General features: G+C 43.6%; 2 protein-coding genes and 1 long non-coding RNA gene across 16 annotated transcripts; all 3 read left to right on the forward strand.

Moving 5' to 3' along the window:
* Positions 1-2,627: 2,627 nt before the first annotated feature.
* LOC140478748 (uncharacterized) lies at positions 2,628-84,056 on the forward strand. The gene is made up of 4 exons (XR_011960862.1): positions 2,628-2,741; positions 75,697-75,802; positions 82,194-82,225; positions 83,842-84,056. It is a non-coding gene; the product is annotated as an uncharacterized lncRNA (long non-coding RNA).
* Positions 84,057-175,319: 91,263 nt separating this feature from the next.
* On the forward strand, positions 175,320-921,872 carry mbnl1 (muscleblind-like splicing regulator 1). Of its 14 annotated transcripts, XM_072572067.1 has the most exons (13): positions 175,320-175,350; positions 564,232-564,369; positions 750,811-752,032; positions 837,366-837,536; positions 860,766-860,804; positions 864,552-864,746; positions 896,665-896,922; positions 897,864-897,917; positions 898,938-899,091; positions 904,560-904,595; positions 908,269-908,363; positions 911,019-911,094; positions 917,333-921,872. In XM_072572067.1, exons 3-12 carry the CDS (start codon positions 751,859-751,861, stop codon positions 911,073-911,075), a joined length of 1,233 nt encoding a protein of 410 aa, XP_072428168.1. In that variant the 5' UTR covers positions 175,320-175,350; positions 564,232-564,369; positions 750,811-751,858; the 3' UTR covers positions 911,076-911,094; positions 917,333-921,872. The 14 variants fall into 14 exon arrangements, with proteins under 14 accessions (XP_072428168.1, XP_072428177.1, XP_072428169.1 ...); XM_072572065.1 differs by lacking the exons at positions 175,320-175,350; positions 564,232-564,369 and adding an exon at positions 681,207-681,678; XM_072572066.1 differs by lacking the exons at positions 175,320-175,350; positions 564,232-564,369 and adding an exon at positions 682,223-682,358.
* Positions 921,873-978,909: 57,037 nt separating this feature from the next.
* Positions 978,910-990,011, forward strand: LOC140478749 (P2Y purinoceptor 1-like). The gene is made up of 2 exons (XM_072572080.1): positions 978,910-979,174; positions 987,863-990,011. The coding sequence occupies exon 2, from the start codon at positions 987,908-987,910 to the stop codon at positions 988,913-988,915; it is 1,008 nt and encodes a 335-aa protein (XP_072428181.1). The 5' UTR covers positions 978,910-979,174; positions 987,863-987,907; the 3' UTR covers positions 988,916-990,011.
* The last annotated feature ends 163,422 nt before the right edge of the window (positions 990,012-1,153,433 follow it).

Here is a 1,153,433-nt window from a genome sequence, read left to right on the forward strand (position 1 = left end):
GGGTGGGATGCTCTTCAGAGGCTCATTGTGGACTCAATGGACTGAATGGCCTGTCCACACTGTAGAGATTCTAAGATGAATCATCTATCTAGCCTTGAACGCATTTAATGTCCCAGCCTCTACAGCCCTCTGCATTAAAAAGTCCCACAGATTCACTACTGTCTCAGAGAAGACACTCCTTCTCATCTCTGTCTAAACTGGGCAACCCATTACTCTGAGACTTTGCCCTTTGGTCCTCAATTGTTCCATAAGGGAAGCTTGGGTTGGTTGCATTGTTGAACCTCTAATCTCTATGAGCATATATTCTCGAGTAGGCTCAGTCTTCCTGCTAGCCAATATCCTCATTCTGTTCAGTCCATAGTTAGTTTGGAACTTCATAACTTTTAGATTGATGGGAGAGATCTTTCAAAGAGAAGTACAAGTAGGGTGGCATTCCTTGTGTGCTGCGTTGTTTAATGTAGATATAGGGCCCATTACTACTGCCGAGGCTGAGATCAGCTAAGTCCTTCACAGCATTATACTGACTGGAGTATCTGTGTTACAAATCATGCAAATCATCTCAAGAGGGGAAGGATAAAAAACTAAACAACATTTATTTATGGTTTAGGCATTTAGCATTTAGGGGTGGTCTCTGTTTCAGGGACAAGCTGAGTCATCTAACAGAATATTAGCTCTGCAAGAATCATTAATATTTCACCATCACCATCAACATTTAATGAAACCAATAACCACCGCATATTTGTAAGTTATGGGTTTTGATGCAATCCATATTTTCAATCTTATATCGCTGTCATACAAGGTAAAATGTGCAATTATTATTTAAGTTCTGTCCTTGTGATTGACGACAGAGGACGCGTCATTTCACCAGCCATGCATATCATTTTGATGGGGTAACTGTTTCTCTGCAATTGGTAAAGTCTGTTCTGAATCAGAAGGTTGCAGGTTCAAATCCCACTCGAGAGGCTGGGAATTAAATGGTCTCTCATAAATTGCAGCAAAGCTACACTCCTGGCACAGGTCCCTTGTGATGCAGTGGTAATGTCTTTGTCTCTGAGCCAGCAGAACTGGGTTCAATTTGCACTTGCTCCAGAGGTCTGCCATAGCACCTCTGAATGGCTTAGTTAGAAAACACTGACACTACCAGAAATGCCATATTTCAGATGAGTTGAGTTTGCACATGAATGTAAAAATCTCATCGACTATTTTGAAGAGGAGCTCTTGAAAACAATTAAACTATTATCTTACCATCATCACACTGCTGTTTGTGAGAACTTGCCAAAATGGTTTGGAAACCTTACAAATGGCATTTATTTAATCAGATCTAAAGCTCTTCATTGAGTCCTGACACCTTGAAATGCAATTTCTGTGAGCACACTGTCTATTTTTATTCATTTAGCTCTTTGCTGGAGAAATGGTGATACTGAATGAGATGTTAGCTGTGACTGGGTGCCACAGTAGAAGGACTCATGTCAGAAAGGGGAAATCACAGGCTGAGGGAGAGGGTATACTCTGAGGTGAGCATGTGAGAAATGTCACATTCCATCCAAAACTCACAAGCTTTGGAGACATCCAACAGAATTGAAGGGATCTGGAAAAGAGCCAGAGAGGAGATAAGAAAGATTATGTTCCCTCAAGGAGCTGTTGTAATTTGGAATGTATTGCCTGGGAGGGGATTAGGAACAGATTCAATTGTATATTTTTCAGAGCCAAATCATAGATACAATAGAAGGGAAGAGCATTTTTAGCAATATAGGGAGAGAGTAGGTGATTATGCTAACTTGATAATTCAGAGAGCTAGCATGAGAATGATTGGTTGAATATCCTCCTGTGATTGATTCCATCCTCACCCCATACCATTACGCCAATATCTGGAGACTGACAAAATCGAATGCCTCTTTGCTGGAGGTCACCGGGATTGTTCCCACTTTTGATTTGATCCCTCAGTCTGGTCTGTTCTTTTTCACTTTTCAGTGGTGAGCTGGGCTGTTTACTCTGGGCCTGACAAATGTGCTGCAAAGGCTCAACATTTTACCACAGGCTGCGACTAGATGTGGTGTGTGCAGGTCAGTAATTCCTCACTGCTTTGCAGAAACAGAACCTTAAAGAGGACGACGCGCAGTTTTGCCAAATTGGAATGCAGCCTGACTTTTTATGCTGACCGTGAATCTGAGGGATATGATACTGCAGTAAATTCCGATTCTTGAGCTTATTGGAGCAGGGAGAAAGAGGGAGCGTGTGAAGGATTACAAATCCTGAAGCTGTGGTGGTGGTGTTTGCAGAGTGGGGGGGTCATCAGGGTTGGGACGAGAATGATGAAACGATAGTTTGGGGTTAAACCCACTGACTCAAGGGCAGGATAGAAGCGACGGGGCTAGACAGGACTGGGTAGGATACTGGCAGTGCTGACTGCGAGGGAGATCAGTGTGCATTATTGCATCTCCTTGCTGAAGAAGGAAGCTGTGTGCATTGGAACTGTCTGTTGCACAGCATCCAGTAACCTTGTAGCCAAGGATGAAATGTAGAAATCTGCCAATGAGGGACAGTGCCTGCCGATATCATACGCTCTCTCCCCTCCAATGAAAATCATTGCTTACCAGTATCTGCTGTGACCACTTCAGTGTCTGAGTGTGGAGTGCACTGGACTGGATTTTCGGGTGAAAAATATTAAAACTATAAGAGCTGCAGGTTGAAAAGAGAAATAATACATCTCACTCCAGGGCTTTGCTTCAGAATAACTAACGGTAAGAAAGCACACTTTACTCTTCCCTTTAATAGTTTCTGAAGGTTTATGTGCTGGGGAGGGGAGCTGGAAGTGGGAGGGGGTAGCGATTGTGTGTGTGCGCAAAGGCAGTAGTTCTGCACTCATTCGATTGCAACAGGTTGCGTACAGTTTAGTCAAAATATAAACGAGCCATTAAGTACCAAACTGTTGCAGTGACTTCAACCAGATTGAGGTGCTTTTCCTTGTTGCCATGGAAACCATTCCAGGAAGCTTTGAGTGTGCGTCTTCAGTGATTTTCTTTCCCTTGCTTCTGTTCTGAGGCTGGTGCTCTGTCATTGCTAACGTCAAGGAGTCTTCAGTGAGCTCAGTGCAGGATTCCCCATTACCAGCGAATGAAGACTGAAGGTGCTTTGGGGAGTGTCTGGTGATTTCCTCCCTCTCCAGTGCCATCAATAATGATGTTAAATTGCTGTACAGAGGCTGCACAGAAACCAAAGGAGGGATACATTGTGGTGCCCCGGTGGGAGTTGTCCTATTATGTCTGCGATCTGCTAGTACTCCTTATACCTCTACAGGAGGGTCCCTCACAAACTTTCTATTAAAGGCACTAAACCTAAGCACTGTATTCCATGTGGGGTCTAGAATAGCTTCAATGCTGAGCAATAAGATGCAAACCTCTGGTCATAGAGTCATAGAGATGTACAGCATGGAAACATCTATGCTGTCCACGCTGACCAGATATCCCAACCCAATCTAGTCCCACTTGTCAGCACCTGGCCCATATCCCTCCAAACCCCCTACCTATTCATATACCCATCCAAATGCCTCTTAAATGTTGCAATTGTACCAACCTCCACCACTTCCTCTGGCAGCTCATTCCATACCCGTACCACCCTCTGTGTGTGGTCCTCTCACAGAATACGCTTTGGTCCTGTGGGCAATCCTTTCTGGCATGGAAATAAGCCAAAACACTTTCAACCAACAAGTTTTATTAAATTGCAAGTCCCACTGTTTTGCTGTTCTGTGGTTGTTGCGTAAACTTTTCACTATGATGCTTCCTCGGGATGTGGTTATCTTGAGAAGATGATGAGTGGGAAGCAAGAGAGGAAATTGCAGTACCGTTGGCAATGATCTTCTCGTCTTCACTGTCAACGGGGGTGGTACCAGGGGACTGGAGAGTAGCGAATGTTGTGCCCCTGTTCAAAAAAGGGAATAGGGATAACCCCGGGAATTACAGGCCAGTTAGTCTTACTTCTGTGGTAGGCAAAGTAATGGAAAGGGTACTGAGGGATAGGATTTATGAGTATCTGGAAAGACACTGCTTGATTAGGGACAGCCAGCACGGATTTGTGAAGGGTAGGTCTTGCCTTACAAGTCTTATTGAATTCTTTGAGGACGTGACTAAGCATGTGGATGAGGGTAGAGCAGTGGATGTAGTGTGCATGGATTTTAGTAAGGCATTTGATAAGGTTCCCCATGGTAGGCTTAGTCAGGAGGCATGGGATAGAGGGAAATTTGGCCAATTGGATAGAAAACTGGCTAACCGGTCGAAGTCAGAGAGTGGTGGTAGATGGTAAATATTCAGCCTGGAGTCCAGTTACAAGTGGAGTTCCGCAGGGATCAGTTCTGGGTCCTCTGCTGTTTGTAATTTTTATTAATGACTTGGATGAGGGAGTCGAAGGGTAGGTCAGTAAATTCGCAGATGATACGAAGATAGGTGGAGTTGTGGACAGTGAGGAGGGCATTTGTCGTTTGCAAAGGGACTTAGATATGATGCAGAGCTGGGCTGAGGAGTGGCAGATGGAGTTCAACCCTGCCAAGTGTGAGGTTGTCCATTTTGGAAGAGCAAATAAGAATGCAGAATACAGGGTTAATGGTAGGGTTCTTAGTCAGGTGGAGGAACAGAGGGATCTTGGGGTCTATGTACATAGATCTTTGAAAGTTGCCACTCAGGTGGATAGAGTTTGTAAGAAGGCCTATGGTGTATTATCGTTCATTAGCAGAGGGATTGAATTCAAGAGTCGTGAAGTGATGTTGCAGCTGTACAGGACTTTGGTTAGGCCACATTTGGAGTACTGTGTGCAGTTCTGGTCGCCTCACTTTAGGAAAGATGTGGAAGCTTTGGAGAGGGTGCAGAGAAGATTTACCAGGATGTTGCCTGGAATGGAGAATAGGTTGTACGAGGATAGGTTGAGAGTTCTCGGCCTTTTCTCGTTGGAACGGCGAAGGATGAGGGGTGACTTGATAGAGGTTTATAAGATGATCAGAGGAATAGATAGAGTAGACAGTCAGAAACTTTTTCCCCGGGTACAACAGAGTGTTACAAGGGGACATAAATTTAAGGTGAAGGGTGGAAGGTATAGGGGAGATGTCAGGCGTGGGTTCTTTACCCAGAGAGTGGTGGGGGCATGGAATGCGCTGCCCGTGGGAGTGGTAGAGTCAGAATCATTGGCGACCTTGAAGCGGCATTTGGATAGGTACATGGATGGGTGCTTAATCTAGGATAGAAGTTCGGCACAACATCATGGGCCGAAGGGCCGGTTCTGTGCTGTATTGTTCTATGTTCTGTCTTCTATGATGGTGTGCCTTGTAAAATTGCTATATTCCAGGTATTCCAAGGAACGTATCTACACAGCACGGGATCAACAGTAGGCCATTCAGCCCTTCAAGATCTCGCTACCATTTGATAAGGTCATGGCTAATCACATTGTACTCTCAACTCCAATTTCTTCTCCAACCCAAACAATCCTTGACTCCATTCTCCATCAAAAATCTATCTAACTCAGACTTGAATAAATGGCATGACTATTTTCTGGAGAAGAGAATTCCACAACTTATCTGGGAGAGAAAAACAAATCTCTTCTTGGAAGGGAGACCTCTTATTCTCCCCATCATTCACTGTCCACTCTACTGATCCTGTTGTAAAGTATCAGAATGATACTTCAGAGGGCAGTTCAGAATAGCCAATCTGGAATCTAATACATAGCACAACAAAGGCAACTTAAAGGGACCAATGACTGGAGTTGTGCAAAGCAGATTTCCTTCCTTAAAAAACATTAACTAACTTGAATTAGTTGAGGAACATAGAACATTACAGGGCATTACAGGCCCTTCGGCCCTCGAAGTTGTGCCGACCTGTGAAATTAATCTGCTGCCAATCTAACCTACGCCATTCCATTATTATCCATATGTCCAATGGCCATTTAACATTGATGAGTCTACTACTGTTGCGGGCAGGCCATTCCACACCCTACTACACTCAGAGTAAATAAACTACCCCTGATACCTGTCCTATATCTATCACCCCTCAATTTAAAGCTATGTCCCCTCATGTTAGCCTTCACCATCCGAAGAAAAAGGCTGTACTGTCCACCCTATCTAACCCTCTGGTTATCTTATACATCTTGATTAAGCCACCTCTCTACCTTCCTCTCTCCAACAAAGGTGACCTCAGCCTTTACTCGTAGGTCCTTCCTTCCATACCAGTAAATCTCCTCTGAACCCTTTCCAAAGCTTCCACATCCTTCCTATAATGCAGTGACCAGAACTGTATGCAATAGTTTATGACCATCCGATCTCTTAAATGATGTGAGCTGTGTTTCATTCACTAGTACTTTCACCTTGAGTTAGAAATTTATGAATTTAAGTCCCTATTTGAAAATACTACATGACGTATTAAACATTGATGGAACATTGGCATAGATCTGGGAAGGAAAAAGTGAGGACTGCAGATGCTGGAGATCAGAGCTGAAAATGTGTTGCTGGAAAAGCGCAGCAGGTCAGGCAACATCCAAGGAGCAGGAGAATCGATGTTTCGGGCAGAAGCCTTCCTGAAGAAGGGCTTATGCCCGAAACGTTGATTCTCCTGTTCCTTGGATGCTGCCTGACCTGCTGCGCTTTTCCAGCAACACATTTTCACCATAGATCTGGGAAACCTGGCACGAAAAATCCTGTGCTGTGTTTTTGATCATGGTTCTGATTCTCCCCTAATTTCTCTTTCTTTGTCTTGGTGACAATCTCTGTCCAATTTCTGCTTTTGTGAAGTACCTTGAGAGACCTTACTAGCTTCATCTCACTGTAAAATAATTGCCACCCATGAATTATCAATCACTTCTAAAACGAATTCCAGCACTTAATATTTATCAATTGGCCTCTTGACTTTATGAAAAATTATAAATAATTGCCAGATTGGAGCTGTGCATTGAATGCAATAAACATACTTAGACAACATTACTTTGCCAGTTATTTTAACATATGGAATTGTTTTATATGTCAAATTTCACCTGGACGTATTTCATTTCCGGATTTTGAGAAGATTTGTCCCTCAGGTTGAGGTTCTGTATGTAGGTTTGCTCGCTGAGCTGGAAGGTTTTGTTTTCATTTTATTTCCATTATCACATGATGCAACTACAGTTCTGTCCTTTCAGGTGTGTTCAACTAATCAATCAATTCTGTCCATGGTTTCATACTTTCTCTGCTACTCAGGGAGCACAGTCTTAGAATAAGGATGGTTTCCGGATGTCAGGGAATCCAGAAGTAAGAGGTATCAAAACTAGGGGTGGACCTTTTAGGACAGAGAAGAGGAGCATTATGTTTGGGAACAGTGGATTCAGTGGCCTCTTCCTATGTTCCTCAGAGGGCTGTTTGGACCTCTCTGCCTCAGAAGGTGAGGCCATTGAATATTTTCTAAGGGTGGAGCTGGATAGATCCTCAGTTGGTAAGTAAATCGAAGGTTCGGGGGAGTAAATGGGATTCAAACCACACAAAGAGATCAGCCATGGTGGTGGAGCAGGCTCAAGGAGCTGAATGGCCTATTCCTGCTTTAATTTATATTAGATTAGATTAAATTCCCTACAGTGTGGCAATAGGCCCTTTGGCCCAACAAGTCCACACCGACCCTCCGAAGAGCAACCCACCCTGACTAATGCACCCAACACAACGGACAATTGGGCATAGCCAATTCACCTAACCTGCACATCTTTGGACTGTGGGAGGAAACCAAAGGAAACCCATGCCCGAGGTGGGAATTGAACCCGGGTCCCTGGTGCTGTGAGGCAGTCGTGCTAACCACCATATCTTTGCATTTGTTTATTTGTTTAAAGGGCTGATCACAGTTCAGGGGAGATCACGAGAAATTATTGCACTCAAGGGTTTGTGAATTTCTGGAATTCTCTATTTCAGAGTATTGTGGGTGCTCCAATCATTGAGTACATTTAAAACTGGGATGGACAGATTTTTGTTCTTGCAGGAATCAAGAGATATGAGCAACAGGTGGAGTTGAAATCCAAAAGCATCCATGTTTTTATTAAATATTTGAGCAGACTTGACAGACCATAGAAACTTCTCCTGCTCCCCTACAACGCAGACTGCATTTTTCAGACCATATGTGTGTATATCCCTTAAGGTTGGTTGCTCATTTTTGTGCAGGGAATCTACAACAACATATATTTATTTGGTGCCTTTAGTACAGCAATTCCAAGCCGCCTCTTCCAAGAAAGGTTATCAGTCAAGACTTAACATGGAACCAAATAAGGAAAGAGATGAGGGGAGTTGTTTATAGGAACAGTAGGATCAGTGGCCTCTTCCTTGGACTGATAGCCAAGACGCAAAAAAGTAAGTTTAAGGCATGTCATAAAGGAGAAAAGAGAGAGAGAGTGAGAAAGAGAGAGAAAGAGAGAGTGGAGGACACGCCCCTGGCTATATCAATGGTGCTGGGAAGCCTCGGGGATGCACGGTGACTCAGTGGTTAATACTGCTGCCTTACAGCACCAGGGACCTGGGTTTGATTGCAGCCTCAGGTGACTGTCTGTGTGGAGTTTGCACATTCTCCCCGTGTCTGCGTGAGTTTCCTCCACATGCTCCAGTTTCCTCCCACAGTCCAAAAAAATCAGGTGAATTGGCCATGCTAAATTGCCCGTAGCATTAGGTGCATTGATCAGAGGAAAATCGGTTACTCTTAGGAGGGTCAGTGTGGACTTGCTGGGCCAAATGGCTTGTTTCCATACCATAGGGAATCCAATCTAAATATCACTGACAATCTGTCCTGGTCCATCCACCTACATTGATCTTCGAGGCGAGAAAATAGATCCACGCCTCAATTTCCTCAGAAGGCAAAGGAAATTCAGCATGTTCACAAAGACTCTCAACTAATTTTTATAAATGCACCGTGGAAAGCGTCCTATCCAGGTCCACCACAGCTTTGGTATGACAACTGCTCTGCCCTAAACTGAAGAAATCATACAGAGTCATGAACACAGCCCAGTCTGTAATGAAAACCAGCCTTCTATCCATTGACTCTATCTACACTTCAGTTGCCTCGGGAATGCAGCAACAGAATCAAAGACCCCTCTCAACCTAGTTATGCTCTCTTCCACCCTCTTCCATTGGACTGAAGATACCAAAGTTTGAAAACAAGTACAAGATTCAAGCTATTATCAGACTTATGAACGGACCTCTCATATATTAGAGTTGATCTTTCTCTGCACCTTCTCTGTAGCTGTAACTATATTTTGCATTCTGTTCCATTACCCTGACATTCTTATGTGTGGTATGATTTGTCTGGATAGCATACTAAACAATACTTTTCACTGTGTCTTGGTACATGTGACAAGAATAAATCAAATGGAATTGAATCAAATCCAAGACAGACACACAGACAAACGCAGAGAGAGAGAGAGAGAGAGAGAGGGAGACAGAGCCAGAGAGATGGACCTCTGCAGCCTGAGATCTTGGTACCCGAGGGTGCAGTTGTTATTAAGAGATAAAAATCAGGGACACACAAGCAGACAGAGTTAGAGGAAGGCAGTGGTCTTGGAGAGGTCATGGTGTGGACAAGATTGCACAGTTCAGGACAGGCAGGGATTTGACTGTAAGGATGTTTAATATGAGACTCTAGCATTTCCAAGATCTTGATCCTTATCCATTGTCAGGTCCTTCAAGCTATAGCTGCAGACCTGAAACATTGACTCTCCTGCTCCTCGGATGCTGTCTGACCTGCTGTGCCTTTTCCAGCACCATCCTTACCAACTCTGATTCTCTAGCATCTGCAGTCCTCACTGTCATCTAGTGGCTGTCAAGGGATACAGAGTGCTCAACAAGCCCAGAGGCTGTCCATCAGTGCAGATGGGAGATGGTTATTTGGCTAGGCCTGTATTGACATGAGCTTTATTTTGTAAACATTTAAGGACAACAGGAGGCTGGAAGAACACAGCAAGCCAGACAGCATCAGGCAGTTGAGAAGTTGATGGTTCGTGTGTAACACTTTTTTTTGTCTCTAACGTTTTAAGGACTGGCCAATTTCTTGGATGGAGATGTGAAGTGATAGAGGTTTGCTTATAAATCTGATTCAATGTAGGCAGCAACAGTACAGTCACAGCATTGTGGATCATACACATGTTCTTCTGCATGTCTGTTAATCAAGTTAAAAGAAACATCGGTTATGGTTGCTTTGAAATATGACTTCCTCCAGCTGCCCAAACCTTTTGCTCTCTTTTAATATCAATGTTCCTGCATTAATACAGCACCTTTGCATGTTACGGAACCATTCCAAAGAAATGGGGTAAACCATTTTGGACTGAGATGAGGAAAATCTGTTCATTCAGAGAGGGTCAATCTGTCGAATCACTCCCACATATGAAAGCTGTGAAGGCTGTGTCACTGCGTATATTTAAGAAAGTGATTTACTTTTAGATACTGTATGGTTATAGACCCTTTGGTTCAACCAGTCCATTCTGACCATAATCCCAAACTAAACTAGGCCCACCTGCCTGCACTTAGCCCATACCCTCCAACCTTTCCTATTCATATACTTATTCAAATGTCTTTTAAATGTTGTAACTGTACCTGCATCCAGCACTTTCTCTGGCAGTTCATTCCACACACAATTCGCTCTAAGTAGGTTGCCCTTAAGTCTTTTCAAAATCTTTTTCTTCTCACCTTGAAAATATGCCCGCTAGTTTTGAACTCTTTCCCCCAAGGAAAAGACTCATGCCTTTCACCTTATCTATAGGGGTGGCACGGTGGCTCAGTGGTTAACACTGCTGCCTCAGAGCACCAGGGACCCAGTTCGATTCCAGCTTCAGGTGACTTCTGTGTGGTGTTTGCATATTCTTCCCGTGGCTGTGTAGGTTTCCTCCAGGTGCCCTGGTTTCCTCCCACAATCCAAAGATATGCAGGTTAACTGAATTGGCCATGCTAAATTGCCTGTAGTGTCAGCTGTATCATTCAGAGGGGAATGGGTCTGGGTGGGTTACTCTTTGGAGGGTCGGTGTAGACTTGTTGGGTTGAAGAGCCTGTTTCCTTGTGATGTTTGAATGATGAAGCAGGTTCAAGGGGCCAAATGGCCTACTCACACTCTTCGTTTCTATATCATCTTACCTTAAGGCTCTTTGGAAACTGTATACAATTAATTCCAATGTCCTTCTTTTCCTCTGGAGCCCTGTAGTGTTCTGCCCTTCACATATTCAGTTCCTCATTACCTTCCAGGCTTTGTATTCGAGATCAGAACAGCTCACTATCCATAAATAAATCATCACCCTCCCTAACAGGATTGTGGGTATATGTACAGCATGTGAACTGTGGCAATTCAAGAAGGCAACTCGCAATCACCTTCTCAAGAATCAATTAGAAAAGGGAAATAAATGTTGACCCAGTCAGCATCTCACGCATCCCAAGAATGAATAAAGTAAAATATTCCACCTCTTCCAAAACCCCCAGTTTCTTCATCTAACTAATGTAATTCTGTGTCCTCTGACTATATAGATGCTTGAATTTCCTTTTTTTAATGATCAAAATCTTTGACACTTTGAGAAGCTATACTAAAGTCCCCATGACTTGTTGTATTTTAGTGAGAATAATCCAAGCTCTCTTGTCTCCCCATTTAACTAAAGTGTCATTGAGGTTCATTCTATTAAAAATGACAAAGCAGCCAAAAGGTTGTGCAGTCTATTATTTCTAATGTTCTATGTCCCACATCTCTGGTATCACTCCTCCACTCTTACTGAATCTTCATCAAAAGCTTTTCCATATGATTTCCTCAAAGCAGGTGTACTGACTGTAACAAGGTCATCCAAGTGGACCTCATAGAATAGGAGTTCCCCGATTGGGGCTGTTAATCTGCTCCAATCAGGGAGCCCTGGCTGACAGATATAAACAGGAGTGTCAGACATATTGTTCACTCTTGAGAGGCTGTAAGGGAGCTGGACTTGGTGACGGTTTCCCGGCGTCTGTTGAGTTATTTCAGCTGGGTGGCTGTCGCTTTGCTGAAGGATCCACAAACAGCCATGAAATTCATGTTAATGAAAGAGTGTAGACCACACCATTAGAACTCCTTAGTCTTCTTTGCTTTCATACCTGTACTGTCAGATGGGTCAAAAACCTTGCCTGAAGGACAGTACCTTTGGCAATGCAGCTCTCCCTTATTACTGCACTGAAGTGTTGCTGGAAGTGCACATTGCCTTCAATAGGTTTCACCTTTAAGGACTCCAAGGCTGTGTGTCAATAATGTAACTGCCAGCTATCAATCTGCTATAGATCTGAAAACTGCATTCACAAGTCTGTTGGTTTGCAGTAATGTTTGCTTCATCGCTTATAATGCGTTTTAATATAAAAAAATCACAGAGGTATGGAATGTGGAGGCAAATTGGATTGCGATATCCTCATGGATAGATGCCAAGAGTGCACATCATTTTCAATTCCAGCTTTCTTAATTGAATTTAAATTCCACTACTATGGTGGGACTTAAATCTTCATTCTCAGATTATTACCCTGCACCTCTAGATTACAGACCAATGATATTACCACTACCTGGTCAATTCCCCCATAGTTTATGTGCTATCTTCTGGAAATATTCACTCTGAATCCATTCTATCAATTTTTAAAATAGTTTTGAAGAACTTTAGCACGTCACTCAGAGTCGTAGAGATACACAGCACGGAAGCAGGCCCTTCGGCCCAATTTGTCCATGCCACCCAGATATCCTAACCTAATCTAGTCCCATTTGCCAGCACTTGGCCCATATCCCTCTAAACCCTACCTATTCACATACCCATCTAGGTGCCTTTAGCAATGCAGCATGTCAATCCTTCCCTGCTATCAAATTTCTGGCACACGGGATGGACAATAAATGTTACCCAAATCGGAAATGCAGAAGAAACCTTGCATGAAAAGATGAGGATGTTGACCTTGCTACCAAGGAAGGGGGTTGAAAAAAATAATGTAGATGTATTTAAGGTGAAGCTCAACAAGCATAAGAGGGTGAAAGGTGCGGAGGGTTACATTGATAGATTTAGATGAGGGAAGAAAGGACTATTAACACCAGCTTGGATTGGATGGGTCAAGTGATCTATTTTGATGCCCATATTTATTTTTACTCATTTATTGGATATGAGTGTCGCTGGCTAGGTCAATATTTATTGCGCTTCCCGAATTGCACACTATGGGTCGCGAATCACATGTGGCCCAGACCAAGGTAAGGATGGCAATTTCATTAAAGGGCATTCATGAACCAGATGAGCTTTTCCAACAATTGGCAATGGCTTCATAGTCATCAATTATTGCATTGAATTCAGATTCCACTACCCACCATGGGCCATCTTGAACCTCTGTCCCCAGAATTTTACCTGGGTCTCTGAACTAACATTCGAGTGATAGCACCACTCGGCCATTGCTTGCTCTGGTATCCTGTTCAATCATGTGCGACATTATCTGAAAAGGACCCGGGAAATCTTTGTTTTCTGGGAATGGCAAACCTTGCATTTGCACGTATGACTAGGAATAACATTATACTGATAAATCTACCAGAATATTCACCCTTAGACAGCTGAAAGGGGCAGAGAATTTTAAAGAAAATTGAGCACATTCATTCTGCTGCCCACTGGGGGTAATTTTGACTTCATTAGAAATTAAAATGGAGAGAAATGTATAATGGCTGACTGATCCAATATCTCTCACTTTACGCTGTTATCAAAGTGAAAGTTAGGATTCCTGTTCGCTTTATTCCTGTTCCTTTCACTTCTCTTTTTGATTAATATCTTTTTTGAAAAGTATATTTTTTTTCTTTAAAAAAGGAGAGCAAATGTTTATACGGTGGTTTATATCAGCGTTATGCTGGTCTGAAGGTACTTTGCAGAGTTAATTAGCACATGGAGTGCAATGGCTGTTGAGATGTAGCCACATGCTTGAGTGGCTCAGTTGGTAGTGTTCCTGCCTCTAGGCTGGAAGATCTCACAATCAAATCCCACTCCAGAACTTGCTGACAATACAGACAATATTGCTGGATTCCATTGCACCTTTATATTGCCATGGCCTCCTGGGATATGGAAATAAAGCTGGAAAATCAGGTTAATATAGTCAAGTCTTAATTAACCAGCACTGAGGTGATGGGATGAATGGCCACCTTCTATGTTCTAAGTGTCAATGCCATGCCATATTGCTTTCCATTCAGCTTCTCCTCAATATCCATTTTAAAGTTTATTTAAATACTTTATGAAGGTCAATTCCAAACAGCATTCGATGTTCAAGAAAATGCTTTTAGATTCTGTCTCAGTGCTATAGAGACGTACAGCACGGAAACAGACCTTTCAATACAACTCATCCATGCCGACTAGATACCCCATCCCAATCTAGTCCCACCTGTCAGCACTTGGCCCATATCCCTCCAAACCCTTCCTCTTCGTATACCCATCCAAATGCCTCTTAAATGCTGCAATTGTATCAGCCTCCACCACTTCCTCTGGCAGCTCATTCCAAACACGTACCACCCTCTGCATGAAATGGTTGCCCCTTAGGTCTCTTTTATATCTTTCCCCTCTCACCCTAAACCTGTGCCATCTAAGTTCTGGACTCCCCCAACCCAGGGAAAAGATTTTGTTTATTTATCCTATCCATGCCCCTTATGATTTTATAAACCTCTCTAAGGTCACCCCTCAGCCTCCGATGGTGCAGGGAAAAAAGCCCCAGCCTGTTCAACCTCTCCCTATGACTCAGATCCTCCAACCCTGGCAACATCCTTATAAATCCTTTCTGAACCCTTTCGAGATCTCAGGAGTCTCTCTCTCACTGCTTCCGATAGGAAGGAGACCAGAATTGCACACAATATAGCAACAGTGGCCTAACCAATGTCCTGTACAGCCGCAACATGACTTCCCAACTCCTGTACTCAATACTCTGACCAATAAAGGAAAGCATACCAAATGCCTTCTTCACTATCCTATCTACCTGTGACTCCACTTTCAAGGAGCTATGAACTTGCACTCCAAGGTCTCTTTGTTCAGCAATACTCCCTAGGACCTTACCATTAAGTGTCTAAGTCCTGCTAAGATTTGCTTTCCCAAAATGCAACACCTCGCATTTATCTGAATTAAACTCCATCTGCCACTTCTCAGCCCATTGGCTCATCTGGTCCAGATCCTGTTGTAATCTGAGGTAACCCTCTTCGCTGTCCACTACACCTCTAATTTTAGTGTCATCTGCAAACTTACTAACTACCTCACATCCAAATCATTTATATAAATGATGAAAAGAAGTGGACTCAGCACTGATCCTTTTGGCACTGCACTGGTCACAGGCCTCCAGTCTGAAAAACAACCCTCCGCCAAAACCCTGAGGCAATTCTGTATCCAAATGGTTAGTTCTCCCTATATTCCATGAGATCTAACTTTGCTAACCAATCGCCCATGAGGAACCTTGTTGAATGCCTTACTGAAGTCCAGATAGATCACTTAAGAACATACTGTCATTTTTTTGCAGCCTACTTCCTGCCTTCACCTATCCCCACTTCACCATCCTGCCCCTGCCTCTCCTTTTAGCTGCAACTCCCCCCACACCCACTCCCAGTCCTGAAGAAGGGTGACACCCGTAACGTCAACATCTCCACCTCCTGATGCTGCCTGGCTTGCTGTGCTCTTCCAGCCTCCTGTCTGTCTATTTTGGATTCCGGCAATTTTGTTTTGTTTCTAAACAAGTTTATACCACTATGAAGTCTCTTCAAAGGATGCCTGCTTTGAAGAGGTTCTCTTCCTCTCTCACATCTGGCACAAAGCCATCTTTTTTTGCTCCGCATGGGCATCCAGAAAGTGGCCATGGATAATGTAGTGATTAGAATGAGGTCAGCCTGCTGGATGTCGTTGGGGCTGCTAATTGTTCCAATCAGGGAGCCCTGGCTGACATAAAGAGGATGGGTCTCACAGATAATGGCACGCTGGTGCCTGATGCTATATGAGGCTGTACTACAGTCAAGGACTGTTCATGCGTAAATAAAGGGTGACATGGTGACGGAATCCCAGCCTCTGTGGAGTTATTTCAGATACACCAGTCAAGAAAGACTCCCTCAGCTTGTTCAGTGTCTGCAATGTGCCAGGTAGGAGGCCTTCACGGCTGGTTCTCTTATCCTAAGCAAGTCAAATCCTCTTAGGAGCATCTATATTCCATTGCTTCCATTGAATTCTGCAGTTCAAGTGTCTCATTTTGAGGCCAGCACATTTGGAACCACTTGCACAGCTTGAAGCCGCAATGAGACAATGAAAAGATTTCTGTTAAACTACTTAGGAGCACCTTAAATGGATTCACATGCATGAACTGCTTTGATATGGCACCCAAGTTTAATTTGTAATGAAGTTGAAATTACTCCCAGTGTGCATAGCAGAATTAACGTGCTTAATTTTCTTTTAAATCCCCTATATATTTTAATGGTGTAAGGCTGAGAATTGGAGTAAATGTATGAATATTATTTTGCATTGGCAAACAGAGTGAACAATTTCCACTCAGCAAGAATAGGTAAACAAGAAAAAGAACAGGAAGACAAATTACTTGTTGAATAAAAAAGGGAGAGTCCCTAGATGAACTTAGCAGGTTGGAAGCTTTGAGATAGGGAGAGGCTGATTGGCTGGGGTTACTTTCCCTGGAGCTTCAGAGGCTGAGGGATGACCTTACAGAGGTTTATAAAATCATGAGCAGCATGGATACGGTGAATCTTTTTCCCAGGGTGGGGGAGTCCAAAACTAGAGGGCATAAGTTTAAGGAGAGAGGAATTTAAAAGGGACCCGAGAGGCAACTTTTTCACACAGAGGGTGGTGCATGTATGGAATGAGCTGCCAGAGGAAGTGGGATAGGCAGATATAATTACATAGGAAAGGTTTAGAGGGACGTGGGTCAAAAGCAGGCAAATTGGGACTAGTTCAGTTTAGGAGACGTGGTCGCCATGGACGAGTTGGGCTGAAGGGCCTGTTTCCAAGCTGTATGTCTCTATGAGTCTCGGCCTGGCAGTATCTATAGTGAGAGAAAGAGAGGTAATGTTTCAAATCTGATATGGCTCTTCTTCAAGTCAGTGTTAACTCTGTTTCTCTGTCCACAGACGCTGCCAGTCCTGCTGAGTCTCTCCAGCATATCCTCTTTTTTTAATTTCAGGCATCCAGCTCCTGCAGTATTTGGTGTTATTTGGTATGTCAGCTTAATTGTAAAAGGGTTTGAAGAGGGGAGCAAGGTCGTCTTACTGCAATTGTTCAGGGCTTTGGTGAGATCACACCTGCAATATTGTGTGCAGTTTTGGTCTCTTTACTTAAGAAAATATTTACTCGCCATAGAAACAGTACAATGAAGGTTCAGCAGACTGATCCCTGAGATAGTAGGTTTGTTACATGAGGAGAGGTTGGATGAACTGAGCCTATATTTGCTGGAGTTTAGAAAAATGAGAGGGGATGGTGTTTGATAGGACTGGGCAGCCTGGATACAGGAATGATTTTTCCCTTACCCAAGGAGTTGAATACCAAGGAGTCTTGATTTCAGTTCATGTCGTTGACCTTTCAGTCTGACCTGAGGAGAATTTCCTTCGCTCATGTGTGGTGAGTCTGTGGAATTCTGTACCGCATAGGGGGACTGAGGCCAAGTCGTTGAATATGGTTGAGAATGAAAGAGATTTCTAGAGACTAAAGGCATCAATAGGTGTGGAGAGAGTGTGGGTGCATGGAGGTGTGATAGGGCAACAGCTATGACCACGTTGAATGGTGGAATGGCCTGACGGGCTGAATAGCCAACCTCAGCTCATATTCTCTGTTTCTTTGTTTTAACAAAAGGAGGAACTGAGCCAGGACATTTAGAGAGTTGTAATATGCCCCCACGCAAGCAGAGTAGGTCTCAATTTAGGGGCTTCATTGTAGGAAGTCACAATCTATGTGCTTAAGCATTTTATTAACTGATGTTCAACAATCAGGCTAGTTAAACTCTATCCTGCAACGTTCACCACATCCCTCACACATATTGCAAAACTTACTGATGATGGATATCCTTTCCACTGTGTCAGAATTTGAACCTTTCAAGGCCTGGAGCTCTGGCAGGTATGAATGGAACAAACTGGTGGCCAATTATCATTCTTAGGTATCTCCTTTCCGCCACTTGGTGGCACATTGTGGTACTACAAGTTTGCAGCAATCCATGGATTTTTCTGAAGTCTTTGAGGTCTGAACATTTGTACTTGATGCACCTGAGCTAGATGACTACCATGCCTTATTTTCTTTTAAAATTCCTGAATAGAAAATGATTTGTGCAGTAGTGCAGATTTTGTTTTGGAAACAATGGACTAATACTTTGTCAAACAAATGTGTTTGACAGTCAATACATGATGGAATAGAATTAAGGGCCAGAATAGCCTTCTGCTGGTTATCTGTTACAAAAGCAGTCATCTTACGGGTTTGGTGGTGGAAGGTTTGCATGTCTTGGGCTGCAAGAGTGATGAGGGGCAGAGCAGAACGGGAAAAGAGCAATGACAAACAACACTAAGAAGCCTTGCCGAATCAGTTTGAGGGAGCTGTCAATCCCTTAATTAGATTAGATTACTTACAGTGTGGAAACAGGCCCTTCGGCCCAACAAGTCCACGTTGATCCGCCGAAGCGCAACCCACCCAGACCCATTCCCTTGCATTTACCCCTTCACCTAACACTAAGGGCAATTTAGCATGGCCAGTTCACCTAACCTGCACATCTTTGGATTGTGGGAGGAAACCGGAGCAAACCCACACAGTCAACTGAAGCAGGAATTGAACCCGGATCTCTGGCGCTGTGAGGCAGCAGTGCTAACCACTGAGCCACCATGCTGCCAACCCTCTCTGGTTGTTGCTGTAAATAGCACCGTAGAGAGGATAACCTAAGCCGGGACACCTCTCTTGTTTTCCCCCTGGTGGATGCTCCAATTCTCGCCTCAGTTCAATGTGCAATCAGGAGCAACCCAGGGCAAAGGAAGCAAGATCCAAAAACTGTGACGAGATTTACAGGAACAACTGGTAGAACAATTCTGTGGGGATAACAGGATTGCATTTTAAGCTTGGGCTTGTATTGCTTTGAGCGTAAAAGGTTAAGGGATGATCCAGTTGAAATCACAAAGTATTACAGGGCAGAAAGAGGCCATTCGGTCCATCGTGTCTGCACCAGCTCTTCAAACGATCAACGTTACCCAGAGCCAATCTCCTGCCTTTTCCCCATATCCCTGCATGCCATTAATGTCCAAGTAACATCCAATGCCCTCTTGAATGCCTCACTTGAACCTGCCCCACCACAGCTCCAGTTAGTGTATCCCACACTCCAACTACTTGCTGTCTGAAAGCATGTTTTCTTTCGCTTTATCCTTGCTTCATTTGCACATTACTTTAAATCAATGCTCTTTTGTTCTTTTTTTTCCCCTTTCTACAAGCAGGAACAACTTCCCCTGATCAGCTTTATACAGCCTGTCCATGATTTTGGAAACCTTGACCAAACCTCTTTTCGGGTCTTTTCCTCTCTGAGGGGAGCAGTCCCAACTTCTACAATCTAAAGAGGAAACTTCTTCAGCCGGAGAGTGATGAATCTGTGGAATTCACTACCACAGAAAGCTGTGGAGGCCAGGTCATTGAGTATATTTAAGATGGAGATGGATAAGTTCCTGATTGTCAAAGGGATCAAAGGTTATAAGGAAAAAAACGGGAAAATGGGCTTGAAAAAGTCATGACCGAATGGCAGAGTTTATGTGATGAGCTGAATGGCATAATTTCTGCCATAATGTCTTATGGTCTATCCTTGAAACTGGTTTCTCATTCTTGGAGTCACTCTTGTAAATGGCTTCTGCCCTCTCTCCATTGCATTCACATCCTTCCTATAGTGTGACACCCATAACTGTACTCCAGTTGAGCGCTAATAAATCTCATACAAATGTTGAGGTACCCATCTAATACACAACAGCTGTCCCACCAACTAGCACCACACCCCCATCTGTTAAAGAATTGGGGTTGCTATGGGAATCATATGCATATACATGCAGGTGGGAGCTGTGGATAGTGATGGGTAAAGCTGTAATTTTCTTATAGCTGACCAGGACTCTCTTCTGCTGTTGCTGTTTGTTGTGTGTTGGATGATTTACAGACCAATACTAAACCTACCTGACTGCACGATGATAATGGCCACCAGGTCCTGGAGTGAGACTTGAACCTGGAGATTTCAGTTCAAGGGCACGACCATGATCCACCTCCTTTGTTTAAGTACGACCGAAGCTCATCAGAGACGGTGTCAAGAAGCACCTCTTCACAAACGAAAATGAAAACCATTCTCCAAAAGGCTGTTGAAAGATGGGGGAGGGTTGGAATGCTCAAGTGAAGGCAATAAATCTGAGATGGGTAGATATTTGTTAGGTCAATGACCTAAACGTCACAGAAGCAAAGCAGATAAACTTGGCTGAGGTAAGATCAGCTTAAACCTCATCTGGATGAACGCTGCTCCAACAACAACTGGGAATGGGCAAAAAAGTACTGGCCACTCCAGAGTCACCCCCAGCCTGTGAGTGAAATAAAAAGTGCCACAATCTAATTAAATGCCAGAACAGTATCCATGGGCAGAATGGCTTCCTCACATGTCAAAATCTGTCAAGGAGTGTGTATTTGATTTATTTGATATTTTTTCTTCTTTCTCCTTTTTTTTTTGGTTATTTCAGGATTTAGCTTCTATCTTCTAACATGGAAAAAGTATTGGAATTTCTTGAATTGAAGAATTTGTCATTTGGCTGTGGGAATGTGTGAACACCTGTTACCTCATAAAATGCAGGAAAAGAATGTCTCTGATATTCTCAAAGCACCAATAGCTTGATTTTCTGCTTGGCTTGTGTTAGATACAGTTACTAATGGCTTTCCAGTGCAGTTTTATGATGTATATACATATAAGTGTCATCAAGAGGCTATTAGCTACATTGCATTAGAATGCATCAAAACTTCTTTAATTGGCACTGATATTTATTTACAAGGCAGCAGTTCATCACCTGATCTGTTAGCGACAAACTGAGAAGAGAATTGACATTAGATAAGATGGAACCAGAGACCTACCCTGTAGATAGCACAGATTGATGCGGAATCAAATAACTCACTGATAGAGGAGGTGATCGGTCACATTGCAAATACAAGTACACTTGGTAAGTCCAATATTCAACCTAATGTCTTAGAAAGTCCTTTCTCCCCCCTCTCTCCTCTACCTTATTCAGTTGCTCTTTCCCGCTCCACTCTAACAAGTTTCTCACTCCCTCATTTTATACATTCCTTTTCTCCCACTCCACTTTATTCTGAAATGGTTTCCTGGCTCCATTTTATCCAGCAATGAACTCTCCTGCCATTTGATCTTCTGTCTGTTTTTTTGTTCTACTTTATCCAAACATTTGATTAGATTAGATTCCCTCCAATGTGGAAACAGGCCCTTCAGCCCAACTGGTCCACACCAACGCTCCAACCCCCTCTGACTAATGTACCTAACACTATGGGCAATTTACCATGGCCAATTCACCTGGCCTGGTTTGTGGGAGGAAACCGGATCACCCAGAGGAAACCCACGCAGACACAAGGAGAATGTGCAAACTTCACACAGATAGTTGCCCGAGGCTGGAATCGAACTGGGACCCTGGTGCTGTGAGGCAGCAGTGCTAACCACTGAGCCACTGTGCCGCCCCACAGAGCCTCATCTGAAGTGTGATCTGCTAGTACATATGACCACTAGGTATTCATTCTACTTTCTTTGGAGGCTTATGTTTTATATCTCATTCCTACCACATCCCTAACAAATCCATAATATTCTGATCACCATGACTAAATTCAGGAGCATCCATCCATGACTTCCACTCCTCACTCAAAAGACCGGTAACACAAGTTGGAATATTGTGATTATGAGGGGGGTAAACGATTCACTTCAAGAGGACTGTGAAATGAATGGAGAGGTGGCAAATTAAATTTAATCCAGAGAACTGTGAAATTATGTAGTTTTCAAAGAAGGATGTTGAATCTTTTTAAAGCTACTGGGGTATGTGATGATGCTATCACTTTAAAAGGTTATTTTGTCCTGGTTTTGTGTTTGAGAGATGTGGTAAGGCAGAGGTGCTGAACTGGCTACTGAAGACATCTGAAGTACAATCAAAATATAATCCATACTTGCCTTTGCAGAATTAATAGTCATTGACACTTGCAGTAATTTGATAAAATTACACAATTGCTTAAAGCCAGATTTCCAACTCATTGACAATGGGTTGTGTTAACAACATATGAATAGGTACCAAGTGCCATGTTTCTACCTTCAGCTCCTGAGTAACATTGCAGATTTTGACAGTCTTTGGCATGCTTCCTTGAATTCCAGTACTCTGCCTCGAAGTGCACTATCAGTGAATTATTGTGCTGCATGTGGCTATACATATAATTTCAACTGCTTTGTGGATAAGTGGCATGATGAGAAGCCATTTTAATCAGATCCAATCAGCCCACTCATAGTGACCTAGCTGATCTGAGTCAGTGTGACAGAAGGAATAGTCTCTGTGCTTGCTGACCCATATTGGCTTCTGATCTGGCAACCCCTTAGTTATAAAATTCTGTCCTCTGTTTTCATAGAGTCACAGAGATGTACAGCGTGGAAACAGACCCTTCGGTCCAACTCGTCCATGTCAACCAGATATCCCAACCCAATCGAGTCCCACCTGCCAGCACTTGGCTCATCTCCCTTTAAACCCTTCCTATTCATATACCCATCCAGATGCCTTTTAAATGCTGTAATTGTACCACCCGCTGTGTGAAGACTTTGTTTCTTAAGTCCCTTTTATATCTTTCCCCTCTCACCCTAAACCTGTGCCCTATTGTTCTGGACTCCCCCACCCCAGGGAAAAGATCTTGTCTATTTACCCTATCCATGCCACTCATGATTCTATAAACCTCTATAAGGTCACCCCTCAGACTCTGACACTCCAGGGAAAACATCCCCAGCCTATTCAGTCTCTCCCCAGAGCTCAAATCTTCCAACCCTGGCAACATTCTTGTAAATCTTTTCTAAACCCTTTCAAGTTTCACAACATCATTCTGATAGGAAGGAGACCAGAATTGCACACAATATTCAACAGTGGCCTAACCAATGTCCTGTACAGCCGCAACATGACCTCCCAACTCCTCTACTCAGTGCTCTGACCGATAAAGGAAAGCATACCAAATGCCTTCTTCACTATCCTATCTACCTGTGACTCTACTTTCAAGGAAATATGAACCTGCACTCCAAGGTCTCTTTGTTCAACAACATTCCCCAGGAACTTACCATTGTATAAGTCCTGTTCTGATTTGTTTTTCCAACATGCAGCACCTCACATTTATGTAAACTAAACTCCATTTGCCACTCCTCAGTCCATTGGCCCATCTGATCAAGATTCCATTGTACTCTGAGGTAACCTCCTTCGCTATCCACTACACCTCTAATTTTGGTGTCATCTGCAAACTTCCTAACTACACATCCTAATGACCCTCCACAATCTCTCCTCCACCTGCAACCTTACTTAGCTGAACAAGGCTCAGAGATTCCTGCACTCTTCCAATCTTGATCATTTACATGCCTCTGATTTTCATTGATCTACTAATAGTGGACGTGTCTTCAGCTGCCTTGGCATCAACCTTTAGAATTCCCTTCCCACACTGCTCCACTCTCTATCTTTCTTCCTTGTAACCTACCATGTCCACCAAGCTTTTGGTCATCTGCCCTCACAATGGACAGAGGTTTGGTATTTATTAATTGTATAAATTAATGTTTATTTATACAGGTGGAACATTCTATGGATAAATATTTCATTTGAGTATGAAGATTCACTTATTAGCACCTCACTGTGTGGAGTTTGCACAATTTCCCTGTGTCTGCGTGGGTTTCCTCCGGGTGCTCTGGTTTCCTCCCTCAGTCCAAAAAGTATGCAGGTTAGGTGAATTGGCCATGCTAAATTGCCCGTAGTGTTAGGTGAAGGGGTAAATGTAGGGGAATGGGTCTGGGTGGGTTGCGCTTCAGTGGGTCAGTGTGGACTTGTTGGGCCGAAGGGCCTGTTTCCACACTGTAAGTAATCTAATCCAATCTTTAAAAAAAACGCCGGTGGTGGGTTGCAGAGTTAGATGACATACAGTCAGAATATTTCACTTTGTGAATATGAGTCGATAAAGTGTGGAGCAGGAGAAAGTGCAGCAGGTCAACCAGCATCAGAAGAGGAGGGAAGATCATGTTTCAGGTCACCGTCCTAATGAAAGGTTCTGACCTGAAAGGTTGACTCTCCTGCTCCTCCAATGCTGCCTGATCTGCTGTGCTTTTCCCAGCTCCACACTTTATCAACTCTAACTTTCCAGCATCTACAGCCCTCACTATCTCCAAGTCACTTTATGAATATGTCGAGAATGGACATATTCTTTCATCATTAGGCACCATTTTTTTCTATTACAGTAAGTTGAACAGGAATAGACCAGAAGTTCAAATTTACACTTTCTAGGTTTAGTCACAAAAGTGAAGCAATACAAATATATCGGCCCTAACTCTTTGTACTTTGATCTGCCTTGCAATGGCTTATTGCAATCAACAATCTAAGGAAGTGCTCGCTGTTTGCTGCTGTACAGTATTTCTATTTGAAAGCTGTGACCTGATAAAATTAGATTTTGCCTGACTGACTTCTTGCTTCTTTTCACTTAATTCTATCGGTATTTCCTCTTCTGGTCAGGGTGATTGAATGTGTCATTATCTCTTCAATTAATTTGCACTAATCTGTATTTCTTTACAAAAAGAAACAATTTTCTTTCCAGCCTAGTGATGTACAGTCATGAATCAACGTTAGTTCAGATTGTGTCTCCATGAAATCCCACTCCAGATCCCTTCATCATTACATATTTGAAGAAGAATCATAGCAGAGTCAGAACATTAACTCTTTTCTCTATCCACGGTTGCTGTCAGATCTGCTGAGTTTCTCCAACATTCTCTGTGTTTTGTTTCAGATTTCTGGCACCTGCAGTATTTTATCCTTATGTATCATTGTATCAAATTTATTTCAATTTATGCTAGACCCCCATTTCTCGAAGTTGAAAAGTGGACAGGTGCATGTATGTCACTTCCTAACTGAACCACTCACAGACTCTCACCCCTGAGTTTCACAGAAGGAGACCCAATTGGTCAGGGTAAAAAAGAAACCTCGTGTTCCAATTTCATTAGAAGGATTGCACCAATTATCAAGTCTTACTGTTCCACAATCTAGCAGTTAAATGGCCAAGATGATCAATTTGCCTGATCCTTTGCTTTTCAGGCCAGAAACAATTCCCACTAAGTTTGCAAGGATATAACCATTCATTGTAAACAAATCTATTCTGTAATGAGTAGCAGAAAAACATTACTAAATTGTTACATGCAACTTAAACTATACTGTAAAATTCCGTATACCCACCCAGCACCCATTCACAAAAAAACAGGTGGAAGGTAGATGGTTTGATTCCCATGTTATGTGTGGAAAATAGTAATGAAGTTAAATTATTTCTGCAGGTTAAAAGTATAGGCCATAAGGTGGAGAGTTACTTTTCATTTTCGGTGTTGTCAGCACTCCAACAGCTATTCCTCTCTTTCATAGGTGATAGGGTGGACCCAGTTCATTCCTTACATAAGATTGGTTTCTTTTTGACATTTTTTGTAGTTTGCTCATACAGAGGAGAGAGAGGTATTGCATTTACTGGCCCTCACTGCCTGTAATAGTCCGCAGCTGGATCAATCCAGTGGCTGTTTCGAAGCAGTTTTTCCTAAACACAGGTTCCTGGTGCCACCGTGACTCAATACTACAACAATCTTCCTGCTGTAAAAAAAATCTTGTGCACCTAAAAGTGCATCGCACAATCCTGCTTAATTTTTCAAATTGCAAACTGTCCTGAAGTTTTATCTAACTGTGGCTGACCTCTATTATATTTATAACCAAAAAGAGAAAGAAAAAGGTCCCTCAAACTCGCAATGCCTGCAATGAGGCTGTCCACCATACGTCAGTGCCTTCACTGTGTAATGACATGTGAGGTGGCAACATTTGGAGCAAATCCAGGAAAGGTGTCCTCTTATTGCTGGTCACTACAGTTCAAAACATAGAACTTTATGTTTATGAGCCCAATTACGACCATAAAGAGGAGAGGATCTCAATGCAATGGGGTGAGGCTGGTGGAGGTGGAGGAAGAAGGTTGGGAAGTTTATTATAAATTCATTTGCTCAATAATGTCTTTCAGGGAAAGAGACCTGCCACCTAGGAGAGGCAATAGTCTATTGGTACTATCACTGGACTGTTAATCCAGGCACCCAGGTAATATGCTGTGGACCTGGATTTGAATCCTGCTGGATGGTGGAATTTGAATTCAATTAACATCTGAGAAATCCTGATGAAGGGCTTATGTTTGAAATGTCGATACACCTGCTCCGTGGATACTGCCTGACCTGCTGTGTTTTTCCAGCTTCATACACTTTGAATCTGGAATGAAGAGTCTGATGGTGACCATGAAACCATTGTTGAACTTGGGAAAAATCCATCTGGTTCACTAATGTCCTTTCGGGAAGGAAACTGCTATCCTTACCTTGTCTTGCCTATAGACCTATAGCAATATAGTTGACTCTTAACTACCCTTGGACAATTAGGGATGGCTTGGCCAATGATGCCCACGTCCTGTGGATGAATAATTTTAAAAAATTCCTCACCTGTTCTGGCCTCCCTGTGGTTCCAGGCACACAGCAATGCAGTTGACTCTTAATTGCCCTCTGAAATTTAACCACAGCCCTTCACGTTCAATGGTGTTACCACCACTGAATCCTCCACTATTAACACCTGGGGAAGTTACTCAGAAACTCAGCTGGATTCAGCACTTACACACAGTGGCTACAAGAGCAGGTCAGAGGTTAGGAATACAGGTCATTCTACTATAAGGCACATTCGTTAACACAAATTTGCGGTAATGTGATTGACAACTTGGGGACACTGTTTCTAAAGTGCAAACTTTAAAAATGTGTGTTGGCTGTAAGCGCTGTTTCAAAAGCTTGGTTTTTCTATAATGCGGGGCCACCCAGGAACACAACCATCATTTTATAGAAAAACTATCTGTACAGCAATGAGTAACTCCCCAAAGCCTGTCCAGTATTTACAAGGCACAAGTCAAGAGTATGATGGAATACTCCCCACTTGTCTGGATTGGTGCAGCTCCAACAACACTCAAGAAGCTTGACACCATCCTGGACAAAGCAGCCCACTTGATTGGCCCCACATCCACCAGCTTCCAAGAACTTGGTGAACTTGACAACAGCATGATTAAGGGCATCTTTTCCACCTGCAGGTGTAAGATAGATCACCACAAGTATCAGCACAGTACTCAGAGTAGTACTGTACACAGTGCCTTTATTAATGAACAACTTCACATGATAATTTGTTTATAACATGATGAGAATTACTGCTTGGTACAACTCCAAACATTGAACAGTATCTTCATGATCAAATGCACAATAATCCATCATTCAAAGTACAATAATCTAATCCATAGTAAGCAGAATCTGAAAATCACATTGACCAGAATATTTGCCTCGGCAAAATTTGATTACTCCTTTCTTAAGATATGCCTAGATCTTATTATAGTCCGTAAATGACTCTGCATGGTATTATTGTGCAAATAATTCATATCAAATTACCTTGTTGCTTCACTAGATGCTCATTTATTTTAAACAAGCTGACAGATTGCTTTGCTAGTTGGCAAGTTAATTTATCATCGACATGTTAGGTGATTGTCCAATGATGTCACTTGGCCTGACAACCGAGCATTATAATTTAGAAATATTTGGCCCAAATTGTTTTTAGCTTTCAATTAAATTACTTTTGAAGCTCAGATTAATCTTGTAAGTTCAGAAAACATTGACCACCTTTATAACTTTGAACTTAAGAAGGCTTCCAAAGTGACTCAGAAATGTTTCAAAGTTTTGTTGTGCTCAACCCATCTTTGATTGTACTACAGCCAGGCCAGTGCTGAGATTGTCTCCTGGCATCTAAAAATCTCCCTGATTACCTCCTATTTCAACTCGCTGTTGAAAATCTGCTTCTTTCAGCGTTTCCAGCAAAACATCATCCAGATAACATGGTCTCCCCTTTCTGGGAGGCATCAAAGGAACTCATACAATGTCCTGATATTCCTTTCATGGCATCTGGACACCTCTAATTAGACCAGCATTATTAATCATCCTTAATTGCCCTTGAACTTCATTACTAGGCTATTACAGAAGGCAGCTAACAGTTAATCCATTGTTGTAGGTCCAGAGTCACTTGAAGGCAAGACCAGATAAGGATGGTGGATATCCTTCTCCAAAGTATTTTACGAAACTGAGTGCCTTGTGAGACCATGACAAAAGGTCTTTAAGAATTTGTGTTAAGACATTGGTATGGATCTGGACTGGAGTCACATAAAGTTCAGACAGCAAGTTCCGAACCTAAAGGATGCTAGTGAACCAGATGATCTCATGGTCAGGATTACTGAGGCAATATTCCAGGATTTTATCAATTGAGTTTGAATGCCACCAGGGTATTGGAGGATTCAATCTCATGACCACAGATCAATGGTGTGGACTACTGGCTTACTAAACTCGTGTCATCACTACAATACCACTGTCTTCTGATGTAATTAATAACTCAGAGAACTTTGGAATCCCATAATGCTTGCCTGAATTTGATTCAACTCCATCAAGAGTCCAAACTACCTCACATCTGCTGTAAGCGTGCAGTTTAATTGGCTTGTCAAATTTGACTTGGATTTTGATATATCACTCTGAAGTGATCTGGGCATAAATAATTTAACATGCCCCACTACGAATTATATAATATAATGTCCCAAGTGGTTTATACTCCTTGTTTTGTCAATAAATTGAATTCACATTGATTTCCCAAGTGTTGAAACGTTGATACGCAATCAAAATGTGATTCAGTTTTATGTTCTTCACCATGGTTTTATTATTCAATAAGTTGTACTAAATGATACAATTGTAAAGGGTCACTGGAACAAAGAGGGACAGGGTGGCATGTACATATACCTTTGAAGGTGGCAGGAGAGGCCTAGAAAAACCTAAAAATGATCCCTCTTCATCTAGCATATCTTTCTTGTTCATCTAGATTAGATTCCCTACAGTATGGAAACAGGCTATTTGGCCCAACAAGGCCACACCGACCCTCCAAAGAGTAACCCACCCAGACCCATTCCCCTACCCTATATTTACCCTAGACTAATGTACCTAACACTATGGGCAATTTAGCATGGTCAATTCACCTGATCTGTACATCTCTGGATTGTGGGAGGAAACCCACACAGACACGGGGAGAATGTGCAAACTCCACACAGACAGTCACCCAAGGCTGGAATCGAATGCGGGTCCCTAGTGCTGTGAGGCAGCCATGCTAAGCACTGAGCCACTGTGTCACCCAGTGAACAAACTCCTGTTACCGTCTGTCTATAATTGCTTGATCTTTATCGTGGCAGTAAATTGGAGCATGTGCGGCCAGGCGAAATGGACATCCTGTCTTGCTAATCTCCATATTGCCTGTCCCTAATTGCTCAGAGGGCAATTAAGAGTCAACCACATTGCTGTAGATCTGGAGTCACATGCAGGCCTGACAAATTAAGGATGGAAATAAAACACATCACCCTGTATTGGCCAGGAATCGAACCCAGTCTCCCGCATAGATGGTGAGAAGTCTACCACTGAACCACCAATGAATGCACCTACTTACATTACCTCCTATTATATTCACCTACATTATTCACCTCAATTGCTTTCCACATCCTAATCAACTCTAGGTTACCGAATCCCTATTAAGAATGCATGGTGGCTCAGTGGTTAGCAGCCTCCCAGGACCTGGGTTTGATTCCTACCTCGGGCAACTGCCTGTATGGAGTTTGCTCATTCTCCCCGTGTCTGCATGGGTTTCCTCTGGGTGCACCAGTTTCCTCCCACAATCCAAAGATGTGCAGATTAGGTGAATTGGCCATGCTAAATTCCCCATCATTTTATACGCATTAGTCAGGGGTAAATAGAGGGTAAGGGAATGGGTCTGGGTGCGTTACTCTTCAGAGGGTCAGCGTAAACCCATTAGGCCACAAATGGCCTGTTTCCATACTGTAGGGAATCTACTCTATTCAGTATATTGGTGACTATCTTGCACTTATGATCTCTATTTTGTCACAAACATCTCCTCGCCCCCTCCACCACCAAACCCCCAATGTTCAAAAACTAGCTCATGTGATAGTATTTTCTGTGCAGTCTACCCTGCCACTCCCTTCAAAATCATGATGCTGTCTCGTGGGTCAGCCCTCAGTTTTCTCTTTTCTGAGGAAAAGACAACACAAGCTGTTAACTTAGCAAATTTGGAAAGGTTTTTTTCAAAGATGTTATCTTCATCTCAGTCCTAAATGGACCACCTCATCTACTTAGACTCTGAGCACTGGTTCTGGACTGGACTCTCTGGTCATCAAGAACATCTTCGTTTTGAGTCAGATGAGAGGTATGACAGCTGATATCAATCCCTATGTTTAGGAATCCACTTAGGGTAGATTATATGCTGGCTAAAATGCAACTCATTCTATTCCCTGCAATGATTACATCCCACAAGTTGTTAAGAGCAAGGATTTAGGTGGATCAAGTACAATGAGTGGAACTTCTGGACTTCAACCTTTCTGGTCATTGTAACAAAAGAATGATTACAGTTACTTTGTCTTGATGTTACTGTCTGGCAATTTGAACAACTGTCAACAAAATATGTGGGATCTCCAGTCTCACCGCTTTTAACAGGCAAAGGCAAGAAATGGATGAAATATTTAATCATTTGATTGTCTTCTGCTGACCTTGACTGTCATTGAGCAAACTATTGAGCCTTTCAAGTTTATCTGCGATTTCTGTGCTGTCAGTATAAAACCTATGTTTTCTCTCAGGCCTGCAGTTTCCCATCACTAGTGTTGTCAAGGTGCACTGATGTTGGTCATGGGTACCGTTTTGAGTAGGGCTGAATCGAGAATATGAATAAATCTTGTGTTCCCTCTGGTGGGAGGATTGAGTACAAAAGGGCCCAGATGTAAGAGAAGAAATGACAACGTGAGGGAAATTGTTTTCACACGTCAAGTGGTCAGGATCTGAAATGCACTGCCAGTGAGTGTAGTGGAGGCAGGTTAAGTCAAAACATTGAGAAAGAAAATTGGGTGACCACGTGATGAGTGCAGGCAAGGGTGTGACAGTAGATGCATTGCTCCTTTAGAGAGTCAGTGCAGGTATGTTGGGCCAAATAGCCTCTCTCTTTGCTGTAAACATCCTGCAACACTGTCATTCTTCATGGTTTGAAGTTTCAAACCAACCTTCTTGAATATTGAGTCACAAAACAAACAAATCTTGTTGGTTCAAGAATAGAAATTGCTGGAGAAACTCAGCAGGTCTGGCAGCATCTGTGGAGAGAAAGCAGAGTTAATGTTTTGAGTGCAAGGGCCCTTCTTCAGCACCTTCTCTGTCTATGCTTCAGATTTCTAGCATCCACAGTTCTTTGCTTTAAATTTTTTCCTATAATCTTTCATTAGTCATGATCAAATTTGTTGCAAGTATGAGCAGCAGCCAGTGCGTTATATATTTCTCTTCATGAATAATTGCATCTATCATATTAATCTATCATACACATTGTTAGTCTGTTATTAGCATGCACGTCTGCTCCAAAGTAATTCTGGTATTCTCAAGAGAAAGGAGCTTCAGAGTAGACATTAGCATCTCGATCTCTTTGTATTGTTCTTGACTAAGATCAGTGCTGACACAAAGGGGTGTGGAGGAGATTTCTCTGCAGCTGGCAGTCAAGTGTATTCAAGGCAGTGCAGATCAAAAACACATAAAGGTCAGAAGTGTCATTTCATTGATTGTAGGCTATTCTGTGACAGAGACAACCTCAGGCAGTAGGTATATCTTGCTCATTTAAATGCAGCAATAAAATACTTCAAAATATTTTCTGATTAATATGAATGATATCTTAATATGAATGATACCTGATATTAACTTACAAATGATCAGTTGTGCCTTCAGCCGATTGCAGCATCCCGAAGCAGAGCTGATGTGGTGCTGCTTGATTAATTAATGAAGGCAGTCGATTCCGAGCACTGAAATTCTTCCTTGACTGTGGTGAAATCTGGCCTGTGTTAATTGTGCTCAGGTATTTTAATAATTTAACCATTGTCATATTCACTGTCTTCCCTCTTAAAGGGCCATTGTAAGTACTGGTCAAAGCTAATAATTACCATTTCCTTCCTTTCCTGGGAAGTGTTTTATGTGTCAGCTGGGCGGCCAATGGGCAGTGCCTCCCATATTTGAGTCAGAGGTTTGTAAGTTCAAGACTGACTCCTGACACTTAAATGAAATATTTGGACAGATACTTCAGTGTAATACTGAGGGGATGCTGCACTGGAGGGGGAACTGTGTTTCACTGAATCCCCACATTATGGAAACAAGCCATTCTGCCATTGAGACCACACTGACCCTCCCATCCAAACCCAACCCCATCTTATCCCTCCATGGCTAAAACATCTAGTCTGCACGTCCCTGGACATGATGAGGCAATTTCCCATGGCCAGTCCACCTCATGTGCACATCTTTGGACCATGGGAGGAAACCTACAGAGACACAGCGAGAACGTGCAAACTCCACACAAACAGTTGCCTGAGGCTGAAATCAAACCCAGCTCCCTGGTGCTGTGGGCCACTGTGCCGCTCCATTTCAGATGAGACAGTGAACCCTGGGCTTTATTGCCACCTCAGCTAACTTTGAAAGATCCCATGGATTTATTTTGAAGAAGGACAGGAGAACTTTGTCACCTTCTGGCCAATATTCGGCACCAACAATAATTGTGAAGGGCAATTAGAGTTGGATTCATGGTTATCATTAGACTCTTAATTTCAGGTTTTTAAATCAAATTCAAATTTTACCACCTTTCATAGCAGGATTCGAACTCAGGTTCCCAGAGCATTATCTGGATCTCTGGATTAACCAATTATACCATGAGGCCCTTGCCTCCCCCAAAGTAATCTTGTTGCCTTGTGAAACCTGGCCACTGTGTTTCCTCTCGTACAGCAGTGACCATTCTTTGAGAACCCTTCATTGGTTGTAAAGCACTTTGGGACATCTGGAGTGACAATAAAAACAAAAGGCTGGGGGTGCTGTAAATCTGACGTAAAACAACAATTGTTGGAAGTGCTGAGAGGTCTGGCATTGTTGGTGGAGCAGGGAATAGGGTCAGCATTTCTATTTGATCATCTGAACCAGATTGAAATGTCACACCATTGATGTTAGTGGGGAGGCAGGGGAAGACAGAAGTAGCTGAAAGGATAACACGATGGAAGGTAGGTGAGAATAAGTGACAGAAGATGTGAAAGTGCAAAGTAAAAGGAAATGGCAATGGGGTCTGTGAAGAGATGAAAGAAAGAACTCAAGGAGGTGCGAATGGTGAACAGTGGAACGAGTTCTAGCACCTGTTCTCTCATGAAACAGGAACAGTGATGACTGTTTTTAAATTGTTAAACTCAATGTTGAGTCTCAGACTGACAATGTGGCTGTGGAAACAGATGTCTTCCTTTTAATGATTATATTTTTTTTATCCCAACATCACTCATCTGCGCTAATCAAGACCATTAAAATCAAAGGCAGATAATGCAGGTGATACACAAAGAGTTCATCTCTATCTGAAAGAGGAAAGAAGGTCAGACATACCAGTGAAATGTTCGCTGACACCAGTGGTCCATTGATAAATTCAGACTGAAGGAGCAAATTACTGCGGATGCTGGAAATCACAGCAGGTCAGGCAGCATCCATGGAGAGAGAGGAAACTAATGTTTCAAGTCTAGAAAGTACTTGTAGGAATAGGCAGAGGAGATGCAATTAAGTAGTTTCTCCTGCTTGGGGAGTCTAGAACCAGGAGATACAATTTCAAACTAAGGGTGAAGGTACTTAGGACTGAGATAAAGATTTGCTTTTGCTCAAGGGGTAATAAGTGAAAAAGTTTAATGCAGATTTGCTTTACACAAAGGGTAGTAAATCTTTACAATTGTCTCCCCCAGAGGGATGTGGAAGCTCAAACATTGAACGTTTTTAAAATAGAGATTGACAGCTTTCTAAATACTAATGATGTAAAGTGATAGGGAATAGTGTGGGAAAAGAGCATTAAAGTGGATTAATTAGATTAGATTACTTTACAGTGTGGAAACAGGCCCTTCGGCCCAACAGGTCCACACCGCCCCGCTGAAGCGCAACCCACCCATACCCCTACATCTACCCCTTACCTAACACTACGGGCAATTTAGCATGGCCAATTCACCTGACCTGCAAATCTTTGGAGTGTGGGAGGAAACCGACGCAGACACGGGGAGAATGTGCAAACTCTACACAGAGAGTCACCTGAGGCGGGAATTGAACCCGGGTCTCTGGCGCTGTGAGGCAGCAGTGCTAACCACTGTGCCACCGTGATTAACGTGAACTATTTGAATTGCAGAGCAGGTGAAATAGACTGAATGAGGTAAAAACAATGACTGCAGATGCTGGAATCCAGATTCTGGATTAGTGGTGCTGGAAGGGCCACCAAGGATGCTGCCTGAACTGCTGTGCTCTTCCAGCACCACTAATCCAGAAATAGACTGAATGGCCTACTCAAAGGCTCCTATGTTCTTGGAAACTAGGAACGGTAAACAGGAACAACATTGGTCTACATCAGCCCCCATTTTGTGCGTATTAAGATGGAAATGGATAGATTCTTGTCAGGCAGGGGAATTGAAAGGTCATTCCTGATGAGGGGCTTCTGCCCGAAACATCGACTCTCCTGTTCCTCGGATGCAGCCTGACCTGCTGTGCTTTTCCACACCACACTCTCGACTCAAGGGTATGAATAGTCTACCTCTGTTCCTTTTTTGTCTGTTCATATGTTACATCGGTAAATGAACAGTTAGAACAAACTGTGGGAAACATTAATAAAAAGAAGTCAAGCGAAATACATTCAATGAAAATAAACAAGGAACCAGCTAGTCACTAATGCATATCATCAAACAAGAGATAAGATTAAAATGATAATAAAGATTATGGCATAAACCAAGCACATGGACAACAAAGGAGAAGATGTCAAAAGGGATGAAAAGAAGATGGCTGAAGTTGCCTGAATGGCTGCAGCTGCAATAACACTTAAGGAGCTTGATCCCATCCAGGACAAAGCAGTCTGCTTTGACCTGGACCACATAGTGTGGGAAAAGAGCTATGATCAGCACCACATCCAAAAGCATCCAATCCTTTCACCACTGATGGTCAGTAGCAGCAGTGTGTACCATCTACAAGAAGTACTGCAAGGCATCTTGGACAGCGCCTTCCAAACCCAACACCATCTAGTAGAAGAAGGGCAGCACCGCCACCTGCAAACTCCCCTCCAAACCACTCACCATCCTGATCTGGAAATATATCATTGTTCCTTCATTGTCGCTGGGTCAAAATCCTGGAACTCCCTCGCCAGTGTGGGTCTACCTACAGCACATGGGCTGCTGTGATTCAAAAAGGCCACCACTTCTTCACCACCACCCTTTCAAGGGCAATTAGGTACAGGCAATAAATGCTGGCCCAGCCAGTGATGTCCGCATCCCATAAATGATTTAAAAGATCGTTAATTTTGCACTAAACTCAATCAATGTAATGATCATATCATTAACAGTATAACAAATTTCAAGACAAACACTAGAAGTGGCTTGATATTCTGGTGGAACTTTGAAACATTGAAATCCTAAATTACTAGCTATTGCCTGAGCAGAACCTGTCCATAATTTGTAATTGTCAAGGAAATTGAAATTGGTTTGTGTCTTGTGATATCATGAAAAACTAATTACAAACTGCGGAATCAAACTTCACCCTGACTAGCTCCATCCAGAGGCAGACATACATATACGCTGCGTGTTCAGTATTAACCCTTTCAGGTTAACAGCCAATGTGTGACTCCAGAACCACTGCAATATGACTGATTCTTAACTATCCTCTGAAGTGGCTGTACCAGCCAATCAAAGGAATTGGGCAAGAAATGTTGCCTTCAATTACAACACCCACATCCCCAAGAAAGAATAGAACAGAAGTCAGTGAGCAAAGATGGAGCAAGCATATTCTATGAAAACATAAAGCCAGAAATTGTTTATAACAGTGATATTACTAAGTAGCTTTGTTAATGTTCTTTGTAATATATATAGCACCGTCCAATGCAAGGCTACTAAAGTTGGGTTCTTTACTTTAGCCTTCATGCCTTTGGTGGGAGCACCTCTGTCACATGGACGGCAGCCGTTTAGATCTGTTAAGGAATGATATTAGAAATCCAAACGATGCTAAATGAAGATGATTTTGGGATTGGGGAACAATTGTTACTTCTGATGGCAATTCTTGACAGTAGGAATAAAATTTGAGTGAGGCATGAAACAAGTTGCTAACCAACACTGCCCTTTCACCACACTGTCACCACCTTATCCATTCACATGACAAGTAGGAATATTTCTCACAGATGGTCACTGCAGAAAATTATGTAGTTGGGAAAATTTCTAAGGCCTGGATTTTTAAATTCCAGGTCAGGGCCACAAAGCCAGGAGGAGAATTCCCAGCTCCACAAATTTGACCAGGAATAAGTGCCCAGAAATTTGGATTTTCATTCCAGAGTTGGGAGGAAGGGCAGTGGTGTGAAATGCCAGCTGGGCCCAATGCCATAGAAATGGGTTCACAGATAACCAGGTGGGCTGCCAAGTATGGATTCAAGCTGTGGAAAGGCATGCTTTGGTATTCCAGGCATATGTCCTAGCTTTGAAAATAATGTTACAAACATTCCTCATTGTTCACTTGATCACACACTCCCTGTGTCCCATCCATTCCAAAACGTAGCACCTCATGCCATCTTCCCAACACTCCATAGCCTCTTATTTTCCCCATGCCAACCTACTCCTCACTATGCACCCTATTGTCCTTCAGAGGACATAATCCAACTTAGTTTCAACTCAGTGCCAGCCTGTTTCCCCCAATCACGACCATCCTTTTCTCTATACCAATACCAATTCACCCAATACCCACCTTGGAAAGACCTCTGGATCTATGTTGAGACTATGTAAAGTACTTTTTGTCTATTGATGAATTCAGTGTTGAAATATAGACAACCTTATTGATGAGAAAAAAACCCATTTAACATATTAAAATCCATTCTAAAATCCATTCTATTCACAGCATTACTTCAAAGAACTGATTAGCGCTTGGAGCGCTCAGTAATTATGCACATTCATGTCTACTTATGGCAATCTCAGAGGGCATTTGATTTCTCTGTAAAGTTGTCTAGTGTCCATATCCAGAAGGGTACTGTTGTATGCAATATTTCTGAAGGCAATAACATTTCTGTTACATTGGCTTCACCTTTCTACTGATTTTGCAAACAATATATGAACAGAAGCAAGGAGTTTTACAGTAGCTTTCGAAAAAAGCACTTGAATAGATACCAGCGTCCTAACACCTGGTAATTATTTTTGGTCAAATATGGTTGTCCTTCTGGTTTACATGTAATAAGTCTTCATGTTATTTCAGTACAGAGCCTCTTTTGCAGATAGCCTACAGTGGGATATAAGTAAATAGATTAGATTACCTACAGAATGGAAACAGGCCCTTCAGCCCAACAAGTCCATATCGACCCTGTGAAGAGTCAGACTCATTCCCCTCTCCTATATAAACCTCTGACTAATGCAGCTAACTCTATGGGCAATTTAGCACAGTCAATTCACTTGATCTGCACATCTTTGGACTGTGGGAGGAAACTGGAGCACCTGGAGGAAATCACGCAGACACAAGGCGAATGTACAAACTCCACACAGACAGTCACTCAAGGCAGGAATCAACCCCAGGTCCCTGATACTGTGAGGCAGCAGCGCTAACCACTGAACCACCATGCCACCCCAAGGCAAAACATAGACAAAAGATGACTGGTAGCAACAAGCTACCTCAAGCAGCCGTACCCAATACCATATACTGATAGAGGTGGTAAATACCATAAGTTCACCAGGGGAAATATTATGGCTACCTTATTCCGTTAATGAAGCCCAGTAAATGTATACCTTCAGCTGATAGGTCTAAAATGCAGCAGTTGTGTTTTATACTCCTATTCACAAAAATCAGATCTCACTAGAGGCAGCTGCATCTTAATATATGCTATTGCATCCATGAGCTGCTGATGTCCATGACCCACATAAATACCCCACCCCTGTCTCCCGAAATGAGGAGGACTGAGTTTTGGGGTGGGACTTCTCTAAATGAGTCTCCAGCACCATTTTTGCTTCTCTGTTTGTGCAGAGGTTCAGGCCTAAGTATGACATGTTATGGCCTGGCCTGCTATCATGTGAGGTAAAAACAATGACTGCAGATGCTGGAAACCAGATTCTGAATTAGTGGTGCTGGAAGAGCACAGCAGTTCAGGCAGCATCCAAGGAGCTTCGAAATCAATATTTCGGGCAAAAGCCCTTCATCAGGAATAGGGCTTTTGCCCGAAACGTTGATTTTGAAGCTCCTTGGATGCTGCCTGAACTGACCTGCCATCATGTGAGGTGAAGTCAAGGAGTGAATGAAATGTTGATGTCGCTTTTTAGTTCTTTTACTGCCTTCATTTTCTTCATAAACATTGTGTCCCATCTGTCAAGTTGGAGACTATTGAAGGGAAACATTCCAAAAAAAGACAAAGTGGCTTATATTCTCCTGTCTGGGATGATGTAGAGGTTCAGTGCACATTAATGGTCCTTATGTTAGCAACAATGATTAACCCTGCTGCCTGTCTTAGTTGGTAAACACTTCAAAAGCCAGTCCTGCTCAAAATCAGAAGTATTTATTTATGCAGATCTTCCATTTTCTGGATAGTGTTATGACTGTGATAGGAGGATACTGTGGTAATGAAACCCCACTACTTGATGAGTCCATTCATGATTGTAAGTGATACAATCCCCAAAATATCTGACTGCTTCCCTTTTAGTATTGCTATCCAGAATAAAATAACTCACAAAACAAAACTCAAGTGGCAAGACATCTGAGTTATAGTCCTGAATTCAGCCAATTTAATTTTAATCTTAAAAAAATACTCACAAAGAACAAGGGAGCCAACAAACAGGACATTTCGAAAGAGTAAAAGATAAGTACCCTGATTGGCCGATGGTCCAAAAAAAAAAGATAGAATTTGATAAATTCTCACAGTCCACTGTTTCTTGTTGATAATTTCAAACTGTAGACGATGGAAATCTTCCAGACTTTGGTTTGGTTTGAAAACAAGCTAGTTCCAAGTCACGTGGACAGAGTAAACATAGACATGTAGCCCCAGCAATAGATACAGAATGGGGGTGCGATCAAAGCTGTGAGTGGGACATTTTGGTAGTGCCACAGACTCCCTGGAAACTGGACAGGAATTTTTAAATTCCTGACTCCCTGGTACTTCTCATAAAAGTCTCTGACTATCAATGTTATAGTTTAAGTTTATTTACATTCATTGTTGTCCAGGAAATGTAAGATGAAAAAGTCCCTGATCTCACTTATTGGTAAATAATAGCTATAATGCTCTCGTTGATTGGTTGATCAAGCCCTCTGACCCCTTAAACCTCCCTTGGCTGCCTCCCAGATTCCTCCATTGACCCTGTCTGTTATCACCCCACAACCCAATTCATACGGAAATTGCTGACTCTAACCTGACCAGACTCTATCACCTCTATCTTCTGACCAATCAACTCTCTCCCTTACCCCCTCAAATCAACCTGACTATACCCTACTACTCAACTCATCTCCTGGGCCTTCTGAAACCCATGTTGATTCCTAGACTCACTGTCAAGCTGACCCAACTGACCAGACAATCCCTCTCCACCCAATCCTGCTCCAGCTTATCAGCCGTCTACCCAACCCACCTTGCACCTTCCCTACGTGTATCTCTGCCCACCTGCCACTATACGCAGTTGCCACCTTATCCACCTATTCCCATGACACGTTCCCAACAGCCACTATATCCGTTTACTCATTTAGCTCACCATTTTACCCACTTAGCTTGCCAACTTCCTCTGTATATACCTACATATTTAACAAAGTTAAAAAATCACACAACACCAGGTTATAGTCCAACAGGTTTATTTGGAAGTACAAGATTTTGGGGCACTGCTCCTTCATCAGGTAGCTAGTGAGGCAGGATCATAGGATACAGAATTTATCGTAAAAGATCCAAATGTCATACAACTGATCTGATATGTTGAACAAACCTAGATTGCTGTTTAAGTCTTTAATCACTTTAGTCACTTACAATGGGGATGCAGGTTTCAGTTGATTAATATGTAAATCCCAGAATTTCTTTCAAGTCACAGTCCCGAGATAACTTAAGGTTTTATCAGTATTTTAAAAAAGGTGAGGTCAGGTCAGACAGTGCATTAAAGGTGTGAGGTTAGGGTCTGTCTGTATCCCAATCTTAAAGGAGAATGCATCTGCAAATTCACCCCATCAACGTGTGTGTGCGTGTGTCTGTGTATGTGTGTGTGTTCATGTGTGAGGGAGAAAGTGTGTGAGTGTATGTGCATGCATTCTTGCGAGAGTGTGCACGAGTGTGACGGAGTACATGCCTGAGAGAGTGTGCACGTGGGTGGGTGTGTATGTGTATGAGAGAGGGACTGTGTGAGTGTATGTGTGTGTAAAAACACTCTCTCACTCACACTCACGCACACACCCTCTCACCTGCATGTATTCTGTCACACTCGCGCACGCACTCTATCGAGCACACACACGCACATACACAAACAATCTCTCTCTCTCTCTCTCTCCCTCACACACACGCATGCATACATATAAGTCTTTGGGGTGAATTTGCATTTGCAGATTTGTATTTGAGGATACATTCTAATTTGTTCAAGAAGCACACAGTCCATGTGACATTTTATAAATTCCTACTTTGGAAGTAGAACCAGTCTGACTCAAGACTGGGATACAGACACACCCTTTAATGCATTGTCTGTGCTGAGATGTCACCTATTTTCTATACTGATAAAACATTAAGATATCTCAGCACTGTAACTTGAAAGAAGTTCTTGGATTTACATATGAATCAATCAAAATCTGCATCCCTATTCTAAGTGATTAATAGTAATCTAGATTTGTTCAATATGTTACGTAATTTGTATGACCCACCCACTTTGATCTCTTACTTTAAATTCTCTGCACTGTGATCCTGTCTCACTAGCTACCTGATAAAGGAGCAGTGCTCTGAAAGCTTGTACTTCCAAATAAACCTGTTAGACTGTAAACTGGTGTTTGTGATTTTTAACTTTGTACACCCCAGTCCAACACCAGCTCCTCCACATCGTACATATTTAATCATTCAGATATTCACTGAATCACCCCCCCCCCCACCCCACCACCCCCATTGATTCACCATCCCAGGCTGCAAACCATTTACGTATTCTGAAAATTTCAGTGTGTGTTAGTGAATGAACACAAACCAAAATATGGCGACTAGAGCCAGAGAAAGGAAATGTAGATTTTCACCAATAATTCCATGCTGGAGGAGATGGTTCCACCTAAGAAACACCCCTATAAAAGATTTTGTGATTGGAAATACTGAGTTTGCTTGTGGAAGAAAAAATATTAGAGCAAAACATCAGTTTGACAATAAGGGCTGCTCCTCAAAAGTTGCTAACGTCTACAGCAGGTAGTTAAGAGTGTAATTAAGTGGTGTGGGACTGGAGCGTATATGGAGCAGACTAGGTAAAAACATTTAGCTAAAAGCCATTTGTATACCTGTTTGATTTTTTACGGAAATCCTGAACACTCATCTTTGATTTTAGTTCTGGGATAATTTCAAAGATTTTAAACACAAAGTAAAGTATAATCCCATTAATCCCAAAAAGTGACTTTATAAATTTAAAAGGAGCAAGACAGCTTTTGGATAGTACTCAAAGCACCTCTGATCCAGTATTCAAAGCATCACCTATGTAATACAGCAGAACATCTGCATGTTTTACCTTGGGAGATTTGACTCTCTTACAAATCCAAATGGAGCTGAAGATAGCTTCTTCCTAGATGTTTCAGACACTTGGGCTTCAATATACTCATCTTGAGCAATCAATTCAGGCTTTAATCCAAACACTTCTGATTTGGGACCAACATGAAGTTTTCACTCCAAAATAATCAATTTCACTAAATCTATCAAGCCTGCTCTGTACAGCTGCCCTATTCCAAGGTCTTCATAGGACTGACCCACTCAAACTCAAAAGGACATTTCTTTCTCTCCCTCAACTTAAACTTAAAATAAACAGGTTCCAGAACTCTCTAACAAACCTTTAGAACAATACGGCGCAGTACAGGCCCTTCAGCCCTCGATGTTGTGCCGATCTGTGGAACAATCTGAAACCCATCTAACCTACACTATTCCATTTTCATCTATATGTTTATCCAATGACCATTTAAATGCCTTTAAAGTTGGAGAGTCTGCTACTGTTGCAGGCAGGGCATTCCACACCCTTACTACTCTCTGAGTTAAGAAGCTACCTTTGATCAAAGGAAGGATTGCAGATTCTGGAGATTAGAGTCGAAGTGTGTGGTGCTGGAAAAGCACAGCAAATCACGCAGCATTCGAGGAGCAGGAGAATCAACATTTTCCTCAGATGCTGCCAGACCTGCTGTGCTTTCCCAGCACTACACTCTCGAACATACCTCTGACATTGGTCCTATATCTATTACCCCTCACTTTAAAACTATGTCCCCTCATCCTAGCCATCACCATCTGAGGAAGAAGGCTGTCACTGTCCACCTGATCAAATCCTCTGATCAAATCCTCTGATCATCTTGTATGCCTCTATGAAGTCACCTCTTAACCTTCTTCTCTCTAACGAAAACAGCCTCAAGTCCTTCAGCCTTGCCTTATAAGACCTTCCCTCCATATCAGGCAACACCCTAGTAAATCTCCTCTGCAGCTTTTCCAAAGCTTCCACATCCTTCCTATAATGTGGCGACCAGAACTGTATGCAATACTCGCAAGTGTGGTTGCACCAGAGTTTTGTACAGCTGTAACATAACCTCATTTCTCCGAAACGTAATCCCTTTACCAATAAAAGCTAACACACTAAATGCATTCTTAACAACTCTATCAACCTGGTTGGCAACTTTCAGGGATCTATGTACATAGATGTACAGGGATACCGAGATCTCTCTGCTCATCTACACTACCAAGAATCTTACCACTGGCCCAGTACTCTGCATTCCTGTTACTCCTTCCAAGGTGAATCACCTCACACTTTTCTGCATTAAATTTCATTTGCCACCTCTCAGGCCAGCTCTGCAGCTTATCTATGTCGCTTTGTAACCTGCAACATCCTTCTGCACTGTCCACACCTTCACTGACTTTAATCTCATCTGCAAATTTACTAACCCACCCTTCTACACCCTCATCCAGGTCATTTATGCAAATGTCAAACAGCAGTGGCCCCGAAATAGATCCTTGTGGTACACCACTAGTAACTGAACTCCAGGATGAACATTTCCTATCGACCACCATCCTCTGTCTTCTTTCAGCTAGCCAATTTCTCATCCAAACAGCTAAATCACCCTCAATCCCATGCCTCCGTATTTTCTGCAATAACCTACCATGGGGAACCTTATCAATTTTTGTACAATGTTGGATTGCATATCATCTGAAAAAAATAAAAGCCCATTCAGGTACAAATCCATTCACTCTACAACCAGGCTTCAAAAATCTGTTTTTTTAAAACAAATCACCATGCTTATAGAAAACTCACACATTAGTGACTAACTTCAAACACAGAAAAAAATCACTTGTCACTAGCTCAAAACCAGCAATCCAAGCTTACAACAGCTAACATTAAACATTACAGGAACGGTCATGCAACCTGAAATCTTAACTTAGATTTCTCACCACAGATGCAGCCAGACCTGTTGAGCTTTTCCAGCAATTTCTGTTTTTGCTAAAAATTACCAGATAGGTCTTGATAAAGTCACCATAGATTTAAGATTTTGTGCATGAAGTCTCGAAGGACAAACTTTCTTTTTCATGCAGTGAGTGGTGCTGACCTGGAACTCCCAGGGCATGGAGCTGGAGGAAGTGGAAGATATCAGTAAATGTCTAAAGGCAACTGGGATGCTCATTTGAAGGAATGACGTTTAGATTAGATTAGATTCCCTACAGTGTGGAAACAGGCCTTTCAGCCCAACAAGTCCAAATCCTTCCACTGCAATTGGTGGAATTTAAATTCAGTTTAAAAAAAAAACTGGCGTTACAAGTCTAATGATGAACATGAATCCATTATCAATTGTTGGAATGAAAACATTTCATTCATTGAGGTCCTTTATCCTACATGTGATTCTTACTTGGCCTCTTAGCAATGGGAATGCTGACCCTCCGAAGAGCAACCCGCCCAGACCCATTCCCCTACATTCACCCCTGACTAATGCACCTAACACTAAAGGCAATTTAGCATGGCCAATTCACCTAACTTGCACATCTTTGGACTGTGGGAGGAGACCGGAGCATCTGGAGAAAACCCACGCAGACACGGGGAGAATGTGCAAACTCCACATTGACAGTCGCCTGAGGTGGGACTTGAATTGTGAGGGGTCCCTGCCACTGTGAGGCAGCAGTGCTAACCACTGAGCCACTATGGTGATGGGGATCAAATGGGGTTTGTGGGACTGATTGGATGGCTCTGTAGAGAACCTTTTTTTTAATTCATTCACAGGATGAGGATGTCACTGGCTCGGCCCAGCATTCCCATTGCTAAGAGGCCAAGTAAGAATCACATGTAGGATAAAGGACCTCAATGAATGAAATGTTTTCATTCCAACAATTGATAATGGATTCATGTTCATCATTAGACTTGTAACGTCAGTTTTTTTTTTAAACTGAATTTAAATTCCACCAATTGCAGTGGAAGGATTTGAACTCAGGTCCCCAGAGCTCAATGACCCCAATGTTTATGGATGCACCATAAAAAGCATTCTATCTGGATGGCAACAGCTCCACCCAAAACTGCAAGAAAACACAGAAAGTTATGGACCCAGCCTAGTCCATTACACAAACCAGCCTTCCATCCATTGACTCCGTCTATACGTCCTGCTGCCTCGGGAAAGTAGCGGACAGAATCAAAGACCCCTCCCACCACCGGTATACTCTTTTGCACCCTGTTCTATCAGGCAGAAGATGCAAAAGTTTGAAAACATTTTCCAACAGATTCAAGTTCAACTCCTTACCTGCTGTTTTAAGACTTATGAATGGACCTCTCATATATTAGAATTGGTCTTTCTCTGCATTGTACGTTCTGTTTGATTACCATGATGTACTTATGGAAGGTATGCTTTGGATAGCATGCAAAATTGTACTTTTCTCTGTACTTTGGTTCATGTGACAACAGTAAATCATATCAAACCAAACCTGGGTGCCTGGATGAAACATCCAGCGATAGTACCACTAGCTATTGCTTCCTTGCAGGAAACTGTTGGGCTGAATGTGTATTGAAAGACTCTGTCAATATTCATGTGAAGCAGAGATGCCTGACTTCACTCATTGAATAGCCTGCCTCCAATTTTGAGGATATCCCCACTGTTAGAGTGGGGATATCCTCATCATTGGACAACATGCTTTTGCATCCGTATGAAAATTTCTAGTCATCTCACATGCAAAAGGCTCTCTTACTGTCCTCCTTCATTTAGATGTGTTGGATCTAAGTATGCCTCCCTCATTCTCAAGCAATTCAAGGTCACGGCAGCCTAGCTGAGGCCTGGACACTAGAACTGAATGGTGCTTTATACTGGGTAGCATTAAATGTCTACATAACCATTGTAAATTACTGAGTGTTGATAGTAATTGTCTTGTTCTGTCCTATAATTACTCACACAACAGTATCATTCAGTGTTGTGACAATAGCATTCCTGTGAACTGGGCTGAGAAGTTGTATTTTCCAAAGTAAATAGAAATTGGGTTGTTTCCATAACAACAGCCAGCTCACAACCACACAGCTTCTTGTAGATGAAAGCCCACTCCAAAAACTATTTATCTTTCCTCCAGCATTTATTCTGCCTCCACCTCAACATGCTAGTTCCATTCAAGGCCTATCATAATTAGCCCTCTGATTGTGTTTTTTGACACTATGGGAACAAGTGAGGACTGAGAATGCTGGAGAGTCAGAGTCAATAAGGTGTGGTGCTGGAAAGTGCAGCAGCAGCTCAGACAGCATCCGAGGAGCAAGGAAGTCAATGTTTCAGGTGGGACCCTTCCCAATCCTGAAGAGGAGTCCTGCCCGAAACGTCGACTCTGTTGCTCCTGGGATGTTGCCTGACTTGCTGTGCCTCTTTCAGCGCCATGCTTTATCTCCTCTGACACTATCTCATTCTCCTCCGAAGGTCACCAGCGTCACAGACGCCAGTTTTTTTGTCAATTCATTTCACTTCACATGATATCAAAGTGAAGATGGGACTTGTTCACTACAAAGACTGTGCAGTGGTCACTCTTACTGATACGGACTGGAGGTTAGCTAATGCAACCCCATGATTTAAAAAGGGAGGTGGAGAAAAAGCAGGGAATTATGGACCAGTCAGTCTGACATCATTAGTGGGGAAGATGTTAGAATCCATTATCATGGGTTTTAAAGCAGAGCACTTAGAAAAGAGTGGTAAGATCAGATAAAATTAGCACGGATTTAGACAAGGAAAAGCACGCTTGACAAATCTACTGGACTTCTTTGAGAATGTAATTAGTAGAGTTGATTAGGGGAAGCCAGTAGATGTGGTGCATTTTAGACTTTCAGAAGGCTTTCAACAAAGTCCAAAATGAACAAAGAGTAAAATGAAAGCACTTGGGATAACAGAGATGGATAGAAAATTGCTTAACAAATAGGAAACAAAGCATAGGAGTAAGTGTTCTTTGTTTGTATAGTCATGATTTGGAGGTGCCGGTGTTGGACTGGGGTGTACAAAGTTAAAAATCACCCAACAGGTTTATTTGGAAGTAGTAGCTTTCAGAGTGTCGCTCCTTCATCAGGTGGTTGTGGATTACACAATTGTAAGACGCAGAATTTATAGCAAAAGTTTACAGTGTGATGTAACTGAAATTATACATTGAAAAATACCTTGATTGTCTGTGGAGTCTTTCATCTGTTCGAATACCGTGATAGTTTCACTTCTTTCATGTGTAAATCACAAAACCTTTTTTAAAAAGTTGCATTCTCAGGTTAACTGTAACAATTGGTGTTAGCTGGACAATATGTTGACGGTGTTAGCCCCCTGTGTTCTCTGTCTGTTCCATGATGTTTAGATTGATTCTAATCTAAAAAGTGAGATAACAGAGTCTTACATAAATTCATGCAGTTTTTGAGCAAAGTACAATGTAACTCTGCAAGTACAAATTCACCCCACAAACGTATATGTATATGTGTGCATGTATATGTGTGTGTGTGTCTGATTTGGGGGGTTGTGACTGTGAGAGAGAGTGTGTATGTGTGTGTATGTGAGTGTAGAGTGTCTTAAATCTGTGAGGGGGTGCATATGTGAGTGTGGGAGTGTGTGTGTCTGTAGGAGTGTGTCTGTGTTTGAGGTGGGGGGTTGTGAGTGTCTGTGAGAGAGTGTGTATATGTGTGTGCATGAGTGTAGAGTGGTCTAAGTCTCAGAGGATGCATATGTGAGTGTGGGAGTGTATGTGTCTGTGAAGGTGTGTATGAGTGTCTGTATGCGTGTTTGTGTATATGTGTGTCGGTGTGCATATTTGTGTATAGGAGTGTGTGTGTGTGTGTGGTGATCACCTGTAATGTGACATGAACCCAAGGTCACAGTTGAGGCCCTCCCTATGGGTACCAACCTTAGCTATCAGCCTCTGCTCGGCCACTTTTTGCTGCTGCCTGTCCCGAAGTCCGCCTTGGAGAATGGTCACCCGAAGGTCCGAGGTCGAAATGTCCTGGACCACTGAGGTGTTCCCCAACTGGGAGGGAACCCTCCTGTCTGTTGATTGTTATGTGGTGCCCATTCATCCATTGCTGTAGCCTTTGCTCGGTTTCCCCAATGTACCATGCCTCCGGGCATCCTCGCCTGCAACATATAAGATAGGCAACGTTGGCTGAATCACATGAGTACCTGCCATGTTCACATGAAAGAAGTGAAACTATCATGGTATGACTCACAAATAATCAAGGTACTTTTCAATGTATAATTTCAGTTACATCACACTGTAAACTTTTGCTATAAATTCTGTACCTTACAATTGTGTCCTCCACAACCACCTGATGAAGGAGCGGTGCTCCGAAAGCTAGTGTGCTGCCAATTAAACTTGTTGGACTATAACCTGGTGTTGTGTGATTTTTAACCTCTTTTTGTTTAGCAGGTGGTGACTCGTGGGGAACCATGGGATCATCACTAGGACCCCAGCTATTCACAATATATGTTAATGATTTAGCTAGGGAACAAAATGTAATATCTCAAAATTTGCAGATTATACAAAGGGTGAGCTGTGAGGAGGATAGAGAGATGTGATTTGGACAGGCTGAGTGAGTGGGCAAATGCAATACAGATGCAGTATAATCTGGATATATGTCAGGTTGTCTGCTTTGGTCGCAAAAAAATTGGAAAGCAGGTTATATTTTAATGACTGTAAATTATACAAAACAACACAATGCAATACAGCACAGGAACTGGTCCTTCGGCCCACCAAGCCTGCACCGATTCCTGATCCTTATTTAGACACACTACGTACTGCCCATATGCAGTTTCTATCCCTCTGTTTGCCTCATGTGTTGATCAAGATATGCCTTAAGCATTGCTAACGTGACTGCTTCCACTACCTCGACTGGCAGTGTGTTCCAGGCACACACCACCCTCTGGGTGAAAATGTTTTCCTGCACTTCTCCCCTAAACTTTCCCCCTCTCACCCTGAACCTGTGCCCTTGTTCAGTTGCCCTTTCAACCCTGAGGAAAAGTTTCTGACTATCCACTCTACCTACTACACCTCTCATAAGTTTGAATCAGCGCCTGTCTTTTCAGTGAAAACAATCCGAGTTTATCCAATCTGTCCTCATTACGAAAACACTTCAGACAAGGCAACATCCTGGTAAACCTTCTCTGCACCCTCTCCAGAGTAATCATGTCCTTCTGGTAGTGTGGCGACCAGAACTGCATGCAATATTCCAAGTGTGCTGAACTAAAGTTTTATGCAGCTGTAACATAACTTGCCAACTTTTATATTTGATGCCTTAACTGACAAAGACACAGGTGCTGTATACCGTCTTGACAACCTTATCCACCTGTGTTGCTACTTCTAGGGACCTGTGAACCTGTATACTCAGACCCCTATGACCCACTGACCCCTGTGTCAGTGCTCCTAAGGGTTCTGTCATTTATTGTATAGTTTACACCTGAATTTGATTTTCCAAAATGCATTGCCTTGCATTTGTCCAGATTAAACTCCATCTGCTCTTTATCTGCCCAAATCTGCAGTCTATCTCTATCTCTAACAGTAGTCCAAGCTGTATCTTTTAACAATCCTCCTCATTGTCTGCAACTCCATTAATTTTGGTGTTGTTTGCAAACTTACTAATCAGACCACCTACATTTTTACAAACAACAAAGTTTTCAGCAATGATCCCTGCAGAACTAGCTACTGATCTCCATTCTAAAATACACCCTTTCACCACTATTCTGTCTTCTATGACCAAGCCAGTTTTTTTTAGATTAGATTCCCTATAGTGTGGAAACAGGCCCAACAAGTCCACACCGACCCTCCGAAGAGTAACCCACCCAGGCCCATTCCCTTCTGGCTAATGCACCTAACACTACAGGCAATTTAGCATGGCCGATTCACCTGATCTGCACATCTTTGGACTGTGGGAGTAAACTGGAGCACCTGGAGGAAACCCACGTAGACATGGGGAGAATGTGCAAACTCTACACAGACAGTCACCCGAGGCTGGAATCGAACCTGGGAACCCTGGTACTGTGAGGCAGCGGTGCTAACCACTGAGCCACCGTGCCATCCGTTTACTTCTACCACACCATTCCCTCCCTCTCCAACCCCCACCAACAGCGTCACTCAGAAATTTAGACAACTTCATGGCAAGTAAGAGAAAACCTTGGGTTTTGTTGTGAATTGCATGCAAGCTTCAACCCTAAATTTAAAACATTGACTGAAATACTGTAACATCCCAAAACAAATATCATCTATTACTCTTTTAGGTACCTGATCAATCATAAACATATGGTTTCTGTTTTAGGGACTGGGGATTGATTCCAGACTCTACAGTATTCTTCTCCAAAGAATCTTTAAAATCAGTTGGGCAGCTAGGGGCTAAATGAAAAGCTAATTTCACTGTTTGTAGCCATGGTATTTTTTAATAAGGAATAATCAGATAGTTCTTTACAAATCTTCTCTAAAGACGTCTGATGACATTATTTAAGACAAGTCACAGATTTTCTCCTTTAGATGTGCCCTTTACGATGAAGCAGCTATCAATTTCTACATTTTCATTTGACAAATTTTCCACGTCCACTTCATTTTTCTGATGCTGAAAGTGCAGCAATAGGCATCAATTGGTGTTTTTGGTTTTGGTCAATGAAGTGTTTGAGCGATGCAATTTCTGATTCGATAGAAAGTATCAGTGACCTTGATACTGGCACCATCAATCAATTGTTCTTTATCTGATTCAACACTATCAACAGTTATTGCCTCATGTGAACATAGCATTTGACCATCTTCTTTTTCACAGTGCGCTTCAAAACCAATCATTTCCTTTTGGGAGCCATCAGTACAGGGATTTGCTCTGGTTTTCTTTCTCACTTTGAGCATCCACGCAAATATCATGATCAGCTTGAAGTATCACTGATGGTGATTCTGATATGAATCATTATATTGCTTTATTTCCTTTCAAATTCCTTTCAAATCTCGACTCACCGAGAGTTTGTTCAAGCATGCCTTTCTCCATGCCAGTAAATGGATCTTTCAAAAGAATGTCTTTCTCTTTTACAGCACCTTCTTCAGTTATTGCTATCTGCAATCCTGTCTCAAATTGGTCCTCTTTCACTGGTATTCACCTGGGGCTCTAATACACTTTGATCATCATAGTAGTCATCGTCGTTATCGTGGGAGATGAGAATATGGGTCATGGAATTATCACCAAACTCCTCTGTGAAAGGTTGATTCTGTTGGCAGTTAAAAATCTCTTCATACAATTCAATATTCTGCACAGAGGCCTGCAGATGTTCATTTGCTTCAAATGGTCCTTATGTTTTAAGATCTGCATCTTCAATCTGGTTGCTTAAAGAATAATGATCCATATAAGACTGTGTTGAAAGCATTCCTTCATCTGGACTTGAAGAGACAGAATCTTCAAAATTGCCACCCACAACTGACTCAACCGTATCTTCAGTGGGAATTGAAGACAATGCAACAAGTTCATGAGTTTTTGAAGTATTTTGTCTAAGTCCTTCATTACCTATACCATCCACTGTTGGAGATGCCTGAATACTTGGAATGTTAATTAGGAATTCATTATTCTCTTCTGGTATATTTACAGGTGGATTAAGACATTTTACTTCCTCATTGTGTAAACTGTTAAAATTACCAAAGTTTCCTGAATTTGGTACTTCAGAACATGCTCCATTTGAAGTTATAGCCTGCATAAGTTTATCTTCTCGATTCAAACCGCCATTGCTAGACAGCAGAGAAGATAACTGACCAGTACATAATGAATCTCTATCATACACCTGGCAGTTTTTGCCATATTTTTCAACATGTGGATTGTATCCATCTAGCCAGCTTACCCCAGATCCCACAAGATTTTACCTTTTGTCCAAGTCTGCCATGAGGTATCTTATCAAATGCCTTACTAAAGTCCACGTAGACAACATCCACTGCCCTTCCCTCATCAATCATTCTTGTCACCTCCTCAAAAAACTCAAATCAAGTTGGTGAGACATGACCTTGTCCATTCAAACCCATGCTGCATATCACGAACAAGTCCATTCTCTTTCAAATGTGAATACACCTTGTCTCTGAGTATCTTTTCCAACAGTTTCCCTATGACTGACAGCAGACTCACCGACCTGCAATTACCTGGATTACCTTTGTTTTGTTCTTAAATAAAGGAAAGTATTGGCCATTCTTCAGTCCTCTGGAACATTGCCTGAGGCCGGAGAGGATGGAAAGTTATCTGTTAAGGCTCCAGCTACTTCCTCCCTTTCCTCCCACAGTACCCTGGGATAGATCCCATCTGGCCCTGGGGACTTGTCTACCTTAATGCATCTGAAGACACCCGATACTTTCTCCTTCATTATGTTGAACTGCCTGAGAGTATTCACACACCTGTCCCTAACCTCAACATCTCACATGTCCCTCTCTTTGGTGAATATGTTTTAAAGTGCTCATTAAGGAACTCACCCTCTCTGGCTCCACACACAACCTCCCTCTTTTGTCTTTGAGTGGAGAGGGCAACATTCAATGTGAACTGAGTGACTGCAAGCACCAGTCGCTGAAAGGAAGTGAGCAGATGTAGCAGGCTGTAAAGAAGGCAAACTGTATATTGGCCTTCGTAGTGAGAGGGTTCAAGGACAAGAACAATAGAATAGAATAAATAGAATAGAATACAATAGAAATTTATTGTCATATGCACTTCTTCCTGAAAAATACAGTGAGAGTTTTATAAGTCTCACTACCATAGTGCCAGTATGAATGACAGAAGATAAAGATAATAAAAGAAAGGTAAAATTAAGTCAGAGTTCATTACAGTTCAATTAACAGCTTCTGTGATTGGGGAAAACCGATTAAGGAATGATGGACTACCTGGAGGACGCAGTCAGAAGGACACTGCCACACCTGGATGAGACCATCTACCGGGCAGCTGGAATACCTGGAAGCCGATGCCGGAGAAAATGTCTGCATGGGGATGAGACCTTCATGGCGGGACAAGACCACCACACAGCAAGACCATTACACCGAGCTGTTGGAAGCCACCTTGTCACTGAGCTGGGAGAGATCTTCTGCTGAAGCCAATAAAAGAAGTTGACATGAATCATGATATTAACTATAATAACTGGAAACATTAACAAAAAAATCAGGGGAAGAGAGAAATAAAAGTGGACAGTGTAGATGAGGTCCACATGCTATGCTGTTACTCTGCCGCCATCTTGGCAAGTAGGATGCCTTGCTACAATTATACAGGGCACTGCTGAGGTTACACCTGGCATATTGTCTGCAGTTTTGGTTTCTTTATCTTAGAAGGATGTTCTGCTATAAATGGAGTGCAGCAAAGGTTTACCAAATTGATTCCTGGAATGGCAGGACTGATGAATGAGTAGAGATCGAGTCAATTAGGATTATGTTCACTGGAGTTTAGGAGAATGATAGAGGAATCTGATAAGAAACCTTTAAAATTCTCACAGGACGAGACAGGTTAGATGCAGGAAGGATGTTTCGGAATCGGGACGGAGTCCAGACCAGGGTTTCATAATTTGATGATAAAGGCGTAAACCTTTTGGGATTGACATGAGGAGACATTTCTTCACCATTTTGATCAGATGGGCCAATGGGCCAAGGAGTGGCAGGTTAGTTTAATTTAGATGAATGCGAGGTGCTGCATTTTGGGAAAGCAAATCAGAGCAGGACTTATACACTTAATGGCATGTTAATGGGGAGTGTTGCTGAACAAAGAGACCTTGGAGTGCAGGTTCATAGCTCCTTGAAAGTGGAGAGGTAGGTAAATAGGATAGTGAAGAAGGCATTTGGTATGCTTTCCTTTGGTCAGAGCATTGAGTATCGTTGTTGGGAGGTCATGTTGCAGCTGTACAAGACATTGGTTAGGCCAGTTTTGGAATGTTGTGTGCAATTTTGGTTTCTTTCCTATTGGAAGAGTGTTGTTAAACCTGCAAGGTTTCTGAGAAATTTATAAGGATGTTGCCAAGGTTGGAGGATTTGATTTACAAGGAGATGCCAGGGCTATTTTCCCTGGAGCATTGGAGGCGAGGGATGACCTTATAAAGATTTATAAAATCATGAGGGGCATGGATAGGAGAAATAGACAAGGTCTTTTCCCTGGAGTGGGGGAGTCCAGAACTAGAGGGCATAGGTTTAGTGTGAGAGGGGAAAGATATAAAAGGGACCTAAGTGTCAACTTTTTCACACAGAGAGTGGTGCATGTCTGGAATGAGCTACCAGAGGAAGTGGTAGAGGCTGGTACAAAAAATACAGCATTTAAAAGGCTTCTGGATGGGTATATGAATAGAAAGGGTTTAGAGGAATATGGGCCAAGTGCTGGCAAATGGGATTAGTTTAGGTTAGGATATCTGGTCAGCATGGATGAGTTGGAGTGAAGGATCTGTTTACATGCTGTAACTCTATGACTATAGGGAATGGTGAGTCTGCAGAATTCACTACCACAGAAGGTGGTTGTGGCCAGAACATTATGTTTTCAAAACGCAGGTAGATATAGCTGTTGTGACGAAAGGGGTCAGGGGATAGGAGAGATGGTCAGAATTGGGGCATTGAGCTCCTTAATCAACCTTGATGATTAAGAATGGTGGAGCAAGTTCAGGGAGTCGAATGGCCTACTCCTGCTCCTACCTTTGATATTGCTGTGTTGTCATGGATGGATGCAACAGCGGCAGACAGATTGGGGAGGATGATGTCAAGAATGCTTTTCTTTCTTGTTTGTTCCTCATCATTTACGGCAGGTTTGACCTGGTGCCACGAGACTTTGTAGAATTCAAAATCAATGTTCAGGAGTCCTTGGGCAGGTCCCACTTTACTGTGTACCACTGTGCCACCACCTCTACTGCTGGTGGGACAGGACATACCCAGGGATGGTAATGGTGTTCATGTTTATTGCATGCATGGTATGATTCCATGAATGTGATTATTTCAGGCTGTTGCTCAGCGAGACTTTGAGACAGTTTCCCTAATATTGACTCTAGCCTTAAGAAGCTGTCAAGGAAGACTGTGCAAGGTTGACAGAACTGAGTCTGTCATAATCATTTCTTGCATCTAACTCAATGCCAAATGGTCAGTCCTGTCTCATTCCATTTTTTGACAATATTTAGTAGTTTGTACAAGTGAATGACTTTCAGAGGTCATGTAAGAATCAACCACATTGCTATGGCTCCGTATTCCCTTATTAAGCATTCCTTTTAGAATAGGAAGGATAGAAGGGGAGGCAAGAGAGGAGGGGAAGTGGCGTTTTTGATAAGGGATAGCATTACAGCTGTGCTGAGGGAGGATATTCCCGAAAATACATCTAGGGAAGTTATTTGGGTGGAACTGAGGAATAAGAAAGGGATGATCACCTTTTTGGAATTGTATTATAAACCCCCTAATAGTCAGAGGGAAATTGAGAAACAAATTTGTAAGGAGATCTCAGCTATCTGTAAGAATAATAGGGTGGTTATGGTAGGGGATTTTAACTTTCCAAACATCGACTGGGACTGCCATAGTGTTAAAGGTTTAGATGGAGAGGAATTTCTTAAGTGCGTACAAGACAATTTTCCGATTCAGTATGTGGATGTACCTACTAGAGAAGGTGCAAAACTTGACCTACTCTTGGGAAATAAGGCAGGGCAGGTGACTGAGGTGTCAGTGGGGGAGCACTTTGGGGCCAGCGACCATAATTCTATTTGATTTAAAATAGTGATAGAAAAGGATAGACCAGATCTAAAAGTTGAAGTTCTAAATTGGAGAAAGGCCAATTTTGACCGTATTATGCAAAAACTTTTGAAAGCTGATTGGGGGCAGATGTTTGCAGGTAAAGGGACGGCGGAAAATGGGATGCCTTCAGAAATGAGATAATGAGAATATTCCTGTCAGGGTGAAAGGAAAGGCTGCTAGGTATAGGGAATGCTGGATGACTAAAGAAATTGAAAGTTTGGTTCAGAAAAAGAAGGAAGCATATTTAAGGTATAGACAGGATAGATCAATTGAATCCTCAGAAGCGTATAAAGGCAGTGGGAGTATACTTAAGAAGGAAATCAGGAGGGCAAAAAGGGGACATGAGATAGTGTTGGCAAATAGAGTCAAAGAGAATCCAAAGGGCTTTTACAAATACATTAAGGACAAAAGGGTAACTAGGGAGAGAATAAGGCCCCTCAAAGATCAGCAAGGCTGCCTTTGTGTGGAGTTGCAGGAGATGGGGCAGATACTACACGAGTATTTTGCATCAGTATTTACTGGGGAAAAGGACATGGAAGATACAGAATGTAGGGAAATAGATGGTGACATCTTCAAAAATGGCCATATTACAGAGGAGGAAGTGCTAGATGTCTTGAAACGCATGGAGTGGATAAATCCTCAGGACCTGATCAGGTGTACCCAAGAACTCTGAGGGAAGCTAGGGAAGTAATGGCTGGGCCTCTTCCTGAGATATTTGTATCATCGATCATCACAGGTGAGGTGCCGAAAGACTGGAGGTTGGCTAATGTGGTGCCAGTGTTTAAGAAGGGTGGTAAGGAGAAGGCAGGGAACTATAGACCAGTGAGCCTGACCTTGGTGGTGGGCAAGTTGTTGGAAGGAATCCTGAGGGACAGGATGTAATGTATTTGGAAAGGCAAGGACTGATTATGGATAGTCAACATGACTTTGTGCATGGGAAATCATGTCTCACAAACTTGATTGGGTTATTTGAAGAAATAACAAAGAGGATTGATAAGGGCAGAGTGGTAGATGTGATCTATATGGACTTCAGTAAGGCGTTTGACAAGGTTCCCCATGGGAGACTGGTTAGTAAAGTTAGATCTCATGGAATACAGGGAGAACTAGCCATTTGGATACAGAACTGGCTCAAAGGTAGAAGACAGAGGGTGGTGGTGGAGGGTTATTTTTCAGACTGGAGGCCTGTGACCAGTGGAGTGCCACAAGCATCGGTGCTGAGTCCACTACTTTTCATCATTTATATAAATGATTTGGATGTGAGCAAAAGAGGTATAGTTAGTAAGTTTGCTGATGACACCAAAATCAGAGATGTAGTGGACATCGAAGAGGGTTACCTCTGATTACAATGGGATCTTAATTAGATGGGCCAATGGGCTGAGGAGTGGCAGATGGAGTTTATTTTCAATAAATGTGAGGTGCTGCATTTTGGAAAAGCAAATCTTAGCAGGACTTATACACTTAATAGTAAGGTCCTAGGGAGTGTTGCTGAACAAAGAGACCTTGGAGTGCAGGTTCATAGCTCCTTGAAAGTGGAGTCGCAGGTAGATAGGATAGTGAGGAAGGCAGTCAGCATGCTTTCCTTTATTGGTCAGAGTATTGAGTACAGGAGTTGGGAGGTCATGTTGCAGCTGTACAGGAAATTGGTTAGGCCATTGTTGGAATATTGTGTGCAACTCTGGTCTCCTTCCTATCGGAAAGATGTTGTGAAACTTGAAAGGATTCAGAAAAGATTTGCAAGGATATTGCCAGGGTTGGAGGATGTGAGCTATAGGGAGAGGTTGAATAGGCTGGGGCTGTTTTTCCTGGAGCGTCAGAGGCTGAGGGGTGACCTTATAGAGATTTATAAAATCATGAGGGGCATGGATAGGGTAAATAGACAAAGTCTTTTCCCTGGGGTTGGGAAGTCCAGAACTAGATGGTATAGGTTTTGGGTGAGAGGGGAAAGATATAAAAGAGACCTAAGGGGCAACGTTTTCATACAGAAGGTGGTACGTGTATGGAATGAGCTGCTAGAGGAAGTGGTGTAGGCCAGTACAATTGCAACATTTAAAAGGCATTTGGATGGGTATATGAATAGGAAGGGTTTGGAGGGATATGGGCTGTGTGCTGTCAGGTGGGACTAGATTGAGTTGGGATATTTGGTCGGCATGGATGAGTTGGACCAAAGGGTCTGTTTCCGTGCTGTACATCTCTATGACGTGACAGTGAACCAGATGGACTCTTTTGACAACAGCTCTGAAGTCTTTATTGACTTTTAACTCCAAGTTTTATTCGATCCAAATTCCACCATCTGCCACAGTGGGATCTGAACACAGGTAATCAGAATATTAGATTAGATTCCTTTCAGTATGGAAACAGGCCCTTCAGCCAGACAAGTCCACACCAACCCTCCAAAGCGTAATCCACTCAAGACCCATTCCCCTACCCTATATTTACCCAGACTAATGCACCTAACACTATGAGCAATTTAGCATGGCCAATTTATTTGACCTGCACATCTTTGGACTGTGGGAGGAAACCAGAGCACCCGGAGGAAACCCACACAGACACAGGGAGAACATGCAAACTCCACACAGACAGTCACCTAAGGTTGGAGTCGAACCCATGTCCCCAGCACTGTAAGGCAGCAGTACTAACCACTGAGCCACTGTGCCACCCAAATATTAGCCAGGTCTCTGTGTTATTTGGGCATAACTAACAACACCACACTAACACGTGCCTCTTCATACTGCTCTCTAAAAGTAGCGCCACATCATTATTCCAATAAACTAGAAGAAAATGAGGTCTGCAGATGCTGAAGATCTTTGTATTCCAAGAAATCTCAGACTCACTCTTGAACAGAATTACAGGGAATAATCTAATTTCTCTGGAAGTCTCTTCCAGGTTTTTTTTTGGTGCTATTATGTTGACCCCAGTTATAGCTGAAACATCTGTCAGTATTCCATTAATCCAAAAGTTGATGATGTGACTAATATTGTGATAAAGAGACCATAACTGAGGTTATAATTCCACATGTCAGCCACCAACCTGTAAACTAATGCAAATATCCTCATGAATTTCCTGGAAAGGAACGCGGACAGTTGTTGCTATTTTGATTCAATACATTAAGGCCAAATAATCAGTTCCGCATATTCCCAGGATTGCTTGACAGTGGCACTTGGTGACAAAAGCAGGAAAAATGTGCAACATTCCAGGATGCTTTCACTTAGTTAAATGAGCGTGGTCAGAAGTCACATGACACAAGGTTATAGTCCAACAGGTTTATTTGAAACCACAAGCTTTCAGAGTGCTGCTCCTTTGTCAGATAACATGACTTTACCTGATGAAGGGGCAGCATTCTGAAAGCTTGTGATTTCAGATAAACCTGTTGGTCCATAACCTGGTGTGAGGTGACTTCTGACCCCAGTTAAACATCGGCACCGCTACATCATGGCTTTAGTCAGCATCAAACACATGTTTTAAAAATGCAATGACACTTTAATAATTGTGACAGAAGGCAGGAAAATGGCAAAATTGCATATTTGTATGTATTACATCTGATTAAAAAGAAATCAACTAATCTTTGGGTTTAGCACAATTGAAGTTTTCTCAATCTTAAAGTGTGATGCAGGAGATATCTTTTGCATTGGTTTTAGTGAGGGCTGTATATTTACCAAATGAACCCTTTTTGTTTGCTCCGTTCCATTGTTCCCAATGTCGTTGAAGTTAAGCATCGTTACTTTCATGTTTGTGGGTTGGCATCATCCCAACAATTGACCTTAAAGCTGACCCAATAAGTTCAATATGATGATGCCAAAGTTAGAGAAAAGTTCATTGCTGTTTAAAGTGATGGTTCTGAAAGAATTAATGGTGAAGCTGCATTAGCTCCACCCAGTGTGATGATATTACACAGGCTTTGGGTGGAGACAGTGAGTGGTGCATTATCCTTTGTAAGGAGCAGGTGTATTCTCCACAGCTCTCAAGAGTCCTTAATAATGATGCATGTCTGCTGATGTAAGTTATGCTTATTGCTATCATGCAATATACCATCTTGTTAACAAGACATTTGCTTATTTTGTTTAAACTCAGCAGTGGTGTATTCTCTTTAACTCATAATTAGACATATCTCGCATATGGTAGATGTACTTTCAGGGTTACATTGTACTTTGCTCAAAAACTGCATGCATTCATGTAAAACTCTGAGCTCAAAAACTGCATGAATTTATGCAAAACTCCGTTATCTCATTTTTTTAGATTAGAATCAATCTAAACATCATGGCATAGACAGAGAACACAGGGAATAATCTAATTTATTCAATATATTGTCTAGCTATCACCATTGTTAACAGCTAACCCAAGAATGCAACTTTTTTAAAAAAAAAGTTTTGTGATTTACACATGAAAGGAGTGAAACTATCACTGTAATCTAACAGAAGAAAAGCTTAACAGACAATCAATTTTTCAACGTATAATTTCAGTTACATCACACTGTAAATTTTTGCTATAAATTCTGTGTGTTACGATCGAGCCCTCCACTATCACCTGATGAAGGAGCGTCGTTCCGAAAGCTAGTGTGCTTCCAATTAAACCTGTTGGACTATAACCTGGTGTTGTGTGATTTTTAACTTGGTACAGATGTAGGTTGCTAATTTACTTTTAACAACCTTTCTTGTGTGCCACAGACTGGCAGAGGTGGCAGATGCCATAAAGTGCATGCAGGGGACAACAAGGGAACCCCATCGTCATCTGCTTTTCTGTTTGTGTGATAGGCAGACGGTTTAATTGAATCTGGCACTACCAGTATTTTATTTAAAATCTTAACAAGACTGTTGTGCTGTTTACTTCTCATTGCAGGCAAGCTGAACAGTGAAGTCTGGGAAATTTTGGTAGTCATGACCTGGTATTACCAAATGCTGGACTGGATAAAGAACAGGTTAATTAGTCTGTCATGGCACTGTGAGAAACAGAGGCCTTTGTTAATGGTGGTAGACCTGAATGGAGACTGGTCACCAGTTGGGCCCATTTTGTTAACGCCTAAATAGAGTTATAGAGTCATAAAGATGTACAGCACGGAAACAGACCCTTTGGCCCAACTCGGTCATGCCAACCAGACATCCTAACCTAATCAAGTCCCATTTGCCAGCACTTGGCCCATACCCCTCTAAACCCATCCTATTCACGTACCCATTCAGATGCCTTTTAAATGTTGTAATTGTACCAGCCCCTTAAATGAAATGATTGCAGATCATCAGGTAATCCGATGATAACTATGGATATAAGGAACTTGGAGTAAAACAGAACTTTGTAGCTCACACAGTTTGCATTGTGAAGATATAATTGCCCCAGGGAGCTTGTGGGTGAGTATTTATGTTTCTAGATGACAGCCCCAATTGTAACAACTATAAGTATAAACAACAAATCTAATTAGAAAACCTTTGCTGGATCAAAGACGTGTGCCAGTGGCATGTAATTATCTGGTGTTAGATCCAGTTTCTACATGCTACATTTTTCCTTGGCCTAATGGTTATTTCTTAACAATGATCCCTGCCAAATGTTCAATATGTTGTTCAAGGCCAAGACTCATGTCACAATGAGATCATTTTCTTTTCAAGAACAAATAATGCTGCTTTGTTGCTACGACACCTCAAACATGTTTTCAAGTTAAAAAAATCAATCACACTTTACAATGCCATGCGTGCTTGTTCCAGTAGTTTGTTTTTTCAAGTAATTACAACCAACTATTCCCATATTTATCTCCAGTCTAATCTCGGAATTCTCTTGACACTTGTCTTTTCAGTTTAATTCTTCTGTTTGTCTTGAACCATGTACCACATTTTGTGGAGATGATAGGTTAATCACTTTTTTTCCCCAAGCATTCACAACAACCTGAAAGCAGATCTAAATGTCAACATGCAATTCATAAATGAAAATTTGTTCAAATTTTGCTCTCTTCTCCTACCACCTTCAAATTGTGTCAAAAATGACAGTGACAAACAGCATGATTAGACGTTTCCTTATGGTATCAGCCTAGATTCAGGGAGCTCTTCTTTCTGAGTCAGAGGTTAAAGGTCAATTTCCACTCCAGAGCCCTTGAGCACAATGTCTTAGCCTGACTCCCCTGTGAAGTACTGAGAGAATGCAGCATTGTCAATAAAACTACATTTTGGGTGGAGGGAGTCGCCATTTGCTTTCTCTGATAGTTTCCTAAAATCCCACAGGAAATATTTGAAGAAGCGCAGGGGATTTCTCCAGACATCCTGGTCATGACATTTCCCTGACCGATGTCAATTGGAAATGACAATTGGACAATTGTCTCATGGGATCTTGCTGTGTGCAAATTAGCTGCTGTATTTTTCCCTGCATTACAGCTGCAAAAGATTATAAATTACAGCAATGCTTCATTGGTAAATGGCTTGAGATGTCATAGGATCATGAAATGTGCTAAACAAATGCAAACTCTTTATTCTCCAACAGGTTGTTCTTTGACTCCAGTGCCCACTGAGGAGTGAAACTTGTATGAAAGGTGATTATAGCAATCTCTGTTAATCCATCTTAGTTCCATATTAAACCTTATGCTACTCAGTAGGGGAGGTTATGACCTAGTTGAATTATCACTGGGCTATTAATCCAGAGATCCAGATTATGTTCTGGGGACCCAGGTTCAAATCCCACCACAGCAGAAGATGGCATCTGAATTCAATAAAAATGATTCTAGAATTAAGAGTCTAATCACGACCATGAATCCATTGCCGATTACCAGGAAAAAGGTGCTAGGTTGGGATGTGTAGGGAAAACCAACAACCTGAATGTTTGTTGTCTCCAAGCTGATTAGCTAACCAGTTAATTCTCAGTGTTAGTGTCTTATATGGGTGTTGTGGTTCTGTTCGCTGAGTTGGGAATTTGTGTTGTAAACGTTTCGTCCCCTGTCTAGGTGACATCGACAGTGCTTGGGAGCCTCCTGTGAAGCACTTCTGTGATGTTTCCTCCGACATTTATAGTGATTTGTCTCTGCCGCTTCCCACAGACAGCTCACAGACACGGAAGGAACAATACTGGCCAAGGGACTCAACTACAACCACAGGGACGCCAAGACAGCAGACTTCCTAGCAGCACTAGAATGCACACTCAGGAAAAATGGACCGACAGAAGAGACACAACAAACAGTGAGACAAAGTACCTCTGATAACAAGGAAAAGACAAACACATAACCTTAACACCAAGGAGAGAGAAGCACTAAAATCACTAAGAAACGATAAGAACATAATCATACTACCAGCAGACAAAGGCAGAATGACGGTCATCCTGGACAAAGCAGAGTACCTCCAAAAAGCACAACAACTACTTGCAGATACCAACACCTACCAAAAGAGGGAGTTTGACCCCACCCCACAGCTCACCAATAGGATAAACAACACACTGAGGAATCTACAAAAAGACGGACAGATAACCAGGTCTGACCTACAAAGAATGAAACCTGAAAGCAACAACGCCCCTAGATTCTATGGACTACCTAAAGTGCACAAACCAGACATCCCACTCAGACCCATGGTATCACTACCAGGGACACCATCACACAAACTGGCTAAAGAACTACAGCAGAAACTGAAACATCTGATCAGCGGATCCAGACAATCTATACAGTCATCACAGGAATTCTTAGACATCATCAGAAATATACACATAGACAAGGAAGAAACCATGGTCTCATTCGATGTAATGGCACTATTCACGGAAGCGGCAGAGACAGGTCACTATAAATGCCGGAGGAAACATCACAGAAGCGCTTCAGAGGAGGCTCCCAAGCACTGAGGATGTCACCTAGACAGGGGACGAAATGTTTGCAACACAAATTCCCAGCTCGGCGAACAGAACCACAACAACGAGCACCCGAGCTACAAATCTTCTCCCAAACTTTGTCTTATATGGGTAGTAATTGCCTACTTAAGACCCTCAATTGCCTCAGATCAGGCAGATTGGCCAAACCACATCTGCTATTGGTAAAAATGCGGTGGAGACAAGGGATAGCAGATTAGGAGGCGGGCAGGGTGCCTACAGGTTTGTAAGTGAACATGCCCTCCCCTGAACCAGCTTCTAATCTGCCAGTAGGTGAGCCACTCTCAGCCCAAGGAGATGCTAAGTATGGAGCTTCCATAGATTGGGATGTTGGCAGCTGATAAACAGACATCAGTGGTAGACCAAAGAAAGCATGCAGAGGACTTCAGAGTTCAAAGTAGCACAGAAGCCTCAAGGGTTTTGGATTTAAAGAATGATACTCAGAAAGAGACATAAGGAACTCAAGAAGCTAATACCATCTCAGACAAAGCTTCCCACTTAATCGGCACCACATCCGCAAGCATCCACTCCCTCCACCACTGACGCTCAGTTGAAGCAATGTGTACTATCTACAAGATACACTGCAGAAATCCACCAAAGATCCTTAGACAGCACCTACCAAACCAATGATCACTTCCATCCACAAGGACAAGGGCAGCAGATACATGGGAACATCACCACCACCTCCAATTTCCCCTCCAAGCCACTTGCCATCCTGACTTGGAAATATATCGCTGTTCCTTCAGCGTCGCTAGGACAAAATCCTGGAATTCCCTACCCAAGGGCATTGTGAGTTAACCTGCAGCAGGAGGACTGCAGTGGTTCAAGAGGCAGCTCACCACCACCTTCTCAAGGGCAACTAGGGAGGGGCAATAAAATCCTGGCCCAGCCAGAGACACTCACATCCCACCAGTGATTGAAAGAACGAGGTCATAAGAATAAATGCAAGGGTGTTTTTTTTAGATCTGAAATGATAATAGCCAATTCCTTTGGAATCAGACAGCCAATTCTGCTGTTTATCTATGGCAGACTTCCTAATACTTCTCTGGAGGTTCTGTGCAGGGTGAGTCAGCAGGTCAGTAAGGAGGCTTGTCTGTTGTGGCAGTATTTTGCCTATCAGCCCAACCACCACTGTACCACGTCAAGGCAGCTGTCTCCAGGAGCTGACCTGAGCTGTCTGAAAAGAGATCTCCAGGGATCATGCATGCTTGGAATAGTTGCAGCACACATCAATGCACTATAATTAATGACACTAGCGGGAGCAAGCTGAGAAACGTGTCGCTTTTTGCTCAGGGTTGGTTTAATGCGTTATGATGGAATTAGTAAAAGGCAAAATTGCAAAAAGGAATTTTTAATCTCATTGCAGGTTTCCAATGGGGGTGGACAATGATGGAGAAAGACCATGACCTTTGTGTTTCTCCTACATACTGTGATTTCACCTGAAATATTTGTGTTTAAATATTTAAACATGGCTGTCTGCTGCAGTTAAGACTCCTGTCTCTGACTTAGTTTTAGTTTATTCCACTTCACTGAAAACAAACCTAAACACACAACCCTGGCTGGTGTTAAACAGAAACAAAGGAAATAGGAGAAGGAGTAGGCCATTCGGCCCTTTGACCCTGCTTTGCTTTGAAGTGTGATCATGGCTGATCCTTTAACTCAATGCCATATTCCTGTGAGATTCTTTTGCAAGTAAGAGAGAGGGAGGGTGCTGTCAACATTCTCTCCCCCGTGTAACATGTGAAATGTAAATATATCAAGTAACCAGGCCAACCCTGTGATGGGAATCCCTGTGGGGGGCGGTTATGGGTGCAACTGCACCCAGGGAAGCCTCCTTGGAAGTTTTGCCTCCCATTCTGCTAGTACCATTTGCAACCTGCAGGGGACTGGGGGCCAAATGGAAGTTTCCAGAATGTCAACAAAGATTGGTTTTAAGTGAGCATGAAGACAGTCTGCTGTGTATGCTACAATGTCAACCATTATCAACTTGTGATTGGGGGTTACTTTACTTTCATCATCCTCATTCTTCGACTCGACCTATGGGTGTATTCAGTCTGCAGTGATAGAGGGAAACCACTGTTGGGTCTTAATGTGAAGAGGTTCCTGCCTGAAACAAGATATGGTTAATTGCAGGATGGCAAAGACTATAGGAAGACCTAGACAATGGATCTGTTCTCTTTGAGATTCTGTTCTCTTTTCCCCAACCAAGTCCTTAAGACATCATCTCCAGTGTTATTTCTTTCAGAACCATACCTTTCTACAACAAAGGCACCTGGCTTCCAGCCACTTGCTGGTGTTGGTTCTGTCTCCAGGAAAATGATTGACAGGCAGGAGGAGCTGGAGAACCATCATGGTGACTGTTCATGCTATTGTACTGGCCATCTCTGGTCGCACCTAACAACTGAGTTGCCAATGTTACCATTTGAACAAGAATTGGCAGGTTCCCACCTGGTGGCCTGACAAATATTTATCCCTCAACCAACACAATTAAACAGACTATCTTGCTGCCAATGGGACATTGCTGTCTGCAAACTGGTTGCTCTAATGTCCTACAATGTAGCAATAGCTGGATGGCACGGTAGCTCAATGGTTAGCACTGCTGCCTCACAGCGCCAGGGTTCCAGGTTCGATTCCAGCCTCAGAGGACTGTCTGTGTGGAGTTTGCACATTCTCCCCGTGTCAGCGTGGGTTTCCTTCGGGTGCTCTGGTTTCCTCTCACAGTCCAAATATGCGCAGGTCAGGTGGATTGGCCATGCTAAATTGCCCTTAGTGTTAGGTGCATTAGTCAGAGGGAAATGGGTCTGGGTGGGTTACTCTTCAGAGGGTTGGTGTGGACTTGTTGTGCCAAAGGGCCTGTTTCCACACTGTAGGGAATCTAATCTAACCAAAAAAAAAATTAGCCATTGGAAATGCAAGGTTGGTGAGTGGGTCTGGATGAGTTGCTCTATGGAGGGTCAGTGCAGACTCGATGGGCTGAATGGCTTGGTTCCACACTGTAGGGATTCTGTGAATAGCTACACAGTGCTTTCTCGGCTGTGTGAATATTTTCAACATCCTGAACAAGAAAGGTTCTGTAGAAATCCAAGTTATATCTTTCTAAATTATCAAAGTTGTGTAAGGGGCTGAACAAGGAGCTGGAATTTTGGTCTTTTCATCTCTGGATTTTGAAGGATTAAAATTTCTGTTTTTCCACTGGTCACAAAAGTCCCACACATCAGCGTTTGTAAAGTTTTAATTCAGTTCCTAGTGAGAGCACAGATTTGCTGTAACATTCCAAGAAGCAACTTGTTGCTCAACTATTTTTAGTATTTGCTGAAGTTTGGAAGAGTGAGCAGTGATCAGACTGAAGTGTTTAAACTATTAAAAATGTGTTTTTTGACTTGTTCATGGGATGTCGGCATCACTGACTGGGCCAATACTTTCCCATCTCTAATTTCCCCTGAGAGTGTGACAGCAAGTCACCATCTCGAACCAGAGCAGTCCACGGGATGCACTTACAGTACATTAGGCCAGGTACAGAGAAAGCTATTTTTTTAAAGTCAAGCAAAAGATGACGTCATTTAAAGATGAGCACCAGGCTATTCAGAAACTAAATCAAGAAATGTTTTCTCACATAATACACCACAAATTTATGGAACTTTCTCCCCCAAAGGCTTGTGGATGTTGAGGAAAATTGGCCGAACTGGGTAATGTTAACTTTGTTAAAGGTGTAGAGCAAAGACGGAGAAATGTTGCTAATCGAGATATCTGCTGTGATCTCAATGAATGGAGAAGGTGGTCTAAAGAGCCTCCTAGTATTCCACAAATTGTCCTATGGTTTAGACAACATGAACTTTGTTCAAAAGCATTTGTCAGAACAAATACAAGAATTCCAAATTTCAGGAGTTATGTCAAAGTGTTTCATAATGTAAAAGGTTCTGAGGAAGGGTCACTGGATCTGAAATGTTAACTCTGATTTCTGTCCAGAGATGTGGCAGACTTGCTGAGCTTTTTCAGCAACTTTAGTTTTTGTTTCTGATGTCCAGCATCCACAGTTCTTTTGGTTATTTATAACAGAAAAGGCTCAGTTGAAGTTGCTGAAATCAACATATGTACAAATGCAGTGATCCTTTCTCTGCACACAAAAGTAACATGGTCAAGCCTTGAGCTACTTTTGAATTACCTGAGGGTTTGGGAAGCTGATAGTTCCCTGTTCATGTCTCTATAGTCATGCCTTGGCCAATCAAATTCAACTTGGCAGGCAATCAGTATTCTTTCCTCCTGTAGTATAATTCGTTGTGATTGTTTGAAATTTGGCATTCTTGTGGGTGTCCTGATGAGTGCACAATGAAAACATCAGCAGCATGCCTCTCTTTCCAGCAGGATCACTAATGTGTCTCAGACTCATTCAAGATCCACATAACTGTAGCTAAATTGACTCCTATTCAGCATCCCTCTCGTTAATAAAATCGAAAGTTTGAATGCTCCACAGATGATTGTGTTCGGTGTTGCACATTTTCGAAAGCCAGTGGACTGGTAAAGGTCAAATGTATCAGAATATTAAACTCAAGATTTTCTTAAACATGTGTGAGAGTACCCTGGTACATTGACAGTGATTTACTATTCTTGTAATAACACGAGTGAAAAAAAAGAAAGAAGGTGCATTCGTGTAGGCGTTTATCCTCTTCAAAGGATGTTGTAATCCTCTTTATGTCAATGAATTGCCCTTGTGTTGCAGGCAATTTTATCACATGGGCCATCCAATTGTGTACAACAAACAACAAATTAACTACTTGGTCGGCTCATCTGTTTGTCTGAGATTTCAAGGAGGAACATCAAACAGACCACTAGGTGGAACACCCTGCCAATGTTCAAACTGTACTGCAGCATCTTTCACTTGTAGGTGAAAGGACAGACCTGGCCTCAGTTTGGAAATGCATTAAAAGGGCAGCATCTGCCACAGAATATCATAAAGAGTCAGAACATGCTTAGCGGTAGGATAATGGTCTGGGACCTGATTCCCAGTATGTCACAATTTAAATCAAAATGCAACCATCTGAATCCAACTGACACCCTGAGTTTCACTTTAAAAAGATACACTAATGCCTGATTTTAGATGTTAGAGGTGAAACTTCACTCCTTTGTTTTAACACGTGTCGGCTTGTCTCACCTGACGGTACTGTCACCCCCAGATCCAGAATTGGTTCAAGCCCTATTAAATTCTCAGCTCTGCATTCAAATCCCTCCCCCAGCATCATCTCTGTCTCCCTCAGCCTACAACCCTCTGTGATCGCTGTACTCCTCAAACAGCACATGGCCTGATATTTTTGTTGGGCCAAAATATCAGGCTCTGGGATTCCCACCTAAACCTTTGCTCCTTTATGACATTCATAAAACCTACCATGTTGACCAAGCATTTGGTCACCTGTCTTCACTTTTATTTTGATTTTCATTCATGGGATATGTGTGTCACCAGCTAGACCAGAATTTATTGCCCATCCCTAATTTCCCAGAGGGCAGTTAAGAGTCAACCATATGGCTGTGGGTCTGGAGTCATGTGTAGGCCAGGCCAGGTAAGGATAGCAGTTTCCTTCCCTAAGTGACATTAGTGAACCCGATGGGTTTTTCCAATAATTAACAATGGATTCAGGGTCATCATTCAATCCTTAATTGCAGGTTTCTCTCGAATTCAAATTCCACCATCTGCCATGGCAGGATTTCAACCAGGGTCTCCAGAACATTATCTGGGTCTCTGGATTTTGTGATAGATTTAAGACAGATGTCAGAGGCAAGTTCTTTACGCAGAGAGTGGTGAGGGCGTGGAATGCCCTACCTGCTAATGTAGTCAACTCAGCCACATTAGGGAGATTTAAACAATCCTTCTATAAGCACATGGATGATTTTGGGATAGTGTAGGGGGATGAGCTGAGAATAGTTCACAGGTCGGTGCAACATCGAGGGCCGAAGGGCCTGTTCTGCACTGTATTGTTCTATGTTCTATTAACAGTTCAACACTAACACCAATAGGCCATCACCTCCCTTTGCAATGCCTTCTTACATGACTCGGTGTCAAATTTTGTTTTGTAATACTCATGTGACATTTCTCAGGTTGTTTTACCAGTGCAGGTGCTGAATGAATGCGAGTTGTGGGGTTAGACAGGATTTCAGCACCTAGTCCCAGCTGACATTCCACATCAATATTAAGGGAGATGATGGTATTATTGCTGGCCTATTAATCCATAGACCCAGGCAATGTGCTGGGAACCTGGGTTTAATCCCTACCATGTATGGAATTTGAATTCAACAAAAATTTGGAATCAAAAGCCGAATGATGAAATCATCCCTGATTATTGGGAGAAATCCCATCTGGTTCACTTAATACCCTTTAGGGGAGGAAACTGCTGTCCTAATCTGGTCTGGCCTACATATAAGAGCAACATGATTGATTCTTAACTGTCCTTTGGGCAATTTAGGATGGGCAATAAATGTTAGCCGAGCCAGCCAATTCCCATGAGTGAAAGATTCCTTCTCCATCAACATCACCAAATCTTGATCAGTCGATATGGTTGGTAACATGCTCACTTCTGAGAAAGAAAAAGGTGTTGACTTGAGTCCTACCCTTGTAACTGAACATAAAAATCAAGGCTGTTACTCCAGGTTGGGCGGGAGGAAGGGTGGTATATAGATGTACTCTATTGACATTCAGAACCGTGTTAAACCCAGGACCTGTTTGCCTGTAAACGACCCTGTAGTTGTGATGGAAAGAACAGGCTGAGTTCCAGTGTGCTCATCAATATTTATTCTGAATCAACACCACAGAAGGAGCTTTGCTGGATTTCATTATTTTATTGTTTGTAGAGGGGCTTTCTGTTTGCAAACTGACTGCTGCATTACATTATAACAATGACTACTCTTCAATGGTACACTATTGGCTGTACGGTATTGAGGGATATCCTGTAAACATACAGGATGCTCTTTGAATGACAGTCTTTCTACATTTTTCTCAATTTCTTCACTTGTCGGTTATAGATCTGGTGCTCAGCAGTCTAGCTGCACACAGCAATAGATATTGGACATCAAATGTATTCTGCTACCTCAGAGCCAAATCATGTGCGTCAGGGAACGTTAATGAACCAGCATGAAATGGCAAATCGATTTTCAGAAAGAGTCCCTCTGTATGACATAGGCAAAAATCTCGCAGCTGCTGCAAATCTGAAATAAAAGCAGCTAAATTCTGGAAACAAACAACAGGTTTCAGAGCAAGATTTTGCATTTCAGGTCAATGTCCTCTCATGTCTCTGATCATGTTTTCTGGGTCCTTAAGGGGGAGGGGGAGCAGCCCCAGATCGTGGTCCACATTGGCACCAACGACATAGGTAGGAAGAGGGGTGAGGATGTTAGGCAGGCTTTCAGGGAGCTAGGTTGGAAGCTCAGAGTCTCTGGTTTGTTACCCGTGCCACGTGATAGAGAGTCGAGGAATAGGGAGAGAGAAGAGTTAAATGCGTGGCTACAGGGATGGTGCAGGAGGGAGGGATTCCGGTATCTGGACAACTGGGGTTCTTTCTGGGGAAGGTAGGATCTCTATAAACAGGATGGTCTACACCTGAACCTGAGGGGCACCAGTATCCTTGGGGGGAGGTTTGCTAGTGCTCTTTGGGAGGGTTTAAACTAACTCTGCAGGGGCATGGGAACCTGGAGTGTAGCTTTCGGGTACAGGACCTTGAGTGTAGGGAGGTTAGGAACATGGCATCGATCTCGAAGGAGGGTGCCTGTAAACAGGAAGGTGACTTGAAGTGTGTATACTTCAATGCCAGAAGTATAAGAAATAAGGTAGGTGAGCTTGCAGCATGGGTTGGTACCTGGGACTTCAATGTTGTGGCCATTACAGAGACGTGGGTAGAACAGGGACAGTATTGGCTGTTGCAGGTTCCAGGGTTTAAATGTTTTAGTAGGGTCAGAGGTGGGGGTAAAAGTGGGGGAGGTGTGGCATTGCTTGTCAAGGATAGTATTACAGCAGTAGAAAGGGTGATGGAGGAAGACTTGCCATCTGAGGTAGTTTGGGCGGAGGTTAGAAATAGGAAAGGTGAGGTCACCCTGTTAGCAGTTTTCTACAGGCCTCCTAATAGTCCGAGAGAAGTAGAGGAAAGTATTGCGAGGATGATTCAGGAGAAGAGTGAAAGTAGCAGGGTGGTTGTTATGGGGGACTTTAACTTCCCAGATATTGACTGGGAAAGCTATAGCTTGAGTTCGTTAGATGGGTCGCTGTTTGTCCAATGTGTGCAGGAGGGTTTCCTGACACAATATGTAGACAGGCCAACAAGAGGTGAGGCTATACTGGATTTGGTTCTAGGTAATGAACCAGGCCAGGTGTTAGACTTGGAGGTAGGTGAGCACTTCGGGGGCAGTGACCACAACTCGGTGACTTTTACTCTAGTGATGGAGAGGGATAAGTGTGCACTGCAGGGCAACAGTTATAGCTGGGGGCAGGGAAATTATGATGCGGTGAGACATGACTTAGGATGCGTGGATTGGAAAAATAGGCTTCAAGGGAAGAACACAAATGATATGTGGAGATTTTTCAAGGAACAGCTAATGGGTGTCCTTGATAAGTATGTACCAGTCAGGCAGGGAGTAAAGGGTCTTGTGAGGGATCCGTGGTTTAATAAGGATTTGGAATCCCTTGTGAAAGGGAAGAGGGCGGCCTATGTAAAGATGAGGCGTGAAGGTTCAGTTGGGGCGATTGAGAGTTATAAGGTAGCCAGGAAGGATCTAAAGAGAGAGCTAAGAGCAGCGAGAAGGGGACATGAAAAGTCCTTAGTTGGTAGGATTAGGGAAAACCCAAAGGCTTTCTATAGGTATGTCAGGAATAAAAGGATGACTAGGGTAGGTATCGGTCCAGTCAAGGATAGTAGTGGGAAGTTGTGCGTGGAGGTGGAGGAGATTGGTGAGACACTAAATCAATACTTTTCGTCAGTATTCACTCAGGAACAGGACACTGTTGCTAATGTGAATATTGAGTCACAAGTGATTAGAATGGATGGCCTTGAGGTACGTAGGGAAGAGGTCTGGGGAATACTGGAAAGGATGAAAATAGATAAGTCCCCTGGGCCTGATGGCATTTATCCTAGGATCGTCTGGGAAGCTAGTGAGGAGATAGCGGAGCCATTGGCCTTGATTTTTATGTCGTCGTTGTCTACGGGAATAGTGCCAGAAGACTGGAGGATAGCGAATGTGGTCCCCTTGTTCAAGAAGGGGAGCAGGGATAGCCCGAGTAACTATAGGCCAGTGAGTCTCACTTCTGTTGTGGGCAAAGTCTTAGAGAGAATTGTAAGGGATAGGATTTATGAACATCTGGATAGGAATAATTTGATCAAGGATAGTCAGCATGGTTTTGTGAAGGGCAGGTCGTGCCTCACAAACCTTATTGAGTTCTTTGAGAAGGTGACCAAGGAAGTGGACGAGGGTAAAGCAGTAGATGTGGTGTATATGGATTTTAGCAAGGCGTTTGATAAGGTAACCCATGGCAGGCTAATGCAAAAACTACAGAGGTATGGCATTGAGGGTGCATTGGAGGTTTGGATTAGGAATTGGCTGGCTGGAAGGAGACAGAGGGTAGTAGTTGATGGTATAGGTTCATCTTGGAGTGCAGTTACTAGCGGTGTTCCACAAGGATCTGTTTTGGGACCATTGCTGTTTGTCATTTTTATAAATGACCTGGAGGAGGGGCTTGAAGGCTGGGTGAGCAAGTTTGCGGATGACACGAAAGTAGGTGGAGTTGTGGACAGCGAAGAAGGATGTGGCAGGTTACAGCGGGATATAGATAAGTTGCAGAGCTGGGCAGGAAGGTGGCAAATGGAATTCAATGTAGCTAAGTGTGAAGTCATTCACTTTGGTAGGAGTAACAAGAAGATGGATTACTGGGCTAATGGTAGACTACTTGGTAGTGTGGATGAGCAGAGGGATCTTGGTGTCCATGTACACAGATCTTTGAAAGTTGCCACCCAGGTAAATAGTGCTGTGAAGAAGGCATATGGTGTACTGGGCTTTATTGGTAGAGGAATTGAGTTCCGGAGTCCTGAGGTCATGTTGCAGTTGTATAAGACTCTGGTGCGGCCTCATCTGGAGTATTGTGTGTAGTTTTGGTCGCCATACTATAGGAAGGATGTGGAGGCATTGGAACGAGTGCAGAGGAGGTTTACCAGGATGTTGCCTGGCATGGTAGGAAGATCATATGAGGAAAGGCTGAGGCACTTGGGTCTTTTCTCATTGGAGAAAAGAAGGTTTAGGGGAGATTTGATAGAGGTGTACAAGATGATTAGGGGTTTAGATAGGGTTGACAGTGAGAACCTTTTTCCGCTAATGAAGTCAGTTGTTACTAGGGGACACAGCTTTAAATTAAGGGGTGGTAGGTATAGGACAGATGTTAGGGGTAGATTTTTTACTCAGCGGGTTGTGAGTTCATGGAATGCCCTGCCAGTAGCAGTGGTGGACCCTCCCTCTTTATGGTAATTTAAGCGGGCATTGGACAAGCATATGGAGGTTATTGGGCTAGTGTAGGTTAGGTAGGCTTCGGTTGGCGCAACATCGAGGGCCGAAGGGCCTGTACTGCGCTGTATTTTTCTATGTTTTATGTTCTATTAGGACTCATCAGGTTTCTTTACAGTAACAGGCAGAATTTGTGATTAATGGGATGAAGTTGCCTCAAGCACCATATACATACACAACAATTTTTTTTTGTGAAACCATTAAACTATTCAGTCAGATAATGCATACGTTAATATTGATCCACTCATTATAAACCCTGCTGAGGGCAGCTTCAGCACCTCAGAGGGAGGGGGGGATGTGGGAGTTGTGATGTGGCTCCACCATAAACACAAGAGTTCCTGCTGCTTTCTTCATAATAAATATCATTGTGTTATTGAAATTGCATGAATTTTGACATTCCTTTTTATTACAAGTAAATGTCCTGATAGCCAGTGATCATAGAGTATTTGCTTTCTAACTGAATGCTCAAAAATCAAGGGAAGGGAGTTGGTGGGGGTGGAAGACAGTACATTATTGAACTCTGATTTACGTTGTCTCCACCCACCAGCATTTTAAGAACTGGGTTGGTTGCTTTGATCTGTTATTCAGCAGAAGCAGATACCTGTATAGCTAGCGTAGTAACAACAGGGAATTATTCATAGCTTGCATCTTAATATCAGATAATGGGAGCATGCAAATAGATATTAAAATCAACTGGTTGGGAAAATGGGGTTGAAATTGTGATACCCATTTGTAGTAAACCTGGACAAATTATAACACCTCCTTCGTGATTGTAGATACAGGAAAACTCTAGTGTGAGACAAGGAGATTTCCCCTGTGCGAGTCACCATCAGAAATTCACATTTATATATATAACATAAAAACGATAAGAGCCTTTGATGCCTCCAGTTTATCACGGATTTTCCATGCTTTGTGTCTTGCAATAATTTACATTTTCTACCCAAACAGGAAAGGGCAAAAAGCCAAGTGAAAGTCCAGGCAAGAATGAGAGAAAATCTGTGAAATTCCTCTCTGGCCTTACTAGGTGACCAAAATTAGTGCAGCAGATTACTCTGTGCAAGAGCAATGTGGGGGAATCGGACTGTTGGGATTGCAGCATAGAAACTGGCATGCACTCAATGGGCCGAATGGCATCCATCAATGCTGGAAGGACTCTGTGATTTTGACTTCCCTACGGTGTCCGCTTCCAGACCCAGCTCATGCTCGAAGGGATTCAGCAGCTGATGAGATACAGTACTCGGCTCCAGACCTTCATTATTCTCCAGGGAAAACAACTTACCTTCAGATTTCTAACTTTGTTCTGGCCTCACAGGACTTAAACTTGTGCCCTCTGAGCATCCCTATTCTTTTTAATTGGACCAAAATGTCAATGGTGCATTACTTCACTATCTGTCAAAACTGCAATCAGAACCCGCTGAAGTCGACACATTTCTGAATGGTCGAGTCTCCAGTCTTTCAGCCTATCATGTAAACCAAGCTCTTTTAAGCAGGGTGTAGGCCTAATGGCTTCAATATAATTTCAATACAGTGGAACACTTCATAGGAGCATTATCATTTTAAAATTTGGCAGCAAGCCACATGTCGAACTGGTTTTTAAAGAGGAGAGAGAGAGTCATCAAGAAGATTTTCTTTTATCTATTCACAGGATGTGCCTGACTAGGCCAACAGTCACTGCCTATCCCTAATGCCCAGAGGGCAGTTAAGAACCAACCACATTGTTTGGGTTTGGAGTCACATGCAGGCCAGATCAGGTAAGGATGGCACTTTCATAAGGCCTTAGGTAGTGTTGAAGAGCAGAGGGACGTAGGGGTGCAGGTACATAATTCTTTGAAGTTTGCTTCACAGGTAGACAGGGTGGTTAAAAAGGCATTTAGCATGTTTGCCTTCATTGCTCAAACTTTTGAGTATAGGAGTTGGGACATCGTGTTGAGCTTGTGCAGGACATTGGTGAAGCCTCTTAGAGTCATAGAATTATAGTAATGTACAGCACGGAAACAGACCCTTCGGTCCAACTAGATATCCCAACTCAATCTAGTCCAACCTGCCAGCATCCGGCCCATATTCCTCCAAACCCTTCCTATTCATATACCCATCCAGATCCAGCCTCCAGCACTGCCTCTTCTGGAATACTGTGTCCACTTCTGGACACCCAGTTATAGGAAAGATATTATTAGGCTGGAGAGAGTTTAGAAGAGATTTACCAGGATGTTGCTGGGCATGGAAGGTTTGAGTTATAAAGGGAGGCTGGATAGGCTGGGACATTTTTCACTGCAGCATAGGAGGTTGAGAGGTGACCTTATAGAGGTTTTTTAAAATCATGAGGGGTACAGATAGAGTTAATGGTAGTTGTTCTTTCCCGAGGATGGGGTTTTCACGACTAGGAGAAACATTTTCAAGATGACAGAAGAGAGATTTAAAAAAGACATGAGGGGCAATTTCCTTTTTTACACAGAGGGTGGTTTGTGTGTGGAATGAATTTCCTGAGGAAGTGGTGGATGTGGGCACAATTACAACATTTAAAAGACATTTGGATAAATACATGAATAAGAAAAGTTTGAAAGGACATGGGCCAGGAGCAGGCATGTGGGACTTGTTTCATTTAGGATTATGTTTGCCATGGACTGGTTGGACTGAAGGGTCTGTTTCCAAGCTGCATGACCCAATGACCCCATGACTAAAGGAGATTGGTGAATGAGATGGTCTTTTTCCCTGACTATTAACAGTGATTGAATGGTCATTATTAGACTCATACTTCCAGATTTTTAAAAAAATTGAATTCAAATTCCACCGTCTGTCATGGCAGGTTAATATACTGAGGTAATAAACCTACTCAGGATTTACTTGCACTGGTGAGGGCAAGGAATGGGTCTATGGGATCCCTCAGAGAATCTCTGAGTACATTTTGACGCAACCCTGAAGGAAACAGCAACAGTAGAGTGGGTGAAACTCTAAGGATGTTCCGCCTACTCCCACTCCCTGTAGCCATAGATTGGGTGCCTTCAGATGGCAGGATTGGAAACGTTTCAGCAATGCAGCTAACTTTGTGATGAGGCCAAGTAAATAGCAAGTGTATTATGGGGCCAGAGTATCATGTATTCTAATGTGTCTGAAGACTGTTTAATTTTCATCATGCTGGTTAATTTGATGTTTACTTACCAATTAAGAAGTCCTCTCATCAACTCCCGTGTGACAAACATAAATAACTTATCATACAGCATTTTGGAAGTAAAATAGCTTTTGAACTGATCAAGCAAAAGGATAGCAACTCCAAAACTGGAGTCTCTCATGATTCAGAGGAATCTAGAGCAGACATGGGCATTCACCCAATCGAGTCGACTCCATCATTCAATGTAAATATGGGTAATCAAATACTTAATACCTTTCTCCCTCATTACCCATACATCCTTTTACCTCATTGGTATTTAGAAATCTGTTAATCTCTACTTTAAATGTATAGTGCAGTGCTCTTATGCAGAGAATTCCAAAGATTCACAATGCTCTGAGATAAAGCAAAATCCACACCGTTATCCCAAAAGTCTTCCCCCTGACTTTGAAGTTGTCTAGACTTCCCACTAAGAAGCATCTCACTGCAGGTACCTCTTCCAGTTTTTGGCAAGTTTCCATAAGACTACCTCTTGTTTTTTTCAAAACCCTAGAAAATACGCAGCCATTTCACCCAATCTCTCAGGATTGAGTTAGTGAATGTTATTGTGCTCCATCTATGGCAATAATAGCCTTCTGAAGATAAAGTTGGCAAAACTTCACACACGTGACGATGCTATTCCTTTAACAAGGTTATGCTATGCTTGGCTTTTTTTAAAGAGATCGTAAAAGCAGCAATTCTGAAAAGTCTAGGTTTGAAGGGTTTCAGGAATTCTGGTCTCCTTCCTATCGGAAAGATGTTGTGAAACGTGAAAGGGTTCAGAAAAGATTTGCAAGGATGTTGCCAGGGTTGGAGGATTTGAGCTATAGGGAGAGGCTAAACAGCCTGGGGTTGTTTTCCCTGGAGCGTCGGAGGCTGAGGGGTGACCTTATAGAGATCTATAAAATCATGAAAGGGCATGGATAGGATAAATAGACAGAGTCTTTTCCCTGGGGTTGGGAGTCCAGAACTAGAGGGCATAGGTTTAGGGTGAGAGGGGAAAGATATAAAAGAGACCTAAGGGGCAACGTTTTCACGCAGAGGGTGGTACAAGAATGGAATGAGCTGCCAGAGGAAGTGGTGGAGGCTGGTATAATTACAACATTTAAGAGGCATTTGGATGGGTATATGAATAGGAAGGGTTTGGAGGGATATGGGCCGTGTGCTGGCAGGTGGGACTAGATTGGGTTGGGATATCTGGTCGGCATTGACGGGTCGGACCGAAGGGTATGTTTCCATGCTGTACATCTCTATGACTCTATGGCTAATTTGATTACAGCTTACAGATACTGCCTCAGGCAAAAGGCTTTCATGTTTAAAGAAAAACACTTGTACAATGAAAGGGTACTGCCAGTTCTCCCAGCTCAGCTTTTCTCTCGTTTGGTTTGGTTTTAGCAAATCAGTCAGTTTTAAGGCTGCTGGTCCAAGAAATAGCTCCATGGAAGAAAGTGTTCCATGCTGAATCTCTCTGTCATCTCTGTCTCCTGGAAGACCCTCTGTTTGACTTAACCTTCTTTGCCAAGGGGTGTTTATGGGGATTGTTCCAAGTATTTGGAACAGCATCATTAAGTTGGAATAATCTGTTGCTTTTTTGGATAGGTTGTTATTCTGTATTCTGTTCTCTTTTGTTTGTGTTTCATTTGGTAATCTTGTAAATAAATTCTGTTTCGTTGAAAACTAAGTGGCTTGAATAGCTGCATCACTCCTGGAATATCCACTCACACCTGCTTAAAACAACTGGCAAAATTAGAGTCTGGGCTACTTTCTGGAAGTGTTTTGAGGGGGTCTGGCCTGGTTCATAACACACATTACTGAAGTGCAGTGTAATATATGTATTCAGCTGAAGCAAAACTTTCCAGTTGTGAACTCTGATCCTCTTATAATAAAGGCTGGCATGACATCAGCCTTTCTGACTCTGCATTGCATCTATATGTCAGCCATTATTCATTTCGGATAGGGTACGCAGGTTTATAAGTTGACTGTATCTTTCAGCTGCTGTGAACATTGTTGCCTTCCAAAGCCAACCCAACTCAATCAAACCAGTGGTGTGAGAGATGTCAGAAATGTCCGCTTCACAATGGAGCCTGCAGTGTCATGGCTGCTGCATGTGGACATGTGGTAGATCATTTTCTGACTCCCTACAAAGTTGCTGGTGATCAGAGTAGGGTAAGGGCCAGCAATAGAGAATGTCAAGATTGGCCCTAGTTTGCCATTTTAAAAGCCGAGGAGAAAGTGAGGGCTGCAGATGCTGGAGGTCAGAGTCAAAAAGTGTGGTGCTGGAAAAACACAGCCAGTCAGGCAGGATCCGAGGAGCAGGAGAGTTGACATTTCGAGCATAAGTTGTTCATCAGGAAGATTTTGATTTCCTTAATGATTAGAAATCTCAGCCTACTACTATACATACCTAAAGGCCCAGCCTTGAAGACCACCATAGGAAACAATTGCTCAGATTCACTACCATCTGAGAGAAATAAGTGCCTCCTTGTGTCTTAAATGTGTATCTCTTTACTCTAAGATTATACCCTCCGATTCTTGACTTTCCCACAAGGAGAAATAACCACATCTGCACTGGCAAGCCCCTTAAAATGACATGAAGGAGGAGGCCATTCAGCCCATCACATTCACGTTGACTCGTTTGATGAGCATTCTAATCAATTTCTCAACTTTTACCCTATGGACCAGTCATCTCAATTCACCCAACTGAAGCCTGGCAGGAACCAACTGGAAGTGCCTGAGATGTTTGTGCTGGCTCCATTTAAAGTGTATCACTTGTTTTTTGTGACACTCTTAATGCAGTATGTGATTCACTGTTGACCGCTCTAACTTTGTGGTCCTCATAGCTTGCTCCACAAAATGAGACTTTACAAGAAAAAGCTCCTGTTTTAAACACCATGGAACTGATTGCACATTTGTAATCAGATACCAGTTATATAAGCAAGACAAAACATTGTTACTCAGACTGAGAGGGGCCTTAGAATATAGGGATTCACTCCGTAAGATCCTAAACTGCCCTGATTTATCCTAACCCAAGTCACTATGACAGCATCAGATTTGCAACATTAACATTTCCAAAACCATTATTTTATACAACATCTACATTCAAGCATTTCCCCGCCCCCCATAATTAACATTTATACATTATTGTATCTCCGTACATTGACCACTGCCCCAACTTACCTTAAGTCTTTGACTTTACAAATTCAGGAAGTCAAGAGATTTCAGAATTGGTCTTGGAAAATTGGCAGTTCTTTGGCTTGAAGACTGTTGGCCTTGATTCTGATCTTGACTCTACATGCTCTGTGAAGCCTCTCTTGGTAGACCTTTCACGGCAGTCTTTAACTGAAGAGACAATTCCTAATAAACCAGGAAGTCAGTCCATTCCCTTGTCTGGAAGACTGTTAACTTCCTAAATTTCTTCTGCAGAAGAACTCCATCCTGCAAAACCAAATATTTGCTCCATTTCTTCAGTGGGGTAGATCTTTATTCTTATGAACCCTTTTCACGATAGTTGAAACAGGAACTTTCTTTTTTACAGAAGGCTAGACTTCTGAGCCAGGCCATTTCTTCTTGACAGTATCCTGGATCTCTGTGCCAGATAGTTTATTTTAGGGTGTCTAATGAGCATATGGATATTGGTCACTACCATCTCAGTGTTGGTTTTCATGGAGTCCATTGCAGTCCAAACTATCTAAGCAAATCTTTACTCTCAATCTACTGATACATCTGCTTTAAGGTATGTAAGCCGTTCAACTTGTAGGTTACATTGAATGTTTTCACTTACCTTCTGTCATTTAGCCCAATGTATTCAAATCCTCAGTCATGTTACTTGAAGATTCCTGCTAACATAGCTCTATCACTGCCATTGATGATGGTTCCTTGGAAGATGAAGAATCAAAATTATCTTCCTGAAAGTTAGTTGTTAGATCACCTGAAAATAAACTCAAAACTGCCTTGTTAATTTGTTCACCAAGTTGTGTGCTTAAGCAGTTTCAGTTAAAGATTGATCAATCAGCTTAAGTTGATTGTATTGCTCATTCTTTTTCTTCTGATTTGTATCTCCTCAAAACATTTGCAGGTTTTGTTTTAAGATTAGATTATTTACAGTGTGGAAACAGGCCTTCTGCCAACACCGACCCTCCGAAGAGCAACCCACCCAGACCCATTCCCGTACATCTAACACTACGGGCAATTTAGCATGGCCAATTCACCTAACCTGCACATTTTTGGACTGTGGGAGGAAACTGGAGCAAACCCACACAGACAGGGGGAGAATGTGCAAACTCCACACAGACAGTCCCCTGAGGCGGGAATCGAACCCGAGTCTCTGGCACTGTGAGGCAGCAGTGCTTGCCACTGTGCCACCGTGCTGCCCACTTTCTGGTATGTGAATTCTCTTCAGTATGATGGAAATTTTTCCACTGCTGACATTCCTGTATAGTCACAGATTTCACAATCAGTTATGAGAATTTCAATCCCTCTTGAGATCTCTGGCCATCTAATCACTGACTGAAACCAGACTGTGTGCTAAGTGTCACCATTATAACGTACCCAGACCATCTTCCTGGAATTAGACTTATGCCGAAAACTAGTAAGTTGCCCATGATTGTGAAATACTATTGATGCTCAGTGCACATTTGTTTGGTAAACCTGCTGAATGTTTGGTCTTACCAAATGTTTAACACAATTGTGACAAATTATGACGTTCTAGCTCAGTCTTTCATTCTTGTTGAATTAACTATTTTTTGCTTGCTGGCTGTTGATTCTTCTCTGACATATTTGTTAAACTTAATAGATGGTCTTATTTTTGGATCCTGCCAAGAGTTTAGGAAGTCCATTTAAATCTTGGACCAGTTTCCCTTTGAACATTTGGTCCGTCACTGTTTGTACCTGAGCCGTTAGTTTACTGTCTGGCTTGTCTTTGAATAGACAGGACATAATTTGGTCTCCCTTGATATATTTCATGTGTATTGAAACTCATTGAACTCTTTCTGCTATTTCAGCAATGTCGAGGTCAAGATATACGTGCTTGAAGGTGAGGTTTTATTATTATGAATACACTCTCCTATATTTCACACCCTTTGTATTGTGGTGTTTCCTGTTTTATGCCTTTATTCTTGAGAACTGTTCCACCTGGACAATGTAGTTTCATCTCTGTAAGGCAATATCTTCAGTTTCTTCACCCACAGTGAATCCTGTGGTGAAGAGAGTGACAATTGCCTCTGTATTAAGTTTTAAATTAATGAGATGTCGACAGATGTAAATAGGTTCCATTGAACACAAGTCAGTTGGACCTCCAATATTTACTTAGAAACACATTGCCTACCTTTATCTAAGGCCAGTATTTCTACGACATTGACGTCTTTGTATAAGTGATCATTTGGCAGTTTTTTTTTTAGTTCCAGCACTCCCCAAGTAAATACAAAAACCTGGCACGGCGAGGACCTCATTTTTGGCTTGCCCCACCCGCGTTTTTTTAACAATTTAAGAGGCTGGGTGGAGAATGCACCCTTTATAGTTGCAGTTTCAATGACGACAACTTATCTTTGCATTTAAGATAACAAAAATTCCTAAGGTGCTTCTTAAGAATGTAATTAGACAAATTAAAATCTGGTCCATGCTTAAGAGATCAATATTGTGAGCATAGATGTCTCTAAGAGCTGTAGGGATGGAGGAGAGTGGCAAGGCCGCAAGAGAAATTATTCATAAGAAAGAGTGTGCAGTGTATAACAAACATTGTGCACAGCTGGGACAGGTGTCACTAGAGGTACCTGAAGCTGGCAGAACTGGTTAGGGCAATTTTTAGGGCCCACATATTTTGAAGTCCCTTATGTCTTTTTCTCTTTGTTACCACCTTATCCTAGCATAAAATGTGGTGTAGCATCAATTCACAGAATATTTTAAAACTGATGCAGAGTGCATTTCAGAACATTTGCAACCAGAAGATGCAGCTTCAGAAGCGACCATGTGCTTTCTAGTTTACTAATCTACTTACAGAATTATTGCATTTAATTTGGCACCGGCTGTGTAAGCAGCTTTGTAATAGTCTATTAACCGATTTGAAGATTTAAATGATTTAAAATGACAAAATAAATGCCTTAAGCACTCCAAAACCAGCTAGCGAACAGGTCTGCAAATGATCCAAAATATACTTTTCCAACAAATGCTCAAATCAGCAAATGAGTAAGTGTAACCAGCTATAGATAAGGTGGCCAATTGTTCAGTTTACTGTTGAATTTTCAGGTGGAATACCCTTTGTCTGGTATCCGATTTCAACTGGCCATATTGTTAAAAGTGCAAATTGTCCGACATGTAAGGGAGTATTTAGAGACAATTTAATTGCTGAAGGACTGTTGCATCAACCCTGAAAGATCTTCAGCCTATCAAGGCAGAGAGTGGGGGAGGAGTCTTGACTGTATTTGTGAGGAGGGTAGATATTGGCTTTCTGGCTGTGTGTCCTTTATAATACTGCATTATTCAGGCACACTGATGTTAACAGCAGACCGATGTTAACAGCACACTAGTCAAAACCTTCATTAAACCTGAAGAAAACCTACTTATCTTTTCTTTAGTAGTTGCTGTAAACTGTGCCTTTTAATTGATAAATTAGAGTCCTTTCATAAGTAAATCAGTAATCTGTGCCTCTTACAGCCCAGTGGAAGCATTTGGAAAAGGAAAGATGAAAATCAGCAAGAACCAACTCAACTGATCTTGTCATCAAAGATGACTGAACTGCTTTCACTATTTCCACTCCATCTTTTCCTGCTCCGTTCTGCATGTCTGTGTGAGATGTGTGTGTGAGATTGTATGTGTGAGATGTGTGTGTGTGTGAGGTGTGTGTGTTTGTGTGTATGTGTGTGAGAGATGTGAGTGTGTGTGAGATGTGTGTGTGAGTGAGATTGTAAGAGTGTGTGTGTGAGTGAGGGGCAGTTTATAAGGGGAGTTAAATTGTGGTGTTCTATGCCAACAATTTAGAACTACTAACTTGTAGCTAGAGTCTAATTATTAATAATGAATTGGAATTTTTGTTAAGTACAGAATCCTGGTTACTGCTTTCTGTCAATATAGGTGTAAAAATCAGGAAAATTGGTGAATTTGGTGTGCTTATTTTAAAATCTCTAACTTTGATAACTCAGGAAATAGCAAGACTTGATTTCCAGTGCATTAAAATCGCCTTTATTGTCATATAAAGTCAATGAGTGTAGTGAGTTTATACATCACTAGTTACAGCGCCGACTTAAATAAAATAAGTTCTAGGCACACCTTCTGTCATTACAAGATTTTAGACAGGAGAGAAATAAAATGGCCAGCATTACAGAAAATACATTAATACATTAGACTACACTGGCAGTCAGCTTCCAGTCTGTACTGGTGTGGTGACCTGCTGGCTTCCTGCAGCGTGCCGACAGCATGCCAGTAATATCCCACAACAGGCCAGGAGGCTGCTGCACCAGGCCAGAAGGTCACTGCACCAAACAGGGGATCACTGCACCTGACAGGGGTGTCATGGCACCAGACAGGGGTGTCACTGCACCAGACAGGCAGATCACTGCACCAGACTGGGAGATCACTACACCAGACAGGGATGTCACTACACCAGACAGGGGGTCACTGCACTAGACAAGGAGATCACTACACCAGACAGGGAGATCACTGCATTAAAAACAATGACTGCAGATGCTGGAAACCAGATTCCGGATTAGTGGTGCTGGAAGAGCACAGCAGTTCAGGCAGCATCCAAGTAGCTTCGAAATCGACGTTTCAGGCAAAAGCCCTTCATCAGGAATAAAGGCAGTGAGCCTGAAGCATGGAGAGATAAGCTAGAGGAGGGTGGGGGTGGGGAGAAAGTAGCATTGAGTACAATGGGTGAGTGGGGGAGGGGATGAAGGTGATAGGTCAAGGAGGAGAGGGTGGGGTGGATAGGTGGAAAAGAAGATAGGCAGGTAGGACAAGTGGGACAAGTTATTGGGACAGTTACTGAGCTGGAAGTTTGGAACTAGGGTGAGGTGGGGGAAGGGGAAATGAGGAAACTGTTGAAGTCTACATTGATGCCCTGGTGTTCCAGTTTCCTCATTTCCCCTTCCCCACCTCACCCTAGTTCTAAACTTCCAGCTCAGTAACTGTCCCCATAACTTGTCCGGACTTGTTCTATCTGCCTATCTTCTTTTCCACCTATCCACTCCACCCTCTCCTCCTTGACCTATCACCTTCATCCCCACCCCCACCCTCCTCTAGCTTATCTCTCCATGCTTCAGGCTCACTGCCTTTATTCCTGATGAAGGGCTTTTGCCCGAAACGTCGATTTCTAAGCTACTAGGATGCTGCCTGAACTGCTATGCTCTTCCAGCACCACTAATCCAGAGGGAGATCACTGCACCAGACAGGGAGATCACTGCACCAGACAGGGAGATCACTGCACCATACAGGGAGATCACTGCACCAGACAAGGAGGTCACTGCACCAAACAGGGAGGTCACTGCACCAGACAGGGAGATCACCGCTCCCGACAGGGAGATCACTGCACCATACAGGGAGATCACTGCACCAGACAGGGAGATCACTGCACCATACAGGGAGATCACTGCACCATACAGGGAGATCACTGCACCAGACAAGGAGGTCACTGCACCAAACAGGGAGGTCACTGCACCAGACAGGGAGATCACCGCTCCCGACAGGGAGATCACTGCACCAGACAGGGAGATCACTGCACCAGACAGGGAGATCACTGCACCAGACAGGGAGGTCACTGCACCAGACAGGGAGATCACTGCACCAGACAGGGGGGCCACTGCACCAGACAGGGAGGTCACTGCACCAGACAGGGGGGTCACTGCACCAGACAGGGAGGTCACTGCACCAGACCGGGAGGTCACTGGACCAGACAGGGAGGCTGCCGTACCAGACGGAGGGGGGATTGGTGGGGTTACTGTACCAGACAGGAAGGTCACTGTATCAGACAGGGAGGTCACTGCACCAGACAGGGGGGTCACTGCCACAGACAGGGGGTGTCACTGCACCAGACAAGGAGGTCATGCACCAGACAGGGAGGTCACTGCACCAGACAGGGGTGTCACTGCACCAGACAGGGAGGTCACTGCACCAGACAGGGAGGTCACTGCATCAGACAGGGAGGTCACTGCACCAGACAGGGGGGTCACTGCACCAGACAGGGGGGTCACTGCACCAGACAAGGAGGTCATGCACCAGACAGGGAGGTCAGTGCACCAGACAGGGAGGTCAGTGCACCAGAGAGGAAGGTCATTGCACCAGACAGGGAGGTCAGTGCACCAGAGAGGAAGGTCATTGCACCAGACAGGGAGGTCACTGCACCAGACAGGGAGGTCGCTGCACCAGACAGGGAAGTCACTGCACCAGACAGGGAGGTCACTGGACCAGACAGGGAGGTCACTGGACCAGACAGGGAGGTCACTGCACCAGACAGGGAGGTCACTGCACCAGACAGGGGGATCATTGCACCATACAGGGGTGTCACTGCACCAGACAGGGAGGTCACTGCAGCAGACAAGGAGGTCGCTGCACCAGACAGGGAGGTCACTGCACCAGAGGGGGAGGCTACTGCACCAGACAGAGAGGTCACTGCACCAGACAGAGAGGTCACTGCACCAGAGAGGAAGGTCACTGCACCAGACAGAGAGGTCACTGCACCAGACAGAGAGGTCACTGCACCAGAGAGGAAGGTCACTGCACCAGACAGAGAGATCACTGCACCAGAGAGGAAGGTCACTGCACCAGACAGGGAGATCACCGCTCCCGACAGGGAGGTCACTGCACCAGACAGGGAGATCACTACACTAGACAAGGAGGTCACTGCACCAGACAGGGGGGTCACTGCACCATACAGGGGTGTCACTGCACCAGACAGGGAGGTCACTGCACCAGACGGGGAGGTCACTGGACCAGACAGGGAGGCTGCCGTACAGGCGGAGGGGGGATTGGTGGGGTTACTGTACCAGACAGGAAGGTCACTGTATCAGACAGGGAGGTCACTGCACCAGACAGGGGTGTCACTGCACCAGACGGGGAGGTCACTGTATCAGACAGGGACGTCACTGCACCAGACAGGGGGGGTCACTGCACCAGACAGGGGTGTTGTTGCACCAGACAGGGGGGTCACTGCACCAGTCAGGGGTGTCGTTGCACCAGACAGGGAGGTCAGTGCACCAGAGAGGAAGGTCATTGCACCAGACAGGGAGGTCGCTGCACCAGACAGGGAAGTCACTGCACCAGACAGGGAGGTCACTGCACCAGACAGGGAGGTCACTGCACCAGACGGGGAGGTCACTGGACCAGACAGGGAGGTCACTGCACCAGACAGGGAAGTCACTGCACCAGACAGGGAGATCACTGCACCAGACAGGGAGGTCACTGCACCAGACAGGGAGGTCACTGCACCAGACAGGGGGATCACTGCACCAGACAGGGAGGTCACTGCACCATACAGGGAGGTCACTGCACCAGACAGGGGTGTCACTGCACCAGACAGGGAGGTCACTGCACCATACAGGGAGGTCACTGCACCAGACAGGGGTGTCACTGCACCAGACAAGGAGGTCGCTGCACCAGACAGGGAGATCACTGCACCAGACAGGGAGGTCACTGCACCAGACAGGGAGGTCACTGCACCAGACAGGGGGGTCACTGCACCAGACAAGGAGGTCGCTGCACCAGACAGGGAGATCACTGCACCAGACAGGGAGGTCACTGCACCAGACAGGGGGATCACTGCACCAGATAGGGAGGCTACTGCACCAGACAGAGAGGTCACTGCACCAGACAGAGAGGTCACTGCACCAGAGAGGAAGGTCACTGCACCAGACAGAGAGGTCACTGCACCAGACAGGAAGATCACCGCTCCCGACAGGGAGATCACTGCACCAGACAGGGAGGTCACTGCACCAGACAGGGAGGTCACTGCACCAGACAGGGAGGTCACTGCACCAGACAGGGGTGTCACTGCACCAGACAGGGGGATCACTGCACCAGACAGGGAGGTCACTGCACCAGACAGGGGGATCACTGCACCAGATAGGGAGGCTACTGCACCAGACAGAGAGGTCACTGCACCAGACAGAGAGGTCACTGCACCAGAGAGGAAGGTCACTGCACCAGACAGAGAGGTCACTGCACCAGATACAGAGGTCACTGCACCAGAGAGGAAGGTCACTGCACCAGACAGGAAGATCACCGCTCCCGACAGGGAGATCACTGCACCAGACAGGGAGGTCACTGCACCATACAAGGAGGTCACTGCACCAGACAGGGAGGTCACTGCACCAAACAAGGAGGTCACTGCACCAGACAAGGAGGTCACTGCACCAGACAAGGAGGTCACTGCACCAAACAAGGAGGTCACTGCACCAGACAAGGAGGTCACTGCACCAGACAAGGAGGTCACTGCACCAGACAAGGAGGTCATGCACCAGACAAGGAGGTCACTGCACCAGACAGGAAGATCACCGCTCCCGACAGAGAGATCACTGCACCAGACAGGGAGATCACTGCACCAGACACGGAGGTCACTGCACCAGACAGGGAGGTCACTGTATCAGACAGGAAGGTCACTGTATCAGACAGGGAGGTCACTGCACCAGACAGGGGGGTCACTGCACCAGAGAGGGGTGTCACTGCACCAGACAGGGGGGTCACTGCACCAGACAGGGGGTGTCCCTGCACCAGACAGGGAGTTCACTGCACCAGACAGGGGTGTCATTGCACCAGACAGGGAGGTCACTGCACCATACAGGGGTGTCATTGCACCAGACAGGAAGGTCAGTGCACCAGACTGGGAGGCCGCTGGACCAGACAGGGGTATCATTGCGCCAGACAGGGAGGTCAATGCACCAGAGAGGAAGGTCATTGCACCAGACAGGGGTGTCACTGCACCAGACAGGGAGGTCGCTGCACCAGACAGGGGTGTCACTACACCAGACAGGGAGGTCACTGCACCATACAGGGGTGTCATTGCACCAGACAGGAAGGTCAGTGCACCAGACTGGGAGGCCGCTGGACCAGACAGGGGTATCATTGCGCCAGACAGGGAGGTCAGTGCACCAGAGAGGAAGGTCATTGCACCAGACAGGGGTGTCACTGCACCAGACAGGGAGGTCGCTGCACCAGACAGGGACGTCACTGCACCAGACAGGGGGGTCACTGCACCAGACAGGGAGATCACTGCACCAGATAGGGAGGCTACTGCACCAGACAGAGAGGTCACTGCACCAGACAGAGAGGTCACTGCACCAGACAGAGAGGTCACTGCACCAGAGAGGATGGTCACTGCACCAGACAGGGAGGTCACTGCACCAGACAGAGAGATCACTGCACCAGACAGGGTGGTCATTGCACCAGACAGGGAGGTCATTGCACCAGAGAGGGAGATCACTGCACCAGACAGGGAGGCTACTGCACCAGACAGGGAGGTCATTGCACCAGACAGAGAGATCACTGTACCAGATAGGGGGTCACTGCACTAGACAGGGGTGTCACTGCACCAGACAGGGAGGTCACCGCACCAGACAGGGATGTCACTGCACCAGACAGGGAGGCCACTGGACCAGACAGGGGTGTCACTGCATCAGACAGGGAGGTCACTGCACCAGACAGGGGTGTCACTGCACCAGACAGGGAGGTCACTGCACCAGACAGGGATGTCACTGCACCAGACAGGGAGGTCACTGGACCAGACAGGGGTGTCACTGCATCAGACAGGGAGGTCACTGCACCAGACAGGGGTGTCACTGCACTACACAGGGAGATTACTACACCAGACAGGGAGATCACTGCGGGAAAAACAATGACTGCAGATGCTGGAAACCAGATTCCGGATTAGTGGTGCTGGAAGAGCACAGCAGTTCAGGCAGAGAACTATCGACTTTTCGGGCAAAAGCCCTTCATCAGGAATAAAGGCTGTGAGCCTGAAGCGTGGAGAGATAAGCTAGAGGAGGGTGGGGGTGGGGAGAGAGTAGCATAGAGTACAATGGGTGAGTGGGGGAGGGGATGAAAGTGATATGTCAAGGAGGAGAGGGTGGAGTGGATAGGTGGAAAAGGAGATAGGCAGGTAGGACAAGTCTGGACAAGTTATGGGGACAGTTACTGAGCTGTAGGTTTGGAACTAGGGTGAGGTGGGGGAAGGGGAAATGAGGAAACTGTTGAAGTCTACATTGATGCCCTGGGGTTGAAGGGGTGTTACTGCACCAGACAGGGGTGTTACTGCACCAGACAGGGAGGTCACTGCACCAGACGGGGAGGTCACTGGACCAGACAGGGAGGCTGCCGTACCAGATGGAGGGGCGATTGGTGGGGTCACTGTACCAGACAGGGAGGTCACTGCACCAGACAGGGGGATCACTGCACCAGACAGGGGGTGTCACTGCACCAGACAAGGAGGTTATGCACCAGACAGGGAGGTCAGTGCACCAGACAAGGAGGTTATTGCTCCAGACAGGGAGGTCACTGCACCAGACAGGGGTGTCACTGCACCAGACAGGGAGGTCACTGCACCAGACAGGGAGGTCACTGCACCATACAGGGGTGTCACTGCACCAGACAGGGAGGTCACTGCACAAGACAGGGGTGGGGGGGTGTCACTGCACCAGACAGGGAGGTCACTGCACCAGATAGAGAGGTACTGCACCAGACAGAGAGATAACTGCACCTGACAAGGAGGTCACTGCACCAGACAGGGAGGTCATTGCACCAGAGAGGGGGTCATTGCACCAGAGAGGGGGTCATTGCACCAGACAGGGAGGTCACTGCATCAGACAGGGGGTCATTGCACCAGACAGGGAGGTCATTGCACCAGAGAGGGGGTCACTGCACCAGACTGGGAGGACACTGCTCCAAGCCAGGAGGTGACTGTATCAGGCAGAGAGATTACTGCACCAGACCAGAAGGTCACAATGCCAATGCCGGCTGGCTGCTGAAGGAGGAGGTCGCTGCACTGGGCCGGGAGGCCAGTGCACCAGATACTGATGTCATGCATCAGATAGGGAGGTTGTTACACCAAGCCGGGAAGACACTATGCCAACGCCACATAGTTGCTGCAGTATGAGGCCACTGCATGAGGCTGAGGGGTCACCACACCAACACCGGGAGACACTTACAAGAGGTGGCCAGTGGCAGAGGCCAGGAGGTCACCACGCAACGCCATGATGCCCTTATGGGGGGAGGCCGCTGCACCAGGTAATGAGGTCACCACTCCAATGCCGGGCTGTTACCACACCAATGCTGGGAGTTTGCCAGGCCAACACTGGGCAGTTGCTGTGCCAGGCCAGGGGATCCCTCAGCTGAGGCAGGGGGTCATCGCCAGAAGTTGGCAGTTGTCACTTGCTTGAGGCTGGGGATTGTCGCTTCTCGCCAGAGGATGGGAGTCATCGAAGGCAAGAATGGAAGAGAACAATAAAAAAACTAGGAGGAAGAGAAAGAAGAAGAGCAGGCAGAGATGACAGGCTCCAGTTGGAATGTCCTACTCTGCTGTCGTCTTGCAGAGGTTACACCCGTGACTCATGACAAACAGCTGGTTAGTGCCCTTCTTAGTAACTACACAGGACCCTGTTTTATATTGGCAAATGGAATTTACACATACATTAGACTGTTTTCATAAAATAAAAGGGTCATAGTGGCACTAATACTTATTGCATTCCCATAAAAACACACTGACCAGTCAGAATCTACATTCCCGGTCTGAGAACTGTTTTTGATGTATCTCCATGTCGATAATGGCCCAACCAACCCACACCCTCTCCTCATTCTGTATAAAATGGTGTACGTCCTTTTTTTTAAAGACTGTTTCTTGCATCCTTGTTCTGATGAGAGGAAGATGAAAAGCACTGACTTCTTATCCCCATTTAGCAATTTGTAAAACCCACTTTAGCTCCTCCAAGTTCAGTATGAGCTGGAAACACATGATTTCCCCAAATTTAGTTCATTCCAAGATGCTGGCCTGAAATTGCAGTGTGACACTGAAGGTTTCTGTCCTGATAAAAATGATGGAAATGGGCCAACATTGTAAATTTTAACAATCCCCAAAGCTACCAGGCGCCTGAACATAATGTGCCTCTGTTTTGGTAAAGTGGAGCCTGACAAAGTTTTACAAATAAAAACCGAAAGAGCTGCAGATGCTGGAAATCAGAAACCGAAACAGAAATTGCTGGAAAAGCTTATCCAGTCTGGCAGCACCTGTGGAGTGAAATCTGAGTTAACATTATCATAGTTTTAATCACTAAAGTGGTAGTGTGAGCAAACTTGAGGGTCTAAAGGTAGATAAGTGCCCTGGTTTTGATGGAGTGCATTCCAGGGTGCTGAAAGAAATGGTGAAAGTTATAGTAGATAATTTAGTGGTAATTTACCAAACTTCTCTGGACTCCGGGCAGTTCCCAGTGGACTGGATGACTGAGAATGTCACACCACTGTTTTAAAAAGGGTGTAGGTAAAAGGGAGGTAACTATAGGCCAGTTAGCTTAATATCTGTCGTCGGGAAAATGCTGGAGGCTGTCATTAAAGAAGAAATAGTGAGACATCTGGATGGAAAGGGTTCCACCAGGCAGGCACAGCATGGATTCAGGAAGGGAAGGTCCTGTTTGACCAATTTACTAGAGTTTTTTGAGGATATGACAAACGCAGTGGATGGAGGGGAACAGATGGATGTTGTATACTTGGATTTCCAGAAGGAATTCCATAAAGTGCCACATAAAAGATTCATCCATAAGATAAGAATACATGGAGTTGTGGGGTGTGTATTAGCATGGATAGAGGACTGGTTAACCAACAGAAAGCAGAGAGTTGGGACAAATGGGTGTTTCTCTGGTTGGAGGTCAGTGGTGAGTGGGGTGCCGCAGGGGTCGGTGTTGGGCCCACAAACGTTCATGATATATAGAAACAATTTGGAGGAGGAGACCGAGTGTAATGTATCTAAGTTTGCTGATGACACTAAATTGAGTGGAAAGCCAAACTCTGCAGTGAATGTGGAGGGTCTGCAGAGAGATTTAGATAGGTTAATTGAGTCTGGCAGATGGAATACAATGTTGGTAAATGTGAGCTAATCCACTTTGAAAGTAAAAATAGTAAGTCAGAGTCTTATTTAGATGGTGAAAGTTTGCAGCGTGCTGTTGTGCAGAGGGACTTAGGAATGCTCGTTCATGAATCACTAAAAGTTGATATACAGATGCAACAGGTAATCGGGAAGGCAAACAGGTACTCTTAAAGGAGAGGCCACGTTTTCTTGGATGAGATCAAGAGGAGGTGGCATCAGATAACTTTTGAGATTGTTAACAGATTGTGATTGAAGGTTGTGCTGAAAAGATGAATTGGAACTGTAAAGCTGTCACCAAAAAAATTTGTCAAGCTTGCCAAGTAGCACGAAGCCAATCAAGAGCTGTCAAACTTTGATTTTATGAATAACAGAGCTTTTCTCAATACAGTGCAGACTGCAACAAAGAGTTTCAAATAAGAAAAAAAAAACCCAAAGAACTGTGGATACTGGAAGTAAAAAAGAAGTCAAGAATTGCTTGAGAAACAAGGGTCTGAAGAAGGGCTACTGGACCCGAAACATTGACGCTGTTTTCTCTCTACACATGCTGCCAGACCTGCTGAGTTTCTGAAGCAATTTCTGATTTTGTTTCAGATGATGGAACTTTATTCTTCTCTTGTTTGTGGGTGCTACTGGATACTAGGTACTTTGGCATGGGAGGTGAAGGGATCCATGGGTTTCTATAGATTGGCACCCAAGCTGGCTTAATGCATGAGGGGGCATGGGAAGAGCAGCATAGAGTGGTGTAAGGGGTATAAGGATAAGTAGAGGGCCATAGGGTTTGAGGTGCACTGGAAGAAGACCTTCAGACATAGGAGCCGAAATTAGGCCATTCAGCCCATTGAGTCTGCTCCGCCATTCAATTATGGCTGATACGTTTCTCAACCCCATTCTCCCGCTTTCTCCTTGTAATCCTTGATCCCCCGATACTCAAGAACCTATCTACCCCAGTCTTAAATATACTCAATCACCTGCTGGCCTCATATGGCAGTGAATTGCATAGATTCACCACTCTGTGGCTGAAGACATCTCCATTTTGAAAGGTCTTCCCTTTTCTCTGAGGTTGTGCCCTCAGGTCCTAGTCTCTCCTACCAATAGAAACATCTTTCCAACATCTACTGTGTCCAGGCCATTCAGTATCCTGTATGTTTCAATTAGATCCCCCCTCATCCTTCTAAACCCCACACTGTATAAACCTAGAGTCCTCAAATGTTCCTCATATGTTAAGCTTTTCATTCCTGGGACCATTCTCATGAGCCTTCTCTGAACACGCTCCAGAACAAGTATATCCTTCCTGATAGATGGGGCCCAAAATTGCACACAGTACACCAAACATGGTCTGGCCAGAGCCTCATAGAGCCTCTGAAGTACATCCCTGCTTTTATATTCAAGTCATCTCAAAATAAATGTCATCATTGCATTTGCTTTCCCAACTACTGACTCAACCTGCAAGTTTACCTGGAGAGAATCCTGGACGAGTACTCCCAAGTCTCTTTGCACTGAAACCTTCTGAATTGTTACCCCATTTTGAAAATAGTCCATGCCTCTATTCAGAGCTGAAAATGTGTTGCTGGAAAAGCGCAGCAGGTCAGGCAGCATCCAAGGAACAGGAGAATCGACGTTTCGGGCATCAGCCCTTCTTCAGGAATTGGCTGATGCCCGAAACGTCGATTCTCCTGTTCCTTGGATGCTGCCTGACCTGCTGCGCTTTTCCAGCAACACATTTTCAGCTCTGATCTCCAGCATCTGCAGTCCTCACTTTCTCCATGCCTCTATTCATCCTACCGAAGTGCATGACCTCACATTTTCCCATGTTGTGCTCCATCTGCCACTTCTTTTCCCACTCTCCTAACCTGACCAAATTCTTCTGCAGCCTCCCCACCTCCTCAATGCTATCTGTCCCTCTACCTATCTTTCTATTATCTGCAAACCTAGCCAGAATGCTCTCAGCTCCTTTGTCTAGGTCGTTAATGTATATAGTGAAAGGTTGTGGTCCCAACACTGAGTCTTGTGGAACACCTTTTGCCAGCTGCTGCCATCCTGAGAAGGACTCTTCTATCCCCACTGTCTGCTTTCTGTCAGACAGCCTGATTTTTATCCGTGCAAACACCTTGCCTCTAAAACTATGGGCCCTTATCTCACTTAGTATCATCCTGTGCAGCACCTTGTCAAAAGCCTTCTTCAAGTCCAGGTAGGTAACATCCATTGGCTGTCCTTGGTCTAACTTGCTCATTACTTCTTCAAAGAATGTTAGCAGATTTGTCAGGCATGATTCCCCTTTATGAAACCATGCTGACTTTGCCCTATTTTACCATACAGTTCCAAGTGTTCATAAATCTCAGCCTTCACAATGGATTCCAGGATCTTACGCATGACCGAGGTTAGGCTAGTCGGTCTGTAATTTTCCGTCTTTTGCCTTATTCTCCTTTTAAACAGGGGTGTCATGTTAGTGATTTTCCAGTCCTCTGGGACCCTCCCTGATTCTAGCGATTCCTGAAAGTTCACCACTAATGCCTCCACTATCTCTTCAGATATCTCTCTTAGAACCCTGAGATGTAGTCCATCTGGTCCAGGTATTTATCCACCTTCAGGCCATTCAGTGTTTCTGGCACCTTCTCCTTGGTGATGGCCACCATACTCAGATCTGCTCTCTTACTCTCTGAATTTTGGGGAATTTACTCATGTCTTCCATTGTGATGACTGACACAAAGTAAGTATTCAGTTCCTCAGCCATTTCCTTGTTCTCCACTGCTATCTCTCCAGCATCATTTTCCAGTGGTCCAATGTGCACTTTTACCCTTTATATATCTGAAGAACCCTTACAATCTTCCTTTATATAACTGGCTAGATAACTCTCATACTTAATCTTCTCCCTCCTTATGTCTTTTTTTGTTGCCCTCTGTTGGTCTTTGTAAGCTTCCCAATCCTCTGGTTTCCCATGGCCCTTCACCATATTATATGCTTTCTCTTTTGCTTTCATGTATCCCTGACTCCCACAGTCAGCCTTGGTTCCCTCACCCTCCCTGTACCGTGCTTCCTTATCTTCGGGATGATCCTCTGCTGTGTCTCCCAGAAACTCCTGCCATTGCTGTTCCATTGTCTTTCCTGCTAGGCCCCTCTCCCAGTCAATTCTACCCAGGTCCTCCCTCATGCCTCTGTTGCCTTTATTCAGCTGAAATACAGTTACCTCTGATTGTATCTTTTCCCTCTCAAATTGCAGAGTAAATTCAATCAGGTTATGATCACTGCTTCCTAAGGGTTCCTTCACCTTAAGCTCCTTTATCAAGTCTGCCTCACTGTACAACACTAAATCCAGTATTACCTGTTTCCTAGTGGGCTCCACCACAAACTGCTCCAAAAAGACATTCTACAAGTTCCTTTTCTTGTGAACCACTACCAGCCTGATTTTTCCAGTCCACCTGCATATTGAAATTCCCCATAATCACTATAACTTTGCCTTTCCTACACATCTTTTCTATTTCCTGGTGTAAGTTGCATCTCACTTCCTGACTACTGTTTGGAGTCAGATACATAACTCCAACTATAGATTTTTTACCTTTGTGGTTCCTCAGTTCTACCCACACAGATTCCACACCACCTGACCCTACTTTGTTTCTTACTATTGATTTAATTTCATTTCTTACAAATAAGGCAACCCCAACCCCTCTGCCCTCCCTGCCTATCTTTTTGATAGGATGTAAATCCTTCAATATTCAGCTCCCAATCCTGATCTCCTTGCAGCCACATCCCTGTGATGCCCACCACATTATTCCTGCCCATTTCAATCTGTGCCACAAGCTCATTTACCTTATTCCTTATAATAGGTAGAGGATTTAAGGTGGCATGTATTGATATGGTGGGATATGTATGCAGGCTGTGGAAGGTAAGGGCTGGAGGGATGCTTTATATTTTATTTTATTTTAATTTAATTCTTGGAGCCAGCGTTGCGGCTCACATAGGCTTTCCATGTAGCCCTCCTCAGAAACTGACAACCTTCTCCTGGGCTGCTGAGTCTGACTTCAAATCCAGCCTGCACTTTCCCAACTCCAAAAATGGGGAATAGGGAGGGGAGGTGGCCATTTCTAAAGGTCAGGTTCATATGGCGCCTCCATACACCCAACCCAAGATCAAAACCCACAGCCAATGGGTTCATTATTCTGTTTTACTTCTTAAGAAAGTGTAAGCACGGAGATTGGCAGGGATTCTGCTCTGACTCCTGAGGTCCATCAGTGGTCATCATTGCAACATTTTAGCTCGATGTCCCAACATGTTTTACGACTAATGAAGTACTTTGGAGTTGTTGTCAATGATGTGAATGTGCGCATTGAAATCCTGTGGTAATGACCAGATAATTTGCGTTAGTGATGTTGGTTTGAGAATAGATAAATTCCTGTTCTAATTTACATTAACATTCCAAATAGAATCCTTTATATTTGTCTGAAAGAGTGGGGGAAGGCAAGAGGTATCTCAATTTAAACTGTCTCCTGAGAAATAGCAACTGTGACAGGACAGCAATCACTCAGCAGTTCACTAGGTTGATTCTGGAATGGAGGGGATTGGTTTATGAGATTATATTCATTGGAATTTAGGAGAATGAGGGGGGAATCTTCCAGAAACATGTAAAATGATGAAGGGAGTAGATAAGATAGAAGTAGAAAGGATGTTTCCACTGGTGGGTGAGATTAGGACAAGAGGACATAGCCTCAAAGTTAGGGGAACCAATTTAGGACTGAAATGAGAAGGAACTTCTTCACCAGAAGGTTGTGAATCTCTGGAATTCCCTGCCCAGTGAAGTGGTTGTTGCTACCTCAGTAAATGTTTTTAAAGCTAAGGTAGATTTTATTTTGAACTGTAAAGAAATGAAGGGTTATGGTGAGAGAGTGGGTAAGTGGAGCTGAGGTCATGTAAAGATCAGCCATGATCTTATTGAATGGCAGAACAGACTCGAGGGGCCAAGTGGCCTACTCCTGCTCCTAGTTCTTATCTTCTTATGTACTGCAGTGACTGGCTGGATTTTGAACTCGAGTTTTTCAGGTGGATCTGGAACCCAGAAACATTTTGTTTCAAAAACTAGAGTTCTCCACCTGAGTACCTGGCTACAAGCATCTGCAGTTTTAAACAGCTTAGGTTGATTCATGTCTCGTCAAGTCTTTCAGAAGACGACAGAACCAATATTTTAAGCACTCGTGTCAGCACTGAGGCGCTGGAGATGCTTAATGTGCTTCAGGGTGAGACTAGTGATGACAAGGCTGATTGTTTTTGGCAATATGAACAACAAGTTTATATTGGCACAGAGGAACAGGAGTTACCATTTATCTCCTTAAGCCTGATCTGCCGTTCAATGAGCTTGCAAGTTGCTATGTGCCCTGTAGAACTCTCTCCCCAATTCATTCTTATTAAAACTGGATCTAATTTTAATTCTAGGCTCCCAGTCCTGGACTCCCCAACTGGCAGAAATAGTATTTTTCTCCAATTTCCCAATCTGGTCCTCTTAATGCCCTGAAAAACTAGCTCTTCTCCCATTACCATCGAAAATACCTTGCTCTTTCTGTTGATCATTCTGAAATACTAAGCTAATCTCAACTATTATTGTAAAAGTCTGCTTGTTTCATGAATGCCCTTTAGGGAGGGAAATCTGCTGCCCCTAGCCATTGTGACTTCACTTCAGATCCACTGCTCATTGCCCCCTGAAAAGGCCTAACAACCCACTCAGTTCACAGTCAATCAGTAATGGGTAACAATTAACACAACTTGCCAGTCATGTCTACATCCTGAATGTTCTTTTTAAGTGTCCAACAGTATATGAAATAAATCCATAGAGGTTGGTATCTGTCACCCTTTATGTCCACGTGGAGAGTGCTTGACACTGATCCAGCTCCCTCAGAGCCAGCTCTCAGAGTCAGTAGAACTTTTAACACTCCTGTTTCTATCTGTCAGCCAGAGCTCCCTGATTGGACCAGATTCACAGCCCCAAGCAGGGGACTCATATTCTCTGAGATCCACCTGATCGACCTCATTATAATTACAACAACAAAGTTAGAAAAATCATCAATACATTGTCTTCTGATCACTTGTTCCTTTACGAAAAAAACATTACAAGGAGGGGACGGGGTTTCTGGAGAGGGAAAGAGGGGTATGGAGTGAGTCCTCTATTTCATGCAAGAAAAGCCATTTTAACAATGCAGAAGTGGAGAAGATCTGCTAGGCTCTTCTTCATAATATTGCCACAGGAGTTGTTACATCCTTCTCAGACAGTAAGTAGGGTCTTGGTTTAACATCAGAGCCAAGGAGCCAAGAAACAACACCTCTGACCATTTAACTCTCGTGCAGTAGAGTACATAAGTAACAGCCGAGATGGTGAAATATTTATAATTCACAAACTCCTGATTTTAAGGAGAGAGTGCTAATTCTTCTTTAAGGCAATGGTTCTGAAAGGGTTGGGGATTGAATTAAGCTCCACCCAATTTGTTTCTATCACACAGATTTGGGTGAGGACAAGACAGAATATGGTAGCTCAGTGGTTAGCACTGCTGCCTCACAGCGCCAGGGAACTGGGTTCGATTCCAACCTTGGGCAGCTGTCTGTGTGGAGTTTGCACATGCTTCCTGTGTCTGCATGGGTTTCCTTCGGGTGCTCCAATTTCCTCTTACAATATGAAATGTGCAGGTTAGGTTAATTGGCCATGCTAAGTTTCCCATAGTGTTCGGGGATGTGTAGGGTAGGTGCATTAGGGGAACTGTTCTAGGGTAGGGGAATGGGTCTGGGTGGGATACTCTTCAGAGGGTCAGTTTGGACTTGTTGGGCCAAAATGGCCTCTTTCCACACTGTAGGGGTTCTATGAGAACATCTTAGTACCCAGTAGGTGCAGGACTACATCCACACATTTCTTCATCATCATGGTACCAATATTTAACAGACAGATCTAATTTGTACCTGATTGCTAACATGCAGTAAACTACTTGGTAAAACTAAAAAAAATTTCTTTCTAATAAGGGGGAAGATAAAATAAGAGCAGAAGTCAGCCAATCAGCATCTTGGGCTTGTTCAGTCATTCATTAATATCATGTGGATCTGACTACTTCACATTACTGCCTTTCCCTAATAATCTTTCAATCCCCCTTTGCTTATCTCTGTCTTAAAGGTATTCACAAGTTATATCTCGACTATGTTTTGATGAAGAGCATTCTTACGAAATACGACTTGCCCATGAAAAAACCTTTCTCCTCATCTCTGTCTTAAGACAATGCGTCCATTCCACATTCTAATCTAGTAAACATCCTCTGAACTGTTTCTAATGCATTTGCTTCCTTCCTTAAATAAGAACATAAGAACTAGGAGCAGGAGTAGGCCATCCAGCCCCTCGAGCCTGCTCTGCCATTCAATAAGATCATGGCTGATCTTTTCATGGCCTCAGCTCCACTTACCCATCCTCTCACCATAACCCTAATTCCCTTACTGTTCAAAAAAAATTATCTGTCTTAGCTTTAAAAGCATTTACTGAGGAAGCGTCAACCACTTCACTGGGCAGGGAATTCAATAGATTCACAAACATCTGGGGGAACAAGGTCTTTCTCAATTCAGTCTTAAATCTGCTCCCCCTAATTTTCAGGTTCCAGATGTAATCTCATCAATGCATTGTATAACTGAGGCAGAACTTCATTAATTTTGTATTCAATTTACCTCACAATAGATATGAACAATCTATTAGCTATCTTAATTGCTTGCTGTCCCGGCTCACTTGTCTTTTGTAACTCATGCACAAGGCCATTCTGATGTCAGGCTTCTGCAATATTGTTGAAAAATGTGTTGCTGGAAAAGCGCAGCAGGTCAGGCAGTATCCAAGGAGCAGGCGAATCGACGTTTTGGGCATAAGCCCTTCTGCAATATTATACTGTTCAGATAATGTGCTTCTCTTTCCCTCTTCCTGCTGAAATGAACAAATCCACATTTTCCTGCATTTTCCTGATGCCCACCCAAGCCTGTATGATAGAGACAAATTGGGAGGAATTTAATTCAGTCTCCAACCTTAATCCATTCAGAATCATTGCCTTAAACAACAAGTAGCACTGAATTTGCTGCAACTTTGCCCACTCAGTTAACTTATCTATATCCATTCGTAGCGCCCATATGCCCTTTTTACAACTAACTTTCCAACCTACCATTGTGCCATCAACAAATTTATCAACTATATCTTTTCAATAATATTGTGAAAAGTTGAGTCCTTGTGCTGAACCTTGTGGCACACCACTTGATTCACCTCATCCATCAGAAAATCACCAAATTATGCCTGTTTCTACATCCTGTTAGATAACCAATATTCTGGCCATGCCAATGTGTTAACCTCTACACCACAATCTCTTATTTTCTGCAATAACCCTTGAAGTAGCACCTTATTCAATTCTTTTTTGGAATTCTTAGTGTAGAATAGATATGTTGGTTTTGCCTTATCCAAGTGCATGTTACTTCTTCAAACAATTCCTACCATCGGTTAAACATGGTTTCCCTTTCACAAAACCTCATTGACTCAGCCTGATTACCTTTCCAGTTTTCTAAGTGCCCTCCTATAATGTCTTAAACAGTAGTTTCAAATATCTTCCTTGTGACTAATGCGAAGCTAGCTGGACTGTAGTTTCCTGCTTTCTGTCTTCCTCTCTTGAATAACGGAGTTACATTCACTAAACTCCAATCTGATGGAATCCTCTGTGAATCCAGGGAACTTTGGAAAATTAAAACCAACTCATAAATTGCTTCACTAACCAATACTTTTAAGACTCTATCATGAAGTCTATCAGGACCTGGCAATTTATCGGACCTTAATCCAACAATTTGCTCACTACTACTTCTCTGGAGATTGTAATTTTCTTGAGTTCCTCTGTTCTTCCATTTGCTGAAATTAGCTGTTTCTGGGATGTTACTTTTATCTTCTACACAAATTAATTTGACATCTCATTATTTTCTATTATTAATTATCCAAGTTAATGTTTTATGATACCAACCCTCACCTTGTTAATATTGTTCTTTTCTCAACATCTATTAAAACCTTGTTTTTATCTATCTAACTCTTATATATTCTCTTTTTTTAACTAACCTTTTAGTCATTTCTTGTTGCTCTTTTACACTCTTTGGACCTGTGCGTATTGACCTGTTCAGTCTTTGATACTCTCTTTAATTCTTTTAGAGAATCACTGATGGTGGGTCTTCATAACACTTAGTAGTGATAGATGCTCTATCACTATAAACCAATTAGGGCCATACACCCAACCAAAGGAAAAAAGATTGTTGACGGTCTCTTTCTACCCACAATCTTCTTCTTCTTTTTAGGCAGACCTTAGAGATGGAAGAACATCTTCTTGCACTTCAGTTCTGAAGCGACCAAATGACCCAATGTTGGCTTGGCATGCTCTGTCAAAGGTGGGCTAGGTGGCATTTGAATGAGGTGGGTGGGACGCTTGGGTTTGCACTGTTTGCACACAGCCGCCACCTGCACCTGTTGGAGATGCTCATGACAGTTGGCATGCTTCTTCTCTTTTGTGTGAGGTCTTGCCAAGAATTTCCCATGACCCAGTGGAAATATTTTCAAGGGGGCTTTGAGAGTGTCCTTGAAGCATTTTCTATGCCCTCATGGTAATTGCTTGCTGTGATGCTCAGAGGAGAGAGGGTGCTTTGCGAATCTTGTGTCAGACAGGCAGATGATGTGACACAACTAATACAGCTAATTGACAGCAACCAATGCTTCCATGTTGAGGAGTCAATGGTAGAGTAAGCCCTCCTGTTTCAGTATCCTGTCTGAAGCCTACATTAGGCTCGGCTGTATAAATTTCGCACTGCAAGGTACTTGCACTGATACATTGTACAATATATAATAAGAAGAAACACTTACAGACAGTAAAACTGAAATCAAGGCTTGCAATGATATATCAGAAATTAGTGAATCAGTAGAAAAGTACTTCAAGGAATAAGGTCCTAGGAAAATTATGCCAATTCTTGAAAAGAAATTCATTGATGGGCCAGCATTCATTTCCCATTCCGTCTTGGAATTGAGAAGGTGCAGCCCACCTGCTGGAGGTTGACTCACAATGCCATTAAGAGAGGGAATTCAAGGATTTTGATCCGGTGACAGTGAAGTAATGGCGATATATTTCCAAGGCAGGATTGTGAAAGTCTAGGAGGGGAACTTGCAGGTGAAGAACAAAGAACAAAGAACAAAGAAAATTTACAGCCCAGGAACAGGCCCTTTGGCCCTCCAAGCCTGAGCCGATCCAAATGTACTGTCTAAACCTGTCAGTCAATTCCTAAGCATTTGTATTCCTCTGCTCCCCACCTACTCAAGCGTCTGTCCAGATGCATCTTAAATGAAATCTACCATGCCTGCCTCTACCACCTCTGCTGGCAACACATTCCAAACGCCCACCACCCTCTGTGTGAAGTACTTGCCACATGTATTCCCCTTAAACTGTCCACCTCTCACCTTGAAAGCATGACCTCTCGTTATTGAATCCTTCACCCTGGGTAAAAGCTTGTCTCTATCCACCCTGTCTATACCCTTCATGATTTTGTAAACCTCAATCAGGTCCCCTCTCATACTTCTTTTTTTCTAGTGAAAATAAAACTAACTACTCAACCTCTCTTCATAGCTAGCAACTTCCATACCAGGCAACATTCTCGTAAACCTTCTCTGCACCCTCTCCAAAGTGTCCACATCCTTTTGGTAATATGGCGACCAGAACTGTACACAGTATTCTGAATGCGGCTGAACCAATGTTTTGCACAATTTTAACATGACTTGCCAGCTGTTATACTCAATACCACATCCAATGAAGGCAAGCATACTATATGCCTTCTTGACCACTCTATCCACCTGTGCAGTACCCTTCAGGGTACAATGGACCTGCACTCCCAGATCTCTCTGCCCATCAACTTTTCCCAAGGCTCTTCTTTTGATTGTATAATTCGCTCAAGGTATCCCATGAACCTGCTGCTGTTGTCCTTCTCGATCATAGTGGTTGTGGGTTTGGAAGGTGCAGTCTTAAAGAGCCTTGGTGAATTTCTGCAGTGCATCTTATGGATGGCACTGCTACTGAGCATCAGTGGTGGAGGAAGTGAGTGGCTGTGGCTGTGGTGCCAATCAAAACTATTTCCCATGAGAAATGAAAGGATAGTGATTCCTGAAATGAAACTAAGAGGGACGAGAGCTAATTGCACATAGCACAGGATTGAGCATGATGATAGGAGAGTCCCTTCTTATCAACTCAGTTTTTGAGCATGTTTAGTGTGAGCAAATCTTGAAAATACAGTGGTCTTTAACTCAGGTCCTGAAATGCAGTATGTCCAATCACATAGTTATATATACAGAGGAGCATCAATTATCCGAAGGACATGGTTGGGGAATATTTTGTTCGGATTATCGAATATTCGGATAACCGAATCCCAGATAATCGAGGTTCCTCTGTAGTTTGAAAAAAACAAGCTTTTGTTTACTTTAACCAAACTGAAACTTAGGGTCTATTTTTACTCACGTACAGCTGATAAATGAGCAGTTAACAGTGAATTATACATTTTCCACCTTTTTAACGTATCAATTCATAAATGTTTAATAAATGTCTAAGCGTGCACTTTAAATTCGCAAACCGTCTGCTTTAACTGTGGAGCTACTGTTTTAAAACTAGCTCAATGATTCCATTTCCAATTGCTGATTTAAACACACAGCTCCCAGGTGCTTGCTGTGGAAGGGAAGTTGATGGTAGTCTGGCTGAGGAACTCAATCTGAAAGCAAATCAAAACCCATGACTTGAAGTCTCCGGTCACCAAGCAACTGGCCAAAGTGAGAAACAGGCAATTGAAGATTTCAGAAATAACCATCAAAGCCTCTACTGTAGGCCAGGCTTGCCTTCACGGCTCAGACCTTGAGTATAGGAGTTGGGAAATCATATTGAGGTTGTACAGAACGCTGGTGAGGCCTCTTCTGGAGTATTGTGTGCAGTTCCATTTGCCCAGTCATAGAACAATATTATTAAACAGGAGAGGGGTCAGAAAAGATTGATCAGGATGTTGCTGGGAATGGAGGGTTTGAGATATATAAAAGTAGACTATAATGGCCGGGCCAGTTGTCACTGGGCATAGGAGGATTGAGGGGAGACCTTTATAAAATCATGAGGGGCATAGATAAGGTGAATGACAAAGGTCTTCTCCCTAGGGTGAGGAAGTTCAAACCTAGGGGATATTTTTAAGGTGAGAGGAGAAAGATGTAAAAAAGATATCAGAGGCAACTTTTTTACACAAAGAGTTGTTCGAGTGTGGAGTGACCTGTCAGAGAAGGTAGCGGATGCAGATACAGGTACAATGCTTAAAAGTTAAGTTGATGATAAATTCATGGATAACTTCATAACTAGGAAAGGTTTAAAGGGATATGGTCCAAATGCAGGCAGGTGGAACTGGTTTAGTTTGGAAACACAGTCAGTGTGAACGAGTTGGACTGAGAGTCTGTTTCTGTCCTGTATAATTCTATAAATGATCAGTATCAGGGTGGTCTTGGGACGCTCCACTGAATTTGTACTGTGTGATAAACTTAGACGCCTCATTACATAGACAGAAATGCAGCAATGTTGACTGGATGTCTGCTTTTTTAGGCTGGTCAAAGGAGTGTGTGATGCATGTGATACCCTTGCCTGTTAAACAATTAACTCTTCAAATCCACCCATCATGCTTACCCCACAAGTTTACTTCTTATTGGGAACTGCCTGTCTCATCCATCTGCCCCGTATTCAAACTACTTCGGACCGAATTAATCCTCCAGTCTTTCCGCTCAAAGCAAATCTGTTTCCTACGGATGTTTCATGTGCCTTCTTGCCAACCCTTTGGATATTCAAGTACTTCCATATCAGGGCTTAACTCTGCAGGCCTTTGGCCTAGGTTGCTGAGGACACATCTGGGAATTGGGGAGTGAGGGAGTTGTGGGATACGCAAGAGGTCACAGTGGGAAGACTCAGTAAGGTTGTCGGACTGAAGGAAGTTGTCGAGGTAGGGAGGGGTGATGTTATTGACTGATGTGGGAAGGGGCAGTGGGAGGAGGTATGGGCTGGTTGGATGGGTTGGAAGACCAATCAATATTAGTTTTTCTTTGCAGCCATGATTACGCTGTCTGACTCTACACCTCGATTGGAACTGAGCGGCATCTTCATATGATTAGTTTAAAATTGCAGATGTTTTTAAGTTCTCCAGCCCTTTCTCATTTCTTATCGTCTGATTTAATAACAGACACTGCAAAAATGCAGGTTTTATTGCTTTGAATGTCATAATTAAATCATTCACTGGTCTTTGTCATGTTATATATCTGATAATTTGATGTGGCTTATTAGTCCATACCATTGTGGTCACTCACATTGTTGTGTAATGAAAATTGCTGATTAGTTACAGGCTTGGTGGCAGCAACGTTACTTTAGCTATATGCATTAAATAAGAAATGCCATAGGCAAAACTAATAAGATACAGGTCAATGCAACCGACATGTATATATTTATTTGACCTCTTTTCTTTCATGGGATGTGGATGCTATTGATAAGGTCAACATTTACTGCTCTTCACTAATTGCTCTTGAACTAAGTAGTTTTACTTCAGAGGGCAGTTAAGAGTCAACACATTCATGTAGTTTTGGAGTCATATAGAATCATAGAACTTTGCACTACAGAAGGAGGCCATTTGATCCATCGTGTCTGTACTGGATCCCAAAACAATGACCCAGCTAGTCTCATTCTCCAGCCCTATCTCTGTAGCTCTCTAAATTCAATGCTTTCAAATATGTATCCAACTCTCCTTTGAAACCTCTGATGTAATCCACCTCCATCATTCTCCCAGGCAGCTCATTCCAAATGTTAACAACTCTCTGAGTAAAGAAGTTTCTCCTCATCTCACTTGCTCTCTTGCTGACAGTCTTGAAATTGTGACCACTCCCCGGCCCGCTTACTGACGTACTGACTTGTGGAAACATAATATAGTTCTTTACCATGTTAAAATTGATAATAATTTTGAACACCTCAATAAGGTATTCATCTTCTCTGTTCCAAGGAGAATACACCCAATTTCTCTATAGGACCATAAGACACAGGAGTGGAGGTAAGGCCATTCGGCCCACCAAGTCCACTCCGCTATTCAATCATGGCTGATGGGTATTTCAACAACACTTACCCGCACTCTCCACATATCCCTTAATTCCTTGCGACATTAAGAATTTATCAATATCTGCCTCAAAGACCCTCAATATTCTGGCCTCCACTGCGCTCCATGACAATGAACCCCTTCTATTTAAAACCCTCATTCCTGATATCATTCTAGTAAATCTCCTTTACACTCTGTCCAGTGTTTTAATATCCTTCCTGGAATAAGATGCCCACAACTAAACACAGTACTCCAAATGTGGCTTGACCAATGAGTTGTAAAGGTTTGGAATCACCTCCTTGCTTTTATACTCTGTTATTAAACAAGGTGGATTTCTCTTCCTCAGGGCCATCAGTGATCAAGATGGGTTTTAGACAATTGACAGTGTTGTTTATAGACATGATCACTATAACCAATCCGAGATATATAGATTGAATTTAAATTCCACCCAGCTGGTGCGATGGGATTTGAACTAATGCTCCCATGGCATTAACCAAGGTCTCCAGCTTTCCTGGTGCATTGGTATCACCACTTCTGCCTATCACCAGTCAGTAACCAAGGAAATAAAATAGTCACCGTGATCAAAAGAAAAAATCAGATTATCGGTGTGCCAACTGGTGTGGAAGAAGGTTCGTAAACATAAAGAGTCATAGAGTCATACAGCACAGAAACAGACCTTTCAGTCCAACTAGTCCACACCAACCATGTTCCCAAACTAAAACCAGGTGCACTGGCCTGCGCTTGGCCCATAGCCCTCCTTTCCTATTCATGTACCTATCCAAATGTAGTTTAAACATTGTAACTGTACCTGCATCCACACTTCCTCTGGAAGTTCATACCACACACAAACCACTCTCTGTGTAAAAAAGGTTGCTTCTCATGTACCTTTTAAATCTCTCGTCTCTCACTTAAAAAATATGCCTTCCAGTTTTGAACCCCTCCATCCTAGGGAAAAGACCATTGTCATTCATCTTATCTATGCCTTTCATGATTTCATAAACCTCTGTAAGGTCACCCCTCAACCTCCTATGCTCCAGTGATAAAACACCGAGCCTTTCCTGTCTAAAACCCTCCATTCCCAACAACACTCTGGCAAATCCTTTCTGAACCCTCTCCAGAACTGGTCACAGTACTCCAGATGAGGCCTCACCGACATCTTGTACCTTCTCAGCATGACATCCCAACTTCTATACCCAAATGTCTAAGCTACGAAGTTAAAAGTCACAGAACTCAAGGTTATAGTCCAACAGGTTTATTTGGAAGTACTAGCTTTCAGAGCACTGCTCTTTCATCAGATAACTAGTGGGGTAGGATCATAAGTCACAAAGGTTATAGCAAAAGATCAGTGTCATGCAATTAAAATGATATAAATGTTTGTTCAATATATCATTTTATTTGCAATACACTGTGATTTTTTTGCTGACTCACTAGTTATCTGATGAAGGAGCAGTGCTCTGAAAGATAGTACTTTCAAATAAACCTCTTGGACTATAACCTGGTGTTCTGTGACTTTTAACTTTGTCCACCCTAGTCCAACACATCTAAGCTATGAAGGCAAGCATGTTAAATGTCTTTTTAACCACCCCATCTACCTCTGATGCATATTTCAAACAATTATGTATCTGAACCCCAAGATCTCTCTTTGTTCTGCAGCATCATCCAGAGCCCTACTCTTAACTGTGTAAGTCATGCCCTTGTTTGTTTTACCATAATGCAATACCTCACACTTATCCAAATTAAACTCCATCTGTCACTCCTCATCCATTGACTCAATTAATCAAGATCCCTTTGTAATCTTAGATAACTTCCTTCACTCTTCACTATACCATCAGTTTTGGTGTCCACACAACATACAGATTGAAAAATTATTGGGTACTGCTTCAGTGTCAAATTGCTGCCTTTTCCTGTATTGTTCAGAAAAGCAATGAACAACATTTGGATTCCCCATTGTGAATCAAATCTAATATATTGGACAGCACTACTCCACAACAACCTGACCAAAGAGTATAATGGTAGCCACATCAGGAACTGAAAAGTCTATTCAAATACAGCAGTCAGAAATGGACAAGAGTGGTAGAAATATTAGGAATAATTTTGGCTTCGAGCAGTGTTGTGAAGTTGGTGATGGAGAATCTGCAGCTCAATTTACATACTTTCTGAATTCGATTTGCCTCTTTAATCGACAGACAGACAAAATTAAAGCATACTAATAGTCTGCACTGACTGAGATGTGTTGGCTGTTTTAGATAAATGCATTTGAAGTGTTCCGAATGAGTAAAGGGTTAACTCTTCAGCAACCACATGGGAAGTTATGCCAGTGATTATGCCTTGATCATATTATGATGTCAAGACATGGAACTGAGGAGCATCATCTGAGAACTTGTTCTCGATTAGAAAGTATATATGTAGTCTGGTGTGAATAAAACAAAAACTCTGTCCTAAGACAAAGCCACATCGTTTTGTTTTGTGGAGTCAGCCATCACAAACATCTTCTGAGGTTTCAACACAACAGAAACTACATGTGCCCCAAGGATTTAAGCCACTCTAATAGTTAGTGCAGACATCAATAGTGTGTGTGTGTCTCTGACATACCAAAACTCTCTGCTTTGGTTTTTGGAAACTTTTCAAAATGAAGCTGTAGCTTCCTAGGACTGCTGTTCGCAATACAAAGAGGCCAGCTCAGGCAAGGCATTAAGTGCATTCACCTCCAATCTTCTCATGTTCAACATTGAGTCTCTGAAGTCAAAGCCTATTCAATTCAGTGGCGCTATACATTCAACTGTGTAATTCCTGTGTGCAGTCAGTGCCTCGGTGCTACATATACCAGATGTCAGTAACTGATAGACAAATGGCTAAAGCTGTCAGAATTGTTTACTGCCACTTAATCCAAAGTGATTTTCTTAATCAGACTATTTTCATAACCTGAAGGCATCTTGGTGCCTCCAGAACATATTCTCTTTCATCTTCCTGAACAGAAACGTGTCCACAGAAGTTATGAAAGCCTCATTCTCCTCAAAGTGCCCTTAAGTGTTCTCGAGGAGGCAGTAAGCAGAATGATTTCCTTTACCCACACTGGGCTTCTAAGGCACCATTAACAATTCTGCTAAGGGCTTGGATATAATCCAGAAAATCAAATCTCTCCAGCTACTGCAATTTATACTTAGGCTGCTTACAAACTAGCAGTTCTTTTAGGCAGACTGAGGGTCTCATCAGACCTAAGCATCTATGTGCAGGAAAAGGTGAGTCTGCCCCAAATTTCAATCTTTTGATGTCTACATGCATTCTAAATTCCTTTCTCCATATATTGTCATGCATATTTCTGTCAGACTGCAGTGTACAAAGGTTAAATCCTGTGCTGATGATTGCTATCCATTTTGACTTCAAATGGAGCTGCTAGTGTGGACATTTACCTTGCTGCAGTATTTTAGATTAATAACCAGCCCAACAAAACTGTAATTATTGCAAATGAACTTTGATATACAGGAAGGCTTGATTTTAGTCTCTTTGTTGTAAACTTTGGATCTGTGTGAAAATTCTCACCTGCATCAAGAATAAATTGTAGCTTCCTTTCCCATTCCAGATCTCAGGCTACCTCAACCAGAAGGCTGTACTTCCAACAGTCCTTCCACGTTAAAGGACCCAGCCTAAATATTATGATAAGGTCTTAGGATCCAGTGCTTAAACCTGTAGCTTCCTGACTCGGAGACAAGGGCACTACCACCTGAGCTGCAACCGGCCTTAACTCTGTGCCACTGAAATGGTAGTTAACACACATGTAAACAAAATGGGTTGCAGAATTTCCAATGTTTGGTAGATGCAGTAGTTACAGACTGATCACAATCACGCTGACTGGCAGTATGTGCTTGAGTGTGTGAATGGTCTATTCCTCTTCTAAAACACCCTGCTGTTGAGTGACAGAATTAAAATTGTCTTGTGCCATTGAAGTAGCAAACCCATTTACATATAACCATTAAATTCCTTCCTTGTCATTATAATGAAATGGTGAAGCAGCTTAGTTGAAGATATGTTACAATCTTAATTAAAGCAGTGGACAAATTAATTTCAAGTGAATGCATTAATAATTGTTACTAATGTCATAGAGTACTGCTCCTAACAAATAGTGCAATTGCCACGAGCACATTTATTGTTGATTGTACATTTTATTGTTCTGAGTAAAGTCATCCATTAAAGTTCAACCTGTGAGGACAACCATATGCTCACAAAAGTAAATAAAATTGACGTAAAATTTGTATCTCATAAGTGAATTAATACCTCTGATAATATTCTTGTAATTTTGTCATTATTGAGATGATACCACACTTCCACTCTTGTAAGATGGAGATCCAATAGACCGTTTCAGTGTAGGGGTTGGAAGGATACGCCTTCCACTGATGTTTCTCAGTTTTCAAATAAAGTCATAGAATCATAGAGATGTACAGCACAGAACCAAACCCTTCAGTCCAACTTGTCCATGCCGATCAAATATCCTAAACTGATTCAGACCCATTTGCCAGCACTTGGCCCACATCCCTCTAAACCCTTCCTATTCATGTACCCATTCAGATGCTTTTTAAATGTTGTAATTGTACCAGCCTTCACCACTTCCTCTGGCAGCTCATTCCAAACATGCACCACCTCTGTGTGAAAAGGTTGCCTCTTAGGTCCCTTTTAACTCTTTCCCCTCTCATCTTAAAAATATGCCTTTTAGTTTTGAACTCACCCTACCCCAGGGAAAAGACCTTGGCTAGTCGCCATATCCATGCCCCTCATGATTTTACAAAATTCTATAAAAATCATCCTTCAGCCTCTGACCTGAGAGAAAATAGTTCCAGCCTATTTAGCCTCTCTGCATAGCTGAAACCCTCCTACCCCGGTAAAATATTTGTAGATCTTTTCTGAACCCTGACAAGTTTAACAACATCTTCCCTATGGCAGGGAGACCAGAATTGAAAGCATTGTTCTAAAAGTCTTCAACTTTAAATAGGGGGTGAAGCAATGCCATGCAAACACAGTATTTTACATTCACATACCACAAGTCACTTCAGAAATAAATACAATGGAAACAGATGTTAAGTCAGGAAGGACAATGGAACGATGGAACACAAGTAGGCCATTTGGCCCTTTGAACATATCACATTATCACATAAAATGGAAACAAAGCAAAGGCTGTTTGGACCAGCTTGTGAATGCTCATGGTCGCCTTCAATCTTACATCCTGCAATCCCTCCACTGTCTATCTAATTAACGTGGAAATACTATTCACCTTAATGAATCCATGTCATCACCTTAGGTTCCTTTTGCTTTGCAATTCAATTATGGCTGACCTATACCAAACATTCAAATTTGACTTTCCTTCCATATTCCTTGACACTCTTATTGAACAGCAATTTATCAATCACACCCTTGTCTTGAATGATGAAGAAAGACCTCCTCTTCCTCCATGTCCGGGTAATTCTTATGTCAGAGGTGAATGGAAATAGTTAGTTGAGTAAGATTGGAACATCAGAATGTACACATCTTGAGTTGTCCACAGCTATTTCCAATTCTTCTCAAAAATCTTCAGGTTTATAAAGGGGTAGCTCTTGTGGTGGAACGGTGATGTTCCTACCTCTGAACCTGGGTTTATGTCCCACCTGCTCCATTGACATATGACATCTCTGAGCGGATCAAAAAATCTTCAGGGTTATAAAGAGGGGAGTGTTTGTGGTGTTATGGTAGTGTTCTTACCTCTCAATCAGGAGGCCTGAGTTCAAATGCCACCTGCTTCAGTGTGTGTAAAGCCAGCTCCAAAAAAGTTGATTAAAAATACCTTTTAGGGATAGAAGCAAAAAGGTAAAATCAATAAACCAGGTGAGCACAATAATGCAGCAAGCATATACAGAACTGAAGGCATCAAACTAGAATAATGAATATTCACGTACCTCTTTAAGAGTATTGACAGTACTATTGCCAATCAGAAAGATCAGTGCATAGGAAGTCACACTGACAGGACACTGCTGTTCCACCAAAAAGCAAAACATTCTGCCTATCATGCAAATAGGTAACTTTGATGTGTGAGTTTTAGTATGGGGAAATGCTGGGTATGTGGGCTACACTTTTTAATGAATGACAACATGTATCAAACATACACATTCTTTGCCTGCCTACAATGGGAAGAGTATGAACTGTAGCCTGTGCGAGCAAAATTCAAAGATAATATCCAACTCCAGATATCATTTCAGAACTGGACAGGCCTTTGGTGTGGACCAGACCAGACTCCCTCAAACATATCAAGGAGATAACATAAACCCTAACTTTTATCTTATTTAAAGGCAAGGTGCTGTCTTCCAGATGTAATTTAATTAGTTACATGACTTGGCTTTAAGCAAAACACACTTTATTCAAAAGAAAGAAGAATTGAAATAACTCTATTGGAAAACCAACAGAATAATGTTATGAAGGCGTAATAGGTACTGTCCCTTTAAGAGAGTTGAAAAGCTAGCAAGGACTTAGCGAGGCACAGAGCATCCGGAACAAGGTAACAATGTAACATTTGGTCGAAACAGATGTATTGCCAGGATACAAAAACAAATTCATATTTGGCCAATCAGTTTAAATTATGCCCCAAGTTACCAAAATCCAATTGAATTTGAAAAAAAAAATGTTTTAGACAACACTGAACCAATGAAACGAGCTGATGTTTTGGAATATAAATATCAGACATTTTGAACAGTTACCCAGAGTGGCAAAGAGCAACTAGCACCAACAATGAGAGAGACAGCTTGCAGAAAGATCTGCTCTCTTAAAGCTACCCTTATCTATCAAAGACCTGGGAAGCCGAACCCCTAAGAAGAAAAGAAGACAGAGGAAAATCTGTAGAGGACACTCGGCAAAGCTGACTGGTTTTGAAACGTGATTATATTTGTAAATTGTAATCAGGATTTTTATCAGACCAGTATTATAGAGGGGAAGGTTAAAGAAAGGAATTGTAAATAGTTGGTCATTAATTATTCTCTGTGAAACTTAAAAAAGGTTGTTACCTTTTATTTAAATAGTGACTTTTGGGATAGTTCTTTGCCTTTCAAATTTTAACAGATTACAGCATGGGTGAATTGTTTCTGTGTTACTGGATTAAATTAGCAGAGAGGTTTACCACCATGTTGTAATAATAATAGGTTATTTAACTACTAAACAGCAACTGTTCCAATATAGTCACATCCCATAAACACACCTTTGACAAAGGGTGGGGGACAAGTTTCCATAGCAATACCGCAACACTCTTGCCAACTAATCAGTACCCTTTCACATGCAGTATAAATTGTTGCTGTCTTTGAAATTATGATGCGGAGATGCTGGTGTTGGACTGGGGTGGACAAAGTCAGAAGTTGCACAACGCCAGGTTATAGGTCAACAGTTTGATTTGAAATCCTAAGTTTTCGGAGAATAGTCTCTTCATCGGGTGAAGCGACTTCATCTGACAAAGGAGCAGTGCTCCAAAAGCTTGTGATTTCAAATAAACCTGTTGGACTGTAGCCTGGCATTGTGCGACTTCTGACTATTTGAAATTAGACATTCTTGTGTCTATCCTGTTGAGGGTCAAGACCAAAATCTTTGAGATTTTGTAATTATTTCTATGTTAAAGGTCCTATATGAGTGCAATTTGTTGTTACCTACCAATCACAGTACCTACCTGTTTTTAAAAAAGATTTCAACATCTTTGACCCTACTATGTAGGATGAAAGTTGATGCCAGTGTGTACATTAAACTGCTTTGTTGAGTAGTTCAAAAAATACAAAACATCCTACACCCAAATTTCCTCACTCTGGAACTTCTACAGTTAAAAATAAATGAGTAAAGTGGGATTTAACTCTGGATAAGCCATTCAGGCTTTGCAAATTTGGTAAATGTATCCACAGCTCCAACTAAGTTGATTTTTTTTTACAGGATTATGATACTGATATCTGTCCTGCGGGAGATATTATGGTCTGATATTGGTGGGTCCAGATGTTGTTTTTAGAGCTGGATTTCACCACTGAGACTCAAGATAATTGCCAGAATTCCTTTTGTATAGTGTACCTGAGGAGCAATTTGGGACACAGCCCAAAGTCAAGTGATCAGTACAGAGAGTTCTAGATTTTATTTTGGGTGTTGCAACAACACACCTCTGTGGGACTTCAACCTGGGCCTCTTGGTTCAGACAAATGAACACTACCCCTGCACCACAAGAGCCCTAAATACAGAGATTTTTCTTTATTTTTAATCTTTTATTTCTAATCAACCCATTCAAAGATGTTGCTGCACACCTCTGGGCCAGGTATGACTTGAATCTGACCCTTCTAGCTCCGAGGTAGGGACACTACCACTTCATCACAAAAGCCCTAAAGATAGAGTACTACTTTTCAAATAAACTTCTCCAGAGATGTTTTTATGCACTTCTGCGGTTGGTGGGCTTTGAACCATGTCCTCCTGGTCCAGGATAGGGACACTACCACAAGAGGGCTCTAAAGATAGAGTTCTACAATTTGAACCTTATTGGCTTCAATCAACTGGTCTTTTAAAGACGCCACAGCAATTAGTGATTATTCTCACTCAGAAACGCAGACATACTGAGAGCTTTTTATTTACCTCTTTGTTTTTGAATTGCTACCTTTTGCCTTCAGATTTCTGGCAAGAATTTTCACATCCCGAATATGCTGAATGTTACAGATAGCTAATGCACTACGTGCTATTTTCCATTTGTTTACAGGAAGTATTTTCGGCTGAAGCTTAACAGGGAGATTTGTTATGCCATTTCATATGACTTTGATTAATTTTGAAAGCAAAGCCGGCAGACTAGGCAAAAGGGATTTTACAACGTGGCTTAAGTGTTGTGTGCTTAAAGCGCGCAGTACTGAAGTGGGTTTTTCTGTGTGGTTCTGCATTTGACAATTATTTATTTCCCTTTGTTTATCTGGCAAGTGATTAAGCCACAATCCCATAATATCCTTTAAGTGTGCCTTCCTCTAAGTATTACATTTTTTGTATTGGTTCCCATGTGACTAATTTGACTGTAATTGGAACTTTCCACTTTTGATGTAGAAACATATATTAGTGATATATGTTATTAGTGATAAACATATAATAGCTACTAGGTGGCACGGTGGTTAGCACTGCTGCCTTGCAGAATCAGGGATCCGGGTTCAATTCCACCCTTGTGTGTCTACCTGTCTGGAGTTTGCACGTTCTCCCTGTGTCTGCGTGGGTTTTGTTTGGCTGCTCTGGCTTCCTCCCACAGTCCAAAGATGTGCAGGTTAGATGGAATTTAGCCATGTTAAGTTACCCACAGTGTCCAGGGATGTGCAGAAGCTAGGTGGATTAGGCATGGTAAAGGTAGGGGTGAGCTGGATAAGATGCTCTATCAGTGCAGATTTGACAGGCTGAATGGCCTCAGTCTGCACTGTCTATGGTTCTGTTAGCTTGATGGAGGACTGAATCAAAACAATATTTCATTGCAATGAAGAGAATAAACTTGTATGTGTCCCAGGAATGTCACTTGATGCTTCACATACCATGCAGTCAACGATTGGCAAAAAGCACTAAACCTCACAAATGGCAATAAACTGCATGACTTGTGGGTGATTTATTTCAGTGGCAGTGATGGTGGAGGAAGAAATGTTGACCAAAAACAGCCAAGTAATATGCGCAAAGTGTGAGAATTAGTCCCCAGAGGAACAAAACCATGCAGGGTGCTGTTAGATTCATGGAATGTTTATCATGATAAACAAATATGTTTTTGGGAGTGAGTCTCCTGAGCCCATTGGGTATTAAAACGCCTTTGCTTACACATTGCAAAGCAATATCACAAGCCAAATCTGGTGTGACGTCCTGCTGAGACATGGGAAGACATAGTTGGCTGCGGTGATTTTTTTGTTAAGACAAATCAGAGCATGTCATGTTAAGTGTCATGGTTTCCTGTTGAGTGACGCCAGCCACATGAAACCCACCATGTTACTATTAGCAGCTGCAGGCATCCTCCCTGAGGCTTCTAACTGCTCTGAAATACCTGCTGCCTGACAGTCAAGCCTGTTAATCAGGGCAGTCTCTGAGTGAGGACCCTGGCAGTGAAAATACACAGGTCGCAGTGGGATCGTACCTTACAGAATTCAAAATACAATCAATTGAAACAGTAAAGCAGCAATCACACACACACACACACAGTGGGCTTTCAGGCGATATCCAGGTTAGACCATAAGACCATAAGGAATAGGAATGGCAATTGGCCATTCACCCCCCTCAAGCCCGTTCTGCCATTCAGTAGAATTGTGAATGATCTGACATTCCTTACATGAACTTTCCTGTGGTTTCCTGTAATCCTTGATCCCCCGACTAATCAAGAATCTATCTACCTCAGCTTTAAGTCGACACAAGGACTCTGCCCCATCCCACACCAAACAAGTCGGACTTACTAGAACCAGTTTTCACTGTGCAAGTCTTTGCAAGCCACGGCTATCTGTGGTAAGGAGTTGCAAAGACTCACAACGGTTTGAGAGATAAAATTGGTTCCCCTGAATTCAGAGACTGTACCCTCTGGTCTTAGACTCTCTGATGAGGGGAAGCATCCTCTCAGCATTTACTCTTGTCAAACCTCTTAAGAATCTATATGTTTCAATGAAGCTCGACTCATTCTACTCAACTATGGTGAGTAGAATCCCAATCTGTTTCGTGTTTGTTCGGAAAACAATCCCTCCATACAGAGGGATCATCCTGGTGAACCATCTTTGAACTAACTCCAATGGAATAATATGTCTTGTTAAATAAGGGACCAAAGCTGCTCTTAGTGTTCCAATTGTGGTCTCACCAGCACCTTGTACAGTTGCAATAAGATTTCCCTACTCTTATACTCCAATCCCCTTGAAATAAAGGCCAACATTCCATGAGTCTTCCTGATAACCTGCTGCACCTGTGTGCTGGCTTTCTATGTTTTATGCACAAGTACCCCCATTTGTATTGCAGCTTTTTCCAGTTTTTCTCATTTAACTAACATTCTGCTCTTTCATTCTTCTTTCCAAGTGGAACAACATCGCTTTTTCGCACATTATACTCGACTTGCCAACTTTCTGACCACTTACTTAGCCTTTCAATAGCTCTCCACAAACTGTTTGTATCTCTCTCACAACCTGCCTCTCTTTGACTACAGTACGTCTGATTCTTTCTTTCAAGTCATTAATATATATTGTATACAGTAGTCCCATTACTGATCCTTGTGGAACACCGTTGGTCACAGGTTGCCAACCTGAAAAACATCCCCTTATCCCCATTCGCTATTTCCTGCCCTTAAGTCAATTCTCTCTTCATGTCAATAAACCACCTCTAACATCCTGAGAGCTTATCTTATGACCTAACCTTTTATGCAGTACCTCATCAAACCCCTTCTGGAAGACCAAATACAACACATCTATTGGTTCCCCTCTGTCCACTCTGGCTGAGGTTTCCTTGAAAAACTCTAATAAATTAATCAAACATAATTTCCCCTTTATGGGGCCATACTGATTCTGCTTGATTAGGTTATGAATTTTAAAATTTTCTGTTACTCCTTCCTTAATAATTGATTCCAATATTTTTCCAACAGTGAACGTTAGGCTAATCAGAATGTAGTTACCAGCTTTTTGCCTCTCTCCCTTTTTTTGAATAGGAATAACATTGACAGTTATCCAATCCTCTGGGTACTTCTTTAGAATACAAAGATTTTTAGAAAATTACAACCAATGCATCCATGATCTCTGTAGCCACCTCTTCTCGGATCCTAGGATGCAAGACCTCACTGTCAGGGGACTTATATGCCTTTAGCCCCATTAAAGAACAAAGAACAATACAGCACAGGAAAAGGTCCATCAGTCCTCCAAGCCTGCACTGACCCATGTTGACCTTCCATACAAAAACTGTCTTCACTTACAGGATCCATGTCTTCACTTACATGATCCATATCCCCCATTCTCTTCCTATTCATGAATTTATCCAGATGCTTCTTGAATGCTGCTATAATGCTCCCACCACCTCCACTGGCAGTATGTTTCAGGCCTTGCACATCTCTTTTAAAATCCACCCCCCCCCTCCGCACCTTAAACCTGTGCCCCCTAGTAATTGACCCCTCCACCCTGGGAGAAAGCCTCATACTTTCCACTCTATCCATGCTATTCACAATATTATAAACTTCTATCAGGTCGCCTCTTAACCTCCTATGTTCCAGTGAAAAGAAACCCAGTCTAACCCATCTTTCTTCCTAGCTAAAATTCCCCCATACCTGGTAACATCCTGGGAAACCTTTTCTGTACCTTCTGCAAAGCATCTCCATCCTTCTGGTAGTGTGGTGACAAGGACTGACATAATATTCCAAGTGTGGCCCAATGAAAGATCTATGAAGCTGAAGCATAATTTGTCTATTCTTATACTCAATGCCCTTCCAAGAAGGCAAGCATGCCATAGGCCTTTTTTACTATCTTATCTACATGCACTTCTACCTTCAGTAATCTATGGACCTGCAAACCCAGATCCCTCTGCATATCAATACTCCTATGGGTTCTGCCATTCACTGTATAATTTCCACCTATACTTGACCTTCCAAAATTTATTGCCTCACATTTGTCCCAATTAAACTACATCTGCAATCTTTCTGCCCAAGCCTTCAACTGATCCATATCCCTCCGTATCCTCTGACAGTCATCCTCACTATCCACAACTCCACCAATCATTATATCCTCTGCAATTTTGCTAATTAGGCCAGCCCGATCATTTATATTGACCATGAACCAGAGGTCTCAGCACTGATCCCAGTGGAACACCACTAGTCACAGCCCTCCATTCCTAAAAGCATACTTCCACCGCTAGCTTCTGTCTCCTATGTCTCAGCCAGTTCTCTGTCTATCTTGCCAGCTCACCCCAATACCATGTGACTTCACCTTTTGTACCAGTCTGCCATGAGGGGCCTTGTCAAAGGCTTTACTGAATCTATGGAGCCAACATCAACACTTTTCCCTCATCAATCACCTTTGTTACCTCCTCAAAAAACTCAATCAAGTTAGTAAGGTGCAACCATTCCCACACAAATCCATGTTGTCCATTGTTAATAAGTCAATTTGCTTCTAACTGTGTATAGATCTTATCCCAGAGAATTATTTACAGTAACTTCCCTACCACCAACCCGAGGCTCACAGGCCTGTAATTTCCTGGAATATTCCGATTATCCTTCTTAAACAATGGGACAACATTGGCTATTCTCCAGTCCTCTGGGACCTCACCTGTGGTCAAAGAGGATACAAAGATGTCTGCCAATGCTCCATCAATTTGTTCTCTTGCCTCCCTCAATATTCTAGGATAGATCCCATCAGGACTCGGGAACTTAGCTACCCTAATACTTTTTAAGATGCAAAACAACTCTTTCTTTTTAGTAGCAACTTGGCTTAGAAATTTGACACCCCCTTCCTTGAGACGATCCTCCACCAATCCCTTCTTTTTTTTAGATTAGATTACATTAGATTATTAGATTAGATTACATTACAGTGTGGAAACAGGCCCTTCGGCCCAACAAGTCCACACCGACCCGCCGAAGCGCAACCCACCCATACCCCTACATTTACCCCTTACCTAACACTATGGACAATTTAGCATGGCCAATTCACCTGACCTGCACATCTTTGGACTGTGGGAGGAAACCGGAGCACCCGGAGGAAACCCACGCAGACACGGGAAGAACGTGCAAACTCCACACAGTCAGTCGCCTGAGGCGAGAATTGAACCCAGGTCTCTGGCGCTGTGAGGCAACAGTGCTAACCACTGTGCCACCGTGCCGCCCACAACCAAAGTATTCTCTTTGGTGAATACTGACACAAAGTATGTGTTTAGGTCCTCACCTACCTCTTCTGGCTCCACAAATAGATTCCCTCCTTTGTCCTTGAGTGGGCCAACCCTTTCCCTGGCTAGCCTCTTGCTGGGCTTGGGATTCTCCTTAATCCTGTTTGCTAATGACTTTTCATGATCACTTTTTGCCCTTCTAATTCCTTGTTTATGTTCTTTCCCACTTTCCTTACATATTTAAAGGACTCCATCAGTTCCCATCCTCCAAGGCCTCACGTACACTTCCTTTTTCTTTTTGACCAAGGTGATAACATCCCTGGCCATCCAAGGTTAGTGGAACTTGCTGTACCTATTCTTCATTCTCACAGGAACATGCTGCTCCTGAACTCTTTATCAACTGCCGTTTGAAATCCTCCCACATGTCTAATATGGATTTACCCTTGAACAACTGCCTCCAATCACCATTCTCCAGTTCCTGCCTAATATTATTGTCGTTCACCATCCCCCAGTTTAACACCTTCACCTGAGGACTGCTGTTACCCAGATCCATGAGTATCTTAAAACTCACGGTACTATGGTCGCTACTCCCAAAATGATCCCCAATGAAACCTCCCTCACTTCGGTGGGCTCATTTCCAAAACCATGTCCAGTATAACCCCTTCCTTGGTTGGACTGTTTACATCCTATGTCAAGAAACCCTCCTAAATATTCTTTCTAAATTTTACCCCATTCTAGCCTCTAGCACATGGTGAGTCACAGTCAATATTGGGGAAGTTAACATCACCCACTGGAACAACCCAGCTACTTTTACATCTTTCCAAAGTCTGTCTATGTAGTCTCTCCTCTACCTCCCTCTGACTTTTGGGAGGTCTGTAGTATACCCTGCAGTATAGTTTGTCAACTACTACTTCTTTAGTGATGGTGATAATTCCTCCCCTGTAACATTTTATATGAATTTGATATTTAAAGCATCTTCCACTCTGAAGTCTGATGCAAACTATTTGTTTAAGTCCTCTGCCATATTGTGTTATCCAAAACTATCTCCCCAGATTCATTTCCCAAAAAGCCAATGTTCATGTTGACCTTTCTCTTCCTTTTTTATATATATTTTTAGAATCTCCCAATTAATGAGATTGAAAATTGCTCCACCTTTTATTCTGGTTCTGTATCCGGTCTCCCTGTGACAAGAATTCAAACTCATTGGGGAAATAATTCCAGTGCAATGCAGCTCCATCTGTGATGTTGCAAATGCAGCATTATCATTTCCTATGCTACAAACTTAGAGCAAGATATTTTTGTTGCTTTGGAAACCTTATAGCTTTTAAACATCTGGTTAATAGAAATTGAGTGAAAGTGGCGGAGGTAGACTGGTTTCTATCAGCAAGATGCCACAATTTAAGATATGGAATTCCTTTTTAGAACTATCACATGGGTTCATGAAAACATCATCAGGAAAGGAGACGGATTTAACAGTGGAAATATTGGCAGTCGATTTGGGTTCGGTAGCAAAATGGTCTCAACATGCTCTGGAGTCCTGTTCCCCAGTCATGACCTTAAACAGCACTACCACAGTTTACTGTCAGTTGCATCTGCTGAAGAATTTGAAAAAGTATCTGGGAGGGGACAAAATGGGAGCACTCCCATCTATGGGGTAAATGGACACCAACAGCACTAATTGATGATGATTATGAAGATGCCTTGTGAAATCAGGAATATTCAAAGAACTTCCCCTGATGAGGAAAATCAGACCAGGAACAAAAGGCACTCATGACCAATATATGATCAACCCATGACCACTTATGGGTTTCCCTTCACACCAAGAACCAAGAAGATTCATCCCCTTCTACATGGCAGTTAGAGGTGGATGGTGACACAGTGGTTAGCACTGCTGCCTCACAGCATCAGGAATCCATGTTTGATTCCACCCTTGGGCGACTGACTGTGTGGAGTTTGCACATTCTCCCCGTGTCTGCATGGGTTTCCTCTGGGTGCTCCGGTTTCCTCCCACGGTCTAAAGACGTGCAGGTTAGGTGAATTGGCCGTGTTAAATTGCCCATAACATTCAGGTGTATTTGTCAGGGCTAAATAAAGGATAATAGGGTAGGGGAATGCGTTTGGATGGGTTACTCGTGGGAGGGTCAGTGTGGACCTACTGGGCCAAAGGACCTGTTCCCACACTGTAGGGATTCTAAATTCTAAAGACAGTAAATATTGGTCTCATCAACGATGCCCACATCCCATAAACAAATTAGTCTTTTTAAAACTTGCTTTCCAAAGTATTGTGGGACCATCCATCTTTTCTACTTATTGTTTTTCTTTTTTCTGTGTGCAGCTAATTGTATTAAACTAAGTATTTTGCCAGACTGATCTGCAGTCCATAAATGTAAAAGGAAGATAACAGCAAACATTGTGCTCCCAATATTGAATGAAATGCAGTTATAAAGATAAAAGGTAATATTGTTGACGGGAAAGAAGTGTCAGCTTTGGATTAGTTAGCAGCAGAATCAGCTCTGAGTCAGAAAGTTGTATGTTCAGAATTAGAATTACATTTTATTGTCACGTGTATTCAGATACAAGGATATATGAGTACAGTGAAAAACATACAAAGTCGCCGCTTCCAGCAGCATCTTACGTTCAAAGATACCTCAGTACAGAATCTTAGGTATAAAATTAGAAAAATAAATAAATAAGGTAAAAGTTCAGCATTACAGTCTTTCCAAAGTGGTGTGTCCACGCTGGGCTTCTTTGAGGAGTCCGGAAGTCCATGCTGGGAGGGGCGCGGGGTCCATTGATTTTATGCTGGGCACCCACAAGGCTGGGAAAACCTCGCCTCAATTCTCCACTACTGAAGCTCTCTGAGGAAGAGAGGTAGGTAGAGACAAAAAAGAAAAGAGAGGAGAAAAAGGGAAAAAAGATGATCAGTAGAAAAAGCAGAACATAGGAAAAAGACTGAGCAGACGAGTTCTGGCTTAGGAGCCTACATTGCTACCATATTGAAAGTAGTCCCATTCCAGAGATTTGATAGCAGATTCCATGCTGATTCTCCCACTGCAGTGTGAAGGAGGTGCTGCAATGTCAGAAGTGCCATTTATCAGTTGAAACGTACACAACTTCAAACAAGATCATAGGGGATCCCCTTGACGTCCAGTTTGATATTTATCCCTCACTAAAGCCACTGATCTGGTCATTGACACATTGTTCTTTGTGGAAGCTTGCTGTGCACAGACTGATTCCATGTTTCCCCCATTGTCAAAGTGGCAACACTTCAATTGTCTTTCATTCAGGGTTGTGAAAGGTGATATATAAATTGAGTGTTTTTTTTTGCTCGTCCTCAGCTAGTCAGCAGCCATAGGTCAGAAGAGAAGGTTTGTTTTGACAAATTAGGATCTGTCCAGTTTGATGTTGCGGTGTCTTGTCCGCTCACACCCACATCCTGCCCTTGGTTAAAATGCTGCCTCGACCAAACTTGGAAAGGGGTCAAAGAGTTTCCTGAAGAAGGGCTTATGCCCGAAACGTCGATTCTCCTGTTCCTTTGATGCTGCCTGACCTGCTGCGCTTTTCCAGCAACACATTTTTAAAGCAAAGAGTTTCTCAGACAATGAATTACTCTGAAGGGTGGTGACGGCTTCATTTTTTGCCAGATACAGCATCCAATTTGTGAACAGCAAGCCCCACCGAACAATGAATGGAATAAATTAACATTAAATTAATTAAATTAAAAACGAATGCCCAGTCTGTCTTTTCTACTGGCAATCCTGTCTGTGAGAATAATCTTCAGCATTCAAGAACATCCTGCTGTTCTCAAAATGGGATCATTAATTCCCACTGGAAGACTCATGCACTCTGATTGTATCTAGTTAATGGTAATGACCCTGATGTAGTTGGTTAATTGCACCTGTGACATTCCTAATGGCTTGTTGATGACTTGGCATCAGCCTTTCACACACTGCTTCATTTAAATAATCTGCAAAAAGACCGTGAGTCATACCAAAATGCATTTGAAATTGCATAAGTTAAGCAAACTACTGATTGATCATATATTATGGAAAGAAGGTTTAATTTAATTAGACGTATAAAGAAAAGTTGAGATATAACAATAAACCTCTATAAAACCTTAGGAAACAAAAAACATCTCAGACTTTTGTCTCCATATTCTTTCAGTGCTTTTTCCAGAAGTATCATTCATTCAAAGCAAAAGTACATTATGTTACAGTTCAAATTTGATACATTATATAAAGTGAAATATGGTTCAGCTTCTTTCACTGCAGTACAGATCCTAACATGTATAAATTTATGATTTGGAGATGTTGGTGTTGGACTGGGGTGTACAAAGTTAAAAATCACACAACACCAGGTTATAGTCCAACAGGTTTAACTGGAAGCATTTGATAAAGGAGCAGTGCTCCAAAAGCTAGTGCTTTCAATTAAACCTATAACCTGGTGTTGTGTGATTTTTAACTATGTATAAAGTTAAAACTGTCACGATGCTGCCAAATCATTGGTTGCTGTCTCATTAGAGAGAGAGCATGACTGGGGTCGGTTTAACCTGAACCTCAGATTGAGGGGTTGGGGGGAGTGGTTCATATGGAGGCTCATCTCAGCCATTACAGCAGTTGAATCCACACTGTTAACATCACTCTGTATTTAATGAGCTCCTCTATTACATTCTCTCTGAAAGATTAGAGCGACTGAGCTTGTATACGCTTGAGTTTAGAAGGCTGAGAGGGGATCTGATTGAGACGTATAAGATTATTAAAGGATTGGACACTCTGGAGGCAGGAAGCGCGTTTCCACTGGTGGGTCAGTCCCGAACCAGAGGACACAGTTTAAAAATAAGGGGTAGGCCACTTAGAACAGAGTTGAGGAGAAACTTCTTCACCCAGAGAGTGGTGGGTGTATGGAATGCTCTGCCCCAGAAGGCTGTGGAGGCCAAGTCTCTGGATACTTTCAAGAAAGAGTTGGATAGAGCTCTTTAGAATTGTGGAATCAAGGGTTATGGGGATAAAGCAGGAACAGGATACTTATTGAGGATGATCAGCCATGATCATAATGAATGGTGGTGCTGGCTCGAAGGGCAGAATGGCCTACTCTTGCACCTATTGTCTATTGTCTATTGTCATAGATTTGCAGAGCAGTGTGATATCAGCAATGTGGGTTCAATTACCATCACCGCTTTGAGGTTACCATGAAGGACTCACCTTCTCAACCTTTTTCCCCTGCCTGAGATCGAGTGGCCGTCAGGGTAAATCACCACCAGTCACTTCTCTCTGTATTGAGAGAGCAGACCCTTTGGTCTGGTAAGACAATGGCAACACGACAACGATTTTACGAGAATGGGATAGTGTAGGTTAGATGGGCTTCAGATTGGTTCCACAGGTCGGCGCAACATTGAGGGCCAAAGGGCCTGTACTGCGCTGGAATGTTCTATGTTCTATGTCTGACAGCATCTGTGAAGAGAGAAACGGAGTTAATATTTCGAGTCTAGAATAACTCATCTGATCAAACTTATTGCTTTTCAGAAAGGAATGTGAAGGCCAAGAAGACAAGTGATGGAGATTTCTTAGAACTTTGCATTGATGTGACAGATTGGATATGTGAATATGAAAGGTTTAGAGGGACATGGGCCAAATGCTGGCAAATGGGACTAGATTACTTTAGCGTATCTGGGTCAGCATGGACAAGTTGGCCTTACACTGTTCATCGCTATGACTATGATAGACAAAGAGATGGAAATTAAAAGCATCAAATTCTGACATATCCATGTACGCTTGTCAGTTATGAATTTAACTGAATATCTGTCATGGTAACCAACCCTTAATCCTGACTTTAAGATTTTGTCACCTCTATTAAATCTCCCATTAACCTTCTCTGCTTCATGGAGCCCAGCCCGAGCTCTCTATGTAACTAAAGCCCTTCATCGCTGGTGCCATTCACCTCTAGCAGATTTAAATTTAGATTCATAAAATGAAACAATAAGAGGTTTTAACCTTTTACCTTACCCAGTGTGACGTACATTTAGCAACTCATAATTTTTTTAAAAATGCGTTCTAAGCAGATTGTGAATTAAACAGCCTGCAGGATTCGGGATTTGAATTAATGCACTCAGATGCTCATTTTATTGTGGCTCTGAGTTCTTAACTTAATAAAGCAAATCATCTTACTATATTTCCTTGAATTTCTATTACCAGTGCAAATTGTATCAGTGACAAAGTTCCATAATTCCAGTTGGTAACATTTTATTTTAAGGGTTATGAATAAGAACATATTAATAATAGTTAGATTGAAGAATTTTTTTATGTAAATGGATTAACAAAACATGTTCAACAATGTGTGGTAACTGGAGAGGATTAGGTCACTGCTGTTCCAGTCCTGTGGGTGCATTAATAGACAGGCAATATTGCACGCTACTTAAAAAGGGACAGAAGCTTATTACTTTCTCATTAAAGTTGTTATATGTCATCACGTTGTTCCATTATCCAGGGCCTGTGTTACAGATTGATGCAATCAGCAGGATCATCTTAAGGAAATGTCTAGGAGTATGTGATCAACCATAGCATCGTATAGAAAATACTTGGCAATACAGTCAGTTCTTCTGTAACACAATGGCTGCATTTTTGTGCAACCCCATGTTGTAGAGGAATCGAACTTCAGAAATATCACTTAAACTGTTGACGCTGTAATCGCATTCCAGCCAACACACGTTTTAACAGTTCATGCTGTAGAAACAGAGTCCCCAATTCCTCAATGGCATTGTAGCAAATTTGCATTAATGAAACACACGTTATAAACGCACGTTGTATGTTTTGGGGTGCATCTGATAATGGAGTTCACATGTTTTATCATCGAACCTTATGACACAGAAACTAGGTCATTTCACCCATCATGCCTATGTCAGCTCTTTGATAAAGTTACCCCGTTGTTCCTGTTCCTTCTACATTTCTCTCAAACTTCTGCATTTTCATCCCTTTTTAGAGTCTCAAACAATAGGACATAATATCAGCGCATGGAGCTACCCATTAAAATACCTTTTCCGTCGAGCAGAAGATATAAAAGTTTATAAACATGTATGAATAGATTCAAGAACAGCTTCCTCCCTGCCGTTATCAGACTTTTGAACAGACCTCTCAAATGTTAATTCTGACCTCTCTCTGCACCTTCGCTGAGGCTTGTAACACTGTATTCTTCACTTTGTTCTGCTGCCCTGATGCACTTTGTATGGTACGATCTGCCTGTAGAGGACACAAAACAACACTTTTCACTATTTTGGTACATGTGACAACATCAAATCAATCAATTTTACCTAAAATAGAGATAACAAAAAACCTTTATTTCTCTCAATATGGAGTGAATTTATAGAATTCTTTCCCACAGAAGGCTGTCAACTCTAGGTCCTTAAGTATATTCGAGTCTCAGACAGACAGATTGCTGTTAAGGGAACTTTACACCTCATCAGTGGAACCAAGAGTTACAAAGATAAGGCAAGAAAGTGAGTCGAAGATTATCAGGTCAGTCATAACTTCATTGAAAGACGGAGCAGTCTTGATTGGTCGAATGGCGTACTTCTGCTCCTATGGCTTATGCATTTAAACTCAGCAAATAAGGAGGCTATTGCTTAGCTTCAGAACGTTTTCTTTGTTACTTCATAAAAATGATGCTAACATTTGGAATTCGCTAAAATATAAAGATTCCACTTTGATTTTTGATGTCATTTTAAATTGCATTCATCATGCATGTAGCAAACTATAAGCAAGTGCTTGATAATGAAAATTCACACGTTAAAACATTGTGGAAAAATGAACACTTTAAGTTGATCATGATACTTTGTATCAATGTAAAAAGTTCCATGTTGCTTTGTTCCAGCCTTGTTTCTGAGAGGTAGATACTGGGCTTGCATTGTTGTTTCCATCAGCTTTTTTCTTCTCCTTATGAATACAGATTATTCTGCTGTAATTTAACAGTTGTGTTCCTCTGGAACCTCGTGCTATGGAAAATCGCGCAATGAAAAACCACCACTAAAAATCGTGCTGTTGAGGATCATGTATAGAAAATGTCTACATCCATTCAGTAGAAAGTTCGCGTTATCCGAACAGTGTCCATAATTGCATTATAGCCAATTCGTGCAGATGAAACACGCGCTATAGCAGAGCGACTTATATTTATCCATTTGTGCACATAATTGCATTTACGTTATCTATTTCGCACATTCAGATGACAGCATTAAAAAAGGTAACCCCACCCCACTACCTGCCTTTACCCACCACCAACCCAGGCTGTGAAACCTACCTTACAGGATGCCTGGCGTCAAAATGTATGGCATTGGAAAAGCCTAGCGGGTAAAGCAGCATCCGAGGAGGAAAGTCGATGTTTCAGGCATAAGCTCTTCATCAGGAATGTAGGGGGTGGGGGAACCGTGTTTGGCAAAGGGAGCTGAGAGATAAATGGGTGGTGTTTGGGGCTGGGGGAAGGTAACTAGGAATGTGGTAGGTAGATAAAGGTGGAGGAGTGATAGTGATAGGTCAGAGGGGAGGATGGAGCGGTTAGGTGGGAAAGAAGATGGACAGGCAGGACAGTTGAAGACGGCAGTGCCAAGTTGGAGAGTTGAATCTAGGAGAAGGTAGGGGGAGTGGAGATGAGGAAACTGGCAAAATCGACTTTGATTCTATGTGGTTGGAGGGTCCCGAGGCAGAAGACGAGGTATTCTTCCTCCAGTTGTCAGGTGGCTAGGATTTGGCGGTGGAGAGGGCCCAGGACTTGCATGTCCTTGGCGGAGTGGGAGGGGGAGTTGAAGTGGTTGTTAGGCTAAATCACAATGATGGAAGGGTGAGGTGTTTCAATAAACAACAATTGTTCTGTATTTGTAAAATCTTTCTTACTGTCCTGATTTAACACCAACACCTTGATAACTTGTTATGATGTCCCTACCTTATTTAGTTTGTGCAGTTTTGGATTACTTGTTACTTTGGTTCGATCTTTGTACGTGATTGTTATACCTATCATGATATTCCAGCTGTTTGGTTTGTCTCCAATACCACCTTAGTTTTAATGTTTTGTAATTATCTCTCTGCCTCAATTAATTGGATTATAGGTCATGCCCTTCACTTACTGTTCAGCTGTTGACACTTTATTCACATAAATACTTATACTTTTGATCAACTTGCAGAGACTTATTATTCCACCTATTGACACTCCACTCACACCATTTGTAAAATCTTTTGATTTCTCTGCCCATTGATCAGTCTGCCTATAAATTCTGTGCTTCACTTGATGAAGGGGCAATGCTCCGAAAGCTTATGATTTCAAATAAGCTAATTAGACTATAACCTGGTGTTGACCACTTAAAGGTCTCAGTCAGCTCTCTGGTGGGCGGGACATGGACGGGCCAATGATGAGGGGGTGGATATGCTGCACTACCTGCCACCCCTCCACCAGGGGACTGTAAAAGTCAGTGAGGTAAAAACAATGACTGCAGATGCTGGAAAGCAAATACTGGATTAGTGGTGCTGGAAGAGCACAGCAGTTCAGGCAGCATCCAACGAGCAGCGAAATCGACGTTTCGGGCAAAAGCCTTTCATCAGGAATAAAGGCAGTGAGCCTGAAGCATGGAGAGGTAAGCTAGAGGAGGGTGGGGGTGGGGAGAGAGTAGCATAGAGTACAATGGGTGAGTGGGGGAGGAGATGAAGGTCAAGGAGGAGAGGGTGGAGTGGATAGGTGGAAAAGGAGATAGGCAGGTCGGACAAGTCCGGACAAGTCAAGGAGACAGTGCTGAGCTGGAAGTTTGAAACTAGGATGAGGTGGGGGAAGGGGAAATGAGGAAGCTGTTGAAGTCCACATTGATGCCCTGGGGTTGAAGTGTTCCGAGGCGGAAGATGAGGCGTTCTTCCTCCAGGCGTCTGGTGGTGAGGGAGTGGCGGTGAAGGAGGCCCAGGACCTCCATGTCCTCGGCAGAGTGGGAGGGGGAGTTGAAATGTTGGGCCACGGGGCGGTTTGGTTGATTGGTGCGGGTGTCTCGGAGATGTTCCCTAAAGCGCTCTGCTAGGAGGCGCCCAGTCTCCCCAATGTAGAGGAGACCACATCGGGAGCAACGGATACAATAAATGATGGATCTGGAATGCTCCTTTAGGGCCTTGGATGGAGGTGAGGGGGGAGGTGTGGGCACAGGTTTTACAGTTCCTGCGGTGGCAGGGGAAAGTGCCAGAATGAGAGGGTGGGTCGTAGGGGGGTGTGGACCTGACCAGGTAGTCGCGGAGGGAACGGTCTTTGCGGAAGGCGGAAAGGGGTGGGGAGGGAAATATATCCCTGGTGGTGGGGTCTTTTTGGAGGTGGCGGAAATGTCGGTGGATGATTTGGTTTATGCGAAGGTTTGTAGGGTGGAAGGTGAGCACCAGGGGCGTTCTGTCCTCTATGCTACTCTCTCCCCACCCCCACCCTCCTCTAGCTTATCTCTCCACGCTTCAGGCTCACTGCCTTTATTCCTGATGAAGGGCTTTTGCCCGAAACGTCGATTTCGCTGCTCATTAGATGCTGCCTGAACTGCTGTGCTCTTCCAGCACCACTAATCCAGTCTAGACTGTAAAAGTCAGCCTGTTGACTCTCCTCTCCATAGATGCTGCCTGACCTCATGCCTGTTTTAGTTTTCATGTTGTCAGGTAGTTGAGTTGTTCTCATCAGTTGAGTTTTAATTAGAGGTCTTCAAAGTTGAGACTGGTTTTGATAGAGTAATTAAAGGGAACCTGTTCCAATGGCTGAAATGGTTGGTCACCAAGCCAACAGATTAAAGTCAACTGGATAACAAGCCAAAGACAAGGTAAGGAAAATTGATTCACATGGTCCAGTGTTATGAACATACTTACTGAAAAAAAACCAAAGAAGATTCAATAATAACTTCCAAACAAACTTTGAAGAAACACATAAAAAAGAGAAATATGCAGGACTAGGGGTATATGGCATTGGGACTAATTCTGAGATAAACTGGAAGTATACCTCACTGTTCAAAAACAAGTGTTTGCCAATTAAAACGGAAACAAGGGATTTTTTTCTCACAGCTAATTGTGAGTCTTTGTAACTCTCTTCCTCAAAAGGCATTGGAAACAGATTTCCATCTATTTTCAAGGCAGATAGGTCCTTGATAAGCAAGAGGGTGAAAGGTTTTTTCGGGTAGATGAGAATATGGAGTAATCAGATCAGCCACAACCTTATTGAAAAATGTAGCAGGTTAAAGGGGCTGAATGGCCTACTTGTGCATCAAATAGGCCTGTTTGTCTGTTTGCATTACTCTGTCAAAGAGGGCCAAATAGTCTCCTCTGGTGCTCTATCATTCTATAATCCATTGAAGCTGTAGTGATAGATATTTCCTGGGATTCCCAATCTGCCAGACAATCTCTTTGCGTTTTAGATGTCGGCAAAAGGTACCAATAAAATGATCTGAAGTATCTTTCTTCTGGATTTCCCCACAATCTAACTCCAGCAGTTTTTTCTCAGCTTATACCTTCTGAGGAACAGAATCAAGGAATGTCACAACACAAAGGCAGGCCATTCAGCTCATCATTATGGGCGGCATGGTGGCACAGTGGTTAGCACTGCTGCCTCACAGCGCCAGAGATCCGGGTTCAATTCCCGCCTCAGGCGACTAACTGTGTGGAGTTTGCATGTTCTCCCCGTGTCTGCGTGGGTTTCCTCCGGGTGCTCCGGTTTCCTCCCACAGTCCAAAGATGTGCAGGCCAGGTGAATTGGCCATGCTAAATTGCCCGTAGTGTTATGTAGGGGTATGGATGGGTTGCGCTTCGGTGGGGCAGTGTGGACTTGTTGGGCCGAAGGGCCTGTTTCCACACTGTAAGTAATCTAATGTCTGTGCCACTGCTCTGTAAGAGCAGCTCAGCTCGTGCCACTCTGTTACCTTCTCCCCATTACTCTGCAAATATCCCCTCTTCACACAGCTATTGATTCTCTTTAAGAGCCTTGACTGAACCTGGCTCCACCACACTCTCAGGCAGTACTTTCATCACCTCAGGCGACTGACTGTGTGGAGTTTGCACATTCTCCCCGTGTCTGCGTGGGTTTCCTCCGGGTGCTCCGGTTTCCTCCCACAGTCCAAAGATGTACAGGTCAGGTGAATTGGCCATGCTCAATTGCCCGTAGTGTTAGGTAAGGGGTAGATGTAGGGGTATGGGTGGGTTACGCTTCGGCGAGGCGGTGTGGACTTGTTGGGCCGAAGGGCCTGTTTCCACACTGTAAGTAATCTAATCTAATCTAAGTAATCTAATCTAATCTTAGTGGTGGATGAGCACTTGAAGTGTCATAACATTCAAGCCTATGGGCCTAATATGGAAAAGCAGGACAACTCAATGGGCCGAAGACCCTCCTCTGTACTGTATGATTCTATGATTCTAAGAACCATGCTTTGCGTAAAAGAAGTTTTCCCTCATCACATCTTCTGCTAATCATATTGACATCATGGGGTCCTCAATTCTTTCGTCAATCTGATTTTTTGTTTGGAGAATGGCCTCAATCTACTTCATGTGGAACAAATCCCCCATCTGTAGAACAATTTTCAAGAGCATTTTCGACACCCCCTCGAACGCCTGCACATCCTTCCTAAAGTGCAATCTCCAGATGTGGACTTTGCCCATCCATATATGGTAAAGTGCCATTCAGGAGAAAGCAAATTCCAGGAACAGACATATTTTCTATAGTCTGGGTGGGAGGAGCTGTCAGGATCATTTTAAGATCTGCAGCTCGGTCAATAACCAGATCTCCAGATCAACTGCTGGAAGATGTGAAAAGAAGTTAACTTTACAGTGCTGGATTTGCTGCAGTTCCTGCTATGCTGGGGAAAAGCAACAATACATTGGGAAGACTAGACATCATGAGCTGCAACACAGTTATTCATTTGAAGCATGCTGTTTTTCGAAGGTACAAAACATAACTGAAACATGAACAAAAACTGAACGGTCAACATTATCATTTGTGTAATTTCTTCAAATGTGTCTTTGGGACTCCTTCCTTCCTATCACCAGAATCTGTGAAAGGAAAGGAAATGTGTATTTTAATAATTTAGCATGTGGCTAATTTAAATTCCTTGCACCACATACTGGCAGTGTAAGCTTCAGATATCAGAAATACCTTTGTTAAGTGGCCAGTCGATAAGAATTATGTAAACCAGCACTGCATAACTCCATCATGTCACAACAAAGCTGTGAATTTGCAGAAAGCTGATTAAAAGGTGTATTTTTGGGTCTCAATGTTTCACTCATTCCTGTTGAAGTGTGTCAAGTTGTGGGTGCAACCCAGCGGGGATCTGTCTTGTTAATTTCAAAATCAGCAGAAGCATTATAAACCAAAGTAGGACACCCATGGATGGAAGGAGAAAGTGAGGACTGCAGATGCTGGACACCAGAGTCGGGAGTGTTTTGCTGGGAAAGCACAACAGGTCAGGCAGCATCGATGAGCAAGAGAATTGGCCTTACCGGCATAAACCTGAGCTTATCCCCGAAACATTGATTCTCCCACTCCTCGGATGCTGCCTGACCTGCTGTGCTTTCCCAGCAGCACCGGGTCAACCCATGGACAGCAGGTGATAGTAGGTGAGATGACAAAAAGGAGTACACTAAAGAAGAAATACTTGAAGGAGGAGAGCGGAGAGGAGAGGCAGAGATATAAGGAAGGAATTCTGGAGAGCTTAGGTCTTAGAAAGCACAGCTACTAGTGGTAGACCAATTGAAATCAGGTATACACAGAGACCAGAATAAAACAAGTGAGAACACTTGGAGAAAATAAAATTAATGAAGACATGGAATAGAACTGAACTTTCTTCTGATGTTATAGTTGTTCCGCGAACTAGTCACAGCTCATTGCTAAATCGTTAGAGACACTGTCAGAAATGGGGGAGTGACCTTATAAGTGTTTATAAAATCATGAGAGGCATGGCTAGGATGAACAGCCAAGGTCTTTTTATCCGACATTAGGGGAGTTCCAAACTAAAGGACTTTAAGGTGACAGGGGTAAGATTTAAAAAGGACCTGAGAGGTAACTGTTTCAAATATAGGGTTGTGCATGTATGGAACAAGCTGCCAGAGGAAGTAGGGGAGGCAGTTAAAATAACAACGTTTAAAACGATGGATATATGAATAGGAAGGCTTTAGAGTTGATATGGGCCAAGTGCTGGCAAATGGGACTAGGTCAGATTGGGATATCGGGTCGGCATGGACAAGTTAGACCATAAGGTCTGTTTCTGTGCTGTTTGACTCTATGGCTCTCTAACTGAAAAGAAAAAAATCAGGTGAAAATGTCTTTACACAGCGAGTGACTGGAATGTGGAACCAAGTATGACAAGGAGCGTGCTGCACTGTTAGATTATCTGTAAAGGATTAATTTTCATCCTAATATCTAACACACATTAGCTGTTGCACTGGAGTCATTTGCTGTGTAGCAATCACCAGCTACCCAGGGCAGGCAGGGCAATGCTGTAGAAAACACAGTCGATGAAATGCCAGCATTTTTATTGCAAATGTGATTCATTCTAACTTAAGGGAAACTGGTGACACAACATAACAGTTGAAGCAAACAGAGTATGCATGCATTTATTGGGAAGCTGGATAAATGCATTATGGAAACACAAATTGTTGACGGGGTTGGTTGCCTTGGCGATGTTGGTGGATGCAATGGGTGGTGGGATGAAGGACTGCTGCTCAGAGTGCAATGCGATGTGACGGGTGTTTCCACAACAAAGGAGGAAATTTCCAGATCCTCTCCGCTCTCCCCCACCCCTCCCAGACCCATGAGATGAGAAGGGAAAAGATGGAAGTTAGGACAATTTCAGGAAATTGGCAGAAACTGGGAAACCTCATGGAAAGTTGGGCTTGACCCAACAAAAACAAGCTACCTGGCCATGCCAGTCACGTGTAGCACAAAGAATAGACAGTTGGGCCGAATGGCCTATTCCTGTGCTGTGAGTTCTTTCCAGTTCGATATCATGCTAATGATCGTCACAAACAACAAGAGTGATAGCACAGTCACTTCAATAACCGTGGAATATTAACCATTCATTCCAAGCTAGGTTTTATGAGATAGGGCAGGATTTTGTGATGAGTGATGATTGTATGTAGACGGGCCAGTGTGGCAGGTTCCTGATCCCATTGATGACCGTTTTAACCAAGGCAGCTTCGGAGTGCTGAACAAGGCTATTTGCCCCCCGTCTAAGGCTGACAAACAGTTCAGCTCATTCAAGGCCTAACTTGTTAAATACAATGTAAGTTGGCCCTCCTGGTTCTTGAAGTGCAAGTTGACAAACTACCCGGACATGAGAACGCAATGGAAGACTTGGGGGTCTAGCAATCAGCTCTGACAGACCCGTGGTCTCTCCCTGTGTGGGCCAGACAGCAGAATGGTCTCCACCTCCCCCTGCCCACCATCATCTCCCAATAGGCATGGACTGGCTGCTTTCTCTATTCACTCACGTTTTGCAAGGTGTTCCTGAAAGGATATAGAACATAGAACATAGAAGAATACAGCGCAGTACAGGCCCTTTGGCCCTCGATGTTGAGCCGATCCAAGCCCACCTAACCTACACTAGCCCACTATCCTCCATATGCCTATCCAATGCCCATTTAAATGCCGATAAAGAGGGAGAGTCCAACACTGTTACTGGCAGGGCATTCCATGAACTCACGACTCGCTGAGTAAAGAATCTACCCCTAACATCTGTCCTATACCTACCACCCCTTAATTTAAAGCTATGCCCCCTCGTAATAGCTGACTCCATTCGTGGAAAAAGGCACTCATGGTCAACCCTATCTAAACCTCTAATCATCTTGTACACCTCTATCAAGTCACCCCTAAACCTTCTTTTCTCCAATGAAAACAGCCCCCCAATGAAAACTTATAAATAGCCATGCAGTTGTACTGAGTTGAAGGGTACAGTAAGAAGTGTGGCAGAGACTATTATACAGGTAAGATGTAGCTTACAGAATGGGCAATGGTGCTTGAGCAGTCAGTAATCTACTGTGCTTGATTTTATTTTGTTTCAATTTGAGATTGAAGGACAATCTCAGTTATGAACCATTCAACGCTGCCCCTATGAAGTTGAAATTAAGACCCCTCATTGCCCCACTCTAAAGGAGCCCACTTTTCGCCCTTGATTGGACAGGGAACCTGCATCCATGATAATGATAATGCCACTCCTAGTAAGATCCCAATGGATCACAGTTTCCACTCCACCACCACCAGGGACAGGTTTCATTTGATTTTGAGTCATGCAGATGTACAGCATGGTCCATCTCGTCCATGCCGACCAGATATCCTAAATTAATCTAGTCTCATTTGCCAGCATTTGGCCCATATCCCTCCAAACCCTTCCTATTCATATACCCATCCAGATGCCTTTTAAATTTTGTAATTGTACCAACCTCCACCACTTCCTCAGCCAGCTCATTCCATACACTCACCACCCTCTGTGTGAAAAAGTTACCCCTTAGGTCCCTTTTATATCTTTCCTCTCTCACCCTAAACCTATGCCCTCTAGCTTTGGACTCTCCCACCCCAGGGAAAATACTTTGTCTATATATCCTATCCATGCCCCTCATCATTTTATAAACCTCTATAACGTCACCAATTAGCCTCCAACGCTCCAGGAAAACAGCCCCAGTCTATTCAGTCTCTCCCTATAGCTCAAATATCCAACCCTGGCAATATTCTTGTAAATATTTTCCCAAACCTTTCAAGTTTCACAACATCCTTCTTATAGGAGGGAGACCAGAACTGCACGTAATATTCCAAAAGTGGCTGAACTAATGTCCTGTTCAGCCACAACATGACCTTCCAATGCCTATATTCAATGCACTGACCAATAAAGGGGGGTGGTGGCGTGGGGGTTGGAGGGCGAAGTGCAATTGTTTAGAAATGACTTATAAATAGCCATGCAGTTGTACTGAGTTGAAGGGTACAGTAAGAGTTGTGGCAGAGACTATTGTACAGGTAAGATGTAGCTTACAGAATAGGCAATGGTGCTTGAGCAGTCAGTAATCTACTGTGCTTGATTTTATTTTGTTTCAATTTGAAAACCAAGCTCCAATTCCCATGAAGACATGAATGATACAGTTAAAAACATATATAAAATTACCTCAAAAGAAAAAAAAATTACCATTCCCATATCATGGAAGTTGGACTATCAAAGTGAGAGAAAATTGATAAATTTTATTGGCTTTACAGAAAGTCATTTGAATTCAGTATTGGCCTGATCAGGGCACCATTATTTGACCCCATTACACAGGAATAATGTACCCTGGTATTGATTCCTGAAGAGCATTTTTCATTTAGTAATGGATGAGATTCCAACTATCTGTCACTTTGTCTCAATACTTTCAGCTTTCTAGAATGAGCTCAACAATTTCAGGAAGCTATAAACCATGGGTATTGTGACGGTGAGGGTACACAGGAGGGTTGAAGATGGGGAAGCAGGTATGAATATGTGATGCAGATAATGATTCATGGCAGAGCTATTTGGCTGTTAATAACAACTTGTACTTATACAAATCCTTTAAGGCAGTAAAGCATCCCAAGGTATTCAACTGGAGCATAATCAGATAAAACTTTCAACTGAATTGATGAAGAAGATGTTTTACCAGTGAGTCAAAAGCTTGGCAAAGGAGGCATCTTTCAAGTGGGGTCTGAAAGGCGGGGAGTGAGGTGGAGAGGCATGAATTTTGAGGGAGAGAACAATGGAGGTCGAAAGAGACAAGTTTGGAAGAGGTGGGGACATGATGACAGCCAGTCATGGGGAGAAGCAACGTCCTAGTGGTATTATTAGTGGACTGTTTATCCAAAGACCAGATAACATTCCAGGAACTGGGTTCAACCTCATCATGGCAGATGGTAGAATTTTTTAGATTAGATGACTTACAGTGTGGAAACAGGCCCTTCGGCCCAACAAGTCCACACCGACCCGCCAAAGCGCAACCCACCCAGACCCATTCCCCTACATTTACTCCTTCACCTGACACTACGGGCAATTTAGCGTGGCCAATTCACCTAACCTGCACATTTTTGGACTGTGGGAGGAAACCGGAGCACCTGGAGGAAACCCACGCAGACACGGGGAGAATATGCAAACTCCACACAGTCAGTCGCCTGAGGCGTGAATTGAAACCGGGTCTCTGGCGCTGTGAGGCAATAGTGCTAACCGCTGTGCTACCATTAAGCATCTAATGATGACCATTCATGTCCTTCAGGGAAGGAAACTGCCATCCTTACCTGGTCTGACCTACATGTGACTCCAGACCCACAGCAATGTGGTTGACTCTTAGTGCTGTCTGGTCAATTCAGGGTGGCTGATAATTGCTAGCTGAGCCAGTGATGCCCTCATCCTTTGAATGAGTAAGTAAAGAAAAATCAGGGAGCTGGAGGAAATATCCCACAAGAGAGTCTAGCTGTTAACCTCCAACGTTCTCATATGAGAAAGTGGTGAAAACATACTGTACCAAAAGGAGGAAAATAGCTTCAAAGTTTGCAAATTTGGGTGTGTATTCAACACAGATGAAAATTGCAACAATATCCAGGGAGATATTAATAAACGAATAGAACAGACTTGTAATTGACAAATTTCTAAGTTCATTTGTATACAATTATGTACATGGTACATTTTCAGTGAGAAATTAAAGATCACGTAATCCTTTATGGTTGAAACTAAAGGGGAGGTAAAAAGGGATCTGGGATACAATCACACAAGTTATTTAACGTTGCTATGCAGCTGAAGAAGGCTATAAAATGAGCCAAGCTGTAAACTTAATTTCCGTTGGCATAGGACTGGAAAACAGAGTGATAATGCTAAAGTAAAGCTGAATGGAAATTTAGTGGATGCAACCTGGAGTGCTGTGCACAATTCTTGACTCCGTATCAGTTAATAGATAGGGAACAACATTGGAGAAGGTACAAATTGGTTCTCAAGAGAGATAACAGATCTGAGAGATTCTAACCATAATGGAAGTAAGAACAGGTTGGGCTCCTAAATCCAGAAACAAAAAGACTGAAAGGTGACCTGCTGAAGACGATTGAGATAGTGATACGGAATGATTGAACGGAAGAGGAAAATTAATTCCACTTACTGAGGAGACTTACAATAAGGTCAACAAATATAAGATTGTCACTGATAATTCCAGGGAACACCAGAGAAGGTTCTTTCATCAGACAGCAATCAGAAGGTGGAATGCACAACCACATGGAGTTGTTGAGATGAATTTCCGAAGTGCCTTCAAAGATGATGCTGGTTAGATACATGAGAGAAAAAATAATTGAAGGATATATTGTTAGGGTTGGATGAAGGACGGGGGGAAGCTAGTCCATGCAGTGCATAAAGGATCGTAGATGTTGGATAAATTTTCTTGTTTCTGCAATGTAGACTTGATGTAATGACAGGGGAATTCAGCAAGGGAACTATCCTTTACATTCTGTCGAATGGCTGGATTAAACTGGTGCAAGCCAACTCAGGGTTATTTTGGCCTGAAAGAATGCACATTTGTCTTTAACATGGTGTAACTGCTACCCATCATTATCTCCCGAGAGACAGGATGTGGTCTACATTCTCCTGACTCTACAGACAGAACACAACACCAAACATGTGGAATTCACAATCACAGAAAGCAATTGAGGCCAAAACATTGCTGGGAAATCTCAGCAAGTCTGGCAGAATCTGTGAAGAGGGCACAGTTAGTGTTTCAAGTCTAGTGTTCTGATGAAGGGTCGCTGGACTCGAAATGTTAACTCTCTATTCTCCCCACAAATGCTGCCAGATCTGCCGAGTTTCTTCAGCTATTCCTGTTTTTGACTGATTTTCACCGTCCACGGTTCTTTATTTTAGAGGCCAAGTCATTGTATAATGCTCTAGGAAAGATGTTGTTAAACTTGAAAGCGTGCAGAAAAGATTTACATAAGAACATAAGAACTAGGAGCAGGAGTAGGCCATCTGGCCCTCCAAGCTTGCTCTGCCATTCGTAAGATCACACCTAATCTTTTCGTGGACTCAGTTCCACTTAGCCACCAGCTCACCATAACCGTTAATTCCTTTACTGTTCAAAAATCTAAGTATCCCTCCCATAAAATCATTCAACCGATGTAGATTTACAAGTATATTGCCAGACTTGGAGGGTTTGAGCAATCAAGAGAAGTTGAATAGGCTGGAGCTACTTCCCATGGAGCAGCGAAGGTTGAGGGGTGACCTTATAGACATTTATAAAATTATGACGGGCATGGATGGGGTGAATAGACAAGGTCTTTGCCCCAGAGTAGGGGAGTCCAAAATGGGGTGGGGGTGGTTGATGGGCAGAGGTTGAAGGTGAGCAGTGAAAGATTTAAAAGGGACCTGAGGGGCACACAGAGGGTGATACATTTATGGAATGAGTTGCCAGAGGAAATGGTGAAGGCTGGTACAATTACAGCATTTAAAAGGAATCTGGGTGGGTATATGAATAGGAAGGGTTTAGTGGAATATGGACCAAGTGCTGACAAATGGGACTAGATTAATACAGGATATCTAATCGACATGGATCAAAAGGTCTGTTTCCATGCAATATGATTCAATGATTCTGTGATTTGAAAGGAGTTGGATATTGCACTTAGAGCTGAAAGGATCAAAGCTAGTAGAGAAAAAGCAGGAATGAGCCTTTGAGTTGGCTGATCAGCCATAATGATGATGAATGGCAGAACACTCTTGAGGGGCTGAATAACCTACTTTCTTGGCTATTTTCTATGTTTCTAATCCCACAACGTGGACGTACCTACATAGCCTCCCATTGTTTGCATATACAGAACAATCTCGATTATCTGAACTTCAATTATCCGAATTTTGTATTATCTGAACTAGAGCTCAGGATCCTGTAAAATCGTTATCCATTATCCAAACAATTATCTGAACATAATATTCCCTGCCTGTCTCGTTCAGATAATTGAGGTTTATCTGAATTATCTTCAAATAAAGGACCCAGGTTGTTACTTTACCAACCCTTATTATATGCTACAACCTTTGTGATAAACTGGAATATGCATCAACTGAAAGAGCTCCCCTTGAGAAGACACTTTATAAAACCTGTCTTCTTACCAACTGCTTCCATTCTACTTTGAAGGCATCGATTCCTGGTTGGAGTGAGGTCTCCTGAAGCAGTCTATTTCGTGAGTACGAATAGTCATTACTGGAGTCATGGGTTTCATCAGGGTCCAGTAACAGAGGTCCAATCTCCTGGAGGGCCCACTGTGCTTGAATCAGGGGTGGGGATCCTAGGGCAAGAGTAACATAGGGGCCAGTAATTTCTGTCCCTATCCTGATACCCATGAACATATTTGAAGAAAAGTGGCAGGTTCTTCGCTGATCCTGACAAACATGTAGCCCTCAATGAACATCCCAAAAGTATTGACTGGCCTTTGCTTTCGATCTCAATTGTGGTTGTTTGTAAGCCCATCCTGGGTGCAGACTGGCCTGCTGTCTTTCTGCTGATGCAGTGCTTAATTATCCGTGCCAGCACCTCGTGATTTCCTGAGGATATTGACACAAATGAAAGTCCTTTCCTTAATGAGTTAAATCACAGCGGATGGTTTTTACAATACCCATTGCGTCTGCTTCACAAACGAGAGAGAGCAGCTTAAGGTGAAATAACTTACCCATTCCAAAAACTCTAATGCAAACTGCGCAGCCTGAGATAAATAATTCAGTGTTCAGACTTCGACTGAGAATAATTAGCAGTGCACTCGCCTTCCAGGACCAGAGATTTAATTGAGTCTGATGCCAGAGAAAAAAAGGAGCTTGAGTTGAAAACAAAAACCACAAGAAAACGTGAGGCGAATATTTTGATGTGCCCTTCCTTTCTTTGCAGCATTGTGAGGAAAGGAGAACACAGGAAGCCAACTTGATTAAAATAGGCCTCAGGTTTAACTCCTTTGTGCTACTAATTTTAACTGAGTAGGCTGCATGGATCCATTAGCTGCCTTGTTTCATCATCATCATTGGCGGTCTCTCGCAGACGAGGATGACTCACTTCCACTCTCAGGTTGAGTTCATAGGAGGTTGTCCAGACCAATGGGGCTACCACAGGCTCTGTTACACTGGGGTAGAATGGGAGAGGGGAGGGTGGGCTGTTGTTGTGGCAGCGTGCTTTGAGCTGCTTTCTCCCAGCTTCCGCTTTTTCCCAGCAGCACGTCTCACGGTGCTCGACACCTTCCCGGATGCTCCTCCTCCACCTTGGACAGCCTTTGGCCAGAGATTCCCAGGTGCCTGTGGGAATGCCTCATTTTGACAATGAAGGGAAGTTTAATTTAACCTCTGGCTGTTGGCACGCAAGGTTCCTGCTCTTCACGTTTTGCAAATCATTGGGCAGGCAATGGCCTAGTGGTATTATCGTTAGCCTATTAATCCATAGAGGCGAAAGTGAGGACTGCAGATGCTGGAGATCAGAGTCGAGAGTGTGGTGCTGGAAAAGCACAGCAGGTCAGGCAGCATCCAAGGTGCAGGAGAATTGGCATTTCAGGCAAAGGTCCTTCCTGATGAAGGGCTTTTGCCCGAAACATTGATTCTCCAGCCTCTTGGATGCTGCCTGACCTACTGTGCTTTTCCAGCACCACGCTCTTAACTATTAATCCACAGACTCAGGTAATGTCCTGGGTACCTGGGTTCGAATCCTGCCGTGGCAGATGGTGAAATTTGAATTCAATAAAAATATGGAATTCAAATTCCTAGTGGTGCCGATTGTCAGAAAAGCCTATTTGGTTCACTTCTGTCTTTTGGGGAAGGAAACTTTCATTTTTACCTGGTCTAAAGTAGACAAGCAGGAGGCTGGAAGAACACAGCAAGCCAGGCAGCATCAGGAGCTGGAGAAGTCAGCGTTTTGGGTATAGCCTGAGTCCTGGTTTGCTGTGTTCTTCCAGCCTCCTGCTTGTCTACTTTGGATTCCAGCATTGGCAGGTTTTTATTTGTCTCGAACTAAAGTTTTACCTGGTTTGGCCTACATGTGGCTCCAGATCCACAACAATATGGTTGACTACCCTCTGTGGATGAACAATGAATGCTGGCCTAGTCTTCATCCCTTGAATGATTTAAGCAAAAAAGCCACCTGCCTTCCGAAGGACATCTTCATACGCACAAAGTGATGGCAACAGCTTGTTAAGCCATGATATCTCTCCCCTCCCCCCCAGCATCCAACTGAGCCCTACACACCACCTGCCCAAGTGATGCCTGAACCAACCCGAACCATCTCCTGTGGTTTCAATCCACACTCCAATGTAAATTGTCCCAAGCAAGCGAGTGGAGCGTTGAGGACGCACAGGCTGTTGTACACAGAGAAAATCTCATTCAGTGCATACTCATTTGGCATGAACAGCAATCAACTGGAGTCAACAAATGTGCTCCAAGTTGCCAGTGGCTCATTGACTGCTGTTGCAAAGTGGTGTTGTGGATGGCTAGACTCCAGAAGTCATTTACATTTGGCTGTGAAATGTCGAGTTACGATCCAAGCACTCCCAGTGAAATTAAAGTTGAGCACCATTCTGCAGTTATAAAATTAAACAAACCTGTTAGGTATTTTTTTTCTTAGAAAGAGACAAGGAATAATCAAGGCTCTGTGGAGTTCAATTTAAATCTTCCAGTCGGACTCCCTGTGGTGTATTGTGTATCTGTTGACAGGAAGCTGAAATAATGCTTGAAGTATGTGCATGTGCTCTGGAGGTGCCTTTTATCATAGGATCAATAAAGAAAAATCCCCAAAAGTCTGGCTCTTTTTCTGTAAGGAAACTCAACCTCATCTCCCCATTTTCACAATACAGCCCTAAAATGTATTCAAAGATCTCAATATAATATACAGGAACACTCTGACAAAGAATAGATAATGAGTTAAAATAGGAGAATGTTGGCCCAAAGCCTAATGCAAGGGGCAGGTTTTAAGGAGTTTTTCAAAGGAAGGTAGACAAGTAGGAGGCTGGAAGAACACAGCAAGTCAGGCAGCATCGTGTGTGACCCTTCTTCGGGTCCTGGCGTGCTGTGTTCTTCCAGTCTCCTGCTTGTCTGCCTTGGATTCTAGCATCTGCAGTTTTTTTTTGTCTCTTTCAAAGGAAGGCGCAGCAATGGAGAGGCAGAGAGTTTTAGAATTCCAGAACTGCAACCTGGGGAATGGCTAACCAACAGAGACCAATGGCGGAACCAAAATAGGCTACATTGCACATGAGGCCAAATGTTGGAGAAACACAGATATCTTGGAGGGTTGTCCGACAGGAGGCTGTCAGAATTATTAGGAGATTTGAGGTTAGAAGCAATTTGAACACAAGGTTAAGAGTATTAAATCAGAGGCATTGATGGACAGATAGTCATTCAAATAGTAGAAAGTGAGGACTGCAGATGCTGGAGATCAGAGATGATCAGAGGTTCCTGATGAAGGGCTTATGCCTGAAACGCCAATTCTCCTGCTCCTCAGATGCTGCCTGATCTGCTGTGCTTTTCCAGCAACACACTCTCGACTCTGATAGTTATTCAAGGCCTGTAAATATGGAAGTGATGGGTGAATGGATCCGGTGCAAATTAAGATGTACACCATATTTAACTTTCTCACCAGATCAGAATATGTCTAAAGCTTCTTGGATTTGTTCCTTTTTCTGGAACTTCAGGTCATAACTTTATTGTAAACAGCAACAAAAACCAAAGTGGCTGGAAAAGCTCAGCAGGTCTGGCAGCATCTATGAAGAGAAATCAGTGTTTACATTTCTGTCTGGTGACCCTTCCTCAGAACTGATGGGAGCGAGGGAAATGTTGGTTAATATGCAGAAGCTAGGGTAAGGGGAGGGATTAAGGAGTAAACGATAGGTGGGGATAAAGTCCAAAGTGAGAGAAGAGCAGTTGGACAGACAAAAGAGTCAATAACGATCTGACTATGAGAGTGAATAGCTGTTAATGAAAATTGATAGTGGTTAGCAATAGGTAGTGTGTAATCACAGACTATGTGATAACAAGGCCTGGTGTATTGGTAAGAGGCTGGGACATGAGAGAGTTCAAGCCCTAATTTATTGAACTTGTCCAGAAGGCTGTGAGGTCCCTAAGTGGAAAATGAGGTGTTGTCCTTCCAGCTTCCATTGAGCTTCGTTGGAGCACTGCGGCAAGCCTGAGACAGAGATGTTGGTCACGGAAAAAGGTTGTGTGTTAAAATGGCAGGCAAAAGGAAGCTTAGGGTCTTTTTTGTGGGCACAACGTAAGTGTTCTGTGAAGCAGTCCCCCAGTCTACGCTTCGTTTCCCCAAATGTTCAGGAGACCGTGAATTCAGTGGACTAGATTGTGTGAAGTACAGGTAGATATGTAGATATGTTCACTTGGAAGATATGTTTGGACCCTGCGATACTGAGAAGGGAGGAGGCAAATGGGCAGATGTTACACCTTGTGTGGTTTCAGGAGAAGGAGAACTGGAGTTGGAGGAGGGGGTGGGGGCATTGGGAGTAAAGGAAGAGTGAACCAGGGTATCCTAGCGGGACCGGTCCCTCTGGAAGGTGGACAGGAGAGGGGAGGGAAATATGCTTTTGATGGTGGCATCCTACTGGAGATAGTGGAAATATCAGCTGATGATCCTCTGGATGTGGATGCTGGTGGGGTGATTGGTAAGGACACACGGGAACACTATCACTGCTGCGGGAGGGAAGAGGAGGTTGAGAGCTGAAGTGCGGGAGATGGGTTGAACCTGGTTGAAGGCCCTGTCTACAATGATGCTGGGGAATTCTCGGTTGAGGAAGAAGGTGGATATTTCGGAGACTCCCTTGTCGAAGTTGGCCTCGTCAGAACATATGCATTGGAGGAATTTGGAGAATAGAACGGAGTCTTTACAGGAAGCAGAGTGTGAAGATGTATAGTCTAGATAGATGTGGGAGTCAACGGGTTTATAGTGGATATGAGTGGCCGGCCTATCCCCAGAAATGGAAACAGAGATGTTGAGGAAGGGAAGGGAAGAGTCATCGTTCGACCAGGTGAAAGTGAAGGTGAGGTAGAAATCGGAAGCAAAATCAATGAACTTTTCCGGTTCCAGATGAGAGAGGGAAACATCGCCAATGATATTATTGATATACTGGAGAAAGAGTTGTGGGTGGGGGGTGAAATAGGAATGGAACAAGGACCTTCCATGTTCTCCACAAAGAGACAAAAGCATCACTGGGGCCCATGTGGATACCTGTGACCTCCCCTCTGACCTGAGGAAAATGAGAGGTGTTAAGAAGAAGTTGTTGAAAGTAAGGACGAGCATCATGATTCATTCCTCATAAAGGGCTTTTGCCCGAAATGTCAATTTTCCTGCTCTTCGGATGCTGCCTGCCCTGCTGTGCTTTTCCAGCACCAAACTCTTGACTCTAATCACTAGTATCTGCAGTCCTCACTTTTGCCTGTGGACAAGCTCAGCCAAGCAGGGGGGACAGTTCAGGCTTTTGTTCCAGGAAGAAGGGGAGAGCCCTGGGACCATCCTGGTGGAGGGTCAATGTGTAAAGGGATTGCACATCTGTGGGAAAGCAGAGGCAACTGGAGCCTGCAAACTGGAATTCCAAAACTATCGTAAAGTGTCAGAGGAATCATGGATGTACATGAGCAGGGACTGGACCAGGGAAGAAAAGACCACATTAAGGTAGGAAGAGATGAGTTCTGTTGGGCAGCAGAAGGCTGAAAAAATAGGTCTGCCTGGACAGTCCTGTGTGTGGATTTTCAGAAGGAGATAGAAGGGAGCTGTGCAGGGCTGGGGGACTATTAGCTGGAAGGCAGTTGCAGGGAGATCATCAGATGAAATGAGGTTCGTGACCATTCAATGGCCTGATGTGCCATGGTGGGCTCATGGTCCAGGGGAGGTCGGAGGAGGCTCAGCCTCTGCAATGGAGAGGTCAGTATGCCAGACTACAGCAGTACCACCCTTCTCAGCAGGCTTCATGATAAAGGCAGGGTTGGATCTAAGCTCACGGAGTTTAATCAGTTTGGAAAGAGTTAGATTGGATTGGTTGGAAGGGTGGGGGGGTTGTGCAGAGAAATCGAGGCAATCGATGTCACATCAACAGTGCTCAAATAACTGATCAAGTGGAGGTAAAAGGCCAGAGGGAGGGGTCCAAATGGAGAGTTGGAGCTGGGAGAAGGGCCTATGGGACGGGAGGAGGACTCTTTTTCAAAGAAATGGGCACAGAGGCGAAGACGACAGAAGAATAGCATAACTTTAGTCTGCTCTGGACGACATAGTTCTACTGGACTTCCCTACAGGTTCTGTAATTCAAATGCTATTCAATTGCAGACACAGTGCATTTAATATGAACTTTCTTCATATACCATTGTAGTAGTGTTATTATCGTAATTGGAGGTGAGCACATGGTTTCATTTTGTTATTCTTTCATGGGATGTAGGCTTTCCCAGAAGGAAAAACCCATACTGACCAGTGTGAATCCAGTATGAAACCAATTTGAAATTTCCTAGCCTATACTGGTTTCATACTGGACAGATCTGGATTCATGCTGGAGGCGACTACAAAACCATTCACTCTATTGACATCATCAGAAATTGAGTTTTCAGAGCTGACACCACGAACCTTCATGACTTTTCAACGCAGATTAAGATTACTCCCAGACTAAATTCTACACTATCTTTTCTTGTGATTACTTGCATTTTAAAAAAAAGTAGGCTTTTTTTTGTGTCATGTGTTTGAAAGTATGTAGATTGAAAGCAGAAACAGAGTACTGGGTTGGATGATCAGCCATGATCATGTTGAATGGCGGAACAGGCTCAATGGGTTGAATAGCCTATTCCTGTTTCTGTTTTGTATGTTTCCATATTTCAATGAATGCCATCTTTGTCTCCTGATCTTTGGATTCCTGTCTCTCACTACTTCACTCCAGTTCTCCAAATGCTCTCATTAAGTCCCATCACTTAACTCCATCTGCAAACATCATTGCCTTTGACACATCTCATCTCATGTGCCCACTTAGAACATCCATGACAATCAGGAAGAGGAAGGTGCTCAGTGCCACTCCTTGGTGTAATCTGACTTTGTTTTCAAAGCCCTCGGTGTCTCTCATAATGCCTGCTCTCAGTCTGGTGCTCCCTGAACATGTCTTGTCATAATTGTGCGCACACCTCAGAGACTCCACAAATTCTCGCACACCACATCTTACAGCAAAACCCAATTTGCTTAAATGTGTTGCAAATCTAAAAATTTCGATGAAATATGTTTCAGTGAAAGGGTGCCAATCATGACTCAGACAGTAGAACTCTGAATCAGAAACTTGTGAGTTCCAGTCCCAATCCTGAGACTGAGCAGAAAAGCAGGGCTGAAGGAGTGCTGCAGTGTCAAGGATTGCTGGCTTTCAGATGAATGTTCATCCAAAGACCTGTCTGTCACCTCAAGTAGATGATAAAGATTCCACAGTGCTAATAAAAGAAAACAAAATTATATTCTGGCCAATGGTTACTGCTCAACCAAAATCACAAGCACATTCTGGTTTTATTTCTGAACTCCATCATCTGCAATATTTTACTTGAAACTGTTCCTGGATCTTATATCATTCTTACCACCTTGTTAAGCACTTCTCGTCTTTTCTGCTGAGGGTTTACAATGTTGTTTGGCCAACTCCTAAAGGTCACCTCTTAACACCAGCCACCCTGCTCCCACTGCTTGGCTATCATGATGTTCCTTGTGGCACCCAATTTTCCAAATAAAATAGATAAAGAATACTTTTTTTGTTGTAATAAGTATAATAAGTACAGGTTTATGTAGCATCTTTAACACCGTGTAGCAGGCCAAGGCACTCCACAGGTGTGTTATCAAACAAAATTTGACATAAAACCACACAAGGAGATCCACTCCCCTCCGAAAGCACCTTCCAAAACTGTAACCACTACTACCTTAAAGAATAACAGCAGCAAGTGCATGGCAAGTTCCCTTCCAAACCAGACGTCATCCTGATTTGAGAGTGCAGTGCTGGAAAAGCACAGCAGGTCAGGCAGCATCCGAGGATCAGGAGAATCAATGTTTTGGGCGTAAGCCCATCATCAGCCCCCTCCCATTTATCCCTCAGCCCCAACCCAGAAGTCTGATACCTTATGAAGGGCTTATGCCCGAAACATCGATTGTCCTGCTCCTCGGATGCTGCCTGACCTGCTGCGCTTTTCCAGCACCACATTCTTGTCTCTGATCTCCAGCATCTGCAGTCCTCACTTTCTCCTAGTCATCCTGACTTGGAACAACGTCACTGGCCCTCAATGCCCCTGAATGGAAATGCTGCCACTACCATCCTAACCACACTGAGAATGCTCCTACATCCCAAGGACTGCAGTGGTCCAAGAAGGAAGCTCACCCTCAACTTTTCCAGGGATGGGAACTAAATGCTGGCTTTGAGAGCAACACCATGTCCCATGAAGGCATTTTAAAAAAAGGGACGGGAGATGATGATCGACTCCTTTTCTGATACCCTCATGCTTTTGTTTTCTTATGACTGAAAGCCAACAACGTGGGTTTTAATGAATATATTTTTAAGGAAAAAAGAGAAAGAGTGATGTGGTCTTTTGAGCTCTTTCCACCTTCAACAGTGGAGCATTTAAAATTGGGGAAATTAATGATCACTTGTGGACTTCCTTCTTCCTTTCTATGTTTCATCGCTGCATTTGTAATTGTAAGCAGGTTAAAATAGTGTTTATTCAAGTTTTTAAAATATTAACATGCAAGAAAGATCTTCAAACATTATTTTAACGTTTACAACTTTAAAGATGTATTCTTTTATGGCTTGGTTTCCAACATTGTTTGAAGGATCTGGGGAAAGGGGACGTGGGATGTGAAGGGGAGAAGTGAAGATTTCAGGGCAATGGAAAATGATGAACAAGCCTCTGCTAAGTGCTATCCATATATTTTCAAATCTCCAAGGAACAAGGAATTTTCTGAGGTCAACCCTCACTCATTCAGGGAGCAGAGTGGATCATGATCCATGGATTTCTGCCATTTCTGGTGGTTCCTGTTACCAATTTTAACAAAGGGGAGACTGGAACATGGAGGTTTGAAGGTTTAGGCTCATATTTGCTGCCACGTTTCCTGCATTATAACAAGAATTGAACTTCAGAAATTCCTTTACTTCATTGGTTTCAAAATGCCAAAGCATTTTGATTGATCCTGTGGTCATGTAAGGTGCTGGAGAAGTGAAGACTTAATAGGAAAGGGGGAAGGATTGAAATAATTGGATAACTCAGAGACAATGTGACGAATGGCCTCCATTTGTGCGGGGGTTTCTACAGAAACAAACTTTGTAGTGAATGAAGCCTTTGAAGGGCAGGCGTGCATGCTGAAATGGATAGAGATAGAGGAAGCTGATGTGCTGAAAATTTTGTCAAACATCAAGATTGACAAGTCTCCAGGCCTGGACCAGATTTGTCTTCGGCTGCTTTGGGAAAGGAGAACTGTAATTGCTTCGCCACTTGTGAAGATCTTTTCATCCTCGCTCTCCACCGGAGTCGTACCTGAGGACTGGAGAGAGGCAAATGTAATTCCTCTCTTCAAGAAAGGAAATAGAGAAATCTCCGGCAATTACAGATCAGTAAGTCTCACATCTGTTGTCTGCAAAGTGTTAGAAAGGATTCTGAGGGATAGGATTTATGACCATCTGGAAGAGCATGGCTTGATTAAATGCAGTCAACACAGCTTTGTGAGGGGCAGGTCATGCCTCACAAACCTTATCGAGTTCTTTGAGGATGTGACTAGAAACGTTGATGAGGGTTGAGCTGTGGATGTGGTATATATGGACTTCAGCAAGGCATTTGATAAGGTTCCCCATGGTAGGCTCATTCAGAAGGTCAGGAGGAATGGGATTCAGGGGAACATAGCTATCTGAATACAGAATTGGCTGGCCAACAGAAGACAGTGAGTGGTAGTAGAAGAAGAATATTCTGCCTGGAAGTTTGTGGTGAGTGGTGTTCCACAGGGCTCTGTCCTTGGGCCTCTACTGTTTGTAATTTTTATTAATGACTTGGATGAGGGGATTGAAGGATGGGTCAGCAAGTTTGCAGACGACACAAAGGTTGGAGGTGTTGTTGACAGTATACAGGGCTGTTGTAGGCTGCAGCGGGACATTGACAGGATGCAGAGATGGGCTGAGAGGTGGCAGATGGAGTTCAACCTGGATAAATGTGAGGTGATGCATTTTGGAAGGTCGAATTTGAAAGCTGAGTACAGGATTAAGGATAGGATTCTTGGCAGTGTGGAGGAATAGAGGGATCTTGGGGTGCAGGTACATAGATCCCTTAAAATGGCCACCCAAGTGGACAGGGTTGTTAAGAAAGCATATGGTGTTTTGGCTTTCATTAACAGGGGTATTGAGTTTAAGAGTCGTGAGATCTTGTTGCAGCTCTGTAAAACTTTAGTTAGACCGCACTTGGAATACTGTGTCCAGTTCTGGTCGCCCTATTATAAGAAAGATGTGGATGCTTTGGAGAGGGCTCAGAGGAGGTTTACCAGGATGCTGCCTGGACCGGAGGGCTTATCCTATGAGGAGAGGTTGACTGAGCTCGGACTTTTTTCATTGGAGAAAAGGAGGAGAAGAGAGGACCTAATTGAGGTATACAAGATAATGAGAGGCATAGATAGAATCGATAGCCAGAGACTATTTCCCAGGGCGGAAATGACTAACACGAGGGGTTTTAAGCTGGTTGGAGGAAAGTATAGAGGGGATGTAAGAGGTGGGTTCTTTACGCAGAGAGTTGTGAGAGCATGGAATGCATTGTCAGCAGCAGTTGTGGAGGCAGGGTCATTGGGGACATTTAAGAGACTCCTGGACATGCATGTGGTCACAGAAATTTGAGAGTGCATACATGAGGATCAGTGGTCAGCACAACATCGTGGACTGAAGGGCCTGTTCTGTGCTGTACTGTTCTATGTTCTATGTTCTATGTAATATAAGAAAAGGACAAAGTGAGTTTACTGCTTAAAGCATTAAATTTCCTGACTGACATGTTTTGGTCTGTAAAAGCTATTGTCATCAACACTGTTTGGTAATCTACATGGTTTGATCACCCAACTGTTTGATCACTTATACTGTTTGGCCACGTACACAGTATGGTCACCTGTGTTGTTTGATTACCTATACTGTTTGATCACTGACGTGATTTGAACACCGATACAATTTGATAAACTATACTGTTTGATGATCTACATTGACTGATTACCATTACAGTTTGATCACCATTATACATCTGATCAACTGCACTGTTTGATTGCTGACACTGATCACTTAAACTGGTCACCTATATTACTTGATTACCTGCACAGTTTGATCACCTACACAATTTGACCGGCTACAGGAGATGATCACCAACACTACTTGATCACTTATACTGTATGATTAGATTAGATTCCCTACAGTGTGGAAACAGGCCCTTCGGCCCAACCAGTCCACATCAACTCTCCGAAGAGTAACCCACCCAGACCTATTTCCCTCTGATTAATGCACCTAACACTATGGGCAATTTAGCACGGCCAATTCACCTGACCCACACATCTTTGGACTGTGGGAGGAAACCCGAGCACCTGGAGGAAACCCACACAGACACAGGGAGAAAGTGCAAACTCCACACAGACTGTCGCCCGAGGCTGGAATCTAACCTGGGCCCTTGATGCTGTGAGGCAGCAGTGCTAACCACTGAGCCACTATGCCGCCCCGAAAAGGTACATGTCAGAAGTGGGATCACCTGCCCAACTTTATACCTGCACTGTTTGACCACCGAAACTATTTTGTATTGTTTTATTCCCATACAGTTTGACCACCTCCACAATTTGATCTCCTGTACTGTTTGATCTTTAGTCTCTTTGACCAGCTACATAGCTTAATTGCCTAAGCTGTTTGATAATGAGAATGTGCACATTGATGACAATGTTTATTCACCGTAAACATCACCTATGACCTGCTATGGCGACCCTGAGAAGAAAGGGATAAAGAGCTTGTCCGAGAGAGCTGTGTTACAAAGATCAGTACAATGTGTGGTTGGGCAGAAGTAGAACTCACAAAAGAAGGACGCTTATCACTCCAGGTCAAGCAGAGATCACAACGCTGTACACTTAGAGTGAAAATAGTAGTCTGAGGGCCCAGTCTTTCATGCATCATGCCCTTCGTTGATTCACAAACCTCATGACATCCGAACCCATGAGAATACTCAATGAAGGCTTCTCTCAGGGAATTCACATCAATGCAGTCAGTTATGTGTTAACCAACATTGGTGATATTGTCAGCAGGTGTATAAAAAGGGAGAACACAGTTCAGGTGATTTTTTACACTAATATTGGATGGTTAGAAAAAGAATAGAACAGATCACTGCACCCTTTATTGTCCTAATTTTTAATAATCAGTCAGTTATCTGTAGGCTCCAGATTGATGGGACTCTGTTGTTGACAACACATTGGGACAAGAGAGGGGCCAACAGTCAGTGGCTGAACTCCTTCTAACTATCTAGTTCATGTCTCTCCATCCTCAATAACCTCAGTCAGCCTTAAACCTGAAACCATTAAGCAATAGAGGAAGTGAATTCTCAAACAATCAAGGCTATTCTTGTTTATGAAGGAGGAAAACTGAGTGATTGATGTATAAGTTTTCCTATTCACTTATCTGTGCTTAGGTGTAAAAGTCAGAAAGCTGAAGGTTTGAGGAGTCTGAATCATGCCTGCCTTCAAAAAAAAAATCTCTTTGGAAGGGAGACTGTGGACAGGAAAGTCAGTCAGCCAGCCAACTCATGGCAACAACTCCCTTATATGAAGAATTAGACGGGCACAAAGATGTAATTTATAACTTGGCATCATTAATGGTACAACCCAACACTTGATTACAATGGAGTTTAATTTAGGACAAGGCTCTTTACTTCAAGAGATCTGTTGTAACAGCTTTTCATTACAGTGAGGTTTTCAATTATATGAGCCAAAACATACTTGATCTCGACTTAGCAGAGTAAATACACAAACTGAATCTAAAAGACCAGAATGTACCAACAAACTCAGTTTGGGTAAAAATATGTGAAAGATCGTGCAAACACTGTGAACACAAGGCCGAATCGCTGGATGGATGCCTATGCGAGCAGACCAGAGTTTAGGATGGTGTTACTGTTGCCTGGTAACAGTGAGGTCTTTTGGAACTTGTGTCAAATGTTGTGTCAGGACACTGTTTACATAGTCCCTAGTTTGAGTCCAAGTTGGCACAGGATGCAATAGGAGCGTGTGTGAGGTTGGTTAGCTGGTAAGTGAAACTTTTAACCAGTTTTATGCCAGCCACAAGTCTCTGGCAAGACATACACTCAACCGAAAGAACTGGCTTAAGGTTTGCTAGATAGTAGACTGAGGTCCTGACTTAAAGTACAGATCAGGGACACAAGTTTGCATTTAGATTTCATTTACCGTAAAGTTTAATCCTGAAAGTGCAACAGGAGCACTCTTAGATTTTGCATCAAGTCTTTTCTCCATACATGATGTGCTGAAAGGTTTTAACTGAAGCAACAGCTTTCATCCAAATGTAGCAATATAGAAGAGAGGGAGCAGGAGTAGGCCATTCAGCCCCTCGAGGCCTGCTCTACCATTGAATATGATCACAGCTGATCATCAAGCTCAGTATCTGAATCCTGCTGTCTACCCATATCTCTTGACAACTTCGCACAATCACCTGAGGGTGCAATTGAACACAGGTCCCTTGCGCTGTGTGGCAGCAGTGTTCAACACTGAGCCACCATATCCCACCAATATCCCCCCAGTAATTAACATAATCGCTCGTCCATCTTTTCCGAGCTTCCTGTCCTTCCTAAACATCATGCATCCTTTAATATTCAAGCCCTAATCCTGTAGACATGTCTCCGTAATAGCGATTAACTCACGTACTTACTTACTCCTAAATGTTTTGAATGCAACACACATTCAGATACAAAGCCATTAGGTTTATTCTTTTGGCGTTTTTGCCGATACCCACTTAGATTTGTGCTTCCTGTTCCTTACAATCACAGTCTGCTTATCATTTCCAGCCTTATTATCTTTCTTGCTCATCTTGTGTCTTTGATTTCCCACATCTTCTAAAACTTCAATCAAATTTATAGATTCATCAAGCTGGACAGCACGGAAACAGATCCTTCAGTCCAACTCATCCATGTCGACCAGCTATCCTAAATTAATCTAGTCCCATCTGCCTGCATTTGGCCCATATCCCTGTAAACCCTTCCTATTCATATACCCATCCAGATACTTTTTAAATGCTGCAATTGTACCAGCCTCCACCACTTCCTCTGGCAGCGCATTCCATATGAGCATTACCCTCTGTGTGAAAAAGTTGCCCCTTAGGTCACTTGTATATCTTTCCCCTCTCACCCTAAACCTATGCCCCCTAGTTCTGGATTCCCCCACCCCAGGGAAAAGACCTTGTCTATTTACCCTATCCATGTCCCTCATGATTTTATAAACCTCTATAACATCCCAACTCAGCCTCCGATGCTCCAGTGAGTAAAGCCCCAGCCTATTCAGCCTCACTCCATAGGTCAAACCTTCTACTTCTGACAACATACTTGTAAGTATTTTCTGAACCCTTTCAAATTTAACAACATCATCCCTATAGCATGGAGACCAGAATTCATCCAAAATCTTTTTTTTGTTCCATTCGGTATGATACTAGTTTATGCAGTCAGAAGAGATTTACCAGGATGTTGCCAGGGATGGAGGGTTTGAGTCATAAAGTGAGGCTGAATAGGCTGGGAGTTCTTTCACTGAAGCATAGGAGGTTGAGATGTGACCAGATATAAGTTTATGAAATCATGAGAGGGATAGATAAAGTTAATGGAGTTGTCTTTTCCCTAGGATGGGGGATTTCAAGACTGGGGGCTCATTTTTAAGGCAAGCGATGAGAGATTTAAAAATAGAAATGGGGACAAATTTTCTACACAGAGGGTGGTTTGTGTGTAAAATGAACTTCCTGAGGAAGTGGTGGATGTGAGTACAGGTGCAGTGTTTAAAAGACATTTGGATAAGGACACAATAGAAAAGACTTAGAAGGATACGGGCCAGGAGCAGGCAGGTGGGACAAGTTTAGTTTGGGATTGTGTTCGGCATGGACTAGTTGGACTGAAGGGTCTGCTTCTATGCTGAATGACTGTACGACTTTAGAATTCTATTTTACTGCCTGCTGTAACCCTCAGAGCTGTGTATTTTCAGGTCTCACTGCCATCAGCCCGTGGTATTCTGGTTTTGGTAAATTGCTATTAGCAATCTTGGCATCTCTATGCTAAGTCTATTGTCTGTCTAATGGTCAGCAGTAAAACCTGAACCACTGGTGAGTCTAAGCAAGGTCAAAACTAACAAGGCAGTTTATTGAATAAGAGTAATAGGTACAGCTTACATTAACTTGCTAGCATAATTACAGAGATGGTACAGAATGCATTTGCTCCCTTTGGCACTTGAGCAGAATTTAATCATCTCCACCAAAAGTCTGTGTGGATATAATCAGAACGCATGAAGCTCAACACAACCTGAATATTAACACCTCTGAACAATTATTTATTATAACACTAGTATTCTGGTGGAGAGGTGTTGCAGATTCTAAAGTCCTCAGAACAGTTCAACTCAGCTTGTATGTAACTGTACAGGTGAGCCATGATATGACAGAGGGATAGGACAGGGTTTGAGAGGCCGAATGGCCAATCCTCTTCCTTTGCCCTCAACACTGATTACAATGCACCCCAACTCCAGATAGAGGAGATGTTGTTGAACATCGTGGTGAGAGGAATGAAGGAAATGCAGATAAATGGGAATAAATTGTGATGTTCTGATGGCGTTACAGTGAGGGAATCCTGCTACACAATCGATGGCCTTTGAGACATTCAAATCCACTTTACTGTTGCTTGTCAATTCTTAGGGAGACTGTTAGAAAGATTACCTCCTGAAAGCTTTGCAAAGAGAGAGGATTGAGATTTGAAAGGCTGTGCCTTCTGTTTGTCATTGTTGGACATTGTCCACAAACATCCCATTTCATCCTCAGGGTCCAATCTGTAGGAGGCTGCATCATGACAGCACAGCTCAAGCAGTAAAACAAAGCAGAGATTTTCTTTTAAAACTGAAATGAAAACTAAACAATTTATCTTTCATGTGTGTTTGCATCTGAAACAGTTTACTTCAGCTATTCTTGAAATGTGTTTCAAATATTGCAAACTAATTAATTCCATGCCCTGACAATCTCGGAGAGGGAGGTAGATTGTGCAGTACTATTACCAAGAAATGGACATGACCTCGCTGTTTTGCAACTTTCACGATTGGGATTTGTGTTCAAATGCACTCAAGATCAATTTTATAAATAATAATACAACAAACAACTTATATTTAGGTATTAGATCACATGGAATATGAAGAGGGGGAAACTATAGGGAGGACCAGCCATTTGGACACAGAACTGGTTCAAAGGTAGAGGACAGGGTGGTGGTGGAGGGTTGTTTTTCAGACCGGAGGCCTGTGACATGTGGAGTGCCACAAGGATCGGTGCTGTTCCACTGCTTTTCATCATTTATATAAATGATTTTGAAGTGAACATAAGAGGTACAGTTAGTAAGTTTGCAGATGACGCCAAAATTGGAGGTGTAGTGAACAATGCAATCTTGATCAGATGGGCCAATGGGCTGGATAGTGGCAGATGGAGTCTAATTTAGATTAATGTGAGGTGCTGCACTTTGGAAAGGCAAATCAGAGCAGGACTTATACACTTATTGGTAAGGTCCTGCTGAACAAAGAGACCTCGGAGTGCAGGTTCATAGTTCCTTGAAAGTGGAGTCGCAGGTAGATACGATAGTGAAGAAGGCGTTAGGTATGCTTTCCTTTATTAGTCAGAGCATTGAGTACAGGAATTGGGAGGTCATGTTGTGGCTGTGCAGGATATTGGTTAGGCCAGTTTTGGAATATTGTGTGCAAGTCTGGTCACCCTCCTATCGGAAGGATGCTGTGAAACTTGAAAGGATCCAAGATGGGCGGCACGGTGGCACAGTGGTTAGCACTGCTGCCTCGCAGCGCCGGAGACCCGGGTTCAATTCCCGCCTCAGGCGACTGACTGTGTGGAGTTTGCACGTTCTCCCCGTGTCTGCGTGGGTTTCCTCCGGGTGCTCCGGTTTCCTCCCACAGTCCAAAGATGTGCAGGTCAGGTGAATTGGCCATGCTAAATTGCCCGTAGTGTTAGATAAGGGGTAGATGTAGATGTAGGGGTATGGGTGGGTTACGCTTCGGCGGGGCGGTGTGGACTTGTTGGGCCGGAGGGCCTGTTTCCACATTGTAAGTAATCTAAAAAAAAAAAAAAAAAATTTACAAGGATGTTGCCAGGATTGCAGTGTTTGAGCTATAGGGTGAGGCTGAATAGGCTGGGGCTGTTTTCCCTGGAATGAGACGTGACTGTGTGGAAATTCATGAGGGGCATGGATAGGATAAATAGATAAGGTCTTTTCCCTGGGGTGGGGGAGTCACAATTAGAAGGCATAGGTTTAAGGTGAGAGGGGAAAAGTTTAAAAGGGACCTAAGGGAAATTTTTTTACGCGGAGGGTGGCACACATATGGAATGAGCTGCCAGTGGTGGTGGATGGTTCAATTCCAGCTTTTAAACTGCATCTGGATGGGTATATCAATCGGAAGTGTTTAGAGGGATGTGGGGCAAGTGCTGGCAAATGGGCCGAGATTTGTTTTGGATACCTGGTCGGCATGGACGAATTGGACCGAAGTGTCTGTTTCCGTGCTGTACATCTCTATGACTCTATTACCTTTCAAATAGGAAAACATCCCAAAGTGTTTTCCAGAAGGTTGGCCAAACAGAATCTGACACTGAACCTCATAGGGAGGTACTGAGACAGACAACCAAACATTTGAGCTGATTGTTGAGGAGAGTCTTAAAGAAGAAGAGGACAGTGGACAATTGGAGAGTTTTGAGAGCAAATTCAAGAACACTGGGCCTTTACAGATGAAGGTACCACCATCACTGATGGAAATATGTAAATTAGGAAACAAGAGTCAAAATAAAGCAGCATTGTTCAATATGACTCTAGTACTTGATAAAGTTGTAGCAATCATGTCACCATTCTTGCCTTGAGATAAAATCTATTCAACATTAATAAAACAAATCTGCAGTCTGATGAAAATAAATTTGTTACTCTGAACTTTCAGCAATAAAGATCAATACAAGTCAGTACCAAAGCCTGGAGAACAATTTCATGTAGCGATTGTAACAAGCCAGCTGAACCCCATAGAATATGAGTTCTCTAATTGTGTCTATCAGTTTGGTCCAGTCAGAGAGCTATAGCTGACATTAAGTCGAGAGTGAGGTGCTGGAAAAACACAACAGGTCAGTCAGCATCAGAGAAGCAGTAAAATCGATGTTTCGGGCAAAAGCCCTTAATCAGGATGAAGGCAGAATGATCAGCTAATCTATCCATATTGGCTTTTGTATTCTGACTCCTTGCTGAAACTCTTTCGGCTCCCACTTCTAAACACGTTTGATCGATCTTTGGCTTAATTTGAACACAAGATGTATTCTTATTTAAGTAACTTCTTTTTTATCCTCATTATCACTCAAAGTGATGCCAGATTGTGGTGACAAAACACTTTTCACTGTATCTTCAAGATATATGGACCAAAACATAAATCATTCATCATTCATTCATTCTCTTGTCCAATGTCTTGCACTCTCCTGCCTTTTACACAATTAGTACCCTTTTAACCACTCATTTTAACACATCCATTAAACTGAAGATTGGACATATTTTAAATCACTGCATTCCCCTATTGCCAAGATTGCATATTTTAACCCTTATTTGTTATCGTGAATTATTGTCCATCACTCTCACTCATAGAGTCACAGAGTCATAGAGATGTACAGCATGGAAACAGACCCTTCAGTCCAACCTGTCCATGCTGACCAGATATCCCAACCCAATCTAGTTTCACCTGCCAGTACCTGACCCATATCCCTACATACCCTTCCTATTCATATACCCATCCAAATGCTTCTTAAATGTTGCAATTGTACCAGCCTCCACCACTTTCTCTGGCAGCTCATTCCATACACGTACCACCCTCTGTGTGAAAATGTTGCCCCTTAGGTCTCTTTTATATCTTTCCCCTCTCACTCTAAGCCTATGCCCTCTAGTTCTGGACTCCCCCACCTCAGGGAAAAGACTTTGTCTATTTACCTTATCCATGACCCTCATAATTTTATAAATCTTTATAAGGTCACCCTTTAGCCTCTGACGCTCCAGGGAAAACAGCCCAGCCTGTTCAGCCTTTCCCTATAGGTCAAATTCTCCAACTCTGGCAACATCCTTGTAACTCCTCAAAACTGAGTTCTTTAATTAACGTGGAAAAGTGTGGTGTTGGAAAAGCACAGCAGATCAGGCAGCATCCGAGAAGCCAAGTTTCAGGCATTAGCCCTTCATCAAGAATGTGGAGGAGGAAGGGAGCTGAGAGATAGATAGGAGGGTGGGGTTGCAGTGGGGAGGGGTAAGGTAGCTGGGAAGTCGATAGGTGGATGCAGGTGGGAGGTGATGTTGATAGTTTGGTGAGGAGGGTGGAGCAGATAGGTGGGAAGGAAGATGGTTAGGTGGGACAGATCAAGAGGGTGGTGCCATGTTGGAGGGTTGGATCTGGGATGAGGTGGCAGGAGGGGAGATTCGGAAGCTAATCGATTCAATGTTGATGCTGCTGAGATCATTCTCTCTTTGATTCCCTCATTAGGTCCATGCCCCCATCAACCCACCTCCACATCCAACACCTTCTCTTGCCACTGCAGGGGGTGTAAAACCTTTGCCCACACCTCGCTCCTCACCTCCGTCCAAGGCCCCAGATGATTTTATCACATCTGGCAGAAATGTTCCTGCACATCCACCCATCTCATCTGTGTCCATTGCTCTCAATGTTGTCTCCTCTACTATGGGGAGACGGGATGCCAACTCGCGGAACATTCCAGGGAACATGTCTGGGACATATGCACCAAAAAACCCTACTGCCCTATGGCGAACCACTTTGACTCCTCCTCCCACTTCCTCAAGGACATCCTGGGTCTCCTCCACCATCAAATCCAAGCCACCCACCGACTAGTGGAAGAACACTTCATCTTCCGCCTTGGGACCCTTCAACCACACAGCATCAACTTCAACTTCACCAGTTTCCTAATCTCCCCTCACCCTGCCTCATTCCAGGTCCAACCTTCCAACATGGCACCACCCTCTTGACCTGTCCTACCTATCCATCTTCCTTCCCACCTATCTGCTCCACCCTCCCCATTGAACTATCACAATTGTCTCTCACCTGCATCCACCTTTCGCCTTCCCACCTACTTTCCCCCAGCCCCAGCTCCACCCTCCTATTTATCGCTCAGCCTTCTTCCTCCTCCACATTCCTGACGAAGGGCTTATGCCTGAAACATCGACCCTCCTGCTCCTTGGATGCTGCCTGACCTGCTGTGCTTTTCCAGTGCCACACTTTTTGATTCTGACTCTCCAGCATCTGCAGCCCTCACTTTCTCTTGAGTTAGCATGCCTGGTTCCACTTGATTCTCTCGAAAACCTTTGAGCACAATTGGACCGTTGTGCTTCAGAAGCCTACTTATATAGAGCTTTGCTGAATAGCTGCTGAGATGGAAATGTATCATCATTTAGAGGCCTCTGGAGAGGATAGGAACACAGAAGGTGACAAACAATGGGCAGTGTTTCTTGTTTAAAAGCAAATTACTGCGGATGCTGGAATCTGAAATCAAAAGAGAAAATCTGGAAAATCTCAGCACATCTGGCAGCATCTGTCAGGAGAGAAAAGAGCTGACGTTTCGAGTCTAGCTGACCCTTTGTCAAAGCTGGCTTTGACAAAGGGTCAGTTCGACTTGAAACGTCAGCTCTTTTCTCTCCTTACAGTTGCTGCCAGACCTGCTGAGATTTCCCAGATTTTCTCCTCTAGTGTTTCTTGTTTAATTGGGCAGGTGGCTAGAAATGCCCTGCAGAAACTTAAAATTCCCTGGGAGGGGGTTTTAAGGCAGAGTTGGTCTGTAATGGCTGGTCTTCCCTTCTGTCTGCTATTTTTACAGATGATTTGGAGATGCCAGTGTTGGACTGGGGTGGACAAAGTTTAAAATCACACAGCACCAGGTTATAGTCCAACAGGTTTATGTGGAAGTATTAGCTCTCGAAGGCTAACCTTCAAAGGCTAGTGCTTCCAAATAAAGCTGTTGGACTAACCTGGTGTTGTGTGATGTTGAATTTTATTTTAACAGAGTGGGAGTTTACAGGATGGCTTCGTCATTTCAGGGCAGTTTCCCACCTAGCCTCAATTTGGAGAGTGGCAAGAGGAGATGAGGGGAAGTTTGGGAGGTAGAGGGGTTGGTGTGTGGGGGATGGGATGAGGTGGGGGGGATGGAAGCTTGTTGGGACCCCTGCTCGGGTTTGGGCACAGAAGGGAATGTGGAGATGTATCTCCTCCACAGGACCCCTTTTCAAATCAAATGCCTTTCAGAGCATGACCCCATCCTCTCCCACCACTCATCTCTCCTCCATGGCTGTTCCCTGTCTCCCTGACCTGTGTCCTTCAGGCCTTGCTTCCAGTACACATCCCAGTGAGACTTCTCTCAGTCCCCAGCTCCCACTCCCCCACACACACACTGACCTGATCCTGACCTCCGGCACTTAGAATCTTTTGGTAGTCTCTGGTACTGGCCATTGTTGCTGCTGGCTTTGCTGATTCTGACGACGTTGCCAGTCAATTAAATTGACCAGCCTTCATCTGAAATAGGGGTCCTCATCTGAAGAAGGGACTGCAACTCCTGCTCCAGCCAATTATTGCTCCTTCAGGCTCTTCTGATTGGCCAGGATGGGTTCCCTGATGAATAATCGGGGAGGGAAACCAGGAAACATTGGCAACTGAAAAATCCTCCTCTTTCCAACTTCCCATAACAATTTAACTATAGTTGGATAAACATAATCAGAGTCCCACTAACATGAATACTCTGTCATAATGAGGTGGCTGATTCCTCCTTGCTCACCTTTGGCCAGATCACAAATATTGACCAGGGAAATGGCAGCCATTGATGTATCCACACTTGGACTCTTATTGCATGTGGGGCTGTAAGAATTAATAACATCAGTTGTGAATGCAGCTATGGCTTATTCACTGCTTGTGTGGTAATCCCATTGGATATCAGCAAGGAAAGTAAAGCAATGAATTGTGCACTGGTGTCTAGTGGTGAAAAATTGTCAATTTCCTTTAGGGTGGCATAGTGGCTCAGTGGTTAGCATTGCTGCCTCATAGTGCAGGGGACCTGGGTTCGATTCCATCCTCAGGTCACTGTCTGTGTGCAGTTTGCACATTCTTTCCAAGTCTGTGTGGGTTTTGTCTGGATACTCTAGTTTCCTCCCACAGTCACAATGATGTGCAGGTTAGGTGGATTGGCCATGTTAAATTGCCCATAGTGTCCAAGGATGTACAGGCTTGGTGCATTAGCTATGGGGGAATGCAGGTTACAGGGAGGGGGGATCTGAATGGGATGCTTTTTGGAGCGCAGCCACGGGGCATTGGGGTTGGTGGGTGCGGGTGTCCTAGAGATGTTCTCTAAAATGATCCGCAAGAAGCCGTCCTATCTCCCCGATGTAGAGGAGACCATACCGGCTGCAACAGAGGCAGTAGATGACATTGGTAGAGGTTCAAGTAAATTTCTGGCAGATGAGGAAAGATCCCTTGCGGCCTAGGACAGAGGTGAGGGGAATGGTGCGGGCGCAGGTTTTGCACTTCCTGTGGTGGAAGGGGAAGGTGCCAGGAGTTGGCTGTGCGCTGGTGGTGGGTGTGGACCTGACAAAGGAGTCATGGAGGGAATGGTCTCTCCGGAATGCTGATAGGGATGGGGAGGGAAATGTATCTTTGCTGGTGGGGTCTGTTTGGAGGTGGCGGAAGTGGCGGAGAATGATGCTTCAAAACTTCCGCCACCACCAAACGGACCCCACCACCAGAGATATATTTCCCTCCCATTTACGTCTCAGCCCCGACCCAGAAGCCTCATTCCTGATGAAGGGCTTATGGTCGAAATGTCGATTCTCCTGCTCCTCGGATGCTGCCTGACCTGCTGTGCTTTTCCAGCACCACACTCTCGACTCTGATCTCCAGCATCTGCAGTCCTCACTTTCTCTAAAGGACATTAGTGAAATGGGTTTTTCTCCTCTGACAATTGTCAATGGTTTCATGGTCATCATTAGACTCTTGTCTCCCTATTTTTGTTCTACAGTTACCCAGCATGAGACAGACCCTTCAGTCCAACTCATCCATGCTGACCAGGTGTCCTAAACTGAAATCGTCTCATTTGTCTTTGCTCGGCCCATATCGCTATAAATCTTTCCTATTGCAACCCTCTGGGTGAAGATGTTCCTTACTACTTTCCTCTGGCACCCACACACCCACCCTCTGTGTGAAAAAAATTGCTCCTCAGATCCCTTTTAAGTCTCGCCCGTCTCACCCATGCCCTCTAGTTTTGGACTCCCCTACCCTGGGAAAAACATATTGGCTATTCCACCATCTGCCATGTCTAGCTTCAAACCCAGCTCCATGGAACTTTACCGAGGTCTGTGGATTGATAGAACTGAATTGAATTGAATTGAATTTATTGTCACATGTACCGAGGCACAGTGAGTGAGATACACAGGCAGATCATATAGTTAAGTTGCATAGATAGTAAATAATAGGTAAAAACAAAAACACAGGTACAGGCGAATGTTAAGAGTTTGTGAGTCCACTCAGTATTCTAACAACAGTAGGGTAGAAACTGTTTCGAAACTGGCTGGTGCATGTGTTCAGGCTTCTGTACCTTCTCCCGGATGGTAGAGGTTGTAGAAAAACATTGCCAGGGTGGGATGGATCTGTAAGAATGCTGGCGGCCTTTCCTTGACAGCAGGCCTGATAGATGGATTCTATAGATGGGAGGTTGGCCTTTGTGATTGTCCAGGCCAAGTTCACCACTCTCTGTAACCGTCTCCGATCTTGAATGGTAAACTTGCCATACCAGGTAGTGATACATCCAGACAGAATGCTCTCGATGGCGCACCTATAAAAGTTGGCAAGGGTATTCACCGTCATGTCAAATTTCCTCAGATGTCTGAGGAAGAAGAGGCGTTGTTGGGCCTTTGTAACCAGTGCGTCCACATGAAGAGTCCAAGAAAGCTTGTTGTGGATGTCTATAAACACAATCCACACTGCAATCCTTTTTTAAATAAAGACTTTAAATGACAACATCGAGGAAGAATATTGACAAATCCAGAACCTGACACTGGAAGTGGTGTGAATCCAGTTCTCCACAGCCACATCTCAAAAATAGTAGTGCTCTCCTTGAAAGGGTCAGAGGTCACAGGCAAATTTAGCCTTTTAACTCTGAATTCACAGCAAGGAAATAAAACATGACACAGGGATCAGAAACTCATTTTCCATGGGAAAATCAAATGGAATTCATCCCAGACTTCAAAAGGTTCACAATAGGCGGTGGACTGGTAATATTAAACAGCTTTCCTTTTAACACATTTGGTCAGGCAAAGTTGGTAGCTCATTTCACTCAAATAGTTCTCCTTCATGAAGCAGTTTGCTTTAACACATCTGCTTTCGGGTTCAGTTCAAGCTGGCAGTTCTGGACTGTTGAAAAAGGGACCCAACTGCTCTATCAGGTGAGTGTAAAAGATTGCATGGCATAATGTTCAATACTAAAGGGAGTTCTACTCAGTACTCTGGTCAATAGTTATCTTGAATTTGCATCAGTAAAACTGATTATTATCTCCACAACGCCAACACTTGGAATGAATTTCATTGACTAAAGCACTAAATATGTCATAGGCCTGTGTAAAACAGAGACAAATTGTAAGTGATTATTATGAACTTATAGACCATAAGGACTAGAAGCAGGAGTAGGCCGTCAGACCTCTTGAGCCTGCTCCGTCATTCAGTAAGATCATGGCTGATCTTTTCATGGACTCGGATCCACTTACCCACCCTCTCATCGTAACTCTTAATTCCATAACTCTTCAAAACATTTACTGATGTCGCCTCAACTACTTCATTGGGCAGGGAATTTCATAGATTTACAACCCTCTGGGTGAAGATGTTCCTTCTCAATTCAGTCCTAAAACTCATCCCCCTAATTTTGAGGCAATGCTCTCTTATCCTAGTTTCACCCACCAGTGGAAGCATCCTCTCTACTCTTATCTAATCTATTTCCTTCATAATTTTATATGTTTCTACAAGATCCCCCCTCAATCTTCTAAATTCCAATGAATATAATCCCAGTCTACTCAGTATCTCCTCATAAGCCAACCCTCTCAAATCCGGTAACAACCAAGTGAACCTCCTCTGCACCCCTCTAGTGCCAGTACATCCTTTCTCAAGTAAGGAGACCAAACTACATGCAATACTCCAGCAGTGGCCTCACCAGTACCCTATGCAGCTGCAACATAACTTCCCTGCTTTTAAACTCAATCTCTTTAGCAATGCAGGACAAAATTCCATTTCCCTTCCTAATTACTTGCTGTACCTGCAGACCTACACTCTGCGATTTATACACAAGGACACCCAGGTCCCTCTGCACAGTAGCATGCTACAATTTCTTACTATTCAAGTAAGAGTCCTTTTTACTGTTACTCCTTGCACAATGGATGACCTCACATTTATTAGCATTGTATTCCATCTGCCAGACCTTTGCCTTCTCAAAGTATCTGTGTACCTCTGCAAAATTTCACGGTCCTCTGCACACTTTGCTCTGCCCCTCATCTTAGTGTCATCTGCAAACTTTGTCACATACATGTGGTCCCCAACTCCAAATCATGTGAATAATTGCGGTCCCAACACTAATCTCTGAGGTACACCCCAAGTTAATGATTACAAGCAAGAATAGCACTCATTTATCCCAACTCTTTGCTTCCTGTTAGTCAACCAATCCTCTATCCATGCTAATACTTTACCCCTAATGCCATGCATCCTTATCTTATGCAGCAGGCTTTTGTGCAGCACTTGTCAAAGACCTTTTGGAAATCTAGGTACATCACATCTACTCTACTTTTTGTCATTTACATAAATAATTTGGATAAGAGGTACAGTTAGTAAGTTTGCAGATGACACCAAACTTGGAGATGTAGTGGACAGCGAAGAAGGTTACCTCAGATTACAGCAGAATCTTGACCAGATGGGCCAATGGGCTGAGAAGTGGCAGATGGAGTTTAATTCAGATAAATGCGAGGTGCTGCATTTTGGGAAAGCAAATCTTAGCAGGACTTATACACTTAATGCTAAGGTGGTAGGGGGTGTTGCTGAACAAAGAGACCTTGGAGTGCAGGTTCATAGCTCCTTGCAAGTGGAGTCGCAGGTAGGTTGGATAGTGAAGAAGGCGTTTGGTATGCTTTCCTTTATTGGTCGGAGTATTGAGTACAGGAGTTGGGAGGTCATGTTGTGGATGTACAGGATATTGGTTAGGCCACTGTTGGAATTTTGCGTGCAATTCTGGTCTCCTTCCTATTGGAAAGATGTTGTGAAACTTGAAAGTGTTCAGAAAAGATTTACAAGGATGTTGCCAGGGTTGGAGGATTTGAGCTACAGGGTGAGGCTGAATAGGCTGGGGCTGTTTTCCTTGGAGCGTCGGAGGCTGAGCAGTGACCTTATAGAGGTTTACAAAATTATGAGGGGCATGGATAGGATAAATAGACAAAGTCTTTTCCCTGGGATCGGGGAGTCCAGAACTAGAGGGCATAGGTTTAGGGTGAGAGGGGAAAGATATAAAAGAGACCTAAGGGGCAACATTTTTACGAAAGGATGATACGTGTATGGAATGAGCTGCCAGAGGAAGTGGTGGAGCCTGGTACAATTGCAACATTTAAGAGGCATCTGGATGGGTATATGAATAGGAAGGGTTTGGAGAGAAATGGGCCAGGTGCTAGCAAGTGGGACTAGATTGGGTTGGGATACCTGGTCGGCATGGATGGATTGGACTGAAGGGTCTGTCTCCGTGCTGTACATCTCTATGACTCTATGACTCTACTTGGTCCCCGTTGTCCACCTTGCTGGTAATGACTTCATAGAATGCCAAATGATTAGTTAAGCATGACCTTCCCTTCATGAACTCATGTTGTGGTTGCCCAAAGGAACAATTTCTATTGAGATACCTTGCTGTTTCTTCCTTGATAATAGACTCAAGCATCTTCCCCACTACAGAAGTTAAGCTAACTGGTGGGGTGCCCTTATAGAAGTTTATAAAACCTGAGGGGCATGGAGAGGGTAAATAGACAAGGTCTTTTCCCTGGGGTGGGGAGTCCAGAACTAGAAGGTTTATGGTGAGAGGGAAAAAAAATATAAAAGAGACCTAAAGGGCAACTGTTTCACTCAAAGGGTGTATGTGTATGGAATGAGCTGCCAGAAGAAGTGGTGGAGGCTGGTACAATTGCAACATTTAAAAGGCATCTGGATGGGTATATGAATAGGAAGGGTTTGGAGGGATATGGGCCAGGTGCTGGCAGTTGGATCTAGATTGGGTTGGGATATCTGGTCGGTATGGACAGGTTGGACCGATATGTTTCCATTCTGTACATCTCCATGACTCTATAATTCCCCATCTTTTGTCTCCCTCCCTTTTTAAACAGTGGCATCACATTTACTGTTTTCTAATCTGCTGGAACTGCCCCAGAGTCCAGTGAAGTTCAGAATATTACTACAAGTGCACTAGCTATTTCTCCTAGCACCTCTTTTAGTACCCTGGGATGCGTTCCATCAGAGCCAGTATCTGATGTTTGCCCTTACCTCCACTAGCTTACCCAACGCTATCTCTTCCGTAATAATGATTGTTTCCAGGTCCTCACCTACCTTCGTCTCTTTGTCAATTACTGGCATGGTATTCGTGTCCTCCACTGTGAAGACCAAAACAAAATATCTATTCAATGCCTCAGCCAATTCCTCATATCCCGTAACTAAATGCCCCTTCTCATCCTTTAAAGGACCAACGTTTACTTTAGCCACTCTTTTTCATTTTATGTATTTGTAGAAATGTTTGCTATCTATCTTTATATCCTGTGCTCGTTTTTTTTCTAATGTGCTATCTTACTTTTCTTTATAGCTCTTTTTGTGGCTTTAAAGCTTTCCCAATCTTCTGGTTTCCCACTGTTCTTGGCCACTTTGTATGCCCTCTATTTCAATTTGATAGCCTCCCTTATTTCCTTAGACACTCATGGCAGATTGCCCCTTTTCTTACAGGCCCTGGAATATACTTTTGCTAAGCACTTTGAAAAATTGCTTTGTAAGTCCTCCTCTGCTCATCACAGAAAATGAGTTTCCTGATTGGAGTTGTTAAGTCCAATCAGGGAGCCCTGGCTGACAGGCATAAACAGGAGTGTCAGGAGTTCTGTTTGCCCTGAGAGCTGGCTCTGAGGGAGCTGGGTCAGTGTCACGTACTGTGTACATGTAAATACAGTGTGACTTGGTGGCAGGATGCCAGCCTCTTGTGGAGCTATTTCACAAATATTTTGCATTTTGTTTTCAGGTGCAGCAACACCTATTCAGCAGGTTGCTCCAGCCACAATTTTAAACATCATCTTTGGATCCAGTCCATATTAGTTTCATTTATATCTACATTAAAATCCATCGGCTCGTCCTTCACCATCTGCTTAGTTGATCCAGATCTTTTGATTATTACTCATCCCTCTTCTATTTGTTATTTGGCGTCAAAGCTTGGTGCCATCTGTAAATGTAATACTACTAGCTCATCACAGGGAGTGCCAGTACCAAGAGTCAGTTCCAGCTGAAGGAGGCTTCCAGTGAGAGACATTAATTGCAATCCTGTTGCTGAATATTACTTCAGGGCTTGCAGTTTTCTCACAGTCCGTTGCACATTGAAACCCAAAACTTACTTTAAGTCAAACTGTTCCTTGATTGCAGCTTGGCCAATATATATGACTCCTCTGGCTCTCTGTAGCATCCTTTAATGCTTGGGAAATTCTACTGGATGAGTCGAAAGCTTTAAAATAAAATCTTCAGTTGCTTCTGTGGGCGGTACGGTGGCACAGTGGTTAGCACTGCTGCCTCACAGTGCTGGAGACCCGGGTTCAATTCCCGCCTCTGGCGACTGACTGTGTGGAGTTTGCACGTTCTCCCTGTGTCTGCGTGGGTGTGCTCCGGTTTCCTCCCACAGTCCAAAGATGTGCAGGTCAGGTGAATTGGCCATGCTAAATTGCCCGTAGTGTTAGGTAAGGGGTAGATGTACATGTAGGGGTATGGGTGGGTTACGCTTCAGCGGGGCGGTGTGGACTTGTTGGGCTGAAGGGCCTGTTTCCACACTGTAAGTAATCTAATCTAATCTAAAAACTCTCCTATGATTTTAGGTCAAAGCAAAATGCTGCGGGTGTTGGAAATCTGAAGGCACTGTTACTTGGAGCTTCCTTGTTGAATAACAACTCAGATTTCTTTCATGGACTGTTAAATGATTTCATCAACAAAGACCATTGTCACCTGAGTAAACATTGTGGCAAATTAACATTTTTAGAAATTTATTTTGGTGTTCAAGACTGAAAGCACTTGATTCATACCCTCCACGACTATTATTGGCATGTTGAGTTGCTCACGGTTCTTTGAAGTGATTGGCTGGTGTGTTGTAACCTTCCCCTTTATTCCAGAGTATTTCAAAGCTCTTGCTCCCTTGACTGAGCAGGGACCACAGAATCCTTACAGTGTGGAAAGAGGCCATTTGGCCCATAAAGTTTGCACCAACCCTCCAAAGAACATCCCACCCCAACCCAATCCCAGTACTCCCCATGGCCAATTCACCTTTGGACTGAGGGAAGAAACCAGAGCACCCGTTGGAAACCCATGCAGACACGGGAGAACTTGTAAACTCCATACAAGCAGTCGGCCAAGGGAGGAATTGAACCTAGGTCTCTGGCACTGTGAGGCAGCAGTGCTAATCCCTGAGCCACCATAATGTCTGTGCAAGCAGTGCCAGGATCAGGGAGAAGCATCTGGAGAAGTTCCAGATGTAGATCAGTATCAGCTCATCTTGACTCTGAATGGGACGTTTGTAGAGATCAATGAGTGCAATGTTACAGCAACAACTCACATTTACATGACAGCTTTAACATAATGAAAGGGCCAGGCTATCACTTTGGTGTTTCGCTGAGGGAGTGCTTCACTGCTGCATACTGCATGGGACTACAAGGAATAGCAAAAGATCTTTTCAGGTACCTCGCTAATAATTATCTATCAATCAACTACATTAAAAGAGTTCACTTAATTATTATTAAATCACTGTTTGTGTGGACTCTTGCAGCACTTAATTCCACTGCCATGTTTCTGACATTGTGACTGCTCTGTATTAGCAAACTACTGTACAGAGAAAGGTATTGCTAAAGTAAGTTACATATTGTTGCAGCATATTGTCTCCTACTCATCAAAGTAACAGAATATAGAATTCAAGGTGACAACATCATTTATAATGTATGAGAGAGAATGCTGGATAGTGCGCAAGTTGACTAAAATTTAATAGAGATGTTCCCATGGACAATGCACCTGTTGATGATGATTGACTGTTAACTGGCAGGAATTATTTACCTTTTAAATCAGACTGGTTAATCTCATCATCTTGAGAAATGGGTGCCACCTGCTTTGTTGAGTTGAAACAGGCACAGCGCATATACTTGTTTGTTTTCTGTCTGCAAAGTTTCAAGTTTTGTAAGACTTTATGTCAGTAAGGACCCAGATATTCTGTTCCCATTAAGCTTGCTGCTGAAAGAGGACATGTCAAAGTCATTCAATGGGATGTTATGGACTAGGCCAGACCCCCTCAAAACACTTTAAAAAGGTACCCCAGACTCAAACTTTTCTTATTTTAAAGGCAGGTGTGATGTGGATATTCCAGGAGTGATGCTGCTGGTCAACCCACTCGGCCTTAAGCAAAACAGAATTTATTTACACACTACGGTTGAAGCACAAACGAAAGAAAATAGAATTTAAAATAACTTAACTATTTGAAAACCTAACTGACTCAAAATTGTAACTTAACGAAGGAGCTCTTGCATTACCCGGAACATCCCAAAAACACACCCCCTGGCAAATGGCAAATTCAAACTCAGGTTCTTACAGGCAGGAGAGATTTCAGAGAAAAGAGTCAGGCAAGAAACATCTGTTGAAGCCTGGAACCTTGTTTCACTGTAGTAGTTTCTGACTGCCTGCTGAAACAAACCAAACTAAAAAAAACCCTGAACTGGGAGAGCTGGCCACTCCTCTGCCATTATTTCAAGTCGCCACTTCCAGACAAATTGGCACCTCTGCCTTTACGATCCCTCTTGGCAAAAAAAAGGACAAAAAAATCTTGTTGAAGGAGCAGCATCGTCACAGGGATGATGGCTATCCTGATCAGATCATTTTGCACTGTATATTACACAAGTTCATGAATGGGTCTAAAATGATCAGTTTTGGTCCCAAAAGAGCCTCTGTCTACCTAAGGTAAGACACCTCAAAAGTTCATGCAACAGGTGAAGCTAACTGTTTCACTCTGCTGACAAGCAGTAGCAATATGAGTGTTGTTTACCACAAATAAAATGCTGCTGTCAAACCAAAATAATATTCTGCCTGTCACAAATGAATAAAGTGGTGTATGAATTTCAGTACTCGTGTGATGCCTGGAATGTCCAACATCCCAAACACTAGTAGATTATATCAAATGACATATTCGTTCTACAGTTCATAGCAAGCAAGGTATTGGCTACACTCAATCAGTCTGGGATTGCAAAGGTCACAACACATACATTGTATGTGATTGCAAGATTGTTGAATAATTTTGAGCATTCAAATAAAACTAATTTCAGCTTGTCAATTTTATTCTCAATGTGGCTTACTCGAATGTACACAGAGCTACATGAATTAGTATATAGCTTGTCCTATGCAGACAGAAAGAACATATGTATGCACTGAACCTGTTTCAACTCAACAAAGTAAGTGACAGCTATTCATTAGTTCATTTCCCAGGGCAATGCTCAGCTAATCAGAGTTAACTTGCTTGGTTTAAAGTTTAAACAAAGCTTACCACTTAACTGTCAGTCATCATTAAGTCTGAATCATGGAACAAATATAGCACAGAAGGAGCCCATTCATCCCATTGTGTCTGTACTGGTTCTGTACTGGCAACACCTCTACCAATCAGAGAACATTTGCCAACCAGTCAGCATTCTATTCTCATACAGCACAGGTATTAGTTTCTCCATAAGTTTGTACTCTTGCTAACTACTCTGGTTGGTGAATGACAAAAAAATCTTTGATAAAGTGTGCCTTTTTTTCAGCAATATTAAAGTTTTGCACAACCAAATGACTGCTCATGTTGAAAATAACAAAGCATAAGACTGTTGGGATAAAGGTTTTCTCTGACTTAAATGCTCAATCAAGTTCTAGTGAACAAATACCGACATGCACAGGATTTCCTCTAATAAAGAGCTAATTAGCGTCAATTTGGCAAGTACGCATAGAAGCTAAAGAATGTTTTGTATGGGAAATGGAAAAGTGTCACATTGGTATGGTAGGGTCAACTCTTATTGTTGGGGTTAGAGAATATTGATTGAACAGTGTGGAGAGTTTGTGAGCTAATTTGTGCTGCAGAGCAGCACATTATTCTAACACTGAGAACCTGAAATAGGGAAAGGTTCTGGCCCTTAACATAGAAACCTTCTTGTTTGTTGAGTGCAAAATGTGTGTGGTTTAATCTATTCCAGATTTTGCAAAGGTGGTCATGTTTTGATAAGATGTTGATGAGAGTAAGGATTTAGAACTAAGCTGCCTCTATATTGGTAGATTGACTACAAAAAGCTCTTTCACCCTTTGTTTTAACATTGTGGCACTGTTTACTTTAAATTCTTTTGTGCCATTATAAAACAGCAGTCAAGTTTCGTATGAATGAGATAACTGCCCATTATCTTACATTTTGTAGTGTAATTTTAAAGGCTGTAATGAGAGGGTAATTGTACAGAGAACCATCAAAGACCCTGGATTCTGGTAAATTAAATTTATTAATAATTTATCTGGTGCTGAATGTACCCAATTAACATTTTGTACATTGAACTCTTACAGACCGGTGAAGTTTGATGATTCTAAGAGCTTTAAATGGTTCATCCTAATATAACCTCACTTCTCTAAAATCTGGTAAGTCTTTCCATTTTTTTTATTGTTCAATGTACATCTCCAACGAACAATGAATAATTATGAAGTAAATCCCTTTCTGCACCACAAACAGGTTAATGCTTCTGTTAATAAAGAGAATATAGACATGCTTAGCTTTGACAGCACACCAGCCTGTTAATAAGCATTGACCCATGTGTTTCATGCCTCAATGCATTAATACAAAATGGTATATGTGACATTAGGTATACGTATGTTGTGGTAGTTTGGTAGCATGATTAATATTGCATAATGAACAGCAATTCTAAAACGTTTGTTGCTCTGTAACATATAGGGAAACACATTTATCAGAAAAGCAGTAATTACTTTGGAAAAAGAGCAATGCTGTGAATGTATGAGATAGAAAAAAACGAGTTTACTCTGAGAATTTGGCATGGCATAAACAGCATTTTTTAACCTCAGGCAGCATCCAGTTTATAAAGAGAAACAGAGTTAACATTTCAGGTCAGTGATGAAATATTTACTCTGTTTCTCTCTTGTGGTTGCTGTTTGACCTGATGAATAGTTCCAGAATGTTTGTTGATTTTAAGTTAAACTTCCCAGTGATCACAGTATTTGGCAGTTATTTTGTGATATCGTACCGACAGTTGATCAAATGATGTCTCTGGAGTGACTCATAGCGTGAAATATACACGAAAAACATGTCGTTCAATAAAATTCAGAGATGAGACATAGGCGGGGTTCAGTTGGTGGAACGGAAACCTCAGCTGGGTTGTTTTCCTGTAGTGGCCACAATTTCCACCAAAAAAATAAAAACGCAAAGTATAAACACATTTTGCAGCCTGCAATTACTTCTATATTTGGTGCATTTGTCTGAGGAACAGTGATTAAATTAGAATGAGAGGAGCATTGTGCCTTGGAGTGGATTGTTACACAACATTTTTGCTCGGAACCAAGTCAAGTCTTGGTGCCAGATGGCCCTAAGGGTCTCATATGGTGTACCTGTCACATCTTGGCTCAGTGGTAGTCCATTTAAGACAGAAGGTCCTGGATTCAAGTGTCACTCAAGGATTCAGGAATGTTTTATAACATGGTGCAATGTGGATGTGGTAGCTATATAGATATGGGATACTAAGGGATGTATGTTAGAAACCACCATAGCAATTCATAGAAGTCCCACAGTGCAGAAAGAGGTCTTCAGCCCATTGAATCTGCACCAATCCTCCAAAGAACATTCCCACCTAGACCCACCAACCTTATTCCCTGTAACTCCACATTTACCACAGCAAGCCCACCCACCTCCTTGTTCTAGCGTGGCCAATCCACCTAATCTGCACATTTTTGGATTGTGGGAGGAAACTGACAGTAATCCACACAGACACAGGGAGAAGGTGCATACTCCACACAGACAGTCACCCAAGGCTGGACTCAAACCTGGTCACTGGTGCTGCGAGGTCACAGTGCTAAACACTGAACCATCATGCAACCCATTCAACTGAATTCAAATTAAGGTAATTCAAAGTAAGATATTGCAATCAATATGATGAAAGCTATTAGATCATTGTTAAAATCTAACTGGTTCAACGACACTCTTGAGCAAGAACATCAACATCCTTACACAGTTTGGCCAATGTATGATAACAATGTCACACGAATGTGGTTAAATCTGAACTTACTTAGTTAGCCCCTCAGCTCTGTCAAATCTTGACTTGAAAGCAGGCAAGCAGCAAGAACCTTCTAATACATGTTTCAAATAATATTTCAGGGCAATGGAGAGAGGGAAATGTTTGAACTTGGACTTCAAAGAGAAAAAGAAATCAGGAAGCATGATCTGGATTTTTTAAAAAGCTTAGGTTACAGGCAGCAAGTTAATTTAGTAGTTCAAATGAGGAGGGAAGTTTCATTCAAAAGTTAAGACTTACCCCAAACCTTTCCTTTTCTTTCTAAGGTTTAAGGAAAGAGGGATATTGAGATACTTTCTCACATTTGAGAAAGATGCTTTAAATTTGAAATGGCCAAAAACTCATCGTCTATTATACTGCTCATATTCTGGCAGGTAACCTGACGGATGTTTACTCTAGTCTTTAGAGGAACAATTCTTAGATGATGAGATGTGAGATGGTTAAAACTCTGGTGCTTAATATTAATGGCATTGTTCCTGAAGCCAACCAACTGAGATTTAAGACAGTGAAAGCAAAATCCAGTTGATTTCACAAGGAAAATGAAGCATTATAGAATCAATGTGGGATCATAGTGGCTCAGTGGCTAGCACTGTTTCCTCACAGCACTAGGGATCCAGGTTCAATTCCACCCTTAGGTGACTGACTGTGTCGAATTTGTACATTCTCCCTGTGTCCGTTTCGGTTTCATCTGGGTGCTCCAGTTTTCTCCCACTGTCAAAAGATGTGCAGGTTAAGTGGATTGATCATACTAAATTGCCCATAGTATCCAAGGATGTGCAGACTAGGCATGGGAAATGTGAGGTTATACGGTAGTGGGGTTGGTCTAGATGGGATGCTTTTCAGAGGGCCATTGTGGACTCGCGGGGTTAAATGGCTTGCTTCCATGCTGAATGGATTCTAAGATCCAATGGTTTTGTTCACTGAAGGAAAACCCTCCAAAAATGTAATGGAAATAATGATTGTGGAAAAATTCAGACAAAGCACTCCAGCAACAATTAACTCTTACTTGGATGAGTGTCAGGTACATAAAGTCAAAAAGGCACAGCTCTCGCTGATGGGCATGATATTTCTAACTGATAGCTATTGTTCCTTACTGATGTAGCCGAGGGAAATCAAGTCTCGGTAATTCTGGAGTTGTCACAAAAGTTTAAATACGTTATTCAAGTATGCACAGTCCTCAGTTAAAATGTCTAATTGACTCAGATTAACAGGAAATATGGGCTTAGATTTCCATTCTGAACAATGCATTTGTAATTGTTATCTTGAGAGATAATGGTTCATCTCAGACTTCCCTGTACAGAGGTTTATAAAACCATGAGGGGGATGTAAAGGGTGAAGAGCAAGGCTCTTTTCCCCAGGCTGGAGAAGTCCAAAAGTAAAGGGCATAGGTTTAAGGCGAGCAGGTAAAGATTTAAAAGGGATCCGAGGGGTAACTTTTTCAGGCAGAGGGTGATTAGATTAGATTATTTACAGTGTGGAAACAGGCCTTTTGGCCCAACAAGTCCACACCGACTTGCCGAAGTGCAACCCACCCAGACCCATTCCCCTACCTTTATCCCTTCACCTAACACTATGGGCAATTTAGCATGGCCAATTCACCTAACCTGCATGTCTTTGGACTGTGGGAGGAAACCCACACAGACATGTAGAGAATGTGCAAACTCCACACAGTCAGTTGCCTGAGCTGGGAATTGAATCTGGCGTTGTGAGGCAGCAGTGCTGATCAGTGTGTGTGTGTGTGTGTGTGTGTGTGTGTGTGTGTGTGAGATAAGCTGCCAGAGGAAATAGTGCAGGCTAGTAGAATTATAATATGTAAAAGGCATCTGGATGGGTATATGAATAGGAAGGGTTTACATGGATATGGGCCAAATGCTGGCAAATGGGACCTGATTAATTTAGGATATCTGATCGGCACGGACAAGTTGAACCAAAGTGTCTCTTTCCATGCTGTACATCTCTATAATTTGACAAGAAAGATCTCAGGCAGAAACCTGCCTTATAGTCCGTAAGTTTTTATTTTAGAAATTCAGTTACTGTGATGGTCAGTCACTGAATGCATTTACAAGAGGCTGAAAATGTACTTTTAACAAAAGAGTAGGAGTTATTTGTTAGTGCAAAGCTGAAGTTATGTCAGTGAATAAGTATGGAAGGACAACTTCTGGAGTCAAATGGATTGTGGACCTAAGAAAGGAGGGTGATCGATAGAACAGGAGCAGTCATTGAGGAAGTTCATGATACAGTGGCTCTTGAAGTGGAATTTGAAGGCAGAAGTGAGGAATTGTAATTCCTTGTGAAGTTTAGCGAGTTTTAATGACACATGATGTCACTAAGATCTGTGGGGAAATGCTGAGAAATCCAAGAGATCTGTTTTGATCACATTTACTCTTGGACATGCGATGTGGACAGTTGGATTACAGTGTCTTACCCATGTTAACAGCATTTTATTCTGGGTGAGAAAAATGAGTTAAACATATGTTGTAAGGGGTAGTATGGCTCTAACTTATAAAGTCTTGTTGTTTGTTCATAACTGCTTGATTCTGTGGCTTTTTTCTCTTGGGAGTCCCCTGGATCACACCTTTACATCAAAGTGAAAGACGTTATTAGTCCCTAACCAGATTGTAACATATTATGGTGATTTTGTCTCAGATTATGACTAATTTTATGGTTTGGTCTGTGATTATAACAAAAAGACAGTAAATTCAGACTCAGTAGTTAACAAAGTATTCCAGAATATTCCTCTCTGGCCATCTTGAAGGATCAAAATCAGTCCACGAGATCACATTAACACAATGTTACTGTCATAATAGTCAAGAATTGTTTAGCTTCGTAATGGCAGCATACACAGACTTTACACTCCCCACACCTGCCACTGACATACGCGATAAAATTTTACTTATTCATTACAGAGGATGATACCTCCTGAATTGCAGAATAATTTACAAGTAAGAGGAGAGTAATTGCTCTTCTGTTCATACTATTCCTTATCCATGAGAATCATAGAATTCCTACAGTGTGGAAGTAGGCCATTTGGCCCATCAAATCCACACCAACCCTCCGAAGAGCATTCCACCCAGACCCTATCTCCATAACCCTGCATTTCCCATGCTAGTCCACCTAGCCTGCACACTCCTAGACAGAGTAGGGCAATTTAATGTGGCCAATTGACTTAACCTGTACATCTTTGGAGTGTGGGAGGAGCACCTGTAGGAGACCCACACAGACACAGGGAGGATGTGCAAACTCCACACAGACAGTCACCATAGTGGATTGGAACCCCGAACCCTAGCACTGTGAGGCAGCAGTGCTAGCCACTGAGCCATCACACCTTCCAGGTTAACTGAATGCTGAATGAAAAATCGAAAGTGGAAAACCATCTCATTTTAATATTAAGCAATGAGCTAAACTCGAATGAAGGAGAATTTGTTTATAAAAATGCACTGAAATACAAATGCTCAGGATTAGCAAATTAACAAATTTGTAAACATAGAAAAAAGAAGAGCAGACATTGATCAAATTTGCAGACATTTCTTCTGAAGAGGAAAAGTGTCACTGCACTTTCACTGCCCATGCCAACACCAAGCCGATCATTTGGGGTTCCCCAATAGTTTGTCTTGAACTACCCTGAGAGCAGTACCCAGAATTGAACTGAATTAGTTTAATTGTCACAAAAGAGCAAAGTGAAAGTTTAGAAGTCACCACATTACGACGCCATCTTTGTTACAAAGGTACCTCGGTACAGATTCTTCAGAACAAATTCTTCGGAAAGAAAAACAAAATAAAGAAATAAAAAAATCCAGCATTACAGATCATAGGGATAAATGAGAAAAATAAAGAAATAACGAGTTTCGAATAACAGTGTTTCCAACCCAGTCCACGTTGACACCTAGTGTCCAGTAACTGAAAGAGAGATCGCGACCGCCTCTCTACCAAACTCACCAATGTAGTAGTCATCCCACTTTAGATGCCATCTTTTCACTACTGGGCATACCTCACCCCACAACCAGGAGACCCCGCTCCAGGACTACCACAGCCGGGAGTTCCTGGCTCTGCTGCTCCTTCGATGACGCCAGAATTCCCCTCTCTGGCTATAACATTACAACCAGCAGACCCTGTTCTGGGCTGATTATAACTAGCGGTCCCTGCTCTGCCGCAATTACAACCAGGAGTCCCTGCTGTGGGCCCATTACAACCAGCAGTACCTGCTCTGGGCCTATTACAAACGGGAGTCCCTGCTCTCTGCCCATTACAACCAGGAGTCCCTGCTATGGTCCCATTACAACCAGCAGTCCTTGCTCTGCGCCCATTACAACCAGGAGTCCCTGCTGTGGGCCCATTACAACCAGCAGTCCTTGTTCTGCACCTATTACAACCAGGAGTCCCTGCTGTGGACCCATTACAACCAGCAGTCCTTGTTCTGCACCTATTACAACCAGGCATCCCTGCTGTGGGCCCATGACAACCAGGAGTCCTTGCTCTGTGCCCATTAAAACCTGGAGCCCCTGCTCTGCTCCCATTAGAGCCAGGAGTCCCTGCTGTGGGCCCTTACAACCAGGAGTCCCTGGCTCCACGACAACAAAGTGTAGGATTCTGGATAATCCAAGATGGAGGACAGGAAAACTTTCTGGCTGTAACAGGCTGCTCCCTTTTTTGAGGTATTTTAGGTGTTGGAGGTGATTTCCTCAAATTTCAGGAGCAGCAATTATTATTTTATATACTGTTGCATTGTTTTGGAACTTTGGAGAAAAAAAGTCAAAAAAACCAGCAATTTTAAAAGAGAAAGAAACAGACAAAGGCAGCACAAGATGAGGTCAGTGCAGGAGAGAGAGAGAGACACACACACAAAGAAACCCACACTGCTAACTGATACAGCAGCAAACCAGCGCAGTTACTGCCTTTGCTGTTTGAATTCATGTATTGCTGGACATCGGAGTGCATCTGGGAAAATTAACAGTGCAATTCACAACTGATCTTGGAGGAACCTGTTTGGGAGAGGTCACAGCACAGAAACAGATAAGTGCATTTTTTTTAAGTGTGGCCAATAGAAAGTCTGCAGTAGTGAGCAGAGGTGGTTCCTTCTTGATTATATGTTTTATTGAGATATATCTCTTGATCAAACTTAAAAATAGAAGGCAAACTGTTAAATTAGCCTGGAGCAGTGTTTTGTAGAGGAATAGACAGTGCTGTTTTCTGGGTCTGTAGATTGGAAGAAGCAAAAATGGCCTTTCATAGAATATGTCGGATATGAGAGTTTAACGAGAGTTTAGGTGTTACTGAGGATTGTATCTGCAATAAATGTCATTGGTTGTGAATCCTTTCAGATTGAATGGATTGGTTGAAGGAACAGTTAGAGGCAATGAGAAATTGACAAGAGCAATGGGATGTGATGGTTGGCAGTTCTTGGAAGGTCTCAGATACAGTCACATAGATGGGTTAACTCCAGGAAAGGTAAGAGAGGTAGGCAGCTAGTGCAGGAGTCTTCTGTGGTTATATCCATTTCAAACAAGTATACTGTTTTGGAAAATGTAGGGGGTGATGGATTCTATGGGGAATGTAGCACGAACAGCCAAGTTTCTGGTATTGAGACTGACTCTAATACAAAGAGGGGTATGTCGGCTTCCAAGAGATCAATTGTGTCATGGGACTCTCTAGTCCGAGGCACAAACAGATGTTTCTGTGGCCAGCAGCAAAAAGTCAGAATAGTGTGTTGCCTCCCTGGTGCCAGGATCAAGGATATCTCAGAGAAGATGCAGAAATGTTCTCAAGGGTAGGAATAGGAAGATAGAGCAGATGAATGCATGGCTGAGGAGGTGGTGTATGGGAGAGGGATTCATATTTTTGGATCATTGGGATCTCTTTTGGGGTAGAAGTGATCTGTACAAGAAGGATGTATTGCACAGGAATTGGAAGGAGACTAATATACTGGCAGGAAGATTTGCTAGTGCTGCTCTGGAGGATTTAAACTATTAAGGTGTTGGGGGTGGAGGGGGGGTGGGGGGAAGGGGGTGGTGGAGAGCGGGTGGGACCCAGGGAGATAGTGAGCAAAGAGATCAATGTGATACTGGTACTGTTGAGAACAGAAGGGCAGACAGGGGCAAAGCAGAGAACAAGGCAGGACTGATAAATTAAACTGCATTTATTTCAATGCAAGGGGCCTGACAGGGAAGGCAGATGAACTCAGGGCATGGTTAGGAACACAGGACTGGGATATCATAGCAATTACAGAAACATGGCTCAGGGATGGGCAGGACTGGCAGCTTAATGTTCCAGGATACAAATGCTACAGGAAGGATAGAAAGGGAGGCAAGAGAGGAGGGCGGGTGGCATTTTTGATAAGGGATAGCATTACACCTGTGCTGAGGGAGGATATTCCCAGAAATACATCCAGGGAAGTTATTTGGGTTGAACTGAGAAATAAGAAAGGGATGATCACCTTATTGGGATTGTACTATAGACCCCCTAATAGACAGAGGGAAATTGAGAAACAGATTTGTAAGGAGACCTCGATTATCTGTAAGAATATTAGGATGGTTATGATAGGAGATTTTAACTTTCCAAACATTGACTGGGACTGCCATAGTGTTAAGGGTTTAGATGGAGAGGAATTTGTTAATTATGTACGAGAAAATTTTCTGATTCAGTCTGTGGATGTACCGACTAGAGAAGGTGCAAAACTTGACTTACTCTTGGGAAATAAGGCAGGGCAGGTGACTGAAGTGTCAGTGGGGGAGCACTTTGGGGCCAGCGACCATAATTCTATTAGTTTTAAAATAGTGATGGAAAAGGATAGACCAGATCTAAAAGTTGAAGTTCTAAATTGGAGGGAGGCTAATTATGTTGGCATTAGGCAAGAACTTTCAAAAGTTGATTAGGTGCCGATGGTCACAGGTAAAGGGATTGCAGGAAAATGGGAAGCCTTCAGAAATGAGATAACAGACGTCCAGAGACAATATCTTCCTGTTAAGGTGAAAGGGAAGGCTGGTAGATATTGGGAATGCTGGATGACTAAAGAAATTGAGGGTTTGGTTAAGAAAAAGAAGGAAGCACATGTCAGGTATAGACAGGATAGATCGAGTGAATCCTTAGAAGGGTATAAAGGCTGTCGGAGTATACTTAAGAGAGAAATCAGGAGGGCAAAAAGGGGACATGAGATAGCTTTGGCAAATAGAGTTAAAGAGAATCCAAAGGGTTTTTACAAATACTTTAAGGACAAAAGGCTAACTAGGGAGAGAATAGGTCCCCTGAAAGATCAGCAAGGCAGCCTTTATGTGGGATCACAGGAGGTGGGGGAGATACTAAATGAGTATATTGCATCAGTGTTTGCTGTGGAACGGAACATAGAAGGTATAGAATGGAGGGAAATTGATGGTGATACCTTGAAAAATGTCCATATTACAGAGGAAGAAGTGCTGGATGTCTTGAAATGCAAAAAAGTGGATAAATCCCCAGGTCCTGATCAGGTGTACCCGAGAACTCTGTGGGAAGCTAGGGAAGTGATTTCTGGGCCCCTTGCTGAGATATTTGTATCATCAATAGTCACAGGTGAAGTGCCAGAAGACTGCAGGTTGGCTAACATGATGCCACTGTTTAAGAAGGGTGGTAAAGACAAGCCAGGGAACTATGGACCAGTGAGCCTGACTTTGGTGGTGGGCAAGTTGTTGGAGGGAATCCTGAGGGACAGGATGTACATGCATTTGGAAAGGCAAGGACTGATTAACGATAGTCAACATGGCTTTGTGTATGGGAAATCGTGCCTCACAAACTTGATTAAGTTTTTTGAAGAAGTAACAAAGAGGGCAGAGCGGTGGACATGATCTATGTGGACTTTAGTAAAGCGCTCAACAAGGTTCCCCATGGGAGGCGGGTTAGCAAGGTTAGATCTCATGAAATACAGGAAAACTCGCCATTTGGATACAGAACTGGCTTAAAGGTAGAAGACAGAGGGTGGTGGTGGAGGGTTTTTTTTTCTGACTGTAGGCCTGTGACCAGTGGAGTGCCACAAAAATTGATGCTGGATCCACTACTTTTCATCATTTATATAAATGTTTTGGATGTGAGTATAAGAGGTATAGTTAGTAAGTTTGCAGATGACACCAAAATTGGAGGTATAGTGGACAGTGATGAAAGTCACCTCAGATTACAACAGGGTCTTGATCAAATGAGCCAATGGGCTGAGAAGTGGCAGATGAAGTTTAATTTTGATAAATGTGAGGTGCTGCATTTTGGGAAAGCAAATCTTAGCAGGACCTATACACTTAAAGGTAAGTCCGAGGGAGTGTTGCTGAACAAAGAGACCTTGGAGTGCAGGTTCATAGCTCCTTGAAAGTGGAGTCACAGGTAGATAGGATAGTGAAGCAGGCATTCGGTATGCCTTCCTTTAATGGTCGGAGTATTGAGTACAGGAGTTGGGAGGTCATGTTGCAGGTGCACAGGACATTGGTTAGGCCACTGTTGGAATATTGTGTGCAATTCTGGTCTCCTTCCTGTCAGAAAGATGTTGTGAAACTTGAAAGGGTTCAGAAAATAATTTACAAAGATGCTGCCAGTGTTGGAGGATTTGAGCTACAGATGTTGAATAGGCTAAGGCTTTTTTCCCTGGAGTGTCGAAGGCTGAGGTATGACCTCATAGATGCTTATAAAATCATGAAGGGCTTGGATAGGGTAGACAAGGTCTTTTCCCTGGGATCGGGGACTCCAGAACTAGAGGGCATAGGTTTAGGGTGAGAGGGGACTGATATAAAAGAGACCTGAGGGGTACCTTTTCACACAGAGGGTGATGCTTGTGTGGAATGAGCTGCCAGAGGAAGTGGTGGAGGCTGGTATAATTACAGCATTTAAAAGGCATCTGGATGGGTATATGAATAGGAAGGGTATAGAGGGATATGGGCCAAGTGCTGGCAAATGAGACTAGATTAGGTTGGGTTACCTGGTCGGCGTGGACAAATTGGACCAAAGGGTCTGTTTCTGTGCTGTACATCACTATGACTCTTTGATTCTATGTTGAGTAAAATAATGCTGAAGATTAACGCCTGACAGGAAACAGCTAGAGCTTTATTTCAAGTATCAATTACAAGGTAGTCCCAGGAACAGGGACAGGATTGATGAGTTCTGGTACTGTATGTGACCTGCTCCATCTCCTGAGCCGAGCACAGCAGGTCCCTGAAAGCCCTGAGCTCCAGTTATTGGTTGCTAATGGACCCCTTTGTCATGGACCTGAGCTAGTCCTAGATTTATATTACACCTGCCATAGCCTGATGAATCATGGAACTTTACAGGGAAGAAGGAAGCCATTTGACCCATCATGTTGGTACTGGCTCCCGAAAGAGCAGCCCAGCTAATCCCACTCTCCATCCCCACCTCCATCGCCCTCTCGCTTCATCACTTACAAATATATGACCAGCTCTCTTTTGAAACCTCCAATAGAATCTGCCTCCACCATTCTCCCAGACTGCACTTTCCAAATTCTAACAAGTCTCTGTGTAAAGATGTTTCTCCTCTGAGATCTCAGAGTGCTGCAGAGCTACTGAAGTATCTTTGAAGTGTTAGAGGGAATGCTTTCACCAATTTGCACGCAGCATGCTTCCACAACCACCATGTACCCATAGATAGTGAACCTGTTCTTTGTGATGTCAATCAAATGATAAACATTGGCCAGGATACAGGATCACTCCCCTGTTCTGCATCAAAATAATGCCATGGGACCTTTGAGAGACCACATGGTTTCACATCATTGACTTTCACACTGTTAGAGGAAGTTGACCTCTATTTTGTGAACTAGTGTACTCTTAAACCTACAAACCCCTGACTCAAAGGTGGGAATGGTAGCTGTGAGGCACAGCTGAGAATTAAAATTGCATCAAAAGTGCAAGTATGACTTGACTCGTGGAACCCCAAAGAGGCAGATTGGCCACATTCTCTACTTTATATTGGTGGGGATATTCTGTATTGGTATCTTTTATACTGCAAAGCTCTCAGCATTTGAATTCACAAAGTATCTTGGGGAATACATTGCACATATTCATTCACAGGATGAGGACATTGCTGGCTAGGTCTGCATTTATTGATCATCCCAGAGGGCAGTTAAGAGGCAACTAAGTTATATGGATCTAGGTAAGGATGCCAGATTTCTTTTCCCTAAAGGGCGTTAGTGAGCCAGATAGGTTGTTCCAATAAACAGCAATGGTTTCATGGTTAGTGAGTTGAGTTCAAATTCCACCATCTGCTGTGGCAGGATTCAAACCCAGGTACCCAGAACATTACCCAGGAGGTAGGATTAATCTCCTCCCATACACAATAGCTCGTATTGAGACTTAGAGCAGTAATTGGAATTGATCCCAAGCCAAGTCTGAAGCCTTGATAACTCCAAGTTACCTTGGATGGATCTGTATATAATTACTGCCTTGAGTTTTTACACCAGTCTCATGCTTTATATTGCAAATGAGGAAATATTTGCTATTCTCTATTCAAACTGTCATATTCTCAACCTTGTTGTTTGGTTCTGCAGCTTGTGAATGATGTCAGTGGGACACTAATATTTATAAGCATGGTACTAGAACTGACAGTTCGTTTGCAACAACAGAAAACAGGAAACTGCAGTAAATATTGGAAACATTTTCATGTTTAAATGTTTTGCAAGCCAAAGGTATGGCTTATAAATTTTATGGTAGTTATTGCCCAATCAATTCCCATAAATCTCCAAGTGCAAGGGATTGTTTTTCCAAGGAAGTGTTGATGTTGAGGAGCACTGGCCACAATCAGCACATCAGGAAGTAACACGGTCTGTGGTTCCAGAAAATGGTGAGGTCACTCAGAGCTGAAGCGGTGGTGCATGAGTGTGCACACATATACTCTCTCTCACACACACACACACTCTCACACACACATACTCTCACACACACACATATACACACATACTCTCTCACACACATACTCTCACACACACACATATACTCACACACATACATACTCTCATACACATACTCACACACAGACATACTCTAACACACACATACTCTCACACACACACATACTCTCTCACACACACTCTCTCACACACACACATATTCTCACACACACATACACGCACCGACATACTCTAACACACACATACTCTAACACACACACACATACTCTCTCTCACACACATACTGTCACACACATACTCTCTCACACACACATACTCTCACACACACACACTCTCTCACACACACAGACACATGCACACACACGCACGCACAGATATACTCACACACACACACCCTCACACACGCACAGACATGCTCTCACCCACACACACATACACACACACACACACACACACACAGACGTACAGATATACTCACACACACACACAGACACACACACACACACATGGACATACTCACAAGCACAGACATACTCACACACACATGCACACACACACAGACATACTCACACATACACACGCACACAGACATACTCATACACACAGACACACTCTCACAGAAATACATAGACGTACACACACACTCTCACACACGCACAGACATACTCTCTCTCACACACACAGACACACAGACATACTCTCACACAGACACGCCCAGACATATTCTCTCTTACACATGCACACACACAGGCATACTCACACAGACATATTCACACACATACAGATGTCCACACATACACATATTCACACACACACACCTACACAGACATACACACACATTCACATACACACACACATACAGATACACATAGCAGACAGAAACACATACACACCCACACAAACACACACACACACACACACACACACACACACACACACACACGTACACCAGACAAAAACACTCACACAGACTAGGACAGACAGCCCCACATACACGTGCACTCACACACATACGGATACACAAATGTGTGCACACACATAACCAAATAATTCTAACAATGGAAATTGGTTTTCTTTCTTTCCTTAAACAGTATAGATACCAAAAATGTATGTTTAATTGGAAAGGTATCAAACTAGACCCATGAACATAAATTAACCACGAATGATTTTTATCAAGGAATTAAGCAGAAACCTCTTTATCTAGAAAGTGGTTAGGACATGGAAATCAGTGCAACAAGAATAGTTATGGTAATAAGCAGTTATATTTAAGTGGATAAACACATAAGAGAAAAGGCAATAGAATTATATAAAAAGATGTGATAGAAGCTTTGTGTAGAGTAGAACGCTTAGCATGAACCATTTGGGCTATCAATGTTATCCATTCTGTTTAATCTATTGAATTTTAACATAGAAATCTGAATTTCAGTGCAGGCTGCAAGGCTCTCTGTGTCTCCATGTAATTGTCAACAGTGGCCTAAATTCAGAAGTCCCACTCTGAAACCAGTTTCCTACCATGTTCAAGGTTCATAATGGGGCCAGGTTCCAAATTATACATTTTTGCTTCCCATAGAAAGCAGCTCATAGAAATCACTTGCTGCCTCTCCCAAGTGTGATATAGAGAGATCTGAATCTTGAGAACTCATTGGTGAGCCAGGATACCTGTCGGAAAAGGTAAACGACCCCTTTGATATGGTCCAGGATACATTTGTAAGATGTTGAAAGCCCTTTGAGAGAGGTCAGACGCCGTTTGGAAGAAGTCAGGTGACCTTTAGGATCGTTAAAAGTAGACATGAATGTGTACATAAAATGCATAAACTTTGAAACTGTTGAAGCTGTCAGCTATCATCATTAGTTTTGTGCTGACTGATTGATTTTATTACCTAACATGATCACAACGAAATCCCAATTTGGATGGCTTACCGGGTAGTTATAAAAAGACATGCGTGTCAGTATAAGCAATTGTGTCAATTTTTTGTTTTAAATGAAAAAGGTTAGTTACGGAAATGATTTGTCATCACTGTTGAAATAAATGCATCCTGACCTGCTCACTATTTTCATCTTTTCCGAATTTGATTTCAGATTTGCAGCATCTGCAGTTTGAATTATTTGTTTGATAGTACAGAGCTTAAACATTGCTTCATCAGAAGGGCTCACAAACCTGATGCATTTGGATCTACTAGAAACTACATACATAAAAATACCCAAGACCCTGTCTTATGTAGACAAAGGGAATTTGACACATGTACCTTTGCCAAAAAAAAAGGTTATGGAGATAGCTATTCCCTGCTGCCTTCCCAAAGCAACATTCTGACCAATCAGAATTTTGTTAGATAGTTTAAGATTGATAGTTAACTGTTCTTACCACATCTCCATGCCAACCAAACAGCATCCTTATTTCAAGCAGTAGAAAAAGCTCCTTCAAATCTGTTTCTTGTGTCTAAGTTCTGATGCGTGCAAGATGGAAAGCTCCATCTTCTGGTCTCCTTTTAGCCTTGTTTAACATTTGCAGCACATTGCTTTTGTCCGGTTTTGCCACTAATGGACATGCAGCAAGACCTCAGGAATAACTTTGTGATAATTGGTTGGACAGTTGACTTTAATGGGAACATTTGAAGGTTAAATGTTGATCAGGGGTCTTGAGTGAAGTCAAATTCAAAATGCGGTCTTATGATCTTTGACCTCCATCTCTGAGGGCAGTTAAGTATAGAAACATAGAAAACAGGTGCAGGAGTAGGCCATTCAGCCCTCTGAGGCTGCACCACCATTCAATATGATCATGGCTGATCATGCAATCTCAGTGTCCCACTCCTGCTTTCTCTCCTTATCCTTTGATCCCTTTAGCCACAACGGCCATGTCCAGATCCCTCTTGAAACTGGCTCCGACAGCTTCCTGTGGGAGAGAATTCCACAGGTTCACAACTCTCTGAGTGAAGGCATTCTTCCCCATCTCAGTCCTGAATGGCTCACCCTTATTCTTAGACTGTGACCTCTAGTTCTGGACTTTCCTAACACCGGGAAAAGTCTTCCCACATCTAGCCTGTCTGATCCAATCAGGATTTTATATGTTTCTATGAGATCCTCCCTCAATCTTCTAAATTCCAGCGTGTACAAGCCCAGTCCATTCAGTTGATAAAGCCACAGCTTAGCATCTCATTCATGAAGCAAACTTTGCATTGCCATAATCAATAGGTGCAGGACAGGTGATCCTGGCAAAAAAAAATGTGAACAGAAATCTTGTAGGGAGTATCTACAAGAAACAACTGCAACAGTTCAGCATTCCCTGAGTAGTGCACCTTAGATTTTGTGCTTAATTCTGGAGTGGAACTTGAAGCCACAGCTCTCTGACTCAGAGGTGACTCAGGAATGACATGATGTGAAGTGACAGCCTAGTCTAACTTTTGTGGTCGCTGGTTAACCCAGAGGCTGTGAATGTGTCACCCCCATGACAAGTTAGAATCAGTAATTCTAGTGATTTGTGAGCAAACATCAGAAAAACAAAAGACCAAAGCAGCTGCTTGATTCCCTATTCAGTCTTCCCGATGTGTAACTCAGTCCCGATTGCGCAAATGTTTCTGAGTGCTCTTTGACCTGAATGAGATGCTGAATTTTACAGTTCGTGGTTACTGCAACATGAAACCATCTTCAAGGAGTCAGATATTGTTCTTAGTGCTAAATGGATCAAAGGATATAGGGAGGAAGCAGGAACACAGCACTGAGTTCAGTGATCAACCATGATCATATTCAATGGTGGAGCAGGCTTGAAAGGCCAAATTGCCAATTCCTGTTTGCTGTGTTTCTTCGTTTCTAATTTTCTCTGGGCACTGAGGAACAAACAATTAATTTGGCCCAATTTCACCACAACATACAAAATATAAATGTAATACAGTCTTCTCAGGGTGGAAACTAAAGAAAAAACTTTATACATGGAGGTATATCATCTTACAAAATGGTGCAATATTTGAGTCAATTTATAAAGTAAGATTATAAAACCGTAAAATAAGGGAACAGAAGCAGACTGTTCAGCCCCTCAAAACTCTTCTACCATTCAATAGGATCATGGCTGATCTAACATTCCTCAAGTCTATTTTCCTGCCTTTCTTTGTAACCCTTGATTTCCTTCCTGATCAAGAATCTGTCCATCTCAGTCTTAAATATGCATAAGAAATAGGAGCAGAAGTAGGCCATCTGGCCCATCGAGCCTGCCCTGTCATACAATGTGATCGGGGCTGGACTCAACTCCACTTACCAGCCCACTGACCATAACCCTTACTGCTTTACTTTTCAAAAATTTGTATATCTTTGCCTTAAAAACATTTAACGAGGTAGTCTCAACTGCTTCACTGAACAGGGAATCCCACAGAGTCACAACCCTTTGGGTGAAGAAGTTCCTCCTCAACTCAGTCCTAAACCTGCTCCTCCTTAGTTTGAGACTATGCCCCCTCATACTAGTTTCACCTACCTGTGGAAACAATCTCCCAGCTTCTATCTTATCGAAGTCTTGAGAACTCTGCTCCAAAGCTCTCTGTGACAAGGAGTTCTAAAGATTCTAAACCCATTGAGAGAAGAAATTCATCTTCATGTCTGTCTTCAACTGTCATCCCCTTTCTTTAGAGACTGTGCCATCTGGTCCTAGACTCTCCCATGTGGGAAACATCCTCTCAGCATTTACCCTGTCAAGCCCCTTAAGATTCCGACATGTTTTAATGAGAACACCTCTCATTCTTCTAAACTCCAAGGGAGTAGTGTCCTACCCTATTTAGCCCTTTCTCCTAACCTCCATACCAGGGATTCATCTCCCAGTGAATCTTCCAGGTACTGCTTCCAGTGAAAAGTAATACCTGTCTTCATCAAACATCTACCAACTAAGGCCAGTATGTGCAAGAAGTCTCTCCCCAATGAGCTAGTGACTATTAATCTCTTAAACAGTGTCACGAATGTCACCCGGACGTTTGCGCTGCTGTGCGTGGGAGCTTGCTGTGCACAAGTTAGCTGTTGCATGATAAGTTCATAAGACATAGAAACAGAATTAGGCTATTCAGCCCATCGAGTCGGCTCTGCCATTCGATCATGGCTGATATGCTCCTCACCGCCATTTTCCTCCCTTCTTACCATATCCCTTCAACCAATTACCAGTTAAATATCTGACTATCTTCTCCTTAAATTTACTCACTGTCCCAACATCCACCGTACTTTGAGGTAGCAAATTCCACAGGTTCATAACCCTTTGGGAGAAGTAGTTACTCCTCAACTCTGTTCTATATTCACTACTCCTTAGCCTAAGACTATAACCTCTCATCCCAGAATGCCCCACAAGAGGAAGCATCCGCTCCACATCTATTTTATCCACACTTTTTATCATCTCGAATACCTCAATTTGATCTTCCCTCATTCTTCTAAATTCCAGAGAATATAGGCCTGAGCTATTCAATCGCTCTTCGTACGACAAACCCTGCATCTCTGGGATCAATCTTGTGAGCCTTCTTTGAACTGCCTCCAATGTCACTGGATCTTTCCTCAAATAAGGAGACCAAAACTGTGCACAATACTCCAGGTGCGGTCTCACCAATACCACTCTCCAGGTAGACAAAGTTAAAAATCACACAACTCCAGGTTATATTCCCAACAGGTTAAACCTAGAGAAAGTGAGGACTGCAGATGCTGGAGATCAGAGTTGAGTGCATGGTGCTGGAAAAGCACAGCATCTGAGCAGCAGGAGAATTGACATTTTTTCCATAAGCTCTTCAACAGGAATGAGGTTTGTGCGCCGGGGAGCTGAGAGACAAATGGAATGGGGGGTGGGGAAAGGGGGAAGGTAGCTAAGAATGCAATAGGTAAATGAAGGTGGGGGAGAAGCTGATAGGTCGGAGAGGAGGGTGGAGCGGACAGATAGGAAAGACAATGGTCAAGAGGGTGATGCCGAGTTGAAGGCTTGGGACTGGGATAAGGTGGGGGGAGGGAAAATGAGGAAACTGGTGAAATTCATGTTAAGCCCGTGTGATTTCAGGGTCCCAAGGCAGAAGATGAGTTGTTTTTCCTCCAGGCGTTGGGTGGTTAGGGTTTGGCAATGGAGGAGGCCCAGGACCTGAATGTCCTGAAGGAGTGGGAGGGGGAGTTGAAGTGTTCAGTCATGGGCGGTGGGGTTGGTGAGTGAGGGTGTCCCAGAGATGTTCTCTGTAACGATCCTGTCTTCCTGATGTGGAGGAGATCACATCAGGTGCAACAGATGCAGTAGATGACATTTTTGGAAGTACAGGTAAATTTCTGTTGGTTGGGGCCTTGGACAGAGTTGAAGGGAGAGATGTGAACTGTAACCTGGTGTTGTGTGATTTTTAACTTTGTCCACTCCAGTCCAACACTGACACTTCCACATCATTCTCCAGGTAACAACAGTGATTACATTATTTCTTTGGGTCTAAAGCACTTGAAGACTGAGAAGCGAAAGACTCAAGATCAATGCAAATCTCTTCCTTCAGCAACAGATGCAATGGCACTTGTTCTTCTCATGTTCTCTTTAACACTGGTTCAGTCTTTAACGTGTCTGTAGTATCGCTCGACTTCACAGTCTGTGACCCATGACGAAGATCAGCGTGTTGTGCAAAGAGCCTTCTTTAGGGAGGCCTTGAAATGTTTGTTCTTTTCACCGGTGGCCAGCTCTCTTTACAACACAACCTTGGACAGGCCGCTGTCATCTAGCCAGGCAACATAACCTGCATAATGCAGACGGCGTTGTGGGGAGATGGTCGCAGGGCTGGTGGTGCTGGCTGCTTTCAGGAGCTCGGTGTAGAGATAGGGGTCTTGCCAATAAATCTGGAGGAGGCGACTGAGGCAATGGTGCTGGAAGCTCTCAACGTGATGGCCGTACAGAACCATGACTCAGCGGCAAACAGAAAAATGGTGAGGACTATGGCTTTGCACACTTTGAGTTCAGTCTTTGGTCTGACAATGTGGTGTAAACACCCAGTTACAGAGATGATCAAGTGTGCTGTTTGCTTTTAAAAGCCTATTGTCCATTTCCTTCTCTACGATGGCACCAAATGAGATGACGGTTGCCATTTGTGTAAGTCACTGGATGGCGTTCAGTTTGATTTCCTCAATGACAGTGCTTAATGGTCTATCTTCCCCTTTAGGGTGCAGGTTGTTTCAGTATGACAGCTTTCTTTAAACACACTCTTAGTCTAACATATTGTGCTGTCACAGAGAAATTAGATTAGATTAGATTACTTACAGTGTGGAAACAGGCCCTTCAGCCCAACAAGTCCACACCAACCCGCCGAAGCACAACCCACCCAGACCCCTACATTTACCCCTTACCTAACACGATAGGCAATTTAGCATGGCCAATTCACCTGACCTGCACATTTTTGGACTGTGGGAGGAAACCGGAGCACCCGGAGGAAACCCATGCAGACACAGGGAGAATGTGCAAACTCCACACAGTAGTCGCCTGAGGCAGGAATTGAACCCAGGTCTGTGGCGCTGTGAGGCAGCAGTGCTAACCACTGTGCCACTGTGCTGTTACTGTATGCTGCAGATCTGACTGACTGGGCCCAGAGAGTGTAGTCCTCAACACAATAAACATTTCCCTGATGGGTTTCTCTTCTGTCATTAAAAAGACTGCCCATAATCATATGGAAGCAGCCTCCTGAAGGTCTTCTATTGGCTGGTGCAGCCCCGTACTGGCGAATTAAGTCAGGACCATCTACCTGTTTCACACAGTCAGAGATTCAGGTGGGACTTGAGAGATCTTTGTTGGGCTATACTTTGTATCGATTTTTGTGAAGCTCTTCAATGTAGAGTAATACCGGAATGAGTCTGGGTGGGATACTCTTCGGAGGGTTGGTGTGGACGTGCTGGGCTGAAGGGCCTGTTTCCAAACTGTTGGGATTCTAATTCTAATTCTAAACAAATTCCATTACCGGCAGCTTGTGTGACCATCGTCAGGAACTTGAGTGGGCATCAAGGTTTTCAAGACTTTCCTGAAGTCCATTCCTGCTCCCAGTGCCGAATGCCTTGATGGAGTCGATGAAAGTGATGCACAAGTCTTTCTTTTTGCTCATGACCATTTTCCTATACTTGTTTGAGTGCAAGTACCACGCCTCTGTACTGTATGAAACTACAAAGGCTCTCCATTAGGTTCCCTTCTGCAATGGCCAACCCAAGTCTATACTGATGTATTCTCGCCAGGATCTAGTCAGTAATAAAAAGGAGGGTGATCCCACTGTAACCAGAGAGGTCTGATTTTTATCCTTGGTCTTTGTACAAAGTGATGACATCAAAAAGATCCCGAAGGATCCTGCCTAGTGCTCTCCAGACCATGCAAAACTGCTAGGGCTCAGCATGCAGGGTAGGGCCACCCTGTTTCAAGCTACAAATCGAATGTCATTGGCTCAAGGGCCTTTGTTGCTCTTCACCGGTTTAATCGTGGTCATGGTTTCCCTGAGAGTTAGGCTCTGACCCAGTTCTGCTTTGACAGACTGTTGCTTTGATGCAGTTAATGACAGCAGGATGCACTGCAGAGTGTTTCAATGTGCTCAGACCAGTGATCCGGAGAAAAGATACAGCACAAATAAGGGACCATTCAGCCCAACATGTCGGCACCTGCTGAATAAGCTGTCTACTCATTCTATCCCACTTCCCAGCACCAGGTCAGTCACCTCACGGGTCTGATTCCTTGTCAGTGTGTCATGTCTTGATGTTGGTCGAAAACCTTTGCTCTCAACCCTCAGCAGTGTTGCAGAATTTTTATGGCACAGAGGGGGTCGTTCAGCCCATCATACCTACATTACCTTGTGACAAACTCCTTCCTTTTCCCCGGATGCCTGCACATTAATCTCCCCTCCGCACTCCTCTGGACTCCCTGTAGCTTCCCCCATCTCCAGCTTTCCAATATCAAACCCCAATTTCTAAATTTCAAACATAAATTTTCAAAAAGCATTTCCAAGTGTGTTGAGTCTTGAATAGCTGCCGGTTAGCAAGCCGCCCAGGCATATGAAAACCATTACAGATAAAGAGCACTGAGCATGCACCTACAATGATAGCAGGTCAGCAACTCTACCTGCCCCGATGTTCGTATTGCAAGAATGAATGGAAACAAAAAGGCTTGAAGCATTATTAGTCAAACAAACACTTGGGAGTGCAACAGAATTGGGACAGTTGGTTTCGGGCCACTCGATACCATACCAATAAGTCAATATTTTCTGTTTTGAATCCTCCCTTGTTCCTTCCTATCTTTGTTGTCTTGTCCAGACCTGCAACTACATGCAGAGTTGAGAGAATCCAAATTCTGCTGTCTAGTGATCGTAACGAGGTCAGCCAGTTGGATCTCATAGAATGTGAGGGGGCTGTTAACCTGGTTCAATCAGGGAGCCCTGGCTGACATAAAAAGATTGAGCGTCAGGGATACTGTCACTCTGGTGTCTGACTTTGTATGAGGCGGTAGTATAGTCAAGGTCCATTCATTTGTAAATAAAAAGTGACCGGATGAGGAAGTACCAGCCTCTGTGGAGTTATTTCATACTGCTTCAGTCCTGACTCACACCAGTTCTGGTCATCCATTGCCCCAGTACTTGCTGATGTACATTGGTTCCCAATTGAGTAGGAGTGGCCAGGTTTTCTAAGTATTTTCTCAGCCTTCCATTTCCTCAACCCATCCCCACCCCAGCCCCTTAGTCTTTGTAATCTCTTCTAGCTACACAATCCCACAAGGATCTGTGCTAATTCAATTGCACATGACTGATTTTAATCATTCCCTTTTTGGAGACTGAGCCTTCAGTTACCAGGTCTCTAACTCTCCTCTCCTGAATTCACTCTGGGAACTCTTGAGTCACCACTCAATGTCAAACATCGTTTGATATTGTGCCAATGAAGACTGTGTTTCACTGTTATATAAATACCACAGGAGAGTCATATTGGAAACATTAACACCGTTTTTCTCTCCACAGACACTGCCAGAACTACTGACTTTATCCAGCCTTTTCAGTTTTCATTCTATATTAATGCAACTTGCTGTTGTTGTTAAGTGAGGTTGAGGTTGGAGTGTGATAGTTTGCAGATAGTTGATGACAATCAGTACCTTTCCGCAATTTTCCCCACGAGCTCAGAAGGCTCAAATGCTTGCTACTTGGCAAATAAAACCTAGTGGCTAAAAGTTCAGACTTTGTAACAGGAAACCCCTAGCACCACAGCAGCACATGAGAAATGAAAATGTTTATAATCCCTCCAGTAGTCCCTGAGCACTTTCAGTCATTACTCATTTCCCCGCAGAGTGAAGTAAAAGCAAAGTCTCTGTGTTCAATTTCCTTCTTTTCTGTATTTACTCACGAAAGGTGTAAGGCAACAATTCAGGGAAGCAGATTATGTTCCCTGTTATTCCCAGCCACATGGTATAGCATTCGAAATCAGAATGCACAGAAATCCACTTTGAACATGCAACTTGACTACACCTCCAGATACACTCAGAGAGGGAGAGAGAGAGATACACAGACGGACAGACAGATACAAACACAGATAAAACGTACTGAGGCACAGACATACAAAGACACACGTGCACACATTTACAAACACAGATACACCTACGCAGACAAATATACAGACATACAGAGTTGTAGGCACTCACGTGCACAGATAAACATGCAGAGAGACAAACAGGCAGACATTCTTATGCACGCACACGCACACACTTATACATACAAACACACACAGAAACAGACACACACACACACACACACGCACACGCACACGCACACACTTATACATACAAACACACACAGAAACACACACACACACGCACACGCACACGCACACACTTATACATACAAACACACACAGAAATAGACACACACACACACACACACACACACACACTCTCTCTCTCTCTCGCTCCTAAAGATACCAGCAGTGGGTGAAATTCTGTAAGATCCAGTTAGCCCTTCTGCTTAATAGCAAATAGACAATAAGTGCAGGAGTAGGCCATTCTGCCCTTCGAGCCTGCACCACCATTCAATATGATCATGGCTGATCATCCTTAATCAGTATCCTGTTCCTGCCTTATCACCATAACCCTTCATTCCACTATCCTTGAGAGCCCTATCCAACTCTTTCTTAAATGAATCCAGAGACTGCCCTCTGGGGCAGAGCATTCCACACAGCCACCACTCTCTGGGTGAAGAAATTTCTCCTCATCTCTGTCCTAAATGGTCTACCCCGTATTTTTAAACTGTGTCCTCTGGTTCTGCACTCACCCATCAACGGAAACATGTTTCCTGCCTCCAGAGTGTCCAATCCTTTAATAATCTTATATGTCTCAATCATATCCCCTCTCAGTCTTCTAAACTCAAAGGTATACAAGCCCAGTCGCTCCAGTCTTTCAGTGTAAGGTAATCCCACCATTCCAGGAATTGACCTCATGAACCTACGCTGCACTCCCTCAATAGCCAGAATGTCTTTCCTCAAATTTGAAGACCAGAACTGCACACAGTACTCCAGATGTGGTCTCACCAGGGCCCTGTCCAGCTGCAGAAGAACCTCTTTGCTTTTATACTCAATCCCTCTTGTTATGAAGGCCAGCATGCTATTAGCCTTCTTCACTACCTGCTGTATCTGCATGCTTACCTTCATTGACTGATGTACAAGAACACCCAGATCTCTCTGTACTGCCTCTTTACCTCAATTGATTCCATTTAGGTAGTAATCTGCCTTCCTGTTCTTGCCACCAAAGTGGATAACCATACATTTATCCACATTAAACTGCATCTGCCATGCATCTGACCACTCACCTAACTTGTCCAGGTCACCCTGTAATCTCCTAACATCACATTTCACCCTGCCACCCAGCTTAGTATCATCAGCAAATTTGCTAATGTTATTGCTAATACCATCTTCTATATCATGAACATATATTGTAAAAAGCTGCGGTCCCAGTACTGATCCCTGCGGTACCCCACTGGTCACTGCCTGCCATTCTGAAATGGAGTCGTTTATCACTACTCTTTGTTTCCTATCAGCCAACCAAGTTAGTACTTTGCCCCATGCGCCCTAATTTTGCTCACTAACCTCCTATGTGGGACCTTATCAAAAGCTTTCTGAAAGTCCAGGTACACTACATCTACTGGATCTCCCTTGTCCATCTTCAGAGTTACATCCTCAAAAGATTCCAGAAGATTAGTCAAGCATGATTTTCCCTTCATAAATCCATGCTGACTCTCTGACCTATCCTGTTACTACTATCCAGACATGTTGTAATTTCATCCTTTATAATAGACTCCAGCATTTTTTCCACCACTGAGGTCAGACTAACTGGTCTATAATTTCCTGTTTTCTCTCTCCCACCTTTCTTAAAAAGTGGTACAACATTAGCCACCCTCCAATCCGCAGGAACTGATCCAGAATCTATCAAACTCTGGAAATAATCACCAGTGCATCCACGATTTCTTGAGCCACCTCCTTCAGTACCCTGGGATGTAGACCATCAGGCCCTGGGGACTTACCAACCTTCAAACCTAACAGTCTCTCCAACACCAATTCCTGGCAAATATAAATTCCCTTCAGTTCAGGTCCTTCATCCACTGTTACCTCAGGGAGATTGCTTGTGTCTTCCTCAGTGAACACAGATCTGAAGTACCAATTCAATTCTTCTGCCATTTCTTTGTTCCCCATAATATATTCCCCTGTTTCTGTCTTCAAGGGCCCAATTTTAGTCTTAACCATTTTTTTTCCTTTCACATACCTAAAAAAACTTTTACTATCCTCCTTTATATTATTGGCCAGTTTACCTTCGTACCTCATTTTTTCTCTGCATACTTCCTTCTTAGTAATCCTCTGTTGTTCTTTAAAAACTTCCCAGTCCTCCATTTTCCCACTTATTTTTGCTACGTTATACTTTTTCTCTTTTAACTTTATAGGTTTCTTAACTTCTCTCCTCAGCCACAGCCACCCCTGTCTCCTCCTAGGATCCTTCTTCCTTTTTGGAATGAACTGATCCTGCAACTTCTGCATTATACACAGAAATATCCACCATTATTCCTCCACTGTCATCCCTGCTAAGGTATTGCATCATTGAACTTTGGCCAGCTCCTCCCTCATAGCTCCATAGTTCCCTTTATTCAATTGAAAAATTGTCATTTCCGATTGTACCCTCTCCCTCTCAAATTGCAGATTGAAGCTTATTGTATTATGGTCACTACTTCCCAATGGCTCCTTCACTTCGAGGTCTCTGACCAATTCTGGTTCGTTGCACAATACGAGATCCAGAATTGCCTTCTCCCTGGTCGGCTCCAGCACCAGCTGTTCTAAGAATCCATCTCTGAGGCACTCCACAAAGTCTCTTTCTTGAGGTCCAATACTATCCTGATTCTCCCAGTCTACCTGCATGTTGAAATCCCCCATAACAACTGTAGTAACATCTTTGCGACAGGCCAATTTCAGCTCCTGATTTAACTTACACCCAACATCCAGACTACTGTTTGGGGGCCTGTAGATAACTCTCAAGAGGGTCTTTTTACCCTTAGTATTTCTCAGCTCTATCCACACTGACTCTATATCCCCTGATTGTAGGTCCCCCCGCGCAAGGGACTGATTATCATCCCTTACCAACAAGGCCACCCCACCCCCTCTGCCCGTCAGTCTGTCCTTACGATAGCACATGTAGCCTTGAATATTCATTTCCCAGGCCCGGTCCACTTATAGCCACATCTCAGTTATCCCCACAATATCGTATCTGCCAATTTCCAAAAAAGCCTCAAGCTCATCCATCTTATGTCTAATGCTTCGTGCGTTCATGTATAGTATTTTTAATTTGTTACTGCCCTCACCCTTCCCATCAACTCCTATTTCACTCAACTTTACAGCATGATCCCTTTTTGAGTTTTCTGCTTCATTGATACAGTTGTCTTTCTTGACTTCCCTTGTTCTAACTTTCCCTCCAATTTCCTTCTTAAACATCCAGTTTGTCCCCTCCCCCCCGCTACTTAGTTTAACTGTAGCTGTGTTGCAGTAGCAAACCTGCCTGCCAGAATGCTGGTCCCAACCTATTAAGGTGCAAACCGTCTCTCTTGTAGAATTTATGCTTACCACAAAACACACCCCAGTGATCCAAGAATTTAAATCCTTGCTTCCTGCACCAGTTCCCCAGCCACACGTTCAAGTCCATTATCTCCCTGTTTCTGGCCTCACCAGCCCGAGGAACTGGAAGCAAACCAGAGATAACCACATTGAACATCCTGCTTTTCAGCCTTCCTCCTCGTTCTCCGAAGTCCCGCTGTAGTATGTTCCTCCTCTTCTTCCCGACATTATTTGTGCCGACATGTACCACCACCTCTGGCTCTTGACCTTCGTCCTTGAGGATTTCCTGCACTCTGTCTGTGATGTCTTTAACCCTGACACCAGGAAGGCAACACACCATCCTTAAGTCCCGTCTGCTGCCACAAAAACCTCGGTCAGTTCCTCTCACTATGGAGTCCCCTATTACCACGGCTCTGTGCGATGTCCGACTCTTCTGCTCGGTCTCCACTCCAACTTTTGATTGACAGACCTGGAACACACCCACTCAAATAGCAATCACTTGCCTTTCCGACTGGCTTCGTGATCTGCCTTCACTTCCGCCCAGCTCCTGCCACTCTCTGATGCGAAAATCAGAGTCAAAAATTAGTCCTTATGATTGATTCTCAGTTACAAGCAGCAATCATTGCCTTGAAACATAATTCCTCTATTCTACACAACCATGGGAGGGCCAGTTATGATTAGGAACCCCACTATGGACAAGTATTGGAGATATTTATACCAGCCCTATTGTTCTAGTGTCCTTCTCAGGCTTGAGTCAAATTGCTAGGGTTCAGGTGAGGGAGTGTCCTTCTGCATCTAAACTACACCTTCCTGACCTTCTTCAATGAGTGCAAGTAGTCAGTGAAGATACTGGATCCCTAAACTGGAAGCTGTTACTGAGCACTAAATTCACAGAAAGGTAACAAAGGGTTAAGTTTCATTGAAGGTTCCTTTCTCTAAGGTGTCTCCATGTCTTTTCATTTTAGCAAGCAGCAAATATCCTGCTTCCCTCTGCTTGTCGTGGTCACGCTCAATTTGTTTCAATTTGGCTTTCTAACACAGTCCCCAAAGGCAACTGGCACTTGCTTTAATACCTGACAGTAAACACTGAGTGAAGAGTAATCTGGGTTTTCACTCTGGTTGAACACCGGAACTCTGCACTATATTAATATCGGATTAGGTTTTGCATTGACATGTTACTTCAGACAATGAGTAACATTAACCAGTTTTGTAGCAGACCCGTCCACAATGCACAGATCCCTGTTATTTGCAGCACAAGCAGCAAAGTGCAGATCATGTTCCCTGTTATTCCCAGTCACTTGGAATAGCATTCCAAATCAGGATGCACATAAATCCCCTTCGAGCCTGCTGGTTGGCCTATACCACCAGATATGCACACACACACACAGACACACACACACACACACACACACACACAGACACACACACACACACACACACACACACACACACATAGACACACACAGACACACAGACACATACAGACACACACATACACACATACACACACAGACACACAGACACATGGACACACACACAGGCACTCCTACACACACACACACACACACACACACACACACACACATAGACACACACATATAGGCACTCCTACACACACACACAGACACATAGACACACACACACACACGGACACATAGACACACAGACAGACACAGGCACTCCTACACACACGCACACACACCCAGACACTCCTACGTGCACACACACACACACAGACACATAGACACACACACGCGCAGATGGTAATGCTTTGTAACCCAATTTATTAAAGGACTGACGACACAAAATGAAGGATAGTGCTGGAAAAGATTGTGCCATTGTGGTAATCTTATTGGAATCCAAAGACCCAGCTGAATGAGAACATGGGTCTAAATCCCTTCATATCAGCTACTGGAATTTAAATTCAACTATTAAAACTTGGAATTGAAAGTTACTCATGGTAATGGCAATAATGAAGCCATTGCTTGTTGTAAAACACATCTTATTCACTCACATCCTTTAGAGAAGGAAATCTCCCATCCTTCCCTGCTCTGGCCTGTACGTGATTCTAGACTCAAAGTGATTGACTCTTAACTGACTTCCACAACAGCCAAATGTGCCAGTCAGTTCAGGAGCAAATAGGGATGGGTAACAAATGGCAAGCTTACTAGCGATGCCTGCATCCCATAATAGTTTAAAGAAAAATAAAGCTCCCTTCAGTGGCATTGACTGAAAGTGACAAGTTGACAAATCTCTCCCATTGTGAGTGGTGTACCTGTTTAAAAGCAATTAGTTGCAATCATACCAGCTTCTATTTACCCATCAGTTTGAAGCCCCTCTCAGCCCTGAGCACTTAATGTTGACATCTCATGAGGGAAAAAGCCTCATGAGATGTCAACATTTATACCCACCCAACAGGACATGTACAACATCAGTTTAACCTAAAAGACAGCAAAAGCAGGAATGCAGCATAGAACCATAGAATCTCGATAGTGTGGGAGCAGGCCATTTGGCTCATCAAGCCCACACTGACCCTCCGAAGAGCATCCGACCCAGACCCCCAGACCCAACCCCCCCCCCCCACCTATCCGTGTATTTCCCAAGGCCAACCCACATAGCTTGTGCACTGTGGTCAGTTTAGTATAACTAATTCTCCTAAAATGCACATGAACAATGGGTGGAAACCCACACAGGCACAGGGAGAGTGTGCAAACTCCACAATGTCACCCAAGGGTGGGAATTGAACCACTGAGCCACCATGCCACCCATGTTCTCAGTACTGACAGTAAAGCACCAAGCTTTCACTTTTGGCCCTGGAATGGGATGAAATCCACGATCTTCCGACTCAAAAGTGAGAGTGCCTCCCACTGAACGGTGAGTGACAAAATCGCAGAATCATCTTTGAAAGTCATCGTACTCTTAAAATAACCACCAAAAAGAAACAGAAAAAAAAAACGTAATTCAGTTTCCTGCAGAGAGTGTAAAAATAAAGACTGTGCTCACTCTGACAAATGAAGGGGACTAGGACAAATAAATTTGCATCTTTTAAAATGTGTTTCACTTTTATAGCTGACTAAACTACCCAAGAGGTTCAATCCTCGATTTAGTGATTTACAGAAGCAGGCAGCAACAAATTGAAATACGTCTAAAAATCACAGCAGCTTTCAACCAGTTTGTAAAATGATTCACGAAACAAGTCTTTCAGACTTCAGTTCAATAGCATTCCCTGCAGATCCTTTGAAATGAGGAATAGTAAACGCCTCTCAGGTTGTGAGTATAATGCTGACAACTCACTGTTGTTCACGACATTGCATATCCATTTGCTGAGTTATCCTTGTCTCCACATCTGTCACAGTCAGAGCAAGCTTAGTCCCACATGTAAAATGATAGTTAAGCAGCCTCTCATAGCTGCAATGATTGTCATCTTCAGTGTGCACTGCAGTAAATCGTCAATGTTCCTATGTTATTATCTTCCAAACCCATGACCTTCATCAGCTGGATGGACAAGGGCAACACAGGTTTGGAGCACTTACAAACTGTCTGGTAATGGCACGCACTATTCTCATTTGGAAACATTTCACTCTTTTGTCATCATCACTGAGTCCAACTCCTGTTGCTCCTGACCAGAGCAGCCACTTGGGCTGCAGAGGGTTCAAGAAGGTAGGACCCTGGACTTAATTGGAAGCTGAGGACATTACAAATGTTGTCTTTTTCCTAAAGTGGCAGAATCAAGTACTAGAGGACATATGGTCTTAGAGATGTACAATACATAAAACAGGCCCTTCAATCCAACTTATTCACACTGACCAGATTTTCTAAATTAATCCAGTCCCATTTGCAAGTAGTTGGCCCAAGTCCCGCTAAACATTCCCTATTCATATACACAATGTTGTAATTGTACCAGCCTGCACCACCTCCTCTGGCAGCTGGTTCCAGTCACGTACCATCTTCTGCGTGATAAAGTTGCCCCTTAGATATGTTCTCAAGCTTTCCCCTCTCACTTTAAACCAATGCCTTCAAGTTTTGGACTGCCCTACCTTGGGGACAAGACCTTGTCTATTCACCCTATCCGTGCCCTTCATGATTTTATTAACCTCTATAAGGTCACCCATCAGCCTCCAACACTCCAGGGAAAATAACCCCAGCCTATTCAGCCTCTCCCTATAGAACATAGAACATAGAACAATACAGCACAGAACAGGCCCTTCGGCCCACGATGTTGTGCCGAACTTCTATCCTAGATTAAGCACCCATCCATGTACCTATCCAAATGCCGCTTAAAGGTCGCCAATGATTCTGACTCTACCACTCCCACGGGCAGCGCATTCCATGCCCCCACCACTCTCTGGGTAAAGAACCCACCCCTGACATCTCCCCTATACCTTCCACCCTTCACCTTAAATTTATGTCCCCTTGTAACACTCTGTTGTACCCGGGGAAAAAGTTTCTGACTGTCTACTCTATCTATTCCTCTGATCATCTTATAAACCTCTATCAAGTCACCCCTCATCCTTCGCCGTTCCAACGAGAAAAGGCCGAGAACTCTCAACCTATCCTCGTACGACCTATTCTCCATTCCAGGCAACATCCTGGTAAATCTTCTTTGCACCCTCTCCAAAGCTTCCACATCTTTCCTAAAGTGAGGCGACCAGAACTGCACACAGTACTCCAACTGCGGCCTAACCAAAGTCCTGTACAGCTGCAACATCACCTCACGACTCTTGAATTCAATCCCTCTGCTAATGAATGATAATACACCATAGGCCTTCTTACAAACTCTATCCACCTGAGTGGCAACTTTCAAAGATCTATGTACATCGACCCCAAGATCCCTCTGTTCCTCCACCTGACTAAGAACCCTACCATTAACCCTGTATTCCGCATTCTTATTTGTTCTTCCAAAATGGACAACCTCACACTTGGCAGGGTTGAACTCCATCTGCCACTCCTCAGCCCAGCTCTGCATCATATCTAAGTCCCTTTGCAAACGACAAATGCCCTCCTCACTGTTCACAACTCCACCTATCTTCGTATCATCTGCAAATTTACTGACCCACCCTTCGACTCCCTCATCCAAGTCATTAATAAAAATTACAAACAGCAGAGGACCCAGAACTGATCCCTGCGGAACTCCACTTGTAACTGGGCTCCAGGCTGAATATTTACCATCTACCACCACTCTCTGACTTCGACCGGTTAGCCAGTTTTCTATCCAATTGGCCAAATTTCCCTCCATCCCATGCCTCCTGACTTTCCGCATAAGCCTACCATGGGGAGGCTATATCTCAAAGCCTCTGACCCTGGCAGCATGCTTGTAAATCTTTTCTGAACCCTTTCAAGTTTTACAACATCTTTCCTATAGATTTAAGTTGAGAGAGGAGAGATTTAAAAAGGACCTGAGGGGTAACTCTTTCACATAGAAGGTGGTGCGCATATGGAATGAGCTGCAAGAGGAAATGGTGGAGGCTGGTATAACTACGGCATTTAAAAGGAATCTGGATGGGTATATGAATAGGAAGGGTTTAGAGGGATAATGGGCCAAATTGCAAATGGACTAGGTCAGATTGGGATGTCTGGTTGATGTGGATGAGGTGGCCTAAAGAGTCAAAGAGTCTGTTTCTGTGCTGTATGACTCTAATTTGGGAGAAAAGCAAAGAGCTGGTGTGATGCCAGTTATGTAGGCCATATATTCCAGTAACTGACAGACCATATTGAACAACTCATCCTTTTCAGCCAATCCCTGGTACATCCCCATGGAAATGCTCTGACCAGTCAGAGTTGACCTGCTGTATTTCCATGTCAACCACAGATGAACAAATCAGCACCCACGTCACATGCTGTAAAATTTTTCTTATCCTTTCTGTTGTGGTTCTGTTCGCCGAGCTGGGAATTTGTGTTGCAGACGTTTCGTCCCCTGTCTAGGTGACATCCTCAGTGCTTGGGAACCTCCTGTGAAGTGCTTCTGTGATCTTTTCCCGGCATTTACAGTGATTTGCATCTGCCGCTTCCGGTTGTCAGTTCCAGCTGTCCGTTGCAGTGGTCGGTATATTGGGTCCAGGTCGATGTGCTTATTGATTGAATCTGTGGATGAGTGCCATGCCTTTAGGAATTCCCTGGCTGTTCTCTGTTTGGCTTGTCCTATAATAGTAATATTGTCCCAGTCGAATTCATGTTGTTTGTCATCTGTGTGTGTGGCTACTAAGGGTAGCTGGTCCTGTTGTTTCGTGGCTAGTTGGTGTTCATGGATGCGGATAGTTAGCTGTCTTCCTGTTTGTCCTATGTAGTGTTTTGTACAGTCCTTGCATGGGATTTTGTACACTACATTGGTTCTGCTCATGCTGGGTATCGGGTCCTTCGTTCTGGTGAGTTGTCTGAGAGTGGCTGTTGGTTTGTGTGCTGTTATGAGTCCTAGTGGTCGCAGTAGTCTGGCTGTCAGTTCAGAAATGCTCTTGATATATGGTAGTGTGGCTAGTCCTTTGGGATGTGGCATGTCCTCGTTCCATTGTCTTTCCCTTAGGCATCTGTTGATGAAATTGAGAGGGTATCCGTTTTTGGCAAATACATTGTATAGGTGTTCTTCTTCCTCTTTTAGCAGTTCTGGTGTACTGCAGTGTGTTGTGGCCCTTTTGAATAGTGTCTTGATGCAACTTCTTTTGTGTGTGTTGGGGTGGTTTGTAGCACCCGGGCTACAAATCTTCTCACAAGCTTATCCTTTCTGAAATCAGCCTTCATGTGTTTCATGTCCTGATGAATGCAATAAGAAAACATTTGGCTTCATGTGTCTTTTAAGCAGGCAATGTACAGACCACACTCAAGCAGCATGTGCTGAAAAACTCAGCACATGGCATTCAGTATTAGATGTGATTGGACAGTATTTAGTAAAGAATCTTGTCTGAGAATTAGAAATACACTGGAAACCAATGTAAAATTATCATCCAGGCTCACAGGATGATTTATGTGTTTCAGAAGCTACTTTGATTCACAAACAGGGCACTGTTTCTTGTAGTGACAACGAATGCACCCACATATCGCATCTTATTCAGTACGTATCACCAAGCCCTGCTATATCACCATGGAAATCAGTCTTGACTTGCTGCATTTCCATGCCAACCACAGTCCAACGACTTAGCACCCACTTTTTCACGTTGTACAAATTGTCTTTCCTTTCTAACATTGGTTTTCTAGTGCAGTAGTCCGAATGAATGCAAGGTGAAAGGGTTCAGCTTAAGGTCTCCTTTCAGCCATGTAAAAGTTAAAATGTTGTGAGAAACACTGGGATAGTTTCCTCTGGATTGGAGTTTCCTCCAATTCCCAATGCCATACTTTAGGAAGAAGGTGAATGTATTAGAGAAGAGTGCAGAACAGATTCACGACAATGGTTCCTCGGATGAAGAAGTTCAATTACATAGCAAGGTGGGAAAATCTCAGCTTGTTCTTCTAGGAGGGAAGAAAGACTAGGATCAGATTCTATAGAGATGTAGAAAAAGTACGAGGGGGCTGGAGACAGTGGATATGAACAAAATGTCAGGGAGTATCTGTGCCCATTGCTGGAGGAGTGGAAAACCAGAGAACATCATTGAAGGCAATTGCTAAAAGCAGCAAAGGCAAGAGGAGGAAAACTCTTTTTATGAGGCAAGTGATTAGATTCTGGAATGCATTACCTGAAAGTGTCTTTTTTTTTATTATTCATTCACAGGATGAGGGCATCACTGGGGCTGGGCCAGCACTTATTACCCATCCCAAATTGCCCAGAGGATAGTTAAGAGTCAATCACATAGTTGTGGGTTTGGAGTCAAACATAAGCCAGACCAGGTAAAGGATGGCAGTCTCCTTCCCTAAAGGATAGTAGTGAACAGGTTGGATCTTTCCACACAAAGGACAATGGATTCATGGTCATCATTAGACTCTTAATTATAGATTTTTCTGTAATTGAATTCAAATTCCATCATCTGCCATGGTGGGATTTGAGTCCAGGTCCCTTAAATGTTACCTGGATCTCTGCACTAATAGCCCAATGGATAACACCACAAGGCTATCACCTCCCAGATTCAATCTAGGCGTTCAAAAGAGAATTAGAAAATTAGCTGAAAAATTAGAAAAATACAATGCATGGCAATGAGGAAATGATGGGACAGTGGAAATAGGTGAGTAGAGATCATCTAGAGCTATGTTTTCCTAACTTTGATTTGGAGGTGGACAACCAGCTGATGAAGGAGCTAGTGCTTCCAAATAAACCTGTTGAATTATAACCTGGTGTTGTGTGATTTTTAACTTTTACACTCTCTCATTCTCACACACACTCACACGCAAACACTCACACTCTCTCACGCTCATGTATGCATATAAGTCTATGGAGTGAATTTGCACTTACAGAATCATGTTTGCAGATACATTCTATTTTGCCCAAAAAGCACAGAATCGGCAGGCAGTCGATGCAGGCAGTCAATCCATGTAGTTTTTTTTATAAATTCCACTTTAGAAATAGAATAAGCCTGACTAAAGATTGGGATACTGACAGACTCTAACCTTACACCTTTAATGCATTGTCTGAGCTGAGATGTCACCTTTTTTGATACAATCTTAAGTTATCTCAAAAATGTGACTCAAAAGAAGTTCTGGGATTTACATATTAATGAATCGAAACCCGCAGCCCATTCTAAAAGATGAAAGACTTAACAGCAATCTAGGTTTGTTCAATATATCATTTCAGTTGCATGACACTTTTGCTATAAATTCTGTGTCTTATGGTCCTGTTCCACAGTGCTTTGAAAGCTAGTGCTTCCAAATAAACCTGTTGGACTATAACCTGGTGTTGTGTGATTTTTAATTTTGTCTGCCCCAGTCCCCATCATTCCTGGGCAGGGGCATTGAAGGCTATGGATTCAAGAAAAGTTCTGAAGAACGGTCATACCAGCCTTGAAATGTTAGCTCTGTTTCTCTGTCTACAAATGCTGCCAGACCTGCTGAGTTTCTCCAGCAATTTCAGATTACCAGCACCTGAAGAATTTTGCCTTTATTCTTTGATTCAAGAGAGGTAGCTGGATTTAAGATACAGATTAACCGTGAACTGATTTGAAGATGCAGCATCTTCAAGGGGTCCATTGGTTTTCTCATGTTCCTCTGGTATTCTGCTCAGTAACAACACACTCTCAAATAATCGAGGATTGGATCTCTGCCAATCCCAAGTCTCTGCTGCTGATTCTGGCTGTTTTTTTTTGTCTGATGCGATATGGCTTCTTAGTAACACCCAACGTATAGGAGTGGGGGGAGTAACCCAATGCAGTCCCCTAGTCTTTTGAGGCAGTCTGGATAGAGAATATTAGACGTAAAGGCTGATGGTGCGTGTGATCAATACCTCCTTTCGCTGGATGAATTTAAACAAGAAATGAACATGATATTAATTATGGGAATGGCGCGCCTGATGTTATGTGGCATTCACCCATCTTCAGAAGATACCTGCCCCTATTTGGGCAAATGTACTCCACATCTGCCATCACTTGCAGTGGAGAGTCGTGGGGGGCAAGGATTCCTGTGATAGCGATGCTGTGAGATTGCTGCACTGCTACAGAAAGGTGGCAGTATCTCTTGGAGTTTATTCAGAGTGCCTCGGAATTTCTTGGCACAGCTGGTAAATATTGCATTTGCTGCAGCACCTTCCCGAACGGCTGGGTTTAATTAACGACAGGGTTTATGCAGATTTTGACACTTGCACGGAGAATTTTCTGTCAGCGCAGCTCTGTTGCAATCATTAACCCATTTCGCACAATAGCTGCAGTCAAATAAATGGGCTGATGCCTGACATGAAATAGCCCAGACAGCAATTTCACATATGTTCGAGTCAATGCTGTATAAATAACACACATAGGGAATTAAACCAAGCAACGGTTGTGGAAACAAAGGTTGTAGGTTCTTATATAAACCAGATGCTGCTGAAAATATCTCTCCTGAAGGACTCTTTAATGTGTCAGATAATTGAATTCATCCTCCATTATTTCATTCCTTTACTGAGCTGAAAGTTCTGGAAATCCGCCTGTCCCTCAATATTTCCTCAGAACTCCCAGGCTTGGTGTCACAAACCATTATTTCATGATTTCTCTGAATAAATCATTAAACCAGACAGTGGCATCATCCACATGTAGTCCACATGTTCATGCTGGCTTTCTGCAAGAGTCTCCAAGCCATCCCAATGTTTCATTCTTTCCCAGGAATGTTGTTCCTTTCGGATAGCCATCCAATTCTCTTTTGGAAGGTCAACTTTCAGCCAATGGTTAGGCCACTTCTGGAATACTGCATTCCATTCTGGGTCTCCCTGCAGTAGGAAAGATATTGTGAAACTTGAAAGGGTTCAGAAAAGATTTACAAGGACGTTGCTAAGAGTTGGAGAGTTTGAACTATAGGGAGAGGCTAAATAGGCTAGGGCTGTTTTTCCTGGAGCGTCAGAGGCTGAGGACCGACCTTATACAGGTTTAGAAAATCATGAGGGACATGGATAGGGTGAATAATCAAGGTCTTTTCCCCAAGGTAGGGAAGTCCAAAACTAGAGGGCATAGATAAGGTGAGAGGAGAAAGGTGTAAAAGGGACCTAAGGGACAATTTGTTCACAGAGAGGATGGTGCAGGTAAGGAGTGGCAGAGAAAGTGGTGGATGCATTTAAAAGGCTGGTGGATGAAAAGAAAGGTTTTAGAGGGATATGGGCCATGTAATGGCAAATGGGATTAGATTAATTTAAGATATCTGGTCAGCACTGATGAATTGGACCAAAGGGTCTGTATACCTCTATGACTCTATAATTCATTCCAAATGATCATAACATGTGGCAAATAATAAGATTAGATTACCTACAGTGTGGAAACAGGCCCTTTGGCCCAACAAGTCCACACTGCCCTGCCGAAGCGCAACCCACCCATACATTTACCCCTTACCTAACACTACGGGCAATTTAGCATGGCCAATTCACCTGACCTGCACATCTTTGGACTGTGGGAGGAAACCAGAGCACCTGGAGGAAACCCACACAGACACGGGGAGAACGTGCAAACTCCACACAGTCAGTCGCCTGAGGTGGGAATTGAACCCAGGTCTCTGGCGCTGTGAGGCAGCAGTGCTAACCACTGTGCCACTGTGCCGCCCTCAATAGATTGCTCCTTGTCTTATCTCTGGTCTGTTTGCCTCCTCTGGTTACTGCTACTTCTGACATTGGGAATTTCTACTCCACCTATATCCTTCATGATCTTGAATATCTTTATTAATTCTCCCTAACCTGCCTTGCTCTGAAGGCATCACTTCTAACTTCTCCAGCCTCTCCATAGAAATGAAGCTCCTCATTGCTGGTGAAATCCTTGTAATTTTCCCCATCACCGGGATATCCTTTGGAAAACCACACACTGCATCTGAAAGGCAAAGAGCATTGTGGAGGACCCTATGCACCCCTCACTCAAACTCTTCTCCCTCCTGCCATCTGGTAGAAGATACTGGAGCATTCAGTCTCTCATGGCCAGACTGTGTAACAGTTTTTTCCCCAAAACCATCAGACTCCTTAACACAGTATGATCGGACTCTTTCCCATCTGAAATTCTTTGCATGACTTCAAACTGCTTCTAGAAAAATGTCTATTATTTACCATTCTTCCATTACACTGTAACTTGCGTGTTTTGCATTTCTCATACACTTTATGCTGTGTATGCTTATGTAGTTTGCACTGTCCATGAAGCACCCTGGTCCTGGAAGAACACTGTCTGGTTTTTACTGTATCAGTTGTTTATTGTAGAAATGACAACTAAAAGGCTGCTCTACTGTCTACCGAGAATCAGACACAATACTCCATTTGAGACCTAAACACTCATTTATTACGGCTTATTATAACTTACTTGTTTTGGTACTCGAAACCTGTTTCCGTAGACAGGGATCCAGTGTAGTTTTTAACAGCCTTGTGTATAATAATGAAAAGGTGATGATGGACATGATATGACAGTGCTGTCAGTGCCGCATGCTAATGTAGTGAGGATTGGAAGTGAGCAGGAGCTTTTGAGAGAAGTGTCTGTCTACTAAGCTGGAGATACAAACAGTCCCCAGGTTGCAAACAGATTCTATTCTGGAGTCCAGATGCGGGTTGATGTGTATGCAAGTCGGAGCACAATGCAGGACAATATAAAGGAATTGCTTGTAAGTACAGGAAATGTTAATATGTCAGATCTTTTATATATACACCCCTTGTATGAGATTGCGTTCACACGTATGAGCATTGCTAAGTTGGATGTTTGTACATCGGAGACCTCCTGTGAAGTGTTCTCACAGAAGGTAACTTGGATTCAAGAAACCGTTTATAGGAGGCCAGAGGTAGACACAGTGTATGCAGCAAAGAAGCTTGTCCCACTGCTTTTAAACACCTCCGTACAGAAACCTCCGGACTCTTTCCTGTTTGCCAGGATCCGTGAACATCAGCAAAGCTCACATTATAAAGTAATACTGAGGTAAATTACACTGCTAGAGGTGTCACTTATCAAAAACAAAGAACAATACAGGCCTTTTCACCCTCAAAGCCTGCACTGACACATTTTGCCCTTCCATACTATAACTGTCTACACTTACAAGATCCGTGTCCCTTCTATTCCCTTCCTATTCATGAATTCATCCAGGCGCTTCTTGAATGTTGCTATTGTGTCTGCTTCCACCACCTCCTCTGGCAGCATGTTCCACACATTCACCACCCTTTGTTAAAAATCTGCCTTGCACATTGCTTTTAAAGTACCCCCCAACCCCTGCACCTCGAACTTGTGCCCCCTAAAATGAGATAGCAAACTGATTTCTCCGATAACCCCATCCAGTTGGGCTTCAATTATGTATGACTAAAACAAGTACGTGATGTGAGCTTCAGAGCTAATATTTTTGCTTTGATCATCATTTTAACTGAAACTCCTTTTCTAATTGCTGGATCTGCTGTGTGCATGTTAATTGAGACATGCTGGAAAAGCACAGCCAGTCAGGCAGCATCTGAGGAGCAGAAGTGTCGATGTTTCGAGCACGAGCTCTTCATCAGGAATTCTCCTGCTCCTCAGATGCTGCCTGATCTGCTGTGCTTTTCCAGTGCCACACTTTTCTACTCTGATCACCAGCATCCTCTGTCCTCACTTTCTCCCTGTGTGCATGTTAATGTCCAGTTCACTTGTCCAGCAACAAAGAGCTTTCTCCATGTCATGAAAAGGTTCTTAGCGAGTTTTGAGAACATTTGTAGCTCAGATTGAGGTTCTGGATGTAGGTTTGCTCGCTGAGCTGGAAGGTTCATTTCCAGATGTTTCGTCACCCTGCTAGGTAATAACATCTTCAGTGGGCCTCAGGCGAAGCAGTGTACATGATCCCCATCTACCACCCCCTGAGAAAAAGAACAGGAAATGACCACCACAGGAAATAACATCAGCACAGGAAATGACATCACCAACCCAAAGAAACACAAACATATAAATTGAAAGCAGGAATCATGTATACTGTTCGTTTGAATCAGGGACCAAGAGCCTTTGTCCTACCTGACACCTCAGGTTTTGCTAGACATCCCCCAAGGACAGTGTGGGAGATGCACACTGACATTAATACAGGGCAGAAGCTTCACTTGACAAGCCCTCAAAAATATCAAACTCCATGAAGGGAATTCTCATCTCATGAAAATGCATGTGTTAGTGGTATAATAATGTCTAAGATGATGTAGCAGTGACATCAACAGTCACATGCTGTCAAAGTTCTGGGATGGATGGAGAGGATGGAATAACTGTAGAGAATCGTAATAAACATTTTGGAAAACTGAAAAAGTAAAAGAGTTTATTGGAATTCCTGAGAGTCAGGCACCAATCACTCTTTGACATGATCCAGGAAGGGTCACCATTAATGCTATCAAGCAGAAAAGGAATAACATACTCATTGATTCTCAGTTTAGGTTCTGCTGGAGTCACATAGCTCCTGAGCTCATTACAGCCTTGGTCCAATCCTGTGCAAAGAGGCTGCATTGCCCTGACATGAGCTCACAGGGACCACCCTGGACATGATTTGATTGAGTGTGGAATTAAGGAACCCTAACAAGTCTGGAGTCAATAGAGACTCAAGTGGAAGAAGTCTCTGCTAGTTGGAAAGCAAATTGGTTGTGGTTCTTGGAGGTCAAGTATCTCAGCTCCAGGACATCACTGTAGGACTCCCTCAGGGTGGTGTCCCAGGCCCAACCATCTTCAGCTGCTTAATCAATGATCTTCCTTCCATCTTAAGGTCAGAGATGGCAAGATTTACCAAAATGTCCAGCACTGTTTGCGGCTCCTAAGATTCTGAAGCAGTCCAAGCCCAAATGCAGCAAGGGCAGAACAAGGACTGATCCAGGCTTGGAATAATAGGTGGCAAGTACCATTTGTGCCACACAAGTGCCAGGAATTGCCCATCTCTAATAGGTGAGAAATTAACCATCTCTCCTTGACGTTAAATGTCAATGCTGATATCACCCACTACCATCATCCTGCCATTTACCATTGACCAGAAACTGAACTGGATGAGCTACATAAATAGAATAGATGCAAGAGCAGGTCAAGAGCTTGAAATGCTATGGCAATAAATTCACCTCCTAGTTCCCCAAAGCCTGTCCATCATTTACAAGTTTTGTATCAGCAGTGTGATGGAATACTGCCCAGTTTTCTCGGTGAGTGCAGTTCCAAAAACACTCAAGAAGTTTGGCACCATTCAGGACAAAGTGGCTAACTTGATTGGTAGCCCATCCATATCTTTCAACATTCATTGCCATCATTATCAATGCACAGTGGCAGCAGTGTGTACCATCTAGAAGATGCACAGCAGTGACTCGTCATGGCCCCTCCAACAGCACCTTTCAACTCCCTGACCATCAAGGACAAGAGCAGCAAACACATGGGAACCCCACCAGCTTCAGTGCGCTTCCAAGTTACTCGCCATCCTGATGTGGAACTAGACCACTGTTCCTTCACTGTCTCTGGCTAAAAGTCCTGGAACAATTCTCTTGGCAACATTGTGGATGCTCTTGTGGTTCAAGAAGACAGTTCATCACCACCACCTACTCCAGGCAAAATAGCGATGAATAATGAATGTGGGCCCAGCCAATGCCTCACATCCGCAAACAAAAGAGAAAAGGGAAGAGATGTTCTTAATGGTATGGGTGGATATTGCAATGGGTGGGGCTAGGTTGATGGGATGTCCCAGGTCAGCAACTCCTCAATGTAAGTGGAGAAAGTTCCTCCTGCCTCATAAACTCTTCTTCTTGCCACAACACCAGCCTCATCAGATCATTGGAAATAGGGACACGTAGGCCATTTAGCCCATCGAGCCTGCTTTGCCATTCAATCGGTTCATGGCTGATCCAACATCCCTCATGTTCACTTTCCTGTGTTCCCTGTAACCCTTGATTTCCCTCCTGACCAAGAATCTATCTCTCTCAGCCTCAGATATACACAAGGACTCTGCCCACACAGCTTTCCTTGGCAGGGAGTTCCAAATATTCACAGCCCTCATACAGCCCTCATCCCCTGCGACTTTACCTATTTTTTTCCCAGCACTGATTCCTTCTCCCCAGGTGTTGTCACCTTCACTTTCAGTCACACAGCAACTCCACATTTTGACATGGTCTCATTATCTGGGCTGTGCTTTGAAGCCATAATTAGGTGAACGACAGTGTGAGCTTTAAGCCAGAGTCAGCCTGTGTTTTTCTTCTTGCGAAAGTTATTTTCACAGGAGGAAGCACAAAGTGAATCACCTGCTACATGATCTAACACTTTCCTTTCTTCAGTGAATGAAAGATATTCCAGTGGAACCAAATGCAAAGTCGAACAACCGAGGTAATTTGTTGCTTCTTTTCTGTTGGGTTCTGAAGGCTCTTTGTGAGATCAAAGAGTGAAGTGAATTGATTCCTGCCTTTCAATATTCCTAAGGCTGCAAACAGTATTCAGGCTACACTGGATAATGCTCTCTTTGGTTTGTATTTTAATCTTTTGATTTCATATTCATGAATTTTCAAATCCAACCCCCTCCCCACCCCACCCCCATTCGAGATCACGTTTCTTAGGGAAACTGCTCCTTTTCATTAAGACCAATCAGATTCTGAGTGTCTTGTCACTCAGATGGGGCTATAAATTGCATTTCTGTGTGGAGTGGTCAGAAAAGGATGGCCGGTTACTTTTACATTTTCTTCAATATCTTATGGTTTCTTATGGTCATATTGTCCTGTGTAACAGCATCATACTTTTGTTTATGCTTGATTCCTCCAGCAGATGATAAAAGTGATATGTTTAAAATAATTAAGGGCATTGTTAGAATCATTAGCAAGAAACTGTGTCCGACTGAGTCAAAAGCAAAGAGGGAATAACCTCCAGATTAAACTGAAGCCCCTTCAAAGGTGATGCCAGCAAGCATTTGGTCATACAAAGCGTCTTGGAAGTCTTAAAATCACTCATTAAAGAGCAATTGAGGCAGGGGTTCACTTGAAAATTTCAAAGCTTACTTTGATCAATTTGTATTACATTAAGGTTATTAAAAGGTTTTGTAGTCAAGATGAGTAATTAGGGCGGTGATCCGGGTTAGGTGAAAGTGAGGACTGCAGATGCTGGAGATCAGAGTTGAAAGCACAGCAGGTCAGGCAGTATCTGAGGAGCAGGAGAATTAACATTTCAGGCATAAGCCCTTCCTGATGAAGGGCTACTGCCTGAAACATTGATTCTCCTGCTCCTCACACACTGGCTGACCTGCTGTGCTTTTCCACTCTCAATGGTGATCCAGATTAACCATGGTTGAATTGAATCACTGAACACCCTCATGGAGAATGCTGAGCTGTACAACCGACTCCTTAAGTTCCCACAGATTACTATTAACCAGAGACTGAACTGAACAAGATATGTAAATTCTGTGAATGCAACAGTGGCTCAAAGCCTGGGAATTCTGCTGCAAGCAAATCGCCTCTTGACTCCCTGGAGAGTGTCCATCATCTCCAAGATGTGGAGGAACCGGTGTTGGACTGGGGTGGATAAAGTTTAAAATCTAACAACGCCAGGTTATAGTCCAACAGGTTTAATTGAAAGCATTGGCTTTCGGAGCACTGCTCCTTCATCAGATGGTTGCCACAGCACTACCTGACAAAGGAATAGCGCTCCAAAAGCTAGTGCTTTTAAATAAACGTGCTGGACTATCACCTGGTGTTGTGTGATTTTTAACGTCTGGAGTGTGATGGAATAGTCCCACTCTTTTGGATGAGTGCAGCTCCATTAACACTCAAGAAACTTCCAGAACAATGCAGTCCACTTGACTGGCACACTATTCACCAACTTAAACATTCAGTTCACAGTGTGAAGCATCTACAAGATGCATTGCAACTATCCACCAAGGCTCCTTTGACAGCACATTCCAAAGCTGTAACCTTGAAGGACAAGGGCAGCCGATGCATGGGAACATGACCACCTACAATCTCCCCTTCAAGCAACAGTGGGTAATGTGCCAAGGACCTGTCTCTGGGCAGATTGTCTTTCAATGAATAAATGAATGAATGAATGAAATGCCATGAGATTTTTATTAACATAGGGATTAGGATCAAGGACCAGAATTGGCTGGTTTGGTTGCTGAAAAGACAAGGAGACAACATAGTTATGACTCTTCAGAGATGGGCCAACCTCAGCTTCTTCCAATCAGTAAGTTTGGGAGGTTGCAGTGGGTCCCTTCTCTGAAACCCAGTCCCTGGGCGCTGAAATTCCACCCTGTGAGAAGTGCTGCCCTCTGGGCAGATTAAACGAGAAAACCATGGCTGCAGCAAGGAGGACAGCCAATGTGATGATGACTGAGGTATCAGGCTAGTGCTTCTTTTGGTGTAGGGATTGGAGATCACAGGGAGAGGGGCCAGCAGGAGGTTCTGAATCAACAGAGATGGCTCTCAGCCATTGAACTACCTTATTTCCTATACCTCGTACTCAGTCCCAGTGCGTGGGCTGCCTCGTATACATTCTACCTGAGATGTTTTTTAATTAATCTGTTCAGACATGTTATGACAACCCTCTGTAGCAGACGAGATTTGAATCTGGGCCTTCTTGTCTCAAGTTGGGACACAGATGGAGTTTAATTTAGATAAATGTGAAGTGCTACATTTTGGGAAAGCAAATCTTAGCTGGACTTATGCACTTAATTGTAAGGTCCTAGGGAGTGTTGCTGAACAAAGACACCTTGGAGTGCAGGTTCATAGCTCCTTGAAAGTGGAGTCGCAGGTAAATAGGATAGTGAAGAAGCCATTTGGTATGCTTTCATTTATTGGTCAGAGTTTGAGTACACGAGTTGGGGGGTTATGTTGCAACTGTATAGGAATTGGTTAGGCCACTGTTGGTCTCCTTCCTATTGGAAAGATGTTGTGAAAGTTGAAAAAGTTCAGAAAAGATTTCCAAAAGATGTGGGTGGCATGGTGGTTCAGTGGTTAGCACTGCAGCCTCACAGCACCAGGATCCCAGGTTCGATTCCAGCCTCGGGTGACTGTCTGTGTGGAGTTTGGACGTTCTCCCTGTGTCTGTGTGGGTTTCCTCTGTGTACAGCGGTTTCCTCCCACAGTCCAAAAATGTGCAAGTCAGGTGAATTGGCAATGCTAAATTGCCCATAGTGTTAGGTACATTAATCAGAGGGAAATGGGTCTGGGTGGGTTACTCTTTGGAGGGTTGGTGTGGATGGGTTGGGCCGAAGGGCCTGTTTCCATACTGTAGGAAATCTAATCTAAACAAGGATGTTGCCAGGGTTGGAGGATTTGAGCTGTAGGGAGAGGTTGAATAGGCTGGGGCTGTTTTCCCTGGAGCGTCGGAGGCTGAGGGGTGACCTTATAGAGGTTTATAAAATCATGAGGGGCATGGATAGGATACATAGACAAAGTCTTGTCCCTGAGGTGGGAGAGTCTAGAACTAGAGGGCATAGGTTTAGAGCGTGAGGGAAAATATATAAAAGAGACCTAAGGGGCAACTTTTCACACAGAGGATGGTACATGTATAGAATGAGCTGCCAGAGGATGTGGTGGAGGCTGTTACAATTACAACATTTAAGAGGCATTTGGATGGGTATATGAATAGGAAGGGTTTGGAGGGATATGGGCCGGGTGCTGGTAGGTGGGACTAGATTGGGTTGGGATATCTGGTCAGCATGGACGGGTTGGACCGAAGGGTCTGTTTCCATGCTGTACATCTCTATGACTGTATGTCTACCACTGCACAACAAATGTCTCTTTATTCCGACCTGAGCCTGAGATTTTTGTGGTCCAGGGAGGAATAGCCCCTAAAGTGGCCCTTAGATGATCAGTGATAGCCCACTTAAGGGCCTCAACTGGATTGGATTGAATTGAATCATTCATTGTCATGTGTAATACAGTCACCGTGTGCATAGGCACCATTCACATTAGCGTAGAATAAAATTTTTAAAGGCAGAGAAAGATAACTTAAAGATTAGGTTAGATTACTTTACATTGTGGATACAGGCCCTTCGGCCCAACAAGTCCACACGACCCGCCGAAGCACAACCCACCCATACCCCTACACCTAACACTACGGTCAATTCAGCATGGCCAATTCACCTAACCTGCACATCTTTGGATTGTGGGAGGAAACTGGAGCACCCGGAGGAAACCCACGCAGACACGGGGAGAATGTGTAAACTCCACACAGTCAGTCGCCTGTGGCAGGAATTGAACCCAAGTCTCTGGCGCTGTGAGGCAGCAGTGCTAACCACTGTGCCTCCGTGCCGCCCACAAAGTTAAAGAAGGTCCAACTTTTCTTACTCCATCATTACAGCCCCAATCCGAATTTTCCAGCCCACACTGTGGAACCGCCAGAATCCCAGTCCGGGTTTCCCAGAACACATCATGCCACCTATGAATCCCACTCTGGATTTCCCAGTCCACACCCTGGGCCCCCCAGAATCCCACTCCGGATTCCCCAGCCCACACCCTGGGGCCCCAGAATCCCACTCCGGATTTCCCAGCCCACACTCTGGGGGCCCCAGAATGCCACTCCAGGTTTCCCAGCCCACACCCTGGGGCCCCCAGAATCCCATTCCGGGTTTCCCAGCCCACACCCTGGGGCTCCCAGAATCCCATTCCGGGTTTCCCAGCCCACACCCTGGGGCCCCCAGAATCCCATTCCGGGTTTCCCAGCCCACACCCTGGGGCCCCCAGAATCCCATTCCGGGTTTCCCAGCCCACACCCTGGGACCCCCAGAATCTCACTCCGGGTTTCCCAGCCCACACCCTGGGCCCCCCAGAATCCCACTCCGGATTTCCCAGCCCACACCCTGGGGCTCCCAGAATCCCACTCTGGGTTTCCCAGCCCACACCCTGGGACCCCCAGAATCTCACTCCGGGCTTCCCAGCCCACACCCTGGGGCCCCCAGAATCCCACTCTGGATTTCCCAGCCCACACCCTGGGGCCCCCAGAATCCCACTCCGGGTTTTCCAGCCCACATCATGCTGCCACCAGTGGCCCATTCCATCTGGAAGCTTCACAGGGCAACCGGCTGACTCAGTAGCCACGCTGCCTCCGAAGATGCTGCCGCCACTCCAGAGCCCATTAAGGTTCTACAGAAGATCACCCTTTATCAGGTAAGTTTGTGAAAGAAGAAGGAAAAAGAAAACGTGAAAAGTGGACAATGAGAAGAAGCCTGGCCACAGGAGAATCGGCGCTGCCTTCTCTGTCGCCATCTTGTTATAATTTGGCAATAGGTTAGGGAAATCGAGTTTGGGCTTTCTGACCCAGAGTATAATTTGTGTAGTGGCTGGCAACATTCTGAATTGCCACCATCCATTTCCAATCCCATCTCTATGCCTTTGGATCTGAAGATACCATCCCTAGAGTCTTCGAGTAATCAAAGAAGCCATTCATCCCACATGACATTCTGACTAAATTACCATTCATGCACCGTCCCTGGATCAAAATCTTGGAACTCCTATCTTAATTGTTAGCGTTGATGGACATTTTGGTTGGCATGGACCACTTTGGGCCAAAGGGCTTGTCTCCTTGCCGTAGGACTCTATGACTCTATGAATGCGGCTGTTCCTGCAACAAAAAAACTGCAGTGGTTCCAGAAGGTAGCTCCCCACTACCATCTCAGGGCAATTAGATTGGGCAGGAAAGCCTGGCTCAGACAATGATGCCCACACCCTATGAATAGATAAAAGGATAAAATCCTGTGCAGGTTATTTGAAGGAATTCTCCAATTCATCCCCTGTCCGCATAGCCTGACAAATGCTTAGCCCTTCGAGCATTTTTTCCATTCCTTCTTTCGATGTTGCTGTTCAAACAATTTTCAACAGCTCCTCGGGTGGTGTACTCTAAGATCAAAACAGCTTGCTGTGTGAAAAAAAAAGGTCTCCCAATTTCCCCTCTGGCTCACTTGTTAAATGCTTTAAATGTGCTTTTTCTGTCAATAAGTCATTCTGCGTCACTTTACTTGTCAAAACTCTTCTTAATTTCAAATCCCCTGCCTTAGATTTCTCTGCTCTGGAGTAGCTCTCAGAATGTTCTGTATCTTTCTCTTGAACTGTTGCAAAGCACTGCATTAGCCAATTATGTAAAATGCTTTGGTGTGCAGTGTCAATGCATGCCATTGTTTTACAGATGAGCATACATACTAAGAGCACAAATTTGGCACCTTAAGCCTGCTCCACTATTCAATAAGATTGTGGCTGTTCCGAATATGGCCTCAAATCTACATTCCCATCCCCTGATAATCATCAACTCCCTTGTTAGTCAAGCATCCACCCATCTCCATCTGGAAGATATTTCAGAGAATCATCAAATCCCAACAGCATGGAAGCAGACCATTCAACCCATCGAGTCCACACCAACCACCTGAAGAGTATGCTACCCAAACCCCACCCTTGATTCCTGTAACCTTGCATTTCCCATGGCCAATCCACCTAACCTGCACATCTTCGGAGTGTGGGAGGAAGCCAACGCATCTGGAGGAAATCCAGGCTGACACAGGGAGAATGTGCAAACTTCACACTGACCATCACCCAATACTAGAATTGAACCTGGGTGTCTGGCGCTGTGAGGCAGGAGTGTTAACCACTGAGCCACCATGCCACCCCAAAGTCCAATGATATTTAAAGAACTCACCTTCACTGCACTCTGGGAGGACACCGGCGCACCCGGAGAAAACCCACGCAGACACAGGGAGAATGTGCCAACTCCACCCAGACAGTCACCTGAGGCTGGAATCGAACCAGGGTGCCCAGTGCTATGAGGCAGCAGTGCTAACCACTGAGCCACAGTGCTGCCCATGGAAGGTTCAAGAAGGTTTTTGAGGATTTTGATCCATGGTAAAGAAGGAACTGCAATAGAATTCCAGTTTGGAATGGTGTGTGATTCCAATGTTGCAAGTGGGATTGTTAAGTGTCCTTGTTTTGACTATAATCATTTACATGAATTGGCGATGAACAGGCTTCCCTACCAGGATCTTTGATATGTTAACTGACCAATTTGTAGTTTTATCTGTATTTGAAGACATAGCTCTTGGAATCTCTTCCCTAGATGTCTCCACATCTCTCCCTTCCTTAATGACCCTCCCTCATTTTGAGTCCACTGTTAATTAAGAATCAAACACAACTTCATACCAGAGTCATACCAGACTTGAAATGTTGATCTTGTTTCTCTGTCCAGAGGTAATTCCCGACCTGCTGCGTTTCTCCAGCATTCTCTGTGTTTGTTTCAGATTTCCAGCACCCATAGTAATTTGCCTTTAGAAGGTGTTTGATTGCTTGCATTAACTTGCCCCTTTTGAATTGGTGCCAAACATGTCCCTGATTATCTCCCTGTGAAGGATATTTTCCTGTTGAAGGCACTAATCAATGCATATTGCCGTTAATTGCTTCAGCATTGCTGCCAGTGGACTGAATCTGGTCAGAAGTTGAAAGACGATTTTTCAGAAGACCATTAATCTCACCACATCCTACTGTTGTGAGATTCCCCATATGTACAATAAGTAGAAGGAGTTATACACTGAAATCCAAAGATGGTTAAAAATCGACTCCCTAGATTCGCAAGTGCTTATTTCCTCTGAGATCTGGTTGCTGCAGAGAATGGATCTGTTTTGTTTTCTAAAGTAACTGGAGAATAGTTAACATTCCTTTTATGTGTTTGCTCAATATAAGGTTTGCTTAGCAGGCTTTTTAAATCTGAATTATTTAGCACTGAGAGAAGTTGTTTGCAATGTCTTGGAAGAGAATCATGTCTTGAGAAATGGGTTGGACCATTTCATTACCTGAGGCAACACTAAATTGCATCATTATAGCATAATAGCTCCTTTGTGCGTTTTGTATGAAATGAGTGGGTGAAACCATTATGGATTGCAGTGAAAACTGCACGATTATTCATAGACCCATTAGTGTTATGCTCATCATGGGACAGAAGGTATCCATTAGATACTTTCAGACCATGCCTTTCCTATCTCCCTTTCACTCAGAAAATCAAGTCACTGTGGAACTTTGGGAAGGAGGAGTGTTTCCCAGATTGGATATTTGAGGTGGTAGTAGGACACAGGCAGGAAGAGTTCAGGATAAATGGTTGGCCACCAAGAGATAGGACAAACAAGGACATATGCCTCTCTCAAACAGCAATTCAATGCTGGGAATTGTGGTGAATCTGTGGAACTCAATGCAACAGAAGGCTGTGGAGGCCATATCATTGAGTGTATTTAAGACAGATCTGGATAGGTTCTTGATTAGTAAGAGGATTAAGGTTTACAAGGAAATGCAGGAGAGTGGGCTTGAGAAACATATCAACTTTGAACACAGGGCAGACGAGAGTCAGTGGGCTGAATGGCCTAATTATGCTCCTATATCTTATGGATTAATGATCTCATGGAGTTGATGATAGTCTGCATGCACATGTGCATATTTGTAAGTGTGTATATTTGTATATGTGTATGTGGCTTGTGTATGTGTGTGTTTGCTTCTGTTTGTTGGTGTATGCGTGTGCATGCATAAGTGTGTGTCTGTGTGTATGTGTGTGTTTGTGTATGTGTGTGTGCATGCCTGTATGTATGTGTATGTGCATGAGTGTATGTGTGTGCCTGTATGTGTGTGTGTATGTATGTGTATGTGCATGTGGATGCAATAACAGTGTGTATGTGTGTGTGTGAGAGAGTGTGTTTTGAGCAAATGTAAGACTGCGTGTGTTTGTGCGTGTGTGTTTATTGTAGGTGTGCATGTAGCTGTGTATATTGTGTATGTGTGTATGCATGTGCAGATGTGTGTTTATGTTGCATGTGACTGTGTGTGTTGCAGCAGCTGCCAAATGACCCTGTCTGACTAGGAAACCCTAGCTTTTACTGCCTGCCAATAGAAATATTGAAAATAAGAGCCTGCTCTGCGGCTGATTGTCCAACTCAGAACCCTGCTCCTGCTTTCTCTCCCATACACTTTTACCCCTTTAGCCCTAAGGACTATATCTGTCTCCATGTTGAAAACATTTCATGTTTCGCCCTCAACTACTCTCTATAGCAGATCATGGCAATAGGTGTATTGAACATTATAGATCAATAACCAACCTGTTTGACTGCATTATGACACATCGGCAGTGATCAGCAAGACATGAGGTTGGGGTTAAACACACTCCCACTGTGCCCCATGACTTATTCCAGCAAACTGCAAAAATCCATTTGTTATCAGGGATTTCAGAGTGCAGGGGTTTCAGTAGACATTTTTGTAAGGATCACTATGAATCCTGCAAGATCTGTTGTTTCCTTGTTGTCAGCATTAAAGAATATCCCAGTGAGGAAACAGAATATTTTGCTGTTAGAAGGAGGTGAGCCAAAAGCTGTAAGATGTGGATGATCTGTTGTGGTTGTTTTGAGGTAAATATTGGGCCAAAAAACCTGCATGCATTTCTTCAAAACATTGCCATGGAACCACCTGTGAGAGCAAATAGGGCCTTATTTTGACATGACATCCAAAATGATGGCACATCTGACAGTGTAGAGCACCCTCAGCACTGTCCTGGCTGTGTGAGATTAGGTGTTGTACCGAAACCTATGGACTGGGCTTTAAACCCACAGCCTCTGACTCATGGGTGAGGTGGTATTCATCTTTATTTATTGGTGTGCGATGTTGAAAATAGAAATGGCAGGACTGGCCAATCGCTCAGCTGTTTCTCATAAACAGAAGCATCACAGACAGCATGTGAATGAGAACCATGTGGGCCTTAGCAGGAAAGACGGAATAAGACCCAAATTCTCATGACATACGTGCTACAGTTTTGGTAAGAGATAAGCTTTGAGCAGTAGTCTGTCTAATACCTGGTCCTGTGTGTGTGAACTACTGTGGTCTGTGTAGGGCAGCAACTTCCAAATTCGGTTAATGCATTCACATATGTGGAACTCTGATTGACTGCACATTTGAATCACCACATAGCTTACAGGGAACAGTGGTTCCAAACAACCAACAGACTCTTTATTTAATTCACTTGCTTTTTTAAAGCAACTGACTGGGATCCAATAATATTGTCATTCAGTGTAATCTTGCCTTTGACTTTCATGGGTGATACATTCATGTGCTCAATTCAAGCCTCTCTTTGTTTATTTTTTTATTCCTTCATGGGGTGTGGCATTTATTCCTGTACTTAATTGCCCAGAGGGAAGTCAGGACTCACATTGTTGTGAGTCTAGAGTAACCTGGAGCCAGAGCAGGTAAAGGACATGAGTGAGCCAGATAGATTTTGAAGAACAAAATTTCATGGTCATCATTAGACTCTTAGTTCCCAATTTTAAAACAAAATTACATTCAAACTCCACTATCTACTGTGCAAGAGTTGAATTCATGTCTGCAGATCAAGTCCAAAGATATGCAGGTTAGGTGGATTACCCATGTTGAATTGTCCGTAGTGCCTCAGGATGTGCAGTTTAGGTGGATTACCCATGGGACAGTTGGATTAGAGGCTAAGGTAGGGGTCTGGATGTGGGTGGGATGCTCTTTGGAAGGTTGGTGCAGACTCAACGGGCTAAATGGCCTTTTTCTGCACTGCAGGGATTCTGTCATTACATGGGCCTCTGGATCAGTGGTGACAATACCACTAGGCCATCGCCTTCCCACTTTCAATGACTTGTGGTAGTACTTGAATGCAGATTGATTGAGTGTTATGTTGTCAGGAGTGGATTTCTTCAGAAGGGATTGCACATTGAGCTGAATTTGGGGAAGGGTGTGGGCTTTAAGTTGGAATGGCATCGTGACTTTAGCTCTGCTGGAACATCTGTTCATGACGAAAAGTCATAACCCAAAGGGAAAACCAATAAAATAATAAAATATTTCAAAATGAACAAACTCATCATATAGATCTCAATTTTGAAGTGCACAGAACAAGTCTGACCAGTCAATGTTTTTCCACAAGTTTTGACTGGTTTTTACTTATTGCAAGGCTCAGTAATTAGTGGCTCAAGACTCAGAAGTGATTGAATAAATCAGTTTCAAAACAGTTTTGGGGGTTCATTTTGACATTACCCAACCCATGGGGACTGACAGATCAGTTGGTCATTATATATTGTTCCTGACTTTCTATTTCCTTTGAATATGTAAGCTGCTTTGACATACTATTATCTGTTGTATCAGGTAATAACTGAGAAGAACTTAATGTTGACATTGCATTAAACGCTATCCAATCAGACCATACAGTCTTTGGGAGGAAGCACTTGAGTTCTGTGTGAATACTAAAGACAGCAGATATGTGCCATCCAGCTCCTTTTTTTTAAATTCATTCATAGGATCTGGACGTCATTGGCTCGGTCAGCATTTTGTTGCCCATCCCTAGTTGCCCAGGGAGTGGTTAAGAGTCAACCACATGGAGACCAGACTAGATAAGGTTGGCAGTTTCCTTCCTTAAAGGACATAAGTGAACCAGATGGGTTTTTCCTGACAATTGAGAATGGATTCATGGTCACCATTAGAATCTTAATTCCAGATTTTTAATTTTAATTCAAATTCCACCATCTGCCGTGGCAGGAATCAAACCAGGGCCCCCAGAACGTTATTTGGGTTTCCAGGTTAACAGTCCAGTGATTATACCAGGAGGCCATTCCTTCCTAGGAGTACTTAATAATTCGACCTGACGAGAAATGTAAACTGTACCAATTACTATCATGTGATAAATTTCTTTGTATTTGAGACATGTTCCTTTTCTGTTCAGACTCACCAGTAGTCGACCCTCTACCACTGATAATTCGACAGGAAATTAATTCAGAAAGGAGTAGACAGGGTGACAATGTATTAACCAGAATACCAGATGTGAGTGGCAGTTGTATCTGAAAATATGTCATCATCTCAAGCTATATTGAAAGCTGCTGACTTTTCAGGCTAAATTTTTGATAGTCGCACACTTAAAACTTTCACTTTGAAACTGATGTCCTGTGTGATCTGGTGCCTCCCTATTTATGTCTTGTCCTCCAGTCCTTCAGCCCTCCAATGTCCACCTGGTCTAGCGTCCTGTGCGATGCCAGTTATTTTATCATCCAGTCAATGCTGGTTGTGGTTCAGTTACCTCATCCCAAAGTTCTGGAATTGCTTGTCTGAACCTCCAGGCTTATTGTCCTTCTTTAAGATACTCCAGATTGGAGAAGACAGTGGTACCACTACAATGTCACTGGGTTACTAATCAAAAGGAGATAGAGAGGATTGCAGATGCTGATAGGTCAGAGTCATTAAAATATGGAGCTGGAAAAAGCACAGCAGTTCACACCATATCAGAGGAGCAGGGACAGTCAACTTTTCAGGTCCGGACCTTTTAATCAGGCCTTAGGTGGGTGGGGGGGGGAAGTGGGAACAGGGCCTGAGAAATAAATAGAAGGAGGAGGGTGGGGCCGGGGGTAGGGCAGGTAGGTGGATGCAGATTGGAGGTGATTGCGATTCATCAGTGGGAGGGATGGAGAAGATCGGTAGGAAGGAAGATGGACAGGTAGGGTCAGGTCAAGGAAGCAGGGCAGAGATGGAGAGCTGGGCCTGGGATGAGGTGGGGCTGTGGGGAGATTTGGAAGCTGATGAATTCTATGTTAAGGCCATATCGTTGTAAGTTCCCGAGGGGGAAGATGAGGTGTTCTTCCTCCAGTGTGCATGTGGCCTTATTTTGATAGTGGAGGAAGCCCGGGATGGATATGTCATCAGGGGTGTTGGAGGGGGAGTTGAAATGGCTGCCAACTGGAATGTAGGGTTGATTGGAGCGGATAGGCGATAGATGTTCCCTGAACCACTCTCCGATTTGAAGGAGAGAACCAGACTAATGTTCTGGGGACAAGGGTTTAAATCTCCCATGGCAGATGGTGCAGTTTAAATTCCATGAATGTACCTGGAATAGTCTCGAGTTATAGTGGGCAGCACGGTGGCTCAGTGGTTAGCACTGTTGCATCACAGCACCAGGGTCCCAGGTTTGATTCCAGCCTCGGGCGACTGTCTGTGTGGAGTTTGCATATTCTCCCTGTGTCTTTGCGGGTTTCCTCCCACAGTCCAAAGATGTGCAGGTTAGGTGAATGGGCCATGCTAAATTGCCCATAGTGTTAGGTGCATTCGTCAGAGGGAAATGGGTCTGGGTGCATTACTCTTCAGAGGATTGGTGTGGACTTGTTGGGCCAAAGGGCCTGTTTCCACACTGTAGAGAATCTAATCTGAAACTGTAATTGAGTCTTGTAAAAAGCATCCAGCTCACTAATGCCTTTTAGGGCAGGAAAACTATTATCTTTATTGGTGATCCCTCTACGTTGCACAATCACTCAAGCACGCTGATTGACATTAATTTCGGGATGTCGTTACCTTGCCCAGATCTGAGAGGTCAACACAATAAAAAAAAATTTGGAGGGACTATTGGATCTTCGTTGTTTTGGCCTACATGTGAATCCAGACCCACGTCAATGTAGTTGACTCTGAACTACCCTCTGGCAATTAGGGTTGGGCAATAAACACTGGCCTGGCCAGAGATGCTGACATCCTGTGAATAAACTTGAAAAGTAAAATGGCCCTAACAAACCTCTCTGTTCAAGGGCAACTGGAAACGGGCAACACTGACGGCCACATACCATGCAAGAAAACAACCATACATTCGAGCGGGCTTCTGGCCAGCTGTGTGATTGTATTTGACATCACTCTTCTGAGTGTTTGCCAGGTTAAAGGTGCTACATAAATGCTAATTGCTGTCGCAACCGGACTGTTTTTCCTTTCAGTTTGAACGGCAATGCCAGTGTTATGCCCCAAGATGGCAAAGTGACCATTTCCTTTTGTGTCTTGTTCTGGTTAGGGGAGATGGAACAGAGAGGGTGGGGCAGGCAAGGGTTAATTTGGCTGCACAGCACAACAGCGCCCTTTGTACAGCGATGGTCACACCCTGTGAGGAATCATCTGCAGAAAAACCACAAGCGCATCTGGATTCAGAGGAACAGCAGCAACAGACTGTAACCAGCAGCAAATACTTCAACCCATCGGAGAATCTCGCTGTGAGTATTCCTCAAGGTAAAAGTGACTGATTCAGAACAAAGATCACTGCCATCAGATCTGTCCCAGCGATTTATCAAATATAATTGAATGCGTTTGCTTCACAAAGATGTATTTTCATCCAAAAAAACTTGGCTGACTGAAGCGCGATTAGGAAATCAGTCAGCAGCTTTGGAATCTTACATTTGACAAGATTCTTCCATTGGAAACAAAAGCAATCCAAACTCCAATGGTCTGTGACCCCCCCTCTCACCTGCACAATCTTCTCAGACGTGGCTGTACCCTGGTGTGGCCTTTCCTCCCTTGTAATCGAGCCTGGCACACTGATCCGACATAGTCGGTGTCCACATTGATTCCCACTCCCCCTTCATAAGCAGCACCTGGAAGATGCTGTCCTTTTGAGTTCACACGTTGCTGAAGAGGCAGATGAAATGAAAAAGAACTTGAACTTACAAGTTACTCTTCATAAACAGCCGAGTGGAGATTAGATGGAGTACAGAGCAAGGATTCACAAGCACAAATCAGATAGGCAGGTAGACCACATAGAACAGACCATCATTGTTTCTGCTCTTAGCTGAGAGAAGACTGTCAGTCAAGTCACAGGAGCAACTCTTTGACTTGCTTTGAATAGGCACATATGCTCTTTAACATCTACCTCTCCCAGACAGACTAACTTAAATTAAGAGTTTTGAAGTGGGTGTTTGAAGTTATTTTGACACCAAGATGAGAGATTTCCCAAATCTATAGCCAGGTATTAACTGCTTAGATGGAAGTTTTTCAGCATACCCAATACCTCCGGGGGAAGAAGTAAATCCTTTTCAACCTTCAATCTTGCCTGGACTTTCCTAATTCTGTGTTTTGCACCAGAGTTTGAGACAGATGGTCTAATTACATTTACATTCCACAGCCCCTTCATCAGTGTAAAAGCTCAAATCATATCCCATTTCAAGTTTAATTCTGTAACCTGTGCCCCTAACATACAGATTTGACACCTTTAATAAGCTTTGTTGTTCTTTTTTATTCCCTTACCAATACATCGATAGATTTACATGTTCAAAATCGCAATCATGTCCTTACTAATTAATTCTAGCAGGTTGAAATCTTAGAATCAATAATGGAGAGAACAAAACAAGGCCATTTGGGGCCATCAGGCCTGTGCAAGCTCCCACTTGCCCCTGCTCCTTTTCCCTCATATCCAAGTAAGATTTCCCTTAAATTATTCCAATCAATCCCCTTTTGAAAGTTATGACTTCCCTTTCAGTAAGTGAATTTCAGATTGTCACATCTTCCATGTCAACAAAATTCAATCCTTATTTCCTCTCTAGTTCTTTCACCAATCATCTGAAATGCATTTCCCATATTTATTGACACTTCTGCCCCAAGAAGGGGTTTCTCTGTTTGCGTTAGAAAAATCCTCCTGGATTTTGTGCACTTCCGTTAAATTATTACTAAATTTTCTCACGGAAGGACAATCACTCTCCCCAAGTACGTGAAGAAATTCAGAATGCACAACAGCAGTCTCCCTCTCAATGTATAAATGGTTTGGTTCCTCTTGCAGTCGAAGGATTTAATTAATAGTTTGCTGATCTGAAATGTTGATGTTGTTTCACTCCACACGGATGATGCCTGACCTGCTGAGTTTTTCCATCTCATTTTCTGTTTTGTTGTGTTGGATTTTCATCCTCGCACAAGTCAGCAGATTTCCAGACTTTGTGCACTCACCTTTGGGAATTTCATGATCTTCATTGTCACACCTTCTGAAGCCTCTCCTGCCACCTCCCACAGTCATGCCAAAGTTTAATAGTTCTGTGCCCATTCACAAACTACACTGTATATGAGATTAGATTAGATTCCCTACAGTATGGAAACAGGCCCTTCAGCCCAACAAGTCCACACTGACCCTCTGAAGAGTAACCTATCCACACTCATTTCCCTACCCTATATTTACCCCTGAAAATGCACCTAACATTATGGCCAATTCACCTGGCCTGCTCATCTTTGGATTGTGGAAGGAAACCGGAGCACCCGGAGGAAACCCACGCAGACACGGGGAGAACGTGCAAACTCCACACACACAGTGACCCGAGGCAGGAATCAAACCCAGTCCCTGGCGCTGTAAGGCAGCAGTGCTAACCACTGAGCCACCATGCTGCCCATATTTGTTTATGTAATATGTTTTTTTGATTAGGTTCCCTACAGTGTGGAAACAGACCCTTCGGCCCAACAAGCCCACACCAACCCTGTGAAGAGTAACCCACCCAGACCCATTTCCCGCTGACTAATGCACCTAACACTATGGGCAATTTAACATGGCAAATCCACCCTAACCTGCACATCTTTGGACGGTGAGAGGAAACTGGAGCACCTGGAGAAAACCCACGCAGACACAGGGAGAATGTGCAAACTCCACACAGACAGTCACCCAAGCCTGGAATCAAACCTGGGACTCTGGTGCTGTGAGGCAGCAGTGCTAACCACTGAGCCACCATGCCGCCCTAGAAGGGGGGCTCTTCATGGTAAGAAGAGCTGGTGCAGGAATTGAACCCACACTGTTGGCACCATTCCATATCACTAATCAACTGTCCAGCCAGCTGAGCTAACCAACCCTACATTAAGGCTATTTGGCCCAACAAGTCTACACTGACCCTCTGAAGAGTAACCCAATGAGACAGATTTCCCCGCTCTTACTCCTGACTAATGCACCTAACACTATGGGCAATTTAGCATGGCTAATTCACCTAACCTGCACATCTTTGGACAGTGGGAGGAAACCGGAGCACACAGAGGAAACCCACGCAGACAAACTCCATGCAGACAGTCGCCCAAGGCAGGAATCGAACTTGGGTCCCTGGCGCTGCAAGGTAGCAGTGTTAATAATGAGCCACTGTGCCGCCATGTTTAGCCACATGTTAACGAATTACATTAATGTTAATTTATAATTTTTCTACACCATATAATGATTATATGGTCACCACAAGAGCAGGTCAATGCAAACTCTTGTCTCTTCAAAGCTTGTCCACCATCTACAAGGCACAAGACAGAAGTGTGATAGAATCATCTCCGTTTTGCTGGTTGAGTACAGTTCCAACAACACTCGAGAATCTTGATACCGTCCAGACCAAAGCAACCCATGATTGGCAACCCATCCAACGTTATCAACATCCTCTTCCTCTATCATCAATTCACATTGTCGTTAGCATGTACCTGTCATCTACAAGATGTACTGCACCAACCCACCAATGCTCCTCCAACAGCACTTCCCAGATTTGTGAGCGCAAAGGGCTGCATGGGAAGTCAATCAAACAGTGGCTCAGTGGTTAGTGCTGCTGTCTGATAGTAGCAGAGACTTGGGTTCGACTCCACCCTCAGGCAGTTGTCTGAGTGGGACTTGCACATTCTACCTGTGTCTGTGTGGGTTTCCTATCCGTGCTCCTGTTTCCCCCCACAGTCCAAAGATGTGCAGGTTAGGTGGATTACCTGCCGTGTCCTGGGCTGTACAGGCTAGGTGGATTAGTCATGGGAAATGCAGGGATATATGGTTGGGGGGGGGGGGGGTGTTGGCATGTCCTTCAGAGGGATGGTGTGGACTCAATGGGCTGAATGGTCTGCTTTTGCACTGTCAGGATTCTGTTCTATTCTTCCAGGTTGATTTGTTCCAGATGATGTCGAGCTTTTGGAGTGTTATTGTACTCGCCCAGACAAGTGCTCCCATCAGCCTCTGGATTGGTGCTTACACTCTGCTGTAGGGGCTTCAAGAAGTCCCGAAGGGACTCTTGCACCACAAGATACCTATGAACTGACCCCTTCCTGAGCAAACGTGACACCAATATGATTAGTCCAGTTTAGTTGCGAGAGATGTACAAATCTTTTTGTTTGCATGCATATTCATTTCAGCAGTTGACAAGCTGTACATTTGTAGTGCAAGCTGAAGCTTACAATGTTGAAATGGGTTTGTGGATCCTTAGAACAATATCAGGAAAAATATCAGAACAACATTTGGAGAGTCCTAAATTCAGTGCTAACATACTCTGTAAAAACAGTGAGCGATAATTGATGAGTTATAAGATGTAATCTAAATCATTTCTCACATGCTTGATTTTGATAATGACTGTTATTTTCTGCAGATAAAAAAATTGTAATTGCAGTATTTCTGCCCAACCTCATAATTAGTCTTTGAGCCTCATGTTTGCAAATTGATTTGCAGGTGGATTTGTTTTGTGTAAGATCTGATTCCAAAGATGTCCTACAGGTGCAGTGGTTGTACCCCTACCTCTGCTCCAGGAGATTCAAGTTCAAATCTCACCTGCGCCAGAGGTGTGGTAATTACATCTCTGAAGAGGTTGTTTAGAAAATATCTAAGATCTGATTTCTGAGACTAGCTGAAAAAAATGTGAGTGAACAGGAATATAGCAACAGGAGGAAGCCATTCAGCTGCTTGACCCTGTTCCAGCATTCAATTAGATCGTGGTTGGTCTAAATCCTAACTTCCTGATGAAGGGCTTATGCCCGAAACGTCGATTCTCCTGCTCCTCGGTTGCTGCCTAACCAGCTGTGCTTTTCCAGTGCCACACTCTGGACTTTAAACTTCAGCATCTGCAGTCCTCACTTTCTCCTAAATCCTAACTCTACTCACTCACCTTGGTTTCAAATTCAGGAAGGGGCAATAAAACAGCAAATATGAAACTTACCGGTCCAACCCTTTGTGTCATCTTCATAATGGACATTCATTTTCAAGTATTACTGATTTTTTTCACTTTCTTCTGGGTTTTATACTTTTAGATCGAATCGTGTGGAGGTGACAAGGTTTCCATAGAATCCCCACAGTGTGGAAGCAGACTATTCGGCCCATTGAGTCCACAGTGACTCTCCAAAGAACAGCCAACTTGACCTATCCCATAACCCTGCATTTCCCATGGCTAATCCACCTTGCTGGCACATCCCCTGGACACTATGGGCAAATGAGCATGGACAATCCACTTAGCAAGCACACTCTTGGACTGTGTGGGAGGAAGCTGGAGCACCTGGAGGAAACCCCATGCACAGACACAGGGAGAATGTGCAAACTCCACACAGATAGTCGCTCAAGGCTGGAATCGAGCCTGGGTCCCTGGCATTGTGAGGCAGCAGTGCTAACCACTGAGCAACTGTGCTGCCCAACTGGAGTCCAGATGAAATCTCCTTGACATTACTTTTAGGGATGGCCTGCCATATGCTGTTCCTTTCACTCAGACATTTGACAGACCATGGGTACGCCATCCCCCTTGATCAAGGACCCTGGTGGTGGAGGACCCGCCATTGAAAGTTACCATCAATATTGTATCCAGCAGCGGCACTGGGAGCCAATGGCTACTGCAGGTACTGCATCCAGCCAAGGCCCAGGATCTTCACAGATCCGATAACAGGTTATTAATTGTTGTGGGTGGAGAAGAGAGGAGCTGTTAAGCAACAATGATGGAGTGAGAGTAAGATTGGCTTCTCACTGACTCCTTCCATGGCTCCTGATTCCAATCTCACAATCAGGCACTGAATCTTGTAACGAGGGAGATCTAAGACAATCTATGACAGTGAAGCTGTCAAGTGGATGTTAATTGATGAGTTGAGACCCTCAGTTGATATATAAAAATATTGGCCCCGCCCCTGCCACAAACTCAATCAGAGTAAAGGTGGTGAAGGAACCAATTCTGCACTGGTTTAGCAAAAAGCTGTGAAGTTCAGTTTGAGAGTACAGTAATGAATTAAACTAGCGCCCACTGTTTTCTTTCTCATGGAAGGTTCTATTCTTTTACCAGAGTGTGCATGAATCCCTTTATCTGCTGATTTATTCAGTTTTCAAAGGCTTAACTGAATGCACAGTTAGAGAATGCCTGATATCTGTGGAAGTGTTTCATTTCGTGAGAAGCACATGGAACTGAGTTGAATTTTTCCAATTGCTCATTCCTGAGCACGGAGATGTGATTGCCAGGAGCAGTTTGTGAAGTTGGGTGGTGTAGGCCTGAAAGGGAAAACTTTTAACCCTTGCCTCAGAGACCAAACAAGACTCAGATTTTTTTGTCTAAGTGTTTACTCAGGCATGCGTGGGAGGTGTACCCATCAAATATACCACACTGGTCTCCGATTTGCTGCAACGCAATGGTTTTGTACCATTTTCACACATAATTGTTTTCTAATAAAAGGACTAGACATTTAACATGCTGTTGAGACTGGGCTCGGTGTTTGCTGCATTATCTCTGTCTCACGTTGACTTGGGTGATCAGCAGCATAAAGCTAAACTGCTAGTTAAGAGGTGTCACATGACCCCATGTAATTCCATCGGTGCTGTCAAGATGTGGAGAGGCAGCTGTAAAACTCTTTTATTCCAGTTAACAATGACTTCTGCACTTTGCTTGGGCTCTCTTGTCAACCCAACACTTTGTTTGAGCTGGCACCTGCAAAGTAAATTGTTTTATCAGCAACAAGAGAGAGGGAGAGAGAGAGAGACCCTTTCAGCCCTTATCTAGCCTGAATGACGGCAGATTGACATGGTATAGATGACAACAAACCAGTCATATGAGACCTCATTGCTGGCACAGTGAGCTATATTTGGCTTGGGAAATCTGCTGGCCATTGTTTAGACACATTCACCTGTAATATAAAGTTACAGAATAATAGGGCTGTTATAGCGCAGACCGAATCCATTTGTCCTTTCAAGCCTGCACCAGTTCATTGATCGATTGCCAACCTCCTGCCTCTTGCCCATATTCCTGCATGCCAAATAGTCATCTTACGCCGCCTTGAATGCCTCACTTGAACACTTGAAACATTGACTTCTCCAACTCCTGATGCTGCCTGGCCTGCAGTGTTCTTCCAGCCTCCTGCCTATCCCTCCTGATACTGCCCGGCCTGCAGTGTTCTTCCAGCCTCCTGCCTATCCCTCCTGATACTGCCTGGCCTGCAGTGTTCTTCCAGCCTCCTGCCTATCCCTCCTGATGCTGCCTGGCCTGCTGTGTTCTTTCAGCCTCTTGACTGTCTAATTTGGATTCCAACATCTACAGATTTATTTTGGCTCCAGCGTATGTCCAGACAGAGCATTCCATATCCTCCAAGGCTCACTGTGTGTGAAAAGTGATTTTTCCAACATCATTCTTGCTTTGTTTGGATGTTATTTTAAATCCATACTGTCCTGCTCTGGTTCCTTTTACAAGCAGGAACGGCTTCAGCTGATCCACTTTGTCTAACCTGGTCAAGGTTTCGAAAAACGCCATCGAATTTTCTCTCAGCTTTACCAACAAGATGGCAGCAGAGTATGATGCTCCAGTCGGATGTATGATGCTCCCCCACCTATGTCCTTAAACTGCCCAACCCTATCTGGAGAAGGGAGGCAAGACAAGGAAGACAAGTTGTGGCTGGATCATTGGCAGGAACAGAGCGAGCAGGCTGGGTCAGGAGTTGGGAACAGAGCGAGGAGGCTGGGTCAGGAGTTGGGAACAGAGCAAGGGGGCTGGGTCACAGAGTGGGAAACAGAGCGAGGGGGCTGGGTCAGGAGTGGAGAACAGAGAGAGGGGGCTGGGTCCCAGAGTGGGGAGCAGAGAGAGGGGGCTGGGTCCCAGAGTGGGGAGCAGAGAGAGGGGGCTGGGTCAGGAGTGGGGAACAGAGAGAGGGGGCTGGGTCCCAGAGTGGGGAGCAGAGAGAGGGGGCTGGGTCAGGAATGGGAAACAGAGTGAGGGGGCTGGGTCAGGAGTGGGGAAACAGAGCGAGGGGGCTGGGTCAGGAATGGGGAACAGAGCAAGGGGGCTGGGTCACAGAGTGGGAAACAGAGCGAGGGGGCTGGGTCAGGAGTGGAGAACAGAGAGAGGGGGCTGGGTCCCAGAGTGGGGAGCAGAGAGAGGGGGCTGGGTCCCAGAGTGGGGAGCAGAGAGAGGGGGCTGGGTCAGGAGTGGGGAACAGAGAGAGGGGGCTGGGTCCCAGAGTGGGGAGCAGAGAGAGGGGGCTGGGTCAGGAATGGGAAACAGAGTGAGGGGGCTGGGTCAGGAGTGGGGAAACAGAGCGAGGGGGCTGGGTCAGGAATGGGGAACAGAGTGAGGGGACTGGGTCAGGAGTGGGCAGCAGAGAGAGGGGACTGGGTCAGGAGTGGGGAACAGAGTGAGGGGGCTGGGTCAGGAATGGGGAACAGAGTGAGGGGACTGGGTCAGGAGTGGGGAGCAGAGCGAGGGGGCTGGGTCAGGAGTGGGGAACAGAGCGAGGGGGTTGGGTCAGGAATGGGGAACAGAGCGAGGGGGTTGGGTCAGGAATGGGGAACAGAGCAAGGGGGTTGGGTCAGGAATGGGGAACAGAGTGAGGGTGCTGGGTCAGGAGTGGGGAACAGAGTGAGGGGGCTGGGGCCCAGAGTGGGGAGCAGAGAGAGGGGCCTGGGTCAGCAGTGGGGAACAGAGAGAGGGGTCTGTGTCAGGGGTGGGGAGCAGAGCGAGGGGGCTGGGTCAGGGGTGGGGAGCAGAGCGAGGGGGCTGGGTCCCAGAGTGGGGAGCTGAGCGAGGGGGCTGGGTCAGGAGTGGAGAGCAGAGAGAGGGGGCTGGGTCAGCAGTGGGGAGCAGAGAGAAGGGACTGGGTCCCAGAGTGGAGAGCAGAGAGAGAGAGGGGGCTGGGTCAGGAGTGGGGAGCAAAGAGAGGGGGCTGGGTCCCAGAATGGGGAGCAGAGGGAGGAGGCTGGGTCCCAGAATGGGGAGCAGAGAGAACGGGCTGGGTCAGGAGTGGGGAACAGAGTGAGGGGGATGGGTCCCAGAGTGGGGAGCAGAGAGAGGGGGCTGGGTTAGGAATGGTGAGCAGAGAGAGGGGCTGGGTCCCAGAATGGGGAGCAAAGAGAGAGGGCTGGGTCCCAAGGTGGGGAGCAGAGAGAGGGGGCTGGGTCCCAGAATGGGGAGCAGAGAGAGAGGGCTGGGTCCCAAGGTGGGGAGCAGAGAGAGGGTGCTGGGTCCCAGAGTGGGGAGCAGAGCAAGGGGGCTGGGTCAGGAGTGGGGAACAGAGCGAGGGGGCTGGGTCCCAGACTGGGGGGCAGAGACGGGGATCTGGGTCAGGGGTGGGGAGCAGAACGAGGGGGCTGGGTCCCAGAGTGGGGAGCAGAGCGAGGGGGCTGGGTCAGGAGTTTGGAGCAGAGACAGGGGGCTGGGTCAAGAGTGGGAAACAGCGAGGGGGCTGTGTCCCAGAGTGGGGAGCAGAGAGAGGGGGCTGGGTCCCAGAGTGGGGAGCAGAGCGAGGGGGCTGGGTCAGGAGTGGGGAGCAGAGAGAGGGGGCTGGGTCAGGAGTGGGGAGCAGAGCGAGGGGGCTGGGTCAGGAGTGGGGAGCAGAGAGAGGGGGCTGGGTCAGGAGTGGGGAGCAGAGCGAGGGGGCTGGGTCAGGAGTGGGGAACAGAGAGAGGTGGCTGGTTCAGGAGTGGGGTGCAGTGAGAGGGGGCTGGGTCCCAAAATGGGGAACAGAGTGAGGGGGCTGGGTCAGGAGTGGGGAGCAGAGAGAGGGGGCTGTATCCCAGAGTGGGGAACAGAGAGAGGGGGCTGGGTCAGGAGTGGGGAACAGAGTGAATGGGCTGGGTCCCAGAGTGGGGAGCAGAGAGAGGGGGCTGGGTCAGGAGTGGGGAACAGAGTGAGGGGGCTGGGTCAGGAGTGGGGAACAGAGTGAATGGGCTGGGTCCCAGAATGGGGAGCAGAGAGATGTGGTTGGGTCAGGAGTGGGGAGCAGAGCGAGGTGGCTGGGTCAGGAGTGGGGAACAGAGAGAGGGGGCTGGGTCAGGAGTGGGGAACAGAGTGAGGGGGCTGGGTCAGGAGTGGGGAACAGAGTGAATGGGCTGGGTCCCAGAATGGGGAGCAGAGAGATGTGGTTGGGTCAGGAGTGGGGAACAGAGAGAGGGGGCTGGGTCAGGAGTGGGGAACAGAGTGAGGGGGCTGGGTCAGGAGTGGGGAACAGAGTGAATGGGCTGGGTCCCAGAGTGGGGAGCAGAGAGAGGGGTCTGGGTCAGGAGTGGGGAACAGAGTGAATGGGCTGGGTTCCAGAGTGGGGAGCAGAGAGATGTGGTTGGGTCAGGAGTGGGGAGCAGAGCGAGGTGGCTGGTTCAGGAGTGGGGAACAGAGAGAGGGGGCTGGGTCAGGAGTGGGGAACAGAGTGAGGGGGCTGGGTCAGGAGTGGGGAACAGAGTGAATGGGCTGGGTCCCAGAGTGGGGAGCAGAGAGAGGGGGCTGGGTCAGGAGTGGGGAGCAGAGCGAGGGGGCTGGGTCAGGAGTGGGGAGCAGAGAGAGGGGGCTGAGTCAGGAGTGGGGAACAGAGAGAGGGTTTGGTCAGGAGTGGGGAGCGGAGGGAGGTGGCTTGGTCAGGAGTGGGGTGCAGAAAGAGGGGGCTGGGTCAGGAGTGGGAAGTGGAGAGAGGGGGCTTGGTCAGGAGTGGGGAGCGGAGGGAGGGGCTTGGTCAGGAGTGGGGTGCAGAAAGAGGGGGCTGGGTCAGGGGTGGGGAGTGGAGGGAGGGGGCTTGGTCAGGAGTGGGGTGCAGAGCGAGGGGGCTGTGTCTGGAATGGGGAACAGAGTGATGGGGCTGGGTCAGGAGTGGGGAGCTGAGCGAGGGGGCTTGGTCAGGAGTGGGGTGCAGAGAATCGGGGCTGGGTCAGGAGTGGGGAGCGGATAGAGGGGGCTGGGTCAGGAGTGGGGAGCAGAGAGAGGGGGCTGGGTCTCATAGCGGCTGCAGGGTGTGTCCTGGATGGAGGTCAGTGCGTGAAGGCACCGGGCCATCTTGTTCTGATGCCTGGTATGCATGGATTAATGTTGTAAAGTTTGTAATGTCACCTGCTGGCACCCTGTTCGGTACAGGGTATGTGGTACAGATACTTTTAGTGTTTCTATAGCATTGAAAAAGACAGAAATCAGTGTGGAACTGCAGAGCTTAAAATTCCAGAATAAGAATGAAAAATGTCTAAAGTATTTAAGTTAAAGTCCTTATAGTCAAGACTCTTTTCCTTTGTTGCCATTTATTCATATATTTAAATCTAGTTTTCCCTGCTTTGTTTGTGCTAGCCTGTGCCAGCTTGAAGTAATGCTCTGGGATCTCTTCATATATTCAGTCACTCACATCCATGCAGTGTATATTCCAGGGCGACGAAGGTGACTTTCCTGAGGTTTGTTAATCACTGTCATCTTGTAACTTGATTGATGGTAATATTTGGCTTAACAGAATAAGGTGGGTGAAACAGACACTTATTCTTCAATCTTCTTCTAGTCTGTCAGGGGGGGAATTTGTGTTGCAGTAGCATGTTGTTAGCTGTGTCTCAGTGGGGAGCAATTTTGACGCTGAGTCAAAATGTTGTTGGTTCCAATCGTCTTCCAGACATAGGTATAACTGCAGTATTCATAGATACATCATGTACACAAATCTCTTTTTATATGAGAGCTGAAAAAGGTGATATTCAGCTGAATCTTCCGAAATGTGGAAACCCCCCACTGTATTGACACTCAGAACGTACTTAATTTTGCCTTCCAATGCAGCTTCACATTTCTGACTGTGGCATCTGAATCTGACCTCTTCGGTCTGTGGAATGGTCTCCCTTCAGAGTCTTTCTGCTCAGAATAGTATTATTGGGTGAAAGACAAGTCAGAATGCTAGCTGGCTTATTCTGGCAAGTTTCCATTCATTCACTGACATCCTGAAAAGCTTTCCGCACCAAAATAGCTTCTCAGTGTATGAGCAGGTGAGTCTGTATGTGGGTAGGCAGGGGGATAGGATGGCGTGGTGATATTGTGGCCAGGTGGGTAGAGTGGCAATGGTCCAATTGGATTGGGTTGTGTTGGAGAATCCGTTGTTATTGGGTTTTCATCAGGAAAGGGGTTGCTTCAACATTTGGGGATAGTCAGGTGTTGAGAGGGTTGCAGGTGGCTTTGGGAGAGGTGGCCTGTTCAGGGGCATTAGAAGTTTGGGGAACAAGGGGCAAATCAAGGAAGAGCTATAAGTTGCATTGCTGCCCCGGAGTTAGAACTCTTCTGTATCCCAAGATCATTTCTAGGGCATATACATAGAAACATAGGAGCAAGGGTCAGCACTGTTTTCCCTGGACCGTTGAAGGCTGAGCGGTATCTTATTGAGGTGTATAAAATCATGAGGGGCATAGATAGGGTAAACTGACAAGATCTCTTCCCTGGGGTAGGGAGTCCAGAACTAGAGGGCATAGGTTTAGGGTGAGAGGTGAAAAATTTAGAAGGGACCTCAGGGGCAATATTTTCACACAGAGGATGGTGCATGTATGGAGTAGAGTAACTTTTAAAGTAGAGTAATTTTATTTGTCGTTTCTGTCATATACAGCTGGTACAATAAACATGAGATGGTGTTCCTTCCAGGACCAAGCTACTGCATGAACATATAGACTACTTGTGAGTACAGTCATACATAAGTCAGCATAAAGTGCAGAGAAAAGTGAAAAGTATGCAAGACAGCACAGCAATTCCTGACAAGATAAGACAATGAGCTGCCAGAGGAACTGGTGGAGGCTGGTACAATTACAACACTTAAAAGGCATCCGGATGGGTATATCAATAGGAAAGCTTTAGCGGGACATGGGCCAAGTGGTGGCAAATGAGACTAGATTAGGTTAGGATATCTGGTTGGCATGGCCAAATTAGATCAAAGGGTCTGTTTCTGTGCTGCACATCTCTATGACTCTATTATTTTATGACTCCATTCATAGAACATAGAACAGTATAGCTAACTTAGTGAGTTTTGAGAAGATTTGTAACTCAGGTTGAGGTTTTGGATGTAGGTTTGCTCGCTGAGCTTGAAGGTACATTTCCAGACGTTTCGTCACCATACTAGGTAACATCTTCAGTGGGCCTCAGGCGAAGCACTGCTGAAAATTCCTGCTTTCTATTATGTGTTTGGGTTTCTTTGGGTTGGTGATGTCATTTCCTGTGGTGAAGTTATTTCCTGTGGTGAAGTTAGACCTCATCTACCACCGCTTGAGAACAAGAACAGGAAGTGACTTCACCACAGGAAATTCTCTGTATAAAAAATTTGCCTTGCACATCTCCCTCAAGCTCACCTCTTTTACCTTAAACCTATGCCCTTGAATATTTCATATTTCTATCCTTCCTACTTTCATCAGCTCGTCCCTCAGTCTCCAAAGTTTGTCCAACTTTGCCTTATAGCTAATGCATTCCAATGCAGGCAACATCTTTTGCAGCCTCTCCAAAGCCTCCACATCCTTCCTACAGTCTGGCAACCAGAAATGTACACAATACATCAAATGTGGCCTAACTAAAGTTTTGTACAGCTGCAACATAACTTATGAACTTTTATTCTCAATGCCTAGACCGATAAAGGCAAGCATACCTTCTCTAACATCTGGTGTGTCAACAAGATTCCAACCCACCCTTCAGAATCGCTTCAATGACAATCAAGCACTTTGGAATGCTCTGAGCTTGTCAAAGGTGCTCTGTCATTGCCATAAATCATTGTTCTGAGTTCTCTATTTGTTTCCTTGTCTTGGTTTTTTTATCTCCTCTGTTGAAGATACAGTATGAATGATAGCTAGTGGCATGTTGGTTTCCAGTCTACATGTAGATGCCTAATGAGTATTTCAAAGAGAGCAGAACCCTTCACTTTTCTAACCATTTGTTATGATGTTTTCAAGTGCCCAGGAATTCAGCCAATCTTTGGTCAGTCAGCATGATTACATTCACAAACATAACTGTTAGTACTGGTGCTACTGAAGGTGGAGGAAGAAGATGGCTTGGTCAGTTAATGAAATGGAGAACAGATCAAGAACCCAGATGTCTGTCTGTCTCTCTGGCTGTTTTGGGTTAAAATAAATTAAAAATCATATAACACCAGGTTATAGTCCAACAGGTTTGTTTGGAAGCACTATAACCTGGTGTTGTATGATTTTTAATTTTGTACACCCCAGTCCAACACCGGCTCGTCCAAATCTTGGGGAAATAACAATGCCTCTACTTCTTCAGGAGGCTAAGTGCATGTCGATAAAGACTCTTACCAATTTTTATATTTTCACCATAGAAAGCATTCTATCTGGATGCATCACAGCTTGGTACAGCAACCGCTCTGCCCAGGACTGTTAAAAACTACAGAGAGTTGTGAACACAGCCCAGTTTATCACACAAGCCAACCATCCATCCATTGGCTCCATCTATACCTCACGCTGCCTCAGGAAGGCAGCCAACATCATCAAAGACCCCTCCCATCCCACTTATAATTTCTTCCAACCTCTTCCATCAGGCAGAAGATAGAAAAGCTTAAACACACATACCAACAGGTCCAACAACAGCTTCTTCCTCACCGTTATTAGACTTTTGAATGGACCCCTCATACTTTAAACTTAATGTTGATCTCACTCTTTGTGCACCTTCTCTGCAGCTGAAACATTGTATTCCTTACTGTGTTCTACAGAAGAACCTCAATTATCCTGCATTCAATTATCTGAATTTTGGATTATCCAGCAAGATTATCCAGCAACGAGCTCCTAATGCTTAACTAAACTGTGTTATTCGGCATTTGATTATCCGAACATTTGATTATCTGAACAAAACATTCCCTACCCATGTCGTTTGGATAACTGAGGTTCCTCAGTATTACCCCAGTGCATCTTCTACGGTATGATCTGCCTGTACTGCACGCAGAACAAAACATTTCATTGTACCCAGGTACCTATGACAATAATAAATCAAATCAAATCAATTAGGACACAGGGTGAATGTTGAATCTTAAATCTGACATATTATTGTATTGTGCATGTTACGTACTTAGCAGTCAATAAAAGTACAACATTTGAGCAATTTTCAAGGTTTTGAGTCATTCATACCCAAAGTAAACCAAACAGGGTGTACCCTTCGAGCTGTAGAAACAGCTTACAAACATATATCCAGACACATTTCCTAAACATCAAATTAGGTGGAAGATCAGTGCGGGTTGGTTTAATTTTATACTGTTGTTCGAGGGATGCCCCTGAGGTGCCTGTTTCTTAAATAGTAACCTGAGAGTTACTGCATCCACCTGAAAAAGCTGATGGACAACAAATTAACTTCCACCACAAGACAGTGTTACTGAACTGAGCTGGTGTTTGTAGTTGCTTCCCTCACAACACTGCTTGCCGTTTCTCTCCCATTAATTAAAATTAATTAAAATGTAACTTAATCTCTTAGAAAAACAATCACCAGCTGCAGGGATGCAAATTATTGTGGTGGCCTGTGCACAGCCAAGTACTCCATGCATTCAACTGTGCTCCGCCCCTCTCTACAATCGATCACAGAACAGTCACTCACCCGTCCAAATTCTAATTTACAATTCTAGGGCATCTGTCAGATGGTATTGTGATGTCCGCTGGGAGATAAGAAATCCTTCTGCTCAAAAGCAACAAATTAAATTTAGTTTTGAAAATAATATTTCCCTGTACCCATCCATTATCCTCCTTGTTTTGAACACGAGCAAACGGTAAAGTTCAAGGATAGGAAAAACAATTCACTCATTTGCACTTGTCCTTTCCATGAATAGCGGTGACAATTAAAGCCTAACCCCATCTGGTTGGAAACTGATGGGATTGGATGTAATGCTGGAGTGGTGATCCATTAAAGAATAACATTGTGGACTACTGATAGAGGTCAGACAGAGTTGGACGTTGAATCCTGCCTGTCGTGATCAATGGTTCAATTTTTTTGTGATATATGCATCTATTTACTATTGATTCTCATTGTGCTTGATTAGTTAAATCTGAGTATGGACTGAGAGAGAACTAGAAGCATACTGTGGACATTTTTAAGTCACAGTAATAAAATTCCTATTACATATAAACCAGCTTGTCATCACTGCATAGATTTGCGATATACCTTGAGTATTGTGTGCAGTTTTGGTCTCCAAGTCTGAGTAAGGACATTCTCATTATTGAGGGAGTCCAGGAGAGGTTTACCAGACTGATTCCCGGGATGGTAGGACTGACATATGAGGAAGGACTGGACTTGTACTCAAAGGAATTTAGAAGAATGAGGAGGATCTCATAGAAACATATAAAATCCTGATTGGATTGGACAGGCTCGATGCAAGAAGAATGTTGGGGAAACCCAGAACTAGGGGTCACAGTCTAAGAATAAAGGGTGAGCCATTCAGGACTGAGATGAGGAAGAATTTCTTCACTCAGAGAGTTGTGAACCTGTGGAATTCTCTCCCATAGGATGCTGTTGGGGCCAGTTCCTTAGATATATTCAAGAGGGAGACTGGATGTGGCCTTTGTAGCTAAAGGGATCAAGGGGTATGGAGAGAAAGCAGAAATGGAATACTGAGATTGCATGATCAGCCATGATCATATTGAATGGTGATGCAGGCTCGAAGGGACGAATTGCCTATTCCTGCACCTATTTTCTATGTTTCTATGGTCCTAGGGAGTGTTGCTGAACAAAGAGACCTTGGAGTGTAGGTTCATAGTTCCTTGAAAGTGGAGTTTCAGGTAGATAGGATAGTGAAGAAGGTGTTTGATATACTTTCCTTTATTGGTCAGTGCATTGAATATAGGCGTTGGGAGGTCATGTTGCGGCTGTACAGGACATTAGTTAGGCCACTTTAGAATACTGTGTGCATTTCTGCTCTCTCTGCTACAGGAAAGATGAACTTGAAAGGGTTCAGAAAAGGTTTACAAAAACGTTGCCAGGGTTGGTGGGGTGGAGCTATAGGGCAGCATGGTGGCTCAGTGGTTGGTTAGCACTGCTGCCTTACTCACCAAGGTGAGTTTGATTCCCACCTTGGGTGACTGTCTGTGTGGAGTTCGCACATTATCCCCGTGTCTGCGTGGGTTTCTTCCGGGTACTCTGGTTTCCTCCCACAATCCAAAAATGTGTGGGTCAGGTGAATTGGCCATGCTAAATTGTCCATAGTTCTAGGTGCATTAGTCAGGTTTAAATATGGGGAATGGGTATGGGTGGGTTACTCTTCAGAGGGTCGGTGTGGACTTGTTGGGCTGAAGGGCCTGTTTCCATCCTGTAGGAAATCATAGGAAGATGCTGAATAGGCTGGGGCTGTTTTCTGTGGATCATCAGAGGCTGAAGGGTGACCTTAAAGAGGTTTATAAAATCACAAGGGGCATGGATAAGGTAAATAGCCAAGGTCTTTTCCTTGGGGTAGGGGAGGCCAAAACTAGAAAGCACAGGTTTAGGGTGAGAAGGGAAAGATATAAAAGAGACCTAAGGGGCAACTTTTTCACGCAGATGGTGGTGTGTGTACGGACTGAGTTGCCAGAGGAAATGATGGAGGCTGGTACAATTACCACATTTAAAAAGCATCTAGCTAGGTACATGAATAGGAACCATTTGGAGAGATGTGGGCCAAATGTTGGCAAATGAGACTAGATTAATTTAGGAAATCTGGTCAGCATGGATGAGTTGGACCAAAGGGTCTGTTTCCATGTTGTACATCTCTCTATGACTCTATATATGACTCTATGTATGGAATGAACTGCCAGAGGAAGTGGTGGAGGATGGTACAATTGCAACATTTAAAAGGCATCTAGATGTGTACATGAATGGGAAGGGTTTAAAGGGACTGTGCGCCAAGTGTTGGCAAATGGGATGAGATTAATTTAGGATATCTGTTTGGCATGGAAGAGTTGGACCAAAGGGTCTGTCTCTGTGCTATACATCTCTATGACTCTATAACTCTCTGATTAGTTTCTAATGTGACACAATTAAATAAGATATTAGACTACACAGGAAATATCAAATATGAAGGCTGAATTAACACAGGTTTAAGGGGACTCCCAAATCTCAACAGAAAGGAATAACAAAATATGCTGTAAAGATATATGAAGAGGAGAACGAAGGAAACTTGATTCATTTATTAACACCAACATATGTAGTTGGACAAAAGGCAAAAGGTATGTTTCCCTGTTGGGCAATCTGGATATTAAAGTGGAAGTCTCTAAGTACAAGCTAGAAGTTGGTTAACTCAGTCTGCTCGATGGCTGGTGAGTGACGTTAACAGCATAGGTTCAACTCCTGCACTGGCTGAGGTTACCATGAAGGACTGTTCTTCCCAACTTCTCCCCTCACCTGAGGTGTAGTGACCCTCAAGTTAAATCAATGCCAGTTGTTTTTGTTGAATGAGAGAACAGGAACAAATTACTGCAGACATGTAATCTGTACTAAAAATAACAGATGCTAGAGATCAAAGCAGGTCAGACAGCATCCAGACAGGGAGAGCAAGCTAATATCGTTAGACTTGAATTGTTAGCTTGCTGTCTCCCCATGATGCTGTCTGACCCACTGTGATCTCCAACATTCGTTGTTTTCAGTAGTGAGAGAGCAGTCTTAGTCTGGTAGGACCATAACACCTTTGCCTTTTGTAAGTCTAACCTGGATATGAAACAACTTTCGGTTATCTGTGCTGAGGGGTGGTTTTGGGTGTGGTGGGGGGAGGGGTGTGGTGTCGGGGAGATGAAGATTGATGTTGAGGGTTAATTTTGGTGACCCCAATGCTCTAATTCTAGAATGTACATAATTTGCTCTGGACAGATTTCCAGCCCAGTACTCATCTTGATGAAAGATTTCTTTCAAAAATGTTGGTATGGGGGTGTGGGGAAGGGCAGCAGGTGCTGGAGTGAGTGGTGGTGGAGTGAGCATGGGGGTGTCATGACAGAACCAGGTGGTTCCAATGAGTGTATAAATACTGGAGATTTCAATATGCCAGCTAGTGCAGATGGGAATGGTGTTTCCAGTGTCAATGGTGAGGGCTGTTATGATTCTGAACCTCCTCCAAATGGTGTCCATTCCTGGAGGAGAGATGTCCTGCTTGTGATCCTGAGAGTCTTTTTATGCAGCTGATGTTGGGGATGTGAAGGATGGGTGCACTGATGTATGAGTGTGGTAGGGGTGGTGTATAAATATTGGATAGTGGGTGAAGAGGAGGTGATAGTGGCCAGCCACCCACACTTCTTTGCCCACAAGCCATGCTGTAATCCCCACACGTCCTTTCTAAACCTCCCCGGACCTGACTTCATTTTTGGAGTTTGATAAGCGATGATTAATGTAGTCTTCCAATGCAAAACCTACAAAGTGCATTAAGGCAGAGGATGCCAACCTCATTGAAGTGTTTAAATTGCCAAACTCTTTGCATAATAGTGTTGGTCCATCTCATGCCCTGGCTCTGTAAACTATGGGAATGGGTGGGCCGGTGTCAACAATTTCACAAAAACAGAACAACACCTCCACTTCCTCAGGAGGCTAAAGAAACTTGGCAAGTCCACAAAAACTCTTACCAATTTTTATAGATGTACCATAGAAAGCATTCTATCTGGATGCGTCACAGCTTGGTATGGTAAATGCTCTGCCCAGGACCATGAGAAACCAAAGAGAGATGTTAACACAGCCCAAACCATGAAGCAAGCCAAACTTCCATCCACTGACTCCATCTATACTTCTCGCTATCTCAGGAACGCAGCCAATGTCATCAGAGACCCCTCCCAAACCAGTATAATCTCTTCCAACCTCTTCCATTAGGTAGAACATACACAAACACATGTACCAACCAATTCAAGAACAGCTTCTTCCCCACTGTTATTAGATTTCTGAATGGACCTCTCAAATTTTAAATTTAATGTTGATCTCGCTCTCTGTACACCTTCTCCGCAGTCATAACACTGTATCCCTTGCTCTGTTCTATTACCCTAATGCACTTTCTATGATATGATCTGCCTGTGCTGCATACAAAACAAAACTTTTCACTGTACCTAGGTACATGTGACAATAATAAATTAATTTTTTAAAAATTGGAATGGCGGGAGCTAGATCATCAGTAGCACCATCACCTGATCCCAACCCAATTGATTCTCCTTGTGCATTAACAATTTCCATCATGTAATGCAAGGTAAAATGAGATTGAGATGTTGGACCAAAAACTGCTGGAAATTGCTGGAGAAACTCAGCAGGTCTGCCAGCATCTATGGGGAGAAAGCAGAGTCAACATTCCAAGTCCAATGACTCTTCATCGGAACAGTCACCAGTCTCAAATATTATCTTTGCTTCCATCCTACAGAAGGTGCTAGCCCTGCTGAGTTTCAACAGCAATTTTTGTTTTGTTTCAGCATCTGCAATTCTTTATTTTATTATATTGGGATGTTGGATTTGTTGCAAAACATTGAATATTTCCAAGTGAAATTGGTGTCAATCTTTTCGGTGATAGTTATATGTCAACATTAAATGTAGTGTTAACTTTCTAGAAATATATTAGACAGTTCTGAACCTGTTATTTTTGTTGATAATGTTCCAAATCCTGTATTTTGCACTAATTTAATGTCTAAATACTCTCCCTGCACAAAAGCATCTGCTATCGCTGATTTATAGTTCCATGTTCATCATGAAACCTCCAATACTTCACCTATGTGTGATTGTTGCCAACATTCTCCATCATGGACTGTGGGAGAATTTTTGGAATCCCACGTGATGTCCCAAGCTTTTCTACGAAGACATTAATTATCAGAAGGATTTCATTTTCCTCTCAGATGTTTGATTTCTTTCCAGGCGCTAATTAACTAATTAATACTGAAATTATCTTTGCGTAATTTTTTGCACCGTTTATATTAGCAACAGTGTGGTCAAGATAATTAAGTTTGACATTTCATTAACAAAGGAAGACAGATAACTGTTGACTAATTCATTGATTTTACCCTTACACTGCTGACAAGCTCAGAAGCTGTGACTTGAACCTGAAACACACAGAGGCAAAACAGCTGAAGGCCTGAGATCTGCTGGAGGACACTGCTGGCTCCCTCTCCAAGGGTACCAGGGTAAAATACACGCAAGTCATTGGGAACAATGACTCCTTCCATGAACTACTACCTGGACAACATTAGCTAGGCCCAGGAATGGAACCACAGGTTGAGGTTTACAAAATCATGAGAGGTGCAGACAGGGTGGATAGCAAGAAGCTTTTTTCCCAGAGTGGGAGACTCAATTACCAGGGGGTCATGAGTTCAAGGTGTGAGGAGAAAAGTTTAAGGCAGATACGTGTGGAAAGTTCTTTTACAGAAGGTGGTGGATGCCTGAATGCATTGCCAGGGGAGGTGGTAGAGGCAGGCACCATAGTGTCATTTCAGATGTATGAATGGGCAGGGAGCAGAGGATTACAGATCCTTAGAAAATAACAACAGGTTTAGATAGAAGATCTGGATCGGCACAGGCTTGGAGGGCCAAAGGGCCTGTTCCTGTGCTGTAACGTTCTTTGCTCTTTGTTCACAGGAAGCTCTTCCAATTTCAGTTTCCCTCTACAGGCTCTCTGAGTACTCAACTGGACAATGCTATCCATCTGTATATCAAGGACGCAATGAACATAACATTAATATTCAAAGTCACGTAGTCAGTAGTCACATGACTCCAGGTTGCAGACAACAGCTTTATTTGAAATCACAACCCATCTGAGTGCTGCCCCTTCATCAGGTTCACCTTATAGGTGACAAAGGACCAGTGCTCTGAAAGCTTTTGATTTCAAGTAAACCTGTTAGACTATAACCTGATGTTGTGTGACTTCTGACTTTGTCCACCTCAGACCAATACCGGCACCTCCACATCAGAAGTCACCTAATATAGCAAAAATTGTGTTGTTGACTGGTTATAGTGTTCAATCTCTATCAGTATCAACAAGCAGCCCATGAATGTATGTAACAATGCTTAGAAAACAAGCAGGCTTTAATTGATAAGTAACAAGTTAAATTTCCATCACACAAGTGCCAGGTAATGTTCCTTTCCAAGAATGGAGAATCTAACCATCACCTCTTGATATTCATTGACATTACAATCACTGAGTCCCTCATTTTCAATGTTCTGGGGATCACCATTGACCCGGAAATTGAACTGGGCCAACCATATAAGTAGGAGAAAGTGAGGACTGCAGATGCTGGAGATCAGAGCTGAAAATGTGTTGCTGGAAAAGCGCAGCAGGTCAGGCAGCATCCAAGGAACAGGAGAATCGACGTTTTGGGCACAAGCCCTTCTTCAGGAAGAAGGGCTTATGCCCGAAACGTTGATTCTCCTGTGCCTTGGATGCTGCCTGACCTGCTGCGCTTTTCCAGCAACACATTTTCAGCAACCATATAAGTACTGTGGTTATGAGAGACTGGGAAATCTGCAGTGAGTAACTCACCTCCTGTCTCCCCAGTGTACGTACATCACCTTCAAGAAATAAGTCACGAGTGTGGTTGAGTACTGTCAACTTGATAGGATAAGTTCAGCTCAAAACAATCAAGGAACTCAGCATCATTCAGGCCAGAACAGTCTGCTTGTTTCACAACCCAATTTTCTACCTTCAACACTTACCTCCTTCATCACCAATGCACAATGACAGCAGTGTTCACCATCTGCAAGATGCACTGTGACAACACAGCAAGGTTCCTTAGACAGCACTTTCTAAAGTCTTGATCTCAGCAAGGTAGAAAGGCAAAAGCAGCAAGGATGTAGGAACACCACTACATATTTGCTGGAGTTTAGAAAAACAATGAAGATAAGGACTTTCATTCCTTCAACTCTTTTTTTGAAATTCTATGCTCTAGGGGACTGAGAATACTCAGTTGATGAATGTATTTGAGACTGCTATCTATAGATTTTATGTCTTAAAGAATATGGAGATAGCATGGGAAGGTGATGCTGAAGTAAAAGATCAGCCATGATCTTACTGAATGGTGGGGCAGGTTTGAGAAATCGCTTGGTCCAAGCCTGCTCCTGTAATTACAGTTGTATGTTCTAATACACTGAGGGGTACAAGGTAACTTGCTTTATTCTTTCATGGGTTGTGAGTGGCCCTACAACTAGCATTGATTCCCCATCCCTAGTTGCCTTTGAGAAGGCGATGGTGAGCTGCCTTCTTGAACTGCTGCAGTCCATTTGGTGTAGTTACATCCGCAATGCCATTCGGCAGAGAAATCCAGGACTTTGACCCAGCGACAGTGAATGAACGGCAATATATTTCAAAGCCAGGAAGCTGAAAGGCTTGGTTAGGAACTTGCAGGTGGTAGTGTTCCGATACACCTAGTACTCTTGTCCTTCAAGATACTGGAGGATGGGATTTAGCAGTTACTATTGGAGAAGTATTGTTGGGTAGTGGAGATCACCCAAGTCTGAATACCTTAGCAGTAAATTAAGTTGGGAGCCTTGACTTTCAATATAATGGGAAGATAGGAATGATTGTTGGTTGTGGGTTCATAATGGCCTCCTTCTATGATATGTCATTCAGTAAAATGAACACATTGGGCAACATAATCCCAAGAGGGTTGTAGGAAGTGAGGTAACAGCAGAAAAGAAATTATGTAGAGCTTAAGGTAAACATGAAAGTTCTGAGGTGGCAGAAGTATTTCAAAACTTATATTCTGCCTGAGGAACAAAGAAACACATTTGAAAGCTGTTAAGGTGAAGCATGTTTCTGGCTCATAATAAAGGTAGTGCTTCAAAAACCACGTCGAACAGTATTGTTCCCACCTCTAGTTAGTTTGGATCAAATCGATTTGCATTCCAATGACAGCATGGTGGCAGAATGAAGGGGGTTTGGAAATAGATGTGGGCAGAAGTACACGTACAGACGTGGCACTTGATGGAATTTGAATGAGGCAGGTTTCAGAATGAATGTTTGGTAACCATAGCAATGGGTATGTGCAGCCAGCAGAAGGTGCTGGGGGACAGGTTCAGATTGAATGCTGCAGAAACAGGATTCTCTGTTGAATAATTCACCGTTTACGTAGACAGTTGCATTCAGAGTGTTCGCTGTTTCCACACAAAAAAACAAATTAATCTTCTTCAGGCCATTTCATGGAAGGTTAATTACGACATACAAAATGGAGACAACACAGACTGACAGCAGATTGCCTCAACACAGCCCTCACGTGCTGCGCTTTCTGATTGACAACGTTCTTGTTAGGTACTCATAGGCTAACTTCTCAAATTCTCAAGTGGTCAGCAATGCAGAGTCACAGCCGTGTTAGCACGAGCCCAGCCAAAATAGCCTTGAAATTCCAAATAAAGGGGAAATATCAATCAATGTGCAAGTGCAAAAGAAGAATGAGTCAGACATTGCCTTTCTTGCTGTATTTTATTGTGAATTTACAGTGTCTCTCAGAAAGGCCAGGCACACGAGTACAGAGGTCGTTTTGCACATAGCAGTTCTATCTGGAGATCAGATTGTTGCTGGCAAAGCCAACCTATATTGCACAGTCTAGTTGCCCTTTGAGAAGGTTATGGTGAGCTGCCTTCCTGAACCACTGCAACCCATAGGATGTGATTGTGAAGTCAGTGAAAATGTATTATTTTTGAGGGTCGTAGCTAAGAGTAAAATATTATCAAGGGAATCAGGCCACATGCTTGTGTTATGAATGAGACTTGTTTGCCTGAGGTGGTCAGAGCAAAGTTTACTAGAATTGTTTTAATAACTGCCCTTTAATCATATTCTTTGCCTCTCTCTGACGATAATATGGCTTCAGCATGCAGAGTGTTTATTGTGATGCATAATGCACCACGGCATTGTAGGACAGTCTGGATACACCTCCCTATCATTATTCATAGGTTCAGAGTAAAGTAACATAGTGCAGAAAGAGGTCATTTGGCCCATCAAGTCTGTTCTGGCTCTGTTCAATGAGTCATAGAGATGTAAAGCATGGAAACAGACCCTTCAGTCCAACTGATCCATGCCGATCAGATATCCCAACCTAATCTAGTCCATTTGCCAGCACTTGGCCCATATCCCTCTAAACCCTTCCTGTTCATATACCCATCCAGATGCCTTTTAAATGTTGTAATTGTACCAGCCTCCACCATTTTCTCTGGCAGCTTATTGCATACACGCACCATTATTTGTGTGAAAATGTTGCCCCTTAAGTCCCTTTTAAATCTTTCCCCTCTCACCTTAAACTTATGCCCTCTAGTTCTGGACTCACCCACCTCTGTTGTTGAGATAACCAGTTCTATTCCTCTGTATTTGTTGCCTTATCCCCAGTGTGTGTCTTCTTCAAGTATTTGACAAAATGATAGTGAAGGTGCAGCAATATAGTTTCAATTCAGGATGAGGTGCGTCTTGTCGCGGAACGTGCGTGTGATGGTGCTCTCCAACATCCTGGGCCCTTGTCCTTTGGGATGGTTAATAGGTAATGACTTCAATAGGTAACTAAAGTGCAAATGCAACAATTTCTTGAGACGGCTGGGGAGGTTAAGGGTAAGATGCCACTTTATAGGGCTATCAGCACAGCAGCAAACATTACTCAGTAACAGGTATGGTTACTCACAAATTCGAGTACTTATCCTTCAGATCCAAATGCTGGTGTTTGGCAGATAACTATTGGTAACTGCTATTAAACTCCCTCTTATTTTGAAATATTGATCAATATATAATCAAGTCTTGGAAATTGTACCCAAAACCTACTGGCTCAGATTCCAAGCAGTCAAGAATACACCAGCCATGGTGTCCATTACACACATTAATGATTTACTATTAAATATAGTACTTTGATCCAGTATGTCTTTTCAAAATGATAGATATCTGAAAAGGTATCCATTTCCCTCACTTTTTCATATTATTCTCACTCTTGAAACGGGATTGTTAAGGAGGTGCACTCATGAAGGACTGTTGGAATTTTGACTTTCACAGTTACAATTAAATGCAAAGTGCATGGAGACCAAATAGATGATAGGAATTGGTCATCATGCTACATCTTTTTCTGTTTATGATGGAAAGGCTACTTCATAGAGCTTTCAACTTGTGTTAACTGTCATGACAAACTGCAGAGCTTTCAAAACACTTGGAAACTAAAATTTGGGAAAACTAACTTGGTCTTTTCCATTCTGTCTCTCTTTTCTTCCCTCTCTTCATATTCTCCAACCTTTCCCTCTCTTTATTTCTCTTCCTTGAACTGAGTTGACCCTAAATCACCACATTCCGAAGTTTCTTTCTCAATTTTCAATCTCATGGGTGGTCCCCATTCACCAGGATGACAGCATGTCTTCCAATATTATAAAATTAGTTGATGATGTGCAGTTGTCTGAGCAAGTGCCAAATATAAGGAAGTTCACACACATCACAGATTATCCTTAATTATCATGCTGTCAAATTGGTCTACCAACATGAAGTCATTCTTTCTCCAATTAACACTAACAGGAGTAAAGTCACCTTGTTCAGCATCTGACAAAGTTGTACTGAAGCTCTTGTCTATGTTATCAGACTGAACCCAATTTCATGTACCTTTACTGTTTTATTTGCTCTTTGGTTGTCTAAGGAGCTACTACAGTGCATTTTGCAGCTGGTACATGCTGTTACCATCCTGGTTTATTTAGTGGAGAGTAAATGTTGAAGGTGGTGGATGTAGTGCCAATCGAATGGGCTGCTTTGTCCTGGATGGTTTCAAGCTTCTTCAGTGTTGAGGAGACATACACATCCAGGGAGTGGGGAGCATTGCACCACACGCCTGACTTGTGACTTACAGCTGATGAGCAAGCACATGCAGCAGCACAGTAGCTCAGTGGTTAGCACTGCTACCTCACAGCACCAGGAATCCAGGTTCAACCCTTCCCTCAGGCGACTTGTAATGTTTTCGTTTATGTGTCTGTGTGGTTTCCTTCACAGTGCAAAGATGTGCAGGTTGAGTGGATTGGCCATGGGAAATGCAGAATTTCGGTGAGAGTCCGTTGTTGATATGATGGGGTGAATAGCCTACTCCCACATTGTAGGGATTCTATGAGTCAGGAAGTGAGTTACCCACTATAAAATATCTAATCATAGAATCCCTATAGTGTGGAAACAGGCCCTTCAGCCCAACAAGTCCACAACGACCCTCAGAAGTGTAACCCACCCAGACCCATTCCCCTACCCAGTATTTACCCCTGATTCATGCACCTAAACTACACATCTCTGAACACTATGGGCAATTTAGCATGGCCACTTCACCTAACCTACACATCTTTGGACTGTGGGAGGAAACCTATGCAGACGTGGGGAGAATGTACAAACTTCACACAGACAGTCACCCAAGGCTGGAATTGAACCTGGTGCTGTGAGGCAGCAGTGCTAACCACTATGCCATCCCCTAACGTCTGACCTGGTCTTATATCTATATGGTTGCAACCTTGAGAAACTTTGCAGTGGTTTCCTGGGCTAATTGACCTTATTCAAAGTTATAACAATTATCATTCCCTTATATTTCAGCCTTCCATTCTCCCTGTGCTGCTTTGTTGGTACATCTCCACTCCCTGAGGTGAAAGCTCATCAACTTACACAGTTTATTCTGTTCCTCTTTCCAAGACACTGTCTGGTGCACATGCTGAGTGCTTTCAGCATTTTCTCTTATTTCACATTTACAGCATCTGCGTGTTCTATGATTCTATGTTTTAGCATTTTGAATTTTTTTTATGAAGGGTGCTACATAAATGCAGTTTGCTCTGGATCAATGAATGCTCAGGCTGCTGGAAGTGTTATGTACTTGAATGAAGTGGTTCTGTCAGAAATTCAAACACTTTTTCTAAATTGGAAAACATGGTCTATTTCCATATGACTTCATATAAAATAAAATCCTTTCAGCTTCTTGGAAAGGATTTCAGCTTTAATTAAATTTTTTCTAGACTTTATTGTTCACAAGTTGTTCTTAGATTTTAAAAAATATTTTAATCATTATACTTTTTAAAGAACATAATCTTATTTATCTTATATTTACCCATTCCCTCCATTAACTCCTCCATTTCTTTAATAACATTGAGTGTTTTCCACCTCTCTCCTTTCCATATTATTTTCTTTTGCCCTAATGAATGTAATTTGATCCAAATCAATTAAGCTGATGGCTCAGGGAGCACAAATATATTTACCTGCCGACAAACAGAAGATGTGTGTGTCATGGCAAGTAGCAACAAATGTGCAGTTGATGAAACAGTGCCTTTTAGTAGATATGAAGAATGAAAGGGAACAGAATCTTGCTATAGAACACAGAACATAACAGCACAGTACAAGCCCTTTGGCCTTCGATGTTGCGCTAACATGTCGAACCAATCTGAAGCCCATCTAACCTACACTATTCCATTCTCATCCATATGTCATTCCAATGGCCATTTCAATGCCCTTAAAGTTGGCGAGTCTACTACTGTTGCATGCAGTGTGATCCACGCCCCCTACTACTCTCTTGAATAAATAAATTGATTATTTGCTGTTAGCTCCATGCCAGGGTGTATCAGGGCCAGCATGGTGGTTCAGTGGTTAGCACTGCTGCATCACAGCGCCAGGGACCTGGGTTTGATTCCACCCCCGGGCGACTGTCTGTGTGGAGTTTGCACAATCTCCCTGTATCTGCGCGGGTTTCCTCTGGGTGTTCCGGTTTCCTCCCACAATCAAAAGATGTGTACTTTAGGTGAATTATCCGTGCTAAATTGCCCATAGTGTTCAGAGATGTGTAGGTTAGGTACATTAGTCAGGGGAAATGGAGTAACAGGGAATGTGGATGGAAGGTGGGTTACTCTTCGGAGGGTCAGTGTGGACTTGTTGGACCAAAGGGCCTGTTTCCACACTGTAGGGATTCTATGAGTTATTAATAAAGATCACCAGATGAGAAAATATAGAATGAAGGTATTTGACACCAAACTTGAACCAATTTGTAGGGAGAAAAGCTGCCCTCTGTTGTAGCGGCTGTGTAAAACATAATTGCCAGCATGGGATATGGTCTGAGTGTTCCCTGTAGACTAACAAGAGGCTTTCTTTGCTCAGTTGCCAAACGACTGACTTGTCAGGCAGAGTAGTACCAACAGTGTGGGTTCAATTCTTGCACTGGCTTTGGTTGCTGTGTCAGACTCTGAACCTGCCCCCTTCTTTGAGGCACAGTGACCGTCAGATTAAACCACCATCAGTCATCTCTCTCAGATGGGAGAACAGCTCCATGGTTTCCTAGGTCTGTGGTGACTTTAACTTTGTAGTGTGTGCCACGAAGACAGCGCTCTCATTGAGACAGATGTCTTGAAGTTTTATTAATCACACTGACAACTTACACTGATGTAGGACTTCAGACTTACATGTAGGCTGAGTTCTGTGTTTACTGACTATATAGATCAAACACACAGTATTGACAAGCAGGTCATTACTGTGATTACTGCTGCTGCTACAACAGTAATGGCTATTGGATGTGGGCAGGTACATTTATACTGGAACAAAACATGTTGTGATGTTATCTACCTTAAAGGTTCACTGTCTGGTCTGGAAACTATACACCAACTCATTATTCCCTGCCTTATCTGTGATCTTCAGGCTCTCAGCTTTAATTCTGTCAGTGACTCATTAGTTACTAGCTTTTTGTTAAATTCTTCCCTGCATCAGTTCATGCTTTGTTGGATTTTTTGTTTCTAATTTATGTGGGGGCTGCAGGCAAGAATCTGATGTAAACAAATTCAGAAGTGTTTTAGAGTTGTATAAAAATGAATTAAAACCCAAGCAGAGACAGCTAGTTGCCTTAGTAATCTGGAGAACTGACAAATCCAAAATACCAAGAAGGGCCAACGTCTGTCAAGGTCAAGATCAAGGTCTGTCAACTTCCTGTCGAACCCTACTCGAGAAACTCTCACCTTTGCATCTCACTTGTAATTGTGGCTCCTTCCTTACAGCTGATCAAATCAAATCTCAAAATGTAATCCTTTGGTGGAACATGTTCATAGAATCCCTACAGTATGGAAATAGGCCATTTGGCCCAACTGGTCCACACCAACCCTCCGAAGAGTAACCCACCCAGACCCATTCCTCTACTACTCTACATTTACCCCTAACTAGTGCACTAACCTACACATCCCTGAACACTATGGGTAATTTAGCATGGCCAATTCATGAAACCTGCATATCTTTGGATTGTGGGAGGAAACCGGAGCACCTGAAGGAAACCTGCGCAGACACAGGGAGAATGCGCAAACTCCACACAGACAGTTGCCCGAGGCTGGAATCGAATCCTTGTCCCTGGCGCTGTGAGACAGCAGTGCTAACCATTGCACTATATGAGGCTGTCTGCATAGTAACTCATTCTGGGGCAAAAATTAAAACCCTTGCTAGTCCAATTAGGAGAGTTCTTGTCTCTAACAATATGTACTTTATTCCATGCTAGTAACGAAGTACAAGTTACGCTGGTGTGATAGTCTTTGTTACACGGACTATGGGATGGATTGAGTGTAGTGAGTGCTCAATCCTTTCAGCCTCATATGTCCCTTACTCAATAGAGCCCTGACCAAGTTTGACCAGGATTCATGATGCGGAGGCTGATCACCAACGTGCAAATGTGGCACACTTTAAGTAATGCTCAATTTCTTTAAGAAATTTTACTGGGGCTGACTCATAAATTGGGAGCTTACAATGAGAAGTATTGAGGGAACCAACCTTTAAACCTCTGAATGTAATTCAAATTAGAGAGGTTGGAATCTCTTGTCATTGCTGACATTGAGTGAGCAATCATTCCATTACTTTCCAACTTTGAATTTTATCCTGTTTTAAAGAGGAAAGAAATCTGGGTCTCCTTACTGAAACATTTATTCACTCGGATATGGGAAGGTCATTCTGAATGCACTAGAGTTGAACCACTTTACTGGGTTATAATGACAAGCAAGCGAAGCTGTCTCATGAAATATTCATTCACTCTTCTCTACCAAACTAACCGACAGCGATCTCTTATTTCTCAGGATATACCTGCATACATGTCACAGGGGGGGTTCTGGGATCAACCAGTCAGCTGATTTGCCCATCACTTTCACTGTCCTCATACAATGGGTCACTTTATAGCACGCAGACTGTGTACATTCCTCATTCCTAAAAGACCTGGTGCAAGAAGAGCATGGAGCAACAGAAGCCAGACTAGGCGGGTTTCAGTTAAAGAGTGAAGTGGCAGAAATTCTAGGCACTGACAGATGTGAAATGTCTGTGTTGGTCCAAATCGTGATCTGCACACCACCAGCAAGCAGAGGAGATAGTAAGCATCATAGTCACAATTATATCTCAATCAAAAAGGGGAGTAGAACACCTATTATCAAAAAAACTCAATTCCCATAACATTTTTAATTCATTCAGAATAGTTCTGAAGAAGGGTCATTGGGCTCAAAAAGCTATCTCTGCTTTCTCTCTGCAGATGCTGCCAGACCTGCTGAGCTTTTCCAGCAACTTCTGTTTCTGGCTTTGATTTCTGGCATCTGCAGTTCTTTGTTTTTTTGTTGTTTTAGAGTTTCTGAGGTTTGGAGCCAACAAGCATTGGAAACAAAAAAATGAAGGTAAAGCCTTAGGATATTTAAATCGGTGGTTCTGTTCAACACGTCAGTTCACACCCCACCTATAAACAAAGGAAGATGGGCCATAATGTGATCAAATATGGCACTCAGTAATACATATATCTATAGCAAGTGGTGAGAGTGGGAGAATTTTCTGGTCATCCACAAGCGTGTGGCAGCTGCAGTACAACAGCCTTCTCAGGTCAAATATCTCCACATGTAGTTCTTGCCATGAACAAGCACTAACCACATTCAGAGTAAATACCACACAGGTATTCCCATCTCCATCTCCATCTCAGCTCTTCAGAAATGGGTGGGTTTGCTCTGGGGTTCAGGGTTGAGATTATTTGAAATATTTACATTCCACTTGATCCAAACTCATCTGTTTTGGCAAATTATATAGCTCCTCCTAATCTCTGTAAGCGTTCTTCACCTGAAGTACTGTGTACAGGTTTGGTCTCCTTACTGTAATGTCTCTGGAGGGGGTGCGGAGGTTCACTGGGTTGATCCTGGAGTTGAGAGGGTTGTCTTATGAGGAGAGATTGAGTAGACTGGGTCTGTACTCATTGGAATTTAAAAGAATGAGAGGGTGATCTTATAGAAACATGTAAATTATGAAGGCCCTTTTTGAGGAAAGGTCACTACACCCAAAACGTTGACTCTGACTTCCCGTCACAGATGCTGCCAGACCCGCTCAGCTTTTCCAGCAACTTCTGTTTTTGTTTCTAAATTATGAAAGAAATCGATAAAATAGAAGCACGGAGGTTATTTCTGCTGACAAGTGAAACGAGAACTCGGGGGCAAAGCTCAGCATAAAGAGGAGCAGATTCAGGACTGAGTTGACAAGGAGCCTTCTTTACCCAAAGGGTTATGAATCTGTGGAATTCCCTGCCCAGTGAAGCAGTTGAGGCTACCTCCTTGAATGTTTTAAGAGGAAGATAGGTAGACTTTTGGGCAGTAAAGGAATTAAGGGTTATGGTGAATGGGCGGGTAAGTGGAGCTTAGTCCATGAAAAGGTCAGCCATGATCTTATTGAATGGCTGGGTAGGCTTGAGGGGCCAAGTGACCTACTCCTGCTTCTAGTGCTTATGTTCTTGTGTTGTTATGTTCACAGACACTGTCTGACCTGCTGAGAGTTTCTCATTTACATTCGATCAACTCCTGGCTCACTTGCGCCTCCCTGTTACTGAAACCGATTGCTGAAAAATACTTTCCACAAGTCGCCAGCGGTTGTCAGTCTTTGTTTCCTGATTGTGTTGCCTGAAACTCTGCCTTTCTGCTATGAAGAACTTCCTAAGCATAATGTTTTTTACTGAGATTTTTCTCACTCTGTGTCAACCTTTTGCCTGTATACCTGTGAAGGACCTTGAGATGTTTCCCAATGAGCTGCCCCTATAATTGCCTGTGGTTGCTCCATTGTCTAACTCTTTGTGTTGGTCAATAATACATGCTTGAAATCTTAAACTATTAATTATTCTTCACACATGCCATATCTTAAACTCATTTTGTATACAATATGATTGTGTTTGTGTCCGACTCACTAACTATTGTGGCCTTCAATTCTGTAAACTGGTAAATGATGTGACTGTGCAAATATCTTTTTCCTCTCTGGTGCATATTGTTATTTACAATTCCAATTGGAGTCATTGTGACTTGCAAACTGTAAAGTTTCTAGACTGTGGTTTTCTCTAAAGTCTAGGAAGTTGCTTGCAACTACACAACCATGCTTCTGATCCTCAGGAGATTATGAAAGAGTAAGATTGTCAGCAGACTTGCAATTCAGAACTGTAAGCTAATTCTGACTGAGCAGGAAATGTGGTGGAGGCAAGTTCAATTAAAGCATTCCAGAGGCCACCAGATAATTACTTGGATGGAAATAGTGTGCAAGTGCTTCAGATAGACCTGAGAGACCCAAACACTTGGAGTATTGTGTACAGTTCTGGTCACCGCATTGTAAGAAGGATGTGGAAGCTTTGGAAAGGGTGCAGAGGAGATTTACTAGGATGTTGCCTGGTATGGAGGGAAGGTCTTACGAGGAAAGGCTGAGGGACTTGAGACTGTTTTCGTTGGAGAGAAGAAAATTGAGAGGTGACTCAGTAGAGACATATAGGATAATCAGAGGGTTAGATAGGGTGGACAGGGAGAGCCTTTTTCCAAATATGGTGACGGTGAGCACGAGGGGGCATAGCTTTAAATTGTGAGGTGATAGATATAGGACAGATGTCAGAGGTAATTTTTTTTCTCAGAGAGTAGTAAGGGTATGGAATGCTTTGCCTGCATCGGTAGTAGAATCGCCAACTTTAAGGGCATTTAAGTCGTCATTGGACAAACATATGGACGTACATGGAATAGTGTAGGTTAGATGGGCTTCAGATTGGTATGACAGGTCAGCGCAACATCGAGGGCCAAAGGGCCTGTACTGCACTGTAATGTTCTATGTTCTACATTCTATATCTTTAAACTGTTGACCAATCGCAGTCCACATAGTCAAGGTTGCTCCCCTGGTCCTCACCTTCCACCCCACTAACCTTCAGGTACAGCACCTTATCCTCTGCCATTTCTGACAACTACAATCAGACCCTTCCACCAAAGATATATTTCCCTCCCCACCCCATCTGCATTCTGCAGAGACCAGTCCCTCCGTGACTCCCTCGTTAGGTCCCCATCCCCCATCAACCCACCCTCCACACCAAGGACCTTCCCTTGTTGCCACAAGAAGTGTAAAACCTGTGCCTACACCTCCCTCCTCACCTCCATTCAAATCCCCAAAGGATCTTTTCACATCCGGCGGAGATCTACCATCTTATCTATTGTGTCCATTGCTCTCGATGTGGTCTCCTCTACATTGGGGGGACAAGACTCCAACTAGTGAAATGTTTCAGGGAACATCTCTGGGAGACACGACCAAACAACCCCACTGCCCTGTGGCTGACCACTTCAACCCCCCCCTCTCACTCCCCCAAGAACATGGGCCTCCTCCACCACCAAATCCAAGCTACCCAACAACTGGAGGAAGAACACCTCATTTTCTGCCTTAGGACCCTTTAACCACACAGCATCAACATCGACTTCACTAGTTTCCAAATTTCCCCTCCCCACAACCTCATCCCAGATCTAACCCTCCAACTCACCACAGCCCTCTTGACCTGTCATACCTGTCCATCTTCTTTCCCACTTATCTGCTCCACCCTCCCCACTGACTTATCATAATTACCCCCCCCCCCCACACCATCCACTATCACCTTCTCAGCCCCACCTCTACCCTCCTATTTATCTCACAACCCCCTTCCTCCTCCACATTCCTGATGAATGGCTTATGCCTGAAATGTCAACTCTCTTGCTCCTGGGATGCTGCCTGACCTGCTGTGCTTTTCCCAGCCCCATGTTTTTTGATGTCTTGACTCTCCTGCAGCTGCAGTTCTCACTTTCCCAGAGTTGCTGAAAATCTCACCTGGTGTAGGCCTATCCCCATCATGGGTAACAGCAATGAGCTGAGGTGCTTAAAAGGCAATCAATTAGCAACTTAAGGGCCTTAATCTCAGGTGAGCCACCTGATCTGCCTCTTGCACCCCGGTAAAATATCAGCTAGTTCAGGGCAAACAGCTGGCAGCAAGATGGCCATCCATTGGATTTTAAGAGCTTCCCGCTTTCTAACCTACCAATAGGTAAACAAATAATCCAGCCTATAGATTCCTCAACCTGTCCTGTGCACAGGTCAGAAGTCACACCACACCAGGTTACAGTCCAACAGCATCCAAGTAGCTTCGAAATCAACGTTTCGGGCAAAAGCCCTTCAGGGCTTTTGCCCGAAACGTCAATTTCGAAGCTACTTGGATGCTGCCTGAACTGTTGTGCTCTTCCAGCACCACTAATCCAGAATCTGGTTTCCAGCATCTGCAGTCATTGTTTTTACCTACAATCCAACAGGATTATTTGAAATCATAAGCTTTTGGAGTGTTGTTCCTTCATCCGGTAAAAGCTTGCGAATTAAAATAAACTTGTTGGACTTTAACCTGGTGTCATCTAGAGTGTGACCTTGTCCACTCCAGTCTAACACCGGCACCTCCACAACACGTCCTGTCCACCATTTTTCATTCCGTTAAACATTTCAGTTCAAAGAATGCACATTCAAAGCCACACAGCCGAAATTTACCAGCGAACTGCAGGTCACTAGAATGTTAAAGGCTTAGAAAAATAATGGATCCGAACAAATCTTCCACAATAGGAAGTGTATGGCATGTCTGGCTATCATTCATTAAAATAACACAAGACAAATTATTCATTTCATTTCTGTAATAAAACATCAAGGACTGAGAGAGAAAATGTGATGCTTTCTTCCAGCTTTGTGTTTGCATTGGTTCTAGTCCTACAGAAAAGCCAACAGTCGCTGACTTGCTTTGGACAGTCTTGCTCAATATAAAATAAATAGAGCCACACATCAGCCACCCAGAGGAAGAAAGAAGCAGTGTTTATAAACCATCCCTATGATTTCGCGATGCCTCGAATGTTTCGGAGCCAATGAAATATTTTTTGAACTGTAGCCACATTTGTAATGTTGGAAAAATGGCAGAGCATTTGTACACAACAAGCTCCCACTAATTCCAATGTAATAATGACCAGGCAATTGTTTTTGTGTGTGGTAGGCGAAAGTGAGCATTGCAGATGCTAGAGATTAGAGTCAAGTGTGTAGTGCTGGAAGCGCACAGCAAGTCAGGCAGCATCCGCTGAGCAGGAAAAATCAATGTCTTGGGCAAAAGCCCTTCATCAGGAATTTTTTTATGATTTCATTTGAAGTGCAAATATTGGCTTGCTTGTGAGGTATAGCTCCATAGTGTTTACTGAAGTTGTGGGAAATCCCTCAAGTATTGGAGACTTGCCGCCTGAGTTCCTTAACATATTAAAAAGAATATAACAGGATCGTTATAGGTAAGTTATTTATTACCAGTGGGGAGTTGAAAAATGAGGGATTAGAATGTGACAATTCAGGAGTGAAGTTAGGATGGTCTCTGTACCACTTTACAAAACAAAATTAGAAACTTGACATTCTAAAAATGTACAGATGTTTGGGCAATTGGAGCTTCCAAGATTGGCATTTCTGTTTTGTTAGCAAAGGGTAGTAAGGGATCTTCAACAAAGACGGAAAATGGATTAATCCTGATTAATCAGGATCGAAGTGAATGTTGCAGCAGGCCAGAGAGGCTGAATGGCCTCCTCCTATGAGAAGAACATGACTGCGCGATGTTTTCACTCTTTGCCAGGTGGTTTCCGTTACCGTGCTGAACGTTTGTTGATTGATTGATCGATTAATTGACTGATTTATTTATGGTCACGTGTACAGTGAAAAGCTTTGTTTACGAGCAGCCCAGACAAATCAGAGTAAGCGAGGTTGTACAGAGCAAAAGATTTAGACGGAGGCATCAGATAACATTGCATGGGATATACAAGAGAGATCAACATTAGCAAAAGCAACATTATTTGAGGCAAAAGGGTCCACTCATCAGTCTAATAATGGCTGGGAAGAAGCTGTCTCTGATCCTGTCGGTGCATGTGTTCAGGCTTCTACATCTCTGCCTGATGGAAGAGGTTGGAGGAGATCATTATTCGGGTGCGAAGGGTCTTTGATGATTGTTGGCAGCCTCTCTGTGACAGCGAGCGGTGTAAATGGAGTTCATGGACGTTGTCTTGGCTAGTAGACATGAAGAAAAATTTCAAAGAAAACTGTAGGCTGCTCTGCATTTTTCAGATTTAAGGGCTGTTTCTTTTAAAACTGGAAAACCTTCCTCTACTGATGAAAGTCTGATCACATAATTACAGACGAACCTCGATTAACCAAAGGACATGGGCGGGGAGTATTTCAAACAGTTAATCGAATTCCGGATAATAAAGTCGAGCCAAACATTGAGACATTACAATCTTGCCGGATAATCTGGTAGGATAATCGAATACCGGATAATCGAGGTTACTCTGCATACTTCCAGAAGCTGCTGAAACCCCTGCCCTATATAGACACTATAGCTGAGGCTAACACAAAGGACCTGAAAGTATCTGTTTTAGAACACAGAACATTACAGTGCAGTACAGGCCCTTCGGCCCTCGATGTTACGCTGACCTGTCACACCAATCTGAAGCCCATCTATCGTACACTATTCCATGTACGTCCATATGCATGTCCAATGACAACTTAAACGTACTTAAAATTGACAAATCTACTACCATTGCAGGCAAAGCATTCCATACCCTTACTACTCTGAGTAAAGAAACTACCTCTGACATCTGTCCTATATCTATCACCCCTCAATTTAAAGCTATGCCCCCTCATGCTCGCCGTCACCATATTTGGAAAAAGGCTCTCCCTGCCCACCCTATTTAACTCTCTGATTACCTTATATATCTCTATTAAGTCACTTCTCAACCTTCTCTCTAACGAAAACAGCCTCAAGGCCCTCAGCCTTTCCTCGTAAGACATTCCCTCCATACCAGGCAACATCCTAGTAAATCTCCTCTGCACCTTTTCCAAAGCTTCCACATCCTTCTTATAATGCGGTGACCAGAACTGTACATAATACTCCAAGTGCGGCCGCACCAGAGTTTTGTGCAGCTGTAGCATAACCGCATGGTTCCAGAACTCGATCCCTCTATTAATAAACGCTAAAACACTGTATGCCTTCTTAACAACCCTGTCAACCTGGGTGGTAACTTTCAAGGATTTGTGTACATGGACACTGAGATCTCTCTACCCATCTGCACTACCAAGAATTTTACCATTAGCCCAGTACTTTGCATTCTGGTTACTCCGACCAAAGTGAATCACCTCATACTTGTCCGCATTAAACTCCATTTGCCACCTCTCAGCCCAGCTCTGCAGCTTATCTATGTCTCTCTGTAACCTACAACAGCCTTCATCACTCTCCACAACTCCAACGACCGTAGTCTGCAAATTTACTAACCCACCCTTCTACACCTTCATCCAGGTCGTTTATAAAAATGGCGAACAGCAGTGGACCCAACACCGACCCTTGCGGTACACCACTAGTAACTGGACTCCAGGATGAGCATTTCCCATCAACCACCACCCTCTGTCTTCTTTCAGTAAGCCAATTACTGATCCAAACTGCTACATCTCCCACAATCACATTCCTCCGCATTTTGTACAATAGCCTACTGTGGGGAACCTTATCGAATGCCTTGCTGAAATCCAGACACACCACATCAACTGGTTTACTCTCATCTACCGGTTTGGTCACCTTCTCAAAAGAACTCAATAAGGTTTGAGGCATGACCTACCCTTCACAAAACCATGCTGACTATCCCTAATCAAATTATTCTTTTCTAGATGATTATAAATCCTATCTCTTATAACCTTTTCCAACACTTTACCAACAACTGAAGTGAGGCTCACTGATCTATAATTACCAGGGTTGTCTCTACTCCCCTTCTTGAACAGGGGAACCACATTTGCTATCCTCCAGTCCTCAGGCACTATTCCTGTAGACAATGATGATTTAAAGATCAATGTCAAAGACTCGGCAATCTCTTCCCTGGCTGCCCAGAAAATCCAAGGATAAATCCCATCCGGCCCAGGAGATTTAGCTATTTTCACACTCTGCAGGATTTCAAATACCTCTTCCTTGTGAACCTCAATCCCACCTAATCTGGTAGTTTGTATCTCAGTATTGTTCTCTACAATATCATCATTTTCTAGAGTGAATACTGTTGAAAAATATTCATTTAGTGCCTCCCCCATCTCCTCTGACTCCACACACAACTTCCCACTACTATCCTTGATTGGCCCTTATCTTACTCTCGTCATTCTTTTATTCCTTAAATACCTATAGAAAACCTCAGGGTTTACCCTGATCCTATCTGCCAACAACTTCTCATGTCTCCTCCTGTCTCTTCTGAGTTCTCTTTAGGTCTTTCCTGGCTACCTTGTAACCCTCAAGCGCCCTAACTGAGCCTTCACATCTCATCCTAACATAAGCCTTCTTCCTCTTGACCAGAGATTCCACTTCCTTCATAAACCATGGCTCCCATGCTCTACAGCATCCTCCCTGCCTGACAGGTACATACTTATCTAGGACACTCAGGAGCTTTTCCTTGAATAAGCTCCACATTTCTAATGTGCCCATCCCCTGCAGTTTCTTTTCCCATCCTATGCTTCCTAAATCTTGCCTAATCGCATCGTAATTGCCTTTCCCCCAACTGTAACTCTTGCCCAGTGGTATACACCTATCCCTTTCTATCACTAAAGTAAACCTAACAGAATTGTGATCGCTGTCACCAAAGTGCTCACTTACTTCCAAGTCTAACACCTGGCCGGACTCATTACCCAGTACCAAATCTAATGTGGCTTCGCCCCTTGTTGGCCTGTCGACATATTTTCATACATGTTTTCAGCTAACTCCAGACAAAGGAAAACATTTATTGCTCTAAATTGAGTTCTGACACTTTCACAGATTGTCATTTGGCAATGGAAAATCTAATGAGGGAGGTAAAACTACACGATTAGCTTAATGACCTTCCAACCAGTCCACCAAGATCAGCCATCTGCACCTGAAATGTCTATTCTTGAAACATGACTGAAATCTGAACTTGTTCAATTACTTAAAGAAACATTTACTAGATTTGATGTCATTTGCAGTTTGACCTCCAGCAGGACTGCAGACTGAGTTGGCAGGCAGACTTCAACCCTCTAAGTGCCTGACTGGAAGGAAGCCGACTGTCTCTGGGCCAGCAATCCAGAGCACTCACGTTGTAGAAAAAGGAGTCTCAATCCCACCACGGCAGTGGTGCAAGTTGAATTCATTTCTTGTTAATTAAAAGCTAGCCTAATGACAATCACATAACAAATATCAATTAACGTCAAAAAAGAAGTTGGGCTCACAAATATCCTTTAGGGAAGAAAATCTGCTGTTTTCACCTGGTCTGGCCAGTGTGTGATTCCAGATACATAACAATGCAATTGACTCCTATTGACCCTCTGAAATTACTGAGTAAACCATTCAGTTCCAGGGCAATGAATGGCCTCACCAGCAAAATCCAAATTCCATTTACAAATAGAAAAAAAGACTGTCTGCAAGAAGGGGAAAAAAAGCTACTGGGCCCAGCTAACTAAGGGGACTGTTTTTCATTTATTCATTCATGGGATGTGGACATCGCTAGCTGTGCCAGCACTTATTATCCATCCCTAGTTGTCCTCAAGAAGATGGGGGTGAGCTACCTTCTTGAACTGCTACAGTCCATGTGTTGTAGGTAGGCCACCCTCTGTGTAAAATAAATTACGTCTCAGGGTCCCTTTTATTCTTTCCCTTCTAACCTTAAACTCATTCCCTAAGCCTGGGAAAAAGACTGAGTGCATTCACCCTATCCATGCCTGTTATAATCTTAAACACTTCCATAAGATCGTCCAACAGACTGCTACGCTCGAAAGAAAAAAGTCCTCACTTGTCCAACCTGGCCCTATAACTCTTGGGAACATCCTTGCAAATTTCTTCTGCACTCTTTCCAGTTTAATAACATCTTTCCTGTAGCAAAGTGACCAAAGCTGAACACAATACTCCAAGTGTGACCTCACCAATGTCCTGTATAACTGCAGCGTAACTTCCCAATTTCTATACTCAGTGCCCTGACTGATAAAGGCCAGTGTGCCAAAAACCATCCTCACTGCCCTGTCTACCTGGGACTACACTTTCAGAGAATCATGCACATGAACCCCAGGGTCCCTCTATTCCACTTCACTCCTCAGGGCCTACCATTCGCCATGAAACTCCTACCTTGATTTGACTTTCCAACATGCAAGACCTCAAATATTAAACTCTATTTGCCATTTCTCGGCCCAATTCCCTAGTTGACCAAGTTTATTCAGCAATTTCTGATAACCTCACTATCCACGATACCTCCTACTTTAGTGTCCTCTGCAAACTTACTAATCATGCCTTCTCATTAGCTTCTCATCCAAATCATTGATATAGATAACAAACAGCAACGGACCCAGCACTGACCCCTGAGGCACCCCACTAGTCACAAGCCTCCAGTCCGACAAACATCCTTCCACTATTACCCTTTGCTTTCTACCATAAAGGCAAGTGTGTATCCAAGTTACCAGCTTTCCCTGGATTCCATGCAAGCTTATCTTCCAGAGCAGCTTGGAACCTTAACAAAAGGCCTTACTAAAATCCATCTATGACTACTGCCCTGCCTTTGTAAACTCTCCTGGTCACTTCATCAAAGAACTCTAACAAATTTGTGAGGCATGATCTCCCACGCACAAAGCCATGCTGAATATTCCTAAAGAAACCCTGTCTTTTCAAATGCATGCATGTCTTATTTCTCAGAATCTTCTCAAGTAACTTACTGACCACAAATGTTCAGCTTACTGGTCTATATTTCCCAGGTTTTTCTTTGCAGCCCTTCTTGAACAAGGGCACAACATTCACTACCCTCCAGTCTCCTGGGGCCTCACCCGTGGCTAATGATGATGCAAAAATATCAGCCAGAACCCTCACAATTTTTTCTGTAATCTCTTGCAGTCTTGTGGGATATATCTGGTCAGGACCAGAAGATTTATCCACCTTTGTATATTCTAATATATCCAATACCTCCTCTACTGTGATATGGACTGTTGTCAAGATATCACCACTAACTTCTCCAAGTTCCCAAGACTTCACGTTTTTCTCCTCAGTAAATAGAGAACCTCATCCAATTCCTGCGGTTCTACACATACATGTCCACTTTGGTCATTAAAAGGTTCTATTCTCTCTCCAGTTATTTGTTTCCCTTTAATATGCTTAAAGAACCTCTTTGGGTTCACCCTAATCTTCTCAGCGAAGTCTATCTTGTGCCCCCTCTTCACTCTCCTGATTTCCTTCTTCAGTAAACCCCTCTAATCCCCTGTATACCTCCAGGGATTCTCTTGATCCCAGCTGCCTGTACCTGAGCCATGCCTCCTCCTTTTTTTCTGGTCAAAGTCTTAATATTGTGGGCGGCACAGTGGTTAGCACTGCTGCCTCACAGCGCCAGAGACCCAGGTTCAATTCCCACCTCAGGCGACTGTGTAGAGTTTGCACATTCTCCCCGTTTCTGCATGGGTTTCCTCCGGGTGCTCCGGTTTCCTATCACAGTCCAAAAATGTGCAGGTTAGGTGAACTGGCAATGCTAAATTGCCCATAGTGTTAGGTGCAGGGGTAAACGTAGGGGAGTAGGTCTGGGTAGGTGCGCTTCGGTGGGTCATTGTGGACTTGTTGGACCAAAGGGCCTGTTTCCACACTGTAAGTAATCTAATCTAAAAAAAACTCTTGGTCCCCAGGGTTCCCTATTCCTGCCAACGTCACCTTTCACCCTCACAGGAACATATAGACCTTGAACTCTAACTATCTCATTTTTAAAGGCCTCCCACTTGCCAGAGATCCCTTTGCCTGCAAACAAACCACTCCAATCAACCCCTGCAAGCTTCTGTCTTATTCCATCAAAATTAGCCTTGTCCCAATTTAGAACTTGAACACGTGGACCAGTTTTATCCCTCCCCATATCTATTTTAAAATTAATAGAACTATAGTCACTGGTCCCAAAGTGCTCCTCCACTGTCATCTCCATCACCTGTCCTGCCCTACTTCCCAAAAGTAGACCTGAGTAGGACCTGCAATATACTGCCTGAGGAAACTTTCCCAAACACGCTTAACAAATTCCACCCCATCTAAGTCCTTAACCCTCTGGCCATCCCAGTCTATGATTAGGAAAATTAAAATCCTCTACTATGATAATTTTATTGCTCCTACAAGTCTCCCCAGTCTGCCTGTATATTTGTTCCATTGACTATTCGGGGGCCGATAGTAAAACTCCAATGATGTTATCATCTCCTACTTATTTCTTAGCTCCACCCACAAAACCTCATTGGATGATCCCTCAGTTATTTCAGCTCTGATTACTGCTGTGATACTCAACTTAATCAAAAATACAACAGCCCCTCCCATTGTCAAACAAAATACACCAATTAATGATGATTGATAGTTAACAACTAGATTTTATTTAATTGTTAAACCAGTTAAGTAATTGATTCAGATTCTGAAAGGTACTCAATCTACCTTTGATTACCCTGAAGGTAAGGTATCACGAATGTTTAAGCAACAGCTAAAGCTAACTGTTTTACACTGCTACTATAAAGCGGTAGCATGACTGGTGTGCACCACTAACAGGATGCTTCTGTCAAGCCAAAAGATGTTCTACCTATCACACAAATGAGAAATGTGGTATATGGATTTCAGCATTGATGTGATGACCGGTATGCAGGCTGTACATCCTAAAGACTGGTGGATCTTATCAAACAATGTATCCCTTTGTAATTTGCAACATGTAAGATGTGGAGTATATTCAACAAAATTGTGCTTATGATACATAGAACATATTGTAAAATACATTGGATGTGATTTTGCAATTGGGCAACGTTTGTTGGATAAGTGTGAAGGAATAATGCTACAAGAAATTTAGGATTATCTATCGGGTTTGCAGAGTGGTGCATTTGAAATGTATTAGAAACATCAGTCATTGAAGCACAGGTCCCCGTATAGATAATTCAATCAACAAAATTGATAACAGATATTCACTACTTCGTTTATTAGGTCAGTGTCCTGACTAATCAGTCAACCTTCCTGATTTAATATTTAAGCACATGCTGGCTGTTAACTGTCAATCATCTTTAATTGATGTTTCTTCATGGCAACATCCGTACCAATCAGATTTCAGTTGACAACCAATCAGAACTTTCTGTTAATGCTTTGTAAATGTTGGTTTACACCTTCAATTTGTATTTTTGTGAGATATCCGGATCTGTCCAGGCCAAAGCATTTCAACAAAATGTGGCTATTTTCAACAATATTATTGATTATAACATTCAAGAGATTGTAACTCTCAGCTTAATACCTCCAGATTTATCAAAATTTGTAAATTATAACATAACGGTTCACCTACCCTGGCTTCCTTAATTTCTTGAGTGCTGTATGTGAAAGAATCCAGAGTAGCAAAATGATTCTTCTGCATTCTGAATGTTTTGCGACTAAACCCTACCCTTGATTTCATTCTGAAGCATTTTGCTGTGGTTTGTTTTTGAAAACTTGGAGTGCGAAATACCCTTTGGCATAGCTCAGTCGGGGATGGGAAAGAAAATGGGAAAGGTGTAAATCAGACTATAAGAAATAGGAACAGGAGTAGGCCATTCAGCCCCTCTAACCAATAGAATCACGGCTGATCCAACAGGAGTGTTGTTTCTTCTACAATAAAGGGAGTGTCCCCAATTCACCTGTAATCATCAAAACAAGCCAATCATGAGGCATGCAAATACATCTCTGACTCTCTGACTAACTCTGGCAGTTCTTGGGTGTTTGAAGACACAGGTGGAAGATTGGTGTTAGGGAACAGGGTTGGGGTGAAAACAAATCAGTCGCCCACACGATTATTCCAGATAGAGCGAGTTGGAGTTTGTCAAATGGCACAATGATAAAGCATTCTATCGTGCTCATTGTACTCAGACCTTGATTTGATTTATCATTGTCACGTGTACTGAGATAGAGTGAAAGATTTTGAATTGCATGTTAATCAGACACATCATACCTTACCTAAGTACATCAGGGTAGTAGAACACAATGCAGAATATAGCATTAAAGCTACAGAGGAGGTGCAGAGGAAGATCAACTCCAATATATGAGAGGTCTGTTTAGAAGTCTGAAAACAGTGGAGAATAAGTTGTTCTTAAATCTGTGATCTGTGTTTTCAAACATTTGTACCTTCTGTCTGATGGAAGAGGGTGGAAGAGAGTATAAATGGGGTGGGAGGGGTCTTTGCTGCTTTTCTGAGGCAATGGGAAGTACAGATGGAGTCAATGGATGGAAGGCTGGTTTGTGTGATGGACTGGAGTGCATTTACAACTTTTTGTTATTTCTTACAGTTTTGTACAGAGCAGTTCCCATACCAAGCTGTGATGTGTTCAGTTAGGATGCTTTCTATCTTGCATCTATAAAAATTAGTGAGAGTCATTGTGGACATGCCAAATTTCCTCAGATTTCTGAGGAGGTAGAGGTGTTAGTGTGCTTTCTTAACTGTAACATCTATGTGGATGGACCAGAATAGATCATTAGTGATGTTTCCTCTGAGGAACATGAAGCTCTCGACCATCTCCACCTCAGCACCATGGACACAGACAGGGGCATGTCCTCCACTCTGCTTCCTGAAGTCAATGGCTAGCTGCTTCATTTTACTGACATTGATGTAGAATTATTGTCTTTAAACCATGCCTCTAAACTACCTATTTCCTTGCTGTACTCTGTCTTGCCGTTGTTTAAAATCGAACCCAAAACAGTGGAGAGTGTTCGGAACCAAACACTCCCATTTTACAAGCCTCATGATGCAGTCAATCACCTTCCCAGCAGGAATCAAGAGACAAAGGTATCCTTGCTCCCCTTGCGTGTTCTGCTCCACCTCTGTTGCATGTCACCTGGTCTTGCAAATCAGAGAGGAAGGAATGTTGTGATGGTGTGTGCTTGAGTGATGTTCCTGCTGTGACCGAATATCGGAAGACACGTGGAAGAAGTGAGAGATGGATGTGAAGCCGACAATAAGTGTTGGGGGTGTTACACAAAGGCACGGGAAATACGAGAAGGAGAAGACCAAACGGCTCATTGATTTTAGGTTTCAACTCCACTTTCCCATATCCCTTAACACACGTGCGACCAAGGGCTTGGAAGTCATTCATTGCTGGAGCATGCATACCCTCTGGGGTAGACAGTTTCAACAATTCACTACCACCTGAAGGAATACCTCCCCATCATGTGACCCATATCAGATAACCATTCCATTGTCTTCATTTGAGCATGAATAGTGGAGTGACAATGTGATATGGATCACTCCCCGCCAAGCACACTTATCTCAAAATGGTTTGCCTGTGAACAGACACCACCGCTGTCAGATACTGTTCATTTTATGAGGGTAAATAAAGTGAAAATAGTGGTCATTGTGTGCATTAAGTCAGCAAGCATGGAAAATTGGAGAAGTATTCTGAGAGAAGGATGTAACTTTTCCCATCCACTTTGTTGCTAATTGTATCCAAGGTATGGATGAAAAAATTATATGATTATAGAGCCTCTCTTTGCTGCTGAGATTGATACTTTTAACATGCCTGAGTCATTTGAGTATTGCGATGAGATTCCCTACAATATAGAAACAGGCCCTTCAGCTCAAGTCCACACCAACCCTCCAGAGAGTAACCCACCCAGACCCATTCCCCTTTACCTTATATTTACCCCTGACTAATGGACCTAACACTATGGACAATTTAGCATGGCCAATTCACCTTCTCTGCACATCTTTGGACTGTGGGAGGAAACCGGACCACCTAGAGGAAACGCACGCAGACACGGGGAGAATGCGCAGTCACCTGAGGCTGGAATCAAACTTAGGTCCCTGTGAGGCAGCTGCGCTGGCCACTGAGCCACCAGGTAAAAACAATGACGGCAGATGCTGGAAACCAGATTCTGGATTAGTGGTGCTAGAAGAGCACAGCAGTTCAAGCAGCATCCGAGGAGCAGCAAAATCAACGTTTCGGGCAAAAGCCCTTCATAACCATGCCACCTCCTTGTAATTCTTTATTCCAAGACCAGTGCACAGATTCATGCGCTAGCCTTCTTGTGCATTCATAACGCACGTTCCCCTGGTGTAGCAAGGTCATGATGTCCTGTGATAATATTTCTGGTGCTCGGAATTGTTTGCTTTGAAAATTACTTGCCATGTTATTCCAAGTTCAGCACTGGATGGCCAAAATGAGCGACTGTTTCTCAGGAACTTTTCTTTTCAACGTTGGGCCGTTTCAGGATCATGGCTTTTTTTGCAACTCTTGTAGCTGCTCAACTTTAGCAGTTGCCGATTCCAAATGTTCACACTGGCTCTGGCCAAAGTATAATAGTGCCAATTTAAAAATGTCTTCAAATTAAGTTTATTCGATTGCAGAACATTTGTTCTACAACAGTGGGAGAAAGGGAGGACTGCAGATGCTGCAGATCAGAGTCGAGGGTGTGGTGCTGGAAAAGCACAACAGGTCAGGCAGCATCCGAGGAGGAGGAAAATCAACGTTTCGGGCATAAGCCCTTCATCTTGATGCAGCACCACACCTTCAACTTCCTCAGCAATGGGTGTGGTTTGAATGTCCTGAACTGTGATGATACTGGAATCTCTGCATATTGCTAGTCATCCTGCTGTTGGACCATTGATATCTAACATGTAGGTGGTGCATTTGGTACTGCAGGGTGATTTAGTGCTAATGTGTGCATTGGTGATCCATTATATGCGAAGAAAAAGTCTCTCATAGACTGTATCACAGAGAGTTACTTGCTGAGGTACATGTTTTCAAATGCATGGTGGTAATGTGTTGTCATGAGCTTCTGTGTTCAAATTAGCTTTTTACTGTGTATCGAAGTGCCATTTCAAGACATACAATGTTAATCGTGATAAACATCTCAAAGCACCTTAAAGCACTGATATGGTGCTTCTGTTCTTTCATATTCCTGCTCTGCCTTTTGCTTCTATATTCCACGTTTTTCCATCCATTGTCTGTCCAAATTTGGTCTGTGCTTGGGTTGTTTTCATTGGAGAGGAGGACATTTGAGGGTCGATCTGATTTGAGGTGAACAATATTATGAGGGACATGGACAGTGTGGAGGTGGAGTAGCTTTTTTCCCTTAGTCACTAGAGGATATGGGTTCAAGGTTTGGAGGGATGTGAGAAAAAACGTTTTTACCAGAGGGTGTTGATAGTCTGGAATGTGTGGCTGGGATGTTGGTAGAGGAGAGTTGCCTCGCATCTTTAAAAAAGGTCTGGATGAGCGCTTGGCATATCATAACATTCAAGGCTATGGGTCAAGTGCTATAATTAGGTTGAAGGTCAGGTGTTCCTCATGTATCAATGCAGACTTGAGGAGCTAAAGGCCCTTCTGCACCAAATGATTCTATTATTTTATGACGTTTGCATGTGACTACAGCGGAGGCTGGACTGGGGACCTAAAGGGAAGCTTTGGAGGAGCCTCTGCTTCTGTAATTGTCCAGCAGTCAGCTGTTCAAGTGAAAGTGAGGACTGCCAGATGGATGACCAAATTGACCATGGCATCTTAGAGCCGGCATTAGGAGGGAGCAAGGAAACCTTTCGGAATGTAGTAGTGATAGGGAACAGTACAATTAGGGGAACAGACAGCTTTCTATGCAGCCGTGAAATGTATCCTGAAGGGTGTATTGTCTGTCCAGTGCCAGGGTTAAGGACATCTCCTCAGGGCTGAAGATGGAGGGAAGGGATCCCATTTGTTCTGGACTAGGCCAGACCACTCAAAACATTTTTAAGCAGGCAGCCCAGACAATAACTTTGCAATTTGTTTTGGTAAGTGTACAGCAAAAAATACCCAGAGTAAGTTAGCCAGGTTGACTACCAGGTTTTAAAGCAGACAAAAACTTATTCACAAAATTACACAATGAAACACAAACAACAGAATAAAGAACCCTGACAAAACTCAGTCTATCCAAACCAGACTTAATTGTGCTGTTCTGAATGTACACAACAGTCCCAATAAGCAAACCTCCTTAAACACTGTAAAAATAAAACAAAGGCTTAAGGTTGAAGTTGGAAGGGCAGAAGGAGAGGGAGTCTAGCTGCCTGTTTCCACACAGCCCACAGCTAAACCCCCTAACTAGATCTGGACTGAACTGCTCAGCTAGAGAGCTGGCCTCTTGAGTTATACAGGTTACTTCTAAAAACATAAAAGCTTTGGCCTAAAGTCTCCTCTGTTTACACATAAACAAAAAGGCCTTTCATCTCTTGGCCAAACCCAGCCGATTTGGAGCCTGGCCTGTTTATGACCCCTCTGGAAAAAAAACAAGGACTCAGTATCTTTGAGAAAAGGAACAGCTTTTAGAAACCAGGACCAGTTTTGTGACACATTGTTGTCATTTACATTGGACCAAGGACATTGATAGGATTGAAAACGACATTCTGCTGAAAGATTTTGAACAGTTAGGAGCTAAATCATAAAGGAAAACCTCCAAGGTAATAATCTCTGGACCATCTGAGTTGCAGAAAAATTGGAAAAGACAAATAAAATCAAGGAGGTAACTAAAAGATTTGTGTGAATGGATTGGGTTTCAGTTCATGGGACTCTACCACCGGAACTAGGGTAGAAATGTGTTGTTCTTTTAAGTCCGGCTTCACTTGAACTGTGCCGGGACCAACATTCTGACAAATTGAACAAGTCGGACTGTTGAGAGGCCTTTTAAATGGATTGGAAGGAGGATGGTTCAGGGCAAAGACTTACAAAGCAAAAGAATATGGTGACGTTGCAGGGCAGCTCTTCACACTAATCACAACCAGAGTGAACGGCAAAAGAGAGAACGTACCACAACATTGAAGAAAAAGTAAATAGGGTCCAAGGGAGGAAAAAATAGCACGGCAGCAAAATGAATGGCCCTTCGCTTGACTGCACGTGGGATTTGGAACAAACTGAATGAATTAAAAGTACAGTAAAGGACAATGGCAAGGATATTATAGCTGTTACAAAAACAGGCTCACAGAGATTTCAAAGCTGGGAACTAAATATTCCGAGGTATGTGACTATTTGTTTGAAAGGGCTGCTCAAAGGGAAAGAGGGGCCAGGGATGGATTGGTCGGTACAAGATGAAACATGTATGATGTCAAGAAATGATCTTGGATTGGAAGATGTTGATTGGAAGATCCATATTGGTGCAGGGAAGAAATAACAAGGTGAGAAATCATTTCTTTGTGTAATAATTTGGTTGCCTAATAGTAGAAATATTGAATAACAGAGAATAAATCATGTGCTGTTGGTTGCGAATCTTATCAGATCGAATGGATCGGTTGTTTCTAATGGTCTCTCCAATGAGGAATTTGCAATAGTATGTGATGGATGGCAGTCATAGGATGGGGGGAAAGTCTCCGATAGTCTCATAGATGGGTTAACTCCAGGAAAGGTAAGAGAAATAGATAGCTAGTGCAGGAGTCTTTTGTGGCTACAGCTATTTCAAACAGGTATGCTGTTTTGGAAAATGTAGGAGGTGATGGATCCTCAGGGGAACGTAGCACGAACAGCCAAGTTTCTGGTATTGAGACTGGCTCTAATGCAATGAGGGGTTCATCGGGTTCCAAGAGATCAATTGTGTTCTGGGATTCTCTTGTCCGAGGTACAGACAGCCGTTTCTGTGGCCAGCAGCGAAAACTCCGACTGGTGTGTTGCTTCCCTGGTGCCAGGATCAAGGATGTCTCAGAGGGTGTAGAATGTTCTCATGGGGGGAGAGAGGGCAGCAAAAGGTCATTGTCCACATTGGAATCAACAACATTGGAAGGGAAAGTGGAGATTACAGAGACTTTAAGCAAAAATTAATAAAGGAGGTCCTTGAGAGTAGTAATATCTGGATTACTCCCGGTGTGACAAGCTAGTGAGGGCAGGAATTGGAGGATAGAACAGATGAACGCATGGCTGAGGAGCTGGTGTAAGGGAGAAGGATTCACATTTTTGGATCATTGGAATCTCTTTTGGGGTAGAATTGATCTGTACACAAAGGACAAATTGCACCTAAATTGGAAGGGGACTAATATACTGGCAGGGAAATTTGCTAGAGCAGTTCAGGAGGATTTAAGCTAGTAAGGGGGGGAGTTGGACCCAGGAAGATAGTAAGGAAAGAGATCAATCTGAGATGGGTACACTTGAGAACAGAAGCAAGTCAAACAGTCAGGGCAGGCAGGGACAAGGTAGAACTAATAAATTAAACTGCATTTATTTCAATGCAAAGAACCTAACAGGGAAGGCAGATGAACTCAGGGCATGGTTAGGAACATGGGACTGAGATATCATAGCAATTACAGAAACATGGCTCAGGGATGGCAGGACTGGCAGCTTAATGTTCCAGGATACAAATGCTACAGGAAGGATAGAAAGAGAGGAGGGGGAGTAGTATTTTTGATAAGGGATAGTACTACAGCTGTGTTGAGGGAGGATATTCCTGGAAATACATCCAGGGAAGTTATTTGGGTGGAACTGAGAAATAAGAAAGGGATGATCACCTTATTGGGATTGTATTATAGACCCCCTAATAGTCAGAAGGAAATTGAGAAACAAACTTGTAAGGAGATCTCAGCTATCTGTAAGATTAATGGGGTAGTTATGGTAGGGGATTTTAACTTTCCAAACATAGATTGGGGCTGCCATCGCATTAAGGGTTTAGATGGAGAGGAATTTCTTAAATGTGTAGAAGACAATTTTCTGTTTCAGTGTGTGGATGTACCTACTAGAGAAGGTGCAAAACTTGACCTACTCTTGGGAAATAAGGCAGGGCAGGTGACTGAGGTGTCACTGGGGGAGCACTTTGGGGCCAGCGACCATAATTCTATTAGCTTTAAAATAGTTATGGAAAAGGATAGACCAGATCTAAAAATTGAAGTTCTAAATTGGAGAAAGGCCAATTTTGACGGTATTAGGCAAGGACTTTCAAAAGCTGATTGGAGGCAGATGTTTGCAGGTAAAAGGACGGCTGGAAAATGGGAAGCCTTCAGAAATGAGATAACAAGAATCCAGAGAAAGTATATTCCTGTCAGGGTGAAAGGAAAAGCTGGTAGGTATAGGGAATGCTGAATGACTAAAGAAATTGAGGGATTGCTTAAGAAAAAGAAGGAAGCATATGTCAGGTATAGACAGGATAGATCGAGTGAATCCTTAGAGTATAAAGGAAGTAGGAGTATACTTAAGAGGGAAATCAGGAGGGCAAAAAGGGGACATGAGATAGCTTTGGCAAATAGAATTAGGGAGAATCAAAAGGGTTTTTACAAATATATTAAGGACAAAAGGGTAACTAGGGAGAGAATAGGGCCCCTCAAAGATTAGCAAGGCAGCCTTTGTGTGGAGCCGCAGAAAATGGGGGAGATACTAAACAAGTGTTTTGCATCAGTAATTACTGTGGAAAAGGATATGGAAGATATAGAAAGTAGGAAAATAGATGGTGACACCTTGAAAAATGTCCATATTATAGAGTAGGAAGTGCTGGATGTCTTGAAACATGTAAAGGTGGATAGTTCCCCAAGCCCTGATCAGGTGTACCCGAGAACTCTGTGGGAAGCTAGAGAAGTGATTGCTGGGCCTCTTGCTGAGCTATTTATATCATCAATAGTCACAGGTGAGTGCTGGAAGACTGGAGGTTGGCAAACGTGGTGCCACTGTTTAAGAAGGTTGGTAAGGACAAACCAGGGAACTATAGACCAGTGAGCCTGGCATCGGTGGTTGGCAAGTTGTTGGAGGGAATCCTGAGGGACAGGATTTACATGTATTTGGAAAGGCAAGGACTGATTAGGGATAGTCAACATGGCGTTGTGTATGGGAAATCATATCTCAAAAACTTGATTGAGTTTTGTTTTGAAGAAATATCAAAGCGAATTGGTGAGGGCAGAATGGTAGATGTGATCTATATGGACTTCAGTAAGGCGTTCAACAAGATTACCCATGGGAGACTGATTAGGAAGGTTAGACTTCACGGAATACAGGGAGAACCAGCCATTTGGATACAGAACTGGCTCAAAGGTAGAAGACAGAGGATGGTGGTGGAGGGTTGCTTTTCAGACTGGAGGCCTGTGACCAATGGAGTGCCACAAAGATCGGTGCTGAGTCCTCTACTTTCTGTCATTTACATAAATGATTTGGATGCGAGCATAAGAGGTACAGTTAGTAAGTTTGCAGATGACACCAAAATTGGAAGTGTAGTGGACAGCGAAGAGGGTTACCTCCGACTACAACAGGACCTTGACCAGATGGGCCAATGGGCTGAGAAGTGGCAGATGGAGTTTAATTCCGATAAATGCGAGGTGCTTCGTTTTGGGAAAGCAAATGTTAGCAGGACGTATACATTTAATGGTAAGGTCCTAGGGAGTGTTGCTGAAGAAAAAGACCTTGGAATGCAGGTTCATAGCTCCTTGAAAGTGGAGTCGCAGGTAGGTAGGATAATGAAGAAGGCGTTTGGTAAGCTTTCCTTTATTGGTCAGAGTATTGAGTACATGAGTTGGGAGGTCATGTTGCGGCTGTACAGGACATTGGTTAGGCCACTGTTGGAATATTGCGTGCAATTCTCTCCTTCCTATCGGAAAGATGTTGTGAAACTTGAAACTTGAAAGGGTTCAGAAAAGATTTACAAGGCTGTTGCCAGGGTTGGAGGATTTGAGCTATAGGGAGAGGCTGAACAGGCTGGGGCTGTTTTCCCTGGAGTGTCAGAGACTGAGGGTGACGTTATAGAAGTTTACATAATTATGAGGGGCATGGATAGGATAAATAGACAGTCTTTTCCCTGGGGTCGGGGAGTCCAGAACTAGAGGGCATTGGCTTAGGGTGAGAGGGGAAAGCTATAAAAGAGACCGAAAGGGCAACTTTTTCACACAGAGGGTGGTACGTTTATGGAATGAACTGCCAGAGGAAGTGGTGGAGGCTGGCATAATTGCAACATTTAAGAGGCATTTGGATGGGTATATGAATAGGAAGGGTTTGGAGGGATATGGGCTGGGTGCTGGCAGGTGGGACGAGATTAGGTCGGGATATCTGGTCAACATGGACGGGTTGGACTGAAGGCTCTGTTTCCATGCTGTACATCTCTATGATTCTATAATGAGGCCATTTATAATGTAACATATATTGAACATGACGGTACCTTTTCCTCAGTTAAGGATAACTAAAACTGTTCGCAGTATTCTAGGTGTGATCTGACTTTATAGTTTTAGCAAAACCTCCCTACTTTTATTTTCCATTCCCTTTGAAACAACAGCCTATGTTCCATTTGCCTTCTGTATTACCGTTGAACTTGGATGCTAGCTTTTTGTGATTCATAGATGAGAACTCCAAAACCTCTCTCTTGTGAAGCTTTAATCTTCATGTAAATTGAAAAAATGGAAGTGACAGAGGTAACCATGAGAAAGAATTTGTAGAACGCAGTTGGGACACTTTCCAAGAACAATATGCTTTGACTCCAAAAAGGGGTAAGGCTATTTTGGATCTTTCCAGTCATCTGTCCATTGCCACTCATGTACTAAAGAAGGTTTAATAAGTAATTTCAGAGGAAAAGATCCTTTATGAAACACTAACTCTGGCATGGTAGAATTTACGAATATATATTCCTGACTTGTGTGAGAGAATTGAATGTACTGTCACCATGTTTGAAGATGACACAAAAATAGGTGGGAAGGAAAGTGGTGAGAATGAAACGAAGAGTCTACACTGGCTGTATGAAAGGGTAAAAAAGTGGCAAACATGGGAAATTATGAGGTTATGAACTCTGCAGGAAGAATCGAGCAAGTAAATATTACATAATATTACGTCCATGAATCACAAGAAGCTCGGATCCAAGTTCAGCAGGTAATAAAGGAAGCAAATGGAATGTCGGCCATTGTTTCACAGGGGATGGAATAGAAAAGTAGGGAAGATTTTCTAAAACTATGAAGGCAACAGTCAAGCCTTTGTACAGTTTCGATCTCCTCATTCAAGTCAAGATATACAGAGGAACCTCTATCATCTGCATGAGTTGGCGGGCCGTATTTCATTTGGATAACTGATTCAGATAATCGATTTGATCTGAAACAAGGGAAGCCTTACTGATCTAGATTAGAGATTAGATTAGATTACCCACAGTGTGGAAACAGGAAACAAGTCCACACCGACCCGCCGAAGCGCAACCCACCCATACCCCTACACCTAATACTACGGGCAATTTAGCGTGGCCAATTCACCTGATCTGCATATCTTTGGACTGTGGGAGGAAACCGGAGCACCCGGAGGAAACCCACGCAGACACTGGGAGAACGTGCAAACTCCACACAGAGAGTCGCCTGAGGTGGGAAATGAACCCGGGTCTCTGGCGCTGTGAGGCAGCAGTGCTAACCACTGTGCTACCGTGCCGCCCAAATGCTGTGCTCTACTGGAGAGTTTGTTTAAATCTATAGTTTTAATGAGTCTGCTATTTAAACAAACTAATCTTTGCATTCGGCAAATTGCAGGTTAAACTGAGCAGGACTAAACCCTTACCATCACATAAAAATATGAATCCCAGTATTAAACAAAGTCCCAAACAGATTCCACAATCACAAGAGCATTTGTCAGTTTCTGCTGAACTCAGTCTCACGATAGAAAGACAAAAACACCGTCTCCGCCATTTTTGTCATGAAAAAAATGAATGTGATGGGAATAAAACACTAACCCTTGCGTTTTTTTTTAAAAATCCAGTCGTTATTGCTTGAGGTGCTTGTGTTTCTTTGTTTTTGCCAGTGTTTTCACATCTTCAGTCCAGGTAATCCAAATTCACTTTACTCTTTGATGTAATGTCTGTATGGGATATTGAGACCTTGTTCAGATAATCCGAAATTCAGGTTATTGATATTCGCATAATCAAGGATCCTCTTTTCTGGCACTGGAGGCAGTCCAGACGTGGTTCATACGCTGACTCAGACTCGCACAGCGCGGAAACAGACCCTTTGGTCCAACTCATCCATGCAAATGAAGTTTCCCCAAACTAAACAGGTCTCACTTGCCTACTTTTGGCCCATATCCCTCTAAACCTTTCCTATTCATGTGTCTATCTAAAAGTTTTTTTTTCAATGTTGTAACTGCATCTGCATCTACCACTTCCTCTGGCGGTTCACTCCACATCCTGGCCACATTCTTTGTGCAAAGGTTTGCCCCTCAGGCTCCTTTTCTCCTCTCACCTTAAAAAATATGCCCATTTGAACTCTTCCAACCTCCCAATCTTTGCTGTTCAGCTTATTGATGACACTCCTGATTTTATAAGTCTCTCTAAGATCAGCATTCAACCTCCGATGCTCCAATGAAGAAAAGTCCCAGCTTATCTAACCTCTCCTTCTAATTCAAACCCTCCAGTCCCAGTCACAACCAGGTAAATCTTTTCTGAACCCTCTCCAATTTAATAATATCCTTCCTTTGGCAGGACAACCAGAAGTATAAGCGGCACTCAAAGTGGCTTCACCAATGTCCTGTAAAACCTCAACATGACATCCCAATTTTTCTACTTGATGGCCTGAGCAAATGCATTCTTAACCATCCTGTCTTCCTGTGATACAACTTTTCAAAGAATGATGTAACTGATTGCCTAGGTTTCTCTGTTCGACGATACTACCCAGGGCCCTACCATTAACTGTACTAGTCATGCCCTTGTTTGTTTGGTCAAAATGCAATGACTCTCATTTCTCCAAATTGAACTCCATCTGCCACTCCTCAGCCCATTGGCCCAATTGCCTCCTATATTCTCTTTCCAAATCATTTATATAAATGGCAAACAACAGTGGACCTGGCATCGATCCCAGTGGAACACTGCTGGTCACAGGCTTCCAGTCCGTAAAACAACCATTCACTACCATCCTGTGTCTCTTACTGTCAAGCCAATTTTGTATCCAATTGACACTTTCCCTGAATCCCATGTGATCCAACTTTACCAATCAGTCTACTGTATGAAACCTTGTCAAAGGCATTCCTAATGCCCATGTTGGCAACATCTACCACTCTGCTCTCATCTCTCTTTTTGGCTACATTCTCAAAAGACTCCACCAAGTTTTTGAGACACGATTTCCCAAAGCTATCCTGCATATCACTTATCAATCTTTGCCTCTATAAATGCATGTGGATCCTATCTGTCAGAATCCACTCCACCAACTTACCCACCGCTGATGTCAGTCTCAGCAATCTATATAGTTCTCAGGCTCTCCTTACAGCTTTTCTTCAATAAAGGTACAACGTTAGGCACCTTACAGTGCTCCAGCTCCTCACCTGTGGCTGTAGATGATACAAATTTGTCTGCTAGGGGGCCTGCAATTTTGACCCTAACTTCCCACATCATCCTAGGATACACTTGATCAGGTCCCAGAGGTTTATCCACATCCATGTTTTTAAGACCTCCAACACCTCCTCTTCTGTAATGTGGACCGTTTTCAAAACATCAATACTTATTTCCCCAAGTTCCTGAGCCTCCATGTCTTTCTCCACAGTAAAACTAACGTGAAATATCCATTTAGTATGTCTCCCGTCTCCTGTGGCTCCACGCATAGATTCTTAGGGGATGTGTTAGTATAGGTGCATAAGGGTTGTTTCCCTTCTGGGAGATCTAAGACCAAAGGGCATTATCTCAGAGTATGGGATCACCCACATTGCACAGAGATGAAAAGGAGTTTCTTCTCTGAGGGTAGTGGAACTGTGGAATTCGTTACCACAGAGGCATTTGGAGATTCAAGGATCATTAAGGAGATTCAAGGCTAAGATAGACAGATGTTTAATCAGTAAGGGAATCAAGAGTTATGGAGAAAGGACAGGAACATGAATTTGAGAATTATCAGATCTTTGAAAAGTGGAGCACCATTCAATGGACTAGAACATAGAACATAACCGCTCAGTACAGGCCCTTCGGCCCTCAATGTTGTGCCGACCTGTGAAACCGGTCTCGAGCCCATCTAACCTACACTATTCTATTATCATCCATATGTTTATCCAATGACCATTTAAATGCCATTCGTGTTGGCAAATCCATTACTGTTGCAGGCAGTGCGTTCCACGCCCTTACTACTTTCTGAGTAAAGAACCTACCTCTGACACCACTGTCCTATATCTATCACCCCTCAATTTAAAGCTTTGTCCCCTCGTGCTAGACATCATCATCTGAGGGAAAAAGACTCTCCCTGTCCACCCTGTCTAATCCTCTGATCATCTTGTATGCTTCTATTAAGTAGCATCTTAACCTTCTTCTCTCTAGTGAAAACAGCCTCCAGTCCCTCAGCCTTTCCTCATAAGACCTTCCCTCCATATCGGGCAACATCCTGGTAAATCTCCTCTGGACCCTTTCCAAAGCTTCCACGTCCTTCCTAAAATGCAGCGACCAGAACTATATGCAATACCCCAAGTGTGGCCACACCAGACTTTTGTCCGGCTGCAGTATGAGCCCATATTTTCTGCAATAGCCTATTCATGGGGAGCCTTACTGAAATCCATGTACACCATGGGCGGCACGGTGGGCGGCACGGTGGCACAGTGGTTAGCACTGCTGTCTCACAGCGCCTGAGACCCGGGTTCAATTCCCGCCTCAGGCGACTGACTGTGTGGAGTTTGCACGTTCTCCCCGTGTCTGCGTGGGTTTCCTCCGGGTGCTCCGGTTTCCTCCCACAGTCCAAAGATGTGCAGGTCAGGTGAATTGGCCATGCTAAATTGCCCGTAGTGTTAGGTTAGATGTAGATGTAGGGGTAGGGGTATGGGTGGGTTACGCTTCGGCGGGGCGGTGTGGACTTGTTGGGCCGAAGGGCCTGTTTCCACACTGTAAGTAATCTAATCTAATCTAATCTAATCAATTCAACTGTTTTACCCACATCCACCTGTTTGGTCACCTTTACAAAGAACTCAATAAGATTTGCGAGTAGGTTCTTGACTCAGTGGCTCCGAAACTCAATCCCTCTACCAATAAAAGCTAACTCACCGTAAGCCTTCTTTACAATCCTATCAACCTAGTTGGCAACTTTCAGTGAACTGTGCACATGGACACCAAGATTTCTCTGCTCATCCACACTACCAAGAATCTTACCATTAGCCCAGTACTCTGTATTCCTGTTACTCTTCCAAAGTGAATCACCTCACACTTTTCTGCATTAAACTCCATTTGCCACCTCTCAGCCCAGCTCTGCAGCTTATCTATGTCTCTTTGTAACCTGCAACATCCTTTAGCACTATCCACAATTCCACTGACTTTAGTGTCATCCACAAGTTTACCAACCCATCCTTCTACAGCCTCATCCAGGTCATTTAAATAAATGGCGAATAGCAGTGGCCCTAAAACAGACCCTTGCAGTACACTACAAGTAACTGAACTCCAGGATGAGCATTTCCCATCAACAACCACCCTCTGTCATCTTTCAGCTAGCCAACTTCTGATCCAAACTGTTAAATCACCCTCAATCCCATGTCTCTGTAATAGCCTACCATTGGGAACCTTATGAAACGCTTTACTGAAATCCATATACACCACATCAACTGCTTTACCCTCATCCACCTGTTTGGTCACCTTCTCAAAGAACTCAATAAAGTTTGTGAGGCATGACCTTCCCTTCACAAAACTGTGTTGACAATGCATAATCAACTTATTCCTTTAGAGATGATTATAAATCCTATCTCTTATAATCCTTTTTAAATCCTTGCGCACAACTGAAATAAGGCTCACTGGTCTATAATTACCAGGGTTGTCTCTACTCCCCTTCTTGAACAAAGGGACAACATTTACTATCCTCCCATCTTCTGGCACTATTCCTGGAGACAATGAAGACATAAAGATCAAAGCCAAAGCCTCTGCAATCTCCTCCCTGGTTTCCCAAAGAATCCTAGGCTAAATCCCATCTAGCCCAGGGGACTTATCTATTTTCACACTTTACAGAATTGCTAAAAACCTTCTCCTTATGAACCTCTATCCCGTCTAGTCTAATAGCCTGTATCTCTGTATTCTCCTCGACAACATTGTCTTTTTCCTGTGTCGGGGCCTATTTCTGTTTCTGTGTTTTGTGGTCTTATGTTCCTGGACATCTGCTGTCCATTTATCCTGCACACAATTTACTTTTACCAGAAAGCACTTCAACCTGAAACTGTTTAACACGTGTTTAAGTCTTTCATTCATCACTGGACTCTTGAGGTTTTTGTCTGTCTGACCTAACTTGTAATCTTTTAATCTTGACGTTTATCTCCAGATTATTTTTGGATGTGTCTGATTTTCTATGAAGACTACGGTGAAGCCCATCTTTGCTGATGGCACTGTGGATTTTCAGCATCTCTTCTTGGGACTATTTAATACTTGATCTATAAAATAAACATGCATATGTAGTTTGAACTTAGTCATTCACAGAAGGTATCATTGGCTACTCCTGTCCTTAATTAAGTGTTTGTCTTCCGCCTGACTTGTCACTTTGACCTGATGCAGTGACACTTCAATGGTGTGAACTCCCAGCAGGACTCTCGACTGACTGTATATTACTGCGTCTCCTCCTCTCCTGTGTTGGTCCTGACAGTGGGACAAGGCAAAGCCTGGGATAGTGATAGTGTTATCTGGGGTGATTTCGTGAGCATGCCTCTGTCAGGTGGTTGCTTGACTAGTCTGTGAGACAATTCTCCCACTCGTTCCTGGGTATTTGTAAGGAGGACGTTGTAGGGTTGGGTTTATTGCATGCCATTTCTAGTGTCTGGGTTGATGTCACATGGTCTCTCTGGTATCATTCCCTTTTTAGAGAGAATTGAGAAGTTTTGTATAACTCTCTGGACCCTTTCAGAGGGCAGTAGAGAGTCAATGACATTTTTATGATTCTAGAGTCACATGGAAGCGAGCAATTTGCGTTCCCTGAAGAAAACCGTTGCGTTTTACAGCAATCAGTTCATGGTCATCATTAGACTCTTCTTTGCAGATTTTTAATGAATTCAAATTTGTGTCTGACATGGTGAGTTTAGAGTCCAGGTCCCCAGATCATTACCTGGGATTACCAGCTCAAAGACTATATCACCATGGGATCATGGCAAATTGAACTGGAAGAGGCTTCACAATGGTCTCCCTGACTGGATGCACCTTAGGGTCTTAAAAGAAGTAGCTGCAGCAATACTGGATGCACTTTAATAATCTTTGAAAAATTCCAAAGGTCCCAGAGGCTTGGAAAGCTGCCAATGTAACAACTTTACCTGAAAAGGAACGGAGACGAAACAGGTAACTACAGTCTCGTTAGCGTCATGTCTGTTATTGAGAGAATGTTAGAGTCTGTTATAAAGTATGTAACAGCTAAGCATTTGGAAATGCATTAATCAGCATGGCTTCATGAAGGGGAAATCATGCCTGAGAAAATAGTTGGAATTCTTTGAGAAGTTAACAAGCAGGTTAGATAACGGGAAGCAATGATTGAATATATTTGGTTTTTCAGAAGGCATTTAATAAAGGACAATATGTTAGGTTGCTTAGTAAGATCAAAAGTAGAAGATTAGCATGGAATGCAGATTGGTTAACTAACAGAAAACGGGCCGTTAGGATAAGGGGTGACCTTTTCAGAATGGTGTAAGCTGTAACTAGTGGTAGGCCAAATGGATCGGTGCTGGAACTACAATTATTTATAATGTATGGATTTCTGACTTGGATGAGGGAAATGGATATACTGGCACCAAAAATCTAGGCAGAAAGAAGGAAGAGATTCTGCTGAGGGAGTATGAGCAGCTCGGGGGCTGAATTAAAAAGCAGAACCAAAACAGTAATCATCTTGAGATTACCACCTAAGACACAAACTCACCAAAATTAAAGAGTTAAACATTGGGCTCACAGATTGCTGTGAGCCCAATGTGTACAAATTGATGGGACTTTGGCAACTATACTGGGAAAGAGGGAGCTGACACAATGGGATCGGCTCCATGTGAATCATGTTGGGACAAGAGTTCTGGTGAATCGCATAACCGGATCATAGAACCCCTACAGTGTGGAAACAGGCCATTTAGCCCAACAAGTCCACACTGACCCTCTGAAGAGTCACCCACCCAGACCCATTCCCCTACCACTCTACATTTCCCCTAATGCACCCAGCCTAGGGCTGTGGACAGGGCTTTAAACTAAATAGTGGGGGAGGGGTTCAGTTACATGGAAAATTATGGAAAAAAATGTAAAAGAATGGGGGGGTGGGGTGGGGGGAGGGCTCAGCAGGCTTTATTACGGTTTCCAGAACAAGTAATGGAACAGAGAATATGGAAAGGCTCAGTTTTCTAACATTAAGTATAGCAGGCGACAACTATGAAAAGCAGACAGTCAACGCAGGACTGAGGGTTTAGTACTTGAGTATATGCAGTATATGAAACAATATGACTCGAAATATCAATTCTCCTCCTCCTCCTCCTCAGATACTGCCTGACCTGTTGTGTTTTTCCAGCACCACACTCTTCGACTCTGATCAATCCAGCAGCTGCAATCCTCACTTTCTCTTAGTTGATTGGAACCTCACTGTAAAGCCTGTTCCAAGGATGCCTACCTTGAAGTTCGACTCCTCCCTCTACAAGGATCTTACTCTCTCTCTCACTGCACCCCCCAGGTCCTCTCCTCTGCCCTGAAACTCTTCAGCCATGTCCTGAAGCAGACTCACTACCACAGCTACATCTCCTTCCTCAGCATCTGCCTACGGAACCAACTGATCCCGCCCGGATTCCAGATTACATTGTTCCCGTGTGGTTGCAGGGTAATGTGGATTTAATCTGTTTCCTCATTTTCCCTCTCTTCCCCGCCCGCCCCCCCCCATCCCGGCCACTTATCCCAGTCCCAAACCTCCAACTTGACACTGCCCCCCTGACCTGTTCCTTCCTTCCCTTCCCTTCCCTTCCCTTCCCTCCCTCCCTCCCTCCCCTTATCCCCTCCCTCCCCTTATCCCCTCCCTCCTTATCCACCTCCCCTCCCCTCCTCCCCTTCCTCCTTATCCCCATCCCTCCTCCCCTCCCCTCCTTATCCCCTCTCCTTCCCTCCCTCCTTATCCCCTCTCCTTCCCTCCCTCCTTATCCCCACCTATCCCCTCTCCTCCCCTCCCTCCTTATCCCCTCCCCTTCCTCCTTATCTCCTCCCATCCCTCCTTTCCTTCCTTATCCCCTCCCATCCCTCCTTTCCACCTTATCCCCTCCCATCCCTCCTTATCTCCTCCTTATCCCCCCATCCCCCAATCCCTCCTTATCCCCTCCCATCCCTCCTTATCCCCTCCCATCCCTCCCATCCCTCCTTATCCCCTCCCGCCTCCCATCCCTCCTTATCCCCTCCCGCCTCCCATCCCTCCTTATCCCCCCGCCTCCCATCCCTCCTTATCCCCTCCCATCCCTCCTTATCTCCTCCCATCCTCCATCCCTCCTTATCCTCATCATCCCTCCCATCCCTCCTTATCCTCATCATCCCTCCATCCCTCCTTATCCTCATCATCCTCCATCCCTCCTTATCCCCTCCCATCCCTCCTAATCACCTCCCATCCTCCCTTCGTCCTTACCCGCTCCCATCCTTCCTTATCCCCTCCCATCCTCCATCCTTCCTTCCTCCCTTCCTCCCTTCCTCCCTTCCTCCCTCCCTCCCTTCCTCCCTCCCTTCCTCCCTCCCTTCCTTCCTCCCTTCCTCCCTCCCTCCCTTCCTCCCTTCCTTCCTTCCTTTCTTCCTTCCTTCCTTCCTTCCTTATCCTCTCCTTCCTTCCTTCCTTCCTTATCCTCTCCATCCTCCCTTCCCTCCTCCCTTCCTTCCTTATCCCCTCCATCCTTCCTTATCCCCTCCCATCCTCCCTTCCTCCCTTATCCGCTCCCATCCTCCCTTCCACCTTATCCCCTCCCTTCCTCCCTTATCCCCTACCATCCTCCCTTCCTCCCTTATCCCTTCCCTTCCTCCTTATCCCCTCCCATCCTCCATCCCTCCTTCTCCCTTCCCATCCTCCCTTCCTCCTTCTCCCCTCCCATCCCTCCTTATCCCCTCCCATCCTCCATCCCTCCTTATCCCATCCCATCCTCCATCCTTCCTTCTCCCCTCCCATCCCTCCTTATCCCCTCCCATCCTCCATCCCTCCTTATCCCCTCCCATCCTCCATCCCTCCTTATCCCCTCCCATCCCTCCTTATCCCCTCCCATCTTCCCTTCCTCCCTCCCTTATCCCCTCCCATCCTCCCTCCCTCCCTTATCCCCTCCATCCTCCCATCCTTCCTTCCTCCCTTCCTTCCTCCTTAGCCCCTCCATCCTCCCTTCCTTCCTCATTTTCCTCCCTTCCTTCCTCCCTTCCTTCCTTCATTCCTCCTTATCCCCTCTTTCCTTCCTCATTATCCCTTCCTCCCTTCCTTCCTTTCTTCCTTCCTCTTATCCCCCTCCATCCTCCCTTCCACCTTTCCTCCCTTCCTCCCATCCTCCTTATCCCTCCCATCCTTCCTCCTTATCCCCTCTTTCCTTCCTTATTATCCTTCCCTTCCTTCCTGCCTTCCTTCCTCCTTATCCCTTCCTCCTTATCCCTTCCTCCCTTCCTCCTTATCCCTTCCTTCCTCCTTATCCCCTCCATCCTCCCTCCTCCCTTCCTCCTTATCCCTCCCTTCCTCCTTCCTCCTTTCCTCCCTATCCCCTCCATCCTCCCTCCCTCCCTCCTTCCTTCCTTCCTTCCTTCCTTCCTTCCTTCCTTCCTTCCTTCCTCCCTTCCTCCTTATCCCCTTCCATCCTCCCTTCCTCCTTTCCTCCCTTCCTCCCATCCTCCTTATCCCTCCCATCCTTCCTCCTTATCCCTCTTTCCTTCTCATTATCCTTCCCTTCCTTCCTCCCTTCCTCCCTTCCTCCCTATCCCCTCCACCCTCCTCCCTCCCTTCCTCCCTCCCTCCCTTCCTCCCTCCCTTCCTCCCTTCCTTCCTTCCTTCCTTCCTTCCTTCCTTCCTTCTTTCCTTATCCTCTCCTTCCTTCCTTCCTTCCTTATCATCTCCATCCTCCCTTCCTCCTCCCTTCCTTCCTTATCCCCTCCATCCTTCCTTATCCCCTCCCATCCTCCCTTCCTCCCTTATCCGCTCCATCCTCCCTTCCACCTTATCCCCTCCCTTCCTCCCTTATCCCTACCATCCTCCTTCCTCCCTTATCCCTTCCCTTCCTCCTTATCCCCTCCCATCCTCCATCCCTCCTTCTCCCTTCCCATCCTCCCTTCCTCCTTCTCCCCTCCATCCTCCTTATCCCCTCCCATCCTCCATCCCTCCTTATTCCTCCCATCCTCCATCCTTCCTTCTCCCTCCCATCCCTCCTTATCCCCTCCCATCCTCCATCCTTCCTTCTCCCCTCCCATCCCTCCTTATCCCCTCCCATCCTCCATCCCTCCTTATCCCCTCCCATCCCTCCTTATCCCCTCCCATCTTCCCTTCTCCCTCCCTTATCCCCTCCCATCCTCCCTCCCTCCCTTATCCCCTCCATCCTCCATCCTTCCTTATCCCTCCATCCTCCCATCCTTCCTTCCTCCTTAGCCCCTCCATCCTCCCTTCCTTCCTCATTTTCCCTCCCTTCCTCCCTCCCTTCCTTCCTTCCTCCCTTCCTTCCTTCATTCCTCCTTATCCCCTCTTTCCTTCCTCATTATCCCTTCCTCCCTTCCTTCCTTCCTTCCTTCCTCCTTATCCCCTCCATCCTCCCTTCACCTTTCCTCCCTTCCTCCCATCCTCCTTATCCCTCCATCCTTCCTCCTTATCCCCTCTTTCCTTCCTTATTATCCTTCCTTCCTTCCTGCCTTCCTTCCTCCTTATCCCTTCCTCCCTTCCTCCTTATCCCTTCCTTCCTCCTTATCCCCTCCATCCTCCTCCTCCCTTCCTCCTTATCCCTCCCTTCCTCCCTTCCTCCCTTCCTCCTTTCCTCCCTATCCCCTCCATCCTCCCTCCTCCCTTCCTTCCTTCCTTCCTTCCTCCCTTCCTCCTTATCCCCTTCCATCCTCCCTTCCTCCTTTCCTCCCTTCCTCCCTTCCTCCTTATCCCTCCCATCCTTCCTCCTTATCCCCTCTTTCCTTCCTCATTATCCTTCCCTTCCTTCCTCCCTTCCTCCCTTCCTCCTATCCCCTCCACCCTCCCTCCCTCCCTCCCTTCCTTCCTTCCTTCCTTCCTCCCTTCCTTCCTCCCTTCCTTCCTCCCTTCCTTCCTTCCTTCCTTCCTTCCTTCCTATCCCCCTGCATCCTCCTTTCCTCCCTTCCTTCCTTCCTTCCTTCCTTCCTTCCTTCCTTCCTTCCTTCCTTCCTTCCTTCCTTCCTTCCTCCCTCCCTCCCTCCCTCCCTCCTTATCCCTTCCTCTTATCCTCCCTTCCTCCTTCCTTCTTTCCTCCTTATCCCCTCCTTCCTCCCTTCCTTCCTCCTTCCTTCCTCCTTCCTCCTTATCCCTCCCATCCTCCTTATCCCCTCCATCCTTCCTTCCTTCCTCCTTATCCCCTCTATCCTTCCTTCCTTCCTTTCTTCCTTCCTTCCTTCCTTCCTTCTTCCTTCCTTCCTTCCTATCCCCCTGCATCCTCCCTTCCTCCTTTCCTTCCTTCCTTCCTTCCTTCCTTCCTTCCTTCCTTCCTTCCTTCCTTCCTTCCTTCCTTTCTTCCTTCCTCCCTCTCTCCCTCCCTCCTTCCTTCCTTCCTCCCTCCCTCCCTCCCTCCTTATCCCTCCCTCCTTATCCCTTCCTCCTTATCCCTCCTTTCCTCCCTTCCTTCCTTCCTCCTTATCCCTTCCTTCCTCCCTTCCTTCCTTCCTCCCTTCCTTCCTCCCTTCCTTCCTCCTTCCTCCTTATCCCTCCCATCCTCCTTATCCCCTCCATCCTTCCTTCCTTCCTCCTTATTCCCTCTATCCTTCCTTCCTATCCCCCTGCATCCTCCTTTCCTCCTTTCCTTCCTTCCTTCCTTCCTTCCTTCCTTCCTTCCTTCCTTCCTTCCTCCCTCCCTCCCTCCCTCCCTCCCTCCTTATCCCTTCCTCCTTATCCCTCCCTTCCTCCCTTCCTTCTTTCCTCCTTATCCCTCCTTCCTCCCTTCCTCCCTTCCTTCCTCCCTTCCTTCCTCCTTCCTCCTTATCCCTCCCATCCTCCTTATCCCCTCCATCCTTCCTTCCTTCCTCCTTATCCCCTCTATCCTTCCTTCCTTCCTTCCTTCCTTCCTTCCTTCCTTCCTTCCTATCCCCCTGCATCCTCCTTTCCTCCCTCCCTTCCTTCCTTCTTCCTTCCTTCCTTCCTTCCTTCCTTCCTATCCCCCTGCATCCTCCTTCCTCCTTTCCTCCCTTCCTTCCTTCCTTCCTTCCTTCCTTCCTTCCTTCCTTCTCCCTCTCTCCCTCCCTCCCTTCCTTCCTTCCTCCCTCCCTCCTTATCCCTCCCCCCTTATCCCTCCCTCCTTATCCCTTCCTCCTTATCCCTCCCTTCCTCCCTTCCTTCCTTCCTCCTTATCCCCTCCTTCCTCCCTTCCTTCCTTCCTCCCTTCCTTCCTCCCTTCCTTCCTCCTTCCTCCTTATCCCTCCCATCCTCCTTATCCCCTCCATCCTTCCTTCCTTCCTCCTTATCCCCTCTATCTATCCTTCCTTCCTTCCTTCCTTCCTTCCTTCCTTTCTCCTTATCCCCTCCCTTCCTCCCTCCCATCCTCCCCTCCATCCATCCTCCCTTCCTCCCTTCCTCCCTCCCACCCCCTCCCCCTCCTCCCTCCCCTCCTTCCTCCCTTCCTTCCTTCCTTCCTTCCTCCTTATCCCCTCCCTCCCTCCATCCTCCTCATCCCCTCCATCCTCCATTCCATCCTCCTCCTCCCCTCCTCCCTCCCCCTCCGTCCTCCCTCATCCCCTCCATTCTCTCTTCCTTCCTCCTCATCCCTTCCTTCTTCCTCCTCCCCTCCTTCCTCCCCTCCTCCCTCCCTCCCCTCCTCCCTCCCTCCCTTCCTCCCTTCCTCCCTTCTTCCCCCTCCCCTTCCTCCCTCCCCTTCCTCCCTCCCCTTCCTCCCTCCCCTTCCTCCCTCCCCTTCCTCCCTCCCCTTCCTCCCTCCCCTTCCTCCCTCCCCTTCCTCCCTCCCCTTCCTTCCTTCCTTCCTTCCTTCCTTCCTTCCTTCCTCCTTATCCCCTCCCTCCCTTCCTCCCTCATTCCCTCCTTCCTCCCCTCCTTCCTCCCCTCTTTCCTCCTCCTCATCCCCTCCTTCCTCCTCCTCCCCTCCATCCTCCCTTCCATCATCCTCCTCCCCTCCTCCCTCCCACTCCATCCTCCCTCATCCCCATCCATTCTCTCTCTTCCTTCCTCCTCATCCCTTCCTTCTTCCTCCTCCCCTCCTTCCTCCCCTCCTTCCTCCCCTCCTTCCTCCTCACCCCCTCCTTCCTCCCTTCCTCCCTTCCTTCCTTCCATTCCCCCCCCCTTCCATCACCCCCACTTCCATCCCCCCCCCCTCCATTCTGTTCCATTCCCCCCCCTGTTCCGTTTCCCCCCCGTTCCATTTCCCCCCCCGTTCCATTCGCCCTCTTCCATCACCCCCCTCCTTCCATCACCCCCCCTTCCATCACTCCTTCCTTCCTTCCTTCCTTCCTTCCTTCCTTCCTTCCTTTCTCCTCATCCTCCCTTCCTCCCTCCTTATCCCCTCCATCCTTCCTCCTTATCCCCTCCTTATCCCCTCCTTATCCCCTCCTTATCCCCTCCTTATCCCCTCCTTATCCCCTCCTTATCCCTTCCTTCCTACCTACTTATCCCCTCCATCCTCCACTCTGACCTATCACCTTCATACCCACCTTCCTCTACCTATTGCATTCCCAGGTATCTTCTCCCCAGCCCCAAGCCCCCCTCCCATTTATCTCTCAGCCCCATTGGCCCACAAACCTCCTTCCTGTTGAATGGCTTATGCCAAAAACGGCAACTCTCCTGCTCCTTGGATGCTGCCTGACCTGCTGTGCTTTTCCAGCACCACACACTTGACTCTGATCTCCAGCATCTGCAGTCCTCAACTTTCTTCTTTATGAACGTACGCATCTTATTGACAGAACAGGCGGATGGGACAGCGGGGGCAGGGTTGCCTTGTTAGTAAGAAGTGAATTTAAATTGAATGCAAGAAGCGATAGAGAGTTGGAAGGCTTGGATCCTGTGTGAGTAGAGTTGAGGAACTGCAAAGGAAAAAAAGACCCTGATGGGAGTTATGTACAGGTCTCCGAGGAGTAGTCAGAATGTGAGGAAAAAATAAATCAGGTGATAAAAAAGGCATTTAAGAAACACACTATTGCAATAATCAGGGAGAACTTCGATGTAAGGGTGGAGCTAGGAAAATCAGTGTGGGGGCAGATCTGATGAAAAGAAATTCATGGAATGCCTATCAGATGTTTTTTTTTGGAGCAGCATCTGGTTGAGCCCATTGGGGAGGAGGGAGTTCTGGACTGGGTGATGTGTAATGGAGCAGACGTGATTCGAGAGCTTAAGGTGAAGGAGCAGCTTCTGGTGAGTGACCATAATAAGATAGAATTCACCCCGCAGTTTGAGGGGGAGGAGCTGGAATCCGATGTAACAGGATTACAGTTAAGTAAAGGTAATTACAAAGATCGAGGGAGGAGCTGGCAAGAGCTGGTTGGAAGGGGAGCCGATCAGGGAAGATGGTGGAGCAATGGCAGAGATTTCTGGGGGTAATTTGGGAGATACAGCTGAAATTCGTCCAAAGGTAAAAGCAACGCACTAAGGGGAGGATGAGGTAACTGTGGCTGACAGGGGAATTCAGGTACAGTATAACAACAAAAGAAAATGCAACAAATGTGGCGAAGATTAATGTGAAGCCAGAGGATTGGCAAGCCTTTAAAAAGCAACTGAGAATAACTAAAAAAGTAATAAACTGGGGAGAGGATGAAATATGAGAGTAAGCTAGCTAGTCATATAAAAGAAGATTGCAAGACTTTTTTTTAGACATTTTAGAAGGGAAGACCGAGACAAGAGTGGACATTGGATCACTGCAATAAGAGGCTGGAGAAGTAGTAATGGGGAACAAAGAAATGACAGGAACTGTATAAATACTTTGCATCAGTCTTCACAATGGAAGACACCAGCAATATCCCAGAACTTCAAAACAGTCAGGAGCAGAGGTGAATGAAGTGGCCATCACAAAAGAGAAGATGCCAGGGTCACTGAAAGATTTGAAGCCGGATTAGTGGCTTGGACCAGTTCCTCTACACCCAGAGTTCTGAAGGAGATACCTCAGAAGATTGTGGAGGCATTGCTGGTGATCCTTCAGGAATCACTGAAGTCAGGATGCATCCCAGAGGACTGGAAGATGGCTTTTGTAACACCCTTGTTTAAGTAGGGGGGGTCAGGCAGAAGACAGGAAATTATAATTTGGTTAACCTGACCTCAGCTGTTGATAAGATATTAGAGTCCATTATTAAGGATGAGATTGCAGAGTATTTGGTAATGCATGGTAAAATAAGACTGAGTCAACACGGCTTCATCAAGGGGAGGACATGTCTGACAAATAAATTAGAGTTCTTTGTGGAGTTCATGTGTAAGTTAGACAAAGGAGAGCTAGTGAATGTGATCAATTTGGATTTCCAGAAAGCCTTTGACAAGGTGCCGCACAGGAGGTTGCTAAATATGATAAGACCCCATGGTGTTAGGCAGGTTACTGCCATGGGTAGAGGATTGGCTGAACGTAGATAGTGGGGTAAAGGGGTCTTCTTCAGGATGGCATCCGGTGACTAATGGAGTTCCACAGGGGTCGGTGTTGGGACCACAACTATTCACATTATGCATTAACAATCCGGATGAAGGAATTGAGGGCATTGTTGCGATATTTGTAGATGACAAAAAGAAAGATTGAGAGACATGTACTGTTGAGGAAGCTGGGAGGCTGCAGAAGAACTTGGGCAGGCTAGGACAGTGGGCAAAGAAGTGACAGATGGAATGTAATCTGAGAAAGTGTGAGATTATACACTCTTGGTAGGAAGAGTAGAAGTATAGACTATTCTCTAAATAGAGAAAGGATTTGGAAATCTGAAGCACAAAGGGATTTAGGCATTCTCGTTCATGGTTCTCTCAAGGTTAACATGTAGGTTCAGAAGTTAAGACGTTGACAGTTAAGAAGGCAAATGCAACGTTAACATTCATTTGAAGAGGGCTAGAGATGCACAGCTGATGCTATAAAGATTCTGGTCAGACCGCATTTAGAATATTGTGAGCAGTTTTGAACCCATACCTGAGGAAGAATATGCTGACGTTGGAGGGTTCCAGAGGAGGTTTACGAGAATGATCCCAGGGATGAAGGGCTTGGCATATCAGGAGCGGCTGAGGACTTTGGGTCTCTACTCGATGGAGTTCAGAAGGATGGACAGGGATTTCTCATTGAAACATAAAGGAAACTGAGGCCTGAATAGAGTGGACATGGAAAGAAGTTTCCAACAGTTTAAGAGACTACAATCCAAAGAAACAGCCTTTGAATGAAGGAATGACCCTTTTGAACTGAGATGAGGAGGAATTTCTTTGTAAGACAGAGCATGGTGAATCTGTGAAAAATTGTCACTGCCACAGAAGACTGTGGAGGCCTAGTCATTGAGTTTTTTTTTTGAAGTCACACATTGAGTCATAGAGATGTACAACACAGAAACAGATCCTTCGATCCAACTCGTCCATGCCGACCAGATATCCCAACCCAATCTCATCCCACCTGCCAGCACTCAGCACATATCCCTCTAAACCCTTCCTATTCATATACCCATCCAGATGCCTTTTTAAATGTTGCAATTGTACCATCCTCCACCACTTCCTCTGGCAGCTCATACCATACACGTACCACCCTCTGTGTGAAAACGTTGCCCCTTAGGTCTCTTTTATATCCTTCCCCCTCTCACCCTAAACCTATGCCCTCTAGTTCTGGGCTCTCCCACCCCAGAGAAAAGACTCTGCCTATTTATCCTATCCATGCCCATCATGATTTTATAAACATCTACACAGTTACCCCTCAACCTCTGACACTCCAAGGAAAATAGCCCCAGCCTATTCAACCTCTCCCTACAGCTCAAGTCCTCCAACCCTGGTAACATCCTTGTAAATTTTTTCTGAACCCTTTCAAGTTTCATAACATCTTTCCAATAGGAAGGACACCAGAATTGCACACAAAATTCCAACAGTGGCCTAACCAATGTCCTGTACTGCTACAACATGACCTCCCAACTCCTGTACTCAATACTCTGACCAATTTTTGCAAGGTTTGTGAAGGTTTGTAGCTCAGGTTGAGGTTTAGGGTATAGGTTTGCTCGCTGAGCTGTAGGTTTGATATCCAGACGTTTCATTACCTGGCTAGGTGACATCATCAGTGGCGACCTCCAAGTGAAGCAAAGCTGTTGTCTCCTGCTTTCTATTTATATGTTTGTCCTGGATGGGGTTCCTGGGGTTTGTGGCGATGTCATTTCCTGTACGTTTTCTGAGGGGTTGATAGATGGCATCTAGATCTATGTGTTTGTTTATGGCGTTGTGGTTGGAGTGCCAGGCCTCTAGGAATTCTCTGGCATGTCTTTGCTTAGCCTGCCCCAGGATAGATGTGTTGTCCCATTCGAAATGGTGGTTTTTCAACAGCATACCCATGGGATCTCCACTGCAAAGACTAGAACAAACAGCCCTACCAACCATCAAACCAAAAATCTGGGTTTGCTACGTAGATGACACCTTTGTCATCACAAAATGAAACAAGATAGAAGAGACATTTAAAATCATCGACAACACCCTCACAGGCATAAAGTTCACCAAGGTGGAAGAAACCGACAACAAACTCACATTCCTGGACATCACAGTCGAAAGAACGGACAATGGAGAACTACAAACCTGCGTATACAGAAAACTGACAAACACTGACCAAATACTTAACTACACCAGCAACCATCCCAACACACACAAACTAAGCTGTATTAGAACACTGTTCCAACGAGCTACATCACACTGCAGCACAGACGAACTTCGGAAAACAGAGGAGAACCACCTATACAACATATTCAAGAAGAACGGATACTCAAAAAATACAGTCCGCAGATTCCTCAAGAACAAACCATGACAAACACAGTCAGAAACCCTAACCACCTTACCATACATCAAAGAAGTTTCAGAAATGACAGCCAGACTACTAAGACCCCTCGGAATCCTAGTAGCACACAAACCCACCAACACTCTCAAACAAAAACTAACAAACTTAAAAGATCCAGTACAACCCAGGGACAAAACCAACGTCATCTACAAAATTCCATGCAAGGACTGCCACAAACACTACGTAGGACAAACAGGAAGAAAGTTAGCCACCAGGATACACGAACACCAGCTAGCCACACGACCCTCTCTCCCTCGTAGCCCTGCACACGGATGAAAAAAACCACCATTTCGACTGGGACAACACATCTATCCTGGGACAGGCTAAGCAAAGACATGCCAGAGAATTCCTAGAGGCCTGGCACTCCAACCACATTGCCATAAACAAACACAGATCTAGATACCATCTATCAACCCCTCAGAAAACGAACAGGAAATGACATCACCACAAACCCCAGGAACCCCATCCAGGACAAACCTATAAATAGAAAGCAGGAGACAACAGCTTTGCTTCACTTGGAGGTCACCACTGATGATGTTACTTAGCCAGGTAATGAAATGTCTGGATATCAAAACTACAGCTCAGTGAGCAAACCTACACCCTAAACTCTAACCAATACTCTGGCCTCACCAGAAATGCCCGTGAGTCAATATTTATGACCTAACTCTTCAGAGGGCAGGTAAGAGTCAACCACATTGATGTGGGTCTGGAGTCACATGCAGACCAGACCAGGTAAAGATGACAGTTTCCTCCCCTAAACGGCATTAGTGAACCAGATGAGTTTTTCTGTTAATCGGCAATCGTTTCATGATCACCATTAGACTTTTAATTCCAGATTTTTTTTATTGATTTCAATTTGATTTATTATTGTCACATGTACCTCAGTACAGTGAAAGGTTTTGTTTTGTGTGCAGTACAGGCAGATTATTCCATATAAAGTACATTAGAATAATAGAACAAAGTGAATAACACAACGATACAACTGTAGAGAAGATGCACAAAGAGCGAGATCAACATTACATTTAAATTTAAAGACTTCCATTCAGAAGTCTAATAACAGGGAAGAAATTGTTCTTAAATCGGTTGCTTTTATTAGATAACGGGCCCAAATCTGTTCCTGTGCGACCTGATGCTATACAAGAATCACTCAATACAAATAACACTTAAATTGTTGTTGATGCAATCGCACTATAGCCAACATCCATTTTAAAAGTTTGCATTTGCGAAACAACGTCCCCTATTCATCAATCTCTTTACAGTGAATTCGCATTGATGAAACTTGCTTTACAGCAGAATGACCTGTAGAGTGAACAGATAGGGCGGCATGGTGGCTCAGTGGTTAGCACTGCTGCCTCACAGCACTAGGGACCCGGGTTCAATTCCCACCTTGGGCAACTGTCTGTGTGGAGTTTGTACATTCTCCCCATGTCTGCGTGGGTTTCCTCCCACAGTCCAAATATGTGCGCACCAGGTGAATTGGCCATGCTAAATTGCCTGTAGTGTTAGGTGCATTAGTCAGAGGTAAATGGGTCTGGTTGGGTTACTCTTTGGAGGATTGGTGTGGGCTTGTTGGGGCTGAAGGGCCGTTTCCACACTAGGAAATCTAATCTAATCACATTTTGAATCCCTAACCTCAGCAAAGGTGTGTTGGCATTGGGGGCAGTGCAAGTAAGTTTCAAGAAGCTGATCTTGAAACTTACTTGAAACCTCTCCTTTATAAGAACTGTCTTATAAGGAGGAGTTGAGCTGGTTTGGCCTGAGCACATTAGAGTTTAAAAGAATGAGAGGTGACTTTATTGCAAGATTCTTAGGGAACTTGACAGGGAAGATGTGGAGAGATTGCTTCTCCTTCAAAAGATGCCTGGGACCAGAGGGTATAATCTAAGCATAAGGGAAGACAGAGATGAAAAGGAATGTGTTCTCTCTGAGGGTAGTGAATCTGTGAAATTCTTTACCACCGGGGGGGCTGTAGGTGATGGGTTGTTAAGTATATTCAAGGCCAAAATAGACAAACTAGAATCAGTAAGGGAATGAAGGGCGATGGGGAGAAGGCAGGAAAGTGGATTTGAGGATTAGCAGCTTAACTGATCTCGTTAAAATGGTGAAGCAAGTTTAATGGGCTGAATGGCCTACATCTGTTCCTACATCTATGGTCTTATGTGGGAAAGAAGTGGCAAAAGTCTAGGGAAGAGGAGGTCATTGAATTCCTGCAGCATCTGGTGAAGGATTTGTGATCCATCTGGTCATAAACCCGTCCATCCTGATCCTGCCTGCTGGGCAAGAGGCTACTTTTTACTCTGAGGTCTGACATTGTATCTACAATTGGACAACAATATCCCAAATTGCACTGTGTCGTGAGTCCCCTACACCCCACTCACCCACTGAACTGTGTAATTTATAATCCGAAATGGCAGGTCAAAGTGGGTTGCTAAATTTTTAATTCGCCTTCAAGGATGGGTCAGGTCTGAGTCAGGTTGGATTTCATAGTACTGGTAAGGAAGTCCACAGAGGGGAAGATGGATGGCCAGGATGAGAAAGATGTAAGGTTCAAGAATTTGGTATTCTTTTTATACAATGGAAAATGCAATCTTTTAAGTTCATCTTTTTCAGGGATCTAATTGTGAGATGCACTGCTGTAAGAACATGATCTTGCTCTATAAATGGGAATTAAACTCATGCGAAGCTGTTCTGCTTTGGTTTCCTTGTAACTTACATTTGTTAGTTTCATTATGACATTGACAAATCTACTCACATATATTCGTAAATGTGGGTGAAGATTTTAAATCTTATGAATGAGGGATTATGGCTTCATTGAGATAATACAGACAAATAGATGGCATGGCTATCTGAATAAACCCTGTGTGTATAGACCTGCCCTTTGTGAGTCCTTATTCAGAATGGTCTGTCTAGTATCTAGATGGATTCTATGTTCAGGCTATGAGTGGTCAAAAGTGCTTCAGGCAGATTCTATAGCAGTGAAGGAGGGTGAGCTTGCAGAAGAATGGGTGCCTGGTGACATTGGTGAAATATCTGGGAGGAAGATTGAACTCTTTTCAAACACTCATATGGAAGATACCAGGATAATGCCTTAGACTTCCCCTTTGCTCTGGTCAAATTTGGTCAGTCCAAATAATTCTTATCAAGACAACAATGTGAAAGGCATTGGCACCATTTGTGTTCATATCTCTCTCAGGTATGGGCATCCAAGAATAGCAGTTGGACTGGGGCAACATGAAACATTGGCTTAACTAGAGCCACAACAGTGAGGTCCCCCCATTGTGGCTAAGATCAGCTAGCCAGGAAAATCATGGTCACCTATGCCAATCAGTGTGACACTTTGTCAACGGAAATTGATGGGTCAACAGGACATTGGAAGCAGAGTGTCAAAAATTATTGATCTTTAGATGAGATAAAGACCTTGAGGCTACTGAGGAAAGCAAATTGTACCTGAAGAACACATAAGCAGGTGTGAAGAAGAGGTAAGGCATGGAGGTGGAACTTGAATAACTAATTGGTGGTAGAATTGCTGATGAATGAACTGTCATACTTAAAGCTGAGCTAAGGCCCAAAAAGAACATCAGGCTCTGAGTTTTCTTTTAATTCATTCAGAGGATGAGGATGTTGCTGTCTGGGCAGCATTTATTGCTCATCCCTAATTGACCAGAGGGCAGGTAAGAGTCAGCCACCTTGTTGTGGCTCTGGAGTCACATGTAGGCTTAGGGTGGCAATTTTCTTCCCTAAAGGACATTCATGAACAAAATGGGTTTTTCCCTAAAAATCAGCAAGGGATTTATGGTCATCGTTAGATTCTCAATTCCAGATGTTTATTGAATTCAAATTCTACCATCTGCCGTGACAAGGTTCAAACTCTGGTCCTAAGAACATGACCTAGAGGCTCTGGATTATCAATCCAGCAATAATACTACTCGGGCCATCTGTGTGATACTTTACTCATTCAATTAAGTTGTGAGTGCTGTGTTGGGCACTAACGATTTGGATTAACAACAGTTCACTTGCACCTGAATTCCCGAAGATATACAAACAAACAAGGCACAGACATGGTGAGCCAAAGGGTGTGTCAGACTCTATGACTGTGAGAATAGGCCTCTTGGGCCTTCAAGCCTGCTGAATTAGATCATGGTAGATCAGAATTTAACCTCAACTCCCACCTGTCCTCGATAATTGTTTCCCCCTTTGGTAATCAAGAACCACACATGAAATTTTAGCCATGCAGAAGGTGTCACATTTCAAAACTGCAGCTCATACTTCTTCAGGAGCTGCAGTAATGTCAGATCCTAAGACATATTGTTTTTGTCTGTTTTCTTTAACAGAGGCTGGTATCCCGTCATCAACTTGAAAGGGTTCAGAAAAGATTTACAAGAATGTTTCCAGGGTTGGGGGATTTCAGCTACAGGGAGAGGCTGAACGGGCTGGGGCTGTTTTCCCTGGAGCGTCGGAGGCGGAGGGGTGACCTTATAGAGGTTGACAAAATTGAGGGGTATGGATAGGGTAAATAGACAGTCTTTTCCCTGGGGTCAGGGAATCCAGAACTAGAGGGCATAGGTTTATGGTGAGAGGGGAAAGATATAAAAGAGACCTACGGGGCAACGTTTTCACAGAGGGTGGTACGTGTATGGAATGAGCTACCAGAGGAAGTGGTGGAGGCAGGTACAATTGCAACATTAAGAGGCATTTGGATGGGTATATGAGTAGGAAGGGTTTGGAGGGATATGGGCCGGGTGCTGGCAGGTGGAACTAGATTGGGTTGGGATATCTGGTCGGCATGGACGGGTTGGACCGAAGGGTCTGTTTCCATGCAGTACATCTCTATGACTCTATAAGTCACCCTATATATACCTGTGGCTGGCTGTGTCAACTAACCTGAACTGAGGAAACTCTGAATCCCCTGTTTATATATTTTATTATCCCCACAATATCACTGCACAGCAGTCAAGCTTATTTTCCCTCCTTTTTTTATTGCCTCTGGCAACAAGTGACAAATTAAGTTTCTAGATCAGACCCTAACCACTTTTTGCAGTTCCTAACATTTTTCCGTTATACTTCCATCAATGGAAATCAGATAAAACTCCAAAGAATAATCATTTTCAGACCATCAGCTGCTCTTAAGGGTGGCATGGTAGCTCAGTGGTTAGCACTGCTGCCTCACAATGCCAGCGTCCTGGGTTCAATTCTGTGTGTATGTGTGTCATTTGCACATTCTTACCGTGTTTGCGTGGATTTCCTCCAGGTGCTCTGGTTTCCTCCTTTGTTCCAAACATGTGCAGGTCAGGTGGACTGGCCATGCTAGATTGCCCATAGTGTTCAGGGATGTGAAGGTTAGGTGCATTAGTCAGGGGTAAATGTATAGTAATAGGGCAGGGAGGTGGGTTACTCTTTGGAGGTTTGGTGTGCACCTGTTGGGCTAAATGGCCTGTTTCCACACTGTAGGGATCCTGTGATTGGCCATGCTAAATTGCCCCATAGTGTCCCAGGATGTGCAGGTTAGTTGGATTACCTATGATAAATGCGGGGTTACAAAGATGGGGTAGGTCTGGATGGGATGCTCTTCAGAGGGTCAGTGTAGGCTTGATGGGCCAAATGGCCTACTTTCACACTGTCGGAACCCTGTGATTTGGAAGGAAACAAAACAGACAGCGAGCAGGCACACTGTTTCACGTGGGACACATTTGATGAATGCAGAGGTTCAGAGCTCCTGTTGACTAACCTCATTTCTGAGCCCAGATGGGATCATTTCCAGCTGGTGCTTGCCCAGTGGAAAACTGCACTTCACCAGCGGCACCTTCAATCCATTTGTGATTTATCATTTGCTTAACAAAACCGTCAGCTGCAATGCCAAGCAGTCTGGATTTTGCAGAGGTGTTCCAATAGAAGGCGAGAAGGCATCGTTTCTTTGTTTTGTCTGTGTGCCGTTCACTGACAGGAAAACCCCTCGGGTACCCTGGCGAAAGTTGATGATTGACAACCCAGTGTTTCTGAAGCAACTGGCTTTTTTTTTCAAAGTTGTTGATTTCCAAAACAGAAGAAAAGAAATTACAGGCATGGCAGCATTCAAATATTGATTCAACTGATCCAACCCCTCCTCCCCACCATCCAAAATCTTTAGTTTTCCTTTTGTTTCAAATAATAATCATGTGGGGAACATTGCTATGGATACCTGAGCTAACAATAGCCAGCTTTCCCTGACATATCTATCCACATGAGGCAAGAATAGCCATAGACTGCCAATATAAAGATATTCACAGCCCAAATCCAGCTCAAAATAAGAACTTTTTTTGCTTTCCTTGAAAGGAAAGAAATATATATCATGGAAAAAGACCCCTTTTTCTTTATGCAGAGAACTGCACCCCTCCCCGTTCCTTTTCCTTGTCTCTATAAACATGTCCTCGCCAAATATATATGTCCCATGCAACCATTCGAATGCAATACTGATTCTAATTCCACTAGATGGTGCATTCCAGATTGTGACAAATTGCTGTCTAAAATCCAATTTCCCCTCATCTACCATCTGGTTCTTTTGCTAGTTACTTTATATTTCTCTGTAGAACAACCTTCCAGTCATTGGAACCAACTTCCCTGTTTTGTCCCGATAAAACTGTCACGAGCAGGGTCACCTTTTTTAACTTTCTCTGCTTGAAGTTCATCCTCTGGGCACTCCACAAGAGGACAGTGTCCTTGTCTGAAACAAAGCAGTCAAACGTAAATTTATCTCCATCAGCGATTAATAAAAATTAAGAAATAATTTCTGGATGAGACTCACTTGTGGAAATTAATTTTGGCTTTTTATTTAGAAAGGGAAATGAATTATTCCTAGTACTGCCCAATGTGATTGTCTAATTTGTTAAGGTGTGACTAGCATCCTGATTTACTTCCAAAAGGTCCTTTTCCTGTTTGCACAATTCTAATGTTTGTCTGTCCCCTTTTCGAACAAGTATGGTTTTCGGGTATAACTAATCCCCACTTCATGATTACTGTTTGTCACTATTCGAATCAGCTGCCACTTTTAATAGTGCACAACTGCAAGTGCACCTCAAAAATAATTCATTGGTGCTGAGGGCAAGAAAGACAATATGAAGTTGCAACTCTGTCCTTGATGTGTCCTTCTTCCAAACCCAATGACTTGTTAGTGCAGCATTTGAATATCACTGAGAGGGAGACATGTTGCAAAGCTCATTCCTTCTTTCTGTCATCAGGATAAGCTCAAGAAGGACAAAATGCAGACCATCATAGCAATTTGTACTAAAGGAGCAAATAGCACTGATGGTTGGCAATTCTACAATGCTGGAGGCATCAATGGGAAACAACACCCAATCATATCCAGCATCATCATCTCTGCAAATGAAAGGGCTATGCTCAAGCCTTGTACCTATTTAATATGGCCTGGAGCTTGGGGAGCCTCTTGCTTTCTCCACAGCAACACCTAGATCAATCAATGCCAATCAATCAGGCCCCTTTTTCTCCTGTGATCTGAATTGTTATGATTGTTTGATATTTGACATTTTTGCATTTCTCCAGGTGAGTGCAAGATGATGCTGGCAATGTCTGCAATATCTGTCTGTATTCAACAGCATTACAGTACTAATCTCATGGTTTAATGCACAGTCACTTACACCAGTACATTTTGTTCCAGGATCTTGGAATCTCTTTCACCTGTAACGCATTAGTGAAGGAGGTGATGGGGTAATGGTAATGTCATTGCGTTAGTAATCCAAGGGCAATGGGGAGACAAATTGAAATCATCGCCACAGCAGATGGTGAAACTAAAGTTCACCAAAGCACATGTAGACTTCCAGGGGAAATTGACATCCATGCAACTATTGTTAGAAAAAGCATGTCTGTTTTCACTAGTGTCCTTAATCTGTCATCCTTAATGGAAAAAAAACAACATGCAAGAGGAACTCCACATGTGTGGACAGAAAGTTAATGTTTTCAATCTGATGTCACGGTCTCTTTCCTCAGATGCTGCCAAACATGCTGAGTTTTTCTAGCACTTTCTGTTTTGTTTATATTTTGGATTTACACCATTTGCAGTATTTGCTTTGAATAAAACCGCCGCCCTTATTTGATCTGGTTGTCATGTGACTTCAGCCCTCTGGGCATCTGGAGATTGACAGAAATCCTGGTTAAGCTTGTGACACTCCAATCCCATGAGATTTTGTCAAACTAAGCTCAGTGTCCAGTGAAAAATCCTCTGGCACTTTCACAGCAAACCCTTTGCAATTCCTACAGGTTAATATTATGTTATACGGATAATGGGAATTGGATCATTCTAGGAGTATGAACTTCAGTGTTCAGATATGACCGCTTGTGAATGTGACTTATCTGTGCATCAATTGCTTTCAGGTTTGGTATGTTTTGCATTGGGTTTGATGGTCTTTCACTGTTATGATATTTTTGTACACAGTTACTGTCAGAAATAAGAAGGCAATTGAACACCAAATCCAGAAATTGTTGGAAAATCTCAACAGGTCTGGCAGCATCTGTGGGAAGAAGTTGGAGTTAACTAATTCAAAATTTAGACAAGTGTATATTTTGCGTGGAAGAGCCAGTCACCTAAATGAATTTTTGGTCAAAACTCCAAATTAACTAACACCTGTAAGAGCCGGAGGCTTCGCGAATATCCTTATCCACAATGGTGGGAAAGCCCAGTACATTAGTGCAAAAGACAAGAGTATTGCAAGCATTTCAACCCTATTCAGTTCAAAGTACTGAATGGATGATCCACTCTGGGCAGTTGCTGAGATCCCTCGAGTCACAGATGTCAGTATTTGGCCAGTTGTATTCACTGTTTGTGATATAGAGTACTGACCGAAACAATTGGATACAGCAAAAGCTATGAGCCCTGATGCCACCCCAACAATAGTAATAAAATCTGATGGATTAGCTTTTCCAGTACAGTTCCAAAGTAGATAATGCAGAACATTGCCCAGGGCTGTCCCATCCATAAAAACAGGAAAAATATAATTTGGCCAATTACATCCCCATCGGTCCACGCTCAATCATCTTCACATTAATGGTAAAATGGTTAGTGTCGTTGACAGTGCTGTGAAGCTGCACCTACACAATAACAATCTGCTCCGTGATACTCTGAGTTCGATCAGGTCCACATGGCTCCTCACCTCATTAAAATATAGAAAGAAGAGTTGACCTCAAGAGGTGAGGTGACAATGATTTGCAGCGTTGACGTTGTGGGTTCTGAAGATGGGTCACTGGACCTGAAATGTTAATTCTGCTTTCTCTCCACAGATATTGCCAGACCTGCTGAGTTTTTCCAGCAATTTCTGATTTTGTTCTAGCATCTGCCTGTTCTTTGTTATTTTTGAGAATGGCTGTCCTTGACATGAGGGCAGCTTTTGATTGAGTATGGAACCAAGGAGCCCTGGCAAAAGGTAACTTAATGTGTATTGGGGGTAAGCTCGCCACTAGTACAAAGAGAAATGGTTGGAGCAGTTGGAAGGCAAGTTTCTTCATAACATCATTACAAGAGTTCCTCATCTCAGGAGTGTGATGTAGTACTCTCCAGCTGTGGGGTTGAGTGCAGCTCCAACAACACTTACAGTATCTCACTCTGTCCAAAATAAAACAGCTGATGTATTTTGCAAACCTTAAATGTTCACTCCCTCCAATCCTAATACACCATGGCAACAGTATGAACCTATATTACAACTGTGGAGGTGGCACGGTGGCTTAGTGGTTAGCACTGCTGCCTCACAGCTCCAGGTACACGTGTTCAATTCCAGCCTCTGGCGACTGTCTGTGTGGAGTTTACACATTCTCTCTGTGTCTGCATGGATTTCATCTGGGTGCTCTGGTTTCCTCCCCACAGTCCAAAGATGTGCAGGTTAGGTGAATTGGCCTTGCTAAGGTGTCCATATTGTTCAGGATATGTAGGTTAGGTGAGTTAGTTAGGGGTAAATGTAGAGCTGTAGGGTAGGGGAATGGGTCTGGGTGGGTTACTCTTTGGAGGATACTTGAGGATTTGTTGGGCCGAATGGCCTGTTTCCACTCTGTAGGGATTCTATGAAATCATGAAACCTCCTCTAGCAACATCACCACATCTGCCACCTCAAAGTACAAGGGTTGCAAGTACATGAGGATATGACGACCTGCAAGTTGCCTTAACCCACAACAACCTGACTGCAAATATATTGCTGTCCCTTCATTATCACTGGGTCAAACTCCTGGAATTCACTCACTGCTAGCATTATTGGTGTGAAGGTAAAGTCACCAGAGTCTTGCCATACTATAGGGCTGCTGTCCCATTAGAGAGACAGGATTGGTGGTGGTTTAATCTGAGGATCACTACACCTCCAGCAAGAGGAAGAGATTGAGAAGGAGAATCCTTCTTGATAATGTCATGTGGCACAGAAATTGAGCCCATGATGTTGGCATCATGTTAGACTGCAAGCCAGCTATCCATCAACTGAGCTAACCATCTGTTGCCCCAAAATGGTCTACTGTGGCTCAAGAAGATAGTGCATCACCACCAGAATGACCATTAGGGATGACCCAGCCAGCAGCACCCATATCCCAGTGAGCCTGACGTCAGTGATGGAAAGTTTTTTGGAAGGAATTTTGAGAGATCTACATACATTTGGAAAGGCAAGGAAATGTTTAGGGATAATTAGCATGGCTTTGAATGTGGGAAACTGTGTGTCTCACAAATATCATTGAGTTTTTTGAAGAGGTGACCAAGAAATAGATGAAGGCAGAGCGTTAGACATTACCTACATGGACATTAGCAAGGCCTTCAAGTTCCCACATGGTAGACTGATTAGTAAGGTTTGATCACATGGGATCCCGGGAGAGTGATCAATTCTTTACAAAATTGGCTTGATGGTAGGAGGTAGAAGGTGGTAGTAGAGAATTGTTGCTCAGACTGGAGGCTTGTGAACAGTGGTAAGCTGTAAGGATCGGTGCTGGGTCCACTGTTGTTCATCATTTATATAAACGGTTTGGATGAGAATATATGAGGCATGGTTACGGGATCTTGATCAACTGGGCCAGTGGGCAGAGGAATGGCAGATGGAGTTTAGTTTAGATAAACTTGTGGGTTGCATTTTGGTAAGTCAAACCAGAACAGAAATTACACAGTTAATGTTAGGGCCTTGGGGAGTGTTGTTGAACAGACAGACCAAGGGGTGCAGGTACATAGTTCCTTGAAAGTGATGTTACAGGTAGACAGGGTGCTGAAGAAGGCATTTGGTATGCTTGTCTTCATCAGTCAGAGCATTAAGTACAGGAGTTGGGATCTCATGTTAAGGCTGTACAAGACGATGGTAAGGCTGCATTTGGAGTACTGTGTACAATTCTGATCATCTTGCTCTAGGAAAGATGTTATTAACTTGGAAAGGGTGCAAAAAAGATTTACAGGGATGGTCCTGAGACTGGAAGGTTTGAGTTATAAAGGAGAGGCTGGGTAGGCTGGGACTGTTTTCTCTGGAATGTGGGAGGCTGAGGAGTCACCTTATAGAGGTCTCGAAAATCATGAGAGGCATGGATGAAGTGAATAGCCAAGGTTTTCTCCCCTAGTGCAAGTACAATTGCAACATTTAAGAGGCATTTGGATGGGTATATGAATAGGAAGGGTTTGGAGGGATATGGGCCGGGTGCTGGCAGATGGAACTAGATTGGGTTGGGATATCTGGCTGGCATGGACTGGTTGGACCAAAGGGTCTGTTTCCTTAATGTACATCTATATGACTCTATAGGTCCAATACTAGATGGCATAGGTTTAAGGTGAGAAGGGAAATATATAAAAGGAATCTGAGGGATAACATTTTCACACAGAGGGTGGTGCATGTGCAGAATGAGCTGCCAGAGGAAGGCTGCATAATTACATTTAAAAGACATTTGGGTAAGTACACGGATACGAAAGGTTCTGAGGAATATGGACCAAATGCAGGCAGATTGGACTTGTTCAGTTTGGAAACCTGGTCAGCACAGACAAGTTCGGCCAAAGGGTCTGTCTCCATGTTGTATGACTCTATGGCTTGGGCGACTTCTGTGTGGAGTTTGCACATTCTCCCTGTCTCTGCGTGGGTTTCCTGTGGGTGCTCCAGATTCCTCCCACAGTCCAAAGATACGCAAGTTAGGTGGATTGGCCATGCTGAATTGCCTCTAGTGTCCAGGGATGTACAAGCTCGGTAGATTAGCCATGGGAAATGTAGGAGTTACAGGGATAGCATAGGCTGTGGGTCTGGGTGGGATGCTGTTTGGAGGGTTAGTGTAGACTGAGTGGAATCTCCTGCTGTAGAGATTCTGTGATCCTATGACTCTAAAAAGTGGACATGTAGTTTCACTGTGATTTATGCCTGCAGCAAGGTCAGACTTTCTCTCTATTGTAGACTGGCATTAACCGTTGGCGCGTGTGCCTTGGCTCAGTGTGGCAATTCTTTTTTTTATTTCAGATTTCACCTGCAGCTCAGCAGGTTGTAAGTCTGAGTTGTCTTTCCAAATGCTTAAATGCAAAATGTGTCTTTTTTGTGTAATACTGAGGGAACAGTGCACATTTAGAAAGTGATTTGTGTGGAAGAGGCCTTAAATCAAGGCTCTGTCTGTCCTCTCCGGTGGACTGGGGGAGAATTTTGCAGATGAAGCGGGCATTTTGTCCAGTGTCATGGCAATGTTATCCCACAGCCAAAGTTTCTAGTGAGTGATAAGCTGCTCATTATCAAATTGCTGTGTTTGTAGGAGCTTTCTAGGCCATAAATGACAATTGTGTTTATTCCAAAATTCAACGTCCTCTTCAAGAGTACTTCATTGTCTGTAACACACTCTAGCCCGCCTGACATTACGAAAGGTGCTCCATGAAAGGAAACCTATTGGTTTCAACAGCGTATTAATGAGGATGAAGAAACAGACTAATGTTTCACGGGGAAGACTGTGTTATTATCAATGTGCTTGCCTGTGAGACCATTTGAAGCAGAATCTGTGGTTATTTTCAAAAGGGCATTGGATTATACTTGAAAGGGAAATATTTGCAGGGCCATGTGCCAAGAGCAGGGAGGAGGTGGATCTAAAGATATGTCACTTCCAAAGAGCCAGCTCAAGCTCGGGCTTAATGCCATTATGTGCTGCATTATTCAATAATTCCAGGCTGTGATGGACAGGGTTTTTATTCCCCGTGCCTGAAGATTGGTCTTTCCACAAACTGTTGGATTACATCTCAATTGGAAATAGAGTTAAAAGTGTGATGGCGCAATCTTGTGGTGTCTCACGATACCGTGGCTACAACTGACTGCAAATAAGAAGCATGATAGTAAGGAGCTTGTCCTATCGATAGCTCATCTGTCAGTGCATTATTGCAGGACATATGCTGCATGTTCTAGGCCAAATTAAACTGGAATTGTGTCCCAACATCCAGTGAAAATTGCAAGAAATATTGTTAATAGCACTCTTAAGACAATCTGGTAATTCTATTCCAAAAATATGGATTTATCATTGGTGAAATCTCAACATCTGCAATCTGCTTAGACTTTTGAAATTTTATAATTTGTTACATTGTTGTTATGGCTGCCATATATTTCATGCTGTTTAGCTTTCTCTGCAATTGTTTTACTCACCTGTTCACAACCCAAGCCTTGTCAGAGAAGTGGAATATTGTATTTCATTTTATTTAGTTTCAAACCATTCCACTATTGACAGGGTGTAACCCATGCTTTGAGAATTACTCTGGAAAAATGTTTTCCATAAAATAAATACTTTAATATTCGGGTTGCAAATATCTGAGGATCTTCTTAAAAGTTATTAAACTTCTACACTTATTACATTTATGTACTTTTGCATTAGATGAAACAACATTACGATATGGTGGCTTCAATATAAAATAATGTGCCAAGGTACTGCAAAGAGATGTAATCAGAAGAGAACTGAAACAAAGAAGGAAATATTAGAAAACAACAAATACTGGAGATCACAGCAGGTCAGGCAGCATCTATTGAGAGAGCAAGCTAACACATCAAGTCTAGATGACTCTTCATCCAAGCTGAAGTGAAATGTTAAGAAGGCAGCATTTATGCTGAAGTGGAGGGGTGGGGGTGATGGGGTGTAGAGTGCTGAGAGAGAAAGGCTGTTGATAGTGCAGATTAAGAGATCGGAATGTGAGAATGGCAGAACAATGGTGTGTCTCACTGCCCGACTTGAAAGGTAGACAAGCAGGAGGCTGGAAGAACACAGCAAGCCAAGCAGCATCAGGAGGCGGAGAAACCAATGTTTTGGGTATAACCCTTCTTCAGGACTGGGGGTGGGGGTAAGGGGAGCTAAAGATAAAGCGGAGGGGTGGGTTGTGGGTGGGGAGGGGGGGGGCGGAGTGGTAAGGCAGTGATAGATGAGCACAGGTAAAGGGTACCACCTGGTTGGTCAGTGGGAGAAATGAATCAGAGTGGGAGCTGGAAAGAGAGGTCAATTGGAGGAATGAAAGGGAGGGGGTGGGACTGGGAGGGGAGTCAGGGGATGGGAAGGGAGTCTATTTTAAATTGGAGAACTCAATGTAGATGGGTTTTGGATAAAAGTGGGTGTTAGAAAAAGGGTGAAAATAAAGAGAGACCGAGGAAATGAATAAGTGGTGGCATTTTCCTATTAGGCAGGAGTTTGAGTCAAAGGCCCTTCCTAAAAACTGGAGCACAGAATCTAGGCCATCACTCCAGTGCAGCACTGAAGAGGTGCCATCTTTCAGCTGCTGAGATTATACTGAGGACCTAGTTACATCTCTCAGGCAGATGTAAAATACCCAATGCCACTATTTTGAAGACGAGTGGAGAAGTTCTCTCTGATCGTCTGGCTGACATTTAGTCAATATTTATCCAAAAAAGTCAAACCGATTACCTGCCTTCTTTTCTCATTGCATTGTCAGACATTGCAAAATTGTCTGTCACATTGTAGTAGTGACTGCACATTTAAGATTAGAATCAATTGATTAGATTAGATTAGATTACTTACAGTGTGGAAACAGGCCCTTCGGCCCAACAAGTCCACACCGACCCGCCAAGGCGCAACCCACCCATACCCCTACATTTACTCCTTACCTAACACTACGGGCAATTTAGCGTGGCCAATTCACCTGACCTGCACATCTTTGGACTGTGGGAGGAAACCGGAGCACCCGGAGGAAACCCACGCAGACACAGGGAGAACACGCAAACTCAACACAGTCAGTCGCCTGAGGCGGGAATTGAACCCGGGTCTCTAGCGCTGTGAGGCAGCAGTGCTAACCACTGTGCCACCGTGCCGCCCAAAATTGGTTGTAAAATGGTTTCGGGTATTCTGGTGTCAAGAAAGAGGCCACCTAAATCCAAACTCTTATATTGTTTAAAGAAAATCAGACGTAAATAAATTAAACTGAATGCAATAGAGTACCTCCATCGATGCCTTGTTTATGTCTACATTTTCCTTAACTACTGTCCTTGGCAGGCCATCTCCAAAACTGGAAACAGGACATATAATAGAACCCTCCTTTTGAATCGCAGGAATTCATGACTAAGCAGTGTGACCTTTATTAGTGCTGGGAATGGGAATTCCCTAGAATTCCCAAATGATCAGATGAGATTGAGCCAAGGAACTTTTTGTGAAAGCCAATTGTGCTAATTGATTCAAATCAGGAAACAAAAAGACAATGTATGCATTGAGCTAGAAAAGACTCCAATTGATCAGCCAAAAACCAGAAAAAAAAAGCTGCTTGAAGATTTGGTTCAGCCCCAGTATTTTGCAAATATGTCACAAGTCAAGACAGAATTAAATATTTCGTTCGCACCATCTGCTGCTAAGTTCCAAACTTCCACCACAAACATAAATGTTACATAATCAGCTGGCAATGGATGTGAAAAACCGTTTCAAGTGACAGGCAAAAGTTGTGTTTAATTGAATCAAATCAAAATTATAACATAATCCCTTAACCTGCCCTATTTAACGTGGTGCATTAGTCACTGCTACTGCCCCGAACGTCTGAAGAGGAAGTAAAGTGTTTGGATGTTCCACTGGTGGCAGAAGGGATGGAAATAGTCTTGGCAAGAAAGGGAAAGTTTTCCGTTGCATTCTCAAATGATTCTTTCGTTCTATCACATATTCATAAGGATGCATTTCAGATTGATCCCTCATTATTTACAAAACTTTCCCTGATTCTTATGAAGCACCATAGGCTCATAGTTATTTTATAGAATCTTCCGAAGTTTTATTTTGGCTAAGATCCTTTATTAGCCTGTTGGATGGAATGTTTCCTCAATGCCCTGACTGACATCCCGAAAAATTTAAGAGTCAATGGATTATATAATGTAGAATGAGGCCATTCTTCCTACTATGTCTCGCCAAGTTCTCTGAAAAAAGTATCTTTTAGTCCAAGACCCTTCCTGTTTCTCCACAGCCCTACAAATATTTCCTTTTCAATTCGATGTACAATTCGCTCTTTTGAAAAGTTACAAATAAAGCTGTTTTCTCTTGCATTACTGGCTGTATCCTTTAGAACAATGAAAGATTTTCCTCAGTTTCTCCTATAAAAACCAATCTCCCTCCATTTGAGGAGAGCATAGAGAGGGGTTTATTTTTGTGATGTGTTGTGAGCCAATACTGCTATTGCTGACTGAGATACCATTCTAGTGTATCTCACCATTGTGAGTGTTTGTACATTTTACTGTCCCTGAGGTTGTTTTCTCTATCTTGAAGTGAGGTCCCTCAATTTCTTAAGTTTAGAAACACTCCTTTACTTACATTTGTACATTGTAGATATTTTCCAGTCAAGCCCTTCAGAGATGTTACGACACACCTGTGGGGCTGGTGAGGTTTGAACTTGGGCTTCCTGGCTCCTAGGTAGCAACACTGCCACTATATCACAAGAGCTCCAATCCCATTGTAAGTTGTCAGTTAAAGCTGTCTCCAGTATAGAATCTTAAATCTCACTCTTCAAATGTTCCTTCTGTGCTGGTGCCTTCTTTTCTACTGATGTCAGTGTCACGTGATCAATTACTTTATCAACTCTCATTGCAGAACGCCCAGTGAACTAGCTTCAAAAAGCTGCTGCAAGGGCCCTTTGCACATAGAGGCAGGAATCCAGCTCCTGGATTGGAGCATGCCGCATCTCAAGGCTACCACTTGTTTCCTCAGTGCCGAGATGCATGCTCGCAGCATTCCTGCCATGACATGCCTGGTAGCATGTTGGCATTTCACCCAGAGCCAAACGCTATCAGTCCTGCCTTACTGATATGCCCGTTTGTACTAAACAGTCAGGCTGCTTATCAATCGGGATAATTCCATGGTATGAAGCAGCTTGATGTATGGTGCACTGAGACGTCAGTCTAACGTCAACAGCATGTACCAGTGAGGCAAACAGCCCACACCTTCATTCAACCAGGTGACCATGTAGGAAACTGGGTGGGGGCTAATCCTCAGTCCAGTCAAGGGGATGTGTTGCTGTGGGTCAGGGAGTCCCAGTACCTGCAGCCACAGATACAGTCTACAGGGGCAGCACCAAGGCCAAACGTTCCCTGGAGTCGCTCACAGTGAGGGGATCAATCTGACTGCAGTTCGGAGAGTGGGCAGCTGTCAGTCCCATAGGGCCAGCAGCAACAGTCAGGAGAGCCATGTAGCGTCAGTCAGGGAGCTGCCCACCCAGAGGTCAGGGGTCTGGACCGTCATGTCAAGGGGCTGCTTGCCAAAACTGGTCAGGGGTCTTGGGGCAACTACAGCCTTCGGTATCCATCCTTCGCTTGTTAAGGTGGGTTTAAGGGAGGCCTGTGTAAGCAGTAAGGAATTCATTGCTCAAGGGGATAGAGGAGTGGGACAGCAGGATGACAGAATCACAGGATTGTTCTGGAGCTGAAGGAGGCCATTCAGCCCATTGTGCCTATACTTTGGGCAGCATGGTAGCTCAGTGGTTAGCACTACTGCCTCACAGTGCCAGGGACCTGGATTCAATTCTTGCCTTGGGCGATGTCTGTGTGGAGTTTGCACATTCTCCCTGTGTTTGTGTGATTTCCTCTGGGTGCTCTGGTTTCCTCCCACCGTCCAAAGATGCGCAGGTCATAATGAATTGGCCATGCTAAATTGCCCATAGTGTTAGGTGCATTAGTCAGGGGTGTATATAGGGTAAGGGAGTTACTCTTTGGAGGGTCGGTGTGGGCTTGTTCCATACTGTAGGGAATCTAGTCCATTACCAGTTCTATCCCCTAGGGCCAATCTCCTTCCTGTTTCTCATCTCTTTGCACACAATTTCTGTCTATATCACCATCCAATATCTTCTTGAATGCTTCAATTTGTGTAGGTGGGAAACCCAGGTATGTGGGCACATGCGAACAGTAGTGGAGGGCACAGAGGATATATGGAGGGGGGAGGTGTTGCTGGCACCAATCACACTGGGCGAATGATGAGGAGCAGCGTACGCATCATTCAAGTGTAATGTCAGGGTTTGGGGAACAGGGAAGACAGTTGGAAGCGATGTTTGCTCTAAAGTGAAATGCATCTCAGAACTGGCAACGCCCAGACTGTGTGGTGTCCATAAGACCATAAGACATAGGAGTGGAAGTAAGGCCATTCAGCCCATCGAGTCCGCTCCGCCATTTAATCATGGCTGATGGGCATTTCAACTCCACTTACCCGCATTCTCCCCGTAGCCCTTAATTCCTTGTGACATCAAGAATTTATCATTTTCTGCCTTGAAGACATTTAGCGTCCCAGCCTCCACTGCACTCCGCGGCAATGAATTCCACAGGCCCACCACTCTCTGGCTGAAGAAATGTCTCCGCATTTCTGTTCTGAATTGACCTCTTGTAATTCTAAGGCTGTGCCCACGAGTCCTTGTCTCCTCGCCTAACGGAAACAATTTCCTAGCATCCAACCTTTCCAAGCCATGTATTATCTTGTAAGTTTCTATTAGATCTCCCCTTAATCTTCTAAACTCCAATGAGTACAATCCCAGTATCCTCAGCCGTTCCTCGTATGTTAGACCTATCATTCCAGGGATCATCCCTGTGAATCTCCGCTGGACACGCTCCAGTGCCAGTATGGCCCTCCTGAGGTATGGGGCCCAAAACTGGACACAGTACTCCAAATGGGGCCTAACCAGAGCTTTATAAAGTCTCAATAGCAGTGTCAGTGACTGTTTGATGGTTGAAAGCAGAGCATCCATACCTGCTGGTCTTTAGGTTATCGAAGGGACACAGCCATGAAGCATGGGTTTGCAAACTCATTTGTAAATGTTTCCTCATTCATTTGCAATGCACGTAGAGTCAGCGTGGTCAGGCATCAAATGCTGGTCGAAGGTGGATTATTGCACCCGGCCATTGGTGCTGGCTGCATGAACGTTGTCATCTCAGTGAGGCATCAAGGTCTTAAACAGGCACCCCATCATCTGCAGTACCTCCATGTTGCTGTGGAATGAGGGAACTGTGCTCCATGATAAAACCATGTAATTATGATGACAGACACTGCTGCCTTACACCACCAGGGACCTGGGTACAATTCCATCCCCGGGTGACTGTCTGTCTGTATGGAGTTTACACACACCCATGTTTCTGTGGGTTTTCTCTGGGTGCTTCGGTTTCTTCTCACACTCCAAAGATGTGCAGTTCAGGTGATTTGGCCATGGGAAATTGCCCATAGTCTCCTGGGATGTGTAGGTTAGATGGATTACCCATGGGAAAAACAGGGATAAGGGAGGGGGGGGTGGTGAGTCTGGGTGGGATGCTCTTCGGAGAGTTGGTGTGGACTTGTTGGGCACGAATGGCCACACTGTAGGGATTCTGTGATTCTATGAATGCAATTCAAAGTGCAGTGGTTGATGTGGCTGTGGGATGGGAAGGGACTCCGAGCACAGCAGACACTCCATTTTGCTGGAGTGTGTCAGTCACTCCGCCAGTGCAGCCCATTCACTGAGTTGGTACACATTCTGCAACCAAGGCTTTGGTGGGGCAGACAATAGGAATACTGAAGGTATGGGTTGGCATTTTGGAACAGTCTGGATAGGCCTCTCTGGCCAAAATGTCAACATTTTGGTTTAGTCGTAGGGGCAAACTGCAGTCTGTACTCATTTCTTTCTGTTCTCTTTTTGCCGGCTGTCAATAGAAACTCCTGTTTGGAGTTGTCTGAGTGTTTCTCTGTATATGATATTCCCCTATCGACAGTGACATGATGTAGGGAGCTACTGGCTGTTGGTCAACAAGCAACAGGGACTCCCAACAGTGTCTTCAGATTAAATCATTAGACCAGAAGGTATAAGAAGAGAATTAGGCCATTCAGCCCGTCGGGTCTGCTCTGCCATTCTATTATGGCTGTTGTGTTTCTCAACCCCATTCTCCTGCCTTCTTACCTGGATCTCCTGACCAATCAAGAACTATCTATCGCTGTCTAAGATGTACTCAATGACTTGGCCCCTACATCCCTCTATTGCAATGAGTGTCATAGCGTCACCACCCTCCAGCTGAAGAAATTCCTCCTCACCTCACTTCGAAAGGGTCGTCCTTTCATTTTGAGGCTATGCCCTGGGTCCTAGTCTCTTCTACTTATGGAAACATCTTGTCCACATCCACTCTCTCCAAGCCTCTCCGCATTCTTAAATTTCAATGAAATTTCATTTGATTTATTGCTGTCACATGTACCAAAGTACAGTGAGAAGTTTTGCTTTGCCAGCAGTGCAGGCAGATCATAGCAAACAGGGACATACAGATCGCAGGGTGCTTAGACAGAGTGAGGCATACAAGGTCACAACTACACAAGAGGTGCACAAAGCAAGATCGCTAATTTTTTCAGTTAGAGAGGTCCATTCAGTAGCATAATAGCAGCAGGGAAGAAGCTGTTCTCGAACCTGTTGTTGAGTGTGTTCAAGCTTCTGTATCTTCTGCCTGACATCCCTCATCCTTTTAAATTGCACTGAGTACAGACCCAGAGTCCTCAACTGCTCCTCATATGACAAGCCCTTCACTCCCGGGATCATTCTTGTAAACCTCCTCTGGACTCCCCCCACTACGTTAGCTCATCCTGCCTTAAATACCGGGCCCAAAACAGCTCACAGTATTCCAAATGCAGTCTGACCAGAGCCTTATACAGCCTCAGCACTGCATCCTTGCTGTGGTGTATCTACAGACAGGTGAATTGTGAGGACTTGGTTGAGAGAATGGGGTTCTATGCATGAGGGTGTGTCAGCCATGCTGGCTATTTGCTGTGGGCAGTGTGGTTTTGTGGCTGCTGTGACAGTACCTTGCCAGTGAGGGGTGACACCAGACTGCCAACGTTTGTCCAGATGTACAGAGGCCTCCCAAAGATGGTGCAGACAGAGTGAACACCGGTCCTTTGGCAGCTATCTGCCGAGTGACAAGTTACTCTGGTAACATTGTGTGGGAAGAGGCGGGCAGAATTGGACCTGAGGAACACTATAGCGGTAGGGTAGGTTGTTAGTGAGGTATTACAGAATGAAATCTCACTTGACTTCATGGCATGAATCCTTTCGAAAAGTTTGACACAACTACAGCCAAAAAAATATAAGGTTCAGCTCATAGTCTTTTTAATTATTAAGATCAGTAAAAAAAATCATTATTACCATCATTGCTATTAACCCGCCAAGCTCCTTCTAAAAATCTAAATCTCCCCAGGTATGCTTTGTACCACTGATTCTCATTACTGAAGTATTTTGTTTACATTTCGATGGGCTGATGATGTCACTTCAGGCCTACAGCCAAACATGGCAATAGAATCCTTACTGACCATTTCTGTGGCCAGATTCCCGACTGTAGCTGTTCTAGCATTTAAATCCTTCTTGGATTGAGGAAAATCTCATCCCTCACAAAGATTATCATGTAATACCTGATTATCATGGGGTTGCACGGTGGCACAGTGGTTAACACAGCTCACTCACAGATCCAGGGACACCAGGTTCAATTCCAGCTTTGAGTGACTGTCTATGTGGAGTTTGTGCATTCTGCCTTTGTGTGGGTCTCCTCTGTTCAAAAAGTACAGGTTAGGTGGATTGACCTTGCTAAATTGCCTATAGTGTCTGGGTGGGTTAGCCATGGAAAATGGTTACGAGACTGGGGGAAATGTCTGGATGGGATGATCTTCAGAGGGTTGATGTGCACCCGCTGGGCAAATAGCCTGACTCCCCATTCTCCATGTGCTCTCTAATTCATTCAACTTTCACAGATCTGCACCCTCCCAACTTTCTGCAATCTTATTTGGATGCTTTCAACCTTCCACTGTGGATTCTCCCAAACGCTGAGATTGCTGATTAACTTTTGCCTGACCTATCACTGCATTTCTTTAGGAACTAAAGTGAGTGTTGACTGCTAATTCAATCTTTCATATCCACAGTACTTCCTTGCACAATGTACAATTGCCCTGACTTGATGGCACCACTCCATTCCCCTGTAAGTCTGAGTCTTTCCACAATGTTGGAACTGCTCCTTCCAGATCTTCCATTTCTGCTTCGAGAGTGGGCATTATCAAATGGGTTCGTGGTCTTCCTTGGCTTTTTATTCCTCCTCATCGGTCTCTTTGCGCTCTGTAGCCCTTTCATGAAATCTTTCCCTGCCTTTGGATTCTTTTCATTTTCCATCATATTTTTTCCTCAAAGTGTTCTGATTTGCTGACCTGCCTTTGCATGCACCCCTTTTCATAGAAATGTCGGAAATGGGAACAGGTTTGGGCCATTCCACCCTTCAGAGTAAGGAATATGATCATGGCTGATTATCCAACTCAGTACCCTGTTCTTCCCAAACCATTTGATCCCCTTAACCACAAAGCGATGTCTATCTCCTACTAAAAAAAAATTGAATGTTTTGGCCTTGACTGCTTTTTGTGACAGAGAATTCCACAGGGTCACCATTCTCTGGGTGAAGAAATGTCTACTGTTCTCAGTCCGAAGTGGCCTATCCTGTATTCTTAGGCTGTGACTCCTAGTTCTGGGCTCCCCGTTCATCGGGAACATCCTTCCTGCCTTTACCCTGCCTAGCTGTGTCTCTTTTTAACTTCAGATCCTGACTCAGGATATTTTTCCATACCGCAACAGTGTGCAGATTAGGAGTACTGTGATTACACATTGAAATACTGGCCTAGACCATCTCAGGATCGAAATGTCTGCACATGCACTGCTCTGAGGCTCCTTGCTTTCTATTACTAACAGGTGCTTCTACTTGTAGTGCTCCTTTCTTTATCTATTTCTGCCTGTAGTAGTAGATTATTACACACAGCTCTTCAGTGAAGTGTCAGAGACCTGTCTGTTCACATGCTTACTTTGGACTAGTGTCTTCTTTCTTACAGATGTTACATTTACCTAAATCTCATGATAGCAAATCAGGAAGGGATCAACTGGATTAGGAGAGATCTCCCTCTCAGAAAGTTATCAGATTAAGTATCTTGCCACCAAAAGCTTTACAACCAATGGGTGATCCATCCAGTGTTGCATTATTTCCTGGTGCAGGTTGACATTATCCTGTAGCTTTCTGACTCTGAGGAAATGGTGGAGAAATGAATACATAATCGACAAGTAATTAAGACTTTTCTGTGTAAAGGAAAGATCTTTCTGCTATTTTATTGAAAGCATAAATCTGACGCAAAATCTTTGCATATGAAGGATATTCATAAACATTTGAATTTGAATTTAGCTTTATTGTCATATGTACTCAGATGAGTATAGTGAAAAGTTTGTAAGTTGACAACTACAGCATCATCTTAGATACCTAAGTAAAGCTTCTTTAGTTACAAGCTTATTTACAATCTAACAATGTCACCAACACACAGCACCATCTTGGGTACAGAATGCCTAGATACAATCCATGATTACAGACTAGAGAAATGAAGAAAAAGAAGTGTTAATTTTTACATGCTCTGTCTTACACAGTGTGGTTTCATTTAATGAAAGAATAACATTTGTCTAATTATGACTCAATATTAAGGCCAATCCAGATGTGACAAAAACCATGATAAACATTTGAAACAGAGGGAGATATTGGGTAATAAGATGTTTCAACACATTAATACAATGGGCCAAATGGCCACCTTTATTGCTGTAATGGTGTCTGGTGTCTGGTGCTGTAATGGTATCAGCCTTTGGACAGAGACACATCTGTGAAGTCTGAAGTGGAAAATAACACCAATGTCATTAATCAAAAATAAGAAATTCCATAGGAATCTGACAGATGTCCAAGAATGGAGAATTTCAGCTATGTGGAAACAATTGAATAGGCTGGAATGTTTTCTTTGGAGACTGAAATTTAATTTGCATCCGTAAAATTATAATGGGTTTGGCTCAAATTGCTAGGAAGGATATATTTCCAATATCAGAAAGGCTGGGGGAGTGGGGGTGGGTTCAATTTAAAGTAATTGATAAGAGGATCAAAGGGGATATTGAGAAATTACTTTCCACCCTGAGAGTCATGGGGCTTTGCAATTTATGATCTAAAAGAGGCAGAAGCTCCTGTTCAAGTGGTTCTAACTCAAGAATCACTTGGATTAGCACCTGAAATATTGTTCCTCACAGGGCTGTGGGCAAAGAGCTGGAAAGTGAGAATAGATTGGACCATTCTTTTAACAATTGGCACAGGCACCATGGGCTTAATGGCATCCTTTTGTGCCATAGATTGCTAAGATCAAGAGCAAACCTGAAAGTTAGCACTTAAAGCAACGTGCTTAATTTTCCTGAGAGTGCCTCAATTTCTCAGTACAGTTATAATGCAAGCCTGTATCTGGCTGGCACAGAGACCACATTGTACAGCCGATAGGCACTGTTGAATACGCAGGCCACTGATGGGTATCTCAATTTTTGCCCCTTCACATTTGCCTGGAGATCTCACAGTTCTTGGGTGAAGCAGAAAGAATACTCCCAATAGTGGGGTGTCCAGAACCAGGGATCAGAGTCGAAGGAAACAGGGTAAAGCATTTTGGAAATGAGATGAGAAGAAATTTCTTCCCCCAGAGATTGGCGTGCCTGTGGAATTTGCTATCACAGAAAGCAGTCAAGGCCAGAACATTATATGGTTTCAAGAAGGAGTCGAGAGTGTGGTACTGGAAAAACACAGCAGGTCAGGCAGCATCTGAGGAGCAGGAGAATCAATTACTTCAGGCATAAACCCTTCATCATCTGCAGTCCTCATTTTCTCCTGGATTCATGAAATAGTTTGGTATAGCACTTGGGGCTAAATGGATCAAAGTATATGGGGAGAAAGCTGGAACACGCTATTGATTTGCATGAATAACCATGATCGTAATGAATGGCAGAACAGACTCAAAGGGCTGCCCCTGCTCCTACTTTGTTATGTTTCTAACAGTAGGGTGGATGAATAAATGGTCTTTACCTGTCTCAATTGTTCCATGTTCATAAAATTCACTTTCATAAGCTGCTGGACCTGTCAATAGGGAAATATAGTGCAGCAGCCCTGGAGAATTGGCAATGGAACTTGGCTATTTCCTGAAGAGACTGATGCTATATTTCACTTGAATGTTCTCACATTTTGCATCCTGTTCTTACAGCGTAACACCTTTCTGAAAAATAACAAGGAGCTTTCCTTTTGATTTTTAAGGGGAATTTCCTTAAGTCAAAACTGAATCTTTTTAAACATTTGTAAATATAACTCATTGAAGACTGAGCTCGAAGTTAGATATTCAAAAAAAATTTGAAATGGTAGATGTGGCGGAATTATTTGTCTGAATGGAAGCAGCAAAGATGAAAGGGGAAAATCTCAATTTGAGCCAGGACCCTAAAACATGGTTGGAAATTAGCAATCGGTTTTTCAAAGCAAAAGGCAACTGTAGTCTTTCCTCAAAATATCCTGCTATTACTGTCCGAAGATTATGTTACGGAAGTTTTATCAAAAAATGTGAAGTTAAAGAATTTCAACTAGGATCTAGTTCAATAGCAGACAATGCTCAAAGGATTAAATGGCCACTACAATTCCCATAATACCATATAATAATACCATAAGATATAGGAGCAGAATTAGGCCCTTCTGCCCACCGAGTTTGCTCTGCCATTTGATCATGGTTGATATGTTTCTCAGCTCCATTCTCCCACCTTCTCCCTATAACCCTTAATCCCCTGACTAATGAAGAACCTATGCACTCTGTCCTAAATACACTCAGCAACTTAGCCTACTTCAGTTTGCATCTTTTAATGAGAAGACCATAAGAAAAAGGAGCAGAATTCGGCCGTTTGGCCCATCAACCATGATGATTCAGTCAAATATTAATAGATTATTATTTGGAAAATCTTGATCTGCTCTGACTTCTGTTGTACCTCTGTAAAATGATTCAGTCAAGCTTTTCCCATGGAGTCACCAAGTTACACTTTCTATGTTCTTTGAAAAGGCCAATGATCAAATTTTCGCAGAGGTAAGGATTGCCTCAGCACTAAACATGAATTTCGTCCTCTCCACCACCTACCCACCCACCCCACCACCATCTCAGACCATGGTACCCCTGAACAATCTGACTCCCCTGCCCTCTCCAAATAGTTTGACTCCTGTCTCCTTCAATAACTTTTAAAATGGCTACAGGCAGTATCAAATCAACATGGGTTTGGCCAAGTTTCATGGATCCAATGTGAAGTAAACAATTGCAGTCTGAGCTGAAATTAATATTCTTTCCAGAGGGCATTGAAACCTACCAACATACAGTGCTGCAGGAAAAGGTCTTCTCTCCTGCATCATTAGCTGGTAGTCTCACCAGCAAGCCTGTGGCTGTGCCCACTGGGGGAGAAAGGGCCTCTGATTGGAGCGGATAGCTCCTTGCGAATTCTTCCAATGGTTCATCAGCAAAGCAGACTGCAGGCAGTAGGTTTGGCACCCCCTTAGTCTAGAACATGCACCATGAAAGAGTGGTGAACATGGTTTCAATAGGATCTTTCTAAAAGGAATGCACTTTGCAAAACTTTTTATTGTTTTCCTGGGGCTAGGCCAGCATTTGTTGCCCATTGCTAATTGGCCAGAGGGCATTTCAAGAGTCAACCATGCTGTTATGGCTCTTAAGTCACACGTAGGTCCAATTTTCTTTTACACTAGCTATTTTTTTGCACGATTGGTGCAAACCCATCTCACCCCCTTGATCTCTTCTTCAATTATTTTCTAGCAGACAGTTTCTCAGAAATTGATATCTCATTTTACCAATAACTCTCAGCCATTACAGAAATAATTCAATAATAAGCTGTAATTTGTCCGTGTGGTGTCCAAGGGGGTGCTTGGGATACATTCTATGAAAGAAACATCTGAGAACTTTTTAAAGTAACTTGTTTATTTGCTAACTTGTCTCTTTGATAAATAGGCAAGGTCTTTTCCCTGGGGTGAGGGAGTCCAAAACTAGAGGACATAAGTTTAAGGTGAGAGGGGAATGATATAAAAGAGACCTAAGGGGTAACATTTTCACGCAGAGGGTGGTGCATGCATGGAATGAGCTGCCAGAGGAGGTGGTGGAGGCTGGTACAATTACAGCATTTAAAAGGCATTTGGATGGATATATGAATAGGAAGGGTTTAGAGGGATGGTGGGCCAAATGTTGGCAAATAGGACTGGATTACTTTGGAATATCTGATTGGCATGGACGAGTTGGACCGAAGGGCCTTTTTCTATCCTGTACATCTCTATGATTCTATGACTGTATAACTATAAGCATTCTATCTAAGCATAAGCTGTAAGCTGCTGTTCCTTCTTCAGTATCTCGGCATCATGTCGTTACAAAGTGAACTTTGTCCAAAGAATATATTCTGTAACTTCCATTATCTGACTTAATCCCAGTGATTTTCATAAACTGAAATACTTCAAAAAGGACCAAAAACATTAACCTTTAAAATGGCTACAGGCAGTATCAGATCAACATGGGTTTGGCCAAGTTTCATGAATCCAATGTGAAGTAAACAATTGCAGTCTGAGCTGAAATTAATATTCTTCCCAGAGGGCATTGAAACCTACCAACATACAGTGCTGCAGGAAAAGGTCTCTTTTGATATACACCATTATGAAAATGTTCTCATGTTGGAGATAGAATTTTGCTTGCATTATCAAGTCTAAATCAAAACTTCATAGGGACAGAGAATATACATCTGGTGTTGTATCAGGAGGCTCTTTGAAAACAGAGAAACAATGAATTTTAGACTTTTCGGACTGAACTCAGGCTAGAGAAGGATCCACCTCTGCCTCTGTGAAATTTCTAGTTACAGCCCTGACTAGTAAAAAATACTATGTAATGAGCAGAGAAGAGAAATGTCTATTCACTTTGATATGGCAGTGAATGCTGTGGTTGCCAGTTCTCGGAGTGCCTGCATGTGAAGAGACCCTTTCTATAATTATGAAGGACTGGAGAGCCATGGAACCAGTCTCCAAGAGAATGCTGCTGGATGCTTCAGCTGGAAGTGTGATCCAGGACTCGAGGGAGCAAAGGGTGGGGTGTGGAGGCTGGGGCTTACAAAGAGGAGCTTTCCCTCTCCAGCAATGTCATTTTAGCAGCTGGTACTTTGCCAACCTTTCAGCCTGAAAACCATCTGTCTCCTGGCACCACGCTGCCCTGGATGGGGACCTTCCTGGAGCCAGGAGGACATCCCAAGAGGAGGGGTCCAGGACTACTGCTGTGCCTAATACCTCTCCGACTTGTTAAGTCCCCAATTGCCTCTTCCTCTAGGCCCCAGGCATGCACCAGTAGATGGCGCACTCTTCTTTTCCCAGGCAGTGTAGTGGTTGAAAGGTGCCCAGGGCATGCTGCCAGGGAGGGTAAGCTCTCTTTGTGAGACCCAGCCTTCAGTGCCCTGATTCCCAGGATCATCTTAATCCCCTTCCTCATCCGCAGTCAGGGGCAGAGATTAGGAGTTCCCAGGGGGGAGGCCCCTTCTGTTTTCCAAACATTGGTTGCTGGTGTTCCAGAAAGGAAGGGGGTGCATGCACAGCATCGGTGTGGGCAGTCTATGTTGCAATTAATCTCACTGAACATGAATGGACATCTACAATGCATGCACAAATGCAACCTGGCATGTTGGCATCAGCTGTTCAGGCACTTCTGCAGTCTGTCCCAGGTAGCTGATGTCGTTGCCCAGTCCAGCGGAAGGATATATTGGCCTTGGACAGTGCATAATGTCGGTTTACAGGAAGGATATCTGGACTTGAAGGGTTAAGTAATGAGGAGAGATTGCACAAATTAGGCCTGTTTTCTCTGGAATGTAAAAGATTAAGAGGTGATCTGAACAAAGTCTTTCTGATATTAACAGGAAAACACAGGGTAGGCAAAGATAAACTACAGCAAACATTTTATTATCCAGCGCCTATCCAGGAGTGTGCCAGCTGATCAAATATTCCTGATATTCAAGACATCCACATAATCAATGTAAAACACACACAAAGTAATAGAAAAGTAATGCGAGGGAGTATGTATGCCTTTGTTATGCTTTATTTACAACATAAATCTCTCAAATAATAATGTAACTTTTCCTTAAATAAGACTTAACAGCAGAGAGCTTTCTCACTCGCACTCTCAAGTGACTACTTGGACATCACAGCAGATAACAGTATTTGAGGAAAAATTGACTTGAAATTGAATCAACTGTTCATATTTCATGTGGCCATTCATTTGAAAACAGGCATATTTACATTGAAGTAAACACATTTGAAGAAAAGACATCATAATTTGACAGTATAGTAAACTTCACGGTATTTGAGGTACCATATGTACTCAAGTGCAAATCAATCTCCTTGGGGTGGCACAGTGGCTCAGTGGTTAGCTATACTGCCTCATAGCACCAAGGACCTGGGTTTGATTCCAACCTCAGGTGACTGTGTGGAGTTTGCACATTCTGTCCGTGTCTGTGTGGGTTTCCTCTGGATGCTCTGATTTTCTCCCACGATCCAAAAATATGTAAGTTTGGTGAATTGGCCATGGTGTTCAGGGATGTCTAGGTTAAGTGTAAATGGAAGGGAAAGGGGTTGGAAGCTCTTTGGAAGGTCAGTGTGGACTTGTTGGGCCAAATGGCCTGTTTCCACACTGTCAGGATTCTATGATTCTAAAAATCAGCTCCATATTTTTGGCAAAAAAATCTGGAATTTTCCATATATCCCAAATAAAAGTCGACCCCAGTTCTCACCGATAACAGATCATCATTTGTGAGTCAAGATATTATCCTGTACATGAATATTATGATGAGAAAATGAATTGTTTTAGTTAGTTCATTAGTTTGAAAAACTAAAACAACAGGAGATGAGAGAAAACGGAGACAAGAAATTTGAGACAAGAAATTTCCTCCTCATCTCTGTCTTAAATAGGAGGCTCCTAATTCTGAACTGGGGCCCTCTGGCTCCTAGACTCTCCCTGAAAGGGAAACAACCTTTTCTGCAGCTACCTTAATAAGTCCCCTGTGTACCTTGTATATTTGAATAAAGTTGCTTTGCCCTTTCTAAATTTCAATGAGTACAGGTACAGCATATTCAGCATTTCCACATTAGACAATCCCTCTAATCTGGGGACAGCCTAATGAATGATCCCTGAACTGTCTCCAAGGCCAGTATTTCTTTCCTTTGATAAGGGACCAAAAGGTATGGCCTGACTAGCATCTTGTATAGCTTTAGCAAAACTGCTCCACTTTTATGCTCCATTCCCTTTGAAATAAGTGCCAACGTTCCATTTGCCTTCTCTTTTTAAAAAATTTATTCATTCACAGAATGAGGGAGTCGCTGGCCAGGCAGTATTTATTGCACATCCCTAATTGCCCACAAAGCAGTTAAGAGTCATAGAGATGTATAGCACGGAAATAGACCCTTCAGTTCAACTCATCTGTGCCGACCAGATATCCTTAACTAACCTACTCCCATTTGCCAGCACTGGCCAAGCCACATTGCTGTGGGATTGGAGTCACATGTAGGCCAAACCAGGTAAGGATGGCCATTTCCTTCCCTAAAGGACATTAGAGAACCAGATGGGCTTTTCCAACAACTGGCAATAGATTCATAGATGTCATTACATTCTTAATTCCAAGCACATTTATTGAATTCAAATTCTTCAGTCTGCCGTGGCGGGATTCGGACCCAGAGCCCCAGAATGTTATCTGGGTCTCTGGATTAACAGTCCAGCCATAATATCACTAGGCCATTGCCTCACCTCCATTACCTGCTGAACTTGGAGACACAGGATAAATTTTAGATCCACATACTTTTAATTGTTATCTCCACTCCCACTCCCCCCAGTCACACAGGCTCATTTCATTAATTAAGTGCTTCAATGCTGAATTCTAATAGATAAAGAAGAAAACATTGGCATTTCTCTAGCACTCCTCACAGCTTTAGCGCATATTAATACAATCAATAAAATGCATTGAGTACAGGAGTTGGGAGGTCATGTTGTGGCTTTACAGGACATTGGTTTGGCCACTTTTGGAATATTGCACTGAATTCTGGTCTTCCTGCGATAGGAAGATTAGATGATTAGATTAGATTAGATTACTTACAGTGTGGAAACAGGCCCTTCAGCCCAGCAAGTCCACACCGACCCTCCGAAGAGCAACCGACCCAGACCCATTCCCCTACATTTACCCCTTCATCTAACACTACGGGCAATTTAGCATAGCCAATTCACCTAACCTGCACATCTTTAGACTGTGGGAGGAAACTGGAGCACCCGGAGGAAACCCATGCAGACACGGGGAGAATGTGCAAACTCAACACAGAGGTGGAATGGTGTTGTTAAATTTGAAAGGATGCAGAAAAGTGTTACAGGGATGTTGCTGGAGTTGGATAGTTTGAGTGAATGGGTGAGGCTGAACAGGTTGGGGCTATTTTTCCTGGAGCATCGGAGGCTGAGAAGTGACCTGATAGAGGTTCATAAAATCATGAGGGAAATGGATAGGATGAATAGTCAAGGTCTTTTTCCCAGGGTAAGCGAGTCCAAAACTAGAGGGCATAAGTTTAAAATGAAAAGGCAAAGGTTTAAAATAGACCTAAGGGGCAACATTTTCATGCACAGTGATGGAATGAGCTGCCAGAGGAAGTGGTGGAGACTGGTACAATTACAACATTTAAAAGGCATCTGGATGGTCATATGAATAGGAAGGGTTTTGAAGCATATGGGCCCGGTGCTGGTAAATGGGACTAGATTATGTTAGGATATCTGGTTGACATGGACAAAGTGGCCCAAAGGATCTGTTTCCGTGCTGTACATCTCTATGACTCTAAGTTTGTTCTGAAGTGTGGTGTCTATTTCAATACTGTCATTTGCATGGGGCATGTACACTGCATGGGCAGTGACCTGTGGATTAATACCACTTGTTGAGTCCCCTCTTAGTTTTTGAGCATTTCCATTTTTAAAATTACCGTAATTAAAACTAAAGCTTCCAAATAAAATTCAAGGTTAATTCATGTTGCACCTATTGCTGAAATTTACTCAATAATTACTTTCAAAAAATACAGATACTAAGGTTAAGAGCAGGTATGGATAAGATGAAAGATAAGGATGAAAATCACTTGAGTCCATTCTTGTTGCAGATCCATTGCTTGCTTAAGGATTTCTCTTTCAAAGTGAAATGCTATAGGTCTGAAGTCAGAATTCAGCAGCTGTAATAATTTCTGTATTTTAATAGTTGGAGGCTTCTTATAGTGGTAGACCGAGCACAGCAGGTACTGGGAGAGCGTTTTATTTATTTCACTTTTGTGACACTGTAGGTTGTGGTCCTTGAGAGCATGAAACTCTAAATCAGTCTTTAGCTGGTTTGACTGTCTTGAGGACTCTCCCTCTGACATTTCCCCGCCAGATATCTTCCTTGGTGTTATGATTTTGAAAATCATGCCTCACAGCTTTATCTGATCAGATCAATCACCTTGTTGAGATTTGTTATTTTCTTTATTAAGGTTATGACAGATTAGGGATAGAATTGATAGTCTGGTGACATACAAGTCTGGAGCATCTGTGCATGGACTACGTGATGGGAGGAGTAAAACCAAGCCAGACAATAAACTCTCTCCACAAAGATAAAAGCATGTGGCTTGGTTTCTATCCCACCAATTATCTTGCAGATGTTCCAAAGATTAAAAGTAAGTTGGCTATTTTGCCCAATATAATGGACCAATGTACTGCAAAATTAATTTTGTAGAATTCATTGTGGAAGTTTCTTCCCATCTCTTGCTTGTGTTCTGGACCAGACCAAACCCCACAAAATATGATAGGAAGGTAGCTTAGATCCTAACTTTATCTTATTTGAAAGGTAACTATGGGATGCTGTGTTCCAGATACAATTCAATTGATTAAACTACTCAAAATTAAACAAAACACAATTTATTCAAGCACTACAGTTAAAATACAGCAAAAGAAAGAGGAACTTGGAATAACTTAGCTCTATTGGAAAATATTACAGAGTAATAGAAACAGTAACTATAGAGGAACCTCGATTATGCAAACGAGACGGCCGGGCACTATTTCGTTCAGATAATTGATTATTCGGTGAATTGATTTAAATGCTTTTCCTCTGGAGCTCGGAGATTTTAAATAAAGTCTACTCCCCGTTCAGGAGACTGCAGCAGCACACAGTGCGCGAGCTCCCGCCCCTAACCCCGCCAAACACCGCCCCCGACCCCAACCCCATCCAACACCGCCTATCGCCACAACACCACCACTGCCCCCCCGCCCTGCCCAACACCAACACCGCCCACCACCCAACACCGCCCACCGGCCCAACACCGCCCCCTGCCCCAACACCGCCCCCTGCCCCAACACCGCCCACCGCCCCAACACCACCTCTGCCCTGCCCAACACCGCCCCCCGCCCCAACATTGCCCCCCGCCCCAACACCACCACTGCCTCAATGCCACCCACTGCCCCAATACCGCACCCCGCCCCAACACCACCCCTGCTCTGCCCAACACCGCCCCCCGCCCCAACACCACCCCCACCCACGCCCTGCCCAATGGCATCCACTGCCCCAACACCGCCCCGCGCCCCAACACCGCCACCTGCCCCAACACCGCCCAACGCCACCCCCGGCCCCAACACCACCCCCTTCCCCAACATCGCCCCCCGCACCAACACCACCTCCAACGCTGCCCACCGGCCCAACACCGCCCTCCGCCCCAACACCATCTCCGCTCACACACCAACCCCAACGCTGCCCCCGCCCTGCCCAACACCAACCCCCGCCCCCACCCTACCCAACACAACACCCACCCTTCCCAAACACCACCCCCTCCTCCCAACTCTGCCCAACATCGCCCCTAACCTGCCCAACACCACCCCCCATCCCCGCCCTACCCAATACTGCCCCCGCCCTGCTCAACACCACCCCCGCCCCCCGCCTTGCCCCCCCCCGCCCTGCCCAACATCGCCCCTCGCTCTGCCCAACACCACCCACTGCCCTGCCCAACACCGCCCCCGCCCTGCCCAACACCGCCCCTGCTCCTCGCCCCGCCCAACACCGCCCACCAGCCCAACACCGCCCACCGGCCCAACACTGCCGTCTGCCCCAACACTGCCCCCTGCCCCAACACCGCCCACCACCCCAACACCTCCCCTGCCCTGCCCCAACACCGCCCCCCGCTACCACCCCCGCCCTGCCCAACACTGCCCCCACTCTGCCCAACACCACCCCCCACATGACCAATACCGCCTCCGCCCTGCCCATCACTGCCCCCCGCCGCCGCCCTGTCCCAACACCAGCCCCACTCCCCCGCCCCAACATTGCCCCGCCCTGCCCAACACCACCCCCCACCCCTCGCCCTGCCCAACATCGGCACCGCCCCCCATCAAGCCCAACACTGCCCCTGCCCCCACCCAGCCCAACACCACCCCCACTCCTTGCCCCCTTGCCCTGTCCAACACCGCCCCCGCCCCTGCCTGCCCAACACTGCATCCACCCGGCTCCCCGTCCCCGCCCTGCCCAAAAGCAGCCCAGCCCACACACCCGCCCCAACACATCCCCCGTCCCAACACCAGCCCCGCCCCCGCCCTGCCAAACACCACACCCCGCCCTCCGCCCCCGTCCCAACTCCACCCCTGCCCCCCGCCCTGGCCAACACCGCCCCTGCCCTGCCAAACACCACCCTGACCCCAACACCACCCCCCGCCCTGCCAAACACCACCCCCAACCCCCGCCTTGCCAAACACCAGCCCCTGCCCCCACCCCCCGCCTCAACACCACACCCTGTCCCAACACCATCCCTGGCCCCTGCCCTGCCCTAACACAACCCCCGCCCTGCCAAACACCACCCCCTGTCCCAACACCATCCCTGGCCCCTGCCCTGCCCTAACACAACCCCCGCCCTGCCAAACACCACCCCCACCCCAACACCACCCTGTCCCCACCCTGCCCAAACGCCCCTGTCCCCCACGCCTGCCCCAGCACAAACCCTGCCGCCACCCTGCCAAACCCCACCCCTGCCCCAACACAACCCCCACCCCCGCCCTGCCAAACACCATACCCGCCCCAACACCACCCCCGACCCCAATACCGCCCCCTGCCCCTGTTGCCCCTGCCCACCATTGCCCCCCCAGCCCCAACACTGCCCCCCCCCCCACCCAACACCAGTGTTGAACCCTGTTCAACACTGGCCCTCCCCTCTGCTCCCCACCACCCCCCCACCCCATCCCCTCTCTGGGCCAGCTGGTCTGTACACCAATAACAAGACTGCAGCTACACACGCTCCAAATAGCACACTTGCACACACATGCGTGCACACCCACAGAGTCACAGCCACACACTCACATACGTTGTCTCGCACGCTGTCACACACGCTGTCACACACACACACATTTTACTGCACCTTTTTGGCAGGTTCCATGTGTGACCTCTACAGGACAGTGTTGGAGAGATTATCTGGGGACAGGGATTAGGGTACACCCCTGTGTAGAACTCCAGTGAAAGTGTGGGGAGAGAGAGAGAGAGGGTGGGAGGTCAGTCATTTGGAGACAGTGCCTGTTTAATCATTGTAAACAAAAGACACGATCACTGCTGGAAACACATCTTTAGAATGTTTCTATCAGGACCTCGAGATCTCCTTTGGATAATCCGATTTTCGGATAATTGGTATTCGGATAATCGAGGTTCCTCTGTGTGCCTAATTAACTGTTCCATACAGTAATAGCCCATAAACACACCCCCGTCAAAAGGCAAATTTTAGAACACAATAAAAACCAAAAGAACTGCAGATGCTGTAAATCAGAAACAAAAGTAGAAATTTCAGGAAAAGCTCAGGAGGTCTGGCAGCATCTGTGAAGAGGAAATAGAGTTAACATTTCAGGTCTGGTGACGCTTCCTCAGAACATAGAAATTAGAACACAGATTGTATCATGTGCAACTCCCGTAGCAGACAGAGAAACCCCAGCTTATAGCTGTAACTGAGAGAGGGAAATAGCAACTTCTACTTCTTTAAGACCTCAGCACCAGCTGCTGAAAGCTAACTAAAGATCCTACTTCTGTGAGAGCTTGACCACACCCATTCAGGCTGCTTCTATTGTTCCACCTTTTTTTAAAAAAAAACGAAGGCCTCACAAGCTATTTACTGGCTTTCCAACTAGACAGCTTGGTACATCTGTCTTAAAACCTCTCTTTAAAATATGAACAAGTTAATCCCTTAAAGCAACAGTATCGTCACCCTTGTTTTCTCAAAAGTTTTGAATCTCACAGCTTTAAAAATCTATCATATTGTCCAAAGGATAATGAAATTTCAAATGGCATTTTTTGTGATTGATGGTGAGATAATATACCAGTCTGTTGACTTTTGGCTGGCATTGAATTAGCAAAGATAAGCCATGTGGTTTCTGACACTCGTTTTATGTTGGTTTTTTTAAGTTTGTGAATGTTATCTAAAAAGTCAAATTAGCCTTGTTTCTCAAATAAAGACTATTATAATTACAGGGCTGTGTCGCTTTTTATTGAGTAGCAGTGGGAATCTAGGAACATGAAAACAAAAGAAGGCTATTCGACCCATCAAGCCTGCCCTACTGTTCATTCCAGTCATGACTAATCAAACACTTCAATGCCTTTTACCCATCCCATCCCTGGAACAGAGTATGCCATTGGTTAAAAAGAAATCTACCTGTGTCGTACACGTATCAAAGATGAGTTTGCTCGGAACTCCATGGTAGAGAATTCCAGAGTGTCACATCCCTCTGAGATGAGTGATATTTGTGGGTGGCATGGTGGCAAGCACTGTTGCCTCACAGCGCCTGAGACCCGGGTTCAATTCCCGCCTCAGGCGACTGACTGTGTGGAGTTTGCACGTTCTCCCCGAGTCTGCGTGGGTTTCCTCCGGGTGCTCCGGTTTCCTCCCACAGTCCAAAGATGTGGTCAGGTGAATTGGCCATGTTACATTGCCCGTAGTGTTAGGTAAGGGGTAAATGTAGGGGTATGGGTGGGTTGCGCTTTGGCAGGTTGGTGTGGACTTGTTGGGCCGAAGGGCCTGTTTCCACACTATAATGTAATGTAAATTATGTCCCCTGGTTCTAGATTTCCTAATCAGCAAAAACCTCTCACATGCATCTATCCTGTCTCTTCCTATCAGTACCTTTTAGAGTTTTAGAGATCAACACTCATTCTTTGAGGATTGAGAGAATACTGATCCAGTTTGCCTAACTTGTTCATGGGGCAGTCCTACCATCCTAGGAGCAAGTTTTTGTTGCACTCCCTCCATGACAATATTGTTCCTGAGATAAGGAGATATGTAATAAAATCAAAGTGTTAGAGAAACCCATCAAGTATTGGCGGCACCTATGCAGAGAGAAATAGAATTAATGTTTTGAATCCTACTTCAAATTGGAGAAATATTCTTTCTTGCTCATGAACAGTACCTTGGAACCTTTTATATTCACACAAGAGGGTTTAATCTTCCATTGAAAAGAGTGTACAGCGCTAAGGTATCAGTGGTGCAGATAAAGTGGCTGTCATGTCTCCTACATTACAATGGTGACTCCATTATGAGCATTTTTCATTGAATGTAAAGTGTTTTGTGGAATTACTGGGGTCATGAAAGGTACGCTAAATACATTTGCTCTCATGTCTTACAGTCTTATTTTTCTTTCAACGTTTTATATGATCTGGTTACAAGAATCTTTTTGAAGCTTCAATTCAGAAGAAGGATCAGTTAAGCTAATTCCCAACATTTTATTATCTCATCTTGGCTCATATATCAATATGGTGACAATGTTACTGTCAGAAGTTCAACATTTAAGGGAGAAGTGAAAAATGGTGTTCTGCCTTCTCACCCAATCATAGAGTCATAGAGATGTACAGCACGGAAACAGACCGTTCAGTCCAACCGTCCATGCCTACTAGATATCCGAACCAAATCTAGTCCCATTTGCCAGCACATGGCCCATATCCCTCTAAACCCTTCCTATTCATATACCATCCAGATGCTTTTTCAATGCTGTAATTGTACCAGCCTCCACCACTTCCTCTGGCAGCTCATTATATACCCGTACCACCCTCTGTGTGAAAAGGTTGCCCCTTAGGTCCCTTTTAAATTTTTCCCCTCTCACCTTAAACCTATGCCTTCTAGTTCTGATCTCTCCCACCCCAAGGAAAAGACCTTGTCTATTTACCCTATCCATGCCCCTCAGTCTCTGATGCTCCAGGGAAAACAACCCCAGCCTTTTCCACCTCTCCTATAGCTCAAACCCTTCAACCCTGGCAACATCCTTGTAAATCTTTTCTGAACCCTTGCAAGTTTTGCAACATCCTTCTGATAGGAGGGAGACCAGAATTGCACACAATATTCCAAAAATGGCCTAACCAATGTCCTGGACAGCCGCAACATGACCTCCCAACTCCTGTACATAGAATGCCGAAGTGATTGTATTTGTAGAAATTCTGGGCATTTTGCCAGTGACCTACTCAGCATTTACTTCTCAACAAACATGATTAAAATAGATTAACTGGTCATTTATCTCAAGTACTATTTATAGGATCTTGCTTGCCCATCCCCCCCTCCCCCACTAGCCTAGAAAGCAGCATCAACATCTTTCAGTTCTGAGGAAGGGTCACTTGACCTGAAACATTAACTCTGGTTTCTCTCCACAGATGCTGCCAGACCTGATGAGCTATTCTAGAAATTTCTGTTTTTGTTTTCAACTTCACTGATGTTTGATGTGGAACACTATGTATCATTCTCAAGAAGCGACTGAGTGCTACATGATTTAGATCTGTCCTGTCATTAGAATGTATGTGACGGGTGTCAAGACCCGCAGGGGAAAAATGAGTTCAGGTCAAAATTTGGAATTCGCATCTCTGGTACAAAATTCAGCCATGTTTGAAAGGGTTGCGAATTTTCTTTATTTATGGTTCCTCAGCTTGAGGCCATCTCAACCTTTGTTGCTGGTGATGATAGATTATGGCAATGAGCCTTTATTGCGCGTTCAGGAATGGCAAAAGAAACATTGCAAACATGCATTAAATCAGAGCATGTCTTGCTGTTTTATCTAGACTGATGGATGGGTGGATTTGGCAGCTATCCATGGGAAATAGTCATCGGCTGCCTGATTCAGAATGGAGGTGTTTTAACAAGCTCAGTCAGGAGATAGAAGGGAAAAATAAAAGAAATTGCAGTTATAACTGCACAAGCATCCAACTATAACCCAGCCCATATGAGAAAAGTATGCATATGGTTATTCTCTACAGCAAAAGCATTATCTCCATTATCATTCCCATTATTAACACAATGGTAAATTGTTCTGACAGGCACTCTGGAGCATTATCATCCATCCAGGATTGCCTCAGAACCTCCATTAATTAATCTCTGGAACAGCAAAACAAATAAATTCTGGGAGAAAAAGCATTGGCATTGGCATTTTTCTATCCCATTTTCCTTGGACACTACTGTCTGTTATTCATAAAAATATGACAGGTAAATAAGAGGCTGTTTGAGATACAATGAAGAACCATCACAGAAACATCAGAAAAAGGAACAGGAGTATGCCACTCAGCCCTTCGAACCTGCACTGTCATTCAATATGGTCTTGGCCGATCATCCAGCTCAGTCCCCAATGAAACCTTTCGCCCTCAGTACTATAGCTAACTCCTTCTTGAAAATGCTCAATGCTTTGGCCTGAACTACTTTCCAGGGCGGAGAATTCCAAAGGCTCACCACTGTCTGGATGAAAAATTTTTCCTCATCTCAGTCCTAAACAGCATTCCTTCAAATTTTCCGCCTGGCAGCACAGAATGCTAGATGCTGGTGTGGCAGCGATTTTATGGAACAGGATGTCAATATTGTGATCAGTGTGCCAACATATGTGGAACATCGGAGCGTCTAATTGGCCTGCCCCATATCCTTAGATTGTGATTCCTGTTTCTGGATTCCCTGATCTTTGAGAACATTCTTCTGCATTTCTGTTGGAATTTTATAGGTTTCAATGAAATCTTCCCTCAGTACTCTAAACCCCAGCGTATGTAATCTAAACAATCTAAACTCCTAAACAATCCAAATTCTCTTCATGTGTCAACTTCAACTGACAAAGGAGCAGTGCTTTAAAAGCTTGTGATTTCCAATAAACCTGTTGGACTGTAACCTGGTGTCATGTGACTTCTGAATTTGTCCACCCCAGTCCAACACTAGCACCTCCACATCTTCATATATCAGTCCTGGTGTCCATGGAATCACTCTGGTAAGCTTTTAGACTGGAAGATGAAGAATTTTTTTTCACTTTCCAATTGGATTTGGGCAAGTGAAGCCCTGAAAGGTGTTTAGTGCCCATTGGCAAGAATATAGTGCATATGGAGACAGGAGGTCATGTGACACAATCTCCAGGAATGCACCCAGTCTGAGTTAGCAAATCTCTGCTTTGAACAGGCTCAGCTTTTACCCTTAGTGAATGATCCCATATCTTTTCATAATTCCTTCCCAGCACCAGGCTACATTTATTTACCATTCTCAATTGCCTGAAGAAGCTGACAAAGATGACTCTCATCGACTATTCCAGTCCTTATGGGCAGCTGGGATATTCCAGAAAGAATGACTGTCTTGATTTTGCTGGTTTATGATTTGGAGGGATTTTTTTAGTCTTCCATAGGATGAAGGCACTGCAGCCAAGGCCAGCATTTTTTGACCATCCCTGTAGTGCAGCGGTTAGCACCGCCGCCTTATAGCTTCAGGGCCCTGGGTTCAATTCCACCCTCAGGCAACTGACTGTGTCGAGGTTGTGCATTGTCCCTCTGTCTGTGTGGGTTTCCTCCGGGTGCTCTGGTCTCCTCCCATAGTCCAAAGATGTGCACGTTCGGTGGATTGACCATGCTAAATTCTACATAATGTCCAGGGATGTGCAGGCCATGTAGATTAGTCATGGGAAGTATAGGGTTATGGGGATAGGGTAGGGGTTGCAGGCGTGGGTCTGGATGTGATGCTCTTCAGAGGGACAGTGTAGACTAGATGGGCCAAATAGCCTGCTTCCACATAGGGATTCTATGAAAGGGCTTTACATGGTTGATTTGGTAAGGTTGTTTCCCTTTGTTGGACAGTGCCAGCAGAGGAGCAGAATCCCAGAATAAGAGATCGTCCAAACCTGATGAAAAGTTCTGACCTGAAATGTCAACATCCCTGCTCCTCGGATGCTGCCTGACCTGCTATGCTGCTTCCAGCACCACACTTTATCCATCCAGACTCTCCAGCAAATGCAGTCCTCCCTGTCTCCAAGGAATTTCTTCTGTCAGACTGTAATGAATCTGTGGAAATCTTTACCACCTAGAGCTGTTGAGGCTGGATCATTCAATATATTAAATGCTGAGATAGACAGAGTTTTAGTCAGTAAGGGAATTGAGGGTTACAGGGAAAAGGCATGAAAGTGGAGTTGGATCAGATCAGCCATGATCTCATTGAATGGTGGAGCAGACTCAATGGGCTGAATGGCCTACTCTCTTCTTATGTCTTAGAGGAGAAAGTGAGGACTGCAGATGCTGGAGATCCTTGCTGGAAAAGCCTAGCAGGTAAGGCAGCATCCAAGGAGCAGGAGAATCGACGTTTCGGGCATAAGCCCTTCTTCAGGAATGAGGAAAGTGTGCCCAGCAAGCTAAGGTAAAAGGTAGGGAGGAGGGACTTGGGGGAGGGGCGTTGGAAATGTAATAGGTGGAAGGAGGTTAAGGTGAGGGTGATAGGCTGGAGTGGGGATGGGGGTGGAGAGGTCAGGAAGAAGATTGCAGGTTAGGAAGGTGGTGCTGAGTTCGAGGGTTGGGACTGAGACAAGGTGGGGAGAGGGGAAATTAGGAAACTGGAGAAATCTGAGTTCATCCCTTGTAGTTGGAGGGTTTCGAGGGTTGGGACTGAGACAAGGGCCGCCTACTTGCAGAACGTTTCAGAGAACACCTCTGGGATACCCGGACCAACCAACCCAACCACCCCGTGGCTCAACACTTCAACTGCCCCTCCCACTCCACCAAGGACATGCAGGTCCTTGGACTCCTCCATCGCCAGACCATAGCAACATGACGGTTGGCGGAGGAGCGCCTCATCTTCCACCTAGGAACCCTCCAACCACAAGGGATGAACTCAGATTTCTCCAGTTTCCTCATTTCCCCTCCTCCCACCTTGTCTCAGTCAAATCCCTCGAACTCAGCACCACCTTCCTAACCTGCAATCTTCTTCCTGACCTCTCTGCCCCCACCCCCACTCCGGCCTATCACCCTCACCTTAACCTCCTTCCACCTATCGCATTTCCAACGCCCCTCCCCCAAGTCCCTCCTCCCTACCTTTTATCTTAGCCTGCTTGGCACACCTTCCTCATTCCTGAAGAAGAGCTCATGCCCGAAACGTCGATTCTCCTGCACCTTGGATGCTGCCTGACCTTCTGCGCTTTTCCAGCAACACATTTTCAGCTCTTATGTCTTAGAGTCTTATGTGCCTGAGAACACAAGAGTAGTAGAAAGGAAAATAATTGGGCTGTTGACTAAAAACATGGTGTTCTGTGACACAGGGAGACAGAGGCAGAATGAAGTTTCCCCTTAAAAAGAGAGATTGAACTATTCAGAAGGTCAGTGAATGTGCAGGAAACCCCAGAAATAGGAAGCTTTGAAGTGTTAAGGAGGAAGACAGTAAACAAGACAGTTAAATGCATGGGTTTAAGGAATGTATGTTAAGGAGCAAGTGAGCTGTGTTAGCAGTTTGTTTAAGGATCGCATGAAGGGACGTTAACTCAACAAAAAGCATTGAGTAAATACAAAAATTCACTCAGAAGAAATTAATTCTATCCATGCTCATCGAACAAGGAGCTATAAAGTTGGGTGCCCCTTCACTGAGATTTGAGTATCTACACAATTGTTGTGGAGATAAATGGATTCAATCTTTATCTCTGATAATAAGACCACTTCACACAGTTTCATACAGTGTTAAAAACTTTGGTGTTCTTTTTTTCTCTTTTCTGTCCGGTAAACTTTGTTGTTCTTTTGTTAAAAATATATTGTCAGCCTCCTGTGAATATGTTCAGTGACTGACCATCGGTAAACAAATTGAAAAGATGAAACTGAAAGTCAATCAAACCAAATTTCACTCTAGAACCTGATGTGTCCAGTATTACCATCAGCCACAATCACAATGTTTCAATGAATAAAATGTAAGGTCACAATATGTCATTTTGTTTAAAAGAAAGACAAGAGATTGCCTTTAGATTTATGCACAAAGAATACTCATAACTTTGGTGATATCAAACAATGCAGAATACAAAGAAACTTGTAGTCATTGGAACAAGAGCGATGTGGATATCACTGACTATGAGATCAATGATTGGGGTTGTTAACCTGGGCAGGGTATCCTGGTTTCTTCCCACAGTGTAAAGGTGTGCAGGTTAGGTGGATTGGCCATGCTAAAATTAGCCATAGTGTTCAGGGATATGTAGGCTAGGTAGATTAGCCATGAGATATGCAGAGTTACAAGGGTAGGGTAGGGGGATGGGTCTGGGTGGGATGCTCTTTGGACGGTCGGTGTGGACTTGTTGGGCCGAATGCCTGTTTCCACACTGTAGGGAATCTAAGGAATTGCTTTCTTCAGGTTTCCTGGAGGGGTACAGACTTGATGGGCCAAAGAAACTCTTCTGTACTGTATGATTCAGTGAGGGGGATTTGATGAGGAGGAGGCATCATATGAGATTCCTCTCACCACAAATCTTTGGAAATAAAATTCTAAAGAGATCCTGCTACTTGGAAGTCTCATTATCTTTTTTTTTAGTTTTCAGATGTGGATGTCAGCTAACAGGACTGTATTTATTGTTCATCCTCAGTTGCCCTGACAACTGAGTGAATAACTCAGGTCTGTGAAGGAATAAAGAAATAGATGCATCTATATCGTACTTCTTATGACCACCAGATGCCTCAAAGGCCTTTACAGCCAATGAAGTACAGTTATTGACGTGTAGTCACTGTACAAAACACAGCAGTTAAAATGTGCTCATCTAACTCCCGCAACAGCAATGTGATAATGATCAGATCATATCTCTGATGCCAAGGATTAATATTAGCCAGGACATTAGCCAGCCTTGTCAAAATGCTGCCATACGACCTTTTGTGTCCACCTGGGCAGGCCTTAGTTTAATTCCCCCTCTGAAAGACAGCTCTTCTAAAGGTGCAGCTCCCCCTCAGTGCTGCACTGCTGAGCCAGCCTTGATCTTTGTTTTCAAACCTTGGAATGGAATTTGGGCATTATTCAATTTACATGACAATCCAGCAGCTTTAGTGATTATTTTAAGACAATAGATCACGAACAACACCTCAGAAAGGTAAGACTTTTACCATTGAGAATGCCATTGTTTTTAAGACCTAATGGAAATCGCACAGGATGCTGACTTCAAGCATTCATTCACCGTTGTTGGGCTAAACCCATGGCACCTACCTACTCTCACTCTGGGAGTGCTCACTGCCACATTCTCAAGGCAGCTAAGAATGGGAAATAGATGCTGGCCTTTCCCACAGCCCATGAGTAAATAAGTCAAAATTCTATTGGATTTATTCACTTATAGAATCCTTACCATATGGAACGAGGTCATTCTGCCCATTCAGCCCGCACTAACCCTCAAAAGTGCATGCTCACCCTATCTCCACATATACCATGGCTAATCCACCTAATCTGCACATCCCTGGACACCGTGGAGTAATTTAGCGTAGACAATCCACCTAACCTGCACATCTTTGGACTGTGGGAGGAAACCAGAGCACCTGGAGGAAACCCATGCAGGCAACATGCAAATTCCATACAGTCACCTGAGGGTGGAATCAAACCCAAATTCCTGGTCCCTTGAGCTAGCTGTCTTGCTTGGAACCAACAGGTTTGGCCAGTATGGGGAATGAACCCATGACCTTAGTGTTGTTATGCACAATACTTTAACCATCTGAGCTAACCAGCACTCAACTGAGATTTGTTTGCTATGTTGAGATATACCCCTAGTTGGATTTTCCTTTTCAATATCAAGACTGCCAGCTGAAGAGATGATGCGGAATAGAACCTGTCAATACCAACTACATGCAGCTATTTATACGTTGGCAGGATTTAGCTAAAGATGAGACTGCCACCTCCATCTGGGGAGGAGGTCCTGCTTTGGAGATCTTCTGGTGAATCCAATTACCTGGCAACTTGTCGAGGCAGTAATGTGAACCTTTAAGCTGTGGCCAAAGGTGGGAGTACATGCTGTCCCCAAAGAAAAGAAGGCTAATGAGGGGAGGTCTGGGTTTCAGCGAGGCCTACTTGGGAGGCCCAACAAGAGGAACAAGGGGATTGGCTGTTTAGTTGGAAAGACAAGGAGGTTAGAGGGGACAGGTTATTTGGGGACATGATATAATGTCGGGCTCTGGTTACCAACAACCAGCAGTTGATGGTTGGAGTTACTCACAGCTACCATTCTTCCTTTCTACACCAAGATTAAGGAGCTTTCTATTTATCAATGCTATAGGATAGCCCCCTGGAGAGTCTTAACAAGAAGAGGAATTTGTCTTACACAGTTTGATCTAGTTTATAACATGATTGGAATAGGTAAAATGAACATTGTTACTGTAAGATTATTCTGCACTCATCTCTGTCAACAGCACTAACAATTCTGCTTTGTGAGACAATACTTTATAACAGTGCTTGCTGAAGTTAGGAATTAAAACATTTCCAAATAATTTAGGTAATATTAATAGATTATTTTCTTTAATTTGGATTCTACCATGCATCTAGGGAGCTTAATGAAATCTAATGATTAATAATGCTGTCATTACTCAGACCATTGAGACAGGAGTTGGGACATCATAGCAAAGTTGTAGCAAGGTTGGTGAGGCCTCTTCTGGAATACTGTGTACAGTTCTAGTTACCCTGCTGTAGGAAGGATATTATCAAATTGGGGAATGCTCAGGAAAGATTTACCAGGATGTCACCAGGACTGGAGGGTCTAAGTTATAAGGAGAGGCTGAATAGGCTCAGACTTTTTTCATCAGAGCGTAAAAGGATTTATAAAATCACGAGAGGCGTGGATAAGGCAAAAAGCAAAGCTCTTTTTTTTCCCCTAGGATAGGTGAGTTCACAACTACAGGGCATATTTTTAAGGTGAGAGGAGAAAGATTTCAAGGCACCTGAGGTGCAACTTTTTCACACAGAGGGTGGTTCGTATATGGAATGAAATGTTAGAGGAAGTGGTAGATGCAGGTACAATTGCTACACTTAAAAGACATTTGGATAGGTCCATGAATAGGAAAGGTTTAGAGGCAAGTGCAGGCAAGTGGGCCTAGTTTTGTTTGGGAAACCTGCTTGGTTTGGACGAGTTGGACCGAAGGGTCTATTTCCATGCTGTATGACTCTCTGACTCCATGCTACTTGATTATTTGGTTGAGAAGGGCTTATTGGAGCCAATTATTCTTTTGGGAATAATTGTACACCTTCTAGAACCACAAGGATATTGAGGCTAAGACTTACAGGTCAAACCAAGGACGAGGAGTGCTGCCTGTGAACCGCATATGCATTTACAACTCTGGCACACTGTTTTATTATGTGGAGAAACCCTTTAATGGCGGTAATTGTTCTCCCTGGACCATGTAGCTCCATCTTTGTAGACTGTAACCTCAAGTTGGTCAGCTATGGAGTCTGTGCTGACACTGGTGACACCAGTTCCTGTATCAAGATAACAATCATCGAGATTTCCAATGACCTCTATAAAATTAAGATTGGTTGAATCACTATTTCTATTTCAAACAATAATTTCTCCTAGGAATTCCTCAGGTAATTTTCTTAATGAAAGCCGGATTTTGTTTTTTCCTGAAAGAATCGGACCTCCTTTAATAAGACTTTATAAATTATTTGCAGTACCTGTTATTTGAGTTACAAAACCCTCTGCATTAGCTTCTTTAACAAAGTAATATTTATCTTTTGTTTGGTGTTCTGTAACTGGATACGACTTCTGCTCATCTTCTAGAAGTGATTAAAACTCTTACAGATGTAACATTTTGTCACTGCTAGATATTGCCTATACCTGTGAAGTTTTGTTAGTCCATGATACTGTTACTGAGTAGTATCTGCTAACTTATTCTCTATGTTGGCTTTGTAAGTGTTACCTCTTTGGAGTGTCCACACCTGTGAAGTTAATGGGTTATGTTGTTTCCCTCAGGAAGAGTTGTTCCTCTGGCCTCAGGGTCTGTGAGTCTATCTAATCTCTGATCTTAGTGGGATTTGAATAGATTTCTTCGATATTAAATCTTCGTTGCTCTCTTGACCTGTCCTACCTGTCCATTTTCCATCACATCTATCTGCTCCATGCTCCTCATCAACCAATCACAGTTACCTCCCACCTGCATCCACCTATCGCCTTCCCAGCTACCTTACCCCAGCCCCAGCCCCACCCCCACCCCTCTACCTATCTCTCAGTCTCCTACCCCCTCAATATTCCTGATGAAGGTCTCATGGCCCTTAGATGCTGCCTGACCTGCTGTGCTTTTCCAGTACCACTCTTTTTGATTCTGACTCTCCAGCATCTGCAGTCTTCATTTTCTTCCTGTACAGTATCTGACAAAGACTCACGAATAAACTATTTTGTCACTTGTGAATTCTGATTTCAAAGTTCCATAGTCACAGTTTTCCACGGATTTCCAGAGGTCATTTATGAATTCACCTGGAAGCCTAAGTCTTGTGTTGAACCTTGCTCTTTCATAAGTTTCATCTGTTCTCAGATTGAAGTAATTATCAATGGCATGGAAAACATTTGTCAAAAGCATCTGTAACTTCTTTAATATTTTGGTGATTTATAATGTCACCCATGATGGGTTCCCGTTGAATATAATGTTGTATTATTTAATTTCAAACTTAATGTTTAGGTCTGAGGAAATTCTGCATCTTAAGAACTATCTTCTCCAAGTTGTTAATCCTGGAATCTGTTTTCCCATCTCTGGAATTAAATCATTTTGGAAATATGATTTAAATCTGTTTTAAATCTCTAGCATCTAAATGTTGATTATAATGTGCTGTCTACAAACCTCATATTCCTGCTTTAAATCATTATTGTCTAAAAGTCAGCTGTCTTAAAGTCTCTTCAAACATTTAAATTTGTCAGATTTTTAAATTCTATTCTACACTGATAGTCTATGAATATTCTTCCAATTCAGCTCCACATTCTGTAAACAAATAGAGCTCATGTTATTTCTTCCAATTTTCAAACTGTGCTAAATAACTATACCATATCCTTGGACTGATTACTGAGGGTTTTAATGTCATTTTTCATGGTTAAAGTGGTGGTTCCCACCTTCTGGAAAGGTTTCCCACAGCCAAGACGGAGATTTTCCTCCTTCTTCACAAGTAAAATGGATGCTTTCCCACCTTTCTAGGTTAATGCACAGAGAGCGTTCCCTTGCACAATTTTTAACATAAGGGATAGTTTGACTGCCACCTCAATAATTCTTTCCATTGAAACCCTGGTTTGAATCATGACTGCCCCAATCTTTAAAACCTCCTATCAAGGTTGAAGCTGGCTTCTTCTGTTGAACTCTTCCTTTAGGTCACTTATGTTTTTTCTCCTCTACCCCTTTAACTAAAGTCTGTGTTCTTTGCAACACTGGAGCCCCGATGTAAGTTTTGTTTTACTCTTAATCTGCCCTTTGTCTCTATTATATTCCCTCAGATGTGGGTGTCTCGGTAGGCCAGCATTTATTGCTATAAATTCCTAATTGCCCCAGAATGCAGTTAAAAGGCCACCACACTGCCGTGGGTCTGCAGTCACGTGTAGGCCAGACCAGGTAAGGCTGGCAGATTTCCCTTTGCTCAAGGATAATAGGCACCGAGATGTGACAGAGGTTTCAGTGTTGCAGTGGTGGTCTCTCAGCAGTGAAACCCATGTCCCCAGAACATTAGCCTAGAGTTCTGAAACAAGTCCCAGTGACACAGTTTGAGTTGTTCCATATGTCTGACTTGTGCAGGTAGTAGACACCTTTTTTGTCATCATCAAGAGATTAAGGGTTGTCCACATTTCCTTGTGGAAGATTGAAGCTGGGATTTACCTGCACTCACGTTAGTTTCCAAATTGTGGCTGTTGATGTTCGCAGAGTGCACCGTCGCTAGGTGGGTCTGTTGTCGTGTTTGTAACATGTGGTATGTGTTCTAATAGAGGCTGTGTGTTTTTAATTGGAGATTTTGTTCTGGAAATTCGATATCAACGGGATTATTTTGATAGATGTCAGGTACTGGTGCTCTTTGAGGAGGAAGCTTACCCTGCGGACGTCAGGAGGTTCAATATGGATGGGCACATGAAGCTACTCACTGTTTTGATCTTAAAACTGAGGCCAACATCTTGAAAGGAATGCAGATGATCTTCCCCAAGCCAATCAGATGCGGGAGCCGAAATTTAGAAGCCAACATTTTTCGTTTGGTGATTCACTTTCATAGAATCATAAAATCCCTACAGTGTGGGAGCAAGCCATTCGACCCATCAACTCCATGCCAACCCTCCAAACAGCATCCCACCCAAACCCACCCCATGCCTGTAACCCTGCATTTCCCATGGCTAACCCACCCAGCCTGCACATCACTTGGCAATTTAGCATGACCAATCCACCTAACCCACACACCTTTGGACTATGGGAGGAAATTAGACCACTCAGAGAAAGCACACACAGACACAGGAAGACCCTGCAAATTCCATACAGAGGGTCCCCTGAGACTGGAATCGAACCCAGATCCCTGGCAGGAGGAGGCTATGGTGCTAATCACTGAGCCACCATGCCACTCATGTTTGTATCATGACTCCCCACTCAAGTGACTTGGAGTGATACAAGTTGTTATTATTGACAACAGAACAGATGAAGGTTTATGCCAAGATTTCCCTGGATTTTGCAAGTCAATTGTTTACCAGAGAAAGACCCCTGAACCACAAGGAGAATCTCACCATTTCATTCTTAAGAGGAACCATGAGTGTGAGAATCCCTGTGTAATACAGGTGGCACAATGCAGTTATGATCTTTCTACCTCTCTTACTGGAGTTACAGATTTATGGCCAGAGACTGATTCTTTGAAACAGCTCATTATGGCTGGTTTTATCTTTGGATTCAGTTCATGGAAAGAATGAACCAGGAAATTTCATCACCTCAATGCCAAATCATGCTTGATAAAACGGCAGCTTCTTAAACAGCCACTGGTGTCAGGAATTGCATCCAACATATTAGATTTTCTCTAATTTGAAGATTTTAATTGCTGCAACAAGCTTGCAGATGACAAAGCGCCACATATGGCTTGGATTAATGCAGAAGCAAGTTAGAGTTTTGCAGTTTTAGTTTTCATTGTTTATGAAGAAATGCATTTTTCTGAAGTGAATCATCAAAATCAGAAGCAGCTCATTCAGCCCAATGTATCTATGTTTCTTTGAAAAAGCATTCCAATTACTTCCACTCCCTTTTTCCCTCCCAAAGGCCTGCATTTTTTTTTAACATTTCAACATTTATTCCATTTACAAAGTTATTGTTGAATCTGCTTCCACCGCCCTTTCAGATAGTGCATTCCAAATCTTAACTGCATAAAAATATTCTCATTTCCTCCCAACTTTTGGCCAATTATCATGAGCCACTGATCTTCAGTTATTAATTTTCACCGTTTCTCCTTATTTATTTGATCAAAAACTTATTAAAAGTTGAACACTTTTTGTGAATTTTCCCACAACCCTCACTGCTATGAGGAGAATGATGATAGTTTCCCTCTATGTAACTTTCTTTGCACTTACTTTGTCCTACGTAAGGTTCGATTGTACAGGTTAGAAGCCTGGTAAAGTAACAGCCGAATTTTCACTTTGGTTGAGACTAAAACATTCTCAAATTGCTTTCCCTCAAAACCTGTCTTTTTCCCATCAGGTATTGCTTGCTTTGAGTACCTCCACCCCTGTGATACCATAGAGGTATCATCACTTGTACATTCGGTTACAGAGTGTGGTGTTCCTGTCTTTCAATCAGGAGACCTGACAAACTCTGCGGTAACCCACAAACAGAACTGTCCTGGCAGTCCCATTGTTTAAGCCTACTCTGCCCCTTGGAACTCACCTATTCCCCCGTGACTTGATTTTCTTTCTCCTGTTGTCCAGTCCCTTCCCACTTGCATCGCTATTTCTTTGACACTTGTTTCAAAATTTCCAGTTCAGGTGGACTCCGGGCACTTCCTCTTCACCATGGACGTGTGATCCCTTTACGTGTCCATTCCCCCATCAGGATAGTCTCAGGGCTCTCCACTTCTCCATGGAGACAAACCCTAAACTGTCCCTATCCACCACCACCCTCCTTCACTTGGCCGAGCTCATCGTCACTCTGATCAACTTCTCTGTTTAGTCCTCTCGCTTTCTTCAGGTCAAAGGTGTGGCCATAGCTATCCTCATGGGCCCCAGTCACTTTGTGGACATGGAACATTCCTCATTCCTGTTCATTTCTGGCCCCAACCCACAACTCTTTCTCTGGTATATCAATAACATCATTGGTGCTACCGCTCCATGAAAATGTTTATCCATTTCACTTCCAATTTCTATCCCACTCTCACCTTCGTCTGGTCCGTCTCTGACTCCTCCCTTCCCTTCCTTCACATCCCTTGATTATACATTCCTACGTGTTGTTTCCTGTAAAGACTCCATCCCACTGTCCCAGTTTCTCCATCTCTCTCTCACATCTGTACCAATGATGCCACATTCTGCGGGGGTCCTCAGGAATGTTCACGGTTGTCCTCACCGCATTGTCTTTAATCCTAAATTCAGCATTCAAGTTCGACCTTCCAAAATGTGTCACTTTGCATTTATCCAGGTTGAACTCCATCTGCCATTTCTCAGCCCAGCTCTGCAGCCTGTCTATGTCGCACTGCAGCCTGCAATAATCCTCGATACTATCAATGGCACCTCTACCTTTGTGTCATCTGCAAATTTACTAACCCACCCCTCAACCTCTTCATCCAAGTCATTTATAAAAACGACAAAGAGCAGAGGCCCAAGAGCAGAGCGCTGTGGGACCCCACTCAACACTGATCTCCAGGCAGAATACTTGCCATCTACAACCATTCTGTCTTCTGTCAGCCAACCAATTCTGAATCCAGATCGCCAAATCTCCATGTAGCCCATACCTCCTGACTTTATGAATGAGCCTACCATAAGCAACCCTATCAAATGCCTTGCTGAAGTCCATGTACACCACATCCACTGTTCTACCATCGTCAACCTATCTTGTCACCTCCTCAAAGAACTTAATAAGATTTGTGAGACATGACCTGTCCCTCAAAAAGCAATACTGACTGCCTTTAATCACGCTATGCTTTTCCAAATAGCCATAAATCCTACCCTTCAAAATTCTTTCCAAAACCTTACTGACCACAGATGTAAGACTGACTGGTCAGTAATTGCCAGGGATTTCCCTATTCCCCTTCTTGAAAAGAGGAACAACGTTCGCCTCCCTCCAATCCTCCGGTATGACTCCTATGCAGAGTGAGGAGGCAAAGATCTTCACCAGTGGCTTAGTAACTTCCTTCTAGTTTCCCGGAGCAGCCTAGAATAAATCTGGTCTGGCCCTGGGGACTTATCAATCTTAATGTTTTCCAATATTTCCAGCACATCAACTTCATCAATCTTAATCTGTTCAATTCTGTATCCCAGCTTCTCAAAGTTCTCATTCATAACAAGTTCCCTTTCCTTAGTGAAAATCAAAGCAAAAAGCTCATTTAGGGCTTCCCCTGCCTGCTCAGATTCCACTCCCTAACTGGCCCGGCCTTTTCCCTGATCATTTTTTTATTCCTTACGTATGAGTAAAATGTCTTTGGGTTCTCCCTAATCCTTCTTGCCAAGCCTTTCTCGTGGCCCCTCCTGGCTCTCCTCAGTCCATTTCTGAGCTCCTTTCTAGCAAGCCTGTAATCCTCTAAAGCTGTGCTAGATCGTTGCTTCCTCCACCTTACGTAAGCTGCCTTCTTCCTTTTGACGAGAAGTTCCTCTGTTCTCGTCATCCAAAGTTCATTAATCTTTCCCCTTCTTACCTGTCTCAGAGGAACAAATTTGTGCATCACTCACAACAACTGCTCCTTAAATAGTCTCCACATGTCTGCCGTGCCCTTTCTGTGGAACAATTGGTTCCAGTCTGTACTTCACAACTCCTGTCTGATAGCGTCATAATTTCCTTTTCCCCAATTAAATATCTTCCCTTGGTAACTGCTCCTTTCCCTCTCCAAGGCTATGGTAAATGTGAGGCAGTTGTGATCACTGTCACCAAAGTGTTCTCCCACCGCGAGATCTGATACCTGTCCTGGCTCGTTGCAGAGCACCAAATGCAAAATGGCCTCTCCTCTTGTCGGCCTGTCTGCATACTGAGTAAGGAAACCCTCCTGAACACACCTAACAAAAACGGCTCCATCCAAACCGTCTGCACTTAGGAGGTTCCATTCAATATTGGGAAAGTTAAAGTCACCCATAACAACAACCCTGCTACATCTGCATTTTTCCAAAATCTGCCAGCCTATGAGTTCTTCAATCTCCCTACTGCTATTAAGGTGTTTGTAGAAAACCCCCAATGAGGTGGCTGCTCCTTTGCTGTTCCTAACTTCCACCCATACTAACTCAGTAGACAAACCTTCCTTGACAACCTTCGTTTCTGTAGCTGTGATGCACTCTCTGATTAGCAATGCTGCACCCTCTCCTCTTTTTCCATGCTCCCTGTTCTTTTTAAACATTCTAAAACCTGGAATATCAAGCCACCATCCCTGCCCCTATGAAACCCATGTCTCCGTTATGGCCACAACATCATACTCCCAAGTACTGATACATGCTTTAAGTTCACCACTCTTATTTCTAACACTCTTTGTGTTAAAGCAGACACACTTTAACTAATTCCTTTGATCCATCACATGAATAACCTTTCCAATAGATTCACTCCATCCTGTCAGTTCTGCATATCTAACCATCTTCCTGTCAGATAGGTAACTCTGGTTCCCACCCCCCACCAAATTAGTTTAAACCCTCCCGAACCACACAAGCAAATCTCCCACCCAGGCCATTTGTGCCCTTTCAGTTCAGGTGCAACCCATCCTTCATGTACAGGTCCCACCTTCCCCAGAGGGCTTCCCAATGGTCTAAATATCTGAAGCCCTCCCTCCTGCACCAGCCTTGCAGCAACGTGTTAAACTGCACTTGCTGACTGTTCCTTTGCTCACTATCTCGTGGCACCGGTAGCAAACCTGAGATCATTATTCCACTCGTCCTGCTCTTCAGCTTCCAACCTAGCTCTCTGTAGTCACTTTTCAGATCCTCAATCCCTTTCCTGGCTATATCATTGGTGCCAATATGTACCACGATTTCTGGCTGCTCATCCTCCCCCTTCAGAATCCTGTAAACCCAATCGGCGACATCTCAGACCCTGGCACCGGGGAGGCAGCATACCTTCCAGGAGTCCCGTTCCTGACCACAAAATCTCCCGTCAATCCGTCTAACTATTGAGTCCGCTACCACTTGCACTTTCCTATTCTCCCCCCTTCCCTTCTGAGCCATAGTGCCAGGCTCAGTGCCAGAGACCTGACGACTATGGTTTTCCCCTGGTAGGCCATCCCCACCAGCATTATCCAAAAGGGTATACTTATTGCTGAGGGGAACAGCCACAGGGATCCCTGCTCTGACCGTTGGTTCCCTTTCTTTCCCCTAACACTAACCCAGCTGTCCTCATCCTGTATCTGAGGAGTGACCACCTCCCTGTACATTCTCTCAATTTCTCCCTCAGCCTCCCACAGTTCATCCGCAGTTCATCCAGTTCCAGTTCCAGTTCCCTAACTTGGTTTTTGAGGAACTGGAGTTGGGTGCACTTCCAGTAGATGTGGTCGGAAGAGACATGTGTCATGTCTCTCACCTGCCACATTCTGCAGGAGGAACATGCAACTGCCCTATCAGCCATAACCTGCTAATCTGAAAGCCCACACAGGACTAAATAAGGAAGAGAAGAAAAGAAAAACAAAGAGAAAACCTGAAAACTTACTGAATTTACAGACTCTTAGCAAGGTTAGGGGAGGTAGGTGGGAGGGCCGCCCTATGGTGTAGAGTCTCAGGTTTAGATCTCACCCACTTAAAAACTTCCCAGCAGCCCTTGCTTCTCTCCGCCCTCTCCACTGCTTTGTTCAAAATGGAGGCCCAACTCTCAAAGTAAGTCCCTTTTTAAGTGGGAAAAACTGACTTACCCGGCAGCCCTCGCTTCTCTCTGCTCTGTTCAAAATGGAGGCCTGACTCTCGAGGTAAGTCCTTTTTTAAGTGGGAAAAACTGACCTACCCGGCAGCCCTCGCTTCTCTCTGTCCTCTCTCCTCGCTGCTCTGTTCGTCATGGCAACCAAAAAATGATAATGACACTTGCAAATCACTTGATGCCAGTCATTAATATTTCCCTTGCCTCTATATCATGAATTGTCTTCATAGTTACAGGATTAAAAATTTTCAATTACAAATAACCGAGGTACAGCAGATTGAGCAATTTGCAGTTATAATGAAGACTGTACCATTTCACTGTACCGTTGAACATTAATTAAGTGACATTAGCAATTTTTAAACTGATCGTTTTAAGATTCATATATTCACGAATTCATTATTGTTGACAAGATTGACAGATCAACATGAGCAGTGTTCCACTGTTGTTGAGATTTTAACCCATTTGGTGAGAGATTGAACAGCTGTTAGATGCAGAGGAAGCTGGGGGTCCTAGAGCATAAATCACATACAATTACTACATGGCAAGTCATTAGGAAAGCTATTAGAATTGATCGGAGAATTAAAGTCAAAAGTAATAAATTTATGCTTCATTTGTACTGATTATGAATGAGACCACATTGAGTGTATTCTGTATGGTATTGGTCACATTATTTAAAGAAACACCTCAATGCACTGGAAGCTGTTGAGAAAAGGTTGACTAGACTGACATCTGGAATGCTTAAAAATGTATTGCTGGAAAAACGCAGCAGGTCAGGCAGCATCAAAGGAACAGGGGAATCGACGTTTCGGGCATAAGCCCTTCTTCAGGAATGAACAAACACCGTCCTCATTCCTGAAGAAGGGCTTATGCCTGAAACGTCGATTCTCCTTCTCCTTGGATGCTGCCTGACCTGCTGCACTTTTCCAGAAACACACTTTTCAGCTCTGATCTCCAGCATCTGCAGTCCTCACTTTCTCCTCCCTGACATCTTAGAAGGAAACATTGGACAGGCTGGGTTTATATTTGCTGGAGTTTAAGCAAATATGGTGGCTCAGTGGCTAGCACTGCTGTCTCACAGTGCCAGGGGCCCAGGTTCCATTCCTGCCTTGGGCAACTGTCTGTGTGGAGTTTGCACGTTCTCCCCATGTCTGCGTGGGTTTCCTCCGGGTGCTCCGGTTTCCTCCCACAGTCTAAAGATGTGCAGGTTAAGTTAATTGGCCATGCTAAATTGTCTGCAGTGTTAGGTGGATTAGTTAGGGGTAAATACAGGGGGTGAAAATGTGTTGCTGGAAAAGCGCAGCAGGTCAGGCAGCATCCAAGGAACAGGAGAATCGAAGTTTCGGGCATAAGCCCTTCTTCAGGAATGAGGAAAGTGTGTCCAGCAGGCTAAGATAAAAGGTAGGGAGAAGGGACTTGGGGGAGGGGCGTTGGAAGTGCGATAGTGGAAGGAGTTCAAGGTGAAGGTGATAGGCCAGAGTGGGGTGGGGGCGGAGAGGTCAGGAAGAAGATTGCAGGTTAGGAAGGTGGTGCTGAGTTCGAGGGATTTGACTGAGACAAGGTGGGGGGAGGAGAAATGAGGAAACTGGAGAAATCTGAGTTCATCTCTTGTGGTTGGAGGGTTCCTAAGCGGAAGATGAGGTGCTCTTCCTCCAACCGTCGTGTTGCTATGGTCTGGTGATGGAGGAGTCCAAGGACCTGCATGTCCTTGGTGGAGTGGGAGGGGGAGTTGAAGTGTTGAGCCATGGGATGGTTGGGTTGGTTGGTCCGGGTGTCCCAAAAGTGTTCTCTGAAACGTTCCGCAAGTAGGCGGCCTGTCTCCCCAATATAGAGGAGGCCACATCGGGTGCAGCGGATGAAATAAATGATGTATGTGGAGGTGCAGGTGATTCTTCAAAGACCACAAATTCCCCCCAGACGTGGTCGACGATGCCCTCCACCGCATCTCCTCCACTTCCCGCTCCTCTGCCCTTGAGCCCCGCCCCTCCAACCGCCACCAGGACAGAACCCCACTGGTCCTCACCTACCACCCCACCGACCTCCATATACAGCGTATCATCCGCCGTAATTTCTGCCACCTCCAAACAGACCCCACCACCAGGGATATATTCCCCTCCCCTCCCCTACCAGCGTTCCGAAAAGACCACTCCCCCCGTGACTCCCTTGTCAGGTCCACACCCCCCCACCAACCCAACCTCCACTCCCGGCACCTTCCCTTGCAACCGCAAGAAATGAAAAACTTGCGCCCACACCTCCCCCTTACTTCCCTCCAAGACCCCAAGGGATCCTTCCATATCCGCCACAAATTCACCTGCACCTCCACACACATCATCTATTGCAACCGCTGCACCCGATGTGGCCTCCTCCATATTGACGTCAGGAGTCAGGCCGCCTACTTGTGGAACGTTTCAGAGAACACTTCTGGGACACCCGGACCAACCAACCCAACCACCCCGTGGCTCAACACTTCAACTCTCCGTCCCACTCCACCAAGGACATGCAGATCCTTGGACTCCTCCATCGCCAGACCATAGCAACACGACGGTTGGCGGAAGAACGCCTCATCTTCTGCCTAGGAACCCTCCAACCATAAGGGATGAACTCAGATTTCTCCAGTTTCCTCATTTCCCCTCCCTCCACCTTGTCTCAGTCAAATCCCTCAAACTCAGCACCGCCTTCCTAACCTGCAATCTTCTTCCTGACCTCTCCGCCCCCACCCCCACTCCGGCCTATCACCCTCACCTTGACCTCCTTCCACCTATCACATTTCCAACGCCCCTCCCCCAAGTCCCTCCTCCCTACCTTTTATCTTAGCCTGCTGGACACACTTTCCTCATTCCTGAAGAAGGGCTCATGCCCGAAACGTCGATTCTCCTGTTCCTTGGATGCTGCCTGACCTGCTGCCCTTTTCCAGCAACACATTTTCAATTCTGATCTCCAGCATCTGCAGTCCTCACTTTCTCCTCGTAAATATAGGGGGGGGGGGATGAGTTTCTCTTTGGAGGGTCGGTGTGGACTTGTTGGCCCGAAGGTCCTGTTTTCACATAGATAATTTAATCTAATCTAATAAGAAGTGACTTGATTGAAATGTATAAGATCTAGATGGGGTGCATGAAGAAAGGATAAAAACAGTCTAATTCCCCAACTATGTTTTGAATGACAAGACAAGAATCTTGCTAGTGAGTGATCTTGAATCGTTAAATAGTATGTCATTATTTCCTATTCGCAGCTCGTTGAAACATTCCTATTCTTTCACATGGTGAACAGAAACTGGAAAGTGACAATTCCTGACATGAAACTCAGAGTGGATACACTGGTGACTCCAGCTCACAATGTGCTCCTCCAGGCTCTCTCTTAGACAACATAACCCAACATCTAAGAGCACAGTCCATGGGCAATGAGTGCCTGCACTCCCTAACCAGAGAGATTGGTATTGAGCATGTACCAGCCTCACAGCATATCATCATGCTACATTGCCAACCCATTTACAAAACAGTCTCCATTTCAATGCTGCAATTTGGAGTGTGCTAGTTCCCTTCAATGCTACTGTTGGGATATGGATTCATCCAGGTGACGTCTCTGTGGTCCTTGCTTACTCACTTAGGGCTTACTCATTGAGCCTATTTGACATTGTTAAGGGTTCAGAAACGATTTACAAGGATGCTGTCAGGGTTGGAGAGAGTTTGAATAAGCTAGGACTATCTTCTCCTGGAGTGTTGGAGGCTGGGAGGTAACCATACAGATGCATTTAAAACTATGAGGGGCATGGAGACAGTGAATAGTCAAGGTCATTTTCTCAGGTTTAGGGAATCCAAAATTAGGGGGCAAAGGTTAAGGTGAGTGGGGAAAGGTTTAAAAGGCACCTAAAGGGGCAATGTTTTCATACACAGGATGGTGCATTTATGGAATGAGCTGCCAGAGGACATGCTTTGTGTCCACTGTGTGGATGAGGCCTTTGCAATCATGAAATGCGACAAATTAGAGAAACCACCAACACATAAACAACATCCCTACCAGTATAAAATTCTCTAAAGAGGAAGAGAACAACAACAGACTCTCCTCCCTAGATGTCGTGGTAGAGCGAAAAGCCAATGGAGAGCTGCAGACCAGCGTCTACAGGCAAGCCATTCATACTGACCAGATACTCAACTACAGGAGCAATCATCCCAACACCCACAAAGGGAACTGTATCAGGATATTATTTAAGTGAGCCACAATACGTTGCAGCACCCAGGAACTACGAGAAACCAAGGAAAAACACCTATTCAGGAACAATGGGTACCTGATAAGTGCAATCTGCCAACTCCTGCACAAAAGACTTAAACAGGAAGACACAACACGCCCAGAGATTCAATAGTCAATAGACAATAGGTGCAGGAGTAGGCCATTTGGTCCTTCGAGCTAGCACCGCCATTCATTATGATCATGTCTGATCATCCACAATCAGTATCCTATTCCTGCCTTATCCCGGTAACCCTTGATTCCACTATTTTTAAGAGCTCTATCCATCTCTTTCTTGAAAGTATCCAGAGACTTGGCCTCCACTGCCTTCTGGGACAGAGCATTCCATACACCCACACTCTCTGGGCAAAGAAGTTTCTCCTCAACTCTGTTCTAAGTGGCCTACCCCTTATTTGTAAACTGTGTCCTCTGGTTCTGGACTCACCCATCAGGGGAAAGATGCTTCCTGCCTCCAGAGTGTCCAATCCTTTAATAATCTTATTCGTTCAATCAGATCCCCTCTCAGCCTCCTAAACTCAAGTGTGTATAAGCCCAGTCGCTCCAATTTTTCAACAGATGATAGTCCCACCATTCTGGGAATTGGTCTCATGAACCTACGCTGCACTCCCTCAATAGCCAGAATGTCTTTTCTCAAATTTGGAGACCAAAACGGCACACAATACTCCAGGTTCAGTCTCACCAGTGCTCTGTACAGCTGCAGAAGGACGTCATTGCTGCTTTACTCAATTCCTCTTGTTATGAGGCCAGCATGCCATTAGCTTTCTTCATTGTGTGCTGTACCTGCATGCTTGCTTTCATTGACTGATGTAAAAGAACACCTAGATCTGTACTGCCCCTTTACCTAACTTGACTCCATTTAGGTAGTAATCTGTCTTCCTGTTCTTGCCACCAAAGTGGATAACCACACATTTATCCACATTAAACTGCATCTGCCATGCATCCATCCATTCACCTAGCCTGTCCAGGTCACCCTGTATTCTCCTAACATTCTCCTCACATTTCACCCTGCCACCCAGCTTTGTGTCATCAGCAAATTTGTGAATATTACTTTTAATATCTTCATCTATATCAATAATGTATATTGTAAACAGCTGCGGTCCCAGCACCGAACCTTGTGGTACCCACTGGTCACCGCCTGCCATTCTGAAAGGGACCCATTTATCACTACTCTTTGCTTCCTGTCAGTCAGCCAATTTTCAATCCAAGTCAGTACTTTGCCCACAATACCATGTGCCCTAATTTTGCTCACTAATCTCCTATGTGGGACTTTATCAAAGGCTTTCTGAAGGTCTAGGTACACTACATTAACTGGCTCTCCCTTGTCCATCTTCAAAGTTACATCCTCAAAAAAATTCCAGAAGATTAGTCAAGCACGATTTCCCCTTCGTAAATCCATGCTGACTCTGACCTATCCTGTTACTGCTATCCAAATGAGTCATAGTTTCATCTTTTATAATTGACTCCAGTATCTTTCCCATCACTGATGTCAGGCTAACCGGTCTATAATTCCCTGTTTTCTCTCTCCCTCCTTTCTTGAAAAGTGGGACAACATTAGCCACCCTCCAATCGTAGGGAACAGATCCTCAATCTATAGAACATTGGAAAATGATTATCAATGCATCCACGATTTCTAGAGCCACCTCCTTCAGTACCCTGGGATGCAGACCATCAGGTCCCAAGGACTCATCAGCCTTCAAACCTAACAGTCTCTCCAACACCATTTCCTGCCTAATAGAAATTCCCTTCAGTTCATCCATTACCCTAGATCCCTCAGCCACTATTAGATATGGGAGGTTGCTTCTGTCTTCCCCAGTGAAGACAGATCCAAAGTACCTATTCAACTCTTCTGCCATTTTCTTGTTCCCCAGAATAAATTCATCGGTTTCTGTCTTAGTCTTAGTTTTAGTCTTAATCATTTTTTTTTCTTTTCACATACCTAAAAAAAAGCTTTTACTATCCTCATTTATATTTTTGGCCAGTTTGCCTTTGTACCTCATTTTTTCTCCGCGTATTGCCTTTTCAGTTATCCTCTGTTGCACTTTAAAAGTTTCCCAGTCCTCCAGCTTCCTGCTCATCTTTGCTATGTTATACTTCTCTTTTATCTTTATACAGTCCTTAACTTCCCTCGTCAGCCACAGCCACCCCGCCTCCCCTTAGGATCTTTCTTCCTCTTTAGAGTGGACTGATCCTGCACCTTCTGCATTATATCCAGAAATACCTGCCATTGTTGTTCCACTGCCATCCCTGCCATGCTACTGAACCATTGAACTTTGGCCAGCTCCTCCCTTATAGCTCTGTCGTTCCCTTTATTCAACTGCAATACTGACACTTTCAATTCTCCCTTCTCCCTCTCAAATTGCAAATTAAAACTTATCATATTATAGTCACTACCTTCGAATGGCTCCTTTATTTCGAGGTCCCTTATCAAATCCAGTTCGTTGCACAACACCAGGTCCAGAATTGCCTTCTCCCTGGAAGGCTCCAGTATAAACTGTTCTAAGAATCCATCTCGGAGGCAGTCCACAAACTCCCTTTCTTGGGGTCCAGAACCATCCTGATTCTCCCAGTCAACCTGCATGTTGAAATCCCCCATAACAACTGTAATAACACCTTGCGACTGGCCATTTTCAACTCCTTATTCAACTTACACCCTATATCCAGACTACTGTTCGGGAGCTTGTAGATAACTCCCATTAGGGTCTTTCTACCCTTTGAATTTCTCAGCTCTGTCCATACTGACTCTACATCCCCTGATTCTATGACCCCCTCACAAGGGACTGAACATCATTCCTCACCAACAGGGCCACCCCACCCTTCTCTGCCCATTAGTCTGTCCTTTCGATAGCACGTATAGCCTTGAATATTCATTTCCCAGGCCCTGTTCACTTGAAGCCACGTCTTGGTTTCCCCACAACATCGTACCTGCCAATTTCCAACTGAGCCTCAAGCTCATCCACCTTCTTTCTTAAGCTTTATGTATTCATAGATTATATTTTCAATTTGTTACTCCCCTCACCCTTCCTATCAATCCCTATTTCACTTGACCATACTGTATGACCCCTTGAGTTTTCTGCTCCGTTGATTCTGTTGTCTTTCTTAACTTCTCTTATTCTCACTTTCCCTTTAACTTCCTTCTTGAATTTCCAGTTTGTCCTCTCCCGCCCACTTCTTAGTTTAACCACACCTGTGTTGCAGTGGCAAACCTGCCTGCCAGAATGCTGGTCCCCCGCCTATTAAGGTGCAACCCGTCCCTCTTGTATAATTTATCCTTAACACAAAACATACCCCAGTGATCCAAGAATTTGAATTTTTTGCAAGGTTTGTGAAGGTTTGTAGCTCAGGTTAAGGTTTAGGGTGTAGGTTTGCTCACTGAGCTGTAGGTTTGATATCCAGATGTTTCATTACCTGGCGAGGTAACATCATCAGTGGCGACCTCCAAGTGAAGCGAAGCTGTTGTCTCCTGCTTTCTATTTAAATGTTTATATCCAGGACAAACATATAAATAGAAAGCAGGAGACAACAGCTTCGCTTCACTTGGAGGTCGCCACTGATGATGTTACCTCGCCAGGTAATGAAACATCTGGATATCAAACCTACAGCTCAGCGAGCAAACCTACACCCTAAAAGAATTTAAATCCTTGCTTCTTGCACCAGTTCCCCAGCCACATATTCAAGTCCATTATCTCCCTGTTCCTGCCCTCTCGAGCCCAAGGAACTGGAAGCAAACTGGAGATAACCACCCTGGATGTCCTGTTTTTCAGCCTTCTTCCAAGTTCTCTGAAGTCCCGCTGTAGAATGTCTCTCCTCTTCTTCCTGATGTCATTTGTGCCAACATGCACCACCCCCTCTGTCTCTTCACCTTCACCCTTGAAGATTCCCTGCACTCTGTCAGTAATGTCCTGGATCCTGGCACCAAGAAGGCAACACACCATTTTCAACTCCCGAATGTTGCCACGGAACACTCCTACTTAATTAGCACTCACTAACCTTCCCGATAGCCTCTGTGCTCCGACCTCACTTCCACCCAGCTCCCGCCGCTCTCTGCTGCAAACAAATTCTCAGACTCTAGCCACTGTGCCGTACACCAGAGACGTCTTAGAGATGATCACCAGGCTACTCCAGCCCCTAGGCATCATGGTAGCCCAAAACCTACCAACACACTGAAACAGCTAATGATGAACCAAAAGTACCCTGTACCAACAAACACACAAAATACCCTGCAAGGACTGCAACAAATGTAACATTGGACAAACAGTCAGGACACTAGCCACCAGGATACATGAACACCAACTAGCCACCAGAAGACATGACCAACTCTCCCTGGTATCCACACACGCAGATGAAGAGGGACACTAGTTCAACAGGGACAATGTATCAATCCTGGGACAGGCTAAATAAAGATACCCACGGGAATTCCTAGAGGTCTGGCATTCAAATGAGAATGCTATCAACAGCCATATGGATTTGGACCCTATTTACTAACCTCTCAGAAACAGAACTAGAAATGATATCACCCATCACAATAAACTGAGACAGATAAATAGAAAGCAGGACAGAACAGAAGTGCTTCAGTGGAAGCTCACTGCTGATGTCACCTAGCATGGTCATAAAACATCTGAGAACAAACCCACCAGCTCAGTGAACAAATTAACAACCTGATTCACAACCTGAGTTTCAAATCATCTCCAAAACCTCAGAGGAAGTGGTGGAGGCTGATACAATTACAATTCACATGGCATCTGGGTGGGTATATAAATAGGAAAGGTTTCGAGAGATATGGAACAATGCTGGCAAATGGGACTAGATTAATTTAGGATGCTGGTCCGCATGGATGAGTCGGACCAAAGGGTCTCTTTCTGTGCTGTACAGCTCTATGACTCTCAAGAGTGTGGTGCTGGAAAAGCTCAGCAGGTCAGGCAGCATCTGAGGAGCAGGTAAATCGATGTTTCGGGCATAACCCCTTCATTAAGAAGCTGTACGACTCTACTTTGATGCTAAGAGCATTTTGTCTTTTCTTACCTTTTTACACTTTTTCCCCTCAGTCAAAAGTTAAAGGCTCCTAGTATATCTTGTCTTACCCTGCAGTGCAGGCACAAATTCAAAGCCATTTCAACCATTTGAAGGTATTCCAGAATGTGATGCTCCTACACTGAATGATGAGAGGATAATATATTAGACCGTCCGTGGGACTCATCAATATTTAGACTGGGTTGATGTAAGTAAAATTCACCCAAAAATGACAAATGGTGGTGGTTGCGATGAATCCATTGCCAAGAAAATGGTAGCAATAGCAAAGGTCACAAAATAGAACTGAAATTGTCTGTAGAAGAAAAGTATTTAAACAAAAAAAAATCAAAAACTTATTGACACATCTTTAAGTCCAGCTAGGAGCCAGAATATCCATAAAGCTGAACACTAGCTATAAAGGAGAAACCTTTCAACAGAAAACTCTTGCAGGCAAACAGCTGAAAACAATAGGAAATAAGGTATAGACTGAAAACAAAAAGTGCTGGAAATCACAGCGGGTCAGGCAGCATGAGGGTAAGCAAACATTTCAAGTCTCGATGACTCTTCATCTGAACCGTGAGTCATTTAGACTTGAAACGTTAGCTTGCTGTCTCTCCACAGATGCTGCTTGACCCACAGTAATTTCCAACATCTTTTGTTTTCAGTACAGATGCCAGTATCTGCAATAATTTGCTTCTGTGCTAGGAATTAAATAGAAGTCTTTTATATCCAGTAATAAGAAAAATTTTTAAAAAGCATTAAATCCGTTAGCAGCCATGATAGTAAATTCCGATCTAGCGCGCTCTAAAAGCAGCTGATTGTCAAGCATCTCTCAGAGTAAAGATTCCAAAATGCCAGTCTGGGAATCAAAGTTATGAATTCTGACAGGCATTTAGCAGTTTGAGACTTTTAATTGGATAATAAAGTTACAAAGCAAGCAATTTATGAAAATTCCTCAGAAACAGACTTGAAGGAAATCAATTGAAAAAACTTTTGGGGAAAATTTGTTTTTGGCAATTGAAGTTTCAGAACCCATCAGTAGAGTTTGTTCAATCTTTTATTATTTCAATGGTTTGGGCAAGTGGTGGCTCCAGTATCGGTGACTTGGTGGGTCCGGTCTGTCTTCCTTGTTATGTCGGTGATGCAGTGGTTTCAGTGTTGGATTTGACAGTGGCAGCGTGGTTGGTCTGGCCTGAAAGTCCTTCCTTTGGCAGCTTCAGGGGCAACTTCAGTGGTGGCATCTTGTAGCTACTTTAGAAAGCAAGGAACCATGGAGAGAACTGAACATGAACTTTGTCCTAACTTTGTCTCAATCATTTCTTTTTAGAATTTCTGCAACTAAAATGGCGCCAAATTGTGGCAACATATACACAGAGTAGTAAGGGTATGGAATGCTTTGCCCGCATCGGTAGTAGATTCACCAAGTTTAAGTGCATTTAAGTCGTCATTAGACAGGCAAATGGCTGTACATGGAATAGTGTAGGTGGGATGGGCTTCAGATTAGTATGACAGGGCGGTGCAACATCAAGGGCTGAAGGGCCTGTACTGCGCTGTAATGTTCTATGTTCTATCTCATTGTATTTTCATACATACAAGCAACAATAATTTGCTATTCTATTCAAATCAAGAAGTGCAAGTTTATTTAGTAACTGAGAAGTTCTATTGTTTTTAATTGATAAAGTATGGCATTGGAGACAAAGATAGTGAAAACAATTCCAATTATGTGGTGTTACATATGGCACTAAAATACATCAGAAGCAGAAAAAACTGTGCAACTAATGTCACAGTAGCCATCTTTGATACAGTCAAAGATCATTGAATCTTTATTGATTTTCTGCCATTGTGAGAAACATTCTACCACAGATCTTTTTAAAAACCTGTCAGTCATCTTGGAAAAGGAATATCTCCATTCATCTCTGTGAAGACCTCATTACAGTGAAGGAAAGCTGAATTTAGCAACTTTCAGAGCAACTTTAGAAGAGCAGAAAATGTAATAGCTTTCAGTTTTAGTAGGACAAGAACAAACTTTACAATAAAGATTCAACAACAAATTTGGGTTCAAATCTAATTGTGACAGCTGGGGGAATTCAAATTCAAAGATTTGGAATATAAATCCAGTCTCATGGAGACCATAAATACCGTCATCTGGTTCACCAGTCCTCCTTATTTGGAAGGAAAACTGTCATCCTTACCCACTCTAGTCCAAACGCACCCCCAGATAAATCACAATGTGGTTAACTCTCTAAAAGTTGATTTGATTTATTTATTGTCACGTGTATCTTGTCACAAAAATACAGTGAAAAGTGTTGAACAGTGTCACTACTCCCTGGCACCATCCTAAAACACAGAAAAGCAAACCAAAACCTTGAATATAAATGGCCAATAAGCCACTCAGTTCAAGGGTAATTAGGATAGGCAACAAATGCTAATTTTATGTATGACACCCATTAAAGAAAAAAACAGTCCAGTTGACATTCTTTACCAGAACAAACAGAAACAAATCCAGATACAAAAGGTTGTAGCTAAGATGTGGTGAGAAAAATATTGGACTTGCAAATGAAAGAAGTTCAATCGAATGCAGAGTTTCAGCAAATAGAAGCAAAACACTGCAGCTGCTGGAAATCTGAAACAAACGAGGCAAAAGCTAGAGAAACTCAGTAGGACTGGAAGCATCTGTGGAGAGAGGGAAACAGACTTAATGTTCCAAGGTCAGTGTGACTGCTCTTCAGGACTGAACAGTCTCAGCATCTGGACACCAGTTCTGCCCTATTTTGTAATTGATGTAATAAAGCATTTAGGATATCATTTATGACTGTAACATTTGCTAACTCAATAACAGAGCATAGAGCTAGATGGATATTGTGTAGAAATCAGCCATTGTACATTACTACTCAACTCGATTCTGTTGCTTCTGAAGTAAATTCTGCGCTGTTCCCTGTATGGTAGCACTTAGATCATAATAATGTTATTTTGTGTCTGGGTCATTTTTGCAAATTGTTATTTTAGCAGTTGTGGGACAAGTGACAATCACAAACATATAATTTAAACTCAGCATGCTCAACAACATTGTGTCTTTTGCAGCTCTTTATGTCTGCCACAGATTTACAGAATTGTCACAGAACAGACACTGAATGGTCAATCATCGTATCTGCATTGCTTCACAAAGGCAATCATTATTATTTAAAGTTATTCTCTTTCCTTATCGTTATAGCATTGTTTCTACTTAAATAATCATTTAATGCCCTCTCGGCTGAAACTGCCCCCACCACACTTGCAGGCAGTGCACTCCGCACTCTCGCCACTCACTGCTCAAAAATATTTTTCTTCCCCCTCACATTTGCTTTTTTTGCGAGCTAATTTGCATCTGTGCCCTTTCATCCTCTATCCTTTTGTGAGAGGGAAACATGTCTCCCGATTGACTCGATCCAACCACGTCATGATTTTGAAAATCTCTGTCAAATCTCTTCTCAGCCTTCCCCTCTCCAAGGAAAACAGACCCAACTGTGCTCATCACTGAAATCCCTCCTCTGTCAAACCATTCAAGTGGATAGGATAAATCAACAACGCCTTTTCCCTGGGGAGGTGGAGCCCAGAATTAGAGGGCACAGGTTTAGGGTGAGGAGGGGGGGTCAAGATGTAAGAGAGACCTAAGGGACAACTTTTTTCACACAGAGGGTCGTGCGTGTATGGAATGAGCTGCCAGAGGAAGTGGTGGAGGCTGGTACAATTGCAACATTTAAAAGGCATCTGAATGGGTATTTGAGCAGGAAGGGTTTGGAAGGATATGGGCTAGGTGCTGGCAGGTGGGGCTAAATTGGGTTGGGATATCTGGTCGGCATGGACGGGTTGGACCGAAGGGTCTATTTCTATGACTCTATGACTATGACTTCTGGTCAAGATGTGCAGATGCCGGTGTCGGACTGGGGTGGACAAAGTTAAAAATCACACAACACCAGGTTATAGTCCAACAGGTCTATTTGTAAGCACTAGCTTTTGGAGTACTGCTCCTTCATCAGGTAGCTATGGAGCAGCATCATAAGACACTGAATTTATAGCAAAAGATCACAGTGTCATGCAAATAATAGGATATATTGAACAATCCAAGATTGCTGTTAAGTCGTTCATCTTTTGATATAAATTCAGTATTTTATGATCCTGCTCCTCAGCTACCTGATGAAGGAGCAGCGTTCTGAAAGCTAATACTTCCAAATAAGCCTGTTGGACAATAACCTAATGCTGCGTGATTTTTAACTTCTGGTCAAAGCATTTTAGATTAGATTACCTACAGTGTGGAAACAGGTCCTTCGGCCCAACAGACCCTCCAAAGAGCAACCACCCAGACCCATTTACCCCTGACTAATGTACCTAACATATGGGCAATTTAGCATGGCCAATTCACCTAACCCACACATCTTTGGATTGTGGGAGGAAACCCATGCAGACACAGGGAGAATGTGCAAACTCCACACAGACAGTAACTCAAGCTGGGAATTGAACCCAGGTCCCTGGTGCTGGGAGGTAGCAGTGCTAACCACTGAGCCACCGTAGCATTTCTCCTGAGTAAGGCCAATTTAGCCTAGCCCAAAGGGTTCCAAGTTGATTTCTTGACAGGGTGATCTATTATCATTGATAACTGCTTCATTGCTTTTGTCACCCTGTTTTCCTTACATTGTCTTAATAATTCTTTTATCTGGAACTCAGACACAACAGAAGAGTCCCAGCAGGACAGCAAAAATGTTTTAGGAATGTCTTCAATGCACCTCTAAAGAGTTCAAGCTTTGTCTCTGACTCATGCAAGGCTCGAAGTTTGCGCTTGTGTGAAATGGCAAAAGTTCATCTGGGAGGACACAAACTCAATAAGAGATTTCATCTGGAATGTGAGAGATGTAAGCTGAAATGGCACATATGGGTGAACTTTAACCATGCTTTTAATTGGATGGTGAAACAGGTTTGTGGAACAAAAAAAAACATGCCTCCATTTCTATGTTTCTCTTTGTTTCTGTTCTATGTCCCTACACCTTATGATCCAATCCACTGAACTCTTTGAATAAATGCACAAATGAGGAAGAAGGAGACACAGCGAGATTTGATTACTGTCATTAGGTCAGACATAACAGCTCAAAAATGCATAAACCAGGTAGGAGAATGCTGGAATCTGTACTGAAAACAACAAAAAGATGAATGAAGAGTCATCTGGACTCGAAACATTAGCTTGCTCTCTCCCCATGGACGACGTCTGACCCACAGAGATCGCCAGCATTTGTTGTTTTCAATTAAATGCATAAAATAAGTCTGGATGATGATTGCCTGAGGAAGAGTTTTAGATTCACAAAGTGTTCAGAAGTGATAGATCTTTGATAAGAAGTTACTTGTGCATGACATCACTCTAATGTACTAATTAAAACATTGAGGTAAAAACAATGACTGCAGATGCTGGAAACCAGATTCTGGATTAGTGGTGCTGGAAGAGCACAACAGTTCAGGCAGCATCCAAGGAGCTTCGAAATCGACGTTTCGGGCAAAAGCCCTTCATCAGGAATATAGGGCTTTTGCCCGAAACGTCGATTTCGAAGCTCCTTGGATGCTGCCTGAACTGCTGTGCTCTTCCAGCACCACTAATCCAGTAATTAAAACATTGTATGGCAGTAAACTATTGACTGGTTTCATTATTTCACTAACTGTTGGATTGAAGGGCAGAATATTGCACCTTGTTCGCGATATGACTAACATGAATATATTTTCAAATAATTTCAAAATACTTAGCTTCATTTCTTTCCAGCTATCTTTATGCTTTGCTGCCCCTACAAAGTTTAAAAAAAAGAGACACTATCGAGAGATTAATAGATGGGACATTGTCATAGATTTTGGCCAATTCTAGGTATATCAAGTCTGTGTTGTATAATAGACCCTTCCCATGATTACCACTATTGCTGCCAAGGGAAGTTCTATGCAGTAAATCCAGCCCCAGTCAAACATTGATCAGTGCCTCTTTTAATAAACTCTATGAGATCAATAAATGATAGGTTGAGGAAGATGCTGATAGGCCGGAAATTGAGCTAAGAGCATGCTGCCTCACAGTATAGGGGAGAAGATTCAATGGGCTGAATGGCTTGCTTCCATTCCAGTGTCTCAGTAGAAATTATAATTGAATGACACAAGCCTACAAACACAACATGCAAGACTATGGACCAAGTGCTGGAAAATGGGAATGAGAATAGTTAGATGCAAGTACATGAATAGGAAAAGTTTGGAGGCATATAGGCCAGGAGTAGGCAGGTGGAACTAGTTTAGTTTGGGATTATGTTTGGCATGGAGTGGTCAGACCAAAAGTTTTGTTTCCGTACTCTAAGCTTAATGATCAGTGTTAACACAGGGCATGGATAAGATCAATAGACAAAGTCTTTTTCCCTGGGATAGGGGAGTCCAGAACTAGAGGGCACAGGTTTAGGGTGAGAGGGGAAAGATATAAAAGAGACCTAAGGGGCAACATTTTCATGGAGAGGGTGGTACGTGTATGGAATGAGCTGCCAGAGGAAGTGCTGGAGGCTGGTACAATTGCAACATTTAAGAGGCATTTGGATGGGTATATGAATGGGAAAGGTTTGGAGGGATATGGGCCAAGTGCAGGCAGGTGGGACTAGATTGGGTTGGGATATCTGGTTGGCATTGACGGGTTGGACCAAAAAGTTTGTTTCCGTGCTGTACATTTCTTTGACTGTATGACTCTATGACTCTATACCTCTAACTTAGTAAGCACAACATAAAATGGCCTGTAGGTCCTTATACTGAAATGCAGACCCTCATACATCCTGGCATTCCTCTTTAGAAGAAAATAAAGACCTGAATTTATTCAGCAACTCGCAAACACTCAGCATGTCCTGAAATACTTTGCAGTCAATGAAATACTTTTAATAGCATAAATATGTGGGAAATTCTGAAGCTAATTTATGCACAGCAAGACCCTGCAAACAACAATGCAACGATCTCCAGATCCTTGGCATCAACTAAAGTTGACCTGGACCCAAGTGGTAACTCCCCTGTCCGTTCTTCAAAGATTGTAGCATTAGACCTGCTACAAATACCTGAGAGGACGGGGAGAGCTTTGATTTAATGTCTCATTTCTGAAGGCAGCAACTCATTAGAATTGGTGCCCAAATTTCTTGGATGGAAATTCCACGATAACTCAGAGGTCCAAGAGTAGAATGTCAGGCTGGTTGGATCAAACCAATAACCTGACATAAGTGTGACTTCTTTCCCTGAATAACGTGCACCTACGAGTGTGCCTCTGTAGTGGCACAGAGATGCTCATCACACCGTCACTATGCCAGGAATTGTTAAGATCTTAAGTATTTCCTGGATAATAGACCACAATTTCCTAAATATCTTGATGTAAGATTGAAAATATGTGTCAAGCATCACATTCTGGAACCTTCTCAGGTTGGCAAGAAGACAGGAAGATTTCAAATCACAGCAAGAAATGCTAACAGGTCTTTTTAGAGTTGATTTTTCTAAAAGAAATGTGTAGGAGCATATTTTCACTTTTGCAGATATAAAGAAAATGTAACAGTTGAATTTAAATTCAAGGTTGGAGAGAATAGTTGTAAATTCACTTGACTGTTTTTAAATGGGTTTTAGGTCTGATACCAAATGTCAGCCCCGGCTTCATATGTTTAGCAATTGGAACATTCTATTTTTGGTATTGATGAGAGATCATATTTCAAATTTCTTACAGTCAACATCTTTCTAATATTCATGATGAAAGTGCTCAAGCGTCCTTAAAGAACTTTCTGATCGAGAGTGGTCAGAGTTCAGCCTTTTGCATTGAATTGTATAAATTTGGATTCAATGTCTGGACTGAGAAGGTGTGTGATAAACTTAATGTTTGTCTGAGTGGAGCCTGAATCCACAATCAGGAGCTGCCTAGATACTGGAATGACTCAGGGTGACTTTCCTTGGCTGTGAGAACCACACTGCTCTTGCGTTAGCTCCAGATTCATGCGGTTCAATACTAAAGGCAGAACATTCAAACGAATGTCAACAATGGCTGAAGTGACAGTCCCATCACTTGAGTCTGTGTATGTAATCTCAGCTGACAATTCGATGCAGTACTGAGGTAATGTTACATTGCTGGCATTGGGTACAATGCTGACTAGATTGTTAAACAGATATTATCATTTACGCAAACTTTGAAGAGATATTATAATTTATACGCTGTCTTAGATATTCTGATGTGCTCATTATCAAAGAATTATTTTCAAGGTGTTTTTACTGGGCAGATTTGGCCATCATTTTGTATATTGCACAATTCCAAATATATCGATGAGCTTGATGACCTGCTTTCAGTAGTGTTGCCAAAGGGATAGATATTGTGTTACTGGAAAAGCGCAGCAGGTCAGGCAGCATCCAAGGAACAGGAGAATCAACGTTTCAGGCATAAGCCCTTCTTCAGGAATGTGGAGGGTGTGCCAAGCAGGGTAAGATAAAAGGTAGGGAGGAGGGACTTGGGGGAGGGGCGTTGGGAACGCGATAGGTGGAAGGAGGTTAAGGTGAGGGTGATAGGCCAGAGAGGGTGTGGGGGCAGAGAGGTCGGGATGAAGATTGCAGGTCAAGAAGGCGGTGCTGAGTCCGAGGGTTGGGACTGAGATAAGGTGGGGGGAAGGGAAATGAGGAAGCTGGAGAAATAGCTTTGGAGAAATGGTCTTCAAAGGTAAAGTCTCTCAAGCAACATCACCCTCCTTTCCAAAAGAAACTTTTAACTGTTTGCAAGAAAAAATGAACCTCTGTTCTCTCTATAGCTGACTCATATTTTGAAATGTCATGGTGCTTATTTTATTTAGAGGTGCTGTTGATTTCTACTATTACTCGATATTGTCTGTAATTCCCTGTTTTTATCATTTTTTGTTTGTTTTCTTGGAAAGCTTGCACCTCTTCTACTTATTGCTTGAGGTTGTTTGGTTTCCTAAATGACCTGGTTATATTCTCGCACGAGATCATCAGTGCTGGCGTTTATTTTTGAAGTGATTGTCACCTGGGGGGTGATTTGCTGCTCCTGGTTGTCTCTGCTGTGCATCGACACCTGTTTTTGTTGGTCTGTCATCTCCCTCCACATTGCTCTGGGCTCAAGCCAATGTTTCTATAGCTCCTCCTGCTGAGCCCAATCTGTTCTATGTTTGAGTTATTCCAGTTTTCTTTCCGTGGTCTGCCAATATTTTCATTGGATTGGTGATATACAGCGAGAGTACATCTCATTCCCTTTCTTGCTCCTTCTGTTTTTTTGTTCAACTTTGAGACTTAAAGACTTTATCATCTCTGAGATGATATTCTCAACGCTGGATGTGGCCAGAGCTAGTTTTTCAGCCTTTTCCTCTTAATCCTTTTATTTTCCTCTCAGCAGGCAAGTTGAGACGTTAGCTTGACAAATCCAGAAGGGAGTGACATCATGCTGCTAGACCCACGATTGGTGGTGCAGCAGGGTTTACAATGTAGAATATCTATGAAGCTCAGGCAGGTTATTTGTAATTGTATTCCAGCACTATTTACCTGCTGCACCAGTATATGCTGAATGCTTTATATTCCTAGTTTTCATCATGGATTCCCATGACTGTGGCCACAGGCTTTGTTTAGACTTTATTAGCATTTTATCCAATGTCGATCTGAGCTGATGATGAATAGTCCCGAGTTTTCCAAGAGCTGGACATTTGAATTTGTTGAAACAATTTACTTTGGAGAGTTTGATGACATTGATGTTGTCCATTGGATTGACAATGTGAAATATGTGTTCACTATTCTTTATCATATTGCGTATGTCAGCAGATTCTGGTGCACTAGCAATTTCGTGTTGTGACTCTGGTGGGATACCAGATGGTTTTTTTTTGGATGAGGTTCCCTACAATATGAAAACAGGCCATTTGGCCCAACAAGTCCACACCGACCCTCTGAAGAGTAACCCACCCAGACCCATTTCCCTCTGACTAATGCACCTAGCACAATGGGCAATTTAGCATGGCCAATTCACCTGACCTGCTCATCCAGCTGTAGAGTCATAGAGATGTACAGCATAGAAACAAACCCTTCAATCCAACTTGTCCATGCTGACCAGATAGCCCAACCCAATCTAGTCCCACCTGCAAGCGCCCAGGCCATATCCCTCCAAACTCTTCCTAATCATAAACCCATCCAAATGCCTCTTAAATGTTGCAATTGTACCAGCCTCTACCACATCCTCTGGCAGCTCATTCCATACAAGTACCACCTTCTGTGTGAAAAGGTTGCCCCTTAGGTCTCTTTAATATCTTTCCCCTCTCACCCTAAACCTATGCCCTCTAGTTCTGGACTTCCCAACCCCACGGAAAAGACTTGGTTTATTTATCCTATCCATGCCCCTCATAATTTTGTAAGCCACTGTAAGGTCACCCCTCAGCCTCCGACGCTCCAGGGAAAATAGCCCCAGCCTGTTCAGCCTCTCCCTATAGATCAGATCCTCCAACCCTGGCAACATCCTTGTCAATCTTTTCTGAACCCTTTCAAGTTTCACAACATCTTTCCGATAGGAAGGAGACCAGAATTGCACACAATATTCCAACTGTGGCCTAACCGATGTCCTGTACAGCCGCAACATGACCTCCCAACCCCTGTACTCAATACTCTGACCAATAAAGGAAAGCATACCAAACGCCTTCTTCACTATCCTATCTACCTGCGACTCCACTTTCAAGGAGCTATGAACCTGCACTCCAAGGTCTCTTTGTTCAGCAACACTCCCTAGGACCTTACCATGAAGTGTATAAGTCTTGCTAAGATTTGCTTTCCCAAAATGCAGCACCTCATGTTTATCTAAATTAAACTCCATCTACCACTTCTCAGCCCATTGGCCCATCTGAACAAGATCCCGTTGTAATCTGAGGTAATCTTCTTCACTGTCCACTACTCCTCCAATTTTGGTTCCATCAGCAAATTTACTAACTATATCTCTTATGCTCACATACAAATTATTTATATAAATGATGAAAAGTAGTGGACCCAGCACCGATCCTTGTGGCACTCAACTGGTCACAGGCCTCCTGTCTGAAAAATAACCCTCCACCACCACCCTCTGTCTTCTACCTTTCAGCCAGTTCTGTATCCAAATGGCGAGTTCTCCCTGCATTCTATGAGATCAAACCTTGCTCACCAGTCTCCCATGGGGAACCTTGTCGAATGCCTTCCTGAAATCCATAGAGATCACATCTACCACTCTTTTCTCATCGATCCTCTTTGTTACTCTTCAAAAAGCTCAATCATCTTTGGATTGTGTGAGGAAACTGGAGAACCCAGAGGAAATCCATGCAGACACGGGGAGAATGCACAAACTCCACACAAACAGGTGCCCAAGGCTGGAATCAAACCCGGGTCCTTGGTGCTGTGAGGCAGCAGTGCTAACCACTGACCCACCGTGATCTATGTTGTAGCTTGAACATATTCCTTGTGTGCAGTCTGTTTGGTGGGCCTGAGTAGCAGAATCAACTTTTGTTCTCATGCATTGCCTCTGCCAGTCATCTTTTCTGCTGGCTTTCCTTGGTATATACCAAAGGCCAAACCTTCCATGCGCCTTGACACCTTTGGGTTTCCAGTGATTGTGTCATCAAGTTTCATTTAGGACCTGTAAGTTCTGTCGATATGTGAGGAACACTTCACAATTATGTTCATCCTTCAGGAACTGTTTGACACTGTATGGCTTTGCTTTGTCCAACAAATTGTTGGGCGGCACGGTGGCACAGTGGTTAGCACTGTGGCACAGCGCCTCACAGCGCCAGAGACCCGGGTTCATTTCCCGCCTCAGGCGACTCTCTGTGTGGAGGTTGCACATTCTCCCCGTGTCTGCGTGGGTTTCCTCGGGGTGCTCTGGTTTCCTCCCAAACTCCAAAGATGTGCAGGTCAGGTGAATTGGCCATGCTAAATTGCCCGTAGTTAGGTAAGGGGTAGATGTAGGGGTATGGGTGGGTTGCGCTTCGGCAGGGCGGTGTGGACTTGTTGGGCCGAAGGGCCTGTTTCCACACTGTAAGTAATCTAATCTAATCTAAAATTAGTTTGGTAGGCTTTCATGGGTGTGATCATTTCAACAATCCCATTTGCTAATCTGAAATTTAATATAATGACCCTTTTCTCTGGGTCTGCTGACCAGGTAGTCCATAGATTCTGAGACAGAACTGAAATCACCAGAGAAACTCAGCAGGTCTAACAGCATCCAAATCTAAATAAGGATTAGGAATCAGAGCAGGCTTGGTAGGCCGAAGGGCCTGTTCCTGTGCTGTATTGATTTGTATCTGTGGAAACAGAAACAGTGTTATTGTTTTGGGTTCATTAACCTTCTTCAGAAGTGGTAGTAGCTAGCAAATGGTGGTATATAAGTTGATGACAAGTGGTTGGAGGAGGGAGCTATTGAGAGGCTGAAGGTAAAGGAGTAAACAGTAGGTGGAGATGGAGCCTAGAGGGAGAGGAAACAGGCAAACAGAGAGATGGACAATGGAAGGTCAGGGAAAGCTGATAATGGGGGCCATAAATTGATGAAATTGGCTATTACGAAAGCAGTGAGTAAAAGATGTGGAAGAAGGTGCTCAGGCCCTAAAGGTATTGAACTTGATACTGAGCCCTGAAGGCCGCAGGGGTCCCAAGTGGAAAATGAGGTGCTGTTCATCCAACTTGCACTGAGCTTCACTGGAGCACTGCAGAGAGCCTGAGACAAAGATGTTGGCCAGAAAACAGGGCAGTGTGTTGAAATGGCAGGCAACTGGAAGCTCAGGGTCATTTTGTCAATGGTGTTCTGTGAAGCAGTAACCCAATCTACATTTTGTCTCCCCAGTGTAGAGGAGACTACATTGCGAGATGCGAATACACTGGGTTAGATTGAGTGAACTGCAGGTAAAGCACTGCTTCACCTGGAAGGAGTGTCTGGGGCCTTGGATAGAGGAAGGAGGAGGTAAATATATTCAGGCATTGTAACTTGTGCAGTTGCATAGGAAGGTGTCACGGAGGTATGAGAGGTGTTAGGATTGGAGGAGTGGACTAGGGTGTCCTGGAGGAAACAGTCCCTCTGGAATGCTGACAACAGAGGGGAGGGGAAAATGTGTCTGGTGTAAGGATCTGGATGGCGGTTGTAGAAGGTAAGGACCGGGGGAGCCCTATCTCTGATGTCGGAGGGAAGAGAAGGAGTGAGGGCTGAAGGTTGGAAGATGGGCCCTGTCACCCACATTTATGGGGATTGCTCAGTTAAGGAAGAAGATGGACATTTTGGACATTCTCTTGTAGAAGTTGGCCTCATCAGGACAGATGTGATGAAGGTGAAAAAACTGGGAGATTGGAATAGAGTCTTTACAGGAAACAGGCTGGGAGGATGCATGGTCAACGTAACTGTGGGTGTCGGTGGGTTTGGTGTGGCCAGCCTATCCCCAGAAATGGAAACAGAGATGTTGCGGAAAGGAAGGGAGAAGTCAGAGATGGGCCAGGTGAAGGTGAGGGCAGGGTAGAAACTGGAGGCAAAACTAATACATTTCCTTTCCTTGACATCACTGTTTCCATTTCTGGGGATAGGTTGGCCACCAATATCCACATCCTCACTCTAATTCCAACACTGATGATGCCGTCAATTTACTGGAGAGGTTGTGGGTGGGTGCCCAAGTAAGATTGAAACAAGTTATTCTCCTCGTACCTCCAATGAGACAGACAAAACTGGGGCCCATGCAGGTATTCAGCACCATCTCTTTGACCTGAAGAAAGTGAGAGGAGTTTAAAGAGAAGTCAACAAGGACGGAAATTTGGAAGAGTTCTGAGGGAGTGTCACTCGACCCGAAATGTTAACTCTGATTTCTCTCCACAGAAGCTGGCAGCCCTGCTGAGTTTTTCCAGCAATTTCTGATTTTGTTTCTGATTTATGGCATCCGCAGTTCTTTCAGTTTAAGTTGTTCAGAGTAAGGATGAGCTCGTCCAGGCGGAGGAGAGTGTTGTGGATGGAGGCCGTTCAGGCCTTTTTGTCCAGGGTGAAACAGAGACCCCTGAGACCATCCTGATGGGGGAATGAACATATAAAGGGATTGCACATTCATGGTAAAGAGGAAGCAGCTGGAGCCCAGAGCTGGAAATTCTGAAACTGAGATAAAGACGGGCGAATATAAGTGAGAAGGGATTGGGTAAGGGAGAAAAATCGAGTCACAATAGGAAGAGATAAGTTCCGTTGTGTAAGAACAGGCAGATACAGTGTGTCTGCCTAGGCTGTCCTGTTTATGGATTCACAATCCATTCAATCCAGAAGTTTAATCTGATTCTGAATTGGTTTTCCTTGGTGGTTGTTAATCTTAAAGTATTGATTCATTCCCAATGGCTAAACAAATCTTAACAGCTTATTTTTCACACTGGGCACATTCAAATAAAGAAACCACAGGTGAGAATACTATTTTAAAATTTAAATTTTGTTAGGAGGTCTGCTGTGTCCCAGTTTAAATGAGGGATTTTTTGAGGTCTCTGACAAAATGCCTTTGAACTTCCTTTGCTTGCTCTTGACCAATTTATTTTGCCTAATATTGCCTTTACAACTTTCTATTTGAAAAGCTGCTATATTTTAAATTTTTTAAATTATTTAAAGCCTTAAACTTCTGAATGTAATCGTCATATTATTACAACAAAACTCTTGAATCTTTTATAAACTATTTACAAAAATATTTATATATTTTCATAGTTGTCGAATAGAAGAATTTGAATATCTGATTAACTTGGGACAAAATGATGGAATCGCACATCTTTGTATTTCCAGAATAGTAGGCATTCTAATTTCTTTTTTAATTTCTCAATGTTTCGTAAGAGTCTTCCAGCTTTAAAACTGATTTCCTGGTATGACTGGTTTCTTTTAGCTTTTAGAAAAACTACTCTCCTGCTTTAATTTAACTTTGCATCTATTGCTTTTGGCATTTAATTTAAAATATTTCTTTCTCTCTTGGGCTGTCTGCCTACTGTTTCTGACAAATGTATCCCATCAAAATGATTTTCGCTACCTTGAAATAAAGCTTTCTTGCTGTGTTTCTTTGAAATTGTCTAATTTTCTTCACATTGTTGGCTGTTTCAAAAGTTTAAACCAGAATCTTCATTGTTGGCATCATGCCATATTAATGATAATGGGCTAATAGCCAATCACTCAACAGGCATTGATTATTCCATGGCTGAGCTTGTTTAAAACAGCAAAGTGCATATAATTTTGGGAAAGCAAATCTTAGCAGGACTTTTACACTTAATGGTAAGGTCCTAGGGAGTGTTGCTGAACAAAGAGACCTTGGAGTGCAGGTTCATAGGTCCTTGAAAGTGGAGTCGCGGGTAGATAGGATAGTGAAGAAGGCGTTTGGTATGCTTTCCTTTATTGGTCAGAGTATTGAGTGCAGGAGTTGGGAGGTCTTTTTGCGGCTGTACAAGGATATTGGTTAGGCCACTGTTGGAATATTGTGTGCAATTCTGGTCTCCTTCCTAACGGAAAGATGTTGTGAAACTTGAAAGGGTTCAGAAAAGATTGACAAGGATGCTGCCAGGGTTGGAGGATCTTTCTCAGGAAGTTTAGGGACACCAGCTGCTTTGTATAAACAGTGTTGTGACTCTGCCTGTCAGTCAGTCTGGCTGGTTTGTGTGGGTCACACATACAGAAACCAGTTCTGCTGGAATTTCTGTTATAGAATTATAGAGTCATCAAGTCATCTAGCACGGAATCTGAGCTACAGGGAGAGGCTGAACAGGCTGGGGCTGTTTTCCCTGGAGTGTCGGAGGCTGAGGGGTGAACTTATAGAGGTTTACAAAATTATGAGGGGCATGGATAGGATAAATAGACCAAGTCTTTTCCGTGGGGTCGGGGAGTCCAGAACTAGAGGGCATAGATTTAGGGTGAGAGCGGAAAGATATAAAAGAGACCTAAGGGGCAACCTTTTCACGCAGAGGGTGGTACGTGTATAGAATGAGCTGCCAGAGGATGTGGTGGAGGCTGGTACAATTGCAACATTTAAGAGGCATTTGGATGGGTATATGAATAGGAAGGGTTTGGAGGGATATGGGCTGGGCGCTTGCAGGTGGGACTAGATTGGGTTGGGATACCTGGTCGGCATGGACAGGTTGGACCGAAGGGTCTGTTTCTATGCTGTAAATCTTTATGATGCTATGACTCTATGAGGGGCATGGGTAGGATAAATAGTCAAGGTCTTTTCCCAGAGGTGGTGGAGTCCGGAGCTAGAGGGCATAGGTTAGGGTGAGAGGGGAAAGATATAAAAGAGACCTAAGGGGCAATGTTTTCACACAGAGGATGGTGCGTGTATGGAATGAGCTGCCAGAGGAAGTGGTGAAGGCTGGTACAATTGCAACATTTAAAAGGCATCTGGATGGGTATATGAATAGGAAGGGTTTGGAGGGATATGGGCTGGGTGCAGGCAGGTGGGATTAGATTGGGTTGGGATATGTGTCCAGCATGAACAAGTTGAACCGAAGGGTCTGTTTCCGTGCTGTATATCTTTATGATTCTATATAAGTTAGCTGCCTGTTGCCTATGATGGGGAATTTCAATAATTGGGGGCAATTTTTTTGATGCGAGAGGAGAGAAATCTTAAAAAGATCTGACCAGCAAATGTTTTACACAAGAGGGTGGTTCATGTGGAGAATGAACTTCCCGAGGAAATAATGGATGTGGGAACAGTTCCGATGTTTAAAAGGCATTTGGATAAGTACATGATTAGGAAATGTTTGGAGGGGTATTGACCAGGAACAGGCAGGTGGGACTAGTTTAGTTTGGGATTATATTCGGTCTGGACTGGTTGTACTAAAGGGTCTGTTTCCGTGCTAGATGACTTGATGACTCTATAATTCTATAACAGAAATTCCAGCAGAACGGGTTTCTGTATGTGTAACCCGCACAAACCAGCCAGACTGACTGACAGGCAGAGTCACAACACTGTTTATACAAAGCAGCTGGTGTCCCTAAAAGTAAAGTCTTTTGAAGGTAAGGCACACAGAAAATATGTAACAGCAGTGAATGCACTTACAAAATAAAGAGCCAGCTGTCAAGAACGTTGATATCGAGTCATAGAGATATACAGCAGACAAACAGGCCCTTCGATCCAACTTATCCATGCTGACCAGATATCCCATATAAGTCTAGTCCCACTTGCCAGATTTGGCCCATATCACTCTAAATCCTTCCTATACACAATAGACAATAGATAGACAATAGATAATAGGTGCAGGAGTAGGCCATTCTGCCCTTTGAGCCTGCACCACCATTCAATATGATCATGGCTGATCATCCTTAATCAGTATCCTGTTCCTGCCTTATCTCCATAACACGTATCCATCCATATGCCTTTTACATGTTATAAACATACCAGCCTCCACTACTTCCTCTGGCAGCTCATTCCACACACACACACCACCCTGAGTGAAAAGTTGCCCCTTGGTCCCTTTTATATCTTTCCCTTCTCACCTTAAACTTATGCTTACTCGTTCTGTACTCCCCCACTCTGGGGAAAATACCTTGTTTATTTATCCTATCCATGCCCCTCTTGATTTTATAAACCTCTGTCAGGTCACCCCTCAGCCTCCAACACTCCAGGGAAAATATCCCCAGTGTATTCAGCCTCTCCCTACTTCTCACCCCCTCCAACCCTGGCAATATCCTGGTAAATCTTTTTCTGAACCCTTTCAAGTTTCACAACATCCTTCCTATAGGAAAGAGACCAGAATTGCACTCAATATTCCAAAAGTGGCCTAACCAATGTCCTGTACAGTGGCAACGTGACCACTCAACGCCTGTACTCAACGGACTGACCAATAAAGGAAAGCATACCAAATGCCTTCTTGACTATCCTATCTACCTGCGATTCCACTTTCAAGGAACTACAAACCTACACTCAAATAATGAAAGATACCCTAAAGATAGAAGTTGTTTCATTATATCATCTCTGTAAACTAAAAGCAGTGTCCCTATTGCTCCATTGCTGCATGATGAGCACAATCACAAATTAACACTGAGGAAACCCATGTTCAACTCTTAAATGCTGTCACTGGGTGGTCTGACAGATTGGTGCTGTGTTGGTATTATTCACTCTCCTCCAATCTCAGGACCTTCATAGAAGACCATGAAACCATTGGATTCATCTAATCATGGCCAATATGTTTGTTAACCCCATTCTCTTGCCTTCTCCATGTAACCCTTGGCCTCCTTACTATTCAAGAACCTATCTATCTCTGTCTTCAATGCACTCAATGACTTGGCCTCCACAGCCTTCTGTAACATTGAGTTCCATAGATTCACTACTGGCTGCCTGAAGAAATTCTTTTCACCTCAATTTGAAAGGATCATCCCTTCACTCTGACGCTGTGCACTCAGGTCCTGGTCTCTCCTCCTGTTGGAAATACTTTTGCCATGTCCGCTCTATCCAGGCCTCTCAGTGTTCATACACAGATATATGTGGATCTGTGTTATTTTGTGGTGATTCTACCCAGCATGGTATATCTTCCAGTGGAATGATTCCAATTATAAATAGTTAAATGGAGCCTTTCAAGACCTTGGGATGTCCAAAGTGCTTCACAGCTGTTTAACTGGTTTTCGGAGTTTAGTCACTGTTGTTATGGAAATTTTCTTTTAAGAATTAGAATCCCTACAGTGCGTAAACAGGCCCTTCAGCCCAACAGGTCCACACCAACCCTCAGAAGAGTAACCAACCCAGACCCATTCCCCTACATTTACCCCCTGACTAATGCACCCTGGCCTACACATCCCTGAACACTATGGGCAATTTAGCCTGGCCACTTCACCCAACCAGCACAATTTTGGATCACGGGAGGAAACCGGAACACCCAGAAGAATCCCACATAGACACGGGGTGAATGTGCAAACTCCACACAGACTGAGGGTGGATTTAGACCTGGGTTTCTGATGCTGTGAGCCCCCACAAATAATTGTTGCTACCAAGTCCCATAACAAATGTATGGTGATAATGACCAGGCAATCAGTTTAGTGACATTTGTTGAAGGATAAATATTGGTCTATTCAAACTCCTCCTTGCTTCTTTAAATAATGCCTGAGGGTCTTTGATTTCTATCTAACAGAAAAGAAGAGATATTTGTGTCCCACACATGCCATACAACAACTATCTCCAACAGGAGAGAAACTAAACATTACTTGACATTCAACAGCACTACCATCACTGAAACCCCAACCATCAATATCCCAGTGTTTTCAAGAACTGTCACACCAGAGTAGAAATGTTAACTCTGTTTCTGTCTCAATAGATGCAGCCAAACCTGTTGAGTCTGTCCAGCATTCTCTGTGTTTCTCCAAGTGCTTCCCATCGACCGACAGGTGAATCATGTGGGTTGCCAGAGCAGGTCAGAGGCCGCAAATTCTGCTCTGGATTGACTCAACAGAGCCTGTCCACCATCTACGAGGCACAAGTCAGGTGTGTGATGGAACACTCCCCAATTGCCTGGATGAGTGCAGCACTCAAGAAGCTTGACACCATCCAGGGCAAAGCAATCCGCTTGATTGGTACCTCATCCACCACCCTCAGCATTCATTCCTTCTGCCACTGACACACAATTTGTGCCGCCTTCAAGATGCGCTTATGCATAGCAACTTGTCAAACTTGCTTTTGACGGCAACTCCAACATCCACTATCCGGAAGAATAAGTGCAGCAGATGGATGGGAGCACCATCAGGTCATGGAGCATCCTGACTTTGACCTTTCATCCCTGTTTCTTCATTGTCAATGAGTCAAAATCCTGAACTCCCTTCACTCATGTCCTTCAGAGAAGGAAGTCTGCCAGTGTTACCCACACTGAACTACAGACAACTCCTCAGACTCAGCAATGTTTCTAACCCTTAACTCCCGTCCGAAATTGCCTAGAAAGTCACTCAAGGGAAGTCAGGGAAGGGCAGCATTTTAGCCTAACCAGCGATGCCCACAGCCCATAAACATACATAGAACATAGAAGAATACAGCGCAATACAGGGCCTTTGACCCTCGATGTTGTACCGATCCAAGCCCACCTAACCTACACTAGCTCACTATCCTCCATATGGCTATCCAATGCCCGCTTAAATGCCCATAAAGAGGGAGAGTCCACCACTGCCATTCCATGAACTCATGACTTGCTAAGTAAAGGATCTACCCCCAATATCTGTCCTATACCTACCACCCCTTTATTTAAAGCTATGCCCCCTTGTAATAGCTGACTCCATACGTGGAAAAAGGTTCTCATGGTCAACCCTATTTAAACCCCTAATTATCTTGTACACCTCTATCAAGTCACCCCTAAACCTTCTTTTCTCCAATGAAAACAGCCCCAAGTGCCTCAGCCTTTCCTCATACGATCTTCCTACCATACCAGGCAATATCCTGGTAAACCTCCTCTGCACCCGTTCCAGTGACTCCACATCCTTCCTATAGTATGGCGACCAAAACTGCACACAATACTCCAAATGCGGCCGCACCAGAGTCTTAAACAACTGCAACATGACCTCAGGACTCCAGAACTCAATTCCTCTACCGATAAAAGCCAGTACGCCATATGCCTTCTTCACCGCACTATTTACCTGGGTGGCAACTTTCAGAGATCTGTGTACATGGACACCAAGATCCCTCTGCTCATCCACACTACCAAGTATCCGACCATTAGCCCAGTACCCCATCTTTTTGTTACTCTTACCAAAGTGAATCACCTCACACTTAGCTACATTGAACTCCATTTGCCACCTTTCTGCCCAGCTCTGCAGCTTATCTATATCCCGCTGTAACCTGACACATCCTTCCTCACTGTCAACAACTCCTCCGACTTTTGTATCATCCACGAACTTGCTCACCCAACCTTCTAACCCCTCCTCCAGGTCATTTATAAAAATGACAAACAGCAATGGTCCCAAAACAGATCCTTGCGGAACACCGCTAGTCACGGCACTCCAAGATGAACCTTTACCATCAACTGCTACCCTCTGTCTTCTTCCAGCCAGCCAATTCCTAATCCAAACCTCCAACTCACCCTCAATGCCATACCTCCGTATTTTTTGCAGTAGCCTACCATGGGGAACCTTACCAAATGCCTTACTAAAATCCATATATACCACATCTTCCGCTTTACCCTCATCCACCTCCTTAGTCACCTTCTCAAAGAATTCAATAAGGTTTGTGAGGCACAACCTGCCCTTCACAAAACCATGCTGGCTATCCTTGATCACATTATTCCTATCCAGATGTTCATAAATCCTATCCCTTACAATTCTCTCTAAGACTTTGCCCACAACAGAAGTGAGACTCACCGGCCTATGGTTACTAGGGTTATCCCTACTCCCCTTCTTGAACAAGGGATCCACATTTGCTAGCCTCCAGTCTTCTGGCACTATTCCTGTAGACAACGAGGACCTAAAAATCAAGACCAATGGCTCTGCAATCTCCTCCATTGCTTCCCATAGAATCCTAGGATAAACGCCATCAGGCCCAGGGGACTTATCTATTTTCACCCTTTCCAGAATTTCCAACACCTCTTCCCTACATACCTCAAAGCCGTCCATTCTACTTAATTGTGACTCAGTATTCACATCGGCAACAATGTCCTGTTCCTGAGTGAATACTGACGAAAAGTATTCATTCAGTGTCTCCCCAATCTCTTCAGCGAGAGCGGCAGATAAACGTTAGCAGCAGATGGGTGTGGGGCAGAGGGTATCATATGATGACATTTCTAAACATGTATCGTTGTAGTTTGCAACAATAGATTGGTCAATACAGAGAGGTTTGTGCCCTCTTGTGGGGCAGTGATAGTGTTGAAAAGTGTGGTGCTGGAAAAGCACGGCAGATTCGGATTCCTGACGAAGGGCTTATGCCCGAAACATCGACTCTCCTGCTCCTCAGATACTGCCTGACCTGCTGTGCTTTTCCAGTGCCACCCTTTTCGACTCTCACTCTTCGGCAGTTGCAGTCCTCACGTTCTCCTTGCAGTGGTAGTGTCCCTATCCCTGGATCAGGAGGCCCAGGGTCAAATCCATGTGCTCCAGAGATGTGTAATAACATCCTCAAACAGGTTGAATAGAAAATAGGTTTAGGAGAGGAAAAAAATAGGGAGACGGTGCTGTTGGTGAGTTGTAAAACTAAACAGCACAGTTAATTGGCTGAAGGAGGAGTTGGTTTGGTCAAGACTTAATTTTCTTTTTGTACTTTGTGCTGCTTGTTATGCAATCTGCAGTAAGATCATAGTTGTTACTCCAAAATGATAACAGAAGCAGCAGGAACAGCATATTCCACGTTCTTAATTCTTGAAATTCCATGAACATTCCACTCAGAAGAATGCACAGAAAACCATGTTATCAGATGTCAAATGACAGAAAACTTTCTTCAGATCATTAGCAGTGTTGTTCTGTATAAGGAAAGTAGAGAGGACATAATTTTACATCCAGTTTTGGTATGATTGTATTATTTCTTTGTTCAGTAGATGTGGGAAGGTCATGTGTAAGTGAAATGCTTGTGAGCACAATGTTAAGGGCATGTACGGAGCTGCCCATAGGGGAGGAAGTAGGTGAGCGGTAATGGTGCTGATGTACATGTCCAGAATCCTAGACCAATATTTGAGGGACATGAGTTTAGATCCCACTAGATGCTGAAATTTGATGTTAATAGTATCCAGATTAAAGAGATGGTATGAACTCATCGAGTCATAGAATCATACAGCATGGAAACAGCCCCATTTGTCCAACCAGTCCATGCTGAACATAATTCCAAACTAAACTAGTCCCACCTGCCCATATCCCCCTAAACCTTTCCTACTCATGTGCTTTTCAAAGTGTCTTTTAAACATTTTAACTTTGCCCCCATCCATCACTTCCTCAGGAAGTTCATTCCACACGTGAATCACTCTCTGTATAAAAAGATTGTTGCTCATGTATTTTTAAATCTCCTCCGCAGCTTTAAAAAATGTGCCCCCTTGTCATGAAATGCCACGTCCTAGGGAAAAGACACCTACCATTAATCCTGTCTCTACCTCTCATAATTTTATAAACCTCTATAAGTTCACCCCTCAAACTCCTACGCTCCAGTAAAAAAGGTCCCGGCCTATCCAGCCTTTCTTCATACCTGGCAACATCCTGGTAAATCTTTCCTGAACCTTCTCAAGCATAATAATATCCTTCCCATGACTGGGCAATCAGACACAGTACTCCAGAAGTTTAACCACTGTCAATTGTTGTAAAAGTCCATTTGGATCATCAATACCATCCTCATCTGGTTTGCCCTACATGTGACTTCAGACTAGGCGGCTCGGTGGTTAGCCCTGATGCTTCACAGCGCAGGGAACTGGGTTCGACTCCAGCCTCGGGTGACTGTCTGTGTGGAGTTTGCACATTCTCCCTATGTCAGCATGGGTTTCCTCCAGGTGCTCCAGTTTCCTCCCACAGTCCAAAGATGTGCAGGTCAGGTGGATTGGCAATACTAAATTACTCATAGTGCATAAGGATGTGCAGGTTATGTGCATAAGCCTTGGGAAATACAAGGTCATAGGATAGGGGGATTGCTATCCTGTCCTCTCAATACGGATACTCTTCGAAGGGTCGGTGTGGACTTGTTGGGCCAAATTGCCTGTTTCCATGACTCGCGCCAATGTGGCTTGCTGAACCTGATCAAAATGGAAGTGATTAATAAAATGCTGCCCTTGCCATTACAATCAGTGACAGTAAGAAGGCAGGAAATAGAAAAGATGGATTATTACCATAATCTTTCATCATACATGTATGGGTCATACGCTGCTCACGGTGGCCCAATGGTTAGCACGACTTCCTCACAGCACCAGGGACCCGGGTTCAAATCCAGCCTTGGGTAACTGTGTGGAGTTTGCACATGTATCGGTTTCCTCTGGATGCTCCATTTTCCTCCCACAATCAAAAGCTGTGCAGGTTAGGTGAACCTGCTAAATTATCCATAGTGTTTAGGGATGTGTGGGTTAGGTGTATTAGTCAGGGGTTACATGTAGAGTCGTAGGGTCAGGGAATGGGTCTGGGTGAATTACTGTTCAGAGGGTTGGTGAGGGCTTGTTGGACCAAATGGCCTGTTTCTACACTTAAGGGGTTCTATGGTTGATTGTTAATTTGAACATATGGTTATCCACCTATCTCACTCTCAAATCCTGGCTGCCATACGTCGATCTCGCACTGAGTGCTGCCTCAGTGGGATCAGAGCGGGGCTCCCAGCTTCCTGTCCAGCAGGAAGTCCAAGCCCAATCAGCTGCCGATTCTCCTGATGGTCTGGCAGCTCCATAGTCTTAGGAGGATCACCAGAATCGTGCAATGGCCACTGGTGGGACAGCAAGCGATCCCAGAAAAGATTGTCACGGATCCCATGTTACAAACAGAAATTGTTGGAAAAGCTCAGCAGGTCTGGCAGCATCTCTGGAGCTAAATCAGAGTTAGCATTTTGTTTCCTCATCGGTTCTGAGGAAGGGTCACCGGAACCAAACAGTTAACTCTGATTTTTCTGCTGAGCATTTTTGTTTCTGATTTCCAGTATCCACTGTTCTTTAAGATTTTACCAGATTTCAAATATGTCTGACGGCTTTCGTAGAGTCCTTGCAGTGTAGGAACAGGCCATTCGGCCCACCAAGTCCACACCGACCCTCCAAAGAGCATCCCACCCAGACCCATCCCCCTACCCTTTTCCCTGTAACGTGACATTTCCCAAAGCTAAAGCACCTAACCTACATGTCCCTGTGCACTATGGATAATTTAGCATGGCTAATCCACCTAACCTGCACATCTTTGGAGTGTGGGAGGAAACCGGAGCACACGGTGGAAACCAACTCAGGCACAGGGAGAATGTGCAAACTTCACACAGGCAATCACCTGAGGCTGGAATCGAACCCGGTCCCTGGCGCTGTGAGGCAGCAGTGCTAACTACTGAGCCTACAGTTTGTTCACAGTACAACAAAAGTAAACCCTCAAAATTACCACAACAGTTTCTAATCAGAATTTTTGAATAACCACTACCAGACACCACGTTTATAGCTTAAACAACACAATTAACAACTTATTCCTCATTCAATAGCTTTAGCTGAGCAAAGGTATATTAATTTATGCCAATGATCTTGAACCCAATCTCCTTTGATTCTGGCTCCCCGCTGTCACACACACAGACACAGTTAAGGGAGTTCAAAGTTAAAAATCACACAACACCAGGTTATAGTCCAACAGCTTTATTTGGAAGCACTAGCTTTCGGAGTGCTGCTTCTTCATTAGGGACAACCACCTGATGAAGGAGCAGCGCTTCGAAAGCTAGTGCTTCCAAATAAACCTATTGGACTATAACGTGGTGTTATGTGACTTTTATGTTTTCACACCCCAGTCCAACACCAGAGACTCCACATCATGACAGTTAAGGGATAAATTGGAAGAAAAATGAGAGATGTAACTGGCTAGTTCACTTAAGCAGTCTCAATGATATGTGCTACCATCGGCACTTGGGATTATATCTTGCTTGATTTCTGAATATAAAGATCAATGCAAATAGCTTCCAATAGGCACTGTGAAGCATTCACTTAATTCTTGTAACTGGTATTCTATTTTCCTAAGCTCCAATATGTTGATAATGGGAGGATAACCAGCGAGCAATTAAACCTCTATCCTGCGGCTTTTGCATCCACCATCATTCTGAGAAGAACTATGGCTTCAAACTTTGCTTTTTGCCAACATTCTCTTAGTTAGAATGGCTGGCAAGGGCTTCCCTGTGATGGAACTGTTAACATCCAATTGTCTGCCAACACATGAGCATAATGCATTTTCTGAGCCGAACCGTACTCTTTGAATAAGAATCAACCTGCAAATAACTTCCAGGCCAGGTCCTACAAACAAAAATCAGTTTCTCTGTCCTTTTCCTTAAAAAAAAATTGCTGCTCACAGTCCAAAGGTCACCTTCAAATCTTAACTCACAGTTTTGACCACAAATAATTGTCTAAACAAAAACAAGGTCTCTAACAACTGCGCTACATAAATGCTTATTGTTGCTGCAATTGCACATTGAATAGCATTTCAGTATCAGACATTGATACTCTTTGAAAATCAGCATGCTGACTGGATTAGATGAGAAGGGAATATGGTTGGCATTTCAAATTTTAATTTTGTTCAAGTCTTCCTGTTGGAACCAGTAACTGCCTACAACAGTGAATTGAACTGAAGAGTTCACTGTCAGGGGGAATCATACCAACAGACTTGCATTCCATCATTCCTTGTTGAAGACCCCTGAGAGAGACTGTGCTTGGGAGCACACTGGTTGATATAAAGTTACTGCCTGGCATATTCCAGTGAGTGGAGGAGGGAGGTTGGGAGAGGGAGGGATTATGATCTTGTGGGGATCCAAGGGGTGTTTGCCTCAGATGACCCTAGGGGACCATTCACCCCTCCCTGTGCCAGAGAGGTAGTGCTCTCTGGCAAATTAGAGGAAACCTTCAAGACCATCGATAATCCCCTTACTGGCATAAAATTCACTAAAGAGGAGGAAAACAACAACAAGCTGCCATTCCTAGATGCCACAGTAGAGCGAACAGCCAATGGGGAACTTCAAACCGGCTTCTACAGGAAAACAACACACACGGACCAAATATTGAACTACAGAAGCAATCATCCCAATGCCCACAAACAAAGATTAGATTAGATTACTTACAGTGTGGAAACAGGCCCTTCGGCCCAACAAGTCCACACCGCCCCGCCGAAGCGTACCCACCCATACCCCTACATCTACCCCTTACCTAACACTACGGGCAATTTAGCTTGGCCAATTCACCTAACCTGCACATCTTTGGACTGTGGGAGGAAACCGGAGCACCCGGAGGAAACCCACACAGACACGGGGAGAACGTGCAAACTCCACACAGTCAGTCGCCTGAGGCGGGAATTGAACCCGGGTCTCCGGCGCTGTGAGGCAGCAGTGCTAACCACTGTGCCACCGTGCCGGCAAGCTGCATCAGAAAATTATTTCAACGAGCCAACACACACTACAGCACAAAGGAACTACGCAGAGCAGAGGAAAGTCACCTATAGAGTGTATTCAAAAAGAACGGGTACCCAATGAACACAGTCCGCCGATTTCTCAGCGACAAACCCAAACAAGCAGACAAAACATATCCAGAAACCCTAGCCACTCTCCCCTATATCAAAGACATCCCGGAAATGACTGCTAGATTACTCAGACCCCTTGGCATCAATACTGCCCAAACACCCACCAACACACTAAAACAGCAGCTAATGAACTTGAAAGACCCGATACAGACAACAAGCAACACTAACGTCATTTACAAAATGCCATGCAAGGACTGTAGCAAACACAACATTGGACAAACAGGCAGAAAACTAGCCACCAGGATACATGAACACCAGCTAGCCACAAAAAGACATGACCTCTCTCTCTAGTATCCTCACATACGGATGAGGAAGGACACCACTTCGAATGGGACAACACATGCATCCTAGGACAAGCCAAGCAAAGACATGTACGAGGATTCCTAGAAGCATGGCATTCCAATTGGAACTCTATCAACAAACACATCGAGTTAGACCCCATCTACCACCCCCTGAGAAAAGGAACCAGACGTGACTTCACCACAAGAAATGACATCACCACAGGAAATGACATCACCAACACAAAGAAACCCAAACATATAAATAGAAAGCAGGAATTTTCAGCAGTGCTTCACCTGAGGCCCACTAAAGATGTTACCTAGTAGGGTGACGAAACATCTGGAAATGAACCTTCCAGCTCAGTGAGCAAACCTACATCTAAAACCTCAACCTGAGCTACAAATCTTCTCAAAACTCGCTAAGTGGTAGTACTGCCTATCTTGCCCGACAGCAGCTATGCAGGGAAAGCTGTAGGGCTCCCCACTTGCCTCCACCTTCTCTTGCCCCAGATCAATATGTAATGGAAGTAGAAAGAGATCCCTGTGACCATTTATGGGCCTCAACAGGCTTGAGGGTAGGCCAGCTGGAAAACACCAGCTCTGCCTAATGGACAGGAGGGTCAGGTATAACATAGAATATAGAGCATAGAACAGTACAGCACAGTACAGGCCCTTTGGCCCTCTATGTTATGCCAGCCTTTTATCCTACACTAAGATCAAACTAACCTACGTACTCTTCGTTGTACTGTCTTGCATATGCCTATCCAAGAGTCTCTTAAATGTCCCTAATGTATCTGACTCTACTACCACTGTTGGCAGTGCATGCCACGCACCCACCACTCTCTGTGTAAAAAAACTGCCTCTGATATCTCGCTTACTTTAAAATATTCTCCCTCATGATCATCATTTCCACTCTGGGAAAAACGTCTCTGGCTATCCACTCTATCTTTGCCTCTCCTCATCTTGTACACCTCTATCAAATCATGTCCCATCCTTCTTCGCTCCAATGAGAAAAGCCCTAGCTCCCTCAACCTTTCTCCATAATTCATGCCCTCCAGTCCAGGCAGCATCCTGGTAAATCTCTTCTGCACCCTCTCTAAAGCTTCCACATCCTTCCTATAATGAGGCAACCAGAACTGAACACAATATTCCAAGTGTGGTCTAACCAGGGCTCTGTAGAGCTGTAGCATAACCTCATGGCTCTTCAACTCAAGCCCCCTGCTCATGAAAGCCAACACACCATATGCCTTCTGAACAACCCTATCAACTTGGGTGGAAACTTGGAATCTATCTACATGGATCCCAAGATCCCTCTACTCCTCCATACTGCCAAGAATCCTGCCTTCAACCCTGTATTCTGCATTCAAATTCAATGTTCTAAAGTGAATCACTTCACATTTTTCCAGATTGAACTTCATCTACCACTTGTCAGCCCAGCTCTGCATCCTGTCAATGTCCCATTGCAACCTACTACAGCCCTCCACACTACCCACAACTCCACCAACCTAGTGTCATCGGCAAACTTACTAATTCAACCTTCCACTTCCTCAACCAAGTCGTTTATAAAAATCACAAAGACCAGAGATGCCAGAACTGATCCCTGCGGAACACCACTGGTCACCAAGCTCCAGACTGAATACTTTCCATCGACCGCCACCCTCCGGCTTCTTTGAGTTAGCCAATTCTTTGTCTAGATTGACAGGTTTCCCTGTATCCCATTCTTCCTTACTTTCTGAATTAGCCTACCGTGGGGAGCCTTAACAAAAGCCTTGCTAAAATCCATGTACAACACATCCACTGCTCTGCCTTTATCAATGTGTTTGTCACATCCTCAAATAATTCAACAAGGTTTGTGAGGCATGACCTGCCCCTCACAAAGCCATGCTGCCTATCTGTAATCAAACTATGGTTTTCCAGGTAATCATTAATCCTGTCTCTCAGAATCCTCTTCAATACTTTGCCCACAACAGACATAAGACTGACTGGTACGTAATTTCCAGGATTATCCCTATTCCCTTTTTTGAACAAGGAAATAACAATTGTCATCTGCCAATCATGTGGCATTATTCCAGTGGACAGTGAGGATGCAAAGATCATCATCAAAGGCGCAACAATCTCTTCCCTCGCTACCTGTAAAACGTAGGGTACATCTCATCTGGACCAGGGGATTTATCTATCCTTATGTTTTTTCAAAGTTTTCAGCACATCCTCCTTCCTAACTTCAACCTGTTCAAACACATAAATCTGTTTCATGTTGTCCTCAGAAATATCAAGGTCCTTCTCAGTAGTGAATGCTGAAGCAAAGTATTAATTAAGGACCTCCCCTACCCCCTCTGACTTCAGGCACAAGTTTCCTCCATTGTCCCTGATCGGCCCTACCCTCACTCTAGCCATCCTCTTGTTCTTCACATGAGTGAAGAATACCTTAGAGTTTTCCTTTAACCTATGTGCTAAAGCTTTTTCATCTCTTCTAGCTCTCCAAAGCCCATTCCTTCCTTCCTGGCTACCTCGTGACCCTCTAAAGTTCTGTCCGATCCTTGCCTCCTCAACCTTAAGTAAGCTTCCTTCTTCCTCTTGACTAGATGTTCCACATCCGTCGACACCCAAGGTTCCTTCACCTTACCATCCCTTCCTTGCTTCAGTGGGATAAACCTATCCAGCACAATCAGCAAGTGCTCCATAAATAAGCTCCACATTTCTGTCGTTCATTTCCCTGAGAACATCTGTTCCCAATTCAGGCGCCCCAGTTCCTACCTAATAGCATTGTAATTCCCCCTCCCCCGATTAAATACTTTCCCATACTGTCTGTTCCTATCCCTCTCCACGACTGTAGTAAAGGTCGGGGAGTTGTGACCACTATCCCCAAAATGCTCTCCCACTGAGAGATCTGAAACTTGGCATGGCTCATTGCCAAGCTCCAAATCCAATATAGTCGGTCTATCTACATATTGAGTGAGGAACCTTTCCTGGACACACCTGACAAAAACTGCTACATCCAAACTATTTGAACTAAGGAGGTTCCAATCAATATTAGGGAAGTTAAAGTCACCCATGACAATAACCCTGTTACTTCTGCACCTTTCCAAGATCTGCCTCCCAATCTGCTCCTCCATGTCTCTGTTGCTATTGGAGGATCGGTAGAAAACTCTCAATAAAGTGACTGCTCCTTTCCTGTTTCTGGCTTCCACCCATACTGGGTCTGTCGACAAACCCTCCTCACTGACCTCCCTTCCTGCAGCTGTGATATTATCCCTGAAAAGCAATTCCACTCCACCACCTTTTATACCACCTCCTATTCCTTTGAAACATCTAAACCCTGGAATATCCAACAACCATTCCTGTGACAACCAAGTCTCCATAATGGCCGCAACATCATAAGCAAGAAGACAGTGTGCAGGCTCCCATTTTATCTTTGGACGCTTTCCCCTCCACTTTTGGTTAGGTGAATTGGCCATGCTAAATTGCCCGTAGTGTTAGGTGAAGGGGTAAATGTAGGGGAATGGGTCTGGGTGGGTTGCGCTTTGGCGGGTCGGTGTGGACTTGTTGGGTTGAAGGGCCTGTTTCTACACTGTAAGTAATCTAATCTAATCTAAAAGTAATCTAACCTAATCAAACATGTTGCCAGTGGGTCTTAAAATCCAACCCTGTGTATTTCATAGGTTTTTATTCACAGTAACTTAAAATGTTTTCGTTCTATCATCTAATTTATTATTTTAAGTATAATGAATAATTAATCATTTATCATTTTAAAATGTTTCCAACTCGTCTACAGTGTGTTTACCTTCCTCTGAGTCCGCACCTAGGCTCAACCAATCTAGTTTCGTCAGCTCTAACACTTACATAATTAAGCACAGAGCAATTTTTCACAACAGTAATCATTGTTACCCGTTTGCTCTTTGCTGCAGTCCTACGCTTCTCTTTCTGGCAAAATCTTTAAGCCCAAATCCATGTGACAATGTCATCATGCCTTCAGCCAATCAGTCATCCATTTCAGTTTGCCATAACTCCATTTTATTTCCCTCTCACTCTTGCCATTGGTCAGCCAGCAGAGACAAACCATGGCACCTCGCCTTAGAATCACAAAATAGTCTTCAATGCAAAAGACTTCGCTCTCTCATTCACCCATCGACTCCAGGATGTTTGAATAGCATGCTCTGCTCAGTGCTCTTTTTGTTTCAGCTATTTGTTTCATCAAGATTACCCTTTGGTCATACAATGATCTCGTGAGAGCGAGTGGATCAGCAGAGAGATGGGGATAGAGAGACCTGTGCCAGCTGCTGCAAGAAGATTTGTGAATTGTATTTGACAACGGGCAGGCACATCCAGTGTTATTAATAGTCAGTCAAAATTAAAACTGGGTACAGCTCAGAGCAGCTCTGCTGCTGTCTGCAGTTCTGGGACTGTAACAAACACTACATTGGACAAACAGGCAGAAAACTAGCTCCCAGGATACATGAACACCAACTAGCCACAAAACAACATGACCCTCTCTCACTAGTATCCTTACATATAGATGAGGAAGGATACCACTTCGACTGGGACAACACATCCATTCTAGGACAAGCTAAACAGAGACACGCACTGGGAATTCCTAGAAGATTGGCATTCCAACCAGAACTCTATCAACAAACACATCGAATTAGAGCCCATCTACAACCCCTGAGAAAAAGAACAGGAAGTGACTTCACCACAAGAAATGACATCACCAACCAAAAGAAACCCAAACATATAAATAGAAAGCAGGAATCATGTACAGTGCTTCACCTGAGGCCCACTGAAGATGTTACCTAGCAGGGTGAAGAAACATCTGGAAACCTACATCCAGAACCTCAACCTGGGCTTCAAATCTACTCAAAACTCACTCTGGGATACAATACAATCTCCACATCGACAAGCCATGGAATGGAAGGCCAGTTTACATCTACTTTCTTATTTGTTTGCACGTGCATTGCCTTTCTCTTGAATGCCCTTTCCTGCCATTCTCTCTGAAATGGCCAACAAGCCACACAGTGCCAGGGCAATTAGTGCTGGCCTTACCAACAGTGCCCATGTTTCATCAGTAAATACAAAAAAAATGTATTTGCCTGCTTCCCCTACTGCTGTGATACAGAATTCTTATGATCCTGCTCCACAGCTACCTGATGAAGGAGCAGTGCTCTGAAAGCTAATACCTCCAAAGAAACCTGTTGGACTATAGCCTGGCATTGTGTGACTTTTAACTTTGACAGAGTGACCGTGCATTGAGATTCTTTTTGTGACTCTTTCTAAAGGAATGAACAATTTTTCATCCACTTCCCGTCCCACCCTCAATCCTCACTGTGTAACAATCCATTTTTAGTGGCCTCACCACATTTCAATCTTGTACTTGCATCAGTATTACAGTCCATACTGCAATTAGTGCCTGTGAAGTCAGCTGACACCAGTAAAACAAATATGTCTTCAACTATCTCATTGCTGCCTGTGTCATTGTATGGAATAATATATACTCCAGTACAAAAATAGACTTTAGGCCCAACAGGTTTATGCCTCACACAGTTCCTTTGATCTTCACATGTATATCTAGCTTCCGCCTTAAGTAGGTCTACACTTTTCACCACATATAGCAATGTGTTCCTCATTCCAACTACTCTGGGATTTTTTAAAATTCACCCATAGGATGTGGGTGACACTTCTTGCAGCAGTATTTACTGCCCGTCCCTAGTTGCCCTTGAGAAAGTGGTGGTGAGCTGTGTTCCTGAACTGCAGCATTTGATGTTGGTAGACCCACAATGGCCTTAGGGATGGAGTTCTAGGATTTTAACCAAATGACACTGAAGGAATGACAATATATTTCCAAGTCAAAATGGTGGGTGACTTGGAGGGGAACTTGGTGGTGTTCCCATTTATCTTTCTGTGACTCCATGCGACGTTTTCTTCGGCATCATGGTGGGTCCGGCCTGGGATTCTAATGGGGGGGAGGTCAGGTCCTTAAGCCCACAACCATGAAATGGACTAAGCAGATTTTGTCTTAGATTCTCCTTTTTAAATTTTTTTTTCTTTATTATAAAATTGTGGAAAGATTTATTCTGAAATTTTTATCTCTTTTTTTTCTTCAAATTTATTACTATGATTTTGTACTCCTGAACGTCTGCAATCCTGGACTTTTTATTTCTTTGCTTTTCTAATTCTTTCCCCCACAAACTTGTACTCAAGAGTCTGTCCCTAAGTACTCTTGTACCGAAGATGATGCCATAAACGGCAACTTGTAACCTTTTCACTGTGCTCTTGAGAGTACATGTGGCAATAATGCCAAGTCAATTCAATTTAATATCTGTTGTCCTTGTCCTTCTGGATGGTAGAGGAAGATCATGTTTAAGGAGCTTTGGTGATTTTCTGCACTGAATTCCTTAAATGGAACACACTACTGCTATCAAGTGTCAGTGATGGTGCCAATCAAGAGGGCTACTTTGTGCTGGATGCCGTCAAGCTGCTCAAGTGTTAGTGGAGCTGCAAGGTAAATGGGGACTATTCCATCACATTCCTGACTTGTGCCTTGTAGATTGAGTCATTGAGCTGAACAGAAATTCGATCCAATTTGTCCATGCCGACTAGATACCCTAAATTAATCAAGTCCCATTTGCCAGCACTTGGCCCATATCCCTCTGAACTCTTCCTATTCATAAACCCATCCAGATGCCTTTTACATGTTGAAATTGTATCAATCTCTGGCAGCTCATTCCATACACGCACCACCCTCTGTATGAAATTGTTGCCCCTTAGGTCCCTTTTAAATCTTTCCCCTCTCATCTTAAAGCAATGTCCTCTAAATTTGGCTTCCGCTATCCTGGAGAAAAGACCTTGACTATTCACCCTATCTTTGCCTTCATGATTTTATAAACTGCTATAGGTTAACCCTCAACATCTGACACTCCAGGGAAAACAGTCCTAGTCTCCTTATCGTTCAAACCCTCCAACCCTGGCAACATCCTTGTAAATCTTTTCTGAACCTTTTCAGTGGGGAGTCAGGGGGTGAGTTACTCACCGCTGTGTTTAACTTGACCGCTGTTTTTCTTACAACTCAACAGTGATCACGCTTTTCTCCAATGGCTGGAAATCACTTCTTATCTCCTACAGAAATGTAATTGATTATTTACTTTTGCAGTAGGAGAGGGAAGGAATTTCTCATGGAAGACCACTTTGATTCTTGAAATCTTTGTAAAGCACACATGAATGCACTCTCAATCCTGAACCTGAACATTTTCATTCCATCCAGTAATTGTGAAGGGAAATTAAACACTAAGGTATTGACAATTAGGTGTTTCATTAACACAGGGATGCAAGACAACGGCACACAAAAGCAGTTTCTGCTGGTTCAGACAAATAGGACTACAGCCTGAAAAGGCCCGGGATCAAGCCCGTGCTAACCTGTCAATCAAGTGAGTTGATGGGTCGTTCTTTTCCAAATGCTTTCCGAATTTTCTATCACTCAGTACACATACTGTTCAAGATCAACATTGAATAACTTATTTTTTGACAAACAAATTTACCTTGTGGTCCTTAAATTTAGACTTGCGGAAGCAAGTTGTCAATTTTAATGATTAACAGTCCTTTCTGTACACAACATTTTGCAGCATGGAGCTGAGGTGTTGCGTAACTCTTGTCAACTTCCAAAATCTTTCAAATTATGATTAGAACAGTGTTCCAGCTGCATATTTTGTCACTTCACAGGTAATTTGCGCGGAATCTCCATCTGATTTTCTGGTGTGTTCAGACAACCCATTGAATCCAATTGACCTCTGCTGGTGTTTCTGTTCTGAGCAAACCTCCTCCCATAGGAACAGGAGTAGGTCATTCAGCCCCTTGAGCCTGTTCTGCCGTTCAGTCAGATCATGGCTGAACTAGGATCATAGATTTCCCTGGTGCAGAAGCAATGCATTCAGCCCATTAAGTCAGCACCAATCATCCAAAGAACAGCCCAACTACACCGACAACACTCCCCCCCTCCCACCAACCCCCCACCACCCCCCCCCACCCCCCCAACTCTTTCCCTGTAACTCTGTATTTCCCATGGCTAGCACACCAAGCCTGCACATCTCTGGACAATTTAGCATGACCAATCCACCTAGCCTGCAACTGTGGGAGGAAACCCGAGCACCCGGAGAAAACTCATGCAGACATGGGCAAACTCCACACAGACATTCACCCACAGGTGGAATCAAACCCGAGTCCCTGGCGTTGTGAGGCAGCAGTGCCAACCACTGAGCCATTGTGCTGCCCCTACCTGTGTCCTAATTCCATGTACGTGCCTTTGGCCAACATCCCTTAATATTTTTGCTAAACAAAAAGTTGTCTCTGTCAGCTATCTCCCACCCTATTTCATCTAACTCAATCTGAACTGAATTCTGTTCCTCTCTCTCATGTGTTCATCTCACTGTCCATTAAAAATAAATAAGCAAAAAGCTGTAGATGCTAGAAATCTGAAACAAACACTGAAAATGCTGAACCATCTCAATAGACCTGGCAGCATCGTGGACAGAGGAACAGAGTTAGTGTTTCAAGTCCAGTATGACCCTTGAGTCAGATCAACAATGCTGCCAGACCTGCAGAGTTCATCCAGCATTTCCTGTATTTGTTTTCCATTTAAAAATATCTGGGAGAAAGAGAGGACTCCAGATGCTGAAGATCAGAGTCAAAAAGTGTGTTGCTGGAAAAGCACAGGAGGTCAGGCAGTATCCGAGGAGCAGGAGCGTGGACGTCTTCACTTCAACAGCACCATGTTGTGGCAACTTCCACATTTTTAACCATCCTGCAAGCACAGAATTTTCTTTTAAACTTTTATTACACTTGTGGGTGAATACCTTATATTTATAGCCCCTTGCTTAGAGAAGCCACAGATCGAAAAATCTTTATTACATTTAATTTATCAAACCCATTCATGATTTTCAAGACCTTTAAAGACATTAAAGATTTTGAATGTAATATGGAGACCAGAACACACAGAATCCTTAAACTGCTGCAAATGTTTAAGATAACTTTGCTATTTTCATTCGTATTCCACTAGAGATGAACCACAGTGTGTAATGTTAGGGATTGAGTATGGAGGGTTTGGGAAATACTTTAGCATTGATTGAGGCTTTCTGGAAGGACAGGGAATAGTCAGCAGAAATAAACAAGTCATTTTCAGCTTGACAATTTATAATTTATGTTGCTCTGCAAGGCTTCAAGCAAGGGCCTCAACAATTTGCAATTTCTATTCATGACTTAGATGAGTGGATCAAGATAATATATTTAGGTTTGCTGTCAGTACAAAACCAGGTGAGAATGAAAGCTGTGAGGGGAATACATCTTATAGAGTTGATGCCTGACTGCTGAGATCCAGTGAATGCTCCATGTAGCCCCTTTTAGGGAAAGTCCACCAAGTCTTGTTCCACTCAGGCAGGTCAGCGGCTTGCTGTCTCTGGGGTCAACAACCCCCAGGTGGAAGTGACCCACTAGCAGCCAGCAGCTGTGTAGTACAGTAATGCCAATGGTATGCAATGACTGCCACTGGTTCGACACCTACCTGAGACTGAGAGTCATTGCTGATTCCCTGGCCTGAGGTGACTTGGGTTGGTTATAAGCTGGGGACCTGGAGTAGGTGTTTGGCAGCAAGGACAGGGGTTATCTCTGAACATGTGCCTCCCTGAAATTCTCAATGATGGCCCCTTCAATTGAAGGAAACCATGAGTGTTGTCGGGTTAGGAATTGGAAACAAGGTTGGAGGAGATGGGTTCATGTGTGTAAAATATCAGGAGTAGTTTGATGACTTACTTTTTTTGTCATTCACCCATGGGCCAGACTTTATTGGCTGTCATTTAGTTGCCCTGAACAAGGCGGTGGTGAGCTTCCATCTTGTATCACATTAGGCTATGTGCTGTAAGTAGACCACAATGCTGTTAGGGATGGAGAGATAATTTAATGAAAGTTTTCAACACTGTAAAACCTTAGAGAGTGTAAATTATGTTCAACCAGTAGCAGTGATCACAGTCGAGAGGTCGTTGGCAGGTCACACTTTTTATTGAAAACATGAGATGACTTTTCAATTAACTTCTCTTGATCATTCTCACCTAATGACATGCCAGCTGCTAAAGGCGAAATGTCATTGGATTAAGGATCAGTGCTGGAAGAATGAGGGAGAAAATTTAAAGAATTTATTTTTTATTTATTATCTGAACGAAAGCCACAAATGGGTCAGTCAAGCAGTAAATCTTCCTCAAGAAATTGAACTAGAAGCAAACTAGAAAAGGACATTGGATCAGTAAGGACTGGGGTCAGAAAAGAGGGTGTGTCAAATTGGATAGTGGTTGAATGGTGAATGAATGGCCTCTTGCTGTATAATATGATATGGCCAGGAGAACATTGATAAGGAAGCAAAGGGGAGGGTCTCAAGTGAAGAGTTGTCAGTGATGGAGAAGCAGTCAGCCAAATGATCTTTTCGAGAGCATAACTGGCATCATTTCTCAGAACTGAATCCTTTCCCAAGAGGATGGATTATGATTTTTGCAGCAGACTTTTATTGCCAGACAAAATTGTTCTGACTTCCCTTCCAGAGACAGATTAATGGATCTTCTGGTAGATGTTATAAAGCAGTGGTAAATGCAATGATGTCAAGTCCAGGCTGTTTGAAGACATACAGAGTTATTACAGAGGATGCCACATGAAACTTTATGTCTTTGTAATTTCATTTAATGATTTTACTTATTGATCGAAAGTTTAAGTCAGAATCGGTGGGTTATACATCAAATAAATCTTACTTCACATAAATAAACAACATGACATTCAACATCTTACAGCTGTCTCCACTCCTTTACTGAAGATAGCAGCTTGTTCAAGTGTGGTTTTATGAGACCTAATGACAGTAATGATTTGGAGATGCCGGTGTTGGCAACTGACGAAGGAGTGGCACTCCGAAAGCTAATGTATTTCCAATAAAACCTGTTGGACTATAACCTGGTGTTGTGCGATTTTTAACTAATGACAGTAAGGTTTCTTAAGCAATAATCCCAAATTCCAGGATAATATTCTGGAGCTGTCGACTCAAATCTCACAATGGCAGATGGTGAAATTTGAATCGAATAAAATCCCAGCCTAATCATAGTTATCATAAAAACCCATCTTTAAAAAAATCATTCAATGAGATATGAGCTTCAGTGGCTGGGCCATCCCTACTTCCCTTTGAGGTAGGTGCTATCTTCTTGAACTGCTGCAGTCTAATTGCTGTTGGTACATCCACAGTGTTGTTAGGGAAGGAATTCCAGGATGTCAATCCTAAAACAGTGAAGGAACGCCAATATATATTTCCAGGTTAGGATGATCTGTGGCTTAGAGTGGAACTTGCAGGTCATGGTATTGCCATGTATCGGCTACCCTTGTCCTTCTAGATGGTAGTGATCACTGGTTTGGAATGTGCTATTTAAGGAGCCTTGGTGAATTTGGTTCATTAATGTTCTCTAGGGCAGAAAATCCTCCATCCTTGCCTAGCCTGGCCTACACGTGACTCGAGGCACTCAGTAAAATAGCTGACACTTAACTGCTGTTTGCGCGCTTACAGATGAGCAATAAATTCTGGCCTGGGAATTGGTTTAGCTCAGTTGGCTGGATTGTTGGTTTACGGAGCAGTATGATGCCAATGGCATGGGTCCAATTCCCATCACCGGTTTGAGGTTACCATGAAGGACTCTCCTTCTCAACCTCTTCCCTTGCCTGAGGTCTGGTGGCCCTCAAGTTAAATCACCACCAGCTGTTTCTCTCTCTACTGAGAGAGAAGCCCCTCTGGTTTGGTAAGACTATGGCAACACAGCAGCAACAAATTTTGGCCTAACCAGTGACAACCACGTCCTGTGAATGCCAATATTAAAATACAAAATGCTCCATAAGCACCACCATGGATGAATTTCTTTCCCCCAACATCTGCATTTCAGGGTACTAACCATACATCCCACATTATAAGCCTGACTGCCAACCTAATTTTGTGCCTGTACTCCATGGGGTAATTTTGACGTTGGGTGTTTTCAGCTAATTATGAAAACCAAACTGAGTGGCTGAATCGATATTCGTGTTGCTCCTGAGCCTGGGTGAAACTGACATTAACCTGGAATTACTGCTCATCACTGGAGTTGATCCAATAGCAATTTACTGTTGGGCAGAAACATGAAAATAAAAAGCAGCAAATACATTGTCAATGTGGCAAGACCCTTCATGGGAAGGTTATGGTTCAAAACATAATACCAGGATGTCACATCTCAGGCTGCAAGAATGCACATGGAATCAAACAGTTTCCTCAATTAACAATGCAAATTTCAGTCTAGCTCAGTTCTCTGCAGCTTCAGTCTTTTGTTCAGTCAATGTATTCAAAGCATAGTTTGGAATTCACCTGTTGTCATTCAACTCACCAAGCCACCAGCAGACTTAGGTGCATGTTATTATTGTTTGTTCATTTGTAGACAATCTAGGTTAAAAAAAATGACACATGTTCATCTCTTAAATACCTTATCTCACAGACTCACTTTCTAATATGATCAAGTTGCAACCATATGTTAACCAGATGTCACTTATTTCCCACAGTGTATGCATCAGGCATTATCTGTGTCAGCCTAAAGCTTCCATTTATCTTTGTGCAGTCTAGTCAGCATCCTTGTTTCTTTCATTCACTCCCTGGCCTAGCTTTTTGGCAGGTACTTACATTTATTTTTCTGCAAACACTTCTACCTGAATCTGTATTTAATTCTTTAAGTTTAAACCCTTTCAAGCCTTTTTTCTCATTTTTATCATAATCGCAACACAGATTCAGATTCCTTTATGGTAACCTCACATGCAACTGTGTACGTATTATCTCAGAAATGTTGGTTGTCATATCAGGATTATAAATCCTCGGAAACTGATGCTTTTTTTCCCCTCTGAATGGTCTACCCTCCATCAGTATAACTGGCTTGGACTTTGAGATTGCAAGATATTAGCTTTGCTTCATCTGTTGCTGTTCCCTTGTCATCTTCAAACCTTCTGACACATTAAGAATTTCTGTCTCCCAGGACTTCTTCTGGTAACTGCATGGTTATACTGTTTTTCCGTCTTTGGAGATAACAGTTTACAAATTGTTAGACTAACAAATCATACTTCAGAGCAGAAGTTACAACTACAACCAAAACTAAAGAGTACAAGCCTGTGCTGAAACACCAGTGAGTACTCCAACTCTCTCGTTAAAAAAAACACAAAAGCTGCTGATCCAATTTATAGAAAATAGGACTTCTTAACTCTCAAATGGTTCATCCATCTTACTTGGACTCTATCATTTTAGCTGCACCTTTTGCATCACCTGAGATTGACTACAGCCTTTTCTGTCATATAAAACTTTACAGCATCTTTTTTCTCAACACCACAATCTCAAACTCCCTGATCAAGATGGGTATCTCTTCACTGTATTTTTTTGTGGGTTCATAATCAATCTAAATGAGAACACAACTGACATCTCTCTAATCATAGTGAGTCACGTTGCTCTACACTTATGAAAACAACGCTAAGGTTATATTATGGCATGCATTTCATGCTGGAGCAGGCCTGTACCTCTAAGACAGTTACATAACATCTTGGCATGTTAGTAAAAGTATTCACCTCACTTTCAGTCATTCTGTTAATGACTAAATCAGTGTTGTCAGTTTTCCCTATGCTTGCGATGTACAGTAACTTAAGTATGCACAGAACCCAGATACTATGCTTAAGTCTGTGATAGCTTTGTGAATCATTAACACTGTAAATAAAATTCAAGATATGTGACTCACAGAGCCTGACTATCTAGGATACATGTTATGTGGACTAACACAGAGTAAACCAAATATGACATCAGCCTCCTTCCAAATTTTTCTTCAACTTCAACAATCCCCCTCTGTTTGACTAAAGAATTTATAGTTCTCCTTTCCAATTTCAAGGTGCCCATTTTACTCTCTGATGCTGAATACCTGTAATCTGAAGTCGTCGACAAAATGAATTGTGATTCATTATTTGAATGTGGCGTAACTGGCAGACAGTGCTGTGTGATTAAATCTGTCAGAGCAAACAGTGTTTTCTCTGCTATTGTAAACCTCTGTCCCACATATTAATGGCTGTAACTAGCCAGTCTTGACTAAAATGGCTCTCCTGATGGAAGTGGGTTAAAAAGGTTAACTACTACATTCTCCCAAGACCCAGACAGTAAATGTGCTCTCCTTATTGCTTCTGGTAGATTTTGTTTTCTGCTGACAGACTAACATCCATAGCATAGTTTGACAAATTGCACACATCTCCCACAGTCACTGGCCATCATACCTTGGTTTGTAAGCATTGTTTTGGATGAACCACTCACAAGTAACTTTCATGAGATAGCATCACAATCTGCACTGACGTTTTTGTAGCAGGACAGATCTATTGCCTTTGAGAACATATCAATCTTGTGTGCTGTACTTCCAGCTTTGAAAGGACAGGTGAGCCCCAGGGGGACAGAGGAAGTGCTTCAGGAATACCCTCAAGGCCTTAGTGCTGAAGTGTGGCATTCCCATAGACACCTGGGAATCACTGGCTCAAGACAAAAAATGGAAGCCAGGCGAAAGCAGTGAAAGGACAGCCTGCCCATGTCTTCCCATGACCACCATCTGCCCCAAGTGTAACAGAGACTGTGGTAGCTGCATCGGTCTGTACAGCCACCTACAGACTCACCCTGAGAGTGGAAGAGAGTGATCCTCATCTGTGAAAGGCCGCCAATGATGATGATGATGATGCACCTTGAACTGGATATTCTTCCAATTTCTACGTTGCATTCCTGATGAAAGGCTTTCGCCCGAAACGTTGATTCTCCTGCTCCTTGGATGCTGCCTGACCTGCTGTGCCTTTCCAGCACCACACTCTCGGCTCTAAGCTCCAGCATCGGCAGTACTCACTTTCGCCTATTCTCTGTCTGGTGTCAACCAGTTTTGGACGTTTGCCCAACATCTCTGTCGTTGTCAGTGCGCAAGGTGTGGTGTGAACTGTCAGCAGCTGCAGAAGTAAGTTTGCATCTTTCTCCAGTGAAGAAATACGTGTTTTATTCTCCCTCACTTCACTGACATTTTATGGCTCACATGCCTCTGTTACTATTTCTATCTTGTCTTTGATTCCGTGGCTCATGAGTTTATGCCCCACGACTTCTTGCTGTGATTCTTCTCTGCCCAACATGCCTTTACTCTTAATCCTGCTGATTATAATCAAGCCAATGCTTGCTTCACCCTTGTCATATTGTTGCTCTCTATTGGATCAATGAATAATTATGCGATCTGCGATACTGGCTACTTCTGCGATCTTTTCTATCACCTTATAGACTTGGTGCTGATAAATCTCTGGCACCGCATCAATAAAATCTCTTGAATCGGTAAAATCTATAAAGTGTGACCAAGCTTGTCACTTCCTTGAATCAGAACAATGCTCAAAGTGGAAAAAAAATCCACATTTTAAGTCAAGGAGGAAAACGCCTTTCTGCATGAACAATACTCAAAAGGCTTTTCCCACAGCAGGGATTCTTTCACAATATATTATTGAATCAATCTGTTCAGAGGTGTTACGACACATCTCTGGAGCAGGTGAGACTTAAAAACCTGGGCCTCCTGGCTCAAAGATAGGGACACTATACTGCAACATCCACAGTGGAGATGGGTAACTTTCTTTCACTGCATTCAAATGTCACCATTTGATTTTAGTGTTAATCATTCATCTGGCTCTGTCATAGGATCATAGAATCCCTACAGTGCAGAAAGAGGCCACTCGGCCCATCAAGTCTGCAAGAAAAAAAACCTTCATTTCAGACAGCATCCCACCCAAATCCACCCTCCACCCCCTGCAACCCCCATATCCCTGCATTTACCATAGCTAACCCACCCATTACAGGTCAATTTAGCATGGCCAATCCACTTAACCTGCACATCTTTGGATTGCAGCAGTAAACTGGAATACCCGATGGAAACTCACGTAGACACAGGGAGAATATGCAAACTCCACACAAACAATTGCCTGAGGGTGGAATCCAACCTCAGTCCCTGTTGCTGTGCGGCAGCAGTGCTAACCACTGAGCCACCATGCTGCCCACAGTCATTCTATTCTTTGATCTCTCTCTCAACCTTCCCTCTCACAGGAACTTTATAGTTAAGCCCACTTGTTGGTTGTTCCATTCTTTAAAGCATGACTCCAACCTCCTGTCAAGATTACGCATAGGATTTCTTGAGTTTACTTTCAATCCATTGTGTTGTGACCTCAAGGCTTGAGCAGTTCCTCTCCTTGGTAAAGATTCCCCAGCCAAATATTGCCTTTACATTTCAAACCCCATTTCTCACACCCGTGGTGAGATATCCTACAGTTGGAAGTACGGTTTTGGATGTGTAAGAATAGAAATCTTTGACAGATTTTTGAGAGGTGCACTTGATTTTCTTTGTCTTCAATTGCTCCGACATTGCTCTGTCGATGGCATGACTGCCACTGCTTGTACCTGCCTTAATGTCCACAACATCATCAGCAATCATTGGTGTTCTCCCATGGTTGCTCCCATTATAGGGAAATATGTCTCCAATGTCATGTCAGTATCCTTGCTTTCTGCAGCTTCACCACATTTTACAGTTGTGCTGCTTACATCTCCCTTTTCTCCTTTGCATCACTTTACAATGGTTTCTCTCTCTATTCAGCTCTGTTTCTGCTGCTCCTGGTAAGACAATCCTTTCCCCTGCAAGTTTCCCATGATGTCCAGCTGAGTGCTATCTGTTGCCATATCTGAAACATTCACCGTCAGACACGCTGTTGATGTTTACTCCTCTGAATAGGATCGTGTCAGTTGGTTAACTTCAGATATTACTGGCAGAGATGGGACCACATTGCATGCTGTGAAATTGTCCAGCTTCTACTTAAACATCATTGCTGCTTCTGAAGAGTCATAGAGTCATAGAGATGTACAGAATGGAAACAGACCCTTTGGTCCAACTAGTCCATGCCGACCAGATATCCCAACCCAATCTAGTCCCACCTGCCAGCACCCAGCCCATATCCCTCCAAACCCTTCCTATTCATATGCCCATCCAAATGCCTCTTAAATATTGCAATTGTACCAGCCTCCACCACTTCCTTTGGCAGCTCATTCCATACACGTACCACCCTCTGTGTGAAACAGTTACCCTTTAGGTTTTTTTTATATCTTTCTCCTCTCACCCTAAACCTATGCCCTCTAGTTCTGGACTCCCTGACCCCAGGGAAAAGACTTTGCTTATTTACCCTATCCATGCCCCTCATAATTATGTAAACCTCTTTACGGTCACCCCTTAGCCTCTGACGCTCCAGGGAAAACAGCCCCAGCCTGTTCAGCCTCTCCCCATAGCTCAAATCTCCAACCCTGGCAACATCCTTGTAAATCTTATCAGAATCATTTCACGTTTCACAACATCTTTCCGATAGGAAGGAGACCAGAATTGCACGCAATATTCCAACATTGGCCTAACCAATGTCCTGTACAGCCACAACATGACCTCCCAACTCCTGTACTCAGTACTCTGACCAATAAAGGAAAGCATACCAAAAGCCTTCTTCACTATCCTGTCTACCTGCGACTCCATTAAGACACCTCTTCTTTCAAAGAGCTTTAACCAGAAGTGGCTCGGTGGTTAGCACTGCTGCCTCGAAGCACCGGGGACCCGGGTTCGACTTCACCCTCGAGTGACTGTCTGTGTGGAGTTTGCACATTCTCCCCGTGTGTTTCCCCCGGACTCTTTGGTTTCCTCCCACAGACCAAAGGCGTGCTGGTTATATGGGTTGGCCTTGAGAAATTGCCCATAGTGTTCAGGGACGTGCAGGCTGGATGTGTTCGCCATGGGAAAGGCAGGATTACAAGGATGGTCTGGGTCTGGGTGGGATGCTCTTTGGCGGGCTGAATAGCCCCTTTCTATGATTCTAATGTGGCTGTTGTATCTGGGAAGGGTGATGGACTTCTGTATCTGGAAGGTTGTTTGCTCTGGAGTTCCCGTCATGCATGGATAGGGTAGGGGCATGGGTCTGGGTGCTCTTCGAAGTGTCAGTGTGGACGTGATGGACTGAATGGCCTGCTTCCTGTCGTCTTCAATGATTCTTTGAGTTATTCCGTTTTTCATGTTGGTCTCCTTCCCCCATGATCTGGTTATTGAGATCCATCACAATGGAATTGCAGCCATCCAACCCTTATCTCAAAAGGAGCAAATTTTTTCATTCTTTCTGTCTCACCTGACAGAAAATATACCCCCAGGATGCGGCACGCGGGATCACCACATAATTGTCCTTCAAAGTTTTCACTGCAAGTCTATAATCCACCTTTTCTCCCATGTCAGGCAGCATCTTCAGAGTCACCCTCTCTGAAAAAGCTATGTTGAACAGTGATATGGCCCATCACTGTGCTTTCCGTGCCTCTGTATGCCCAAACAAAAGCATGCCTTTGTATAACAAGTGTGCTTTCATATAGCAAGATGAAACGGGAGCAGAAGTAGATCATTTGGCTCCTTGAGCCAGCTACACCATTCAATAAGATCACATGGATCTGTTTGTGTTTTGAATTCCACATTCCCCGAATAATTATTGATTCCCTTAGCCATCAAAAACTCTATGTATGTCTTAAAAATATCCAATGACTCCACCTCTAGTGCCTTCTGAGATAGAGATTTCAAAAGTTATATAATCCTCTGAAAGAAAGGATTTCTCCTCTTCCTGATGACAAAAGCACAATGTCTCATTTTAAAACAAGTGCCCGCTTGTTCCACAGCCTCCAAGAGGAGAGAACATCCTTTCACCTTGTCCTGATCAGGATCATTCAGGATGCCATACACTTTAATCGTGTCACCCCTCACTCCATTGAACTCCAGTGGTAACAAGTGCAGTCTGTCTAACCTATCCTCTTAAAAGACAACCAGTTTATTCCAAGTGAATCACCTTTAACACATGTCCATCTTCCCTTAAATATTGAAACCAAAGTGGTATGCAGTATTCAAGATATGGTCTTGTTAATGCCCTATATGAGAGAAACATGAGTTCCTGATTTTTATGTTTCACTTTAATGGTTCAGACGTCATTCACTAGATGAAGTTACTCTATTCGCGGGAGTGTGACTTACACACTCTGGCAAATGCTACGACACAACGAATTATATCCATTTTTACCTATGTATTTTCCTTTTTTCTTCCTCGTCACAATATCACATCTCCGACTAAAAGAATGCCCTTGAAATCACAGATTTAACCTTCCAAAAAATATTGACTAAACTTTAATGTGGGCAGCTTCTTCTTGCTAATACTTTATATAATATCAACCGTCAGTGTCTTTATCAAGTACCATATAGTCAAGCCGTAACCCTAAGATGACCTTCAGAAAGTGAAGCAACCAAGATAATTAATCTGTTCAGAGATGTGATTACACATCTCTGGAACAGGTGGGACTTGAACTCAGACCTCCTGGCTCAGAGGTAAGGACACTCACAACTGCCCCACGAAAGCTGGAGACAAAAACAAACAGCATTGAATATTTTCCAAGGAGATGGTTTTAGTCCATAGGTCTAAAGGGCATAAGGAGAAAAGAAGGCCAGGCTACAGGTGAGTTCAGCTGATGTACCCATGCTGACAGGGCCTCTCTACACTGCAAGCCAACCATCCCACTGACTAAACTTACAATAAGTTGAAACATTGAGTGCATTTTACAGCCCTGTGAGTATCTGATGTACATGAGAAATTAGTGTCATCGAGACTTTGCTCAAGAAATATGATCACCCAAAATAAACCAAATCCTCATTGTCGAGAATGTGGTGCTGGAAAAGCACAGCAGATCAAGCAGCATTCGGGGAGCAGGAGAATCGACGTTTTGGGCCTAAACCCTTCATCAGGCATCTCATTGTACTTTAACGTTTAGTGTCACTGGTGTCTACCATAAATGGACGGTATGTCACTATTGGTCGAGAGTTTGCCAATTCTTTTGTTTCATGTCTAGCCACAGAGACAATGATGAATGGTAATTGTTATTATGTGAAATAACTATCATAAATTTGCATGTGCCATCCAGATGAGTTTCCAGAGACAGACTGAGGGAGACTAAAGCACCAGTTGAAAGAACAGATAGAGGTCATTCAGCCCATCAAATGCATGATGCGTTCTTGTAAGACAATCCAAATCCAATTGACATCCTGTCCGAATAGCCCACTCCTCTCTCTTGCTTCAAATGACTATCTAATTTTCCTTCAAACTGTGTCGTCTCTGACAGAGCAATTCCCCATGACAAAACATTCCATTTTCCAACTAAACTCTGTCAAAATAAATTTATTCTAATCTCTTATTTTACTTCTCCACTGATAATTTTAAATTACTGACTCCTTTTCACTAATTCCTCAACCAGGGAACTCAGCCGTCCCTATTCACTCAATTAAAAGCCTGCTAATTCTCGTCTGAGCCTATTTTGGAAAGTTTCCCAGTGTTTCAGGTCTGCCGTGGCTCAGTGGATCATGCTCTGACCTCTGAAACAGAAGGTTGAGGGATTAGATTTCACTCCAGAGAACTGAGCACATAAACCAACTTGGCACATCTTTCAGTGGAGATGTTAAATTCAGGCTCGCTCTGCTCCCTGAGATGGATGTACAAGTTCCCATGGCATTACTCAAAGAAGGATAGAGTAGCTCTTTCCAGTGGCCTGACCAGCACTTATTCTTCAACCAGTACCAGTTAAAATCAAAACTAGTCATTATCCAATTGCTGGTGCCCTGACCAATGTTTCTCCTTCAACCAATTGAATTGAATTAGAACACAGAACATAGAACAATACAGTGCAGAACAGGCCCTTCGGCCCTCGATGTTTCGCCAACCTGTGAACTATTCTCAGCTTGTCCCCCTGAGAATTGAATGATTTATTATCCCTTGTACCTTACAGTGAATAATACAGTAAATGATTTGGAGATGCTTCTGTTGGACTGGGTGTACAAACTTAAAAAGGTTATAGTCCATCAGGTTTATTTGGAAGCACTGATGAAGGAACAGTACTGTGAAAGCTAGTGCTTCTAAATAAACCTGTTGGACTATAACCTGTAGTTCTGTGATTTTTTTAACTTAATACAGTAAAGTACAATGAAAAGCTTCAACTGTTGCCATAATCTGGAGCCATTTTGAACCTTTTAAAACTAAAAAGCTAAAACTCAAAGAGAGGCTATCTTCATTCTGTCGGCTCACCAATACAGACTTTTCATAACAACATAAGGACTAGGAGCAGGAGTAGGCCGTCTGGCCCCTCATGCCTGCTCTGCTATTCAATAGGATCATGGTTGAAATTTTCGTGGACTCAGCTCCACTTCCCCACCCGCTCACCATAACCCTTAATTCTTTTACTGTTCAAAGAAAAATCATCTTTACCTTAAAAAAAATCAACGAGGTAGCCTCAACTGCTTCACTGGGCAGGGAATTCCACAGAATCACAACCCTTTGGGTGAAGAGGTTCCTCCTCAATTCAGTCCTGAATCTGCTCCCCTTTATTTTGAGGCTGTGTCGTCTAGTTCTAGTTTCACTCGCCATTGGAAACAACCTCCCTGCTTCTATTTTATCTCTTCCCTTCATAGTTTGATAGGTTTTGATAAGATTCCCCCCTCATTCTTCTACATTCCAATGTTGACAGGTAAAGGAATGACTGACAAATGGGCGGCCTTGAAAATTGTGACAACAAGAGTTCAGAGGGCATTGCGTCCCTGTTCAAGTGAAAGGCAAGCTGTAGGGCGGCATGGTTGCTGTAGGGTAGCACGGTAGTTCAGTGGTTCGCACTGCTGCCTCACAACACCATGGATCTGGGTTTGATTCCTGCCTCAGGTGACTGTTTGTGTGGAGTTTACATATTCTCCCCTCATCTGCGTGAGTTTCCTCTGGGTGCTCCGGTTTCCTCCCACAGTCCAAAGATGTGCAGGTTAGGTGGATTAGCCATGCTAAGTTGCCCATTGTGTTCAGGGATGTGTAGGCTAGGTGCATTAGTTAGGGGTAAATGTAGAGTAATAGGGTAGGAGAATGTGTCTGGGTGGGTTGATCTTCGAAGGGTCGGAGTGGACTTGTTGCCCAAATGACCTGTTACCACACTGTAGGAATTCTATGATGAAGATTAGGAACAATGGAAGAATCGAGATATTTAAGATCTAGTCAAGAGTAATAGAGAATCATATATTAGATCTAGACAGCTGGGATCAGCTGAATCTCTTGAAGAGTGTCAGGGCATTCTTAGGAAGGAAATGAGTAAGGCAAAATCAGGATATGAGAAAGCCTTGGCTGGTAAGGTTAAAGATAATCCAAATAGATTCTACAAACACATTAAGAGCAAGGGAACATCCAGAGAGAGAGTAGGGCCCCTTAAAGATCAATGAGGTCATCTTGTGTTGAACCTCAAGACAAGAAAGAGACATTAAATAACTATTTCATGCCAGTTTTACTGTTGAGAAAGAAATGGAGGCTCGAGAACTGAGGAGATAAATATTGATGTTTTGAAAACAACTCACATTACAGAAGAGAAAATGCTGAAGGTCTTAGAAAATGTAAAAGCAGATAAATCTTCAGGCTCTGATCAAGTGTATCCCAGGACATTTTGGGAAGTTAGCAAGGATATTGCGGGGCACCGAGTAGAAATGTTTGCATCATCCATAAACATGGGTGACATACTGGAGGACTGGAGGTGGCTAATGTTGTGCAATTGTTTAAGAAAAGCTATAAGGAGAAGTCCAGAAACTATAGAGCTGTGAGTCTGATATCGGTGGTGAGTAAACTGCTGGAGTTGATTCTGAAAGATAGGATTTACAAGCATTTGGAGAAACAAGGATTGATTAAGAATAGTCAGCATGGTCTTGTGTGAAGAAAATTGTGTTTCACAAACGTGATTGAGGTTTTTAATGAAGTTAACAAAAAGATTGATGAGGGCACAGTGGTAGACGTTATTTAGTTCGATTTTAATAAAGCCTTTGACAAGATACCACATGGTAGACTAATTAGTAAAGCTAGATCACATGGATTCAGGGTGAGCTTGCCAATTGAATACAAAATTGGCTTGTTGGTCGAAGATAGACCATGATGGTGGAGGGTTGTTTTTCGGACTGGAGGCCTGTGATCAGCGGTGTTCCACAGGAATCCATATTGCAGCCACTTTTGTTTGTCACTTATGTAAATGGTTTAAATGAGAATATAGGAAGCATGGTTAGTAAGTTTGCAGATTATACTAAAAATAGCAGTTAGAAGGCTATGTAAGATCACAAAGTGATCTCGAGTGATTGGGTCAAAGAAGTGACAGATTTGGATAAATGTGAGGTATTGCATTTTGTTAGAACAAACAAGGACATGGTTTAGGACGGCAGGGTCACCCAGTATTTAGCACTGCTGCCTCACAGCACCAGGGACCCAGGTTCGATTCCAGCCTCGGGCTACTGTCTATGTGGAGTTTGTAAATTCTCCCACAGAAGAATGCGTGGGTTTCTTCCGGGTGCTCTGGTTTCCTCCCACAGTCCAAAAATATGCAGGTTAGGTGACTTGACATTAGAGTGGTGCTGGAAAAGCACAGCAGGTCAGGCAGCATCCGAGGAGCAGGAATCCTGATTAGATTATTTACAGTGTGGAAACAGGCCCTTCAGCCCAACAAGTCCACACCGACCCTCCGAAGAGCAACCCACCCCAACCATTCCCCTACATTTACGCCTTCACCTGACACTCCGGGCAATTTGGCATGGCCAAGTCACCTAACCTGCACATTTTTGGACTGTGGGAGGAAACCAGAGCACCCGGAGGAAACCCACACAGACACAGGGAGAATGTGCAAACATCACACAGACAGTTACCTGAGGCGGGAATTGAACCCGGGTCTCTGGCGCTGTGAGGCAGCAGTGCTAACCACTGAGCCATCATGCCGCCCATGTTTGCATAAACGTCAATTCTCCTGCTCCTCAGATGCTGCCTGACCTGCTGTGCTTTTCCAGCACTAGTCTAATCTTGACTCTAATCTCCAGCATCTGCAGTCCGCACTTTCACTGAGGTTAGGTGAATTGGCCATGCTAAATTGCCGTAGTGTTCAGGGGTGGTGTTGGCTCAGGGCATTAGTCAGGGGAAATGTATACTAATAGGGTAGGGGAATAGGTTTCTCTTTGGAGAGTCAGTGTGGACCACTTGGGCCAAATGGCCTGCTTCCACACAGTAGGGATTTTATGAAAAAATAAGGGCTAAGACTTACACAAGTAATGGTAGGGCCTTGAAGAATATTGTAGAACAGAGAGACCCAGGGGTTCAGGAACCCAAATCTTTGAAATTTACATAACAGGCAGGTGTTAAGAAGGTGTTTAGCATTCTTGCCTCCATTGCTTAGTCCTCTGAGTATCAGAGTTGGGACACTGTAGGGAATCTAATCTGATCATGTTGAGGTTGTACAGGATATTGGTGTGGCCTCTTCTGGAGTGCTGTGTCCGTTTGGGTTTCCCCGTTAAAGGAATCATATTATTAAATTGGAAAGGGTTCAGAAAAGATTTACCAGGATGTTATATGGAATAGAGAGTTCGAATTATAAAAATAGCCTGGACAGACTGGGATGTTCTTCACTGAAGCATAAGCGATTAAGGGGTGACCTTATTGAGGTTTATAAAATCATGAGGGACATAGATAAGGTGAATGACAAGGGCCCTTTCCCCTGGATGGGGCTGGGGTAGTTCAAACTAGGATGCATATTTTTAAGGTGAGAGGAGAAAGGTTTAAAAAGGATCTGAGGGGCAACCATTTCCACCATTAATGTGTGGAATGAATTGCCAGAGAATGTGGTGGATGCAGGTAATTTAAAAAATTTGAAAGACATTTGGATAAGTATTGAATAGGAAAAGTTTGGTTGGATATGGACTAGGAGCAGGCAGGTGGGACTAATTCAGTTTGGGATTATATTCAGCATGGACTGGTGAGACCAAAGGGTCTGTTTCTGTGCTGCATTACTCTATGACTCTGTGACACATGTGCCTCCACCTTTCCTCCACTGCCTTGTCCCATCAATGCCAAGTCCACCAGAGTCAGAGTGACCACTCTTCAGACACTATTTCTTATGCCAATGCTGGGTCTGGTGCTGAACTCACACTTGCCCCGCAACCAGGAGACCACAGCTCCAAGCCTACCACAACCAGGAGACCCCGGCTCCAGACATACCGTGACCAGGAGGCGCCGACTCTAGGCCTATCAAGACTAAGAGACACTGGCTTCAGTCCTACCATGACTAGGAGACCACATCTCCAGGCCTACTGCGTCCTGGAGATCCAGGCTCTATGATAACTGTGACCTGGAGATCCCGGCTCTGGGCCTACCATGACCAAAAGACCCTGGCTCTGGGCATACAGCAACTAGGAGACCCTGGATCCAGGCCTACCACAACCCAAGAGCCCCATCTCTGGGCTTACTACAACCAGGAGACCCCAGTTCTGCTGCTGTCTTGTTGACACCAGGAGTCCCTACTGCAGGCCTACCACACTGCCACCGCTGCAGCCACCACTTCACCAATGCCAGAAGTCCATGGCTTCACTGCCACCACCTCACCATGGATCCTGGTCCAGCCACTTTCCTCCAAGATGTCTCCTTTGCTACAACATTCCTGTTGAAGGGCTTATGCCCAAACGTTGATTCTCCTGCTGCTCGGATGCTGTCTTACCTACTGTGCTTTTCCAGCACCACACTCTTGACTCTGATCTCCAGTGTCTGCAGTCTTCACCTTTTCTTTACAACTGCTGATGATCGAATCGTCTGGGTCATTTGTCCCAGTGCTGTTTTTGGGAGTAGGCTTTGTGTAAGTTGGCTGCAATGTTTCCTACATTGCCAAAGAGACTGATATAAGTGTTGTCAAATGCTTTGGAACATACTGTGATCATGTATGGCAGTGCATAGCAACTAACCTTTAATTTTATTTTGTGGGAGATTACTGTGTGCAAATTGGCTGCAGCATTTCCAACATAACAATAGTGACTGCACTTCAAATATCATTCATTCACTGTCATGTGCTTTGCAACATTCTGAGGTCATGAAATGTGCCAGAGAAATGCAATTTTTTTCTTACTTTGCATTGTCACCAAATATTAGCATGGAAACAGTTAGTTTGCAATCAAAGTGCTGTTATTTGAGGAAAAATATTGACCAGGCCAATAATGCCATGGGAACTTTTCTCTCTGTGTGATAATGTGGAGGCTTAGTTTATGGGGGCTGTTATGTGACAGTGCTTGTGCCCTTAGCTCTGAACTGGGAACCCCAGGGTCAAATCCTACCTGCTCCAGAGATGATGAATGATATATCCTAAACAAATATTGAAGCAAGTAACAAAGGGTCCAGTCATTCTGTGAAAATTAAGCTACGTTCACACAGGCAGTGAGAATCATGGCTTAATCAGTAGGACAATTGGAACAAGATTGTAAATTCATATCCAGGAACTGAGCACTTGGATACATATCGTGGCAATTTGTGGATGTAGGGGAGAGACAGTCAGTCCTTTGAAATCTTGTTGTGTGTGATTGCATGTATATGGAGTGCAGTCCTTGTTGCACAGGTAGTATTGAACATGAAACATACCAAGTATGCTATCTTCCAGGCTACCACAAGGTTTATGCATATATAAAGCTTCGATTGATAGGAAAGTTTACTGAATATTGAATTATTGAATAGTTTATTGAATAATCACTGTGGTTGTAAGTGTTGAATTACGATGACAAATCAAATAAAACCTGTAATCATAATTCATGACACTATTATTGATAATCAGTCCAAAACATTATCTAACTATGATAATTTCAATGTACAGATAATGACTAATTATTGCACAATTTTGATCTCCTTCATTTACAGGATAGAAAGTAATGGCGCATTACAGTCTGTATTTTGCATTGAAGTCTATAGATCCACATTATAGGTGGTTGGTTTTGACCAGCATGGATGCAATGGGCCAAAGGGCCTTTTTCTGTGCTATAGCTCTCAATAACTTTATGACTCAAAGTGTTGGCAGTTGAATTTGTCAACTTCTCAATAATTAACAAACCACTTCTAATTTTTATGAAGTCTTGTTGATCTCTGTGTTCTATGTTGCGTTTATTGAATGCTGTCTTTTCTCCAACATTTCATCAACATTTACTTTTGTGTGATTGTGGCGGGAGACTGTGGCAATGGAAGGTGGGATTTACGAGTTTAGCAGGAGGATTGCAGGGGAACGTTGTCGAATTGTGTCAACTAACTGAGATCTACCCTTTCGGGCCGTTGTCAAGGATCCCATGGTTTCTTTGAAGAAGAGGATTGATTGAAAAAGGAATAAGACTGGCAACTTAGCGTTTCAGGATTTAGATATTTCAGCCATGCAAGAGAGAGATGTAAAAGAGGTGGTGTTACTGATTACAGAGAATATCACAGCTGTACTGACACAATGGAGGGCTCATCCAGAGAGGCCATGTAGGTAGAGCTCAGGAAAAGGAAGGGTGCAATCACTTTGATGAATGAGATTGTACTACAGGCCTCCCAACAGCCAGAGGGTGATAGAGGAACAAATATGTGGACAGATTTTAGAAAAATGCTAAAACAACAAGGGTATTGTGATGGATGATTTTCACTTCCCTTGTATTGACTGGGACTTGCTTGTGCCAGGGGCTTGAATGGGAAGGAATTTGTTAGGTGTGCCCAGGGTACTTTTTCAAAACAATATGGAAATAGTCCAACTAGGGAAAGGGGCAGATAGACCTGGAATGAGCCTGGCTCACACAATCAAAGTTTCAGTGGGGGAGCATTTCAGGAGCGGTGACCATAATTCTGTAAATTTTAAGTTACTTGTGGATCAAGACAAGAGTAGGTTGAATGGGGGAAGGCTAACTAAACAGGAACTGGGGAATGTGGATTGGGGGTGTCAGTTTGAGGGTAAATCCCCATCTGTCAGGTGGGAATCTTTTAAAAGCCAGTTGATTAGAGTTCAAGACCAGCATGTTCCTGTGAAAATGAAGGATAAGGATAGCATGATTCAGGAACCTTGGATGGCAAGAGAAGTTGAAAGCTTAGTCAACAAGAAAAAGAAGGCAGACATATGGTTTAGGAAATTGAAGACAGACAGAGCCTTTGAAGAATAGGAAGATAGCAGGAAAGAACTCAGTCAAGAAATAAAGAGGGCTAAAAGGGGCCGTGAAATGTCTTTGTCAAACAGGACCGAGGAAAATCACATGGTGTTTATACCTATCTAAGGAGCAAGAGTGGAACAAAGAAAAGAGGAGGTCCATTCATGGAAAAAAAGAGGGAATTGATGCATTGAGCTGGAGGAAGTGGGTAAGGTCCTAAATGAATGCTTTGCATCAGCATTTGCAAGTGAGAAGTTGATATTCTAGAGCATGTTAATATAAAAATGGAAATGATAGGTGTTTTGTAAAGTGTTAAGATAGACAAGCCCCTTGGACCTGATGAAATCTGTCCCAGAATGCTGAGGAAGACTGGTGAAGAAACTGTTGAGGCCTTGCATGAAATCTTTGGGACCTCTTCTATCACAAGACAGGTCCCAAAGGACTGCAGTACAGTCAGCATTGATCCTTTGATTAAGAAGGATAACAGGGATACTCCGGGAAATTACAAGCTTTGTGTCAATGGTAGGGAAATTATTGGAGAAGATTCTTAGAGGTGGAATTTACTGACATTTGGAAAAATTTTGACTTTTCAGTGATAGGCAGCATGGCTTTTGCCAGGGAAGGTTGTGTCTCAGAAGCCTAATTAAGTTTTTTGAGAAAATGACAAAGATGATTGATGAGATGATTGATGAGCGCAGGGCAGTGGATGGTATTGATATGGACTTCAGCAGGGCCTTTGACAAGATCCCTCATTGTAGGTTGATGCAAATGCTAAAGTCCCATGGGATCTGTGGTGAGCTGGTAAGATGGATGCAGAATTGACTTAGTCACAGACAACAGAGTGATGGCGGAAGGGTGTTTTTCTGAGTGGAGATCCGTGACCAGTGGTGTTCCACAGGAATCAGCACTGGGACTCCTGTTGTTTGTAATGAACATAAATGATTTGGAAGAGAATGTAGCTGGCCTGATTAGTAAGTTTATGAATGACACAAAAATTGGGAGAGGTGTGGATAGTGAGGTGGATTGCCAAAGGATGCAGCAGGATATAGGTAGGCTGGAAACTTGGGCAGAGAAATGGCAAATGGAGTTTAATCCAGACAAATTCAAGATGATGCATTTTGGAAGATCTAATGCAGAAGGGAAGTATACAGGAAATGGCAGAACACTTAGTAGCATCAACATACGAGGGATTGAGGCATTTAGATCCACAGCTCCCTAAAAGTGGCAACACAGGTGAATACGGTGGTCAAGAAGGTGTCCACTTTTGCCCTCATCAGGCAAATTGAATATAAAAATTGGCAACCCATGTTACAATTGTATCAGACTTTAGTTAGGCCACATTTGGAATATTAAGTACATTTCTGGTTACGGCACTACCAAAAGGATGTAGAAGCTTTGGAGACGTTGCAGAAACAGTTTACCAGGGTGTTGCCTGGTTTGGAGGGTATGAGCTATGAGGAGAAGTTGGACAAACTTGGTTTATTTTCACCTGACCATCAAAAGCCATGTAAGAGGCTAACAAAATTGTGAGAGGCATGGATAGGATAGATACCCAGAGTCTTTTTCCCAGGGTAGAAATATCAATTACTTGGATTTAAGATAAAATGGGGTAAGTTTAAAGGAGATTTGAGAGGTAAGTTTTTTACACAGAGGGTGGTAAGTGCCTGGAATCCATTGCCAGAGGAGGTAGTGGAGGCAGATTCAATAGCCCAATTTAAGAGGCACCTTGGCAGATGCATCAATAGGCAGGGAATAGAGGCATATAGGCCTTGTAGGGGCAAAAGGTTTTTAGATTAGAAGGCCATCATGTTTTGACACAGGTTTGGTGTGCCAAAGAGCCTGTTCCTGTGCTGTACTGTTCTTTGTTCTAGGAGCAGAGGAGATCTCCTAATATCTGGTCAAAATTCCTGACTGGGGAAAAATACATTAAATGTAACCCTGGTGATCTATGAATATCAATTCAGGATTTTTTTCCAACAAATAATAAGCTTCCATCAGGAAAATGTTTCCATGAAGCTGTGTGATTGTCACAAAATCTCAGCTAGTTCACTAATCTGCCTTAAGTTGTCAGGAGTGTACACGAACATGATTGAGTATTAAATGCTGAGCTAAAAAGTCAGTTATATCAAGTGTAACCATTAATTTAGGAAGAAAGCTCTTCTCGGAACAACTAGAAACCAATATTAAGTAGACATCGACTACACATAAATAAATAACAGATAAGCAACAAGACCAAACAAATTAGCCAATTAGTTATCTTGTAAGCTTTGTCTGGAATTTGTATGGACAGTGGCTGTGGGGTTTCCTTATACAAAAGCATTGACTGTTTGGTCACAGTCTAAGGCTATGAGTTAGGCTGTTTTGAACTCAGATGTGGAGACGTTTTCTCATCTGGAGAATGGTGATCCTGTAGAATTCTTTGCCAATAAACATGGTAAGGCCAAAATATTGAGTGATTTCAAAAAGGAAATAGATACAGTTCTGAGGACTAAAGGATATGGGGAGGAAATGGGCACAGGGGACTGATTTAGATCATCAGCCATGATCCTATCACAGGGTGAGGCAGGCTCAAAGGGTTGAATTCCTGCTCCTGTTTTCTATGTTTTTATGATTACACTAATGTGAAGTATTTATAGGTGATCCCATGAAAGGTATCAAATAAATAGAAACACCTTCCTTTCTCTTCCACATTTCCTCTCTTTCTGTCAGTGATTAGGGTACAATCACTGAGGTGTCAACTACTGCCTGATACCTTGTATTGGTGCTAATTCCTCATACAAGCTGACAGACACTGACTGCACTTTTTTCTATATTCGCACATGAAATGTGGAAAATGCTGACTGAGTCATAAAGAGTTATATAGCATGGAAACAGGCCCTTCGGCCCATCCCTAATTACCTAGAGGATAGTTAAAAGTCAACTATGTTGACATGGATCTGAAGTCACATGCAGAGCAGACCAGGTAAAGATGACACATTTACTTCCCTAAAGGGCATCAATGAACCAGACTGTTTATAAAAATTGACAAGGGTTGTATGATTATTCCAGACTATTTTCACTAATGTAGGGCTTATGCCTAAAACTTCGATGCTCCTGCTCCTCGGCTGCTGCCTGACCAGCTGTGCTTTTCCAGCACAACACTCTTCGAATTTGTTTTCATTGAACTCAAATATTACCATCTGCCAATTCAAACCCAGATCCGTGGAATATTAACCCAGATTCGAGGTCACTAGTCCAACATTGTTGTCACCCTGCCACCATCTTCCCTACTGAGCCAGTGAAGGGTTCTCTCACCCGATACCTCAGCATCCATTTTCACTTGGGGGTGGTCACTCTGTAAAGATTGAGAATAGAAGTTAAGCTCTAATTCCTCCTTCACTGAGACATTTACCTGAAATGAATTTATATTGACAGTCCTCATGCAATACTGTAGGTGCACTGCGTTGTTGGAAATACGTTATTTTGGAAGCGATATGGCTGTATAAATTCCTATTTTGAAGAGCAGAGGAGTTGTCCTCAGTGTCCTGGCCAGTACTGATCCATCAATCAACATCATTCAAACCGGAATATCTTCTCATTTCCAAGTTACGATTAGTGGAACTTCCAGAGTAAATGTTGGCAGCCATGTTCTCTATGTTAGTCACTGCGCATCAAAAGGGACAGCATGGTGGCTCAGTGGTTAGCACTGCTGCCTCACAGTGCCAGGGGCCCAGGCTCGATTTCAGCCTCAGGCAACTGTATGTATGCTCTGGGCGGTCCGAAACCTGTTGATCTTCCAGCTGAAGGAGTTGACCCCGACCGAGTGTTGCAGACTGGCACATTCCAAGGTCCAAGACTACGTGTTGAGGGACGCGCTGAAGCTTGGGGCAGCTGCCGCCAAGGCGCGGTGGGGAAAGACCACCGTGTAAGATCGGCCTGCCTAAAGAAGAACCGGGGGCCCATGCGGACGTTTTTTTGGGCTCTGCTGATGCCTCAGCCAAATATATGTACAAGATTGAGAAATGCACAGGATTGTAAATGACAAGGATAAATTCGAATCTGTGTTTGTAAATGTGGACATATGTATGGCATGATCAAATGTACAGACCATCAAATCTTTTATGAATAAAGTATATTTTTGAAATAAAAAAAAATGTATGCAGTTTACAGGTTCTCCCCATGTCTGCGTTGGTTTCCTCCGGGTGTTCCAGTTTCATCTCACAGTCCGAAGATGTGCAGGTGAGGTGGATTGGCCATGCTAAATTGCCCATAGGTTCCATGGATAGGTGGGTTAGCCATGGGAAATGCAGGGCGATAGGGTAGGGGTACGTGTCTGGGTGGGATACTCTTCAGAGGGTCAGTGTGGACTCGATGGGCTGGTTGGCTTAATTCCACACTGTAGGGATTCTATGAAAAATAGTTTCATGGCTGTAAACTGTTTTGCAGACATGCTAATTGTACTGAATAAATCCAGCTTCTTTGTAAGTTTCAATGGCCTACATGAGATGGAATGCCAGCGGCTAATGATGTCCTTCACTGGCCTCAACTCACTCCTTGCCCTGCAGGTTTCTATTGGAACTATTGATCCACCAGAAAGTTTCTGTAACTGTGGTGTGCTAAATACAGATCTAACATTGATTCTAGGTCATGTTTGCTGACTCCTGAACAAATTTTATGAACAGTGCAGAATTACCCTGTTTGCCACTATGGACACTTTGTGATACCTATCACCAGTGTGGGGTTAAGATGAAGGGTTAATTCCCACCGTTCACTGTCACCAATACTTCTTTGCCTTTAATTTATCTAAGTCCTGTCAAACAATCAGTGGTGGAGGATACACCATGATGGAATTTTTATTGACGAGGCTGCCAAGATGATTAATTATGTGATAACAATTAATACGATGACGATACTAGTTAGACGTACTTACTTGGACTCTTGGAAGATGTAAAGAATACAACTGCTCCCGGTGGAGACGAGTGTGGGTTTGTAGGTTGCAGGCATTAAGTCTCAAAGTGAAGGGAGTAACATATTTGTATGGCTAGATAATCGACTAGCTAACAGGAAACAAGAGAGTAGATGTAAAGATCGATATATCTTTTCCTGGTTGGCAACATGTAATGGATGATGTGCTGCAGGGATTGGGACCTCAACAGTTTACAATTTGTATAAAGGACTTGGATGAAGGAATCAAAGGTACAGGTATCAAGTGTACTGATGACACAAAGAGAGATTCTAGGCAACAAATGTCTTTGACTCCTCTTCCCTGCTCATGGCATTGATTCCCATTCAGCTCATGACTGGTACATGAATTCTACATATATAGCAAATGATTAGGAAGGCAAATTAGATTACCTACAGTGTGAAACAGGCCCTTCGGCCCAACAAGTCCACACCAACCCGCCGAAGCGCACCCACCCATACCCCTACACCTAACACTACAGGCAATTTAGCATGGCCAATTTACCTAACCTGCACATCTTTGGACTGTGGGAGGAAACCGGAGCACCCGGAGGAAACCCACGCAGACACGGGGAGAATGTGCAAACTCCACACAGTCAGTCGCCTGAAGCGGGAAATGAACCCAGGTCTCTGGCGCTGTGAGGCAGCAGTGCTAACCACTGTGCCACCGTGCCGCCCATTAATGTTTACTGTAAGGGCAATGTAATATAAAAGTACATACTGCAGCTGTACAGGCCTTGGTGAGACCACATCTGGGTCTCATGACGTCCAATTTAAGCCTTCCCATGTGAGAAAACATATTATTGCTTTATTGCTGGAATTCCTCTTGCACTTTGTTCAGGTATTTCCAAAAGGCTTTTGATAAAGAGCCCAATTATAAGTTATTACTCAAGATACTGTTGCGGATAACATCCTAACATGGCAAAGGATTGTTTAGCTAACAGGAAGCAGAGAGTCACAGTTACTAAGTCACGTTGGCAAGCTCTAAATGGATGACTGGTCAAATGGGGTGATCTCAACTTTATATATGGTAACCTCTGTCTCTAGATCCTCCAAGAAGAGGAAGCACCATTTTCACACGCACTCTGTCGAAACCGCTCAGGATCTTTTATGTCTCAATTGAGTTGCCTTTTAGTCTTCCAAATTCCAGAAAATACAAGCTCATCCTGTGCAACCTTTCCTCATAAGACAATCTGCTTATTCTTAGCTTGGTTAAATCTCCTCTGAACTTTTTCCAATTCAGGGATCAGTACTGAGTCTTAAATATTTACAATTTATATCAATGGCATTGATGAGGGAAGTATATGCACAGTCTTTAAATTTACCAACGACGCCAAGATAGTTTAGAAAGTAAGCTGTCAGGAGGTGTTTAAGAGTTTGCAAAGGATATAGACTGGTTAAGTGAATGGGAATAATTTGGCAGATGAGTATAATTAGCAAATTGTGAACATGTCCACTTTAACAGGAAGATTTGACAAACAGTGCATTATTGAAGTGGATAAGGATTGCATAGCTCTTACTTTCAGAGGGATTTGAGTGTCCTACTCCATGAATCCAAAAAGGCTTGTTTGCAAAGACAGTAAGTGATTGGAAGGCCAAATGGAATGTTATTTATTGCAAAGAGAATGGAATATAAAAATAGCAAAGCTTTACTGCAGTTGTGCAGGTGAGACTAAATCTGGAGTACTGTGAACAGTTCTGGAATCTCATCTGAAAAAAATATACAACTATATTAGAAACAGACCAGAGAAGGTTCTTTCAACTCTGAGATGAAAGGCGTGTTAGGTAAGGATGAACACTTGTATCCATTACCCATTGCAGTTTGCAATGTTGAGACATGATATAATTGAAACAGATAAGTTCCTGACTTGTCAGGTTGCATACTGGAGGAATGTTTCCCATTGTGGAGGAACTAAAACAAGGGGACACCGAGGTTTTCCTTTCAAGATGAAGATGAGGATTTTTTTTTTTCTTATGTGGATTTCTCTTCCTTAGAAAACTGCAGGCTGTGTCATTAATTTATTCAAGTCAGATTTAGACAGAATTTTTATGGTCAAGGGAATCGAAGATTGTGGGTGGCAAACAGAGAGAGGAATTGAGACCAGAAACTGACCAGCTATGAACTTAACAAATGCTGGAGCAGACCTGAAGGGTCAGATAGCTTCCTGCTGCTCCTAGTTGCTATGCTCCCAACTACCTTTCTTCAGATACTAATTACACCATGAACTAATATTGTCCGAAAGTCTTCTGGCCACTCTGGCAAATAGTTTGAAATAAATGGAATGAAAGGAATTTTGGACAAAGGTACTTGTTGCAGACTTCATTCCCCAAAAGTTGGTATGCCATTTAGCTACAATTAAAATTAAATCCAATCCTATCCTAGACTGACACCTATATAATGTCACTTTTCAGAAAGTATCATTGAATGACATTGAATGGTGAAAAGGTCAAGTGAATTATTGAACAAGGGGTTCATTCTATTTATCCATTCCCAACTCAGTCCTCACCCAGGAGTGACATGCCCATGTAACTGGTGATGGATCTTCCTTCCTCAGTTTTTAAGCTTTGCAGTTCCTTTTCCTCAGTTGATTTGAACCAAAGCCCAATGGTTTTCCGTTGTCCTCTAAGTATCAGGGAACTTGCTGGATGAACATCTATGCTACTCTCTCCCCACCCCCACCCTCCTCTAGCTTATCTCTTCACGCTTCAGGCTCACTGCCTTTATTCCTGATGAAGGGCTTTTGCCCGAAACGTCGATTTTGCTGCTCGTTGGATGCTGCCTGAACTGCTGTGCTCTTCCAGCACCACTAATCCAGTATTTGGTTTTCAGCATCTGCAGTCATTGTTTTTACCTGGATGAACATCATCCCAGTGTTTAGAATATTATCACTGCACCAGTGGACCGCCCGTGCCTAATGGATGTCACCTCAGTATTTCAGAACCACATTCTAGTCTCTCCTCTCTTGGGCAATTTGAGATGAAACTTGAACCGTTTACTCTCTGCCTCAGAAGTTGGAATGTTACCGACAAACAGAATATTTTCTCTGAGTCAGAAGTCATTGTAGCCAAGTATATGAGTTACTGTCTCCCTGCCTTAGGTCAGATAGCTCAGTACAATCTGGGAATCGTAGCTGATACTTCTTTTCCAACGTGGTTTTGTGGCCTGTGATCGGATTATTTTGATTTTCTATCCATTCCTGTTTGATGAACCAATAGCTTCCCTCAGCAAAAGAAACGTATCCTGCAGGAATCACAGTCTTAAAAGAAAAATGAATTGTTTCATTTCAAATGGAAGATGGCTAAAAGTAATCACAGAGCAGGTATTATAGTTTATTAATCATCTCCTGAAGGAATTGATCAGTTGCATATACAGTCGTCCCCCAGTACCTGCGGGGTATGCGTTCCAAGATCTACTGTAGAAGCCTGAAACCCCAGATAGGTGTGAACCCATTCATTTCAATGGGAAATATACCTTCCGGCAGCCTCCTGGTCCCTGGTTCTGGAAGGTTCCCTTTAATATGTTCAAGCTGCGGTAAACCATGGGTAACTGAAACTGTGGAAAACGATTCCATGGATACGGGGATCACCCTGTACTCAGATGCAGGATACAGTGGATGAGAATGGACAGGCAATAAATACTGGCCCAATCTTCATTGCTCAATATAGGAGTTCGAAAGTCTCATTGAGTTTGTACTGGATAATGGTGTGGCCTGTTCTAGAAGACTATGTGCAGTTCTGATCATCCAATTATAGGAAGGACATTATTAAGCTATAGAGGGTTCAGAAAAAAATTACCAGGATGTTGCCAGGTATAGAAGGTTTGAGTTATAAAGAAAAGTTGGGTGGGCTGGGACTTCTTTCACAGGAGCACAGGAGATTCAGAGCCAACCTGATACAAAAGACATTTCGATAAGTACATGAATGGGAAAGGTTTAGAGGCATATGGGCCAGGAGGAGGCAGGTGGGACTAGTTTAGTTGGGGATTAGTTTGGCATGGACTGGTTGGACTGAAGGGTCGATGATGCCCTCATCTTATGAATGAATAAAAAGATTGAGTCTTATGAGGAAAGGCTGAGAGACTTGAGGCTATTTTCATTGGAGAGAAGATGTTTGAGAGGTGACTTCATTGAGACATATAAGATAATCAGAGAGTTCCATAGGTTGGACAGGGAGAGCCTTTTTTCCATGGGTAGCAATGGCCGGCATGAGAGGACATAGCTTTTAATTGAGGGGTGATAGATATAGGACAGATGTTAGAGGTAGTTTCTTTATTCAGAGAGTAGTAAGGGTGTGGAATGCCCTGCCTGCAACAGTAGTAGACTTGCCAACTTTAAGGGCATTTAAATGGTCATTGGATAAACATGTGGATGAAAATGGAATAGTGTAGGTTAAATGGGCTTCAGATTGGTTTCACAGATCAGCGCAACTTCAAGGGCCGAAGGGCCTTGTACTTTGCTGTAATGTTCTATGTTCTATGGGTCACTGCACTTCCATTTTACAAGCATGCAGAGGGGTGGTAAGGACGCAAACTGGCTAAGCTGGAGTGTGTGTACCTGTGGACTATGATTTTGATGAGGTCAAACAGACATCACTGAATTCCAACACATTATTTGACCCCTCTCTCTGTCCCCGTGATCCTTGTTTCTTCCTCTTCATCATACCTTTCCCCCTGACCCTGGGTTTTTGATACTGAGAGGGTGCTTTCTGTTGACAGGGTAAATGACAACATGGGGTCAGAGTTTCAGGATAAGGGATAAGTCATTTTGGGTTGAGTTGAGGGGTAATCACCTCATTATTGGGGTTGAAAATATCTGGACATTTGTTCCCACAGGGTCATTTTAAATAGCCCCATTTTTGGTATCTCAGGAAATTAAGGAAACTAGGAATGGCCAGATAGTGGAAATGAAGCCCAAGATATAGGTTTGACTGCCATATCATCAGAAAGATATGACTGCATTGGAGACAGTGCAGAAATGATATAAAGAATTCAGGAATGGGAAACTTCAGTTATGAGGATAAATCGAAGGTGTTGAGACTGTTTTACTTGGAGAAAAGTTGGGCGAGAGGAGATTTAATGAAGACTTTCAAAATCATGAGTGAGATGGATAGAGTAGATAGGGAGATGCTAGTCCCATTTGTAAAAGAAACAGCAATGAGAGGTTATAGATGCAAAAGTAATGTGCAAAAAAAGCAAGGGTGTTGTGAGAAAAACATTTTCACACAGTAATTGGTTATGGTATGGAAGGAACTGCCTGGAAATGCGGTAGAGGTAGGTTTAACTGAGCATTCAGGAGACTATTGGGTGGTTATTTGGATAGAAATGGTGTGCAGGGATATGCAGAAAAGGCAGGAGATTGTCAATAAGTCATGATGCTTATTTGAAGAGTTAGTACAGGCACAATGGGTCAAATGACCTTGTTTTGTGCCATGAGAATTCTGTAGATTTCATAGACTGTATGGTATCGAAACATAGAAAAAATACAGCGCAGTACAGGCCCTTTGGCCCTTGATGTTGCGCCGATCCAAGCCCACCTAACCTACACTAGCCCACTATCATCCATATACCTATCCAATGCCTGTTTAAATGCCCATAAAGAGGGAGAGTCCACCACTGCTACTGGCAGGGCATTCCATGAACTCATGACTCGCTGAGTAAAGAATCTACCCCTAACATCTGCCCTATACCTACCACCCCTTAATTTAAAGCTATGCTCCCTTGTAATAGCTGACTCCATACGTGGAAAAAGGTTCTCATGGTCAACCCTATCTAAACCCCTAATCATCTGGTACACCTCTATCGAGTCACCCCTAAACCTTCTTTTCTCCAATGAAAACATCCCCAAGTGCCTCAAATTTTCCTTATACGATCTTCCTACCATACCAGGCAACATCCTGGTAAACCTCCTCTGCCTCCGTTCCAGTGCCTCCACATCCTTCCTATAGTATGGCGACCAAAACTGCACACAATACTCCAAATGCGGCCGCACCAGAGTCTTATACAACTGCAACATGACCTCAGGACTCCGGAACTCATTTCCTCTACCAATAAAAGCCAGTACGCCATATGCCTTCTTCACCACACTATTTACCTGGGTGGCAACTTTCAGAGATCTGTGTACATGGACACCAAGATCCCTCTGCTCATCCACACTCCCAAGTATCTGACCATTAGCCCAGTACCCCATTTTTTTTGTTACTCATACCAAAGTGAATCACCTCACATTTACCCACATTGAACTCCATTTGCCACCTTTCCGCCTAGCTCTGCAGCTTATCTATATCCCGCTGTAACCTGGCACATCCTTCCTCATTGTCAACAACTCCACCGACTTTCGTATCATCCGCAAACTTGCTCACCCAACCTTCTAGCCCCTCCTCCAGGTCAGTTATAAAAATAACTGGTCCCAAAACAGATCCTTGTGGAACACCGCTAGTAACTGCACTCCAAGATAAACCTTTACCATCAACTACTACCCTCTGTCTTCTTCCAGCCAGCCAATTCCTAATCCAAACCTCCAACTCACCCTCAATGCCATATCTCCGTATTTTTTGCAGTAGCCTACCATGGGGGACCTTATCAAATGCCTTCCTAAAATCCATATACACCACATCTACCGCTTTACCCTCGTCCACCTCCTAAGTCACCTTCTCAAAGAATTCAATAAGGTTTGTGAGGCACAACCTGCTCTTCACAAAACCATGCTGACTATCCTTGATCATATTATTCCTATCCAGATGTTCATAAATCCTATCCCTTACAATTCTCTCTAAGATTTTGCCCATAACAGAAGTGAGACTCACCGGCCTATAGTTACTAGGGTTATCCCTACTCCCCTTCTTGAACAAGGGAACCACATTTGCTATCCTCCAGTCTTCTGGCACTATTCCTGTAGACAACGAGGACCTAAAAATCAAGGCCAATGGCTCTGCAATCTCCTCCCTTGCTTCCCAGAGATTCCTAGGATAAACGCCATGAGGCCCAGGGGACTTATCTATTTTCACCCTTTCCAGAATTTCCAACACCTCTTCCCTACATACCTCAAAGCCGTCCATTCTAATTAATTGTGTCTCAGTATTCACATCGGCAACAATGTCCTGTTCCTGAGTGAATACTGACGAAAAGTATTCATTCAGTGTCTCCCCAATCTCTTCAGCCTCCTCGCGCAACTTCCCACTACTATCCTTGACTGGACCTATTCCTACCCTAGTCATTCTTTTATTCCTGACATACCTATAGAAAGCCTTTGGGTTTTCCCTAATCATACCAACTAAGGACTTTTCATGTCCCCTCCTTGCTGCTCTTAGCGCTCTCTTCAGATCCTTCCTGGCTACCATATAACTCTCAAATCGCCCCAATTAAACCTTCACGCCTCATCTTTACATAGGCCACCCTCTTCCCTTTAACAAGGGATTCCAATTCCTTATTAAACCACGGCTCCCTCACACGACCCTTTCCTCCCTGCCTGACAGGTACATACTTATCAAGGACACTCAATAGTTGCTCCTTGAACAAGCTCCACATATCAATTGCGCCCTTGCCTTGAAGCCTACTTTTCCAAGCCACGCACCCTAAGTCGTGCCTCACCTTATCATAATTTCCCTGCCCCCAGCTATAACTCTTGCCCTGCAGTGCACACTTATCCCTCTCCATCACTGGAGTAAAAGTCACCGAACTGTGGTCACTGTCCCCAAAGTGCTCACCTACCTCCAATTCTAACACCTGGCCTGGTTCGTTACCCAGAACCAAATCCAGTATGGCCTGACCTCTTGTTGGCCTGTCTACATATTGTGTCAGGAAACCCTCCTGCACACATTGGACAAACACTGACCCATCTAACGAACTTGAGCTATAGCTTTCCCAGTCAATATCAGGAAAGTTAAAGTCCCCTTTAACAACCACCTTATTACTTTCACTCTTCTCCGGAATCACCCTCGCAATCCTTTCTTCTATGTCTCTAGGCCTATTCGGAGGCCTGTAGAAAACTCCTAACAGGGTGACTCCACCTTTCCTATTCCTAACCTCCTGCTCTTATATTCTTCATTTTTATGTTCTACTCTCCCTCAATGCTGAGTTGATCCTTGACCTTTCCCTGGACCCTCAATGCCAACTCTGATGACCCAAGTGCCCCAGACCAATCAAGAACTCAACATTTTTGCACGGAAAGCATCAAGCAAAAGTATGTGCGACTGAATTTAACTCCTGAGAGGCTGAGCTATTTAAAAACCATATTGTCCATTTGTCACTCAGGTGTGAAATCAGATTCACTGACCCGCTGACCTTTACATGTACTGTGAATTGTCACTCTCATTCAGGAAAGAGTCACTGTATTGTGGGGTCCAAGTCAAGTTCAAACACTTGCTCACATCATATAATCTAACATAATAAATTTGACAATTTTGTTTTGGAAGTGAGGGTTACTTTCTTGCTTTCAGAAGCTCATTTTTCAGTCTATTTAACTCCATCATTCGGTGATGCCGTCATATAGTAACTATATCTTCTGTATTTGTGTTACTGTGTAGGGTATTCGGACTCATGCCAAAGCAGAATTAGTAGAATTCAGCTGCATCTGTGACAATCATCATACTTGCATTAAACTTAAAGGAAAACATTAATTTTGTAAACCTCACACTATTTCAATTATGGCAAAACAATGGGCAGAAGTCTGCAATAAAGGTTTAAAAAAAGATGACACACATCTGTATTTCAAAATGTCATTACCACAAACACACTTTCTGTGTCCTGGTGAGGATCACAGTCAAGAGGTTGCATCTTTGTCTCTAACACAGTCATTGCGTCTCAAGTAATTCACAGCATGTGAAATGCTTTGAACTGTTATAACACATAAATGCAATGAAATGAAACTGTAGAATGTTAAATTATCCCATTGACACAATGTTCATTGCAATAGGATACACTGTTTCTTTAATGAAATATGTAAAATCACTTTCTTCCCTTTTCAGCATCCCCCCCCCCCCCCCCCCCACTGTATTCTGTGTAGCCTCGACATACTCTCATACTCTGCCCACTTCCCAAACCTCACCTGTGTCCCACCACAATGTTGCTGGCATTGCATCTCCCCCTGTTCTGGTTCTGGCTTCAGCCAATCTGATTCCTCCAGCCTGATCCCCTCTGTATTCACTCCCTACAGCCCAGCTCCCTGCTTCTTCTGACACCATCCCTTACATTCCTGGTCACTCCAGCCCTTTACCCTCCATCCTCAAACACTCTATCCTCACTCCCTCCATCCTCACTCCCTCCAGTCTCACCCCCTCCATCTTCACTGCCTCCAGCTTCATTCCTGCCAGCTCTTCCCAACCAGCCTTACTCCCTACAGCCTCACCCCTTCCAGCCTCATATCCTCCATCCTCACTCCCTCTACCCTCACTCCCTCCACCCTCACTCCCTACAGCCTCACTCCCTACAGCCTCACTCCCTTCACTCTCACTCCCTCCACCCTAGCTCCCTCCATCCTCACTCCTTTCACCCTCACTCCCTCCACCCTCACTCCCTCCATCCTCACTCCCTCCATCCTCACCCACTCCATCCTCACCCCCTCCAGCTTCACTCCCTCTATCCTCACTCCCTCCAGCCTCACTCCCTTCACCCTCACCCCCTCGATCTTCACCCCCTCGATCCTCACCCCCTCAATCTTTACCCCCATCCTCATTCCCTCCATCCTCATTCCCTCCAGCCTCACCCCCTCAATCCTCACCCCCTCAATCCTCACCCCTCCATCCTCACTCCCTCCATCTTCACTCCCACCATCCTCACTCCCTTCAACCTCACTCCCTCCACCCTCACTCCCGCCAGCCTCATCGTCTCCAGCTTCAGTCCCACCAGCCTCACTCCCTCCACCATCTGAGGTTGTGAATTGCTCAGGTTTATGACTCTTCGAGGGAAGTAATCTCTCCTCTGTTTTAAATCTGCCATCCGTCATCCCAAAGCTTCAAATTCTCATCCTAGATTGCCCCACAAGAGGAAACATCTTTTTCTATGTCCGCTTTGTCAATCCTCTTTAGCATCTTATATACCTCAATTAGATCTCCTTTCGTTCTTCTAAACTCCAGACAGTCTAGACCTAACCTGCTCAACCTCTCTTCACTGAGAAAAACTTCTCATCTCTGGAATCAATTTAGTGAACCTCCTTTGAACTGTCTCCAATGCAATTACATCTCTCCAGATCAAAATTGTACGTAATACTGCAGGCATGGCCTCACTAATGCCTTGAACAGTTGCAGCAACACTTCCCTGCTTTTATGCTCTATTTCTTTTTGTGATAAATGCCAAAATTCTATGTACCTTCCTTTATTACCTGCTCTACCTGCATTCCAGGTTTCTGCAATTCATGCAAGGCACTTAAATAAAGGTCCCATTTGTTGGGAAAATAAATCCTCTGGGATGTCCTGAGACACTCTCAAAATGCAAGTCTTTGCCAGAAAAGCAGGCATTGTCCAGAAACCATCAGCATTTCAACACACGTGTGTGTTGGGGGTGTGGGAGAATATGGATAATATTCTGTCACCACTAATCTCTCTAGCTCTAGGTGTTCTTTAAGATAATTCCTAGATCCCCTGAATAGCTAAACAATCTTGATTCATTGTGATTCATTTAAATGCTTCACTGCTGAGCCAGCTTTCCAGCAGACGACCATAAAAGGGAAAGAGTATTACTCCAACTGTTGGCACTGGTTCCATCAATCTGAAATGCTCCATTAATAGGCCCAGGTTTTGGCAGAACACTCCCAACCAAAGCCTGATTCCTCATCATTCTAGTGCCTCAGGAGTTATTTTCAGTTTATTACATTCCGCGCCGAAGTCTTCAGAGAATTTGTCAGTCCGCAGCCATCAATGCAGCGTGATGTTTGACCCATTATAGGAAGAACTTGGTTTTCTACATCACCCTTCATGGTGTCAGCACAGCCCAAAGAGCCTATTAACAAATGGGATGCTTTCTCAAATGTGGTCACTGCTGTAATGCAGGAAATACAGCACTGCACTTGTGCATAGGAAGCTTCCACATGAAGGAATGTGATAATTGGCCTGACCTGTTTCAGGTGTGGGTTGAGGGATAAATATGGCCACCAAACCAGAGGTAAGTCCTTGCTCTTCTTAGAGTCATAGGCGCACAGAGTGCAAATGCACAGAAAGAGGCCCTTCAATTCATCTTGTCCACACTAGTCATCAAGCACCTACCTACAGTGACAATATTATCCCTGTAAGGGGTATACTTTGTCCTTTTTTAATGAAGAAAGGTTGAGACAACAGGTGCCAAGTGATGTGCTCAAATCCAATATCGTAAACATTTTATAAAGTCATAGATTCAGAGATGTACAAAGATAGGCCCTTTGGTCCATGCCAACCAAATATCCAACATAAATCTAGTCCCAGTTGTCAGCATTTTTCATTGCATGAAAAAGTTGCCCTTTAGGTCCCTTTTAAATTTGAGGCCTTGGGGACTTTGTTAAAATTGGAACAATAGAAGCAGCCTGAATGAGTGGGTTGAAGCTCCCACAGGACTAGGGTTTTTAGTTTTAGTCATAAGTAGCAGTTTCTGGGGTCTTGAAGCTGGACGTGGAAGCTCTTATTCCTCTCTCTGTTACCGATAAAAGCTAAGGTTCTCTACCTGCTGCTGGAGTTTAATCTGAGACAGTCTATTTTACTGAATTTACTTTTGCCAAGGGTGTGTTTTTAGAATGCTATTGTGTTGGAACAGTTAATTAGTCATGGTTATAAATATAATTCCATTAAGCGTTTTGACAAAGTTATTGTTAAGCCAATCTTTTACTTCTATTTTGTTTGTATTTTAACTGTGGTGTAAAAAAAAGTGCATTTTGCTTAAAGTCAAGTAGTTTGACCAATCAAATTGCACTTAGAATGTAGCGCCTTTAAAATAATAAAAATGTAGGGTCCAGACTATCCTCTTAATATATTTTGAGGGGGTTTAGTCTGGTCTGTAACACAACTCTAATCCCATTCTTCAGCACTTGGCCCACACACTGCATGATAATGCCATGAGGTCTTTTGTGTCTGAACAAGAGGATATAATCTCAGAATAAGTGGTCGCAGCTTTCTCATAGAATCCCTAAAGTGTTGAAAAAGGCCCTTCGGCACACGTCCACACCAACTATCCGAAGGGTGACCCACCCAGACCCATCCCCCTACTCGATATTTACCCCTGACTAATGCACCTAACCTACACATCCCTGAATACTGTGGGCAATTTAGCATGGCCAATTCACCTAACCTGCACATCTTTGGACAGTGAGAGGAAACTAATGCACCTGGAGGCAACCCAAGCAGACACAGAGAGAATGTGTAAACTCCACACAAGCAGTCAGCTGAGCCTAGAATTGCACCCGGGTCCCTGGTGCTGTGAGGCAGCAGTGCTAACCACTGAGCCACTGTGCCACCTATTTAAGACAGAGGTGAGGAGGAATTTCTTCTCTCAGATGGTCGTGAATCGGTGGAATACTTTATCGCAAACAACTATTGAGACTGGGTCATTAAGTATATTCAAGGCAAACAGAAATCAATGGCTATGGGGAAAAGGCAGGAAACTGGGGATTATCAGATCAGCCGTGATGTCATTGAATGGGAGAGCAGACTCAATGGCTGAATGACCAATTTTTGCTCCTACTTCTCATGGTCTTATGGACTCTGTTCAGAGAACACAGCAGCAGTCCTTTAGTTTAGATGGGTCTACATTCCCATTGGTACATTTGCAAAATAACAGAATGTGGCATACATGACTTCCTACTCACTACTGTTATCCATAAGACCGTAAGACATAGGAGCAGAAATTAGCCTATCGAGTGTGCTCTGCCATTCCGTCGTGGCTGATGAGTGGCTCAACCCCATTCTCCCGCTTTCTCCCCATGACCCTTTATACCCTTGACAATAAAGAACTTATCTATCTCAGTCTTAATACACTCAATTCCCTGACCTCCACAGCTTTCTGTGGCAATGAATTCCATAGATTCACCACTATCTGGTTGAAGATGTTTCTCCTCATCTTCATTCTAAAAGCTCTCCCCTTTACTTGAAGGCTGTGCCCTCGGGTCCTAGTCTCTCCTACCAATGGAAACGTCTACAAAAGTGTCAGTTACTGGCAAACCCATCTGTCCCATAATGCCCTGCCTTTGCACAGTCTTTGGAATGCTGAAAGAACACATGAATTTCCTCTGTTAGCCAAGTTCTTTTTTTTTATTTTAATCGCCATTTCTATTTTTATAACTGGTGAACATAACCAAGCGATTACAGTATATTTTAAAGAAAATAACGTTTATTATTTTCCCCTCCGATTTTCCTCCTGAGACTTGTTCTGAGCGACGTGTGTCTTTTAGTCCTGGCGATTCCCATGCAGTTCAGCAAGTCGAAGGAGAGGTTCAGCCAGAGGTCAGAGATAAAAAGAACGAGTGTGCATTCCACAGCACCTTCCGTGAGCTCAGGATGTTGAAGAGCACTTTACAATCAGAGATGTACTTTTTTTTTTGGTGTGATCACTGTTTCATTCTGGGAAACAAAGCCATCAATTTGCAGACACCGTGCTCCCACCAAAGCATCAATACTGGAGTAATTACCTCATCTGTTCAGAGTGCTAAAGGTTGGCCGGGACATTAAGAAGAATCCTACACCCCCACCCCCGCCACTTCAAAAGAGTGGCCGTGGGATCTTGTATGTTCACGTGACAGGGCAGTTGGATCTCAGTTTAACATTGTCTCACAACACAGTAGCACACCCTTGGAAGTGTTGAGAGTGTGTTGCTGGAAAAACACAGAAGCATTCGAGAAGCATGAAAATCTGGCCAGAGCCCCTCATCAGGAGTTCCTCGGATGCTGCCTGACCTGCTGCGCTTTTCCACCAACACACTCTCAGCTCTGATCTCCAGCATCTGCAGACCTCACTGTCTCTGGGTTGATTTACGCCCTTAGAGGTTTCAGCTTTGGCTCTGTGCTCGGGTCTCTGGAGTGGCAGATTAATCTGCTTCACATGGAGGTGTAGAGTACCACCCACTGAGCTGTGGCTGACACCAAGAAGAAGGTAATTTCCACGGATTCCATAACTGGACTGCCATGAGGAGCATTCATTCAAATAGCAGACACAAAGATTCTTGCTGAAGCAGTTGTCAGTGGCACTTAGCATTGCTTTTGCCTAATTAGTTCAGATGGATTCTGCCTGGTTCCAAAGGAATGAGTGCGTGTGGTTGTTTTTTTCAGAACCTGAGAGTTCCTTTGTCCGTTGTAGAATCCAGATAAATACCTTAACAAAGTGTCTGCTTGAAGAAGGCAGATCTCTGGTCACCCTTTTGAAGCCTCCTAGCAACCTGATTGCAGCTAAATCAGGACCCAAGGGCTTCACATATCCTTAGAGCTTCAGTCTGTCAGAAGTTGGGAAGATCACTCCCAGCACCTAAATACAGAATTCCTCCAGTGACGTGTACTCCCTTCTTCTGTTTGGAGTTTTAAAAATTCTTTCAGGAGCTGTGGGCATTGCTGGATGGCCAGGCTTTATTAGGGGTAAGTGAGGACTGCAGATGCTGGAGATTAGAGTCGAGATTGTGGTGCTGGAAAAGCACAACAGGTCAGGCAGCATCTGAGGAGCAGGAGAATAGATGTTCCAGGCAAAAGCCCTTCATCAGGAATCCTGATAAAGGGCTTTTGCCCGAAATGTTGATTTTCTTGTTCCTCAGATGCTGCCTGACCTGTTGTGCTTTTCCAGCACCACACTCTTGACTGGCCGGCCTTTTTTGGCTATCCCAACTGAATGTATAACTAGGCAAAGACTGCTGTTACAAACCAAACTAACAGTCAACATCTCAGTAATGATCAACTAATCGGCTCGGTGGCTCAGTGGTTAGCACTGCTACCTCCCAGTGCCAGGGACCTGGGTTTGTTTCCATCCTCGGGCAACTGTCTGTGTGGAGACTGCATATTCTCCCCAAGTCTGTGTGAGTTTCCTCCCACAGTCCAAAGATGTGCAGGTTAGGTGAATTGGCCATGCTAAATTGCCAATTGCGTTCAGGGAACTGTAGGCTAGATGCATTAGTCAGGGGTAAATGGAGGGTAATGGGTCTGGGTGGGATACTCTTTGGAGGGTCAGTGTAGGCTTGTTGGGCTGAAGGGCCTGTTTCCACACTGCAGGCGTTCTATGATTCTAATGAGTATAGACCGAGGATTGAAAGCAAAGAATTCCTATAGTGTGGAATCATACCATTCGGCCCATATGAAACTGCACCAACCTGTCAAAAGGCATCCCACTCAGACCCAGTCCCCTCCTATTTCCCATGGCTAGTCCAACTAGACAGTGTGAACAATTTATGCATTGCTAATCCAGCTAGCCAACACACTTTTGGACTGTGGGAGGAAACCAGAGCATCCCTATGCAAACACTGGGACAACGTTCAAACTCTACACAGACAGTTGCCTGAGGCCAGAATCGACCCTGGATCCCAAGTACCAAAAAGCAGCAATGTTAACTACTAAGCCACCATACCTGTCCCTCAACCAAACCTTATAACATTGTGCTACGTTATCACACAGGCCAATGAAGGTTCCTGCTTTGTTGTCATGGAATCAGCAAAACAATTCTTAAATGCTTTGTTAGAGAAAGTTATGCAACATTGATTTGGGTTATGTTGAGCAGAGAAGATTCAGTGGGTTTGAGGGAGCAGGGAAAGCATCATCTGGTTGATATCTTTTCACTATGAAAGGATACATTAAGGTAGTTACAGAGAAACTGATGCTTCAAGTGGCAAAATTAGATTAGATTCCCTACAGTGTGGAAACAGGCCCTTCAGCCCAACAAGTCCACACCGAACCTCCAAAGAGTAACCATTCCCTTACATTCACCCCTGACTAATGCACCTAACACTACGGGCAATTTAACATGGCCAATTCACCTAACCGGCACATCTTTGGTACTGTGGAAGGAAACCGGAGCACCCAGAGGAAACCCACACAGACACAGGGAGAATGTGCAAACTCCACACAGACAGTTGCCCGAGGCGGGAATCAAGAAAAAGCCATAAACTCTCAGAATCACAGGCCATTCAGGAGCAAAGTCAAGCTGCATTTCTTCACACAATCAGGAATAGAAATATGAAATTCTCAAGTGGCTGTTTCCCTCGAATATTCAACAGTTATGGATGTTTGCCGGGGGGTGGCGATAGAAACTGTTAAAATTGCTATGAAGAGAAGAGAATTTCATTGGGTAAAGGTATCAAGGGAAATGGAGCAAAATGGAAGAAATAGAGTTGAATTGCACATCAAACTGCAGAAGGGTTGAGTGGCCTCATTCTGTTGCTATGTTACAATAGCATTTAGCAAGTAAACATATTTCCTTGGTCTTACTGTTGCAGTTCCAACCTACAGTTTACAAATATCATCTAACCTTTCAGCTCTCTTCAACAAAGTTTGTGAGAAGATTTGTAGCTCGGGTGCTCGTTGTAGTGGTTCTGTTCACTAAGCTGGGAATTTGTGTTGCAGACGTTTCGTCCCCTGTCTAGGTGACATCCTCAGTGCTTGGGAGCCTCCTGTGAAGCACTTCTGTGATGTTTCCTCCGGCATTTGTAGTGGTTTGAATCTGTAATGGCTACTAAGGATAGCTGGTCGTGTTGTTTCGTGGCTAAATCCCATGCAAGGACTGCACAAAACACTACATGGGACAAACAGGAAGACAGTTAACGATTCGCATCCATGAACACCAACTAGCCACGAAATGACACAGCCAGCTATCCTTAGTAGCCACACACGCAGACGACAAGCAACACAAATTCGACTGGGACAACACTACTATTATAGGACAAGCCAAACAGAGAACAGCCAGGGAATTCCTAGAGGCATGGCACGCATCCACAGATTCAACCAACAAGCACATCGACCTGAACCCAATATACCGACCACTGCAACGGACAGCTGGAACTGACAACCGGAAGTGGCAGATATCAAACCACTATAAATGCCGGAGGAAACATCACAGAAGCACTTCACAGGAGGTTCCCAAGCACTGAGGATGTCACCTAGACAGGGGACGAAACATCTGCAACACAAATTCCCAGCTCGGCGAACAGAACCACGACTCTTCATCAAAAGAATAATCCATTTTTTAAAAATGGGAGGAGAATACCTAAGAATAGAGAATTAACGATAGTCACATTATTTAAATCATTGTTGTGGATTTTTCCTTTCCCTTTTAAACCTCGTACAGATTGTAAAGATTATGTTTAGCCAAAGTTACTGCATTCAAGTAAATTACATTCCAAAGAGATGATCAGTAAGATAAAATGCAGTTTTCGAAAACAAAATCCTGGGGAATTAAGTATGTTAATTTTTTTGTGTTTTCTCTAAATAATGATTTTTATGCGATGGCTATAGTTTAAAAGCTTAAGATCAAAGGTTCATATCCTACAGGCAGAAGTGAGTACTGCAGATGCTGGAGATTAGAGTCAAGATTAGAGCGGTGCTGGAAAAGCACAGCAGGTCAGGCAGCATCTAAGGACCAGGAAAAATCGACGTTTCGGGCAAAAGGGCTGATGAAGGGCTTTTGCCCAAAACGTCGATTTTCCTGCTCCTCGGATGCTGCCTGCCCTGCTGTGCTTTTCTAGCACCGCTCTAACTCGGTTCATATCCTACACCTGAGAGTTGTTTGCGATTGACACTAATACTCCAGTGTGTTATTGAGAGGATGTTGTTCAGCAGCAAGCACCACCTTTTGGATGTAACACCAATCCAAATTCGCTATCTGCTCTCAAGATTCCCGTACCACTGTTTTGAAACAGAAGTGAGGAAGTCTCCTTGGTGTTCTGGGGCCATGTTGCTCCATCAATCAATACCATCAGATCAAAACCTAACATTATTTTCTTTCAATTTAACAACATTTCAAAATGGCTGCAAAATACTGTTTGATATTGTGAGGTTGTAAAAATGTGGTCTAGATCTGCAAACACTTTCTCATGACGGTTGGAAATGGAGAAAATGGACTTGACATTCAGAGAGACTGAAAGTAGTCTGAATTCATGATTTTGCAATGGTAACAGTGTTTGGAAGCTCCTGCAAATTCATTCCATTGCCAGTTTCAACAATATTGCAAACAGGGAGAGGGGTAAAGCAATGAAATTCAGACCTCCACTAGGGAGTAAAACAAATGGTAGCAGGTTGGATATCTGTCGGTCCACCGATCTTCAGATCTACACCACAAGGAAGTCACTTAGTTGTACATGAGCTTAGATATTGCTGAAAAGAGAGACGCGTTGTCAAAGATTTTCATCTTGCACTCATTCAAACAAATGCGAAAATGCCAAATTTCAGACCATCTGTACGCTACAAGATGAAAGGATAGTAGTTGGTTGGCAAGCTGACTGACTGGCCATGGTATTCCATGAAGAAACCAATAGGAATCAATAACTTCCCTAATCTCCATGGTAATTCAAAAAAAGACTCAGTGTGTGAACATGTTACTTTGCAGAGAATGATTCCACACGTGTGTTGCTTCTCACATAATAAATGAGCTACATTAGGAGTTTAACTGGTTACCTTAGGTAGGCTGATAGTGAAACTTACAGTGCACTTGCATTGGTTCAACATGTGCTGTCCCTATTGTGGAATCACATCTAAGAATAGATGTTTGGGGGTTTTTTAAGTGCATTGTGGAGTGGGCTGTTGAGTACATTCTGTACATTGAGTACAAGCAACGGAAGGAATATATTTCACAAACAGAAAGTTCAGTAGAAACTCAGCAGGTCTGGCAGTGTCTGTAGAGAGAAGGACAGAGTTAACGTTTCAAGTCCAGTGACCTTTCATCAGAAGGAACATGCTATTTGATTTGATTAGTCAATCGCTGGGACATCCAGGTTGCATTGCACTGTTACTGGTACTCCAATGCATTATCAGATGCAATAACAGCATCCATTTAAGATGGCTAGAATGTAAAAACAGGGCGGTACTGCTAAGACTACATTTGAAATGTTGTGAGCAGTTTTCAGTCTCATAATGTGACAGTACTGACACTTTTAAAAGGCTATTTTGTCCTTGGTTTTGTTTTGAAGAGCGTTTGCAAAGGAAGAGGTGCTGAAAAGTCTTGGGAGTAACAGCTACACAATGGATGGCAAGTGACCAGTTCTCCGAGTTTAGGTTTTTTCCAGTTTTTTTTAGCTGTAGCAGTCACCAGATGTTTGAGTCTAGAAGTGTTGCAAGCTTCAGTAAAGGATTCCTCTGACTTTTTCTGAAATCTCTGTCTGGATGTTGTTCCCTCCTCCCTGTAAGAATCTGTGATTGAATTTACCTTTGTGCTTATGGGATGTTACTGTATTGGGACAGTTAGAACATAGAACATAGAACATAGAACAATACAGCACAGAACAGGCCCTTCGGCCCACGATGTTGTGCCGAACTTCTAACCTAGATTAAGCACCCATCCATGTACCTATCCAAATGCCGCTTAAAGGTCGCCAATGATTCTGACTCTACCACTCCCACGGGCAGCGCATTCCATGCCCCCACCACTCTCTGGGTAAAGAACCCACCCCTGACATCTCCCCTATACCTTCCACCCTTCACCTTAAATTTATGTCCCCTTGTAACACTCTGTTGTACCCGGGGAAAAAGTTTCTGACTGTCTACTCTATCTATTCCTCTGATCATCTTATAAACCTCTATCAAGTCACCCCTCATCCTTCGCCGTTCCAACGAGAAAAGGCCGAGAACTCTCAACCTATCCTCGTACGACCTACTCTCCATTCCAGGCAACATCCTGGTAAATCTTCTCTGCACCCTCTCCAAAGCTTCCACATCTTTCCTAAAGTGAGGCGACCAGAACTGCACACAGTACTCCAAATGTGGCCTAACCAAAGTCCTGTACAGCTGTAACATCACCTCACGACTCTTGAATTCAATCCCTCTGCTAATGAACGATAATACTCCATAGGCCTTCTTACAAACTCTATCCACCTGAGTGGCAACCTTCAAAGATCTATGTACATAGACCCCAAGATCCCTCTGTTCCTCCACCTGACCAAGAACCCTACCATTAACCCTGTATTCCGCATTCTTATTTGTTCTTCCAAAATGGACAACCTCACACTTGGCAGGGTTGAACTCCATCTGCCACTCCTCAGCCCAGCTCTGCATCATATCTAAGTCCCTCTGCAGCCGACAACAGCCCTCCTCACTGTCCACAACTCCACCTATCTTTGTATCATCTGCAAATTTACTGACCCACCCTTCGACTCCCTCCTCTAAGTCATTAATAAAAATTACATACAGCAGAGGACCCAGAACTGATCCCTGCGGAACTCCACTTGTAACTGGACTCCATGCTGAATATTTACCATCTACCACCACTCTCTGACTTCGACCGGTTAGCCAGTTTTCTATCCAATTGGCCAAATTTCCCTCTATCCCATGCCTCCTGACTTTCCGCATAAGCCTACCATGGGGAACCTTATCAAATGCCTTACTAAAATCCATGTACACTACATCCACTGCTCTACCCTCATCCACATGCTTGGTCACCTCCTCGAAGAATTCAATAAGACTTGTAAGGCAAGACCTACCCTTCACAAATCCGTGCTGGCTGTCCCTAATCAAGCAGTGTCTTTCCAGATACTCGTAAATCCTATCCCTCAGTACCCTTTCCATTACTTTGCCTACCACAGAAGTAAGACTAACTGGCCTGTAATTCCCGACTAGTAATAGTTATTTAGTAATAGTTTTCTTATAGTTAAGTCATTGTAAATTCTGCTTTCTTTTGTTCCTGTTTTAACTGCAGTGTTTAAATAAATTCTGTTTTGCTTGAAGCCGAGTAGTTTGATCAGTTGCATCACACCTGGAACATCCACTTCACTTGGCCATGTTCTTTGCAGAAAGTGAGGACTGCAGATGCTGGAGATTAGAGTCAAGAGTGTGGTGCTGGGAAAGCACAGCAGGTCAGGCAGCATCTGAGGAGCAGGACAGTCGACGTTTTGGGCAAAAGCCCTTCCTCAGGAATGAGGCATGTGACTCGGCATCCCTGATGAAGGACTTTTGCCCAAAACATCGATTCTCCTGCTCCTCAGATGCTGCCTGACCTGCTGTGCTTTTCCAGCACCACACTCTCAACTCATGTTCTTTGCAGCCTGCAACACATTATCGAGGAGGATGAGCAACTCGCCAAGACCTTCCCTACTCTCCACTTCTTGCCTTTAAACAACCGCCAATCCTTAAACAGACCATTGTTCACAGCAATCTGTCCAGCCTTTAGGATAAGATCAACCACGACACCATACAACCCTGTCATGGCAACCACTGCAAGTCGTGTCGGAGTGTCGCCATGGATAGTATCATTACATGTGGGGACACCACCCAACATGTACACAGCAGGTACTCAACATTGTCTATCTCATGCTGCAGGCAAGGTACATTGGCCCTGAGGAATGGTATATTAGCGAGACTAGGCAGAGGCTACGACAACAGATGAATGGACACAGTGCAACAGTCACCACTCAGGGGTGTTCCCTCCCAGTCAGGGAACACTTCAGCAGTCTGGGACATTCGGCCATGGATCTTCAGGTGACCATCCTCCAAGGCGGACTTCGGGATATGCAACAACGCACAATGGCTGAACAGAGGCTGATAGCCAAGTTCGGTACCCATGGGGATGCCCTCAACTGGGATCTTGGGTTCATTTCACCTGGACCCATTACATTATACATTATATATATATATAAATACACACACACAAACATACACACTCTTATATATTCTCACACTGAAGCAGACCCTCTCTCATACACACGCTCTCTCTCAGACACACAAACGTACACCTTCCACACTCACACCCACGCGCACACCACCTCACAGACTTATACATTGTCACACTCATGCACACTCTACCAAGCATGCACACATGCAAACACATGCACATACTCACACTCTCTCTTTCTCTCTCCCTCACATGCATGCGCACACACATGTAAGTCTATGGGATGAATTTGCTATTGCAGAATTGTATTTGTAGATACATTCTATTTTTGTTCAAAAAGCCATCAATCTGAGACAGTCAATCCATATAACATTTTATAAATTCCTACTTTGGAAATCGAACCAATCTGACTCAAGATTGGGATGCAGACAGATTCTAACCGCACATTTTTCATGCATTGTCTGAGCTGAGATGTCACTTTTTTTTATATATAAAACTTTAAGTTATCTCAAGAATGTGACTTAAAAGAAGTTCTGGGATTTTAATATTTATCAACCGAAACCTGCAACCCATTCTAAAAGATGCAAGACTTAACAGTGATCTCAGTTTGTTCAATATATCATTTTAATTGCATGAAACTGTATTCTTTTGCTATGAATCTGTGCCTTCTGATCCTGCCCCACTAGTTTCCCGATGAAGGAGCAGTACTTTGAAATCTAGTTACAAGTGGAGTTCCGCAGCGATCAGTTCTGGGTCCTCTGCTGTTTGTAATTTTTATTAATGACTTGGAAGAGGGAGTCGAAGGGTGGGTCAGTAAATTTGCAGACGATACGAAGATTGGTGGAGTTGTGGATAGTGAGGAGGGCTGTTGTCGGCTGCAAAGGGACTTAGATATGATGCAGAGCTGGGCTGAGGAGTGGCAGATGGAGTTCAACCCTGTCAAGTGTGAGGTTGTCCATTTTGGAAGGACAAATAAGAATGCGGAATACAGGGTTAATGGTATGGTTCTTAGTAAGGTGGAGGAGCAGAGGGATCTTGGGGTCTATGTTCACAGATCTTTGAAAGTTGCCACTCAGGTGGATGGAGCTTGTAAGAAGGCCTATGGAATATTATCGTTCATTAGCAGAGGGATTGAATTCAAGAGTCGTGAGGTGATGTTGCAGCTGTACAGGACCTTGGTAAGGCCACATTTGGAGTACTGTGTGCAGTTCTGGTCGCCTCACTTTAGGAAAGATGTGGAAACTTTGGAGAGGGTGCAGAGGAGATTTACCAGGATGTTGCCTGGAATGGAGAATAGGCCGTACGAGGATAGGCTGAGAGTGCTAGGCCTTTTCTCATTGGAACGGCGAAGGATGAGGGGTGACTTGATAGAGGTTTATAAGATGATCAGAGGAATAGATAGAGTAGACAGTCAGAGACGTTTTCCCTGGGTACAACAGAGTGTTACAAGGGGACATAAATTTAAGGTGAAGGGTGGAAGGTATAGGGGGGATGTCAGGGGTAGGTTCTTTACCCAGAGAGTGGTGGGGGCATGGAATGCGCTGCCTGTGGGAGTGGCAGAGTCAGAATCATTGGTGACCTTTAAGTGGCAATTGGATAGGTGGGTGCTTAAGCTAGGACAAATGTTCGGCACAACATCGTGGGCCAACGGGCCTGTTCTGTGCTGTATTGTTCTATGTTCTATGTTCTAAAATAAACCTATTGGACTATAACCTGAATTTGTGGGATTTTTAACTTATATTACTGGCTGGCCTGGATCGGGTGGACATGAATAAGACATAGAAGATGTACCAGTAGGAGATACTAGTAGTTGATGGCACAGCCTCAGAGTGAAGTTACAATCCTTTAGAAATGAGATGAGGGGAAATTTCTTCAGCCAAAGGGTTGTGAATTTGTGGAATGCATTGCTACAGAAGGCTGTAGAGGCCAAGTCATTGAGTGAATTGAAGACAGAGGCAGATAGCTTCTTGATTGGTAAGGGGGTCAAAGGTTACAGGGAGAAGGCAGGAAAATAAGAAACATGGAGGAGAAAGTGAGGACTGCAGATGCTGGAGATCAGAGCTGAAAATGTGTTGCTGGAAAAGCGCAGCAGGTCAGGCAGCATCCAAGGAACAGGAGAATCGACGTTTCGGGCATGAGCCCTTCTTCAGGACTGATTCCTTGGATGCTGCCTGACCTGCTGCGCTTTTCCAGCAATTCATTTTCAGCAAAGTGAGAAACATGTCAGCCATGATCAATTGGCGGAGCAAACTCAATGGGCCTAATGGCCTGACCGTACTCCTATATCTTATGGCTTTATGGAAGGACTTCTATATTGCAGTATACACCACCTTTCAGATGGGTCACTAAACGATGGGCCACGCAGGTAAATGTAAAATGTCTCTTGGACAGTCTTTCGAAGAAGAGGAAGAGAGTTGAAGCCCTGCTGTCCAACCCAATATTTCTCTCTCAAAATAAAAATGACCTGGTCATTTACCTCACTGCTGTTTTCGGACATGACTGTGTGCAAATTTTGTGTTCCAGCTCATTGCAATCCTTCATTACAACAGCCCTCAGAACCTCAAATTGCTGTAAAATGCTTTGCTTGTGATGAGCTTATGGGGTTGGGTGGGGGGAGGGGGGGAGCTGCTGGAGTTAAAATGAAGCCCAGCTCTTTAGCCAAATAAAGTTCATCAGTGAAAAAAAACTGTTACATTCAAATTTGATTTTAAAAATCTGCTGATTAAGGAGCAATAAAATAATTCATCATCAGGCCCCAAGATTTAAAACCCCACTTTAAAATGTTCTGCTGTTTATCCTCTCAGGGAAATTAATGTTTTGCATGATCTCGCCCACATGTTTGAGTTCAGTTTCAGAGTCAACACTTCCAGTTTTCAGAAATGATTTATCAACGATTTGGGGGAGAAGGCAAGGTATTTCAGTGCTTTCTGAGAACGTTTAGCATCAAAGAGCAGGAGATAGACAGTATTCAAAAAAAGAGGAAGCAATAAAATAGATGCTTTAAGAATGCGTTGATGGATTCTATGCTGTAAATAATGAGTCGTGTAATGCAGGAAACGAGAAGCATGAGCATAAGAGAAGGGTCCAATTTGGAAATAGACCTTCACTAAAGTTTCCAGTCATTGCATGAATGTTGAAAATGTGTTGCTGGAAAAGCGCAGCAGGTCAGTCAGCATCCAAGGAGCAGGAGAATCGACATTTCAGGCATGAGCCCTTCTTCAGGAATGAGGAATTACATGAATGTTAACAAGCACTGGATTGTAAATTAGCAACAGTGAGGGTCAAAACTAAGGGTCAGACCTCAAATGTGAAGGGAAATCAGTGTTAACATTTCAGGTCCGGTGACCCTTCCTCAGAACTGAGGAACGTTAAATCTGATTTCACTTCACAGGTGCTGCCAGAACAGCTGAGCAACTTCTGTTTTTGTTTCTGGTTTACAGCATCAGCAGTTCTTTCGGTTTTTATTTCAGTCTCATACATTGTGCCAACTTGAATATAGCTGAAGAGTGGTCATGTGGGAACGTCAGTGTACTAGAAACCCAGGCTCAGCGACTGAGTTCAATTTTACCATATTATGACAACCACCTGATGAAGGAGCAGCACTCCAAAAGCTAGTGCTTCCAAATAAAGTTGATGGACCATAACCTGGTGTTGTGTGATTTTTAACCGTAGTAACTGGTGAAATTTGTACCCCATAGGTACATATGGAAAGTCAAGCTAACAACCATGGTGTCATTGTCAATTTTTGTTTTTTAAAAAAAGAACAATCTTTTAGATTAGATTACTTACAGTGTGGAAACAGGCCCTTCGGCCCAACAAGTCCACACCGACCCACCGAAGCGTATACCACCCAGACCCATACTCCTACATTTACCCCTTCACCCAGCACCACAGACAATTTAGCATGGTCAATTCACCTAACCTGCACATTTTTGGACTGTGGGAGGAAACCGGAGCACCCGGAGGAAACCCACGCAGACACGGGGAGAATGTGCAAACTCCACACAGAGAGTCGCCTGAGGCGGGAATTGAACCCAGGTCTCTGGCACTGTGAGGCAGCAGTGCTAACCACTGTGCCACCGTACCGCCCATCTTCATAAATGTAAGAGAAAATCTACCTTTTCTTATCTAGTCTGACCTACATGTGACTCCAGATGCCCTCTGAAATGGCCTGAGAAGCCTCTCAGTTCAAGGATAATTAAAGGTGATGAACCATTGCTGGCCCCAACAGTGATGCCCACCTCCCATGAACTAATCAATGAGAAGTGTATCTCCAGCAGGGCAAGATTTCCATGCACCGAATCTTTAACCAATGTATTTTCCTTAGGGTCACAATATGTTTAGTCTCTGGTAAAGTGGGGAGCAAAGCTGTTTTAAACTACAAGCACCTGGGCTTTTCTTCATGTTGGACCGAGAGAATCTTTTGGGCTCTTTGAAGTTTAAGTGCCTCTTTCATTGCAATGGCTATTGGCTGGAATCCAAGTAGCAGAACTTACATTGGCTGGCTTGACATATTAATAGTCACCTTTCACTCCTAGCTGAATGACAGATAACTGGAAATATTAGAAGCATTGTAGAAGCAAAGAACTTGAGTGATTTTTCACCACTGACTCAGTGATCCCACTGGAAAAATTAGCGGAGGGAGGTCCTAAGGTTATGAAACCTGTAGGTAGAAACACATTCATACATTACATCAGGTGAGTAATTGGACATTTGTAGCTGATAAGAAAGACTCAGCAAGGGAGGGTCATTTGAAAGAACCTGACAGATTTTTTTTGTTTGAAGAGATGGCAGAATTATTATCTAGGGGAATGCTTATTAATGTCCTTGACATGGATTCTAGAAAGTGTGTGACAAATTCCCTCAGAACAGACAGTGAGCTAGATGTGAAGGCATTAGAAATGTAAACAAGTTTTTGACCTGATTTGGACATTGCTCAAGTATCAAGAGATAGAGATAATATTCTAGTTAAGAGAACATGACTGGTAACATCCTGAATGGAGACCTCAATTATTCAACATATTTATTAACAACCATGATGGTAGGATCTAAAGTTATAAATTGAAATGTGTCATAAGACGCAAACAGTTGGGATTGTTAGCATGACATAGAAAATCGAAGTTGCACAGAGGTATTGATAGATGAGGTAAATGAGCAAATGTAGAGAACAGATTCTAATGGAGGTAAATGGAGCCACAGAGCTGTACAGCACAGAAACAGACCGTTCGGTCCAACTTGTCTGTGTTGACCAGATATCCTAAGCTAATCTAGTCCCATTTGGCAGCATTTGTCCCATACCCCTCTAAACCATTCCTGTACCCATCCAGATGACTTTTAAATGTTGTAATTGTACCAGCCTCCATCACTTCCTCTGGCAGCTCATTCCTTACACGCACCAGCCTCTGCATGAAAAAGTTACCCCTTAGGTCCTTTTTATATCTTTCCCCTCTCACCTTAAACCTATGCTTTCTAGTTTTGGACTCCCCCACCCTGGGGAAAAGACCTTGACTACTCATCCCATCCATGCCGCTAATGATTTTACAAACTTCTATAAGGTTACCCCTCAGCCTCCGAGGCTCCAGGGAAAATAGCGCCAGCCTGTAAATATGAAGACTTTCTCTTTTTAACCTGAAACAGGTGGAAGAGGGTACTTTCAAAAGGGTTGAAAGCTAGAAACTGTGGAAATCTAATGCAATTTGCCTTCGGGGTCACTGATCATGATATTTTAATAATTAAAACATTAATAAACAGTTGAACTTTGTATCCAGAGGGCCAAATTCTGGATACGATTTGGGGAGACGATTTGCGTTACATAACCCTGAATAAGCCGCAGCTCAAGGGCTGTGAGGACTCCTGGGCATTGCACCATACAAAGGTTATTTTGGACTTGGAGCAAGGGTCTTGCAGTATTGCAATATGATGCCTGGATTCCAAGGACTAAATTACATAGACACAAGCTAGGATTTTGTTGGCTTAGATCAGCAAAAGTAAGGTGTAATGTGGTCAAAATGTTCAAACTATTAACTGAACAGATCAGAGAGATAGAAGTAAATTGGGTCACATTTGATGGGGTTGACCACTTCAACTCCCCCTCCCAGTCCACCCAGTCCTCCACCATAAAACCCGAGCCACTTGATGACTGGAGGAAGAACATCTCATCTTCCGCCTTGGGACCCTCCAACCACACAGAATCAATGTCGATTTCACCATCTCCCCTGCCCCCATCTTATCCCAGATCCAACCCTCCAACTCAGCACTGCCGTCTTGAACTGTCCCACCTATCCATCTTTCTTCCCACCTATCCGCTCCACCCAACGCTGGGATATATCACCATCACCCGCCACCTTCATCTACCTAATGCCTTCCCAGCTACCTCCTCCCCAGCCCCACCCCCCCCCTTCCATTTATCTCTCAGCCCCCATAGCACCCGACACCCCATTCCTGATGAAGACTTTATGCTCAAAATGTCAACTCACCTCCTCCTTGAATGCTGCCTGGCCAGCTATGCTTTTCCAATGCCACACTTTTTGACCCTGATCTCCAGCATCTGCAGTCCTCACTTCCTCCTTTACCCTGAATCTGTCATGTCCGGCCAAACTGGGGTCAAGTCTGCTGGATTAGTCTCCTCACTGATAGCAGGTTTAGGTACTGGGTGCCTTTGAATGTGAAGTTTGTGCTTTTGGTCTACAAGCCAACATGGGTAGCTGCCCTGCATTGTCTCCAGCCACCACTGGTTGAATACCATTAAGCTCCACTTCCTAAACTCTGGAACTCCGTTGTTCAATAATTCCCATTTCTCTACTTCTGTTCCATTCAATATTTTTAATCAACCTGTGCAGATATGTTATGACTCACCGCTGGAGCAGGTGGGACTTGAACCCATGTCTCTGAACTCAAAGGTAGGGACACTACCACTATACCACAGAGCCCCTCTTCTGTTCAATTAAGATGCTCCTTAAAATCTACGTCACTTGAGTGAGCATCTCCCAGCTGGCTCAGAGTGAAATTGTGTTTGATGCTCTTGTGAAACACCTTAAGATGTTTTATTTTGTTAAGGTATTAGATAAATACAAGTTGTTGTTGTACATACCTGCTTGGAACAAGACTGGGTTCATTCACAGTGCCTTCCACAGCTAACTAGTCTGGTAAAATATATTGGGCTGTCACCTGATATTACCTCAAGTACAATATAACATTTTACTGCTTTAGTCCATTTTTTGAGGTGGCATGATGGCTCAGTGCGCGACACTGCTACCTCACAATAGTGGGGACCCAGGTTTGATCCCATCCTCAGGCACTTGCTGTGAGGAGTTTTCACATACTCCCCATTAGTTTCCTCCAGGTACTCTGGTTTCCTCCCACAGTCACAAAGATGTGCAGTTTAGGTGAATTGGTCATGCTAAATTGCCCATAGTTGCATGGTGGGGGGTTAGTGAGAGGAAATGTAGGGTTTGGGTGGGATGCTCTTCAGCAAATTGATGTAGATTCGATGGGCCAAAGGGCCTGCACCCATGCTGTAGGGATTCTGTTATAGATCTTATGTTAATGGAAGTTGTTGTATTTGAATAAAGTGTGATTTCAAGTGGTTGCAATGACATTGTAAACTGCACAAGCAAAGCTCCAGGAAACAAAATATAAATTACACTTGATTAGACTCAGCAATTTGCAATTGTTCAATGTGGGTAAATGTTTGTCATTGTCAAAATCTGGTGCGCTGGTTCCACAATAAAGGCTGACAGACTGGCATGTGTCTGCCGGGGGATTTGAAGTGAAATACTATAGTGCCAGGTGACTGTGCTGGAGAGGCATTGATTTATTTCACGATATGTAAGAGGAGGATAGCAGACCTGACAGTCACTGGCATTGCGTTAATTTGTAGCATGGTTGGCTCAGCTAAATCAATAACTGTCTGTTTTTAGTTTTGAGTCTTATTTTGATGAACTTGAACATCAAAGTTGCTAACTGAGAGCAGCAGAGAACATGCCCATTGGTATATAGGTTTCTCACTCTTTCACTGACAGCAGCCTATAGCAGCTCCCCTTGAGAAATCTTCGCAGAGCTCTGTCTTTGGGAAATGTGTTTCCTAGGTTAACCCACTGAAAAGTGCTCCACACGTTTGTGAACCACGAGATAAATCATGGTCAATCAGTAGGAGTTGCCATGGCAACCACGGGTACTTCTATCTTGAAGATGACAATGATAATGAAAGAAAAGCTTTAATTTATGCTTTTCATCACATCCCAAAATGCTTCACAAACAATGAAGTGTTTCTCAAGTATGCCTGTGTTGTAACAGGGCAGCTACTTTCATACACAGCAAGAACTCACAAGCAGTAGTGTGATATGTTACAGAAACCCTTCACATTCCTCCTGGAGAACTTAAGTTTGGAAGTCTTTCAGAAAAATTGATTTATTTCAAGTTCAGGAGGAATACCTGAAGGCGGTGATTGAAAGGTTGAAATAAGGTTTCTATGGAAACCGTATGATTGGAGATGAGAGCTTACTTTCCCATTGGCCTCCACCAGGGTTTTCAAACAGTGACTGGTTTGGAGAAAATGCCTTGGTGTCTGCAATTAGTTGAGGACAAAACTCCTGCAAGGAAGTACTGCCCAGCTCATCTCTCCCAATCTTGTAAAGAAGACCCTCTTGTTGATGAAGGATGAAATGCATTTGTTCCACTGATTGGTGGATCAATGTAATATTGTATTTCCTGAGAAGGCTGTGCCTGAAACATTCCAGAGACAAATGTGATCAATGACTTGACCACATGTCCCTGAACTCTGCTCCTTTACATCCTCAGAAGAATCCACACACTGAACAAAATGATTTTTCTACACCATATCTGACATCAAAAACTGTAAGTACAACAAATGTTCACGTTCCTACCTCAACACTCAGGATTCCCAACCTTCCAACTTGGCACCACTCTCTTGACTTGTCCTATCTGTTCATCTTGGATGGCATGGTGGCACAGTGGTTAGCACTGTAGCCTCACAGCGCCAGAGATCCCGGTTCAATTCCCGCCTCAGGCAACTGTTTGTGTGGAGTTTGCACATTCTCCCCATGTCTGCGTGGATTTCCTCCCACAGTCCAAAAATGTGCAGGTTAGGTGAATTGGCCATGCTAAATTGCCCATAGTTTTAGGTGTAGGGGAATGGGTCTGGGTGGGTTGCTTTTCAGTGGGTCGGTGTGGACATGTTGGGCTGAAGGGCCTGTTTCCACACTGTAAGTAATCTAATCTAATCTTCTTTTCCACCTATCCGCTCCACCCTGCTCTCCGACCTATCACCTTCATCCCCACCTCCATTTCCCTATCGCATTCTCAGTTACCTTCCCCCAACCCCACCCTCCTTCCATTTTTCTCTCAGCCTCCGTGGCCCACAAGCCTTATACCTGATTAAGAGTTTATGCTTGAAATGTCGATTCTCCTGCTCCTTAGGTGTTGCCTGACCTGCTGTGCTTTTCCAGCCCCACACTCTCTACTCTGATCTGCAGCATCTGCAGTTCTCACTTTCTCCCAGATGTCTCCAAATGTCAGAGCAACAGAAACCAAAAGAGAAAATGCTGGAAACTCTCAGCAGGTCTGGCAGCATCTGTAAGGCGAGAAAAGAGCTGACGTTTCGAGTCTAACTGACCCTTTGTCAAAGCAACAGACTCCAGGACATTCCACACTTTATGCTTTTTCCATTAAGAATAATTCCTTGGTTAAAGTCTCTTTTTTTCACAAAGACCAATGACTTTAGGGAAATCTTTTTTCACTTCTCTTTCCCTGAAATGTACAAGTGTGCTTGCATAAATGTTATGGGGATATTTAGAGAGATAGCCATTTATAGGTCGAAACACCATCACCTTTAGGTTCCCCTCCAAGTCACTCATCATCCCTGACCTGGAAACATATCATCGTTCCATCACTGTCGCTGGGTCAAAATCCTGGAATTCCCTCCATAAACGTATTGTGTGTCAACCTTCAACAAGTGGACTGTAGCAGTTCAAGATGGCAGCTCACCACCAACTTCTCAAGGGCAACTAGGGACAGGCAATAAATGCTGGCCCAGCCAGCGACGCCCTCATCCCACAAAACAAATAAATAAATAAAAGTCACGCTAGCCCTTCCAGAACATGGGGCTGCTCTTGTATTAGAGAGAGTGAAGACAGATGGTGGTTTAAGCCGAAGCCCATGAAACGTGATGCAAGGTGAAACATTGAGAATGAGAGTCCTCATGGTCATCTCAATGAGTGTGGAATTGAATCTGTTGGTATCGTTATGCATTGCAAACTGGTAAACTGAGATAACCAACCCCTTAATTCTAATTTATTGATAGTGTATGTTATTGCATCTTTATAAATAAATTTTATTTTGATAATAAACCTATAGTGTAATTATTATGAAACCTGCTTGGTAGATCTTGACATTTCAAACCTGATATAGACAAGGTTTTTAATTGGCCATCTTTGTAACTGGAAAAATGTATTTTATTTTAAATTGTGAGCTGTGGAGTAGTGGGACTAGAGCAATACTGCACTCCTCCAGCCTTGGTTAGAATACATAAAGAGCTAATTTATTTTCAATGCTTGTTTGATGATAATTGTTGGCTGGGACATAAAAAGCTCAATAGGAATAGTACCATTTCCACAGAAAATGTGCAGATTGGGCTCAGTATAACAGCAGATATGAAAGGTGACATTGCATTACTTTGCATTGCAAACCAACTAGCTGTCAGTTAGCTCAGTTGGCTGGACAGCTGGTGTATAGTGCACAGTAATGCCAGCGGTATAGGTTTAACTCCTGCACCAGATGAGCAAGAATTCTCCTTCTCAACCTCTCCCCTTGCCTGAGGTGTGGTGACCCTCACGTTAAACCAACAACAACCATTTCTCTCCCTCTAATGAGCAAGCAGCCCTGTGATCTCATAAGATGATGGCAATTTTATGCTTTTACTGTTAAATGTAATTACAAAGATTTCGTTCAAATCAAAGCTTTTGATTTGTTGTTGGAGTGAAAGAACTATCCCTTTGGCATTATGAATTCTTAGCATTGAATAGGAGAGATAGAAATGTCAACATTTAGGTAATGTTTGTACTAACTTTCAAACATTCCACAGTGAACAATTCTGGAATATTTCAAAGTGCAATCACCCTTGTTATGTTGAGAAAATGTGACAGCACTTTTGAGCATGGTAGGTTTGCATAAAAGGTAGTGAGGCAATCCTAGTTCGAATGAAGAGTCATTGAGACTCAAAACGTTAGCTTGCTGTATCTCCATGGATGCTATCTAACCCACTGTGATAGGACATAGAACAGTACAGCACTATTCAGGCCCTTCAGCCCTCTATTCTAATCTAAGATCACGTTAACCTACATACCCTATATTTTACGATCATCCATGTGCCTATCCAAGAGTCGCTTAAATGTCCCTAATGTATCTGATTTTAGATTAGAGTGGTGCTGGAAAAGCACAGCAGGTCAGGCAGCATCTGGGGAGCAGGAAAATCTTCTGCCTTGGAACACTTCAACCCCAGGGCATCAGTGTGGACTTCACCAGTTCCTTCATTTCCCCTACCCCCACCTTCCCCATTTCCAGCTCAGCACTGTCCTCATGACCCGTCCTACCTGCCAATCTCCCTGCCCACCTATCTGGTCCACCCTCCCCTCTGACCTATCGCCTCCATCCCTACCCCCATTCACCTACTGTACTCTTTGCTACTTTCTCCCCAGCCCCACCTCCCCCCCCCACAACTCCCCTAATCTCTCCACCCTGGAGGCTCCCTGCTTCCATTCCTGATGAAGGGCTTTTGCCCGAAACGTCGATTTTCCTGCTCCTCGGATGCTACCTGATCTGCTGTGCTTTTCCAGCACCACTCTAATCTAAAACCTGGTTTCCAGCATCTGCAGTCCTCACTTCTGCCTAATGTATCTGACTCCACCACCATTGCTGGCAGTGCATTCCATGCACCCACCATTCTCTGTGTAAAGAACCTGCCTCTGATATCCTGCATTTCTTGTTTTCAATCAGAGTCCCTGATCTGGAACATTTGGCCTTTATTGCAAGGGGTCTTGAGTACAAAAATATGGAGGTGTTGCCCAAAATTCCAGTGTTTTATTGAGACTGCATCTGGAGTCAGAAGTTCCTATTTCATATTTTCCATATTAATGAAAGCACATAAAGTGCAGTCTACTTCATAGAATTGTATAATCAGAGAATCCCTACAGTGTGGAAGCAGGCCATTCAGCCCATCGAGTCCACACCAACCCTCCCAAGAGCACCTCATCCAGACGCAATCCCTACCCCAATCCATATAACCCGCACATTTTTGGACTTATTTCGATCCCGCAAACATAAGTCTTTATCCTGCCTTTATCAGAAGAAATAAAGACAATATACAGTGAAGTCCTGATAGATTACTCACTCTGCCTTTGTCATTTTCACCACACTATCTTGACTTCAATAGAAAAGAATAATCTGATGAGTCAACAAATGGTTTTTTGTTCCCGCCGCAATGTCTTCTCTTGGAAAAACCTGTATTTTTCAATATTTTCAGCACTATATGTTTTCAATAAAAAAATACACTAATCCTATCAATCTGCACTTAAGGCACGTGAGTATAAGTGGCCTTCATTAATTAGTTTTTCAAAAGGGATTACATATCTGTGGCTATAGAAATTCTGTCCTTTGTTAACTTTGAAAGCACGTGCATTGGTGATGGCTGTTGTGGAAATTATGGCTAACTGTAGCAAGTGTGAGAGAACGTAACTTCTTTGAAACCAAGTACAGTACATTGAGGACACTTGAAGGAAGAACAAGCAAAGAAATTCAAGGTGAACTCAATGTCAAACATGATACACCAGGTATTTGAATAAGGGATGCTGAAATAAAGTTAAGGAAGAGTGGACAAAAAGATGCAATTTGCAAAACACCAGGATTGGAGAACATGCTTTTCACTTGGTATGCTGCTATACATAAAGCACAGCATTAATAAAAGAAGATTTTGTGGCAAAGGTGAAAGCTCTGCAAAGAAATTGGATATTGTCAAAGGTTTTCATTGTTGAAATCACTACATTAAGCCTGTCTACAAACAGCTAAGTGTTGAAGGCTCAACTGCATGCACTTCAAATCTGGGATGACTGCATTGAGCATATTGAAGAATTTATTCAAGAATGTAATCCCATTGGTAGCTTTAGTACAGACAACCTGCCCTCTGCTATAAATGCACACCAGATAGAACCTACCGTGCTAAGAACATAGAACATAGAACATAGAACAATACAGCACAGAACAGGCCCTTCGGCCCACGATGTTGTGCCGAACTTCTAACCTAGATTAAGCACCCATCCATGTACCTATCCAAATGCCGCTTAAAGGTCGCCAATGATTCTGACTCTACCACTCCCACGGGCAGCGCATTCCATGCCCCCACCACTCTCTGGGTAAAGAACCCACCCCTGACATCTCCCCTATACCTTCCACCCTTCACCTTAAATTTATGTCCCCTTGAAACACTCTGTTGTACCCGGGGAAAAAGTTTCTGACTGTCTACTCTATCTATTCCTCTGATCATCTTATAAACCTCTATCAAGTCACCCCTCATCCTTCGCCGTTCCAACGAGAAAAGGCCGAGAACTCTCAACCTATCCTCGTACGACCTACTCTCCATTCCAGGCAACATCCTGGTAAATCTTCTCTGCACCCTCTCCAAAGCTTCCACATCTTTCCTAAAGTGAGGCGACCAGAACTGCACACAGTACTCCAACTGTGGCCTAACCAAAGTCCTGTACAGCTGCAACATCACTTCACGACTCTTGAATTCAATCCCTCTGCTAATGAACGATAATACTCCATAGGCCTTCTTACAAACTCTATCCACCTGAGTGGCAACCTTCAAAGATCTATGTACATAGACCCCAAGATCCCTCTGTTCCTCCACCTGACTAAGAACCCTACCATTAACCCTGTATTCCACATTCTTATTTGTTCTTCCAAAATGGACAACCTCACACTTGGCAGGGTTGAACTCCATCTGCCACTCCTCAGCCCAGCTCTGCATCATATCTAAGTCCCTCTGCAGCCGACAACAGCCCTCCTCACTGTCCACAACTCCACCTATCTTCGTATCATCTGCAAATTTACTGACCCACCCTTCGACTCCCTCATCTAAGTCACTAATAAAAATTACAAACAGCAGAGGACCCAGAACTGAACCCTGCGGAACTCCACTTGTAACTGGGCTCCAGGCTGAATATTTACCATCTACCACCACTCTCTGCCTTCGACCGGTTAGCCAGTTTTCTATCCAATTGGCCAAATTTCCCTCTATCCCATGTCTCCTGACTTTCCGCATAAGCCTACCATGGGGAACCTTATCAAATGCCTTACTAAATCCATGTAGACTACATCCACTGCTCTACCCTCATCCACATGCTTGGTCACCTCCTCGAAGAATTCAATAAGACTTGTAAGGCAAGACCTACCCTTCACAAATCCGTGCTGGCTGTCCCTAATCAAGCAGTGTCTTTCCAGATACTCGTAAATCCTATCCCTCAGTACCCTTTCCATTACTTTGCCTACCACAGAAGTAAGACTAACTGGCCTGTAATTCCCGGGGTTATCCCTATTCCCTTTTTTGAACAGGGGCACAACATTCGCTACTCTCCAGTCCCCTGGTACCACCCCCGTTGCCAGTGAAGACGAGAAGATCATTGCCAACGGTACTGCAATTTCCTCTCTTGCTTCCCACATAATCCTAGGATATATCCCGTCAGGCCCGGGGGACTTGTCTATCCTCAAGTTGTTCAAAATGTCCAACACATCTTCCTTCCTAACAGGTATCTCTTCTAGCTTATCAGTCCGTTTCACACTCTCCTCTTCAACAATACGGTCCCTCTCGTTCGTAAATACTGAAGAGAAGTACTTGTTCAAGACCTCTCCTATCTCTTCTGACTCAATACACAGTCTCCCACTACTGTCCTTGATCGGACCTACCCTCGTTCTCGTCATTCTCAGGTTTCTCACATACACATAGAATGCCTTGGGGTTATCCTTGATCCTGTCCGCCAAGGATTTTTCATGCCCTCTCTTAGCTCTCCTAATCCCTTTCTTCAGGTCCCTTCTGGCTATCCTGTATCCCTCCACTGCTCTGTCTGAACCCTGTTTCCTCAACCTTATGTAAGCCTCCTTCTTCCTCTTTACTAGACATTCAACCTCCCTCGTCAACCAAGGCTCCCTCACACGACCATTTCTTTCCTGCCTGATAGGTACATACATATCAAGGACACGTCGTATCTGCTCCTTGAAAAAGTTCCACATTTCCACCACATCCTTCCCTGACAGCCTATGCTCCCAACGTATGCTCCTCAAATCCTGTCTTACAGCATCGTAATTTCCCTTCCCCCAATTGTAAAATCTTCCTTGTTGTGCGCACCTATCTCTCTCCATAACCAAGGTGAAAGTCACAGAATTGTGGTCACCATCACCAAAATGTTCACCCACTAACAAGCCCACCACTTGTCCCGGTTCATTACCGAGTACCAAATCCAATATGGCCTCCCCTCTGGTTGGGCACTCTACATACTGCGTTAGAAAAGCTTCCTGGACACACTGCACAAACACCGCCCCATCCAATCTACTTGATCTAAAGAACTTCCAATCAATATTTGGGAAGTTGAAGTCGCCCATGACTACGACCCTGTGGCTTCTGCACCTTTCCAAAATCTGTTTCCCAATCTGTTTCTCCACATCTCTGCTGCTATTGGGGGGCCTATAATAAACACCCAACAAGGTGACTGCACCTTTCCTATTTCTGACTTCAGCCCATACTACCTCCAGAGGCAGATCCCCCTCAAACTTCCTATCTGCAGCCGTTATACCATTTCTAATTAGCAATGCCACCCCCTCTCCTTTTTTACCACCCTCCCTAATCTTACTGAAACATCTGTAACCAGGAACCTCCAATAGCCATTCCTGTCCCTCATCTATCCATGTTTCTGTGATGGCCACAACATCGTGGTCCCAGGTACCGATCCACGCCTTAAGTTCACCCACCTTATTTCTGATACTCCTTGCGTTGAAGTATACGCACTTGAGCCCATCTCTGTGTCCGCAAGTAGTCCCTGTCAGTGCTACCTTCTCCACAGCCTCCCTACAGTCTTGGGCATCCTGACACACTGCTAGCTTACTTGCTGGACTACAAGTCCAGATCCCATCCCCCTGCCAAATTAGTTTAAACCCCCCTGAAGAGTGCTAGCAAACCTACCCCCCAGGATATTGGTGCAGTTAGTGATGGCAACCAACTGATCAGATGTCATTGCTTGGTACTGCAAAGGGGAGACAATGGTCTAGTGGTATTATCATTGGACTGTTAAACTAGCGACCAGGGCACCATGGCAGATGATTGGAATTTGAACTTGACAAGACTTGGGATTAAGAGTTTAATGATGGCCATGAATACATTGTGGATTGTTGGGGGAAAACACCATCTGGCTCACTGATGCCCTTTACAGAAGGAAACTGCTGGTCTACTTGTGGCTCCAGATCCACAGCAGTGTTGTTGACTGCCATCTAGGCAAAAATTGCTGGCCTAGCCAGTGATACCTTCACCCTGTGAATGAATTATAAAAAAAATGCCCTAGAACCAAAAAATCGTGGCTTGTTACTCATCAGCAAGTTCAAAAAGCTAAGACTCTTAAACCAAGTCCACCATTTTCTGGTCAGCCATGAAGAAAACCAACATGTCTGGGTGGTATCAATGATTTTTACTCCATGAGTCAGCAGCTAGCTTACTGAATGGAATTCCAGAAATGCGGTACCAGATCACTCCTGGGCAATTACTCAGCCTATCCTAATGACTAAAAGTCACGTGACTTTTACCTCCCATGCAATTCAGCTTTAATTACTGAGCCAATCGACTAATTAAAAGTTTGCAATGCTTTTACCAGAAGATGCTTGCATGTAAGAACATTGCCTGCTTGGAATCCTGTAGACCTGCTTCAAGCAATGACCAATCTGAAGAAAGCTAGGGATGTGATAAATCAGGAAACAACCCAGAATTGCAGCAGGTATGTAATTTGTTTGAAGTTGATGGTAACAGGAGTTGGGACATCATGTTGTGGCTGTACAAGCCATTGGTAAGGCCACATTTGGAGTATGATGTAAACTCAGGTCACTGTGCTCAGGAAGGATGTTATTAAACTGGAAAGGGTACAAAAGAAGATTTACCAGGATGTTACTGAGACTGGAGGATTTAAGTTATAAGGAGAGATATTCTTTGACCTTTTTCACTGGAGCGGAGGAGGATGAGGGCTTACCTTACAGAGGTTTATAAAATCATAAGGGACATAAATTAGATGCACAACCCAGGCCTTTTCTCCAGGGTAGGGGGATCCAAAACTAGAGGACATAGATTTAAGGTGGGAGGGGAAAGATTTAAAAAGGACCTGGGAGGCAACTTATTCACAAAAATTGTGGTGCATTTATGGAACGAGCTGCCAGAGGAAGTGGTGGAGGCGAGCACAAGTGCAGCATTTAAAAGACATTTTGACAGTTAAATAGATAGGAAAGGTTTAGAGGGCTCTGGGCCAAATGAAAGCAACTAGTTTGGCTTAGAAAACTTGGTCAGCATGACGAGTGGGGCCGAAGGGCCTGTTTCCATACTGTATGACTCTTTAAGACCTTCACTATAAACATCGCAGAAAATGAGCCCAATGCCACACTCTGCTCAAAATTAGAGTGAGCAGAAGAAGAATGGCTTCTCATGATTGATGGACCTTCTGTTGCACCATGGATGAGGGCGCAGTTACAATGGTGGCAGATTCTGAGGAGGAAGATGAGGAGCAAGCAAAAACATGCTACCAGTGTTGACACATTTAGTAAGTTAGACTCATTGCATTGCTATTTTTCAATAGACTACCAATACAAAGAAAAAAGCATGTGAGTTGCTGTGCTAGCTTTCCAGCCGCAAGTGGATGAGGTGGACAAGAAGGCATATAGCAAGCTTGCCTTCAACGGGGTGAGCATGGAGCATAAAAATTAGCAAGTCATGTTGCAGCTGTGTAGAACTTTAGTGAGGCCACATGTGGAATCTTGTGTAGAGTTCTGGTCACCACACTACCAGAAGGACATGGAGGCTTTGCAAAGGGCACAGAAACAGTTTTCCAGGATCTTGCCTGATTTGGAGAGTATTGCTATGAGGAGAGATCAGACAATCTTGATTTGTTTTCACATCTGAGGCTGAGGGGCAACAAAGATTTATAACATTTTAAGAGAGATGCGTAGAATGGATAGTTGGGGTCTTCTTTCCAAGGTAGAAATGTCAATTATTAGGGGACAAAAACAGAAGTTGCTGGAAAAGTTCAGGAGGAGCTGTGAAGAGAAATCAAAGTTAATGTTTCAGGTCCAGTGGACCCTTCCTCAGAACTGAGGAACTTCTGTTTTTGTTTCTGACTTACAGCATCCACAGCTCTTTTGGTTTGCACTTAGTAATTGTTAGGGGACAAAGGTTTAAAGTAAAAGGGGATAAGTTTAAAGGAGACATAAGAGGCAAGTTTTTTACACAGAAGGTGATAAGCACCTGGAATGTGCTGCCAGAGGAGATGGCAGAAGCAGATACAATAGCAATGTTTAAGAGGCATCTTTACAGAAACATGATTTGGCACAGAATAGAGAGATACAGACCATGTAGTGGCAAAAGGTTTTTAGTTTAGAAAGACATCATATGTCAGGGCTATCCTGATGGGCCAAAAGGCCTATACTGGACTGTTCTTTGTTCTTTATCTTGTACAGAAGAAAGAATTATCAGCAACTGTCATTGAAAGCTAGTTTTAAAACTAAATGATGATGACAAATAGTTGCCAGTGTTATGGACAACACTCTGTATTCTCTTCCTTGTAATTCACATCTAAAATATTACTTTATGCATGTTTGATAGGGAAGGGAGTGGGATTGTTCATTGTTCATTGTAAGCTGTTCTACAATAAACATTAGTTTTAGGTTTGTCATTCTTGATTTTCCTTTTTGGAAATATATTGATTAATGAAGAAAACTCAATAGTATAACTATTATTACTCTGCACATGATACTGTATATATTTAAGTGTTCCCTGAGCCCAGCTTTATATCTAAAATATATGTTTAATATATAGTATACACATATTTTACATACACTACCATCTTGGATTGGAAATGTCAATTGTCTGTTATGTCGATAGTGTTTAACTACGTCCCAAATGGGCCAGCAGCTGCAACTATACTGCAGGAGTTATGAGGGATGTTTAAAGATTGGTCTCCTGTGATAACAAACTGAATAAATTAGGTCTGTGTCTCACAAGAGCATTATCAAACAAAATGTTACACCAGGCCAGATGGAGACCAAAATCCAGACTGTGTTATGACATGTCAGTGAACCTTTCTGTTAATTAAACCAAACACCCAGAACAGTTCACCTTGCCTCATAATCTGATAAAGTACGAGTGACAGAGAACTCCCAAATTCCACTATTCGAAGAAAAAAAGTCAATTTATTCTTTAGCTCTAAAAGTGACCATTAAACAACAACTATTTACAACTCTAAGCGTCTTTTCTCTTAAAGGTTTGTTACCTACCACCAACTCTACCATAATATAGTGTTCCAATAATCACCCATGTTAAAATTACATCAACTTAATTTTCAAAATCAGACTGCAGATGTCATCTCCAGTGTCCTCCTTCTTCAGACTGAAGATCTCCCTGGGTCAACTTCTGCTTTTATTGCAAAGATGTTTCATACGAAAAGATAGTCTTGATAGAGAGTGTTTTAAATGGCAATTTCTCTCAAGAAAGCAGTTATTCTCTGGCTAACTCTCAAAATGCCTGCTTCTTTATACCCAAACATCGGATCATCTCATTGGTTTGATGTTGGCAAAACAGTATATTCAAAATCAATTGGGTTTTAGTATCTTGGGACATAGTCATAGAGTCATAGAGATATACAGCGTGGAAACAGACCCTTCGGTCCAACTCAACCATGCCGACCAGACATTCTAACCTAATCGAGTACCATTTGCTACACTTGGCCCATATATCTCTAAACCCTTCCTCTCATATACCCATCCAACTGCCTTTCAAATGCTGCATTTGTACCAGCCTCTACCACTTCATCTGGAATATATTTAAATTGATTGGTTACATTCAAACGGTTGTCAACATAACAACCAAAACTCAGGTGCTTGTTTCACAGCCAAGTGTTACATATTTTCAATTTTCCAGTATACTCTGAGACTGCTAGTCAGTCACATGACAGGTGCTTGTCGAGAGTGTGGTGCTGGAAAAGCACAGCCGGTCAGACAGCATCCAAGGAGCAGGAGAATCAACATTTCGGGCATAAGCCTTTCATCAGGAATCTTGATGACTGCCTGACCTACTGTGCTTTTCCAGCGCCACACTCATGACTCAGATCTCCAGCATCTGCAGTCCTCACTTTCTCTGCTTGACAGGTGCTTGTAAGCTCTCAGTGTGAAACTGCTTTCACTCTCTCTTAAAGGTACAATACATGCCTTCAACTTCATAACAGTTGATCTTTAAAACTTAATGGTAAGGTCCTAGGGAGTGTTGCTGAACAAACAGATCTTGAAAGTCGCATGTAGATCGGATAGTGAAGAAGGCATTTGGTATGCTTTCCTCTATTGGTCAGAGTATTGAGCACGGGAGTTGGGAGGTCATGTTGCAGCTGTACAGGACATTGGTTAGGCCACTGTCAGACTATTGCATGCAATTCTGGTGTCCTTCCTATCAGAAAGATGTTGTGAAACTTGAAAGGGTTCAGAAAAGATTTACAAGGATGTTGCCAGGATTTGAGGAGGATTTGAGCTATCGGGAGAGGCTAAACAGGCTGGGGTTGTTTTCCCAGGAGCATCACAGGTTGAGGGGTGACCTTATAGAGGTTTACAAAATTATGAGGGTCATGGATAGGATAAATAGGCAAAGTCTTTTCCCTGGGGTCAGGGAGTCCAGAACTAGAGGGCATAGGTTTAGGGTGAGAGGGAAAACATATAAAAGAAACCTAAGGGGCAACCTTTTCACACAGAGGGTGGTACATGTATGGAATGAGCTACCACTGGAAGTGATGGAGGCTGGTTCAATTACAATGTTTAAGAGGCATTTGGATGGGTATATGAATAGGAAGGGTTTGGAGGGATATGGGCCATGTGCTGGCAGGTGGGACGAGATTGGGTTGGGATATCTGATCGGCATGGACGGGTTGGACCGAAGGGTCAGTTTCCATGCTGTACATCTCTATGACTCTATAAAAAATCTAAGGATGAGATAGAGAGACAAAAGACAGGATTTCACCTGAAGTAGTTGAAGGCATAGTCATCTGAGGTGCAGTGATAAAAGACAGGAGTTGACAGATTTATTGACTTAAGGGTTGCGGTCACATGCCAGAACTTCAGCACAAACTTCAAAACCGTTGGAGCGCTGCACTTACAGTAATGACACCTTTCAAATGAGATGTTAAATCAAAGCCTGATCTACATTCTCAGGTGAACATAGAGATTCCTTAGCACTATTTTGAACAAAATCAGTGGTGTTATCCATGGTGTCCACACCAGTATTGAAATCTCAAACAACATCACAAAAGAAAATACATGAGTGAATTTCTATCTCATTGATCTTGTGGAACCCTGCTGTACCTGAATTATCTGTTGTGATTAATGTTTGAGGATGTAACTAGCAGAATAGATCAGGAAGACCCAGTGGATGTGACATACTTGGATTTTAGGAAAGCTTTTAGTAAAATCCCATTAAGAGGTTAGTGGGTAAATTCAAACCAAACCATGACATTGATGCTAATGTACTGGCATGTATTGAGAATTGGTTAGCAAACAGGAAATAGACAGTCAGAAAAAAATTGAGGTTTTTGGAACAGAAGGAAATGATAAGTATGGGACTACAAGGATTAGTGCACGGGCTCTAGGTATTCACAATATTTAGATAAGCGAATGAAATGTAAGATTTCCAGGTTTGCTGAAGACACAAAACTAGATGAGATTGTGTATGGTGAGAAGGATTCTAAAGAGATTTCAAGTTAATTTAGATAAGTTGACTGAGTGGGAAAATATATAGCAGATGCAATATAACATGGACAAGTGTGAAGTTGACCATGCCATATTGCACAAAAATGGAATGTCAGAATATTATTTAAAGAATGATAGATTGGAAAATATCAATCTAGAAAGAAATCTCCTGTACACCAGGCATTGTAGGCAAGCAAGGTGCAGCCAGCAGTTAGGAAGGCAAGTGGTATGTTGGCCATCATTGCAAGAGAGTTTGGGTACAGAAGCAAGGATGTTTTATTGCAGCTGTACAGATCCTTGATGTGTCCACAGCTAGAGTATTGTGTACAGTTTTGACCTCTGTACATCAGAAAATAATCACCTACCACAGAGAGAATGCAGCAAACTGACTCAGACTGACTCTTCAGAATGGCAGGTTTGTCATTTTGAGGATGGACTGAACTTGTATTTACTGGAAATTACAAGAATGAGAGAGCATCTGATTGAAATGTATCAGGTGTCATGGTCTCAGCATACAGAATAGGCCATTTTGGACAGGGATATAAAAAAATGCTTCACCCAGGCAGTGACAAACCTATAGAATTTTCTGTTGTAAAAGGTGGGGAGGCCAAGTCACTGAATGTATAGATTTCTACAGGATAAAGATATCCAGGAAGGAGTATGTGGACAGAGGTCTTGAGATAGGGAACCAGCCATGATAAGATTGAATGATGGAGCGAGTTTGATGGGCAAACTCCTTTCTCCTGCTCCTAAGTTTATGTTTAGAAATAATTCATTGGTTGTAAAAGAGTGTGATGAGGTAATGGAGAGTTCTATACAATTAGTTCTTTTTTTGCTTATAGTATTCAATTTTTGTATGATTTGTTTCACTTTGTTCTTTATTCCTGTATGTCAAAGTCAATTAGTGTATGTAATGGAGTTTCTCTCAGTTGGTTTTGAGAATTATAACAAAGTGTAGCATAAATGTGCAACTTTGGTTCGTTAATCTCTCTAATCCTGCACAGTGTTGTGGCAGAGAGAGAAACGATCAAGCAGGGATCATTGTCTCTGGTGGATGAATATGGCCGATTGCTTTTAAGATTTTGAAGACTTTCACTGCAACTGAGTGCTTCTTGGTTCGTGTTGAATGTTGCTCAACTCTGAGTGAGCTATTCCCCCGTGCTGTGCCCAGACACATCTGGATGCGTGGAGATCAAAGTTCATTAAAATGGGCAAGAAATGATGCTCGCTGTAGCAAGCAGATTAGGAATGTGTTGGAACGGTTAGATGAGGCCACAGTGGATTGTGGAAGCAGCAATGATTATTTGTGAAACGTACGTATCAGCCATTTGACCAACTGAGACCCTCATCCTCACCTCTACACCATGCCAAAATAGTCCAAGTTGCCAGGACAACATGATTTACATGCATGTTGCTCTCAGGATCAATGGCAGAGGCTCCAACTTCTGTCCATCACATGGCTGACTGACTACCATTGGTGTGCATTAGAAGGATTTAGAATTTAATGCTCAACCTGTTTGGCCACATTATGAGCCCACCTTCCTTTAGAGTCATAGAGACATACAGCATGGAAACAGACCCTTCAGCCCAACTCATCCATGCCGACCAGCTTTCCTAAACTGAACTAGTTCCATTTGCATGCATTTGGCCCATATCCTTCTGAATCTTCCCTACCTATGCACTAAATGTCTTTTCAATGAAATAATTGTGTCCGACTCTACCACTTCCTCTGGCAGCTCGTCCCATACACGAACCACCCTCTGTCTGTAAAGGTTTCTTGTTAATTCCCTTTTAAATCTTTACTGTCTCACGTTAAACACATGCCTTGTAGTTCTGGATGCCCCCACCCTGAGGGAAAGACATTATCTATGCCCCTCATGATCTTGAACTAAGAACTGGCTGACAGGCAGGGATGCTACAATTGCCCTCCAAAATATAATCAAAGTTAGCTGCCAATGTAATATAATTGGCTGGATTTCCGACCATGATGGCTTTGAAGATGGCTATGGAATCCAGTGTCAACGTCAATGTGCGCAGTCTCCACCAGCAATGTTTCTTCATGAGAAGAACAGGAAGATCAGTTGTTTGTTTTTGTGGTGTCAGCTGAAGGCAAAATGTTGGCCAAACTCCTTGGAGGACTTTTCCTTGAGTTAGGAGGAGAAAGTGAGGACTGCAGATGCTGGAGATCAGAGTTGAAAATGTGTTGCTGGAAAAGCGCAGCAGGTCAGGCAGCATCCAAGGAACAGGAGAATCGACGTTTCAGGCATCAGCCCTTCTTCAGGAATTCCTGAAGAAGAGCTGATGCCCGAAACATCGATTCTCCTGTTCCTTGGATGCTGCCTGACCTGCTGCGCTTTTCCAGCAACACATTTTCAACACTTTTCCTTGAGTTATGTCATCTTAGAATTCCTACGGTGTGGAAACAGGCCCTTCGGCCCAACAGGTCCACACCGAGCCTCCGAAGAGTATCCCACTCAAACCCATTCCCCTACCATTTCACTTCACATTTACCCCTGACTAATGCACCTAACCTGCATATCCCTGAACACTATGGGCAATTTAGCATTGCCAATTCACTAATCTGCACATCTTTGGATTGTGGGAGGAAACCCACACAGACACAGGGAGAATGCACAACTCTGCACAGACAGTCACCCAAGCTGGAATCAAACCCAGATCCCTGACACTGTGAGGCAGCAGTGCTAACCACTGAATCACTGTGTCACCCGTGGAAACACTGAATCTTACAGCATGAAAGATATATAATACTCAGAAAAGATACAGTGTTACCAGGAATTAAAGGACTTCAGAGGACATTGGCACAGTTAAGATAGTTCTCTTTGAGGCAGAGAAAGCTAGCAGGTAGCTTAGTGGAGATCTTCAAATAAGAGAAGAGGTTCTGATTGAGTCAGCAGAGGGAAACTGTTGCCTCCAAAGAGTGTGTCAAAAAACTAAACATTATTGATTTAAAATCATAGCAGGGAGGTGAAGTGCAAATGTTTTACTTAGAGAGTTATGAGAATCTAAAACTCTCTACTAGAAAAGGCGATGAAAAAGGCTTCCTTCAATTGTTAGGATAGGAAGTTGGCCAGTTATTTAACCACAGAGTGAATCACTATCTCTGTCGATACAGTTGCCAGGTGGCCTGACTGTAGATAACCATGTTGCAGAAGTCCTTATTCCAGATGTACTCACTGTTGATTTTCTTAATATTAATAATGCAAAAATTCTGTGAATGAATAAGAAAACCATAAATATGATCAAATAATCTATAGTACCGATAGAGTCCATTCAGCCTATTGAGTCTGCATCAACCCTCCCAAGAGTATCCTACCCCCACACACGTCATCTGACATTGCCAACCCACCTAGCCTGCACATCCCTGGATAATGTGGGCAACTTACCATGGCCAACCCACCTAGCCTGAACACCCCCGGATAATATGGGCAATTTACCATGGCTAACCCACCTAGCCTGCACATCTTTCGACTGTGGGACAAAATCAGAGCACTCGGCAAAATAACAAGCAGGAAGAGCGTGCAAGCAGACACTGGGATTAAACCTAGGTCCATTGCACTATGAGGCAGCAGTGCTGGCTACTGAGCTACAGTGCTGCCCAAATTCTACCTAGTAATAACCAGACATAAAAATAACCTGTCCCCCTCCTCTCAAACCAAATATTTCCTCATATACTCCATAGCAACTCATGTCTCCCCCAGGACAAATCAACCCCCACACCATCCACGTCAATGCATAATACTTTGAGTATACATATGATCCATACCATTACAATGGCATATGTGGAATTGCTTAAAAACTGCCATTCATTGCTTCTTAAATTAGAACTGGTGGTACTGTATAACAGCCTTATAAAAGGATCGACCAACTAGAGTTCAACAGCAGAAATATGAGCACTTGACATTCCTGTATTAATTAGCCATCAGCCAAAAGGATCTCAAGGAGAAAAAATGACAATCAAACAATACTTCACTGGCCAATAAATGCAAGCTTAGTTAGCAACATAAACATCTCTGAAATGATTAAAAAATATATAACATCAATGGCAAAAGCTTTAATCAATTTCATGTCACTCAATTTTGCAAACACAAACCAACAAGTGTTGAAAGAAAATTTCTTCAAAGAAAGAATAAATTATTGCAAGACAATGAAAAGTAACTCAAACAAATGTAACAGTCCACATTTAATTGTATGAACATATCTCTACTGAGCTAAGTTCATTAACCAACTTGGAGCTCAGCCAAGCATTAACAATGAGGCCATCTGATGACATGGATGTCCAGCTATCTGTTCAAACTGATTCTGTGGACACAGTTGCCAGATGGCCTGGTTATGGATATCCTTGTTGCAGATCTACTTATTCCAAATATCAACTTTTCAGGTATCCTCATTGTAGATGTCCTTGTTTACTTTTTCCTCGGATGGCGATGGCTAGCACGAGGGGACATAGCTTTAAATTGAGGGGTGATAGATATAGGTCAGATGTCAGAGGTAGTTTCTTTACTCAGAGAGTAGTAGGGGCATGGAACACACTGCCTGCAACAGTAGTAGACTTGCCAAATTTGAGGGCATTTAAATGGTCATTGGATAGGCATATGGACAAGAATGGAAGAGTAAAGGTTAAATGGGCTTCAGATTAGTTCCACTGGTCAGCGCAACATTGAGGGCTGAAGGGCCTGTACTGCACTGTAATGTTCTATATTCTATGTTGAGGCAGAAATCTTGTGAATGAATGCAAAAAGCACAAATTGGATGATATGCTTCAAAGCAAATAGGTTCCACTCAACAATTTGAGATTGTCTTTTATGACATGGAAAAACAGCTGCTTCTCAGGCTGCACAGTGATTTTGCTCTACTGGTGGTCGCATGGTATTATTGCTAGACTATTAATCCAGAAACTCAGCTAATGTTCTGAGGACCCGGGTTTGAACCCCATCATGGCAGATGATGGAATTTGAATTCAATAATAATCTGGAATTAAGAATCTACTGATGACTATGCAACCATGTGATTGTTGGGAAAACCCATCTGGTTCACTAATGTCCTTCAGGGAAGGAAATCGGCCATCCTCACCATCCTGGTCTGGCCTAGATGTGAATCCTGACCCACAGCAATGTGGTAGTCTCTCAACTGTTCTCTGAAATGGCCTCTCAAGCCATTCATTTCAAAGGCAACTAGGAATGGGTAATAAATGTTGGCCAGCCCATGTCCCTCGAGTGAATCAAAAATATGTCATCTTCTGGTGTGTCACCAATGATATGGATGCATGATACATATCATACTGGAGTTGCTTTATAAACAAAGATGCCTTAACTGAGTACACAAAATGGGAATCAATATTTTCTCCAAAAAGGAGTGCTTTGACAAAATCTTTCAGAAGGTTTTAGAAAACTTCCCTCATCAGGAACATAGCAACAAACTGTTAATGCAAAATTTACAACAAAGAAAAGTCGTGAGGAATTCTTATGCAATTCTTTTGCAAATGTCCAGTGACTATTTCAAATGCTCCTACAAAGACACAACAGGCCAATTTGGTCCATATTGCAGGGAATCTGTGTGATATAAATATCCTGCATATCAAGGATCAGCCATCAAATAACCTCACTTGTGACTAATATAGGCAGAGGCAATTGAGAATGGAACAGGCTAATTGAGAGAATTGCAGATCAAATCGAAACTGTTAATGACCTTTTCATCCAAATTGCCCATTGTTTCTGTTCCTAGTTGCCCTGCCTCAGGAGACAAGAATCTCTACTCAAGAGAGGTAACACTATACGCAGAGATCAAAAAGATCTCTCATAACCTGAAGTAAGGACTATCTTAGAAGCTGACTTAGTTTTGCTTCAGTCAGATCTCCAGCAAAAGCAGACTGCAAGATAAGACAAGGATGTTGAAACAGATAATTAGATCCCTCTTCCCCCTTAAACCGGAGCTGTCAACTGTGTACCAGGGTCTATCTTGAATGCAGCAAGGGTCACCAGAGCATTCTTTAGAAAAACAACATAATTGTTTAAATGAAATCTGAACACCAGCCAACATTATGGTTTGAACTGAGTACGTGGCACTGATCCCAGTCACCACAGGAGTGAGAAGCTGTCTCAACGTGTAGAAAGGATTTGATTTGTTTTCAAGCATAACATCTAATTTACACATCTTTCTTATTCATTCACAACGTGTGGGCATCGCTGACCAAGCCAGCGTTCCCTTTGAGCAGCTCATAGGCAATCACTTTTGTGAAATGCTCCAGTCCGTGTGCTGTTGGTAAAAAGACAATGCTGTTATGGAGTGAGTCCCAGGTTTCTGATGCACAAAACAGTGAAGGAACAGTGAGATATAGTTAGTAGGGTGTATATCATATATATATGGTCCAGTTAAATTTTTGGCCAATGGTGAAACCTGGTTAAAGGAGGACTGCTGCAGGAAATCCTGAGGATAGTTTCCCCCGCCCAAGTATCTTCAACTGCTTCATTAAGGACCTTCCTCTATCATAACATCAGAAAAAGGGATGTTCATTAATACCCTATAACACTCCCACCCTCAAATTTCATCCCCCATCAGCTTACTTCCATTCGACCTGGATTATCCACGACCCTGAGATGCTAACGTCCTTCCAGCACCAACCATCCCCTCAGCACAGTTACTGAAGGCTGGAACTGTTGGCCTCTGATTGTCTTGAACCTCTCATGAGGCAGAATGTCTTGGGTCTTGATTCTAACCATGCCATTTCAGAGGGTCATTAGGAACTAACCATACTGCAGTGATCTACAGTCACATGCAGATCAGACCCAGTAAGTTTGACAGATTTCCTTCCCTAAAGGTTAGATCTCATGGAATACAGGGAGAACTAGCCATTTGGATACAGACATGGCTCAAAGGTAGAAGACAGAGGATGGTGATGGAGGATTGTTTTTCGGATTGGAGGCCTGTGACCAGTGGAGTGCCACAAGGATTGGTGCTGGGTCCACTACTTTGTGTCATTTATATAAATGATTTGGACGTGCACTTAAGAGGTATAGTTAGCATCCGGAGAAAACCAACCCAGACATGAAAGGGTTCAGAAATGATTTATAAGGATGTTGCCAGGGTTGGAGGATTTGAGCTAGAGGGAGAGGCTGAACAAGCTGGGGCTGTTTTCCCTGGAGTGTTGGAGGCTGAGGGGTGACCTTATAGAGGTTTATAAAGTCATGAGGGGCATGGATAGTGTTAATAAACAATGTTTTTTCCCTGGTTGTGGGGAGTCCAGAATTAGAGGGCATAGGATTAGGCTGAGAGGGGAAAGATATAATGGAGACCTAAGAGGCAACATTTTCACGCAGTGGATGGTACATGTATGGAATGAGCTGCCAGAGGAAGTGGTGGAGGCTGGTACAATTACAACATTGAAAAGGCATTTGGATGGGTATATGAATAGGAAGGGTTTGGAGGGATATGGGCCGGGTGCTGGCAGGTGGGACTACATTGGATTGGGATATCTGGTCAGCATGGACAAGTTGAACCAAAGGGTCTATTTCAATGCTGTACATCTCTAAGACTCTATGACTCTGAGGGCATAATGAGGCAGATGGACTTTTCAGCAATCCCACAACCTCCATTACAATCGGTTGTTTTTCCTTTCAGATCTGTCCATGCTTAGATATTCCAGATTACTGTTGTAGTGTGCTTTGAATACATGGAATGAATTTTCCAGGTATGATGGTGAAGGTGTCTTTGCGGAGTTGCATTCCAAGAAAACAAAGGAACGGCAACTAGCTGCGTCTCCACCAGCAACAACTTTCCTGGGTTGGGAAATTACCGGAACAGATGACTTCTCTGAAGTCAACTGGAGAGCCATCAGACCTGGAGGCTCCATGCAGTTATGGAATTATGGTCAATGTGAATCCCAATAAAGTGCTTTCCCCACCTCAGTTGCTTGAATCCTGGATTTTCTCATACTCTGTAGGCCAGCAAGAATGTTACATCCGTGATGAGGCACCGTTGCAGTCTATCCCGCTCCACCCCACCCCACCCTGCTCTCTCAACCATGACCTCAGTGGTGCCCACCTCACCCAGCACTGCCTCAGGTCTAGGGTTGGCAGGCCTTTGATTGGGCTGGTATCACTGGGAGGGCAACCGCTCTCTTTAATAGGACAATGAGTCATATATTTAGAAAGTCTTCTGGAGAAGGATTGTCCAGTTGGTCCCATTCCCTGCTCAGGCAGGCTTGGTCTCAACATTGATATCCAGCTCAAATTCACCCATCCTCTGGAACACTCATAAGATAAGCAATCCACCCCTCCCCTGACATTGCTCCCCTGACATGGGTAGGCTAAATACACAAGGTCTAGTGGGATATAGGCCAAGTGCTGGCAAATGGGACTAGTCTAATTTACAATAATTGGTCAGCATGGACAAGTTGGACCAAAGGATCTGTTTCTATGCTGTACAACTCTGTCTCTATGCTCATTGAGGAACTGAACAAAAGATAACTGGTCTGGTTTCTCATTTTTATCACAAAGTTTAAACTTGCTGCATAACTTTCTTTCATTCATTCATTCACAGGATTTGGTTGCCACTGGTCATGCCAGCATTTGTTACCCATCCTTAATTGCCCAGAGAGCATTTAGAGGAGAAAGTGAGCACTGCAGATGCTGGAGATCAGAGCTGAAAATGTGTTGCTGGAAAAGCGCAGCAGGTCAGGCAGCATCCAAGGAACAGGAGAATCAATGTTTCGGGCATGAGCCCTTCTTCAGGAATGAGGATTCTCCTGCTCCTTGGATGCTGCCTGATCTGCTGCGCTTTTCCGAGAGCATTTAGAGTCAACCGTATTGCTGTGGATCTGGAGTTACATTTAGGAATCAGATGGGGTTTTCGTAACAATTGTTTTATGGTTATTATTTGATTCTTGCTTCTACATTTTTTTTTGAATTCGAATTCCACCATTTGCCCTGGAAAGATTCAAACCCAGGTGCCCACTGGGTCTCTGCATTAATACCACTACGCCCTCACCTCTGCTCACTATCAACAGCACATCTGTAAGTACCTCACACACAGACTATCAATAAGACATGGAAGAGAGAAGTAAAGTGAGCAGTTTCTCAACCAGTTTTGTTTGAGGGAAGAATGCTGCCAGGGAATTATTCTGTGCCTTGGTTTTAATAGCACAAAAATGTGTCTGCCTCATCCAGCAGAATAGGTTCTGGGTACTCCAACTGTGTAGCTTTTCCTCATTAATTCACTCAGAGCCCTTGAGTTTTGTGGTATACTTTGAACCCATAACCTTTTATCTCAGCGATCAGTGTGATACTCACTGAGGTGAAACTACAACAACACTTAGTCACTCCACTCCAGATATTTGTGATCTTTGGTGGAATGTGGACATTGCTGGCTGACCAGCATTAATTATCTATCTCTGATTGCCCTTGAGAAGATGATGGCAAGATGTTTTCTTGAACTGCTGTAGTTCTTGGGGTATAAGAACACTTAGTGTTACTTAGTGAGGGAGTTGCAGGATACTTTTCCTGGTTACAGTGCACAAATGATGATATGCTTCCACAGCACAATTGTGAGTGATAGTTTTAGCCTTTATACTCCAGTAGTGATCCCAATTCTACTGAATCCTTGGAGAGAGAACAGAGGTAACGTCTGAGGAAGGGTCACTAGACCTGAAACATTAACTCCGATTTCCCTCCAGAGATGCTGCCAAACCTGCTGAGCTTTTCCAGCAATTTCTGATTTATAACATCCGCAGTTCTTTCAGTTTTTATCTACTGTATCCTTGTCTAATCCACCATGACTGCAGTCATATTATAGCTATTTATTTAAGATAGAAAGCTCTGAGGGGCTAACAGATCTAAATTATAGTGCTAGCTCTGTGTTAATCCCTGGCCAATGGACTAGAGTTCTGTTACTTTGTGAAAAAATCAAGCTCACTGATATTTGAACCTTGGTTAAGTCTTGATGCCAACAGATATCTAGAAGGTCAGGAAAAAGCACACTGAAAAAATTAAGAATAAAATGCAGGAAGTTTTCAAGTGGTCCACAGGACTTTCCAAATCTTTGCTTTGCTCTGGTTGAAGCTGATGTGAAGCTGAAATGGTGTTAGATTAACTCCTGGAGGTCACTTGGGCAGCTTTGCACCTGAATCATACAACACAGCTTTCAGAATTGCTTAGCTCTGATCTAAACTGTGTAAGATCATGGTGTTTTCATTAAAGACAGAAAACTATTACAGGTTAACCGATCTAAATTATGGTGCTAGTTCGGTGTTAATCCCTGGCGAATGGACTAGAGTTCTATTACTTTGTGAAAAAAATCCAGCTCACTGATATATAAACCTTGGATATCAATGCTAATATCCAAGGCACTGGATATTCATGCTACACTTGTCCTCGGACGTGGTAGAAATCATGTGTTTGAGGTGAAGGAGGTAGCAAGGAGAGGTGATGGTCTTGTGGTATTATCATTAGACTATAAACCCACATTATGTTCTCAGGATCTGGATTCAAATGCTGCCATGGCAGATTTGACTCCGTTAAGAAATCCAGTATTAACATCAAATGATGACCATGGAATAATTATTGGGAAAAACCCCATCTGGCTGATTAATGTCCTTTTAGGAAGGGGACTGCTGACCTATATGTGACTCCAGTCTCTCTGGGCAATTAGAAATGGACAATAAACACTGTAAAATGATGTCTACATTTGTGATTGTGTAAAAAAAAAGATGTTGTTAAAAGAGCCTTGGTGAGTTGTAGCTGTGCGTTCTGTAATGGTACACATTATAGCCACTGTTTATTGGCAGTGGAGCAAGTACGTATCGCCCAACCTCCTGAATTGACTGAGTTGTGGAGTGGATGAGATAAATGATTAAGTAATCCGTTCTGTGGTGGAATTGGTTCAGGAAGGTATCAGGATGCAGTAAGAGTGGAATCCTTCACTTCCAACTGCACAGACAGCCAGCATTTCACATTTATTGCCTCATCTGAAAGGCAGCTGGAAGAAGGTTATCTCAGAGTGCAACTGGACCTTGATTAGATGGGCCGATGGACTGAGGAGTGGCAGGTGGAGCTCTGATGAAAGGTCATCTAGACTCAAAACAATAGCTTGCTGTCTCCCTATGGATGCTGCCTGATCCACCGTAATTTCCAGCATTTTTTTGTTTTCAGAGTGACAGATGGAGTTTAATTTGAACAAATGTGAGATGTTGCATTTTGGGAAGTCTTGTACACTTAATGGTAAAGCCCTGTGGAATATTGCTGAACAAAGAGACGTTTGGGTGAAGGTTAACAATTCCTTGAATGTAGAGTCACAGGTCGATAGGGTGGTGAAGAATGTGTTGCAATGCTTGCCTTTATTGCTCAGAGCAGTGAGTTTAGGAGTTGGAAAGTCATGGTGCAGCTGTACAGGAAATTAGTTCGGCCAGTTTTGGAAAATTGCGGTCAATTCTGGTCTCTCTCCTCAAGGAAAGATGTCATTAAACTTGAAAGGGTTCAGAAAAGATTTAGAGGGATGTTGCCAGGATTGTTAGGTTTGAGCTACAGAGAGAGGCTGAATAGACTGGGGCTATTTTCCCAGGAGCATTGGAGGCTGAGAAGTGATCTTATAGAGGTTTGTGGAAAATCCCATGATACTACTTAAAGAAGAACAGGGAATTTCTCCTGGTCTCTGAATCAATGTTTCAATACTTGGTCATTTCTTTCATTGTTATTAGTGGGTCCATACTGTGCACCAATTGATTGCTGCATTCCCACAGGTTATAACAGTAATGTCACCTCAAATGTAATTTACTGGCTAACATAATGTTTAATTGTTCAAAGTTTGATGGTGTGTCTGTTGACCACTGGTGTTCATTGGGTTTGATCAGTTCTGACTGGATTTGGATTCCAAGAAAAGTAAATGAATTTATGTAAATGGATTTGATTGAATCATCATTACAGAAACCTGGCCGCATGACAAGAACATGGATATTTGACATTCAGGAAAGATAGACGAGAAGGGAAAAGAAGCAGTGATGCATCGATTAAAAAAATCGAGAAGGAAGAATATCTGATCAGAAGAACAACGAGTGGAATATGTTTAGGTGTAGCCAAGAAACAGCAAGGCACAGCGAGCATTGGTTGGATTTATTTATAGACCACTAAATAGCAGGGGTTGTGTGGAGAATGGTGGTAAACAGGAATTGCGAGGAGTATGATTCATGAGAAATAAAATTATCACAGGTGATATCAGCCTGCAGATAGACTGGGCAATCCAACTGAGCACTAAAGCTGTGGAGGATGAGTTTCTGGAGTGTCATCGGGATGATCATGTTGTGTACTATGTTGATGTGCTGACTGGAGACAGTGCTATTTTACATATACTATCATGCAATTTTTTTAAAAAGGGCTAATTAATAATCCAGATGTAACAGAAGCTTTAGGGATGAGTGACCACAATGTCGTAAAATTTAACCTTTTGTTTGAAAGTGAGGAAGTTCAATCTGAACATTATTCCAGTCCCAAGTCCTGACCTGTCCATCACCTTTCCCATCTATCTGCTCCACCCTTCTCTCCGACCTATCACCTTCTCCCTCACCTTCATCTACCCATGGCATTCTTAACCTCATTCCTGATGAAGGGCTTATGCCTGAAATATCGATTCTCCTGCTCCTCGGATACTGACTGACCTGCTGTGCTTTTCCAGCACCACAACTCTCAACTAGTTCAATCTGAAGCAAGGGTGTTAAATTTGAATTGGGAAATTATGAACGGATGAGACTCAGGTTGACTGAGGGAAAATACAATAATAAGGAGTGATTGTGCATAAGCAACAGAAAGTCTTCAAATAAGTATTACCTGACTCACAGAAGCCATACATTCATTCGAGATGCAAAAACTGAAAAAAATGGCATTTAATGCGAGCTGACAAAGGAGGTTAATGATTCATAGGTTTACACAACGCAGAGTAGGCCTCTCACCCCATGCAACAACAGAAAGGATATTATAAGATGATTAGGAAACGCTTATAGTTTTGGCAGACATGGTAAATCTAAGGATTGGGATGTTGTTTAGAATATGACAAAGGAATACCATGAAAGTGATAAGGAAAGGGAGAATGGAATATGAATGCAATCCAGCAGAAGAACTTAAAAATAGGCAGCATAAGCTTCCGCAAGTATGTGCAAAGGAACGTTTGTTGAAGACAGATGTGCACCCATGGCAGGAGAGTGAGGAGAATTTATAATGGGGAATAGAGAAATGGCAGAGAACCTAAATGATAACTTTGCGCCTGTTTTCACCAAGGAAATACAAGAAATCTGCCAGAGTTAGCGACCCAAGTGACAAGAGAGAATGAACAGTTGAAGGAAAATAATGCATATAAGAAACTCAGCAGGTCTGGCAGCACTTGTGGAAAGAAAGCAGAGTTAACATTTTGAGTCTGTTTCTGAAGAAGAGTCACTAGACCCGAAACATTAATTCTGCCTTCTTCCCAGGGATGATGTCAGACCTGCTAGATTTCGACACCAATTTCTGCCTTTGTTTCATATCTCCGGAATCCACAGTTCTTTATTTTGTAGTGCAAGTATGAAGGTTTTATTGCAAAATCAATAGAGCTTAAAGTTGATAAGTTCCCAGGACCTGATTACCTACAGGTAGATATGGTGACATAGTGGTTAACACTGCTGCCTCACAGACCCACAAACCTGCCTTTGATTCCAGTCATTGGTGATTGACTGTGTGGAGTTTGCAGGTTCTCCCTGTGTCAGCATGGGTTTCCTCCCACAATCCAAAGATGTGTAAGTTGGGTGGATTGGCTATGCTAAAAGTTGCTCCACAGAGTCCAGGGATGTACAGGATAGGTGGGTTGGCCATGTTAAAGTCTCCATGTGAGGGGGTTAATCTGATAGGGATTGCTCTTTGGACAGTCAGTATAGACTTGATGGGACAAATGGCCTCTTTCTACACTGTAGGGATTTGATAATCCCAGAGTGTTGAAGAAGGTGATTTTAGGATTAGTTGAGGCTTTGGTAATCATCTTCCAAACTTCCATTGATTCTGGAATGAGTCCTGCAGATTGGAAACTATCAAATGCCTCCCCATTATTTTCAACAAGAGTGAGACAGAAAACAGGGAACTGCAATCTGACCACAGTGGTCAGGAAAATGCTTGAATCTATTAGAAAGGATGTGAAAAAGGATAAAAATGATCTGATTGGGTATAGTCAGTATGGATGTCTTGGAGTTTTAGTTTGAAAGCTACAAACGAAATTGATAAAGGGGAAGTGATCGACGTGGTATATTTAGATTTTCAGAAATTCTTTTGATAAGGTCTCTGACAGATTAATGCAAGACCAATAGACAGGAAACAGAGATTAGGAATAAATAGGTCATTCCCATGGTGAGTGGAGTACTGCAAGGATCAATTCTTGGGCCCTAGCTGTTCACAATATATACCAGTGATTTACAGTTGGGGACCAAGAGTAATATTTCTAATTCTGTCGATGATACAGTGCTAAGTGGGAATGTGTTTTGTGAGAAAGATACAGAGTTGCTTCAGGAGGATTTAGATACGCTTAGTGAATGGGCATCATTTTTGCAAAATGTATATAATGTGGAAAAATGTGAGGTTATCCATTTTGGTAAGATGTGCAAAATATTTCTTAAATGATAAGAAAACGCTAAGATTTTGGAAAGTGTGGATACACAAAGAGACGTAAGTATCCTTGTCAGTAAGTCACTGAAGGCTAAGATGACGGAAGGCGAGTCGAATGTTACACTTTATGGCAAGAGAATTTGAACACAGAAGGTTCATAGTTCTTTGAAAGTGGAGTCGCAAGTAGATAAGATAGTGAAGAAGGCATTGGTGCACTACCTTTATTGATCACTGCATTGAGTATAGGAGTTGGGATGTCATGTTGTGGCTGTACAGGAGATTGGTTGGGGTGCTATTGGAATACTGCATGCAATTCTGGTCTCCCTGCCACAGAAACTTGAAAGGGTTCAGGAATGGTTTACAAGGATGTTGCCAGGGTTGGAGTGTTTGAGCTACAGGGAGAGACTGAACAGACTCTAGAGCATCAGAGGCTGAGGGGTGACCTTATCAAGGTTTATAAATCACGAGGGGCATGGATAAGGTAAACAGACAAGATCTTTTCCCTGGGGAGGGGGAGTCCAAAACTAGAGGGCATAAGTTTAAGCTGAGTGCAGAAAGATTTAAAAGAGATCTAAAGGGCAACCTTTCCATGCATGTATGGAATGAGCTGCCAGAAGAAGGAGGCTGCTACAATTATAACATTTAAAAGGCATCTGGACGGGTATATAAGTAGAGGGATATGGGCCAAATGCTCGCAAATAGGACTAGATTTATTCAGGATATCTGATCAGCATGGACAAGTTGGACCAAAGGGTCTGTTTCTATGCTGTACATCTCCATGACTTTATGAGTAATGAAGACTTGCTTCAATTATACGGGCTTTGGTGTTGGAGCTGGAGTACTATTGCAGGTTTTGATCTCCTTACCTCAAGAAAAATATTATTTCCACAGAGGGAGTGCAAAGAGGATTGTTCAGACTTGGTCCCAGGATGTCAAGAGAGATTGAGCAAACTGGGCTTCTATTCTCTCAAGTTTCAAAAGATAAGAGGTGATCTAGCTGAAACCTACAAAATTGTTAAAGAGGTAGACAGGTTAGATGCAAATATTTCCTCCGTCGGGGAGTTTAAAACTGCCGCGCACAATTTAAAAAATAAAGGGGAATTCCATTTAGTGCCAAGACGAGTAGAGTTTTCTTTAGATTGTGGATCTTTGAAATTTTCTACCTCAGAGGGCTGTGGATATTCAATCTTGTGGTATGGTTATAGTAGAGATTGTTAAATTTCTGATTACCAGTGGTGTAAAGGGTTATGGAGGTAGCATGGGTAAAAGACAGTGTATTGTTCAATCAATTATGGTATTGGAGCAGACTCATTGGGTTCAATGGCCTTGTGGTGTTACTCTGTTCTTAAATTGTACGTGTTACTTAAAGTTTGAACTGATGAATGGGGTAGGCAGATACTGTGAGTCAATCCTGTTACACATGCAAAGACTAGTGTCATCTCCGAATAGTTCTGAAATATAAAATATACAACAGCTGAAAAGATATGTCTTTAAATTGTAAAAGGTATTGCAAAAATTATGTTTTTTCCTTGTTGTTATTTTCTTGTCTTTTCGGTTTCTTAACATTCTCCTTATGGGATGTGTAATTTGTAAACTATTAAACTGCACTTTTGGAATTCCTCTCTGTTTTATTATTTTGGCTGTTGGTCATGACTCAGTGATAGAATTCTTTGCCTCGTGCCAGATGGTTGTGATTCAATACGCTGTCTGATGACTTGAGCACACAATGTAGGTTCATGCTGCACTGCAGTATTGATCAAGTACTAACACCGTGGGCTGCACCATGGCTCGGTGGTTAATACTGCTGCCTCACAGCACCAGGGTCCCAGGTTTGATACCTGCCTCGGGCTACTGTCTGTGTGGAGTTTGCACATTCTCTCTGTGTCTGTGTGGGTTTTCTCCCGGTGCTCCGGTTTCCTCCCAGAATCCAAAGATGTGCAGGCCAGGTGAATTGGCCATGCTAAATTGCCCATAGTGTTAGGTGCATTAGTCAGGGGTAAATGTAGGGGAATGGGTCTGAGTGGGTTACCCTTTGGAGGGTCAGTGTGAACTTGTTGGGCAGACGGTGGTAAAAACAATGACTGAAGATGCTGGAAACCAGATTCTGGATTAATGGTGCTGGAAGAGCACAGCAGTTCAGGCAGAATCCGAGGAGCAGTAAAATCGACGTTTCGGGCAAAAGCCCCTCATCAGGAAATTGTTGGGCAGACGGGCCTGTTTCCATACTGCAGGGAAGCTAATCACTCTACTATCAGACGCTGGTGTTAGAATCAGGGTAGGGCCCTGTCTGACCTCACACGTGAAGAAAAAAAGATCCCATTGGCACTATTGAAAGAACAGCAAGGGGAGCTGTTTGCAACCCTGGGCCAATATTTATGCTTTAACCAACACAACCGAACTTATCCTTATCTCCTTTTTGTTGTGCCGTCTGTATGTTCGCTATTTGACAACTGTTTTCCCTACATTTAGATAATGACTACTCTCCTAAGTTACTTAATCAGCGATAAAGGGCTTTGAGATGCCTTGCAGTTGAGAAAGGTGCTATATAAATTTGGGGGGGAGGCAATGGCCTAGTGGTATTATTGCTGCACTGCTAATCCAGAGATCAAGGGAGCCTGGGGACCTGGATTCAAATTCGGCAGTGGTAGATGGTGTAATTTGAATTCAATAAGAATCTCGAATGAAGAGACTAATGAAGACCATAAATCCATTGTTGATTGTCAGAAAACACCCATCTGGTTCATGAATGTCCTTTAGGGAAGGAAACTGCCATCCCTTCCTGGTCTGGCCTACATGTGACTCCAGAGTTGAAAAGAGTGGTGCTGGAATGATGAAGTGCTTATTCCCAAAACGTTGACTATCCTGCTCCTTAGATGCTGCCTGACTTGCTGTGCTTTTCCAGTGCCACCCTTTTCGATTCTGACCTCCAGCATCTGCAGTCTTCACTTTCTCCCAATACATGACTCCAGACCCACAGCAATGTGGTTGACGCTTAACTTAGAGATCGGCAATAAATACTGGCCTAACTAGCAACAGCCTCATCCTGTCAATGAATTCAAATAAATACAAAAGTTAATTTATTTTCTTCAAGTGAAAAGAATAACAGGAAAGCTGTGATATTGACAGTGTCTTTGTTTTTCAGTACAGAACCAAACTGTGCTTGATGAGATTCGATTCCCAACAGTATGGAGACATGCCCTTTGGCCCAACAAGTCCACACCAACCTTCTGAAGAGCAACCCACCCAGACCCATCCCCCATTTTTACCCTTAACTAATGCACCTAACACCATGGGCAATTTAGCATGGCCAATTCACCTGACCTGCACATTTTTGGATTGTGGGAGGAAACCAGAGCAAACCCACGCAGACAAGGGGAGAATGTGCAAACTCCACACAGACAGTTGCCCGAGGCTGGAATCAAACCCGGGTCCCTGGCGCTGTGAGGCAGCAGTGCTCACCACTGAGTCACCGTGCTGCCCAAACATGTAGGCCAACGTTAACTACAAGCAAATTAACTACTTTAAAATCTCCTTATCTGCCATCAGTCTCTCAGAAACTTGCCATCAGTTGATGTTTCTGAGGGTTGCTCAGCTGGTCACACATAGGACACTCGAAAATAGCAGGCAGCTCTTCGCTGACTTATAGTGTATTCTGGGCAGCCTGTTCCTTTCAGTATTTCTTGCAAAGGAGCTAACGTGTGCATGCAGTTCATCAGCAAAGTTGAATTTCTTTTGAAAGTAAAGTTTTTCTAGAGCCAGGGAAAGATGTAGAGATAAATAGCACCTGCTCAGAATGTTGGACAGTATATTGAAGGTGAGTGGGTTGAAAGCTGCACTTAAGTCATCAGGTGTCAAGGAACATAAGGCACTTTGAGAAATATGAAAAGCCATTAGTCCCAGCAGAATGGCTCCTTCCCACCATTTTGTTCAAGATTCTTTCTCCAGGAAGACATCTAATCTCTGGTGAAATCTCTTTCCCTAGCAGCTCATTCTATGATTACAAAAGCATTTGGCTGGAATTGTTTGCTGTCATTTCCTATTTGCTAATTTAAGTGTGCATTTTGTTTTATATGCTGCTTATCATCTATTTTATAAGACGACCACAATGAATGGCTAGAAGTGTCTTTCATTCAATATAGGACTGCAGAAGGACCTTACATTTGCATAGTATCTTCCATGACCTCAGTCTAACTCAAAGCACTTGACAATCAACTTATGACATCTTTAGATAGCAGCCCAATTGTGCACAGCAAGATCCCACAAATAGCAATCAGTATTGAACGGAGAACCTGTTCCAGGTGAACCTGACAAAGAAGCAGTGCTGCAAAAGCTTGTGATTTCAAAAAAACTTGTTGGACTATAACCTGGGGGTTGTGCAACTTCTGGCTTTGGCTAAAATAAGTCTCGGTTGCTTTCATTGGCTTTGCAATGTAACATTCAGCAACCCCGGTGCGAGGATTTACTCAAATGGTGCACAAATGAGAGATGGGGTTGGAGTGGTCAGTCTGCAACTTTCACTGTTCTGCTGTGGCACCTCACAGCACACTCCATTGTGTAGTGTCATGGAGAGTCTTGTTCAGTGAATCGTAAACTCAGACAGACCATGGCACAGCAATAAAGAAAGGAGAACTGGGTTTTTCAAAAGGAGTGACATGTTGAAGAAAGTTTGAAGATGCCATCCTGTAAATCTCCTGTCAGCCAGCTCTGTCCATCCACCTGACCACTAGCTTGTCTATAAATGTGTTATCTTAAAGTTGAAAGAAAGGAGATTCAGTCAAAGCACTTAAAAAAAATCTTAAATACTTAATAACGAATAATTCAGGTTCCATGGAATTTTGAGCAATTTATTTAATAATTGCTTCTGGCAACTTCTGCGACAAAACTATTTTGGATTCAGAAATGTAATTTTGCATCTGACTTTGAAAATTTCACTGTATTGTTCACATTTTAGCTCAAATTAACCTGTGGCTGAGATTTAGAAATTTGAAGGAACAATGAATTCAAATGCACAGGAGCATATGGTGAAGATTGAGCTGGAATTAAATACAAATGATGTTTACTTTTAACTACCAATGGTGTTAAAGCATTTCATAGAATCCCTACTGTGTGGAACCAGGCCAGTCAGGTCAACAAGTCCACACTAGCCGTCTGAAGAGTGTCCAGCCCAAATCCACACCACTCACCCTATCCCATGGTTAATCCACCTAGCCTGCACATCCCTGGATACTATGGAAAATCTAGCATGGCCAATCCATCTAAGTTACACGTCTTCAGACTGTGGAGGAAACTGGAGCACCTGGAAGAAACCCACGCAGACCCAGAGTGATTGTATAAACTCCACACTGACAGTCACTTGAGGGTGGAATTGAACCCAGTTCCTTGGCGCTGTGAGGCAACAGTGCTAACCACTGAGCCACCATGCTGCCCTATCTCGTCCTTTTCTTCACCGTTAATAATATGGAATCACTTGGACAACTTTTGGTCAACCTCAACTCTATCATTTATATCTTACTCAAGCTGCTTCATGGTTTGTCCATCTAAATCATAGTTTACAGAGAAAAACAAACACAAAACAAGAGATTGTTGGTAAAAAGTAGAGAGACAATATTGTGAAGTGTTTTGATTCTCCATATTACCCTGAAACACATTTGAATAAATAAACACAATGCAGGAAAAGTTGAATGGGAATTGACAGTGAATCATTTGTTTAAGGTGTTCCTATCATTGCTTTGTGTAAGGTACGGTATCACTGAATGTGTTGAAGGATGTTAATTGTCTTCTTATTCCAAAGGTGTACAAAGCACTGCTGTTTTCATGGCGACGCTGTTTAGTTTATACTCAATGCACATTTCAACAATGAAAGAAGTTCGAACCAGGATTTTTATTTCAAACAACTTTCAAAATAGATAGAATTCTAAACTGCCTTGATCTGTGTCTGTCAGACATGACAAATTCTGGACCCATTGAGGTCTACAGAATGGAAACAGGCCCTTCAGCCCAACTTGCCATGCTGCCCAGTTTTCACAATTTAAACTCGTCCCATTTACCCGCGGTTTGGTCTTTTTCCCTCCATACCTATCCCATCCATGTACCTGTCTAAATGCTTCTTAGATGATGAAGCAGCACTCACCACCACCTGTATCTCTGGCAGCCTGTTCCAGACATTGGCCATTCCCTCTATGTAAAAACGATTGGCCCTCTGGACTTTTTTGTATCTCTCCCATCTCACCTTAAACTGTGCCCTTTAGTTTCAGACTCCCCTACCATGGGAGCTGAAAATGTGTTGCTGGAAAAGCGCAGCAGGTCAGGCAGCATCCTTCTTCAGGCTGATGTCCGAAACATCGATTCTCCTGCTCCTTGGATGCTGCCTGACCTGCTGCGCTTTTCCACCAACACATTTTCAGCTCTGATCTCCAGCATCTGCAGTCCTCACTTTCTCCTCCCCTACCATGGGAGTCAGCTGTCTACCTTAGCTATGCCTCACATGATTTTATATGCCTCTGTAAGGTCACGCCTCAGTCTCCTATGTTCCAAGGAAAAAGGTCCCAGCCTATCTAACCTCTCCTTATAAGTGAAACTGACAAATATAGTGGATAGAGTCAGAGAGTCATAGAGACATACAGCACGGAAACAGACCCTTCGGTCCAACTCATCCATGCCGACAAGATATCCCAACCTAATCTAGTCCCATCTGCCAACACCCAGCCCATATCCCTCCAACTCCCTTCCTATTCATATAACCATTAAGATGCCTTTTAAATGTTGTAATTGTACCAGCCTCCACCACATCCTCTGGCATACACGTTCCACCCTGTGTGTGAAAAAGTTGCCCCTTAGGTCTCTTTTATATCTTTCCCCTCTCACCCTAAACCTATGCCCTCTAGTTCTGGACCCCTCCGCCACCCCAGGGAAAGGACTTTGTCTATTTATCCTATCCATGCCCCTCATGATTTTATAAACTCTATAAAGACACCTCTCAGCTTCCGACAATCCAGGGAAAACAGTTCCAGCCTGTTCAACCTCTCCCTATAGCTCAAACCCTCCAACATTGGCACAATCCTCGTAAATCTTTTCTGAAACCTTTCAAGTTTCACAACATCTTTCTGATAGAAAGGAGACCAGAACTGCACTTTGAAGTCTAGCTATTTGTCTGAGCTATATGCTCAAAGCAAGAAATTGAACCACCAGAAGTTTAACACTCGAAATGTGGACATGGAGATGAGTTAGCAATAATCTGCCCATATTTCCAATGCATGCTTTTGGAGGACAGTTTAAAGACAGAAATTTGCACTTAAGTAGCTTTGAAAGAATTTAGTCACAAAGTTTTGATCATTAATACTGGTGTTGACCCTTCGAAACCAGATATTCAGCCTCATCGTATAGAGAGAACTGGGTGTAAGCTTTTCTTGATTATGCAATTATGCAATTAGAGAAAATGCTTTGTGCTTCCACATTATTCTCCCATCCTTTATTTGAAGAATTACCTGCCCTGAAGCCAAGGCAGAATATTGCTGCAGACACTGAAATAAAAGTGACATTTGCTTCTCAGTGAGGAAATTCTGCAAAGAGTTACGAGATGGCTTCCTATCTAATCACAACTTAAAATGTGGGTAATCAAAGCATCAAATTTCAGATGTCTCACTTCCTGATGGACTGAACTGAACTGTACACAATGTATGAGGGGAATTTCTACTAATTAGATCTGGTCGTGGTACAATCTTAAAAATTCTTTCATAGTTACGTAGTCCTTGGCAAGACCACCCATTTGTTCCCCATCCTGAAATACACTTGAACTGAATGGCTTCCTGGGCCATTTCAGAGTGTAATCATGAATCAACTGCGTTGTTGTAAATCTGACGTTATGCGTAACCTATACCCGGTAAGTATGACAAATTTCCTTCCCAAAAGTACTTTGGTGAACCAGATGAGTTTTTAATGACAATTGGTCCGCAATCATCATTAGACATGCCTTTAATTCCAGGTTGCATCGACTGAATTCAAATTTCACCACCTTCCATAGTGGGATTTGAAGATGTATTAACTAGTGACAACACCACTGCATGACCACCTTCCCTTCTATGACCAAGTTAGAATAGTGCACATTCAATCCCTGCACAAGCCTGCAATCCAAACTGATGGTTCAATGCCATACCCCAGGAATACTGCATTGTGAAAGGTACTGTCTTTCAGATGAGGTGTTAAAGCAAGTCCTGTCTTTCCATTTTAGCTGTATATACAGGATTCTATGACATTAGTTTGACATAGAACAGGGACAATTTCCCCGGTGCCCTGTCTGTTATTGATCCATCAATCACTATCGATAATGTCGATGTTCTGCTTATATATTCTATTGCTGTTCGGTTGGCTGTTGGTTTTCTGCATTTGACACTTCAATAGACTTTCAATTGGCTGAAATGTGTATGGTGATATCCCGGAATTGTGAGAGGTCTTTCATAAATGCTATTCTTCTCTACTCTCTCTACCGCACACAGCACATAGCTGAATAGGTTAATCTAAATCATTCCATCATCCCTCAAAAAATGTTTGCAGTGAACTGTGTACTGCGGAAGCCCAGAGTTGCTTACTAGGAAATGAGAAAGCTCAGAGCTACAGTTGACTGAAACAGAACAGCAACTGTTATTTCCTCTAACTTCAAGAAACAATGACACATTTCAGGACACACAAAATAAACTGTTAATTATTACCAGCACAAGATGCCACGCATGGAATTTACTTTGCCGTACTTGGCTTGCTTCCATGTTATCATTGTGTTTGATTCATGTCATCTGCTAGATAAGATAAATATTTATCATGCATTTGTGCTTCTCGAGTGCTTGAGCAGAGCTTCCTGAGTGCACCTGGTAATCGTGGGGCAAAATCTTACGTTTCACTTGCTAGGGTTGAATTGCATCGAGTTTTTTTTAAAGAAGTTTTTTTTCACTGCAAGGCCTAACAGAGTGCCTGGCTGGATCTTACCAAACTCTCCTCAATAGCTGTCTCCCTTCTCCCCCGCAACTCTGTTTGATTGCAGCCCCATCTGACCCTGAACAACTTGCTGCTGCCGCAATATGCCAGAACTCATTGGTATTTCCTCAGCTTTGAAAGTCTGTTTGGCAGTCAGACGAGTCCTGCCAGTTTGCAACAGCCCTGCACAGTTCCTCACCTTTTCCCTGGACATGACAGAGAGGGGACAAATAATGCCTGAAGGAACCTGAAGGCTGGGTGAGGGTGGATATTGTCCCTCTCTCCCAGCAGTCGTGGCATCAGCATGAGACATGCAATCCAGTCTGAGGCTGGCCCTTGGGTCAGTGTAGTCTCAGCCACCTGCAGGGCTGTCCAGCTGTACAGGAAGAAGGTCACTGACCTCCTCCACCACCTCCTCTCTGCACCCACCTCCCACCAAGGCTCATGCTCTATCACTCTCATTATTACCTGTAACATCTTCCCTCACCCACTCTCACCCATCCCAAAACCCCCTGCAGTGCTGCCTATTCACTTAACTGGACAAACCTCCCTACCTGCACCAGTTGTGTCCCACACGTCCATTCTCTCTCTCTCTCTCTCTCTCAGTCTAGCAGGAAAATAGGGCAGAAAGAGTCAAGATGGGTGGTGGGCTTACCTTATGTAGGGAGCATCCTGACTTTGCCCCAAATGGCTGGATGACTGTGTCCAAGCCCTTGGACTGGGGTCAGAGAGTACCCTTGATTATTCTTCTGGGAGCCCGTGAGCAAAGACTATCCCTGTCCCTGACTTGATGGGGTCTAGTTACATCCATGACAATCTGACTGGCTTTTTGTCTGCACTACATGTTACATTCAGACTGAAGTGAGATGAGTATCTCAAAAAAGCGTGGAAAGACAGGGATGCTAAGAGCATCCAGGTAAGTTCAGAGTGAGTGAGAGCTATGAGAATAATTGAAAAAAAGCCTGGAGGTGTAGCCTGGAGAAAGTGAGGATTGCAGATGTGGAGCTCAGAGTCAAAACTGTGCCCACACCTAACCCCCTCACCTCCATTCTCTGCAGAATCTTATTCCCAACCAGCAGAGACTTTCCTTCACAACCAAACACCTTATTGAATGTGCCTGTTGCTCTCGATATGGTCTCCTCTACACTGGGGAGACAGGACGCTAACTCGCGGAATGTTTCAGGGAACATCTCTGGGATGCAGATACTAAACAACCTCACTGCCCTGTGGCCAACCACTTTAGCTCCCCCTCCCACTCCACCAAGGGCATGCAAGTCCTGGGCCTCCTCCAACACCATATCAAAGCCACCAGACTACTGGAGGAAGAACACATCATCTCCTGCCTTTGGACCCTTTGATCATGCGACATCAATGTCGACTTCACTCGTTTTCAAATCTCCCCTCCCCTCACCTCATTCCAGATCCAACTCTCCAACTCAGCACCATCCTCTTGACCCGCCTTACTTGTCCATTTTCCTTTCCATCTATCCACTCCACTCTCTCCTCTGACCTATCACCATTATGCTCCACCTCTATCTACCTATCGCCTTCCCAGCTACCTTACTCCAGCCCCATCCCTCATCTATCTCTCAGCCCCATTCTCCCCACCATCATCCCCCCCCCACCCCCCCACCCCACCACCAACCTTCCTGATGAAGACTTATGCCCAAAACGTCGATTCTCTTGTTCCTCAGATGCTGCCTGACCTGCTGTGCTTTTCCAGCACAACACTTTTCGAGTCTGTCCATAGCACCCAATGTCCTTGCCACTGCATTGCTGTTATAGTTACCAGTGCAGCACTGAAGCACAGAAACATCATGTAAGTAAATCAGAGATGTGTCATGAGGGTTCCTGGAGGCTGACATGTTATAAACCAGTGGCCATGGACTGGTGCCCATGGACCATGCCCTGAGATGTTGGTGCCCAGTGTCCAACATTGGGAGGACCTTTGGAGCAAGTTGTAGAGTCCTGCAGCACAGAGACAGACCCTGTGGCCAAAACTGGTCCGTGCTGACCCAAACATCCATCCACTCTAACCTCATTTCCCTGCACTTGGCCCACATCCTTCAAAACCTTTCCTATTCATGTATTTGTCCAAATGCCTTTTAAATGTTGTATGTGTACCAGCCTCAAACACTTTCACTGGCAGCTTATTCCATACACGTACCACCCTCTGCATAAAGAGTTGCCCCTCAGGTTCCTATTTATTCTTTCCACTCTAAACTTAAGCTTATGCACTCTAGTTCTTGATCCCCAACCCTGGGAAAAGACAGAGTGTTCAAGCTATCCATGCCTCTCATGATCTTTTATACTTCTATAACATCCCCCCTTAGTCTCCTACACTCTAATGAAAACTGTCCTAGTTTGTCCAATCTCTCTCTGTAACTCAGATGCTTGAGTCCTGGTAATGTCCTTGTCAGTGGTGAGTTGAATTGCCAGGTACCGGTTCTGATTTTCAACATCCAGCTTGTTTGGCAAGATGATTGTTACTCTCCCCACGTCTGTGTGGGTTTCCTCGGGGTGCTCCGGTTTCCTCCCACAGTCCAAAAATGTGCAGGTTAGGCGAATTGGCCATGCTAAATTGCCCGTAGTATTAGTTGAAGGGGTAAATGTAGGGGAATGGGTCTGGGTGGGTTGCTCTTCGGAGAGTCGGTGTGAACTTGTTGGGCCGAAGGGCCTGTTTCCACTAATCTAATCTAATCAATGAGAAGCTGAGTACTGAAGAGAGCATGGAATGCGTTGCCAGCAGCAGTTGTGGAGGCAGGGTCATTGGGGACATTTAAGAGACTCCTGGACATTCATATGGTCACAGAAAATTGAGGGTGCATACATGAGGATCAGTGGTCAGCATAACATCGTGGGCTGATGGGCATGTTCTGTGCTGTACTGTTCTATGTTCTATGTTCTATGAGATGAGTTTGGTCATTAACAAGGAGTTTCAGAGGCCATAACCACCTTAAATGACAGCTTGCTGCTACTAGTGAAAGATTTGCCATGCTGCTTACCAAAAATATAAAAGATACAATGATATGGAGATTTGCTATTCCCGAGCTTGCACATGATTCTGATAGAAGTCACCCATGGCCCATGTCACTCAAAGCCGTGTAAGATTCCACCCATTGTCATTTGATGGTGGTATCAGGCAACAGGGCTGACTCTTCAATCATCTTCCTATCAAATGATTTTATCTCAATGTCAAGCTTAGAGGAACAGCATAATAAAATATGCTTTCCTGGACACACACCTCATCTAGTATCACTGCTATAATTGAACAAACATCCATGAACAACCTCCCCAGAATACTCCATTCTCTCATCAATATGGTTTCGAACATAGAACAGAGAAGTGCAAACACAGGAACAGACCCTTTGACCCATGATGTTGTGCTGAACATGACGCCAAATTAAACTAATCCCTTCTACCTGCCCATGGTCCACTTCCCTCCATTCCTTGCGTATTCATGTGCTTATCTAAAAGTCCATTAAACAGTTCTCAGTATGCATTGGTCAGTTGTGACATGCTGCGATATTCACGTGTAAGCTTTATCTTACACAAGGCCTAGAAGGTCATGTTGATTATTATTCATTCTTGAGATGTGGGCATCGCTCATTGGGCCAACATTTATTGCCCATCACTAACTGCCCTTGAGGTGATGTGCCGCCTTCTTGAATTACTTACATCTGCTGGTGTAGGTACAAGTTTGGCATTTATTTCTGGATTGGATTTGTGCAGCAAAATGACTTGCTCAGCCATTTCAGAGAGCAGTTAAGAGTCAGCCACATTGCCAGGAATTCGGAGTCACATATAAGTAAGACTGAATAAGGACTATAGCGTCCCTTCTCAGCACAGTGCCTCATTGTGCCAGGGACCCAGGTTCAATTCCCGCCTTGGTTGACTGCCTGTGTGGAGCTTGCATATTCTCCCCGTGTCTGTGTGAGTTTGCTCTGGTTTCCTCCCACAGTCCAAAGATGTACATGTTGGGTGAATTGGCCGTGCTAAATTGCCTGGGGTGTGAAGATTAGGTGTGGTAGTCTTTGGAAGTGTAGAGTAATAGGGTGGGGGAATCGGTTACTCTTCAGAGGGTCAGTGTGAACTTGTTGGGCAAAATGGCATGTTTCCACACTGTATGGATTCTATAGTTCTCATTTAAAGGACATGAATGGACAATTTGATAGCTTCGCAAGAATGGATGGGATTAGATTTAACTCTAGACTTATCAACTGATTGTGTTTGTGGTCTTCCAACTAACTGGGATTTGCATGCAGGTTTCTAGAGCAATTGTTTGAGCATCCTGAGCACTAGCTCGGTAACACTGCCTTTATACCCAAAACAATAATTTGCATTTAAAGATAAAAATGGGCTCGCAAGAGAGTTAACAGATTAAATTTGATACATTATCACATAAACAGAGGGCAGGTGACTTAAAGCTTGATAAAAGGTATAGGGTATCAGGAGTTAGATAGAGAGAGGTTTAGGGATGGAATTCCTGAACTTTGAACATAAGAATTGAAATCATGGCCACCAATGTCAATGTGATCAAATCAGGAATGTGCAGAGCCTAGAACTGGAAGAGCATAAATGTCTCAAAAGGTTGATAGCTGGTAAAGACTGCAGAGCTGGGGAGGAGCAAAGTCCTGGGGGGATTTGAAAGCATGAATTTTGACATTGCGGTTTTGCAGGAACCAGGAGATAGTCCGGATCAGTCAGCACAGCAGGGATAGCTGAACAGGATGTCATGGTAGTGAGAGATCAGACAGCCAAGCAGTGTGAACATGACAACTTCGGTAAGGTGCGAGTGGGCTGCTGGTGTGAGGTGAACTGCACTTCAGCAAAAATCTACATCCCGAAGAACCCGTGGAATGAAAGGCTTGAAGAGTTGGATGGGGAAGGGAGTTTTGTCAGATAAATGGGCGGCGGAAAATCCCGAGCAGTTGATATGCAACGTGGCACCTAATAGCCATCAGTAAACTCAGCAAATGATATGACTTAGATGTTTGCTGAATATACTGTCAACTATAAAGTGAACGACCTCTTCCTTTGTAAGTTATGTAGATCTAAAATCTCTATTTGCTTGAGATAAGGATTGACTAGGAAGCTTCAATATATTCCATACTAATGTAGCATTGGTACCTTTTCTTCCTTTTTTATTCAGTAATGGGAAGTAAGTATCTCTCAAAGGACCAGCATTGATTGTCTGTCCTAATTGTCCTTTAATCTAAATGGTTTGTGAGGGCCATTAAGGATGTAGTAGTACAAGAGCCGGTACAGAGGATTTTTGACAGGATGTTCCCTAGGATGGAGATGTTGAGCTGTAAGGAGAGACTAGCTCGGCTTGGATTGTTTTCTTTAGAGCAGAGAAGATTAAAGGGGAAAATGCTTGAGGTGTATAAGATGATGAGGGATATGGACAGGGTGAACAGAGAGCTGTTGTTCCCCTTGGATATGGGACAAGTGCAGGAAATCAGGTTTAGTGCATTTTTAGTGGTAGTTATGTTCCTGCAGGTTTGACAGGCAAAAGGGCCTTTTCTGCACTGCATGAATCTATGAATCGTAGAACCTCAATAGGGTGGAAGCAGTCCAATCAGCCCAACAAGCCCATACCAATGCTCTGAAGAGTAACCCACTCAGATCCATTCCCCTACCACTCTACATTTACCAGTAGAAAATGAGGACTGCAGATGCTGGAGGTCAGAGTCGAGAGTGTGGTGCTGGAAAAGCACAAGAGGTCAGGCAGCATCCGAGGAGCAGGACAATCGATGTTTCGGGCATAAGACTTTGGCTTGAAGGGCTTATACCTGAAATGGCGATTCTCCTGCTTCTTAGGTGCTGCCTGACCTGCTCTGCTTTTCCAGCGTCACACTCTCCACTCTACATTTACCCCTGACTAATGCATCTAACCTACACATCTCTGAACTCTATGGGCAATATAGTTTAGCTATTTCACCTAACCTGCACAGTGTTGATCTACTAAGAGAATTCACATTGCTGTGGGTCTGGAGTCACACATAGATCAGACCAAGTAAGGATGACAAATTTCCCTTCCAAAAGGAAATTACTGAATTGGATATTTTTTTAACAAAAGCAAGTTGTCACCATTACATTTTAACTTTATATTTTTATTGAATTCAAATTTGTATGTCACCAATGACTCTTACAAGGTTTTATTGTTACACCATAGAAAACATCCTGTCCAGATGCATCACTGCTTTGTCATAGAGTCATAGAGATGTACAGCATGGAAACAGACCCTTCGGTCCAACCTGTCCATGCCGACCAGATATCCCAACCCAATCTAATCCCACCTGCCAGCATCCGGCCCATATCCCTCCAAACCCTTCCTATTCATATACCCATCCAAATGCCTCTTAAATGTTGCAATTGTGCCACATCCTCTGGCAGCTCATTCCATACATGTACCACCCTCTGAATGAAAATGTTGCCCCTTAAGCCTCTTTTATATCTTTCCCCTCTCACCCTAAACCTATGCCCTCTAGTTCTGGACTCCTCGACGCCAGGGAAAGGATTTTGTCTATTTATCCTTTCCATGCCCCTCATAATTTTGTAAACCTCTATAATGTCTCCCCGCAGCCTCCGACGATCCAGGGAAAATAACTGCTCTGCCCAAGACCACATGATAACTAAGAGAATTGTAAATGCAGCCCAGTCCATCACACAAACTAGCCGTCCATCCATTGACTCCGTCTACACTTACTGCTGCCTCGGGAATGCAGCAACATAGTCAAAGACCTCTCCCACCCCAGTTATACTCTCTTCCCACCTCTTCCATTGGGCAGCAGATACAAAAGTTTGAAAACACCTATTAATAGTTTAAGAACAGCTTCTTCCCCACTGTTTACAGATTAATGAACAGACCGCTCATATATTAGAGTTGGACGTTCTCTGCACCTTCTCTGTAGCCGTAACACTATGTTTTGCATTCTCTTCTATTACATTGATGTACTTATGTAAGGTATGATTTGCCTGTTTGGCATGCAAAACAATACTTCTCACTGTACCTTGGTATATGTGACAATAACAAATCAAATCACACCATCTGGCATGGTGGAATTTGAAACTACGCCCCAGGGCCATAATCTAGAGATTCTGGATTACTTATCCAAGGACAATACCACCACGCCACTGAATATGGTCATAGCTTTATTCTGAAATGGAGTTGCCACCTTCTTAAAAGGAACTCTCCACCTTTCGTCACCAGGTTCATAGAATCCCTGGAAACAGGCCCTTTGGCCTAACAAGTCCACACTGACCTTCTGAAGAGTAACCCACCCAGATCCATTCTCCTGCATTTACCCCTGACTAATGCACCCCCCCCCCCCGGACCACTCTGGACAATTTCACCTAACCTGCATATTTTTGGACTGTGGGAGGGAACCGGAGCAAACTCATGGAGAATGTGCAAACTCCACACAGACAGTCGCCCAAGGCTGGAATTGAACCCAAGTCCCTAGTGTTGTGAAGCAGCAGTGCTAACCACTGAGCCACCCACTAGGTTCTGGATATTCACTGCTTGAACCCTAGCTTGGTAGAGCAAAACAATGACTAACAATGCTGAGTTTGTGAAAATGCACTCTATGTACATTTGACCCATCACTAAGTGGCAGCTCTGAGATAATCAATTCAGCAACAGTATCTCACAGGAACAAACCAATCGCTTACCACCTCATGGTACTGTGTTACCAACATGTCGATGTCAATGTACATTCACAGAGTTTTGACGACTACACAAACTCATTAATGACTTGGATGAGGGGATTGAAGGATGGGTCAGCAAGTTTGCAGATGACACAAAGGTTGGAGGTGTTGTTGACAGTATAGAGGGCTGTTGTAGGCTGCAGCGGGACATTGACAGGATGCAGAAATGGGCTGAGAGGTGGCAGATGGAGTTCAACCTGGATAAATGTGAGGTGATGCATTTTGGAAGGTCGAATTTGAAAGCTGAGTACAGGATTAAGGACAGGATTCTTGGCAGTGTGGAGGAACAGAGGGATCTTTGTGTGCAGGTACATAGATTCCTTAAAATGGCCACCCAAGTGGACAGGGTTGTTAAGAAAGCGTATCGTGTTTTGGCTTTCACTAACAGGGGGATTGAGTTTAAGAGTCGTGAGATCTTGTTGCAGCTCTATAAAACTTTGCTTAGACCGCACTTGGAATACTGCGGCCAGTTCTGGTCGCCCTATTATAGGAAAGATGTGGATGCTTTGGAGAGGGTTCGGAGGAGGTTTACCAGGATGCTGCCTGGACTGGAGGGCTTACCTTATGAAGAGACGTTGACTGAGCTCAGACTTTTTTCATTGGAGAAAAGGAGGAGGAGAGGGGACCTAATTGAGGTGTACAAGATAATGAGAGGCATAGATAGAGTCGATAGCCAGAGACTATTTCCCAGGGCAGAAATGGCTAACAGGAGGGGTCATAGTTTTAAGCTGGTTGGAGGAAAGTATAGATGGGATGTCAGAGGTGGGTTCTTTACACAGAGAGTTGAGAGAGCATGGAATGCATTGCCAGCAGCAGTTGTGGAAGCAAAGTGATTGGGGACATTTAAGAGACTACTGGACATGCATATGGTCACAGAAATTTGAGGGTGCATACATGAGGATCAATGGTCGGCACAACATCGTGGGCTGAAGGGCCTGTTCTGTGTTCTATGTTCATTTTATTTTAGTTTTATCAGAATACGTAACAGTTGCTAAATATTTAGTTTCCATCTACTTGAGTAAAAATTCAGTGATGAATATCCATACACCAAAAGTTAAATCATATCATGTCAAGTCTTGTCCCATGGGATTATAAGCTTCTGGGGTGGCACAGTGGTTCAGTGGTTAGCACTGCTACCTCACAGCACCAGGGACCTGGGCTTTAATGCTCACCCTTGGGTGACTGTCTATGTGGTGTTTGTACATTCTCCCCGTGTCTGCATGGGTTTCCTCTGGGTGCTCTGGTTTCCTCCCACAGTCCAAAGATGTGCAGGTGGGGGTGGATTAGTCATGAGAAATGCAGAGATAAGATAGGGAGTATGGATCTGGGTGTGATGCTCTTTGGAGAGTCAGTGTGGACTCGATGGGCTGAGTGGCCTGCTTCCTCACTGTAAGGATTCTGTGATTCTGGGCCTGGAGGCAGGAATTGAATTTGATTAATTGAGATCAAAGGAGAGTTCTGAGTGGGAATGCCCGAACTCCACCTTTTCATCCTGATGTGCATTGAGGTGCCTAGGTAAACCTTTAATGGCCACTGTAAGACCAATCCTACAATTACTTCAGCTTGAAGAGGGAGGAGAAAGGGGTGGCCTACCAACTGTTTCACCAGGCTGTGTGTTTATGGGGTCGGTAGGATGCCTGAATGGAAGTAAGTTTGCTTGCTGAACTGGAAGGTTCATTTTCAGATGTTTCATCACCATACTAGGTAACATCATCAGTGAGCTCCCGGTGAAGTACTGGTGGTAGTAACCCACTTTCTGTTTATGTGTTGAGGTTTCCTTGAGTTGGTGGTGTCATTTCCTGTGGTGAGGTCATTTCCTGTTCTTTGTCTCAGAGGATCCTGTCATCTTCACCAACTTGTGGGCAACTTAAGGACTGGACTGAGCTGGACTGCTGAGAGCTGTCTCCCTGCTCTCATCTCAGATCCATCCACAACCACCTCAGTCTCTCCACACTGCAGAGCCCAGAAATTGCCTTAAACAGCATTGACCTTGCATGTGGGTGGTCTTCTGTCTCCAGGGTCTGGGTCTGTTTTCCAGGCAACAGCCTGCCTTGGGGGTCCTAAATATCAGGCAGGTTTTATCACTTTTGTAGGCCATGGGTTTCCCACTCTCTCATGATGGGAAAATCAGAATGCTAGAGTTAGTGGAATGTCAAAGAGAAGACAACCTTGACACAATAGATAGACGGTCACCAAATCAAAAGTGAAATGGGAATGGTGGACAATTAGCTACTTAATCACTAAGGAATTGTAAAGTGTCAGACTGCCAGGGAAATCATGGGCAAATAGTTACCAGACTCCCACATAATGGATGTATAGCCAGAAAAAGAGGTCACCACATTCTATTAGACTCCTGCAGAAATCAGTCTTCACAGAAGTACAATTACTAAATTGCCCGAAAGAGTGGATGCCACAGACAAATAGGCCAAAGGGAATTTGCTTCTGGATTACTGAGGAATTCAGGATAATAGATGATGAGAGAATCTGTACGTAATGACTAGATAACAGCTAAGCTGTCTGGTCATATTGGTCAGATATTTGCTGGGCTTCCAGGAATGTATACTAAGGAAATTAGCTGATATTTACTGTCCATCAGACATAATCCCATTTTGTTGCCAATATTGACCCTGGGCACTTACTGTCCTCTTTCTCATGCGAACCAATTAGATCCATCTTATACTTGTATTAAATGAAGGTTCCTTCTGCCTGGATTAGTAGCTCATTGAGAAGTTGAAAACTGCACAGGAATATTTGCAAGAAGGAGAAGGATTTTGGCCAAAGTTTGAGACAAATGTTCTCTTTCAGTGAACTTTAAAACCCTGTTAACAAATCATTCATCACACACATCGACAACATTTCAAAGTAAACTGTTGCATTGCGAGAATAAGGTGCAATATTTTACTCTGCTAACTTCAAATAACATATTACGGAGTATTTTAAGCACAGATATACTAAGCTGACCAATTCCGTGCCTTTACATAGGCTTAAAGAACCTCCTCCTCGATCCATTTTTATCTAACCCTATCACTTTCATTCTTCTCTCACGTATATATGTATTTGATTCCCCTTAAATGTATATGGTGATAAAGCTGTTCCACTATAAACACAGCAATTGCTGGAAAAGCTCAGCAAGTCTGGCAGCAACTGTGGAGAGAAATCAGTTAACGTTTCGGGTTGAGTGACCCTTATCAGAACTTCTGCTGAGGAAGGGTCACTCGAGCCGAAATGTTAACTCTGATTTCTCTCCACAGCTGCCACCAGACCTGCTGTGCTTTTCTAACAATTTCTAGTCTTGTTTTCTGATCGACAGCATCTGCAGTTGTTTCGGTTTTTTAAAAATTTAGTATTGCTCAACGACTCCTTGAGTTGGTAAGTTACACATTCTGGCTAAAGGAGTTACTCCCTGTTTCACTGTGGGATTGTTAGCGAGTATCGAATACTCATGAATTTCATCCAGTTTCAACAGCAATAGGGCAGGAGTTAGTGAAGGTGACGCAGGTTTGGGTTATTGATGGGAGAGTGGGGTGGGCTGGGGGAATATCCATGACCACCCTCACAGGAACGCCTGAATCAACCAGGCGCTGAAGTGGGCAGTGTCAGGTCTCCAACCGAATATAAACATACAAACAAGTAGGCCACTCAGCCCTTCAAGCCCACTTTGCCATCCATTAAGACCATGGCTGATCTGATTTGGACCTCAGCTCTGCAGTCCCGCATACCCTTGATAGTTTTTGGTCATCAAGAATCCGTTTAACTCTGCCTGAAAACTGCCTTTTGAGGAAAGGAATTCCAAAGACTCGCAGCGCTCTGAAATTTAAGGTCTTTCCTTACCTCTGTCTAAAATGGGCGACCTCTTATTTTTAAACTACGACAAAAACACAGCAGACGTTTTGAGGCTCAAGTAAGGTAGTATAGGCAGCTGTCAGCAAATCAGAATCAGAAGGGATCAGCACCAAAAAGACTGTGTCCAATTGCATCCCTGGAGGCAGGGTGGGCTGTGGGTTGTGGGAAAAGGTTCACTGGCAAGGGATGGATAGAAGCTTGGCTTTCACATTATTGGGCCACAGAGAAAATCCCTTTAGCCCATCAAGTCTGCCTAACAACCAACTAACTGTTCTAATCCCATTTTCCAGTTATATGCCAGGCATAGTGGCTCTGTGGTTCGCACTGTGGCCTCACAGCACTAGAGACCCAGGTTCGATTCCAGCCTCGGGCAATTGTCTATGTGGAGTTTGCACATTCTTCCTGTGTCTGTGTGGGTTTCCTCTGGGTGCTCCAGTTTCATCCTAAAGTTCAAAGATGTGCAGGTCAGGTGAATTGGCCTTGATAAATTACCCATAGTGTTAGGTACATTAGTCAGGGGAAACAAGTCTGGGTGGGTTACTCTTCGGAGGGTCGAGGTTGACTTGTTGGGCCGAAGGGACTGTTTCTACACTGTAGGTAATCACAAGTGCACATCCAGACACTTAGCCACCTCACAAGTTATTGTGAGAAATTAAACCTCATGCTATAGTGGGTAGCATAAAGAATGTTGCTATTGGAAGATTTGGCTTGTTAATCTGATAAAGGGCTTATGCCCGAAACGTCGATTCTCCTGCTCCTCAGATGTTGCCTGACCTGCTGTCCTTTTCCAGCACCACACTCGCGACTCTAAATGAAGCTGCACTAAAGTCAATAACTGTTCATGTGTGAATAAAAAGTGACTTGGTGACAAACACCAGCCTCTGTAGCATTATTTCAGGGAGGTTATGCTTCAAACGTACAGAGCATTGGTGAGACTCTGTCTGGAGTACTGTGCACCATATTATTGAAGGAAGGGCGTAAATGTATTAGAAGAAGCTCAGAAAGTGTCGACCAGATTAATACCTAGAATAACAGTGAGCTATTAGGAAAATAGATGGCCTGCATTGCAAAAGGATTTGAGTTCACAAGTAGGGTGCTCCAGCCCGAAACGTCAATTTTCCTGCTCCTCGGCTGCTCCCTGGCCTGCTATGCTTTTCCAGCACCACACTCTCAACTTCACAAGTAGGGATGTCTTACAACAGTTATACAGGGCCATGGTGATACCACTCTTGAAGAATTGCTCTCCCTACCTAAGAATGGATATACTTTCTGAGGGAGTGTAGTGGGGGCTCAAATGGCTGATAGCAGGGATGGCACGACTGTTTTATGAGGAGAGATGGGTCAACTGGCCTTGTTCATTTGACTTAAGAAGGATGAGAGGAGACCTGACTGAAACATATATAATTCTAACAGGGCTGGAAAGGGTTGCAGCGAGAAACAATGTTTACCTTGTGTTGTCAGCCTCAGTTAGAATATTGCATTCAACTCTGGGTCAGTGTTAGGATTAGGATTAGAGTCAGGGTTAGAATTAAGGTGAACAAAAGGTTTAGGATCAGGATTAATACCAGGGTTAATATTAAGGTTAGGATCAGGGTTAGAGTTAGGGTTAATCAGGGTTAGGATCAGGATTAATATCAGGGTCAAGGTGAGGGTTAGGGTCAGGGTTAGAGTCAGGATTAAGGCCAGGGTCAAGGTTAGGGTCAGGGTTAGAGTCAGGATTAAGGCCAGGATCAGGATAAGGATTAATGTCAGGATCAAGGTTAAGGTTAAGGTTACGCTTCGGGTTAGGGTCAGGGTATTGGTGAAAGTCAGGGTCAAGTTTAGGGTCAGGTTCAGTGTTAGGGTTGGGTTAGGGGTCAGGATCAGGGTTATGGTTAAGGTCAGGGTCAGGGCAATGTAAGAACAAAGAAAGTTACAGTGCAGGAACAGGCCCTTCTTCCCCTCAAGCATATACCAATCCAGATGCTCTACCTAAACCTGTCACTTATATTCTAAGGATCGGTATCCCTCTGCTTCTTGGCCATTCATGTAGCTGTCTAGATACGTCGTAAATGATACTATCGTGCCCACCTCTACCACCTCCACTGGCTACGTGTTCCAGGCATCCAGCAGCCTCTGCGTAAAGGAGGTTACACGCATAACTCCCCTAAACTTTTCCCCACTCAGTTTGAATTTGTGACCCCTAATAATTGAGTCCCCCACTCTGGGAAAAAGCTTCTTGCTATCCACCTTATCTGTACCTCTCGTGATTTTGTAGACCTCAATCAGGTTCCCCCATCAACCTCCGTCTTTCTAAGGAAAATAATCCTAATCTACTCACTCCTCTTCATAGCTAGCACCCTCTATACCAGACAGCATCCTGGTGAACCTCCCCTGCACCTTCTCCAAAGCATCCACATCCTTTTGGTAATGTGGCGAACAGAGGTGTACTCAGTGTTCCAAATGTGGCCAAACCAAAGTCCGATACAACTGTAACATGACCTGCCAACTCTTGTACTCAATGCCCTGTCCAATGAAGGAAAGCAAGCTGTATGCCTTCTTGACCACTCTATTGACCTGTGTTGCCACCTTCTGGGTACAATGGACCTGAACACCCAGATACCTCTGTACATTAATTTTCCCCAGGCCTTTTCCATTTACTGTATAGTTTGCTCCTGAATTGGATCTTTCAAAATGCATCATGTCGCATTTACCTGGATTGAATTCCATCTGCCATTTCTCTGCCCAACTCTCCAATTTATCTATATTCTGCTGTAGTCTCTGACAGTCCCCTTCACTATCCGCTACTCCACCAATCTTAGTGTCATCTGCAAAGTTGCTATCCAGACTACCTATACCTTCCTCCAGGTCATTCGTGTATATCACAAACAACAATGGTCCCAGCACACTCCCTGTGGAACACCACTGGTCACAGCTTTCCATTTTGAGAAACTCCCTTCCACTACTACTGTCTGTCTCCCAGCCAGTTTTCGATCCATCTAGCTAGTACACCCTGGATCCCATGCGACTTCATGTTCTCTATCAGCTCTATCATGGATAACCTTATCAAAAACCTTACTAAAGTTCATCTACAGGCCTTTCTCAAAAAATTCTAATAAGTTGGTAAGGCATGACCTTCCCTGTACAAATCATGTTGCCTATCACTGATAAGCCCATTTTCTTCCAAATGTAAATAGATCCTATCCCTCAGTATCTTGTCCAGCAGCTTCCCTACCACTGACGTCAGGCTCACCGGTCTGTAATTACCTGGATCATTCCTGCTACCTTTCATTAACAAGGGAACAACATTAGCAATTCCCTAAACCTCCAGGACCTCGCCTGTATTCAAGGATGCTGCAAAAATCCCTGTTAAGGTCCCAGCTATTTCCTCTCTCATTTCCCTCAGTAACCTGGGATAGATCCCATTCGGACCTGGGCACTTGTCCACCATAATACTTTTTAGAACACCCAACACTTCCTTCCTCCTTATACTGATTTGAGCTAAAGTAATGAAACATCTATCCCTAACCTTAACATCCATCATGTCCCTCTTCTCGGTGAATACTGATGCAAAATACTCATTAAGAATCTCACCCATTTTCTCTGACTCCACGCATAATATCCCTCCTTTGTCCTTGAGTGGGCCAACACTTTCTCTAGTTATCTTCTTGCTCATTATATACTAATAAAAGACTTGGGACTTTCCTTAACCCTGTTTGCTGAAGATATTTCATGTCCCCTTGTAACCCTCTTAATTACTCATTTCAGATTGGTCCTACTTTCTCAATATTCTTTCAAAGCTTCATCTGTTTTCAGTTGCCTAAACCTCATGTATGCTTCCTTTTTCCTCTTAGCTAGTCTCACATTTTCACTTCTCATCCATGATTCCCTAATTTTGCCATTTCTATCCCTCATTTTCACAGGGACACCTCTGTCCTGCACTCTAATCAACCTCTCTTTAAAATCCTCCCACATATCAAATGTGGATTCACCTTCAAACAGCTGCTCCCAATCCACATTCTCCAGCTCCTGCCAAATTTTGCTATCGTTGCCCTTCCCTCAATTTATCCCTTTTCCTTTAGGACCACACACATCTTTGTCCATGAATATCCTAAAAATTACAGAATTGTGATCTCTATTCCCAAAGTAATCCCCTACTGAAACTTCAACCACCTGGCTGGGCTCATTCCCCAACACCAGGTCCAGTGTGGAGCCTTCCTGAGTTGAACTATTTACACACTGCTCTATAAAACCCTCCTGGATGCTCCTTACAAACTCTGCTCCATCTAAACCTCTAACACTAAGTGAATCCCAGTCAATGTTGGGAAAATTAAAATCTCCCATCACCACCACCCTGTTGCTCCGACACCTTTCTATAATCAGTTTCCATATTTGTCCCTCTCTCTCATGCTCACTGTTGGGAGGCCTGTGGTACAGCCCCAACATTGTTACCACACCCTTCCTATTTTTGAGTTCTGTTGCTACACTGCTCCAGTCCTCGATAGTGCCCTCCTTCAGCACAGCTGTGATACCCTCTCTGACCAGTAATGCAATTCCTCCACCCCTTTTGCCTCCCTCTATATCCTGTCTGGAACATCTATATCCTGAGATATTTAGTTGCCCTTCCCTCAACCAAGTCTCAGTAATAGCAATAACATCATACTCCCAGGTGCTAATCCAAGCCCTACGTTCATCTGCCTGACCTACTTCTCGCATTCAAACACATGCACCTCAGACCACCAGTCCCTTTGCGTTCATCCTCTGCTCCCTGCCTACTCTTCCCCTTAGTCACTCTGACTTCATTATCGAGTTCCTTACAAGCTTAAGTTACTACCTCCTTCCTGTCCACCAATCTCTTCATTTAGTTCCAATCCCCCTGCCACATTGGTTTAAACCCTCCCCAACAGCATTAGCAAAAGCAACCCCAGGACATTGGTTCCCGTCCCGCCCAAGTGTAGACCATCCAATCTGTAATAGTCCCACCTCCCCCAGAATCGGTCCAAATATCCCAAAAATCTGAACCCCTCCCTCCTGCACCATCTCTCAAGCCACACATTCATCCTACCTATTCTTTCATTTCTACTCTGGTACTGGTGGCACGTGGCACTGGTAGCAATCCTGAGATTACTACCTCTAAGGACCTACTTTTGAACTTGGCTCCTTACTCCCAAATTCTTCTTGTAGGACCTCATCCCACTTTTTACCTATATCATTAGTGCCCTACATATACCATGAGGACAGCTGGCTGTTAGTGTCGGTTTAGGGTCAGGGTCAGGGTTGGGATTAAGATCAGTGTCAAGGTTAGAGTCAGAGTTAAGATTAGGTTGAGGATCAGGGTTAGAGTCAGAGGAAGGATCAGGCTCAGGGTCAAGGTCAGGGTTGAGGTTTACAAAAGAAGTGAAAGCATTAGAGAGATGACAGGAAAATTCACAAGAATGGTTTCAGGGATGACGGACCTGAGTTATGTGAGTAGACTGGAGAAGTCAGTAACATAGTTCTTCGAGAATAAATGTTTGAGATGAAATTTGATAAAGGTTTTCAAATTTGTGCGAGGCTCAGACAGACTAGATAGGGAAGAGCTGTTCGTACTGATGGCAGAATGAAGCACAAGAGGGCAAAAGAAAAGATGACAAGGGAGAGATGGAGTGTCTGAAAAGAATGAATGTGTGAAGCTGTGAGGAGAAAGTAGGGAATAGTCCAAGCTGAAAATATTCCATTTCATCCAGGTCTTGGGTGAAAATGCAGATTGATCCCAATGTCATAACTTAAAAACACTGGTAGGTGGGTGATTCCCAAACTCTGACCTGCTATTGTCACCAATGTTTATATGGCTAGTTCAGTTTCTGGTCAATAGGAACCCCTCCATTCCTATCCTGTTGAGAACTGCAGGTTAAGACCAGCATGAGTTTATATACGGACAGCAATCAAAGGTGGATAGGATGAGGAATGGTCTCAATTAACAAATCCTCACCCAGTTTCTGCCAGAAAGCAGCAGTTAAAATTGACGACATCGTGGGATGAGTTTTAACCCCAAAATTTGCAGGTTAAGTTCAGTGGAGAGGATAAAAGTCTAATCTCAATTCTCAAGCCGTACTGATGATGAATTGATCAGGTCAGATTTGGTGCAGCCCAGCAACCAGGAGGTGGATTGAATTATAGAACCCCCACTGGATGGAAGCAGGCCATTCGGCCCATTAAGTCCACACTGACTCTCCAAAAAGCATCCCACCCAGACCTAACCCCTACCCAATCTCTCTATCGCCCCATGGCCAATCCACCTAGCCTACACATCTTTGAACTGTGGGAGGAAACCCTCACAGCCAAAATGGAGAACATTTTAACTCCACACAGGCAGTTGGCCAAGGCAGGAATCGAACCCAGGTCCCTGGTACCACCATGAAACTTGAATATTTTAATAAGGCTGCTAAGCATTGATCTAACTAGATTTGCATATTCAAACCAAGTTAGCTAGGTTTTCCATGCCTCAAGAAATCTGACAACTGAAGGGAAGTGAAGGGGTTGCACATTTAAGACAGAGATGAGGAGAGATTTCTTCACTGAGAGGGTAATTAATTTGTAGAATTCTTTACAGCAGAGGCCTGTCCAGGCTGGATCATTAAGTCCATTCAAGGCTGAGGCAGTCAGGTATTCAATCAGTAAGAGAATTAAGGGTTGTGGGGAAGAGGCAGGAAAGCGGAGTTGAAGAATATTAGAAATTGCAAGAGAAATGTTTTGGTGTTCCGAAGGAGAGTCAGATTCAACTCCAAAAATTAACTCTGTTTCTTTCTCCATAGAGCCTGCCAGACTGGCAGAGTTTCTCTAGAACTTCCTGTTTTGATTCTAGATTTCCAGCATCAGCAGTGCATGGCTTTTATCCGGTGTCATGGCAACTCTATTGTTGTCTACATACATAAAGTTTGGAGATTTGTAATGTAACTTTCAGACAATGGGCATTTGAATACATTGAGCATTTTGCAAAAAAAACAAGTCTGTAAATCATTGATGAAGAACCCTGTTTGGGAGTTATTTTGTGATAAAGTGAGTGCCAGCAAATCATTATCCTAATTTAATCCCAACATTTCATTTGCTACCATTTTACACCATGGCACAAAGTCTAAAAGCCTTTCTCCTTGCTTGTGTCTCACTTGTTGCTTTGTGAGTCTCCATGAGACAGTCAGTCTAACATATCTCAGGGAGAGTTACACCACTTGTATATCTTAGAGATGAAAGGACTTGATATCTTGTGAATGAGACCCAAATCAACTGCTTCCATCTCCAGTAGCTAATCTTAAATATTTCCATGTGTGGGTTTCTATTTCTTGTGTTTAAGAGCAAAGTGATTTTGATTCCCAGCTAATTTGAAATTAGCTATTTGCAGTAATGAATCTTCAGCTTTGTTCACTTGACAATCTTGTTAATCTCTTCATGTCCCTCTGTCTGTCTCTGTCCCTCACAATCTCTAAGAGTTCCACATCTGATAGTAAGATAGCTGCATGGCACAGTTACTGACAAGTGAGAATTAAGTTTAAAGTAGTGGTTGATTTATCAGATGGCTTTCTACAACATGTAAACTAGATGGTTATCAAGAGCTCTGTTTATACATCTAAGATGCACTGAACCGCTTGTGCTTTATATTATTTCAAAGAGGAGGCTAACACACTGATGATCTGTAATCACAATGTGGTGCAGCAGTTAGCAGGTAGAGGTGATTTAGGAGTGTTGCACACTATGAACCTGAACCAAAAGCTACCACTCAAGTCTGATCACACAAGGATCTGTACAGCACGAATACCGACAGAGTTGTGGTGTCTTAGTTTGAAACTGAAGTGAAGGCAAAAATTACCTGCTGAATGTTTCTGGCATTCTCTGTTTTTATTCGGGGTGGAAGAGTGAGCCATCAACATGCCTTATTGTGAAGGTAGACATAAGTCACAAAAATGAAAATAAAAAAAACAAACTGTGGACGCTGGAAATCTGAAACAATAACAGAAAGTGCTGGAGAGACTCAGCAGGTCTGGCAGCATCTGTGAACAGAGTTAACATTTTGAGTCAGGTTTCCCACTCTGAGTTTGTTTCGGATGTAGGCCGTAGCTTGGATCTGCAGTTCCTGAGATCCTCCTCTTACTTGTGGGTTTCAGTATTACTTACAAAAAGGAATACATCCCAAAAAAAGGAAAGGGATATTTTGCTTCCTCATTTTTGGACAAGTTCAGTTCAAAAGTCTGATAAGGAGTGCACAAAGGTTTTATTGTATTCACTTGTGGCTCATAGGCAATGTTGGCTGGGCCAGCACTTATTGCCTGTCCCTAGTGGCCCTTAAGAAGCTGGTGGCAAGCTGCCTTGTTGACCCGCTGCAGTCCATGTGCTGTAGGATGACCCACAATGCTGTGAGGGGAGAATTCCAGAATTTTTGACCTGAGGCCAAAGAAGGAATGGCAAAATATTCGTAAGACAGGATGGCAAGTGACTTGGGTGTGAACTTGGAGATGGTGCTGTTCCCATGTATCTATTGCACTTGTTCTTCTGGATGGAAATATTGAAGGGGTTGGAAGGTGCTGTAAAATTGTGTTTGGCGAATTTCTGCAGTGCATCTTGTAAATAGTACTAATGTTGCTATGGAGCATTGGTGGCAGAGGAAGTGGATGCTTGTGGATGTGGTGCCAATCAAGTGGGCTGCTTTTTCATGGATGGTGTCAAGTTTCTTGAGTGTTATTGGAGCTGCATCTATCCAGGCAAGTGGGAAGTATACCATCACACTCCTGACCAATGCCTTATAGATGATGGACAGGCTTTGGTGAGGGGGGTGGGGGGTTGGTCAAGAGGTGAGTTACTCATTGCAGCATTCTTAGCCTGTAACCTGTTCTTGTCATTGTGTTTATGTGGCTACAAGAGTTTGAGTTTTTGGTGAATAGTAACACCTGTGATGTTGATAGTGGGGGATTCAATGATGGTAACACCCTTGAATGTCAAGGGGTGGGGATTGGATTGTCTCTTATTGGAGATTCTGGATTAGTGGTGCTGGAAGAGCACAGCAGTTCAGGCAGCATCCAAGTAGCTTTGAAATCGACGTTTCGGGCAAAAGCCCTTCATCAGGAATAAAGGCAGTGAGCCTGAAGTGTGGAGAGATAAGCTAGAGGAAGGTGGGGGTGGGGAGAAAGTAGCATAGAGTACAATGGGTGAGTGGGGGAGGGATGAAGGTGATAGGTCAGTGAGGAGAGGGTGGAGTGGATAGGTGGAAAAGGAGATAGGCAGGTTGGACAGGTCCGGACAGGTCATGGGGACAGTGCTGAGCTGGAAGTTTAGAACTAGGGTGAGGTGGGGGAAGGGGAAATGAGGAAACTGTTGAAGTCCACATTGATGCCCTGGGGTTGAAGTGTTCCGAGGCGGAAGATGCGTTCTTCCTCCAGGCGTCTGGTGGTGAGGGAGTGGCGCTGAAGGAGGCCCAGGACCTCCATGTCCTCGGCAGAGTGAGAGGGGGAGTTGAAATGTTGAGCCACGGGTCGGTGTGGTTGATTGGTGCGAGTGTCCCGGAGATGTTCCCTAAAGTGCTCTGCTAGGAGGCATCCAGTCTCCCCAATGTAGAGGAGACCGCATCGGGAGCAACGGATACAATAAATGATATTAGTGGATGTGCAAGTAAAACTTTGATGGGTGTGGAAGGTTCCTTTAGGGCCTTGGATAGAGGTGAGGGAGGAGGTGTGGGTGCAGGTTTTACAGTTCCTGCGGTGGCAGGGGAATGTGCCAGGATTGGAGGGTGGGTTGTAGGGGAGCGTGGACCTGACCAGGTAGTCACGGAGGGAACGGTCTTTGCGGAAGGCGGAAAGGGGTGGGGAGGGAAATATATCCCTGGTGGTGGGGTCTGTTTGGAGGTGGCGGAAATGTCGGCGGGTGATTTGGTTTATGCGAAGGTTGGTAGGGTGGAAGGTGAGCACCAGGGGCGTTCTGTCCTTGTTACGGTTGGAGGGGTGGGGTTTGAGGGCAGAGGTGCGGGATGTGGACGAGATGCATTGGAGGGCATATTTAACCACGTGGGAAGGGAAATTGCAGTCTTTAAAGTAGGAGGCCATCTTTTGTGTTCTGTAGTGAAACTGGTCCTCCTGGGAGCAGATCCGGCGGAGGCGGAGGAATTGGGAATACGGGATGGCATTTTTGCAAGAAGTAGGGTGGGAAGAGGTGTAATCCAGGTAGCTGTGGGAGTCAGTGGGTTTGTAAAAAATGTCAGTGTCAAGTCGGTCGTCATTAATGGAGATGGAGAGGTCCAGGAAGGGGAGGGAGGTGTCAGAGATGGTCCAGGTAAATTTAAGGTCAGGGTGGAATGTGTTGGTGAACTTGATGAATTGCTCGACCTCCTCATGGGAGCACGAGGTGGCGCCAATGCAGTCATCAATGTAGCGGAGGAAGAGGTGGGGATTGGTGCCGGTGTAATTACGGAAGATTAACTGCTCTACATAGCCAACAAAGAGCCAGGCATAGCTGGGGCCCATACGTGTGCCCATGGCTACCCCTTTGTTCTGGAGGAAGTGGGAGGATTCAAAGGAAAAATTGTTGAGGGTGAGCACCAGTTCGGCCAAACGAATGAGAGTGTCGGTGGAAGGGTACTGTTGGGGACATCTGGAGAGAAAAAAACGGAGGTCTTAGAGGCCCTGGACATGGCGGATGGAGTTGTAGAGGGATTGGATATCCATGGTGAAGATGAGGCGTTGGGGGCCAGGGAAGCGGAAGTCTTGGAGGAGATGGAGGGCGTGGGTAGTGTCTCGAACGTATGTGGGGAGTTCCTGGACTAGGGTGGATAGGACAGTGTCGAGGTAGGTAGAGATGAGTTCAGTGGGGCAGGAGCATGCTGAGACAATGGGTCGGCCAGGGTGGTCAGGCTTGTGGATCTTGGGAAGGAGGTAGATCCGGGCAGTGCGGGGTTCCCGGACTATGAGGTTGGAAGCTGTGGGTGGGAGATCCCCTGAGGTGATGAGGTTCTGTATGGTCTGGGAGATGATGGTTTTTGTGATGGGGGGTGGGGACGTGGCTGAGGGGGCAGTAGGAAGAGGTGTCCTCGAGTTGACGTTTGGCTTCAGCAGTGTAGAGGTCAGTGCGCCAGACTACCAATGCGCCCCCTTTATCCGCTGGCTTGATGGTGAGGTTGGGATTGGAGCAGAGGGATTGGAGGGCTGCGCGTTGTGAGGGTGAGAGGTTGGAGTGGGGGAGGGAGGTAGACAGGTTGAGGCGGTTAATGTCCCGGTGGCAGTTGGAAATGAAGAGGTCGAAGGCAGGTAATAGGCCAGTGCGGGGTGTCCAGGTGGATGCAGTGTGTTGGAGGTGGGCGAAAGGGTCCTCGGAAGGTGGGCGGGAGTCCTGATTGTGAAAGTAAGCTCGGAGGCGGAGGCAACCGAAGAATTGTTCGACATCACGGCGTGTATTAAATTCATTGATGCATAGACGGAGGGGGATGAAGGTGAGTCCTTTGCTGAGGACTGATCATTCGTCCTCAGTGAGGGGGAGGTCTGGGGGGATGGTGAAAACTAGGCAGGGCTGGGAGCTGGGATCTGGTGTGGGTGTGGAGCTGGGAGTGGGGGCGGACCTGTAACTGGAGTGGGTGTGATGGTGGAGGGAATGGGGGTGGAGTCATGAGCAGGGGTAGTGTTCCCCTTGGGGTTCTGGGGGGTGGGGTTAGTGACAGTGGGGTCTGTTCTGACCTATACATCTTGGGATTGTGGGAGGAAACTGGAGCACCCGGAGGAAACCCACACAAACATTGGGAGAATGTGCAAACATAACACGGACCGTCGCCCGAGGCGGGAATCAAACCCAGGTCCCTGGCACTGTGAGGCAACAGTGCTAACCACTGATCCACCATGCCACCCCAAGTTGCTCAATGAGAAGGTGGTGGTGAGCTGCCTTTTTGAACTGCCGCAGTCCTCCTGCTGTGGGTTGACCCATAATGTTCTTGGGGAGGGAATTCCAGGATTTTGACCGAGTGACACTGAAGTTACGGTGAAGTATTTCCAAGTCAGGATGGTGAGTGGCTTGAAAAGGGAATTGCAAGTGCTGGTGTTCCCCTCTATCTGCTGCTCTTGTCTTTCGGGGTGGAAGCGGCCATGGGTTTGGAAGATGCTATTTAAGATCTTTAGTGAATTTCTGCAGTGCATCATGTAGATAGTACACACTGATGCTACTGAGCATCTGAGGAGGTGGGAGCGGATGCTTGTACATATGGTGCCATCAAGCGGGCTGCTTTGTTCTGCATGGTGTTAAAATGTTGTTGGAGCTTCACCCATCCAGGCAAGTATGGAGTATTCCATGACATTCCAGACATCTGTCTCCTGGATGGTGGACAGGTTTTTCGAGAGGTCAGGATGCTGCAGTAGCCACTGTAATTGTATAGCAAGTCCAGTTGAATTTCTGTTCAATTGTAACCTCCAAAATGTGGACAGTAGGGGTATTTGGTGGTGGTAACACCACTGAATGTCAAGGTGCGGTGGTTAGATAGTTTTTTTATTGTTAATGGTCATCGCCTGGCATTTGTGTGGCACAATGTTACTTGCCACTTTTCAGTCCAAGCCTGGATATTGTCCAGATCTTGTTGCATTCGAACATGGATTGCTTCAGTATCTGAGGAGTTGCGAATGATGTTGAACATTGTGTAATCATCGGCGAACATCCCTACTTCTGACCTTATGATGGAGAGAAAGTGGAGAAAGGCACAATAAAAAGCAGCAGAGGAGGTGCAACTCTAAATACAGGGTGAAAACTCGTCAGTGCTAAAGCCGGGGCAGGATGTTTGGTTGAGGATTAGGAAGTCAGAAGGGTATGTCATCTCTAAACACATAAACCATGATCTTAAATTGCCAGAATGCCTGCAGATATGTTCAGGAGGAACAGGAAGACATTGATTTACTTGAGCCAAGAAGTGAGACTCAGTATGATTCTGACAGTATTTGGGACAGCCATAAGTCTACACAATTAGACAAGGTACAGAGGGCTACAATTATTTCAGATATAGTACAACAGCAACACCCTAACATTGCTTTCAAGTGAACAAGATTGAGATGTCCACTCAGAGGCCCAGATCATCTCAACATGTAAGATTTGGAATTTTGGCAGGGGTGCTGTTGGAAGATGGTGATAACTGTGATGATGGAAGCAGAGGTCGTCTCAATTGAAAATCATGGGGTCAAGTGGACCAAGTTATTTGAAGTACATGTTCCAATATGTAAATGTTTAGGTTATGTTCTCAGAACAACAAACAAGTACAGAATGCAAGCACAAAGTGAATATTTAATACTGAAACAGACTGAAAAATAAGCAAAAGGAAAATCTCTTCATGTTTCTTGACTCATACACGGATTATTTATCTGGAGGTGGGAGGCTGTGGATCATCAATTGGAACATCTACAACTCTACTTTTGAAAGTGGATGATAGTCAGATTTCTCTTCCGCTCTTTGATCGTGAAGGGTTAAGTATCCTTGAGGATAGTTTTAAAAATCAAACCCGGTCTGCTTTGAAACAGGCAATGGCCTTAATGAGTTGAATAAACAGGAGTTTGCCAGGAGGGTTGAATTTTGCCCTGTTAATTCCTCCGTACTTCTGGAGGTTGGGTAAGACCATAGCGAGTGAGGTGCAGGCTATTGGAATCTTGGGTGATAAAGTAAAAACCATGCTTTGGTGAAGCCACAGTAAGTGCACATTGCTACCATTACTAGCTATAATGATCCTCATACTGACATTAATGATACAAAGACCTCATAAGTAAATCAAAATAAAAAATTGGAATAATGTAGACCAAGTAGAAAGAGTCTTTGGGAGAGATGTGGGATAATAGAACGTAGAATATAGAACATTACAGCACAATACGGGCCCTTCGGCCCTCAATATTGCACCGACCTGTGAAACAAATCTGAACCCCATCTAACTTACACTATTCAATTTTCATTCATATGTCTTTCCAATGACCATTTAAATGTCCCTGAAGTTGCCAAGTCTACTACTGTTGCAGGTAGGGTGGTCCACACTACTTTCTGAGTACCTCTGACAGCTGTCCTATATCTATCACCCCTCAATTTAAAGCAATGCCAACTCATGCTAGCCATCACCATCAGAGGAAAAAGGCTCTCACTGTCCACCCTGTCTAACTCTCTGATTATCTTACATGTCTCAATTAAGTCACCTCTCAAGCTTCTTCTCTTCAATGAAAACAGCCTCAAGTCCCTCAGCCTTTCCTCATAAGATCTTCCCTCCATACCAGGCAACATCCAAGTAAATCTCCTCTGAACCCTTTCCAAAGCTTCCACATCCTTCCTATAATGCGGTGACCAGAACTGTATGCAATACTCCAACTGCAGCCGCACCAGAGTTTTGTACAGCTGCAGCATGACTTCATGGCTCTGAAACCCAATCCTTCCACCAATAAAAACCAACACACCGTACGCCTTCTTAACAACTCTATCAACCTGGGTCACAACTTTCAGGGATCTATGTGCATGGACTCTGAGATCTCTCTGCTCATCTGCACTACCACGAATCTTACCATTAGCCCAGTACTCTGTATTCCTGTTTCTCTTCCAAAGTGAATCACCTCACACTTTCCACATTAAACTCCATTTGCCACCTCTCAGCCCAGCTTTGTAGCTTATCTATGTCCCTCTGTAACCTACAACATCCTTCTGCACTATCCGCAACTCCACTGACTTTAGTGTCATCCACAAATTTACTAACCCATCCTTCTATTCCCTCATCAAGGTCATTTATAAAGAGTTATGTGTGATGTAGCTGATCACACTACTGTGATATCAGTAATAAATGTGGAGGAGCTGGTGTTGGACTGGCATGGACAAAGTTAGGCTGAGAAGTGGCAGATGGAGTTTAATTTAGATAAATATGAGATGCTGCGTTTTGGGAAAGCAAATCTTAGCAGGACTTATACACTTAATGGTAAGGTCCTAGGGAATGTTACTGAACAAAGAGACCTTGGATTACAGGTTCATAGCTCCTCGAAAGTAGAGTCACAGGTAGATAGGATAGTGAAGAAGACATTTGGTATGCCTTCCTTTATTGGTCAGAATATTGAGTACAGGTGTTGGGAGGTCATGTTGCAGCTGTACAGGACATTGGTTAGGCCACTATTGGAATATTGTGTGCAATTCTGGTCTCTTTCCCATCGGAAAGATGTTGTGAAACTTGAAAGTGTTCAGAAAAGATTTACAAGAATGTTGCCAGGTTTGGAGGATTTGAGCAATAAGGAGAGGTTGAATAGGCTAGGGCTGTTTTCCCTGGAGGCTGAGGAGTGACCTTATAGACATCTATGAAATCGTGAGGTGCATGGATAGGATAAATAAACAAAGTATCTTCCCTGAGGTGGGGGAGTCCAGAACTAGAGGGCATAGGTTTAGGGTGAGCGGGGAAAGATATAAAAGAGACCTAAGGGGCAAAGTTTTCAAGCAGAGGGTGGTATGTGTATCAAATGAGCTGCTAGAGGAAGTGGTGGAGGCTGGTACAATTGCAACATTTAAAAGGCATTTGGATGGGTATATGAATAGGAAGGGTTTGGGGGATATGGAGCAGATGCTGACAGGTGGGATGAGATTGTGTTTGGATATCTGGTCGGCACGGACGAGTTGGACCGAAGGGTCTGTTTCCATGCTGTACAACTCAATGACTCTATGACCAAGTGATAGTCCAGCAGGTTTATTTGGAAGCACTAGCGTTTTGAGTGCTGCAACCACTTGATGAAGGAGCAGCGCTCTGAAAGCTAATGCTTCCACATAAAGGTGTTGGTCTATAACCTGGTGTTGTGTGATTTTTAAATCAGTAACAGAGATGGTAACAGTGCAGAATAAGCCTGTGAACAGCAAGGTCGGAGACAAGATAATTAGAGAGCTGTATTTGATAAGCTGCTGGGAACAGGTGTAAAGAAAGAATGTTGCAGTACATGGGCTGAAGAGTGTTACTTCGTGATAAGGAGCATGTAGCATCAGGGGCAGTATACATGCAGCTACCTACTGCCCCGGATACTCAAGACTGATAGCTTCGTGTGTCAGCAGCAGTACTGGCTTAAAACACAAGATAAAGTTCACAGAGGGTAGACAGGAAGGTAGAGTTGATGCTATGAGAAGACCAGCCATGATCCTGTCAAATGGCAGAACATGCTCAAGCAACATTGTGGCCTTCTCCTGCTCCTATTTTGTATGTTCATCTCGCGACTGAGGAAGGAAATTCTGGTTGATTTTTCTTGCCTTTTGTTCCAGAATAGGTGGCCAATGGCAGCCCTTCTAGGGAAACCAAACTGAGGTCACCTAAATCCTAAAGTCCAAAGTCTGAAATTGATGTTGATGTCTCAATAACACATTTGACAGTTCCCTTACCTACAGCGACAGTCTGGGAAGTCTATGAAATAAAAGCAAGTTGATTTTCCACATCAGATTTTGAAAGCACCTTTTGATTGACTGTAAGACAAGGAAAGCCTGAAATGCCAACTTACAGTTTGTAACAGTTGAAGATATTATTAACTGAAACCATCATTGTGAAAGGTCATTGATCAGAAACATTTACTCCATTTTCCTTTCCACAGACACTAGCTGACCTGCTGTGTATTTTTGGCATTTATATTTTGATTTCAGGTCTCAAAGCTCCAGAGTATTTTTCTCTTGTCCAGGTTATTCCTGTTTGGGAATAGTTGGAGCAGGAATTATCCTCTCCTCACTCAACATCACACAGTGTTTCTTTCCCAGTTGAGAAAGGAAATATAAGACAAAATTGTTTCCAATGCCAGGAAAGTCAGTAGCTCAAGGATACAGATATATGGTAACTATCTGAACAACCAGAAGCAATGGTAGGAATTTGCACAATGTAGGTAATTGTGATCTGGATTTAATTCATAGAATCCCTACAGTGTGGAGACAGGCCCTTCAGCCCAAGTCCACGCTAACTCTCCAAAGAGTATCACACCCAAACCCATTACCCTACCCTATTACTCCACACTTACCCCTGACCTACACATCCTGAACGTTATGAGCAATTTAGCATGGCCAATTCACCTAACCTGCACATCTTTGGATTGTTGGAGGAAACCCATGCAGACACTGGGAGAATGTGCAAACTCCACACAGTCACCTGAGGCTGGAATCAAACGTGGGTCTCTGGTGCTGTGAGGTAGCAGTGCTAACTACTGGGCCTGAAACGATGAAGAAAACAGATTCAAAAGTGGTATTCAACTGAGAATTTGATAAATACTTGAATGAACAATCATTTGCAAAGCAATGGATAATGAAAAGGGGGAATGAGTAGCTCTAATAAACACCCAACATTGGGCTGAAGGAACAAATGGCCTCCCATGTGTTGTATCATTTAGATTCTATGATTACTGGATAGCAGTCAGGAGCAGGAATCCACTACAGCATCAAACTGTTGCTCCAACTGAGATCCATTACCCCAACTCTAACTGAGAGGGCCAGCTGATGGGGTCTCCACGCTGAATGAAGACATTGACATTGACATAGCTTCAATTTTCCAAACTGCTTCTTACAGCATCATTGTACTCAAGAGGGAATTGAGTTTGATGCCTCATCAACAAATAATGTCATCAACAATACAGCCAGCATTATGGCTCAGTTCTGAGGAAGGGTCACTGGACCTGAAACATTAACTCTGCTTTTTCTCCACAGATGCTGCCAGACCCGTTGAGCTTTTCCAGCAATTCCTGCTTGAGACCACATGTTTCAGAGAAGTAATCCAGGATTCAGTTCCTTTGCAGAGTTTACTGGATTGTATTGGATGGTGGTGGATGTTTTAAGAATCATCCAACTTGTATGTCTTTTTATTTTGAGGCTCACACCAACCTGGGTTCCACTGAGTCTGTTGCAACATTGAATGATACAGTAGCATAGAAAGAGGCCGTTCAGCTCATTGAATCTGTGCTGACTACCTTGAAAGTGACATCAAATTCATTTCACTCCATTAATTCTGCCCTGTCTCCCTGCAACATTTTGCCATTAAGTATTTATTCCTTTGGAAATCTGCAGTTAAATTTGTCTCCATCACCACATTGCATAGTGCATTTGAAATCCTAAACAATCATTGTGTAAAATGCATTTTCCTTTCTTGGTCTTTTCCCATAACCTTTCATCTGTGACCTTTCTGTACTCCTTGATTGTGACCAGTGTGTGACAGATCTTGGGATTTAGTCAATGTCCCAAAATGCACGAATGCACCAATAGTTAGACTGTCTAGCAAGAGGGCCACACTTAAGAGGAAGTGTGTTCTTCTGCCTGTAAAGTTTATCGCTGGTTCCAATGAATCAAAGAATGTATTACATTTATTTTCTGAGGTCCAGTATTTATTAAGACATTGAGGAGAACTTATGGAAATGTAAAACATGTAACAACAAAGCCACACAACGCACACAAAGGCAAGGAACGCCTTGCGATAATAATAGAGGCAGGTGACTTATTTTACAAGCAGATGGTCGGAAAGTATTCTGGAATTTCCACGTAATGATGCAAAACTTCAATCTTAAACTCTCAGCTTACATAAAACAAGCCATGGGATACTAAGCAGATGTTGATTGAAGTACAACATGACATGGAAATATATTCAATCTGTAATAAGACATATAAGTTAAAGAACAAACATAGAGTTTCTATAAATGATGGTCATGGTGCAAAGGGGGAATCCAACACTAAAGTTAATCCCAGGGTGTTCTTAAAAGTTCTGGAGCTAATGATAGTTGATCTCTTTAAAGTTAGTTGACTATCTAGTAAGTTTTCTGAATGGTTTGGACAATTCAAGAACTGTGTTCTGTTACAGAAAAGCTCAATATCCCCACTCCAATTTTCTGATTATATTCTAGGATTTTCATGTGATGACTGGCCTTTGGCTAGATTTTCCCTGGAGTCAGTGGTACTGCCAACTGGTTGGAAAGTGGGAATGAAAGGCAGCATCGTTATCTGTGTTGCAGACTTCCTGGAAGCTGTCTGCAATGGCCCAGAAATCATAGAATTCCTACAGTGTGGAAACAGGCCTTTTGGCTCAACAAGTCCACACCGACTACGCCGAAGAGTAATCCACCCAGACCCATTCCCCTACCCTATTACTGTACATTTACCCCTGACTAATGCACCTAACCTACACACCCTTGAACACAATGGGCAATTTAGCATGGCCAACTCACCTAACGTGCACATCTTTGGACTGTGGGAGGAAACCGGAGCACCCGGAGGAAACCCACGCAGACACGGGGAGAATGTGCAAACTCCACACAGGCTGGAATCAAACCTAGTCCCTGGCGCTGTGAGGCAGCAGTGCTAACCACTGAGCCACTGTGCCACCCTAAATCTTCAGACAATTGCTGAAGGTCATGACATTAACCATGTGGTAGAACATCTGAGCTCCAGTGCTGTCATTCTCTGGAATGACCGGTGAGCACTGCAGTTCCCCCTGGAAGCAATGGTGACTGCTGGGACTGCAGGGATTCCCCAGCCAGGCTGGAGTGGATCAGCCTTTTAAGGGTGGCTTTCTTTTTAACTCTGAGACCCTTTTGTTGGACGTAACATTCCGAAAAAGGAAGGATAGCTCCTCCAAACTCCCACCACTCAAGGTTTCCAAAGCGGTTTAGCTGGTAGCTGTGGCGTGCAATGTGAGTTGTCTGCTCCAGGAATAAATGGTGGGTTACCCTCACTCCTGCTTAAATAAAACAAAGAATTGGCAAGGCCAGAGGTCAGAAATGAAAAGAATGTTGCTGGAAAATCTCAGCAGGTCTGGCAGCATCTGTGGGGAGAAAACAGAGTTAATGTTTTGAGTCTGGTGTCTCAAAAGCAGCCAGGAAAAAGTGGGATTTATGCAGAAGACAAATTTGGGGGAGGGAGGTTTTGGGAGGCCGGGGTGGGGGGGTGGGGGGGAGGGGGGTGCGGGGAGTGGGAAAAGAGGTGAGCAGATAAGTGAAGGTGGTGCCCAGAGAGAGAGAGATATGAAAAGAGGTAAGTAAACAAGGAGATTATGGATAGGAAGCCAGGACAGAAGGAAAACTGATTCAGTGATAATAAGAGTTAAGTGTAGGAGAAAATGGGGAGCTGTACTGAATGTCATAATGTGAGAATGGCCCTAGGAGTAGGTGTGAATGGGGACCTGTGCTCAAAGCAGCCCATGTCATAACTGGGTGGGGGGTGGGTCAAAAATGTGTAAGGATGGAGTCAGGCTCGAAAGTTGTCGAATTCAATGTTGAATCCCAGAGGCTGCAGGGTCCCCACACGGAAAACGACATGTTGTTCTTTGAGGTTGTGCTGAAGCTCGCCTGAGAGAGAAATGTTGGTGTGGGAACACTGTGGGGTGTTGAAGGGGCAGGCAACTGGAGGTTAAGGGTCATTTTTGCGGACAGAATATCGGTGTTCTGCAAAGCAGTTACCCAGTCTGCAATTTATCTCCCCAGTGAAGAGTCCACATTATGAGCGGCAAATACAGCAGACTAGATTGAGTGAAGTACAAGTAAATCACCACTTCACCTGGAAGGCGTGTCTGGGACCCTGGATGGTGAGGAGGGAGGAGGGAGAAGGTAAACAGGCAGTGGCTACACCTTTTGTGATTGCATAAGATAGTGCCTTGAGGGTGTGAGGAGATGTGGACTAGTGTGTCCCAGAGAGAACAGTCCCTGCAGAATGCTGTCAAGGGAAGGGTGGGAATATTGTAGAATCATAGAATCCCTACTGTGTGGAAACAGGCCCTTCAGCCCAACAAATCCACATCAGCTCTCTGAAGAGCATCCTACTGAGACTCACCCTCCCTCACCCTATCCTTGTAACCCTGCATTGCCCCATGCCAACCCTAACCTGCACATCTTTTGGACTGTGGGAGAAAACCGCAGCACTCGGAGGAAACTCATGCAGACACGGGGAGAATGTGCAAACTCCACACAGACAGTCACCTGAGGCTAGAATTGAACCCAGGGCCCTAGTACTGTGAGACAGCAGTGCTAACCACTGAGCTGCCATATGAGTCCGGTCATCGCATCCTGATAGAGATGCAGGAAGTGGCAGCTCACAGTCCTTTGGTATGGAGGCTGGTGGGGTGTTACATAAGGACCAGGGGATCCTATCATTGCTGCAGGAAGGAGTGAGGGCAGAAATGCAATCTTGGCCAGTTTTATTCTCCAACCTCAAATGTTAGCTCATACATGGAGGGTAATAGTGTACTGGGAAGTCCTACCTTAGCTTTTAGTATTGCTGAAATAAGACTCATTTTGTCCAAATTTTTTTTGTTGTTTTGCACTCATCAGGATGTTTTGCAAGAATACCAACCAATATTTGCATTGCATGAGGGGATAATACTGATTGGTGCATTCTCCATGGCAACAGAAGGTGGGGAAAGCTGATTCCTTGAATATTTTAGAAAGAAGGTATATGAATATACTGAGTTTACAGGTTTACAGACAACAAAAAAAGATGAAGCATGATTACTCCTTCAGGACACCAAAACAGCCAGAAAAGGCCAAATGTTATTTTTCTGTGATGTCAGACTCTATGAATTCTGATTGGATTTTGTTGGGGAACTATATTTATGCTCATGAGCTGTATTGAGATGCTCCCCTTTAATCATTCCCATGTACCCATTATTTTACAAGAGCTAGTTCTCTTGTGATATTATTCAGAGCAAATTGGCTGAAACATCAAAGAATGAGCAAAAACACTGTGTTACGTGATGCACAATATTTTGTACTGGCACTGTATGAAATTTGTCTAGTTATTTTAAGTCAACGACGTCCAATTGTTGTAAACAGTCAGCAACTGAGACATGATGGTAACATTACTGGACTAGCAATCTGGAACTCCAGATTAATGCTCTGAATATATCGGACAACTAATCAAGCTGAAATGTAAAGTTGATCTCATTAATAGCAACCATGAAACTTACTTCAATTTTTGAAAAAAAGTCCATCTGGTTCACAATTCTGCATTGGGGGGAAAATAACCATACCAGTGACCTCTGATTCATGGAAAGGCAAGGGCAGCAGATGGTTGGCAGCATCACCAACCATGTGTGCCACTGACATGGTTTTTGTCTATTGCCAATCCATAATTTGTTTTGAGAAAGTAGTAGTGAGCTGCCTTCTTGGACTGCTGCAGTCTGTGAGTCTAGGTAAGCCTACAGTGCTACTACAAAAGGCGGCCCAGAGATTTGACCCAGGCAATACCATTCCATATTGGGGTAGTTGGCAAGTAAGTTTGAGGAGGTGGTGTTCCAATGTTGCGGCTCCCTTATCCTTCTGGCTGATAATGATCATGGGTTTGAAAGGTGCTGTTGTACGATAAGTGACACTCTACTCTTACAAATGATGCTCCCTACTTCCACAGAAATCACTGGTGGATTGAGTGAATGTTCCAGTTGGTAAATGGGCTGCCAATCAAGCAGGTGTCTTTGTTCATGGCTGGTGTTAAGCTTCTTGAGAGTTCTTCAATCCACACTCATCCATGTTAGCAGCAAATAGTCCATCACTGATGGTCAGTTTGTCCTAAGAAGAGAGGCTGGTCCATATTCACTGGAGTTTAGAAAAATGAGAGGGGTCACTTGGAAACATATAAAATTCTGGCACATCTAGACAGACTGGATGCAGGAATGATGGTCCCCTGCCTGGAGAACTGTGGAAGAAGAGGACATGGTCTCAGGTTATAAGGTTGACCATTTCAGACTGACATGATGAGAAATCTCTTCATTCAGTGATTGGTCTACCTGTGGCGTTCTCTACCACAAGAGATCCAGGTGAGTGCAGGTGTAAGGTGTTGAGAGAGAGGATCAACCATAATCATATTGAATTATGAGCAGGTCTCATGGTCCAAATAGTCTCTTCCTTGTCCTATTCTCTGTGTTTCCAGGTTTCTTTCAGGCTCCTGACTTGTGCCATGAGGGCGCTGGACAGTCAGTAGGTGAATTACTCATCACCGTATTTCCCAGTCTCTGACCTGCTCTTGTAGCCACAGTGTTTATATGGTTAGTCCAGTTTAGTGTCTGATCAATGATAATCCATAGGATATTGATAGTGTGGTGATGCAATGGCAATTCCATTAATGTCAAGGGGAGATGTTTAGAGTCTCTGCTACTGGAGATACCTTTAGCTGACATTTGTGAGACTTTAGCCACACTTGCCACTTTTACCAGCCCAAGCCAGAACGCGACTCAGGTCTTGCTGCAAGTAGGCAGCTTTCGTATGTGAGGACAAAAGCAAATTACTGCGGATGCTGGAATCTGAAACCAAAAGAGAAAATGCTGGAAAATCTCAGCAGGCCTGGCAGCATCTGTAAGGAGAGAAAAGAGCTGACATTTCGAGTCCAACTGACCCTTTGTCAAAGCTAAAAAAAGGGGAGAAATAGGGAGGTATTTATACTAGGCTGAGAGAAGGTGAGTCATGGCTCCAGAAGCAAAGGTAGCAATAAAGAGGTGATAATGACAGTACATGGAGAGATTACAGGGAGATTAGGAGCTGCGAATGACCAAGGCTGAAGCCAGTGCTATGTGACAAAATATGTGGGGGATGGGGGAGAGGGGTGAAGCTGAGGCAAAATGGAAAACAGGGGAGAAGGGTAGCAAAGGAGGAAGAGGAGAGGAAAAAGGTGATGAGAGAGTGGGGAGCGAGAGAAAGAGAGACAATCAAGAAATAAGAGGTACAAAACAGTGAAAAAAAATTTTTAAAAGTAAATACAATAAATGGAATAAAATTACGGAGCAGAATGAAAACAGAGGGGTCGAGATGAGATAATCATCTGAAGTTGTTGATTTCTCAACAGGAGTGAGAGAGGAAGGGAAGACCTGCTGTGATTTTCCAGCATTTTCTTCATATGTGAGGAGTTGTGAATGGTTCTGACCATTGTGTAATCCCCAATTCTGACCTTGTGATGGGGGGGAAGGTCAGCTGATGAAGCAACTGAAGGTGGTTGGGCCCATGACACGACCCTGAGGAACTCCTGCAGAGATATCCTGGAGCTGAGGAGACTGACCTTCAACAACCAGAACCATCTTCCTCTATGTAAGGTACGAATCACCAGTGGAAGAACTCCTCATTGCTTGTCTCATTTGGTCAAAAGGTGCATTGATGTCAAGGGCTCTCACTCTCCTCTCAAGTTCAGAACTTCAGTCCATATTTGGATTAAAGCAATAATAAGTTTAGGCGTCAAGTGGCCCTGCTGGAACCAAACATAGTACTGAGGGCAGGTTATTCCTCTGTAAGGACTGTTTGATAGTGCTGTTAACAGTATCTTCTGTCTATTCGCTGATAATTGTGTGTAAATTGATACGGCGATAATTGGTCTGGTTTGATTTGTCCTGGTTTCTTTGAACAGGATGTACCCAGGCAATTTTTTACATTGTCAGATAGGTGCTGGTATTGTGCTGTACTGAAACCCTTATCCACCTTGCCACCAATTCTCATCCTTTCTTTATTTACTGTTTTGATCAATCGCTTCATCATTCGATCATTGCATCTTGTAACACAGATGCAAGTCACTCAGCTTATCATGCCTGAGCTGGCTTTTTGAAAGCGATGTCCCATTTTGTCCCACAATCTGTTGTTGTAACCTGATGCTCCAAATGATTGTTTTCCAAGTTTTTGTCCAATTTGACATTGAAAGTTCCCAATGGAATCTGACTCCACCACCATCTCAGACAGGACATTCAAGATCTTTACAACACTCTATTTGAAAGAAAATGTTCTCATTGCCCCACCTAGTTCTTTTGCCAGTTATTTTCTGGCTGTGATACTGGGGACATACTTTCCACCATTATGGCAAGTGGTGAAAATAATGTTGTGGTGAAAATGCCAGAAGAATTCAAGAAACAAACTTGGCTCCCCTCTTTTTCAATGAAGTGTATTCTACTTAATGCATCCTTAATGTGTTTTAATTAATGATTTAATTATTTTATTCCATTATTTATTTTTTCTTCCTGCATATTTTGTTAACTCAAAGAATAATTCCTGTCTTACTTTAAACTTACAGAATAGACCTTAACCACTTAACAGCTGCTCACCAAACATCTAACTCCTTCCATTCTAGTAGAGTAAGAGCCAATTCTCAGAAGGTAACAAGTTTAGGAAAAGCAAAGGAGCACGCTCATTTTTTTAAATCAACCTCCCAGTACGTTGTTCAAAATCAAACTCAGTGTGAATTCTGAGTGGTTAGCACTGCTGCATCACAGTGCCAGGGATCAGGGTTCGATCCCAGCCTCCGGCAACTGTCTGTGTGGAGTTTGCACATTCTCCCCTTGTCTGTGTGGGTTTCCTCCAGACGCTCCGGTCTCCTCTCACAATCCAAAGATATGCAGGTTAGGCGAATTGGCCATGCTAAATTGCCCATAATGTTCAGGGATGTGTAGGTATGGTGCATTAGTCAGAGGTAAATGTAGAGTAATAGGGTAGCAGGAATGGACGTGTTGGGCTGAATGGCCTGTTTCCATACCGTAGGCATTCTGTGATTCTATGAAATTGCACTGGAATGTTTGTATTTACATGCTCTGGGTGAGGCAAACTGCAACTAAAATAAACTCGCTTCTTTAGCAACTGAGTTGGGCTGCCTTCCACTGGAATTTCTGAGCTTATCTTTGAACAATGGTGTCACATTTGCAATTTTCCTGTTCTCTTCAGTACTCTCTGCTTGCATGATGAGTGCAGTTCTATTGTGTCGTGTCTCACAGCAGATATGCAATACAGTGCAGAAGTCGGCGATTCAACCCATTGTGTTCACATTGATCCTCCAAAGAACATCACATCCAGACCCATCTCCCTACCCTATCCCTGTAATACTACATTTCCCATGCCTAACACACCTAACCTACACATCCCTAAATTTAGCACAGCCAATTAATCTAACCTGCAGATCTCTGGGCTGTGGGAGGAAACCGGAGCACCCGACGGAAATCCATGCAGACACGGGGAGAACGTGCAAATCCATGCAGACACAGGGTGGAATTGAACCCGGTCCCTGGTGCTGTGAGGCAACAGTGCTAACCACTGAGCCACAATCAAAAGGAATTGTAGAGTCGTACAGTACAGAAGAGATCCTTCAGTCCATCAAGACTGTAATACCAAAGCTGCATTGCTGACACTTCCCAGCATTAGGCCCATAGCCTTGAAAGTTATGACAATGTCATGACCCTTCTTATCATTTTCCAGACTTCATCTGGGTTCAAAACCTTCCTTCAATTCGCAATCTCTTTATCTTCACAATCATTCAATATTTCCATCTTGCCATGTTCAAAGAAGGTGGTAAAGGTAGCATTGTTAATCTAACAGATTTACCTACCTCAGAGATAGATCGTTTGTAGATCATTATAGATCATTTAGTGATCTATCTATTAGCAAGTGCAAAAAGGCTCACTAATTTGATAAAATGTTTTCCTATTTGCTGAAGTTTGCAGGTGTAGCAGATGACTCTAAAGATTTATTCAAATCATTGTCTATAACACAGTGTCAAACACTTCTTCAGAATCAGTAAGTTGCCACAGTCACAGGTTCCCATCCTAGCCTTTCTGACTACAATGATCCAACCCAGATGACAACAACTTTTACTGATATTTATCACACAGAGCGCACCATAAACTCTCCCTGATCTAATCTTTTCATCAGTGGTTTGATTCTTTTTTACATGAATCATCTCCAAACAGGATAAAACCCAAAATCTAAGAAAAAAACACCCCAAAATCTGTGGATGCTGGAAATCTGAACTAAAAATATAAAAATGGACCCAGACTATTTCCAAGTGAACTATTATTTGTTGGTTAGCTCAGTTGGCTGGATGACTGGTTTGTGCTGTAGAGCGTGTGAACTGTCTGGGTTGAATTCCCACACTGGCTATTGTTGCTATGAAGGACTGTCCTTCTCAACATCTCCGTTTGCCTGAGGCGTGGTGACCCTCAGGTTTAATCCCCCACCAGTTGTCTCCTTAATGAGAGCAGCCCTGTGACCTGGTAGAACTGTGGTGACTTTATGTGTTATCTGTACAACTGATTATGTTGCCTGCTCAATAAGTACATTTGTATTCAGCTACCAGTAGAGTCATACAGCATGGAATCAGACCCTTCAGTCCTACCAGTCCATGCCGACGATAATTACTAAACCAGTAATTTTGTTTTTTCCCCATTACTCATTCACGGATGAGGGGGTCACTGGTTAGGCAGCATTTATTGACCATCTCTCATAGCCCAGAGGGCAGTTAGCAGTTAACTACATTGCTGTGGGCCTGGAGTCATACGTAGACCAGGTAAGGGTGACAGACTTCCTTCAATGACATTAGTAAACAAGGTGAGTTTTTCTAACAATCGACAATGGGTTTATAATAGTCATTAGATGCTTAATTCCAGATGGTTGTTGAATTCAAGTTTCACCATCTGCTATCTCAGGATTCAAACCTGAGTACCTGGAATATTAACTGGATCTCTGGATTAACAGTCTCGGGATAATACCACTAGGCCACTGACTCCCTGTAATGTGATGATATTCTCTGCATGTGCTCTTTGGAAATTCCATCTCTCAGTATGCATTGGAAAGCTCTGTCAGTATTTTTTGTGTTAAGCTCTGGATGTTTTTTCAGTGCAGTGAGCCCACACCCACCCTGCACCCTTGATTAATTCATTCCTTGCCCTCCCCAAACTCCTTGCCCATCTATATCTACCTCTCTCATTGTCATATACTGTGCAATGTGTGGTCAGGTCACTGCTGACCATGCACAGCATTGTTGGGGAGGTTAGATGTTATCTGTGGGCCATTGGGTAGGCTGCCTTCTCTGAGTTAGAAGGCTATAGCTATAGGATCAATTCTCGCACCAAAGATTTGTGTACAAAGCGTATCCTAACTCTCTATGCAGTACTGAGGGATTGCTGCATTGTTGGAGATGCTGCGGTTAATGTATATTGAAACAAAGCCTCATCTGCTCCCTCAGGTGAATATTAAAGAAGAGCAAAAGGCCTTACTGGGTGTTCTGGCCAAGATCTATTCCACAGCCATTAAGAAAAAAACACACCATCGTTGGGAATGGTTGAAAGAAATTGTACAGTTGCGTTCGAGAGGAAGTGAGGCAAGTATTTGTGAGAGCCTTGATTAGATGGCTGGAAGGATAGATTTCAGTGAAAAAATGTGGGAGGAAACTCGAGTGAAGCATGAACGCTGGCATGGGGAGGATGGGTCGAATGGCCTGTTATTGGCCATATGTCATATGTACTCCGATGGGATAGAAAGGAAAGTTCTTCCTTCGTGTAAGGAATTCAGACACAGCTGCCAGAAACCCATCCAATAGTTTTATGCTGAACCCTATCATGGATGTTTGTATTATGTGCCCCCTTCTCCTGAATTCCTTCAACATATTCCCCAGTCTCCAAGGGTATGGATGAGACTCGCATGCCCTTGACGCTACTAATGACTTGGGTTTGCAGCCCTACCTGAGCTGAGCCCCAGGCCCCAGTTATTGGGCCCTGATGTAACCCCCTCACTCAGTCACCAATTCATCAAAGGTTCAGGGCTAGGCAAGTCAACATGTACAAGCTGCTCTTCGACGAGAACAAGAGAGGAGAGAAAGATTGCCTCCGAGACAATGGAATTCATATTGCTTTTATCTCTCTGACTCCAGCTACATGGAAGCTGACAACAGCAACCACCACAATACTTTTTCTCACACGTCTATTGAAAAATGGATTTACACGGTTTGAATTTAGAAAGAAGATATTGAGAAATGGAGCAATCCTTGATGACGTGAGGTGACCATTAGTGTTCAGGCTGATGAATTTAGAATAGCTGCAAATTTAGATGCTTGCATCATTATTTCACTAGCTGCATCAATATATCAGTGGCGGTGAATAATATCTTCAGTCTGCTGGGGTTTTGATTTGTTGCAGGTGAGTGTAAGATAGAGTACAGAGCACTGTTTTAATAAATCATTTCAGGTTTGGCTTTCAAGCAGACTCGACGATGCACCATATTAGGTGTGACAGGGGCGACATGAGCTTGGCCTGACATTTTCTGAAGGGTGCACGTCCACACTTTCTTACCTACAAGTGACTCCAGGCCCGCAGCAATGTGGATAGCTCTGAAATGGCTGAGAGAGAAACTCAGTTCAAGAGCATTTAGAATGGGAAACAAAGCAGGCCTTGCCAGGGACTCTCACATCCTATTTAATTCAAAAATTCTATAAGTGGCTATTTGAAATGGTTCAATATTTGTTGAGGGGCAAATAATGCAGATAATAGCTTTCCTGAAGATGAGGTTCTGATGCTTGGATTGGTCTCTGGGGGCAAATGCCAGAAAGCATCATCCTAGCATATTGAACTCAGCACATTTGGAGCAGGTAAAGATGGGAAAGAAGCTTGAGAAAAGCAGTGGTCTCTCTTTGGTCTCAACTTTTATTTTGAAGGCACTAATGGCCATTGAATTTGAACTATATCATACTCTGCTTTAGTTCAGTTGAAATAGGATAATACCTGCATATACCCTAATAACGTTTTGTAAATATAAAACCTTACCTCCCATGTTACCTCCCATGAGCGAGCCAAGATCTATCTAGATTGCTAAATTGACTACACTGGTCAAAAGTTAGAGAGGATAATGTGTCACAAGGCGTGATCTGACTCCTCATGTGATGGTGCCAAAAGCTCGAGTTATGGTCTCATCACTTTATGACTGAACCTGATCCCTATCAATGGGCAGAGCATGAGAAATCTCTGCCAACTAACATGCTGCTTTCTATTTGTACTGTTCTGAAAACCCCGGAGAAACCAAGTATTCAGATCATCACAACATTCAGTGGAATTGCCTTCACATGATTGAAAGACATTGTTGATTCAGAGCAATATTTTTTCTTGATTTGGAGTTTTAATTTTATGCCATAACACATTACAAGTGCGGTGTCTCAAAGCTGATAGTCTTGCGATAGAGTCGGTCCTGGATTTTGGATCTTTCTCAGATTTTGGACTGGGCTGTGGAGGGTTTTGGCCTGGCCAGATTAGTTAGGGTCAGGGACAGCTCGGAGCATGAGAATTGATCAACCAATCCAGCACCCGCCAGTGTCAGTGCAACGTCTGGCTGGATCAGTCAGCTGAGTTATTTGTACAAGATCATTTAACTTAATAAATGGTATACTCTAAACCTGTTCAGCTTTTGGACAATCCTGAATTTTGCACAGCCAGATTTGAGATTTTGCCTGTTTATAATCCTTGATTGTGCTTGAGAAGGGGTATCAATCATGCAGGTTTGAGCAATAACACTTTTAACCCCTTTGAGGTCAGTTCTGGAGGCAGATATGATGGCAGCTGTGTTGGGATATATCCTGATGACTGATGAACCTTATCAAACTACAGATCTCTTCAGCTGTCCATCACGAGCAGAATACTGACTGTACTCCACAAGAACATTCTTGCACAACTTAGAGCATAGGGCTATCTCTAACTGGCAATCGGCTAATTGTCAATTGTGACGTGTTTAATGGAGAGTGTTTCTCTCTGTGATCTCTGTGACATTCCTCACGTTATTCACCGTAACCCGTCTCAAAAGCTATGTACCACACGTCAATGACTCCCCACTCATCGTGCATTCCATCTCAACAGAGGTAGGATTACTCGTCACTCCTGGCACCTCCCACGATGCCTAGCACTAATGCCATAATTAAAGCCAAGCTGTGCACCAGGTCAAATGTTGCCAGCAAGGAGTTGCCCTTAAATGTGGGAAGAGAACAAAAAAGAAAAAAGGCACATGTGCAGCACAACTGAATCTTTCATTGTAAATGCAGGTACACAGTCATATTTTGCTATTTAAGAACCAAGCTACACAGGTTACTTGTTGTTACTGAAGCACTCTGTCATGCAGTAGGTGATATATCACTTGCTCAATCTTCCTCTTCAGAAGACCACTGCTTCTCTCAAGCTTCCATCCCACCTGCTCCAAATGTGCAGAGCTCAACATGTTGGGATGATGCTTTCTGACGTTAAACCCCCTCCCGCAGACCAATCCAAGCATCAGAACCTCATCTTCAGGAAAGCTATTATCTGCATTAACGAACCCCTAGAGTGTGGAAAGAGGCCATTTGGCTAATCAAGTCTGCACTGATCTTCTGAAGGGCATCCCACACAAACCCAGACCCCATCTTATCCCTGTACTCCTGCATTTCCCATGCCCATCCACCTAACCTGCTCATCTTTGGAAAGTGGGAGGAAACCGGAGCACCTGGAGGAAACCCACAAAGACACAGAGCGAATATGTAAACTTCACACTGAAAATCATCTGAAGCTGGAATCAGACCAAGGTCCTTGGTGCTGTGAGGCAGCAGTGCCAACCAATGAGCCACCGTGCTGCCCATAATAAGAATTGACTTCATTGTAGGTGGTATATGTGCTGGAGACAGAGGGTGGAAGGGGAAAGAAACACATAATTGGATGAAGATGGAGCCCAGAGAGAGAACAGAAGTTGAGAAAACAAAGGGATGAATAGTGGTGAACCAGACGGAAAGAAAAGAGGATAAAATAGTGGCTATCAGTGAATGAAAATGGGTTGGCTGTGATGAGAGCAGGTCATGTCATAACAGGGAGAAAGTGAGGACTGCAGATGCTGGAGATTAGAGTCGAGAGTGTGGTGCTGGAAAAGCACAACAGGTCAGACAGCATCCGAGCAGCAGGAGAATCGCATTTCGGGCAAAAGTCCTTCATCAGGAATGAGACTTGTGGGTCTGGGCTGAGAGATAAATGGGAGGCAGGTGGTGTTGGGGGGAAGGTGGCTGGGAAAGCGATAGGTGAATGAAGGTGAGGGAGAAGGTGTTAGGTCAGAGGGGGGAGTGATGGACAGGTCCGGAAGGCGGTGCCAAGTTGGAGGCTTGGTACTGGGATAATGTGAGGGGAGGGGAAATAAGGAAGCTGAAACAAAGATGTTGCTATTTGGACCACATCTGGAATACAGTAATGGCTTTGGTCGCCTAATCAAAGGAGGAATATTTTGGTATTTGAGGCAATCCAGAGAAGGTTTGCAAGGTTGATTCTAGGTATGGGGGCCGGGGGGGGGGATACATTTCATGAGGAGAAATTGAGTAGGTTGGGCCTGTATTCATTGGAGTGTAAAAGAATGAGAGGTGACCTTATTGAAACGTACACAATTCTTAGAGGACTTGACAGGATAGCTGCAGCAAAGTTGAATCTAGGACTAGAGGGCATTAACTTAGAATAAGGGATCACCCATTTAAAACAGAGATAAGGAATTTTATTTTCTCTCTGGAGGTAAGGAATCTATGGAATTCTTTACCAAAGAGAGCCATTGATGCCAGGCCATTAATACATTCAAAACTGAAATAGACAGAATTTTATTCAGTAAAATAATGAAGGATTATGAGGAATGGGGTCATGTGAAATTTGAGGATTATCAGATTGGCAATGATCTCATTGAATGATGGTGTAAACTTGATCGGCTAAATGGCCTACTTCTGTTCCTGCATCTTATGGACTTGTCATCTCATGATATCCAGTCCTTGAAACGATGCAGGATCATGAAAGTTCTCAAGGATATATGTCTTGTGGCAGCTTACCGGGTTTCTGGCACAGAATTGTAAGATATGATACTGATGCTAATAGGTCCATTTTTGATGAAATGGAATCATACAAACACAAAATCATAGAACTTTACAGTACAGGAGGTGACCGTTCAGCCCATTGTCTCTGCACCAGCTCCTGCAAGAGCTAACCAGCTAGTCCCACACTCGGGCCCTATTTCTGTGACCCACTAAATTCATCCCTTCCAAATATATATCTAGCTCTCTTTCGTAAACTCCTTTAGAATCCAGCTCCACCACTCTTCCAGGCAATCCTAACAACTCTCTGTGTAAGCAACTTTCTCCTCATCTCATTCCGAGCTTTCTTGCTGATAATCTTGAAGTTGTGACCCTCTAGTTACTGACATACTAACTGCTGCAAACAGAACATACTTCTTTACTGTGTCCAAATTGTTCATAACCTTGAACACTTCAATAAGGGCAGCTCTTAATCTGTTCTGTTCCAAGGAGAATAAGCCCAATCACCCCAATCTTTCCTTGTATCTAAAATCCCTCAGTTCTGGTATCATTTCAGAAAATCTCCTTTGCACTCTCTCTAGGGCTTTAACATGCTTTCTTAAATGAGGTGTCCAGATATGAACACAATACTCCAAATGTGGACTGACCATTGATTTGGAGAGATGTGGCATCACTTCTTTGCTTTTATACTCTATACCTCGATTTATAAACCCAAGGATCTTATAAGTCTTCTTAACAACTCTTTCAAATTGCCTAGTCACTTACAGGGAGTTAAGCACTTGAACCCCGAAGTCCTCTGTTCCTGTATTCTCTTCAAATTTTGACCATTGAGCCTAGATTGTCTTTTCATGCATCTGTTAGTTGTCTGCCCATTTGGCTCACTTATCAATGTCCCTCTGAAGTTGCTCAGCTCCAGCATCACAACTCGATATACTTCTTCACTTGATAAAATCTGCAAATTGAGAGACTTTGCCCTCAACATCCATCTCCAAATCACTAGATATATAAGATATATGAATATATAAATAACATAGCAGAAAAAGCAAGGGTCCCAACAGCGATCCCTGGGAACATACTTTCAACGCGTCTCCAATCTGAGAAATGGCCATCTGTACTTACCCTTTTTTTCCCATCTTTTAGCCAATTTCTAATCCAGGATGACAAGGTCCCATCAATCCCAAATATTTCTAATTTGCTGACCAAACTGCCATGTGGCACCATATCAAATTCTTTCTGCAAGTCCAAATAAACAACATCTACAGCACTACCCTCATCCATTGCCTTTGTCACCTCATCAGAGGACTCTATTAAATTTGAAAGACATGACCTTGACAAAATCATGTTGAATATCTATTATTGACTTGTTTCCTTTAGGTGTATACTTATTTTATCCCATATTATGGTCTCTATGAGTTTTTCCACTATTGATGTTGAGCTGGAAGGATTGTCCTTTGCCCCTTTCTGAAGCAACGACATCACATTTGCAATCATTGAGACTAATCCCATGTTCGGCAAGGTCTGGAACATTCCTGTCAATGGACTTGAGATGTGTTCCTTTATCTCCCTCAGCAAGTGAGGATCCATCCCATTCAGGCCTGGCTCCCTTTCTCCATGGAGTTCTGTCAACCTTTTTAGCGTGGCTTCTTTATCTATCACTATACTGTTCATTTGCTTAACACCCACATTTTCAACTGGGCCATAGTCATCATTTTCTAGCTTAGCAAAGACAAAAATAATGTATTTGTTTAGTAGCTCTAACGTACCCTGTGCTTCACTGAGCAACCTGCCCTGCTTGATCTTTATGTAGCTGAAAATGTGTTGCTGAAAAAGCACAGCAGGCCAGGCAGCATCCAAGGAACAGGAGAATTGACGTTTTGGGCATCAGCCCTTCTTCAGGAATGAGGAAAGTGTGTACAGCAGGCTAAGATAAAAGGTAGGGAGGAGGGACTTGGGGGAGGGGCGTTGGGAATGCGATAGGTGGAGGGAGGTCAAGGTGAGGGTGATAGGCCGGAGTGGGGTGGGGGTGGAGAGGTCAGGAAGAAGATTGCAGGTTAGGAAGGTGGTGCTGAGTTCAAGGGATTTGACTGAGACAAGGTGGGGAGAGGGGAAATGAGGAAACTGGAGAACTCTGAGTTCATCCCTTGTGGTTGGAGGGTTCCCAGGCAGAAGATGAGGCGCTCTTCCTCCAACTGTCGTGTTGCTATGGTCTGGTGATGGAGGAGTCCAAGGACCTGCATGTCCTTGGTGGAGTGGGAGGGGGAGTTGAAATGTAGGTCCTTGGACTCCTCCATCGCCAGACCATGTTCAACTCCCCCTCCCACTCCACCAAGGACATGCAGGTCCTTGGACTCCATCGCCAGACCATGGCAACACGACGGTTGGAGGAAGAGCGCCTCATCTTCCGCCTGGGAACCCTCCAACCACAAGGGATAAACTCAGATTTCTCCAGTTTCCTCATTTCCCCTCCCCCCACCGTGTCTCAGTCAAATCCCTTGAACTCAGCACCACCTTCCTAACCTGCAATCTTCTTCCTGACCTCTCCGCCCCCACCCCACTCCGGCCTATCACCCTCACCTTGACCTCCCTCCACCTATCGCATTCCCAACGCCCCTCCCCCAAGCCCCTCCTCCCTACCTTTTATCTTAGCCTGCTGGACACACTTTCCTCATTCCTGAAGAAGGGCTCATGCCCGAAACGTCGATTCTCCGGCTCCTTGGATGCTGCCTGACCTGCTGCGCTTTTCCAGCAACACATTTTCAGCTCTGATCTCCAGCATCTGCAGTCCTCACTTTCTCCATTTCCCTCTGACTAATACACCTAACACTATGGACAATTTAGCATGGTCAATTCACCTGACCTGCACATCTTTAGACTGTGGAAGGAAACTGGAGCACCCCCACACAGACACAGGGAGAATGTGCAAACTCCACACAGACAGTCGCCCGAGGATGGAATCGAACCTGGGATCCTGGTGCTGTGAGGCAGCAGTGCTAACCACTGAGCCACCGTGCTATCTTTTCCTTATTCCAGCTTTAACCTCTCTCCTACGTTCGAAATACTCCAGATTTCTATTGCAATTATTATTTCAGTGGGCATCATCTGTCTCCTTTTCTTCCTTATTTTCTCATCAGTGTTCTTAGTCATCCAGCCTACTCTAGCTTTGGTCACCCTGTATTTATTTCTCACAGATACGTACCTGGCTTGCACCCTATTCTCTTTTCATTTGAAAGTCTCCCATTTCTTATCTACTGCTTTAACTGCTAAAATGTGTTTCCAATCAACCTGATCCAGTTCAACCTTTAGTACCTTAAAATCTGACTTTTTCCAGTCTTGCATCTTAATTCGCTTCCAACTTAACATTCAACCTTATATTGTGAATACTATTTCCCAATGCTCCACCTCTCTGACATTCACCCCTTGACATACCTAATTTTCTAGGAATAGGTACAGCACAACTTCCTCCCTGGTAGGACTGGAAATGTAGCGTTCCAGATAGTTCTCCTGCACACATGGTTGGAATTTCTTCCCTTCTGTGCCTTTCACTCTACCTTTCACTCTACCTAACTGAAATCTATAACTATCATAACTCCACCTGTTCTGCAGGTTTCCATTAACTGCAAAAAACAAAGAACACAGAAAATTACAGCACAGGAGCAGGCCCTTTGGCCCTCCAAGCCTGCACTGATCCAGATCCTCTATCTAAACCTAGATAGAGGATCCTTCATTTTCTAAGGGTCTGTATCCCTCTGCTCCCTGCTTATTCATATGTCTATCTAGATGCATCTTAAATTATGTTTTCATGCCTGACCCTACCACTACCACTGGCAATGCATTCCAGGCACCCACCACCCTCTGCGTAAAGAACTTTCCATGCATATCTCTCCTAAACCTTTCCCCTCTCACCTTGAACCTGTGACCCCGAGTAACTGAGTCCCCCATTCTGGGAAATAGCTTCTTGCTATCCACCCTGTCTATACCTCTCATGATCTTGTAGACCTCAATCAGGTTCCCCCCTCAACCTCTGTCTTTCTAATGAAAACATTCCTAATCTACTCAACCTCTCTTCATAGCTAGCACCCTCCATACCAGGCAACATCCTGGTAAACCTCCACTCCATCCTCTCCAAAGATTCCGCATCCCTTTGGTAATGTGGTGCACCACATGCAGTATTGCAAATGTGGCTGAACCAAAGTCTGATACAACTGTAACATGACCTGCCAACTCTTGAACTCAATACCCCGTCCAATGAAGGAAAGCAAGCCGTATTCTTTCTTGACTACTCTATTGACTTATATTGCCACCTTCAGGGAGCAATGGACCGGAATGTCCAGATCTCTCTGTATATCAATTTTCCCCAGGACTTTTGCATTTCCTGTATAGTTCGCTCTGGAATTGGATCTTCCAAAATGCATCACCTTGCATTTCCTTGGACTGAACTCCATCTGTCATTTCTCTGCCCAACTCCCCAAACTATCTGTATTCTATTGTATTCTCTTCTTAGTGTCATCTGCCTAAGAGTTCTCACCTGTGTCCTCTACTATTTGTGGGTCGATAACAAATACGCAACAGCGTTATCATCTCCTTCCAGTTTCTCACCTCCAACCATATTAATTCTAATTCAGGAACTAAATCTTGTTCAAGAACTATGGTGCTGTCTTTGACCTCTTGCATTTTTTACCCATCCTGTTTCAATAAAAACCTTATAAGCCAGGATGTTGAGTAGGAGAAAGTGAGGACTGCAGATGCTGGAGATCAGAGTCGAGATTGTAGTGTTGGAAAAGCACAGCAGGTCAGGCAGTGTCCGAGGTGCAGGAGAATTGACATTTCAGGCATAAGCCCTTCATCAGGCTGTTGAGTACCCAATCCTGTTCTGGCTCAAGTCACATTTCTGTCAATATTTCTTTTCTAGTGATGGAGTCAGCCACATTACGATATGACCCTCTCAACTCATTGTGTTTGCAATCTACCATACCGTCCAATTGGCTGGATCCAGCCATGTTGGTGAAACCTATAGCCGGGGTTGCGGCACTGACCCCACCCCCCACCACTCCCCACACCTCTCTACCCAACCACCACCCCCCCTCCCCACCCCCGACCTCATCGGGAACTGGTGTGAACTGATCAAATTTATATCAGTGACAGACTTAATACTTTTGTGGATTGGGTGATAAGTGATCCTACACAGATTCTCAGTCAGTCCTGGAAGCTGCACAAAAATATCAAACAATAGTCACCATCAGGACAGGACAGCCACTCACCCTGACTGGTCCTTTCCCAACACATAGTGTCACTGTGTAATGTATGCTGGGACATCTTCAGTCTGGACAGTCAATACACCTTGCATATCTGGAGCGAATGGCATTCAGGAAAACTGGCTCAGGGCCTTCGCTAACCCCACCAGTTGTGAGTTCTTCTGGTTGATGCTGGAATTGCTGCTGTCACAGACTAGTTGTCATAGAAATCTGCCCTCCTCAATTTCCCTGCGCATTCATTGTGTTGCAATAAAAGCGATGATAACCCTTGCTGTAGCTGGATCCATTGGATGTAATTCCAATGGACCAGTGTGGGAGATATCAGAATCAGAACAGCTCTTTAGCAACGTGAGCATTGTGAAAACCATGTCTTGTTATTCATGTGCATTTTAAAACTGAAATGAGATAGCCAGGGGTTTACAAAGATAGCTGTGTGAATTGAAAGCAAGGAATGTGATACCTATTGCAAACCCTGTTTGCCTAGATGTCATTTCCAACAATGTACAGATGAACTAAAGTTGAAGGATTGTTTACAAGGGAAACTGATTGGCTTGTGGTCGAGGGACTGATGTCAAAGATTCTTCTGCCCGCAAACAATGAGGCGATTTGTCGTCAGGCAGCTGAGCAGCTCTGGCTGTGATGAAGACAGTGAGATGCTCGTCAGACCAGATGAGAAACTAGCAGCCACACAAAAAAAAATTCTGTCTCTCAGTTCTCTGCACTATGCCACTTTATATCTGAAGAAAACCAGCTTATCCTTCCTTCAGTAGATACAGCTAGTCGTGACTTTGGGGTTAGATAAATCATAGAACTTTCTGAGTGAAACAGCCACCCTATGCATTTTGCCAATCAGGAGAAGCACTCAGAACAAAGGAAGGTCAAAAAGAAACCTTTTCATCAGCAAAAACCAATCCAACAGATCCTTTGCATAAAGGTTACAGACTGTTTTCTAATTTTCCATCTGCATGCGCGTTTTTTTTCTTTTTTATATTTATCTGTCTGTCTATCTGTGTGAGGGGTGGAAGAGGTGTTTATTAAGTGTTTAGAGACCAATTAACTAGATCACAACAACTCCACTATACTTGACTGTTTCTCTGATATCCCTAAATGCTTGTCTTAACGCCATTACAATTTCAGCTTTTTTATTATCCCTAGTTGAACCCAATTTTAACCTGTTTGCTAATTCTACAAGTGTCGCCTTTTTTCTGTCTTTCTAAAATTTCTCGACAAATTTGGGAAGCATCTTCAAATCCCACAACGATGTTAAGAGCCGTATCCCCACTTTTGATTAAACCAACAACAAGCAACCGAAATTAAACAGATTCTCCACTTCTCACTTAAGTTTATTTAAAGATCTAGGACATATTAGTCCTCAAGTCTGTTTAAATCTGCTGGGACCTTTCATATCCTAAATCTGTTCAAATCTGTCCAAATTCGCCCAAAGACTGACAAGAGCTCCCAAGCTGTTAGAAAGTGGAGGTTGACCCCGCTTTGCGAACTAAGACTAAAATACCCAAAGAGGGGCACCTTGCCTTTTAATCTGTAAAAGAAGTGAGAAAAGTGGTGTAACCTGCTTTTCAACAACTTCTAATGGTTAAATAAAATATATCCCTGACACTCACTTTAAAATCACCACGTAACAATTTTATTTATCTAACTCTAACAATGAACAAACTAACTGAACTATTAACAAATGAAATAAATCCCTTCTAACTTTTAACTATTCCTGAATAAAGCAAGATTGTAATGGTGTGCTGTTCCAATAAATATAAATCCCACACATCTTAAAAAAATAGAATTTAGAACTACAGACCAGTGAGCCTGACGTCGGTGGTGGGCAAGTTGTTGGAGGGAATCCTGAGGGACAGGATGCACATGTATTTGGAAAGGCAAGGACTGATTAGGGATAGTCAACATGGCTTTGTGTGTGGGAAATCATGTCCCACAAACTTGATTGAGTTTTTTGAAGAAGTAACAAAGAGGATTGATGAGGGCAGAGTGGTAGGTGTGATCTACATGGACTGCAGTAAGGTGTTCGACAAGGTTCCCCATGGGAGACTGATTAGCAAGGTTAGATCTCATGGAATACAGGGAGAACTAGCCATTTGGATACAGAACTGGCTCAAAGGTAAAAGACAGAGGGTGGTGGTGGAGGGTTGTTTTTCAGACTGGAGGTCTGAGACCAGTGGAGTGCCACAAGGATCGGTGCTGGGTCCTCTACTTTTTGTCATTTACATAAATGATTTGGATGCGAGCATAAGAGATACAGTTAGTAAGTTTGCAGATAACACCAAAATTGGAGGTGTAGTGGACCGTGAAGAGGGATACTTCAGATTACAACAGGATCTTGACCAGATGGGCCAATGGGCTGAGAAGTGGCAGATGGAGTTTAATTCAGATAAATATGAGGTGCTGCATTTTGGGAAAGCAAACCTTAGCAGGACTTACACACTTAATGGTAAAATTAGATTAGATTACTTAGTGTGGAAACAGGCCCTTCGACCCAACAAGTCCACACCAACCCTCCAAAAGGCAACCCACCCAGACCCATTCCCCTACATTTATCCCTTCACCTAACACTACGGGCAATTTAGCATGGCCAATTCACCTAACCTGCACATTTTTGGACTGTGGGAGGAAACCAGAGCACCTAGAGGAAACCCATGCAGACACGGGGAGAATGTGCAAACTCCACACAGATAGTTGCCTGAGGCGGGAATTGAACCCAGGTCTCTGGCGCTGTGAGGCAGCAGTGCTAACCACTGTGCCACCGTGCCACCCAAAAGATAAAGTCCTAGGTAAAGTCCAAGGGAGTGTTGCTGAACAAAGAGACCTTGGAGTGCAGGTTCATAGCTCCTTGAAAGTGGAGTTGCAGGTAGATAGGATAGTGAAGAAGGCATTCGGTATGCTTTCCTTTATCAGTCAGAGTATTGAGTACAGGAGTTTGGAGGTCATGTTGTGGCTGTACAGGACATTGGTTAGGCCACTGTTGGAATATTGTGTGCAATTCTGGTCTCCTTCCTATCCGAAAGATGTTGTGAAACTTGAAAGGGTTCAGAAAAGATTTACAAGGATGTTGCCAGGGTTGGAGGATTTGAGCTATTGGGAGACGCTGAACAGGCTGGGGCTGTTTTCCCTGGAGCGTCGGAGGCTGAGGAGTGACCTTATCGAGGTATACAAAATTATGAGGGGCATGGATAGGGTAAATAGACAAAATCTTTACCTTGGTGTCAGGGAGTCCAGAACTAGGGGGCATAGGTTTCGGCTGAGAGGGGAAAGATATAAAAGAGACCTAAGGGGCAACCTTTTCACGCAGAGGGTGACACGTGTATGGAATGAGCTGCCAGAGGATGTGGTGGAGGCTGGTACATTTGCAACATTTATGAGGAATTTGAATGGGTATATGAATAGGAAGGGTTTGGAGGGATATGGGCCGGATGTTGGCAGGTGGGACTAGATTGGGTTGGGATATCTGATTGGCATGGATGGGTTGGACCGAAGGGTCTGTTTTAATGCTGTACATCTCTATGACTCGATGACTCTAGTCTCTGAAAATTACAGCAAGGTCACATGTCTTCTGGAATGTTTTGTGCCTTCTCTTCTGTCAGGAATATTAATGCCTTGTGCTGTTGATACCATTGCTATTTAGGTGGTGCTTTCTCTAAGACATAGAAGAGGCTGTCAGAGCCAATAATTCTCTCTTGAGAGCTGAGGGCTGTTACCTCTGGTGGATGTCAGCTTGCTCTGGTGCCTTTGTCCGACTGCCCCCTTCCTTTTCTGCCAGTGATGACATATCAATATTTCCTGCAATAGGATTGGTGCTACATTGTATTATTCTGTTTAAAGTATAAATATTTAAAGTTATATTCTGGAGTATTAGTCAAATATTTTGTGATGTATTGTAAATCAATATGCTAATTGCTGCTGTCTGTAAAATTTTATCTATGCTTAATATTGAATAATCTGATCTGAGTAAAACATTATAGCATGAACTATATTCAACCAATAAGAAGAATACTGAACAAACTTTATCTTTAATCTCTAAACTAGGGATCTCTTCCAGGGCAGATTATTGCAGAAATAATCTTATTAAACTACAGAAATTGAGGCTTAGTGGGTAGCCCTCTTGTATACAACTTATAAAGGCTGTGAGTTCAAGTTTCATTCAGGTGTTCATGTGAAGGGATTTTTTCTGCCTTTCAGATGGAAGTTTAAACTATGGCTCTATTTATCCATTCAGTTATAGCAGTGGCTTTAGTGGCAATGTAATTCATGAACCTGAGTCAGATGTTCTGCAGGCACATGTTTGAATCCCGTTGTGGTAAATGGTGACATTGGAATTCAAGGAATTAAAAAGCTCATCCAATGGTGACGCAGTTGTTGTAAAAATCCATCTGGTTCATTAATGTCATTTAAGGGGGGAAATCTGCCATCCTTATCTGGTCTGACCTACATACGACTTCCAATCCATAACAATGTGCTTGACTTTTAACTGCAAGCCACTCAGTTCAAAGGCCAAATAGGGGGCATAGGTTTCGGCTGAGTGGGGTGGGGGTGGAGAGGTCAGGAAGAAGATTGCAGGTTAGGAAGGCGGTGCTGAGTTCAAGGGATTTGACTGAGACAAGGTGGGGGGAGGGGAAATGAGGAAACTGGAGAAATCTGAGTTTATCCCTTGTGGTTGGAGGGTTCCCAGGTGGAAGATGAGGGGCTCTTCCTCCAACCGTCATGTTGCCATGGTCTGGCGATGGAGGAGTCCAAGGACCTGCATGTCCTTGGTGGAGTGGGAGGGGAGTTGAACATGGTCTGGCGATGGAGGAGTCCAAGGACCACAAGGGATGAACTCAGATTTCTCCAGTTTCCTCATTTCCCCTCTCCCCACCTTGTCTCAGTCAAATCCCTTGAACTCAGCACCGCCTTCCTAACCTGCAATCTTCTTCCTGACCTCTCCACCCCCACCCCACTCCGGCCTATCACCCTCACCTTGACCTCCCTCCACCTATCGCATTCCCAACGCCCCTCCCCCAAGTCCCTCCTCCCTACCTTTTATCTTAGCCTGCTGGATACACTTTCCTCATTCCTGAAGATTACATTGATGACTGCATTGGCGCCACCTCGTGCCTCCGCGAGGAGCTTGTGCAATTCATCAACTTCACCAACACATTCTACCCTGACCTTAAATTTACTTGGACCATCTCTGACACCTCCCTCCCCTTCCTGGACCTCTCCATCTCCGTTAATGACAATCGACTTGACACCGACATTTTTTACAAACCCACCGATTCCCACAGCTACCTGGATTACACCTCTTCCAACCCTACCTCCTGAAAAAATGCCATCCCGTATTCCCAACTCCTCTGCCTCCACCATATCTGCTCTCAGGAGGACCAGTTCCACTACAGAACACACCAGATGGCCTCCTTCTTTAGAGACCGCAATTTCCCTTCCCATGTGGTTAAAGATGCCCTTCAATGCATCTCGTCCACATCCTGCACCTCCGCCCTCAGACCCCCACCCCTCCAACCGTAACAAGGACAGAACGCCCCTGGTGCTTCCCTCCACCCTACCAACCTTCGCATTAACCAAATCATTATCCAACATTTCCGCCACCTCCAAACAGACCCCACCACCAGGGATATATTTCCCTCCCCACCCCTTTCCACCTTCCGCAAAGACCGTTCCCTCCGTGACAACCTGGTCAGGTCCACGCCCCCCTACAACCCACCCTCCCATCCTGGCACTTTCCCCAGCCACCGCAGGAACTGCAAAACCTGCGCCCACACCTCCTCCCTCACCTCCATCCAAGGCCCTAAAGGAGCCTTCCACATCCATCAAAGTTTTACCTGCACATCCACCAATATCATTTATTGTATCCATTGCTCCCGATGCGGTCTCCTCTACATTGGAGAGGCTGGACGCCTCCTAGCAGAGCACTTTAGGGAACATCTCTGAGACACCCGCACCAATCAACCACACCGCCCTCTGGCCCAATATTTCAACTCCCTCTCCCACTCTGTCGAGGACAAGGAGATCCTGGGCCTCCTTCACCGCTGCTCCCTCACCCCCACCTGGAGGAAGAATGCCTCATCTTCCGCCTCGGAACACTTCAACCCCAGGGCATCAATGTGGACTTCAACAATTTCCTCATTTCCCCTTCCCCCACCTCACCCCAGTTCCAAACTTCCAGCTCAGCACTGTCCCCATGACTTGTCCTACCTGCCTATCTTCTTTTCAACCTTTCCACTCCACCCTCGCCCCCCCCCCGACCTATCACCTTCATCCCCTCCCCCACTCACCTATTGTACTCTACGCTACTTTCTCCCCACCCCCACCCCCACCCTCTTCTCACTTGTCTCTCCATGCTTCAGGCTCTCTGCCTGTATTCCTGATGAAGGGCTTTTGCCTGAAACATTGATTTTACTGCTCCTTGGATGCTGCCTGAACTGTTGTGCTCTTCCAGCATCACTAATCCAGAATCTGGTTTCCAGCATCTGCAGTCATTGTTTTTACCTTACTGATTCCTTGTCTCCCCAGTATCACATCGCCCACGAAGGGCAGCATTGCATTTTGGAGCATGTTGATAAATGCTTACAGTTCAAGGTGAATGAAAATCAGCTCCATGCCCTTGTGCAGCCTATGAGATCTTGGATTGTTTTTGTAAATTGGGGTGAGTAGGTTATATTTTTAAGGTTGCCTGTGATTACTTCTGTTTCAGGGAGATGACTGTCTTCAATCTGCAATGACTTATAATGTGTAAAATGGTCAAGACTGCTTGTGACTAGGATTTGGATAGTGCACAGTTGAACACTGTATGCACCTCACGTGCAGGGTTCTATGACTGCAACCTGTTTTGTCTAAGTGCCTGATTAATGTCATTGCCCCTTAAAGCTCTCACAGTGCTCAGAGACCACAGGTTCAGTTAGAAAAAAAATCTCTGCCCACAATGACTGTGGTTGTAGCATTTTCCATTTCTGGTGGGCATTTATTGTACTCTTGAGGACAAAAGGCATCGTAGGTCACAGCTGGCCTAGAGTGTCAGGCTCGGCCTGGTTTCAAAATGCTCCCCTGAACTTCGAGATCCTTTCTTCTTATCACTCCCGGTCAAACCCATTGAGACATTTTGCCACCCAACTGGCTCATTTCCAACTTCATCTCTCAAGAAGTTGTTGTTGAAGAGAGCAAATGTTGAAGGTGGTGGATGGAATTACCGAGCATCACAGCCAGGCCTGCAGGGGCCGACTGGACCTCCCAGTCACCGCACGTTTCAATTCCCCTAACCACTCCCTTTCCGACATGACCATCCTCGTCCTCCTCCATTGCCACAACGGACCACACCGCAAATTGGAGGAACAACACCTCATCTTCCACCTGGGCAGCCAGAGGATTCAACACTGCATTCACCTATCTTCACCTGTCTTCACCTATCTCCACTTCACCACCCTTCCCCTGCCACCCTCTTTTACCTGCAGCTCCCCCCACACCCACCTCCAGTCTTGAAGAAGGGTTACACCCGAAACGTCGACTTCTCTACCTCCTGATGATGCCTGGCTTGCTGTGTTCTTCCAGCCTCCTGCCTGTCTAATTTGGATTCCAGCATCTGCAGTTTCTTTTTTGACTCTAATCAAGTAGGCTGCTTCATCCTGGATGGTTGCAAGCTTCTTGATGCTGCATTCATCACAGAAGCTGAACACATCAAAGCAAGTTGCGAATATTTCATCATATTCCTGACTTCTACCACTCAGGTGGTGAACAGGAGATATATTACTGGCTCAGAATTCTCAGGCTCTGACCTGTTGCTTCTGGAGTTCAGCTCGTTTGTCCAGTTCATCTTCTGGTCAATAATAATGTCCAGGATGTTTTCAGAATTCGGTGATAGTAATGTCAAGTGTGATGGTTCGACCCTCTTTTGAAGGAAATGGTCTTTAACTGGCACTTGTGCGACACAAAATGCTACAAACCACTTATCGTCCCAAGCCTGGATGTTGTTTCAGTTTTGCTGCATGTGAACATAATCTGAGAAGTCACAAATTACACTGAACATTAATCATCCCCAAATCTGACCTTATGATTGAGGGAAGGTCATTGATGAAGCAGCTGCAGATATGCTTAGGACACATGCCTGAGGAATTACTGCAGTGATGACCTGAGCTGAGATAGTGTCATGGAGTCGTAGAGATGTACAGCACAGAAACAAATCCTTCAGTCCAACTCGCCCATGCCAATCAGATATCCGAACCTAATCTAGTCCCATTTGCCAGCCCTTGGCGCATATCCCTCTAAACACTTCCTATTCATATACCCATCCAGATGCCTTTTAATTGCTGTAATTGTACCAGCCTCTACCACTTCTTCTGGCAGCTCATTCCATATACACACCAGCCTCTGTGTAATGTTGCCCATTAGGTCCCTTTTAAATCTTTCCCCTCTCACCCTAAACCTATGTCCTCTAATTCTGGACTCTCCCACCCCAGAGAAAATACCTTATCTATTTACCCTATCCATGCACCCTCATGATTTTATAAACCTCAATAAGGCCACCCCTCAGCTTTCAAAGCACCTGGGAAAACAGCCCTAGTCTATTCAACCTCTCCCTATAGCTCAAATCCTCCAGCCCTGGCAACATCCTTGTAAATCTTTTCTGAACTCTTTCAAGTTTCACAAGATTCTTCTGATAGGAGGGGGACCAGAATTGCACGCAATATTCCAAAAGTGGCCGAACCAATGTCTTGTACATGCTGCAACATGACCTCCCAACTCTTATACCCAATGCTATGACCAATAAAGGATAACTGGCCTTCAAAAACCACAGCCATCTTCTTTTGTGATGCATATGAGTTATTTTTAATTGTTAAATTGTAGGTAGGCACCCCTGGCAAAGTAAGTATTTATTGACCATTCCTAATTGCCCAGTGGGCAGTTAAGAGTCAACCATATTTTTGTGAATATGGAGTTACATCAAATCCTTACGGTGTGGAAACAGGCCATTAGGCCCAACAAGTCCACACCGACCATCTGAACAGTAACCTACTCAGACCCATTCCCCTACTTTATTACTCTACATCTACCCCTGACTAATGCACCTAATTCATGCATCCCTGAACACAATGGGTAATTTAGCATAGTCGGTTCACCTAACCTGCACATCTTTGGACTGTGGGAGGAAGCCAGAGCACCCAGAGGAAACTCATACTTTGACTCAATCTCCTTGATCTCACACTCCAGCAAATATGGCCTCAATATCAAGGGCTTTCCTTATCACATCTGTCTAAAGTTCAACTATTATGGAACCACGGTTGTAATGACGTTAGAAGCTGGGTGGACCTGGCAGAATCCAAACTGAGCATCAGCGAGGAGGTTATTCTTTTGCAAGTGCTATTTGATAACACCGTAGATGACACCTTCCATCACTTTGATAAACAGTCCTGACTGTATACTAAGAGTTACACTAACTAGCAATTTAAGGTTCTCAGTTGGGGTCACAAGTGATTTGCGTGCACATGCCAGAGGCTTCCTATATTCCCCGGTAGGCCCTGTCCTTTGCAAACAGAAAACGCATGCGTGTGCATTGCAGCTTTTCAACTAAGCAAAAGCTTGGGGGTAGTTTGTTGTAATCTACCTGCACTGGACGTAAAACAAAGCTTTTCACTATACTTAGGTACCTGTGACTATAATACATCAAATCTCGATCATTCCCTGGTGCATTCCCACAGCAAGTCTTTCACCACTGCGTGTCAACCTGCCTGGTTTAAATTTAAACAAAATCTTGGCAGTTAACTATTTTCCCATACATTCTCAAAGGTAATCGATTCACCTGTCAAAATCTACTTGCAAATCAACTCTTTTCATGCAATGTAACATACGTCATTCCTCTGAGATTTAATATTCATGCAATTGTGCCCTGATGACTGTGAAATGCGAAATTTTGACAGCATGTCACTTTTTTCCGTTATACTAAAGATTAAGTCCCACATGATTACTGTATTATTCTGTTTAAAGTATAAATATTTAAAGTTATATTCTGGAGTATTAGTCAAATATTTTGTGATGTATTGTAAATCAATATGCTAATTGCTGCTGTCTGTAAAATTTTATCTATGCTTAATATTGAATAATCTGATCTGAGTAAAACATTATAGCATGAACTATATTCAACCAATAAGAAGAATACTGAACAAACTTTATCTTTAATCTCTAAACTAGGGATCTCTTCCAGGGCAGATTATTGCAGAAATAATCTTATTAAACTACAGAAATTGAGGCTTAGTGGGTAGCCCTCTTGTATACAACTTATAAAGGCTGTGAGTTCAAGTTTCATTCAGGTGTTCATGTGAAGGGATTTTTTCTGCCTTTCAGATGGAAGTTTAAACTATGGCTCTATTTATCCATTCAGTTATAGCAGTGGCTTTAGTGGCAATGTAATTCATGAACCTGAGTCAGATGTTCTGCAGGCACATGTTTGAATCCCGTTGTGGTAAATGGTGACATTGGAATTCAAGGAATTAAAAAGCTCATCCAATGGTGACGCAGTTGTTGTAAAAATCCATCTGGTTCATTAATGTCATTTAAGGGGGGAAATCTGCCATCCTTATCTGGTCTGACCTACATACGACTTCCAATCCATAACAATGTGCTTGACTTTTAACTGCAAGCCACTCAGTTCAAAGGCCAAATAGGAACGGGCAGCAAATGCTGCCCAGACAGTGATGCTAATATCTTATGAATGAATGAACAACTTTGTGCAGAGTAACTCCCTTGTGGCTAAACCTAATATTTGTCCTGCAATTAACATCACTAAAGCATATTACCTGACTTTTCTTTTATTCAGTCACAGGATGAGGACATCACTAGCTAGGCCAGCATTTATTACCCTTCCTTAATTGTTCAGGGTCAACCACGTTGCTGTGGGTCTGGAGTCATATGCAGGCCAGAACAGGGAAGGACAGCAGTTTCCTTCCCTAAAGGGCATTAGTGAACCAGATGAGTTTTCCCCTAACAATCCACAAAGGATTCATGGTAACATTGGATTCATAATTTCAAATTACACAATCTGCCATGTTGGGATTCCAGCCAGGGTCCTCAGAGCATTACCTGGGTCTCTGGGTTAATAATATAGCGATGATGCCATTAGGCCATCATCTCTCCTTCTCACATAAATGCCAAATTCCCCATCATTACAAGTATGACCACAATTTAATGAGCACTTCCTTGACTCTGAAACAGTTTGAGGCTAGCAAAGGTGCTAAATAAATGGAACAATTGATAGAAAAGATATTGGCCCAGAATTTTATATAATTATTTGCAACAACCTTTCAGTGTTTGCTGCTATTAGCTGTCAGAAACTAGTCATGTCTTTACGAGATAACCCAAGATCAAATTAATGTGAGTGTCCTGAAATAACCAGCCCTCATTCAATACCCATTAAAGGTTGCACAGTGGATCCCTGGCAAAACCCATGTAGTGCCAACCAGTGAAATCAACTGATCATATGAGATGCTCTTTCCTGAGGCTTTTAGTGCTTTGAAAACAGCGATTATTATCCACTCAGGATCAAATTGTTGATTGCTGGGTATTTCAGTATTCAATGGGGTGGAACGGTGGCTCATAGCGCCAGGGACCCGGGTTCGATTCCTGCCTCGGGTGACTGCTTGTGTGGAACTTGCACATTTCCCCATGTCTGCATGGTTTCCTCCAACAGTCCAACAATGTGCTGGTCAGGTGAATTGGCCATGCTAAATTGCCCATAGTGTTAAGTGCATTAGTCAGTTTTAAATATAGGGTGCAGGAATGGGTCTGGGAGGGCCAGTTTAGACATGCTGGGCCGAAGGGCCTGTCTCCATACTGTAGGGAATCTAATCTATATACAACATGGCTGCTGTGATTCCCATATTGTGCTGACTTCACTTCAGAGATACTTCATTTGCTTTGAGACTCTCTGTAGTCACAACGTGGGCTGAATAAATGGAAGCCTTCTTTGAGGTTGGCAACGTGCTCTTGTTCTACTACTGACTGACATCTGGGCCATAAATCAACAAACTAGTGCTGCTGGAGCTGGATGGTCGGGTGAGTCAGAGTGAAGATGAGAAAACCATAACTTCTGCTCCCGGTCCAACGAGATTCCATTCCAGAAGCACAGTCATGAAACTTGCCTTGTAGGAAAAAGAAACAGATGATGTGAGCAAAGTATTTATTATCAGCATCATGACAACATACTCATTTGACCAGGGCGTTTTGGAAAACAATGTATTTTTCCCAAACTGCCGAACACACACTTCTCAACGAGCTGAATGTGGAGACTGAAATGGACTGAAGTTGATTCAGTAACAAATTCAGCCCTTTCTCCATTGTCAAGTTGAATTTTAAACTCAGCAGTGCACTTGCCAACTGACTCATTGAAGGAAACTTGGAATGACTGTTTAGTACATGCTTACAGGAACTGTTATAAAACCCACGGTCAATAACTCTATTTTAACATGACCTTTTGCATCAGCTGTGTGAAAGTTAGGCTAATTCTGCCTCCTTAATAGGATTCCTATGTAAGGGAGCTCCATGGAATCCCAGCTTGGCTCAAGTTACGTGACTGGACAGGCGAGGATAGGAGCTCAGGGTAGTCATCTCCGGGTTTGATATATTTTAGGAGGTGTGGTGACTTAACCCTCCCACTACCATTAACCTATCCAGAACTCAAGTTTCTGAGTGAGCACCCACACAAGTATTTTTGACATACTGGAGCTCTCTCTGGCTGAGGTTAGTGTAATTTGGGCTTTGGGTTGAAGGCAGATTGATTGAACACTTTCCTAGCTACTCTGTATGTTATCTCCCTTCTTTTGGGTAATGTTTTGGAGGTGAGGTGCATATTGCAATGAGGGAAATGGCAATCAGATAGTGTAGTGACAGAACCTAGTGTGCGTGAATATGGGAATACTAAATGTAGGGAAAGTTTTACTAATATTTTTAAGCAAACAAGTATCAATTTCATGGGTGTGGTTGATTTGCACTGCACAACATGTCGCAGAGTCATAGAATCATGGAATCATACAGCATAGAAACAGATCCTTCGGTCCAAACTGGTCCATGCCGCCCATGTTCCCAAACTAAACTAGTCCCACCTGCTTACACTTGGCCCATATCCCACTAAACGCTTTTTTTATTCATGAACTTATCTAAATGTCTTTGAAATGATGTGACTATATGCACCACTTCCACTGGAAGTTCATTCCACACACGAACGACTCTTTGTGTAGAAAAGTTACCCCTCTTGTCCTTTTTAACTCTTTCCCCTCTTAAAATTATGCCTCTGGGTCTTGAAATCCCCCACCTTAGGAAAAAGACACCTTTTCACCTTTCACCTTTCGGCCATTCGCCTTTTCCATACCACTTGTGATTTTATAGTCACGTCGGTATTTTAAAAACTCTCTTGAATAAGGTTGAACGTTCCTGATATCCACTTTGTTATCTGTAGGTCTATCTTATAATCCTGTGTACATCTCTGTCAATGTTCCTCTCTTCAGTGTGAGAGCCAGCCAACTCTGCTCCACACATGCAATGACCAAACAGCATTCCAACCTCCTGGCTCACATGGAATCTGTCATTCATTCATTTGCTGTTCAAATATTTCATCGAAAATCCCTCACTCCCCCTGCAACCCAAGAAATTTCAATCTACCTCAGCTTGAGAATCACCAATCTAGGAGACTGTTAGGTTTATCTTCTCAGGCCTCTAGGACAGGACTAGGAGAAAGTGAGGACTGCAGATGCTGGAGGTCAGAGTCGAAGAGTGTGTTACTGGAAAAGCACAGCAGGTCAGGCAGCATCCAAGGAGCAGGAGAATCGACGTTTCGGGCATAAGCCCTTCATCAGGAATTCTCTAGGATAATACAGTTTTGTTTGTAACTGAGACCAAGATGAGGTGACTTTTGGCCTGTAGCAATGATAATGGGAACACTGATAATAAATAATTGTAACCTCTCATACTTTTCGAGGACTATGATTAGATTACTTACAGTGTGGAAACAGGCCCTTTGGCCCAACAGGTCCACACTAACCTTCTGAAGAGCAACCCACCCCCTTCTGACTAATGTATCTAACACTATGGACAATTTAACATGGCCAATTCACCTGGCCTGCACATCTTTGTGACTGTGGGAGGAAACTGGAGCACCCAGAGGGTGGATGCCCACGCAGAAATGGGGAGAATGTGCAAACTCCATACAGACAGTCGCCCGAGGCTGGAATCGAACCTGGGACCTGTGAGGCAGCATTGCTAACCACTGTGCGACCGTGCCACCCCTAATGGGCAAGATTATTGACTTTACTTCTGAAGACTGCTCACTTTTGTTTTTGCATGGAATGTGGGCATCACAGTCAAAGCCAAAATTTGATGCCCATCCATCACGGTCTTTCATTCATTCACAGAACATGGGCATCACTCTCTGGCCAGCATTCATATGCCCAGAGGGCAGGTCAGATTGCTGTGGGTATGGAGTCACGTGCAGACCAAGTGAAGATAGCAGTTTCCCTCCCAAAAAATATGAGTGAACTGGATGGGTTTTCCCAGTCCACAAATATCACCATCTGCCAGGGTACAATTCAAATCTTGGTCCCCTGAACACTATGTGATAATGTCACTGGGCCAGCACTCCTGAGCCGAATGGCTTGCTTGGTCAATTAAAAGGCAACCCCAATGCAGTAGATGTGCAGCCAGATTAGGTAAGGATGGTGGATTTCCTTCCTTAAAAGATATTGACAAAGCAGATATGTTTTTACGCCAATAAATGATTGCTCATGGTCACTGTCAATGACACCAGCTTTACAGGCTATGATTCCACCTTCAGGTGACTGTCTGTGTGGAGTCACATTCTCCCCATGTCTGCGCAGGTCCTTTTCAGGTGCTCTGGTTTCTCCCACCGTCCAACGATGTGCAGGTTAGGTGGATTAGCAATGAGAAATGCATGGTTACAGAGGTCGAGTAGGCAGTGAGTTTGGGTGGGATGCTCTTCAGAGAGTCAGTGTGCATTTGATGGGCCGAATGGCCTGCTTCCACGATGTAGGGATTCTGTGATATCAATCAACCCGTTCAAAAATGGTATTACACATCTCTGGAGCAGGTGGAACTTGAACCCATGTCTCCACTGGCTCAGAGACAGGGACACTACTGTTATGCCACAGGAGGCATGAGACTAGCTTTGCATTCCAGAGTTCTTAATTGAATACAAGTTGAAATTCCACCAACTGTTTGGGCCTCTGGATTACTGCTCTGTGGCATTCTCACTAAACTACCATTTCCTCACTACTGGAGATGATAAAGAGACACCAATGTAAGTAGATATTCCCTATTGTGGTGCAATATTAGATCAAAGCTTGGTTATAGGTGTGATGTGAGGAAGCAGGTGTAAAAGTGATTGGCATGGCAAGGAAAGAAGGATTTAAGTTAATCTGGTGTTGTAGGACCAATGAGGTTTTTATGGCTTATAACCAGCGTTGCAATATGGGAAACATAATGACCAATTTTCGCATAGCAAGATCCCACCAGTAGCAACAAGATCATCTTCACAGGGGAGGAGCTTTCATGGTTTTCTATTGAGTTCATGGCTTGAAAGGAATTAGATGACAGCATTGAAGATACCACAGTTATAATCTTGCAGGATTCTTTTAATTCAAGAAATGTCGATTTGATTGGAAACTTGTGTATGTCACTGTCCCGTTTGAAAGTTGAAGATGGCAAACCAAGGCATTGAGGGGCAGGTTGCCTCAGAGCTGGAAATGATGCGAATCCACTGTTAAAGATACTTTGGAAATCTTCACCTGAGTGGAGACATTCAGTGAGGTTTTGCACAGGGTAGGTAGGTCACGCTGAACAAACTTGAATACCTTTTGGAATGGCTGACTAAATGAGTGGACAGGGGAATATCTGTGGGAATGACTTATATTGACTTCCACAAGGCATTTGATGAAATTCCATACGAGAGACTGTCAACTGAAATTGAAATGAATACAATTGAAGGCAAATTGTAGGATTGGAAGGAGACAGAGAGCAGATATTTTGGGCATGCAATTGGCAGAAAGAAACTTGTGATTCCTCACAAGACTGTACTTTGGGGCCTTAACTTCCCATTGCATTTATTAATGGCCTATATGGTGGGGTGGAAAACATGTCCAAATTAGCTGAAGACATAATGATATGCAACATTGTAAGAGGAGTGAATGGAGACACAATTTTAATGGAGATATTGGCTGATTCTAATCTAGGGAAATGGGAAGCTGTTCACTTTGATCTAAACAAAGAATAAGGCAGGGTAATTACTCAATAGCGTGAAAACTAGGAACAGTGTCATCTGAAAGGAGTTGTGGACCCAGGTACATAGTGTTGTGAACAGGTATTGAAAATAATCAAAAACATTCATGAAATTCCAGTCTCTATATCCAAAGGACCAAAGTACAAGAGGTTTAAAATCAGTTTAGACACACGGCACCCCAGTTAAATCTCATCTCAAAGTCTGGGCACAACGCATCATGCAATGTATTTACTCCTAAGCGACCTGCTTGGACATAGCTATGACACATCCTCAGGGTAGCTGGGATATGAATCTGTACCTTCTAGCTCAAAGGTAGTAACACTACCATTGTGCCACAAGACACTTAATGCATGCTTGCTTGAAATATACCAGGGCTTCAAGAGTTAAATCCTGACGATCAGTTGTATAAAATTCAGATTGTTTCCCTTGGAATTTGGAAGAGTTATAAGATGGTGGGCATGGGATGAGGGGGAGGGGAGAGGGGTTTAGGTGTTGAATTTGATGAATGTTTTCAAGTTATTCAGGAATAGATACATTTAAACTAATGTTGCTTTTTGGGAAACCTGGGGATAAGTGACTTAGGAAACACTTCTACATTAAAGCTTTTTTCCACAAGCAGATATTGAAGCTACAATTGCTAATGGGATGATGGCTTATCATTTATCAAAGGTATTAAGGGACACACAGCAAAAATAGGCATAGAGTGAGCTGACAGAACAGTCATAATCTCAGCAAATGACAGAAGGGAGTCAGAGGTGTAAATGGTCTATTCCTATCCCTTAATGCCCTGGAATCTTTCACATTCATGCAAGAGGAGAGATAGGGCCTTGCTTTGATGCCTCAACCAAAAGATAGCACCACCTACAGTTCATTACACTCCTAGTAGTGACTGGAATGAGGGCCCGTTGGATCTCATTAACTATGAGATCCTTGATCTGACAGATATCAACAGAAGAGTCAGAAGGTCTCTTTAGTCCAGGGACTGGCTTTGAACTGATTGGTTAGAGACGGTGTACAGTGCACATGTAAATAAAGGGTGACTTGGTAACGGCCTGTGTGCAGTTATTTCATCCCATCTTACTACAGTACAGGAAGTGTAACACGACATACTTCTGCTCATGAGACTGCAGTGTGGAACATTCAATCTACAAATGTCTGACTCATTCGAGAGTGCTAACCATTGAGCCAGGCTACAAGGTGACTTGAGAGCATTGGAATATTGTGTGGTTCAGAAGCTCTGAAAACAAATCATTTCTTTGTGATCAATGCATGTGAGTGTGTAAGAGAGAGAGAGAGAGATTAACTCTCAATATTACTTCCACACATTAGTAGTAGTGTGTTAGTATATCTGCACCTGTTCTGTAGGGTGTATGCATTGTGTGTGCATGAAGAGATAGGAGGCAGATAAGGACTGTGTCCGTTCCTTTTTTGCACAACCTTATCTCATAGTAACATACTGAGCAACTTGAAGAAGGAAACAGCTTGGGAGACTGTGGGTAAAAACCGCTGCCCATATTCCAGGAAGAAGTGTCAGGTTTTTTTTTCTCTTGCAAGGCCAGATGCAGCAATCAGATTAGCAATAAGGTCACACGCAATGTGCTACTTCATTGGTTAAATTGGTGTGGTATGTTCAGCTTGGTTTAGAAAAGAAGTTGCAATGAAAATCCACTGGTGTTTTAGGTTTTGAATCTTCTCTATGCCTCATATCCATTGGCGCTGCTAAGTGGTTTGCACATTTTATGATCTCCTAAGTTGCTCAAGTGTAACAGGCTGTAAAATATTTCAAAATACATTTCAAATAGCAGGGCTGTCACAGCAATCAACAAAAAGTTTTATGAATGGCTAATTTGTTGTTTGTAAACCCGTAGGGTTGGAAGAACGATTAATTCACATTTAGCACTTTCTCCTTTTCTAGCTTCACCACTTTTCTCCTTAGACTTCAAAGGAAGTCATTACTCCAGTGAGCAGGCGACTATCACAGACCTGAAAGACTTCAGGGCCATTCAATGTTATTAAGCTAAGGAACATTCACATCACGAAAAAGACAAAATAGGTAAGAGTTAAGTTACATTAGCCTGCCTTACTTGCAAAGTTTTGTAACATGGCAGTATATATTTTTCATTTTAATTGAAGCAACACTGATTGATGTACCTGCACTAACATCAGTTGTCTCATTAATAATTTAAAGCAAGCTTTTGTTATGGGCTCAGTCTCCCAGTCGTCGGAAAGGTTAACTGCTACCTGTGTTGATTAACTTGCGCTGTCCTCTAATTACTCGAGTATGCTGCAGATTGATCAGAGGGAGGGTTGTTTACCCTCTGCTCAATCTTCCTATCCAGGGCTAAAGGATCAATATTGTCTGCTTCTGTTCAAGGTCATGTGACGGAGCTTAGTTTGGAGTGAACGCCTTCACACAAAGCAGAGTTGGTGAATTTATTGTGGCGTGTCGGTGCTTTAGTGAGGTGAATGATAATTGACACCTAACTCTTTGGGGTGACACTGGCCCATTCAAAGATGGCCATGATCCTGTATAAAGAAAGAACCAACCTTTTGCAAGATCAGGAACGAGCCAACCATCTGAAAACGGTACAACTATCAACCACTGTCACCTTCCGAGATACTGAATGTTACACTGAACATTCAAGTCACCGCATTTTATGTTAGTGATGCTCATGAGATGTTTCTGACTAATCAGGAAGCCTTTTCAGCAGGGCTTGTGGGTGGAACTGCTGGCTGCACTCAGGGTGTGGGTACTGGTGAGTTGCGAGCAATGTGGCACTGAGGTGGCACCCTTAGCAGGGTGGGAGCAAGGTAACATTGGGACACTGATGTCATTACCACCTACCAGCCAAATAGTGACTCTTCTGCCATTCTTTATTTTACTTTGAACTTTCACTGCATCTGCTGCAAGAAAAGAGAATGTCATAGATACTCCGAGTTACCTCAAAAAAAAATTGCCTTCAGTAGAAACGCTGTTTCTGCTTTTCTAGTTCCCTATTGCTGGCTTCTGTCATTTTACAAAAATATTCTCTGAAAAAGACCCTGTAATTTTTTGACACCACTGGTGGTACAGCGAAACCCCAACTCAGTGACAACATGATTGCTTCATCTGTGCCAGAAATGGGATTAGGTAATCACTTACCAAACAAAAAAATAAATGAAAATAGTCTTCTTCTAGTAAGGAAGTTTGCAATATTTAAATTAGCTTCATTGAGAGACCACTTGACCTGAATGTGCTGCACTCCGCACAGGGGTTTTTGGGAGGCTGGGCGGGGGTGAAACCTATGATGGAAATGCCCAGTTGGGTCTACAACACGTTCCTGCCTCTGTCCACTCTTCCCACAGTCTGTGGTGATATCCCCAGCAACAGTTGCCAAGTTGATGTCTTGGGGAGAGCCAGCAAAGCAAAGGAGACAACTTCACAGTGGGGAGGGCAATTGGAGGTAATTTGCAGCACCTCCCAAAGGGCAAGGTATGCTATTGGATCCTTTTCAGGGTGCACGATGCCTCTGCTAATGCAGCCTTGCTGCCATCCTGCTGAGGGTACCTCCTCCTCAGTGCCATGTTGATGCAAACTCACCAGCACCCACATTGTCAGTGAAGCCAGTCGTCAACTCACAAGCCACACTGAAAATATCTCCTGTGTTGGTACTTGGCTGCTGTCCTTTTATAATTGGCCACTTCCAGGAAGGTGCTGACGAAGATGGTCGTAGTGCCATCTGGTCAATGAACAGACAGATGGCTCAGTGGTTAGCACTGCTACCTTACAGTGCTAAGGATCTCCATTCGATTCCAGTCTTGGGGCACTGTCTGTGTGGAGATTTCACATTCTCCCCGCATATGCGTGGGTTTCCCCTGGGTTCACACCAAGGATGCATATTTTAGATGGATAGGCCATGCTAAATGTGCGTTTATGGGGATAATATGAGGATGGAATGCTCTTTGGAGGGTTTGACCAGATGTGATGGGCCAAATGGCCTCTTTCTGCACTGGAGGGAATCCATGATTCATTTCAGCTAAGGTTCTGAGTTCAAATCCCACTGGTGGGATTTCAATTGCATTAATTGGGTACAACTGAAAGCTTCTCTCAGTATTAGTAGCCATGATAACCAACATGAAGCATTGATTATTGTCAAAGTCCTCAGATTCATTAATGTGAGAGAAGGACATTGCCCGTCTTTACCTGGTCTAGCCTATAAGTGACTCCAGATCCACAGTGATTGACTCTTAACTGCCCACTGAAACAGTTTAGCAAGACATTCAATTTGTTAGCAATTAACAGATGGTGGGCATCTCAGAAAAAGGGTGAACTATCCAGCCACAACCTGGCATTAAGATTTACATCATGATTGAAACATTTCAGTCCTTTATCCCTGTGGTTTACTCTTTGAATATTGTAACATCGTTCATCAGGTATCTTTCCATCATCCCCTTCTTTTATTAACTATTATGTTTTAGGAAATTAGACTGTGCAATTTTTTGGTAGCATCTTGCATCCAAAACACAGTCACGAGTGCTCGCTATGCTAAATGTTAATAGACAATAGGTGCAGAAGTAGGCCATTCTGCCCTTCGAGCCTGCACCACCATTCATTATGATCATGGCTGATCATCCTCAATCAGTTATTTTGCAAGTGCGCATCTGTCGGAATTCATGACTGTGAAATGCTGATTTGACATCAATGTTGACATTTTGGAGTTCAACTTTTCAGGTAATATCTTTTTGAACATCTAAAAGCTGAACATGCTCTTTAATATCAAACACAGACCTTGAGCTGCTTTAACTGTAGCTGATGTTATGTCTGGATAAGTTAGATCCCAGAATTAAATCTGGCTTGATAGATCATTTTTTAAAAAATGAATGTGGTGACCTTTCACAGAAGCACAAGCACATCAGGTTGCAGATTTGGTTTTAATACTAAAGCAGAAATTCAATATGTAAAATAAAAATAAAATAAACCAAGTTATCAACATATAATGATTTCAAACACACAGCAAAACAAAATCCCATCTATTCTCCAAATCCATCCCTTTAGAATTAGTAAAAATTCAGAGAATTGTTTCTTCCATATCCAATCTGTAGGTTGACTTCTTTGTTTTTGTTTTCAGTTTTGTTCTTCTGAGCAGCTTTTTATTTCACTCCCACAACTAGGAGTGTAGACTTTCTCAACTTCGAAATCTCCTGGGTTTGGGTTCATAAACTGAAATCCTTAGACTGAGGTAGCTTATTCCATCAATAGCTGTGAACAAACTCCTTTGTTTAAAGAGACTATTCTTCTACCTGACTTTATTCAAGTCTCTTTCAACAATTTTTAACAATTTGCTCTTCCTACTCTTCCAGTAGTGGGAATTCTTTTTATTATCTTTTTGATTTGGGGTAACAGGGTGTTGCGTGGAGGCAAGGAAAGGAATTTGGCTCCGAGGTGACATACCTTTGCTTTTCCTCCATACCTCTGATTGGGCAATTAAACATCCTCCTAACTGGGCCCAGCAGGCAAATGGGTCTGGTTTCCCAAGTGAAAGGAGTTGCTATATTTCTGCCCTGCCAGGAAGGTAAATAGTCACAATGAGGCAAGTTGGAGATTGCAGGTAAAAACAATGACTGCAGATGCTGGAAACCAGATTCTGGATTAGTGGTGCTGGAAAAGCACAGCAGTTCAGGCAGCATCCGAGGAGCAGTAAAACCAATGTTTCAGAGATTATACGTGCCCATCAGTTTAGCATTGAGGGATTTTACTTGGTGGCACATCCAGATGGTAGTCTCACTCAGAATCTAATTAGTGCCATAGTTAGAAGATGGTAACTTTCTTCCCAGGGCCCACTCACCCCATTATTTCCCCCAATTCCATCTCCAAGAAAGAGAGAACTCACACCCTACTTCCATCATCCTGTGCCCTTCTCCTGCCAACTAGGTGCTACCACCCTCCTGTTGTGTGCCAGCAAGATACAGAGCAGCTAATGCAAGCTGGTGAGATGTGGTTGTGAGGCTTGGAACAGAGCTTACTGTGTGAGACGGAGGTAAAGCACATTCACACAAGCACTGTAGGTGAGTTGTGATTGATAAAGGTCAACTGAAGAGGTCTCATGCATGAGGTAGCGTGTGAGCCTGCTAGCGAAACAGCCTCAGGATATGACAAGGTTTGTTCACTGACTCTGACCATTCATGGGAGGTCATTGAACCTCTTGAGACCCAGCATCCAAATCCTTGGAGCTGGATTTCTGGTGTTGATTGCCAGACTGTCCTATCACAATCTGACTGAAAATGCATTGTGGCTTTTTGTGGATGCAGGAGATTACTCTTCCTGCCCACCTCCTGCACTCCTACGTCCAGCTGTTTCTCCTGCTGTGCCATTATTCAACCTTCTTGCATTATGCTGCCATCAGTTTCACCAACATCTCCAGCTAGAACAGAACCTATATTTAACAGGTGAACTGGCGCAATTCACTCAAACACAAAGCGAGGTCTGCTGAAGCTTGCAGTGCAATTGGGTGAGTCCAGATTGTATGTAGCTTTTATGCAACTTAACACATAGCACCATGTTTGCCACCTTGCTTACAAAACAAAAGGGAGGTGCACATTGTGATACCCACATCCTGACCAATTGTGTGTCGGTAGAACTCCATGTTGTCCTATTGGACGTGAATAATCTTTTACCACATTAAGATGTGTCAGAGCACTTTACAGTGAATGAAATTGTGTCCAAGTGTTAGAAAGTTGGAAACAACCAAATTGTCCACAGCTAGTTCCTGCGAATGGGTATGTTAGAAATATCTGACATTTTTTCCAAATAAATGTAGGTGTAGGTGTACTTTCCTGCTCTTTTTGAAATTGTACCTTTCACTGAGAGAATCTTTCATCCCAACACGTGGAAGTAGTTGGCAGTGAATGTGTGTGCAGAGAGTGAAGTGGAGATCAGATCAGTGATCCTACAATCAGAATTGGAAGATTTTGAGATGAACAGACTTTAAGAAAGTCCTGATGAAGGGCTTTTGCCCGAAGGGTCGATTTTCCTGCTCCTTGGATGCTGCTTGACTGGGTGGGCTTTTCCAGCACCACTCTAATCTAGACTCTGGTTTCCAGCATCTGCAGTCCTCACGTTTGCCTAGACTTTAAGAAATTGCCCATTGTCCAACCAACTCACACGAACATCCCCCTGGCCTGACACCCAATTTGTCTTGACTCAACACTTGCTGAAAAGCTGTTATCTTTGATGACAGCTTCAGGACAAGCCAGTGCCTGAGCGTAACCAATCTCCTGCACTGGGGCCTCAGCACACTTTATGCACTTGTGGAGAGACACTGATAATGTCATTGCTCTGCAGGCAGAGGGTTGTTTAAATTTAGCAAACAAAGATACATTGCTTCCCATTCACTAAATAAAATAAAATCTCTTAATGCTTTCCAGCACTGAAAGCTTGTCATTTCCCTCTCCACAGTTGCTGCCATGACCCACTGAGATTTCCCAACTTTCTTTATTTTTTCTTCTTCAAATTCAGCTTCTGTAGAATTGCATTTTTGACTTAGCAATAAATATTTGTCCCTTTTCTTAAAATGCTTGTATTTGAGAAGAGGCTGATCAATTTAAAAGTGCTCAGTTAAACGGAGAACACAAGAAGTTTAATTTACATTTCGATCAACAGAACTCTGACAAGAAACAAAATTAGAAACAACACAGGCTTAGTGCTTTGTTAGGCTTTATCCTGCCTTTGGTTTTGTCAAGTACAAGTATAGGGGAACACACTTGTATAGGCCACCGATACAGAGCGCCATATTCTCAGGAAGTTGGTGATTAAACTTGCCAGAAATAATTATGTATGTGTGAAAAGAACTGCTTGTGACATGCAGAGGGGACAATAACTGGGGGAAACTGCTTTAAGGCAAGAAGCAGGAGGTTTAAAGGGTATTTGAGGAACCAAATGTCCACCCAGAGTGTGGAATTCACTACCTAAAAGGATGGTAGAGGCAGGAATTCTCAAGATGTGTAAGAATTATTTAGCTGGGCACTTGAAATGCTACAGCATGCAAGACTGTGGGCCAAATACAGAAAAATGGGATTAGAATTGATCAGTGCTTGATGACTGGTGTGGACATAATGGGGGAAAGGTCTTTACTATATTGAAAAAACTCTGTGACTCTCTCATTTAAGTTCAAATCAAACATATCCAATTTTAGTTGGCTCTCTGACTTAAGTTTTTTTTACCAGTTTAAATCGGATTGATATAATTTTAATCGTAATACTTTCACTTACATTGTTTTTTAATTTACTTGCTGATTTATGGGGACACATAGCCATGAAGTTTTACAAAATGGATAGAGGGTCTTCAGCCCAACATCAAACACCTACCTACTCAGAACCATCACTTCTGAAGAAGGGTTACTGGACCCGAAATGTTACTCTGCTTTCTCTCCACAGATGCTGCGTTTTTCCAGCAATTGTTGTTTTTGGCAACTATCTACTCTCGTTTCATTTTCCAGCGAGTGGTTCATATTAGTATTTGTTTCAAACATATTTGAAGAATCTTAAATACTTAATTTCCTTAAGATAATATTTTTAAGAAAACTCCCCAGTGTTTCAGGTCTTTAGGTTGTTACAGCCCCTAGTCATAGAATCATAGGAACCTGACAGTGTGCAAGCAGGCCATTCAGTCCATTGAATCCACACCAACCCTCCAAAGATTCTCCCACTCAGACCCAACCCCTACCCTTTCCCTGCATTTCCCAGCCAACCTAACCCATTTTATTTCAGACTAGCCAATGAAGTTAGAGTTGCCAAGTCCGGTTTGGTGTATGCCTGGATGTTTAACTACATGGTGTCCTGCTTTGCACGACTCCCCATCCCCCACAACCTATAATGTTTATTTGACACATCCGTCTTCACAGGGTTTGCTTCACCAATCAGATGGTGGACAGATTATCTAACTGGCTGGTGTTTCACTCTCCATTTACCTTCTATCTCTGCGCTTGGAAAATACACCGAGGTGAAATTTATCTGCCTGGTTGACCCTCGGAATGAGGGTGACATTTGGTCACGGCAAGAATGCGCAAGTAGAGACTTTTTAACATGTGGGGGCTGTTGCACCACGCAGTTCGGAATGACCAGGAAGCTTTCCATCTTTTACCACTCACATAGGTGGATTAGAAGGATTGACAGATTGGTAATCAACTTATTTTCACACAACGTGGCACCTTCTGACAGCTCCTGGTGTGAAACCTGAACCTAAAGCTCTTGTCCCATTCTAGTGTTGCTATCTCTCTGTCACCGAATATTCTTGAGGTGGAGGCAACAGTGTTGGAGTGTGGTGGACAAGGTCAGATGTCACATGACACCAAGTTATAGTCCAACAGGTTTATTTGAAATCACAAGCTTTTGGAGCGCTGCTCCTTGGTCAGGTACAGTGAGGGAGAAGAGCACACAGGCACAGAGTTTATATGATTTGGAGATACCAGTGTTGGACTGGGGTGTACAAAGTTAAGTATCACTTTAACATACTGAATTTCTCTTAAGATAATATTTTCAAGAAAACTCCCCGGTGCTTCATGTCTTTGGGTTGTTAGAGCCCATTGTCATAGAATCATTGAAACCCTACAGTGTGTAAGCAGGCCATTTGCTCATTGAGTCCACACCAACCCTCCAAAGATTCTCCCACTCAGACCCAACCCCTAGCCTTTGCTCACTTTAATCATTTTACTCACACCGCCTAATACTCTTGATCACCTGCAGAGACTTATTATCTGAGCAGTTGTCAGATTATTACTCACAGCAGTTGTCTGATCTTTTGATCTCTCTGCCTTTAAATTCTCTGTCTGTGTGCTTCTCTCTCACTTCACCTGATGAAGGGGCAGCACTCTGAAAGCTTGTCGGACTATAATCTGGTATCATGTGATTTCTGACCAAATATCCTCTCCATCGAGAGAAGAGAGTTGGCTGTACTCATGGTGTCATAGAGACAGAGAGTAATAGAGATGTAAAGCACAGAAACAGACCCGTCGGTCCAACCCATCCATACCGACCAGATATCCCAACCTAATCTAGTCCCACCTGCCAGCACCCGGCCCATATCCCTCCAAACCCTTCCTATTCATATACCCATCCAAATGCCTTTTAAATGTTGCAATTGTACCAGCGTCCACCACTTCCTCTGGCAGTGCATTCCATACACATACCATACCCTGAATGAAAAAGTTGCCCCTTAGGTCTCTTTTATATCTTTCCCCTCTCACCCTGAACCTATGCCCTCTAGTTCTGGGCTCCCCCACCCCAGGGAAGAGACTTTGTCTATTTTTCCTATCCACGTCCCTCATAATTTTCGACCTCTATAATATTCCAAGACTCTGTTTCCACCAGCTTTTCAGAAAGAGCGTGCCAAAGACACAGAGAATAAAGAAGGGTCACCAGACCCAACACATTATCTCGGTCTCTCCACAGATGCTGCCAGACCTGCTGAGTTTCTCCAGCACTTTCTGTTTTTGTTCGATAGAAAGAATAGAAGCCAAAAACGCCAGGCTTGATCCTCAGCTGTGTTGAGATAATATCTGCATTTCCACAGTTGGAGAAACAGAATTTTTCTCTCTCTTCACACACTGGAGGTCATCATTGCTGGCAAGGCCAACATTTATTGCCGAAGGGGTAGTTAGGAACTAAACACATTGCTATGGGTCTGGTGATGCCAGTAGGTAGGGCAAGGTAAAGACAAAGATTTTCTTCAGTAAATGCCATAAATGAAACAGATGGGTCTTTCCCAACCAACAACTGAGGCTCAATGGTCATCATTAAACTCTTAATTCCAAATATTTATTGGACTGAAATTTAACCTGCTGTCATTCGGAGGTGGGTGCGGTGAATTTGAACCCAGGAACCCAGAATATTGCTGCATCTCTGGATTAATGTGCAATGATTTGGGCAACATGGTGGCTCAATGGCTAGCACTGCTGCCTCAGGAACCCGGATTCAATTCCAGTGTCAGGCGACTGTCTGTACGAAATTTGAATATTCTCCCTGAATCTGTGTAAGTTTCCTCTGGGTGCTCCTGTTACCTCCCACAGTCCAAAGGCGTGAAGACTAGGTGGGAATGCAGGGTTACAAGGATGGGTTAGGGGGTCTGGGTATAGGTGGGGTACTCTTTAGAGCGTCCATATTGTCTTGATGGGCCGAATGGCCTGCTTCCACAAAGAAGGGATGCTATGGTTCTATGATAATACCACTAGACTAGTATTCTGGACATTATTCAATTGTGCTTCTGAAAAAAATTGCATGTATTCACATTGACGAGTTCCTGCCCATTATATGAGCACAGGATCAGGCAGAGGTTGCAATTTTCTCTGCAGTGAGTAACATTCTAAAATAGGCCTTATCTCCCCTTCGCAAGAAATTATGTGTCCTCCGTGAATTTGAAAATATGAGACTGAGAATGAAGGCCCTTGTTAGAGATAATATGGGGTCAGTCTGAAACTCAGGTGGTCTTGTTGGGTTGGTAAGTTGGACCAGGTGGCCTAGGAAGAGACTTACTGGTGGTCAGTCTCTGAGGTGGACTGAGGGAGAGCCTGCTACAGGGCTCTGGCTCTTGGGTTGAAGTGTAACAAGAAAAATAAAAATTGTAAAAGACCCCTTCTGCTCATTCCTTCACACACTTCCCTTGTTCCATGCATGTTACCTCTGCCCCAGTTCCCATCCCATTGGCTGCTTATCCTACCTATGCCACTCTATCCCCATGACCCTTTATAGACTCTATGTCGCTCAATGCCCATCACCAACGGCCCTTCAAGCCTGTGCTACCTTATTTTAATCTATCCAGCTCCTATAGCCCCTTCATAGTCACCCTGTGTTCTCAAGGATCACCATAGCCCCCTGGAACACCAAGTGACCATGCCAACTCACAACCCTCTCTTCTGTTTCCATGCTAACTCATCTGGGACTCACCAATGGGTCCACTTCAGAAGGCATGCTATCAGTGTCCATTGACCATGACAATGATGACAAAAAACACTCATTGGAACCAGTATCTTACCTGCACCAAATGGTCCCTGATCTATTTCAAAGGGTCCTTTAATTCCATCAACAGCATCCTTGAACCAAATGCAAAGGACTATCTCACCTCTCCAAAAGATGGAAAAATATAAAACGTTCCTCAAGACTTTACCCATCAGTGCCCCTTGTTCTCACATGCTCCCTAATTCCCACCCTTACAAACCCCTGCAACCTAATGCTCTCTCCAATTGTCCTTATGCCAACACAATGCCTACTTCCACCACCACCATATCCTCCTTAATCCACCATGACAACTCATTGAATATTCACAAGTACAATTCACAGAGAATAAAAAGGAATAGTTTTCCAAATGGCCATTTAAGAGTGCAGACCATGTGTATGGCAAAATAAGACCATGGCAGAAACTGCAGCAGCTTCTCTTGATGAAGGCAAGATGATCTCCAACAAGATGCAAAGGGTGGGGGATAGTTACATCTCGCAGTCCTTTATGCAGGCCTGACATGAGGTATGTTGAATCTATTTTAATGCTTTCTTCTGAACTTCAGTGTTATATTGATTGAAACACGCCAACTTCCACATCAGTACACACTGAAAAAAAACCCAGTCACTGGGGATGACAGTGGTCTTGCATGAACACCATTGGGTTAGTAAACTAGACTATCTGGCTACTGCACTGAGACATATCAGTTCAAATCTCATTGGAGGAGCTATAATATAAAGCTATTCTTGACCATTATAACTATCATCAGTTGTTGTTCAAAACCTGTCAATGTGCTTGACTCTTAACTGACTGCTGCAATGACGATAAAGCACAGGGTTGAAGGGTCAATGGGGATGACACAACTGTTGGCTTTGTCAGCAATAATCGTATCATATTTTAAAAAAAATACATCACCATCAGACCATACATAAGAGGCGCAGCTAGAGGTTGAACCAGTCCATTGAGCTTGTGCATTCACAGACCAAGAAAAACAATACAGCACAAGACCAGGGCCTTCAGTCCACCACGACTGTGCCCACACATGATGTCTTTCTAAACTAAAGACCTCTATGCAATCCATATCCCTCTATTTCCTGCCTATCCACGTATCTGTCAAGATGACTCTTAAGTATTGATATGGTATTCACCTCCACCACTTCCTCAGGCAGAGCATTCCAGACACTACCATCCTCTGTGTAAAGAACACGCTTCTCACATCTCCTTTTAACTTACTTTCTTTTACCCTCCTCAAACCTCTGCTTCGAGTAATTGAAACTTCTACCCTGGGATAATGACTATCCACTCTATCCATGCTCCTCATAATTTTGTGAAGTCCAATCAGGTCTCCCCTCATCCTTCGACATGCAAGTGAAAACAATCCATGTTCGTCCGATCTCTCCTCATTGCTAATGTCCTCCAAAGCAGGTAACATTCTGGAAAACTGAAGGAACTGCAGATGCTGTAAACAGAAACAAAAGCAGAAATTGCTGGAAAAGCTCAGCAGGTTTTGCAGCATCTGTGGCGAGAAATCAGAGCTAACGTTTTAGGTCCAGTGACAGGTTGAAACAGTCAACCTGAAATGTTAACTCTGATTTCTCTCCACGGATGCTGACAGACCTGCTGAGCTTTCCCAGCAACCTTTGCTTTTTTAACATTCTGGAAAACTATTTCTGTACCCTCTCTAAAATCTCACGTCCTTCTGGTAGTGTGGCGACCAGAACTGTACATTTTCCTGATGAAGGGCTTTTGCCCGGAACGTCGATTTTCCTGCTCCTTGGATGCTGTCTGACCTGCTGTGCTTTTCCAGCACCACACTGATCTAAACTGTACACAATATTCCAAGTGTGGCCAAACTAAAGTTCTACATGGCTGCACATAACTTGCAATTTTTTATAGTCTATGTCCCAATCGATGAAGGCAAGCATACCATATGTCTTCTTGACCACCCTATCCACATGTTGTTGTTAATTTTGGGGAACTATGGACCTAAGTTCAACTGTTTATGCATTACTAAATCATTAGATTTTTCAAGTACCTCACATCTTCAATTACAGCTTAACAACATTGCAAGTGACATCTGATATTTGTTTTTTTTTATCGAATTATGTCATCATACAGTTCAGATAGAAGCCTTTTAGCCCATCACCCTGTGCTAGCCCATTGAGTGAAATATCTAATTGGTCCCACTTCTTTCTTCTGCAAATGTTTCCCTTATTTGTTAAGGCACTTTTTTGATTTTGCTTTCAAAAATTCTTTCCACTAATAGCTACAATGATAACAAAAGAGAAGCATAAAAAGAAACAAGAATTGAGGCAATTCATTTAAAATGTTCTTGGCAGCGAAGGGCAGAATTGTTGGTGGTTTAGAATAAGGTCATTTCCAGATTCTTTCGAGAGGATTTAATTAGGTTTTGTGCGTTCGTCTCTTCTGGGACAAGAATCCATTAGTGGAAATGTTGAACATGTTTTAAAGAATGTAGCAGTTTCCACATGTCATGAGTATCCTGACCTTACTCGATGTGGCACATGTGCAGTGACAGGCTTCATATGAAGTGATTGTTGTGTAAGCCACATCTCTGTTGTCGATCTTCAGAGCACAAACATGTTAAACGAGTCAAGCTCTTCGCAGTGCATTTACCAAAAGTGTGCTTTCAATCATATCCAAAGCATCCTTTTCTGGGCATCCCACTTTAGAAAGACATCCAAGATCTTGCAGAAGGTGCAGTAGAATTGTACAAAGGATAAAGGACTTCAAGTTATGTGAAGTTGCTGCAGACTCTTGGATTGTTCTCCTTCAAATACAGAAAGCTAACAGGAGATTTCATTGAGATAGTTGAAATTATGAGGCACTTCGGTAGAATGGATAGGATGGACGAAGGGTCACAGAGATCCGAAATGTTAACTTTGCATTTTTTAATATAATTTGTGATGTGTGGGTGATGCAGGAAGACCAATGTTTGTTTCCCTTCCCTAATTGCCTTTGGACTGAAAGACTCACCCAGCCATTTCAAAGAGTCGTTGAAAGTCAGCCAGATTGCTGTCAGTTTGGAGCAACATTTCAGCCAGATCCCATAAGGACAACAGATATCTGTCCCTAAAGAACATAAGTGAACAATTATGACAGCTGCTATTAGTCACTATTACTAAAACTACTTTGCACCCCATGTTTGTTAGATGAATTTAAATTCTACCTATTACTATTAATGGGTTAGGAACCCCTGTCCCAGAGCATCAAGCAAGCCTCTTGATTACTAGCCCAGTGACACTACTACAACATCATTTCTCTCCGCTGGTGTTTCTTGACTTCCTGAGTGTTTCTAGTTTTTTATGTTAAAAATCACACAACACCAGGTTGCAGTCCAACTGGTTCATTTGGAGGCACTAGCTTTTAAAGCACTGCTTCATCAGGTGGTTGTGGAGCAGAATTCTGCTTCACTGCCATCTGATGAAGAAGGAGGACTTTGAAAGCTAGTACTTCCAATTGAACCTGTTGGATGTAGGTTTGCTCGCTGAGCTGGAAGGTTCATTTTCAGACGTTTCATCATCGTACTAGGCAACATCTTCCGTGAGCCTCCGGACAAAGTCCTGCTGTTGTTTCCTGCTTTCTATTTATATGTTTGGGTTTCCTTGGGTTCCTAGAAAGTGGGGAACACCAGCAGTGCTTTGTCTGGAGGCTCACTGAAGATATTACCTCATATGGTGACGAAATGTCTGAAAATGAACCTTCCAGCTCAGTGAAGAAACCTACATTCAGAACCTCAACCTGAGCTACAAACCTTCTCAAAACTCGCTAAAACCTGTTGGACCTTTTCTTTATGATATTTAACTTTGTCCACCCCAGTCCAACTCCAGCACCTCTAAATCATAGCTTTTTATGTCTTCCTTTCAGATAGGGAGAAACGACGGTTGTTTACCAGAGAACTTGGCATCTAGGAAAGTATGAATTGTAGGATGCAAGCAAGAATAAAGAGCATGTTGGTTGTCAAGTTGAGAATTCACGAGAAACAAGTGAAAAAGATTTAGCATTGAGAGCAGTCATCAATTGATGATAATTGTTTGATAAAAATGTAATAACTAGGAGAAAGACTAACCAATTCATGCCTTGAGCCCGCTCTGCCATTTAATACAATCATGGCTGATCTCATCTCAGCCTCAATTCTATTTTCCTGCACACTTCCAAGGACTCTCCAACCCATTACTAATTAAAAACCTATTTATTTCCTCCTTTAACGTAGTCAGTGTCCTGACATTCTCTGCAGCCTGGGGTAGTGAATTCCATGGATTCACGACACTTTGATGACTGGCACTGGAATTTCAAAACTAAAACGAGGAGTGAGATGGGAACAAATGCCTGAGAAGAGATAGGGAAGTAAATGAGCATGAGGAACTGGAACATGCGTTCAACAAATGCCATACAAATGAATAGCACGTCCATCCATATTAATCATTTTATCAGTCAATTGGGACCATGCATCTGTCCTATATACAGCATGATGCTTATTCAAAATACATGAGAAAACCTGCCTCAGAATCAATGTTTATAGGTGCCCATAAGGGCCAGAAGAATAGCTGTCATGAAGTATCAGCTTGATTGTGTTTGATAAGCATATCCTGTAATGTGCATTGAATTAGAGATATCTACAGTTGTGTCTCTTTAGAGCTGTAGAAAGTGGATCACATTTGCAAACACTCCACCGTTTTGATTGGTCTTGTTCCACTCAAATGTCACACATACTCAGTGTTTAACATGAAGCATTTTGAACATAAATTTAACTTTGTGTCGGCTAGCTTGTTGCCAGGTGTTTAAGGCATAACTGTAGATGAATGGCTAAGTTTTGCAATTCTGCTGAGTGACAATGAGAAGCTAAATTTCCACAGTCCGCTGTTATGTCACAACCTCTCTGTTTCTGGCCAGAATGAGGCACCCATATATGCAATATATGCGATAAAGGACTACAAGCTGGTTCACCATTTAACTTTGTGGTTGACCTTATCTCTCTGGCCCCAAGCTCAATGTGATCCATATTTGAATGTCAAGAGGATACTAATTATTCAAATCTCCCTGTCTCTGGAGATGTTGTAATGGGTGCAACAAAGAGCATTAGGAACGGTTAACACAAAGTTAACATTTCGTTTGAAACACAGGCTAAAGTCTCAGTCAAATCTGTATCATGAATTTGTCGCTGAGTCTCCAAATCTCTCAGCATCAGGATATTGTGCAACAAATCTGTTGGGATACAGCACGGTTGTCAGACCATTCCAGATAGTGAGCCACATTTCAATCCTTCTCTCACTCAGTGGGTCGAGTGAGAAAATTTCAGAAAGGTAAAGTTTGCCACAGCACTAAACCTGAACATCAGAAAACAACTCCAAGCAATAAATTGATTCTTCAAATCAGTAATAAAAAGTGTGGTGTTGGAGAAGCACAGCCGATCAAGCAGCAACTGAGAGTCGACGTTTCGAGCATAATGCTCCTCAGATGCTGCCTGACCAGCTGTGCTTTTCCAACACCACACTTTTTGACTCTGATCTCCAGCGTCTGCAGTCCTCACTTACTCCTAACTAATAAAAATGACCATTAGAAAGTTACAAATAAAGTGGAGACAATAAATAAAACGTTCATTTTCAGTTAAGAAATAAACCTCCAAGATCCTGTTCACCAGGGAAGGAGGTAGGGACCGGGGCCAAGCTAAAGGTTAGGTTTAATGAACACTGACCTTGGTCCGCCTCTTGTAGGCACGATCTGAGCTAGCTTCAACAGAACTCCCATGAAATTGGAGGTTAGTGGTGCTTGCTTTTCAGCCTAGCTTTTCTCCTGTCTCAGCCTGCTTTGTATGTAATGTTGTCTTCACAGGAGAGAAGGAGGATGAAAATAAGTGGGTGACTGCACGGCTCATTCTCACTCACATACTCACCAGTTCCTGAGTCACTTATCCACCACCAGCTCCCCCTCCATGCTCCCTCCTCAATCAGTCACTCTCTCGTTCATCCACATACCTATCCAAAACCCATGCTGGTCCTCACACATTCACTCACATGACAGGATTGTTCTGAAAGGTACCAACATGTGCTACCTCCCACCCAGTCTAATGCTTCATCTTTCCTTGGTGGTGCTGTTGTTGATCCTTTGCCTCCTCATGAGTGCCCTGTCCCCCCTTCCTCCCTCCTCCAAAGGCCATCACCATGAATAGGAAGGGGTTAGAGGGATATGATGAAGGGCTTTTGCCAAAACGTCAATTTTCCTGCTCTTCGGATGCTGCCTGACTGGCTGTGCTTTTCCAACACTATTCTAATTCAGAGGGATATGGGCCAAATGCTGGCAAATGGGACTAGATTAATTTAGGATATCTAGTCAGAATGGACAATTTGGAGCAAAGGATCTGTTCCTGTGCTGTACATCTCTATGTCTTAATGGCAGTCCCCCACCCTGATCAATGTCCATATTCACACTATCTCGTCTTCTCCCTTTCCCCAATGGCCAGAATCTGACCACTTCCTTCACACTATCTCCGTGTCCTCCCAGTCTCCCTGCTGTCACTTCCCCCTGTCCCCAAGTTAGTGTCTATCCGATGGCCTTCCAGTCCCCATCCTGTTGACTCTCCCCTCCCCGTTGGCTCCAGACCTCAGGCTGAGCAAAATCACTCATATCGTTCTGTGTAAAACTCCCCCAGTTACAGACCACTTCTCTCTCGCTATTGAGCCTCACACAACAAAAGGCAGGAGGGATATAGCCTCTGAACAGAGTAGCAGTCCTTGCAAATTCTTGCAGTTTTTCACGGCTGCATTTTATAGAGTCATAGAGATGTACAGCATGGAAACAGACCCTTCGGTCCAACCCGTCCATGCCGACCAGATATCTCAACCCAATCTAGTCCCGCCTGCCAGCACCCGGCCCATATCCCTCCTATTCATATACCCATCCAAATGCCTCTTAAAAGTTGCAATTATGCCAGCCTCCACCACATCCTCTGGCAGCTCATTCCATACACATACTACCCTCTACGTGAAAAAGTTGCCCCTTAGGTCTCTTTTATATCTTTCCCCTCTCTCCCTAAACCTATATCTTCTAGTTCTGGACACCCCGACCCCAGGGAAAAGACTTTGTCTATTTATCCTATCCATGCCCCTCATAATTTTGTAAACCCCTATAAGGTCACCCCTCAGCCTCCGACGCTTCAGGGAAAACAGCCCCAGCCTGGTCAGCCTCTCCCTATAGCTCAAATCCTCCAACCCTGGCAACATCCTTGTAAATCTTTTCTGAACCCTTTCAAGTTTCACAACATCTTTCCGATAGGAAGGAGACCAGAATTGCATGCAATATTCCAACAGTGGCCTAACCAATGTCCTGTACAGCTGCAACATGACCTCCCAACTCCTGTACTCAATACTCTGACCAATAAAGGAAAGCATACCAAACGCCTTCTTCACTATCCTATCTACCTGCGACTCCACTTTCAAGGAGCTATGAACCTGCACTCCAAGATCTCTTTGTTCAGCAACCCTCTCTAGGACCTTACCATTAAGTGTATAAGTCCTGTAAAGATTTGCTTGCCCAAAATGCAGCACCTCACATTTATCTGAATTAAACTCCATCTGCCACTTCTCAGCCCATTGGCCCATCTGGTCCAGATCCTGTTGTCATCTGAGGTAACCCTCTTTGTTATCCACTACACCTCCAATTTTGATGTCATCTGCAAACTTACTAACTGTGCCTCTTATGCTCACATCCAAATCATTTATGTAAATGACAAAAAGTAGAGGGCCCAGCACTGATCCTTATGGCACTCTACTGGTCACAGGCCTCCAGTCTGAAAAACAACCCTCCACCACCACCCTCTGTCTTCTACCTTTGAGCCAGTTCTGTCGGCTTCACAGTAACCTAGGACCCCTGTGCTTTTGGACAGGCCTACAATTTGCCTGGATTTCACTTAGTAGTGGTGTCCCACAGGATCTGTTTTGGGGCCACTGCTGTTTGTCATTTTTATAAATGACCTGGAAGAGAGTGTAGAAGGATGGATTAGGAAATTTGCGGATGACACTAAAGTTGGTGGGGACAGTGCAGAAGGATGTTGCAGGTTACAGAGGGACATAGGTAAGCTGCTGAGCTGGACTAAGATGTGGCAAATGAAGTTTAATGCGAAAAAGTGTGAGGTGATTCACTTTGGAAGGAGTAACAGATATACAGAGTGCTGGGCTAATGGTAAAATTCTTGGTAGTGTGGATGAGCAGAGAGATCTCGGTGTCCAAGTGCATAGATCCCTCAAATTTGCCTCCCAGGTTGATAGGGTTGTTAAGAAGATGTACGGTATGTTAGCTTTTATCTGTAGAGGGATTGAGTTTTGGAGCCATGAGGTCTTGTCGCAGCTGTACAGAACTCTGATGCTGCCACGCTTGGAGTATTGTGTACAGTTCTGGTCACCACATTATAGAAAGGAGGTAGAAGTACCGGAAAAGCTGCAGAGGAGATTTTCCAGGGTGTTGTCTGGTATGGAGGGGACGTCTTATGAGGAAAGGCTGAGGGACTTGAGGCTGTTTTCATTAGGGAGAAGAGGTTAAGAGATGACTTCATAGAGGTGTACAAGATGATCAGAGGATTCGATTGGGTGGACAGTGAGAGCCTTTTTCCTTGGATGGTGATGGCTAGCATGAGGGGACATAGCTTTAAATTGAAGGGTGATAGATATAGGACAGATGGCAGAGGTAGGTTCTTTACTCAGAGAGTAATAGGGGTGTGGAATGCCCCACCTGCAACAATAGTGGACTTGCCAATGTTAAGGGCATTTAAATGGTCATTGGATACACAAATGGATGATAATGGAATAGTGTAGGATAGATATGCTTCAGATTGGTTTCACAGCTCGGCGCAACATCAATGGCCAAAGGGCCTGTCTTGTGCTGTAATGTTCTATAATGTCCTATAACATTCTATAATCTTGTGACTTGTCCAGTAGAACCAGACCACTCGGAGCTGAGTATGGATAAGTGGTGTTTGTTAGTGGATGAACACTTGCCAGCAAAACAGGAAAACAGCACCCAATAGATCATAATGTTTGATTTTACAACTCAGAAATAGATCATTCCACAAAAGCCTCTTTCTATCAATCTTCATTTACACCAGCTCATGTACCCTGTAACTTCCTCCTTCATGTGTTTAGCTAGCTTTCCCTTAATCTATGCTCTTTGCCTCATGTTGTCCCAGTCCTCCCTAATTCAGCTGCTGAAGTTTTCACCCATGCCGCTGTTAACTCTAACTTAAACTTTAACAGCACAATGTGTGTAATGGAATACTCCCCACGTGCCTGATGATTGCATCTCCAACAACACGCAAGAAGCCTGGCACCATCTGGGACAAAGTAGCTTCGTTGACTGGGACCACAACAGCTCACTCTCTCCACCACCAATACTCAGTCACAGCAGTGGGTACTATCTACAAGATGTCTTACAGAATTTCAACAAAGGACCCTACACAGCACCTTCCAAACCCACAACCATGACTATCTAGAAGGACAAGGGCAGCAGGGACGTGGAAACACTACCAAGCCACTCACTATCTTGAAATAATCTGGTGTCCCTTCCATGCCACTGGGTCAAAATCCTGGAATTCCCTCCCGAAGGACATTGTGGGTCAGTCCACCAACTACAGTGGTTCAAGAAGGCAGCTCGGTAACATCTTCTCAAGGGCAACTATGGATGGACAATAAATTCTGCCTTAATCAGCAATGCTGAAATCCTATGAGTGAATAAAGAAATCGCTTGGCAAGCCATCCAACATCTACCCTCACTAAACCAAAACTTACCCATGTCACTGCTGCCTTATCCATAACTCTTAATAGTAGAGTTTAGTCTTACTGACACTGGTGAATCACTAATACAGAAACCGCATTGTTCCTTTTAACCACCATCACCTCCAAATCACAAACCATCCTGATTTGGAAATATAAAACCTATTGTGTTATTGTTAGAGACAAAAAAAACTGCAAATGCTGGAATCCAGAATAGACAGGCAGGAGGCTGGAAGAACACAGCAAGCCAGGCAACATCAGGAGGTAGAGAAGTTGACATTTTGGGTATGACCCTTCTTCAGGACTGAATAGTAACGGTTTCTCTATTGGACTGAAAAAGGGTTGTACCTGCAATGTGGACTTCTCCACCTCCTGAAACTGCCTGATTTGCTGTGTTCTTCCAGCCTCCTGCTTGTCTACCTTGTGTTATTGTTGCCAGGCTAAAATCCTGGAATCTCTCCCTAACAGCAGTCTAGATGTATTCTGTCAGCAATGATTCCCGACAGTAGCTTTCCACCACTTTCTCAAGGACAGTTAGGCTTTGCCAAAGATGTTTACAGTCTGTGAATTCATTAACTTTTTATATTTTTTAAGAAAGCTGTATCACTGAGTCCAAGTGCAGACTGACAACGAATGGCAGGTAACCCAGTGACTGACAGCAATGATTAGATTCCCTACAGTGTGGGAACAGGCCCTTTGGCCCAACCAGTCCACACCGACCCTCCGAAGAGTAACCTATCCAGACCCATTTCCCTCTTACTACTGCACCTAACACTATGGGCAATTTAACGTGGCCAATTCACCTGAATTGCACATTCTTGGACTGTGGGAGGAAACCGGAGCACCCAGAGGAAACCCACACAGACACGGGGAGAATGTGCAAACTCCACACAGGCAGACACCCGAGGCTGGAATCGAACCTGGGAACCCTGGTGCTGTGATGCAGCAGTGCTAACCACTGAGCCACCATGCTGCCCTCTTTCAAAGCTGCCAGTGAAATTGGGTCAGACAGAAAGATACTAACTTGCTTCCAATTGTGAGGGAAGACCAAAACTTGGAGACATATTGTAAGATACCTTCCAAGAACTATCATGTAAAATTTAAAAGAAACCTCTTTCCTGAGAAAGGGAAGAACGTGAAATTTGCTCAAATCATCAGAATGATTGAATTGTTACACAACAGAAGAAGGCCATTCGGCCCATCGAGTCTGTATCGGCTCTTAGAATAGAAACCTTGACACAGCCATTCCCATGCCCTTTCTCCACAACTCCTCTCACTTATCTCTCCACCCTTCAGGCTCTCTGCCTGTATTCCTGATGAAGGGCTTTTGCCCGAAACGTCGATTTTCCTGCTCCTTGGATGCTGCCTGAACTGCTGTGCTTTTCCAGCACCACTCTAATCTAGACATTGGAATGAAACTGCCAGACAAAAAGCAGTTGTTAAGGTTTTGGTCCAGAAGAGACCTTTTCACATTCAGCTTTCAGAATCCACAAACAACCATACATTTGGCAATGATATAACCTTAAGTTAATTGGTTCAATAGTTGTCCATGATAAATCTTCAAGCAACCAATTGTCTCTTTCTGATTTTTCACCAAATGTCACTCTCATAAATCAATGAAGCCCACTTAAGTGTATCATTGTATCAGTTACAAGATAATAATTGTTAATATTAATGATCAGAATACAAGAGCGAGCTTATCTTTATTTATTCCGTATTTTCAGAAGGAAAGTCTACAATGAAAACATCTTTGCATTATACATGAGCATTTTCCTGGACAATTTAAGAACATTGAGGTTAGACTTGTGTCACTCATCTTGCTTTTAGCATTTGCAGCTAATTTCCGTTCCTATCAATGCTCCGGCATAGCTTTATCTCCCAGAGGTATCCTTCACTTCCAAAGCTGATTAGGAAGTCTGGGAATAGAGATAGACAATTCCAGTTCAGTCGAAGAGCGAAACTAGAGGTCATCAATTTAAAATAGTTGTCAAGACATCAAGTAGGGAATGCAGGAGAAACCTCTTTGTCCACAGAGTGGTGTGAGTTTGGGCTTCACCCCCCCAGGAATAGTGAAAAAGTGAATAGTATAGAGGCATTCAAGGGGAAATTATACTAGCATTTGCGGGATACATTCTGATCGACTCAGATGAGGAAGGGTGAAGTAGTTGGAACTGATTGGGCCTAATGGCCTTATGTTGAGCAGTGTACTTCAGAGAGAAGTTGGGTTGTACGGAGACATTACTCAGCATTCCTTCACTCTGAGGTCTGAGTTCAACTCCAGAATAAGACTGAATGTTTGCCTATGGTACACAAAATGCTCAGGCAGTCACAGTCAGCTGTCACTTGAAATTGGGCCAAGGCTATCCAAGCTTGGCTTTCACTGGCACTTCATTTGATTGATGCCACAAAGGTCTCTTACAGAAAATGTTCACCTACCTTGGAAAAGCTTTATCTTGCATCTAACCAGAATTCTAGCTAACATTCAGAGTTGTAGATCCCTGATAGGCATTACTACCACATTAGTAGTTGTGCCTTCAGCTGTTGTGGAACTCCGTCCCACATGTAAAGCAATTTGAGATGGTTAGCCATGCGAAAGGTGCGATATAAAATGAGGCCAGATACTGAAAGTAGAAAAATATTCTCTTTATTGACATTATTAACACTTTGTTTATGAACAGAAGAATCACTAAAATTGTCACTATTCTTGCTCATGAGTTTGTACTTTGAAGAATAATCATGTTGCCCTTCCAGGTAATTTTCACGTAAAATGTCCTATCTCTTATCGAAGAGATATTGTTGCTTTTCCATGATGTGGTTATTTTCATATTATCTAACAAAGATATCCTACAATTAATTTGGAGTGTTATCCACCTCTGCCCATCAAGCAGAAACATGACAGCTAAGTGTTAGGTTTGATTAAAATTTGGAAACATCCTTAGCTGGGCAGATACATTAGCACACCCTACCTCATTAAATTTATTTTTGGGGTCTGGGAGACGGTAACAAAACAGCACTTATTGCCTATCCTTGTCTCCGTGAGGGCATTGAAAGGCAAACACAGAGATCAAGGCATTATTACCAGTTGGGATTTTATAGCAATCAGCATTTCAAATTTAGTATTCCTGGCATCTGCCCACAAGTTATCAGATTTGTTGAGCTAAACTACATTAATTGCCAATGTGGGACTGGAACATCAAGTCTCTGTTGGTGTAATTCTGTCTCCATACCTGTTAGGTTATTGCAACCTTTGGAGCTGGGCTATTAATCCAAACTGAAATGGTGAGAAAGAGTCCTGCTTCGTTGCATTGTAATACTCCCCCGACCAGGGAAAACTGTATGTGCAGAGGCAATGGTGCATTGGTAATGTCAGTGCACTAGCAATCCAGAGTCTCAGACTAATGGTTTGCTTGAATCCCGCTATGCCAGATGGTGAAATTTAAATTCTGTAAAAATCAGGAGTTGTAAAACCAGGCTAATAGCAGCGACCGACATAAAACTCCATCTTATTTGCTCTTGGCCTTTCGGGAAAACAATCTGTTAGCATTACCTGGTCTGAACCACAGGTGGGTCCAGACCCATGGCAATACAGTTAACTCCTAACCACCCTCTGAACTGGCCTGGCAAGGCATTCAGTTCCAGGGCATTTAGGAATGAATGATGAATGTTGGTTCAGTCACTGACACCTATATCTAATGAATGCATTAGAACTCCATTTTGGCCCAGTGGTTAGCGCTGCTGTCTCACAGCACCAGGGACCCAAGTTCAATTTCAGCCTCAGGCGACTGTTAGTGTGGAGTTTGCACATTCTCCCCGTATCAGCGGGGGTTTCCTCCGGGTGCTCCAGTTTCCTCCCACAATCCAAAGCTGTGCAGGTTAGGTGGATTGGCCATGCTACATTACCCATAGTGTTCAGGGATGTGCAGGTTAGGTGCATCAGTCAGGAGTAAATATAGAGAAGGGGAATAGGTCCGGGTGGGTTACTCTTTGGAGGGTTGGTGTGGACTTGTTGGGCTGAAGGGCCTGTTTCCACATTGTAGGGATTCTATGATTCTACGAACAAAGCAGTCCTTCTGACTGAGCCTGCAAGTGCGATGACTATTATCCTCATCCTATTTCTGTTCTTTCACACAAAGAGATAAGACGTTCGCTCCTGAATTTCGTGCTGCTAGTCACCTGCAGTGACATTTTGCCCAGTCTGTACTGAAGTAATTAAATCTTATTTCACATTCTTTCCTTCGGGTTTCAGTGCTGACATCGTAATTCAGGGATTTATAGTTGTGTAAAGCGAGCTTTATCTACCAATAATCGCCTTGAAATCTTAACCATTTTAATAAACTCTTTCCCTCAGCTACCTTTGATCCACTGTGGACATAATTGGCTTCCTTAAATGGTCCTTGTTCCCAACCTCCAACATAAGTTCTGCTGTTCTCTTCTGTACAGCTTTAACAGCCACGATGGAGTCACTATCTCGACACAAAGGTTTGGTTGCTGCGTCATTGGGTCTTCTTAGCTTCTTCGAAATTATTCCTCTTTTTTTTGTTTTGCCCCCACTTAAGTTCTCACCTCCCCGAATGGTTAATCACCAGAGGACACAGTTTTTAGGTAATTGACTGACAAAAGGACTATAAGTGACTTGGGAAGAATCTATTTTTACTGCAGCGAGAAGTTGTGAAATTCAATAGCAATGTTCAAAAGGAAATTGAATAAATATTTAAAAGGAGAAAATGTGAATGGCTATGGGGAAGGGCAGTGAAGTGGGACTAATTGGGCAGTTAATTACAAGAGCTGGCACAGACACAATGGCCTTTTATGCTGTATAATTCTATAGTTCCGTCCCTCCTTTTCCTTTCCTGAAGGTTTTGACATTATTGTCATCAGGTGCTCCTGGGGCCATTTGTCCTTTATTTCTCTCAGACACCTTAACAAATGTACAGTTTTGAAGATCAATTTTCTCCAGTTTTATTTCATGTTGAATGCCATTGAATCATAGGTTAAGACCGTATGGAGGGAGGCCGTTGGGCCCTGCATGCCTCTGTTATCTCCTTGACAGAGTTATTGATTTCGTCTCATTCCCCAACACTTTCCTCCAATTTTATCCCCTTCAACTAAAGATGAAATTCCTTTTGACAGTGATTATTGATTCCACTTCCTCTGCCCTTTCAGGCAGTGCATTCCACTTAGACCTTGTTGTGTGATGCATAATAACATCTCCTCATCTTCCACCTGTTTGTTTTTCCAAATATCTGAAATCCGTGCCCTCTAGTTTCCCATTATCTCATCAGTGGAAACCTCTTTTCCTTATTCACATTAGGAAAGGGCCCTTGATGATTGTAAACACCTCCAATCTTTGACACAAATTTGTTCCCTCCGTCTCCTTGCTGCTGTCGTCCATTTTGAATACATGATTAGTTTGGCAGAAAGGAAGTGTATAAATGTTTGGCTCAAAGCCAATGCCATACACTGAAAGCTTTACTGTCAGCAGAGGTTTGAAGATACACAACAGCTTTGTCACGAGTGTCCAAACTTGTAGTCGGGTTAGGGTTCGGGGAGGGAGATATTGATAGTCAAATCTATCTTGTTGGCAGGCTCTCAATGCGTAGAATGCTGTAGACCAAGCAAGTTCAGCTCTGAACCTGCTAACGTAGGGATTAGTAAGGATGAGCAGTATAACTGATTCAAGGTGAAAGCTTAACCAACACTCACCGAAGGAAACAGTAAGGACTGATGGATTGATGGGTTTCAATGAAGAGGGACAATTGGAGGCTTTATGCAGCATAAGATTTAGCATCAACTCTCAAGTTGAATGGCCAGTTTGTGTATTTACCTTCCCTATATTTGAATGTTGCACTAAGGGTAAATATGTTCTCCAGCATTGCTTTTGACAAATAGAAAATAGTAGCTTTCAAAGTTATTATAACCTCTGAGGTGAAGTCATAAATGAAGTAATAACAGGAACCAGTTGGAGAAGTGTGTTCTACATAGAGGCTTGGTATTGGGAATTTCCCTTCAAGTATCTGGAGACATTTTGAGACTCCATGTATAAAAATGAAACTTTGTAAATAAAATAGAAGACATTTAACTATTAGAGATTTCCAGAAATTGAACCTTCAGGTCTCAGTAACTGGGAACTTGTAGCAGGTTTATCAGCTTCTGAAAGTGAATAAAAGGTTAATATACACAAGGGTCGTTTCATCCCATTCACCAAGACTTGCCTCTTAACAACTTCCTATTTGATATCCACCTGGACAGGTAGATGAGACTTGGATCAAGCTCCTCATAGGAAGACTGACACTTCTGACAATGCATCATTGCCTCAGAAATGGAGTGTTAGCCTTGACAGCAATATTGAGGCTTCAGTAGCTCCTAAATCCGAGATAAGAATGCTACAAACCCAGTTAAGTTGACACCACCAGTGTCCCAGCTGGAAATGAAATGTTGATAGACTTTCTTCTCCCTGTCAGTTATCATACCTTCCCAGCGTTCACTGTTCGAATGCCAATTATTTGCTCTTTCTGTCTTTCGGTACATCTTAAGTTTTAATTCTGGAACCTGGTGAGAGACATCAGGAGGATGTGCTGCCCTGCCACTGAGCAGTTGTTGCATTTTGAGATTGTGTTAGCTGCCTCACTTTTATCATTGATTGAAAAGAGCTCAACGTCAATGTGTAGGCGGATGGTTGGTGTTTAAATATCAGACAGCACACAAGCTCGAGTGTGTAACAGGGTAGCAGCATACTGAGGGGAATCAAGGCAATGCATTTCAAATTATTTGCCTCTTACAGACCTCAAAGCATCTCTCACCAGACTTCAATACGTTTTATCTTCACCTTGACTTACCGTATTTTTAAATTACTGTATCTATTATCCATTTCTCTCTATTTAACTGTCCTCTCTGTCTATCAAATGCACTGACCATACAAAGTCCTTCATGCATTTTGAGTCTCCTGGCCCTTGTTCTCAGCTATTGCGTTGTTGTCTCATTCTATTTTGTGCATTGCTCCCTGTAATAATCTTGTTCCCAGAAAGAGAAGTCTATAAAGAAATGTTTGTGGCTGGGAGATTTAACTGAAAATATATTTCACATGATTAAGTTCAGAAACTGAGGAGAGGAATTTTGATCTTTTGAAAAAAAAAGGGGTTTGTGTCAAGTGGAGGAATTAAACCTGAGATCTCCATTTTCCCTCCCAGTGACATTGCTATATCTGACTTCAACTGAGGTCAGAAAGTGAGAGGCTGCCCCATCGTTAACAATAAGTATATTCAATTCCCTACAGTGTGGAAACAGGCCCTTCTGCCCACACTCTGAAGAGTAACCCACCCAGACTCTTTCTCTCTGACTAATGCATCTAACACTGTGGCCAATTTTGCACATCTTTGGATTGTGGGAGGAAACCAGAGCAGCTGGAGGAAGCCCACGCAGACCCAGGGGGAACATGCAAACTCCACACAGACAGTCGCCTGAGGCTGGAATCGAACCCAGGTCCCTGGTGCTGTGAGGCAGTAGTACTAACCACTGAGCCACCATGTCACCCCTAAGTAGGGGCTTTAAATTTGATCACATCACTACCAGCCTCTCTAACAATTCGAGTGGGCTCTTATCTAGCTCTGAGTGATGTGGATTATGGCAAGATAAACTGGAGATTCGGACACCATGTTCAACAAGCCCCATCGCAACATCAAGTCGTCTTCCGCGTCGGGCTCACTCCTCTTAAACAGCTTCAGAGTCATAGCATCACACGGCATGGAAACATTGCTTTGGTCCAATCAGTCCACACTGACCATCTTCCCAAACTAAACTGGTCCCACTTTGCCTGCACTTGGCCCATATCCCTCCAGACCTTTCCTATTCACAAACTTATTCAAAAGTCTTTTAAACATTGTAACCGTACCTGCGTCCACCACTTTCTGTGACAGCTCATTCTGCACACGAACCACTCTCTGTGTAAAAAGGTTGCCTCTTATGTCCTTTTTAGATTTTTTCTTTCCTCACCGTTTGCTAGTTTTTAACTCCCCAACTTAGAGAAAAGACTCCTGCCATTCCTATCTATGCCCCTCATGATTTTTTAAAACTCACTAAGGTCACCCTTCAACCTCCTACAGTCCAGTGAAAAATCTAGTTTTATATCTCAAACCCTTCATTCCCAGCAACATGTAGGTAAACCTTTCTGAATCCTCTCCAGTTATTAATATCCTTCCTATAACAGGGTGACCAGAACTGCACGCAGGATTCACTAACATCCTGTACAACCTCAACATGGTATACCAACTCCTATACTCAATGGTCTGAGTAATGAAGTGTGGGGAGATGTCACCAGGCTGTTTGTTCCCAAGTGACACTCATTGTTGTTAAAAAGCCTTGTTAACCCCCAACTCCCCAATGGGTTGCGATCTTAGCAGACTCTGCCATGCAAACTAGCCATTGGGAAAACGAGACATGAAAACTAGAGTGGCTTCATGGGTCACTGCTTTCTTTCCACAGAGGCTGCCAAGCATGCTGAGTTTCTCCCTGTTTCTGTTTCAGGGTTCTTGGTAGGTTCAACTCACTGCTTGCTCCAAAAGACCTTCACCTGGACACTGGGCATCAATATCTCAGGGCACACTCCAAGGGCAACAGCCATGCACACCCGACAGCCACATACATTGGCATTGGACATGCGCCAGCCTCCCAGAACCCTCATGGCACATCTTGGAACCCCTTACCGGATTCTCTCACACTTCAGTATTGCAGCAGTAACTCTCATCATAATGCTGCAGTAAAGATACTGTGCGCCCAGGGACATGCAGGAAGCTCATGCACTGGACCAGGCTGCATCTCTGGGCTCTTCATTTTCTATCGTAGCACTAACCCACTCACTCACTCTCAACTTCCCTGGACGCTCAAAGTATTCCTGCCTTGCCTAGCCCTTTTTGCACAATGCCTCCTCAACCAGAGATACCAGGCTCATATTACAGCTGCCTTGCTGTGGCATTTAGCTCAGACACAAAGCCAGGAAGTTTGCCACAGTTGTCAGCAAGCCTCAGTCCAGGCAAGTGGGATAATCTTCACTCAGGCATTGCCAACACCATGAGACAAGGGCACCCTCCAATACCAGCCCAGCCCGAGCTTGGAGTGGTCAGAGTCAGGGTCCTCTCCTCTTAACGGGTGAAAAACCAAATAATGGGCAGAACACCATCCTTCCAGACACTCTGCCCCAATCTGGTCTGTTTTGCTCATTGCATAGGAGAGGAGCAGGAATTAGGGTGAAGAAAGTGGCTGGCACAGCTATTACCATTAGTGCAGGTGGCTCCACTGAGTGAGTGGGCACTGCAGAGGGCATGAAGGTTTAGTGTTGCCCAGGTCAGGATGGGTGAGGGCAAGTGGGGTAACATGTTGCATGTGTCAGCAAGTTCGGTAGAGCATAATCCTTGGTGAGTGGTGGGTACTTTGCTGGGCATTCCTCCGGGCAACTGAGCCTGCTCCAATCTGCTTGGCAACCTCAGAGGAGGCTGGCATGGTCTCGTATCATGGCCTCCGCTACTGGTTATGGGGGAAGAGGAGGTCCTGCCTGGGCACCACCCCCATCCAACAGGAACTCCAGGACCATGTCTATACAATAGGGCATCAATTTCCCTGACAGACCAGCAACCAGCTGCAGTCTTTTGGTAACATATTTGCCACAAACTCAGATGTTTCTGGGTCGAAATACCATTCTAGGACTATTGCACAAAAACCAAAGCTGGCACTCCAATGGGTTGGAGGATGCTGCACTTCTAGAGATGGTGTCTTTTGGATGAAATGTTAAGCTGAGCCCTCTGTCTGCCCTCTAAGGTAGATGTTAAAGGTCCCGTGGCACGATGTCAAACAAGACCAAGGGTGATATCGTTTATGTAATGGCCAACCCTTCAATTAAGTTCATACAAGCAGGATTATCACATTGCTCTTTGTGAAACCCTGTTGTGCACAAATTAACTGCTCTGTTCCCTACATTTGCAGTAGTGACAACACTTGAAAAGGATTACATTGGCTGCTTTTGAGATGACTAGTGCTCATGGATGCTACTTAATGAACGTTTTTAATACAACCACTCATTTTCTTGAAAATGCGGATTGCAAAGAAGTGACTAGCAACCGACTAACATTCTCTGTGCTCTTTTTTATCTCATCAAAACGTGGTTTGAATTTTCTGATGAATGGCCCACTTTCACTTTCAGAATTAATCAGCGAGTCAGTTTGGCTCAATTGTCGCACAGTTTGCTGGAGACTGAAATCCCTTCTGTCCCAAACCTTCAAGTCACAACGTCAACATTTCCAGTAGAATACTTTCCTGTTCTTACAGACTCTCAGAGGGAGTGAAATTTGGTCTTTGGTGACAACACCAAGTTTGCAAAGCCACGGCACAAATCCATTTCACATCCTGCATAGTAATGACCATTTTGGGTTTTCTGTAAATGCATTAAATTTGCACTGCTTCAGATTCAGGCTACTCTTGTGCCCTCGGGTCAGCCTGTGACTGAGAACAATTGCAAGCATTGAATCGTGGAACTGGAGGACATCTAACCAGTTATGTCTGTGTTAGCTGATAAGTAACTCTCTGCTGAGTGCCACTTTCCAGCTCTTGTTTTTTCACTTATGGTTTGTCCGACGCATATGCAAATAACATTGTGAATGTCATGAGGCTTTGTCTTGACCAGCCTTTCAGACAGGGAGCTCAAGATCCCCACCACCCTCTGTGTAAACAAACCTCCTACCCTCAATCTACGTCTCCTGATTATGAATCCCTCAAACAAGGGGAACTCAATTTTATAAATTGTACTTAGATCTCCCTCGGCATCCTGAGTTCCAAAGAGAAAAGCTCTAGTCCATTCAAGCATCCCTTGTGATTAAATGTCTCCAGTCTGGTCAAGATCCTTGCAGGCATTCTCTGTACTTTCTCAAATGTAATCACTTGCTTCCTGTTTTGCTGTGATCAAAATCTGTGTTGCAAAGGTCAAAAGGCTAACAGAGTCCATCATAGGTTCCCCTTCACAAACTGACCAGTATCGGTTGGGTGGAGGCAGGAATCTCTGGGCTGGGGTGGCAAACCTCAGGGGCACATGGTGGCGTGACCTCTTCCTAGCTTCATGTTCAGAAGTAAGTCAGGTGCAAATGTTCCTGATGCACATGTTTTCTTGCGCTGGTTTTCCTGAGTGCAATCAGTGGCAAAGGTTATTTCAAGTCAAACCAACGTCACTGCAAGGAACTCAAGTAGGCCTTAAGCCTTTTACTTGCATGTGTAAAGGCCTTAATGCCTGCTACAAACCTGGCTACATGATGCCGATTGCTCTCACCCAATATGGCAGACAGGGAACTTCCAATCAAAAAGAAACAAGTACTTCCTGTCCTTTGGCAACAGCTGAAAGACTGAGCACATGGCCCACTTCCTAGGCCTGTGTTCCATGATTGCCTTCCAGTTTCATTCCTTGACCAGTTTTAAAATGAGATCGCAATGATTCAAGACCTCTTTCGCAGTCATGAGCTGAATGAGTCCCAGTGCTGAAAAAAAACGCAACAAATACATGGTGGAAGGTAAGTGTTCCACATTTTCCCCTCTTTAGTTGCCCAGAGAAGGGAAACCATCGTGCCCTGGTGGTGATGACCCTCCTACAGTGCTATTCGGCAATGCTTGAAGATTGTTCCATACATGATTAAAGGTAGCACATGGCTTAGTGAGACCTCTGCTTGGGTATGGAAAGCTTCTGTGGGATTGAGGTTTTCAGTTGATGCTGAGCACACTCTCACCCTTCAGATGCAAATGTCTTATTAAAATTTTGTGGTTTCCCGTGCTGGCTTTGCTATTCTTAAAATTACTCAAGAGTGTGAATTTCCGTTGATTGAGTATGTCGAAGCAGAGGCAAGTTTTAGTCAATGTGTTTCTTATTGAAGCCCTGACTGAAATAGTTGGAACCTTTTTAAAGTAAAACACCAGTCATTCGGCGGTTTTATGCATGCACTCTATTATCTTGCTCGTTTTAATGTAGCTTCGGACAGTGCGGTACAGCAACATATCAAGCTTTTTTGAGAAAGCAGTTGCAGAACAATGTGGAAAATTGCTTAAACGTGTAGCATAGAAATAGACCTTTCAGCCCAACTGCACAGTGCCTGTACTGCTTTCCAAATGGGCCTGTGTAAGGAATCCCATCAGCCCTAGCTTCTCTGTCTTAAATGTGTATCGGGCTTCCCCTTATCTGATTGACTCAGCTACTCAATTTGTTCTTAAGTTCCACATTCTAACAAGTCACTGGGTGAAAAAGTTTCTGCTGAATTCTTTACTGAATTTTAATCCCAATTTGCAATTGTGCAATTTATGTGTCTTCTTTAAAACTAAAGCTGGGTGGTCAATACCCCATACATCAAAAGGTAAACATGACACTCTGCATGTAGCATTAAAGGAAGGAAGCAGAATTTACACAGTGCCTTATCACATCTTCACACAGAATTAATTACTTTGAAATATAGAGATAGTTGTCACATTGGCAAACACCCAGTAATACCATGCTAACAGCATGCAAATGAATGATCAGCTAATTTTACTGTCGATCCTGTTGGTTATTCAAGATGCTGTGGAGAGCCGTATTCTGGGTTTTTTTTGTCACCTGCCCTGAAGTCTTCAATGGGGGAATTGTAGCTTCATGTCTTATCTGAGATGCAGCACTTTGACGTTGCAGTACGCCCTCAGTACTGAGGAACTGCTGCACTGGAGTGGCTCCTTAGATTCAGGTGTAGTATGAACCCATACACCTCTGACTCAGAGGCAAGCTATCTGTGAACTGCATTAAGCTGATGCTAGCTGAGTAGAACGTACTTGCTCCTGATAACCAAAGTAAATTTTTTAATCTGTTTCCAAAATGAGCAAGATCACATTTTCCCCTCTTTAGTTGCCCAGAGAAGGGAAACCACCATGCCCAGTGGTGATGACTCTCCTGCAGTGCTATTCAGCAATGCTTGGATATTGACCCATACATGATTAAAGAACATGCTAAGCATCTCGGTGAGGATGCTGTATGAGCCCTGAAAGGGCATTTCAAGGTATGCTGGCTACAAGAGCAAGTCAGCAGCTAAAAATGCTGTAGTAACTCACTGCAGACTCCTCAAAGCCTGTCCACTGTCTCCAAGGCGCAAGTCAGGAGTGTGATGGAATATGCTCCATGTGCCTGGATAAGTGCAATTCCAATAATACTCAAGAACCATCCAGGACAGAGCAGCTCATTTGATTGGTAGTATGTCCGCAAACATCCACTCCCTCCAGCCATGATGCTCAGTAGCAGTAGTGTGTACCATTAACAAGGTACACAAAGAACCTTAGTCAGAAATTTCCAAACCCATGATCACTACCATCTAAAAGGAAAAGGGCAGTCAATACATGGGAACAAGAAAATCTGCAAGTTCCTCTCCAAGCCAATGATTATTCTGACTTGTAAATATATCACAGTTCATTCAGTGTCTTTGAGTCAAAATTCTGGCATTCCCTTCATAATTTGCATTTTGGATCTACCTATTCACCTACTATTTACTCCTCCCCCCTCCCCCCACCCCATCTTTAGTGTATACACCCACATTTTCCAAGTTACCTTCAGTTCTGAAGAAGGGTCACTTGACCCGAAATGTTAAACTCTGCTTTCTCTCCACAGATACTGCCAGACTTGCTGAGGCTTTTCCAGCAACTTCTGTTTTTTTTAACTCGTTTTATGCTTTCCTGTCTTTAAACCTTAACTAACAAACAAAACTTTCAAAAAAAAAGTTTCATTTCATATTTCTGTCTTTGCCCTGAGCTCTTGCATTTAACAATGTTCTGGAGATTAATCTTCAAACCCTGGAGTCATGGGGCAATAAAGGATTAGTTCCTTCAGTTAGGAGTGTTTCAGAAGCGTGGGAGCAGGAACCATCAAGGGTCTTTTTTCTTATCCAAAGATAACGTCAGTGGGAGAGTCACAACATCTCTGGAAATCCTAGGCAAACGCTGTGAATTTGTTGACACAAGTTCTCTGGGATTTTTCAAGATTTAACTTTGAAGCTGCAGTCTTAAGAAAAATCACTCTGCAGATATTAAATCTGCCATCCTTATATGGCAGCTCCTGTCAACTTATGGGCAATGGTGTTTCCCAAGCTATTCATTGACTCCCCACAGTATGGAAACAGGCCCTTTAGCCCAACAAGTCCACACCGACCCTCTGAAGAGTAACCCAACCAGACCCATTCCCCTTACCCTATATTTGCCCCTGACTAATGCACCTAACCTACACATCCCTGAACACTCTGGGCAATTTATTATGGCACCTAACCTGCACATCTTTGGATGGTGGGAAGAAAGCCACACAGACATGGGGAGAATGTGCAAACTCCACAGAGACAGTTGCCTGAGGCTGGAATCGAACCCGGTGCTGTGAGGCAGCAGTGCTAACCACTGAGCCACCGTGCCGCCATTCCTGTAGAGGGAATGTCAGTAGCACTGCGATTGGAGGTCAAGGGAGAAAGGATTCACTTTATTGACATCAATAACTCTTGAATATTTATCTGTTTTTATTTGAAAAGGACTAATGAATGCAGCACTTACAACGGATTTAAGGCCACTCCTTGTGTTACATGACTCAACCTTCTTTTTATCACAGTGTTGTACGGACTATCTCTGTAGGGAGGCATAATGGTTAGCGCAGTTGCCTCACAGCACCAGGAATTTAATTGCAGCCTTGGGTGGCTGTCTGAGTGGAATTTGCACTTTCTCTGTGTAGGTTTCTGCTGGGTGCTCCAGTTTCCTCCCACAGTCCAAAGGTGTGCGGGTGAGGCGGATTGGCCATGCTAAAATGTCCTGTGGTTGGAGGGATGTGCAGTCTAGGTGGGCTAGCCATGGTATATCAACAAGGTAAAAACAATGACTGCAGATGCTGAAAACCAAATACTGGATTAGTGGTGCTGGAAGAGCACAGCAGTTCAGGCAGCATCCAACGAGCAGCGAAATCGACGTTTCGGGGAAAAGCCCTTCATGTGGGGTTATGTGGATGGGTGGGATGCTGTTTGGAGGGTCGGTGCAGACTTGATGGGGCAAATGGCCTCTTTCTACACTTTAGGGATTCAGTGATTCAGTCCACCCAGATTCTGAGCATTTCTTCCTCTCTTGAAGTGACTGCTTTATTGAGAACTTTGGAACAGAAGGTTAATATTTTCAGACATTCTGACAGGCCACATTGATATTGCTTACAAGTGGCAAGTAACATTCGCACCACACACATGCCAAGCAATGGCCACCTCCAACAAGAGAAAATCTACCCATCTCCCCTTAACAGTCAATCGTGTTCCCATTACTCTAATACCAACATGCTGAGGGTCATCATTGACTAGGAAGCTGAACTAAACCAGTCTTATACAAATACTGTGGTGATAGGAACAGATCAGAAGCTGGGAATTCTGTAGTGACAAAAGCCTTGGCTCCCAAAGCCTGCCCACCACCTGCCAGTCACAATTTAAGAGTAGGATGGAACGTTCTCCCTTTGACTGGACAAATGCAACTCTAGAAACTCTTAAGATTCTTGATGCTTTCCAGGATGGATTTCCTCGATTATCCCAGAATCTCCAACTGGCCTCCGGAGCCGCTTAGATGCCATTACCCATGCAGGGCTCCAGCTACCACCACTACAGCAAACGATGGCGTCACTTCTGCCCCCCGCCGCCCCACAGACTGCAGCCGCCACTGACTGTACCGCCTCCGCGATTGCCGCAGGAATCACTACCGCTGAAACCACTGTGGAGTCTACCCGGCACGTCACCCCCGTAGTTGCCGCTGCCTCAGCCACTTCCGCCCCCACCAATGCCACTCACCGAAACACCACCCACAAGCATGGAGCTACCACCTCTTCAAAGGATGGATTGTCCACTTCCCCAACAAATCTCCACCAATCACTTCCTCTGTCACTGAGTCACAGCAGTGTGTATGTATCCAAGATGCACTACAATTGTTCACAAAGACTCCTTCAACAGAGCTTTCCAAACTTGCAGTTTCTGCCTCCTGGAAAACTACGGGCTGCAGATGTATGGGAATACCATCTTATGCAAATTTCTCCTCATACTGCACACCAAACTGCCTTGGAGCTGTATCATCGCCCCTTCATTCTCACTGAGTCAAACCCTAGAACTCCCTTTCCATCAGTGCTGTGGGACTACTTCCACCACTTGAACTAGAGCTCACACCTCCTGCTCCGTGCCAATTAGGGATGAGCCTGATAGTTTGGGTTCCTCGCCAACAATGACTGTATCCCATGAGCAAATGATTAACCTGCTCAGGGTGTTGTTGGTAACTGGTCCAGAGTTTACCTAAAGGATGAAAGAGTCCTTCAAGTTCCATGCCAACCAAACTGGGGCAGCCATGTTGTTCCTTGGAGATAGTGAGGACTGAAGATGCTGGAAAGTCAGAGTCGATAAAATGTGGAGCTGGAAATAGCACAACAGGTCAGGCAGCATCAGAGGTGCAGGAGAGTCGGTGTTTCAGGCAAGAGCCTTTATCAGGACTGATAAATTAGGCATTTATCCGGATTGATAAAGGGTCCTGCCCAAAGCATCAACTCTTCTGATGCTGCTTTACCTGCTGTGCTTTTTCCAGCTTCACATTTTATCAGCCAGATTATCCCAACTTTCTCAGCTCCATATTAAAGAAGTATCTTTTAGTCTGGAACTATGCAGTCACCTCATCTTCCGTTACTTGAGTAGAAATGGAAAGTATAGAATGGTAAAAGTGAGGTTGGGGGTGGTGAGGTTGGGGGTGGAGGGGAGCGCAGGGTGGAGAGGGATGTGTTGGTGGGATGTGGGGGGTGGCATTGATGAGGTGGGGATGTACGAGTATTTGCTGAGAAGCATTTATTTTAACAGTATGAGTTACTAATGGCCTGAGAAGATTGTGGAATCAAGTTTGGTTACAACTTTTGGAAGGGAATTGGATAAAAGAATTGTAAAAGGAAACAGTCTACTACATGTTGATAAAAGATCAGTTTAATGGGACTAATTAGATTGCTCTTTCAAAAAGCTTACATGGACTGAATTATCTCCTCCTGTAAGATTCAAAAATGTTACCTTGACAGGGTCCACTATGTATCTGCTGTGGAATATTTCTGACTGTCAGCTGACTAGTTATGACTAGTTCTCAAAGTTTTGAGGGTGTTTTGGGGATAAAATATTTATGAAGTAGCCTGGTTCTGCATATGGTTCCAGCAAAATTTAGATTTATGTTAAAAAATGATCTTCGATGACCTATCTCAGTCCTGAAGACGTGATGGACCCGAAACATCGACTTCTCCACCTCCTGGTGCTGCCTGGTGACTTGCTGTGTTCTTCTAGCCTCCTGCCTCTGTCTTTCTGTCTAAGTACCCAATACTCTGAACCACTTTCAAATGCCACAGCTTATCAAACCCATTAAGGGCGGCACAGTGGCACATTGGTTAGCACTGCTGCCTCACAGCACCAGGGCCCCAGATTCAATTCCAGCCTCAGGTGACTGTCTGTGTGGAGTTTGCACATTCTCCCATGTCTGTATGGGTTTCTTCCGGGTGCTCTGGTTTTCTCCCACAGTCAAAAGATGTGCAGGTTAGATGAATTAACCGTGTTAAATTGCCCATAATGATAGGTGTATTAGTCAGAGGGAAATGGGTGTCGGTGGGTTGCTCTTCAGGGGGTTGGTGTGGACTGGTTGGACCAAAGGGCCTGTTTCCACACTGTAGAAAATCTAATCTAAACTGCTTCTTTATAAAAGTTGTGGCAAATTAAGCTTTTATCTCTCATCTGTGTCCTGACCTGACCTGACCTAATAGAAAGGGACTTTCCTGACTTCATATTTTCTGATGAATGGTTGCACAGGGAGTGTTGATCCACCTTTTGCTGAAATGATATGCATTTCTAGAGTTGGGTGAATAAATTTCAGATGAGCAGCATTTGTAGCTTTTCTTAAAAACAAAATTCCCTTGATTTTTCAGTGGCCTATAACCTTTAGTTCATGTTGTGGTGTGTTCTGTCCTTTGTCTGTGTGCTTGAAGAAATGCATGCAGCAGGACCTTGATCAGCTGGGGAAGCGCCACTGCGCCGCCCTTAATGGGTTTGATAAGCTGTGGCATTTGAAAGTGGTTCAGAGTGTTGGGTACTTAGACAGAAAGACAGAGGCAGGAGTTTAATATCGATAAGTGTGAGGCCTTGCATTTTGGAAAGTCAAACCAAGTTAGGGGTGAATAGTAGACTCTGGAGTCTAGTGGAACAGAAGAACCTTGGAATCCAGGTGCGCGGTTCTCTGAAAGTGGAATCACAGGTAGACAGGGCAGTGAAGAAGGCTTTTGGAGCACTGGCTTTATCAGTCAGGGCATTATGTAGAGAAGTTGACATGTTATATTGCAGTTGTATAGGATGTTGGTGAGGCAGCATTTGGAGTATTGTGTTCAGTTTTGGTCATCTTGCTATAAGAAGGATAATATTAAACTAGAAAGAGAGAAGAAATTTGAAAGGATGTTGCCAGGTCTCAAGGGTCTAAGTTATCGGGAGAGATTGAACAAGCTAGGACTTCTTTCTTTCGAGCATAGGAGACTGAGGGGGGATCTTATAGATGTATATAAGATCATGAAAGGCATGGATAGGGTGAATGCACTCAGTCTTTTTCCCAGGGTTGGGGATTCGAGGACTAGAGGGCAACAATTTAAGGTTACAGGAGAAAGAATGAAAGGGAACCTGAGGGGCAATGTTTTTACACAGAGGGTGATACACATATGGAATGAGCTGCCAGTGGAAGTGGTTGAGGTGAGTACATTAACAACATTTAAAAGACATTGGGACAAATACATGGATAGGAGAGGTTTAGAAGGATATAGGCCAAGTGCAGGGAAATAGTTAGGCTGGGTGGACATTTTGGTCAGCACAGACCAGTTTGGGCCAAAGGGCCTGTCTTCGTGCTGTAGGATTCTATGACTCTAAATCGTAAGTGTGGTACTGGAAAAGCGCAGCAGGTCAAGCAGCATCCAAGGAGCAGGAGTATTAACGTTTCGGGCATAAGCCTTTCATCAGGCTTTCCTCAGATGCTGCCTGACCTGCTGTGCTTTTCCAGCACCACATTCTCGACTCTGATCTCCAGCATCTGCAGTCCCCACTTTCTCCTCTATGACTCTAAGTCCTGACTTCAAGAATCATTAAAGGCACTCTGGCAGCTTAATTCTAAGGTTATTGACCAACATCTTTATTGTTTCATCCAACACCTGAGATAAGGGATTGTCACAGATGTGCTGAATTATTCGTGAGTTTGAAGTGAAGAAAGCTTTGTCTCTTCACATGATGACACTGCGATTTCCTGAAGGGAAAACCTTATTGGATGCGATGAGGCTGGTCTATTAGCCAATAGGCGAATCTGAAACTTCATTGTGCTCAAACCATCATTCAGTTCTAAAGTACCTTAATAGAATCTGAAATCTTGAAAGGTGCAATCTAAAACCCAAATCTTTTCACAGTTGGACATCAGTAAAATGCGTCCCTAACATCTCCACCTTCAACTTCCTCTTCCCACCCCATTCCCCAAGCACTGAAGTTCAGGCTTTCAAAGCCTAAGAAAGGGAGGGCAATCCAGCTCATTTTATCATCTTTTTACCTGAAATTCACGAGGTTGTGTGTTCAAGGTTCAAGTACCTGATCGATGTATTCTTATTATAATGGGATGTTAAGCTGTTGTCTCATCTGCCAGTTCAGGTGGTACTACAAAGACGCGCGGTGTGTCATGTGCCCAAACTGGTGTCCCTCCTCTGAGCAGCCACTCAGACTAAGCTGGTCTTTCAAATGAGCTTCAGTTTGTGGGATCTTGCTGTGCACTGCTGCATATGACCATCACCGAGTTGCAGGGAATATTGGCCAGCCCCATCTCGCTCTGGTACTGTCTTGTATCCATTTCAGCCCTTTCCTCGCGTTCTGTATTTTTAGTCTAAACCTTCCATTGATTTTGTTTGTTAAACAACAACCCTCGGGAAATAAATTCAAAACTGCACAGGAGAACATGCACAGGAAAGGTTGAAAAGGCCTCTGACATATCATAAAGTTAATATGAATTTATTGGACTATCAGGTGAGTGTGATATTCTTTGACTGATTGGTTCCTTGTTGTGCAGTGGCTGTGTCCCTATCTCTGAGCCAGCTGGCCTGTGTTGAACTCCCTCCTGCTCCAAAAATGGGTCATAAATCTCTGAACATGTTGACTCAGAAGATATCTGGATCCTTCTAAAGATCGGTCCAACCCATCCATGCCGACCAGATATCCCAACCCAATCTAGTCCCACCTACCATTGGATGTAGCACATTGCCCTCACTGCACAGCTTTTGACTCCTGACTACTTTTCACAAAAGATCTTTTCCCAGCTCCACCTCTTTTGAATCACAGAAATGTTTTGGTTCTGCACTGCATCTTCAAATGAGCATCATTACCTAATGTCAATCTTCTACCATTTCTCCTTGTCCTTGCAGACTATTTCCATCCAAATAATCATCCAGTACTCTCTTGAGTGTTTCAACTGTACTTGCCTCCATTACATTTCCTGGCAGTGCATTCTATGCCCTAACTAGAGTCATGGAGTCATACAGCATGGAAACAGACCATTTGGTCCAACCAGTCCTTGCCAGCTATGTTACCAAACTAAACTAGTCCCACCTGCCTGCACTTCCCCATATCCCTGCAAACCTTTCCTATTCACTGAACCTATATAAATGTCTTATAAATGTTATAACTGTACCAACATCCACCACTTGCTCTGGAAGTTCATTTCACACATAAACCACTCTATGCATGGTGGCTCAGTGGTTAGCACTTCTGCCTCACACTATCAGCATCCCAAATTCAATTCCAGCCTTGGGTGACTGTCTATGGGAGTTTGCATATTCTCCTTATGTCTGGGTGCTCCGGTTTCCTCCCACAGTCCATTAACACTACCTATGCCTCTCATTATTTTATAAACTTTGAAAAGGTTGCCTCTCAATCTCCTACACTCCAGTGTAGGTTAAGTGCATTAGCCATGGGAAATGCAGGGTTACAGGGATGGGGTAGGGGATGAATCTGTAGGGGATGAATCTGTGGGGGATGCTCTTTGGAGACTCGGTGCAGACTGGTTGGGCTGAATGGCCTGCTTCCACACCATAGTGATTCTACAGAGCACAGTGGCTCAGTGGTAAGCACTGCTACCTCACAGCACCAGGGTCCTAGGTGCAATCCCAGCCTCGGGCGATTGTCTGTGTGGAGTTTGTATATTCCTCCCATGTCTGCGTGGGTTTCCTTTGTGTGCTCTGGTTTCCTCCCACAGTCCTCAGATGTGCAGGTAGGTGAATTGGTCATGTTAAACTGCCCATGGTTTTAGCTGCATTAGTCAGAGGGGAAACGGGTCTGGGTGGGTTACTCTTCGGAGGGCCGGTGTGGACTTGTTGGGCTGAAGGGCCTCTTTCCACTCTGTAGGGAATCTAATCTATGATTCTATGAAATCTCTTCTGAACTGTGGCCAAGTCATGTTTAATGTAAGACCAAAAGGGTCACCTTTGTGTCTCATTTTGGCAATGTTTAAGTTGCATACTCACAAGCAATTATTTAAAAATTCTTATCAAACAAAAATCCATCCTAATTCTGAAAACTTTGATTATTCCCACTGTGTTGACCGCCTTTTCGAGAAGATTTTAAAAGGACATATGAATAGGAAGGGTTTAGAGAGATAGATTAATTCAGGATGTCTGGTTGGCATGGACGAGTTGGACCAAAGGGTGTGTTTCCACGCTGTATATCTCCATGACTCTATGACTCTAATTCCAGATTTGCAACAGATTTCCAGAGAATTCCAAATTTCCTGTAGTGAAGTTACTCAGAAATCTTTGGAAAGTGTCTTGCCTGTGTTTAATATTTGATACGCACTGTAAGGAAAATACTCCTCACAGTATATTGCCCAAATATACCACATGTTAATTATGGGAGTTAGAAATAAGTTGGAAATGTATTGTAGATTGTACTACTGACCTAACATTTTGTAGTAAATAAAACAGAGAACATAGAACATTACAGCGCAGTACAGGCCCTTCGGCCCTCAATGTTGCACCAGCCTGTGAAACCAATCTGAAGCCCATCGAACCTACACTATTCCATTCTCGTCCATATGACTGTCCAATGACCATTTAAATGCCCGTAAAGTTGGTGAGTCTACAACTGTTGAAGGCAGTGCGTTCCATGCCCCTTCTACTCTCTGAGTAAAGAACCTACCTCTGACGTCTGTCCTATATCTATTACTCGTCAGTTTGAAGCTATGCCCCCTTGTGCTAGCCATCGCCATCTGAGGAAAAAGGTTCTCCCTGTCCACCCTGTCTAACCCTCTGATTATCTTATATGTCTCAGTTTAGTCACCTCTCAACCTTCTTCTCTCTAACAAAAACAACTTCAAGTCCCTCAACCTCTCTTCATCAGACCTTCCCTCCATGCCATGCAACATCCTAGTCAATCTCCTCTGAACGCTTTCCAAAGCTTCCACATCCTTCCTATAATGCAGTGACCAGGACTATACACAATACTTCAAGTACGGTTGCACCAGAGGTTTGTACAGCTGCAGTATGACCTAATGGCTCCAAAACTCAAACCCTGTACTAATGAAAGCTAACACACAGTATGCCTTCTTAACAGTCCTATCAACCTGGGTGGCAACTTTGAGGAATCTATGTATATGGACACCTTGATCTCTCTGCTCATCTATACCACCATTAGCCCAGTACTCTACATTCCTGTTGCTCCTTCCAAAGTGAATCACCTCTAACTTTTCTGCATTAAATTCCATTTGCCACCTCTCAGCCCAGCTCTGTAGCTTATCTATGTCCCTCTGTTATAACCTACAACATCCTTCAACACTATCCGCAACTGTACTGACTTTAGTGTCATCCGCAAATTTACTGACCCATCCTCCTATGCCCTCATCCAGGTCATTTATAGAAATGACAAACAGCAGTGGACCTAAAACAGATTCTTGTGGTACACCACTAGTAACTGAACTCCTGGATGAACATTTCCTATCAACCACCACCCTCTGTCTTCTTTCAGCTAGCCAATTTCTGATCCAAACCGCTAAATCTCCCTCAATCCCATGCCTCCATATTTTGTACAGTAGCCTTCCATGGGGAACCTCATTAGAGGCCTTACTGAAATCCATATATACCACATCAACCACTTTACCCTCATCTTGTTGTATGTTCAAAACTGTGGGATCTTGTGACTTCATTCACTTGTTAAGTCCACCGTGTCTTACCTTGTGTTGACTGTAGAAACAAAGGGGTTCAGGTCCTAACCAAACTGTAACATAATTTAGTGGTCTGTTTTGGGATCATAACAGGTTTTGTACACTTGGATCACATCACCCCACTAACCTGCAATACTCAAAAGAATAACGCAAACCATCCCTACACTGTAACTCTCTGGGCTCTGCTGATAAACAATAATGGAGTTGATAACGGAGTTGGGAGATGTGTAAAATAGAAACAGATTTTCAACTTGTTCAGAAACTGAAAAGAAACATTGCATGTTCTTATAACAGGTGACCTATCCATAATGTCAGTTTTATGTCCAGGGAAATGTTGCAAATCTTAATGTTTGTTCATTTGTATAACCATAAGCTATGTTAGGGAATTGGTAGCAAAAGTTATTGTTTTAAATAGCTGAAACAACAGTCTTGTTTGCTTCTTTACAAGCTGACTGCCATCTGTGCTCTAGGACCTGTTGTCATCATCCTGTCTCGTCAATTAACAAACAACTCTTTATAATGGGGATAAAAACAGAAATTGCTAGAGAAACTCAGCAGGTCTGGCATCATCTGTCGGAAAAAAAAGAGTTAATATTTGAAATCCTGTGACTCTTCATCTGAATCGGACATGAAATGGTAACTGTTTTCTTCCCAAGATGCTGCCACATGTGCTGATTAGATTAGATTCCCCACAGTGCAGAAACAGGCCCAACAAGTCCACACTGACTCTCCGAAGAGTAACCCACCCAGACCCATTTCCCTCTGAAGAATGCACCTAACACTACGGGCAATTTAGCACAGCATTTTGACCTGCACATCTTTGGACTGTGGGAGGAAACCGAAGCACCCGGAGGAAACCCGCACAGACAGTCACCCAGGGCTGGAATCAAACCTGGGCCCCTGGTGCAGTGACGCAGCAGTGCTAACCACTGAGCCACCATGCCACCCACAAATTTGCTGAGTTTCTCCAGCAATTTCTGCTTTTGTTTCAGATCTCAGGCACCCACAGTTCTTTGTTTTATCTTCAAAATTGGGCTTTGATCCAGATCAAAACAGGATTGATTTATATTGTCTCATCTAGTGAATATAAAGTTATAATCATGCTTTCCAAAGATGTTGGATTGAATCAAGTGTACACACTACACAAGAAAACCGTCCACTGTGATTCTGTTGGTCTGTTGAGATACCTATCTCATAAACTCCAGGCCTCTGTTATTATCTTATAACCCAATTCACCTGTTTTTGTCTTATAACCTTGGAAGTAATTTGTGCATTGTACATGCTGATTTCATTCAGTAACCAGATGGCAGAACAACAGTTGGGATATCGATCATACCAATGATCATATCAGTGGATGAGCCTGATGTATATGGTATTTGTTCAGGCCTTCCTTGGACCCAAGCTGCTTCTGATGAAAAACGTGGTGCTGGAAAAACACAGCAGGCCAGGCAGCATCCGAGGAGCAGGAGAATTGACGTTTCGGGCATAAGCCCTTCTTCAGCTGCTTATGCCCATTTATGCCAAATTATGTTAGGGCACATTCTCATGAGGCTGGAAGAATACTTGGAGGTAATTTGGCATTGGCAACCATTTCTGGAATGAGCACAAGAAGAATGTTTGTAAGTGCAGAAAGTTTAGGGACAGGACTTATTCACATTTGGAAAAATATGGGCTTATTAGTGACAGGCCACATGTCTTTGTGTGGGAGCGGTCATGTCTCACAAACTTGATTGAGTTTTTTTAAGGAAGTGACAATGGTGGTTGGTGAGGGCAAGGTGGTAGGTGTTCTGTATACAGACTTTCGCAAGCCGTTTGACAAGGTCCCTCATGGCAGACTAACACAAAAGGTAAAGTCACATGGAATCTGTGGTGAGCTGGTAAGATGGTCATGGAAGACAGGGAGTAAAGGTGGAACAGTGTTTTTCTGACTGGAAATCTGTGACCAGTGGTGTTTCACAGGGATCAGTGCTGGGACCTCTGTTGTTTGTAATATTCAGAGGAGAATGTAAGTAGCCTGACTTGTAAGCTTGTGAATGACACAAAGATTGGGGGAGATGCGGATAGTGAAGAAGATTACCAGAGGATACAGCAGGTTATAGATAGGCTACAGACTTGGGTAGAGAAATGGCAGATGGCAATTAATCCAGACAAATGTGAGGTGATGCATTTTGGAAGGTCTAATGCAGGAAGGAAGTGGACAGTAAATGGCAGAACCCTTAGTTGCATCAAGATATCGAGGGATCAAATTATACATGTCCATAGTTCCCTGAAAGTGGCAATACATGCAGCTAAAGTGGTCAAGGATGCATATGGCATGCTTGCTTTCATTGGTTAGGGCACAGAGTAGAAAAATTAGCAAGCCTTGTTGCAGTTGTTAGGCCACATTTGGAATATTGTGGACAGTTCTCAGCACAACAGCTGGATGTGAACGTTTTGGAAAGGGTACAGAAATGGTTTACCAGGATGTTGCCTACTTTGGAGGGTATTAGCTATGAAGCAAGATCGGACAAACTTGATTTGTTTTCATTTGAACAATGGAAGCTTGGGGTTATATGATAGAAGTTTACAAAACTATGAAAGGCATGGATAGAATGGATAGTCAGAGTCTTTTTCCCAGAGTAGAAATGCCAATTACTAGAAACATGGGCTTAAGGTAAAAGGGGGTAAATTTAAAGGAGATGTGAGGGGCAGGTTTTTTACACAGAGGGTGGTAAATGCGCTGTGAGGGGAGGTGGTGGAGGCCGATACAATAGCACCGTTTAAGAGGCACCTTGACAGATACATGATTAGAGTTGAAAGTGTGGTGCTGGAAAAGCACAGCAGGTCAGGCAGCATCCGAGGAGCAGGAAAATATGGTGGGGGGAGGTTGTTGGGGGGGGCATGGACCTGACGAGGTAGTCGCAGAGGGATCGTTCTTTATGGAAAGTAGATAGGGGTGGGGAAGGAAATATATCTCTGGTTGTGGGGTCCATTTGTAGGTGGTGGAATGGCAGAGAATGATGTGGTGTATATGGAGGTTGGTGGGGTGGAAGGTGTGGACCAGAGGGGTTCTGTCCTTGTTGTATTTGGAGGGATGGGGTTCGAGGGGAAAGGTGGGGGAAGTGGATGAGATGCGCTGGAAGGCATCATCAACCACGTGGGAGGGGAAATTGCAGTCTTTAAAGAAGGAGGCCATCTGATGTGTTCTGTGGTGGAACTGGTTCTCTTGGGAGCAGATGTGGCAGAGGGGGGAGGAATTGGGAATAAGGGATAGCATTTTTACAGGAGGCAGGGTGGGAGGTGGTGTAATCCAGGTAGCTGTGGGAGTCGGTGGGTTTGTAAAAAATGTCAGTGTTGAGTCACTGTTGATAGAAATGGAGAGATCCAGAAAGGGAAGGGAGGTGTCAGAGATGGTCCAGATGAATTTAAGGTTGGGGTGGAATGTGTTGGCAAAGCTGACGAACTGTTCAACCCTCTCCTGGGAGCATGAGGTGGCGCCAATGAAGTCATCAATATAGTGGAGGAAGAGGTGGGGAGTGGTGCCAGTGTAACTGCGGAAGATAGACTGTTCCACGTAGCCGACAAAGAAACAGGCAAAGCTGGGGCCCATACGGGTTCCCATGGCTACCCCTTTGGTCTGGAGGAGGTTGGAAGGATTGGAAGGAGAAAGTATTGAAGGTGAGGACCAGTTCAGCCAAACGAATGAGAGTGTCAGTGGAAGGGTACCGGTGGGGATGATGGGAGAGGAAGAAACTGAGGGCTTGGAGCCTCTGGTCATGATGGATGAAGGTGGAGAGAGACTGGATATCCATGGTGAAGATGAGGTGTTGGGGTCCAGGGAAACAAAAGTCTTGGAGGAGGTGGAGGGCATGGGTGGTGTCTTGAACGTATGTGGTGAGTTCTTGGACCCACATTTGCCTAGATACTTGAATAGGCAGAGTACAGTGGGATAGAGACCACACAGAAGGAAAAGGTTTCGAGTTTGGAAAAGCATCATCTATCATGCAGTCTTGGAGGGCCAAAGGGCCTGTTCTTGTGCTGTACTGTTCTTTGTTCTTTTGAGGTTAACCCACTAAAGCCAAATCCTCCTTTACTTTTGTCGCACTTCTAAGAAGGAATCGGGCATTAATATCGCACACATGCTTGATCCAGTTTTCACCCAGGGAGGGAGATATGAATTCACAGGAGAAAGTGCATTTTGAACATTGGCATTCCCACTTGGATATCTACGGTATAATGTCTCGAGGCTGATGTGCTTGCAGTCTATATTTTAGTGAGTCCTATCCTCTCGCAGCATGACATACTGAGGGAAGTGGAATAGTTAAGCAGGGAGATTGTTTCCACTGGCGGGTGAAACGAGGACTAGGGGGCATTGCCTCAAAATAAGGGTGAGCAGGTTCAGAATTATGTTAAGGAGGAACTTCTTCACCCAGAGGCTTGTGGACGTGAGGAAATTTCCTGCCCAGTGAAGCAGTTGAGGCTACTTTGTTGAATGTTTTACAGCAAAAAAACATAGATTTTGGAAGTAAAGGAATTAAGGGTTATCATGAGCGGGCAGGTTAGTGGAGCTGAATCAACAAAAGGATCAGCCATGATCTTATTGGATGGTGGAGAAGGCTCAAGGAGCCAGATGGCTTATTCTTGCTCCTAGCCCTTATGTTCTTATGTTCTTAAATGTGTGCATTATAGCACATCTCAATTACTTAATTTGAGCTTGGACATATTGAAAAAGAAATAATGAACTTTTAATATCACCCATCTAAGCAATTCTAGATGTACTGCAGTATATTTCCCATAGCAGATCATTAGAGCTCAGTAAGATGAAGCACATGAGCTTTATGCCATTAAGTCACATACCAAGGTACAGTGATGAAAACCATCACCGTGTTCTCTAAAAGGTTTGTCCATATCTCGTAAAGACATAACACAACACATCTGGGGAAGTTCTGAGGAACGGTCACCGGACCCGAAACATTAACTCTGATTTCTCTGCACAGATGCTGCCAGACTTGCTGAGCTTTTTCAGCAATTTCTGTTAATATCTAGGGAAGGTCTTTCCACACTATTCATTGATAGGCTCCCAGGAGAATCAATCACCAGAGGGAGGGGCACTGAAGGACCGAAGGGTATCCGTCAGTGAAGGGAGAGGTACTGGATTGGAATGTGGCTGCGTGTCTCAGTGTAACTATGATGCTGCCAGTTGAAATGCCTCTATTTACCAAGCATGCTCATAGTACAGCTCATAGCTTGAAGCCCTATATAACTCACTAACATCGATACTAATTATCCAAAGAGACCTTGGAAAATTTCACATTTCTTCATCTTTCTCAGATACTTCGAAACATTTTCTGGTTGAGTCAAAACATATTTGCTGAAAGAAGAATTTTAGAATTGCATTATGAACAACGGGGTTTCTTGTGCCATAGCAAACCTTCATGCGCAATTCATTTAAAGGTTCGTTGCTGCATGTGTTTGGTCATTTTACTTCAGCAAAAGGTACATTTGCAACCTCATCTCAGTGTGTCCCTGGGACATACTGTTTTCCTTACGATAAAATGCTGCTTCCTTTATCTGCAACACTGCACATTCTTGTAACACTAACGTTTACCAAGAGGAACGGTAATGTGTGGGCAGAATTCTGCAGTCACATCCCTCTCTAAAAGGGAAGACAGAATTACAAAATTTTAACCATAGTCCTGGCCTCTCATTGACTGCAGCAATGGTCAGTTCACTAAACTTCCCAAATCGTCCACATTTCTGAAGAACAGACCACAGTGCTTAGGTAGCTCTCATTGGGTTCAGTCAGAGGCCGGTGGGTTTCCAATCTCCCCTTTAGAGATTTGAGGAGAAAATCTAGACTTCAGTACAGTGAAACTCCACTAGTTACATAAACACGGACTTCCCTTACCTGCATGATTGCCAATTTTGACAGGGTGGAGTGCTAAACTAATGAGATTATAGTTTTCATATGAGGCAGTAAACATTGGACATAGAACAGTGCAATACAGAAAGGGGCCCTTCAGCCCATGATGTTGTGCTGAATGTGACGCTGAATTAAACTAATCCCTTCTGCCTGCCCTTGGTCCATATCCCTTCATTCATTGCTTATTCGTATGCTTATCGAAATATCCCTATTGTATCTGCCTCCACCACCACCCCTGGCATCACATTCCAGACTCCTAGCCCTCTCTGTGTAAAATACCTGCCCCTCACATCTCCTTTGAACTTCCCCCCCACCCCACCCCTCACCTTAAATGCATACCCCCTAGCTGTAGACATTTCAACTCTGGGAAAAAGATTCTGACTGTCAACTCTATCTGTGCATCTGATAATCTTATAGACTTCTGTCAAGTCTTCTCCATCATTCCAGAGAAAACAACCTGAGTTTATCTAGCCTCTCCTTATAGCTCATACCCTCTAATCCAGGCAGTATCCTGGTAGACCTCTTCCGCATCCTCTCCAAAGCCTCCACATCCTTCCTGTAATATGACAACCAGAATTGAATGCAATACTCTAAGGGTGGCTTAACCAAACTTTTGTAAAGCTACAACATGACATTCTTACTCTTGTTCTCAGTTCCTTGACCAATAGAGGCAAGCATGGCATATGCTTTCTTTACCACTCTATCTATTTATGTGGCTACTTTCAGGGAGCTACAGACTTGAATCCCAATATCCCTCTGTCCATTAGTGCTGTTCAGCATCCTGCTGCCATTAACTGTATACTTTTCCTGAACATTTGATCTTCCAAAGCGCAGCACCTCATACTTACGTGGATTAAACTCCATCTGCCATCTCTCTGCCTTTATCTTCAAGTGATCTATATCCCACTGTATCTTTTGACAACCTTCTACACTATGCACAACTCCATTGATCTTTGTATCGTCTGCAAACTTATTAAATGATCCATCTACATTTTCATCCAAGTCATTTACATATGTCACAAACAGCAGAGGTCCCATTTCGGATCCTTGTGGAACACCACTAGCCATGGACATCCAGCCTGAAAAACACCCTTCCACCACTACCCTCTGCCTTTTATGAGCAAGCCAATTCTAAATCCCCAAACAGGTCATCGTAGATTCCCTGCACCTTTATCTTCTGAATGAGCATACCATAAGGACCTTGTCAAAAGCATTTCTAAAATCCATGTAAACAATATCCATTAAGAATAAGATCCAGATTAAGATGCAGGGGATCTACGGTGACCTTCTCTACCCTCTGGATGTAAGATTGCTCGCTGAGCTGGAAGGTTCATTTCCAGACGTTTTGTCACCCTACTAGGTAACATCTTCAGTGGGCCTCCAGGCGAAGCACTGTTGATAATTCCTGCTTTCTATTTATATGTTTGGGTTTCTTTGGGTTGGTGATGCCATTTCCTGTGGTGACATCATTTCCTGTGGCGGGGTAATTTCCTGGTCTTTTTCTCAGGGGGTGGAAGATGGGGTCTAACTTGATGTGTTTGTTGATAGCGTTCCAGTTGGAATGACATGGTCCTAGGAGTTCTTGTGCATGTCTCTGTTTGGCTTGCCCTAGGATGGATGTGTTGTCCCAGTCAAGTGGTGTCCTTCCTTACCTGTATGTAAGGATACTAGTGAGAGAGGGTCATGTCGCCTTGTGGCTAGTTGGTGTTCATGTATCCTGGTGGCTAGTTTTCTGCCTGTTTGTCCAATGTAGTGCTTGTTACAGTCCTTGCACAGTATTTTGTAAATGACATTAGTTTTGCTTGTTGTCTGTATAGGGTCTTTCAAGTTCATTAGCTGCTGTTTTAGTGTGTTGGTGGGTTTGTGGGCTACCATGATGGCAAAGGGTCTGAGTAGTCTGACAGCCATTTCCGAGATGTCTTCGATGAAGGGGAGAGTGGCTAGGGTTTCTGGACATGCATCCACAACCTCAACCTGAGCTACAAATCTTCTCAAAACTTGCTATGCTCTACCCTCATTGATCACCTTTGTAATCTCATTGAAACCTCTCAAGTGAATGTGCATATTTTGATTTAATTCATTCCGTGAGATTCCGGGCATTTCTGGAAAGGCTAGTGGCTATTGCCCTTCCCTAATTGCTATTGAGAAGATATTGGAAGGCTGTTTTCGTGTCATCCGTGTGGCAATCTTATTCCTATGATGCTGTTGAGTCAAGAATTTCACAATTACTAACTGAGTGATGGTGAATGAGTCATGATGGTATGCAATTTGGAGAGAAACGTGTAGAGGGTGTTCTTCCCACTTGTTGTTCTAAGTGGTTGCCATTGTGTATTTGCAAGGAGCCTTGGTGTGTAGCTGCAGTGCATCTTTAATTTGGGACACAATACTGCGATGGTGGTAGAGAAAGTGGATCCATACGGTTAGAGGTGAAATATCAATCAAGTGGGCTGCTTTGTCCTGAATGGTGTCATCCTTTGAGCATTGGTTGAGTTGCACTAATTCAGGCAAATGGAGAGTATTCCACCGCAAGTTTTGAGAAGATTTAGTAGCTCAGGTTGAGCTTCTGGATGTAGGTTTGCTCACTGAGCTGGAAGGTTCATTTCCAGATGTTTCGTCACAATTCTAGGTAACATCTTCAGTGGGCCTCTGGGCGAAGCACTGTTGATAATTCCTGCTTTCTGTTTATAAGTTTGGGTTTCTTTGGGTTGGTGATGACACCACTCACCTCAGAATTCCCAGTCCTTAACCTGCTCATGTAGTTGCAGTATTTACACAGCTGCTCCAGTTTATTTCCTTATCAATGGTAACCCTGGATATTGTTTTGCTTGTGGACGTACCTGAGTAATTTTCTATAGTCTCAATTTTGCAGCTGTATGTATTGGAATAACTTGGCTGGAGATATAGCTATTTATGAAGCATACGTATTCAAAACTACTGCCAGATTTTTGACAGCATCCACTGTATTCAGGGCCTTCAACAATGTCTTGATATCATGTCATATGAACCAAAGTTGCTGAAAACTGTTATCTGTAATGCTGACAACCTAGGGGGAACATACAGTTGGATTACCCACTTTGTGCTTCTGGCTGAAGATGGTTCTAAGTGTTTAGTCTTGCCTTTGGTACTGACTTTCTGGATGATCCCTTACTGAAGATGGGAATGCTCATGGAATCTTATCATCAATTGTATTATTCCGCATCACCTTTCATGACTGGATGTGGTCAGACTGCAGAACATTGAGGTGATAAATTAGTTGTGGGATCATTTAGCTCTGTCTATCAGATACTGCTGCCCTTATTTAGAATACATGGAGTCCTGTGTTGTAGTTTCAACATGTAATGCATTTTTAGTAACGTCTAGTGCTGCTCCTGGCATGCTCTCCTATAATTCTTGTGCAACCAGGGTTCATTCCTTGCTTAATGGCGATGGTAGTGTGAGATCAGGTAGGATTTCTGACTGAATCCCTCAGTATGTGCCGCAGGAACGTTGAGCAGTTATGTCCTCGAGGACTTAACCAGCTCAGTGGAGCCTGAACTGCTATTGATGATGGACTTTTATGTTCCAATGCGCAGAATACATTTCTTGCCATTATTATCATGAGTACTTCCTCCGAAATGGTGTTCAACATGCAGAGGAAATGAATCATTAACTGAGGGAGGGCAATTGGTAACAATCAGCAGAAGGATTCTTTCTCCATGCTTGAACTGATGCCATGAGAAATCAACAGTTCAACAATCAATGCTGAGGAACCTAAGGCATGTGCTGTCATGACAGATGGAGCTGGATATACTCAGGATAATGATATCTGGGATATTAACTGGAAGATATTATTTAATTTGGATGAATATCCCCACTTTTACCTAAAAACGATTGGCTTGCAAGGCCATTATAGACAGCAGTTGAGAATCAAATGCACATTGCTGTGGGGCTGGAGTCATATGCATGCCAGACCAGTTTCCTCTTCCCTCAAGGGCATTTGTGAAGCAGATGAGTGTTTAATGATAATTGCCAATGGATTAACTTTGAATTCCAAATTTTTATGGAATTCAAATTTCACCATTTGCAAATATGCTCCCAGACCATTAGCCTGAGCTTTTGAATTGCCACTCCAATGACATTATCAGTGACACCACTGTATTCCCAATTTTGTCACAATTCCCCAGATAATGGTAAAGAGGTATTCAAAGGGTTGGCAGAATGTGATATGCTTTCCTCATGTCATTGTCCAGCATTTACTTTCATTCCATGTCAACTGCACGATTTTCTTCTCATTCTAGTTTTTATGATGTTTCGGCATAGCTGAAGGCAATTAAAAGTCAACCACAGTTCGAGGACAGATTTATTTCTTTAAAGGAAATCAGTGACAATCCAATGGTATCATGGTCACCATTTACTATACCTCATGAGTTCTTCCAATACATTTAATTCACTAAATTTATCAAAGTGCTCATGGTGGGATTGGAACTTGGATCTCAAGATCATTGGTTGGATCTGTGATTTCCTCACCCAGTAAGAGAAGCACTATGTAACTGTAGATATTTTCTAATCCACCTGAACAAGGATGTTATTACAATCTTCTGGAGCATTACCACTGCACTTCAAGTGCTCCTTTAGTGGCATTTTGTCCATTTTGTGTAATATTTAAATATCTTTCTAATCAATCTGTTTAGAGATGCTATTACAAACACCTGGAGCAAGTGAAGCTTCAATCCAAGCCTCCAAGTTCAGAAATACAGATACTACTACAGTGGCCCAAGAACCCAGCTCACTATGTGCCTTAGTGATTAACAACTTTTAGTTAGACATTCACTTCATTGACAGGATCATAAGCTAACCTGATACAACCAAATGGTATTGAGCCAGTGTACCATCCTCATTATGATCTTTCATCTGAGATGCTGAGGCAAGTCCCCGTTCTCCCACCCTACTGAGCATTAAGGAATAGTCTCAGATGACCTCCTCCAGTGATAATGGATGTTCCCGATGAGTCCAGAGCCAGGGGATAAGGATGGTGTCGGAGGATATGTGGTAGTTCATGTAGGACTGAGATGAGGGGAAATTTCTTCACATTGACAGTGGTGAGCCTGTACAATTCTCTAACATAAAAGGTGGTTGGAGCCAAAGTATTTAATGTTTTCAAGAACATATTATATATAGTTCTTTGGGTAAAGGGATCAAAGGGTATGGGGAGAAGGTAAGAACAGTGTACTGAGTTGGATAATCATTTGTCATCATATTGAATGGCAACAGTTCAAAGGGCTTAATGGCTTACTCCTGCTCATATTTTGTATGTTTCTGTCTGCTGTAAGTATGTTGAGAGGATTTAGAATCGTAGAATCCCTACAGTGTGGAAGCAGGCCATTCAGCCATTGAGTCCACACAGACCCTCCCAAAGCATCCCACCCCATTCTATCCCTGTAACCCTGCATTTCCCATAGCTAATTCATCTAATCTACACGCCTCTGGACACATGGGCTATTGAGCATGGCCAATCCACCTAACCTGCACATCTTTGGACTATAGGAGGAAACCGAATCACTTGGAGGAAACATGGGGAGAATGCGCAAACTCCACACGGACAGTCACCCAAGGGTGGAATCAAACCCGGGTCCCTGATGTGTGAGGCGGTGGTGCTAACCGCTGAGCCACCATGCCACCCCAGGTTTGCGGGTGGTAACCAGTGTGTTTGCCCTTGTTATGAATGTGCTTTCATTCGCCATGAAGTCTTGGTATGCAATGGGCCTTCTGGTTTGAAGGCAGGAACACTACCTACAGGGCTCATAAAACGTCATGGCACATTGTGAAAGAGGAACAGGGCAGCAATGGTAATCCTGCAATCATCACCATGAAAAGCTAGGTTTCTACGCAAAGTTACCTTGCACTCTGTGGAATCTGATTGGCTTCAATATAATGTAATAGTTTGGATTTAAAATGTTTTTGTAGATCCGAATCATGCTACAGAACGTCAAGGTCTTCCTTTCCTTTCTTTTCCTTTTACAGTGAAAATATCATCCATGTTATTTTTTATATATTTCATTGCCTTCTGAAGCAATGCTCTCCTGAGTCATGTAGATGTGTCAGGTGCTGGAATCTGTGCTGAATTCGCTCTTGGCAGCCACAGCAAGGGTGTTGCAATTGACAATAGCATTCTTGTCTCAGGAGGGCAGGAAAACCAGCTTCATTTGATCCACTTTCTGCCAAGTCCTGCAAGACGGAACTATAAAATTTATTTATGAATTCTCATCTCTTAAGTTCAAGTCCCTCCATGGCCTTAACCCTCCACGGCCTCAATCTTCCCCTATCCCAGTACTCGTTGAGTCCTGCGATCGACACACCCATCCAAACCTCCTTCGCATCCTTAATTTTAATCCTCCCCCTCTTGTTGGTCATATCTTCAGCTGTTTTGGTCCTCTTCGGGAGCAATTCTTCTTTTCTAATTTCCTCTGCTTTAAGAACTTGCATTTTTGCTTTTCGGACCAAGCTCGTGGCAGCAATCCTCATTTCTGGTCATGCGGTTCAGTGTCAATTTTTGTGGGAAAGGAAACGCTTTTTGTTTGTTCGGTGGAGGTGCTATATAAATGCACGTAGCGCAGGTGTTCTTCCAGCAGGCTGAAGACAGTCCCCAATTAGACTGGGTCATGAGGCTAAGCGGTAAAGGAGCATTGAACTTGCTGTACCCACCCCCATTATGGACCAGACTGTCTTCATGATAGCCACACTGAGGACTCATCACATCATATATAGTGGCTAACCATTGCAATTTATAGAGGGTATTCTGGATGTTGTTAGAGAACACCTGCCTCTCTCCACTGAGAATGGGCCATTAGCCTGTAGTCTTGATGAGACTGATTCTGACTCCAACCAGAATTCTTTTTAGGGATTCCCTGCATCATGTATCTACTGACATTATCTATCAGGAGCAAACGTTCCAAAGGCTAATCAGAAGTGACACTTACTTCATTACAGAATTTACAATAAGTGGAATAAATAAACTGTTTGAGACAGGGGGACAACACAAAACCTTCAGGGTCCCAAGACAAATTCCAACCCCATTTGCCATGTTTCTCCAGAGCTGGCCAATACATATTACCTTCCTGTTGTTTGCAGCCTTCGTCCTCACTGTCAGACACACAGAGAATTTTTTGTTACATCAGCAAATTTCTTAACCAGGTCCCCAAGATTTAAGCACAATGGGAACCCCCAGAGTAAACAACCTTTCAGACACAGAAAACCATCATCCTTCCCCTTTTTTAGATGCAAATGCCCACATTAGAATCGCTACAGTGCAGAAAAAGCCCATTGGGCTTCACACCAACCTTCCCAAACGCATCCCATCCCACTATGCTGTCCCTAATCCTGCATTTCCCATGGCTAATCCACCCAACTTGCACATTTCTGGACATGATGGGCAATTTCAGATTGCCAATCCATCTAGCCTGCACATTCTTGGACTTTGGGAGGAAACCCACACAGACACAGGGAGAATATGATTTTCCTGCTCCTTGGGTGCTGCCTGACCTGTGTTTTTCCAGCAACACACTCATCTCAACTCTGATCTCCAGACAGTCAGCCAACGGTGGAATCGATCCTGGGACCCTGGTACTGCGAGGCAGCAGTGCTGACCACTGAGCCACCATCCCTCCCTGCTGTGTTGGAACCCACAGGTTTTTACTCTCCTGAACAGCAAGCCATGTGGGACCTTGCTGATATTAATGCTGATTCGATATTACATGCTGTCCTCACCAGCCCTCCTTGCCACCTGCTCAAACAATGCAATCAAAGCTGGTAAAATAAGCTGTTACCTGAACAAATCTGCACTGACTGTCTTTTACCAATCTGTACATTCCTGAATGACAAGACATCCAGTGTCTCAGAATTTTTTCCAGTAATCAGCCCACCACTGAGCTTAGTCTGGACATATCCTGTAATTATGTGGACGTTCCTTGCTTCCTTTTTTAAACAATGGTACAATACTCTAGTTCTCTAAAACCATGTGTGTAGCCAGGGAGGACTGGAAATCATAGTCAGAGCTCCTGCTATTCACTCCCCTGCTTCTTGTCGCCACCTGGGATACATTTCAGCAAGGCTTGGCAATAATTGAAGATTTGACTATTTTACAAGTTCAATCCTGTTCTAGTTAGCAAAGAGCAGATTACTGAAAACAGTCCTGGATTAGTAATCCAAAAGCCTGGGCTGATGACCCAGGATGGCGTGATTTCAAATCCTGCCATGGAGATTTCAGAATTTGAATTTAGTTTGAAATATTCCAGATTGTGAAAAAAGTCATGACACCAGTCTTTAGATTAGATTAGATTACTTACAGTGTGGAAACAGGCCCTTCGGCCCAACAAGTCCACACCGACCCGCCGAAGCGCAACCCACCCAGACCCATTCCCCTACATTTACCCCTTCACCTAACACTACGGGCAATTTAGCATGGCCAATTCACCTAACCTGCACATTTTTGGACTGTGGGAGGAAACCGGAGCACCCGGAGGAAACCCACGCAGACACAGGGAGAATGTGCAAACTCCACACAGTCAGTCGCCTGAGTCGGGAATTGAACCCAGGTCTCTGGTGCTGTGAGGCAGCAGTGCTAACCACTGTGCCACCATGCCACCCACGGTGGCACGCCCACCAATAAAGTAAGGCCATGGAGCTGTCAAACTGTTGTGAAAAAGCAATTAGTTTACCAATGTACCTTTTGGGGAGGAAATCTGCCATCATTATCTGTCTGGCCTACATGTGACTCCTTATTCACTGCAATGCAGGTCACTCTGAACATCCCTCCAGATTACGGAGTCTCTCAGTTGAATCAAAACGGTTTAAAGTATATTGCACCAAAGAAAAACATTCAGGAAGAAAGTTCCACTTTCCAAAAACAATTGCAAATACAAACAAGGCTTATTTTGCCAGTGATTCCCCACTGAGAGAACAAACAATAGCAAAGATGGATATTACAGCAGAGCTTGTAATGCTGTGTCCTGAGGAAGGGCCACTGGTCCAGAAACATTAACTCTGATTTCTCTCCACAGATACTGCCAGACCTGCTGAGTGTTTCCAGCATTTTCTGTTTTTGTTTGTGAGCTTAGTTTAAAGTTGATTCTCAATCACATCACTCCATTCACTTGCACTGACAACTTGTGAGCGTGAATGATGGAGATATTTGCCTCCATGAAGTCCTGTCTCTTTCTTCTTAAAGGTGCAGCTTATCTTTCAGCTAATACTTTGCTGCGTGAGGCAAAGAATTCCTTTTGGGAATAAGTCCTTGTAATCACCCTGCCTTTCAAATACAGGAGTAGGTTGGACAGTCCTATTTATTTTTTTACGACTGACCAGTGTGTGGCTCATATTCCTGCATAGATGTGGTGCTTGTTTCAAAGAACACAGCCTTATGACAGGCTGGATCAAACCTTTTAGTGTTCTTGTCTAAACTGTGCTGAATTAATCATGAATCTCTTATTGATTGATGGATTTATCATCGAATCCTGACAGTATGGAGGCAGGCCATTGGGTCCATTGAGTCCACACTGGCCCTCCAAACAGCATCCCACCCAGACCTATACCCTATCCTTGTAACCCATGCATTTCCCATGGATAATCCTCCTAACCTACCTAGCCCGGGGCACTGTGGGCAATGTTTGCGTGACCAATCTACCTAACCTGCACATTTTTGGACAGTAAGAGGAAGCCAGAGCACCCAGAGGAAACCCACGCAGACACGAGGAGAATGTGCAAACTCAACACCAACGGTCACCCATGTTGAATCTGGGTCGCTGGTGCAGGACGGCAGTCGTGCTAGCCACTGAGCCGCTCTGTTGCTTATTGTTGTCATGCACTGGGATACAGTGAAAAGTGTTGTTTTGTGTGCTATAGAGTCAGATTGTATCACACAAAGCACATCAGGATAGCAGAACAAAGTGCAGAATACAGTGTTACTGCCGCAGAGAAGGTGCAGAGAGAGAGATCAGAATTAACAGTCGAAACGTCTGTTCAAAAGTCTGAGAACAGTGGGAAGAAGCTGTTCTTGAATCTATTTGTATGTGTTTTCAAAATTTTATATCTTCTGCTTGACGGGAGAGGGTGGAAGAGAATATAACCAGTCTGGGAGAAGTCTTCGATTATGTTGGTTGCTTTCCCAAGGCTGCAGGAAATATAGATAGAGTCAATGGGGAATTGTTATGAAGAATATTCTGTGATAGCTTTAATGCTTGTCCTTTAAAAAAAATCTATCTCTGTTTTGCTATAATAATAAATTAAAACAGCCCTTGGGGTGAAGGTTACTTTTCATCCTTCGGCCTTTTCTTTCCTCACCTTAGTGTTGTCTTTAATTGCCTCAATGGGGTGGGGGGGGTTGAGGGGGCGGGGCAGGGGGGAAAGGTGCGGTGGTGATGGACCGGTGGCATTATTGGACTACTAAACTAGAGATTTTGGTAATGTTCTGGGAGACTGGGGAGGGGTGGGGGAGAGGGTGGTGGGCAGAGAGACCATGTGGGGGGACCTGACTTTGCATCCTATCATAGCAGATGGTGGAATTCACTCTGAATAAACAATTCTGGAATGAAAAGTCTATTGCCAACCATGAATGCATTGTCAATGATTGGAAAAAGAATCCCAGCTGGTTTACTAATGTCCTTTGTGGAAGGAAATCTGAGGATTTGAGGAGCATACGTTGGGAGCATAGGCTGTCAGGGAAGGGTGTCGTGGAAATGTGGAACTTTTTCAAGGAGCAGATACGATGTGTCCTTGATATGTATGTACCTATCAGGCAGGAAAGAAATGGTCGTGTGAGGGAGCCTTGGTTGACGAGGGAGGTTGAATGTCTAGTAAAGAGGAAGAAGGAGGCTTACATAAGGTTGAGGAAACAGGGTTCAGACAGAGCAGTGGAGGGATACAGGATAGCCAGAAGGGACCTGAAGAAAGGGATTAGGAGAGCTAAGAGAGGGCATGAAAAGTCCTTGGCGGATAGGATCAAGGATAACCCCAAGGCATTCTATGCGTATGTGAGAAACCTGAGAATGATGAGAACGAGGGTAGGTCCAATCAAGGACAGTAGTGGGAGACTGTGTATTGAGTCAGAAGAGATAGGAGAGGTCTTGAATGAATACTTTTCTTCAGTATTTACGAACGAGAGGGACCGTATTGTTGAAGAGGAGAGTGTGAAACGGACTGATAAGCTAGAAGAGATACCTGTTAGGAAGGAAGATGTGTTGGACATTTTGAACAACTTGAGGATAGACAAGTCCCCCGGGCCTGACGGGATATATCCTAGGATTATGTGGGAAGCAAGAGAGGAAATTGCAGTACCGTTGGCAATGATCTTCTCGTCTTCACTGGCAACGGGGGTGGTACCAGGGGACTGGAGAGTAGCGAATGTTGTGCCCCTGTTCAAAAAAGGGAATAGGGATAACCCCGGGAATTACAGGCCAGTTAGTCTTACTTCTGTGGTAGGCAAAGTAATGGAAAGGGTACTGAGGGATAGGATTTACGAGTATCTGGAAAGACACTGCTTGATTAGGGACAGCCAGCACGGATTTGTGAAGGGTAGGTCTTGCCTTACAAGTCTTATTGAATTCTTCGAGGAGGTGACCAAGCATGTGGATGAGGGTAGAGCAGTGGATGTAGTGTACATGGATTTTAGTAAGGCATTTGATAAGGTTCCCCATGGTAGGCTTATGCGGAAAGTCAGGAGGCATGGGATAGAGGGAAATTTGGCCAATTGGATAGAAAACTGGCTAACCGGTCGAAGGCAGAGAGTGGTGGTAGATGGTAAATATTCAGCCTGGAGCCCAGTTATAAGTGGAGTTCCGCAGGGATCAGTTCTGGGTCCTCTGCTGTTTGTAATTTTTATTAATGACTTAGATGAGGGAGTCAAAGGGTGGGTCAGTAAATTTGCAGATGATACGAAGATAGGTGGAGTTGTGGACAGTGAGGAGGGCTGTTGTCGGCTGCAGAGGGACTTAGATATGATGCAGAGCTGGGCTGAGGAGTGGCAGATGGAGTTCAACCCTGCCAAGTGTGAGGTTGTCCATTTTGGAAGGACAAATAAGACTGCGGAATACAGGGTTAATGGTAGGGTTCTTAGTCAGGTGGAGGAACAGAGGGATCTTGGGGTCTATGTACATAGATCTTTGAAGGTTGCCAGTCAGGTGGATAGAGTTTGTAAGAAGGCCTATGGAGTATTATCGTTCATTAGCAGAGGGATTGAATTCAAGAGTTGTGAAGTGATGTTGCAGCTGTACAGGACTTTGGTTAGGCCACAGTTGGAATACTGTGTGCAGTTCTGGTCGCCTCACTTTAGGAAAGATGTGGAAGCTTTGGAGAGGGTGCAGAGAAGATTTACCAGGATGTTGCCTGGAATGGAGAGTAGGTCGTACGAGGATAGGTTGAGAGTTCTCGGCCTTTTCTCGTTGGAATGGCGAAGGATGAGGGGTGACTTTTATAGAGGTTTATAAGATGATAAGAGGAATAGATAGAGTAGACAGTCAGAAACTTTTTCCCCGGGTACAACAGAGTGTTACAAGGGGACATAAATTTAAGGTGAAGGGTGGAAGGTATAGGGGAGATGTCAGGGGTGGGTTCTTTACCCAGAGAGTGGTGGGGGCATGGAATGCGCTGTCCGTGGGAGTGGTAGAGTCAGAATCATTGGCGACCTTTAAGCGGCATTTGGATAGGTACATGGATGGGTGCTTAATCTAGGTTAGAAGTTCGGCACAACATCGTGGGCCAAAGGGCCTGTTCTGTGCTGTATTGTTCTATGTTCTATGTTCTATGTTCTATGTTCTATGATATTCTTACCTGGTCCGGCCTACTTGTTACTCTGACACAAAGCATTGTGGTTGACTCTAAACCACATCCCCAAGGCCATCTTGGCGTGGAAAGCAAAGGCGGATCTTGCTGGTGATGCTGCGTTACCTAATGAATACAACTTTTAAAATTTGTGCCTCAGAGAACATCCAACGTAAAGAGACCCTTTATGGGTGTCACAATGGCTCAGTGGTTAGCACTGCTGCCTCACTGCGCCAAGGACCTGGGTTCATTTCTAGCCTTGGGCGACTGTCTGTGTGGGTTTCCTCCCACAACCCAAGGATGTGCTGGTTAGGTGAATTTGCCACGCTAAATTGCCCATAGAGTAGGTTATTAGTCAGGGGTAAATGCAGGGGAATGGGTCTGGGTGGGTTATCCTCTGGAGAGCTGTTGTGGACTTGTTGGGCCAGAGGGCCTGTTTCCACACTGTCGGAATTCTAATTTTTTTCCCACATTACACAAGTGACCACCGTTCAGAAGTGGTTAATTGATGGCAAAGTGCTTTATGAATAGTTCTCTATCTAGGTGATGTCTTCTATTAACAGTACTGCAAGAAAGGATCAAGACAAGATCAAGAAGGGATGAAGAAAATTTATAGACCACATGAGTGGACAGGGAGTAGTGGAGATGGACCATTTTGGGTGAGGTTTTTGTCTGAATCCCTATATGTGCAACTGGTGTCTCCTTGCGTTCCAGGCCAAGTGTTAACATGTTGGTCTCCTCTTCAGCGTGAATGCTATTTGTCCTGAGAGGTGTTAGTAACACCATTAATGGTATCATTAAATTAATTGCCCGTTGACCTTCTGTGTTTTCAGAGACAAAACGTGTGACACCGGAAAAGCATAGCCGCTCAGGCAGCTTCCGAGCAGCAGGAGAGTCCCATTCCTGATGAAGAGCTTATGTTCGAAACGTCGACTCTCCTGCTCTACGGATGCTGCCTGACCAGCTGTTCTTTTCCAGTGCCACACTTTTCAACTCTGATCTCCAGTATCTGCAGTCCCCACTTTCTCCTTCTGTGTTTTCGCCAAGGATGGTACAAAATTTGATGATTGCTACAGAAAACTTGGAGGAAATATTCAGCAGTTGATCCAACATTAGTGTCATTTGACGCCTATCGGAAAACTTCATTGATTGTGGCCAGCTCAGGACTTGTGAGATTTGGTTTCTTGATTGTTGCCCTTTCTGTACAGCACAGCTCCCAACACTCTCTGTGGTTAGCAGAACCTGTGGTACTTTGTCCAGCTGAATACTAACAACAAGAAACAGAAAGTTTTGGATCCTTTTTTTGAGACAGAAAACAGCGTTGAAAACCTGTTCCAGTACTGTCAATGAGGGAACCAGGCTATGATGCTTCCTCCTGAGCTGTGAGTCTTGGTCATTGCACTTTCAAATGCATTGGAAAATTGTAACTAATGTGGACACGATTTTCTGATGCTCACTAGCATTAACCAAAATAAATAGCATTCACGCTGAAGAGGAGACCAACACATTAAGACTTGGCCTGGAAAGCAAGGCTCAGCCTCAAAGCCAGGCTCATGCCCAGGCTGAGGCTCATGGCCAGGATCAGGCTCAGGATCAGGCCCAGACTCAGGCCCAGGCCCAGGCTCAGGGCCAGGCTCAGGGCCAGGCTCAGGCCCAGGCTTAGGCTCAGGCCCAGGCCCAGGCTCAGGCTCAGGCTCAGGCCCAGGTTCAGGCTCAGGCTCAGGCTCAAGCCCAGGCTCAGGCTCAGGCTCAGGCTCAGGCTCAAGCTGTGGGTAACTTTCAGGCTCGTGCCCAGGCTCAGGCTCAGGCTCAGGCCCAGCCCAGGCTCAGGCCCAGGCTCAGGCCCAGCCCAGGCTCAGGCCCAGGCTCAGGTCCAGGCTCAGGCCCAGCCCAGGCTCAGGCTCAGGCTCATGTTCAGGCTCAGGCTCAGGCTCAGCCTCAGGCTCATGTTCAGGCCCAGCCCAGGCTCAGGCTCAGGCTCAGGTTCATGCCCAGGACTGGGTTCAGGTTCAGGCTCAGGCTCAAGCCCAGGCTTAGGTTCATCCCAGGCTTAGCCTCATGCCCAGGTCCAGGCTCAGGCTCATGCCCAGGCTCAGGCTAATGCCCAGGTCTATGGAGTTCAATGCAGCTAAATGTGAGGTGATGCACTTTGGGAAGAATAACAGGAAGGCAGAGTACTGGGTCAATGGAAAGATTCTTGGTAGTGTGGATGTGCAGAGGGATTTGGGAGTCTATGTACATGGATCTCTGAAAGTTGCCACCCAAGTGGATAATGCTGTTAAGAAGGCATACGGTGTGTTAGGTTTCATTAGTAGAGGGATTGAGTTCTGGAGCCGCAATATCATGCTGCAACTATACAAAAAGCTGGTGCGACCACACTTGGAATATTGTGTACAGTTCTGGTCGCCATATTTCACGAAGGATGTGGAAGCTTTGGAAAAGGTGCAGAGGAGATTTACCAGGATGCTGCCTAGTCTGGAGGGAAGGTCTTATGAGGAAAGGCTGAGAGACTTGGGTCTGTTCTTATTGGAAAGAAGAAGGCTAAGAGGGGATTTGATAGAGACGTACAAGATGATCAGAGGATTAGGTAGGATAGACAGTGAAAGTCTTTTTTCCTAGGATGATGACATCAGCATGTACAAGGGGGCGTAACTACAAATTGAGGGGTGATAGATTAAAGACAGATGTCAGAGGCGGGTTCTTTACTCAGAGAGTCGTAAGGGCGGGGAATGCCCTACCTGCAAATGTAGTTAACTCAGTCACATTAGGGAGATTTAAACAATCCTTGGATAAGCACATGGATGACTTTGGGATAGTGTAGGGGGACGAGCTGAGAATAGTTCACAGGTCGGCGCAACATTGAGAGTCAAAGGGCCTGTTCTGCGCTGTATTGTTCTATGTTCTATGTTCAGGCTCAGGCTCAAGCTCAAACCCAGGCCCAGGCTCAGGCTCAGGCTCAGGCTCAGGTCCAGGTTCAAGCTCAGGCTCAGGCTCAAGCTCAAGCCCAAGCCCAGGCCCAGGCTCAGGCTCAGGCTCAGGTCCAGGGCCAGGGTAAGGCTCAGACTCAGGCCTAGGTTCAGGCACAGGTCCAGGTCTAAGGTCAGGTTCAGGCTCAGGTTCAGGGCCTGGCTCATGCTTAGGCTCATGCTCAAGCCCAGGCTGTGGCCCAGGTCCAGGCTCAAGCTTAGGCTCAGGCCCAGGCTCAGGCTTCAGCTCAGGCCAAGACTCAGATTCATGCTCAGGCACAGGCTCAGGCTCAGGTCCAGGCTCAGGTTCAGGCCCAGGCTCAGGTTCAGGCCCAGGCTCAGGCTCAGGACCGGGCTTCAGCTTAGGCCAAGACTCAGATTGATGCCCAGGCCCAGGCGCAGGCCCAGGCTCAGGCTCAGGCCCAGGCCCAGGCCCAGGTCCAGTCTCAGGCCTAGGCTCAGGCCCAGGCCCAGGTATATGCATCGGCTGAATAGCCAAGGTCTTTTCCCCGGGGTATGGGAGTCCAAAACTTGTGGGCGTAGGTTTAATGTGAGAGGGGAAAGATTTAAAAGGGATCTGAGGGTCAACCTTTTCACAGAGAGGGTTGTGCATGCATGGAATAATGGCCAGAGGAAGTAATGAAGTAATGGAGTCTGGGCGGCGCGGTGGCACAGTGGTTAGCACTGCTGCCTCACAGTGCCAGAGACCCGGGTTCAATTCCTGCCTCAGGCGACTGACTGTGTGGAGTTTGCACATTCTCCCCGTGTCTGCGTGTGTTTCCTCCGGGTGCTCTGGTTTCCTCCAACAGTCCAAAGATGTGCAGGTCAGGTGAATTGGCCATGCTCAATTGCCCATAGTGTTAGGTAAGGGGTAAATGTAGGGGTATGGGTGGGTTGCGCTTTGGCGGGTCGGTGTGGACTTGTTGGGCCGAAGGGCCTGTTTCCACACTGTAATGTAATCTTAAAAAAAACAACATTTAAAAGGCATCTGGGTGGGTATATGAATAGGAAGGGTTGAGAGGGATATGGGCCAAATGCTGGCAAATGGTACTAAGTCAGTTTAGGATAAATGGTTGGCATGTCCAAGTTGGACCGACAAGTCTGTTTCCGTGCTGTATAACTGTGTGACTCTATGCTTTGTTTGGGGATGAGGAGTATCATACTAGGTATAATATGAGATGGCTTTAAACTAAAGGCCTGTCTAATCGGGGGAGTGATCGTGTTGGGGAGATTTGAAAACTAAGTAGTAGAGCAGGGTAATTGTTAGCAGTGTGTGACAGGACGGGACAGTACTGCACTAAAACGTAAGCCAATTCTTGCAAAAATGTTAAAAATACAGAGTTAAAGGCTCTGTATCTGCACACACACAGCATTCCCAATAAAGTAGATAAATTGTTAGCACAGATTGAAATAAATATGTCTAAAATAAATATGATTTGGAGGTGCCGGTGTTGGCATGGGGTCTACGAAGCTAAAAATCACACAACACCAGGTTATATTCCAACATGTTTATTTGGAAGTGCTAGTTTTCGGAGCACTGCTCCTTCAGGTGGTTGACAACCACCTGATGAAGGAGCAGCGCTCCGAGAGTTAATGCTTCCAAATCAACCTGTTGGACTACAACTTGGTGTTGTGTGATTTCTAACTGAAATAAATATGATAGCGATAGCTGATACACTGGATCTGAATATTGAAGGTTATTTGACACTTCAAAAATATGGATGTTATGGCTGATTGATATTATTACTGCACTATTAATCCAGAGAAGGTAAAAATCTGGGGACGTGGGTTGAAATCCCTCTGTGATAGATAGTGGAATATGCATTCATTTCTTAAAAATCTTGAATTGTGAGTCTAATGATGACCATGCTGATTGCTAGGGAGAAACCCATCTAGTTCACTACTGCCCTTGAGGGGTATAAACTGATGTCCTTTGCCAGTCGGGCCTACATGTGGCTCCAGGCCCACAACAATGTGGTTAACTCTTAACTGACCTCTGGGTGAATAAGAGTAGGCAGTGCTGGGATAGCCAGTGCCACCCACATCCAGTGAACGAAAGAGAAAAGGAAGCTAGGAAAGGATGGTGGTATAGCTCTGTTAATTAAGGGTGTCAGTCATGTAGAAGTGAGAAATATCTTGAGCTCAAAAGAGCAAGATGTAGAAGCAGTAGGGTTGAGATACGAAGCCGGAAAGATTAGTTCTGTCAGTAGTTTATAGGTCAATTAACAGTAGCGACACTGTAGGATAGAGTGCGCAGAGAGAAATAAATGGGCTGTGTAGGTACCCGAAACGTCGATTTCGAAGCTACTTGGATGCTGCCTGAACTGCTGTGCTCTTCCAGCACCACTAATCCAGAGTGTAGGTAAGGTACCCTAATAATCATAGATGGCATTAATCAACATGTAGATAAGCAGGATATCCCAGACAGGCAATAACCAAGAATATGAGTTCATAAATACTATTTGGGATAATTACTGAGAGCAGTGTGTTCTAGCGTCAACCAGGGAGAAGTCTGTTCTTGGTTTGTAATGCATTCTGTGACAGCAAAGATCAATAAACTCATTGTGAAGGAGCCTCTAGGTGACAGTGATTTTAACATGATGTGTGCTATATCGAGTTTAATATGAAAATTGCAGGTGTTATAAATCAAAAAAAGTAAGGCTGTGAAGGCAATATTGGCTAAAATGAACTGGGAAAGGAGGTTGAAATGAAAGGCAGTAGATATTCGGCAGCAGACTATTAAGAAGGTATTTAATAATTTTTAGAAAAATATTTAGTTAGGGGTAAATGCAGGGGAATGGGTCTGGGTGGGTTACTCTTCGGAGGTTCAGTATGGACCTGTTGGGCCGAAGGACCTGTTTCCATACTGTAGGGAATCTAATCTAATCTATTTATTCTAATGAGAAAGAAAGAATCTTTGAGCAAGGAAATTTAAACATAGCTTCAAATTGAAATAAACATTATATTATTTCGCAAAGGTTAGTGGCAGGTCACAACATTGGACAGATTTTAAGAACTAGCAAAAATAAATTTTAAAAAAGGAAGAGATTAGAGTATGAGAGAAAGCTAGCTAGAAAGAAAATAGGGAAGAGTTTCTCCACATATCCAAAAAAGGAGAGTAAAATAAGAACATAAGAACTAGGTAAGAAAGTAAATTATCAAGTGGAGTTGGGAAATTTAGAAAGGAATCCAGATAGATTAAGTATTGGGGCAAATATTTGGCAGATAGACTTTAATATGAGTTAATGTGAACTTGTCCACTTTAGTAGGAAGAATAGAAAAGGAGAATATTGTTGAAGTGAAAGAGAGATGACAGAATGTGTTGGTACAGAGGGTGTCCTAGGATGTGAATCATGCAAAGTCAACGGCAGCACGGTGGCTCAGTGGTTAGCACTATTGCCTCACAGCACCAGGGCCCCAGGTTCGATTCCAGTCTTGGGTGACTGTCTGTATGGAGTTTGCACATTCTCCCTGTGTCTGCGTGGGTTTCCTCCCACAGTCACAAAAATTTGCAGGTCAGGTGAATTAGCCATGCTAAATTGCCCATAGCGTTAGGTGTATTAGTCAGAGGGAAATGGATCTGGGTGGTTTACTCTTTGGAGGGTAGGTGTGGAGTGGTTGGGCCGAAGGGCCTGTTTCCACACTGCAGGGAATCTAACCTAATATGTAGGTAATGCGAGTGATGAGGAAGACATGTGGAATGGTAGCCTTTATTGAGAGACAGAAGACTATAAAAATAGAGACATTTTGCTGCAGCTGTATGAGGTATTGGTAAGACCACCTCAGGAGCATTGAATACAATTTTAAGTTCCTTACTTGAAAGAAAAGGATATAATTGGAGAAGATTCATTTAATTCATTTCTGGGATGAAGGGTTGATCAGGTTGAGTCTTTACCCATTGGAATTGAGAAGGATGACAGGGAATGACCCTAAAAAATATAAGGTACAGAGGGAACATGAGAAGATGCTTCCTTCTGTGCGACAGATGGGACCTGAGGGACAAAGTTTAAAAATAAGAAATCTTCCTTTTAAGACGGAGATGAAGATTTGTTTTCTCTGAAAGGATTATTAAACTGTGGGATTATCTTCCCCAGAAAACAGTGGAGGCCTGGTTATTGAATTTCTTCAAGACTGAGTTAGAATTTTGGTAGACAAGGGAGTCATGGGTTATTGGAGTGGGGGAGGCAGTGTTGGTGGGCTGTGCATTGACAGAAAAGTGGAGACAAGATCACTACAAACACGTCAACCATGAACGTATTGAAAGTTGTTCTGGATATAATCAAATTTTGAAAGAGTGCTCCAGAGTCAGGAAAACTCAGGCAGTCAAGAAGCTCAACAGGGGAGTCCAGAACTAGAGGGCACAGGCTTAGGATGAGAGGGGAAAGATATAAAAGAGACCTAAGGGGCAACCTTTTCACTCAGAGGGTGGTACATGTATGGAAAGAGCTGCCAGAGGAAGTGGTGGAGGCTGGTACATTTGCAACATTTAAAAGGCATCTGGATGGGTATATGAATAGGAAGCATTTGGAGAGATATGGGCCAGGTGCTGGCAGGTGGGACTAGATTGGGTTGGGACATCTAGTCGGTATGGACGGGTTAGACTGAAAGGTCCATTTCCGTGCTGTACATCTCTATGACTGTATGTCTAGAACAAAGTAATTCACTTGAAAGGCATCTGATCCATAACCTGAAACATTCTGTTCTCCCACCACCAACACCACAGTAGCCATAAAGTGCATTGTTAATATCTGACCAATCACTTTGTTAAACTTATTAATATATTTAATTAAGGTTAACAAGAAACAAGATTGGGGCTATTAATTTTTTGAGCATAAATATATGGATGGAACATCTGTAACATCAGGTCTCAAATAAAAGGATTAAGCCTGTGGAAGTCATTAAACTCTCTCCACAGAAGAAAATATGTACACATTCTAACTTCAATCTCTTGAGCTCACTTGTCATCTATTATCATCTACAACATGCACTGCAGCAACCCACCAAGTCTCCTTCTCTTGAGCCTGCCAAATCCATGACCTCTACCAGCCAAAAGAACAAGGGGAGAAAATGCAAGGGAAACAGCTGAAAGTTCCCCTCCGAGACATGCAGCAGCCTAGATGTGAAACCACATCACCATAACTTTACGGTCACTGGAATTTCTCTTCTAACATTATTCTGACATCCCTCCTATAGGAAGGATGTTGTGAAACTCGAAAGGGTTCAGAAAAGATTTACAAGGATGTTGTCAGGGATAGAGCTAAAGGGAGAGGCTGAATACATTGGGGCTGTTTTCCCTGGAGCATCAGAAGCTGAGGGGTGACCTTATGGAGGCTTATAAAATGATGAGGGGCATGGATAGGGTAAATGGACAAGGTCTTTTCCCTGGGGCAGGGGAATCCAGAACAAGAGCGCATATGTTTAGGATGAGAGGGGAAACATTCAAAAGGTATCTAAGGGGCAACTTTTTCATGCAAAGGGTGGTGCGTGTATGGCATAAGCTGCCAAAGGAAGTGGTGGAGGCTGGTACAATTGCAACATTTAAAAGGCATCAGGATGGGTATATGAATAGGAAGGGTTTGGAGGAATATGGGCCAAGTGCTGGCAAATGGGATTAGACTAATTTAAGATATCTGGTCAGCATGGACTAGTTGGACCGATGGGTCTGTTTCTGTGCTGTACATCTCTATGACTCTATTGTATATCTACCTACTATCCCCTGAACCTGAATGGTTCAAGATGGCAGCTCACCACCACCTCCTCATGATTAATCAGGAAAGGGGTAGACACAGCTGGCCTTTGCTAATGACGCCCACTTCCCATGTGGAGAACAATTTTAAAATACACCTCTTCATAGCACCATTCCCAGCAGTTTCCACACCAACAACCTGAAAAGGGGTGACCCAGCTCCTGGAGAATCGACATTGGTTCTGTTCCAACGGTTGTCCACTTATGTATTTTCAAAGTGAAAAGCGACTGCCTTTGGTGCAGTAAAACCAACAGTCAACAGAGTATAAGAAGATTGTATAGTTCTATAGCTCCCTATTACTTTATTAAACCAACTTAAAATCCTTTACGCCAATGGATTACTGTTGAAGAAAAGTCAATATTGTTCGTCAGGCAATTATTTTTATGCACAGCAAGATTCCTCTAATCACAAAATCACTTAACAGTCAGGTAACACTCGACGCTTGGTTGAGGAGGTGTGATAACAGGGTTGCTTGCAGAGTCCTTTGCTTGTCTATAATCAATGGATCATCAGCATCCACCTAAGTCACCAAAATGGAGAAAGCTAACCTGTGTGACAATGTTGCTCCTTTTAAAAAAAGTGATGTTGTCCCTCATTTAATTTTTCAGAGGGGTCTTAAAAAGCCCAGACTCCAGAAAGTCTAAGTTGAAGAGTTTTAAGGCCAGTTTGATTATAGCTAACAGATACTGCCTCAGGCAAAAAGCTTTTCAGTTTAAATAAAACACTTGTACAATGAAAGGGGAGTAGCCAGCTTCCCCCTCCACCTCCCCCCCCACCACCCCAGCCCAGCTTTTCTCTGGTTTGGTTTGGTTTAGCAGCTGAAAAAGTTGCTGGATTCCAAAGAAGCAGCTCCAGGCTGATCTTCCTCCTCTCTCTCTGGCTTCTCTCCTGTAAGACCCTGGGTTTGATTTTCCCTTTTGGGCCAAGGGGTGTTTATGGGGATTGTTGCAAGTATTGGGAGCAGCATCGTTAAGTTGGGAAAGTCTGATGGGTTTTCGGATGGGTTGTTATTCGGTATCCTGTTCTCTTTTGTTTCTGTTTCGTTCCATGATCTTGTAAATAAATTGTTCTGTTTAAAACCAAGTGATTTGACCAGCTGTGTCTCCCCTGGAACATCCACTGTACGCCTCTTAAAACAACTTGCAAAGTTAGGGTCTGGTCTACTTTCTTGAAATGGTTTGTGGGGGTCTGGCCTGGTTCATAACACCTGTTTCACACCCATCTAAAGCACCTCCCGACACAATTGCACTGTGAGGTTCAGCCCTGAACTGGGGCTGACACATTTTCTGGTGATTATGTTCTTCACCCAGCCACGTGAAATCAAAGCTGTTACAATAGCTGGATGTTACACACTACATGGCACAGACAATCTTTGGCTGCTTTGAATTTGGTTGGAAAGATTTTAATACATTTCCAATTTGCTCAATCATGTCTGATGTATGACTATTACTATTCAGGCTAGTGTCTGATTTTCAAAGTAATGTAATCCAGATATGCATCGCCTCAACTCTTGAGATTCTTCTGAAGTGTGATGATGTGAGGGAATGCACAATGCCGTGCTTTGCAGAATTTTTATCTGTTCTGATGTTTTGCCTTCAATTCATTTCAACTGTTTTGATTGACCTAATGATATTAGGTCATTAACCTAATGCTGGATTAGTGGTGCTGGAAGAGCACAGCAGTTCAGGCAGCATCCAACGAGCAGCGAAATCGACGTTTCGGGCAAAAGCCCTTCATCCTGATGGTCAGGATGAAGGGCTTTTGCCCGAAATGTCGATTTCGCTGCTCGTTGGATGCTGCCTGAACTGCTGTGCTCTTCCAGCACCACTAATCCAGTATTTGGTTTTCAGCATCTGCAGTCATTGTTTTTACCTCATTAACCTAATGACCTAATCCAGAGAGCCAGGTAATGTTCCTAGGACCTGGGTTCAAATCCGGCCATGGCAGATGGTGGAATTTGAATTTGACAATAATCTGGAATTAAGAGTTTAATGATGACCATAAAACATCGCTATGATTAACCTGTTGGACGATAACCTGGTGTCATGTGACTTCTGACCTTAAAAGGGTCGTCACTGCTGTCGTGGAAGATACAACAGCATATTTGTCTGTAACAAAGTCCCATAGATAGCAATGCAATCTATCAAATAATCTCTTTTTGTTTTGTGGTGTTGATTATGGGATAAAGTATGGCGAGGACCCTGGAGGTAACTCCCTCTGCTCATCTTCGAAATATATTCACAGTGGCTTTGTGTTGACCTAACAGGGCAGGTAATTTAGCAGGCAAAAGTGAGGACTGCGGATGCTGGAGATCAGAGTCAAGATTAGAGTGGTGCTGGAATTCCTGATGAAGTGCTTTTGCCTGAAACATCGATTTTCCTGCTCCTTGGCTGCTGCCTGACCTGCTGTGCTTTTCCAGCACCACTGTAATTTTGACAGGTGATTTAGCATCTCATCTGTGAAATGGCACCTACAGTAGTCTTGTATTCCCTTTGTACTGCATTGGAATGGCACCCCAAAGTTTTGGGCAAAGTCACTCTTGAGCATGGACCCACAGCTGTTTGAGTCAGAGACAACTGTGTTACACATGTATCCATGAGATAAGAGCCTAACTATCTATTTTTTAGGGAAATTGCTTGAGGGATATTGTTTAGTCTAGACTCTAGTCAAAGTGTATTTCTGAAATCATGATTCTGTGAATTTTTCCCTTCCTCAATGTACATTTAAGGCATGAAACAGCAAGGTTAGAGACTGAATGATGATCCTTCATCAGAGATCTGACAATGTATCACAGCCACATGGGATCAAACTCTGAAAAGTTCCACCATATTATCCTGCTGAGGCACTTTCCATTACATTCCCCATGATTGTGACCTCTCTGAATGAAGGTTCATAATTCAGCGCTAATTAATGTCAAATTAGTGGTGGATTTTCTGCAGTGGGCGCCTGTACTCTAGGAACTGCCCAAGTGAATTCCAATTAGACTCCACGGAGTTTGAAGACAGAAGAGATATTCAAATATCCTTTGGAGCTGAGTTCAAATCTAAGTTTCAGAGGTGAAAGGTCAAGGGTCAGCCATTATGTGGGAACTCAAACCACATGAAAGATGAAATTGACACTGATGTAAGGCCTTGTTGAACTAATGGTTTATCTTTAACACTCCTTCCTAATTCTTCCTCCGTGTTAGTCTTGTTTAGAATTTTTTTTATAGACAAGTGTTCCAAAGCTGTGCAATCCTTCTGAAAGTAAGTATTTTTTCAAATTTCGTTTGGGTTTATTCACAAATACATGAGACCAAAGCAAATTAGGTTTAAATTTAGCTTTAGATTTGTTGTCACCTGCGTCTAAAAATACAGTGAAAAGTTAAATCTCGCGTGTTATATACAAATTGTTGCCATGCTCCGGCACCATCTTGAAACATTGAATAGATGCAAGAATTTACTGCAGTAGAGTTCATCTTTCTCTCTTCTTCTGGTTCCTTCTCTTTTGCTCCTCCAGTGGCTGCTTTCATCAGCTGGGGTCTCTGTCACAGGCTCTGGGTCTCTGTTACGGGCTCTAGGTCTCTGTTACAGGCTCTGGGTCTCTGTTACAGGCTCTGGGGGTGTCTGTTGCAGGCTGTGAGCCTCTGTTACAGGTTCTGGATCTCGGTTACAAGTTCTAGGGTCTCTGTTACAGGCTCTGGGGGTGCCTGTTACAGGCTCTGGGTCTCTGTTACAGGCTCCGGGGTGTCTGTTACAGGCTCTGGTGGTGTCTGTTATAGGCTCTGGCAGTATCTGTTACAGGCTCTGGTGGTGTCTGTTACAGGTTCTGGGTCTCAGTTACAGTCTCTAGGGTTTCTGTTACAGACTCTGGCGGTGTCTGTTACAAGCTCTGGGGTGTCTGTTACTGGCTCTGGGTCTCAGTTACAGTCTCTAGGGTTTCTGTTACAGGCTCTGGATGTCTGTTACAGGCTCTGGGTCTCTATTACAGGCTCTGGGGTTTCTGTTACAGACTCTGGCGGTGTCTGTTACAAGCTCTGGGGTGTCTGTAACTGGTTCTGGGTCTCAGTTACAGTCTCTGGGGTCTCTGTAACAGGCTCTGGGTTTCTGTTACAGGCTCTGGGTCTCTACTAAAGGCTCTGGGATCTCTGTAACAGGCTCTGGGTCTCAGTTACAGTCTCTGGGGTCTGTGTTACAAGTTCTGGGGTCTCTGTAACAGGCTCTGGGATCTTTGTAACAGGCTCTGGGTTTCTGTTACAGGCTCTGGATGTGTGTTACAGGCTCTGGGTCTCTGTAACAGGCTCTGGGGTCTCTGTAACAGGCTCTGGGGTCTCTGTAACAGGCTCTGGGTCTCGGTTACAGTCTCTGGGGTCTCTGTAACAGGCTCTGGGTTTCTGTTACAGGCTCTGGGTCTCTATTAAAGGCTCTGGGATCTCTGTAACAGGCTCTGGGATCATTGTAACAGGCTCTGGGTTTCTGTTACAGGCTCTGGATGTGTGTTACAGGCTCTGGGTCTCTATTACAGGCTCTGGGGTTTCTGTTACAGACTCTGGCGGTGTCTGTTACAAGTTCTGGGGTCTCTGTAACAGGCTCTGGGGTCTCTGTAACAGGCTCTGGGGTCTCTGTAACAGGCTCTGGGTCTCGGTTACAGTCTCTGGGGTCTCTGTAACAGGCTCTGGGTTTCTGTTACAGGCTCTGGGTCTCTATTAAAGGCTCTGGGATCTCTGTAACAGGCTCTGGGTCTCGGTTACAGTCTCTGGGCTCTGTGTTACAAGTTCTGGGGTCTCTGTTACAGGCTCTGGGTTTCTGTTACAAGTTCCAGGGTCTCTGTTATGGGCTCTGGGTCTCAGCTACAGTCTCTGTGGTCTCTGTTACAGGCTCTGGGGTCTCTGTAACAGCCCCAGAGCTGCTCCTCGCTCACTGAGAGACCCTGGGCTGGGGTGGAACCATGTCCAGCTCATCCTGGTGTAGCTGCCTCTGGAGGCAAAAAGCAGTGGAACAAGATCACGGCAGTGTAGAGTGAGGTCATTGGGCCCATTGTTGTCTGCACCATCTTGTTAAATTAGCATCATTACCTCATGTCAATCTCCTGCTTTTGCCCCATTTCCTTACACATTACTTTTGAATGCTTGAATTGAACCTGCCTCCACTACACTTCCATATCCTATCGACGCACTGAATGAAAAGGGTTTTCCTCAAATTAGCCTTGCTTCTTTTGCAGATCATTTTAAATTTATGCCCTCTCATTCCTGGTCCTTTGAAGAGTTCTGACTCAATGTACTCTATCTGGCCCGCTCATGATTTTGAAAACCACCACCAGATCTCCTCTTAGCCTTCTCTCTCCAAAGAGAACCGTCTCAACTTCTTCCATATCTCCCCCTAACTGATCCCCGCAGTTATTCTTGTAAACAGCTTCTGCACTATCTCCGATATGTTCACATCCTTTTTATAATGTGGTGCCCCGCAATTGTATACAATCCTCCAATTGAGGTCTAACAGGCATCATACACGTGTTCAAAATCACCCTCTTGTTAGAGAGACATAGAACAACATAATTTCAATGATGCAAGATATTAACTCCTCTATTTAATTAAAATAGCATTGGACTTCTTGTGTTAAACATAAGGCTCTGTATTCCCACTCAGATGAATATAAAAGATACTGGATTAGTGGTGCTGGAAGAGCACAGCAGTTCAGGCAGCATCCAACGAGCAGCGAAATCAACGTTTCGGGCAAAAGCCCTTACCTGAATATAAAAGATCCCTGGTGTTGTATTAAAAATGAGGAGGGGAAACCCCTAACTTTATGGACAATGTTCACCACTTAACCAACATCATTAACATAGATCATCTAGCGATCATATAGCCATTATCACATTGCATTTATGTATCTTGCTGTGTGCTAATTAATTGCTATGCTTCCTACACGACAACAATGACAATGTTTCTCAATTTATTCAATCAAAGGGACTTTGGGACATTCAGAGGACACGAAAGGCGCTACAGTAATGCAAGTGTCCACTGATCCAGCCCACATTGCCATCAGCACCATGGAGCAAAGCTTGATGACAAGATGAGCAGGATCTGTCACCACATCAGCATTGATAACACAAGTCGAACTGGGCATATATTCTGTCATTGGATGAAGCCAGCACTCCTTCCTTGAGTTTTGATGACTTGCCAATACTCACCAGCTTACATTTTCCTTCCACCTACAGACTGTAACAAATCATAATTTGAATAACACAGGGACCCAGGGTACTAATGGTGTTGTGGTGATGCCACAGGACTGATAATTCGGACACGCAGACCAATACCCTGAGGACTTGGGATTCAAATCCCACCACAGCATCTAGTGAGATTTAAATTCAGTGAACGAGATCTGGAACAGCAAAGCTTGTCTTAGTGATGGTGTCCATGACAACAATCATTCATTGTTGTAAAATAAATGTCTGGTTCACTAATGTCCTTCAGAGAAGAAACCTACCAGCCTGATCGTGACTGTGGACCCACTGAGGTGTGTTTGACTCTTAACTATCCACTGAAATGGTCTGGAAAAACACTTCATTCAAGCACCAATAGAGATGGGGAATAAATGCTGGACTTACCAGAGATGCTGACATCACATTAAAGGATAAACAGGTCTCCTCTGCATTAGGGAAACAACATGTAGACTGGGTGACTGCTTCACAGAGCACCTACATTCTGCCCATAAAAAAGACCCTGAGCTTCCAGTTGCCTGCCACTGTAACACAGCACCTTGTTCCCTGGCCAACATCTCTGTCTCAGGCTTGCTGCAGTGCTCCAGCGCAGCTCCTCATTTTCTGCTTGGGGACCTGCGACCTTCTGGACTCAGTATCGTGTTCAAAAACTTTAGGATATGAGCTCTCCCATGTCCTTACCCCAACCTCCAAACACCAGGCCTTGTTATCACATAGGCTGCTCTTACATACAACTCATTGTTAGCCACTAACAGTTTCCATCATAGCTATTCACCCTCCTCACCAGGTGGTTACCCACTCTTTATCTGTCTAACTGTTCTTCTCTGTTCCCACCTTTCATTTACTCCTTACCCCCTCCCTATCTTCTTCATTTAAACTGACATTTTCCGAGCTGTCATCAGTTCTGAGGAAGGGTCACAGGACCCAAAATGTTATATATGATTTCTTTCCACAGATGGTGCCGGACACCCTGTGCTTTTCTAGCAATTTCTGCTTTTGTTGTTGTTAAGAATAAACAGAGGTTGGCTATTCAGACTTGAACTCTGTGTTAATGTTGCAGTTGACTCTCGTAATTCTATCACTCTTAGTCCCAATACATCAACTCTATTAATATCCTTACTTCCTCAATATGTACTTCCCTTTAATATATCTCAGTTGACTATGCAGCAACAACATTCTATTATCTCACACAACCGTCTGCATAACATAACTTTTTTCTGGATTTGCTTTTAGTTACTTATCTGTTACCTGCTTCTCTTACAGATTCCTTTTCAGTGAGTCACTGACAGTCAAATCTTGTTCACTCCATTCATTATGTCCAGGCACTTCAATTGGATTGTCTCTTTACCACCTCATCTCCTGGGAAGGTTTGCTCAGTCCTGTATCTTTTAGTAAATCCTACTTCTTAAACTTTTATGGGCAGCATAGCCTTCAAAGAGAAAAAAAACGAAAGAACTGCGAACGCGGAGCCGACAATGGAAATTGCTGGAAAAGCTCAGCAGGTCTGGCAGCATCTGTGGACACAGTTCTCAGGAAGGGTCACTCAACTTCAAACATTACATTTGATTTCTCTCCACAGCTGCTGCCAGACCAGCTGAGCTTTTCCAGCAATTTCTACGTCCTTCAAAGAGTAGGTTTTCTCCAAACTGATTGTGATGCTGCAACTGAGGGCTTGACCTCTAACTACAGGATCACTTCTCTTTTCATAGAATTATAGAATCCCTGCAGTGTGAAAGCAGGTCGTTTGGCCCACCGAGTTCACACCGACCCTCCAAAGTGCATCCTACCCAGAACCACTGTATCCTGTATCCCTATTATTCCCATAGTTAATCCGTCTAACCTGCAATTCCCTGCATACTATGGAAAGTTTAGCATGGTCAATCCACCTATCCTGCACATCTTTGGACAGTGGGGAGGAAACTGGAGCACCCAGATGAAATCCACGCAGACACGGGGAAAACATGCAAACTCCACACAGATAGTCGCCTGAGGCTGGAATCAAACCTGGGGCCATGGCGCTGTGAGATAGCAGTGCTAACCACTGAGCCACTGGGTCCCCCAAATATTCTAATATTTTATATTCCAAGTCTGTAGTAAAAAACAGTTTAGCAGTTAATCTTTTTTTTGTACTTGCAAACTAGTTTACAGCTACCAGGAATCCGAGATCCCTTTATTTCTGCACCTACCCAATACCGATCTCATGTAGATTATATTCCAATTCAGTATGCTTCTGATAAAATTGTACCACCATAAACTTTGCATCCTCTATTCCTCACTCATCACAACTTCATTGTTGCTGTTAGTGTGAGAACAAAGTATAAAGCCCATTGCGATTCCCTGGAGAGAATTATTATTTCAAATTTGTTCTTTCATGGCATGTTGCCAAGATTTGTGGCCCATTCCTCATTGTCTTTTGGACTCCATGGCTTTCAAGGCCATTTCACCACGAGAGTACGGCCTGGAGTCACATGTAGGCCAAACCGGCTAAGGATGACAGATTTCCTTCTCGACAGGACATGTGTGAACCAGATGGGTTTTTACGATCATCGATTATAGTTGACATTCGTTTCAGATAGTTTAATTTATAGAAATACAGAAGTGTTATAGTAGAGTGTCTGGGTGGAGTTTGCACATTCTCCCTGTGTCTGCGTGTGGGTTTTCTCTGGGTGCTCCGGTTTCCTCCCACAATCCAAAGATGTGCAAGTTAGGTGAATTCTCCATGCTGAATTGTCCCATAGTGTTCAGGCATGTGTAGGTTAGGTGCATTAAGTCAGGGGTAAATGTAGAGTAATAGGAGAGGGGAATGCATCTGGGTGGACTACTCTTCAGAGAGTCAGTGTGGACTTGTTGGGCTGAAGGGCCTGCTTCTACAATAAAGGGATTCTATGTAAAGATAGGGAAGGAGGCCATTTAGCCAAATACGACTGTACTAGCCCCCTAAATGTTACCAGGTACCAATTTTTCCCAATGCAAATAATCATCCAATGTCTTCTTGAATACCACAATTAATGAACGAGCAGTTATGGTTTAGATTTCAGATTTATTAATTTGGTAGCTACTGTGGTAGGATTTGAATTCCTGTTTCCAACGGTGGTAGTCTGGATGCCTGGATTATGAGACCAGTGACATTGCCATTACCCAAACATTTCCTCCACATAATGTTTTGGAATCTGTGTAGTTATGTCTGTTCTGGGTTCAAGCCCCATTCCTAAGTCATATAGTCATAGAGATGTACAGTACAGAAACAGACCCTTTGGTCCAACCTGTCCATACTGACCAGGTATCGTAAATTAATCTTGTCCCATTTGCCAGCATTTAGCCCATAATCCCTCTAACCCCTTCCATCCAGATGCCTTTTAAATGTTTTAATTGTACCAGCCTCCACACTTCTTCTGTCAGCTCATTTCACTCACGCACCACCCTCTGTACGAAAAAGTTTCCCCTGAGGTCCTTTTAATACCTTTCCCCTCTCACCTAAAAACCAATGCCGTCTAGTTTTGGACTCCCCTACCCTGAAGCTTGATTACAAAAACTTAAGGTGAGGTGACACTGCAGGGACAGAGAGCAGCACTCTTGAAGATGTTGCCTTTCAAATTAGACATTAAACTGAGGCTACTTCTGTTGAATGGATGCAAGTACCCCACAGCAATGTTTCAAATAAAGGTAGGGGTTGTTCCATCTTGAGCTGGCCAATGAACCCACAAGAGCCCACAGTGAACATCAATAGAACAGAATATCTGGTCATAAATCCATTGCTGCTTGCGGGAGCTTACTGTGTGTAAATTGGCTGCTAAATTTCCTCCGTTCCAACAGTACATTTGAAAAGTAGTGAATTGGTTGTTATAAAATGCAAGTCCTCTTTCATCCAAGCATACAACAGCACCATTGGCACATCAAGACAAGAGAATGCTTGTTCAAATAGCCAAAACAACAACGTGATAATGACCAAACAATCAGTCTTCATGATGTTGATTGACGGATAAATATTGGCCAGTCACCCAACTCCCTGTTTTTTTCTTCAAAATGTTACCATGGAATATTCTCCCAAAAAAGGTGTCACTTGGGTCAAAGGTTTTGCTGTTTTTCTGTTTTTCTTTCTCTCCCCAGATGCTTGACCTGCCGAGTATTTCCAGCACGGTTTTAATTTCAGATTATCAGTATTTTGCTTAATGATTTAAGCAGTGGTGGAGTTGAGTGAAGGGGTTTGAATAACCTACTTCTATACCTAAAGCTCCCAGGTGAAAAAGGTATAATCCTTCAGTTGTCCAAGAAACAACATGGTGGATGTGGAAGATGGGAACTGATGTCCCAGATGGATTGAGTGACTTTTTTGTCTTGTGGAGTCGAAAATTCATTTGGACACTTTACACTGAATGTTAGAGTTTGAAAACTGAGTGACAACTCAATGTTGCAGTGCCTTAACTGTGCAACACTCAGATATTATACAGGATTTTGCTAACGTCACCCAATTTGAAGTCAAATCTAATTCAAAGCAACACAGTTATTAAGGTTTACAACTCTAAACAGTTGAGGAATGCTAATACGGTCACTGATTGAAAAATGTAAGTCACAGCTGTAAACCTGTCATTACTAATGATTGGGCTGTCTTGTAACGATAAGCAGTTCTTTTGAGGTTGATCTGTCAAGATGAAAAAAAACCATCACTGCATGAATTCATAAGGAAAGTAAAGCCTCTCATTTATCCTTAAAGGGCTTTTATTTTTATTCCTGAACTCATTTGTTCAGGTCAAAGGGTAGTTTGAAGGGGGGCGTGGGGGTGGGGGGGGGAGGTGATCTGTTTGGGGGTCAGGAATGAACATGACAGTTTCCCACCAGATCCTTGTCAGCAGCCTGTTGTTTATCAGAACATAATGGTAAATAATGATAGCTTGTCGTCTGGCATTTTTTTTCCCTCTCTTTCTCACAGAGTTGAACTCCACTGACACACACACACACGCTGTCACTTTTTCAGACCAAGCCTGTACTTGTCAATACCTGAAGCTAAGTCAAGGCTGTAACAACCACATTGCAGGTTTCTTCCACAGTTAAGGGTGCAGCCTAGGGTGACAGGGCGCTAAACAAAAGCTCCAACGATGCAGACACATTGTTGCATAACGCCCTTCATGAAAGCAGCTACAATTCCAAAATTGGTGTGTCAGCCTTAATGGGAGTAGACCAGAGAAACAGAGGAATGTACGCAGCAAACGCTCTGGTGCATGTTCCGAACAGCTGGGGTGAAGGGCCAAGACTCAAAGGGCCAGGATTGAGAAGGACAGACCATCGATCAAAGAGCAAAGGCCAGCAAGAAAAGTGGGGTTCAAAAGGTCATGAACAATAGGAGCAAAAGTGTAAATGGAGCTGTTCTAGATCACGAAGGATTTTGGTAAAATAAATTTAAATGAACTTCCAATGGAAGGATAGCCAGTATTCAATGGATACAGATCTCAGCTGATTATCAATGAGCCAGGAAGAAGATGAGCAGATGTTTTACACAGCAAGTAGTTATAATCTGGAGTGCTTTTCTTTCTTAATTCTTCCTGTAATGTGGGAATTCCTGGCAAAGCCAGCATTTTAAAAGATTCATGCACAGAATGGGGGTGTCACTGGCTAGATCAACAGTTTTTGCCCATCCATATTTCTTGAGGAATGGCTGGAGAGTCAACTTATTGCACTGCTGTCATCTTCGGATGTAGGGACTCCTGGAATGCTGTTCGGGATGGTGACAGTGACAGGACAGTGACGCAGTCAGATGGGAGCGAGCAAACAGCAATGTAGTTATTTGCTCGTGATCTGCCTTCTCGAACTGCTGTAGTCCTTGTTGGGTAGGGTTCTAGGTATGACTCCATTTTATGGAATGTTTGTCACCTATTCCTATTGGCTCAGATTTGTTAACGGTCCTCGATGCCATTCTTGATCAAATGCTGTCTTGATATCCAGGACAATTACTATCTATTCCTCTCTTGAGTTTAATTGTTTTGCCCAAGTTAGAAGCAAAACTTTAATGAACTCAAGAGCTGAGTGGGCCTGGTCTAACCCAAGCTAAGTGTCAGTGAATAGATTATTTTTGAGTAAGTGCTGTTCGATAGCTCCATCAACAACACCTTCCAACATTTTATGGATGAGCAAGAGTAGGCGAATGGACAGTAAGGGCAGTAATTGGCCAGGGAAGATTTCTCCTGTTTTTTGTGGACTGAACATACCTGGTTAATTTTCCACACTGCTGAGTAGATGCTACTGTTGCAGCTATACTGGAAGAGTTAAAACATAGAACATAGAACAATACAGCACAGAACAGGCCCTTCGGCCCACGATGTTGTGCCGAACATTTGTCCTAGCTTAAGCACCTATCCATGTACCTATCTAATTGCCACTTAAAGGTCACCAATGATTCTGACTCTGCCACTACCACAGGCAGCGCATTCCATGCCCCCAACACTCTCTGGGTAAAGAACCCACCCCTGACATCCCCCCATACCTTCCACCCTTCACCTTAAATTTATGTCCCCTTGTAACACTCTGTTGTACCCGGGGGAAAAGTCTCTGACTGTCTACTCTATCTATTCCCCTGATCATCTTATAAACCTCTATCAATTCACCTCTCATGCTTCGCCGTTCCAATGAGAAAAGGCCTAGCACTCTCAACCTATCTCGTACGACTTATTCTCCATTCCAGGCAACATCCTGGTAAATCTCTCTGTACCCTCTCCAAAGCTTCCACATCTTTCCTAAAGTGAGGCGACTAGAACTGCACACAGTACTCCAAATGTGGCCTTACCAAGGTCCTGTACAGCTGCAACATCACCTCACGACTCTTGAATTCAATCCCTCTGCTAATGAACGCTAATACACCATAGACCTTCTTACAAGCTCTATCCACCTGAGTGGCAACTTTCAAAGATCTATGAACATAGACCCCAAGATCCCTCTGCTCCTCCACCTTACTAAGAACCCTACCGTTAACCCTGTATTCTGCATTCTTATTTGTCCTTCCAAAATGGACAACCTCACACTTGACAGGGTTGAACTCCATCTGCCACTCCTCAGCCCAGCTCTGCATCATATCTAAGTCCCTTTGCAGCCGACAACAGCCCTCCTCACTATCCACAATTCCACCAATCTTCGTATCATCTGCAAATTTACTGACCCACCCTTCAACTCCCTCTTCCAAGTCATTAATAAAAATTACAAACAGCACAGGACCCAGAACTGATCCTTGCAGAACTCCACTTGTAACTGGGCTCCAGGCTGAATATTTACCATCTACCACCACTCTCTGACTTCGACCGGTTAGCCAGTTCTTTATCCAACTGGCCAAACTTCCCACTATCCCATGCCTCCTGACTTTCCGCATAAGCCTACCATGGGGAACCTTATCAAATGCCTTACTAAAATCCATGTACACTACATCCACTGCTTTACCCTCATCCACATGCTTGGTCACCTCCTCAAAGAATTCAATAAGACTTGTAAGGCAAGACTTACCCCTCACAAATCCGTGCTGGCTGTCCCTAATCAAGCAGTGTCTTTCCAGATACTCGTAAATCCTATCCCTCAGTACTCTTTCCATTACTTTGCCTACCACCGAAGTAAGACTAACTGGCCTGTAATTCCTGGGGTTATCCCTATTCCCTTTTTTGAACAGGGGCACAACATTCGCCACTCTCCAGTCCCCTGGCACCACCCCCATTGACAGCAAAGACAAAAAGATCATTGCCAGCGGCTCTGCAATTTCCTCTCTTGCTTCCCACATAATCCTAGGATATATCCCGTCAGGCCCGGGGGGCTTGTCTAACCTCAAGTTTTTCAAAATGCCCAACACAGCTTCCTTCCTAACAAGTATCTTCTCTAGCTTATCAGTCCGTTTCATACTCTCCTCTTCAACAATATGGTCCCTCTCATTTGTAAATACTGAAGAAAAGTATTCATTCAAGACCTCTCCTATCTCTTCCGACTCAATACACAGTCTCCCACTACTGTCCTTGATCGGACCTACTCTTGTTCTCGTCATTCTCATGTTTCTCACATCCCCATAAAAAACCTTGGGGTTATCCTTGATCCTACCCACCAAAGATTTATTATGCCCTCTCTTAGCTCTCCTAATTCCTTTCTTCAGCTCCCTTCTGGCTATCCCCTTGTAACACTCTGTTGTGCCCGGGGAAAAAGTCTCTGACTGTCTACTCTATCTATTCCCCTGATCATCTTATAAACCTCTATCAAGTCACCCCTCATCCTGAGGACACGTTGTATCTGTTCCTTGAAAATGTTCCACATATCCACGACATCCTTCCCTGACAGGCTATGCTCCCAATTTATGCTCCTCAGATCCTGTCTTGGAGCATCGTATTTACCCTTCCCCCAATTGTAAAACCTACCCTGTTGCATGCACCTATCTCTCTCCATAACCAAGGTGAAAGTCACAGAATTGTGGTCACCATCACCAAAATGCTCACCCACTAACAAGCCCATCACTTGTCCCGGTTCGTTGCCAAGTACCAAATCCAATATGGCCTCCCCTCTGGTTGGACAGTCTACATACTGAGTTAGAAAAGCTTCCTGGACACACTGCACAAACACCGTCCCGTCCAATCTACTTGATCTAAAGAGCTTCCAATCAATATTTGGGAAGTTGAAATCGCCCATGACTACTACCCTGTGGCTTCTGCACCTTTCCAAAATCTGTTACCCAATCTGTTTCTCCACATCTCTGCTGCTATTGGGGGGGGGCTATAGTAAACACCCAACAAAGTGACTGCTCCTTTCCTATTTCTGACTTCAGCCCATACTACCTCCAAAGGCAGATCCCCCTCGAATTGCCTTTCTGCAGCCATTATACCATTTCTAATAAGCAACGCCACCCCCCCACCTCCTTTTTTACCACCCCCCCAATCTTACTGAAACATCTGTAACCAGGAACCTCCAACAACCATTCCTGTCCCTCTTCTATCCATGTTTCCCTGATGGCCATAACATCGTACTCCCAAGTACCGATCCACGCCTTAAGTTCACCCACCTTATTTCTGATACTCCTTGCATTGAAGTATACACACTTGAGCCCATCTCTGTGTCCGCAAGTATTCCCTGTCAGTGCTACCTTCTCCACAGCCTCCCTACATTCTTGGACATCCTGACACACAGCTAACCTACTTGCCTGACTACGAGTTCGGATCCCATCCCCCTGCCAAATTAGTTTAACCCTGCCCCCCCCGAAGAGTGCTAGCAAACCTACCTCCCAGGATATTGGTGCCCTTCTGGTTCAGGTGCAACCCGTCCTGTTTGTACAGGTCCCACCTTCCCCAGAGTGCAGTCCAATTGTCCAAATACCTGAAGCCCTCCCTCCTACACCATCCTTACAGCCACGTGTTCAACTGCACTCTCTCCTTATTCCTTGCCTCACTGTCACATGGCACCGGCAACAACCCAGAGATGATGATTCTGTCCGTCCTAGCTTTTAGACTCCAGCCTAACTCCCTGAGTTCCTGAATGACCTCCCCACCCCTCTTCCTACCTATGTTGTTGGTGCCAATGTGCACCACGACCTCTGGCTGCACACCCTCCCCCTTAAGGATTCTGAAGACACGGTCCGAGACGTCTCGGACCCTGGCACCCGGGAGGCAACAAACATCTGAGAGTCTCGCCCATGTTCACAGAACCACCTGTCTGTCCCTCTAACTATAGAGTCTCCTATAACTAGCGCTCTCCTCCTCTCCCCCTTTCCCTTCTGAGCCTCAGAGCCAGAAGTCGTGCCAGAGACCCGGTCACTGCAGCTTACCTCTGCTAGGCCGTCCCCCCAACAGTATCCAAAGCAGTATACTTATTGTTGAGGGGAACAACCACCGGGGATCCCTGTACTGCCTGCTTCCTCCCCTTCCCACCTCTAACTGTTACCCAGCTACCTCTGTTCTCTGGCGTAACTATGTCCCTGAAGCTTCTATCTATCACCCTCTCAGCCTTTCAAATAATCCTCAGTTCATCCAACTCCAGCTCCAGTTCCCTAACGCGGTCTGTGAGGAGTTGGAGCTGGCTGCACTTCCTGCAGGTGAAGTCAGCAGGAGCATCGGTGATCACCCCTACCTCAAACATCCTGCAGGAGGAACATTCCACTGCCTGCGCTGCCATAACTCTACACTTAGTCTCCAAAACGAGAACACTAAGTAGCTTACCTGTTCAGCCGACTGAGTCCTTTTTTTTTAGGTTAGAGGAGGAGGGAGGGTGGGGGACACTACACGTGTAGTGTCTCGGGTTCCTTCTCCACTCAAAGTTTGAGTAAGGTGTGGCAAGTTCTGGAGCACATGTCTTCAGCACTTTGCCAGAATGTTGTCAGGCCCACAATCCAATGACTTCAAACATTTCTTGACATTACAGGAATCAAATTGGCTGAAGATTGGGATCTATGATGCTGTTGACCTCAGGTGAAGTCTGAGATCAATCATTCCCTTGTCAATTCTGGTTGAAAATTGTTGCAAGAGCTTCAACCTGATCTTTTCCATTGATGTGCTGGGCTCTCCCATCATTGACGACAGCCACATTTGTGGACCCTATAGCTCCCACTAGTTGTCCAATTGTCCACCAATATTCATGACTAGATGTGGCACAACTGTTGAGCTTGCAGCTGATTCATTGGTTGGGGGATAGCCTTGCTCTGTCCATCTCTTGCAGCTTATGCTGTTTGACTCGAAAGTAATCCTGGTTTGTTGCTTCACCTCATTTATAGGGATGCCTGATGCTGCTCCTGGCATTTCCTCCTGTATACTTCATTCAACCAGCATTGATCTGGTAATAATGACAGAGTGGGCAATGTGCCAGGCCCTGAAGATTGTGACTAAATACAATTCTACTAGTGTAGTGATCCACTGGGACCTCTTGGATACCCAGATTCTGGATTAGTGGTGCTGGAAGAGCACAGCAGTTCAGGAAGCATCCAAGGAGCAGTGAAATCGACGTTTCAGGCAAAAGCTCTTCATCAGGAATAAAGGCAGAGAGCCTGAAGCATGGAGAGATAAGCTAGAGGATGGTGGGGTGGGGAGAAAGTAGCATAAAGTACAATAGGTGAGTGGGGGAGGGGATGAAGGTGATAGGTCAGGGAGGAGAGGGTGTAGTGGATAGGTGGAAAAGGAGATAGGCAGGTAGGACAAGTCCAGACAAGTCATGGGGACAGTGCTGAGCTGGACGTTTGGAACTAGGGTGAGGTGGGGGAAGGGGAAATGAGGAAACTGTTGAAGTCCACATTGATGCCCTGGGGTTGAAGTGTTCCGAGGCGGAAGATGAGGCGTTCTTCCTCCAGGCGTCTGGTGGTGAGGGAGCGGCGGTGAAGGAAGCCCAGGACCTCCATGTCCTCAGCAGAGTGGGAGAGGGCGTTGAAATGTTGGGCCATGGGGCAGTGTGGTTGATTGGTGCGGGTGTACCGGATCTGTTTCTTGTGTTGCTAGATCTGTTTGACATCTATCTCATTTAACATGATTATAGTGCCACACAACACAATGAAAGGTATAGTCAATTTGAAGGCAGGATTTCATCTCCATAATGATTGTGCAGTGGTCGCTTAGAGTCATACAGTCACAGCACGGAAAGAGATCCTTCGGTCCAACCTGTCCATGCCGACCAGATAACCTCAATGAATCTATTCCCATTTGACAGCATTTGGCCCATATCCCTCTAAACCCTTCCAATTCACATACCCATCCAGATGGCACAGTGGTTAGCATTGCTGCCTCACAGCGCCAGAGACCCGGGTTCAATTCCCGCCTCAGGCGACTGACTGTGTGGAGTTTGCACGTTCTCCCCGTGTCTGCGTGGGTTTCCTCCGGGTGCTCCGGTTTCCTCCCACACTCCAAAGATGTGCAGGTCAGGTGAATTGGTCATGCTAAATTGCCTGTAGTGTTAGGTAAGGGGTAGATGTAGATGTAGGGGTATGGGTGGGTTACGCTTCGGCGGGGCGGTGTGGACTTGTTGGGCCAAAGGGCCTGTTTCCACACTGTAAGTAATCTAATCTAATGCCTTTTAAATGTTATAACCCTTCCAATTCATATACCGATCCAGATGCCTTTTAAATCCACCATTTCCTCTGGCAGCTCATTCCGTACATGCACCACCCTTTGCATGAAAATGTTGCCCCTTAGGTCCCTTTTAAATCTCTCCTCTTTCACCTTAAACCTATAACCTCTAGTTTTGGACTCGGTTACACTGGAGAAAAGACCTTGGCTATTCACCCTATCCATGCCCTTCATGTCTACTCATATTATCATAGACAGTTGGGGAGGACAAGCTCAGGTATAATTTTCCCTCTTGTTGATTCCCTCGCCTCATGCTGGACATCCACCGTAGCAACCGTATACTTCAAGACACAGCCAGCTCAGTCTGTAATGGTATCACTGAGTAAGTCTTGCTGACGGACAATGAAGTCCTCCATCCAGAGTAAACCTGCACTCTAGTTGCCCTCAGTGCTCCAGCTTGGAATAGTTGTGTGTTCAACTTGGAGGGGTTACAAGTTCATCAGCTGGGATGGGGAGCCAGGCAGGGGTGGCAGGGAAATTGATGTGGGCAGTGACAGTGCAGTAGGTAATAAACATCAGGAAGTTTCCTTACTCATATTTGACCTGATGCCATGACACTTCATGGAGTCATCATTGAGGATTCCCAGAGCAAAACCTTCTAAATTTTAAGGCAGTGTGACATCATGTTTGAGATGGTGATGGTGGTGTTTGGGACATTATCTGTGAAGCATGATTCCATAAGTATGACTACATTGACTAGTTTGTGGGAGAGCTCTCCTAATATTTGCCCAAGATCCCAGATATTTGTAATGAGGACTTTGCAGGAATTAGAAACAATTTTGTTTCCAGTGTCGTGGCTGATATTGGGTCGTTTACCCTTTTCTTACATGCAGCTGGTTGTAACTAAATGCCTTTTTTGGTTATTTCAGGGGGCATTTAAGAATTAGCCACATTGGTTTTTGGAGTCAAATGTAGGCTAGACCAGGTAAGATCAGCATTTTCTTTCTTCCCTAAGGGACATTAGTGAGCGAAGTGAGTATTTTTCATACCTTGTGACAATGGTTTCATGCTCATCATTGTCTATCATTTAATTCCAAGTTTATGCCATTGTGAGATTTGAACCATATCCTCTGAGTATTGGTTTGGATTGGTACTTGACATAACAATACCAAGTGACAATGCCACTATGCCACTAGTTCCCGCACTTACTTTGCCCATCTCTCATTGTCCTTGAAACTGACTGGCCTTCTCGTCCATTCTAGGAGACAGTTAAGAGTCAAATACGTTGGGTCTGGGAGTTACATGTTGGCAAGATCGTGCAAGAATGGCAGATTGCCTTCCTGAACCATATGGGGTTTTACAACATTTGTTTGTAGGTCTTATTTACCATAACTGAGACGAGCCTTATTCTACAGTTATTTTAATTACATTTCAATTCCACCATGGAGGAATGTATGGTTGAAAGAACTGAAAGAGTAGTACAGGTACAAGGAAATTTAAAACGTAAATGAGATAGATACATGGGAAAGTAATGTGTGGGCTTCTGGGAAATGATTTTCCCTCTAATTTCTTCTGATGCCACACTGACCTATGAGGTCCATAGCAACAGCTGGAGAAATTGGAAGTGAAAGAGTCTCCATGCATGGATCTTCGGAGTGGTGAATGCACAGCTTGGAAGGAATGTTGCTGGGGAAGGATTCATTGGGCAGTTCTTCCAAACAGTGAACATTGCTATGATGGGCAGAATTGCCTCTTGCCATTCTGTTGCATTTTATGCTTGTACGTTTCTGCAATTCTACGAAAAGAGACTGTGTGAATTAAGAAAGTCTATAATATCAAGGCCAGGGGAAGAATGGATTGGGGAGGAGACAAGGCTATGGGTCCTTACCTTTGGCAGAGTGAGGGTGCAGTAGGAGTTGAGGGTTGCATATGCCAATGCATATTGTGTGGGAACAGCAAGAAAGTAGAGTTCACGGGAGCAGTGACCAGAAAAAGTTACTGACAGTACATAAAGTGAGCCAAGAAAAACAGAAAGAGAAAATGAGGGAAGATCTTCCGTAATAGTATATTGCAATCACTTAAAAAATATTACTTGTTCTACAGTAAAAGATATGCAAAGAGGAAAGAAAAAATAGTGTTCAGCAAAATGACTTTGGGGGAACGGACCCAGGGCAATGGGCCAAAGGTGGCATTCAGTGCTGTGTCATTCTCTAATGCTATGAAGTCAGAAATGACCAGGGCTGAAAGTTATATTTCTGTTTACTCAGGAACTGTGGTGTGTGTCCTCTCTGAGGCTCCACCCTTGCATGCTGGCTCGGTTTGCTTTACACAACTTGGAGCATTAGAGAATGTCATGAACTCTATTTTCACAATTTATTTTTATCTCTGGCTAGAGCATTGTGCTAAGGATCTCACTAACAGCTGCGACCGGGAACCCTTGGCCGTAGATGTCACAGACCCTAAGTTATGTGAGTGGACCCTACAAGAATAGAATAGAGAGAATATTCACACTCGGAGCCAATTCCTCAGAGCATTAGAAGTTAGAAAGTAAAATGACATGAAGCTGTGGACAGATTTTTATCAGATGTGCGGACTGAATTGCAAAATTCTGATGTTCTATTTTTCTGAGGTACAAAGAACTTGACGTTGCCTTCCCAATGCCACACTATTAACCTTTCACAGCTTGGACAGACAGAGGTGCAAATCCACATGTATCTCTTCCAGGATTGGTGCCCCCCTTTTGGGAATTGCACAAAAATATTTGCCTCTTCACACTATGTTTGCTTGCTGGTGTGAGTGCTGTGGAGCCCCTAAAAATATTCTTTCTTGGAGAACTTGCGACCTCTGAAAACAAAGCCAACTTGAGGAGTTACCAACATTTTGAAAGGTCAGTGTAAAATATTTTGACACGTTGAAATGTCTGTATTAGAAGTTGCATTGTATTGTAGATGTGGTCCTGCAACAGTAAATTGATATTTACAGTGCCCAGCATTGTGTAAATGCATTACAGTGCTTTTTCCACTGGAGGAAGTGCCATGATGCATTTACAAATGTAAATGAATGTCCCATCAGTCTCTCTTGTCATGTTTTATGTTGTGATCTAAATTGATAGCTCTGATCAGTAAGCATGAAACCGTACTTTTGGAGATTGAAAACGTCTTTGCATATATGCCCCTGCAATTAATTAGCACAGGCTATAAATTGATAGACATTCTGTTTTGAAGTGGAAATAGAACACCATTCAATGCTGTCAGTTTCGGGAAGTGTAACTGAAAGACTTTGCTATAACAGCTGAAGTCATTATCAATGCATGGCTGAGCTTCAAAAGCTAATATTGGCTTCAACTCAGTTGGTGGTCTATTGTTCCAATAATTAGTAGAATTTTTATAAGACCTTAATAACAGAGTATGCCTTTAATGTAGTTCATTACTTTTCTTTAACAAAATGTAGAAGCACTTAGATTAAATTCCCTACACTGTGGAAACAGACCCTTCGCCCCAACAAGTCCACACCGACCGTCCGAAGAGCAACCCACCCAGACGCAATCCCCGACATTTACACCTGACTAATGCACCTAACACTACGGGCAATTTAGCTTGACCAATTCACCTGACCCGCACATCTTTGGACTGTGGGAGGAAACCAGAGCACCCAGAGGAAACCCACACAGACAGTCGCACATGGCTGGAAATTGATCCCGGGTCCCTGTTGCTCTAAGGCAGCAGTGCTAACTACTGAGCCATGGTGCAGCCCCAAAAGGCATGGGCGAACCAGATGTGTTTTCCCACAAACAATTGGCAGCAAACTTATGGTTATCATTATATTTTTAATTCCAGATTTTCATTGAACTCAAATTCCACCATCTACTGTGGTGGGATTTGAACCTGGGTCCCCAGAACATTACTTGGGTTTCAGGATTAACAGTCCAGCGATTTATACCACAGCCACTCCCTCCATGAGAATAATACTTAACGTATTATGACTTATTTTGCACAGAAGAAGGTTTTGTTTTTGGATATCAAGTGAAGCAGGTTGAATTTGAGGCTTAATTCAGTAGTATGAGACTTTGCTTTATCCCCATGATTTTAATCCTATTCCCATTTCCATTGCCTGGCTCCTGTACACTGAACATAGTACACACCCAGGTGAGTAATTCTTCACAACTGCCATTGGGCAGAATTTAATTCCACTGATTAACACAGGGAGCATGGTGGCCTGACCCATTAACCCACAGGGTAGATGGCACTCAAGGGTAGAATATCCATCTGCTCAGCACACCACAAACCTACCTTGTCCCGAGTTTCAATTCTTTGAGAAGGGCCAATGCAGGAGTCTGACAGAAACTCAACTTGGTCATGCCTAACCCATGAAAGTGATAGAGTTCGCACTGGATCTCTAACTAGTGGGTGACACGGTGGCTCAGTGGTGAGCACTGCTGCCTCACAGCACCTGGGTTCGATTCCTGCCTGTCTGTGTGGAGTTTGTACATTCTCCCTGTGTCTGCATGGGTTTCCTCCCACAATCCAAAGATGTGCATGTCAGGTGAATTGGCCATGCTAAATTGCCCACAGTGATAGGTGTGTTAGTCAGAGGTAAATATAGGGAATGGGTTTCTCTTCGGAGGGACGGTGTGGACTTGTTAGGCCAAAGGGCCTGTTTCCATACTGTAGAGAATCTAATCTAGTGGCCAAGTGCTCTGTCACTCACATTAAATCCCAGCAAATTCTTATTGCTCAACAAATCTATTACCAGTTAAGATTGGTGGTATTCGTCTTGACCAGGACACCAGGAGATCTTCCTGCTTTTCCTCATCTAATGTCGTGGGACATCTTAACATCCACTTGCCAAGTCAGGTGAGGTCTTGACATAACCAAAGGTCCAGCAAGCTCCAACTGAAGTCTCAGTCTAGTTACTATCCTCAGCCCATCCTGATGAAGGGCTTTTGCCCGAAACGTTGATTTTCTTGCTCCTCGGATGCTGCCTGACCTACTGTGCTTTTCCATCACCACTCTAACCTAGTGAATGCTCAGCTTCTGGCGTGGAGTAGGATTGACCACGCAGCTGCTCAAAAGGTAACTGGGTTAGACTGGAGCTGACTCTGAATCTGGCTCTGATACAGGTCCTCTGGGACCCCTTCACACTGACAATGGGTGCCCACATGGGAACAGTCTCACTTGGGAATACTCAGCATTCCCACTGCTTCAGAATTAATCTTGGAATCTCCAAGAATGAACCATTAATCGCCATAATACGGCATTGAGAAAAATTAATGGGTGGCTGCTGTTTTGGTTTTCATTGAACACAATCACTGTTCGTTGAGAGAAGAATATTTATGTGTCTGATATTGAAAGGTTGTTGGGTAATTGGGAGCTTGTTTGCTCTGTAATTGGCAGGACATTGTGGAGGTGGATGTACTGGAGTGAATTCATGCGTTGGTAGTCATAGGAAGGAGGTTATGCAATGAAGGAGGTTGCAACCCTACCTGGTAATAATATCCCTCAATGTGATCAGCACAAAATAAATCGAGAACGATCAGGTTGTACTGTATGGTTTGAGGGTCAAAATTGCAATTAATTAATTATGCATTTAGTTAGTGCCTGTAACTCCCCAAAGCCAAGCAATAACCTCCCAAATTGCTGAATTTAAGTTCCATTACCCAGTCTGTAGAGGGAACTCTCCTGGATAATATGCAGCATAGTTTGTACCTTTCCACAAGTAGAGAAGGGGTTTGTATTGAGGCTGCAGCAGTAGGGTTTGTGTAGTGCGGGGTCAAGATTAGAGTGATGCTGGAAAAGCACATCAGGTCAGGCAGTATCCGAGGAGCAGGCAAATTGATGTTTCAGGCAAAAGCACTTCATCAAGAACCTCATCATTCCTGATGAAGGGCTTTTGCACGAAACGTTGATTTTCCTGCTCCTCGGATGCTGCCTGACCTGCTGTGCTTTTCCAGCACCACTCTAATCTTGACTCTAATCTCCAGAATCTGCAGTACCCACTTCCACCTTGTGTACTGCAGGGGTCTGGTTTTTTTCTAAATCTTTTCAGTGAGGACCACGTGCATTGCTGTACTTCTAAAGCTTCCCATTCGACGGGTGGTGTTTAACACAATAGACTTGATTGTGTTCTCATGTTTCCATTCTCATGTTTGTTAGGGGACATTGCTCAGGGGTTGTTCCTTGTAGGTCACCGAGATGGAAAGTGGGATGTCGGTGGATTGCACAGGTCATTATGGTGTTTGACAGTAGGTACAGTGCAAATGATTTCAATCAGCTCGTGGTTTTTAATTAGTCAGTGGAAATGTGGGGGAGTGAGGTTTGTGAAGAGAGGAAGCCAGGGGGGCAGGAGTATTGAGCAGAGAGTTGCACATTGTTCCATTTAATTAGGTCATAGAGTCATAGATGTCTCCAGCTCAAAAAAAAGGGCCCTACAGCCCAACACATCTGGTCAAAACCAACCACCTAATCCCACTTTCCAGCACTTGGCCACTTGTAAGCCTTGGCATTGCAAATGCACCTCTAAGTACTTCTTCAATGTTAGGAGGGTTTCTGCCTCCAACACCCTTACAGGCAATGAATTCCTGATTCCCACCACCCTCGGGGTGAAAACAAGCTTTCCTTTCATCGCCTCTAAACCTTGTGCCATTTCCCTTCAATTTATGCCAATGATCCCTTCACCAAAAGGAAATGTTTCTTCTTGTCTATGCCCCTCATCATTTTACACACCTCAATCATGTCCCCCCTCTGTCTCCTCTGCTCAAAGGAAAACAACCATCTCCTGTCAGAACTAAACTCTCCAGCCCAGGCAATATCCTGGTAAATCTCCTTTGTACCCTCTCCAGTGCAATCATATCCCTCCTGTAATGTGGATTCCAGAACTGCACACAATAGTCTCGCTGTAGCCTAACCAACTTTTTCTAGAGTTCCAGCATCATCTCCCTGCCCTTAACCTCTATGCTGTGGTTATTGAGGTGCACTGAAAAGATTTGAATCAATATGTTAGAAGACGTAATATAAAATCTTTTGGATTGACTGTCATGTGTGCACTTTGTACCTTGGATATGCACAGACATGCTGGGGCTCCCAATAATTGGCCACATTGTGGCTGTATGTCAATCCTTCAGGTGTGCTCTGCAACTGGCGTGTTTAGACCAGTCAAAGCACTTGAACAGAGCACACCTATTTCAAATTTCTGCTTAAATACTTCAAACCAAGCCAACTTTCCCTGTCATCGCCCTTTCATTGATAGTTGGAGATAATATGAGTCAACTCTTTGTTAATGGAATGTTCTGTGTAGAGTGGGTACTATCTAAATACCTGATAGTCAATGGTAGCTTCAGAGGAAGAGCAAGAAGATTTACTGCTCTGTAACTCTTGTGTATGCCTCAAGTTGACACAGCATTTATTTATAATTTTTCTTTGAAGTATGATGTGCATGGAACGCATTGGACAATGTTTTATGCAATCATGGGCGATACAGTGGCACAGTGGTTAGCATTGTTGCCTCACAGCGTCACAATGGTTAGCACTGTTGCCTCACAGTGTCAGAGACCCGGGTTCAATTCCCGCCTCAGGCAACTGTTTGTGTGGAGTTTGCACATTTTCCCCATGTCTGCATGGGTTTCCTACCCTAGTCCAAAAATGTGCAGGTTAGGTGAATTGGCCATGCTAAATTGCCCGTAGTGTTAGATGAAGGGGTAAATGTAGGGGAATGGGTCTGGGTGGGTTACTCTTCGGAGGGTCGATGTGGACTTGTTGGGCCAAAGGACCTGTTTCCACACTGTAAGTAATCTAATCTAATCAAAAGACGATTAGCAAAAAGAAGGGCACATGTAATTGGAGGTAATCTTGGCACATGGGTTAGAAATTATTGAGGGGTCATTGAAAATTAAGTGCAAGGATGAAGGGGGTGAAATTTGACATTAGTAGGTACATAATGCACTTTCCATCTATGATACAGACCAGAAGGACATTATGTTGTGCAATGGTTAGTGTCCCAGGGTCAAGTCCTTCTCAAGATCTTGTTGGCCAAGGAACATGCTTTTCTTCAGCCTAACAGGTTAAGCATCACCATGTAAATCCAACCAACACTTGCTAATGACAGTCAGGAAAATCAGAAGACATTCCTGCTCAGCATAGATTAGAGTGGTGCTGGAAAAACACAGCAGGTCAGGCAGCATCCAAGGAGCAGGAAAATCGACGTTTCGGGCAAAAGCCCTTCATTAGGAATGCAAGCAGGAAGCCTCCACGGGGGAGAGATAAATGGGGTGTGTGGGGTTGCTGGGGAGAAGGCAGCAAAGAGTAGAATAGGTGAATGGGGGTGGGGATGGAGGTGATAGGTCAGAGGGGAGGGTGGGGGAAGGCAGAAAAGAGTACAATAGGTGGATGGAGGTGGGGATGAAGGTGATAGGTCAGAGGGGAGGGTGGAACAGATAGGTGAGAAGGGAGATTGGGAGGTAGGACAGGTCATGGGGACAGTGCTGAGCTGGAAGTTAGGAACTGGGGTAAGGTGGGGGAAGGGGAAATGAGGAAACTGGTGAAATCTACATTGATGCCCTTTTTTTAAAATCTGTAGTCTGTACTGGTTCTCCTGTTCAGTCCTGAACTGTGCTGGTTTAAAAGTAGTCTGGAGTCCATGTGGAATCCTGCTCCGCCACATGATTCAAGTAAATTGCAGCCTTGAGCATTACTATGTAGGTATAGTTCTAGATACTACGGCTCAAGGCTCCAATTTACTTGAATGTAAATGCAATGTTGGTTGGTATCAGCAGTGTGGGTCTTGATGTTCTGATTGGGGTGCATTTGGGACCTGCCTTCTAGCTCTATACATGGTGCATGTCATGGAGCTGAGGGTGGAACCTACCTTTGAGCAGACAACTCAAGATGAAGATTGATGTCTTGCATGAAGGAAAAGAGAGCTATATATCCAAGTTCAGCTTCTCCTTCAGTTGTGTTCACATCAAAGAATAATAACCATATTCCACCAAAGTTTGTAGGTACAGTGTATTTGTTGATGGCCAAAGAGCAGGTACAAAGGTATTATGATAGCCTCAGTGAAAGTGAGGACTGCAGATGCTGGAGATCAGAGTGGAGAGTGTGGCGCTGGAAAAGCACAGCAGGTCAGGCAGCATCAGAAGAGCAGGAGAATTGACACTTCGGGCATAAGCCCTTCATCAGGAATGAGCTCCCCTGATGAAGGGCTTTTGCCTGAAACGTCAACTATCCTGCTCCTCGGATGCTGCCTGACCTGCTGTGCTTTTCCAGCGCCACACTCTCCACTCTGATCTCCAGCATCTGCAGTCCTCACTTTCTCCCATTTATGCAGAGATGCCTGGCAGGTCAGAGGATTGTTCAGAATATAAAGGATGGCAGGGAATGAGTAAAACTTTAATGAGGAGAAAGAGTTTGGAATATGAGAGGAAGCTAACTAGAAGCATGAAAGGATTGTAAGAGCTTCTACAGGTATCTAAAAAGGAGAAAAAGAAGTAAACTGAGTATTGTTCCTCTACAGGATTAGAATTGGAAATTAAGAGTAAATAATAAGAATATGAGGTAGCAGATGCACTGGGGGGAGATTCAAAGGAGTTGTACAATACCAGGAATTGGTTTTGTTCGGTTAAATGAGGAGACACTGCTTCCATTGGCAGAAGAGTCAGCAACCACAGGACACAGGTTTAAGGCAAACGGCAAAAGAATCAGAGATAAGCTGAAGAGACAATTTTTTGGGCAACACATGACCAATATCAGAACTATTTAATGGATAATGGAAGCAGATTCCATCATTTATGAATGGGAGTTCAATCCATTTTTCAGGGCAGAGAATTTGCTGTCTTAATGGGATTCGGATTAATTGACTAGTTTTTCCAAAGAATTGGCCTGGATGCCATGGCTGAATGGCCTCCTCCTATATTTTCTATACTCATTCTACAAGTTATAAAATGTAATAGAAAGACAAATGGAGTAGTGATTTTTATTTCAAGAGAGCTGGATTCTAAAGGGAACCAGTGGTGTGGAGAGTCAGATTGTATTACAGCAGGCAGATAATTGGGTACATAGAACATAGAACATAGAACATAGAACAATACAGCACAGAACAGGCCCTTTGGCCCACGATGTTGTGCCGAACTTCTAACCTAGATTAAGCACCCATCCATGTACCTATCCAAATGCCGCTTAAAGGTCGCCAATGATTCTGACTCTACCACTCCCTCGGGCAGCGCATTCCATGCCCCCACCACTCTCTGGGTAAAGATCCCACCCCTGACATCTCCCCTATATCTTCCACCCTTCACCTTAAATTTATGTCCCCTTGTAACGCTCTGTTGTACCCGGGGAAAAAGTTTCTGACTGTCTACTCTATCTATTCCTCTGATCATCTTATAAACCTCTATCAAGTCACCCCTCATCCTTCGCCGTTCCAACGAGAAAAGGCCGAGAACTCTCAACCTATGCTCGTACGACCTACTCTCCATTCCAGGCAACATCCTGGTAAATCTTCTCTGCACCCTCTCCAAAGCTTCCACATCTTTCCTAAAGTGAGGCGACCAGAACTGCACACAGTACTCCAACTGTGGCCTAACCAAAGTCCTGTACAGCTGCAACATCACTTCACGACTCTTGAATTCAATCCCTCTGCTAATGAACGATAATATTCCATAGGCCTTCTTACAAACTCTATCCACCTGAGTGGCAACCTTCAAAGATCTATGTACATAGACCCCAAGATCCCTCTGTTCCTCCACCTGACTAAGAACCCTACCATTAACCCTGTATTCCGCATTCTTATTTGTTCTTCCAAAATAGACAACCTCACACTTGGCAGGGTTGAACTCCATCTGCCACTCCTCAGCCCAGCTCTGCATCATATCTAAGTCCCTCTGCAGCTGACAACAGCCCTCCTCACTGTCCACAACTCCACCTATCTTCGTATCATCTGCAAATTTACTGACCCACCCTTCGACTCCCTCATCTAAGTCATTAATAAAAATTACAAACAGCAGAGGACCCAGAACTGAACCCTGCTGAACTCCACTTGTAACTGGGCTCCAGGCTGAATATTTACCATCTACCACCACTCTCTGCCTTCGACCGGTTAGCCAGTTTTCTATCCAATTGGCCAAATTTCCCTCTATCCCATGCCTCCTGACTTTCCGCATAAGCCTACCATGGGGAACCTTATGAAATGCCTTACTAAAATCCATGTACACTACATCCACTGCTCTACCCTCATCCACATGCTTGGTCACCTCCTCGAAGAATTCAATAAGACTTGTAAGGCAAGACCTACCCTTCACAAATCCGTGCTGGCTGTCCCTAATCAAGCAGTGTCTTTCCAGATACTCGTAAATCCTATCCCTCAGTACCCTTTCCATTACTTTGCCTACCACAGAAGTAAGACTAACTGGCCTGTAATTCCCGGGGTTATCCCTATTCCCTTTTTTGAACAGGGGCACAACATTCGCTACTCTCCAATCCCCTGGTACCACCCCCGTTGCCAGTGAAGACGAGAAGATCATTGCCAACGGTACTGCAATTTCCTCTCTTGCTTCCCACATAATCCTAGGATATATCCCGTCAGGCCCGGGGGACTTGTCTATCCTCAAGTTGTTCAAAATGTCCAACACATCTTCCTTCCTAACAGGTATCTCTTCTAGCTTAACAGTCCGTTTCACACTCTCCTCATCAACAATACGGTCCCTCTCGTTCGTAAATACTGAAGAGAAGTACTTGTTCAAGACCTCTCCTATCTCTTCCGACTCAATACACAGTCTCCCACTACTGTCCTTGATCGGACCTACCCTCGTTCTCGTCATTCTCAGGTTTCTCACATACGCATAGAATGCCTTGGGGTTATCCTTGATCCTATCCGCCAAGGATTTTTCATGCCCTCTCTTAGCTCTCCTAATCCCTTTCTTCAGGTCCCTTCTGGCTATCCTGTATCCCTCCACTGCTCTGTCTGAACCCTGTTTCCTCAACCTTATGTAAGCCTCCTTCTTCCTCTTTACTAGACATTCAACCTCCCTCGTCAACCAAGGCTCCCTCACACGACCATTTCTTTCCTGCCTGATAGATACATACATATCAAGGACACGTCGTATCTGCTCCTTGAAAAAGTTCCACATTTCCACCACATCCTTCCCTGACAGCCTATGCTCCCAACGTATGCTCCTCAAATCCTGTCTTACAGCATCGTAATTTCCCTTCCCCCAATTGTAAAATCTTCCTTGTTGTGCGCACCTATCTCTCTCCATAACCAAGGTGAAAGTCACAGAATTGTGGTCACCATCACCAAAATGTTCACCCACTAATAAGCCCACCACTTGTCCCGGTTCATTACCGAGTACCAAATCCAATATGGCCTCCCCTCTGGTTGGACATTCTACATACTGCGTAAGAAAAGCTTCCTGGACACACTGCACAAACACCGCCCCATCCAATCTACTTGATCTAAAGAGCTTCCAATCGATATTTGGGAAGTTGAAGTCGCCCATGACTACGACCCTGTGGCTTCTGCACCTTTCCAAAATCTGTTTCCCAATCTGTTTCTCCACATCTCTGCTGCTATTGGGGGGCCTATAATAAACACCCAACAAGGTGACTGCACCTTTCCTATTTCTGACTTCAGCCCATACTACCTCCAGAGGCAGATCCCCCTCAAACTTCCTTTCTGCAGCCGTTATACCATTTCTAATTAGCAATGCCATCCCCCCTCCTTTTTTACCACCCTCCCTAAAATTTTATAGGTAATTTTATAGGCTGGTCTTCATAGGCGTATGTTTTCTAACTTGTCACTCTAAAGGTCTAGGTAGCTGTGGGGAAACAGAGGCTTCAATATTTTTTAAAACAATTCTCAATGGGAGATAGGTGTCAAGAGTAAGACCAACATTCGTTTCCCTTCCATGATACAATTCAGAGCCAACTACATTGCTGTGGGTCTGGAGTAAAATGTAAGCCAAATCAACTGAAGATGGTAGATTTCCTTTCCTAAAGGGCATTAGTGAGCCAGGTTGGTTTGTTACAACAATCAGTGAGAGTTATCAGTGTCACCATCACTGAGACTGGCTTTCAACTCCAGATTTTATTAATTAAATTTAAATTCCACCAGTTGCCATGTCCCCTGAGCATTATTCTGGGCCTCTGGATTACTGCTCACAATGTCATTAACTCATCACTGCCCTCTGCTATGGCCTAGCATGCAACTCGATTCACAAGCAACTAGAGTTGGGCTACACAATGGCCTCACTTGTGATTGTCCATCTGAAAGAATAAATAAAGAGAAAAGAGTGCATCAATTCCAGATTCACATCCCCTATTTCAAAAGGCAGAAACCTGGTGGCAGAGTAGTGAGAAATTAATATTGACTGCTGCACTGACTACACTAAATTCTATCAGTTTTTCTTCTATTCTGAAAAACAGTCATACCGGCCTCAAAATGTTAAGTCTGTTTCTCTCTTCCTATAGATGCTGCCAGACCCGCTGAGTTTTTCCAGGATCCTGTTTTAACTCCTGTAGAATGATAGAAAGAAATTGCATTCATATAGCACCTTTCATATTGCCAAGATGTCCCAAAGTCAGTCACAGCCAATGAATGGCTTTCAAAATGTGGTCACAGCTGCTTTGCAGACAAACTGTGCAATCCTAAGATAAAAATCTGCAATGTCATCATCAAATCGTACATTTAAAATAGCAAATTCTGTATGAGATGAGGAAGATTTCTTAAATTCTGCATGTTCTTTACTATGTTTTCTTTCAACTGATCACCTCCCCTTTTGATGTTTGGGTGACACCTCACCCAATCCATTATCCTTCCTGCTTTTCTTGTTAGGAAAGATAGAGTCACAGAGATGTACAGCATGGAAACAGACCCTTCGGTCCAACCCATCCATGCTGACCAGATATCCCAACCCAATCTAGTCCCACCTGCCAGCACCCAGCCCATATCCGTCCAAACCCTTCCTATTCATATACCCATCCAAATGCCTCTTAAATGTTGCAATTCAGCTCATTCCATATACGTACCACCCTCTGTGTGAAAATGTTGCCCCATAGATCTCTTTTATATCTTTCCCCTCTCACCCTAAACCTATGCCCTCTAGTTCTGGACTCCCCCACCCCAGGGAAAAGACTTTGTCTATTTATCCTATCCATGCCTCTCTATAAGGTCACCCCTCAACCTCCGATGCTCCAGGGAAAACAGCCTGTTCAGCCTCTCCCTATAGCTCAAATCCTCCAACCCTGGCAACATCCTTGTAAATCTGTTCTGAACCCTTTCAAGTTTCACAACACCTTTCCGATAGGAAGGAGACCAGAATTGCACGCAATATTCCAACAGTGGCCTAACTGCTGCCTCACAGCACCAGAGACCCGGGTTCAATTCCCGCCTCAGGCGACTGACTGTGTGGAGTTTGCACATTCTCCCCGTGTCAGCGTGGGTTTCCTCCGGGTGCTCCAGTTTCCTCCCACAGTCCAAAGATGTGCAGGTTAGGTGAATTGGCCATGCTGAATTGCCCGTAGTGTTAGGTCAATGGGGTAAATGTAGGGGAATGGGTCAGGGTGGGTTGCGCTTCGGCGGGTCGGTGTGGACTTGTTGGGCCGAAGGGCCTGTTTCCACGATGTAACTAATCTAAACTAATCTAATCAATGTCCTGTACAGACGCAACATGACCTCCCAACTCCTATACTCAATACTCTGACCGATAACAGAAAGCATACCAAACGCCTTCTTCACTATCCTATCTACCTGCGACTCCACTTTCAAGGAGCTATGAACCTGCACTCCAAGATCTCTTTGCTCAGCAACACTCCCCAGGACCTTAACATTAAGTGTATAAGTCCTGCTAGGATTTGCTTTCCCAAAAATGTTTTGAAACTTCAAGATTTACATGGATGTTGACAGAGTTAGAGGGTTTGAGCTAATGGGAGAGACTAAATAGACTGGGGCTATTTTCCCTGGAATGTTGGAGGCTGAGGGAAGACCTTTTAGAAGTTTATAAAATCATAAGGGAATGGAGAGGGTGAATAGCCAAGGTTTTTTTTCCCCAGTGTAGCAGAGTCCAAAACTCGAGGACATAGGTTTAAGGTGAGCGGGGAATAATTTAAAAGGGACCTATGGACCAACTTTTTCATGCAGAGAGTGGTGTATGTATGGAATGAGCTGCCAAAGGAGGGGTGGGAGGCTGGTACAATTACAACATTTAAAAGGCATCTGGACGGGCATATGAATAGGAAGGATTGAGAGGGATATGGGCCAAGCATTGACAAATGGTACTATGTTAATTTAGGAAATCAGGTCGGCATGGATGAGTTGGACCGAAGAGTCTGTTTCCGTGTTGTACAGTTTGAGGATAAAGAGGGATTTTCTTTTAGCTGCAGTACTAAACTCTTAAACAGGTAATATCAAAATCAAATGTTGTACTGCTCACAATATTCACCCATGCACACCATATCCAATCAGATCATTACATAGTGATCGGGGGAAAAAGATACTGACTAATTCCCTCTTTTAAGCCTTTAATGTTAAACTAGAACTTCACATTGCTATCTCAAGAGATGATCGATGACAGAGTTGGGATAAAAGGGGCATTTACAGGATGGCAATCTATAACTACTGGAGTACCGCAGGGATTAGTGCTGAGGCCAGAACTAGGTGGCACGGTGGCACAGTGGTTAGCACTGCTGCCTCACAGCGCCAGACGCCTGGGTTCAATTCCCGCCTCAGGCGACTGACTGTGTGGAGTTTGCACATTCTCCCCGTGTCTGCGTGGGTTTCCTCCGGGTGCTCCGATTTCCTCCCACACTCCAAAGATGTGCAGGTCAGGTGGATTGGCCACGCTAAATTGCCCGTAGTGTTAGGTAAGGGGTTGATGTAGAGGTATGGGTGGTTTGCGCTTCGGCGGGGCGGTGTGGACTTGTTGGGCCGAAGGGCCTGTTTCCACGTTGAAAGTAATCTAATCTAATCTAACTGTTTATAATACTTATGAATGACTTGGATGACAGAAGACAATGTACTATCGCCAAGTTTGTGGATGACACAAAAATGGGTGGGAAGGCAAGTAGTGAGGATTACACAGGGAGTCTGCAGAAGGATGTAGACAGGTAAAATGAGTGCATTAAATATTTTACACATGAAAATAATGTGGGAGAATATGTATTTTGTCAGGAAAAGTAGAAGAGCTAAATTTTATTTATTTGGCAGTACAGATCAGTTGGGCTGAAAGGCCTCTTCTATACTGTATGATTCTATTTAAATGGAAAAAGACTGCAGAAAGCTGTAGGACCAGAATAGGGCAACTGGAAGACCCCGCTAAGCCCACCCCAACTCTTGAAGAAGGGTTACACCTGAAATGTTGACTTGTCCACCTCCTGACGCTGTCTGGCGTGCTGTGTTCCCTCCAGGCTCCTGCCTGTCTACTTTGGATCCCAGCATCTCCAGTTTTTTTTTCGTCTCTATGCTAGATGGGTTACCCTGATCTCCAAGTTAGGAAACTTGCCACTTTCTTGCCACTGGGCAGGCAGGTAATTAGGGAGCTGGTGAAGATGGAGCCCCAAAGTGGCCACCAGTTGACCCAAACTCAGAAGAAGGGCCACTGGACCTGAAATGTTTACCCTGCTCTCACTCCACAGATACCTGCTGAGTTTCTCCAGCAACTTCTGTTCTTGTTTCACTCAATTGCTTCCCTTTCCTGTCAACTCCATGGAAATGGTATTGGTTCCCTTAAAGTTTTGTTGTCTGAATTGCAAACTGTAGTTTGGCAGGGTCAAAGGCATTACACGGCCTCCTTCACATGTAGCCCTCAGTAGATTTTGCCTCCTGAGTCCAGGTGTCCAGTCATGCTTCCCCGAACTTTGGGTCAGTGGGAAAACTGGGAATTCTCTGTATTTCTTACTTTTTCTTATACCCAGAAGGGAGGGCTATTAAGGGGAAAGACAATTCAATCTTCAAATAACCCAATTAATGGAGAGAATAATTATTAAAAGAGAATTATTCAGTAGGGTTTACTGGTCCTGCAGTGATTCCCCACTCTTCCTGTGAGAGACCTTTGGCCTCCATTTAAAGAACACTGTTTTGTGATTGAATTCAGGGGTTACCTGTGGAGGGGATTACTAATATAGAAATAATTGCTTGCATTTATATCACACACTTAATAAAATGTTTCAAGATCCTTTACAAGAACACACTCAAAAAGAAATTGTCCCCGAGTCACATAAAGAGATCTTAGAATGAAGATAGACTGGGTGATTAAAAAGGCATTTGGCACACTTGCTCAGTTCTTTGAGTATAGGAGTTGGGACGTTTGAAGGTTGTCCAGGATATTGGTGAGGCCTCTTCTGAAATACAATGTCCAATTCTGGTCATCCAGTAAAAGGAAGGAGGGTTCAGAAGAGACTTACCCAGGATGTTGCTGGTATGGAAGGAATGAGTTATAAAGAAGGGCTGGATAGGCTGGGACTTTTTTCACTGGAGTGTCGGACATTGAGAGGTGATCTGATAGAAGTTCATAAAATAATGAGGAGCACACATAGTGTTAATGATAGTTGTCTTTTCCCTACAATGCGGGTTTTCAAGACAAGGGGGCACATTTTTAAGGTGAGGGCAAAGAGATTTAAAAAAACACGAGTGGCAATGTTTTTACACCGAGGGTGGTTTGCATGTGGAATGAACTTCCTGAGGAAGTGGTGGATGTGTGTACAATTACAATGCTTAAAAGACATTTGAAAAGTACATAACTATGAATGTTAAAAATCACACAACACCAGGTTATAGTCCAACAGGTTTATTTGGAAGCACTAGCTTTCAAAGCACTGCTCTTCATCAGGTGGTAGGAGCACACTCAAAAAGCTAGTGCTTCCAATTAAACCTGTTGGACTATAACCTGGTGTTGTGTGATTTTTAACTTTGTCCACCCCAGTCCAACACCGGCATCTCCAAATCATGACTAGGAAAGGTTTGGAAGGATATGGGCCAGGAGCAGGCAAGTGGGACTAGTTTACTTTGGGATGGTGTTCGGCATGGACTGGTTGGACCAAAGGGTCTGTTTCCATGCTGTATGACCCTGTGACTGTAAAGATCTTTTGGAGTATTTTAGAACAGGAGAGGTAAAGAGTTAGGGAGACAATTCTGGACCTAACAAAACACAACTTGTAAAGGAGACGGGGGGCTGCTGAAGAAACTAGAATTAGAGAAATAGCAATCTCAAAGGGTTAGAGAAATGCAGGAGGTTACAAGTATGAGGAGGGGTAAGGTCACAGAAGGATTTGAGTATTGGTGGTTCGCAACAATCCTTGATATTTATCCTTCAACAAGATTAAGTTTGGAGATGTGACTCTAGGCAGAGAGCTACAACATTAGCCCTGATCTTACAGAATGAGTCGAAATGGGCTGCTAATCAACCATGTGACTGAGCAGCCTATTGCCTTCAGGGCCAGTACACTTGCTGTTTCGTTGTCCCTTCTGCCTCTCTGGGTAGGTTTGATCTGTATCTTTCTCAGTGAAAGAGAAGCTCACTCAGCCAAATCCTCAGGCTCATAATTCCCTGTGACTCACCAGCGTCAGGACTGGAGCAGACTTGCTGGTGGGCATGCTCCCATCAAATAGGTTGCCAGGGAAATAGGGTCAGAGGGTATGGTGTAGGAGCACTCCGTCACAACTCACCGTGCTGACTTAGATCCAAGCTGGTAGGCGTGTTATATATGGTTGGGTATATGGTTATATACCATTATATATGGTTGGATACTTGGGATTTTTCTTCAGTGAGTTAGGTTGAGCAGTGTGAACTGAGCAAATATCCCCTTGCCTATGTTCTAAAATCATTTGGGATAAAATTGCAATATGACAGATTATATTGTTAATGTCTGAATCCTGTCATAAGAATTTCCTTGTTATCAATAAAATAGATAAGTGAAAAAAACTGATGGTTGTTAAAAATATAAATTTTAACCCTTTGAGTACTGAGGTATCTTACTGCAGTTTTTGGAATTCAGTTTGAGATTGTCATTTGTTTCAGTATTGGGATATCTTCCACTGGATTAATTGTCTCAACATTGAGCACTATCTCTGATCTACCATCATTAATAATCGTATTCTCAGGCCCAACTGGACATCACCAAAAACATTGCATAGATTTCATACTAAGTAGTATCATCCTGAAGCTTGTTTCTCTGTATTTTGAAAATAAAATCTCATTCTCTATTTGCACAAAGTCCACAACAGAGGAGCGATGAGTCTGGCCTGAATGCTAAAAGCAAAATGTAGACAACACAGAGAGCTTCAGGAAATGGAGACCAACAGAATGAATGATTGAAGGGTCTAGTAGGTGTCTAGAACTCACCTGTTCATTGGAGAGTTTGCTTTTTCAGTCTTTAATTGTCTGCTACAATTTGACAATCCATGAAGTAGCAGGAAATATTATATGTAATTTAGTAAATGTGCACATTTATTTTTGTACATGTACATATATTTTATAAAACAGAGAAATAAACTAAACAAATTGGAAAGGTCATTTAGTTTCAGAAGACCAAGAGTTCAGACCCATCCTTCCATTCTGTATCTTACTGTGTGCCAGAGTGATCTATAGCTGGTGTATGGTACATCCTGAGTGTTGTGTACACTGAGTACTGTATACCCTGAGTGCTGTGTACACAGAGTATGGTATACACTGAGTACTATGTACACCGAGTACTATATATGTTGAGTACTATGTACACTGAGTACAGTATACCCTGAATGCTGTGTGCCCACATTGTGCCCTGAGTATAGAGTCTGCTGTGTATAGTTATCATGCATACAATGTCCCTGAGTACAGTATATCCTGAGGTATCTTACCTGTAGTGTTTTCTCACTACAGTGTCCCTTGAGTACAGTGTATCTTCAGTACAGTGTCCACTGGTTACAGTGTATCCTCAGAACAGTGTATCCTCAGTACATTGTCCCCTGAGTGCACTGCATCCTGAGTACAATGTATCCTCAGTATAGTGTATCCTCAGTACAATGTCCCTGAGTACAATGTACCCTCAGTACAGCGTATCCTCAGTACCATGTCCCCTGAGTGCAGTGCATCCTGAGTACAATGTATCCTCAGTATAGTGTATCCTCAGTATAATGTCCCTGTGTACAATGTATCCTCAGTACAGTGTATCCTCAGTACAATGTCCCTGAGGACAATGTATCCTCAGTACAGTGTGTCTTCAGTACAATTGTCCCTGAGGACAATGTATCCTCAGTACAGTGTATCCTCAGTACAATGTCCCTGAGGGCAATGTATCCTCAGTACAATGTCCCTGAGGGCAATGTATCCTCAGTACAGCGTATTCTCAGTACAATAATCCTCAGTATAGTGTATCCTCAGTACAACGTCCCTGAGTACAATGTATCCTCAGTACATCGTATCCTCAGTACAATGTCCCTGAGTACAATGTATCCTCAGAACACTGCATCCTGAGTACATTGTCCCCTGAGTGCAGTGCATCCTGAGTACAATGTATCCTCAGTATAGTGTATCCTCAGTACAATGTCCCTGTGTACAATATATCCTCAGTATAGTGTATCCTCAGTACAATGTCCCTGTGTACAATATATCCTCAGTACAATGTCCCTGTGTACAATGTATCCTCAGTATAGTGTATCCTCAGTACAATGTCCCTGTGTACAATGTATCCTCAGTACAATGTCCCTGTGTACAATGTATCCTCAGTATAGTGTATCCTCAGTAAAATGTCCCTGTGTACAATATATCCTCAGTATAGTGTATCCTCAGTACAATGTCCCTGTGTACAATATATCCTCAGTACAATGTCCCTGTGTACAATGTATCCTCAGTATAGTGTATCCTCAGTACAATGTGCCTGTGTACAATATATCCTCAGTACAATGTCCCTGAGTACAATGTACCCTCAGTACAGCGTATCCTCAGTACCATGTCCCCTGAGTGCAGTGCATCCTGAGTACAATGTATCCTCAATATAGTGTATCCTCAGTATAATGTCCCTGTGTACAATGTATCCTCAGTACAGTGTATCCTCAGTACAGTGTATCCTCAGTACAATGTCCTTGAGGACAATGTATCCTCAGTACAGTGTGTCTTCAGTACAATTGTCCCTGAGGACAATGTATCCTCAGTACAGTGTATCCTCAGTACAATGTCCCTGAGGGCAATGTATCCTCAGTACAATGTCCCTGAGGGCAATGTATCCTCAGTACAGCGTATTCTCAGTACAATGTATCCTCAGTACAATGTATCCTCAGTACAGTGTGTCTTCAGTACAATTGTCCCTGAGGACAATGTATCCTCAGTACAGTGTATCCTCAGTACAATGTCCCTGAGGGCAATGTATCCTCAGTACAATGTCCCTGAGGGCAAAGTATCCTCAGTACAGCGTATTCTCAGTACAATAATCCTCAGTACAATGTATCCTCAGTATAGTGTATCCTCAGTACAACGTCCCTGAGTACAATGTATCCTCAGTACATCGTATCCTCAGTACAATGTCCCTGAGTACAATGTATCCTCAGAACACTGCATCCTGAGTACATTGTCCCCTGAGTGCAGTGCATCCTGAGTACAATGTATCCTCAGTATAGTGTATCCTCAGTACAATGTCCCTGTGTACAATATATCCTCAGTATAGTGTATCCTCAGTACAATGTCCCTGTGTACAATATATCCTCAGTACAATGTCCCTGTGTACAATGTATCCTCAGTATAGTGTATCCTCAGTACAATGTCCCTGTGTACAATGTATCCTCAGTACAATGTCCCTGTGTACAATGTATCCTCAGTATAGTGTATCCTCAGTAAAATGTCCCTGTGTACAATATATCCTCAGTATAGTGTATCCTCAGTACAATGTCCCTGTGTACAATATATCCTCAGTACAATGTCCCTGTGTACAATGTATCCTCAGTATAGTGTATCCTCAGCATAATGTGCCTGTGTACAATGTATCCTCAGTACAATGTCCCTGTGTACAACGTATCCTCAGTATAGTGTATCCTCAGTACAATGTGCCTGTGTACAATATATCCTCAGTACAATGTCCCTGAGTACAATGTACCCTGAGTACAGCGTATCCTCAGTATAGTGTATCCTCAGTATAATGTCCCTGTGTACAATGTATCCTCAGTACAGTGTATCCTCAGTACAGTGTATCCTCAGTACAATGTCCCTGAGGACAATGTATCCTCAGTACAGTGTGTCTTCAGTACAATTGTCCCTGAGGACAATGTATCCTCAGTACAGTGTATCCTCAGTACAATGTCCCTGAGGGCAATGTATCCTCAGTACAATGTCCCTGAGGGCAATGTATCCTCAGTACAGTGTATCCTCAGTACGATGTCCCTGAGTATAGTGCATCCTGAGTACAATGTATCCTCAGTAAAGTATCCCCTGAGTACAGTGTACTCTGAGTACAGCGACCCTGAGTACAGTGCACCCTGAGTACAGTATATCCTGAGTACAATGTATAACCAGTTCAGTGTGTACTGATTATAGTGCACCCTGAGTACAGCGTATCCTCAGTACAGTGCACCCTGAGTACAGTATATTCTAAGTACAGTGTATCCTGACTAGAGTGTATCTTGAGTACAGTGTCCCCAGAGTATAGTGCATGCTGAGAACAGTGTACCATATGTACAGTGTATTCTGAGTACAGTGTATCCTCAGTACAGTGTCCTCTGAGTATAGTGTCCCCTCAGTACAATGTATCGTCAGTATAAAGTCCTTGGGTACAGTGCACCCTGAGTAAAGTGTATCCTCAGTGCTGTGTCCCCTGAGTACAGTGTATCTTGAGTAGAGTGCCCCTTAATTACAGTGCAGTGTCCCCTGAGTACAGTGTATCCCGAGTACAGTGTAACTTCAGTGCTGTATGCCCTCAGCACTGTATCCCCAGTAGACTGTATCCTCAGTGCTGTGACCCCAGTATAGTGAACCCTCAGTGCTGTGTCTCCAGTACAGTGTACCCTCAGTGCTGTGTCCCCAGTACAATTTACCCGCAGTGCTGTGTCCCCAGTATTGTGTTCCTTCAGTGCTGTGTCACCAGTACAGTTTACCCTCAATGCTCGGTCCCCAGTACAGTGTACTCTCAGTGCTGTGTTCCTGTACACTGCACCCTCAGTGCTGTCTCCCCAGTATAGTGTACCCTTAGTGCTGTGTCCCATGTACAGTTTAACCTCAGTGCTGTGTCTGCAGTATACTGTACCCACAGTGCTGTGTTCCCAGTACAGTGTACCCACAGTGCTGTGTTCCCAGTACAGTGTACCCACAGTGCTATGTTCCCAGTAGCGTGCACCTTCAGTGCTGTGTCCCCAGTATAGTGTACACTCAGTGCTGTGTACCCAGCACAGTCTACCTTCAGTGCTGTGTACCCAGCACAGTCTACCTTCAGTGCTGTGCCCCCAGTACAGTGTACCCTTCGTTCTGTGTCTGCAGTACAGTGTACCCTCAGTACTGTGTTTCCAGTATAGTGTACTCTCAGTGCTGTGTCCACAGTATAGTCTACCCTCAGTGCTGTGTCCTCAGAGCAGTGTACCCTTCGTTCTGTGTCTGCAGTACAGTGTACCCTCAGTACTGTGTTTCCAGTATAGTGTACTCTCAGTGCTGTGTCCACAGTATAGTCTACCGTCAGTGCTGTGTCCTCAGAGCAGTGTACCCACAGTACTGTGTCTCCAGTATAGTGTACCATCAGTGCTGTGTCCCCAGTACAGGTACCATCAGTGTTGTGTCCCCAGTACAGTGTACTCTCCGTTCTGTGTCTGCAGTACAGTGTACCCTCAGTACTGTGTCTCCAGTATAGTGTACTCTCAGTGCTATGTCCACAGTACAGTCTACCGTCAGTGCTGTGTCCCCAGTACAGTGTACCCACAGTACTGTGTCTCCAGCATAGTGTACCCTCAGTGCTGTGTCCCCAGTACAGTGTACCCTCAGAGCTGTGTCTCCAGTACAGTGTACCCTTAGTGCCTTGTCCCCAGTAGAGTGAACCCTCAATGCTGTGTCCAGAGTACAGTGTACCCTCAGTGCTGTGTGTGCAGTACAGTGTACACTCAGTGCTCTGTCCCGAGTGCAGTGTACCCTCACTACTGTGTCTCCAGTATAGTGAACCTTCAGTGCTGTGTCCCCGCAGTGCTGTGTCCCCAGTAGAGTGTACCATCAGTGCTGTGTTTGCAGTACAGCGTACCGTCAGTGCTGTGTTCCTAGTATAGTGCAACCACAGTGCTGTGTCCATAGTAGAGTGTGCCCTCAGTGCTGTGTCCCCAGTACAGTGGACATTCAATGCTGTGTCACCAGTAGTCTCCCCTCAGTGCTGTGTCCCCAGTAGAGTGTACCCTCAGTGCAGTGTCTGCAGTACAGTGTACCCTCAGTAATATGTCTCCAGTAGAGTGTACAATCAGTGCTGCGTCCTCAGTACAGTGTACCATTGGTGCTGTGTCCCCAGTAGAGTGTATCATCAGTGCTGTGTCCCCAGTACAGTGTACCCTCAGTGCTATGTCCCCAGTACAGTGTACCCTCAGTGCTGTGTCCCCAGTAAAGTGTACCCTCAGTGCTATGTCCCCAGTAGAGTGTACCCTTAGTGCTGTGTCCCATGTACAGTTTAACCTCAGTGCTGTGTCTGCAGTACAGTGTCTCCTGTACAGTGTACCCTCAGTGCTGTGTCCCCTGTACAGTGTACCCTCAGTGCTGTGTCCCCTCTACAGTGTACCCTCAGTGCTGTGTCTCCAGAATTAGATTACTCACAGTGTGGAAACAGGCCCTTTGGCCCAACAAGTCCACACCAACCCGCCGAAGCGCAACCCACCCAGATCCATTCCCCTACATTAACCCCTTCAGCTAACACTATGGGCAATTTAGCATGGCCAATTCACCTAACCTGCACATTTTTTTGGACTGTGGAAGGAAACCGGAGCACCCGGAGGAAACACAGGCAGAAACGAGGAGAATGTGCAAACTCCACACAGTCACCAGAGACGGGAATTGAACCTGGGTCTCTGTCACTGTGAGACAGCAGTGCTAACCACTGTGCCACCATGCTGCCCACAATTGTCTGTACCGTCAATGTTGTGTCCCCAGTATAGTTCACCCACAGTGCTGTGTCCACAGTAAAGTGTACCCTCAGTGCTGTGTCCACAGTACAGTGTACACTGAGTGCTGTGTCTGCAGTACAATGTTGCCTCAGTGCTGTGTCCCCAGTATAGTGTATCCTCAGTGTTGTGACCTCTACAGTGTACTCTCAGTGCTGTGTCCCCAGTAGAGTGTACACTGAGTGCTATGTCTGTAGTACAGTGTACCCTCAGTCTGCAGTAGAGTGTATGCTCAGTGCTGTGTCCCCAGTACAGTGTATCCTCAGTGCTGTGACCTCTGTATAGTGTACTCTCAGTTCTGTCTCCCCCGACAGTGTACCCTCAGTGCTGTGTCCCCGGTAGAGTGTACCCTCAGTACTGTGTCCCCAGCACAGTCTACCAACAGTGCTGTGTCCACAGTACAGTGTACTCTCAGTGCTGTGTCCCCAGTACACTCTACCCTCAGTGCTGTGTCCCCAGCAGAGTGTACGTTCAGTGCTGTCTCCCCAGTACAGTGTACCATTAGTGTTGTGTCTGCCGTACAATGTTCCCTCAGTACTGTGTCTCTAGTACATTGTACCCTCAGTGCTGTGTCTTCAGTACAGTGTACCCTCAGTGCTGTGTCCCCAATATAGTGTACCCTCAGTGCTGTGTCCCCAGTAGGGTGTACCCTCAGTACTGTGTCTGCAGTACAGTATACCCTCAGTGCTCTGTGCCCAGTACAGTGTACCTTTAGTGCTATGTCTGCCGTACAGTTTACCCTCAGTACTGTGTCTCCAGTACAATGTATTCTCAATGCTGTGTCCCCAGTATAGTTCACCCACAGTGCTGTGTCCACAGTAAAGTGTACCCTCAGTGCTGTGTCCATAGTACAGTACACTGAGTGCTGTGTCTGCAGTACAATGTTACCTCAGTGCAGTGTCCCAAGTATAGTGTATCCTCAGTGTTGTGACCTCTACAGTGTACCCTCAGTGCTGTGTCCCCAGTAGAGTGTACACTGAGTGCTGTGTCTGTAGTACAGTGTACCCTCAGTACTGTGTCTGCAGTAGAGTGTATGCTCAGTGCTGTGTCCCCAGTACAGTCTATCCTCAGTGCTGTGTCCCCAGTAGAGTGTATCCTCAGTGCTATGTCCCCAGAACAGTGTACCCTCAGTACTGTGTCTCCAGTATGGTGTACCATCAATGCAGTGTCCCCAGTACAGTGTACCCTCAGTGCTGTGTCCCCAGTACAGTGTACCCTCAGTGCTGTGTTCCTAGTAGAGTGTATCGTCAGTGCTGTGTTTCCCAGTATAGTGTACCCTCAGTGCTAAGTCCCCAGGAAAGTGTAACATCAGTGCTGTGTCTGCAGTACAGAGTACCCTCAGTGCTGTGTACCTAGTATAGTGCACCCACAGTGCTTTGTCCTTAGTACAGTGTACCCTCAGTGCTGCGTCCCCAGTACAGTGCACCTTCAGTGCTGTGTCCCCAGTACAGAGTACCCTCAGTGCTGTGTCCCCAGTAGAGTGTACAACAGTGCTGTATCTGCAGTACATTGTAACCTCAGTGCTGTGTCCCCAGTACAGTGTATTCTCAGTGCTGTATCCCCAGTAGAGTGTACCATCAGTGCTGGGTCCCCCATCGAGAGTACCCTCAGTGCTGTGTCCCCAGTACGGTGTACCCTCAGTGCTGTGTCCCCAGTAGAGTGTATACTCAGTGCTGTGTCTGCAGTACAGAGTACCCTCAGTGCTGTGTCCCCAGTAGAGTGTACATCAGTGCTGTATCTGCAGTACATTGTACCCTCAGTGCTGTGTCCCCTGTACAGTGTATCCTCAGTGCTGTGTCCCCAGTACAGTATATCCTCAGTGCTGTATCCCCAGTACAGTGTACCATCAGTGCTGGGTCCCCAGTACAGTGTACCTTTAGTGCTGTGTCTGCCGTACAGTGTAACCCTCAGTTCTGTGTCTCCAGTGGAGTGTACGCTCAGTGCTGTGTCTGCAGTACAGTGTAACCTCAGTGCTGTTCCCCCAGTACAGTGTACCCTTAGTGCTGTGTCCCCAGTAGAGTGTATCCTCAGTACTGTGTCCCCAGAATGTGTACCCTGAGTGGTGAGTCTGCAGTACAGTGTACCCTCAGTGCTGTGTCCCCAATATGGTGTACCTGCAGTGTTGTGTCTGCAGTAAAGTGTACCCTCAGTGCTGTGTCTGCGGTAGTGTACCCTCAGTGCTGTTTCTCCAGTATAGTGTACCCTCAGTGCTGTGCCCCCTGTACAGTGTACCCTCAGTGCTGTGTGTGCAGTACAGTGTACCCTCAGTGCTGTGTCTCCAGTTCAGTGTACCCTCAATGGTGTGTCTGCAGTATATTGTACTGTCACTGCTGTGTCTCCAGTACAGCAGTATTGGTTGTATTAGTGGACCAAGGATGTCTCTCGCTCTTACTATTCACCATTCCTGCATTGGTAGCTTGATAAGAAGGCTGGTAGATAATTATATCAATCAATAAGTCCTAAAGTGGGACTTCAAGACTTCAAACTGGAACTTCTAGCTCAGGACAGATATAACTCTCCCTGTGCAGTTACACCTCTTTTATAAACAAAAACAGAAAGTGCTGGTCAAACTCAGCAGGTGGGGAGAGAAATCAAAGATAACATTTCAGGTCCTATGACCCTTCCTCAGAACACATTGAACCTCTTGCTTGCTTTACACCCAACCCTATAGTTACTGGTACGTGAGTGTATTCAACCAATTTGTTTTAGTTTGTGGAGCAGATCAATAGCTCTCATCCCAATGGTACCCATTCTGACCATGACATTGCGCACAGTCAGTGAAAGCTTCATAGTTAGAAACTGTTGTGTTGTTCCAATGCTCTTCAGGTGGTGAAGAGTTAACTTGGAAATTTGCTAAAGGCCTGAAATTTGCAAGCAAGCCTCCCGGACTTCCCCGACTGGTGAGCAGCAATGGTAAAGACTATTAAAAACATGCACATAAATCCATCTCTTCTCACTAACCTCACTTCCCCTCTGACTCTTCCAAATCTAGTCCCTGACAACAGCTTGCTTGTATCTCACTTGTGGCTCTATAGTTCAGAGGTTATTATATGCTTTACATATCAGATGGAAGCTACCAATTACAGCACTTTGTAAGGGGGAACGAGGAGGCTGTTCCTGTCTACTGACAACTTCCTCTGTACTTAGTTCTGATTTAAGTCTGTCTCTTCCCCCTTTCAGTACAGAGGCCCTTATGTCTAAGATCCCAGACTTTTTCAGCTCTCCTGTGTGCAGTATGTGTGTGTATATAAGCGAGACTGCTACATTTTAGAAAGAGAGCAGGGATAGAAACATCTAGAAGACACCTAAGTGCTTTTTTTTTTCCCCACTCCATGCTGGAGAATTTAGCAGGTACAACCCAGTGCTTCCTGATCGAGTTTGTGCAGCCTCTGGGAGGAGAGGGGTGGTGAGTTGGAGGCGGGGCATTGCGGGCAGATAGCACCACACGGACTGAGCAGAGCGCAAGGTTCCACCCAGTTTCACTCCACAGCCCTGTTTGTAAGCTGCAGCTCTAAGTTCAGCCAGCCGTCATGCTGCTCTGACAAGCGGGAGGGGAGCTGGCCCAACTGCCTAAGTTAACACATCTTTGGAATAGAGAGGGAGAGAGACAGTGAAAAAAAAATATTAAGATGAATCCCACAGTGCCTTGAACATTTTGTCCTCTGTTCCAGTGCATTGGGGACAAACAATGTGAGGTAAGGTTCTTGAGTGTGTGTATGTATATACATATGTGTGTATATAGACATTTGTCTGTATATGCCTATACATGTACGTGTATATATGTATATACGGATTTGTGTATATAGGTATATACAGGTGTGCGTATATACATTTATGTATACATACATCTATGTATAGACGTGTGCGTATGTAGATATTCATATGTATACAATATGTTTGTGTGTTTATTGCGATTTGGTCACAGTGGGAGTTAGGTGGGAACGACTGGACTATCAACGGGTGAACAGAATTGGAGAAGGAGGCGGTGGAGGGAGGGAGGGAGGGAAGGGTGGAGGGCGGAGGGCGGAGGGCGGAGGGGTGTTCTTGTAGCCGCGGTATACGGTTTCATATCACACATCATCTTCGTCTGGGAGTCGAAGTCAGAAGGTCGCAGCTGCAGGCAGAGCAGATCGGAGCAGAGCCCCGCCACAGAGCAGCTTCTTCCTGTCTGCAAGGACAGCGTCACACTCTCACTCTCATACAGCAGCAACAGCAGCAAGGCAAGGAGAACGTCTATTCTGTCTGTCTGTCTAACACATCAGCAAAGGCAAGGAAAAACAGGTGGATACCAGCAACTGCCCGCTCCTTCAATTGCCTCCGTTTCCAGGGAATGATTAATAAGTGTCAATTGCCACTAGCCGTTTGACATGTGCAGGTAGCTGTTTACTGTCTTGTAAAGGTGCTCTCTGGTTAGGTGTTGCGGGGGGGGGGGGGGGGGGGGGATCTGTATGGAGTTATTCATTGCTTTTAAAAAAAGGAAAGGGGGTCTGTTAGCATGTACTGCATGTGGTCCTGGTGTGTGCAGCGAAAGGTTAACTCTCTGCCTACTGTCTATAAATTATGCGTGATATGTTTAGCCGTGCTTCCTTATATGGCCAGTGCTGTATTTCAGTACAGTATGAGGCCTGCCAAATTTAACTGGGTGGAAGACGGCCCTACATGAGTGGGTTTTCTCTTCTTCCTCCCCCCCCCCCCCCCCCCGCTCCACTATTTGCAGTGCGTCACCCACTAACTGTTGGAAAAGTAAGTGCACGCAGTGTTACCGATTGCCTTGTGTTCGTTTCAAGCAGTCCCTTCTCGCTAAGGTAGTAATTCTAAAATGCAGGAGCCATGATTGTGGATTGTAACGTGCGCTTAACACATACAAAAAGAATCGCTTGAGGGATCGACGCCTTCCACACCACTACCCCCCCCCCCCCCCCGCCCCCCATGTGTTTGTTTATTTTCTGATTTTCATTTCTCGAATTTTGAAGCAGCGAAGGGATTTGCCAAGGTGAGTCTTCAAAGGCATCATTCGTAAATGTTACTGTGTTGAACTTTTCTGGTAACAGATGTGGGCCATTTGATTGCTGTGTGCCTGTGACTGGGCCACTCCCCTGGACCCACCTTTAGGGTCTAACCCCTTGCTCTGCCTCACCAATTCTCTGGCTTCATTGTCGACCTCTTTTTTTTTTCTTGTCTTGGCTCAGAAACATACCCAGGGTTGAAAGTGGGTGGTGATAGGGTAGACCTTGGGGGGGGTGGAGAAAGAGGGGAGATGGGCAACAAGGCCCCCCCCCCACACACCCAACACCAGCTTTTGTTTTACCCACTAGTGGGATTGTGGGACTATTGAAATGGGGAAATGAAAATGAATGAGTTAGACAAGGTTGGGTGGGGGGGTGGGGGGAAGAGAGAGCGCGGTGGGAAGGATTGGGTTGGGGGGGGGAAATGCCTTCTGAATCTAAAATCATCCAGATGTTTGAATGTTTTCCAATGGCATCGATTCAGTGGATCAGTTACCACAGATTGTATGTATGTATGTGTGTGAGAGAGCGAGGAAGGGACAGAGATATGGAATAGACAGAGTTAAGGAAGGCATGCGTTGAAAATCAGAAAGACTTCAACTCTCTTGCTGCCACTTGTGCATCCCACGTTCGGTCTGAGCTGCACCCACTGTTCTGTATCACAGAAGGTTCAGTGTTGGTGGATTCTGTCTGCTTTAAAATGGCTACCTTTGCAACATGGGGTTAATCAGGATTGAATGTTGGCGCCTTGGTCGTTGCCTCCCCTTCTTTCTTTGCTCTCCCGTCAGGAAAACAGAACCTCGCGCCGATTAGTAGACATGCTTGTGATTCCTGAATAATCTGTTTATCCCCCCTCCCTGCTTCCCTCTCATTACCGATATTCAAAATTATAACAAAATCAATGATTTATCGATGCAAATTCAGCATTGGGTCACTAGACCAGTAACGTTCGGGGCCTATTAAAAATGGAATATGGCACAGTCCAACTGTTGTGGAAGAGAGGGAGGCCTACTTTAGCTTTTAGAATTCCCACTAGCAGTTTTTATCGGTGGACTGAGAGAGTTAGCATCATGTGGCTTAACAATCCAAGTAATGCAGACAGTGCTTGTGAAAGGGGCATAATGTTTCTTTTAATTCCAAGCAAACAAATAGAAGAACCTTCGCCAAATAATTTTGAATTCATAGCGTCATAGCTTCGATAGAATTTTACAGTCCAAAAGGAGGCCATTTTACCCATTGTGTCTGTACTGGCTCCTGAAAGAGCTACCTAGCTCGTCCCATTCTCCAGCCTTAGCTCTGTAGTCCTCTAAGTTCATCACTTTTAAATGTATATCCAACTGGTAACCAGTTCAAAACACCAGAAGTCCTCCTCGATTAATTTGCTGATAATATTGATTGTATACCACTGGATGTAGCTTTGACGTTAAATTGCTTTTGCTGAAAAGTCATCAGAGTTGAGTCCTTTGCCTGCAATTTGACAAAATCAAAAATGCTCACTGTATTCAACTTTTTGCAGAATAATTGTTTAAAGTGTTCGTTTGTTATCACTAAGACTCAGATTGACCTTTTTTAAAACAACAATCACTCTCTGTCACTTAGGCGAATGCATGATTGTATAGCATAGCTATCTTGGGATGTTGTGACAAGTTCAGCACTGGTAATCCTAGTGCTTGGGACGTGTCCCCAGTGTGTCAGATTCCCGAGATCATAAGCGACCAGATTCACTCTTGCCCGCATTCCCTGCTCAAGTGACAACAAAAATAAATGCAACTGGGACATGCACATGCAGTGGATGCCTAGATGTCCCCATGCATATACAGAGACCATGTGCAGTCAGTCCAGAAAAGAGATTGACATATTTCCCATTCAAACCTTTGTTGCAATCAGACACTTTTTTTTTAATCTTAATCTGGGTGTACCTTTGGTAATGAACTGAGAGCCTGGGTTTCAGACCCCCATTCTGGGAATAATAGTGTGATCCAGCTTGCATGTTTCAGGCTGCGCCATTGAGCAGAGACCTTCCGTGTCTTTTCCATTAGCACAGGTGTCAAGGAACCTGGGACATAGTGTAAGGAGGAGTAGGGGCATCTCTTAATGTGCTATGGCCCATTAATATTCCTCAATCAGTTTAACTGATTGTTTATTTTCACTGGTGTAAATAGAAGCTTACTAAATAGCTATCCCTGCATTGCAGGGATATGCAGGGACATTGATAATGTCACTGTTCAAAAACAAGAGGGTCATCCATTTAGTACACAGATGAAGCAAAGTCTTTTAACACAGGATAGTGAGTTTAGAAGAAAGAGAGAATCTTCTTGAAACACAATTCATGCAGGGGTGGACAGACTGGATGCAGGCAGAGGATGGTCAAAATAAGTGGTCACCGTCTTGTTCGACACACTAAGCCATTTTGGATTGAGATAAGGAGAACTCTCTTCCCTCCAAGAGTGGCAAACCCATGGAATTTATGTTGAAGGAAACAGCTTTCTCGAGGCAGAAGGCAGTATAGGGAGAAAAACACACTTATCCTTTTTATTCATTCACAGAATGAGGGCATCGCTGGCTAGGCCAGCATTTATTGCTGAATCCCTAATTGCCCAAAGGCAGCTAAGAATCAACCACATTGCTGTGGATGTGGAATCACATGTAAGCCAGAGTTGCAATTTCTTTCCCAAAAGGGCACGAGTGAACCAGACGGGTTTTCCCACAACAATTGGCAGTGGATTTATGGTCATCATTAGGTTTTTAATTCCAGATTTTCATTGAATTCAGATTCCACCATCTGCTGTGGTGGGATTTGAACCTGAGTCCCCAGAACATTACCTGGGTCTCAGGATTAACCGTCCAGCGATTTATACCACTCGGCCACTTCCTCCATGTCCATTGGGATAGAGGTTGACCGTAATACTTTTGGGGTGGGCTAAGTGGCCTCTTGCTGCTCCTATTCTTTCTATCAAACAAAAGCTGAAAGTGCTGGAGAAACTCAGCAGGTCTGGCAGCATCTGTGGAGAGACCGAGATAAATGTTTTTGGTCTGGTGACCCTTCTTTATTGTGTCTTTGGCACGCTCTTTCTGAAAAGACAGTGGAAACAGTCTTGGAATATTTTAAATGCAGAGGTAGCTAGATTCTTGATGAGAAAGGGGAGAAGGTTAAAAGGTTATCAGAGGAAGGCAGGAATTCCAAGTAATCAGATCAACCATGGTCTTATGGAATGGCAGAGCAGGCTCCAGGGGTTGAGTGCCCTACTTCTGCTTCTAATTCACATGATCTTAGGTCTACACAGAATTTGCAAAACAGAACCAGGTCATTTAGACCATTAGTCTCTGCTGGTGTATACACACTATTCAAGCCATTTTCTAATGTTTAGCCTCAACATATACTTTTATTTCTCAATCTCTAATTTTTTTTTATCTAACTTTCACTTAAGTACCTGTATAATATTCACTGCAACTGCCCTTTATGATAGCAAATCTCACATTCCAACCATTCTCTGGATGAAGATATTTCTCCTAAATTCTTTATTGGTTTTTTAGGTAGCTGTCCTATATTGGAGTCGTCCAGTTGCTAGGCATTGGTAAATGGTACGAGATTAGGTTAGGTTGTCTGGTCAGCATGGACAAGTTGGGCCAAAGGGTCTGTTTCCGTGCTGTATATCTCTATGACTCTGTCTCTAGTTTGAGGTTCTCATTTAAGGATAAACATCCCTTTCAAAACTCTTGTTTCATGTTAAAGCTCGTCATTAATCAGATTGCTCTTTACTCTGTCTATGAAAAGCTACTCCTTTCACAGTTATGAGCACACACAGACATATGTGGATGCTAATTGGATTGCCAATAAAATGTTCACAGACTTAGCAATATTAGCAAAAGTCTTCCATTCTCTTCTATGCATTTGAAGAAAAGGCAATAACAGGCCAATAAACTATCAGCCATATTACTCAGTAACAGTGGGATTCACGTTAATTCTATGGGTGTGGCTTCACACTGTCCTTGCATCCTTCCTTCCCATTTCTATGCCTCTTGAACAAGCACCAGATAGCACCCAGTGAGGTGTGTCCCCATTGACCTTGTATTGGAGCATCCAAGATCAATTATCCTCCCACTATTGCTTTAGTTCAACTGATGGGAGTCGGTTGCTCAAGCCATTCGTCTCAGCAGTTTACCGTGAAACAGAAAAGAAGACTCATGTTTCCCTTATGGCTAAGATAATAGGTGAATGTTATGGGAAGTGCACGTAGACCTATAGAATCATAGAATTCTGCAGTACAGAAGGAGGCCATTTGGCCCATAGTGACTAGTTCCTGAAAGAGCTACTCAGCTCCAATTCTCCAACCTTATCTCTGTCGCCATCTAAATTCATCACTTTCAAGATTACCTCCAGCCCTCTTTTTGAAACATCCAATGGAATCTGCCTCCACCACTCTCCCAGGTCGCGCATTCAAAATCCTAACAACGCAGTGTAAAGAAGATTCTTTTCATCTCACTCCCAACTCCCTTACAGTCTTGAAACTGTGACCCCTAGTTACTGACGTATGATCCTGCTTTGCCGTAAAAGTTTTGCCTAACCCTTTTGCGGGATTGATCCATCGCATTCTGCAATTATCTGAAATCAGGAAGTATTTTGTCACATTAGAGGGTAGTGGTGATCTGAAACTCTTCACAAACTTCTAAAACGTTTCTGAATGCTCAGGGGGAGATGGAGCTTTTAGGATTGAGATCAGTAGTTTTTTTTTGCTCAGGTAGGGGATGTGGAGCAAAGGAGAATGAATGGAGTTTGATGGGCAGATCATGATGAAACTGGATGGTGGACCATGCCTTAGACTCTGAATGGTTGCCTGTAAGGAACAACCTTTGAATTCACTGGCACTCATCGTGTGTTATCTATCATTGCCACAGGACGCCAGCATTGTTACAAATAGGCCTTCTTATCATGTTTCTCCTGAGGAAGTTAAAAAGGTGGAAGTGCTGCTTTTCTATTTCATTCACAGGATGTGGTGTCGCTGGTTAGGCCAGCAATGTATTGTCCTTCCCTAATTGCTCAGCGGGTAGTTAAGAGTCAGCTGCATTGCTGTGGCTCTAGAGACAAATGGAGTCCAGACCAGGTTAGAATGGCAAAGTTCTTTTCAGTAGGACATTGGTGAATCTGTTCATCATTATGCTCGCTTTGGATTCCAGTAAAACTCTGGAATACAATTTCACCCTCAAGCATGGTGGAGGTGCAAAGCACGTCCCCAGAACATTATCATGGGATCCTGAATTCTGATCCCAGCAATGTTACCCTACACCATCCATCAATCTTTGTGGACAGACTTACTTTACATTGGTAATGGTGACAAATACAGAAAGTTTCACATTTCTGCAGAGAATCGAACATTAGGGTAGGGGCTTACCGGAAGGGAGTGTGAGTATTCAGAAAGAACTCTGTCTTTGACTTGTGATCGTGAAAGTGAAACAGATTGGTTGGCACGTAAGGTATTAGAGTGTTGGTAGCTTGTTGTTACAATTTAATGAAAGGTAGCAGTATTAGAAGAGATCCCAGTAATTAAGGGATGTTATTTGCATTCTTTATTGCTAAAATTGCCCTTGATTGCTAGTTTGAAGTGCACAAGAAAACCATCGGCAGTCGCTTGATGGATCAGTCAGGGCTTTGCAGACTGTAGCCAATAGTACTGTCTGTTAACAAGAATAAGTTTGTGTATATTTACATTTAAGAAATATAATTGATTGTATTTTTCTTTTCACCCCCATCCCTTTTGGCCAGTGGGGTTCTTAAACTGTTCAGAGGTTTATGTTTTGTGCAGTGTTTACATTCCTGGATCTTTTTGGACAGGTTGGAGGAAAATCTATTGAATGGCCCTTAACTCCAACTGCCACCTCTCTTTCTCTGTGTCTCTCTTGCAATCTTCTTTGTCTTCCAAACTGAAATCTACCAGAATTAGGTTAGTAATTTGCTCTGCTATTGGAACTCTGACAGTGGGCAGGATAGAAATGGTTGCGGGAAAAGGTAGCTTTCCTCAGTTGTTAAAGGACCTAACTGTGACGCATCCAAAGCCAGGGTGATTTTTGTTAGAATTTTGAATGCTATCTAGCCCCATGGACTGCAGAGTCTCATTAAGGCAGCCCAGTACCATGTGTGGAGTGGAAGATCTAGAGTTACATGTTGGCCAGACTGGGTAAAGATGGTAGATTTTCTTGCTTAAAGGATGTAAGTGAGCCATTTGTTTTTTTTTTAAATAACACTGTGATAGTTGGGGTGGCTGCCTTTATGGAGATTAGCTTTATATTTCAAGTTTGTTAATTGAATTTAAATTCCTAGTTGGAATTTCAACTCCTGTCCCCAGAACATTAGTCTGCGCCTCTATTATAAACCCAGTCATATTGCGACTACTCAGATGGTAATATTTTAAAGAAAGGATTTGTGATGGCCAGTGAATAATACTCTACTTATCATGTGAGGATATCATTTTTGGGAAATAGACATGAATCATTCAAATATCTGTGAGGTTCTTTATCACAAAGGGTAGTTGAGGCTGGGTCACGAGTACATAAAACCAAGAAAGACAGATTTTTAACCAGTAAATGAATCAAGAGTCATAGGGAAAGGCAGGAAAGTTGAGTTGAGGATTCAGATCAACCATAATTTCACTGAATGGCGGAGCAGACTTGATGGTTGAATGGTTGTATTTTATGTTCTTATGAAGCATTATCCCTCAAATTGAAGTTAATATTGTACACTCAGAAAGACTTTCTGATATATTCCCATAGACCTGAGTTCATTCAAAATTCTGCAGCCCCTTTCCTCAGTTGCATCAAGTTAGGCTCACCGTTGTGAGAGTGCTGGATTCTGATGGGTTTTGATGTAGTAATTTCTTTATTTTAAAGTTCTCTTTGCTAATTTCAAATGTCTGCTCCAGCCCTGCAATCCTCCAACGTCTATGCATCCCTTAAGTTCTGGTACATCCCCAAATGTATTGTTAGCTTCGCCAATGGCGGTCATACCTTCAGCTGCCTCCGTACTAAGATTTGTGTTCGGTACCTGAAACTCGTACTACACAGCTTTTCTTTCCTGCTTTATGAAGCTCCATAAAGTTTAACTCCTCAATCGAGCTTTTGGTCAACTGCCTTGATGTTGTCTTATGTTGCTTGGTTTGTTGGGTGACGGTTCTGTTAAATCCCTTGGGCCTTCTCAATCTTTCAAAGGTATTACATTATAATAATGTTGTTGCTGATCTTGACCTATTCATCATAGTATCTTAGGCCAATAAAATCACACTAAAATGCTAAGTTTCTTCTTGGTGTGTTGAATACAAATGTTGCATTGGAAAAATAATTGGTTCTCTTTTGTTATGCCATCTGTTCCTCGTGGACAGATCTATCGAAGTATTAAAGCGTAGGTCTTAAAATGCCATGGTCAAGAAAAGGCAGCGATTTGACTGAGGAAGGTAGGACTGAGGGCTTAGACCTCCAGGTGTTGACTGTTTTGGGCAAGAGTGGGTTGGACAGAGTGAAGGAAAAATTCTGAGAGGAAAGTGTTGATAATCTCGCGAAGGAAGAGAAAGGTTACGTTGAATTAAAAGGTTGCAAGCTGGAGGATTGAAAAGGATGGAGAGCTTTTAGCAACATCCATTTTCATCAGTTTCGCGAATGTAGTGCCAGAAAGATATCAGTCAGAACAGGATAAGGACAGGGGAAAAGGACAAAAGCAAACTGCAGCCCATTAGTGAATGACTAGACTGTCTCCCACACTGGGTTTACGGATGAAAACAGCTTTACCTTTATACAGGGCCTTTCATAATCTCAGGACTTCCCAAACCATTTCCTAGCTAACGAAGCAGGTTTGAAGAGTTGTAACAAGCACAGCAGCTTTGGGGAGGCGGTGGTGTAGAGGCAGTTTGGTTTGATTTATTGTCATCACATGTACTGAGGTACAGTGAAAAGCTTTGGTTTGTAAGCAGTACTGGCAGATCATAGCAAAACAAGGGCATACAGATCTTCGGGTGCTTAGACCGAGTGAGGCAGAAAGGTTACACTACACAGGTGGTGGGCAAAGCAAGATCAGTGTTATTTGAAGTCAGAGAGGTCCATTCTGCAGTCTCTTAATGGCCGGAAAGAACCTTTCCTTGACCCTGTTGATGCGTCTGTCCAAGCTTATTGGAGCTAGTTACTAGACCCATGTTCTTAAGGAATTGGTCTAAATCCTACCATGACAGATGGTGAGATTTTGAATCGATTAAAAGCTGGATCAATGGTGTCTATTAACTGTTGATTGTTGTTGGGAAAAAATCCCATCTGGTTTGCTGATGTGCTTTTAGGAAATTTGCCATCCCTCCTGGTCTGGCCTACGTTTGACTACAGACTCACAGCAGCGTAACTGACTTTTATTGGTAATAAGTGCAGGCCCAGCCAGCGACGCTTGCATCCGATTAATGACTTGCATAAAATCTTATTTTCACACAGCAAGATCACACAAACAGTGTGATAATGAACAGCTGGTCTGTTTTCAGTGATACTGGTTGAGGAACAAATATTAGTTAGGAGCTCCCTGCTCAATTGCCATTATCATTTATGTCTTGTTGAGAAGGCAGAGACAGCCTCCGTTTAAATTCTGATTCAGATAAAGCTACCTTCAGTGGAGTGCTCCCTTTTTAATACTGCTATCATGTGGATTATCATTTTATGCTTGACTCTCAGGAGTGTGCATTTGAACCTACAATCTTCTGATCTGGGGCAAGTTGCTCCCCACTAAGACATAGTGACGAGCATTGAAAATATAAGCAGAAAACTGTTGATGTTGTTTTCAACAAAGTAATATGCTGTTGTATAACCAAGTCCGACCATAAATAATTTCACGTGGTTTTCTTATTCATAGACCACCTCCTGTGAAAGCAGGCATTGACAGAGCTATATTGATATCAGCAGTGCAGCTTTGTTTCAAAGTGCTCCTCGAATTCATTTTCAGAATTTTGCATGGATACGGATATAGAAGTAATGTTTTACAAGCAGAGTTCCTTGAGCAAAATAAAAGTGCACAAATCTACTAATCTTGACTGATGTAATTGTGAGCATGAGATGTGCACAAAGTTAAGAATGGAATAGGGTGTAGGACTAACTTTCTTAACTCATAGCAGTTGCTGACTGGGACAGAAGGTGAGGACATCTTGAGAAGGAAGGGTCATGGTTGTGTTTGATGGAGGTTAATGCTGTATCAATGTCTGATCCCTCCCAAAAACATCAGTGATACATTTGGTTACATTTTCCCACTTATTGCCAGGGAATGATCTTACGAAGGACATTGATGACGTTTGGACAAGTCGCAAGCAATGATTGTAATTTGTATTCTAGGACAGAAGACAGCCTCTTAACTTTTGGAAACATTCTTATATCATTTGGGTGTGACGCAAATTGTCACAAGGCTATTGTCCTTCAATAATACCCAACACAACAGAGCTTTTACATGTCATGTTTCATATGACAGAATATCTCCATGAACTTTTGAGGCGAGATCAGAGAATTCCTACAGTATGGAAACAACAGGCCATTCGGCCCAACAAGTTGGCACTGACTCTCTGCAGAGAATCCCACACAGACTCATCCCCACCCTATCCCTGTAACCCTGCATTTCCCATGGCTAATCCACTTAACGTGTACATCCTTGAACACTATATGGGCTATTTAGCATGGCCAGTCCATCTAACATGCGCATCTTTGGACCGTAGGAGGAAATCAGAGCACCTGCAGGAAACCCACACAGCCTCAGGGAGAATGTCCACACAGACAATTGGCCCATGACTGGAATTGAAACCAGGTCCGAGATGCTAAGAGGCCTTGGTACTAACCACTGAGCCACCAAGCAGGGAGTAGCAAAGCAAAAGCAGGAGCTGAAGGGAAGCATGATTTCGTTTTCAGCAGGTTTTTTTTTGGTGGAATGGTGAACGGTAAACCAGGTGGAACAAGGCTTCTGAGGGTCATTTAGACAAGTAAAGTGTCACAATGGTTGGGCCGACAATTGTGTATAACATACGTTAATGACTTGGATGAGGAAAGTGAATACAGATTTGTGGATGACACAAAATTAGGTGGAAAGGCAAGTGGTGAGGATGACCGAGTCCTTGGGGGCATCTGGACAGGTTCAGTGAGTGGACAGAAACTTGGCAGCTGGAATGTAATGTGGGAAAATGTGAGGTTATGTATGTGAACATGAAAAATAGAGGAACTAAATATTTTTTAAATAGAAAGGACTGCAGAAAGCTACAGTACACCAGGTGTTTGGGGGTCCCATAAAATTCCAGCATCCAAGCTCAATGGATAATAGGGAAAGGAAATGGAATGTCCGCCTATATTTCAAAGACACTGGTATATAAACGTAGGGAAGCCTTGCTAAAGCTTTATAAGGCGCTAAGCAAAAGTGAGGACTGCAGATGCTGGAAATCAGTGTAGATTAGAGTGGTGCTGGAAAAGCACAGCAGGTCAGGCAGCATCAGAGGAGCAGGAAAATCGACGTTTCGGGCAATATAAGGCGCTGTATAAGGATCCCATCACAATATGAGGACTATATAAGGTGCTATTTAGACCACAGATTAACATCTGTGAATATATTTGCCCCCTTATCTAAGAAACGATATATTGGCACTGGAGGCAATCCAGAGAAGGTTCACTAAGCTAACACCGAGTATGGAGGGATTGTCTTATCAAGAGATTTGGTACAATGACAGGCGGCCTTATTGAAATATGAGATTCTGAGGGGGCTTGACAGAATTGATGTGGAGACATTGTTTCCCCTTATCGGAGAGTCCAGGATCAGAGGGCCTGATCTCCAATAAAAGGGGTGACCCATTTAAGATAGAGATCAGGAAGAATTTCTTCTCTAAAGGTAGTGATTCTATGGAATTTTTGAGGACTCCTTCAGTAAGGGAATCATGGGAATTGTCACATCAGAATGTGGAGCACATTCAGTGGACTGAATGGTCTCCTTTTGTCTTGTGATCTCATGGCAGATTAAGTATCATGTGGATAAGTAGGTGGTTGACCACTTGGTAGGATAAGCAGAATGGCAGAACATTATTTAACTGGTATAAGCCAGGAAATACTAATAGACAGTGGGAACTCATTGTTCTTTACATCTATCACTAAAGCAAGCATGTCAGTGTGATAAGTGAGGATCGTACATTGCAGTGGTCGTATCATTATCTCTTGACCCAGAGATAATGGTCCAAGACTCACCTGCCTTGAAGATATGTTATATCATGATGAAGAGGTTGATTTAAGAATAACTACAGGTGCAGCAAGCAGTTAGGGATGCAAAAAGCAACCTTGGTCTTCATGGAGAGAGTACTTGAGTTCGGAAGCAATGAAGTCTTAATGCAGCTATACAGGACCTTGGTGAGACCACACCTGGAGTGCTGTGTGTAATTTTGGTCTCCTTCCTGAAGAAAAGATTACTTGTTGTAAGGGGAGTGCTGTAATGTTTTACCAGACTGTGATTCCTGAGGTCACAGGTTCATCTGAGCGATGTTGGGTTGACTGGCCCAGTATTGAATGGTGTTTAGAAGAATGGGAGGGGATCTGATTCGAACTTATGACGTGCTGACAGACTGGAGGCAAGAATGATGTTTCCCCAGGACAAGGTTGGGGGTGGAGTGTCCAGAACAAGGAGCCATCATTTCAGGAAATGTGGTAGTCCATTTTGAACTTAGACAAGGAGAAATTTCTTCACTTGGAGCTTAGTGTTCTTGTGGACGTCTCCTCCATAGAAGGCTATGGAGGTCAAGTCATTGAATATATTTAATTTTAAAAAGGGTTTATAAAGGCCACAGACGGTAAAGAGTATTGGGCTAGTGAGAGAATATGGCATTGAGAGACAATTAGCCATGATCATTGTTGAATGGCTAAGTGGGTTCAATGGGCTGAATGGCTTATTGTTGCTCCTGTTCTCAAAGTTTGAGATTAGGATCAAAATGCTTAAATTTCAAAAGAGAATCAGAGAGAGCTGTTCCATGGCAGCTGAAGACTTTGTGTGAAGGATTATAATGTTTGGCAAAATCTCCTCCTTTTAATATTCTTCTGTGCTGCTCAAGGGTACCTTTCACAACCAGTGTCCGATGGTTTTTTCAAACATTGGAATACGTATTAAGTGAGTCATTGTTGTCATGACTGTGTAATTGGACACAGCTAACCCCTACAGCCAGGAATGAGAATAGTCATCACATAATCGAATTTAATGATGTTGATTGAGGGATGAATGTTCGTCAGAACGCCAGAGAGAATGTCAGGTGTTTTTTCTCAGCCAGAGCCAGATGATCCTTTAATTCCACCTGGTGTGGCAGGCAGGGCATCTGGAATCATAGCTTAGCTGGAATCAGTACCTCTGATAGAACAGCACTCCCTCAGTATGAACCGGTGCACACCTTTTGCATTTGAGTCTTTGACGTGGTCATCTGTCTTAGAGACTCAGTGCTTTCGTTGTTGATATATGACATCACAACTTTAAGTAGACCGATCATCAGTAAGATTGTCCACTGACCTCTGCCCCTTTCTCCCACTACATCCCAACAACTTATACACCACAAATCAACAAAGAATTAATATCAAAATTGAGTGACTACAGCCAGGTATTACTAAATGTGGCAATGACTTTTTTCCCATTGCTTCAATAACAGCAATGAAAAGCAGAGTTGATGATTTGTGTTTTATATTCCTCTCGTGCTATTTTTAATTTCCAAAGTATAATGAGTCTGTGCTACGTGCCTTGTGTTGATTGTCAACATAGGTGTAAGTGAATTGGAAGAAATAGCTTTTACTCCTGTCTCATTAGGTGAGCTATTTTTCAAATGATGAAAATGGCTGATAACTGTACAACTCTCAAAACTGTTTTGTGTCTCTGTCACAGGAGTTTGAAACTTCTGTAAACATGACCACTTGAAAGTGCCTGGATAGTTTAGCACCAATCACATGCCTTTCCTTGAGTATAAAATTTCAAATGAATGGTGCTGAATCACCCCAAAGTAGCCTTACTACTTCTTCACTGCCTGTAGATCGCTAAATGTTAAGTAAATTAGAGACTGTTGTTGACTTGGAAAGTTTGGCATATGCAGACAAGTCTTCCCATGTGATGCTGGTGCATTCGCTGCTAATCTTGGGCTCAAGCAGCAATATGCTGTTTCACTTTGAAACGCTACATTCCAGATGCCCAAATTCGCCACTGTTTGTTTACAGTTTACAGCAATATGTTAGATAGTGGAGAAGTTGGTCATTGTAGCCATTTTAGTCAGCCTGTTATGGTGGGGCAAGAATCCAGACCTCCTGGCCCAAAGGTACAGTCATTGCCACTGCACCGTAAGAGCTCTGAATTTCATTTGTTGCAAAGTTACAAAGATTTCATGGTCACATTTTATCACCCTTCCAAAAATTTCAGAACAGAAATTTCTTGTGAACTTAAGGTTTCTTTCCTAACCCAGGTGCATGGATTGAATGATCTAGCGCAGAATCTACAAAATAGATGTCGGCCATTCAGCTCTTTGGATCTGTGCAAGCAGTTAGGCTTCACATTATCCTTACGTAAACTCTACTTCATCGAATTCCATCAGCATTTTCTATATTGATCCTAGCCTCCCATTGGCACATTCTTGAGCTGTCTGTTTCTGTTTTGAAACTTGATCCAAAATCCATTTGGAACTGAAGCTCCGTGATAAACTCTTCCACTGTGCACTGGGTGCTCACTGAAAATGGGGATAATGTTGGATTTGGCAGAAAAGGTGTCCTTCATCCTGGAGAACAGCCTCAGCCCACGCCGTAAAATGCAGCCTCATAACTACATCTTCGAGCCACTTCATTGTTTTTAAAACTTTTTTTCATCTGTTCCCCTCTCAGTTGAGAAAGAGCTCCAGAATTAGAATTGAATTCGAATCCCCAAAGTGTGGAAACTTCAGCCAAACACATTCTCACCAACTCTCCAAAGGGTAACCCACCCAGACCCGTTCCCTTATCTTATATTTACCACTGACTAATGCACCTAGCCGACACATCCCTGAATGTTTATCAGCAATTTGATCATGGCCAATTCACCTAACCTGCACATCTTTGGATTGTGGAAGGAAACTGGAGCGCCTGGAGGAAACCCATACAGACCCAAGGATAATGTGCAAACTCCACATAGGCAGTTGTCCTAGGCTGGAATTGAACCCAGGTCCCTGACGCTATGAGGCAGCAGTGCTAACCACTGAACCACTGTGCTGCCCTCTAGCTTGTTGAATCTCCCATGACTGCACCATCTCAGTTCAGGTTTCTTGCACTCTGGACAGGAGTATACAGCACACAGTAACATCCCACAGCAGCTTGTGTTTGTGTAGTGCCTTTAAAACCATACGAGCCAAAACCATAAACATAAGAGTGTGACAGAACAATGCTTGACCCACATTTTAGGGGCGATAACCCAAGCCTGAGTCAGTGTGGTAGGTTTTAAGGAGCATTGTAGAAAAAGAGAAACGTGGTGCAGTTTCGGGAAAGAATTCAAGAGTTTCGATCCCAGGCAATGTCAGGCACAGGTGCCAATGACTGAATGCTTAAAAGCAGTGATCGGAATGAGGGAGGAACGCAAGTATCTTGGAGGACTATAGGGTTAAAGAAGCTTACAAAAATAGGGAGGGATTAGACCATGACAGGGCTTGAAAGTGAGAATGAGAATTTTAGTATGAGAGTAACATTAAACACAGAGAAAATAAGAGCAAGAGTAGACCATTTGGCTCTTGAGTCTACTCTGGCACTCATGATCATTGCTGATCATCCAACTCAATAGCTTGTTCCCACTTTTCTCCATACCCTATGATTCCTTTAGCCACAAGTGTTATTTGCAACTCCTCCTTGAAATCATACAATCTTACAATCAATGGGTGGCTGAACCAGGACTTTGTATACCTCAGAGTACAGGAGGCGAGAGGCGAATACAATTCATTGCGAGGTAGCACACGGTGTCTTGGAACGATCCCAAGTTTACGGAGAGTGGGATGTGAGAGATTGACCCAGGGGTAGGTTGGAAGAGTGCATAGCTGAGGGTTTCTGTAGCCGATTAAGCTGATTGTCTGGCTTCGCTCCTTAATGTTATGGACGTGAAGATAGTGACAGCGCACATTTCTGGCTAGAAGTCCATCTCTGGTTCAATTATGACACCAAGGTGCTAACGCAAAACCTTCTGAAACAAAGAAAATTCTCCTTGTTAATGTGTTGAGGCAATGATCGAAGACCAATTTTCACCCCTATGTTTTCACAAATAGTGGGGACTGGAAAGCAAATTCACACCCTCTCCTTGAGTACCCCAATAATAACCCACTTTATGCTGTATCTCATAGCCAGTTTGCTGCCTTTTAAGTTAGAAAGTGCCAATCTCCATCTATTGCAGCTCAGGGATAGAGCTCAGATCTGTTTCCTATTAAGGTGTTTCTTCAGTGAAGTATAACAGCTGCAGTTAATAAATCACAGATTTAAGGTGATTGGTGAAAAGAACCAGATGAGGTATGAGAAAATTTTGCGCAGTGAATTGTTAAACTGGAAAACACTTCCTACACGAGAGGGAAGCAGTGACATTCAAAATGGAATTGGACAGCACTTGAAACTTAGTTTGTGGCTAATCAGTGAATGGCTAAAAGACCACCTTCCTCACTGTCATTTTCTGAATTGTTCATATATAAGATTATGGAAATGTGCACCTCTCTCTTCTTTTTGAGAATGAGGCTCAATTGAAAGTTCCAGTGCTAGGAAAGTTGTATTTTTGATGGCCGAGATTATTTAGGTGTGTGAAACCAAGACCATTGATTAAGCCCCTCGTCCATTGGTTATTAGAAACATGAGGTGATTGTATTGAAATAGGTAAGATTCTAAGGGGTGGAGACCAAAAGCATGTTTCCTTTTGTGAGAAATGCTTAAGGATAAGCAGGTCCCATTTAAAATTGAATTTAGAAGAATGTCTGTCCCTGAGAGACACAACTCCTGAATCCATGGACCAGCAGCACATCGTTATATATTTCTAAAGGAGAGATAGATTCTGGGCCCACTGGGAAGTCCGAGGGTATTAGAGGTAGACCAGAAAGTGGGGTTGAGGACGCAGGTGGTTTAGATTTGATCCTATCAGCTGACAGGGCTGGATAGCTCTGCTCATGCACCTAATTAGAGTTCTCTCCTGGTTTATTACATTTTGCTCACAGTTTTCCATTTGAGTGAAATCCTAGTGTCAACGTTGCAAAATAAGTCCTTCAACGCAATTCCCATGACCTCTAGCATGAAGCCTGGGTGAGATTTTCCAATCAACTTTGTTTATATGTATTGTTCCTCATTTCTGGCACTGGCGCTCGAGCCTGAGCGCGCCCCCCCCCCCCCCCCCTGTCTCAGAGCTAGGAAAACTACTGCTGCACCTTCTGGGAACTGACTGGCTATCATGTTAGAGTGGTCATTGAGTACAAGTTGTTATTCCCTCAAGTAGTGTGTGCACTTGGGCATCATGGATGGACAATGGGTCACTTTAAACTCCAAACTAACAGGAAAGGGAACAGTTTTCTTCAGAGAGGATTCTTTATGGCAACATAATTTGCACAAAAAGTCCTCTGTCTGCAGTCTGCCTTTTGATTTTTGTTTGGCTTTTATATTTTGGTTTGTTTCACTTTTGTTGCCAAGTGTGTTGGACTCAGTAGTTTACCAGGAGACAGTACCTTGCATCAGTATTGCACCTTAATGTAGTCAAATGACCCAAGAGGGGTGTCTGACTAAATTTGACACTGAACTGTATGGAGAGGACCTTAACCAAAAACTTTGAGAGGTTAGTTTCGAGGAGCATCTTAAAAGTGGATAAAGAGATCGAGAATTTGAAGGAGACAGTTCCAGAAGTTAGCTTAAAGCAATGGCCACTAAAGGTGGAGGGCTGAAAACTGGATGTAGCTAGAATCCCAGTAAGTGGTAAAGTTCGGAGGGTTTTCGATTTGAAGAAGTCTTATTGAAGATATTTCTGTGTTTCAGCTGTGACTCTGCTTTCCAGTATGGATCTGACCCACAGAACCCAGGCTAGTCCCAGGGTGGATTGAACTAGGCACCTCCAGAATCTAAAATTGACCTCAGACCTCATGTTAGGGCAGGGTGAGATTCAACCAGTGGCTTTGTGTGTGACGATGAGGAAAGACCACTTGTGTGTGTGGTTCTGGGGGAGGGATAGGAACATGATTAGCTGATTAGGGGAGGTGTTTGAAATGTCATACTAGTTTAGTAATCCAGAGACCTGATGTTCTGCGCACCAGGGTTTATGTCCTACTTTAGCAGATGGTAGGGTCTGAATTCAGGTAAACTTGGAAGTCTAATGATGACCATGAAATAGTTGTTGCGTAAAAGTCATCAGCTTTAGTCATGAAACTGTTCACCTGCGTGTGACTCCGGGTCCACAAGCCATCTATGTGATTTGGCTCTTAACTCCCCTCTGACAGGACGGAGCAAGTCACTCAGCTGTATCCATCAAAGGAAACAAAACTGGATGGAGTAAAACTGTACAGAACAACTGGCATCAACCCAGTCACCGTAATGGCCAACATAGCCTTGCTGAGTCATTGTCACATCTGGAGCCCATAACAAAATTGGGAGAGCTGTCTCAGACTAGTCGAGCAATAGGCTGATGTAGTCATACTCATGGAATCATACCTTCCAGACAATATCCCAGAGACCACCATCACCAGGTGCTGAGGTGGCGTCACAAAAGGATATAGTTAGGAGGGAGCTACCCTGCGTATCCTCAATTTCCCAACCAGTGGGATATTTTCTCTCAACTACATCAATTATAGTCTCTTGCAAACTTCAATTCAGTTTGTTTGAATATAATCATAAAACATTTGAGTGCATTGAAGGGTGGGGGAAGAACATTTGTTTTAATCCTTTTTAACAATTCTATCGTCTCATTTGTTTTTAATTTGCTCTTTTTGCTATCCAGTAGAGTCATCAATGGGTCAGAATACTTTAAGCTCTGCCAGTTATTACTTTTATTGTACATACATTCCAATTATGTTAATAAAATAATGCGTCAAATTTTCACCTTCATCGCCAGAATTCATATGTCCTTGGTGGTTTCCCATAGCAACCAACTTTTTTTTTGTGAATGGTATTAGGTGAGTACAGTTGCTTAGGAGACTGTGAGATAATGCTGAGGCCCAATGACTATTTACAAATGTTTTCTTTCTCCTTTTGTTTACATGTGAGAAAATAAACAAGATGCTTTTGTTGGTGAAGGCTAGGTCAACTACGTAGACAAGCAGGAGCTGACTCATTCTACACAGGGAAAGCAAGCTAAGTTAATGGGTCTTGTTAGTTAGTAATTGTTAGTTAAGTGATGCCTTTGGGTCAGCATTTACAGTATTTTTTAACCTCCCAGATGAAAGGGATAAATTATACCCTGATAAGGAGTAGAAGTACAGTTTGGGGAGGCATTGGGGCCCATTCCAACTCCTGGACATTGGGTTCACAGTAATGGGAGGGGTCTGTTCTAGTCTCATGTGTGGTAGTAAGTAGGATCAGTTGAAGTAGAGGTTAGCCACAATCTGGTTTACCAAGGAGGCAATGGCTTTATGGTATTATTGCTGGCCTATTAATCCAGGCTTCTGGGTTGGATTCCCACCATGGCACATGATGGAATTTGAATTGAATATCCAAAAAAAAGGAGGAAGTGGGGACTGCAGATGCTGGAGATCAGAGCTGAAAATGTGTTGCTGGAAAAGCGCAGCAGGTCAGGCAGCATCCAAGGAGCAGGAGAATCGACGTTTTGTGCATGAGCCCTTCAGCCTGAAGAAGGGCTCATGCCCGAAACGTCGATTTCTCCTGCTCCTTGGATGCTGCCTGACCTGCTGCACTTTTCCAGCAACACATTTTCAGCTCTGATCTCCAGCATCTGTAGTCCTCACTTTCTCCTTGAAGATTTTAACCTACTGCGAATCCTCTTGCAAGGATGCCTTCCTTGAAGAAGCTCTCTTCCTCCCTCCACAAGGATTTCAGTGAGTCCCCCTCTCACTGCACACCCCAGGTCGTCTCCTCTGCACAGAAGCTCTTCAGCCACGTTCTCAAACAGACTTGCTACCACAGCCACATCTCCTTCCTCAGCACCTGCCTACGGAACCGACTGACCCCGCACGGACTCTGGAATAAGTTCCGACCAACAAAATTTGGACCCAACCAGGACAACCAGTACCTACAACAAATCTGAAGCCTCCAGCAACAGACCTCCCTCCGGATCCTTCGCTCCATGCTTGCAGCCATGCGCTGCTACCTACATTCCCTGCAATTAGACCTACACCAGCTCAGGACAACACTCTCTCAGACCTGCAAAGGACCTCTACTGTTCTTCATCCACAGAAGAATCCATACACTAAACAAACAGTTCTTCCTAGCTATATCTGAAATTAAAGACAGTAAATACCAAAAACTTTCATGTACTTACCCCCACACTGTGGGTTCCTCAACTGTTCTAGAATCTTCCATCGGCCTCCGAAATCACTCCGGCGCCATTAACCACGCGGCTGCTACTGCGCCCGCGGCAGCAACCTCCTCCGCGAACCGTGATGTCACATCCGCCTCCACACTCGCCAGGAAGACCATCGTCGACAGATTCGCGGCCTCCGCGGCTATCAGGAATAACACTCTGTCGTCACCACAGCCACTTCCACCCCCTGGGTTGCCGTCGCCGCAGCCACTTCTGCCCCCAGTGACATCATTAACCTGTACGACGACCACCACGCCGCATGCGTCTCCGTCACCACGACGATCTCCGTCACTATGCCTAACCCCGCCCCCACACCGATCTCCATCCCTGCCCCCACGCCCGCCCCCACGCCCAACCCCACCCCCACTCCCAGCTCCAGCTCCAGCCCCACGCCAGCTCCTAGCTCCCAGTCCTGCCGTGTTTTCACCATCCCTCCAGAACTACCCCTCCTCTGAGGTTGAAATTTCACTCCTCAGTAGAGGCCTCGCCTTCATTCCCCTACGCTCCGGATTAACGAGTTCAACACACGGCGTGACATCGAACAATCCTTCCTTCGCCTCCGCCCAACCAGGATTCTCGCCCACCCTCTGACGACCCCTTCTCCTGCCTCCAACACACCCCATCCACCTGGACACCCTGTGCTGGCCTCTTACCTACCCTCGATCTCTTCATAGCCAACTGCCACCGCGACATTAACCGCCTCAACTTCTCCACCCCTCTCACCCACTCCAACCTCTCACCCTCGGAATATCCAAAAAAACCGCCAGAATTCAGAGTCTAATGATGACCATGGATCGATTTTTGGAAAATCCCTTCTGGTTCACTAATGTCCTTCAGAGAAGGGAATCTACCATCCTTACCTGGTCTACGTGTGCCTCCAGACGCACAGCAATGTGGTTGACTTTTAACTACCCCCTGGGCAATTAAGGATGGACTATAAATGCTGCCTGCTAGCGACACACTCATCCTCTGAATGAATAAATAAAAAATTAAAAAGCAGCAGAATGGTTTGAGTAATGTGTGGAACTACACTGCTTTAGTGTCTCCTAGAATCCAGACAGTGTGGAAGTAGGCCATTTGGCCCATCGAGCCCACGTTGACACTCCGAAGTGCATCCCACCCAAACCCACCCCCACCCCCACCTTATCCTATCCATGTAACCCTACATTTCCCATGGCAAATCCAACTAGCTGACATATCCCTGGACACTATGGACAAATTAGCATGGCCAATCCACCTGACCTGCACAATTTTGCACTGTGGGAGGAAGTTGGAGCACCCGAAAGAAACCCACACAGGCAATGTCCCCTTCACACTGCCCCATTCAACAATCACTCTTGCACCTTAACTCTTATGGGAGCAACTCTCCCAAAGAAGTATTGGCCAGAGTTTGGGTTTCTCCCCTTCACTTTGCCTGCCTCATTCCCCACCTAATTTAACCCTTTTCCTACATTATGTCCTAATTGCTTCCTTCATAAACTGAGGTGATCTTCTAACACAGGAACTATTCTATTTAAATACTTTTCTGATGTACGTCCAACATTCTTCTGCTGCCATTCTTTGTCATAAAACTTTGCATCATGGTCAAAATGTTTTAAACAAGAGGGAAAAGCCAGCCATTTCTGATTGCCTTCCTTTGATTTTTCTGTTGAAGTTAGGGATATCTGTGACCAATTTGTCTTGAATTGACCTAAGAAAACTGCACAAGGATTTAACTTCTGTACAAGGAGATGTACCTACTTCCCAACAACCATACCTCAGGAAAATAGATTGTCCATGACATGGTGTAATGGTCCTATACATTTATATGAAGAAAGCACTGTCCAATTTGTTCAAGACAATAGGTGACACATTGTGTGTAGTCTGAGCATTCTATTGTGAATAGATGTCAGAGTAATTGGAGAGTGAAGGCCTTGATTGACTGGAATTGTTCAACAAGTGAGAGGGATATAAATCTGTTCAGAAAGACATAAAACCATTGTTTTTTTTTGCCAAATCCATCACAATTAAAGAGGCATCCAGAGGAGATTGTCAAAGCCTCAGAAAGGTTTTGAAAAGGTAAACTGGTTTCCATTGATTCGAAACAAGGAGAACAAAATGGCTTGACTGGCAATGTTGATTGCAAAAAAAACTAAGGAGGGAAATATTTCTTACATAAAGTTATTAGGAAAATGGTTAAAAATAATCTTAAACAGGATCCTAAAATTGTTAGATATTTATTAAGAAACCATCTTGAAACAGGAGTCTAAAATTGACACATTGAAGCCACCATTGTCCCACAGGGCAGTCATTACAGTTTGACTTTTTTCCATTCATTGTTCTGCATTTTAGGGGGTCCTTGAATTGACAACCCCCTGAGTCTCTGTGAAAGTCGCCATTTGATCTAATCAGACCTGGGCTCGTTTCTTCTTTTGTCAGTCTCTTCTTAAACAAATTACTCTCTGTTCTGATGGATAGGCTTAACAGAAAGTTAATACTGGCCTAGCTAGCAGCACTTGAATACCATGAAGATATGAAAAAACAACCATTTTTGAAAAACGAATTCAAATTTTGTCATCTGATATAGTCATGTCCCCAGAGCATTACCGTAGGGTTCTGTATTATGGGTCCAGAGTCATTAGCTTTACACAGCTCCCTGTCCCAGAAAATATGCAGCACAGAACCAGGCCATTTGGCTCAAACCAGTGTTTCCACTTAATGCACCTGCAAGCCCTCTCCAATGGTCTCTTTCTAACTGATACCCACCTCCTTCCTTCCTCATGCATAGTTAACCTTTCATTTAATTCCTCAGTGTTTGAAGGAGAAAACGAGGAGAGTGAAGTGGAAGTCATTAGATGTCTCATTCAAAGAGTTGGCTGCTTTCAGTATTTTGAGACTTAAAAGGAAACTGCTTCTATAAAATGTCCTTGTCCCCCCTCGTCCCTCCACCCATTCTCCATGCCTCATTTTTTTGACAACTCATGCCCCCCACCCATCCCTGTGGCGCCTCATGCTGTCTCTTAGAGCCAACAAATGCCTTTGCCCTCATACCCTCCATGCTAACTCACCCAATATCCACTATGGTCATCTTAGGGGGGCCAGACAGTAATTAAATAAACAAATGTTTGAGTCCATTGATGACTTCACCATTTCAAAAAAATGATTAATTTAAACCAATTCAGTCAATTTACATTTCTCCACATGACAGTGCAGTATCATAGTGGTATTGTTACTGAAACAGTAATCCTAGTCTAATGCTCTGGAAACATGGGTTCAAATCTCCACCATGGTCAATGGTGTGAAATTTAAATTCAGTAAAATTCTGGAGCTGTTATTGACCATACAACCATTGTTGATATTAGTAAACCAAATGAGTTTTTACAATAATGCCCCTTTTAGATCAGGAAATCTACTATCTATCCCTGAGTCACATTTCACAACGTGGTTGTGTTTTATAAAAGCAAAGTGCTGGGGATCGAAAGTGCTGCAGGAAGTCCAGGGGTCTGACAGCATTTGTGGAGAGTGAAGCACAGTTAGCTTTGAGTCTGATATGGATATTGGACTTAAATGTCAACCAGCAGAGTTAACAGTTTAATAGCTCTCTCAGCTCTGAGGGATAGGCAATTAAGACTGGCCTAGTAGGCAGCACACAAATACCATGAATATAATAAAAGACAACCATTTTTTGAAAAAGGAATTCAATTTTCGCTGTCTGATATAGTCATGACTCCAGAACATTACCATTGGGTTCTATATTACCAGTCAGAAGTGGGTACTGCAGATGCTGGAGATTAGAGTCAAGATTAGAGTGGTGCTGGAAAAGCACAGCAAGGTCAGGCAGCATCCGAGGAGCAGGAAAAAAAATCAATGTTTCAGGCAAAAGCCCTTCATCAGGAATTCCTCATGAAGGGCTTTTGCCTGAAACATTGATTTTTTTTTCATGCTCCTCGGATGCTGCCTAACCTGCTGTGCTTTTCCAGCACCACTCTAATCCTGACTCAATATTACCGGTCCAGAGCCATGAGCATGACATAGTTGCCTGCCCCAAAGAGAAGAGAGATATTCCATTTCTTCTTCGGAGTGCTGACATTGTTATGATGGGCTCCAATGGACTCCTACAATCTATTGCTTCACCTGAGCCGAGCACTGTCCAAGGTGTGGGGATGGCTCAAAATGAGATTGGGACTTGTAAAGAAGACGCTGACTGGCTTAAACCAGTGGCTCGCAGTTGTGTAGTGGTACACCAATGTACGTGAGCATCTCGATCCTCCTGTGATTAGAACATTCATCTACAAGTTCTTCTGAGATGGGTCTGTGGAATCCAGGCCAGCCAGCCACTTGAGTCGATTATTCAGGTAGAAATCAAAAAGGAGCACTCCTTTCACAAACACTGCTGAGGTCAGTTGAACATTTTTCAAACCTGAGGTTTTGTTCAGCAAGACTATCAGAGTCTAAAGAGTCAAGGCATAGATCAAGTTAAGGTGTGGAATGCATGGTCATTACTCATATCTTGAATCGAGAGTTATGGGAAGAGGTGGGAAAGTGGAGTTGAGGATGATTGGATTATCCATGATCTCATCGAATGGTGACAGTTCAGACTCTATGGGCTGAATGCCTGACATTTACTCTTATATTTTATGATCTTAATTTGTTGGGGACTTTGATATGCTGATAGGATTGGGTACAATACTGGTGAAGGAGTTTCTGGTCAGACAGCAACACTGTCTGATTCACTCAGTGATAGATTTCCATAACAGATGTTGGGGACTGAATGGCTTCCTCTTATTTCCTTATGTTTAAAGGTAGCAGTTGAACCAGTATTATGCCCTCCTCTGGGAGACTGTTCTACATGTACCTTGATATCTCTGGATTTTGTTTCTCACCCAGAAACTGTGCGCTTGCTTATTTCAAACAAACAGACAACAGACAGAGAGAAATCAGACCAGTACAAATTATCCACGGCTTGTCAGGAGGAACAGTCTCCATAGATCTTCCTTCACTTATGTCATTGTGCTCATTTCTGTGCTGGAACCTTTGACCTGTACAACAAGAGTGACTGTTTTGGTTTGGTAGATGAGATGGTGGGATACAGATGCATTGTGTAACTGCGTTGTCTGGCCTGGCTTTGCTTGATTGATTTGAGAGAGAGGGCGGATTTGTTTCTTTGAGTTTAGGTTACTGTCTGTGTTTTGGTCAATCGAATAGTTTCTCTCAGTATTTTACAGGACGTGTCTTAAAGAGGAGCCTTTCCACCACTAAAGAAAAGCAAAGGCTGACCATCCTGGGTCACCGTTTGCAGGATGCTGGTTTAAACTGTAATTAAATCTATTCCTAGAGGCTTTATCACATGACTTAACCCACACTTCAACCGTGATTTGGCCAATGCATCCATCCTTGTGACATATTGGCTTCCTGTGCCAAGTGAAAAGGCTCATTATGCTTTTTTTCTGATTTTCAATATTTTTATATTTACTGAAAAAAGTGATGAGAAAGAAACAATATTTTTTTTCAATGACCCGCATGGTTGTTCCCCAGTGTTACAAGCAGCAGGGACCTGAGTGTTGGGGTTTTAATCTGTAGAAATTCAGGCCAATCAAGCGCAGTTGGCAGTGCTACTGGAGGCCATTTTTTTTTAGTTTACCTTACCAATACCAGACCTTCTCCTAACCTGCTTCATCTCACCCCCAACAACATATCTATTCATTTTTCCCTTGTGTATTGATCCCACTTTTCCTTGAGTGCATCTCATCTTAATCTGTCCATAGGTTAGATCTTTCCGCCTCCCAGCCACACTCCGGGGAATCCAAATTAGCTTAAAAGTGAACTACAGTCCTGTCTTCAGTGATGCTGCTCCCCCTGACTCTGTTGAAAGGGAGGTTGTTCAACCAATGAAGAAGGGATGGTCAGAAGCAAAAACAAACTGCTGGAAAAGCTGAACAGGTCTGGCAGCCTCTGCGGTGCGAAATCCGTTAATGTTTTGGGTCCAGTGACCCTTTTTCAGAAGTTCTGAAGTTTTTGTAAATCTGGAGTCACGTATGGCTTTGAGAGAAATTTCCAACCCCATCATGCCACATCTAAGACAGTCCATTTCCACCTCTGTAACATCACCTGACAAAAAAAAAACTGTCAGTTCATCTGCTGCTGAAATCTTCTTCATGTCTTTCTTACGCCAAATCTTGACTATACAACATACTCCTTGCTCGTGACCCACATCATACGTTCCTAAATCAGAAGGTCATCTAAAACTCTACTGTCCGTATCTTAACTCGCAGCAAGACTTGTTCCTCGATCGCCCAGTGTCCCTGACCTGCACTGGCCCCCAGTCAAGCATTGTCTTGAGTTTAAAATTCTTGCCCTTGTTTGTAGATTTCTTAATGGCCAAGCTCATTTCTGCATCTCCCTGATCTCCTTCAAACCTACAAAACAACTGTGCACCTTACTTTCTGGCCTCTTTGTGTAACTTGAGTTTTAACGGTTCCACCATTGATGTCTATGCCTTCAGTTACCCAGTCCCAAAGCTCTGGAATACCCTTCCTACACCTCTCCACCACTCATGTTAACCACCTTCCCACCTTTTTAAGATGCTTCTTAAATCCTATCCTTTTGGCCAAGCCTTCTGTCCTTGAATTGATGGCTCCTGTGCACTTCAGCATCATACTTTGTTTTATCATGCTCCTGTGACGTATCTTGGGAACATTTTCGTTATGTTAAAGGCACACAATAAATCTAAAGTGTTGCTACTGAGACTCCCTTTGTAGTACTGGTGGAATGCTGCACTGCCAGAGGTACTGACATTTTGGGAAGAAGTTAAATTGTGCGCACTATTAAATGAATGTCAAAAATTCTATTTTGGTACTTGAGGAGACCTGGCGATTTCTCCCTGGTGTGGTGGACAATATTGACACTTCAACAAATGCTGTTGGACTTCACATTAAAAAAAATAAAATGGCTGCATGCGCATTGGGACATACTGAGGTTGTGAAAGGCGCTCTATAAATGTAAACTCTTTCCATCAGTTCAATCAGCACAGATCGAATCTGTGAACTTCCTGTTTATTTTGGTTTCATTTCACAACTTGGCTGTGTCTGTTTTGCAACTGAATTATCTTGGGACGGAGGGTGTGTGCCCTTAATTGCAATAAATTTAAAATGAGTAAGTGTTTTGGTCTGGCAGCTGGCCAGATAGCTACCTCAAAACTAAATGTTCAGAAACAAAAGGAACATCGAACCGATTGAGATATTGGGACGCTGCTGATCAGTGTTATGGTTGACTTAGTGCCGTCTTGCACAATCAGCTCTGTGTGTTCAGATTCAATCCTCTTGCTTCTCTGGCCTAACACTTAAAAGCACATAGTGTGGCTGGTGCCATTTTGTCATGCGCAGGACCAGCGTTACTTCCACATGTATTCTTGCCTGCTGTGTCTGAGGGGAATCAGAACACAGTTCTTGGCTGGGAGCGACAGAGCCATTCACCGCCCCTCCCTCTCTCCCTCCCCGATATTACCAGCCACGCAGTCTGTAATTGTGATGTTTGTCGCTCGCTCTGATTCTGTTTCAAGGCTCTGAGCTAGGAACTGGAAGTCTTCAGATTCAGCCAAGTTAAATAAAACCGATTCAGTTCCCCTCCAGTCTGGGTAAACAGATGGAAGTAATAGTCAGAGGTATGTGCACTCTGCAGCCAGCGTCTCTGAAGTTCCCTTTCATTTTTACTTTTATTTGCATGTTGTAGTGGGAAGGAACTGAAGTGGTGCAAATGGAGGGCCATTGGGAAAGTTAAGAGGAAGTCCAGGCCGGAGAGGAAGAGCAAGAAAGTTTGGGAGCAGTGGGGAAAAAAGAGGGGACGGTGTAACAATAGAGGAACCACTTCGTTGTCACTGCAAACGAGCAGAGACAAATCCATGCCACCTCTCCCTTCCAACAGGCACCATATTCCATTTTGCTGCCATGCCTGTGCCTACTCACCTAGTGTGACTTGGAGCCTGCCAAAGCCTTGCTGCAAAATCTCTGACCTCTCCTTTCAGTTTCCATTGAGGCTTCACCTCCTCTTCCCTCTGTCATCTCCTCCAGCCCCACAAGGTACTCAGGCTTCTCCAATGTTAATCTCTTCAACATTCCTGACTTTAATTGCTTCACCATTGGCTGTTGCGTTTCCAGCTGGCTAGCTCCAGAGGTTGGGAATTCCATCCTTAGTTTCATTTGCCCAGCTTTCCTTTTTCATGACACTTCTCAAAACCTGACCCTTTGACCAAGCTGTTCGGCACCTTTCCTTGTTTCTGTTAAGTGACTCAGTGTGAAAAAGACTCCACACTGTTCCTACCCCTTTTTTTATTTTCACCCAGTTCTCCAGTCTAAAATGTGAACTCACAACTATCTGACATTTGACATAAGTGTGTAGCTCACTAAAGGATAGCTCTTGCTGAGTTTTCTGGTGTATGTAATTATTATTTAGTCTGAATGGGAAAAGGAGGAATGCTGTCCTGTGGTCCGCACTTTTTGCCACTCTGCACTGTTGAAGGTGTTGCATGGCATGCCAATTGTGAGAACGCATTTCGCCAGCTATCACTTGCCGGACTAACTTGCGTAACTATTGTAAGTGTAGTTGAGACTTGAAAGCGTAATCCAGGCTGGCATTTTATTGAAGTGCTGCCCTGTCCGAGATGCTGATTTTCAAATGACATGTTAAATACACACCCAATCTTCAATCAAAGGCAGGAGAGTTCTTTCTGGTGTCCAAGCTCATTTTATCTCTCATCCAACAAAAAAAATACAGATAATTTGTTTCACTTCTGTTTGGTAGCATTTAGCTGTCACATTTCTTCCATGATAGACTGTGACTACATTCAAAAGTACTTGATTGGCTGTGAAGCTCTATAGGACATTCTGATATTGTGAAAGGGATTGTAGAAATGGAAATCCAATCTTCCAGGTCTCTCGGAACACTTTATTCATGTGGTTGTTAGTTCATTCTTGATACCTGAGCATTGCTGGCTGGGCCAGTATTTATTGTCCGATTGCTGGTAGAGTGGCTGGTGGTGAGATGTCTCCTTTGAACTGCTGCAGTGTAGGTGGGACCCACAAGCTGTTAAGAAGGAAATTCCAGCATTTTGTCCCAGTGGCGGTGAAGGAACAGATATATATTTTGAAGACTGGATGGTGTGTAGCTTAGGGAGGAACCTGCAGGATATGTTTTCTTTTCATTTCGTTTCCTGCTCTTGACCCTCTGGATAGAAGAGTTGATGGGTTTGAAAGGCCGAATGTCTTAAGGAGTCTTGGTGAGTTGTGGTAGTGCATCTTGTAGATAGAACAAACTGATTCCACTGCGTCTCAGAGGTATTAAAAGTGTTAGGTGGAGTCAAAAAGTGTGGCGCTGGAAAAGCACAGCATCTGAGGAGCAGGAGAGTCGACAGATTCCTGATGAAGGGCTTATGCTCAATCCGTTCACTCTCCTCCTCAGCTGCATGACCGTTTGTGCTTTTCTAGTGTCACATGTCTTTTTTTTCAGCTCTGATCTCCAGCATCTGCAGTCCTCACTTTCTCCCATGCTAGATGGGGTGCCAATCGTGAGACTGTTTTGACCTGGATGGTGTCAAGCTTCTGGAGTGCCATTGGAGCGGCACCGAATCAGGCAGTATTCCACCAATACTCCTGATTTGTGCTTTGTAGACAGTGGCCAGGCTTTGAGAAAACAAAGTGAGTTGCTCACCTCAGAATTCACAGTTTTGACTTGCTCTTGTCATCACAGTATTTATTTTACTGTTCCAGTTCAATTTCTGGTCAAAGATAGCTGATCATGGAATATTCCATCTCCATGTATGGAGAATAGCAATTTTTAAAAAAGTAACCAAGTATTTGATGTCGCTTCGGGACCCAGCAGCCTCCTGGATTCAATATTGAGTTCAATAACTTGAGAGCTTCAGCTCTCCCATGTCCACACCCCAAACCCTCTCACACAAAGCCTTGTTATCACTCAGTCTGCTACTACAAAACCCATTGTTAGCTATTAACAGTCCCTGATGAAGGGCTTTTGCATGAAACATCAATTTTCCTGCTCCTCAGATGCTGCCTGACCTGCTGTGCTTTTCCAGCACCACTCTGATCTAAACTCTGGTTGCCAGCATCTGCAGTCCTCACTTTTGCCTGGTCCCCATTAACAGCTATTCACCTTCCTAACCAGATCATTATGCACTCTTTTGTCAGTCCAATAGTTCTTCTCTCTGTCTTTAGGTTCTATTCCCATCTATCATTTACTCCTTACACCCTCCCCCCACTCTAACTTCTGCATATAAGCTGACATTTTCCCATCTATCATCCGTTCTGAGGGAGGGTCACCTTGACCCGAAACGTTAATTGTGATTTCTCGCCACAGATGCTGCCAGACCTGCTGAGCTTTTCCAGCAATTTCTGTTTTTGTTTGAGTTTGATGCCTCATTTGGTCAAATTTGGCCTTGATTTTAAGGATAGTCATCCTCTGTTTCTCTTTTGTTCTTTTTGTCCAAGTTTGGACCAAGCCTTCATGAGGTCAGGAGTTGAGAGGTTCTGGTAGAATCTAAACCAAGCATCAATGAGCATATCATTGCATAGGCACTGTTGATAGCACCGACACTTCCAAAACCTTGCTCACGATTTGAGAGTATACTGATGGGCCAGTAATTAGGTGGATTAGATTTGTCCTGCTTTTTGTGGTGAGGACCTACCTGTGAATTTTCCACACGGTTGACTGGATGATTTTGGATTAGTGGTGATGGAAGAGCACAGCAGTTCAGGCAGCATCCAAGTAGCTTCGAAATCGACGTTTCTGGCAAAAGCCCTATTCCTGATGAAGGGCTTTTGCCCGAAACGTCTATTTCGATGCTGCCTGAACTGCTGTGCTCTTCCAGCACCACTAATCCAGAATCTGCTTTCCAGCATCTGCAGTCATTGTTTTTACCTGGATGATTTTGTTGCATTGGAGAATCCATTCACTCCCTTCATGTGTGCTGAGAACTTTAATATTACGAATTTTATGCTATATTTTGTCAAAACAGATGTTCCCTCCGACACAGTCAGTCCAAAAGATGATAAAACATAGGAGCAGAGATGAGACCATTCAGCCCATCAAGTCTGCTCTGTCATTCAATCATGGCTGATAAGTTTCTCAACCCCATTTTCCCGCTTTCTCCCCATACCATTGATCTCTTTGAGTATATTTAAGATGGAGATAGGTATCGATGATCTGGCCTCCACAGCTATTTTATTTACTTCTGTCTGTGCTTTCTTTTTGCTGGTCAAGTCTTCCCACAGTGTCCAGTGACCAAAAAGATGGCTGCCTGTCAGTCCTGTGTCCAGGCAGCTTGAGCTGAAAATGTGTTGCTGGAAAAGCGCAGCAGGTCAGGCAGCATCCAAGGAACAGGAGAATCGACGTTTCGGGCATGAGCCCATTTTCAGGAAATGTTTCGGGCTCATGCCCGAAACGTCGATTCTCCTGCTCCTTGGATGCTGCCTGACCTGCTGCGCTTTTCCAGCAACACATTTTCAGCTCTGATCTCCAGCATCTGCAGTCCTCACTTTCTCCAGGCAGCTTGAGGTCATGTACTGGAGGTGGCATTTCACCCCCTAGAGTTATCCTAATGAAACATATCCAGAACTGGCATTAGGGGCTCGAATCTACGGCTGTCAAACTCCCTAGGAGTAGTCTTGCGATGAAGTGGGTAGCAACCCTGTCACTAAGTCAAAAAGTTCTGAGTTTGAATCTTTCGAAATCCCTTCCCCCAAGAGGCAGTGGATGCAGTCTTTTTGGAAATGATTAAGATGAAGCTCTATAGCTGCTTGATTTTCAAGAGGATGGAAGATTACCAGGAATATAGAGTTGAGGTTGAAATCCAATCAGTCATGATCTTATTGAGTAGGTTCAAAGGATCAAGCTTGCCCCTTGTCCTTTTTGTCCACCCTGCAGATGCTAGCCAAGGAAAGTTCATTCATAAAGCAGGTTGAGGATTAACCAGCAAATCTTCCCAACATTCACGCTAACAGCCGGTGACTGGGCAGGGGGTGTTCTTGATCCACCATGTGATAGAAAGAATACTGGAGCCTTGACCATAACTAAATGTAATCCCAGACTGCACTGTCATGGCAACTCCGATTTACCTCAGTCAGTTGCAACCAACCATCACTACTTCCTTTCTTGACCCTGTACCGTGTGGCATGTTGGTGGAGATGTTCTCCTCTGAGCAGAGAAGGCCGGGCGGAGATTCAGAAATTTTCACAATCTGCCTTATTGGAGTGAACTGTGTGAAACTGTTGGCAGTGCGCATATTTAAATAATTAACCAGAAAGGGTTTTCTGTTTAAAAGTACAGGTCGCCATAATCCGTATTAAAATGTGGTGGAACGTGACTCAAAAAGGAAATTGGATAAATGCTTGTAAAAGAATAAGTTTGCAGGATTATGGGAGCAACAAGGACAGTGGGACTAATCTGACAGCTTTTTTGAAGAGCTGGGTGCAGAAACGATGGACTCAATGGGCTTGTTTGGTGCGGTTTCATTCTACAGAGTCCGTGAACCTCCACTCCACATCTGTTTAATGTAAATTTCTCCCTTTCTCTGTCAGGAGTGACTGACTCTCTCTCTGCTGCACAGGGCATTCTCTACTACTTTGTGCAGTTTCCCCAGTTTTATTTTGGACCATGCAATCAGCAGATGATTCAAGTCAATAGGGTGTCACTGCTGAAGCCTGATTCTGTCCACCTACCCATTCTAGCACCGTGCATCCCAGATAACAGGAGACTAACGATATAAGAAAAGGCCTCTGATAGAGTTGGTGTAGAGAATATGTTTGCACTCTTGAAGAAACCTCGAGCACAATGCCATCGACAAAACATAGCTATCATTAATCTATTAGAGGATTCAAGAGAATTGTCTTTATTGAGCGAGTGGTGAGAATGCGGAACTTGCTACCAGAAGAAACAGTCAAAGTGGATGGTACAGATGCATTTAAGAGGAAGCAAGATAAGCAGAGGCGGAAGAAATATATAAAAGACATGCTGATAGAGTGAAATGAACTCCAGGGGGATGGAAAGAAAGAACTTGCATTTGTATAGCAGCTTTTGGGATTTCCCCAGTGTGCTTTGCAATCAGCAAAGTTCTTTTGAAGTGTTGTTGTAGTGTAGTACAAATGCACTATGATATGATCAGCAATTTATTTCTGCACAGCAAGCTGCCACAAGTGTCACAGTGAGCAGATAATGTGTTAATTTTAGCAGCGCTTACTGAAGTGTAAGCATGAAGATTGAGGCTTGTGTGGAACACTAACACTTCCACTGGTCAGTTGGGCTTAATTAACTGTCTCCACAATAGTGCGTGCTATAAATTATACTGTTTGTAAAAGAAAAAAATCCTGATACTAGTTTCACATAAAGTCTTTTTCTCTTTTAAAACTGAAAAAAACACATTTTTCAAGACTTTTTTTTTAAAAAGAAAAGTCTGGTTGAAATTTGCCAAATGTTTACAGAATGCTGCAACTCGCCAAATAATTACTCTAGGTATCTAGTAGGCAATACTTTCTGCCCAGCCTCTAATTAGGCTGCTGACTCAGCTAATCAACGCGTTTTTCAATTTAGACACTTGCTGTTACGGGCAGCTTATTTTGATTGCAAAATTACAAGATTGGCTGAAAGCAGCAAAACACACAGGAGTCTTGCATCAACAATCAGAATACTCCAATCTCCCTCACACCCTAAAATTACACAGGAAGCTTAAATATGTTGTGGGAACAGTATGCAGCGAGTCCCATCCCAGCTTATAGAACGTGGAGAAATGTCTTGTGTGCTGAGATTTCACCATAACACAGTGACACACCAGCACCTTGACTGAAAGATCTCCCCCACATTTTTTTTGAGCAAATGCACTGAGGAAGACTTGCATTCATATAGCACCTCTGGATGTCCCCCTCAGCCTTGATTTTAAAAAGTGCAGTCCCTGTCAGGAAATGCAGCAGCCAGTTTGTGCAACAACGAGATCTCTATCGAGTCACACATCCCAAAAAAAGGCTCTTCAGCCCATTATGTTTGCACTGACCCAGTGACTCTAATCCAACTCTCCAGAGTGAAGCTTTCAATGTTATGACATTTCAGGTGCTCATCCTTTTTCAAGGTTGGGAGATATCCTGCCTCAACTACCCACCCAGGCAGTGGATTCCAGATTGTCAGCATCCTTTAGATGGAACACTTGTTACTCAAATCCCCTCTAAGCCCCTTGGCCCTTCACTTTAAAACTATGCTGCCTTGTTATTGACCTTTCAAATAAGGGGAACTGCTGCTTCGCAGCCACTGTGTCCCCTCATAATCTTACACACATCAGTCAGGTCCCCCCTCCACCTTCTCTGCTCTTAAGTAAACAATTATCCAGTCTCTCTTCAAAGTTAAATTGCTCCATCCCTTAGAGATGCTGCATCTCCACAGGGATTCTGTGATGCCAGGCAACATACATAGGTGTGTATTTAAGACTGAGATAGATAGGTTCTTGATTGTCAAGGGATCAAGGGTTACGGGGAGAAAGCTGGAGAATGGGATTGAGAAGCTTATCAGCCTTGATTGAATGGCGGGGCAGACTCGATGGCCTATGTCATATGGTCTTCTGGTCGAACATCCCAGTGAATCTCATGCACTGTAATCACATCGTTATTCCAATGCAGACACCATCCTGATAATGAACAGATGATTGATTTAGATAGATTAGATTACTTAGTGTGAAAATAGGCCCTTCGGTCCAACAAGTCCACACCGACCCGCCGAAGCGCAACCTACCCAGACCCATTCCCCTACATTTACCCCATTCATCTAACACTACGGGCAATTTAGCATAGCCAGTTCACCTAACCTGCACATCTTTGGACTGTGGGAGGAAAACTGAGCACCCGGAGGAAACCCACGCAGACACTAGGAGAATGTGCAAACTCCACACAGTCGGTCACCTGAGGCAGGAATTGAACTCTGGTCTCTGGCGCTGTGAGGATTTAGAATGACATTGGTTGGGGGCCAAATGTTGGCTTTAAAATAAAGTAGTGTTTGTTTAACCTCCTCCTCCTCAGAGGGCAGACAAATGTCATGGTTTCATGTCTGAAAAGGTGGCACTTCTGACTGTGCAGCACCACACTTGTACTGGACTGTTAAGCTAGATTTTGGCCTTGAAAGTAGGATTTGAACCCACAATCCAGATCAGGGATGCAAGTTAACCGTTGAGCACCATTTGCAATACAATGCATTAACATCCCTGATATGTGTGGCTCTTCAGGGAAAATTAAATATAAAAGTATTTGTACATCAGTTTTGCACAATATAATTTCAAGTTCCAGGTCCCTTTGTCTGCATTGAAAAAAAGTTGTGCTGTTAACTATCAGTCACACTTTTCAGCAGATATTGATCAGTTTTCAGGGTCTCCTTCAGAATTGTCACTGATCATGAATCATTGAGCATTTCTGGGACACTGCTTCACATCTTCTGTGGGAATTCATCGACAACAGAGGTCCATCCAATTCTCCTACTGTCTTGCTAATCGCACAATGTATATGTACACAATAGCAAGCAATCTCTAACAATTGGTCTGTGGTTAATTCAACATGGGGCAAGGAAAAACCATTCGCTGAAGAACTATGTGAAACATAGGTTCCAAAATGAACTTCCTCTCAAACATAGCACAAGTCACATGTTTCTGCTAATCCTTAGGGTTGTGGAAAAAGAAAGCACCTTTCACTGTTCGAGTACCTTTTAGAAAGAATGCCAGTGTGACTGGTCATGTGATCATGTTATCTGACTGGCAGAAGAAACTCCAAGCAAACTGGCGATGCCACCATGCTAACGTTAAACAGCATTGAGTCACTGGAAACTTAGAAACATAGAAAATAGGAGCAGGAGGAGGCCATTTGGCCCTTCAAGCCTGTTCTACCATTAATTGTAATCATGGCTGATCATCCAACTCCATAACCTGTCCCTGCCTCCCCCCCCAATATCTTTTGATCCCTTTAGCCCCAAGTGCGATAAGCAACTCCTTCTTGAAATTGTACAGTGTGTTGGCTCTCAACTGCTTTCTGTGGTGGTGAATTCCACAGGCTCCTCACTCGCAAACTGGTTTGGTTCAACTCTATGTTAAAAAGAAAATCAAGAGGAAAAAGTAATTATTTAAAAAACGCAATCCCGTAACTTTTGTTTTTACTTCAAGATGCCTTGAACTGCCTTGCACCCCGTGATGTATTTCTTGGAAATGTAGTTGCTAATTATGATGTGGGGAATGCAGCTGCTTAGGGAATAGCTAGCCAGGCCTGGACAGAAATGCATCTTCTGGCCTTTACACAAAAAGTAAGGGACTCTGAGCCAAACTGGCTCTTCCAGTTGCTCGATGACACCCACAACCTGCTACTAGATTGGAAAGTCAAGGGTTCAATTCTTTAGAATATGTGGATCTTTTTATTATGAGCCATGACTTTCCAGCTAGCATAGATAATCTTGCCAGCGCTGACTGTCTAGACTAAAATGGGCCAAGTATTGGGGGCATACGGTCTCTGAAGTCCAACTTTTACCAAAAGAAACAAAGAAAATATTTAGTTGGCACACTCTCTTCCTGAAAAGGTAGCGGAAGGAATCCTCAAATAATTTTAAGGCAAAGGTAAATAAGGAATCTGGATTATCCAAATTTTGTGTTATCCGGACAACATCGCAAGGTCCCGATGCTTGGCGAAACAGTGTTGTCCGGCGTTCGATTTATCTGATCATTCAGTTATCCGAGCAAAATACTCTCTCTTTCCCCATCTCCTCCCCCCGTGTCATTTGAGTAATCGAGGTTCCTCTGTATTAAGCAAGTGAGTAAGAGATGATCAGCGGTTGACAGGAATGTGGATTTGAAGTTACGGTCAGATGATCCTATTGAGAAGCAGAGCGGGCTCGAGGGGTTGAATAATTTTGTACATTTACCTCAGCTCGGATGAAGAGCCATCCAGATTCAAAATGTTAGCTTGCTTTCTCTCTGTGGATGCTGCCTGATCCACTGTGATCTCCAACACCTTTTTGTTTTCACTTGTAGGTTTGGCATTTGGCAAGACTTGAGTCAGTTATTTGTAAGCGCAGTAATGACATACCTCTGTGAAGGAAGCAGGACAGGTTCGATAAAACGCTGTCACAATGATAAAGGCACCACTCTCTTCCTGCTCATTTTCCCCATTTTATAATTAACCAGGTTAAATGATGAGAGGTTGCATAGACAAAGCCCTTTGAATATGGGAGATTAAGGTGTGATCTAATTACAGTGTTTAAAGTGATTAGAGGATTTGAAGAGGCATTTAGATGCTAAATCCTCAGGTGGGTGAGTGCAGAACATGGCGGCATTGTGTGTGTGGAGTTAAAAATAGCAAGAACTTTCTTAAACAAAAAATGACTAAAATCTTCAATGCTCTGCCCCAGACAGTAGTGGTGGTTTGGTTGGCGGAGGGGTGGGTGGGTGGGTGGTCAATTGAACACTGTAAAAGCAGGATTGATAATTTTTTTTTTTTCGTTCCACAAAATTCTTAGGGGTTTTTTTTAACCAAAACAGGTACAAGGCATTAAGGAAAAGCTCAACCACCATTCTAAACGGATGACAGAACAGAATGCAGGAGTGGGCTGAATGGCCTCTACCCATTGTTAAGTTTCTGGGAGAGTCCTGTGACTGGTCCCATGTGGCTGCACAAAAGCATCACCTAATAGTTCCTAACCAGCTTTGCTTTTTGCCCGTGGTAATCTGGCTGTCAGCCAAGAGCAGAGCAAATGTGATCCTAATAGTTTTAAAATGAGCAGCCTAGCTGTCAATAGCAGATATATTTGTAACATGATACTTGTAGCGTCGTCTGCGGCTTATCTCTACTCCATGAGATGGGTGGGGGGACAGTGAGAAGCACTCAGTGTAGCTTTTGTGCTTTTCAAATGTGTCTCTCTTCATAAATGGCTAGGAGAGGTATTGGGTATTGGAACATAATCAGGTCAAGCAGCAATGGACGGAATATTTCTAGCAGCTAACTGTGGTCTGGCAGGCTTCCTGTTGAGTAAAAGGCAAAGATGAGTCATTTTAATTGAAATATCTCCAATGAACCCTACAAGCCAACGTCTAGGTCCTCCCTCAGTGTCAGGGAGCACGCGTGCAGATTTATTGCACTAATATTTTTGTGTTGGGGAGTCTAGAGGAAAGGTTAGGATGGAGAATGATTCTTTCCTCATCTCGTTCGCAGGTTAGGCAGCAACTCAGAAGCCTGATGAGAAGGCAGGGGAAAGCCCCTGTTTACAGGTCAAAATGAGAAAGAGTTTGTGAACATCTACAAAGTGGCAACGCAGAGACTCGAACCCTTTTTTCCTTGCAAGAAAACAAACAGAGTTGATGAGCGTTTTCCTTAACTCAGATGGTAAATTTGTCCCCAAACGTTTTTTGACAAATGCAGTGCTCTTTCAAAACCCCAGGGGACTTCGCGTTATGCTTGGGATAATGATGAAGCGATTTATTGGAGTTTTCCTATTTTATTTAGGAATTGCCCAGGGGATTACAGTAGTGAGATCAGAATTGGAAAACAATAAGTGTCTGCTTTTGAATTGTCTCTCAGTCTGGCAGGCAGTGGGGAATGTGGTTGGTGCACTTGCTTGGATGCTGGCTTGAGTTTGAATCCAGCACGTAGACTTGCCTTCGGGCTGTAAATATTGTGTCTGAAATGAGTTTGGGGAGTGTCAGTTTAGAACTGAAAAAGTATTGCTCATCAACACGTTCCTGATAAGAGATGGCATGGGTATTCTTTCTTTTTCTAGAGGCTGGATTTGCTGGAAGTGCTTAATATAAATGAAACTCTGCACATTGACGGTATTGCAGGAGCAGATAGCCCTGGGGTTGGTAATGGGTGGTGGGTGGCTCGAGTGCTTATAGAACATCCTTGAAGGTGACAGGACAAGTTGACGTGGCTGTTAAAAAGAATGAGAGATCCTCAACTTTACAGCAAGAGAACACAAGAAGGAAATTATGCTCAGCCTTTACAAAACTCTGGCTCCCAGCTGCAGCTGTGAGCATCGTATTTTGGGAAGGATGTCAAGATTGTTATTAGAATATTAACAAGGATGGTGAACTTGATGAGACTAGAGGAGCTGGCATAATCGTCCTTGGAGGAGAGAAAGCTGAGAGACCATGTTATAACGGTATTCAAAAATAATAAAACAAAGAACTATGGATACTTCAGTTCTGAAACAAAAACAGAATTTGCTGATGAAATGCAGCATCTGAGGAGAGAAAGGCTAAAGTAGGTTTTGCGGATGCTGGAGATTAGAGTCTCGGTTAGAGTGGTGCTGGAAAAGCACAGCAGGTCAGGCAGCATCCGAGGAGCAGGAAAATCGACGTTTCGGCACCTGATGAAGGGCTTTTTCCCGAAACGTCAATTTTTTTTTTTCCTGCTCCTCGGATGCTGCCTGACCATCTGTGGGGAGAAAGCAGAGTTAAAGTTTCAACTTTATCATTAGAACTCCCACAGTGCGGAAGCAGGCCATTTGGCCCACCAGTTCCACAGTGACACTTCAAAGAACGTCCCACCCAGTCCCAGTAAGACTGCATTCCCAAGGCCAATCCACCTCGCCTACGTATCTTTTGGTCTGTGGGAGGAAACCTGAACACTCGAAGGAAACCCCTGCAGATGCAGGGAGAGCATGCAAACTCCATGGAGAACTGAACTATTCAGAACTATCCAGGTCTAATGAAAATGTAAACTCTGCTTTCTCACTGCTGCCAGAGTTAATGAGTTTCACCAATAATTTCTGCTCAGAAATAAAAGATGAGGTAGAATAAATGAAGTGGCCTGTTTAAGGGATTCGGGGGAATTAATTAAAGAACCAGAGTGATTAGGAGAAATCTATGTACACATTCCAGTGAAACTGTAGGACCCAAACTGCTAATTCCTGATTCCCGAATGTGCCATTCAGTGTTAAACACATTACTGTGTCTGAGATCATGTAAAGATTGCACTGTGTTCAATATTTCTTGAATCTATTATACAAGTTCATGCCCTCCTTGGTTCTCAGACAATATTTTTAGTTGTGGTGCTCTGTCACCTTTAGACTAACTCATTTATCGAAGAGATTCCTTTACCCCATCATAATATCAGTCAATTTGTTTTCAACTGTTTCAGCTTTAGCCACTACTCTGATATTCTTTCTCATTGTGAAATATTGAGACCAAGTAGTTGTTAATGACTGTTCAGCTATTTGGAATGACCACATTGGATATGGCTTGCCTTGCAGGATTCCAGGTAAAAACAAGGACTGCAGATGCTGGAAACCAGAGTCGAGATTAGAGTGGTGATGGAAAAGCACAGCAGTTCAGGCAGCATCCGAGGAGCAGGAAAATCGACATTTCAGGCAAAAGCCCTTCATCAGGAATAGAGCCTCTCGTGCATATTAGCTCTATTCCTGATGAAGGGCTTTTGCCTGAAACGTCGATTTTCTTGCTCCTCTAATGCTGCCTGACCTGCTGTGCTTTTCAAGCACCACTCTAATCTAGCCCCTTGCAGGATTCCCACCTAACTCATTAAAATTTTTATTTTTACTGATCTATCTGTAAAATACGTCAGTGTGCCTGAGGACTTCTAATTCTTGTATTCTGTTTTAGCTTTCATTGCTTCTCTTCATAAAACACTTGTCAAACTTTCCCCTTTTCCAGTTATTTTTCATTATTATTAACATTATCACCCTCACAAATGATCGGATGTTTCTTAGTGGCACCTCTGCCAATTCCAAGAAGTCATAGAGTCATGGGAACAGATGCTTCAGTCCAACTCGTCCATACCGACCAGATATTCTAACTTAATCTAGTCCCATCTGCCTTAACTTGGCCCATATCCACCTCAACCCTTCGTGTTTATACACCCATCCAGATGCTTTTTAAATGTTGTAATTGTATCAGCCTCCACCACTTCCTCTGGCAGCTCATTCCATACACACATCACTCTGTGTGGAAAAAGTTGCCCCTTCGATCGTTTTAAAATCTTTCCCCTTAAACCTAGACCCTCTAGTTTTGGACTCCCCTACCATGGAGGAAGGAACTTGATTCATGCCCCTCATGATTTTGTAAACCTCGTAAGGTTCAGCCTCCAGTGTTCCAGGGAAAATAGCCTCATGCACAAAATCGAGGATAGCGCTCCAGACCAGTATTGAGACTGCTCCACAGTTGCAGGTGCGATCTTCCCAATGAGATATTGAACCAGGACAGTGACTGTTATCTTGCAGCTTAATGACCCTCCATGTCAGTATTCGGAAGAAGTCCTCCCCTGATCTGGCCAATAATTGTCCCTCAACCATGCCATTGATGAAGGCTAGCTGTTGTTTATTTCATTGTTGCCTGTGGGATTTTGCGGTGTGCAGACTGATTCCTACGTTTTTTACATCATCATGGCAAATACTTTTCAAAAGTTACGTTGGGCATGCTGCTAACACACTGGTTGCCACATAAATGCAAACCATTTTTCCCCTGAATTTCATTTTGATTTTATTCTCCGCATCCTTCTGTAGACACGGAACGTTTTCTTTGTTTTCAAAGGCATCTGACTGCTGCTCTGCCTTGTCTGATCATTTCTCCTTTCACCTCACCTCAGGAAACGACTCCCAATCCCAATATCTGCCTTAACCCAAGCTGACTAGTCTAGTTAAAAACTGAACAAATTGCAGATGCTGTAGCTCAGAAACAGAAGCAGAAGTTGCTGGAAAAACTTAGCAGGTCTGGCAGGATTTCTCTCCATAGATGCTGCCAGAACTGCTGATTTGTGCCGAGGTACATGTACCTAAGATGGCACCACTAAATGGCAGCCATTGTAAACACTTTTCACTATACTCCTGTACTGCAGTGCGTGTGACAATAAAAGGATATTCTATTCTATATTTCTTTCCAGCAATTTCTGTTTTAGTTTCTGATTAATCTAGTTTTTATGCTGAACATTTCCCCCCTCTGAGTTTGAAACCTTGAGTGTTGTGGACAATATTCTCAAGATCACTTAGCTCACAAAACTGATCTGTTTTGTTACTCCTGAGCAGCACTAACAGCACCTCCACCCTGAAAGTTCCATTGCTTGAGGGATGTCGATACAAATTTTAAGAATTCCACTCCCTTTACTCCCTCTCTGACCCAATTGGTAAGTGGATAATTAAAATTCCCAGAACAATAATAACTTGTTGTTCTGACTCATCTCTCTAATCAGAGTGCAGCTTTCCTTTTCCACTTCCTTCCCACAGTTTGGAAGTCTTTGGCACTAATGGAACAAACATTTTTTATCTTGAGCTGTAGCTCTATTGACCATGTCTCCAATCCATCATCAATGTGACCACACTGCCCAACATTCCTATCTTTTGAATCCTTCCTCATTCTCAGAGCCACTCCTGCCCCCTTGCTAAAAATCCTCAGAGAATTTTGCTGCCTTTATTTCACGTTTATTTTCCATTCTTGCCAGGTTCCTGTTGATACCATTGTCGTGGGGTTGCAATGGCTTGGTCAGTGTTTACTCACTATAAATAGACTGTCTGCTCATTATTAAATTGCTGTATGTTGACATTGGCTGGGATTGATTTCTGAATTACTGACCTCACAACAGTGACTACACTTCAAAAGCACTTTGACACTTAGTAAAGATATGACAGGCACTATGCAAATACAAGTTGTATCTTCCTTTAGTCCACAATTATAGGGTCACTAAAACAATATGGTCACCAATAAATCCAACAGGGACTTAAGGAAAGACCTCTTTATCTAGAGAATGGTCATAACATGGAGTTTGAGTAAGGTCACCTCTAGTTCTTGGCTACCAACATATGAACTAGGAGTGGAAGTAGGCCATTCAGCCCTTCAAGCCTGCCCTACCAGTCAATAAAAATATGGCTGATCTGATTATCCCACATTCCTGCCTACCCCCATTAACCTTTTACCTCCTTGCTTATCAAGATTCTATCAGCCTCCGCCTTAAAAATATTTAAGGACTGTGCTTCCACCTCCTTTTTCGTGAAGAGACTTGCAAAGTCTCAACTCTCTGGGAGAAAAAATTTCACCTCCTCTCTGATCTAAATAAGAGCACCTGATATTTAAGTGTCCCCTAGTTCTAGATTCTTCCACCAGAGGAAATATCCCCTCCAGATTCACCAGGTCAAGTCTCCTCAGGATCGTATATGTTTAATTTACGTCACCTCCGACCCTTCTAAACTCCAGAGGATTCAGGCTTAGCCTGCCTGTCCTTTCCTCATAAGACAATCCACTCATTATAGTCGATGAGCTGGAGTCCGAGCTTCAAACATTGTGACACTTCAGGGAGTGGAAAGAGTTACCTGGGCGCGGTGTTCCAGGAACCCGTCACACTAATTAGACGAACTAACTCTTAATTCGGCCAATGGCCAGGGAAAAGAAGGTGCAACTGTCAGGGAGGTAGAGGGATCCAGGAGAACAAGTTGCCGGAGCTTCAGCCCCTGTCATTGCTCAACAGGTTCAAGAGGATTGCTCCCAGTGTGAACGGGTTTGGGAACTGCAGGGAGGATGAGCCGACTGACGACAGCACCGTGGTTGCATGGAACCATTCAAGAAGAGAAATGTTGTAATTGGTGTTAGTATAGTTTGAGGCATAGAAACTGTCTGGGCTGCAGAGGAACTTGGAGTGGGAGGTTAAAGGTCCAGTGGCCATGGTCCACGTAGGTACCAATGACATCGATAAAACTAGGGCGGAGGTTGTGTGAACTGAAAATGAACAGCTGGGAGCTAAATTAAAAAGCAGAACCAAAAAGGTGGTAATGTCTGGATTTCTACCTGATCCATGAACTAATTGGCACAGCGTCAATAAGATTAAGCAGGTAAATGCATGGCTCAAAGATTGGTGTGGGAGAAATGGGTTTGAATTCATGGGACATTGACGTCAGTACTGGGAAAGAAGGGACCTCTTCCAATGGGATGGTCTGAACTGTGCTGCGACCAGCGTCCTAGTGAATTGCATGACTAGGGCTGTAGACTGGGCTCTAAACTAAATAGGTGGAGGTTGGAGAGGGAGGCAGGGAAGAAGAGTGTTCAGTTATAGGGGAATTGGAAAACCCAAATTAAAAGAGGAGGTAAAAGTGCAGACCTCAAGAGAGGTTATTAAAATCTCCAGCACATACACAGAATATCTGGAAAGAGTTAGCAATCAAACTTCAAGCGGACTCGATGAACGAATGACAATGTGAAGAGGGAGGGTTGATACAGGATTGAAGGGTTATATTTGAATGCAGGCAGTGTAAGGAATAAGGTAAATGAGCTTGTGCTGTAGATCAAAATTGGCAGATATGACGTGATGGGCTGCAAGGGGATCAGGATTGGAAGCAGAACATTCAAAGATATACATCCTATCGAAAAGATAGGCAGGAGGGCAGAGGGGGTGGGTTTGCTTTATTCGTAAGAAATGAAATTAAATCACTAGTAAGAAATAAAATAGGGTCTGGTGGTGTGGAATCTGTATGGGTAGAATTGAGGAACCACAAAGACCCATAGTTGGAGTTATATACAGACCTCCAAACAGTAGTCAGGAACTGAGGCGCAAGATACACCAGGAGATAGAAAAGATGTGTATGAAAGGCAAAGGTACAGTGATCATGGGGGATGTCAATATGCAGCTGAACTGGAAAAATCAGGTTCATGGTGGTTCACAAGAAAAGGAATTTATGGAATGTCTATGAGATGGCTCTTTGAAGTAGCTTGTAATGGAGCCCACTCGGGAACAGGCAATACTGGATTTAGTGTTGTACACTGAGGCAGACTTGATAAAGGAGCTTAAGGTGAAGGAACCCTTGGGAAGCAGTGATCATAACATGATTGAATTTACTCTGCTATTTGAGAAGGTAGAATCTGAGGTAACTGTATTTCAGCTGAATAAAGGCAACGACAGAGACATGAGGAAGGAGCTGGGTAGAATTGACTGGGAGAGGAGCCTAGCAGGAAAGATAGTGGAACAGCAATGGCAGGAGTTTCTGGGAGACACAACAGAGAATCATCCTGAGGATAAGGAAGCATGGTACAGGGAGGGTGAGGGAACCAAGGCTGACTGGGGAAGTCAGGGATACATGAAAGCAAAAGAGAGAGAACGTAATGTGGTGAAGGGCCATGGGAAACCAGAGGATTGAGAAGCTTACAAAGACCAACCGAGGGCAACAAAAAAAAAGGAGGGAGAAGATTAAATATGAGGGTAAACTATCCAGTAATATAAAGGAAGACTTAAGAGTTTCTTTAGACAGATAAAAGGCAAAAGTGGGCATTGGGCTGCTGGAAAATGACACTGGAGAGGTAATAGTGGGGAACAAGGAAATGGTTGATGAACTGACTAATAGTCTTCCAGTCTTCACATTGGAAGACATGAGTAATTTCCCAAACATTCAAGTGAGTCAGGGGGCCGAGCTGAGTACGATGGCCATCACCAAGGAGGTGCTAGAAAAACTGAATGGCTTGAAGGTGGATAAATCACCTGGACCAGATGGGCTGCAGCCAAGAGTAATAAGGAAGGTAGCTGAAGAGCAGTGAGACATTAGTGGTAATCTTTCAGGAATTGCTAGAATCAGGGAGGGTCCCAGAGGACTGGAAAATCGCTATCTTCATGCCCTGTTTAAAAAGGGTGTAAGGCAGAAGATGGAAAATTACAGACTGACTAACCTAACCTTGGTTGTGGGCAAGATCTTGGAATCCATTGTGAAGGATGAGATTCCTGAATATTTGAAGTGTGTGGTAAAATAGGGTAAAGTCAGCATGGTTTCATAAGGGGAGGAGGTCATGTCTGACAAATCTGCTAGAATTCTTTGAGGAAGTAATGAGCAGGTTAGACCAACGAGAGCCAATAGATGTTATCTACCTGGACTTGCAGAAGGCCTTTGACAATGTGCCATACAGGAAGCGACTGAGTAAGGTAAGGGCCTATGGTGTTAGAGGCAAGCTGTTTGTATAGATGGAAGCCAGCTGACTGGCAGAAAGCAGTGAGTGGGGATAAAATGATCCTTCTTAGGATGGCAGCCGGTGACAAGTGGTGTTCCACAAGGCTCAGTGTTGGCACACAACTTTTCACTATATATATAAATGATTCCAATGAAGCAACTGAGGGCATTCTGGCTAAGTTTGCAGATGATACGAAGATAGGTAGAGGGACAAATAGCATTGAGGAGGTGGGGAGGCTGCAGAAGAATTTGGACAGGTTAGGAGAGTGAGCAAAGTGGCAGATGGAATATAAGGTGGGAAAGCGTGAGATCATTCACCTTGATAGGAAAAATAGAGGTATGGACTATTTCCTAAATGGGGAGAAAATGCAGAAGTCTGAAGGGTAAAGGGACTGGGGAGTTCTAATCCAGGATTCTCTCAAGGTAAACTTGCAGTAGTTAGGAAGGCAAATGTAATGATGGCATTTATTTTGAAAGAACTTGAATATAAAAACAGGGAATGTACTTCTGAGGCTCCATAAGGCTCTGGTCAGACTGCATGTGGAGTTTTGGGCTCCATATCTTATGAAGGATGTACTGGCCCTGGAGCATGTTCAGAGGCTATTCACAAGAATGATCCAAAGAATTAAAAGCTTCACATACACAGAATATTGAAGGACTCTGGGTCTGTACTCAATGGCATTTGGAAGGATGAGGAGGGATCTAATTGAACCTTAGAGAATACTGAACAGCCTGGACACAGTGGATGTTGGGAAGATGTTTCTATTGGTAGGAGATACGGGGACCTGAGGGCACAACCTTAGAGTAAAAGGAAGACCTTTTTTTAGAACAGAAATAAGGAGAAACTTCTTCAGCCAGAGAGCGGTGACTCTATCGAATTCACTGCCACAGAAAGCTATGGAGGCTAGGTCATTGAGTATATTTGAGGAACTAGATAGGTTTTTGATTGTAAAAGGGATTCAAGCGTTACGAGGAGAAAGTTTGAGAATGGGGTTGAGCAACTTATTAGCTGTGATTGAATGATGGAGTAGATTTGATGGGCTGAACGGCCTAATTTCTGCTCGTGTGTCTTATGGTCATAAAGGTATTAGTCTCGTAAACTTCCTCTGAACTGCTTCCAACGTATTAACATCCTTCCTGTAAGTAAGATGACCAGTACGGTACTCCAGATGCAGACTCATCAATGCCCTGCATAACTGAAGCATAGTCTTTTTACTGATGTATTCAATTCCCCTCACAGTGAGTGATAATGATAATGCGTATCTACCTACTAATGTGTGTTTCGTTAACGCGAATTTGCTGTAGTGCGATTGACGAATTAGGGACACTGTTTATAAAGCACAAACTTTTAAAGCATGCGTTGGCTGTAACATGATTATATCGCCAACACTACAAGCGCTGTTTCTGAAGTGCGATTTTTCTTTATTGCGGGGTTTGCGCAAGAACGTGACCATCACGTTATAGAAGAGCTACCTGTACTGCACAGGTTCATAAAGGCAGTTCCCCACCACCACCACCTCAAGGGGCAATTAGGGATGGGTCATAAATGTCTGGTCCAGCAAGCCACTCGCCTGACCCACAAACAAATTAAATAAAAACGAGATTCATGAGAATGATTCGCCAGGGGAGCAGTTCAGGTAGAGTGACACCAAAGGACTTTAGGGGAGACTAGATAGGTTTTGTAAGGGGTGCGGGGAGGGATATGAATAGAAGGTTATGCTGAAAGAGTGAGATGATAAAGAGCTTGGAGGGAGGGTAGTGTGGCACATAAATTACCAGTTTCAGGCTGTTGGGTTGAGTGGTCTGTTTCTGAGCTGTAATATCCTATGTAATTCTATTTATGCCTTGATCATCATGTAAAATAACCCAAGTCAATGGCACTGTTTTTGAAGAAGAATCGAAGAATTCTAACTTTTTTTTTAATCATTATCACCTCCCCATTTTTACTTCAGTCTTAACCCTGCCTGCCCCTCTGCCTTAACATTAGATCACTGAGGATTATTTGCCCGGTGTTTAGGCATTGTTGTTATAATGGTCTAGTTCATACTGATCCCTCAACCAAGATGGCTGAAACTCATCACCCAGTCATGGACATGTTGCTTTTGTGGGAGTTTGCTGTGCACGTGTGGGATGCTGAGTTTCTTAACCTTGCATAAAATTTCAAAAGCACCTCATCGCTGTGTCCTTTTTGCTAAATTGCTGAGCGGCTAATCTGGAGCGGGGAGAAAATGGTCTCATTGAACAGAACCATTGAGTCGTGAGATTGCATCTCCCCGAACAGACCGAAAGAAGCCTACGGCTTAACGTTTCACCTGGAAGGTGGCACCTCTTACAATACAGCACTGAAACATGATCCTGTGTTACGTGCCTTGGTTCTCGGAGCAGGATTTGAACCTGCGACCTTTTATTTCAGAGGCTGAGCCGAGCTGATTCCTACAGATATGTGCTTTCAAAGCATTCGTGCACTTGCAGTATTTCAGTGAATCTAATTCTTGCCCTTTAAGTCGTTGTAATGAAGCATGTCGACACTGATACACTAAAGACCATTTTAAAGTGACAGTTTCTAGTGCATTAGAAACACATTTAGGTTCAATGGAGCGGAGCTGAAGTTAGTTCTCACAGTGTGGTGCTAAATAGACTTTGGCTACAGCAGTCTCGGAAAGTCTGTTTAAGCAAGAGATCAATATTGATGATTGACTTTCTGCACAAGGCTAACCTGCCCTTCAAAAAGACTGAAAAGCCTGCCCAGAGCTATGTCTTCACAAGGATTGTCAAAAATACGCAAGGTTCCCCCTCTAATTCATTCAGTTCCCAAGGAGTAGCAACTTTCTAATTCCAAAATAGGTTTGGCTGAAGGAAGGCTTGTTCCATTTTTAGGACATCTCTTGTGACCAGCAGCAAATACCTCAAGTGGGCTGAACGATTCCCTTTTGATGCTGTGAATTTTGTCTGTTTCTCTCACTCGTTCAGGCCCCTAGGTTACTCCCTATGAGCTGAAATGCTCATGTGTGGGGCTCAATGTTTATAAAGCCGTGCTGCTTCAGGGCTGTAACCAGAATCCTTGACGTAACTTTCTCTCTTAAGCCCTTTTGGCTCAACAATTAGCAGGAAGAAAACTCCTCATTTAGGAACGTAGGACTTAGGAACAGGAGTAGGCCGTCAGCCCTTCCAGTCGGCTCACCGTTCGAGAGGATCATGGCTGATTTAGTTGTGGTCTCGACTTTTGACTACTTTGTAACAAAAAGCTGAATATTTAATGGAAAATAAATGAAACAGTTGTACACCTGATTTCACTTGATTGCAGAACTTTTAACTTGCATCACTTTACACCACAAAGATTATGAAAGGCACAATGTTTAGCAGTGTTGAACCAGGGCCAGAGTCCATAGTACAAAACCGTATATACGTGATTTAGCCGTACCCCGGGGAGGCTGGTCTCAATGTGATCTGTAGTTGAGTGAAACAGGAAGAGGTGCTGGACTGAGTGAAGGCTTTCACACATGCACTGCAAATAGACAGCTACTGTCTGAAAAGCTGTTTGTCAGTGTAAGCTTCAAAGATGTCTGTGCTTTACCTCCTTAGAGACCAGTCTCCAGTTTTCTCCTCATTTCTTGCTTTGGAGAACAAACTGAGGCAGAAGGCAATCCAAAAGGTGTTTTACCCAAAGCTTGTAGGCACCATCAGTTCAAAATATTAAAACCTTGTCTCTCGGAAATTATTTTCACCTAAGTTATATGGCAAGCAAGCAATCTGCTGGATTCAGTTGGCTGATGTAGCTAGTTGTAGGGAATGACTTGGCGAGCATATTAAAACTATAAATATATGCAAAATACTGTGGATGTTGGAAATCTGATATGAAAAGAGAATAAGTTGAAGAAACTTAACAGATCTAGCAGCCTCTGTGAAGAGAGAAACAGTTAACATTTTGAGTTTACGGTTTAAGTCCAGTATGACTGTACTTTCCATATATGTTGCCAGACCTGCTGGGTTTCTCTAGAACTTTTTTGTTTTTGTATTGTATTAAGGCGACCTTGACTCATTGATGAAATCCAGAAGCAGAGTCATTGAATTAAGTCCACTCCTTTGGTTAATGAACGCATAACCCTCAAAATTCATACTCCCTGGACTAATAATCTGAAGAAAGCAAGTTCACATCTTGCTTTGACAGTTTAAGCATTTGAATTCTTTTTTTTTAATTGAATCTAGAACAAAAGCCTTATATTTGTTAAAAAAAAAAGTACGAATAAGTCTTTTAGAAGATATTGTATCCCATGAAAGTTTGGAAAATCATCTCAAGTTTTGTTTCTGCTCATTGGTCAGTGTTGGGATGTGGTAGTCACTGGCAAGTTTGTCACCCATCTCTCATTATCCTGGGAAGATAGCTAGTGGACATTGCCATTTACTGTAATGCTTTGATCCAAGGAAGTAGCTTGCTGGGCTACACTAGAGAGCAGTTAAGAGGCAACCATGTTGGTGTGGGACAAGAGTCACAAGTAAGCTCAGAGTAAATGATGTTAGGTTTCCTTCTACAAATGACATTAGTCAATAAAATAACCTGCATCTGGCACCAGGTTTGATTTTGATGTGTAAGCCATAATTATACTGTTAACCATGTTGATGCCACTTCCTAAACTTCATCCAGGACCAGAGCCCTGACATTTTAAGTTGGACCAAAGGGTCTGTTTCAGTGTTGCATGACTCTATGACTTTGCCATTTTAGAATCTGAATCCTGATTGATCCTTTTTCCCTAATTCTGGTTTGGGATGTGAGCATTGCTGGCAAGGCCAGCATTTGTTGCCCATCTCTAGTTGCCTTTGAATCTATGTTCTATTTGAATCTTTGTTCTATTAGGCATATGGACGAGAATGGAATAGTGTAGGTTAGATGAGCTTCAGATTGGTTCCACAGGTCGGTGCAACATCGAGGGCCGAAGGGCCTGTACTGTTACAGAGAGCTGTTAAGAGACAACCACATCATGTGGGTCTGGATTCACCTGTTGGTCAGATCAAATAAGGATGGCAAACTTCGTTCCCTAAAGGACAATGAACCAGATGAATTTATAAATAAAAATGTGACTGCCATCACACTAGCTTACAACTCCATATTCTATTGAGCTCATGTTTCTGCAGCTGCTATGGTGGGACTAGAACCTGGAAAGCCCTGGAATACTAGCGCTATGATTTTACCACTATGCCAGCACCTCTGCAGTGTATGTGCCCTGTCCCTCAACTATCTTATAGTTCTTTCCTTGGTGAAATAGAGCGCAACTAAGAAAATAAAAGTCACATCAGATTAGTCATGGCAGTCCCTTGGTTCCATTGCTTATCTCACTGAGAGTTTGGACTCCTTCTTGACAGCGTTTAGCTTGTCTGGAGGTCGCAGAGCTGCTGATCTTGCAATTGAAGCAATCAGGAGCCCAAAGAATTGCTTTTCAGGCAATTTGGCACCGAGACAGGTTGCAACAAGATTTCAGATGAGTTGACATTTTGTCGCAGAGATCATAGTGCCCAGTCTACTTCTGAACCATGGATAAATTCATTGTTACCACTGTCATCAGCTGCCGATCAGCAGTACTGGGGAACGGGAATACCTCACCATTTCTTTTTTTCCAATTGGGCTCCATCTTCCTGAATTACTGTATCCTAGCCAATGCTTAGGAATTGGGCGACAGGTCTAGACAGTAGATTTGGATCAGCTCAGGCTTGGAGGGCCAAAGGGCCTATTCCTGGGCTGTAAATTTTCTTTGTTTCTTTTAAGGGATAGATACTAATTGAGAACATTTGGACATCATTTTTTTTTTTGCCCCAAAATTTGCTGCATTGGAGAAGCAAAACACATTTAGGAACTTCAGAATGAAGTAGTCCACACTGGTCAAATTTCCATCTGCCTATTACAGAGCTGACTCTCTCGCAGTTCTTCCTTCTCATGAACAGCGGGAGGGGTGGGGGTGTGCTATGACGAGGGTAACAAGAACATTGAGTAGTATTGTGGGATAAGTTATAATGGTCAGCTTCTTTTGGGCAAAGTCTCTTTACTGTAAAACCGGTTTTTTTTTTGGTGTCAAGTAAACTTTTCAGAGTCATTCAATCCATTTGACCTCTAGAAATCCATCTATTATTGCTTAAGTATATTCAGTAACTCATCTTCCGCAGTTTTCTAATGCCCCAGGCTCCCCACCCTCTGAGTGAACAAGTTTCTCCTCATTTCATTCTGTATATCTTGACACAGTGACTCCATTTTCTGAAACTCCCCCACCCCAAATCCCCCGGTAGGGAATTACCATTCCTGCATTGAGTCAGTCCCGTCTTCTCAGAATTTTATACATTTGTGTAAAGTTTATTTTTGATCGTGTCATGAGTAGTTGGAGTGATGTTAGCCATTTTCAGGCAAAGTTTTACCCAATGCCCTTGTATTTTTTTTTCCTCTTCAAGTATTTGTCTAATTTCCTTTTAACAGCACCCTACTGAACCTGCTCCCTCCATGTCTTCAAAGCAGTGCTTTGTAAACTGCAACTCACTTCATACTTAATAATAAAAATATTGCTCCTGATGAGCACCATGATTCTGTTGCTCATTAACTTCTGGTCCTGGACAGTTTCTCCCTCTTCATCCATAGATCTATCGTTTTGGTCCCCTTTGTGGATTCTCCCATTAAACTCCGTGTCTTTTCAATAAATGTGATGCCTCCTACTCACAGATCAGTCACTATTCAGCAGGAAGTATACCCATGTTTGGAGGTGACATTGCAGTGATCTGTTTGAGGAGACTCTTCAGTAGCCACTTTTCCACTGTGAGTTAAAGGTTACGAAGTGCAGAAATGAGATTTCAGTACATCAAAGCATTATTTAAATGGGTGGAACAATCAAATCAATAGCGAAGGCAAATTAAGGCTTGAGCAGTGCATTATCAGCAGTGCCAGAGAAAAATATTGCATAGAACATTTCAACTTGGCCTTCCAGCTCGAGAGACTGGAAACCAGGGACTACCTTTTGTTGAATGGCAAGTTAATGACATATAATTCACAGGGAGGGGGAAAAGAGAGCTTTTTGCTTTTTGTGATTTCCTTGGGTGGTCGAACATAGTTAATTGGATAATTAGATCCTTTCTTTCTTTCACATAATGTCTGCCCTTTTCAGTTACTATCATATGGTCGTGTCTCTCAGGCTTTTTTCTTTCACTCTGTTTGCACTTGACATGTTCTTGCTTGTTCAGCTTTTATTTTACTCTTCATATTTCATTTGTCTGGTTTTCTTAAAAGTCTTACTACAATCATTTGGAGAGACATCAGACTGATGTATAGAGGCTAATTGAGCCCTGAGGCTCAACTGAGGCCTATCAGCAGTGAACCACTGGAGAAAGTGCAGTAAAGACAGGTACAGATTATACCATGAGTGAGCAGTACAACAGTTAGGAAGGATTGAACAACCTGAAACACTTACCTCTAGGAAGAATGTGACCTGAGAGGACTTTAAGATTATGAAGGGATTCACTTTGCGAAGTCATAAATGAAAGTGTAATTAATAAATTCAGCTCAAGCTTGTTCAACCAGACAGTGGTTGGAATGGAAATTCACATGGAACTTTCAAAGTGAATAGTATAAATGTATTTAAGGATAAATCTAGATGGTACGTTTTTTCATTGGAGTGTAGGAGGTTGAGAAGTGACCTTCTAGAGGATTATGAAATCATAAGGAGTGTAGACAAGGTAGGTGTCTTTTCCCTAGGATGAGGGATTTCAAGTCTAAGAAGTGCATATTTTAAGGGGAGATTTTTAAATAAGGCATGAGGGGCAAATTCTTTACAGCAAGGGTGGTTCATGTGTGGAAAGAACTTGGAGGAAGTGATGGATGCGAGCACAGTTGCAGTGTTTAAAAGACCCTTTGCTAAGTACATGAATAGAGAAGGTTTGGAGGGATATGGGCCAGGAGCAGACTGGTGGGACTAGTTTAGTTTGAAATTAAGTTCATGGACTGGTTGGATCAAAGGGTCTGTTTCCATGTTTTAAGACTCTATGATCACATGGGATAGAATGAAATAAGAAAGGGTAATAATTAACATGATATCTCAGTCAACAAATCCAAAAGAAAAATTATATAGTATACATCAGGAAAGAAACCTGGTCAATTAGCAATTAACATCGATCTCAAAATCCCCATTTTGAAATCCTCCGTCATAATGAAATGTGATGTAATCTGAGTGAAATAACACCACAGAGGCTGGTATCCCATCACCAAGTTCCCCTTTATTTACACATGATCAGTTCTTGACTATAGTCCTGCCTCATACAGAGTCGAAGAGTGTGGTGCTGGAAAATCCCAGCCAGTCAGGCAGTATCCGTGCAGCAGGAGAGTTGATGTTTCAGGAATTTCCTGATGAAGGGCTTCTGCCTGAAAAGTCGACTGTCCTGCTCCTTGGATGCTGCCAGACCAACTGTGGTTTTTCGAGCACCACACTCTTCGACTCTGATCTCCAGCATCTGCAATCCTCGTTTTCTCCTGCCTCATAGAGCCAGGCACCAGTGTGTCAGTATCTCTGACATTCCCCCTATTTATCAGCCAGCGCTCCCTGATTGGACCAGATTAGCAGCTCCAGTCAGGAAACCCATATTCACTGAGGTCTAGCTGGCTGACTTCATGATAGTCACTACACTGTGCATCTTCGTAAGCCACTTGTCGACTTGCCTGGACCGTCCAGTTTTAACTGAACAAGTAACGTGTGACAAAAGTGAGGAAAGCATTAGCTTCAAGTCCCATAGCGTTCTGACTTAGACAGAAATGACTATTCCTTCATTGCCTGTGCCATCATCATCAAATAGCTTTGTGGGAAAGCTGACACCACAAGTATTGCAACAAGATAGCCTTCCACTGCTTTCTCAACGACAGCAAGGACTGATGAAATGGAGCTTTGCAACATCGTCCACATCTAACGACACATCCTAAACGAAGGGTTTGCAACACCTTTCTTCTTGGGTTCCACCCAGTATTGTGGATCACGGTGAAAGCCGTTGTCATGTCTACTGTCGCCAGGGTTGTGAAGGTGGGGTTAGCCACCAACACTGTTCAACCTAGACAGTGTTTTGCTCCCTTGGAAACAGAAAAAAGATGTGTTCGTGCCTCACCTCAGAGATTTGAGTGTATAATCAAAGCTGACACTCCAGAGTAGAACTGCGATGTGGACTTTCAGATCAGTATCAAGCCAAAGACCGTATGACTCCTCAGTAGTTCCCGTGATAAAGGAACAAAATTGTCTCCAGTAACCTGGGCCACATTTGTCTCCCAACCATTGTCACCGAAAGACCTAATTTTTTCTTTATTATTAATTTGGAGAGAATGGGATTCACTGTTTGAAGTAGCCTTTATTGCCCTAGAGAAGGTGGTGATTGCTCTCATTGCTGTTTGAAAGTGTTTGCTAGTATACACATTAGCTTCTGCTTTTCCCTTCATTAGAACAGTAATTGCAATGGCTGTAGGCAGGGCTCTGGGAGGTTATGTAAATACAGGTTTGCTCCAGGTGTAGAATAGAACTGGCAAAAAATTTAGTATTTTACAGAATGAGGTGTGTGGTACTGTATGTTCAGTTACTCACCAAGGGCATATTAGAGCAGAAATCGCTGTTCAGCTACCTCTGCAAAAAATGTTGCATTTTCAGCAGATACAGCAACACAGCTTTGCAGTAGGAGTGCCAGAGTTACAGGGAACAGGGAAATGCAATGACAGTCGTGATCTCCTCTTTCACCTCCTGGCTTTGAGTTCCGATCACAGTAGTGGAAAAGGAGTCTCACTGCATGGATGTGAACAGATTGTGGAAATTCTCAACTCTGTACCTCTGTAAACATGCACCATCTAATCGCCGCCCACAGAGCATTCTGATGTTTTACAGTAAAGTAGCTGTAAAGTTTGCTCTTGTCACTACTGTCGTGTCCTTGATAATATTTACCCCTCCACTGACAACACTAATACAGAAAATCAGATTATCTGGCCACTGTTGCAATGCTGTTTCTAGGATCTCACCATGTTCAGAATTGCCTAATGTATTTCCTGCACAGTAACAGTCATTGAACCTCAAAGAGCATTTCGTTGGCTGTAGATTACTTCATGAAGTCCTGCAGTTATGAATACTGCTGCATATCTGAGTTTATAATTGCTGTACCTCTGTGTGCAAGGATCTATAGTTTTCTTTAAGGTATGCTTCTGTGGGATGTGAGCATCACCGACTGAGCCAGTAATTATGGCTGATCCATCATTGACTTTGAGAAAACCCTTGCCCTTGAGCAGTGGCTCAGTCGTTAGCACTGCTACCTCCACAGCGCTAAGGACCCGGGTTCGATTCCAGTCTTGGGCGACTGTCTGTGTGGAGTTTGCACATTCTCCCTGTGTCTGCGTGGGTTTCCTCCCACAGTCCAAAGATGTGCAGCTTAGGTGAATTGACTATGCTAAATTGCCCATAGTGTTCAGAGATGTGTCGGTTAGGTGCATTAGTCAGGGATATATGTGGAGTAATAGGGTAGGGGGAATGGGTCTGTGTGGGTTACTCTTTGGAGGGCCAGTGTGGACCTGGGCTAAATGGCCTGCTTCCACACGGGAGGGATTCTATGAAAATTGCAGCCCATGTGGTTTAAGTACATCCATATTAATGTTTGCAAGGGGGCTTCTTAACTGCACAACACTGAACAATAATGCCCACTAACTTTGAAAAACATTTGTCAAGAAAAAAAAAACTGAAGGTTTCAGTGAAGCTGTCCGCACATTATTGGGGTTAACACAAGCAACCGTATGTACTGGACCACATCGAAGGACATTTGTTGAACTAGAGAATTAAAAGGTATTAATCTTATATTGGTGCATCATAATGAGAAACCTCTTACTGGTACAACAGACAACAAATAACTTGCATTAATGTGGCATCTTGGGAGTTGATGGTGTCATGGTAATGTCACTACACCAGCAATCCAGAACTGCAGGCTAAATGTTTTGCCACAGAAAGCAGTTGGGGGCCGAAGCATTAAATGTTTTCAAGAAGGAGTTAGATATAATTCTTAGGGCTAAAGAGACGAAAAGCTATGGGGAGAAAATGGGACTGGTACTAAATTGGATGATCAGCCATGACCGTGGGGCAGGCTCAAAGGGCCGAATGGCTCACACCTGCTCCTGTTTTCCTCAAAGATCCAGAGGCTTTGGAGAGGGTGCAACGAAGGTTTACCAGGATGCTGCCTGGACTGGAGGGCTTGCCTTATGAAGAAAGGTTGAATAAGCTCAGACCTTTTCTCTCTGGAGAGAAGGAGGAAGAGAAATGACTTGATCGAGGTATGCAAAATGAGTGGAATAGATAGTGTCAATAGTTAGAGACTTTTCCCCAGGGCAGGATTGACTGGTATGAGGGGTCATAATTTGAAGATATTGGGAAGAAGGTATAGTGCGGACGCAGAGAGTTGTGAATGCATTGCCAGCTGTGGTGGTGAAAGCAGAGTCATTGGGGACATTTAAGCGACTGCTGGACATGCACATGGATAACAGTGAGTTGAGGGGTGCGTAGGTTCAGTTATTGTATTTTACATGAGGATTAAACCTCGGCACAACATCGTGGGCCAAAGGGCCTGTTCTGTGCTGTACTTTTCAATGTTCGATGTTCTTGTGTTTCTCTCTCTTTATGGTGGGGAGAGATTCTAAGCTGCTTTCCAGAAAGGGACTCTGACAATGCAAAGCCTGAGATTGAAGTGTTGGAATGGCTGACGAGATGTTGGCCTCAAAGGCTGTCTGTTGTAGGGGCTTTAGAAGGGTTTAAGATTTTCTCCTGAGCATGGAGCTGGGTTGATTTAAAGGCAAGGGCACGTTGGTGGGATGGATAGAGGGTAGATTCACAAGTAGCTCGACTTCTGAGGAAGAGGGGGTTCTGGGTCAGCATGTAGATATGGACGACAGTACAGGTTTAAAGAGTTAAACACAGGGATGAAGATGATGCAATTAGAGGCCAGAACAGAGTCCGAGATATCAGCAGGACTTGTGGCTAAAGATTATTGATCAGAGATATAATTTAATTACAAGCCATAAATCATAAATCTTACATTGTAAATATATAAGAAATAAGAAAAGTTCCAGTCGAGAGATAGTAGAGGCTGTAACTTTCATTTTCCAATCCAGGAACTATAGGAAATATCCATGAAATAGTGGAAACCTTCATTGTCAACTTTCAAAATCCTGTAGATGCTGGAATAGTCTCAGCAGATTGGTGAGTGCCAAATGTACCCCCACTTATTAATAAAAAGGTGAGAGAAAACAGGAAAGTACAGACTGGTTAGGTAGACACTATTATTAGGAAACATTTTGGCCTTTATTGTAAAGAATGTGCTAATGGACAGTTAGAAAATATCAATAGTTTCACACAAAGTCAACATGGATTTATGAAAGGGAGGTAATGTTTGACAAACCTACTGATATTTTTTAGAGGATATAAGTGCAGAATAGAAAGGAAAACCGTAGTGTATTTGGATTTTTAGATTTTCATGAGAGATCAATCACTTCCTATGTGCCCAATTAAAGCACATGGGATTAGCAGTAATATATTGGCATGGATTGAGAATTGGTCCGTAGACCAGAAACAGTAAGAATAAATGGATCTTTTTCAAAAGCGGAAGGCAGTGACAAGTGAAGGTACAACAGTGTTCAGGACTTGAACCACACCTATTCACAATGTATCTATCAATGATTCAGATGAAGGAATCAAATGTAATATTTCCAAGCCTGAGTGTCAGACAGAATGTGGGTGTTTGTGAGTGGTAAGGAGGATGCAAAAAAAGTTGAAGTGAATGGGCAAATACGTGGCTGTTGCAGTGTGATGTAGAATAGTTAGGATTGGCAAACTATTATTTAAATAGTGATCAGTTGGAAGCTGTTGATGTATAGAGAGACTGGGCTGTCCTTGTCCATCAGTCACTGAAAAAGCATATGGATGCAGCAAGCAAACCAGAAGGTAAATGGTATGTTGGGCCTTCAATGCAACTAGGCTAAGAATTGGAGCAGGGATGACTTGCTGCAATTGCGCAGGGGCTTAGTGAGACACACCTAGAGCATTGTTTGCAGTTTTGACTGCCTTACCGAAGAAAAGACTTACTGGCTGTAGAGTCAGTGCAGTGGGGGTTTGCCAGACTGATTGCTGGAAAGGTTTGTCAGATGAAGTGAGCTTGGTTTAACTGGGACTATGTTCACAGGAGTTGAGAAGAATGAGAGAGGATATCATTGAAAGGTTGTAAAATTCTAACAGAACAGGACAGATCGATACAAGGAGGATGTATCGTCTGGCTAAGGCAATCCAGTGCAAAAGGATATGGGATAGGTCACTTTGGACTGAGATGAGAGGGTTTGTGAACCAGTGGAATTCTCAACCACAGAAGGTGATGTCACTGAATATGTTTGAGAGAAATAGCTTTCTAAAGGCTAAAGTGGGGTATGGGAGAAAGCAGGTTTGTTGTGGATAAAATGTGGAGCTGGAAAAAGCACAGCAGGTCAAGCAGCATCAGCGGGACTAAGTTTAGCAAGCACTATGGCTGAGGTTATCAAGGGTGATCTGTTGTGACAGAGACCAACTGCAATCTCATTTTAGCAGAGCTCCTGTTCCAACGTTACTTAAAGTAAATGGTGCACTGCTCACAGTTGGTCATCTGATGATTGAATGCAATGCCCTACATATGAACATAAGGGCATAGGAATTAAGATGAGGAATAAGCCTTTCAGCCTGCCTCACCATTTCACATGATCACAGAATTGTTATGGCATAGAAGGAGCTCATTTGACCCATCCTCCCTGTTCTATTACCTATATTGCCATATTCCTGACACCACTTCTGTCCAAATAATCATCCAATTCCCTCTTCAGTACTTCAGTTAATCCTGTTTCCAGCACATTTGCTAGCACTCCTTTCCAGATCCTAACCCCACACATTACCCTTGCTCCTTTTGTACATCACTTTAAATGGATGCCCTCATCTTCCTTATTCTGTCCCACATGGAAACAGTTTCTCCCTATCCAGCCCATTTTGAAAACCTCAATCAAATCTCCTGTCCCCCTTGTCTGCTCTAAGGGGAATAATCCCAACCACTTCAAGTTATCCTCCTAACTGAAGTTTCTTTAACTGAAGATTTTTGTGCCTGGAATCGTTCTTGGAGTTGCATGATTTCTGTCCATACCCCGGATCTAAGTCCCTTGATTGCTTCTCGAACCTGCTAGAATCAACAATGCTTCAGATTGCTAACATGTTTTGTAATGCTGGGTTTGTAGCAGCCCTCCAGTGAACAGCTGTCATGGGGATGATGGACCAAATGGCCTCTTGCTGTGGTGCAGGATTCTTTCAGATGTAATTAGATAGTAAACAGAAGGAGGAGCACTGAAGGTATTTTTGGCTCTTCCTTGCACTCTGACTCAGGCTCAGTGGAATGCTCTTACAGCAACTCAGCCTGTGAGCTATTAACTCAACACAAATGGAGATCCATCTGAGATTTGCTGCTGTGTTTAAAAACAGGCAGAAGGCAGAATGCCAAGCTAGTCATTGGGTAATTCAGTCATTCCACATGAAGCTGTTCTGCACACCCTGACACTACTTTAAATGTGTGGGTTGCATTGTCTTTGTCATTTTTTTGTCTCTGAGATATGTAAATCACCCCCATTCCCAAACACTGCCTCTTGGAAGGGAGTTTCCATGATTTTTACCTCGTCACAGTGAAGGAGCAGAGAGTCTAATTCCGTGTCAAGGTGGAAAGCTTAGAGTTGATGATGGTCCCACACACTTGTTCTCTCGAGGTGTAGGTGGTCATGACTTTGGGACCTGGATCACGGCAGCTGTCTGCTTACAGAGTTGATAGTTGACAAAGAGGTCTTTACATAAGCAGACTCTCAAAATGACTTCAATCTCCAACATTGAGGGTGAGGAAAAACCATTGCCTTCAAGCGAAGGCTCCATCATTCATGAACATCATCTGAAGATAAAATGTGTCACCCTTAAGCATTGTTTTCTTTAAATTCTAGATGCTGCAGCCTCACAAAGCAAAGAACCAGCTTAAAACCTGAAGAGCTGTGAGGAGATTGGGGAAAGCGGAACTGAAGTCCAAGATCAGCCATGATCTTGTCACTTGGCAGAAGTCTCGTTAGTCGAAGAGAGTGCTGTCGGAAAAGCCCAGCCGGTCAGGCAGCATCCAAGGAGCAGGAGAATCGGGCTTAAACCCTGATGAAGGGCTTTTGCCTGAAACATCAATTCTCCTGCTCCTTGCATGCTGCCTGACTGACTCTGCTTTTCCAGCACCTCACATCCGACTCTGATCCCCAGATTCTGCAGTCCTCACTTTCTCCTAGAAGTCTCCAGGGGCCATACTTTACACTCGTACCCTTATTTTCTAAAAGAGTTTGTGCATACTCTTCATCTTAAATGCAGAGCAAAGTTGACCCTGGTCACTTTGATAATGGCACTGGACAATGTGACTGTGTTGTTTGAGGACAAAATTGTGTGGCTGCAGTGAGCACAGTGACAAACAGGTCGCGACAAGTGATTTTAATTTTCTTTCCAAATTGTGTGTGATGTGTTAACAGAATCCACAAAATACCTTAATATGCTATTTGCACAGGTAGTTCAGCCCTTTGCCAGTATCGTGTATGTAACTGTCTATTCCTAAGAAGTGATGGCATGGTCAGAGTGTGATGTTTAGAGTCACACAAGGCTAAGTGGGCAATGAGTTTGGACTTATGTTGCAAGCTGGTAGCAGAGACTCACTGAGCACATTCTTTGGAAGTCCTTTCTGTACCCGTGTGTTTGGGAGCATTAAACCATGTTGGAACAAGGTAAGGCTTTTCTCCGGGCCCTTGAGCTTTTTTTGCATCATTCAGTAAGCAGTTTATAGAGTCATTGAGATGAACGGCATTGAAGCACATCCATTGGTCCAACTCATCCATTCTGATAATGTTCTAAATTAATCTTCTGTACATTAACTCTCTTTCCTCTTTGCTTCATATATTTCTTGACTCCACAAATCCCCAATCATTTCAGTTTTGATCGTTCCAGCATCCATAACCTTTTTGGGAGAGTTTGAAATGCCTGAGAGTATAAGCCTGTATTCCACTGTCCTGGATTCTCTCACCAGAATTACAGAATGGTCCACACTGCAGAAGGCCTTCAGCTCATTGTACTAACATCTGATCTCCAAATGAGCAAATCACTTATTTTTATTCCCCCAACGTCTCCCCATAACCCTGCACGTTTTCCTTTCCGAGATAGCAGTCTAATGCCGATTTTTGCATGGTTTAATTGAATCTGCCTCCGCCACGCTCTAGAGCAGTGTATTCTGCATCCTAACCACTCTGTGTAAGAGAGCTTCTTTTCTATCACTCGTGCTTCTTTTACCAATCACTTTAGACCTGTGCTATCTCGTTCTTTCAACCCCACCCATCAGTACGAGCACTTTCTCCCCATGGACTGTGTTGGACCTCTCATGATTTTGAGATTTGCGTCAAATTTCCTTTCAGCCTCTTTTCTCCACAGGAAGACTGCCCCAAATTCTCCAATCTATCTCATTCCTGCAACTGTGAGCATGAATATCTTTGACACACACTCTGGTGTATTCTCATCCTTACTAAAAGTAAGACCGTGGACACAATACTGCAGCTGAAATCAAACTAGTCTTTTCTCTCAATATCCATCCTACTGCATCCCTTCGAAATCCCTCCATCAAATTCCACTTTGTTCTTCCATATTGAAAGGAATACAAGCCAGGTTCATATGTCCTGTTCTCATAATCATAGAAGAATTGTAGAATTCCCGTAGTGTGTAAAAAGGTCATTTGGCCCATTGAGTCTGCATTGACCCTCCAAAGAGGATCCCAGCTCCCCACCCTATGGTGTCACACTTACCATGACTAATCCAGAGACTGCACCCTATACTGGACAATTTAGCATGGCCATTCCGCATAATCTGCATATTTTTGGACTGTGGGAGGAAACCCATGCAGGCACAGGGAGAATGTGCAAACTCCACACAGACAGTCATCCAAGATTGGGATTGACCCTAGGCTCCTGGTGCTGTGAGGAGCAGTGCTGACTACTGCACCAAAAGGCCACCCATTCCAAGTTATGATGTTATACCAGAGAACTGCACCCCTGTCAAGTCAATATTTCTTTTTGGTGTGGTGGACTGTCCAGCACTAACGGATGTACTTCATCTGGGGTCTGGCCAATGACAGCACAACTTTAACCTTGACATAACCCAGCCTCCTGAAAAGAATGGCCAATGTCCTGTTAGCCTCAAATGTCCGATAACTCTTCTAATGCGGTTAGCAAAAGGACCCGAACCAAATTTATAAGGTCTCTGTGATGTATTACACCTCAGATTTATGTTTACACTTTTGGGGAGAATAAAACTTGAGGTGACACAACAGTCATACATAAATCCAATTTGAAATTCATGAGAAATAAGGTCCACTTGTCAGTTGGGAAGGCCAATGCAATGTTAGCAGTCGTTTCAAGAGAACCAGAATATAAGAGCAGAGATGTACTCCAAAGATGTATATGGTCAGACCGCATTTGGAATATTGTGAGCAGTGCGGTGTCTGAGGAAGGACCTGCTGATGTTGGAGGGGGTACAAACGAGACTTATAAGAATGATCCCAAGGATGAAGGAGTTGTCATGCGAGGAGAGATTGAGAACTCTAGATCTGTACTTGATGGAATTGACAAAGAATGAGGGGCGATATTTTTGAAAATTCAGAATAGAGAGAGGCCTGGATAGAATGGACATTGAGAAGATGTTTGTGTGAGAAGGAGAGACTAGAACCCAAGGACACAATCTCAATGGAGAGACTACCCTTTAGAACTTAGATGAGGAGGAGTTTCTTCAGCCAGAGTGTGGTGAATCTGTGGAACTCATTGCCACGGAAGGCTGTGGAGGGCAAGTCATTGAGTCTATTTCAGGCGGAGAGAGATAGGCTCTTGACTGGTAAGATCTCTCTGGTTACAGGGAGAAAGCAGGAGAATGGGGTTGAGAAACATATCAGCCATGATTGAATGGTGGAGCAGACTCAGTGGGCTGAATGACTTAATTCTGTTCCTGGATCTTATGATCTTATGGTGTTATGATCGGTCAGCACCCTTTTCTCTTGCAGTACACATTGTGGTGGTGCTTTGAAGTTTGGCATTCTTGCGTTTGTCCTAATGAATGCAAGATAAAATGCTTTGACAATGTCTCTCTTTTCAGTGGTAATCCAGTTCTGGATCGTTAAGCGGCTGTTCACAGGAGTGAAATTTTAACTTAGTTTACCAAACGGATTCTCAAGGGATCAGATGGAGTTCTGCCTTTACAGGCCTACTTAATTTTACTCCCTGCTACTTCCAAGGGTTAGGAAAGGCTTATATTACTACAATGTATTTGCTTTATAGTCAATTAGATATTTTTGGACAATGCAATCATTGGTGTGTCGTAGGAAAATGACAGCTAATCTACATAAGTCAGACAAAAATACGATAATGGTTAACTAGTCTCATTTTGCAATGTTTATTGAGATTCTCTTGCCTACCGTGAAATAGCACCGTGAAATCTTTTAGCTTATCCTGAGAGAGTCGTTGAGTCCGCAGTTTAATGGCTGACTTGAAAAAGTGTGTGCAGAACCTCAGACAGTGTAGCACTTTGTCAGTATGACACTAGAGGGTCAATTGAGAGTAACTTAACTGAGCTATAAAACCAGTGTTGCATTCAGTCCAGTCTGTTGTCTGACTGGTTAATTTATTTTAAAACTACTCCCAAAACTTCATCATTTGTCATGTTCCATTTGCGATTTAAATTAGCCTCATTTGTCTGAGAAAATTGTATTTTTCAAATTACTTTTCAAATAGTTTGTGTGTCTGGCAAACTGTGTGTGTGTGGACTGTTTATATCAGAACTTTATGAATTCACATCCTCGCTCCCAAGGATTAAGTCAGTTTATCATCAGATAAGTGAACTGAGTTACATCTGGGACAGAGATGCTACTTGTACAGTTTAGGCCTTGATTTGGGAGAGAGTCTGAAGACCCTGATTGATTTACACACTAAGTCCCTGATTTCCCTCATGCATTCACAATAGCCGGTTGACTGAGTGGTAAGTAAGGCTGATGGCAAAAGGTACGTCCGTAACACTTGGAACTTTCTTATGAGTCTGAATAGAGTCATCAACTCTGTCAGGGCACAGTACTGAAAGTTTGGTAACATAATCACCAGTATCACATAATGGTAAAGCCTTTGGGCTTGTAACATAGATCTGGCCAGTGGGAATATGAGTTCAAATCCCACCAAAGCAACTGGTGGAATTTAGATGTAACTAAATAGGAATTCTTGAATTCAATACCAGTCACAGTCATGATGACCATAGAGTCCTAGAGATGTACAGCATTGAAACATAACCCTTCGATCCAACTGGTCCATGCCAACCAGATATCCTAACTTAATCCTAACTTTGCCAGCATAAACTGATGTAAAAATCTATCTTATTCATTAATGTCCTGAGAGAAAGAAATCTGCCGTCCTTAACCTGTCTGGTTTCTAAATGACCGCAGCAGTACAGTTGACTCTCGGCTCTCCTCTGTGACAGACTCACAAGCCACTCCCTTCATGAACATTTAGTGCTGAGTAATGAATGTTGGCCTCACCACTCAAATCCATGTCCCATCAAAGAACTTTATTTAAAAATAGTCACATGACCCAATCACTGTCACAGCTTCTGCCTTCCTTTAGCCAATCGGAAAGGAAATGGACTCTTGAGTGGGAACAGGAGTGAGGGTGTGAAACCAGTGAGGTCATGAGGCATATAAATGGGTGCATCACCTCGAAGAGAAATATTGCATGGATGCATTATTCTGTTTCTGTCATTTTTTTCCTTTGTGTTCAATCCTCTTTTTGCCCCAAATGTAGAACCAGTCATTGCTTGGAAATGGGAAATGTAGGTAGAAATTCAGCACTGAAGCCAGACATTAAAAGACACAGTGCTCATTGTAGCAATAGGGAAATGCAGAATAATTTTGAACTCTGGCTAATTGCTGCAATAATCTTGCAGCATAACTTTGCAGGTCCCTAGTTAAGTACCAACTTGCATTGATTTCAATCTACTCCTCACCACATGAGAGTGTTGATGTTGCTCATCAGTCAAAATGTAGTGTTTTTAATTCGGTTCATTTCAGGGGTGTAATTGGACTCTGGCTGTGCATTGTGTTGATAAATGTTTAGTGCCTGGGATGCACTTTACTGGGAAGGTAATGAGACTGGAGTGGTCCAATCATGCATTCAAGTTGGACCAGGAGGGGATCACGAATCAGACTTTCTACTCACAATTATTGTCCATTGACTTCTCTCTCCCTTGCTGCTTCCCTCCAAAGTAACTTGCTCACGGATATTGACTGCCCCAGACTTTCAAAGAGCCCGTGGTAATAAGGTAACACTACAAAATTGAATACCTCTCAAACCCACCCATTGCATTGGTCGACCTGTCGAGGAGACAGAGTATGCAACTGTGGGGCGGGCGTCCAGAAACATTTTTAAAAACGAAAATGAGAGATCTGAGAGACGAGGGGTGGGAGTGAATTGCATCTCTTTGCAATTGAAGGTAATTCTCATTTCATCAGTGGGCAGTTGTGTTTCTGTTCTTCCCTTTGCAGCCCATCACTCGTTCACTCTTGGAATGAATGGCTTGTTTAGCCATCAGTAGGGGGATAGTTGAGCGACAGCCCAACATTGCAGTGGCTTTGGAGTCACGTGTAGGCCTAGACAAGGAAAGGAATGCAGATGTCCATTGGACATTGAGAAAGGAGATGGGTTTTCAACATAATGGTCATGACCGAGACACATTGATAACTTCAGGCTTACACAATGCTGCACTGAGGCTTGAACCTAAGTCCCCAGAATATTAGCCAGGGTTTCAGCATTACTTAAACTCTTGTTTACACGACACTGTGGTCTGCCTTTGTGTTACATTCACCAAAGGGGGAATGGTAAAGAAGGTAAGCTTCCCAACATAGATCGGTGGTGAGTTAGGTTGTTGAAGGGATGTGTGGTGAATGATTGTTGTTTGCACCTGGTCCCAGCATGCCACTACCTACAATGCTGGGATGACACCCTGGCTTGCGAAAAAACAAATTGCCTTGCTGAATATTTAATGCTGGTGTCATGGAATTGCATCTTGGCAGAGCGCTCTCGGTCTGCCAGGCATCTAGGCTGCACTGTGATCACTCTGTTCCCCATCGAACATGGATCTTGACTGTGGCGAAGGGAAAGGTCACCACACAGGCAGCTTTTGTTAATGACTGACTTGGCTATGATATACTGAGAAAGTGGTTGCTGGCTGAATGAAATAGTTTCATACCAACACAGAGCTCCACTTGGAGTAGGGACCTCGTTTGGTTTCAGGGAGTGGAGATGTGGTTGGCTGTGGGTGAGGGGTGGGGAACGGGAGAAGGGAATGTACTTTTCACAGCAACCTCCTTCTCTCTCTCTCCTCGACGTTCCTGGCAGAGTAAAGCAGTACTCAGCTTATGCCTTGGGCGGTGCCCAGTTAACTCGAGTCTGCGGGACTAAGCTTGACTCCTGTGCGTTTTTGCTTGGGAGCGCAGGAGTGTGTGCGAGTGAGCTTACGCAAGTGTGATGGTGAGAGTACCAGCATGTGTGTGCAAGTGTGCAGGTCTGTAAGTGTGCATATCAACGCATGTGTGTTGCTGTGAGAGATGCAGGAGGGTGTGGGCGTGTGAGTGAGTGTATGCATGTGAATGTGCATGTGAGAGTGTGCGCATGTTTGCACGTGAGTGCACACATGAGCGTACATGTGAATTACATGTGTGAATGTGTGTACATGTATGCAAATGTAAGTTGCACATCTGCCCGAGTGAGTGTGCACGTGTGTGTGCGAGTATGCGTGTGTGAGACCCTGCAGGAGCTTCAACCATTGCTGGTAGCTGGTGAAAAGCTAACCTGGATTAATCCACTAACTGCATGTTGGATAATGATCTGAGGCACAAGGACAACAGGCAGATGGGTTGGTGCATCTGATAGGTGTGTTTCTGTGCTTCTTGCATAGCAGTGAATGTCTGACAGGTGCGACCTTTTCATGAGACAGTCAAAACGATTGGCTCTCTGCCCAGAATATTGCTGCAACACTGTCCTTGATTGGTTGTCTTCCTGTCATGCATTGCTTCACAAGGGGAGAAACTGCCTTTCTTTCCCAAAGTAATGTACAATGGCTGGCTGCATCACGCTGCACTGTAAGTATTTTTGTAAACGCAGGTAGACTGTTGCCTTTGCATGTTACTTCCAGCTTGACGCAGGAAGATTTTATTTTTTAATTTCCTGTTCATTTTTTTTTTAAAATTGGGATGGGAGTTAAATGCTGGTTGGTAAAATGTTGATGTATCTGTTTCTCCTACAGGTTGGTACTGAGAAGTGCCTTTCCTGGAATCTCTGCTGCTTCGAAAAGCTTCTAGAGCAGTCTCTGCTTAATTGTCTTGCTTGCTGCCAGCTAGGACTGCAACAACTGCACATCCAAACCCTTCGGCTTTAGTTCAATCACCCATTTCCCCCCGCCCCCCCCCCCCTTACCCCCACCTCCTCCCCTTACCCCCAGCTCCCTCCTTCCTCCTCTTCCCCTTTTGTCCACCCCCTCCCTTTCATTCCCACCTAGGTCTGAAAGAGAGAGAGAGAGAGAGAGAAAAAGAGGGAGAGAGGGAGAGAGAAAGAGAGAACAAACTTTTTGCAGTATATCAGCCTGGCATTGCTCTCTTGCTATTTCACTATATCGAACAAAGAATTTTCATATAGACAGAAAAAAAAACACAACTCTACCGAAACAGTTACCTTCTGCCTGAAACAATCGAAGGGATTAAAACAAAATTTTTTAAAAAGTCTGATCCTGGAAAGTCTGATCTCTGCAATCAGCTGGGCAGAGTTGATCAATATTGGTTGCCCACCTTTGAAACTGCTTGCCATATCAGAGAGCTGGATGTTACCTTTCGAATAACTGGTACTCTACAACAACTGCGATCCTCACCGAGAGCTAAGTGCTAACCCATTTCCAAGCTTCAAACCAGGCTTCAGTTTGGGAACACGTTATGGGTCACAGAGTACAATTGCCCTGCGTTTGACTTACAACTCCAAGCTGACACTGTTACTTTTTCAACCAAAATAGAGAGAAATAAAAAGAAGAAAAGTCTTTATTCTTTCTGAAATTCTTTTTAAAAAAAAAACGAATCCTCACCAATCTAATGCCAGGGGCTTTCTCTGAAGGGAAACTTCCTTGTGGTGATCTTTCTGTTGAGAAAGCTTTTAATACGCTCAAAACGAGAAAAAAACAAAGGGTATTCTTTATCACCCCCAAAAAACGTCAAGGTTTTCTTTAACCGGTCTTCACGGCTCCACAATCGACGTGTTTGGCTCTACACTGTTCCGGAACAATCTCGCCTGCTTGTTAACTCTCAAACATGGCTGTTAGTGTGACACAGATACGGGACACAAAATGGCTGACGTTGGAAGTGTGCAGAGAATTTCAGAGAGGCACTTGCTCAAGACCAGACACAGAATGTAAATTTGCACACCCTTCCAAAAGTTGCCAAGTTGAAAATGGACGAGTAATTGCCTGCTTTGATTCGTTGAAAGTGAGTACAGAAATGAACTACACGCGGGTGTGTTTTACTGACAATGCTCAGCTGAAATAATGTGTGCGCGCGCGTGTCATGTTTTGTATTCTGTGCAAGTGATGATGATGGACTGCCCAATGTGTGAAAATGCTTAAAAGAAGAGGGGGAGGAAAAAAGAAGCAACACTGTAACCAAGTGTTTATTTGTAAGGTTTGCACACTGATGCCGTTGCAAAAATTGCAGGGGATGAGAAAGCAGCTTCTAAGTTAACCAGACAGTCGTGATGCCTACACTTATGCATGTGTTCACTGAAATGTGTCGTGTTCCTTGAAACACATATATGCTTGGGCATGAATAATTTTCTAGCCTACGGGTGATGACTTTCCTTTTTCCTGTGATGTGTAAGTCCCACACTGGCTTCCAAGGAGCAGAATCGAGAGATTTGTGTTCGGGCCTGGTGTCAGTCAGAGCTGTCCACTGAGAAGAATGGTTGCAGTCAATGTGCCTCAGAGTTCAAGCTCGCCAATGAATATAGCCTGTGTAGTTTGCTGCCTATTTTTAGACCAGCTACTCTGACAGAGCAAAGACTTTGTTTGGGGTGGGAAGATTTTTTGGGGGGGTTGGGTGGGGAGCAATATCCCACAATGAAATGTCTTGACCCTCATTTCAGCTGTTCAGACATAGATTGGCAATAGGCCAGGCTGTCACTTCAGCTGAGGGGACTAATGTGCTTTTTTGGGTATTACAGGAGGCAAAAAGGATTGGACCTAACCTGCACGATACATGAGGCCAGGTCCTGAGTTGGGGCATTGCTTAGGCTTTCCTGAGGCCGACACCCAAGGCCTGTGGTCACGTGTTCACTGTTAGCCGTTCTTCACTTGTTCACCAACTCAAGAAATAAAGGCATTTGCTACGACACGTGGTTGTGACGGAGACAAAATTGCTCTTCTCCCTCTCCCCAAGTAGAGTTCATTGCGCTGTCATTTTAATTCTTTCTTGCAGTATGTAATGTAATGAATGCTTGACCAAGAAAGAAGCCCCATAATCCACAGTACATAGCTTCACTCGCCTGACTTGGTGAAATGATATTGTTAAAGTAGGTTGGGCAAGGCAGATGGCCAGCGTGAGATGGTTGTAGCTAAAGTGGTTATAAGTAACTTTCAGGAGAGATTCCTTGCGTAGCTTGATGGTGAGAGTGTGTGGTTTAATCCTTCATAACATTGTATTTTGATTAGATTAGATAGATGCACTGCTAGGAGCAGCAGAATGAGATACCCACCCGCTGTCCCCATTTAAGGCCTTCCTAGTGACTGACAAACAAGACATATGGCCTTGGTTCCAGCTCTCCTTTGTAAATGAGAAACTCAGTGCAGGCTGGTTTGACCTAATTTCTGGAGGTTTTACTATACTTACCCCGCATGGTCACTAACTGCTAACTTCACTCTTACACCTACAGACACGCATTTGTGCACACACACATATGCACACAAACATAAATGCATACGTGCACATACAAATATTCTCTCTCACTCACTCACTCACTCACACCATCCTTGTGCTGACTGGCCTTCTGATGTTGGTTGGAGAGTGAACAATGTCTTCATTACCTTAGACAATGGGATAAAGCCAAGGTTTGGGCATGAAAATAACACATTGGTGGAACTACGTTGATAATAAGAATGGCTTCCATTGAGTTCTGATGTAAGACCAGAGCTGTTTAAGCCATAGAAGGAAGTGACTGAGAGGATTTCATGGAATTGCGTAAAGACAGGAAAGACAAATGCAGAACCAGTTCAGAGTAGGCAATTGATGGTAGTGGAATCAAGACAGTTTGAATAGTCCCAGTAGGTGGTTGCTGTGAATAAGGGTAGGCAAGGACCTGGTTTAATGTAACTGTTTTCTCAATGAAACATTGCCTCAGTGCTGAACTGGAGTGTCAGCCTGGAGCCACAAATATAGGGTCGATATCTGAAGACTTTACACCCAGAAGAATGTCTGTTTGGTAGCCTAATAAAGAGAAAAGCTTCAAATCATTCAAGAAACCGTTAGGGAACTGTAAGATTTTCTTGACAGGTGAAGAAGGATTAGCCAGTTGACCTTTCCTCCTCCGCCTAAATCCATCTCGTGGTTGTGAGCTATACACACTGTGCTTTGAACCCTCAAAACATTCCAACAAAATGAAGTTAGGAATGCTCTGATCATAAAGACCAGCGATTGCCTGGGTATAAGATGTTCTTTTGTGGGAAACCAAATAGCATAGAGGTGATCATATCATCACACAGTGTTGTGAGCATAACTGTGATTGGACACAGTTACCAAGTCTGGGGATGGACAAAACCTCATCCAGGAAAAGCTGCCATCTCGGGTTGATATATTCCTTAAGGCTTTACTATGCGCCCCTCTGATAGGGTAGCACGGTGTCTCATTGGTTGGCCTCACAGTGCCAGGGATCCAGGTTTGATTCCAGCCTTGGGTGACTGCACATTCTCCCTGTATCTGCGTGGGTTTCCTCCGTCAATCCAAAGATGTGCAGACTGAGTGGATTGACTAAACTAAATTACCCTTAGTATCCAGGGATGTACCAGCTTGGTGGAGTAGCCGTGGAAAATGCAGAGATATGGCAATGGGATGCTCTTTGGAGGGTCAGTATGGGCTCGATGCACCCGAACGTCCTGCTACCCCACTGTTAGGATTCTATAATTCCAAACATCTCATTGAGCATCCCTCCTGAACCTCCTGACATTTTGTCCAAGACACCTCTTTCCAATAGTTTCGACTCAATACTCGAGGAAATCCAGCAGACATTAATCTTTCAAATTTGAGTGAACTAAGGGTCTTAGGTTGCTGAGACAGACTGGAAAATTGAATTCCCAGTTCCAACTCTAGCTGTGTTGGAACCTTTTCGAGCTTAGGGAGAGGAGAAAGTGAATGTTCTTTGCAAAAAATTACAGCTGAGTTGATAAAGCTGGGGCAACATATGCTACTGCCTGGAGCTTTGTACACCATCTAATACATGAGGAAGACACGTGGTTGGAGTTCACTCGGTATCCAAGGGCTTCCAGTGTTGTCTATAAATTCCACTGCCACATATTTGCACTTACTGAACCTCCAGACTGTCTTTGGTATTTTCAGTGAGTCACCCTCTGTGAGAAAGGGATTAGATGTGGAGGAGATAAACCTGTCACATACTATATCCACATCCTCGTTTCTCACCTAACTTTTAGGAGGAATTATGAGAGAGAGAGAGACGTGTTGAATAAATTCAGGAGTTTTAATCTCTACTTTTTTTTTTGGAGAGAAAACCATTTGAAAAAGTCATTACACAGTCAATGTGAATAAGATAAAGAGGACTGCCTTTTTATTTGGTCGCTTTGTTAAGCAGGTTTGTCTGTTTTGGGTGCTAATATTTTTCTCTTGACAAATCCCCAACATTTCCCCAAAATAAGGCAAAGGTGCCACAGCGGGAAGGAGGAGGCTTTTTTAAATGCAGAAAGTTTTTGTTTACTGGAATATAGTGTCTGAATGAAACAAATTCAATTATAATTTTCCAAAGGGAATTCAATGCTTTGAGGATATAAAAGTGCACGGTTAAGAGGAAAAGGCAGATGTGTATAGGATGAATTGCAGTGGTTTCTCAACAAGGCCTATGAAATGTTTCTCTCTCTTCTTTCTCCTCTCCTCCTTCCCCCCACCCGGCCCCAACGAGACTGAATTCTGATAGCAAAGACGAGGTCTTGTATTTGTCAAAAACAAAAACTTGCTGGAGATCACAGTAAGTCAGGCAGCATCCATGGAGAGAGAGAGTAAGCTTACATTTCAAAGTTAGGTGACTGTTGTATTGATTAAACAAATGCTCCATTTAAAAAAAAATTAATTCAGTCGAAGTATGTGGGTGTCACTGGTTAAGCCAGCGTTTAGATTAGATTAGATTAGATTACTTACAGTGTGGAAACAGGCCCTTCGGCCCAACAAGTCCACACCGCCCCGCCGAAGCGCAACCCACCCATACCCCTACATCTATATCTACATCTACCCCTTACCTAATGCTATGGACAATTTAGCATGGCCAATTCACCTGCCCTGCACATCTTTGGACTGTGGGAGGAAACCGGAGCACCCGGAGGAAACCCACGCAGACACGGGGAGAATGTGCAAACTCCACACAGTCAGTCGCCTGAGGCGGGAATTGAACCCGGGTCTCTGGTGCTGTGAGGCAGCAGTGCTAACCACTGTGCCACCGTGCCACCCACTTTATTGCCCATCCCTATTTGCCGTGGAGGAGGTGGTAGTAAACTGCCTAATGGGACTGCTGAAGTCCTAAGGGTGGAGGGAAACCTGCAATGTTGTTAGGAAGGGAATTCTGGGATTTTTGCTGAAATGTGAATAAATGCTGATACACTTCAAGTCGAGATGACGTGGCACTTGGAGGGGAACTTGCAGACGATGATATCCCAAGGTTCTGCTACCTTTGTCCTTCCTGCACAGTGTCCTGCTTTCAAATGGAAAGCCTGTGCTCATGAGGTTCAGGATGTAGCTTAATGGGTTCCACTTGGGTGTTCTACTCTCAAGATTTCAGTGTGAAATCTAGGTTTGGACATGTCACTCTGCTGTTGAGAGAGTACTGTACTTTCTTAGGCAAATTATAGAATCATAGTATCCCTACAGTGTGGGAGCAGGCCATTCAGCCCATTGGGTCCACACAGACCATTCTAAGAGCATTCCATCTAGATCCACCTCCCTGTTCTATCTCTATAGCCCTATATTTCCCATGGTTCCTGATGAAGGGCTCCTACCCGAAACATCAGTTTTCCTGTTCCTTGGATGTTGCCTGACTTGCTGCATATTTCCAGCACCACTCTAATCTTGACTATAATCTCCAGCATCTGCAGTCCTCACTTTCTCCTATATTACCCATGGTTAACCCACCTACCCTGTACATCCCAAGACGCTATGGACAATGTAGATGGCAATAGCCAATCCACTAACCTGGACATACAAGGCTCCATCCATGCTCTCAGTTGTAAATAAAAGGTCTCATAGTTCTAGTCTGAACAAGAGGAGGAGAGTTATTCTCTGTCTCCTGGTCAATATTTATCCCACAATCAGCATCACTCAATCAGGTGATTTGGTTATTGTCGTATTATTGTTTGACAGAGTTCACTGTGCACCATTTGGCTGCTTCACTTTATACATTACACAGCATCTACAGTTCAAAAGTACTTTGTTAGCCCTAAAGTATGTTGTGATGCTCTGAGGTTGTGCAAGGTGCTCTATCAATGCAAGCCTTTCTTTCAGGGAAGGGCAGTCAGCTCATGTAAGATGAGATGTTATACGTTTTTCGAGAATGCTGGTTGAGGGAGGAATTCTGGTTAAGAAACCAGAAGAAATATCCACTCTTCCTTTGAGTATAGTCAGAAGATCCTCAGTGCTCATTTGAATCTCTTAAAAAGGCAAGAAATAGTATCCAATTAACAGCTTATAAGAGCAATGGCACCTCCAGCAGTGTGACACGCCCTCAACACTGGATTGGTTTGTCAGTGTAGTTAGATGTTCAAGTCTTTTATTAGAACTGATTTCCATAGCTAATTGACTCAGTTCAATGCAGCTCTACAGACAAGACAGTGTACCTAAACTGAGTATTCTTGTAGTAGCTCAGTGGTTAGCTCTGCTACCTCACAGCCCCAGGGACTAGAGTTCAGTTCCACCCTGTCTGTGTGAAGTTTGCACATTCTCCCTGTCTGTGAGTGGGCTTCCTCCCACAGTCCAAAGATGTGTTGGTTCGGTGATTTGGCCATGTTACATTGACCATAGTGTCCAGGAATGTGCAGGCTAGTTGGGTTAGGCATGCGAAATGCAGAGTTACAGGGACAGGGTAGGTCTGGGTGGGATGCTTTTTGGAGGGACAATGTGTGGACTTGATAGGCCACATGGCCTGCTTCCACATTGTAGAGATTCTGTGAAGTACTACCACTGCTAGATGCTAGAGTGAACACCACTATATTAAAATGAACCCTTTAATTGCTGGCTTTCACTTAAACTAGATTGAAAGGAGCCACCATGAACTCTGATCTGAACATCTCCATTTGGATCAATTGACTGAGGCCTGCTTGTTATGATAGCAAGGAGAGTCTGTTCCATGGCTGGAATTTTACTTTAGTCCTCCTCTTTTCCAAAACAGAAAGTACCATTGTATCATAAAAACATCAAAAGATTCTGCGACTACTCCATGAAGTGGTGTGGCTTTGCTTTCAATAACGGCTGTAATGTGTCTTGACACTTGTGAGAAACTCGAATGTAGTTTGAAGATGAGTTACATGTTGCAGAAGTAGCATGCAGCCATTCGGTGGTCTAACAGTCAGCCGAGCATTTATTTCCTCCTTTCTATTTTAGCAATTGCTGCAGTTTAAGACGTATGTGGAGGGCAATCTGTCACCTTCCTCATGCCTTCGATTATAAACAGTGACACTTTGAGGTGAGCATTCATTCAGGTGGAAATTGTGATGCTTTACAATGAGGGCTTGTCTTTATTCCACTGGCCTCCTGTATGTTTTCCTGACATTCCATTCAGTGTAATCAGTAACAGATTTGTTCAACAAATGGCTTGCAGAGTCTAGGCAGAAAGCATAGGCCTTTGGCTGGCAGCTATGGCCAGGATGTTACGATTGTGTGATTGCGGGAAATGAGTAGACTGACTCAGGCAGTTAAACAAATTCTTGGCATCCACTTTCACCTTCTGTGGATAAAATAGTAGTTCCAGAGCCAATTCTTCATTTTCGGCCTCATGATGATCTGGAATGAAATTCGGATTTTTTTTTTCCCAGTACGCAGGGACATCAGTTTAAGGCCTAAAAATCTGATTTGTTGACAGCAACTAAAATTAATATAGATCCTTTATGGTCATAAAACACCAAATACTGTTCACAGGAAGCTGATATTTACCGCAAGAGGAGATATTAGAGTTAATAACCAAAAGCTAAACTCATTTTTTAGTGGTATGTAGCCAATGCTAGCTGGCCAGCATTTATTGCCTATCTCTGGTTGCCCCTGTGGAAGTGAGCTAAAGAGTCATAGAGTCATAGAGATGTACAGCATAGAAACAGACCCTTCGGTCCAACCTGTCCATGCCGACCAGATATCCCAACCCAATCTAGTCCCACCTGCCAGTACCCGGCCCATATCCCTCCAAACCCTTCCTATTCATTTACCCATCCAAATGCCTCACAGAAAGGTTTATTTGCTCTATAGGAGTGAGGAGAGAGATGGAGAAGCTTAAGGAGTGAATTCTAGACTATTACCCTCAGTCATTGGAATACACGGCTGCCAACATTGGAATATTTAAAATCAGGGATGCATTGGGATTTAGATTTAGATTTTATTGTCACATGTACTCAAGTACAGAAGGGTACAGTGAAAAGTGTACAATGTTACCACAGCACACCATCTTCGGTATCAAGGTGCAAAAAAAACTTACAAAGTAGTAAGAGAAACAGAGTTAAAAAGTGAAGCATTTCTTCATAGCATAAGTAGAAACAGAACAAAATAAGGCAGTAGTTCAGTGACTAGATCACAGAGGATTGTTAGGACTAGGGAAAATTGCAGAGATGAGACCATGGAGCGATTTGGAAATAAAGATGAGAATTTATAAGCCTTGCCAGTGTGGATCAATGCGACACCTGGTAAGACTGAGATATTGTTACAACCCAGTACCTGGGCAAACTCCCCCAATGTCGATATGTCATCATGACAATAAGCAGGCACCAGAGTTTTGGATGGAGACAGTCAAAGTGTTCCCTTTTGGCTTTGGAGATAGATTTTAAAAATCTGAGACAAATGTCTGCACAGAATGACATAGAGGAAACATGGATGTGAAAAGATAGTAAGGTCCATTAGACCTATTCCACCATGAATATTCCATCACATAGTAGTTGCTCCCATGTATGAATGGACACTGGGACATTGGTGGAACACAGTAGAATTCTAACATTGAATGATGTTTGAATGCTGCTTTGACAGTGGTGTTATCCACAGTGGAGGAAGGAATTTTGAACAAAAGGGTCATGGCACTTTAGTCATTACTGACTCCTGAAGAGGATTGACTGAGATTTGATACTTTTTCTTCATTCTTTGGATATGGGCATCACTGGCAAGTTTGTTGACCATAACTAATTGGCATTAAACTTCCCCATGACATTTTGGAGGATAATGAAGAGTAGCCCATTTACTGTGGATTTGTAGTCACATAATCCATATACTGAAAAAAAACTCTAACTTTAGTAAATACGAAGGAAAAAGAACAGTACAGCGCAGGAAGATGTCCTTCAGCCCACCAAATCTATGCCAACATGTGATTCCTTTCTAAACTAAAAACCATTTGCTTCCACATGGTCTGTATGCCTGTATTCCCTGCCTATACTTACATCTGTCAAGATGCCTCTTAAAGTTGCTGTTGTGTCCACCACCTCTGGCAGCACATATCAGGCATTTACTGCCCTCTGTATAAAAGCAAAAACAACGTGCCTCTCGCATCTCCTTTAAATTTTCCCCCTTTTACCTGAAATCTCTGTTCCCTTTAGAAGTGACGTTTCTATCCTAGAGAAAAAGACTTTGACTATCCATTCTATCCATGCTTCTCACAATTTTGTACATCTCTAACAGATCGCCCCTCAGCTTCTGAGATTCTAGTGAACACAAACCAACTTTGTCCAATCTCTCATCGTAGCTAATAACCTCTGAACCATCCTGGTAAGTTGCTTCGGGACCTCTCCAAAGCCTCCACATCCTTCTGATGGTGTGGGACCTGAACTGTACACAGTATTCCAATTGTGGCCTAACTAAAGTTCTATACAGCTGCAACATGACTTGCCGATTTCTATACTCTGTGCCCCAACTGATGAATGTAAGCCTGTCATATGCATCCTTGACTACCCTATCCACTTGTGTTGCAACTTTCAGGGAATTGTGGACCTGTACACCTAGATCTCTCTCTATGTTGATACTTTAAATGTTTTTTAAAATCAGATATCAATCTAGTTGATTCATAATTCCAGCATTTTGGATGATTTGTTTTTAAAGCTGTGGGTAGCGCAGACAAGACAGTATTTGCCTTACTATCCTAAAGGCTATTAAGATTAATCATAGCGTGTGGAGCTGGAATCACATGTAAGTTGTTCTTATCTGATCAACAACTCCCAACCCTCAAGGCCAATAGTGTACCAGGTGAATCTTACTGCAATCTATTTTCAATTGCTGTCTTTTCCCCTAGAGCTCACTCAAAGTCACTAACTTCATTAAATGCAATGCCGCAAGGATTTGCATTGGGTTGGAACCCAGTGACCCAGCCAGAACCTGAGCTAAACTGTCAAATCAGGCCCTTTCCCTGAGATGGTCTTAATCTGTGGGATTTTGTTGTTCTCTGACCAACCTCAAGGCTTCCGTCCTGATGAAGGGGTCACTGGACTTGAAACGTTAATTCTGCTTTCCTCCCACAGATGCTGCCAGACCTGCTGAGTTTTGCCAGCAATGTTTGTTTTTGTTGCAGATCTCCAGCAGCCCTTTGTTTCTGAACACTCAGGTTTCACGTCAGAAGTGCTGTCAAACAGACGGACAGAAGGATTGTTAAATTACAAACAAAATGAGAGTTTCTCGTTCTCCAAAGTATGACCATTGCCATTGGATGACTACTTCCTCTCATCAGACCTTGACTCTGCTTTGCTGAGGATTCTCAGTGGAGTTGTTACACAAGGAGTATCGATGGTTAAAGGCAATTAAATTGATCTGTGGTGGAGAATTTCAGTTGTAGAACCATAAAATATAGGAGCAAATTAGACCACTTGCCCCATCATATCTGCTCCACCATTGAATGAGATCATGACCAATCTGATCATTCTCCACTCCACTTTCCTGCCTTATAGCCATGACCCTTGATCCTTTGCTGATTTTAAAAATCTGTCCATTTCAGCCTTGAATATATGTAATGACCCAGCCTCAACTGCCCTCTGTTGCAGAATTCTGCAGATTTTTGATATCTCCTGAGAGGGGACGAACAACTTCCTCATCCCTGTCCTAACTGGATGACCACTTATCCTGTGTTTTTGGCATCTGCTCTTAGACTCTGACACAAGGGAAAACCAGCTCTGTGTGGTTATCCTGTCAAATCACCTAAGATTCTTGTATTTTTTTCAATGAGATTTGCCTGTCAGTTTTCGAATTAATTGATAAGGCAGATAGTGCCAAATTATTTTTTTTTCTGGGGAATTCAAGAAGAACTGGTGCAACCTTATAATGAGAACTAGTCATTCAAAGTTTGATGTTAAAAATAGGTCTTCACACAAAAGAGTGAGGCAAATCAGGATCTCTCCGTCTCTCCCTCCCCTCCTTCCCCCTAAATTCTTCCAAATTGGAAGGCAATTGATATTTTCAAAACTTCAAATGAGGGTGATGCAGTCAGTTCTCCTTATCTATCTTCATCACAAATTGGCTATAAAGCGATTGAAGAATTTAGACCATTATTTGTAGAATGTGAACATTCCTTACCTATATTGGCTATAACGTGATTCTGCCCCCATTGATTTGACTGGTGTTGCTATTATGCAATTTTCTTATGGCACAGGAGCAGAACTGTTGCTGTCTCATGATGATGCCACTTGACTAGTGATCCAGACACCAGAGTAAGTCTCTGCAGACGTGTGTTCAAATCCCATAGCAACCACTGGTGAAACTTCAATTCAATTTTTTTAACCAGTATCTGCAATGAAGACAAGTCTTGGGCATAGTGCCACAAACCAATACTGATTGTCGTCACAAGGAGAAAGTGAGGACTGCAGATGCTGGAGATCAGAGCTGAAAATGTGTTGCTGGAAAAGTGCAGCAGGCAGCATCCAAGGAGCAGGAGAATCAACGTTTTGGGTATAAGCCTTCCTGAAGAAGGGCTCATGCCCGAAATATCGATTCTCCTGCTCCTTGGATGCTGCCTGACCTGCTGCGCTTTTCCAGCAACACATTTTCAGCTCTGATTGTCGTCACAAACCCACCTGGCTCAGTAATGTCCTTCAGAAGAACAAATCTACTGTTAGTTCATGGTCTGGCCTTGCATGTCTTTCCAGACCCATCTCCTGTGTCCTCTGAAAAGCACCAGGAAGCTGCATTTTTTTTTGGACTACAGATGCCAGTCTTGCCCGTGAAGCAGGTAGACCATAAAAAATTAAAAGGATATGCTTTTTGTTCATCAAGGACATTGGCTTTGTCACACTTAATGTTGGTTTGACACAGTTAAGATACAAATGTGCAATGGTCATAGAGTCCTACAGCATGGAAACAGGCCCTTTGGCCCAACTCGTCCTCACCGACCTGCTTTCCTAAACCGAACTGCTCCCGTTTGCCTGATGTCAGCCTATGTCCTCTAAACCTTTTCTAGCTAAATGTCTTTTAAAAGTTGTAACTGTACCCACTTCCACCATTTCATCTGGCAGAAAGTTCCATATTTGCATCATCCAGTCTGAGAAAAAGTTACCCCTTCAACATTTTTGAGACAGTAGTGTAATGGAGTGGTTCGACAGGCTGTATGTGACATATGTCAATATGACATATTTTATGCATTTGAAGATTTGTTGAAACTATCTTTGCTGTTTTATTCACCTCTTTGCTTCCTCTTTTTGAGCAGCTAACTCACGCTTGTGTTTGGCAATATGGATAGCAGCTTTTCTCCAAGTCTTCAGCCCAAGATTCCAATTCCTGCTTACTGTCCAGTAACTAGGAGTTTCCTGCTAAGGCAATGCCTTAAGAAGAGGTGGGGGGGGGTTGAAAATGCTGGAATAACACATGATCATCAGAATAAAATAGCAAAACCCATACACACATTGTCAACATGATAACGTCAGGAAAATACTGTATTAGGCTTTGACTATTGATTTATTCAGTGCATTTCTGTCAAAGTAAACTACTGTTATTTTTGACTCCATGGTGTCTGTCCTCAGATTTTCAAACTATGATCAAAAGGTACTTAACAAATCTCGGTCACCCCCTCCAGCCATTAAACCCTTGAAGATATACACTTAGTTTAGTCCGTCTTTTGTCTTGGCAGCAGAGGTATAAAGACAAAAGTGACTTGGTGGGGCAGTGGTTAGTGCAGCTGCCTCGCAGCACCAGTGACCTGCGTTCGATTCCTGATTGACTATGTGGGTTTCCTCCAGGTGTTCCGGTTTCCTCCCACAGTCCGAAGACGTGTAGACTAGGTGGGTTAGTCATACTAAAAATTGCCCTGCAATATCCAGGGAGGTGTAGGCTGAGTAGATGAGCCACAGGGAACATGGGGCTATGGGGATAGTATGGGATGATCTTTGCAGTGCTAGTGCAGACATGATGGGCCAAATGGCCTCTATCTACTCTGTAGGGATTCTATAATAACTCCAAAGTTACTATCCAAAACACCTCCATGTCCACAGTGCTCCCTAATCCTCAAAGATATTCCTTAAAATTTCTCTGACCAAGGTTTTGCTCACCTGGTCCAATGATTCACCCTCCCCCTACCCTTGGCACGGTGTAAGTTTATTTTTGTAGCATTCCTGTGAAGCACTTAGAGATGTTTTGCAATTTTGAATAAATGCAAGTTGTTTGTTGTTGAGCTCACCATGGGATGTTGGTTCAGTGATAACGTATCCTCTGACTGATTGCTCTCTCCCATTTACACACCCAACAAATAGCGAAGAAGCTTTCTAACCCACAGTTCCTTGATCTTGTCAGCTTGCAAACATATCTACAACCCACAACCTCTCCGCTACCACTTTGTAGAAACACCAGAACCATCCTGTCTTGTGAAACAAGAAATGGTGGAAAGTATAAATGACCCACAAGTTTGACTTGCTCAGAGAATCTGAAATCCATACATAGATAAATGGCAAACACCTTGCTCTGCTTGGACCACACATTTATGCTATAAATAAAATCAGGAAAGTACCAGATATTTCTGATGTCTGTAAATTTGAAAAAAAACTTAAAGTTTTCCAACTCTAATAAATGAAGATAATAGAACATAGAACAGTACAGCACAGAACAGGCCCTTCAGCCCACAATGTTGTGCTGACCATTGATCCTCATGTATGCACCCTCAAATTTCTGTGACCATATGAATGTCCAGGAGTCTCTTAAATGTCCCCAATGACCTCGCTTCCACAACTGCTGCTGGCAACGCATTCCATGCTCTCTCAACTCTGTATAAATAACCCACCTCTGACATCCCCTCTATACTTTCCTCCAACCAGCTTAAAACTATGACCCCTCGTGTTAGCCATTTCTGCCATGGGAAATAGTCTCTGGCTATCGACTCTATCTATGCCTCTCATTATCTTGTATACCTTAATTAGGTCCCCACTCCTCCTCCTTTTTTCCAATGAAAAAAGTCCAAGCTCAGTCAACCTCTGTTTATAAGATAAGCCCTCCAGTCCAGGCAGCATCCTGGTAAACCTCCTCTGAACTCTCTCCATCTTTCCTATAATAGGGCGACCAGAACTGGACGAAAGAAAGAAAGTTATTTATTTCCTGCAAGTTTTTACAAATATTCTAACTTACCTTCACAAAAAAAGGAGTGATGGGATTTTTGGATATCTGCTTCTCTCAAAATTTCCACTTGAATTGCCCCCAGGGTATATTTACTCATGTACCTTCCCCCTTAAATTATTCCTGTTGTCAAGCCAAGCAGTTGTGCTTTGGGCGTGATGATGGCTCTTTCTCCAGTATGTCCCTCCCTTGTTATCCACCCTCTTCTTGACAGCTGCAGACACCCAACCGAGATGAGACATAACAGCGACAGCAATTCCTGAACTTGCCGTGCCAGATGCTGCGACAAGGGCCTTGATCCTTCTGTCATTCCACCAACTCAAATCCTGGTCTCTTTCCAATAAAACAAAGGGTAGAGAATTGTTTCTGTTTGTGGTGGGGAACAGTGGCTCAGTCGTACAACCTTTGATTTGTGCAAGATTGGATCTGGGGCAACAGTGTTCTTCAGTGGGTTGACGTAAAACCGTTCGGGTATCAGTGTGCGCCAAACAATTGTGAAAGCAAACCGTTGCACCAGCTAATTCTATAGATAATAATATGCTGAATGTATCAATTTGCAGTCTGACTGTAAGTAAACGGGAAAGGTTGTGAATTTTCTGCGGAGGCCATCATTCTTGGTGATGAAGCATTAATGATGCCAGTTCCTATGCCCTCATGCCAATCCCATCCAGAACTTTGACTGTTTCTCTTGAACAACTGATGGCATCCAACAACAACTTGAAGTTCTGTAAAACAACCACTTGGTAAGAGACAGGCAAATTCTTCAGATGCCTTCACCACCCTAAGAGTGTAGATGGTGCATGATCTGAAAACAAGATGCCATTACGTTTCAAATTTTTTTCTTTCTGAAAAGCAAGTCTGAATTTAAAATGCTACAAAATAAACAATTTTTTTAAAAAAGAAAAGAAAATTATGAAAGGATGCAGTATCCTAATTTGAGCTCATGTTTTTATTCCCTGATGGAAAGTCACCAAATACCCAACAAGGCAACCCCTCTGGAAATGATTCACAGCAGACACATTTCTGAGCTGCAAATATGGTAAAGTATGTGATCCAGGCAAAGATATTTCCTTAAGAAGAATTTGCAATGAAAAACGCTCAGTTTACTGGAATGAAGACAGTAGAGAATTTTGCAATGTTTTCCCGTGTAATCAGCAATTTGTTTACGTAAAGTCGCATTTACTTGAAGGGAATATTTCTATAACGTGATTCCATATCTATTCTTCAGAGTTAATTGAACACCATTCAAAAGGCTCGAACATCTTTCACGACATCTGGAATCAGCTAGATTAGAGATCTTATCTCTAGCAATCTCTTTTAGAGATAATGAAGCAAAATTTGATAAACACATCGGAAAAAACCTTTCTGTATTTGCAGTCAATTTTCGTTGATTATCCTACAAAGGTAGCAAATCTGGTTTGCTGCAGTACACCCCCTGAAGTATAGGAACCATCCAGTCCAATCAAATAAAAAGAGAGAGAATATGAAAAGCTCTGAACAATTTGATTTGTGAACATGAAAAAGACAAATTGGGATTTACTTTTAAGATCGCTCTTTAAAGACCTCATATCAGGTCAGGAATATCATTTTGATTTTCACTTCCATTGGCTGTAGATCTCACCAGCCCCTCAGCAGTTTTGGCTGATGTTGGGGTGGTTATGTGGGTGTATTGGGGGTGGGGGGTGTGTGCTGGCTGCAAAAGCCCTCCTCAAACAGCACCCCCAAGTGGTGGGTTGTAAGGAGGGAACTTAACAATAAAAGTGAACTTGACTTCACCTGACATCACGTGGACACACTTTCCAGCAGGGAAGTGACTAGGAGACCAAAAGTAAACTACTGTACATGATGGAAATCTGAAATTAAAAATGAGAAGATGATGGAGAAACTCAGCAAGGTCAGACAGCATCTGTGTGGAGAGAGAGAGAGAGAGAAACCGACATAATCCTTTGAGTCGGTTACTCTGCTTCTCTCCCCAGCCAGTTAACAGGTGAGACAGCCTGGGTTCATTTCACCAACTCCTAGCTGTTCTTAGCCCTGGAATACACCTTCCCCAATTGACTCCAAAAGCTGAGGACATTATTTGCCCCGGTTGAGATTGGACAACTTAGCCAAGCTGAGGGATCGCTCTCACCACTTAGTCTTATTTTGTTATGGCTGTGACATGAATAACAAGTTGCACTTATATAGCATGATTAATGTTGTAAAACACCCCAAGCACTTTACAGGAAGATGATGAAGCAGAATTTGATAACACTCTGGAAAAATACCTTTCTGTCCATCGAGTCAACCTTTGCCAAATGTCATCCAACGACTGCAAATCTGACTAACTCAAATCCACCCCTTGTAGTATAGGAACCATCCAGTTCAATGAAAAATAAAAACTTAGGGTGTGAAAAACTCTAATCAGTTTGATTTGCTAACATGAAAAAGAGAGTTTGGGATTTACTTTTAATGGAGGGACCTCTCGGTATAATGTCTGAAACTGTCCAGTCACTGTTCAACCTATAACGGAAGGAGAATGATCGCGATCCATTTCCTGTTTCGTTCTGTGCTTGACAGCCTGGTCTGTCTGTAAGGACAGGATCTAAGTGACTTAAAGGAAGTTTATCTTAACAATTCCCCTTCAATTGATCTTAGGCTGTACCTATTTAGACTATTTCCCCACCGGCAAAGGGGAAGCCATGATAAGCACAGGGGCCATTTCAGTAATAAACAGCTAACAGGAACACACTCTCAGAGCACTTTAAATGTCAGGAAAGTCTTTTGTTTTGTCCCTGTGCTTAATTAGTAAATAAATATCATAGCACTGATTATGTATAAAGGATCGGTTAATACAGAAATCATTACATTCTTTTTAATCAGGGTTTGAGGATCGTATTACCCAGTTTGGAGAACTTGAACAAAATTTTAAAAAACTGCTGCATTCAGAGGCTCACTGGAGATGTTACCTAGTACGGTGATGAAACGTCTGAAAACGAATTCAGTTCTGCGAGCAAACCTACATCCACTTGGTATCATTATCAAATTGATAGCTTCTTCAAACAAAGTGAGAGTATAATCTGAATCACGTGATCCATTGCAACACTTCCCCTCTATGATGTGTACAAAAAAAGGTACCCACTTCCAGGTGTGCCACAGCAAAAGATACTTTGCAGTCACGAAGGACAAAATTTAATCTTGACCCAAAGAAATTGGAGATTAAGAAGCAGTACCAAAAACTTAGATAGGGAGATCGATTTAAGACTGCTCTGAAAAAGCAGGAGGGAAGAATTGTATTCCAGATGAAACAACCATTGACACCCAGGAGATAGGACAATCCGTGGCAAATAACAAATGCAGCAGTTTTAGTTTGGCTTTTCAGAGGAGCACATTATCAAACAGTTTATTGTTGAGGGTCAAAACAAAATATTCGGGCTGGAGACCAAGCTACAATGTCCAAAAAAATTTAAAAGCTTAGGGAATATCTTAAGCTTTTCTTCCTCCCTTTCTTTCCTTAAGGAGGGAATTCCAGAGCTTTGGGTTCGAGCAGCTGAAGGAGAGACGATAGTTGTTGGAGCAGTTTTAATTGGGATTTCTTGAGAGTCTGGAGTCTGAGGCATACAATTTAAAAGTTGTGGTAAGGGAGGGGGGGAGAGTTGGAGGTTGGTTGAGACCTTAAGAGTGATTGAAAGTAAGGTTGAGAATTTTACAACCATGAGTTTTGCATGACTAGGGATCACAGTTGGTCAGAAAAGACAGGGAAGAAAGACGGACAGCATCTCGACATGAATTGAAATATATGTACCGACGTTTTGCATCGGCTGGATTTAACAGGGTATGCAAAGTGTGGTGTTGGGAGGCAAATATATGAGACTTGGCACAGCCAGGAGTTTTAGCTTTGGATGGAGACAATAAAATGAGCTGAAATGTATCAGTCATTACAGTCAAGGACAACAAAGGTCAGTTACCTCCCAAAGGCTGTTGCTCCATTTTCAATGCATTCCCGCTCATTAGAAGCTTGATGTCGATAATGTTTCTCTAAAATGGCCTTTCCTTGCCAGCGATAGAAATGGAGAAAGCAGAAATCAAAGTCTGAGTGCTGACTGATAGAATTACAATTTCTATGTTGCTACTTTGCATGTGTCACCAGCCTGTACCACATACACATGAGTGAAAGGTTTACGCTTTAAAACAGTTTTATTCTGAATCGAACATACCATTGAAGTTCTTTTTGATGCCCCATCTGTCCTTCGCACTTTGCCATTTGCCATAACAGCTATCCCAGGGGAAAGGAAGGCTGTGTTCTTTCTCTTTCTAGCACAAAATAAAAGCAGAATCTATTGAAATCCATTTTGTTTCTAATGCACTTACTTTTGTTATCACAGATATGTGATCTGAGCAGAAGAGCTCTCATTTGTTAGGCAATCCAATTTTGTGCACCTTTTAAGGTTCTTGTTATTACCCCAGGGGTTTAATATAAAATGGGTAATTAAATAAATGTGATTGATTGCAATGTTGTAATGAAATTGGAGGCCACGGATTTTACATGAAGGCAGGGATAGGCCATTCAGCCCATCTTATTAGTAGCACCCTCGACTTTGACTCGGGTTCTGACTTCCCACTGCCAGTGCAGGGAATGGTGGGAAGCAGGAGGAAGTAAAATTGAGGTAAAAGGAATGGCTGGGAGTCCAAGGAGCGCAGCACCTCTTCCCTCAGATACTGGTATTTTGCACACGCGCAGGGAGAAGGGTCGGAGTGCTTTCTGATCGGTCACTTTGAGGGCCGCAGAGGGCGCCACCTACAGGAGCAGTGGCTGTTCCACATGATTCTTCCGAAGCCATCTCCCTCCTGATGAAGTCAAGTCTGTGAAGGGACGAACAGTAGCTAGGAGTGCACTGGGGCAGTCTGGTTTTGAGGCAACAAAAAAGGATGAGGATTTCACCAGCAAAAGAACTGCGATAGATACAGAGATTACCGAGGTGGAATTCACATTCATAAACATTTTCAAACTTCCAAATAAATTGTTTCAAATCGCTGTCTTTGATGAAAAAGTTGTGCCCTTTAAATCTTTTTAATACAGTTTAATATACTTTATTGCTAAGTCCCCAGTAATAACTGTTACTTAACATGTAATTCCATCCAGCTGGTTAAGACAGCTCAGCATTAAGTGGCAGGAAAGGTTAAGTCATGGTAACGAGAACCTGAATGAGAATGTTGTGAATCAGCAGCAATTTTCTAATCACCACATTTTACCCCCATGAATTTCACAATTTTCGCAGACTGGCCTGATTAGTGAGTTGAGATGTTAAGCATTACATAGTGTTTCACACTTTGCACACTTCACTGTGTGTGATTCTTGCTAGGAATGGAATGTACAAGGAAATGTTAACTCAGTTTAGACTCTGCATATGAGTTCGTTTGTACATTAACAATTAGCACATGAGCTTTTAGTGTGGTTATGCCACACAGCTCACCAGTCATTGGTATTAATAACCTAGATATCCAGATGGATACATAGATATTGGGCACAGCTATTGGCATTACTGCACGTGGAATAGTCATTAATATGCCAAATATTGGTAACTGGACACCAAATTCTGGTAGTGATGGTTACATTGGGTATTGGACATGAACAATTGGTATCAGTCTTCCATGTATTGGTTTTGGCATTGTGCATTAGGTGTTGTGTAGCAGGTGTACATATGGTGCTGCACACCACTTATTGGTATACATGATAATATTTACTAGGCATTGTTATTTGTACACCAGATTCTCATATTTGTATATCAGGTTTTGTATGCCAGATGTTGGTGTTTACGTATCTTACTTGGTAGTGTTTGGAAAAGTGTTGACATTTTCTTGACTCGACTCGAGGTGAAAGTTGACAGATCACGGTAGTAAAACGAATTGATAGGGAGTCCATCAAGCTGATGTCTGTGCTATTTTACCTCACCCTAGAATATGAACTCTCAGAATATCTCATAATGGGGAGAAAATGGCCTAGCGGTATTATCCCTGGACAATTAATCCAAAGACCCGGGTAATGTTCTGGGGATCTGGGTTTGAATCCTGCCATGACAGATGGTGGAGTTTGAATTCAATTTTTTTAAAAAACCTGGAATTATGAGTCCAGTGATGACCATGAATTCATTGTCGATTGTCAGGAAAAACCCATCTAAGTTACTAATGTCCTTTTAGGGAAGGAAACTGTCATCCTTACCTGGTCTGACCTACATGTGACTCCAGACCCACAGCTTGACTCTTAACTGCCCTCTGGGGATAGGCAATAAATGTTGGCTCATCCTGTGAATGAATAAAGGAAAAATAAATCTCAAATTAATTCAACTTGCCTGTTTAATAGTTCCAAATGATATTGTCCTTTTAATGTAGGATGTTTCCTCATTAATTTATATGTTTGACTTGTCCTATTTGTTCCAGGCTAATTTTGAAGTGACACTATAGTTTCCTTTAATGCTTTACATAACTCCTTAAAAAGACTTCTTTATGCAATTTAGCCCCAACTCATCTTTGTTCATCTTCTTTGCTTTTTGGATTTTTTTGTTATTTTTCTCAAAAGCCTTGATGTTTGTTTGAAAGGTTGAGAATGGAATTGCACAGAGTGATGCTGAGAGTAGGGGGACATTTATGTGGAGACTTTAGACTGGCATACAGTATTGTCTGAATAATCTGTGGCTATCCATTAAATTCACTGTAATTCTACATAGTGAAATAGTAAGCAACGGTTTAAAAAATCACAGAGACAGAGAGTTTTTTTACACCACAGAAAGAGGCCCTTTGGCCCATCATGGCCACAATGGTCATCAAGCGCCCATCTATTCTAATCCTGTTTTCAGCTCATAGTCTTATGTTGTGGCATTTCAAGTTCCCATCTAAATAATTCTTGAATGCTTTGAGGGTTTCTGTCTCAACCAGCCTTCTACAGTGTGAGTTCCAGGTCTCCACAAGGTGAACACTTCTTGCTCAAATGCCATTTAAATCTTCTTAACTTAAAACAGTGTCTCCTAGTCATTGACCATTCTAGATTATACTATTGGGAAAGGGATTTTCACACCTACCCTGTCTGTGCCCCTTAGAACGTTTTACACCTCAATCAGGTCCCTCCCTCAGCCTTTTTTGTTCGAAGGAAAACAACCCCAGTCTATCCACACTCTCTTTGTAGCTGAATCACTCCAGCCAGGTAACATTCTGTTAAATCTCTTCTGCATCCTCTCTAGTGCAGTTATGTTCTTCAGTTTCATCGTAACACCCTTGCTTCTTTAGTCAATGCCTTGACTAATTAAGGAATGTATCCCATAAGTCATCTTAACCATCTTATCTACCTGCGCTATCAGGTAGTCGAAGGTTTGGTGAGGGCACTAGCTGAGGGTTTCATAGTCTGAGGTCTGAATCCTTCACTATTACACATCAGAATGGCTGAACACCCATTGTGAGCAAATTGGCAAAGGGTTTGTTCATGTTAATTATCAACAGTTTAATGTAGACCGAAGTCAGCTTGGGCATCTACATAATGAATGTTCCTGTTTAGCATGGGAAGGACAACCTTTTCAGGGACCAGCTGCAATAATGGAGAAAATAGTTACTTTACAAAATGTTCAAACTGAACAGCAGTGGACGTACATTTGGTGTTTCCAGAAGCTTCCATTGCTCACCATCTAATACCAGCATTTCTGTGTGTGTGAGAGAGATAAGACGGAAGAAGTAGTTATTTATATCTATTGGCACTTGTTACACATGTCTTAATTACCCAGTAGGGCAGATCTGTCTGAATGCTTTGTCACCATAAAATATTGATTTGTTCCAGTGTAATACCCAGGCGTAGAAACTTGGCACCAATTGTCTGGGTTTTTCCTTCAGAGTAACTTTTGACATCTTTTGTTTCATTTATGAGTGGAGCTTTTGAAGCAATCTTGTTCAAATATACACACATCCAAATACATTTATTGGATTCTGTGAACTCATGTAGATCCTCTTGTGGTGTTTAATGGGACAGCTTTCTGCCCAGTTTTCCATCCCATGTCTTTCATTTTGCCTTCTCAAATTACTATTGATTTCTAGCTTTTTATATTTTGCACAATACAACTGCACAAAGAGGGAAGATGACAGCATGAAAGGGAGAGTTCCAAATGGCTAAGTGCTGCTGGATTTTAACTGATGATCTTTCTACATTGAATAGAATGCAATAGGGCAATTGTAGTAGTTCCTTCCAAGAACACAACATTGCTGTCTTTGCCATGCCTCAGATCGGCCAGTGCTGAACTTGCTTCATTAGATCTGAACTCGGTTTTTCCAAAGCCCTTCTGGCTGCTCTCCTTTGGTTTGCACCCTTCTGCAAATGTTAGATGGCTTGCACCAGGTTTATCCGTCTTCTCTGTGTGCTGTCTTTGGCCGATAGACCTTATAATGGATTCATTTTGCAATGGTTTCTGAAATGCTCATTTTACGAGATATAGAAGTATCACGCAATTCAATTTACTGACCCGTTATAAATATATTCAAAGTTAATTTTTTGTTATACATCACTACGATATTATAAGGCAGAATGATTTTCACACAAGTGTGTTGGAGGTCGGTTTCCCTCAGTTGGCTGGATGCTTGGCTTGTGAAACAGTGTGGGTTCAATTCCTGCACAAACTGAGGTTACCATGAAGGACTGTCCTTCTCAGCCTCTCCTCTCACCTGAGGCATAGTAACCTTTCAGTTAAACCAACGCCAGTTGTCTCTCTAATGAGAGAACAGGCTCACGGTCTGGTGAGACAATGGCGACTTGACTTGACAAATGGTCAAATTGGATAAGTTGCTTGTTTTACCATTAATTCCATTGACTGGGATCAAAACTATCAGTTTCTGAGTATAATGAGAAACGGTTACAATGTCACCTGCTTTGTGCCATCATTCAAACAGAATGTCCAAGCCATGATCCATTATTACATAGAAGGAGACTGTTTAGTTTATCATGTTGACTTCCACTTAACTCTGCTCTCCATGAGAGTCCCTGCTGTTCATATCCATTCATTGTATGTGATGTATCTGAGAGACATGAGGAAGTGCAACATTAATAGGAATGAGAGACCAAGAGTTGGCCATTCAACTATATGATCCTTCACCGCTGTTGAATTAGTTAAGACCATAAAAGCAAAAGTAGGCCTTTGAAACCACTCCACCATTCGATGGAATCATGGCTAATCTAATAATTCTCAAATTCACTTTCCTTCGTTTTCCCCTCGCCCTTCATTCCCTTGCTGATTGAAAATCTGTTTATCTCAGCCTTGAACAGACTTAGCAACCCAGCCTCAGCAGTCCTCTGCAGTAATGAATTCCACAGGTTCAGTACCTGTTGAGGGAAGAAATTCCTCCTCAGCTCTGATTTAAATGGAGGGGCCCATATTCTGAGATTATGCTCTCCAGTCCGGGACATTCCCACAGGTGGGGGGGAAAAGTCTCCAATCTAGCCTGTTAACTACTTTAAGGAACTTGTATGTTTCAGTAAGGTCACCTCTCATTCTTCTGTATTCCAATGAGTACCTGCCCACTTCCACAACCGTTCTTTGTGAAACAATCCCTCCTGATCTGGGATCAACCCAGTAAACCTCCTTTGGTTTACCTTTGAAAATTCTATTCTACTCAATGCCAGTTTATCTTTTGTTTTATTAAGAGGATCAAAGCTGTTCATGGTGTTCCAGGCATGCACTGACTAATGCCTTATAGTTTGAACAAAACTTCTCTATTTATAAGCTCTAGTTCCTTTGAAATAAAGATTTCACTTGCCTTCCCTGTTACTTGCTGAACTTGTATTGTAGCTGTTTGTCAATCCCAAATCCTCTGTGCTTTAGCTTTCTGGAGCCTTTCTCTACTTAGACAATATTCTGCTCCAATATTAAACAATATTCTCTTCCAATATTAGACAATACTCTCTTCCTGATCAACCTGAACAGAAATGTTATTATATAGCTCAGGCGCAGGTTAGACTTGAATCCAAGCCTTCCGGTCCAGAGGTAAGGATGCTACCACTGCACCACAAGAGCTCTCTGTACTTCTCACCTAAGTGTATAGCCTCACGTTTCCCCACATTATATTTTATCTGCCAATTTCTTGCCAACTGAGGCATGGTGACCCTCAGGTTAAATCACCACCCATCCTCTCTAATGAGAGGACTGTCCTATGGTCAAGTAAGATTGTGGCAACTTGACAAATGTGGTCAAATTGGATCAGTTGCTTGTTGTACCTTTTAATTCCATTGGCTGGGATCGAAACTATCAGTTTCTGAGTATAATAGGAAATGGTTACAATGTCACCTGTTTTGTGCCATTATTCAAATAGAATTTCCAAGCCATGATCTGTCATAACGTAGAAGGAGACCTTTTGGTTTATCAGAGACCTTTCAAAGTTTTATTCCCTTAACTGTACTCTCCATGAGAATTCCTGCTCTTCAGAGCCATCATTGTACGTGATGGACTTTGAATGTATCTGAGAGGCAGGAGAAAATGCTATATAGGAGTAGGAATGTGAGACTTGCTCGACCGGTCTATCTCCCGCTGTAGACTCCTTGTTGACTCCTCACCACTTGTATTCCCACTTAATTTTATGTCTTCCACAAACTTGGTTGGGGTACATTCAATTTTGTCATCCATCATTAATGTAAATAGTAAATAATTGTGATACAAACACTGATCCATGTGGCACTGTGTTAGATAGAGATTGCCATCCTAAAAATGTTCTTTCCCCCTCACGATCCTAACTCTGTTGCCACCTTGTTAAGGTCAGAGGTCACACAACTCCAGGTTATAGTCCAACAGTTTTATTTGAAATCACAAGCTTTCGGAGTGCAGCTCCTTTGTCAAGTGACTTTATATGACTTCTGATCTTGTCCATCCCAGTCCAACACCAGCACCTTCACACCATCTTTGTTAGACAATTCTCCAACTGTCTAATGTCTGACCAAAACACATGGAGTCTAAAGTAGCCTAATGTGTGGTACCTTACCAAACACGTTCTAGAGTACCAAATAGATTACATATATTGTTTTCACTTTATTCTGTTTGTTGCTTCCTCAAAACATTATAATAAATTTGACAGGCATGATGAATCCTTGCTGTCTCTGCTTGGTTATAATATGTATTTGTAAATTCTCTCCTATTACATCTTTGATGATAGACTCCAACATTTTCCCAATGACCGATATTAAGCTAACTAGCCTACAATTACCTGAAATTTTGTTTTCTTCCCTTTTTGAATAAAGGTGTTACATTGGCAGTTTTCCAAACATCTAGGACTTCTCTGGAGTCTAAGGATTCTTGAAGGATTACTTATCAGTGCATCCACTACTTCCATATTTTAACAAAAAGGATGCATCCCTTCAAGTCCAGGGGACTTACTGGTCTTAAGCCCCATTTGTTTCCCTTGCACCTTTTCTCTTGTGATAACTATTGTACTTACTTCACTAACCATTTTTTGCCTCTTGATTATTTAGGAATTTAGTGCCTTTGATTATGAACACCAATTCAGAGTATGTATTTCCTGGTTCCCCATTATTATTTCCCAAACCTCATTCTCTGAGGGACCTAAGTTCACTTTGCCCTCTCTCTTTGTTTTGTTATATTTAAATAACCTCTTCTTGTCAGATTGATATGACTTCTGTTTATACTCAAAGTTTAGTTTCCCCCTCTTTATTATTACTTTGGTCATCTTCCTTGGTGTTTAAAATTTTCCCAAACCTCTGGCTTACCACTAGTCTTTACCACGTTGTATGTTTTTGTTATTTCAGTTTGATGCTATCCTCAATTTTCTTGGTTAACTATAATTGGTTTATCCCCTTCTTTTATTCCTTGTTCTCACTGGGATTTATTTTATATGTCTTTGTTGTGAGCCATTAACTATTTTCTTTAATGTCAGCCATTCTTCCTCAACCAACTTTGTTGTGGATGCCATAGCCAGTCCACTCATCCAGCTTTGCCCTCATCCCTTTGTCATCAGTCTCATTAAAGTTCAACTCGGTTATTTCTGACCCATGTTTCTCTAGCTCAAACTGTTCAGGTTTTACTGTGAGGGAATTAAACCTACCTCACCTACCTCCGAAACAATCTGATCCTTGCTTGGATCCACATATTGTTCTGGGATGCTGTCTCAAATATAGTCTATCAATTAGCGAGTTTTGAGAAGATTTGTAGCTCAGGTTGAGGTTTTGGATGTAGGTTTGCTCACTGAGCTGAATGGTTCATTTCCAGACGTTTCATTACCTTACTAGGTAACATCTTCAGTGGACCTCATGCGAAGTAATGCTGAAAATTCCTGCTTTCTATTTATATGTTTTGGGTTTCTTTGGATGGGTGATGTCATTTCCTGTGGTGAAGTCACTTCCTGTTCCTTTTCTCAAGGAGTGGTAGATGGGGTCTAACTTGATGTGTTTAGTGATAGAGTTCCAGTTGGAATGCCATGCTTCTAGGAATTCTCATGCGTGTCTTCGTTTGACACATGTACCCAACAAAAATCTTATTTTGACCACCCATAATCGTTCAGGAATAGGCAATTCAGTCCATCTAAGGTGGCCCATCAATCAATACAGTTGTGCCTAATCAAACACTTCAATGCCTTTTATCTATCCATCCCCATTACGGTGTATGGCACTTATAATCAGATATCTATCCGCCTCTACCTTAAACACACTCAAAGACTGAGGCTCCACAACCCTCTGGAGTAGCGAATTCCAAAGTTTCACAACCCCGAGTTTTAAAAAAAACATTTTTCCCCCCTTGAGGAACCAAGTGGCATTGCCCTCACTCTTAAACTCTGCCCCTGGTTTGAGACACTGCAACTGGAGGAAACATCATAAGTGGATCTACCCTCTCTATTCCTTTTGGTAATTTGTTGATCTCAATGAGATCTCTTTTCTTTCTTTGAAACTTGAAGAGAATATAGGCCCAGTTTATCCAATTTCTCTTCAGAAGACACTACCACCAGCCTGACTGTTTGTTTATGAATACCTCTTTTTCTTTTCCTGAATTCAGTTCTGAAGGACTTGAGCCCTGATCTTAAAATGTTGTTGCTTGTGCTTAAATTCACCAAAGTTCCTCAGACATCACTTTCCAAACCTGAGACCGCTTCTATCTAGAAGGATAAGGGCAGCAGATACATGGGAACACCACCTTCGTGTTCCCCTCCAAACCACTCACCATCCCGGACTTGGAAATATATCACCGTTCCTTCACTGTTGTTGGGTCAAAATCCTGGAATTCCCTTCCCATTGTGGGTCAACCCACAGCAGGTGGACTGCAGCGGTTCAAGAAGGTAGCTCACCCCCACCTTCCCAACAGCAACTAGGGACAGGCAATAAATGCTGGCCCAGCCAGTGATGCTCCCATCCCACAAAATTAATGAATGTGAAAAAAGTTGGCCTATCAGTCTGTGCCTTTTTGATTTAGTTAATAACTTTAAATATCTCAATCGGTTTTCTCAGCTCTAGTGAATACTCGTCAAATATCTGCAACCCACTGACATGACTTAATCTCTCAGCATAAAGGTCGATAAGTCTTTCTGTTTTCATTCCTTGCCGTTGCTATGAATTGGAATATTTGGGGGAGGGGGTGTTGGGAGTGTTGGGTATACTTCCAAGTAGAGTTGAAGGGCGGGTCCAGCAGCTAGCCCAGCACCTGAGAAGACACGGTGGGCGCGCACGTCTAAATGATCATGCTGGTCACGTTGAAATGAATGGTGTGCAGTCAGCCAGCTCAGTCTGACTGTCAACTGCTGTGTTTGCTAATGAAAGGACAGAGAGGAGCTATGTGATGTGTCAGCAGATGTAATAATCCATAGAATCTTTTGACCAGTTTGCAGTCAGTCACCACTGCTCCATTATTAACCACTTGGAAATTGCCCCCCAGCTGCATTGGAAAATCTGTTCAGGAATCCCCGGATTAACTCACAGTAGTATTTACTATCCCCCTTTTTAATATTAACTGCTAACCCCCAGCCAAACCCCAGGCAATGTACCCCCAAGGTCCTGTTGAAGTTACGGAGTTAAGATCAGTCAGTACTGGAATAATTGCACTCTGAGGGATTAAAATTGATGGAGTTCCCGCAGAAATATTCAGGAGGGCCTCTGCTCCCTTTACAGAGCTGGGATTGTGGCCAATTCTCCCAGTTGACTTCCTCGATGACCTCACCTCTTTTTTTTCCCTCTCTTCCAAATGGGCGATTTGTCCTGTTTGCTCGAGATCACTCCACCGCTCTCAAAAGACATGGATCGTGTTTGTGTCTGCCCACGTTGGTCCGCCGTAGGACCAATTTACTGTTGAGCTGTTAACAATCCATTCATCGCAGGCTGCAGACTGAGTTTGTTGCTAAAACCAGTCCACTGTATTGCCGGCAGCTGGCCCACCCTGGCACAGTGGCTCTTTGTTCATGATCCATGCTGTAACTGGGCTTGTATGTGTGATAGATGAATTAATTACTTCATGTGTATTGCTATGATCCCCAGTCCAAACAATGGCTGCATAGGGTGAAGAAGGGCCTGAATTGCTTTAGCAGCACAGAGACCTAAACATTTTATTTTAGATTGGCTGATAAAGCAGAAAGAGCGAAACCATGTGCTGAAGACAAATTCATGCTTTCAGAAGAGAACTGGCTACTTACGGAGTCATCAGAGTCATACAGATGTACAGCTAGGGAACAGACCCTTCGGTCCAACTCGTCCATGCTGACTCGATATCCTGGATTAATCTAGTCCCATTTGCCAGCACATGGTCCATATCCTTCTAAATCCTTCCTATTCATTTCCCCTTCCGGATGCCTTCTAAATGTTGTAATCAAGGCTAAGGGAATATGTTCAAGTTCATATTTTGCTCCCAGCTTGTATCAATGTAGAAGTTTAGTTGATCTATATCACTATACAGCTTGTGGAATCTTGCTGTGCACAAACTGAATGCCCATTTTCCTGCATTGCAACACTGATAACCCGCTTCAAAGATACTTTGAGTGCTTTAGGATGTTGAAGCGCTGAGAGCTTCCAGAGAAATGTGAGTCTTCTATTAAGCGTTGGGGTGATAATTATGTGCATAAAAGATGCGAATCCCAGAGGTGTTTGGGTGATTTTAGGTGATCAATCTCATCTTTCAGTGACACATTCCCATGTCTGCTATTTCTGCCTACTGTAAATGAACAAGACAAAGGCTGAAATAACACAGCAAACAGCAGAATGTTCAAGGAATTAATTGAATTCTTGGTCTCTAATGACAGTGACAGTAATTTCTAGATTGAAGTGTTTCATTGGGCATCATGAGATGGAATGGCTGCACAGTTTGTGTGTGTTTTTAAGTGTGTGGGCACAAAGGGGGTATTGTCCAGCCAGGAACCAAAGCAGTCTTCACAGGTGCAGACTCTGAACAAGATTATTTACATAAAGTAACCAAAAGCCTGGAGTTAGTTATTGAGACGAGGAGTGTTATTGCCTGAAAAATATCAGGAAAGTAATGCTGCCCCAGTCTTGCCACCCAAAAACACAGACACACACACACACACACACACACACCCATAGAGGGAGAGAGAGACACACACACACAGACACACCCATACAGAGAGAGATACACACGCACGCGCACACACCCATACAGCGACGCACACACACACACACACACAGGTTCTTTACTCAGAGAGTGGTAAGGGCGTGCCAGTGTAGTTAACTTAGCCACATTAGGGAGATTTAAACAATCCTTGGATAAGCACATGGATGTTAGTGTAGGGGGACAAGCTGAGAATAGTTCAAAGGTTGGCGCAACATCGAGGGCCGAAGGGCCTGTTTTGCGCTGTAATGTTCTATAACATGCAACAGACATACACAGGCACACACAAGTCACACAGAGACACACCCACACACAGACACACACATGCATAAAGAGACGCACATGCACAAAAACACACCCACACAGACAGACACACACGGATCACACACACAGACGCACCCACACACATGCACAGAGACATGCCCACACAGATACACAGACAGACACACACGTCACAAACAGACACATGCACAGAAACACCTACACAAACAGACACACACACATACACACAGACATGCAAACTTGCACACAGACACGTGTGTGTGCGCGCACATACTCAGAAGCATGGAGACGCTCACATACACACATGTACATGCACGTGACACATGCACACTCAGGCTTACGGGCACACACATATGCATGACACATACACTCAAAGGCATGTAGGCATACACACGCAGACAAATATACAGAGGCATACAGATGCACATGTCCATTCACACGCACACGCATATATACACATATGACGTGACACGTACACACTCAGAAACATGCAGTCACACATGCATACAAAGTAAAAAACAGACATACAGACACACAAACGCAAGAAATAACTTAGGCAGTCATTTTCTTTTCTTTTAGCTACAAGGCCCATATTCATGATGGAAAGGCAATAAATCAGAATTCCCAAATACCGTGTTTGACCTGAAAACACAGTCCTGTTCAACTTTCTTGGAAACTGACTATAAATAGAAAAAAAACTAATAAAAGGAGAGGACTGTGAAGAGGAAAGCTCACACAGAGAGAGTTAAAAATATAGTTTCCTCACTGCTTTCCATTTCTCTCAATGGTAAAGTCTGTAGTTAATGACTTTTGTTAGATCAACACAGGAATCAAAATGCACAAATTTTTTTGGGTCATGCAGGTCCCTTCTGAGCCGATGCAAAAATCTGTGTGATTCCAAAAAGCTTGTGCCTTTTAATAGTGCCTGACTCGCTTGTGATACTCAGCATTATCAGTCAATACTGGGATGAAAAGAGCTGCATCAGTTAACTCCAGAGATCGAGTCCTGTGTATTTTTAATGACCTTCTCGAATTTGATTTGAGAAAGATTTTCTTTTGGGGTGTGGGGGAAAAAAAATAAACACTTTTATAACTCCTTCACTGATAGTAAACAGAGAGGATATCAGTGTAAAGTGGTCTAAAACCAACAGCGACAATAATGTATTAGGAAAGCGTGGTAAGGATTTCTGAGACCCTTTACATAACCATACAATAACTGATAACACACAATGTACTGGGGAGGCAATCCAAACCCTTCGTCAGAGGGGTTGGTTTTAAGCAGAATCTGGAAGGAGGTAAGGCTTGAGGAGAGAATGTAAGAGTTTTAGGCTTTCCAGGCATGGCCACAACCCTTAGCGTGCAGGAAGTGGAGAATGCTCAGATTGTTAGAGGACAAAATTACTTGTATTTCCCAGAGGATTTCAGGACTAACGGAGGTTACAAAGATTGAGAGGGAGGATGAGGCTTTGGAGCTGTTTGTGCAGGTACCTTATGTACTAGGGCACCAAAAAGGGGTCTCTTCCACACTGCGAATGTGTTGCTGGCTATCCTTCTTTACAGCAGCGATACACAGGAGTGAATTTTCACATCTGCAGCCAAAGGACTACGGGGTTCAATGATGAAGATCATTAGATTGTGGAATAGAGCAATGGGCAGAGAGTAAATGTGACAATTCACCCGTTGTCTGCACAGTAAATCACTTGATTCCTGAAGCTCTCTTACAGGAACCTTGAAAGTCAATTGCTGTAGATGCATTTGTCACGATTGACAAAGTTCTCACTTTATAAAGATATTTAAATCCGTTAACTACATCAGCATCTTTTATTGCAACATCATGCACCACTTGGTCACCAGCAGTTTGTACCCAGTCAAGTAGAATTCCAGCCAGAACATTAGTGCAAAGCTGGCATTTAAGTTCCAACCAGCTAGTATTATGCCTTGTCAATAGCTGTATTGTAGCCAACACCACTAAATACTGTGTAGGTTGTATGATAGGTGCTGGATATGAGAGCACCAATCTAATCCCATTGCTCAGAAGGAATGTCTACCTCAACCCTGTGTGGGCGTTGCCATGGAGTGTACCAAAAGCCTCACCCCTTGGGATCTTCAGTTGCAGTGAAATTGGAAGGGGGTTTGACATGGTTTGGAGAGGGCGCACTTAATCTCTCCTGACCATGAAATGCAACATGACTTCCAAAGAGGGAAGCCATGGCAAACCCATTCATCTCCAAATAATGGTCTGGTAAATTCCTCGAGGAGCTTGTTAATGGGCTCGGGAGGGCAAAAAAGGTAACTTTAAAATGTGTTAAATTGGCAAACCCAAGCAGTGACCTTAGTGCGTACAAAGCTGTTGATTTCAAAGAGGACAGAAGTGAAAATTTTCTGTGTTGCACATTCTGAAGGAGCTGGGCAAGTATTGTGCCATTTGGCTGCTTCACCACATCTGTGTTCGGTGAGGCTTCCGGCTTTTGAAGGTGTTGCCATCATAATAATGGCAACACCTGGCTGCTACCAACTTTGGCTACTCAAGGCATCTCCAGGCAACTCCTGACTGCTGGTAAGACCATAAACTGGCAGCCAACCTCACTGTTGCTCTTGTCTTCAGATCAGTGAGGGTATTTAATTTTCATGTGACACACTTGTAAGTGCAGGGTCAAAACCTGGGAATTACCGCTCAGTTCCTGGCACTAACTTGGAAGTTTTAGCATCCCAGAATCCTCACAGCACAGAAAGTGGTCATTCAAACCATTGTGAGACAAAAAACTTGGTTAAAGTCCAGAAGAAGGGTTAATACCTGAAACGTTGACTTCTCCACCTCCAAATGATGCCTGGCTTGCCTGGCCTCCCAGCCTCCTGTTTGTCTCCTTTTAATTCCAACCATCGAATCTGCACCAAACCTCTGAAGAGCATCCCACTTAGACCGAGCCCCTCACCCTATCCTCGTAGAATCATAGAATCCCTACAGTATGGAATCAGAGTCTAGATTAGAGTGGTGCTGGAAAAGCACAGCAGGTCATGCAGCATCTGAGGAGCAGGAAAATCAACGTTTTGGGCAAAAGCTCTTCATCAGGACTGATGAGGGGCTTTTGCCAGAAACGTCGATTTTCCTGCTCCTCGGCTGCTGCCTGACCTGCTGTGCTTTTCCAGCACCACTCTAATCTAGACTCTGATTTCTAGCATCTGCAGTCTTCACTTTTGCCACAGTATGGAAGCAGGCCATGCAACCCATTGAGTTCACACTGACCCTCCAAAGATCATCTCACCCAGACCCACCCCGCTACCATTTCCCTGTAACCCTGCATTTCCTGTGACTAATCCACCTTGCCTGCGCATCCCTGGACACTATGGGGCAACTTAGCATAGCTAATCCACCTAACCAATTGAACCTATTGTCTCTCACACTTGGTTAGCAGAACTTGAGTGAAGGTGACATTGGTTAAGATATATAAAGGTTTATGTGCAGAAATGAACCATATAGACACTAGAAAGGCATCAATTCAGGCTTGTGACTTTGGCAGGTTAATTAATTTCCAGTCTGCTATGGCAGCCTTGCATTTGGAAAGTCATTTGAGATACTTGAAGCTGTCCTGTAGAAATCAGTGTGTGTTTGTGCTGAACAGGTACATCACTAGGTTCCAGGCCATTGGACAGCTCAAAGCAATAATGGGCTACGTCAAAAGATAGAAGAGTGACTACATTGCTGGGAAGAAGGGCTTATTCCCGAAACATCGATTCTCCTGCTCCTTTGATGCTGCCTGACCTGCCGCGCTTTTCCAGGAACACATTTTTCAATACTGACCCTAGCTCTACTCCCAATTTTATTAAATACATTTTCCCACCACCTTCCACAGTGGAATGTGTACTAATGGCCTTAGCACCTTGATTTGGCCCTCTGGACTGTAAATTGAGTGGCATTACCAGTTCACCACCAAACTTAGTGACCTTACCCAAGCAAAGTTCAGAACCATTAAAAGAGATGGGTCACATTACAAGGCTTCTGAAAGCCTTCTTCATTAGAGGTGTGCAGTAAAAACACCACAAATGTAGATTTGATGAAAAAATATTGAAAGTTTGTATCCATACTCATAAAATATCAACCTTTTGAAGCATAGTTTATACAATACAACTGGCAGCCAGGTATTCACAACTGTTCAACAATGCAGCCCAGTACAGAACATCTCAAAGGATTGACTGCTATTGTAGAGATGCAGCGAAACAGAGAATTGGCAGTATTAATGCAAAGGACTATCAGGAAGGAGAAGATAAGCTAAGACTCTTTGGAGTGTAGAGTTACTTACACATAAAGATTAACCTGGGATTTAAACATTTAAAGATTAAACTTCTGAGCAATACCCAGCAGCATTATCACACCCCCATTGTAAATTGTTTAAAAACTTTCTTTGAATATTACTACTTATTCATTTTAAATATGTCGGGTGTGAGATAGTTAATTGGGTAATGGAGAATGTTCTCAGTTTGAAATTAGCGTGGGAACATAGGCACCATGAGATAGTACAAATCAAATGACCAACAGCGATGAAATATATCGCTGTTCCTTCAGTGTCGCTGGGCCACAATCCTGGAATTCCCTCCCTCAGGGCATTGTGGGTCAACCAATATCAAATGACCAGTCTTCTGAAAGGTAACTAGGGATGGACAATGAATGCCAACCCCAGCCATGCCTGTAACCCCTGGATGATTTTTGAGAAGGTGTGGGACATGGCAGATTGAGGCAGGAGGTCACAGTAATAAGCCCAAGCAGAGTCGGCAAACATCAAAACATTTTATGACAGATGTAAGTGTTGCTGGCTAGATCAGCATTGATTGTCCATCTCTAATTGCCCTTGAGAAGATGGCAATGAACGGCCTTCTTGAACCACTGACGTCCATAGGAGTAAGTATACCGACAGTGCCCAGTGGTGGTGAAGGAAGACAATATGGTTCAGGGTGGTGTGCGAATCATTATGGCGATAAAAGATCAAACTGCTCCATGTGTGGACTAAGGTCTCAGGGCTCAGCTATTTTTCTTCATAAAGAAATGCAGTTGATGGCTAGAAAGGATTGTAAGAATTGAAGCTGTGCAAATTCTGCCCTTGCCCAAGTCGCACAGAAGAATGGATTTTAAAAATCCCAGCAGTACAGTCACTCTTCTATTTTTTGACTAGAGTTATTCAAAAGTGAGATAGATGGTCTAATCGTCCTCTAGTAGAAGAAAATCAAATTTACCAAAGAAAATCCTTAATTTTTTGAGAATGTTTGAATGTAGAAAAATACAACTTTGCATCAACAAGTTGATTAAATAACCATCTCGTCTAATTTCCTGAACTTAAACATCGTCAGCAGCAGCTTTGCTTGAATGGAACTGTTTTCTCCAAGACTTGGCTAGAATCAATTGTGGTTAGCTTAATCCTTCTCAGAATGTAAATGTCCTTTATAAATGGGGTGTAAAAGGTTATTTAAACAATCATTATGCACTTAATGATTTGTAGCTGATGCTAAACGGCTTTTGTACACGATGCTCATTAGACATTTTGTCAAATTTGCATTATGGCTTGAACCACCTAACAAACACATTTGTATAAAGCCATCATTTCCAAAGGAGATAGTGAAACATTTATGAAGTGAAGGTAGTTTTAAAGCTATAATGCATAGAGTGATGGATGCTAAAGTCTTGGATCCTGGTGTTATTTAGCCAGAGTGATCAGGTTGGTCATTTTGGAATGTTGTATGATGTCCCAACAGGAGGTGTACAACATAAACATAATTCTGTGGTTTAGCACATGCGATGCATTGCCAGGTTTTCAACATTCAGTCTCCACACCTCTGTTGGTTGAGATATGTAAGATATGAATGTAGAAAGAAGGTGCAGAGTGAATATTTCCTCATATGGGGCAGTCCAGAATGAGACGTCATAGTTTTAGGATAAGGGGTAGCAGATTTAAAGCAGAGATGAGGGGAAATTACTTCTTTCGAAAAGGTCATTACTCCAGAGTGCCGTGGACGCCTGGACATTAAGTAAATGTAAGGAGGAGATGGACACATGTAAATTAGGAATGGGTTGAAGAATCATAAGAAGCAGGCAAGAAGATGGAGTTGAGGTTGACATGAATGAAGATTGTTGAAGGCAGAGCAGTGGACATTGTCTGTATGTACTTCAGAGCATTCAACAAAGATTTGCATGGTAGACTGGTTAGTAAGGACAAATGACATGGGATCCAGGGGAGCTACCCAATTGCATACGAAATTGGCTTGAACGTAGGAGACCAAGGTTGGTGATGGAGGGTTTTTTTTGAACTAGAGGCCTGTGACCAGCAGTGTGCCACAAGGATCGGTGCTGGGTCCATTGCTTTTTGTCATTTATATAAATGATTTGGATATGAATGGAGGAGGAATGGCTAGTAAGTTTGCAAATTACGTCAAAATAGGTGGTGAGGTGGGCAGTGAAAATTTTCTCGAGAGTACAGTGGGACCTTGATCAAATGGGTCAATGGGTGGCAGATGGTGTTGGATTTAGATAAATGTGTGGTGTCGCATTTTGGAAAGGCAAACCAGGGCAGGACTTTTACATTTAATGGTAATATCCTGGGGGGTATGGTTGAACATAGAGGCCTAGAGGTGTAGATACGCAATTCCTTGACTGGGAGTTGCAGGTAGACAGGGTGGTGAAGAAGGCATTTGGCACACTTACCTTTATTGGTCAGAGCATTGAGTACATGAGTTGGGAGACCATGTTACTGCTGTACAGGACATTGGTTCGGCTACTTTTGGAATACTGCATCCAGTTCTGGTCTCCCTGCTATAGGAAAGGTGTTGTTAAATTTGATAGGGTGCAGAAAAGATTTACAAGGATGTCGCCGGGATTGGAAGGTTTGAGTTATTGGGAGAGGCTGTTTTCGCTAGACTGTCGGAGGCTGAGGGGTGACCATGTAAAAGTGTTTAAAATCAAGAGGGGCGTGCATGGAGTGAATCGTCAAGGTCTTTTCTCTCAGGATGGGGGGGATGTCCAGAACTAGAGGGCATAGGTTTAGGGTGAGAGCGGAAAGATTTAAAAATGACCTGAGGGTTAAGTTTATCACACAGAGGGTGGTTTGTGTATGGAACAAGCTGCTGGAGGAACTGGTGGATGCTGGTAGAATTACAACATTTAAAAGGCATCTGGATAGTTAGATGACTAGGAAGGGTCTGGAGGAATATGGGCCAGGTGCTGGCAAATGGGACCAGGTCAGGTTGATATGTCTACACAGAAGAGTTTGATGGAAGGGTGTGTATCTGTGCAATATGAATATGAGTCTACTGAGGATCTAAAACCTGAATACAGGCTGAGGTAACTAGTTGTTGTCCCCCCCAACCACTTAACAGATGCTCTTAATAACTTTGGTAGCAATAAAATGGCTTCTCAATGCAAATAACATGACAAAATGGCTTCTAGGCTGCAAATTGACAATTCTGCTCCTGCCGCATAATTGACTAACCACAGTGTGCTTCAATAGAGATTAGCAGATAATGCTCCCTTTACAGCATAGAAATAACTAGACTAGGTAAGACATTACTGGCCATCCTAACTGACCTTCAGATGCAGGTGCAATGGCTCAGTTAGTGAGATAAGGGTGGCCTGAGTATTGGAAAACAAAGTTGGTTCCCAGGAAATATCATTGGACCAAGTAACTGTCAAATAAAGCAGTATCACTTATTGATTGAATGTACTATGCAATCATAGCCTGAACCTTTCTTTAAGAAATCTATAAAAATGTCCTTGTTTAAAGCTATGTGCGCAGCTCCTCTGAGGAACACAGAAGTGTACAACTTCTGTATTTCCAGATGCTGTGTTCCCAGCTTTATGAAGAAATAAAGAATGAAGTCTTAAAGGATCAGACCGATTGTGAGTGCTTATTGACTGATCATGTTATAGAACTACCTGTGAACCACAGTTAATAAAATTGGAATTGAAAGTTAGTTTCTGTTCAGAAAATAATCATTGATTGTGGTAAAAACTTATTCAGTTCACTCCTGTCCTTGCCTGGTCTGGTACGTATGTGACCCCAGACTCTCAGCAACACAGTTGACTCTTGTATTTATAAAACAAAGAACTGCAGATGCTGGAACTCTGAAACAAAAGCAGAAATAACTGGAGAAGCTCAGCAGATTTAGTAGCATCGGGTGGAGAGGGAATTAAAGTTAATATTCAGTGATCCTTCTTCAGTTGACGGTGCTGTGCGATGATCAAACAGACGTTCAGGTTAACAGCAAGTCTGAGCGAATCAATGAAATCCGCTTCCTCGGAAAGAATTTAAAAAGAAAATATGTAAAAATCAGTGTTCAATTTATTGAACTGATCAGTGAGTAGAACCTCGAACTTATCAGCAATTTTAAATTTAAATGTACCACCTCAGTCATGCTGTTCAAGAGTGCAGGGAAGTTAACAGTGCAGGTAGAATAGAAAAGGAAAATTTGCATTTACAGTGCACCTGTTGCATCCTCAGGATGCCACAACCAATAAAATCCTTTTGAAATGCAATCTCTCTACTGTGCAGCAATCAATTTTTGCACTGCATAAACTCTCTCAAGGAACAATGTAACCATAACCAGATCGTTTGTTATACTCAAGCGCTGAATGTTGACCAGGACTTTGGAGATAACGTTATGGCCATCTAAAAGGGCTTTCTGAGTGTGTATAGAAATGAGAGCCTTCCTTTTGTAATGTGTAAAACTTTTAATAAAAGGGATGTACTGGGAGAAACAGCTTCAATGTTTGAGATCATTTCCCAGCAAACTTCCACTTTCAGGTGTAAAGTCAGATCAAGCCACACTACCTGCTGTGCAATCTAATTAATGGCAAGTGCTGCAGTCTGGTGACTCTGTATGAGTTCTTCACTGCAATGGGCACTGTCACCTAATTTGTTGGGATTGCTTTAATCCACCCAAGGCTTGTCTGATGCCAACTAGGTGCAGGTTTTCTAACCTGGCAAACCTGAAGTCCGATCCAACTCATCGCCCTGGCTTCTACCCCACCAGCACCTTTAGCAGAGGCAATTGTAGAAAACAGTTTTGCTGGGGTGGGGCGGAGAGAGAGAGAGAGAGAGAGAGAGAGCCATAGATATCTACATTATTCCAGCTCACTGATCTTTACTATGGACAGTAGCCATGTTCTGACTGCAGGATAGGTCATTAATGAGCATCCCCAGTCCTCCAGCATTCTGGTAACATTAGCTACTTTCAGCTTTTGTTTGATATCAAAAACATTGAAGCAGAAAGCATCTTCTCCTCTGACCTGTTTGGTTCTATTTCAGTACATTCCTGACATGTCAATTGTCCGTGCCTGAGTTGTTAGCTTTCGTTCCTATTTTCTAAACTTCCAGGGGATGACAGTTTGCTTCTGTATAACACAGCACATGTGCCAGACTGCTTCACAGAAGCACAGTCAACTGAAACACGGCAGTCAACCGCAAAATGGAATAACAAGGATGGAAGGTCAAATGTGAAGTTGAAGACATAGTTTTTGAAGGGTTCTTGCAAAGGGGGGAAAGTGTAGCAGAGGGGTTTTAGGGGGGAATACCAAAGCCTACGGCCGAGGTAGCTGATGGCCTGGCAACAGAAAGTGTAGCCATTATGGTCAGGAGTGTATAGGAACCCGAATTGGAGGAGCACAGAGATTTCAGGAGGTTGTAGGGCTACAGTGGGGAAGGATTTTAAAACACGCATAAGAATTTTCAGCATCAAGACAGCTTCCACGTCTTATAATTATGCTGCTGTCAGTTTTCATCCTGGCCTGCAATTTCGCATAATTTATCATGTTCTCCCCAGGACCCAATGGTGCATCTGACAAGGGGTATGTTGGTTTGATGGGCCTTAAGTGACATTAATGTTGTGAGCTTTGTAGATATTTCCACAAGTCAGAAGTGATGAACATGATAATTTGATTGAGGTAATTCCATCCTTGTCCAATTTCCCTGTAATCAATTCTCTCTTCGCTATGATACACTTTGTGTTTCCAAGGTTCAGGAAGACATGAGTTTTCTTCTCTCACTCCCTTCTTTTCTCTGTCTCTTCTGTCCTCTTCTCCCATCCTTGGTCTTTGCATTTTAAGCCCTGGGTTAGTCAACACTAGGTGGTGATATTCCAAGAGGTATTTCACATGACCTTCTTCCATTGGCTACCCAACAATACCATTGCCATAGTGTCCTACCTTCTCACAGCCAATTGGAAATACAGCAGGCAAAGTATGCAAAAGAAATCAAAAGAAAAGTCTATTCTTTAAATTTGATTGCCACATATTGGATCCTTGGACATGTCCTTGTAGAGTAATCTTCACTACCTCGAAATTCCAGAACAAGGATGGAAGGTTGGCATGGTTATTGACTCAAGGCAAGTTGACAGATATTCCTACTGGCTGCATCAGCCCCATTATGAGTTACAGAAGGGTGGAAGAAATATTGGAGAAGAAAAAGGCATTTTCTGATAAATGTATGAAGGAAACAAGAATCAGATCATTGCGTCAGTGGACAGGATTTTCGTTACAATATGGGGAAGGGAATGGGGTGTTGGAGTATAATTTCACTGGGTCAATTGGCTTTATGGTCTTTCTGAACCATCCTAAACCCAGTTACCCCTGTTTGGTGGTGACTGCACAGCAGCTCTTGGTGGGGGTGGGGGGGTGGCCTCCGTGTGATAGACTGAGGGAGGTCAGGGCACCTGGGATGGCCCACCTATGTGGGATGCAGCTATGGAAAGGTTACTCCATTCTTTTCCATCAGGTGTCTTGAGTTGCTGAAATGATGCTGCAAAGTGAGGTCTGCCCTTTTGCCTTCAACAGTCATTTACAGCTCCTTCCTTCCTTGCTGTAGGGCTTCCCATTGAGAAGATCTTAGAGTCCCTGTAATACAGAAAGAGGCCATCAGGCCCATAGAATCTCCACTGACCTTCCAAAGAGCATCCAACTTTTCCCTGTAATGCCATATTTCCCATAGCTAATCCACCTGGTCTGCACATCCCTTGACGCTACAAGCAATTTAGCATGGCCAATCTACCTAACTTGCACATCTTGGGCTGTGGAAGGAAACCAGAACAACTGGAAGCAACCTGCACAGACATGGGGTGAATGTGCAAACTCCATACAGATAGTTACTCAAGGCTGGACTCGAACCCAGGTCCCTGGTGCTGTGAGGCAGCAGTGCTAACCACTGAGCCATAGTGCAAGCCTCTAATTGGACTGTGAATATGCCCACTTACTTTAAATTTGCTCTTTGTTTGTTGGGTCATGGGCATTGCTTGTCGCCCATCCCCAATTGCCCTTGAACTGAATGAACATTTCACAGGACAGTTCAAAGTCAGCCATATCGCTATGGATCTGAAGTCACTCAGTCAGGGTGGTAGATCTCATCCCTTTAAAGAAGCTGATAGGATTTTTTAAATGACAGTTGATAATAATTGATAATTTCATGGTCATGGTTACTGAAACTGCCCTTCAATTCCAGATTTATTGATTATTAAAGCATATTGGATCCTGGGGGCAGTTGACAGGGTAGGGTGTGGAGATGGTGTTTCCTGTTAATAGAAGAATTTAGAGCTGGATATTGCTGTTTGACAAGAGGTTCTTTTAAAACAGGGGTGAGGTGAACTTGTTTCTCTCAGACAGTGATGTCTTTGGAACTCTCTTCCTGAAGAGGCAGTAGAAGCAGAGCCTTTGAACATTTTTAAGATAAAGGTGGATAGATTCTTGGTGAGCGAGGGGATAAACGATTACTAGGAGTAGGCAAAAATGTGCACATGAGGTTGCAGCCAGATCAGTCATAATTTCATTAAATAGCAGAGCCATCTAATGAATGGCTCTGTACCTTTGTTCATATTTGAATTGCAGGACATTTGGAGTCAAGCCATTATCACTATGCACCATCTCCCAATAAGCAAGGTCCTCTCTCTCTTGGGTGATTTTACCCAACAGCGTGGGATTCGACAGTTGACGTTGATCTCACAGTCTGAACCCAAAATGCAAGATACTACCCACAAAGCCATACATGTGGAAGATTGCCATTTGGTCAATCATTCAGATGTCAGCTGTGCAAATGGTACACATTTTTAGCTTGTTCCACGTGCAATTTTGTTTTTCCTTTTGTAAGTACACATTCCAGTCCCTTGTGAAAGTTTACAATTGACTCTGTTGTGAACACCCTTTCATACAGCACATTCCAAATGACAACAGGTAAAGGACAACTGGACCCATGGATAGTTAAGGAGATGCCAACTGAAAGTCCAAGTAGGTTTTGAATTAGAATCCCTACAGTGTGGAAACATGCCCTTCGGCCCAACGAGTCCACACTGACCCTATGAAGAGTAACCCACCCAGACACATTCCCCTACCCTATATTTACCCTTGACTACTGCATCTAGCCTACATATCCTTGAACACTACAGGTAATTTAACATGGCCAATTCACCCTAACCAGCACATCTTTGGATTGTGGGAGGAAACTGGAGCACTCGGTGGAAACCCACACAGACACGGGGAGAATGCACAAACTCCACCCAGACAGTCGCCTGAGGCTGGAATCGAGCCCAGGTCTCTGGCGCTGTGAGGCAGCAGTGCTAACCACTGTGCCACCCTATGAATAAAACCTATTTTCCAATAATCTTTGCCATTCAGCATTTGGAATATCATGTTCCATGAGGATGGATTATTTGAATTTCTCTCTCACAAAGCCAGTAAGAACTTTGCATTAACCTTTTGTATTTTCAGTACCTGCACAAATGGAAATACAAAGCATCATGCAAAGCTCTTATTTGCGTTGGAAGAAAAATGTATTAAAATCAGTACAGGTATGACATTGGGCCTGCTGTTCATCCAGCTGCCTATTTGCCTTTGTTTCCATTGTCTTGTCTTTCAGTAAGTTCCTGCTCATGTTTACCTCTTGTTGAGGCCGACAGCATTGGTTTGGAAAACTAAATGCACAGTTTTGCTGTATTCGTTCCAGCAGTAAACTTGAATGGTTTTTCCAGAGTCCCATCTTAATCCTTTACAAGACAAAGACACGTTTGTATACTTGGTCATCAAATTATTAGCCTATCCCTAGACCTTTCCAGGACTCCGGAGGACAGGAAGGTATCTCCTAAGATGAAGGTGTTCGTGCCACTAACACATTCAAATAACAATGGGAGGTTTGTTTTAAAGTGCAGAGCAGCTGGGTCTTGGATTTGCTGACTGAACTGATCACAGGTGGAGTAACAGTATTAAGAGTCAATTATTATTGGGCAAAGAGAACTTTGTCGTGAGTAACTGTCATGAATAATTCCTTCTCAAACTTTTAAAGTCGGAAACTCACACAGGACTTAGTACTCTGATCTAGCCCGGAGTCCAGGTCTGGTCTCTGTACCACGGTCAAGTGGAAAACAGGGCAGGGGCTTGGTTTTGCCATATTTCCATCCCATTCAGACAAAATGTCTAAATGTGAGGTGATGCACTTTGGGAAGAATAACAGGAAGGCAGAGTACTGGGTCAATGGAAAGATTCTTGGTAGTGTGGATGTGCAGAGGATCTTGAAGTCCATGGACATAGATCCCTGAAAGTTGTCACCCAGGTTGATAGTGCTGTTAAGAAGGTATATGTTGTGTTAGGTTTCACTGGGAGAGGGATTGAGTTCCGGAGCTGCAATATCATGCTGCAACTGTACAAAATGCTAGTGCGGCCGCACTTGGAATATTGTGTACAGTTTTGGTCATCATATTTCGGGAAGGATGTGGAAGCATTGGAAAAGGCACAGAGGAGATTTACCAGGATGTTGCCTGGTCTGGAGGAAAGGTCTTATGAGGACAAGCTGAGAGACTTGGGTCTGTTCTTATTGGAAATAAGGCGGCTAAGAGGGGATTTGATAGAGACATATAAGATGATCAGAGGATTAGATAGGGTAGATGGTGAAAATCTTTTTCCTAGCATGATGACATCAGCCTATACAAGGGGGCGTAACTACAAATTGAGGGTGATAGATTTAAGACAGATGTCAGAGGCAGGTTCTTTATTCAGAGACCGGTAAGGGTGTGGAATGCCCTACCTGGTAATGTCATTAACTCAGCCACATTAGGGAGATTTAAACAATCCTTGGATAAGCACATGGATGATGATGGGATAGTGTAGGAGGAATAATTCACAGGTCAGCGCAACATCGAGGGCCGAAGGGCCTGTTCTGCGCTGTCTTGTTCTATGTCCTAAAGCCTTAAAAGTGCCACTTAAAGCAAATCAGAGAGGTCAGAACCAAAGAGCTTTGTGGAAGCATTGGCTTCCATTAAGTGAAGGCCACCAAGATTGGAGCAATAAAAATCAGGAGAGTGCAAGAGCTAGAGTTGGAGAGCTGGAGAGAATGTGGCAAGCTGCCAAATTGGAGGATGTTACAGAGATAATGATGGCTGAGGACACGGAGAGGATTGAAAGTGATTTTGAAATTTTAAAATCAGACTGCAAGCTAGTATAGATCTTCAGGCGTAGTGATGGCATTGTGGAGAGCTCCTCCATTCTTGTTTGAAGATTGGGGCCTTTCGATGTCCACCTGAGAGTCCAGAACAAAACTTTTGTCTAACATTTCATGTGAAAATTAGATTTCAGTATCTTACTCCAGCTGAACTGTCCAGATAACCTGTGTCCAGATGATCAGTCAACATTATGGTCAAAAAACACAGTGTCAGACTCAAAGCTGTTTGGATACTTTTACCAGCAGGAAGAGATTGCCCAGTCATTCAGGTGCCTGTTTTAATATAATTTAGTGGTTGCATCTTCATGTCGAGATTAGTAAGTCTTTACAGCAGAAGAAGTCATTGGAACTGAAGTCGGCCACTTGGTCCAACGAACATGCCCTGCGATTAAATAAGATACAGGAGTAGAAACAGGCCATTCAGCCCATCGAGTCTGGTCCACCAGTCAGTGAGATCACAGGGAACCATTAATCCAATACTCCACTTTCCTACCATTCCCTATAAATCTGGATTCTTTTATGAATTAAAAATCTATCTAAGCCTTGAACATGCTGAAAGACGCAGCTTTGACAGCCCTCTGCACTGACAAGATCCACAGAGAGGAGAAATTCTTCCACATTCCTGTCTTAAACATCAACCCCTATTCTGTGATTTTGCCCCCTAGTCCTAGACTCTCGCACAAGGGGGCACAACCTTTGCACACCTTCCTCATAAGTTTCTGTAAGAAAATTGTAGCAGTACGTCAAGTCCATAGTTCCATCTGACTCACATATCCCTTCATTTCCTTATTACCTTAAAAGAAAACCTTATAGGCCTCTTCTGCATATCCTTGATTTTCTCTCTGGTGTCATTGGGGGCAATAGCAGGGATGTAGTTAAGGGAACACAAAGGGGTGATAGAGGAAGGTCTACATGATGAGAGGAAAGACAGAGGGATGAACGGCTGGTCATCTACAGAATAAACACCAGTGTGGAGCAGTTGGAGAAGATGAGCTGCTCCTATGCTGTAAACACGTGTTGAAGGGAGCGACAAGTGTTTGGGGACAGAACACAGCACAATCACGGCAACAATGAACCACCGCGCCACAAGATTGATTGAACCACTAACAAGACAGGACGACATTACTTGTCACTCCTAGCCATCTGTAAAGGATAGCCTCCTTCATCAACAGCGCACACGCTCTTTTGCTTGCAGCAAAACCACACAAGCTGAGCCATTGTGTCTCTGCACAATCCAAGAGAAAATAAAAGAGTTAAGAGTGCCACAGCCCATAACATGATAGCAGACCAGGCTAAGCTAATGAGTGCATTGCCAAAAGACTGACAGCTTTGATTTTCTGCTCCCCTCCTTTAAGCACGGGAAGCCTAGTTCTGGTTATTCAGCATTCTAATCCAGCGGTTAGCTAGCCAGCTCGCTGGCCCATTGTGTTCCTTTGAAAGCTTTTACAAACACACGGCAAGTGCAGCGTTTTGTTCAGCAATCGGCAGCTTGTCACCCAATGATTGGCCCCCATTGCTTATGCTAATTTCCATTGAAACTGCTTGCCTGTCCCCCTCAGTCGCGCACACTTCAAACTGAACTACAAAAGCGTAACATCTCCAAACAGGTTAATTCGGAATTATCCGCACCAATTGCCTGGTGCCCCACAGATCACCAGGAGCAGCAGTTGTTCGAGCAAACTTTGTTTGTGTGGTGACGTCTTTGTCTTCGAGTCAGGTTGTGGGTTAAGTGTCACTCCAGGTGCGTATCAAACAGTAATATGATATTGATCAGCTGTAAAGTGATTGTTCGGGGTTTTGCTAATGTTAGCCACAGTGAGAACAATCTTTGCTGCACATTTTCAAAAACAGAACCTTATAATCTTGCATTTCATCTGAATGATTGTGCCTGCCACGGCTACAGCACTCCCTCAGTACCTCACTCGAGTTTTAGGATAGTTGACCTCAAAATTGCAGAATTGTTCCAATGCAGCCCATTCTGCCGATGGTGTCTGCACCAGCTCTCCAAATGAGCATCATGACTTTGAGCCATTCTCTCCTTTCCCCAATACCCCATACATTTATTCACGTCATCACCCAATGTCCTCAAAGATGCCTCAATTGAACTGACTCCATTAGCCTTCCAGCCAGGATATTCTGGACCTCAACTGCTTGTCGTATGAAGAATGTTTTCTGCGACAACATGTTTGCCAAGTTTGCAAATCATTTTAAGTCTTTGTCCTCTCATTCTCAATCCTTTCATGCACAGGAACAGTTTCTCCCGATTTACTCTACCCTGATCTAGCTTTTAGATTTCCCCTCTCAGCCATTGGACATGACCCAGTCCTTGGCAGTGGGGCAGGCGCCATTCTATACCATTGGCTGGTTTGTGACACCAAATGAGCAGAAAATGATACTCGTCTTAATTTTGTCTCATATTTTTATATATTACTTATGGAATTAAATGGCACTGTTTTTGTATATATTTTACTGTATTTTCACAAACATAAGTAACAAAAATTTCTATCTTTCTACAATAAATATGTAAGTTACCTCGCTGAACTGGCTGGTTTGTTTTCAGATGTTTTGTCATCACACTAGGTAACACCATCAGTGAGGGTCTCTGGTGAAATGCTGGTGGTATGTCCCACCTCTCTATTTACAGGTCTTGGTTTCTTAAGGTGCGTGAAGTCATTTCCGGAATACCAACCCTTCATCAGACACACTCACTGAAGATGTTACCTAGTATGGTGTCTGAAAACAAACCTTCCAGCTCAGCGAGCTAACTTACATACTTATCATCAACCTGAGCTGCAAGTCTTCTCAAAAATCACTATTAACAATAAATTTCTATTTATCTATCCAAAGAAAACAGACACAATACATGAATCTACCTTCACAACTGAAGTTCCTCATCCCTGGAACTGTTCTTGTCTTTTGCATTGTCTTCAGTGTGTTCTCATCCTTCTTGTAGCGCAGTGCTAGAACTGCACACCGTGCTCCAGCTGAGGTCTTGTATGTCAAGTTCAGCTATTTGCCCCTGCATTGTGCTCAGTCATTCGCCCAAACTTCAAACTGTATTCTTTCCTACCCGCTAAAATTGTGGCAACATCCTGCAAGCCATTGTGTATAGTCTGACCCATGAGCCTTCTCACTGTAGTCTTGCCTTGATACCAAAGCATTAATCCAGCAAAATTATAATTTAATAGCTGTCGTGTAATAGCTATTTCCTTTCATAATATGCTCTTTACATGAATATAACAATGCTTCAAATTGCAGTGCACAAAAATTGTTCCCACATTGCTACAATTAAAATTAAAAGCTACTGCAGTATTTAAGTGTTTTACTACTAAATACAAAACCTAGGGCACTGTGAGATCAAAAAAAAAGAGGATTTCTCATATAAGTGCTGCTCCTTTTTAAAAATAAAGTTTGGAACTAAATTAAGCCCAATCTCCATGCTAATGAGATTTCCAAACATTATTCCCAGTCTGTACTGAGTTATTTGAAGCCAATTGGGATACTGGTATTGTTGTCCTAACTACCAATAAGGGAAAGGGAAAGGAGAACAGGTTAGAATTCCTGTTTCCATTGTTTATACAGCTCCTCTCTGGAAAGCTTATGCATTACTTTCAAGATAAGAATAGGATTGAGCTCTTATATGATAAGCTCCGTAGAGTTGGGCAGCTTGCTGGCACTCTGCTGGGGTGGCACAGTGGTTAGCACTGCTAACCCTTGCAAATATGTTTTCAACTATTAGAATATAATTTTGAAAGAAAAGTAGTATTTTCCAAAACCTCCAGATGCCCCGAAACCTGAAAAGCACATGAGAATTTTTGAAGGACTGTTATATTTTAGGAAATGTGGTGGCCAAATTGACCACAGCAAAGTCCCACAAATGCAACATGATAAGATTTCCAGTTCAAATATATTTTATTGAGTTAATGGATTCTTGATAAACCAAGATGGCCGTAGTTTCACTTGTTGACTGTAAGCTGGTTACACTAGATTTATCCTGAGATGGGGTTATACCATGTTGATTCTGTGGCAGAATATTTTTGCTTCTTTGAATGGCATGGGCAATGGGCAAAAATGTGGAAAAATGCAGCAAACTTTTCAAAAATCAGAAACTTCATATTGAGCGAAATATTTTCGTATGCGTTCCTTCCCAAAAGTGAATTGAACTTAAAATAAAAACAATCGAGTAGTGGCTTAACTTGTGGTGTGCGATCTTTGATAGTGTATGTGCAGCGTACACAGGTCAGTGTGGGTGTGAGTCTGTGTGACAGGTACACACATAAGGCTAAGATATTGTTTCAGTCAGTAATGGCTGTGGGAGAAAAGGCAGGAAAGTGCAGTTGAGGATTATCTGGTCAACCTTGACCTAATTGAATGGCAGAGCAGACTTCATAGGCTGAATGGTCTACTTTCTCTCCAGTGTCTTCTGGTCTTATGGCTGTGTAAAGGATTGTAGGCAATTCAGTAACCATTCTACCTCATTCCTGATTTGTTAGAGGAAATAATTGTTGGACTGACATCTGTTTTATTTCACTGGGCAAAAATCTGATCTATCCAAGCTGTGGGCAGTTGGGCGTTATCACTAAATGCCATTTTGATTCACCTTACAGAGATAGCTGAGTCAGGTGAAAGAATAGGTCTGCTCAGTGACAGCCAGATTTAGTTGTATTTCTAGTTCACCTGCAGGTTAATGTATCTTGTCTGAATAGGAGGTTGGAATTGTGCAAAGGGTTTATTATTTGAGTTGATTCGTTGTTGGGATATGGGTATCACTGGCAAGCTGAGGAGTTACTATCAGTCTTTGGTTGCCTTCTCAAATCCACTGCAGTCTGGGTAAATCTTTTTAACTCAAGCAGTTTGGGAAGACACCTGAATTTCTTGCCCTGGCCACCTCAAAAAGCAGCTGAGATTCAGCAGGCAGTCTGGACTCGATTGTCGAGGGACGTTGAATTTTTCTGATCCATGGGAGGTTCTCGTTACTGACTGCAAAGCCTGGAGGCAGGCAGCTAGGAAGCTGTGGAAAGTGCCAGGGACCAAAGAAATGAACAAATGGTCGTGAAAAGAGTCTGCTGGTAGGAGTCACAGAATCACAGTCAAGGCCAAAACATTCAAGTAAAACATTGTGGATGCTGGAGAACTGAAACAAAAGCAGAAGCTTGATGAAGAGTCACTGGACTCTCACAGATGCTGCCAGACCTGCTGAGTTTCACCAGCAAATTCTCTTTGTCTTTGAGGTCAAACCTTTGTATGGAGGAGTTGGACATAGCAACAGGGGCTAAAGGAATCAAAGGAGATGGGGAAAAAAAGCAGGAAAGGCGATTGAGTTGGATAATCGGCCATTAGATTAGATTACTTACAGTGTGGAAACAGGCCCTTCGGCCCAACAAGTCCACACCGACCCGTCGAAGCGCAACCCACCCATTCCCCTACATTTACCCCTTTTACCGAACACTACGGGCAATTTAGCATGGCCAATTCACCTGACATCTTTGGACTGTGGGAGGAAACTGGAGCACCCGGAGGAAACCCACGCAGACACGGGGAGAATGTGCAAACTCCACACAGTCAGTCGCCTGAGGCGGGAATTGAACCCAGGTCTCTTGCGCTGTGAGGCAGCAGTGCTAACCACTGTGCCACCGTGCCGCCCCATGGTCAAAATGAATGGCGAAACAGGCTCAAAGGGCTGAATGGCAGATTCCTGCTCCAGGTTTCTATGCATCTATGAACAAATATCAATGGGTCAATGCCGTTCATTCATGCCAGCTCCAGCAGGACTGTCATTCACAAACGGGCCACCATACCCTGGGCTCAGTCCATTCTCTCCAGAGGCAAGGCACTGCCATAATTTTGCATCACATCACATGAATTTGCAAGAACAGAAACAGGCCATTTGGCCCAACTGGTCTATGCTAGAATTTATGCTGCACACAAACCTCCTCCCACCAGGAGGCCATCATTGATGCCCTGCCCTGCTCAACATGAAGCTGCTGACCATCAGAGAACAGCCTCCAGAGGGAGCTGGAGAGCTTCTCTGACTGTGCGGCCATGAGGTGCTGTAACAGCGAGCAGGTCAGCACGTTCTTGAGCAAGGGTGTGATCATTGGATTGGGGGTCATGGGAGAGGGGTGTCAGCAGGGATTGGAGGCAAGGGTAGGGGGGGTAGATTTCAGTGGGCACACCTCTGCCTGCTCATCTGTGACCTCAAAAGCCCTTAAATTGGGCCAGAGGGACAGGACACCTTGGTTTCCCTGTTGTGAAAGCAAACCCTCTGTCTGCTAAGAAAGCAGATGGAACAGGCTTATGGCAAGTTCGGTGATTTCAAGGAGCTTATTGGCAACAAGTGAAGAAGGTTGTCAGTGGACTGTATCACTCTGAACTTAACCGCTGAGGTGGTGAGAAGGGGCTGAGTGTCTTTCTAATGCTAGCCCACCCAGTTATTAGTTCTCTTTGCTACCCTTCTTGTTACCTCCAGCAAGGGCTATATTGCACCCAAAGAGTCTGAAAAGAGACTTAGATAGATTACATGAGTTAGCAGAAAATTGGCAGATGGACGGTGCTGTGATAAAATGTGTGCTTGTACACTTTGGCAGGAAGAATAGAAAAACAAGATGTTATTTAAATGCAGAGGGTCTGAAGAATGCTATGACACAGAGGTTCAGGCTGACCTTGTACTTGAGTCATCAAAGTAACATGAAGGCAATTAAGAAAGTAATTAGAAAGTTGGCCTTTATTTCAATGGGTTTGAAGTGTAAATCTAGGGAGGTCTAGCTACAGTGTTATGGGGCTTTGGGGAGTCTATTCTGACAGTAATGTGCGCAGACTTAGTCTGAGTTAAAGAGGGGTTTAAGATCTCAGATGTAGTTCAGGGAATGGTCATTAGTCTGAATATATTTAATCTTGCCGTGAAATAAATACCTTATGTGGAAATTTCGAGTAGATTGGGCTTGTACTCTTTGGCATTTAGAAGAATGAGAGTTGATCTTTTTAAATACAGAATTTTGTGGGGGTTTCACAGCATGGATGCTGAGAGGATACTCTTCCTCTTGAGGGAGTCTTAAGACTAAAACGGGGGAGAGTGTGCAATTTCAGAATAATGAGTTTCCCATTTTCAACTGAGATGAGGAGAAAGTCCGCCTGCTCTTAGAGATGTGGTAGGGTTTGGAATTCACCCCAGACAGCATCAGAGATTGGGTCAGTGAATAAAACCAAAGCCGAGTGTGATGGATTTTTTGATTGACAAGAGAGCCAGAGGCTATGAGAGGCAGGATGGTGTATTGGGTTGATGAGGCAATCAGCAAAACCACAATCATGCGGCCATGATCTTATTGAATGGCAGAACAGGCCTGAGGGGTTGAATGGTCTACTGCCGCTCCAATTTCTGATCATCTTATGATCCTTTCGTCAGCCCTCTTATCTATAATATGGAATTCTGCATCTTGTACATGATGAAGGACAAAGAGCTGAAGCAGAGCCAAGAACTGCAGAGAAGGCAATTTCTTTCAGGTAGTCATTGGTTCTTGTGTTGCTAAAATTAGACAAAATGGAAGCTGGCCTCCACCTCCACCTGACTTTTTCAACAAATCAATTAGACCTCATAATTCGCATAGACGTAGCTCAGTGCCAGAAATGGAAGTTTAACATATGGAGGTCTTGGCAGATGCCATCTCTGTGTCACTTCTTGTAGATTTGTAAACACAATGTTGAATGTTCCTTTTGGGTTCAGATAACATATTACCTCATTCAGTTGTGGTTTAATTACAAATAATGAGCAAACAGTTGAAGACTAAGCTTCCTTTGCCAGAATAAGGAGTTGGTGGGGGCGGGGGTGAGAATTTTTGAGGTAAATGAGATTGACTGGTGGGCCTTCTGTCAGTGAGCGAAAACAAGTTGCCAGAAAGCTTGTCCCTCCTGGCCTGCTTTCCTGACAGGCGAAACTCAGCTGAAATTGTCACTGGATTGAAACTGAATTGGACCACCCGCATAAGGGTTAATGTGTCTGCTGTAGAAGATGGGGTTAATGCAGAAGTTTCATTACATGCTGCCCAATCTAACGATCTCACACAACCTTTGGATGGGGAATTGGGCCATCTAGCATGAGACTCTGGTAGTGGTAGACTTGTTATTGCTAACTCTAATTGTTAATTAGTTATATCTAACTAGTTAATGTAGCTTGCACCTTTAACAATGAACTGACACTTGTTATGTTAGATAAGTGCTTCCTCCTGTTAAGACTCAACAACAGTCTAGCCTCTGCCACTGGCAATTAGACATGCCCTTAGGTTTTCACTCATCTTTTTTACATTTCTATTGGCTGTTGGTTTGTGTGGGGTTTTTTTGTTCCAATTCCCCACCAGGGGCTGTTTAACTTGATCTCAGGTTTGTTTTACAAGAGTAGAAAATAAGATTGGAGCCAGCACAATACTCCCAATGGCAAGCTCCCCATCATTGGTAACTTAACATGGGCAAAATGTGCTCTTCCAGCCTGGTCCCTTTATTCTGGGTGTGACTAATAGCTGCCTGAATGAAAGATATGGACTTGATACTAGCTCTCCAACCTCTGAGGATGACTAGGGCATCTGTTCATTGTCACATTGCTGTTAGTGGGATCTTGCTATGCTAATGACTTAACTTTGAAAAGTCCCCACTGGCAGTAAATTGCTTTGGGGCATCCTGAGATTGTGAAGCATTCCATCAAGTTGAAAATAGTTGGTACCTTTTATTTCAATACAATTCCTCAGTCTTAAGAAATGGGCAGAGGGACAAATTACTGCAGATGCTGGAATCTGTCCTGAAAGCAAAAAATGCTGGAAATCACAGCAAGTCAGGCAGCATCTATGGAGAGAGAGTGAGTTAATGTTTCAAGTCTAATGTGAAGTGGACAGTGTGACCCAATTCAAAATGTTTATTTTCCATCAGAGAAAGATTTAAGAGTGTACTTGATCCTGTTAGAAGAAGCGACACTCCTCAAATTGACCCTGTTCCCTCTGTACTCCTCGCTGCTGCTAATTTGGCCAAAGGACTTATCAGGAAAAGCAAGCAGCAGCAAGAGGGCTGGAAAAGCTTGGGGTGTTGTTGAGAAAGCCAAGGCTGCAAGTCTAGACAGAACTTTTTAAAATTCACCCTCACATTGTGCAAGTGCAAGATTTGTCAGGAAGCTAGTTTTCATAATCTTTAAAGAAAAGGAAACATTTTATTTCAAAAATGAATTAACTATAAGTAGATATTCTTTTGAAAATGGTACAGGATGTTAAAGCATAAAATAGCTTAGCTCGCAGCATCTCTTGAGGACCATAGATGGTGTATTATATAAAAAAAATCATGTACAACACAGGATACAACAGCCATTTACTGTTCAGTTTCCACAGTTTATCTAATAATGTCCCTTTTGCATTGGTGCCCTGAGCAATTCTGGTATGACATATTTCCATTAATGTTTTGATAGTAATCTGTGCTGTCTCTGTCCATCCCAGGCAATGTACAATGTTTGACTCGAGCGGGCAGTTGCTATGTAGATTGTGCATAAGTGCTATACACGCCTGAAAGGAAGCACTTCTGAACGCCACAGTAATACTGGTGTGTCAGCTCAGTGTGCAGTACTCTTGCATCGCAGTCAGACGATGGTGGGTTTCAGAGGTGTGAGTGCAAAATCTAGGCTGACATTCCGAGTGCTGTGCTGAGGAACTGCTGCACTGCTTCTGAATGCAACATTAACATTAACATCCCATCCTCTGTTATGAGGATATCAGTGATCTCCCAGAACTAATTGCAATGGGGAATTTGCCCAGCATCCTGTCCAATAATCCTTCAATCAACATCTTTAGATGCAAAATAGATGGTTAATCCACTGTGCCGTGCCTTACTGTGTGCAAATTGGCTGTTGCATTGCTGCCAATAAGTGCTTTGGAACTTCCTGTGATTGTAGCTGTAGGCATTGTATGAATGCAAATTCTATGAGTCATTGCTTTGGTTGGAAAATGCTAAAGGCTGCTACACTTGTTGATGCAGTTCTGTAGTGAGGTGGTAAATGAGACTACCATCTTCCTGCCATTAATCCAGCACCAACAATAACATCCAAAAAGTGATGCTTTCCCATGTGTCAACATAGAACATAGAACATAGAACAATACAGCACAGAACAGGCCCTTCGGCCCACGATGTTGTGCCGAACTTCTATCCTAGATTAAGCACCCATCCATGTACCTATCCAAATGCCGCTTAAAGGTCGCCAATGAATCTGACTCTACCACTCCCACGGGCAGCGCATTCCATGCCCCCACCACTCTCTGGGTGAAGAACCCACCCCTGACATCTCCCCTATACCTTCCACCCTTCACCTTAAATTTATGTCCCCTTGTAACACTCTGTTGTACCCGGGGAAAAAGTTTCTGACTGTCTACTCTATCTATTCCTCTGATCATCTTATAAACCTCTATCAAGTCACCCCTCATCCTTCGCCGTTCCAACGAGAAAAGGCCGAGAACTCTCAACCTATCCTCGTACGACCTACTCTCCATTCCAGGCAACATCCTGGTAAATCTTCTCTGCACCCTCTCCAAAGCTTCCACATCTTTCCTAAAGTGAGGCGACCAGAACTGCACACAGTACTCCAAATGTGGCCTAACCAAAGTCCTGTACAGCTGCAACATCACCTCACGACTCTTGAATTCAATCCCTCTGCTAATGAACGATAATACTCCATAGGCCTTCTTACAAACTCTATCCACCTGAGTGGCAACCTTCAAAGATCTATGTACATAGACCCCAAGATCCCTCTGTTCCTCCACCTGACCAAGAACCCTACCATTAACCCTGTATTCCGCATTCTTATTTGTTCTTCCAAAATGGACAACTTCACACTTGGCAGGGTTGAACTCCATCTGCCACTCCTCAGCCCAGCTCTGCATCATATCTAAGTCCCTCTGCAGCCGACAACAGCCCTCCTCACTGTCCACAACTCCACCTATCTTTGTATCATCTGCAAATTTACTGACCCACCCTTCGACTCCCTCATCTAAGTCATTAATAAAAATTACAAACAGCAGAGGACCCAGAACTGATCCCTGCGGAACTCCACTTGTAACTGGACTCCATGCTGAATATTTACCATCTACTACCACTCTCTGACTTCGACCGGTTAGCCAGTTTTCTATCCAATTGGCCAAATTTCCCTCTATCCCATGCCTCCTGACTTTCCGCATAAGCCTACCATGGGGAACCTTATCAAATGCCTTACTAAAATCCATGTACACTACATCCACTGCTCTACCCTCATCCACATGCTTGGTCACCTCCTCGAAGAATTCAATAAGACTTGTAAGGCAAGACCTACCCTTCACAAATCCGTGCTGGCTGTCCCTAATCAAGCAGTGCCGTTCCAGATACTCGTAAATCCTATCCCTCAGTACCCTTTCCATTACTTTGCCTACCACAGAAGTAAGACTAACTGGCCTGTAATTCCCGGGGTTATCCCTATTCCCTTTTTTGAACAGGGGCACAACATTCGCTACTCTCCAGTCCCCTGGTACCACCCCCGTTGCCAGTGAAGACGAGAAGATCATTGCCAACGGTACTGCAATTTCCTCTCTTGCTTCCCACATAATCCTAGGATATATCCCGTCAGGCCCGGGGGACTTGTCTATCCTCAAGTTGTTCAAAATGTCCAACACATCTTCCTTCCTAACAGATATCTCTTCTAGCTTATCAGTCCGTTTCACACTCTCCTCTTCAACAATACAGTCCCTCTCGTTCGTAAATACTGAAGAGAAGTACTTGTTCAAGACCTCTCCTATCTCTTCCGACTCAATACACAGTCTCCCACCACTGTCCTTGATCGGACCTACCCTCGTTCTCGTCATTCTCAGGTTTCTCACATACGCATAGAATGCCTTGGGGTTATCCTTGATCCTATCCGCCAAGGATTTTTCATGCCCTCTCTTAGCTCTCCTAATCCCTTTCTTCAGGTCCCTTCTGGCTATCCTGTATCCCTCCACTGCTCTGTCTGAACCTTGTTTCCTCAACCTTATGTAAGCCTCCTTCTTCCTCTTTACTAGACATTCAACCTCCCTCGTCAACCAAGGCTCCCTCACACGACCATTTCTTTCCTGTCTGATCGGTACATACATATCAAGGACACGTCGTATCTGCTCCTTGAAAAAGTCCCACATTTCCACCACATCCTTCCCTGACAGCCTATGCTCCCAACGTATGCTCCCAACTTCTCCTTTCTATAGGATCTTGCTGTTAGACAATCCAGTGCTACCAAAATTGCCATTCTCCATGGGACCATCTACATGGTAAAACGTAAACTTTCCAAATGCTTTTATTTTACCATTGGTTTAACTAAATTAACAGCAACAAGGACTAGACGGAGTAGAAAGAATGTTCCCGATGACTAGGGATTCTAGAACTAAGGACACGGGATAAGCCAATTATGACTGATATGAGGAGAAATGTCTCCACGCAGTGAGTGGTGAGTCACTGGAATTCTCAACCACAGAAAGCAGTTGAGGCCAAACGTTTGAACGTTTTCAGGAAAGATTTAGATATAGTTGTTTGGGCTACAGGATCAAAAGCTATGAGGAGAAAGTGGGACAATGTTGAGTTGGATTTTAGAGTGTGGTGCTGGAAAAGCACAGTAGGTCAGGCAGCATCCGAGGAGCAGGAGAATTGATGTTTCGGGAATGATGAAGGGCTCTTGCCCAAAACAACGATTCTCCTGCTTCTCGGATGCTGCCTGACCTGCTGTGCGTTTTCAGCTGTACACTCTTAATTCTGATCTCCAGCATCTGCAGTCCTCACTTTCTCCCGGTGTTGAGTTGGATGATCAGTCTTGAACATACTGAATCGCAGAGCAGGCGTGAAGGCTGAAAGGCTTACTCATGCTCACTTCTCTACCAGATCATCCTGAATAGCTTTGAAATTACACTTATCAAACACAGTGGCTCTTGATCACATGGATGAAAGTCTGTCAAGAGAGGGTTCTCTAAAGGTCAACATGCAGGATGAGTCCGTGATTAAGAAAGTGAATGCAATGTTGTCACTTATCTCAAGAGGGTTGGAATATAAAAACACCATTGCGCTACTGAGACTTTATAAAGCTCTGGTTAGACCCCATTTGGAGTACTGTGTCCAGTTTTGGTCCCCACACCTCAGGAAGGACATACTGGCAGTGGAACGTGTCCAGCGGAGATTCAGACGGATGATCCCTGGAATGGTAGGTCTAACATATGAGGAACGTCTGAGGATCCTGGGATTGCATTCATTGGAGTTTAGAAGATTAAGGGGAGACTTAATAGAGACGTACAAGATAATACATGGTTTGGAAAGGGTGGACGCTAGGAAATTGTTTCCGTTAGTTGAGGAGACTAGGACCCGTGGACACAGCCTTAGAATTAGAGGGGGTAAATTCAGAACAGAAATGCGGAGACATTTCTTCAGCCAGAGAGTGGTGGGCCTGTGGAATTCATTGCCGCAGAGTGCAGTGGAAGCCGGGACGCTAAATGTCTTCAAGGCAGAGATTGATAGATTCTTGTTGTCTCGGGGAATTAAGGGCTACGGGGAGAATGCAGGTAAGTGGAGTTGAAGTGCCCAGCAGCCATGATTGAATGGCGGAGTGGACTCGATGGGCCGAATGGCCTTACTTCCACTCCTATGTCTTATGGTCTAAAATTGGAAGGAAGGAGGAAAATCAAATATGATTACATCTTGCCCATCACAGCCTTACCTCGAACTTCTCTGCCATTAAGATGTGCTTTCAGTAGGGCTTTGAAGGATTAATCCAGAAGTGTGTACTCAAAACAAATACCTGTATGAGCAATTTTCCAAGTATTACTGTTTTGCTACATGGTGTTTGCCTTCAGCACACTCAATTGTGGAATATTTTCCGCACAAAACAAGACTGAGGGATGCCACTGGTCCCAAAGTTCAGTTAAATCATGGGCTGACAAAGGAAATGAAACGATGATACAGTGCATTCGAAGCTTAGGAAATAGCAATTATCATAAGAGTGATCCAAATAGAGACAAGATAAGAAAGATTGTTGATGACTGTGCGTAGAACAGCACATGATCAATTACAAAACAATGACCTTCTCCCAAAAGAGACATCAAGCAAAAGATTGTTTACCATCTCATTAGATGAAGGTGAAAGCTTCCTCTGGTTTGCTGCCAATAGCGAATAGATCCCCCATCTTCATTGTTCTTATTTGAGCCAGTGCATTCCTATCAGTTTTTAACCCCATACCTTCACATCGACTGTTTAAAGGACCACTTCCCCTCACAACTACCTGACGAAGGAGCAGCGCTCTGAAAGCTAGTGCTTACAAATAAACCTGTGGACTATAACCTGGTGTTGTGTGATTTGTAACTAGTCACTATTATGTTACTGACAACCAAATCATACAGAGCAAGATTCCTTTTTTTTATGACAAGTTTCTTGATCATTATTTAACTATTGAATTCATAACCACCTGATGAAGAAGCAGCGATTCGAAAGCTAGTGTTTCCAAATAAACCTGTTGGACTATAACCTGATGTTGTGTGATTTTTAAGTGAATTCACAAAGTTATTTTTAAAAATGTAATCACAGGACATGGGTATCTGTTTAATTGCCTGAATGGCATGTAGACTAGATAAGGTTAACAGATTTCCTTTCCTAAAGGATATTGGTGAAGATGGAGTATTGATAGCAATTGACAATAGTTGCTATTAAGTTAACTCTTTAAACCCAGATATTTATTCCATTCATATTTCACCATCTGCTTTAGTAGGATTTGAACCCACATCCTAACAAGAGTGTTAGACATTGCATATGCAATGACAATGCCACTGTGCCACCACCAGTCTGTTTAATGCCTTGAATTTAAATTCCCACCTGCTGTGATGGGATTTGAACCTAAGTGTCCAAGATCAGTAGTTCAAGCTGCAGGATTATTAACCCAGTAACCTAGTCGCTACGCTATAGCGTTCAACATACCTATTATCATTCTGAATAGGTTTATGGGCATTCCGAGAGTCACTAGGATACAGTAGCAAGCCCATGAGTGAATGAGTGTGTGTGTGTGTCCACCTGCCACTGGCCACAGCTGGTTGAGTTTATGAGGCACATTTCAGATTTCTGTACAGTAAGGTTTTAGTGCACTTGACTTAGCTACAGGCTGTTTGACCAACTGGAAGGCAGTGTGTGCACGCCCTCTGTATCCTTGTCTGTGACAGACCCCAGTGCAGTATTCAACAACCACAATCCATTTCTCGACCAAAACCCACTTAATTTCAGCAATGGCAATGCTCGTTTTGAGGGCCAGCATCTGTTTAACATTGGGATATCATAGGTAAGCAGCACTGAGAAAGCGGTTCTTGTGGTAGTGTCCTTACCTCTGGACCAGGTTACCTAGGCTCCAATCTCACCTTGCTACCGAGCCGTATATTGACACCTCTGAATGAACGGATCAAGAAATTATATTGGAACCATAGAGAGAGAAAATGGAATTCAGTGGGCACACAATGGTAACAGGCACACATTTATCACTTACTCCACTGAAGCATGATTCCTTTATGATCAGATAAATAAAAGGAATTCAAAAGACATTCCACTGCAGTTTACAACTGGTCAATTCTCCTTTTGTTTCTCATGTGATAGAGGATGTCATGTCAAGGCCAGCATTTCTTGAATTACCCCTGTTTTCCCTTTAACCAAGTGATTTCTCACCCAAAGTCAGAGAGCAGTTAACAGTCAGTCACGTGGCTAACAGTCTAGAGTCATGTTTCAGCCTGTTAAGGTTGGCAGCTTTCTTTCTGTAACGGGCATTCAGCAGTCTGATGGGTTCTACAACAATTGACAATGGTGACATTGTCTTCATTAGATTCACTCTCAATACCAGGATTTTCTTTATTCATTCATGGGACATGGGCACCATTGACTGGCCCAGCATTTATTGCCACAAATAGTATCAATCCAAGTTGAGCGTGAGAAGGTGGGAGTGAGCTACCTTCTTGAACTGCTGCAGTCCATGTGTTGTAGGTAGAATCACAATGCCCTTAGGGAGGGAATTCCAGGATTTTGACCCAGTGACATGCAAGGAACAGTGATATGTCTCCAAGTCAGGATGGTGAGTGGCATGAAGAGGAACTTGCAGGTGGTAGTGTTCCCCCTGTATCTGCTGCCCTTGTCCTTCTAGATGGCAGTGGGTTTGGAAGATGCTGTCTGAGGATATTTGTGCATTTCTGCAGTGCATCTTGGAGATGGTATGCACTGGTACTGAGTGTCAGCGGTGGAGGGAATAGATGTGGTGCCATTCATTTGGTTGGATGGTGACAAGCTTCTTGGAGCTGAGTCCATCCAGACAAGTGGGAAGCATTCCATCATATACCAGACCTACACCTTGTAAATAGTGAACAGTCTTTGGGAGTCAGAAATGTGAGTTACTCTTTGCATATCTACTCTTGAAGCTACGGTATGTTTATTGGATTTGAATTTTGCCACACACAATGGTGGGATTTGAACTATGTCTTCTTAGCCTGGCCCTTAGAAATAATCCATTCATAACACCAGTACACCACCACATAAATAAATTCCTGTCCTGCAGAATTCAAGGCAAGAGCCTCTGGACGTGACTAGCTTAAGCAAGTTGGAACTGAGCTAATCAGAAATCATCTTGTGCCAAATGCTCGTGGCCTGTGAACGACACCTACCAAGTGTATTTTTATAAATTAAAAATCTCTTTCAATTCCCTCTTATGGGTGGCATAGTGGCTCAGTGGTTAGCACTGGTGCCTCACAGCACCAGGGACCCAGGTTCAATTCCCATCTTGGTCAACTGTCTGTGTGGAGTTTGCACATTCTCCCCGTGTCTGTGTGGGTCCCCTCTGGGTGCTCCAGTTTCCTCCCACAATCCAAAGGTGTGCAGGTCAGGTGAATTAGCCATGCTAAATTGCTCATAGGTTAGGTGCAGTAGTCAGGGGTAAATATAGAGTAGTGGAATGGGTTTGGGTGGGTTATTCTTCAGAGGTTGGTGTGAACTTGTTGGGGCAAATGGCCTGTTTCCACACCGAAGGTAATTAATTGCTCATTGGGCTTTTGATATCAAAGCGTCTGTTATTCATTTGTAATTTTTTCAATATTCTGACCAGTTGAAAATCCCTGATTGTGGATCTTACCACTTTTGGAGACCATGAGTTTAGCTGTCAGGGCTCCAAACTCTAAAGTACTCTCTCAAAATCTTTATATTTGTTCACTTATCTTTCCTCCTTTAAATATGCTGTATAAAACTTATTCATTACCTGAAGTGGCTCAGTATCAGAATCGGTTTCACAATGTTTCCATGAAGTATTGCACAGAGGTTAGAGGTGCTATATAAATGCTGTATCAATGGAAAGCATCAGAATTGAAAGCATCCCCAGTGTCAGTCCTGATTTATCTCATGATTGGTGATGACACTGATGTGGGATAGATACACTGGTGCAGTATTTTGTTTTTGTCTGTTGTACACATTGTTTCTCACTCACAGATACAATGTCCAATGGGAAAATGACAATCAAAATGTTTTCAAAAATCACTCACATCAGCAAAGACAGTGAAAGAATCGGCAATTCTTTCCCATTTACATTACCGATTAATGAATGCCAGATTGTTCTATAATGTACACCATGTATCATTTTAATTGATTTGTCCATATAATGAATATCCATTTAAGTGCAATGTAAAGACCCTAACTAGCCACATCCTGAGGGGAATTAAAATCTGACACAGTCTTCGCTCAATTTAATGTGGTGCTGCAACTGTGTCACCTTTGTTTACAATGCATATAAAATGTGAGCATTTATCTATGTACTGTTACCTCATGAGGATTGGACTATAAGGAGAAGTAAATGATTCTTCAGTTTTGCAGAGTCTTGGTTAGACCCCATCTGGTACACCGCTGCTGTGGGTGGATATACTGAACTAAAGGGACAACAGCACAGACTCGCATCCCCTCACAGAATAATATCAAGCATAAGAGCGTAACATTATGAGGACCGATGCATAATCTTGTATCGTGTTCCATTGAGCGTAGAAGACTGAGTTGTGAATTGATCAAAGGTGTTAAGATAATTCAGTTGGGTACACATGAATTCTGATGGGGGAATGAGGAACATGTGGACGTAATATCACAGTTAGAGTTGAGCCATTCAGAACAAATGTTTTCAAAGAAAGGATACTAGAATTCAGGAACTTTCTCCCACAGTAGGTTGTACTGGTAACAATCTGGAGCTTTCAAGATTGGAATTGAAAGGGTTTTGTGAGGTAAAGGTGTCGAAATGGTGGAAAGAAGATGCTTAAATGGAGTTGAGGGACAGATATTTCTGTATTTTCATCTATCTTTCTATCTGGAGTTCACTTTTTTAAGTGCAATATGACTTTTTTTCAGTTCCAATCAAAATACAAACTTTGCCTCGATTTCTCTCCCCAACAGATGCAGTAAGACCCATTGAGTTTCTACAACATTGAAGTAATTTGCTTAAATTTGAATGTGTAGCTATCTAACTGCAAAGGCATCTTTGTTGTTTATTGTGTCTTGCTGTACATAAAGTGATTACCATGTCCACCTGTGTAATCACAGCCACCACTCTCCAGTTGTAAAGCTGTAGATTTGAAGAGCTTGGGAACACCCTGGGAATGAGCTGAGGTGTTTATGTAAATTTTGTTCTTTGTTTTAAAATTCATCTCAAATAAAAGCCATGTGTCGTTGTCCTGAGCCCCATGATAGAATAGGCAAATCCAAACCATCTTAAATGACCAGAGCTTTTGAACTCTGAAGCCAGGTTGAACTGTTGCAAAGTACAATTTGTATATTATATGTAACTATAGTTCTCTACTGTTAATGCAATTTAAAAATAAACAGAACTATTTTCCTACCTCATAATATCTAGTAATAGTAAAGTCCCTAGTTGTGTCTGTCATTGAAAGGACAGCATTTAGTTACAAAACAATGGGGCAATGTTTTTTTGATGTGTGTGCTTATTATCACGAAAATGCAAAATATTATAGAACATGCTTTTGCACTTGCCAATTGATGTTAATTTGGGACTCTTTCACATTCCTTTTGTAGTGTGACTTGGCTCAATGAGTATCTTGGTAAAAACAAGGACTGCAGATGCTGGAAACCAGAGTCTAGATTAGAGTGGTGCTGGAAAAGCACAGCAGGTCAGGCAGCATCCGCGGAGCAGGAGCAAAAGCCCTTCATCAGGAATCATGTGCTCAATGAGTATCTCTCCTATGCTCAATCAAAACTTGAGGGATCCAGAAATGAGCATGGTATCTATTGAGGCATTCAAGAGAGCATTGAATGGGTATTTAGATAAAAATGGTGTGCAGGGATATGGGGAAGAGGCAGGAGACTGGCACTAGGTGATAGAGTCAGTGCAGGCACAATGGGCCAAAAAGCCTTCTTCTACATTTTAACTTCAAGGGTGGATCAACTCTAAAAGCCATAGAGGTTGGTAAAGAGTAACCAGTCCCTGTCCTTCTCTCATCATTAGTTTGGGTAGCTTTATGTTGATAGCAATGTCTACTGGAAGCTTAAACAGAGAAACCTAACTTCTTTCACTACAGTCAGAAGAGATGACTAGCAAAGCAGTCCTGTATCCCACAACTGCTAGCCTCAACAGTGGAAAATGTTCACAGTTCTTATTAATTGTGTACAACATTCTAACAGTGCTGGAAAGACTAGAGGCAGAGGGAAATGTTTCCCTCTGGGGTGTCTGGAACCAGGTGCACAATCTAAAGTATGAAGTTGGTCCTTTAGGGTGGAGATTTCTTTGGCTTGGCCAGCATTTATTGCTTGTCCCTGATTGCCCTGAGGATAGTTAAGAGTCAACCTCATTGTTGTATGTCTGGATTCACATGTAGGCCACGTGAGATGAGGATTAGAGATACTGCAGACGCTGAAATCCAAAGTAGACAGGCAGAGGGCTGGAAGAACACAACGAGTCAGGCAGCATCAGGAGGTGATGTCTGTACATTCTCCATGGGAAATATGAGTTTACGGGGATAGGGCCTGGGTGCTGTGTGGGATGTCCTTTGGAAGGTCAGTGCAGACTTGATGGGCCACATAGCCTCTTTCTGCCCTGTAGGGTTTCTATGATTATTGCATAGGCCTGGCAGTTCACTGAGCTGCTGTTCCTGATGAAGGTTGCTACCACCATGCTCTTTAAGTGTGAGAAAATACAGGGCGTGTTTGACCTTGTGTGGTAAAGGAAAACCACTTCCAGGTCTAACTAGAAAAGTAGGAACCAGTAAGGAGATACTGGAAGTCAGAATCAATAGATGTGAAACTGAAAGAGCACAGCAGGTCAGACAATATCCGAAGAGCAGGAAAGGCAATGTTTTTGGCCAATTCTGTAATGTGAAAGCAAAGAACTGTGGATGCCAGGGATCTGAAATAAAAACAGAATGCTGGAAAAATGCAACAGGTCTGGCACCATCTGTGGAGAGAGGTGCAGAGTTAATATTTCAAATCCCGTATGACTGGTCTTTGACAGTCTTTACTGAAGTTCACTGAAGGCGGATAACCTGAGATCACCCCAAGTCATGAAGTGTTATATATGAGCCAGTGTTGGACTGAGGTGGAGGCGTTTTGAGAGGGTTGATTAAACTTGCTAGGCACTTGATCCTGCCAGTGGGCTTGATCACTCTCTCAGGTTCCAATCTTTTCAGTGGGAGTTATGCATTAGTTGTGCTTATTGGCATTGTTGAATGCAGGACGTTTTAACATGAGCTGGGAGGAAGTTTTCGAGGATGAATCTTTGGCGGATGCATTTAATATACCAAAACAACACAGGCAGCATCACTTGCAAACACAATGTGCTGTTCCCCTCAAATAGCCACAAAAAAAAGGATAGCTTTCACATTCTCTAAATTACTGGCGGAGGTCATGGCCTAATGTACTATTGTTGCATTGCTAATCCAGAGCCCAGCTAAGGTTTTGGGGACCTGAGTTCAAATCCTGCCACAGCATGTATTTGAATTCTATAAAAATATGGAATTAAGAGTCTAGTGATGATCATGAATCTGTTATTAGATGTTGAAAAATCCATCTGGTTCACGAAAGTCCTTTAGGGAAGGAAACTGCCATCCTTACCTGGTCTGGCCTACATGTGACTCCAGACCCACAGCAATGTGATTCTTAACTGGCCTCTGGGTAATTAGGGATGGGCAATAAATGCTGGCCAAGCTGGAGACTCTGACATCTCGTGAATGAATATAAAAAAAAGTGAGTTTTTGACTTACTGGCTTTATCTAACTGCCATCGGGGAATTGAAGCTACTCTGAATATGGTCCATCACGTATTCTTCTCCCTGATTCAGATCATTAGTCTCAGTACTTTATTGCGTGGGTGTTATCAAGGCTGTGATAATGAGCTGTGATGAATATGAGTGATTGACTGAAGTTGATCACTGCCTAAAGGCCTGTGCCGGACACAAAATGTGTTTAATAATGATCCTTGTATTATACGGTAATAATGTTTTGATGAGTGTGACTGTCAGTTGCTCACTTGAGCTTACGTTCCTTGTGCTATGTAAGTCTGGATTCTATATTTACATCACAGCATTACAATCCTGACTGCTTCCAGAAATAATCAATTCTGCCATTTCCCCCTATAATATGGTGCTTGGCTTCCTGTTGAGTCAGACATCATGAAGTTGATATACAACACTAACTATTTACAGAGAAATCTCCATTATCCGACATTCAGTTATCGGAACAAAATCGTAAGGTCCTGATGCTTGGCTAAACTGTGTTATCCGGCATTCGATTGTCCAAGTGAAATACTCCCCGCCTGTGTCCTTTGGATAATAGAGGTTGCTTTGTACAAGGCTACAATATAACAGACTGACACATATATTCTGAATTCTCTGGTTAATGATGTCACTATATATGGAATGCACAAAACTGATGGATACACTGATGTTGTGACACAGAGTGAGTAGCTGAGGGAAAGGGGTTCTGTAACCTCAGAGGTCATAATGTTATGTCTTAAAGATACACTATCTGAATATTCTGAAATCTATACCATAAGACATTACATCTCTCCTCCAGCTTCTCTTTCCACCTCTTGCCCTTCCTGTCTTCACTCCTCTTCCTCTTCTTTTGATTTCATCCTTTGTTGTCATACCGCTTTAGCTGTCTCTCCACGTTTCCTCCTCCTCTCCTCTCCCTGTCTACTGCTTCTTTATCGTCTCTTTCCTAAATCCACCTCCTTCTGTCTTCCTGCCCATACATAATGGGCCTGTAGGCTGTTTCTGGAGTGTGTCCTGGGTGAATATAGAATAGCATTTGCTGATAATGATGAGTGATGTTACTCTGGAGCAGAATGAGTGTGCAAACAGTGTCTGCAATATTAGACTGTTCGGTCTGATCCAATTCTTGGGCCTATTGTGCTGTAAACTCATTTGCAATGGATTACCAATATCTATAAAATAAATATATCCATTATTAACTCTGAGGCGGACAGCAAGTTCAGGGACACTAATTGTAGTGTAAAGAGTTAATGTTAATTTTGTAAATAGCCAGTCTACATTAGTTGTGATGCAAGAGATCACATGGCAACAGAGAGATGGTACTGTGTTAAGTCTCGTGATTAACACAAAATAGTTTAAAGATTGTTTAATAAAAAGCAAAGTTATCAGCGATGTACCTTCCAACAATCTCAATTGATCCTGACCATGATCACAACCTCCCCCAAGATCCACCATGATGATAACAAATTATTGCCTCCTTGGGCCAAAGGCATTTACTTGAACTCAGTCAACAGCTAGTGAAAACAGCAGCACTTGTGATATTTGAAAAGCTGTGGTTCGTAACCTGCATCATCCTTAGAGCTACACAATTCCCTCCCTAAGCCTTTCCACTGCTCCCCCTGGCTCCTGTTCCTATGTTCCATAAAGCCAACTCTTTTGACCAGGCTTTTGGGTCTTGTATCCAAGTGTCTCTTCATATTGCTTGGTCACTGAATCTCTACAGTGTGGAAGGAGGCCATTAAGTCTATCAAATTCACAGTGGCCCTCTGAAGAGCATCCCATCCAGACCTACCCACCCCCATTCCCATACTTCCCACATTTACCATGGCTAACCCACCCAACCTGCACATCCTTGGACACTATGGGGCAATTTATCATGGCCAATCCACCTAACCTGCACATCTTTGGACTGTGGGAGGAAACAGGAGCACTTGGTGGAAACCCACACAGACACTGGGAGAATGTGCAAACTCCACACAAAGAGCCATCTGAAGGTGGAATCAAACCCAGGTCCCTGGCAATGTGAGGCAGCAGTGCTAACCACTGAGCATCGTGCTGTTCCGGTGACATATTTTGTTAAACTGTAACACCAGTGAAGCACCTTGGGGACATCAGTAACGCATCAAAGGTGCTACAGAAATGCAAGTCATCGCAACCCGGAAACAGTCCCTCGGGCAAAGTTGTGCATGTGCTGGGCACCCGAAATCCGAAAGTAAAAGTTTTCTGTTGATGATATATTAAACACTTCCCCTCCTCCTCTCCCGCCCAAAAACAAAATCGCCCCGCGGCAGGGCTGCTGTGGAACAGCTTTATTGTTAATGAAGAAGGATGTTTGAAATTCAGCTTCTGCTCTGAGATCGGGTTTGGAATTCAATGTCACAGACACTTGATGTGTGCTGAAGCAAAGTGAGCAGGAGACTGAGTCCCAGGCCTCAGCTCTCAGGGGACTACCGTGACATTGTCTGCCCCCACACTTTAAAAGACACCAAATCTCCATGCAGCCAATGAATTGAAGCAAGCTTGAACTCAGGCCAAAATGGAACTACAATTAGGCAGCATCTCTTATAACAGGCAGAACGTGCTGAGAATGTACAACAGACCAGTCAGTGTCCAAAAGAGTACAGCGTTCAGCAGTGGAGTAGAAAAAGGAGGAAAGCCATTGAATTCAATATGTCTGTCCTGTCTCTTTGAAAGAGCTATTGAGTCAACCTGATTCTCAAGAGAAGGTGAATAGCCAAGGTCTTTTGTCTAGGGTGAGGGAGTTCAAAACTCGGGGGCGTTTTTAAGGTGAGAGGAGAAAGATTGAAAAGCGACCAGAGAGGCAAAAACTTCACACAGAGGGCGTTTGAACATGGAATAAACTGCCAGAGGAAGTGGTGGATGCAGGTACAGTTACAACATTTAAAAGACATTTAGACAGCTAAATGAATAGGAAGGGTTCAGAGCAATATGGGCCAAACGCAGGCAAGTGGGACAAGTTGTGTTGGGAGCCTTGGCCAGCATGGTTGATTTGGACCCAAGGGTCTCTTTCAGTGCTGCATGACTTCTTCTGTTGCTGATAGCCCTGAAAACTAGTAATTCTTAAGTAGAAAGATCTAATTTACTCATGCACATTGTCATGAAATCTGTTTCCACCGCCTTGCACAGCACGGTCTCTCAGACCTGAACAGCTTGCTGTGCAGTAAGGATTCTCCTAAGCTCCCTTCTGTTTAAATCTTTAATTTGTGTTGTCTGGCTACTGACCCTCCTGTGATTGGAATTAGTCTCATGATCATGAGGGAGCAGCTTTCACAAAATTGGAAAGTTTGCACCTGAAAGACAAGCCTGTATTCCCATTCCAGATCCAGACTAATGTTTCTTATTTTCTAGACTTTCAGCATTTATGTGGTTTGTTTTTATTCAGGTAGAAAAGGGATAGCTCTTATACTGCTGGACATAATTTGAGGCAAGGATTTGTAAGCCAGATTCACATGCTTTTACTGTGCAGTGCAATTCTCTTTCTCAGTACAAGCGTGGAATTAATTAAATGTTCTGTAATTACACACAGATCCCTCACTGTAATAACCACCCCCGCCAAAGAAAAATACTCACGTTAATTCTACACACACCATGTGCCAGAAATTACCTCTTCTGCAATTGGAAAAGTGCAGAGGTGTTTAGCATTTGATCAGTTAAGGTCTGTCACTCATTATCACTCATTATGAGAACTGAAGTCAAAACAATCTCAAAACAAGTGATCGCCTTAATGGTGATTCATTAAGCTGTTTGAATAATTGTGTTTATACTGTATAGCAAAAGGGAGTGCACACATCGCTCATTTTAAATACCAGCACTGTAGCAATCTGTCTTCCTTCTAATCTTTTCACAAATCAGTTCCAGTGCTGCATGCGCAGCTTTTTAATTAAAAATTCATTCATGCGATGTGCGCACCTGTTGACCAACAGTTAGTGCCCACCCCTAGTTGCCCTGAGGAAGTGCCATGGACTGCTGTGATGTGGCGAACCCAAATTGAGTTCCAGGGATTTGACCCACTGGGCCAGAGGAAGTGATCGAGGCTGGTACAATTAAAACATTTAAAAGGCATCTGGATGGGTAGATGAATAGGAAGGGTTCAGAGGGATATGGGCCAAGTGCTGGCAAACGGGACAAGATTACTTTAGGGTATCTGGTCGGCATGGATGAGTTGGACCAAAGAGTCTGTTTGTGTGCTGTACGTCTCTATGACTCTGTAACAGCAAAGGAATGGAGATATATTTCCAAGCCAGGATGAAGTGTGAATCAGAGGAGCCTTTGCGTCTATTGCCCTATCCTTCAAGGTCCACAGAGGTCGTGGATTTGGAAGGTGCTATGCAAGAATGCTCGGCAAGCTGCTGCTGCTGTGCATCTTGTAGGTTTTTATTCCTGATGAAGGGCTTTTGCCCGAAACGTCGATTTTACTGCTCCTCGGATGCTGCCTGAACTGCTGTGCTCTTCCAGCACCACTAATCCAGAATCTGGTTTCCAGCATCTGCAGTCATTGTTTTTACCTAGCTACATGCAACTGTCCACTGTGTGTCACTGGTGGAGGGAGCAAATGTTTAAGGTTCTAGCTGGGTTCCAGTCAACCAGCCTGCTTATTCCTAACAAGGGAACAATTAACTTTTGGGTTAAGTGGAAATTTTTGCAAACTCTTAAAGTAGATCATCTTGACACCAAAACTGGCTTGTGACTCTTGATGCTTCACCGGTAGGATTGGCCAAGGATTTTCAGGCATTGATGGCTCGTGTATGGACACTAGTGGAAAAACACCCAGAACAATGATCATGTAGTCATGGAGTTCCACAGCACAGGAAAAGGCCCTTTGGCCCATCATGAATGTGCCTTTAAAACACTTCTAATCCCGTTTATCAGCACTTGGCCCATAGTCTTAGCATCGCAACTGCATATCGTAATTCTTCTTGAGTGTTATGAAACTGTGATTCTACCAAGTTAGAATGTTATGATGGTTTCTGCCTGTACCACCCTTATAGGCAGTGAGTTCCTATTTCCCATCACCCTCTGGGTGGAAATGATTTTCCACATATCTGCCCTAAATCTTCTGTCCCTAAATCTGTGCCCCCAGTCATTGACCTCTCTACCAAGAGGAAAAGTTCCTTCCTTTCTCCACTGCCTATGCCCCTCATAATTTTATACATCTCAATCCTGTGCCCTCTCAGTCTCCTCTCCTCTAGGGTAAACGACCCCAGTCTGTCCAATCTTGCTTCATAACTGAAATTCTCCAGCCCAGGCAACGTCCATGTAAATCTCCTCTGCACCCTCTCCTGTGCTATCACATCGCTTCTACAGTGTGGATTCCAGAACTGCACACAAGACCTTCTGTCTTAGAAGGAAGCCATTTGGCCTATCACCTTCAAGCTGATTGACAAAGAGCTATCTAGATTCTCCCCACTTTTCCACTCTCAGCCCATTAAGTTACAGTATCTCAAGAGCATGTCCAAGTACTTCCTCAATGTGTACTGCCTCAGTCTGCATTTTTGATAGTGAGTTCCAAGCCCTCACAGGCCTTTGTATGAAAATAAGGTCTCCTCAAACTCCTGCAACCAATTTGACCAATTATTTTTAATCCCTTGGTAAAGACTCTCTGCTCCTACCCACTCTATCTTCTCACCTCACACTTCTACACACCTGAAGCCTTTTCTCAGATTTTGCAGATCTGAGGTAGAGAACCACATCCTCTCCAAGCTTTCTTCAGGTTGCGTAAAAATCTCCAGTTCTGGCAACTCCATTGTAAATCTCCTCTGTGTTCTCTCTCGTGTGCTTCCATGCTTCCTGTCCATGATTACTAGAACTGCACTCTGTGCTGTCTGTTTAGACTAATGTTTTATACAGTACTAGCATACCCTCCCTGCTCTGATCTATTATGTATTGCTACATAAAGAGAAGTGGTTTCTTAAGCACTTTATCTATTTGTGGGCAGGCACCAAGAGCCTCTGCGCCTCCACAATTCTTAGCATCTGATTATTTATTATGTATTCCCTTTCCTTGTTTATCCTCCCAAATGGATACCCTCAATTTCTCTGGATCATTTGCCAGTCATTTTTTTTTTAATATTCATTCAGGTGTTCCTGGATTATTTACAAATAGTCACAGTATTATTGTCTAGAGGTTAGTTAAGAGTTGACAGTTTTTGTGTGGGTCTGGAGTCACATGTAGGCCAGGACTAAGGGTTGGAAGTGACCTTCCTTAAAGAGCATCAGTGAACCAGATGGGTTTCTTTTCCTGACAGTCATTAGACTCTTAATTCCAGATTTTTAGAGAATTTAAATTCCACCATCTGCGCCCGGGGCAGGATTTGAGCCCAGGTCCCCAGAACATTACTTGGGTCCCTGGATTAACAGTCCAGTGATAATACCGCTAGGCCAATTTACCCCCCTGAACATCTGACCAGATCCATTTATATCTATCTGTAGTCCACAGCCTCCTTTCCCATTGCTGAGAACTTGACATTTATTGAGCAAGAGTTGCAGAATTGGGTTGGTGATCAGTGATCTGAAGAAAAACATTGACATGTGCAACAAACAATAATGATCTCGGTGCTTACGAGAGTAGAGAGTGTGGAGATGATGAATGATTTCAAAAGAAAATGGCATGGGCACTTGAGGGAAATAAAAACACAGGGCTACAGTGATGGAATATAGGAATGGCACAGAGTGGATTGCTGACTAGATGATCTATATAAATCTAGTCCCATTTGTCAGAATTTGGTCCATATCCTTCTAAACCCTTTCTATTCATGCACCCATCCAGATGCCTTTTAAATGCTGTCATTGTACCAGCCTCCACTGCTTCCTCTGGCAGCTCATTTCATACACACACCATCCACTCTGTGAAAAAGTTACCTGTTACGTCCCTTTTAAATCTTTCCCCTCTCACCCTAAACCTATGCCCTCTAGCTCTGGACTCTCCCACCCCAGAGAAAAGACTGTCTATTTACCCTATCCGTGCCCCTCATGATTTTATAAACCTCTATAAGGCCACCCCTCAGCCTCCAATGCTCCAGGGAAAACAGCCCCAGCCAATTCAGCCTCTCCCTATAGCTCAAACCTTCCAACTCTGGCAACATGCTTGTAAATCTTTTCTGAATCCTTTCAAGTTTCACAACTTCAGGAGACCAGAATTGCACGCGATATTCCAAAATTGGCCTAACCAATGTCCAGCAGAGCAAATGGTCTCCTTCTGTGCTGCATTGACTCAATGGTTCAGCCCCACAGCCAACGATCATCTGCAAACTTCTTAATCATGTTCCCTAAATCTGAGCTGACTCCATTGATTAAATACCACAAAGGATCTAGAATGAGCCCTGTAGCAGGATTCACATCATGAGAATGGTCATTGATGCTTTGCTTTCCACTACTCGGACTATTTTGGAGTTAACCCATCTTCTTACTTTGAATCCCATGGACTTTGTCAAGATTCTTGGTAATAGTCCAGCATTGACTATTCTTCTTTGTTACCTCATCAAACAAATTATATGAGGAGAAAGCCCCAAAGCACCTTGCAGTGCAGCATTTTGTGAAGTACAGTGAATGTTCTAATGTAGGAAACACGCAACTAAATTGTTTACAACAGACTCCCAAAATCAGCAATGTGACGTGATCTGATCATACCATTTTTATGACGTTGATTGTGGGATAAATGTTCACCAGGGATAATTACCTTGTTCTTCTTAAAAATAAGGCAGTGGTATATTTTCACATCCACCCTTGCATGCAGTTGGACTTTCTTTTTGACACCTTATCTGAAAGAAAGCATATCTGACAGTGCAGCACTCCCTCAGTCCTGAAGTGGAGTGGCAGACTTGGATATTGTGTTCAGGCCCGAGAAAGGGAGTCAAATACAGAATCATCAGATTCAGAGAGGAATGTGCTATCCACTATGCCTAGGTGTTACACCTTTGCTCGTTAGTTTTAAAATTATAAGCTTTTGTGAGCATTCCAGAAATTAAGATTGATCAGAAACCTCCGACCAAAATGGTCTCACAACTGAGGCAGGTGACCCAAGGTAGACTGAGGGAACTGGGGAGCTCATAGTTACACGAAAGTTAGATGAGTCATTTTGAGGCGAATTTTAGTTTCAATGACCGGGCTCATGGATTGAAGAAGCACAGCAGGTCAGGTAGCATCCAAAGAGCACGAGAGTCGATGTTTCAGGCAGGACCCCTCCTCGGATGCTGCCTGACCTGCTATGATTTTTCCAACACTAAGCTTAATGAACTCTGACTCTCCAGTGATCTGCAGTCCTCACTTTCTCCTCCTGAATCTCATGGGATCAGGTTTTGCATCCTGCCTAGCATCTTCCTGGCTCAGTGGTTTGCACTGCTGCCTCACAGCACCAGGGACCTGTGTTTGATTCCAGTCTCGGGTGACTGTCCCGTGTCTGTGTGGGTTTCCCCCAGGTACTCTGGTTTCCTCCTGCAATCAAGATGCAGGTTAGATGAATTGCCATGCTATATTGCCAATAGTGTTCAGGGATGTGCAGGTTTAGGTGCATTAGTCAGGGGTAAATGTAAAGTAACAGGGTAGGAGAATGAGTCTGCGTTACGCTTTGGAGGGTCAGTGTGGACTTGTTAGGCTGAAGGCCTTGTTTCCACACTGTCGGAATTTCCGATCCCTCCATTGACTTCACTTGTGGATGAACAGAGCCATATTGAAACTCTTAAGGGAACTCACCTTGACATGGATGTAGTTGTTGCCGGGAATGAGTCATGAGGCTAATTTAGTGAATGAGACTAATTTAGTGAATGAGACATCAGAATGACGGGGAGAGTCAACTGCCCCAGATCTAAAGAGATTGACTTATTTTGTCTGATGTCCCACATCCTGTAAGAAATGCCTTTCATCCCTAATGTCCAGCCTGTCGGAGGTTGAGCCTTATCACCGGCTCCACACCATTAACCTCATACATCCTGTTCTTCAGGTTACCAACAACACACCCTGTCAATGATCCCAATTCGTAGACACCACAACCCTCCTAATCAGAGCCACCCCCATTACATTGTAAGCATTGGGCACCCTGCAATGAGTTCCAGTTGATCAATGGCAACGTATCTGCAAAGTGGTTAAACACCGAAAACTTCCTTCAGTGATAACTGATAGTTTTACACATCCACATCCCGCACCTCCGCCCTCAGACCCCACCCCTCCAACCGTAACAAGGACAGAACGCCCCTGGTGCTCACCTTCCACCCTACCAACCTTCACATAAACCAAATCATCCGCCGACATTTCCGCCACCTCCAAACAGACCCCACTACCAGGGATCTATTTCCCTCCCCACCCCTTTCCGCTTCCGCAAAGACCGTTCCCTCTGTGACTACCTGGTCAGGTCCACACCCCCCTACGACCCACCCTCCCATTCTGGCACTTTCCCCTGCCACCGCAGGAACTGTAAAACCTGCGCCCACACCTCCTCCCTCACCTCTATCCAAGGCCCTAAAGGAGCCTTCCACATCCATCAAAGTTTTACTTTCACATCCACTAATATCACTTATTGTATCCGTTGCTCCCGATGCGGTCTCCTCTACATTGGGGAGACTGGGTGCCTCTTAGCAGAGCGCTTTAGGGAACATCTCCGGGACACCCGCACAAATCAACCACACCGCCCCGCGGCCCAACATTTTAACTCCCCCTCCCACTCTGTCGAGGACATGGAGGTCCTGGGCCTCCTTCACCGCCGCTCCCTCACCACCAGACGCCTGGAGGAAGAACGCCTCATCTTCCGCCTCGGAACACTTCAACCCCAGGGCATCAATATGGACTTTAACAGTTTCTTCATTTCCCCTTCCCCCACCTCACCCTAGTTCTAAACTTCCAGCTCAGTAACTGTCCCCTTGACTTGTCTGGACTTGTCCTACCTGCCTATCTTCTTTTCCACCTATCCACTCCACCCTCTCCCCCTTGACCTATCACCTTCATCCCCTCCCACACTCACCCATTGTACTCTATGCTACTTTCTCCCCACCCCCACCCTCCTCTGGCTTATCTCTCCATGCTTCAGGCTCACTGCCTTTATTCCTGATGAAGGGCTTTTGCCCGAAACGTCGATTTTGAAGCTCCTTGGATGCTGCCTGAACTGCTGTGCTCTTCCAGCACCACTAATCCAGAATCTGGTTTCCAGCATCTGCAGTCATTGTTTTTACCCAGTTTTACACATCTGTCCATAGCCTTTAATTGTGTTTGTAAGCTTTACTTTCTGCCCATGCCAGCAGCCTGGGCAACACTGATTGTCAGTGAAAGGGTGTTAATGCTCACGGCATGGACAAAATGGTTTGAATAATTTAGATCCCGCTGTTAAGTACTTGGGCTATAAATTAGGAAACAAGTGCCAATTGGTGCTGATCTGACATTTGTGACTCTTCAGCAAAAGGATGGCAGCTCCCGTTACATATCCCATTTAGATGGTGCTCAGTGTCAGATTATTGCCGTCCGATCTCGGCAAAGATCTTTAACTTTTCAGGAAAAAAAATTGCAACAAAGCCAATGGAATGAAAATTGACAGACAAGGATTCATTTTTGAAACCTTTACTGTAACAAACCAATTAGCAGCAACATAATTCAAACATTAATTAACTAAGAGAAGGATATTTCAAACAAGGAAGTGATTGTCACTTTAAATAGATGATGTAACATGTAGCAACAAGCATTTGCAGCTTTCCCTGCACAAATTTGACACCAAGACTATTCTTGCATCCTTTGCATCTTAGCTCCATTCTGTAGGATCTCTCACTTTCCACTCCCATGAGTCATTTTGACCAGTAAGCATACTCCAATCTACTTTTCCAGACATGGTTAACACCAACAAGGTGCACACCTATGAGCTGAATTTCACTCAGGACTCATGATAGACTTGATGGCATAAAACCCTCAGGGACTCCCTTCGTAGAACCATTTATACATCCGGGTGGGTTCTTGCAAAACTGAAGCAGCAGCAATAAGTCTTGTTCAATCCCTTGCTCTTCCTATCTTCAGTTCTCTGTCCTTTCCAGTTATGTGACATGCTCACTAACCTAGTCTCTGTTCTGAAGTATTATGTTCTGAATTGCGAAACAGAACATGTCCCACCCAGAGGAAGGCTTTACCTGATTCCTATCATACAAGTCATTGGTTTGATTAAAGCTGCCCATCACACAGTCAGGCTGAGATCTGACACCACTGCCATTACTTTGTCATTTATCCTTTGCTTCTTGGCATTTCAAACCAATAGCAGCCTCAGCCCACTGTGCATTTGTTTGGAACCTAGCGACTTAATAAGAAGGGTTCTGAGGAAGGGACAATGGACCCGAAATGTTTGCTCTGCTTTTCTCCACAGACATTGTCAGATCTGCTGAAATTTCTGATTTGTTGCTGATTTCATAGTCAGGAAACCTCCTCCTCCTCTGTTCATCTTGATCTTAAATAGAGTCATAGAGTCATACAGCACAGAAACAGACCCTTGAGACCAATTCGTCCATACTGACCAGGTTTTCTAACCTGATCTAGTCCACTTGGCCCATATTCCTCTGAAACCTTCTCCATTCATTTACCTGTCCAAATGTCTTTTAAATGTTGTAATTGTACCAGCCTCTATCACTTCCTCTGGCAGTTCATTCCATATATGCACTACTCTCTGTGTGCCTTTTTAAACTTTCCCCTTTCCCCTTAAACCTATGCCCTCTAGTTTTGAACTCTCCTACCCTGAGAGAAAAGACCTTGAGTATTCACCTGATGTATATGGAATGCGCTGCCAGAGGAAGTGGTGGAGGCTGGTACAATTGCAACATTTAAAAAGCATCTGGATTGGCATATGAATAGGAAGGGTTTGGAGGGATATGGGTTGGGTACTGGCAGGTGGGACTAGATTGGGTTGGGATATCTGGTCGGCATGAACGAGTTGGACCAAAGGGTCTGTTTCTGTGCTGTACACCTCTATGACTATATTTATGCCCTTCACAATTTTATAAACCTCTATCAGGTCACCCCTGAGCCCCCCACACTCCAGGAAAAAAAGTCCCAGCCTATCCAGCCTCTCGAATAATTCAGACTCTCCAGTCTTGGTAACATCCTTGTAAATCTTTGCACTCTTTCTAGTATAATAAATTCCTTCCGACAGCAGAATTGTACGCAGTACTCCAAAAGTGGCCTCACCAATGTCTTGTACAGCTGCAACACCTGTACTCAATACTTTGACCAATGACATCAAGCGCGCCAAATGCTTTGACTTTTAGATGTAGAACAGAGGCCTGACTCAGGTAGATCTCCAAATTGTCATGGTTTCCATTGGGCAGGATTGCCCAATCTTTTTCTTTCCACAGTCCACACCAAAAATAGATTATCCCTCTCACTTCTGTCTGAGAGATCCTCCTGTGTGCAAAATAACTGTTGCCATTAATTGATTAAAGTGAAGAGATTTGATCCAGTTGTTTAAAACCATGAAGGAATGGGACAGAGTAAACTAAACAGAATAAGACTCCAGCAGTTGAACTGTCAATAAGTAGACTTAAAGCAAAAGTACTGAAAAAGACCCGAGTGTGAACATTTTCGACATACCAAGTGGTAAGAATTTAGAATTCTCTGCCTGATAGGATGAAGAATACAAATTCGTCATTTCCACCTTCCCCATAACAACAGTCTGACCACTGGGAGGCTTCTTGCCTGGTCTGAGGTTAATCAGCAAGACCAGATTGGCAGATAGCAGATCCAACTGTATCTCCATGCCAAGCACAGTCCCACCCAATCATCACCCTCTACTCATGCTGTGTAAATTGGTGTTGCCTTTCAAAGTTTGATTTCCTGATCAGTCCAAGATAAAAACAAGTCTTGTTTTTAGCAATGTTTAAGTTTGAAACCTGCCTTCCAAAGGGAATAGGATAAATACTTGAAGTTGAAAAGAAAATAACATGGATATCTGGGGAATGAGCAGGGGAGTGAGATGAACTAATTACTCTTTGGTGCTGTGCTAGTCTACAATTCCAGGAGGTGTTGTACTTCAAAATAATTCATTATTTGTGATGGTTGAGATATTCCTGAAAGGAGAAACAAATATCAGGGCAGAATTTTCACTTACGTGTCAGGCATGAACAGAGGTAATTTTGGAATGCCGGGTGTTAAATTTATTGGCTAGCGTTATCCCAATTCCGTGGCATTCTCCTATTAGTGGAGAGCCAACTGAGATAAGTTAATGACTGAGACCAATTGTCAGAGGCTGATGTCTTCCAGTCAGCCTTGCATTGCCTCCTGGGGCTTCTAGAACAGGTCAGTTGCCTGGAGCTGACTTTATATTGACCGACTGGGAGACCAGCACACGAGGCTTCTATACCTCCTTCTCTGGGTAGAGCTACTGGTGCGTGTCTGCCCTTCAACAATGGTGGCCTGGCATCCATGGCCATTTCTAAATTTAAGATGGAGATGGCCATTGTTCTCCCTGACCGGCTGCTTCCATGTTGGAAAGTCTCCAACGTGCCATTGTCAGTCCACCTTCTTTAATTGGACAGAAACTAATTGGCCACCTGAGGAATTGTCACTGCCAAGTGAATGTTACTGACACAATGAGTTCTCACGGTCCCCAATTGACCCCGATTTCAAGACCCCCAACACCGAATTCCCCCACCCCCTCACCTCCTAGCACCATATCCATTTTCACCCTTTGCCTTAGAATGAGGTTCTGGTGTGAATAGGGTTAACCTGAGCCAGACCGGCTACGTAGAACATTCTAGGCTTGTGAACTTGTTGATGCTCTGGTTGAGGAAAACATCATGTGGTGTCTGTCTCTCACCCGTCTCACTTTCACATTCCAATTCCGTTACCTCCATCACTAACTTTACCAGTTCAAGGTTCACAGACCACAGGAGGCTGTTTGATTCAGATTCTTCATGTTATTCACTGGCCTGAAGTAAACCAACAACACTTCCAACAGAATTGACTGGCAACAAGGAGACTGCAGGCTGTAACCATCATCATCAATATAATGCTATTTAACAGTCATTCCCGGAAATTTAAAAGACGTCAACTTGTTTTATAGTTCATTGAATTGGAAGATCTGGAATTGAAACCGGCTCTTGCACCATCAAACAGATTCTGTTTGGCTTGCAGACTGGAAATGCTAGCAGCAGAGATGATTCAGGGGAAGTTTAGTAAAGGCCTTCAAAATTAGGAAAGGTTTTGATAGAGCAAAAGAAGAAGAAATTGCTTCCACTGGCAGGAGGGTGAGCACCCATCTAAAATCGTAGAATCCCTACATTGTGGAAAGAGGCCAAGTGGCCCTTCACGTTTGCACTGACCCTCCAAAAAGCATTTCACCCAATAACCCCACACTTACCCTGGCTAGCTGACCTAGCCTGCCCATCCCTGGACACTGTGGGCAATTTAGCTTGGCTACTCCACCTAAAACGTGCACATCTTTCGACTGTGGAGGAGACATGGGGAGAATGTGCAAGCTCCACACAGACATTTGCCTGAGGGTGGAATTGAACCCAGGTTCCTGGTGCTGTGAGGCAGCATTGCTAACCACTGAGCCGCTGTAAAGTGATCAACAAGCGAGTTGAGGTAGAGTGGTATAGTGGGTGGGGGAGATGCGGGGATGGGAGAATGAGGAATTTCTTTTGCAGTGAGTTGTTATGACCTGGAATGTGCAGCCAAAAAGGATTGAAACTGAATTCAAGTGATTAAATGGTACGTTATGAAAGATATATACTGTATATGTTGTCAAGGAAAAAAAAACAGGTTGAGGGATGTGATGGAATGGTGGAGCATGGAATGAATTGGAGAGCTTCTTGATGGAACTGCACAAATAGAGTGGGCCAATGCTACCTCACTGTGCTGCAACATTCGGTATTTTGATCCACATGTTTGTCTCTTTTCACTGAACCCTTTGTGGGACAGTTGCCATCATTTTGTTTTTCTCTGGTTTTCCTCAGGTTTCTATTAGCTGACAGGATCTGCTGAGACATGCATTCCTTACCAGCCATTCCATACACAATCACATACCTAAGTCCCCGTGGTCAGAATTCTCCCCTGTCGAGAAGGAGGTGTAATTGTACGAGTTAGGCATGGAGAGATACTCATCTCCTTCTCAGCAGCTCTCCCATTAAGGTCTGGGCAACAATTCCCATAGGGGACTTCCTTGACCAATGAACAATTATGACTCTAATATGGTTGATTACTGGCCATGCAAGGACCTCAGCACCCAAGTCCCTGAGTACTTGCATTTCTAGCAGGTAGGAATGGTGACTAGTTTCCTGGTCAGAGGCATGGATAGCAGAGCAATCTCTGAGAATCACATCCTTGCCCTTGCCTCTGACTCCTACCCAACGCCCCTCTCTCCACAGCCTCCGTGCTCGACAAGAAGAAAAGATGCTTACCTTCTTGTCACTGGATCCTCTAAAGTTTTAGGCCTGGATAGACAGTCCCTAAGAGGCAGGGATCTCAGTGTTAAAACCTGCAATAAGCCAAGAAGCTTGCATTAAGCTCTGGGCTCTTCACTCTGAACGAGCTGATTGGAGCACAGTAGGTCGGGTTAATTCGACAGGAGGGCTGGCGTGTTTGCCTCAACCCCCATACTTAGTTACAGAAAATGGGAAACCACACCCCTGTATCTTTTAAACACTATTCACTCTCCCAAACTATTATCCAGTGCATCAAAATCTGTCATAGTAGATCACAGTCTCTCAAGTGTATTTACTGTGATGATAATATTGAGCAATCTATTATTTTCTGGCACTGCTGGCCAAGAGAAGGAAAAGACTATAATGGAGGTATTGCTATCCCAGAATTCATCGCAGTAATGAAGTCCCGCTATTAAACCTGTTGAGTCACTCAAAGCCTCCTGTTTCAACCAGAAATCATGGGCTCGATTCAGGCTCTTTCAGAAATCTTAGTCTCCTGCAGAATACATTGGCAAATTCTGTTGACTGGCAGTCTGAAAACAAAGAAAAGGGGAGAAAAAGAGAGCAACAAAGCATGCCACTTTAGATTTAGAATTAGATTGAGGTTTTATTGTCATCTGTGGCCAGGTATGGGGCGGGAGGGCGGAGGTGGTTGGTGGGAAGGAGTACCGTGAAAAGTGTACAACGTTGGCATTTCCAGTGCTATCTTAGTTAGAAAGGTGCAAAATCTTAGATGCAAAAATAGAAAAATACAGAAATAAGTTAAAAAGTTCAACATTACCATTCTTCTTAGTATAAAGGAAAACAATGAGAAAAATAAAGTTAAAAGTTAAACATTACAGTCCTTTCCTAAGCCATGGGGCCTGCAGACCCTGCACGCGGGGCTTTCCCCATGAGGGCTCACATTTCCCCCGCACTGGGCGAAGTCCCACCCGGGTTCACCAGGCGCTACGCTGCTGACCGCCACTTTGTGCCAACCTCCATCGGGGCTTGCCATGCTTTGCCGCCAACCCAACGTGACTGACCTGGCTGCGGTCCTTGTGGCCCAGATGCAGCTGACCGTTTTCAGTTTTTAAAAGTGCTGACATAGATGACACACACAAATCCCAGGGTAAGGCTAAAGGCACAGCCATCTGATGACATGCTGATTACTAGCTGATTAATCCTGAAGAATTTAATTGATGTTGGAATATTGAGTAGAGATTTGGACTGATGATCAGGGTCACATGTTATCTCCAATTCTTCATCTATCCAGTCTATTCTCCAGTGTTGGCACTGAGCCCACGTAAGGGAATGAGCTAGTAATGACCCAGCAGACCAACGACAGAGGGCTTAGCATCCTAGTTCTTGCTGCAAGGTCAGAGTGCAGACTGATATCTCCAGTTCCTGCAGAAACTGTCTCAGTAAGCAAGACTTTCAATCTAGGGGTGGCAAGGTTCCCTGGGAGCCAGACTGGAAGACCCAGATGAGGGCAGAGACTGAGAGCTGTGAATGCACGGCCTATCTCTATGCACTGACCCAGTGTGGCAGGTCAACAAACAAAACCAATCAAAGCAAAAAACAGGCCTCCATCCCTCACCCACCTTACCCTTCCTCCCTCCCACACTTGCGCTCAATGCCCCATTCATGTTCCTCCATACCTTTTTGTGCCAATCGATAGCTCAACTCATTCTCATGGCCCCTTATAGCTGCTACATTGACTTATGCCAACTTGTCTCCCTACCACAGTTTATGCTCCCTATTCCTTGCCAGCTCAACTAGTCTCCACCATTGGCAAATCTCAAGAGCCATACTGATAAGAAGTAAATGTCTATGTCTGTTGACAATGGCATTGCAAAAAATAAAACTCCCATTCAAGAATATGTTTAATCCTTGAAGCCCCTAACCACTGATTCAAAGGGTATCTGACTCTCCTAAGAGCATCTGGCTCTCTGCTCGTTGGTGTCCTGAGATCAGGCCCACCTCAGCTCTCCAAAGGGGGTATCCTGGCTATCACGATAACACACCTGATGTGACCTGGTCTGCTCAGTTTGAGATAACTGAGTTGTCAAAGTGGGATTGAAATGGAGGCTGCTAGTTGTCTAAGTGACCATCAGTTTCTGTCAATCACGCACCCATGAAACACAAGTGTTACCAAACCCCAAACCTTCCCAGACTACGAGAACTGGAAACGGCAGGCTCAGAAGCAGAATTTGGGATTTTCAGGGATTTTCACCATTCTCACCACAACAAGAGACTTGGCTCTCAAACTTTGCACTTCATTTGATCCTCCATTACAGCTGATTGATTTCCATTGTTGAGAATTATACAAGCCTTTCCAGCATCTCACAGGATCCCCAGTGGATCGTGTAGCATTCCAGCTGCGAGAGTGAGGTTAAGATGACCCACCAGCGAGCCACACCCTGAATGTGATGGGAAATAGCCCTTTGGAATTGTCTTTATTTTATGCTTGCAATGTTGGCATTGTATTTAAGGAAGGGAAGATTTGTTGGGGGTGGGAGGAGAGAAATTGCAGTGTCAATTTGCAGGGTGTGCTTGATATCGATTCTGAGTAAGTGATCATTTTCTCGAGGGTATGTTGTGAAATGTCAGGAGCTGAGTCATGGAAACTGGAAATGTGTGGTCATTGTGTTTAACACCTATTAGGGCTCCAGTGTAATTGCATTCCTGCATGACTCAGATTGCTGCAGTTTGGAAATGGAGTCTGTAGGGGTGAAGGGCTATCAAGTGGATTATTTGCTGGGAATCCATCTAAAGAAATACACATTTATGGAACAGAGTGATTTTCAAAGGAAAAGGGCTTTAAATAGAGCTCATGAAAGCTTTGCATATTCAATATTAAAGGGTCAACAACAGACAACAAGCTTTTTGTCATGTCCTGTAATGGTGTTCTTCTCTAATGCATACTTCAGGAGAGTGTAAGTTATACTGGAGCAATTTGATTTCAGTGGGAAGAGTGCATGTTGAGATGTGCTGTGCGGAGGTGTTCAGATGTTCTGCCATCATCCACTTCCATCTGGAAGGACAAGGGCACCAAATACGTGGGAACCTGCAAGTTCCCCTTCAAGCCACTCACCATCCTGACTTGGAAATATATTTCCATTGCTTCACTGTCACTGGGTCAAAATTGTGGAATCCCCTCCCGAGCAGCATTGTGGATGTATTGCACTGCAGGAACAGCAGCATTTCTAGGATGCAGTTCACCACCACATTCTTAAGGAGCAGTTATGGATTGACTACAGATGCCAGCGTGGCCAGCATTGCCCACATTGCATCAATGAATATAAACAAGAAAGGTTGGCAAGTCAACCAACATATTAGCTCTCTGAAGGTTATGCATTTCAACCCTCACCAAATTTTGGCATTGTCTCCGTGCCCAACTGGTGTTAAGACCCAGCGGTGTAAATCAGAAGTTAAGTCAGGCTTTAGAACCCGTCATTGTATTACTGTCACAGCTGAGTCTTATAAGTCCAGGTCCAGATCTTTGAGAACAGAGTCTAGGCTGAGACTCACATGCAGGACTGAGAGTTGTACTATCAGAGGCACTGTCAACCCTCTCAGGTAGCTGTGAAGGATTCCATGGTACTATTTTAAAAAAAGGTGTGAGAGATCTTCCTGGGGTCTAGGCCAATATTTAGCCCTCAGCTGAACACATTGGGCTGGCTGATACAGCACGCCCAATGGGGATGTTTGCAAGAAGGAATGAGGGTGGGGATATTGGGAAGTAGGGGGTAGTTGGTAAGCTATATTAGGTGGATCACCCACTGCCTTCCTGACCAACTCTGACTAGGGCTGCCCACTTCCTAGCCTAACGACTATTGCCCTCTGATGATTTTCAATTCACCTCCCATGACAGAGTAGTCCAGGTATAACAGACAGGTAACAGTGGGAAGACCTTTAATTCACAACTTTGTTGAAAAGGCAGAGACCAATGTGGGCATTCGGGGGTGGGGGCCAAGTGCACATTCAAGAGGTGACCTTGCCTTTGAGCCTCTCTGCTTGCCCTCCAAAGCCACACCTCCACATCCACCCCTCCCGCCAATGCTGATTCCTCCCCACCCTAAAACCTTTGGTACTGCAATCTATACTTGATATTCGGGAACGTCCTTGCAGTCCTAGCACTGTGCACTATGGAGTTCTTTCTCTGCAGGGAATGCCAGCGATTGAAATGTCTGAACAGTACTAGTTTGCATTCAGAGGAGAGTGAAAGTTAAATGTTGCAGTTGATTATCTAAAACAGGATCAGATCAATGCAGAAAAGGAGCGGTCTTATCTTTATCCAAGTAACTCACATTGAAAGAACTTCAGAGGAGAAGACCTTCATCTTGCTGAGGGGAAATTGGGGCTTTGGGGAAAGGTTGGTTAGTAAATACCAGTACAGGTCAGTTGGGCTGAATGGCCTGTTTGAGTGAGCTGCAAAGAAGAAGGGATTTCTGTACTCATTGGTTGCTCAGAGAAACTGGGGGACTTCTTGACTGTAAGTGTTGAGAATTATATCCAGTACGAAACAAGGTCTCATAGATTGCTCATTTCGAAAGGATCATGGATATGGTGACCAAAGTTTGGACAGTACCAGTGGCTTCATATTTGGAATTCTAGTGAAAGTCCACAATCAGATCCATCATTGAGTGGTCAAGGGTGGAGCAACCCAGGGTGGGTAAGAGTGCTGATCCTAGTCATTTGCCTTTACAAGGCTGGGAGTGAGGTGGGGACTCAATGTTTAATGTGATGGCCAGCAACTGGAAATAAAATGTTGCCATTATTGTCGTGTGGCTCGGCTGCACGTTTGGGTTCAGATGTCATTCGCTCACCCTTGACCATGTTGTTCTCCTTTTGTCTCCCTCAGGGTCGCTGCTCCAGAGAAAACTGCAAGTACCTTCACCCTCCACCCCACTTAAAAACGCAGCTGGAGATAAATGGACGCAATAACCTGATACAGCAGAAAAACATGGCCATGTTGGCCCAACAGATGCAGTTAGCCAACGCTATGATGCCTGGGACCCCGTTGCAACCAGTGGTGAGCATGCCAGCTTAGTGTTACTATATTGCAGGTGGCTAAGAAGTTGAGATTATATTCCTTATTGCTTCTTGGGGTAAAAATCACTTTGCTATCAATTAGTCACAGCATTAGATGATCTGGGTATTTCTTTTTGTCAGTGTCTATCTCATTCCATCTAGTTTTGTCTTAAATCTCCAACCATTGTTCAGTACCCCAAGTTTGGTTAGGTTTAGAAGCTTCATTTTTGTTTCTCACCAGCAAGAGTCCAAATTCTGAAACCCACCCAGAATCCAACAAGAGCAGAGTTGTCGCAAACAAAAACAGAAGTTGCAGGAAAAGCCCAGTTCTGAGGACGAGTCACTTGACCCTGAAACACTGACTCTGATTTCTCTCCACAGACGCTGCCAGTCCTGCTGAGCTTTTCCTGCAGCAGAGTCAGTGTTTCAGGGTCAAGTGACTCGTCCTCAGAACTGGGCTTTTCCAGCAACTTCTGTTTTTGTTTCTAATTTACAGCATCCGCATTCTTTCTGTCTTTATCAAGAGCTGAGTTGTGTCACATTCCATTGAGGGTGATCTTGTCAAGGTTGGAACTGTTGTTCTACCAGTCCCAAACTCATTGACATCTTTGAGGTGGACATGTCAAACTTATCAACACACCCAACCAATACGTTTCTAATACAACTAATAGACTGTAGGCCCGATCAACCAATAGGTTTATGAAGCAACCCACCAATTGACTATTGATTGAAATAGCCAGTAGGACCAAGACAGTAACTTGTTGCTGATTGATTTCCTCCTTTTCATCTTTCCTATCCCCGCTCTGCTGCCTTCATCTTGCAATCTCGTTCTTGTCCTCTCCCTAACATCTCATCAGAAATGGAGAGTTCAACACAGCATGTGGGGGATCTAAAAGTGGATCTCTTTTCCCTGTAATGCCCAATTCCTTCTGGGTTATGGATGGTTGCAGTAATATCTTCAGATCTGGCACACATGGACTCAGTTTCAAGACTAAGCATGCAATAAAAAGGAGTGTGTTTCTCAATGAATACAACTTACCCATAAAACATACCTCCAAATGATATCCATCAGGATAAAAAACAGACTGAATGCTGGCATCTAAACTGATGTTCTATGTTTGAGTCCAAGCCTCTTGATTACTTGTCCAGTAACTACTGCATCAAGATATCCTTAGACATGTTATTCTTCAATATTAGGGAGGGTTTCTTGCAGTTTGACTAAAATGCACAGGATTCTTTGCTCAGTGTTGGCAAACTCCAGTGGCCTTTATAAAATGGTAGTCATGTACAAGATGGAAACCCATTTGGAATCTCCCTCAATTTGTCAAAATATGGTAGTCAGTTGTCAGTGAATTAGCTGCTCCATGAATCAGAGCTCTGCAATCGCAAGTGTAGAACATTGCAAAAGCTTTGACAGCCAAGTTAATTGTTGATAAATTACTGTGAAATACATTTGCGAGACTATTAGCCTCTGTATTAACCAGAGAATGCTGCAGTACAGAGGGATCTGGGTGTTCTTGTACATGAATCACAACGTCAACATGTGAGCAAAGCAAGCAATTAAAAAGATAGACTGAAGGTCGGCCTCTAATACAAGGGTGAACGGACTCTCCTTATCCTGCGAGTTACCTGGTCCATTAGCCATGTTAATATGTCGCGTCATAGATTTTTATAACATGGAGAAAGACGTTTAGTCCAACTCATCCATGCTGACCAGATATTCTTAATTAATCTCGTCTCATTTGCCAGCATTTGGCCAATATCCCTTTAAAACCCTCCTTATTCATGTACTATATATATATATAGTATAACTGTTACCCTAACACTGAAAGTATGGGAGTCTTCCTGCAACTATACAGAGGTTTAGTGAGACCTTGTCTGGAGGACTGAGTACAGTTCTGGTCTCCTTAGTTAAGAAGGAATATATTTATATGGAAGCAATTCAGAGAAGGTTCATTCGGATGAAGGGGCTTTCCTATGAGGAAACATTGAATAGATTTGGCTGATGATCATTGGAGTTTAAAAGAATGAATGCAGATCTTATGGACTTGTGTAAAATTCTGAAGGGGCTTGACAGAATAGATGCTGAGAGCATATTTCCTGTTTTTGCGGGGGAAGTCTAAGCTAAGAGGCACAGTCTAAAAATAAGGAATGATCTATTTAAAACAGAAGTAAGGAAGGATTATTTTTCTCACAAAATTGCTACTGCTTGGAATTCTCTTTCCCAGCAAGCAGTGAAGGCTGGATTATTGAAATATTCAAGATTGAGTGAGTCAGTTTTTTGATCAACGAAGGAATCAACGATTACAATGGTTAAAGCCACAAGAGATCAACAGTGAGCCAGTTGACTGGTGAAGCAGGCTTGAGGGGCCAAGAGACTGCCTCCTGTTTCTGTTTCTCCTGTTCTTATGTTTACTGGAAATCAGAAATGGGGAAATAGTTAAATGTTCACTTTTCCTCTTTCGTGAACTTATTCTGCCCTTCTGGGATTTTTAAAATTCCTAGACTAAGGGTGTCGCTGGCTAGGCCAGCACCTATTGCCCATCCCTAATTGCCCACAAGATACAGGTAGCTCTGCTATTATGTGATAGTTGTGTTCTTTTGTGACCCTGCGCTACACAAAAATTGTACAAATGCACTTAAGCGTTGGCAATGTAATCGCATTATAGCCAACATACACTTTAAAAGTTCACGTTTTAGAAACAACGTTCCCTATTCAACCAATCATGTTACAGCCAATTTGCCTCAACAAAAGAGGCGTTGTAGCAGAACTGCCTGTCGTTAAGAGTTAATCACATGGCTATGGGTCTGGTGTCATATGTAGGCCAGACCAGATAAGGATGACAAGTTTCTTCCCTAAAGGACATCAGTGAACTAGATGGGTTTTTCCAACAATCGACAATGATTTCAATGTCATCATTAGACATTTAGTTCCAGACTTTTTTTATTGAATTCAAATTCCGCCATCTGACGTGTGGGGATTTGAATCAGGTCCTGAGATCTCTGGATTAACAGTCTAGCGATTATACCACTAGTCTGTCACCTCCCCTTCATTAAATTCAAGACTCCTGTCGCTCAGAGAAAAGAGCCCGAGCGACTGAGCCATGGCCAGTCCCTTCTCTCCGGGTTGACCTGAACCTGCTGAAATTGGTGGAAGAGAAGCTACAACATTCCTCAATGTTACACCATGAGAGGGGTGAAGATATCAGCCGAAGCCATGGTGCCTGATCCCTGGTGTTGAAAAATACTCATCCAGTTGGGTAAATGAGCAGAGAATGGAATTGGTTGTTTCCATTTGAATAATCACCAGTGTAGCCTCACATATAAACAACAAGGACTCAACCAGAACTGTTGAGTGGCTCACTGTTGCAGGGATGAAGAGGGACAGAGTGTTGGAACAGTGAAGATGACTTCAGTTAGTGATCACGGAATCTCAATTTTGCTGACCTGTTGTAATTTACACCAAATCCCGCACGGTTCCTTTTTGTGTATGAAATATCTCTATGGCGTCAACCTTCACTGTCTTCCTAGCCTCATCCAGCACTAACCACTACCTCCTGGCCCCCGACCCCACCAATTTGTCCACTGCACCAATACATTACTGGTCTTGTGTGTATTTCATGTCTAATTGCTTCTGCATTCATGGCTTCAGTTGCCTTGACCGAATTGCTCTAATTTCTTCCGTAACTCTTTCCCTTCAGTATCTCCAGTTACTCCTTTGAGGGGAAATGGCAGCATGGTAGTAATGCAGCTGGATCTAGAAATGCAGTAGCCCAGGATAATGGGTTTCAGCCCTAAAGTGGCAGGTGGAGCTTGAATTCAGATGATAAATCTGGATTCATGGGCGACCATGAAGTTGACATTGATTGTTGTAAATATCCTTCTGACTCACTCACATCTTTTAAGGAGGGAAATCTGCATCCTTCATTGGTCTGGCCTACGTAAGTTTCCAGGCCCACAGCCCTGTAGTCATCTCTGAAAGGAGAAAGTAAGGACTGCAGATGCTGGAGATCAGGCTCGTGTTGCTGGGAAAGCACAGCAGGTCAGGCAGCATCCGAGGAACAGGAGAATCGATGTTTTGGGCAAAATCCCTTCATCAGAAATTCCTCGGATGCTGCCTAACCTGCTGCGCTTTCCCAGCAACACTGAACGTTGAAGGTTAGTTTAGGATGGGAAACGATCACTGGCCTTGCCAACTATGCTGACATCCCATTGAAAGAAAAGATCAATTTTCTAAGTTCCTCTCTGACTAACCTGGCCTGATTCCCCTTTATATCGCTGGCTGTTGCAGCTTGTTCGATCACGATTGTGGGCTGTTTCACCATGTTAACGAAATGATACACATGCAAGTTGTTTTTGTTATCATTAATGTTGAGGTGAAGTTGGACCCCACAGGGAGGAATGGATGGAAGAATTGGATTTAGAAATGGGAGCCTGGATTTACCTCTGGTTCGGCGGAAAGAGACTTCTTCCCATTCGGGTCCCTGCAGAAACCGGAGGGAGCCAGAAGTTAGTAGTGTTCAGTCAAAACCGAACACCACTATCAAACGTAGTCAGCAAAATTGGCTGGATCCCAACAGGAAAGCACGTTTGTGAAACTGATTAGAAAGTGGATCTAAAAAAGTGGATTCGTTGAGTCAGCCAAGTTTCATTTTTAAACCCTGGACAGAATTTCTATGCACTGATATCCCACCACCACCAGCTGACCATTGGACTTGTGCCTGAGAATTGTTCTCATTGGGAGTGGAAAATAGCTGTATGAACACTGGAAAACATCAGTCAAACTTTATCATTTAGTTAAAATTAGTTAAGAAAGAAATAGCAAGATCTGCATTTGTACAGCAGTTTTCATACGCTCAGGACACCTTAGTGTACTTTATTGTTCATTGTTATGCTGTCACTCTGGACCAGTACATTTATCTTTGAAGTGAAATTTGAAACCTCCATTCTTTCCTGAAGAAATGAATCTATAAGATTCTACAGTTTAAACCATTTTCTTATCATGCAAGAGTCAAACAAAGCAAATACTAAGTTATATCTTAGTTAACCCTTTAAACTTAAAATGCAAAATCAAAGCAATCCAAACATGAATTAACAAGGTAACTATGATTGATTTATCAATTATAAAGGTCCTCACTTCACCTCCACAGCGCAGTGCAATGGAATCAATGCAGTGTTTAGTCAGACTGGGAGTTGTAGTGTAACAGTCAAGTCATGTAGATCTAGTATATGTAAGCACAAAGCCCAGACAATGTAGAAGTCTGAGATTTTAGAATAGTGTAAATAGCTAAGGTTGTTAATAAACTTGAAGATATCTGTCTCAATAAGAGCCTAGTCTTTGGCTGACATAGACTAGCGTATAAGGAAGCCTATATTATACATGCAGTGGTATTTTACCAAGGAGACACATCAGCACACAACCTTTGAGGTCCCCCTAATAACACTTCTCTGTCCTGTGGATTGTTCTTATCCTGGGAGTCTGGGGTGTTGGGGGCATTGCCCCAGTAACAGCCACAGCCTCCATAGTGGATCAGTTGATTTCTGATGTTGCTGTCCTCTGGTTGGCTGCTGTTGCAGCTGGCAATTCTTTTCCTAGGTCCTAAGTTTGGCAGAAAGCCCACTGACTATCAGTATCTGATTGCTGGAAATCTGGCGTAGGGTGTGGGTGTCTCTCCTTTCAAACTTGGTGTGAGACAAAGGAACTTCTGCTCTACATCTTAGTTTGTTCTCAGCTTCTTATTCCAGCCTATATCTTCCTCAACCCTGCCTGTATTGCACCACTGGATTATTATTCGTCTTATGATCTGTGATGGCTCTGTCTCCTTTTACATAGAGATGACCAAAGGTTTCCTTAGAAAATGAGAGAGGTGGTTTACTTCCTCAGTTTCTCAAGGAGCTGGCTGAAAAGAAATGCAAGCTACCTGAATAGAAAGAGTTTAAAGGGATATACTCCAAATGGAACTAGATCAGATTGGGATGTCTGGTCAGCATGGGTGAATTGGACCGAAGGGTCTGTTTCAGTGCTGTATGATTGTAACTTTATAACTCTGACACTAGATTCCATCACACAATGCAGTACTCTACTTCATACAGAAAGTGTGGCATCCAGCTTACACACTGTGTAACGTGATGGTGACCAGCTAATTTCTTTTATGCAGATATTGTTTCTCAGGGAGAAATGGGGAAATTCCAATTCACTTTCTCCAATATAGTGTAGTGAGACTTTTTACAATGTTGAGCTCTCTACAACAGTGCAGTTAAGGGATAATAATGACAGTTTTCTAGGTGGACATTTGGGTCCTCTTGGAATTTTGCAAACTCTTCACGACTCCAACTCCCTATCTTGCTTCAAAGCCTCCTTCAAACCTTTCTCTTTGATCAATATTTTGATTGCCAATCTTAACGTCTTAGTTCACTGTTAATAATTTGTTTGACAACACTTCTGTAAAGGGCCTTACGATGTTACAGGATTTCGAAACACAATATCAATGCCAGTTGTGGGTGCTGTTGCATTCCAACTTTGGTTTTCAAAAATGCTAGTATGAAGTTTGCTTTGTGACATTTCAATCACTAGAAGGGGGAGGGAATTTAAATCTGTTCCCTCCGTCACCTTCCACTCTCTGCTTATTTAGGCATGTTTCTTTGTCAGAAGGATCACAAGGGAACTCCAGTCAGGAGCTGCGGGTCGTTGGAAAACCGTGGAAAGGGAGATGAGTCATGTCCTTTTCTGAAGGATTTCTCATCAGAGTCAATTGGGAGCTCCAATGTAGATCTTGGCTTAAGCCTGACTTCCAGCAATTGTCCCCAGCACTGTGGAATAGAATTCTTGACTTACCAGTTGTAAACAAAAAATGAACTTGCTTTTACGCAGTACCTTACAGTCTGCTCAAAGCACTTCTGAGATACAAATGCTGTTGAATTGTAAGAAGGACTACTCACGGTACACTGTTACATGTAGCAAATTAATCATGGCTGCGTAACCTGTTTTAACAAAAAGTATTGTCCAGGGGACTGGAACGAACTTAGGAGGAAGTGAGGACTGCAGGTGCTGGATTCAGAGTCGAGAGTGTGGTCCTGGAAAGGTGCAGCAGGTCAGGCAGCATCAGGAACCTGGTGAAGAGCTTATGCTCAAAATGTCGGTTCTCCTGCTCCTCGGATGCTGCCTGACCGGCTGTGCTTTTCCAGCGCCACACTCTCGACTGGAGAGAACATCTCTGTTTTTACTTTGTATAATGCTGCTGGATCATTAAAATACACCGGAGAGAAAAAAAAAGTCTTCATTTAATATCTCAAGAAGAAAAAACGCATCCAGCAATGCTGCAGTGAGGTGCCAGCCCAGATTGTTTTGTGCTCTGCCCTCTGATGTGGGACTTGAATCCACAACATCCCAGGCATAGAGTTAAGAGTCCGAACACTGAATGACAGCTCACAATAAGACTGCCAGAACAATCCCAGCTAAGAACTGATACCCCATCACAGACCTTCAAAGTCAGCGTGAATTATCATCAGTATTAAATTCAAGTTGCTTACTGCAGCATTGTTATTCCAAAACCAGTGATAAGCTGCTAAAACTCTCCAGGTTTTCCTTTGCTTGAGATCAGTTAGATATTTTCCAACGAGAACCTATTACATATACCTCTGCAACAGGTAGAACTTGAACCTGAGCCTCCTGGCTTAGAGATAAGGACACTACCACTAACTACATCACAAGAGCCTTTTGCAAGCATGTTTAAGCTTGGGGTCAATGTGTGTTCATCTACAATTGATTGCACAAGACTAATAATCTGATTACAAGGCTTAGGCATCCATACGTTGGGAAACATCATCTGCAGAATCTTTGTGATGTTTTAGAATCGTGAAACGTTTTGCACTGGTTTAGGAGGCCACACTGTCATTTGAAGTTGTTGATGAGTAAATCATCACTATAAATTGCTGAATGTTAGATTGAGAATGATTAGCCAGATCTCCGAGTAACAGAGGGAAGTTGAGAATTAGATTTATTTGTTTAAAGTCACTTACAAATGCCTTCCATTATTGTGATGCCAGTCAGGGAAATGGAATGATGCTATCCGAGTTGTAAATTTGAACTTGATTAAACTGCCAGTATTTCTGTGAATTGAATAGAAGTTTCGATCACCACTGCAGGCCACTTTTCTTGTTCATTTTTCCACTTGTCCAAAGGTTGGTGCACAATCAACATCCTGGGGATTACCATTGATCAAAAACTGAACCATACTAACCACATACACACTGCAACAAGTAACTCACCTCCTGACTCCACAACATCTGACCAACAAATCAGTGTGGACTTGTTGGGCCGAAGGGCCTGTTTCCACGCAGAAGAGATTCTATGATTCTCTTGGGATTCTATGACTCTACTTCTGCCTATTGAGGAAAATCTGCAAAGATTTATGATCCTCTCTGAGATAAAAAAGATTGCCTCATATCTGTCCAAAATGGACAACTCTTATTTTTAAGTGGCAACTTCGGGTTCTGGAACTTGATGTTCAGTAATCAATATCTGTTATCTCGCCCTGGATACTATGAACAGTGATTAATGGGAGACTCACCAAATTGCAAGTCAAAGTTGCTAAACATGACATCCACGCTGGCACCTTTCCAGTGGGTATCATTTGGATTATGATCAAGACTGAGTTTTGTGGATAATTTACCTTTCTTTAACTGCAGGGAACTGTAGCCAATTTTAAAAATTAGTTAACTCATCAAATATCCTGTGGTTGTGAATGACTCAATATAAGGACAAGTTTCTTCTTTGTTGACTGGATAATCACAATTATCCCTGGCTGTAGGAAGGCTTTTGCCCGAAACATCGATTCTCCTGCTCCTCGGATGCTGCCTGACCTGTTGTGTTTTTTCAGCACCACACTCTCGACTCTAATCTCCAGCATCTGCAGCCCTCACTTTCCACTAATCCCTGGTTGGAACTGAGTCAAGTTTCGGAATCAAATGAGATCCACACCTTGGGATTGCCTGCCATTGAAGGCCAAACCATTTGTTATTTATGAGATGAGGACATAAAGCATGAGAATACAGAAGTGTATTTTATGCTTATTGCAGACATGGAATGTGAGCATCATAGGCACTGCCAATGTTTTCCACCCTGTTCTCAATTATCCTTGAGTGTGGGATGTTGAGCCATCTCCTTAAACCACTGCAGTCTGTGTGTCGCAAGTATCAGATGAGACAATCTTAGAATGGAGCGTCATTGGACTCAAAGCGTTTCTCTCTCCACAGATGCTGCCAGTTCTTCTGAGTTTCTTCAGCACTTTGTGCTTTGCTTCCATGCAGGTACCTGTGTAAGAAGGAAAGTTGGAGATTTTTCAGAAACTGTTCAGACTGCTGTGATGTCCACTCATCGTAGCCAGTGTTCCACCAAGGCAATGTAGCAGTGTGGCTACTTGAGTTCAGGTTCCTCTTTGAGCGAGCTGGAAGCTCAGGTCTCTATCAGGCATATCAGACAGGCTCCCTCTTCTTTGCCAGTCAGTGGGGTAGGTTGCACTGATATCTGAGGTTCTCACAAATGCACTCCCTCCACCTCTGCCTGGGATCTGCATTATTACCCCAGGTGAGTTTGTGCGAGGAAGTTCCAGGTGCAGGAGTAAAGGAACAAGAGCATAAAAGCACAAAACGGGAAAGCAACTGCCCGTGTTTAAGGGGGAAAATATTGCTTGTGGAAGGCTGCTGGGAATGACACAGTGGGAGACTACATCAATTTCTCTGAACCAGACAGGGAAACGGATCTCTACCTGCATGACCCAAACAGTATTCACCATTGACAACAGCTTTGGGTTTCCTTCCCTAATGGTCTCCCACTTTGATGTGGGTTTTTGTCTCGAGTAGGTTATTTTTACCTGATAGGACAACACGGCCACCTCGATTATCTGAACGACACGGGCGGGAGTATTTTGTTTGGATAATCTAATCTTCAGATAACATTGTTTACCCAGGCACTGGGACCTCGAGATCTTATTTGGATAATCCGAAATATTATTCAGACAATCGAGGTTGTACAGTACTTGAGTTATTTCCCAGAACATAAGAATTATGTCGTACTGAAAGATTCAACAGACAGTCATTACAGCACCTGATATATATGCATATCACAGCCACACGCACTTCAGTACCTGGGCTAATACGAACTTATATTGCTTCCGATCGCAGCATCCTTCTATCAGCATGTCATGCTTTATGTGGCTGCAGTTGAGATGGACTCTGAGACCTTTAAACTCTCAGGTCACATACTATAATATGATACAGTGGTAGTAAAAGCATGTTTCTTAAAGGTATAGTGCATACTAGTAAGACCTAAACCTCTCTGGCCCTCCTGTCAAATTACTCCTTATAAATTACTTCCATCACCTGAGCTTGTGGTCACTTTTTCTAAAACATAAGAGTTCAAATTTTACTTGATCATGTTCCATGAAGTGTTTTGAGATGTAAAAAAGGAATAGGAGTTACATATTGCCTTGAATTTTCATGACAGAACACAATTTGCAATGGTTATAGCTCATGTGGGTCTGGGCTGCGCATTTTGAGGCACTGGGCTCACCAGACATCGAAGAGACATGATCAATCCAGAGGGCAGAACGCACGATGACAGAATTGGGAAATTTTAATTATTTTCTTCTGCTTAACTCACCCATTACAATGCTAATGCCATCTTAGTAGAATAGACCAGAGGCCTTTCCACCAGCTCCAATGCTAATTGGGATTAATTAGATAACTTCTTGCCTCTGAGTCTATTGGACATGAGTTCAAATCCCATTCAGCAACTTGAGCACAAATACTGGATTAGTGGTGCTGGAAGAGCACAGCAGTTCAGGCATCATCCAAGGAGCAGCGAAATCGACGTTTCGGGCAAAAGCCGTTCATCAGGAATGGAATTGAAATACTGTTTGTTGAGACTATGAATTCTCCTGAGGATGTAGTACAGAGTGGGTCCCTTGCAATTCTGAGAGAGTGTGGCCCTCAGCTGGGGCAGGGCTGACTGTGGAGAGGTTAGGTGTCGGCGCATTGCTGCAAGCGTGGAGCGGAGGATCTTGGAGAACTGTTGCTGGTGTTTTTGAATCTGTAGTCTGTACTGTTTGTCCTGTTCGGGTCCGAACTCTGCTGGTTTAAAGGTGGTCTGGAGTCCGTGTGGGATGAGTTGGTTACGGGGGCAGGCACTGAGAAGCAAATGTGGCTGTGGTACCGAGTTTGTTTCACGACATGGTTGAAGAGCTTCAGAGCAGAGGAAATGACCTGGGAGTTGCAGTGGGAGACGGACTCCCTGAGATTCTTGTAGAAAGAGGAGGAAAACTTATACAAGGCAGGCATCCTTGCAAGAGGATTCGCAGTATGGTTAAAATCAATGAGGTAAAAACAATAACTGCAGATGCTGAAAACCAAATACTGGATTAGTGGTGCTGGAAGAGCACAGCAGTTCAGGCAGCATCCAAGGAGCAGCGAAATCGACGTTTCGGGCAAAAGCCCTTCATCAGGAATCGAGGAATCAGGAAACGTTTTTACCTCGTTTTTATCAACTTGAGCACAAAGCCTAGGCTAATACTCCAAATGGAGCACTGAGAGAAAGCATTTTTCACATAAGTCAAGGCCTCATCTGCCCTTGCAGGTGAATGCAAAAGACATTGTGATATCATTTGAAGTAGAAGTAGTTGATGTCTTGAAGCTGATTGAAATTTCAGTAATACAGATGATGCCAGTGAGGTTGTCCACCTTTTGTCAGTTTTGAACCTGAGAGGGTCCAAGACTTGATAATGCTGGTCATAGAAGTCTACCAGCAATCTCGATGACCTCAATAATTAATAGTTTCATATCACAGTGGGGAGAAGATTATTCAGTCCTGCATTCCTGTGCCGGTACTTCTAATTGAGCTATTTAATTAGTCCCACGGCTCTGCTCTTCCTCATAATATTTTTCTTTTTCATAAACTTATCCTTTACCCATTTGGAAGTTATTAAGAACTCTGGTTCCACTGCCCTTTCAGATGGCGCATTCCAAATCATTACAACACATAAACATTGTTTAAAAACTCACATTTTAGCTTTCTTGATCACTTAACACTGTTTGTTCCCATTATTGTATCTCCTGACAGGAGAAACTGTGCCTGCATAGAGTGCTTCACTGGAAGCAGTGTCCATGTGCAGTGACCCTCACTGGCACCAGTGTCCATGTGCAGTGACCCTCACTGGCACCAGTATCCATGTGCAGAGACCCTCACTGGCACCAGTGTCCATGTGCAGTGACCCTCACTGGCACCAGTGTCCATGTGCAGTGACCCTCACTGGCACCAGTATCCATGTGCAGAGACCCTCACTGGCACCAGTGTCCATGTGCAGTGACCCTCACTGGCACCAGTATCCATGTGCAGAGACCCTCACTGGCACCAGTGTCCATGTGCAGAGACCCTCACTGGCACCAGTGTCCATGTGCAGAGACCCTCACTGGCACCAGTGTCCATGTGCAGTGACCCTCACTGGCACCAGTGTCCATGTGCAGTGACCCTCACTGGCACCAGTGTCCATGTGCAGAGACCCTCACTGGCACCAGTGTCCATGTGCAGAGACCCTCACTGGCACCAGTGTCCATGTGCAGTGACCCTCACTGGCACCAGTATCCATGTGCAGAGACCCTCACTGGCACCAGTATCCATGTGCAGTGACCCTCACTGGAAACAGTGTCCATGTGCAGTGACTTACACAGGAAACACAGACAGCTGTGTTGAGTATTCCTCACTGTTATCTGGTATACTTTATTCATACATAGAATGGGAGCCCAAATTTATTTTCCAATTCTGATTGTCCTTAGAAATGTGATTGTGCCTTGCCTTCCTGACTCATTGCAGCCCATGTGGTATAAGGTATACCCAGAATGCCATCAGAATGGAGTTCTACAATGGTACACTGAAGAAGCAGCGATATAGTTCCGAGGTGTACAACTTCTACAGGGAGCCGATGTTCTCAGGCTCCCGCTGCTCTTCGATTACCACATGGTTGAGCATGTAGGTTTTGGAAGGTGCTGTGGAAGGAAGCTTGATGATTTGCTGAAACTTACTCATCCTACCCAGGGTTACTTACTCAGGGTACAAGTGGTGAAAAGAGTGAAGTTTAAGGTGGTAATTGTGGAGAAAGTGAGGACTGCAGATGCTAGAGATCAGAGCTGAAAATGTGTTGCTGGAAAAGCGCAGCAGGTCAGGCAGCATCCAAGGAGCAGGAGAATTGACGTTTCGGGCATGAGCCCTTCTTCAGGAATGAGGAAAGTGTGCCCAGCAGGCTAAGATAAAAGGTAGGGAGGAGGGACTTGGGGGAGGGGCGTTGGAAATGCAATAGGTGGAAGGAGGTTAAGGTGAGGGTGATAGGCTGGAGTGGGGGTGGGGGCAGAGAGGTCAGGAAGAAGATTGCAGGTTAGGAAGGTGGTGCTGAGTTCAAAGGTTGGGACTGAGACAAGGTGGGGGGAGGGGAAAGGAGGAAACTGGAGAAATCTGAGTTCATCCCTTGTGGTTGGAGGGTTCCTAGGCGGAAGATGAGGCGCTCTTCCTCCAGCCGTCGTGTTGCTATGGTCTGGCAATGGAGGAGTCCAAGGACCTGCATGTCCTTGGTGGAGTGGGAAGGGGTGTTGAAGTGTTGAGCCACGGGGTGGTTGGGTTGGTTGGTCCGGGTGTCCCAGAGGTGTTCTCTGAAATGTTTCTCAAGTAGGTGGCCTGTCTCCCCAATACAGAGGAGGCCACATTGGGTGCAGCGGATGCAGTAAATGATGTGTGTGGAGGTGCAGGTGAATTTGTGGCAGATATGGAAGGATCCCTTGGGGCCTTGGAGGGAAGTAAGGGGGGAGGTGTGGGCGCAAGTTTTGCATTTCTTGAGGTTGCAGGGAAGGTGCCGGGAGTGGAGGTTGGGTTGGTCGGGGGTGTGGACCTGACGAGGGAATCACGGAGGGAGTGGTCTTATCGGAACGCTGATAGGGGAGGAGAGGAAAATATATCCCTGGCGGTGGGGTCCTTTTGGAGGTGGCGGAAATGGTGACGGATGATACGATGTATATGGAGGTTGGTGGGGTGGTAGGTGAGGACCAGTGGGGTTCTGTCCTGATGGCGATTGGAGGGGCGGGGCTCAAGGGTGGAGGAGCGGGAAGTGGAGGAGATGCGGTGGAGGGCATCGTCGATCACGTTTGGGGGGAAATTGTGGTCTTTGAAGAAGGAGGCCATCTGGGTTGTTCAGTATTGGAACTGGTCCTCCTGGGAGCAGATGCGGCAGAAACGAAGGAATTGGGAATATGGGATGGCGTTTTTACAGGGGGCAGGGTGGGAGGAGGTGTAGTCTAGGTAGCTGTGGGAGTCGGTCGGTTTATAGTAAATGTCCGTGTTGATTCGGTCACCCGAGATAGAAATGGAGAGGTCTAGGAAGAGGAGGGAGGAGTCTGAGGTGGTCCAGGTAAATTTGAAGTCAGGGTGGAAGGTGTTAGTAAAGTGGATGAACTGTTCAACCTCCTCGTGAGAGCACGAGGCAGCACCGATACACTCATCGATGTAGCGGAGGAATAGGTGGGGGGTGGTGCCAGTGTAGCTGCGGAAGATGGACTGTTCCACATATCCTACGAAGAGGCAGGCATAGCTGGGGCCCATGCGGGTGCCCATGGCTACTCCTTTGGTTTGGAGAAAGTGGGAGGATTGGAAAGAGAAGTTGTTCAGGGTGAGGACCAGTTCAGTCAGTTGAAGGAGGGTGTCAGTGGAAGGGTACTGGTTGGTACGGCGGGAAAGGAAGAAGCGGAGGGCTTCGAGTCCTTCGTGATGGGGGATGGAAGTGTACAGGGACTGGATGTCCATGGTGAAGATAAGGCGTTGGGGACCGGGGAAGCAAAACTCATGGAGGAGGTGGAGGGCGTGGGTGGTGTCCCGAACGTAGGTGGGGAGTTCTTGGACTAAGGGGGACAGGATCATGTCGAGGTATTCAGAGATGAGTTCGGTGGGGCAGGAGCAGGCTGAGACAATGGGTCGGCCGGGGCAGGCAGGTTTGTGGACTTTGGGCAGGAGGTAGAAACGGGCGGTGCGGGGTTGTAGGACTATGAGGTTGGAGGCGGTGGGTGGGAGATCCCCTGAGGTGATGAGGTTATGGATGGTCTGGGAGATGATGGTTTGGTGGTGGGAGGTGGGGTCATGGTCAAGGGGGCAGTAGGAGGAGGTGTCCGCAAGCTGGCGTTTAGCCTCAGCGGTGTAAAGGTCGGTGCGCCAAACTGCTACCGTGCCTCCCTTGTCTGCCAGTTTGATAGTGAGGTTGGGGTTGGAACAGAGGGAGTGGAGGGCTGCACGTTTCGAGGGTGAGAGGTTGGAGTGGGTGAGAGGGGTGGAGAAGTTGAGGCGGTTAATGTCGCGGCGGCAGTTGGCTATGAAGAGATCGAGGGCAGGTGAGAGGCCAGCACGGGGTGTCCAGGTGGATGGGGTGTGTTGGAGGCGGGAGAAGGGGTCGTCAGAGGGTGGACGAGAATCCTGGTTGACTAAGTAGGCGCGGAGGCGAAGGCGGCGGAAGGATTGTTCGATGTCACGTTGCGTGTTGAACTCGTTAATCCGAGAGCGTAGGGGAATGAAGGTGAGGCCTCTGCCGAGGACTGATCTTTCATCCTCAAAGAGGGGTAGTTCTGGAGGGATGGTGAAAATACGGCAGGGCTGGTAGCTAGGACCTGGTGTGGGGCTGGTGCTGGGAGTGGGGGCAGGGTTAGGTGTGGTAATTGTGCTGCTAGTCAAGCAGGCAGCTTTATCCTGGATGGTGTCAACCTTCTTGAGTGTTGTATGAACTGTACCCCTTCCAGGCAAGTGGAGAGGATTCCATTACACTCCTGACCTACACCTTGTGGACAGGCTTCAGGCAGCACTTGGATCCTTCATCACAGAATACCCAGCCTCTGACCTGTTCTCTGAGCCACAGTATTTATGTTGTTAGTCCATTTAAGTTTCTGTCCAATAAAGACACATAAATAATGCTAGAGGATTCATGGATGGTAATATCATTGATTGTCAAGAAGATGTGATTAGATTCTCTCTTGTTGGAGGTTACAATTGCCTGTGTTTTTTTTTCATTCGTGTCTTGTGTACATTTCTGGCTAAACCAATGTTTATTCCCCACCCCTAACTGCCCTTGAGAGGGTGGAGATGAACTGTCTTCTTGAATTGCTGTAGTCCTTGCAGTTAGAAAAGAAGGGAGTTCCAGGATTTTCACTCTGTGTTACTTGACACTTAACAGCCCAAGTCTGAATGTTACTCATGTCACATTCCTTATTGACAAAGACTCTTTCAGTACTTAAAGAGTTGCAAATGGTACTGACCATCTTGCAGTCATCAATGAATAACCTTGCTTCTGGCCTTGTGATGGGAGGAAAGTCATTTAGGAAGCAGTAGATAATGGTTGGGCCTAGGACACTCCCCTGAGAAACTCCAACAGTGATGCTGTAAAGACTGCGATGGTACGCCTCCTGATTTGGGTATGACTCCAAGCAGCGGAGAGTTTTCTCTCTGATCTTCATTTAATTCCATTTTATTGGTATCCATCATGCCATCCTTGGCCAAATGCTGAGTGCCGAAGGGCTCCTGGCTGTGATGTCATCTGCAGTCTGATACTGTCCGGGTCAAGAGCAGGATTCACTGTTTCTGAGAGTCCACTTCAATTTTACTGTAGCAAAACTCAACACCTTCTGGTGTTGAAAGTGGCATAAACTGAAAAGCGATAATTGCTGCCACTTACAGTTTACGACATAATGTTAGTCTGCATACCACGCATAGTCAGATTCTCTGAGTCAGGTATCTTGGTTTATTTACAACACAAACTATAAACAAAGCTAAAGTAAGAAGCTAGAGGACAACGGAGATAGGGCTGGAAAGTGGGACTAGCTGGGTAGCTCTTTTAGGAGCCGTTGCAGACACGATGGATTGAATGGCTGCCTTCTGTACTGTAAAATTCTATTATTCAATATGACAGACCTACACACACAATCTGGTCTTACTTATGTTACTGTATATTATGAAGTTTGCATGTTCTCCCATTGTCTGCCTGGGTTTCCTCTGGATATGCTGTTTTTCTCCCACAGTCCAAGCTTCTGCAGGTTACAGTGGATTGGCTGTGGGAAATGCAGGGTTACAGGGATAGAGTAGGGGGGTGGATCTGGCTGAGATGCTCTTCAGAGGGTCAGAGTAGACTGAAAGGATTGAATGGCCTGCAACCACACTGTAGGGATTCTGTGGTTCTGTTTTATGATAATTATATAATCAGCTCGCTACAGTGATTCCATTGTATAGAGTGAGTGAATGTGAGGCGGGTACCTTTATACAAGATCACCACCACAAGTTGTGACGTTATGAGAGGCCTGTTTGGTTTGGAATCTGTATCACAATGGCACTGAAGATGGCAACCGCTAGTGACTTTTCAGGTTCAGATGACGCTGGAAGGACCAGTAACCAAACTCTATCGAGTGTGTCGATATGATCATTACTGGCAGTGTGTAGGCACGGCAGTGTTAACTCCATTTCTACAGTGTCAGCAACACCCCCAGCACCCCCACCCCCACCCTCCCCTGCATCCCTCTGTCCAATTCGAAGACACTTGGACAGGTGCAGATTGAGAGTTGTAAAGTGAACTGGTGATATGATGCCTGTGAGCAGGGTGAGGAGATGTCAACTGTGAAGCTTATCAGAGGAAAATTTGCATTTGTGCAGTTATTCATTAGACAAGCAAGGATTATTTAAAAACTGCCTCACTGATATTACTCAAAGCATCTGTCATGCAATCTGATCTGGATTCTCTACTCATGTGTAGCTAACGTTAACTGCTGCAGACTAATATAAACGCAGCTTCTGTATTACGTGTGTCACTAATTTGTATTTCCTATTTACCCTCTCTTTGAGGGTATCCAGGCTCTGTAATATGTCGCATTTAGTGGCTATTTTGAAAATAGCGTTTCCTCATCTAAATTTAGAGGGAGGTCCCGTATTGCAATGGGTAGCATGTTTGACTGATCGGGAAATTCTAGGTCAAGCCCAGCTCCAGGGCTTAAAAAAGAACTATGGATGCTGGAAATCAGAAACAAAATTAGAAACTGCTGGGAAAATTTAGCAGGTCTGACAACATCTGTGCTGATAAAACAGAGCTAACCTTTTGGGTCCTGTGACCCTTCACAACTTGATGGTCAAGACCCAAGTGTCTGTAAAGTTGGTCCAGAAAGCACCAGTGGCAGGCAGTAAGAGCAGGAGAGATTCCGGGTCAGCCATGTGATGGGATGATTGGATCCTCAGTCATCGCTCTCCGTAGCTCCGTGCTTGTGAAATTGCATGTTGTCTTAGCAACTAGTAATCCTTGAGGAAAAAGAATTGTAGCATCCCATCACCATCCAATGTATCGCTTGTTCCTCCTGGATCTTGTTCACCCAGTTGTTGAGGTGACAAGGATGGTGAAGACCTCGAACATAGAAACAGGAGCAGGCCATTCAGCCCCTTGGGGCTGCTCCACCATTGAGTAAAGTCAAGGCTGATCGACAGGTTAACTTTTCTCACCCAACTTAGCTCGCAAAACTTCGAGACCCTCCTCGGGTAAAAAAACAATCTCAGGATTGTTACGGCACTGAATCAGGGCCATTCGGCGTGACACTTATTGAGGTCTGATTCAAAATGATGAAGTGAGCTAGCACCTGCAGTTTGTTTTTGTGAGGTAGAGAGTTCAATGCTCTGGTTCTGAGAGCACACTCACTTGCCCCAAATGACTGCTCTTTATGCCTACATCCAGACAGTGTTAGAGGGTGGCATGATGGCTCAGTGGTTTGCACTGCTGCTTCAAAGCACTAGGAACCTGGGTTTGATTCCAATCTCTGTGTGGAGTTTGCACATTCTCCCATTTCCTCCGGGTGCTCCGGTTTCCTCCCATTGTCCAAAGTTGTGCAGGTTAGGTGAATTGGCCATGTTAAGTTGCGCATAGTGTTCAGGGATGTGTAGGTTAGGTGGGTTAGCCATGAGAAATGCAGGATTTCAGGATAGGATGGGGGTGTATCTGGGTGGGATGCTCATTGGTGGGTCAGGATGCCTGGCTTGCACACTGTAGGGATTCGATGATATGATAGCTACTGAATTACAGGAGGGGGGGATCAGAGACAACTGCCAACATTCCTTGAAGAAAAACATACTTGCCATTAATTAGGACTCCTCATGCCCTTGGTACGTCTCAATTCAACCATCAACCCATAGACTACATTTTTATTGTAACCCTTGTTGCTATTGTCAGTCAGCAATGTTTGAATAAAATGGTCGTACCAGCAGTACGGCCAGTGGATTCAGAAGAACCAGTTTCTGGATTAGTGGTGCTGGAAGAGCACAGCAGTTCAGGCAGCATCCAGGGAGCAGCGAAATGAACTGCTGTGCTCTTCCAGCACCACTAACCCAGAATCTGGTTTCCAGCATCTGCAGTCATTGTTTTTACCTCAGAAGAACCAGTCACTAGGGGCTTGCACTTTAGATTGTTTGTGTGTGTGTTTTTTTGACATATTGCAGGCTTTTGTGCCATCTCTTGTCCCCAGTACAGAACCTTTCAGAATCTGACTGATGTCCCACGCTGTGCCCAACAGCTGGACTCTCTGGCTCAACAGCAACATGACTTATTTTAGAAGAACAGTACCAAACAAAATTTGACACCAACTGTCATGAGTATTACGGCACTAGTCACTCATTTACCGAAGCCGGGAGCAGGAACTGGTCTATCTTCTGCAACAGTTTATCTGCATTTTCTAGTTCTCTACAAACTCCAGTCAGCTCACTCTTCCCTTTCCTAAACATATCTCCCCTTACTAGGACAAGCCAGTCTTATTTTTGTCCACAACCTATTCAGACATGTTATGACCCGCATTCTCCTAGCTCAGAAGTGTGGACACACCCACTGTACCCCAAGAGTCCAAACAAAAGGTCCTTGATACTTTCTAGTCACCCAGTTCAGTGATGTTACAACACACCTCTGGAGCTATTGGGGCTGGAACTCAAGCCTCTGGCTCAGAGGTATGGACACTCACTGTTCCACAAGACTCCAAAGCCTTAGATATCCATTGCAATGAGCAACACTTAATCTCTGGTACCTCTGGAACACATCAAGAATCATCCTTAAAGGGACCATCACAGAACTCGTAGAGTCCCTACAGTGTGGAAACAGGCCATTCAGCCCAACAAGTCCACACCGACTGTCTGAAGAGCATCCCACCCAGACATGCCCCCCTACCCTATCCCTGAAGCCCTGCATTTCCCATGGCTGATTCACCTAGCCTACACATCCCTGGACACTACGTGCAATTTAGCCTGGCCAGTCCACCTAATCTGCACATCTTTTGACATTATTTACAACATTGTCAACGACGAGATATTGGGAAGGATGATCAAAAGTTTGGAAAAAGAGATAGGTTTTTAAAGGAACATGGTTTAAAAAGAGACAGAGGAAGGGATGTGGAGAGGTTAGAGAGGAATATCCAGCATAATAGCACCAACCAACTGCAAGAATAGGCACCAGCGGAGGATTGAAGGAGGGAGATGTGCAAGAGGCCAGAATTGGAGGGATGTAGAGTTTTCAGCTCAGAGAGAGTTCAAGGGTGAGGGATTGATGTCAGTGATTAGCTGATGGAACATCGGCTGCTCCACACCGTTAACCTGACCTGGATCAAGAAGGTTGAAGACAATTGAGTTATCCAGGCCAAGTGAGTCTCAGAAACAAAAACTGAACTTTCTGGCGAAGCTCAGCAGGTCTGGCAGCAAAGACAGATACAAGACTGAATGTTTCGAATCCAGTGATCCTTCATCAGAAATGTGATGGTTTTACTTAGAGGTTTACTTAGTGGTTTTACTTAGAATCTGTGTGGGTTCAGGTGATTCAGCCAATTTGGGAAGGAGTAGGAAGATGATGGTTACCAATCATATTACTAAGGAGAGAGGAAAGGGCTGGTTGGGAGGAAAAGGGGTGATCTTCAGCTTGAGCTCCCTTTCCTAAACATTAACAACAGCTGGAAAATGTGCATCTTTAGACAGTGGGTCAGAAGATTTGATTTGTGGTGACCCTGGTATTCATGTAATCTCACCAGCTAGCCCTTTCCTGGCTCAGCACAGCTTTGCTAGACAAGGCAAGTCTAACCAGGAAGCCATGTACCAGTGGGAATCAGTGAGGATGGAAGGGTGAACGAACATGGAGTACTTAATATAAGTCGAGGAAACATGGCTCAGTAAATACAGTATGAGCCACAATTGTTTTATTTTCTAAACTTGGAATACATTTGATATTCATACAAAGGAGCAAATATTTCTGAATAGAGTCATAGAGATGTACAGCACGGAAACAGACCCTCGGTCCAACCGTCCATGCCGACCAGATATCCTAAATTAATCTAGTACCCTTTGCCAGCACTTGGCCCATATCCCTCCAAACCCTTCATATTCATATACCCAACCAGATGCCTTTTAAATGCTATAATTATATCAGCCTCCACCATTTCTCTGGCAGCTCATTCCATACACGCGCCACCTTCTGTATATTTTTCCCCCTCACCTTAAGCCAATGCTTTCTAGTTTTGGACTCACCTAAAGACCTTGTCGATTTACCCCTCAGTCTTTTTAAAACCTCTGTAAGGTCACCCCTCAGCCTCCAACACACTAGGGAAAATAGCCTTGGCCTGTTTAGCCTCTCCCTATAGCTCAAGCCCTCCAACCCTGGCAACTTCCTTGTAAATCTTTTTCTGAACCGTTCCAAATTTAACAGCATCTTTCCTATAGCAGTATTGAACACAGTATTCCAAAAGTGGCCTAATCCATGTATTGTTCAGACCTTACGCAGCATGGTGGCTCAGTGGTTAGCACTGCTGCCTCACAGCACCAGACACCCGGTTTTGATTCCACCCTCGGGCGACTGTCTGTGTGGAGTTTGCACATTCTCCCTGTGTCTGCGTGGGTTTCCTCCTACAGTCCAAAGATGTTCAGGTTAGGTGATTTGTCCATGCTAAATTGCCCATAGTATTCAGAGATGTGTAGGTTAGGTGCATTAGTCAGAGGTAAGTATAGGGGAATGGGTCTGAGTGGGTTACTGTTTGGAGAGTTAGTGTAGACTAGCTGGGCTGAAGGGCCTGTTTCCACACTGTAGGGATTCTGTGATATTTAAGTATGATTAAGTAGCCTCCAATAATGTGGTTTATGCAATAGCTGTACCACGCATTAGTATGTATCCTGTTTTTGTAGATATATATATAGGGTTTTTTTGTCTCTTTGCATTGGCTTCTTTCATCCCTGTGATTTACCTGTTATTTTGTCCCACCCTCTTGGTCAGCAGAGCCAGGCACAGTTTTCAATGACATGCTCCCAATGTCCTGCCCTCGAGCTTGACCATTGACTTAGCCGCTCTCCTTCCCTCTCATTGGGCATGAGCAGTACGGGGTGACTAGGGCAAACAAAACCTGGCTCTAGTCAGCCCTTGCCTGTGGAGACCACCACCAAGCGCAGGGGTTTCTGTGGCCCTCGGTCTTGGATTTCTGGTGGTGCTACAGACTTCAGGGGGGCCCCAAGGCGTGGCCGAGCGGTGCCCCTCTTCAGAACGTGGCCTCTTGTGGCACCAGATGGCAGTCACATGTCAGCGTGATGTCCTGTCAGATATCATCTTCCTTCAGCCTGCTTCCAGCTCACGTTTGTAAGTAGCAGAGCAGGATGGGCACCCGATCACAATGCTGTCCGTGAAAACAGGAACAGGAGTAGGCCATTTGGCCCCACTGCGCCATTTGGTACGATCCTACTAATTCACTGGCATGGGGGTTCTCACCTAGCACACGGTAGGGGGGGAAGGTGGTCCCTCTTTCTGTCAATTGATAGCCATTGAGGAAGATTCAAGAAATTGCTGCACCTTGGCACTAAAATTGCAATCACACTCAGCAAAATGGGAAATAATGTGCATCATACACAGGCTCTCCGAGTTGAGATGCGTTCTTTTGGACAGAGTAAGAGGAGTAGAGCTCTGTGTCTGATCAATGCCCTAACTCGTCTGAGAGTGTACTGCTGGGGGTAACAGTTTGTAAATACAAGTTCCTAACTGCCCTGGTGCTGAAGTCCGTCCTGTTGAGTGAGATTACAACCGCGTAATGTTACAGTGAACATGTAGAGATTGGTGTGCTGTTGTAACCAGGGAAAACTCACTTTCAGCAATACCTATTTGTTCTTCTGATGTGTTGGCAGATGGCGGATGGTGGACAGCGAGGGTGGTGGTTTAACGAGGTAAATACGCTGGGAAGGAAATCTGTTTCTCCCCATTATTTTTGTACTGATATAGAGGTTGGGTGGGCAATGGAAACTGAGGCAAAATTCAGCGGGAGAGCGTTCATTCATGTCACAACTCCACATTTATACAGCAACTCAAACTTAGTCTCATTGGAAAATATTGTGCAATCTTTGGCCCCTCATGCTCGAGGCAGCTCTTTGAAAGGACTATCAACATAATCTTCCTCATTAACCCTGTATCATTTCCTTTGTCTTAAGTATTTATCTATCCTCACCCCTTTCAAGCAATACTTTTGAATCCACTTCCATCAAACTCCAGATCTGAATAAAAATAATTCTTGCTGTCTCCCTCTGGTCCTTTTGCCAAGTATCTTAAATCTGCGTTCCCTAGTTACCAACCCTCCCACATGTGGGAACAGTTTCTCCCTATCGCCTCAATCAAAATTCCTTACAATCTGGAACACAAGTATATCTTAATTCTGATATTAAGGGCAGAACAAACATCGGAGTTTCTCATTAATTATTACTTGTGATTAACTAAGTCAAGCATTTAGAGGATTTAAAACAAATTAGCATCACTTTTGTCACACATGGTTTTATCTGATCTATAAACTGTATGATTGATAGATTGGTGGCATTAGGGGGCAGATTTCTGAGAATTTTGCAGCTGCTGTTGGAATAAAGTAGATGTTAGCAATTAGTATTTCAGTGTGCTGCTATGAATAATAATTGAAATAAAAACAAATTTGCAGTAGATGGGTGTTGCAATTAATTGCAATGGCTCACTATATCCCCATGATGATGTAATTTATGCTGTAAGAATGCAGGGACATTTGGCCAATTGAACTTGCTTCAGTGACAGCATTGCTGATCTTCTATCTCCAACTCCATTTCCCCAGACTGACCGCATATAAGACCATAGGCTATAGCAGCAGAATTAGAACATTCGGCCCATCAACTCTACTGCACCATTGAATGATGGCTGCTATGTATCTCAACCTCATTCACCCACCTTCTCCCCATCACCCTGGGTCCCCTTACCAAATGTCTTCATTTCCACAGTATCCAAATACCTTGAATATACTCGATGAAGTCAAAAGTCACACAACACCAGGTTGTTTGACTTTGTTCACCCCAATCCAACACCGGCATCTCCATGTCGTACTCAATGAATACACTCTCACCTTTTCGAGTGAGGAATTTCAAATGATTCACAGTTCTCAGTGAAGAAATTTCTCCTCATCTTAGTCTAAATTGTCACCTAATTACTCTGACGTTGTGACCCTGTGATTCAGGTTCCCCACCTCAGAGGAAGGTCCTTTCAGTATCAACCATATTAAGCCGCTTGAGTGTTGTATATGCTGCAATGAGATGAGATCTCTTTCTCGAATCCACTCGATCTCCGCTGATAGGATAATCCGATAAACTGCTGAATGAAACAATTGAATGTTTGGAGTAATTACTGTACGTTGCACAGTTGCATATTTACATAAGTTGCACACTATTCACTCCCTACCTGCTGCATCCTTTCTCTTACGCTTCCTTCTGTTTGCAATTCCTTGCCTTAGAGGCAGTTACTGATTCATACTGGGAGTATGCCTCACACAAGGGACCAGAAACTCTCCCACCTTTCATTCCAAGTGATCACCTCTCAGCTTGGGTTGAGAATTTGCCAATTACGTGGGCATTGCGTGAGGCACCACAATTGTCCTCACCTGACCTCCTTGCGTGGAAACTCCTTGGTGAGTCTTGCCCCACAGTAACTGGGGCAGGAAACAGGAAAGTTCATTGTGCTGCCCTCATTGTTGCCCCAGTAACCAGCACAGACTAGGAACTAAACCATTGTTTCTGCTTGTGCAAACAGTGGGACTTACCCATTGAGATATGTTCATTTGAAAGCAGTTGCTGTTCACTCACAGACAATGTTTTGATTCCGCCCAACAAGTTTAGATCACATGTTGATGATTCACATTGACCCTCAGCTTCACCCTAATTTCTTTGTTCTTTATTTGAAAGCGCTCAGTCTCTCTGCCTGGCCTTGATAAGCTGAGCACGATAGTGATCGGAATAAGTTATTCAGTCCATCAAGCCTGCCCACTCCATTCAGTATGGCCGTGGCTGATCAAACACTTCAATGCCCTTTACCCACACTATCCCCATTACTCTCAATGCCAATGGCAATCCGAAATCTATCAGTCTTTACCTTAGATAAAGTCTGAGTTTCCACAGCCTTCTGTGGTAGACAATTCCAAAGATTCACAAATCTCTCAGTAAAATAAATTTTCCTCATCACGGACCTAAATTCCCCCATCAATCCCTTTTAAGTATTTTGTACGTTTCCATGAGATCGTCTCTTATTCTTCGAAATTCTAGAGAATGCTGGCCCAGTATGCCCAATCTGTCTTCATCGGACATCCCCACCCTCCAGGGAACCAGTCTGGTGAACTTTCATCGCAGTCCTCTGTGGCAGTAACATCTTTCCAGAGATAAGGGAACCAAAACTGCACACACTACTCCAGATGCCCAGAGCCCGAATTCAGTAACAGATTACTTGCCTTGAGTAGAGAATCACACTAAGCTCCTCGACCATTCAATAGGTTGTGGCACATCAGAATAAGATATAATCCAGCGCTCATTACCTTGTACACCTCTATCAAGTTACCTGTCTTCCCCATTCTCTCCAGTGTGAAAAGCCCTAGTTCACTCAACCTCTCTTCATAAGACAAGATACCTCATTATTATAATTAAACATAAATTCAATTAGAGTCCAGATTAGAGTGGTGCTGGAAAAGCACAGCAGGTCAGGCAGCATCCGAGGAGCAGGAAATCGACGTTTCGGGCAAAAGCCCTTCATCAGGAATGAGGACAGGAAGCCTCCAGGGTGGAGAGAGAAATTCAATTAGCCCAACGTGAGTGTTCTTTTTTAGTCTGGGGCCTCGTAAACACAGCATTTGATCAACTTGATGCCCTTTGCTCCTTTTCAAGGCACCCCTCTCTTTCAGGATCCTCAGGGAGGTTCTTAAAAATTGGTCAGACTTTGAGGCAGGCCAAATAAACTCATCACTTCTTCCAGATAGCCATAGAATGGCAGAGCCAAACAGGAGGTCACTCAACCATATTTCTCTGGACCGGTCATTTTAACTTTATTACTCTCACTTCTATGCTCTTCTACCACGGCCCACAATGTCTTTACAAGTCCTGAATCACATACCCTTCACAGAAAGTTTGGAATTATTTAGTATGGAAAATTGTTATTTGTACACAAGACCTCCAGTCGATTTCACTCCCCCTACACCTTTCCCTGTAGCACAGGAAATTTTCCCAATTCATGTATTTAATTTTCAAAGCTGTTTATCAATTATATCCATGTCCTCTGGCTACCAATCCTACCACTGTAATCAGTTTCTGCTTGTCCGCTCCAACAAAACCATTCCCGGCTCCGGGGAGAACCTGTTTCTACAGTCAGTCCACGTCCCTAAAGTTCCGTATCCCCAGTAACATTCTGGAATACCTCCACTACACTGTGCCTAAGACCTTCCTAAAGTATGGTGACCAGAATTGGTCACAGACTGCAGCTGAGGTCCATCCTTTCAAATCCTCAACTTCTCTCAAGTGGATTAATGCACTGTTAATGTTTGGGGGACAACGCCACTAGTTAGTGATGAGGAAGTGATGACCATTTGGCCAGTTAGTCTTGACTGATTGACGATTAACCCCTTGCTTCTACTGTTTTCTGTCTTCCAGCCGATGTTTTCCGTCACCCCAGGCCTTGCGACTAATCCCAACGCAGCTTTCAACCCTTACCTGGGACCCGTCTCCCCCAACCTGGTCCCCGCTGAGATCTTACCCAGCGCACCGATGCTGGTCACGGGGAATCACGCCGTTCCGGTCCACACCGCAGCTGCTGCACAGAAGCTGATGCGAACTGACCGTCTCGAGGTGAGCCTGAAACTTCATATGCAATTCTTTCCTCAAATGCCAAGAAGTCTTGGTGTTTTACGCTGCGAGAATCAACTGTCAATGTGCAATGGCCGAAAATGCAATTGGAAGCAGAAATTGGCATCACCAGAATCAATGAATTATCGCTGAAAGACCCGATAGTCTTATGAGCAAGTTTGGCCTGTCTCTTCTGAAAAATGGCACTGGGGTCACCCAGGGATCAGCAAAACTAGCATCCTTCTTGGGTCATTGATTGGCTTGGTGATGTCAATTAGGCAGCTCTGTGCTTTAATCCATGCTCGTTGGTTAAGGCTCGTCAAGCTCACTTCAGCTAGGCATATTTGTAATGGACCAAACGATTGACAATTGGGTTGCCACAGGTAACAGAACAAGAATCACTGCCAATGATACCCTTTTGGGTAAACAGGTAAGAAATCAACCAAGATAAAAGAAGCTCAGCACAAGCAGAAGGAAAGACTCAGCAAGAGCAGAGGGAACCTGGCCAAATGGAATCAGTGTTGTCGTCAGTATTTCTAAGGTGGCTTCTGCTCCATGCTGGTAAAAACAATGACTGCAGATGCTGAAAATCAAATACTGGATTAGTGGTGCTGGAAGAGCACAGTAGTTCAGGCAGCATCCAAGGAGCAGCGAAATCAATGTTTCGGGCAAAAGCCCTTCCTGATGAAGGGCTTTTGCCCGAAACGTTGATTTCACTGCTCGTTGGATGCTGCCTGAACTGCTGTGCTCTTCCAGCACCACTAATCCAGTATCTGCTCCATGCTGCCCACTGGTGGTGAAAGGCTTGCAGTATAATTTTACATTCCTCACGCTTCCTTATTGGGTGACCTGCACGCAGGCAATGCCATAGAAGAGAGGCAGCCGATTAGGGAGGGCGTCACTTGCCCCATTCATGTGCCACATTCACCCAGGACCAGCATGTAGACTTGGATTGGCTAACCCATTTTTGTCACAGTTCTCACGATTTGGATTTTGTATAAGATGCAAAGTGGTAGTTGATTTGTCAGGCTGGACATTGTTTGCGGGAACTGTAAAATATGTTGCGCGATAGCAATGGTAAACCCATTAATCCTTTAAGGAATCATTTTGTTTTACTCGCATTCAGTGGCAATGATAGAAAGATGAATTTTGTGCAAGTACGTTAGTTCTTTTCTTAACATGGTCATCACGTTAACACATGGTTGTCTGTTGGCAGTGATCCATGTACCTGACCAGTATTAGCTCTGACTTGATCCATAGAACTGCTGTCCTGGAATTAGATAGTTATATGTTCTTATCCAATGTGAAGACTTGAATACAAAACTTGAGACTGAAGGCTTGCTGTGATGTTGATCAGATAAAACTTTCAGCAAAGGCTCTGCCTCCTCTCTCAGGTGGTAATAAAAGGATTTTATTTCAAACGTAAAGTGGCAACAATTTCCTCAGTAATCTGACCAAGGTTTATCCCTCAATCAACAATGAGATTTTTATTATCACATTGCTATCGTAGATACGTGTTGAGTTCTTTTTTATATTCATTCATGGGGCATGTGTTGCTGACTGGAGCAGCATTTATTACCTGTATCTAATTGTCCATCAGAATGTGGTGTTGCATTTTTGAAACAGTGTGGTCTGTTTGAGTAGATGGACCTGCATTGAGGGAACCTGCAGATAGTGGTAGTGTTCCCATGTTCCTGTCTCCCTTGTCCTTCTAGATGGAAGTGTTCATGAGTTTAGAAGGTGGTTTTGATGAATTTCTGAAGTGAAATTTCTAGATGGTGCACACTTGCTGCCCCTGAGCATTGTTGGTAGCAGGAGTAGATGCAATGCCAAACAATAGACTGTTTTATCCTAGATTTTAGGGTGACGATTGATCTGCATTCATCCAGTGCAAATTGACTGCTGCATTTCTTGCATTATGACAGTGACTACTCTTTAAATATACATGATACTCTATAAAATGCTTTGGGACAATCCAAGATCAAGAAGGGCGCTATAGAAATGTAACTTTCTAAAATGTCAACTAATTAGCAACTTTGAAGGTTTTAATATATGGAAGTTTCTTCTAACACAATGTAATAAATCTCAATTAGATCACAGCACTTCTAAGTAGATTTAATTGCCGCACCTTTCTGAAAGAGCAACATATTGTACCAGGGGAACTGTAGGCCCTGTATCCTGTATCCACTCTCAGTCATGATGTTTTCTGGAACTGACGCAGTAAGTAGACTTTTCTTGGAGTGAGTTGTCAAAAGCTGGAATGTTCGGCCTGATGGAAGCATACTGAATAGTAATTTCCAAAAGGCAACTGGATTAAAATTTTAAAAGAATCAAAAATGTTTGCAGGGCTATGGGCAGAGAAAACACAAACAATCTGGAAGAGCCGGCACATCGGGGGGGAAGACTAAAATGTCTCATTTTGTGCTGTAATTTGTTTTAGTTCTGCCTTACTTCAGCATGAAGTCACATGGTTGGAGTGTCAGCCTTTTCTGTTGAACTGGGCTTGCCTCAAATCCTGTGATTCCGCTTTGCATTAGACTTGGCGATCAGAATCAATGCACTCAGTTTTAACTCTGTGTAAGTTGATCAACTTTGAATGAGTTAAATATCGCCTGGATTACGGAAGCGAGGCGAGTGTTTTGAGTCAGGAGATCAAAATTTTTTTTGGAGTGTAGGGGCAATACAACTTTAAGAGTGACCTACAGGGCTAACACTGTCCAACAGCCAGGTCAGATATTGTTATCCAGGGTTTTCTCTGCTTCTGTTAAGAGGATCTGCCAAGACGTGGCTTGGCTGGTGGTGAGAAGGGCTCTGCCTGTGAGATCCTTTATGCACGTCCGGACTCTCTGCCGCACCGCACGCTGCCCTCGAAGTGGCTGCGGGGGGGACGAGACTGTCACACACCTCCTTCTGGAATGTGCCTATGCAGAGGAAGTCTGGAGAGGAATGCAGTGGTGCTTGTCGAGGTTCGTCCCGAGCAGCGCCGTGACGCGGGACTCCGTGCTCTACGGCCTGTTCCCCGGGACTCACACCGAGACGAACATTAACTGCGCCTGGAGGATCATCAACTCGGTGAAGGACGCTCTCTGGGCGGTCCGAAACCTGTTGATCTTCCAGCTGAAGGAGTTGACCCCGACCGAGTGTTGCAGACTGGCACATTCCAAGGTCCAAGACTACGTGTTGAGGGACGCGCTGAAGCTTGGGGCAGCTGCCGCCAAGGCGCGGTGGGGAAAGACCACTGTGTAAGATCGGCCTGCCGAAAGAAGAACAGGGGGCCCATACAGATGTTTTTTTGGGCTCTGCTGATGCCTCAGCCAAATATATGTATATATACAAGATTGAAAAAATGCACAGGATTGTAAAGGACAAGAATAAAGTCGAATCTGTGTTTGTAAATATGGACATATGTATGGCATGATCCAATGTACAGACCATCAAATCATTTATGAATAAAGTATATTTTTGAAATAAAAAAAAAAATCTGCTGATGAGAGAGAGAAAGAGGAAAAAAAAAGAGAGAAACAGCAAAGCAGAATTTGCTGGAGTTTTTCAGAGCCATAGCATTACGACATATATTTCATAGCAGAAAAAGACACATTTCCTTTCTGAATGGTGAGGTAAATTTAAAAGTAAACATTGTGGCAGCTTCTGATTGTTTAAAAATTCCACAGAGGCAATTATGTAATAGCTGGAACATAACGCATGGGAGAGTCATGGAGTTGCAATTAAAAATAAGGTGGTGCTGGAGACGAGCCGAATGACTGGAAAAACATGGAACACAAACAAAAGCTTCTGGAAAAGCCCAGCAGGGCGAGCAGCATCTATGAAGATGGTTTCTCTTCATTTGGCTTCTCTCCAGCACTACCTTATTTTTGTAATTATCTCGCTGCCTTATTTAATCAGATTTTAGGGCCATCCCTTCAGTTGTATTCAGCTATTGACATTTTACTCTCACTGTCTAATATCCATGGTCACCTGCAGAGACTTATTATCTGACACTCCCCTCACACCATTTGAATGATACCTTGATCTCTCTGCCTATAAATTCAGTGCCTGTGTGCTTCTCCCTCACCACCTGATGAAGGAGCAGCGCTCAAAAAGCATGTGATTTCAAGTAAACCCTTTTGGAATATAACCTGGTGTTGTCTGACTTCCGACTTGGTCCACCTCAGTCCAACACTGGCACCTCCGCATCAAAGGGAGACCAGATCTGAACACATTACTCCAGAAGAGACCTCAGTTGAGTTGAAAACTAGGATGCAATTTGTAAAATTGATGTTTCTGAACCGGAAGGCAGTGCACAATTGAATAGGGCTTGGGTTGACGTCACAACTATTTGCTCCTGGTTATAGATTCCAAGTGAAGATACAAACCAGTTGAATTTGGTACTTGAGGAATCCAGATTCACGTTATACTATGAGGCATTGTGATTCATATCATTCCTCTTCTTTGACCTATGCTAAACTAAACACAGCTGTGTTAAGCCCCACCATAAACATGAACCTTTGCATTAAAGGGGTGGTATGGTGGCTCAGTGGGCAGCACTGCTATCTCACAGTGCCAGGAACCCAGGTTCAATTCCCGACTCGGGTGACTGTGTGTGCATGGAGTTTGCACATTCCCCCCGTTTGCGTGGGTGTCCTCTGGGTGCTCCGGTTTCCTCCCACTAACCAAAGATGTGCAGGTTAGGTGAATTGGCCGTGCTGAATTGCCCATCATGTTCAGGGGTGTGTGTTGGCTAGGCGCATTAGTCAGGGGTAAACGCTGAGTAGGAGTGGAATAGGTTACTCTTTGGAGTAGACTTGTTGGGCCAAAAGGCCTATTTCTGCACAGTAGGAATTCCAAAGATAGAAAGTGCATCATTCTTCCCTCAAATACACTTAACAATAAACACGGTTAATTAGGCAGGGACACACTCATTGTAAATGTAAATTATGTCCTGTTTCTGTAGCTTTATTGAGAATGGATTTTGTACGCAGTCAGCACAGATGTAATGCACAACATCAGCACGCACTCACAGAGCAACTTAGCTGCCATAACAACTTGCAGCCTTCCTGAACATCGTAAAACATTCTCAAGACACGTCACAAGAATATTATCAAATACAATTTAGCACTGTGCCACATCTGGAACTTGGTCAAAGTTTATCAGACAGTGGTTCTAGGATGTGTCTTGGAAGACAGACTCACAATCCCAGAATTCCCTCCCTCGTGGAATAATGGGTCAGCCCTGCAGCGGTTCAAGATGGCAGCTCCCCATCACCTTCTCAAAGGGTAACTAGGGATGGGCAATAAATTCTGGCCAGCCAATGGTGCCTAATCCAACAAATGAATAAATAATTTAAAAATAGGGAGGCGCAGAGGTTTAGGGAGGGAAGCTCAGAGCCTAAGACCTGAGCAGCTAAAGGCCAGTGCAGCGACAGATTCCACTATGCTTCACTATAATGGGAAGATACGGAGAGCCAGCAGGAATTATGAGAGGGATGTTGTCAATGGGGGAATGGAGAAACGGAAGAAACATTTTCGAAGTTCCTGATGGGTGAAGAATCTGTCAATAAGAGCCATCGACGAGAGAGGGTAGGACATGGACCAGATAGAAACAATGTGAGGGTGCAAATATTTTTCAAACTGATGGTTGCTTCTGCAAGATATTTGCGAGCAAAACTAGTATTTATTGTTCATCTCCAGCTGCTGTTGAGAAGATAATGATGGGTTGCCTTCTTGAACCTCTGTAGCCTCCCTGGTGAAACTGATATTAGATGGGAGTTATAAGATGTTGTGTTGATCAGATCCAAAAGCCAATCTGTTGCAGCAACAGCGTTGTGAACATTGTTGCTTCTGGTGCCATCCCCTCTACTCTGTGTTGCTGTTCAATTCCAGTTGCAAACTTGACTTGTTTAGTCGGCGTTTTTCCAGTCCATTTGAGAAATGATCTGGAAAAGCACATTGTTCAAAAAAAAGGTCAAATCTCCAGTTTTAGCAATTAACCAGGACAGGAATAAAATACAGTTTGAGGAGGGAGAGTTGATCCCTACCTGGTATGAAAAGGTAAAAAAAAAGAGAAGAATTGGCAGATCATGTTTGCAGAGGTGGTGACCCAGTGGTATTATTGCTAGACTGTTAATCCAGAAACCCAGGTAATGTTCCAGGGATCCATCTGCCATAAATCAGAAAATAAAAATCAGGAACTAAGAGTCCAATGGTGACCATGAAACCATTGTCAATTGTTAGAAAACCCATCTGGATTCAAGAATGTACTTCAGGGAATAAAACTGCTATTCTTAGCTAGTCTGGCCTACATGTGACTCCAGAGGCATTTGGAAGGGTATATGAATAGGAAGGGTTTGGAGGGATATGGGCCGGGTGCTGGCAGATGGGACTAGATTGGGTTGGGATATCTGGTCACCATGGACGGGTTGAACCGAAGGGTCTGTTTCCATGCTGTACATCTCTATGACTCTATGACCCACAGCAATTTACTTTCTGTTCATTTGTGGGATGTGAATACTGAATGGCCTGGACAGAGTGGATGTTGGGAAGATGTTTCCATTGGTAGGAGAGACGAGGACCCGAGGGCATAGCCTTAGAGTAAAGGCAACACCCTTCAGAATGGAGATAAGGAGAAACTTCTTCAGCTAGAGAGTGGGGAATCTATGGAATTCATTGCCACAGAAGGCTGTGGAGGCCAGGATTTGAGTATATTTAAGACTGAGATAGATAGGTTCTTGATTATCAAAGGGATCAAGGGTTACAAGGAGGAAGTGAGAGAATGGGGTTGAAAAACTTATCAGCCGTGATTAAACGGTGGAGCAGACTCAATGGGTTGAATGGCCTAATTTCTGCTCCTATATCTTATGGTCTTATGTTGAGCATTGCTGACTGAGCAGCGTTTATTGCCCATCCCTAATTGCCCTTGAGAAGGTGGTGGTGCGGCCTTTTTGAACCCTACAGTCCATCTGCTGTAGGTTGACCCACATGCCCTGAGGGAGGCAATTCCAAGATATTGTCCCAGTGACAGTGAAGGACATATTTCCAAGTCAGGATGGTGAGTGGCTTGGAGGGGAAGTCGAAGGTGAAGGTGTTCCCATGTCTTGTCATTCTAGATGATGGCGGTCATGGGTTTGGAAGGTGCTATCTGAGGACCTTTGACCAATTTCCAATTTGGAATTTCCATTTCCAATCAATTTTTTTGATTCTTAACTGCCCTCTGGGCAATTAGGGATGGTCAATAAACACTGGCCTGGCCAGTAACACCTAAATCCTGTGAAAGAATCATCTCCATTGACTTCACTCATTGTATTCGATTGTGCAAAGTCCCAATTATGCTGCTGGTTTATCCATGTAGAAGGCCGTAAATGATACGAACGTTAAGAATTAAATGTAAGAATAGGTCAAACTCAGCCCCTCAAATCCATTCTGCCATTCAATAAGGTCATATTTGATCTAATTACTCTGCATTTCCACCTATCACCAATGACCTTTCACCCCCACTTTGCTTGTCAAGAAATCTGTCTGCTCAAGGGCAAATATTGCAGATGCTGGGTATCTGAAAAAAAAACAGAAATTACTGGAGAAACTCAGCGGGTCTGGCAGCATCTGTGGAGAGAGCACAGGGTTAATTATGAGTCTTGTTTTATTCTCCCTTAGAAATAAGAGGAGCAGGGAAGTGGTGTTTTTTATGCTGATGGAGGAGGAGGAGAAAGTGGAACAGATTGTGATGGGCTTTTTTATTCATTCATGGGATGTGGGTGCTGCTGGCTGGGCCAGGATATACTGCCCATCCCTAATTACCCAGAGGGCAGTTAAGAGTCAAGCACATGGCTGTGGTTGCAGTCACATGTAGGCCAGACGAGGTGAGGATCCCAGTTTCCTTCCCTAATAGGCATGAGTGAACCAGATGGGTTTTCCCCGATGTTTGGCGATGGATTCATAGTCGTCATTCGTCTCTTAATTCCACGTTTTACTGGTACACTGGTAAAAGACAAAAAAGGAGTGTCAATGGGGCTGAGGGAGAGTTGGAGAAGTAAAATGGGTATAAATGAAGGAGTAAAAAGGAGAAAATCAACTCACTCTGCTGATAGCAAAGTTGACAAGACCTGGGCGGGGGGTGGGGGTGGGGGGGGGGGGGTATGGGGGAGGTGTTGGGGTGGGAGGTGTAAAAAGACAGAAGTCGTCCTTGAAGTTGAGGAACCTAATATTGAGTCTTAGAGGCTATAACCTGCCAAAGTGGAGAATAAGGTGTTGTTCCTCCAGCAAGGTGCTTAATTGAAAAGGCACAAATATATCGACCTCTGCTTTAAAAATATTTAAAGATACTGATCCCACTGCCTTTGAGGAAGAGAGTTCCAAAGACTCACGACCCTCCGTGAGACAAAACAATTCCCTCTTATCTTCTCATTTAGACAGACCCTTATTTTTAAACAGTATTAGTCTGTCTTCCCTGGAGCATCGGAGGCTGAGCAGTGACCTTATAGAGGTTTATAACATCATGACGGGCATGGATAGGATAAATGGACAAGGTCTTTTCCCTGGGGTAGGGGAGTCAAGAACTAGAGACCATAGGTTTAAGGTGAGAGGGGAAAGATATAAAAGGGTCTTAAGGGACAACTTTTTCACAGAGGGTGGTGCATGTGTGGAATGAGCTGCCAGAGGAAGTGGTGGATGCTCGTACAATTACAACATTTAAAAGGCATCTGGATATGTTTATGAATAGAAAGGGTTTAGAGGGATATGGGACAAATGCTGGAAAATGGGATTAGATTTACACAGGATATATAGTCAGCATGGATGAGTTGGACCGACAGGTCTGTTTCCGTGCTGTACATCTCTATAATTCAATGACTTCTCGTTCTAAGATCCCCCATAAGTAGAATCATCCTTTTCACATCATCCTGTCAAGATCCCAGTGTCCCCTGGCCCTCCCCATGAGGAGAGATTGAGTGGACTACACCTACGTTTCTTAGAATTTAGAAGAATAAAAGTTGACCTCATTGAAATATGGAACATTCTTCAAGAAGGTAGAATCTGGAAGGATGTTTCCACTGACTGGGGAGTCTAGAATAGGTGCCGTGATCTCAGATAAGTGAGTTTCATTCTTTGGGACTGAGATCCCAAAAGGAAAAATCTTTTCCACTCAAGGGGTTGGTGAATCTTATGGAATTTTCTACCACAAATGACTGTCACTGAATATATCAAGACGCAGATTGATAGAATGTTGGAACTCAAATAATTGAAGTTATTACTGATGGAATTGAGCTGGAAAATCAGCCTGAGCGGATTCAAAGTGTCAGTTGACCTACTCCCTTCTGTATTTCATACATTCTGTGCTACCGAGGCTATGGAGGTCAATTAGCTCAGTTGGCTGGACAGCTGGTTGACAATGCAGAGTGATACTAACTTCGTGGGTTTAATTCCTGTATCAGCTGAGGTTACTATCAAAGTCCCTCCTTCTCAACATTGCCCCTTCCTTGAGGTGTGGTGACCCTCAGATTAAGTCACCCCTAATCATCTCCCTCTAATGAGAGAGCAACCCTCTGGGGACTTTCCCTTTACATTTATAGCTGCCCTACTCCATCCTCATCCAGCATACATTTTTGAATATTGATGAAAATTCACTTGTTCCCTATATTTCCCACAATCCCATGCTTCCTTTGGTGTTCTGTTCAAGAGAAATGGCTAAGTGTTCACATTAAAAGGTGTTTCTTAAGCTGCCTAAATCCCACGACACAGACTTAAACGTATCACAGACATTTTTCTCTTTTGGTTTGGTATCAAATGAAGCAAATGCGTGTTAGCCTTTGTGACTATTCATGGTGAGGAATGAGTTGTAATATCTAGGCAGACAACTCGTGCATAGATCTAGACCCTTGATGGTCACGACATCTTCAATATTTATCTGAGGCTAAAACAGATGTAATAACAATATTTTCATTGAAGGGTAGTGTGTTAAAGTTTTTGGATCACAAGTTTCTGCCTCCAAGCGCTTTAAACTATTGCTGTGTCTATGATATCTCCATGTTGATCAGCAGAATTTAGGCGCTTACTTAAATATTGCACCTCATCCTTTCTCTCCAGTTGAAAGGCTCTTTCTGAAAGTAAATCTTCCAATTGACTTGCTCCACAATGTTGGAACACACCTCTGGAGCAGATGAGACTTAAACTCATCACACCTGCCTTTGAGATGGGGCCACTACTCATTCTGGACCTTCTGTCAACATGTTGAGAAACATGAAAGGCTATATCATAAATTGATCCACTAAGGGGTTAGCACTGCTGCTTCACAGCGCCAGGGACGGGGGTTCAAGTCCACCCTCAGGCAACTGTCTGTGTGGAGTTTGCACATTTTCCCCGTGTCTGCGCGGGTTTCCTCTGGGTGCTCCGGTTTCCTTCCACAGTCCAAAAGATGAGCAGGTCAGGTGAATTGGCCACGCTAAATTGCCCATAGTGTTAGGTGCATTAGTCAGAGGGAATTGAGTCTGGGTGGGTTACTCTTCGGAGGGTCGGTGTGGACTTGTTGGGCTGAAGGGCCTGTTTCCATGCGGTACTGAATCTAATCTGACCGAACCAGAGATGAGACATGTTCAGTTAGCAACTGTAACTATAGTAACAGTAAGGGCACACATATTAGATTCAGTTCCCCATAAGGAACAAGGAAAATTTACAGCCCAGGAACAGGCCCTTCGGCCCTCCAAGCCTGAGCTGATCCAAATCTACTGTCTCAACCTGTTGGTCAATTCTTAAGCATCTGTATCCCTCTGCTCCCCACCTGCTCATGCATCTGTCCAGACGCATCTTAAATGAATCTACCGTGCCTGCCTCTACCATCTCTGCTGGCAACACGTTCCAAATGCCCACCACCCTCTGTGTGAAGTACTTGCCGCGTGTATCCCCCTTAAACTTTCCACCTCTCACCATGAAAGCATGACCTCTCATTATTGAATCCTTCACCCTGGGAAAAAGCTTGTCTCTATCCACCGTGTCTATACCCTTCATGATTTTGTAAACCTCAATCAGGTCCCCCCTCAATCTCCTTTTTTCTAGTGAAAAAACCTAACCTACTCACCTGTCTTCATAGCTAGCATCTTCCATACCAGGCAACATCCTCGTAAACCTTCTCTGCACCCTCTCCAAAGCGTCCACATCCTTTTGGTAATGTGGTAACCAGTATGGGCGGCACGGTGGCACAGTGGTTAGCACTGCTGCCTCACAGTGCCAGAGACCCCGGTTCAATTCCCGCCTCAGGCGACTAACTGTGTGGAGTTTGCACATTCTCCCCGTGTCTGCATGGGTTTCCTCCGGGTGTTTCGGTTTCCTCCCACAGTCCAAAGGATGTGCAGGTTAGGTGAATTGGCCATGCTAAAATTGCCCGTAGTGTTAGGTAAGGAGTAAATGTAGGGGTATGGGTGGGTTGCGCTTCGGCGGGGCGGTGTAACTTGTTGGGCCGAAGGGCCTGTTTCCACACTGTAAGTAATCTAATCTAGAACTGTACACAGTATTTTACGTGCAGCCGAACCAATGTCTTGTACAATTTTAACATGACTTGCCAGCTCTTATACTCAATACCCCGTCCAATGAAGGCAAGCATACTATATGCCTTCTTGACCACTCTATCCACTTGTGCAGCAACCTTCAGGGTACAATGGACCTGCTCTCCCAGATCTCTCTGCCCATATTTAAAAGGAGGTCAAATCTTTTAGTCATGTTCACCAGATAGTTCAGGAAGTGCATGTATGTAGATGTGGAGTGGGAACAGTTTTGTTTTAGTTGCCACATCCCTCCCCATAACTAAATAAACCGTTGCTTCTTAATTTTTCTAATTTAAACTATTTTTGCCAAATCGGTCTGGTCAGAGATATCATTACACATCTGTGGAATGGGTGAGAGTTGAACCTGGGTCTTTTGGTCCTGGGGAAGGGGTGTTGCCACTGTGCCAAAGGAGAGCTCTTTGTGATGTTAAGTGAGGGATAGTCACTAGTCAGAGTTTTTTGAGTTATTGCTGTTGTATTAATGGTTATTTCAGGCACACAGTGAGTTTGATGGGAGGAAGTTTGAATTTATCACTGGACTAAGAGTTAGAATAAAAGAGAAATGTCATAAAAGCCAGAGGCCAGTTACAAGTACCTTCTTATATGCAGCAAGAGATGATGGAATGTGCTGCTGGAAAGGGTTATAACAGGAACAAATTAACTAGCAACTTGCCAAATGAAGTTGGAAAATTACCTAAACAAAATAAAAATCTAAAGATGTTCGAAATTGGAAACAGGAACAGAAATTGCTGGTAAAACTCATCAGGTCTGGCAGCTTCTGTAGAGAAAAAACAGAGTTACCGTTTTGAGTCCAGAACCTGAGGACTACATTTCTGGCAAAGGGTGGCTAGACCTGGAGATGTCAAATCTCTTTCCTTTCCGCAGGTGCTGCTGAGTTTTTCCCAGTAATTTCTGTGTCCGTTTTGGAAAATTACCTGCAAGGGAATGGGATTAATTTGGTAGCTTTTTCAAAGGAACAGTACAAGCACGTTAGGGGGTGACTGGCCTCCTCCTGTACTCTGAAAGGCCCAGTTTGTTGAAGGAGAGGACTTGCGGTATGAATTTCCTTCATCCCGCAAGTATGTGTCACAATCAGCTCTTTGAGACAATTGTAACTTGTCCAAAGAAAAGGGAATTTTTTGGCAAAGTGGGTGACTGCAGACACCTGTGAACATTTCCAGTGCGGTGTTCCTCAGTGCTGACAGACTGCTGCCACCCAGTGTCAGGGATGAGAATTACCGGCAAGGAAGCCACCATTTGGCAACCCTTTAAAAATTATTAGCTGCCTCCTGCTGGTGGTCATCCCAGGGTCAGGAGACACGGCAGGTTCCACTTGGTAAATGTTGGTAGCGTGTTTTTTATGAGATGGAGTACTGAATAGTAAATAACATGGTGGAAGTATCGATAGATGATTAACCGGGGTTCCACGCAGTCAATTATTTGCCAGTGCTGCTGTCAAGTCTGCAAACTTTCAGCATTTGTCTCTACTTTCCCCTCATCAATACTGCCCTTCCATTTGCTCGTATTCTTTCTATCTCTGTTTCACTGTCATACAATGATTTTGCAGGATCATTGCAGTATGACTGAAGATGTTTCACAGTGAGTACACCATTTGAATTCTCTCTCGCTCTCCCTATTCTTCTGGGCATTTTGTATTTGTTGTGGTTTCAATCTCATAAAGAGATGATTGTATATAAGTATCTTGAGTATTCGCCCAAACTCTGTAAAGGTGATCCAGCTACCGCATTTTACCCTCAGGCTCAACCTTTATTCCCATTTGAGTCAACTGGAAAATAATTCGAGCAAAGTCTAATATTGACAGTCAATGAAAGCCACTTTTGCAAGCAAGAAAGTAGCAGTTATTCTCTAACAATGGCAGACAGGAAGAGGTCAGGCTGATCCACCCAGCCTGTCCCACACGATTGTGATCCCTTGTGACAGTAGGGGATGGAATTCAGGGGAGGCCACATTGAGGTCTCAGTGGCTGGTTGGAGAGCCGCCAGTACCCCCGGTCTGTCCTATTTATGGGCAGACCATGCTACCTGTGCCATTTACCTACTTGGCTCAAGGATCAAGGGCCTAGAGCTGCCAATAACTCCAGTGTATGCAGCAGCGCCACCAAGTGGACAGTGGCTGCTACAGGCACTACATACACCCAAGGCCTCAGAACCAGGAGGGATCCAGTCATGGGGCAGTAATGGCAGAGGTGGTGTCACCCATGGTTTTATTGGGGGCAGGGGGGTGGTAGGCAGCTAGAGAGGCAGGGTTTCTGTGCTCTTCCCTCTTTCTGATACTGGATCCCTTTGTCAGAAGTTGAGTACTTTTGTACAAAGGGCAATCCCCTCCCTTCGCACCCACCCCTCTCAATGCCCATAAATAAAAGAGTCAGACTTTGCCTGTCATGACCTCCCTGTGGTAAATTTCCCACTGAAGGTGCGATGAAATATGCCGGGGCCCGTGTGAGATTGGCTTCCTCCAGCACCACAACCTCTCCCATATTCCAACTCTAACCTCTTGCTCATTTCCCCCTTTCTTCACCCCTCCGAAAGGTGAAATCTCTCTCTTCCTCTCTCCTCAGTCAAGACCTGACTTAAAACTTTACCACCTTGACTAAACCTTGCTTCAGCGTCACTTTATGTCGAGTAACTCCTTCCATGAAGCACCTTATGGAAATTCTACAATGTTAACCAAACTGAATTACTGCTAGTTGTTGTAGCTCCCATTTGTTGAAGTTGGTTCATACATACAAGCAAGGAATAAGCGTAGGCCACTTAGTCCACTCATATATTCAATACGATCATGAGTGCTCTGATCTTAACTTTAGCTCTACATGCCTACATCTCCCCGACAATCTTTCATCCCCTGGGACGCCAGCCTGGCGCTGTGCATCTACTGGTGTCTTTGATTTGAAACCAGTTAAATTCCTGGAGGAATCTGATCTCAGGCAAGGTGACAATAGATTGTCTACAGTTCAGAGTCCAGTCTCTCTCCAGTTACCCCCTGCATGAGGCCATGTCTGCGTGGACCATAGGTGAGGACTGCAAGCCATTCACCAATGAGCAAGCAGCATGAGGAGACACTACCCAGACCCACAAGTAAAGAGTCACCAGTTGTGTGAGGTCCACTCACAAGATTCAGCTGCCCATGAAGAGATGAGATTGAGTCACTATGAGAGGAACAGGACAAGGGACAGAATAGGTTCCTTTGTGGGCTGTATAACCATTCTACTCTTAAAAACACAAATATTCTCCAAGGGGCTTAAAGGTGGGAAAATGGGGTTGAAAAACCTATCATGCATGATTGAATGGCAGAGCAGACTCATTGGGCTGAATGGCCTAATTCCTGCTCTAGTGTCATGTACGGATTGACTAAATATGCAAGCTGGAGGCTTGCTGCCTCTTACAGACATAGAATGTTTTATTGAGTTTTGCACCTCGGCCGATACAATTAGTATGTGCAGCACTGAGCACGTTTCTCCTGCAGAACCAGTCTTCAATCTCTGTGCTGCAGTATTCCCTCTCCGGGGACACCACTCATTCAAGTGGAACACACGACTCATGGCTTTAAGCTGCAATTAATGTCATTCAAATAATACGCGTACAACACGTGACTGCGCACACACACACACACAAATACACGCACATACGGATAGCAACTGCTGTTTATATAGCAGTGTGACCGAATGAAACACTAAGAGGTGTTTCACAGGAGCATCCTAAAACAAAATATGACACTGAAACATGTAGAGGACAGGATAAATTTCAATGTCAGAAAGGTGGAGGTACATTTTAAGTCGGCAAGTGAGCTGGAGTGTTAGCATGAGTGATAGACCGTAGGACCATCAATGGTGGGAGTGTTAAATCCAGGGATACACCAGAGGCTCATGTTAGAGGACCACAGATCCCATGAGGGTTGTAGGGCTGAAGGAGATTCCTGGCATAAGGAGGGCCGAGCCCATGGTGGGGGTTTATAAACACGAACGGGAATCTTAAAATCAAGATTTTTGTTTCACTCGGGAGCCAGTGTAGGTCTGGAATTGTATCAGCGATCTAATACTACAGTGTGTGAAATAAAAACAGAAACAGCGGGAGGAACTCAGCAGGTTTGGCAGCACCTGTGGGGAGAGAAACAGAGTAAGCCTTTGCTGTCCAGTGCCCCTTCATCAGAACTCAGTGTTGGGTGAGCAGGACTGACTATTGGTTATGACAGAGTCAAGAGTGTGGTGCTGGAAAAGCACAGCAGGTCAGGCAGCATCTGAGGAGCAGGAGAATCAACATTTCTGGCAAAAGTTACACAGGCAGAGAGATTTGGATGATCTAAGATTAGATTAGATTCCCTACAGTTTGGAAACAGGCCCTTCAGCCCAACAAGTTCACATTGATCCTCCGAAGAGCAACCCACCCAGACCTATTCCCCTACATTCACCCCTGACTAATGCACCTAACACTATGTATAATTTAGCATGGTCAATTCACCTAACCTGTACATCTTTGGACTGTGCGAGGAAACCGGAGCACCCAGAGGAAACCCACACAGACACGGGGAGAATGTGCAAACTCCACACAGATAGTTGCCCGAGGTGGGAATTGAATCTGGGTCCCTGGCAGCAGTGCTAACCACTGTGCCACAGTGCCATCCTGGTTTTAAGAAGAATATAGTGTGGGAGAACCTGGAATGAGTGGCGTCTACAGCTAACTGAAGCATAAACAGCCTGAGATAAATTGAAATCAGACCATGTTCCGGGATTGTGGGAGCAGTAAGAGGTGCACTTGGTGATGATGAAATTCAGAAGCTCGTTTCCTGGTCAGTGAGAGGTCAGAATCGTAAATGGATGAACTTAATAACAGACTGTTGCCTGGGGGAGGGCCAAAGTCAGCAGTTGTAATCAGAACCATCAAACTCAATGACTTTCGTCCTCCTGATAATTAATCAGACAGAGACTTCCACTTATTCGGGTACACAGTGTGATAAATCCACAGCAGTGGAGAGACGTTATGATGAAGCTGAACTGGGCTCTGTCAGTGTACACGTGAAACCACCAGGTTTTGCCCAAGGTGTCATCATCCAAGTACACAGAGACCACACACGTTAAACACACTGAGAGATCCAATCTGAGTACCAACATCAAAAACAAAATCTTTCTTACTGTGTAATATTGTCAAAATGTTGGAGCGTTTACCACAAGCAGAGTTCCTTTATGAACCTACGACCTCTGACCTGTAACTATAGAGGGTTATTGCAACATGTCTCACTGAGAATGCTGATTCCTAAGGTGCTGGTTTAAATAAGGTTTACTGCATTCCCACTCCCATACCCATTGGGACCTCTAACTGAACAATTAATACAGAAAGTCAACAGCCAAGGGAACTGAGGTTCTCTTCAGCAGCAGTCAGACATGAAAGGTTAGTCTGGTGACAGGAACTATCTCTTCACTGACCTTTATCGACAGCAATATTTAGTCAGTCCATCTTCTCATCCCTCTCAAGTCAAGGTGACACAATACAGGACTAATTCTCCAGCGTACCTTTCAGAAAAAAGTCAGGCACTGTTGCAATGCTTTTATTTATTTGTAAATGTGATGCTGGCATCCCTAGTGTTATCATTTCATCAGACTGTGGATCTGCAAAATAATAGGACTTTTCAAACATGAGAAAGTTATTGTGACGTTATTAAGATTAAGAACAGGATTGAGTAGTTTTAAGTATAGATTACCTTTGATCTAATTGCATGATATTGTGTTTGCTCTTTGATAATCACTGAGGGTTCAGCGATGAAGTGAGGGATTCAGCAATGAAGGGATGGTAGATCCTCTCTTATTGAATTGCCTGGTATTTGTGTGATATCTATGGTCCTTGCCATTTACTAGCCCAGGCTTGGCTGTGATTTAAATCTTGCTGCCTGTAGGAATGGACAGCTTTGTTATCTAGTTAACGCTATGCTTCCCCAACCTCCTGTCAGTCTTCCATCCCTTTCGTCAGCAACTGACTATCCGAGTCCTGCGAAATGTGCGGACGCAATGGGCAAAATATTCCCAGTTCCTAAGTTGGGAATGGTGGAAGTGGATGGACTGGTGGAAATGGTCAGGAGAATAGGGAAGCTGCTGCATCAGGATGACTTCCAGAGGTATTCCCACCGTCAGGAATGTTTACGAGGAAAATCAGGGACCTGGATCAGCTGTTACATTCTTCTGTTTCAAGCTTGCACTCCAATCGTGCAACACATTAGTAAAACAGTAATGTGTATCTTCTATCTGATGATCAGACCATATACATACGCTGTTAGCTTGGTGAGTGAGGAATACTGTAGAGATACGTTGTTAATTTGGTGAGTGTAGAACATTGTAGACATACACTGTTAATTGGGTCAGTGTGGATACTGTATCCATATGTTGTTAACATGGTGAGTGTCCGCATTCGTTCACTGCTGTTATAGACTGAGTCTGGGACTACTACAGCACATCCTGGCTCAGCAGCAGTAAGCGATAATAGTTTAAGATATGTACCCTCTGAAAGGTACATGTTCATCACATCCCAAGGTGGTGGGCTCCAGATTTTTAACTGGTCAGGTCTCCCATTAGGAGTAATTTTGCAAAACCTTTGGCATTCTACCATTTTCAGTAATTGGGAAGGCCGCCAATTTAGTAAAGTCAAGCTCCTTGAGTTTGGCTAGGCCGGGGATTGTGTGTGCAGGACAGGGACGGTGCTGCGTACGGTGTTATCACAGTCAGAGAGGGGACAGTGCCGGGTACGGTGTTATCACAGTCAGAGAGGGGACGGTGCTGGGTATGGTGTTATCACAGAACGCGGACGGTGCTGGGTACGGTGTTATCACAGAGAGGGGACGGTGCTGGGTACGGTGTTATCACAGAGAGGGGACGGTGCTGGGTACGGTGTTATCACAGTCAGAGAGGGGACGGTGCTGGGTATGGTGTTATCACAGAGAGGGGACGGTGCTGGGTACGGTGTTATCACAGGGAGGGGACGGTACTGGGTACGGTGTTATCACAGAGCGCGGACGGTGCTGGGTACGGTGTTATCAAAGAGAGGGGACGGTGCTGGGTACGGTGTTATCACAGAGAGGGGACGGTGCTGGGTACGGTGTTATCACAGAGAGGGGACGGTGCTGGGTACGGTGTTATCACAGAGAGGGGACGGTGCTGGGTACGGTGTTATCACAGAGAGGGGACGGTGCTGGGTACGGTGTTATCACAGAGAGGGGACGGTGCTGGGTACGGTGTTATCACAGAGAGGGGACGGTGCTGGGTACGGTGTTATCACAGTCAGAGAGGGGACGGTGCTGGGTACGGTGTTATCACAGAGAGGGGACGGTGCTGGGTACGGTGTTATCACAGTCAGAGAGGGGACGGTGCTGGGTACGGTGTTATCACAGCCAGAGAGGGGACGGTGCTGGGTACGGTGTTATCACAGAGAGGGGACGGTGCTGGGTACGGTGTTATCACAGTCAGAGAGGGGGCGGTGCTGGGTACGGTGTTATCACAGAGAGGGGACGGTGCTGGGTACGGTGTTATCACAGTCAGAGAGGGGACGGTGCTGGGTACGGTGTTATCACAGTCAGAGAGGGGACGGTGCTGGGTACGGTGTTATCACAGAGAGGGGACGGTGCTGGGTACGGTGTTATCACAGAGAGGGGACGGTGCTGGGTATGGTGTTATCACAGAACGCGGACGGTGCTGGGTACGGTGTTATCACAGAGAGGGGACGGTGCTGGGTACGGTGTTATCACAGAGAGGGGACGGTGCTGGGTACGGTGTTATCACAGTCAGAGAGGGGACGGTGCTGGGTACGGTGTTATCACAGAGAGGGGACGGTGCTGGGTACGGTGTTATCACAGAGAGGGGACGGTGCTGGGTACGGTGTTATCACAGTCAGAGAGGGGACGGTGCTGGGTATGGTGTTATCACAGAGAGGGGACGGTGCTGGGTACGGTGTTATCACAGGGAGGGGACGGTGCTGGCTACGGTGTTATCACAGAGCGCGGACGGTGCTGGGTACGGTGTTATCAAAGAGAGGGGACGGTGCTGGGTACGGTGTTATCACAGAGAGGGGACGGTGCTGGGTACGGTGTTATCACAGAGAGGGGACGGTGCTGGGTACGGTGTTATCACAGAGAGGGGACGGTGCTGGGTACGGTGTTATCACAGAGAGGGGACGGTGCTGGGTACGGTGTTATCACAGAGAGGGGACGGTGCTGGGTACGGTGTTATCACAGAGAGGGGACGGTGCTGGGTACGGTGTTATCACAGAGAGGGGACGGTGCTGGGTACGGTGTTATCACAGTCAGAGAGGGGACGGTGCTGGGTACGGTGTTATCACAGAGAGGGGACGGTGCTGGGTACGGTGTTATCACAGAGAGGGGACGGTGCTGGGTACGGTGTTATCACAGTCAGAGAGGGGACGGTGCTGGGTACGGTGTTATCACAGAGAGGGGACGGTGCTGGGTACGGTGTTATCACAGTCAGAGAGGGGGCGGTGCTGGGTACGGTGTTATCACAGAGAGGGGACGGTGCTGGGTACGGTGTTATCACAGTCAGAGAGGGGACGGTGCTGGGTACGGTGTTATCACAGTCAGAGAGGGGACGGTGCTGGGTACGGTGTTATCACAGAGAGGGGACGGTGCTGGGTACGGTGTTATCACAGTCAGAGAGGGGACGGTGCTGGGTACGGTGTTATCACAGAGAGGGGACGGTGCTGGGTACGGTGTTATCACAGTCAGAGAGGGGGCGGTGCTGGGTACGGTGTTATCACAGAGAGGGGACGGTGCTGGGTACGGTGTTATCACAGTCAGAGAGGGGACGGTGCTGGGTACGGTGTTATCACAGAGAGGGGACGGTGCTGGGTACGGTGTTATCACAGAGAGGGGACGGTGCTGGGTACGGTGTTATCACAGAGAGGGGATGGTGCTGGGTATGGTGTTATCACAGAGAGGGGATGGTGCTGGGTAAGGTGTTATCACAGAGAGGGGACGGTGCTGGGTACGGTGTTATCACAGAGAGGGGACAGTGCTGGGTACGGTGTTATCACAGAGAGGGGACAGTGCTGGGTACGGTGTTATCACAGTCAGAGAGGGGACGGTGCTGGGTACGGTGTTAACACAGAGAGGGGACGGTGCTGGGTACGGTGTTATCACAGAGAGGGGACGGTGCTGGGTACGGTGTTATCACAGTCAGAGAGGGGACGGTGCTGGGTACGGTGTTATCACAGAGAGGGGACGGTGCTGGGTACGGTGTTATCACAGTCAGAGAGGGGGCGGTGCTGGGTACGGTGTTATCACAGAGAGGGGACGGTGCTGGGCACGGTGTTATCACAGTCAGAGAGGGGACGGTGCTGGGTACGGTGTTATCACAGAGAGGGGACGGTGCTGGGTACGGTGTTATCACAGAGAGGGGACGGTGCTGGGTACGGTGTTATCACAGAGAGGGGATGGTGCTGGGTATGGTGTTATCACAGAGAGGGGATGGTGCTGGGTAAGGTGTTATCACAGAGAGGGGACGGTGCTGGGTACGGTGTTATCACAGAGAGGGGATGGATTTGGGTACGGTGTTATCACAGAGAGGGGACGGTGCTGGGTACGGTGTTATCACAGAGAGAGGACGGTGCTGGGTACGGTGTTATCACAGAGAGGGGATGGTGCTGGGTACGGTGTTATCAGAGAGAGGGGACGGTGCTGGGTACGGTGTTATCACAGAGAGGGGATGGTGCTGGGTAAGGTGTTATCACAGAGAGGGGACGGTGCTGGGTACGGTGTTATCACAGAGAGGGGACAGTGCTGGGTACGGTGTTATCACAGAGAGGGGACGGTGCTGGGTACGGTGTTATCACAGAGAGAGGACGGTGCTGGGTATGGTGTTATCACAGAGAGGGGACGGTGCTGGGTACGGTGTTTTCACAGAGAGGGGACGGTGCTGGGTACGGTGTTATCACAGTCAGAGAGGGGACGGTGCTGGGTACGGTGTTATCACAGCCAGAGGGGGGACGGTGCTGGGTACGGTGTCATCACAGAGAGGGGACGGTGCTGGGTACGGTGTCATCACAGAGAGGGGATGGTGCTGGGTACGGTGTTATCACAGTCAGAGAGGGGACAGTGCTGGGTACGGTGTTATCACTGTCAGAGAGGGGACAGTGCTGGGTACGGTGTTATCACAGTCAGAGAGGGGACAGTGCTGGGTACGGTGTTATCACAGTCAGAGAGGGGACGGTGCTGGGTACGGTGTTATCACAGTCAGAGAGGGGACGGTGCTGGGTACGGTGTTATCACAGAGAGGGGACGGTGCTGGGTACGGTGTTATCACAGAGAGGGGACGGTGCTGGGTACGGTGTTATCACAGTCAGAGAGGGGGCGCTGCTGGGTACGGTGTTATCACAGTCAGAGAGGGGACGGTGCTGGGTACGGTGTTATCACAGAGAGGGGACGGTGCTGGGTACGGTGTTATCACAGAGAGGGGACGGTGCTGGGTACGGTGTTATCACAGAGAGGGGACGGTGCTGGGTACGGTGTTATCACAGCCAGAGAGGGGACGTTGCTGGGTACGGTGTTATCACAGAGAGGGGACGGTGCTGGGTACGGTGTTATCAGAGAGAGGGGACGGTGCTGGGTACGGTGTTATCACAGTCAGAGAGGGGACGGTGCTGGGTACGGTGTTATCACAGTCAGAGAGGGGACGGTGCTGGGTACGGTGTTATCACAGAGAGGGGACAGTGCTGGGTACGGTGTTATCACAGAGAGGGGACGGTGCTGGGTACGGTGTTATTACAGAGAGGGGACGGTGCTGGGTACGGTGTTATCACAGCCAGAGAGGGTACGGTGTTATCACAGTCAGAGAGGGGACGGTGCTGGGTACGGTGTTATCACAGCCAGAGAGGGGACGGTGCTGGGTACGGTGTTATCACAGTCAGAGAGGGGACGGTGCTGGGTACGGTGTTATCACAGAGAGGGGACGGTGCTGGGTACGGTGTTATCACAGAGAGGGGACGGTGCTGGGTACGGTGTTATCACAGTCAGAGAGGGGGCGGTGCTGGGTACGGTGTTATCACAGTCAGAGAGGGGACGGTGCTGGGTACGGTGTTATCACAGTCAGAGAGGGGACGGTGCTGGGTACGGTGTTATCACAGTCAGAGAGGGGACGGTGCTGGGTACGGTGTTATCACAGAGGGGGGACGGTGCTGGGTACGGTGTTATCACAGAGAGGGGACGGTGCTGGGTACGGTGTTATCACAGTCAGAGAGGGGGCGCTGCTGGGTACGGTGTTATCACAGCCAGAGAGGGGACGGTGCTGGGTACAGTGTTATCACAGAGAGGGGACGGTGCTGGGTACGGTGTTATCACAGGGAAGGGACGGTGCTGGGTACGGTGTTATCACAGTCAGAGAGGGGACGGTGCTGGGTACGGTGTTATCACAGAGAGGGGACGGTGCTGGGTACGGTGTTATCACAGAGAGGGGACGGTGCTGGGTACGGTGTTATCACAGAGAGGGGACGGTGCTGGGTACGGTGTTATCACAGTCAGAGAGGGGACGGTGCTGGGTACGGTGTTATCACAGTCAGAGAGGGGACGGTGCTGGGTACGGTGTTATCACAGAGAGGGGACGGTGCTGGGTACGGTGTTATCACAGCCAGAGAGGGGATGGTGCTGGGTACAGTGTTATCACAGAGAGGGGACGGTGCTGGGTACGGTGTTATCACAGAGAGGGGATGGATTTGGGTACGGTGTTATCACAGAGAGGGGACGGTGCTGGGTATGGTGTTATCACAGAGAGGGGACGGTGCTGGGTACGGTGTTATCACAGAGAGGGGACGGTGCTGGGTACGGTGTTATCACAGAGAGGGGACGGTGCTGGGTACGGTGTTATCACAGAGAGGGGACGGTGCTGGGTACGGTGTTATCACAGAGAGGGGACGGTGCTGGGTATGGTGTTATCACAGAGAGGGGACGGTGCTGGGTACGGTGTTATCACAGCCAGAGAGGGGACGGTGCTGGGTACGGTGTTATCACTGTCAGAGGATTCTTGCGGTCAGGAAGCGGCTGTGTCAGCTGTTGGCACTACCCACATCTCCCAACTGTCACCATCAACCATGGATAGAGGTGACTTCACACTCACCTATGTATCTCAGTAATGTCTAGATGGTGGGACTCTCAATGCACAGACTGGGGACATTGGCCATGCTGAACTTTTCAGGGATGTGTATGCTGGGTGGACTATCCATGATTAAAAGCTGGGTGGGGTGGTTTGAGGTGGGATGCTCTTCGGAGTGTCGGTGCTGACTCAATGGGTCAAATGGCCTCAATCTCCGCCCGAGGGATTCCATGATCTTTTGGTGCAGGGTGGCCGACCGTGAGTCCTCCAGCTACGGCTTCCTTGATTGTTTGGCAAAGGTGGAGGCAGCCAATTGTGAGAGCACCTTGTGGAAAATAGCTCCACAGGTCTGGCTGGGAGGGGTGTCCCAAACCTGGAGTCGGGAACCCAAGGCCTACAGGTTACCTCTGCTCTCGCTGCCTCCCTGTTCAACATATTAAGACACTGTCCCATCAGGAGCCCAGAACATTCCATCACCACACAGTGGATTTGAATAAAGGCCCCAATTGTGGTGAATTTATTTCCCATCGAGTGACCTGACATACAGCATAAGGAAAAGATTTGAAAGGAGAAGCTCACTGTTTGAGGAACTGTGGGTAATTTCCATATTCCTCAAATTGAGATCCTGCGGAATCCAAGATACTGGCCTGTGACTTGGGACGTAATGTTAATGGGATTACCCTGCACCTTCACTCTGCCTTTCAAACTTTACTCAGGCACTTGGTATTTACATTTCAACCGGTTTTACTTGTTTTAAACTTTTCTAGCGTAATGTTGCAGGCAAAGCAGATATGTTGCGAGGTGGGCGAAAAGGTGCTGAACATGTCGTAGGAAAAGCACACACCTCACTAACCGCAGTTTAGAAAGTGGCTGTGTGTTGTGCCTGTCCAAGAGAGGGATGTTAATGCTGCAGAGTGAGGAGGATATTAGCAAGTGTTAACGAAAAGCCGAGGAGAGAGTGTCTTAAGATTGGCTGTGTTAAAGGAGAAGGATTGGGCAGACAGTAAGACAAGGAAAGAAACTCCAGAGAAAACATCTAATTAAAGGCTCAATGATAATGAGTCAGGTGAATGGGTAATGAACTCGAGTCCAGAGTGAAAGAAACTGAGAATTCAAGCAGTGAGAGAGAGAAAGATAATTAGACACTGATAGATGGATAGAAAGATAGATCAAGAGACAGACAAATAGACAAACACAGATAGACAGATTGTTAAATAAATAGTCAGATCGATAGACAGTCAGATAGATAGATAGACAGGTCCAAATTAGGTTGATGATAGAAATCAAACAGCCTTCGATATTCAAACATACCCATAAACAATTGTTAAAATAAAAATAAAGTAAAAAATAATATAAGAATTGCAGAATTATAAACATTTCAGCGAACAAATAGTTACAACGTGTTGCAAAATACAAGTCTCCTTAATTTACGAAGAAACATGAAAGGCCTAATTGCCCTCACAGGTTTGTATTAATGTTCCGACATCATTTTATCAGATTGCATTCATTAAATTCTTGACCATTTACAATTATTTATGACTTCTACAAAGTAGAGAATAGGACTGACACAGACTGTACCTTACTTGCAGAAAGCTGTATTTTTCTCCTTAATTCCAGCCTATCTTAATTTTTGTCTGGCCATGGAAAGGAATAGTGGCAGTTGAGATTGAGGAGCTTAGTAATGAAGTCCAGACAGAGTTTATTGTCAGTCCTTTAGCAAGGTTACGATGTCCAATGGTTCTAACACTGAAGGAGACACAGAGTCATGGGTGATGCTGTGGAGATGTTTCAAAATTAGGGTGAGAAAGTAAAGAAAATTGGGCGTACAGGAGACAATGTAGGTCATTGAGGACAGGGGTGATTGTTGGGTGCCAGGTCTTGGTCCAAGAGAGGATGGGGCTCTGGAGCTTCAGATGAACTGAGATGTATGGACAATGGACTCTCGGTCTCTTTGCCAACCAAACCTCCACCACCCTTGGTGTGTAGAAGTGTGTAAGAATCTGGCCCTAAATTTTAGACTGTGCCCCCCAGTTCTGGAATCCCCAACCAGTGAAAACAGTTCATCTGAACTGCTGAGCATTATAATTGATAGCAATGCTCACTTCCTCCAAACTTCCATTGAGCACATAAACAGGGAAATTAGAGTTTTAATTAATTAATTTAAATTGATTAACTAAAAGATTAAATCAAACACACACCACTCACAGATAAAGACAATAATCAGACAGGCAGACACGCGTGCGTGCACACACAAGAAATACATACCACATGGAGACACAAACATTGATACAAACATCCCTCTCTCTCACACCTACACACATACATATGTACATAGACACAAACACACACAAAATCGCACACACACGCACATACATCCAGATACACAAACTGCACATATTGAGATTGATAAGAAGCAGTGTCTTAAAACTATAGCAGACAAAGACATTATGCCTAATGAAAATGGACTTTCAGGTCAAGAAGACAGGAGGACCAGTGGGACAAAGGTCATGTCTCTGAAAGGTAAATGTTAAATGTTAGTGTGGGTTTTTTTTTGTGGAATTCAGCAGCCAGAATGGATTATCAGGCTGATATTTGAAAATGAGAGAATGGACACATTTATAAACTAATTTGGAGATGTTGCATTGGTAAGAGGAGTAAGTGAGTATACTGATGGGCTGATGGGCTGAAGGGTCTTTATGAGCCAACATTGGTTTGCTGGGACAATATTGGAAGGAGCTTGGGTCAGGAAAGCTGCATTCTTCACCAGTCCTGAAGAAGTAGGAGAGTAGAAATCCCCACCCTTTACAGAATTGCACTTGTGACATAGAGCTGTGCTGTAAGGTGATGAACTATCTTCACTGTGTCAGAGAGAGCTGATAGACTGACTGAAGGACAGAGCATCTTGGCTAATGAGTTGGGCTCAAATGTGAAGACAGGCACCTGCCCTCAATTCTTGAACACTTGAGTTAAAGCCACCAGTATAAGATCCATTTTGCAAAGCAAGGGTCCAACTGACTCAGCACAAATGCTCAAGCAGCAGTGATTAAAGGGCAATGGAAAAAGATAATCCAATGATAAGTTCAATGTGTTCAATTCTGGTCTCCCTGCTACAGGAAGGATGTTGTTAAACTTGAAGTGGTTCAGAACAGATTTACAAGGATGTTGCCAGGGTTGGAGGATTTGAGCAACAGGGAGAGATTGAATAGGCTGGGGCTGTTTTCCCTGGAGTGTCAGAGGCTGAGGGGTGACCTTATAGAAGTTTATAAAATCATGGAAGGCATGGGTAGGCTAAATAGACAAGGTATTTTCCCTGGGGCGGGTGAGTTCAGAATGAGAGGGCATAGGTTTAGGGTGAGAGGGGAAAGATTTAAAATGGATCTAAGGGGCAACCTTTTCACGCAGCTGATGGTGCCTGTATGGAATGAGCTGCCAGAGAAACTGGTGGATTTGGGTACATTTACAGCATTTAAAAGGCATCTGGATGGGTATATGAATAGGAAGTGTTTAGAGGGATTTGACCAAATGCTGGTAAATGGGGCTAGATTAATATCGGAGATCTGGTTGGCATGGACGAGTTTGGAGTAAAGAGTTTGTTTCCATGCTGTATAGCTCTATGACTGAGCATTAACAAGGATATAGAAATGTACCTTACCTGATAGGATGTAGTTCTTTCTTGTTTCTGCGCACATAATGTTCCCCTGGCATTAATGGTTTTTGGCAACGAGACTGGATTCACTGTTTCTCATAGTGCAGTTATAATTACTTGATCTGAAGCATTACAAATAATTACTTAATTGCAGCTCAGATACTCTATAAAACATTCAGTGGAATGGTCTGTTGGCTGGCGGTTTTGATCGCAACTGATATGGTAACGCTGTACCAATTAGCAGTTTGTGAAAGCTTACTTTAATCAAAAACCAAGAAATGGTTTCACTACTACTCAAAATCCCTTCAGTTTTGGGAATGGAAGTATACAAATAAGAAGTGAAGCCTTCCTATTTTGGATACTCAGTGTCTTAAATATGATTTGATTTGATTTATTATTTTCATATGTACCAAGATAAAGCTGAAAGTATTGTTTTGCATGCTAACCAGACAAATCATATGTTACATAAGTACAACAGGTTATTGGACCAAATGCAGAATATAGTGTTACAGCTACAGAGAAGGTGCAAAGAAAGGTCAACTCTAAAGTATGAGAGGTCTGTTCAAAAGTCTGATAATGGCAGGGAAGAATCTGATCTTAAATCTGTCGGTGCGTGTTCTGCTTAACAGAAGAGGGTGGAAAAGATATAACCAGGGTTGGAGGGGTTGTTGCTTTCCCGAGGCAGAGGGAAGTGTAGGCAGAGTCAATGGATGGAAGGCTGGTTTTTGTGATTTTATTTACCTGATAAAGGACAAACTCTGTTCCCATAGTGACACAACCCCTGACCGAAACCCAGAGCATCTTGCAACGTTTCAGTGGTTTTCCAGGGGATCAATTGACTCAGGTCATTTCCCTGAAGCCATCAGCTGTGAAAGGAAAGATTTTGTGGATCTCACAAATCACTTGCAGCCAACATAATACTTTTGAAGTTGAGTCACTGCTGGAGGACAGCAAACATGGCAGCCATTTTGTGCACAGCAAGCTCCCAGATCCAGCAATGAGATAGTGTCCAGATCATCTCTTTTTGTGATGTTGAGTGAGGGATAAGTATTGTCCGGCACACTTTAAAACTCCCCTCTTTTTCTTTAAAAAATGCCATGTACCCTCCTGGCAGAACAGGTGAGGTCTTTGTTTAATGTTATGATGGAAAGAATGGGAGATAATTTAATGTTGAGAACTTCACCATTCAATCTTGTCAACATTTGGCAGCCATTTACTATGCAGCTTACACTATAAATATTTCTGTATCCGCTAATTGTTTTCCAAATCTTGCAACAAGATAGTTTTGTTGCACATGAGCAAAAACAGTGATTATTGGGTTTGCACATGTGACAAATTTAAGAAATTTGCCACGGCAGCATAAACTTAGATTTATCTGGAATCCAGTATGAAGTAAAACATCAGAAGGATGTAAGATGTTAAGTTAGGCAACTAAAAGAGTTAGGAATAGCTGAAAACAGAAGAACAAGGTGGAGTGACCTAAAGATTTAAGGATGGAAAATGGGAACACAGACTAAAAAAGGTGGAGTCAGGCAGACAGAGTGACACTTCTATGACAGGGGCATTATGCCATGCTTTTTTGTAACTAGTGGGATGTTGGTGCCACTGGCAAGGCTAGTACTTGTTGCCCCTTCCTAATTACCCTGGAACGAAGTGGTTTGCTAGGCTGTCGTTTCAAAGGGCACACGTTGCTGTGGGTCGTGGTAACTATTACTATGACTGGCTTCCCTTTCTGGAATTATGAAGTGAATTAAAATTTGCATTGACTGCTCCATTCAGATTGAAACCCAAATTCCCAGAGTGGAAGCCAGGGCCTTGGGGTTACCAGTATTAAAAACAGAAACTCTGTGCAGGTGCTGTCGGACCTGCTGAGTTTCTCCAGCACTCTCTGATTAATTTCAGAACTCCAGCAGCCACTGTATTTTGCCTTTATTTTCCTCCAGGTTACTAGTCCAGTGATATTACTGCTATGCCCCGCCTCCCCTGACATTGAGGTGTTTTGGCTCATGTCACCTGAGCAGAATATAATTCTTCAATTGGAGCTTCTTGTTCATGGTGAATTTCTGTTGTTTGACTGGAAAACAGAGCATGCAGAGGAAGCTTAAGCTAGGTCTTCAAACTGAGCCTTGAGGGGGTTAGCTCAGTTGGCTGGATGGCTGTTTTGCAATGCAGAGTGAGACCAGTTCAGTTCCCACACTGGCTGAAGTCACCATGAACAGCCTGACTCCTCAATCTTGGGTGTGGTGACGCTCAGATTAAACCACTACTGGTCGCCTCTCTTGACGGAGAGAATGGGATTATGGTGACTCAACTTTTACTGAGCTTTTAACGTATCAAGAATTGCTGGAAGAAGGGAGACGATTTTCTAACTCCTCAGTCAGGGATTTGTCAATCTGGTCATGGCTCTAACAGGGTAGTTTTGAGGTGGTTTGGAGGATGCTACGTTGTGTACGCTCTTGTGAAAGCAAGATACGGAGAAGGAACTGGCGACAGGAAAACCATAACAGTTGATACTCCCATATCTGGATTTTGGAAAACTTGGTCTTTTAACATTAGACAGTAAAGACCATTTGTGCATTTTATATACAAAAACTACTTTTCTTTATCATTTTCTTGAGATTTGGGTGTTTCTGGCAACACCAGCATTTGTTGAACGTACCTCTTTGTTTTTAAACCAAACTGCTTACTCGGGCCATTTGAGAGAGCAAATAAGGTTGGATTCACATGTAGGCCAGACCAGGTAAAGGTGTCAGATTTCCATCCCTAAAGGGAACCAGATGGGTTGCTAATAACAGGTTTTGATGGCAATTTTGTCGTAGTCATCCCCCTTTGCTGAAGCTAGTTTTCAATTCCTGACTGGATTTAACTTCAACTCGCAACTTTCTCAAAGCCTGTCCACCATCAATAAGGTATAATTCAGGAGTGTGACAGAATACAGTCCACTTACTTGGAGCTCCAACAAGACCAAAGAAGCTCAATATCATCCAGGGCAAAGCAGTCCACTTGGTTGGCAACCCATTGGCCACATTAAGCATTTAACCCCCTCCACCATCAGTGCACAGTTGCAGCATGTGTACCATCTCCTGGAAGCATTGTGGCAACTCAATAAGTCTTCGTTGTCAGCATCTTCCAAACCCTCAGCCTTTTCCAACCAAAATGAACACCCCCACTTATAAAGCAGTTCTCCTCCACCTGCTTAAAGGCAATCAGAGATGGGCAGTAGATGCTGGCCTGGCCTGCCCAGGAATGCCCACGTCGCATGAATGAAAATGAAAAATCACTATGGGAAGACAACGGTCATGTTCTGCTAATTCTGGTAGCGACCCACTGTCTTTATTTTGCCTCTCATCAACCATTTACAGGTCAGGTCAATCATTTGCCTTGAATTTCATTTGGTCCAGTTTGTGTCAACAATCTCTGTGAGGCCTCAGTGTCATCTCTTACTGCCATTTTTAAAACTTGCAATATTTTCTTTTTGTTTTGACTGGATCGTAAACATAAAGTTAACAATACAGAAACAAACCATTGAGCCCAAACAGTTCATGTTTTACCTTGTGCATGAGCTTCCTCCCAGCCTAGTGCATCCCAACCTATCAATATAATCTCCCATCACTTTCTCCCTTGTATTTATTTGATTCCACCACCTCTTCCCCTCCCCACCCCCCCACCCCACCCTTCAATGGGTCGATGCTACTCTTCTGAGCCACTCCATTTGGTAGTGGGTTCGACAGATTCGAACTCCACATTGATTCATTCCTTGTTCGACTTGTGATTAACTATCTTCAGTTAATGGGTATCCTGTGATGCCCTGGTTGGTATCTTTACCACCGAGCTGAAGTTGCCCCACTCCAGGATTTGATGGCCAAAGGCAGCTGCAGTCATACATGGTCAGACAGGTTTGGTATGTGTAAATCCACCCACACATGGCGATGGCAGGCCATTAGTAGAAAGAGACATTCCCGGTCAGCCATATAGTGGAAAGAAAGTTGAAGCATTGACCATCACTATCTGTAGCTCCAGTCCAGTGTAGTTGCCCCAATCCCACAAAGCTGCTCTCTCATTAGAGAGTGAGATAACTGGTGGTGAGTTTGACACCAGGCAATACTGACAAAGCGCAGACTTTATGGCAACCTTAGCCAGTGCCAGGGTTGGACCCCCACTGCTGGCATCTCTCTGCATCCCAGACCAGCCTTGCCGCCAACTGAACTAACCAAGCCCCAGTGCAATAGTGAACGTTACCATAGCAATCCAGATTCCTTGAACGAACGAAAACCCACTACTGCCTTACATTTATGCCTCCTAGTTTAGGAATGTTCTACAAGAGGCAACAGCTTCTTCACAATTGTTCTTTGAAACACTTGTTTGCAGTTTTGGGAAATCGCTTAGCATACTCAGCTGTCCCTTTTCGCAGGGCAAGAGCCCTGCCCTGTTCAATCAGTCCTGTTAAATTACAATCTCCCAGGTCTATCTTCATCCACATAGCTGAGCTATTTTACTCTTTCTCCAGCTCTTGCGATGGTCAGCTGGCCATGGGGTTTGGAGCCATTTGTGTTTCCTTTGTTGCTATTGGTTGTTTTTGTTTTGTTCTGATTGGACGGGTTGAAAGTTGCAGCGGATTGAAGGAGGATTTACATGGATGCGGTTGACTTCTTTGCTGCAGGTGTGCAGGGAGTTCCAGCGTGGAAACTGCACCCGGGGCGAAAACGACTGTCGCTTCGCCCACCCGGCGGACATCACGATGGTGGACACCAACGACAACACGGTCACCGTGTGCATGGATTACATCAAGGGCCGCTGCTCCCGGGAAAAGTGCAAGTATTTCCACCCCCCGGCCCACCTGCAGGCCAAGATAAAGGCGGCGCAGCACCAAGTGAACCAGGCAGCGGCTGCCCAGGCCGCCGCCACCGCAGCCGCCATGGTGAGTGGGGCAAGCGCGCTCCGAACCAAGTGTGCGTGGCCGGCAGGCGATGTTAAAGGAGCCGGTCACCACACTGGCGCGGGGTTGGGCTGGGTGAGGTTCGATGGTCTCTTCATAGTTCAGCGCAGTCAGAAACGTGATTTGGCGACGTGATTTGCAGTCGTGTTTTTTTTTTGTGTGTGTGCTGCACCCTTTAAATTCATTGTTTGCGCTCTCCCCTCTGTCGTCGAGTGAAGGACTGGTAAAGGCAGGAGTGTTACTGAGGCGACTGCTCATCGTTGCTTTTAACTCGGTCACCCCTTTCTTTGCTTAAGGCTAAATTTGTGTATTTCCCTCAATGCGTTAATGTTGAAAATAATATGTAAGCATAAGCATGTGTACTGTGGACAGGGGTTGGGTGGGTCTTGTGGTGCAGTGGTAGTATCCCTATCTCTGGGCCAGGAGGTCCAGGTTCAAGTCCCACCTGCCCTTGGTGGTGGATGTCCAAACCAGTTGATTAAATAAATAACTACAGTGTCTACTCGGCTGCAATGGAACCTTGTTGTGTGATATCTGTACCAGTACGTAACATGATTAACGTGATGGGGGTGGGTCTGGTACTATGTTCAAGCCTGTACAGATGCCCAGACTAGGAGTACCAGAGGACACAGCAGACAGGCTCTGTCTCATTTCAATGGGATAGTGTTCTTGTAATTAATGATACATGTGTAAAAGCCCTTAGCCTCACAATAACTACTCAGTAGTGCCTTTATTGTGCATGCCTAGTCTTGTTATTTGTTGTATATGGCATTCCGATGATTTGTTTTTTTTTATTTGTTTTCTCCTCACCCCCTCCCAATGCACTGCTGCCCCCATGATGCACCTCTGCTTGCTGTTTATGTTAATGCGCTTGAACCCCATTGGCCCATTGCCATCCATGTGCTCGCTGCCTGCTAATTAAGACTCAGTCGGCTGTCAAATCACTGAAGCGACCCCTCGAGGCAACCTTTGACCTGGTACTATGACCTTTCACCTTTTAGCTTGGCATGTAGCTTTAATAGGGTTACAAGTTATGACTTAAAACATTTATTTAAGGGGAAACGAGAAAAGAAAATCAATATTGATGTGTTATTTTCTGTTGCAAAACGGTAAAGGGCGGTGATAAATTGACTGTGGCACCATCTGCTTTGAGAAATTCACACGGGAATAAAGTTCCATCAAGAAAATAACGTCATTCACTCAAAATTTCAAAGTGGCCAAAGTGAAGCCAGGGTAATTTGTGACAAAATTTCTCACCCCAACCCCGCCCCCACCCCACCAAAATAAATTGGTTTTTGCAACCATAGTGTTAACTGAAGTACCACACTCAGTTCATCACCTGTGGATTGCCCAGACCTCTGACATAACATTGGGAGATGTTAAATCGATGTATTCATAATAATTCTGTACTTATTTGGTTGGCATGGCTTTTATTTTTGTTTAAAAAGTTTGTAACGCGTAAACGTTTGTTACTCAATGTTTCGGTACCTGCATGAGTTGCATGTCAAGTTTTTTGCTTTGGGGGTTAAAGTTGTGGGTTTATCATTTCATTTTCTAGATATTCATTTTATTAATCGCTCTGAAAGACTGTAGTTAACATTGCTTTAAATGTTGAACGTCATGGAGCTGGCAGTGCTGCTTTCTGCCTCTGTATCGCATCTCTTATTGTAAGTTTTGTGAAGTGTAAGACACATAGTAATATACAGTACAGTTATTTTCAAATATTTCTGTTGATTTTCTTTTAAAATAATTTATGGAGTAATGCTTGCTATTAAATATTGTTTCTGTTTTTTTTATTTTTACTGTCTTGTCTCAGGTAGTAATCTTGTTGCTTGCTTGCTAGACGGCTAGAATTGTGTAAATGATGGCATTGTATTTCGCACTCTGTACTGATCGTGTGTTGTTTTCTTTCTGTTTGTTGTTTTCTCTCTCATTTTTCTCTTCCTTCGCTCTTTTTGTTTTACCCAATTTTCTCTTACTTCGCCTCTCATTTCCAGGGTCTTCCTCCTGGTGTCCTCCCCCCTTTACCAAAGAGACCTGCACTAGAAAAAGCCAATGGTGCCACGACTGTCTTTAATGCTGGTGTGTTCCAATACCAACAGGCCCTTGCAAACATGCAGTTACACCAACAAACAGCCTTCATCCCACCAGGTAAGGAGAGGAAAGCCTGTTAGCTTGATACTGACTGGCAACAGGAAACGTAAATGACTTGCTGGTGTTGTGTAATAAGAAAAACATGCTAAAATTTGTGGTCCAATAACTCAGTCTTGCATAATTTGATTTTTCTGGGTACCTTTCTTGTTTCTTTATTTGTTCTTGATGGTTAATCACACTTCTGATTTGTGTAAAAAAAAATGCTTTTGTTTTCTCACTTCATATGACCTAAGGAAATAGGAGAAAACATTAAAATCTTGGTGCGGGGGTTTTCTGATCGATGTATTTCATTCTTTTGTGGAGTTGAGCTCTAAAATCAATTTTTATTCTCTGCTTTCATGGAATATTGCCCATCAGCCAAGGGCCATTTCAAAGCATTGCTGGGTCACCCACATGACTTTGGGTCCAGGCTCATGAATAGAGCTAATCGGTAAGGAAACAGATTTCCCTTCATGAAGGAAATCGACAAAATACTTACGGCTGTCACTTTTGCTAAGACAATCTTTACGATCTGGATTTAGATGTCCGATTTAAATTCCAACAGCAGCTGTCGGGAGGGGATCTGAACCCATAACCCTGGGGCCTAGTGAATAACAAGTGCAGTGCCATTGCCATTAACCACCATGTCAATCAGAGATGAGGGATAGTGATTCATCTTCCAGAATCTTGAAGAACCTTCATCTCGAGAGCCAAGCCACCAGACTACTGAATGGAAGGAGAAGCTGGGATAGATCAAATAGAAGCTCCCTTCAGCTAAGGTCAACCTTGAGGTTACAAAAGGCTCTTGCTATTGATTTCCAGTGTTGGCTGGAGTCGGAGGCAGGCGGGCTGGGAGAACATAGAACAATACAGCACAGAACAGGCCCTTCGGCCCACGATGTTGCACCGAACATTTGTCCTAGCTTAAACACCTATCCGTGTACCTATCCAATTGCCGCTTAAAGGTCGCCAATGATTCTGACTCTGCCACTCCCACAGACAGCGCATTCCATGCCCCCACCACTCTCTGGGTAAAGAACCTACCCCTGACATCCTCCCTATACCTTCCACCCTTCACCTTAAATTTATGTCATGGGTCATTCATCCTGCTGAATGACCCATGAGGTGCCATTTTCAGGGAATTTGTCCAGATCTTTGTGGCCAAGTGGGGGGGATTTCTGAACTGAGAAATGGGGAGCGAAAGCAGGCCATTCAGTCCCTCAAGCCACCTCCATTATTCAATGAGATCATGCACTGGCCTGTTTGCACTATGATCTCCATATCCCCATCAAACCCCACTAAAATCTAAGGTGAATGGAGTGACACAGGGACCTGCCATAGAAATCTTGTCAAGGGATGGTTTTATCCTAAGGGCCCCGATCAAATTGGGTGCAATACTGGATTTACACAGGAGCACTTCAACAATGGGATATCAGGTGGTTGCATTTATTATACCCAATCCTACTAGCTTCACAAAGAGCAGGTTAAATTAAAATTGTACCCCAAGTGCTGCTGTTGGCATCAAAGGACTTGCAGCAAATGATGAAGTATAGTAGTTGTGATTTATAGCTGTTGTGTCAGTCTGTACCTGGGATCCAAGCAGTGAGAACATGTCCTGCCTTCTGCACAAATCCTCCAAATATTGAATTCATCCACTGAACAAGGATGACGTGACTCAAGGAAACCCCCTTCCCCACTCCATTCCCATTGTCTTTTACTCATTGTCTGTCTCCTCCACTATTCAAACTAGTTGATCTCCTCACTCCACCTACTTCTGATCTTGCACTTTCTTGCTTATCAATAATTTATCTGCCTCAGAAATATTTAACAATCATAGAAACGTAGAATCCCTACAGTGTGGAAACAGGCCCTTCGGCCCAACAAGTCCACACCGACCATCCGAAGAGCAACCCATCCAGACCCATTCCCCCACCAGCATCTGCAGTCATTGTCTTTACCTATATTTACCTAACCTACACATTCGATTGTCCTGGCTCAGAGACATGGAGACTACCACTGCACCATAAAAGATCTTTCATCGTCCCCACCCTGACTTCATTCCAAATGTAGCCAATATTTTCAGATGAACCTGTTCAGTGATATCATTATGCATGGGACTTGATAGGATATGAACCCATGCTTCCTAATTAAAACATAGCAATAGTTCCATTACCATAAGAGCTCTTCACTTGCCTAGGTTATATATTTAAACCTCTCTAATGGGGGTTTGTACCTACAAGCTTCTGACTGATGAGTCAATTTGTCCGGCAAGTCAAGGCTGATTGTTACATTCCAAGAGATATTTCTTCTTGTTCTGGGATTTGTATGTTCCTGGTGTAACCAAGTCTTAGCAAAGTCAGTGATAGCACAGTCATACCTCCATGGATAAAGGAACATCAAAGTGTCAAGTTCCACTCTAAAGGTTTGACTAATTACAAAGGGAACCAATCAGTTCATTGGTCCCAGTTATAATTACTGGCACAGGGCTGCACCATTCTCCTGTTTCCTTATGTCACTGGTTGAATGTTTTGTCCCTGTATCTTGATTCAAAAAGTCTGGACTTATAAAGCGTTTGCTGTGGGTCCCTGTACACATTTCTCCCTTAGAAAAACAAAAGTCTTCGCTTTCACCATTCGCTTTTACTTGGGACACACAAGTTAAAAAAGGCGTTTTCACCAAAAACCTTTTGATGAACCTTTCACGTGCAATTGGCAGGACAAAGGGGGAGTATCATATTGAAGATTTGTCAGGAGCGTTCTTGTCTAACAAGGACCCACAGCATTCAGTCACAAGTGTTTGTGAGTTAATGCAACTGAGCTGATAATATTATCACTGCTGCTTTATGTTCCATTTGCTTCACATTATGCTCAAGGCTATTATGTGTGCTGGTATGAACAGTGCCTTCCATTTGGTGTTCTCCATTTCCATTTCCTGTAAATTATTTAAATGTTATGCGGTTGTACTTTTAAGGATTTGGCTGTCATTGCATTTTGATGCCCCCAACTCTGTTGAATGCACTTCTGACAAGTTAAGACAGTGATCATCACCTATGGTTGAAACCTTTTCACTGCCACCACTGGGTTAGCATGATTTGGGATTTAAAAGGAGGGGGTCACTTCTGACCCCTTTTAAAATTCAAATAAAAGTGAAAGAATTTAGTATTTACTCAGTGCCTTTCATAACCATGGACTGGCCAAAGGTGCTTTATAATTCATGAAGTACGTTTGAAACAAAGTCACACTCAATGTAGGAAATGACTGAGCCAATTGGTAAAGAGCAAGTGTCCAGAAGCAGCAGAGACATAGTGACTAATTAATGACATAGGTCAAAGGGTAAATGTGGGCCAGGCCAAACATTGTTTACCACTTCCACTTACAAAGGGAGGCAATGACCTTGTGGTATTGTCACTAGACTATAAAACCAGAGATCTAGAATTAATTGATTTGAATCCCATCATGACAGATGGTAGTTTTTGAATCCAATAAAAATCTGGAATTAAGAGTCTCATGATGACCAGGAGTCCACTAGCAATTGTTGGAAATACCCATCTGCTTCACTAATATCCTTTTAAGGAAGGAAACTGCCATCCTTACCTGGCCTGGCCTACATGTGACTCCAGACCTACAGCAATGTGGGTGACTCTGAACTGCTCTCTGGGGAATTAGGGGCAGGCAATAAATGCTAGTCAATGATGCCCTCGTCCCATGAATGAAATTTAAAGAAATCTGAACTGAGTTTAAATCATGTTTGCTGATCTTGATGATGTGATAAGTTAAATTAAGATTAATGAACTATTATTAAGAAAGAATTTGGATTGACATATCACCTCATCACATGCTCACAGCATCCCTAAAGTGCTTTATAGCCAATGAAGTCCTTTTGAGGAGAGTCATTGTAGAAATGTGAGAAAATGCAACAGGATGCTATATAGAGAAGTGAATCAGGTATGCTGTTAGTTCAGGAGAAGAGTTATTCAGATCACTGCCCTCCCTCAAAGTCATGGGACTTCTAAATCCAACTCAACAAACAAGTGGAACTTGAATGCCCCCGTCCAGAAGATGTTTCCTGCACAAGTATTTGACTCCCTTAGTACTGGACTGAAGTGCCAACCTGGTTGTCATGCCCAACCCCTAGGACCTTCAGACTGGAATGAGAGTGCCGCCAATCAATTCCAGACAGCATAGGCACATCAGCAAGGCTGGTTTGAATAGGGAGTATGACACAGATTCGCTAAACTGAGACTGCCCACGGTAAGGTTTACATGAATGAGGACAGTTTCCACAAATTTAACTGTTAGCCCCTTGAGTTTAGATGTTTGAAGAGGCATTGAGACACTTTAGATGATATAAAGATGGATAGAAAGAATACACGCTCAAGGAGACACAAATCTTACATTTGGAGCAGGAGACAGAAATGAAATTGGGGAGCAGTTTTGCTCTCAAACACAGGGCAGTGGAGATCTGGAATTCTTGCCTCTGAAAGGTCTGAGGCAATTGAAAACCACCAGGAGAACATAGAGAGGAGCTCATTGAAGTCATGGCCTTTGGGTTCTCCATATGCTGCTCTTGTGCACCTCCTAGTGGCCAGCTTGTTGTATAGCAATAACAACTGGCCTGGGACCTCTCAGTTTTGTTGCGTTTTATCAGAAGTGACATGGAGAGAAAGAGCAGCAATTAAATTTATTGTAATGTACAAGAACTTGGATTTTCATCATGCCACAAAGTACACAGCTGTTTGCAAAAAAAATCAATGCTGCATTAATTTCAGAAAGCCACGTGGAAGCTGTTTCCATTGTAATGTAGAAAGTATAATAGAAAGTACAGCAACTCCTTGTTGCACATGAGCAGCATTCCAGTTGCAGCGTTGAGACAAATGGCAGGATTGTCTATTTTATTGATGTTAGAGGGAAGATGAATATTTACCGGGGTGGGGCAAAGAGAGCAGGAGAGGAAACTCTACAAGTTTTCTTTGAAATAGTGCCACTAGATATCTCACATCTGTCTGAGAGGGGATTAATATCTCCTAAGTGGATTGAATGGGGCATATGCAGAGTTACCTCAGTATGGCCTCAGCACTGTCAGCCTGGGTGATACGCTCGAGAGTTGGGCTTGAACCCATCCAACTTTCACTCACACCCAGAGCTGACTCACAAAGGCAGACGAAGCCAGGATTGTAAGAGGAAGCCTCACTCATAAAGTATTTTTGTGGCTGGCAGTGCAAAAGGAATCAAAACTAATGTTTCAAAGAAGCAGAGTTAGCTACCAGCACACATGTGTAAACATGTGTTCCTCACAAAGCGCACTGTTTTCTGGTAGATCAGAATGTTGTATGATTTGATTGTGCTGACACAGCACAAGCCTCTGTTCCCTCTATAACAAGTTTTTTTTCCTCTTTGTGATAATGATTTCTAATTACACATGTGATGGGTTGTTTTAATTCTTTTCCCCTTTCAAATCCACCTTCCTGTTGCAATGCATGATGGGCAGGCTCAATATTGTGCATGACACCCGCTACAAGTGTTGGTAGGTGCCAGCTATGTTTTTCGATTATCTGTACCAGTAGAATTTTTATCCACAGGCCCTTCAAAGTCCACTGGTGAAATGAGCTCATTAATGTGTCCACGCTTTTTGTAAAATGACGCAGCACAGAAGGATGTCATTAGGCAGATCGTGCTCATGCTAGTTATTTGATACAGCTATCTTCTTGGTCCCACTCCATTTATGCCCTATAGCCCTATAAATTCTCTTCCTTCCCAAGTCTTTGTCTTACTGCCTTTTGAAAACTGCTACCAAAACTATCTCTGCTACCCTTTACAAGCAGTGCGTAACAGGCTAAGGAAATTGGGCATGTCCACAAGGACTCTTACCAATTCTTATAGCTGACCCACGGAAAGCATCCTATCCAGATGCATCACAGTGTGGTTTGGCAACTGTTCTGTCCAGGGGGGGCAAGAAACAATGGAGAATTGTGAACCCAGCCCAGCCTTCCCTCCACTGACTCCATCTACACTTCTCACTGCCTCAGGAAGGCATCCAGCATCATCAAAGACCCCTCCCACCCCAGTTATACTCTCTTCTACCCTCTTACGTCAGACAGAGATATAAATAGATTCAAGAACAGCATCTTCCCTATTGTTATCAGTCTTCTGAATGGACCTCTCAAATTTTAAATTTAATGTTGATCTCGCTCACCTTCCCTGCAGCTGTAACATTGTGTTCTTCACTCTGTTGTTTTACTTTAATGCACTTTGTAAGCTATGGTCTGTCTGTACCGCACTCAAAGCAAAACGTTTCACTGTGCACATGACAATAATAAATTCAATCAAATCAGAGCCACACACTGTATCAAAACAAGGAAATTCCTAAATATGCCCAGGCTAAAAGTGTGACAAAAATAATATCCTCATAAATGCTTACAGGGTCATACAGCACAGAAGAGGCCCTTCAGCCCATCAAGTTTACACTGTCCTATCCATGCCAATCCCACTTTCCTGCACTTGGTCCATGGCCTGAAATGTTATGACACTTCAAGTGCTCAGCCCCACCCTTTTTTAAAGGTTGTGGGGTTTCCCGCCTCTCCTACCCTCCAAGGCACTACATTCCAGATCACCCCCATCCTCTGGGTGAAAGGTTTTTCCTTAAACTCCCTCTAAACCTTCCTGCCCTCCTCCTTTAAAATTATGTCTTCTTGTTCCTGACCCTTCAACCAAGCTCATCATAACTCTCCTTCAGAAATGGAATAGTGTAAGACCATGGAATCTTACCCCGTAGAAGGAGACAACTCTTCCCGTTGTGCCTCTTTGAAAGAGACCCCCAATTTGCCCCACTTCCTCACTCTTAATTGAGCTTGCGTTTCAAGCGTTGAGCCAACTTGCTTTTACAAGTGGATTTTGAATCTGACCCCAGCAGCTTTTCAAGCCACACATTCCAGATCCGATTCTCCTCGTCATCCTCTTGCACCATTTTGGAACGCTTCATGTTCCATTGCTATCTGTTTTTGGGCAACCTCAGTTGCTCATTAATTCTTTGAACATCCCTCAGTTCCAGGATCTGTCTGAATCTAAAAAACCACATTTTGGAATTGCAACCTTGACCTGAGAAAGGGATGTGTTTTGTGCGACAATTTTTGTTTTCCCAAGACATTGTCAAAATGTATTTACCATAGATTTACAGAGACCTTCCCAATAATCTTGAAGTTTCCATCGCTCAAATACAGCAACACCGGGATAGTATCCAGGTTCAAGCTGATGAGTGACACGTAACATTCATGCCAGAAGTGTCAGTCACTGACCATCTCTTGTAAGAGTCAAAAGTTGTAACGCTGGAAAAGCACATCAGGTCAGGCAGCATCCAAGGAGCAGGAGAGTCGATGTTTCAGGCATAAACCCTTCATCAGGAATGTTGATGAAGGGCTTATGCCCAATACATTGATTCTCCTGCTCCTCAGATGCTGCCTGACCTGCTGTGCTTTTCCAGCATCACACTTTTTGACTCTGACCTCCAGCATCTGCAGTCCTCAGTTTCAATGGCATTACCATTGCAGAATCCCTCGCTATCAGTATCCTGCAGCTTACTATTACACTGAAACTGAACCAGATGAGCCATTTAAATACAATGACTGCAGCAATAGGTGAGAGGCTAGGCTAGGAATCCTACAGTGAGTAACTCACCTCCTGACTCCCCACATCCTGCCCAATATTGGAAGGCACAAGCCAGGATTGTAAATGGAATACTCTCCACTTGCATGGAGGAGTGCAGTTCTAACAACACTCAACAAGCTTCACAGCATTCAGAACAAAGAATTCCACTTGAATAGCCCCCTATCCTCTGCCTTTAACATTCACTCCCTTCACCCGTCTTGCACAGCAACAGTAGTTTGTACCATCCTCAAGTTGCACTGTAGCAACTCACCAAGCCTCCTCTGGCAGCACCATCCAAACATGTGACCTCCACCACCTAGAAGAACGAGAGCCACAGATACACAAAACACCATCAGCTTCAAGTTCCCATCCAAACCACAGACCTTCTTACCTTACCTGTATCTGCCCTGTACTTCCCTTTAAATATTTTGTCGGTGTCTTAACCCGTAACTACATAAAATGCCATTACTTCACTATTGAGTCAAAGCCCGAAACTCACTTCCTGAAAGCTCTGTGGGCGTACCTGTACACCAAGGTCTACAGTAGTTCCAGAAGGCAGTTTACCACGACCTTCTCCAGCGCAGGTGAGGATGGCCTGATAAATGATACCTGAGCCACTAATGCCCATATTGCAAGGACATCAACACAGAACCTCCCCTTTAATGGTTGAGGCACTCCTTTAAAAAAATATGGAGTTTATTTTCCTTCGCCACCATCACCTCAACACTAATCTCTACCAATGCTCTCTACACCCAAGATGTGTTGATATTTCTGAAGTTAATAGCTAAAGTTGACAAGTGACCAATTGACCAGCACTTGTGTGCAATTTCTGTACCACATATGAGTGAGTGGACTTGGAAGGGCCTGTGTTTCTCACTGCTAAGTTCTTTCGAATTATTAAAGCTCATGTTGCAATAATTTTAGCTTTTTAAAATTATTCAATTAATGATTATGAAGCAGTAAAAAGTTTACAAATGTTGCTTTGCAATAATGGATAGTTTTGGATTTCTTTTAATGACTGTTGTCGTGTAATTAAGAGTATTTTGATTAAAGCATGACTCAACTTCTTTGATATTATGTAGTATAACCCAAGTTGTTACTTCTTTCTGAGAGGTACATAATATTAATTGTTTTTATAAGCTTGTTGCATTGATTTATCTCAACGTTGTTCTTAATAAGCAATTTCCCCTTCTCTTCCCTTTTTGTTTTTAACATCATTGTATTTGTTCTTCACTACCACTTGCTTTGTCCCTCTTCCTTATTCCACTCAACCTTCTACTTTTACCCAATTTACCCCAACACACCTCTTCTTTCTTTTTCCTTCCCTTGTTCTGCCTCTGAATTTCCCCCTCTCTTCCTTGCTTTATCTTGCTCTTAAAATACATGTCAACTGCTGTGATTCGTGACCCGGTTTGCTACTGTGTTACTCACTCTGCGTGTTACCATGGATTTATTTCACCTCATCCTTTCCTCATCAACACTTCTCCTCCCCCAATGCTTGCTCCATAATTCTTCTCCATTGCTCTGCCTTTTTACTTTCCCTCCAATAAAAACAGTACCCATGATGCATGGTGCCAATCCTGCGGCGGTATCTGCAGCAACGACATCAGCCACAAGTGTTCCCTTTGCGGCTACAGCCAACGCCAACCAGGTTTGCACATTTGGTTGCACTTCTGTCAGTAGCAGTGCAGTAGATATAATATCTTTTGAGAAAAGATCCTTGACAAAAACTCAAGGTTAAAATGTCTGACCTTTGGCCCTCGTGGTGCAATGGTAGTGTCCCTACGTCTGGACCAAGAGGCCCATGTTGAAGTCTGACCTGTGCCAGAGGCGTGTAATGATATCTCTGAATTGTTGCAGTGGTAGTGCCCCTACCACTGATCCAGGAGGCCCAGGTTCAAATCCCACCTATACCAGAGGTGTATAATGGTATCTCTGAATAGTTTGATTAGCAAATATCAAAGATGTCCAGCCTATTTGTTTTGAGATTGGAGTAAATGGCTTCAGAATGTATCAGTTGTTGCAATACAGTAAACTTTCCAAGGTATTGCTGTTGATTAAGGATTTAGCCTTTGAGTAACGGTGTGAGGTGGATGTGACCACACTTATGTACCTCAATCAAAACTGGCAAAGATTAAAATTACCTCCAGTGTGCCAAAGGGTAGGTATACAATGTGCTGCTGAGGTGAATCTGCTGGGTAATACTAGAGAAGAACTAGAGCCATATTACATAGGAACAGACTCAGAAGAAGTATGAAAAGTACAAAAACAGGTTTATAATGTAGTTAGACAAAGAGTTGGTCAATATTGGTTAGGGAACAAAACATGCAAATAACCTTTCAGGAATATGATAGCCTGGCAATATTTTTTGGTCAGAGTATTGAGTACAGGTGATCATGTTGTGGCTGTACAGGACATTGGTTAGGCCACTATTGAAATATTGTGTGCAATTTTGGTCTCCTTCCTATCGGAAAGATGTTGTGAAACTTGAAAGGGTACAAAAAGGATGTTGCCAGGGTTGGATGATTTGAGCTATAGGGAGAGGCTGAACAGGCTGGGGCTGTTTTCCCTGGAGCATCAGAGGCTGAGAGGTGACCTAATAGAGGTTTACAAAATTATGAGGGGCATGGATAGGGTAAATAGGCAAAGTTTTTTCCCTGGAGTGGGGGATTCCAGAACTAGAGGGCAGAGGTTTAGGGTGAGAGGGGAAAGATATAAAAGAGACCTATGGGGCAACTTTTTCACATAGGGTGGTACGTGTATGGAATGAGCTGCCAGAGGAAGTGTTGGAGGCTGGCACAATTGCAACATTTAAGAGGCATTTGGATGGATATATGAATAGGAAGGGTTTGGAGGGATATGGGCCGGGTGCTGGCAGGTGGGACTAGATTGGGTTGGGATATCTGGTCGGCATGAGCGGGTTGGACCGAAGGGTCTGTTGCCATTGGTGTACATCTCTATGACTATGACTCTTTATGGCTCTGACTGTTCTATAGTTTTCATCTGATTAGAGAGAGTGATAGAGGAGTAAATCTGCAGGTCACTCAGGGATGTGCAGATACTGTAGAGTTATGACATTAAGGGACTTCACACCAATCAACATTTGGATAAATAATGTTGCAGTCAAGGGAAAGGGAGGGCATGAGTTTATGGAATGTGTTCAGAATTCACATAGAAAGGAGGTATTGGTGGATCTGACGTTGGCAAATGACGTGGGCCAAACTGACCAAGAGATGAATTACATGTTGGGGATGGGGTGGGGGGAGAGAGAGAGTGGTGTTGATTGTGGTAATAGGGAGAAGGAGATAGCCCAGCAACGCCAACCCTACCCCACCACCGTCCCACCAAGCCTGAAGGTTGGCTCTCATCTCAGCAACATGAGATCTGGCCTGACTGCAGGGTAGTTACACTGGACAAGGGCATGCAAATTAATTACTGTGCAGTGAGACTGCTGGTCTAAAGGGACTGGAAGTCCTGCCTGAAATAGCTTATGGCCAATCAGCTCTGTAGTCCCGTCAAAGAGCCTGCGGTCAGCTTTCCTCCACAGCTAAGTGACTCCTGACACGGAATAGTGCCTATTCAACTATTCAGATGAGAAGGACATGACCAAAACTAACCTGTCCTTACATCCAGCTTGCACACAGTCTCTTGTGGAGTAACTGGATGGTGACCAAGGCATCGTTCTCTCATCTAGGGGAACAATAATAAGATCCTTCTTTGCTCGCTGCACGTGACTATCTGAATGCAGACCAAACGAATTGAATCAAAAACTGACTTGATCTGTGTCATTTAGTTTCACAAGGCGCAAAGCAGCATTGACAGAATGACTTGAAAAAAATGTCTGTAAAGCGATTCTAAAACCCCAAATGACAGAGTAAAACACAGAACCAATAATTCTGTTCCTGGAAGTACATGTTTCATAATGGCCTGTCAAAGAAGAAGTTGGTTATTGCTACTTTTAAAATGCTAACGGTCAGAGACGTTGTTTACTCTGCAATGCAGCTCATAAATCTGTGAATAATGAATAAACAAATGTGAGCTGTTAACATCTACTTAAAGTTGCGCAGTCATAAATCTGATGATTTAGTTTTGACCAGATTCCAATCTAAATACTATTTCAGACAACAGTGACTCTGTTAGTCTTGCACTTATTGGTCATTGCTCAGCAACTGGAGGACATCAATTGCCTTGAAGCATGACCATACCACAGTGTACTTTTTTTGTATGACCTCCCCTTTAAACAGGTTTATTGAATGTCTTGACTGAACCACGATACTAACTTGGGTTGCTGTTTCCTTTCACGCAGATGCCCATAATATCTGTAGATCATCTGACTAGCCATAAGTACGTTACTCAGATGTAGAAAATCTTCGGGTCGAACAGTGAGTATCTGATTTTGTTTTCTTTTGAACAAATGTGTACACTAATACATTGGGATATCATTAAGAATATTAACTCTGGTGATGAAATTATTCCAATAATTATAGAAGCGGCAATAGGTCTTTCAGCCCATCGACTCTGCTTTGTCATTCAGGGAGATCATATCTCACTTGATAATCCTCTATTCCACAGACTCACTACCTTCTGAGAGACAAAGTTCCTCATCTGTCTTAAATATGCGATCCCTTATTACGAGATTATGCCCTCTTGTCCTAGAATTTCCCATAAGGGAAAACCACCTTTCCATACCTACCCTTGAAAGTGCTCTAAGAATCTTGCATATTTCAATGAGGTTGCCTCTCATTCTGCTGAATTTCAAAGAATACATTGGAATTTACTCAATCTCACCTCATAAGACAGTCCCTCCATACTTGGTCTCAGCCCGGTGAACCTTCTCTGGACTGTCTCCGATGGCAGTAGGTCTTTCCTTAGATAAGGAAACTAAAACTGTTCCTGATATTCCAGCTGTGGTCAGACTAGTGCCTTGTAAAGACTGAGCAAACCCCACCCCCCCAATTTTATTCTCCGTTCTATTTGAAATAAAGGCCTACATTGCCTTCCTGATTATCCCCTGAACTAACTTGCCAACATTTTTGTTATTCACAGACAAAGGCTCTGAAACCTTCTGCACTATAGATTTGTGCAGTCTTTGTCCTTTTTAGGTGCCTCATTTTGGGAAAGCAAATCTTAGCAGGACTTATGCACTTAATGGGAGATCCTGGTGAGTGTTGCTGAACAAAGAGACCTTGGAGCGCAGTTCATACCTCCTTTAAAGTAGAGTTGCAGGTAGATAGGATAGTGAAGAAGGCATTTAGTATACGTATTTTTATTGGTCAGAGCATTGGATATAGGAGTCAGGAAGTCATGTTGTGGCTGTACAGGACATTGGTTAGGCCACTTTTGGAATACTGTGTGCAATTCTGGTCTCTCTCCTGTAGGAAGGATGTTGTGAAACTTGGCAGGGTTAGATTTACAAGGATGTTGCCAGGGTTGGAAGGCTTGAGCTATAGGGAGAGGCTGAATAGGCTGCGGCTGTTTTCCCTGGAGCACCAGAGGCTGAGGGGTGACCTTAGAGAGATTTATAAAATCATGAGGGGTATGGATAGGATAAATAGACAAGGTCTTTTCCTTTGATTGGGGGGAGTCCAGATCTAGAGAGCATAGGTTTAGTGTCAGAGGGGAAAGATATAAAAGGGACCTAAGGGGCACGTTTTCACGCAGAGGGTGGTGCATGCCTAGAATGTGCTGCCAGAGGAAGTGATGGAGGCTGATACAAATACAACATTTAAAAAGCATCTGGATGGGTATATGAATAGGAAGGGTTTAGAGGGAATATGGGCCAAATGCTGGCAAATGAGACTAGCTTAGTTTAGGATGTCTGGTTGGCATGGATGGTTGGACCGAAGGGTCTGTTTTTGTGCCGTACATCTCTACAACTAATATTTAGCTACTTTATTTTCCCTACCAAAGGATATAACCTCACACATTCCCAATTAACACACTGTAACCTCTCTAAGTTATTTCTGGGTTTTGGAATGTTCTGGATTGTTAGGGGAGCTTACATGGAATGGATTTATACACACAGAATCCGAACAGTGTGGAAAGAAACCATTCAGCCCATCGAGTCTGCACCAACCTTCTGAATAGCATCCCACCCAGACCTCCACCCTATTCCCTTAATCCCAAATGTACTATGACTAATCCACCTAACATCCCTGGACAGCAAGGGGCAATTTAGCATGGCCAATCCACCTAACCTGCACATCTTTTGACTGTGGGGAGAAACCAGAGAACCCAGAGAAAACCCATGCAGACTCGGGGAGAATGTGCAAACTCCACACAGACAGTCACCCGAGGCTGGGAATGGACCCAGGTCCCTGGCGCTGTGAGGCAGCAGTGCTAACCACTGAGCCACCCTCAAAAATAAAAGATTACGGGACGATCCAATACAGTTTTGGTGTCGGGACACTTTACTTCACACAAAGAGAGAGGCGAGTAGGTTACATGGTATTAATGTCACTGGAATAATAATACAGGGGCCCTGATAAAAGTTTGGGTGACATGGGTTCAAATCCCCCCCTGGCAGCAGTTGGAATTGTCATTCAATTAATAATTCTGGTGTTAAAAGCTTTTCTAATGCTGATGATGATGAACCTGTTATTGATTGTTGCTAACAACCCATTGGGTTCATTCAGGCAAGGAATTCTACCATCTTTACCTGATCTGACTTTCATGTGACCCTAAACCTACAGCGATGGGGTTGATGCATAACTGTTCTCTGAATTGGCCAAACAAGTCACTCAGTGCTGTCTAACATGTAACAAAATCAAAAAAAAAGCAAAGGATCGTGGACCTCAGTCTCCAAAAAGCTACTGAGGCTGGAGGCTTATTAAAATTTCCCAATTGTGACTGATAAATGTTTGCTGGTGATGGGTATTGAGATCTATGGAAGTAGGCCTGCGTTGACAGAGATAAGACATACATAAATCAGAATTCACTTGAATACCAATTGAGTCTCCAGGTTGTCAAATTCCTGTTTCTTGGTATTCCTGTTTACTTACACAATCTAGACCTTCCTCCTGCTCACCAATTTCTCAGAAACCACCCCTGAATGTTACTATGGAAACTCCTCTGCTTGTATATGCTGTTAGATATGATCCTTATGAATATGCATCACACAAATTCACTCAAATCCTTGAGATTCCATAACATTTCTATCTGAGATATATGGGATTCTTAAAGGGCTTGACAGGGGATATTTCCCCTCGTGAGATTTTCGGACTAGAGGGCACTGTCTCAGAATTAAGTGACACCTATTAAAGACTCTTCTCTCAGAGGGTTGTGAGTGTTTGGAACTCCTTGCCACAGAGAGCTGTGGGGCAGAGTGCTTGTGTGTGTTTAAGGCTGAGATAGATTCAGTAGGAGAATAAAGGACTTTGGGGATACGGCAGGAAAGTGGTTGTGAGGTATGTCAGCCAACGTCTTATTGAATGGAAAAAGGACTGAATGTCCTACTGCTCTTCTGTTTCTTATGGTCTTGTGGTGTCTGTGGTCTGCCATCTTGCAACCACAGTGCAGACTGGAAGGTTGAATTGAAGAGCCTGCTTTAAACAAAGTGGTTGAATTGTATTTTGACCATCTCAGTCTGGGATCAGAATATCTCTCCTGTCTTTAAACAATGTCTGATATTATTCATTTATTGGAAGTTCATGCATCTTTCATTTCATTTCAACCTCTTTGGCGTAATAGAAGCTTAGTTTTTAAAATTATAACTGGATTTGATCGGGTAGACGTAGGGAAGATATTTTTATTTCCCAGAATGTAGAATGGCTAACAGCGCAGAAGGATACTGCTCCTCTGCAATTCAGCTAATATCCTTTCTCCGATGTCTTCCCGTAGCCCTGCACATCCTTCCTTTTCAGATAAGTTTAATTCCCTCTTGTATTCCTCATTTGAGCCTGCCTCGACTCTTTCCGGAAGCAATGTACTCCAGATCCTAACCTCTCACTGTGCCAAAAACCACTTGCTAATATCACCTTTGCTTCTTCGTTCTCAAATCTGTGATCTCTTGATCTTGATCCTTCAACTAAAGGGGAATGTGTCTCCTTGTCTTTGCTGTCTAAAGCCTAAATGGTTTTGATTATTACTCTCAACATTCTCTTCTCCAAGCACTGCTGCCTCACAGTGCCAGGGTTTGATTCCAGCCTCAGGCGACTGTGCAAACTCCACACAGATATTCTCCCCATGTCTGCGTGGGTTTCCTCCCACAGTCCAAAGAAGTACACATTAGGTGGATTGGCAATGGGAAATTACCCATAACATCCAGGGATGTGCAGGCTAGGTGGGTTAGCCATGGGAAATGAGAGTTACAAGGATAGGGTAGGGGGCTAAGTCTGGTAGGGTTATTGTTCGGAGGGTCAGTGTGGACTTGATGAACTGCTTTCACGCAGTAGGGAATTCCATGATTCTCTGCTAACTTCTTCAAACTTTGCTGATGTTCCTCAATGTTGAAGATAGCCAGATTAGTCAGGTTTAAATTTAGGGGAATGGGTCTTGGTGGTGTACTCTTCAGAGGGTCAGTGTGGACTTGTTGAACCAAATGGCCTGTTTCCACAATGTAGGGAATCTAATCTAGATGAGTGAGAGATCTCCAGTGGCTGTAAGGCTGGAGAAAGTCATGTGGATGGGATAGAGGGGGAGACACCGATGATAATGAGGCTTCAGAGGGACTTGAAGGCCAGGATTTTAAAATTCAGGTGTTGCAGGACTGAGGGTGATTCAGGTTTCTTGCACCAATCATTGTCCAGTGATTAATGACGGCAAGGTGATGTTACAGTGGTTTGTGTTCAGCTTTAACCTTCTCCAAGATTGATCTTAACGCTGACTGAGTGAAACAAAGAAGGAATTCGCAGATAAATTACCTCATCCCTCCTCCAGCAAGCAGTCATTCATCTGCCTATTCATTAACAACCCACATAAGAGTCTCAATTAGATGACTTGTGACCCAGGCCTTTGCTCTGGGAAAATGCCATGCAGGTAATCAGTGACCAGGTCACCTGCTAGGTTTAGCGAGTAAACAAAACCTAATTAATTACGGTACAGTTCTGATGAAGGGTCACCGGACCCAAAATGTTAACTCTGATTTGTCTTCATAGATGCTGCCAGACCTGCTAAGCTTTTGCAGCAACCTCTCTTTTTGTTTCTAATCACAATACATGACTGGTCATTACACTTAGTTTATAATATGTCAATGTTATCCCTCAAAATAGCCTTACGCACAAACAAACAAAATCCCACACCAGGAAATGGGGAAAAAATGCATTTCTCTCTGCACTTTAGTAAAACCAAAAAGCATCTTTGTCCAATAAGTCTTACTTCTTGAATACTAAGAAAAGGGTATAGTGTGGAACGCTGGTCTGACATTCAATGCACCACAACAGATGCCACCAAAGACCAGCAGATGTCTCTGAGATTTTTGTCAATGCAGCTTGCTCAGGGAGCAGAGTGTTGAGGATCCTTTGGGATCTTCTTCAGGAGCAGAATTGGCATTGTGGATCGAAATGGACTGCAGTGGTTCATGATTCATCGCCACCTTGTCAAGGTTGACTATGGCTGGGTAATAAATGCCAGGCCGCTCCAGTATCTTGTAAAGGGATAAAAAAAAGAAAATAATATCAGGATTCAGACTAGACCAGGGCTGAAGGTACACAATAAGAGATTTTTTTTTCAGAAACAGGAAAGCTGAGCTGGGAAGCTGTTTCCCTTCCCAGGCTGGCTACTAACTAAAAAAATCCCAAACAATCTCCAAAGGTAAGGCTGACACTGAGCAATCACACACCAAGCAAGAGGGTGGGAAACAGACAGCAGTTTTTACAAGACTTTTCAGAAATGCATTGCTTCAAAAAAAATGTGACCGTCCTTTTAAAAATAAAATTCAGATCTGTACAACAGTTCAAACTCAAGTCTGCAACACAACAGTGAGATCAGGGCTCAGATTATCCATGGTGGTGATGTTTGGTTAGGGATTGATATTGACCAGGAAATCAGGCCTAACTAATTACCATTAGCTTTATTACTATAATTTGCCTGAAGGCATAATTGTGCATCACTTCCAGTGAAAAACGAAGTGCCAAGAGAAGCAAAGGTTATGGGGAGAAAGCGGGAAAATGGGGTTAAGAAACTTATCAGCCATGATCGAATGGCAGAGCAGACTCGATGGGCGAAATGGCCTAACTTCTGCTCCCATGGTCATAAGTGTACTTAAATGTATTTAAATATAATTTATACTTGTCTAAGAAAGAAATTAAGGGAAGAAAACCCTAAGAATTACAGACGCTGGAAATCAAAAACAAAAATAGAAATTGCTGGAGAACTCAGCAGGTCTGGCAACATCTGTGGAGAGAAAGCAGAGTTAATGTTTCGAGCCCAGTCATTCTTCGTTAAAAGGCGATGTAAATGACGATATGCTTTCCATCCAGGGGTTGCCTTGATTGTCAATGAGGAGATTTGGGAAGATTTTCCCAGTCTTGTGCTTCAGTGATTAATAGGAGAAATCCATGGAGAAGGACCTCAGCCTCTCAACCAGGCCAAACCTGGCTGACCTCATGGCCCAGGGAAACGTCTTCCAAGCTAAAGCCAGACAGGAACTAATCTGCCGCCTCCTTTCTCTTCCCTCTTTAGATCAGCGTGAAGAGATGACAGTGTGCTGGAACACCATTACAGGGCAAGGGTCAACAGCCATTCTGTAAATAATACCATCTTCTACCCAACCCCTCCCTCACTCCCTCAGCCGGAAGCCTTTCCACCTTTTGCATGCTAACGAAATGGAAGTATGGTTCTCCGGAAGGAAGTGTCGAAAAGATCACCGCACACTGAGACTTGCGTACCCTGTATATTCCACCAAGAGTAAAGCTGAGGGAAAGTAATCTACTGTTCAGCGTGCAACATCATCTGCCTTTACTCAGTACTGTGTTATGCATAGGATCCGAGATATATGCATAAATGACTCCCCCATTTCCTTCACTCGTCTTGTCTCTCTTTCTCCCTCCAAACCTACCCCCTCCACCCTTCTTCTCAGTGGAAAGGTAACCTTGTTCACTTTAGTATGCAGTATGTACTGGTACGCCTACGAACCATGCAGATCATTTTGATGTTAGGTTTAAATGGTTTTCCTTCAAGTTTACAAAAAAAATGGAGAAAATAAGAAAAAAAAACACAAAAATGGTGCACCTTGTATTTAAAAAAAGTACTATTCTACCATTTTCATCAAGAGTTAGTTGTGCATGCACAGTGTTCTGTGTTGAGGTTATATTCTAGTGGAATGTGAGAAAGATTTAAAGGGGCAATGGACAGAGATGAATGTGCTGGGCAAAACCTAACACTTCTGTTTAAAGCATATTGTGGCTTTAAATAATGTGTCATAAATGTCTGGGGGGGGTACACGTTAGGTGCCATACAAGACTGTACATCTAACCTTAAAGTATTATTTTTACAGTGTTAAAGAAGTTATCTGATTCCAAATGTTTCAAACTTGCTAAAGCTCAGTAAAATTGGACAGTGCCACAGATTTTATTACCGTATATGCCAAAGCTGTCTCCAAAATGGCATCTTGACTCCAGAGCAGATAGAATAGCACACAGTCAATCAGATTAGAATTTTGTTTTGTAAAGAATGGGAAATCTTGCAGACTGATGTTCCACTGAGACTTATTATTAAGATCTATCATATTAATACCTACCATATTAATCAACATAAGTGAAAATTAATCTCATAACCACACATGGCCACAATGGAATCTCATTGATGCCATTTGGTCACACAGATTGGCAACAAGTCAACTCTTGGGAGAAAGAAACCTCTTTGCATGAATTGCCAAGCAAAGTGCCATGTTTCAGGGATTTGGAAAGGCGAGTCATGTTTGTGCAGTTTTAATTTGCCCCAGTTTCTTTATTTTATCCTCTGTCCAAGAAAACAGAACCAAAAGTCAATAAAGACTATAAAAAAAACTCGACGGAGATGGAAACTCGTTTTATGCTGAATGTCTCACTGCAGTCACACATGTACATAAACAGGTGAACTAAAGAAAAGTGACTCTAAGCTAGATACCGAACAAAGCACTGTCATTAAGATGCATGTTAAAACCAAAATATTAATGAAAATCAAGGTATTTGTTAAAAGTAGCACCAGGGTGGGATATGTATCTGGGTGAATTTTATATGTGATTTTTTTCAAATTATTGCATTTAGCCTTAGAAAGCCTTCAAGAAATAAAAAAAACAAAAAAAAAAACAAAAAAAAAAGATTATTAGTTGTGTACTTTTAATGGGTTCATCCAAAGGAATTCCTTATTTTTATTTTCCCAATAGGAATATTTTCTCTTTTTCTTTTCTGCAGCTTGTTAAAGAGGTAGTTCAGCAACAGGTGGATCAACTGCTGTAGTGGGGCCAGGTTACTAACGGTATCCTCATCACAATGGAAGAAGTGAAGGTTCAATTTTAGAACCTGTCCATACTTCCAGACTCACTGCAAGAGTTTTGTTTTCAGTTAAAGTTTGAAAGGTGCAGTGGTAGTTTTAAAAGGGGCGGTTGCATTGATTTTATTGATTGTACTGTACATCTATTAAAGCCTTAGATTATATATTACGGGTTGAAACCCATTTTAAATGTTACTTCAAACCTGTTAAGAACACATAGCTGATAGATTTCAATTTTTATTCAAGTTACTTAACATGCTAAAACGTTGCTGACTTTTTCCTCCTTTGTTTAAATTTGTAGTTTCTTACATATGTTAAGATTAGAATCATCTTTATTTTTTATTCTGTTAAAATGTCAGATATTGTTTTCATATTTTAGTTGGTAGGATTTTTTTTTCTGTTTATCAGAATTCACTGTTTAAAAATTTCCAGATGTTTATGATGATAAAGATATTCCCCTCTGTTCTCCTTCATAACATACGCATAACTTTGAATTAAGTGTAATGTCGTTTAATTATTCATATTAGCATAACGACTTAAAGATTGATTTACATTGTACTGACTCGTGATTACAAGCATCAGTCACCGTTACTTCAGTCTTGTTTGCATTCAGAGAACAATGACCTTTTGTACGGAAATCTTACAATGATATGTTTCATTGTGTAGTATGAAGTTAAGTTGTTGCTATGGCAACAATCCTGGCAGACAATTGTGTAATATTTTAATGATTTACTTTGTTTGTAATTAGTCATTACAGAAATCTCTAGTTCCTAGATATTAGAACTGAAAATTATTTTCTACTGTAACCATTTGAGGATAGTAAGATATTGTTTTCTGAGTATACTTTGATCTCCTCGTCTGAATATCCAAACCTTCTTTAAATAGAAGCTGCATAATCAATAGATCAAGGGATTTTTTAATGTCATGAATTCAAATATTAATCAAAGCTTACTTATAAGAAAAGAGAATTAATCTGAGTTGTGTGTGCAAACACTTGAGGGTTGATTATGCTGCAGTTTTAGAGAAAAAAAAGTGATCGGGCTACGGGAAGAACGTTGACTTTTTGCACTTCTGTACATAGTCAAGAGAGGGAAACCTGTAAAATAGTAAGATCTTATTTTGAATAAAAAAAATGTCTATAATAACAAGGAATTTTGTTAAGGTAATTAAAACGACAGGCTGAACAAAAATTTAAAAATTTAAAAAAAAGCTTGCAAAAATATAAAAAAAACTGATAATGGGCACAGAGTAAGCACCTCATAACCCTCTACCCCCAAACCCTTGACCTCCCAACCCTAACCCCACCCCCCAAAAAAAAGGCAAAATATTGCTTTGCTTTAATGTGAACAGCTTGTAGTTTGCCAGGATTTTTTTTGGCTGGAATGATAGACATCCCGCTGAGATCTCTGGGTAAGGGTGATGCCCAATTTTAACCCAGTTCTGCCCATTGTGGAATAGGTGGGATTGAAGTGCAGTAGGTGGTCTTAACCTGCCCAACCCCTGCTTTGTATTTGACATCAAGTGTCTGATGGGGCTGTGGGGAGGGCAGAGAGGAATGGACACATGCAGTTTCATCGCACCCAATCCCATAGTGATTCCCACCAGGGCCAGATCGGGTTAAAATTTTACCTCCCTGGCAATGCCACCCCGCCCTTTCCTCCTCTGCTCATGACTGACAAAACGTTGAACAGGTTCAAAGCCCGGCTACAGATCATTAGGACCAGGGCAGGCACATCAATTACCAAGGTTCATACCATCGGAAAACAAAATTATTTTCACATCACTATACAACAACAAAAAAAAATTAAAACTGTTTTAAAAAAAACATACTGCATGTTTAGAAGCTTTTGTAAAAAAAAAAGAGAAATGAAAGGAAAAAATGTATTTTAGACTTTAACAGAACAGGTTCTGTAAACTGAATTTGATGGTGTATTTCTCACGGAAGATAAAAATGCATACATACGTATATAAATATATAAATATATATTAAACTGGCTCCACACTTTCATTCAAATAATTAAGAAACAACGACGTCAGTTTAATCACGGACAGGTCAACCAAACAGCAGGTGCCCACATGATTTTACTGCTCTTGCAATTCCTGTTCCTTTTTGCAGTTGAGTGTACGCCTTTCAAAATGATTCAAAGCACTTTTTTTTTTATTTTGCTGTTTGAACAGCAACAGAATACTGTTTGTAATCGGAGGCACTTAGAAGCGACCAGTTAAAACTTTTGCCCAGCTTTTAAGGTCAATCAGTTTTCGATAGAGAATGATTCCCTCTTCTGAAAAGAGAGGTGGGGAAAGGTCCTTGACAGGGTAGAGGAGGAGTGAGCACTGTGGGTGGGGAGGAGGAAATGCGAACACAAATTCAGTTTTAAACTCCACCCTTTTAACTGCACCACTTCACCACCTCCCCCCGCCCCCTCGCCTCACCTCCGCTTCCCCCACCCAAAATTGAATTTCCTTTTGTTCAGATGAAACAACCACTCAGATGTTGAGAGGGATTGTGTCCAATTTGCGAGGCTGTAGCTACAACTGCTAAAAGGACAGAGGCTTGGTTTTACTATTGTGTAATCACAGACTTTTTATTTTGTTTTCCTGCTTGTAGTTGGCAAGATAATGTACTCTGTCCTTGGCTGCCAATTGTTTTTTCTGGCTTATTTTATTATCACTGCTATAACTTTGATTCTTGCTGTATGGAATTAAAAAAAAACAAATAAAGATGAAATTGACCAAAAAAAAAGCAAAATGACTGATGTGTTTTCCCTTTTTAATGGAAGTCTTTGAAAATAAAAAGCTTTTGTGCCCACAAAATGGAGATGTTTAGAGGTTTACCATCCCTCCAGCAGTACACTGAAGTCTCCAGGAAATGGCAGTCACTACTGCAAACACAGCTCTATAGAAAAGTTGTACAGCTATCCAATCCATTGAGAAATATTTCAATTTTGTCCCAAACGTTAAGAACAGTATCCTCAGCCTATTATATCTGTGGTGTCCCTTTGAATTAACTCTCCAATTGTCCCCACTCTTTACACAAACCTTCCTTTATAGATCTGCAAGATTTGGTTTGGCTTAAAATATTTATCAATTATCCTTTGAAAATCACATCCTTTCAGGCAGTGTACCCCAGGTCCAACAAAATTCCATGTGTAAAAGAAATTTATATTTTTTGCCTGTCAAATATGTGCTCTTTGGTTTCTGATCTATCTACAGTTGGAAACAAGTGCTGATTATTTATTTCTTTGGATCCTTTAATATTTGAACACCTCTATTAAAACTGTCCTTAAATTCTCAGGGCCAAGAACATTCAAGAAGTTCAACATATCCTGGACAAAGAGGCCACATGATCAGTAACCCATGTCCTTAAACATTCACCCCCATCACCACCCCCCTCCCCCTTCATTGTAAACCATGGCAGCAGTGTATAACATCTACTATATACACAGCAACAGCTTCTGGTCACCATTTCCTGATGAAGGGCTTATGCCCAAAACATCAATTCTCCTGCTCATCGGATGCTGTCTGACCTGCTGTGCTTTACCAGTGCCACACTTTTTGACCCCGAGATCTTCTGGTAAAACTGTGATTCAGTGTCCAGATGGCCCCATAATGAATGCCTGGCTGAGCTCCAATACCATTGTGTTTATTTTATTCATTTGTGGGATGTGAGCTTCACTGGCTTTCCAGCATTTACTTCCCACCCCTCGTTGCCATTGAGAAGGTGGTGGGGCATTGCCTTGAACTGCTGCAGTCCACCTGTCGTGGATTGTCCCACAATTCCAGGATTCTGAACCAGTGACAGTGAAGGAACTGAGATATATTTCCAAGTCAGAATGGCAAGTGGCTTGGAGAGGAGCTTGCAGGTGGAGGTTCCATTCTCTACAGCCCTTGTCCTTCTAGATGAAAGTGGTTATGTGTTTGGAAGATGCTGTCTGAGGATCTTTGGTGAGTTTCTGCAGTGTGTCTTGTAGATAATGCGCTGCGGCTACTGAGTGTCAGTGGTGAAGAAAATGGAAGTTTGTGGATGTGGTGCCAATCTAGAGGGCTGCTTTGCTCTGGATAATATTAAGCTTCTTGAGTGTAATCGGGTGATACATTTCAAACGTTTCCAGCCACAGATGAGAAGGTCAAAGCTAGCTGATTGACAACCCTTAATTTGTGATAATCTGCCATCCCCTTGAATAATTCCTTTTTCATTGCATTGTGTTTATTTACACAAGATCTTAACTAGAAAAAAAGCATTGGCCATTAAGACTGCTTATTGTTGGCTGGCGTTTTTATATGTCAGTACGCTGCACCATTATGTTCAAAGAACCCTTTCCAAGTCTCTGCTAATTGTATCATTTTTCAAAATCAATGATTTGTCTGATTTCATCATGGTGAGTGCTGGGAAAGGGCCACTACAGGAGATATGAGGGAACTTGGAATGCACATGGGATTCCATAGACTTCCAACAGTGTGGAAACAGGCCGCTCAGCCAACAAGTCCACACCGATCCTCCAAAGAGTGTCCTACCCGGCTTCCCCACCCCACCCCCCCCACCCCACCCCACCCCATCCCTGTAACCCTGCATTTCCTATGGCTAAGCCACCTAACTTACACATCCTTGGACACTGTGGGCATTTTCTCACGGCCAATCAACCCTAACCAGCACATCCTTGGACTGTGGGAGGAAACTGGAGCACCCAGAGGTAACCCACGGAGACACGGAGAAAATGTGCAAACTCCACATAGGCAGTCACCTGAGGCTAGAATAGAACCCAGGTTCCTGGCACTTTGAGGCAGCAGTGCTAACCACTGAGCCAGTGTGCTGTCCAACCATGATTGAGAAAAGCTGAATTTGACTGGATTGGGGTCCCCTATTCTACTTAGAAAAGCATCTGAAGCCTTTTGCTTTGGAAATCATAATAAGTGAAATGTTTGCAGCGTTGCTAAACTGAGTTAAAAATCACACAACACCAGTAGTTCAATAGGTTTATTTGGAAACGCCAGCTTTCAGAGCGCTGCTCCTTCATCAGTGCTTCCAAATAAACCTTTTGGAATATAACCTGGTGTTGTGTGATCTTTAACTTAGTGCACCCCAGTCCAGTGCCGGCATCTCCAAGTCATTGCTGAACTGAATGATGCATTTGTCTGAGTTATAGCATGAATAGGGCGGCACGGTGGCACAGTGGTTAGCACTGCTGCCTCACAGCGCCAGAGACCTGGGTTCAATTCCCACCTCAGGCGACTGACTGTGTGGAATTTGCACATTCTCCCTGTGTCTGTGTGGGTTTCCTCTGGGTGCTCCGGTTTCCTCCCACAGTCCAAAGATGTGCAGGTTAGGTGAATTGGCCATGCTAAATTGCCCGTAGTGTTAGGTAAGGGGTAGATGTAGGGGTATGGGTGGGTTGCGCTTCGGCGGGGCGGTGTGGACTTGTTGGGCCGAAGGGCCTGTTTCCACACTGTAAGTAATCTAATCTAATCTAATATCTGGAAACAGCTATCTGTATTGGATGATGTGCACTCCCCTTGTCCCATTTTCTTTCCAATCTATTTCCATCTGTTCTCACACCTTCTTTGAGCATAACTTGCTTCAACCAGATGTCTATGTCAGCAGTACTGTGCTTGGCATTCGAATGAGTCATTATGAGGCACATTTCAGCTTCCACAATAGCAGATGGATAGTATATGCATCAGATGGCTTCATTCCAAGTCACAAGGTGCTCCAGGGAACTCCACCTCATTTTCTCCTGTCAGTGACAGAGTGCAGGCCAGAAACTGAATCCAGAAGGGTAAAGTGTGGACAAAAGATCAGTTATTCATTCTGGCTGACACTCCTCAATTTAAATTTTCAGATCATCCCACATTTGATGTTCCCTCCAAGATGAACCCAGTGAGAAATCACTTAAAGTATAATCAAACAAAGAACTGTGGATGCTGGAGATCTGAAAGTAAATTCTGATGAAAAGTCACCAGATTCAAAAACCTTAACTCTGCTCTCTCCCCACAGATGCTGCCAGACCTGATGAGTTTCAACAGCAAATTCTGTTTGTCGTAAAGTTTCCTGTGTCCAGTTTATAAATTATTGGATTAAGGAGAGCGCTCATATTTCCTTCACAGAAACTGTCAGCAATCAAAAATGAGTACTCCCCCATTTGGATGTTAATTCAGTTGAAGTTTTCGAGATAAAAATCAATGGGCTTTTAAAAGCATCAATCAAATGCAGACAAATGGAGTTAAAATGCATTTTTTTTTAATTCAGTTACAGAATGATCGCATTGCTGGCTAGGTCAGCATTTATTTCCCGTCCCTAATTGCCCAGAGGGAGTTTAAGAGTGAACCACGTTGTGGGTCTGAGGTCATATGTAGGCCAGACCAGGTAAGTATGGCAGATTTCCTTACATAAAGGGCATTAATGAAGTAAATAGGTTTTCTGATTACCGACAATGGACTCATGGTCATCACTAGACTCTTAATTCCAGATTTTTATTGAAGTTAAATTCCATATTTGCCATGATGGGATTTGAGCCCATGTCCCCAGAACATTACCTGGTTCTCTGGAGTAGTAATCTACCACTAGGCTAGCACCTCCCCATAACAGGATGGTACAGATTTGAGGGGCTGAATGGGCCACTCTGTGGCCAACTGCTGTGTTTAAAGATATGACTATTAGGGAAGGGCTTGCTCGCAATTGCAAGTTGCTGATATTATGTCAAAACTTATTAACGATTCGAAGAGTCAATATAGGATTCTTTATTGTAGGATTAACATTAGGATCCTAGATATCTTATTCAGCATACAGCAAAGCCCAACCTAACCTTACAGATTGTGGTTTTTGGTGTTTTTTTTCTCTTTGTGTAAGCAATATGTGGTGCAAGTGTGCAATTTCGTCTTGCTTTCATTTCAGATAAGGTCAGACTGACTTTCCTTGAACATTTCTGGATTAGTGGTGCTGGAAGAGCACAGCAGCTCAGGCAGCATCCAAGTAGCTTCGAAATCGACGTTTCGGGCAAAAGCCCTTCATCAGGAATAAAGGCAGTAAGCCTGAAGTGTGGAGAGATAAGCTAGAGGAGGGTGGGGGTGGGGAGAAAGTAGCATAGAGTACAATGGGTGAGTGGGGGAGGAGATGAAGGTGATAGGTCAAGGAGGAGAGGGTGGAGTAGACAGGTGGAAAAGAAGATAGGCAGGTAGGACAAGTCCGGACAAGTCATGGGAACAGTGCTGAGCTGGAAGTTTGGAACTAGGGTGAGGTGGGGAAGGGGAAATGAGGAGACTGTTGAAGTCCACATTGATGCCCTGGGGTTGAAGTGTTCCGTGGCGGAAGATGAGGCGTTCTTCCTCCAGGCGTCTGGTGGTGAGGGAGCGGCGGTGAAGGAGGCCCAGGACCTCCATGTCCTCGGCAGAGTGGGAGGGGGAGTTGAAATGTTGGGCCACGGGGCGGTTTGGTTGATTGGTGCGGGTGTCCCGGAGATGTTCCCTAAAGCGCTCTGCTAGGAGGCGCCCAGTCTCCCCAATGTAGAGGAGACCACATCAGGAGCAACGGATGCAATAAATGATATTAGTGGATGTGCAAGTAAAACCTTGATGGATGTGGAAGGCTCCTTTAGGGCCTTGGATAGAGGTGAGGGAGGAGGTGTGGGCGCAGGTTTTACAGTTCCTGCGGTGGCAGGGGAAAGTGCCAGAATGGGAGGGTGGGTTGTAGGGGGGGCGTGGACCTGACCAGGTAGTCATGGAGGGAACGGTCTTTGCGGAAGGTGGAAAGGGGTGGGGAGGGAAATATATCCCTGGTGGTGGGGTCTGTTTGAAGGTGGCGGAAATGTCGGTTTATGCGAAGGTTGGTAGGGTGGAAGGTGAGCACCAGAGGCGTTCTGTCCTTGTTACGGTTGGAGGGGTGGGTTCTGAGGGCGGAGGTGCGGGATGTAGACGAGATGCGTTGGAGAACATTGCTGAATAAATCGCAATCTTTGGTCCACCTTTTCCATGCTGAACAGATATCCTAAATTAATCTAGTCCCACCTGCCAGCACTTGGCCCATATCCCTCTAAACCCTTCCTATTCATATACCCATCCTGATGTCCTTTTAAATGTTGTAATTGTACCAGCCTCCACCACTTCCTCTGGCAGCTCATGCCATACATGTACCACCCTCTACATGAAAAAGTTACCCCTTAGGTCCCTTTTAAATCTTTTCCCTCTCACCTTAAACCTATGCCCTCTAGTTCTAGATTCCCCTACCGTAGGGAAAAGATCTTGACAAATCAAGATGTTCCATGCCCCTCATGATCTTATAAATCTTCATAAGTTCACCCCTCAGCCTCTGACGTTCCAGGGAACACCGCCCCAGCCTATACAGCCTCTTCCTATAGCTCAAATCCTCCAAAGTGAAACAGAACGTGCACTGGAACAAGAAATTAGCTACATTTTATGTCTGGACCATTCTGTTCTAGGAGGTGAAATTGGACCAAATGTGGGTCTTACAGTCAAAGAATTAAAAGAATGTGCAGGGCTGAGTGGGAAGCAGAGACAGATTTAAGTTTGTGCTCAGTGAACCCTGACCTGATGTTACCGTGGCTGCAGTTGAGAATGAAGGAAGGACATAGTCATCCCAACAGGAGAATGATAGAATCCATACTGTGCAGAAAGAGGCTATTTAGCCAATTGTGTCAACACTGACCCTCAGACGAACATCTCATCCAGACAACCTCCCAATCCTATCCTCATATATACCATGACTACTCCACCTAGCCTACACACCCCAGGGCAATTTAACAAGTCCAATCCACCTAACCTGCACATCTTTGGTCTGTGGGAAGAAACCCACGCAGACATGGGGAGAATGTGGAAACACCAGACAGACAGTCACCCAAGCCTAGAATCGAACCCAGTCGCCTGACGCTGTGAGGCAACTGTGCTAAACACTGAGCTACTGTGCCACCCTTGCACAAAAGTGAACTGATTACCCAGTTGTCTGTATCTCAGTGAGACCAACAATGACGGCACAGACTGAGCATTGTATTCCATGTCTGATGTGTTATCAGACTGTGTGTGCATTAAATGAGCAGTCAGTAAAGAAATTGGGCATTTTCCGAGCTTTGAGTCATTGATGCAGAGCGTAAACCTTCAAATTGGACAGGAAGTATGTTCTCAATTCCTAAACATTAGGTTGCATTTGCTCTAAAACTTCACATCACCCATAATTTCATCACAAACCTGTAGAGTAAGCAATGTTTTATCCACAATAAACATGTTGGCAGTCATGTTTTAACCTTATTGTACAGTTGAGATTGGGTTGAAGGTGGAATGCTCCCCAGATTACGCTTCTGAGATTTAGTATCAGGCTTTAGGACAATTCCCTCCTACTCTTCCTGTGCCTTTTCCTCATTGCTGTTCCTGTCAACAGTAATAGCCTTGAAGCTCCTTAGGTTTCCATCCAATCCTCAAATGTAAGCAAAATACCATGAATGTCGGTGATATAAAGTAAAAACAGAAAATGCTGGAGAAAATCAGCATTTGTGGAGAGAGAAATCGAGCTAACGTTTTGAGTCGCAGTATTTAAATTGAAGCAGCTGCCATTATGGGATTTGAGTCCACGTCATTGGTTGGGGGTATCTGGATGATTATTCCAACAGTATCACCACCACATTACTGAGCCATATTGAGTTGCAGCAACAGAAATATAACACTTATAACATGACACGCTGCAAGTGCGTTCTACGCAATACATAAACACATAGCGACCTGGAGAGACCATCCCCACATTTGTTATTTTGTAAAGAGACATTCTTAATGAAAAACAAAGCTATGCCAGGTAAGGTTTGTTTCCAAAAAGAATCTAAAATCATTTCTTGATACTTAAAAAGCATTGCTGTCACTGAATCCCCCACTGTCATCATGCTGAGGCCTACCATTGACCAGAAACTCAACTGGACTACTCATATAAATATAGTGGCTTCAACAGCAAGCCACAGACTAGGAATCCTGCATCAAGTAACTCATTTACTGACTTCCCACAGCCTCTCAACCATCTGTAAGACACCAGTCAGGAGTGTGATGGAATACTGCCAACTTGCCTGGATGAGTGTAGTTCCAACAACACTCAAAAAAACTTGACATAATCAAGGACAAAGCAGCTCACTTGATTGGCACCACATTCCCAAACATCCATTCCATCCACCACCATTGCTCAGTTGCAGCAGTGTGTACAATTTGCAAAATAAATTACAGAAATTCACCAAGGCTCCTTTGACAGCACCTTCCAAATCCATGATCACTTCCATCATAGGAACTTCCACATGCATAGGAACACCACCCCCTGCAAGTTCCCTTCCAAGCCTCTCACCATCCTGACTTGGGAATATATCGCAGTTCCTTCAAAGTTGCTGGGTTGAAATTCTAGAATTCCCTCCCAAAGGGCATTAGGGGTCTACCTGTCACACGTGGATTATAGCAGTTCAAGAAGACAGCTCACCACCACCTTCTCAAATGCAACTAGGGACAGACGATAAAATGCTACATCTTAAAAAGATCCATGGATAGTGTAGGAAATGATGTAAAAGATCAGGTATGATGGGGGAGACAGTAAAGGACTCACACAGAATAACTACTGTTTGTAATGAGGCCATTCAGCCCATGGTGTCATTATAAATGGCGCTGATGTACGGGTGATGTCATTAGATGACTAATCCAGAGTCCCAGGCTAATGGTCTTGTTTTCACATCTCACCATGGCAGAAGGTGAAATTTAAATTCTGTAAAAATCTGGAATTAAAAGTAAACCTCATGATGACCATGTAACTATTATCAACAGTCCTAACAGCTGTTTCAGAGAGGAAATCTATTGTCTGTACATGATCCTTACACGTGACTCTAGAACCACAACAAAGTGGTTGATTCTTCACTGTCCTCTGACATGGGCAGCAGAGTTGAGGTTTCGGGCATAAAACCTTCATCAGGCTTATGCCTGAAGCATCGACTCTCCTGCCCCTCGGATGCTGCCAGACCTTCTGTGCTTTTCCAGTGCCACACTTTTCGACTCTGACTCTCCAGCATCTGCAGTCCTCATTCTCTCCTCCTGCCCTCTGAAATGGACAAGAAAGCCAATAATTACAAGGGCAGATGGGATGGCCAACAAATGCTGTCCTTGCCAGCAAGAATTTTTTTTAAAATTGTGAGCTGAATGGCCTCCCTTTTCCTCTAATGATGTTCACACGTGACCTTCTATATCAGACCACAAAAGTGTTACATATCGCACCTGAAATGACCGGCAGGACATAGCCATCAGAACCCAACCTGATGCAGAAACGTCATTGAAAATTTCAATATATCTCTGTTTAGAATCCCGTAAAAGAAGGGGAGATAAGAATTTGACTGTTTCTGGTAAAATAAAAACAAGATGCTGTTCCAAAATTATTTGATTAGCTCAAAGTTGGCATTTATTTATTTAGTTTTTTTTTGAGTGTGAAAAACATTTTGAGCTCTCTGCACTGGGAGTGTATAATGGGATTCACATTCCTGCACATTGTTTTGTCACATGAGTCGTGCCCAGCACCTCGAGAACGTTTTCTAATTATAGTTCAGCCATTGCTTACTGTAAAACAGCCAGCTGCTCAGTTGGAGTCTTAGAGGGCAGCAATTACCGTCTGTTCCACAAACTGTCTCCTCACATGATAGCTGCTTCATGAATCCTGAAAGAAAAACAGAAGCAGGGCAATGGTTTTTAATTTAGAAAATTGGAATTTTTAATTCTGTGGTGATGAATGTGCCGAGCTATAAGATAATAGGAAATTGGAACAGGAGCAGGCCATTCGGCCCCTCGAGCCATGCTCCACCATCCATTGTTATCAGCGTCCCACACAGATGAGGATGGCTGTGTTGCACTCTCAGGGTGAGTCCATAGGTGGCTGTACAGACCAATATGGCTACCGCAGGTTTCTGTTACATTTGGGGTAGGTGGTTTTTCACTGAAAGGTATGGGTGGGGCATTGGTGCGGCACCACCATCCAATAAGATCATGGCTTATCCAACATTCCTCATGTCCACTTTCCTGCCCTTTTCCCTCTAATCCTTGATTTCTCTCCTGTTGAAGCATCTATCTAACTCAACCTTTATTACATCCCTCTAACACCATCGTCCCTAGTTTGAATCTCTAAGATGGACTTATAATGTTCCGGCAATCTCTCCAGGAACAGTGGATTCATATACAATATGTACGGTTTTGTAGATGTTACTGTTGTGGGTAAAGCTATCCTTGAGTGCCTCTGTTTTGAATTGAGAACTTCTGCACTCTGTGAGGTTTAAGGATAGCCATAGTGATGCTAGAGAGGGAATGCAAGGATTTTGAGCTCCTGACAGTGAAGGACTGAAGTATAATGAGGAAATATATGTTGACACGATGATGAATAAAATGGTGTAACACTGACATCATCACTCACATGCTCTTGAGACTCTGAGAACAGAGGGTAGAATCACCAATGCTAGAGAGCTGGATTACAAAGATGTTGTACAATAGAGTATTCATAAAGGTTTATTGGAATTTCCAAAAGTCAGGTAGTGTCATTCTCGGTAAGGTAGAGATCTACACTCAGAGTAGAGACTCGAACCTCACGTCAGTCCAACCCATAAGGATTGAACAGCTACAGCTTATGTCAGTAAAGGCAGAACTAATCAGAAACGGCAATACAATTCCAAGCCAGGATGTTGTGTGATTTGGAGAAAAACTTATAAGCCACGGTGTTCTCATGCATCTGTTAACAGACCCTACCCTTGTTTATTTAGGTGGTTGAGTTTGTGGGTCTGGAAGGTACTGTTGGGGGTGTGTTTTACTGTAGAGTCGACAGAACACATTGCTGCCTCTATGTGTCGGTGATGGAGGGCACGGCTATTTAAGGTGGTGGATATGGTGCCAGTCAAGCTGGTGCCTTTGTCTTAGATAATGTCTGGCCTCCTGAGTGTTATTGGAACTGCACTCAACAACGCAAGTGTGGTGCATTCCATCACAAGCAGGACCAGCATACCTCATAAGTTTTATTTCTTCCCAAGGTTTGGGTAAAAGATTTGTAGCTTGGGTGCCAGTTGTCATAGTTGTGGGTGTGTTTGTCGATCTGAGAAGTTGATTTGCAGATGTTTCATTCCCTGTCCAGGTGACATCTTCAGTTCTGGAGCCTCCTTGAAGCGCTGCAGTACTGTGTCTTCTGGAATTTATTTGTTTCCGTTCCTGCTATTTCCGGTAAGAAGTTCCAGTTGTTCGGTGTAGTGGCCGGTATATTGGGTCCAGGTCTACATGTTTGCTGATGGAGTCGCATTTGAGTGCCATGCTTCTAGAAATTCTCTAACTGTCCTCTGTTTAGCTTATCCTATGGTGGTTGCATTATCCCAAACAAAATTGTGGACCATGTCATCTGTGTTTGTGGCTACTAGGGACAGCTGGTCGTGGCATTTAGTGGCTAGTTGGTGTTTGTGGATGCGGAATGCCAGTTGTCTGCCAGTTTGCCCTATATGGTGTTTCATGCAGTCTTTATATTGGTCTTGCACATGACGGGTAGAGGGTCTTTGATCCTGGTGAGTTGTTGTCTGAGCGTGACTGCCGGTTTATGGGCTGTCATGAATCCCAGTGGTTGGAGAGGTGTGGCTGTCAGTTCTGAGACATTTTTTATGTAAGGTAGCGTGGCTAGTGAGTTAGGTTGTGGCATGCTCTCATCGCATTGTCTGTCTGTTAGGCATCTGCAGATGAAGTTGGGGGGTGTCCATTCTTGGCAAAGACTCTGTAGAGGTGTTCTTCTTCCCTTTGCAGGTTGTGAGTGCTGCAGTGTGTTGTAGCCCTTTTGAACAGGGTCCTAATGCAGCCTCTCTTGTGTATATTTGGATGGTTGCTGTTGATATTCAGAACATGGTAGGTGTGTGTGGCTTCCCTGTACATGTTTGTGGTGCATTCACTGTCCTGTGTTCTTTGTACCATCACATCTAGGAATGGAAGTTGATAGTTGGTTTCCTCCTCTCTCATAAATCTGATCCCTGTGAGCACGGTGTTGATAATCAGGTGTGTATTCTCGATTTCTGGTCTCTTAATAATAACAAAAGTGTCATCCATGTTTCTGATCCAGAGTTTGAGTCAGATTTGTGGGAGGGCTGTTTGTTCCAGTGTTTGCATCACTGCTTCTGCCATGAGCCCAGAGATGGGTGAGCCCATAGGCGTTCCACTGATCTGTTCATATATTTGATTGTCGAATGTGAAGTGCGTTGTCAAGCACAGTTCTAGTAGTTTGAGTATGCAGTCTTTGTTGAAGGGTTTCCCGTTGTGTCACCTATTCTGTTTGTCCAAGAGGTTAGCTATTGTCTCTTTGGCTAGAGTTTTGTCAATTGAAATGAACAGTGCCGTTACATCAAATGAGACCATTGCTTCGTCCTTGTACATACTTATGTTCTTGATGTTGTCTAGGAATTCCTGTGATGATTGTATGGAGTGTTTGGATCCACTGATAAGATGTTTTAGTTTTTGTTGAAGTTCTTCTGCCAGTTTCTGCAATGGAGGTCCTGAGAGTCCACAATGGGTCTAAGTGTATCTGACTTGTGTACCTTGGGAAATCCATAAAATCTTGAGGTGTTGTTGCTTTCTGGTTTCATCCTGTGTAGGTCAGTCCTGGTTATTAATCCATTTTTTTGTAGGTTCCATAGTGTGTTGTTTATTCTATTGGTTAGCTGTGGCGTGGGGATCACCCTCCCTCTATAGGTAGATGTTGGTATCTACAAGTAGTTTCTCTGCTTTCTGAATATATTCATTCTTTGTCCATTATAACTATCATTTAGCCTTTATCAGCTGGTACCATGATTATATTCTTGACATTGTTGAGTGTTTTTAGTGATTCTCTTTCTTTAGTGTTGAGATTGTTTGTTTGTCTTTTCTTTGTAGTGAGGGTACAGTGGTTTGGTTGACTGCTTGCTGTGTCTCTTCGGTTAGTCCGTTAGTTCTGAGTGTATACTCTAGTGCAGCTAGAAAGTCTGTTGTTTTTGCATCCCTGTGGTTGTGGTTGAGACCTTTGGCTAGTACAGCTTTTTCTATTTCTGTCGGAGAGGTTTCTAACCCAAGTGTCTGCCATGTTGTCTTCTCTGCTGTTGGTTAGCTTAGTCATTTTGCCTTGTAGTGCCATTCTCTTTCTGTATGTGGATCTGTTCTGTCCTATGGTAACGGCCTGTTCAATTATCGCAGTCCACTTCTGATTGACTGTTTTTGAAATTAACAATTTTTGACATGCAGTTTCTTGTCTGTAACTGTGTAGTCTGTTGTGTGCAGCCGTAATCATAACCTGGATCATCCTGAGACCATTTTGACGGACTGTTTCTCTGGCTTGTGGGTTTCTTTTGCGTGGAGCTCTGAGCCACACAGTTTAGAAGGAACATTACCCCCCAGACTTGTGCCTTGTAAATAATGGACAAACTTTGGTGAGTTCTGGAGGGCTGTTATTCACCAAATAATTCTTAGCCTCTGTCTAACTAATAAAGTCAGTGTATCTACATGGTGAGTCCAATTAGGTTCCTGGTTAACGGTATCCCCAGGCTGTTGGTTGCAGAGTTTCAGTGACAGTAATGCCATTGAATGTCAAAGGCAGGTCGGTCGGTTCTGTTTTGTCAGGGATGATCATCACCTGGGACTGGTGTGTTGGGGATGTTACTTCAAAGGAAAAGACCCATTAATTTCCCAATTCTATCCCACAGTCAGGACAGTCAGAGTATGATTGACTAAGCACCTCTGTTACTCAGACACTCACCTGCCTTACCCTTGTCCCCACTCACAACACAGCATGAGATCTCCTGGGACAGCTAAAAGAAGCCAGGAAATCAAATTCCATAAAATTTCTTTATTACAACCTCAGGCACTTGCAGTCAGACCTGGCGATTACAAAGACGAAGTGTTACCAACAGTTAGTACAACAGATCGTGGCCTGCGATGGTGTTTGGAGCTAAGCAACATGGGGTCTCCCCACAGCCACTCTGATTCCCATGTTGAGCTTTCTCGATGTCCAGCTTATTTTGCATGTTTGGCAAAATAGGAATGTAAATATTGATGAGGCAAGCTGTGACATGAATAACGTGTTTAATAAGCTACAATCCCCTAATTGGCAACTCACCAAGTGAGAAACACACCTTGCTGCTTAGCAATTACATATAAGATTCAACTGGTTAGTCCCAGTTTTTAAAAAAAATCACTGGACACTCAGCGAGTCATCGAGTCATAGATTCACACAGCAAGGAAACAGACCCTTTGCCCCAATCAGTCCATGCCAACCATAATCCTAAACTAGACTAGTCCCACCTGCCTGCGTTTGGTCAACATCCTTCCAAACACTTATTCATTTATTTATCTAAATGTCTTTTAGACATTGTAACTGTACCTACATCCACCACTTCCCCTGGAAGTTCATTCCATGCATGAAGCACTCCCTGTGGAAAAGAATTGCCCTTCATGTCTTTTAAATATCTTTCCACTCTCACCTTAAAAATATGCCCCTAAGTTTTGAAATCTCCCATCCTCGGGAAAAAAAGCCGAGACAAGGACTGCAGATATATGGAAACACCACCTCCATAGCAAATCCCCCTCCAACCATTCATCATCCATCTTGGAAATACCTCATCATTCCTTCAAAATCATTGGGTTAAAATCCTCCAACTCCCATCTAACAGTGTTGTGGGTTTATGGTCTACAGCAAGTGGACCGCCTTTTCAAGGGCATTTACCCGAATTATACCCCTCATTATTTTACAAACCTCTATAAGGTCATATCTCAACATCCTAAGCTCCAGTGAAAAAAGTCCCAACCTTATAACCCAATCCTTCCCTGCTAGGCAACATCCTTTTAAATCTCAAAGTTTGGTAGAAGATTTGTAGCTCGGGTGCTCGTTGTTGTGGTTCTGTTCACCGAGCTGGGAATTTGTCTTGCAAGACAAATTCTCAGCTCGGCAAACAGAACCACAACATCCTTTTAAATCTATTCTGAACCTTCTCCAGATTATCCCCCCCCCTACAACAGGGAAATCAGAACTGCACACAGTATTCCAGAAAAGGCCTCACTAACATCCTGTATAACCTCAACATAATGTCCCAACTCCAATACTAAAGCTCTGTGCAATGGAGGCAAGCTTGCTAAATGCCTCCTTAACCACGCTATCTATCTTGGTGCAAACTTCAAAGAATTATGTACCTGAACCCCTAGGTCTCTCTGTTCTACATTGGAGACTGGTTAACAAGGTTAGATCTCATGGAATACAGGGAGAACTAGCCATTTGGATGCAGAACTGGCTCGAAGGGAGAAGGCAGAGGGTGGTGGTGGAGGGTTGCTTTTCAGACTGGAGGCCTGTGAGCAGTGGTGTGCCACAAGGATCAGTACTGGTCCACTGCTTTTTGTCATTTATATAAATGATTTGGATGTGAGCATAGGAGGTATGATTGGTAAGTTTGCAGATGACACCAAAATTGGAGGTGGAGTGGACAGTGAAGAAGGTTACCTCAGAGTACAACAGGATCTTGATCAGATGGGTCAATGGGCTGCGAAATGGCAGATGGAGTTTAATTTAGATAAATGTGAGGAGTTGCATTTTGGAAAAGCAAATCTGAGCAGGACTTATACACTTAATGGTAAGGTTGTGGGGAGTGTTGCTGAGCAAAGAGACCTTCAAGTGGAGGTTCATAGCTCCTTGAAAGTAGAGTCGCAGGTAGATAGGATAGTGAAGAAGGCTTTTGGTATGCTTTCCTTTATTGGTCAGAGGATTGAATATAGGAGTTGGGAGGTCATGTTGTGGCTGTACAGGACATGTGTTAGGCCTACTTTTGGAATCCTGTGTGCAATTCTGGTCTCCTTCCTATTGGAAGGGTGCTGTGAAACTTGAATCTTGGTGTCATCCACAAAGGTACTAATGATCTTCAACAGCCACCATCCTGAGAGACAAGGACTGCAGATATATGGAAACACCACCTCCATAGCAGATCCCCCCTCCAACCATTCATCATTCATCTTGGAAATACCTCATCATTCCTTCAAAATCATTGGGTTCAAATCCTCCAACTCCCATCTAACAGTGTTGAGGGTTTATGGTCTACAGCAAGTGGACCACCTTTTCAAGGGCAACTAGGAATGAGCTATAAAAGTCAATAACACTCACATTCCATGAAAGAATAAAGAAGTAAATTGGATCAAGCAGCTGAATGACCTAATTCTACTCTTCATTTATACTTTCCTCTTCAAGAACTGGAAAGAACTGATCTTTTCTCATCCCAAACTTTGTATATTCTGATGGGAAGGCACAGAGAGGAGAAATAAATTCATTAATCGGCAACTTTCCTGACACAATGTGGAAATTGAAACTTTCCCAGTTATGGAGGAGCATAGTGTCATGAAAAAGGTTTTATATTAAAAAAGTGACATCTTAATGCAAACAATGCATTAAAAGTGAGGAGAGAGTCTAACCTCACATCTTTAATTCATTGTCTGAGCTGAGATGTCACCCTTTTTTATAAAACCTTAAGTTGTCTCGGGAATGTGACTTGAAAGAAGTTATGGGATTGACGTATTAATTAATTGAAACCTGCAATCCATTCTGAAAGATGAAAGACTTAACAGCAATCTAGGTTTGTTCAGCATATCACATCAGTTATAGGGTCTGTTTCCATGCTGTATGGCTCTATGATTCTATAACCCGTATTAGAATATCAGATCTGATGTTCTCACCAATGTAGTGAGAACTTTTCCATCCAGCTCTTTGATTGGGTCTGTCCATGCTTCTGCGAAATATAAACTGTCCTCAGGAAATGCTTACTTGCATTGGAAGCAGTTTACAGAAAGTTATACTGCATGTGAACTAAAGCATGTGGGCCACCACCATCTTCTCAAGGGCAACCAGGAATGGGCAATAAATGTTGGCCCAGTAGTGACACCCATGATCTATGAATGAATATAGAAAAACATTGCATTGACAGCTGTATTCTGTGACATGTGTATCTCCATGACTAAGTTAAAAATGTTTCAGTATTGAAGAGAAAGAGAGAGAGAGAGAGAGAGATCCTCACCCCAGAATATGGATGCCCTTGGGATGCTAATAACTAAGATTAGCATCAGTGTAGCAAAAATCAGAGAAACCTCAGTGATTATGGGTGTCTGGATGCCCAAGACATTGTAGATCCATGAAGTATGCAGTACCTCGAAGCAGAGTAATAACACTGTACATTTAAGGTGTGCTGGTAAAAGTAGTCTCTTAAAACATAGTGGCAGTGAGCAAGATTGCAAATTTGTTGAACTAAAGTCTGATCTGAGTCCATGAAATTCAAGATGGAAAAGGGGTGCTCCAAATGGACAGGATAGAAGTGCAGAACACTTTGAAAACAAATGCGTGCGCTGTGACCATTCCTAATAATGAATAGAGTTGGTCCAAAAACTTCAAAAAGAGAGGAAAAATACTTACAGAACTTACTCAGGTCAATGCAGGCCAGTAATTGATTGGAATGGAAGTTCCTCTTTATTATGTCAGTTTGAAAACACTGAGGGTTAAAATGAGGGCAGAAGTGGGTGCACCGGAAACAGCAGTTCTAGCGATAAAGAATTACATCAGATTCGCATGTAAAGGAACAAGAGAATTAGGTCAGTGCATTTCTTAACAGTGCTGAACTTATAGTTGATGATGTCCTCTTGAGGTAGGGTGAACAATAAAGTAATACTGATTCAAATCAAGGTACTCAACAGATACATTAGCCCAAAGAGGAATGTGGTCATGAGAAGAGTGAGTTTTATTCCATGGTCCCAATCACAAAAGGAACTGATTGAACCAAATTAAACAGATTTTTATAGATTAGGAAGGTGCTGTGGATGCAGAGTGCTAATTTGAGTGTTATGAAGATGCGGGTGTGCTGTATCTTTAAGACTATAAAAGCTAGCAGTGACAGCACCAAGTGTTCTCAATAAGACACAACATAATATGTGCTCCAGCTACTGGGGTAGCTAGTTGCCTGGAAATGACAAAACAGATTCGAATCAGGCTAATCAGTTTAAATTATACCCCCAAAAATACCAAATTCCAATCAAGTTTGAATTGAGTACATTGACAATCTTAAAGGCCAATGACATAATCCAATGATTTGGGGTAGAAGACCAGGGAAAATTGAACAGTTGGGAGGAGAAGTGCCACAAGACTGAGAGGTACCTGTCTAGAAAAGGAGTTTGCACAGAGAAAAACCTCAACACTGACCTGGGGAGCCAATCTACTGATGAAGATAAAAGATGCGACCGCTGGCTGGTTTTAAAATTTGAATTTTCTGTAAATCTTATTGGAGAGTTTTATTGGACTAGTATTATAGAAGGGAAAGATAGGTTAGAGGAAGGAGTTGTAAATTGTTGTTAATTATTCTCTATTAGAAATAAAGTTGTTAATTTTTACTTTAAATAGTTCTTGGCCACTTAAATTTTTACAGATTACTGGAAGAGATAAATCCTTTCTGAGTTGCTGGTTTTAAGTTAAGCAAGAGGGTTTAGCCCATGTCATAATAGTTTGGGGGCTCGGGTCTATGATTTGAACTGGTTTAGACAGATTTGAATAGATTTGGGGGTATGAAAAATCCCAGCAGATTTAAACACTTGCAGGTTAGTTTCCTAGATTTTTAAATAAAATGTAGATGAGGCAATTTGTTTAATTTCAGTAATTTGTGACTGATTAAATTAAAAGTGAGAGAAATGGCTCTTAAAATCGCTAAAGAGGTGCTGGGATTTGAAGATGATTCTCAAATTTGCCAAATAAGATTAGAAGGAAAGAGAAAGGTCATACTTTTAGAATTAGCAAATAAGTTTGATTTGGGTTTAACTAAGGACAAAAGTAAAGCTGAAATTGTAAGGGAGTTACTCAAACACTGAGGTACGTCAGAGAAACAGACAAGTGCAGTAGAGGTAGAAAAACCTAAATTACAATTGAAGAAAATGGAGTTAGAAGATAAACAAAGAGAGAGAGAGAGAGGAAAAAGAGAGATAGAAAAGGTTCTTGGCTGAGCAAAGAGAGAGAGAAGAAAAAAGTTGCGATGCGACCTAATCTGCAAAGTCAAGTTAACAGGATGGAGATTAAAAGAGAAGGTAATGATATATATATAACAATGTCAAAACTCTGCCACACTTTGATGAGAAAGATGTCGAAGCCTTCTTTATTTCATTTGAAAAATTGGCTTGGCAGGTGGAGTGATCTGAGGATCTAAGAGTAATGCTAATTCAAACTAAACTGGTCAGCAGAGCTAGGGAGGTATTTGCCGCACTGTCCAATGAGGGGTCAAGAGATTACGAAGAAGTTAAACAGGCTGTTTTAAGTGCTTATGAATCGGTACCAGAAGCATATAGACAGCGGTTCAGAAACACAAAGAAGGAACCAGGTCAGATTTACGTTGAGTCCGAAAGAATTAAACATAGTCATTTTGATCGATGAGTGTGTGCTTTGAAAATAGATAGGACATTTGAGGCTCTAAGAGAGATTATTCTGCTGAAGGAGTTTAAAAACTCACTTCCAGAGATGGTAAGAATTCACATGGAGGAACAGAAAGTTCAGGCAGTGAGAAGGGCAACAGAATTAGCAGATGAGGACATGTCGGTGCATAAGACAAGCTTCCGGCCAGAATTTCTTCCTGTGAGGGATAGAAGTTGGGAGAAGGGGTGATCCTACACTATGAAACAAAAAGTACAGAGCACTGATAAGAATTTACCACAGGATTTAAAAAAATCCAAGAGGGTGGAAAGGAGATGAAAGGCCTCAGGTGTTTCCACTATGGTAAAGTGGGAGACAGAAAATCACAGTGCTGGGCATTAAAGAAAGGCACTGTGGGAAAAGATGTGGTAAAAGAACCAAAGCCAATGGCATTAGTGAAGGTAGTAAAGGAGATCCCAAGAAGAGCCGAGGAGCTGCAGGAGAGTGCACAGCCTAGGTAGGGGCTGGGTATGGAGTTAGTACTTGATCTCTACAAAGAACTCACCTCTGTAGGTAAAGGCTACTCAGAAAGAATAGGGGGTGAAGAACAAGAAGTTATAATTTTGAGAGATACAGGATCTAACCAGTCGCTGATATTAAGGGATGCGAATATGCACTCTTTCTGATCTGTTACCCGAGAGTGTGGTAATTTGTGGGATAGATGGACAGAAATTTAGTGTTCTCCTAAGTAAGATCACATTGAAGTACCATGTTAAGACTGGGCAAGTAACAGTGGGAGTGATTGACAGAGTGTCAGTTCTAGGAATTCAGTTTGTTTTTGGGGATCATTTGGCAGGGTCCAAGGTGGAAGTCACACCCCTTGTCATGGAGAAGCCCAAGGAAGACCAAGAAACTGAGGAGTTAAAACAGAAATATCCTGGTATTTTTCCAGATTGTAATAACCAGATCCCACACTCATAAGTCATTACACAAAACTAAGGAGAAGGAGGTGAGGTTCAGTTCGCAGATACCCTGTTTGATGTAATGGTGCAGGAAAAACCTGAACAGGCAGAGGGTCAGAGAGAGGTGTTTAGTCCTGAAAGGCTAAGAGACTTGCAACAGCAAGACAAGATAATAAAAGATATATATGTGGATATGTGCTCTGAAAAGGAAGCAGGGAATATTCTGGAGGGTTATTATTTGAAACATAGAACCCTAAGGCAGAAATGGAATCCACGGCAGCTTAATGCAGAGGAGTAAGGGGCCAAAGTCTACCAGATTGTGTTACCAGTAGCATACAGACAGGAAGTGTTACAAGTAGCATATGGACTACCTGTAGGAGGTCACCTAGAGGTACGAAAGACTCAGGCTAAGGTACAAAAACATTTTTATTGGCCTGGAATGCACAAAGATGTGGTTAACTTTTGCCGTATGTGTCATACATGCCAAATGATAGGCAAGCCACAGGCGGTAATAAAACCAGCCCCTTTGTTGCCAATTCCTGCATTTGCATGAACACAGAACATTACAGCACAGTACAGGCCCTTTGGCCCTCGATGTTGCACTGACCTGTCATATCAATCTGAAGCCCTTCTAACCTATTCCATGTACGTCCATATGCTTGTCCAATGACAACTTAAGTGTACTTAAAGTTGGCGAATCTACTACCATTGCAGGCAAAGCATTCCGTACCCTTACTTCTCTCTGAGTAAAGAAACTACCTCTGACATCTGTCCTATATCTATCACCCCTCAACTTAAAGCTATGCCCCCTCATGCTCACCGTCACCATACTTGGAAAAAGGCTCTCCCTGTCCACCCCATCTAACCCTCTGATTATCTTACATGTCTTTATTAAGTCACCTCTCAACCTTCTTCTCTCCAATGAAAACAGCCTCAAGTCCCTCAGCCTTTCCTTGTAAGACCTTCCCTCCATACCAGGCAACATCCTGGTAAATCTCCTCTGCACCCTTTCCAAAGCTTCCACATCCTTCTTATAATGCGGTGACCAGAACTGTACACAATACTCCAAGTGCGGCCACAGCAGAGTTTTGTACAGCTGCAGCATAACCTCATGGTTCCGGAACTCAATCCCTCTATTAATAAAAACTAAAACATTGTAAGCCTTCTTAACAACCCTGTCAACCTGGGTGGTAAATTTCAAGGATCTGTGTACATGGACACCGAGATCTCTCTGCTCATCTACACTACCAAGAATCTTACCATTAGCCCAGTACTTTGCATTCCGGTTACTCTGACCAAAGTGTATCACCTCACACTTGTCCGCATTAAACTCCATTTGCCACCTCTCAGCCCAGCTCTGCAGCTTATCTATGTCTCTCTGTAACCTACAACAGCCTTCGTCACTATCCACAACTCCACCGACTTTAGTGTCATCTGCAAATTTATTAATCCACCCTTCTACGTCCTCATCCAGGTCATTTATAAAATGATGAACAGCAGTGGACCCAACACCGACCCTTGTGGTACACCACTAGTAACTGGACTCCAGGATGAACATTTGCCATCAACCACCACCCTCTGTTTTCTTTCAGCAAGCCAATTACTGATCCAAACTGCTATATCTCCCATAATCCCATTCCTCCACATTTTGTACAATAGCCTCCTGTGGGGAACCTTATCGTACGCCTTGCTGAAATCCATATACACCACATCAACTGGTTTACTCTCATCTACCTGTTTGGTCACATTGTCAAAGAACCCTTCACAAAACCGTGCTGACTATCCCTAATCAAATTATTCTTTTCTAAATGATTATAAATCCTATCTCTTATAATCTTTTCCAACACTTTACCGACAACTGAAGTAAGGCTCACTGGTCTACAATTACCAGGATTGTCTCTACTCCCATTCTTGAACAGGGGAACCACATTTCCTATCCTCTAGTCTTCTGGAACTATTCCTGTAGACAATGATGATTTAAAGATCAATGCCAAAGGCTCGGCAATCCCCTCCCTGGCTTCCCAGAGGATCCTAGGATAAATCCCATCTGGCCCAGGGGACTTATCTATTTTCACCCTCTGCAAGATTTCTAAAACCTCTTCCTTGTGAACCTCAATCCCACCTAGTTTGAAGAACCTTTCACATGGGTTATGATTGATTGTGTAGGTCCCCTCCAGAGAACTAAAAGTGGGAACCAATACTTGTTAACCATAGTGGATTTGTCTACCAGATTTCTGGAGGCAATTCCATTACATAGTATCAAGGCAAAAGTGGTAGATGAGTTAGGAGCTTTCTTCACACGGTATGGGCTACCCAGAGAGATTCAGTTGGACCAAGGGTCAAATTTTATGGCTAGGCTGTTTAAGGAGTTTATAGATAGCTTAGGTGTACAGCACTTTAAATCCAGAATCCCAGGGAGCTTTAGAAAGATGGCATCAGACCCTGAAGACCACGTTAAGAGTGTACTGTCAGGACTACTCGAACGTTGAAAGTAAAGGTAGCCTATTCGTATTGTTTGCCATTAGAGATGCCCCAAATGAATCTACTCAGTTTACTCCCTTTGAGTTAATATTCAGTCATGAAGTGAGAGGCACTTTGAAATTAATTAAAGAAAAATTGGCAGGACCAAAGTCAGAGATCTCACAATTAGATTATATATCGAAGGTGAGGGAGAGAGATTAAGTCATGTAGGTGAGTTAGCTAAACAGCACCTAAAGTGGGCACAGTATAGACTGAAATAGGTGGCAGATAAAAGCTCTGAGACTTGAACGTTTTCCTGAGGGGATAGCATATTAGTACTGTTACCAATGATAGGAGATTCCTTCAAAGCTAGGTTTAGTGGTCCCTATCAAATTGAAAGAAGGTTGAGTCAGGTGAACTATCTAGTAAAGATGCTGGATAGAAAAGAAAGGTATTGGATATGTCATATGAACATGTTGAAACCGTATTATACTGGCGGGAAAGAACTGGAGAACCAAGTGTTAGCTACTGCCCCGCAGAGTGAGGAATCAAATCCGGATGATGTAGATTTTGATGTGCCTCAAAATAAATTTAAAAATGAAGAAGTCCTTGAGGAGTGGGATAGGTCAGTAAGTCTCAGGAGTGTTGAACACAGTTGAAAGATTTGTTACTGCAGTATAAGATCATATGTAAGAATGTCAGATGGGGAGGACTAATGCTCTTGTACATGAAGTAGACGTAGGTAATACTGCTCCAATAAAACAACATCCATATTGGCTTAATCCTTTCAAAGTCAAACAGGTCTAGATGGAGGTGGAGGCCATGTTCAACGAGGACATCATTGATCAAAATCAGACTCATATCCAATTCCAAGATTGGAGAACTGTATCGAGAAAATTGGACAAGCCAGTTACATCACCAAGTTGGACTTAATGTGTGGTTACTGGCAAGTACCTTTATCAGAGTCAGTGAAAAGAATTTCTGCATTTGTAACCCCAAATGGGCTATATCAGTTTAAAGTGATGCCCTTTAGAATGAAGAACACACCCGCCACATTCCAAAGACTCATGGACAGAGTTGAGGATGGGTTAACAAACTGTGCAGTCTATTTGGATGATATCTTTAGTATGTCTTGGAAAGATTACATGGTGTAGTTGGCAGAGTTCTTTGAATGACTACGAGAAGCAAAACTGGTGACAAACTTCAATAAGACGGAATTCACAAAAGCAGAGGTGACGTTCTTGGGGCGTGACATCAGTCATGAAAGATTGATTCCATGGAACGCAAAGATGAAGGCTATCGAGAAATTTCCACAATCAACCTTAAAGAAAGAGATGCTTCAATTCTTAGGACACAGCAGATTCTATCGGAAGCTTGTTCCAAACTTCAGTAGTGTAGTGGCACCGTTAACTGACTTGCTGAAGAAGAACACAATGTTTCAGTGGACAGAACCATGCCAGGAGGCATTCAACCATTTGAAATCAATATTAACCACCAAACCAATTTTAGCAACACCAAACTTTTCAAAACCTTTTAAAGTCACCAACGATGCAAGTGACATAGGAGTTGGAACTGTATTCTTACAAGAAGATGTGGATAGGATTGAACTGCCAGTTGAATATGTTTCGAAGAAGCTCAACATTTACCAGAGGAAATACTCCACAATTGAAAAGGAACTATTGAGCATTGTACTTACAACATTTTAATGTGCATGTCACAAACAATGTGTCGGAGATGGTTGTGTACACAGATCACAATCTGCTTACATTCTTAGAATGCTTTAAAGGCAAGAAGATGAGATTATTTCGGTGGAGCCTTACATTACCAACTTTTAATTTAAAAATTGTACATGCCGCAGTTCGGAAGAATGTAATCGCAGATGCATTAACGTAAATTTCACACACATAGAGGTATATGGGAAGAAGGTATGGTGAACTTATAGTTATCTGTATGTTAAGGTAATGTGTTTAAAAAGAGAAAAAAAATGAAGTCATCTTTTCATTAGGCTGGTTCATGTTTTAAGGGAAAGGTATTATGAAAATGTGGGTATACTGTACCTTTAAGAGAGTAAAATCTAGCAGTGACAATACCAAATGGTCGCAATAAAACACAATGTAACATGTGCTCCAGCTATTGGGGGAGCTAGTTGCCTGGAAATGACAAAACAGATTCAAATTAGGACAATCAGTTTAAATTATACCCTGAAAAATGCCAAATTCTAATCAAGTTTGAATTGAATATATTGACAATCTTAAAAGACTATAGACACAATCCGATGCTTTGGGTTATAAGACTGGGGAAAATTGAACAGTTGGGAAAAGAACTGTCACAAGACCAACAGTTGTAGATGGCTAGTCAGAACTCTCCGAGAGGTACCTGTCTAGGGAAGGAGCTTGCTCAGAGAAAAACTTCAACACTGACCTGGGGAGCCAATCTACCAACGAAGATAAAGAGAAGATTTGAACGCTGGCTGGTTTTAAAATTTGAATTTTCTGTAAATCTTAATTGGGAGTTTTATTGGACTAGTATTATTGAAGGGAAGGTAAAAGATAGGTTAGAGGAAGGAGCTGTAAATAGTTGTTAATTAATTATTCTCTGTTATACTTAAGAAATAAAGTTGTTAATTTTTACTTTAAATAGGTTTTGGCCATTTGAATTTTTATGGATTACTGGATGGGATAAATCTTTTCTGTGTTGCTGGTTTTAAGTTAAGCAGGAGGGTTTACCCCATGTCGTAAGATGAGCAAATAAGAGTTTAGAGTGTAGTATACACAGGGATGAAACTTCGATTGGTCCTGAATAGTAATCCACAAAGATTAAATACTTTTTCCCTTTGAAGTCAAGTAAAACAATTATCAGCCTTCATCAGGCCTGCCTGGAGGTTTTAAATGCATTAATGGCTCTGGTGCCCATGTATGACATGACAAGATAAAATGTGTTACTTCTGACAAAATTCCTCATCACTAATCAGAACATTGAGCCTTAGCTCTATATTTTGTGATTCTTAATTGTTCATTTTACCGCTGTTTTAGGTTTTCTTGCCTCATTGTCATCACTCTGTGGTCACATACCAATAGGTTTTCCACAGCTATTAAATGTTGTTCCTGTTCATGATACCTCTTCAGAACCTGGCCTGTTGGACAATACCTGGACCACTCTTGCTGACATACAGCATTTCTTATGAATGGTGAAATAAGTTTTTAACCTAGCCAGACTCGTAGAAAGAGAGCTTTGGAAGAAGCGCCAAAAATAATTCTGGAGTAAGGAAGTTCAGCTGAAAGAGTTGTCCAATCTTTGTTAACCTCTCATCTGCTTTCTGTGCTGCACACATTGGCTGTTAGTGTCTTGGAAACTTCAATAGACAATGTCTTCACCTTTTCAATGAAGATTAAGTTTACTTTGTTAGTTTCATCCGTGGTTACCCTATTTAGTGTATTAGCTATAATCTGTGAGTTTGCCTGGGACATGGACTGTCTCATAGTCTTATCTCATCAGTCTGAGCCTGAAGATCTGTCTTCGCAGTAGAAACTTTGCTATTTCCTTTGACGCAAGTAATGTGACTCATGCAATATGGCCTGTTCTGACCTGAAATCTCAGCCTCTGAGATAATCTATAAATCATGCACATCCTCATGTAAGAACTAAAGTTTCTTTTGAAATTTGATTGCTTGCTGTCAGTGCTCTTGATGTGAAGTATTCATGCTTCCTAATTCCATCATTCACTACTTAGACCCATGGATGCTAGCTATTATGGTAAGTGAGACTGATCGAAAGTAAGGACGTATGTCTGAGAGTAGCCTCTACTTAATCTTCTGAAAAGGTTTTGTTTCTTCCTGACTCCAGAACTTTTATTTAGGTTCTTTTTTTTACTTCTTCCAAAGCTTTGGGCGGCATGGTGCTCAGTGGTTAGCATGGCTGCCTCATAGCACCAGGGACCCGAGTTCAATTCTATCCCCAGGTGACTGTCTGTGTGGAGTTTGCACATTCTCCCCATGTCTGTGTGGTTTTCCTCTGGGTGCTTTGGTTTCCTCCCACAGTCCAAAGATGTGCATGCCAGTTGAATTGGCCATGCTAAATTGCCCATAGTGTCAGGTGCATTAGTCAGGGATAAATGTAGGGGAATGGGTCTGGGTGGGTTACTCTTCAGAGGGTCAGTGTGGACTTGTTGAGCCAAATAGCCTGTTTCTACACTGTAGGGAATCTAATCTAATTGCTCTTACAGACTGTGTGAGTCAAGCTATTTTGAAATTATTTCACCATTCATAAGAAATGCTTTATGTCATTTATACATACAGGTTATGAAAATTCCCTTCTGGCCCTCATCTTTCTGGGATCCAATGTGATACCTTTCACCTGCATTAAGTGCCCTAAAAGTCTGATTTTGACTTTGAGAACTGATGCTTTTCATTGAGTGTGTGGCCTGCACCCTGTAGTGCTATTAAACTTGTCTGACTCTGTGGTCCTTCTCCTTTTTGATCTGATTCCTACCAGAAAATGTCCTCGTGAGAGATAATACCTCGCTTGCCTTCATGAACCCTTGGCTTCTGTCTCTCCAGAAGACTTCTGGTGTGAATGAAGTTCTAATAGATGATTTAGAAGAATGAGGGAGGATCTCATAGAAACATACAAAATCCTGATCGGACTGGACAGGCTAGATGTGGGAAGAATGTTCCTGATGTTGGGAAGTCTAGAACTAGGGGTCACAGTCTAAGAATAAGGGGTAAGCCATTAAAAACTGAGATGAGGAAGAATTTTTTCACTCAGAGAGTTGTGAACCTGTAGAATTCTCTCCCACAGGAAGCTGTTGGGCCAATTGATTAGATAGATAATTGATTAGATAGATAATTGATTAGATAGATTCAAGAGGGAGCTGGACATGGCCCTTGCGGCTAAAGGGATCATGGGGTATAGGGAGAGGATGGGAGTGGGATACAGACATTGCCATGATTGTATTGAATGGTGGTGCAGGCTCGAAGGGCCAAATGGCCTACTCCTGCACTTATTTTCTACGTTCCTATGTTAAAACAGACTCACCCAAATGGTGTGTTGAACATAATCAGAAATCATGACTTGAGGTGCAGGGCCAGCTGCCAAAATCCAATGTACATTTGGTTAAAATTTTGCTGCTGGCTAATTTGGCTAAACTTTTATCAACTGACAAAATTTGATCAACTTTCCTTTTAACCCCTTTCTTTATTTGAGTGCAAACCCACACACCAACTTAGTTCTCCATTGCGTTTGGAAATTGTTATCAGTCCTGATATCATTGTATTGGTTCTGTTGCTGGTGATTTGACCGCATTTTTTAACCACACTGAGATTTAATGTTTTCTAATGCTGGGTAAGGTACTCTTTTAGGAATACAGAGAGAGATGGGCTCAGCAGCTTACTGCAGAGAAATGTGTTAATCCTGTTTTAACTTGCCTAAGCATCTAATAACCTTGGAAATTCTTGACAACATTCTCTTCCATTTTCCTCTTGTAGTATTCCAAGGGACCTAACTGAATACCTGCATTACTGCTTAGCAGTGTTATAGTCTGGTTCTTTACTCTATCGAGTCCTATTGACCTGTCACCCTTTATGACTGAGATTTGTGTTAAACTGACCCTGCACCTGAAAGTCAGTGCTCCTGGACCTTGTGGTTTGATGTTTGTAGATTAAACATCCATCTTTAACCATGAAAAACTGTCAGTCAACATTGCAACAACAGCACTAAATTGAATTTAAATTTGCAGTAAATCCTTTCACTTGTGAGGTGATGGCATGGATACTCTATTAGCATTATTTCACTTCACCTAAAAATGTAGACAATCTGTGCATGGTGCTGGAAGACACAGCTGAGGTTTTAAATAGAGTCATAAAGTCATTTGGCATAAAAACAGCCCCTTCAGCCAATCGTGTCTATTACAACCAACAAACATCAAAGTATATCAATCCCATTTACCTGCACTTGGTCCACAGTTTATGATACCGTGGTATTTTAAGTGCTCATCCACATGGTTCTTACATGTTGCAGGAGTACCTGCCTCCACCAGCCCCTCAGGTAACACAATCCACTTTTCCTCAGAACCCCTCTAAACCACTTGCTCCTCATCCTAATATTGTGCCTTCTGGTCTTAAGCACTTAGACTCCCTCTGGAGGAAAGATTGTATATCGATCAGATTGTGTCCCTCATCCTCATTTGCTCCAAGGAAAGCAAGCCCAGCCTATCCAGTCTGTCCTAATAACTGAGACTTGACATCCAGGGCGCATCCTGGTGAATCTCCTCTGTGCTCTCTCCAATGCAATCACATCCTTCTGATTGTACGGTGATCAGTACTATACACAGTATCCATCCACGGTCTAATGTTTTTAAAAAATGTACAAGACTTCCATGTTCCTACATTCTATGTCTCAGTTAATGAAGGCAAGCATCCCATATGCCTTCTTTACCATCCTGTCTCCCTGGAGAAAGTGAGGACTGCAGGTGCTGGAGATCAGAGCTGAAAATGTGTTGCTGGAAAAGCGCAGCAGGTCAGGCAGCATCCAAGGAACAGGAGAATCGGCGTTTTCCTGAAGAAGGGCTTATGCCCGAAACGTCGATTCTCCTGTTCCTTGGATGCTGCCTGACCTGCTGCGCTTTTCCAGCAACACATTTCCACCCTGTCTCCCTGTCCTGATGCCTTTAGGAGTCTTTAGACTTGTATGCCAAGGTCTCTTTGTTCCTCAGTACTCCCTACCTTCCTACTTCTTATTGTGAATATTCTTCCCTTTTTAGACCTCCAAAAATGCATCACCTCACAATTGTCAGAATAAAGTTCCATCTGCCATTGCTCTGCCCAATTTACCTGTTGATCGATATCAGACTCTAGCCTAAGACAATTCTCCTTGCAATCAGCAACACCACCAATTTTCATCTGCAACCTCCGCATTATACCTTCTACATTCACATCCAAGTTGTTAATGTACATAGCAGAAAGCAAAGGTTCTAGATGTAGGTTTGCTCGCTGAGCTGGAAGTTTGTTTTCAGATGTTTCGTCATCATATAGGTAACATCTTCAGTGAGCCTCCGAATAAAGCCTTTTTCGGGCCAGTTCTAACGTATTGCGCCGATAGGTGTTCGCAACCTTTGAGAAGATTTGTTGCTCAGGTTGAGGTTCTGGATGTAGGATTGTTCATTGAGCTGGAAGGTTCATTTTCAGATGTTTCATTACCATACTAGGTAACATCTTTAGTGAGCAGTCAAATGAAGCCTTTTTCGGGCCAGTTTTAGCATATTGCACCCATAGGTGTTCGTGAATTTTGAGAAGATTTGTTGCTCAGGTTAAGGTTCTGGATACAGGTTTGCTCGTTGAGCTGGAAGGTTCATTTTCAGACGTTTCATCACCATACTAGGTAACATCTTCAGTGAGCCTTCGAATGAAGCCCGAATTAAGCCAAATGAGGCCAAAGCTCCCAGCACCTATCCCTGTAGAATGTCACTGGTCACAGGCTTCCAATTACAAAACCAAACTTCCACCATTTGCCTTCTATTTGTAAGTGAATTTTGGATCCTGTTTGCCAACTTACCTTGGATCCCATGAGATCTTCCCTTTTGGACCAGTCTTCCTTGTGGGACCTTGTCAAAGGCCTTGCTGAAACCCATATAAATCACACCAATTGCAATACCTTCTAAAATATATTTAGCCACCTTTATAAAAAAACTCAACTAAATTAGTCAGAACAAATCTCCCTCTAACAAATCTGTGTTGACTATCCCTGCCTTTCCAAGTGTTGCTTAATCCTGTCCCTCAGAATTTTTCCCAATAATTTTCCTGCCACTGATGTCAGACTAACTGGTCTGTAATTACCCCATCCATACCTGCTGCCTTCTTGAACAAAGGAACCACATTAGCTATCCTGCAGTCATCTGACACTTACCCTGTGGCCACTGAAGTATTAACTTTCTTTGCCACAGGCCCAGTAATCTCCTCCCTCGCCTCCCATAGCAGCCTGGGATACATCTCATCAGGCCCTGAGAAGTTATGCGATCTTATGCTCACTAAAACATCTGATTGCTCCTCCTTATTAATCTTAATGTTCATCATCCCAACTGAAAGCCCCAGTTACAGTAGAGGAGGCAATGGGCTAGTGGTATTTTTTGCTGGACTGTTGACCCAGAGACTCAAGTAATGTTCTGAGGACCTGGGTTCAAATCCCACTGTGCTAGATGGTGGAATTTGAATTCAATACAAATTTTGAATTAAGGGTCTAATGATGACTATTAATCCACTGGCGATTGTCAGAAGAACCCATTTGGATCACTACTGTCCTTTAGGGAAGGAAACTGCTGTCCTTACTGGTGTGGCCTACATGTGATTTCAGACTCACAACAATGTGGTTAACTTTTACCTGCCATCTGGGTGATTAGGGATGGCCCATAAATACTATCCTAGCCAAAATACCCTGATCCCATAAATACACTTTAAAAATGTCTTTCTTCTTTATGAATGCAGTTGAGAAATATTCATTTAAGAACTGGCTTCGGATCTGAATTCACAATAAAGAATGATAGTATGGGTCTCAAAATCAGGGAGAGGGGCTGAGATAACTTGAACAAATTGAGAGGGAGAAGGTTTTAGCAGTTTCGCCGGCTTAAAAATGTATAAATCCCCAGGCCGAGGTGAAGCATGTCCAAAGATGCTGTGGGATGTCAGGGAGGGGATTGTAGGGCAAAAGCACACATTGCTAGAATCACCAGGTCCGACAGCGTCTGTGGAGAGAAAGCAGAATTAATACTCTGGATCCAGTGGCCCTTCTTCAGAACTGATTGTAGCTTGAGTGTAGTTGCTAAAGAAGGGGTCGGGGAGGGGGGAAGGAATAAACAATAAGTAGAGATGGAACCCAAGGAGAAAGAAAAACAGTTGGTGTGGAAAACTTGGGAAAATGGGAAATCAGGAATGGGTTAAGTTCAGCCAGGGAGAATGAATTGTTGCTAATGGGGACAGCCATTGGCTGACAAGGATTAATCAAGAATAGTCAGCATGGCTTTGCAAGTCAGAGATCATGCTAACAAATTTGATCAAACTTTCCTGGGGAGGTGACTAGGTAAATAGAAGGTGGTACAGTTGAGAGAGCCTACGTGGACTTCAGTAAGGTTATTAATAAGGTCTTAATTGGCATACTGAGAAAGAAGTTAAGACCCTAAGGGAACTTAAACCGAGAGTGCCAGAGAAACACATCTGTTGTGAGAAAAACTGTCAGCTCAATGTCATTTCAGACAACAATTATCTCCACATCAACTCCACTGCTTTGTAAGTTAAGCACCTTAAGGAATTTTGGTGCCAAACATGAAGGAATGGATTTGAAACAAATGGCATGATTTGTTCCATCATAAGTAATTCCTGAAATTGCTTGTTGAATTCTTCTGCTAACTTACTCAGGTATGCACAAAGGTTTCCTGAGTGGAACTATGTTTCTTTACCTTTGATGTATTTCTAGCACTTCCTCAGACTTGGGACGTAATGTAGCATTTTTATGTTTTCATTGGGAGAACCGCAGACCCTGTTTCAATTTGCATGCATTGACAGGACCGATCATGCGTGCTACGTCCCTGTCCTTTCCTTGCAGTTCAGCTCGTATCGTTTTGAGGTTATGTCTATGAGGAACCTAAAGTCAAGCCACCACACATTGTCTGACCATCTCATTATGTACTCCATTCCTTGTTGAACAGAAGTGATGGTTTCAGGCATCAGATCTGAAAATCTTTGCGTAAACCACCTCACATCAGCAATGGAGGGTTAGTTCACCATAGGTAGTGTTGAGTTCATCCAGTAAGAGTTTAAACAAGTGGTGCTGAAGGATTCTTGTTTTAATCGAGTTTTCAACTTTAACAACTTCAATCAAAATCCATAATTTTAATCACCGGTACTTGGCAGATTATACAATGGCAATTGACAAAAGAGGGGTGCAGCAGAGGCTGAGGGGACACTTGATAGAAGTCTATTAAATGATGAGATGTATGAGATGTTGACGGTCAGAATCCTTTGCTGAGAGTTGAAATAGCTACATTACTAAGAGGAATGTATTTAAGGTGAGTTGGGGAAAGTTCAAAGGAGATTTGAGGAGTAAGGTTTATACACAGAATGCTAAGAGTCTAGAACGTGCTGCCAGGGGTGGTGGTAGAGGCAGATGTGATAGGGGCATTTAAGGGACTTTTGGATAAGCACATGAATATGCAAAGAATGAAGGGATATGGGCCAAAGGCGGACAGAAAGGATTAGCTTAATTTGTGTCATGTTCAGCACAACATCATGAGCCGAAGGGCCCATTCCTGTGCTGTACTGTTCAATGTCCTATGTTCAATGTCCTATGTCCAATGTTCCATGTTCAATGTTCTAAGTTCCATGTTCAATGTTCTATGCTTCTGGCCTCCTGCTGACCTGGGTTCCATCCAGTCTGCATAACATCCTTCTAACAAATCAGGTTCATAGGACACGTAAACAATGGCTCATTCTGAGAGAATGTGGCCATTTGCCCCTGGCCAGGCAGCTCCAGGCTTGTCTGGTTTCGACAGGTAATTGATTGTCCAAGGCTTGGCTGGGTGAATATTGTCTGTCCCAGCTCTGCACCTTGAACATTGCAGAGTTCAGCTTCTACATTTCGAGTGGTTATCCATGCTCATGAAATATAGTAATCCGGGCAGTCATGGGTCACCTGATCATATTCCCTCCTGTTAATTTGGTGAGCGTCAAGTGAGTTGGATCACAGCCCACACATTGCACAGGTTTCCAGGCAATGGATCAAATACTTAGCACTAACCTCCTGTATCTTTCAATAACGCTGTTAATAATAAAAAGAACAGAATGAACAAAAGCATTCCTTAGTCAATTCTTAAATATTGGATGAATAATTGAATGCATGGTAAAGTAGAGTTTGTACAGCAGTGATCAACTTATTTACCGGTTTTCTAGGATCTTATACATGATAAATTACAGTACCCAATGTTAGCTGAGCAGACCTCTCTATTCATGCCTGTTTAACATCATTGCTATATTAAGGAACTCATCAAGTTCTCGTTTCCACGTAAAATCTTTAACTAAAAAAAACCAGAAAAACTGCGGTTGCTGGAAATCAGAAACAAAAACAGAAGTTGCTGGAAAATCTCAGCAGGCTTTTGAAACTTTTAACTGTTAGGATGGTTATATACGTAAAAGCAAATAGAATGAACAATACAATGAGGTGTCATAAGAGGTGGATCCAAGGGCGGATTTATGGATTTGTACACCAATTCCAAAAGTCATCCCACAAACTGGTGACTTCAATTTCTTTACTGTATTTATGTATTTGCTCTGTCAGCTGGTCTACAGGTGCGAATGGTTTGTGCATGTTGTGTCTGAACCTGTTGTAAGTTTTCTGGAGGTGTTCAGTAGCAGCGCTGTATTTTTTCAAATAATCGCCCGAAGTCTATCGGAGTTTGTCACTGACATTAACATAGATCTCTTTTCTCCTGTGTATGTCAATGAGGCCGGTTTTTTGGGGCCGAATGCAGAAAGTGCTGTTGTGGATGTCGCAGGTTATGTTTTGAGAATGTTTAAGGAAGTTGTGATGCAGTACTCTTCCTCCTCTTTATACAGTACTCACGTGATTTCAGTGTCCAGTCTCCAGATTGCTACAGTACTGTTTAAAGTGCAGTTTGACTAAAATAAACACACAAGGAATGTTCAATTGAAATCACAGTATAGGGGCACGCAATGGCTTGTTTGTGACATTTATCTCGAACGGTACCTTTGTCCCCTTTGTCAAAAGCATGCAGCAGGGTGCCATTATATTCTTGCCACATTCTCTCCTGGTAAATACTGAGAATTTCAGCCCTAAAGTCTTTTAACCATTTTTGTTTGGCATACCGTCTAAGCCTCTCCTGGGGCCCCCTCGCAGTCATCATCAACCTGGAGCTGATGGTAAATTGTTTTGGCCATTCAAAATGCTCCCCGCGTGGGTTTCCTCCCACAATCCAAAGATGTACAAATTAGGTGAGTTGGTCATGGGAAATTGCCCATATTGTTCAGGGATGTGTAAGTTAGGTGTATTAGGCAGGGTAAATATCGAGTAATAGGGTCTGAGTGGGTCACTCTTTGAAGGATCAGTGCGGACTTCTTGGGCCAAATGGCCTGTTCCTGCACTGTCAGTATTCTATTCTATGATCTAAATATTGGAGAGTCTTTCCCCTTGGAACAAGTGCTCTGTTTATCTGTTACTGATCCAGTCATTGGCTAGTTTGCTCGAGGTTCTTCCTTAATTATTCCATCACCCACTGGCCAAAGATAACACACAGGCTTTGCAGTCTGCTGTCATCACCTGTTTTTCCTTGGATGAAATAATTTATTGTCCTATTATGCCCTTCTAGGGTCGTTACCAAGGTGAACTAGGCTGGCAAATATTTGGAAATTCTGACTGTCTTGATCAATTTTACCCAAGGCCTGTTTCATTTGTTGGGTCAAAATCTGGAGTCTGTTTTCCAAATTAGCCAACTCAAGAGAATTGACTGTAAACATCCCTGCTTCATCAGCTAATACAGAGTCACAGAGTCATAGAGATGTACAGCAAGGAAACAGACCCTTCGGTCCAACTTGTCCATGCTGACCAGATATCCCAACCCAATCTAGTCCCACCTGCTAGCACCTGGCCCATATCCCTCCAAACCCTTCCTATTCATATACCCATCCAGATGCCTTTTAAATGTTGCAATTGTACCAGCCTCCACCACATCCTCTGGCAGCTCATTCCATACACGTACCACCCTCAGTTTGAAAAAGTTGCCCCTGAGGTCTCTTGTATATTTTTCCCCTCTCAACCTAAACCTATGCCTCTAGTTCTGGAGTCCCCCACCCCAAGGAAAAGACTATGTCTATTTATCCTAACCACGCCCCTCATAATTTTATAAACCTCTATAAGGTCACCCCTCAGCCTCCACGCTCCAGGGAAAACAGCCCCAGCCTGTTCAGCCTCTCCCTGTAGCTCAAATTCTAATAATTAATTCTATCTCTTTTACTGTACCACACTGGTATAGTGCCTGACCTTCCCTGTATCAATTCCCAATTTTTGCCCCAGTAATCTACGTGTTCAAAGTGGGGATGGTTTCTGAATTTGGGGAGGGCATCACTCTGGCAGCTGAGTTCAAAATGTGTCGAATGTCACAGGTCCCAATTCATGGTGGATGTTGTCATAGAGGATTTTGCCTGTGTCTTGTAAAACCAATCCATTTTGAGGTCCTGGGGGGGGGGGGGGGGGGGGGGGTAGTTCCCAGACTGGCACAGAGGGGTGCCTTTATGGTTAGTTTTAGTGTGTTCCTTATTTTAAATGCCAAATGTATGTTACATATGTTGCCCAGGGCATCTTTAAGCTAGCTCCAATCCTTCCTCTGGACCAATGGTTAAGCATCCCAATGTAGTACATCCTTTGGTGGGGTATCCTATCAGTCTGGTATTAATATAACAATGCTCTGGATTCCTATCAACTCCAGAGACTTACACCCCTCACTGTTAGTAAGCCTATGGAGCCATATCAATGTACAGTTGACTCAGGCTCCTTGATCAAATCTTTTCTCCACTCTTTTCCTTTTGTTTTGTAAGAATTTGTTCCTCCCATTTCACCTCCTTATTCTAAAATCGCCAACTTCAATCAGATACCAATTTCTCCTGACCAGTATTTTGAGGAAGTCAATCAAAGTTTGGAATTGGAGTGGCTTGTTGTGGGGACACCTCTGAGAAATGTTTAATGAATGGGAAAGGATTTTGTGTTCACACGCAATGGAACGATGCCGTGGGAATGATGATGAGAATGGTGAAAAGACAAAAAGTGGCCGAAATTTTATAAGTTCAGTGAATCCTCCGGACACAGAGACTTGTGTCGTGAGGTTAATACATATGAAAGGTGACGACAGAGGGTTGCAGATTTCAGAAGCGTGCAGGGTAATGACGGTTACCGTGATATTGTACTATGGTGTGACCTGCTAATAATTATTCCAGTCATACAGATTGTCACAGTCATTTAGCAGAATGCCTCATTGCCAGAACTTTCCAACAAGCACCAACACATGGCTTGGCTGGTGGTAAGAAGGGCTCTGCCTGTGAGATCCTTTATTCATGCCTGGACTCTCTGCTGCACTGCACGCCATCCCCGGGGGGGAACAAGATTATCACACCTCTTTCTGGAATGTGCCTATGCAGAAGAAGTCTGCAGTTGGAATGCAGTGGTAAAAACAATGACTGCAAATGCTGGAAACCAGGTTCTGGATTAGTGGTGCTGGAAGAGCACAGCAGTTCAGGCAGCATCCAAGTAGCTTCGAAATCGACGTTTCGGGCAAAAGCCCTTCATCAGGAATAAAGGCAGTGAGCTTGAAGCGTGGAGAGATAAGCCAGAGGAGGGTGGGGGTGGGGAGAAAGTAGCATAAAGTACAATGGGTGAGTGGGGGAGGGGATAAAGGTGATAGGTCAGGGAGGAGAGGGTGGAGTGGATAGGTGGAAAAGGAGATAGGCAGGTAGGACAAGTCATGGGGACAGTGCTGAGCTGGAAGTTTAGAACTAGGGTGAGGTGGGGGAAGGGGAAATGAGGAAACTGTTGAAGTCCACATTGATGCCCTGGGGTTGAAGTGTTCCGAGGCGGAAGATGAGGCGTTCTTCCTCCAGGCGTCTGGTGGTGAGGGAGCGGGGGTGAAGGAGGCCCAGGACCTCCATGTCCTCGGCAGAGTGGGAGGGGGAGTTGAAATGTTGGGCCACAGTGCAGTGTGGTTGATTGGTGCGGGTGTCCCGGAGATGTTCCCTAAAGCGCTCTGCTAGGAGGCGCCCAGTCTCCCCAATGTAGAGGAGACCACATCGGGAGCAACGGATACAATAAATGATATTAGTGAATGTGCAAGTGAAACTTTGATGCATGGGGAAGGCTCCTTTAGGGCCTTGGATAGAGGTGAGGGAGGAGGTGTGGCCACAGGTTTTACAGTTCCTGCAGTGGCAGGGGAAGGTGCCATAATGGGAGGGTGGGTTGCGTGGACCTGACCAGGTAGTCACAAAGGGAACGGTCTTTGCAGAAGGTGGAAAGGGGTGGGGAGGGAAATATATCCCTGATAGTGGGGTCTGTTTGGAGGTGGCGGAAATGTCGGCAGATGATTTGGTTTATGCGAAGGTGAGCACCAGGGGCGTTCTGTCCTTGTTACGGTTGGAGGGGTCTGAGGGCAGAGGTACGGGATGTAGACGAGATGCATTGGAGGGCATCTTTAACCACGTGGGAAGGGAAATTGCGGTCTCTAAAGAAGGAGGCCATCTGGTGTGTTCTGTGGTGGAACTGGTCCTCCTGGGAGCAGATCCGGCGGAGGCTGAGGAATTGGGAATACGGGATGGCATTTTTGCAAGAGATAGGGTGGGAAGAGGTGTAATCCAGGTAGCTGTGGGAGTCAGTGGGTTTGTAAAAAATGTCAGTGTCAAGTCGGTCGTCATTATTGGAGATGGAGAGGTCCAGGAAGGGGAGGGAGGTATCAGAGATGGTCCAGGTAAATTTAAGGTCAGGGTGGAATGTGTTGGTGAAGTTGATGAATTGCTCAACCTCCTCGCGGGAGCATGAGGTGGCGCCAATGCAGTCATCAATGTAGCGGAGGAAGAGGTGGGGAGTGGTGCTGGTGTAATTACGGAAGATCAACTGCTCTACGTAGTCAACAAAGAGACAGGCATAGCTGGGGCCCATACGTGTGCCCGTGGCTACCCCTTTGGTCTGGAGGAAGTGGGAGGATTCAAAAGAGAAGTTGTTGAGGGTGAGGACCAGTTCGGCCAAACGAATGAGAGTGTCGGTGGAAGGGTACTGTTGGGGACGTCTGGAGAGTAAAAAATGGAGGGCTTGGAGGCCCTGGTCATGGCGGATGGAGGTGTAGAGGGATTGGATATCCATGGTGAAGATGAGGCGTTGGGGGCCGGGGAAACGGAAGTCTTGGAGGAGGTGGAGGGCATGGGTAGTGTCTCGAATGTATGTGGGGATAGGACAGTGTCAAGGTAGGTAGAGATGAGTTCAGTGGGGCAGGAGCATGCTGAGACAATGGGTCGGCCAGGGTGGTCAGGCTTGTGGATCTTGGGAAGGAGGTAGAACCGGGCAGTGCGGGGTTCCCGGACTATGAGGATGGAAGCTGTGGGTGGGAGATCTCCTGAGGTGATGAGGTTCTGTATGGTCTGGGAGATGATGGTTTGATGATGGGGGGTGGGGTCATGGTCGAGGGAGCAGTAGGAAGAGGTGTCCTCGAGTTGACGTTTGGCTTCAGCGGTGTAGAGGTCAGAGCACCAGACTACCACTGCGCCCCCTTTATCCGCTGGCTTGATGGTGAGGTTGGGATTGGAGCAGAGGGATTGGAGGGCTGCACGTTGTGAGGGTGAGAGGGCCATCTATGAGCCAGGCTCTGAGGCCAATATTGCAGTAGGGGCATGGCTCAAGGTAAGGGTTCTGGATCAGTCATTGGTACTGGATCAGGATCAGGATTGGGATCAGTGACTGGGATTGGCCCGGAAGCACGATTGGGATCAGTCACTGGTACTGGTTCGCGATCAGGTTTGGGAATAGTGACTGGGACATGCCCAGAATCAGGATTGGGAATACTCACTAGAATTAGCAAGGAATCAGGATTGGGAACAGTGACTGAGACATGGCCAGGATGACGATTGGGATCAATAACAGAGACTTACACTGGATCAGGATTTGGAAAAGAGACAGGGGCATATTCAGGATCAGGATAGAGAACAGTGACTGCGATCAGGATCGGGATCAGTGACTGGGATTGATCCCAGATCAGGATCAAGAACAGTGAATGGGACTGGCATTTAATCAGGATTCAGAAAAGTGAGGGGACTGGCCTCGGATCAGGACCAGGATCAGTGACAAGGACCTGCACTGGATCAGGACCAGGATCAGTGACAAGGACCTGCACTGGATCAGGACCAGGATCAGTGACAGGGACCTGCACTGGATCAGGACCAGGATCAGTGACAAGGACCTGCACTGGATCAGGACCAGGATCAGTGACAGGGACCTGCACTGGATCAGGACCAGGATCAGTGACAAGGACCTGCACTGGATCAGGACCAGGATCAGTGACAAGGACCTGCACTGGATCAGGATCGAGCACAGTTGAATGGGAGTAGCCCTGGTTCAAGATTGAGAACAGTGCATGGGGGATCGGCACTGGATTGCAATTGTGAATAGGACTGTCTCGATCAGGGTCGGGAGCAGTGACTGGGATTGGCTTGGGATCAGCATTGGGAACAGTGACTGTGACCGTCACTGGATCAGGGCCAGGGACAGTGACAGAGCATCCCCGAGCTAATCATTGGCATGTGTGACTGGGACTCGCACTGGTTCAAGTTCAGGAACAGTGAGTGGGGCACGGCCCAGGATCAGGATCAGGATCAATGAGTGGGACTGACACTGGATCAGGATTGCGAACAGTGATTGGTACTGGTACTGGATTAGCATTGGGATCTGTGACTGGGATTTGCACTGGATCATGATTGAGATCAGTGACTGGGACTGGCACTGGATTAGCAGGAGCCAGATGAATAAAATCGGGATATGCTTCCTTCAGTCCTTCTTAAACAAAGTGGAATTGGTGGCTTTTGCTCTGGGCTGTGCCTTCCATTGGTTCACCTTTTACCATCCAGTCTTCCCAGAGTCCAGTACAATTGTAGCCCTAATGATCTTGCCTTATCCCGAACAGAATACCTGGGGAGACTGGAATGTTCCGGCTGAAAGACCTGCAGCATGACCTGCTGCCGTCATGCATATTCTACCAGCTTCGAATAAAATGCGTCTTCCTTCTCACTGTTCTGGTGGCTGCTGCCTCCAGTGCAGCCTGTTCATTGCTGAGTCAGGATTTTCTCTTGGCGAAGGAGCTGTGATGAGTCCTGACCGAGACGGGATTGGATACTGCTCGGGGGTGTTTTCAGGGATTCAGGCCAATGCTGTGGACCAAATGGTTCAATGCCCAGAATATGGCTAACTAGTGCTCCTCACATACAGAGAAACCGTACTCCACTGAGGAAAGGAGCTGGGAGGCATAGGCTACCAGTCTGAGTCTGTAATGACACTCTTGGGGGTGCATGGCTGTGTGTGGCATTCAGGATTACAACTTCTATGGCAAATGCCTTCACCAGGTCCTGCCTCAAGTCCATACAGCTTTTGTTAACTGCTCAGTTCATGATTTTTGAACAGCTCAGACAGATGGGGGTGCTTTTTGTGGTAAAGCCATCAATGTGGTTTTGGTCATATTCCACTAAGTCCAGAAAAGAACGCTGCGAGCCAATGTCTCTGGGGAGGGGCAAATGGACGATGGTCTTGAAGTGCCTCTTTTCTAACTTGTGTTCCCCCAGGGCTATTAAGGTTCCCGAGTATGAGACCTGGAGCTTCCTGATTTGTACCTTCCTCGGGTTGACTTTTATTCCCAGGATGGTCAGGAGGGTTAACAGTTCCTTCAGCAATTCCAGCTGTTCAGCTTCGTCAGTCTGTCAGAGGCATTAGTCTCCATAGTGTATTAAACAATCCTGTTAGGAAAATGTAACTGGCCAGATTGATGAATTATTAGTGGACACCATATGTTGCAGGGCTCCCTGTTTGGACAACATGGCAGCACAGTGGTTAGCACTGCTGCCTCACAGCACCAGGGAACTGGATTTGATTCCAGTGTCAGGCGACTGTCTGTGTGGAGTTTTCATATTCTCCCTGTGGCTGTGTGGGCTTCCTTCATGCTTTGGTTTTTCTCCCACAGTCCAAAAACGTGCAGGTTCTGTAAATTGGCCATAGTGTCCAGGGATGTGCAGGCTAGGTGGATTAGCCATGGGGAATGCGGGGATATGGGTCTGGATGGAATGTTATCCAGAGGGTCAGTACAGACTTGATGGGCTGACAGGCCTCTTTTTTCACTGTCCGGATTCTATGATTCTGTTGATGAGCCGGTGAAAGAGGTTATGCTCAAAATGCCGATTCTCCTGCTCCTCGGATGCTGCCTGACCTGCTGTGGTTTTTCTCACTCTCACCCGCTACCTCTCCCCTCTGCCTGCTTCACCAAGGTGTACTGTCTGTGTGGTTGTGGGTCCTGTCCATCAACCAGTATGTCACCAGTCATGTGACCGTAGTCGGGTTTGTGACTGGTGAATACTTTTGTGCACTTTGCCAGAATTGCCTGTACTACCAGGTCACCTGACACCTCGGCGGGTCCAATCCATAAATCCCCCGCAGAACATACTCTTTCTAAATACGAGCCAGTGGCAACTTCTGCTGGGACCTTATTGGTCCTGCGTAGCTGCCAAATGGAAATAGATGGTGACATCTTGCAAAATGTCCATATTACAGAGGAGGAAGTGCTGGATATCTTGAAACGCATAAACGTGGATAAATCCCCAGGACCTGATCAGGTGTACCCTAGAACTCTGTAGGAAGCTAGAGAAGTAATTGCTGGGCTTCTCGCTGAGATATTTGTATCATCGATAGTCACAGGTGAGGTGCCAGAATTCTGGAGGTTAGCTAATGTGGTGCCACTGTTTAAGAAGGGTGGTAAGGACAAGCCAGGGAACCTGACCTCAGTGGTGGGCAAGTTGTTGGAGAGAATCCTGAGGGACAGGATGTACATGTATTTGGAAAGGCAAGGACTGATTAGGGAGAGTCAACATGGCTTTGAGCATGGGAAATCATGTCTCACAAACTTGACTGAGTTTTTTGAAGAAGTAACAAAGAAGGTTGATGAGGGCAGAGTGGTAGATGTGATCTATGTGGACTTCAGTATGGCATCCGACAAGGTTCCCCATGGGAGACTGATTGGCAAGGTTAGATCTCATTGAATACAAGGAGAACTAACCATTTGGATACAGAACTGGCTCAAAGGTAGAAGACAGAGGGTGGTGGTGGAGGGTTGCTTTTCAGACTGGACGCCTGTGACCAGTGGAGTGCCCCAAGGATCGGTGCTGGGCCCTCTACTTTTTGTCATTTACATAAATTATTTGGATGCGAGCATAAGAGGTACAGTTAGTAAGTTTGCAGATGACAGCAAAATTGGAGGTGTAGTGGACAGCGAAGAAGGTTACCTCAGATTACAACAGGATCTTGATCAGATGGGCCAATGGGCTGAGAAGTGGCAGATGGACTTTAATTCAGATAAATGTGAGGTGCTGCATTTTGTGAAAGCAAATCTTAGCAGGACTTATACACTTAATGTTAAGGTCCTAGGGAGTGTTGCTGAACAAAGAGACCTAGGAATGCAGGTTCATAGCTCCTTAAAAGTGGAGTCGCAGGTAGATAGGATAGTGAAGAAGGTGTTTGGTATGCTTTCCTTTATTGGTCAGAATATTGAGTACAGGAGTTGGGAGGACATGTTGTGGCTGTACAGGACACTGGTTAGGCCACTGTTGAAATGTTGCATGCAATTGTGGTCTCCTTCCTATCGGAAAGATGTTGTGAAACTTGAAAGGGTTCAGAAAAGATTTACAAGGATGTTGCCAGGGTTGGAGGATTTGAGCTACAGGGAGAGGCTGAACAGGCTGGGGCTGTTTTCCCTGGAGAGCAGGAGGCTGAGGGGTGACGTTATAGAGGTTTACAAATTTATGAGGGGCATGGATAGGATAAATAGACAAAGTCTTTTCCCTGGGGTGGGGGAGTCCAGAATTAGAGGCATAGGCTTAGGATGAGAGGGGAAAGATATAAAAGTGACCTAAGGGGCAACCTTTTCACACAGAGGGTGGTACATGTATGGAATGAGCTGCCAGAGGATGTGGTGGAGGCTGATAAAATTGCAATATTTAAAAGGCATTTGGATGGGTATATGAATAGGAAGGGTTTGGAGGGATATGGGCTGGGTGCTGGCAGGTGGGACTAGATTGGGTTGGGATATCTGGTTGGCATGGACAGGTTGGACTGAAGGGTCTGTTTCCATGTTGTACATCTCTATGACTCTATGATGGAGTCATTTGTCTGACCAATCCGGTGGCTTGTGGTCAGACGGTTCATTGGAGGGGGACCAAGAGCAGGAAGAGGAGGCTGTTGAACTGCAGGCACTGGGAAGGTTCAGGCTGCTTCAGGGTGACTGGTTCTCTCAGGGCAGGAGGCTACGCTGGAATAGTATTGGGTGGTCGAGGTGTGGTGGCTAAGGTTCTAGGAGTGTGAGGTGTTCGAGTTCTGAAAAAGGAGGTGTGGGTCTTCATTTACTATTCAGGGCGGTATAGCTGAGTGCCTCCTCCTCTATGTCCTCCCAGCCCACAACATATAGGCACTATCCACTGGGGTCCACAGTGCCAAAAGTGCACACCATACCCTTCTGCATCAACAGTACATGGAGATGTACAGCATTGAAACAGACCTATCGGTCCAACCCGTCCATGCCGACCAGCTATCGGTGGCACAGTGGTTAGCACTGCTGCCTCACAGCGCCAGAGACCTGGGTTCAATTCCTGCCTCAGGCGACTGACTGTGTGGAGTTTGCACATTCTCCCCGTGTCTGCGTGGGTTTCCTCCGGGTGCTCCGGTTTCCTCCCACAGTCCAAAGATGTGCAGGTTAGGTGAATTGGCCATGCTAAATTGCCCGTAGTGTTAGGTAAGGGGTAGATGTAGGGGTATGGGTGGGTTGCGCTTCGGCGGGGCGGTGTGGACTTGTTGGGCCGAAGGGCCTGTTTCCACACTGTAAGTAATCTAATCTAATCTAATTAATCTAGTCCCATTTACCAGCACTTGACCCATATCCCTCTAAGCCCTTCCTATTCATATACCCATCCACCTTTTCAATGTTGTAATTGTAGCAGCCTCCAACATTTCCTATGGCAGCCCATTCCAAACACGCACCACACTCTATGTGAAAATGTTGCCCCTTAGATTGGTTTAAAATCTTTCCCCAAACCTATGCTGTATGGTTTTGGATTCCCCTAATTTGGGAACAAAAAGTCTTGGCTATTCACCTCATCCATGCCCCTCATGATTTTGTAATCGTCTATAAGGTCACCCCTCCACCTCGGATGCTCCAGGGAAAGAGATCCTGACCAAGTGTTACACCCGACATGTCGACTTCTCCACCTCCTGGTGCTGCCTGGCTTGCTGTGCTCTTCTAGCCTCCTGCTTGTCTACCAGGGAAAGAAGTTCCAGCCTCTTCAGCCTCTCCCCTGTAGCTCAAACCGTCCAAGCCCGTCAACATCCTTGTGAGTCCTTTCAAGTTTCACAATACCTGTTGATCACGCTCTGGCACTTTTTGTGATTGGCAGAGTAGTCTTTATTTTCTTGACCTACTTGGTGCAGGTCCCTGATTGCTGCTTCCAGGTCTTTACACTGTCCTGCAAGCTAAGCTGTGTTTCTCTGGGCAGCAGTGATTGGTCTGTGCTACTGCCGGTGGGCTTTCTGAAACTGGGTTTGAAACTGTTCCAGGAGGCTGCAGAGCTTCGACTTCAGAAACTTTAGATTAAATATTTCTAATTCTAACAGAATACCCACAAACTTCTCGTTAAGTCTGACAGTCTCAGTCTCTCTTTCCCCTAACTTCTCAGTTTCTCATGTGGTGTTAACTACCTCTTCTCTCTCGGTCTCTGTCTGCTTCTTTAAATTTCAACTCTCTGCTTCTTAACCGCGGAGCTGTTACATAGAATGAGCTGTGGCTATGGCTCTAACTACTTTGGAAATGCACTTCCCTAAACAATGATACGCTTCCTCTCAGCAATTCTGACCCTCATATCTCAGACCCGACCAGTTTGCAGTTACTCTTGTTAACTCAGGCACGTTACATGGTGAGACAAAGAGGACAAGAGTCAGGGGAAGGTCTAACATGACTTTATTGATCACTTCCTCAAGGAAAAAACAACCTTTATCAGATTCTACACTTGTACTTTAATTAAACTCGATCAATCTCTTGACAGGACTCTTCAGTAAACAGTCTTAAAGCTCTAAGGAGACATTTTCAAATCTACACTAGCTATCTCCTTCTGATATGTGCTTCCGAGGATTCACAACATCCTATTCACAGATCCCTACCACTGTATTTGAACTGTTTGTCTCAAATGACTGGTAATACAGTAAGGTTGGGGCAGACTGTCCATTGATCTTTGTTTCAGGGTCTGCAGACATCGATTTGGGCTTCCCCTCTTGTCAAGTGCTGGGTCTGATCTTCAGGTCATCTCACCACGGTGGTCCCTCTGGAGACACTATTGGAGAAGGTGCAAAAAGCAAAGAGAGCTGCAGCTCCAAGTTTCACCCCCCTCTTCTGGAAGATTCTGTGGCCTATGTCCAACACTAACATCAGGAGAGGGCAAGAACATCCAATGAGGTGACTACCTTCCATATTTGGAGATCGCAAACCTTCAACCTTCAATGGCCTTGTCACACTGTGCATCTGGCCTCTTCCTGAGCTGGAAGTCTCACAGTCTGAGTAACATCCTTCTAACAAAGCAGTTTCACTGGAGGTGGAAACAACAGTTCATTCTGAAACAATGTGGTCAATAGCCCCTGGTCACGCAGTTCCAGGCCTGTCTGGTTTCGACAGGAAGTTTTTGTCCAAGACCTGACTGCATTAAATTGCAGAACCCCTGTTAGGTTTAAACTTGGCTTCCACATTTTGAATTTTTATCCATGTTCATGAAAAAAAAAGTCAATATTTTTGCGGCAGTCCTGGAGGTCATGGGTCACCTGACCACGGTCCCAGCATGGTCTGAACCCCATAGTGTTTTTATAGAAAGGGCTCACATTGAGCAACTTTGTTGGAGGTCACATTCTCCAGTAGCTCTAACAGACTCGCTATGCACATGTGCTCAAATGCCTGGGTAGGGTCAATAAAGGCAACACAAGTTTAAGTAACAGCGATGTGAACACTAGCTCAAAGAGCGACTCAGCCTGTTCAGAGATGTTAGTGCACACCTCTGGAATAGGTCAGACCTGAATCCAGGTGTCGTGACGTGAAGATAAGCACACTCTCATTGTGCCACACGAGTCTTTTGATGGCAATATATAGAGGTCTACCTTTTTCAAGCCCATGCCATCTCTTATCTGATAGGACAAAAGCAGCAGAAACATGGGAATGCTACAACCTGCAAGTTATTGGCCATACAAGACCTGACCTGGAACTATACCTCTGCTTATTCACTATCACGGAGTCAAAATTCTGAAATATTCTGCTTCCTAACAGCATTGCGTGGGTACCAATACTGGACGGACTGCAGCAGTTGAAGAAGGCAGCTCACCACCATCCTCTCAGAGGGTTGTTCGGGATGTTAATAAATGCTGCCTTGCCAGTGGGGTGCCCACATCCCAGGGATGAATGAACAAAGAAACAAATACATACACAGCTAACTAATTTTCTTTGTGGCAGTTAGCCATGCTGACTGAGAGCAGAGACCAGCACAATGAAAAAAAGTTATTGCTCGTTCTGTAGGAGTGCAAGTTGTTGTGACGTATTGATTCAATACTTGCTAACTCTTCAGCCTTTTGTTAAAGATTAGCTCAACCGGCTTTATTCTTAAGAATGCTTTGAGTCACTGTGCTGAGGAATACCATCGTCATCAGAGGGTGGGGCAGGAAGGCAAGTTCTGAACGTGGAACTGAGGCACAGAAACTTAAAATCTCAGTGAGGGAACCTGATGGGCAAGTCTGTCAATCCTCCCATTTCATAATGCTTGCTCATTCCTGTCCCATCAAAATCAAGGCTGCAGGGCCTGTTGGCATATGTTTCTTGGACACACATAAAAGAAGAGTTCCTTTTGCAACCGATAACCTTTTGAACAATCATGATTTGATTTTTTTGTCCGCGTTCTTAAGTACCAGGCCCTCTTTCTCTGCTTTCCGAACCCCTAAACACATCTGCCCTGCTGCGAGATGAGATGCCTTCACACATCTGAGCTACTGTCACAGTTCAGAGCCTTAGTAGCGAGACAGGAGGCTGGAAGTACACAATAGCATCAGGAGGTGGAGAAGTCAATGTTTCAGGTATAACCCTTCTTCAGGACAGTTAAAAGCCTTAGCTGGGTCCTATTTCACATGTGAGTTGAAGGCACTTAAGAAAAGGTAAAGTCACCAAAGTTCCAGAAGAATATAGGGCTACTCTTTCATTATAGAGCGATGTCTGGTGGACTGTCTGCACCAATGCATGCTGCCCTCGAAGCGGCTGTGGCAGGGGGTAGAGACTATTGCACACCTCCTGATGGAATATGCCTTTGAAAAGGAAGTCTGGAGAAAGCGATATTTGTTGATATTCGTCCCCAGCAGCTCCTTGATGCAGGACTCTGTTTCCCGGGATACACACCAAGACAAACATCAACTCCACCTGAACGACAAACAAAATGGTGAAAACAACATTCTTTAGTCTGCCCAAAACCTGTTGGTCTCCCAGAGTAAGGCGTTGACCCCAACCAAGTGCTGTAGACTTGCACTTTCCAAAGGTCTAGGATTATGTGCTGAGGGACGCACAAAAGCTTGGTGCAGCTGCTCTCAAGACATAGTGGGGAAAGACGGCTGCCTGATGTCTTTCTGGGTTTGTTCAGTTATCAGACCCTCCTGGTGCCTCAAATATAATCAAATATAATCTTGCGTAAGTCAGAAATTCCTTTATTGGGTAGAGTCAAACTCCAATGTTTGCTTGCTTCTTCATATGCTACTGTACAGAACTGCTTTAGTGACTATGCATGTACATAAAGATATTTTTAATAAATAAAGTATCTTTTTGAAATAAAAAAAAGTGATGGTTTAACCTGAGGGTCACCAAACTGCAGGCAATGAAAAGGTTGAGACGGAAAGCCCTTCATAACAATCTCAGCTGATGCAGGAATTGAACTGAGACTGTTGACACCATTCTTCATCACAAATCAGCTGTCCAGCCAACTGAGCTTTTAAATACCTGCCTCAGCAGGCAGTGTCCTGATGCAGTGGGTGTGGTGCATTGATTGTGTTCCTGTCTCTGGGCAAAATGATCCAGGTTCTAAGCTTCAGCTCAGAATGTGTTGATCATAGAAGTGTGCGATAATGTGTCCAACCAGATTGATCTTTCTTCTTTAAAGACATAGAACAACAGTCTGCCTCAGCTCATCCCCTGTTTGTGAACGGATTGGAAGGATATCAAGCAAAAACACAGACACAGGAAATTTAGGTCAAATAGCTCATTTCCATTCATTAAACTTCCATTGTTAAAAGATGTCAAAATGCTTCATTGAGTTCATGCCTCCTCTGAGCTTTAGACTAGCCGTACAAGAACTGTCTTTGCAACATCATCATCATTGGTGGCCCCTTGTGGATGAGGATGACTCTATTCCACTCTCAGGGTGAGTCCATAGGTGGCTGTACAGACTCTCACAGGCTCTGTGACACTAGGGGCAGAAGGTGATCATGGGAAGGAGGTGGGGCGTTGGTGTGGTAGCACACCTCTTATGCTGTTTTCCCCTGGCTTCTGCCTTTTACCAACGGCATGTCTTAAGGTGCTCAATACCTTACCAGATGCTCCTCCTCCATTTTGGACAGTTTTCACCCAGTGATTCCCAGGTGTCTGTGGGAATGTTGCACTTTACCAATGAGGCCTCAAGTGCTTCCTCTGTCCACCTGGGGCTCGCCTGCCCTTTCGGAGCCAGGAGTAGGGCACCTGCTTGGGGTATCTCATGTGGAATATGCGGACCATGTGCCCAGCCCATTGCAGCCAATCAAGGGGGGGAAGGGTTGGGGAGAGGGCGTGTGGTCAGTACCTTGATTCTGGAGGTGGTGGCTTGGGCAAGGACGCTAGTGTTGGTGCATCTGTCTTCCTGCTGATTTGCAGGATCTCGCACAGGTAGTGTTGGTGGGAGTGCTCCAGTGCCATGAGGTGCCTGCTGTAGACAGTCCATGTCTCACAGCCATACAGGAGGGTGGGAACCACCACAGCTCTGTAAACCATGATCTTGGTGTTGGACCTGACGTTGTTATTCTTGAACATCTTTCCCTCAGGTGGCCGAAGGCAGCTCTCGCACACTGGAGGCGATGCTGAATCTCTTCACCAATAGCTGCTTTGGCTGACAGGACACTCAGTAGTGAAGTGGTCAAAGTTCTCTCAAGCTTCCCCGTGGACCCTGGTGATTAGCTCCACAATGCAGGGCCAAGTTGGTGCCTTTGCAACACTGCACTGTCACTAACATAGCAGGGCTGTTAATTCATAGCAGGTAGGTAAATGCCTCTCCGTACCAAATACCAATAATTGTTGATAACAGTCACAGGTATTTAGGTGAATTCTTTTCAGATATTTTCAGTAACAAATCTGTTCAAACAAAGGGAGGGATGAGTGTGTGGTTGAGTGAAAATAGATGCTATCAGGTTACCTTGAACGGCTGCACTCAATAAATAGCTGTGAGGGATGGAGCAATCTTTTATTTTGCATTCCAATGGCAACACAGAGTCAATCATAAATCAAATTTATTTTCAATCAAAATATTGGAAGCATGTTGTGAAACTTGAAAGGGTTCAGAAAAGATTTACATGGATGTTGACAGGGTTGGAGGGTTTGAGTCATAGGGAGAGGCTGAATAGACTGGGGCTGTTTTCCCTTGAGCATCAGAGGCTGGGGGGGGGGGTGACCTTATAGAGGTTTACAAAATCATGAGGGGCATGGATAGGGTAAATAGTCAAGGTCTTTTTCCTGGGGTGGAGGAGTCCAGAACTAGAGGGGATAGGTTTAAGGTGAGAGGGGAAAAATTTAGAAGGGACCTAAGGGGCAACTTTTTCACACAGAGAGTAGTGCATGTATGAATGAGCTGCCAGCGTAAGTGGTGGAGGCTGGTACAATCACAACATTCAAAAGGCATTTAGATGGGTATATGTATAGAAAGGGTTTAGCTTGATATGGGCCAAATGCTGGCAAATGGGACTAGATTAGGTTAGGATATCTGGTCAGCATGGACGAGTTGGACTGAAGGGTCTGTTTCTGTGGTGTACATCTCTATGACCCTATGACTCTAAAAGGAAAAATACTGTAGATGCTGGAAATCATAAATAAAGCTGGAAAGTATTGGAGAAACTTTGCAGGTATGGCAACATCTGGGGAAAAGAAACAGTTAATGTATACAACACTGGCATCTACCTGACGATGAGGAAAATTGCCCAAGTGTATTCTGTGCTCAAAAAGCGGGACAAATCCAAACTAACCCAACAGCCTACCCTTGATCATTAAGAAAGTGATTAAAGGGGTTACCAACAGTGCTGTCAAGCAGCAGTTGCGAGGTAATAACCTATTCATTGTCACAGAGTTTATCGTCCATCAAAGTCACTCAGCTTTTTGACCTCATTGTAATCTTGGTTCAAACAAGGATAAAAGAGCTGAACTTCAGAGGTGAGGTGGGAATGACTGCCCTTGACATCAAGACTATATATGACTTGGTGTTTTATCTAGGAGCCCGATTAAAACTGCAATCAATAAAAATCAGGGGAAATCTCTCCACTTGTTGGAGTCATGTCTAGGCCAAAGGATCTGGTTGTTTGTAGTTAGTCATTTCAGCTCCAAGACATCTCTGCAGGAGCTCCTCAGAGCAAAATCCTAGGCCCAGCCATCTTCAGTTACTTCATCAATGACCTTCCTTGCATCATAAAGGCAGAAGTGGGGATATTTGCTGATGATTACTCCATGTTCGGCACCATTTACATCTCCTCAGATACTGAAGTAGTCCATGCCCAAATGTAGCAAGACCCGGACAATATCCAGCTTTGGGCTGACAAGTGGCAAGTAGCACTTGCTCCACATAAATGCCAGGCAAAGATTATCTCCAATAAGAGAGAATCTAAACCTTGCCCCTTGACATTCAATGATATTACGATCACTGAATCCCCCTCTATCAACATCCTAGGGATTACCATTGCCCAGAAATTTAACTGTACTAGCCATATTAGCACTGTGGCTAAAAGAGCAGAACAAAAGCTAGGAATCCTGCAGTGTGTAAATCACCTCCTGTCTCCTCAAAGCTTGTCCAGCATTTACAAGTCATAAGAATGGAATACTCCCCATTGGATTAGTGCAGTTCCAGCAGAAACTCAACTGGACCCTTCACATAAACACAATGGCTACAAGAACAGGTCAGAGGCTAGGAATACTGCTGCGAGTAACTCACTTGCTGACTCCCCTAAGCCTGCCCATCATCTGCACCGCACAAGTCAGGAGTGTGATGGAATACTCCCCATTTGCCTGGATAGGTGCAGCACCAACAACGCTCAAGAAGCTTGACACTATCCAGAACAAAGCAGCCCCCTTGATTGGCACTACCTCCACAAGCATCCATTCCCTCTGCCACTAATGCTCAGTAGTAGCAGTGTGTACTATGTACAAGATGCACTGCAGAAATTCACCAAAGGTGCTCAGACAGCACCTTCCAAACCCAGTACCACTTCTATCTAGAAGGACATAGGCAGTAGATAAATGGGAATACTACCACCTGCAAGTTCCCCTCCAAGCCACTATCCAGGACAAAGCAGTGTGCTTAATTGGCACCACATCCACAAGCATGCACTCCCTCCACCACTGACAGTAGCAGCAGGGCATACGATCTAGAAGATACAGTGCAGAAATTCACCAAAGACCCTCAGACGGTACCTTCCAGACACATTACCATTTCCATGTAGAATGACAAGGGCAGCAGACACGTGGGAACACTACCATCTTCAAGCTCCCTTCCAAGCTACTGACTGTCCTAACATGGAAATTTATCACTGTTCCTTCACTGTCGCTGGGTCAAAATCCTGGATTTCTCTCCCTCATGCCATTGTGGGTCAACCCACAGCAGATGGACTGCAGCAGTTCAAGAAGGAAGCTCACCACTACCTTCTCAAGGGGCAACTAAGGACGGGCAATAAATTCTGGCTTAGCCAGTGATGTCAACATTCCACAAAGGAATAAAAAAAAAGTGTCAAAAACCTGGAACTCCCTCTGTAATGGCATTGTGGGTCTATCCAGACCAATGGACTGCAGTGGTTCTGGAAGGTAACTCACTACCACCTTCTCCAGGGCAAATAAGAATGGGCAACTAATGTTGGTCAAACCACTAATGCCTATATCCATAAATAATTTTATAAAGTTCAATATAACTTTCATTTTGAACATATGTCAAACTCAAAACATTACTGACTTTCTCTCCTCACAGGTGCTGCCAGACCTGCTGAGTTTCTCCAACATTTTCGCCAATCACATGCACTGAAAATTCCCTTGACACCACTGCCCCACTGATATTCCCGGATCTAGGTCCTTTATTCTTCTCGTCAAAGTGCTTAACCTCACTTTTACCCACATTGTATACCATCTGCCACTTCCTTGCCTGCTCTTCTAGCCTGTCCAAGTCCTTCTGCAGCTTCCCCACTTCCTCAACACTGCCTATCCCTCCAGCTATCACTTTGAATGTGATTGAAATACAGCATTCAAGATGAGAGAAAGCCTTTTTATTGTTTCCATGTTTCATTTTGTCATCCTGTTTACAACTAGGTTTAGCAGTCAGAATTTGAGGTCTTCAGCAGCAACAGAGGAGTGACTAGGGAATAGTTCTTTGACTGTCATCGTTCAAGCATGCTAGCCCTTTAACCAAGGCTGGTACACATGAGAACATTTAGTCCCACCGCCACATGCCAGTAACGATGATACTGGCTTATTAGCCTCTGTCCTTCTGTATTGTACAAAGGGAACAAAATACAAACCATGTCTGTATTTTGGGACATTAAAACACAGGAGTAGCTTTCTATTGAGCAGGGTTTGTCAGTCCCTCATTACTTTTGTAATTATATGTGACTACAGTCCAAATTGTTTTGGTGTGTCCCTTCTCCCTTTGAAAGGCTGTTGTTTGAAGTTCCCATCTATCAGTATTACATTCTAAGAGTCTCTCTCTCTCTCTCTCTTTCTCTCCCCAGGCAGCCACATAATTTACACCCACAGCTGGTTTTGGTGGTAACAGCCCTCTTTGAAAAAATATTTTGGAGTTTGCAAGTTAAAAACGTCCTCAATACTTAAGGGATCTGACCCTTGTCCTGAAACCATTTGGAACAATGTTGTCACTCCTTCAGTATCACTGGGTGGAAATTCTGCAACTCCCTTTCTAACAGCACTGTGAGTGTATGCCCGAAATGGTTCATGATCGTGACTCTCTAGCACTTTCTCAAAGGTGATTAATGGACGTCCCACAAATCTGGGAGCTTCCAATCCTTCTTGGAGTGATTTGGAAATTACTGCGTGTAATAAAGCTCACTCAGTCCAAGTGCAGTATTCTGGTTATGCTCAAAAGAAACAGCCTCACAGTGATCTTCAACCAACCTTGTCAGCAGAACTGTCTGCTGTACTCTATACGCGCTTATCTCGCTTCCCCTTTAAGGTAATGATTCTGTTTTCTTTTGACTAGTCCTTGTGGTTGTAAGTTCCACATTCTCGCTACTCTCTGAGTGACTAATCTGAAACAATGTGGTGAGTGAAATGTGCTTAGGAGAAACAGTCACCTTGGACTTTCAACTCTTAAGGCTATCCACACTGGGAAGTTTCTTTATCACATGTCTGGGGCAGTTGTAAACTCATTGATAAGGAACTAATTAATCAACAACTGCATTATCACAGTATCGTATAATTACAGGATGTTAGGTGGACTTAGGTCATATTTTTAGCATCCAGCAATTCCTATGCTCCTATGATGTTGTACTAACTGTGCCTTTCTCTGTAATGGTACACTACTTTACAACAATTCTGGTGTTGTGGTGATAAAGTAGGGGGGTTGGGAAGCTGCCTTTTCTTCAGGCTTTACTGAAATATCCCTTTTTGGATGTAACATTCACCTTGGAATAAAATGTCAGTGTTTCAACTGCTTGACCAGAGCTGAAGCTAATCCCTTCAGCAGGGCTGGAGCAGAAAGCAGAGATGGACTCAGCTCCATGAAGCTGGGTGAAGGATGCCGCAGGTCATTTGCAGAGCTACAGTGGACGTGCGAAGATCAGTCAAGAGAAATGAACTTGGTATGCTGCCTGGTGACAGCAGCTGCAGCAATGCCTGCTCTCACCAGGGGGAGCTCTGGTGTTTAATTCTCAAATATACCTTGGCAAGACTGGAGACTCGTGTATTTAAGAGTTAGTAGAACAAGGGAGAGAGAGTTGACGTTAAGAGGGAGGCTAGGAAGGGGAAACCTCTAGCAAATAATTATACATCTGCTTTTGCAGCAGTAACTTTGTATTCCTCCCTCTGTTCTGTCCCCTTATGATCTTTAACGGTCTGATCTGTCTGCACCTCATGCAGAACAAAACTTTTCACTGTACCTCGGTACATGTGACAATTTGGGGTGGTTGAGTGGTTAGCACAGCTGCCTCACAGTGCCAGGGATCGATTCCACCCTCGGGTGACTGTCTGTGTGAAATGTACATCTTCTCCCAGTGTCTGCGTGTTTTTCCTCCCACCATCTAAAGATGTGCAGGTTAGGTGGATTGGCTGCACTAGGGGAATGGGCAGGCTAGGTGGGGGAATGGGCAGGCTAGGTGGATTATGCAAAGGTGAGGACTGCAGATGCTGGAAACCAGAACCTAGATTAGAGTGGTGCTGGAAAAGCACAGCTGGTCAGGCAGCATCCGAGGACCAGGAAACTCGACAGTTCGGGCAAAAGCCCTTCATCAGGAATAGAGGTTAGGTGGATTAGCCATGGGAAATGCAGGGTTGCAGGGATGGGGTGGGTGCACTGGGATACTCTCTGGAGGGTCCTTTGAGACTCGATGGGCCGAATGGCCTGCTTTCTGCACTGTAGACTAAAATTGGGCCCTTGAAGACAGAAATGGGTCAATTTATTTAGGGGAACAAAGAAATGGCAGAAGAGTTGAATTGGTACTTTACATCTGACTTCACTGGGGAAGACACAAGCAATCTCCCAGATGTAATAGTGGCTGAAGGACCTGAACTGGAGGGAATTTATATTAGGCAGGAAATGGTGTTGGAGAGACTGTTAGGTCTAAAGGCTGGTAAATCCCTGGGACCTGATGGTCTGCATCCCAGGGTACTGAACGAGGTGGCTCTAGAAATCGTGGATGCATTGGTGATCATTTTCCAATATTCTGTAGATTCAGGATCAGTTCCTGCAGATTGGAGGGTGGCTAATGTTGTCCCATTTTTTAAGAGAGGAGGGAGAGAGAAAACAGAGAATTATAGACCAGTTAGTCTGACCTCAGTGGTGGGAAAAATGCTGGAGTCAATTATAAAGGATGAAATTATGACATATCTGGATAGCAGTAACAGGATAGGTCAGAGTCAGCATGGATTTATAAAGGGGAAGTCATGCTTGACTAATCTTCTGGAATTTTTTGAGGATGTAACTCTGAAGATGGACAAGGGAGATCCAGTGGATGTAGTATACCTGGACTTTCAGAAAGCCTTTGATAAAGTCCCACATAGGAGGTTAATGAGCAAAATTAGGGTGTATGGTATTAGGGGCAAAATACTGACATGGATTGAAAATTGGTTGGCTGACAGAAAACAAAGAGCAGTGATAAAGAGTAGCGGTGACCAGTGGTGTGCTGCAGGGATCAGTGCAGAGACCGCAGCTTTTTACAATGTACATTAATGATATAGATGAAGGTATTAAAAGCAATATTAGCAAATTTGCTGATGACACAATGCTGGGTGGCAGGGTGAAATGTGAGGAGGATGTTAGGAGATTACAGGGTGACCTGGACAGGCTAGGTGAGTGGATGGATGCATGGCAGATGCAGTTTAGTGTGGATAAATGTGTGGTTATCCACTTTGGTGGCAAGAACAGGAAGACAGATTACTACCTAAATGGAGTCAAGTTAGGTAAAGGGGCAGTACAATGAGATCTAGGTGTGCTTGTACATCAGTCAATGAAAGCAAGCATGCAGGTACAGCACACAGTGAAGAAAGCTAATAGCAAGCTGGCCTTCATAACAAGAGGAATTGAGTATAGAAGCAAAGAGGTCCTTCTGCAGCTGTAGAGGACCCTGGTGAAACTGCACCTGGAATATTGTGCGCAGTTTTGGTCTCCAAATTTGAGGAAAGACATTCTGGCTATTGAGGGAGTGAAGTGTAGGTTCACGAGGTCAATCCCTGGAATGGCGGGACTATCTTATGTTGAAAGATTGGAGCGACTGGGCTTGTAAACCCTTGAGTTTTGAAGGCTGAGAGGGGATCTGATTGAGACGTATAAGATTATTAAAGGATTGGACACTCTGGAGGCAGGAAGCGCGTTTCCACTGATGGGTGAGTCCCGAACCAGAGGACACAGTTTAAAAATAAGGGGTAGGCCACTTAGAACAGAGTTGAGGAGAACCTTCTTCACCCAGAGAGTGGTGGGTGTATGGAATGCTCTGCCCGAGGAGGCTGTGGAGGCCAAGTCTCTGGATACTTTCAAGAAAGAGTTGGATAGAGCTCTTAAGGATAGTGGAATCAAGGGTTATGGGGATAAGGCAGGAATAGGATACTGATTGAGGATGATCAGCCATGATCATAATGAATGGTGGTGCTGGCTTGAAGGCCAGAATGGCCTACTCCTGCACCTATTATCTGTTGTAGGGATTCTGTGATTCGATAATGAATCAAATCAAATTTTAAAAAAATAGTTGTCACAGAAAAGCTGCACCTCTCTTTCCAACCAACAGCCATCACTACATACATGAAAAACCTAACTTTTGAGCACTCCCTTTAGCATCTGTATCCTGGCTGCAACTAAAACCATCCTACTGCTGAAACTGCCTCAAAGACCAGTGTTGTTGTTGCCTCGGACGTGAGATGCCTGTTGGAGCAGGACCCACTGGTGAAAGCTCATACCTCATGTAGCCTTTCCTCCCTCACTTCCGCGAGTTTTAATGCAAGGTGTCTGAGGGGGACAAAGTCGACTGTGAAAGAAGGCAAACAATAAATGGAAGTTAAGGGACATTCGCCATCTAGTGCTAGTGGGCATTGGCTGAAATCCGCTTTGGGGACTGAAGACGGAAAAGCTCAGAACACTTCCCCCCCCCCCCCCCCCCCACTCTCTCTCTCTCTCTCTCTCTCTGCTTTCGTTTCTGGTGATCAGTTTGGAGTGTTTCTTCGGCAAATGTGAGGTCGATGTGTGACCGCGAGTGGAAGTCTTGAACAACCACGAGGAAGAGCTGAGCACGGGCAGACAGAGAGAGTTTGCAGTTCAGGGGTGTTTCTGCTGGACCCGGGGGCAGTGTGCTGTGGAGGAGACGCATTCCCCCCCCCCCCCTCTCTCGAGATTCTCATTCCCCAGGGGCTGGCTGGTGGAAGAAACAGCGCAGACACAGAGAGAGAGAGAGAGCTCTGCATCCTGCAGTAAGTGGAAGGGAAAGTTACTGTTGTTGGGGGGGGGGGGGGACCTCGGGAGCGCTGCTGTCATTGTGGGAGATTCGATGAGCTTTCTAACTTGGGCAACCTCCCCGTTGTCAGCCGGGGACCAGGGTCACCGCGAGTCTGCTGGCATCCCGCATTGTGTCCGCGTCTGGTATTCAAGGCAAATCTCACTTACACATGTGAACTGGACATGCTACCTTTGGTCAGGTTGGATAGTCCTGCCACTCCCGAGTTTCCAGTCCCGAGTTTGACTGCAATTGCTGAGTTGCACTGCTTTTCCCGACTTATACTGACATTCCTGATTCACTCTGCCATTCCTGATTTATATTACCATTCCCAATTCATTCTGCCATTCTGGATTCATTCTGCCATTCCTGACTTAGATTGTCATTCCCGATTCATTCTGCCATTCCTGATTTTTTCTACCAGTCCTGATTTATACTCGTATTCCTGATTTGTTCTGCCATTCGAGTGATATATTGCCATTCTTCATATACACTATCAATTCCTAGTCATGCTTCCATCCCCCCATTATGCCATACTTCCCAGATTATACTGTTAAACCGGAGTTATATTGTCAGTTCTGAGTTCTCCTGTAATTCTTGAGTTATACAATCACTGATGCTATACGTTTATATATTTATTTATAAATATACATTTATACATTTATTACTGCTGTTATACATTTCACATCTGCAGTGTTTTTTTTCCTGGTTCTGTTTCCATTCCTGAGTTTCACTGTCATTTCCAAGTTATGGTGTGCCGGTGTCAGACTGGGGTAGACGCGAGGTCTGCAGATGCTGGAGATTCAGAGTCGAGAGTGTGGTGCTGGAAAAGCACAGCAGGTCAGGCAGCATCCGAGGAGCAGGAGAATCAACGTTTCGGGCAAAAAGCCCTTCATCAGGCACCACACTCTTAACTAAAAAATCACATAACAACAGGTTATAGTCCAACAGGTTTATTTGAAAGCACTAGCTTTCAGAACGCTGCTCTTTCGTCAGGTAGCTGTAACCTCACACTTTAATGCATTGTCTGAGCTGAGATGTCATCTATTTTTATAAAACCTTAAGTTAGCTTGAGAATGTGACTTAAAAGAAGTTCTGGGATTTACATATTAATGAACTGAAACCTGCAACCCATTCTAAAAGATGAATGACTTAACAGCAATGAAGGATTGTTCAATATATCATCAGTTGCATGATACTGTCATCTTTTGCTATAAATTATATGTTCTATATAAATTTTATGATCCTGCTCTACTAGTTACCTGAAGAAGGAGCAGAGTTTAGATCAGAACGGTGCTGGAAAAGCACAGCAGATCAGGCAGCATCCGAGGAGCAAGAAAATCAACGTTTCGCCCTTCATCAGGAATAGAGGCAGGGAGCCTCCAGGGTGGAGAGGTAAATAGAGGGGGGTGGGGTGGGGAGAAAGTAGCAGAGAGTACAATAGGTGAATGGGGGTGGGGAGGGAGGTGATAGGTCAGAGAGGAGGGTGGGGGAAAGTAGCAAAGAGTAAAAGCTACAGAAGGAGCAGCACTCTGAAAGCTCGTTCTTCCAAAATACCTGTTGGACTATAACCTGTGTGTGATTTTTAACTTTGTCCATTCCCAACTTTTACTGCCATTCCTAAGCTATATTGTCATTTCCCAGTTATAATGCCAATTGTCAGTTACACTTCCCATGTTTTCCCATTAGTTTTCATTTGAGCGTATGATTGTGTAACATGGAAATCAAACATTCCCATTAATTCTGTTGTCTCCCCAGCAGATGGGTGACCTTACAGTTGCCCCACAATGGTTTTCTGATGTGTAACTGCAGTCTCAGTGAATTCTGCTGAACGTTGGACATGCAGTATTTCTGAGCACGGTGTATGCTCTCTGCCAGATGAGAGACATCCCTCCTAAGTGTTAATGGAAGAGGTGCAGAGGTGTTCCTCCTTGTGTAAGGGGATCAAGAGTTACTGGGAGAAGGCAAGAGAATGGAGTTGAGAAATATATCAGCCATGATTGAATGGCAGGGCAGAATTGATGGAACAAATGATTTACCTTCAGACGTTATAGTGTCCTGGTCAATATCCATTACTCAACCATCATCAAAAAAGGAGATGGTCAATACCACATTGGTGGATGTGTGCATAGATTTAACTGCCCGAATATAACATTGATCAGGAGCACTGCGGAAAGCGAGGTTGGAGAGGAGGGTTTGTCTACAGAGTCAGTATGGGTGGAAGTTAGAAACAGGAAAGGAGCAGTCAATTTCTTGTGAGCTTTCTACAGGCCCCCAATAACAACAGAGACACGGAGCAGGAGATTGGGAGGCAGATTTTGGAAAAGCATAGAAGTAACAGAGTCGTTGTCATGGGTGACTTTAACTTCCCTAATATTAATTGGAACCTCCTTAGTGAAAATTGTTTGGATGGGGCAGTTTTTGTCAGGTGCGTCCAGGAAGGATTCCTGATGCAATTTGTAGACAAACCAACTAGAGGGGAGGCCATTTGGGATGTGATGCTTGACAATGAACCAGAACAGGTGTCAGATCTCTCAGTGGGAGAGTATTTCGGTGAGAGTGATCGCAACTCCCTGACCTTTACTCTTGTCATGGAGAGAGATAGGAGCAGATGGTATGGGAAAGTACTTAATCGGGATGGGGGGGAGGAATTACAATGCTATTGGGCAGGAACTGGGGCGCCTAACTTGGGAACAGATGTTCTCAGGGAAAAGCATGACGGAAATGTGGAGATTGTTTAGGGAGCACTTGCTGATAGTGCTGGACAGGTTTGTCCCATTGAGGCAGGAAGGGATGGTAGGGTGAAGGAACCTTGGCTGTTGAGGGATGTGGAACATCTCGTCAAGAGGAAGAAGGAAGCTTACTTAAGGTTGAGGAGGCAAGGATCAGACAGAGTTTTAGAGGGTTACAAGTAGCCAAGAAGGTACTAAAGAATGGACTTAAGAGAGCTAGAAGGGGGCATGAAAAGGCTTTAGTGGGTGGGATTAAGGAAAACCCTAAGGCATTCTACAGTTATGTGAGGAACAAGAGGATGGCCAGAGTGAGGGTAGGGCCAATTAGGGATAATGGAGGGAACTTGTACCTGGAGTCAGGGGAAGTAGAAAATGTCCTTAATGAATACTTTGCTTCAGTATTCATTACTGAGAGAGACATTGATGTTTCTGAGGACAGTGTGAAACAGACTGGTATGCTAGAACAGATTGATGTTAAGAAGGAGGACGTGTTGAAAATTTTGAAAAACATAAGGATAGATAAGTTTCCTGGGCCAGATGGGATAGACTGAAGGTTACTACAGGAAGCGAGGGAAGAGATTGCTGCGCTTTTGGTGATGATCTTTGCATCCTCATTGTCCACTGGCGTAGTACCACATGATTGGAGGGAGGCAAATGTTATTCCCTTGTTCAAGAAAGGGAATAGGGATAATCCTGAGAATTACAGACTAGTCCATCTTACATCAGTGGTGGGCAAAGTATTGGAGACAATTCTGAGAGACAGGATTTATAGTTACTTAGAAAACTATAGTTTGATTAGAGATAGTCAGCATGGCTTTATGAGGGGCAGGTCATACATCACAAACCTTGTTGAATTCTTTGCGGATGTGACAAACACATTGTTGAAGGTAGAGCAGTGGGTGTGTTGTACATGGATTTTAGCAAGGCGTTTGATAAGGTTCCGCATGGAAGGCTCATTCAGAAAGTAAGGAGGCAAGGGTTACAGGGAAACCTGTCTGTCTGGATTCAGAATTGATGGCCCATAGAAGACAGAGGGTGGTGTGAGATGGAAAGTATTCAGCCTGGAGCTTGGTGTTCCAGGGATTGGTTCTAGGACCTCTGCTGTTTGTGATTTTTATAAATGACTTGGATGAGGGAGTGTAAGGTTGATTAGTAAGTTTGCCGATGACACAAAGGTTGGTGGAGTTGTGGGTAGTGTGGAGGGCTGTTGTAGGTGGCAATAGGACATTGATGGGATGGAGAACTGGGCTGAGAATTGGCAGATGGAGTTCAACTTTGAAAAGTGTGAAGTCATTCACTTTGGAAGGTCAAAATTGAATGCAGAAAATAGGGTTAAAGGCAGTATTCTTGGCAGTGTTGAGGTACAGAGGGAACTTGGTGTCCATGTCCAGAGATCCCTCAAAGTTGCACCAAAGTTGATAGGGTTGTTAAGAAGGTATATGGTGTGTTGGCTTTCATTAGCAGAAGGATTGAGTTTCAGAGCCATGAGGTTATGCTGCAGCTTTGTTGGGCAGTGGTTAGACCACACTTGGAATATTGTGTTCAGTTCTGATCGCCTCATTATAGGAAAGATGTGGAAGCTTGACAGAGATGCAGAAGAGATTTACTAGGATGCTGCCTGGACCGGAGGGCATGTTTATGGAGAAAGGTTGAGGGAGCTAGGGCTTTTCTCATTGAAATGAAGAAGGATGGGAGGTGACTTGATAGAGATGTACAAGATTTGAGAGGCAAAGATAGAGCGGATAGCCAGAGACTTTTTCCCATGGCGGAAATGTTTATCACGACGGGGCATAATTTTAAAATAAGGGGGATATCAGAGGTAGGTTCTTTACACTGAGAGTGGTGGGTATGTGGATTGCACAGCCAGCAGTGGTAGTAGAGTCAGATACATTCGGGACATTTAAGCGACTCTTGGATAGGCACGTGGAAGATAGTACAATAAAGAGTATGTAGGTTAGTTTGATCTTAGACTAGGATAAAAGGCTGGCACGTTGAGGTCCAAAGGGCCTGTATTGTGCTGTACTGTTCTATGTTCTACTTAATCAAACTAAAGTACTTTGAGATATCCTGCAGTCCCAGAGTCTTGGAGTCATAGCGATGCGCAGCACAAAAACAGACACAGAAGTAGGCCAACTCATCTATGCCGACCAGGTATCCTAAATTGATCCAGTCCCATTTGCCAGCACTTGGTCCATATCCCTCTAAACTCTTCCTATTCATATATCCATCCAGATGCCTTTTAAATATCGTCATTGTACCAGCCTCCACCATTTCCTCTGGCAGCTCATTCCATACACACACCACCCTCTGCGAGGAAATGTTGACCCCAGTCTTGAGGGGTGCTCTATCAGTCATTTTTCTCATTTACAAATTGTCTCACAGTACAAAGCAATTATGCTATCAAATGGATTTAAAACATGGAGAAAAATAAGCAAAGAACTACGGATGTTGGGATTCCAAGACTAAAACAGAAATTGCTGGAGAAACTCAGCAGGTCTGGCAGCATCTGATGAGAGAAAGTAGAATTAATGTTTTTCCAGCAATCTCTGTTTTTGTTGAAACAAGGAAGGGTCCAGTATTGGCAATGCTCTGTCCTGCAGTGGCAGTATGCAGTCGTAGTCTCTTTGAAGACTGGAAGGCTCATTAATTTTCTGGAGTGGATTTCAAGCAATCTGAATCTATAATTTTCTTAAACCTTGAATTCCCACTTAGTGTGCCGAACTAAGTGATCACTGTGGTAAGAGGAAGTCTACACTCTTGTGAATGACCATGACTACAAGGTACAGTAAGAGCCCTACAGACTTCAGGTTCCATAGAATCACAGAATCTCTATAGTGTGGGAGCAGGCCATTCAGCTCATTGAGTCCACACTGACTGTCTGAACAGCATCCCACCCAGACCTATTCCCCCTACTCTATCCCTGTAACCCAACATTTTCCATGACTAATCCACCCAGTGCACATCCCTGGACACTGCAGGCAATTTAGCATGGCCTATACACTGAACATACACATCTCTGAACTATGGGAGGAAACCCATACAGGGATGGGGAGAATGTGCAAACTCCACACACACACACACACACACACACACACACACACACAATCACTTGAGGCTGGAATTGAACCTGGGTGCTTTGAGGCAGCAGTACTGAACACTGAGCCACCGTGTCACCCATGTCTGAAATAAAACCATAAGACCATATATATAGGAGCATAATTAGGCCATTCATCCCATCAAGCCTGTCCTGCTATTTGATCATGGCTGATATGTTTCTCATCTCCATTCTCCTGCCTTCTCCCTGTAATGTTTCATCCCCTTACTGATCAAAAATCTATCTATCTCTATCTTAAATGCATTAAACGATTTGACCTCCACAACGTTTTGCAGCAATAAGTTCCACAGAGTCACCACCCTCTGGCTGAAGAAGTTCCTCCTTATCTCAGTTCAAAAGCATCATCCCTTCACTCTGAGGCTGTGGCATTGGTCCTCGCCTGCCCTTTTGGTGCTTGACCTTGCTTCTTTCACTCACGGTCAGTTAGTTACACTTAGAGTAAAGGTATTTATCTATTACCTGCCTACTAGGACTTCTGTAGCTAAAAGAATTACCCAGCCTTATGAAAATAAGGAGCTTTTGCTACACTTAGACAAAGCACTGGTCAAACGACACTGTGAACAATTTTTGTCTCCTTGTCTAAGGGAAGGTTTTGGCAGTCCAGAGGAGGTTTACTAGGTTGATTACGGATATTGAGAGTTTCTCTTAAGAGGAGAGGTTGAGTAGGTTGATCTTGTACTCATTGGAGTTTAAAAGAATGAGCAGACTTCTTATTATTAAACATGATTATTAAGGAGCTTAACAGTGCAGATGCTGAGAGTTTGTTTCCCCTTGTAGGAGAGTCTCTTACCAGAGGACATCATCTCAGATTCAAGAGTCGTAAATTCAAAACAGAGATGAGGAGGAATTTCTTCTCCCAGAGAGCAGTGAGTCTGTGGAATACTTTATGCAGAGACCTGTAGAGGCTGGGTCATTCAGTATATTCAGGGCTGAGACAAACAGACTTTTAATTAGCAAAGAATCAAGGATAATGGAGATAAGGCAGGTAAATGGATTTGAGGGTTATCAGATCAGTTGTGATCTCATTGAATGATGGAGCAGACTTAGTAGGCTTAATGACCTCTATCTGTGCTGTAAACATCTACCTAGTTCCACTTCATTTATTGTTTGATGGAATGTGGATATAGTAAATCTCTAATTCCTCATGAACTCTTTGGTTCTCTTGGCCACTTCGGAGGACTGTTAAGAGACAACTACATGCCTGCAGTCTGGAGTTACATCTAGACTAGGCCAGGTAACAATTAACAATCATTAGTTATTTTGCAAAGGTTGCAGAGGTAGTAATTGAATTAAATTTTTACGATATGCCATGGTCCGATTCAAGCCCAAACCCGAGCACTTTAACCTGGGCCACGGGATTACTGGCCCAGTAAAAATATCCCAACACCTTCTGCAAAATTGGATGCTGACAGGAAGGTGATTTGTCTTTGGGGGTATCCACATCCTATCCAAAACAGCAGAGCAATTCTTATTAAAATAATCTGTCTCAATTGCCCCATTCCTTCGTCATTGTATTTAAGTGACATTGAGTGAGCTGGGTGAATGAGATGTAACAATAGCTCTTCACATATTCAGAAAACCACAAAGTGTTTCACAGGCAATTAAATACTTTTGAAGTGAAGTCACTGATGTAATGTGAAGGCACTCAGAAGTTAATTTGTACACCTCAAGCCTCCACAAATAACATTGCAATAGCAACTAGATAACCTGTTCTGGAGCTGATTTGGAGACGGTGGTGTTGGACTGAGGTGTACAAAGTTAAAAATCACACAATACCAGGTTATAGTCCAACAGGTTTATTTGAAAGCACTAGCTTTCGGAGTGCCGTTCCTTCATCAGGTGGTTGTGGAGAATCTCCACAACCACCCGATGAAGGAGCAGTGCTGTAAAAGCTAGTGCTTCCAAATAAACCTGTTGGACTATAACCTGGTATTGTGTGATTTTTAACTTTGTTCTAGAGCCGACAGTTAAGGGATAAATCCAGACACTAGGAAGATCTCTTCATCCACAAGTGATGCTGAACTTGTGCACCACTTGGTGTTATGGTTTGAAATTTCATTGAAACAATGGAAACTACAACAATGTGGCACTCCGTCTGCACCTCACTGAGGTAACAAACTAGATTGTATCTTCAGATCTGCAGAATGTGACTTGAGCTTTCTAATTCAGAGGTGAGAAGATAACTTAGTAAAACTGACACTATGTCAGCACTCAGACAAGATCTACCTGTAGAATTATGCAACATTACAAGGAATCATTTCAGAGAGAAAGGAGTGAAGAGGGTAACAGATGCAGAAGAATAATAATTTCAATTTAACTATTGTCCCTGGAGCACTGCTTTTCGAGGAGGTTTCAATACAACAAACACATTTCCAACAACAATATGGTACATTGATAGCACACCTTTAACATAGTGAAACCGAGCAAGGATGTGGAGCATGATCATACTAACGTTGACATTACGTGATATCAGGCCAGATGACCAAAAGCTTGTTGAAAACAGTAGATTTTAATTAGTTGCTTCAGGGAGGGGAGAGAAAGGAGAAATTTAGGGAAGAAATTTCAGAGCTTAGGACTGTGGCAATTGAAGCAATAACCGCCACTGTTAAAGCTATTGAAATCAGGGAGTCAAAAGAGGTGAGGTTTGGAAGAGTGCTGAGATTTTAGAAGGTTCTAAATCTGAATGGAGATAGGGAATAATGAGACATCTGAACATAATGATGAGAGTTCCAATTCCATTAGTTGTTAGATTGAGAGCCAATATAATAGAGAAAAATTCATAATATGTCAAATTTAATGCCCTTGGTTACTCTTTCAGATATTCTCATATTCGGAGGAACATGCGCCACCTTGTTTATTGTGAATGAAAGGCCTTCAAGCAGATACAATGGCAAACCTGCCATCTAATAACTGCTCCCTCAACAAAGAATTGGAATCTTGCTATCTGCCCATCATGTACATTATCGTATTTGTCACTGGATTCATCGGAAACAGTGTTGCTCTCTGGATGTTCATCTTTCACATGAGGCCTTGGAGTAGCATCACCGTTTACATGTTTAACCTCGTCCTGGCTGACCTCTTCTACGTCTTCTCTCTGCCGGTTTTAATATTTTACTATTTCAAGGAAAGTGATTGGATCTTCGGGGAGGCCCTGTGCAAACTGCAGAGGTTCATTTTCCACGTTAACCTCTACGGGAGCATCTTGTTTCTGACCTGCATCAGCGTCCACAGGTACACGGGGGTGGTGCACCCCATGAGATCACTGGGCAGGTTGAAGAAAAAATCAGCCACCATTGTGTGCATGTGCGTGTGGGTTGTGGTCATGGCTGGCATCTCCCCAATACTGTACTTCTCCCGAATACGACAGGACACCAATAAAGCAAACTTTTCTCGACCAGATGCAAATAAAACAATAAAAACCATTTGCTATGACACCACGTCTAAAGAGCTCTTGGACACTTATTTCATTTACAGCATGCTGACTACATTCTTTGGTTTCTGCGTCCCCTTTGCCACCATCTTGGTCTGCTATGGATTTATTGTGAAGGCCTTAATATCTAACGACATGAGGACACCTCTCCGGGGCAAGTCTGTGCGTCTCGTCATCATCGTGTTGGCCGTTTTTGCCATCTCCTACCTCCCCTTCCATGTGATGAAGAATCTTAACCTACAGTCCAGACTCTATTACCAAGGGCCAGAGACATGCGAGTGGAACAAGAGGGTCTACGCCACTTATCAGGTGACCCGCGGGCTTGCCAGCCTCAATAGCTGTGTGGACCCTATCTTGTACTTCCTGGCGGGAGACACTTTCAGAAGGAGATTCACTACTACTGCTTCAAAGTTTATCAATCGGAATGAGTCTATAGTCTAGGAGATTAAAGAATTCACTTTGTGCCACAATAGCCAAGTACTAAAATGATGATGATTCCTTCTAAACCAAAACAATGTAACCTCGATTATCTGAACGACGTGGACGGGGAGTATTTTGATTGGATAATCGAATGCTCAGGTAATCGAATGTTCGGATAATAGTTTGCCCAAGCATCAGGAACTTGAGATCTTGTTCAGATAATCCGAAATTGGATAATCGATGTTCAGATAATTGGATAATCGATGTTCAGATAATCGAGGTTGCCCTGTAATGTACATTTACATAAAACTTTTAATGTAGTTTAAATGCCCCAAGACACTTCCCTGGAGCATTATCAGAAAACTGACAAGTCAGTATTAAGGCAGGTGACCGGAAGTTTGATCAAACAGGCAGTATTTTAACATAACGGAGAAATATTGAGGAAGTTGGAAAGGATTGAGGAGGGAATTGCAGAGATTAGGTTGCAGGCTGGAATATATGTGAGGTCAAGATTGCTTACAAAAAATGATTGGATGAGGTTTGGATGAGGTTACAATGAAAAGGTAATTAAAAGACTTGGACTCAAGGGTGAAAACATTGAGAACTGATCTGTTGCCTGATCAGCGCGTTCAGAGATATGGGTTAAAATGCAGTGAGCAGATAATTACTGGAATTTTGGATGAGCTCAGCTATCAGAGAATGGCTGAATTGTAGATTCAATATCTTTTTGGGGTTTACAGTTGCCTTAAGGATTATATTTGAGAATAGAGGGAAAAGTATTAAATATTTTAATACAGGAAAGTCAGCTGAGTGAAGTAACCCATGGTTAAGCACTTGGTATTGTCTAACTTATTCTTTGGCCTAGACCCAGTTGTTCATGCCACTGTTTTGAAGTTTTCAATTTTAGAATAGGAATAGTACACGTATTAAAATATGGACTTACCGTCAATGTTATTAAACCTCTAATAATAGGACCATATCTATGTTAATCTGGACAGGAAATATTGTGTCTTTATCCTCCGTGTTTACACTGTTGCATAAAAGTCACAGCTTTACTGAAGACCAAAATAGAGCTCTGTGTACTTGAATAACTGATTAAATATTATTTTGTATATTTTCTTCAGTCTGAGAGTCTTCTCTGTAGTGAATTTCTACACAGCACTGTCTGCTGCTGATAATTGCATTGTATCCTGTTATTGTTCAGCTTCACAGAATTGTGGATGATTCATCACACAGAGGGAAACAGACCACATTAGTATCCCTGTTCTGCACAAACCTCAATCCATCACATTTCACCTCCATGCAATCAGCATATTGTTTCAACTGTCATGTGTGTACCAGCCTCCATGTAAATACATCAATGCCATTCTCAACTACTGCTTGTGGTAGCAAGTTCTACATTCTAATCAATCATGACCAAAGAGGTTACTCCTGAACTCACTTGTTGGGCCCATCTCCCCACAGACAGAAACATTGTCTCCTTGTGAACCTCATCATGGGAAGACAGAAGTAGGACAAGGCTATTTGGTCCTTCAAGTCTAGTCCAGTATTTAATATGATCTGGTTGAGTCATGGAGCTGTAGAACATGGAAATAGACCCTTCGGTCCAACTCATCCACATCGACCAGACATCCTAATTTGACTTAGTCCCATTTGCCAGCATTTGGCCCATAGCCCTCTAAACTTTTCCCATTCATATACCCATCCAGATGCCTTTTAAAAGTTGCAATTGTACCAGCTCCCTCCACTTCCTCTGTCAGCTCATTCCATACATTCATCAAAAACGTTGCCCAAAGGTCCATTTAAGATGTTTTCCCTCTCACCTTAAACCTTTTTCCTCCAGTTTTGGACTTCCCGACCCTGGGGATAAAAAATTGGCTTTTCATAATTTTATAAACTTCTATGGAGTCACTCCTCAGCCTCCAATGCTCCAGGGGTTTCAACTTCACTTTTATCTCTGCCTCCCATCGCACTTGATTCCCTTGTCTGTCAAGAATCTGTCTAACAGCTTCCTCTGTTCACCAGGGAAGAGAATTCCCCAAAATTGTAACCCTCTGAGCAAAAAAGATTCTCATTTTTAAAAGACCACTCTGAGTCTCCTCTACAAGAGGAAACATTGATAGGATGGTGGAGTGGGCAGAAAAGTAGCAAATGGGTTTCAGTCCGGAGAAGTTTGAAATTATGCATTTGGAGAGAACAAAACTATGGAACTCACAGTAAATCGATGGATATAGCAAGGGGATGAGGAAGTGAAAGAGTGTGGAGTTCATGTCCACAGGGCTCTGAAGGATGGGTAGATGAGATAGTAAGGTTTAGAGTAGTGCTTGAATAGCACAGCGGGTTAGGCTGGTGTATTCCCAATTCCTCCGCCTCTGCTACATCTGCTCGCAGGAGGACCAGTTCCACGACAGAACACACCAGATGGCTTCCTTCTTTAAAGATCACAATTTCCACTCCCACGTGGTTGACGATGCCCTCCAATGCATCTCATCCACGTCCCGCACCTCCGCCCTCGAAACCTACCCATCCAACCGCAACAAGGACAGGACGACCACCACCACTCCCCCCACCACCCCAACCCCGATCTTCACCTTCCACCCTACCAACATCTTCATACGGTCATAGATGTACAACATGGAAATAGACCCTTCTGTCCAACCTGTCCATGCTGACCAGATATCCCAATCCAATCTAGTCCCACCTGCCAGCACCCGGCCCATATCCTTCCAAACCCTTCCTATTCATATACCCATCCAAATGCCTCTTAAATGTTGCAATTGTACCAGCCTCCACCACATCCTCTGGCAGCTCATTCCATACACGTACCACCCTCTGTGTGAAAAGGTTGCCCCTTAGGTCTATATTATATCTTTCCTCATCTCACCCTAAACCTATACCCTCTAGTTCTGGACTCCCCGATCCCAGGGAAAAGACTTTGTCTGTTTATCCTATCCATGCCCCTCATAATTTTGTAAACCTCTATAAGGTCATCCCTCAGCCTCCGACACTCCAGGGAAAACAGCCCCAGCCTGTTTAGGCTCTCCCTACAGCTCAAATCCTCCAACCCTGGCAACATCCTTGTAAATCCTTTCTGAACCCTTTCAAGTTTCACAACATCTTTCCGATAGGTAGGAGACCACAATTGCACGTAATATTCCAACTATGGCCTAACCAATGTCCTGTACAGCCGCAACATGACCTCCCAATTCCTGTACTCAATACTCTGACCAAGAAAGGAAAGCATACCAAACGCCTTCTTCACTATCCTATCTACCTGCAACTCCATTTTCAAGGAGCTTTGAACCTGCACTCCAAGGTCTCTTTGTTCAGCAACACTCCCTAGGACCTTAACATTAAGTGTATAAGTTCTGCTAAGATCTGCTTTCCCAAAATGCAGCACCTCGCATTTATCTGAATTAAAGTCCATCTGCCACTTCTCAGCCCATTGGCCCATCTGGTCCAGATCCTGTTGTAATCTGAGGTAACCCTCTTCGCTGTCCACTACACCTCCAATTTTGGTGTCATCTGCAAACTTACTAACTGTACCTCTTATGCTCGCATCCAAATCATTTATGTAAATGACAAAAAGTAGAGGGCCCAGCACTGATCCTTGTGGCACTCTACTGGTCACAGGCATCTAGTCTGAAAAGCAACCCTCCACCACCACCCTCTGTCTTCTACCTTTGAGCCAGTTCTGTATCCAAATGGCAAGTTCTCCCTTTATTCCATGAGATCTAACCTTATCATCCAACGATATTTCCGCCACCTACAAACAGACCTCACCACCAGGGATATATTTCCCTCCCCACCCTGATCTGCTTTCCGCAAAGACCATCCCCTCTGTGACTATCTGGTCAAGTCCATGCCCCCAACAACCCACCCTCCCCTCCTGGCATCTTCCCCTGCCACCACTAGAATTGCAAAACCTGCGCCTACATTTGCCCCCTCACCTCTGTCCCAGGTACCAAAGAGCCTTCCATATCCATCAAAGTTTCACCTGCACTTAGAACATAGAACAATACAGCACAGAACAGACCCTTCAGCCCTCGATGTTGCGCCCATCCATGAACTATTCTCAGCTCATCCCCCTAAACTATCCCATCATCATCCATGTTGTTATCCAAGGATTGTTTAAATCTCCCTAAAGTGGCTGAGTTAACTACATTGGCAGGTAGGGCATTCCACGCCCTTACCCCTCACTCACTCCCACACATGTTATTTATTGTATCCATTGCTCCTGGTGCGGTCTCCTTTACACTGGAGAGACCAGATGCCTTCTTGCAGAGCACTTCAGAGAACATCTCCAGGATATCCGCACCAATCAATCCCACTGCCCTGTGGCCAAACATTTTAACTCCATGTCACTCTGCCGAGAACATGCAGGACCTGGGTCTCCTCCATCACCACTCCTTTACCACCTGATGCCTGGAGGAAAAATGCCTCATCTTCTACTTTGGGATCCTTCAACCCCAAGACATCAATGTGGATTTCACCAGTTTCCTCATTTCCCCTCCCCCAACCTTACTCCAGTTCCAACCTTCCAGCTCAGCACCGCCCTCATGACCTGTCTCACCTGTCAATCTTCCTTCCCACCAATCCGCTCCACCCTCCTCTTCGATCTATTCATTTAGCCCCACCTTCATCCACCTATTGCATTCTCAGCTACCTTCTCCCTGCCCAACCCCTTTACTCATTTATGTCTCCACCCCCAAGGTTCCCAGCCTCATTCCTGATGAAGGGCTTTTCCTGAAACGTCAATTTTCCTGCTCCTCGGATGCTGCCTGACCTGCTGTGCTTTTCCAGCACCACTCTAATCTCCAACATCTGCAGTACCCACTTCCACCTGGATGAGATAGTAAAGAAAGCATATGAAACATTCCCCTTATTGGACAAGATATAGAATACAAAAGGAAGAATATAAGGATGCAACTGCATTAAAGAATCAGACAGAATGGAAGCAGAGACCCTTAAATGCAATTAATTCATGTGGGCCAACCACATTTCAAACTATAGCAGTCCTACTTGTCTGCGTTTGGCCCAAATGTCTCTAAACCTTTCCTATCTGTGTATCCATGTCTTTTAAATGTTGTAACTGGACCTGTATCTACCACTTTCTCTGGCAGTTCATTCCACAAGCACACACCACCCGTTCTGTGAAGAAGTTACCCCTCAGGCTCCTTTTAAAATCTTCCCCTCTTGCGGCTAGAATTTTGCATGTAGTTCTGACTGCATTACAGGAAGGACGTAATGAGCTGAACGGAGGAGATGTACGAGAAAGTTCCTCAGGTTTAAAAAACTACAGCTCTGAGGAGAGATTAGACAGGCAGGGGTTATTTTCCTTTGAACAGAGGAGGCGGAGGGGTGACATAATCACAGTGTACAAAATGATGAGAGGCCTAAAGAGAGTAGTCAGGATAGACCGGTCTACCTGAGCAGAAAGGTAATTCACTAGGGGGGAGGGGGGCACAGATTAAAGGTGATTAGTAAAACAATTAGAGAAGAGATGAGGAAAAGACTTTTGACCCAGAGGGTGGTGGTTGGGTGGATTTTGGTGCCCAGTTTTGATGTTGGAGGCAGAACCTTTCAACTCATTTCCAGAAAGGCAGGGTCCTCACCTGAGGTGCTGTAACCAGCAAGTTTAAGAATCAGATCTTTCATGGTAGTATTCAAATTAATGACTAATTTTCTTTTGGCCAAGAGAGACATGGTAGGCCAAAGGGCCTTGTTCTGTGCTGTAACATTTCTGAGGTTCTGACTTTTCTTCATAAGGCCAGTCCTTGAGCCGAGTAAAAAAAGCCAAGGGAATATTTTCTAAACTGCTTCTAACGCTATTATCCAAAAAGAGACAAAAAACTACGGATGCGAGAAATCAGAAATCAAAAACAAAATCAGAACCCAGCAGGTCTGGCAGCATCCATGGAGAGATGAACAGAAGTAACGTATCAGGTCCAGTAAATCCTTCTTCTCCAGTTTTGAAGAAGAGTCAGGAAGATTTAAACTAGTAAGGTGGGGGTGGGGGGGTGGAATGGTGGGGGTGTGTGGAGGGGACCCAGGGAGATAGTGAGGAAAGAGATCAATCTGAGACTGGTACACTTGAGAACAGAAGCAAGTCAAACAGTCAGGGCAGGCAGGGACAAGGGAAGACTAATAAATTAAACTGTATTTATTTCAATGCAAGGGGCCTAACAGGGAAGGTAGATGAACTCAGGGCATGGTTAGGAACATGGGACTGGGATATCGTAGCAATTACAGAAACATGGCTCAGGGATGGGCAGGACTGGCAGCTTAATGTTCCAGGATACAAATGCTACAGGAAGGATAGAAAGGGAGGCAAGAGAGGAGGGGGAGTGGCATTTTTGATAAGGGATAGCATTACAGCTGTGCTGAGGGAGGGTATTCCCGGAAACATCCAGGGAAGTTATTTGGGTGGAACTGAGAAATAAGAAAGGGATGATCACCTTATTGGGATTGTATTATAGACCCCCCCAATAGTCAGAGGGAATTTGAGAAACAAACTTGTAAGGAGATCTCAGTTATCTGTAAGAATAATATGGTGGTTATGGTCGGGGATTTTAACTTTCCAAACATAGACTGGGACTGCAATAGTGTTAAGGATTTAGATGGAGAGGAATTGGTTAATGTCTACATGACAATTTTCTGTTTCAGTGTGTCGATGTACCTACTAGAGAAGGTGCAAAACCTGACCTACTCTTGGGAAATAAGGCAGGGCAGGTGACTGAGGTGTCAGTGGGGGAGCACTTTGGGGCCAGCGACCATATTTCTATTCATGTTAAAATAGTGATGGAAAAGGATAGACCAGATCTAAAAGTTGAAGTTCTAAATTGGAGAAAGGCCAATTTTGATGGTATTAGGCAAGAACTTTCAAAAGCTGATTGGGGGCAGATGTTTGCAGGTAAAGGGACGGCTGGAAAATGGGAAGTCTTCAGAAATGAGATAATGAGAATCCAGAGAAAGAATATTCCTGTCAGGGTGAAAGGAAAGACTGGTAGGTATAGGGAATGCTGGATGACTAAAGAAATTGAGGGATTGGTTACGAAAAAGAAGGAAGCATATGTCAGATATAGACAGGATAGATCAAGTGAATCCTTAGAAGAGTATAAAGGCAGTAAGAGTATACTTAAGAGGGAAATCAGGAAGGCAAAAATGGGACATGACATAGCTTTGGCAAATAGAATTAAGGAGAATCCAAAGGGTTTTTGCAGATACATTAAGGACAAAAGGGTAAATAGGGAGAGAATAGGGCCCCTCAGAGATCAGGAAGGCGGCCTTTGTTTGGAGCTGCAGAAAATGGTGGAGATACTAAACGAGTATGTTGCATCAGTATTTACTGTGGAAAAGGACATAGGAGATATAGACTGTAGGGAAATAGATGGTGACATCTTGAAAAATGTCCATATTACAGAAGAGGAAGTGCTGGGTGTTTTGAAATGCATAAAGGTGGATACATCCCCAGGACCTGATCAGGTGTACCCTAGAACTCTGTGCGCAGCTAGGGAAGTGATTGCTGGGCCTCTTGCTGAAATATTTGTACCATCAATATTCACAGATGAGGTGCTGGCGACTGGAGGTTGGCTGACATGGGGCCACTGTTTAAGAAGGATGGTAGGGACAAGTCAGGGAACTATAGACCAGTGATCCTGATGTCGGTGGTGGGTGCGTTGTTGGAGGCAATCCTGAGGGACAGGATGTACATGTATTTGGAAAGGCAAGGACTGATTAGAGATAGTCAACATGGCTTTGTGCATGGGAGTCATGTTTCACAAACTTGAATGAGTTTTTTTGAAGAAATAACAAAGACGATTGATGAGGGCAGAGTGGTAGATTTGATCTATACGGTCTTCAGTAAGGCGTTTGACAAGGTTCCCCATGGGAGTCTGATTAGCAAGGTTGGATCTCACAGAATACAGGGAGAACTAGCCATTTGGATATAGAACTGGCTCAAAGGTAGAAGACAGAAGGTGGTGGTGGAGGGTTGTTTTTCAGACTGGAGGCCTGTGACCAGTGGAGTGCCACAAGAATCGGTGATGGGTCCACTACTTTTCGTCATTTATATAAATGATTTGGATGCGAGCATAAGAGGTATAGTTAGTAAGTTTGCAGATGACACCAAAATTGGAGGTAAGGAGGTTACCTCAAATTACAACAGGATCTTAATCAGATGGGCCAATGGACTGAGAAGTGGCAGATGGAGCTTAATTCAGATAAATGTGAGGTGCTGCATTTTGGGAAAGCAAATCTTAGCAGGACTTTTACACGTAATGGTAAGGTCCTAGGAAAGGTCGGAAAGATTTTGTGAGACTTGAAAAGGTTCAGAAAAGATGTACAAGAATGTTGTCAGGGTTGGAAGATTTGAGCTATTGTGAGAGGCTGAACAGGCTGGGGCTGTTTTCCCTGGAGCGTTGGAGGTTGAGGGGTGACCTTATAGAGATTTACAAAATTATCAGGGGCATGGATAGGATAAATAGACAAAGGCTTTTCCCTGGGGTGGGCACATCCAGAACTAGAGCGCATAGGCTTAGGATGAGAGGAGAAAGTTATAAAAGGGACCTAAAGGGTAACTTTTTCAAGCAGAGGATGGGATGTGTATGGAATGAGTTGCCAGAGGAGGTGGTGGAGGCTGGTACAATTGTAACATTTAAAAAGCATTTGGATGGGTACATGACTAGGACGGGTTTGGAGGGATATGGGCCAGGTGCTGGCAAGTGGGACTAAATTAGGTTGGGATATCCGGTCGGCATGGACGGGTTGGACCGAAGGGTCTGTTTCCATGCTGTACATCTCTATGGCTCTATTACTCCAAGAGTCACTGGACCTGAAACTTTAACTCTGCTTTCACTCCACAGATGCTGTCGGAAGTCACCTGACACCAAGTTATATTTCAGCAGGTTTATTTAAAATCAAAAGCTTTCAGAGCGTTGCTACTTCCTCTGGGCGCTCCGGTTTCCTTTGATAGTCCAAAGATGTGCAGGTTAGGGTGGATTGGCCATGTTAAATTGCCCACAGTGTCCAGGGCTGAAAATGTGTTGCTGGAAAAGCACAGCAGGTCAGGCAGCATCCAAGGAGCAGGAGAATCAACGTTTCGGGCATGAGCCCTTCTTCAGGCTGCGCTTTTCCATCAACACATTTTCAGCTCTGATCTCCAGCATCTGCAGTCCTCACTTTCTCCACAGTGTCCAGGGTAGACTACATAGGTTAGCTGTGGGAATGTGGGATTATGGATGTAGTAGGGGACTGGGTCTGGGTGGAATAATCTTTGGACTGTCAGTGTGGACTCGATGGGCTGGATGCCCTCCTTCTATCCTGTAGGGACACTTCAGGACCTGGTTTGGGTCTATATGTGATTGTAGTTCTAAGTTTGAAGTTATATTAACCCACTAGGCAACTCAGTGCCCCCTTCCTGGGGCAGTAAGTGGATGGGTGATGATGGCAGGCTTGGCGATGATACCAACATCCCAGGAATGAATGATTAAATCTACCAACTGGTTCAACAGTCAGACTTGAAGACTGCCCTGGCCCTGATTCACTGGGAGGCGCAGTTCTCATTCCCAGATTGACAAGCTCAAATGTTGAAAGGCACTCACATTCCATACTGGCTCATGACTGACAAGAAGTTCAAAAAGCTCTGACAGCTCAAATCATCTCACGTTCCTGTTTGTAGAATCAAAATGGAAGCTACTCTAAGAGTGAGAACCAGAAAGTTGACTTTCAACACAGTTAAATGGCTAAAAACATAAATGAATGGCAGATATTATTGAAGGATCTTATATAGGCAAGCAACTACTTGCAGAAATTGGTCAATCAGTAGTGTAAGGGTAAGAGGGTTTCAAAGGCACATTGGTGTCAGAAACTATTGGTTTGACAGAAAACTCCTGAACACATAGCTATCTCTCTAATGGCTGTTTAATATGCTCCAACTACTTGCTTTATTGTAACATTCCTTTAAAATTGTCATGCGGCTGCTAACCTACCTGTCTGGACGTGTTAGTGGCACTCCTTTGTGGCAGGTAGGATTTGAATCTGGACTGTTGGGCGCAAAGGCAACTACTGTGATACAGACCCCAATCCTGCCCTCTCTACATCCATTTTGAAAGTACTTTCATTCCTCTTACATGGCCACATACCCAGTACAACTGAAGGGATGGTCAATTTCCACACATTTTAATATAACTTCAAACAAAACTGCATAGATGTTTGTAAAGTTAGAATATTGAAGGATCAAGGGAAAAAACGGGGAAATAGGATGATGTTTGAAGACCATCCATAACACATAGGAGCAAAACTAGGCGTTTCTGTCCATTAAGTCTGCTCTGCCATTTGATTGATGTTTTTCGCAATCCCGTTCTCCCTGTAACCCTTAATTTCTCTGACCAACCAAGGGCAAAATGTGCAGGCTGGGAGGGTTGAAGGGCCTGTTCCTGTGCTGTATTGTTCTTCTTTAAGAACCTCAGTCTTAGATACTTTCAGTGACTTGGCCTCTATGACAATGGCTTCCACAGGTTGATTACCCTCCGGCTGAAGAAAGTAAATGCTGGTGCCCAGCATGGGGTTCAAACTCTCAGGTTAAGAGTCCCATGCTCCACTGACTGAGCTAGCCAGACATCTCAGAGTGCAGGGCTGGCCGGTAATACATATAAACGTCCACATGTATGCCTGTATAGAAACAGAGGTGGGTGGAGAGTCAGGATCATCAGAAATATTTTTTATTCTCTGGATTTAACATAGACTGGTCGAGAAGAAGGCAAGGGTGAAAGGTGTCTTCTCACTTGGCCTTCTTTACAACGCTGTTTATTGCAGGTTAAGACTCAGTACATCATATTCCCAATGATATCAGGCTCTGATCTTACATATTAGATTCCCTACAGTGTGGAAACAGGCCCTTCAGCCCAACCAGTCCTCCAAAGAGTAATCCAACCAGACCCATTTCCCTCTGGCTAATGCACCTAACACCATGGGCAATTTAACATGGCCAATTCACCATGACCTGCACATCTTTGTGTCTGTGGGAGGAAACCCATGAAGACATGGGGAGAACGTGCAAACTCCACTTAGCCCAAGGCTGGAATCGAACCTAGGACCTTGGTGCTGTGAGGCAGCAGTGCTAACCACTGAGCCACCATGCCCTTTTGTGATATATATTGAAAGACTATTCCATAAGCTCTACCACATCGCACTATTCAATCTACTCCATGTGCTTCTCTGCACATCTTTCTTGCATTCACATGGCTTGATTGGGTAAATATGGAAAGAATGTTTCCTCTTATGAGAATACAAAAGATTATGAGTATAACTAAGGATTATAATTTAAAAATAAGGGATCACCAATGTTCCTAAGAGTCCTGCCATTTGCAGTATACGTCTCTCTTGCACTTGACCTCCCAAAATGCATCACCGCACACTTGTTCAGATTAAACTCCACTTGGCATTTCTCTGCTCAGTTTTCCAACTGCATCCTTTGGCAATCTTCCTCACTGTGAGATGGAATGGAATCTTGCATCTTCAGACACTGCTGTAGTGCGATGTTGTAATTTTCGCTCAGAGGGTTGTGAGTCTTAAGAATTTACTTTCTCAAAAGACAGTGGATGCAAAATTATTAAATATGCTTAAGGCAGAGCGAGAGGTGCAGCTCTGTGACATCATCACAATATTGCTCCATGGTCCTAAAGTTCTTACACAGCAGCTCTCAAAGATCAGTCAGCTGATACTCTCTTCAGATATTCACTGATTAAACTCAGGAATAACACCATCAGAAAAAGGGATCCAGTTTCCAACCCAGTGATGTTTTATTGGACTAAAACATGAAACAGAAAAGTGGAATAGCCTTTTAAATAATAAGAAGAGGTAAAGTTGTAATGCCCTTTTGAGATATATATTTTAATGCAGTTTTCCAATACAGTAGCGCCTTGACTTATGAACTCAATCCGTTCCGGGACCCGGTTCACGAACTGAAAAGTTCGTGAACTGAATCAATTTTTCCCATTGGTCAGATAGCGTAAGAATGCTTGGACGTAGCAGCGAATGCTGTTCACAGCGCAAGCACCAAAGACGAACTGAATGAGATCACGCGGGGCCCGAGAGCTTTCGCGTTCAACAAGCGCGTAGCAAAGCAGAACAATGAAACCACGTGTTCGCACACGGGCTTTTTGCGTTCGTACCTTCGGTTGTACCTTGAATTTCATACTTACGTTGAAGCAAAATTTTACATACAATCCTGTTTGTAAACCAATGTGTTCGTGAACAGGGTCGCTTGTATGTCGAGGCGCTACTGTGTATATATATATATGTTTGTTTGCAACTTAGCAGCATTGGTTGTATGCGAAAAGAAAACAAGGAACCTATAATATTAGATTAGATTCCCTACAGTGTGGAAACAGGCCATTTGGGCCCAACCAGTCCACACTGACCCTCCGAAGAGTAACACACCCAGACCCATTCCCCTCTGACTAATGTATCTGACACTATGGACAATTTAGCATGGTCAATCCACCTGACCTGCATATCATTGGATTGTGGGAGGAAACCAGCACACTCAGAGGAAGCCCACGCAGACATGGGGAGAATGTGCAAACTCCACACAGACAGTCACCTGAGGTTGGGATCAAACCTGGATCCCTCGTGCTGTGAGACTATAGTGCTAACCACTGAGCCACCATGCCATCCCAATATGAACTCATAGATGATTGATCTCATTACTGAAACATAATCCTTCCACCTGATTTTACACCAAATGACAACTCCGTTCATTTCTGTAATTAATCACAAGCAAACAACATATGCTCCACTCTCTTTTTCACAGGTGTGAATATTAAAATAAAAGTAAACTAAACTCCAACTTTTCTTACAGTCTTAAGTTGGGGAGATATTAAATTGAGGTCTATTCTAACTTTTTAGATTGATGCAAAGGATACCCAACGATAATGAAAACTGTGAGGATGTTTTCCCTCATTATCTGGACAAAATAAATCCCTCAACTCATATCTAAACTCAGATTCACTTGTTAATTTATTTGGGTTTTAAATGTGTGGGGGTCAGTTATCTAGAGTGCGATGGAACATCAATGGTGTAGGTTCAATCAGCGTTGTCATATCTCTTGGAGGTGCTATTTCCTTACCTTTCCCTATTCTTACAAAGTGGTGTATCCCAAGCTATATGGAACTATCTTTGCCCAAGGAGAGGAATGTTTTCAATTCTTTGTGAAATATGGTTAAGTATCCTACTTTTATTAAACTGTTCATGGAATTGGGATGGCTCTGGCTCAGTGACAAGACGGAGGAAGTGAGGACTGCAGGTGCTGGAGATCCGAGTCAAGAGTGTGGTGCTGGAAAAGCACAGCAGGTCAGGCAGCATCTGAGGGCATAAGCCTGATGAAGGGCTTTTACCCAAAACGTCGATTCTCCTGCTCCTTGGGTGCTGACTGACCTGCTGTGCTTTTCCAGCACCACACCCTCAACTCAGTGACAAGGCATTTATTACCCAGCCCCAGGTGCCTTCTTGAAGGGGCAGGATGGTGGCTCAGTGGTTAGCACTGCTGTCTCACAGTGCCAGGGACTCACGTTCGATTCCCGCCTCGGGCAACTGTCTGTGTGGGGTTTGCACATTCTCTCTGTATCTGCCTGGGCTTCCTCCACGTGTCCCAGTTTCCTCCCGCAGTCCAAAGATGTGCAGGTTAAGTGAATTTGCCATGTTAAATTGCCCGTAGTGTTAGATGCATTAGTCAGGGATAAATGTAGGGGAATGGGTCTGTATGTGTTGCTCTTCAGAGGGTCGGTGTGGACTTGTTGGGCCGGAGGGCCTGTTTTCACTCTGTAGGAATCTAATCTGAACTGTCTCAAGTCAATTAACAGGCAACACAGAAATTGATCATTTGGGTAGTGAGGAAGATTGTCAAAGGATGCATTTGGAAAACTGAGCAGAGAAACAACAAGTGGGATGATCCCCAGTGGAGAGCTTGTCTTCTGAGCAAAGACTAAACAGACTGGGACTCTACACATTGGAGTTTTGAAGAATGAGAGATGATGTCATTGAGTCATGTAGAATTCGTAAGGGGTTTGATGGGGTAAAATGCTAAGACGCTGTTTCTCTCATGGGTGAGTCTAGGACCAGACGACATACTCTCAAAATAAAGGGACGCCAATGACATGAAGAGGAATCTTTACTGTCAGAGGGTTCCGAGTCTTTGGACCTCCTTGCCACAGAGAGCTGCAGGGACAGCATCCGAGCATAAATTTAAAGCTGAGGTAGATAGATTTTTGATCCGTCGGGGAATCAAGAATAATGGGGAAAGGACAGGAAAGTGGAAGTGAGGTGTGTCAGATCAGGCATGATCCTACTGAATGGCGGAGCAGGCTTCAGGGGCCGATCCGTCTAATCTTGTTAATACTTCTTATGATTTTATGTTCTATTACAGCATAAATTGGGTAGCAAATTCCAGCGTCTGTGCATGCACAGTTAAAGAGAGAAATCCTGAGGTTCCTGTCTGAGGTCATTCTGCTCCCAAAGGCCAATGCAGTAATATTTTACTGAAGGACTCAGTGTTGAAACAAGGTAGAGCAATGCAAAATTGCTGCATTTTTATAATTGATATCCATCAGGACAGCAGAGAAATGGAAACAAAAGGGCTTGTCCTTGCATTCCAAGTAAATTTTTAATGACCTGATATATCTTAATTGCTATTAAACAGCTTTCTCGGCACTGAAACTAAACTTTAAAAGGTGTGGAATCTCATTTCTTCAGCTTTAAATTATTGTTCAAGGTTTTAAGAGAAAGTAGCAAAGTTAGATTTTAAAAATCAGCATTTTCTTTCTGTCTTTTTATGCATTTTGTAATTCTATCTTTTCACTAACTTCATTGAAATTTCTATGCCTAATTTAGTATTGAATTAAATATTCTGATATCCACTTCCTAGTAAAAGCTTCTGAATTGCTGAGTAAAAAATTGCTAATTGATTGCTTATGGAGGTACGCCACAGTTTGACCTCTTGTTCCAGGCACCCTGTGGAAGTTGCTGCAATAGTTTTCCCAGCATTGTAACTTCCAGTTGAAGAACTGATATGAAGGCCGTAAGCCAGTGTAAATGTAATGCAATATGAGTACAATGAATTCACTACAGACCGCAAAGTCCAGGTTAATACATCATTGTTTGTGCATTTTGGGGCCTGCAATGTTGCACTGCGTCAATGTTTGAAGGTATAAGATTCCATTCCATCTCGCGTTCTCCCACTGGTTAGTTACTTCTCCCTGCTCCTTGATGTGCTGCCATTTTGTTTTTGAGTTAACACCAAAAAACCTTTGCTCCACAGCAATTAACCATAGTGTGTCGTATTTCCCCAAACAATTAGGGAGGCACTTCCTTTTCCTAATGCTTGTTCAAAGAAGCTCTTTTCCCACTTTTCTTCAATGAATGGCAAATGGAGTTTAATATAGATAAGTGTAAGGTTTTGCATTTTGGAAAGTCAAATCAAGGTAGGAGTTTTATGGTGAATGGTATGGCTTTAAGGAGTGTAGTGGAACAGAGGGACCTTGGAGTTCAGGTGCATGGTTCTCTGGAATAGAGTCCAGGTAGGTAGGGCAGTGAAGAAGGCTTTTGGAACACTGGCCTTCATCAGTCAGGGCATTGAGTCTCGAAGTTGGGAAGTTATATTGCAGTTGTATGGGATGTTGGTGAGGCAGCACATGGAGTATTGTGTTTAGTTTTGATCACCTTGCTTTAGGAAGAATGTTGTTAAACTGGAAAGAGTGCAGAAGAAATTTGCAAAGCTGTTGCCTGGACTCAAGGGACTGATATATAGGGAGAGACTGGACAAGCGAAGACTTTTTTCTTTAGAGTGTAGAAGACTGAGAGGGGACCTTATAGAAGTCTGTAAGATCGTGAAAGGCAAGGATAGGATGAATGCTCTCGGTCTTTTTCCCAAAGTTGGGGAATCGAGGACTAGAGGGCATCAGTTTCAGGTTAGAGGGGAAAGAATAAAAGGGAACCTGAGGGGCAACATTTTTACACAGAGGGTGGTATGCATTAGGAATGGAATGCCAGCAGAAGTGGTTGAGATGGGTACATTGACAACATTTAAAAGGCGTTTGGGCAAATCCATGAACAGGAAAGGTTTAGAAGGATATAGGCCAAGTACAAGGAAATGGACATTTTACTCGGTATAGACCAGTATGGGCGGTAAGGGCTGTCTCTGTGCTGCAGGACTCTATGACTAAATATTCATTAGTCTTCTGGAAACTATGCCCAGCAGTCTTCCTGCCTTTGTGTTCAAAGTCAAACTTTTATCTCCAATGAGTATTGTTCATTCTGCATCCCATCAGATTCAGTTTATCAGTATGTTATTGTCAATGATTGCCACAAAGCATCTTGAACTGGTAAATATATATTTAGCAACTGCTGACCTCTGTTTAATGTATTAGCCTATGTAATATCAGACTTTTGAACAAACAAACACATCTCATTGTTCCATTTGTCAGGAATACGTAAGATGTTTAATGTTGCAAATTTAGATATTTACGTCAGGAGTCTGAAGATCAAAAAAGCAGTGATTCATCCCAAAGTAATGTCTAACAGCTTCAATCCAGTAGTACACTGTTTTGTGCCAGCTATGTAAATGATCTAATCTATTTTAAAGAGCGATTATGACTTTTAAAATATTCTTTCATATGATGTGAGTATCGCGGGCATGACCAAAGCATGCTGCCATGCCTACTAGTCTTTCAGAAAATACTAGTGAGCTGTGTTTTTGAGTTGCTGCAACACTCAGGGTGCTACAAGAAGGGAGTTTACAGGATTTTGTTTCTAAGACAGTTAAAGATATCTCCTGAAACAAAAGTGTCGAAGGAAGCAGTATCTCACTTTAATTGTGCATGATAAAGTTGCACTTGCCTCCAGCAACAAATGGCTCTTGTAGAGAGGGAAGATGCTAAGTAGTAGCAGGAATCTGTACATTTACGTGCAAACACACACTTCTGTCCTCAGGAGCTTGCGATCCTTGTACTTGAAATTAATATAAAAAGTCAGTTTTAGTCTTCAAAGTTTTGCAATGTTGTGTAACTCAAACCAGAATACAGAAAATAAGAAATGGTCTGGACATTGCAGTGGAAGCTAATAGCATTCAAGGTGTGAATTGGGTAGCAAATTCTAGCAGCTATGCATTAACAGTTAAAAAAAGAAATCTTGAAGTTACAGAGTGATTGATTTGTCATCCAGAAATCAATACACCAATATCCTGCCAAAGAACTCACCATTGAAACAACGTGGAGCAGTGTGAAATTGCTGCTTTTTTCTGATTAATATCCAGCGGAAGTGGAAAGGAAGGGCTTGTCTATTTCAGTCTGAGTGAATTGTTACCTTTTTTATTCATTTCCAGGATGCGTGAATCACTTGGCTTGGTCAGCATTTATTGTGCATTCTTAATTGCTCAGAGGGCAGCTAAGAGTCAACCACATTGCTGTAGATCTGGGGTCACGTGTAGGCCAGACCAGGTGACAATAGCAGTTTCCTTCCCTAAATGGCATTGGTAAACCAGATGGGTTTTTCCCAACAATCCACAATGGTTTCATAGTCGTCGCTAGACTCGTAATTCCAATTTTTAAAAATTGAATTCAAACTTCACCATCTTCCACGGCGGGATGCAAACTTCAGTCCCCAGAATATTGCCTGTACCTCTGAATGAATAGGCTACTGATTATGCCTGAAGAAGGGCTCATGCCCCGAAACGTTGATTCTCCTGCTCCTTGGATGCTGCCTGACCTGCTGCGCTTTTCCAGCAACACATTTTTCAGCTCTGATCTCCAGCATCTGCAGTCCTCACTTTCTCCTAGTGATTATGCCACCTCTCCCTAATGTCGTAATTATTACAAAACAATCTACCTGGCACTGAAATATCCATCAGAATGTGCGAAAATTCATTCCTTAAGCTTTTAACTGTTTTTATAGATTGTAAGAAAAAGTAACACGTTTAAGTCTAAAAACGTGTGTTTTTCTTTCTGCTCTTTTATGTTTCTTCTTGTAAAGCCTGTTTTTATATTTATTAACATTTTTACTTGTGTACTGTGCAAGTTAGATGGATTTGCCATGCTAAATTGTCCATTGTGTTCAGAGATGTGTAGGTTTGGTACATTAGCCAGGAAAATGCAAAGTTACAGGGATAAAATAGGGGCATGAGTCTGGATGGGATGCTCTTCGGAGGGCCAATGTGGACTTGTTGGGCCGAATGGCCTGTTTCCACACTGTAGGAATTCTATGATTCAATGACTGAAATGAGATAAGGACTGTTTTAAAATCAAATATTGGCGTAGAATTGCTGCATGTTTTGAAAGCAAGCAACCTAGCTCTGATTGTAAGCACCGTTCCCATAGCTGCATGTTTGAGCAATAGCTAAAGTGTGGTTGCAGGTAATAGAATGCAACATTGTGTACTGAGGAAGGTATAGTCCCCTGAGAAGACAGTCACCCAAAGCTGGAATCAAACCTGGGGCCCTGGCGCTATGAGGCAGCAGTGCTAACCACTGAGCCACCATGCCACCCACAGTTTGAGTCTAACTACTTGTAATAAATAATAACTTATTTGAGTACAAAAACCTGGTCCATGATTTCTGTCAACCTGAGTTGACAAGGCGGTAAATTGGAGAATCTTTACCAACCCTTTAAGATACTTAGTTTTTGTGACGACTTTGGAAACAGAATGACATAATTTATAACACATTATCCCAGTGAGATGTGATGCCTCCTTAATTCCACCTTTATCCTTTACTTTACTTCACTTTTCCATTCCTGATCTAACGTTGAAGTTAACAAGCATTGTTAGAAAGTTTGGCCATGTGGAAAGTTGTCTATGAGCTTCCTTAGATCAGTCAGTGGTTAAATACACCATTCAAATTATATTGGGATTCTGGGATTACATCTTGGTTTCAGAGGATGTAACTGGTGCTATGAGTTAAAATTGGTCCTTCTGCCTCCAATGTGTTCGTGCAGATCTCCCTCTAGCAATTTAAATGTAAAATCTAGGCTGACAGTCTAGTGAATAACCAAACAGGTTTTGCATGGTTGGTGTTTTATTTTACCTTAATTACTCTGCCAAAAGCTCTCATCATTTTGGACAGCTGAGACAGCAGAGGTGGAAAAGCTCACAAACGATATTTGCTCGATGCAACAAGATTCGAGCTAGGAGTAAAAAGAGCCCTGTGGTGGGATCAGTTCGATGAAACTGGATGGTAGCGAAGAGCTGGAGTTACGCTTGTGAATGACGACTGGAGTTTAGTTTCAGAGTCCGGGAGAGCTTATTCCTGGAAAGAAGGTAGATGAACCAGAATGGGTGGGTCACTGAGGCATTCTGAGAAGGAATTTCAAGGCCAGATTGCCAAAATAAAGAATCGGAATCCCTTGTGAAGTTTAATGATATTTGTTGACTCGCCATCATTAACATCTAGTGCCAGTTACTGAGAGATCCACGGGATCTGTCCAGATCATATTTGCTATTTGATGAGTGGATTTGTGATGTTCGATCACAGTGAATTTCTCATATTTCCCATATAGAAATTGTGTGTGCTAGAAATATATTGTATGTGCATTGTCGATTGTATTTCTCACTTTGTAGTAGAGATTATTGTTGTTTGTTCAAATGTAGATAACCCTAGAGTTTATTTTTTTTTAGTTAGTCCCCCTGGATCTCATGCTTCGCCAGGTTTAAAAGTAAAAGTGATTGATCCTTAGCCAGATTGCAGCGTAACGTTGGAAATCTGGTCTCGGATTGTAGCACCTCAGTGAGATGATAGATTTTCAACTGGTAAATAATTGATGCTGGAATCATGACATTCTACAATATTGACAAATGCTCCTGTGACATTAATTCTGACAATGCTAATCTTCTCTTCTCCAAAATTCTGGCACCTATAAAACAAATACACAGATGCTTGCCCGAGGAAATGGAACACTAAAGCTGTGTGGCGCGTTAAAACTTGAGCAAGCCATTGCGAAGATATTTCAGTCATAACTTAACACTTGCAGTCAATAATTGGAAGCTCAGCAGGCAGTCATCATTATTTCTGAAGCAAACTGAATCTTGTCAGCTGGATCACAGCTTTAGACAAAATTTGCATCTTTTGTATTCTAAAGCTATTGATTTATGGAATTGGTGCACTGTGCACCTCAAGTGGCCACTCATTATGTACTAGCTGGGACAATGAATGCTACCAACCCAATCCATGTGCATTGCTACCCTTCCCATACCCTCACTCCACCTGTCTAGCTGAAACACCCTGACCTCCTGAGTCATCACAACCTGCATTTATCACCATTCAGGTAGTTCAGTGCTGTGGGGGCATTGATTTATAGAAACAACAGTGAGGTAGAGTAGGGTAAACTGAAGTAGAGTGAGGTAGACAGGAAGAGAGTGGGGAGGGGACACTGGGAAACACAGAAGAATAGACTTCTTTCAGGTGCAGCTGAACTTAGCAGCAGGGTTTAGTTAACAATATTACATTTCGATTTCCTGGCGATGACCAGACGGATTGAGAGTAGACAAGCAGGAGGCTGGAAGAACACAGCAAGCCAGGCAACATCAGGAGGTGGAGAAATGTGGAGTTTTATTTTTGTTTCTGACTGATTGAGAGGCTGACTGGCTTTTTGGTAGATAGACATGAGGCACAAACTCACAACTAGGAAGAGGGAACAGCATGAGGGAACAGATCAGAAAGACAATGGATGGAGCTAGAGGTGGAAGGTGATTAGAACAGGTTAGGTTGGCAGAGCATCAAGGAGCCCAAGCAACACTGGAATCAATGGGAATCAGGGGCAAACTCTCCACTGGTTGAAGTTATACCTGGCACATAGGAAGATAGTTGTGGTTGTTGGAGGTTAGTCATCTCAGTTCCAGGACATCTCTTCAGGAGTTCCTCAGGGTAGTGTCCTAGGCCCAGCTATCTTCAGCTGCTTCATCATTAACCCTCCCTCCATCATAAGGTGAAAATGGTCACTGAGGATTGCACAATGTTCAGCACCACTTGTAACTCCTCATATAATGTTGATATCAATGTTCAAATGCTGCAAGACCTGGACAATATCCAGCTTGGGTTGACAAATGACAAGTAACAGTCACACTACTCAAATGCCAGGCTATGACCATCTCCAGTAACAGACAATCTAACCACCATCCCTTAACATTCAATGGTGTTGCCATCACTGGAACCCCTGCTATCAACATCCTGGGTGTTACCATTGACAAAGCAGCCCAGTTGATTGGCACCACATAGACAAACACCCTCTCCTTCCACCACCGATGCTCAGTAGCAACAGTGTGTACTATCTACAAGATGCACTGCAGTAATTCACCCTAGGTTCTAAGACAGCACCTTCCAAACCAACGATCACTTCCATCCAGAAGGACAAGGGCAGCAGATACATGGGAACACCATCACATTCAAGTTCCAGTCCAAGACACTCACCATCCTGACTTAGAACTATATCACCACTCCTTCACTGTTGCTTGGTCAAAAGCTTGGAAATCCCTCCCTGAGGGCAATGTGGGTCTACCTATAGCACATGGACTGCAGCAATTCGAGGACGAAGTTCACTTCTACTTTTCCAAGAACAACGAGGGTGGGGTAATAAGTACTGGCCAGCCAGCAATGCCCATGTTCCATGAGCAAATTTTTAAAAAGCATTACAGACATGGGGAGGGAGAGTTCTGATCTCCAAGATAGTCTGGGAGGAATGGTCTGTGTATTGGAAGTTTTGATCATGCTCAGAGTATCCCTTAGTTTAATCAGCAGGGACAATAGCCCTGCATCTCGTGCACTGGAAAGGTACTAATCTGCCACATTCAGCAGATCCCATGTGTGTTTAGCTACAAGGTTTCTTTAGCTCCAGGGAACTGGAGGTGTGAGCCTAAGAAGAAGGTATAATTTGACATACTCAGCACAATATTTAAAACATCTACAAACATCTACTTCTTTACCACTGACACTCAACAGCAGCAGTGCACTGTAGAAATTCCTCAGACAGCACCTTCTAAATCCATGTCCATCTAGAAGGACAAGAGCAGCAGATACATGGGAGCACCTGCAAGTTTCCCTCCAAGTCGCTCACCATCCTGACTTGGGAATATTATTATTCCTTCACTGGCACTAGGACACAATCTTGGAATTCTCTGCTTACCAGCGTTGTAGGTCAACCCACAGCAGATGGACAGCATGCAGTTCAAGGAGGCAGCTTACCAAACCTTTTCAAGCACAGCTAGGAACAGGCAATACATGTTGCCAACATAAGATGCTGCCATCCCATGAATGAATTTAAAAAACTCACCAGCTGCGGGCAGGTTAAATATCATTCCCTTTTTGCACAGCCTCTTCACAAAATAGAGGGGACAGATTTGTGTTCTGAATTGGAGATTTTAACTTTTTTTGTGTGTGCTACTGGCATGAGCCCACCTTCTATTGAGTTAAAATTCCAGGAAGACCATTTCTAAATATATCGAACCTTCCGTGAGTTGAGGGTATCCCCAGTGGCCAAGGAGGCACGTATGAAATGCAATAACGCTAATTGCTTTGCGAATGCTCTATGATCTGTATGTCCTTGCTTACCAAGATTGGCCTGTACTGCTCACAAACAAAGCTTTTCACTGTACTTCATTATACATGACAATAAATCAAATCAACAAATCAAATAGCTGCAAGGCACTCAAATGTTTGCTATTTCAAGACAGCAAGCTCTCACAAACAGCAATGTGATGTTGACCAGAGAACTTTATCTTTTTGGTGAAATGGCTGGAGGAGTATTAGCCAGGGCACAAGGGATAACACTTTTCCACGTCTTCGTACAAAATATTTCTTAATGTCAATATGAAAGGGCAGGTGCAGACTCAGTTTGATGTCTTATCCAAAAAAGCAATGCTCCTATCTTATACATCTATTCATGAAGTACCCTTCTGTACTGTGGGATCTCTGGTGCATGTGTGTGTGTGACTTTTCTTTGTGCCCATGGGAATAGTTCATTTGCTCCCAATCAGTGATGCTGTTTGAGGAGGGTGATTTTCCTGCATAATTCAGGAGTTTCAATTCACATGCAAACATGCAAAATAGGAGCCGCAGTAAATCAATTACTGCTTTAAGCCTTGATTTGGAGATGCCGGTGTTGGACTGGGGTGGACAAAGTTAAAAATCACACAACACCAGGTTATAGTCCAGCAGGTTTCATTGGAAGCACACTAGCTTTCGGAGCGTCACTCCTTCATCAGGTGATAGTGGAGGACTCAATCCTAACACACAGAATTTATCGCAAAAATTTACAGTGTGATGTAACTGAAATTATACAATGAAAAATTGATTGTCTGTTGAGTCTTTAATCTGTTTGAATACCATGATAGTTTCACTTCTTTCATGTGTAAATCACAAAACCTTATTTTAAAAAGTTGCATTCTCAGATTAGCTGTTAACATGGGTGATAGCTAGACAGTACGTTAGCCTGTTCACCCTTCAATAAGACCTGTTTCTTCCAGTTACCCACCTATCCTCGATAATCTTTGATTCCTCAGCCAAGTAAGAAATTATTTACCTTTCTCTTAAAATTACTAAATGACCCCCATCTCCACCACTACCTGAGACAGAGTTCCAAGTTCAGCCAACTCTCTGAGAAAATAATTCCCTCATCTTTTTGCTAAATAGTGCCCCATTTCTGAATTCATCCACAAGACTTTACCTTGTCAAGATCATTCAGGAGCTTCTACATTTCAATCAGGTTCTCGACTTTAAGCCTGTCCAACCCATCCTCACTGATGCACAAAGGCTGCCATTATCATCAAAGATCCCTCCCACCCCAGAAATACTCTCCCACAGCCTCTTCCGTCAGGCAGAGTACAGAAGCTTGAACTCATGCACCGACAGGTTCAAGAACAGCTTCTTCCCTGCCATTATTAGACTGTTGAATGGACTCTGTAACTTCAAATAATATTGAACTTGTTAATGTTGATCTTGCTTAATGCACCACCTGTATAGAGTAACCTGTCTGCCTCATTCAGTCTAAGTACTCTATGATCTGTATACCTTTGCCTGCTATGATCTGCCTGCACTGCTCACAAAACAACACTTTTCACTGTACGTAGGTACACGTGACTACATTAAATCAAATCAACATCAAAACCTTATAACGCATCCCACTTATTTCAGGTATCAGTCTAGCAAGCATCCTCCAAACTATTTCTAATACATTTACACCTTTCCTGAAATAAGAAGACCAAAATGACACACAATATTTCCACTGTGCTGTCACCATCACTCGGTATAACTAGAGGAGAGCATCCTTCATTTTACATTCAGTGCTTCTTGAAATAAAGGATAGTATTCCTTTACCTCTTAGTCACTTGCTGAACCCGCATAATGACCTTTCATGACTCATGGACTCGAACACCTAAATCCTTTTGCACCTCAGAATTTGGCAGCTATTCTTCACTTATATAATACTCCGCTCCTGCCAAAGTGAAACAACTTCACATTTTCCACATTATACTCAATCTGTCAGACTTTTGTCTATTCACTCAACCTATCCATATAAGTCTGTAAGTTCCATATGTCAAGAGTGAGGTGCTGGAAAAGCACAGCAGGTCAGGCAGCATCCAAGGAGCAAGAGAATCAATGTTTTGGGCACAAGGCCTTCATCAGGAATGTAAGTTCCATATGTCTTCCTCACAACATGCGCTCTTACAGGACACCATGGTGGTTCAGTGCAATGCTTACAAAGGTAGCTAGCATGTCTTCACCAGGATGCCCATCCATTCTGGGCTGCCAGTCACATGTCATCCTGGCTACACAAAGTGCTATAACGATGCTGGGATCTGCAAAAAAGAATGGCATCAGGGCAGTGTAGATAGTTAATGTGGTGAGTTTGACAACATGTGGCGAGGGAACTCTCTCAAGCTTACAGAGAAAAGCTCCCCACGAAACTCAATGCAATTGATACTCAGCCAAAAAAAAAAAGTTCTTTTGTCCTTGATGTTTAAAGTTCCCTTTCTTGAAACTTCTCACATCATTATTGTCAGTGGAAACAGAAGTGTGGCCACATTTCAAATGCTTAAAATCATGTACTTAATTTTCATCAGTGCAATTCAGAGATGACACCCAAAGAGTGAAGGAACATTTTATTACAAAGTTTTATACAGTGCTTTAAAATGCTTCTTTTAACGTAGCAAGTTTCTACCATCTGGTAGTAATTCTATTGTTAATTTACTTATCTTTGAGGTTTAAGCTACCCAGCACAGGGGGCATAGGTCAGTTACCAGCGTCATATAATTAAACACACAGCTATTGAAAGTGACAGTAAAATTCCTGGATGTGTCCAGCACATAGTTACTGAACATTGGATTAGTGTAGCTTCCTTTTAACCTGAAATGAATGCAGTTAACAGGACAGCATGGTGGTTCAGTGGCTAGCACTGCTGTACCAAGTACCCAGGTTTGGTTTGAACCTTTGGTGACTGCCTGTGTGGAGTTTGTACATTCTCCCAGTGTTTTCCAGTGCTCTCATTTACCCCACAGTCCAAAGATATGCATGTTAAGTGGATTGGTCATGGAAAATGCAGGACTATGGGGTGGGTCTGGGTGGGATGCTCTTCAGAGAGTTGGTGTAGACTTAATGGGCTGAATGGCCTGCTTCCACACTGTAGGGATTGTATGGTTTGAAAGCAGATCATTTGTCAAACTTTGATTTAAATAGGTTAATGTTTAATATTTTACAAATTATCACTGTAGCTTCCTTTGGAACAAATAAATTAAATTAATAGCATGAAATTACCAATACCAAGGCTAAAACAAATACAGATAATCCAAAATAATACTTTTAATAGAAATTCCCAATAAGTATGCTTATTGCTGAAGCAAAGTGATTGAAAAAGAAACAGAATATTGGGGCTGCAGGTTTGCTCGCTGGGCTGGTAGATTTGTTTACAGACGTTTCATCACCGTGCTAGGTAACATCATCAGTGAGCCTCTGGTGAAGCGCTGGTGTTCTATCCCACTTGCTATTTATGTGTCTTTGTCTCTTAAGGTGGGTGATCCTATTTCCGGTTCTTTTTCTCAGAGGTTGGTAAATGGGGTCCTATTCGATGTGTTTATTGATGGAGTTCCGGGTTGAATGCCAGCCCTCTAAGAATTGCCATGCGTGATGTTACCTAGCATGGTGCTAGGTAAACAAACGTCCCAGCTCAGTGAGCAAACTTACAACCTGAGCCTCAACCTGAGTTACAAATCTTCTCAAAGGTCACGAAAATAGAAAGTGCTGAAGAAACTTAGCAGATCTGGCAGCATCTGTGGAGAGAGAAAAACAGAATTAATATGTTTAGTCTGGCATTACTCATTGGTTCTTCTTCAGTTCCAAAGAAGAGTCATTTTGGAAATGTTAACTCATGTTCTGGCATTTGTAGCTGTTTGCATTTACTTTCAGAGATTAGCGCTACAGCAGCATCAATGGTTCTTGCCACGGAATAGTTGGTGTTTCCTTCTACAAGAGAACAGCAGGTCAGTGGGTGTTGAGAGAGAGAGAAAGTTCATTGGCCTTTACTAGTTCTATGGTTTTGGCACTTCCACAGCTATGGAACAGCTATGGTATACTCTTGTACAGACTGGTACAGTCATCGGGACAATTGCAAGCAATACCAAAGTAAAGGAAAACAACCCCTATACATAATACTGGGGATGTGAAGAATTATGCTGACAACCAACTTATAATTGTTGGTCAGGCTTGTATTATGATGCACTTATGATGAAGTGTCATCTAGACTTGAAACGTTAGCTTGCTCTCCCAGGATGCTGCCTGACCTGTTGTGATCTCCAGCATTTTTTTGTTTTCAGTAAGTGACAGCCTTGCTCTGGTGCATTTCCCAAACAATGCCTTCACTAATTAGAGCCAATGCAGTTTGCCTAGCTTTAATCAAAACATGGCAGTTAACTGTCTGTTGTCATTGACTGGTATATTCTCCATAGTAATGCCTCTACCAATCAAAGTCCACTTGCTAACCAAATCAGAAGTCACATGACATCGAGTTGTAGTCTAACAGGTTTATTTGAAACCGTAAGCTTTCAGAGTGCTGCTCCTTCATCAGGTGAAGTCACTTAACCTGAAAAGGGGGCAGGGCTCTGAGAGCTTGTGATTTCAAATAAATCTGTTGGATTATAAACTGGTCGCCATGTGACTTCTGACTTTATCCAGCCCAGTCCGACACCAGCACCTCCATAACAATTACTAATCAATCAGCAGTCTTCTCTCATTCAATATAAACATTGTTTTCCTTTTACTTGTGTTTCTTGAGAGTTGTCCTGATGAGTATAAGCTGAAAAGCTTCCATGAAGTGTGTCTTTTCTCAGCAATACTTTTGATTTCTGTACTACCAAACAATTGCTTTCATACTCCCTGACATGTCTTCAATAGAATGGTAGTTGTTTACTGAACACCTTTTTCTCTTTGTCCTCTCTCAATCACAATTCCCCACTTAGGGCTGTCTTCAAAGCCCCTTTTTTGGAATTCTGGACACTGCCTGTTCTTAGCCACAGTTCTTTAGACATTTCAAAATCCTAAACCATTAGGATGTCAACTTTGAGGAATCAAGGGTTCCAAAGAAATAACTGAGTGCCTTTGAAGTTCATCCTCCAGTCTGTTTTTTCTCTCTGAAGTTAGAACTCTCATACCTCAAATTTTTGTTTGCTAAGTTTTGATGTTTCAAGAGTCTTTGCATGTTTAGATCATCTTCCTGTAATCAATTTAAAGCTTACTGCTATACAGTCAGGCAACTTTCAGCAGCCTTTTATTTGCATGTTATGCTTGGTTAGTCAGAATAGTTTTTGTTTCTAGAAATGTATAATGTCTCATAACAAATCCGTTGTTCATGGCAGATGTTAAAATCGCAAGTTAGAGTATAATTTGACCTCCCTTCTCACAGATAGTTTAACTCACTGTATGGCAATGTAATCTTACAGCACATCGGTAACTGCTTTCCATTTCCAAGCAGTTACTGCAAAAAGTGCATTACTGTCTCAGAAAAAGGGTGACTATTGTAGAATCATGGAATCTCTACAGTGTGGAAGTAGGCCATTCGGCCCGTTGTGACCACACCAACTATCTGAAGAACATCCCTTCAGACCCATCCCTTCTACCTTATCCTTGTAATCCTACATTTCCCATAGCTAATCCACCTAGCCTGCAGATCTCTGGATTGACAATTTCGCATGACCAATCCACCTAACCTGCACATCTTCGGACTGTGGGAGAAAACTGGAGGAAACCCACACAGACACAGTTAGAACATGCAAACTCCACACGGACAGACTAGGGAACACTTTGAGAGTTTTCTGCTTGTCTAGGTTTAAACACAAAAGAGTTTTACCATAAAATTATATGTTATTAAATCATTTCACGGGTCATGTGCAATCTAGCAGCATGAGCCATCTTCCACCCCTCTTTATTTAAATGCATATCTGTTTCCTTTCTTCTGTCCAGCACTTCCTTAAAAGCTCCAATTCAATCCACCTCAATACATTGTGTGGTAAATGGATCCACATTTAAATCAGTTCCTCTCAAGAAGTTAACTTGAATTCCATATTGGATTTATTAGTGACTTGCTTGTATTGATGCTTCTATGCTTTTAAAAGTATGCCTTGTGATGCTGCTTGTGACAAACCAGGAAATAAACATTTGTGATTTTGCCCTTGTTGGAATCTGAGAAACATTGGAAATTAGGGGTCATTATTGGCAAATGTATTCCTATGTCTTGCGTGCTAATTTGCAAAAGCATGACCAAGTTTATGTATAAACAGACTTCCCATACAATATAAATATTGTGCACTCAGCCTGGAATTAAGGAGACAAACTTCAAGTGGCTGCTTATAAACTATAAAGGAGGTTAAATAATATACTGACTGTGCTGCCACGAAAAATAAAGTCAATCTCCCTTCTTGTTCTTTCTAAGGTTTTGCAAATAGGTTTGCCCTTTTGATATTTGAGAATTTCAATTCTTGGTTCATTCCACCAGCTTCAGCTACCCAGATACATAAAGGTTTATCAGCTAGGTGAAAATTTACTGTTTCCCTTAAAAGCACAGTTCTGACTGCAGCCCAAAGTCACTGTGTCTTTTTGAGGAAATTTGATCCTTAATCCTTTGATCCAATGGGGAATGCTTATCGTATTGGTTCTTGAGATACCTAAAACGACCAAAGTTTGAGGTCTATACTTGAAGCCCAATGACAATGTTGAACCCAAGGTTAGAGCTAACTCCATTAGTGAATAACTTCATAGTTAACAAATATAATTGCTTTGTATGTAAAAGAATGAGAGAATTAAGAAAGAAAAAAACTGCAGCATCTTCAAAAAGGAAAGAAAAATTCTGACCAAACTGATGCAAAATATAACAATTTAGCAAAAGCATTAAACTCTTAATGGAATTTTCTCATAGTGCCTTTGTGGGCACTTACTGGAAAGCCTTATGTATTATCTGACTGTATTTTGGACATCCAGGAAATAATTGAGATATCTGATCTGTCTTTGTCTGATGTTAAATTGTAGTGCAGCTTACATTAAGTTCCATCTAAAGTGAAATATTCTAATTAAAGTCATACCTAAGGGAGTTTCAGTTAAGCTAACACAAGCTTTGCTTAACTGAGTTTTCATGATGATTATGATTAATAAAGGGGTGACACAATTCTGAATGAATACAAATGTTAATGATAATTCTACTATGATCGTATGTGAGACGACATGTAAGGAAGGATGAGGATATATGCCAAAAAGGAAAGGAGATGAATCTGAAGCCGTTCACCTCAGCAATGAAAAGGGTGAAGAAGAGAATGAGGAAAAACATTGCAATCAAGAATAAAGCAGTCTGTTGAGAAGCAAAGGTAGAGGAGATCACAAAATCCTGGACCTCCCTTCCAAGGTAAAGTCACATCATCCCAGAGGATGCTAGGATTGCTCCCTCATTTGAAAGATACACCTGAGCCCTTCATGATATAATCAACTGGTGCAGATGTTGAAGCCATGCTGTTGGCATCATCTGCATTGCAAATCAGCCATCCAACTAACTGAGCTAACCAATCTGTGCCCTCTGGTTCTTCACTGTTTTAGGGGCGGGAACAATTTCTCCCTATCTACTCAATTGAGCCCTCTCATGACTTTGAAAACTTCTATCAGCTCTCCTGTCAGTCTTCTTCTCTCCAAGGAAGTCAGTCTCAGCTTCTAACCATCACCACAGCTGGAATTTCTCACTCCTGGAAGCATTCTTATAAATCGCTTATGCACTGTCTCCAAAGCATTCACATCTTTCTTGCAATGTGGCACACAGAACTATAGACAATACTTCAGCTGAGTTCTAACCAGTATTTTAGACAAGTTCAACATGATCTCCTTGCACTTATATTCTATGTCCCTCTTAATAAAACTGATAATGGTTTATGTTTTATTAATTGATTTCTCAACCTGTCCTGCCAGTGATCTGTTCGAATGTTCACTATGGTCCTTCTGCTCCTCCAAACCCTTTTTGTATCATAACCCCTATTGTATATTGTCATTCAATGTTGTTCGTACCAAAATGCATCACCTCTCATTTCTTTACATTGAACCTCATCTGCCGCCTATCTGTCCACTCCACCAACTTGTCAATGTTCTTTTGACGTTCTACACAATTGCCCTCACTGTATAAGCTGCTTCCAAGTTTTACAGCATCTGCAAACTTTGAAGTTGAGTCCTGCACCACAAGATTAAAGCATTAACAAAAATAGAGATTACTTGAAAAGCTCAGCAGGTCTTCCAGCATCTGTGGAGTGAGATCAGGGTTAATGCTCCGGGCCAAGTGACCCTTCCTCAGAACCATTATTTTGTGTTGACAAAAAGCAAGGGCCCCAAGACTGACCCCTGGGGATCTTCATAGCAAACTAAATCCATTGACTGTTACTGTATTTTCTATCTCTCACCCACTTTGTATCCACATTGCTACTGCCCCTATTATTCCATGAGCTACAACTTTCCTCATATGTCTGTTTACTTTCCACTTTTGGAAGTATTGCTTTAACAATGCTGCGAAGCAGAGGTCCACAATGTAAACGGTCTCCATGCAGACAAACTTTTTGTCAAAACGTCAACACCCTTTTCAACTGGAGGACAATTTGCTGAGATCATTTGCAATTTGGGATTCTTGGGTTTGGTCTGATGTTTGCATTACAATAACATTTCACAACACATCTCTTTAACACCATTCAGAATTAATTTTTTCTCTAATTTCTTTTGTAATTAACTTAAATGACTTCCTTTTTATTACTCTGATGATCATTAGAAACATGATGTTTGCCTCAGCATAACACTTCATAATCTTAAAGGAAAGGTGATTTCCAAATATTCAACTTACTAACTCATACATGTGAATGAGATCCCTATTTGTATTTGTTTCAAAGATTCGGCATTCAAATGTTTGTTTGTACTTCCAAACAGGTATTTTATATTGTACTGTATTGTACTGTGTTCTGACTTGCATGCAAATCACAACTCCCTGGCATTTATGATACTCATGGAGAGGGATAGGAGCAGACGATATGGGAAAGTTTTTAACTCGGGGAGGGGGAGTTACAGTGTTATTAGGCAGGAACTGGGGCGCCTAAATTAGGAACAGATGTTCTCAGGAAAATGCACAACAGAAATGTGGAGGTTGTTTAGGGACCACTTGCTGATAGTGCTGGACAGGTTTGTCCCACTGAGGCAAGGAAGGGATGGTGGGGTGAAGGAACATTGGATGATAAGGGATGTGGAGCATCTAGTCAAGAGGAAGAAGGAAGCTTACTTAAAGTTGAGGAGACAAGGATCAGAGAGGGCTCTAGAGGGTTACAAGGTAGCCAAGAAGGAAGTGACAAATGGACTTAGGAAAGCTAGAAGAGGACATGAAAATGCTTTAGGATTAAGGAAAACCCAAGGTATTCTGCACTTATGTGAGGAACAAGAGGATGGCCAGAGTGAGGGTAGGGCCGATCAGGGATAGTGGAGGGAACTTGTGCCCGGAGTTGGAGGAGGTAGGGAAGGCCATTAATGAATTCTTTGCTTCAATATTCACTGCAGAGAGGCATCTTGTTGTTTGCGAGGACAGCGTGAAACAGGCTGATATGCTCAAACAGGTTGATGTTAAGAAGGAGAATATGCTGAAAATTTTGAAAAACATAAGGATAGAAAAGTCCCCTGGGTCTTACGGGATATACCCAAGGTTACCACAGGAAGCAAAGGAAGAGATTGCTGCACCTTTGGCGATGATCTTTGTATCCTCACTTTCCACTGGAATGGTGCCACACGATTGGAGGATGACAAATGTTCTTCCCTTGTTCAAGAAAGGGAATAAGGATAATCCTTGGAATTACAGACCAGTCAGTCTTACATCTGTGGTGGGCAAAGTATTGGACAGGATTCTGAGAGACAGGATTTATGATTACTTAGAAAAGCATAGTTTGATTAAAGATAGTCAACATGGCTTTGTGAGGGGCAGGTCATGCCTCACAAACCTTATTGAATTCTTTGAGGATGTGACAAAGACTTTGATGAAGGTAGAGCAGTGGATGTGCTGTACATGGATTTTGCCAAGGCCTTCAATAAGATTCCCCATGGTAGGCTCATTCAGAAAGCAAGGAGGCATAGGATACAGGGAATTCTGGCTGTCTTTATACAGAATTGATTGATCCCTAGAAGACAAAGGTTGGTGGTAGATGGAAAGTATTCAGCCTGGAGCTCAGTGACCAGTGTTGTTCTACAGGGATCTGTTCTGGGACCTCTGCTCTTTGTGACTTTTATAAATGACTTAGATGAGGAAGTGAAAGGTAGGCTAGTAAGTTTGTTAATGACACCAGTTTGGTAATGTGGTAGATAGCGTGGAGGGCTGTTGTAGGTTGCAATGAGACATTGACAGGATGCAGAACTGGGCTGACAAGTGTGAGATGGAGTTCAACCTGGAAAGCGTGAAGTGATTCATTTTGGAAGGTTGAATTTGAATGCAGGATACAGGGTTAAAGGTGGGATTTTGGCAGTGTGGAGGAACAGAGGGATCTTGGAGTTCATGCCCATCAATCCCTCAAATTGCCACCCAAGTTCATAGGATTGTTAAGAATGCGTACGGTGTGTTGGCTCTCATTAACAGAGGCATTGTGTTTAAGAGCCGTGAGGTTATGCTGCAGCTCTATGGAGTTCTGGTTAGACCATATTTGGAATATTGTGTTCAGTTCTGGTCACCTCATTATGGGAAAGATGTGGAAGTTTTAGAGAGGGCACAGAAGAAATTTACCAGGATGTTGCGTGGACTGGAGAGCATTTCTTATGAAGAAAGGTTGAGGGAGCTAAGGCTTTTCTCATTGGAGCGAGGAAGGGTGAGAGGTGACTTGATAGAGGTGTAAAAGATGAGGAGAGGCATAGATAAAGAGAATAGTTAAAGAATGTTTCCTGTGGCAAAAATGGCTACCACAAGGGGGCATAATTTTAAGGTGGTTGGAGGAAGGTTTAAGGGAGATGTTAGAGTTCGGTTCTTTACACAGAGTGTGATGGGTGCATGGAATGTACTTCCAGCGGTGATATTAGAGCCAGAGACATTAAGGACATTTAAGTGACTCTTTGGTAGGCAGATGGATGATAGCAAAATGATAAGTATGTAGGTTAGTTTGATGTTAGAGTAGGATAGGAAGTCTGCACAACATCAAGGACTGATTGGCCTGTACTGTGCTGTACTGTTGTATGTTCTAAATCAATTTACGAATGTACTCGAGAACGGAACTCATTGGTAACCCAGGGACTGTCTGCAACTGCATCCATGTAACACCTTTCATGATCACTGGAAGTAATTTCAATTAATAAAGTATTTTGAAGTGAGGTCACTATTGTAATGTGTGAAATGCAACAATAAATTTGTGAACACAAATTTAATAAATGGTCTGATGGTCTATTTTCTCAGCTGGTTAAGAGGTAAAATGTTGACTGGAACACAAGGGAATGTTCCATGGTCATCAATCTTCAATGTTATCTCCATTTTTCACTGTTCACCCTTCTGAGTATTGCCAGCATGTTCTGTTTTTATTTCTGTCCTCTGTGTGATTAGGTTAGATTCCTTACAGTGTAGAAATAGTCCACACCGACCTTCCGAAGAGTAACCCACCCAGACCCATTTCCCTCTGACTCATGCACCTAACACTATAGGCAATTTAGAACAGCCCATTCACCTAACCTGCACATCTTTGGATTGTAGGAGAATGTGCAAACTCCACACAGACAGTTGTCCCAGGCTGGATTCAAACCTGGGCCCCGGGCGCTATGAGGCAGCAGTGTTAACCACTGAGCCACCATGCCACCACCTTTGGACCTTTGGACCAAATACACTCCAGATAAAACAATGAGTGACTGACTAATTGGACTGCAGCTAAAATGTGTCATGTAAAAAATGCACACAGTTTCACATCTCAAATGTGTAGTTATTTCTTCATGATCAACCGTAACCTTGATAGGGAGCTTTGAACTTAATATTTAAAAACTGTCACAGTATTATTGTGGTTTTGGTGACATACAACATAAACAGATGAAATTGCTGATTATTTTAATAGACTGAAACTAGAAACATCTATGACAGTAAAACGAATGAATGAAAGCTTTAAATTTCCCTGACTTTGTCCACACGCTAGTAGGCATGTGAATTTAGGTTAGATGAGATTCCTTTCAGTATGGAAAAAGGTCCTTTAGCACAACAAGTCCACACCAACCTTCCAAAGAGTCACCTACCCAGAGCCATTCCCCAACCTTATACTTACCCCTGAGTAATGCACCTAACACTGCATGCACTTGAGCATGGCACCTGACCTGCACATCTTTGGATTGTGGGAGGAAACTGGAGCACCCGGAGGAAACCCACACAGGCACAGGGAGAACCTGCAAACTCCACGTCCGAGGCAGGAATCAAACCTGAATTCCTGGTGCTGTGAGCCTGCAGTGCTAACCACGGAGCCACCATGCCACCTTGTTTCTGGCTTATTCCTATTTGTATTGGATTGTCCAATATTTGATTAACTGGGAAATCCAAGATGGAGGACAGGAAAAATTTCTGGCTGTAAGAGCTGCTCCTTTTTCTTGAGGTATTTTAGTTGTTGGAGGTGATTTCCTCAAATTCCAGGAGCAGCAATTACTGTTTTATATGCTATTGCATTGTTTTGGAACTTTGGAAAAAAAATCAAAACAACAGCAGTTTTAAAAGGTAGAAGAGCAGACAAAGGAAGCACACGGTGAGGACAGTGCAGGGGAGAGGGAGAGAGAGAGATAAATGCTGTTGGATGTGAATCTTATCAGATCGAGTGGATCAGTTGGAGAGACAGATAGAAGCGATGAGGAATTTGAAACAGCAACAGTATGTGATGGATGGCAGTTATAGGAAGGGGGAAAGTCTCAGATACAGTCACATAGATGGGTTAACTCCAGGAAGGGTAAGAGAGGTAGGCAGCTAGTGCAGGAGTCTTTTGTGGATATACCCATTTCAAACAGGTATGCTGCTTTGGAAAATGTAGGGGGTGATGGATTCTCAGGGGAATGTAGCACGAACAGCCAAGTTTCTGGTATTGAGACTGGCTCTAATGCAACGAGGGGTATGTCGGCTTCCAAGAGATCAATTGTGTTAGGGGAATCTGTAGTCAGAGGTACAGACAGACGTTTCTGTGGCCAGCAGAGAAACAGCAGAATGGTGTGTTGTTTCCCTGGTGCCAGGATCAAGGATGTCTCAGAGAGGGTGCAGAATGTTCTCACGGGGGAGAGGGGCCAGCAGGAGGTCATTGTCCACATTGGAACGAACGACATTGGAAGGGAAAAGATTGAGACTCTGAAGGGAGAATACAGAGAGTTAGGCAGAAATTTGAAAAGGAGGTCCTCAAGGGTAGTAATATCTGGATTACTCCCAGTGCTACGAGCTAGTGAGGGCAGGAATAGGAGGATAGAGCAGATGAATGCATGGCTGAGGAGCTGGTGTATGGGAGACGGATTGACATTTTTGGATCATTGGAATCTCTTTTGCGGTAGAAGTGACCTGTACAAAAAAGGATGGATTGCACCTAAATTGGAAGGGGACTAATATACTGGCAGGGAAATTTGCTACAACTGCTTGGGAGGATTTAAACTAGTAAGGTGGGGGGGATAGGACCCAGGGAGATAGTGAGGAAAGAGATCAATCTGAGATGGGTATAGCTGAGAACAGAAGTGAGTCAATCAGTCAGGGCAAGCAGGGACAAGGTAAGACTAATAAATTGAACTGCATTTATTTCAATGCAAGGGGCCTAAGAGGGAAGGCAGATGAACTCAGGGCATGGTTAGGAACATGGGACTGGGATATCGTAGCAATTACAGAAACATGGCTCAGGTATGGGCAGGACTGGCAGCTTAATGTTCCAGGATACAAATGCTACAGGAAGGATAGAAAGGGAGGTAAGAGAGGAGGGGGAGCGGCATTTTCGATAAGGGATAGCATTACAGCTGTGCTGAGGGAGGATATTCCTGGAAATACATCCAGTGAAGTTATTTGGGTGGAACTGAGAAATAAGAAAGGGATGATCGCCTTATTGGGATTGTATTATAGACCCCCCAATAGTCAGAGGGAAATTGAAAAACAAACTTGTAAGGAGATCTCAGCTATCTGTAAGAATAATAGGGTGGTTATGGTAGGGGATTTTAACTTTCCAAACATGGACTGGGACTGCCATAGTGTTAAAGGTTTAGATGGAGAGGAATTTCTTAAGTGTGTACAAGACAATTTTCTGATTCAGTACATCGATGTACCTACTAGAGAAGGTGCAAAACTTGACCTACTCTTGGGAAATAAGGCAGGGCAGGTGACTGAGGTGTCAGTGGGGGAGCACTTTGGGGCCAGCAACCATAATCCTATTCGTTTTAAAATAGTGATGGAAAAGGATAGACCAGATCTAAAAATTGAAGGTCAAAATTGGAGAAAGGCCAATTTTGATGGTATTAGGCAAGAACTTTCAAAAGCTGATTGAGGGCAGATGTTCGCAGGTAAAGGGACGGCTGGAAAATGGGAAGCCTTCAGAAATGAGATAACGAGAATCCAGAGAAAGTATATTCCTGTCAGGGTGAAAGGAAAGGCTGGTAGGTATAGGGAATACTGGATGACTAAAGAAATTGAGGGTTTGGTTCAGAAAAAGAAGGAAGCATTTGTCAGGTATAGACAGGATAGATCGAGTGAATCCTTAGAAGAGTATAAAGAAAGTAGGAGTATACTTAAGAGGGAAATCAGGAGGGAAAACGGGGACATGAGATAGCTTTGGCAAATACAATTAAGCAGAATCCAAAGGGTTTTTATAAATATATTAAGGACAAAAGGGTAACTAGGGAGAGAATAGAGCCCCTCAAAGATCAGCAAGGTGAATCTTTGTGTGGAGCCACAGAAAATGGGGGAGATACTAAATGAGTATTTTGCATCAGTATTTACTATGGAAAAGGATATGGAAGATATAGACTGTAGGGAAATAGATGGTGATATCTTGCAAAATGTCCAGAATACAGAGGAGGAAGTGCTGGATGCCTTGAAATGGCTAAAGGTGGATAAATCCCCAGGACCTGATCAGGTGTACCCGAGAACTCTGTGGGAAGCTAGAGAAGTGATTGCTGGGCCTCTTGCTGAGCTATTTGTATCATCGATAGTCACAGGTGAGGTGCCAGAAGACTGGAAGTTAGCAAACATGGAGCCACTGTTTAAGAAGGATGGTAAAGACAAGCCAGGGAACTTCAGACCGGTGAGCCTGACCTCGGTGGTGGGCAAATTGTTGGAGGGAATCCTGAGGGACAGGATGTACATGTATTTGGAAAGGCAAGGACTGATTAGGGATAGTCAACATGGCTTTGTGCGTGGGAAATCATGTCTCACAAGCTTGATTGAGTTTTTTGAAGAAGTAACAAAGAAGATTGATGTGTGTAGAGCAGTAGATGTGTTCAACAAGGTTCCCCATGGGAGACTGATTAGCAAGGTTAGATCTCATGAAATACAGGGAGAACTAGCCATTTGGATACAGAACTGGCTCAAAGGTAGAAGAGTATAAAGAAAGTAGGAGTGGTGGAGGGTTGCATTTCAGACTGGAGGCCTGTGACCACTGGAGTGCCACAAGGATCAGCGCTGGACCCGCTACCTTTTGTCATTTACATAAATGATTTGGATGTGAGCATAAGAGGTACAGTTAGTAAGTTTGCAGATGACACCAAAATTGGAGGTGTTGTGGACAGCGAAGTGGGTTACCTCAGGATCTGGACCAGATGGGCCAATGGACTGAGAAGTGGCAAATGGAGTTTAATTCAGATAAATGCGAGGTGCTGTATTTCGGAAGAGCAAATCTTAGCAGGATTTATACACTTAATGGCAATGTCCTAGGGAGTGTTGCTGAACAAAGAGACCTTGGAGTGCAAGTTCATAGCTCCTTGAAAGTGGAGTCACAGGTAGACAGGATAGTGAAGAAGGCATTTGGTATGCTTTCCTTTATTGGTCAGAGTATTGAGTACAGGAGCTGGGAGGTCATGTTGCGGCTGTACAGGACATTGGTTAGGCCACTGTTGGAATATTGCATGCAATTCTGGTCTCCTTCCTATCAGAAAGATGTTGTGAAACTTGAAAGGGTTCAGAAAAGATTTACAAGGATGTTGCCAGGGTTGGAGGATCTGAGCTACAGGGAGAGGCTGAACAAGCTGGGGCTGTTTTCCCTGGAGTGTCGGAGGCTGAGGGGTGACCTTATAGAGGTTTACAAAATTATGAGGGGCATAGATAGGATAAATAGACAAAGTCTTTTCCCTGGGGTCAGGGAATCCAGAACTAGAGGGCATAGGTTTAGGGTAAGAGGGGAAAGATATAAAAGACACCTAAGGGGCAACCTTTTCACACAGAATGTGGTACGTGTATGGAATGAGCTTCCAGAAGATGTGGTGGAGGCTGGTGCAATTGCAATATTTTAGAGGTATTTGGATGGGTATATGAATAGGAAGGGTTTGGATGGATATGGGCCGGGTGCTGGCAGGTGGGACTAGATTGGGTTGGGATATCTGGTCAGCATGGACGGGTTGGACCAAAGGGTCTGTTTCCATGCTGTACATCTCTGTGACTCTATGACTCTATGCCTGCGGATCAGAATCTGGTGGGACTAAGTCTCATGCAATGACCTCCACTCATGATCTGAGAGAGCAACCCTGTACAGAGGGGTAATACACTGTTGGATATGCTGTCCTTCAGATAAAATAGCACTATGCCAGATTGTCAGCCAACAATCCTTCCTCAGGTACAGCAATGCCAATAGAGCAGCTAGGCATTCCTATCTTTACTAATACCAGAGACCTTACCACATATCTTTCAATTCTTATTTTGTATTGAAAGTGCACTGTGCTGAATTAATTTTTACGCAGTCCTGGAACATGTATTTACTATTACTTGTGACATCAGCACAAGACTTCATTGTCCTTGGTCCTGATCTGTTTCAAGAAATTTAAGCATCAGCACAATTCTATTGTCTCATTATTTTATTTAGTAAACTTATTAACAAATTATTGTGGTGTGACTGGCAAAGGGTCAAGACACATGTAATTTTAAATTGCACCATGGTGGATTAGAAATACAAAATCTTTCTAGGAAAATGAATACATGCTGGTTTTCTATGCACAATGTTTAGATATTAAACTGGAGAGGGTTCAGAAAAGATTTACCAGAATATTGTTGGGAATTGACCCAAGTCAACTCTGATTTCTCATTATGCTGGAAATGAACCTTGAATGTTCTCACACCATTAATAAGGTTGTAAATGAGTGAATACTCATTTGTTTTTGCTAGAAATAAATTTGTGAAACACCTCACTTTTGCCTAAATCCTTGCAGACAAAACATTCACATTATTCACAATCTTCAGTCAGAAGTGCCAGTTGGATGATCCATCTCGGCTTCCTCTAGTAGTCCCCAGCATTACAGATCCCAGTCTTTAGCCAATTCAATTCACTCCACTTGATCAACAAGAAATGGTTGGAGACATTGGATACTGCCAAGGCCATGGGTCCTGTCAAAATTCCAGCAATAGTACTGCTCCAGAATCTACCGTACCCCTAGCCAAGCTGTTCCAGTACAGTTACAACACTGGCATCTACCAGACAATGTGGAACATTGTCCATGTATGTCCTGTACATAAAAAGCTGGACAAATCCAACCCAGCCAATTACTGCCCCATCAGTGTACTCTTGATCATCAGTCAAGAGATGGAAGGTGTCATCAACAGTGCCATCAAGCAGCAGGTGCTCAGCAATAACCTGCTCACTGATGCTCAGATTGGGATCTGCCAGTGCCACTCAGCTCCTGACCTCATTACAGCCTTTGTTCAAACATAAACAAAAGAGCTGAATTCCAGAGGTGAGAGAAAGTGACAGCCCTTGACATCAAGAGCACATTCAAATGCATGTGGTATCGAGAAGCCGTAGCAAAACTGAAAAAAATGAGTATCAGGGGGCAAAATCTTCACTGGTTAGAGTCATACCTAACAGAAAGGAAGATGGTCATGGATGTTGGAGGTCAGTTATCTCAGCTTCAGGACATCTCTGCAGGGGTTCCCCAGGATAGTATCTTAGGCCAACCATCTTCAGCTCCTTCATCAATGAGCCTCCCTCAATCATAAGGTCAAAAGTGAGGATGTTTGCTAATAATTGCACAATGTTCCTCAGATACTGAAGCAGTCCAGTTCAAATGGAGCAAGAGGTGGATAATATCCAGGCTTGGGCTGACAAGTGACAAGTAACATTCATGCCACACAAATGCCAGGCTATGACCATCACCCATAAGAAGCAATCTAACCACCACCCTTTGACACTCGGCGCTGTTAACATCATTGAATCCCCCACTATCAACATCCTGGGGGTTATCGTTGACCAGAAATTTAACTGGACTCACTACATAAACATAGTAGCTACAAGAGCAGGTCAGAGGCTAGGAGTACTGCAGGAAATAACTTACTTCCTGACACCCCAAAGCCTGTCCACCATCTACAAGCCACAAGTCAGGAGTGTGTTGGAATCCTCCCCACTTGCCTGGATGAGTGCAGCCCCAACCACAATCAGGGAGCTTGACACCATTCAGAACAAACCAGCTCCCTTGATTCACACTACCTCCACAAGCATCCATTCCCTCTGCCACTGATGTTCAGGAGCAGCAGTGTGTACTATGTACAAGATGCATTGCAGAAATTCACCAAAGATCCTCAGGCAACACCTTCCAAATCCAATACCACTTCCATCTAGAAGGATATAGGCAGCAGGTAAATGGGCATACCACCACCTGCAAGTTCCCCTCCAAGCCACTCACCATTCTGACTTGTAAAAAATCACTGTTCCTTCACTCTCAATGGGGAAAGATCCTGGAATTTCCTCCCTATTGGCATTGTGGGTCAACACACAGCAGGTGGACCACAGCGGTTCAAAATGGCATCGCACCACCACATTCTCAAGGGCAATTAAGGGTACGTAATAAATCCTGGCCAGCCAGTGACACCCATGTTCCACAAATAATTAAATTCCAAGCATTTGCTCATCTATCCTTTCCTCTACAATCCTCCTGTTTCCTTTACAATCGACTAAATTTATTACCTTTCCCTTGGGTGAGTTTGGAGGCAGGATTGCATTGAATTGGGCTAGAGGTAGGGAGTCTGTCACTTTCTCACATCCAACCCAATGGGATTTGAGGCATGAAAGACTCAGGGCTGGTCTTACCTGGTTATAGGAAATGACATGGCTGTGGAGCGAGTGTGTCTCGGAGGAAGGAGAGATTTTAAATATTGTGCGCTGGCTATTGTGCTGTAAGGCAGTCTGATCTTTTGTTTACTGAGAAGGTTGTTCCTTTTTATGCTGTAACTCACTGTTCAAGGAAGAAAAAACTGCACAGAGGCTGGTATCCTGTCACTAAATACCCTTTATTTACATATGTGCATGAGTTCTTACCAGCCAGCTCTTTGACTTAGGAGACCTTCTGTTTATATCTGTCAGCCAGGGCTCCCTGACTGGCGCAGGTGAACAACCCAATGAAGAATCTCATAGTTAATGGGATCCACCTGGCCCTCATTCCAATCATACAAGGAGCTCACACTTGAGTTTTTCTCCGGCTCAGTGGTAGCATTCCTACCCAAGTCCTAGCCCCAACAGAAGTCCAGATCAATGAGGGGTAGTATGAATAGACTGCTGCATTGGTGGAAGTGCCAGATCTTAGACGCAACAATAAGCTGAGGACTCAACTACCCTTTTCATTGGTGAAAATTTCATATCCTCTGGATATCTTTAAATAGCTTTTCAGACAATAACAGGTTTTTGGAGTGTCGCCACTATTATGATTGAAGGGAGGCTTGCAATCAATTTCTGTGTAAGGTACTTGTGAACAGTATTGAGATAAATGACCGAATAATCAGTTTTAATGGTATCACTTGAAGGATGGACACTGACCAATAAATTATCTGCTTTTCTTCAAATTGTGCAATGGAATCTTTCATGTGCTATCCATCTCAGACAACATCGAGACAGTACTCACTTCATTCTGCAATTAATTCTCGATTTCAATGGTACTTGAGTCCAGGTGCTGTGTTGGTAGATCTGCTTCTGACTGCAGAGCGAGAGTTCTATTGCTCTGCCAAGGCTCAGTCAATTTGAAAATAAAGCTTGTCTATAGTTTTGTGATTAAACATCACCATGACTCTGCTGTGATTCATAGCATAAAAATTCTTTTTAATCTTCAGACTTCAAACACAGAATTATTTCAATGGTATATATTATCTGACTCCATTTGATCTTTAGTGAATTCTGTATAAAATCTCCCTGTGTCCAGCATTAGAAACACACATGGAATTCAGCCATATCTGGTTTAGTACGTCAATTGAAATTGAATTGAATTGAATTAGCTTTATTGTAATATTTGTCCAAAATAAAGCCTCTAACTTCAATGGTGCAAATATCTTAGCAATTTTTCATTGCCTAAGAGAAATTCAATAATACCTGGTCAAAGGAAAGCCTATGAATAATTATAGAACATAGAACATAGAACATAGAACAGTACAGCACAGAACAGGCCCTTCAGCCCACGATGTTGTGCCGACCAATGATCCTCATGTAAGGTAAACCTAATGTACGAACCCTCAAATTTCTGTGACCATATGCATGTCCAGCAGTCTCTTAAATATCCCCAATGACCTCGCTTCCACAACTGCTGCTGGCAACGCATTCCATGCTCTCACAACTCTCTGCGTAAAGAACCCGCCTCTGACATCCCCTCTATACTTTCCGCCAAACAGCTTAAAACTATGACCCCTCGTGTTAACAATTTCTGCCCTGGGAAAAAGTTTCTGGCTATCAACTCTATCTATGCCTCTTATTATCTTGTACACCTCAATTAGGTCCCCTCTCTTCCTTCTTTTTGCCAATGAAAAATGTCAGAGCTCAGTCAACCTCTCTTCTTAAGATAAGCCCTCCAGTCCAGGCAGCATCCTGGTAAACCTCCTCTGAACCCTCTCCAAAGCATCCACATCTTTCCTATAATAAGGTGACCAGAACTGGACACAGTATTCCAAGAGCAATCTAGCCAAAGTTTTATAGAGCTGCAACAAGATCTCACGGCTCTTAAACTCAATCCCCCTGTTAATGAAAGCCAAAATACCATATGCTTTCTTAACAACCCTGTCCACCTGGGTGGCAATTTTAAGGGATCTATGTACCTGCACACCAAGATCCCACTGTTCCTCCACACTGCCAAGAATCCTGTCTTTAATCCTGTACTCAACTTTCAAGTTCGACTTTCCAAAATGCATCACCTCACATTTATCCAGGTTGAACTCCATCTGCCACCTCTCAGCCCAACTCTGCATCCTGTCAATGTCATGCTGCAGCCTACAACAGCCCTTATACTGTCAACAACACCTTCAACCTTTGTGTCGTCTGCAAACTTGCTAACCCATCCTTCAATCTCCTAGGCCAAGTCATTAATAAAAATTACAAAGAGTAGAGGCCCAAGAACAGAGCCCTGTGGAACACCACTCACCACTGACTTCCAGGCAGAATATTTTCCTTCCACTACCACTCGCTGTCTTCTGTTGACCAGCCAATTCTGTATCCAGACAGCTAAACTTCCCTGTATCCCATTCCTCCTGACCTTCTGAACGAGCCTACCATGGAGAACCTTATCAAATGCCTTACTGAAGTCCATATACACAACATCCACCACTCAACCCTCATCAACTTGTCTAGTAACATTCTCAAAGAACGCAATAAGATTTGTGAGGCATGACCTGCCCCTCACAAAGCCATGCTGACTGCATTTAATCAAGCCATGCTCTTCCAGATGGTCATAAATCCTATCCCTCAGAATCCTTTCTAACACCTTGCAGATGACAGACATTAGACTGACTGGTCTGTAATTGCTGGGGATTTCCCTATTTCCTTTCTTGAAGAGAGGAATTACATTTGCCTCCCTCCAGTCCTCCAGTACGACTCCGGTGGAGAACGAGGATGCAAAGATCTTCACAAACGGCAAACTAATCACATTTCTCGCTTCACAAAGCAGCCGAGGACAAATCTGATCTGGCCCTGGCGACTTGTCAATCTTAATGTTTGTCAAAATTTTCAACACATCAGCTTCCTCAATCTCTATCCGTTCCAGCATGCTTACCTGCTCCTCAATGGTTTCATTCACTACAAGGTTCTTTTCTTTAGTTACGACAGAAACAAAAAACTCATTTAGGGCTTCCCCTACCTCCTAAGACTCTATACACAAGTTCTCTATGCTATCCCTGATCGGCCCTACTCTCTCTTTGATCATTCTCTTATTCCTCACATACGTGTAAAATGCCTTTGGATTCTCCCTAATCCTTCCTGCCAAGCCTTTTTCGTGCCTCCTCCTGGCTCTCCTCAGACCATTTTTGAGCTCCTTCCTCGCCTGCCTGTAATCCTCTAGAGCTGAGCAAGACTCTTGCTTCCTCCACCTTATGTAAGCTGCCTTCTTTCTTTTGACAAGAAACTCCTCCGCTCTCATCATCCAAGGTTCCTTTATCTTACCCTTTCTTGCCTGTCTCAGAGGAATACATTTGTGCATCACTCGCAACAACTGTTCCTTAAACAGTCTCCACATGTCTATAGTGCCCTTTCCATGGAACAATTGCTCCCAGTCCATGCTTCCCAACGCACGTCTGATAGTATATCATAGTTTCCTTTTCCCCAATTAAATATCCTCCCATTGTGCCTGCTTCTCTCCTTCTCCATTGCTATGTAGAATGTGAGGCAGTTGTGGTCACTATCCCCAAAATGCTCTCCCACCACAAGATCTGACACCTGCCCCGGCTCATTGCCGAGCACCAAATCCAAAATGGCCTCTCCCCTCATCGGCCTGTCAGCATACTGTGTTAGGAAAGCCTCCTGAACACACCTTACAAAAACAGCTCCTTCTAAACCATCTGCTTGAAGGAGGTTCCAATCAATATTGGGAAAGTTAAAGTCACCCATTACAACTACCATACTACGTTCACACTTTTCCAAAATCTATGCTTTCTTCAATCTCCCTGCTGCTATTGGGGGGCCTGTAGTAAACCCCTAATGAGGTGACTGCTCCTTTACTGATCCTAATTTCCACCCATACTGACTCAGTAGGCAGACCCTCCTCGACAATGGTAACTTCTGTAGCTGTGATACCCTCTCTGATTAGCAGTGCTACACCCCCTCCTCGTTTTCCCCCCTCTCTATTCTTTTTAAATGTTCTAAACCCTGGAACATCCAGCAACCATTCCTGCCCCTGAGAAGCCCACGTCTCTGTTATGGCCACAACATCATAGCACCAGGTACTGATCCATGCTCTAAGTTCATCACTTTTATTCCTGATACCTTTGCATTAAAGCAAACACACTTTAACCGATCCCTTGGTTCTTTCCCAGGAAATTTCTTCCCACTGGCTGCACTACCTCTTGCTACTACCTCATCTCCATCAACTCTCACCTCCGGTATATAGCTCAGGTTCCCACCCTCCTGCCATACTAGTTTAAACCCTCCTGAACAACTCGAGCAAACCTTCTACCCAGAACATTGGTCTCTTTCCAGTTCAGGTACAACCCGTCCTTCTTGTACAAGTCCCACCTTCCCCTGAAGGCATCCCAATTATCTACATATCTGAAGCCCTCCCTCCTACACCAGCTGCGCAGTCACGTGTTAAGCTGCGCCCGCTCCCTGTTCCTCGCCTCGCTATCTCGTGGCACCGGTGTAAACCCGAGAACACTACTCTGTTCATCCTGCTCTGCAGCTTCCACCCTAACTCCCTGAAATCACTTTTTATATCCTTGATCCTTTTCCTGGCTATATCACTGGTGCCAATATGTAACATGATTTCTGGCTGTTCGTCCTCCCCTTTCAGAATCTTAAACACTCGATCGGAGACGTCCCGGATCCTGGCACCAGGGAGGCAACAAACCTTCTGGGAATCCTGATCCTGACCACAAAATCTCCTGCCGATTCTCCTAACAATCGAGTCTCCTACCACGAGCACTTTTCTATTCTGCCCCCTTCCCTTCTGGGCCACAGTGTCAGGCTCAGTGCCAGAGAACTGACTACTATGGCTTTCCTCTGGTAGGTCATTCCACCCCGCCCCAGCAGTATCCAAAACGATATATTTATTGCTGAGGGGAATGTCCGCAGGGGATCTCTGCACTGTCTGTCTGTCCCATTTCCTCCCCCTGACTGAAACCAATCCATCCTTATCCTGAGCCTCAGGACTGACCAACTGCCGGTAAATTCTCTCAATTCCCCCTCAGCCTCCCGAATGATCCGTAGTTCATCCAGCTCCAGCTCCAGTTCCCTAACACAGTTTTCAAGGAGCTGGAATTGGGTGCACTTCCCGCAGATGTAGCCAGTGGAGAAGTACCTTCAGGAAGAGAGTAAAAGTCGGGAATTGATTAGGTTCAACACTCCACAGGCATTAGCTGGGTGCACAGTTCCATCTTGAGCACTGGCACCCAACTTTCAGTGAGCCATCGCCTCCATCCTGGCATCACTCCAGAGCACTGACACTGTGCCATGTGTTGTCTTTGGTCCTGACGGGCTGTGGCTGGGACACTGGCGTGCAAGTGTCTGCCCCTACCCAGCAGAGCCTGAGTGCACTGGGCCTAGCTCTCCATGGTAGCTCCCAGCCTGGCCATAGGGTGTTTCTACCTTACCCATCTCTCAGACACTCTCTGTGCTGTGCTCAGCCTCTGAGATCACACCAAGCATGGCTGCGGACCCCCCCAGCTATCACCATCAGAGCTGGTGGTAGTGGGATGGGGAGAGGGGGAGGGGGTGGTATCAGAGGGAGCCTTGCTGAAGCTTCCTCCGAGGAATCCTTTCCTCCGGGTGGATGGTTATGCCCAGAAGCAGAGAAAAGACAGGAGGAGTGTTACCAGTGGTTTGAAAGGAAGTTTCCTCCAGGACATCCTGGTTAAAGTTAAAAATCACACAACACCAGGTCATAGTCCAACAGGTTCAATTGGAAGCACTGGCTTTCAGAACATTGCTCCTTCATCAGGAAGTCATGGTGCAGGACCATAACACACAGAATTTATAGCAAAACATTACAGCGTCATGCAACTGAAATGATATGTTGAACAAATCCGGATTGCTGGTTAGATTCCCTACAGTACGGAAACAGGCCATTCAGCCCAAAATGTCCACACCATCCCATTCCCCTACATTTAGCCCTGACTAATGCACCTATCATTATGGACAATTTAGCGTGGCCAATTCTCCTGACCTGCACACCTTTGGACTGTGGGATGAAACGTGAGCACCCAGAGGAAACCCACACAGACACGGGGAGAATGTGCAAACTCCACACAGACAGTCGCCCAAGGCAGGAATTGAACCCAGGTTCCAGTAGCAGTGAGGCAGCAGTGCTAATCACTGAGCCACCATGACACCCCATAAGTTAAGTCTTTTCATCTTTTAGAATGGGTTGCAGGTTTCGGTTCGTTAATATATAAATCCCAGAATTTCTTTCAAGTCACATTTTTGGGATAACTTAAAGTTTTATAAAAATAGATGACATCTCAGCTTAGACAATGCGTTAAAGGTGTGAGGTTAGAGTCTATCTGTATCCTAATCTTGAGTCAGACTGGTTCTATTTCCAAATAGGATTTATACATTATTACATGGATTGACTGCCTGCAGGCTCTGTATCTTTTGAGCAAAATGGAACGTATCCGCAAGTGTAATTCTGCAAATACAAATTCACTCCATAGACATATATGTGTGTGTGTGTGTGTGTGTGTGTGTGTGTGTGTGTGTGTGTGTGCGCGCACTTGTGTGTGTGAGACAGAGAGAGTGTATAGTGTAGTGGGGTCACCTACCTGAGCTGAGAGTCACCTTTTTTTAATAAAACCTTAAGTTATCTCGAGAATGTGACTTAAAAGAAGTTCTGGGATTTATATATTAACGAACCGAAACCTGCAACCCATCCTAAAACATGAAAAATTTAATAATCCAGGTTTGTTCAATATATCACTTCAGTTTCATCACACTGTGATCTTTTGCTATAAATTCTGTGTCTTTTGATCTTAGACTCCACAACCACCCGACGAAGGAGCAGCGCTCCGAAAGCCAGTGCTTCCAAAAAAAACCTGTTGGACTATAACCTGGTGCTATGTGATTTTTAACTTTGTCCACCCCAGTACAACACCGGCTCCTCCATATCATGGCTACCCTGGGTAGAGTCAGCATTGCAGTTCAACCATGAGTGGTACTTACCTGGACATAGATGTTTGAACAGCAACCCCCCCTCTCCCCCGTGCCCCCCACCCCCCCAAAGGAATGGTCCCTGCGAGGGTGAGGATACTGTCCTTGTAGGAGGTTCGGATATGGATATATGGAAAGACCCCCATACCTTCTAACCTACCTGTCATCTCTCCATCCAGTTATAGGATGTCTTCACCTTCAATGACAATAAGGATCCCAATGTGTAAGATGCAAGTGTTTGTTTGTTAGCACATATGGAAGCAATGTCTTGAGGTATGCTGAGGGAGGGATGGAGAAGTCAGGACACAGGGCACACAGGATTCATGGCGTGGGAAATTGGGCGTCAGGTGAGTGAGTGTGGGTAGGTGGTTTCATCAGTTCTGAGGAAGGGTCACTCGACCCAAAATGTGAACTCTGATTTCTCTCCACAGATGCTGCCAGACCTGCTGAGCTTTTCCAGCAATTTCTATTTATGTCTTTGATTTATAGCATCAGCTAGTCTTTTGGTTTTTATTTAGGGCTTTTAAAATGTTGTCTCATGGGATGGGAACATCGTTGGCTGGCCAGGATTTACTGCCCGTCCCTAGCTGCCCTTGTGAAGGTGGTAGTGAGCTATCTGTTTGAACCGTTACACTCGTCATCCTGTAGGAAGACCCACAAGAGGAGGGAAGGAATTCCAGAATTTATGAACGAGTGACAGTGATGACGAGTGGCTTGGAGAACTTGTGGGTGGTGGTGGTGGTATCTGCTGCCCTTTCCTTCGAGATGAAAGTGGCCATGGGTTTTGAAGGTGTCTGAGGATCTTTGGTGAATATCTGCAATGCATCTTGCAGACAGTACACATTGCTGCTAGTGAGCATTGCTGTTGGAGGAAATGAATGTTTGTGAATGTGGTGTCAATTAACCATGCTGCTTTATCCTGGATGGTATCAAGCCTCTTGAATATTATTGGAGCTACACCCATCCAGGCAAGAGGGGGGGTGCTATTGCATCACACTCCTGACTTGAACCTTGTAGATGATGGGTAGGGTCGATAGTATGGTGCAGGAAAAGGCAGTAATGAGGTCAGGAGCTGAGTGGCCCTGGCGGAACCCAAACTGGGCTTCACTGAGCAGGTTATTGCTGAGCAGGTGCTACTTGATAGCACTGTTGATGACACCTTCCATTACTTTACCTTCCATTACTAGACTGATGGGGCTGTAATTGGCTGGGTTGGATTTGTCCTGCTTTTTATGTACACGACATACCTGGGCAATTTTCCACATTATCAGGAAGATGCCAGTAACTTTACTGGAACAGCTTGGCTAGGGGAGCAGAAAATTCTGGAGAACAAGTCTTCCGTACTATTGTTGGAATATTGTCAGGATCCCTAGTTTTCGCAGTAACCCATGTTTCCACCTATTTCTAGATAGCATGTGGAGTGAATTGAATTGACTGAAGACTGTGATCTGTTATGCTTTGGATCACTCGAAGAAGCTGAGATGGATGATCCAATTAGTGCTCCTGGCTAAAGTTTGTTGCGAATGTTTTAGCCCTGTCTTTTGCAAGGATGTTTGAACAGAAGGGGCCTAAGGGCCTGGATGTTGATGGCAGGTGGGTACAGTGGGTGGATTGGCAGAGAGAAGAGTGTGGCACTGACACTGGAAGAGTGGAGAAGATCATGGACTTTGTTTCTGCGTTGCAATCAAATCCTCCACTCCCTGGAGACTCTACTCACCCGGGCAGCGTCATCTCATTGTGCGACCCTGTCTGATGATCCTCCAGGAAAAGAGCACCTCTTCACTGCTTCAGCCTGGCCACCAGGACTTCCATATTCATCTCAGAGAAACATGGTGCCATCCTACTCTTCACCCTCAACTGTCCTCACTGCTTGCAGGGCCAGCAGGGCAGCTGCCAAATGCCAGCGCTACTCCATGTGAGCAGCAGACATTCAACAATAGTGTGGACATTAGGAATGATGGTCTGTGGGTAGATATTGGGCAGTACGGTGCCTCAGTGGTTAGCACTGCTGCCTCACAGCACCAGAGTCCCAGGTTCAATTCCAGCCTTGGGCAACTGTCTGTGTGGAGTTTGCACATTCTCCTCGTGTCTGCGTGGGTTTCCTCCGGGTGCTTCGGTTTCCTCCCACAGTCCAAAGATGTGCAGGTTAGGTGAATTGGCCATGCTAAATTCCCCCTAGTGTTAGGTGCATTAGTCAGAGGGAAGTGGGACTGGGTGGGTTATTCTTCGGAGGGTTGGTGTGGACTTGTTGGGCTGAAGGGCCTGTTTCCACACTGTTGGGAATCTAATCTAATATACATGATTCCTTCCAGTGCATGATAAAATGGCTTAGAAATCAAATGTGACAAATGGCATAGGGATGGGAACAGCAATGAGTGCAGTCTGGTAAGATCCAGTGTGAATATTTACTCAGCCTCCTGGCAAGAATCTCTCCACCCAACTCGTTGTAAGTTGTAATGAGCCAAAAAAAACTATAAGATCCCCGCTCAACACATTCCCTTGGAATGGGCTGTTACAGCATTGTCATCGACTTTATTGCTAGTGGACTGGCCACAGTCATTAAATTTATTCTTCAATACTTTAATAAATTCATGGCTTCATTTATCCTGAATTTCTGGTTTAACCTACTAAACAGTTTACCACTGATTCTGATGATTAGAATTGACATTTGAGGGAAAGTTTGGGGATCTAAAAACCAGTATTAGACCATCAAATCCTACTAGTTCTTTTGTTTTCACTCAAAAACTAATGAATCCAATTTCATGGTAAGTTAGAGCAATTTCTAAGGATTGTATAAGAAATGCAAGGAAATATCTTGCCTTCACAAAGGATCTTTCACAACGTCAGGATGTTGAGATTCAAAAACCAGCATCCAGTTGCTTTGTTCATGTGAAATATATGTTCAATAAAAACTGCTTATATTTTCACTTTCACATTAGATTGGGAATGCATATACACACAATATTATGAAACTATATGAACACACACACAAGACTGGAGTCTAGGTTAAGGGAAAGCTGAAAAGTTCTAAACATTAAAGTGATAGGACAATGCATTCAAATGTGAAAGAACTTCAAGATCAAGAGTTGTTTTTGAATTGCACCTTGGAGTAGGGTAGACTTTAACCCAGACCTACAAGCTCAGAAGTAGGGATACTACCACTGCACCATAAGAGACCCTTTGCATTTGGTATTTCCAGGCAGGCTCCCATTCAGGTATGAATCAACTTAGTTTCAGAAATCAGACAAAATCGGGTGTTTTGGAACAAATTCCAGTGCATCCATCGTACATTAATGATTCCCTGAAAGGGCGTCTTCTGTCTGAGATACTCTGCCCCTGGTGTCAATGATCTAGTAGCCTGGTCATTGTCATTGAGACCAACTACACAACTATACGATCGTCATTCAGGGATGTTAAACCAGCTGCTCAGGAAGTTGTAGGCAATGCCAATCCTGTACAGACATGTAAATGCAATGCTGCACATTCCCCCTTCATGTTGTTTGATTAAGTAAATTGAACTGGAATCCAGGGCTAGGGAGTGATGTGAGTTGCTTCAACATAATTCTTTGAAATTTGCGTAACAGGTTGACAGGGTGGTTAAAAAGGTGCCTAGCACACTTGTCTTCATTGTTCAGCCCTTTGAGTATAGGAGTTGGGACGGCATGTTGAGATTGTACAGGATGTTGGTGAGGCCTGTTTGAAGCACAGTGTGCACTTCTGGCCACCCTGTTATAAGAAGGATATTATTAAACTGAAGAAGGTGTAGGAAAGGTTTACAAGGTTGGTGTCAAGAATGGAGGGTTTGAGATGTAAATATAGGTTGGAAAGAATGGAACTTTTTCAATGGAGTGTATGAAGTTGCAGGGTGACCATATTGAGGCTTATAAAATCATGAGAGACACAGATAAGGTGATTAACAAGGGCCTTTTCTCTTGGGTGGGGGAATTCAAAACTAAGGGGCACATTTTTAAGATGAGAAGAGAAAGATTTAAAAAGGACATGGAGGACAATGCTTCTACACAGAGAGTTGTTCGTGTGTGGAATGAACTGCCAGAGAAACTGGTGGATGCAGGTACAGTTACAACATTTACAACACATTTGGATAAGTTCATGAATAGCAAAGGTTTGGAGGATAAGGGCTAAATGCAGGCAGGAGGAACTAGTTTAGTTTGGGAACATCGTTGGCATAGACTGTTTGAACCAAAGGGTCTGTTTCTATGCTGTATGACTCTATGTTTCTATAAGAGTTGCAAGTTGAAAGAGTGATATTAGATGTTGTGGATAGGCTGGAGTGGCTTCCAAATGTGTGTTGAATGTTGATGCAGCTGCTTGTAGAGACTATTTCATCATTGTGCTCTCTGTGTGTTTGAAGCACGTTCACCAAAGAGGAAAAAGTCTTAAATGCAGAAAATCGATGAGTTTTAAGATTTGAAAGAGGGGGTAAATCCAATGGCAATCTATCCACCCCCTACCTTTCCACCTGCCCCAGTCCTTACCACTGCTTCCCCAGTGACTCACGCAGCATTTGGTCAAGATTAGAGTGGTGCTGGAAAACTCAGCAGGTCAGGTAGCATCTGAGGAGCAGGAAAATCGATGTTTCTGGCAAAAGCCCTTCATCAGGCAACATTGGGTGACCCACCCACCATGGGGCAGGATTTAATGAGTCGAGGGAGAGCTTCAAATGAAGAGTTCTGCCTTGCAGGTGTCTTGCTGCATGGGTTGTTGCTGGCTCGGGTGAGGAGCCTTCCTTAACAAGCGCCTGGGCCCTTTGGAGAGCCCCCAAGATGTTATCCCTTCCCCACCTTTGGTCTCCCAGGACCACCATGACTCTCCATGGCCCCTCAATAGTCCCACTAGGTAGCACAGCAAGTGGTCTCGGTGCTTCACAAGCCTCTATCCAGCGCTGAATGCCTTGTCAAGCCCCAAATGTAGGGGCTGGCTGTGGCCATTCCCCTTGGCAGTGCTGCTAGTACTGCAGAAATGCCCACCTTTGATTGGCTGGATCTCTGTGTTCCTGGCCCTGAGGCAACTCATAAACTTTGTTTTTATCTGTACTCATGTCTGTACATGTGCCAATCAAGCTCATTCCAATTCTAATTCTAAGAAGACTCACCTCTGGTCTATTAAAGGGCAATTGGCCCTGAAATGGGTGTGAGTGAGATAGCCATTCCTCTGCTAGCTGAGGTTCACCAACATTTTAGCTGAAGGCTACAGCAAGGTGCGGGTGTGGGGAGGCTGTTAGAGACCCTGTCACAAACTCCAAACTTAATGAATGAGTGAATAACCACCAGCAACGTTTCTCATCCACAGTGTTTGCCTTCCACATTAGTGTTTACACATTCTCTCCATTATTAGTTTCCTTTTGTTTGCAATGTCAACAGTCCGATCAGATGTAAATCCGGTCAGAGCTTCATAAGAAGAATCTGCTTAGACAGGTCTGATTCGAGACAACATCATTCTTTTGGCACGTACATAGGTAACCTGTATCGTCTTGTTTGCCATGATTTCGAGTTAACTGCACCAACCAGTTCAGCTCTTTCCTATCTGGTTTGTTATATGCTCACAGCCCACCAGCTCACTGACATCCTGTTGACCCCATACCCAGCTGCCCCCCCGCTCCACCCACAAAAACCTCCACCACATTCACACCTTTTTGCTTCCACTTTGATAACGTCTTCACTCCAACAGCACAGCCAGTGGGTTATAGACAGGTTAAATGAAAAGAGAAATATAGCAGACGTAACATAATCTGAGAAAATGTTAGGTTATACCCTTTAGTAGGTAGTATGTAGGAGCTGAATACTATTGCAATGGAGAAAGATGTAGAAAGCTGCAGCGCAGAGGAATTTGAGAGTCCTTGACAATAAAGCTTGCATCCAAGTGGGGCAAGAAATGGGAAACACAGATGGAATGCTTTATTTCAAAGGGAATGGTGTTTAAAAGTAGGGACGTTTTTGCTAAAACTATAGAACAGACTAGTCAGACCACAACTGGCATGCTGTGAACAGTTTTATCTCAGGGAAGATACACTGCCATTGGAGGCAGTCTCGTGAAGTTTCATTAGACTGATGCCAGGTATGGAGGGACTGTCTTCTGAGGAGATGTTGATTGGGTTGGGTCTGTACTCACTGGAATTTAGAAGGATGAATGGTGACCTTATTGAAGCATATAAGATTCTTAAAGGACTTGACAATGCAGACGCGGAAAGGTTTGAGGGAGAGTCTAGATGCAGAGGCCATAATCTCACCGTAAATAGTTACATATTTAAGACAGAGATGTGGAGGAATTTCTTATATTGGAAGGTTGTGAGTCTGTGGAATTCGTTACAACAGAGGACAGTCGAAGGTTGACATTATGTATATTCAAGTCTGAGACAGACAGGTTTTGATTCAATAAACTGAACTGGAATCGCTATATAAATACAGTGGGCCTCAAAAGCAGGTGAGAGGCTAGGAATCCTGCAGTGACTAACTCATCTCCTGACTCCCCAAGCCTGTCCACTAAGTACAATGGACACGTCAGGAGTAAGTGTCTAACAGCTTCTGTCTAATGTATCCAGGGTAACTAACCATCTAAGTAAGACTTCAACTAACTTGAAGTCAGAAAACTTTTCAGAGTATTCCAGGAAACAGGGGAATTGCCTAACAGAAGCTTAATCATCCAAGGTCATTCCGTTGGTAGTTTGAGTTATAACTGTAACTCAAGGAACTGTAAAATAAGGGCCATAATTGGTTTGAAGACTTTGAACTTCATACAAGAGATGTTTGCTGATGTTAACAGTATTGGGCAACAGCAGGAGGTTGATGGATTATGATTCTATAGAATTGAGGCCAGCTATTTCAATCACATCTGCCATTCTTATCTAATTTGGTTTACCTGTGACTTCAGGCCTTTAACAAGTAACTGATTCTTCACTGCCCTCTGAATTGGCTGAGCAAGCCACTCTGTTTGTATCAAACTGGTGCAAAAATTGGCAAGAAGGCTCTGGGAGCCCTTAGCTTCGTGTCATCAAGTCAAACACGGGCAAGGATGCCTCCTGCTGATTGCCACCCACTGCACACCTTGCCTGATGAATCAATACTCCTAGATGTTTATTGGCACGTGGAGGAAGCTGTAAGGGTGGCAAGGGTTCAGAATACAGTCTAGATGAAGGACTTCAATATCTATCCGGACTGCTGGCTGGTTCCTAAGGGATTTGGCTATTAGCCTTTATCTATGGCAGGTGATGAGAGAACCAACGTGAAGGGAAAACCAACTTGACCCCATCCTCAATAAACCATCTGTTGCGAGATGGATTTTGCCAGGGGCATCGTGCCAGGGCTCGGTGGTTAGCACTGCTGCCTCACAGCACCAGGGTCCCAGGTTCAATTCCAGCTTTGGGCAACTGTCTGTGTGGAGTTTGCACATTCTCCCCATGTCTGTGTGGGTTTCCTCCGGGTGCTCTGGTTTCCTCCCACAGTCCAAAGATGTGCAGGTTAGGTGAATTGGCCATGCTAAATTGCCCATAGTGTTAGGTACATTAGTCAGAGGGTAATGGGTCTGGGTGGGTTACTCTTTGGAGGATCGGTGTGGACTTGTGAGGCCGAAGGGCCTGTTTCCACACTGTAGGGAATCTAATCTAATCTAATCATGACAGTATTGGTGGGAGTGGGAGTGGCCACTCTGTAGTCACTATGGGGATAATCCTCACTGATACCCTCCATCATGTTGCATTAGGGGTGGGGATGCAGGTGAAGGTGATGGCCTAGTTGTATTATCGTTGGACTGTTAATCCAAAGACTCAGGTAATGTCTGCGGATCATGGTTCAAATCCTGTCACAGTATTTGGTCAAATTTGAATTCAATAAAAATCTGTAATTAAGAATCTGACGATGATCATGAATCCATTGCCAATTGTCAGGAAAAAACCCATCTGGTTCAATAATGTCCTTTAGGGAAGGAAACTGCCATCCTTTCCTGGTCTGGCTTACAAGTGACTCTAGACCCACAGCAATGTGGTCTATTCTTAACTGCCCTGTGGGCAATTAGAGATGGACAATGAATGTTGGTCCAACCAGCAACACCCTCATTCCATGCATGAATAGTAGTACCACAGTGCTAAAGGATATAGACTCAGAACAGATACAGCAGCTCAACACTGTGCAACCATGGAGTGATGTAGGCCACCAGTAGCATTATAATTGTATTCAGCCACAATCTGCAACATTATGGCCCAGCATATCCCCCACCCTCCTATTACCAACAAGCTAGGAGATCAACTCTGTTCCAAGTACAATAGAGTTGCCAGGGCAACGCCAGATATATCTTAATGAAAATATGAGGTGTCACATGTTTGGAGAACATTGGAATCAGCTTGCTGCAGTACTCTTCTCACCCCACTCAATATCCTAAATTTGAACTTCCTCATTTTTCCTTCCTGTCAAAATCCTGTAATTGCTTCCCAAACAGTTCTCTGGATCCACCGACACCAGAGGGATGCCGGGGTTCAGAAAAGGGCTGCACCCCCTGTTTTTCAGGGAATTGCTCAGCAAATGTTGGGCCTGTCAGCGATGTTCATATCCTGTAATAGAACAAAAACACGCCAGTGATGGTGACTGCTGTGATCTTCATTGTCATGTGTTTGATCTGGAAACTGTCCATTGCAATCAGCTGGGTTCTTATCTACAACAAACCAAGCTCTGGGCTTCATTGCTAAAGACCTTTAGCTTTAAGGCAGTGAAGTTAAGTTAAACTTTTAAAGGACATCAATTCCACAACACTTAGAGAGTCGCACTTAAATGTGTTCTCTGAATACAAAATGGATATGGAGTCGCTGGAATAGGTGCAATATCAGTTGATAAGGATGAGATGGGAACTGAAACGAGGAAGTGATGAATAGGTTGGGAGTGCTATTTTTCTTGGAGTAAAGAGAACACTGAAGTTTGATGTGTTAGAGATTAGAGTCATAGAGTTATAGAGTCATAGAGATGTACAGCATGGAAACAGATTCTTCGGTCCAACCCGTCCATGCCGACCAGATATCCCAACCCAATCTAGTCCCACTTGCCAGCACCCGGCCCATATCCCTCCAAACCCTTCCTATTCAGATACCCATCCAAATGCCTCTTAAATGTTGCAATTGTACCAGCCTCCACCACTTCCTCTGGCAGCTCATTCCATACACGTACCACCCTCTGCATGAAAATGTTGCCCCTCAGGTCTCTTTTATATCTTTCCCCTCCCATCCTAAACCTATGCCCTCTAGTTCTGGACTTCCTGACCCCAGGGAAAAGACTTTGTCTATTTATCCTATCCATGCCCCTCATAATTTTGTAAACCTCTATAAGGTCACCCTTCAGCCTCCATCACTCCAGGGAAACCAGCCACAGCCTGTTCAGCCTCTCCCTATAGCTCAGATCCTCCAACCCTGGCAACATCCTTGTAAATCTTTTCTGAACCCTTTCAAGTTTCACAATATCTTTCCGATAGGAAGGAGACCAAAATTGCACGCAATATTCCAACAGCGGCCTAACCAATGTCATAGAAAAAACATAGAAAAATACAGCGCAGTACAAACCCTTCAGCCCTAGATGTTGCGCCGACCGAAGCCTACCTAACCTACACTAGCCCAATAACCTCCATATGCTTATCCAATGCCCGCTTGAATGACCATAAAGAGGGAGAGTCCACCACTGATACTGGCAGGGCATTCCATGAACTCACAACCCGCTGAGTAAAGAATCTACCCCTAACATCTGTCCTATACCAACCTCCTCTTAATTTAAATCTGTGTCCCCTAGTAACAGCTGACTCCATATACGGAAAAAGGTTCTCACTGTCAACCCGATCTAAACCCATAATCATCTTGTACACCTCTATCAAATCTCCCCTAAACCTTCTTTTCTCCAATGAGAATAGCCCCAAGTGCCTCAGCCTTTCCTCATACGATCTTCTGTATAGCCACAACATGACCTTGCAACTCCTGTACTCAATACTCTGAACGATAGAGCATGCCAAACGCCTTCTTCACTATCCTATCTACCTGTGACTCCACTTTCAAGGAGCTATGAACCTGCACTCCAAGGTCTCTTTGTCCAGCAACACTCCCTCAGACCTTACCATTAAGTGTATAAGTCCTGCTAAGATTTGCTTTCCCAAAATGCAGCGCCTCGCATTTATCTGAATTAAACTCCATCTGCCACTTCTCAGCCCATTGGCCCATCTGGTCAAGATCCTGTTGTAATCTGAGATAACTTTCTTCGCTGTCCACTACACCTCCAATTTTGGTGTCATCTGCAAACTTACTAACTGTACCTCTTATGCTCACATCCAAATCATTATATAAATGATGAAAAGTAGTGGACCCAGCACCGATCCTTGTGGCACTCCACTGGTCACAGACCTCCAGTCTGAAAAACAACCCTCCACCACAACCATCTGCCTTTTCCCTTTGAGCCAGTTCTATATCAAAATGGCAAGTTCTCCCTGTATTCCGTGAGATCTAACCTCGCTAATCAGTCTCCCATGTGAAACCTTGTCGAACACCTTACTGAAGTGCATATAGATCACATCAACCGCTCTGCCCTCATCAATCCGCTTTGTTACTTTTTCAAAAAAACTCAATCAAGTTTGTGAGACATGATTTCCCACGCACAAAGCCATGTGATTGTTCCTAATCAGTCCTTGCTTTTCCAAATACGTGTACACCCTGTCCCTCAGGATTCCCTCCAACAACTTACCCACCACTGACGTCAGGCTCACTGGTCTATAGTTCCCTGGCTTGTCCTTACTACCCTTCTTGAACAGTGGCACCACGTTAGCCAACCTCCAGTCTTCTGGCACCTCACCTGTGACTATCAATGACACAAATATCTCAGCAAGAAGTCCATCAATCACTTCCCTAGCTTCCCAAAGAGTTCCAGGGTACACCTGATCAGACCCTGGGGATTTATCCACCTTTATGCGTTTCAAGACATCCAGCACTTCCTCCTCTATAATACAGACATTTTTCAAGATGTCACCATCTTGAGATGGTTCAGTTGAGAAATCTGGAATTAAAAGCTAATTTAACGGTGACCGTCAAATCACTGTCAATTGTTGTAAAGGGCCATCTTGTTCACGAAAGTCCTTTAAAAAAATGAAATCTATGCTTTTTGTCACTCCAGACCCACAGCAATATGTAAACTCTTAACTGTCCCCTCAAACAGCCTCACAGCTCAATCTTTTAAAGGGCTAATAGGGATGGACAACAAAAGTTGACCTTGCCTGTGGTGCCTTCATTCCATGAACAAATAAAGATAAAAACCACTTTGTCCCAATTCCACTCAAAAGTCTTGGTTTTAGACTTCCACAATGAGCCAAGAGAACGCAAGCAAACTTGACAAACAAGCACATTATCCTTCTATAGCATGTTCTACATCTACCTTTCCTTAATACTAATTCCTGATGAAGGGCTCTTGCCTGAAACGTCGATTTTCCTGCTCCTTGGCTGCTGCCTGACCCGCTGTGCTTTTCCAGTACCAAACTCTTGACGCTGATCTCCAGCATCTGCAGTCCTCACTTTCTCTTCTTAACATTAACTCTGAAATGAGTAGACTTACTAGGGGTATGCTTGTCATAAGGAGAAAATGAGGACTGCAGGTGCTGGAGATCAGAGCCAAAAAGTGTGGTGCTGGAAAAGCACAGCGGGCCACGCAGCATCCGTGGAACACGAAAATTGACGTTTCAAGCATAAGCTCGTCATCAAGAAAGCTCTTTCTGATGAAGACCTAATGCCTGAAACATCGACTCTCCTGCTCCTCGGATGCTGCCTGACTGGCTGTGCTTTTCCAGCATCACTCTTCTTGACTGTGTACATGTCATAACCAAATTAAATAAATCAATACCAAAACGATTGAGTTCTTATTGCTTGTTTGCAAGATGGAAATGTGATTGATATATTTTATTCCACAACTAAATACAGCCACCTCTCCACCTCCTATTACATACTAGGATTGCCAACTCTTGTGACATTGTAACTTTAAGTGCAGACAGACCTTATGTTGGATTACATTTAGAAAATAAATAATTAGCCGTTTTTTAGACAGGCAGTGAACATACCAATGAACAATCAACGCTAAATATTCGGCTATTATTTGATGAAGTATCCAAATTTTGCTCATTAATTTTCTTCATAACTTCCACTGATATATCTCAGCCTAAAGGAAACCTTCCGATTAAACCTGTTGGACTATAACCTGGTGTTGTGTGATTTTTAACTTTGTACTCCCCAGTCCAACACTGGCATCTCCAAATCAAAGGAACCATTGGTTGTTTAGTAGTTTTTCTTCCTCTCTGTACGCAAGAACCTCTATTGTACCCAAGGAGTTTGTCTTTTGCCATAGAAGATCGTAAGACTTAGGAGCAGAATTTGGCCATTCGGTCCATTGGGTCTACATTGCATTCAAACATGGCTGATTTACTTCTCAATTCCATTCTCCTACCTACTCCCCATATCTGTTGATCCCCTAACCAATAAAGAATCTATGTATTTCTAACTTAAATACATTCAATGACTTGGTCTCCACAGCCCTCTGCAGCAATGAGTTCCACAGATTCACTACTATCTTGTTATAGAAATGTCTCCTCGTCTCAGTTCTAAAGGGTCATCCCTTCACTTTGAGCCTGTGCCCTCAGGTACTATTCTCTCTTTTCAGTGGAAACATCTTCTCCACATCCACTTTGTCCAGGCCTCTCAGTATTCTGTAAGTTTCAAACAGATCTCCTTATATCCTTCTAAACTCTATAGAGTACACACCCAGAGTCCTCAACCACTCCTCATATGACAAGCCCTTAATCCCTGGGATCATTGTTGTTAATCTCAGCTGGTCTCCCTCCAAGGCCAGCACATCTTTCTTTAATACGGTGCCCAATATAGCTCACAATATTCCAAATGCAGTCTGACAAGTGACTCAGAGGGGCTTTCCTGCTCTTGCATTCTAATATCCTCATCAAGAAACACACTCAAAAACATGGGACTGTTTATTTATCTATCTCACCGGCATATCACCAAGTTTAACACTGTACAGCTAAAATACTGCAGATACAGGAAATCTGAACCAAACACAGAGAATGCTGAGCAGATCTTGCAGCATCTGTGGAGAGAGAAAAACAGGCTTAACATTTTGAGTCCAATGTGACTCTTCTTCAGGTTTGAGTAAATCAATCCATTTTGGCATTTGTCAGATCCTTGAGATCTCACCAAATTCTGTGATTTTCCCCAAAAGCTACTTGTGTCCATGACATGACATCACGAGGAAGGAGAAGATCCATTTTGCATTTGTTCAGTGGGTCATGAGTGAAACTACCTCAGCTTTATCTCGCCACCTGACACCAAGCTAAACCTGGTTTCTGACCATTTTCAGGGCCTTGAGATTCTGGACTACCGCATTGAGTAGCAAGGCCTGGAGCAGAGCAATGGAGACAGGTGTCCCATTGAGAACGTAGGTGTAAGAGGTGGTGCAATGCAGCTCGTCAATCCAGACATTTGGAAACTTTATGTACATACTGGGAATGTAGCCATACGTTGGAAGGTTCTGGAAGAACAAATGTGATTTCAGCTGGCTTTACCATGTCAAATCTTACGAGGATGTCTCATGTATTTTTGCTGCTTGCTGTTAGTATATTGGTTTCTATGAGCCTAAATAATCGTCCAAGTGTTTGACTATCTGCTTCAAACTCATTACTGGCATACAGACAGAATTGCTTCCTTTAACTAAATCTTATTGCACCACGATGATCGAGACAGCATCAGGTTCGGTACTGGCAAAGTGGTGCTGCAAAGAGTCTGTGACATTCCATGGCTGATAGGGAAGAAACCAAAATATCAGAGGGGAAGACTTTGCCATGTTTCCAATTCAGTGAAGCAATAAAGTCCCAACTTGTTTAAGGCAGGCTGAATTGCAGGTGCCTCTTGTCTGCCCTATTGCAGTGTTCACATTAGCCCAAGGAAGGATACATTACCCTTTGGGAGGGTAAAACAATATTAGATTCACCAGATTAATTGCTGATTGACAGAACAGTACTTTGAGGACAGATTAAGAAGTGCGCTGTGATGACATTTTGGCTTTAAGAGGTGAATTTTGTCCTGGTTTTTTTCTGAAGAGGTTGAGACAGAGATATAGACCAGTCTGTTCTAAGCCAATAAAGTAAACAGCTTATAAGGCCTTGGGGTTTTTTAAAAGTAGGAACAATAGAAGTGGCCTGAATGGGTGGGGTCAAGCTCCCACAGAACCAGAAATTTTAGCTTTCTGCAGCTGCTGGGGTCTTGAAGCTCGATATGGAAGCTCGTATTTCTCTCTCTGTTACCACTAAAAGCTGGGGTTCTGTTCCTCCAGCTGAAATTGCATGTGAGACAATCTATTTTAATGAGTTTACCTTTGCCAAGGGTCTGTTTATGGGATGAAACTGTATTGGAACAGTTGCTGTTTAGTAGTTAAATAATCTATTATTCTGTTACATTTGCCAATAGAGATGAGTTATTGCAATTCTTCTTTCTTTTGTTTGTAACTTAATTGGAGTGTAAGAATAAAGTGTGTTTTGCTTTAAGCCTGGTAGCTTGACCAATTAAATTGTATCCAGAACACAACGCCTTGCACTTGGCTTTAAAAATAAGACAAAGTTGAGGTCTCGGCCATTTTCTTAAAATATTTTGAGGGGCTTTGGTCTGGCCCATAACTGTGTGACTATATTCTTTCAAAAACAAGTATAGGCCTCATTGAAAAGCATATACCTTCTTGGATTCTTGGTGGGGCAATGCAGACAAGACTGTTGTTTCTGGATGGAGGATTTAGAACTCCAGCACATGTATCCAGGGTAAGGAGTCAACCATTCAGAAATGCTGTGAAGAAACATTTTTTCCTTGTAAAATCACAAATATTTAAATTGTTTACCCCAGAGGCAGGCAGATGTCTATCAGTTGAGAACTGTCAAGACTAGGATTGACATATTATTAGACATGTAGGGAAGCTGGGATATGGAGATTGTGAGGGGAGGAGGGGGGACTGTGTGGGAAGAAAATGGAATTAAGGCAAAAGTTGAGTCATAGCTTTAAGGGCTTCAGGGCCTGAATGGTCTAATTTCTCAATCTGTGTCCTGGATTTGTACAGTAGAGAGGAGATGAGGGATTGGGTCAGGTGGTAAAATCCCAGAGACAAAAGAGTCAGTTAAAGGGAAAAAACAGTGTCCAATTGCAGATGGCTGATTAAGAATTGGCCCATGCCCAGGTGTGACATACTTATAGCATCACAGGGCAACGTGAAACTCGAGTGCAATCTCTGATGGAGAGCTCATTGTTTGGGCTGGGTTTGACAGGTGGGTGTTGGTGCATAGTGGTGAAAATTAAATATTGTGTGCTGCTGCAGAATCTAAAGGTCTGCAGTCACCGAAACAGTGCCACTGTTAGAAATTCATGTCAGCAGCACTTGGTGGATGGGAGGGTAGAAAGAATTTGCAGTTTAGCATCTGAGCAATGAATGTGCTTCACTGCAAAGCACAAAATAAACAATCTGCATTTACATAGCACTCTTTGTAATGTCCCTTAGTGCTTTACCGCTGACAAAGCACTTGTAGTCACTGTTTGAAATGTCAGAAATACAGTATTTGAATTGCCAAGATTGGATAATCATTAATGTGATAACTGACCACAATATCTGATTCTTTGAAATCTTGGTGAAATAATTAATCCTGTCCACAGTGCCAAATAGAACACACCTGTTCTTTTTTGAATAGGAAGGAGGTTGTGAAAATTGAACAGGTTCAGAAAAAATTTACAAGGATGTTGCCAGGGTTGGAGGAGTTGAGCTATAGGGAGAGGCTGAATAGGCTGGGGCTGTTTTCCCTGGAGCGTCAGAGGCTGAGGGGTGACCTTATAGATGTTTATAAAATCGTGGAGGGGCATGGATAGGGTGAATAGTCAAGGTCTCTATCCTAGGGTAAGGGGGTTCAAAACTAGAGGGCATAGGTTTAAGGTGAGAGGGGAAAGATATAAAAGGAACCCTAAGGGGTAACTTTTTCACTCAAAGGGTAGTGCGTGTAAGGAAAGAGCTGCCAGAGGAAGCAGTGGAGGCTAGTAAAATTACAACATTTAAAAGGCATCTGGATGGGTACATGAATAGGAAGGGTTTAGAGGGATATGGGCCAAATATTGGCAAATGGGACTAGATTAGTTTAGGATATCTGGTCAGCATGGACAAGTTGGACCAAAGGGTCTGTTTCCGTGCTGCACATCTCTATAACTTTAAAGTTTTGATGTAGATCTGAGAGAACTTTGTTCCAATGTGTCTTCTGAAGGGCAGTGCCTCCAATGATACAACAACCAAGTGGACTCAGAATGGCATAGGGCACCTGGTTGATGCATTCAATAACCCTCCAGTGAAATGTGAACCTACAGCTTTATAAGACACAGAAAAGAGAATTCCAACGACTGAGACAAGGCTGCCACAGCCTAACTCTTTCCTCTAATGCCTTCTCAGGCACATATAAAATAAGAGATTCAATTGTCTCCAACCCAATGAAGAGCAGATGGCAATATAAACAAGGAATGCAAAACAAAGCTTCATATGCAAATTCTGTCATGACTCTCTTCGCAAACTCAGATTGCGTTTTGTGATTGTCTCTGATGCTGCTGCATGCTCCACTGTTCATTGAAAATTCCGACATAACAACATAATCTATGACAAATTTGTCACCCTGTCATCCATTCTGTAGCCAATAACTCCAGCCATTTGCTCTTGAAAGCTCTTGCAGAGACAGCAGGCTTTAGAATGGAGAACCGGCTCTATGGAGACGGGCACATAATTGCACTGCGGTTGTTGGTTTCATGGTTGTTAATGTTTTATCTACTTCATGATGTTTCGCAAGCATTGTTGGTTTGAGTCCAACACTGTGTCCTTTTATGCAGATTCCACAGATGAGATTGAGAGTTTTAATGTAAATGTTAATAGAATAGAGTGACAAATGTTTATTATAAAAGAGAGACTTGCATTTATGTGGCACCTTTTGTGAACACAGAGCAACTGGATGTACTTTACAGCTACTAAAGTGTATTACTGCTGTAAAAGTAGGAAACACATCAATCCCGGTTTAATATTTCACCAACGTCTGTTCCAACAGAGCAACAGGGACACAGCAAGGCATTGCATCAGACTGCCAGCTTTGATCTGTATGCTCAACTCTTGGGGTAAGAACTGAATCATAGCTATATGTTTCCAAGGCAAGAAAGTTGTTAAGTAACAGCTCAACCTTTTACCTCTGTTGCCATTATTTTGCATTGGGTAACATGGGTAAAGAATCAAAGATGCTTAGGGTTATCAAAAAAAGGATTGAAATTAAAAATATATTCTGGCAATAATCAGTGATGTATTATTGCACAGATCTCAGTAAAGAACTATACCATTAAGATAGCTAAATGGTATCACAATATGTGATGCTGTAGTCTAAGAGATCTCCATTTTACTTCCATTAGTAATGAAGTGGCAATCTCCTTAGTTGGTTCTCTTATTCAACAAGGGACAGCTGGTGCATTGGTTAATCTGAGTGTCACCATGCCTCAGGTGAGGCTCGTGTGTTGACTGTTGCTGGTACAGGAATTGAACGCACATTGTTGGCATCACTCATCAGCCATCCAAGTCTGCTAGTCAGTCAGTTAATCAGCCAGTCGATTATGTACATGATGCAACAGTCCAGGTAAGCATATAACTCAGACTGTATACTTCAGCCTCAGTGGTCAATGAGCGCACAGGATCAACCTTTAATAAACTGATCGAATACAAACCTGACTTTCTGCAGCATATGTTATGTAGGCTAAGATAAAAATAAAACACACAAGCGTCACATCATTGTGCCAGAATTGGCAGCAAGTGGATGTTAGAATAAGTACACCAAACACATCTTGGAAGCAGGTAATAGCAAGTTGGCAGTGAAGGCTGGTAAGATGATTTCAAATCATGAAAAACTATTTTCCTAACAGTACCCCCATCACATGTTCAAATTCAGAACCAAAATTACAATTCCAATCAAGACTGAAGGCTACAATTGTACTGCAGGGAAGAACAGTTTGCGAAAAGACACACTCTCTCTTATTAGAAGAGAGGGTGTTCCCCTGATTTGACCTGAAAGCAAGAGTCACTGAAGGATCATTTCACAATATTAAAGTGTTCCTAAAACAAAATATGATCAAAAGCACCAAATGAATCATGAGATAAAGCGCTGTACTATATCAAAAAGCCTAACCTGTGTCTAACCATGGGTTAAGTACGTCATCTAACTTCTCAAGACTAGTAGAAAACTTTCAGAAGGCTTATGTGAAATAATCAGGTATTTTTGGTGTGAACACTACCTACTCACTCAAGCTTGCTATTTTTAAAGCAGTTGCAATAAGGAAAAAAGAAGAAAATAAAGAAGTTTCAGAACCAAAATCTAAGGGAACAATAAGGTGAGAGGAGAAACAAAAAGGAAGAGGGAAGCTTCAAGAACAATAAAGAAACAAAGCTTTACACTGCAAGACCAATCAATTCTCTTCAGGCAATTCAAAAGACGATGAAAAAGCATAGCAAACTTGGAAGGCAAACATCCAGACATGGACTGGCATTTCAGTGATATTCTATCGGAGTCCCAATTATTCAAAACAAGGCATCTTCATGTCATAGATTCACACATGACTGATAAAAAGAGTTAAATTTTTTTATTGCATTGGGAATGAGTAGTCAAAGAGAATTAGGTCCAGTGATATTTCAAGTCATGATCCAGACTAGATTAGCTAAATACTGAAAGATTAACTTTATGTCAGAGCTAACTTCTGGATTCACAGGTTTGTGTTCATGTCATTCTGCTAACACCCAGGTAGAAATATCGAGCAGTTTGTAGGCAGGTGTTGATGCAAAGGTATAAAAATCTAATTTCTCTGAAACTAGCTCAGCTGCTGGATCTGGCCATTTCCTCTCTACCTATCAAACCCTTTTGATAGGAATTCTGAACCAAAACATTGCACTATGGACACAATTTGAATAGAATGCAAATTCAAAGCAATCACAGGAGGCTCCCAGCATCTGCAGGTACTCTATTCTGGAACTATCAACAAGTAAATAGTCCAAATCTTGTACAAGATGCAGATTGTTTCATTCACAAAATCAGTGTATAATATTTTGTGCCATATGCAAGCTGTGTCCCACAAGAGGATATGGGCTAAAATGAACAAGAGGTCTAAATCTCCAGAGAAAAACCAAGTCAAACACAATTCTCCACCACGAGAAGAAAAGGCAATCAAGGAACGATGTCTTCCAAAGTTCTCTCCATGGCATGCATTTTAATGAAGTCCAAGAGGGAAATGCAATACTGCAGTTTTCAGACCCCAACCAGAGACAACGCGTAGTGAAGTTGACATACCACAAAAGTACTGAATCCTTGACCTCCATCCAAATGATAAATCCCAAAAGGAATGGAGAATATGAACCATTTACCAAGTTTAACACTGATGCGTGTGCAAATATATTCTTTAATGCAACTTACACAAAATGTACTCAGGCAACTGTCACAACATCCTGCACTTCACACTTGATAAACTGAACTTACAATGGATCTGACATCCCATTTATTGGGATAATCCATCGTTAATATCAACACAACTGCTCACGTTGGAAAGCGGAAATCTTTCACATTGTTGATACAGCAGGATTTTCTATTATAAGTCTATTGGCATGCACAAATCCATGTATCATCATGACCCACAAGGTAATAGGTACATAAATTCCAACAGCAAAAAATTCCTGAATGCACCATCAAGTCTATCCTGATGAACCTCGACCTCGACCAATTTGATTCTATTGGTAAATTTAAAAGCAATGTGGTGTATTACTTCTGAAAGGCATTGCCTAGTAAAGCAACAACCTTTTGTGTGAATGTAGTATTCACATGCAGATAAGGTCAGTTGGATTCCATTATAGAAAACAACATCATTTACAATATTGATCATCACACTAACTGTCATGGCTTCAATACTTGTTATTTGAAGAAAGGTGGTGCTCCATGTGCATGCTTACATCCAAAACACTGCACTAAAAAGATATCCAGACAGGATTCCTATCCTGGAAAATGTTAATCCCAATTTTTGTGGGTGCAAAGCAATCTTTTCAAACTTATTGCTCAGAATGGATATTGCTCCATACACCTTTCCCAGAGTCACAGAAACGGACAATATTTGAAATATCATATCAGTGCACATTGTTGTTAATAAACATCCAGGAATCTGACTCAATAAGAATCTGACTCTCTGTGATATATGTTATTTGGACTCACAGATAACAAAAAGGGCACGAGAAGCACATGTCTCAGTGTATCGGGCAATATCCATGAGTAGAGAAACAATGTTAATGTTTCTGGATACATCAGCTTTGAAGAGCAGTGGTTGAGTGTCAATATCTTTGTGTTTTTCAAATCTAAAGAATGTAGAGAAAAGAAATAAAGAATGACCTTTTTTTTTGGTGGGGGTAGGGGGAGGTGTTTGGAGGTAGATTCACAGAGTTACAGAATCATACACCATGGAAACGGACCCTTCAGCCAAACTTGTCCATGCCAACCAAGTTTCCTAAACTGAACTAGTCCCATTTGCCGGTGTTTGGCCCATGTATCTCTAAACCATTCCTATCCATGTACCTCTCCAAATGTCTTTTAAATGTTGCAATTGCACTTGCCTCGATCACTTCCTCTGACGTCTTGTTCCATATGCTCACCACCCTCTATGTGAAAATACTGTCCCTCAGGTCCCTTATAAATTTTTCCCCTTTCACCTTAAACCAATGTCCTCCAGTTTTGAACTTCCCTACTCTGAGGAAAAGACCTTTGTTATTCACCTCATCTTTCCCTCTCATGATTTTATAAACCTCTCTAAGGGTTTCTCAACCTCAGATGCTCCAGGGAAAAAACTTCACAGCCTATCCAACCTCCCCTTACAACTCAAGCCCTCCAGTCTCAGTAACATCACTGCAATTCTTTTTTGTACCCTTTCTGGTTTAATAAAATCTGTCCTATAGCAGGGTGACCAGAATTATATGCAATAGTCTGAATATGGCTTTACCAATGTCTTGTACACCCTTAACATCACATCCTAACTCCTGTACTTAATACTCTGACTGATAAAGGAAGGCATGCCAAATGCCTTCTTCACCACCCTGTATACCTGTGGCACAACTTCCAAGGAGAAATGTACCTGCACCCCTAGATCTCTCTGTTCGACAACTCTCCCCAAGGCCCTACCATTAACTCTGTACATCTTGCCCTGGCTTATCTTTCTAAAATGCAATGCCTCGCATTTATCTAAATTAAACTCCATCTGCCATTCCTCAGTCCACAGGCCCAGTGATTAAGATCCTATTGTATCCTTAGATAACCTTCTTCACTGTCCACAATGTCACTAATTTTGGTGTCATCCATAAACTCACTAACTATACCTCCTATATTCTCATCCAAATCATTTACATAAATGGTGAACAACAGGGCACCAAAGCACCAATCCTTGCGGCACATTGCTGGTCATAAGGTTCCAATCTGAACAACAACCCTCTCCCACCACTCTCTGTCTCCTACCTTCAGCTGTCTAGCTCTCCCGAGAACCTTACTACCATGTGGTACCTTGTCGAAGGTGTTGCTCAAGTCTGCGCAGACAATGTCTACCACTCTATCTTCATCTATCTTCTTGGTCACTTCTTCAAAAAAACTAAATCAAGCTTGTGAGACACAATTTCCCAGCCAGAAAGCCATCCTAACTATCCCTAATCAGTACTTGCCTTTACAAATGCATATAGATCCTGTCTCTCAGAATCCCCTCTAATATCTTATGCAGCACTGATGTCAGGCTCACTGTTGTGTAGTTCCCTGACTTTTCCTTGTATTATTTCTTAAATATAGCACAACATTCATGGCTTATTGCATGTAATGATAATTGCAATACCAACAAAATATTGACAAAATGTGTTGTAATGGAAGTAGAGAGGAGATAATCTGCCATGGAGTGCAAAGGACTTTTAGAAATCTTCCACGAGCATATTGAAGACAGATGAGCCTTCATGCTTTAGAGCATTAACAGTTGCTGAAATCAACAAGTTGCATTTACACAATGTTTTTCTTACCCTCAGGACACTTCAAAGAGCTTTGCAATCAATAGATTACATTTCAAATGGTCTTGTTAAGGAGGCACATGTGATAGCTGATTTGCAATTTATGGAATTTTACAAACATTGAATGGATGAAGCTAATTTTGGTTACCAAGATTGACAAAAATGCAGGCAATAATTTAACATGGGCAATTTTCCAAACCTGATTCAAGGAAAAGGTGAATACTAATACTGCCAACTATAATCCTACAACCTAACTGTAAGTGTAACCCAACCATAAGAATGAAAACTCTCCCCGCAGGTTTGAAGCTGTCAAGATGTTATCAGTACTCACCTTTAAATTGTTAAACTCATGAATGAGATCCTTTGGGGGTCAGGTGCAATTTTATTGAAAAGCTTTGACAAACTTTGCATTGTAGATTCCATTGTAATTATTTCATAAAAGGCTGACAAGATTAGCATCATCATCATTAGCATAATTACAGCAGTACAACGTTAGCATCATCACACCAGTACATTAACATCATCACACCAGTACATTAACATCATTACACCAGTACAACATCAGCATCATTACACCAGTAGATTAGCATCATCACACCAGTACATTAGCATCATTACACAGGTAGATTAGCGTCATTCCACCAATAGATTAGCTTCATTACACCAGAACATTAACATCAGAACACCACTACAATGTTAGCATCATTACAGAAATACTTTAGCATCATTACACCAGTAGATCAGCATCATTTTACCAGCAGACTAGCACCATTACACCAATACTTTAACATCATTACATCAGCAGATTATTAAATTACACCAGTATACTAACATTACTACACCAATATGATGTTAGCATCATTACACCAGTACATTAACATCATTATGTCAGTACATTAGCATCATTACACAAGCAGATTTCCCTGCTTCTCTTTTCTCTGGGAGCGGCACAGTGGCTCAGCGGTTAGTGCTGCTGCCTCACAACACCAGGGACTTGGGTTCGATCCCAGCCTAGGGTGACTGTCTGTGTGGAGTTTGCACATTTTCCCCATGTCTGTGTGGGTTTCCTCCGGGTTTTCCGGTTTCCTCCCACAGTCCAAAGATGTGCAGGTCTGGTGAATTGGCTGCGCTAAATTGCCCGTAGTGTTAGGTGCATTAGGCAGGGGTGTATATAGGGTAGGAGAATGGATCTGGGTGGGTTGCTCTTCAGATAGGTGGTGTGGACTTGTTGGGCCGAAGGGCCTGTTTCCACACCATTCTATAACCTTCACGTTCTGCCTGAACAAGTGGACAGGCACTTGGTTTAAAGCTTTATTCAGAGAAATGACACATCTGATGGGAACAATACTACCTTAGTAGTGACTAGATTCCCCACAGTGTGGAAATAGGCCCTTCAGCCCAAACCAATCCTCCAAAATGCAACCCACCCCCGCAACTAATGAGTGCAATTTAGCATGACCAATTTACCTAATCTGCACATCTTTGGACTGTGGGAGGAAACCTGAGCACCTAGAGGAAACGCACACAGACACGGGGGACAATCCACGCAGACAGTTGCCCGAGGCTGGAATCGAACTCAGGTCCCTGGTGCTGTGAGGCAGCAGTGCTAACCACTCAGCCACCTTGCTGCCCACGTATAATAGTAAGTATATTATCTTGGATTAAGGGATAATGTGTGATGAAGTTTAGTGGTGGGCATTTTCAGTCAAGTCGTTTCTCCAATAATGGAGAAGCCTTGATTATAAAGACCAAATGAATAGCAAAGTCCATTCACTCATGTAACATAGGCATCATTGGCTGACTTGTATTCATTGCTGGGCCCTAGTTGCCCTTGTGGAGATGGTGGTGAGCTACTTTCTTGAACTGCTGCAGTCCACACGCTGTAAATTGACCCACGATGCCATTAGGATATTCCAGATATGACCAAGCGACAGTGAAGGAACAGCAATATATTTCCAAGTCAGTATGGTGCATGGCTTGGAGGGGAGCTTGCTGGTTTTGGTGCTCCCATGTATCTGCTGCACTTGTCTTTCTGGATGGTTGTGGTCATAGTCGAGAGTGTAGTGCTGGAAAAGCACAGCAGGTCAGGCAGCATCTGAGGAGCAGGAGAATCGATGTTTCAGGCATAAGCCCTTCCTGATGAAGGACCTATGCCCGAAATGTCGATTCTCCTGCTCCTTGGATGCTGCTTGACCTGCTGTGCTTTTCCAGCACTACACTTTTGACTCTAAGTTCCAGCATTTGCAGTCCTCACTTTCTCCCGGACATGGTCATGGATTTGGAAGGTGCTGTCTGAGGCTCTTTGGTGAATTTCGGGCAGTGCATCTTGTAGGTAGTACACAATGTTGCTACTGCGCATTTGTCGGGTATGTGTAACATTCCTTGTTCCACTCCTATTCTGGCTCCCACCCTCAACTCTTTCTCTGGTATATTGATGATATTATTGATACTGCTACCCTGGCTCATCCAGAATTGGAAATGTTTATCAATTTCACTTCTAATTTCCACCTCTCTCTCACCTTCACCTTGTCCATCTCTGACTCCTCCCTTCCCTTCCTCAACATCTCTGCTTCCATTTTTTTTGGGAAAGGCTGGCCATCAATATCCATTGCAAACCCACTGACTCCCACAATTACCTTGCTCATGCATCCTCACAACCTGCTCCCTGTAAAGACTCTATTCCATTCTCCTAATTCTTCCATCTCTATCATATATGTTCCAGTGAAACCAACTTCAACAACGGGAGCTCCAAAATGTCCACCTTTTTCCTCAGCCTCGGTTCCCCATTTCTGTGGTTGACAGGGCTATCAGCTTGTCTGACCCATTACCCACACTTTGGTGCACACCTCTTCCCTTCCCTCCCACAACAGGGATAAGATCCCTTTCATTCTCACTTACCATCCCACTAGCATTCACATTCAAAGGATTATAAACTGCCATTTCTGACACCGCCAGTGGGATGCCATCACCAGACATATATCCCCCTCCCTCCCTTGTCAGCTTTCTGCTGGGACTGTTCCCTCTGGGACACCTTGGTCCACTCTCTATTCACTCCCAGTACACTCCCACAACCTCACGTACCTTCCAATGTTATCTCAGAAAATGCTTCCTTCCACTGCTACCTCACCTGCCCGGTTACTTCCTCTCTTCTCACTATACAAGGTCCCAGGCTACCTTCCAGGTGAAGCAATTTACCTGCACTTCCCTCAATCTAGTCCACTGCATTTGCCACTCACAATGTGGAGGTTTCCTCTTCATTAGGGAGACCAAGCACAGACTGCTATACAGAACACCCATGTTCTGTCCCAAAAAATGGCCCTAAGCTTCCAATTGCCCGCCACTTCAACACACCACCTTCTTCCCTGGCTAACATCTTTATCTTAGGCTTGCTGCAGTGCACTATTGAAGCTCCAAGCAATCGGGAAGAACAATCGGGATGTGGATGAAATGCCCGCACCTCCGCCCTCAGACCCCACCCCTCCAACCGTAACAAGGACAGAATGCCCCTGGTGCTCACCTTCCACCCTACCAACCTTCGCATAAACCAAATCATCCGCCGACATTTCCGCCACCTCCAAAAAGACCCCACCACCAGGGATATATTTCCCTCCCCACCCCTTTCCATCTTCCGCAAAGACCGTCCCCTCCGTGACTACCTGGTCAGGTCCACGCCCCCCTACAACCCACCCTCCCATCCTGGCACCTTCCCCTGCCACCGCAGGAACTGCAAAACCTGCGCCCACACCTCCTCCCTCACCTCCATCCAAGGCCCTAAAGGAGACTTCCACATCCATCAAAGTTTTACGTGCACATCCACCAATATCATTTATTGCATCCGTTGCTCCCGATGCGGTCTCCTCTACATTGGGGAGACTGGACACCTCCTAGCAGAGCGCTTTAGGGAACATCTCCAGGACACCCTCATCAATCAACCACACCGCCCTGTGGCCCAACATTTCAACTCCCTCTCCCACTCTGCCAAGGACATGGAGGTCCTGGGTCTCCTTCACCGCCACTCCCTCACCACCAGACGCCTGGAGGAAGAACGCCTCATCTTTCGCCTCGGAACACTTCAACCCCAGGGCATTAATGTGGACTTCAACAGCTTCCTCATTTCCCCTTCCCCCACCTCACCTTAGTTCCAAACTTCCAGCTCAGCACTATCCCCATGACTTGTCCTACCTGCCTATCTCCTTTTCCACCTATCCACTCCACCCTCCTCTCTGACCTATCACCTTCATCCCCTCCCCCACTCACCTATTGTACTCCATGCTACTTTCTCCCCACCCCCACCCTCCTCTCGCTTATCTCTCCACCCTTCAGGCTCTCTGCCTGTATTCCTGATGAAGGGCTTTTGACTGAAACGTCGATTTTGCTGCTCCTCGGATGCTGCCTGAATCGCTGTGCTCTTTCAGCACCACTAATCCAAAATCTGGTTTCCAACATCTTCAGTCATTGTTTTTCCTTTGTCATCACATAGACTGCTACTACAACCATCTCAGGTCAGCTACTAACAGCTCCCATTAGCAGTTACTGATTCCCCTAGGCTGACCTTTATCCATTCCTTTGTCGATCCAACTGTTGCTCTCTCGCTGCCTCTGGGCTCTATCTCCTCCTATCATATATTCCTTTCCTTCCCTTTTCGGAGGCATTGGTCCCCTTCCCAGCATATCATATCCTGTTTTATCAGGAATGGTGGGTTCCTTTGCTGAACCTGTGGTCATAAGAGGTGGTAGCTGCAGCAATGTGAATGAAGTAGGTAAACCCCATTCACACATTGTACTCTTTGCTACTTTCCCCCACCCTCCTCTCTGACCTATCACCTCCATCCCCACCCCCATTCACCCACTGTGCTCTTTGCTACTTTCCCCCACCCCCCCCCTCTCATTTATCTCTCCACTCTGCAGACACCCTGCCTCTATTCCTGATGAAGGGCTTTTGCCCGAAATGTCGATGTTCCTGTTCCTCGGATGCTGCCTGACCTGCTGTGCTTTTCCAGCACCACTCTAATGTAAATGAAATGATTGGAATGAGAGCCAGGTGGGTCTCGTTGACTATGAGATCCTCGATTGGGGTTGTTAACCTGGGCCAATCAGGTAGTTCTGATTGATAGAGAGCAACAGGGGAATCTGAGAGTCTCCTAACATCAGGGACTGGCTCTGAGCTGGCTGGTCAGAGCCCACGTACTGTGTGCATGTAAATAAAGAGTGACTTGGTGACGGACACCGGCTTCCGTGCAGTTATTTCAGTAAGCCAGAACAAAACACTGGCTGCTTTGGTATCGCTTTTGAGCCCAACCTGGAGTCACAGTGGTGACGATGTCGCCAAGATGGCAGTGAAGAATGGTGACAATCCCAGTGGTGCTGTGGCTCTAGGCCATGGCTGAGGCAAGGGCATTCTGACTGTGATGGTGTGTGGGGTCTTGGGGCCCCTGAATACTCATAAACTGTAAGGTATGGAGTTTGTGGATTTGCTGTTCAGGTGGTAAGGACTCATGATGGAGGTGGGGCTGGTGTTCTGGACATTTCTTTTCCATTTGGCTGTTTCTTTCATTTCTGCTTCAGTTTTTAATCCTGTCTCTTATACGAAGATGGTGCTAGAGAACGGTGACTTTGTACACTTTACACTGTACTACTGTATTCCCATACTCAAGTACATGACACTAAAACCTAAGTTTGAATCTCAAATATAACTTTAAATCTAAACTCCACCCCTCCACCCCTCAATCTTCAGCATATATCACAGAATTTTAGAATCATACCACAACTTTTTCCTTGCTACAATCAGTTCTGAAGAAGGGTCACTGGAAACATTAATACTGCTTTCTCTCCACAGTTAAGAGGGTAGTAATTGCTATATTGGCTAATAGAGAGTAGCTATTTGTTTCATCAAAAGCTAAACAGCAACTGTTGCAAATGGATTGGCTCCTTAACTATTCTGACAATACCATAAAGTTATTAAACTTAGTTAAACAGGAAATGCATTAGTTTATTTCAGCACCATCTGCATTTAATGTACAAACATCTCAATATTCTCCAGTCAAGTCAGGAATGTGCTTTTGTCTGGCTTTTCTATTTTTCATACAAGCTCAGTTCAGTCCACAAGGTTTCTTTTCAGCTATGCTTATTAATAAGACATGCAACAGGGCAGCAGACATCCCATGCTCTGAGCTGCACTTGTTTCAACCTTATGGCAGTTTCTCTCACTCCATAAGATGACTGAGGTCACAGTTACATCAAGTAAACCTCATCTGGAAATCCATTAAGCCTCGACCTTATACCTCCCCCAAGTACTTCCATAGTTTCCAACATTAATATACTTGGGGTATTTTATTTGTTCGAGGGATGAGAGTATTACTGATTGGGCACCAATCAATGCCCATCCCAAGTTGCCCTGGGGAGCTGCTTTCCTGAACAGCTGCAGTCATTACATTACGGAAACAGGCCCTTCGGCCCAACAAGTCCACACCGACCCGCCAAAGCGCAACCCACCCATACCCCTACATTTACCCTTAACTAACACGACGGGCAATTTAGCATGGCCAATTCACCTGGCTTGCACATCTTTGGACTGTGGGAGGAAACCAGAGCACCTGGAGGAAACCCACACAGACATGGGGAGGACGTGCAAACTCCACACAGTCAGTTGCCTGAGGTGGGAATTGAACCCAGGTCTCCAGTGCTGTGAGGTAGCAGTGCTAACCACTGTGCCACCGTGCCACCCAGTCCTTGGGGTTCAGGTACATGAAGTATTCCCATTAAACTGAATACTTTTCCAACCCCACCATTTCCTCACAAAGTCCATTGTCTGGAGATTCTGCCACTGAGGGGATCTCATAGTTCTCCCTGATCTGAGAATTCTAGGAAACAGAAAATAAGTACAGGAGTAGGCCATTCAGCCCTTCAAGCCTGCACCACCATTCAATGTGATCATGGCTGATCACGCAATCTCAATTTCCCACTCCTGCTTTCTCTCCATATCCCTTGATCCCTTTAACCACCAGGACCACATCCAGCTCCCTTTTGTATATATTTAATGAACTGACTCAAACAGCTTCCTGTGGGAGAGAATTCCACAGGTTCACAACTCTGAGTGGAAAAAGCCTCCCTCATCTCAGTCCTGAATGGCTAACCTGATATTCTTAGACTGTGACCCCAAGTTCTGGACGTTCCCAACGAGATGATGTAGAGGCGCAATGACTTGGAGGCTGATCTCAAATTGTACTTCCAGCATCTGAAATGAAAAGTGTAGGATAAACAACATCTTTCCCGATATTATGGTAATGAAAGAAGTGTTGCTGTTGGATTGCCACACAGTGTGAGGACCAGTGGTTGTACATCGCAAAATAACATGTCACCTTGACTGGATGCTGATTTGTCACTGTTTCATGATATTCTCTGAATGATATTGTGACACCAACAATTAAGAGATGGTAAGTATCACTGTTGATTCATTTGCAGTATGACAGCATCCAGAACCAAGGATCATAATCTAAGGACACGGTTTAGGACATTTAGGGCTGAGTTGAGGGAAGATGTCTTCATGCAGAGAATGACGAGCTTGAGGAATTCCGTCACTGAAAGCAGTTGAGGCCAGTATGTTGAATGCTTTCAAGAATGAGTTAGATATAGTTCTCAGGGCTAAAGGGATCACAGGATATGGGGAGAAAGCTGGAACTGTATACTGAGTTGGTTGATCATCTCTGATCATACTGAATGATGGAACAGGTTTGAAGGGCTCAATGATCTACTCCTGCTCCTATGTTTATGTTCCCTATCTTGACCCCCCTGAACTGTTTTCAGGTTTAGGACACAGAGGCAAGTTGATCTTCAGGAAGACTTTAGGATATAAATCCTGATAGACTTATACTGGATGGTGTTCTGTCAGAACAACAAGACTGCATCTATATTTTTCACAGAAATTGTTCTGGATGAAAAGTCCCTTTGAGAGATATTGAATACTGTTGCTTCTGATCATACACACATGGGTATTTCCAGGTCTCTCTTACAAACATATGCCATCATTCTCATCATTCTGTACTTCTTGCAAACATATGCAGTACTAAAGGATACAAAAAGGAAAATGAGTTTCATCACAATTGTCTTAACTTTATTATTGCTGATTTTGCAACTGGTTTATTGAATGGAGGTCTGCCTCATGGTACAAAAACTCACTCATTTTGGAGTGTTGGTTGGTAGGTGTTAGAAATAAATGGAGGCAAAATATAGCCATGTATATTTAAGGATGTTAAGATGATTGTTAGTTTTTTAAAAAATCATTCATGGGATGTGGGTGTTGCTGGCTTGGTCAGTACGTGTACATGACTGTACATGTGCACAAAATGAATTGCAATATTTGCAATTAAAAATAAAACTTTATTTGGCAGTTTCTGAGAGTGATAAAGTACAAATTTATTTTTAATTTCAAATATTGGCTTCATTTTGTGTGCAGGTACAGTTGGAAATAATCAGTAGCGTTTTAGTTTTAATAATAAATTAGTGAAAATATTTTAATTATTTTAATTTTATAATATTTAGTTATTTTTTAAATTAGGCATGTACAGTAGTCTACCCGTACCCGTCAGGGATACGTTTCAAGACCTACTGCGGAAGCCTGAAACCATGGATAGGAGCAAACCCATTAATTTAAATGGGAAATTTACCTTCCCAGCAAGTCCCTGATCCCTGGTTCTGGAAGGTTCCCTAGAATATGTTCAGGCCGTGGTCAACCGTGGGCAGCTGAAACCGTGGGAAATGATTCTGCGGATACGGGTAATATTAGTAACTGCTTTTATAAGAGATATCGCTGATAATGCTCAATAAGGAGCATTGATAATACTCCTTAGTATCAGGAAACACAGTCTTTGTTTTTGTTGGATTATTTGTCTCTGGAAAATAACTGCCAATGCATTTAATCAATAAAATAGAGGGAAAATTATTGCTGTATTTGCAAGAGTGAATTCATTGGGAGCGCATTGATGTGATGGTGGAGGAAACCTGTGATGGTCGCTGAGATTTGAAGGGCACGTGCTCATGTTAAGATTCTGGAGTCTTTTAATGTGGGCAGGCTGTTGCACTGCAGTTACCGCATTGTTCTGGCTCACCTGGAAACTCCCACCTCCTGCCGTAGGTGCATTAGAAAGACGAACATTACACTACTCAAGTATTTTGGTCATGTCATGACATTTCATCCCTGGCCATCAAATCCCAAGGTGGAGTTTGTACCTAGAACTTGTGACTCAGTGCTAAAGGCCATTACTCACTGCTCCACCAGCTCTCCTCCAGAAAGCTGTATTCTGGTCTAGGAAGGTGATGCTCACTGAAAGGAACAAAGACAATTTTAGAGTGGTGGTTATCAGCTCAAGACATCCCAGAGCACCTTACAGTGACCACAGTACGTTTTGAAAGGCAGTGGGGTTGTATTGCAACCATTGCCAAAAAATCAGCACTCTAACTAATAAGATTCCCTTTGAGTGCTATGCGGTAAGACAAGAACAATTGTGTGTCCATTCAAGAGACCAATTTGAAAAATAAACAAAAAACACTTAACAGATCAGTTTCCCTTTGAGCACTAAATAAAACATTACTAATGCATTATAAATGTTGCCTTCCTGCCTGATAAAGTGTTAGGATAAAGAAACTTAGCACTTTATCATAGCTTCAAGCAATTTTGCCATTTAAGAGCAAGACTCAATTCTTTGCAATGGCGGTGGTACATTTGTAAAGACTGAAGTGGTGTTATACTATTCACAAAGATGTTTATGCAAATGCACCACATCCACTGCAGCATCACCAACTATCTAAGATTATCATGAAGCCTCCTGGAATTAAAGACGATAAATTGTATGTTTTCACTTACTTCGGACACTTTCATACATTGGGCACTCAACAATATTGAAGATGATGGGAGCAAAGAGGACTGTTTGGCTGGTTGGGGTCATTAACACAAGATTATGTGATGACACAGTGACTCAGTGGTTCGCACTGCTGCTTCACAGCACCAGGCTCCCAGGTTTGTTTCCAGCCTCGGGTGACTGTCTGTGTGGAGTTTATGCATTCTCCCTGTGTCTGCGTAGGTTTCCTCCGGGTGCTCTGGTTTCCTCCCACAGTCCAAAGATGTGCAGGTTAGGTGAATTGGCCATGCTAAATTGCCCATAATGTAAGGTGCATTAGTCAGAGGGAAATGGGTCTGGGTGGGTTATTCTTTGGAGGGTCAGTGTGGACTGGTTGGGCCGAAGGGCCTGTTTCCACACTGTGGAGAGTTTAATCTATGAAGTTTACATTTCTTGGAATTTGTCCACCCAGAGTTGACAAAGCTAAATATTTGCATTATTGCATACAATAGAATATAGAATAGAATATCCTTTCATTATTATGTGCACTCCATTCTAGAAGTACAGTGAAAAGCTTTTACAATGTCTGCCTCTTATGGCAACAACTTACTTCCAAGTACTGAGAAACAAATCTTGGATGCAGCAGAGGAATAAACGTAGTTGCATTACTTACTGAATTGAAAAATAAGTTAAAAATAGGAAAACATTAAAGAGTTGACATTACAGTAAGGTAGGAAATTTCAAACAGACATTACAGTGTAGCAGCTCAGTGCAGGGGCTCCGCGTGTGACCAGTGGAGCGCCACAAGGATCGGTGCTGGGTCCACTACTTTTCATCATTTATATAAATGATTTGGATATAAACAGAGGAGGTAAGTTTGCATATGATGCTAAAATTGGAGGTGTAGTGGACAGCGAAGACGGTTACCTCAGATTACAACAGGATGGGCCAGTGGGCTGAGAAGTGGCTCATAGAGTTTAATTTAGATAAATGCAAGGTGCTGCATTTTGGGAAAGCAAATCTGAGCAGGACTTATACACTTAATGGTAAGGTCCTCAGGCATATCACTGAACAAAAAGACCTTGGAGTGCAGGTTCATAGTTCCTTGACAGTAAAGTCGCAGGTCGATAGGATAATGAAGAAGGCATTTGGTATGCTTTCATTTATTGGTCAAAGCATTAAGTATAGGAGTTAGGAGGCCATGTGGTGGCTGTGTAGGACTTTGGTTAGGTGACTATTGGAATATTGCATGCAATTCTGGTCTCCCTCCTTTTGGAATAATGTTGTGAAACTTGAAAATGTTCAGGAAAAATTTACAATGATGTTGCCAGGGTTAGAGGATTTGAGCTATAGGGAGATGCTGAATAGGCTGGGGCTGTTTTCCCTGGAGCGTCAAAGGCTGAGGGGTGACCTCATAGAGGTTTGTAAAATCATGAGGGGCATGGGTAGGATAAATAGACAAAGTCTTTTCCTTGAGACTGGAGAGTCCAGAATTGGAGGGCATAGGTTTATGGTGAGAGGGGAAAGATATAAAAGGGACCTAAGGGGCAACATTTTCATGCAGATGGTGGTATATGTACTGAATGAGCTGCCAGAGGAAGTGGTGGAGGCTAGTACAATTGCAACATTTAAAAGGCACCTGGATGGGTATATGAATAGGAAGGGTTTGGAGCAATATGGGCCTGGAGCTGGCAAATGGAACTAAATTGGGTTAGAGTATCTGGTCAGCATGGACGAGTTGAACTGAAAGGTCTGTTTCCATGCTGTACATCTCTATGACTCTATGACGTGGCCTGATCACCCACATCAGACCCCAGCCCAACAGCCATCCTTGCTCCGCTCCAAGCCCTATTCCGCTCCCTAACAGCACTTAGTTGCTCCAAGGTAAATGTCAGAATGGCTCCCCAGGGTCGGTCTGCACCTGAGACTCGGTGCCCGGGACTCACCCACACGCCGCTCCAGGACTAGTTACTCTGGGGACTTGATGCCAGTGCCCATTGTTTCACCATTATTCACCACCGGTGCTAAAGGGAGAAAAGAAGAAAAAAAAGACAACAAAAAGGAAGAAAGAAAGAAAAACTACAGGCAGAGTAGAGGCCCGCCGGCAGGACGTTAGTGTGACTATTTGGTTGACTCTCTCAAACTTAAGAAAACATGGTGCCAGTATGTCTTTAAGTTGTGTTTAAACTAACAAAATAATGCAAAAGGAACTTGCAAATGTTACAGAAAATGTAATTGGACTTTTGGGTACCACATGTGATCAAGCTCATTTGGCAATTAATGACATTTTTAGATATGGAAAAAAATATTTAATCGCTTAAATATTACCTTGAGTCCAGTGGATATATGACTAATTGATTGATCCATAGATAGCACTGTGACGTGAAAGCAAGTTCTTTGTGTCAATGAATATAGCCTTCCAAGGAACTCTGGAATTTTTTTTTTGAGATGTACCACTCTCTCACTGGATATTTAATTTCCTTCTGAAGGTCAGGGACAATAATTTTATTGCATTTCTTCAAAGCTCTTTTCAAACATAAGGACAATCCAAGCTTGAAAAAGCTGATGATACAACAAACAGGCAACAACTGGGCATTTTCTACACTGACAATATTGCACAGTGGATGGCATTGAGTTGCTTAAGTGTATTTTGCTGCAGTAGAAAATTCAACCGCTGCTCCACCAATGCTAATAATCGATCATAAGGCATAGAAACAAATAGAACATTTCTCCTCTGATTTCCAGCTCTCAACTCTGAAACTCTGGATAGCCCACTTCAGACCTGAACTATTGAATCGAAACAGACAAGATGTTTAGATTAGAATCTCTACAGTCTCCACAAGTCCATGCCGATCATCCGAAAAGTAATGCACCCAGACCTGTTTCCCTCTGAGTAATGCACCTAACATTATGGGCGATTTAGCAAGACCAATTCACCTGACTTACACATCTTTGGACTCTGGGAAGAAACTCATGCAGACCCAGGGAGAATGTGCAAACACAACACAGACAGCCACCCGAGGCTAGAATTGAACCTGGGTCCCTGGTGCTGTGAGGCAGCAGTGCTAGCCACTGAGCCACCCTGCCACCACTTGATGAGCAACACTTAATCTTTTAGTTTCTAATGCTCTGTCAAAGCATTTGATACATATGAACATTTACTCTTGTGACTTTTTAAATAATGGATCAAATATTGTAGATCACACATGACGTAGGGGCAGGACATTCAGCCTATCGAGTCTGTTCTGGCATTCAATGAGATCATGGTTGATCTGATAATCTTTAACTCCACTTTCCTTCCTTTTCCCTATAGCCCTTGATTCCCTTACTGATTAAAAATCTATCTCCACCTTGGCTATACTTAATGACTCAGCTTCAACAGCCCTCTGTGGTAAAGAATTCTAAAGATCAACAATCTTTTGAGAGGTTAAATTCTTCATCTTTATTTTAAGTAGGTGACTCCATTGAGATTATGCTCTAAGACTTACCCACACAGGGAAGCAAGATTTCCACATCTATTCTATCAAAACCCTCCCAAAGGATTTTATTTGTTTCCCTCATCCAGACAGCAGGAAATGCACGATATGATATTCTTTTGGTATTTCTGAACATTTGAGAGATGGAGAAGTTCGAAGCTAGATGTAGGGAATAGATTCAAGCAAAGAGAATGTTCAAGAAACTCAATGGTCTGGCAGCATTCGAGGAGAGAGAAACAGGTTTAATGTTCTGAGCGCAGTATCATTCTTCCACAGATGTAGGGAATAAAGTCTTCCAACTTAGCACTGATATGGAAGGAATTTTCTTCACTGAGAGAATTATGAGCCTCTGGACTGTGTACTCCAAAGGGAGTAGATGTTCAATCAATGACCATTTTCAAGGCTGAGGTTGATAGAATATTTGGGCGTAATCATGGTTTTGAGGATAGAGTTAACGAGTTGATGGAAAAGATCAGCTATGATGACTCTCTGAGGATTGCATGGACCACTCCTGCTCCTGTTTCCTATGTTCTCTGTCTCCTCCTCAGTATATTGCCACCTCAAGTAAAAGGCCTACATAGTGGTTAGCACAGTTACCTCACAGCACCAGGGACACGGGTTTGATTCCCGCCTCAGACAACTGTCTGTATAGAGTTTGCACATTCTCCCCGCATATGTATGTGTTTCCTCCAGCTGCTCCAGTTTCCTCTCACAATCCAAAGATGTGCAGGTCAGGTGAATTGGCCATGCTAAATTGCCCATAGTGTCAGGGGTAAATATAAGATAGGGGAATGGGTTTGGGTGGGTTACCCTTCAGAGAGTTGGTGTGGACTTGTTGGGCCAAATGGCCAGTTTCAATACTGTGTTCAATCTAAGAGGTCATTATTACAACAGCCAGCAACTAATAACCCTATAATCTGATGGGTGTTTCTTTCTTGCACTAAAACGCCATTGTGTCTCCTTGAGAATTGGACAAGAATCTTGCAGGCTTCAATGGTTCAATGTCAAGCCATTTGTAGTGTTCTATTCATTTTATCAGTGACTGACCAAAACATTTCACTGCCATTGACATCAATAAGGGGTCAAGTCACATCATCCTAGAGGGCTATGGGGCTGCTGTCTCGATCAAGAGAGATGACTGATGTTGGCTTAACCTGAGGGCCATCATGCCTCAGGTGAGGGGTGAGGTTGAGAAGGACAGTTCTTCATGGTAACCTCAGCTTGTGCAGGAATTGACATCATTATTGTGGAATACTACAGTGCCTACTCTTCCAAGTTAATCCATGAGTTGTGAAAAGCTTTGGGGTGCCCTGAATAGAAAACAAAATCGCCATATATACTCGAGTTCTTTTTTTTCAATCTATTATTGGATTTTCACAAACACGCCTTCTTGGAAACCATGCCTCTTCTAATTCCAAATTAACTTTTTTTTTGCTAGACAAGCGTCTTGTTTAATGATATGGAATACAGAACATGAATCATCACAAACATAGCCCGACTGTTTCAGCTGCACACTGTCGCTACCTGCCCCGGGAATGTAACTTGCCTGATAATTGCTCAATACGGTGACGACATGTTCTCTGAGAATTCTTGGATTGTTTCACCCATTGCTGCAAATGTTTAATGCATATACTTGCGAACAAGTTATCAAAATATACAACGGTGCTTTTGAAGTTGTCCATGAGATGGCAGCATTTTTGGGAGACAAGGAATTCAGCGGGAAATTTTAACTCCTGAGCAGAACAGAATGGTAAACCATAAGCATACATTGTAGCTGTCCCTGTTTGTGTTGCTTGTGCTGCTTACCCAACTCCAACAGAAGTTTTATGTGTCCGTGAAAGTGCTGATTTTAATGACATACAAAGGATTTTAAAACACCGGCTTTCATAACGAATTATACAAAATGCAGGGATGAGGAAGATGTCAAACAAAAATTTTTAGACTCCTTCCACATTTGTGAAACCATCTCCTTGCCCTCTTCAGCCAAACTCATCGACCCCACCTACCCAGTCAAAGGTTTGCTGGCAGGGCAGCTTGCGTTGGCAATGTTATATGCAATTATTGGGCTGTATCTGTGCACCAGCTTGGGATGGCAGCAAGTCACATCAGGAGGAATGAGATGCAGCCATTAATTGAGTCAGAATTCTTAGAGAAAGTGAGGACTGCTGATGCTAGAAATCAGAGTTGAGAGTGTGGTGGTGGTAAAGCGCAGCAGGTCAGGCAGCATCCAAGGAGCAGGAGAATCGATGTTTCAGGCAAAAGCCCTTCATCAGGAACAGATTCCTGATGAAGGGCTTATGCCTGAAACATTGATTCTCCTGTTCCTTGGATGCTGCCTGACCTGTGCTTTACCAACACCACACTCTCAACTCTGAGTCCTTGGAGGCAGTTCTTGAGAAGCATGACTGTCCATTCCACCAGACTGAATTTTCAATTTCCGCAGTTGATTGGCTAATCCTAACCATACATATTGATTACTTACAGCACAGAGCATCGTCAAGAAGACATGAGGTAAATCGTTCATTGTCACAGAGTCAAAGAGTTACGGAACTCTTGAGGATCAGTTAGTTCAGTTGGCTGGAGTGATACCAGATTTGAAAAGTTAGCTCCTTTCTCTCTCCACAGGTGCCACCAGACCTGGTGAGTTTCTCCAGCACACCCTGTGTTTGTTTCAGATTTGCAGCATCCATGGTATTTTATTTTTCTTAGTCAGTAAACCTCAGTCAGTAACTATCATTTTCCAAAACGCTAGAGTCCAACCTCACTTTAGGCAGAAACCGAAAGAACTGCGGATGCTGTAAATCAGAAACGAAAACAGAAGTTGCTGGAAAAGCTCAGCAGGTCTGGTAGCATCTGTGAAGAGAAATTACAGTTAATGTTTCAGGTGCAATGACCCCAGTTCTGAGGAAGGGTCACCGGACCTGAAAGGTTAACTCTGATTTTTCTTCACAGATGCTGCCAGAACTGCTGAGCTTTTCCAACAACTTCTGTTTTTGTCTCACTTTAGGTAGAATTGCCATAGTGCCACAGGACTGCTGTCTCATTAGAAAGGGGGCAACTGGCTTAATGTGAGTATCACTATGTGTCAGGTCAAGTAGATAGAATCTTCACGGTGACCTCAGCTGGTGCAGGAATCGAACCCACACCGTAAAATGTATCATAACTGAATCATCCAGCTGATTGAGCCAATCGCCTCCCCACAAACGTCTCCCATTTCAATTCCCCCAGTGCTTGTCAGGTTTAGAGTTTGGCATAAGCCAGATCCACTCCTTCAATCCAAACTACTGATGCCAGCTTCCTCACAATTCATGTGTGTTTATACACAGTAATGTAGTGAAAAAGGAATTGTGACAGGATTACGTCCTGTCTGGTTCGGAACTGGAAATTGAACTCTCACATGTCTTCAGAGATTTGGGATTGTTATTTTTCATTTGGCCTTAGCACCCTTGCATCAAACAGCTGCACTCACTTAAGAGAAAACCACTTCCTTCTAGGACAGTCTTTTATGCAAAAGATTCCTGAGACCATTTAACCGTAGGCTCACCCATGCTATGTTGTTCTGTTTGGATTGGTTGCTAGTACTATAACAAGAAAGCTGCTGTTCATATTTGTCTCTATGGAGGCCACACATGGCTGTATCTGATGGGAGTGCAGCCCACTTACATACATGTCGAAGTCATCTCATTTCCTGTACTTACCTAATGACACCATGACCCCTCATCAGCTGATGCATAATGTCAGTCCAGAGAATAATATAATGTGGCTGTCTGGACATCACATTTGCCTGGATTTGGTGATTAAAAAATAACGATGACTCTATCACTGCTCACCAGTACTAACATGTACATCAGACATTAACTTCCAGTGACTGCATGCTTGCAGTTAAATTGAAAACTACTTTATCTAGTACTGGAGGCTTTTTAAAATAATTCCCTGTCTTATAGAATTCCTACAGTGTGGAGGGATGCCATTCGGCACAATGAGTCCACACCAACCCTCTGAATCCACATTCCTCTAATCTTATATTTCTCATGGCTACACCACCTAACCTGCACATATCTGGACACAATAGGAATTTAGTGTGGCCAGTCTATCACACCTGCACATAGAGTCATAATACAGCACGGAAACAGACCCTTCGGTTCAACTCGTCCATGCCGAAAAGATTTGCTAAACTAATTCATATTCATATAAGTTCCTATTCATAAACCCATCCAGATGCCTTTTAAATGTTGTAATCGTACCAGGCTCCACCACTTCCGCTGGCAGTTCATTCCAAACACGCACCACTCTCTGCGAGAAAAAGTTGCCCCTTAGGTCACTTTTATACCTCTCACCCTAAAACTGTGCCCTCTAGTTCTGGACACCCCCACCCCAGGAAAAAGACCTTGTCAAATTACCCTATCCATGCCCCTCATGATTTTATAAACCTTTCTAAGGTCACCCCTCAGCCTCTGACGCTCCAGGGAAAACAGCTCCAGCCTATTCACCATCTTCTGACATCTCAAGCCCTCCAATTCTGGCAACATTTTTGTAAATCTTTTCTGAATCCTTTGAAGTTTCACAACATCTTTCCGATAGGAAGGAGACCAGAACTGCATGCAATATTCCAAAAGCGGCCTAACCAATGTCCTGTACAGCCGTAATATGACTACCCACCTCCCGTACTCAAAGCTCTGACCAATAAAGGAAACCATACCAAACACCTTCTCCACTATCCTATTGACCTGCGACTCAGCTATGAACGTGAGCTCAAAGGTCACTTTGTTCAGCAACACTCACCATTGGAGAAAGCCAGAGCAGCTAAAGGCAACCCACACAGAGAGAATGTGCAAACACCACACTGCTAGACACCCAAGGCTGGAATTGAACCCATGCCCCTGAGAGACACCAGTGCTAACCATCCAGCTACCAGGCCATGCTTAATGACCGCTTTCTTTATCCTTATTTAGTTTGTAATCTGGAGTCAACCTGGCATTAGGCATCAGTTAGTCAGTAATGGTTTATAATCTCAGAGTTGAATAATTTGAGGTTAAAATCCTATTCCAAGACTTAAAAGGATAAACCATGGCCAACTGTCGACACACAATACTGAGGAAGTGCCACACTGTCAAATGAGATGTCTAGACAAGGGATTAATGTTAACCAGGACACAGGGAAAATCGTGTGTTTTTTTTGTTTGGATTTGTGCCATGGGATCTTTTCTGTCATTCTGGGAGGGCAAATGGGGTCTTGTTTCCTCATCCTGAGAGGCAGCACCTCTGGCTGTGCAGAAATTTTGCAGTATTGTATTGGAAAGTTGACCTAGAGAGTGCTGGAGAATAGCACTGTGCCTCCTACCCCATTAGTTGGATTTTTCCTTCAGCTCCCAATGTATTTGGGCAGTATATTACCGGGTGTACATGTTGATAATGATTGGACGTGGGCATTGAAGTATCTAGAAATGTTGTATCTGACAAGGTTGGCCTGCAGTTTGTCTCATTAACCAATGAGAGTTAAGAATCGAGAAATAGATAAAGCAGAATGAAGTAGAGTCAATGCAGGTACAGAAAAAGAAGGGGGAAACAAAGATTAGGAGAGAGAGGTTGCTGCATCTGTACAGACCATAGGGGCTGTTCTCTCATTAGAGGGAGAAGTGACTGGTGGTGATTTACCCTGATGGCCACCAGACCTCAGGCGAGGGAAAAGGTTGAGAAAAAGAGTCCTTCATGGTAACCTCAAACCGGTGATAAGAATTGAGCTCATGCTGTTGGTTATACTCATCTGTAAAGCAACAACCCAGCCAACTGAGCTAAACCAACTTCTGGCAAGAAAGGGGAAAGAGTTTGAAAGGAAAAGGATTTACCATTTTTCAAATGTGAAATAACAATCTACATCTGAGTAAGAATGGGACTTTATTGTTTGAATTGTTTAATTCTTAATTTGGAGATATTGATTTGTATTGAATTTAAATTTATGTTAAAAAATATACATTATTACTTAGCTGACCAAACTCTTTTGATAACTCTAATAATGATTAAAGAGAAAATCTAGCCAGTTGCGAAAAATGACAGATAGTCTCAAGGTCAGATGTAAAAGGTTGGGTGATGTTGAACCACAAATACTGAAGACTTTCAACTTGAAGATTATTATCTCTTAATCCTCTGAAAGCCTCTGGCTGCTTTGTACATTAATAACAGTATACATTATGAAGTCATTGTTATGTTCCTTACATAAACCAGCTCTGTGTGTCCGAGTCTCAGAATTAGGACTTGATCCCATCAACCTTCTAAGTAAAAGTCTGGAGTACTCCCAGTCACACTCAAATGACAGCTGGTCCTATTAACCTGTGCCATGGCTGGGGAGTGAACTGCAGATCCAAAGAAGTTGAAGTTAACCCTCATTTTCAAAAGTTTCAGCACTCCATTGAGGTGTCAGTCGAAATCATGCACTTAAAAATCCTGGATTGCAGTTCATAGCTCATAGCAAAATATTTATGACTCAGAGGGGAGTGTCAGCTTAATATAATATACATGAAGAAGAAATGTATTTAATTGATATTTTGGATGTTCCTGGATCTGTGCTGTTTGTTATGTGTTAACATATCCAAGGTCCTTGTTGAAGTCTAGTTATTTTAATAGACTCCATTTATAATTCAAAGCAAACATAGAGAATGTTGGAGAGTCTGGCAGCATTTATGGACAGAGAGAAACAGAGTTGCGTTTCAATTCCACAGTGTTGTACAACAGAGGGACCTAGGGGTGCACGTATATAATTCTTTGAAGTTTCTGTCACTTATAGACAGGGTAGTTAAAAAGACATTCAGCATGCTTGCTTTCATTGGTCAGTTCTTTGAGTATAGGAATTGGCAAGTCATGTTGAGTTTGTATAGGACATCAGTGAGGCCATTTCTGAAATACTATGTCCAGTTCTGGTCGCCCAGTTATAAGAAGTATATTATTAAGCTGGAGAGGGTTCAGAAGAGATGTACCAGGATGTTGCCAAGTACGGAAGGGTTTGAGTTATAAAGAAAGGCTGGATAGGCAGGGATCTTTTTCACTGGAGCATAGGGTGTTGAGAGGTGACCTTACAGAAGTTAGTAAAATAATGCAAGGTATAGTTAGAGTTGATAGTAGTTGCCTTTTCCATAGGATAGGGACTTTTCAGATTGGGGCACAGTTTTATGGTGAGAGGAGAGAAATTTTAAAAAGGCATGACAGGCAAAGTTTTACACAGAGGTTGGTTCGCGTGTGGAATGAACTTCCTGAGGAAGTGGTGGATATGGGTACAATTACAACATTTAAAAGACACTTGGATAAGTACATGAAGAGGAAAGGTTTGAGGGGATATGGGCCAGGAGCAGGCAGGTGGGGATTAGTTTGGGATTATGTTTGGCATGGACTGCTTGGACTGACGTTTCTGTGCTGTATGACTGTATGACTCTTTCTCAGAACTGAAGATTTATTTTGTCTTTATCCATTTCTAATTCACCTTATTTTTGTTTTGCATGAAATGCAGTTTTGCAGAAAGTGCTTTATGGATACTATTAACTATCAGGACCTGGGCCAGTTGAAATTATAAGCTGGTCCAGAAATGTGAGGGCTACCTGATGCTCAATATAGAAAGAAAATGAGAAACAAGGAGGGGAGATCTTGAAATGATATTTGACCTTGTCCTATCTCTCTGCCAGCGATTCACTGACTGATTCAGTGTTGAGAAATGCAGTCATTGTGGGTTAGCTAAATGTATTAAATAAGAAGGTGACATACATGAGGTGAATAACCAATGAATCTAGTAGCATTGCTTGAGGGACATTTAGGGGTTCCCTTCTCCAGCAATGTGGAAGGAATTACTGCACTTTTTAAAACAAGCTACTGAAACTCATTATGTATGGTGTTTACACTGCTGCTTTATTAGAGTTGTTTTTAGGCAGCAGGGCCCTTGGGGTACGTATGTGCAGGGTGAGATTTGGCCAGCAATAAGTAGCAATTGCTATGCAATTTAGCGACTGTGCCCAATCATTCATATCACAGTTCATCAGCTTGATTATAACTCTCTGATTGTTTCTTGGGTGTGAACGATAATGGAGAAGATTTCAGACTGCTGCAAGGGCAGGATGCGTGCCTCTCTCTCTCTGTCTCTCTCTCTCTATTTACAGTATTTGAAGACTGAAGAAAGCCAGTTATTTTATCACACTAGTTGCTGTAAGCTGTTGCCTGTATTCAGTAACTAAGTGACTTTGCAGTTAGTGCGGTAATTGACCAGTGCTTCTTGTGAAGACAACAAGAAGATGGAGAAAGGAACTTGAAGAACAACATATTTCACCAAAAGTAACATCTCAATGTGTGTGCCTGCACATTTGTGTGCGCATGTGCGGACGTGTCTGCGAGTGTATATGAGTATGTGTGCACATGTGTGCATGCATGAGGGTGTCTTTAAAAGGGGATTAGAGTTTTAACAACTAGAGCCATAAGTTGATAGTTCATAACTGTTTATTTATTATTACAATTTACTTTTTAATATAGGGTAAGTCTTACTAAGTATAGGAACCTGGTCAGTGCCTTCTGTTAACTTGAGTAAACTGGAGACTGTGCTTTGATTAAATCATTACCTTTTGTGGTGATCCCAGGAATAAAGGGATTTGAGTGTCTGCGTACTTTCCCAAGTAGGTTGTAATAAGCCTCAGAGCATATCCAGTTCATTTGGCCACGCAGCCAAGGTAGGTCAGAAAATTGTTTCACTTCGAAGACAGCCATCTAATGTGTTTGTTTTTAATGGGCCTTTTTTTGATATCAAGAGACAAATACAATCCTGTCAATTATGTTTAAGTTAATAAGCTTAGGTGGATGGTATTAAATTCTGTTGGTAACTGCTCCTGTGAGTCCATTTGGGTTGTCTTCCTGAGTGAACAGCTCCATAGGGGGATCCAAGATGGCGGCGACCCAGCAATTCTGAGTCTACAGTACTCCTCCCAAGACTTGGGCAAAGTGGGTCACCCACCCCCACCACACTCACCAAATCATTTAAAATAGCTGTTTAATTTAATTAGTTGTTTAGTATTGAATTTAAACAATTTAATCTTCAGTAAAAATGACTAAAGGGAAGGGAGCCCGTAGCTCTCAGCAAGCAGGAACCCCTCCCCCACCCTTTCCAGCTGCAGCAGAGGCGTCCGCAGCCGCCCCAAGGGACTTACCTAAGTGGTGAGCCTTGTGGAAATCATCTCCAAACTGGATGCGAAGATCGACGCTTTTATTGAAGAATCCTGAAGTTGATGGGACTCACCCTCGGCCGCGCTGCAAAAGCACGACCGAGGCATTAAGGAAATCGAGCGCCGAGTCGGAGGTCTACTATCGAGATCATCGAAAAAATATTTGTTTTCTTGGCCTTCCCGAACGGTAAGAGGAAGGCCAGCTCACAGCGTTCCTCGAACAGTGGCTTCCACAGCTGTTAAATCTGGAGGCTGGATCAAGCCAGGTAAGGGTGGAATGGGCCTACCAGGTTGCAATACGCGGGCCCGGCTCGAACCAGCGCCCCCGCCCGGTCCTGTTCCAGCTGCAGAGCTGGAAGGTGAGGCAGATACTCCTAGAAGCCTCTAGAAATCTTAGAAAAGATCCCCAAACCATGATCTATAAAGGTTCCAAGATCATGTTATTCCAGGACTTTTCCCCAGCTCTGGTCTGAAAGAGGAAGGCATTTGATGAGGTGAAGAAGTGTTTAAGGGACTTAAGTATTCAGTACTCCTTACACTACCCAGCGACGCTATGCTTTAACCATGAAGGATCCGTGTATAACTTCGGATTGCCGGAAAAGGCTAAGGAATTTTTGGACTCTCTTAGATAAATTGTAGAACATAGAACATAGAACATAGAAGAATACAGCGCAGTACAGGCCCTTCGGCCCTCGATGTTGCGCCGATCAAAGCCCACCTAACCTACACTAACCCACTATCCTCCATATACCTATCCAATGCCCGCTTAAATACCCATAAAGAGGGAGAGTCCACTACTGCTACTGGCAGGGCATTCCATGAACTTACGACTTGCTGAGTGAAGAACCTACCCCTAACATCAGTCCTATATCTACCCCCCCTTAATTTAAAGCTATGCCCCCTTGTAATAGCTGACTCCATACGTGGAAAAAGGTTCTCACTGTCAACCCTATCTAACCCCCTAATCAAGAGATAATTGATGTTGGTTTGCCTTCTCCCCCACTCCAGTTTATATCCCCCCCTTTTTTTTTACCCTACTGTTTAATATTATCTTGGGGGGTGGGGAGAGGGATTTATTTATTTGTTCTCTACTTAACGATTTTCTCCCCTCCTTGGTTTTTTTTAATTATTCTATATATATATATATATATATATATATATAGGCCAGGGGGTCTAGTTAATGTTGGTGGGGGTAGGTGGTTACCTTATTCTATTTTACCTCTGTCTCTAGGAGCGGGGTTGTTTTCCCTTGTTATTTTGTATTATTATATTTAATTATTACTTGTTGAGGTTGTAATTTTATAGTTATATATGTTTATACATGGTATTACATTACCAAATATATCCAGGTGTTGGTGTGGGTGGGGGTGGGGGGTGGGGGTAGGGTGCTCACTGTTAACTCTAGCTCTGTAGTATATTTGAATTTTCCTCATCCTATTGAGGAGCGCCTGGGTCAAGAATGGGGCACTGGTTGGGAGAGGAGACGATGGACTTTTGGAAAGGAAGTGATACCTCCTGGGAACAAGGGGGAAAATCTCCATTTAAATAGGTTTTTTATATTTAGAAATAGCTTTTTATTATACTGTTGTGAGTGTATTAGAGAGCCTTTATTTTTGTGAATTTTATATGCGCTATGCTCGGGATGTTCTGGATAGGGTTTCCCCTCCTGAGGGGTCTCGGATTTGCCCGGATGATTATGGTTGATCAGTCGGTTAAGTGGTGCACCTGGAATATCAAGGGGAGTAATTCACCAGTCAAAAGGAAGGAAATATGATCAATTCTCAAGAAAGAAAGGGTTGATATAGCTCTCCTACAGGAGACACACTTGTTGGATAAAGAACACTTGAAATTACGACAGGATGGATTTGATCAGGCCTTTCTTTCTTCTTTTAGCTCAAAAAGCAGGGGAGTTGTTATTCTTATTCGGAAGAATTTTCCTCTTAAAATCCTAAAACAGATAAAAGACTAATCTGGATGATATATTGTGATTAAAGCTCTTACAAGTGGAGAGGAATATGGGATTTTAAATTTGTGTTGCCCCCCCTAGTACATCCTTTTAAATTTATAACGGAAGCCTTCTCAAAATTGATGGCTCTCGGTGCCCGTCATACAATTATAGGGGGAGACTTTAATTGTATTATGGATCCAGAAATAGATAGGATTCCCAAGAGTACTGCAGGGGTATCTTCCAGATCTAGACAATTGGTGGATTTGAACAAAGAATTAGGATTAGTAGATGTATGGAGATGTCTTCATCCACAGGGCAGGGATTTTTCTTTTTACTCCAATCCGCCTAAATGTCATACCAGAATTGATATGTTTTTTGCCCCCTCAATTTTTTTTTTAAATTCCATATCATCCTGTAAAATAGGTAGTATAGCAATTTCCAATCACGCTGCTGTATATGTGGAAATCAAGGCGAGGAACAATGGGACATCCCCTTGGCATTGGCGTATGGACCCCTTCCTGATGAAAGATAGTAAATTTGTAAAGTACTTCTCTCAAGAATTTAAAACTTTTTGAGAAATTAACTTAGGTACGGCTAGCAACGCATCAATGATGTGGGAGACCATCAAAGCTTACGCGTGAGGTTTGATCATCTCATACTCAGTGACCCAGAAAAAATTAAAGGGAGAGCAACAGAGTCTGCTCAAAGCTCACTTAAAAGCAGCTGAAACAGCATACGCTGATGGACCTACTATTATCAAATTGCAAAGGATTACGGCCCTTAGGACAGCTCTAAACACCACGCTTACCCAAACAGCTAAGAGGGAAATATTATTTGCAAAACAAAGATTATATGAATTTGGTGACAAACCGGGCAGATACTTAGCATTGCTTGCAAAGAGAAAAAAAGCCCCTCAAACTATCACGTCTATCAAGGAAAGTACGGGTATTTTGACTCATGATCATAAAAGGATTAATGCAATCTTTAGAAAATTTTATTCTGATTTATATAAATTGCAGGATTGTGAAAACAGGACTAGGAGGATGCAATCATTTTTAAAAAATTTGACCTTTCCGGGCCTAACTCCGGAACAGGTATCGGTCTTAAATGCTCCCCTAACAATCCAAGAAATACTTGACACAATCAGGCAACTTCAGAGCGGTAAGACACCTGGCCCAGATGGTTTTCAAGCTGAATTCTATAAAGAATTTACAGGAATATTGGCTGGTCCACTTATGGACATGTATAACTACACATACAGTCAGGGCTGTCTCCCGCCTTCGTTGAAAGAGGCAAATATCTCTCTTATCCTTAAAAAAGGAAAGGACCCAGAAGATTGCGCATCATACAGAACCAAATCCATGCTAAATGTAATTTTAAAAGCCTTTCTAAAATGTTAGCATTGAGACCAGAAAGGGTATTGCCACACATCATAAAGGAGGATCAGACAGGGTTTATTAAGGGCCGTAGATCATCCAATAATATTGGAAGGGTTTTGAATATGATTCAAGCCTGCCATCAGGGAAAGATACCAGGAGTAGTAGTCTCATTAGTTGCGGAAAAGGCATTTGATAGGGTTGAATGGTCATATTTGTTTTACACATTGGAAAGATTTGGCGTTGGACAGGTGTTTACCAAATGGGTCTCAACATTGTATAGTGATCCCAAAGCAGTTGTGGTTACCAATGGATTAGGTTCGGATAGCTTCAGTGTGGGTAGGGGCTGCCGTCAGGGATGTCCTCTCTCGCCATTGTTATTTACGCTAATGATTGAACCACTAGCAGAAGCTATACGGGCTGATCCTAATATAACAGCCCCGAGGATTGGTACAGGTAAACATAAAATTACCCTTTATGCAGATGATGTTCTTCTATTCCTCAGTAATCCTCTGATGTCCGTGCCTTGCTTAATCCAAGTTATTAATACATTTAGTGCATTCTCAGGCTATAAAATTAATTTCTCAAAATCAGAGGCTATGCCAATGGGTGGCCTTGCTATGATACCCCACTTAGTGGACAGATCTCACTTTCCCTTTCAGTGGTCCCTGGAGGGTTTCTTATATTTAGGCATTTTTATTACCCCAGTATTTGGTCAGTTATACAAGGCTAACTTTGTGCATTTACTGGAAAGGATAAGGCAGGACCTCCAGCGATGGGGAGACCTTCCAATTTCCTGGCTGGGTAGAATAGCACTAATTAAAATGAATGTCCTGCCCCGTCTCCTATACCCTATGCGAATGCTTCCGGTGATGCTGCCGAGGCTGGCACTACGTAAATTATATGGCTAGTTGGGTTCCTTTATCTGGAATCATAGACGGCCCCTCATTAAGCTGAAGAAGCTACAGCTTCCACAGGCAAGGGGAGGATTGGACTTCCCAGATTTTAGGAAATATCAGTTAAGTTCCCTATTAAGTTGCATAGCTGATTGGGTCTTGTCTGACCCGCAATCAATCTGGCTGGACATCGAGGCTTCTCAAGTAAAATGCCCACTTATTAACCTTTTATTTTCAGACAAGAGGAAAATCATTACGGATTACTGTAAAAACCCTATAATACTAAACACAATTGAAGCTTGGAATATAATGCGGCAAAATGAGGGCAACTCACATAAAACATCCTCCTATGCTCCAATAGTGGGAGCTTGGGGATTTCAACCGGGATTTACAGATGTCACTTTTAAACTCTGGAGATCCAGGGGTATCTCCTGTTTAGGGGACCTATTTAAAGAAGGGGTCCTGTTGTCTTTTGAACAGCTGCATCAGAAATTCATATTACCTAATGGAGACCTCTTTCGATACTTCCAAATTCGAGATTATATACAGAAGAAGACTACATTATTAGATAGTCTTTATAAATCAGATAGAGAATGTAGAGTACTACGACCAATGGGGGTATCTTCCGTCAGTAATATTTATTATTTACGACATGATGAAGTATCGGGAGATATGGACAATCTTCTTAAAACATGGGATCAGGATTTGGGACTAGAAATCTCTATAGAAACGTGGAATAACATTTGGGAAAATGCCAGAAGAATCACCATCTGCAACAGAACTCAGGCTATCCAGCTGAAGATACTCCATAGGGCCCATATAGCACCGGGTCGATTGGCAAAATTTAAGGCAGGAGCATCTCCAATGTGTCCCAAATGTAAAATAGAGGTGGGCACTCTTGTACATTGTCTATGGACCTGTCAGAAGATCTGTAGATATTGGACTAAAGTAGCAAGTACCCTGACAGAAATTTTAGGAATGGAAATTAAAGTGGACCCTGTATCTCTCCTTTTGGGCTTTTCAAACTTACCCTCCCTGGATATGCATGGGAAGAGATTATTTTCTATTCTCTCTTTCTGTGCAAGGAAAAATATTTTGGGTAAACTGGGTGACTGAGGGCCTCCCTGGACCTTCAAATTGGCACAGATTAATTATGGAATGTATTCCCCTTGACTTCCTTACAAATATGGTGCACCGAAAGACCGAATTATTTCATAAAATATGGCAGCCCTTCTTGAATTATATAAGTACAGATATTTCGGCTATCCTAATAAGGGCTTTTATTTAATTGAGATTGCGAACCTGGCTGGTCCGGGGCCCCTTGGGAGAGGAATCCCGCACGAATACGGGATTTGTTACACTTGATGTTAACACATTCCGAGCATGTATCTCACTACCCAATTTCTGTGTTATCCGTTGGGTTTTTTTTTCTTTCTCTTATTTGAATAATGTAAGAGACTTAATTATACACTCTGGTTAGTTGTAGGTTAGATTAGTAGTTAGTTGAGTTTTTTGTTTCTCGGTATTTTTCTTTTGTTAAATTTTGGTTATTATTTATTTAAGATTGAATTGTATATCAATGTTTGTACTTGAGAGTTTTGTTTATTTTTGTAAACTTGTAAAAATGTTAAATTTCCAATAAAAATATCCATTAAAACAAAGAACAGCTCCATATACAGGCAAGTTTCAGTTGTTATGCGGCGAGGGAGGAGAGTTACAATGATTCAGGACAGATCAGGAACAGGTTACCATGAAATCTCACATTCATGGAAGTGTAGCATTGATAATATTCTGGTTAAATGTGAAAAAGCATGTTTTTCTTCATGCATTGGATGCGGACATCAGGCTGACAATTGTCTCTAACCTAACTTATCCATGAGAAGGTGGTGGTGAGCTCCCTTCTTGAATCATGCAACTACGCTTGGAACTTCTAAAAACTCTCAGGGCCAGATGTGACATACTGTCATGATCTCCACTGAACAACCAATGATCCAACCCTTTATTGCCTTTGAGATCTGCGATACTTCATTATGTTCTTTCTCTAATTACCAAAACTAAAATCACCTCTCCCTTAATCCATATCTTCTGCTATTTTAAGGAAACGTACCATGCCAATTATTTTATTTCTGGAGTTCAAAGGTTGCTATTTTTAAAGCCTCGATTGAAATTTGAACACAACACACTCAGTCGGATGATAAATCTACATTTTAATTTCAACACAACATCACCGCATTATGGGTTCAGTGATGGATTCAGGGGATGTGCTGTTACCGTGGATACCACTGCATGCAAACTGTTTCAGTTTGGCTCAGTCTTTTCCCAGCAGCCTCATCAGATGGAAACGAAACTCCAAGATGAGTTGAGGGTGTGTTCCAAGTTAACAATCTGGAGTTCTCTCCGTTTTTTTTTTATCCCTCCCTTGTCTTTCTGTAGCAGCTGGAAGTAAATATCCCATAAAATTTCCAAGGAAGAAACATTAGAACAATACGGGGCCATTCAGCCTTCGAGTGTGATTCACCATTCAATTAGATCATGAAGGAAGTGCAATCCAGCCTGTTGAATTGGGAAACACAGGCCCATTTAGATTTAGGACATGTGTCAGTCCCCTGGTAGCAGGAAAACCCCTCTCAATCCATTTGGAGACAGTAAGAGGTGTACATGCACTGTTTACCCATTTGCAGCAGGCCATCAATTAGGTTCATTCAGGATCCAGTTGACACCAATGAGACCTGAACCCACTGGAATTTAATAATGGCTCAGGGAGCTGTAGAGCTCTCCCATGATCTTGAAATATTGCTGAGGAATTCCTGTCAGTTATACCAGTGGTCTAGTAGGAGTGCCCTTTGTTTGCAGGCACACAATGCTCAATCCTGAAGGTCCTGACATCAGAAAAGTGTGGAGGAAACTGGAGGGGGGTCATTGAAAACCAGCTCTTGCTCTACCCTTTGAACCCAGTGTCCCCTATGATATCCCATCACCACCATAAATCCCATCCTGCCCTCACTCACCCATGTTGTGGCATTCAATGATGACTCCTGGTGAAGTTCTTAGAGATCCAAGGCATGGGTTACTCTTCCCAGTGATACCATTGGCAGTGGAGAGCAGTGGGCCTCTGTTTAGCGGAGTGGATTTTCAATCCAAGGATCTTAAATCCCTGAGGAAGGCTGATATTGGTCAGTTAAGTGCATGGCAAGCATTTTAGTTTATTCAGGTCTCCTGTACACAAATGACATAGGGTTCTTATGGGATCTCCAACTGGTTGGTAAGACCATCACTGCCAACATTAAATCCAGCCCCATCTCTGATCTGTACTTTAACTTCAACTCTCCATCTTGGCTCCCAAGGCCTTAATAGCTTCGCCTAATAAAGGTCTATCAGTGATTAGAATCAGAATCCCTACAGTATGGAAATAGCCCTATCAGCCCAACAAGTCCACACCGACCCTCCGAAGAGGAGCAACTCACTCTACACTTACCCTTGATTAATGTATCTGACACTATGGGCAATTTAGCATGGCCAATTCACCTGGCCCTGCACATCTTTGGATTGTGGGAGGAAACCCACACAGACACACTCCATACAGACAGTCACCCGAGGCAGGAATCAAACTCAGGTCCCTGGTGTTGTGAGGCAGCAGTGCTAACCACTGAGCCACCATGCCACCCCAGCTACCTGCATTGACATCAATGTATCATCTTAAACACTCACCCTCTATCACCATCACAGTATAGCTACAATATGTACTGTTGCAGAAACTTACCAAGGCTTCCTTGACAGCGCCTTCCATACCTGTGACCTTCATCGTCTTGATGCTCAGATACTGGCTGCATAGGCACACCAGAATCTCCAAGTTCCACTCAAAGGTACACACCATTCTGACTTGGCTTTCTTTCTTTGATTGTCACACGGTTAAAATTCTGCAGCAATCTGCCTTATAACACTGTGAGTTGGGTTACATCACACCAACTGTAAAGGCTCCAGAAAGACAAGAAGAAAATAAATGCTGACCTCACCACAGTCCTCATATCCTTGAACAAACAAGATTTTTTAAATTACATATATTTTGACATTTCCATTTCACTTTTCTGTCATATTTCTTGTGTTATTGATAAGTACCCCAGATTAAGTGGCATGGGCTATAGCTGACTTTAAGTTCTCATAAAGGTTTATTTAACAGCTCAGACTATAACTTGCAGTTACAGATAACTGTGTACACATCCACCTCTTGTATATTTTCGCTGGACTACGTATTGTACATGTGATTTCATCCTGGTCCTTTGTTTGTTCGTACATCCAGCCCCTAAAGCAACTCTTAAAACAATAACTCCACACTTCGCTCAATAATTCCTTGAAGGATGAGGTTCCAAATACTGAGGTCCTCAATTTATAAATGCCCGACTTACGAATGCTGGAATTTATGAACATAATCCCACGCATGGTTTTAAAATGTAAAGACCCAACATATGAATATTTCCTGTGTTAATAAAAGGCTGCTTTCAATTGCCCTAAATGTGCTCTGACTTGTGAACAAATCAACTTGGTGAGGTCCAGTGAGGACTCATAGTGATGAGGGCATCGGCAGAGGCGCGATGAGTGACAAAAGAGTGACAACTGTCACTCCAGCAGCGGTGAAGGGAACTAGTGCCTGGCCACTAGGCCTGTGGCCCATGACACAGCACTCAACAAGAAGGACTGTAAAGTTGGCCACTTTATTTATTTCTTCATTTTTCTGCCTTTATATTCTGTGCTTTGATTTATCTTGCTGTGTTTTAAGATGGTGCTAGAGAATGGTTACACTATACACACTTCTCATTGTATTTTGTAACAAAATAAATGTGACAATAAATAAATCCAGTTGGACTCAAGATTGGAACCCATTTGTAATCCAGGGACAGTCCTGTATCCATTTTCTCTGCAATTATACGTTTGTCTCCTGAGCTCCAACACCAAAAGAATAAATTCCTCCCGATACAGAACAACCTTGATTATCTGAACAATCAAGGACAGTCAGGAAGTATTTTATTTGGATACCTGAAAGTTTGGATAATGGATAATGTTTTTATACAATCTTGAGATCTTGTTCGGATAATCTGAAATTCGGACAATTGTTCTGTAGATCCTGGCAGTTGTTTTGCTTACTTGAAAACAGCTCAATTGGATTACCCATGGAATGTCTACAGTCGAGAGGATCAAAATTTCAGCTGCATAAAAGCGAAATACCATCGATGGAGATCTGATGTTCGAGCAGAAAGTGCTGGAGAAACTCAGCTGGTCTGGCAGTATCCGTAAAGAGTGAAAAAGGGTTAACATTTCGAGTTCAAAGTAACAGTTCTCCATATCTCAGTTGATCCGTGAAGCTGAGTTATACTCAACTTGATGCATGAACTCGTTTCTTTGCTCCACAGATACAGTCAGACTTGTTGAGTTTCCTCAGCACTTTCTTATTTTATCCTAGCCATAATTTAACTGAGATATTCCAAGTGTCATCGTCAAGACTTATTCCCTCGGCCTACAGATTCAATTTAATTATTTCATTATTAGTTGTGAAACATACATATGGCCAAGTTTCTAACATTGCACAAATACCTGTCTCAAAAGGTTATCAATTGGCTGCAAATGCTTTAGGATGCCAAGGTTACTTATTTTCATTTATGAACCAACCTAACTCTGACAAACATTGAAGGGCCATTTAGTCCTCAAACTTGTTCCATTATTCAATTCATCTGATATATAGATGCCCTTGCCTCATATTGCCTTGAAGAAGTTTTCCTCCTCTCTCTACAAGAATCTCAGGGAGTCCCTCTCCCACTGCAACTCCCAGGTCATTTCCTCTGCTCTGAAGCCGACCTGCCTATCTTCTTTTCCACCTATCCACTCTACCCTCTCCTCCTTGACCTATCACCTTCATCTCCTCCCCCACTCACCCATTGTACTCTATGCTACTTTCTCCCCACCCCCACCCTCCTCTAGCTTATCTCTCCATGCTTCAGGCTCACTGCCTTTATTCCTGATGAAGGGCTTTTGCCCGAAACGTCGATTTCGCTGCTCGTTGGATGCTGCCTGAACTGCTGTGCTCTTCCAGCACCACTAATCCAGTATTTGGTTTTCAGCATCAGCAGTCATTGTTTTTACCTCATATTCATATGTGTTCAGGGAAGGTGATGTTATCATAATATTGTCACTGGACTATTAATTCAGATGATGTTCCGGGGATGCAGATTTGAATCTAAGTACAACATTAGAAATCTGGAATTAAGGGTCGAATGATCATCATGAAACCATTATCAATCCTCACAAAAACCCACCTGGAAAGTAAAACTGCCTTCCCTGCCAGGTCAGACCTAGATTTGACTCCAGACCACAGCCAGTAGTTGAATCTTAACTGCCCTCTGAAATGGTCTAGCAAGCCATTCAGCGATATCAATCACTAGAAAGGCGAATAGGAATGAAACCACATGGGCTGTTTGGCATCGAAAGTGTCACTGGGAATGATAATGGCAAACACAGCCCTGTGAATCTTGCAAAAATGCTCACAACATCTGGGTACTAGTGGCAAAATTGGGAGAGCTGTCTCACAGACTGGTCAAGCAACAGCCTAACATTGTCATGCTCACAGAATGATACCTTACAGACAATGTCCCCGACAAGATCACCATCATCGTTGAAGAGTGTGGTGCTGGAAAAGCACAGCCAGTCAAGCAGCATCCAAAGAGCAGGGGAATTGACATTTCAAGCATAAGCTCTTCATCAGGAATGATGTCCTGGAATCATCATTCCTGATGAAGAGCTTATGCTTGAAATGTTGACTCCTCCATTCCTCAGATGCTGCCTGACTGGCTGTGCTTTTCCAGCACCACACTCTTGGGCTCTGATCTCCGGCATCTGCAGTGCTCATTTTCTCCCAGTTGATTGTTACCTTACTGATAAGGTAACAATCCAAGGACGCCTACCTTGAAGTTCTCCTCCTCCCTCTACAAGCTCATTCCTGTTGAAGGGCTAATGCCCTAAATGTCGATCCTCCTGCTCCTCGGATGCTGCCCGACCAGCTGTGCCTTTCCAGCACCACACTCTTCAACTCTGATCTCCAGTATCTGCAGTGCTCACTTTCTCACAACACCATGGGGTGGCATGGTGGCTCAGTGGTTAGCACTGCTGCCTTACAGCACCAGGGTCCCAGGTTCTATTCCGGTCTTGGGAAACTGTCTGTGTGGAGTTTGCACATTCTCCCCGTGCCAGTGGGGGGTTTCCTTCGGGTGCTCTGGTTTCCTCCTACAGTCCAAGATGTCCAGGTAAGGTGCATTGGCCATGCTAAATTGCCCATCGTCTTAGGTGCATTAGCCTGACGGAAATGGGTCTGGGTGGGTTATTCTTTAGATGGTCGGTGCGGACTTGTGGGGCCAAAAGGCCTGTTTCCACACTGTAAGAATCTAATCTAATCTAAAAAAAATCATCACCATGCCTGGGTGTCTCCAAACCGGCCACAACCAGAGAGATGATGGCACAATGGATATAGGCAGGAGAGGGTTGCCCTGGGAGACCTTAATGTTGCATCTGAATCCCCTAATGTGTCATGGCATTATGCCAAACATGGGCAGGATAACTTCCTGCTGATTATGATGTACCGGTCACACCCCTTCCCCAATTCTCACTCCCATTGGCTGATTAATCAGTACCTGTCCATTCTGACCAAGATTTGGAGGCAATATTAAGGGTAACAAGTGTGGTGCTGTATCCTTGATGCACGAGCAAGAGTGGCTCAGCAAATCGACTACTGACTGAGCTGTTCAAGTCCGAAAGGATTGTTGTCATACTGATTGTGCAGTAGGCGATGAGGAAACCAACAAGAGGGAAAAACGCACTTGACTTCATCTTCACCAATCTATCTGTCATAAACACATCTCTCCATGACAGTATCAGGAAGAGGTTATACTGAAGATGAGCTCCAGAACTTGTTGAGTCCTTAGAGAAGCTGTTAACAGCAACACTGTCCAGCAGCACCTGTTATTGAACTCGATATCGAGTCCAGAAGACTGCAGGGTCCTCAAGCAGGTCAAGCTAGCAATGGCCATATTCCATGAATTAATAAAAGGAATCAACAACCTCCTATCAATTTGAGCTTTAAATGAATGTAGAGGCTTTTCCTAATCTGAGTCCTGAAATGTTGGCTTCAATTGATAGGAGAAAGTGAGGACTGCAAATGCTGCAGATCAGAGTCAAGTGCGTGGTGCTGGAAAAGCACAGTCGGTCAGGCAGCATCCCAAGAGCAGGAGAATCAATGTTTCAGGCAAAAGCTCTTCATCAGGAATAAGGCTGTGAGCCGTGGGGATGGGAGGACTCACAGCCTCATTGTTGATGAAGGGCTCTTGACCAGATCGTCAATTCTTCTGTTCCTCAGAAGCTGCCTGACCTACTGTGCTTTTCCAGCACCGCTCTCAATTTCATATCAGATAATCTAACAATAGAAATATTCCCTCTCAGTTCTACCCTGTCTATTCCCCTAATGCCTTGAATATGTGGATGAAATCACCCTTAACATTTTAAAATCCAACTAATGCAATCCTGGAGGTTCATATAATCTCTCATCACAATCTCATTTCATAAGTTTAGGTCATTCCTTTTAGATTCTGTGAAGTTTAAGCATCATCATAATGTTAGAAATGTCCTTCGTTCCTATTATGAAGAGACAGTGGAACATTTTTTAATAAAACTGCCAGTCTATAGCAACATATCTGCTTATCATTATATTCCAAATATTAATAATTCAAATTTCAACAACTGTCTGACTCTATAAAATACACAAGGTCAAACTTTAATGGCAAACTTTGTGACTGTCTCTGTCTCATTTTTCATTTACTGGAATTTCAGAGGTCAAGTGTGCCTGTGTTGTACATTAAACATCGCATCGCAACTCATTATCCCAGTGTGCACTGACTGCTCCTGGTCTAGTCCCTCTCTCCTGTTTTATTTTCCTACATTACAAAAACAATTACATTTTGAAAAGTCTTTCAGAGACTGCTGACAATAGTCCTGAAATCAAGAAGGGGCCATTGGAGGTACTTTTTTTTCCTCCCTCCCTCCCTTATTCCCACACCTGCTGAAATCATCTTGAAGATATTGCTTTCTAAACCTCTCCTAAGATGTATGACACTCAGGTTAAACTCACTATCAATCTTCTCTCTGTAATAAGATTTGATTTAATTGTTTTATTGTTGCGTGCATTGTGTGACGATATTATGGCTTTAAGAGGTGTATTTTGCCCTTTTTTTTGAAAAGAGTTTTTAAAGCAGAGATAGTGAGCAGTCTATGTAGAGTCTCCAGACTAAAAGCTTGAGAGACCTTGGGTTTTTTTTTAGAAAGTCAGGACAATAGAAGCAGCCTGAATGGATTCCCACTGAACCAGGATTTTTAGTTTTTCAGATTTTTTTAGGAGTGGTTTTTGCTAGGGTCTCAGCAGGGTTGGAAGCTGAAACCAAAAGAGAAAATGCTGGAAAATCTCAGCAGGTCTGGCAGCATCTGTAAGGAGAGAAAAGAGCTGACATTTTGAGTCTAACTGACCCTTTCCTGGAAGCTATAGTACATCTCGCCCTGCTACACTCTCTCAGAATTTTTACTTGATGTTTTCCTTCTGGACTGGAGAATTGCCTTTGAGAGAATCTGTTTTACTGAGTTTGCCTTAGCCAAGGGTATGTTTATGGGTGTTGCTATCGTGAAACAGTTGATTAATAGTGGTTTGCAGGCAAAAGTGAGGACTGCAGATGCTGCAGATTAGAGTCAAGATCAGAGTGGTGCTGGAAAAGCACAGCAGATCAGGCAGCATCTGACGAGCAGGCAAATCGACATTTTGGGCAAAAGCCCTTCATCAGGAGTGACAAGTATTACTTTATAATCTATTATTCTGTTCAGGTTTCCAAGAGAGTTAAGTTATTCTACTTCTTTCATATGTAAATCGCAAAACTTTTTTAAAAGTTACATTCTCAAGTGAACTTTAACAATTGGTGTCAGCCCAGATAATGTATTGAAGGTGTTAACACCCCTGTGTGCGGTTGTCTGTGCCATAATGTTCAGGCTGATTCTAATCTAAATAATGAATTAACAGACTCTTACGTGGATTCATGTAGTTCTTTTATTTCAACTCTCTTCATGATACTCCCCACTGCTCCCTATCTCATCTGTAGCTCCTTCAGTTCCATATATCCTCTTCCCTCAAGATACCAATTCTCAAGGATAATTCAGGGTAAGCTATCAATTTCATCCCATGAACAAATAGATTTCAAAATTCTGGCCTCCTGCATAATCCCAATTCTAATTACTTTGTTGGCTGCCATGTTTTGAGCATCCTGGGCCCAACAGCCTGGAATTCCCACTCTTAGACACACTACTTCTTTAAGATTTGGAGGAGTCAGTGTTGGACGAGGGTGGACAAAGTAAAAAAATCACATAAAACCAGGTTATAGTCCAACAGGTTTATTTGGAAGCACTAGCTGTCGGAGCGCTGCTCCTTCATCAGGTGGTTGTGGAGTATAAGAGCATAAGACATAGAATTTATAGCAAAAGTTTACAGTGTGATGTAACTGAAATTACATATTGAAAAAGACCTGGATTGTTTCTTAAGTCTCTCATCTTTTAGAATGACCATGTTAGTTTCACTTCTTTATAATTTTCATTGCATCGCACTGTAAACTTTTGCTATAAATTCTGTGTCTTACAATTGTATACTCCACAGCCATCCGATGAAGGAGCAGCGGTCAAAAAGCTAGTGCTTCCAAATAAACCTGTTTCTTTAAGGCACTCTATAAACTAACTCTATGACTAAGCCTTTAGTCACATTTTGTATCTCCTAAGGCTGTACGTTTTGTAGATAATATTTGTATGAAGAGCCTTGGAGCCACTTACAGAGCTGAAAGCGATATATCAACTCCAGTTATTGTTGTAGTCTGTAATTCTGATAGTGAGCTCTGATGATCAGTTCCAAATTGTGTACAAATGCCTGCTCTGGAATATACTGAGTTCCCAAAATGGCTCCAGTATTTGCACTCACAAAGAATAATAGCTTTGAGGAAAGCAACCAATGTAATCAAAGATGCATCCCACTCTGGTTATACTCTCTGCCAGCCTCCTCCACCAGGCAGAAGATAAAGAAGTTTGTATACATATACAAACAGATTCAAGAACAGCTTCTTGCTGCTATTATCAGACTTTTGAACAGACTTCGTTAATGTGAATGTTGATCTCTCTCTGCATCTTCTCGGCAGCTGTAACACTGAATCCTGCACTCTGTTCTGTTACCCTGATGCACATGTATAGATCTGCCTGTAAAGCATGTAAGACAACAATTTTCAATGCACCTCAGTAACATGTGATAGAAATAAATCAAATCAAAATGAAATCAGATCTACCCAAAATAACTTCTCCTTTTGACTGGTCTCAGCTTACTTTGCATCAGTTTATTTTGTTATGGTGTTATTTATGTTGCATTAAAATGCAGCATCTTTGTTACTTAAGCTATATAATGATTTAGATATTTATAGAGTCATAGAGATGTACAGCATGGAAACAGACCCTTCGGTCCAACCCATCATGCTGACCAGATATCCCAACCCAATCTAGTCCCACCTGACAGCACCTGGCCCATATCCCTCCAAACCCTTCCTATTCATATACCCATCCAAATGCCTCTTAAATGTTGCAATTGTACCAGTCTCCACCAGATCCTCTGGCAGCTCATTCCATACACGTACCATCTTCTGCGTGAAAATGTTGCCCCTTAGGTCTTTTTTATATCTTTCCCCTCTCACCCTAAACCTATGCCCTCTAGTTCTGGACTCCCTGACCCCAGGGAAAAGACTTTGTCTATTTATCCTATCCATGCCCCTTATAATTTTGTAAACATCTATAAGGTCACCCCTCAGCCTCTGACGCTCCAGGGAAAACAGCCCCAACCTATTCAGCCTCTTCCTATAGCTCAAATCCTTCAACCCTGGCAACATCCTTGTAAATCTTTTCTGAACCCTTTCAAGTTTCACAACATCTTTCCAATAGTAAGGAGACCAGAATTGCATACAATATTCCAACAGTGGCCTAACCAATGTCCTGTAAAGCTGCAACATGACCTCCTAACTCCTGTACTCAATACTCTGATCAATAAAGGAAAGCATACCAAATGCCTTCTTCACTATCCTATCTACCTGCGACTCCACTTTCAAGGAGCTATGAACCTGCACTCCAAGGTCTCTTTGTTCAGCAACACTCCCTAGGACCTTACCATTAAGTGTACAAGTCCTGCTAAGATTTGCTTTCCCAAAATAAGCACGTTGCATTTATCTGAATTAAACTCCATCTGCCACTTCTCAGCCCATTGGCCCATGTGGTCCAGATCCTGTTGTAATCTGAGGTAACCCTCTTCGCTGTCCACTACACCTCCAATTTTGGTGTCATCGACAAACTTACTAACTGTACCTCTTATGCTCACATCCAAAACATTTATGTAAATGACAAAAAGTAGAGGGCCTAGCACCGGCCCTTGTGGCACTCCACTGGTCACAGGCCTCCAGTCTGAAAAACAACCCTCCACCACCACCCTCTGTCTTCTACCTTTGAGCCCGTTCTGTATCCAAATGTCTAGTTCTCCCTGTATTTCATGAGATCTAACCTTGCTAATCAGTCTCCCATGGGGAACATTGTCGAACACATCTACTGCTCTGCCCACATCAATCTTCTTTGTTACTTCTTCAAAAAACTCAATCAAGTTTGTGAGACATGATTTCCCACGCACAAAGCCATGTTGACTATCCTGAATCAGTCCTTGCCCTTCCAAATACATGTACATCCTGTCCCTCAGGATTCCCTCCAACAACCTTCCCACCACCGAGGTCAGGCTCACTGGTCTATAGTTCTCTGGCTTGTCTTTACTGTCCTTCTTAAACAGTGGCACCACGTTAGCCAATCTCCAGTCTTCCAGCACTTCACCTATGACTATCGATGATAGAAATATCTCAGCAAGAGGACCAGCAATCACTTCTCTAACTTCCCACAGAGTTCTCGGGTACACCTGATCAGCTCCTGGGGATTTATCCACTTTTAACCGTTTCAAGACATCCAGCACTTCCTCCTCTGTATTCTGGACATTTTGCAAGATGTCACCATCTATTTCCCTACAGACTATATCTTCCATATCCTTTTCCACAGTAAATACTGATGCAAAATATTCATTTAGTATCTTCCCCATTTTCTGCGGCTCCACACAAACGCCGCCTTGCTGATCTTTGAGGGGTCCTATTCTCTCCCTCGTTACCCTTTTGTTCTTAATATATTTGTAAAAACCCTTTGGATTCTCCTTAATTCTATTTGCCAATTCTATCGCATGTCCCCGTTTTGCCCTCCTGATTTCCCTCTTGAGTATACTCCTACTTCCTTTATACTCTTCTAAGGATTCACATTTATTCAAATGTTTAACTCCAAACATTCCCGTCCTTTGTCTGAGCATTTTTTCGATGTTCCCTTGTACATCATGTGCCTTGTGCCTGAGGAGAAAATGATTATTATTTTATGATTATAATGAATACCTGATGTAACGCTAACAACCTGTATTTAACTAAAGCCTTTAATGAGGCAAAAGTTCCCAAAGACTTTAAAATGTATTCCATCACATTAAATTTGACACTGAGCCACACAATGAGACTTTAGGAGAGATGGCTTAACGTAGACTGAGAGATGGATTTTACGTAGTGTCTTAAAGAGATGGTGAGAGTGGAAATTCAGGGAGTTTTACTGGAGGGTGGTGTCTCTGCAGCTGAAGGGGTAGCCACTAATGGTGGGATGAGTAAAGATAGGGATGAAAGGCAACGATGAAAGAACCCAAAAGTGTGGGTGGACTGAAGGTGGTAACGGGGACAGGGAGCAAGGGAGAGTGAAGAGACCACTGAGGGATATGTGTATCACAATGGGAATTCTGAATTCACTTGTAGAATCTTTTAATGTCTTTGTACTCTGTTTCCACTAGGCTATTGTCCTGCAGAATCTAATATCTACCAATGTAGATGTGATGATGGAGGAGTTAGAATGAACATTTAAGCTCCTCAGTTATGAAAAGAGACCATATGGATAGTATTGCTCTGAAATCCCATGTGGATTTTGTTAGTAACATGTATCTATGATCACTTCATTCTGAGATCTGTGTTTCTGATTCTTGCTTCATACCGATCCCTGAGTTCCAAGCCACAGCATTGAAAGGTGTGTCTTCAGTAATCCAGGATGTACACTATGGAACTCTCTGTCTACCTCATATTCACCTTCATGAGCCTGCCTGTCTGACCAGGTTACTTATGCTATCATTTCCCTCTTCGGCTCAGAGTTCATTTCTGTTTGATTACCCCCTCATTGGGGAATTTTATATGTTCAGGTGACTATATAAATGGTGGGCATTATCATTGTTGGAATCTTTATTGGTGGCAGTGATGTCATGATGAAGCCACTGGATTAGTAATCCCAGAAAAATGTTCAAGGAGAATTAGTTTGAATCTCCTCACCATCTTCAGAGCTCTGCCTCCATTCTCCGTAGTAAGCCACTTTACAGGGGAGCTGGTTTGTGTCACTGTTCGTGTCACTGGATTAGTAATAGAAATCCAAATGTCACGAGATCAAGGATTCAAATCCATCATGGTAGATAGTGAATTTGAAGTGAAGTATATAGATGTACACTTGCAGTGCTTACAAGGTTATAGGCTAAGTGTTGGAATATAGAGGGGAGGCAATATTGGATTTGGTACTCGGTAACGAACCGGGACAAGTGGTGGGCTTGTTAGTGGGTGAACATTTTGGTGATGGCGACCACAATTCTGTGACTTTCACCTTGGTTATGGAGAGAGATAGGTGCGCACAACAAGGAAGTTTTTACAATTGGGGGAAGGGAAATTACGATGCTGTAAGACAGGATTTGAGGAGCATACGTTGGGAGCATAGGCTGTCAGGGAAGGATGTGGTGGAAATGTGGGACTTTTTCAAGGAGCAGATACGACGTGTCCTTGATATGTATGTACCGATCAGGCAGGAAAGAAATGGTCGTATGAGGGAGCCTTGGTTGACGAGGGAGGTTGAATGTCTAGTAAAGAGGAAGAAGGAGGCTTACATAAGATTGAGGAAACAAGGTTCAGACAGAGCAGTGGAGGGATACAGGATAGCCAGAAGGGACCTGAAGAAAGGGATTAGGAGAGCTAAGAGAGGGCATGAAAAATCCCTGGCGGATAGGATCAAGGATAACCCCAAGGCATTCTATGCGTATGTGAGAAACCTGAGAATGACGAGAACGAGGGTAGGTCCGATCAAGGACAGTGGTGGGAGACTGTGTATTGAGTCGGAAGAGATAGGAGAGGTCTTGAACAAGTACTTCTCTTCAGTATTTACGAACGAGAGGGACCGTATTGTTGAAGAGGAGAGTGTGAAACGGACTGATAAGCTAGAAGAGATACCTGTTAGGAAGGAAGATGTGTTGGACATTTTGAACAACTTGAGGATAGACAAGTCCCCCGGGCCTGACGGGATATATCCTTGGATTATGTGGGAAGCAAGAGAGGAAATTGCAGTGGATGTAGTGTACATGGATTTTAGTAAGGCATTTGATAAGGTTCCCCATGGTAGGCTTATGCGGAAAGTCAGGAGGCATGGGATAGAGGGAAATTTGGCCAATTGGATAGAAAACTGGCTAACCGGTAGAAGTCAGAGAGTGGTGGTAGATGGTAAATATTCAGCATGGAGTCCAGCATGGAGTCCAGTTACAAGTGGAGTTCCGCAGGGATCAGTTCTGGGTCCTCTGCTGTTTGTAATTTTTATTAATGACTTAGAGGAGGGAGTCGAAGGGTGGGTCAGTAAATTTGCAGATGATACAAAGATAGGTGGAGTTGTGGACAGTGAGGAGGGCTGTTGTCGGCTGCAGAGGGACTTAGATATGATGCAGAGCTGGGCTGAGGAGTGGCAGATGGAGTTCAACCCTGCCAAGTGTGAGGTTGTCCATTTTGGAAGAACAAATAAGAATGCGGAATACAGGGTTAATGGTAGGGTTCTTGGTCAGGTGGAGGAACAGAGGGATCTTGGGGTCTATGTACATAGATCTTTGAAGGTTGCCACTCAGGTGGATAGAGTTTGTAAGAAGGCCTATGGAGTATTATCGTTCATTAGCAGAGGGATTGAATTCAAGAGTCGTGAGGTGATGTTGCAGCTGTACAGGACTTTGGTTAGGCCACATTTGGAGTACTGTGTGCAGTTCTGGTCGCCTCACTTTAGGAAAGATGTGGAAGCTTTGGAGAGGGTGCAGAGAAGATTTACCAGGATGTTGCCTGGAATGGAGAGTAGGTCGTACGAGGATAGGTTGAGAGTTCTCGGCCTTTTCTCGTTGGAACGGCGAAGGATGAGGGGTGACTTGATAGAGGTTTATAAGATGATCAGAGGAATAGATAGAGTAGACAGTCAGAAACTTTTTCCCCGGGTACAACAGAGTGTTACAAGGGGACATAAATTTAAGGTGAAGGGTGGAAGGTATAGGGGAGATGTCAGGGGTGGGTTCTTTACCCAGAGAGTGGTGGGGGCATGGAATGCGCTGCCCGTGGGAGTGGTAGAGTCAGATTCATTGGCGACCTTTAAGCGGCATTTGGATAGGTACATGGATGGGTGCTTAATCTAGGATAGAAGTTCGGCACAACATCGTGGGCCGAAGGGCCTGTTCTGTGCTGTATTGTTCTATGTTCTATGTTCTATAGATTAGAATAGTTAGATGCTTGATTTTGACTGATGCACCAATGGGCCGAAGGGTTTTTCTCTGTGTTGTACACCTCTATGATGCTGATCGAGTCCCAGCAGCTGTTTCCCCACAGAACATGGAGACCTGATATTCATGTCTCTCTGTCATTTTATGGAAGTTTCTGTCCTAAGTTTGAAGGCACACAACTGCTGTTGGTTCCTTGAAAGACAATGCATGGCCTGGTGAGATGGTTATGGGTTTGGACTCCTATATGGACAGTTCTTACTCCTTGCTGTGGAAAAGTATGGGTGTGGGATCTGTGATGCCTTTCCTCATTCATATTGGACCACGTTGAATAAACATTGCGTGACAAGGAAAATTGCCCAACATCACAATAAACCACACGCCCAATGCCAAACTGACAGCTGGTAGAATGGAGGTCCACTTCCCAGTTTTCAGACCTGTTCTAGCCTAAAGCAAGCCTATGTTTGTATTTATCCTCTACCAGCATGGGCAGCATGGTGGCAAGTGGGCAGCATGGTGACACAGTGGTTAGCACTGCTGCCTCACAGTGCCAGAGACCCAGGTTCAATAGCGACTGACTGTGTGGAGTGTGTACGTTCTCCCCGTGTCTGCATGGGTTTCCTCCGAGTGCTCCGGCTTCCACCCACAGTCCAAAAAAAATGTGCAGGTCAGGTGAATTGGCCATGCTAAATTGTCCGTAGTGTTAGGTGAAGGGGTAAATGTAGGGGAATGGGTCTGGGTGGGTTGCGCTTCGGCGCGTCGGTGTGGACTTGTTGGGCCGAAGGGCCTGTTTCCACACTGTAAGTAATCTAATCTAATCAGCCCAGACTAAACTCATTGTAGGTTTGAAACAAGCTAAAATGTCCAGCATTTCTCATATTGGGCTTGGCTGCATTGTACTCAAAACATTCCATTAGATTAACACAGCTATTTTCTTTTGATGAAAATATCTTGTTGTTTGCTACTACTTTGTTTTATTCTTCCCTTCAGCAACGCTTAACATCCTGAAGTCCCAACATAATTGAACAATGCTAATTCTCACCATTATTAATTCTGACATTGGCCACGATGGCTATGCACCACCCCAGGAAAGCATTTAGATTTTGCATTTTCTATTTCAATCCATGTTTTCTGGGCTGAACATATATAAGGCACTTGCTAGCTGGAGTATTGTGTAGAATTCAGGATACCACAGTATCAAAAGAATTTGGATTGATTGGTGAGAGGGTAGAAGCAGTTTGCAAGAACGTTTCCAGGAATGAGGCATTTCCCTTGTGAAGTTAGATTGAAGGGGTCAGGACAATTCTCCTTTGAGACTAGGCTAAGAGGAGATCTGATAGAAGTTTTCAAAATCGTGGGTGGGTGGAAGTCAGTCGCTATGGAGAAGCTTTTCCCTTCATAAAAAGAAAGAAGACAAAACAAGGTGATGATGTTCATTTAATGAGCCAGTGCAAGCATGGTGGGCTGAATGGTCTCCTTCTGTGAACCTGCGAAATATACACAGACAGGCAGCCAGACAATAAAAACATTCAAGATTAATATTAACTGGAGAAAAAGATTGGGTCTTTTTTTCAAAAAAGATTTTGTTGAACTTAAAATCCATGTTGCATGGATCCCAAACTAGCCAAGCGCAGCAGGTCAGGCAGCATCCAAGGAGCAGGAGAATCGACGTTTTGGGCATGAGCCCTTCTTCAGGAAACTGAAGAAGGGCTCATGCCCAAAACGTCGATTCTCCTGCTCCTTGGATGCTGCCTGACCTACTGCGCTTTTCCAGCAACACATTTTCAGCTCTGATCTCCAGCATCTGCAGTCCTCACTTTCTCCCAAACTAGCCAGTTTGGTATCAGATTTTCAGACAGTTACATCGCATCAATATGACATTCCAATAGTAACTCCTTCACTTCATCTTCAACAGTCACAGTACAATGGAATCAGTGCTGCTTAGAGCCAGTCAGTCCCATTTATTGTTAAAGTCATCTCACATAGCTAACTGTGTTAATAGTTTGTGTTGTCAATAAACTTCAAGATATCTGACTCAACACATACTTAAATGTTGTAGTAGAATCGTAAAGTTATATAGCATGAAAACAGACCCTTCGGTCTAACCAGTCCATGCCAACCACAATTCTAAACTAAACTTGTCCTGCCTGCTTGCATTTGGCCCATATCCCTCCACATCGTTCTTGTTCATGTACTTATCTAAAAGCCTTTTAAACATTGCAACTGAATCCACATTCATCACTTCCTCTGCAAGTCCATTCCACATACAAACTTTGCGATATTTATTAAGTTGACTAATGTACAGTTAAGCACTCAAACCATATTCTACTGGCAGTGGCGTTTAATTCAAGAAGTCAGGTTAGGTAGTGACAGCTGGTTGGTAATACAAGGTGATAGGAGCAGCTGGCAGTTGTGAACTTTTTTTTAAAACCATCATTGATCATCTATGTGAGTTCAGAGCCAATGTTTGCAACAAACAACTGAGACCAAAATGCTCTAGCCAATTCTATAATCCACTAACACTCTGTCAGATAGTTAAAGAAAGAGTAACTCTTTACTTTGGAGATTAATGAATAGCTGAGAAGGAAAAGCGTGCAGTCGAACCTCTTGTTGCTTGGGGAAACAAAGGATTGAGAAGACTCTGTTCTATGGCTGCATCTAATAACTGCAAGGATTTGGGGTGGCACAGTGACTCAGTGATTAGCAATGCCATCTCACAGTGCCAGGGTCCTGGGTTTTATTCCAGCCCCAGGTGACGGATTGTGTGCTGTTTGCTTGCACCTTCTCCAGTGTCTGGATGGGTTTCCTCTGGGTGCTCTGGTTTCCTCTTTCATCCAAAGATGTGCATCTAAGGTGGATTGGCCACGCTAAATTGTGCAGGAGAAGTGGGTTAGCTGTGGTAAATGCAGGGATAAGACTGGGGGCGGGGAGGGTGGCTGCGTGGGCTGAATGGCCTCTATCTGCACTATAGGGATTCTATGATTCAGAGAAAATGTACCAGCTTTCAGAAATTCAGTTTAAGGTTCAAATCAACAACAGGTTAAACAAGTTTGAATTCCTATCATTCTGGCAATAGCTAGTGATACAATTGTCCTCTTCATAGGTGGGTGTTAATGCACAGGTACAGAATGTACTAAAGTTAATTTAGCTAAAAGTATATAGGCTTAATCATTGCTTCTACTTGCAGTGAATGCTTCAGAAAAGCACCTTTCAATGCACTGTTAGAGGCTAGGTGCTAGTTCAAAGTCATTGCTCTTTACTCGGCAACAAATAATGCTGCCATCAAAATGGTCAGTAGGACATCCAAATCTGGTATGGTTTGTTTCACCTATTAAATCAGTATTCAGCATTTCATGGCATGTGTAAGCCATGTTCAGCAAGAGGGCATTGAGCTAAATGTGCAAGGAATCCAGTTACCCAGGGAAACCAAAGTGCAACACAATTCCCCACATCAGCATGTGAAGACAGGTCAACAAAGAGACAATGTCCACTCTTCCCAAAGTTCCATCCATGGCTTGCAAGCATGTCAATGAAGTCCAAGAGGGATCTGCAACATCACAGCTCACAGACCCCAGTCAGACAGTACGAATGGTCAATGTGGCACACCACGTGGACGTTGTCAGAAAAGCTGAAATATTTGCTTCCATCAAAGCGATGTACATCAAAAGGATTGGACAACACGTGCTAAATGCCACAAGTGACACTTGTGCAAGTGAAAATATCACGCATTCATGGATCTTACATGCCGAACCCAACATTGATCCTTCTCCACATTCAAGATTAATTCAAATTGGAATCAGATTCCACGGTACAATGTAACAATGTCTGCAAAGTCAACCATCTTATCTTCAAATGCAATTCTATTACTTGTTTTTTAAAAGGAAAATTGCAATCCATGTGCACATTTCACTTCAACGTGTTCAATATTTTGCCCTCATATATTCAGAATTTGTGATGAGAATCTTACCTCATCAAGACTGTAAGTAATCTAATCTAATCTAATCTAATCTAAAGACGTTATCTGCAAAGATACACTACATATATGTGATTGGTAGATCACCAGTATAGTTTTCTAAATTTCTCAAACATACTTTGTCATCCACCAAGAGTATAATTCAATGTGATCCCTTCAGGCTTACCATATTGGAAATAGATACATCCCCAGACAGGCCTTAGGACTTGTCTATTGTGGGAAGGCAAATCTCTGGTATTTGATTCTGTGATCCTTACAAGATTTCAGGGTAAACTACTCTAGCATTGAAATGGAAACTTTTACTTAGTTTATGGAGTACAATGGCTACACGTATATTTGGTCAACAAGGACATTTTTTAATTTATATCAACCACAAACTGTTGGAAATGATCTGTCGGAGAGCAGTCACAACTCCATCGACTACTTGAGAAGAATACCATTTGCAAGTAATGTACAAAGTTTCCCAAAGGAGCATTTCTACTGCTGCTAGCTGAATTCCAAATCCAGCCAAGAACAAAGATCTTTCTTTCGACCTACAAGCGATTATGATTGAAGGTGAGTTAGAAGGTCATGTCAACACTGATCTCATACACAATGGTCACAGTCAAGTAAAATATTTCAACAAACAACATCTGATGATGATCTGCAACAATTCCCCATCAGATGTTTGACTTATTCTGCAGTTCTGAGTGTTTTCCACAGGTTAGTGAGAAAATATGTATATTCTGGTGATTTGGAAACCCACCAGGACTGTACAGAAAAATAATTTTTAAAAGCCAAATTAGTAATGATTCCACAAGCTCTACATCAAGACATGCTAAGCATAGGACACATGAGCAGAGGAAATGCCAAGAAATTGCAGCATGAATCACACAATCGGTCAGACATCAAGCAGGGCATCAATCAATTGATCAAATTGTATAAAACATGTCAACTCCATTAACCTCAAAAATTGACAGAGCCTCCCATGGAATATGAAATTTGTCCTGAGCTGTGGTTCAAAATTGCGACTGATAATTTCTATGGGGTCCATGAATATGATTATGTTCTGATGGCCAACTATTTTACCAAGATACCTTCTGTCTGACACGTCAAAGGTACCACCGGTGCAATAGTTATTGATTTACTGATATTATATTCAGTACATTTGGACTTGCTCCGCAAATTGTGCATAACAAGGGTCTGCAGTACATGCACTAGTGAACCTCTCTAAGACATGTGCAAGAAATGTGGTTGGCCAACATAGTATCTCTTCTCTTAACTGCCCTCACTCTAATGGTCTCGCAGAAAGCATGGTTTGTAATGTAAAATTCATGACAGTCATGTGTAAAACAACTTGTCAAGGTTTCTGAAAGCTTTTCTCGATCTACATGCTCCTCCTCAAGCATTGGTTTTCACTCAGACACAGTGCTCATGTTTGGAAGAGAGATCCACATGGTCTTTCATCCCATGCTCTCATCATGTGAATACTATGTTGTGGGATAATAGGAAAGAAAAATGAGCTGCAGCATAATTAACAAACATGCAGACAGCTGCCCCAACTTGATGCGAGACAATGGATAAGAGTTTGAGATTATCATATGAATATGTGGGTTCAAGGAAAGATACGATGTCATTGTTAGCAGCCTATGCCATTTTAACAAGCAATAGTCAATTTTACAAAGAAATGGGTGGCATATCTGAACTGTTTATGGTCAACCACCCGTTACAGAGGATGAGAATACAGATACTGAAAGTTTCATACTAGATAGTAATCACACATCTCTGATCAATGATACACTTCTATCTGTGATGATAGACAGTGAAGCTGCACCACCAAGCTGTGATATCTGTACAAAGACTAGATCTGGTCATGTCATATGTCTGCCAGAATGTTTTTGTAATTTGTAGATAGAATATATCCACATGCAGTCTTGCACATGTTTATCTGATAAGAGTTCTCGGTCTTTACAGGATAAAGAGGGTGATGTATTATTGTACATATTCCAGACAAGTAAAGCAGTTTAAACAACATGATGACAGGTGTAGTTCCAGTATAAAGGTACTTGTCTCAACTTCACAGCACATTGCAATAGAGTTAGTACAGTCAGTCAGCCGCATGTAGTGTCACGCTCCTGTAATGTAACTGCAATATATGTAAAGCAAGCATAGTTGTTGATGAAATAACTCCACATGAGCCAGTAACCTGTCACTAAATGACTCATTATTTACATGTGCATAGTGCGTGGCACTGAATCAGCTAGGTTAGAGCTGGCTCTCAGAGTGAACAGAGCCCCTGACACTCCTGTTTGTCTCTGTCACCCAGGACTCCCTGATTAGACCAAATTAATATCCCCAATCAGGAAACTGATATTCTATGAGGTGCACTTGGCTGGCCTCAGTATGAGCTCGATAGTTGACATCTGCCGTCTAACTAGTAATCATCTCAATCTGGCTCTTTGTTGTTGCTCAGTTGTAAAAAGTCAAATGAACCTACCACGTACTTCAGCAAAGGAAACCTATGTGTCCTACCTGGTGTGGCCTACATGCGATTTCTGTCCCACTGTGAATTTCTACTAATGTGCTTAAACAAATCTTTCCCACATCTGAAGGCGTACTTTATTTTAAAAACAGCTCAACTTATCTTCTTAAGGCCCATTCAATGCCTTGTTGAATGTAATTTGGTACATCAGTGGCAGATTGAGCTCTGAGTCAGAACACTATTATTTGTCTGGTGTAAGTTAGTTACATCAGCCTTTCTAAAGAACTTGCACTCAGTGTATACATGATCTTGCAAAACCTAGAACAAGAGAGACAAAGAAGAAGTAATCACAGCTTGGAGTCAATCTGAAAGAAAATCAGTCACTAGTGGAGCCGAAATATAATCACTTGAGCAATGAGTCATTTTCAGCTGTAGAATGTACAGTGTGACAATTTCAGCCACATGTTAATTCCAAACATTCCATAGTAGTCTTTTCTATTGGCTGGAGGTCTTTCTCACTGAGGCTATTCAGGTCAATAAATCCATTCAGGTGCTCAAAAGGTGAATGAAACATGAATTGCCCAATGATTTTGTCCCTGGCTTTTACTTGCTACTGTTTTCTGGAAGTTAATCTTTCATTCAGAGGGATGCCAGGCCAATGATGGAAGCTTAGAAACTTAGTCTCCCTCTAATCCCAGTTGTGGTAGCTGCCAACTTCTGATGGGATGTGTCATGTTGGGTAGTGGGGGGAGGGGTCAGATCTCCTAACTCCATTGCACAGTGCTGTAGTTATTAAACTCTTCATGTTATCCGGTGGACCGTACAGAAATAATTGGACACCGTTCTAATTCCAAGCCCTCAGTGTTTGCTTGTCCATCGACCTGTTTGTGATAGTTGAGAATGCGCATTCTTGGAGTCTGATGTGACCATCCCTCTTTGGAGTCTCTGAGAATCGTGGGACATTTGCTTTGGTCTGAATTTCAGTCAAAAAGAGTCATAGAGTCATAGACATGTACAGCACAGAAACAGACCCTGTGGTCCAATGCTGACCAGATATTCTAAATCAATTGAGTCCCATTTGCCAGCACTTGGCCCACATCCCTCTAAACCCTGCCTATATATATATATACACACCCATATGGATGCCTTTTAAATGTTGTAATTGTAACAGTCTGCACCACTTCCTCTAGCAGCTCATTCCATACACGCACCACACTTTGTGTGAAAAAGTTGTCCCTTAGACTCCTTTTAAATATTTCCCCTCCTACCTTAAACTGATGCTCTTCAGACAACAATAAACGTAAGCCACTGCCTCTGACCATCTCCTGTTGGGCGAAGCCCATTTCCAGATCATTTCTATGGCTAGTTTGGAAGTTCAGTCAAATCACATTTACCAATGCTCCTCTCCAAAGCAATTAAAATGTGAAAAAAATCCAAATTTCGAAAAGCCATTGTGATACTTATCAAGTTCACCCATTGTGAACTTCAGCCATTTATTCCTCTAATGGTTTGCATTTCTGTATGGCCTCAGCTTTGTCCGACACATTTGGAATATCCATCATTTTCCCAATGTTCAGAAGCATATTATTTCTCTGTGCCTCTACATTGCATCATGCATATTAACTGGCTAACCGGTCGAAGTCAGAGAGTGGTGGTAGATGGTAAATATTCAGCATGGAGTCCAGTTACAAGTGGAGTTCCGCAGGGATCAGTTCTGGGTCCTCTGCTGTTTGTAATTTTTATTAATGACTTAGAGGAGGGAGTCGAAGGGTGGGTCAGTAAATTTGCAGATGATACAAAGATAGGTGGAGTTGTGGACAGTGAGGAGGGCTGTTGTCGGCTGCAGAGGGACTTAGATATGATGCAGAGCTGGGCTGAGGAGTGGCAGATGGAGTTCAACCCTGCCAAGTGTGAGGTTGTCCATTTTGGAAGAACAAATAAGAATGCGGAATACAGGGTTAATGGTAGGGTTCTTGGTCAGGTGGAGGAACAGAGGGATCTTGGGGTCTATGTACATAGATCTTTGAAGGTTGCCACTCAGGTGGATAGAGTTTGTAAGAAGGCCTATGGAGTATTATCGTTCATTAGCAGAGGGATTGAATTCAAGAGTCGTGAAGTGATGTTGCAGCTGTACAGGACTTTGGTTAGGCCACATTTGGAGTACTGTGTGCAGTTCTGGTCGCCTCACTTTAGGAAAGATGTGGAAGCTTTGGAGAGGGTGCAGAGAAGATTTACCAGGATGTTGCCTGGAATGGAGAGTAGGTCGTACGAGGATAGGTTGAGAGTTCTCGGCCTTTTCTCGTTGGAACGGCAAAGGATGAGGGGTGACTTGATAGAGGTTTATAAGATGATCAGAGGAATAGATAGAGTAGACAGTCAGAAACTTTTTCCCCGGGTACAACAGAGTGTTACAAGGCGACATAAATTTAAGGTGAAGGGTGGAAGGTATAGGGGAGATGTCAGGGGTGGGTTCTTTACCCAGAGAGTGGTGGGGGCATGGAATGCGCTGCCCGAGGGAGTGGTAGAGTCAGATTCATTGGCGACCTTTAAGCAGCATTTGGATAGGTACATGGATGGGTGCTTAATCTAGGATAGAAGTTCGGCACAACATCGTGGGCCGAAGGGCCTGTTCTGTGCTGTATTGTTCTATGTTCTATGTTCTATGTTCTATGTTCTATGTTCTATGTTCTAACACAAGTCTACGACTTAGTCCCTCACTGTCTTCTAAGACCCTTTGTGCATTCATCCAGTTCCATTTTGAATGCCAGAAAAGGAAAATGAGGGATACTTTTTTAACATGACTTCCAATAATCTACCCTGATTCCTAAGTGTTCTGAATGACCAAGAATAGAATAAATAGTTCCCTACAGCTGCTATATTCACCTTTAATGTAACAATGCTTAGCATCTGATGTTTCCATTTCCAGCTTACAAGCCCACAGTGGTATAAGATGGAGGAACAGATCTATAGCAAAGTCAGATTTACTTTTGTACAATGCATTTATTAGCCTCAAAATGTGCAAAAGAGGTTTAAAACTAATTATGTACTTTTAGAATTTTGCCACTATTAAAACGTAGGAAACTTTGCAGCCAATTTGCACATGCAAAGCTCTCACCATCATTAATGAGTTAACTTTTTGTTTTTATTTTGACCTTTTGCTTTCTCTAATTCAAGTGTTTTCCTTAGAGCAGAGGAGATTAAGAGGGGATATGATTGAGATTTATGAAATTATTAGGGGCACAGATAGGGGAGACAACAAGGAACTCTTTCTGTTAATGGAAGGATCAATGAACAGAGCGCATGGATTTAAGCTTATAAGTGAGAGAAAACTTTATCACCCAAAGAGTGGTAGGAATATGGAACTCAGTACCTGTAAGGGTGATAGAGGCAGAAGGGTCTGAGCATTTAAGAAGTACTTAGATGTGCACTTGCAATGCCATGGTAGACAATGCTGCTGTCCAAAAGTGAGAAAGTGGGATTGTAATAGTTAGGTGGTTATTTTTCAACAGCACAGACGTGATGGAACAAAGGGCTCTAGACCTGTGCAAGCCTCTGTGATTCATCCCACTTCTCTCAAAGATTTACATCTTCCCTGACACATGGATTGCCTACTTACTTAAATGCATTTTAACAAAATGCAGTTTCTAACAAATAAGTGCAATAATAAACTTAATTTTATCCCACGCTGCTTTGAGGTATTTTTCTCTAGCTTCTTTAAGAACTATCATCAGGACTAACTGTATAATGCATTCTATTAAGAGTCTTGTTTTATGTCAACTTCTTGAGATCGATCAATCTTTTTTGAGTAATGGTGCCAAGGGATAAGCAGCTAAACTGGATCAACGGAGTTGTGTAATGGAGCAGTCATGAGGGGCTGAAATAAGAACTGTTGAAATGCTCATTCTGAATGGCAGCAACAGCACAGGAAGAGTAAGAACGTTAATGGTAGGGGTCATGGTTTTCCAACTGGGCAGGTGTGACATCCTCCTGTTCCCACATTCAGAAAAAAGTCATGCTTCTCAATCATATGGCCTTTATAGTTAATATAATCTCTACATCTCTAGATGATTTAAGTAAAATACGAGCTTTCCAAATCTGATTTGGAACTTTGTGACCTGCAGTTCTTTTATGTTCTTTCCTCCAACCACCTTGTTACTGACTCCTAAAAAAAACATGCATCGAGCTGTTCCCTGTAACCACCTGGGCATTTTTGCACTCCAAGCTATCACTTTGAGTAATTCTGGATGATCCTTAGTAAACTTTTAATTCACTTAAGCTCAATACATACTTGATGAGTTACAGGTAGCTCTTTTATTTATTTTGGCAGCACAATTTGGCGATTACGTTGCTGAAGAATTAAGCAAAAATACTTTTGAGGGTGGTTACTCTGTTCGCAATAGAATGATTCCAGTGTGCAATTGTTTCGCAAGCTTCATTGTGCACATGGGCCGATGTCAACTCTAAAGTCTCCACCGTCCTGTGCCTGGGCCGATGTCAGCTCTAAAGTCTCCGCGCCATCCTGTGCATGGGTGATGTCAGCGCTAAAGTCTCCGCACCGTCCTGTGCCTGGGCCGATGTCAGCTCTAAAGTCTCCGCGCCATCCTGTGCATGGGCCAATGTCAGCTCTAAAGTCTCCGCGCCGTCCTGTGCATGGGTGATGTCAGCGCTAAAGTCTCCGTGCCATCCTGTGCATGGGCTGATGTCAGCTCTAAAGGTTCCGCGCCATCCTGTGCATGGGCCAATGTCATCTGCTGGCAGAGCATGTGAGAGGTGCAGTTCAGGATCCAGCACCACGAGGCCATTGCAATTCTCTTTTCTCTTCTACCTTGAAGGAAATTGAGAGGCAGTTGCAGCTCCGAGAGGGCAACGATGACAATGCTGTATGTAACAGGGTAGCAGTTTGTTCAATAAGATATCATCTGACACCCTATGAACAGCTTCTTCAAGACAGAAGAACAAGGGCAAAGCAGCAAAAACTGGATCTCATTTTTAAAACCAACCCCAAGGAACAGTCAGAAAACCACAGCCATCCACTTCTGCAATCACAATCATACCTGAAGTTGGTGATAATGATAACCTCCTGTCCCTGCGTTAACAATATTTTTTCAATGTAATGTGCTAAATTTACTTTTGTCTCTTTTGCAAATATGATTTCAACCTTCATTCAGGCTGTGTTATGCTATGTGCTTCTGGGTGATTTTTGAGCGATTGTGAGTGATACTTTTTGCTGATCTGCCTCTATACCCACTTTTCCCATAGGCTCCATTATTTCTATTAAGCGATTTTCTGTTAAGCAAGGTTTCACTGGAACACAACTTCGGCTTTATAGGAGAAATACCTCTGCTGAAAAATCTATTCAAATCATTTTACATAATTAACTGTAAATCAAACTTTTCTTCAAGAGATATAGTTGTGAGAAGGAAGTCAGTCGAACAAGATTTTAGGAATTGATTAACAACAAAGCAATGATAATGTTCTGCACTTTAATCTGATTGTTCAGATCTCATTCTCTCGGAGTCAGAGCGTTCCATTAGATCATAAACCACAAATTGATATTTTTGTTTTCTGTCTGAAATGGTGGTAATGGATACAATCCCCCATTTGGGCCATTAAACAGAAGGTTATGATCTTTGAGTAGTTTCGCTGTTTGAACAGCTAAAAATATTCAATAATTTTGACAACTAATGCACTATCTAGCTTGAGTGCTCATTAAGCTGAGTGCTTCCACAGGCTGGGAATGAAATATTCTTGTCTAAAGTATCACCAACTCATTGAACCCTGGACTAGCTACAGTGCAGAAGTGAGTAATGTGGGCTGTTGATTCCATGTCAGTTCTGTGAAAGTGACATGTAGATGGTTGCCAGTCCTGACAATGTCTCCATTCAAGTTGCTTATTTGCTTCACTTTTGAGAGATACAATTGTATCCACCTCCATCACAGTCTCGGACGGTGCATCCCAGATTGCAACACTATGCTGGTTGAAAAGGTTTTGCCTCGTGTCGTCTTTGTTTCTTTAGCCAATACTTTTAAATGTTTGTCCTTAGGTTCTTGACACTTCTGTCAATGGGAAGCAGTTTCTATCTCAAAACCCTTCATGATTATATTGAACTCTCCTCTCAACCTTTTCTTCCGAGGAAGAATATTTCCCAAATTTATCCAGCTAACTGAAGCTTCTTATTCTTGTAAACCCTTTCTGCAGCTTGTCTCAAGCCCTCACATATTTGCAAAAATGTGGACCCAGAATTGAATGTGATTCTCCAGTTGAGGCGAAACCAATATGCAAAAACCCGTTTTTTTCCCCTGTATTTTTGAGAATGGAATGAATAGGAAAAGAACTGTTTTGAAAGCCAAAGATTTTGAAAGGACTGCTGTACTTTTCAGAAGCAAGTTTCCTGACATTCATTGTAAATGTGTCAAGAGATTTTCTAAGTTTTGAACCATTCACTCTGTGCCTCCTGTGAGCAAATGAAAGCATCTGTAGAAGGAAAGTTGAGAATCAGCAAGTCCTGGCACTCATATAAATGATGTTTACACTGCTGTTTGTTCAAAGGAGGGTGAGAGGACTGTAGATGAGCTGGAGCCAGGGTGAGTCTACAAAGGTAGATTTGGCCAACAGCAAATAGCTCATTGGTCTGTGGACTGCTGACCAGTTGATGATGCAAAGCCCTTCTGACTGTCAACAACTTTGTGATTCACTCTTAGGTAGCTGAATGCCTTTAAATGTTTTATCACAGCCTGTGAAATAGAAGATGCCGTCTTTCACTCTGCCCTTCAAATCTGAACTAAGACAGTTTATTTTCCCTCATCGGTGGGAACCATAGTAAACTAAGTTGTGAACCAGTCACTCTGTGCTTTTGAGGAGCAGCAAGTCCTGACAAGCTGAAAGGTTCATCTCAATGAACCCTGTGGAAGAGAACAATTGATCTGACTTTCCAGTCTTTTCCTCCATCCACAACATTCATTTTTTGTGAGTGCCTGTGTGTGTAAGGGAGTTTTATGAGGGTGTTAGAGTTTTAAGTCAGTGTTTTGTGTCAATGGTTCACAACTGTTTGCAATTAGTCACAATCCATTTATTTGGAATAAATAGTCATTCTTGTTAAGTGCAGAAACTTGGTCAATGCTTTTTGCCAACCTACATTGAAAACACAGATAAACTGGGGAATTCTGCATGCTTTTACACAACCCTTCATTTTCATGATGACTCCAAGATTAGTGTGATGTGATTTAGTGTTCTACCCCAGTGAGATGTAACAAATCTTTTATAAATGTACAACATTATATCCTAGCTTTTGTACTCTTGCTGTCTACTTGCAAACCTTAAGAAATCACAGGCTTTTAAACCCAACCTGCCACCTCTAAAGAATTCTGTGCAAGCACGACCAACTCCCTCTGCTCCTGCACCCCAATCTAATGGAAAAATGTGAGCCTTTGCTTAATTTAATATGATTGCATTGCATTTTTCTCACACAGTCATTTTGCACTTAATCTTTCAGCCAGGCAGAACGTTTCAGGTTTATGAAGAGAGGAGGAAAATCTTACAACCCCCCAATGGTGTATTGTTCAATAGTATCCGTGATGAGAGCTCCCTGAATCTCAGGTTGAACAGTTCTGGCGTGTAAGTTGACAAATTCTGTGGAACACCTGAAGGTGCATGGCAACAGCAACTTGCAGCAAAGGGAAGAATATGCAAGATTTCTTTTTGGTGTCAGAACACAACCCTGCTTGACCCCACTGTGGATCTCAAAGGTTTCCAATGTTGCCTCATCAAAGCTGACTTTAATCATCACATTGCCACGGAAAGTGGAAGCTCATACCAAGCGCCTAGGGCAGACAGCTGGTTTTATTCAGATTCTCCTTCTTAATTTAACTGTCTTCCCTTTTGAGAACTCATTCCCATTGTGGTGTATCTGTGCTGCACCCCCTGCAAGACCCTTACTGAGATGGAGTGCCCAAACTGAATGCAGCACACTCCAAATTCAAATCATCTTTGACTTTTTTTTATTGAATACCTTCCAATGCAAGATGGATAACCAAAGAAAGGGGAGGGAAGTTCAGAGGTTGGGTTGTGTCATTATACGTCACATATCAGAGATAATCAGAGGGTTAGATAGGGTGGAAAGGGACAGCTTTTTTTCAAGTATGGGGACAGCAAGCACCAGGGGACACAACTTTAAAGTGAGGGGGGGATAGGTATAAGACAGATGTCAGAGGTAGTTTCTTTACTCAGAGAGTAGTAAGGGTATGGAATGCTTTGCCTGCAACGGTAGTAGATTCGCCAAGTTTAAGTGCATTTAAGTTGTCATTGGACAGGCAAATGGACGTACCTGGAATAGTGTAGGTGGGATGGGCTTCAGATTAGTATGACAGGGCGGCACAACATCGAGGGCCGAAGGGCCTGTACTGCGTTGTAACGTTCTATGTTCTATATCCTCTGACCCTCAAAGTAGGAAATTGACTAATTTTTGAAGCATGAACCTAGTCGCTTCCCACATTCCATCAAAAAATCTCTCTTAACATTAAACCCACCCTATGGTCCATCCTTGAGCATGACTGATCTTCTGCATGACGTTGCTGTATTAATTTTAATGATCATTAAATAATCATTCATTTCCTTTCCCACGTTAATGAATGGAAATTCTTTCATTGTGTGTATTTTCTGATTTCCTGTGCCTTCCTGAATCACCTCACCATCATTTATATTACAATCCATCTCCCGTTCCTCCGTTAGTTGGAATACAATGTGGGAAAGTGTGAAGTCATGCACTTTGGTAGGAAGAAATAGAGGCATGGACAATTTTCTAAATGGGGAGATAATTAAGAAATCTGAAGTGCAAAGGGACTTGGGAGTCCTAGTCAAGGTTTCTCTTAAGATAACTTGTTGGTTGAGTCAGTAGTTAGGAAAGTGAATACAATGTTCGCATTTATTTCGAGAAGACTAGAATATAAAAGCAAGGATGTACTTCTGAGGCTTTATGAGGCTCTGGTCAGACCACATTTACAGCATTGTGAGCAATTTTGGGCCCCTTATCTCAGGAAAGATGTACAGGCCCTTGAGTGGGTGCTGACGAAGTTCACAAGAATGATTACATGAATGAAATGCTTAACATATGAGGAACATTTGAGGACTTTGAGTCTATACTCAATAGAGATTAGAAGGATGAGGAAGGGTCTAATTGAAACTTACCAAATATTAAAAGCCTGCACTGAGTGGCCATTGGAAAAGTGTTTTCATTAGCAGAAGAAATTAGGACCCGAGGGCACAGTCTTAGAGTTAGAATGGAGATGACGAGAAACTTCTTCGGCCAGAAAGTGGTGAATCTGCGGAATTCATTACCGCAGAAGGCTGTGGTGGCCAGGTCATTGAGTATATTTAAGACAGCGATACTTTGGTCTTTGATTGTAAAGGGGATCAAAGGTTAGGGGGGGATAGTGAGAGAATAGGGTTGAGAAACTTATCAGCCATGATTGAATAGCAGACCAGAATCGATGTGCCAAATGCCCGAATTTCTGCTCCTATGTCTTATGGTTTTAATGAAACAAGTGGATCAGATTCCTTTGGCTATTTATTTCTTTATATTTGCCACATACCATTGGGAAGGTTTGGGATATCCATTTAAATGATAAGTTTACCATGTAGGTACCATAATCTACAGCAACTTGGAATGGCACGGTGGCTCAGTGGTTAACACCGCTGCCTCACAGCATTGGGTACTTGGGTTTAATTCCAGCCTTGGGTGACTGGCTGTGTGGTGTTTGCACATTTGGCTCGTGTCTGTGTGGGTTTCCTCTGAGTGCTCCAGTTTCCCACCACAATTGAAAGATGTGCAGGTCAGGTGAATTGGCCATGCTAAATTGCCCATAGTGTTCAGAGATGTTTAAGTTAGGTGCATTAGTCAAGGGTAAATATAGAGTAATAGGGTAGAGGAATTGATCTGAATAGGTTACTCTTTGGAAGGTCGGCATGGACTTGTTGGCAAATGGCCTGTTTCCACACTGTAGGGATTCTATTCATATGTTTCAGAAAATTAATGTTTCTTAACGCTTCTCTCCTTTTACAGGAGAAGAATGCACAAAGACTGTGTTGTTAGAACATAGAACATTACAGCGCAGGACAGGCTCTTTGACCTGCAATGTTGCACCAACCAGTGAAACTGATCTGAAGCCCATCTAACCTGCACTATTCCATTATCATCTATATATTTATCCAATGACTGTCTAAGTATCTTTAAAGTTGGCAAATCTACTACTGTTGCAGGCAGGGCATTCCACGCCCTTACTACTCTCTGAGTAACGAATCATTCAATCATGGGACATGGGCATTGTTGGCTGGTCAAGATTTGCTGCCAATCCCCAGATGCCATTGAGAAGGTGGGGTGAACTGTCTTCTTGAGCCTCTGCAGTCCATGAGCTGTAGGTAGACCCACAATGCCCTTAGGGAGGCAATTCCAAGATTACATCTGAGCAGCATTGAAGGAGCGGTGATATATTCCCAAGTTTGGGTGGCTAGTGGCTTGGACGGTAACTTGCAGCAGCTGGTGTTCCCATGTATTTGCTACCCTTGTCCTTCTAGATGGGAACAATTACAGATTTGGAAGGTGCTGTCTAAGGATCTTTAGTGAACTCCTGCAGCATATCTTGTAAATAGCACACAGTGCTGCTACTGAGCGTCAGTGGTTGGAGGGATGTTTGTGGGTGCCAATCAAGCAGGTGGTGTCAAACTTCTTGAATGTTGTTCGAGCTGCACCCATTCAGACACGTGGGGAGTATTCCATCACACTCCTGATTTGTGACTTGTAGATAGTGGACAGGCTCTGGGAAGTCAGGAGGTCATAGAGTCATTGAGGTGTACAGCATGGAAACAGACCCTTCGGTCCAACCGGTCCATGCCAACCAGATATCCCAACCCAATCTAGTCCCACCTGCCAGCACCCAGCCCATATCCCTCCAAACCCTTCCTATTCATATATCCATCCAAATGCCTCTTAAATGTTGCAATTGTACCAGCCTCCACCACATCCTCTGGCAGCTCATTCCATACACATACCACCCACTGCGTGAAAAGGTTGCCCCTTAGGTCTCTTTTATATCTTTCCCCCCTCACCCTAAACCTATGCCCTCTAGTTCTGCACTCCCCGACCCCAGGGAAAAGACTTTGTCTATTTATTCTATCCATGCCTCTCATAATTTTGTAAACCTCTATAAGGTCACCCCTCAGCCTCCGACGCTCCAGGGAAAATAGTCCCAGCCTGTTGAGCCTCTCCCTATAGCTCAAATCCTCCAACCCTGGCAACATCCTTATAAATCTTTTCTGAACCCTTTCAAGTTTCACAACATCTTTCCAATAGGAAGGAGACCAGAATTGCACGCAATATTCCAACAGTGGCCTAACCAATGTCCTGTACAGCCGCAACATGACTTCCCAACTCCTGTACTCAATACTCTGATCAATAAAGGAAAGCATACCAAATGCTTTCTTCACTAGCCTATCTATCTGCGACTCCACTTTCAAAGAGCTATGAACTTGCACTCCAAGGTCTCTTTGTTCAGCAACACTCCCTCGGACCTTACCATTAAGTGTATAAATCCTGCTAAGATTTGCTTTCCCAAAATATAGCACCTTGCATTTATCTGAATTAAACTCCATCTGCCACTTCTCAGCCCATTGGCCCATCTGGTCCAGATCCTGTTATAATCTGAGGTAACCCTCTTGGCTGTCCACTACACCTCCAATTTTGGTGTCATCTGCAAACTTACCATCTGTACCTCTTATGCTCGCATCCAAAACATTTATGTAAATGACAAAAAGTAGAGGGCCCAGCACCGATCCTTGTGGCACTCCACTGGTCACAGACCTCCAGTCTGAAAAACAACCCTCCACGACCACCCTCTGTCTTCTACCTTTGAGCCAGTTCTGTATCCCACTAGCCGCAGTACTCCTAGCGTCTGACTGCTCTTACAGCCATTGTGTCTATATGGTGAGTCCAGTTAAATTTCTGGTTAATAGTAACTGCAAGGATGTTGATAGCGGGGGATTCAGTGGTAATAACAAGGGGTGGTAGTTAGATTGTTTTTTTCTTGGTGATGGTCATTGCCTGGCATAAATGTTAGTTGCCACTTGACGGCCTAAGCCTGGATATTGTCGAGATCATGGTGCATTTGAACATGGACTGCTTCAATATCTGAGGAGCTGCGAGTGGTGCCGAACACTTAGATTAGATTCCCTACAGTGTGGAAACAGGCCCTTCAGTCCAACCAGTCCACACCGATCCTCCGAAGAGTAACCCACCCAGGCCCATTTCCCTCTGACTAATGGACCTAACACTACGGGCAATTTAGCATGGCCAATTCACCTGCACATCTTTGTACTGTGGGAGGAAACCAGAGCACTCAGAGGAAACCCACGCAGACACAGAGAGAAAGTGCAAACTCCACACAGACAGTTGCCCAAGGCTGGAATTGAACCTGGGACCCTGGTGCTGTGAGGCAGCAGTGCTAACCACTGAGCCACTGTGCCACCCTGTGTTACAACGCAGGATAAATCCTCCTGCTTAATTTAAAGAAAAGATTTATCCTGTGCAGTTATCTGTGAAAATTCGAGGCCAAGAACTAGTTAAAGTAAAAATAACAACTTTATTTTTTTAAAGTATAACCAAGAATAATTAACTAACAACTATTTACAACTCCTTCCTCTAACCTATCTTTTACCTTCCCTTCTATAATACTAGTCCGATAAATCCCTTCAATTAAGATTTACCAAAATACAAGTTTTCAAAACCAGCCAGCTGTTGGATCTTCTATTTGGATCTTTCTGAGTCTTCTTTTCTTCTTCTTAGGGATTATGCTTCGCCAGTCACGGATCGATAAAGGTACCTTTAAGTGAGCTATTTTTCGGGCAGTCTCTACATGCTGGTGGTGTGGCGCCTCTCCTCCCAACTGTTCAATTTCCCCTGTCTTATACTCCCAAAAGATCGGATTGTGTCATTGGTTTTTAAGATTGTCAATATACTAAATTGAAACTTGATTGGAATTTGGTATTTTTCGGGGTATAATTTAAACTGATTGGCCTAATTTGAATCTGTTTTTGTCTCCAGGCAACTCAGCTAATCTAGCTTTCAACCCAATGTTACATTGTTACTTTATTGAGAACAGTTAGTGCTGTCAGGTAGTGTTGCTAGCTTTTAACTTTCTTAAAGGTACAGTACACCCACATCTTCATAACACCTCCCCCCGTAAGAAAAAAATAACCATCATAATGAAAAGGTTGCTTCACTTTTTTCTCTATTCTTTAAACACATTACCCTAACATACAGATAACTTTAATGTAAGTTCACCTTAACTTCTTCCCGTATAACTGTATATATCTATATATGTACATAGCATTAAATAAAGACTAATCTCATCTAAACTTTTTCAGTAAAATGTGCGATAATGCATCTGCGATTATATTCTTACGACCCGCTACATGCATGATGTGTAAATTAAAAGTCTGTAACATAAGACTCCAATGAAATAGTCTCATATGCTTGTCTTTAAAGCGTTCTGAGACTGTAAATGGATTGTGATCCGTGGACACAACCATCTCTGAGACATTGTGACATACACATTAAAATGTTGTAAGGCCAGTACTAAACTCAATAGTTCTTTTTCGATTATGGAGTACTTCCTCTGGTGGATGTTGAGCTTCTTTGAAATGTAACCAACTGGCAGTTCAATCCCATCCTCAACTTCCTGTAGGAGTACAGCTCCAACTTCATTGTCACTAACATCAATTACCACTGTACAAGGTTTTGAAAAGTTTGGTGTTGCTAAAACAAGTTTGGTTTTATGGCCTTCAAATGGTCAAACGCCTCATGGCACCAAAACCTTGTGTTCTTTTTCAGAAAATCGGTTAATGGTGCCCCTACGCTACTGATGTTTGGAAGAAACTTCCGATAGAATCCACTGAGTCCTAAGAATCGAAGCACCTCTTTCTTCGAGGTTGGTCATGGAAATTCCTCGATGGTTTTCGTCTTTGCGTGCTGTGGGGTCAACCTTCCATGACCGATTTTATGTCCCAAGAACGTCACCTTTACTTTCGCGAATTCAGTTTTATTTAAGTTTATCACCAGTCTTGCTTCTCGTAATCATTCAAAGAGCTCTGCCAACCGTACCATGTGATCTTTCCAGGACTTACTAAAGGTCACTACATCATCCAAATAGACTGCACAGTTTGTTAATCCAACCACAACTCTGTTCACGTGGCGGGTGCGTTCCTCATTCCAAAGGGCATCACTTTAAATTGATATTGCACATCTGGGGTTACAAACTGTTGAAGAAAACTCTCGAGACTCAGACCTTGCGAACTGATTAGTTTATTACACAATATATCATGGGTAATTCACCATCCTAACTATGGCTCTGTGCTATTCCAAAGTACATCAGGATGCTACAGGATTATATAGAGAAAGCAGATAGGGGCTGATTGTTAATTACACAGTTTGGTATGCCTACAAGTTGGTACTAAATTAGAGGATAGTCATTAGGGTCAAAACTAAAGCACTATTATGCATTCCACAAGTGGACAGAACAAATGTTCTCATCATTTGTTCTATGTACACAGATTATTAACACTCATCAGAGATGTCCCTAATTAGCTGAATGACCATGAAGTGGCAATAACTCGTAAAGCAAGTGGGACTAATTGACAAGTCTATGTCCGCTCGACTTGTTCTACAGCCTGCACTGATCATTCATCAAAGTGGGAAAAACTCTTACTTGACACCTTAGGAAGATAAGGCCTACCTTCCACATTACCTCATAGTAAGGAATGCACAGCCAGCAAAGTTCTAGGGACACAAAATGGTTTCTCAGCCAGATTAGAAAAATGGCTTCCAGGCAAACCATGTCAACTTTTCCCCAACACAAACACAGACATTTCTTTCGCCATCTCTAGTAAAGTTACCTGTCAGTAACCACGCATTAAGTCTAACTTGGTGATGTAACTTGCTTATTTGACTTTCTCGATACAGTCCTCCAAACTAGGAATTGGATATGAGTCTGATTTTGTAATGGCATTGACCTTCCAATAATCCATGCAGAATCATTGAGTCTCATCTGGTTTGAGAACTAAGATGATAGGTGGTGAACTCCACTCGCTCTGGCTTGGTTCGATGATGTCCTCTTTGAGCATCCACCTCCTTCTGGACCTCTCTGGCTTTGAAGTAATGAAGCCAATAGGGATGTTGTTTTATCGGAGCAGTGTTCTCTATGTCTACTTCATGTACAATGATTTGGAGATGCCGGTGTTGGACTGGGGTGTACAAAGTTAAACTCACACAATGCCATGTTATAGTTCAACAGGTTTAATTGGAAGCACGAGCTTTCGGAGCACTGCTCCTTCAACACAACCACCTGATGAAGGAGCAGCGCTCTGAAAGCTAGTGCTTCCAATTAAACCTGTTGGACTATAACCTGGTGTTGTATGATTTTTAACTTCATATACAATAACATTAGTCCTCCCCATCTGACATTCTTACATATGTTCTTACACTGCAGTGACAAATCTTTCAACTGTGTTCAACACTCCTGAGACGGATAGCTTACTGACCTATCCCACTCCTCTTCATTTTTAAATCTATTTTGAGGCACATCAAAATCTACAGCATCCGGATTTGATTCCTCACTCTGCGGGGCAGTAGCTAACACCTGGTTCTCCAGTTCCTTCTCTCTCACATAAAATGGTTTCAACATGTTCACATGACATGTCCAATACCTTTTTTTCTCTATCTAGCACCTGTTCACCTGACTCTGCTTTTTCTCAATTTGATAGGTGCCACTAAACCTGGCTTTGAAGGGATCTTCTATCACTGGTAACAGTACTAAGGCGTAATCCCCTTGGGAAAATCTCCGAGTCTCAGAGCTTTTATCTGCCATCTGCTTCATTCTATGCGGTGCCCTCTTGAGGTGCTGTTTAGCTAATTCACCTACTCAACTTAATCTCTCCCACACCTCTGATACATAATCTAATTGCGAGATCTCTGACTTTGGTCCTGTCAATTTTTCTTTAATTAATTTCAAAAGGCCTCTCACTTCATGCCCGAATATTAACTCAAAGGGAATAAACTGAATAGATTCATTTGGGGCATCTCTAATGGCAAACAATATGAATGGGATACCTTTATCCCAATCATTCAGGTAACCCTGACAGTATGCTCTCAAAATGGTCTTCAAAGTCTGATGCCACCTTTCCAAAGCTTGCTGGAATTCAGGATGATACGCACTGGACTTAAAGTGCTGTATACCTAAGCTATCCATAACCTCCTTAAAGAGCCTAGCTGTGACATTTGACCCTTGGCCTGACTGAATCTCTCTGGGTAGCCCATACCGTGTGAAGAAAGCTACTAACTCCTCTACTACATTTTTTGCCTTGATACTCTGTAATGGACTTGTCTCCGGAAATCTGGTAGACAAATCCATTATGGTTAACAAGAACTGGTCCCATTTTAGTTCTCAGGACAGACACAATCAATTATAACCTGTGTAAAAGGTTCTTTAAATGTGGGAATTGGCAACAACGGGGCTGGTTTTATTACCGCCTGTGGCTAACCTACCATTTGGCATGTATGACACATACGGCAAAAATTAACCATAGCCTTATGCATTCCAGGCCAATAAAAATGTTTTTGTACCTTAGCCTGAGTCTTTTGTACCCCTAGGTGACTTCCTACAGGTAGTTTATGTGCTACCCGTAACACCTCCTGTCTGTATGCTACTGGCAACATAATCTGGCGCACTTCGGCCCATTTTTACTCTGCACTAATCTGTTGCAGTCTCCATTTCTGTTTTAGGATTCTATCTTTCAGATAATAACTCTCCAGAATATTTGCTGCATCTTTTTTGGAGTACACATCCTCATTACATCTTTTATTATCTTGTCTTGCTGTTGCAAGTCTCTTAGCTTTTCAGGACTAAACACCTCTGTCTGACCCTCTGCCTGTTCAGGTTTTTCCTGCATCATTACATCAAGACAGGATATCTGCTAACTGGACCTCAACTTCTTCACCTTTCTCTTTACTTTTTGCTTTGTGTCGTGATTTATGATAGTGGGATCTGGTTACCACATGGTCTGGGAAAATACCAGAATATTTCTGTTTTAACTCCTCAGTTTCTTGGTCTTTCCTGGGCTTCTCGACAACAAGGGGTGTCACTCCCACCTTGGACCATGCCAAATCATTCCCAAGAACAAACTGTATTCCTGGAACTGACACTCTGTCAATGGCTCCCACTGTAACATCCCCAGTCTTAAGTTGGCACTCCAACCTGATCTTGCATAGGGAACACAAAATTTCTGGCCATCTATCTCATAAATTACCACACTGTTGGATAACAGATCAGAAAGCGTGTATTTTCACTCATCCCTTACTATCAGCGACTGGTTAGACCCTGTATCTCTCAAAATGATAACTTCTTGTCCTTCTCCTCCTGCTCTTTCTGAGTATCCACAGAGGTGAATTCTTTGGAGAGATCACATGCTAACTCCATACCCAGGCCCTACCTAGGCTGTGCACTCTCCTGCAGCTCCTCGGCTCTTCTTGGGGTCTCCTTTACTCCCTGCACTAATGCCATTGGCTTTGCTTCTTTTACCACATCTTTTCCCACAGCATCTTTCTTCAATGAGCAGCACTGTAACTTTATGTGTCCCACCTTCTGGCAGTTAAAGGTGGGACTTTACGTGTCCCACCTTTTCCCAGCATCCTTCTGTGTCTCATTCCATTACAGTGAAAACATTTGAGGCCTTTCACCTCCCGTCCACCCTCTTGGGCTTCTTTAACCTGTGAGAAAAATCTTACCAGTGCTCTCTATTCTTTCTTTCGTAGTGTAAGATCTCCCCTACTCCCAACTTCTATCCCTCACAAGATGAAATTCTGACCAGAAACTTGTCTTATGCACCAACATGTATTCATTTGTTAATTCTGTTGCCCTTCTCACTGCCTGAACTTTCTGTTCCTCCATGTGAACTCTTATCATCCTGGAAGTGAGTTTTTAAACTCCTTCAGCAGAATAATCTCTTTGAGCGCCAACTGTCCGATCTATTTTCAAAGCATGCACCTATTGATCAAAATAACTATGTTTAATTCTTTTGAACTCAATGTAATTCTGACCGGGTTCCTTCTTTGTGTTTCTGAACCGCTGTCTATATGCTTCTGGTACCAATTCATATGCACTTAAAATAGCCTGATTAAACTCTTCATAATCTCTTGACACCTCATCTGACATCACGGCAAATACCTCACTCGCTCTGCCTGCCAGTTTAGTCTGAACTAGCATTACCCATAAATCCTCGGATCATTCCATCTGCCTAGCTAATTTTTCAAATGAAATTATATACATATATATATCACTATCTTCTCTTTTAATCTCCATCCTCTTAACTTGACTTTGCTGACTAAATCGCAACTTCTCAAGTTCAAATTCTCTCTCTTTTTGCTCAGCTAAGAACCTTCTCTCTCTTTCTTTTCCCTCTCTGTCTCTTTCTCTCTCCCTTTTTTCTCTATTTTGTTGGTCAGCTAAAATTCTTCTCTCTCTCTTTCTCTCTCCTTGTCTTCTCTCTCTCTTTCTCTCTCTCTCTCTGCTCTCTGTCTTTCTCGTTCTTCTCTCTCTCTTTCCCTTTCTCTCTCCTGCTCATTTTTCTCTCTCTCTCTTCGTTTATCTTCTAACTCTATTTCCTCAACTGTAATTTAAGTTTTTTTACCTCTACTGCACTTGTCACACCAATATAACTCCCTTACAATTTCAACTTTACTTTTGCCCTTGGTTAAACTCAAACCTAAGTTCTGGATTAGTGGTGCTGGAAGAGCACAGCAGTTCAGGCAGTATCTGAGGAGCTGTACAATCGATGTTTCGGTCAAAAGCCCTTCATCAGGAATACAGCCAGAGAACCTGAAGCATGGAGAGTTAAGTGAGATGAGGGTGGGGGTGGGGAGAAAGTAGCATAGAGTACAATAGGTGAGTGGGGGAGGGGATGATGGTGATAGGTTGGGGGGGAGGGTGGAGTGGATAGGTGGAAAGGAAGATAGGCAGGTAGGACAAGTCATGAGGACAGTGCTGAGCTTGAAGGCTGGAACTGGGGTGAGGTGGGGGAAGGGGAAATGAGGAAACTGTTGAAGTCCACATTGATGCCCTGGGGTTGAAGTGTTCTGAGGAGGAATATGAGGCGTTCTTCCTCCAGGCGTCTGGTGGTGAGGAAGCGGCGGTGAAGGAGGCCCAGGACGTTCATGTCCTTGGTAGTGTGGGAGGGGGAGTTAAAATGTTGGGCCACAGGACGGTGTGGTTGATTGGTGCAGGTGTCCCAGAGATGTTCCCTAAAGCGCTCTGCTTGGAGGCGTCCAGTCTTCCCAATGTAGAGGAGACCGCATCGGGAGCAACGGATACAATAAATTATATTGGTGGATGTGCAGGTAAAACTTTGATGGATGCGGAAGGCTCCTTTAGGGCCTTGGATGGAGGTGAGGAAGGAGGAAGGTGGGTGCAGGTTTTGCAATTCCTGTGGTAGCAGGGGAAGGTGTCAGGATGGGAGGGTGGGTTGAAGGGGGGCGTGGACCTGACCAGGTGGTCACAGAGTGAACGGTCCTTGCGGAAGGTGGAAAGGGGTGGGGAGGGAAATATATCCTTGGTGGTGGGGTCTCTTTGGGGGTGGCAGAAATGTCGGCGGATGATTTGGTTTATGCAAAGGTTGGTAGGGTGGAAGGTGAGCATCAGGGGCGTTCTGTCCTTGTTACGGTTGGAGGGGTGGTGTCTGAGGGCGGAGGTGCGGGCTGTAGACGAGATGCATTGGAGGGCATCTTTAACCACGTGGGAAGGGAAATTGTGGTCTCTAAAGAAGGAGGCCATCTGGTGAGTTCTGTGGTGGAACTGGTCCTCCTGGGAGCAGATCTGGCGGAGGCGGTGGAATTGGGAATACGGGATGGCATTTTTGCAGGAGGTCGAGTGGGAAGAGGTGTAATCCAGGTAGCTGTGGGAGTCGGTGGGTTTGTAAAAAATTTCGGTATCAAGTCGGTCGTCATTAATGGGATGGAGAGGTCCAGGAAGGGGAGAGAGGTGTCAGAGATGGTCCAGGTAAATTTGAGGTCAGGGTGGAATGTGTTGGTGAAGTTGATGAATTCCTCAACCTCCTCGCGAGAGCATGAGGTGGAGCCAATGCAGTCATCAATGTAGCGGAGGAAGAGGTGGGGAGTGGTGCCGGTGTAATTATGGAAGATTGACTGTTCTACATAGCCAACAAAGAGACAGGCATAGCTCGGTGCCCATGGCTACCCCTTTGATCTGGAGGAAGTGGGAGGATTTGAAGGAGAAATTGTTAAGGGTGAGGGCCAGTTCGGCCAAATGAATGAGAGTGTCGGTGGAAGGGTACTGTTGGGGACGTCGGGAGAGGAAGAAACGGAGGGCTTGGAGGCCCTGGTCATGGCGGATGGAGGTGTAGAGGGATTGGATATCAATTTTACTGCTCCTCAGATGCTGCCTGAACTGCTGTGCTCTTCCAGCACCACTAATCCAGAATCTAGTTTCCAGCATCTGCAGTCATTGTTTTTACCAAATCTAAGTTGTTTGCTAATTCTGAAAGTATGGTCTTTTTCTTTCCTTCTAAATGTTCTTGGCAAATTTGAGAATCGTCTTCAAATCCCAGAACCTCTTTAGCAATTTTAAGAGCCATTTCTCTCACTTTTAATTTAATCAACCACGAGTTCACCGAAATTAAACAAATTGCCTCACCTACATTTTATTTAAAGATCTAGGACACTAACAAACAAGTGTTTAAATCTGCTGGGATTTTTTTGTACCCCCAAATCTATTCAAATCTTCTAAACCAGTTCAAATCCCAGACGACGAGCCCCCAAACTGTTACGACACGGGGTAAACCCTCCTGCTTAATTTAATCCAGCAACACAGAAAAGATTTATCCCTTGCAGTAAACTGTAAAGCTTCGAGAGCCAAGACTAGCTAAAGTAAAAGTAACAACTTTATTTCTTAAATAAAGAATAATTAACTAACAACTATTCACAACTCCTTCCTCTAACCTTTTTTTTTACCTTTCCTTCTATAATACTAGCCCGATGAAATCCCCCAATTAATATTTACCAAAATTCAAGTTTTCAAAACCAGCCAGCGATTGGATCTTCTATTTGGATCTTCTGTGTCTTCTTTTCTTCTTCTTAGAGATTATGCTTCACTGGTCATGGATCAATAAAGGTATTTTTCGGGAAGTCTCTACATGCTGCTAGCATGGCAGTTCTCCTCCCAACTGTTCAATTTTCCCCAGTCTTATACTCCCAAAGCATTGAATTGTGTCATTGGCTTTTAAAACTGTCAATATATTAAATTCAAACTTGACTGGAATTTGGTATTTTTTCGAGGTATTATTTAAACTGCTTGGCATAATTTGAATCTGTTTTTGTCTCCAGGCAACCCAGCTAATCTAGCTTTCAACCAAGTGTAACATTGCTATCTTATTGAGAACACTTGGTGCTGTCAGGTAGTTTTGTTTGCTTTTAAATCTCTTAAAGGTACAGTACACCCACATCTTCATATCACCTTGTGTAATCATTAGCAAAATTCCACATTTCTGACCTTTTGATGGAAGGAAGGTCATTGATGAAGCAGCTGAAGATGGTTAGGCTGAGAATACTGCCCTGGGGAGCTACTGCAGGGATGTCCTGAATCTGAGAAGACTGATGTCAAATAACCACAGTCACTTTACTATGAGTCAGGTGACTCCAACCAGCAGAGGGATTTCCCCTGATTCCAATTGAATCCAGTTTTGCTAGGGCTCTTTGATGCTGCTCAATTGCATGTGGCCTTGATGTCAAGAGTGGTTACTCTCACTCGAACTGTAGAATTCATCTCTTTTGTTCATGTTTGAACCAAGGCAGTAATGAGGTCAGGAACTGAGTGGCCCTGGCAGAATCCAAACTGGGCGTCACTGAGCAGGTTATTGCTGAGCAGGTGCTACTTGATAGTGCTATTAATGACACCTTCCAACACGTTACTGATGGTCAAGAGTAGACTGATGGTGTGGTCATTGGTTATGTTGGATTTGTTCTGTTTTTTGTATATAGGATATCTCTGGGCAATTTTCCACAATGTCAGGGAGATGCCAGTGTTGTAACTGTACTGGAAGAACTTGGCTAGGAGAGCAGCAAGTTCTAGAGTACAAGTCTTCAGTGCAATTGCTGATTGGTTGCCTGGATCATAGCCTTTGCAGTGTCCAGTGCCTCCTCCAATCATTTCTTGATTTGTCAAGTGAATTGAAACGGCTGAAGACTGGTATCTGTAACACTGGAAACTGCTGGAGATCAAGATAGATCATCCACTCAACACTTCTGGCTGAAAATTGCTGCAAATGCATTGATGCGCTGGGCTCTTCTGTCATTGAGGATGGGCGATTCATGGAGTCTCCTCCTCCAGGGAGTTGTTTAATTGTCCACCCCCATTCACAACTGGTTGTGACAGGACTGCAAAGCTTTGATCCAATCTGTTAATTATGGGATCGCTGAGCTCTGACTATCACTTGCTAATTATGCTGGTTGGCACTTGTGTAGTCCTGTTTGGTAGCTTCGCCAGGTTGGCACATCATTTTCAGGTAAGCCTGGTGCTGCCCCTGGCATGCCATCCTGCACTCTTCATTTAACCAGGGTGGATACCTTGGTTTGATGGTAATGGCTGAGTGGGCAATATGCTGGGCTATGAGGTTGCAAGTTGTGTCGGAGTACAATTCTGCTGCTGTTGATGGTCCACAGTGTCTCATGGATGTCCAGTCTAGAGTTGCTAGACCTGTTTGAAGTCTGTCTCATTTAGCACAATCTGTGACACAGCTCTCACAATATTGGCACTGGCCCCCCATATGTGTGTGTGTGTGTGTGTGTGTGTGTGTGTGTGTGTGTGTGTGTGTGTGTCTGTGTCTTTTTGTGGTCTATGTGTATGTCTCTGTGCATGTGGTTGTGCGTATGTGCATCTGATTGCATGTGTCTGTGTGCATTTGTGTGTGTATGTCAGTGTGTGTGTGTGCATGTCTGTGTGTGTATGTGTATGTTTGCATGTGTATGTGCATGTGTGTGTGTATTTGTATGTGTGTGTGGGTCTGTGTGTATATATGTCAGTGTGTGTGCATGTCAGTGTGTATGTGTGTGTTTGTGTGTGTGTGTGTATTTGTATGTGTCTGTGGGTCTGTGTGTATATATGTCAGTGTGTGTGCATGTCAGTGTGTATGTGTGTGTTTGTGTGTGTGTGTGTATTTGTATGTGTGTGTGGGTCTGTGTGTATATATGTCAGTGTGTGTGCATGTCAGTGTGTATGTGTGTGTTTGTGTGTGTGTGTGTATTTGTATGTGTGTGTGGGTCTGTGTGTATATATGTCAGTGTGTGTGCATGTCAGTGTGTATGTGTGTGTTTGTGTATGTTTGTGTGTGTGTGTATTTGTATGTGTGCCTGTCTGTGTCCTTGGTGCTTTGAGGCACAGTACCACTTCAACTTGACCGGCATGATCACTGTGTATATATTATTATGTATGTGTGTGCGTATCTGTCTGTTTGTGTGTGCGTGTGTCTGTCTATTCGTGTATGTGTGTATCAGTATATGCGTGTGTGCATTCATCTGTCTGTCTGTCTGTATATCTGTTTATGTGTGTATGTGTACCTGATTGTGTTTATCCAAGTGTGTGCCAATGTATGTGTGTGTTTATGTCAGTGTGTGTGTGTCTGTGTCTGGATGTATGTATGTGTGTGTGTATGTGAGTATGTGTATGAGTGTGTAAGTGTGTAGGTGTGTATGTGCATATGTGTGTGTGTGTGTATGTGTATGTGGGTAAATGTGTGTGTAAGTATGTGTGTGTGTGTCTATGTCAGTGTGTGTATATGTGTGTACATATGTATATATGTGTGTATGTGTGTGTCTGTTTGCATATGTGTGTATCTGTAAATGTGTGCACGAGTATGCGACTGTGTTAGTCTGTCTGTGTGCATGAGTGTGTCTGTGTGAGTGTGTGTATCTGTGTGTGTACACGTGTGTGTCTGCCTGTCAATCTGTGTGTGTATGTGTATGAGTGTGTGTGTGTGTCTGAAGCCACCCAGTGAGAAAGCCTCTAAACTGCTACTTTCAGGTGCCCATCAGACAGCAAAGTCTCTGTAAAAGCTTGACTAAGGGTGTCAGCTTGCAACACTAACAAACCTTGAGGTGTTTCTATGCAGCCTCTGGTTTCCATTCCTGAGCCAGGACTACAAACAAGCAGTGCCCCAGCCTCCTGCTCATCCCTGACAGCTCTGACACATACTTTATTGGACAGGGTACAAAGGACATTTACTAGGGTGTGTGTGTGTGTTCGAAGAGAGGATCACTGAATCCAAAACATTAACTCTGATTTCTCTCCACAGATGCAGCCAGGCCTGGTGAGATTTTCCAGCAATTTCTGTTTTTGTTTACCAGGATTTTGCCTGGGCTGGAGGGTTTTAGTTATGAAAAGTGATTGGACAGACTGGGGATATTTTCTTTGGATCAGAGGAGACTGAGGGGGGACATGATTGAGGCGTATAAAAATAAGAGGGGATTAGATAAAGTAGGTAGTGAGGAACTTTTCCTTTTAGTGTCGGGTTCTGAGATTTAAGGTAAACAGTAGGAAGTATCAAGGAGATGTGAGGAATGTGTTTCACCTAGAGGGTGGCGGGAATCAGGAACTCCCTGTTTGCAAGGGCAGAAGAGGCAGAAACTCTCATCACAGTTAAGAAGTATTTTCATGCACTTGTGATGCTAAGGCATATAAGGCCAAGTAAGGTCAAGTGCTGGAAAATGGGATCAGAATAGATTGATGGATTAGTTTCTTACTGCCACAGATTCAATGGGCTGAAGGGCCTTTTTCTGGGCTGTGGACCTCTATGGCACACCTCTGAGGGGGAACAGTCAAGACCCTCAGAAAATGTACCATCAAGACCTTACTCCCTACCTTTCACCGCAATCAGACATTCTCCTCAGTGTGTAATCTGTCTAGAGTAGACTTGGGGTCACAGTCTAGTGAGCTGAACACTGACAAGTGTCCACAGCAAGAGGAGAGAGAAAAGGCCAAGGTCTCTGACGCTGTGAGGACTGCTGGGTAACAGGCCCCTGCTGAGTCCAGTGCAGTTGATGAGCCTCTGGACTTGGACATTATTGAGCTGAAGAAGGTAATTAGGCATGAATGTGGTAATAGGAGAAGGGCGGGTGGGGGTGGGGGGGGGAGCGGAGAGAGAGAGAGAGAGACAAAGAGAAGGCCAGAAGATGAAAGAGTTCTTTGTCGTTCCTAAGGATATCTCTCAAAACCATAATACTCATATTTACCTTGGCCTCTTATAGGAACATAAGAAACAGGAGCAGGAGTAGGCCGTCTGACCCATTGAGCCTGCTCCGCCATTCAAAAAGGTCATGGCTGATCTTTTCATGGACTCACCTCCACTTTCCCGCCCCCTCACCACCCATAACCCTCTATTCCTTTACTGTTCAAAAATCTATCTTTGCTTTAAAAACATTCATTGAAGCAGCCTCAACTGCTTCACTGGGCAGGGAATTCCACAGACTCACAAAGCTTTGGGTTAAGAAGTTCTTCCTTAATTCAGTTCAAAATGTGCTCCCCCTTATTTTGAGGCACTCTTCTGCACACTTTGTTGCTTCCCACCTGGTTTTGCCTTACGTTGACCTTTCAACCTTCTTATTTAAAATTACATTGCGCTGCAGATCATTGGGCTCATCTACGTGAGTGGGAAATTGACCTTCCTTAGGATTTAGCTTCTTGAAGCCAAACCTTTGTTAATTCAGTGCTTTCAAGGCCTAAAGTCTAAAGGCTCTTCTGAAGTCTCCTCAGTCTATTGAATACATGAATCTATCTTGTTTTATGATCCTAAATAATGCAATGACCATTTCGGAAATGCAGAAACCTGCCTTTGACCTTGAACAAGTCAACTTGTTCATATTGTCTTCAACAAGGGATGGATGTGTTACCATAAGTCAATAGGAAGCCTTGCAACAACACATTGAAGAGATTACCGGAACATCAAGATTTGGAATAGTTTTTCTGCCAGGACTCAAAATTGCATCCAATGTACAAGGAAAAGAGCAACAAAAAGCAATGTATTGTTGAAGCTGTTTTCATCATTTGCTTCATTTGTTTTCTGAACAAAGTTGGAATTTTCCTTGGAGCTGTTCCACTCAGCTGACCTAACTTCAGTGGAAGTGTCCTGGGAATGCAATAGTTTCCACTATACTCTCAGAGAATTGAGGGGCTGGCTTGTTATCAAGAGAACATACGTATTTATCTCACCATTATCCCTTGCAAATTTCTATCCACTCCATTTTTTCAGCTATCATTGTTTATGCATTAAGGACTTAAGAGGAGGCAGTGTTATGAGTCAGTGAGCATCATACAGCAAATGAGCATTTCAAAACGACATTACACCAATAAATTCAGTTTCATAAATCAATAGAGTTTGACTTACAGGCTTACAAATAGTGATGGGCATTCACGTGGATTACTTTATAATCCCCATCCTCATTCTCTTGAAGAGGATCGATTTTAATGACATTAGATAATAAGATCAACTTACAATGAGATAACGGGAAGGCAATGACTTAATGGTATTATCACTAGCCTGCTAATCCAAGAACCCAGAGTTCTGCATTCAAATTCTGCCTTGGCAGATGGTGGAATTTGAATTCAGTAACAAATCTGGAATTAACTGTTAATTTCCAATTCAAATTCCACCATCTGCCAAGGCAGGATTTGAACCCAGAACTCTGGGTTCCTGAATTAACAGTCTAACGAGGACTGTGCATCCATTGTTGGTGAAACTGCAAATCTGTTGTTGGGAAGAATTGCATTGGTTCACCAATGTCCATTTAGGGAAGGAAACTGCCATCCTTACCTGGTCTGGCCTACATGTGACTCCAATCCCACAGCAATGTGGTTGACTCTTAACTGTCCTTTGGAGTTGGGCAATATCTGCTGGTCCAGTCAGTGCTGGCCTAATCCTATGAATGAATAATAAAAAGCTGGAATTCCTAGATGTATTGCCTTTTTGTATCTTGTACAATTGGTAGTTTAGTCCCAAAAGTGAGCATTAATTCTCAGGGATTTTCTTTTCTCCTTTAAAACTAAATTTGTTTTTGAAATGTCGAAGCTGACAAGAAGGGCTTTTGCCCGAAACGGCAATTTCGCTGCTCGTTGGATGCTGCCTGAACTGCTGTGCTCCTCCAGCACCACTCATCCAGTAAACAGTATCAATGGGCAACTCTGCGGTTTGCTCCAGTGTATAACAATTACATCAGAAGTTCTATTTTGTGGATACTTTTGACTGCATTTTCAGGTCCTGTTGAGTGCAGAATTAGGGTCACAAAGGTTTGAAGAATTATGAATCCCCAACTCAATCAAAAGAATCCCCAATTCTCCCATGCGATGGGCAGACAATGAATCTCTGGAGTTTCTAGGGAGTCTCCAAGTTCCCGACCCAAAGATACAGCAGGCTAGTTAGTCAGCAGGCTTCTATGAACTTCTGCCTCAGACTGTGTGGAGTTTGCACGTTCTCCCTGTGTCTGCGTGGGTTTCCTCCGGGTGCTCCGGTTTCCTCCCACACTCCAAAGATGTGCAGGGTCAGGTGAATTGGCCATGCTAAATTGCCCGTAGTGTTAGGTAAGGGGTAGATGTAGGGGTATGGGTGGGTTGCGCTTCGGCGGGGCGGTGTGGACTTGTTGGGCCGAAGGGCCTGTTTCCACACTGTAAGTAATCTAATCTAATCTAATCTAAAAACTTCAGATCTGCAGATTCTGCTGGGACGAGGAGACAGATGAAAACTGGCCTCCAAGGGGGTGTTTCCTTCTCCCCAGGAAATAGTGGCTTGGCTTCCTTGTTGAAGAAAAAATGCAATAAAAATTTTAAGAGAAAGAGAGGATAGCTTTGTGTTGAAGCATCCTTTCACTTGTAATTTATTTACTGTTGTCACATATTCCTGTGAATCGGTAAGGTTTAATCGGATTTCTGTTCCAGCTTTCAGAATCCTCGCCTGACTCTGTGCCAAATGACCAGGCACGTTGTCAAAATCCTTGTTCGCTTTTCTTCCCTGGGACAAAGTGGGGACCTAGAAATTATCCTGACTGCCCCTTCTTGGCCTTGGGGTGAGCACTCAGTTCCTCTGCATTTTGGTTGACAGTTGCAAACATTTTCTGAACATTGAATACCTTTACTTTAGAGAGGTCAAGAGTTGGAAGAAGTGGAGAAAGGCAGGATGCAATGAGAGAGGGAAGGAAGGAGATTGTGGTGAAGCACTTTACAGCCAATGGTGTAATTTTAAAACAGAGTTCTAAAACAAGAGAGGTATTGGGCTTGAAATGCTAAATCTGTTTCTCCCTCCACAGATGCTGCCTATTAAGTCTTTTTGCCTTTTACTTCTGATCTCCAGTATCCACTGTACTTTGCCTTTAGTTATCAACAGTAGTCAGTATTGTAAGTTAGGGAATTCAGGTGTTAAGACTAAAAGAGACGACCAAGAGAGGAAGGGAGAACAAGGGCTTAGTAATACATTTGTTCCTGATGAAGGACTTTTGCTCGAAACGTCGATTTTCCTGCTCCACGGATGCTGCCTGACCTGCTGTGCTTTTGCAGCACCTAATCTAGACTCTGCTCTCCAGCATCTGCAGTCCTCACTTTCACTTGGTTATACTAGGCCTACTCACTTACTTGCCTTAGAAGAGCTCAATTACTCACCCAGAGAACTGGAAAATGGCATCTGAATGAAATGAAGATTTAAAAAAGAAGAAAATAAATTAATAAAAGCAAATTACTGCAGATGCTGGAATCTGAAACCAAAAGAGAAAATGCTGGAACATCTCAGTAGGTCTGGCAGCATCTGTAAGGAGAGAAAAGAGCTGACCCTTTGTCAAAGCTAAAAAAAAGGGAGAAATAGGGAGGTATTTATACTAGGCTGAGAGAAGGTGAGCCATGGCTCCAGAAGCAAAGGTAGCAATAAAGAGGTGATAATGACAGTACATGGAGAGATTACAGGGAGATTAGGAGCTGTGAATGACCAAGGCTGAACCCAGTGCTATGTGACAAAATATGTGGGGGATGGAGGGGATGGGTGAAGCAGAGGCAAAATGGAAAACAGGGGAGAAGGGTAGCGAAGGGGGAAGAGGAGAGAAAAAAGGTGATGAGAGAGTGGGGAGCGAGAGAAAGAGAGACAATCAAGAAATAAGAGGTACAGAACAGTGAAAAAAAACACTTAAAAAGATAAATAGAATAAATGAAATAAAACTACGGAGCAGAATGAAAACAGAGGGCTCGAGATGGGATAATCATCTGAAGTTGTTGAATTCAATGTTGAGACTGGCAGGCTGTAACGTGCCTAGTCGGAAGATGAGATGCTGTTCCTCCAGTTTGCGGTGAGCTTCACTGGAACATTGCAGCAGGCCAAGGACAGACATGTGGGCATGGGGGCAGGATTGTGTGTTGAAGTGGCAAGCCACGGGAAGGTCCGGGACCTGATTGCGTACAGACCAAAGCGTACAGACCCAGTCCGCATTTTGTCTCTCTGATTTAGAGGAGACTACATTGGGAGCAACGAATGCAATAGACCAAATTGAAAGAGGTACAAGTGAAACGCTGCTTAATCTGAAATGAGTGTTTGAGGCTTGGATGGTGAGCATGGAAGAGGTAAAGGGGTAGGTGTTGCACCTTCTGCGATTGCATGGGAAGGTGCCATGTGTGATGGAAGAGGTATTAGGTGTGATGGGAAGGTGCTGTGTGTGATGGGAGAGGTGTTAGGTGTGATGGGAAGGTGCTGTGTGTGATGGGAGAGGTGTTAGGTGTGATGGGAAGGTGCCGTGTATGATGGGAGAGGTGTTAGGTGTGATGGAGGCGTGGACTAGGTTGTCCAGGAGGGAACACTCTCTGCGGAATGCAAACAGGGTGAGGGAAGGGAAGATGTGTTTAGTGGTGGCGTCGTGTTGGAGTTAGCAAAAATGGAGGAGGATTATTCTTTGCATGTGAAGGCTAGTGGGGTGAAAGGTGAGAACAAGAGGGACCCTATCCTTGTTCTGGGAGGGGAGGGAGGGAGTGAGGGTCATGGCACGGGAGATGGACTGCACGCTGTCGACAGCCCTGTCAACAACTGTAGGTGGGAAGCCATGGTTGGAGAAGAAGGAGCACATATTAATAGCACCATTTTGGAAAGGGGCCTCATCGGAACATATACGGTGGAGGTGAAGGAGCTGAGAGAAAGGGATAGAGTCCTGGAAGACAAGTGCCAGAGATGGACCAGGTGAAGGTGATGGAGGGATGGAACTTGGAAGCGAAGTTTATTAATTTTTCCAGGTCAGGACGAGAGCATGAAGCCTCACTGAAATAGTAATTTCAAGGCTATGGCTGCCTAGACTGGTTTGGTCTGTACTGATTTTGGCAAAATATGAGAAAACATGGTGTTGTAATTATCTATCTAAATTTACAGAAAAAAAATGGAAGAAAGAGTTTGCAATCATGTACCACATTTCACAACTCAGGCGGTCCCAAAGTAGGCATCAGACAATTAATTTCTTTCCATTTCTAGCCGCTAGTATAATGGAGAAGATAAACAATCAGTTTAAGGACAGCAAATTCCCTCAAACAAGAATTAAACAACTGGCTAAACAACTTGACTTTATAATGTTGATTGAGAGAAAAACATTGTCAAAAACACTAAAGAGAATTTTCTTAATCTTCATATGAGGCTTTTAACTCCATATAAGAATGCATATAGATCTTGGTTTAATTAATCATTCAGAATCTTAACTTATGTCTAATTCCCTTATTCTTTTTCTACTCTGCAGACTCTTAGAAAAGGATAATATGAGTGAATTTATTTACGCAAGTGCAGAGAGATACAAATTTTGATTGATATGGTGATGAAAAGCCATATTCTGTGATCTCTTTTGTCAATGTGTCATTGTCTATTTATACAAAGTTAGGAGTTGTCAAGTGCTTAAACCTTCAGTTATTTTAAATTGAATGGCTTGTTGTATTGGTATCTTATGATGTTGTAGGAAAACCAGATACATCATTTGAAAGATTTTGATTTCTAATCAATTTAACCTGCACAATTCTTGAAATAAACTTCATTGTTTCTGTACTTTTTCATTACTTATTCATTCATTCATGTGATCTAGGAGTCATTGGTAATGCTAGCATTTATTATCCACATTTAGCTATTCTTGAGTAGGCAGTGATCAGCCATTGTCTTGAATTCCTACAGTCTTTGGCATATCAATATGTATGATCAGTGTACTCACAGTGATGTTCAGAAGGCAACTGCAGGACTTTAACCCAGTGGCAGTGAAGGAATGCTGATATTGTTCCAAGTCAGGATGGTGTGTTGCCTGGAGGGGGGCTTGCAGGAATGTTTTCCCAAGCATCTGTTGTTCTATTTGGTAGAGGTCACAGGTTTGGAAGGAAGTGTTGAAGGAGCTTTGATGTGTACTTGCAGTGTATCTTGGGGACAGTGTATGCTGCTACCACTTTGCATCCAAGATGAAGGGAGTGAATGATAGTTGCGACAGAAAGTGGCCTGGGTATACTGGATGAATCGGCATGGGAAGGTGCATATGTTGACATGGAGTGTATACATGCCATTGGAGGTTGAGGTGGGGCATGAGATGGCTTTAAGTTGACATGGGTCAGACATTGGTAAGACCTTTAGAAGTTACTGTCTGAATCCAAATTATGGTCCAGAACTCCTCTGAGATTCATGAGTCACAAGTTAGGAAGAAGTTGGCCTGACTCCACCACGATTGCAGGAGAGGAGATGTCTATCTCCATGTTGGATTTGGCCAAATTGAGAGTGCAGAATGCAGGCTTACCACTTACATCCTTTTACTGCACTAGCAAAAACTGGGAGCATCAGGAATGGTGGGACCAGGCCCCCTACACTTTTTTTAAGTGGCTCTGGAGGCATTCTGACTCAATGAAGATCAGACCCAGAATCTCCCTTTGTGACTCAGTGTCAACTTCTATCTGGTTACACTGTTGTGTAACTCCCATTGCATTAAAGCCGCCTCATAAGTGTTATTTGGTGTGCTTCTTTGGACCACTTAAGACTGTTCATTTAATCAGGAGTCAACTAGAAAGGCTGGGATTCTCTCCTGTACATCGACTGTCTAGTGTTGAAGGTTGGGAGGGGTCTGAAGGAAGATTAGTCCTAACTCCAACCTTCTTCAGAGGAAAGGCCCCATGAATTTTGAATTTTCTATCATTTAGGGACACTGAGTGACTCTGGCTGAGGGCTGCTGCCCTGACAACAAAAGTCGCTGGCAAGACCTGAATGTTTCATTTGGCTTCAACAGAGCTCAGAAATAATGCTTGTCATATGAATTAATGGGCATGAGAAGATTAGAGACTACAGCAGGAATGGAGACACTGCCTGCTAATGGAAGGAGATTTTCTTATGGAGTCCTGTCTTCTTTTCTCTTGCTTTATTTTCAGTTTAATCTAAATGGCAGTTTACAAAGTGAGCTGACAGTTAGGGCAAGTAATATTAGTCAACAATGGAAGTTATTGAGAACTAAGCTAATACTTAGTATTCTGGGGCAAGGCTGTGAGTGTACATTTCTGACATGCTCAATTGAAAAATCTGCGATGTGCATGGCTTGCATAGTAAATGAGTCTATTTGTGTACTCAATGCGCAGTCGGGCTGTGGTTTTGCTACAAGACTGTTTCTCGGTCAAATTGTACATCATTGCAGAGCAATTAAATTGTCCATACTTCAACAAATAATTTACTCATTGAGAGTGAATCATGCAGAAGGCCATAAGCAAAATGATTCTGACAGAAGTATTCGCTCCTATTGTTTGCAAACAGCATTTAGATCTGGATCTCCCCAGGTCCTACTTTAATGTTCACAGTAAAGTATTGAAAACATGTAGAGAGTGGGTGTGGAATGCCACCTCATTTCAACAATGCTGAGCTTGGATTTCGTTTGTTTGGGCCAAACTGACTAAGCTGATTTCTGAGATGAAGGGGTAGTCTTACAAGAATGATGAAACGGATTAGAGTTTCAATGGGTGGTGAATCATATTGGAACGTATAAGATTGTGGGGAGTGACAGGGGTTGAGGGGGGAGCTTGTCAGGCCAGATGTTGAAAAATCAGCATTTTCAGGTGGGTTGGGGGGGATCTGAAACCATGGGACTTAGTTACAGACACTCATTTAAAACTGAGATTCAAAGAGATTTCTTGTTCAGATGGTATCGAATGTCTGGAACTCAAACCCCCGAGAACTCTGGAGGCTAAATCACTGACAGTTCTTAAAAAGCAGATGGATAGATTTTTGAAATATTGGGAAATTGAGGGCTATAAGGAGCTGGCATGAAACAGGAGTTGAAACCTGCAGCAAATCAAACACGGAATATGGAAAAGAATGGAATGGCAGGGGATGAATATCTTACACCTGGTTGTATTCCCTACATTCTAATGTATTTTCTTGGGTTTATTGCAATGCTTTAGATTTGGTTGGTCAGCTGGGGACTACTGATTGGCATAAATGAGGCACCATGTTCAAAACATCACTGCCACCTGCCTGCCCCACTTGTACTATGAACTTTGTGTGCACATTAACAAACCTGAATTTATGAGCTGGCTGCATTGCTCAGTATTGATTGATTCCCAACCTGTGAATTCTGTTTTCTAAAGGATGGCAAGTCATCTGTTAAATTGGGAGATGTGGGCTCGAGGTACTTTAAGAAGTCACATGTATTTCTGCCCCTTTCTAAGTCTCCTCAGTATGACCAGATGAATGTTCCTCTTTCAGCCAAGTTGGCATGAGAATGGTGGGCTCTGTTTTATCCATTGGCTATCCCAGGAAATGGCATCACCACAAGAAATGACATCACCAACCCAAAGAAATCCAAGCATATAAATAGAAAGCAGGAATTATCAGCAATGCTTCACCTGGAGGCCCACTGAAGATGTTACCTAGCAGGGTGACGAAACATCCGGAAATGAACCTTCCAGCTCAGCGAGCAAACCTACATCCAGGATCTCAACCTGAGCTACAAATCTTCTCAAAACTTGCTAAGGTTGATATCGTATGTAGTTAGTAATGCATTTAGAGTCATAGAGATGTACAGCACTGAAACCGACCATTTGGTCCAACTCATCCATACCAACCAGACATCCCAACCTAATCTAGTCCCACTTGCCAGCACCCGGCCCATATCCCCCCAAACCCTTCCTATTCATATTTCCATTCAGATAGCTTTTAAATGTTGCAATTGTATTAGTCTCCACTACATCCTCTGGCAGCTCATTCCAGACCTGTACCACCCTCTGTGTGAAAAAGCTGCCCCTTAGGTCTCTTTCATATCTTTCTCCTCTCACCCTCAATCTATGCCCTTGAGTTCTGGGCTCCCCCACTTCTACAGGTATTTTAATGTGTATTGCCTGGCTCTATATAGACTGACTGCAGCATCTTATCAGCAGAGATTTCCACTTGCATAAGTAGTATACAGTTAGGAAGCAATCATTATATTTGTGAAAATAGCTCCTTGGGGGTGTAGAACGTGAATCATGCCGAAAGGAGAGGCCTGTAGCCAAAGTTTTCCATTATTCTCTCATCAGGAGAAACACAGGAATGCTAAATTTCAGACACTCAGAATAATTTCCGATTAGCCAAGGTGTTGTCATGGAAAAAAGGGACAGGGAACTACAGACTCTGTGTGCAAATCCCTATGTATCTCACTACTTCACAAAGATGGATTAACCAGTTAAACAAGCCATTTTACACTGTTACAATAAAGTGAAAAAGCAAGCAAAATTCTTCACTGAAAGGATACTGCAGTCAGTCCAAAAGACATCCACCCTGCCATATAAATGAACATTATTATCTATGGATTTCCACCATGGTACTGTGTTAGGTACATAAGCTGTACATCCCAATAATTGGTTGATCAAATCAAACAGTGTTCCCTAGCTGCACATAATGCACGGATTATAGACAGTACTCAACCTGACCCCTGCGCTTGTGAAACCAGAACAAAATGGCTACTGTTAGATATGGTTGTGTGTTTGGATATTGCATGCTGAATAATTCCACATATGCGAATAGCTCAACTAACAACCAATATAAGATAAGCAGTCAGGTTGATAGCATGGCTCACATACTTTCTAGACGCAACATACTGTCATACACGGGGCCTATTCTCATCAAACAATGGCCATGTATTCATGCCTTGCACAATCTTTCGATTTCCTCGAATAATGGGGTGCCCTGGTAAACAGAACTCGTGCCGTTTTGGGATGTATCCTTGTACCATATTGAGCTGAATTATGTTGCATACCTCTCAGTGTTCATTTGTATATTTACCTGATAAAGCTTGGACCAGTTTGCTGCTATCAGTCACAATTTCATTTCAATCATTTTAAGATTAGGAAATCCAGAATCTTAGTAATTACGCAATTGCATTCAATTTCTCCTTTTTCAAATCAAATGCAGTTTGAAGCGATCGCTACAGAATGAATGTTCTTCCTAGCCAGCACTTATTGCTTAACCAATGGCTAAAACAGACTATCTGCTTGTTTGTACAATGCTGTGCGTGCAGATTGGCTGCTGCATTTCCTATATTACAGTAGAGAAATATTTCTTTGGTGATGAAACCACTTTGGGAGATTGTGCAAGTTATTATGTAAATGTTTAACTATCCTATAGGGTTTAATTGCAATTCAGTTCAGTCTTATCTGTAGTTGCATATTACTACTGAAGCTCACCCAGCACTTCTGGCATTTATCCAAATAGCTGACTCATCACTTTGATAAGTGCATTGGGAAAATAAAATGATTTACGTAAAAATTCACCACAAAATGAAGCAAGTGATTGCGAGAAAACATATAAAGCCCATTCAGCATTCAGAACTGATGGATGGTATGTTTAATGTTGAAACATTGCTCATAGCCTCCCCACATCCCTATTAAACCAGATAGGACATCAGAACATCGAATTATTTATCGTACAATGTATTTTTAGATATTAATGGGGGTGTGAAAACATATATAGCAGTAGAGTAGTCACCTATTTGATTGTACATTGATGAATTGTCTTGTGTTGTTTTATCACCGTAAAAGGAACTACATAAATGTGATGTGTTGTTATTTTTCACTTTTCTTTCCTTGTTCAGCAAATGAAATTTCATATAATTAAACCTTGCTGCAGCTAAAGATGTCATCTGCAAATTAAATAAATGACAACGCTGTGAAATATTGCCTGCTTTCCAAATACAGACAGCTGTCACTTAGTTCCTCTTGTCTAGAGGTGACTCGGCTGTTTATATAATACCCTGAGAAACCCTGACAACAGGGACTGCGACAAATCACCATTTCTTTGTGTGAGTGGCAGAAAACAATGTGGGAAACAATGGGAGCTTGCACTTCTAGAATGAGTTCAGCTTTGGGAAGGACATTATTCATTTCTTAGGAGAGATCCAGAGAGACTTATCAGCCATGACTGAATGCTGGAGCAGACTTGATGGGCTGAATGGCCTAATTTCTGCTCCTATGCCTTATGGCCTTATAGACATCAAACCTGGGACTCTTCCCTGATACAGCATTTATAGGAAGGAGCAAATTTCTGCAGATGCTGGAATCTGTACCGAAAATGAAAAAAGTGCTGGAGATCACAGTAGGTCAAGCAACATCCATGGAAAGAAAGCAAGCTAATATTTTTAATCTGGATGACACTTCATCAGAGCTGAAGTGGATTGTGGAAGGGGGCAGAACCTATGCAATAGTGGGGGCCTATAGGGTGCATTGACCCTGACTTTCCTGTAGCTGGTCATTTTAACACAGTATCCTGCTCACTTGTCTGTCTTTGGCATGCTGCAGTGTTCCAGTGAATCACAACTCAAACTGGAGGAACAACATCTCACCTTCAGACAAGACACTTTACAACCTTCAGGGATCAATATTGAGTTCAATACCTTCAAATTGTGAACCCATTCCTGCCCTTTCTTTTACCTTTCCATTTTACTTTCTCTGTCACCATGTCCTCTCTCCTCACTCCCCCTACTCCAGTGGGACTGTCTGTCCTTTCCAATCGGGCAGTTAGACACGCCATTGTTCTGCCATTCTCTCATTCCGATCACTTAATCTGAACTATCAATGTCCTTTCTCCCCCAGCACTCCACACCCAACCCACATTACAGCACAAATGCCCCCTCCATATTTCACTTCAGCTCTGGTGAAGACTCATTGAGACTGAAAAACGTTAGCTCGCGCTCTCTCTCTCTCTCTCTCTCTCTCCATGCAAGCTGCCTGACCTGCTGTGATTCCCAGCATTTGTGGTTTTTCAGCATTTACAATAAAACTGTTTCACAATGAGGCATTTTCATCATGGAAGGGAAATTCCACTTCACTTTTGCTGCAAGATTGGCTCAGAAACTTGGTTTGTATTTGTATGAAGGGATGCTGCAGTGTGACAAAGTGTGATCTTTGCAACGTACTCTGAGATCCAGGTTCCATTTCCTCCCTCTCGGGTGGATGATTCAAAGGAATAATCGCAGAAAAGGAGGAAGATTCTCTCCTCTCTCTTCCCTCTTCTGGCCAATATTTATCCCTCAAATTAAATCAGCGAAATAATTTGCCTGGTTGGCATCACACTGCTGTTCTTAGATTTACACAAACATGGAACAGGTGGAGGCTTTGCGGCCTATCATACCTATAGCTACTCTCCGCAAGAGCAATTTTGATTCAAAAACAGAAGTTGCTGGAAAAGCTCAGCAGGTCTGGCAGCATCTGTGAAGAGAAATCACAGCGAACACTTCAGGTAACACTTTCTCAGAACTGGCAATTCTGATTCCCAGGCTTTTCCTCTTAGAACTGCAAATGTTTCCTCTTTAGAAAGTTATCCAACTTCCTTTTGAAGGCCATGAAAAGAAGCTGCCCACTCCATCTCCTCAGAGCTTTCAGATGGTGTAATGTCACAGTACTAGTAAGATGGAGCTTACGGTATTGACCTGGGGTTTGAATCCAAACACAGTAATTTGCTGAAATTTAAATTCAATTAATAAGGATGGAATATAAAGCCAATCCTCACTGATAGTGATGTTGAGACAGTCATCGATTGTTGCGAAAGCTCATTCGGTTCATTAATATGGGGAAGGAATCAACTAACTTGACCCACAGAAATGTAGCTAAGTCTTAACCTATCTTCTAATATGGACAAGACAGTCATTCAGTTCAAGAACAATTAAGGAATGGGCCATAAATGCTGGCCCTATCAGTCACACTTATATCCCTCAAAAGAATAAAAAATATCAGGGTTGGATCTGGAGGAGGTATGAATGGCAGGGTGATGAAGAGCTGCAACCTGAAAGCAAAGTCAGAATTAAAATGGAGTGATTGCTCATAACGTCAAAGTGGTCCCCATGTTACAGTGTGTGACCTTAGCTCACTGTCTCAGGAAGCAGCTGCCATTTCTGGTCTGAGGATGAGTCAGCATGGGAGGCTGGGGCTAATGGAGTGAGGCCTTCCCTCAAACTTGGCATGTGCAGGTGAGGTCTCCAGACTCGCTATGTCACCATTTCCCACACACTCAGTCTTCTCCGCCAGCTATGTTTCCTGGATCCTTACCAGAGCTGGGGATGGGTGATACTGCTGCACCTTTACTCTTCCCTACCATTGCTTGTTGCTACCTCCTCATCTCCTCATCCAAAATGGCTGCCAGCACAGGCGAAGACTGGGCTGGTGATGTCAGCTAGTTGCAACGCTGCTCCCATGCATTGCTCCACTTGGTGGATGCGTCCACCATAAACATGGGCAGTTTAAAACAGAAACATGAAAAGAACAGGAAACAAATTAGTGACAGGGATTAGGTTGGAATGGCCGGACTGAATGTTGAGTCTGGAAGGCTGCAAAATGCCTAATTCAAACGGCATGTACGGAATTTTGCTTTTATGCGTTCTTATAAAGTTCCAGCAAGTAGTTAATCCCTTCCAAACAAATTGGCTAATAGCTTGTTAGACTGTTGCACACAGAAATTTTACAAAAAAAAGGCTTTTAATCGGCGAACTCAACCTCAGTGAGCTTTATCCTCTGGCACGGCATCTTATCGTTTTTATGAGCTAAAGTTTTCTTCAAATGTATAAAACTTGCAGGTCTATCTTTAATGTTATCATTTAAAAGCCAGTGGATAAATGCAAGTGGCTCACCTCCCAGTAATTTGTCATTGAAAGGCTGTTCCCATGGGAAGCTAAATCACACGGAATTGGACGACAGAAAATTTGAAGCCTGCCATTTTACTCTTGGGATAAAATATTCCCAGCAGAATAATGGGACAAAAGTCAACTGTCTAGACCAACATTCCGCAAACAGCATAAGGGGAAAAGGCACTGGCACAAAAAAAACATTACATACAAATTGGTGCCAAAAGGTCATTTTAATGTTCTAGATCAGAGGATTCTCAGATGAATTATTAGCAACACACTTTATCCAACAGTGCCATTTCAAAACCTTTCCGATCAGTGCAATCTGGGACACAGTTGTCAAAAATGTACATATTCGATTATTCTGCTGCTGTTTCAGTCCCACTTTAAGTGGACATTTGAAATGAATTAATGGACCTCTTGACTGGACACATGTTGCTGTCACCTATTGAGAACAAAAGCATTGTCCGGCTTTCTGATTTTCACTTTGCCTCTACTACCCTTGGCTATTACAAGCAATGAATGCACAAAGGATAGGCAAAAAGCCATCCTGTTCGTCAGTCATGTTCTACCCAATGATCATGGTGATCATTTTCCCTCCCAGTCTTCCACTGCTCCCCAAAATTTCTTACATTAATTTATTCCCACTCTGACTAATACTACCCACCCTGCTTGTCTGATTGACTCCCTCTTATGTATTAATCAAGAGTGTGGTGCTGGAAAAGCACAGCACGTCAGGCAGGATCCGAGGTGCGGGAAAATCGATGTTTCGGGCAAAAGCTCTTCAACTGGAATGAGGTTGGGAATCTCGGGGGTGGAGAGAAAAATGGGAGGGGGGAAGGTAGCTGAGAGTGCGATAGGTGGATGGAGGTGGAGTAAAGGTGATAGGTAAGAGAGGAGAGTGGAGCAGTTAGGTGAGAAGGCAGATGGACAGGTAGGACAGGTCATGAGGGCAGTGCTGAGCTGGAAGTTTCGAACTGGGATAAGGTGATAGGAGGGGAAATGAGGAAACTGGTGAAATCCATATTGATGCCATGGAGTTGAGGCGTTCTTCCTCCAGGCATTGGGTGGTAAGGGAGTGGCGATGGAGAAGGCCCAGGACCTGCATGTCCTTGGCAGAATGGGAGGGGGAGTTGAAGTGTTCGGCCATGGGGCAATAGGGTTGATTGGTGTGGGTGTCCCAGAGATTTTCTCTGAAGAGCTCTGCAAGTAGGCATCCTGTCTCCCCAATGTGGAGGAGACCGCATCGGAAGCAATGGATACAATAAATGACACGTGTGGATGTGCCGGTGAAACTTTGATGAATGTGGAAGGCTCCTTTGGGGCCTTGGACAGAGGTGGGGGTCAGGTGTGAGCGCAGGTTTTGCAATTCCTGTGGTGGCAGGGGATGGTGCCAGGAGGGGAGGGTGAGTGGTTAGGGGGCGTGGACCTGACCAGATAGTCACGGAGGGAATGGTATTTACAGAAAGCAGATAGGGGGTGGGGAGGGAAATATATTTCTGGTGGTGGGGTCCACTTGTAGGTGGCAGAAATAGACAATAGGTGCAGGAGTAGGCCATTCTGCCCTTCAAGCCAGCATCACCATTCATTATGATCATGGCTGATCATCCTCAATCAGTATCCTGTTCCTGCCTTATCCCCATAACCCTTGATTCCACTATCCTTAAGAGCTCTATCCAACTCTTTCTTGAAAGTATCCAGAGACTTGGCCTCCACAGTCTTCTGAGGCAGAGCATTTCATACACCCACCACTCTCTGGGTGAAGAAGTTTCTCCTCAACTCGAAGTGACCTACCCCTTATTTTTAAACTGTGTCCTCTGGTTCGGGATTCACCCATCAGCGGAAACATGCTTCCTGCCTCCAGAGTGTCCAATCCTTTAATAATCTTATACGCCTCAATCAGATCCCCTCCCAGCCTTCTAAACGCAAGGGTATACAAGCCCAGTCGCTCCAATCTTTCAACGTAAGATAGGCCCGCCATTCTGGGAACTGACCTCATGAACCTACACTGCACTCCCTCAATAGCCAGAATGTCTTTCCTCAAATTTGGAGATTAAAACTGCACACAATATTCCAGGTGCAGTCTCACCAGGGATCCGTACAGCTGATAATGGAAGATGATGCAATATATGCCGAGGTTGGTGGGGGTGGGAAGTGAGGACCGGGGGTTTCTGTCCTTGTTGCAGTTGGAGGTGTGGGGCTTGAGGGCAGAGGTGCGGGTCGTAGACGAGATGTGCTGGAGGGCATCTTCAACCAAGTGGGAGGAGAAGGAGGCCATCTGGGTGTGTTCTGATGCTTCGTGTTCCTCCCTAGATACCAAAGCCATCTTCAGTAAATGAGCTTCAATGATCTCAGAACTTTGTCTTCACTCTTTGTGGCCTTATCAACATCTCATGGCAATGGGCAATGTCTCTTCACCATGCTGTGCATAAAAAAGGTTCTTTATTTACTCTTGCATGGGATGGGGACCTTGATGGAAAGGCTAGCATTTGCTGCCCATTCCTCATTGTCCTTCAATTGACTGGCTTGTTTCACAATTTCAGAGGGTATTTTGGAATCAGCCACACTACTGTCACATGTGGTCCAGACTCGGTGAGACGGCAGATTTCCCTCCTGAGAGTGTTTCAGTTAACCAGACATGGTTTGTGACTTTGTTGATTTGCTCTGCTAATTGGAGATTTGTATTCTCTGCCACTCTAGCCCTATTTAACTTGCTAGGAGAAAGTGAGGACTGCAGATGCTGGAGATCAGAGCTGAAAATGTGTTGCTGGAAAAGCGCAGCAGGTCAGGCAGCATCCAAGGAACAGGAGAATCGACGTTTCGGGCGTGAGCCCGAAGATTCAGGGGATTCCTGAAGAAGGGCTTATGCCCGAAACGTCAATGCTCCTGCTCCTTGGATGCTGCCTGACCTGCTGCGCTTTTCCAGCAACACATTTTCAGCTATTTAACTTGCTGCCTATCATGGAAGATTGATCGATGATAGTTTGATAAATGCAAAATACTGCAGATGTTGGAAATCTGAAATAAAAGCAGAAAGTGCTGGAGAACCTCAGCAGGTATGGTATTATCTGTTGAGAGAGAAAACCAGTTAACGTTTCAAGTCTAAACTGACTCTCCCTCGGAACAAATCGTCATCCTCTGTTCATCACCACAAAGACAAAATACTGATTTCAGATTTATTAATTGAATTTAAATCTCACCAGCTGCCTTGATAGGACTTGAACTCACATGCTCAGAGCACTTGCCTGACCTTGGATTATTGGTGATATATAGGGCAGCACAGTGGCTCAGTGGTTAGCACTGCTGCCTCACAGCGCTTGAACCTGGGTTTGATTCCAACCTCGGACGAGTGTCTGTGTGGAGTTTGCACATTCTCCCTGTGTCTGCGTGGGTTTCTTTCGGGTGCTCCAGTTTCCTCCTGCAGTCCAAAGATGTGCAGCTTAGGTGAATTTGCCATGCTCAATTGCCCATAGTGTTCAGGGATGCATGTGTTAGGTGCATAAGTCAGGAATAAATGTAGAGTGATCGGTTCGGGCAATGGGTCTGGGTGGGTTACTCTTCAGAGGTTCGGTGTGGACTTGTTGGGCTGAATGGCCTGTCTCGGCACTGTAGAGATTCTATGATTTAATTGCCACTTTACCATCATCTCATCTTTAGCCCCATTCAACTTCCTGTCTTCCATGGAAGAAATGAAAGCAGCATAATTAAGAAACCAATAAAATTTTAAATATTAAAGTTATCAAGAAGTATGGAGAAAACACATGGAATTGAGACAGATCATATTGAATAACAGAGTAGGCTGAAAGGGTTGAATTTTCTACAATGTTTAAAAGTTTAATTGTATTGCAACTTTTCTAACCTTAGGAGTTCACCAAGTGCTTCATGGCCAATGCTGTACTGTACTTTTGCAGTGTGGTTGCTATTGTGGGAAACATCAGATCCAATTTGCACACACTGCAAGGTCAGAAGTGGAGTGTTCTTTAATGATTACACATTGTCCAATGTTATTCAGCTTCTGAAGTCCACCCACAGGCAGCAAGACCTGAACAATATTCAGGCTTCAGTTGAGAAGTGACAAATAACATTCATGTAAGGGCCCACATTTTTTTTCCTTTTTCGACCTTAACCTGGAACAAAATTCAGGCACTAATATATAGCTGAAATACCAGGAGAGTTTTGCAACTTGGAAAATGTCGAGTGGTGCATGTTTTTAGCAGTGCAAGACAGTGTTGCTTTTGGAGCAGTCGGACCGATATATTGAGTCACAACAACCCCAGGGTTTTGGAATTATGAAGAAAACTGCCCGACAACGGTCTTTCGATTGGTTGAGCTTCGATCTGAAAATACAGAGCAGCCAGAAACCCCAGACCTGGCAAATGGAAACATCCTTGTCAAGCCTCTTAAGAGCACTGTATGTTTCAATGAGATCAACTCCCATTCTTCTAATCGGCAATGATTGTTTAGCCTTTGCTCATAAAACAACGTCTCCATATCAGAGATCATCCTGGTGAACTGCCTCAATGTAAATAATATCTT

The sequence above is a fragment of the Chiloscyllium punctatum genome, chromosome 6 (genome assembly GCF_047496795.1).
Source record: "Chiloscyllium punctatum isolate Juve2018m chromosome 6, sChiPun1.3, whole genome shotgun sequence".
In the NCBI taxonomy this organism is placed as follows: Eukaryota; Metazoa; Chordata; class Chondrichthyes; order Orectolobiformes; family Hemiscylliidae; genus Chiloscyllium; species Chiloscyllium punctatum.

Excerpts from the sequence above, each read along its gene's own strand:
- mbnl1 (XM_072572067.1), top strand. The coding sequence starts at position 751,859 with ATGGCTGTTAGTGTGACACAGATACGGGACACAAAATGGCTGACGTTG. Across the intron at positions 860,805-864,551 it reads GAGGGTGGTGGTTTAACGAG|CCGATGTTTTCCGTCACCCC; the intron begins GTAAATACGCTG and ends TCTGTCTTCCAG. Across the intron at positions 897,918-898,937 it reads TCGAGGCAACCTTTGACCTG|GGTCTTCCTCCTGGTGTCCT; the intron begins GTACTATGACCT and ends TCTCATTTCCAG.
- LOC140478749 (XM_072572080.1), top strand. The coding sequence starts at position 987,908 with ATGAAAGGCCTTCAAGCAGATACAATGGCAAACCTGCCATCTAATAAC.